The sequence below is a fragment of the Carcharodon carcharias genome, chromosome 16 (genome assembly GCF_017639515.1).
Source record: "Carcharodon carcharias isolate sCarCar2 chromosome 16, sCarCar2.pri, whole genome shotgun sequence".
Lineage (NCBI taxonomy): Eukaryota > Metazoa > Chordata > Chondrichthyes > Lamniformes > Lamnidae > Carcharodon > Carcharodon carcharias.
The window spans coordinates 116,582,476-117,683,753 of record NC_054482.1 but is presented as its reverse complement, the minus strand read 5'-3'; the positions used below and the strand labels follow the sequence as shown (position 1 = coordinate 117,683,753).

At 46.0% G+C, this 1,101,278-nt stretch overlaps 8 protein-coding genes across 27 annotated transcripts; 5 read left to right on the top strand and 3 right to left on the bottom strand.

Moving 5' to 3' along the window:
- Nucleotides 1-9,469: 9,469 nt before the first annotated feature.
- Nucleotides 9,470-71,339, bottom strand: cryz (crystallin, zeta (quinone reductase)). 7 transcript variants are annotated; one of them, XM_041207903.1, is made up of 10 exons: nucleotides 71,048-71,321; nucleotides 64,857-64,901; nucleotides 64,550-64,675; nucleotides 59,095-59,247; nucleotides 48,106-48,269; nucleotides 45,774-45,825; nucleotides 42,833-42,982; nucleotides 39,355-39,456; nucleotides 17,715-17,810; nucleotides 9,470-12,096 (listed from the first exon to the last, which is right to left on the bottom strand). In XM_041207903.1, exons 1-10 carry the CDS (start codon nucleotides 71,069-71,071, stop codon nucleotides 11,935-11,937), a joined length of 1,074 nt encoding a protein of 357 aa, XP_041063837.1. In that variant the 5' UTR covers nucleotides 71,072-71,321; the 3' UTR covers nucleotides 9,470-11,934. The 7 variants fall into 7 exon arrangements, with proteins under 7 accessions (XP_041063837.1, XP_041063839.1, XP_041063838.1 ...); XM_041207905.1 differs by lacking the exon at nucleotides 64,857-64,901 and having other exon boundaries at nucleotides 71,237-71,339; XM_041207904.1 differs by lacking the exon at nucleotides 64,857-64,901.
- Nucleotides 71,340-71,379: 40 nt separating this feature from the next.
- On the top strand, nucleotides 71,380-98,655 carry tyw3 (tRNA-yW synthesizing protein 3 homolog (S. cerevisiae)). 2 transcript variants are annotated; one of them, XM_041207911.1, is made up of 6 exons: nucleotides 71,380-71,544; nucleotides 83,286-83,366; nucleotides 85,776-85,874; nucleotides 86,669-86,740; nucleotides 93,078-93,211; nucleotides 96,007-98,655. In XM_041207911.1, exons 1-6 carry the CDS (start codon nucleotides 71,380-71,382, stop codon nucleotides 96,200-96,202), a joined length of 747 nt encoding a protein of 248 aa, XP_041063845.1. In that variant the 3' UTR covers nucleotides 96,203-98,655. The 2 variants fall into 2 exon arrangements, with proteins under 2 accessions (XP_041063845.1, XP_041063846.1); XM_041207912.1 differs by lacking the exon at nucleotides 93,078-93,211 and having other exon boundaries at nucleotides 96,007-96,192.
- Nucleotides 98,656-251,920: 153,265 nt separating this feature from the next.
- Nucleotides 251,921-730,652, bottom strand: LOC121289241 (choline transporter-like protein 5). Of its 13 annotated transcripts, XM_041208483.1 has the most exons (26): nucleotides 730,417-730,651; nucleotides 678,443-678,628; nucleotides 575,559-575,607; nucleotides 553,272-553,345; nucleotides 521,736-521,820; nucleotides 497,128-497,212; nucleotides 495,455-495,583; nucleotides 490,262-490,322; nucleotides 486,962-487,085; nucleotides 481,531-481,563; nucleotides 456,172-456,255; nucleotides 452,851-452,963; nucleotides 439,835-439,966; nucleotides 438,006-438,105; nucleotides 436,100-436,192; nucleotides 435,213-435,300; nucleotides 432,450-432,712; nucleotides 428,723-428,817; nucleotides 427,506-427,609; nucleotides 427,286-427,359; nucleotides 422,020-422,090; nucleotides 421,109-421,197; nucleotides 365,876-365,960; nucleotides 282,134-282,177; nucleotides 270,604-270,738; nucleotides 252,384-253,218 (listed from the first exon to the last, which is right to left on the bottom strand). In XM_041208483.1, the coding sequence occupies exons 7-26, from the start codon at nucleotides 495,536-495,538 to the stop codon at nucleotides 253,165-253,167; spliced, it is 1,926 nt and encodes a 641-aa protein (XP_041064417.1). In that variant the 5' UTR covers nucleotides 495,539-495,583; nucleotides 497,128-497,212; nucleotides 521,736-521,820; nucleotides 553,272-553,345; nucleotides 575,559-575,607; nucleotides 678,443-678,628; nucleotides 730,417-730,651; the 3' UTR covers nucleotides 252,384-253,164. The 13 variants fall into 13 exon arrangements, 12 of the variants coding, with proteins under 12 accessions (XP_041064408.1, XP_041064417.1, XP_041064407.1 ...); XM_041208474.1 differs by lacking the exons at nucleotides 252,384-253,218; nucleotides 678,443-678,628 and adding an exon at nucleotides 251,921-252,183 and having other exon boundaries at nucleotides 730,417-730,652; XM_041208473.1 differs by lacking the exon at nucleotides 678,443-678,628 and having other exon boundaries at nucleotides 730,417-730,652.
- On the top strand, nucleotides 306,313-346,520 carry lhx8a (LIM homeobox 8a). The gene is made up of 8 exons (XM_041208487.1): nucleotides 306,313-306,393; nucleotides 308,056-308,208; nucleotides 314,898-315,019; nucleotides 316,862-317,082; nucleotides 322,777-322,880; nucleotides 330,100-330,195; nucleotides 334,909-335,092; nucleotides 346,419-346,520. The coding sequence occupies exons 1-8, from the start codon at nucleotides 306,313-306,315 to the stop codon at nucleotides 346,493-346,495; spliced, it is 1,038 nt and encodes a 345-aa protein (XP_041064421.1). The 3' UTR covers nucleotides 346,496-346,520.
- Nucleotides 730,653-794,543: 63,891 nt separating the features above from the next.
- On the top strand, nucleotides 794,544-876,328 carry acadm (acyl-CoA dehydrogenase medium chain). Its single transcript, XM_041208143.1, has 12 exons — nucleotides 794,544-794,602; nucleotides 824,785-824,890; nucleotides 841,271-841,368; nucleotides 842,400-842,469; nucleotides 849,846-849,946; nucleotides 853,244-853,324; nucleotides 853,428-853,558; nucleotides 858,744-858,852; nucleotides 859,158-859,298; nucleotides 860,120-860,215; nucleotides 865,058-865,306; nucleotides 875,884-876,328. The coding sequence occupies exons 1-12, from the start codon at nucleotides 794,585-794,587 to the stop codon at nucleotides 875,953-875,955; spliced, it is 1,272 nt and encodes a 423-aa protein (XP_041064077.1). The 5' UTR covers nucleotides 794,544-794,584; the 3' UTR covers nucleotides 875,956-876,328.
- Nucleotides 876,329-904,585: 28,257 nt separating this feature from the next.
- On the top strand, nucleotides 904,586-940,212 carry rabggtb (Rab geranylgeranyltransferase subunit beta). Its single transcript, XM_041208548.1, has 9 exons — nucleotides 904,586-904,679; nucleotides 912,526-912,633; nucleotides 915,349-915,546; nucleotides 921,887-921,992; nucleotides 924,887-924,939; nucleotides 927,955-928,065; nucleotides 929,160-929,285; nucleotides 934,773-934,922; nucleotides 936,950-940,212. Exons 1-9 carry the CDS (start codon nucleotides 904,677-904,679, stop codon nucleotides 937,088-937,090), a joined length of 996 nt encoding a protein of 331 aa, XP_041064482.1. The 5' UTR covers nucleotides 904,586-904,676; the 3' UTR covers nucleotides 937,091-940,212.
- A 28,395-nt stretch (nucleotides 940,213-968,607) lies between these two features.
- msh4 (mutS homolog 4) lies at nucleotides 968,608-1,076,748 on the top strand. Its single transcript, XM_041207852.1, has 20 exons — nucleotides 968,608-968,845; nucleotides 978,746-978,937; nucleotides 995,290-995,453; nucleotides 999,775-999,885; nucleotides 1,001,455-1,001,570; nucleotides 1,002,882-1,003,055; nucleotides 1,006,517-1,006,689; nucleotides 1,014,063-1,014,130; nucleotides 1,015,982-1,016,056; nucleotides 1,029,146-1,029,210; nucleotides 1,033,881-1,034,050; nucleotides 1,036,315-1,036,451; nucleotides 1,039,173-1,039,276; nucleotides 1,041,362-1,041,486; nucleotides 1,051,870-1,052,070; nucleotides 1,060,389-1,060,507; nucleotides 1,063,666-1,063,794; nucleotides 1,068,474-1,068,648; nucleotides 1,073,600-1,073,688; nucleotides 1,076,572-1,076,748. The coding sequence occupies exons 1-20, from the start codon at nucleotides 968,608-968,610 to the stop codon at nucleotides 1,076,746-1,076,748; spliced, it is 2,802 nt and encodes a 933-aa protein (XP_041063786.1).
- Nucleotides 1,076,749-1,086,449: 9,701 nt separating this feature from the next.
- Nucleotides 1,086,450-1,092,008, bottom strand: LOC121288990 (ankyrin repeat and SOCS box protein 17-like). The gene is made up of 3 exons (XM_041207851.1): nucleotides 1,091,473-1,092,008; nucleotides 1,088,838-1,089,117; nucleotides 1,086,450-1,086,656 (listed from the first exon to the last, which is right to left on the bottom strand). The coding sequence occupies exons 1-3, from the start codon at nucleotides 1,091,859-1,091,861 to the stop codon at nucleotides 1,086,450-1,086,452; spliced, it is 876 nt and encodes a 291-aa protein (XP_041063785.1). The 5' UTR covers nucleotides 1,091,862-1,092,008.
- Between the last annotated feature and the right edge of the window lie 9,270 nt (nucleotides 1,092,009-1,101,278).

Genomic DNA, 1,101,278 nt, shown 5'->3' with positions numbered 1-1,101,278 from the left:
GGAGAAATTGTTCAGTGAGAGAACAAGTTCAGCCAAGCGGAGCAGAATGGTAGTGGATGGGGATTATTCAGGCCTCTGTTCAAGGAAGAAGCGGACAGTCTTCAGACCATCCTGGTGGGGTATGGAGGTGCAGAGGGTTTAGACTTCATGGTGAAGAGGAGGCGGTTAGGGCCAGGAAACTAGAAATTGTTGATCTGATGCAGGGCATCAGGGGAATCGTGGATGTAGGTGGGAAGAGACTGGACAAGGGGAGAGAGAACGGAATCAAGATAAAGAGAAATGTGTTCTGTGGGGCAGGAACAGGCTGACATGATCGGTCTACTGAGACAGTCCTGTTTGTGGATTTTGCGTAGGAGGTAGAAGCGGGCCGTCCGAGATTGGGAGACTGTCAGGTTGGAAGCTGTGGAGGGAAGATCTCCAGAGAAGATGAGGTCAGTGACAGTCCTGGAAATAATGGCTTGATGTTCATTGGTGGGGTCATGATCCTGGGGGAGGTAGGAGGAAGTATCTGCGAGTTGGCACTCAGCCTCTGCGAGGTAGAGGTCAGTGCGTCAGACAACAACAGCACCGCCCTTGTCAGCAGGTTTGATAACAAAGTCAGGGTTGGACCTGAGAGAACGGAGTGCAGCGAGTTCAGAAGGAGACAGGTTAGAGTTGGTGAGAGGAGCACAGAAATTGAGACGGCCGATGTCACACCAATAGTTAGCAATGAAAAGATCAAGGGCAGGTAAGAGGCCAGAGGGTGGGGTCCAGATGGAGGGAGAATATTGGAGGTCCCAATTTTGTCTCCTCTACATTGGAGAGACCAAACGCAGACTGGGTGACCGCTTTGCGGAACACCTTCGATCTGTCCGCAAGCATGACCCAGACCTTCCTGTCGCTTGCCATTTCAACACTCCACCCTGCTCTCTTGCCCACATGTCTGTCCTTGGCTTGCTGCATTGTTCCAGTGAAGCTCAACGCAAACTGGAGGAATAGCACCTCATCTTCCGACTAGGCACTTTACAGCCTTCCAGACTGAACATTGAGTTCAACAACTTCAGACCATGAACTTTCTTCTCCATCCTCATCCCTCTTTGATCCCTTTTTTCAAATATTTAATATATATATATTTTTCCCACCTATTTTTATTATTATTATTTTAAAAATGTATTTCCATTTTTATTCATTGTTTTATCCCTACCTTTTAGCCTATTTCGATCTTTTCTCCCATACCTTTCCCTCCCCTCACCCACCCCCACTAGGGCCATCTGTCACTTGCTTATTCTACTTTCTACTCTTAATGTCCCCATTAGTACCTCCTTTAGCCAGTATCACCACCATCACCACCTCTTTGACCTTTTGTTTATGACACCTTTGGCAATCTCTCCTTTGCCTCCACCTGTCAGTGGCCTTCTATCCAGCTTCACCTGTCCCCATTCCCCCTTAAACAGTCTATATTTCACCATTTTTACTTCTCTTAGTTCTGAAGAAGAGTCATTTGGACACGAAACGTTAACTCTGTCTTTCTCTCCACAGATGCTGTCAGACCTGCTGAGTTTTTCCAGCACTTTTTGTTCTTGTTTCAGATTTCCAGCATCCGCAGCATTTTGCCATTACTCATCTTGAAATGTCCATGTCAGAGGCTCTTTAGGTGGAGAATGAGAGGACGTGGTGGAGGGCAGGAAGGTTTTTAAACATAACTTTGCAGCAGGGTGGGGGTGTGCATGCAGACCATGGGGTTCTTGTCGTGAGGGGAGGGGGAAGAGAGGTTTCAAGGAGCCCAAGGTTGTTATGGGACCAGTGACACTGAGACACACACACATTGACATAGAAACATAGAAACTAGGAGCAGGAGTAGGCCATTCGGCCCTTTGAGCCTGCTCCACCATTCATTATGATCATGGCTGATCATCCAACTCGATAGCCTGCTCTTGATTTCTCCCCATACCCTTTGATCCCTTTTGCCCCAACAGCTATATCTAACTCCTTCTTGAAAACATACAATGTTTTGGTCTCAACTACTTCCTGCGGTAGCGAATTCCACAGGCTCACCAATCTCTGGGTGCAGACATTTCTCCTCATCTCAGTCCTAAATGGTCTACCCCATATCCTCAGATATGGTTCTGGACCCCCCACCATTGGGAACATCCTTCCTGCATCTACCCTGTCTAGTCCTGTTAGAGTTTTATAGGTTTCTATGAGATTCCCCCTCATTCTTCTGAACTCCAGTGAATATAATCCTAATCGACTCAATCTCTCCTCATATGTCAGTCCCGCCATCTCAGGAATCAGTCAGGTAAACCTTCACTGCACTCTCTCTATAGCAAGTACATCCTTCCTCAGATAAGGAGACCAAAACTGCACACAATATTCCAGGTGTGGTCTCATCAAGGCCCTGACAATTGCAGCAAGACATCCCTGTTCCTGTACTCGAATCCTCTGGCTATGAAGGCCAACATACCATTTGCCTTCTTTACCGCCTGCTGCACCTGCATGTTTACCTTCAGCGACTGGTGTACAAGGACACCCAGGTCTCGTTGCACATTCCTCTCTCTCAATTTATGGCCATTCAGATAATAATCTGCCTTCCTGTTTTTGCTACCAAAGTGGATAACCTCACATTTATCCACATTATACTGCATCTGCCATGCATTTGCCCACTCACTCAGCTTGTCCAAATCACACTGAAGCATCTCTGCATCCTCCTCACAGCTCACCCTCCCACCCAGCTTTGTGTCAACTGCAAATTTGGAGATATTACATTTAATTCCCTCATCTAAATCATTAAATATATTGTGAATAGCTGGGGTCCCAGCACCGATCCCTGCGGTACCCCACTAGTCACTGCCTGCCATTTGGAAAAAGATCCGTTTATTCCTACTCTTTGTTTCCTGTCTGCCAACCAGTTTTATATCCATCTCAATACACCACCCCCAATCCCATGCACTTTAATTTTACACACCAATCTCTTAGGTGGGACTTTGTCGAAAGCCTTCTGAAAGTCCAAATAAACCACATCCACTGGCTCCGCTCATCAACTCTACTAGTTACATCCTCAAAAAATTCCAATAGATTTGTCAAGCATGATTTCCCTTTCGTAAATCCATGCTGACTCTGTCCGATCCTTTCCATATGCTCAGCTATTAAATCTTTTATAATGGACTCTAGGATTTTCCCCACTGCCGACGTCAGGCTGACTGGTCTATAATTCCCTGTTTTCTCTCTAGCTCCCTTTTTAAATAGTGGGGTTACATTAGCTATCCCCCAATCTGTAGGAACTGTTTCAGAGTCTATACAATCTTGGAAGATGACCCCCAATGCATCCAGTATTTCTAGGGACACTTCCTTAAGTACTCTGGGATGTAGAATATCAGGCCCTGGGGATTTAGCTGCCTTCAATCCCATCAATTTCCCCAACACCATTTCCCTACTAATACTGATTTCTTTCAGTTCCTCCCTCTCACTAAACCCTGTGTTCCCCAACATTTCTGGTATGTTATTTGTGTCCTCCTTTGTGAAGACAGAACCAAAGTATGTATTTAGTTGGTCAGCCACTTCTTTGTTCCCCATTATAAATTCCCCTGTTTCTGACTGTAAGGGACCTACATTTGTCTTCATTTGCCATATGCCCCTTGTTCCCACTGACTGATCTGTGACACCTTTTAAACAGTTTCAGGATTTAAAAAAAAAAATAATCAGCCACCTCTTTTTCTCTTACTCTTTCTCCATCTCCAGCTCTGGTCACAGGATGGGCAGCAACCTGACCGATCCGGCTTGGGAGGCGGTGCCAGCGGTGGTCAGCGTGAACGCCCTTCAGAAGAGGACAGCCACCCAGTGCCACAAGAAAATGAATGATCTCTTCCATTCCACCAGGATATGTCACTCTTTTCATCACTCTCAACTCACAAACTCATCACACACCCACAGGGCCCTCACTCACTGCCAGTGTGAGGGACATCACCATTCACTCTCTCACACTCACCATCATTGTCCTCATCCCATCCATGGGACCACTCACCACCCACACAGGCCAGGGATTATCATCCGGCCCGGCAGGAGTCCTGATACACTCTCCCCATCTCTATCCATGCAGGACAAACTGGCTCACAACAGGAGGGAAAGGTCGCAGACAGGTGGAGGGATGCCCAAAATCAAGGTTCTCACAGACTTTGAAAACAGAGCCATCTAGCTGGCCGGCGATGACCGGGACCGGTCCTGTGCTGACAGTGAGGTCAGTGCTGCTCTACCAAGTGAGGATCCAGCAATGCAACATCCATCAGATAACCATGCTGTGAGTGATGTGTCCTGTTTCACAGGCCACTGCCAGGCACTAATTATCTCCTCTTGCTTTCGCAGGCACATTTGCCAAACAGCCAACAGAGTCCATGACCCAGGGTCTCCAATCAAACCCCAAAGAAACCTCTGAAGGGTAATCTGAAGGCACCCTCCCTGAAGTCCCATCACAGCCTCACCCACACCCTCCACCAGCGCAGAGAGACACACACCTCGGTGGGACCTAGGTTTAGAATAGACATGGGATCACAATCTGGTGAGCACATTGCACCTTCTGATCCACAGCAGGCAGATATAGGGACTTCCCAGGTCCCCGGCACTCGGAGAGCTGCTGGAAGCCAGAATGTTGCTGAATCCGAGTCAGATGAGGAGCCTCTAGACTCAGTCATGTCACAGTTGCTAGAGCTGCAAAGGCAAGCTCGGGAACATCAGGAAGGGATGTCCGCTGCACTCCTCAGGTTGTAAGGCACGATGGAGGAGTCCGTCCGCCTTCAGGCTGAGGTGATAGCACCGGCATTGCAACACTCCGAGGTCAACACTGGCAGGATGGCGGCCGCCATGGAGACCTTGGTCCAGGACGTTGCTCCTTCACTGGTTGTGTGGGCTCAGCTCCATCACTGATGCCATAGTTGGCCTCCAACAGTGTGTATGCAAGAAGGGTGCGGGGCAGCTCGATCTCACTCCAGCTACGCCTTCTCTTCAAGGAGTCAGCCAGGGACCCTCGGGCGCCCATAGGGAGGAGGATCAGCAGGTGCTCACTCCAAGCCCATGCAGCCCAGGTGATGCCAGGAGTGTCCGGCCCATCCAAATCTCCTCTTCCTGTGATCACAGCAGCTCCAGCTTCCCAGGACGAGGAGGCTGCCACTGCCACACAGCAGGACCCCAAAAGCAAGCCAGCGCCCAAGTCTCAACCCTCCAGAGGACGCCCGCCAAATCCATCACAGACAGGGTGTCTCAGTCAGCCTGCTGCCTCCATCACTGCTGTGGATGTCTGGGGAGCACCAAGACGCAGTGGCAGGGTTAGGAAAGTTAAGGAGAATTAGTTGCACAACCTGGGCACGGGTGTTGATCACTTGTACATACTGTTCACTATTGTCAATAAACTCTTAAGAATGTCTCCCTACCTATGGCTCCTTGTTCTGATGAGCAGTGTTCTTGTTACTCAGATGTGAAACCTTTCTGCACAAGGTAAAGGCAGGTGTCTCAGTCCAGGGCCTCTTCCCTGTGTCTGTGCAGCCTTCAGACCACAGCGATGGTCCAGCCTCACACTCCCTGGACACATTACTGATGCCTGTACCTCGGCGGTGCTAGTCATTGCTGCCAGAATGTAGTGGGCAGGCGCCACAGAGTTCCCTCATTCTCTCTGTGTGCTCTCAGCACCTTTAAGGTGGGGTTGGCCCCCATCACACCAGCATCTGTGACCAGTGATGCTGTGCACCAGCTCCTGAAAGGCTGAGGTGCTGAAGGCAGACACATCAGATGCGTCTAAATTTTCATGGCTGCGTCTCTAAGATGGCCCTGATCATGGAGCGCAAGCGAGATGCCCTCAGCCAGACAGGATTCAGACATTCTCAGAGGCTGCATGTTGTCATCATCCTCCTGCGATAGAGCGACTATTAGGGCCTCCACTGCATCTCCATGACAGGAGCATTCTCACAGAGGGTATTGGCACTGCCATTAGTCAGACTGGAGTCAAACGTTCACAACTGTGACGTGAGGATCTCCAGGGACACCTCACTGCATGTCGTCATCATCCCCCACAAATCTGGCAGCTATGAGGGCCTCCCGAGTGTGCCTGCCTCGTCCGGCCAGTGCGAGAGCCTCATCCCCGTCATCGTCACCACCGAGGACCCCCTCACCCTCATCCCCGTCATCATCACCACCGAGGACCCCCTCACCCTCATCCCCGTCAGCGTCCTCCTCATCAGAGGAGACCTCCAGCTCCTCCATCTCCTCCTCAGCCAGCTCCTCTCCCAGTTGCAGCGCCAGGTTGTAAAGGGTACAGCAGACGATGATGATGTGTGACACCCTCTGTGGACTGTATTGCAGGCTCCACCAGACTGGTCCAGGCACCGGAACTTCATCTTCAACATCCCGATGTTCTGATCCACCAAGGTGTGAGCTGCTGCATGAGCCTCATTATAGCGTCGCTCTGCTGCAGTCTGTGGCCACCACACGGGTATCATCAGCCACGGTCTCTGTGGGTGGCCCTTGTCCTGAGGAGACAACCCTGCAGCCTCTGTGGACCCTGGAAGGCTGCAGGGATCTGTGAGTGACTCAGGATGTAGGTGTCGTGCACACTCCCTGGAAACCGTGCGCAGACCTGCAGGATGTGTTTGTGGAGGTCGCACACCAGCTGCACGTTCAGTGAGTGGAAGCCCTTGAGGTTGATGAAGTCACTGAGTGTAGCGATGGAGACCTGAGCACCACATGGGTGCAGTTAATCACACCCTGTACCTGTGGGAATCCCGAGATCCGGGCCAATCCAATGGCCCTTGTATCCTGGCTGTCCCGGTCCTGGGTGAAATGCACAAAGTTGTTGCCATGGAGAAGATGCATCCGTGAGCTCATGGGTACATTTGTGGGTGGTGGATTGTGAAATCGCACAGAGGTCGCTTGTGGAGCCCTGAAAGGAGCCACTGGCTTAGAGATTGAGAACCGGGGTCACTTTCACAGCCACTGGCAGTGGATGCCCTCCATGTCCCCTTGGCACCAAATCCTGCAGTAAGTGGCAGATGTGAGACACCAGGTCCCTAGACATGCGCAGCCGTCAGCGACACTGGTTCTCAGTCATCTGCAGGAATGACAGGCGGTGTCTATAGACCTTGGGTGTCACTAGGTGTCGATAAGCCACAGCTCACTGTCACTCCTGGACAGTGTGTGGGATCCCCTGCTGCCTCTTCATGAGGTTGCTGCTCCTCCCTTTGCGCGGTCAGGAGCCTCATTCACTCTCTCCTCAGTCTTCTACAGCCTCTGTAGGACAACAGGCACACAGTTCGATCACCAGGCTCCATGCTGCTGACATGTTCCTCCTGCAGCATGAAAGAGAGAGAGAGAGACGTGGTTATCATGGCTGTACTTAGCACCTTTCCTGACCCTGTGTGACTGCCCCTTCACACTTCCTGGAGAGCGCTGGTCACCCCTGGGATGGTCAGAGATGAGTGCGCTGCTTGGCTGCCCTGTCAGCCTGTGACATGGGGGACACTGGTCCAAACCAGGATGCTGAGATTGCAAAGGGACTGTGAGCACACCAGTGGTGACTGTTACATGGCCAGCGTTGTCGAGGAGATTGTACAACGTGTGTAGTCCAACTGCTCCGCGGTCCAATAAAGAGGTCGTGGACTCGCAGTCTGTGCTGGCAGGGATGGTAAGGTCTTGAGCGCTTGGTGGCACTTTGGTGCCTCCATGTTGCTTGCGTGGGCGGGCAGGCTAGGAGCCCGATCCCAATCATCTCACTGTGGCTGCACCTGATCTGTCTCTGTTGCAGAGGAACAGTCAGTTTATCCAGGGTGTCCCCAATGTGTGGCCATTTCCCTCGCTTACCCTGCCCCCCCGCCTCAATTTCTTGTGCGCGGGATCCAACGCCAGTGCAGCAGTTGCCTCCCCCCCACACCACCTCCCACAACAGCAATAGTTGCCTCCGTGGCTGGGCAGCAGTTGTCCCTGGACATCACCCACCCCCCCAGCCCCTGAAAAGTCGCTTCTGAGGCAGGACGGCCCTTCACCCAGGCCCCCTGAAGCCTGCAAAGCAGCAGGTAACCCTGGGGAGCTGTGGATACCTCAGTTCCCCCAAAGTGAAGGCCGCCAAGTGCATGTTGCCTGCGTGCTGTTGTGAAACATAATGATGTGCTTTCCAGCTGACGGGGACGGGACCATCCGGCGGGGGTCCGAGAGCCTGGCAGGATGGCCTTTTAATGATATGCTAATGTATTACAATGAGCTCCCCGACGACCATTGGCGGGAAACGCGGTCTGTCATTGGCGGGCTGAGTGGAAGATCGCGGCCTGCCTTCCAGCCATCGTGAAACCGATTGTGCCATATTGTCCGCAAACGCCCGCTGCCAGTGGGCACGGAAAAATCCACCCTCAGGCTTGGGCTGACAAGTGACAAGTCACATTCACCACACAAGTGCCAGGCAATGACCATCTCCAACAAGAGAGAATCTAACTATCTCCCCTTTACGTTCAATGGCATTACCATCACTGATCCCCAATATCAACATCCTGGGGGCTTTCATCGACAAGAAACAGAACTGGACTGGCCATATAAATACTGAGTACAAGAGCAGGTGAGAGGCTGGGAATTCTATGGTGAGTAACTCATTTCCTGACTCCTCAAAGTGTGTCCACCATCAACAAGACACAAGCCAAGAGTGTGATGGAATATTCTCCACTTGCCTGGGTGAGTACAGCTCCAACAACACTCAAGAAGCTCAACAACATCCAGGACAAAGCAGCCAGCTTGATTGGCACTTATCCATCACCTTCAGGAACAGGCAAGGTGCACCAAATGGACAGTAGCAGTTCAAGAAGGCAGCTCACCACCACCTTTTCAAGGGAAACTAGGGATAGGCAACAAATGCTGTGATGCCCACATCCCATGAATGAATGAAAAAAAACGATTCCTTATACTCTAACCTGGTCATCCCACAGTGATCCAGTTACCTTAACTACATAATTTCCCACACACTGACCTAGTCACCTCTGCACACTAGATTAAGGTCCCTTTAAGTCAAAAACCTAGCCCTTTTGGCTCCGATTGCCCTCATGTTCATGTCTATCTGTGAGTCCATTTGTCTCTTTTTCTTTCTCCCTGTCTGTTCCTGTCTCTCTCTTCCTCCCTGTCTGTCCTTCCCTCCCTCCCTGTCTTTTCCTGTACCTCTCTCTGTTCTCCTGTCTCTCTACATCTGCCTGTGTTTCTTTCTCTCATTCCATGTCTGTCCCTGTGTATGTCTCTGCAGTCCATCCACTTGCTTCTCAAATGAAAGAGTGATTTTGTAAACTGTTAACATGTGAAGAGGGAGTAATGGGGTTAACCCTACAGGTGGGTCTGATGAAGGGTCCCTGCTAGAAATTTAACTTTTCTGACGAGGATGGACCTGCCTGTGTATTTCTGCCATTTTCCTTCAATTCATTAGATAAGGTCATTATTCCATGCTCCTCATGTACAAAACTCAACAGTAAACCACTGCAGATTTTTTTTAAATTTACACTTTTATTAAATAACAATCAAGAAATTGAAAATCATTCACAAGGCCATACAATCTCATATTTGCAATTAATGTGAGCTACATAAAATACTCCATTTTATTTCAATGCCTGCTGACTGTGCCATCACTACCACAAATGTGAACTGGCAAGGACTAGATTTCCAAGAGAGAGGAGCAGGAGACCAGGAACTTCAGTGTGGGGGGTAGATAAAGCAGAGAGAAAGGTGAGTACAGTGAATGAGAGATGTCAAGAGAGAGAGATTGGTAAAGGTGAAACTGAGTACAGTACAGTAATTCCTCACTTAACATTGATTTGGTCAATACTGTTTCATTATAAAACTGCTGATACAATTGGGAACACATATCCTTTTAACATCACAACATTCACTTTAATGTTGTTTACCAACAGGCCATAGCAAACTACTTTGTGTTGTGTGGCTGTAGCGGTGGGTGTACATGCTGCACAGTTATATCACAACAGAGTCCCCAGCATTTCTCCTCAGTATTACTACTTTGTGTTGTGTGGCTGTAGCGGTGGGTGTACATGCTGCACAGTTATATCACAACAGAGTCCCCAGCATTTCTCCTCAGTATTACTACTTTGTGTTGTGTGGCTGTAGTGGTGGGTGTACATGCTGCACAGTTATATCACAACAGAGTCCCCAGCATTTCTCCTCAGTATTAGTCTCATTACGCTATTTTGATGTTGTTTTAAATATGCAATCAATAACCTTTTACTATGATTTAGTGATTACCTCCCTTATAAACATGAGTCAAGAAAACCCAATAAGTGGTGGTAGTGAGTCTGATAGTTTTAATGCCAGAGAACGAGCCATCCCAAAGTGAATTGGACAATTAATGCTGACATTAACTACTATAAGGAGCTTTACTAATAGGGGAAAATAAATTGTCCAACAGTTTTTGGATAATTTTTTTTAAGGTTATTGACCATTCTGCCCCTTCGTCCACCCCACCTCTACAAACAAGCTTCACAACCCATCACTGGTGAATGTTATCTTATTTGAGTTTATATTTCTTTTATATTTAGAAATATATTTTATTTTAAAAGTTATTTCATTTAGGGATGTACTGTAATGTACAGTGTTTCACCCTACTTTTTTTTTTCTTTGTTGAGAAATGTCCACAAGAGCCTAACTCCAGTTTATACATTATGGGAAGATCTGATTTGCTTCATGTGCATTTGCTTAAAGTCACACTTTGCAAGATGGTGTCACAGAAATGTGCTTCACATCAAATAAAGATTTTTAATCCACCGGCTGGAAGTCCGAATTGAACTTTTTGAAAACAGAGGCTACAGTGCCTGTGCTGGCTTTTTAGCGGAGCTATCCAATTAATCCCATTCCTCTGTTCTTTACCCATAGCTCTGCAAATGTTTCCTTTTTAATTATTTACCCAATTCCATTTTAAAAATCACTATTAAATATGCTTCCTTCCATACCGCTTTCAAGGAGCATGTTCCAGATTCTAACAACTCACTGCATTTAAAAAAAAATCTCATCTACCCTTCTAGTTCTTTTGTCAATTATTTTAAGCTGTGTCTCTCTGGTTACCAACCCTCCTGCTACTTGAAACAGTTTCTCTCCTCTTTATCAAAATGCTTCATTATTTTGAACACCTCTGTTGACTCACATAATAGAAAGTCAATACATTCCATTCTTGACCCTGTCATAGGTAGATGGGCCACCAGTTGTATGATTGTATGTGAAAAACAAGAAGCAGCTGGGACCAATCCTTGTAACAGCATAGATCAGACCACCCATCCATGCACAGGCACAACAGCCACCAAGTGAGATGTATTCAGGGGCATTGAGAACAATTGTTTACTTAACTGAGATTTGGCAGTTAACTTTGTGTGTTTGACTTTGTGAATGTGCTGATGTAGGAATTGATGTCACGGCACTTACTGTGCCAAGACTTGCCCATGCTCATCAGCAATTGTCACCCGTCATTTTAATGAGGCGCTAAAAGGTGGAAAACTACCGTGTTTCAAAAAAGGGAGGAGGAAGCTTGCAGCAGTGTCCAACCCACAGTCAGAAACCACTGCAATTTCCCTTTTGTCTCCTGATTCGTTGTTTTCTAAATTTTAGGCAGACTGAGTTATAAACACACAAAACTGATGGAGCAAAAGAAGACTGGCACCTCCATCAACTGTGCCCCAGAGCATGATGGTCAGAGCAATAAAGCTAAAATCAATCATTATTGTTCATTCTTTTGCCTGAATTAAGTGCAAATGGGGGTACAATCATGACATGTGGTAGAATGGGAGTACTCAAACACAACTCACTCCCCAACCCCAATCACCCACCCCACATCCACCCCAAAAACACCTTAGCCCAGTAGTCTGAAATATTAAAGGATCCACTTTTAATTTGTACAGGTGTGACCTGAAGCTTACTGGGCAGCGATGTTCTTTGCGTAGGGCTGATGCATTATATTGTCAGGATCATTTTGCCTGCTGCTCCAGACCCCTTAACGATGTCCTCGTGAGCCTGCGCCACCTTCTCCAGTGGGTATTCTGGCCCCACCACAGGCTTCAGCCAGCCCACTTCCATTCCTCCGAGGAGCGCAGCTGCCGACTCCAGCCGATCCTCCTGCAGCAAACAGAAAGACTCAAAGAGTTCACCAGTTGATCACCGTGAAAGCATTTTGGAACATCCTGAGTTTGTTAAATGCCACATATAAATGCAGCAAAAATTACATAGCACCTTTTACATAGTACAACATCCCAAGCCACTTCACAAGAGTAATTATCAAACAAAAATTTGATGAGACACAAAAAATATATTACAACAGGTGACCAAAGTGCTTTAAAGCCAATGGAGTACTTTTGAAGTGTAGCTACAATTGTAATAACAATATACCTCGTTAAATTGCATTCTAAAAGCATGGTTTTGTTTTAGCATGGTTTGTAAGTTAGGGAAGCTCCCCAAATTGCACTGCCTCCATTTTCATTTTAGGACAGTTACTGTGCATGCTCAGTCTTTTATTAAAACAAGCTGCAACCCTCTCCTGAACCTGTGCTGCTTCCTGTATTCTGCCCCTTCCTGGGGGAAGTGGGAAGTGGGTTAGGTTTGGAAATGAGCAGAAAGGTTGGGGGAGAGGGAGGGCAGGAGGGTTGGGGGAGAGGGAGGGCAGGAGGTTTGGGAGAGAGGGCGAGCAGGAGGGTTGGGAGAGAGGGTGAGCAGGAGGGTTGGGAGAGAGGGGGAGCAGGAGGGTTGGGAGAGAGGGGGAGCAGGAGGGTTGGGAGAGAGGGGGAGCAGGAGGGTTGGGAGAGAGGACGAGCAGGAGGGTTGGGAGAGAGGGTGAGCAGGAGGGTTGGGAGAGAGGGTGAGCAGGAGGGTTGGGAGAGAGGGTGAGCAGGAGGGTTGGGGGAGAGGGTGAGCAGGAGGGTTGGGGGAGAGGGTGAGCAGGAGGGTTGGGGGAGATGGTGAGCAGGAGGGTTGGGGGAGAGGGTGAGCAGGAGGGTTGGGAGAGAGGGTGAGCAGGAGGGCTGGGGGAGAGGGTGAGCAGGAGGGTTGGGAGAAAGGGTGAGCAGGAGGGTTGGGGGAGAGGGTGAGCAGGAAGTTCAGAAGAGTGGACAATTAGGGGGGGTTGGCGAGTGAAAAGCAGCAAGAAGTAAGCAGAAAGAGTTCGTAACTTATTAAGATAAAAGTAAAATACTGCGGATACTGGAAATCTGAGACAAAAACCAAAATAGGTGGAAAAACTCAGATCTGACAGCATCTGCGGAGAGGGATACAGTTGACGTTTCAAGTCCGAATGACTCTTCATCAGAACTAAAGAAATATAGAAATGTGGTGAAATATAAGCTGGGTAGGACAGGTAGAGCTGGATAGAGGGCCAGTGATAGGTGGAGGCAAAGAAGAGATTGCCAAAGATGTCATAGACAAAAGGACAAAGGGGTGTTGACGATGGTGATGTTATCTAAGGAATGTGCTAATGCTGACATTAAGGGTAGAAAGCAGGACAAGCTAGTGACAGATGGCCCTAGTGGGGGTGGGGTGGGGGGAAGGGATCGAAATGGGATAAAAGTTGGAGATAAAACGATATATCAAAATAAACTTAAAAATAGGCAGGAGAAGAAAAATATATTTAAAAAATAAAATATATATTTGGAAAAAGGGGAATCGGAAAGGGGGTGGTGATGGAGGAGAGAGTTCATGGTCTGAAGTTGTTAAACTCAATGTTAAGCCCAGAAGGCTGTAGAGGCCTAGTCGGAAGACCAGGTGCTGTTCCTCCAGTTTGCGTTGAGCTTCACTGGAACATTGCAGCAGGCCAAGGACGGACATGTGGGCTTGTGAGGACTGTCACTGACCTCATCTCCTCTGGAGATCTTCCTTCCACAGCTTCCAACCTCATAGTCTCCCAACCTCGGATGGCCCACTTCTACCTCCTACCCAAAATCCACAAACAGGACTGTCTCGGCAGACCGATCGTGTCAGCCTGTTCCTGTCTCACTGAACTCATTTCTTGCTATCTTGACTCCATTCTCTCTCCCCTTGTCCAGTCTCTTCCCATCTACATCCGCGACTCCTCTGACGATCTACATCAGACCAACAATTTCCAGTTTCCTGGCCCCAACCGCCTCCTCTTCATCATGGACGTCTGATCCGTCTACACCTCCATCCCCCAATGGGATGGTCTGAGGGGTCTCTACTTCTTCCTCGAAAAGAGGCCTGAACAATCCCCATCCACCTCTACTCTCCTCCGTCAGGCTGAACTTGTTCGCTCACTGAACAATTTCTCCTTAAACTCGTCTCACTTCCTCCAAATAAAAGGTGAGGCTATGGGTACCCATATGGGCCTCAGTTATGCCTGCCTCTTTCTGGGGTATGTGGAACATTCCTTGTTCCAGTCCTACTCAGGTCCCCTTGCACAACTCTTTCTCCGGTACATCGATGACTGCTTCAGTGCCGCTTCATGCTCTCGTCTGGACCTGGAAAAATTTATCAATTTTGCTTCCAATTTCTACCCCTCCATTATTTTCACATAATCCATCACTGACACTTCCCTTCCCTTCCTTGACCTCTCTGTTTCAATTTCTGGTGATAGACTATCCACCGATATTCATTACAAGCCTACCGACTCCCACAGCTACCTCGACTACAGTTCCCCACACCCCGCTTCCTGTAAGGACTCCATCCCATTCTCTCAGTTCCTTCACCTCCGTCGCATCTGTTCTGATGATGCCACTTTCAAAAACAGTTCCTCTGACATGTCTTCCTTCTTCCTTAACCGAGGCTTTCCACCCATGGTGGTTGACAAGGCCCTCAACCGTGTCCGGCCCATCTTCCGAGTATCCGCCCTCACTCCTTCCTCTCCCTCCCAGAACCATGATAGGGTCCCCTTTGTCCACACTTATCACCCCACCAGCCTCCGCATTCAAAGGATCATCCTCCACCATTTCCGCCAACTCCAGCATGTTGCCACCACCAAACATATCTTCCCTTCACCCTCCCGGCGGTTTTCCACATGGACCGTTCCCTCCGGGACACCCTGGTCCACTCCTCCATCACCCCTTACACCTCAACCTCCTCCCACGGCACCTTTCCAAGCAACCGCAGAAGGTGTTACACCTGCCCCTTTACTTCCCCCCTCCTCACAGTCCAAGGACCCAAACACTCCTTTCAAGTGAAGCAGCATTTCACTTGCACTTCCCTCAATTTAGTCTACTACAATCGCTGCTCCCAATGTGGTCTTCTCTACATTGGAGAGACCAAACGCAGACTGGGTGACCGCTTTGCAGAACACCTTCGGTCTGTCCGCAGGCATGACCCAGACCTCCCTGTTGCTTGCCATTTCAACACACCACCCTGCTCTCAAGCCCACATGTCCGTCCTTGGCCTGCTGCCATGATCCAGTGAAGCTCAACGCAAAGTGTAGGAAGAGCACCTCATCTTCCGACTAGGCTCCTACAGCCTTCTGGACTTAACATTGAGTTCAACAACTTCAGATCATGAATTCTCTCCTCCATCGCCATCTCCTTTCCGATCCCCCTTTTTCCAAATTTATATTTTTAAAATATATTTTTCTTTTCCCACCTATTTTTAAATTTATTTCGATCTATCGTTTTATCTCCACCTTTTAGCCCATTTCAATACCTTCCCCCCACCCCACCCCCACTAGGGCCATCTGCCACTAGCTCGTCCTGCTTTCTACCCTTAATGTCACCATTAGCACATTCCTTAGATAATATCACCACCGTCAACACCTCTTTGTCCTTTTGTCTATGACATCTCTGGCAATCTCTTCTTTGCCTCCAACTATCACTTGCCCTCCATCTACTCTACCTGTCTCCAACCCCGCTCCCCCCCCACACCACCCCCCTCACCCCCCCACCTCCCCAACTCAACCAGCTTATATTTCACCACATTTCAATGTTACTTTAGTTCTGCTGAAGAGTCATTTGGACTCAAAACGTTAACTGTGTTCCTCTCCGCAGATGCTGTCAGACCTGCTGAGTTTTTCCAGCTATTTTTGTTTTTGTTAGGAAGTTATTAGGAGTTAGTAAGAGGATTTTTGGACCAGTTAGGTTCAAAGAAACTACAGGTTTTTAATGTAAACATTACAGTTCATGAAGGTAAACCATCTTATTGCATGCTTTCAGATGGGAAAGTGACTCTCGATTAACACGTTTTTCTTTAGCACGTGGTCTTTTAGGAACATATTAGGAGTGCTAATTTTGGATAGATGGATAGAAAACGCAGCAGCCAATTTGCGCGCAGAAAGCTCCCAGAAACAGCAATGTGATAAGGACCAGATAATCTTTTTTTGGTGTTAATTGAGGGATAAATATTGACCAGCACATAACTAACTCCCCTGCTCTTCTTCAAAATAGTGCACATAGGATCTTTTACACCCACCTGAGAGAGCAGATGGGACCTTGGTTTATCATCTCATTTCAAAGATACTACCTCCAACAGTGCTGCATCAGAATGTTGCCCTAGGATTTTGTGCTCAAGCCTCTGCAGTGGAGCATGCGCCTACAACCTTCTGATTTAGAGGCAGAAGTGTTGGCCACTTGAGTCACGGCTGTTGCACAATTTGAAACCAAGGATGAGCATTTTAAAATTGAGGCATTATCAGGCTGGGAACCACCAAGCACAGGGATAAATAATATATGTAGTGTCAGCCTGGGATTTGAAAAACCTTGTGCTCTGCTCCTAATTAACTTCTGGTTGTAAGGAAGGGGAAATGTCTGTCGAGCCAAATTTAACAAGGACAAGTGTCTGCAATGACATGTTTAAACATATGGGAAGGTAGAAATTCTAATTGTTACTGTTCTTATACAACAGTCAGATTGCCACTCTGTCCCTAGATACTTACACTGAAATACAGACACACCTTTCCTGCCTGACCTTCCGACTTGGGCTGGATGAGAAAGGTGCAGTGCAATGGGCTCCTGGGGCCTTCTGTCAAAGCAGGAGAGTAAAAGGCAAGGAAGACAGGTCCCCTTTTTAACAGCACTAGCTGCCATAAAGCAGATAGGTTTAAAGATCCAGGCACTTTGAAAAGCCAGGGAGAAGATCAGAGTGGAAGGTAGGTGGGTAGGATGGGGGTATCAGGAAGGTTCAGTTGCGGGGGGGTCAGTGGTGGGGGGAGTGGACGGTGGTGGTCAGTGGGGGGTGATCGGGGGGTAGTTGAAGGGTAGGGATGGGGGGGGTCTCGCGTGGGGTGTTTGGAGGATGGGGAGTGTTGTCAGGGGTCCCGTGGGAGGTTCGGGAGGGTGGTTTTGTTGGTGGGGGGGAGGTTGTGGGGTAGTCGGGGTGGGAAGGGGTCAATACCAGGTTACCCAGGAGTTAGAAGCAGTTATTCTACTATTCCTGTAAGACAGACAGAACCACCCAAAGACTGTGATTTAAATCAGAGTATTGGATGTTTCCCAGTGCAGGGCAATTGTCCAATGGAATTTTGCATTTCCCAGGCAATTGCAATGCAACCCTTACTTGGGGATTTCTGGGGTGGGGGGCGTTGGTCCCCCATCACATCTCTGCAGTACCCCCCTGGTGCAACGGCCCAGAATTTGGAAGTTATTGGTCTAACACTCTTGTGGCAAATCCTCTTTGCTGTTTTGATGAAAGTGTAAACTGTTTAGTTAGCACTGCATTGAAACAATGCAAAGAGAAGTGAGTAACGGGTGTATTATGAATCCATGCAGCAATCTACCCTCTGAGCCTTAAAGCAAGTTTTTGAAATGTGCTCTTCTTACCTTAGTTGCAGTAGCTAATGCAACCCCAATGATGCTGGACTCCTTAGCCATGGTATCCCTGGGATTTATCTCAATTGAACCTCTGCAGCCTACAATCTGTAAAATAACAGCAGTTCTAACAATAGTGTCAATCACACATCTTAATAACAACTGTAATAAAAACAGAAAGTGTTGATAATCCCAGCAGATCTGACAGCATCTGTGGAGACAGAAACAGAGTTAACGTTTCGAGTCCATATGACTCTTCTTCAGAAGAGTCTTCTTTGGTAGAAAAAACAAAAAGGCAGAGTATTTCTTAAATGGTGAGAGGTTGGGAAGCATTAACATCCAAAGGGAGCTGGGTTTCCTTGTTCAGGAGTGACTAAAAGCAGCCATGAATATGCAGCAAGCAATTAGGAAGGCAAATTGTACATTGGCCTTCATTGAGAGGAGGTGTGAGTACATGAGTAAAGATGTTTTCCTGCAGCTGTAAAGAGCCTTGGTGAGGCTGTACCTGGAGTATTGTGTGCAGTTTTGGTCTCCTTATCTAAGGAAGGAAGAACCTGCCATAGAGGGAGTGCAACAGAAGTTCACCAGACTAATCCCTGGGATGGCAGGATTGTCTTATGCGGAGAGTGAGGAAACCAGGCCTGTATTCCCTAGAGTTCACCTCTCATTTTAACTTACAAAATTCTTACAGGATGTGATAGGGTAGATGCGGATAGGGCATTTCCCCTGGCTGGTGACGCTTTTAGTGTCTAGAAATCTATTTCCTTCTTAAATATATTCAGTGACTTGGCCTCCACAGTCTTCTGTGGTAGAGAATTCCACAGGCCCACCATCTGCTGAGTGAAGAAATTTCTCCTCATCTCAGTCCTAAATGCCCTACCCATATCCTCAGACCGTGACCCCTTGTTCTAGACCCCTCCAGCCAGGGGAAACATCCTCCCTGAATCCTGCTTCTATTTCCTATCTTCCTAACTGAAGAGATGTAGAAATATGATGAGTTTTATGCTGTTGACAAGTGAGAGTTGGGGGGAGGGGTGACAGCAAGGTTGGGGGAAGGGTCAGATGGAACAAAAGAAGTCAGGAAAAGGTTAGAGGACAGGAGAGATTAAATATCAAAGATACCATGAAATAAAAGACAACAAGAGTGGTAATGGTTGTAGTAAGGAAACAAAGTATTAGTCCGGAGTAGGTGTTAATAAGGTGAGCTTTGAAAACAATAACATGAAAACAAGATACACACTGGCACTTGGGTGAAAAAAAATCAAAATGGAGGACAGAGTTCATGGACTAAAGGTATTGAACTCAATGTTGAGTCCAGAAGGTTGTAAAGTGCCTAGTTTGTATTCCTCTGAGTACCCTATTTCAAAAGCAAAATACTGCAAATGCTGATAATCTGAAATGAAAACAGAAAATGCTGGAAATACTGAGAACTGACAGAGAAAGAAAAACAGAGTTAACAAACTTCCAGTCCTCTGTCATTTTAATTCTTCACTCCATTTCCACTGACCTCTCTGTCGTTGACCTCCTACACTTCCATCGAAGCTCAATCTAACTCAAGGAACAGAACCTCATCTTTCGATAAGGCACTTTACAGCCTTAATAACTTTTTTCTATTCTTGCATGGGATGTGGGTGTTACTGGCAAGGCCAGCATTTATTGCCCATCCCTAATTGCCCTTGAAGTGGTGGTGAGCCACCTTCTTGAACCACTGCAGGTACACCCACAGTGCTGTTGGGGAGAGAGTTCCAGGATTTTGACCCAGAGACAGTGAAGGAACAGTGATATAGTTCCAATTCAGGATGGTGAGTGACTTGAAAGGAACTTGCAGGTGGTGGTGTTCCTATGCATCCATTGTCAATGTCTTTCTTGTTAGTGGAGGCCTCTGATTTGGAAGGTATGTGGATGAAGACTTGCTGAGTTGTTGCAATGCATCTTGTAGATGGTACTCATTTTTTCCATTATGTGTTGGCAGTGGAGGGAGTGAAGGTTTAAGATGGTGGATGGGGTGCCAATCAAGCAGGGCTGCTTTGTCCTGGAATAGCGCTCATCCAGGCAACTGGAATGGAATGTAGGCATCGCTGGCTAGGCCAGCATTTATTGTCCAGCACTAATTGCCCCTGCCCTTTTTGATCAGAGAGCATTTAAGAGTCAACCACATTGCTGTGGGTATGGAGTCACATGTAGACCAGACCAGGTAAGGTCAGCAGGTTTTCTAAAGGACATTAGTGAACCAGATGAAGTTTTATGACAATCGGCAGAGGTTATGTGGTCATTATCAGACTTTTAATTCCAGATTTTTATTGGCTTCAAATTTCACCATCTGTGGTGGGATTCAAACCCAGGTCCCCAGAGCATTACCGTGGATCTCTGAAATACCAGTACAGTGACAATACCACTATGCCATTGCCTACCTGTCACACTCCTGACTTGTGCTTTGTAGATGGTGGACAGGCTTTGGGGAGTCAGGAGGTGAGTTACGCGCCCCAGAATTCCCAGCCTTTGACACTCTTGTAGCCACAGTATTTATATGGCTAGTCCAGTTCAGTTTCTGGTCAATGGTAAACCCAAGTTGCTGCATTGTTCCAGTGAAGGCCAACGCAAACTGGGGGAACACCACCTCATCTTCCGACTAGGCACTTTACAGCCTTCCGGACTGAATATTGAATTCAACAACTTTAGATCTTAAACTCCCTCCTCCATCCCCACCCCTTTTCTGTTTCTTCCCCCTTCCTTTTGTTTTTTCCAATAATTTATTTAGATTTTTCTTTTCCCACCTATTTCCATTATTTTTAAATTTTTTATGCCCTGCTAGTCTTTCCACCCCACCCCCACTAGAGCTGTACCTTGAGTGCCCTGCCATCCATTCTTAATTAGCACATTCGTTTAGATATCACCACCTTCAACACCTCTGTGTTCTTTTGTTTGTGACATCTTTTGATTTTCTGCTCCTATCACTGCTTGCTTTTCCCTACAACCACCCCCACCACTTCTCTCCCCCCACCCCACCCTCACCTTAAACCAGCTTATATTTCACCCCTCTCCTTATATTCACTCAGTTCTGTTGAAGGGTCATGAGGACTCAAAACGTCAACTCTTTTTTTCTCCGCCAATGCTGCCAGACCTGCTGAGTTTTTCCAGGTAATTCTGTTTTTGTTTTGGATTTCCAGCATCCGCAGTTTTTTGTTTTTATAAAGATAGAGCAAGTTTGTTTTTACAAGTCTAAGAGCTAAAGTAAAGAACAATCTAATCAATTCTGGGAAGAAAGCATCACTGAAGAGACTGGTTGAGGTAATAGAGAGATCAAAGGGAAGGAATGAATTTAAGGAAATACTGAAGACTATTTGAAGTGGCAGCTGCTTAGATCTCCCAGAAGACAGCAGGGTAGCTGGTCAGAACTCCCAGAAGACAGTGTGAATAAGGCCAGACTTAAAGACCAAGTTGCTGCCAGCCTCAGAGGGAACCCCAAGGAAAAAGCACTGTGTGGTAAAATTTACTGTACTTCTATAGATTCTAAAATCTATAAGGATAGTTGCTGAACAGATAAGGGGAAGGTTAACTCTGAAAATAGTTAAGATTTGTGGAACTGTTTTAAAGTAGTTTATTGTGTGAAGCCATTTGGGTGTTTAAGTATAATTGTGTTGTATTTGTTTTTTCTTTATTATTTTAATAAATGTTTGCTTAACAATAAAATCATCACAAGTAGTCTGGGACATCATTTCCTGATTTCAGAACTGCTCCTCACTCTATACAAATTTTGGCAGCTATTTGAAGTTTCCCTCTGGGATTTGAGCAGCTCAGCATTTACCATCCGCTGCAACATCAGTGTTTCAGCCTCAACCACCAACTTAGGCAGTGAATTCCAGAAGCCTCACCACCCTCTGGGTGAAAAAGGTTTTCCTCATGTCCCCTCTAATCCTTCTACCAATCATCTTAAATTTATGTGCCCTGTTAGTTGACTCCTTATCCAGGGGAAACAAGTCTATCCTGTCTATCCTATCTAGGCCCCTCAAAATTTTGCACACCTCAATTAGGTCACCCCTTAGCCTCCTCTGTTCTAAGGAAAACGACCTTAGCCTATCCAATCTCTCCTTCAAGCCCTGGTATATCTCCTCTAAACTCTCTCCAGAGCAATTACGTCCTTCCTGTACTGTGGTGGCCAGAACTGTACACAAAATTCCAGCTGTGGCCTAACCAGCGTTTTATACAGTTCCATCATTACATCCCTGCTTTTGTATTCAATACCTCGGCCAATTAAGGAAAGAATTCCATCTGCTTTCTTGACTACCTTGTCCACCTGTCCTGCCACCTTCAAGGTTCTGAGGACATGTACTCCAAGGTCTCTCACTTCCTCAACATCTCTCAATATCCTCCCATTTATTGAGTATTCCCTTGCTTCGTTTGCTCTCCCCAAATGCATTACCTCACAGTTTTCTGGGTTGAATTCCATTTGCCACTTCCCCGCTCACTCAACCAAACCATTTAGTCGACAGCCATCCTCTTCACTATCAACTACAATGGCCAACATCTGCAAATTTCTCAATCATGCCTCCCAAATTTAAGTCTAAATCATTAATATATACAACAAACAGCAAGGGCCTCGGCACTGAGCCCTGTGGAATGCTACTGGAAACTGTTTTCCATTCGCAAGAACATCCATCGACCATTCTGAAGGGGGAGGGTGAACTGCCAGTGGTCATGGTACACATTGGTACAAACGACATAGGGAAAAAAGGGATGAGGTCCTAAAAGCAGAATATAGGGAGTTAGGAAGTTGAAAAGTAGGACCTCAAAGGTAGTGATCTCAGGATTACTACCAGTGCCGCGTGCTAGTCAGAGTAGAAATAGCAGGATATATCAGATGAATACATGGCTGAACAGATGGTGTGAGGGGGAGGGTTTCAGATTCCTGGGACATTGGGACCGGTTCTGGGGGAGGTGGGCCCTGTACAAACTGGACGAGATACACCTGGGCAGGGCAGGGACTGATGTCCTAGGGGGAATATTTGCTAGAGTGGTTGGGGAGGGTTTAAACTAAAATGGCAGGGGGATGGGAACCTATGCAAGGAGTCAGAGGAGAGCGAATCAAGGACAAGAACAAAAGACAGAAAGGGGAATAAGAAAAGTGATAGGCAGAGAAATCGAGGGCAAGAACCAAACAGGGCCTCAGTGAAAAATAGTGGGAATGGGACAAGTAATGTTAAAAAGACAAGCCTTAAGGCTTTGTGCCTTAACGCAAGGAGCATTCGCAATAAAGTGGATGAATTAACTGCGCAAATAGATGTAAACAGGTATGATATAGTCGGGATTACGGAGACATGGCTGCAGGGTGACCAGGGATGGGAACTGAACATCCAGGGGTTTTCAGTATTTAGGAAGGACAGACAAAAAGGAAAAGGCGGTGGAGTTGCATTGCTAGTTAAAGAGGAAATTAATGCAATAGTGAAGAAAGATATTAGCTCCGACATGGAATCTGTATGGGTAGAGCTGAGAAACACTGATGGGAGAAAAATGTTAATGGGGGTTGTATATAGACCCCCAAACTGTAGTGGTGATATTGGGAATGGCATTAAACAGGAAATTAGAGATGCATGCAATAAAGGAACATCTGTAATTATGGGTGATTTTATCTGCATATAGATTGGGTAAATCAAATTAGTAACAATACGGCGGAAGAATTCCTGGAGTGTATATGGGATGGTTTTCTGGACCAATGCATTGAGGAACCAACTAAAGAATAGGCCATCTACTTTGCCAGGCCCTTTGGGGATGAGCAACCATAATATGATAGAATTCTTCATCAAGATGGAGGGTGACATAGCTGATTCTGAGACTAGGGTCCTGAATCTTAATAAAGGAAACTACGATGGTATGAGATGCGAGTTGGCTTCGATGGATTTGGAAATGTTACTTAACGGGATGATGGTGGATAGACAATGGCAAACGTTCAAAGAGCGCATGGGTGAACTGCAACAATTGTTTATTCTTGTCTGGCGCAAAAGTAAAATAGGAAAGGTGACCAAACCATGGCTTCCAAGGGAAATTAGAGATAGTATTAGATCCAAGGAAGAAGCATACAAATTGGCCAAAAAAAACAACAGACCTGAGGATTGGGAGCAATTCAGCAAAGGAGGACCAAAGGATTGATTAAGAGAAAATATAGCATAAGAGTAAGCTTGCAGGGAACATAAAAATAGACTATAAAGGTTTCTATAAGTATGTGAAGAGAAAAAGATTGGTGAAGACAAATGTAGATCCCTTACAGTATGAAACAGGGGAATTTATAATGGAGAACAAAGAAATGGCTGACCAACTAAATACATACTTTCGTTCTGTCTTCACAAAGGAGGACACAAATAACATACCAGAGATGTTGGGAACACAAGGTTTAGTGAGAGGGAGGAACTGAAAGAAATCAGAATTAGTAGGGAAATGGTGTTGAGGAAATTGATGGGAATGAAGGCCCTAGGGCCTGATAATCTACATCCCAGAGTACTTAAGGAAGTTGCCCTAGAAATAGTGGATGCATTGGTGGTCATCTTCCGAGATTCTATAGACTCTGGAACAGTTCCTACAGATCGGAGGGTAGCTAATGTAATCCCACTATTTAAAAAGGGAGGTAGAGAGAAAACAGGGAATTATAGACCAGTCAGCCTGATGTCGGTAGTCGGGAAAACAGTCCATTATAAAAGATTTAATAGCTGAGCACTTGGAAAACAGTGGCAGAATCGGACAGAGTCAGTATTGATTTACAAAAGGGAAATCATGCTTCACAAATCTACTGGAATTTTTTGAGAATGTAACTCGTAGAGTTGATAAGGGGGAGCCAGTGGATGTGGTTTATTTGGACTTTCAGAAGGCTTTTGACAAAGTCCCACATAAGAGATTAGCGTGTAAAATTAAAACGCATGAGATTGGGGGTAATGTATTGAGATGGATAGAAAACTGGTTGGCAGACAAGGAACAAAGAGTAGGAATAAACGGGTCTTTTTCCAAAAGGCAGGCAGTGACTAGTGGAGTACCACAGGGATCGGGGCTGAGGTTATTCACTTTGACAGCAAAAACAGGAAGGCAGATTATTATCTGAATGGCTATAAACTGAGAGAGGGGAATGTGCAATAAGACCTGGGTGTCCTCATACACCAGCCGTTGAAGGTGAGCATGCAGGTGCAGCAGGCGGTAAAGAAGGCAAATGGTACGTTGGCCTTCATAGCAAAGGATTCGAGTACAGGAGCAGGGATGTCTTGCTGCAATTATACAGGGCCTTGGTGAGACCACTACTGTGTGCAGTTTTGGTCTCCTTATCTGAGGAAGGATGTTCTTCCTATAGAGGAAGTGCAGCGAAGGTTTACCAGATTGATTCCTGGGATGGTGCGACTGACATATGAGGAGAGATTGAGTCAGTTAGGATTATATTCGCTTGAGTTCAGAAGAATAAGGGGGGGATCTCATAGAAACCTATAAAATTCTAACAGGACTAGACGGGGTAGATGCAGGAAGGATGTTCCTGATGGTGGGAGAGTCCAAAACCAGGGGTCACAGTCTGAAGATATGGGGTAGACCATATAGGACTGAGATAAGTAGAAATTTCTTCACCTAGAGAGTGGTGAACCTGTGGAATTTGCTACCACAGAAAGTAGTTGAGGCTAAAACATTGTATGTTTCCAAGAAGAAAGTTAGATATAGCTCTTAGGGTGAAAGGGATCAAAAGATATGGGGAGAAAGCGGAAGCAGGCTATTGAGTTGGATGATCAGGGGGAGGGGACAGCAAATGTTAGCAGAATAGGGACACATCATAATACAGTAAAACAATAAAGTCAGAGGGAGTACAGCTGCAATAAGCTTCAAGGGAGTAAGGCAAGGCTGGATGGTCTCTACTTTAATGCCAGGAGTATTACTGGTAAAACGGATGAGTTAAGGGTGAGGATTGACAGGTGGAATTGTGATATACTAGCCATCACTGAGACATGGTTGAGGGAAGGGCAGGATTGGCAGCTCAACATTTCAGGATATAGAATCTTCAGGCAAGACAGGGGAGGCAGGACTGACAAAGAGGCGGCATTGCATTATTAGTTAAGGAGTCAGTTACTGTAGTAAGGAGAGATGATATCTTGGCGGGGGCATCCAATGAAGCTTTGTGGGTAGAGCTTAGGAATAAAAAAGGGGCAACCACATTATTAGGTGTTTATTATAGACCCCCAGATAGTCAGCGGGAAATTGAGGAGCAAATGTGTGCACAATCTGTGGAGGTGTGTAAAACAATAACAATCGGGTAAATATATAAGGTGATTTCAACTTTCCCAACATTAATTGGAATAGACATAGTGTTAAGGGCTTGGATGGAGTGGATTTCTTGAAAAGTGTACAGGAGAACTTTTTAGGTTAATATGTAAAGGGTCCAACAAGGGATGGTGCAGTGCTGGACCCAATTCTGGGGAATGAAGCCGGACAAGTGACTGAGGTGTTGGTGGGTGAGCATTTTAGTGATAGTGACCACAACATGGTACAGTTTAAGTCTGTTATGGACAAAGAAATCGATAAGTCACAAAAAAAATGTTTTGGATTGGGAGAGAATGGATTTTAGTAAAATAAGGCAGGATCTGGTCAAGGTAGACTGGGAACAGTTACTTGTGGGGAAATCTACAGAAGAGCAGTGGGGGGCATTCAAAAAGGAAATGGGGAGAGTACAGGCTTAATGTGTTCCCTCTAGAGTGATAGGAAGGAGTAACAAGCCCAGAGAACCAAAGATGACCAGGGATATTCAGGTTATGATGAGAAGGAAAAGAGAGGCTTTTAGCAGCTACAAGGGAAGCAAATCAGCAGAGGCATTAGTGGAGGACAGACAGTGCAGGGTGGAGCTTCAGAAAGCAATTAGGAGAGCAAAGAGGGGATATGAGAAAGCTCTGGCTGGTAAAAGTAGGGAAAATCCCAAGATATTCTATAAGTATATCAGTGGGAAGAGGATAACCAGGGAAAGAGTAGGGCCATTAAGGACCAATGTGACAATCTATGGGTGGAGCCAGAGGACATCAGTAGAGTGTTGAATGAATATTTCATGTCTGTCTTCACCCAAGAGAATGAGGATGAAGGAATGGAACTCGGGGAGAGAGACTGCGAGGTTCTTAAACAAATTGATATAGGGAATGGCAAGGTATTGGAGGTGTCGGCAGATTTAAAAGTGGACAAATCTCCAGGTCCAGATGATTTGTGTCCCAGACTGCTGAGGGAGGCAAGGGAGGAGATTGCAGGGGCTCTGACCCAAATTTTTAATTCCTCTCTAGCCACGGGGGAGGTGCCAGAGGACTGGAGAACAGTTAATGTGGTTCCGCTAGTTAAGAAGGGTTGTAGAGTTAAGCCAGGGAACTACAGGCCAGTGAGTCTCACGTCAGTGGTAGGGAAACTATTAGAGAAAGTTCTGAAGGAGAGTATCTATCTCCACTAGGAGAGGCAAGATTTGATCAGGGATAGTTAGCATGGCTTTGTCAGAGGGAGGTCATGCCTAACAAATTTGATTGAATTTTTTGAGGAGGTGACCAGGTGTGTAGAGGAGGGTAGTGCAGTTGATGCAGTTTATATGAATTTCAGCGAAGCTTTTAACAAGGTCCCACATGGGAGACTTATAAAGAAGGCAAAGGCACATGGGATAGAGGGTAATTTGATAAGGTGAATTCAAAATTGGCTTAGTGGTAGGAGGCAGAGGGTGATGACAGAAGGATGCTTCAGTGACTGGAAGCCACCGGAAGTGTCCAGTGGTGTACCATAGGGATCTGTGCTCGGTCCCCTATTATTTGTCATTTATATAAACGACAAAGATGACTATGTAGGGGGTAGGATTCGTAAGTTTGCGGATGACACAAAGATTGGCCAGGTGGTTAACAGTGAATTTGAGTGTCCTGGGCTACAGGAGGATATAGAAGGGATGGTCAAATGTGCAGGTAAGTGGCAGATGGAATTTAACCCTGAAAAGTGTGAGGTGATACATTTTCGAAGGAGTAATTTGACAAGGAAGTATTCAATGAACGGCATGGCACTAGGAAGTGGAACAAAGGGACCTTGGCATGTGTGTCCATAGGTCTCTGAAGGCAGAGGGACATGATAGTGGGATGGTGAAAAAGGCATATGCCTTTATCAATCGAGGCATAGATTATAAAAGTAGGGAGGTCATGTTGGAGTTGTCTAGAACCTTGGTGAGGCCACAGCTGGAGCACTGTGTGCAGTTCTGGTTGCCACATTATAGGAAGGATGTGATTGCACTGGAGGGGTGCAGAGGAGATTCACCAGGATGTTGCCTGGGATGAAACATTTAAGTTATGAAGAGAGGTTGGATAGACTTGGGTTGTTTTCAATGGAGCAGAGAAGACTGAGGGGCGACCTGATCGAGGTGTACAAGATTATGAGGGGCATGGACAGGGTGGATAGGGATCAGCTGTTCCCCTTAGTTGAAGGGTTAGTCACAAGGGGGCATAAGTTCAAGGTGAGGGGCAGGAGGTTTAGGGGGATGTGAGGAAAAACTTTTTTATCCAGAGGGTGGTGACGGTCTGGAATGCGCTGCCTGGGGGGGTGGTGGAAGCGGGTTGCCTCACATCCTTTAAAAAGTACCTGGATGAGCACTTGGCACGTCATAACATTCAGGGCTATGGGTCCAGCATTGGTAAATGGGATTAGGTAGGTAGGTCATGTGTTGGTGCAGACTCGATGGGCCGAAGGGCCTCTTCTGCACTGTGATTCTGTGATCATAGTGAATGGTGGAGCAAGTTCGAAGGGCTGAATGGCCTACTCCTGCTCCTATTTTATATGTTTCTATGTTTCTATTACCTTTTGTTTCCTGTCACTGAGCCAATTTTAAATCCAATTTGCCACCTTTCCCTGTATCCCATGAGATCACACTTTCCTGACCAGTCTGCCATGTGGGACCTTGTCAAATACCTTACTGGTATTTGTAGAAAATATCCACTGCACCACAGTCATCAATCCTCCTTGTTACTTCCTCAAAAAATTCTATTAAGTTAGTGAGACACGATCTTCCCCTTACAAAGCCATGCTGACTATCCCTGATTAATCTGTGCCTTTCTAAGTGACAGTTTATCCTGTCTCTCAGAATTGTTTCCAATAATTTGCCCACCACCAAAGTTAGGCTGGCCTATAATTTCCTGGCCTATTCCAAGCACCCTTTTTAAATAATGGTACAACGTCGGCAGACCTGCAATCCTGCAATTCGCCTGTATTGTGAGAATTGGAAAATGATCCTCAGAGCATCTGCTTTTTCCTTTTATGCTCTCTTTTATGCTCTTCCCACCCCCACTACAGCTATACCTTGAGTGCCCTACCATCCATTCTTAATTAGCACATTCGTTTAGATAATATCACCAACTTTAACTTTAACACCTATGTGTTCTTTTGTTCTATTGCTGTTGACATCTTTTGATGATCTGCTTCTATCACTGCTTGTTTGTCCCTACAACCACACCCCCACTCCACCTCTCTCTCTCTCTCTCTCTCTCCGCCCCCCACACACACACCTTAAACCAGCTTATATTTCAACTCTTTCTTGGACTCGAACTCAAGTACTGTCAAAGGGTCATGAGGACTCGAAACGTCAACTCTTTTCTTCTCCGCCGATGCTGCCAGACCCTGCTGAGTTTTTCCAGGTAATTCTGTTATTGTTTTTGTTTTGGATTTCCAGCATCCGCAGTCTTTTTGTTTTTATCTCTGTGTTTAATTGACTGCCACTGCTCTTCAAGAAATGCCTACCTCCTTGAAGAAGTTCTGGTCTTTTCTGCGACAAGATTTCCGTTCCTCTCTTTTGCCCTGCTCCCCTTCCTTGCTTTCCATTTCCCTCCTGGTGTTTGACAAGGTGTTTACTAAAACCCGCTTTCACAGCCACATCTCCTTTCTCAGTGACTGTCTCCATCTCCGACTTACCCCACGTGGATTTCAACTGAAATTCCACCCCTCATGTTTCGAACCCACCCAGGATTACAGGTATCTCCGGGACATAAAACGTTCCTCGGACTGCTGTTCCCGTCACATTCTGAGATCCACACTCAGTGCCATGCGCCGCCATATGAACACACTCGACCTCTCCCTCCAGCAGCACTGCCGTACCCTTTTTCAAAGCTGCGCGTGCCCCCAGTTTCATTTTATCCTTCGGCTCATCCGACGCCTCAACAAGAAACTTTTTCTCTTTCTCTCAAGTGCTAAGGAATGCAAGCTCCAACAACTCATCGACACCAACACCCATCTAGGACCCTCCACCCCGGCCTGTCCCTCCGTCCCCACCCCATCTTCCAATCCCAACCCCAGCCATGTATTCACTATACCCCCTGACCTTCCCCTCTCCAATGCTGAACGTTCAGTGCTCAGAAAAGGACTTAGTTTCATACCCTTACGCCCTCACCTCAATGAATTTCGGGCTCGGCATGATGCTGAACTCTTCTTCCGCCGTCTTCGTCTCCGGGCTCACTTCTTTGGGCAGGAGTCCTCTCCCAGTTCAACGGATCCTTTTACCCATCTCCAATATTCTCCCTCCACCTGGACCCCTCCCTCTGGATTCTTACCTTCTCTTAATCTTTTCATTGAGAACTGTCGGCGCGACATTAGTCGTCACAATTTCTCTGCTCCTCTCACCCATTCTAACCTGTCTCTCTCTGAACTTACCGCACTCCATTCTCTCAGGTCCAACCCTGACATTGTCATCAAACCCGCTGACAAGGGTGGTGCTGTTGTTGTCTGGCGCACTGACCTCTACCTCACGGAGGTTGAGCGTCAACTCGCAGACACTTCCTCCTACCTCTCCCTGGACCATGACCCCACCACTGAACATCAAGCCATTGTTTCCAGGACTGTCACTGACCTCATCTCCTCTGGGGATCTCCCTCCCACAGCTTCCAAACTGATAGTCGCCCAACCTCGGACGGCCCGCTTCTATCTCCTACCCAAAATCCACAAACAGAACTGCCCCGGTAGACCAATCCTCTCAGCTTGCTCCTGCCCCACAGAACTCATTTCTCGTTATCTTGACTCCCTTCTCTCTCCCCTTGTCCAGTCCCTTCCCACCTACATCCGTGATTCCTCTGACACCTTACGTCACATCAACAATTTCCAGTTCCCTGGCCCCAACCGCTTCCTCTTCACCATGGACATCCAATCCCTCTACACCTCCATCCCCCACCAGGATGGTCTGAGGGCCCTTAGCTTCTTCCTCGAACAGAGGCCCGAACAATCCCCATCCACCACTACTCTCCTCCGTCTGGCTGAACTTGTTCTCACGCTGAACAATTTCTCCTTCAACTCCTCTCACTTCCTCCAAATAAAAGGTGTGGCTATGGGTACCCGCATGGGCCCCAGCTATGCCTGTCTCTTTATGGGGTATGTGGAACATTCCTTGTTCCAGTCCTACTCCGGCCCCCTTCCACAACTCTTTCTCCGGTACATCGATGATTACTTCGGTGCCGCTTCATGCTCTCGTCGGGACTTGGAAAAATTTATTAATTTTGCTTCCAATCTCCACCCCCCCATCATTTTCACGTGGTCCATCTCTGACACTTCCCTTCCCTTCCTTGACCTCTCTGTCTCAATCTCTGGTGATAGACTGTCCACCAATATCCATTACAAACCCACCGACTCCCACAGCTATCTCGACTACAGCTCCTCACACCCCGCTTCCTGTAAGGACTCCATCCCATTCTCTCAGTTCCTTCGCCTCCGTCGCATCTGTTCCGATGATGCTACCTTCAAAAACAGTTCCTCTGACATGTCCTCCTTCTTCCTTAACCGAGGTTTTCCACCCACGGTCGTTGACAGGGCCCTCAACCGTGTCCGGCCCATCTCCTGTGCATCCGCCCTCACGCCTTCTCCTCCCTCCCAGAAACATGATAGGGTCCCCCTTGTCCTCACTTATCACCCCACCAGCCTCCGCATTCAAAGGATCATCCTCCGCCATTTCCGCCAACTCCAGCATGATGCCACCACCAAACACATCTTCCCTTCACCCCCCCTATCGGCATTCCGTAGGGATCGCTCCCTCTGGGACACCCTGGTCCACTCCTCCATCACCCCCTACTCCTCAACCCCCTCCTATGGCACCACCCCATGCCCACGCAAAAGATGCAACACCTGCCCCTTCACTTCCTCTCTCCTCACCGTCCAAGGACCCAAACACTCCTTTCAAGTGAAGCAGCATTTCACTTGCATTTCCCCCAACTTAGTCTACTGCATTCGTTGCTCCCAATGTGGTGTCCTCTACATTGGAGAGACCAAACGTAAACTGGGCGACCGCTTTGCAGAACACCTGCAGTCTGTCCGCAAGAATGACCCAAACCTCCCTGTCGCTTGCCATTTTAACACTCCACCCTGCTCTCTTGCCCACATGTCTGTCCTTGGCTTGCTGCATTGTTCCAGTGAAGCCCAACGCAAACTGGAGGAACAACACCTCATCTTCCGACTAGGCACTTTACAGCCATCCGGACTGAATATTGAGTTCAACAACTTTAGGTCGTGAGCTCCCTCCCCCATCCCCACCCCCTTTCTGTTTCCCCCTTCCTTTTCTTTTTTTTTTCAATAAGTTATATAGATTTTCCTTTTCCCAACTATTTCCATTTTTTTTTATATCTTTTATGCTCTCCCCACCCCCACTACAGCTATACCTTGAGTGCCCTACCATCCATTCTTAATTAGCACATTCGTTTAGATAATATCACCAACTTTAACTTTAACACCTATGTGTTCTTTTGTACTATTGCTGTTGACATCTTTTGATGATCTGCTTCTATCACTGCTTGTTCGTCCCTACAACCACACCACCCCCTCCACCTCTCTCTCTCTCTCTCTCTGCACCCCCCCCCCGCCCCCACACACACCTTAAACCAGCTTATATTTCAACTCTTTCTTGGACTCGAACTCAAGTTCTGTCGAAGGGTCATGAGGACTCGAAACGTCAACTCTTTTCTTCTCCGCCGATGCTGCCAGACCTGCTGAGTTTTTCCAGGTAATTCTGTTTTTGTTTTTGTTTTGGATTTCCAGCATCCGCAGTTTTTTTGTTTTTATATCTGCTTTTTCCTCCCTGGCTTCCTTCAACGGCCTGGGATACAATCCATCCAATCCTGGTGATTTATCTACCTTCAAGGATGTCAGTACCTCCAGTACTTCCTCTCTCAATATGCTTATTGTATCTTATGTTTCACACTCCTCCTCTTTAACTAGAATGTCTGCACCATCCCTCTCCTTAGCGAAGACAGAGACAAAGTGCTCATTGAAAACCCTCCCCACATCTTCAGCATCAACCCTCAAGATACCATGTAGATCTCTGATAGGCCTGACCCTTTCCTTAGTTATTCTCTTGCTCTTCATGTACTGGTAAAACATCTTTGGGTTTTCTTTGATTTTACCTGCCAATTCAAGTACAGGAACAGGGATGTCTTGCTGCAATTATACAGGGCCTTGGTGAGACCACACCTGGAATATTGTGTGCAGTTTTGGTCTCCTTATCTGAGGAAGGATGTACTTGCTATAGAGGAAGTGCAGACTGATTCCTGGGATGGCGGGACAGACATATGAGGAGAGATTGAGTCGCTTAGGATTATATTCACTGGAGTTCAGAAGAATGAGGGGGATCTCATAGAAACCTATAAAATTCTAACAGGACTAGACAGGGTAGATGCAGGGAGGATGTTCCCGATAGTGGGAGTCCAGAACCAGGGATCATATCTTCCATATCTTCTCTTTGCTTTCCTAATTTTCTTTTTTACTTCACCCCCGTACTTTCTATACTCTCCTAGGTTTCCTACAGTATTAAGCCTTTTGTGATTGTCATAAGCTTTCTTTTTCTGCCTTATCTTGGCGTGTATGCTTCTGGATAACCAGGGGGCAGTACCACCCTTTTTCTTTGTGCGGACATGTCTACACTGTGCCCGTAGAATCTCACCTTTGAATACCTCCCACTGATTTGACACAGTTTTTCCTTCTAGTAGCTGTATCCAGTCCACTCTTGCCAGCTCACCTCTCAGCTTTGTAAAATTTGTCTTCCCCCAATTTAGAACTTTCACTCCTGCTCTGTCTTTGCCCTTTTCCATAATGGTGCTAAATCTAACTATATTATGGTCACTATCTCCAAAACGGTCCCCCACTGCTACTTCATCCACTTGCCCAACTTCATTTCCGAAGATTAAATCTCGAATTGTGCCCCTCTCGTTGGGATTGTTACATGCTGACTAAAAAAGTTCTCTTGAAAGAAGTTCAAGAAATTTGTGCCCTTCACACTGTTCGTATCCCAACAGATATTAGGGTAGTTGAAGTCCTCAACAATTACTGCCCTGTTGTTTATGCACTCAGAAATCTGTCTACATATTAGCTCTTCTAACTCCTTTTCACTATTTGGGGGTCTATAGTACACTCCTAGCAGTGTGGCTGCCCCTTTCTAATTTCTGAGCTCAGCCCATATAGCCTCATTTGATGATTCATTTAGTATCTCATCCCTTCTCACAACTGTAATTGATTCTTTAACCAATAATAATATACCTCCACCCTTTTTATCCCTTTCCCTATCCTGCCTGAAAACTCCAGGGATCTTGAGCTGCCATTTTTGCCCCTCTTTAAGCCAAGTTTCCGTTATAGCAATGATATCCCACTGCCATGTGTCTATCTGTGCCCTCAGCTCATCAGCTTTATTTACTATGCTCCTTGCATTTATAAATATAACTTTCAACTTTGCCAAATTCCTGTGCTATACACTTTTTAACCTGTGCTGCTTCTGTCTTTCAGAGTCACTCACTAATTCTCCATCTCCTGTTCCCTGATCTGACTTTGCCCTCAGGTTCCCACCCCCCGCCAATCTAGTTTATACCCCCCAGCAGCACTATCAAATTTCCCTGCAAGGATATTCGTCCTAGTCCTGTCCAGGTGTAGACTGTCTAGCTTGTACACCTTCCCCAGAACCGGTCCCAATATGTCAGAAATCTGATCCTACGTAGGTTCTCCAGCTTATAAATAGGACAGGGAGTAATCCTGAAATTACTGCCTTAGAAGACTGATGGGGCGGTATTTGGCCAGCTTGGGTTTAGCCTGCTTTTTGTGTACAGGGTATACCTGGGTAATTTTCCACATTGCCAGGTAAATGCCTGTGTTATAGCTGTATTGGAACAGCTTAGCTAGGGGGATAGCTGGTTCTGGAGCACAAGTCTTCAGTATTATTGCCAGAATATTGTCAGAGCCCATAGCCTTTGCAGCATTCAGTGTCTTCAGCTGTTTCTTGATATCACTTGGAGTGAATTGAACTGGCTGAAGACTGTCGTCTGTAATGCTGGGGACCTCCAGAGAAGGCTGAGATGGATCATTCACTTGGCGCTTCTGGCTGAAGATTGTTGCAAATGCTTGTCTTGTCTTTTGCATTGATGTGCTGGGCTCCCCCATCATTGAGGATCAGGATATTTGTGGAGCTGCCTCCTCATAAGATCTTAAGATCATAACCGCTGCACACTTTTTTTTTGTTTTTGGGGGTCAGCTGTTGGTAATGACTCTGCTTATTTCATTCATAGCTCCTCTCGAATCATCTTTTATTTCTTCACATCTCGCATTACCACCTCTTTTGGCCTTGCACCATCTTCCCTTTTGTTACTTAATCTCTCCTGTCTTCCACCCTATCACAGAACTTCCCTTTTTTGTTAATCATAGAATAGTTATAGCACAGAAGGAGACCATTTGGCCCATTATGTTCCTGCCAGCTCTCTGCAAGAACAATGCAGCTAGCCCCACTCTCCCACCCTTTTTCCATAGCCCTACATGTTTTCTCTTAAGGTGCTGATCCAATTCCTTTTTGAAAGCCACAATTGAATCTGCCTCTATCACATTCTCAGACAATGCATTCCAGATCCTAACTAGACGCTGAATAAAAAGGGTTTATGTTGCCATTGATTTTTTTGCCAATCCCCTAAATTGTTGTCTTCTAGTTCACAGTCCTCCTGCCAATGGTAACAGTTTTTCTCTGTCTAGACCCCTCCATCAAATCTCCTATTAACCTTCTCTTCTCTAAGGAGAAATGCCCCAGCTTCTCCAATCTATGGAATTGAAGTCCCTCATCCCTGGAACCATTCTCGTCCATCTCTTCTGCACCTCTTTAAAGCCTTCACATCATTCCTAAAGTGCAGTACCCAGAATTGTCACAATATTCCAGTTGAGGCCGGACCAGTGTTTTATAAAGTTTCATTGTAATTTTCTCGCTTTGCACTTTATTACCTTATTGATAAAGCCCAGGATCACTGCCGGGCTGTTTCATTAACCACTTTTTCAACCTGCCCTCCTATCTTCAACAATTTATGCACATATACCCCCAGCTCCCTCTGCTCTTTCAAACCTTGAGAATTTTATCCTTTACATTGCTTCTCCTTGTTCTTCCTACCAAATATATCACTTCACACTTCTCTACATTAAATTCTCTGCCTCATTCTACAAATCTGTCTATGCCTCGAAATCAATCAGCATCCTCCTCAGTTCACATCTGCAAATTTTAAAACTGCACCCTGTACACCCAAGTCTAGGTCATTTAACATAGATCAAGAAAAGCAGGGTTCCTAGTCCAACCCTTGGAGAACCCTGGTGTATACCTTCCTCCACTCCAAAAAACAACCGTTCACTACTACTCACTGTTTCCTGTTCCTCAGCCAACTTTGTATCCATGCTGCCACTGTCCCTTTTATTCCATGGCCTTCAAGTTTGCTGGCAAGTTTATTATGGGGCACTTTATGAAATGCCTTTTGGAAGTTCATGTACTACATTACCCTCATCCAGCAAATCAAGCTAGTTAAACACATTTTGTCTTTTTTTTGCCATTTCTTTCCCTCTGTACTTACTTTAAACTTGCTACATTTAGAGTCATAGAGGTCTACAGCACAGAGAAAGGCCCTTCGGCCCATTGAGTCTGTGCTGGTCAAACAAGTACCTAACTATTCTAATCCCATTTTCCAGCACAAGGCCCATAGTCTTGTATGCCATGGCATCGCAAGTGCACATCTAAATACTTCTTAAATGTTATGAGGGTTTCTGCCTCTACCACCCTTTCAGGCACTGAGTTCATTTCTTAGCTTTTTCTGGTTTTGATGACCTGAAATGTTAACCCTGGTTTTCTCTCCACAGATGCTGCCAGAACTGCTGAGCTTTTCCAGCATTTTTTGGGAGGAACTATTTCCTTTGGCCAGGGAAGTCTGAAATGGGGGGGGCATAACCTTAAAATTAGACCTAGGCAGCTGAGGCGTGATGTCAGGAAGCACTCCTGCACACAACGGGTTAGTGGAAATCTGGAATTCTCTCCCACAAAAAGCTGTTGAGGCTGGGGGTCCACTGGAGGTGTTAATACTGAGATCAGTGGATTTTTGTTGGGTAATGGGATTCAGGTTAAGGACCAAAATGGGTAAATGGAGAGAGCTGTTCTGGTGGGACAGGCTCCATTTGAACCATGCTGGGACCAATGTTCTGGCAAATTGCATAACTAGGGTTGTAGATTGGACTTTAAACTAATTAGTGGGTGGGGGGAGGGTGCAATTGAAGGGAAGTTTAAAAAATCAAAAAGAAACGAGAGAGCAGAGGTTCAGGGTAGTGAAGAGGGGAACGATAATCAAAGTGTGACAGGAAGGAGCAGAAAATATAAGCAGAAGAGTGCAGCAGAAATTAGAACCAGAATGAGTAATAATGGTAAAAAGACAAAGCTTTAGGGCTCTTTATCTGAATGCACGTAGCATTTGTATCAAGATAAATTAGTTGACAGCACAAATAGAAATAAGTGAATATGACTTGATAGCTATTACAGAGAAGTGGTTGCGGGGTGACCAAGACTGGGAACTCAATATTCAAGAGTATTCGACATTCCGGAAAAATAGGCAAAAAGAAAAAGGAGGTGGGGTAGCTTTGTTAATAAAGGAAGGTATCAGCGCGGCGGTGAATAGTGATATGGGTGCAATAGATCGTGATGTGGAATCAGTTTGGGTGAAAATAAGGAATAGCAAGGGGAAGAAGTCATGGGTAAGAGTTGTCTATAGGCCCCCGAAGAGTTGCCTCACTGTAGGACAAAGTATAAATCAGGAAATAATGGAGGTGCGTAAGAAGGGCGCTACAATTGTCATGGGTGATTTTAATCTGCATATTGACTGGACAAATCAGATGAATTTGTAAAGTGCATCAGGGATTGTTTCTTAGAGCAATACATTGCAAAACCTACCCGGGAACAGGCTATTTTAGATCTAGTAATGTGTAATGAAGTGGGATTAATAAGAGATATCGTAGTTAAGGATCCTCTAGGGTGTAGCGATCACAACATGGTAGAATTTCAAATTCAGTTTGAGGGTGAGCAACTTGGGTCTCAAACCAGTGTCCTCAAGTTAAATAAGGGCAATTACAGAGATATGAAGAAAGAGTTGTCTAAAGTGAGCTAGGAAAATAGACTAAGGGGAAGGTCAGTGGATGTGCAGCAGCAGACATTTAAGCAAATATTTCACAACACTCAACAAAAATTTATCCTGGTCAAAAAGAAGGACTCGATGAGAAGGATGAACCAACTGTGGTTAACAATGGCGGTGAGTATCCAATCAAAAACTATGGTATACATAAAAACTAAACGGTATAATAAAGAGGGAGAAATTGATTATGAAAGTAAATTAGTAAGAAATACAAAAACAAACAGCAAGAGCTTCTACAGGTATATAAAAAGAATAAGAGGGCACTCATTTAAAACTAAGATGTGAAGGAATTTCTTCTCTCAGGGGGTAGTAAATGTCTGGAATTCTCTACCCCAGAGAGTTGTGGAGGCTAAATCACTGAGCGTACTTAAAGAGGAAGCAGATAGATTTTTAAATATCGGGGAGTTGAGGGCTATGAGGAGCTGGCACGAAAGAGGAGTTGAGGCATGGGGCAGAACAGCCATGATCTTATTGAATGGTGGGGCAGGCTTGAGGGGCCTAATGGCCTACTCCTGCTCTTATTTCTTATGTTCTTAAGATCAGCTATGACCTAATTGAATGGTGGATTAAATGAAGAGAGATGGGTACATGCAGCAGCATCGAGGGTCTGGTGGCCTACTCCTGTTCCATTGTTCAATAAAATGAGGACCAATTAAAGCACCAATATAATCAGCTAATGTACAATTAAGTCATTTTGGGGCTTGGCCTAAATAGCCAAGTGGTTATGGTACTGGGCTTGTAACCCCAAGATCAAGAGTTCAAATCTCACAATGGCAAACTATGAAACAACGTAACTTCATCTGAATAGGAACAGATGGAAACGTGTTTGTACTCGAAAGAGTTACTAGCTGTCTTTCCTATTACAATGGAGACTCTTGTAGTAACAAACCCCGACGCTGATGTTGAACATTCAAGCAAGTCTGCAGTCCAAGATACTGTGCAGGAAATTCCCAAAGATCCCAATCCCTGTTGATGATGGTGCAATCCTACTTTCTCCTGTTAACACTGAGATTGTATTGACTGCAGTGGAGCTGCCTCATGCTGAAGCAAGTGTGGTAATGATACCACTGTCTACAGAAAATGAAATCAAGAGTTCAAATCTCACAATGGCAAACTATGAAACAATGTAACTTCATCTGAAACAGATGGAAACGGGTTTGTACTCGAAAACTCGAAAGAGTTATAATTAAGTCGTTCAATGATCTTGTACTTACGATCACACGCCCACCATTTGAAAGCAGTTGTAGATCATTGCTCAGATTCACATTGGACAACATTTCAATGATCACATTTACTCCTTGACCAGCTGTATAATCCTTCACAGAAAATGTGCAGGTTAAGAATGAGATACAAGTAAATGATCATCCCAATCAAGATACAATGAACTAGCCAACTAAATTAGAACATTATGCTGGTTTACATTTGGTGTGACTCTCCTTTTTCCATTCTTACTCACAAATCAATCACTTCAATCAACTACTTGGTCAACTTAGCAGAGCCAAAGTTGCATTTGAATGATGAAGTCCAATGATCACAAGAATAAACTTGCATTTCAATAGCACCTTTCACAACCTCAGTAAGTCTCAAAGCACTTTACAGCCAATATAGTATTTTTGAAGTTACTGTTGTAGTGCAGGAGATGTGACAGTCAATTTTTGCATAGCAAGATCCCACAATCGGTAATAAGATAATGACCAGAAAAATTGTTTTAGTATTGTTGGTTGCAGAATAAATATTAACCATGAAACTGAGGCTAACTCCCTTACTCTTCAGAATAATGCCATGGGATTTTTAAAAAAAATTCATTCATAGGATGTTGGCTTCGCTGGCTGGGCCAGCATTTATTGCCCATCCCTAGGTGCCCTTCAGAAGGTGGTGGTGAGCTGCCTTCTTGAACCGCTGCAGTCCATGAGGTATCGGTACACCCATAGTGCTGTTAGGAAGGGAGTTCCAGTATTTTCACCCAGTGACAGTGAAGGAACAGTGATAAATTCCAAGTCAGGATGGTGAGTGACTTGGAGGGGAACTTCTAGGTGGTGGTTTCCCCATCTTTCTGCTGACCTGGTCCATCTAGATGGTAGTGGTCATGGGTTTGGAAGGTGCTGTTGAAGGAGCCTTGGTGAATTCCTAAAGTGCATCTTGTAGATGGGACACACTGCTGCTACTGTGCATCAGAGGGGCAGAGGGAATTAATGTTTGTAGATGTGGTGCCAATCAAGCGGGCTGCTTTGTCCTGGATGCAAACTTCTTGAGTGTTGTGGGAGCTGCACTCATCCAGGCAAGTGGGGAGTATTCCATCACACTCCTGAGTTGTGCCTTGTAGATGGTGGACAGGCTTTGGGGAGTCAGGAGGTCGGTTACCCATCGCACAATTCCTAGTCTCTGACCTCCTCTTGTGGTCACAGTATTTATATGGCTAGTCAGTTCAGTTTCTGGTCAATGGTAATCCCCAGGATGTTGATAGTGGGGGATTCAGTGATGGTAAGGCCATTGAATGTCATGGGGCAATGGTTGGATTCTCTCTTGTTGGGCATGGTCATTGCCTGACACTTGTATGGTGCGAATGTTACTTTATATATATATTTCTGACAGAGCAGACAGATTTAATGTCTCATCCGAAACACAGCACACCCGTCAGTGCAACACTCCCTCATTACCGCACCAGAGTGTCTACTTAGACTTTGTGTTCAAATCTGTGGAGTGGGTCTTGAACCCACGAAATGTTATGACCCAGGTTAATAATCAACTTAAATGATTTGAAGCAGCAACAAATATTTGATTTGAAAAGGTAAACAAATCAATGAAGAAGCTCAGACTGTTTGATTTAAACCATGTATGGAAGATCATTCACTGTGAATGCTTTTATGGTTATGGCTCATCTTTTCAGTCATCAATGATTGTTTGCATTGCACAAACATAGTCCTCCCACTCTGCTGATTGGCTGACCTAAGTGCATTGCTCTGGAGGCTAGGAATTATCCAAAAAAGACAGGAGAGGAAAAGGAAGTTGGAGCCCGAGAGGTAGTTGGAAAGAGGATAGAGTTCGTTCTTTGAGAGATGTGATTATAACAGTATTGAAGAGCACAGGGGACAGCATATGATGAGGGAAAGACAGTGACAATGTCAACAAGAATAAGAAAATCAAGAGCAAGAAAAGGCCTTTCAGCCCTTCACTGCTAAACTGAAATCAATTGTCTTACCACGGCTTCCTACTCCCCACCTGACATCCTCAACTTTAAGTTTCTTCCTACCTTATCTGAAGAAAACTCAAACAGTCTAAACTATTAGTATCTCTGTAAACCTCAATGTCTTTTAACAGCTGTCCATTCAGATCTTCCTTTAAGGTACCCATTGAATCAACAGTTCTCTGGAGAAAGGTATCAGCCGTGGCTCAGTGGGTAGCACTCTCACTTTCGAATCAGGAGGTTGTGGATTTCAGCCTCAGTTCAGGAAACTGAATGCAAAGTCTTGGCTGGCACTCCAGGTGCAGTCATGTGGGAGTGTTACAGGGTTGGGAGGTCGATACTAAGGAAGTATTGCACTGTCGGGGATGTTGTATTTTGGATGAGAGATTAAAACAAGGTCACGTCTTCCCTCTTAGATGGTGTATAAGATTCCACAGCATTATTCTGAAGGATAGAAGGGGAGTTCTCCCCGGTGTCCTGGGGCCAATATTTATCACTCAACCAACATCAGTAAAATGAATTAGCTGCTCATTTATCAAATTGCTGTTTGCAGAAGCTAGCTATGCGTAAACTGGCTACAGTATTTCTCTTTATTACAACAGTGACTACACTTCAAAAAGTACTTCACTGACTGTAAAGAACTTTCAGATGTCTTGAGGTCATGAAATGGGGTGTATAAATGCAAGTTCATGCTGCAGCTGTATAGAACCTTGGTTAGGCCACACTTGGAATATTGCGTGCAATTCTGGTCACCACATTACCAGAAGGATATGGAGGCATTGGAGAGGGTGCAGAGGAGGTTTACCAGGATGCTGCCTGGTCTGGAGGTTATTAGCTGTGAGGAGAGGTTGGAGAAACTGTGATTGTTCTCACTAGAACGACGGAGATTGAGGGGCGACTTGATGGATGTTTACAAAATTATGAGTTGCATGGACAGAGTAGATAGTCAGAAGCTTTTTCCCAGGGTGGAAGAGTCAATTACTAGGGGACATAGATTTAAGATGAGAGGAGAAAACTATAGAAGAGATGTGCAGAGCAAGTTTTTTACACAGAGGGTAGTGAGTGTCTGGAATTCGCTGCCAGAGGAGGTGGTGGAAGCAGGTACAATAGTGATGTTTAAGAGGCAGCTTGACAAATACATGAATAGGATGAGAATAGAGGGATACGGACCCTGGAAGTGCAAAATGTTTTAGTTGACGGGCAATATGATCGGCGCAGGCTTGGAGGGCCGAAGGGCCTGTTCCTGTGCTGTACTTTTCTTTGTTCTTCTTTCTTTTTACACAGCTGTTGGTTACTTGCAATGCCCTAGCCAAGATCAGAGATGTGAGCAACACCATCCTTCTAATTCTGAGTGCCAGGAGACAGAAGTAAGACTGACAGGATAGCCAGCAACACTGAGTCTTTATTCACTCTGCTAACCCTTATCATTTTGAAACCACAAAGCCTTAGGAAATGAAAATATAAGTCAATGCATGACCAATGGAGATTATGAAGTGTTGGATCTGTACCTTGATCTTATCAACGTAGCCAGGCTCCCTGTGATTGAAAGTCTTGTGAGCTCCATTCTTTTGAACGAGACAGAGTCCTTCCTGAGTCCCGGCTGTACCAAGCACCTTCAGGCCATAGGCTCTGGCAATCTGGCAGGCTGCTATCCCAACCTGAAAGGCAGCACAATAATTACGCACTACATTTCATGGAGGCAGCTTCTCAATTTCATGAGCCGGCCCACTCCAGCCAAACACAATACCTCTGCTCTCCAATTGCCGCAAGCAAGCAAGCACAGAAATCCAAATTCCAATTACTATTTGCCTCCAGACTGCACTTCTGATTTCAAATCAAGATTTTTTTGCATGCAGATTCGAGTCAGGAAGAGCAGCATCAATATCATGCACACGTACTATTAATAATCCAACGTGACTGCACAAAGATTTAAGCAAAGTAGTTCATCAATTTTATCAGAAAAAGTAACATCAAAAAGAGCAATTTTATAGAAACGTGGAATCAATATTACACAGGATGATTTAAAAAATGAACACATGCAATAAAATATACTAGGACCAATTGGTAGCTCTTTCAAAAAAGCTATTCCTGCACTGTATGATTCTAACATGTGTTTTAATACCAGGGATGGGAAACTATAATTACAACAAGATACTTAAGATTGCGGGAATAGTTTTAATGGACCATTTTAAAAAAAAATCATGCATGGGTTGTGGGCAGCACTGACTAAGTCACCATTTACTTGCTATCTTGAATTGCCCTTGAAAAGGTGGTGGTGTGCAGCCTTCTCGAATTACTGTAAGTGTAGCTGTTTAGTACAACACAGTGGCTTGTTAGGCCATTTCATACAACAATTAAGAGTTAACCATGTAGCTGTGGGTCTGGAGTCACATGGAGGCCAGACTGGGTAACAATGGCAGATTTCCTTCCCTAAAGGACATTAGTGAAACAGGCGGGTTTGTATGACAACCAGGTAGTTTCCTGGTTACCATTGCTGAGACAAGCTTTTTATTCTGGGTTTATTTAATTAACAGAATTTAAATACTCCAGCTGCCGTGGTGCTTCTAGATCATTAGCTCTGGCCTCTGGATTATCAATCCATACTGTACCCCATGATTTTTCTAAAAATTGGGAGGTATTTGATTAGGTTGAAGAGAGAACGAATCTTTCTTCTGGTTTGGGAGTCAAAAATGAAAGGTCAACAGTTGAAAACTGCAACTAAAAAATTAAGGAGGGGATCAGGAGAAATTTCTTTTACACAGAATTTGGTTGGAGCATGGGCTGTTTTATCACAGGGAGTGGTTGAGACAGAAACCATTGATCTTTTAAGGGGAAATATTTAGAGCAGAGGAAGATGGAGGGCTATAAGGGAAAAACAACGCAGAGGGATAAATTGCAAGGATCTAGTAGAGACACAATGAGCTAAATGGCCTCCTGTGTATAGTAACATTCTGTGATTCGAAACTCAAGTGTAAAAAGTGGAAGGATTGCTCTGAAATATAATGGATGGAACTTTCTCTTTGAAGTACCAATGGGATAATGGAGGAACGGGGGAAGGAGGAAGTAAAGATCAAAGAGATGCACTTTGGAATTCAGGGAATAGCAGGCAAATGCAATCTGGTGAGAGAATTCCAGAGAGCTGGGGTTTAGTGAAGAAAAGATCATTTTTTTTATTCAATCATGGGGTGTGGGCATCACTGACTGGACCAGCATTTACTGCCCACCCCTAATTGCCCTTGAAGTGGTGGTGAGCGGCCTTCTTCAACTGCTGCAGTCCATGTGTATAGATGCACTCACCGTGCCTTTAGGGAGCAAGTTCCAGGACTCTGACCCTGCAACAGTGAAGGAACGGCAATAAATTCCAAGTCAGGATGGTGAGTGACTTGGAGGGGAACTTCCAGGTGGTGGTGTTCCCATCTATCTGCTGCCCTTGTCCTTCTAGATGGTAGCGGTTGTGGGTTTGGAAGGTGCTGTTTAAGGAACCTTGGTGAGTTGTTGCAGTGCATCTTGTATGGTACACACTGCTGCTACTGTGCATCAGTGGTGGAGGGAGTGAGTGTTTGTGGATGGGGTGCCAATCAAGCAGGCTGTTTTGTCCTGGGTGGTGTCAAGCTTCTTGAGTGCTGTTGGAGCTACACTCATCCAGGCAACTGGAGAATATTCTACCACACTCCTGACTCGTAGATGGTGAACAGGCTTCAGGGAGTCAGGAGGTGAGTTACTTGCTGCAGGATTCCTAACCTCTGACCTGCTCTTGTAGCCAGTGTTTATATGACTGGTCCAGTTCAGTTTCTGGTCAATGGTAACCTTCAGGATGTTGTTGGTGGGGGATTCAGCAATGGTAATGGAGTTCAGCTCTTTTGTCCATGTTTGGACCAAGGTTGTCATGAGGTCAGGAGCCGAGTGACCTGGTGGAACAACTGAGCATCAGTGAGCAGGTTACTGCTGAGCAAGTGCCGCTTGATAGCACTGTTGATGATCCCTTCCATCACTTTGCTGATGATCGCAGGTAGACTGATGGGGCAGTAATTGGCTGGGTTGGATTTGTCCTGCTTTTTGTGCACAGGACATCTTGGGCAATTTCCCACATAGCTCGGTAAATTTTCCACATTGCCAGTGTTGTAGCAAATCTGGAACAGCTTGGCTAGGGGCACAGCAAGTTCTGGAGCATAAGTCTTCAGTACTATTGCCGGAATATTGTCAGGGCCCATAGCTTTTGCAGTATCCAGTGCCTTCAGCTGTTTCTTGATATTGAATTGGCTGAGGACTGGCATCTATGTTAGTGCGGGCCTCCGGAGAAGGCCGAGATAGATCATTCACTCAGCTGCTCCTGGCATTCCCTCCTGCAGTCTTTATTGGTAATGACATTGTTTGTGACAAAAGGTGACAGCAATCCTGAAAGATATGATTTGCCCCAAAATTCCTAGGCATTTAACCAATGCAGCTTACCCCTCCGCTTGCTCCATGAACCAGAATAGTTTCTGCAGCCTTCACATGGGCTCTAAAAGACAAAGGAATCCCAATGAGAAAGTGTCCATTTGGTCTGCCTCCACCACTAGAACAGAAGCTGGTGATTGGTCACTGTTCACATGTCAGTACTTGTACTATCTCTGGAGTGATTTTTCGTCAAAACTATGGCATTTCAATTGCAAGCCGAACCGCACCCAGCAAGTGTGCAAATTCGCTGAAATTAAGCATACATTCCTTTGAGTATGGAAAATGAAAGGGTGATCTAATTAAGGTGTTTAGGATAAGTAAACAATATGACAGTGTAGATAGTTTCTCTCTTTTTCCTCTGGTGGGGAAATCCAGAACAACGGGGTAGACCTTAAAATTAGAGCTCTGCCATTCTGGGGGTAATGTTAGAAAGCACTTCTTCACATAAAGACTAGTGGAAATCTGGAACTCTCCTCAAAAAACTTTTGAGGCTGGGGGGGGGGTCAATTGAAAATTTCAAAACTTAGGTTGATAGATTTTTGTTGGGTAATGGAACTAAGGATTACAGAACCAAGGCGAAAAATGGAGATCAGCCATGATCTAATGGAATGGTGGAACAGGCGCAAGAGGCAGAATGGCCTTCTCTGGTACCCATGTTCTTAATCCACCACAGGATTTCTTGTCTTGAATAATGACTTGTCAAATTCTCTCCGTTTGTTCATTCATTTGATGGAACACACACAATGGATAATAAAACAGTAAGGTAATCGAAGGCATAAACAGACTGCATATTATTGACTTCAAAATTTGAAGTTCCAGTTACAGTGTTTACTTTGCCTGAGCCACACAAGTGACAGCACCCATTAAGAACAAAAACAGAATTACCTGGAAAAACTCAGCAGGTCTGGCAGCATCGGCGGAGAAGAACAAAGTTGACGTTTCGAGTCCTCATGACCCTTCAACAGAACTAAGTAAAAATAGGAGAGGGGTGAAATATAAGCTTATATTTCACCCCTCTCCTATTTTTACTTAGTTCTGTTGAAGGGTCATGAGGACTCGAAATGTCAACTTTGTTCTTCTCCGCCGATGCTGCCAGACCTGCTGAGTTTTTCCAGGTAATTCTGTTTTTGTTTTGGATTTCCAGCATCCGCAGTTTTTTGTTTTTAGCACCCATTAAGACTTCAGGCTGGTTCTGTAAGAGTTTATTTTGAAGCATTTACAGGTAAAACATTTTGTAATTATGAACTCTCATTAGTATGTGCCATCATCACCTGGACTGATTTTCATCATCTGAAGGAGTTGGAGAGGAATATTCCTGTGTATTTTGCTCTTATTGGCCTTGGGTTTTCTATGTTCTTTTACCTTAGGAGGTTACATGGCTGCGAGGGGTTGAAAGGGTCAAGTCGTGATGTTCCAGCCATCAGTTGCAGGCAGGTTTTATGGTAGCAGCAAATCGTATGTTGCCTGTTAATTTTATGTTTATAAATGTTGGGTGGAGGGCTGTGACTGACTGTCCATCTCAAGTAGGGCTTTGTAACCTGGTAACATTCTTTTCTTTAGTAACTTGTGTTTTAGTTGATTACCGGACAAGTAGAGGTCTATATTTTTCTTATACTGCTGCATTCCATTGTTTGTTTTCCATAAATGAAACAGAAATTGAAAACAACTAGAGTCTGATTATTAAGGTATACCAATAGGTAAAGGCATCACAACTCCTGCAATGCTGTGACATCTCTCATGTTATGGTCGATATAATTATAAGGCATTGGTGAGAACATACCTGGAATACTGTGTGTAGTTCTGGTCTCTTTAGCTAAGGAAGGACATACTTGTCCTAAAGGGGGTTCACCAAAGGTTAGTTCCTTGGACAAGGGGATTGTCCTCTGAGTAGAGATTGAGTGGACAAGGTGTGTATTCCCTAGCATTTAGAAGACTGGGATGTGATCAGATGGAAACATATAAAATTCTTAAGGGGCTTGACAGGGTAGATGTTGAGAAATTGTTTCCCCTGGCTGGGGAATCTAGAACATGGGATCACATCTCAGAATAAGGAGTCAGCTAATTAGGACTGAGATGAGGAGAAATTTCTTTATTCAGAGGGTTGTGAATCTTTGGAATTCTCTAACTCAGGGAGCTCTGGATGCTCAGTCATTGAGTATATTCAAATCAGAGGTCGATAGATTTTTGGGTACCAAGGAAATTAAAAGAGATATGGGGATATTGTGGCAAGGGTGGGGTTGAGGTAGATCAACTATGATCTTGTTAAATGATGGAGCAGGCTCGAAGGACCAAACGGCCTACTCCTCCTATTTCTTATGTTGTTATAGATTTATGGTTGTCTTACTTGTGTATGAGCGCTCGGTATGCAGTGAAGTAAGGAATTCCAATAGCCGATCCCTCCTTGTAGCTAAGATTATCTGGCAACGGATAAACATTGTCATCTGAAGCAACTGTGTACTCCGCATATCCACCAGTGATGGCTCCACACGTAAAAACACGGTCCCCTTTCTCTCTCGGAACAAGAAGGGCAGATTTATTCACAAGCGTTTCATTTTAAATCTGTTTAAATGTTAAAAACTTTCCAATTTACTGATAGTAAAACATACCAAAATCATTTTATAATACATTAAAAATATCAAGCCTGTGCGCACTACTCATCAACCTTTCCTCACTATAAATTTCTCTGTCAGAATGGAAACTGCCTACGGAAACTTGTCACGCTGTAATCATACCATCTACTAGTGGTGGTGCTGAACCACCTGCAGTTTTGTGTCTCCCAGCTTCTGATCTTTTACAGAAAATCCAATGCTCCAACCAACTCTGTTTCCTAATCTCAAGTTTTGTGATGCAACTATAAATAATATGAATTTATATTAATATTATTTATTAATTTTTAATATTTAAAACAAAAGATGGAAAATGGCAAACTGAATTACATTTACATACCCTGGTTCAATTATCCATTGTTCTTTTACCCTCATTTACCCAAGACTCTACTTAATCTTAACTCCCCACATACAATGGATGATATAATATGAAAAGGTCATGTGCTGCAATAAATTTCATTGCAACCGAAGATGCAAAATACATGATTCTGAAGGAACGTGTTAGAAAGAGCATCCAGCAATCTGAACTTGTATGGAAGACATTAGAAAACTAATTTTTATTGAGTCAGATGTGTTTTTATTGAGAAATCAATGTGAAGATAGCATTGCAGCAGTGTTACTGGACTATTAATCCAGAAGCCTGGACTAATGATCTGGAGATACAAGTTCAAATCCCACCAGGGCAGCTGAAGGAATTTAAATTCAATTAATTAAGAAAACTGGAATAAAATGCTAATCTCAGTAATGATCTTAAAACTACCAGATTGTCATTAAAATCTATCTGGTTCACTAATGCCCTTTAAATCTAATGTCCTTACCCGGTCTGGTCTACATGTGACTCTGGACCCACAGAAATGCAGTTGACTCTTAACTGCCCTCTGAAATGACTGAGTGAGACACTCAGTTGTACGAACCACTGCAGAAAAGTCCAATAAGAATAAAACCTGATGGATCAACTGGCATCAACCAAGACACCGGAACCACATCGGTGCACCCTGCCCAAGAGACCCTGCAAAGTTCCCCTCAGTAAAATCTGGAGGCTTGCGTGTTTCTTCATGTTGAACAGCAATTGGAAGAAACACTGAGAATAGCAAGGGCATTGAACACGGGGACTTCAATGCCCATTACCAAGAGTGGCTGGGTAGCATCACTGCCTAAGGAGCTCTGAAGGAAATATTTGCCAGGCTGGGTCTGTGGTAGGTGGTGAGAGAACCAATAAGAGGGAAAAACCTACTTTACGTCGCTCTCACCAATTTACCTGCTGCTGATGCATCTGTCCATGACAGTATTGGTAGGAGCGACCAGTGCACAGTCCTTGTGGAGACAAAGTCCCATCTGTACACAGAGGATATCCTCCATTGTGTTGCACAGCACTATTACTGTGCTAAATGAGATAGATTCAGAACACATCTAGCAGCTCAAAATCGTGGGTCCTGAGAAGGGAAAGTTCCATCCCAAGTCTTATTCACCCATCAACCTGTGTGCTCAGTGACCCACTTTGGTTCCCAGCTCATCAATGCCTTATTTTTTTTAATTCTCACCCTTGTTTTCAAATCATGGTTTTGCCCTCCTTATCTCTGGTCACCTACTCCAGTCCTCTAACTCTCCAAGATCTCCATGTTCCTCCAATTCTGGTCTGTTGACCACCTCTGATTTTCATTGCTCCATCACTGACAACTACAAAGGCCATAACTTCTAGAAATCCCTTTCTTCTTTTAAGATGCTCCTTAAAATCTATCTTTTAGATCAAGCTTTTGGTTACTTGCCCTAATTTTCCTTACGTGGCTTGAGGTCAATTTTTGTCTGATTTTGTGCCCTATGAAGCACCTTGGGATTTTTAAATTCTTTCATTGGGCGTCATTGACCAGGCCAGCATTTGTTGCCCATTGCTAATTGCCCTTGAACTGAGTGGCTTGCTAGGCCATTTCAGAGTCAGTTAAAAATCAACCACAGTACTGTGGGTCTGAAGTCACATGCAGGCTAGACCGAATAAAGGTAACAGATTTCCTTCCCTAAAGGAAATTCTTGAACCAAATGGTTTTTACAAGAATCAAGGATAGTTTGTCACTTCATTTGTAAAATTATTTTTATTAATTGAATTTCAATTCCACCAGTTTCCATGGTGCATTAGCCTGGGCCTACATACAAACAAGAAGCAGGAGTTGGCTATTCAGCCCCTCGAGCCTGCTCCGCCATTTAAAAAATCATAGCTGATCTGATAGTTACCTGAAATCTGCATCCCACCTACCAATGATAACCTATCGTCCCCTTGCTTACCAAGAATCTATCCACTTCTGCCTTAAAAATATTCAAAGACTCAGTTTCCACCACCTTTTCAGGAAGAGAGTTCCAAAGACTCACGACCCTCTGAGTGAAAAAAATTTCGCCTCATCTCTGCTTTAAATGGGCAACCCTTTATTTTTAAACATTGATCCCTAGTTCTAGATTCTCCCAGGACTATTTGTCTGGTGACCTTACCAGCATGCCTCCCCTATGTTTGAGGTTGTCATGAAGCTATTAATGTATATAATATTATTGGAAAATATTTTTCTTTTAAAATAGAGGTTTAGTCTGTGGGTGTGTCTTAATTGGATTAAAACCAGCTAGTCTGGGTGCTTTGATGTGTACTAGTTTTGGGCTGTAAACAGAGAAGTAGAGGTGCAATTGATTTTGTTCTATAGAGCATTCAAGAAGTGGGGTGAAATCTGGCACCTAGCTAGCAAAGACTAAGCAATGTTTATATTACTAATCAAATTGGTACTATGAAATGATTTTTATTGTTAGAAAAGGTGGCGTTCAAAGAGGCTGGTGTTACAATGAGAATTTACATTCAATGAGATGTGCTGGATAAAACCGATAGCAGTTTTTGTGTGTGCAGGGCAGAGGCAATGTTAGATCAAAGCAGCTGTAAGCTTCAGCTGTCTCCACAGGAACAAAAAATGAAAAGAACCTCATTTTGAATTCATAAGATGAAAATGCTTTGCTTGGTGTCTGGTTAAACCTAAGGGTATTGTTGCCTTAATGGATATTAGTTTGGGAATTTGTTAAAAGTTATGATAGTAGTACTTTACAGCCATGTATATGTGTTTAATGTGTTGTAACTTTTAAAAATGTTTCATTTAGTTTAATATAAAACCTCTCAAGAACAGATGGTTTGATTCCTGAATGTACAGCTGCATCTCAAACATACCACTTAAAAATATAGGTTATGACAGTTGTTTAAAGTTTGCCTCTGGGATTTTTAAATAACTCAGCTTTACCAACTGCGGTGTCATAACAATTGGGGGCTCTTGCCAGGGTAATAATATTTCTAATTCCTTGATTGGTTTAAAATTGGTGAATCTTAAGGTAACGAGTACGAGAAGCACTTTGAATTCAGGAGTTGGTGAAGTATTTTAGAAGTGGTGAGACTGCAAGATGGCTTTGGCAATTGCTAAGACTTGTCTGGGAATAGAAGAGATAACTTTGATTGGAGAAAATAACTAAAAGTAAGTTAACAGAATTGGCAGATAAATTAAAATTGGGGTTACCTGAAGGTGCTAGGAAATCAGATATGATTAAATGTATAGCACAGCATCTACAGTTGGAAGTGAAACCTGACACTAGTGAGTTACAGCTGGAGATGGTGAGACTTCAGTTGCAAATGAAAAAGCTTTAATTAGAAGCAAAGGACAGAGAAATGGCTTTTAAAAGGGAATTAGAAATTGTGAAGATTGAGAAGGAGGAAAGAGAACAAGTGAGGGAATTCCAACTGAAAATGCTGGCAGTTAAAAAAGAGATGCCAGTAGGTGAGAAAGGATTTATCTCTAGAGAACCCAGTGGAGAGATGTTTAAATTTGTACAAGCTCTTGCAAAGTTTGAGGGAAAAGATAATGAAGCATTCTTTATTTCATTTGAGAAGCTAGATAAACAGATGAAATGGCCACAGGAAAACTGGATGTTATCATTATAGTCTAAGTTGTTAGGTAGGGCGCACAAGGTATATGCTTCACTATCAGAAGAAATGTTGGTGAATTATGATGTGGTGAAAAGGGCTATTTTGAGAGCATATGAGTTGGTTCCTGAGACACACAGGCAGAAATTTAAGAGTATGAGAAAATAGCCTGGGAAAACTTATATTGAGTTTGAAAGAGTAAAACAAAGTAATTTTGACTGGTGGACACAGGCATTAAAAATAGAAACAACCAATGCAGCTCTTGGGGAGGAAATTCTTTTGGAAGAATTTAAAGATTCAATCCTTTCGGTAGTGAGAACTCACGTGGAGGAACAAGAGGATTGATTCTGTAAGACAAACAGCAGAGATAGCTGATTATGAGTTAGTTCATAGCATTAAACATTTTTTTCACCACCCTTTAAATTGGAAAAGTGTAAAAAGTAGGAAGGGAAGTCGTCAGGGAAGAGGAGTCATCGCTGGAAGTTCCCAGGGTGTTTTTGTTCAGAATAAAAAGGAAGGTGTTGAAGGTACAAGTGACATTCGAAAATTGAGGGGTTTTCATTTTATTAAAGTGGTGCACATGAAGTCAGTGTGTTGGAGATTGCAAGAAAAATCTGTTGGAATTATTGGGGAACAGAAAAGCGCTGGAAGTAAAAGTACTGTGGGTTCTGAGGTTCAGGCACTGGAGAATCCAGTGGTTTGTGTACAGGCAAAACAGGGAGAATCGATGAATGGTGAAGAAGTGGGAATGTGTTCACAGTTTACTCAAGAGAATTCTGAAAGCAAGTTGACGAAATGTTTAAAGATTTTGTATGTGAAGGGAAAGTCTTTCTATGTGTATAGAGTGGCGTAGGTAAAGGTGTTAAAATTTTAAGAGACACAGGGGTTAGTCAATCCTTACTATTGTGGGATAGTGATGTTTGTTGTTCAAAGGGAATATTGCAGGAGAAGGTAATAATAAGTGGGGTTCATGGAGATGCTAAATCTATTCCGTTGTGGAAGGTAAATTTAAAGAGCAAATGGAAGATGGGTGAGGTTATGGTTGGAGTGGTGGAAAAATTGCTCATTGCAGGGGTTTGATTTATTCTGGATAATGATATAACTATAGTGAAAATGTGGGTGATGCCTATGGTAGTTGAGCAGCCCGTAGAAGTGTTTTCAACAGAGATTATTTTTTAGTCAGGATTATACACAGGATTGGGATACAGGAATTCAATTTTTGTTATTTGCTATTAGAGACGCTCCTAAAGCATTGACTGGTTTTAGCCCTTTTGAACGGGTTTATGGTCATGAGGTAAGGGGACCACTGAAATTGATTCATGAGAAGTTGGTGGGTCAAAATTCAGAAACTATTCTCCTGGATTACGTCTCAAATTTCAGGGAAAGATTGAACAGAGCATGTGGGTTGGCTAGGGAACATTTAAAGACATCACAGCAAATGATGAAATTGAAAGCAGATAAGAAAGCTAAAACTCGCAGTTTTGTTTCTGGAGAGAAAGTACTAGTTTTGTTACCAGTATTAAGTGATTCATTAAATGCAAGATTAAGTGAGCCTTAAAGGATTGAAAAGAAGTTGAGTGAAGTAAATTATTTAAGAAATACTCCAGATAGAAGAAAGAAGCAGAGGGTGTGTCATGTAAATACGCTTTAAAAGTACTCTGACAGGGAAGAGGAACAAACAGAGGTATTAGAGATGGTGGATGATGAAAACGAGGTAGAAATGCAAGACTCTGAAATTGATTTTCCTCTAATTAAATTGGATAATGAAGGGGTGCTTGAAAATTTAAATGAACTATTGAGTTACCTTCCAAGCAACTGTCAAAGTGATTTGGAAAAGCTATTGCAGTCACACAAACCTATCTATAGAAGGAGGCTGGGAAGGACAAATTTAGCTGTACATGATATATGTACAGAAATATCATCTTCAATAAGGCAACAACCTAATAGATTAAATCAGACTAAGTTGTCACAAGTACAAAAAGAAATAGATTTTGTGCTTCAAAATTATATCATTGTGTCTAGTTGCAGTAACTGGACTTCGCCTATTGTACTGGTACCAAAACCAGATGGAACACAAAGACTATGTGTGGACTATCAAAAGATGAATGTGATGACAAAAGCAGATTCATATCCTATATCATGGTTGGAAGATTGCATTGAGAAAGTGGAACAATCGAAATTTATCGCAAAGATTGACTAGCTAAAAGGATATTGGCAGGTACTGTTGTCAGACAGAGCAAAGGAGGTATCAGCTTTTGTAACGCCAAGTGGACTACATCACAGAATCACACAGTACGGAAGAGGCCCTTCAGCGCATCGAGTCTGCACTGACACGTGAGAAATACCTGGCCTACCTACCTAATCCCATTTACCAGCACTTGGCCCTCAGTTTAAAGTCATGCCATTTGGTATGAAGAATGCACCTGCGACATTTCAAAACAACTAAAGCAATTGCAGGTCTAAGCAATTGTGCTGTTTATATTGATGATCTAATAGTTTTCAGTCAGACATGGGAGGAGCATTTACAGCATCTGGAAGAATTATTTACTTGACTACAAGAAGCTAATTTGGTCATGAACTTGGCTAAAAGTGAATTTGCAAAAGTGCAAGTTACATATCTAGGCCATACCATTGGACATGGTAAAGGTGGCTCCAAGAGATGAGAAGGTCAAGCTTTCGTGGATTTCCCAGTGCCTACAAAAATATGGGAAGTGGCCGGGTGGTTAATAGTGAGGTTAAGTGTCTTGGGCTACAGGAAGATATAGACAGGTCAAATGGGAAGATAAGTGGCAGATGGAATTTAAACCTGAAAAGTGTGAGGTGATACACTTTCGAAGGAGAATTTGACAAGGAGGTATTCAATGCATGGCATGACCCTAGGAAGTTCGGAGGAACAAAGAGACCTTGGTGTGTGTGTCCGTAGATCTCTGAAGACGGAGGGGCATGTTAGTGGGGTGGTGAAAAAGGCATATGGGACACTTGCCTTTATCAATCAAGGCATAGATTACAAAAGTAGGGAAGTCATGTTGGAGTTGTATAGAACCTTGGTGAGACCACAGCTGGAGTACTGTGTGCAGTTCTGGTCACCACATTATAGGAAGGATGTGATTGCACTGGAGAGGGTGCAGAGGAGATTCACCAGGACGTTGCCTGGGATGAAACACTTAAGTTATGAAGAAAGGTTGGACAGGCCTGGGTTGTTTTCATTGGAGCAGAGAAGACTGAGGGGCAACCTGATCGGGGTGTACAAGATTATGAGGGGCATGGACAAGGTGGATAGGGAGCAGCTATGCCCCTTAGTTGAAGGGTCAGTCACAAGGGGACATAAGTTCAAGGTAAGGGGCAGGAGGTTTAGAGGGATGTGAGGAAAAACTTTTTTACCCAGAGGGTGGTGACGGTCTGGAATGCACTGCCTGACAGGGTGGTGGAGGTGGGTTGCCTCACATCCTTTAAAAAGTACCTGGATGAGTACTTGGCACATCATAACATTCAAGGCTATGGGCCAAGTGCTGATAAATGGGATTAGGTAGGTAGGTCAGGTGTTTCTCAAGTGTCAGTGCAGACTCGATGGGCCGAAGGGCCTCTTCAGCACTGTGTGATTCTGTTATTCTGAACATGAGTGGGCTTTATTGGAAATTTGTACCAAATTTTGACCAAATGGTTGCTCCACTGACTGAACTATTAAAAAGAAACAAGAAATTTCAATGGACATTGGAGTGTCAGAAGCCATTCGATAATTTGAAAACTGTATTAACTATGACACCAGTTTTGGCAGTACCCAATTATGCCAAGCAATTTAATCTGGCCTTTGATGCAAGCGATATAGGCATTGGGGCTGTACTGTTACAAGAAGATGACACTAGAATTGAAAAATCGATAGGGGTTTTTTTAAAGAAAGCCGAATGTACAGCAGAAGATATTCAACAATTGGAAAAGAGGCTTTGAGTTTGGTGCTAGCATTGCAGCATTTTGAAATTTATGTTGCAAGCAATTCATCAGAAACAATTGTTTATACAGACCATAACCCTTTGATGTTTTTGGACAAATTTTGAGACAAAAGTGCAAGGCTTTTCAGATGGAGTCTATTATTACAACCATTTAATCTACAGATTATACATATTGCTGGAAGAGAAAATCTCTTCGCAGATGTGTTACCAAGAGTTTGAGTTTGAAGCTTAAAGGAAAATGGGACATTTAAAAAAAAACCTAGGCACTGAACTGGAGTGATTTCTGTTGATACCAAGGACTTGTGTATATATATTGTTATGTTAATAGTGTATTAAGTAAAGGAGATAGTGTGAGATGGGTTATTAAATTAAGCCGACTTTTAGAATTATGACAGCTCATTTATAGACAGGGAGGGGGATGTCACAAAGCTATTAATGTATATAATATTATTGGAAAATATTTTTCTTTTAATCTGTGGGCGTGTCTTAATTGGATTAAAGCCAGCTAGTCTGGGTGCTTTGATGTGTACTAGTTTTGAGATATAAACAGAGAAGAAGAGGTGCATTTGCATTTTGTTCAATAGAGCATTCAAGAAGTGGGGTGAGATCTGGCACCTAGCTAGCAGAGACCAAGCAACGTTTATATTGCCAATAAAATTGGTACAATGAAAGGGGTTTTATTGTTAGAAGAGGTGGAGTTCAAAGACGTTGGTGATGCAATGAGAATTTACATTCAATGAGATGTGCTGGATATAATCGATAGCAGTTTTCATGTGTGCAAGACAGAGGCAATGTAAGATCAAAGCAGTTGTAAGTCTACAACTGTCTCCACAGGAACCAAAGTAAAAGGAACCTCATTTTGAATTTGTAAGGTGAAAATGCGTTGCCTGATGTCTGGTTAAACCTATGGTTTCTGTTAAAAACAAAAACAGAATTACCTGGAAAAACTCAGCAGGTCTGGCAGCATCGGCGGAGAAGAAAAGAGTTGATGTTTCGAGTCCTCATGACCCTTCGACAGAACTTGAGTTCGAGTCCAAGAAAGAGTTGAAATATAAGCTGGTTTAAGGTGTGTGTGGGGGGGGGCGGGGGGAAAGAGAGAGATAGAGAGAGAGAGAGAGAGAGAGAAAGAGAGGTTTCTGTTGCCTTAATGGATATTAGTTTGGGAATTTGTTAAAAGTTTTGATAGTAATAAATTTGCATACATGTATGTGTGTTTAATGTGTTGTAACTTAATAAAAAGTTTCATTTAGTTTAATATAAAACCTCTCGAGAACTGGTGGTCTGATTCCTGAATTTAGAGTTGCATCTTAAACATACCACTTAAAAATATAGGTTATGAAAGTTGTTTAAAGTTTCCCTCTGGGATTTTTAAATAACTCAGCTTTACCAATTGTGGTGTCATAACAGAAGTGCTATATAAATGCAAGCTGTTGTTCATAGTGTTAGGAAATAGAGGTAGCTTAAGTAAGTTAGGTTTGTATTTGTGGGTGTTAGGCATGAGTTTAACTTTAATATTTAAGTTTGATTTGTGTTTCTGTATGTGCGTGTTAAGAAGAGTACAAGTTGAGTTTTAGTTTCACTTTAAAAGGTGCCTGCATTTCTAATGAGAGTTTTACAATTGTTGCAGTTAAGTTAAGGAAACAAGAGTAGAGAAACTGGGCTGTTGCCTAGCAACAGGGGTCTAGAGATGCAGGTCCCTTGCACAGACACACACAGAAGAAACTAGAAACAGCAGTTTGATTTGAAAGCTGTTTGAGTTCAGTTGTTTTGAGGACAGCTGCCAGGAAAGACTGGAAAAGGGGATAGATAGCAAGTCCCAAGCTAAAGAAAAAGTTCCCAAATCCAAGGGAGCGGAACAGGAAAAAGTCCAAAGCAGACCAAAGAAAGGACAGGAAACTAGGAAAAGGTCCTGTTAAGTGAAGTTAAGAGTGAGGGGCAGAGAAAGGCTCCAGGCTTCAAGTTTAAAGCTTCAAGCTTAAAGAGATAAAGGCTTGAGAAGTCAGAAGGTCCATAGAGACAAGTGAAGGTCTGTAACTCTGCTATGGCGTATGAAGCAGTGGTGTACTGTTAATGGCCCAGTCAGTGAGAGAGACTGTATGGAAGAAAGCTTGAATACATGTGGTGACCCAGGGAAGAGGAACATCAGAAGTAAACTTTGAAACCTTGGAGGTGAACCCTTGAGGAAGGCATTTGAGAGAAAGTGTCGTTTTGGAAGAAGATTCTAATGCGAGTTCTTAGAGAGTGGAGATTGGAAACCCTCGTGTTAGTGACGGAGTTCAGAGAGACTGGTTGGCTCATGGTGTGACAAGCACCTGGGGGAATTGAGGAGAAATCCATATCATCTGGCTGAGGTGGCAACTGTCGCTTGGTTTCAGAGTGTGGTGTTTCTGACCACAGGTCACGATTGGTTTATACAGACTGTGTACTTCCTGTGGACAATAGAGTATACGATAGCTTTTGTAACTTGTGTTATCCTTACAAATCTGTATATATCTGTAACAATATAGTTGTGCGTGAAGGAGTATTGTAATGTAGTTCATCTTTTCTTGTTTAATAAATGTTTATTCTTTTGTTGAAAGTTCATTAGCTGATTCCTGTGACTCTATTCAGTAGCCCCTTTCCACATAACTCAACAAACAAATAAAAGTTAGAATCTAGCAAGCCTGGGATCAGGCTTGTTCAGTGGTAACCTCAGCTGGGGATCATAAAAATAGCGAGTTCAGAGTTGCTAACAGAAAAAATATGTTTGCCACAAAAGAGACGGCAAACAATTTTAAAATATAATTTCAAGACAATTTTTGGGGCGGGGAGCCATTTTAAGATCATCACAAAATTCAACAAGTTACCTTAAATTTATTGACATATTGTCCCACTTGTTCGACGATTCCCGCTACATCACTTCCAGGTGTCCAGGGCAAGGATGGCTTCCGAGCGTAGGATCCGGAACGCATGTAAGTTTCAACTGGATTTACACCACAAGCATGGACTCTGATTAGAACCTAAGAGAGCAAAGAGCATCCTTAGTCTTCAAAAAAGAAAAAGGTCAAAATTCTGCTGACCTCAGTCCATTCTAAGCTAGCTCCAACAGATAGTTAGTCCTTCAATAAACCAACAAATGGAGATCCAGACTGTGGGGAACTTCATATTTTTTTCTTTTGAAATCTACATCTAAGCCCTTCTGAAAGTTCCTTCCGAATACTTTATATTTACTTATTCTTGAGAATAAGAGGCAAAATAGAAAGGGCATATAGAGAATAGGAAGTGAAAAGATTTCTTAGTCAGTTGGTACCAGTTGCAAATTATTAAGACTTGTGGCTTCAAGTTGGTTCAAACTGTTGCCCTGCAGCTTTGGGTCAGGTATTTTGCAACCTTTTGCACCTTCTGCACTGCACCTTCAGGTCAGCTAGGCTAAGAACAGAATAAATAGGAGCAGGAGTAGGCCATACGAGCCCTCAACCCTGCTCCACCATTCAATAAGATCGTGGCTGATCTACCTCAATTCCACTTTGCTGCTCTATCTTTTGATTTGCTGATTGAGTTAAACAGTTTCAGGTCATGACCCCACTTGGGAGTCGTCCTGTGAGCATTTTCAATTCTACACCAATTTCGATTACCTATCTGGGACTCCCTCTCCACTATAATGGATAATCAGGTTTTTACCCTAACCAAGAAAAAAATGTTTAGAACAGTAATGTGAATCAGTTCTTTTCCCGTGACTAATGAAATCCATAAGTTTATGCTAAGACCAATAGATTCTTGCACAGTGGCTCTAGGCCAAGAATTGAGTCTGTATTCTGAAGGTTTAGTAATTTAAGTGCCTCAAAATTCAACAAAAGTTATAATCTTAGCTCAAAACCATTGCCTTGTAAAGCAAAAGATTATCTTGTACATCCTGGCATTACTGATACTTAAAGAGATAAATGAGTTTTTTTATCTTGCCCATCACATGGAGCAATGGGGATGAAGTTGTTGTCGTCAGTACCTCAAAACGAGGATGACGTCTGCCAGGCTTCATGATTTGTGTGTCCTCAGGTGACTCAGCTGGCCAATCCTGGAGCCACAGGTCTTTGGGCAGGGAGGACAATTATTGTTGCGAGGAAGGGGGTTCTCTCGAGCTAGGGTTCTGCGCTTTCTCTCTCTCCTTCTGCTCTTGTCGCCTCTCCGCAGCAGAGTTTATGTGCTCAATTTCTGACTGTTGCGGTTTGATGGATGAGGTGCCACCACGTGGTATGGTATGTGGCATGTCCCTCCCACGCACCGATGTCAAGTTGTCTCCTTTAAATGAGGCCTTCAGAGTGTCCTTAAAACATTTTTCCTATCCTGCTTGAGATCAGGTGCCAACCTTACGTTGTAGAAGGTGGGTCTGCTTCGGAAGCTGATTATTTGCCATGTGGATAGTGTCCAGAACAGCAGAGCTGATTTCACATGATCAGGGTTGCTATGCTGGAGGAATTGACTTCACTGAGGATGCTTCAGTTTTTCACCCATCTTCCCACTTGACTTTGAGTATCTTGCAGAAATTCTCCAGTGTCCGGAGATCCAAGTCGCACATGCTATATAGAAGGATGGTAATAACAACAGAGCTGTAGACGAAAACCTTTGTCCTCTTGTGAAGATGACTGTTATTGAAGCCTTGGTTGTACAATTTTTGGAAAGTTGCACTGGCACAGCTGATTCTGTGCTGGATCAGGTAGCTGCTGAGGTATGAGAATTGGTCAATGATTTCTAAAGTCTCCCCATCAATAACATTGGATGGAGGTGTAGGTGCTTGCCCAGGGGAGGGCTGGTGGAGGAGTTTGGTCTTACTGACACTGAGTGAAAGACCAACCCTTTTGTATGCAGAGTTAAAGAAATTGTGGGTAGTCTGAATGTCGCTTGCACTGTGGACGACAATTGCACAGCCATTAGCATATTGTAAGCCGTGGATATGCTGGAGGATCATCTTAGTCTTAGAATGACATAATAGTTATAACACTGAAGGAGGCCATTTGACCTGTCATGTCTGCGCTGGCTCTCTGAAGGAGTGGCACTCCCCTGCCTTTTCCCTGTAGCCCTGCAAATTTTTCCTTTTCAGATAATGATCTAATTCCCTTTTGAATGCCTCAATTGAACCTGCTTCTGCCACTTTCAGGCAGTGCATTCCAAATCCTAACTGTGCGTTGCATGAAAAAAAATGTCATCGTTCCTTTGATTCTTTTGCCAATTACCTTAAATCTGTGCCCTCTGGTTCTCAATCCTTCCACCAATGGGAACGGTTTCTCCCTATCTACTCTGTCCAGACACCTCATGATTTTGAACACCTATGAAATCTCAACACAGCCTTCTCTTCTCCAAAGAGAACAGTTCCACCTTTTCCAATCTGTCTATATAACTGAAGTTCCTCATCACTGAACAATTCTTGTAAATCTTTTCAGCACCCTCTCTAATGCCTTCACATCCTTCCTAAAATGTGGTGCCCAGAACTGGATGCAATACTCCAACTGATTTTATACAAGCAAAGGATATCTTGGGGTTTATCAATAGGGGCATAGAGTACCAAAGCAAGTCATGTTAGATTTCCTTGCTTTCATACTCTATGCCCTATTGATAAACCCCAAGATACCCTATAATGTATTAACCTCTCCTGCTACCTTCAATTATTTAGGCACATGTAACCCTGCATCCCCTTCACAATTGTACCCTTTATTTTATATTGTCTCCATGTTCTTACTACCAAAATCAATCACTTCACACTTCTCTGCAATGAATTCATCTGCCATTTGTCTGCCCATTCCACTAACTATGTCCTTTTGAAGTTCTACACCATCCTCCCCACGGTTCACAATAGTTTGGAGTTTAGTATCGTCCTCATATTTTGAAATTATGCCCTGTTCACCAAGATCTAGGTCATTAATGTACATTAGCTTTGTCAGAGGGAGGTCATGCCTAACAAATTTGATTGAATTTTTTGAGGAGGTGATCAGGTGTGTAGATGAGGGTAGTGCAGTTGATGTAGTTTATATGGATTTCAGCAAAGCCTTTGACAAGGTCCCACCTATGTCACTGGTATCAATGTGGACCATAGCCGCTGGCTGTTCACCACCCCCTCCCCGGAGGAGGGGTGCTCAGTCAATGACATCTTTGACCTGTCACCAGTGAGGCTGCACAGAATCATAGAATCCTACAGCACAGGAGGTGGCCATTTGAAAGAGCTATCCAATTAGTCCCACTCCTCCTACTCTTGCCCCATAACCCTGAAGATTTCTCCCCTTCAGGTATTTATCCAATTCCCTTTTGCAAGTTATTACTGAATCTGCTTCCACTGCCTTTTCAGGCAGCGCCTTCCAGATCACAACAACTCAAATTATAAACAAAATTTCCTCATCCCCCTTCTGATTCTTTTACCAATTCTCTTCAATCTGTATCCCTCTGGTTACTGACCCTCCTGCCTCTGGAGACAGTTTCTCCTTATTTTCTTCTTATTTATTATCAAAATCCCTCAAAACCAGTTGGGAAACAAGGCATTTGTTTAAAGTATAAAATGAGCCTCTGAGATTGTGTTTGCACAAACTGCGTGGTATTGTTCAGCAACACGGTTCAAATACAATATTGCTTTGAATAGTTTTAAGGAACTAAATTGCACCTTTAAAATAGAAGTTGCGTTGGTAACATTGCCACCGTAACTAGACCCACCAATTCACAGCTGGTGCGATTAATTCAATAAAAATGAAGCGATTAAATTGACCAGATTGAAAAGCTACAAAACTGCTACTGGGTTTTGAGTCGCTACCGGAAGTAAACCATCTCAGACTAGCCATGGTGTGGTGGACTTGTCTCTGTCTGCACTCCTCAGACAAACCATCACTTTCATCAGTAACTCAGAACTAAATACTGATTGAAGAGGGAGATGCACTCAGGGAACTCCTGCACTATCTGTCTATTTCTTCTCAACTGCCTGGTGGTCACCCATTCCCTCTCTCCCTGTATACTCTTAAGCTGCAGGGCGGCCACATCTATAAACGTGTTAGTCACAAAGCTCTCACCCTTGTGGACATGCCGCAGTGACGCCAGCTGCTGCTCAAGCTCCAAAGCCTGGAGCTCAAGTTGCTGCAGCTGACGTTGCTTCCTGCACATATGGTTATCCAGGAACGTCCTGGAGTCCGTACATGGAACAGGATGTGCACTCCAGGGTCAGAGCAGCCTTGCCATTCCTCTATCTATTGATAATAGCCTTGGTTACCAGCCTATTGAGGTTGAAAAGCTTCCCATTGAGTCGAAACTCAATCATGACCCCTTGTGAGACTTAGTCATGACCAAGCTAAGGTAGATGGTGAAAAGAATTGGCTCAATCACACAGTCTTGCTTAATGCCCATCTGGATACGAAAGGGCACAGTCTCCAATCCATTACAAAGGACAGTTGCTTTCATACCATCATGCAACAGGTGCAGGATAGTAACAGACTTTTCTAGACATCCAAGTCTCTGGAGGACCTTCCAATGGGCTTTGCAGTTCGTGGAGGCAAAGACCTTTGGAATATCAATAAAGGCCATGTGTCTTGGTATCATCTTTGGGGGAAATGGTGGGGGAGATGGTGGTGTCCGGTAATATCAATGGACTAGTAATCCAGAGGCATAGGCTTACGCTCTTTGGACACGGGTTCAAGTCCCACCATGGCAGCTGGTCAAGTTTAAACTCAATTGATAAATCTGGAATTAAAAATTAGTCTCAGTAATTGTGTCTATGAAACCATTGTCGATTGTTGTAAAAATCCATCTGGTTCACTAAAGTCCTTTGGAGAAGAGAATCTGCCGTCCTTACCTGGTCTGACCTACATGTGACTCCAGACCCACAGTAATGTGGTCAACTCTTAACTGCCCTCTAAAATGTTGTGGCAAGCCAATCAACTGAAGGGCAATTAGGGATGGGCAACAAATGCTGACCTTGTCAGCGATGCCCACATCCCATGAAAGAATAAAGAAATAAAAAGCACTTCCATACCTTCTCCAGTGTCTCGATATCCTTTTTGTAATATGGAACTGAACACAGTACTGAGTGTGGTCTGACCGAGGTTCTATATAAAAGCTGCTCTGCACTGGAAGAGTTGGGTTGACATTGACCAAGCTTCATATGCTTAGGATCCTTTCAACTAAAAGAAACTGGAACGAGCTTTGTATTGCTTACCACTTCATAACCCAAATCTAATATGACTGATCAATCAAATCTGAATTTCAGCCTCAGTTCTAGGTCTGAAAGTAGCCCTGTTCTACAGTATCATTGAGGGCCCTTAACGTTATGGTACTCAGTAGACAGATGCATCTTACCTGATTTTCACTTGGGCTAGGTATAGGAATATCCGAATGTAACTTGAGCACTGCTGGCCCACCAAATTCAGCTACTCGCACAGCCCGCATGACGGATGCAGCTGATCTTCCAGAAGCCATGACGATCTAAAATTACATTAGTTATTGCATTAAAACCTCTCACACTCCTGTAAATCCCTGCAATACACACAATTTAATGTGTCTACCACGGCTCAGTGGATAAAAATCTTGCCTTTGAGTTAGAAAGTTGTGGGTTGAAGTCCCAATCAAAAGCACAAAATCTACAAGATGCACTTCAGTAACTCACCAAGGCTCCTACGACAGCATCTTCCAAATCCATGACCACTACCATCTAGAAGGACAAGGGCAGATTGATAGGAACACGATCATCTAGAAGTTCCCATCCAAGTCACTCACCATCCTGACTTGGAAATATATCGCTGTTCCTTCACTGTCGGTGGGTCAAAATCTTGGAACACCCTAACAGCACTGCGGGTGTCCTACACCACATGGACTGCAGCGGTTCAAGAAGGCAGCTCACCACCACCTTCTCAAGGGCAATTAGGGGTAAGCAATAAATGCTGGCCCAGTCAGCGACACCCACATCCCTTGAATGAATAAAAAGAATTTAAAAATTTAGGCTAAAACTCCCAGTGCAGTGCAGTACTGAGGGTTTTGCTGCACTCACCTTTTGGATGAGATGTTAAAAAGTGGTCCTGTCTGCCTTCTCAGGTAGACAGAAAATATCCCACAACACTATTTCAAAGAGCAGAGGGAGGTCTTTCTGGTATCTTGGTCAATATTCATCCTTCATTGAACATCACTACAACAGATTATCTGATCTATACTACACTGCTATTTCTGTGAGCTTGCTGTGTACAAATTGACTGCCTTATTCTTAAAAGTACTTTATTGACTGTAAAATGCTTTGGAACGTCCTGGGGTCATGAAAGGTTCTACAGACGTGTAAGTCTTTTCACAAGTGCCTGTCTCTCAACCATCAATATCTTCCACATTTCCAAATTCAAAATTGATTGAATAATACAACTTTTTGCAAGGCTGAAAAGAAAAATTGAAACGATCAGCAGGAGACTGTATGTTATGAGACAGGTGGAGATTATTCAAACTCAATCACATTTGATGCTGATTCACGCAAGCAGCAGTCACTCAGTCAGTACCTGGAGTTGGATTCAAACTCAGGCTCCTGAGGCAAAATGTGCAGTGTTTCCAATTACCAGTATGCAAGATGTTGATATCTTGATATGAGCTTCTCGACTTTTATCATGATAATAAATAACTGACAGGGCCAGTTAACATAAAATCATAGTGAAGATCAGCATTGCATCTGGCAAATTATACATTGAACAGACAGCCAGCAGAAGCAGTTGTTGCAGTTTGAAACACAAAGCCTGATTAATATCTATCAGACAGTCAGTTTGAGGGTTAAAACTACTGCTGTATGTACCGCTTTGGGCTATAAAAAGATCACTTTGCCAGCACAACCAGTTAAGAGTATGTAATAGGATTTACGTTTAGATTAATGTCCTGGAGTTTTGTGTTATTCCCCTCAGGTTTTTCTTCTTGGAAATTTACCAGAGTCCAAAAGAGAGCAAATTGTACTTGGTCACTGAAGGAATCAACTACAAGGAGGGGGTGGGGGGAGCAGTATCAGCTGAGAACTCTCCCAGCTCGAGCCAAACTATCATGGGTTCAAGTCCAGGGTCCACAACACTGTGCAGTACCGAGGGAGTGCTGCACTGTCAGAGGGTCAGTCTCAAGGGAGTGCTGCACTGTCAGAGGGTGCCAAGGGAGTGCTTCACTATCAGAGGGGCAGTGCCAAGTAGTGCTGTACAGTTAGAAGGGCAGTACCAAGGGAGTGCTGTACTGTTAGAAGGGCAGTACCAAGGGAGTGCTGTACTGTTAGAGGGCAGTGCCAAGTGAGTGCTATACTGTCAGAGGGTCAGTGCCAAGGGAGTGCTGCACTGTCAGAAGGGCAGTGCCAAGGGAGTGCTTTACTGTCAGAGGGGCAGTACCAAGGGAGTACTGTACTGTTAGAGGGCAGTGCCAAGTGAGTGCTGTACTGTCAGAGGGTCAGTGTCAAGGGAGTGCTGCACTGTCAGAAGGGCAGTGCCAAGTGAGTGTTGTACTGTTAGAGGGTCAGTGCCAAGGGAGTGCAGCACTGTCAGAAGGGCAGTGCCAAGTAAGTGCTGTACTGTCAGAGGGTCTGTGCCAAGGGAGTGCTTTACTATCAGAGGGGCAGTGCCAAGGGAGTGCTGTACAGTTAGAAGGGCAGTGCCAAGTGAGTGCTGTACTGTCAGAGGGTCAGTGCCAAGAGAGTGCTGCACTGTTGAAGGGCAGTGCCAAGTGAGTGCTGTACTGTCAGAGGGTCAGTGCCAAGGGAGTGCTGCACTGTCAGAGGGGCAGTGCCAAGGGAGCATCACACTGCCGGAGAGGTAGTGCCGAGGGAGTTCTGCACTGTCAGAGGGGCACTACTGTGTCACTATATAGTTGCAGTTACTCTGTTTATTTTTGTCACCCTAGAGTGGGACCTGAACTTACAACATTCTGACTTGGTGGGAGTGCAACCCACTAAGCCACATTTGAGTTTTCATTACCTACTTTTTTAAAGCACTATAGATTCAGGTTTATGATTTTAATCAAACTAAGGAAGGGTTTTAATGTTATTTCTTTCTTTTATTTTCTGGCTGTGCCATGCACTCGGGTAACCAACTCTTAAGAAAAATATAAGGGACACTGAATCATGCGAATGAGCAAAGAGACCAAGCATAAGGGAACAAAGTGACTGGGGTGGAAGGGTGGGGAGTGGTGTAAGAGGGGAACGTCTTCCCTCCCACAGTGAGGAGTATAGCATTTTTCATCGTGAAATGGTGCCATCTGATGCATTCTTATTCCCTATTTTCAATGAAAATAGATGCCGTCAAGACTTGAAAATATGTAAAAGATACCCTCTTCCCACACAAATTACTGCCTACATGATTTATTCATGCAACTTGGATTCACATGCTCACTTTAACTGTAATTTCACCTGTGAATTGAACTTGGACATTGTGTCCAGCTACCATTCAATGAAACTCAAACTTGGTGACTTTTTCATTGATATATAATTTGATGTACCATTTTGTATGATTCTAACAATTCCTGCCATAGCTGAACCCAATAAAAGCTTGATATAAACATGAAATCTTGCAGTAAATGTTCCTTTATTGTGATCTTTTGGATTTGTTAAACTTATAACTTTGACAGTGACAGTTTCAAAATATCTAGTCTCACAGTGAAATCACTTGTTAAGACACTTTTCTTTTGACGCTACAGCCATACGGGATAGAGTTGCCACTCCAATAAGCGATAACTTTTCTGCCTCTGAAGAAGCTTTGGTGGGGAAAAATGCTTGGATCCTTTTCCCTTGACAAGCCATCGCCCTTATTTTCACTTGTGTTGTTGTCCCGCAGCGTGCTGTTTCACATCACTCAGCCCACCATGGCTTATCGAGAAACATTTGGAACAGGTGCTGCAGTATGCTTCGTGCTTATTTCCAGTGCGGGATTTCAACCAGCAGTTATAGTCCTGATCCTGAAGCCTCTGCTGCCTAAACACACACTGTCTTTTAATCTTTTTAGGTGTGGATGGCCCTGGAGAAGCCTGAGATTCAGAAGATCTTGAAGTCGACTGAGGTGAGGCCATTTTGAATTTGAGCCAAAGCTGGCAATTTGTGCTTAGGGCTGGGCCAGGCCCCTGAAGGATGATTGTGACTCGGGCAACTGATACCCGACTCGTCACAAATGGCTGAGATAGCAGGAGGAGACCATTGTATTCCAAAATTTGAGAGATACTCAACCCCTTGCATAAACTGCAGAATCTTCCTCCACTTCAGACAGTCAACTCAATGTGCTTAGAATGGCTGATGGCAAGAAATTATGCAAACAGACGTGTTGAGTTAGCTGGAAGATCCCTCAGTATCGTCAGAGTCAGTTCCTTAACTCTAGCTCTCTCTCCCCTCTCCGGTCCCGTCCCGATCACACCACTGCCTCCAGTACCCTGTTGGGTCAAGTCACACCAGCACTCCCCCCACAAAGCCTCACCTCGTGTCGTCATCACACCTTCTCCTCATGCCGGGAATGCTCGGCCCTGATTGTCCACGCCCAAGTGGCAATAGGAGACTCCCACATCGCCGCCAGAACTTTTCAGATTGTCAGTAGCACCAGACTTCGGGGCACAAATGGAAATACATGACATACGAACAAGGAGCAGGTGTAGGCCATTCAACCCCTCGAGCCTGCTCCACCATTTGATAAGATCATGGCTGATATGATAGTAACCTGAAATCTGCATCCCAACTGCCCCCGATAACCTAACACCCCCTTGCTTACCAAGAATCTATCCACCTCTGCCTTAAAAATATTCAAAGACTCTGCTTCCACCTTTTCAGGAATAAAGTTCCAAAGACTCACGACCCTGAGTGAAAAATTATGCCTCATCTGTGTCTGAAATGAGTGACCCCTTATTTTTAAACAGTGACCCCTGGTTCTAGATTCTCCCATAAGAGGAAACGTCCCCTCCACATTCTCCCTGTCAAGACCCCTCAGGATCTTATCTGTTTCAATTAAGTCACCTCTTACTCTTGTAAACTCCAGTGGATACAAGCCCAGCCTGTCCAACCTTTCCTTGTAAGACAACCCACCCGTTCCTGGTATTAGTCTGGTAAACCTTCTCCGAACTGCTTCCAACGCATTTACAAATGACGTCCCGGGGAAATTTCCTACAAATGTCAAAAGTACGAGACAATCCTGTAAAATACAGGACGGGTTGGTCAACTTGACTAAGATCATGATTTCACTCCCATTTCCAATTTTCCTTTGTTCAGTTGAAGGGCCATTCGGACTCGAAACGTTAACTTTGTTCCTCTCCGCTGACGCTGCCAGACCTGCTGAGCTTTTCCAACTATTTTGGTTTGTGTTTTGGATTTCCAGCATCCGCAGTTTTTTTTTTCGCTTTCATCTTTTTTGTTTTACTTGTTTGACTAAAGGTCACGTTCGGAGTCGGAGAATCTCACAGCGCATTCAGCCCGTCGTGTCTGTGCTGGCCCTTTGGAAGAGCTCTCCAATTAGTCCCACTCCCCCAACCCCCTGCCTTTCCCCACAGCCCTGCAGATTCATAAAAACAAAAAAAACTGCGGATGCTGGAAATCCAAAACAAAAACAGAACTATCTGGAAAAACTCAGCAGGTCTGGCAGCATCGGCGGAGAGGAGCAAAGTTAACGTTTCGAGTCCGAACGTCCCTTCGACAGAACTTGAGTGAGTCCAAGAAAGGGGTGAAATATAAGCTGGTTTAAGGTTTGGGGGGGGGGGGGGGGGGGGGGGGTTGGGTGGGGGGAGAGAGAGAGAGAAGGGATGGACTTATTTACTCTTCTCTCTCTCTCTCCCCACCAAACCCCCACCCCCCACCCGCCACCCCCCCCCCCACTCCCCCAAACACACCTTAAACCAGCTTATATTTCACCCCTTGGACTCACACAAGTTCTGCCGAAGGGTCATGAGGACTCGAAACGTCAACTCTCTTCTTCTCCGCCGATGCTGCCAGACCCTGCTGAGATTTTGCAGGTAATTCTGGTTCTTGTCCTGCAGATTCATCTTCTGCAGTTATTTATCCAGTTCCTCTTTGAAGGTTATTATTGAATCCGCTTCCACCTCATAGATCCCAACAACTGGGTGTAAAATAATAATTCTCCTCATCTCAACCCCCCAACCCCCCCTCACCTCTGGTTCTTTCACCGATTCTCTTCAACCTGCGTCCCCCTGGTTACCGAGCCTCCTGCCACTGGAGAACGGTTTCTCCTTATTTAAAACAAAACCAGAATTACCTGGGAAAAACTCGGCAGGGTCTGGCAGCATCGGCGGAGAAGGAAAAGAGTTGACGTTTCGAGTCCTCATGGCCCTTCGGCAGAACTTGAGTTCGAGTCCAAGAAAGAGTTGGAATATAAGCTGGTTTAAGGTGTGTGTGTGGGGGGAGAGAGAGAGAGGTGGAGTGGGGTGGGGTGCGGTTGTAGCGACAAACAAGCAGTGATAGAAGCCGATCATCAAAAGATGTCAACGACAATAGTACAAAAGAACACAGAGGGGTGTTGAAGGTGGTGATATTATCTAAACGAATGTGCTAATTAAGAATGGATGGTAGGGCACTCCAGGTATAGCTCTAGTGGGGTGGGGGGGGTAAAAAATAATGGAAATAGATGGGAAAAGAAAAATCTATATAAATTATTGGGAAAAAAACAAAAGGAAGGGGGGAAGAAACGGAAAGGGGATGGAGGGGGGGGGGGGGAGAGTTCAAGACCTAAAGTTGTTGAATTCAATATTCGGTCAGGAAGGCTGTAATTTTATCTCCCCTTATTTACTCCATCCAAAACCATTTGGAAAACAACGCATTTGTTTAAAATATAAATTGAGCCCGAGAGAGAGAGAGAGAGAGAGAGTTTGAACAACCTGCAGGACGTGGCTGAGTGACATGGTTCCAATACAATATGACTTTAAGCGGTTTTAAACAGCTAAATTGCAGGAAGAGCATCGGTCTACACTGCCACCGTGACCGGCCCCGCCGTTTGACGGCGGCTCCATTTTCACGACACGGAAAAAGCAAAGCGAATAAATCGAGCAGACGGAAAAGCGGCAAACCTGCCGGCTGGGGTTTTGAAGTCGGCGCCGGAAGTAGCGGTCGCGCTCCGCCTGCTCTGCGCCCGGTGGTCCTGCGGAGGGCGCCGTCGCCCGGGCCTCTCGCGCCGCGGCCGTTAACGGTTTTTTCGCTGGCGCGAGCCGCCATGGAGCCGTTCCGCATGCGCAAAGAGCAGCGGCTGCGGCCCGGCACCGACCGCAGCCGGGCCGGCCGAGTGGACCCGGCCATCAGCCGCCTGGTGGACAGGCTGAACCTGTCGGAGCGCTACTGCAGCACCAGCTCCTGCTCAGGCCGAATACTGCTGCTGGGGGTGAGGGGGAGGGGGGGTGAGGAGGGAGGGGGTGAGGAGGGAGGGAGGGAGGGGGTGATGAGGGAGGGAGGCGGTGATGAGGGAGGGGGTGATGAGGGAGGGGGTGATGAGGGAGGGAGGCGGTGATGAGGGAGGGAGGGGGTGATGAGGGAGGGAGGGAGGGGTGATGAGGGAGGGAGGGAGGGGGTGATGAGGGAGGGAGGGAGGGGGTGATGAGGGAGGGAGGGAGGGGTGATGAGGGAGGGAGGGAGGGGGTGATGAGGGAGGGAGGGGTGATGAGGGAGAGAGGGAGGGGGTGATGAGGGAGAGAGGGAGGGGGTGATGAGGGAGGGAGGGGTGATGAGGGAGGGAGGGAGGGGTGATGAGGGAGGGAGGGAGGGGGTGATGAGGGAGAGAGGGAGGGGGTGATGAGGGAGAGAGGGAGGGGGTGATGAGGGAGAGAGGGAGGGGTGATGAGAGAGGGAGGGGGTGATGGAGGGAGGGGGTGATGAGGGAGGGAGGGAGGGGGTGATGAGGGAGAGAGGGAGGGGGTGATGAGGGAGAGAGGGAGGGGGTGATGAGGGAGAGAGGGAGGGGGTGATGAGGGAGAGAGGGAGGGGGTGATGAGGGACGGAGGGGGTGATGAGAGAGGGAGGGGGTGATGGAGGGAGGGGGTGATGAGGGAGGGAGGGAGGGGTGATGAGGGAGAGAGGGAGGGGGTGATGAGGGAGAGAGGGAGGGGGTGATGAGGGAGAGAGGGAGGGGGTGATGAGGGACGGAGGGGGTGATGAGAGAGGGAGGGGGTGATGGAGGGAGGGGGTGATGAGGGAGGGAGGGAGGGGGTGATGAGGGAGGGGGTGATGAGGGAGGGGGTGGTGAGGGTGGGAGGGAGGGGGTGGTGAGGGTGGGAGGGAGGGGGTGGTGAGGGTGGGAGGGAGGGGGTGGTGAGGGAGGGAGGGGGTGATGAGGGAGGTAGGGAGGGGGTGATGAGGGAGGTAGGGAGGGGGTGGTGAGGGAGGGAGGGGGTGATGAGGGAGGGAGGGACGGGGTGGTGAGGGAGGGAGGGGGTGATGAGGGAGGGAGGGACGGGGTGATGAGGGAGGGAGAGGGTGATGAGGGAGGGAGGGAGGGGGTGATGAGGGAGAGAGGGAGGGGTGATGAGGGAGGGAGGGAGGGGGTGATGAGGGAGGGAGGGAGGGGTGATGAGGGAGGGAGGGAGGGGGTGATGAGGGATGGAGGGAGGGGGTGATGAGGGAGGGAGGGGTGATGAGGGAGGGAGGGAGGGGTGATGAGGGAGGGAGGGGGTGATGAGGGAGGGAGGGGGTGATGAGGGAGGGAGGGAGGGGTGGGGAGGGAGGGGGGTGATGAGGGAGGGAGGGGTGATGAGGGAGGGAGGGGGTGATGAGGGAGGGAGGGAGGGGGTGATGAGGGAGGGAGGCGGTGATGAGGGAGGGAGGGGGTGATGAGGGAGGGGGTGATGAGGGAGGGAGGCGGTGATGAGGGAGGGAGGGGGTGATGAGGGAGGGAGGGAGGGGTGGGGAGGGAGGGGGTGATGAGGGAGGGAGGGGTGATGAGGGAGGGAGGGGGTGATGAGGGAGGGAGGGGGTGATGAGGGAGGGAGGGAGGGGGTGATGAGGGAGGGAGGCGGTGATGAGGGAGGGAGGGGGTGATGAGGGAGGGAGGGAGGGGGTGATGAGGGAGGGAGGGAGGGGTGGGGAGGGAGGGGGTGATGAGGGAGGGAGGGGTGATGAGGGAGGGAGGGAGGGGTGGGGAGGGAGGGGGTGATGAGGGAGGGAGGGGTGATGAGGGAGGGAGGGGGTGATGAGGGAGGGAGGGAGGGGGTGATGAGGGAGGGAGGCGGTGATGAGGGAGGGAGGGGGTGATGAGGGAGGGGGTGATGAGGGAGGGAGGCGGTGATGAGGGAGGGAGGGGGTGATGAGGGAGGGAGGGGTGGGGAGGGAGGGGGTGATGAGGGAGGGAGGGGTGATGAGGGAGGGAGGGGGTGATGAGGGAGGGAGGGGGTGATGAGGGAGGGAGGGAGGGGGGTGATGAGGGAGGGAGGGAGGGGGTGATGAGGGAGGGAGGGGTGATGAGGGAGGGAGGGGTGATGAGGGAGGGAGGGAGGGGTGATGAGGGAGGGAGGGAGGGGTGATGAGGGAGGGAGGGAGGGGGTGATGAGGGAGGGAGGGGTGATGAGGGAGAGAGGGAGGGGGTGATGAGGGAGAGAGGGAGGGGGTGATGAGGGAGAGAGGGAGGGGTGATGAGGGAGGGAGGGAGGGGTGATGAGGGAGGGAGGGAGGGGTGATGAGGGAGGGAGGGAGGGGGTGATGAGGGAGGGAGGGGTGATGAGGGAGAGAGGGAGGGGGTGATGAGGGAGAGAGGGAGGGGGTGATGAGGGAGAGAGGGAGGGGTGATGAGGGAGGGAGGGAGGGGGTGATGAGGGAGGGAGGGAGGGGTGATGAGGGAGGGAGGGAGGGGGTGATGAGGGATGGAGGGAGGGGGTGATGAGGGAGGGAGGGGTGATGAGGGAGGGAGGGGTGATGAGGGAGAGAGGGAGGGGGTGATGAGGGAGGGAGGGGTGATGAGGGAGGGAGGGGGTGATGAGGGAGGGAGGGAGGGGGTGATGAGGGAGGGAGGCGGTGATGAGGGAGGGAGGGGTGATGAGGGAGGGAGGGGGTGATGAGGGAGGGAGGGAGGGGGTGATGAGGGAGGGAGGCGGTGATGAGGGAGGGAGGGGGTGATGAGGGAGGGAGGGGGTGATGAGGGAGGGGGTGATGAGGGAGGGAGGCGGTGATGAGGGAGGGAGGGGGTGATGAGGGAGGGAGGGGTGGGGAGGGAGGGGGTGATGAGGGAGGGAGGGGTGATGAGGGAGGGAGGGGGTGATGAGGGAGGGAGGGGGTGATGAGGGAGGGAGGGAGGGGGTGATGAGGGAGGGAGGGGTGATGAGGGAGGGAGGGGTGATGAGGGAGGGAGGGAGGGGTGATGAGGGAGGGAGGGAGGGGTGATGAGGGAGGGAGGGAGGGGGTGATGAGGGAGGGAGGGGTGATGAGGGAGAGAGGGAGGGGGTGATGAGGGAGAGAGGGAGGGGGTGATGAGGGAGAGAGGGAGGGGTGATGAGGGAGGGAGGGAGGGGTGATGAGGGAGGGAGGGAGGGGTGATGAGGGAGGGAGGGAGGGGGTGATGAGGGAGGGAGGCGGTGATGAGGGAGGGAGGGGGTGATGAGGGAGGGGGTGATGAGGGAGGGAGGCGGTGATGAGGGAGGGAGGGGGTGATGAGGGAGGGAGGGGTGGGGAGGGAGGGGGTGATGAGGGAGGGAGGGGTGATGAGGGAGGGAGGGGGTGATGAGGGAGGGAGGGGGTGATGAGGGAGGGAGGGAGGGGGTGATGAGGGAGGGAGGGGTGATGAGGGAGGGAGGGGTGATGAGGGAGGGAGGGAGGGGTGATGAGGGAGGGAGGGAGGGGTGATGAGGGAGGGAGGGAGGGGTGATGAGGGAGGGAGGGAGGGGGTGATGAGGGAGGGAGGGGTGATGAGGGAGAGAGGGAGGGGGTGATGAGGGAGAGAGGGAGGGGGTGATGAGGGAGGGAGGGAGGGGTGATGAGGGAGGGAGGGAGGGGTGATGAGGGAGGGAGGGAGGGGGTGATGAGGGAGGGAGGGGTGATGAGGGAGAGAGGGAGGGGGTGATGAGGGAGAGAGGGAGGGGGTGATGAGGGAGAGAGGGAGGGGTGATGAGGGAGGGAGGGAGGGGGTGATGAGGGAGGGAGGGAGGGGTGATGAGGGAGGGAGGGAGGGGGTGATGAGGGATGGAGGGAGGGGGTGATGAGGGAGGGAGGGGTGATGAGGGAGGGAGGGAGGGGTGATGAGGGAGAGAGGGAGGGGGTGATGAGGGAGAGAGGGAGGGGGTGATGAGGGACGGAGGGGGTGATGAGAGAGGGAGGGGGTGATGGAGGGAGGGGGTGATGAGGGAGGGAGGGGGTGATGAGGGAGGGGGTGATGAGGGAGGGGGTGGTGAGGGTGGGAGGGAGGGGGTGGTGAGGGTGGGAGGGAGGGGGTGGTGAGGGAGGGAGGGGGTGATGAGGGAGGTAGGGAGGGGGTGATGAGGGAGGTAGGGAGGGGGTGGTGAGGGAGAGAGGGGGTGATGAGGGAGGGAGGGACGGGGTGGTGAGGGAGGGAGGGGGTGATGAGGGAGGGAGGGACGGGGTGATGAGGGAGGGAGAGGGTGATGAGGGAGGGAGGGAGGGGGTGATGAGGGAGAGAGGGAGGGGTGATGAGGGAGGGAGGGAGGGGGTGATGAGGGAGGGAGGGAGGGGTGATGAGGGAGGGAGGGAGGGGGTGATGAGGGATGGAGGGAGGGGGTGATGAGGGAGGGAGGGGTGATGAGGGAGGGAGGGAGGGGTGATGAGGGAGGGAGGGAGGGGTGATGAGGGAGGGAGGGGGTGATGAGGGAGGGAGGGGGTGATGAGGGAGGGAGGGAGGGGTGGGGAGGGAGGGGGTGATGAGGGAGGGAGGGGTGATGAGGGAGGGAGGGGGTGATGAGGGAGGGAGGGGGTGATGAGGGAGGGGGTGATGAGGGAGGGAGGCGGTGATGAGGGAGGGAGGGGGTGATGAGGGAGGGAGGGAGGGGTGGGGAGGGAGGGGGTGATGAGGGAGGGAGGGGTGATGAGGGAGGGAGGGGGTGATGAGGGAGGGAGGGGGTGATGAGGGAGGGAGGGAGGGGGTGATGAGGGAGGGAGGCGGTGATGAGGGAGGGAGGGGGTGATGAGGGAGGGAGGGAGGGGGTGATGAGGGAGGGAGGGAGGGGTGGGGAGGGAGGGGGTGATGAGGGAGGGAGGGGTGATGAGGGAGGGAGGGAGGGGTGGGGAGGGAGGGGGTGATGAGGGAGGGAGGGGTGATGAGGGAGGGAGGGGGTGATGAGGGAGGGAGGGAGGGGGTGATGAGGGAGGGAGGCGGTGATGAGGGAGGGAGGGGGTGATGAGGGAGGGGGTGATGAGGGAGGGAGGCGGTGATGAGGGAGGGAGGGGGTGATGAGGGAGGGAGGGGTGGGGAGGGAGGGGGTGATGAGGGAGGGAGGGGTGATGAGGGAGGGAGGGGGTGATGAGGGAGGGAGGGGGTGATGAGGGAGGGAGGGAGGGGGTGATGAGGGAGGGAGGGAGGGGGTGATGAGGGAGGGAGGGGTGATGAGGGAGGGAGGGGTGATGAGGGAGGGAGGGAGGGGTGATGAGGGAGGGAGGGAGGGGTGATGAGGGAGGGAGGGAGGGGGTGATGAGGGAGGGAGGGGTGATGAGGGAGAGAGGGAGGGGGTGATGAGGGAGAGAGGGAGGGGGTGATGAGGGAGAGAGGGAGGGGTGATGAGGGAGGGAGGGAGGGGTGATGAGGGAGGGAGGGAGGGGTGATGAGGGAGGGAGGGAGGGGGTGATGAGGGAGGGAGGGGTGATGAGGGAGAGAGGGAGGGGGTGATGAGGGAGAGAGGGAGGGGGTGATGAGGGAGAGAGGGAGGGGTGATGAGGGAGGGAGGGGGTGATGAGGGAGGGAGGGAGGGGTGATGAGGGAGGGAGGGAGGGGGTGATGAGGGATGGAGGGAGGGGGTGATGAGGGAGGGAGGGGTGATGAGGGAGGGAGGGGTGATGAGGGAGAGAGGGAGGGGGTGATGAGGGAGAGAGGGAGGGGGTGATGAGGGAGATAGGGAGGGGGTGATGAGGGACGGAGGGGGTGATGAGAGAGGGAGGGGGTGATGGAGGGAGGGGGTGATGAGGGAGGGAGGGAGGGGGTGATGAGGGAGGGGGTGGTGAGGGTGGGAGGGAGGGGGTGGTGAGGGTGGGAGGGAGGGGGTGGTGAGGGTGGGAGGGAGGGGGTGGTGAGGGTGGGAGGGGGTGATGAGGGAGGTAGGGAGGGGGTGATGAGGGAGGTAGGGAGGGGGTGGTGAGGGAGGGAGGGGGTGATGAGGGAGGGAGGGACGGGGTGGTGAGGGAGGGAGGGGGTGATGAGGGAGGGAGGGACGGGGTGATGAGGGAGGGAGAGGGTGATGAGGGAGGGAGGGGGTGATGAGGGAGCGGGTGATGAGGGAGGGAGGGAGGGGGTGATGAGGGAGGGAGGGAGGGGGTGATGAGGGAGGGAGGGAGGGGGTGATGAGGGAGGGAGGGGGTGATGAGGGAGGGAGGGGGTGATGAGGGAGGGAGGGAGGGGGTGATGAGGGAGGGAGGGAGGGGGTGATGAGGGAGGGGGTGATGAGGGAGGGAGGGGGTGATGAGGGAGGGGGTGATGAGGGAGGGAGGGGGTGATGAGGGAGGGGGTGATGAGGGAGGGAGGGAGGGGGTGATGAGGGAGGGTGATGAGGGAGGGAGGGAGGGGGTGAGGAGGGAGGGAGGGGGTGATGAGAGAGGGAGGGGGTGATGGAGGGAGGAGGTGATGAGGGAGGGAGGGGGTGATGAGGGAGGGAGGGGGTGATGAGGGAGGGAGGGGGTGGGGAGGGAGGGGGTGATGAGGGAGGGAGGGGGTGATGAGGGAGGGAGGGAGGGGATGATGAGGGAGGGAGGGGGTGATGAGGGAGGGAGGGGGTGATGAGGGAGGGAGGGAGGGGGTGATGAGGGAGGGGGTGATGAGGGAGGGGGTGATGAGGGAGGGAGGAAGGGGGTGATGGAGGGAGGGGGTGATGAGGGAGGGAGGGGGTAGGGAGGGAGGGGGTGGGGAGGGAGGGGGTGATGAGGGAGGGGGTGGTGAGGGAGGGAGGGAGTGGTGAGGGAGGGAGGGTGATGAGGGAGGTAGGGAGGGGCTGATGAGGTAGGGGGTGATGAGGGAGGGAGAGGGTGATGAGGGAGGGAGGGGGTGATGAGGGAGGGGGTGATGAGGGAGGGAGGGGGTGAGGAGGGAGGGAGGGGGTGATGAGGGAGAGAGGGAGGGGGTGATGAGGGAGAGAGGGAGGGGGTGATGAGGGAGAGAGGGAGGGGGTGATGAGGGACGGAGGGGGTGATGAGAGAGGGAGGGGGTGATGGAGGGAGGGGGTGATGAGGGAGGGAGGGAGGGGGTGATGAGGGAGGGGGTGATGAGGGAGGGGGTGGTGAGGGTGGGAGGGAGGGGGTGGTGAGGGTGGGAGGGAGGGGGTGGTGAGGGTGGGAGGGAGGGGGTGGTGAGGGAGGGAGGGGGTGATGAGGGAGGTAGGGAGGGGGTGATGAGGGAGGGAGGGGGTGGTGAGGGAGGGAGGGGGTGATGAGGGAGGGAGGGACGGGGTGGTGAGGGAGGGAGGGGGTGATGAGGGAGGGAGGGACGGGGGTGATGAGGGAGGGAGAGGGTGATGAGGGAGGGAGGGAGGGGGTGATGAGGGAGCGGGTGATGAGGGAGGGAGGGAGGGGGTGATGAGGGAGGGAGGGAGGGGGTGATGAGGGAGGGAGGGAGGGAGGGAGGGGGTGATGAGGGAGGGAGGGAGGGGGTGATGAGGGAGGGAGGGGGTGATGAGGGAGTGAGGGGGTGATGAGGGAGGGGGTGATGAGGGAGTGAGGGGGTGATGAGGGAGTGAGGGAGGGGGTGATGAGGGAGGGAGGGAGGGGGTGATGAGGGAGGGTGATGAGGGAGGGAGGGGGTGAGGAGGGAGGGAGGGGGTGATGAGAGAGGGAGGGGGTGATGGAGGGAGGAGGTGATGAGGGAGGGAGGGGGTGATGAGGGAGGGAGGGGGTGATGAGGGAGGGAGGGGGTGATGAGGGAGGGAGGGAGGGGATGATGAGGGAGGGAGGGGGTGATGAGGGAGGGAGGGGGTGATGAGGGAGGGAGGGAGGGGGTGATGAGGGAGGGAGGGAGGGGGTGATGAGGGAGGGGGTGATGAGGGAGGGAGGAAGGGGGTGATGGAGGGAGGGGGTGATGAGGGAGGGAGGGGGTGGGGAGGGAGGGGGTGATGAGGGAGGGGGTGGTGAGGGAGGGAGGGAGTGGTGAGGGAGGGAGGGTGATGAGGGAGGTAGGGAGGGGGTGATGAGGTAGGGGGTGATGAGGGAGGGAGAGGGTGATGAGGGAGGGAGGGGGTGAGAAGGGAGAAGAGAGGGAGGGAGGGGGTGATGAGGGAGGAGGTGAGAAGGGAGGGAGGGGGTGAGGAGGGAGGGAGCAGTGAGGGTGGGGGTGAGGAGGGAGGGGGTGATGGAGGGGGAGGAGGGACGGAGAGGTGATGAGGGGGGAGGAGGGGGAGGAGGGAGGGGTGATGAGAGGGGAGGAGGGAGAGAGGGGTGAAGAGAGGAGGGAGGGAGGGGTGATGAGTGAGATGGTGATGAGTGAGGGAGGGTGGGGGTGGTGATGAGGAGGAGGGAGGGGTGATGAGGGAGGGGATGAGGAGGAGGGAGGGGGTGATATGGGGGGCAGGGGGGCTCGTGATGTGGGGAGCGAGGAGGAGTTGATGGGAGTGGAAGGGGGAGGTAGGAGGAGTGGGGGCTGAGAAGGTGGGGGGAGAGATGGGAGAGCGTGGGGGTGTGGATGGAGGAGGAATTGGGGGAGGAGTGTGGGGAGTGGAAGGTGGAGGGAGGAGGAGTGGGGGCTGAGAAGTGGGGGGGAGAGATGGGAGGGGGGAGAATGATGGGTGGGGGGGAGAATGATGAGGGGAGGGGGGACAGTGATGCGGGGAGGGGGCAGAGTGATGAGGGGAAGGGGGAGAGTGAGGGGAGGGGAAGAGGAGAGTAACGGGAGGGGAGGGGCAGAGGGAGGGGAGGGTGGAGAGTGACGGGAGGGGAGGGGGAGGAGTGTGGCGAGGGGAGGGGAGCGAGTGATGAGGGGAGGGGGCAGCCTGATGCGGAGGGGGGAGAGTGATGGGGGAGGGGAGGTGGACAGTGATGGAGGGAGGGGAGGGGGAGAGTGATGAGGGGAGGGGATGAGTAATGGGAGGTGTGGGGGAAGGGGGGGTGAGTGATGAGGGGAGGGGGAGTGTGGGGTGGGGGAAGAGTGATGAGGGGAGGGTGAGAGAGATGAGGGGAGGGTGGGTGAGAGGGAAGAGAGGGGGTGAGTGATGGGAGGGGGAGCGTGGGGTGGGGGAAGAGTGATGAGGGGAGTGTGGGAGGGGAGGGTGAGTGAGAGTGATGAGGGGAGGGTGGGTGAGAGAGATGTGGGGAGGGGAAGGTGAGAGCGATGAGGGGGGAGGGTGAGAGCGATGAGGGGAGGGTGAGAGCGATGAGGGGAGGGGAGGGTGAGAGTTGGGAGGGGAGTGGGAGAGTAGGGGAGAGTGGTGAGGGGAGGGGGGAAGAGTGCTGAGTGGAGGGGGGAGAGTGGTGAGAGGGGTGGGGGGAGAGTGATGAGAGGGGTGGGGGGAGAGTGATGAGAGGCTGGGGGTGAAGTGATGAGAGGGGGAGTGATGAGAGGGGTGGGTGGAGAGTGATGAGAGGGGTGGGGGGAGAGTGATGAGAGGCTGGGGGTGAAGTGATGAGAGGGGGAGTGATGAGAGGGGTGGGTGGAGAGTGATGAGAGGGGTGGGTGGAGAGTGATGAGAGGGGTGGGGGGAGAGTGATGAGAGGGGTGGGGGGAGAGTGATGAGAGGGGTGGGGGGAGAGTGATGAGAGGGGTGGGTGGAGAGTGATGAGAGGGGAGGGGGGAGAGTGATGAGAGGGGAGGGGGGAGAGAGGGGAGGGGGGAGAGTGATGAGAGGGGTGGGGGGAGAGAGTGATGAGAGGGGTGGGGGGGGAGTGATGAGAGGGGTGGGGGGGGTGAGAGGGGAAGGGGGGGAGTGATGAGAGGGTTGGGGGAGAGTGATGAGAGGGTTGGGGGGAGAGAGGTGGGGGGAGAATGATGAGATGGGTGGGGGGACAGTGATGCGTGGAGGGGGGAGAGTGATGAGAGGGGAGGGGTGAGAGTGATGGGAGGGGGGAGAGTGATGAGAGGGGAGGGGGGAGAGTGGTGAGAGGGGTGGGTGGAGAGTGATGAGAGGGGAGGGGGGAGAGTGATGAGAGGGGAGGGGGGAGAGTGATGAGAGGGGAGGGGGGAGAGAGGGGAGGGGGGAGAGTGATGAGAGGGGTGGGGGGAGAGAGTGATGAGAGGGGTGGGGGGGGAGTGATGAGAGGGGTGGGGGGGGTGAGAGGGGAAGGGGGGGAGTGATGAGAGGGTTGGGGGAGAGTGATGAGAGGGTTGGGGGGAGAGAGGTGGGGGGAGAATGATGAGATGGGTGGGGGGACAGTGATGCGTGGAGGGGGGAGAGTGATGAGAGGGGAGGGGGGAGAGTGATGAGAGGGGAGGGGGGAGAGTGATGAGAGGGGAGGGGGGAGAGTGATGAGAGGGGAGGGGGAGAGTGATGAGAGTGGAGGGGAGAGTGATAAGAAGGGAGGGGGGTGAGTGATGAGGGGGAGGGGGGAGAGTGATGAGAGGGGAGGGGGAGAGTGATGAGAGGGGAGGGGGAGAGTGATGAGAGGGGAGGGGGAGAGTGATGAGAGGGGAGGGGGAGAGTGATGAGAGGGAAGGGGGAGAGTGATGAGAGTGGAGGGGAGAGTGATAAGAAGGGAGGGGGGTGAGTGATGAGAGGGGAGGTGGGGGAGTGATGAGAGTGGAGGGGGGAGAGTGATGAGAGTGGAGGGGGGAGAGTGATGAGAGTGGAGGGGTGAGAGTGATGAGGGGAGGGGGGCTTGATAGGGGAGGGGGAGTGATGAGAGGGGAGGGGGAGAGTGATGAGAGGATGGGGGAGGAAAGTGATGAGAGGATGGGGGGAGGAGAGTGATGAGTGAATGGGGGGGAGAATGATGAGGAGAGGGGAGGGGGAGAGTGATGGGGGAGGTGGTGATTGATGAGGGTAGGGGGGTGTGATGAAGGTGGGAGGAGGGGGAGTGATAAGGGGGAGGTGGGTGTGATGAGGGGAGAGGGGGCATGTGATGAGAGGGCAAGGGGAGCGTGTGATGAGGGTTTGGGAAGAGTGGGTGAAAAGGGGCAGAGAAGGGGAATTGGGGAGAGGTTAGAGATGGTGGGGATGCTGCCTAGGCCATGAAGAAATAAGGAAAAACTAAGTCTTTTGACTGAAGGGGAAAGTGACAAGTGCTTGAGGGGATGGGATTGAGGGCAATGGGTGACGAGAGTTTGGGCTGGGGCAGTGGGTGGCGAAGGTTTGGGATGGGGCAGTGGGTGGTGATGGGATGGGGGCAATGGGTGGTGAGGGGATGGGATTGAGGGCAGTGGGTGGCGAGGGTTTGGGATGGGGCAGTGGGTGGCAAGGGAATGGGATGGGGGCAGTGAGTGGCGAGGGGATGGGATGGGGGCAGAGGGTGGCAAGGAGATGGGAAGGGGGCAGTGGGTGGCGAGGGGATGGGATGGGGGCAGTGGGCGGCGAGGATATGGGATGGTGTAGGGGGTGGCGAGGGGATGGGATGGGGACGGGTAGGAAGAAGAATGGAAGGAGAGAGGGTAGGGAGGGGAATCGGGACGGCGCTCTCAAGGGGGTTGGAGCGCGAAGGGGTAGGGAGCAACATGGAGGTGAGTGGGGAGGGAGGGGAATGGAGGGAGAGGGGCTAGAGGGGAATGGAGGGAGAGGTGCGTGGGTGAGAATGGAGGGAGTAAGGGGGAATGGAGGGAGAGGGGGGTGGGGGAAAGGAGGGGAGGGAGGGGAATGGAGGGCAAGGGGGGAGGGAGAGAGGGAGCATGCTACCCACTGAGCAACGGCTACGAGTCAGCTACTGTTAACCAAACTACACTATTTCATCTGTGAAATAATTTCAGGCAATTACTGTTTGACAGTGAGTGAGCTGGCAGGTTTAATGTAGTATTGTTTTCTGATGGGCTCCATACTGTAAATTATATAACCTGTAATGTACTTGTGATTTGTTTAGGGCTCTGATCAGACTGAAGTACAGAAACAGAACTGCTCTTGGCTATTTGTTACTCATCAGAAATGTCAGAAAGAAGATGTGGTAAGACACCAATATTCCGTTCCCCTTTGCCTCTAGTTTGGTCTGTCAGAGAATTCTCTTCAACTGACTGTCACTTGTTTGTTAATTCACCATATCTTAGTATCCCCTATTGTAGACCTGTATAGCTACATCTTTCTAAACGCCAGTGTAGTATAGCTTGCTGCAAGCAGTTTGGTGTCTTTAAGAAATATAATTGAATCAGCATCTTGACTAGCCCTGGCTCAGTGGGTAGCACCTCTCCCTTCTAGTCAGAAAAGACAGTTTTCCTTATCCTTGCATGTCTAGCAAACCACCTCCCCTACCCCCAATCTCTGTACATTCCTTCAATCCTACAACCCTAAAAACTTTTTTTTATCCAGAGGGTGGTGACGGTCTGGAATGGGCTGCCTGGGAGGGTGGTGGAGGCGGGTTGCCTCACATCCTTTAAAAAGTACCTGGATGAGCACTTGGCACATCATAACGTTCAAGGCTATGGGCCAAGTGCTGGTAAGTGGGATTAGGTAGGTAGGTAGGTCAGGTGTTTCTCATGTATCGGCGCAGACTCAGTGGGCTGAAGTGCCTCTTCTGTACTGTGTGATACTGTGAGATTCTGTGATATACCCCTCCGCCCAGTCACCTTCTTCCTGCACCCAATGTTATGATATGGCAAGTGGTATTTGCCAGGCTGACCAAATCCAGAAGAGAAACTTGGTTATGCTATCTCAACGATTTTGCAATTTGTATTTATTATAAGAAGACTTGTGCACTGAAGTCAGAAGTAATGAGTCTGCTACCACCTTTAGAGATTTTAAAGATTAAATTAAAACATTTATTAACAAAAGAAGAAAAAACTTAAAAATCTTATTTAACTAAAAGTTACCGAAATTTCTATTTGGCCAAACTCCCAACTACACACCCCCTTTATAGCAACAGTCCAAATAGATTCAAAATTTATAAATTCATCCAGCAATATTACCACAAGCACCCACTAGACATTCAAATTCTAAAGGCTTTCTCTCCTCCCCTCACCACCAACCCCCCCCCCCCCCCCACCCCCCGCCAGCACAGTACACCTTTCAATTCAAGATACCTACCACATAGCCTTCCATTCTTCTTTAAATATATTTCTCCTTTTTGTTCTGTAAATCATTGTTTCAACTTTTCTTTAGAAGTTACTTTTCCAAAAATATACCATGTTCTCATTATAGCCAGCAATTTTGAGAAAAATCAACATAATAACCTTGCCTTATTTATCTTGCCAGTTGTAAACATTTTCCATGTCCCTTTGAAAATCAAACACTTCTCCACTTATCTAAAAATGCAAATTTCATTCACACTTTCACTGCTGAGACCTCATCCTGGTTTACTCATCTCCATTTCAAATACCTGTCTTCCCCCTCACTTCTTTGATAAATTAAACCTTGCAGTCTAAGTGTGTCTAGTTTAATTAAATTAGCCCATACACAAAACCATACACACACACACGTGCCTGCTTTAAAGTATCCCACAATAATATTAGGAAAAATATGGTAGTTCCTTGACACTACTTTAGAAATGTGTCCGTTACATTGCCTTTCTTCGTTTTCCTACCAAAATGAATCACTTTGTACTTCTCTGCATTAAATTTCATCTGCCATGTGGCTGCCCATTCCACCAGCCTATGTCCTCTTGAAGTTTATCACTATCCTCCTCACAGTTCACAATGCTTCCAAGTTTTGTCTCATCTGCGAATTTTGAAATTGTGCCCTGCACACCCAAGTGTAGGTCATTAAAGTACAGATCAAGAAAAGCAGTGACCTAATACCGATAAATGGCAAACCCCACTGTATGCCTTCCTTCAGTCCATAAAACAGCTGCTCACTGCTACTCTGTTTCCTGTTGCTCAATCAACTTCATATCCATGTTGCCCCTGTCTTTTTATTCCATGTGCTTTAAATTTGTTAACCGTGGCATTAATCCCAGACCCCTGCTCTTTTTCCCATAAGTATTTATCCAAATCTCATTTGCAAGTTATTATTGATACTGCCTCCACTATCCTTTTAGGCGGCGCTTTCCAGATCATAACTTGCTGCATAAAAAGGTCTTCCCTCCTTTTGCCTCTGCCGATCACTTTCAATTTGTGTCCCTCTGGTTATTGATCCTTCTACAACTAGAAATAGTTTTACGTTATTTATTCTCGGAACCCTCATAATTTAGAACATCTCTATCAATCTCCTCTCAACATTTTCTGCTCTAAGGACAACAATTTCAGCTTCTCCGGTCTCTCTTTTCACATCACTGAAATTCCTCAACCCTAGCCTTCTGTACATCTTTTGCAAAGTTTTATGACAGAGATAGGACTGCAACAATACTTAGGAGCAAGTTTAGATTTCTTTTTGGTGTGAACTAGTGTATCACTTTTGTTTATCCAGCTTTTTCTCCATTCTGTAGATTGCAGGGCTGCAGAAAGCACAGGACAACGCGGTGTTTAAATTTGAACCATTTATTCTCCACGTCCAGTGCAGGAAGTTGGAGGATGCACAGCTCCTGGTAAGAATCAGTCGGCCCCTATCTTCAGATGCTGAGAGTTTGCCTTGGCTGCTCAGCGAAATGAGCTGCCCAGGCAGGGTTTGGAGCTAGTGTTGACATCTCCCTCCCCACTCAGTCTGTGCTGAGTTAGCTGAGCTCCATCTTTTTGCTTATTCAAAAGGTGACCATAAAGGCTAAATGGAAACTTGCCCTTTTATCTTAAGGGGGTCTTGAATATAAAGGGGAGGATGTGAAGCTTATGGAGCCTTCGTCAGATCCCACCTAAACACTGCATTCAGTTCTCGGTAGCACACCTCAGGAAAGGTATATAGACCTTTTGAGGGGATGCAGAACAGATTTCCCAGAATGACAGAGGCCTTAACATTAAATTATGAGTTTGTGTTACGTAAATTTGGCTTGTATTTCCTTGGGTTTAGAAGATTGAGGGGTGATCTAATCAAGGTGTTGGAAATATTAAAAGGATTTGGGAAATACTCTAGTATAAGTGCATTTAAGAGGAAACTAGAAAATTACATGAGGGAGAAAGGAATAGATGGTTAAATTGATAGAGTGAGATGATGTGGGAGCGGGAGAAGGATCGAGGGGGCGTAACTACCAACATTGCCAAGTTGGACTGAATGGCCTGTTTCCATAGTGTAAAGCCTTTATGAAACTAATGCATTGAATATCAAAATGTTAAAAAGGAACTTGGCGTAATTAAGTTTTATTTACAATTCTACAATACATTCTTAATTTTAAATTCAATCTGTGCAGATAAACATACTGATTTGCTGATCTACTATTCTGGATTACAGCACTCTGTCGCTATAAACTCTGGCTTCAGGAACTCTGGAATCACAGTTGGCAAGAAAGGCAAAATAATGATGGTAAAATGGTTTTGTTTGTATTACTTCATTATAAGTTACTTGCGAATTTTAATTTTATACCACGTTCTCTGCAGCTGAAGCTCCACAAGTTACTCCTGAGATGACTATTAGAATTCCATTCTGCGCATGATCCAAATGCTCCTTGATAGTTTCCATATGTCAGTAATCACAGGCTGTGCCCCTGTGATTGAATGATGTATTCAGCAGCATGCTGTATGCACCATGCAACTTTCACTGTCTCCGACTGAATTCTGAGCTGATTCATTCCCTTCCTTAGGCCAGGTTTAGGCTTGGGAGGCTGCGTCCCAGTAATCATCCCGTCTCGCTGTAACAGATCCTAAAAGCTCTTTATTGAGTCGTTAGCCCCACAGAAGGAGGCCATTTGCCCCATTTTGCCTGTGCCTTTCTTCGAAAGAGCTGTACGGTTAGTTCCACTCCCCTGCTGTTCCCGATAGCCATGTAAATTATTGTTTTTAAGTGTATTTCTAATTCCCTTTTGAGAGTTATTGAATCTGTAATTCCAAATTACAACTTGCTGCATTTTTAAAAAAAAAGAAAAATTTCAGCATGTCATGTCTTTTTTATGCAAACTACCTTAAATCTGTGTCCTCTGGTTGTCAATTCTCCTAACATTGGAAACAGTTTCTTCCTATTAACTCAATTTTAAATACCTCCAAAGAGAACTTCCATCCTTTCTACTTTCCAATCTTCATTGTTATTAAAGTCAGTGTTTATCTGAATCTGTCTTTTATTGTCAAAATGCTGCGAGCACCTCTAATGGTTGTTGTTTTTTTAAATTTTAGAATCCAAAAGCAATCTTGCTTCTGACAAGGAAGCAAAATTTGAAAATGAATTTCCCTAGAATTTTATTGAGCAGCTGAACTCTTTCTTCCACTGTTGCTGCCGCATGATGCAGTATACCATCATGCTCTTTGTCATATATCATATTTATACTGTGCCTTGATGACCTCCATATGCCCCAAAGCTAATTAATTACTTGTGAAGTGTAGTTGTAATGTAGGAAATGAAAGCTACATATTACTATACAGAGTAACTTCCAATGTTGCAGCGTACCTTGTGAATGGTATCATGAGTTCTGGCATTAGAATACCTACTTCACCATCGTGATATTGCAGGCAAGAGTTTCATTTGCTTATCTTTGATACTAATATTAACATAACGTAATGAGCTTTGGCTTCCAAAAACTTAGCAGGAATTGTGTCACAGTCGAAGCTTCCAAACTGATCTTCGTCACAAGTTGCAGTACAAAGAGAGAGCGTTCACTTCTTGGCTGTACCACTAGATGGCAGGATGGCTAGCCAATCCTGTCAGCTTGCCTTCTCTCTGTGCACTTGTCTTAACATATCTGACTCCAATGACGAACATCAGATTTCCTTCCTGAACAAGATGGGTTTGTTGAGAATATTCTTGGTCTAACTTTTCATTTCAGATTTATTGAAGTAACTGAATTTAAATTCCTCAGCTTCATTGGTGAGATTTGAACTCATATCTCTGGAAGATTACTAATCCAGTAATGTAACCACTGTGCTACTCTACCCAGGTGACTGACAGGTGAAGTCCAGCCTACTTCTCACATGATTGGTGGGGCATCATGTGTAAACACTTAACACAACTCACCTGCACCCCTTTCTTTACCCCCCTACCCCCCAGTGCTCCCAAACCCATAGTGCAAAATGGAGGACAAACCACTGGACTAATAAAAGGAACAATACTCTGGAAAATTCCTCTCTCACCCTCCCTCAGATGATCAAAACCAGTAACTGGTGCAGGAGGTCGCAGTTATCTATAAAGACCTATCCAGTCAGGAACCGATCCAACTCCCTCTTGAAGGCGATGCAAAAGTCAGCAGCCACTACGCCAGCCAGAAGCACATTCCAGAAGCTTCTTACTCTCTAGGAGTGGGCCCACCCAACATCCAGTTGATTTCTACTCTTGTACAGTTAAATTACTGTCTTCTCAGTCTGTTAAACTGGAATAATTTATCAATAGGTCAATCTATACAACGCATTCATTATTTTATAAAATAATCAGGTCCCCATTAAGTGTACGCTGCTGTACAGTAAATAGACTGAGGTCTTTGAGCCTGAGTAACTAAGGTTCTTTAAGCTAGGAATCATTCTTAGCTCTTGTCTGGACCTTTGCTACTATATCACCAAATCTGGCGAAAGTATTCCTGGTGTGGTCTGACCAACAACCTGTACAGTGCCGAAATGGCACCCTTTAACTGAATAGTTCTCTTAATACAATCGAATACTTTGTTCACTTTAGCTACAATTTCTCTATCTCGGTCATGAACCTTCAACCATCTATGCATAATAACAATTTTTCTCTCTTCCCCTCAGTATTATTGCCTGCAAATGATATACATATTCTGTTGGCCCTACCGATATGCATGATGCTCCATTTATCTAAATGCTAATTAAAAATAACAGGATAAATAAAGATCCACCCTCTGGGTAAAAAGCTTTTTCCTCACACCCCCCTAAACCTCCTGCCCCTCACCTCGAACTTCTGTCCCCTCGTGACTGATCCTTCAACTAAGGGGAACAGCTGCTCCCAGTCCACCCTGTCCATGCCCCTCATAATCTTGTACACCTCAATCAGGTTGGCCCTCAGTCTTCTCTGCTCCAACGAAAACAACCCAAGTCTATCCAACCTCTCTTCATAACTTAAATATTTCATCCCAGGCAACATCCTGGTGAATCTCCTCTGCACCCCCTCCAGTGCAATCACATCCGTCCTATAATGTGGCGACCAGAACTACACACAATACTCCAGCTGTTGCCTCACCAAGGTTCTATACAACTCCAACATGACCTCCCTACTTTTGTAAACTATGCCTCGATTGATAAAGGCAAGTGTCCCATATGCCTTTTTCACCACCCCACTAACATGCCCCTATGGACACACACGCCAAGGTCCCTTTGTTCCTCAGAACATCCTAGTGTCATGCCACTTATTGAATACTTCCTTGTCAAATTACTCCTTCCAAAGTGTATCACCTCACACTTTTCAGGGTTAAATTCCATCTGTCACTTATCTACCCATTTGACCATCCCGTCTATATCTTCCTGTAGCCCAAGACACTCAGCCTCACTGTTAACCACCCGGCCAACCTTTGTGTCATCCGCAAACTAACTAATCCTACCCCCCACGTTGTCATCTGTGTCATTTATGTAAATAACAAATAATAGGGGACCCAGCATTGATCCCTGTGGTACGCCACTGGACACTGGCTTCCAGTCACTAAAGCAGCCTTCTGTCATCACCCTCTGTCTCCTACAACTAAGCCAATTTTGAATCCACCTTATCAAATTACCCTGTATCCCATGTGCCTTTGCCTTCTTTATAAGTCTCCCATGTCGGACCTTGTCAAAGGCTTTGCTGAAATCCATATAAACGACATCAACTGCACTCCCCTCATCTACACACCTGGTCACTTCCTCAAAAAATTCAATCAAATTCATTAGGCATGACCTCCCTCTGACAAAGCCATGCTGACGATCCCTGATCAAACCTTGCCTCTCCAAATGGAGATAGATACTCTCCTTCAGAATTTTCTCCAATAGTTTCCCTGCCACTGACATGAGACTCACTGGTCTGTAGTTCCCTGGCTTTTCTCCACAACCCTTCTTAAATAGCGGGACCGCATTAGCTGTTCTCCAGTCCTCTGGCACCTCTCCATGGCCAGAGAGGAATTAAAAATTTGGGAGAGAGCCCCTGCGATCTCCTCCCTTGCCTCCCTCAGCAGCCTGGGACACAAATCATCCGGATCTGGAGATTTGTCCACTTTTAAGCCTGCCTACACCTCCAATACCTTGTCATTCCCTATATCAATATGCTCCGGTGAGATTCAGATCATTGTGAGCCAAAATGGAGCTTGAAGTTATCTTTGAAAGGACGAAGAGAAGCCGTTGGAGACGTAAGCACTCTTGACTGCTAGGAAATGCCTCCTATTATATTCTTAAAGAGTTTTGAACTTCTTCCAAAAGCCTGCAGTCCCCTTCCTAAGCAATGAGGTGTTTATATGTTCCCTGGTACTTAGCTGAAAGTCTGATCCATGTATCCATTATATCATGAGGAAGGCATTCTCTCAAGGATTGCTAATTTTGAAGCTAGATTTGCTCCCCTCTCTCATCACCCCCTCCCAGGTCACTTCTATCAATGCCTTTTTGAAAGTAGGAAGCATAATCTGGAAATGAAAAGTTGGTGCCAGTAAAAAGTGACCATGAAGCTGTTGGTGTAAAAACTCAACTGAACTTGCTGTCCTTACCTGTCCTGGGCCTACCTGGCACTCCAGTCTTACAGCAACATGGTGTATACTTAACCTTCTTCTAAAGTTTGCTAGCAAGCCTCTCCATTGTATCAAAAACTGCTACGAGTGGTTCAAGAAGAAGCCCCACCTTCTTTAGGTAACTAGGGAATGGGCAACAAATGTGAAGCTCTGATCCCCAGAATGGTTGACATAAAAAGCTACACATGATCTCTCAAACATAACACCTCTAGTTCAGTAAGGAAGACTAGAAATACTTGCTTTGATTTAGCGTCTGTCACTTGGATGCCTTCTGGTCTTTGGTAAAGCTCTCTACCCAATGGAAAGAACTCCAAGGTCTTCCATATCACTTAACATTACATACAATTTAGAGCGCAGAAACAGGCCATTTTGCCCAACTGGTCCACCGTGGGGTTTATACTCCAAGCCCTTGTCATCACCATCCCTTTCTCTGGAGCTCTGAAGAAGAGTCATATGACACGAAACATTAACTCTGTTTTTCTCTCTCCACAGATGCTGCCAGACCTGCTTTTCCAGCGTTATCTTTTTTTTTTAAGATTTCCAGCATCTGCAATATTTTGCTTTTATATCACCATACCTTTCCATTCCTTTCTCCCTCATGTTCTTAGCTAGTCTCTCTTTATTCTTTTCACCTCAACTACTCCATGGTACTAGCTGTGGATCAGTGGGTAGAATTCTTGCCTCTGGGTCAGATGGTTGTGGGCTCAAGTCCCTCTCCAGGATTTGAGCACAAAAATCAAAGTTGACACTCCACTGTAGTATGGATGAGACAATAAACCAAAGCCCCATCTGACCCCTTGAAGGTAAAAAAAAAATCCCTTGGCATTATTTTGAAGAAGAGCAAGAGAGTTATCCCTGGTGTCCTGGGCAATATTTATCCCTCAATTAATAGTACTAAACCTGATTGTGGCTATTATCACATTACTGTTTGTGGGAGCTTGCTGTGCGCAAATTGCTGCATTTCCTATATCATAACCGTGACTACATCTCAAAAGTACTCCATTGGCTGTAAAATGCTTTGGGAAGCCCTGTGGTTGTGAAAGGCACTATATAAATGCAGGAGTTCCAAAGAGTCTTGGAGGACTCAATGTAAACTGTTTCTCCCTCTGCAGATGCTGCCAGACCTGCTGAGTTTTCCAGCACTTTGTTTTTATTTCAGATTTCCACCATCCATGCTATTTTTGCTTTTATATAAGTGCAAGTCTTTCTTTGATGTGGTACTGTATTCTACATCCTAACCACTATGTATAAAGAAGGCTCCTGCTTTCCTTATTGGATTTGTTATCGAATGTCTTATATTTATGGCCGCTCATTATGGACACCTCCACAAGTAGACACTCATCTCTACATCGACCCATTTCAATATGTTGAAGACTTCTATCAGGTCACCCTCAGCCTTTAATTTTTCTAGAGACAAGATCCCCAGCCTGCTCAATCTTTTAAAGGGGAATGGGAGAAGTCTTTGAAAAAAAATGAGAATAGATTGGTGTAGATAGCTGCAGTTGAAATGGTAGGCTTTCTTGGTACTGCCCCTCCGACAATGCAGCACTCCTTTAGTATTGCACCTCCAGCAAGACAGCACTGCTGCAACATCGGTTCTGCAAAACATTAACTCTCTACAGATGCTGTCAGACCTGCTGAGTATTTCTAGCACTTTGTTTTTAATTAGCATCTGCAGTATTTTGCTTTTATCACCATGAGTGGTGATGGCAAATGGCAGATTATTTCACTATCCCTTTTATAATTCTCTGCTGTCATGTTTCATTTAAATGTCTTAAAGTTCCTGAGATTAGATGAGCATCTGAGGGCCAGTGAATAGGGAACAGGAATGACATGTGAAAGGAGGCAGAATGTGAACAGCTCTGTATAAATACATGTGTTTTCTTGAGTATCCTGGGAAGACATGGGTTGATCCTGATTTTGCGGTGGCAAGGACCCTGCCTTAACAGAAACATACCGTAGTAACACCCCTTCCATTGGGACTCAAAAACTGCTTCAGTATTTGATTTTTCTGGTCACCAGGCTGTTCGCAGTACCCATTGTCTGGAGGTTCCTTTATGCCATCAAGGGATAGTGCTGGTGAGTGAAGAGTACATCGATTACCTTGTGCAAGTGGCGAATCAGAAAATGGAGGAAAATCAAAAGAGGATAGAAAGGTAGAACCACAATTCTAGGGCAGCAATATCTTATTGAACAATACGAGAGTCACTGAGCATGAGTTTTACTTGCACCAGCTGTGGCTCCATGGGCAACATTCACACCTTGGAGTCAGAAAGTTGTGGGTTTAAGTCACATTCCAAAGTCTTGAGCACGTCCAGGCTGACGCTCCAGTTCTGTGCTGAGGAGACGCCACACTGGTGGAGGGGCGGTGCCAAGTCGGCGCTGCATTGGCAGAGAGGCTTTCTTTTAAATAAAACGTTAAATCACAGCCCCAACTGACCTGTCATTGTCATTTATTGCAAGGGAAATGGAATATAAAAGTGGGGATGTTTTGCTGCAGTTGTACAGGGCTTTAGTGAGACCACATCTGCAGTACTGTGTACAGTTTTGGCCTCCTTATTTAAGAATGGATATAAATACATTAGAAGCAGTTCAGAGAAGATTCACGCGACTGATACCTGGGATGGGGGTGGTTTTCTTCTGAGGAAAGGTTGGACAGGCTGGGCCTGTATTCATTAGAGTTTAGAAGAATGAGAGGTGATCTTATTGAAACATAAAATCCTAAGGGGAATTGATAGTGTGGATGCTGTCAGGATGTTTCCCCTTGTGAGAGAAACTAGAACTAGGGGACACAGATTAAAAATAAGGAGTCGCACATTTAAAATGGAAATGAGAAGAAATCTTTTCTCTTGATCGTGTGTCTTTAAGTGCAACCCAAATCTGAGATTTATGCCAACCAGAGTTCAAGGGCAGCAGATACGTGGGAATGGCACCACCTGCAAGTTCCCCTCCATGCCACTTACCATCCTGACCTGGAAATATATTGCCATTCACTCATTGTCTGGGTTAACATCCTGGAACTTCCTTCCTAACAGCACTGGGAGTGTTCCTACGAAACATGGATTGCAGTGCTCAAGAAGGTAGTTCACCACCTTCCCCATATCCTAAAATAGAATTGAAAAATGCAAGTCTCTTTTTAATTCCACAGTATACCAATTAGATAACGTATCTTGGTGCTTGGGAGAATGTGGTGGAACTGCAGGACTCTGATATAAAGGGCAGCACCATTTAAACAGAAAACATCTGTAGCACTGCAGGCTTCTGTTAAACCTGTCCTGATCTCCTCAAATTATTTGGGGAAAATTAAAATGATTTTAATAGCAGAAAAGGTCATCCAGATTGGTTTCCAAAGCAGCCTTTACCATGACAATTGACTGTGAAATGTAGATGTTACCATTGCCGGTTAGCATTTCTTTATTAATGTTTGTCCACCTTGGAGCTGTGGAAGTTTAAGGATGAAGGAATGGAAGAAGTGGCTAGCGCTCTGCTTGTACAATCTCTTTGTTACTGGGGAGCAGCTGGCTTCATCCTTCTGCCAGACACACCACACATCTAGATAGAGCAAAGCTACAAATCACCAATGATCTGATTGATAGGTGAAACAGGCTCCAGGGACAGATTTGTGATCTCCTATCTCCTATTCATAAAGCAAAAGAATAGTCAGGATTCAACCAGCATTAAAGTGTTGTCAAAATCTTGTGATTAAAGCTTGCAAGAAAGAACTTGGATTTATATCGGGCCTTTGAAGTACTTCTGAAGTGTAGTCAGTGTTATAATATAGGCAATATGGCAGCCAATTTGGACGCAGCAAGATGCTTATACAGGGTATTTAAGACTGATGAGGGTCGTGAATGTTTGGAACTCTCTTCCTTAAAAGATGGTGGAGGCAGAATCTTTGAATATGTTTAAGGCAGAGTTAGATAGATTCTTGATAAGCAAGGGGATGAAAGCTTATCAGGGGATGTCAGGAATGTGGGGCTGAAGTTAAAATCAGATCAGCCATGATCTCATTGAATGGTGGAGCAGGCTTGAGGAGCCCAGTGGCCTACTCCTGCTCCTAATTCTACGTTCATATGTATCTCACAAACACCAAGATCATGACCAGATAATCTGTTCAGTGAATTTGTTTGAGGGATAAATATCAGCTGGGACGCCGGGGTGAACTGCCCTGCTTTTTAGTGCCACTGTATCTTCTATGTCCACCACCTGAGAGTTAAGTGTCCCATCCCAAGAACAGTACTACACTGAGTGGCAGTCTGTATTTTGTGCTAAAGTCCCTAGGGTGGGACTTGAACCTGTAACATTCTGACTTAGTGAGACTGCTGCCTACTGAGCCACAGCTGAGACATTTGAATTTTCATTATCTATTTTTTTTTTTAAAGCACTATAGATTCTGGTTTGTGATTTTAATCAAACTGAGAAAAGGTTTTGTTTTATTTCCCTCTCATTTTCTGGCTGCTCCATGTAATATTACTCAGACTACGGTACATAAAGCTGGCCTGTCCCTAGTGGCAGACAGGCACACTGCTTCTCTAGGATGAACTTGTGCAAGTTATCCAGAGACTACTAAGATCATCTTAGAATCACAGAATTTTACAGCACAGGAGGCTATTCAGTCTGTTCTGCCTGTGCCAGCTCTTTAAAAGAATTATCCAATTAGTCCCACTCCCCAGGTTTTCCTCCACAGCCCTGTAACATTTTCCTCCTCCAAGTATTTATCCAATCCCTTTTGAAAGTTACTATTGAATCTGCTTCCACTGCCCTTCAGGCAGCGCATTCTAGATCATAGCAACTTGCTGTTTTGAAAAAAAAAATCTCTCTTGATAATTCACAAAAGAACTTAGATCTGTGTTCTCTAGTTACCAACACTCTTGCCAGTGAAAATGGTTTCTCTTTCATTTAGTCTCATCAAACTCATTTCTCACCATTTTCATTTTTGCTTGATTTCTAGGTTTTACACTGGTCTTCAATCTGCCCTAAGTGCCCCTGTGCCTCCTGAACGGCTTGATGAAAATGTGAGCACAGCTGACTCTTCTTACACTCGCAGAAGAAGACAAAGAACTACGAAGAAGGAACGAGGAAATGGAGAGCTGACAGCCCACAGCGATAGTGAGAGTGATCTCGCTTTTTTGATGGGCAGCACATGATCACAGCTTTTTAATCCCCAGAATGAGTTTAAAGCGTAGTCTTTGCATGCAGTTGGAAAGCCTGCAGGGGCTCAAACAATATCTCCAAAAATAATCTTTGCATCAGCAATTGGGATAATTTAATCAGAGGTCTGATGCTGTCAGTTGTGTGGGTCTCGTCTCTTTTTTGGACTATTTTTATGAAGTAAATTTTATCCCGGCTGATTTTCTGTTTAAAAAATGAACATTACATTTAAAATGACAGGAGCTGGGTGAGACACTGACATGTAGGATCATGTTGGTTGAAAATTTCTGAAAATATTCATCAGGTGAAGGAAGTATAAGATGGGGGTGTTTAAATGCTGTGTGTATATCTTTCTCACATTTTTCTCCAATGTGAATTAAATATTTGAAAAGGGAAAAAATTTGCAGGGCTTTGGGGAAAGAGAACAGGAGTTGGATGAATTGAATAGCTCGGTCAAAGAGTCAACACAGGCATGATGGTATTGTATTTGTCTTACTCTGCACACACATTGCTAGCAAAACAAAGACGAGATGGATTTTAGCTATCCTACAATACACCAAAAATTCACATTTATGTAGTGCCTTTAACATGATAAGACATCATAATGTGCTTAGTGTATTCAAATAAAATTTGACATTGCACCAAATGAGATATTAGGACAGGTGACTAAAAGCTTGATTAAAGAGGTAGGTTTTAAGGAGGATCTTAGAAGAGAGAGAGAGCTGGAAAGGTTTAGGGAGAGAATTTGAGAATTTGGGACTGAGGCAGCCGAAGGCACAATGGAATAAAGTTTAAAGTATGACAATTTTTTTTAAACAATACACACTACACTGCTTCCTAGATCAGTATGTCTCCAGTCTGACAAGGAAGGGAGCATTGCCTGATTCAGTTCTGCAGTGGAAAGGGAACAAATGGGAAATAGTGACCGCAACATAGGTTCAATGCAAGAAGCAAAATAATCAAATACTTTAACTGCTCAGCAATAGATGATCTTCAACGAGGAAATGGATAGAGTAAGCAATATAAAAAGTCCTAGAAGGCAAATGGGTAAGGCACATCGAGAAAATGTCATTCCATAGATAAAGATTGTATTTGCACAGTGTCTTTCACAATTCAGGGCATGCCAAGGTGCTTCACAGCAAATGAAATAGATTCTGACAGGAATTTAATCTTAATTGTGCCTAACTGGACAGGCAGGTGTGGGTTGTCAGGTTTGCCACAAAGCGAGAGTAGAGTCAAAGCCCAGAGGATTGTAAAACCGTGCCTCTGGTTTGAATTATAAATCACATTTGCTTTTTGTTTACGACACTGAGGACGTTTTTGTGCGTCTCTTTTTTTGTGAAGCATACTAGAGATTTGATGGTTCACTAAAATTCAACAAGACAGACGACTTCTTCCTATTCCAATTATGGGGGTAATTGGGCATTTAGTGTCGGAAATAGCAATCCACGGATACAACTCAGCTCCATAACTCCAAAAGTAAATGCTAAGGATACTGTTTGTGTAAAGCACGTGGCCGGTGGCTATTTAATTCTGTCATGATGTTATAAACTTAATGTTAGCTTCTGTGCACTGAAAACTGCATTTAGTGCTAAATATTTATTTTAATCTTAATACTAATATAAGTGTCCACTTTTCTAATGCACATGAAGTTATTTTTTTTCCCCAGCCCACCCAGCCTTTTGTTCCTCTGTAGTACCAGGGATGAAGGACTTCAGTGATGTTGAGAGACTGAAGAAGATGGGATTGTTCTTCTTAGAGCAGAAAAAATTAAAGGGAGATTTAATAGGGTGGTGTTCAAAATCAGGAAAGATGTTGATAGAGTAAATAGATGAGAATTTTTACACTGCGAGTTGTCGTGATCAGGAATGTGCTTCCTGAAAATGCAGAGGATTGAATAATAACTTTCAAAAGGGAATTGGATAAATATTTGAAGGAGAAAAAATTTACAGGGCTACGGGGAAAGAGCAGGGGAGTGGGGCTAACTGGATTGTTCTTTCAAAGAGCTGGCACAGGCACAATGGTCTGAATGGTCTCCTTATGTAGTATATGATTCGAGCAGGACGTGAGCATCACTTGGCAAGGCCAGAATTTATTCTCCATCCCTAGTTGCCCTGAAGGTAGGGGTGGGCTGTCTTCATCATGAACTGGTAGTGAGTTTGATGCAACTGTGTGGCTTGCTAGGCCCTTTCAGAGGGAAGTTTGCTATCAACCACATTGGTGTGGGCCTGGAGTCACATATAGGGCCAGAATGAGTAAGGATAGCAGGTTTCCTTCCCTAAAGGACCTTATTGAGCAAGTTGGGTTTTTAGGACAATCCCAATAGCCTGGTGGTTACTTTTACTGATCCCAACTTTATATTTCCAAATTTTCTTAAACTGAATTTAAATTCTCAAATTTATAATGAGACTTGAATTTATGTTAAACAAAAACAGAATTACCTGGAAAAACTCAGCAGGTCTGGCAGCATTGGCGGAGAAGAAAAGAGTTGACGTTTCGAGTCCTCTTTCGAGAACTGTCGAAGGGTCATGAGGACTCGAAACATCAACTCTTTTCTTCTCCGCCGATGCTGCCAGACCTGCTGAGTTTTTCCAGGTCATTCTGTTTCTGTCTTGAATTTATGTTCTCTGGTTATTAATCTCTGCCTCCAGATAACCACTAAATGATTTTAAACTTTGAATGGTATTTTTTAAAAAGTTTAAATATATCCTGTTTATGAAACAAATGTGATTTCTGCAGTCTGATTTGCTTGTTACATTTCCTAAAATCAACACTGTAGCAACTGAGGAAATTTCATTGAGCTCGCCATGGGTGTTCGGAGTTTACAGGCTTCCCCATTAAGCCACTAGATGGTGTGGTTCTGTAACAGTCACACTGCTCACTGGTACTGGATACTGATACAGTACTGGATGAGCAGAAACTTCCTCCAATTAAATGTGGGAAAACTGAAGCCATTGTTTTAAGCTCCCACTCCAAAATCTGTTCCCTAGCCATCGACTCCATTCCTCTCCCTAGCAACAGTCTGTCTGTTCATAACCTTGGTTAAACAATGTTTAACCTTGAAGTGAGCTTCCTTGAGGTGAACTAAGACCACCTGTTTCCATGACTTGGCCTTTGCCTCAGCTAATCCGCTGCTGAAACCCTGATTCATGCCTTTATCACCTCTAGACCTGATTAGTCCAACACACTACTGGCTGGTCCCCCACATTCCACTCTCTCTAAACTCGATGTTATTCAAAATGCTGCTGCCCTTTCAACAGTGTAGTTCTCCCTCAGTGCTGACCCTCTGATAGTGCAGTGTTCCCTCAGTTCTGCTCCTCCAACAATGTAGTACTCTCTTCGTACTGACTGTTCAACCCTGCATCGCTACTTCAGTACTGACCCTCCAACTGTGCTCTCAAACAATGCAGCACTCCCTCAGTACAGACCCTCTGACAGTACAGCACCCCTCAGTCCTGACCCTTTGACAGCGCAGCACTCCCTCAGTACAGACCCTCTGATAGTACAGCACCCCTCAGTCCTGCCCCTTTGACAGCGCAGCACTCCATCAGTGCTGTAGGGAAGGATGAATTCTCTGCTGAACTTTTCCCACCCTTTTTTCTTCTAAGCTGCAAACATGCTATAGATTTTCCCTTCTCCTTTCTCCTTGTTAATCAATAGTTATTGATGTTGAAATAAATATAAAGGCATATATGAAACGACTTTGCTAATAACGCACAGTGTGCTTTCAACCCATCAGGTTTCATTAAACCTTACAGTACAGAAAACTGCCATTTGGCCCAAAGTGCCCATGCCAGCCCTTTGAAAGATCTATCCAATTAATTTTACTCCCCAGCTTTTTCTCCATAACCCTGACAATTCTATCCTTTAAGTATTTATCCAATTCCCTTTTGCAAGTTATTATTGAATCTGCTCCTACCACCCTTTCATACACTGCACTCCAGATCACAACAACTCACCGCATTTAAAAAATAATCTCATCCCATCTGATTCTTTTGCCAATTATCTTTTAATCCAGTTAATAGATTTCTTCCTTCTGATTGGCCCATGATTACCAAGTGATCTGCCACCTAGTTGCTTTTACATGCAGATCAGCAACAAGCTCAAAAAATTGACCACTGTGTTGGAAGTTTCAGCAGAGAAAATTGCTGTACAGCTATGAGAGATAGAAATATTCCAGTATATTAGTAAGAAATTTCCACAGAATGGGGATTAATCACATTAAGAAAGGTAAAGAGTGCTTCTCTATATCCAGCTTAATCTGCACCTTCCCCATGAGTACATGATGCTCATACTCTATGAGGAAACTAAATACTAATAAATGTTAACATGGTAACAGGAGGAAGTCATTCAGGTCCTTGAGCCTGCTCTGCCAATGTACCAGATCTGTACCATAACCTCATTGCCCTGCCTTTGTTCCATATTCCTTCTTACCCATACATAGGAATAAGAAGAAAGCCATTCAACCTTGAGCCTAAGAACATACGAATTAGGAGCAGGAGTAGGCCACTGGGCCCCTCAAGCCTGCTCTGCCATTCAATAAGATCATGACTTATCTGATTTTAACCTCTACTCCACGTTCCTACCTACCCCGATAACCATACACTCCCCTTGCTTATCAAGGATCTTTGTAGCTCTGCCTTAAAAATATTCAAACACTCTGTTCTACTTCCTTTTGAGGAAGAGAATTCCAAAGACTCACGGCCCTCTGAGAGAAAACATTTTCCTCATCTCTATATTAAATGGGCAGCCCCTTATTTTTAAACAGTGACACCCTAGTTCTGGATTCTCCCACAAGAGGAAACATCCTCTCCACATCCACCCTGTCAAGACCCCTCAGGATCTTATATGTTTCAATCAAGTCACCACCTATTCTTCCAAACTCCAGCAGATACAAGCCCAGCCTTTCCTCATAAGACAATCTGTTCATTCCACGTTTTAGTCTAGTAAACCTTTGAACTGTTTCCAATGCATTTACTTGAATAAGGAGACCAATACTGGACACAGTACTCCAGATGTGATCTCACCAATACCCTGTACAACTGAAGTATAACCTCCCTACTTCTGTACTCAATTCCCCTTGCAATAAATGATAGCATTCTATTAGCTTTCCTAATTACTTGCTGTACCTGCAAACTAACTTTTTGCAATACATGCACTAGGACACCCAGATTCCCCTACATCTCAGAGCTCTGCAATCTCTCACCATTTAGATGACATGCTTCTTTTTTATTCTTCCTGCCAAAATGGACAATTTCACATTTCCCCACAGCTGCGATGGATTCGGGACCTCCCCCTTGCCCTGATTGCTATCACACTGCCATTTTTGGGAGCTTGTGCGCAAAAATTGTCTGCTGTGCTTCCTCCATTACAGCAGTGGTTACTGAATTAATGGGCACTTTGATTGACTGGATGTGACTGCACTGGAGGAGGTGCAGAGGAGATTCACCAGGTTGTTGCCTGGGATGAAACATTTAAGTTATGAAGAGAGGTTGGATAGACTTGGGTTGTTTTCATTGGAGCAGAGAAGACTGAGGGGCGACCTGATCGAAGTGTACAAGATTATGAGGGGCATGGACAGGGTGGATAGGGAGCAGCTGTTCCCCTTAGTTGAAGGGTCAGTAACAAGGGGACATAAGTTCAAGGTGAGGGGCAGGAGGTTCAGAGGGGATAGAGGAAAAACTTTTTTATCCAGATGGTGGTGATGGTCTGGAATGCACTGCCTGGGAGGGTGGGGAAGGCGGGTTGCCTCATAACATTTAAAAAGTACCTGGATGAGCACTTGGCACGTCATAACATTCAAGGCTATGGGCCAAGTGCTGGTAAATGGGATTAGGTAGGTAGGTCAGGTGTTTCTCACGTGTGGGTGCAGACTCGATGGGCCGAAGGGCCTCTTCTGCACTGTGATTCTGTGACTGGAAAAGATTTTGGGACACCCTGGGATTGTGAAAGGTGCTACATAAATGCTATTCTTTATTTCAAAGACTGATGGGGAAAAATCAGATTGCAAAATTCAGCTGGGGCTCCAAGTGTTAGTTTCCAGATAGTCATGAAGGGGGTAGAATGGCACTTCATCATTTGGTGATTAGTACCCAGAGTGGTAGGAGACAAATGGTGCTGTGGAGGAGAGTTGGAAATAGACTTTCCAAATCCATTTCAGATGCAGTTGTGATTACAATTTTCAGTCATGGTTAAACTATAACATTTAAGCCATGGGAGTGTGGTTAATATTGTGGATTTCTTTAACAAGACCAGAGAGGTAATGTAACACTAATAAATTATTCTCTCTCCACATCAATGTCTGATACTTCATAAAGAACACATGTCAGCCAAGTTATCCCTTCAAGCAATATGGTGAAATATGTCACCCCTAGCAAATTATGTAAAAGAATATACAACATATATTAATATTGGGGGTGGGGGAGAGAAAATGATGGTTTTCCATGTAACAGAATCTTCACTGGGTGGTGAAAATGCTCGCTGTTTGACCTTGAAGCATACTGACATTAAATGGCCAGAGGACAAATGCAAGGAATGAAAATTCAAACCATTTAACCATTTTTAAAAAAAAATCAGAAGGTGAAAAGACCCACTGCCCAATTTGCATTGGACATGATAAAAACACACGTTTTTTTTAAATATTCATTCATGGGGTGAGCGTCACCAGCCAGGCCAATGTTTGTTGCTCATCCCTAATTGCTCTTGAGAACATGGTGGTGAGCCACCTTCTTGAACCACTGCAGTCCGTGTGGTGTTGGTACACCCACAGTGCTGTTAGGGATGGGATTCCAGTTGTTTGATCCAACAGTGAAGGAACGGCGATATAGTTTCAAGTCAGAATGGTGTGTGACTCAGAGAGGAGTCTTGGGAGATTGTTGTTGCCATGCACTTACTACCCTGGCCCTTCTAGATGGTGGAGGTCGTGGGTTTGAGACAATCATACGCCCAGATCTCTGCGCATGAAATTTTGTTTACCATTAAGTATTTGAGGTTAATAGTTCATCCCAACTTTTAAACAAAAATTACAGTAAGATGCAAATTTAGAACAAAGAAGAAAATGTTAGAATTATATCTCTCAAGACTGAAGTTTTCTTTTACAAAATGGAAGGACATGATCATCTGGATGTAACCTGGGATTTTTTTTAAAAGGTCATAAATTCACCTTGGAACTGTAAACAGGCAGGCCGCTTCCAAGAAATCACCTGACCTATATGGTACTTGAGAAGGAGTTGTTCGATTGTGTTGAACTGCAAAGACTTTAATTAATGAGAAGCTGGGAGACAAAAAGGTATTCACATGGGAGAGAGAACAAACTTAAGTTTGTGAAGCTGCTTGTTTTGAAGGCAGTCTTGTTGGAGAACAAGCTGAGGAAGGTAGGCTACCTTGACTGGCTCCTTCTCTCTATCTTGCCTAAAATTGTGTGTGGCTATCAACCTATAGCCCAAGAACCCTCATCTGAGTGTAACCAGTCTGCGTTTGGATCTACAAAGCTGAAACCAGTTGTGGGGACACCCAGGCATCCACTGGGACCAGCGACCTGTCTGCACACGAGAGAACTCCAGGTCGACAGCGTCGAGACCTTGTGGACTTTATTCTTTATTTTATAATGCCCATTCTCCAAAGCCCATCTCTGCAGAGAGACTCTAACTATGTGTGTGTGTGCTGAGAGAATTCTTTAGGAAGAGATAGATAGTTATACTTCCCAATTACAGTTGTGTGTTAACCAGTACCTGCAACCAGTTAAAACAAATTTTGTTTTAAAATAAATTAATCACTCTGAGTTTTGAAAGAAGCCTGGTCAAAGCCTCTTCTTCTGGATACTAGAGGTATAAGTACACAATTGGCCATTTTGGTGAGAAAATTAAACATTTAAGTTAATGACATGGCCTGCGGAGTAGTGGGGCTTGATAATTCACCCACTCCTCCCATCCCAGTCGAAACAACAATTAAAATTCTGATTGCTGTTATCTAAACTAATAACTCTGATGATTAAGTGATACAGAGAAGTAGACCAGATTCTGACACCTGATGAAATTACATGGAATATACAACACCGAAATAGGACATTCAACCCAACTAGTCTGTGCTGGTGTTTATAAATGTATAAGACAATATTTTAAAAAAACAAAAAAGTCAGGACTTAACAATCTTTATAAATACAGGAATCACAAATATCACTAAATTAACATTTTAAAAGGAGAAAGATTCATATCATATATTTGTAGAACATAGATATGGAAAGCATTACAGAAGTTGTATACAACTTCATCCAAAAAATAAATTAAACTTATCTCTCAGAAGTATTTTAAATTTCAAAGAATATAACAGAGGAGAATGCTATTTGGTCCATCCTACCTTTGCTGGATCTTTGAAGAGCTACTCATAAGTCACAAACTCCTCTCATATCTATATCCCTGCAATTTTTCCCTTTTGAAGTAATCTAATTCCCTTTTGGAAGTTATTATTGAATCTGCTTCCACCGCACTTTCAGGCAACACAATTCAGATCACAACAACTCGCTGTGTAAAAAAAATCAGTGCCTTTGTGGGTTCTTTTTGCAATTTATCTTAAATCGGTGTCGCTCTGGTTATGGTCCCTACCAGTAGAAACAGTATCAAACCATTTTTGACACCTTTACCAAAACTGCTTAAACTTCTCTGCTCTAAAGTACAACTCCTCTGCATCCTCTCTAAAGTCTTGATATACTTCTCCAGCCGAACCGATGATTTCTAGACGTGAGTAGCAACCACAAGCAATGGCTTATTGCTGACAACCTACTGGAGTCACTACGCTTGGGATTTCTTTCCACAAAGTTGCAGTTGCTAGGCGACAAGTGCAGGAAAGACATGGGATGTTGTGCTTTGCCAGGCCACTCATTGAAACCAACTGCTTTCTGATGCCCCAACTCAACTATAAACTTCCTGCATGATTCCCAGTTGGAATTTCTCCAATAAATCATAATTTTATCATTTGTGGCACTTCATCCTCAAAAGACATCTCAAAGTGCTTTGCGGCCTTGAGGTATTTTTTCAAGTGTATTCACCGTTGTAATGTAGGAAATGCAGCAACCAATTTGTGCACAGCAAGCTCCCACAAACAGCAATGTGATAATGCCCAGAAAATCTCTTTTTGTGATGTTGGTTGAGGGATAAATATTGACCAGAACACCGGGTAGATCTCCCCTGCACTTTCAAAAAGTGACCAGGGGTTCTTTTCCAACCACCAGAGAGAGCAGACTAAGTCTTGAATTAAGGTTTCATCTGAAATGTGCAGCATTGCCTCAGTATTGACCCTCTGACAGTGCAGCATTCCCTCAGCACTGTCCCTCTGATAGTGCAGCACTCCCTTAGCACTGACTCTTTCATAGTGCAGCTCTCCCACAGTACTGTCCCACTGATAGTGCAGTACTTCCTCAGTACTGACACTCCGACTGTGCAGTACTCCCTCAGAACTGTACCACTGATGGTGCAGCAGTTCTTGCATACTGACCCTCCAATAGTGCAGCACTCCCTCAGTACTCACCCTCTGACTGTGCAGCACTCCCTCAGTACTGACCCTCCAACCGTGCAGTACTTCCTCAGTACTGATCCTCAAATAGTGCACTCCCTCAGTACTGACACTGCGACAGTGCAGCACTCCCTCAGAACTGTACTACTGCCAGTTCAACACTTCCTGTGTACTGAACCTCTGAGAGTGCAGCACTCCCTTGGTACTGACCCTCCGACAATGCAGCACTCCCTCAGTACCTAACATCTGGTAGTGCAGCACTCCCTTAACATTGACGGTCCGACTGTGCAGCACTCCCTCAGTACTGACCCTCCGTCAGTGCAGAACGTTCTCAGTACTGACCCTCGGAGAGTGCAGCTGTCCTTCAATACTGATCCTTTGACAGTGCAGCACTCCATCAGTACTAACCCTCTGACAGTGCAGCATTCCCTCAGTACTGATCCTCTGACAGTGTAGCACTCCTTCAATACTGATCCTTTGACAGTACTGCCTCAGTACTGCACCAGAGGTGTCACATATCAACTTGGATTATGAGCTGAAAGTCTTTGAAGTGGGTCTTAAACCCATGAGTTTAGACTCAGTGCTGCTGCTGAAGTATGTTTGGCCCTATTTGTTATTCTGTGTGCTTGTGAATTGTACATTGAAACATTTATAGTTTTATAAATGGTTCAGCCCCTCAAAACCTTTCAATCCCAAGCCTCCCTCCCTTATAGCCTCCACCTATATGGTGTTGGGATAACACTTGCAGACCAGCATGTCAAAGTTTCTTTATTTTAATAAAGAATAAAGATTTGCAGCCCCAGATGAATACAAACACCAGAAATAGGAGTCGAAGGCAGCCATTTGATCTTTGGAGCCTGCTCCAGCATTCAACTAGATAATAGATGATCTTCTACCTCAACTGAATGATTTACCTAAGGCTGAAGAAGAACATAGACAGTGTATAATATTTCAAATGCAAACTCCCCATTAATTGAACTCTGAATGACAAAGGGCTTTGTGTAATCTTAAAAGGAAGGGTCCCTTTAACGCTGCTCCACCTTACCAGGGTAGGTTGTCTGCTGGCCTTTAAATCATCTTAATCTGTCATAAAGATCTTTTTATAAGAAGCCACAATATTTTGATTTTGATTTAGTATGTTACCCTCCAGCCTCACAAGCCAGTAAGAACCGTTTCCAGTGGCAGGAGGGTCAGTAACCAGTGGGACACAGATTGAAGAGAATCAGTGAAAGAACCAGGGTGGGGGGAGATGAGGAGAATTTTTTTTTATACCAAGTTGTTGTGATCTGGGTGGTGAAAGCAGATTCAATAATAACTTTCAATTGGATAAATATTTGGAAAAGAAAATTTTGGAGGACTGTGGGGAAAGAGTAGTGGGAGTGGGACTAATTGGAGAGCTCTTTCAAAGAGTTGACAAAGGCACGATGGGCTGAATGTGCTGCTTCTGTGTCATAAGATTCTGACACAGTTCCTATAATTTTTGCCTCTTGAATGTCCCTAATTTTCATCCACCTGCCTGGCCTAAGCTCTGGAATTTCCTCCCTAAGCATCTCCACTTCTCTCTCTTTTAAGGCCATTTCTTTCACCAAGCTTTTGGCCACTTGTCCTGATATCTCCTCAAATGGTCTGTTCCAAATTTTGTTTGATTCTTGCACCTGTGAAATGCATTGGGGCATTTTAAAATGTTTAAAGATCGACATAAATGCAAGTTGTTGTTGTATTTGACCAATCCCTGCAAGTTAAAACTCCTCTATTGGCTGGAGAAGAATTACATTTAAAAAAATGCACAGTACTGCCCCTCCGACAGTGCAGCACTCCTTCAGTACTGCCCCTCCGACAGTGCAGCACTCCTTCAGTACTATCCCTCTGACAGTGCTGCACTCCCTCAGTACTGACCCTCTGACAGTGCTGCACTCCCTCAGTACTGCCCCTCTGACAGTGCGGCACTCCCTCAGTACTGCCCCTCTGATAGTGCAGTACTTGCTCAGTACTGACCCTCTGACAGTGCAGCACTCCCTCAGTACTGACCCTCTGACAGTGCAGCACTCCCTCAGTACTGACCCTCTAACAGTGCAGCACTCCTTCAGTAGTGACCCTCTGACAGTGCAGCACTCCCTCAGTACTGACCCTCTGACAGTGCAGCACTCTCTCACTACTGACCCTCCAGCAGTGCAGCACTCCCTCTGTACTGCCCCTCCGACAGTGCAACACTTTCTCAGTACTGACTCTGTTCCTCCACATTTCTCAATGTAATAGCATTTATTGTGTTTTCCCCTAGCTTGTTTGCCCACCCTTGAATTACATTTGGCACTTTTCTGGACTTGACCAGGCCATTGATAACTTCCTTCAGTCTACAGTTTTCATCCTCACTATCAACCATATGGCGAATTTATGTATCATCTGAAAACTTCTTAATGATTTCCTCTATATTTCAGTGTGCATCATTGATATAATACCACAAACAACAAATGAGCCCATACTGAGCCCTGTGGTACCCAACTGGAAATGGTCTTCCAGTCACAAAATAACAAAAATCATAAGCCATAAGACGTAGGAACAGAAGTAGTCCATTTGGCCCATCGAGTCTGCTCTGTCATTCAATGAGATCATGGCTGATCTGATAATCCTCAACTCCACTTTCCTGCTTTTCCCCATAACCCTTGATTCCCTGACTGATTAAAAATCTGTCTTTCTCAGCCTTGAATATACAATGACCCAACTTCTACAGCCCTCTGTGGTAAAGAATTCCACAGATTGACTATCCTCTGAGAGAAGAAATTCCTCTTTAACTCTGTCTTAAATGTGCGACCTCTTACTCTGAGATTATGCCCTCTGGTCCTGGACTCTCCCACAAGAGGAAATAACCTCTCAGCATCTACCCTGTCAAGCCCCCTAAGAATCTTATATGTTTCAATAAGGTCGCGTCTTATTCTTCTAAACTCCAATGAGTACAGACCCAACCTACTCAACCTCTCCTCATAAGAAAATCCCTCCATACCCAGGAACAACCTAGTGAACGTTCTCTGGAATGTCTCCAATGCCAGTATATCTTTTCTTAGATAAAGGGACCAAAACTGTTCACAGTATTCTAGGTGTGGTCTAACTAATGCCTTGTATAGTTTTAGCAAGACTTCCCTGTTTTTATACTCCATTGCCTTTGAAATAAAGGCCAACATTCCATGTGTGTTCCCAATTACCTGTTGAACTTGTATGTTAGCTTTTTGTGCTTCATGCACGAGGAATCCCAAATCCCTCTGTGCTGCAGCATTTTGCAGTCTTTCTCCATTTAAATAATATTCAGGTCCTCTATTCTTCCTGCCAAATTGCATAACCTCACATTTTCCCACATTTTATTCCATCTGCCAAGATTATTGCCCACTCACTTGATCTGTCTATATCCCTCTGTAGACTCCTTGTGTCTTCCTCACCACTTCCTTTCCCACCTAATTTTGTGTCATCCGCAAACTTGGCGATAGTACATTCACTTCCCTCATCTAAGTCATTCATATATATTGTAAATAATTGTGGCCCCAGCACTGATCCCTGTGGCACTCCAATAGTTACAAGTTGCCATTCTGAAAATGCCCCCCTTATCCCACACTCTCAGGCAGCACACTCCAGATCCTAACCACTCACTGTGTGAAAAAGTTTCTCCTCATGTCACCACTACTTCTCTTGTCAATTACCTTAAATCTGTGCCCTCTAGTTCTCGATCCTTCCACCAATGGGAACAGTTTTTCCTTATCTATTCTGTCCAGACCCCACGTGATTTTGAACAACTCTATCAAATCTCCTCTCAACCATCCCTTCTGCAAGAACAGTCCCAACTTTTCCAAACTATCTTCATATCTGAAGTTCCTCATCCTTGAAACTATTCTAATGAATTTTTTCTGTAAGTTCCCTAAACCCTTCACATCCTTCCCAAAGTGCCGTGCCCAGAACTCGATGCAATACTCCAGCTGAGGCTAAACCAGTGTTTTATACAAGTTTAACAAAACTTCCTTGCTCTTGGACACAATGCCCCTATTAATAAAGGCCAGAATTCTGTATGCTTTATTAACTGCTCTCTAAATCTTTTCTCTAAACCCGTTCTGCCATCTTCAATGGCTTATGTACATATACACCCATCTCCCTCTGCCCTTTGTTTTGTATTGACTCTCCACATTCTTTCTACCAAAATAAATCACTTTACATTTCTCTGCATTGAACTTCATCTGACACCTGTCCGCCCATTCCATCAATTTGTCTATGTATTTTTGAAGTTCTCCACTATATTTCACCTCACAATTTACAAGGCTTCCAAGTTTTATAAGGTCTGCAAATTTTGAAATGGTTCCCTGTGCACCGAGGTCTAGAGCATTAATATATATCAGGAAAAGCAAGGGTCCCAACACTGACCCCTGGGGAACTCCATTACAAACCTTCCTCCAGCCCGAAAAACATCCATTAACCACTACTCTCTGGCCTGAATTTTACCCTTGTGGGAGGGGGGTGCGATGGGCGTGCCCATGACTGGTCTGGAAACGAGCCGCCACCTGAGATCGGCCCTGACCACAATTTCACGTTGGCTGGCCAATTAAGGTCCACCCAGCGTGAAATGGGTCCTCCCAATGGTTGGGTAGGGACAGGTGGGGTTGGGGGTGGGGGACTGTCAGCTGCAATGTCCAATGGTGACCCGGCTGTCAGTTTACAAACAGCACAGGCAGCTCCTTGGAGGTGGCTAGGAAAGAACACGCCTCCTGCGTTGTGAACACTGAATTTATGACATCAAGTGCAGCTGGAGATGCGGCAGGCGGGAGGATAAGTTGGGTGGCACTTGGCCACCCCCCATCCCCCCCCGGTTTTCCGATGAGTGCCTCGCAGTCCTCCTGGAGGAGGTGTGGCTGTGCTCCCTGTGGAGCTCAAGGGTGGTAGAGGCTGAGTGCCAACTGTCAATGATGCCAGAACTGGCCAAGGGGGTGAGCACTGGTTGTTTGGACTGAGTGCCTTGCAGCTCAAGGGCCATGACTCGGATGTGCCCTGGGAGGTGTTCCTCAGGTGGGGTTGGCCAGGCTGCAATGGCACCGCAGGTAGAGAGGGGACTCATCAATGCTCCTCTGTCCTATCAGGAGAAGACAACCCATAACAATATTGAGAAGTCAGGGACAGGTGGAGGCCCCCAAACTTCTTAATCCTATCCACATTCGAGCAGGACGCCAAGCACCTCGGTCAACTGGTCACGGTGAGGCTGGGGTGTCAGTCGAAGGTAAGAGTGCAGTGCACACAGGTGAGAGTTTCAGATAGTGCAAACATTGTTGTGTAGTCTCATCATTGATGGGAGCCCCAAACCTGGAGTCTCTATTAATCACTGAAAGATGATGGCACCATGATACAGATCTCCATTGTCTCACCATGCACAGTGACAGTGTGATGACTTTAACTAATGACATGTTGTTGTTCTCTGTTAGATTTGCCAGCACGCACTCAATCGCAGGACCCCGATGCCAGGGGACCACCAGGCTTCACACCCCCGTCACACCCGCTCTCTGAACCAGGCACCAGCACAGATACCAGCACCTCGATGGGTGTTAGATCCTTGGCTAGAATGTCGGAGCACAGCGGTGAGGGCACTTCACACTCGATTGATGTGCAGGCGGAGGCAGAGAGTGCCCAGGGCACCGGCAGTTGGTGGACCTTTGGGGATCAGGACAATGCTCGGTCAAAAGCAGATGGTGAGCCTCTGGAGTCATCTATTAGGTGGCAGGTGCTGGATGTCCAACAGGATGTGTGGGAGGATCCAGCAGAGATCCATGAGGGTATGCGTGCCATGGACTCTGTTATGGAATAGTCCATGCAGATCATGAGCACTGCATTGACCGTCATGGCCGAGTGCACTACCTCTTCCATTGAGAGAGTGGAAACTCTCATGGAGAGGTAGCTCCAGAAACAGAATCAGGGGTTCCTGGGATTGCGCTCGGAATGGCAAGCGCTCACACAGGCACTGACCTCAGGTGGTCTGTGCCAGTGTCGGAGATGGATGAGGCATCCAGTATCCCAGCTAGGTGTCCATCCATCAATGGCGAGCAGGGAGGTCCAGTGCAACCTCACGTTGGCACATGAGCTGTCTGTCGTCCCAGTGGGCTCCTCTCAGGGTACTCTGGATGACAGCAGCAGCTCCTCTGCCTCCTCGCCAGTGACTGTGCCATCTGATGAGGCTGCGATGACTGGGGTGATGCCAGCCATGGCACTGGCCGCTCCCTCCCAGGCAGGTCCAGCACAGGCTCCACTGGCCAGAGGACGATTGCCAAGATCATTAAGGCCGACAAGGCACCAGAGTGAGCAGCTGTCTCCAGAGCCACTGCCAGTGAAGGGGAGGCACCAAGACGTAGCCACTCGCAAACATAAGTTTAAGGCACCATGAGGACAAGAGGGTCTGGTCACAGGTGATCTTCTGTTCTGTAATGTTTTGTTTATGTTTTCTGGTCTGGGAATGAAGACCAGAGAAGGTGATGTTAATTTTTTTGGATTCTCAAAATGAGATAATGGCCTGAGTATGTTTCACCTTTGTATTTTATTGGTGCAGGGAACCCCAGTATGTAAAGTTGGACATGAGTGGCTCTAAACTTTATTACATAGGCATTGAGTGGACTCTGGGTTTAGATGAAAGGGTCATTCCAGACACCCGGGATGGAGGAGGCTGTCATGGCATGAGGTGGAAACTGATCTTCGGTAGCCTTGCTGAAGGAGCGTTGGATCAAGGTGTCCCTGGTGTCCCTGCCTCCCTGGAGGTTACAGAGATCTGCCTCTGCACCCTCAGCATTCTCCTCACTGTGCTCCTCTTCAGACTCACTACTGGATTCATCCTCTGTGGCCTGTGCAGCGGAGTCAAAATCCTCTTCCTCCAGTGGGTCTCCCCTTTGCCAGTGCCAGATTGTGGAGAGCGCAACATGTAAACACTATCAGTGACACTCACTCTGGGGGGTATTGTAGCGCTCACCCTCAATGGTCCAGGCATCAGAAGTGCATCTTCAGAAGCCCTGTGGTCCTCTCTACCACCACACTCGTGGAGCTCTGCCTCTGTTCTTGGATGGTGGAGAGGCATCATGAGGCACCTTCTGAGGGGATAGTCCTTGTCACCCAGCAGCCATCCATCCAGCTGGGCTGGAGCACTGAAGAGCCCCGGCACCTGGGAGTGTCTGAGGATGTAGATGTTGTGGGAGCTGCCTGGGTACCTTGCACAGACTTGCAGAATCTGCATCCTGTGATCACACACTATCTGCACGTTCATTGAATGGAAACTCTTCCTGTTGACGAAGGCACCCGGCTGACCCACCGGCGTCTTGATGGCCACATGTGTGCAGTCGATTGCACCCTGGACACGGGGGAAGCCAGCAATGGCCGTGAAGCCTCTGGCTCACTCAGCCTGGACTACCTGCTGGCCCTGCACCCCTTGTGCTAGAGCCTCTCCTCCCACAGGTCCCTCCCCTGAAAGCTGTGTTGGGACATGTGGCCTCCTCTCCCTTCTGCCCCTCTCTCCCCCTCAGAGGAGGTGCCACCAGCGGAGACCACAATCCCCAATACCAGGGTAACAGAAGGCTGTCTGATACCTGGAAGGGGCCACCTGGTCTGAATCCTCTGGCGACCTTGTAGACACCAATAAGTCCTGAAATGAAGGCTAGAAATGCTAAGAATGAAGCTGAGAACAGAGCTGAAGCTGTCCAGTTCAAATAAGCAACCAGCAGCAAACTATTTCCTAAACTCCTCACTACTCTCACTGGCAATACTGCTGACCCTATTCACCCCTCCCTGGGATGAGATTTTGCAAAATGTGGCCCGTTTTGCCTGTGGGATGAGCGTGAAATTGCACAGGCAACATAAAATCAGGTTCAGTTGGGTTTTTACTGGCCTTAAGTGGCCTCTTTATTGATGCCAGGTGCAGCTCCGAAACCCATGCGTGCCCGCCGACCTGGAGATTAGGCATGTGTGGGATGATGGCTTCTCACGCTATTTTACGCCTGATTGCGTTGGGTGTGCACCCGCCCACAAGGCATAAAATTCAGCCCTCTGTTTCCTGTCACTCAGCCAATTTTGTATCCATGTTGCCAATGTCCCTATTATTCCATGAGCTCTAACTGAGCTCACTTAGCAAATGCCTTTTGGAAGCCCATGTACACCACATCAACAGCACTGCCCTCATCAACCTTCTCTGTTACCTCATCAAATAAACTCCAGCAAGTTAGTTAAGCACGATTTGCCATTAACAATCCATGCTGGCTTGCCTTATTTAACCCGCATTTGCCCAAACGATCATTAATATTGTGTCAAATTTTATCCCATGAAATTTTAATTTTCTAGCCAATCTGCTATGTGGGACTTTGTCAAAAGCCTTGCTCTGAAGCCCAGAGCCTGAGCTACTTCAGCTGATGACACTTCCTACGTGTGGTTGTCCAGGATACGAGTAGCATGTGCATTCAATGGGATTGAGCCACCTGCTCTGCCTCTCTTTATTAGACCACTATCTAAAATTACCAAAAATAAATGTATTCCTGTTCCTTACCTAGACAAAAAAAAAATCACTCACCAGCTAATCACCAATCACCTCACATTACTTACACTCCGAGCTGCCCAATCACTTCACGGTCCTAATACTCCGAGCTGCCCAATCACGTCACGTTCCTTACACTCCGAGCTGCCCAATCACGTCACATTCCTTACACTCTGGGCTGTCCAATCACCTCATGGTCCTTACATTCCGAGCTGTCCAATCACCTCACATTCCTTACACTCTGGGCTGTCCAATCACCTCAAGTTCCTTACAACTCCGAGCTGTCCAATCACTTCACGTTTCTCATACTCTGGACTGTCCAATCACCTCATGCTCCTTACACTCCGAGCTGTCCAATCAGCTCACGTTCCTTGCACTCCGAGCTGTCCAATCAGCTCGTGATCCTTGCACTCCGAACTGTCCAATCAGCTCTCGCTCCTTACACTCTGAGCTGTCCAATCACCTCACGCTCCTCATCCTTTGGGCTGTCCAATCACCTCATGCTCCTTACACTCCGAGCTGTCCAATCAGCTCACGTTCCTTGCACTCCGAGCTGTCCAATCAGCTCCTGATCCTGGCACTCCGAACTGTCCAATCAGCTTTCACTCCTTACACTCCGAGCTGTCCAATTTCTCTATTGCCCTGTGACATCACATTGGGGTGTTATTCTGCTGTTAGCTTCTCATCTTTAAAGAACATTTTCTTCAACCCATTCCAATTTTTTAGCAGTTAAAGATATGAAACGACCTGTTATTTTGAAGCCTATATTATTATCTTGTTTAGCTTAGTTGGAATTAAATAAATTATGTTATGGTCCAGACATGTGTCTTGCTCCAGAATAAATCCAGGATAAAACTGGCTAATCATTCTAATTACTAAACACACAGCTGGAAGGCATTACAGAGAGATGGAAATGGGACTGTTCCTCACTTAGTCTCAATGAGGAAGAGAAATGATTTAATTGATTGCACCCCAATTGCCAGGGTTTTCCTCTCTGCAATTTGTTTCCACAAAGTTCCTGCAAAGTGATAGCATCTGATGACAGCTCAGCATCCTGCTGAGGCTCTCCTACCTCAAGCTGGACTCTGTGTGGGGCCGAATTGGTTAAGCCAGGACACTTTAACAGCAACATCCACTCTGTTCAGCAAGTCCCTCTATGGTCATGTAGCAGCTTTTTTAAAAAGAGAGAATGCCCTTCACAAGCTCAAGACATCACAAAGCGTTTTGCAGCTAATGAAGTACTTTTAATGAAGTGTAGTCACTGCTGAAACGTTGGAAATGCAGCAGGCAATTTGCACACAGCAAGCTCCCACAAACAGCAATAGGATAATCTCTTATAGTGATGTTGGAGAATTAATGTTGACCAGGACACCAGACAGTACCGACAAGAACACAAGAAATGGGAGCAGGCGTAGACTACACGGCCCATCGAGCCTGCTTCATCATTCAATATGATCATGGCTGATCTTGGGCTTCAACTCAGGTTTCCTGCCCGGTCCCTGCGTCCCTTAAGTTCCTAGAGACCTACAATCCCCTGGATTGGAGAATTCCAAAGATTCACAACCCACTCAATGAAATAATTTCTCCCCAACTCAGTCCCTTATCCTGAGACTGTGACTCTGTGTTTTAGATTCCCTGACCAATGGAAACAATCTCTCAGCATCTACCCTGTTAAGCCCTGTCAAAATTCTATGGGTTTCAATAGGTCACCTCTCATTCTTCTAAACTCCAGAGAATATAAATCCAATTTACTCAGCCTCTCATCATAGGACAACCCCCCCCCATCCCAGGGACCAATTGAATAGACCTTCACTACACTGTCTCTAATGTAAGTATAAACTTTCTTTAATGTGGAGACCAAAACCCTGCACAACTGCAGCAAGACTTCTTTATTCTTGTACCCCAATCCCCTTACAATAAAGGCCAACATGCCATTTGCCTTCCTAATCACCTGCATGCTAACTTTCTGCATTCCTTGTATCAGCTACCCAAGTCTCTTTGAACATCAACACTTACAAGTTTCACACCTTTTAAAAAAAAATCAGCTTTTCTATTCTTATGACCAAAGTGAATAACTTCATACTTCCCCACATTATACTCCACTGCCACCTTGCTGCCCACTCACCCAACCTGTCTGTATCTCTTTGCTGCCTCTCTGTGTCCTCCCCACAGCTTACATTACTGTCTAGTTTGGTATCATCTGTAAAATTAGATACATTACACTCTGTCACTTTATCTTAGTCATTAATGTAGATTGTAAATAGCTGAGGCACCAGCACTGATCCTTACAGTACTCCACTATTCACTGTCTGCAAACTTGAAGAAGCCTATTTATGCCCCCTGTCTGCTTTCTGTCCCTTACCCAATCCTTCATCCATGCTAAAATATTGGCCCCAACTCCATGAGCCCTTATCTTGCCTAACAACCTTTTGTGTGGCACTTTGTCAAATGCCTTTTGGAAATCCAGATATACTATATCTACTGGTTCCCCTTTACCTGCTCTGCAAGTTACGTTCTTAAAAAACTCTAATAAATTTGTCAAACAGGATTTCCCTTTAGTAAAACCACGTTGATTTGTTCTAATCACACAATGTTTTTCTAAGTGCATTGTTAAGACTTCCTAAATAACAGATTCAAGCATTTTCCCAACAACACATGTTAGTCTAACCAGCCTGTATGGAGTTCAATGTTTTCTCTCTCTCTCCTTTCTTGAAAAGCAGCTTAACACTTGCCAACTTCCAGTCTAATGGGACCATTCCCGAATCTAAGAAATTTTGGAAAATCACAGCCAGCCCATCCACTATCTCTGCAGCTATCTACTTTAGAACCCTAGGGTGTAAGCCATTAGGTTCTGGTAATTTGTCAGATTTTAGTTCCTAAAGTTTCACCAATACTTTTTCTCTGCTGATATTAATTTCCTCAATCTTCTTAGCTCATGGTTTACCATCTATTTCTGGTCTGAAACTTGTGCCTTCTACTGTGAAGACAGACACAAAATATTTGTTCAGAGCCTCTGCCATTTCCTCATTCCCCACGATAATTCCTCCTGTTTCTGCTTCTAAGGGACCAATGTTTACTTCAGCTACTCTTCTTTTTACTTAGTTATAAAAGCCCTCACAATCTGCATTTATATTTCTGGCTGGTTTACTCTCCAATTCTATTTTTTTCCCTTTTTATTGACTTTTTGGTAGCGCTTTTCTGGGGAAAACACCCCTGCTTTTCTCTAAAACAGTGTCGTGTGATTTTTTTTAGTTTAAACTGTGGAAGGAGCCTTGGTTTAATGTCTCATCTGAAAGAGGGCACCTCAAATAATGCAGCGTTCCCTCAGTATTGCCCCTCTGAGAGTGCAGCACTCCCTCAGTACTACCCCTCGACGATGTATCACTCACAGTACTGTCCATCCGACAGTGGGGCACTCAATCGGTGCTGACCGTCCGACATTGCTGCACTCAATACTGACCACCAGAAAATGCAGCACTTCCTAGGTACTGACCCTCCAACAGCATGGCACTCCCTCAGTAATGACCCATTCTCAATGATGGGGGAGCCCAGGACATCAGTGCAAAAGACAAGGCTAAAGCAATTGCAGCCAGATGTGCCGAGTGGATGATCCACCTTGGCTTCCTCCTGAGATCCCCAGCTTCAATAATTCCAGAATTCAGCCAATTTGATTCATTCCATGTGATATCAAGAAATGGCTGAAGGCATTGGGTACAGGAATGTATAAGAACTACAACAAAATCCAGGCTCTAGTACTGAAGATGTGCTCCCAAACTAGCTGTGCCCTAGCCAAGCTGTTCCAGTGCAGCAACAACACTGGCACGTGAAAAATTGCCCAGGTGTGTCCTGTACACAAAAAGCAGGACAAATCCAACCCGGCCAATTACCACCCCATCAGTCTACGTTCCATCATCAGCAATGTGATGGAAGGGGTTATAGACAGTGCTATCAAGCGGCACTTACTCAGGAATACTTACTCACTGATGCCCAGTTTGGGTTCCACCAGGGCCACTCAGCTCCTGACCTCATTACAGCCTTGATCCAAACATGAGCAAAGGAGCTGAACTCCTGAGGTGAGGTAAGAGTGACATCAAGGCAGCATTTGACCGAGTGTGACATCAAGGAGCCCAGGAAAAACTGGGGTCAATGGGAATCAGGGGAAAACTCTCCACTGGTTGGAGTCATACCCAGCACAAAGGAAGATTGTTGTGGTTGTTGGAGGTCAATCATTTCAGCTCCAGGACATCACTGCAGGAGTTCCTCAGGGTAGTGTCCTCGGCTCAACCATCTTCAGCTGCTTCATCAATGACCTTCCCTCCATCATAAGGTCAAAAGTGGGGATGTTCGCTGATGATTACACAATGTTCAGCACCATTCATGACTCCTCAGATACTGAAGCAGCCAATGTCCAAATGCAGCGAGACCTGGACAATATCCAGGCTTGGGCTGACAAGTGGCAAGTAACATTTACACCACACGAGTGTAAGGGAATGGCCATCTCCAACAAGAGTGAAGCTAACCATCTCCCCTTGATGTTCAATGGCATTACCATCACTGAATCCCCCATTATCAACATATTGGGAGTTAACATTGACCAGAAACTGAACTGGACTAGCCATATAAATACTGTGGCTACAAGAGCAGGTCAGAGGCTAGGAATTCTGCAGCGAGTAACTCACCTCCTGACTCCACAAATCTTCTCCACCATCTACTAGGCACAAGTCAGGAGTGTGATGGAATACTCCCCACTTGCCTGGATGAGTGCAGCTCCCACAACACTCAAGAAGCTTGACACCATCCAGGACAAAGCAGCCCACTTGATTGGCACCACATCCACAAACATTCACTCCCTCCACCGCTTTCAACAATTGCCACAGTTCAGGATCCTTTGAATGTGATAGCCATACATGGTGTTTTTTTAATGATGTTGTTAGAGGACTAAATATTGGTCCCAGGACACTTCCCTACTTCACCCTGAAAAAATGCAGAGTGATCTTTTACACTAAACCATGAGGACAGATGGGAGCCTCAATTTAATGTGTCATCTGAAAGATGGGCCTCATTTTGTAAAAGCAAAACACTGCGGATGCTGGAAATCTGAGATAAAAACAGGACGTGCTAGAAAAACTCAGCAGGTCTGGCAGCCCCTGTGTGGAAAGAAGCAGAGTTAACTTTTCAAGTTGAATAAGGCTCTTCTTCAGAGTTCGAGTAATTTTTGCTTTTATCTCATCCCTATATACCCATTCCTGGCACTTTCAGAGTTTCTCTAAGCCTCCTATAATCAAATCTGAGAGTAAGCTGGATGGTGACCCTCACTGCACCGTTCTGTTTGTGGTTTTACCAACATGGCTTTATATAATAGACAATCTTCCATGGATCTGTATTAAAGAGACTGGCATTTTTGTAAATGGCAGAAGATTTCACTTTTCCAGCGAATGAGTCGTATCTCGAAACTCACCTTCAAATCCTCCCTCTTTGAAAATCCAGCATCAGCCTTGCCTTTGCTTTTACAAGGTCTAATTATGCTACGACAGTTAAAACACTGGATTAATCAGGCAAAGAGCACCATAAATAAATATCTGGCTAAATCCCCTCCCGAAATAAGTATAATTAGTCTTAAAATTGTTAGTGAAATTATTATAATTTTTTTTAAATGAATACTTGTTTAAAAGATCAGAATAAGACAGGTCCTTTTGTAATCAGCTATAAACGCTAGAATTACAAAGTAAGGAGCACTTGTCTGATTGTGAAGTGCAGCCCATTATTCTGTTGATTTGAGTCTTTCTCAGCTCCTTCTGATTTTGATGTTGAGGGGGTGGGGAAATGTTGAACATATTCACTACTCTCTCTCTCGAGCAATCAGAGTCTTTCCCGATTGATTCAGAATGTTAAACCCAGCTGGGAACTTTTAGCTCTGACCTCCTGAGCACAGAAAGTGATAGCTAATGTCTCCTGCTCTCACTGGCATTCAGTCAGCTACAGCAACACACACTGGATTTTCAAAGAGAAGGAAAAGGAGACACAAAACCAACATTTCCATCTTCAGTATTTTACCAATCATGTGAAAACTGCGCTCCAACAAGCGCATTCTGAGAACAAAATCTAATTCAACATTTTGTGAAATACTGAGAGAGAACTATACTGTTGGAGGGTCAGTACTGAAGGAATACTGAACTGTCAGAGGGTCAGTACTGAGGGAGTGCTGGACTGTCAGAGGGTCAGTGCTGAGGGAGTGCTGCACTGTCAGAGGGTCAGTACTGAGGCAGTGCTGCACTGTCAGAGGGTCAGTACTGAGGGAGTGCTGGACTGTCAGAGGGTCAGTACTGAGGGAGTGCTGCACTGTCAGAGGGTCAGTACTAAGGGAATACTGCACTGTCAGAGGGTCAGTACTGAGGAAGTGCTGCACTGTCGGAGGGCCAGTACTGAGGGAATGTTGCACTGTCAAAGGGTCAGTACTGAGAGAGTGCTGCACTGTCAGAGGGTCAGTACTGAGTGAGTGCTGCACTGTCAGAGGATCAGTACTGAAGGAGTGCTGCACTGTCAGAGAATCAGTACTGAGGGAGTGCTGCTATGTTGGAGGGTCAGTACTGAGGGAGTGCTGCACTGTTGGAGGATCAGTATTGAGGGACTGCTGCGCTGACAGAGAGTCAGCACTTTGGGATTGCTGCATTGTCAGATGATCACTACTGAGGGAGCACTGCAGTGTCGGAGGGTCAGTACTAAGGGAGCGCTGCACTGTCAGAGAGTCAGTACTGAGGGAGCACTACACTATTGAAGGATCAATACTGAGGGAGTGCTGCACTGTCAGGGGGTCAGCACCGAGGGAGTGCTGCACTGTCAGAGGGTCAGTACTGAAGGAGTGCTGCACATCAGTTGTGCCATCTTTTTGGATGAGGTGATAAATCGAGACCCCTATCTACCCTCTCTGATGGGTGTGACAGACCCCATTGCATAACTCCGAGAAGAGCAAGAGGGATCACATAATTTGCTCTAATATTGATGCTTCAATTGACGTCCAATAACCAATCATTACACCTTGCTATTTGGGAACTTTTGTTTATAAAATATATATAAAATGGCTGCCATGTTTCCTGCATTACAACAGTGAGCACGCTTTGAAAATCCTTCATTAAAAAATCTATGTGAGCTCCTCAAGTCATGAGAAGTGCTATATAAATGCAAGCATTTTTCTTAGTGAAGATTAACATGTAAGTGCATTGGTGGGAGCTTCAATAGTAACATTTTAAAGGGACTTGGATAAATACCTGAAGGGAAAACATTTTCAAAGACTCTGGGGAATTAGCGGGGGAGAGAGTTGTTATCGGGTATTGGTTACAGTGCGGTAGGCCTGAAGTAGTCCTTGTAATCACACGTAGGTTAACTGTAATTTTTTGTTGACTCTTAGGACTATTTACAAACATACTGTGAAGGGTACAAGCTAGGAGCTGTCTCCATGCTTGCTGGTACACACGGCTCTGTCCAACACCAGACTGACCCTGGGTGCAGATCATGTGCTTTCTTACGTCACTGTGTGAGCAGTGCTGTCCTCAGTCCCACATTAACCCTATATGTGCCAGTCCCTTATACTAAACCTTGCACTAAGTCTTTATCTAATGCATTTCAAGTGATTATAGTTTACCTTATGTTTTACATTTTTATTACTACATTATCACTAGCCCATCTCCCCACTTCAAGTACTGGAATTCACAGGCTCAGGCAGTCTGCAGGCCTTATAATCCTTCCACGTCTCACTCACACTACTGTCGGAGGAGTGGTAGTTCTCTGTCACTGCTGGTTCCTTCTGTAGGTTTGGAGGTTGTTCCAGTCTCTGGATAAGCCGCCATCCTTTTCTTCCATTCCTTTGTGTAGAATCACACTTGGTCAGTTCGGCTGTTGCGCTAGTCAGTGGTTGCTACCCTAACTCGTTTCTTGTGGGCTGGGCGAACATTGTAATCACCTCATTATCATTTCTTTTGCTTCTTCCATCATCGTGTGATGATGAATGTGGCCGTTTGTGGTCATCATGATGTATGTGGAAGCTCATGTTTCAAAAGTGGACCCAATCTCTCAGCACTTCCTTCTTTTCCAGTTGTTATACGCGCTTATGAATCTTTTCAGTCAGCTCAGCAACTACTCTCTGGTAAGCTGAGTTGTCTTTATTTCAGAGTTAGCTGTGGAACTAAGTTTAACAACTTTGCCTGGGCATTCAGCTCTGTTTTGAATCTTTCTCCATGGTCACAGACTGCTCCTTAGACTATTTCAATTCACTCGTTCGGCCCTCAATCTGTTTCGCAGAATTTCTCTTTTCTGCTTTCAAAGTCTGGATTTCTCCTCCATGTTGCTTATCTTAACTTTCAGGTTGTTCAGATTGGACTGACGGTCAAGGAGTTCATCAGTTTTGGTTATTAACTCTGCTTTCAAGCAACTGTTCTGATGCATCAAAAATTCTTTCTCCCGTTCCAGGCATTTTGCACGATGCTTACTAAAGGCTCCTGAGGCTTGAAGTTCATCAGGTCTTAATTGAAGATCTATCATTGTTGAGTGCGCTTCTACATGTTTGTCATTTTAAGTGTTTCGAGTCCCCTTTCAAATGTGCTACTTCCTGTGAGTGACATTTGTGTTCTCATCAGTTGTCATTTTCCCAGCACAAACCCGCCTTTCCTACATGAAAGTTGGTTCTTGACACAGATCAATTTCTCTTTCGCAGAGCAAAGTTCCTCGGTGCTATCCTTCGAGCTCACCTTCTGTAATTGCACTTCTGACAATTGCTCCTGAGACTCTTCACGCTTTTTTATGAGAGGTTCTACTTGCTCCTGCCATTCTAGGTCCTTAATTTTCGACCCATCATATTTATCTTTGGAAATGTAATATTTTCCCAAGTTCTTTCCGAATTTCAAGGTGCCAGTGCCGTTCACTTGGAGACAAAGGGATTTCCCACTCTTGCTGATTTTGGCGTTCTCCACTACAATGTCGATCATGCTCAGCTTGAAAATAAAATTTTGAACAATGGCTGCCTGGACCAACTGCCTGCAGAGTTCTCTTGCTCAGTGGTTATGTTTAAAGTGACACAGTTGTCGAATCCTGGCTTTTGCTTGCTTTTAGCTGGGTTTAAGAACTCATGATTCCCTGGAGTATTCAATTCATTATTTATAAATCTTTTCGGAGCGAGTTCAGATGCCACGTGCTAAGGCGCTGACTCAGGGATCAGGTTTTTAGTGAAGGCTTTTTCCTTGCTGTAGCCTGAAATATTAAAGGATTTAGCTCACCCTTGCTAGGTCTGCTGATTCTGTGCTCTGGGATTTGAAACCTGACTTCCGATGGCGGTGCAATGGAGTCTTCTGCTGCAGTAAGGAATTATAAATCTCTGCCTTCAGCTTCCAGGCCTTACTTTGGCACTTTTTCCTGGTGATTTTTCCTCTGCACCTCTGCTACTGGGGCTTCTAAATTTTTAGGTCAGAATGATTTGTTAATTTTTTTCTCAGTCTTCCAGCATTTTAGTTTTTTCTGTATTCCCTAAGGTTTTGGATTTTTCCATGCGTTGCCACCATGTTGTAGGATGTTGATTACAATTTGGAAGGTCTGAAGTAGTCTTTGAGGCCGTACATAAGTTATTTGCAAGTCTTTATTGACTCTTAGAACTAATTACAATATACAGTGAAGGGTACAAGCTAGGAGCTGTCTCCATGCTTGCTGGTACACACGGCTCTGTCCAACACTCAACTGACTCTGGATGTGGCTCAAGTGCTTTCTATTTCTACTGTACTCAGTCCCACATTAATCCTATTTGCACCAAACCCTTACTACAAGATTGACTAATTGGATATAGCTCTTTCAGTGAAGCTCTTTCTGAGCTGTCAGAAAGTCTTAATAATGGTGGCCATGAATCTACCAGATTGTTATAAAAAAAAACCAGCCTGGTTCATTAATGTTGTTTTGGGAAGGAAATCTGCTCTCCTAACCCAGCCTTGAATTTCTGTGACTCCAGACCCAGAGTAATGTGGTTGAATCTTGACTGCCCAATGAAATGGCTGAGCAAGACACTCAGCTGCATCAAACTGCAAGAGAAAAGTTGAAAATGAATATAACTGAATCAATCAGCTGACATCGAATTAGGCACTAGAAATAACAAGGCCATACCCTGCCCAATCAACATTGCAAAGTCCCCCTCACTGACACCTAGGGGCTAGAGCCAAAATTGGGAGAGCTGCCTCACAGACTAGTCTAGCAGCAGCCTGACATAGTCATCCTTACGGAATCATACCTTACGATAATGTCCCAGACACCACCATCACCATCCCTGGGTATGTCCTGTCCCATTGGCAGGACAGGCCCATTGCAGATGGTGGCACAGTGGTATAGTGTCAGGAGGGGGTGGCCTTGGGAGTCCTCAACATTAGATCCAAGCCCTATAAAGTCTCATAGCATCAGGTCAAACATGGACAAGGAAACCTCCTGCCAATTATCACCTACTGCCCCCTCTCCACCACCCCCATCCGCTTCAGCTGATGAATTAGTGCTAATCCATGTTGAACATCAATTAGAGAAAGTACTGAGGGTGGTAAGGGCACAGAATGTACTCTGGGTGGGGGACTTCAATGTCCATCACCAAGAGTGGCTCAGTAGTACCACTACTGACCGAGCTGTCCGAGTCCTAAAGGACATAGCTGCTAGACTGGGTCTGCGGCAGGTGGTGAGAGAAAACTTGACCTCGTCCTCTACCTGTTGCAGATGCACCTATCCACTGCAATATTGGTAGCAGTGAACACCACACAGTCCTTGTGGAGACTAAGTCCCATCTTCACACTAAGGATATCATGTTTTGCAGCACTATCACCATGCTAGATTCAAAACAGATCTAGCAACTCCAAGACTGGACATCCATGAGACTGTGGGCCATCAGCAGCAGCAGAATTGTACTCGAACACAATCTGTAACCTCATGGCCCGGCATATCCCCCACTCTACCATATCGATCAAGCCAGGGGATCAACTCTGGATCAGTGATGAGTGCAGGAGGACATTACTTTTAGTATTTCATGGGATGTGTGTGTCACTGGTAAGGTCAGTATTTGCTTCCCATCACAAATTGACCTTGAGAAGGTGGTGGTGAGCTGTCTTCTTGAACCGCTGCAGTCCATGTGGTGTAAGTACACCCACAGTGCTGTTGGGGAGGGAGTTCTAGGACTTTGACCCATGCAACAGTGAAGGAACGGTGATATATTTCTAAGTCAGGCTGGCAAGTGACTTGGAGGGGAACTTCCAGGTGGTGGTGTTCCTGTGTGTCTGCTGCCCTTGTCCTTCTAGGTGGTAGTGGTCATGGGTTTGGAAGATGCTGTTGAAGGAACCTTGGTGAGTTGCATCTTGTAGATGGTACACACTGCTGCTACACGGTGTTGGTGGTGGAGGGAGTGAATGTTGAAGGTGGTGGATGGTATGTTGTTGGAGCAGATGAATGTTTTATGCTGGTGGATGTGGTGCCAATTTAGGAGTTACTTTGTCCTGGACGGTGTCAAGATTCTTGAGTGTTGTGGGAGCTGCACTCATCCAGGCAAGTGGGGCATATTCCATTATGCTCCTGACTTGTGACTTGTAGATGGTGGTAAGGCTTTGGGGAGTCAGGAGGTGAGTTATTTGCCACAGGATTCCCAGCCTCTGACCTGCTCTTGTAGCCACAGTATTTATATGGCTAGTCCAGTTCAGTTTCTGGTCAATGGTAACCCCCAGGATGTTGATAGTGGGGAATTCAGTGATGGTAATGCCATTGAATGTCAAGGAGAGATGGTTAGATTCACTCCTGTTGGAGACGGTCATTGCCTGGCACTTGTGTGGCACGATTGTCCAGGTCTTGCTGCATTTGGTAATGGACTTCTTCAGTATCTGAGGAAAATGGTGCTGAACATCATGCAATCATCAGCAAACATCCTCACTTCTGATCTTATGATGGAAGGAAGGTCATTGATGAAGCAGCTGAAGATGGTTGGGCTGAGGACACTACCCTGAGGAACTCCTGCAGTGATGTCCTGGAGCTGAGATAACTGAACTCCAACAACCACAACCATCTTCCTTTGTGCTAGGTATGACTCCAACCAGGGGAGAGTTTTCGCCCTGATTCCCACTGACTCCAGTTTTGCTAGGGCTCCTTGATGCCACACTTGGTCAAATGCTGCCTCGATGTCAGGGGAAGTTACTCTCACTCACATCTTGAGCTCAGCTCCTTTATCCATGTTTGCAGGAAAGCTTTAATTAGGTCTGGAGCCAAGTTGACCAGGAATTGAACTGGACTAGCCACTGTGGCCACAAGTGCTTGTCAGAGGTTCATAATTCTATGGCAAGTAACCCACCTCCTGACTCCCCAAAGCCTGTTCACCATCTACAAGGCACAGGCAAGGAGTGTGATGGAATACTCCCCACTTGCCCTGATGAATGCAACTCCATAAAATCATTTTTTTTCATATTTGTTCATGGGATGTGAATGATGTTGGCTAGGTCAAGCTTCTTGAGTCTTTGAAGAAGTTTGCCCTAGCCAACATCATTCACATCCCGTGAACAAATATGGTAAAGAAATGATTTTATTGCATGGCACTATTCTTGTAGTTGCCAAGTGGAATTGAATTGAATGGAAAGAACATTTTCAACAACTCCTCAACCGTGAATCCACAGCTGATACTCTCCAGACTATCCGCCCAGTGCCTATGGTAGGATCCATGGGTGAGCCGCCATCGATGGGAGAGCTACAACAAACAATCAAACAGATGAAAAACAACAAAGCCTGTGGCCCTCGATGCGATTCCAGCTGGGACCTTCAAAGCTGGAGGCCATTGCTCACATCAAGACTCCATGCGGTCATCCTACAGATTTGGGAGGGAAGAGAATTCCCCCCACCACCCCCCCCGCCACCCCAACTTCAAGAATGTGACGATTGTAACGATCTTCATGAAGGGAGATAAATGACGCTGAGGAATCTATCGCGGTGTTTCCCTCTTGTCCGTAGCGGGGGAAATCCTGACACACACTCTCCTGAATCATCTACTTCCTACAGCTGAGGAAGTCCTCCCAGAGACACAATGTGGCTTTAGACCTTCCAGAGGAACCTCTGACCTGGTCTTTGCTGCCAGACAAACCCAAGAAAAATGTCAAGAACAACATCAGGAACTCTTCATTCCATTCATCAACCTGACCAAAGCATTTGACTCAGTGAATCGCGAGGCCCTGTGGATTGTACTTCAAACATTTGGATGTCCAAAAAACCTCTTCCCAATCCTCCAGCTGCTTCATGATGATCTGGCTGCAACTGTCTGGAGTGGGAGATCTGAAACAGATGCCTTCAAAATCCACACCAGGGACAAGCAAGGCTGTGTGATAGCCCCCATACTATATATAATCTACCTGACAGTGGCTATTCACCTCATCAAAGATCAACGGCCCTCTGGTGTCAGTATTAAATACTGCCTAGATGGAAAATTATTTAACCTCAGTTGTCTCCATACCAAAAGTAAACTGACCACTATAGACAGGCATGATCTACAAGTTGAGGATGACTGTGATGTTGTTCACTCTGCACCAGGTTTATAAGCCACTCTCGATCTCTTCGATTCCGCATACGTTGCCAAAACAAAACTCATATCAACCCAGACTTGGTCAGCCAAACATTCCACCTCCCATATATGTTGAAGGAGAGACTCTGGAATATGTTGAACACTTCCCAAATCTCGACATCCACCTCTCTCAAAAGACGCCCATTGACGAGGAGACTCAACACCCGAACAGCTGCACCAGCTCAGCCTTCTACAAACTACGACAGTGAGCGTTTGACAACAAAGATCCCAGGAAGTTAAAAAAGGCCTGTACTGCAGTGAGACCTGGTGTGTGTATCAGCGGCACATAAGTCTGCTAGAGAAATTCCATCAGCAATGTCTCCACCGCATCCTCCGGATTTAATGGGAGGACCATCGAACAAACGTTAATGTCCTTCTTGAAGCCAGCACCACAAGCGTTCAGGCAAATCTCCTGCAAAATGAACTTTGCTGGACTGGACACTGAGTGTGGATGACAGAAAAATGTCTTCCTGCCTGTTCCTGCTTTGTCAACTCTCAAAGGTCCAATGTGCCAGGAGAAAGAAAATGCTACAAAGACATTCTGAAGCTCTCCTTGAAGTGTGGCAGCATTGACATTAATGACTGGGAGGAGCTTGCTACCAAGCGTTCAAAATGGCCACAAATTGTCCATCAAGCTGCATCACGCTTTGCGTCACAACGTCTTAATGATGAGGAACAGCGATGGCAGAGAAGGAAAGGAAGTAAATCCTGCACTCCAGAAGCCACTAATTCGTGGGATGTCCTACCCCCTGTGTCCAAAGGTCTGTGGGCCCAGAATTCAGTTTCTAGAAGACCCCTGGCAGAAACTCACGAGTCTGAGTAGATGTCATCCTTGAATTGAGGGACTGCTGATGATGACACAAAGTTGGCATAGTGATATTGTCACTAGCCTAGTAATCCAAATACCCAGGCCAAATACTCTGGGGACATGGGTTCAAATAACACCAGCTGGTGGAATTTAAATTCAATTAATGAATCTGGAATATGAAGCTAGTCTCAACAATAATGACCATGAAACCATTGCTGGTTGTCTTAAAAACCCATCTGGTTCATTAATGTCCTTTAGGGAAGGAAATCCACCATCCTTCCCTGGTCTGGCCTACATGTGACTCCAGACCCACAGCAATGTGGTTAACTCTTAACTACCCTCTGAAATGTCTAGTAAGCCAGTCAGTTCTAAGGCAATTAGGGATGGGCAACAAATGCTGGCCTTGACAGTGATGCCCACATCCCATAAAACAATAAAAAAAAAACAGGTCTCTTGTTTTGGGTCTCTCAGTGTGTGACAAGTAAACATTCCTGATGTAATGACATACTTCTTCAGGATGGTTGTAATGTGCCTGCAAACGTATTGCTGTGCCTAGCATTTGAACTAATTATGAAACACAATGATAGAAACATAGAAAAGATAAAAAAATTTACAGCACTGAAGGAGACCATTCAGCCCATTATCTCTGTGCTAGCTGAAAGAGAGCTATGCAGCCTAATCCCATTGTCCAGCTCCTGGTCCATAACCCTGCAGGTTACAGCACCTCAAGTGCATATCCAAGTGTTTTTTCAATGTGATGAGGGTTTCTGCATCTACCACCCTTTCAGACAGTGAGTCCCAGATCCCCACCACTCTCTAGGTGAAAACATTATTCCTCAACGCCCCCTTCTAATCTTTCAACCAATTACTGCATAATCTCCCACTCTGTCTCTCAAAAGAATAAGATTGCCCAGTTTCCATTTGGATGTTGCAACGACTGACTGACAGATGCAAACAATTGGCTGGAAATGCTCAGTGTGGCAGGCAAACATTCCTGATATAATGACCTATCCCTTCAGGGTGGTTACAAAAGCATGCGTGTTACATGAGTGAACACATTGCTGTGCTTAACATTAGGAAGTGGAAAGACTTGATGTTGAGATTGTAAATCACGGAGCATGTGTGTGGCAGTCCCATTCTTACATTGCACTGAAATGACAGCCAGCAGTTTATAATTAGGGTCATTAATAACCAAATCAAGAACTATACTTCACTCCTTTCATCTCCACAATGCAATGATCTTTCACTGTTCCTTTTCACTGAAAAGGAATACCCCCAAATGCTGACACAAAAACAAACATTCCAACCCTGAATATGACAGCGTGATCCTAAACACAAGCAGCTTCTGAAACTTGAGAGTCATCTGGAACATCTGGACTGTGTTAGTCACTTCAGGTGACAGATGTGCTGTGTTTGCAATTATGACATAGTTTCAGTGAGGTAGATACTCAATGATGAATTCCAATTACCTCATATACATGACACCGTGCAGATATACAGATATACAGTGCAGGGGAGAGGGAAAGGGGTGGTGAGAGGGAGATGGCCTCAAAGCCCAAGTGCTGTTCATTCATCCTCCCCTGTGCTCACTGACTTACATTGGTTCCCAGTCCCGCAAAGCCTCATTTTCATAATAATTCTTTTTGTCTTTAAACCCCTCCATGGCCATGTCCCTCTCTATCTCTCCAAGCTCCTCCAGCCCTACAACCCTCCGAGATCTCTGCGCCTCTCGAATTCTGATTCCTTGCACATTTTAATCGTTGCACCATTGGCGGCCGTGCCTTCAGCTGCCTGGGTCCTAACCACTGGGATTCCCTCCCTAAGCCTGTCCGCTTCTCTACCTCTCTGTCCTTTAACACCCGCATTAAAACATAGCTCTCTGACTGAGATTTTGGTGACCTATCCCTTACCACAACCAAGGTAAATGAGCAATGGAATTAAGGAGAAAAGACACCATTCTACAAATAAGATACAGAACAAATAGACTGTGACACAGCCTAATCCCCTAGTTCATAAAAACTCATCAATAAAATGTAAATGATTGAGAATTTAATGAACTCAATCTGACATCATATGATTGATTGACTTTAATATAAAATTGCAGTAGACCTTTCTTTTTTATTCTGTAAATTAAGGAGATCTGGATTTTGCAACATATTGTAATTATTATAAACTGAAACATTCATCATTGTGAAACCTTTTATTATTTCATACCTTACTTTTATTTTATTGATTGGCCATAACTATGTCATGAATTATTACTTTAATTTGTTACGTCATCACGATTTAGCACCTGTAACCATGATGATTTTTAAATGCGCCAATTATCTACCTATCTATCCCACTGTGTCCCTGTGTCAGCCATGGCTTAACTGGTGGCAATCTCACTGCTGAAACATAATGTTCTGGGCTCAGGTCCCACTTCACGGCTTGAGCCTTTAACTCCTTAATGAGCCTGTCAATGGCCTCAATTGGCCATTGACAGGTTGGTGGGCGGACAGCTGATTTCACTGCGCCCCCCGCCTTCCTGAAAATTTAAAGGGACCGGGGTGATGTTGGAGGTTCCTCCCAATGTCATCCAGCATCATTTTCCCATCGGCGAGCGGGCCCCGCCCCCCAAATCACCAACGGGAAAATTCAGGCCCCTGCTACAGTAATTAACTCCACTTGAACCAACCGCTTTCAGGTGATTGACAGATAACTGCCACTCCAGGCAGTTCTCTACTTAACAAGCTAACCTAACTCACTTGAAGGTTAGTGTTATGTCAGATCTTGATTCAGGTTAAGAACTTGCCAGAATTTACCACATGAACCTAACTTGCCACTCACTCAGTCTCTGTCTCACTCCAGCATAGCTGCCTGTCTCCTCACACGCCCCTTACGGAGGCTGGGGCAGTGCTTGTGTCATGCCCCAGAGGTGAAAAGGGGCTGTCTGTGGGCATCACTGTGGGCATCGGTCAGTATCACTGGCAAGGTCAGCATTTGTCATCCCTAATTGCCCTTGAACTGAATATCTTGCTCGGCCATTTCAGAGGGCAGTTAAGAGTCAATCACGTTGCTGTGGGTCTGGAGTCACGTGTAGGCCAGACCAGGTAAGGAGGGCAGATTTTCTTCCCTAAAGGATATTAGTGAACCAGATGGGTTTTTACAACAATTGGTGACAGTTTCATGGTCACCATTTTGATGGAGTAAATAAGGAAAACTGACAGGAGACTCAGTCAGTAACCAAAGGACTCAGACTGACGGTAGTCAGCAAAAAGACCAGACAGGGAGATGAGGAATATTTTATCTTTTACACAGCGAGTTGTTGTGATCTGGAATGCGCTGCCTGAAAGGGCGCTGGAAATAGATTCAGTAATCACTTTCAAAAGGGAACTGGATAAATACTTGAAGGGTAAAGGTTTGCAAGGCTATGTGGAAAGCAGGGGTTAGGAGTGGGCCTAACTGGATAACAAAGAGCTGGCACTGACAAGATGGGTCAAATGGCCTCCTTCTCTGCTGTATCATTCCAGAAGATGGAGGACAAGATGGGCCAGGTTGTGTGGAGGGGGCGGGGCTGGGTGTTTGGCAAGGTTGTGGGGGGTGGGTGGGGGGGTGGGTGGGTGTGGGGGCACTGTGAAGGGGTGGGGGTGGCAAAGATAATGTTGGAAAAGGGGAGAGAGAAAAGGCTTGCCAGGCGAACAATCTCTGTTCTTGTTCTATTGGGATAACGTATAAACAATCTTGCAGCTCGAGTGACTTGTGTTGTATCAGTGTGGCTGGTGTTCTCACTGAGTGCTGACCGAAAGATCTTTCCTCTTTTAAACATGGCTCTCTCCCCACAAATGTTGGCGTGAACTTACTTTGTTACTTTACTTTGCACTGGGATCACAGCTTAACACCTGTTCTATTATCTGTTGCAATGGGCTCTGGCAGGGTTCTGCTTATTTATCCCATACTACCACTGGAGACTCAAATATTTTCTTGCTGCAACTTGACATTGGGGAGGCTGTTCCCTATGAATCAATTCCTATGAAACACTGACAGGTATTATCGCTGCCATCACCTGGCATCCTTCCATCAAGGTGTTGCAAGTGCGCAGACTCTGCGTACTTCTGACAGGGTGTGTTGAATACACTCAGCGACTGAGCACCCACAGTTCTCTGGGGTAGAGATTTCCAAAGATTTACCACCCTCTGAGTGAAGAAATTTCTCCTCATCTCAGTCGTAAATGGCCTGCCCCGTATCCTGTGACTCTGCCCACAGGTGGGCTTTCCAAAGGGATTTGAACAAACCTCTACAGATAACAAAACAAATTGCAGGGCACCAGGGAAAGGGTGGGTGAGTAGGACGAGCTGAATTACTCTTACAGAGGACCAGCACAGACCTGAAGTGCCGAAAGGCCTTCTTCTGAACTGTATTCATTCCATGCTCTATACTTCTAGTTCTAGGCTCACCACCATCAACAACTTGCAATTATATAGCGCCTTTAATGTAGTAAAAAATCCCAAGTTGCTTCATAGGAGTGTTATGAAACAGAATTTGATACTGCTCTATAAATGTAAGTTGCTGTTCAAAGATTCACACTGCACTTTCAGTGGAATATGTACTTCATACCAGCTCCTGGTCAATAAGTTAACCTTAATCATATCTAGCTCATTGGGAATCCATGTATTTGTAATTAGTGCATAACGAATGAGTATTCGACATTTTTGGTCATCTGACCTTAGTATTCATTCCAAGAGTGATAATGTGTGTGTGTGTGTGTGTGTACTGAGGGAGTGCTGCACTGTCTAAGGGTCAGTGCTGAGTGAGTGCTGCACTGTCAGAGGGTCAGTACTGAGGGAATGCTGCACTGTCAGAGGGTCAGTCCTGAGGGAGTGCTACACTGTCAGAGGGTCAGTACTGAGGGAGTGCTGCACTGTCAGAGGGTCAGTACTGAGGGAGTGCTGCACTGTCTAAGGGTCAGTGCTGAGTGAGTGCTGCACTGTCGGAGGGTCAGTACTGAGGGGGTGCTGCACTGTCAGAGGGTCAGTACTGAGGGAGTGCTGCACTGTCAGAGGGTCAGTACTGAGGGAGTGCTGCACTGTCAGAGGGTCAGTACTGAGGGAGTGCTGCACTGTCACAGGGTCAGTACTGAGGGGGTGCTGCACTGTCAGAGGGTCAGTACTGAGGGAGTGCTGCACTGTCAGAGGGTCAGTACTGAGGGAGTGCTGCACTGTCAGAGGGTCAGTACTGAGGGAGTGCTGCACTGTCAGAGGGTCAGTACTGAGGGAGTGCTGCACTGTCAGAGGGTCAGTACTGAGGGAGTGCTGCACTGTCAGAGGGTCAGTACTGAGGGAGTGCTGCACTGTCAGAGGGTCAGTACTGAGGGAGTGCTGCACTGTCAGAGGGTCAGTACTGAGGGAGTGCTGCACTGTCAGAGGGTCAGTGCTGAGGGAGTGCTGCACTGTCAGAGGGTCAGTACTGAGGGAGCGCTGCACTTTGGAAGTACCGTCTTTCCAATTAAACAAGAAATTAAGTGGCTGCCGCTGGGGCTGCCAGTCAGAGGGCCGGCAGCTCAGTAGCGCCAGCCCTTGTGGTGACCATGGCTGGGACTGCACCTGGAGGATGGGGGCGCATCAACAGCTGTGCCCCCTTGAAGGCAGACAATTGGAGTTAGGGGACTCCAGGGGCCAGGCAGTCATGTGGGACTTGGCAAGCAGTTAGGAGGGCAGGTCTTTGAGGGCAGGTGGTGCCCTTGCCACCGGGGCGGTCATTGTTGTCAGAGAGTGTCAAAAAGAAAGGCCCACATGGGAGGCTGCAAGTATTTACCAGGTGCTCTCTCCTCCTGGTCAAGGTCTCCCCAGCCCCAGGGAAGTGCCGGTGGAGACAGAAAGAGGCCCTTATAAATGACCACTTAAGCGGCTCACTTGGGCTCTGGGCTGGCAAAATGTCATCAGCCCCGCCCCGAATGCCATCCGGAGACATTTTGCCGGCCCTTCTGTTTCCCAGTCCATCCTGCTCAAAGGGCCGGTAAAATACAGCTCAAAGCTCTCAAGGCACGTTGAAGAAATGGAAGTGAGTCACAGGCATGGTTGCCGATTGAACTAAATCTCCCAGTCACCTTGTGCCCGAGAGAGATCAGCAGGGTTAAAATTTTTTTTCAAAAAAATTTCACAGGCAAGTTTTTCCTTTACTTTAAATCGATCCCCCTAAATGTCATCGCAATTGACACACAAAAAATAATTTGTCAAAACGCAGTCGGTAGGAAAAGCCTTGATGATTGTTTTAAATGCTTCCCAATTGCCTGAACAGGAATACTTGTCTGATTGTGAAGTGGCAGACATTGTACAGAATGATGAAGCAATTTCTGGAGAGCTCTCTGATTTCTCCCAGCTATCAGCTGCTGTGCTGTACAGCACTGCATGTAATCAGAAGTCTGTGGCAGCATGTCTGAAGCAGAGTGCAGTGTTCCGTCCACTGGCCGGATGCAATACTGAAATCTCAGGCTGGCGGCGAGTCGGGGGGGGGGTGGGGGGAGCGGGGGCGGGGTGGGGTGGGTGGATGCAGAGTTGGGTGGGGCGGGGGCTGGGATCTCCCTTTAAGTCTCGCACGAAGGAGGGAGAGGGAAGCAGGCAAAGTTTTACCGTCACACCGCATCATTGAAACCCACTCACTGAGCCTCTTATAGTGGGGCAGTTCGGGGAACTTGTTCCTCCAACCGTTGACCACAGTTCATGTCACGTGGCCCAAGAGTTGACCAAATTAAGGCCACCTTCAGACATCTCGAGGTAGTACTTATCCGATCAAGAATGATAATTGATCTCGATGTTTACAGACTTCTCGACATAGGCCAGGATATTGAGGTCAGCGAGCAGGGGGTGGGTCCCACTCGCCGACACATCAAATGACGCGGGGGTGACGTTGGGTGGAACTGAACTCCCGACCTCACCCCGCGTCATTTCAATTCTCGGGTTGGCGGGGGGACGCAGCCGAGTCAGCTGTGCGCCCGCCGACCTGTCAACGGCCTATTGAGGCCATTGAAAAAGTAAGTCAACGAGTTAATGGACCTGCCCGTCCAACCTTAAGGCTGGTGGGTAGGCCGGGAGCCCTGGCGGGCTTCAGAAAAAGCGTCAAACCTCATCCACGGGTTTAAAGTTTGAATAAAAATGATGGACATGTCCCAACTTGTGTGACAGTGTCACATGAGGGGGATTGGCGGGAGGGGTTATGTCAGGGAAATTTTATGTTTGTGCCTTGAACATTTTTGAATTTGGTGTTGATCTCCCTGAGGCAGCACTTAGCCTCAGGGAGACGAGTGCGCTCTTTCGTGTACATGTGTGAAAGAGCGCAATCCCGGCTTAGGGAATCCCGCCCCCACCTGCACCGGGAACGCGTAGCGCTTCCTGACGGACGTCACGCTGGGCGGGCCTTAATTGGCCTGCCCACATAAAATGGAGGCATGCCCCCCGATTGGGGGCGCCGACTGGAAGCGCGCCTGCACACACCCACTCCTGCACTACCCCCAACCCCCCCCCACCAACCGATAGGGGCAGAATTCTTCCCATAATGTTTTATTGACAGTTCAAACTGGCGTGGCACATAAATAACAAAGCCATTCAGTCTCTCAAGCCTGCTGTGCCATTCAACAAGATCATGTCTGATCTCTTAACTCTCCTCCATTTTCTCGTCCCATCACCATGTCCCTTGATTCCCTTCTTTACCAAAATCTATCAGTCTCAGTCATGAACATACCCAATGATGGAGCATCCACAGCGCTCTGGGATGGAGAACAGCAAAGGTCCACAACCCTTTGAGTGAAGAAATTTCTCCTCGGCTCAATCCAAAATGGCCGACTCCTTACCGTGAGGCTGTGAGCCCTTGTTCTAAACTCTCCTGCCAGGGGAAACAGCCTGCATGTAAATCAAAGCTAAATGATTCCTTACGTTGGTCATGTAATCAGAATAGAGAGCCTCGTAAAGCATTTAAAATGATCCCCACTTTTGTTATAGTATGTTATCACATCAAAACTTCTCAAAGAATCTCACACAATGAATTACTTTTGAGGATTCTGCTTGCCTGGCATATCCTTTTCACATGTGCATGAACCCTTTATGTAATTTATGGTCTTGGTCCTAAAATTCTGAGCTGTTTGAACCTTAATTCATGGGTAATTGACTATTTAAGATTACTTTTGATCACCCAGCCAATATGTCAAGTCGCTGTGGATTCTATTACACCATTATTGGAGCTGTGACACTGAAATCTACTTCAACAAGATCATAAAAAGTCCTTCAAATCTGAAATATAAACAGGATTAAAAATGAGGAATCCTCAACAGGTCTGTCAACATCTGGGGAAAAGAAGAATAATGTTTCTACCTCCCCCCCCACCCCGCACCCCCCCCAATTCTCAATCTTGCAAAAGTCTTGTGCCATCCCATCACTCCCTCACATCCGTTTACGTGGCTTGCTTATTAATCTATTTCTGATCATCGCTGCTGTGAAGCGTCTTGGGCATTTACAGCCTTAAAGGTGCTATATAAATGCAAATTCTTGTCGTACCTTTGTACTTGTCCATTCGAAGATGGGTGTGGATAGCAGCAGAAGAATTCACAGGCTGACAGTAAGCGTATGAACACTTTCCATGACCATTTTCATTCAGAGGATTTACTGACCAACTGCCATTACCAGTATTTTAAACTTGCTTTGGGAGCGCAGGAAAAGGAGGCCATTCAGCCCCTCGACCCTCTTCATCATTCAACCAAATCGTGGTTGATCTGCACCTCAACTCCATTTACCCTCCTTTGCTGCATATCCCTTGAACCCTAACAATTTCTCTGTATCTACGCTATCAAACTCTTTTGACATTTTAAACACCTTGATCAGATCGCCCCTCAAATCTTAGAGGAATATAAATCAAGTTTATGCAACCTGTCCCCATATGTAACCCTCTGGACCCCACTATTAGTTTGCAAGTTTTTGAACTTGAACTTACACGTGGAAAAGCCCCAAGGTGATTCAAAGCTGCATATGGAACAAAATGGCCAATTTATGTCGCACATTTCACATAGTAGAACATCACAAGGTGCTTTACAGGTGTGTTATCAAACAGAATTTGATATAAGGAGCCACATAAGGAGGTACTAGGACAGGTGATCAAAAACTTAGTCAAAGACCTAAGTTATAAGGGACATCATGAAGGAGGAGGAGAGAGGTGGAGAGGTTAGGAAGGAGTTCATAAAGGAGGAGGACAGAAGTGGAGAGGTTAGGAAGGAGTTCATAAAGGAGGAGGAGAGAGGTGAAGAGGTTAGGAAGGAGTTCATAAAGGAGGAGGAGAGAGGTGGAGAGGTTAGGAAGGAGTTCATAAAGGAGGAGGAGAGAGGTGGGGAGGTTAGGAAGGAGTTCATAAAGGAGGAGAGAGAGGTGGAGAGGTTAGGAAGGAGTTCATAAAGGAGGTGGAGAGGTTAGGAAGGAGTTCATAAAGGAGGAGAGAGAGGTGGAGAGGTTAGGAAGGAGTTCATAAAGGAGGAGAGAGAGGTGAAGAGGTTAGGAAGGAGTTCATAAAGGAGGAGGAGAGAGGTGGAGAGGTTAGGAAGGAGTTCATAAAGGAGGAGGAGAGAGGTGGGGAGGTTAGGAAGGAGTTCATAAAGGAGGAGAGAGAGGTGGAGAGGTTAGGAAGGAGTTCATAAAGGAGGAGAGAGAGGTGGAGAGGTTAGGAAGGAGTTCATAAAGGAGGTGGAGAGGTTAGGAAGGAGTTCATAAAGGAGGAGAGAGAGGTGGAGAGGTTAGGAAGGAGTTCATAAAGGAGGAGAGAGAGGTGGAGAGGTTAGGAAGGAGCTCATAAAGGAGGTGGAGAGGTTAGGAAGGAGTTCATAAAGGAGGAGAGAGAGGTGGAGAGGTTAGGAAGGAGTTCATAAAGGAGGAGAGAGAGGTGGAGAGGTTAGGAAGGAGTTCATAAAGGAGGTGGAGAGGTTAGGAAGGAGTTCATAAAGGAGGAGAGAGAGGTGGAGAGGTTAGGAAGGAGTTCATAAAGGAGGTGGAGAGGTTAGGAAGGAGTTCATAAAGGAGGAGAGAGAGGTGGAGAGGTTAGGAAGGAGTTCATAAAGGAGGAGAGAGAGGTGGAGAGGTTAGGAAGGAGCTCATAAAGGAGGTGGAGAGGTTAGGAAGGAGTTCATAAAGGAGGAGAGAGAGGTGGAGAGGTTAGGAAGGAGTTCATAAAGGAGGAGGACAGAAGTGGAGAGGCTAGGAAGGAGTTCATAAAGGAGGAGGAGAGAGGTGGGGAGGTTAGGAAGGAGTTCATAAAGGAGGAGAGAGAGGTGGAGAGGTTAGGAAGGAGTTCATAAAGGAGGAGAGAGAGGTGGAGAGGTTAGGAAGGAGTTCATAAAGGAGGTGGAGAGGTTAGGAAGGAGTTCATAAAGGAGGAGAGAGAGGTGGAGAGGTTAGGAAGGAGTTCATAAAGGAGGTGGAGAGGTTAGGAAGGAGTTCATAAAGGAGGAGAGAGAGGTGGAGAAGTTAGGAAGGAGTTCCTGAATTTAAGGCCCAGGAAGCTGAAGACATGGGCGCCAATGATGGAATGAAGGAACGGGGGGAAAATCAGAGGAACTGAGATCTCCAACGCAGTTGGGGAATGCTGTACAGTCAGAAGAGACACTAAACTGAGGCTCTGTCTGCCCTCTCAGGTGCAAATTAAAGATCCAATTTCAAAGAAGAGCAGGGGGAGCTCTCTCCAGGACCTGGCCAATGGTTACCCTTAAAACAGATGGTCTGGTCATTATCACATTGATGTTTGTGGGATCTTGCTGTGTGCAAATTGGCTGCCCTGTTTCCTACATTGCGACAGTGAGTACGCTTCAAAAGTACTTGTAAAAGCCTTGGGATGTCCTGAAATTATGAAAGGTGTTATATAAAGACAAGTTCTTTGTTTTAAATTCAAGTTGAAATGCAAAGTAAAAGATATTGGTTTTCAAATGGTTTCTGTAGCTTTAACCTCAACCATGGCAAACTCTTTGACAAACCTGATTCAACTGGCCAGGCTCTGTGTCTCACTCAGCTGCAGTGTTTCTGATTATGGGGTTGCATATTGAATTTCATTTCCTCAGTATAACCCGAATGCCGGAAAAATGGAATTAAGGTGATTTGCTCCTCTGAACGACTTCTCTGGGCACACAGTGGATGTTGAGTTTCACTCTGTTTCTTCTCACTACAGCCAGACTTGACATGGATCTAGTTTAACATCTTGGCACTGCATTTTGCCTTTGTGGAACCACTCAGGCCCTCAGTGCCTGGCACACGGTCACCACAGTGTGAGCACCACTCTGTCCACAGCCTGCTGGACTTTTATTGCTAAGGTATTTGAGTATTAGAGTAAAAAATACTTACTAGGCTATACGGGCCCTTGGTGAGGCCACACCTAAGGTCAGGGAGAGAAATCATGGACTCTGGTGCTTCTCCTGTCTCCAGGCCCCATTCACCCCACACCCTAATCCTCGACACTTTCCTTTGAGCCCCTTCATAATGCCGTTTGAGTCCTATAGAACAGAGTAATGCAGCACAGACAGAGGCCATTCAACCCATCGAGTCAAACAGAAATCCAGTCATTCGTATTGCACCACACCCCCACCCACTCTTCCCTTACAATTTTATCCTCCAGTATTTATCCAATTTCCTTTTGAACACTAACCTGAATCTGCATCCACCACAATATCAGGGAGGGAGTGCATCCCAAATCCTAAACACTCTTCATGTCAAAGTTTTTCCTTGAGTTGCCTCTGTTCTTTTGCCAAGCAATGTAACGAAGTTAAATCTGGGCCATCTGATTATCGATCCTTTAGCCACTGGAAACAGTTTCTATTTATTCTATCTAGTCCTTTATAATTTTATTCACCTCCATCAAATCCCCTCTGGCTTCCTGGCTCTAAGGAGAGCACTTCCAGCTTCTCTGTAATCCCTGATCCCTGGAGTCATTCTATGAATCTCTTTTGAACCCCCTGCACAGCCTTCACATTCTATCGGGTGCCCAGTGTCACAGTGGGGTCAAACTGTTTTATATAGGTTTAACAAAACTTCTTGGCTTTTGTGCTCTATGCCTCTACTTATAAAGCCCAGCTGTTTGGTAACAGCAAAATTACACTTTGCATTGATTGATAAATATTTTCTCATTTTAAATTGAAAGGCTTCAGCATGAAACACTTTACCACCATGGCTTTGGCAGACAATTACACACAACTTGGTCGTTCATATTATTCAAGCAGCTTGGCTTCTTTAAACCTGGCCCAATGCAATATCCAGACAGCAACATCCAACAGACTTGAGCCTCACAAGCACCGCAAACAACAATCCTGTGTACAATTGAAAATATCTTGAACTACCAGTGACATATTCTTTCGGCGCATGACTCCTGGTTTCATTTCCAAGTTTAAAAATGGCAAAAGGAATTAGCAACAACCAATTGGCCTGCAATAATGTGCTATTTCTCCCCACACAAGTGGGCTTTGTTAACAGAAAAAATATGCTTTGCATTGATTGAGAGACAGTTTCTCATTTTAAATTGAAACTAACCACACTTACTAATGCCCAGCATGGAGCATATAACAGGAGAGCAAAGTACTGCAGATGCTAGAAATCTGAAATCTGAATAGAAACGGCTGGAAACACTCAGCAGGCCAGTCAGTATCTGTAGAGAGACAGAGTCAACACTTCAGATCCACAATCTGCACTCCTTCTGAGAGGGGACACTGACTTCTCTTTCTCTCTGCAAAGATGCCGCCAGACATGCCGAGCATTTCCAACACTCCCTGTTTCTATTCTCAGTCCCCTTCAGCAAAGAAGCCCAGCAGCAGCCCCAGATCTGGTTTGGCACAACATTAAAGATGAGTTTCAAAAAAAAAGTTAAGGTATAAAGAAAACATAAACATCTTGCTGCTGAACCAAAAATAAATAATTAAAATGACGATTAAAAAGTGCCTAGCAGCAGAGCCAACAATAAAACCTTTTTTTTCTATCTTTTCACTTAAGAAGCAGAGATAGAGAGACAGACTAGCACCCCCACCCCACCACCACCACCGCCCCCCCCCCACCCCACAAAGCCCTGGTCACCAGAGAAGGGGGAGGGGACTGGGGCTGAGTTAAGGAGTTGGGTCTAACTAACCCCGACCTTGCGTTCTCCTCCGGTGGCCCATGCTCCGAGATGGCCCCAGCGGAATTCATACGAAAGTGGGGCTGGGAAGCCAGTTGCTCCTCAGTCTCTCTCCTGAAACTAGGAAATAATTGCGGGCCGGGACCATCTCCGGCTACTGACTCCACTCAAGTTGCCGGTGGCTTGGAAACGATTCTACCCAAACTGTAACATTGAACAACAAGCTTTGAGGCGAAAGTAGCTGATCTTTCCATCCTCTCCTGCGGCTTGTGCAGCAGCCTGTATAAGTATTTGTTTTTCGTTTCCCAGTCTCAAACATCTCCTTTCCCACACAAAAACAGAATTACCTGGAAAAAACTCAGCAGGGTCTGGCAGCATCGGCGGAGAAGAAAAGAGTTGACGTTTCAAGTCCTCGTGACCCTTCGACAGAACTTGAGCCAACGAAGGGTCATGAGGACTCGAAACGTCAACTCTTTTCTTCTCCGCCGATGCTGCCAGACCTGCTGAGTTTTTCCAGGTAATTCTGTTTTTGTTTTGGATTTCCAGCATCCGCAGTTTTTTTTGTTTTTATCTCCTTTCCCACGTTCTCCGGTACATAGTCAATACAAATTATGCACTTGTCAACCATCACCATTTTACAGCCTTATAGTACATTATAACATAAAAATATTTCTACTTGAAGAACTAAACCAAATCTCTGCAAGTAATCTTTAAATGATGAAGCAACTCCTGCCTTTCGATTTCTTCCCATCCTTGGAGTCTAATTAATCTACACTTTTTGGAAATTCAAGCTGATTTTTCTCCCCTCCCGCACTTTCAAACTGACCAATCCCTTTTCAGTTTGGTCCCTCCAACACGTTGGGCTAAAATGGGGGTTTTGCAGTTTTTCTGACTGTGTTGGGGGGTGGGGGTGGGGGTATTTTATTTGTGACCTACCTGCACCCATGCAGATTCAGGTGCTTGAAGCCATGCAATTTCCACGTACCCACTTCATCAGAATCACTATAGTGTTGGCCCACGGCAGTTCCAACACGGCATCCCTCTTGGACGGAGCTTTCTTGTGGGCTCCGCACACAGCAGGGGGGCTGGCCGAGGCTCAGGAGAGGAAGATGCACAGGCACTGTGGTCCCTGTCGGGGCCATAGGTCTCCCTGGGGGCAGCCAGTCAAGATGCGGAGTCTAGGAGATCTGTCGGATCAGGGACTGCGGCTGAGTTTCAGAATCGGGGCGTCCATTCCTGTGGGTGAGGCGATCTGTTGCCCGCTCAGAGGGGCAGCGCTGCTGGTAAAGCAAGGGCTACGAGTTGGGCCCTGGGCCCCCACAAGGGCACAGGCTTCCCCCCCGAGGGCACAGCCCCCCCTCCAAGGGCACAGCCCCCCCCTCCGAGGGCACAGACCCCCCCCCCAAAGGCACAGGCTCCCCCAAGGGCACAGCTCCCACACCGAGGGCACAGACCTCCCCAAGGGCACAGGCCTCCTCAAGAGCACAGGCCCCCCCGAGGGCTCAGGCTCTCCGAGGGCACAAGCCCCCACGAGGGCACAGACCCCTCCCCCCAAGGGCACAGGCCCCCCTGAGGGCTCAGGCTCTCCGAGGGCACAAGCCCCCATGAGGGCACAGACCCCTCCCCCCAAGGGCACAGGCTCCCTGAGGGCACAGGCCCCCCCACCGAGGGCACAGGCCCCAGTGTTTTGCACCTTGTCACCCACTTCTCCCAGTCCTTGGCCACACCTGGAGGGGTCTGTACGGTCTTAGTCACTTTACCTAAGCCAGGACATACTTACCCTAGAGGAAGTGCGACAAAGGTTCACTCGACTGATTCCTAGGATGGTGGGAGTGTCCAATGAGGAGAGACAGAGTAGATTAGGCCTATATCGGGTTTCACAGAGCGGGAGATCTCACTGTAACATGAAATTCTTAAGGGGTTTGACAGAGATGCAGGTGTTCCCCCTGACTGGAGAATCTAAAACATGGGGTCACAGCTTCAGAATAAAGAGGCAGCTATTTAGGACTGAGATAAGGAGAAATTTCTTCACAGAATCACAGAATCTTTGCAGTGCAGAAGGAGGACATTAGGCCCATCGAGTCTGCACGGGCTCACTGAGAGAGCATTCAACCAAGTCCTGTCATATCTCTGTAACCTTGCACATTCTCTCTTTTCAGGGTGCAATCCACCGGCTTCTGAAGGGCAATTAGGGATTGGCAATAAATGCTGACCCAACCGGCGAATCCCACATCCCATGAATGAATTAACAAAAAATTATACTGTCTCTCCATATTCGTCCTGCCAAAGCGAGTCACCTCACACTTCTCTGCATTGAACTTCATCTGCCACTTGTCTGCCCAATCCACCAACATGTCTATGTCCTGAAGTTCGAGACTATTCTCATCATAATTGGCAACATTTCCAATCTTTGTATCATCTGCAAATTTTGAAATCATGCCCTGAACACCACAGTCTAGGTCATTAACATATATCATGAAGAGCAAGGGTCCCAACACTGACCCTGGGGAACTCCACTACAAACCTTCCATCAATCTGAAAAACAACCACTTATCACTACTCTCTGGGCAGAATTTTGCCCTTGGCGGACGGACAGCTGACCCCTGCCGCTGAAACGGAGTCTGCCGCCATTTTGAATGGACGGGCCAATTAAGGCCCACCCAGTGACCTGCCCGATGGGAAGCACTTCCTGTGCAGAGGGGGGAGGAATCCCCACCTGTCAGAGTGCGCACTGCTCCCTGAGGCTAAGTGCTGTCTCAGGGAGATTAGTGCCAGTGTACAAAACTTAAAAAATCGAAAAATAAATATATTATTAACATGTGCCCCTCATGTGACAATGTCACACAAGATGGGACATGTTAATAAATATCACAATACATTTACTAAAGTTTTTAAAAAGGAACATGAAACCTCATCCCGCCAGTGGATGAGGTTTGATGTATTATCAGAAGCCGCTGGGGCTCCTGGCCTTCTCACCAGCCTTAAGCTTGGACGGGCAGGGCCTTTAATTACTTTAATTGCCCTGTCAATGGCCTCAATTGGCCATTGACTGGTCGGCGGGTGGACAGCTGATTTGGCTGTCCGCCCGCCTTCCTGAATGTTTAAAGGGACCGGGATGACTTCGGGGGTTCCTCCCAACATCATCCCGCATCATTTTCCTGTTGGCAAGTGGGCCCCATCCCCAAATTGCCAACGGGAAAATTCTGGCCTCTGTTTCCTGTCACTCAGCCAATTTCTTTTCCGAGTGCCTACTTTCCCTTTTATTCCATGAGCTGGAATTTTGCTCACAAGTCTGTTGTGTGAGTCTGTATCAGAAGCCTTTTGAAAATCCATATACACCACATCAACAGCGTTACCCTTATCAACCTTCTCTGTTACCTCCTCAAAAAACTCCAGCAAGTGAGTTAAACATGACTTTCCCTTAATGAGTCCATGCTGGCTTTCCTTAATTATCCTGCACTTGTCTAACTGACTATTGATCTTGTCACAAGCTATAGTTTCCAGAAATTTCCTCACCACTGAAGTCAAACTGACTGGTCTGTAGTTGCCAGCTTTATCCTTGCACCCCTTTTTGAACAAGGGTGTAACATTCACAGTTCTCCAGTCCTCTGACACCACCCCTGTGTTTAAGGAAGACTGGAAGATTATCATCAGTGCTTCTGCAATTTCCACTCTCACTTCCCTCTCTCCAGTACTGTAATATCATCTTTAATCAATACCACCGCTCTCCCTCTTTTCCTCCTTTCCTGTCTCTCCTAAACACTTTGTACCCAGGAATATTTAACTCCCAGTCCTGCCCTTCCTTGAGCCAGGTCTCTGTTATAGCAATAATATCATAATTCCATTTGTCAACCTGTGCCTGCAGTTCACCGAGCTTATTAACCACACTCCGTACATTCACAAACATGCACATTAGCCCTGATTTAGGCTTCACTTTCCCCCTTATTCTGATCCCATCTAATGACTTACTATTGCTTACTCTAATTTTACAAACTCTCCAAGTATTCTATTTACCTTGACACTACTTTCTGATATATCCTCCTTATCAGTTAATACCTCTCTATTTCCCACTGCCAGGTTTTCTCCTCTCCTCTCTGAATTTCCGCTCAGGTTCCCATCCCCCTGGCAATCTAGTTTAAAGCCTCCCCTACAGCATTAGCAAACCTCCCCAAGGGGATACTAGTCCTAGTCCTGTTAAGGTGTGACCCATCCTTCTTGCACAGGTCCCACCTGCCCCAGAACCGGTCCCAATGCCTCGGAAATCTAAAGCCCTCCATCTTGCTCCATTTCTCCAGCCACATATTGAACTGCTCAATCGTCCTATTGTTACATTCACCAGCACGTGGCACTGGGAGTAATCCTGAGATTACTACTCTTGAGGTCCTGCTTTTTAATTCCCTTCCTAACTCCTTAAAATCTGCTTTCAGGGTCTCATCCCTTTTCCTACCTATGTTATTGGTCCTAGTGTGGGCCATGACCTCTGGCAGATCACTCTCCCCCAGAAGAATGTCCTGCAGCCACCCTGAAACACCCTTTACCTTGGCACCAGGAAGGCAACATACCATCCTGGAGTCACGTCTACGGCTACAGAAACACCTGTCTGCCCCCCTGACTATGGAATCCCCTACTCCTGTAGCACTTCCACTCTTCCTCCTCCCATCCTGTGCAGCTGAACCACCTGTGGTGCCATGAATTGTAGCAAGAGCCACAAGGGAGCCTCAGAGGGTTGTGAATCTTTGTGGATTTCTCTATCCCAGAGAGCTATGGATACTCAATCATTGAGTATATTCAGACCAGAGTTTGATAGATTTTTGTATATTAAGGGAATTAAAGGGTATGGGGTGGTGCAGGAAGGTAGAGTTATGGTAGAAGATCAGCTATGATCTATTTTATTGATGGAACAGTCTTGAGGGACGGTGTGGCCCACTCCTGCTCCTATTTCTCATATTGTTCCTGTGAAACTCAATGTAAAACTCAGGAAGCAGCACTTCATCTTTCACGTAAGCATTATCCAGCCTTCCAGAAACAAATCTGATTTCAATCATTTTCAGTCTTAATCACTTTTCTCAATTCTTTGGACAATGGATACTTGTAATGGTGTTTTTTTTATTCATTCATGGGATGTGGGCTTCCCTGGCCAGGCCAGCATTTATTGCCCATCCCTACTTGCCCTTGAGAAGGTGGTGATGAGCTGCCTTCTTGAACCGCTGCAGTCCCTGTGGTGTAGGTACACCCACAGCGCTGTTAGGGAGGGAGTTCCAGGGTTTTGACCAAGCGACAGTGAAGGAGCAGTGATATATTTCCAAGTCAGGATGGTGTGCGGCTTGGAGGGGAAATTCCAGGGGGTGGTGCTGATACTGGCTAAGTTCCTCGAAACCCATCATTTTTTTCTTGGTTTGTCCCATGGTTTCTCTTGTCTTCCATTCTATTGCAGGCCTTCCCAAAATGCTTGTTCTCCCCCCTTTTTCCCTGGCTTTATACTTAAAGCCTGTTGCATTTCTATTTTTTTCCAGTTCTGATGAAAGATCATTGACCTGAAATGTTAACTCTGTTTCTCTCTCCACAGATGCTGCCAGACCGGCTGAGTATTTCTGGCATTTTCTGTTTTATTTAACTTCCGATTTCCAGCATGCGCAGTGTTTTTGCTTCAGGCAATTTGTGTACACCCTCTGATCAGTAATCTGATAAAGCCTATTGAATGCCAAAGGCTGGAACGAGACACACAGTTATTTACGCACGACATTCTCTTTATGTTTGCGATGTGTCTGTGTGTTAGCAACCAAAGCCTTGAGGAAAGATATCTGTCATGTCAGTGCAAGCCAGGACTATGAAACTGTTCACCAACATCACCTCCCACCAGCCCTGGACAATGCAGAACGTTTTTCCTTGCTTAAAGAGTGTGTACTTTTATCATTAACCCCTCAGCACCCATGTAGGTGCAATTCCAGTGGAAGAAATTTTTCCTCATCTCAGATTACAATGGTCAATCTCTTGGCTTTTTAAAAATTAATTCACAGGATGTGGGCTTCGCTGGCTGGGCCAACATTAATTGCCCATCCCTAATTGCCCTTGAGAAGGTGGTGGTGAGCTGCCTTCTTGAACCGCTGCGGTCCATGTGGTGGAGGTACACCCACAGTGCTGTTAGGGAGGGAGTTCCAGGATTTTGACCCAGTGACAGTGAAGGAACAGCGATACAGTTCCAAGTCAGGATGGTGTGTGGCTTGGAGAGGAACTTCTAGGTGGCGGTGCTCCCATGGGTCTGCTGCCCTTGTCTGTCTAGATGGGTGGAGGTCATAGGTTTGGAAGGTGCCTTGGTGAGTTGTTGCAGTGCATCTTGTAGATGGTACATACTGTAACCAGGATGTACCAGTGACGGCGGGAGTGAATGTTTAAGGTAATGGATAGGGTGCCAATCAAACAGGCTGCTTTGCCCTCGATAGTGTCGAGCTTCTTGAGTGTTGTTGGAGCTGCACTCGACCATGCAAGTGGAGATTATTCCACTACATTCCTGACTTGAACTTCATTGATGATGGACAGGCTTTGGGGAGTCAGAATGTGAGATATTCACCACAGAATTCCCAAGGTCTGACCTGCTTTTGTAGTCTTAGTTTTAGCTCTGCACCCTCCAGGGGAAATAGCCTCTTGTATCTACCCTGTCATGCCCTTTAAGAATTTTAAACATTTCAATGAGATTGCTTCTCATTCTTCTGAACTCCAGAGAATAGAGGCCCATTCTACTCGAGCTCTCCTCATAGGGACAACCCTTTCATCCCAGTAATCAATCTACTAAATCAAATGAAGCCCTATGGGTAGAGTAAAAAACACAAAAGGGGCAAACACGCTGTTGGGTGTGGACTATGGGCCCCCAAACAGTCAGGGAGAGATAGAGGATCAAATATGTAATCACATTTCAGAGATGTGTAAGAATAATAAGGCAGTAATAGTCGGGGATTTTAACTACCCAAATATTAACTGGGATAGTTTAGTGTGCAAGGTAGGGAAGGAGCAATATTCTTAAGTTGCATCCAGGAGAACTTTTTTATCCAGTATTTAGAAAGCCCAAGAAGGGAGGGGGCAGTTCTGGACCTAATATTCAGAAATGAGCCCGGGCAGGTGGAAGGTGTATCAGTAGGGGAGAATTTTGGAAATAGTGACCATAACTCAGTTAAATTTAGGATAGTTATGGAAAAGGATAAGGTTGGGCCAGGAATAAAAGTTCTAAACTGGGGAAAGGCTAATTTTACTGAGTTGAGATACAATTTGGCCCAAGTGGACTGGGAGCAGCTTCTTACAGATGCAACTGTGTCAGAGCAGCGGGAGACATTCAAGGAGGAAATAGCGAGAGTACAGGGTAAATATGTTCCCGTAAAGATAAAGGGGTGGGGGGCAAGTCCGGAGAACCTTGGATTTCAAGGGACATAAAGGTTAGGATTAAGGAAAAAAGAGAAGCTTTTGGCAGATAACGAGGGTTCGATACAGCAGAGTCTCAAGAGGAGTATAAAAAGTGCAGGGGGGATCTTAAAAAGGAAATTAGGAAAGCTAAGAGAGTGCATGAGAAAGCACTGGTGGGTAGAATAAAGGAAAACCCAAAGAGCTTTTAAAAAATACATAAAGAGCAAGAGAATAACTAGGGAAAAAGTGGGGCCAATTAGAGACCATAGAGGTAATCTGTGTGTGGAGCTGGATGATGTGGGTACAGTCCTCAGTGAATATTTTGCTTGGTCTTCACAATGGAAAAGTTCAACACAGGTATAGACATCAGGGTGGAGGGTTGTGAAATAGTAAAGAAAATTAACATAGAGAGGAGGTACTAGCGGGTTTAGCGACCTTAAAAGTAAATAAACCCCCGGCCCGGATGAGATGTATCCCAGGCTGTTGAGGGAGGAGAAGGAAGAGATATCAGGGGTCCTGACAATAATTTTCAAATCCTCTCTGGCCACAGAGTGAGGTGCCAGAGGACTGGAGAACTGCTAACGTTGTCCCATTATTCAAAAAGGGAAGAAGGGGTAGACCAGGAAATTACAGGCCAGCCAGTCTAACCTCGGTGGTGGGGAAGTTACTAGGAAGAATTCTGAGGGACAGAGTATATCTGCACTTGGAGAGACACGGAATAATCAGGGATAGTCAGCATGGATTTGTTAAGGGAAGGTCGTGTTTGACAAATTTGACCGAATTTTTTGAGGAGTGTTGATGAGAGTACTGCATTTGATGTAGTCTACATGGACCTTAGCAAGGCTTTTGATAAGGCCCCTCATGGCAGGCCGGTTAAGAAAGTAAAAGCCCATGGGATCCAAGGCAAAATGGCATGTTGGATCCAAAATTGGCTGAGAGGCAGGAAGCAGAGGGTGATGGTAGAGGGATGTTTCTGTGACTGGAAGTCTGTTTCCAGTGGGGTTCCGCAGGGCTCGGTGCTGGGACACTTGCTGTTTGTGGTGTACATAAATGATTTGGACTTAAATTTAGGGGGTATGATCAAGAAGTTTGTGGATGACACAAAAATTGGTAGGGTGATAAATAGTGAGGAGGGTAGCTGTAAACTGCAGGAGGATATCAATGGACTGGTCAGGTGGGCAGAGCAGTGGCAAATGGAATTCAACCTGGAAAAGTCTGAGGTAATGCACTTGGGGAGGGCTAACAAGGCAAGGGATTACACTATGAATGGTAGGACCCTGCAAAGTACTGAAGATCAGAGGGACTTTGGTGTGCATATTCAAGGTAGCAGAGCAGGTAGAAAAGGTGATTAAGAAGGCATACAGGATACTTGCAATTATTAGCCAAAGCATAGAATACAAGAGCAGGGAGGTTATGCTGGAACTGTATAAAACGCTGGTTAGGCCACAGCTGGAGTACTGTGTGCGGTTCTGGTCACCACATTATAGGAAGGGTGTGATTGCACTGGAGAGGGTGCAGAGGAGATTCACCAGGATGCTTCCTGGGCTGGAGGGTCTGAGCTATGAGGAAAGATTGGATAGGCTGGGGTTGTTTTCCTTGCAGCAGCGAAGGTTGACAGGGGACCTGATAGAGGTGGATACAATTATGAGGGGCATAAATAGGGTGGATAGGAAGGCACTTTTTCCATTCATAGAGGGTTCAATAACCAGGGGGCATAGATTTAAGGTAAGGGGTAAAGGCTAAAAGGGGAGTTGAGGAGAAATGTTTTCACCCAGAGGATGGTAGGAGTCTGGAACTCACTGTCTGAAAGGGTGGTTGAGTCATAAACTCTTGTAACACTTAAGGAGTTTTTAGATATTCACTCGCATTGCCATAGCCTCCAAAGGCTAAGGGCCAAGCACTGGAAAATAGGATTAGTGTAGTCAGGTCTTTGTTGACCGGCACGGACACAATGGGCCAAGTGGCCTCCTTCTGTGCTGTAAATGTCTATGGGCAGAATTTTCTGCCTGTCGGGCGGGTGGGCCCAACCCAATCTCCGACGGGCGGGGAGCTGATCCCCACCGGAGAAGCGGACCCTGCCACCATTTTAGGTGGGTGGGCCAATTAAGGCCTGCCCAACGTGACATCCGACAGGAAGCACTCCCTGTGCGGGTGAGGGGGATTCCCCAAAAGTGAGAGTGTGCTCTTTCACGCATGTGCACTAAGGAGCGCACATCTCCCTGAGGCTAAGTGCTGCTTCAGGGAGATCGCTGACACTTTTAAAAAGATTAAAAATAGAAAAAAATATTTCCTAACATGTCCCCCTCATGTGAAAATGTCACACGAGTTGGGACATGTTCATAATTTACAGATTAACTTTATTAAAATTTTTAAAACCCTGCATGAAACATCACCCCGCCACTGGATGAGGTTTCATGTTTTCTCTATTTCCCGCCGGGGCTCCTGGCCGACCCGACAACCTTAAGGTTGGACGGGCAGGTCCTTTAATTGCATAAATGATCCTGTCAATGGCCTCAGTTGGCCATTGACAGGTCGGCGGCTCCACAGCTGATTTTGCTGCACCCCCACCTTCCTGAAAATTTAAATGGGGCAGGATGACATCGGGGGTTCAGCCCAACATCACCATGTGTCATTTTACATGTTGGCGAGCTGGCCCCGCCCTCTGCTCACCAACAGCAAAACTCTGCCCTATGAATCTATCTATGAATAAATCTTCATTGCACTTGCTATAAAGCAAGTATGTCCTTTTTCAGATAAGAAGACCAAAACTGCATAGCCTCACCAAAGTCCTATATAATTGCAGTAAGATGTCTTTACTCTTCTATGCCAACACCCTTATAATAAAGGCTAACATACCACTTGCCTTCGTAATTACTTGCTGTAGCTGAAGTTAACTTTCTATGATTCATGTACAAAGACCCCCCAGGTCCTGCTGAATACCAACACTTTTAAAAATTATCCTGCTTTTCCATTCTTCCTACCAAAGTGAATATTTTCACACATCCCACATTATGCTCCATCTGTCACCTTCTTGTCCATTGTTATGATCCCAGCTGAGGTTACCCCTGGGCCAGCCTCAACTCAGAATGGAACCCAGCTTGATAGATAATAACTTTTATTCATTTGTTTAGATACGTGGACAGATACGTGGCTACTGAACAAAGTCACAGGAGTTAGCTGATGAACTTTTAACAAAAAAAATTAAACAAGAAAAAATGAACAATATTACAATACTACTTCACCCACAACTGTATCTTTACAGATATATATAGATTTGTAAGGATAACACAAGTTACAAAAGCTATCTTATGCTCAAATATCCACAGTAAATACACAGTCCATGTACTAGTAGGTACCCTGTGGTCAGACACCCCACACTCTGAAAGCAAGTGACAGATGCCACCTCAATCAGATGCTATGGATCCCTCATCAACTCCCCCCAGATGTTTGTCACACCGTGAACCAACCAGTCTCACTGAACTCCATCGTTCACATGAGGGTTTCCAATCTCCACTCTCCAAGACCTTGCTTTGGGATCTTCTCCAAAATCGATGCTTTTTCTCAGACGCCTTCTGCAAGGGTTCTTCTCCAGGGTTTCAAATTCTCCTTCTGATATTCCTCTCCCCTGGGTCACCACATGCACTCAAACTGTCTTCCACACACTCTCGCTCACCGACTCAGCTGTCAACAGTACATCACTGCTTCACATGCCCATAGCATGTCTCTTTGGACCTTTTTGTCTCTTACAAGTTGCTCTCACTTTAAATCTCCTTTCTGCAGCTTTTGTCTCTTCAAATCTGAAGCTTGGAGCTTTTCTCCCTGATCTCACTCCTAACTTACAAAGCGGGTGCAGGAGCAGAAAGACTTGGGTATATAGATGCATTTATCATTGAAAATGGCAGGACAGGTGCGAGAGCAGTTAATAAAGCGTTTGGAACCTTGGCTTTACTAATAGGGGCATTGAGTACAAGAGCAAGGAGGTTATGCTGAATTTATATAAGAAACTCGTTAGACCTCAGCTGGAGTATTGCGTACAGTTCTGGGCATCATATTATAGGAAGGATGTGAACACATTGAAAAGGGTGCAGGTTTACAAGAATGGTTCCAGGGATGAGAAACTTCAGGTATGAGCATAGATTGAAGAGGTTGGGACTGTTCTCCTTGGAGAGAAGAAGGCTAAGAGGAGATTTGATCGAGATGTTCAAAATCATGAGGGGGCCGGACAGAGTAGATAAGGGGAAGCTGTTCCTGCTCATAAAAGGATCAAGAACGAGAGGGTGTAGATTTAAAGTGATTTGCAAAAGAAGCAAGTGTGATGTGAGAAAAAATTTTTTCACACAGCGAGTGGTTCGGGTCTGGAACGCACAGCCTGGGAGTATGGTGGAGGCAGGTTCAATCGAGGCATTCAGGAGGGCATTAGATGATTATTTGAATAGAAACAAGGTGCAGGGGTACAGGGAAAAGGCAGGGCAATGGCACTGAGTCATAATGCTCATTTGGAGAGCCAGTGCAGACACGATGGGCAGAATGGCCTCCCTTTGTGCCGTTAAGATTCTGTGATTCACTTTTCCAGATTCCCGTCCTTTCTTTGACTAGAAGGTCTTCTTAGGACTTACCCCTGTTCCTCTCCCCTGGGTTTTTGGGGTTTTTTCCTTTGTTTGGGACTGGCTATCTTTCCCTTTTGCTCCAGTCTCTCTCTGGCAGCTACTTCCAACCAACTTTAGCTTGAAGCTGGCTGTCTGCCCCCTTCCAGGCTGCTTCTGCCAGCAACTGCCTCACGACCAGCTAAACTCCAACAGCTTCCAAAACAAACTGTTGTTTTGAGCTTTTCTGTGTGTGTCTGTGGGAGGGACCTGCCTCTCTGGACCCCTAATGCTAGACATCAGCCCAATTCTTCCATCCTTGTTTGTTTACTTTAGCTGCAACAGTTGTAAAAAGCCTCATTAGATATGCAAGCACCTTTTAAAAGTGAAACTAAAACTCAAATTGACCCCTTTTAACACGCACATACAGAAATACAAATCAAACTTAAACATTAAAGCTAAAACTCGTTTCCTAACAAATACAAATATGACTTACTCAAACTATCTCTGTTTCCTAATGGCAATCAGTTAATTTATCCATATTCTTTTGCAGTTTCTTTGTATCCTCCTCGCAACTTACATTCTTCCATTAGCAAACTGGAATACATTACAATCAGTCTCATCATCTCATTAATATAGACAACATAGGAACATAGGAGCAGGAATAGGCCATTCTACGCATTGAGCCTGCTCCACCATTCAATACAATCATTGTTGATCATCCACTTCAATGCCTTTATCCCACATTTTATCCATATCCCTTTATGTCATTGGGATTTAGAAATCTGTCAATCTCTGCTTTAAACATGCTCAATTTCCACAGCCCTCTGGGGTAGAGAATTCCAAACATTCACAACCCTCTGAGTAAAAAAAAAAGTTCTCCTCATCTCGGTCCTAAGTGACTTCCCCTTTATTTTGAAATTGTGTCCCCTTGTTCTAGGCTCCCTAACCAGGGGAAACATCTTACCTGCATCCACCCTGTCTATTCCTTTAAGTATTTTGTAAGTTTCAATGAGATCACCTCTCATTCTTCTAGGGAATACAGGCCCAGTTTCCCCAATCTCTCCTCGCTAGGACAGTCCCGCCATCCCAGAAACAAGTCTGGTAAACATTCGTTGCACTCCTTCTATGGCAATAATATCCTTCCTAAGGTAAGGGGACCAAAACTGCACACAGTACTCCAGGTACAGTCTAACCAAGATTCTATATAATTGAAGCAAGACTTTGCTATTTCATTATTTAAATCCTCTTGTGGTAAAGGCCAACATACCATTTGTCTTCCTAATTGCTTACTGTACCCGCATGTCAGCATTCAATGACTTATAAACAAAGACACCCAGGCCCCTTTGTACATCTGCACTTTCTAATCTCTTACCATTTAGGAAATACTCTGTGCATCTGTTCCTCCTACCAAAGTGAATAACCTCCCATTTTTTCCACATCTGCCAAGTTCTTACCCACTCACTAAGTCTGTTCAAATTTTCTTGAAGCCGCTTTGCATCTTCCTCACAGCACACATTCCCACCTAGCTTTGTGTAATCCATGAACTTGGAAATATTACATTTGGTCCCCACAACCAAATCATTGATGTATATTGTGAACAGCTGGGGTCCAAGGACTGATCCTCATGGTGCCCCACTAGTCACAGCCTGCCAACGTGAGAATGACCCGTTTATCCTTACTCTCTACTTTCTGTCTGTTAACGTATCCTTAATCCATGCCAGTATATTACCTCCTATCCTATGTGCTTTAATTTTGACAACCAACCTCCCGTGGGGGACTTTATCAAAAGCCTTCTGAAAATCCAGACATATTACGTCCATTGACTCCCCTCAATCAATTCTGTTAGTAACATCCTCAAAAAAAATCTTCAACAGGTTCGTCAAACTTGATTTTCCATTCATAAATCCATGCTGACTATGCCCAACCAGATCATTATTATCCAAGTGTCCATTTATCACATCCTTTGTAATAGATTCTAGCATTTTCCCTACTAATGTAAGGCTAATAGGCCTGTAGTTCCTCGTGTTCTCTCTCCCTCCCTCCTTAAATAGTGGAGTGACATTTGCTACCTTCCAATCTGCAGGACCTGTTCCAGAATCTGTAGAATAGAGGGCCTTTCAGCAGCAAATTTAGGAGAGTCTTTGATTGGAGGAGCAGCAAGTAGTGTGAAGGTGAGTACTTTCTCTGTGTTCCCACAGCATGCGATCTCCCTACCATTGGCCGCGCTCTCTCCAGGAATCCATGTGAGTGAATCTTGAGTGAGTCTGTTTGAGTGAGTGAGCCTGTATGAGTCTGTGTGTGAGTGAGTCTGTGTGTGGGTGAGTGAGTCTGTGTGAGTGAGTGAGCCTGTGTGAGTCTGTGTGTGAGTGAGTCTGTGTGTGGGTGAGTGAGTCTGTATGAGTGAGTGAGCCTGTGTGAGTCTGTGTGTGAGTGAGTCTGTGTGTGGGTGAGTGAGTCTGTGTGAGTGAGTGAGCCTGTGTGAGTCTGTGTGTGAGTGAGTCTGTGTGTGGGTGAGTGAGTCTGTATGAGTGAGAAAGTGAATCTGTGTGAGTGAGTGAGTTAGTGTGAGCGAATGAGTGAGTCTGTGTGAGTGAGTGAGTCTGTGTGAGTGAGTGAGCCTATGTGAGTCGGTTTGTAAGTGAGTGAGTCTGTGTGTAGGTGAGTGAATCCCTGTGAGTGAAACTTTGTGTGAGCCTGCGTGTGTGTGTGAGTCTGTGTGAGTGAGTGAGTCTGTGTGAGTGAGTGAGTCCGTGTGTATGAGTGAGTCTGTGCGAGAGACTGAGTCTACGTGGGTGAGTGAGTCTGCTGAGTGTATGAGCCTGTGTGAGTCTGTGTGAGTGTGAGTCTGTTAGCGAGTGAGTCTGTGTGTGTGTGAGTCTGTGTGAGTGAGTAAGTCTGTGTGAGTGCGTGAGTCTGTGTGAGTCTGTGTGAGTGTGTGCGTGAGTCTGTGTGAGTTTGTGTGTGTGTGAGTGAGTCTGTGTGAGCCTGTGAGTCTGTGTGAGTGTCTGAGTCTGTGTGAGTGAGTGTGTCTGTGTGAGTGAGTGAGTGAGTGAGAGTGAGTGAGCCTGTGTGAGTCTGTTTGTGAATGAGTGAGTCTGTGTGTAAGTGAGTGAATCCATGTGAGTGAATCTATGTGGGTGACTCTACGTGAGTGAATGAGTCTGTATAAGTGAGTGAGTCTGTGTGTATGAGTGAGTCTGTGCGAGAGAGTGAGTCTGCGTGGGTGAGTGAGTCTGCTGAGTGTATGAGCCTGTGTGAGTCTGTGTGAGTGTGTGAGTCTGTGTGAGTGAGTGAACCTGTGTGAGTGCGTGAGTCTGTGTGAGTCTGTGTGAGTGTGTGAGTGAGTGTGAGTGAGTGAATGAGAGTGAGTACCTTAAGACTGGGAGTGAGTTGGACAGACAAACACCCTTCCCTCTTCTTCCTCCCTCTCCAAAAACCTACCAGCTGATTGGTGAGTAGGATTGGTGAGTATTCCTAGTCTTTAAAGTAAAAGTAAGGTCTTTAATTTGTGTTTAGGTCTCTAGACTTTTTTCTCTCTTTTTCTTAAAAATAGCTTGTTAAGTATAAGTTCGATACTGATGCAAAAACAATTGCAATAAAGTGTAAAGGGGGGGATTCCTCGAGTGTAAAGAGCAGAGATACTAGAGTAATTAATTAAGTAATTAAATAAAATACGATAGTGATGGCAGGATGGGTGATGTGTTGCTGCTGCAGCATGTGGGAGCTGCTGGACACCAAGGTGATCCAGAGCGAACACATCTGTAGTAAGTGTATGCAGCTCAAGGAACTTCGGATCTGAGTTGAGGAGCTGGAGTCCGAGCTGCAGACATTGCACCACATCAGGGAGGGGGAAAGTTACCTGGGCACATTGCTCCAGGAGGCGGTCACACCTCTCAGATTAGGGAATTCTGATTTGGTCTGTGATCAGGGACAGGAGAGTGTGAGTGCAGCTGAGGCAGGTATAGGGACCCAGAGAGTAGTGTTCAAGGAGCCTCGGCCCCTGCCATTGTCCATCAGTTAAAGGTTCTTGCAAGCTGTGTGGGTGAGAGCGGGGTCGACAGGAGGATGAGTGAACTGACCACAGCACCATGATACAAGGTGCCATTCAAGTGGGGCAGGGGGGGAATAGGAATGTAGTAGTAGTAGGGGACAGTATAATTAGGGGGATAGATAAATTTCTTTGCAGCCATGAGTGTGAGTCCCAAAGACTGTATTGCCTGCTCAGTGCCAGGGTTAAGGGCATCTCCTCAGGGCTGGAGAGGAAGTGAGAGGTGAGGGATCCAGTTGTCGTCGTCCACGTTGGTACCAACGACATTGATAGTTCTGGAAAGGAGGTTCTGTTGAGAGAATTTGAATAGTTAGAAGCTAAATTAAAAAGCAGAACCTCCAAGGTAATAATCTTGGGATTATTACCTGAGCCACGGGCAATAGGGTAAATAAAGTCAAGGAGTTAAATGTGTGGCTCAGAGATTGGTGTGGGAGGAATGGGTTTCAGTTCATGGGGCACTGGCACCAGTACCAGGGTAGAAGGGAGCTGTTCTGGTGGGGCAGTCTTCACTTGAACCATGCTGAGACCGTTGTCCTGGTGAATCGAATAACTAGGGCTGGAGAGAGGGCTTTAAACTTAAAAGAGGGGCTGGGGAGGGTTCTGGAAAGGGGATACATAAGTTTGCAAAGCAAAAGGATATGGCAGCCTTGCAAGAAAGCTATTTAGGTAATGATATCCAGAGTGTGACAGGAAGGGACAGGGTGTACAAACATAAAAAAAACCAGCAAATAGGGTCAAAGGGGGAAAGAAATGGTAAAAAGGCAAAATCAATGGCACTTTACTTAAATGCACAGAGTATACGGAACAAGATAAATTAATTAACGGCACAAATGTAGGTTAATGGGTATGACCCTAGAGCTATTATAGAGATGTAGTTACAAGGAGATCAAACTTGGGAACTAAATATTCAGGGTTATGTGGCTTTTCAAAAGGACAGCCAGGGAGGAAGGGTGGTGGGGTAGCTTTGTTAGTACGAGAGGGAAATGATCTTGGATTGGAAGATATAGAATCCATATGGGAGGAGGTAAGAAATAACAAGGGGAAGAAGTCACTGGTGGGAGTAGTCTATAGGCCCCCTAATAGTAGCTAAATTGTAGGACAGAGACTAAATCAGGAGATAATGAAGACCTGTAAAACAAGGCAGTACATTAATCATGGGTGACTTTAACCTTCATGCAGATTGGGAAAATCAAATTGGCAGAGGTAGCCAATTCACCAAGGCTCTTTCAACAACACCTTCCAAACTCACAACCACTACCATCTAGGATGACAAGGGCAACAGATAGATGGGAACACCACTCCAAATCATTCACCATCCTGACTTGGAAATATATCGCCGTTCCTTCACTGTCACTGGGTCAAAATCCTGTAGCTCCCTTCCTAACAGCACTGTGGGTGTACCTACACCACATGGACTGCAGCGGTTCAAGAAGGCAACTCATCACCATCTTCTCAAGAGCAATTAGGGATGGGTAATAAATGCTGGCCCAGCCAGCGATGCCCACATCCCATGAATGAATTTTTAAAAAACTATGAGCAAGAATTCATAGAGTGTATTCGGGACAGTTTCCTAGAACAATGTGTTCTAGGGATCAGGCTATTTTGGATTTAGTAATGTGTAATGAGGCAGGTTTAATAAATGATCTCAGAGTAAAATATCCTCTAGGAAACAGTGACTATAACCTGGTAGAATTTAGCATTCAGTTTGAGAGTGAGAAACTTGGGATGGAAACAACTGTGCTAAACTTAAATAAGGGTCATTGCAAAGGAATGAGGGCAGAGTTGGCTGGAGTGGACTGGGAAAGGAGTTTAGCAGAAAAGATGGTTGATGAACAATGGCAGATGTTTAAGAAAATAGCTCGTGACTCTCAACAAAGATATATCCCAGTGAGAAAGAAGGATTCTAGGAAGGGGAGAAACCAACAATGGTTAACCAAAAGAACATAAGAACAAAAGAAATGGGAGCAGGAGTAGGCCATTAGGCTCCTCAAGCCTGCTCCATCTTTCAATAAGATAATGGCTGATCTGCCCCAGTCCCAACTCCTCTTTCGTGCCAGCTCCTCATAGCCCTCAACTCCCCGATATTTCAAAAATCTATCTACCTCCTCTTTAAATACTTTCAGTGATCTAGCCTCCACAACTCTCTGGGGTAAAGAATTCCAAACATTCACTACCCTCTGAGAGAAGAAATTCCTTCGCACCTCAGTTTTAAATGAGTGTCCCCTTATTCTGTAAATATGTCCCCTAGTTCGAGATTCCTCCAATCGTGGAAACACCTTCTCAACATCTACCCTGTCAAGCCCCCTCAGAATCTTGTATGTTTCAATACTATCACCCCTCATTCATCTAAACTTTAATGAATAAAGGCCTAACCCGTTTAGCCGTTCTTGATAAGTCAACCCAGGAATCAGCCCAGGAATCAGCCTAGTCAATCTCTTTTGAACTGCCTCCATTGCCAGTATATCCTTATTTAAATGCAGGGACCAAAACTGTAAACAGCACTCCAGGTACCGCTTCACCAACACCCTGTATAGTTGTAACAAGACTTCCCTATTTTTAACCTCCAACCCCCTAGCAATACAGGCCAAATTTCATTTGCCTTCTTAATTATTTGCTGCACCTGCATGTTAACCTTTTTGTGTTTCATGCACAAAAACACCCAGATCAAAGAAGTTGCTGTATCAAATTGAAAGAAAAGACATACAATGTGGCAAATATTAGTGTAAAGATTGGGAAAATTTTAAAAACCAACAAAAGATGACCAAAAAAATAAGAGGGAGAAAATAAACTTTGAGGGTAAACTTGCAAGTAATATAAAAACTGACAGTAAGAGCTTCTTTAAGTATATAAAAAGGAAGAGAGAGGCCAAAGTGAACATAGGCCCCTTAGAGAATGAAGCTGGAGGAAATAATAATGGGGAACCAGGTAATGGCAGAGGAGTTGAATAAATACTTTGCATCATCTTGGTCGTAGAAGACACTAATAGCATTCCAAAATTACTAAATAATCCAGGGGCAAAAGCGGGGAGAGGAAATAAATACAATAACTATCACTAGAGAAAAAGTACTAGGGAAGCTAATGGGGCTAAAGGCCGATAGGTCTCCTGGACCTGATGGGTTGTATCCTAGGATATTAAAGGAAGTAGCTACAGAGATAGTGGATGCACTGGTAGTGATCTTCCAAGAATCCTTAGATTCTGAAAAAGCTCTGGAGGATTGGAAAACAGCCAGTGTAACACCCTTATTCAAAAAGGGAGGGAGACAAAAAACAAATAACTATAGGCCAGTTAGCTTAACATCTGTAATTGGGAAAATGTTAGAATCTATTATAAAGGATGTAATAGCAGAGCATTTAGAAATGCATAATATAATCAAGCAGAGTCAGCATGGCTTCATGAAGGGGAAATCATACCTGACAAATTTATTAGAATTCTTTGAGGAGGTAACAAGCAGGATGGATAAAGGGGAACCATTAGATGTAATATATTTGGATTTCCAAAAGGCGTTCAATAAGGTACCACACATAAGGCTACCTAATAAGATGAGCCCCCAAGTGTTGGGGGTAGTATATTAGCAGGGATAGAGGATTGGCTAACTATTGGATGACAGAATTGGGATAAGGGGGGCATTTTCAGGATGGCAACCTTTAATTGGTGGAGTGCCACAAGGATCAGTACTGGGGCCACAATTATTTACAATAAATATTAATGACTTGGATGAGGGAAGTAAATGTACTATCGCCAAGTTTGCAGATGACACAAAAATAGATGAGAGGGCAAGTGGTGAGGATGACACAAAGAGTCTACAAAGGGATATAGACAGATTAGGTGAGTGGGTAAAAACTTGGCAGATGGAATATAATGTGGGAAAATGTGAGGTTATGCACTTTGGCAGGAAGAATAGAGGAGCTGAATATTATGTAATTGGAGAAAGACTGCAGAAAGCTACAGCACAGAGGGATTTGGAGGTCCTCGTGCATGAATCACAAAAAGCTAGCATACAAGTTCAGCAGGTAATAGAGAAGGCAAATGGGATGTTGGCCTTTATTTCAAAGAGAATGGAGTATAAAAATAAGGAAGTCTTGCTAAAACTATACAAGGCACTAGTTAGACCACACCTAGAATACTGTGAACAGCTTTGGACCCCCTTATCTAAGGAAAGATATACTGGCTTTGGAGACAGTCCAGAGAAGGTTCACTAGGTTGATCCTGGGTATGGAGGGATTTTCTTGTGAGAAGAGGTTGAGTAGGTTGGGCCTGTACTCATTGGAGTTTAGAAGAATGAGAGGCAACCTTATTGAAACATATAAGATTCTTAGGGGTCTTGACAGGGTAGATGCTGAGAGGTTGTTTTCCCTAAAGGGAGAGTCTGGGACCAGAGGGAATAATCTCAGAGTAAGGGATCGCCCATTTAAAACAGAGATGAGGAGGAATTTCTCAGAAGATAGTCAATCTGTGGAATTCTTCGCCACAGAGAGCTTGTAGAGGCTGGGTCGTTAAATATATTCAAGGCTGAGATGGACAGATTTTTAATCAGTAAGGGAATCAAGAGTTTTGAGGAAAAGGCAGGAAAGTAGAATGGAGGATTATCAGATCAGCCATGATCTCATTGAATGGTGGAGCAGACTTGATGGGCCGAATGGCCTACTTCTGGTCCTATGCCTTATGGTCTATCCACAAAGCAGGCCGGCAGAGGAAGAAATCCTAGGCTGAATAACAGCCCGCTTCCGAACCCCCGCTTTTGTATAATTCTGCCAAGACCAGCACGGAGTGTGTGCCACCAGAGACAAACACAAAGTCAGTGTTAGTTAAACCCAAATCCATAGCTCGGCTTCAGTCCCAGACTCACTCACACAGGCTCACTCACTCACTCACTCACACAGACTCACTCACTCACTCACACAGACTCACTCACTCACACAGACTCACTCACTCACTCACTCACACAGACTCACTCACTCACTCACTCACACAGACTCACCTCACTCACTCACACAGACTCACTCACTCACAAAGACTCACTCACTCACACACAAAGACTCACTCACACAGACTCACTCACTCACACAGACTCACTCACTCACAAAGACTCACACACACACGGACTCACTCACTCACTCACACAGACTCACTCACTCACACAGATACAATCGGACAGATTCACTCATTCACCCGCTTTCCTGGTGACCAGGTCTTGGGGCCTAGTCTGTCTCTCTGTAGCTCTGCTTCTTAATCGAAAAGGCAAGGAAGATTTTATTGGTTAACCCTGCTGCCCGGCACATTTTAATGGTCATTTTTATTAATTACTCTTTTTAAAATTATCAATTTATTGTTTTGACATTGTTTTGTTTTAAATTCATGTTTAATGTTGTGCCAATCTTGCCTAAATTTGCTCAATGGTCCCTTGAGTGAGAAGAAGATTGAAATGTGTCCCCCCCCACCCCTCCACCCCCTACCGCCCGCCCACTGCCACTCAACAAGGGTAAAGGTTGGACAAGCCTGATATAGATGGTAAATTTACGAGACTCAAACACTCATCTTTGTGGTACGCCTCTTGTTACAACCTGTCACTTGAAAATGACACATTTATTCCTACTCTCTATTTTTGGTCCATTAACAAATGCTGAATCCCTGCTCTAATCCCGTGAGCCTGGTGGACTATATCTACTGGCTCCCCCTTAGATACCCTGCTAGTTACATCCTCAAAATACTCTAATAGATTTGTCAAATATGATTTCCTTTTCATAATTCCATGTTGAATCTGCCTAACCATATTGTGATTTTCCAAGTGCTGGACTAGGAAACAAAAATATAAGTATATAAGTCCCAGCAGGGCACGGTGTAGCAGTAAATGCCACCTGTCCGCAAACTATTTCACTCTATTTCTTTTGCATCATGACCATTCTCAGTTTTGTTTTGTTCATTGCCTTCTGCTGCTCATCACTGGAGGCCAATTGCTCTGCACACTGACCCTCGTGGCTTCTCCCAAAAGTATGGCAGCTCGATACCTCCCTCAACATCCTGCCCAACCATTGACTTTGATTGCACCTTCTGTTTCTCCATTAAACTTCCTCATTTTCCTGCTCGCTCCTTATGTTTCAGCAATCCTTTCACTATAGACGCTGCTACCTTTCTAAAGATACAAACCGCAACCCCCCCCAACAAAAGAATGCAACTTAATGTGAGATCTCTGCTCTCCTCTATTTCTGGCCTCTTGAACGTCCCCAGTTTTAATGGCTCCACCATTGGCAGCCACATCTTCAGTTGCCTGGACCCTAAGATCTGGAATACCATTCCTTCTCCACCTCTCTACCTTGCTTTCCTCCTTTAAGACATTCCTTAAAACCTAGCTCTTTGATCAAGCTTTTTGTCATCTCACTAATATCTCCCTTTTTGTTTTATAATGCTCCTCGGGAGCAGCCTGGCATGTTTTATTACAGCGAAGGTGGCGATATAAATATAAGTTGTAATTGTTATGGGACCTTGGATGGACCCCAGATTTGAGCGCAGCTCCAGTTTCCATATCACATTTTGGAATACCGTACACTGTTCTGATCTCCATATTATAAAATGGCTGTGGCTGCACCTGGACAACGTGAAACATAGAATTACAAGGGTGTATCAGGAAGGAGAGGTTACAACTCTAGAACCATAGAAACGTTATGGCGCAGAAGAGGCCATTCAACCCGTCCGGTCTGTGCCAGCCAAAAAATAGAGGATAAAAGAAACTAGCCGCTCATTTTTAGGTTACGTCTATCAGGAAAGATTAAACAGGCTGGGGCTCTTTTTATCTAGAAAAGAGAAGGTTGTCAGGTGACCTGATTGGGGTCTTTGAGATTTAAAGATGTTCGATAGGGTCATAATGTTTCCATTCCTGAGCAAGAGCAGGACGAGGGGCCTTAACCAAAGGATAATGACTAATAAATCCGATCGGGAATTCAGGAGAAACTTCTTTACCCCAGAGAGTGGTGAGAATGTGGAACTCGCTCCCATGGGGGGTGGTTGAGTTGAATAGTATTGATACATTGAAGGGGAAGTTGGATAAACACAGAGAGGGAGAAAGGAGCAGAAGGATATGTCGAGGAGGTGGATTTTGAGGAGGCTCGGATGGAGCAGAAACATCAGTCCAGACCAGAATGGCCTGTTTCTGAGGAGCACGTTCTGTGTAAATCCCTGCAACAGACTTTGTTGAACTAAATCCCTCAGCAACCTCCTTCCACATGGAAAAATAACTGTGATTAATCTGGAAGCTGATGCAATAATACTAACCAGCTGCAGACCAAACAACTCAAACTCACTGTAGTTTACACTTCCCTTCAGGCAAGAACCAGCAACAAGATACCTACCAGAAATACTACACTGGCAAGTAATATAATTGGCTTGTTTGCCCCTTAACCTCCTTCCTTCAGAAATGTCTCCTACATTCCTGTGACTATCCACACTGGACGCTTTGGGTGGGAGAGGTTAGAGTTTATTGGAGGTCAGAGGTTATGCATTAGACTGATTAAAAGTCTCCTCCAATTTAGTTTGATTTGTGAGCGCGGTATTTTTCCTGGGATTGGGACAGCTGGATTCAGTATGAGAGGAGGGGGGTAGGGGAGTCGGGGTGGGGGGTTGGGGGGCATCAAGAGCCGCAGGCGGTTCTGAAAGAGGCTGGGGTTAATGTCCATCCAGAGCAGCGACATTGCCAAAACAAACCCTGCAAAAGAAAGGAGGGCACATCTCAAAGGACATAGGCTCCGCACCTCCGACTGAGCCTGAACACAATGGTGAACACAAAGGGCGGGATTTTCCAGACCCGGGAATGCCCGGTCGTACCGACAGTCAGTAGGCCTTTGGCTGGGCTGCGGAATGTTCCGGGGCGGGTCCCACCACAACGGGCTGGAAAATCCCAGCCAAAGTCTTCCATGAACCAGAACTGACTGCAAAGCAGTCACTACCGCAATAAAAGAAAACAAAAGAAAGGTTTTCATTTCTATAGCGCCTTTCACAGAATCTGTGACCTCAGGATGCTCAGAATGCATCACAGCCATCGAGATACTTCAGAAGTGTAAATGTTGTAGGGTGTTAAAACAGCAAAAAGTCCCACAAACACAGCGTGACAGCCTCTCATCTGGATGGTTTGCCCTGTGATGGTCAATTCTGTGTTAAACATTGCCTGGTGCGGTTCAGGAGCCCCACACTGCCATGGGGGGCAGTGTCTGCCATAGTTTCTGCAGAGGAAGACAGTGGGCTGAGAAGCCACACGATTCACTGGAATTCCACAGATTTACCACCCTCTGAGTAATGAAATTTCTCCTCATCTCAATCTTAAATGGCCTGCCCCGTATCCTGAGACTGTGGCCCCTGGTTCTAGACCCCCCAGCCAGAGGAAACATCATCCCTGTATCCAGTCTGTCCATCCCTGTCAGAATTTTATATGTTTCAATGAGATCCCCTCTCACTCTTCTAAACCCCAGTGAATACAGGCCTAGTTGGCCCAATCTCGCAAACTTTCGCTGCACTCCCTCTAAGGCAAGTATATCATTTCTTAGGTAAGGAGACCAAAGCTGCACACAATAGTCCAGGTGTGGTCTCACCAAGGCCCTGTACAGCTGCAGTAAGACATCCTTGCTCCTGTACTCAAGTCCTCTCACAATGAAGGCCAACACACCGTTTGCCTTCTTAACTGCTTGCTGAACCTGCATGCTTGCTTTCAGTGATTGGTGTACAAGGAAAATCCTTCCCTAACTGCGCTGCAGGTATATCTACAACATATGAACTGCAGTGATTCAAGAAGGTAGCTCGCCGCCACCTTCTCAAGGGCAATTAAGGATGGCAATATGGCAACATCCTGGACCATGACGTTTATCTCCCTGATGCTGATGTTCTGAAACTGAACTGGACTAGCCATATAAATACTGTGGCTATATGAGCAGGTCAGAGGCTAGGAATCCTGGGGCAAGTAACTCACCTCCTGACTCCCCAAAGCCTGTCCACCATCTACAAGGCACAAGTCAGGAGTGTGATGGAATACTCCCCACTTGCCTGGATGAGTGCAGCTCCAACAACACTCAAGAAGCTGGACACCATCCAGGACAAAGCAGCCGCTTGATTGGCACCACATCCACAAACATTCACTCCCTCCACTACTGGCACAGTAGCAGCAGTGTGTACCATCTACAAGATGCACTGCAGGAATTCACCAAGGCTCCTTAGACACCACCTTCCAAACCCACGACCTTTACTATCTAGAAGGACGAGGGCAGCAGACACATGGGAACACCACCACCTGGAAGTTCCCCTGCCAGTTACTCACCATCCTGACTTGGAAATATATTGGCCGTTCCTTCACTATCACCGGGTCAAAATCCTGGAACTCCCTCCCTCACAGCACGGTGGGTGTACCTACACCACATTGACTGCAGTGGTTCAAGAAGGCAGCTCACCACCACCTTCTCAAGGGCAATTGGTATGGGCAATAAATGCTGGCCCAGCCAGTGATGCCCACATCCTGTGTGTGAACATAAAAATCCAAACTATGTACATAACTGACTTTACCCATCATGTTGTTATGGAAAGAGGAGGTCACATTGAGCATCTTCTGTGGGCAGCCAATTTTCTTTAGCAGCTTCAATAGACCGACTCTGCTCAAATGTCTTGGTGAGATCGATGAAGGAATATATAGAGATCTCCATTGTTCATGGCATTAGTCTCGCAGCTGCTGGACTGAGAAGATCATATCAGCTGTGGATTTTCCAGTTCTGAAGCCACACTGGGATTCGGGGTAGATGTGTTCAGCCAGGATCTGCAATCTGGCACAGGCAACACAGGCACATACCGTTCCTGTGATACTCAGCAAGGAGGTGCCTCGATACTTGTTGCCCTTGCTGTGGCCGCCCTTATGCCGGACAATCACAACCTTTGCATGGCACATATCCTGGGGCAGAGAAGGAGAAATTGGTGCAGATGAAGCAGGAGGGCCCGTATTCCCTGCGCTTGATGAATTCAGGTGGTATAGCATCAGCACCTGGAGCTCTGCCCATGGCAAGCAGGTCAATAGCTTTGCTAAGCTCCTCCACTGTGGGTTCAATGTCCAGCTGTGCCATGACAGGAAGGTTTTCTCTGGAACTTCCTTGGTGGCAGTGTTCTCCCTAGAGTACAATTCAAGATAGTGTTCTGCCCATCTCTCTAACCATTTATTACAGTCAGTGATCACATCCCCTGACCTTCTTTTTTCATGTTGATGGACCTGTTACCTTTTTGACCCCTTCAAACATGCCCCTAGCATTCCCTGTGTTAAAGCACATCAGGATATTCCAGTAGTAGTCACTGGCACACCGCCTAGCAGTCTGTTGGACTTCAAACAGCTCTTAGTGCATTCAGAGTCTTCTCGATAGGATCCCTTTGCAATGAGATCAGACCGCTTGACTTCAACAACAGGTTCCATCACAGTGATGTCAGCCTCGAACCAGTCAACATTTTCTGCTCTTGCTTCCCACATGTCGAGTGTAACTGGTGTCTCGAAGTATGTTCCATTTTGCTTCTGCACTCTGTGTGGGCGTGTCAGAGATCGCCTGTTCAATTGAGTCGAAGAACTGTTGGTTTTACTGGGTGGGCAGAATGGCTGACGTTGATACGAGGATTTGAGTGAGAAAGCTTCAAGGATTGCATCCTGATGCCAGGGAGTGATCTGTATCACAGTCAGTGCTGTGTGACGGTGTGTTGGGAAATGCTGTCACATCTGGTGATGATCAGATCCAACTGGTGCCAATATCCTGACCTTGGATGTCTCCAGGACATCTTGTGTCATGGTTTATTCTGAAAGAAGGTGTTAGCTACACAAAGCTCATGTCTCTGTCCATCCTCGTTTATCTTTCCCAGGCCATGATGTTCGAGGCATGAAGACCATGCCTCATGATCCATGTCCACTCTTACATTGAAATCCCTCAGTAGGTAAAGATGTTCTGACTTAGGGACTCTGCTGATAACAGCATCCAGCTCCTCATAGAACTGTTTTTTTTGCCTCTGCAGTGGAGCACAGTATTGGAGCATAGACACTCAGGAGGTTAACCGACCCTGTTTGAGTTGGAAGGTGGACAGAAAGAACACATTCTGAACCATTTGTGGGGATTTGTAGCATTGAGAGTAGTGAGCTCCTCGCAGCAAAGCCCACAGCCTGATCACCTGTTTCCTCCAAACTCTTCCCCTGCCAGATGAATGAGTAATGTCTTTTTCTGTCTGTAAATGTGTACTTAGGTTTCCAGAAGGTATTTGACAAGGTGCCACATCAAAGGTTACTACATAAAATAAGAGTTCATGGTGTAGTAGGTAACATATCAGCATGGATAGAGTATATCAGCATGGAAAGAGACAAAGAGTAGGCATAAATGGGTCATTTTCAGGTTGGCAGGATATAACAAGTAGAGTGCCACAGGGGTCAATGTAGGGTCCTCAACTATTTACAATCTATATCAATGGAATGTATGGCAGCTATATTTACTGATGACTGCAAAAGGCCATGGATAGGTTTAGTAGGAAGAATAAAAAAGCAGCATATTATTTAAATGGAGAGAGATTGCAGAACTCTGATGCACAGAGGGATCTGGGTGTCCTGGTACATGAATCAGGAAATGTTAGTATGTAGGTACAGCGAGTGATTAGGAAGGCAAATGGAATGTCGGTGTTTATTACAAGGGGAATGGAATATAAAAGTAAGGGAGTTTTACTGCAGCTGTACAGGGCATTGGTGAGACCACATCTGGAGTACCGTGTATAGTTTTAGTCTCCTTATTTAAGAAAGGATATAATTGCTTTGTAAGCGGTTCAGAGAAGGTTCACTCAACTGATGCCTGGAATAGGAGGGTGGGGTTATCTTACGAGGAAAGGTTGAACAGGCTGGGCCTGTATCCATTGGAGTTTAGAACAATGTGATAGCATCAAGCTCCTCATACAACTGTTTTTTTTGCCTCTGTAGTGGAGCACAGTTTCCAAAACTGCCTAGATTCAGGGAAGGTCCTATTGGATTGGAAGATAGCAAATGTAACTCCAATGTTCAAAAAGGGAGGGAGACAGAAAGCGGGAAAATATAGGACAGTTAGTTTATCATCTGTTATAGGGAAAATGTTAGAAGCTGTTATTAAACAAGTTATAACAGGGCACTTGGATAAGTTCAAGGTCATCAGGCAGAGTCAACATGGTTTTGTGAAAGGGAAATCATGTTTAACCAACTTATTAGAGCTCCTAGAGGAAGTAACATGCTGTAGATAAAGGGGAATTTGCAGACGTACTGTGCTTAGATTTCCAGAAAGCATTTGATAAAGTGCCACATCAAAGGTTATTGTGGAAAATAGCAGCTCATGGTATGGGGGTAATTTGTTGGCATGGATAGAAGATTGGCTAGCTAACAGGAAGCAGGGAGTAGGCATAAATGGGTCATTTTCTGGTTGGCAAGATGTAACAAGTGGTGTGCCACAGGGATCAGTGCTGGGATCTCACTTGTTTACAGTTTATATTAATGACTTGGATGAACGGATTGAAGGGATGGTTGCCAAATTTGCTTATGATACAAAGATAGGTAGAAAAGTAAGTTGTGGAGGATATAAGGAGGCTACAAGCAGATATATATAGGTTAAGTGAGTGGGCAAAGGTCTGGCAAATGGAGTATAATGTGGGAAAATTGAAATTGTCCATTTTGGCAGGAAGAATAAAAGAGAAGCGTATTATCTAAATGGTGAGAGGTTGCAGAGCTCTGAGGTACAGAGGGATCTGGGTATCCTACTGTATGAATCACAAAAGGTTAATAGGCAAGTACAGCAAGTAATTAGGAAAGCTAATAGAATGTTATCATTTATTGCAAGGAGAATTGAATACAAAAGTAGGGAGGTTATGCTTCAGTTGTGAGACTGCATTTGATGTACTGTGTACAATATTGGTCACCTCATTTAAGGAAGGATGTAAATGTGCTGGAAGCAGCTCAGAGAGGGCTACCAGACTAATACCTGGAATGGGTCTTTTGAAGAAAGGTTGGACAGACTAGGCTTGTATCTGCTAGAGTTTAGAGTAAGAGGCGACTTGATTGAAACATATGAAATCCTGAGGGATCTTGACAGAGTGGATGTGGAGAGGATGATTCCTTTTGTGGAAGAATCTAGAACTAGGGGTCACTGTTTAAATATAAAGGGTCGGCCATTTCAAACAGAGATGAGGCAAAATATTTTCACTCAGAGGGTCGTGAGTCTTTGGAACTCTCTTCCTGAAAAGGTGATGGAAACAGAGTCTTTGAATATTTTTAAGGCAGAGGTAGATAGGTTCTTGGTAAGGAAGGGGGTGAGAGGTTATCGGGGTAGGTGGGATGCAGATTTCAGGTTACAATCAGAGTAGCCATGATCTTATTAAGTGATGGAGCACACTTGAGGGGCTTAATGGCCTACTCCTGCTCCTCATTCATATGTTCATTTGTTCATATGATCTTATTGAAAAATATAAGATCCTGAGGGGACTTGACAGGGGTGGCTGCTGAAAGGATGTTTCTCCCTAGGGGATACGCTTTAAAGATAAGTGGTCTCCCATTTAAGAAGGAGATGAGGAAAGGGCAGTGGAGCCAAAGTCAATGAATATTTTGAAGGCTGAGGGTAGATATATTCTTGATTGACAAGGGAGATTGACCTGGCTGTTGACAGGAAAGTGGAGCTGAGGCCACAATCAGGTCAGCCATGATCTTATTGAATGGTGGAGTAGGCTCAATGGGCCGGACATCTCCTCATTTGTTTGCTTGTATTTTTTTTTGTTTCAGTGATCCGCACTTGGGGAGCCTCGAACCTTCGAGGGAAATAATGCCAATGTTCACCTTATCAAGTTCCATGTCAATCACTGTCTGGTGCGTGTTATCAACCAGCTGCAAATCGTCTGTCAATCCCATGCACATGGTCTTGACGTTCCGGTTTGTCAATCAAAGAGTTGCCATCTTCTTTCTTTCCATTTGCTCATTTGTTTACCTAGTGTGATGGATTCCATTCACTTGTTGAGGAGAGGCTCCATGCTCCACTCACCCATTGAAGCAGATGGTTTGTGGTGGGTCAGCACCTCACTAGAAGGGGGCTGTCCAGTGTGAGGTGCGCAGTGGCTGACTTGAAAGGCATGATGGTCCCTTCCACTATCAGAGACGGCCTGTAGAATCCATTCCCTAAGCCAATCGATTTTGGGTTTATCGCTCATGATTGCTGGCTCCTGTGTTGTTTTAATGCTGTCAGTGAAACTGGAGGCTCCTCTCCAGGGCAGAGGCCTGGGCAAAATTTATGGAAACTCTGGGCTATCCAAACATCAGGAACCCCCCACCCCCCCTCCTCTCAACCTCCCTGGCTGAGTCCGGAAGAATGTGAAGCACTGCATTTGACACTGGCTTGGTTGTAGGAGTTGCCAGAAAGATGACATATTTAAACATCAGTCCACCCTTGGGCTCCACTCCAGGCTTTTTGTCAGGGTTTACTCACTTAGCCTTCATAAGAACACAAGAAACAGAAGCAGGAGCCAAACAGAGGGCCCCGCCATTCAATACCATCATGGCAGATCTTGGCCTTCAACTCCACTTTCCCACCCATCATTCCCTGACAGAACAGAAATTTGACTATCCTAGCTTGTGGTTTGTTTTCCACCGTGAATACTATTTGGATCTGGTTTCGAGTAACTTGTGGCCAGTTATGGATTGGGAAGGTTTCCCAATACTAATGAGTGAGTTAGCTCTAAGTCTGGTAGGTTTCTTCAAAAATTCCTTTATTTACACTATAGTACGCACTAAGCTTCCAGCTAAGTATATCTCTCTCTTTTACAGGCTATTCCATTTATCTTCTCAATCTCTTGCGCATGACTGCAGATGTCACTGTTAAATCATGATACACATCACTATCTTATTACCATAACTATTAACCCATTATTCTACATATCACAGAATCACAGAATCACACAGTGCAGAAGAGGCCCTTCGGCCCATCGAGCCTGCACCGACACGTGAGAAACACCTGACCTACCTACCCAATCCCATTTACCATAGCCTTGAATGTTAAGACGTGCCAAGTGCTCATCCAGGTACTTTTTAAAGGATGTGAGGCAACCCGCCTCCACCACCCTCCCAGGCAGCGCATTCCAGACCGTCACCACCCTCTGGGTAAAAAAGTTTTTCCTCACATCCCCCCTAAACCTCCTGCCCCTCACCTTGAACTTATGTCCCCTTGTGACTGACCCTTCAACTAAGGGGAACAGCTGCTCCCTATCCACCCTGTCCAAGCCCCTCATAATCTTGTACACCTCGATCAGGTCGCCCCTCAGCCTTCTCTGTTCCAATGAAAACAACCCAAGTCTATCCAACCTCTCTTCATAACTTAAATGTTTCATCCCAGGCAACATCCTGGTGAATCTCCTCTGCAACCTCTCCAGTGCAATCACATCCTTCCTATAATGTGGTGACCAGAACTGCACACAGTACTCCAGCTGTGGCCTCACCAAGGTTCTATACAACTCCATCATTAAATGTATTCAACAATAGAGCATCCACAATCCTCTGGGGTAGAGAATTCTAAAGATTGACAACCCTATTAGTGAAGTAATTTCTCCTCATCTCAGTCCTAAATGATCGGCCCCTTATGCTGAGACTGTGCCCCCATGTTTTAGATTCCCTGACCAGTGGAAACAATCTCTCAGCTTCTAATCTATCAAGCCCCTTCAGAAACGTTTCTCATTCTTCTAAACTCCAGAGAACGTAGGCCCAATTTACTCAGCCTCTCATCATTGGACAACCCCGTCATCCAGCTTAGTGAACCTTCGCTGTACCACCTCCAATGCAAATATATTCTTCTTTAAATACGGAGATCAAAATTGTACACTTCAGCTCTCTCCTGCTCTGGAGACATGGGTTCAAATCCCACCACAGCGTCTGGTGGAATTTAAATTCAATTAATAAATCTGGAATTGAAAGCTAGTCTCAGTAAGGGTGACCGTGGCCAGGATTTTTGGCAGGACTGGAAATTCCTGCCGAAAGTCAATGGATGTTTTGCTGGGTCACCAAATTTCCTGTCCTGCCCGCAACAGGTCCCACCATGGGCAGGACTGGAAACGCCTGGCCCATGAAAGAACCATTGATTGTTATAAAAACCCATCTGTTCACTAACATCCTTTAGGGAAGGAAATCTGCCATCCTTACCCAGTCTGGCCTACATGTGACTCCAGACTCACAACAATGTGGTTGACTCTTAACCGCCCTCTGCAATGGCTGAGCAAGCCACTCAGGTCGGGGCATTTAGGCATGGGCAACAAATGCTGGCCTTGCCAGCGATGCCCACATCCCATGTAAGAATACTCTATCAAAGCTCCTCATGATTTTGAACACCTCTATCAAATCTCCTCTATATCCACTCCATCAGCTCCTTATAATTTTCTAAAACATCGCAATTAGATCATCTCTTAATCTCTTATACTCCATAATTAGCCTTTCCCCAATTAAGCACCTTAACCCGAGGACTCCTTACCCACCAGTACCTTGAAACTTACTGAATTATGGTCACTTTTCCCGAAATGCTCCCCTACTGAAACTTCATCCATCTGGTCGGGTTCATTCCCTAATACCAGGCAGGATAGAGAGGGATGTAGAAGAGGTGGGGGCGTTGCACTGCTGGTTAAGGAGAATATCACAGCTGTACGACAGGAGGACACCTTGGAGGGCTCATGCAGCGAGGCAATATGAGTAGAGCTCCGGAATAGGAAGGGTGCAGTCACAATGTTGGGGGTTTACTATAGGCCTCCCAATTTCTGGTGGGAGATTGAGGAACAGTTATGTAGGCAGATTTTGGAAAAATGTGAAAGCAATAGGGTTGTTGTGGTGGGTGATTTTAACTTTCCCTATATTGACTGGGAATCACTTAGTACTAGGGGTTTGGATGGTGCAGAATTTGTAAGTGTATCCAGGAGGGCTTCCTGAGACATTATGTAGGTAGTCCAACTAGGGACGGCGCAATACTGGACCTGGTATAAGGGAATGAACCCAGCCAGGTAGTCAAAGTTTCAGTAAGGGAGCATTTCGGGAAAAGTGACCATAATTCAGTAAGTTTCAAGGTACTGGTGGATAAGGATAACAGGAGTCCTCGGGTTAAGGTGCTTAATTGGGGGAAGGCTAATTATAACAATATTAGGCAGGAACTGAGGAACCTAGACTGGAGGCGGATGTTTGAGGGCAAATCAACAACTGACATGTGGGGGGGCTTTCAAACGTCAGTTGGTAAGAATTCAGGACTGGCATGTTCCTACTAGGATGAAGGATAAGCATGGCAAGTTTCAGGAACCTTGGATAATAAAGGATATTGTGAGATTAGTCAAAAAGAAAAGGGAAGCATTCGTAAGGGCTAGAAGGCTGGGAACAGATGAAGCCCGTGGAGAATATAAAGAAAGTAGGAAGAAACTTAAGCAAGGAGTCAGGAGGGCTAAAAGGGGTCATGAAAAGTCATGGGCAACCAGGATTAAGGGAAATCCCAAGGCCTTTTATACATATGTAAAAAGCAAGAGGGTAGCCAGGGAAAGGGTGGGCCCACTCAGGGACAGAGGTGGGAATCTGTGTGTGGAGCCAGAAGAAATGGGAGAGATACTAAGTGAATCATCAGTATTCACCAAAGAGAAGGACTTAGTGGTTGATTTGTCTAGGGAAGAGTGTGTAGATAGCCTGGATCATGTTGAGATCAAAAAAGAGGAGGTGTTAGGCGTCTTGAAGAATATTAAGGTGGATAGGTCCCCAGGGCCAGTTGGGATCTACCCCAGAGTACTGAGGGAGGTAAGGGAGGAGATTGCTGGGGCCTTGACAGAAATATTTGTATCCTCACTGGCTATGGGTGAAGTCCCAGAGGACTGGAGAATGGCTAATGTTGTTCCATTGTTTAAGAAGGATAGCAGGGATAATCCAGGAAATTATAGGCCGGTGAGCCTTACGTCAGTGGTAGGGAAATTATTGGAGAAGATGCTTCGTGACAGGATTTACTACCATTTGGAAGCAAATGGGTGTATTAGTGAGAGGCCGCATGGTTTTGTGAAGGGGAAGTCGTGTCTCACTAACTTGATCGAGTTTTTCAAGGAAGTGACAAAGATGATCGACGATGGAAGGGCAGTGGATATTATCTACATGGACTTCAGTAAGGCCTTTGACAAGCTCCCTCATGGCAAATTGGTAAAGAAGGTAAAGTCGCACGAGATCAGAGGTGAGCTGGCAAGATGGATACAGAATTGTCTTGGTCATAGAAGACAGAGGGTATCAGTGGAAAAGTGCTTTTCTGAATGGAGAGCTGTGACTAGTGGCGTTCCGCAGGGATCAGTGCTGGGACCTTTGCTGTTTGTAGTATACATAAATGATTTGGAGGAAAATGTAACTGGGCTAATTAGTAAGTTTGCAGACGACACTAAGGTTGGAGGAGTTGCAGATAGTGAAGAGAATTGTCAAAGGATACAACGGGATATAGATCGGTTGGAGACTTGGGCAGAGAAATGGCAGATGGAGTTTAATCTGGACAAATGCGAGGTAATGCATTTTGGAAGGTCTAATACAGGAAGGAATTATACAGTAAATGGCAGAACCCTTAAATGCATCGACGGGCAGAGGGATCTAGGTGTATAGGTCCACAGGTCACTGAAAGTGGCAACGCAGGTGAATAAGGTAGTCAGGAAGGCATATGGCAGGCTTGCCTTCATTGGCAGTGATACTGAGTATAAAAGCTGGGAAGTCATGCTGCAGCTGTATAGAACCTTGGTTAGGCTACACTTGGAATATTGCGTGCAATTCTGGTCGCCACATTACCAGAAGGATAGGGAGGCATTGGAGAGGGTGCAGAGGAGGTTTACCAGGATGCTGCCTGGTCTGGAGGTTATTAGCTAGGAGGAGAGGTTGGAGAAACTCATATTGTTCTCACTAGAGCGACAGAGATTGAGGGGTGACTTGATAGAAGTTTACAAAATTATGAGTGGCATGGACAGAGTAGATATTCAGAAGCTTTTTCCCAGGGTGGAAGAGTCAATTACTAGGGGACATAGATTTAAGGTGAGAGGAGAAAGCTATAGAGGAGATGTGCGGGGCAAGTTTTTTACACAGAGGATAGTGAGTGTCTGGAATTTGCTGCCAGAGGAGGTGGTGGAAGCAGGTACGATAGTGGTGTTTAAGAGGCAGCTTGACAAATACATGAATAAGATGAGAATAGAGGGATACGGACCCCGGAAGTGCAAAATGTTTTAGTTTGACAGGCAATATGATCGGCGCCGGCTTGGAGGGCCGAAGAGCCTGTTCCTGTGCTGTACTTTTCTTTAACAAAAATAAAAATACCTGGAAAAACTCAGCAGGTCTGACAGCATCTGCGGAGAGGAACACAGTTAACGTTTCGAGTCCATATGACTCTTCAACCAGCTTATATTTCACCTCTCTTCTATTTTTCCTTAGTTCTGTTGAAGAGTCATACAGTCTCGAAATGTTAACTCTGTTCCTTTCCGCAGATGCTGTCAGACCTGCTAAGTTTTGCCAAGTATTTTTATTTTTGTTTTGGATTTCCAGCATCTGCAGCTTTTTTTGCTTTTATCTCTGTCCTTTTCTTTGTTCTTTGTTCTTTGAATAGGCATCTCATCCATGCAACCTGTCCTCCATCGTTAACCATTTGAGCTTCACCACCATTCATTATGTTCAAGACTGAGCTTGATAGACTTTAGGACTCTAAGAGAATTAAGGGAAATGGGGAGAGTGTGGGAAGGTAGAGTTGAGGTAGAAGTACTGCTATGATTTTATTGAATGGCAGAGCAGCAGGCTGAGGCCATAAAGCTCACTCCTGCTCATATTTATGTTCTTATGCACCCCGCCCCCCCCACCCCCCCTCTAAGGCCACTATATCCTTCCTGAGGTGTGGTGCCCAGAACTGAACACAGTTACTCCAGACATGGTGTAGCCAGAGCAGTAACACAGCCATATTATGCAGCCCTGCACCCCTCTCATCTTTTACTCGAGCATTTTGCATTTCTTATCTCATTTCTGTGACACATAAGCCAGGGTGGCCACACCCTTAAAATCCTGCACTTATGTTTGAAATTGTAGGAAGTTTCTTGATAAGAGGTGCTAATTGACGGGCTATGTTAGCCCAGATGGTAGATACAAAGTATAGGCAGTTCAATAGGTTCATGCTTAATTGGTTAGGAAAATATCTTGTACTGGAGACTGTAACTGGACAATGGCAGTGCGTGGGTTGGACCTTTGAACTAAAGCCACATAACACTTTGAAGTTTCAAACAACTTTGTTTCACAGCAGCATATTTAACATTTTGACAAATGACTGGATTATTTTTCTCCAACCACAGGACATACTCTTTCCGTATTTGCATCATACGGTTCGTCCAGCCCTTGCCCAGGTGGGTAGTGCTCTTGTCTCAGAGTCAGAAGGTTGTGGGTTCAAGTCCCACTTCACAGGCTTGGGCACAGGGTTCAGGCCAACACTCGCAGTTCCGAGCTGAGGGAATATTGCTGAAAAGAGAGGCACGCTGTCAGTTTTTTTTTTGGCTTGCCCTAATTAGGACAAACACAAGAATGCCAAATTTCAAACAATCACAACAGTTTAAACAACATGAGAAAAAGGGGTGCTAATTGGTTGGCAATTGGGCTGACATTGGCTGAAATGTTGCCATGTGAATGCACCAGGGAACTATTGTCCCCCATTCTTTTGTTTATTCAAAACAGGGCAATGTCTGGACATATTCCTTCCTCCTGCAGAGCTCTGGTTCCTACACATGAACATATGTAGCTTCGAGCAAGCGTAAGTGAGCCGGCATGCCTTCCAATCAGCGCCCCTTTTCTTGTTTAGTATAAAGTGATGTTCCTTTGAAATTTGGCATTCTTGCATCTGTCCTGATGAGTGCAAGACAAAAAACTTTGACAGCATGTCTCTGTTTTCAATAAAAGTCCAGTTTTGTATTGCCAAGTGGCTAACTGAGGGAGTGCTGTATTGTCAGAGGGTCAGTACTGAAGGAGTGCTGCGATGTCGGAGGGTCTGTATTGAGAGATTGCTGCACTGTTGGAGGAGCAGTACTGAGGGAGTGCTGTACTGTCAGAGGGTCAGTACTGAGGGAGTGCTGCACTGTTGGAGGAGCAGTACTGAGGGAGTACTGTACTGTCAGAGGGTCAGTACTGAGGGAGTGCTGCACTGTTGGAAGGTCTGTGCTGAGAGAGTGCTGCTCTGTTGGAGGACCAGTGCTGTGGGAGTGCTGCATTGTCAGAGAGTCAGTACTAAGGGAGTGCTGTACTGTCAGAGTGTCAGTACTGAGGGAGTGCTGCACTGTCAGAGGTTAAGAACCAAGGGAGTGCTGCACTGTCGGAGGGTCTGTACTGAGGGAGTGCTGCACTGTCAGAGGGGCTGTACTGAGGGAGTGCTGCACTGGCAAAGGGTCAGTATTGAGGGAGTGCTGCACTGTCAGAGGGTCAGTACTGAGGGAGTGCTGCACTGTCATAGAAACATAGAAACATAGAAACTAGGAGCAGGAGTAGGATATTAAGCCCTTCAAGCCTGCTCTGCCATTCATTATGATCATAGTTGATCATCCAACTCAATAGCCTGCTCCCGCTTTCTCCCCATATCCTTTGATCCCTTTCATCCCAAGAGCTGTATCCAACTCCTTCTTGAAAACATACAATGTTTTGGCTTCAACTACTTTCTGTGGTAGCGAATTCCACAGGCTCACCACTCTCTGGGTGAAGAAATTTCTCCTCATCTCAGTCCTAAATGGTCTACCCCATATCCTCAGACTGTGACCCCTGGTTCTGGACTCCCCCACCATCGGGAACATCCTTCCTGCATCTACCCTGTCTAGTCCTGTTAGAATTTTATAGGCTTCTATGAGATACTCACTTGGAGCGTCTGTACTGAGAGAGTGCTGCACTGTTGGAGGACCAGTAATGAGGGATTCCTATACTGTCAGAGGGTCAGTACTGAGGGAATGCTGCACTGTCAGAGGGTCAGTGCTGAGGGAGTGCTGCACTGTCAGAGGGTCAGTGCTGAGGGAGTGCTGTACTTCATTGTCTGTAAAGGAATTTCCTTTGCCTGTAAAAGATACATTATAAATGGAAGCCTTTTCTACAAGACCTTTCATAGACCAGGATTATACACCACCCCCACCCCAGGAAGCAGGTTGGCAGGTGGGGGTGTGAAATGGGGTGGGATGTCAGTGGGTGCCCTTCCCTTTACCTGCCCGCCTCTACTTGTATTGTACTGATGGTGGGGTAGGTGTCGGACACCCTGTTCACCCTTGGGCCAATTAATGTTGATGTCCGGGCATCTTCCCATCACAGGCAAACGTGAGCCTATTTCTACCCTGTGGCAGCTGGTTGGTATCTTCTTCAACCAGACCTCCAAGTTCGGGATCACCGGCAACTTTTAAAATTTTATTCTATGTTTCAAGCCCAATACATTTATACTTTACCCAAAAAGCAGTGGTTCCAGCACTGACTCTTGGAAATACCACTCTCTACCATCCTCCAGTCTGAAAAACAACTATTCATCTGAAAGAGCAGGCAGGGCCTCAGTTTAATGTCTAAGCAAAAATTGAACACTCAGAGAATGCAGCCTCGGTACTTACTCTCCAACAATACAGTGTTCCCTCAACACTGACCCTCCAACAACGCAGCACTCCCTCAACACTGACCCTCCAACAACGCAGCACTCCCTCAGTACTGACCCTCTGACAGTGCAGCACTCCCTCAACACTGACCCTCCAACAACCCAGCACTCCCTCAGTACTGACCCTCTGACAGTGCAGCACTCCCTCAACACTGACCCTCCAACAATGCAGCACTCCCTCAGAACTGACCCTCTGACAGTGCAGCACTCCCTCAACACTGACCCTCCAACAACGCAGCACTCCCTCAGTACTGACCCTCTGACAGTGCAGCACTCCCTCAACACTGACCCTCCAACAACGCAGCATCCCTCAGTACTGACCCTCTGACAGTGCAGCACTCCCTCAACACTGACCCTCCAACAATGCAGCACTCCCTCAGAACTGACCCTCTGACAGTGCAGCACTCCCTCAGAACTGACCCTCTCACAGTGCAGCACTCCCTCAACACTGACCCTCCAACAATGCAGCAGTCCCTCATAACTGACCCTCTGACAGTGCAGCACTCCCTCAGTATTGACCCTCTGACAGTGCAGTATTCATTCTACTGACCATCCAATAGTGTAGCACTCCCTTGGTACTGACCCTCTGACAGTGCAGCACTCCCTTAGTACTGACCCTCTGACAGTGCAGCACTCCCTCAGTATTGACCCTCTGACAGTGCAGTATTCATTCTGCTGACCATCCAATAGTGTAGCACTCCCTTGGTACTGACCCTCTGACAGTGCAGCACTCCCTCAGTACTGACCCTCTGACAGTGCTGTCCTCCCTCAGTACAGACCCTCCGACAGTGCAGCAGTCCCTCAGTACTGACCCTCTGATAATGACGTGCTCCCTCGGAGTGTCAACCTGAATTCATGGGGCTCCCTGTGGAGCGAGGTGTGAACCTACAATTTGAAGACTGTCTGGTAAACAACGTACCAGTAACCCAGTAATCTTTTGTGTAGCTGGTTTTAACATTGATTTGCAATTGCTTTGCGGGAAAGATTCATCAAGCTGAGTCTCTTTTTGACTGGCCAAGTGCTATTCCTATTGCAGCTTGTTCAGTGAGTCACCGATGATCAGTGCAAGCTGTGTGGTCATTTTGACATTAAATGTTCGGGCATTTCTGGAAAGAAACTCAAGACTGCACGCTACAATGCTATTAATTTCATCCGTGATGAATTGCAGCAAGACATCTTTGAAGTTGTATCTGTAAACATTTTGAAGGAAAATACAGGCCTTGCTTAGATTGCCCAATTAATTTCAAACACAACCATTCATTACATGTAACTAACATTTTTCTTGTTAGAAAATAATTGAACCATTCAAACAAGTTCTTGTGTTGCCTTCCCATATTACGATGGTTTCTTTGGAAAAGCATCTGATGGTCCAGACTGAAACCTGTCCAGCTTACTGCCATTTGGGCTAAGATAGGCCCAACAACGATTGCCAAAATCTCAGCGCAAAAGAGAATTGAGTGGAGAGTAAATCGGGTTAATTACTCACTTTTGTCCGATATCCAACTCTATTCCTAACCAATTTTTGATAGAGGCAGTGCTGCACTGTCAGAGGGTCAGTACTGAGGGAGTGCTGCACTGTCAGAGGGTCAGTACTGAGGGATTGCTGCATTGTCAGAGGGTCAGTACTGAGGGAGTGCTGCACTGTCAGAGGGTCAGTACTGAGGGAGTGCTGCATTGTCAGAGGGTCAGTACTGAGGGAGTGCTGCACTGTCAGAGGGTCAATACTGAGGGAGTGCTGCACTGTCAGAGGGTCAGTACTGAGGCATTGCTGTACTGTCAGAGGGTCAGTACTGAGGCAGTGTTGCACTGTCAGAGGGTCAGTACTGAGGGAGTGCTGCACTGTCAGAGGGTCAGTACTGAGGGAGTGCTGCACTGTCAGAGGGTCAGTACTGAGCGAGTGCTGCACTGTCAGAGGGTCAGTACTGAGAGTGTGCAGCCCTGTCAGAGGGGCGGTACTGAGGTAATGCTGCACTGTCAGAGGGATGGTGCTGAAGGAGACCTGTCCTTTCAGAGAGTCAGTGTTTTGTTTGGTACTTTAAGCTGAGGCCCTGTCTACTCTCTTAGCTGTACATAACAGATACTGCAGCACTATTTTGAAGAAAAGTTTTCCCTCGTGTCCTGGGGCCAGCATTTATCTCTAAAACCTGCAGATTTGTGGTCACTCTCACATTGCTGTTTGCAGGATCTCACCCTCCCCAAGTTGGCTTCTGCATTTTCTACATTACAATCGTGACTACGCTTCAAAAATTACTTAATTGGTTGGCGAGTGCTTTAGCATGTCCTGAGGTTGTGACAGGTGCTGAAAAAATATGGGTCCTTCCTTCTTCTTTCTTAATAGAAGCACACAACAAAAAAACAGACACACCACATCACAAGCCAACCCACGTTTCCTGAACGATGAAATGATTTTGAATGCTACATCCTAATCGCCGTTTTTAGCCTTTTTTGGTTTCCTTGAATAGCTCCTGCCGAGGAAGAGCATCTTTGATTGCAGGACACATATCGAACAGGCTGCTAGCCTGAGTCACAAACTCACTGACATTCTGGCAGGAGTTACATCAAAAGGACTAATGATGTGCACTTGACAATCACTGAAGTGCCTTTTCCCCGCTGTAGTCATGGCTCCTCGTGGTCATTACAGGGAAGGTGGCTGACAAAGTTCTGTGGCCCTAATGGTCTACGATACACTCCGACATTAGAAAATTCTCCTTTTGCAATGCATTTACCTCCCCATGAGGCCAAGCCTCTCTACACCGGAGCCTTTACATTGGGAATAAGAACCAAATTCAGTTATTATTAGTATAGATAGGCTGAAAGGCCACTTACCATTTCACTCATCTACTGTTGCTGCCCAGCTGTGTGATACTGCTAATGCAAGAAGGTTCTAGGCAGTAGAGGTTTCACTTTGGCACTATTTCTGTTCAGTTTAAGTGAATTATATGAAAGAAAGAGCGATCTTGCACTTTATCATTTTTCGCAGGACCTCAGGACATCCCAAAGGGTTGAACGATCCAAGGTGTACGTCTTTTGACGTGCATTCACTGTTGTAGGAAATGTTGCAATATGTGAAAAGCAAGCTGATTTTTCCAGAAATATGCAATATCCGCTCCCCTGGCCCCCGATGGGTAGAAACCCCAAGACAGGTTCATTCAAGATTTTCCCAAAGCCTGATACTGAAGGAAAATGTCAACTAAAGAATGCAAACCTCAGGAAGGTTCTGTCTGAGGGAATGCATTCAGGAAAATAGGAGCAGGATTAGGCCATTCGGCACTTCAAGCCTGCTCCGCCATCCAATATGATCATGACTGATACTGTATCTCAACGCCATACTCTCACTCTCTCCCCATACCCCTTGACGCATTTAGAGTCCAGAAATCTATCTAATTCCTTCTTCCATATATCCAGTGACTTGGCCTTCACAGCCTCTGTGGTAGAGAATTCTACAGGTTCACCACCCTCTGAATGAAGAATTTCTCCTCATCTCAGTCCTAACTGGTCTACCCCATATCCTGAGATTATGACCCCTTGCTCTCGACCCCCCAGCCAGAGGAAACATCACCCCTGCATCCAGTCTGTCCTTCCCTGTCAGGATTTTATACGATTCAATGAGATCCCCTCTCATTCTTCTAAACTCCAGTGAAAACAGGCCTAGTCAGCCCAATCTCTCCTCATACGACAATCCTGCCACCAAAGAAATCAGTCTGCTGAGCCTTCGCTGCACTCCCTCCATGGCAAGTATAACCTTTCTTAGGCAAGGAGACCAAAACTGCACACAATACTCCAGGTGTGGTCTCACCAAGGCCCTGTACAGCTGCAGTAAGACATCTTTGCTCCTGTACTCAAGTCTTCTCACAATGAAGGCCAACATGCTTGCTTTCAGTGATTGGTGTACAAGGACACCCAGGTCCCTTTGAGCATCAACATTTCCCAATCTATCACCATTTAAATAATACTCTGCCATTCTGATTTTCATACCAAAGTAGATAACTACACACTTATCCACCTTATATTGCATCTGCATTGTATTTGCCCACTCACTCGACCCTAACTCTCCTTGAAGCCTCTTAACACCCTCCTCACCACTCGCATCCTTTTTAAATAGTGGGGTTACATTTGCCATACTCCAATCTGCTGGGACTGTTTCAGAATCTACAGAATTTTGGAAGGTGACAACCAACACATCCACTATTTCCATGACCACTTCCTTTACTACCCTGGGATGTAGATTATCAGGCCCTGAGGGTTTATTGGCTTTCAGTCCCATTAATTTCTCCAACACTATTGTTTTAGTAATACTAATTTCCTTCAACTCCTCCTCCTCACTAGACCCTTGGTTCCCTAGTATTTCTGGGAAATTATTTGTGTTTCCACTGTGAAGACAGAACTAAAGTAGTTGTTTAATTGCTCTGCCATTTCCTGGTTCTCTATTATAAATTCTCCCGTTTCAGATAATAAGGGACCTACATTTATCTTCACTAATCTTTTTCTTTTTACATATTCATTGAAGCTTTTACAATCCTTTTTTATGTTCCTTGCAAGTTTACTCTCACATTCTATTTTTCTCCCTTTTAACCAATCTTTTGGTCCTCCTTCGCTGAATTCTAAAATGCTCCCAATCCTCAGGCTTGCTAATTTTTCTAGCAACTTTATATGATTCTTCTCTGGATCTAATACTATACTTAATTTATTTTGTTAGCCATGGTGGGGCCACTTTTCCTGTTGTGTTTTTGCCCCAGAAAGGAATGTATAACAGTTGCAATGCATATGTTCATTCCTCAAATATTAGCCATTATCTATCCACCATCATGCCTTTTAATGAAGTTCCCCAAGCTATCTTAGCCAACTCATGCCTCAAACCTTCATAGTTTCCTTTGTTAAGATTTAGGACCCAAGTTTCTGTTCAGACGACTTCATTTTCCATCCTAGTGAAGAATTCTATCATGTTATGGTCACTGTTTCCTAAAGGATTCCACACAACAAGGTTATTAATTAAACCCTTCTCATTGCACAGTGCCAAATCTAGGATAGCCTGTTCCCTGGTTAGTTCCTCGACATACCGGTCTAAAAAACTAACTCAAACACGCTCCAGGAATTCATCCACCACAGTATTATTTCTAATTTGGTTTGCCCTGTCTAGATGTGGATTAAAGTCACCCATTATCACTGCAGCACCTTTGTTACATGCATCTCTAATTTCCTGTTTAATGCTGTCTCCTACCTTACCCCTACTGTTTCGAGGCCTGTAGACAACTCCCACTAATGTTTTATGTCCCATGTTGCTTCTTAGCTCCACCCAGGCTGATTCTACATCTAGATTTTGTGAGCCAGTATCCTCTCGCACTATTGCACTGATTTCATCCTGAATTAACAACACCACCCCACCTCCTTTTCCTTTTTGCCTGTCTGTCCTAAATATCGAGTACCCTCGGATATTCAGTTCCCAGCTTTGGTCATCCTGTAGCCAAGTCTCTGTAATCGCATTCATATCGGACCTGTTTACGTTTATTTGCTGTGTTAACTCTTCTACCTTATTGCAAATGCTCTGAGCATTCAGATACAGTGTCTTTAGACTTGTCTGTTTAACATTTTTAGACATTTTTTTATACCATGGCCCTATTTGCTGCCAGCCCTTGTTCCCTCTGCCTTCCACTTTTGCTTTCTACTTTTCTGTCTTTCCTTTCTATCTTTGTTTCCCTCTCTTGTGTCTCCCCGCTCAGGTTCCCATCCCCCTGCCAATCTAGTTTAAACCTCCCCCACAGTACCAGCGAAAACCCCTGTGAGGATATTGCTCCTGGTCCTGCTGGGGTGCAACCTGTCCAACTTGTAACATAAATAATCTTTTTTTTAAATATTGCTGGTTCAGAGAAATATATTAAACAAGACACTGAGGAGAGCTTACCTGCTATTCTTCGAAGTGATGTCAGAGGTGCCGCCTTCCAAATGAGACATTAAACCGAGGTCAGCTCTCAGCCGAATGCAAGAAATCCCACTGCCCCTGTTCGATGAAGAGCAGAAGAATTCTACCCAGTCTCCTGGTTAACATTTATACCTCAAACAGCATAATTCAAACCGATTATCTGGTCATTATCACACAGCTGTCAGTGGGCACTTGCTGTCCACAAATTGGCTGCCATGGTTACTACATTACACTAAAACACAAGAGGTAGGAGCAGGGGTAGACCACATGGCCTGTCAAGCCTTCTCTGCGATTAACATGATCATGCTTGATCTTGGGCTCTGCAGCAACTCACCAAGGCTCCTTCGACAGCACCTTCCAAACCCACAACCACTACCATCTAGAAGGACAAGGGTAGCAAACACATGGGAACATCACCACCTGGAGGTTCCCCTCCAAGTCGCTCACCATCCTGACTTGGAAAAGTTTTTTTTTATTCATTTACGAGATGTGGGCGTCACTGGCTGGGCCAGCATTTATTGCCCATTCCTGGTTGCCCTTGAGAAGGTGGTGGTGAGCTGTCTCCTTGAACCGCTGCAGTCCATGTGGTGTAGGTACACCCACAGTGCTGTTAGGAAGAGTGTTCAAGGATTTTGACCCAGCAGAAGTGAAGGAACGGCGATATATTTCCACGTTGCAGGTGGTAGTGTTCCCACTGGGACAAACCCAGGAATGGTGATGGTGGTGGCTGGTTCATGATCTGTAAGGTATGATTCCATGAGGATGACTATGTCAGTCTGTGAGACAGCTCTCCCAATTTTGGCACTAGCCCCCAGATGTTAGTAAGGAGGGCTTTGCAGGGTCAACAGGGCTGGGCTTGCCGTTGTTGTTTCTGGTGCATAGGTCGATCGAGTTCCACTTAGACTTTGTAGCAGTTTGACATGACCGAGTGGCATACTGGGCCATTTCAGAGAGCAGCTAAGAGCCAACCACATTACTGCAGACCTGGAGTCACATGGAGGCCAGACCAGGTGAGCACAGCAGATTTCCTTTCTTTCCCTAAAGAGCATTAATGAACCAGATGGGTTTTTACAACCAACAGTCATTTCATGGTCATTAGACTTTCAATTCCAGATTTTAATTGAATTCAAATTCCACCCAGATTCAAACCCAGGTCCCCAGAGCATTACCCTGGATCTCTGGATTACCAGTCCAGTGACAATACCACCACGCCACTACCTCCCCCATATATCACTGTTCACTGGGTCAAAATCCTGGAACTCCCTCCCTAACAGCACTGTGGGTGTACCTACCTGACAGGCACTGCAGCAGTTCAAGAAGGCAGCTCACCACCACCTTCTCAAGGGCAATTAGGGATGGGCAATAAATGTTGGCCTAGCCAGCGATGCCCACATCCCATAATTGGGATCATCTGAGGTAATCATGAATTCTCTCCTCCATCCCAAACCCCTTTCCAATTCCTCTTTTCCCAATTATTTATAATTTTTTTAACATATTTTTCTTTTCCCACCTATTTCCATTATTTTTAAATGTATTTCCATCCATTGTTTTATCTCCACCTTTTAGTCTATTTAGATCCCTTCCCCCCACCCCACCCCCACTAGGGCTATTTGTTACTTTCTCGCCCTGCTTTCTACCTTTAATGTCACCATTAGCACATCCTTTAGCTAATATCACCACCATCAACACCCCTTTGTCCTTTTGTCTATGACATTTCTGGCAATCTCTTCTTTGCCTCCACCTATCACAGGCCCTCTATCCAGCTCTAGCTGTCCCACCCCCACCTCAACCAGCTTATATTTCACCATATTTCTATATTTCCTCAGTTCTGATGAAGAGTCATACGGACTCGAAATGTTAACTGGGTTCCTCTCCGCAGATGCTGTCAGACCTGCTGAGTTTTTCCAGCTATTTTTGTTTTTGTTGTTGTCTGAGGTAATGTTAGGTTGTAGTGCTTGTTGTAGAGCTGGAAGTTGCGTTCACAGCCATCTTTCCATCAACAATTCTGATGGTGGGAATCCATTTTATCACAGTGAGGCTCTGTAGTTTAGAGGGGTAAGTTAATATCTTTGTTCATATTCATCAATTCCTTGATTATTGGAACTCCTCTTTCTGCTTCTCCGTTCGACTGAGAATGTCTAGGCAAAGTAGTCACATGCATGAAACCATATTCCTGCAGGAAGTTATGGAACAGCTCATTAGCAAACTGAGGGCCTGTGTCTATTACCACAACGTCCGGAATGCCTTGTGTTGAGAAGGTTCTTAGTGATGTCATGGCTGCTTCTGCTGTGATGCTGTGTAGCCTGAACACTTCAATCCATCTGGAGTAGTAATCAAAGATAATGATGAAAACTCTGCCTTTAAACTCAAATCAATCCATTCTCAGGAGAAGATAAAGTCAGTGATTCGCTCTGCTGTTGGCTATTGACAGCGCACATAAGGCAATTGATGATTCACTCCTCGTGGATTGGCTGATGCCTGGCCACCAGGCTGCCTGTTGGACTCTTGCCCAGCATTTCACTATTCCAAAGTTCTAGAGAATGTTGAGTCAAAGCGTTTTTGAGATGATTGGTCTATCGCTAAAAATTAACAAATCATCAATGATTGTGAGATGCTTTCTCTGTTCGAAGTATTGGTGAAGTATTGGGTTGTTATGAGGAGCGGGTGCAGAGGAGATTCACCAGGATGTTGCCTGGGATGAAACATTTAAGTTATGAAGAGAGGTTGGATAGACTTGGATAATATTAACCCTGCTCTCTTGCCCACATGTCTGTCCTTGGCTTGCTGCATTGTTCCAGTGAAGCCCAACGCAAACTGGAGGAACAGCACCTCATCTTCTGACTAGGCACTTTGCAGCTTTCCTGACTGAATATTGAATTCAACAACTTTAGGTCTTGAACTCCCTCCTCCATCCCCACCCCCTTTCTGTTTCTTCCCCCTTCTTTTTGTATTTTCCAATAATTTATATAGATTTTTCTTTTCCCATCTATTTCCATTATTTTTAAATCTTTTATGCCCCCCACCCCCACTAGAGCTATACCTTGAGTGCCCTACCATCCATTCTTAATTAGCACATTCGTTTAGATAATATCACCAACTTCAACACCTCTGTGTTCTTTTGTTCTTTTGTCTGTGACATCTTTTGATTATCTGCTTCTATCACTGCTTACTTGTCCCTACAACCACACCAACCCCCTCCACTTCTCTCCCCCTCACCCCACCCCCCCACCTTAAACCAGCCTAAATTTCACCCCTCTCCTTGTAAAGAAAAATCAGTTCTGTTGAAGGGTCATGAGGACTCGAAACGTCAACTCTTTTCTTCTCTGCCGCTGCTGCCAGATCTGCTGAGTTTTTCCAGGTAATTCTGTTTTTGTTTTGGATAGACTTGGGTTGTTTTCGTTGGAGCAGAGAAGACTGAGGGGCGACCTGATCGAGGTGTACAAGATTATGAGGGGCATGGACAGGGTGGATAGGGAGCAGCTGTTCCCCTTAGTTGAAGGGTCAGTCACAAGGGGGCATAAGTTCAAGGTGAGGGGCAGGATGTTTAGGGGGGATATGAGGAAAAACTTTTTTACCCAGAGGGTGGTGAGGGTCTGGAATGTACTGCCTGGGAGGGTGGTGGAGGCGGGTTGCCTCACATCCTTTAAAAAGTACGTCATAACATTCAAGGTTATGGGCCAAGTACTGGTAAATAGGTTTAGGTAGGTAGATCAGGTGTTTCTCACGTGGCGGTGCAGACTCGATGGGCCAAAGGGCCTCTTCTGTCCTTGTGATTCTGTGATAATATATTCACCAATCTGGCAATATGGTTTTATTTTGAGGCGCTCAGCATCCTGTTGTGTTTGCTTAATTTCTTAGCATCTCTTCTCAGTGGCTGGTAAGTGTTTGGTAATAAACTTCCTCAATAAAATTTAAATTGTGCAGTTTGACTCCTTCCACTGGTATTCTTGACAACGCATCCACTGTTGTCTGGTCCTTCCCTTGAAAATACGCAGTAACTGAAATGTATCTCAAGAGCCTCAGTCTAAAATGTCGAATTCTTGGTGGCACTTTTGCAATTTCCTTCGGTTAAGAAGAGCAACCAAAGGTTTGCGGTCAGTTTCAACTTTAAACCTTAATCCCATGACACAGTCAGAGATCTTCTCCCAGGCCCATGTGGCTGTTAGCGTTTCTTTCTCAATGGGTACATATCTCTTCTCTGTGTCCATGAGAGATCTTGAGGCATAATAAACTGATCTCCTTTGTCCATCTTTTTGAACCTGAAACAGCACTGCTCCCAAGCCTGCAGATGATGCATCCACTGCCACAATTGTTTGCAATCCTGGATCGTGGTGCGCAGGGATTTCTGGCAAAATTAGGAGATTTTTGATCTTGTCAAAAGCATTTTGCTAGTCCACATCCCAGCACCACTGCTGACCTTGTCTCAACAGCTGTCGTAATGGCTCATTGGTCTCTGCCAAGTTGGTAGGAACTTGCCTTACTTGACTGACCATCCCAAGAAATATTTGTAATTCTGTGATGTTTTTAGGCTTTGGGAACTCTTTAATGACCTTGGTTTTCTGCAGTTTGGCCGTAGGGCTTTGCTTCAATGTGCTTTCTCTTTGTTGTCTGACAGATTGGATGGCTTCATTCATTTTTTTCCAAGGGACATCACTTTCCCTATGAGCTATTAACCTGTTTTACATCTTAAGCTTAGCCTCTCGTGCTATGTGTACTGCCTTTGTGAGAGTTAAGGCTTCCCTCATTCACAGGGATAGAGTTTCATCTAAGACACCAACCACTAAACGATTGCATATTAACTCATCTCTGAGTATCCCAGAGTCTCAATTCTCCATGAGTGTGTACAGATCATTTATAAATGAGTCTATTAATTTGCCAGTTTTTACCTCCTCTTATTAAATTTGCTGCTTCACCAATCAAATTTTTTTCGAACACTGAGTGTAAATCGAATGCCTGGGGACTTCTTCAAAAGTGCTTGAAGTCTCATCAACACTCTGTCTTGCAATAGCATCATCTGCTATGGACCCTACTGTGTAGAGTGAAGTACTGACCTGATCCTTATGCTCCTTCTTATGCAAACTGAAGCTGTTCTGTACCTGGGGAATTGCTTCCTCCAATTGTCCCAGTGTAGAACCTATTGCGAGCCTTCAGTGCTTCTGAACAGTTCTGAGAGTGGCAGTATAGACTCTAAGTTTACCCTAAGCTCTGGGTCTGTTGCTGCTTCAGTACTTTGGCTTATAGACTATGACCTGTACTCACTGCTGCCTGGACTCTGGGACTATGTGTCTGCTTGGATCTGCAGGACCCACGATGCTCTGTTCTCAGCTGTCTTCAATCTTTTTTCTTCTTGTCCTTTTTCCAAGGATTTGTAGGTCTTTGCTGGGAGTTTTACTGGGCCCTTACACTCTGCTCGCTTCCACCACCACTGCCACCATGTTTCGTGTTGGGTTCGGGGTATGGATTGGGTTTATTTCGGGTTTGCCTGTTACCCTAAGGATGCTAGCATAGACTGTTATTCATAAAAGCCATTCATAAATTTTCAGTTATTTACAGATCCATATACATCTCAGGACTCGATGTCGGGTTGTATTTCTGCTTCACACCAGATCTCAGCCTTTCAGTCATGTGACTTTGCATCATAGTTACAATAGTAGTTACATCAGAATCAGGTGCTCCTGATGTTAACCCTTTACTCGACAATATCCCTTGATTCCCTGAGAGATCAAAAACCTGCCTGTGGCATCCTTAAACATATTCAGTGATGGAGCATCCACAACCTGCTGGGGTAGAGATTTCCGAAGATTCACAGCCCTTTGAGTGAAGAAATTTCTCTTTCTCTCAGTCCTAAATGATCGGCCCCTTATCCTGAGACTATGGCCCCGTGTTTAGGTTCCCTGGCCAGTGAAAATGACCTCTCAGTGCCTACCCTGTCGACCTCCTTTCAGAATCATACATGTTTCCATGAGATTATCTCTCATTCTTCTAAACCCCAGAAAATATAGACCCAATATGGAAACCAAAATTGCACCCAGTATTCCAGGTGTGGTCTCACCAAAGACCCCTACAAGTGAGGCAAAACCCTTGCCCTCCAATCCCCTGGCAATAAAGGCCAACATGCTATTTGCCTTCCAATTGCTTGCTGTACCTGCATGGTAACTTTCTGTGTTCCTCGAACGAGCCGCCCGAAATCCTTCTGCACATCAGCATTTACAAGTTTCACACCTTTTAAAAAATATTCTGCTTATCTATTTTTACAACCGAAGTGACTAACCTCATGCCTCTCTACATAATACTCTACCTAGTATTTTGTTGCCAATGCCCTTAACATGTCTATATCTCTTTGTAGCTTGTCTGTGTCCTCCTCATAGCTTACCTTTTCACCTAGCTTTGTATCATCAGCAAATTTAGATACATTCCTCTCATCTCTCTGTCTAACTCATTAATATGGATTGTAAATAGCTGAGGCCCCATCACTGATCCTCGTGCAACTCCACTAGTCACAACCTGCCAACTTGGAAATGCCCCATTTATGCTTATTATAAGACCATAAATCGTAGGAGCAGAAGTCGGCCATTCAGCCCATTGGGTCTGCTCCGCCATTCAGTGAGGTCATTATTGATCTGATAATGCTCAACTCCACTTTCCTGCCTTCTCCCCATAACCCTTGATTCCCTTACTGATTAAAAATCTATCCATCTCAGCCTTGAATATAATTATCAAATCAGCCTCTACAGCCCTCTGTGGTAAGGAATTCCACAGATTGACCCCCCTCTGAGAGAAGAAATTCCTCCTCATCTTTGCTTTAGATGGGTGACCCCTTACTCTGAGATTATGCCCTCTGGTCCTAGACTCTCCCACAAGGGGAAACAACTTCTCAGCATCTACCCTGTCAAGCCCCCTAAGAATCTTATATGTTTCAATAAGGTCACCTCATTCTTCTAAACCCCAATGAGTACAGGCCCAACCTACTCAACCTCTCCTCATAAGAAAATCCCTCCAGTGGAACTAACTTGGGGTTTCCAACCAGGTGGCGGGGGGAGGGAGGGGCTGCAGGGGAAGGGATGCATATTTCCAAAAATATCAGATCAGTAACAGAACACATTCTCATGGGTTGACAAGCCTTCAGGGAAGTGTCATGACATCTTGGAGGTATCTGCAACTTATGACATTATGGGATCCGTGGATTGTTTATTTTTCATAGTGAGCTCATGCTAAGGTCTGCGGTGAAACAAAGATTCATCAATGTGTTGCATTATATAAACCCAAAATCAATCATACCCAATCTGCAGTGGTTACTGAGAGCTGGGAGTGGAGTCAACACTGGTGGGGAGTGAACTCACCTCTGGGGAGAATTGGAATGTTTCATTGCAGATTGATGGGCCAACATCAGTATATACACGAGGAAGAGTCCACACCACCTACCAGCAGCTTCTACACTCTACAGGAACACTCAATATGTTTAAACAGAAAACGCTTGAAAAACTCAGCAGGTCTGACAGCCTCTGTGGAGAGGGAAACAGAGTTAATGTTTTGAGTCCATATGACCCTTCTTCAGAGCCATACAGACTCGAAATGTTAACTCTGTTTCTCTCTCCACTGATGCTGCCAGACCTGCTGAGGTTTTACAGCATTTCCTGCTTTTATTTCAGACTTCCAGGATCTGCAGTATTTTGCTTTTAACTCAATATGTTTATGCTCCCTTACTGCAGGCAGAATTTGAAGGTTGCTGGAATGATCAAAATCTGGTTTTGAATTACAGGTACCCTGTTTTCTCTCATATTGAGAGACCTGTACCCTCCATAAAGTCATTCCCTTCCATTCTAGGCAATCTTACTATGTTTTCAAGAAACGAGAGGCAGCCTAATCTTGTAGATCTTGGCATTAACACTAGTTAATGTAGACGATTAAGCATTCTTTTGTGGAGTCAGCAGCGGAACGAAGGCCATTTTGTTGAGCCGTCTACAGATTGATTGTATGAATTTGTTCTTGGGTTTGGATGGTGCTCTCAAGGCCCAAGATAAAAGCAAAATACTGTGGACGCTGAAAATCTGAAATGGAAACAGAAAATGCTGGAAAAACTCCGTAGGTCTGACAGCATCTGGGGAGACAGAAACAGAGTTAACGTTTCGAGTCCGTATGACCCTTCTTCAGAGTTGAAGTTTATCCAGCATTTTCTGTTATTATTTTGCCCAACGCTATTTGCCCTGATAGAATGGGAGTCATAATAAATAGGAGGTAGACGGCTTATACTTAAAGCTGATGAGTCACCAGGACGCATCCAAGGATGCTGAAGTAAGTAAGGGTGGAAATTGCGGAGGCACTGGCCATAATCTCCCAATCCACTTTAAATACAGGGCCAAAGGACTGGAGAATTGAAAATGTTACATCCTTGTTCAAAAAAGGGCTTAAGGATAAACCCAGAAATTATAGGCCATTCAGTTCAACCTCTGTGGTGGAAAACATTTAGAAATGGTAATCTGCGACAAAACTAACCATCTCTTGGACAAGTGCAGATGAATTAGGGAAATGCTCGCCCATGCCATTGTTACCTCCAGGCCCAACTATTGCATTGTTCTACTGGCCAGCCTCCCAGCTTCCACCCTCTGCTGCCTGTATCCTAGCTCACAACAAGTCCTGTTCATCCATCAACACCTGTGCTGACTGATGTTGATAGCTCCCAGTCTGGCAACCCCTCAATTTTAAAATTTCCATCTTGGTTTTCAAATCCCTTTATGGTCTCGCCCGATCTATCTCTGTAACCACCTCCAGCCCCACAATTCTCCAGGATCTCTGCACTCTTCCAATTTTGGCCTATTGAGCAACACCAGTTTTAATCATAAAAACAAAAAAACTGCGGATGCTGGAAATCCAAAACAAAAACAAAAACAGAATTACCTGGAAAAACTCAGCAGGTCTGGCAGCATCGGCGGAGAAGAAAAGAGTTGACGTTTCGAGTCCTCATGACCCTCCGACAGTTTTAATCACTCTGTCACTGGCGGCTGTGCCTTCACCTCTGGAATTACTTCTCTAAATTTCTCGCCTCTCTATCTTTTAAAATGCTCTTCAAAACTTACCTCTTTGACAAAGCTTTTGGTCACCTATCTTAATATTCCCTCATGCATCTCAATGTCAAATAGTTGTTAACTTACCCTCCAAGGAAGCACAAAGTCTCAGCCATGGCTCAGTTGGTAGGATTCTTGTCTCTGTGTTAAAAGGTTGTGGGTTCAAGTCCCGCTCAAAAGCTTGTGTGCTGTACTGAGCAAGTGCAACATTGTCAGAAGTACTGTTCTCTCAGACGCGAAGTTACAACTGAGGTCCTGCCTGCCCTTTTGGGTGGACATAAGGGATCCTACAGCCTGACTTGGAAGAAGAGCCATGTCCTGGCTAATACTTATCCCTCAATTAACCTCACAAAATCTGGTTATTATAAAGTATTGCTGTTTGTGGGAGCTTGCTGTGTGAAAGTTGGCTGCCACATTTCCTATATCACAATGGACACTACACTTCCAGAAGTATTCCATTAGTTTCTAAAGTGCTTTGAGTCATCCAGTGATCATGAAAAGTGCCATATTCTTTCTTGCAATATTTTAAAATGTTAAAGGCGCTATATCAATGCAAGTTCTTGTTATTATTAAGGGGAGGGTTGATATATACATAAGGGAGAAAGGGATATAGATACAAGGTGGGAAGTGGTAATTGATGATGAAAGGTGCCCACACACTGGCAGGGACCTGTTGGGCTCATTGGTCTTTCAGTGTGCTGTAAATTCTCCATGTATTCAGCTGCTTTGGAAGTCAAGTGGAAACTAATCATGTAAGGAAAATAAAACTAGATGAAAAGCCTCTGAAGCTTTTAAAAATATTTCTAGTTGTCAGCTAGCTGTGACAACACGTGTCGGTTTTTTTTTTCCATTTTATTGTGTCCCAAGCCGAGGGAGAAGGAGCACATGTTACATTATCACGCATGGACATGATTCACTCCGCAAAAGCTGTCTGACACGTACCATTACATGCTTCTAGGATTTGAATTCTGAACGTGATGAAACAAATAAGCTTGTGGGTGTGCTGGGTCTTCAGCAGCTGGTTGCTTGGTTTTAAAACATTTCTGTTCCAGAGTCTTCAGACATGATAGAGTAGGAGATAAAAAAAAGGAGGTGGAGGGGTAGCACTAATGGTTAAAGAATCAATTCCAGTTGTGAGAAGGGATGATTATAGTCAATGGGTCAAAAAACGAGGCTTTATGGATTGAGCTTAGAAATAAAAAAGAGGCAGTCACACTACTGGCAGTATACTACAGAACCCCAAATAGTGAAAGGGAGATAGAAGAACAAATATGTAGGGAAATTTCTGCTTGTAAGAACAAGAGGATAATAATAGTAGGAGACTTCAACTATCCTAATATCAACTGGGATTCAAACAATATAATGGGGCACTGAGGGAGAAAAATTCATGCAGTGTGTCCAGGAAAATGTTTTCAACCAATTAATGACAAACCCAACGAGAGCAGATGCAATTCTAGACCTAGTCTTGGGGAATGACGAAGGTCAAGTGGGTGAAGTGATAGTTGGCGATCATATCGGAGACAGTGATCACAATTCAATCAGATTTAGCATTACCATGGAAAAGGACAGAGATAAGACAGGAGTAAAAGTCTGGAACTGGGGGAAGGCAAATTTTGCAGAAATGAGAAGGGACTTGGCTGAGGTGGACTGGACAGCACTGCTGGAGGATAAAACAGTGGGAAATCAGTGGGAAGCACTAAAAACGATATCCTAATTGTACAGAGTAGACATTTCCCCTACAAAAATAAGAGTGGTACTGCCAAATCTAGACCTCCCTGGTTGTCTAGAGGAATACAGGGGAAGATCAAACAGAAAAAGAAAGCATACAATAGTCACAAAAAACTAAGCACTGCAGACAGCCTAGACAAATATAGGAAGTGCAGGGATGAATTAAAAACGGAAATAAAGAAATCAAAGAGAGGGCATGAAAAAAGATTAACAAGTAAAGTTAAAGATAACCCAAAGATGTTTTACCAATACATTTATGCTAAAAGGTTAGTTAAGGAAAAAGTGGGACCTATCAGAGATGAAGATGGAAATTTGTGTGTAGATGCAGAGGCTGTGGGAAGGGTTTTGGATGAATATTTTGTCTCCGTGTTTACAAAGGAAAGGGAGGATGTAGATATAATAGTCCAGGAGGAACACTGCGAGATATTGGACGGGATAGTCATAAAGAGAGGGGAAGTACTTGAAGGGTTGAAATCCTTGAAAGTTGATAAGTCACCAGGGCCAGATGGGTTGTTTCCGAGGCTGCTGAAGGAAGTCAGGGAGGAGATAGCAGATGCTCTGAGGATGATTTTCCAATCTTCACTAGATACAGGGGAGCTACTGGAGGACTGGAGAAATGTAAACCTAGTTCCATAGTTTAAAGAAGGATTAAAAGGAAATGCCAAACAATTATAGGCCAGTTAGTCTTACATCGCTGGTGAGCAAATTAGTAGAATCAATCCTGAGAGATAGGATTAACTGTCATGTGGAAAGGCATCGACTAGTCAGGGATGGTCAGCATGGATTTGTTAAAGGAAGGTCTTGCCTCACAAATTTGATTGAATTCTTGGAGCAAGTGACAAGACGGGTTGATGAAGGTAGCGCAGTGGATGTTGTGTACATGGATTTCAGCAAGGCATTTGACAAGGTCCCACATGGCAGATTGGTCAGGAAAGTAAAAGCCCATGGGATTCAGGGTGATTTGGCAAACTGGATAAAAGGTTGGCTTTGTAACAGAAAACAAAGGGTAATGGTCGATGGATGCCCTTGAGAATGGAAAGGTCTCACGTGGTGTTCCACAGGGCTCGGTGTTGGGACCCTTGCTGTTTGTGTTATATATTAACGATTTGGATGTGAACGTGGGGGGCACGATTGGGAAATTTACAGATGACACAAAGATTGGCCGAGTAGTGGATAGTGTAGAGGATAGCCATAATCTCCAAAACGATATAGATGGGTTGGTGGAGTGGGCGGTAAAGTGGCAGATGGATTTTAGCATAGAGAAGTGTGAGGTCATACATTTAGGGAGGTCAAACAGTTACAGAGATCACAAAATAAATGGGAATATACTAAGAGGGGTAGGTGAAGTGAGAGATCTTGGCGTACAAGTACACAGGTCCCTGAAGGCAGCAGTTCAAGTAGACAAGGTTGTAAAGAAGGCATATGGAATGCTCTCCTTCATTGGCTGTGGCACAGAATATAAAAGTAAGGATATAATGTTGGAATTGTATAAAACACTGGTGAGGCCACAACTGGAGTATTGTGTGCAGTTCTGGTCACCACATTACAGGAAGGACGTAATAGCTCTGGAAAGAGTGCAGAGGAGGTTTACAAGAATGTTGCCAGGGTTAGAAAAGTGTAGCTACGAGGAGAGATTGGATAGGTTGGGGTTATTTCCCTTAGAACAAAGAAAGCTGAGAGGTGACTTGATTGAGGTGTACAACCTTATGAGGAGAATAGATAGAGTGGACAGGGTAAAATTGTTTCCCTTAATGGAGAATTCTAGAACCTGGGACATGGATTCAAGATAAGTGGCAGAAGGTGTAGGGGGGACATGAGGAAGAACTTTTTTACGCAGAGGGTAGTGGGTGTCTGGAATTCACTGCCCAAGTTGGTGGTAGAGGCAGAAACTCTAAACTCTTTTAAAAAGTACCTGGATCTGCACCTAAAGTGCTGTAAGCTGCAGGGCTATGGGCCGGGTGCAGGAAGGTGGGATTGGAAAGGGCACCTGGGTGTCCTTGGGCTGGCATGGACAAGATGGGCTGAATGGCCTCCTTCTGTGCTGTAACTTTTCTATGGTTCTATGGTTCTATGACATGCCCACTTACGAGAAAGAAGGAAGGAATTTGCATTTCCATAGCACCGTTCACCACCTCAATGTTGCAAAACGCTTCCTGGTCAATGAAGTACTATTGAAGTGCAGTCACTGTTGTAATGTAGGAAGTGCAGCAGCCAACTTGCACACAGCAATCTCCCACAAACAAGAACAAGATAAACGAGCATAGATAAAAGCAAAATACTGCGGATGCTGGAAATCTGAAACAAAAACAGAAAATGCTGGAAAAACTCAGCAGGTCTGACAGCATCTGTGGAGGGAAAGACAGAGTTAACGTTTCGAGTCCATATGCTCTGAAGAAGAGTAATCTTGACTCAAAATGTTAACTGTATTTTTTTTCTCTCCGCAGATGCTGTTAGCCCTGCTGAGATAAATGACCATATCATCTGTTCCTTAGTGATATTGGTTGCTCAAGACATGGGGGAATAACTTTTCTTTGAGTAATGGCCTTGGGATGCTTTAGATCCAACTGAGGGGTAAGTTCAAGTCCCACCCAGAGACTTGAATAACAATTCTTGTTGGCACTCCAGTGCAGTGTGAAGAGACTACTGCACTGTCAGAGACGCTGTTTCTCAGATGAGATGTTAAAGTGAGGCCCTCCCTGCTTGCCTGAATGGATGTAAAAGGGTCCATTGCCAGGTACAGAAGAAGAGCTGGTGGGGTTCTCCCCGGTGTCCTGGGACCAATATTTATTCCCCAATCAATATCATTAAAAAATAGATTGTCTGGGCATTTAATTAATTGCTGTTTGTGGGAATTTAAAAATTGGCAGCTGTGTTTCCTGCATTATTACAGTGACAATACTTCAAAAGAGGATTTCATTGACCTAAAGCACTTTGGAAAGCCTTGAGGTCATGAAAAGTTCTATAAGAATGCAATCCTGAGCCACATATGACTATGGCCAGCTGACCTGAAGGCTGATCAAAGTAGTTTTCTGAGTTAGTTGCTGGAGAGAGGTGGATTGGGGGGAGAGAGTTCTAGATCTTAAGGCCCAGGCTGCGGAAGGCACAGCCGCCAATAGTGGAGCGATGGAAATTGGGGACGTGTAAAGGCCAGGATTGGAAGAATGTAGAAATCCCAGAGGCTTCCTAGAAATCAAAGGAAATTTAGGACACATAAGGAGACAATTTGTCCGATTGTGCCTGAGTTGGTTACAGGGCTGGAGGGGATGGAGGAGGTTACAGAGATAGGGAGGATTGTAGGAGCTGGAGGATGTTGCAGAGATGGGGAGGGGTGTAGGGACTGGATAAGGTTACAGAGATAGGGAGGGTGTAGGGGCTGGAGAAGGTTACAGTGAAAGGAAGGGGTGTAGGGACTGGAGGATGTTACAGAGATAGGGAGGGTGTAGGGGCTGGAGGAGGTTACAGACATAGGGAGAGATATAGGGTCTGGAGGGGGTTACAGAGATAGGAAGGGGTGTAGGGGCTGGAGGAGGTTACAGAGATAGGGAGGGTTGTAGGGATTGGAGGAGGTTACAGATATAGGGAGAGATGTAGGGGCTGGAGGGGGTTACAGAGATAAGAAGGGGTGTAAGGGCTGGAGGAGTTTACAGAGATAGGGAGGGTCATAGGGGCTGGAGGGAGTTAAAGAGATAGGGAGGGTTGTAGGAGCTGGAGGAGGTTACAGAGATAGGGAGGGTTGTAGGGGCTGGAGGAGGTTACAGAGATAAGGAGGGTTGTAGGGGCTGGAGGAGGTTACAGAGTTAGAGAGGTGTGTCGGGGCTGGAAGAGGTTACAGAGATAGGGAGGGTTGTAGGGGCTGGAGGGGGTTACAGAGATGGGGGGGGGGGGGGGGGGGGTTAATTTCCTCTTTAACCGGCAATGCAACTCCACCGTCTTTTCCTTTTTGTCTGTCCTTCCTAAATACTGAAAACCCCTGGATGTTCAGTTCCCATCCTTGGTCACCCTGCAGCCATGTCTCCGTAATCCCGACTATATCATACCTGTTTACATCTATTTGCACGGTTAATTCATCCACTTTATTGCGAATGCTCCTCGCGTTAAGGCACAAAGCCTTAAGGCTTGTCTTTTTAACATTACTTGTCCCATTCCCACTATTTTTCATTGAGGCCCAGTTTGATTCTTGCCCTCGATTTCTCTGCCTATCACCTTTCTTATTCCCCTTTCTGTCTTTTGTTCTTGTCCTTGATTCCCACTCCTCTGACTCCTTGCATAGGTTCCCATCCCCCTGCCATTTTAGTTTAAACCCTCCCCAACCACTCGAGCAAATATTCCCCCTAGGACATCAGTCCCTGCCCTGCCCAGGTGTAACCCGTCCAGTGTGTACAGGGCCCACCTCCCCCAGAACCAGTCCCAATGTCCCAGGAATCTGAAACCCTCCCCCTCACACCATCTCTTCAGCCACATATTCACCTGAAATATCCTGCTATTTCTACTCTGACTGGCACGTGGCACTGGTAATAATCCTGAGATCACTACTTTGAGGTCCTACTTTTCAACTTACTTCCTAACTCCCTATATTCTGCTTTTAGGACCTTATCCCTTTTTTTGCCTATGTCGTTTGTACCAATGTGCACCACAACCACTGGCTGTTCACCCTCCCCCTTCAGAATGTCCTGTAGCCGCTCTGAGACGTCCTTGACCTTAGCACCATGGAGGCAACATACCATCCTGGAGTCTCGATTGCAGCTACAGAAGCACTTACCTATTCCCTTTACAATTGAATCCCCTATAATTATTGCATTCCCACACTTTTTACTCCTCCCCTGTGCAGCAGAGCTAACCGCGGTGCAATGAATTTGGCTCTTGGTGCTTTCCCCTGCAACACCACACCTCTCAACAGTATCCAGAGCAGTATATCTGTTTGGCAGGGTAATAGCCACAGTAGATTCCTGCAATGCCTGCCTAGTCTCTTGCTCTGTCTGGTGGTCACCCATTCCCTTCCTGCCTGTGGACTCTTAGCCTCCAGTGTGACCACCTTGCAATATGTGCTATCCATGAAACTCTATGCCTCGCGGATGTGCCAGTGTCCCCAGCCGCTGCTCCAGCTCCAAAACCCGGGCTTCCAGGACCTGCAGCTGGAGACACTTCCTGCACACATGCTGGCCCCGGGCACTGGAAATGTTCCTGGCTTCCCACATAGAGCAGGAGGAACACACTATGGCTTTGAGCTCTCCTGCCATGACTTATCCCTTTAAATTAAATTAAACCTTTTGGAAGATACTTAATATCAAATAAGATCAATTACTTCTTCCCTGTTCCTCGTTGTTACAGGGTATAGCCCTTAAAAATTATGAACCACAAAATAAGACCTTAAAAACTAAAAGCGATGAAAGCAGTAAATACTCACCTGACCATACTTGCGGTACTCAAAGGATCACCTCACTCCCTCCTCACCGAACTCCCAAAGCAGCACTCCGATGCAGACTGTGATACTGACTATGGGGCACTCTTCCCAGACTGATTCACAGTGATGCTGACTGCAGGACACTCTTCCTACAAAAATAGGGAGGGTTGTGTAGGCTGGAGGAGGTTACAGAGATAGGGAGGGTTGTAAGGGTTTGAAGAGGTTGCAGAGATAGGAAGGGGTGGGGGGGGCTGGAGGAGGTTACAGAGATAGGGAGCAGTGTAGGATCTGTAGAAGGTTACAGAGATAAGGAGGGGTGTTTGGGTTGGAGTAAGTTACAGAGATAGGGAGGGGTGTAGGATTTGGAGAAGGTTATAGAGTTAGGGAGGGTTGTAGGGGTTGGCGGAGGTTACAGAGATAAGGAGGGTTGTAGGGTTTGGAGGAGGTTACAGAGAAGAGAAGGGTTGTAGGGTCTAGAGGAGGTTACAGAAATACAGAGGGTTATGACGTCTTGGCCCAGGTAAAGCTAGTGTTTTTCATATTCCTACTGTCTTGCAATAGTGATTTCATTTGCTACTCGTAATATCTCCTTACAATATTTTGGCAGTGCCACAATCTAATGAATTACTCTCCAATCCTCATCCACAGTCTATGAGGGTGTCTCCAGTTCCTCATCAGAAATCAGAACTCCATTTTTAAGGTGCTGGAACTCCTTCCGTCTCAGTTTCAGTGTGAGCTGACTGTGATAACATTTAAATCTGGGTCTGCTTTCTGAGCCTCAATTAATGGAGACCTGACAAGCACTTTCTTTGAATTATCCTCACCCTTAAAGAAAGTTTTGGCTACTCTAACATCCACTCATGTCATTACTTTGACATCTAGTGTTGGATTTTTTTTAGCCATTGCCCTGGTCACCACACATGACGGAAAAATACCAGGAGCTTGTTCTTGTAACTGCTCCGTCTCTTTAGCCTCTCTCTGACTTTCCATAATTATGGGCGAAGCTATAACCTTCACTCCTGCCAAATCGTTCTCTAGGAGTAAATCAACTCCATACACAGGTAATTTCTTAACCACTCCTACAACCATCGAACCAGATAATGAATCACACTCCAATTGCACTTTGTACAATGGGACCGGGATTTACTCTTCACTTATCCCCTTTACTAATACTAACACTTTCATCGAACTCTCTGGAGGGAAAACTAGGTCCTTCTCCAGCAAGAGAATTTGAGTAGCTCCTGTGTCCCTTAATATAGTTATGGGGTTAGCTGCATCATTTGATGAAAAAGGGATTATCTTTCCTTTAGACAAAAACCCTTTATATCTCTCATTGACCTTTTTCACTTCACCTGCATTCACAGCAGTGTTTACTCCAGTTCCTTATTTGTAGTTAAAGCTACAATTTGATCCATGGCATTTTCTTTTTGAGTTCCCTTTTCAGATTCACTCTTATAAACTCCAATAAGCCCCATGGGGCTTCCCTCGCAACTTCCAGCATTCTGAATGAACGTGTCCCACTTTATAACAATGGAGACACTTAGGCCTTCGAGTTTCACCTCCACCCTCAGAACTTTCCTTCCTGACCTGGAGTGCAGAGCTCAAGTTATTCCCAGCTGTCCATTCTTTACCCTGTCTACTTGCCCTCCTTTCACTCCCCTGCTTTCTAACCTTTAAAAATTTATAGGGGTGGTGGAAAAAAGGTTTAGTTTTACGGACCAGCTCAAAATCGTCAGCCATTACTGTTACCTGTCTAGCAGTTTCAACCCTTTGGTCTTCAACATGGGTTCTTATTACAGAAGGTGGGGAGTTTTAAATTCTTCCAAAAGAATGGTCTCTCTGAGAACATCAACTCCTAATGCTCGTATCAACTTGTCAAAACTCCTTTGCTTAATCCTTTCAAATTCAATGTAAATTTGTCCAGGGTGTTTCCTTCAATTTCAAAACTTTTATCTGTACGCTGCAGGGACCAACTCATATGCCCTCAAAATGACCTTTTTTACCACATCATAATCCCTGGAAATCTCCACTGACAGTGAAGCAAACATTTCCTGTGCTCCACCTGTCAATTTGCTCTGCATGGGCAATGTCCAGTTTTCCTTTGGCCAATTCATCTCCTTAGCTATCTTCTCAAATTAAATAAATAATGCTTCCCTTGTACAAGGGAAGAGCTTGTACAAATGTAAACACCTCCCCACTGGATTCTGATCTGGAGATGAGCCCTGCCTCACCTCCTGGTGTCACTTTTTTTAACTGCCAGCATTTTAAGCTGGTATCCCCTCTCTCTTTCCTTGTCTTCTATCCTCACCATTTCTAACTCCCTTTCCTGTTTTCTTTCTCTCTCCTGGCTTTCTGCCTGTTCCCTTTGGAATGCTCTTTCTCTCTCTGCTGTTTCTAGTTCCAATTTTTTCATTTGCAACTGAATTTGAGCTCATTCCAATGAATCACCTCTCAGAGAACCCGTTCTCCAGGTATTTCTTCCAGTTTTAAATGCTGTGCTATCTCTTCAATTACCTCTGCCTTCCTAGCTTTGGCAGGCAATCCTACTCTCAATTTCCTTTCCAATTTGATTAACTTGGCTTTTGGGATCCCCTGTAAAATGGTCAGGGACATCTCTTCCACTTGCAGGCAAACTTTAGCAGCTCCAGTGCCATCCTATTTTTTGATAATACAAACCTGGTATTTCCTTTTAGCTTTTATTACTTACTACATCTATATACTATACCCAAATCATTGTTGTCTTTTGTTCCAAAATATCCTGGACCCGAGCCCCTAAACTTTGTCACGATTCACTGGGGATAGTGCGCTGTAATATCAGCCTCACTGGGGACAGTGCACTGTAATATCAGCCTCACTGGGGATAGTGCGCTGTAATATCAACCTCATTGGGGATAGTGCGCTGTAATATCAGCCTCGCTGGGGACAGTGCGCTGTAATATCAGCCTCGCTGGGGACAGTGCGCTGTGATATCAGCCTCGCTGGGGACAGTGCGCTGTGATATCAGCCTCGCTGGGGACAGTGCGCTGTGATATCAGCCTCGCTGGGGACAGTGCGCTGTGATATCAGCCTCGCTGGGGACAGTGCGCTGTGATATCAGCCTCGCTGGGGACAGTGCGCTGTGATATCAGCCTCGCTGGGGACAGTGCGCTGTGATATCAGCCTCGCTGGGGACAGTGAGCTGTGATATCAGCCTCGCTGGGGACAGTGAGCTGTGATATCAGCCTCGCTGGGGACAGTGCGCTGTGATATCAGCCTCGCTGGGGACAGTGCGCTGTGATATCAGCCTCGCTGGGGACAGTGCGCTGTGATATCAGCCTCGCTGGGGACAGTGCGCTGTGATATCAGCCTCGCTGGGGACAGTGCGCTGTGATATCAGCCTCGCTGGGGACAGTGCGCTGTGATATCAGCCTCGCTGGGGACAGTGCGCTGTGATATCAGCCTCGCTGGGGACAGTGCGCTGTGATATCAGCCTCGCTGGGGACAGTGCGCTGTGATATCAGCCTCGCTGGGGACAGTGCGCTGTGATATCAGCCTCGCTGGGGACAGTGCGCTGTGATATCAGCCTCGCTGGGGACAGTGCGCTGTGATATCAGCCTCGCTGGGGACAGTGCGCTGTGATATCAGCCTCGCTGGGGACAGTGCGCTGTGATATCAGCCTCGCTGGGGACAGTGCGCTGTGATATCAGCCTCGCTGGGGACAGTGCGCTGTGATATCAGCCTCGCTGGGGACAGTGCGCTGTGATATCAGCCTCGCTGGGGACAGTGCGCTGTGATATCAGCCTCGCTGGGGACACTGCGCTGTGATATCAGCCTCGCTGGGGACAGTGCGCTGTGATATCAGCCTCGCTGGGGACAGTGCGCTGTAATATCAGCCTCGCTGGGGACAGTGCGCTGTAATATCAGCCTCGCTGGGGACAGTGCGCTGTAATATCAGCCTCACTGGGGACAGTGCGCTGTGATATCAGCCTCCCTGGGGACAGTGCGCTGTAATATCAGCCTCACTGCTCCCTGAGCCTCGACAAATGTGAAAAGTTTGATCAAACCACCAGATTGCCCCATTTCTACCGAACTGTTTAATTTAGGTTAACTGAAAATGAGCACCAGGATTTGTAAACTTAATAAGTAAACAACTGTTTAATGAACAAATTGTCTTTAAAACCAGTGGCAAAAGAAATATGAGCTGCTAACTTCTAACTCTATAACTTAATCTCCACCTACTTAAATCCCTACAAACACACACACACACACACACCACATAAGACACATAAAACACGGATTTTAAGGATGGGATAAAACAGTTCAATAGCAGCAATTCTGAAGTACAGGATTCAGGTGGGTTGATTTTGATTGATTGATATCTTCCTAATTCCTTTCAGTTCTTTGTTGATAACACAAGGTGGTTTTCCAGCATGTTTAATCTTTAGTTCACTGATTGAGAACTTGCTTTTCAATGGGCAGAATTTCGTCGCAGTCGGGCGGACCGGTCGAGAGCAGGCGAGGGTGGGCGGGCTTGGAGCGGGTCGCTGTCCACGATTGGCTGCGTGCCGCCATTTTACATAGGCGGGCCAGTTAAGGCCCGCCCAGCGTGACGCGCACCCGGAAGCGCTCAGCACTGCCTGTGCAGGCAGGAGGGGGGAGGAGGGAGAGTCGGGGCCTGCACTCTTTAGTGCATGCGCGCGAGAGAGCGCAGAAATCTCCCCGAGGCATGGAGCCGTCTCAGGGAGAATAAGTTCAGATTTAACGTTTAAAATAAAGAAAGTTAAAAATCACTTACACATGTCCCCTCAATGTGACAGTGTCACATGAGCTGGGACATGTTTATGAAATGTTTAAAAAATATTTATTAATTGAATAAACCCTTCATGAAACCTCATCCTGCCCATGGATGAGGTTTTATGAAAAATGTGAAGGCTGCTTGGGCTCTTCACCTGCCCGCCAACCTTAAGGTCGGTTAACCTAAATTGGTCGATTAACGGCCTTAACAAGCCTCCAGCGCGCGCCTGCCAAACAAAAGATCAGAATGATGTGTGGTGACATCAGGATGCACACCCGACATCACCACACATCATTTTACGTGTCGGCATACGGGATCCGCCCCCACATGCTGATGGGAAAATTCTCCCCAATCTCTCTAACAGTGATTTTCCCCTTTTCCTTTTTATAGGGTTTTCCTCAGAGAGAGAGAGCAGGCTATAGAGCTATGAGGAAATGAGATTTTTAGGTGTTTTCTCTTTGCAGGCTAGGAGTTATTCTGCTGCACGGCTCTCACACAAACCCTGGTCACCTGGTCAGGAGCCAATTAAAATGCTGTTGTCAGGCAGCTCCCTTGGTCCAGGACTCCTTTCCAGCACCACTCTGTCTTTCATGGCACACTCTGTTCCAGGACTGCAACATTGTACATATGTTTCATCCTGTTCCAGTAGACATGTCTTTCAAACTGCAGCCATTGTAGTTTTAAATCCACAGTCCAACAGAAATAGGGAAAAATAAAAAGGATATGTTCTCTACACTATGTGCTGGGATCTCAAATATTCATATTCCTCCTTCCACTCCCCACCAAATTGAACAAAATATGGAAGTAAATAAAAGGCTGTGTTATGGCCATCAATGTCAGCGATCTTTTTGCCAATCGTCCAAGATTGTCTTGGAGTCTCCGGGAATTGAAGAATAATTTCTGGGACAGTACAGCAAGGAAAAACCAGGGAATCATGTGCGTTTTTATGTCCCATCACAGGGGTCGGGTGGGTAATGAGGGGTAGTGAGGGGTATGGGAGTTGGGAGGGTCATGGGGTCAGTAAGAATCATGGAGGCCAGGAGGGTCACGGGGGCAGAAAGGGTCACAGGTCAGTAAGGGTCACAACATCTGGGAGGAACATGGGGGTAGTGAAGATCATGGGTCAATGAGGGTTATGGGGTCTGGGAGGGTCACGGGAGCTGGGAGGGTCAAGGGGCAGTGAGGGTCAGGGGGGCAGGGATTGCCATGGGACAATGAGAATCAAGAAGGCAATAAGGGTCATGGGAGCAGTGAGAGTCATGGGGTCTGGGAGTTCATGGCGGCCAAGAAGGTCACAGGGGCAATGAGGGTCATGAGGGCCGTAAAGGTCACGGGGGTAGTGAGGGTCACAGGAGCAGTGTGGGTCACAAGGGCAGTCAGGATCATGGGGGCCGGGAGGGTCTCAGGCCTGGGAGGGTCAAGGGGGCAGGGAATGTCACTGGGGCAGTGAGTGTCATGGGGTCTCAGAGGGTCACGGGGGTCGGGAAGGTTATTTTTATTCATTCAGAAGAAATGGGCTTTGCTGCCTTGACCAGCATTTATTGCCCATCCCTAGTTGTCCCTTGAGAAGGTGGTGGTGAGCTGCCTTCTTGAACTGCTGCCGTCCATGTGGTGTACGTACACCCACGGTGCTGTTAGGAAGGGAGTTCCAGGATTTTGACCCAGTGACAATGAAGGAACCGATACAGTGTGCTTGCACAGGAACAGGAGTGTGAGCACATCCTGAGTGGGACACAGCCAGAGTGGGTATTCGGAATTTAGTGCAAAGCGGGAATCAAACTGGTAAGTCTTTCTCTTTAATTTCTCTTTAATTTTTGTAAGTTCAGTAGTCTAGTTAAAAGGCTGGTAAGGTAGCTGACTCAGCTGACTGTGCGACAGTTAACTGTCAATCACCTGATTAGGGCCTGAATAGGGATTGATTACTATTTGAAGCATAATTCGTGGTGAGTCAGGTCAGCTCTATTTAAGAAAGGAACTATCTAGAAGCACGCTACAGTGTGCTTGCACAGTAACATAGCGTGAGCACATCCTGAGTGGGGCACAGCCAGAGTGGGGCACAGCCAGAGTGGGTATTCGGAATCTGGTGCATAGGGGACGAGGTGCTATTTGTATTTTTTCTTTGCTATCCAAATTCATAAATCTTCAGAGTGTGCTGCAGCAGTAGAGGCTACAAGGGAGAAGAATCACTGGTAAGTAGTGAGTAAGGTATTTACCACTTTAACAAAAACAGAATTACCTGGAAAAACTCAGCAGGTCTGGCAGCATCTGCGGAGAAGAAAAGAGTTGACGTTTCGAGTCCTCATGACCCTTCAACAGAACTGAGTGAATCCAAGGAGAGGGATGAAATATAAGCTGGTTTAAGGTGGGGGGAGTGGGGGTTGGGTCCGGGGAGAGAAGTGGAGCGGGGTGGTGTGGTTGTAGGGACAAACAAGCAGTGATAGAAGCAGATCATCAAAAGATGTCAAAAGATGGCCAAGGTAGACTGGGAACAGTTACTTGTGGGGAAATCTACAGAGGAACAGTGGGGGGAGTTCAAAAAGGAAATGGGGAGGGTACAGGCTCAACATGTTCCCTCTAGGGTGATAGGAAGGAGTAACAAGCTCAGAGAACCATGGGTGACCAGAGATATTCAGGTTATGATGAAAAGGAAAAGAAAGGCTTTTAGCAGGTACAAGGGGAACAAATCAGCGGAGACATTAGTGGAATACAGAAAGTGCAGGGTGGAGCTTAAGAAAGCAATTAGGAGAGCAAAGAGGGGATACGAGAAAGCTCTGGCTGGTAAAAGTAGGGAAAATCCCAAGATATTCTATAAGTATATCAATGGGAAGAGGATAACCAGGGAAAGAGTAGGGAACATTAGAGACCAAGGGGGCAATCTATGGGTGGAGCCAGAGGACATCACTAGAGCGTTGAATGAATATTTCACATCCGTCTTCACCCAAGAGAATGAGGATGAAGATATCGAACTCAGGGAGAGAGATTGCAAGGTTCTTGAGCAAATTGATATAGGGAGAGACAAGGTATTGGAGGTGTTGACGCTTAAAAGTGGACAAATCTCCAGGTCCGGATGATTTGCATCCCAGACTGCTGAGGGAGGCAAGGGAGGAGATTGCAGGGGCTCTGACCCAAATTTTTAATTCCTCTCTAGCCACGGGGAGGTGCCAGAGGTCTTGAGGACAGCTAATACGGTTCCGCTATTTAAGAAGGGTTGTAGAGATAAGCCAGGGAACTACGGGCCAGTGAGTCTCACGTCAGTGATAGGGAAACTATTGGGGAAATTTCTGAAGGAGAGTATCTAACTCCACTTGGAGAGGCAAGATTTGATCAGGGATAGTCAGCATGGCTTTGTCAGAGGGAGGTCATGCCTAACAAATTTGATTGAATTTTTTGAGGAGGTAACCAGGTGTGTAGATGGGGGTAGTGCAGTTGATGTAGGTTATATGGATTTCAGCAAAGCCTTTGACAAGGTCCCACATGGGAGACTTATAAAGAAGGCAAAGGCACATGGGATACAGGGTAATTTGATAAGGTGGATTCAAAATTGGCTTAGTTGTAGGAGACAGAGAGTGATGACAGAAGGATGCTTCAGTGACTGGAAGCCAGTGTCCAGTGGCATACCACAGGGATCTGTGCTCGGTCCCCTATTATTTGTCATTTATATAAACAACATAGATGACTACATGGGGGGTAGGATTAGTAAGTTTGCGGATGACGCAAAGATTGGCTGGGTGGTTAACAGTGAGGTTGAGTGTCTTGGGCTACAGGAAGATATGGACGGGATGGTCAAATGGGCAGATGGAATTTAACTGTGAAAAGTGTGAGGTGATACATTTTGGAAGGAGTAATTTGACAAGGAAGTATTCAATGAATGGCATGACACTAGGAAGTTCTGAGGAACAAAGGGACCTTGGCGTGTGTGTCCATAAATCTCTGAAGGCGGAGGGGCATGTTAGTGGGGTGGTGAAAAAGGCATATGGGACACTTGCCTTTATCAATCGAGGCATAGATTACAAAAGTAGGGTGGTCATGTTGTAGTTGTATAGAACCTTGGTGAGACCACAGCTGGAGTACTGTGTGCAGTTCTGTTCGCCACATTATAGGAAGGATGTGATTGCACTGGAGGGGGTGCAGAGGAGATTCACCAGGATGTTGCATGGAATGAAACATTTAAGTTATGAAGAGAGGTTGGATAGACTTGGGTTGTTTTTGTTGGAGCAGAAAAGACTGAGGGGTGACCTGATCAAGGTGTACAAGATTATGAGGGGCATGGACATGGTGGATAGGGAGCAGCGTTGAAGGGTCAGTCACAAGGGGACACAAGTTCAAGGTGAGGGGCAGGAGGTTTAGGGGGATGTGAGGAAAAACCTTTTTACCCAGAGGGTGGTGATGGTCTGGAATGCGCTGCCTGGGAGGGTGGTGGAGGCGGGTTGCCTCACATCCTTTAACAAGTACCTGGATGAGCACTTGGCACATCATAACATTCAAGGCTATGGGCCAACTGCTGGTAAATGGGATTAGGTAGGTAGGTCAGGTGTTTCTCATGTGTCGGTGCAGACCCAATGGGCTGAAAGGCCTTTTCTGCACTGTGATTCTGTGATCCTGTTATATTTCCAAGTGTTGAGTCGTTTGGAGGCGAACTTCCAGGTGGTGGTGTTCCCATCTATCTGCTGCCCATGTCCTTCTAGACGGTGGCGGTCATAGGTTTGGAAGGTGCTGCCTAAGGAGCCTTGGTGAATTCCTGCAGTGCACCTTGTAGATGGTACGCACTGCTGCTTCTGTGCGTTGGTGGTGGAGGGAGTGAATGTTTGTGGATGTGGTGCCAATCAAGTGGGCTGCTTTGCCCTGGATGATGTCAAGTTTCTTGAGTATTGTGGGGTGTATTCCATCACACTTCTGATTTGTGCCTTGTAGATGGTGGACAGGCTTTGGGGAGTCAGGAGGTGAGTTACTCGTAGCATTGATTCCTAGTCTATGACCTACTCTTGTAGCCACAGTAATTATATGGCTAGTTCATTTCAGTTTCTGGTCAATGGTAACCCCCAGGATGTTGATAGTGGTTGATTCAGTGATGGTAATGCCATTGAATGTCAAGGGGCAATGGTTAGATTGTCTCTTGTTGGAGATGGTCATTGCCTGACACTTGTGTGGTGTGAATGTTACTGGCCACTTATCAGCCCAAGCCTGGATGTTGTCCAGGTCTTGCTACATTTGGACATGGACTGCTTCAGTACCTGAGGAGTCGCAAATGGTGCTGAACATTGTGCAATCATCAGCGAACATCCCCACTTCTGACCTTATGGCAGAAGGAAGATCATTGATGAAGCAACTGAAGATGGTTAGTCCAGGGGCACTACCCTGAGGAACTCCTGCGGTGATGTCCTGGAGCATCTCAGGACTGATCTCCAACAACCACAACCGTCTTCCTTTGTGCTAGGTATGACCCCAAACAGTGGTGAGTTTTCCCCCTGATTCCCATTGACTCCAGTTTTGCCAGGGCTCCTTGATGTCACACTCTGTCAAATTCAACCTTGATGTCAAGGGCAGTTACCCTCACCTCACCTCGGGAGTTCAGCTCTTTTGTCCATGTTTGAACCAAGGCTGTAATGAGGTCAGGAGCTGAGTGGTCCTGGTGGAACCCAAACTGGGCATCAGTGAGCAGGTTATTGCTAAGCAAGTGCCACTTGATAGCACTGTTGATGACCCTTTCCGTTACTTTACTGAAATCAAGTAGATGGATCGTGTGGTAATTGGCTGGGTTGGATTTGTCCTGCTTTTTATATACAGGACGTACTTGGGCAATTTTCTTCATAGCCAGGTAGATGCTAGTGTTGTAGCTGTACTGGAACAGCTTGGCTAGGAGTGCAGCAAGATCTGAAGCACAAGTCTTCAGTATTATTGCTGGAATATTGTCAGGGCCCATAGCCTTAGCACTTTCCAGTGCCTTCAGCTATTTCTTCATATCATGTAGAGTGAATTGAGTTGGCTGAAGACTGGCCCCTATGATACTGGGGACCTCTGGAGGAGGCCAAGGTGGATCATCCACTTGGCACTTCTGGTTGAAGATTATTGCGAATGCCTTATCTTTTGCATTGATGTGCTGGGCTCCCCCATCATTAAGGATGGGGATACTTGTGAAGCCTCCTCCTCCAGTGAGTTGTTCAATTGTCCACCATCATTCATAACTGGATGTGGCAGGACTGCAGAGTTTAGATCTAACCCTTTAGTTGTGGGATCGCTTATCTCTGCCTAACACTTGCTGCTTATGCTGTTTGGCACGCAAGTAGTCCTGTGTTGTAGCTTCACCAGGCTGATACCTCATTTTTAGGTATGCCTGGTGCTGCTCCTGGCATGCCCTCCTGCACTCTTCATTGAATCAGTGTTGATCCCTTGGCTTGGTGGTAATAGTAGAATGGGGGATAGAGTGGGCCATGAGGTTACAGATTGTGTTTGAGTACAATTCTGCTACTGATGGCCCACAGCTCCTCATGGATGCCCAGCCTTTAGTTGCTAGATCTGTTTGAAATCTATCCCATATAGTGCCATGCAACATGATGGAGGGTATCCTCACTGTGAAGGTGGGACTTCATCTCCATAATGACTGTGCAGTGGTCTCTCCTACCGATATTGTCATGGACAGATGAATCTGTGGCAGGCAGGTTGGTGAGGATGGGGACAAGTATGTTTTTCCCTCACTATCTGCCGCAGGCCCAGTCTAGCAGCTTTAGGACTCGGTACTGCGGAGCCACTCTTGGTGATGGACATTGAAGTCCCCCACCCAGAGATCATTCTGCACCCTTGCCACCCTCAGTGCTTCCTCAAAATGGCGTTCAACATGGAGGAGCACTGATTCATCGGCTGAGGGAGGGCAGTACGTGGTAATCAGCAGGAGGTTTCCTTGCCCATATTTGGCCTGATGCCATGAGACCTCATGGAGTCCAGAGTTGATGTTGGGGACTGCATACCACTGTGCTGCTACTTCTACTGGGTCAGCACATACACAGGGATGGTGATGGTGGTGTCTGGGACATTATCTGTAAGGTATGATTCTGTGAGGATGACTATGTCAGGCTGTTGCTTGACTAGTCTGTGAGACAGCTCTCCCAATTTTGGCACAAGCCCCCAGATGCTAGTAAGGAGGACTTTGCAAAGTCTGCTATTGTTGTTTCCGGTGCCTAGGTCGATGTTGAGTGGTCCATCCGGTGTCATTCCTTTTTTTAGACTTTAATATGTCTTTTGAGATTTGAGGTTTGATACAATCCGTTGGCCTGCTAGGCCATTTAAGAGTCGAGCACATTGCTGTGGGTCTGGAGTCACGTGTAGGCCAGACTGGGTACGGACACTAGTGAACCAGGTGGGTTTTTACAACAATCAACAATGGTTTTCATCGTCATCATCAGGCTTTTAATTCAAGATTTTTATTGAATTGGAATTCCACCATCTGCCATGGTGAGATTCAAACCCCAGCCCCCAGAGCATTACCCTGGGTCTCTGGATTACTAGTCCAGCAACAATCCCAGTACTCCATCGCCTCAGGGTCAGTGAGGGTCACGGCGGCAGTGAGAAGAAGTTTGGTTCACCAGTTGGGAGGAATACATTCAAACAAAGTTGGCAGCCCCAAGTGCTTACGAAGTGGAGAAACAGGGTGATTATGTTCCTTTGGCAAGAGAAACATGAGTGAAAAGAAATAATTTGCATTTGTATAGCACCTTTCGCAAACTCAGGAGGTCGCAGAGCACTTAACCACCAATGAAATACTTTTGGAAGTGTAGTCACTATTATAATGGAATGGCCAGTCTAATCACTTCCTCTAAATAACAGACAGGTTATCACATCAATGACATTTATAAATAGTTTATTACAAGTTCCTGAGACACATTGAAACAATTAGAGGCTTTGAGAAAGGAGTAGCACTGTTGCTAACGCAGTGAGAACAGCTTTACACTCACTGGGGTCGAGTTGGGTCGCAGTGACTGATGTCGGTCAGCACACTGTCCGGCTTCCGTTCCATAGTGTGAAGAGATTTCCCCCTCCCACTTCACTCCCCTACCCCAGTTTTTTGAGGCTTCAGTCTAAGTTCGACCTGGCAGGTGAGTTACAGGAGGAGCCAAACAGCAGCCCCTGTGCAGCTCACAGAGGTCGAGGCCTTAAAATGGGACAGGAGGGATTGCCAGCGAGTGATCTCAGGGGGCGTCTCCGAGACCTCTGCGCTCTTCCAATCTGTCCCCTCGCACATGTTCTTTATTTCCGAGTATCTTTTGTCAGAGGAGCTCATGAACTCTCCAACTAATATTAAATGCCATTAAACAAAACTCTGCTCCCCCATATCCTAACTCACACCTAGTCCTGTTCACCATCACTCTTCTGTGCAAACTGACCTACATTGGCTCCTGATTGGGAAATCCTCATCCCTGTTTTCAAATCCTCCCATGGCCTTGGCCCCTCTCTATCTCTGTAATCTTCAGACCTCAGCTCCCTGAGATTTCTGTACTCTTCCAATTCTGGCATCTCGAACATCCCCAATTTAAACCACTCCACACTTGCCGGAATCAGGCAAGTGCTTTAGATACCCTGCAAATGGCCTCTTTCAAATAGTGATGCACACTTTGCCAGGGGCTTAATTGGGGAGTGAGGCTAAAAATCCCATTTTGACAGTATGTCAATTGTTAATTCCAAGTGAAGACGGGCTGGGGAATAAACCTCAATGTGAGGAAGGATTGGATGATCTTTGGAACCTAAACCAAAAGCTGTGGATGTTTCTCTCTCCTTAGGGTCAATGGTCTATGCTGAATGATTCAGTATTGTGTAAGAATAATAACTGAATATTTTTTATTGAAAGAGCATGCTATAGTTCTTACGCAACTGAGTAACATCAGTTTTTGACATCTGTCTAACTCAGCCTCCACTGCTCTCTGTGAAAGAGAATCCCAAAGACTAACCACCCTCTGAGAGAAGAAATTCCTTCTCATCTCAGTGAAGCATGTTCAGTTGTGTGCCCATTGATGCGGAAGCCACAGCCGAACTCTATTGGTGCCAATCTGATTCCATGTTGGGCTACAGTACCCCATATAGCTTGATTAATAATCCAAAGGTTTAGAGTCAGGGGGAAGTACTGAGGGAATGCTGCACTTTTGGAGGTGCCATCTTTTGGATGAAACCTTAAACCAAGGCCCTGTCTGTCCTCTTATTTGGATGTAAAAGGTCCCATGGCAATATTTCAAAGAAGGGGAGCTTGTTAGAGTGTCCTAGACAATATTTATCCCTCAATCAACATCATAAAAACAGATTATGTGATCCATTATCACATTGCTGTTTGTGGGGGCTTGCGTGCACAAATCAGCTGCCCCGTTTATTTTATTCATTCTTGGTGTGTCACTGACACTGACAAGGCCAGCACTTATTGTCCATTTCTAATTGCCCATGAGAAGGTGGTGGTGAACCTACATAATTTCCTACATTGTAACAGTGACTACACTTCCAAAAGTATTTCATTGGCTGTTAAGTGTTTTGAGACCTCCTGGGTTGGTGAAAGGTGCTGTACAAATGCAAATTCTTTCTTTTAACTCACGTTTCTCACGCCAAAGGAACGTAATCACCCAGTTGGTCCCCTTAGCACCCTCCACTCACACCAAAGGTAAGTGATTAATACTTGTACAAAAACAGAAAATGCTGAAAAAACTCAGCAGGTCTAACAGCATCTGTGGAGGAAGAAACAGAGTTAACGTTTCGAAGCTCTGAAGGAGAGTCATACGGACACGAAACGTTAGCCCTGTCTTTCTCTCCGCAGATGGTGTCAGACCTGCTGAGCTTTTCCAGCATTTTCTGTTTTTGTTTCAGATTTCCAGCTTCCACTGTATTTTGCTTTTACATTAACACTTGTATGTTATGAGCAGAAAGGTGGGGGGTGGGGGGTGGGGGTTGGGGGGGGTTGGGAGGGGGCGTTGGGGGGTGGGGGTGTGGGGGGGGTGGGGGGGGCGGGGGTGTGGGGGGGGGTTGGGGTGGGGGGTGTGGGGTGGGGGGGGGTGGGGGGGTGGGGGGGGGTCGTGGGGGGGGTGGGGGGGGGGGCGGGGGGCGGGGGTGTGGGGGGGTGGGTGGTGGGGGGTGTTGGGGGGGGCGGGGGTGTGGGGGGGGGGTGGGGGAGGGTGGGGGGGTGGGGGGGGCGTGGGTGGTGGGGGGGTGGGGGTGTGGGGGGGGTGGGGGTGTGGGGGGGCGGGGGGGGGGGGGGGGTGGGGGGGGGGGGGGGGGGGGGGGGGGTGGGGGGGGGGTGGGTGTGGGGGGTGTTGGGGGGGGCGGGGGGGTGGGGGTGTGGGGGGGGTGGGGGGGGGCGTGGGTGGTGGGGGGGGGCGGGGATGTGGGGGGGGCGGGGGTGTGGGGGGGGGGTGGGGGGGCGGGGGTGGGGCGGGGGGTGGGGGGGGGGGGGGGGGGGGGGCGGGGGTGTGGGGGGGGGGGGGGGGGGGGGTGGGGGGGGGGGGGGGTGGGTGGGGGGTGTGGGGGGGGCGGGGGGGGGGTGGGGGGTGGGGGGGGGGGGGGGGGGGGCGTGGGTGGTGGGGGGGGCGGGGGGTGGGGGGGGGGGGGGGGGGGGGGGGGGGGGGTGGGGGGGGCGGGGGTGGGCGGGGGGTGTGGGGGGGGGGGGGGGGGGGGGGGGGGGGGGGCGGGGGGGGGGGGGGGGGGGGGGGGGGGGGTGGGGGGGGTGGGGGGGGTGGGGGGTGTTGGGGGGGGGGGCGGGGGGGGTGGGGGGTGTGGGGGGGGGGGTGGGGGGGGGTGGGGGCGTGGGTGGTGGGGGGGGCGGGGATGTGGGGGGGTGGGGGTGTGGGGGGGGTTGGGGTGGGGGGGTGTGCGGGGGGTGGGGTGGGTCGCGGGGGGGTGGGGGGGTGGGGGGGGGCGGGGGGGAGGAGGGGTGGGGGGGGGTGGGGGGAGTGTGGGGGGGGGTGTGGGGGGTGGGGGGGGTGGGGTGGGTTGTGGGGGGGTGGGGGGGTGGGGGGGCGGGGGGGGCGGGGGGTGAGGAGGGGTGGGGGGGGTGGGAGGTGTGGGGGGTGTGTGGGGGGGGGTGGTGTGGGGGGTGGGGGGGTGGGGGGGGCGGGGGGGGTGGTGTGGGGGTGTGGGGGGGTGGGGGGGGGGGGGGGCGGGGGGGGTGGTGTGTGGGGGGTGGGTGTGGGGGGGGTGGGGGGGGGCCTTTATAGCTGGTGGGCAGGTGCGATAGCCAGAGGAAAACACAAAAGTCCATGGTGTCACCTGCCAATCTCCCTCATCCTCATGCCCCTTCACCCCCACCCCTCCCCTACCCCTCCCGTACCCCTCCCCGACCCCTCCCCCACCCCTCCCCTACCCCTCCCCTACCCCTCCCCTACCCCTCCCCTACCCCTCCCCCACCCCTCCCCTACCCCTCCCCTACCCCTCCCCTACCCCTCCCCTACCCCTCCCCCACCCCTCCCCTACCCCTCCCCTACCCCTCCCCTACCCCTCCCCCACCCCTCCCCCACCCCTCCCCTAACCCTGCTCTTTCTGTGGCAGTCTTGCTCCTCTGTGTGTGCCGTAGGTTGTGGAGTTTGGGAGTTATGGAAATCTAGAAGAGCATTTTTTTTTTTAAATCTATTTTTGCTTCCAGGTGTTGGATTCACAGCAGGAATCTATCCTAAGTTACCACAGCAATCTTCGGGGGATAGAAATCTCTCACATTGAGAGGTTTGGAATCAAACAGGCAGATTAGCATTCTTCAAAGACTTATTATGAAAATGGGAGCCTGGGTGCTTGAGTCAATAAACCCTGCCGGAAAGTCAATGATGCAGAAAATAAGCTGTGCTGCATGAATTCACAGCAACATCGAGTATCGAGGATTCAAGAAGCCTCTATTCAATCACTGCCAGAAATGCCAATCACTCCTGAAAGCGCTGAGGGGACAATTCGCTATATTCACTATTCATGGTGGAATTAATAACACGAACATAAAGATGTTTATAATTTTGCAACAAATAATGAACCTTTCAAGTACTGGCCTCAAATGAATATTAAGGTAAAACTGATTAAACATTATCCAGAGCCAGAGCCAGCCAGTCAATGCAGCTAGTGAGAGACATAAATCCATTTTGTCGGCCCTACTTACCTGATACATTAGATACATAGTCAGACAGAGACAGATAGACAGACAGATGGACGGATAGAGATGGTTAGAAAGGTAGATGGATAGAGAAAGAGAGATAAACAGGCCGAAAGAAACAGCTAGAAAAATCAGTGGTAATGTGTCAACGGCCTGGTAATCCAGGCAAATGCTCCGATGACATGGGTTCAAGTCCCATTGCAGCAGCTGGTGGAATTTAAATTCAATTAATTCATTTTAAAAATCTGTGATTGAAATCTAGTCCCAAAAATGATCATAAATCAATTGCTGCAAAAACCCATCTGGTTCATTAATGTCCCTGTAGGGAAGGAAATCCACTGTCCTTACCTGGTCTGGTCTACATTTGACTCCAGACTCAAGCAATGTGGTTCACTCTTAACTGCCCTGAGAAATGACCTAGCAAGCGACTGAGTTCTGGGGCAATTAGGGATGGGCAACAAATGCTGACCTAGCCAATGATGTCTACATCCCATGAAAGAATAAAGAAAACACAGATGCAGAAATAGACAGGTGGGCACTGTAATGTAGTGATTATGTTACTGGATTATTGGACCCTCAATTTGCATATTGTAGGTGGCCCTCCTGCCAGAAACAGGCAGGTGCTCTGGTCACCCACCTCAGGACCTTAAGCATTTCACCGCTGGAATAAACCAGCTGGCAAATGACCCTATCCTGTGTTCAGGTCGACAGTGTTTAGAGAAGCAGAACTGTCCATAAAATTAACCCCGGTGTATCTGGGGCCTGATGTACTGATTCCTGTAAAGTTGGATTGAAGTTAGTGTTGCCATCCCTCCTGGACTGCCCTGGAGTCCCCAGGAATCAAGTACTAATTCCAGGACAATGTTGCGAGTAGAAACCTGGGAGAAGAACAGGTCATTAAAAGGCAAAATACTGGAAATCTGAAACAAAAACAGAAAATGCTGGAAAAGCTCAGCAGGTCTGACAGCAATCTGTGGAGAGAGAAAGAGAGTTAACATTTCGCATCTGTATGACTATTCTTCAGAGCTGAAAAGAAGTGGAAATGAGATGAAATTTATACTGTTTAAGGGGGTGGGGCAGGTGGAGCTGGATTGAAGGCCAGCGATAGGTGGGGACAATGGAGGGATTGACAAAGGTGTCATGAACTAAAGGACAAAGGGAGTGTTAATGGGAGTGGTTAGTGCTAAAAAAAGGTGCTAATGGTGGTGTAAAGGTGAGAAAGCAGAATATGATTATAGCAGAACAAGGGTAGCATTGTGTGAAAGAACAACATGGAACAAGTAACAGATGACCCTCTGAGGGATGGGGTGGGGGGAAGGGGCAGTGGTGGGGGGAAAAAATTAAAGGATAGAAAATGGGATTTAAAAAAGGGGATAAAACTACAGATAAATGAATAAAAATAAAATAGGTGTGATAAAAAATAAAATTGAATGTAGAAGAAAGGGGATTAAAAAGGGGGTGGGGATGGAGGAGAGAGTTCATGCTCAGAAGTTGTTGAACTCAATATTCAGTCCAGAAAGTTGTAAAGTGCCTGGTTGAAAGATGAGGTGCTGTTCCTCCAGTTTGCGTTGAGCTTTACTGGAACAATGTAGCAGGCCAAGGACAGACATGTGGGCAAGAGAGCAGGATGGAGTGTTGAAATGGCAAACGACAGGGAGGTCTGGGCTATGCTTGCGGACAGACCGAAGGTGTTCTGCAAAACGGTCCCCGATGTAGAGGAGACCACGTTGGGAGCAGCGGATGCTGTAGACTGGAGTAAATTGGAGGAGGTGCAAGTGAAATGCTGCTTCACTTGAAAGAAGTGTTTGGGCCCTTGGATGGTGAGGAGGTAGGAGGGAGGAGGTAAAGGGGCAGGTGTTGCACCTTCTGCAGTTGCATGGGAATTAAAAAGCATTGTTTTCATTTCCTTTGAAGACCCTTATTAAGGTGTTGTTAAGGTATTGGTGATGGGGGAGAATTGGTTGTTTGACTGACAGTCAATTTTGGTAATGAGGTGCCTGCTTTCTTCCAATTGGCCGAAGGAAGGAGGGGTGTTGCAAACATCGACATGATGGGTGACCAGTGTCGGAGCTGTGTGGGTGCTGCAGATGGAGGCATGCGCTCATGTGTCTAATCCTCTAGGAATACGTCCAGTCAGAACTGACAACCCTAATGGAAATCTGTACAATTACTTCTATTCCCGTATTTGTCAGATTCTAAGCCATTGAGGAGAAATTATTTCTTGGGCATCTAAGGTGGCCATCCCATATGGTGTTTATAGGGATCTTCAGTTCAACCTCTGTAGGGGTTTGGCAGACATTTTCCTTAGAATACTTGGTGGCTTTTCTTTAACATTAAAGTATCTGGAAGTGTTCGCATTCTCTGAGGTAGGTTCAAAGCTCATAAGGAGCCTCTGAAAAGAGGCAATGAGTTATCTGGCAGCTTTCATAGCCCCAGGATGCCAACTACAGCCATAAAAGAAATACTTCTTCAGAGTTCTCCAATGTAGGAAATATAACAGCCAAGTTTCAGACAGCAAGGCCCAACAAACAGCCACAAGATAATGCTGGGGTAATCTGTGTTTTAATGATGGATAAATGTTGCCAGGTAGAAATTTGAAATCTTTGAAATAGTGATGCACCAGCTTTTACATTCAACTGAGAGGGTAGATTTGGACTCGGTTTAACATCTCACCTGAAAAACCTTTAACAGTGCAGCACTCCCTCAGTACTGACCCTCCGTCAGTGCAGCACTCCCTCATTGCTGACCCTCTGACAGTGCAGTCCTCCCTCAGTGCTGACCCTCCGTCAGTGCAGCATTCCCTCAGTACTGACCCTCTGACAGTGCAGCACTCCCTCAGTTCCGGCCCTCTGACAATGCAGCACTCCCTCAGTACTGACCCTCTGACAGTGCAGCACTCCCTCAATACTGACCCTCCGTCAGTGCAGCATTCCCTCAGTACTGACCCTCTGACAGTGCAGCATTCCCTCAGTACTGACCCTCTGACAGTGCAGCACTCCCTCAGTACTGACCCTCCATCAGTGCAGCACTCCCTCAGTACTGACCCTCCATCAGTGCAGCACTCCCTCAGTACTGACCCTCTGTCAGTGCAGCATTCCCTCAGTACTGACCCTCTGACAGTGCAGCACTCCCTCAGTACTGACCCTCCATCAGTGCAGCATTCCCGCAGTACTGACCCTCTGTCAATGCAGCACTCCCTCAGTACTGACCCTCCATCAGTGCAGCATTCCCGCAGTACTGACCCTCTGTCAATGCAGCACTCCCTCAGTAAAGACCCTCTGAAAGTGCAGCACTCTTTCGGTACAGCATTGGGAGTGTCAACCTGGAATTTTTGCTCAGTTCTCTGGAGTGGGACCTAAACCCACAATCCTCTGACCCAGGGGTGAAAATGCTACTCACTGAGCCACAGAGAAATAAAAAAAAAACTACTCTGCACCAACTTACAGGCAAAATAATCCTGGGAAATGACTCTCCAATCACTCGGGATCATGGTAACCATGAGTGCATCACTCAATGTTTCTTCTGACTTTCCACTCCAACCTCATATCCTCTTCATCACCAAGACCACCTATTTCTGCTTCTGTAACCTTGCCAACTCTGCGTCTGCTTCAACTCACCTGCTGCAGAAACTCTCATGCACACTTCAGTTACTGCTAGACTTGACTATTTTAATAGATTCCTGGTCAACCTCCCACATTCTATCCTTCATGAACTAGAGGAAATGCAAAACTGCTGCCTGTGTTCCAACCTGCATCATATAAGAGAGTTAAGGAGAGAGTATAAGAAGAGACTGGCATAAAAATATTAAGAGGGTAGAAAGTGGAGGGATTGGGGCTGCTTAGAGATCCATTAGGAGATTTACGCATGGAAGCAGAGGGAATGGCTGAGGTAGTAAATGGTCACTTTACACTCAACTGAGAGGGTAGACCTGGACTTGGTTTAAAATCTCATCTGAAAAGCCTTCAACAGTGCAGCCCTCTCTGAGTACCGACTCTCCAACAGTGTGGCACACCCTCAACAATATCCCTCCAACAGCTCTCCCAATACTGACTCAACAACAGTGCACTTCCTCAGTACTGACCCTCTGACAGTGCAGCACTCCCTCAGTACTGTCCCTCTGACAGTGCAGCACTCCCTCAGTACTGACCCTCTGACAGTGCAGCACTACCTCAGTACTGACCCTCCGACAGTGCAGCACTCCCGCAGTACTGACCCTCTGACAGTGCAGCACTCCCTCAGTACTGTCCCTCTGACAGTGCAGCCCTCCCTCAGTACTGTCCCTCTGACAGTGCAGCACTCCCTCAATACTGACCCTCTGACAGTGCAGCACTCCCTCAGTACTGACCCTCTGACAGCGCAGCACTCCCTCAGTACTGTCCCTCTGACAGTGCAGCACTCCCTCAGTACTGTCCCTCTGACAGTGCTGCACTCCCTCAGTACTGTCCCTCTGACAGTGCTGCACTCCCTCAGTACTGACCCTCTGACAGTGCGGCACTCCCTCAGTACTGTCCCTCTGACAGTGCAACACTCCCTCAGTACTGTCCCTCTGACAGTGCAGCACTCCCTCAGCAGTGACCCTCTGACAATGCAGCACTCCCTCAGTCCTGTCCCTCTGACAGTGCAGCACTCCCTCAGTACTGTCCCTCTGACAGTGCAGCACTCCCTCAGTACTGACCCTCTGACAATGCAGCACTCCCTCAGTACTGACCCTCTGACAGTGCAGCAATCCCTCAGTACTGAACCTCTGACAGTGCAGCACTCCCTCAGTAGTGACCCTCTGACAGTGCAGCACTCCCTCAGTACTGTCCCTCTGACAGTGCAGCACTCCCTCAGTACTGACCCTCTGACAATGCAGCACTACCTCAGTACTGACCCTCCGACAGTGCAGCACTCCCGCAGTACTGACCCTCTGACAGTGCAGCACTCCCTCAGTACTGTCCCTCTGACAGTGCAGCCCTCCCTCAGTACTGTCCCTCTGACAGTGCAGCACTCCCTCAATACTGACCCTCTGACAGTGCAGCACTCCCTCAGTACTGACCCTCTGACAGCGCAGCACTCCCTCAGTACTGTCCCTCTGACAGTGCAGCCCTCCCTCAGTACTGTCCCTCTGACAGTGCAGCACTCCCTCAATACTGACCCTCTGACAGTGCAGCACTCCCTCAGTACTGACCCTCTGACAGCGCAGCACTCCCTCAGTACTGTCCCTCTGACAGTGCAGCACTCCCTCAGTACTGTCCCTCTGACAGTGCTGCACTCCCTCAGTACTGTCCCTCTGACAGTGCTGCACTCCCTCAGTACTGACCCTCTGACAGTGCGGCACTCCCTCAGTACTGTCCCTCTGACAGTGCAACACTCCCTCAGTACTGTCCCTCTGACAGTGCAGCACTCCCTCAGCAGTGACCCTCTGACAATGCAGCACTCCCTCAGTCCTGTCCCTCTGACAGTGCAGCACTCCCTCAGTACTGTCCCTCTGACAGTGCAGCACTCCCTCAGTACTGACCCTCTGACAATGCAGCACTCCCTCAGTACTGACCCTCTGACAGTGCAGCAATCCCTCAGTACTGACCCTCTGACAGTGCCGCACTCCCTCAGTACTGACCCTCTGACAATGCAGCACTCCCTCAGTACTGACCCTCTGACAATGCAGCACTCCCTCAGTACTGACCCTCTGACAATGCAGCACTCCCTCAGTACTGACCCTCTGACAGTGCAGCACTCCCTCAGTCCTGTCCCTCTGACAGTGCAGCACTCCCTCAGTACTGTCCCTCTGACAGTGCAGCACTCCCTCAGTACTGACCCTCTGACAGTGCAGCACTCCCTCAGTACTGACCCTCTGACAATGCAGCACTCCCTCAGTACTGACCCTCTGACAATGCAGCACTCCCTCAGTACTGACCCTCTGACACTGCAGCACTCCCTCAGTACTGACCCTCTGACAGTGTAGCACTCCCTCAGTCCTGTCCCTCTGACAGTGCAGCACTCCCTCAGTCCTGTCCCTCTGACAGTGCAGCACTCCCTCAGTACTGTCCCTCTGACAGTGCATTGCTTTACCAAGGAGTCTTGGTGGGCAGGATCTTCAGGTCGCTGGGCCAGTGCAGCAGGTAGGCCCAGGAGCAGCCAGGAAACAGTCTGCCAATCACGATTGGCCAATGACCGTGAATTCACGCTGTTTTAATGGCCAGCCAGCATGAAATGCGCGCTGAAGGCTCAGCGCTGCCCAGGTGGGGGCAGGAGGTGGGTACACACTGATGTCAGCGCGGGTGCTGGGGAGCTCTCAATGAAAGTTCCCAGAAGGCAGACATGTGCCTCAGGGAGCTGAACAATTTTAAAATCAAAAATAAAGGTTTTCAAAAACCAGGAAAAAAATGTCCCCACACAGGACTCACTCGTGTGAACATAAACATAATAAAGATTATGTCAAAACCTCTCTATTTTTTAACAATTAATGTCGGAAACCTCATCCTGCCTGTGGATGTGGTTTCCTCAACAATGCAAAGGCCGCCTGGCCGATTTGCCTGCTCACCAACCTTAACATTGGACGGGCAGCAAGACATCTGTCTTAATTAATACTTTAATAGCCTTAATAGACCTCTTAATGACTGCTGGGCACGCTGCCAACTCTCGCACGCACCCGGTGACTGAAAAATCGCGCGGGTATGCGATGACGTTGGGACACTTGCCCAATTTTGCCTGGTGAGTTCCTGCAAGTGCTTCTTGTAGATGGTACACACACTGCTGTTACTGTGCGTCAGTGATGGAGAGAGTGAATGTTTGTGGATGGGGTGCCAATCAAGCAGGGCTGCTTTGCCCGGATGGTGTCGAGCTTCTTGAGTGTTGTGGGAGCTGCACTCATCCAGGTAAGTGGAGAGTATTCCATCACACTCCTGACTTGTGCCTTGTAGATGGTGGACAGGCTTTGGGGAGTCAGGAGGTAAGTCACTCACCGCAGGATTCCTAGCCTCTGACCTGCTCCTTTGGACCATAAGATCATAAAACGTAGGAGCAGAAGTAGGCCATTCAGCCCATCGAGTCTGCTCCGCCATTCAGTGAGATCATGGCGGATCTGATAATCCTAAACTCCACTTTCCTGCCTTTTCCCCATAACCCTTGATTCCCTTACTGATTAAAAATCTGTCTATCTCAGCCTTGAATGTACTTAATGACCCAACCTCTACAGCCCTCTGCGGTAAAGAATTCCAGATTAACAACTCTCTGAGAGAAGATATTCCTCCTCAACTCTGTTTTAAATGGGAAGTCCCTTACTCTGAGATTATGCCTTCTGGTCCTGGACTCTCCCACAAAGGGAAACAACCTCTCAGCATCTACCCTGTCAAGCCCCCTAAGAATCTTATATGTTTCAATAAAGTCATCTCTCATTCTTCTAAACTCCAGAGTAGAGGCCCAACCTACTCAACCTCTCCTCATAAGAAAATCCCTCCATACCCGGGATCAACCTAGTGAACCTTCTCTGGACTGCCTCCAATGCCACTATATCTTTCCTTAGATAAGGGGTCCAAAACTGTTCGCAGTATTCTAGGTGTGGTCTAACTAGTGCCTTGAATAGTTTTAGCAAGACTTCCTTATTTCATAAAAACAAAAAAAACTGTGGATGCTGGAAATCCAAAACAAAAACAGAATTACCTGGAAAAACTCAGCAGGTCTGGCAGCATCGGCGGAGAAGAAAAGAGTTGACATTTCGAGTCCTCATGACCCTTCAACAGAACTAGGAAGTTGTCTTAGACAACCACAAGCAGCCGCATCACAGTTCCACAACATGCTGTTCTTTATTCATGCAGAGTAGGTCAGGAGTCCTATCTGACAACACCTTTCACCTTTTAGTTTCACGGATACAATTATCATCAGCAAGACACACTTCAATGAGCCCTCTCTCCCTTGGGACACAACAGCCCCATTGGTGTCGCTTTCTAGAGTTCCTTTTCAACTGATCAACCAATAACAGCCCAGTTCATAGTTTGGCCACTGCTGGAAAAAACTCCAGCTCTTTAGCATCTCTGAGTTATTCACACAGCTTTCTGGGTTTAAGACCTTTTTAGCCAGCTTGCACAGTACCTCGAAGAGCTCCTGTCTCTGTTTGTGCCAAGCAGAAAAATTAACCTCTTCCTGAGAGAGATTTGCTTCTTCTTCTCGCAAGAATTCTATGTCTTCCTCTTTCTGTCTCTCTCTGCTTTCTCTCTATGCATCTGTGTGCTGATCACCCTCACCCTCCAGCTCTTCTGCTTGTGGCTGTCCTTTGTGTCTGACCGCACAGCTTTTATATTTTGCTTTCTTCCTGTTTGTACTGCTTCCATGTCAAGGGTTGCCAAGTCACATGGATCAATATTTCTTCTCATGCAAAGTAATTATAATTGCACCAATTAGGAAGGGATCAAACTCTTCAAAGTCCTTTTCAATCATTCTTAAAAACAGTTACAGATTCCACATACATCTTAAAGAAATTGCAAGTTTTCCTTACCATACTTGCTGTTTCAAAGGCCATCACTGGGGTCTGACCAGAGTTTTATAAAGCTGTAACAATCTCTCCACGTCTTTGTATTCCAGCCTCCTTCAGATAAAGGCCAACATTCCATTAGCCTGTCCACTGGATTTTAGCGATTTTTGTAACTGGACTCCTAAATCCCTCTGCTCCTCCACAGTTCTCACCTTTTTGCCATTTTAGAAAATAATCACCAAACATTTCACTGGACACAGAATTGAATATAGACCAGTGGGAACATATTTAGTCATTGCTCTTACAATGTATTTCCAGCACAGAGGCAGATCATTGGGCCCAACAGCTCCATGTCAGTGTTGATGTGCCACATGAACCTCCTCCCGCCCCTTCTTCATCTCACCCTAGCACCATTTCTTTCTACTCCTTTCTCCTCATGTGTCTATCCAGCTTCCCCTTAAATGTATCTATACTATTCGCCTCAACTACTCCCTGTTTCACGTTCTCACCACTCTAGGTAAACGAATTCCTCCTAAATTCCCAAACTGGGCTTTTTCGTAACAACCCTAAATTGATGTCCCCTGGTTCTGGTCTCCGCTTCAATTTTAACTTCGAATGGAGGAGGCGAGAGGGAATCAGGGTGATTCACTACATTCTTCTTTGAGCCCAATCCGATGCGATGTGTTTGCACAGGAGTGAATCAGGCAACTGGAAGCTCGGTGTTTACTGGATAGCTCAGTCAGTGGAATGCAATGCAGCTCCTAGCGCTTTCTGTATTGTTCCTCTACGCGTTCCATACCAGGGAGTATGAACTCGCTGACATCACTTTCATGCTGTCTCTCTCTCTCTCTCTCTTTCTTTCTCTGCCTCTTTCAGAGCTGTTATCCAACTTGTACAAATATTTACTTTTTGTCTTTGGTGTTTCACTCCGAATGGCCTGCGTGCTGTTTATTGCTTCAGTCAACAAAATGCAAAAGAGATTGGCAATGTCAAATTGCTTCTCATTGAATTCTTGTGGTAGAATGCAATTGTACAAATTCTTACTCCCACCCCCACCGCCTCCTGATGGTTGGGCAGTTATGGCCGGGGCACTGCTAATTCATTTCTATCCCCAGGAACCCTCCGGGGTTTGAGTCCTCCATCCACCTTCACTGACTGCAGTTTAGCTAAGTTCAGCTGTGCTGGCAGCAGGAATGGTTGCAAGATAACTGGGGGAGAGAAGAATTCAGCAAAGGTTCTCAACCTGCGCCACTCTACCTATTGGAAATGAACTTCTGTAGACAAGAGATTGGAGCCAGCTATGGCGCCCCTTGCAATCAAATGATTTGTGAGCTCCTGCCAACAAAGCCTTATAACACAGCAATGTGCATTTATGTAGCACCTTTAATGTAGTAAATGTCACAAGGCGCTTCACAGTAGCACAGCAGAGGGAGGTGATGGCACAGTGGTATTATCAGTCGACTGCTGACCCAGAGTACTTCTCTGGGGACCTGGGTTCAAATCCCACCACAACAGATGATGGAATTTGAATTCAATAAAAATCTGGAATTAGAAGTCTAATGATAACCATGAAACCATTGTGGATTGTTTATAAAAACCCACCTGGTTCACTAATGCCCTTAAGGAAGGAAATCCACTGTGCGTACATATGACTACAGAGCCACAGTGATGTGGTTGACTCTGAAATGACTCAGTTGTAACAAATCAGTACAAAGTCTCAAAAAAGCAATGAAACCTGATGGATCACCCGGCATAAACCTAGGTACTGGAAGTGAGAGTGGCAAAGTCTACCTTACTAACACCTGGGGGGCTAGTGCCAAAATTGGGAGACCTGTCTCACAGACTAGTCAAGCAACAAGCTGACAGCCATCCTCATGGAACGGTGATAATGTCCCAGACATCACCATCCCTGGGTATGTCCTGTCCCACTGGCAGGACAGGCCCAGCAGAGGTGGCAGCACAGTGGTATACAGTCGGGAGGGAGTTGCCCTGGGAGTCCTCAACATCGACTCTGGAAGTCTCTTGGTATCAGGTCAAACATGGGCAAGGAAACCTTCTACTGATCACCACATACTGCCCTCCCTCAGCTGATGAATCAGTGCTCCTCCATGTTCAACACCACTTGGAGGAAGCACTGAGAGAGGCAAGGGCACAGAATGTTATCTGGGTTGAGGACTTCAATGTCCATCACCAAGAGTGTCTCAGTAGCACCACTACTGGCCAAGTCCTAAAGGACATAGCTGCTAGACTGGGTCTGTGGCAGATGGTGAGGGAAAAACATACTTATCCTCACCAACCTGCCTGCTGCAGATGCATCGGTCTATGACAGTGTCAGTAGAAGTGACCACCACACAGTCATTGTGGAGATGAAGTTCCATCTTCACATTGACGATACCCTCCATCGTGTTGTGTGACACTACCACCGTGCTAAACAGAATAGATTTCAAACAGAACTAGCAACGCGCAAGACCGGCCAACCATAATGTGCTGTGGGCCATCATCAGCAGCAGAATTGTACTCACCCATGACCTGTAACCTCATGTTGCGGCATGTTCCCCACTCTACCATTACCATCAAGCCAGGGGATCAACCCTGATTCAATGAAGGGGGGACATGACAGGAGCAGCACCAGGAATACCTAAAATGAGCTGACAACTTGGTGAAGCTACAACACAGGACTACTTGCTTGCCAAGCAGCAAGCGATAGACAGAGCTAAGTGATTCCACAACCAACAGATCAGATCTAAGCTCTGCAGTCTTGCCACATTCAGTCATGAATGGTGGTGGACAATTAAGTAACCCACTGGAGGGGAAGCCTCCACAAATATACCCATCTTCAATGATGGAGGAGCCCAGCACATCAGTGCTAAAGGAAAGGTTGAAGCATTTATTACAATCTTCAGCCAGAAGTGCCAAGTGGATGATCCATCTCAGCCTCCTCCTGACATCCCCAGCATCACAGATGCCAGTCTTCAGCCAATTCAATTCACTCCATTTGATATCAAGGAACATCTGAAGGCACTGGATACTGCAAAGACTATGAGCCCTGACAATATTCCGGCAATAGTACTGAAGGCTTTTGCTCCAGAACTAGCCTTGCCCTAGCCAAGCTGTTCCAGTGCAGCTACAACACTGGCATCTACCCAGCTATGTGGAAAATTGCCCAGGTATGTCCTGTACACAAAAAGTAGGACAAATCCAACCCAGCCAATTGCTGCCCCATCAGTCTACACTCAATCATCAGTAAATTGATGGGATGGGTCATCAACAGTGCTATCAAGTGACACTTGCTGACCTGCTCGCTGATGCTCAGTTTCGGTCCTGCCAGGGCCACTCAGCTCCTGACATCATTACAGCCTTGGTTCAAACATGAACAAAAGAGCTGAACTCCTGAGGTGAGGTGAGAGTGACTGCCCTTGACATCAAGGCAGCATTTTACCGAGTGTGGCATCAAAGAGACCTAGTGAAACTGGGGTCAATGGGAATCAAGGGGGGTACTCTTGCTAGTTGGAGTCATACCTAGCACAAAGGAAGATGGTTGTGGCTGTTGGAGGTGAATCATTTCAGTTCCAGGGCATCACTGCAGGAGTTCCTCAGGGAAGTGTCTTTGGCCCAACCATCTTCAGCTGCTTCATCAATGACCTTCCTTCCATCATAAGGTCAGAAGTGGGGATGTTCGCTGATGATTGCACAATGTTCAGCACCATTCGCGACTCCTCAGATACTGAAGCAGTCCATGTCCAAATGCAGAAGGACCTGGACAATATCCACACAAGTGTAAGGGAATGGCCATCTCCAACAGGAGAGAGCCTAGCCATTATGCCTTGACGTTCAATGGCATTACCATCCCTGGAAGTTCCCCTCCAAGTCACTCAGCATTCTGACTTGGAAATATATTGCAGTTCCTTCACTGTCGCTGGGTCAAAATCCTGGAACTCCTTACCTAACAGCACTGTGGGTGTACCTACACCACATGGACTGCATTGGTTCAAGAAGGCAGCTCACCATCACCTTCTCAAGGGCAATTGGGGGTGGTCATTAAATGCTGGCCCAGCCAGTGAAGCCCTCACACCATGAATGAATAACAAAAAAAATCCCCCACTATCAACATCCTGGGGGTTAACATTGATCAGAAACTGAACTGGATTAGCCATATAAATACTGTGGCTACAAGAGCAGGTCAGAGGCTGGGAATTCTGTGGCGAGTAACTCACCTCCTGACTCCCCAAAGCCTGTCCACCATCTACAAGACACAAGTCAGGAGTGTGATGGAATACTTCCCACTTGCCTGGATGAGTGCACCTCCAACAACACTCAAGAAGCTCAACACCATCCAGGACAAAGCAGCCCACTTGATTGGCACCACATCCACAAACATTCACTCTCACTACCACTGACACACAGTAGCAGCAGTGTGTACCATCTACAAGGTGAAAGGCAGAAACACACCAAGGCTCCTTAGGCAGCACCTTCCAAATGCACGACCGCTACCATCAAGAAAGATAAGGGCAGCAGACACATGGGAACACCTGATATGGCAGGCGGATGGTAAATGCCAAGCTGCCCAAATCCCAGAGGGAAACTTGAAGCAGCTGCCACAGCTATTTACAATTTGTACTTATTTCGAGATGTGGGCTTTGAATTCAGTAAAAGAAGGCCACCAAGTCTTATAGGGTTCTTACAAAACTAAGTTAACCTCTTAATAAGTAAGAAAAATGATTTTTAAGCACATACATTGGCTTACAAATTACTACAATGATAACTCCTAGCTCCCCTAATTAATCTAACTCCCAGTTACACCTCCATTAAGGCAACAGTAAAACACATAGATGTAAACAGACCCAGGCAAAATACACACCCTGCACAGTGGAATTCAAAGTGAGTTTTTCCTCCACCTTGGTTTCTTGTAGACAGCAACTTGAGGCTTTTCACATTTGTGTTAGGTTTTAAAAATGCCTTCCTTTGCACACAGCCTTCTCTCCTTTACATATATTTTCCCCTTTGAATGTAAATTCCCATTGTTTCACTATGTCTTTGGACTTTACCTCACTAATAATAAAAATCTAACATAGTACCAATTTTACCAGTAATCTTTGGGGAAAATAAACACAATGTTTCTTAACTTCTCCTGGCCAGGTAAAACATTTCACCCCCTCTTTTGAATTCAAGCTACCTTGGTTTATTTAAAAATGCAAATGTTCCCTTTACACCTCACATTCTAAAACTTTACTCATGTTTACCTACTTAACATTTCAAATTTAGTTTATCTTCTGATACATCAAAGCCTTCAGGCCAGCTGCCTTTAATTCAATTATGTTTCCCCCTACCATAGACACACACACACTGACCCATAGACACAGTCCTCACTGTTATTCTACTTTACAATAAATTCCAATAACATTATGAAAGTTATCATATCTTCCTGACACCAGCATCTGGAAGTTCCCCTCCAAGTCACTCACCATCCTGACTTGGAAATATATCGCCGTTCCTTCACTGTCGCTGGATCAAAATCCTGGAACTCCCTCCCTAACAGCACTGTGGGTGTACCTACACCACATGGACTGCAGCGGGTCAAGAAGGCAGCTCACCACCGCCTTCTCAAGGGGCAATTAGGGATGGGCAATAAATGCTGGGGCCAGCCAGCGAAGCCCATATCCTGTGAATGAATTTTTAAAAATCAGACAGAATTTGACACTGAGCCACATTAAGGAGGTTTAGGACAGGTGACCAAAGATCTGGTCAGACGTTGGTCTTAAGGAGCACCTTAAAGGAGGAGAGAGAGGTGGGGAGGTTTATAGAGAGAACTCCATAGCTTAGAGCCCAAGCACCTGAAGAAACTGCCGCCAGTGATGGGGTGAGAGAAACAGGGGAGGTGCAAAGGGTCAGAACTGGAGGTCTCACAGGGTTGTGGGACTGGGCAAGATTCCAGGGATAGGGAGGGACAAGACCATGGAGGGATTTGAACACAAGGATGAGAATTTTGAAATCAAGGAATTGCCAGACTGGGAGCCAATGTCAATCAGAGATTAAAGGGGTGATAGGGGAATGGGACTTGCTGCAATTTACGCTACTGGCAGAAATGTTTTGAATGAGGTAAGTTTATGGAGAAATGGAAGGTGAATAACGAAGATTGGTGAAGTATCAAAGCTCGATTTGGTTTATGGAAATATTATCCAGAATTGAAGCAATGTCTTCACAAGAGGATGGGAGAATATTGCAAGAAATGCTACTGTAAAGCAAGATAATCATAGGTTAGTATTGTCAATGAGCTGCTAAATGATAAAATACACCAATAACATGTTAAAAAGTAGGCTTAACAGAACCATAATTGATATTTTGAAAAATTCTACCTGTCTCTCTCGACCCCTAATTCCCTCACTTCTAATCTTCATTAAGACAAGGGTCTGACAGTGTTCGGTAATTACTTACTTAATAGGTCTTGGTGAAAGTGACATTCATGGAGTGGTAATGTCACGTGTACAGAGCCTCAGTAAAAATGTGGCAAAAGTAATTGGAAAGTTTATTAAAGAGTTTCTTCCCTAACTTTTTTAACGTCTTGTGTTTATTTCATTCTCAGAATGTGGATGTTGCTGGCCAGGCCAGCATTTATTGCCCATCCCTAGTTGCCCTTGAGAAGATGATGGTGAGCTGCCTTCTCGAACTGCTGCAGTCCATGTGGTGTAGGTAGACACACCATGCTGTTAGGGAGGGAGTTCCAGGATTTTGGCTCAGTGACAGTGAAGGAACGGCGATATATTTCCAATTCAGGATGGTGAGTGTTTTGAAGGGAACTTGCAGCTGGTGGTGTTCCCATGCATCTGCTGCCTTTGTCTTTCCAGGTGGGAGAGTTCGTGGGTTTGGAAGTTGCAGCCGAAGAAGCCTTCATAAGTTACTGGAGTGCATCATCTTGTAGAAGGCACAAACTGCTGCTACTATGTGTTGGTGGTGGAGAGGGTGAATGTGGATGGGGTGCTGAACAAGCGGGCTGCTTTGTTCTGGATGGTGTCAAACTTCTCGAGTGTTGTTGGAGAGGAACTTGCAGATGTTGGTGATTCCAAGTGTCTGCTTGTTCTTCTTGGCGGTGGAAGTGGTGGGTTTTAGAGGTGCCGCTGAAGAAACCTTGGTCAGTTGTTGCAGTGCATCCTGCAACATATAGTATAGGATGCACTAGGCTTTTAGGAAATTTAAGCAGGATATGTAGTGGGAGGCTGATCTAATACCATCAGTTTAACACCCCCACTGAAACTGTATTGAGTGACTACAATATTTTAGTGATATTGTACCTGTACATGACCCTTAGAACCATAGAAAAGTTATGGTGCAGAAAGAGGCTATTCCTTTGAGCATAACGTTACATAACCAATTGAATAAAGTAGGAAACACACTAGCATTGTGTGACCAGCAACTCCACTCTTGTCACTTTGGAAATGTCAATCATACTCCTTACTTACAACAAACGTCTGTCAAATGATCTCAGCAAATCTCCAATTAACCTTAATCACAACTTAAAAGCTCCTGCCTGTATCTTAACTTGCAACAAGTCCCATTCATTCCTGTGCTCGCTGCTTCCCCCTCCATCAACACTTCCCTATTAAAATCCTTGTTTTCAAATTCCTCCATTGCCTTGCCTCTTCCTAGGTCTGTGACCTTGTATAACCCTACAAGACGTGTGCATTCCTTTCACTCTGGCCTCTTGCACAGCCCCAATTTTAAACATTCCACCACTTGGCGGCTGTGCCTCAAGCAGCCTGGGCCCTGAGCTCTTGAATTCCCTATTGAATTTATTCGCTTAATCTTAAATAATTAACCTTTAATTTATGGCCCCTAGTTCTGGTCTCCCCAACAAGCATAAACATCTCCTCTATGTGTACCCTATCATACCCTTTCATTATTTTAAAGACCTCCATCAGGTCACCCTCTTTTCTAAGGAACCCAGTCTGTTTAATTTTTCCTGAGAGTTATAAGCTCTCAGTTCTGGTATCACTTGTGTAAATATTTTTGTACCATCGCCTATGCCTTTATTTTCAATTTATAATTTGGAAACCAGAACTTAGTACTCCACATCTGACCTAAATAAGAGTTATCATTCTAGGAAGCTGTCTGCCACATCTACTGTGGTAATGGGGCCCACACTCATCTCCGCATCTTCCGGCCATGATAATGGGAGTTTCTTTGGAGATATGAGATGTAATTGCAAATGTGGTGATCATCTCTCTGGTTACAAAATGGAATATATCACTTTGCATCATTTTAAGCAGGTCATTTTTAAAAAAAAAAGTTTTAGGCATATCGAAGTTTTGAGTCAGTTTCAGTTCGGGCATCAAACTTCCTTTCAAACACCAAGGCCTGAATCTTCTGGCCCGCGTGCGTGGGCAGGCCCTGCTTGCCGACACGTAAAATGACGCGCGGTGATGTCGGGCGTGCGTCCCGATGTCACCGCGCATCTATCCCATCTTCAGTTCGGCGGGCGCGCAGCCGACTCCAGTGCGCGCCCGCCGAACTGTCAAAATTCTGTTAAGGCCATTTAAAAACCAAGGGGGGCGCAGGCGAAGAGCCCAGGCGGCCTTCGCATTTTTCATGGAACCTCATCCACGGGTGGGGATGAGGTTTCATGGAGGGTTTACAAGTTTAATAAAAATTTTTAATCAAATTCATTGAAATGTCCCAGCTCATGTGACACTGTCAAAGGAGGGGACAAGTTTTTTTCCAAATCAAAGTAATTTCCCTGAGGCAGCTCCGTGCCTCAGGGAGATTTTTGGGCTCTTTCGCGTGCATGTCCCGACTCTGTCTCCTCCCCCCACTGCACCACCCCCCCCCCCCCGCAGCCCCCCCCCCCACCGTCCATACAGGGACCGCTGAGCGCTACCAGCCGTGCATCACGCCGGGCCCGCCCACGTAAAATGGCAGCGCGCAGTTGATCGTGGGCGACGATCGGCCACATGCCAGCCCGCGCCTGCTCCCACCCAGCCCACACGACGGGGAGAAAATTCTCCCCCAAATCACGGTAAAACTTTTAACTCCCTCAATCAGATCTTTGTCTATAACCAGCACCATCCCTGGCGGGGATGTGTAATTACAGTGTGAGTGCTGAAGTTGGCGACTTCCATGAAAAGCCTAGGAACAGGAGGAGGCCATTCAGCCCCTCTAATCTTTTCCAGTGATCAGTTAAATTATGGTGATCTGCACCTCAACTCCATTTATCCATCTTTTCTCCATGTCCTTGATCCCCCCCACCCAACAAAATCTGTCAATCTTAGTTTCAATTGACCTGCAACCTTAACAGCTTTTTGGAAGACAAAGTCCCAGATTTCCACTATCCCTTGTGTGATGAAGAGCATCCTGACATCACACCTAAATGACCTGGCTCCAGTTTGAAGGCTATGACCCTTATTCTTGACTCTCCTAACCAGAGGAAATGGCTTGTCACCAATCACATCATCAAGTCCTTTTGAAGTGAGAAGAGGTGAATAAGAATGTGTAATAAAAACAGAAAGTGCTGGAAAAACTCAGCAGGCCAGGCAGCATCTGTGGAGAGAGAAACAGAGTTAACGTTTCAAGTCTGTATGACTCTTCTTCAAATGTGTAACCTCCCTTCATATGAAACTCACTGAGTCTTAGCCATGGCCTAGTGGTTATCACTTGTGTCTCTACATCTGAGGATGGTAGGTTCATAGTCCCACTCCAGAGGCTGGAGCACACTGCCCAGGCTGGCATTCCCAGCTCAGGACTGAGGGAGTGCTGCACTGTCAGAGGTGTGGTTTTTCAGGTGAGACCTTAAACTAAAACCCTCTCACCGGGGGTTGGGGTGGGGGATGTTTTATGCAGGCTATTGGAATAAGAGCAAGTAGTTCTCCCTGGCATCTGGGCCAATATTCATCCCTCAACCAACATCACACAAAAAAAAATTATCTGATGATGATCACGTTGTTGTTTGTGGGACCTTGCTGTGTGCAAATGAGCTGCTGCCTTTCCTACATCAACAGTGAGCGCAAAACAACTTCAGTGGCTGTAAAGCACTTTGGGAACATCCTGAGGTTGTGCAGCATGTTGTAAAAACAAAAGCGCTTTCTTATTCATTATTAAGTCCTTTTAAGGTCCAGTAATATTCTGGTGACTCTATAGTGTAAACCGTCCAAAGCCACTATATCCTTCCTCTGTTCTGATGATAGGTCATAGCCCTAAAATGGTAACTCTGTTTCTCTCTCTCCAGACGCTGCCAGACTTGTTGAGTATTTCCAGCGTTTTCTGTTTTCGTGTCTTTCCTGAGATTCAGTGCCCAAAAGCTGTTAAATGTAGATATAGGAATTTATCATGGAAATGTTGACAGGAAGTGGACCCAGGCATAAGAATTCTGGATATTATAAGGATTCAAAGTGTTCTGTTTACCCTGTTTTCAGGTGTCCAATTTCTATTGTTTTCACTCCCTGTCACACCAATGGTTCAAATTGAAATCTTCAATGCAAATATTTTATTTACATTATTTGAATACTCAATGGCAAAGCCATAGATATAAAGTCAGGATATGAGCTATGGTTCTACTCTGCTTCTAACTCTTACAGGCAGCCGATCTCCCTGCTGATTCAGATTGGTTGCATTTAGCCGCCATTAACTCAAATCACTTGACTAATCCCAATTCAACATAAAATAACTAAAATTACCTGTACCGAAGCCAGAGTGGGACATTAGTGAAATTATTTGTGTGAAAAAAGAAAGAACTTGCATGTCACTGATCTGAAACATTAACTCTATTTCTCACACTATAGATGCTGCTGAACCTGCTGAGTATTTCCAGCACTTTTTGTTTTTATATTGAGGAGAACTCCCCTGCCCTTCTTCGAATAGTGTTGTGGGATCTTTTACTTCCTTTTGAGGAGACAGATGGGAATTTGATTTAAAGTCTCATCTGAAAGAATGCACATCCAACAGATCAGCCCTCTCTCAGTACTGACCATCTGACAGTGCAGCACTCCCTCAGTACTGTCCCTCTGACAGTGCAGCACTCCCTCAGTACTGACCCTCTGACAGTGCAGCGCTGCCTCAGTACTGACCCTCTGACAGTGCAGCACTCCCTCAGTACTGACCCTCTGACAGTGCAGCACTCCCTCAGTACTGACCCTCTGACAGTGCAGCACTCCCTCAGTACTGACCCTCTGACAGTGCAGCACTCCCTCAGTACTGACCCTCTGACAGCACAGCGCTGCCTCAGTACTGACCCTCTGACAGTGCAGCGCTGCCTCAGTACTGACCGTCTGACAGTGCAGCACTCCCTCAGTACTGACCCTCTGACAGTGCAGCACTCCATCAGCACTGACCCTCTGACAGTGCAGCACTCCCTCAGATCTGACCATTGACAGTGAAGCACATCCTCAGTATGGCCCCTCCAATAGTGCTTGGCGGGGAGCCAATATAGGTCAGCGAGCAGATGGGTGATAGGGGAACAGGATTTGCTGCGAGTTGAGGCACGGGCAGTAGAGTTTTGGATGACCTCAAGTTTACAGAGGGTAAAATGTGGGAGACCAGCCAGGAGTGTGTTAGAATCATCAAGTCTTGAGGTAACAAAGGCAGCAGATGAGCTGAGACAAGGGCGAGGCTAAGCAATGTTAGAGATGGAAATAGGTAGACTTAGCGATGACATAAATGTGAGGCCAGAAGCTTACCTGAGGATCAAATGTGACACAAAGGTTGCAAACAGACTGGCTTAATCTCAGACTGTTACCAGGGGAGAGGGATGGAGTCGACAGTTAGGGAATGGAGTTTGGAACTGGAACCGAAAGTAATGGCTTCAATCTTACCAATATTTTAGTAAATATCTGCCCGTCCAGTATGGGATGTTGGATAAGCAGTCTGGTGACTGGTGATGAGGTAGGATCGGGTGTCATCAGCATACATGTGAAAACTAACACCAAGGGCAGCATGTAAATCAGAAATAGGAGGCACCCAGGGATTGTTCCTGTGGGGACAACAGAGGTAACAGTGCAGGAACAGGAAGAGAAGCCATTGCAAGTGATTAGGCGGATAGAAATATTTTCCAGGATACATACTTCTGTCTGGGGAGCCGGTTAGCCCAGTTGGCTAGATCGCTAGTGTGTGGCTCAGAATAATGCCAAAAATGCAGGTTTGATTCCTGTTCTGGCTGAGGGAGCACCTGGGACCTGCCTCCTTGTCCTGCCCCTGAGAGAGGAAGGCAACAGCCAACTGCCACTTACAGAAACTGCCAAAAAAAACCGCTCAGGAGAAAACACCAACAGACAATGAGCCAAGGACCTACCTTTGGGCAGACCACACATGGATGAATAACTCTTTCTGCTTAATGATGTGACCTCCAATGGGAAAATTAAGCAAAAAGAGGGATTGAGGGAGGGATTTTGACCATCAGGTCTACTGTTTCCAGGTGGGTTTTTTTGGGGGAGGGGGGAAGCATGCTGATTCTTTGCTCCCTACCCCCCACCCCCCCCAGCCAGGTTCCCATCATCTTTACTTTCCAATCTGGGCCACAACCACCCTCTTCCCCCAACCCCCCACCCACCCCACCCCCAACCCCCCCACCCCACCCCCCAACCTCCACCGTCATCGCCCTGGAAACGTGCCGAACAAAATTTGCGGAATGACAAATCATTACCAGATGACACCAGGAGTTCGACACGAAACAGGTCTTCAGTGGATGGAACAAGCTGGGGAAAGTGGGCAAATTGATCAAAGTTTTGCGCGGAGAGTTGTTTTAGACACAGGGGGACCACTTCTCTCTCCGCAATTTATATATTTTTAACACTTGCCGTGATCACAATGGCCCTGCGAGTGGGAAAACCCTGGTATCTGCACAGATACTGCGTCCTCCGCATATCCCCAATCTGCAGCGCACACCGTAACCTCTCAAACTTACTTGAATTTTTGCATCAGTCACAATCTTGTTTCTTTTTTTGAAAGTCTCCGCTTCGTCCCCAGCCCCAGCCTCGCAATAATTCCATTGCTTTCCCTTTTTTTTTTCCCAAATCCTTTGATGTGCGTCAGTTTTAATTAATTAAAACCCTGGGTGTTTCTGGCTGGTGTAAAAAAGCCTCTCACGTTTGGGAGGACGGAGAGGTTGGGTCTCTGACACACTTTAAGCCGGTGGGAATGTCCTGCTTTCAGGGTGGAGGGGAAGGGACATATTGAATATTACTTTATTATTCTTTTTTTTTCTTTCTGAACAACAACAACAACAAAAAAAAAGGAAACAAAAAATTGCGAGGACTGTGGTCAAAAGCGCAGGGAAAGTGGGCGCGATTGGATAAACTTCTCCACCCGAGCCAGTGCGGACAGGATGGGCCGAACGGCCTTTTCCTGCGCTGTAAGGTTCTGGGGATCCTATGTTCGAATTTCTCCCAGGGAGTTTGGTCCGTTCTCTTTTACCTCACCTTACCCCACCCTACACCCCATTCCCCCCCCCACCCCCCCACAACACAACAGAATTGGCCAAGGTGGAGCTTAAGTGAACCCTTGAAAGGTTGCGGATGTCTGGGGGCGATGGTGGCATAGTGGTAATGTCATTGGGTTTATAATCCAGCTGCATAGGCTGATACTCTAGGAACACTGGTTCAAATCCCACCACCCCAGGTAATAGAGTTTAAAATTTCACCTAATAAGAATCTGGAATTTCAAACTAGTCGCAGTAATAGTGACCAATAAGCTGCTGGTTGAAATAGAAACCCATCTAGTTTGCTAATGCCCTTCAGGGAAGGAAATCTGCCAACCTTACTGGGTCTGGCCTACATGTGACTTCAGAGCCACAGCGATGTGGTTGGCTCTGAAATGGCTTAGCAAACCTCTCAGTTCAAGGGGAAATTAGGGGCAACAAATGCTGGCCTTGCCAGTGACACCCACATCCCAGGAAAGAATAAAAAGCCTCCCACGTCTGGGAGGAGGGAGAGGTTGGGTCTCTGACGCACTTTAAGCTGGTAGGAGTGACCTGCTTTCGGGGGGGGGCAGGGAAGAGACTTATCGAATATTACTTTATTATTCTTTTTTCTTTCTGAACAACAAAAAAAAAGCTCAGGGAAGGTGGGCGGGATTGGATAAACTTCTCCACCCGAGCCAGTGCGGGCAGGATGGGCCGAATGGCCTTTTCCGGCGCTGTAAGGTTCTGGGGATCCTATGATCGAATTTCTCCCAGGGAGTTTGGTCCATTATCTTTTACCTCACCTTACCCCACCCTACACCCCATCCCTCCCCCCACCCCCCACCAATACAACAGAATTGGCCAAGGTGGAGCTGAGATGAACCCTTGAAAGGGTGTGGATGTCTGGACCCACATGATCCTGTCCCCCAGAAGATTGCGGGAGTCTCTTCCCGACTACAGGAGGGTGCTGTCCAATCTCACCGAATCTCGATCCGGATCTTTGGCCATTTACTTTATTCCATGATAACGCCACAGAGCAAGGAAATCCCACAGACTAAACCGCATTAGGGGCTGTCGGGGGAATCTCTTAACCTGTGTGAGGTTTTTTTTTCCCCATGTTAATGTATTTTTTGGCATCGAAGAGGACAAGTTGGTATTTGTCTATCAGGACAGGAAAGGAATACTCTGCGCTCCAGCAATTTTCGGTTGGTAATTTTAATGAGGTTGGTGAGTTACCGGATTTCGAAAGCAACGATTATAATAACACAATGCACTTAAGGGAAAACCTAATTTAAAACAATCTCTCTGGACCTGTCATACTTACCTTAAAGGGACGCTGAACTAATTGAACTAAAAAAAAAGGGGGGGGGCAAATGATTGCATACCTCTTCGTGATTGCCTTGATTAATTCCAACAAATTATGTTAATTACTTTTCTTCCAACAGCAAAATTTACCCTGGAAAACCTGGAAAAGAAAGACTTTGCATTTATATAGCTCCTGTCTGACCACCCCACAGCACAAAGCACTTTGCAACCAATGGAGTACTTGTGAAGTGTACTCGCTGTTGTGATGTTAGGAAACACAGCAAGCCAACCTGCGCACAGCAAGCTCCCAGAAACAGCATTGAGATAATGGTGATAATGACTGGGTAATCTGATATTGCGATGTTGATTGAGGGATCTTGGTCAGAATACAGGGGATAACTCTGGCGATCTTCTTTGAAATAAGGCCGTGGGATCTTTCACATCCTCCTAACGGGCAGACGGGGCCTGAGTTTAACGTCCGATTCGGGAGGAACCGCCTCTGGCAGCGCAGCACTCCCTCAGTACGGCACTGGAGTGTCTGCTGTGAGTTTTGTGCTCAAACCCTGCAGCGTGACTTGACCCACAACCCTTCTGACTCAGAGGCAAGTGTGCTTTCAACTGAGCACAAGACTGGCACATTAGGCTGGATTTTGTCAGCGGAGACAGAGCCCCAATGGAGGGCAAAAAGCCTGTGGTGCCCCTGCCTCAAACATCTACACGAACCCCATCCGCCTTTACAAGGGGCATCGGTAAACTAATTAGTTGATGTCAAGGCTCTCTTTCCTTTAAGGGATGGCCGGCCAATCCAGCAGTCTCCGCAAAGCCATGAGAGCAGCGACCAATGCTGGGGTGGCAACTCGATGAAGAGGACACCGTGGAAACATGGTATTGTCAGGGTCAGTCAGGCAGGCCCCGGTGAGTGGTGGGGGCGGGTGGGGGGGTGTGGCGGGGGGAAGTGTTGGTGAGGGTGGGGGAAGGGTGGGGTGGGGGAGGGAATGGTGTTGGTGAGGGCGGGGGCTCAGGGATTGCCACAGGGATGGTCATTGCTGCCTTAGGACCCCTCTTTGGGCCACGGAATGTCTGATCAGGAGAACCATCCTCCCCAAACTCACAGGAAAGCCCCCAGAGTTCATGAGGCACTCTCACCATGTGGCAGGAGGGCCACCCCCATGGTAAAATATTAGTGATAGTGGGAAGAGGTCCTTAATTGGCACTTGAGTGTCACAATTGGCCTCTTGGTGGGAGGGCTGCCCTCCACTTTACCACCACTGGTAAACCACCATGGCTGCTTGGACTGGGCACTTCACCCTTTCACAGGTCAACACCTCCCCCCACCCCACCTCTCAGCCCATCCCCAGGGGTCTGATAAAATCCAATCCATTAATTATCCCATTAATTACTTTATATCTCAATAACCTCTTATATATAAGGTGTCTTAAATTATGTCGAATAAGATTATTTAAGTTATTTCCACTTTGTCTCTGTGCAGTACTATCTGTCCCTTACTGTTCTCAATTAACTTGATCAATCCAAAGCCCTTTGCAGCATTCACCAGCAATTTTGTTCTGATTTAAATAATTTTACTTTTAAATTACAAGTTTTGGTATTGAATTGGAAAATACCACAGAGCAAATGGTCCACAGAAGATTCTGGAAATAGAGAACAGTCATTCACCTGAAACGAGAAGACAGTTTAATATTTTTGGATTTATAATTACATTATTTGCCAAACAGACATTCAGCCCAACTGGACTATGCTGGTGTTTCTGCTTCATACAAGCCTCCTCCCAACCTACTTCATCTCACCCTATCAGCACATCCTTCTATTCCCCTCTCCCTCATGTGTTTATCCAGCTTCCTCTTAAATGTATCTACACTATTTGCCTCAACCACTCCATGTGGTGGCAAGTTCCACATTCTCACCACTCTCTTAAGTTACACATAAATTTACTATTAGATTTCTAAGTAATCACCTCATATTTATCTAGTTTTGGTCTCTCCCAGAAGTGGAAATTCTTCTCTATATCAATCCTATCAAACCTTTTCATAAACTCAAAGACCCTTATCATTTCACCCCCTGAACTTTCTCTTTTCTTGAGAGGGCAACATCACAGCCTACTCAGTTTCTCCTGATCATGTATCAGGTCCTCAAGAACTCTCAGTGTTTTGAAATCAGTGAATTCCTTTTGAAGTGCAGTCACTGTTATGTAGAAATAAGGAACATAAAAGATCCCACTGGACTGTTTTGAAGAAGAGGTCAGCTCTTCCCACGTTCTTGACCAATATTTATCCCTCAACCCACATCACTAAAGACAGATTATCTGGTCATTATCACAGTGCATTTTGTGGGAGCTTGCTGTGCACAATTGATTGCTGTGTTTCCCTCAAGTAGTGACTACTCTTCAAAGAAATACTTCATTGGCCATGGAAACAAATTGAGGTGTCTTGGGATCTCAAAAGGCTCTTAGAAATGCAATTTTGATTTTTTCTTTAATAAGAACTTAAGAAATAGGAACAGGAGTAAGCCATACGGTCTCTTGATCCTGCTCTGCCATCCAGTAAGACCATGGCCGATTCTCCATGTCAACCACACTTTCCCAACCGCTCCCATAACCCTTAATTCATTTAGGTTCCAAATATTTGTTAAATTTATTCTTGAATATACTCAATAACTGAGCATCCATAGCTTTCTGAGATAGAAAATTCCAGAGTTCTCTTCATCTCAGTCCTAAACGGCTGACCCTTTATCCTGAGGCTACACCCCCTGGTTCTGAACTCTCCATCCAGGGAAACTGTCTCTCACCATCTTCCATGCCGGGAACCTCTAACAATTTGATGGTGCAGAACTTCTGATCTCCAGATGGTCATAGCCCTGAGGTACCCTCCAAGATGCACGGGGGTACCCTTTGGATGTCCCAATGTACTGACTATATGGGAATTGCCCAGTGGGTTTGGAGTTCCAATTGAAAACTCCCCTACATCTGGAACCCTCTGAAACTCTGAGTTAAAGTCAGAGTCTTTGGATGATACCGACTCACTTACCAGAACAGTTACCCAGAAAAAATTAGAAGAATTAAAACCAAGTCTAACTCCTGGGTAACTATACTGCTGAGCCCCTAACTCCCCACTAGACCTCCTGACTACCATCTCCAACCAGATTACCTCCCCTGGCCTCTCAACTATCTCGCTGACCTGACTACCCCCTGACCACACCCTGACTACCTCCCCACCCAACCTACTCCCTCACCCACTTTCCTTACTCACTTACCTTCTTTCTGTAGCTTCTCAGAATGGCTTTGGGACCTCTAAACCTACCAGAAAATAGCAGCTTGTGCCATTAAAAAGGGATTGTGGCTTGTTTGGTGCAACATGCCATTAGTCTTTGGACTGGACTACTTTATATGCCTTCAGTGGGTGTGTTTCTCCACTCGAGGATTGCCATGTATACATCTGTGCTAGATTTGCTTGATTTCTTGATGATTCTTTTGGCAATTTTCACTGCGGCCTCAGCTATCAATTCATTTACTTTGTTGTGAATGTTGCTCGCATTCAGATACAGAGCTTTTAGTTTTGTCCTTTTGCTATCTTTGTAACATCTGGTCTTGGCTGTTGATGTATTTTTAGGTTTTTTTCTCTCTGCCCCTTCCTGCCATTCTCTGACCCTCATTTCCCACATGACGATTTTTCTCTCCTGCCTTGACACTACCCCTTGTTTTGCTACCTCTGCCCAAGCTGGATCCCTCACCCCACCTCCCTGGTTTAGTTTAAAGCCCACTCTACTTCCTTAGTTATGTGGCTTGCTAGAATGCTGCTCCCAGCACGGTTCAAGGTGTAAACCGCCCCAATGATATAGCCCCCATTTTTCCCAATACTGATGCCAGTGCCTCACGAACCGGAACCCATTTCTCCCACACCCGTCTTTGAACCACGCATTCATTTCTGTTACCTTATTTACCCGATGCTAATTTGCACGTGGCTCAGGGTATAATTGAGGGTTTGTTACCTTTGAGGTTCTGCTTCTTAATTTGGTGCCTAGCTCTTTATATTAACTATGCAGGACATCTGTCCTTGTCCTGCCTATGCCATTGGTACTTACATGTACCATGACAAGTGGATCCCCCTCTTCCCGCTGTAAGTTCCTTTCCAGCCCTGAGCGATGTCCCAAATCCTGGCACTGGGCAGGCAACACAGCCATCTGGACTCTCGCTCTTTGCTGCAGAGAACAATGTTAATCCCCCTCACTATGTTGTCCCCTACTACCTGTTTGCTCCCCCTCCTCCTGTATCTTGGTGCCATGGCCAGTCTGCTCATCCACTCTGCAGAACTCACTTTCATCCACACTGGTAACAAGCACCTTGTACCTGTTTGACAATTGCAAAGTCTGAGGCTCCTCCACGACTGTCTGCTCGATCCCATTACCTGCCTCACTCACGGTCACATCCTCCTGTCCCTCACTGCTGTCCAAAACAGATGACTCAATCATAAAAGTTGCGACCGTCTTCCGGAACAAAGTGTTGAGATATTTTTCCCGCTCCCTCATGTTGTGCAGTGTCTGCAGCTCGGCTTCAAGATCGAAAATCCTTATCCAGAATTCCTCAAGCTGCTTATACCTTCAGCAGACATGTTTGTCATGGATCACCTTGGCATCCAGAAGCTGCAATTTAACACCTGTCCTGCCATTTTTTAATGTTATTTAGTCAATTTAATTCAATTACATAATTAATTTAGAATAATTCCTACGTATCCCACAATTTATTATGATGATTAAAAGCTAGTACCACTTATAACTAAAAGTTATGCATTACTTAATTACACAGGTATGTGCTCCTTCTCGTGCTCTTTCATCTCCCAGCTCCTCCCTCGCTCCTTCTCGTGCTCTTTTATCTACTGGCTCTCTCTATTTATCTACAGCTCTCACCTTGTCAGGATCCAGGCAAAGACCTTTTGCTGCCAGTATATATGACCGTATGTGACAGTACTTGATATCAGGCACTTTCAGTTGCAATTTTTTCTTGTTTAGCTTCAGGTTCATCTGACGAGCTCTCTCCAGCAGTCGTACTAGATCCTAATCATGGTCAGCAATGGCTTCTTCCATTGTGTCTCCAAATCCATAGACTAGCAAATCATCCACTATGGCTTCAACTCTGGGAGGATCATTGACTCTCTCATGCTGTCTGTGTTGATGCTCTTCTGGAGCCGTGGAAATGCCAATTTTACATTTGCAAGCATCTATATCTCCCGAATGGTGTCCAGATTGTAGTTAGAAAACTGTTGTTTTCATCCAGCTTCACTTGCCAGTAACCATCCTCCGCATCTAGGGTATTGAATATCTTTGCGTTGGCAAGTTGTGGTCAAATTCCTTCGATGGTTGACATGGGGTAGTGAGATCTCTTCAGTGCTTTATTTAGATCCTTTGGCTCTAAGCATACTCTCAGCTTTCCAGATTGTTTCACTGCTACCATGCTGCTAATCCAGTCTGTAGGAGTTGTCACTTTCTTAATCACTCCCTTCTTTTCCAGTTCTTCTACCTTGTTTTTTAGGCTGGATTTGAAGGCAGCTGGAACTCATCCCGGCAGATGCTGAATTGGTCTTAGTCTCATCTACTTTGAGATGATATTCTCCAGGTAGACATCCAAACCCTGTAAACACATCTTTGTACTCCTCTACGATCTGTTCAATGGTCAGTGCTTTAGTGTGCTGTGACATGCTGTAAATCTCTTTAGGCAGATTTAGAGTTAAGAGTCCAAGCTTTACACTGGTTCCAGCTGAGATGAGTGGCTGTTGCATTCCGTCTGTGATCTGGAACTCCAGATCTTCATTCTTGCCATTGCATTGGGCTCTGAGATTAAGTTGTCCTCTCGGTATGAGTATTCTGCCATCATACAGCCTCAACATTATTTCAAGGGCTTCATTTTTGGATCACCATGTTGAGCCACTTCGCACAGGCCTGTGAAGGTTATGATGTTGCATGATGAACCAGTGTCTATCTGACACTTCATGTACACTTGATGCTCTTCTACTATGGTCATCATTCTAACAGTCAGAAACCACTTATCACCTATGTACGTGACTGAGTCAACCTGTTGTAAGGTGTATAGTGATTTGTCAGAATCTTCGGCTGATATCTTTGCATTGGCCATCTGTATGGGCTTGTTTTGCTTCTTTCTAGCCAAACACTTGTGTGCAAAATGATTTGGCTTCATGCAGTTAAAACACTGCTTTCCCCATGCTGGCCAATCCTTCTTTGCCTCTGTATTATATCCTCCGCAGTATTTGTATCCTGCCCTTTGTCCATGATTGTTCTGCTCTTTTGGCCTGGAATGTCTATCAGCGTAATGCATCTCCTGGTCTGGTCCATCATGAATATGTTCTAGCTGATGATTTACAACTTCAATGCTTCTGCACATTTCTTGAGAATAAGTTTCTCCTTTCTTAGTAGACTTGCTCTCATTGCAGGATCTCTTATGTCTAAGACAATCCTATCTGTTACTGCAGTCACAGACTGATCGATGGACTCTTTTTCATCTTGAGCCCTAGTGTTGAATGCATGCTGTTCATAAGTTAGGTTCACTTGGGGCTCAAAGCATGCCTTCAAAGCTTTCAATATCTGTTTTATTTTCCTGTTCTTTGGAGAGATTTAGGGTTGAATACAATTTGTAGCAATCCCTCCCCAGCAGTAATAAAAGTGTTGCTGCTTGTATTGGCTCTGGCTTGTTAATTAAATCTGTTGTAATCTCGTAGTTTTGCCATTGCAAGTGGAAAAACTGCCAATTCAGGCACATTTGCCATTCATTTTGACAGGAGCAGGAAGAGGAACATTTATAGGCATCACCCAATGATTTTCTTGCAGACTTCACCTTGTCAGTTGCTTTCTTCAGCAGGTTTTAGCAGCTCTGAACATTTGCGGGTTTTTTTTATGAGATATGGCTGCTCTCCAGCTTTTCTATATTTTTAAAACTCAATCTCAGCTCCACTCCTGACACCATTGTTACGAGCTCAAAGACTCCGGTCTTTGGAATGTAAGATGGCTCCTCCCTAGCCTTGTGCTGATGGCAGAGGTCACAGGACTACTGCAAGCCAGATAGGACATGTGGTAATGATTGCATTTCAAAACCCAAACAAGCTACTCTTCCAATAGGAAAAAAAGCAACTGAAGCCAGAAGTAGTACCTGGCTTCAGTGGAAAATCAAGGTGAAAGGGCAGAAAGCCAAAGTTCATTTTGACAAGACTGACAAACCCTTTCCAGAGTTGAGCAATGGGGAATCTATCAGGATACAAACCATTAATGCTTTCAACAGGAGTCAGCCCACGTGGAAACTTGGGACATGTGCACAGCAGCTGTCACCTCGATCATATGCGGTGGAAGTGAATGACCAAATATACCAACGCAACTGCAGGTATAGACGCACAACTAGAGAAGCTGTTCATTCACTACAGGGAACCAATCAGGAAGATGGCATCTCAGCAGCTGCAGAATACAGAACGACCATCACTCCCAGAGGTCCATGGGTCCCCAACAATGGAAATGGAACAACAACAATAGTTATCATGGCAACAACAAGTGCCATGCCCATTCCCCAGAGAGGAAACACCATCCAGACGAACAGCCAGTGACAACACACATGCATACCATTAAGAGACCTGCACGATTTAACGACTATATATGCAGTGCACGTGCAGCAACTGATGAGAATAACGAGAATAATGAGAATAATTGCTGGTTGTCCCTTTACTTGTATGAGGACAGTTGTGGTATAGCAGATAATTGGGTAACTCACAGTTAGTGCATGCGAATTTGTCTTTTGTCCATTAGGAAAAAGGGTGTTTGGGTTTTGAAACGCAATCATTACCACATGTCCTATCTGGCTTGCCTTAGTCCTGTGACATCTGCCATGAGGTACAAGGCAAGAGGAACCATCTTACATTCAGTTCAATGAAGACATTACACTAGAAACACTAGCCTTTGAACCCGTAACATGGCTTGGCTTCCCCCGACATTCCTACCCAGGACAGGTATGCTCCGCATTTCTGAGGAGGCCCGGTTTGGACATCTGGGGGAGAAGTGTGGAGCACTGGTTACAGGTAAGTAAATAGGAGCAGAATGGCAATCCGATGGTGATTACCACTCAGGAGATTTGCCACGACATATTTCAATCAGATCATATTTTATTCTTCTAAGCTGTACAGAAAATAGACTAATTCTGCCAATCCGTCCTTGTAAAACAATTCTATCATCCCAGGAACAAATCTAGTGAACTTTTGTTGCACGCCCTCTTAGGTAAGTACATCCTTCCATGGGTACAGAGACAAAAGCTGTGCACAGTCCTCCATGTTTAGTCTCACTAGAGTCCTGCACAATTGTAGAAAGACTACCATACTCCTGCACTCCAGTCCTCTTGCAATAAAGGCCAACATACCATTAACCTTCCTAATTGCTTGCTGTACCTTTACTTGCAACTTAAATTTGTGTTTCATGTACAAGGACATCCAAATCCTTCTGAACACCAACATTTAATAGTTTCTCACCATTTAAAAATATTCCAGTTTTATATTCTTCCTACCAAAGTGAATAATTCCACATTTCCCCAGATTATACTCCATCTGCCATCTTCTTGCCCAGATCATTAACCTCTCTCTATCCCTTTGCAGAGACTTTGCATCCATCAGCAGCTGACTTTCTTGCCCAGCTGCGTATTATCAACATGTCTTACCGACAAATTTGGGTGAATGTGTCTTTCTTGCTTGGTTCATCCCAAAACTGATGCTTCCCGAGACATTTTTTTGAACAATCCCAGCAGAAATTCCCGGTTCCTCAAATCCCAAATTGAACTCATGCCCAAACACAGGGATTTCAGGGCCAAGATGTCTCCCACTCAAAGGAACCTGTCCAGCTCGCTTTTGAAGACTATATGAAAGAGGTGTCCAAAATCAGGGATGGTTTTGACATAATTTTGAATAATGAGAAACTGTTTCCAGTGACGGATGGCGATTTAAGACAATTGGCAAAAAAAAAGGAGGGAAGATGAGGAAACTTTTTTTTACAGAGCTGTTATGAAATGGAACACACTGCCTGAAGATGCAGTAGAAGAAGATTCAATAGCGCTGTTGAAAAGACAATTTGATAAATATTTGAAGGGAAGACATTTTCTGGGCCATGTGGAAAGAGCAGAGAGGGAATAAGTGCATAGCTCTTTTGGAGAGCTGACACAGGTGTTACAGATGGAGCGAGATGGTGGGATAACTTTTCCCCCTTTTTCTCATCTCTCGGTTGACCACAACAAGATATATATTGAGAAGGAGTGTTTTAAACCTTTTTGATGTTGTAACCTTCAAAGATTAGACAGGAAACCAGGTTTTTGGCAAGTTTAAATCAAAAGAAAGGGTAAATGTTTATTTGCTCAACACCAGAAATGTAAATGCTATGAAACACTCACTCTCTCAAACACACACGTACATACAAGAAGAGTTCTAGAGTCAAAGCATGTGTTTAGATTATTAACAGAATAACAAGAAACAAACCACGTAGTCTTAGTAAGTCCTTGAAGATGAAACAGTGTTGCAGACCTGAAATGGTTCCCTCTCTTGGTTCTTGAAGACAGTGGAGGTTGGATGTTTCTGGGCTTTTCACGTGGAGAAGAAGCTATAATCTTGCAGAACCAGGGGTCACAGTCTGAGGATACAGGGTAGACCATTTAGGACTGAGATGAGGAGAAATTTCTTCACCCAGAGAGTGGTGAGCCTGTGGAATTTGTTGCCACAGAAAGTAGTTGAGACCAAAACATTGTCTGCTTTCAAGAAGGAGTTAGATATAGCTCTTGGGGCGAAAGGGATCAAAGGGTAAGGGGAGAAAGCGGGAGCAGGCTACTGAGTTGGATGATCAGCCATGATCATAATGAATGGCGGAGCAGGCTCGAAGGGCCGAATGGCCTACTCCTGCTCCTAGTTTCTATGTTGCTATGTGAAAACAAAAGTTATCCCACCACCTCTACCCACTTTTCACTATGTGAAATACTTGCCTGGTTTAGGCAGGATTCCTCTCTTCTTGCTGGACGATGATCCCTCTGTCCTGTTGATCCCAGACTCCATTTTCTGCATTCTCTTGTGGAGTAATAAGGCCTCAACTCCCCTCCAGCTGGGTTCAATCATGTGATGGCAAGTTTCAGTGCCTCCACATAATGGGTTGGAGCCGGGATTGATACACAATGGGGGAATGATTAATAATCTATTGTCATGCTGAACAGGCATGAGAACATTACACATTTTTAATAACTTGTACGCCTGTTTTAAAAAAGGACGCCACTGATCTTTAAGATGGCTGTCACAGGTCACCTTACTTTTGGAACTGCAAGTTGTCCAAGCTTCTGGAAACTTCTATAAGGTGGATTACAATGAACATGCCTGGACCACATCCTTGTGGAATGCCGCACTTGCCTTTGTCAGGACTTACCCCAAAACAGCAAGGACAATAAGGCCTCTGACTTTCTTTCTCCAGGGCTACCAGATAACAAAAGAGAGCTAACAGAACTGATAATACACTCGGGAAGTGCTAAGGACCCCTATTTGCCTCTATTATATGTTGATGTTTTTGACCATGGGAGGTGAAAGCTACTTTGTTATTATGAATAGAGTATTGATTGCTTTTCATTGTGTATCAATAGCCAGTCACCACATGACCCAAACTCTTTGATTTGGAAATAATAAAGTCCTGCAGCAGAATGCAAAAGTAACAGCAAAAGAAACATCACTGCAGAAATCAGGCTATAACATCGAGCCTATACAGAGTCACTAGGTTTAAAGTTTAAAGCTATCTCTCTTACGCATCAAAACTAGGACATATCAAAGCACCCAGACTAGCTGGCTTTAATCTAATTAAGACACACCCGCAGACTAAACCTCTGTTTTAAAAAGAAAAATATTTTCCAAAATATTATATACATTGATAGCTTCATGACAGCATGATGTGACTGTTGTTGGATACCCTTAAGAATGTGAGTATGCCTCTGTATACATCACTAGATGGGAAATGGTGTATGTATGTGTGTTCCAGTCTAAATTTAACTTTTGCTTCAAGCAGTAGGGCAAACAACAGCTCCTAGTGCTCGAAACTTTACAATAATGTAAGAGTGTTCTATATGTGCCTCGTCTTAATAAATGAACCCACACCATATTTACCCAATCCCTTATGAGTCATTGGTGCTCTGTGTCTCATACAGAAAATAAGTTCAAGGACTTATATCATTATAAGAACAGAACTGTCATGCAGGGACGGTGGACAGAATGGCCTCCTTCTATACTGCATGATTCTATGATTTGATCCAGCTCCCCTGTATTAGGTCTTCAATGGAGCTTTAACCATAACAAATACTGGCATTTATATGTATTTTATTCATCCTTGGGATGGGGGTGTCACTAGCAAGGGCAGTATTTATTGCCCATCCCTAATTGCCCTTGAAACTGAGTGGCTTGCTAGGTCAATCAGAGGTATTTTTGCTGTCAGTCTTGAGTCACGTTTAAGCAGATTGCCACCCTGAAGTGTATGAGTGAATCACACGGATTTTTAAGATAAGCCGGTAGGTTTGTGAATTTATATTTCAATTTATTTATTAAAGTAATTGAATTCAAATTCCCCCAGCTCCTGTGATGGGATTTCAACTTATGTCTCCAGCGCATTAGTCCAAGCCTCTGAATTACTAATTCAGTAACATTACCACTACATTAACGCCCCCTTAGAGCCTCTAACATTAGGGAATATCCAGAGGTGGTTCAAAGGAGCATAATCAGACAAAAAAATTGACACCAAGACAAAGACAAATTAGGACAGGTGATCAAAAGTTTGGTTAAAGAAGTAGGTTTTATGGAGTGTCTTATAGGAGGTTAGCGATATAATTTCAAAACTGTGATGACTCGATTTTTGTTTGGTAAGAGGGAGCACTGAGGGTTATGGAACCAAAGGGGGCAAATGGTGTTAAGATACAGGTCAGACATTGGGTGGAGTTTTCCGAGCCCGCTGACATTGGGCATGTTTGGCAGCGTGAGCAGTCAGGCCAAATATCGGTTCCACGATGTTGTGAAACCAGATTGCAATCGTCCGCTCAGCCCGTCGTTGGTGGGCCACGTTTCCCGCCGTTGGACGTTGGGAACCACGTTGTAATAAATCTGCATATCGTAATAAGGCCAGCCCACCGGAATCATCCTTCCCCCCACTCCCCAGCTGGATCATCCCACCCACGTCAGCGGGAAAACACATGGTTGCTGAACACGTATAGACAAGTGTGGCGTGCACATGTTCCCCCGCCTTCTGCTGACTCTCCAGGATGACTCAGACCTCACAGATGTGGAGCTCGGCTGAACCTGCCTCCTGTCCGTGCAGTGACCACCAGATTGTGAACTGCAGCCTGCTCTGGATCTAGGTCCCACCGAGGTGTGTGTCTTTGCGCTTGGTGCAGGGTGTGGTAAGGGCTGTGACAGGTCTTCCAGGCTGCTTATTTCCAGCTCTTCAATAGAGGAGGTGTCTGCTTGGCTGGAGGTGAGGACGTGAATGGAATTGAGGGACTGACTGGCTGAGGGTGTCAGTCACTTGGCAGGGCTCCCTGTGAACCAAAGTTGAGATGATTAGTGCATGGCAGCAGAGTCAAAAACAGGAGAGAGAGAGAGCACTCACAGTTGAGTTGAGAGAGATATGATGTGGTGCAGGATCCTCATGAGGCTGTTCACTGCAGATCTCACCGTCACCGCAGGCAGGGTCCTGCTAATGTGAGCAGGCCTCTCCTGCATGGAAACTAATAGACAATATAAGAGCAGGATGTGTGGGACTGCATGGAATGTTTGTGTGGTGAGTGGAGCCATGGATAGGATGAGGACACGAGATCCAGAGGATATGAGTCTGATGGAGATGTGAGAGTTATTGGTTAACGTTTCGAGTCCGATGAAGAGTCATATGGACTCAAAACATTAACTCTGTCTTCCTCTCCACAGATGCTGTCAGACCTGCTGAGTTTTTCCAGCATCCGCAGTATTTTGCCTTTATCTTGTATGAGAGTTGGTGGTGTTGTCCCTTGAGGTGTGAGATCCTTGTGGGCGTGCGATGGGTTTGTGAGTGTGAGAGTTGAGAGTGATGAGAAGAGTGACTGACCCTGACGGACCAGAGGAGACCATTCATCCTGCAGCAGCACTGGGTGGCTGTCCTCTTTTGCAGGGCGTTGGCGATGACCACTGCTGCCTCCTAGACTGAACTGGTGATGCCACTGCCCCTCCTGTGGCCAGAGCAGGGGTAGAGGACATCACAGCAGGCCTCCACGGCATCCAAAAGGTACTCGAGGGGCACATCACTAAACCAGGGCAGTGGGAGGGGGGTGGGGTGCTGCAGTCTTTTTGCCTTTCAGGACCATCCTGTCTTCCATGTGGCAGTCCTGGGCTGGAAGTGCTGAGAGCTGTGCATGTGGCTGCACTTTAAATGTGACACCCAGTGTGATGAAGCAGTGAGGTGATGGTGTGGCAGACGAATGAGAGCCCCACCTGCCATGGAAATGGCATGTTTCCGGGAATGCATAATTAATGCTCCGGGTTTGGGACTGTACGGCGTGAGAAGCATTGTTTTACATGTCTACTACTGCCCTTAATGCAAATCTGGAATGCTTCCGACCGTTGTTTAATTGAATTGAGGAACAGGCTGGAGGAGCTGGATGGGCTGCTGCTGCTGTAACATTCCAACGAGAGGCGGAATGTTTTAAGGAGGAAATTTTAGAAACTTAGGGCCTGATCAGTTGAATTTTACGGCCACGGAGAGAGAGGAAGAGGGGGATGAACACAAGGCCAGAGATGGAGGAAGGCAAAGATCTCAGAGGTTGTAGGGCTGGTGGAGGCTACTGAAATCAGGAGGGGTGTGGCCCTGGTGGGATTTGAATACAAGCTTGGAAATTTTAAATATAGCCATTACTAAAGTGGGGGGGGGGGGTGCAATCTATCACCTCTAATCACATTTCCCTGCTCTTTCTCCACAACCTTTCATATTCTTCCTTCTGAAATACTCTATTTGAAATATAGTCTCTACCCCAATAGCCATTTGGGGTGAAGTGTTCCATGATACAATAACTTTCTATCTGAAAACAGTTCTTATACCAGGACCACCCCCAAACCCCACTTCATTCCATGTGTGATAATCCATGATGGTTTGTACTGCCTGATTCATCTACCAGGAGCATGTGTTTATTTGAAAACTATCATGTACACCCAATACTGAAAAAGTGGGATCTGTTTCTTTCTGGAGGTTATCGTCATATCTCGGCCTTCAGTGTACCCAGTGCCCTCCTCCCAGCCTTTTTGTTGAAGAGAAGAGGATGGTTCAACACTTTGTTAAATAAACAGGATCCATTAGCTTTCAGGAAATGAAAACCCCGCAAACAAATGTTTTGAACATTATTTCCATGGCAAACCAATGTTATGAATTCTGTTTCCCGTTTGATACTGACTGTCATTAAGTTGGGTAATTGCATCCCTTCCACTCCTGTCATCAGCCCTCTTGAAGCTTCCTTGCGATCGCATGAGTTGCACCTGAGCAAGCTACGAGGGAGACACGCAAAGGCAGGGTTCGTTTTTCCGATTTCCGTGTCACAGGATACACTTTTCTATTCCACTAAGTTTGTTTGCTTGTATGTTTTGCAAATAGAACGGGCTGCAAAAAAGGACAGGGTGCCTCTCACGTGCGTTACCCATTCCCTAGAGTTTAGAAGAATGAGAGATGATCTCATTGAAATGTGTAAAATTCTCACGAGGACCTAACAGGGTAGGTGGTGAGAGGCTGTTCCTCCTGGCTGGAGAGTCTAGAGCTAGGAAGCTTCGTCTCAGGATAAGGGGTCAACCATTTAGGACTGAGATGAGGAAAAATGTATTTACTCAGAGGATTGTGACCTTTTGGAATTCTCTAGAGGGCTATGGATGCTCAGCCAATGAGTATTCTTCAGTATACCTGTGATGGAAGGAGTCCACAGCAAGGGGGCATAACCTCAAAATTAGAGCCAGGTGATATCAGGGAGCATTTCGTCAGATAAAGGGTAGTGAAAATCTGGAACTCTCTCTCCCCACAGTAAGCTGTTGGGTCTAGGAGTCAACTGGAGCTTTCAACATTGAGATTGACATATTTTTTGTCAGGCAAGAGTATCACTGGATTTTTATTAATTATTAGTGGTTTGATGAAGGTGGTCTTGTGGTGCAGTGGGTAGTGTCCCTACCTCTAAGCCAGAAGCTCTGGGTTCAAGTCCCACCCCAGGACTTGAAAGCCATAGAAGGTGTGTTCACAATGTGGCCAAACAGTTTGAGTATCCACCTGTAAATCCTTCCAATGTGGCAGGTGGTAAGAGTGGGAGAGTCTCCTGGTCAGCTGTGCTTTATGTGGGGTGGTGCCCCTCAAGCTATAGTCTTTGGTGCTAGTCCAGTACATGAACTAGGTGGTCACTTTGTGTCCACTTTCCCAGCTGATTAGGTTATTCATACCTAAAGGAAAGGTTTGTGTCCATTAGCCTAGCTGTATTTTCATTTTAAAAATAGTGGGAACATTTTATCTCGATCACTGTTTTAATAACCTTTTAAATTGAGTTCTGTCGCCAACCAGGCCACCTAGCACAGCCATTGTGAAAAGTGAAAGCCACCATAATCCCAGAGGAACATAGGCTGCTCTCTCATTAGAGAGAGGGAGAGAGACGGCTGGTGGCGAGTTTAACCTGAGGGCCACCACACCTCAGGCGAGGAGCAGGGTTGAGAAGGCAGGGCTGCCCTCAGCTAGTACTGGAATTAAATCCGCGCTGTTGGCATCACTCTGCATCATGAACCAGCCGTCCAGTCAACTACGAGTGCACCCCAAATCCTTTAATTAGGTGTGAATCTAGGTATCTTATGGTTATAGTCGATGCACTATTGAAAAGAATTTACGTATGCAGATTGCATACAACACTGATAAATAAAGATCTAAACTATCCTGAATTGTGTTTTCTTTAAGTTTCTCTGTGGTTAAACTCAATGCAGCATTTGTGTTTTATTTCTGTTCCAAAATGTAGTATGATGGCGGGGGGGGTGGGGTGGGCGTGGGGGGGAAGAGTTCGGGCAAATTTAGCACAATAGAGGCAAATGCTGCTGGATTTAGCAACACGTACAAAAATGAAATGGAAATATTTTAAATTAAGCTTTTGACAAGAAATCAAAGTCTAGCAACTGAATGGCAATATTTTTAAGATTATAACATTGAAAATGGCTTTTCGATTGCAAATGGTTATTGTCTTAGGACAGAGCTAATGGAAGTTGACAAGTCTGATGCAACTTTTGAGAGCTCCTACTAAATGGCAATAAACCCTCTGTGCCATAACCTAGCTTAACCACTGTATTAAAACTTGTGGCATGCACAGCTGCCAGTATATATTCATCTGCTGGATGATGATGCAGTGTAACATTTTTCTCTACAGATGTTCTAGCTTCAAGATTCTTTGTTATCCCAATTACCGCACCAACAATCTAGCCCACGTGCAAGTACTTTGGAAGTTGTGAATATTTTGGGATTTTCTTTTAATGTACTAGAATAATTGTTGATCGACCATTTGGATCGATTGTTCTATACGATCACAAAGGCGTCTCGGAATCCCGGCACAAATTTTGGCTCAGTGAGATCAAGATATAAATACGAAAAGGGGGAAACAGGCAGGATTCTTTACTAAGAGTAAGGGAAACAGAGTTGTTTGCGTTTGAAGCCACAAGATCAATAGCTTCGAATTACAATTCAGAATTCATCATAGTCAAATAAATTGATTTTTCGGGTTGTTCAGATAGTTTGAAGCGGCAGCACACGGTGGGGTGAAGTTCTATTTGGTTAGGCAGCGGAAAAGAAAAATCGCAAGGGGTAGTTTCGGTTATGATAGATGTGCAGCAATTTGCAAGTTTAACAGCAATGATTGGGACACCTTGGGGGGGGGGGGGGGCGGGGGGGGAGAGGGGTGGTCAGGGTCGATGCGATTAGCAACACAATTTCATTAGCGCTGTCAAGGAGAGGAAGATAATGTGTGAGAAATCATCACCGGACCTACTCGCGTTGTTCAAAACACCGGTTTAAAACAACCAGACATTTTCTTATGACTTCTGCTGTAATTTGACCTGTCGAGTCACAATACAGATGTTTGCCATTTGGGCATCCCACTGTGAATTATAAAGGTTGTGAGTGCCACCATTGCTTAGTACATCAGTGTCTCTCCCAAAGTTAGGCAGGCTGAATGTTCGACCAGAGTGGCGAATACCCTTGCCTCAGCTCTGTTCTGGTGACAAGATTGTGACCTGTTCAAGGGAAAAACTAGCTATAAAAACAGGAATAAGCCTATGGTGGCATAGTGGTATTGTCACCGGACCAGTACTCCAGAGACCCGGGGTAATTCTCTGGGGACCCAGGTTTGAATCCCCACCAGGGCAGATGGTGAAATTTGAATTCAGTAAAAACAAAAAATCTGGAATTAAAAGCCTAGTGAAGACCATGAAATCACTGTCATAAAAACCCATCTAGTTCACTAATGTCCTTTAGAGGATATGTCCTAAGATTCCCCTTTAGGGAAGGAAATCTGCCACCCTTACCTGGTCTGGCCTACATGTGACTCCAGACCCACAGTGATGTGGTAGACTCTTAAATACTCTCTGAAATGGCTGAGGGGCAATTAGGGCTGGGCAATAAATGCTGGCCCACATCCCTCGAATGAATAAAAAAAATATACTTTGTCAGGCATTGTTAGCCTCTGTTCTGATGAAAGGTCATCAATCCAAATCATTAAATCTGTTTTTCTCTACACAAATGCTGCCAGACTGTCAGCATTTCTGGCAATTTTTGTTTTTGTTTCAGATTTCTAGCATCCGCAGTATTTTGCTTCAGTATTAATGGATATGGAATCCAGCTGAGTAAATGGAATGCAAAGACACAGGTCAGCCAAGATCCAACTGAATGGCAGAACAGACCTGAGGGGCTGAATGGTCTCTTTTTGTTCTTAAGTAAACCTTAACCTGAGACTTCCTATAATTAACCAGACATAGAAGCATAGAAATTCTATTCAGTCCATTGAGCATTGCTTTCATATCTAGTCCAGTGATGGTATTGTGAATTCCAGCCAGTCAGGGTGCATTTTCATTACAATACAATGTTTTCCCGGAATATGACACTAGTTAATGTTGGAGCAGTTTGTCTTCATATTACTTCACATGTGTTTGTTTACATGTTACCTTTACAGATAAGTATGAAAGTTCCTCTATGCTGTTTCCTCACTCGGTAACAACCTCAACTCTAGATCAAAGGGTTGTGTTCAAATCCCACTTTACCAAACCTGAGCACATAATTCAGAGCAACACTCACTCAGTTCTGCATTATCGGAGGGGCAGTACTGAGGGAATGCTGCACTGTCAGTAGATCAGTACTGAGGGAGCACTGCACAGTCGGAGAGTCAGTACTGAGGGAGTGTTGCACAGTCAGAGGGTCAGTACTGAGGGAGTGCTGCACAGTCAGAGGGTCAGTACTGAGGGAGTGCTGCACAGTCAGAGGGTCAGTACTGAGGGAGTGCTGCCCTGTCAGCGTTGCAGTATTGAGGGGCTGTTGCACAGCTGGAGGGGTAGTATTAAGGTGTTGGAGGTTGAGTACTGCACTGTTAAGGGGGCAGTACTGAGGGAGTGTTGAACTATCAGAGGGATAATACTGAGAGAGTGCAGTACTGTCAGAGGAGCAGTACTGAGGAAGCGCTGCAGTACCGAAGAGGCAGGAGTGAAGGTTTACAGTGCTGTCGTCACTCAGCTTCAGGAATGCACTGGTCTGTGTCAACGTGGAGTATGACCACAGGTCTTTGAAGAGGGACTTGAACCCAACACTTCTGACTCAGAGGGGATGTCTGAGTCAGACTGAGACCTTAAAGTCCACCTGTGGCTATCTAGCGACAGGCAATGATTCAGACAGGAATTGCATTAAAAAGGTGACATTAAAAAGTGGCTGTGACAGGGAGTTTTCACTGCTTCTCATGAAAGGATAACGCCTGAGCTGCAGACAAGACAGCTGAGATTGAGGAGATAGTATGGATGTGGCATGCAGACACTGCATTCCAGCATGGGCTGTTGCCTACTATCTGGCTCCAGGAGCAGCTGGCAATAGGTGTTGACACTAGCACATTGCATGCTGCATTCAAAGTCGCACCAACAAAGGATGAGACAGCTAGGGCAACAACTAAATGGATCTGACAAATTGTTTATAGCCACACAGCCAACCCCCCCCCCCCCCCCCCCCCCCCCCCCCCCCCCCCCCCCCCGCCCCAGCGATGTTATCTTTGCCAAATATCAGGAGAAACTTACAACGGCAAAAGATGTTTGACTTGAGAAAAGAATCAGGCCTGGAGACACATTCTCTCACAAAAACAGATCAACAAGGTAAGGTACTGGAAAGAGGAGCAGAATTTTAAAAAAAACACACAGAACCTCTAATTTTTAATGGGCTTTCCTTAAACACATCAGTTCAGCTTTTTGACCCAGAGCGTCATCTTAATGGTTCACATTAATATTGCTCTAATGCATAAACAGTGATATATATTTGGGTTGGAAGAGTTGAATGGCCTACTCCTGCTCTTACTTCTTGTGTTCTTCTGTTTCTTTGTTCTTATTTTGTGCTGCTCTCACCATCTTTGCTTAGTCGCTCCTGCACATTTATAACATTTTGTTCACCTGAGCTGACTGAGGCTGCATTCCAATATTGATTTCACACCAAACTAACTGCATAGAATTTATAGCACAAAACGAGCCATTAGCCTTAACTGGTCCATGCCAGTTGTGTACGCTCCTTGGATTTATTAGTAAGTATCTTATATTTATGGCCCCTGGTTCTGGTCAGTGCTGCAGGAGGAAATGTCTTCTCTATCTCTGCCCTATCAAATCCTGTCATAATTTTAAAGGTCTCTATCAGGTCTTTTCTTAGCCTTCCTTTTTCTGAAGATCTGTTCAATCTTTCTGATAGTTATAGCCTCTCAGTATCATCCTTGTAAATCTTCTCTGCGTCTTCTCCAGTGCCTCTATATCCTTTCAATTAAATTAAACTGAGCAGTGACTCAGTGGAATTAAACAAAAGCAAGAAGGTGCTCAGCACCATCTGGGGAGAGGGAAACAGAGTTCATGTTTCAGGTCAATGACCCCTCGTCAGATTTTACACATTTACCTTGGTGGGAAAGAAAATTAGCCGATTTGTAAATGTAAAACAAGTTCCTGATTCGATAAGCTATTCTGTGCAACTAGTGAGGACCAATACTCCTTCTCCCCCACAGTATTCCTTCTGTGATGTTTCTTGTAAATCCCTGATTTTAATTGCTGCACCATTGGCAGCCATGCCTTTAGCCACTTGGGCCCTAAACCCTGGAATTCCCTCCCTAAATCTCTCCACCTCTCTTTCCTCCTTTCAGACGCTCCTTGAGATCTACCTCTTTGACCAAGCTTTTGGTAACCTGTCTCTACATCTCTTTATGTGGTTCAGCGTCATATTGTGTTTGGTAATGATCCTATGAAATGCCTTGGGATGATTCATTATATAAGAGGTGTTATATATAAGTGGCAATTGTTGTTTCTGGTCCACTTTCTCTATTCTTTTCCAACATGTTTGTTCAATTGCAAAGGCATGCTTCAGTGAGCAGGGCTGAGATATTACAATCAGCAGTACTCAGAGGGAAAGAGGGGAAACCGAGGTGGGGGGGAAGAGGAGAGATTGAGGAGCCTCCTTCTCAAAAGGGAACCTTTCTTCAGTGACCCTCATCTAGACACTCTGCACCTTCATAACCGATTTTAAAGCCCCTCTGAACTGCGCTCCATGTGGTCGTGATTCCCCCACGGGAGGCATCGCTGAGCCAGATGATGTAATGGACAGGGGGAAGGGTGGGAAATTTAAATCGTTGATCCCACAGGTTGTTGGAGGAAGCGGTCCAACAGAGCAACACCAATTCTGGGAAACAACCTGGTCATTCCAGGAGGGCTGTGAACCCCACCTTTGAGTGAAGCAATGCTTCTTGACATCACCCCTGTAAGGCTTGGCTCTAATCTTAAAGTTGCACCCCGTAGTTCTGGGCTCAACCCCCCTCCACTCTCCCACCGTAGGAGACAGTTTCTATCTAGCTATCCTTAAACCTTTTAAAATTCTCAATTAGAGCATCCTTCAATCTTCTAAACTCAAGGGTTTATAAGTCAAAAGTTACACAATCTGTCTTCATAATTTAATCCTTTAACCCTCTATTATGCTATTGTAAATGTTGTTGAATTTAAATCCCTCTGTAAACATCCTAGCCCTGGGAGTACCATTATCCTAATGCGACATTCCTCTGCACCTATTTTCATTAACATAACTGCGGTGAGACAGGTGAATACTTCAAGTAAAACTGTGGACAAAGGAATCTTGCATGGAAGGGATTTACTTTATATATGCCTCAGGACATTTTCTAAATGCTTCACTATCACTGAATCACTTCAGGTGTATAGTCGCTGAATTTCATTAAACTAACATGATAACCAATTTATACTTAGCAAGGTCCTACTGGAAGCATGAATGGCAGATAACCTGATAGTTAGTGACATTTGTTGAGGGGTGAAAGTGGCACTGAGAGAACTCTCTTGCTCTTTTTTGAATGGTGCCCTCAGATCTTTAACATCCATCTTGAACACAAGCCCTTGGTTTAATCACTAAGATAAAAGCAAAATAAAGCGGATGCTGGAAATCTGAAACGAAAACAGAAAATGCTGGAAAAGCTCAGCAGGTCTAACAGACTCTGTGGAGAGAAACACAGAGTTAACGTTTCGAGTCCGTATGATTCTTCTTCAGAGCCTCGAAACGTTAACTCGGTTTCTCTCTCCACAGATACTGTTAGACCCGCTGAGTTTTCCCAGCATTTTACATTTTTGTCCCTTGGTTTCATCTGTCATTTAAGAGCGGGCCTTTAAGGATCTGCGGGTGGATATTCTGTGACCCAGCAGCCCATCCTATTTTGAGGGTTTCTGCACTAAGACAATATCCTCGTGTATTTTAATACTATCAATTTTTAGGCTGCTTGCTGGTTGTGAAGGGGCCGGAAATTGGCTTGTTCCCTCACTGAGTCGGCTGGTATTGGTGGGGTAAATGGTCCTGGTGTTCTCATACAGACTGGAATATATTTGAGAATCTAGAATGCGTAGGACCAAACAATTTAGGGGCTGTGATAGAGTCGGGGGTGGGGCTGTGATAGAGTGGGGCGTGGGGTTGTGATACAGTGGGGGCGGGGTTGGGGTTGGGATTGAGGTTGGGGCTGTTCACAACATCAAAACTGAAACCAAGCTCATGGCCTACCATGTGGTCATGATCCTTTCCTTACCGTGCGAGGTGGAAAAATGGACAACATATAGGAGGCACCTCAAAGCACTGGAATCATACTATCAATGCTGCCTCTGGAAGCTCTTATATGTTAAGTGGGAGGACAGACACACTAACATCAGTGTCCTCTCACAAGCAGGCACCACAAGCATCAAGGCTACGATCATCTGCCATCAGCTTCGTTGGGTTGGTCACATAGTTTGAATGTCAGGTATCAGGTTCCGGAAGCAGGTCATCTTTCCCCCATCTCAGTCAGGACAGATGTGCCAGAGGATGACAGAAGATTCGCTTCAAGGATGCACTGAAAGCCAACATGAAGAAATGCAACACTGACACCTCAACTCCTTGGAGACTATCAACCTGGACCTCACCACCCCCTTCTTTTGTGCATCCGCCAGGTGCTCTAAAACCCCAAACCTCCAACGACTTTCGACCTACTTTTCTAATAGGGGCAATACCACCACCCCCACATTGTGGAATTCACCCAAAGGATGAGGTTACCAAGTGTTAACGAGCAATGAAAAAGTGACCTTGAGTGGATGTATATACTACATACCATGTCCACAAAACCAAGGACTTGATCACAGAATGCAGGCTGACACACCAGCGTAATAATGCTGCCCTTTTGGAGGGACAGAGGTGAGATAATAGTGTCTGCTCTTGACATCAAGGCAGCATTTGACAGAATGTGGCATCAAGGAGCCCTAGCAAAACCGGAGTCAATGGGAATCAGGGGGAAAACTCTCCTCTGGTTGGAGTCATACCGAGCACAAAGGAAGATAATTGTGGCTGTTGTAGGTCAATCATCTCAGCTCCAGGACATCACTGCAGGAGTTCCTCAGGATAGTGTCCTCTGCCCAACAATCTTCAGCTGCTTCATTAATGACCTCCCTTCCATCATAAGGTCAGAAGTGGGGATGTTCCTTAATGATTGCATAATGTTCAGCACCATTTGTGACTCCTCTGAAACTGAAGCAATCCATGTCCAAATGCAGCAAGACCTGGACAATATCCAGGCATGGACAGACAAGTGGCAAGTAAAATTCATGCCACACAAGTGCCAGGCAATGACCATCTCCAACAAAAGAGAATCTAACCATCACCGCTTGACATTCAATGGCATTACCATTGCTGATTCCCCCACTATCAACATTGTGGGGGTTATCATTGACCAGAAGCTGAACTGGACTAGCCATATAAATACTGTGGCTACAAGAGCAGGTCAGTAGCTAGAAATCCTGTGGCAAGTAACTCACCTCCTGATTCCCCAAAGCCTGTCCGCCATCTACAAGGTACAAGTCAGGAGTGTGATGGAATACTCCCCACTTGCCTGGATGAGTGCAGCTCCCACAATACTCAAGGAGCTTGACACCATCCAGGACAAAGCAGCCCACTTGACTGGCACCCCATCTACAAACATTCATTCCCTTCACCACCAATGCACAGTAGCAGCAGTGTGTACCATCTACAAGATGCACTTCAGAAACTCACCAAGGCATCTTCCAAACCCACGACCACTACCATCTGGAAGGACAAGGGCAGGAGATAGATGGAGCAGGATTTTATGGCCCATCACAGCAGAGCTGGGGCTGGAAAATGGAGTGAGCCATTCAAAAGTCCATCGACGTTGGTGGAACCAGAAGATCCCACTGGTGGGAGGGGTCATAAAATCCCACCAATGGGAACTTCATCACCTGGAAGTTCCACTCAAAGTCACTCACCATCCTGACTTGGAAATACATAATCTTTCCTTCACTGTCGCTGGGTAAAATTCCTGGAACTCCCTAACAGCACCGTGGGTGTACCTGCACCAAATAGACTGCAGTGGTTCAGGAAGGCAGCTCACCACCACCACCTTCTCAAAGATGTTTAGGGATGGGCAATAAATGCTAGGCCAGCCAGCGATGCCCAGATCCCATAAATGAATAAAAGAAATACTGAGAAAAGTGTTGCATTGTCAGAGGGTCAGTACTGAGGGAGTGCTGCACTGTTGGAGGTGCTTTCTGCTGTCTTTCTGGTGAGCCATAAACCGAGACCCTACTGTCTGAATTCTCATGTGGAAGTAAGTGACTCCACAGGCTTCATCCAGCTTAAAGACGGATGTCCTAGTTATTATCACATGACTGTATAGCTTGCTCCCACCATAACTTGAGTGCAACTTTTGCTCCGTGGGGCATGGACTCGAGGAGCCAAATGGCCTCCTTCTCTGCCATAGATAATTCCATGTTGCAAAACCACATTCCATTCTGTGTGTATTTTTCCCCACCTCAGAGCTGTGGCTATGTAGAACCCACCTATGATAATCCACTCGGTGGATGTTTGGTTAGTAGCAAGATTGGGGTTTACAAGCATCAGTAACGATAAAGAGAATGGAACATTGTGTCAAGTATGACAACCCCCAAGCCTTTGGAATTATACAAATGTCAGATCTTTTTGGGATCCTGGTTTCAGAGAATCATAGAATCACATGGGCTGTATTTTACCCCAAAACGTGTTTGAAGGTGGCTGGGATGGTGGGGGGGGTGGGGGGGTGGGGCATGGGGGGTTGTGGGGGGGGGTGGGTGGGGGATGGTGTTCTGGGTGGTGGTGGTGCGGGGCTGGTGAAATACAACTCATGGCCTGCCCACTGCCTTCCCACCCACCCCTGACCTGTTTCCCAATTTACAGGTGACAATGGAAATGTCAGGCAGCCCACCTGCCGTTTGGCCAATTGAGGCCCTTAAGTCAATTAATGGCCACTCAAGTGCCTCGTCCCACCCCCACCACTATGTTACCCACCGCAGGGGGAGGCCCGCGCCAAGCGGGTTCCTTTGACTGTGTGGAACGGTGTTGGACAAATCGGGAGGAACCTTCTTTGGGGGTCCCCTATGCCCATCAGTGGCATCACTCCAAGTTCATACCCCTTCTAACCCTGACCCCGCCCTCGGTCTCTCAAACCCAGCCTCCACTCCGCTCCCTGGGGGCTGCCAGCCAGGCCCAGCTGATACCCTGGACTTACCTGAAGTCCAACGTCCATAGCTACTTCTTTGGAAATGCCTGCAGTCCCAGCAGTGGCCGCCATTTGAATCTGTTGCCGCTGGGACTACAAAGCTGTTCAGACAATCAGATTGGCCATCAGCTGTCTAAGGCGGGACTTCCTCCATAGATGGGGGGGAATGAGCCAATTAAAGTGCTGCCAAGCATAAAATAGCTACAGATCAGTCGGCTTTGTCAAGGGCAGGCTCCCACCAATTTTTCAGCTGGGTATGGGGGAACACAGCATCCCATAAAATCCAGCCCATATAGTTCAGGAGGAAGTTTAGAGAAAATTTCAACAGCAACAACCTTCATTTATATAACGCTTTTTGACATAGTAAAATGTCCCAAGGTGCTTCACAAGAGCGGTTATCAAAAAAAAATTTGATACCGAATGACTTAAGAAGATGTTAGGACCAAAAGCATGGTTAAAGGGGTAGGTTTTAAAGGGCGTCTTGGAGGAAGGGGAGAGGGGCAGAGAGGTTTAGGGAGGGAATTCCAGAGCTTAAGGGCCAGGCAACTGAAAACACGGCCGCCAATAGCTGAGCAATGAAAATCAGGGTTCTCAAGATTCCAGAATTGGAGAGGTCACGGACGGTTGTAGGGGTGGAGGAGGTTAAAGAGATAGGAGCAAGGTCATGCAGTTCTGATGCAAGTTCATTAACCTGAAATGCTTTGTCTCTCTCTCTTTCTCCACAGAGGCTGCCTGACCTGCAAGGTCAGGGAAGGTGGTGGTATAGTGATACTGTCACTGGACTCGTATTCCAGAGAGCCAGTGTAATGCTCTGGGTTTGAATCCCACCATGGCAGATGGTGAAATTTGAATTCAATAAAAATCTGGAATTAAAAGTCTGAAGACAACCACAATACCATTGCTGACTGCTTAAAAACCCATTCGGTTCACTGATGTCCCTTAGGGAAGGAAATCTGCCACCCTTACCTGGCCTGGCCTTACACCCTTACCTACTTGTGACTCCAGACCTACTGCAATGTAGATAACCTGCATTGTGCACTTATTAAGTGAAGAAAAAGTAAATGATTTTATTCAGAGTAACTGAAATTCATTCTTTGTTTCATGTCTGCTCTGCCCAAGGGCAGGTCCTTGGTTCCTTGTCTACTGATGTTTAATTTAATTTTGTTGGCAGTTTTGACACTGGTAGTTTGCCATTGCTTTCCACTGTTAGGGACTGGGTGAGGAGGCAGGACCAACGTCTACTTTGACCGGAACAGGAATTGAAACAATGCTATCAGAGTTATTGTGAGCCATACTCTAGCCACCTAGCTAACTGAGCTGACCAGCCCCACATATTTGAGCTTAGGACTTCTTAATCATGGAAAAGATGATTAAGAATTATCAAGTAACTCATAGGAGATATTGTTTCTCTACAGGATTCTGGCATCTTAAGAAAAATAATTAATGTGATTTGCTGGAATTAATCAAGGCAGTCACTAAGAATTATAATTATTTTCCCCCCTTTTTCAACTAACAATTTTAGCATTCCCACATCCAGCTGAGAGATATAATGTCTCATCCAAAAAATAACACATCCAACAGTGCAGCTCTGCATCTCCAACAGTGTAGTGTTCCCTCAGTGCGGACCATGCAGCCCTCCCTCAGTACTGATCCTGCAACAATGTAGCACTCCCTCAGTACTGCCCAACTGACAGTGGTGCAATCCTTCAATACTGTGCTCCCTCGGTACAGATCCTGTGATAGTGAGGCACTCCCTCAGTACTGCCCCACCAGCAGTGCAGCAGTCCCTCAGTACTGCCTCCCTCAGAACTGATCCTGTAACAGTGCAGCACTCCCTCAATACTGCCCCTCTGCCAGTGCAGCCCTCCCTCAGTACTGACCATCTGACAGTACAGCACTTGGTCAGTACTAATCCTCCAACAGTGCAGCACTCACTCAGTGCTGACCCTCTGACACTGCAGCACACCCTCAGTAGTATACTGGAAGCATCAGCCTGGATTATGCACTCATATTTCTGGAATGGGATTTGGACCCATGAGCTTCTGGACTCTGAGACAAGAGTGCTACCCACTGAGCCACAAATGACACACTCAGAATTGGATTCTATCCCCCCCAGTCAGGAATAGAAACACTTCATTTGTCTGCCAACTGGAAAAACATAACAGCACCATTTCATCTAACTTCAGCTTGCCTATGAAGTGGTATTTGGACAACTGAAGGAAAATACAGTGAAACTTGTCCAACCTGGTCTTTTAAAAAAATAATAATTTATGGGATGTGGGCTTCGCTGGCTAGGCCAGCATTTATTGCCCATCCCCAATTGCCCTTGAGAAGGTAGTGGTGAGCTGCCCCCTTGAACCGCTGCATCCTTGTATACCTTAAAACGGAACACCAGTAATACTGGTGCCAGTATTACTGATTTTAACAGGTATTTGAAAAATTTGAACTGGTTTTTCTTGCTGGGGATAGAAATGAGGCAATTGGGGATGAACGCAGCTGGGGTCAGATGCTGTTTGGTTTGCGTTATTTCACCCAAATGAGTGAATTTCCTTTATTAGCACAACAGTATATGTTACAGTTAGAGTAATTATCAGAGCCAGATGTTGGTAAAGTGAGTTGGCCAATGGCAAAAATAATAAACAGGGGGATACATATTGAAATCTATGTCAGTTGCCAGGAGGAAAAATAATCTATATTTAGAACTTTATTTTAACTATAACAAATGTACTCACTCTGCACCTAACATTTACTGGTGGTTGCCAGATGGGTTTCTTTGTCCTGGTCCCTTTTTTTAATGTTTTGGCACAAGGAGTATTTTCGTTTGGGAATTGAAAAAAAATCTGTTTCACACCCATCAGTCTGAAAGTCTACAAGGACAGAAAGAACAAAGGCAAAGAGCTTTGATATTATCCCAACAGAAACACAAAAGCAAACACAGCTTAAAGATTTGCTTCCTTCAATCGTACTATTTACTCAAATACCAAATATTGCCATCAGCACTCTGCGTGACTGCCCACCAACGCAACATCTAGAAGAGAAACATTTCTAATGAAGAGTCGCTTTATAGGGCTGGGTTCGGTGTGACTGATTCCCCACTTCATGTGTAACAACTCTTGAACGACAGTGAAACCAATAAAACTCAGGGTCTTACTTTTACCATTACAGTGCAAGCTGTGGATCACAGGGTAGAACCCTTGCTTCTGCATCATAAAGTTGTGGTTTCAAGTCCCACCCCAGGGACTTGAAGCTCCTGGAGCAATACTGAGCGAGTGCGGCACTGTCTGCGGAGCACCACTGGTGGGAAATGTTGCACTGTCAGAGGTGCAGTAGTGAAGGAGTGCTGCGCTGTCACAGGGGCAATACTGAGGGAGGGGAGAGTTCCACTGTCGGAGGGGCAGTGCTGATGGAATGTTGCACCGTCAGAGGCACTGTCTTTCAGATAAGATATGAAACCGAGAGCCCCTAGCCCCACGAGCCCTCTTATCAAAGAGCAGTGGAAGGAGGGGCTTCTCTCTGGTGTAATGGCCAGTAATTATTCCTCAAACAACACCTGAAAAGCAGATAATCTGGTCTCTAGCCCATTGCTGTTTGTGAGAGATTGCTATATACAAATTGGCTGCATAGCAATAGTGACTTCACTTCAAAAAAGTACTGCATTGGCTGTAAAGGGTTTTAGGACATCCTCAGGTCATGAAAGGTGCTATAGAAATGCAAGAAATGTTGACTGAGGGATAAATATTGGCCAGGACACTAGGAGAACACCCTTGTTCTTCTGTTTAGTAACTCTGGGATCTTTAGTGTCCACCTGAGAGCTCTGGCCAGGCCTCACCTGTGCCACGAGGTGTATTGTCAACAAGGCTTTTAACTAAATGGAAAAATATACAAGAGGAACAGATTCCAGCTCGTAGAAAGTTAACCACTTACAAAGGTGTAACTGTAGCACAAATGCAGCATTTCTGCTTTTAAATAGAGAGTGCTGCATTCAAAGTAGAGCAAACTCGGAAACAGGGCTAGCAGTGCCAATTCTCAGAGCCGAGATCCCCTGTGAGTTTACCCCTGCATTCCAGTACAACACGGAAACACTTCAATTGCTTATTTATCTTGAAGTTACAGCACATGTTCTTTTGCCTACTAGATGAATAACCACAGCACATCCACTATCCAATGATGAGTTGAGAGATTTTTGCGGTTGGGGTAATCAGGAATAAATTTGGGTGACTTCGATAATTGGCTAGAATGTTTGCCTTTGTGCATTTCGATACCACAATATCTTCAGATGCTTCCTAGCAAGATCAGAGAACTGTGCATGCTGTCCACAAGCAAAGCCTGGAAGACGCAACAGCTGCACAGCATATGGGAGTGCTGCTTATGCAGGAGATGTGCACAATTTATATTTAAAGTCCAAGATATATTTCGGGTGTTGCATGTGTGTAAGATGTGGCCTTCTTCTAAAGCCAATAACATGCTATCATAGGTCGGCTGCTTCATCATTAGCAACTTACAGAGGTCACATCATGCATGTGCAACAGCGAGAACAGAAATGTGCAGCCAGATGAGGGACAATTCTAAACTTTCTTCATATATTCAGATATTCCACCTCCTACCCCCCAATTCCTCACAATCATCATGAGTCTGAACTGTGTCACTACATACTGAGGTTCTACCTGTCCTCGGTGTTGCGAAGGATGGGTCTGGCCACGCTGCCGCGGAACGCTCCAAGTAGTTGGACCTTGCCGTACCACCTGTCCCTCATGGAAAAATTTATGCAGAGAAACACCTTTGACCACAAGTCCATCAGGCAGTGGTCAGCACCTAACGTCCTAGAGGCCCTGCGGGAAAAGGAGAGGGTGGATCCTGTGGGATGGTTCCCTGAGCAGACTGTCAAAGTCATTTGGCAGAATGCCTCATCACCAGAACTTTCCAACAAGCGCCAAGGTGTAGCTTGGCTGGTGGTGAGAAAGGCCCTCCCTGTCAGATCCTTCCAACACGCTAGGAGTCTCACCCCCTCTGCACGTTGCCCTCGAGGTGGCTGTGGTGGGGAAGAGACCATTGTTCACCTCCTTTTGGATTGTGCCTTTGCAAAGAAGGTCTGGAGAGAGATGCAGTGGTTTCTGTCGAGGTTCATCTCGAGCAGTTCTGTGACACAGGACTCTGTGCTCTACGGGCTGTCCCCAGGGACACACACCAAGACAAACATCAGCTGCAGCTGGAGGATCATCAACTCGGTGAAAGACGCTCTTTGGTCTGCCCGAAACTTGTTGGTCTTCCAGCGCAAAGAGTTGTCTCCGACCGAGTGTTGCAGACTGGCACATTCCAAGGTCTAGGACTACATGCTGAGGGACGCACTAAAGCTTGGGGCAGCTGCCGTAAAGGCACAATGGGGAAATGTCGCTGTCTAAGACCTTTCTGCCACAGTGCACTGAGGGACTGGGAACTGTTGAGAGCCCCTCGGGCTGTACAGCTCAAAATGAATGTCTGCATTGAATACTAATTGTATTATAATTGTATTGAAGCACCTCAGAGTGCAACATGATGTATGTTGATAACTCCAATACCATTGTCTGATTGTCTGCATTGACCATACTGAAATGATTGTAATATTCATTGATTGTATTGAAGCACTTTGTGATCCATGTGTAAAAGTGGAATCTGATTGTACTTTTGTGATGGTGATTTTGAAATGTTTTGGAATGTTCTTCCAGATATTTTATGAATAAAGTATATTTTTCAAAAAAAAAATCACGACTCTGAACTCTGTATTTTCCATATTGATTTCCATCTCACTATTTCTTCCTCCTGCCTCCCATCTTCAAGGCTTGTGAGAAAAATTGAAGTCCACGGGATAAAAATGGCATACAATATAGGCTAAGGGGTCGAAAACAAAATTATGGTCAATGGCTGTTTGTTGAGCAAGATCAGGGTTTTACAGTGGAGTTCCCCAAATTCCAGTACTAAGACCAGACCACTGCTGTTTTTTGATATACATCATTAACTTGGACTTTGGTGTATAGGGCACAATTTCAATAATTGCAGGTGATGTGAAACTTGGAAGTATCGTAAATAGTGATGTGGATAGTAACAAACTTCAAGAGGCCGGTGGAATGGGCAGACACCTGGTCAATTCCACCCCTTGCGGAATACTCCCCAGTTTAACTTTGGAATTAAAGGGACCTTCCCAAAAGAAAATACAGGCTTTTCCTGAGAGCACAAGGATCATCACACATCAGCTACCAATGCCAACTGCTCAATTTCTGAGGGGCCGCTGGAACGGAGAGACCTGCAGCTGTTGGTATACAAAGCATTTAATAAAGCATATCGGATCCTGAGTTTATAATTAGGAGGATTAGACCGGATTTTCCCGCGGACTTCATGGCCCTGATATCCAGACCAAATGGGTGTCCCAAGCTCACGCTTGCCAGCATCACAGCCAACGATGCAATCTTACCCGGAGGCAGCCTCCTGACCGGTCGCCGCCGAGCTCACGCTCCAATTAAGGTGGGCGGACTCCCGGCGCTGCCACCCCAATCAGTGGTCCAGCTGCTCTAGAACTTCAGCGGTCTCAGCGCGAGAGTTGGAGGCAGGTGAGGAAGGTCAGGGACCGTGAGGGTGCCTCAACATGAAAGCGTACATTTAGGATTGGAATTGTTAGGGGCAAAGCCGTTAGGCCTGCCAAAGAGGGGTGGGGGGTTGGGGGGGTGGGGGGGGGCGCGGTTACGGGGAAGCCCCTCCAGGTTCATTCTTTGGGTTGCAGGTGCAGCTTTTCCTTCCAGAAGCCCCTATGTGGGGGCATGAAGCCTCTGGCTCCAAGGGCCCATGGCCTGCTGCAGGGGCAGGGCAGCCTCCAGGGAGATGTCGGCATCCCCCCGCCCCCTGAGGTGGGGGACACACGTGGGGGGCAGAAAATTTATGGCATGTCCACAAAATCAAACCGAATCAGAAATCAATTTTAATAGCTCCCTTCCTCCACTACCCCTCCAAAAGTGCAGCATCCCAATAGTACTGCACAATATTGTGGGGAGTGATGGACTTAAAGTTTTGGTCCAAATTGAATGGAAATTTACCCGTCCTTAAGAATATTTAACATATGGAACTCAGTTAGCTTCGAAACTCGATTAAACCTCCATGCAAGGGATTTCAGAGACCAAGGCAAAGTCTTTCGTGCTGCAGTTGCACTTCTCCACCTCACCACACTGCCCAAGTCCTGAAACCATTCCCAAATTATTGAAGCTTTGCCACTGACAGGTTGTCAAGACAACCAAAAAACGTTATTTCGGAAAGAAAGCTCGTAATGGGTGGGGTGGGGGGGCGGTGGGGAAACATGAAAAGAGATAAGGAGTACAATCACAAAGTAGGTAATATACACCCATCAGAATGTTTTTTGATTCAATTTGGAAGGGGCATATGTTCACCATAATAGTTTATCTCTGGATAACTGCATCTAAAATCCCCAATCTCATTGGTATGAATGCGTATGATTAGCTTGCCAATCCCTAAGAAACTTGAGAAGGCTTTTCAAGTATGCTACTGCAAACAGATGTTGTTTATACTCCCCATGGCAGGCACAGGGCAAAGCGCCAACTATAGATGACAATAAAGATGAAGCCACTTTAATCATTCTCATGTCTTTTGTAACTGGCCAAAGCCCATTAAACATTGTGCTGATGAAGGACAGATTTTGATACACTTTAACCCGCTTGTTGCGCTAAAGGTAGATTTTTTTTTAAAACCAGGACCACAGTTAAGCGTCCCAACTGTGGATGAGCAGAGAGATTTAAGATCCGTGTACAAAAATAATTAACAACTAGTAGAAAGATGCAAATAGAAAATCATAAAACTGAAGCAATTCAGTCAAATTGAATTTCTACATCACCTTTTACAACCTCGGAATTTCTCAAAGCACTTCACAGACAATGAAGTACTTTTGAAGTGTAGACATTATTGTAACGTAGGGAATGCAGGAGCCAATTTGTACACAACAAGATCCCACAAACAGCCATGTCAGACCACCTGTTTTTGTGATGTTGCTTGATGTAAAAATATTGACCAGGACACGGGGGAGAATTCCCTTGCTCTTGTATCCAATGGCACTGGGGAATCTTTTTTGAGACCTCGATTTAGCCTCTCATCCGAGAGACGGCCCCTCCAACAGTTCAGCACTCTCTCAAAATTAGCATCAGGACTGTTTTAGCCTGGAATATGTCAAGTCTCTGGAGTGGGCATAATTCACGGGTGAGAGTGTTGCCAACTGACCCATCAATAAAAGTGACCATGAAGCTGTTGGATTGTCATAAAAATCCAACTGGTTCGTTAGTGTCCTATAGGGAAGGAACCCTACCGTCCTTACCCAGTCTGGGTCTATATGTGACTCCAGTCACACACCAACAGGGTTGACTTGTAATTGTCCTCTGAGGTGGTTGAGCAAGCTGCTCAGTTGTATCAAAATTGCTACCAGTAGTTCAAGAAGGTCCATCACCATCATCTCAGGGTAACTAGGGGTGGGCTTTCATCCCTTAACCTTCCTGTCCCAGTAGTAGACTGTACTAGAGAACCCACTGGCAGATTTCACAACTAGAATGTCGAGCAAAGAGAGCTTATTAGACTGTCCCATTTCAAAGGTGAATTTGAGTGTGGGATGGCGTGCATTAAGGTGTAGATTCAAATATAGCAAATATATCATCTACGTATTGGAAATATACAAGGGTTAGGAGGTTAGGGGAACAATAATTCCCTGCTGCATTCTCTGTGGCAATGCCTCGAACAGAGTTGACTTAACAACCAATCAGCACCCTTTCCTCATGCAGTATAAATTGTTAAGGGATGATTGAATGGGTATTTTCAAAATTCTGAAATCATGAAGTTAACTTCCATTGGTTGGTGAGCTGGTAACAAAGGGACATAAACTCAGAACTAAAAAATAAATAATTCTCCAGATGAGGCCGTCCCTGGCAAACTAAAATTTGTTGCCCATCCCGAGTTGTCCTGAATGGATGGTGATGGACCTTCTTGAACTTCTGGGAACAAATGGATGCGAGATGAAAATCTTCAATGGCATGTCTCCTTTTACAGCAACATTAAATCTAAAAATACATCTCAATTTGCACTTTACGTCAGAGTCGATATAAGTAAAATTGCTACTAATTCCTAAGAAGACTCAACAGTTTGTTTCTTTAATCATGTAATCCCCTGCAGCAAACTGACCTTGCTGGGAGTCAGAGCGGACCTGTGGGAGACAGTCATGAGCTGAGGAGCACCAATAAGTGAAGCCGGGGATTGGAGTGAGGCCTACGTGAGGAGTGCACCATTTCACCATTTCAGCTGCTGTGGGGTAGCAGTGAGAAAACAACCATGACATCACAGGAAATGAGTAAGTTGACTGGCTGCTGAGTGCTCAGTGTAGGTGACAGTGTGCTAACAGCTAACTTCAGACATGTGAGCTAAGTTAGATCAATAAATAAAAAGAAATAAAACTTTAAAACCTTAAAATCTGAAATGTTAACTATCTCAGAGAGTAGGTTCAAGGTAAATAGAATACTTGGACAGTTTGATACAATTAGACAATAGTCAGTCATTAGATGGGGTCAGAGTAAAGCGGAAAGTATAAAAACCTAAATCAGGGTTAATGTAATATAATATATAGGAATGCACGGAGTGTGATTAATACGGTTAGTGAATTGCGGGCACAGGTTGACAAATGTAACTAAGATATTATTGTTATAACATAGATCTGGCTCAAAGAAGGGCAGGACTGGGCCTTAAATATTCCTGGGTACAAGGTGTTTAGGAGAGATAGGAAAGGAAGAAAAGGGGGCTAGTGTCAATATTGGCTAAAGATGGCATTACAGTACTGGAAAGAGAGGGTGTCAAGAGGGGTCAAGGATGGAATCTCCCTGACTAGAGGTAAGGAATGAAAAAGGTGCAAAAACATTGATCGGTGTAGTACATAGACCATCAACTAATGGAAGGGATGGACAGAAACAAATCTGCAAAGAAATTACAGATAGGTGCAAGAGTTATAAAGTAATTATAATGGAGAACTTTACTGGGATAGGAACAGTGCAAAGGGACAAGAGGGGCGCGAGTTCCTGGAATGCATTCCAGATAATTTTGTACAGCAGTATGTTTCCAGTCCAATGAGAGGGCAGGCACTGTTGGACCTGGTTCTGGGGAATGAGTTGGCCCAAGTGGATCAAATATCAGTGGGAGAACATCTGGGGGACAGTGACCATTGTATCATAAGGTTTAGGTTGGCCATGGAAAAGGACAAGGAACAATCCAGAGCAGGGATAATTAACTGGGGGAAAGCCAGCTTCGATGGGATGAGAATGCATCCAAGACGGGTGAGTTGGAATCAAATGTTGGCAGAACAATGGGCCACCTTCAAGGAAAAAGTATTGCAGGCAGTGTCAAGGTATATTCCCTCATAGGGGAAAGGTAGGACAATTAAATCCAGAGCATCCTGGATGATGAGACAGATAGAAGTGATGATGAAAAGGAAAAAGTGCATGTACAACAGATGTCAGGTAGAAAAATAAAGAAGGACCAGAGGGGAAGTGAATAAACTAATAAGAAAAGCAAGAATAGAGCATGAAAAGAGGTTGGCAGCAAATATACAAGAGAATCCCAAGGTCTTCTATAAGCATTTAAATAATAAAAAGGCCGTAAAAGAAAGAATATGGCAGATTAGAGATAAAAAGGGGGACTTGCATGTGGAGTCAGGAGGAATGGCAGAGGTGTTAAACAAGTACTTTGCATCTGTCTTTACAAAGGAAGAAGATGATACCCAGGTTGAGGTGAGAGAGAGTGTAATTGATTCATTAGAACAATTTACAATTGAGAAGGAGAAGGTGTTAGAAAGGCTATCTTTACTTAAAACAGATAAGATACCAGGACCAGATAAGATGCATCCTAGGGTACTGAGGGAAGTGAGAGTGGAAATTGCAGAGGCACTAGTGATAATCTTCCAGTCTTCCTTAGACACAGGGGTGGTGTCAGAGGACTGGGGAATTGTGAATGTTACACCCTTGTTCAAAAAGGGGTACAAGGATAAAGCCGGCAACTACAGACCAGTCGGTAGGGAAACTTCTGGAAACTATAGTTCGGGACAAAATCAATAGTCCCTTAGACAAGTGCAGAATAATTAAGGAAAGCTAGCATGGGTTCATTAAGGGAAAATCATGTTTAACTAACTTGCTGGAGTTTTTTTGAGGAGGTAACAGAGAAGGTTGATAAGGGCAATGCTGATGATGTAGCATATTTGGATTTTCAAAAGGTATTTGATACAGTGCCACACAATAGACTTGTGAGCAAAATTCTAGCTCATGGAATAAAAGAGAAAGTAGGCACTTGGACAAGAAATTGGCTGAGTGACAGGAAACAGAAAGTAGTGATAAATGGTTATTTTTCAGATTGGAGAAAGGATGTAGTGGTCAATGTTGGACCCTTGCTCTTCCTGATATATATAAATGACCTAGACTGTGGTGTTCAGGGCATGATTTCAAAATTTGCAGATTATATGAAGATTAGAAATGTTGTCAACTGTGATGAGGATAATCTTGAAATTCAAAGGGACATCAAAATGTTGGTGGATTGTGTAGACAAGTGGCAGATGAAGTTCAGTGCAGAGAAGTGTGAGGTGATTCATATCAGCAGCAAGAATATGGAGAAACAGTATAAGATAAAGGAAGAGTCTCTAAAGGAGGTGCAGGAGCAGTGTATATGTACATAAGTCATCGAAGATGGCAGAGAATGTTGAGAGATCAGTTAATAAAGCAGATAGTGTCTTAGGTATTTAGTACAAGAGTAAGGAGGTCATGTTGAACTTGTATCAGACATTAGTTAGGCCTCATCAGGAGAACTGTGTCCAGTTTTGGGCACCACACTGGAGGAAGGATATGAAGGCATTAGAGAGAGTACAAGAGGAGATTCACAAGAATGGTTCCAAGGGTTAAGAACTGTAGCTATGAGGATAGATTGGAGAGGTTGGGACTGTTTTCCTTGGAGAACAGGAGGTTGAGAGGAGACTTAATAGAGGTATTCAAGATCCTGAGGGGTATAGACAGGGTAAATAGTGAGAAAATGTTCCCATTCATGAGAACATCAAGAACTAGAGGACACTGATTCAAAATAATTGGCAAAAGGAGTAAATGTGACATGAGGAAAAATTTTTCACCCAGAGAGTTGTGGTGCCTGGAACAAACTTCCTGAGAGGGTGGTGGAAGCAAATCCGATTGAGGTATTCAAAAGGGAATTGGATTGCTACCTGAAAAGAAATAATGTGCAAGGTTATGGGGATAAGCAGGGGAGTGAGACTAGGTAGAATGCTCTTTCAGAAAGCCAGTGCAAACTCAATGGGCCAAATAGCCTCCTTTTGCAATATAAAGAACAAAGAACAAAGTAAAGTACAGCACAGGAACAGGCCCTTCGGCCCACCAAGGCTGCGCCAATCATATTGCCTGACAACTAAAACATTTTGTACTTCCGGGAATTCCAGACACTCACTACCCTCTGCGTAAAAAACTTGCCCCACACATCTCCTTTAAAGTTTTCTCCTCTCACCTTAAATCTATGTCCCCTAGTAATTGACTCTTCCACCCTGGGAAAAAGCTTCTGACTATCTACTCTGTCCATGCCGCTCATAATTTTGTAAACTTCTATCAAGTCGCCCCTCAATCTCCATCGCTCTAGTGAGAACAATCCGAGTTTCTCCAACCTCTCCTCATAGCTAATAATCTCCAGACCAGGCAGCATCCTGGTAAACCTCCTCTGCACCCTCCCCAACGCCTCCATATCCTTCTGATAATGTGGCGACCAGAATTGCATGCAGTATTCCAAGTGTGGCCTAAGCAAGGTTCAATACAACTACAGCATGACTTCCCAGTTTTTATGCTCAATACCCCTGCCGATGAAGGCAAGCATGCCATATGCCTTCCTGACTACCTTATCCACCTGCGTTGCCACTTTCAGTGACCTGTGGATCTATACACCCAGATCCCTCTGCCCGTCAATGCACTTAAGTGTTCTGCCATTTACTGTATAATTCCTGCCTGTATTTGACCTTCCAAAATGCATTACCTCACATTTGCCCAGATTAAACTCCATCTGCCATTTCTGCGCCCAAGTCTCCAACCAATCTATAAGGAGAGCGTTGTATCCTTTGACAATCCTCTTCGCTATCTGCAACTCCTCCTACCTTAGTGTTGTCTGCAAACTTACTAATTAGCCTAGTTACATTTTCCTCTAAATAATTTATGTATACTACGAACAGCAAAGGTCCCAGCACTGATCCCTGCGGAACTCCACTAGTCACAGCTCTCCATTCAGAAAAGCACCCTTCTACTGCTACCCTCTGACTTCTATGACCAAGTCAATTCTGTATCCATCTTGCCAGCTCACTTCTGATCCCGTGCGACTTTACCTTCTGTATCCCAGTCTGCCATGAGGGACCTTGTCAAAGGCCTTACTGAAATCCATGTAGATAACATCCACTGCCCTTCCATCGTTGATCATCTTTGTCATTTCCTCGAAAAACTTGATCAAGTTAGCGAGACACAACCTCCCCTTCACAAAACCATGCTGCCTCTCACTAATATACCCATTTGCTTCCAAATGGTAGTAAATCCTGTCACGAAGAATCTTCTCCAATAATTTCCCTACCACTGACGTCAGGCTCACCGACCTGTAATTTCCTGGATTATCCTTGTTACCCTTCTTAAACAATGGAACAACATTGGCCATTCTCCAGCCCTCTGGGACCTCACCCGTAGCCAGTGAGGATACAAAGATTTCTGTCAAGGCCCCAGCAATTTCCTCCCTTGCCTATCTCAGTACTCTGGGGTAGATCCCACCTGGCCCAGGGGACTTATCCACCTTAATATTCTTCAAGACGCTTAACACCTGCTCTTTTTTGATCTCAACATGATCCAGGCTATCTACACACTCTAAAGATTCTGTGATTCTGTGAAATCAGGGCAGGTGAGTTGTAGTAATGCAGTGAGCCAGACTCACATCTAGTTTGGTGGTTTAGTAAAGAGGGCTGAATCAGCACTGAGTTGAACTCAACGTGGGAAATCAAAGAGATGCAAAAAAAAAATCACAGCAAAAATTGTGACAGAAATTGTGTGACATCCAAAACTTGGGGAGTGGATGTAATAAAAGATCCTGACACAGGGAGTGAGTATAAAATGCACAGCATATGTAAACTGTATGCAAGACTTATTTTAATACACAATATGTAATTTTGTACAAACACAATCAGGAACTTACTGTGTGACAGGTTGCATTATTGCAAGTCGCTTTTCCAGAAGCACCTGACAAAATAAGTGAATACATTTTATCATATTTACACGTTAAATTCCATACAGTGACTGTGTAAGATGTTGCATGACTTGTGTTATTTGTACAGTCGAGCAAACTAAAGCCAGCAGAGCAAAGCATCAGATAAAATTTGAAAACAGGAAATTGCTGCCAAAAATTTTCTGAAAACTCTGAAGGTTTGCACATTGATGTGCGGCTCTCAGCCTGAGTGCTCAAAATAGATTACTGCCAAAAATCTTAACCTTTTAGTATGAAACAGCAAATAATATCAACAACAACTCACGCTTGTATAGTGTTTATAACCTAGTAAAACATACCAAGGCATTTCACTGGAGTGTTATCAAAGCAAAATATAATGCTGAGGCATATTTTATTTTTATTCCTTCATGGGATGTGGGCTTCGCTGGCTGGGCCAGCATTTATTGCCCATCCCTAATTGCCCTTGAGAAGGTGGTGGTGAGCCTTGGGAAGGCTCCTTAGGCAGCACCTTCCAAACCCACGACCACTATCATCTAGAAGGACAAGGGCAGCAGACAGATGGGAGCACCGCCACCTGGAAGTTCTCCTCCGAGTCACTCACCACCTTGACTTGGAAATATATCGCCGTTCCTTCACTGTCGTTGGGTCAAAATCCTGGAACTCCCTCCCTAACAGCGCTGTGGGTGTACCTACACCACATGGAACTCAGCGGTTCAAGAAGGCAGCTCCCCACCACCTTCTCAAGGGCAACTAGGGATGGGCAATAAATGCTGGCCCAGCCAGCGAAGCCCACATCTCATGAATGCATAAAAAGAAATGTTGATAGTGGGGAATTCAGTGATGGTAATGCCATTGAACATCAAGGGGCGATGGTTAGATTCTCTCTTGTTGGAGATGGTCATTGCCTGGCACTTGTGTGACATGAATGTTACTTGCCGCTTGTCAGCCCAAGCCTGGATATTGTCCAGGTCTTGTTACATTTGGGTATGGACTGCTTCAGTATCTGTGGAGTCATGAATGGTACTGAACATTGTGCAATCATCAGTGAACATCCCCACTTCTGACCTTATGAAGGAAGGAAGGTCATTGATGAAACAGCCGAAGACGGTTGGGCCGAGGACATAAGGAGATATTCGGCCAGGTGACCAAAAGCTTGTTTAAAGAGGCAGGTTTTAAGGAGGGTCTTAAAGGAGGAGAGGTGGGTGGAGAGTCAGAGAGTTTTAAACAGGGAATTCCAGAGCTTAGAGCCGAGGCAGCTGAAGGCATGACCACCTAGGGTGGATAAAGGATGTGCAAGGGGCCAGAATTTGAGGAGTGCAGAGATCTCAGAGAGTTGAAGGCTGGGGGAGATTACATAGATAGGATGAGACTATGGAGGGATTTAAAAGCAAGAGTGTGAATCTTTAAAATCTTGGAGCTGTTAGATGGGGTCAATACAGGTCAAGATTTCCATTATAAAACAAATTCAATAACTAATCCAATCCTTTCTTTTTAAACATATGTTTGTGGTCGAGAATTGTTAGCACTTGCAGGCAGAACATCTTAAAGTGAAGGCAGCTATCAAGCTCAGATATAGTACAATTAATGCAGAATAGATCTCTCTCTACTCTGCCCTGACAGATCCCAATCGTTAACAGCACCTCCTACTACACCAGTGTGACACTCTTCCGTTTCCCAGTGCCAGGCACTCAGCGCCTTTCCTGAGTGAGGATATGAAATAATGCTGATCTTGAGTTATTTTGATCTCTAAAGGCATGCTATTGTAATCTGTTTTGACACTGTACAAACATTCAATATTGGACCCTTGTTAAAAGAAAACAAAAACCTGTGAAAGTGCCTTTCACAACCCAAGTTATATCAAAGTGCTTCAAAGACAGTGACATACTTTTGAAGCGCCGTCACTTCAAGTGCAGGCATCATCTTCAAGGATGGGGGAACCCAGCACAAGGCTGAAACATTTTCCGCCAACTCAGCGCTCCTCTGGGGGTCCCCAGCATCACAGATGACAGTCTTCAGCCAATTCCAGTCACTCCACGTGATATCAAGAAAAGGATGCTCAAATACGGAAACAGCCCACTTCCATATGCAGCAAGAGCTGGACAACATTCAGGCCTGGCTTGATAAGTGGCAAGTAACATTGGTGCCACACGAGTGCCAGGTAATGACCATCTATGATGGTGTAGAGCATAGCCATCAGCATGGACCTGTCATGCCAAGTGACCTCCTTGGTGCTGCATCGTTCCATGGTTCTACAACGTAACATTTCTCTCTCCTTCCGGCACTTACCCTTATGTGCTTCCTCTCAACCCTCTTCATCTAACCCTGTCAGCATCAATATCTATAGGACACAGATTTAAAGTGCTTGGCAAAAGAACAGAAATGATACGAGGAAAACACTTTTTGCACAGTGAGTTGTTGGGATCTGGAATGCCCTGCTTGAAAGGGCAGGTTCAATAGTAACATTCAAAAGAGAATTGGAGAAATACTTGAAGGGAAAAATGTACAGGGCTATGTGGAAAAATCAGGAGAATTTCCCCTTAAGTACATCTCTGGTGTTTTCCTCAACCACTCATTGTGGTACTGAGTTCAATATTCTCACCACTCTATGGGCAAAGAAGTTTCTCCTGAATTCCCGATAGTGATTAATAAATCCAATCTTATATTTATGGCCCCAGTTTTGAGGATGAGGAAAAGGAAAAGACAGCACTAACATGATACATTTTGACTTATCCAGGCCTTGCCAGGGACTGCGAAAGATACACATGATTGACGGACCCACGCTTTCAGAAAACAGAATGCAAGGGGAACATATAGACGATGAAGAACATTGGCCCCGCGGTCCCAAAACCTTCCTCGGGGACCTCAGCCCCACAATTTGAGCTGTCTTGTGGAAATTCCCTCCATTCCTCCTCACTCTGCACAGAGGGGTTTCCTGTAAAGGGGTGCTGCAGACCCTCCACTTCCTCACCCTTGTCAACATACCTTGGTGATTTGTCCTGCTATCCAGAGGTGGTGGGGCGGGGGGAGAGAGGGGGGGGCTGCAGATGTTCCTGGTGGGAGGCTCTCTATGAGATAGTCCTCCCCTTTCCCATCAGGGATCTGGCATGGAGAGCAGTGCCGCGTAACAGAAGATTGAGGTGGTTCACCGACTCCCATGCTGCCTGTATTTTCTGCAACCTTGAGGAATATGTGTTTCCTGTGTAAATAGGCTGTGCCAGGTTGCAGCCCCTATTTCATTGTTTGAAGGGGTTGCTCCTCAAGTTTTGTTTCACTTCAGCCCCACGCTGCTGATCTTTGGCCACCCGGAGGAGGGCAGGCAAGGCGGAGGACTTCCTGACTTGGGTGCTCCTGGGATTGGCCAAGGTGGCCATTAACAAGTCCAGGCAGTGGGTGGTTGAGGGGGTTATTAGACCTGACTGCCTGTTCCACTCCTGTGACTATGTTCAAGCCCGGGTGTTCCTGGAAAGGGAGCGTGCGGTGTCCACTAGTATGCTTAACGCTTCCATGACCAGTGGACACCACAGGGGTTGGAGTGCATCATCAACCCAGGAGTGACATTTTGATTTAGTTAAGTTTCCTTTAAAGTTTTTAACTTCTGTTACAGTGCCCCTTTAAAAGGCTGTTAATTAGGTTATTAGTTTTGAGTACACCAAATAAACAAATGAAGAGTACAAATGATGAAGAGTTGGGGTTAAGGAAGGAACTCTAGACAGGGAGAGTGCAACCTATGGGGGTATAAGCAAGAGGTGCAACCATTGGGAGTGATGTTCACAGTGTGACAGGAAAAGAAAGAAGGTGAGTAGTTTGCATTTATATAATGTCTTTCAAACCCTCGGGACATAACAAAGCTTTTTTTTGCAGCCAGTGAAGTACTTCAAGGTGCAATTATTTTTATAACGTGGGAAATGCAATAGCCAAATTGCCCACAATAAGCTCCTACAAACAGCAGATTTCATAATGACTAGATAACCTGTTCATATGTTAATGCAGAGATTAATATTAGTCAGGTCACTGAGAGAGCTCCTTACGCTTCTCCAAATAGTGTACTGGGATCTCGAGATTGTGATTCCTTCAGCCCATGCTGGACCTGAGCCCAAGGATCAAGGCCTTCAACTAAAACACTGCATCATCAAGTCCTTGGTTAAACCTGTAGGAGTCAAACACCCACTGGGGAGAAGTACCCTGGCTTTCCACTGTAACATCAGAGAACACTATTCAAGCCTGTATAATTCCACCAAAAGAATGTCAGGACAAAGCCTTCAACCAAAACAACTCATCCAACAGGAATGAACATAATGACCGAAAAATTTTTACAAAAATAAATAGAAATGATTTCACAAGCTTGTGCAGCTTGCATAGCCAGGCTGTGTTATAAATAAGTATAAAACTCAAGAGTTAAAAGGGAGATGGATAACTCAAAATCTGATCTCTGTTGTCTACACCTGTCAGAAGGTATGGCCTTTAGATCGCTATCTCTGACAGTGTACCTCACCTATCCTTGCACAGCTGCAATCAGTAAGCAGATCAGATACTAAACCCTTGCTCTGTATATCAGATGGAGGCAGATACATGAGCTGAATAGGATACTTTACCAAGATATGCTTGTATCGCCAGATATAATCTGAGGTTGTCTAGTTATTTGGAGTGGGGGGTGAAATTCCTCTCCTGCTGGATAACTCTAGTGGAAAGCTAAAATTTAAAATAAAATTCCGTACAATTGTCAACGTGAATTTCATCTTTTTGGCTCTCCTATGGTGGGGGTTGTGTTTATGCTGGAACTTGAGCATCACTGCTCTTGGGGAAACAAGAAGATATTGCCTACTGATTGTTACTTACTAGCTCCTGCTGAAAAGCATTTGCATGTGAAAAAAAAAAATCATTTCTACAGAGCCTTCCGTGACCTCAGTATGTCCCAAAGTGTTTCACAACAATGAAGTTTCTTTGGAAGTGTAGTCACTGTTATAACGTGGGAAGAACGGCAGCCAATTTGTACACAGTAACAAAAACAAAAATAACTGGAAAAACTCAGCAGGTCTGACAGCATCTGCAGAGAGGAATACAGATGACATTTCGGGTCTGTATGACCCTTCATCAGAACTAAGACTTATAGAAATAAGATGAAATATAAGCTGGTAGATAGAGCTCGATAGGGGGCCAGTGATAGGTGGAGGCCAAGAAGAGACTGCCAAAGATGTCACAAACAAAAGGACAAAGGGGTGTTGACGGTGGAGATATTATCTAAAGGATGTGATAATGGGGACATTAAGGGTAGAAAGCAGGACGAGCAAGTGGCAGATGGCACTAGTGGGGGTGGAGTGGGTGGAAGGGATCGAAATGGGATAAAAGAAATAATAGATCAAAATAAATTTTAAAAATAGGAGGGAAAAGAAAAATATATTTGTAAAAGAATTATAAATTATTGGAAAAGGGGGGATTGGAAGGGGATGGGAATGGAGGAGAGAGTTCATGATCTGAAGTTGTTGAACTCAATATTCAGTCCAGAAGGCTGTAAAGTGCCTAGTGGGAAGATGAGGTGCTGTTCCTCCAGTTTGCATTGAGCTTCACTGGAACAATGCAGCAGGCCAAGGACGGACATGTGGGCAAGAGAGCAGGGTGGTGTGTTGAAATGGCAAGCGACAGGGAGGTCAGGGTCATGCTTGCAGATAGACCAAAGGTGTTTCGCAAAGCGGTCACCCAGTCTGCGTTTGGTCTCTCCAGTGTAGAGGAGACCGCAATGGGAGCAGCGAATGCAGTAGACTAATTTGAGGGAAGTGCAAGTGAAATGCTGCTTCACTTGAAAGGAGTGTTTGGGCCCTTGGACGGTGAGGAGGGGGGAAGTAAAGGGGCAGGTATTGCACCTTCTGCGGTTACATGGGAAGGTGCTGTGTGAGGGGGTTGAGGTGTAGGGGGAGATGGAGGAGTGGACCAGGGTGTCCCGGAGAGAACGATCCCTGCGGAATACCACCAGGGGGGTGAAGGGAAGATGTGTTTGGTGGTGGCATCATGCTGGACTTGAAGGAAATGGCAGAGGATGATCCTTTGAACGCGGAGGCTGGTGGAGTGATAAGTGAGGACAAGGGGGACCTATCATGGTTATGGGAGGGAGAGGAAGGTGTGAGGGCGGATGGGCGGGAGATGTGCCGGACACGGTTGAGGGCCCTGTCAACCAACGTGGGTGGAAAACCTTGGTTAAAGAAGAAGGAAGACATGTCAGAGGAACTGTTTTGGAAAGTGGCATCATCAGAACAGATGCGACGGAGGCGAAGGAACTGAGAGAATGGGATGGAGTCCTTACAGGAAGCAGGGTGTGAGGAGCTGTAGTCGAGGTAGCTGTGGGAGTTGGTAGGCTTGTAATGAATATTGGTGGACAATCTATCACCAGAAATTGAGACTGAGAGTTCAAGGAAGGGAAGGGAAGTGTCAGTGATGGAGCATGTGAAAATGATGGAGGGGTGGAAATTGGAAGCAAAATTAATAAATTTTTCCAGATCCAGATGAGATCATGAAGCAGCACTGAAGCAGTCATTGATGTACCAGAGAAAGAGTGGTAGGAGGGGGCTGGAGTAGGACTGGAACAAGGAATATTCCACGTACCCCATAAAGAGACAGGCATAGCTGGGGCCCATGCAGGTACCCATAGCCACACCTTTTATTTGGAGGAAGTGAGACGAGTTTAAGGAGAAATTGTTCAGTGTGAGAACAAGTTCAGCCAGACGGAGGAGGGATTGTTCGGGCCTCTGTTCGAGGAAGAAGCGGAGACCCATCAGACCATCCGGTGGGGTGGCGGGGGGGGAATGGACGTGTAGAGGGATTGGATGTCCATGGTGAAGAGGAAGCAGTTGGGGCCAGGGAACTGGAAATTGTTGATATGATGTAGGGTGTCAGAGGAATCACGGATGTAAGTGGGAAGGGATTGGACAAGGGGAGAGAGAATGGAGACAAGATAACAAGAAATGAGTTCCGTGGAGCAGGAACAGGCTGACACGATCGGTCTACCGGGACAGTCCTGTTTGTGGATTTTGGGTAGGAGGTAGAAGCGGGCCGTCCGAGGTTGGGAGACTATGAGGTTGGAAGCTGTGGAGGGAAGATCTCCAGAGGAGATGACGTCAGTGACAGTCCTGGAAACAATGGCTTGATGTTCAGTGGTGGGGTCACTGTCCAGGGGCAGGTAGGAAGAAATGTCTGCGAGTTGACGCTCAGCATCTGCAAGGTAGATGTCAGTGCACCAGACAACAACAGCACCACCTTTGTCAGTGGGTTTGATGACAAAGTCAGGGTTGGACCTGAGAGAACAGAGTGCAGCAAGTTCAGAAAGAGACAGGTTAGAGTTGGTGAGAGGAGCAGAGAAATTGAGACGACTGATGTCACGCCCACAGTTCTCAATGAAAAGATCAAGAGCAGGTGAAAATCCAGAGGGAGGGGTCCAGGTGGAGGGAGAATATTGGAGGCGGGTAAAAGGGTCTGTTGAACGGGGAGATGACTCCTGCCCAAAGAAGTGAGCACAGAGATGAGGGCGGCGGAAGAAGAGTTCAGCATCGTGCCGAGCCCGAAATTCATTGAGATGAGGGCATAAGGGTATGAAACTGAGTCCTTTGCTGAGCACTGAATGTTCAGCATCAGAGAGGGGAAGATCAGAGGGTATAGTGAATACATGGCTGGGGCTGGGATTGGAAGATGGGATGGGGACAGAGGGATAGGCAGGGGTGGAGGGTCCTGGATGGGTGTTAGTGTCGATTAGTTGTCGGAGCTTGCATTCCTTTGCATCTGAAAGAAAGAGACAAAGTTTCTTGTTGAGGCGTCGGATGAGACGAAGAATAAAATGAAACTGGGGGCAAGGACAGCTTAGAAATAACATGTGTCGGTGCTGCTGGAGGGAGAGGTCGAGTGTGTTCATATGGCGGCGCATGGCACTGAGTGTGGATCTCAGACTGTGATGAGAACAGCAGTCCGAGAAGCATTGTTTGTTCCGGAGATACCTGTAATCCTGGGTGGGTTCGAAACATGAGGGTTGGAACTTCAGTTGGAATCCACATGGGGTAAGTCGGAGACAGAGACAGTCACTGAGGAATGACATATGGCAGTGAGAGCGAGTTTTAGTAAACACCTTGTCAAACACCAGGAGAGGAATAGAAAGCAATGAAGGTGAATAGGGTGAAAGATTTGTTTTTGTTTTGGATTTCCAGCATCCGCAGTTTTTTGCTTTTATCTTACTGTTTAATTGACTGCCACTTCTCTTCAAGGAATGCCTACCTTGAAGAAGTATTGCTCTTCTCTCCGTCAGGATTTTCACCTCTCTTCTATTTTTACTTAGTTCTGTTGAAGGGTCATTCGGACTCGAAACGTTAACTGTGTTCCTCTCTGCAGATGCTGCCAGACCTGCTGAATTTTTCCAGGTATTTTTGTTTTTGTTTTGGATTTCCATCATCGGCAGCTTTTTGCTTTTATAGTAAATCCTGTCGGAGAGAAGAGCAATACTTCTTCAAGGTAGACATTCCTTGAAGAGAAGTGGCAGTCAATTAAACACTAAGATAAAAGCAAAAAACTGCGGATGCTGGAAATCCAAAACAAAAACAAAAATTCTTGGAAAAGCTCAGCAGGTCTGACACAGTACACAGTACACAGTAAGGTCCCACAAACAACAAAGTGATAATGACCAGATAATCTTTCAGTGATGATGGTTGAGGGATGACTGTTGGTTGGTTGGAGTCATCCCTTCACACAGAAGCACATTTAGAATCTTCCAGATTTTGAAGATGGTTCCTGGGGGTTTCCACTCAACCAAACTAAGCTCAACGTTTAAATTGCAAAAGAAACAGAACAAGGAAGTTCATAATTTGTGAACCATTGGAATCTTAACTCCAGTACAAAATTTAAAAAAAAATGCATGTGAATCATTTGGTTTTCAAATTCCCATTTGAAATAGTCCACCCTGAGAGGCAGCTGAGGCCTCAGTTTAACATCTCAGGTGAAAGATGAAAACTCCAATAGTGTCAGTCCAGGTTTTACACCCAACTCTTTGGTTGGGATCCCAGAAACTTTGCACCAAGACCTACATCGGTGAATATCTAGTGATGGGACCTGGCTGCTCTAGATAATACCCTTACAATTGATGCTCAATTTGGCTAGCACTCTCACAACATAATATTACCGCATGGGCACCACTCAAGCACATATTAAACCCCAGTCGGAGTCAGCAGGGTTTAAAAATGTCTTAAGCAGGTAATGCAATAACTGAGTGACAGTGACCTACAGCCTGTTCTTGCATTCCACCTGACCCTCTTTTCTAGTGACTTCAATGATCTGCATTCTCCAATGCCCCCTCCTCTCCACCCCTTCACCTTACTGCCCAGCTGCCACATTCTGACCAAAATAGCGTGCCAATAAAGCCTTACAGCTGGCATATGATTGAGTTCTGACACAGGATCGCTGGCTGATCCTCCTGCCTTCTAACATCATCCACTGAATCTCCATTCCACAGGTATAAGCAGCTAGGACTGACCTTTCCCCAATGTCAACAAGACATAGGTGGGGCAATGAGATGACTTCAAAATTCAACCGCCAGTGATTTGAAAGCTGAATATTAGCATGAAGAAAGATTCACTCTCACTCTCTCACATTCCCTGATCCTAATCTCTCTCTGTCTCCCTCACACATTCTGGGCCCACTCTCTCTCTCTCTCTCTCTCTCTCTCTCTGTCTCCATCTATCTTGCATGTCTTTCTTTCATTGTCTCCTCTCAGCTTAATACACTTTCTAAAATTTATATGATGCAAGACAAAAATCAAACCAGGTTTATAACCAGAATGCTGTGATTTCCTCTCATTCTCTCTCAGGTCCACCATGGAGGTAACTTTGAATTTTAACCAGCTCAGGAATAGCTGTAACAAAAACAGAAAATGCTGGAAAAACTTAGGTCTAACAGCATCTGTCGAGGGAAAAACAGAGTTAACGTTTTGAGTCCATATGGGAAGAGTCATACGGACTCAAAACGTTAACTGTTCTTCTCTCCACAGATGTTGTTAAACCTGCTGAGTTTTTCCAGCATTTTATGTTTTTGTTTCAGATTTCCAGCATCCGCAGTATTTTATTTTTTATCAGGAATAGCTGTTCTTTATTCACTCTCCAATTTCTCTTCCTATTCACTTCAACATTTTAAGAGATACAAGAGAGAATTTTGGTGCCTCAATTTTAAAATCCTGATCCTTGTTTCCAAATCCCTCCATGACCTCACCTCTCCCTATTTCTGTAACCTTCACCAGCTCAAAATCACTGCACTTCTGACATCTTGAGAATCCTGAATTTTTATCACTCCATCATCAGGGGCCGCTCTTTCAGATGCCTAGGCCCTAAACTAGGGATTACCCTCCCTAAACATACAGATATATGAAATAGGAGCAAAAGTAGGCCATTCAGCCCCTCAATCTTGCTTCGTCATTTAATAAGATCATGGCTGCTCTGTTTGTGTTTGGATTTCCTCATTCCCATCTATCTCTGATAACCTTTGATTCCCTTACCTAACAAGAATCTATCTATCTCAGCCTTAAAAATATTCAGTGACTCCGCCTCCAGCACCTTCTAAGGCAGAGAATTCCAAAGTCGCATAACCCTCTGAGAGAAAAAAATTCTCCTCATCTGTGCCCTAAAAGGGAATCTCCTAATTTTTGATCTGGGCATCACTGGCTAGGCATTTATTACCCATCCCTAATTGTTCTTGTTCAGAGGGCAGTTAAGAGTCAACCACATTGCTGTGGATCTGGAGCCAGATGTAGGCCAGACCAGGTAAGGACAGCAGATTTCCTTCCCTACAGAACATTAGTGAACCAGATGGGTTTTGATGACAATCATTTCATGGTTATCATTAGACTTTTAATTCCAGATTTTTATTAAATTTAGATTCCACCATCTCCCATGGCAGGATTTGAACTTGGGTCCCTAGAGCCTTACCTGGGGGAAGGGGGGGTGGTGGGGGGGTGGTGTGTGTGTGTGTGTGTGTGTGCTGGGGGGTTCCTCTTGATTATTAGTCTAGTGACAATACCACTACACCATCACCTTTCCAAAACAGTGCCTGCTAGCCCACAAGAGGAAACATCATTTCCACATACACCTTGTTGAGACTGTTCAGAATCTTATACACTTCAATCAAGTCACCCCTCACTCTTCTAAACTCCATTGGAAGCAAGCCAAATCTGTTCAACCTTTCCTCATAAGGCAATCCACTCATCCCAGGTACCAATCTAGTAAATCTCCTCAGAACCACCTCCAACACATTTACATCATTCCTTAGATAAGGAGGCCAAAACTGCACACAGCATTTGAGATGCAGTCTTGCCAATGCCCTGTATAACTGAAGCATAACATCCTTCCTTCTATGTTCAATTCCTCTCATAATAAAGGACAGCATTCCATCAGCCTCCTTATTACTTGTTCTCCCTGCATACTAACTTTTTGTGACTCATGCATTGGATCTCTCTGCACCTCAGAATTATGCAGCTATTCTCCATTTTAGTAATACTCTGCTTTTTTATTCTTCCTGCCAAAGTGAACAACTTCACATGTTCCCACATTAAACTCCATTTGCCAGATCTTTGCCCACTCACTCAACCCATCTATGTCCATCTGCAACCTCCTCATGTCCTCTTCACAATATACTTTCCTACCTAGCTTTGCATCATCTGCAAATTTAACTACCATGTCTTCACTCCCCTTATCTAAGTCATTGATATCAATTGTAAAAAGTTGAATGCCCAGCACAGACCCCTTGGGACTCCACTCGTTACATTCTGTTAATCAGAAAATGACCCATTTATGCATACGCTCCACTTTCTGGCAGCCAGCCAATCTTCTATCCATGCTAATATGTTACCTCCTACACCATGAGCTCTCCAGCTGTCTCCCCTTCTTTAAGATGTTCCTTACCTCTTTAACTGCTTTTGGTCATCTATCCTGATATCTCTTTCATTAGCTCGGTGTCAAAAGTATTTATCGAAAATGTTCCTGTTAAACATCTTGGGATGTTTTACTATATTAAAGGTGCTATATAAATGCAAGTTGTTATTCTTGTTGCTTTGTGATTATGTAAAGAAATATGCTGAAAGGTGCATTAAAATGGGACAGTTAGGGAATACAGATCTCCCTAAGGGGTGGAATAAGTAGCAGGAAAGGCCATTGAAAGAGATATAAGTGTTACATATCTCTAGAAAGAGGAAGGACTAAGTTTGTCTAAAACTCTGGTGCGAGATAAGAAATGAGCAGCAAGTCCCGGGAAGAATTCCAAGAGAATCCACACCTTCTGACTCCAGGGTGAGGGTATTACCAACTGAGCTACACCCGGAGGTGGTGAAATTATAAGATTGCAAGTCTTTCTTTTTTTCAGCCAATCTTCCCACTATCTCCTCCTTTGACCCGGTGTCAATATTTGTCTTTCTATGCCCCTGTGAAGTGTCTTTGGATATTTTTATGTTAAGAGCACAATATAAAACGCAAGTTGTTTCGAAGGATATGGTATCTGTCCTAAGGGTTGAGATGAATGGCGTTTCCATCTGTTTGGTATATCACATGGAGAGGGAGGGGAGGGTGCTGATTTCCTCTTTATGGACAGTTTAGTGCAATGGTTAACATTTCAATATTAAATTTGTATTATTTCATTGCGATGGATAAGATATGCTCCATTGACAGCATAAAACGGTACACAGGCGTTTGACACAATGCACTAAATTTAACTCACGGAGCGGAGCCGGTTAAGCCAGGTTCCCCTCGCTGATGCTGTAGATGTTGACAGGATTGGGGGGAATGTACCCAGGGTTTTCATTACCACATGTGAACTAATTCCTTCTTTGTAACCTTGCCATGTGCTGGTAATATCTCCACGATGCACAATGTCCCTCTTATAATTACCTAAAGGGCTGAAGGTGTCCTGTCCGAATTGCCCACTTGGTTGGCCACATTGGCCGCCCCACCTGCTGCTTGACCAAGGGCTCTGTCCTCGCGCGCGCACTGACCACGCGCGCGGGGCTCGCGGCTCTTGTCCGCCGCTGCTAATTGGCCGCCCCACCTGCTGCTTGACCAAGGGCTCTGTCCTCGCGCGCGCACTGACCACGCGCGCGGGGCTCGCGGCTCTTGTCCGCCGCTGCTAATTGGCCGCCCCACCTGCTGCTTGACCAAGGGCTCTGTCCTCGCGCGCGCACTGACCACGCGGCTCTTGTCCTCGAGACCCCCCCCCAACCACCCCCCCTCGCCCGTGTGTCCGGCCCGCGCTGACCGCTCCGCCACAAAGGCAGCTAGAGTAGAGAGCAAGGCAAAGCTCCCCGTCAGGATGAAGCCTCTGTCGAGGAAGGAGAGCGGTATGAGTTGGGTGGGACATGGGTCTTGTTGGGTGGGACATGGGTCTTGTTGGATGGGACATGGGTCTTGTTGGGTGGGACATGGGTCTTGTTGGATGGGACATGGGTCTTGTTGGGTGGGACATGGGTCTTGTTGGGTGGGACATGGGTCTTGTTGGATGGGACATGGGTCTTGTTGGGTGGGACATGGGTCTTGTTGGATGGGACATGGGTCTTGTTGGGTGGGACATGGGTCTTGTTGGGTGGGACATGGGTCTTGTTTGGTGGGACATGGGACTTGTTGGATGGGACATGTGTCTTGTTGGGTGGGACATGGGTCTTGTTGGGTGGGACATGGGTCTTGTTGGGTGGGACATGGGTCTTGTTGGGTGGGACATGGGTCTTGCTTAGGTTAGTTGACCAGTTCGACCACCACCGCGTTATTCAGACCGGAGTCTGGCACCTTGAGTGACTGGAGAGTGGAAGGTTTGATGCCCATTCCTCAGCTGCACTTGTGGGCAAACCCAGGGCTGCTGAGCACAGGGTTTGTGATTTTTTTTTCTCTCTCTCTCTCTGCTTTAAAATTTGATTTGCAAATGAAAACTCACAAATAACCTCAGTGACAAATGCCCCTGACCCCACTCCGGAAAGCAGAGCCCATAATCCAGGCTGGACAACTCCGATGGCCCCTCCCTACCAGGAAGGGGAGAGGGTTCTCCCCTCACCCTCATTTTTCACCCCACCAGCCACCACATCCAAAGGATTGTCCTCCATCGTTTTCACCCCCTCCAGCCAATGCCACCGCCAAATGCATCTCCCCCCCACCCCCCACTCCACCCCCCCAACCCCCGTCAGCATTCCGAAGGGACTGTCCACCCCCATGATACCCTGGCCCTCTCCTCAATCACCCCCAACGCCTCATTCCCTTCCTTTGGCACCTTCCCATGCAACCGCAAGTGGTGATATCACCCTTTAACCTCCTCCCTCCTCACCATCTGAGGCCCCAGACACTCCTTCCAAGTGAAGCAACTATTCACTTGTACTTCTTTCCATTGAAGTCCACTGTCATCGCTGCTCAAAATGCAGCCTCCTCTGCGCTAAGGCCAAACACAGATTGGGTTACCGTTTTGCAGAACATCTCTGCTCAGTCCAAAAACATGACACCCCAAGCTTGTGGTTGCTTTCCATTTTAGTTCATCGCCTTTGCTCTAATGCTCACATCTCTGTCCTCGACCTGCTGCACCATCCCAATGAAGCCCAACACAAGCTGGAGGAGCAGCACTTCATCTCCCGGTTAGGCACTTTCGAACCTTCTGGACTCAACATGGAGTTCAATAATTTCAGCCCGCTAATGCTGTCCCCCATTTTGATTCTGTTTTCTTGCCGTCTGCTGGTTTGAATTTTGTTGTTCACGCTTTTGCTTTCACACAGAGCTGTCCTTTCCTCTGCCATTCACATTCACTCCGGACCAGTGCTTTATTTCTTTACTACAACCATGACCACTCTCTTTGCCTTTTGTTCCATGACATCTTGCCCTCTATCCCAAACCTTCACTGCTGTTCTTCCTCCCTTCCCTGCTTTCAACAGCATAAAACCCGTCACATTTTTAACTCCCTTCAGTTCTGAAGAAGATTCATACTTGATTCAAAACATTAACTCTGTTTCTCTCTCCACAAATTTTGCCAGTCCTGCTGAGTACTTCCAGCACTTTTTTTTATCTAATAAGATAAAAACAAAAAAACTGTGGATGCTGGAAATCCAAAACAAAAACAGAATTACCTGGAAAAACTCAGCAGGTCTGGCAGCATCAGCGGAGAAGAAAAGAGTTGACGTTTCGAGTCCTCATGACCCTTTGACAGAACTAGTTTTGTCGAAGGGTCATGAGGACTCAAAGCGTCAACTCTTTTCTTCTCCGCCGATGCTGCCAGACCTGCTGAGTTTTTCCAGGTAATTCTACTTTTTTTTATCTCCTAGTTCTGAGGGGGCGTTGACCTGTCTGGAGAATCAGAACCTAGGGGACGCTGCCTGGTCCAAAGGGTCAGCACCGGGGGGGAGGTGGGGGGGGGTGGAGGGGGTGGTGTCGAGGAGGCACTACCCTGTCAAGAGGGTCAGCACTGAGGGAGCGCTGCCCTGTCCAAAGGGGCAGCACCGAGGGAGCACTGCCCTATCGGAGGGTCAGTACTGAGGGAGCGCTGCCCTGTCGGAGATGCTGTCTTCCAGATATGATATTAAACAGAGGTAATTTCTGCCCTCACAGCTCAATGTAAGGATTCTGCACTGCTTTTTCAAAAAAGAGCTGATGAGTTCCCCTCTGTCCCAGGGACAACATTTATTCCTCAACCAACGTTACTACAACAGATTATCTGATCATCAGCACATTGCTGTTTATATGGGACTTTATCTGCCACAATTCTTATGTTCTAAAGTAAATACCTCACTTCATAAGTAATTAACTAGCTGTGAAGCACTTTGTGATGTCCTGAGGTCATGAACGGTGCAGTATGAATGCAAGTCTTTCTTTTCTTTAATATCATGAAGCACATTTGCAACTTGGTAAATAACTTCCTTTGTGGATCTGTGCTGAATTTTAAGGGTTTAATTCCTTTTATGAACTAATTGCACTGCATGTGTTAACACATTAGCCAAAATTTCCACCTGTATTTTTTTAAAACTCAATCCTTGTCCCATTTTAAATGAATCGTTTAAGCCCTATCAAGCTCAGCATGCTCAGAAATTCATGCCATTGCATTAATTGGGACACTAAAAAGTGCACACAGAAGGAACCAAACTTGCCAGAGAAACACCAAGAAAACTGAGGTGTTTAAAGCCTGTACTAAAGAAGTTTGAGATGTTGGCGTTGTTGACTGGACATACTGAGGCACAGAGAGCGCTGTCTGATGAAGACCGAGGAATGTTGTGAACTATTTATACTATATCTAAAAAACCAGTCCATAAACCAAAATTTTGACCACCTTGGTACTAAAACTAAAGTGTAATTTTTATTCCATCATTGGATCTGGATATCTCCTCTTCTTACATTGTCTTTTTGTTTGTGTAATATTCAAATTGATATTATTTACAGTTAAATACCAAGACGCATAGCAGTTTGGGAAGCAGACACTACAGTACTGGCTGAGGACCAGGCAGATGCAAAACCAAAGTGCTACAGCACCACCATTGGACAGTGAGTGAAATTACAATGTGACATGTTTACATAGGAATTTATAATGGAAAAAATTGACAGAAGTGCATGTGTAGATGTAAGCATTAAGAGAGATAGAGAGAGGGAGAGAACGTGAGAGAGAAAAACATAATGTAAAATACTTACCTCATTATGACAAACCTTAACACACAATTACAGCTGCTGATAATAAAATTGTGGTCTGCAAAAATGGAAACTATTGTGAATTATGTCGAAAATAGAGGCTGTCTCAATAATGATTTAGTGGCACAGATTAAATAATTTTTAAAGCAGAAATGAAAAGATAAGAATTGTATTATTTTGATGGGATAGAGGTTGTAACATTTGTGTACCATTTACAGGCCCTTTGATTTTTCAGGCAAACACTTTGATTATATCCTTAATCCAAAAAAAAGCCAGTCCAACAAAAAAAGTAAAGAAAACTATTTAACAGGAGACTAGCATTCATTTTAACTAGAAAGGGAGAAACAGAATCACCCTAGATTCCCCCTCTGTAATAACAGCACAATTGTTTCAGAACGGTTGGCTGTAAAATTAGTAGGTTGAAGAAAGGGATGATGAGTGGTAAATGATACTGATAAAATGAGAATAATGAGTGCAGAGATATAGTGAAGAAGGAAAAGTTGTACAAGTGTAAGTCTGTCATTACATCATTTCAGAAGCATCTCAAAATGCTTGGCATCCAATGAGTTACTTTCAAGTTCAGTGACTGTGTTATGTCAGCAAATTGGCAGCCATTTTCTGCTGTAACTATGATGGGATGAATGACTGATTAATTGTTTTAACTTGAGTTTTGAGCTTTTCCTTATTTTTTTAAAAAAACCTTGACTTTGTTTGATAAGACTTTGGTATCAAGCAATTTTCAGATGTAGAAATGTCTAAGACATGTTGGCCAGGTGAAATTCTGACCGTCATTATTCAAAACCCCTTAACCCCTGGAGCATTGTTTTTGCTGGAAGCCTCTTTGCTCTTTGGAACACCTCTGTAAATGATTACAAGCCAACCCATCTGGCTGTTTCAATATTTTCGTGGCCATTTTATTCCCATAAATATGCAAGTTAATTCCTTCTGCAACATCCCTTCTTGACATTTGTTCAACAACAGTCTAAGAAAGTGCCTGTACATCAAAATCTTACTCCTGCACAAGGAACCATTCATAAAAACTTGTGGTTCAACAGTGTCTTTCACCATCTCAAGACATTCCAAACTACATTAGAACCAATGAAGTGTAGTCACTGTTGGAATGTGGAGAAACAGAAGCTGACATGCACACCGCAAGATCCCACAAACAGTAATTTGATAATGACCAGATAATCTGTTTTACTGATGTTGATTAGAGAGTACATATTGTACATATTGGACGAGCCACATAAATACTGTGGCTACAAGAGCAGGTTGGAAGCTAGGAATCCTGCAGTGAGTAACTCACCTCCTGATTCCCCAATCTATAAGGCACAGGTCAGGAGTGTGATGGAATACTCTCCACTTGCCTGGATGAATGCAGCTCCAACAACACTCAAGAAACTCAACACCATCTAGGTCAAAGCAGCCCACTTAATTGGCATCCTTTCCACAAAGAGTCATTCCCTCACCATTGACACACAGTAGCAGCAGTATGTACCATCTACAAGATGCACTGCAGAAACTCACCAAGGCTCCTTTGACAGTACCTTCCAAACCCACGACCACACTTCCATCTAGAAGGACAAGGGCAGCAGACACATGGGAACACCACCACCTGGAAGTTCCCCTCTAAGCCACACACCCACCATCTTGACTTGAAAATATATCACTGTTCCTTCCCTGTCACTGAGACAAAATCCTGGAATTCCCTCCCTAACAGCACTGTGGGTGTACCTACACCACATGGACTGCAGCGGTTCAAGAAGGCAGCTCACCACCACCTTCTCAAGTGGCAGTTGGGGATGGGCAATAAATGCTGGCCTAACCAGTAATGCCCACATCCCATAAATGTATAAAAGAAAGGACACTGGGGAAAACAACATGTTCTGTTTTGAAGTAGTGCCATGGGATTTATATCCACTGAGAAGGAAGAACGGGCCTCAGTTAACCAAAACACAGCCCCTCCACAGGGCAGCATTCCCTTAGTACTGACCCTCTGACAGGGCAGCCTCCCTCAGCACTGAACTGACCCTCTGATAGTGCAGCCTGGATTATGCACTATAGTCTGTGGATGGGACTCAGCCCGCAGCGGCTGCTTAAGCGGCGAGTGTATTACTCGCTGAGCTCGGGCTGGTTCCTTAAACCACACACACGTGTCGGCAAGGATATCAGACTAGCCCACATGTTTACTTAAGCATTTTTCCCAGTGGATGTAAACCACCCTGCTTCAGTCCCCTTTCCACAGAATCCCAGGCGGCTGTCTTCTAAACAACTGGAACTTTAGACAAGAAGGAAATTAAACTTGAGCCATCGATTAGCTCGCTACTCGGTGACGGTGTGATCGTCTGAATGTTGGATTGGTTTCCTTCTGAGAGTTGCATCCCTTCCATTTAAAGAAGGTGGCAGTTCTGTTCACTTTTCAGGGGAGTGGGGGGAGGTTGGTGGTTGTGGGGGGTGGGGGGGTGGGGGTGGAGGGGGAGAGAAACATTGACCAAAAAGCTGATTATTTGAACACAAAAGCAAAATGCTGCAGGAGCTGGAAATTTGAAATAAACGAAGCAAAAAAACAGCAAAAAAATATGCTGGAAAAACTCCGCAGGTCTGTCGGCATCTGCGGAGAGAGAAACAGAGTTAACGTTTCCAGGGTTCTGAAACATTTAGCTCTGTTTCTCTCTCTCTCTCCACGGATGCTGACAGACCTGCTGAGCTTTTCCAGCAATTTTTATTTGCTGGCTCAGTGAATCGTGTTAACTCCTGGTTGGAAACAAAACACACACAAAAAAAAAACACTTTTCTCGATTTGAGGCGTTTATCATCATCTTTGCCAACATGTTAGCTACATTTTGCAGTGAGGGGTGGGGGGGCACGGGTTCTAGCCCTCGGTTCAATCACTTAAGAACACAAGGAATGGATTTCTTTCGACAGCAACATTTTCTGAAAACTGGATTCTTTATCCGGAAAAAATTGGCGCTTCTACTGAGGAGTGCCCTCCCTCCCTCCCTCTAAATTGCAATATCTGGTGATGATGTTCTGGGATTTATTTGTGTCTCTGTTGTACGTTTTCGAACACAGGGACAATGAGGAACAGGAATAGATTTCCTGATCCATCCAGCCTGTCTCCCCGCCGCCCCACCCCCTATCCACCCCACACTCTTACACACGAACTACACTTTTAAAAAATTCCGTCTAGGTGTTGTTCACGCATCCCAGTTTTAGATCAATGCTCTTTTTTTCTCTCTCTCTCTCCTGCTTTAAGAGGGGTGAGCGCCGATACAATTATTTTGTTCAAAAGCTCCTTTGTTCCAGCATCGCCAATGTCACGGTCTGGCTTAATTGTTACATGGAGCTGCTCTGATACGGAGTGTTTCCCGATCCTGAGACATCGACCTTTGACATGTAAGCAAAGCGATATCAATTGCAACAGCACAATGTTTAACTGGCCACACTTGCACGATTATACAACTTGGTTCCCCTCACCAACATTTAGCATCACTCGGTGATCTAGTCTGGACGGACAAACTATACCGGGTTAGATGGAGGAAATAAAAAGAGTGGAAATAATATTTAAAATATGAAAATAAAGGGTTTTTTTTATAACGAGCAGATAAAAAGTTCACTGCATGAATTTAGAAGAATAAAAACGGAGAAAGGTGGTAAATTTTTCCTGTGAATTCCTAGAAAAACATCGAAGTAAAAGCGACACTGGGAAGAGAATGTATCAAAATAAATCATAGAAATCAATTGAAAATAAGTTTCAAACCACATTTTTTTCCGGTGATGACACCGCCTTTCCTTTTTATTAACTCAAGTTGTGAAGCATTATTCCATTTGAACGTTAGATTCTCCGAGAAATGTAATCCGAAGTCAGTCAGCATGAAACCAGTTTTGTTATTAAGTAAAACGCACCTCAGATTGTCCCAGCATCAAGCGGTAGCATGCTTCACAGTGCAGCACTTAAAGCACACAACCGGATTTTACAAAGAATCTGAAAGTAATATTTAAATCGCCCGCACCATGGAAATTCCAATATTAATACAATAGAATTTCTCTGAACTGAAGCCTCAATGGGTGCAGGGCAGCGGCATTTGTGTGCGTTTAAAGTGTTTAAATCAGCAAGATAATTGACCGTGTTGCCAACACTCCCTTTTGGGAAAATTAAGCGAGCGGGGAAATTTTCACGAAATTCTCAACGACGGAGGATTTTTAAAAAAATATAAATATTCCATTCCAATTTTCCCAACGCGTTTCTGGGTCGGTTCGTTCGTTTCTATCGAATGTATTTTTAGAGAGCAGTTGTCAGTTTGAGAAATTTGTGAGGAAACAGTTTTGGCTTATTTGAAATGGAGAAACGCGCCTCCCCCCAACACCGACCCGCACCACCACCCCCCCCCCCCAAAAAAAAATCTTCCAAGAAAACTGTCAGTAAAGTTTTCTTTAAAATTATACATAGCAGAAAGGCGAAAGTGTCGAATGTCGTTAAAGGTAACTCAGCCAGCAAGGATATGGTGGGATTACAATCAGGGTCGGTACAAGCAAGAGAAAAAAAACACACACCGAGATCAAAAAGTTACATTCAGTATAATAAACATCACAAACTACTGGTTTCACGGCACTGCCCCAACAATAAGGTGCAAATATTAAATGTGGGATATTTCCACCAAACCTTCGTCTGTTCATCGCTCCTTAAATTCGATATCCTAAGAACAGAACTGATCTTTTAAAAGGCAAACATATTTACTCCGCACCTCAGCGGACCCAGTAATTACAGTAAAGCACCGATCTGCCAGCAAGGCAAACAAGCATTACAGTTGCTCCTTGCTTTACAAATCAATCCATATCATCAGAATAAATGCCATTTTGGGGACCGTATGAAACCATTAGAGGTTTGTCCAAATGTCCACCTTCTCTAAATGATCTTCGGCCCATTTTGATTTACAAGGATATGTTATTGTTTCCACAATTACTTACATAAATCTCCCCCAAACCGCACCTCACAACTCACCTATATATATATATATATGATATATGCACATATGCAGCTGGTATAGCGTTTAAGTTGATTAAAAAAAGATGATCACCATTTTGCAATTTAAAAGAAAAGTTGGTGGATTGAAGAAACATTCAGTGGTAATTAGTTCGGCGGTTGCAGTGGAAGTTATCGAACTCGCTCCCTCATGCAGTTGTTGTTCGTATGAATGACTAAAAATATATATATTATCGCGTTTATATTGTGCTGATTGAAATCTCTGCTTAGGACGCCGCTGAGCTTAATAAAAGGTTGCTAAAGCCCGTCTTAATCTTACCACTGTGAATCTCAGTGTGGTAAGAATATTAATTCCACCTTTTCCGGATCCTGGTTGTAATTATTGCCGCTGATAAAGCTCTCCTCCATTCTGCGAAATATTTCAATAAATTTAAATAAAAATGCCCCCAAAACAGTTTTAATAATGATGGGCCTTTGTGCTCCCAGAATGACTCCCTCCCTCATCAGCAGGCAGCTGGCGAGTTCCCTCTCTTCACGCAACCTAATTGCACTAGGGGGGTATTAGAGTGAACACAATCATTATTCCTTTATACATTCTTGGCCCCCAAATTGTTACTGAAATGCGAATTTTCCAGTACCGTTAACAATTAAATTAAAATCCCGATTGATTTTGTGCAGCAGAGATGTGAAGTTACAGCTTCGTACCGGCTTATTACGGGGTGGGGTGGAGTGAGGCGGGTGCATTGTTTAAAAAGAAGCATGAGAGAGCGTCAGCCTCATGAGCTTATGAGGAGTTCAACCTGAAATGGGGTCTTCCCCAATATATAATCACATTATAGTTTCAAACTATATGTAACCGTCAAGAAAATCCTGCCATGAACACATGGAATCTCACAGCACAGAAGAAGGAGGCCATTCAGCCCATCGTTGCCCGTGCCAGTTCTTGGAAAGGGCCAAGTCCCCCCCAACCCCGCCCTTTGCCTAGAAATTTCTTTCCTCAGTACATATGTAGCCAATTCCTTTTTGAAGGTTACAATCGAAATTACTTTCACCGCCCCGCATTGAAAAAAGAACCTCATTTTCATCGTTAATTTCTTGCCAAATGTGTGTAATCTCCTGCCAGTAGAAACAGTTTGGATGAGGGTTTCGATACAGTGGAATGGTATAATGGACGATTTTTTTTCAGAATTCCTAATATATTTTAGAAAGTTAAACTTATGTAGGACACAATGTTTCAGCAATATATTTTTACGGTAGAATGTAGACATCTACATATATTGCAAACTGAAAGACTCCCGATACTGACTGGGTAAAGAATTGTACCAGTGTGTACGTGTGTGTATGTGAGGGAAAGCCAGTGACTGAGCCGATGTTCAGACTCAGCATGACTTGAGGATTTAACTCGCACGCCAGAAGCCGAACGGGTATCACTTCTCATTTTTGGGGAAAATGTATACAGGCAGCATTTCACCGGTCAGATGTTGAGCACGAGCGACTCAGTGGACGACTCTTTGGCTCCAGACACCAACTTTAATTTATCCGTAGCGTCCTTTAAACTGTAGCGAAACATCCCAGTTAGAGCAGCCAGTACGAGTGTTTGTGGTGTTGTTTAACTCTTAAACTACTCCAGGTGTGTCTGAACGGACTGAGACAATCTGTTAGTCACAACCGCACAAGAAAACAGAGGTTTTTGTTTAGAAATATTTGAAGAGGGAGAAGCAAATGAAGGGATGCGATTGTGTTCATCAGGACCTGCGATCTTAAAGAGAAAGTCGCATAATTTGTAATTATTAACGCTCAGTTCCTCGTGGGCATTACTTGAAACCGCCTGGATTAAAATAATATTAATATGGTTCAGATGCTCGTCACCCATTAATGGAAAGTTATTAACAGCCAGTCGGTCACACAAACCTGTAACTTACTAATCAGAGGGTCCTCTACTGGTCTCCCCTTTTTTTTTAATTGAAAAGGAAAGCTACCTCCGGGAATGCGGAGTGGTGGTAGTGGGCAGGGACTATGCCGTGCAGTGACTGTAAATGTTTTTATTTGGCTTGCTTCCCTTGTAAAGGCTGCGGGACGTAACATGAGTCCATGTTTAGATTTCAGTAGACTTGTGCAGCTGATGAGAGATAAGAGCCCATGAGATAATGCTTGTTGTTGGTTGGGCACGAGAGGGGAGGCGGGGGGGGGGAGAGAAAAGTCCCCCCACCCCCCAGAGTTCTTCCTCTGTGTAATGTGAATTAAAACTCTTACATGTCTAAGGGCTGTACCTACGTTGAAGAGGTGTGGTTAGCGAAGAAATACACTTTTTAAAGTTCCATCTAGCCAGGTAACCCTTTCTTCAAGCGCCGGGAGCAGTTGAAACTCGGACCGGGAAGGAATTGGAAAGGAATTGTTTTTGAACAAGGCAAATATTTTCAAATAGCCTCCGCCCTCCAACGAGGAAGGATTTTGTTTTGAGTGTGTTTTGAGTGTGTGTTGTGTGTGTGTGTTATGCGAGTGGGATACGAGTTTTGAATGCAATGTACTGGAAGAGTACCGAGCTGTTGGTGTGTCACATGGAAGGCAAAGGGAACTATACGGCTGGTGCGCGCTTGCAGAAGGTAAGAGGAGTTCGCTTTACTTTTTATTAAGGGGTTATTAAACCAAACGGAGCATTCGAATCCGGGGCGCGGGGGTGTAATTTCCTGCTCGCAGATGTGCTCCGTAAAGTCTCTTCCTGTCAAACAGATCGACAGTTTTCGGAGAAAAAGTGTCGCCCAGATGGTTGCCAGAATCGATGTAGTTATCGAATCTGTCTCTTTCTCCTCCTCCGCTCCCCCCGCAGTGGTGGGGGTTAAGAACCAACACTAGGAGGAGTGAAATAATCCGAGGCTCTAGATTTCTGGCTGGTGGGGGTTCCACACAATCCGGTTGGGGGTAATCCCTACAGTGAATAACAACGTATAGGGTGGAGTTGGGGGTGTTGGTTAACTATACAAGATATTACTGTGCTGTGAATAGTGGGTATTGAGCCAATGTGATGGGTTTAATAATTGGATTAGGGGTTTAATCTAGCCAAAGCATTGCTCCATTGTAAATCGCGTTTAAACCGGTTTGCATGTTCAGGGAGCAAACAGCCCCGTTCCGGATTTAATGCGGTGCAGAATTTACTGAAGCTTATTAGCACCCCAACAGAAAGCGGGCAGCTCGCCTGTGTAACCAGTCACCACCACCTCTGGAACTCGCGATATAGTCCTCAACTCTAACCTAAACCCACACCGTCTAAATATTTCGATCCTTTATTGGGTGGGTGGGTGGGTGGGTGGGGGGGGGGGGGGGGGGGGAAGAGGAATGTTGGTGGATTAATAAAACTGAACATCCTTCCCTTCTTTCCGGGAAGGTGGTTGGTGGGGTGGGTAGGAAGGGGGAGCCGTGCCGGTTTTTTTTTTTGTTTAAATATGTAAGTCGGGAGAGCTGATCTCCTCAGGATAGTTAACGCGAATCACCTGCACCATTAATTGTCCCTCCTTTTCTTTAAATTGTCAATCGAGCAGACCTGACCGGACTGGACTAGCTGTAATTATCTTTCAAGTGCCCCTATTAAACCTCTTCACCTCTAGGTTACCCTTTCAAAGGCGTTTTGGATGGAACAAGGACTGATTTAATTGTTGAAAAGGGGAGGGGGGGTGTAGAATTCTTACTCAATCTGATTTGACCTGGCGCTAGGAATTGGTATAAATGAAAAGCTTTGTGCAACTTGAGGGGAAGGGAGCTGTCTGAAAATACTTGACCAGAATAGCCCCTGAACCGCAATGAATGCTTAACGATTCCCTCAAGTGCCTTGTCTTGTTTTTTTTATATATATATATATAAACTGAATCAAGGGTATTTACTTTCCAAATTGCACCTTTTTAATGATCACACGCGTTGTCATGGTGAACGGGGCGAGTGGTTGATATTTGTGTGTGGAGAGGGGAGGGAGAAAGAGAAATGTTGATGTTAAAAGACTCATGCACGCAATTAGTTCAGAATGAGCTGGAAGCTCTCTCCCCAAATCCTTGCTCTTTTTCCAGTTTAAAAACCATGTCGGATGACCCCGAAACACTCTCCTCCATCCCCTGTGGAAGAATTCGGAAGCCGAGGAGCACTTGTAGTTTGGTACCCAGCCCCTATCTTCTCTTAATTTCGATATTTGTTGAGACCAATTTGCACTCGAGAGCTGATTTTATTATTATTTTTTTCCCCGTTCTGTGTGTGTGTGTGTGTGTGTGTATCTTTTTTAGACTAATTCTGACCGGGTTGTTAAAGAGGATTCCTGTTCCCCAGTCACTTCGGCCTCGCCTTCCTTGTCTCCACAGTCGATGATCTCCTCCAGAACCGGGAGAAATACCTGCAGTAGCTGCGGGCTGGAAATAGTGGATCGATACCTCTTGAAGGTGAGAGACTTCCCTCCACCCCACACCCCCCCCCCCAAAAAAAAACACCCAACAGCAACTTACCCCCCCACTACCCCCCCCGCCCCGTGGTTTGAGGTTGTGCCGAAATGTCCAGAACGCGGAATTTTGATAAGGGAATGATAGAATTCTGCTGTAGGGAAAATGACTAGTTTGTCATTCGACTTTACAGTCAAGCCACCTTTTAAAACGTTCTTTTGCTGGCGTGAACTAACTTGTATTTTTGAAGTTGCTAACTCCTAAGCCCAGCCGAGGCTCGGCCAGTGGTGTTTCCCTTCTCCTCTGGGCCAGCAGCAGGCTGTGTAGGTTTGAGGATTTGTTTCCTAACCCGGGGCGGGGTGGTGGTGGTTACTGACAGCGGCGCGCGGATTTAAAACCCCCGTCTGCTCCCAGACTTCGATGTCAGCGTTTGGGAAGGAGTTCTGACCGATGTTTATCCAACAACACGGGAAACAGCCCATCCCCTCATCTTGTGGGAGCTTGCTGTGCCCAAATTGGCTACTGTTTCCTCCATTTACGATTTTTTTTTTTAAAAAAGGAGAGTCTGTTTTCAATTCACCTTTGACCAAGCTTTTTTTTATTATTTGCTCCAATTACCCCCTCCGGCGCACTGTCAATGCTTGTGTCTTGCTTGGCTACTATTAAACGCTATAGGGTGTTTCCCCGTGTTTGAAGGCGCTATATAAATGCAAGCTATTAGCGGTCAGTTTGTACCTGCATTAAAATCCCCTCTCAACCACGTTCTTTAGTTGTCCCGTTCTGTCCTGATCGCCCTTGCCCTCTGGTCACGTCAAACTTTTAAACCAACTTCCCTCTGTTCCACAGGGCCGGATCCTGTGTCTGTCTTTTCACCTACCATAAACTCAAATAAATGTCTACAAAATCCCATCGTACCCCCCGACCCCCCAGCCCCTGACTGGGACTGTATAGATACAGACACCGCAGTCTGTATTGTTACACACCATGAATTAACATCCCACCACCGGCAGTCGGGAAAGAAGACAGCCGATTTAAAAGGCGTCTCCCGGAAGGTCTACCTTTTGCGAGTCCAACTAATTCACTAAATGTCACCCTTACCCGGTTCGGGCCTTACATGTTACTCAGTCCCTGCCTATTGGAAGTGGCGGAGAAATCCAACCACCGCCTCGGGGTAATTAGGATGGGCAATAAATGGGCCAAAACAAAAACAGAATTACCTGGAAAAACTCAGCAGGTCTGGCAGCATCGGCGGAGAAGAAAAGAGTTGACGTTTCGAAATGGGCCAGTCTTGCCAGTGGTACCCACACCCCCTAAGGATCTTAAACCAACACCCCCCCCCCCCCCCCCCCCCCCCCACACACACACACCGCCCGCGCGGCATTAGTTCAAAGGGAGTATTGAGAATCCTGGGGGCAAAATGCAAGTCGTTAAGTCAATGTTGCAGGAGATATCTGGTACTTCATTCCTCTTTCTCCTGGTACTTCATTCCTCTTTCTCCTGGTACTTCATTCCTCTTTCTCCTGGTACTTCATTCCTCTTTCTCCTGGTACTTCATTCCTCTTTCTCCTGGTACTTCATTCCTCTTTCTCCTGGTACTTCATTCCTCTTTCTCCTGGTACTTCATTCCTCTTTCTCCTGGTACTTCATTCCTCTTTCTCCTGGTACTTCATTCCTCTTTCTCCTGGTACTTCATTCCTCTTTCTCCTGGTACTTCATTCCTCTTTCTCCTGGTACTTCATTCCTCTTTCTCCTGGTACTTCATTCCTCTTTCTCCTGGTACTTCATTCCTCTTTCTCCTGGTACTTCATTCCTCTTTCTCCTGGTACTTCATTCCTCTTTCTCCTGGTACTTCATTCCTCTTTCTCCTGGTACTTCATTCCTCTTTCTCCTGGTACTTCATTCCTCTTTCTCCTGGTACTTCATTCCTCTTTCTCCTGGTACTTCATTCCTCTTTCTCCTGGTACTTCATTCCTCTTTCTCCTGGTACTTCATTCCTCTTTCTCCTGGTACTTCATTCCTCTTTCTCCTGGTACTTCATTCCTCTTTCTCCTGGTACTTCATTCCTCTTTCTCCTGGTACTTCATTCCTCTTTCTCCTGGTACTTCATTCCTCTTTCTCCTGGTACTTCATTCCTCTTTCTCCTGGTACTTCATTCCTCTTTCTCCTGGTACTTCATTCCTCTTTCTCCTGGTACTTCATTCCTCTTTCTCCTGGTACTTCATTCCTCTTTCTCCTGGTACTTCATTCCTCTTTCTCCTGGTACTTCATTCCTCTTTCTCCTGGTACTTCATTCCTCTTTCTCCTGGTACTTCATTCCTCTTTCTCCTGGTACTTCATTCCTCTTTCTCCTGGTACTTCATTCCTCTTTCTCCTGGTACTTCATTCCTCTTTCTCCTGGTACTTCATTCCTCTTTCTCCTGGTACTTCATTCCTCTTTCTCCTGGTACTTCATTCCTCTTTCTCCTGGTACTTCATTCCTCTTTCTCCTGGTACTTCATTCCTCTTTCTCCTGGTACTTCATTCCTCTTTCTCCTGGTACTTCATTCCTCTTTCTCCTGGTACTTCATTCCTCTTTCTCCTGGTACTTCATTCCTCTTTCTCCTGGTACTTCATTCCTCTTTCTCCTGGTACTTCATTCCTCTTTCTCCTGGTACTTCATTCCTCTTTCTCCTGGTACTTCATTCCTCTTTCTCCTGGTACTTCATTCCTCTTTCTCCTGGTACTTCATTCCTCTTTCTCCTGGTACTTCATTCCTCTTTCTCCTGGTACTTCATTCCTCTTTCTCCTGGTACTTCATTCCTCTTTCTCCTGGTACTTCATTCCTCTTTCTCCTGGTACTTCATTCCTCTTTCTCCTGGTACTTCATTCCTCTTTCTCCTGGTACTTCATTCCTCTTTCTCCTGGTACTTCATTCCTCTTTCTCCTGGTACTTCATTCCTCTTTCTCCTGGTACTTCATTCCTCTTTCTCCTGGTACTTCATTCCTCGTTCTCCTGGTACTTCATTCCTCGTTCTCCTGGTACTTCATTCCTCGTTCTCCTGGTACTTCATTCCTCGTTCTCCTGGTACTTCATTCCTCGTTCTCCTGGTACTTCATTCCTCGTTCTCCTGGTACTTCATTCCTCGTTCTCCTGGTACTTCATTCCTCGTTCTCCTGGTACTTCATTCCTCGTTCTCCTGGTACTTCATTCCTCGTTCTCCTGGTACTTCATTCCTCGTTCTCCTGGTACTTCATTCCTCGTTCTCCTGGTACTTCATTCCTCGTTCTCCTGGTACTTCATTCCTCGTTCTCCTGGTACTTCATTCCTCGTTCTCCTGGTACTTCATTCCTCGTTCTCCTGGTACTTCATTCCTCGTTCTCCTGGTACTTCATTCCTCGTTCTCCTGGTACTTCATTCCTCGTTCTCCTGGTACTTCATTCCTCGTTCTCCTGGTACTTCATTCCTCGTTCTCCTGGTACTTCATTCCTCGTTCTCCTGGTACTTCATTCCTCGTTCTCCTGGTACTTCATTCCTCGTTCTCCTGGTACTTCATTCCTCTTTCTCCTGGTACTTCATTCCTCTTTCTCCTGGTACTTCATTCCTCTTTCTCCTGGTACTTCATTCCTCTTTCTCCTGGTACTTCATTCCTCTTTCTCCTGGTACTTCATTCCTCTTTCTCCTGGTACTTCATTCCTCTTTCTCCTGGTACTTCATTCCTCTTTCTCCTGGTACTTCATTCCTCTTTCTCCTGGTACTTCATTCCTCTTTCTCCTGGTACTTCATTCCTCTTTCTCCTGGTACTTCATTCCTCTTTCTCCTGGTACTTCATTCCTCTTTCTCCTGGTACTTCATTCCTCTTTCTCCTGGTACTTCATTCCTCTTTCTCCTGGTACTTCATTCCTCTTTCTCCTGGTACTTCATTCCTCTTTCTCCTGGTACTTCATTCCTCTTTCTCCTGGTACTTCATTCCTCTTTCTCCTGGTACTTCATTCCTCTTTCTCCTGGTACTTCATTCCTCTTTCTCCTGGTACTTCATTCCTCTTTCTCCTGGTACTTCATTCCTCTTTCTCCTGGTACTTCATTCCTCTTTCTCCTGGTACTTCATTCCTCTTTCTCCTGGTACTTCATTCCTCTTTCTCCTGGTACTTCATTCCTCTTTCTCCTGGTACTTCATTCCTCTTTCTCCTGGTACTTCATTCCTCTTTCTCCTGGTACTTCATTCCTCTTTCTCCTGGTACTTCATTCCTCTTTCTCCTGGTACTTCATTCCTCTTTCTCCTGGTACTTCATTCCTCTTTCTCCTGGTACTTCATTCCTCTTTCTCCTGGTACTTCATTCCTCTTTCTCCTGGTACTTCATTCCTCTTTCTCCTGGTACTTCATTCCTCTTTCTCCTGGTACTTCATTCCTCTTTCTCCTGGTACTTCATTCCTCTTTCTCCTGGTACTTCATTCCTCTTTCTCCTGGTACTTCATTCCTCTTTCTCCTGGTACTTCATTCCTCTTTCTCCTGGTACTTCATTCCTCTTTCTCCTGGTACTTCATTCCTCTTTCTCCTGGTACTTCATTCCTCTTTCTCCTGGTACTTCATTCCTCTTTCTCCTGGTACTTCATTCCTCTTTCTCCTGGTACTTCATTCCTCTTTCTCCTGGTACTTCATTCCTCTTTCTCCTGGTACTTCATTCCTCTTTCTCCTGGTACTTCATTCCTCTTTCTCCTGGTACTTCATTCCTCTTTCTCCTGGTACTTCATTCCTCTTTCTCCTGGTACTTCATTCCTCTTTCTCCTGGTACTTCATTCCTCTTTCTCCTGGTACTTCATTCCTCTTTCTCCTGGTACTTCATTCCTCTTTCTCCTGGTACTTCATTCCTCTTTCTCCTGGTACTTCATTCCTCTTTCTCCTGGTACTTCATTCCTCTTTCTCCTGGTACTTCATTCCTCTTTCTCCTGGTACTTCATTCCTCTTTCTCCTGGTACTTCATTCCTCTTTCTCCTGGTACTTCATTCCTCTTTCTCCTGGTACTTCATTCCTCTTTCTCCTGGTACTTCATTCCTCTTTCTCCTGGTACTTCATTCCTCTTTCTCCTGGTACTTCATTCCTCTTTCTCCTGGTACTTCATTCCTCTTTCTCCTGGTACTTCATTCCTCTTTCTCCTGGTACTTCATTCCTCTTTCTCCTGGTACTTCATTCCTCTTTCTCCTGGTACTTCATTCCTCTTTCTCCTGGTACTTCATTCCTCTTTCTCCTGGTACTTCATTCCTCTTTCTCCTGGTACTTCATTCCTCTTTCTCCTGGTACTTCATTCCTCTTTCTCCTGGTACTTCATTCCTCTTTCTCCTGGTACTTCATTCCTCTTTCTCCTGGTACTTCATTCCTCTTTCTCCTGGTACTTCATTCCTCTTTCTCCTGGTACTTCATTCCTCTTTCTCCTGGTACTTCATTCCTCTTTCTCCTGGTACTTCATTCCTCTTTCTCCTGGTACTTCATTCCTCTTTCTCCTGGTACTTCATTCCTCTTTCTCCTGGTACTTCATTCCTCTTTCTCCTGGTACTTCATTCCTCTTTCTCCTGGTACTTCATTCCTCTTTCTCCTGGTACTTCATTCCTCTTTCTCCTGGTACTTCATTCCTCTTTCTCCTGGTACTTCATTCCTCTTTCTCCTGGTACTTCATTCCTCTTTCTCCTGGTACTTCATTCCTCTTTCTCCTGGTACTTCATTCCTCTTTCTCCTGGTACTTCATTCCTCTTTCTCCTGGTACTTCATTCCTCTTTCTCCTGGTACTTCATTCCTCTTTCTCCTGGTACTTCATTCCTCTTTCTCCTGGTACTTCATTCCTCTTTCTCCTGGTACTTCATTCCTCTTTCTCCTGGTACTTCATTCCTCTTTCTCCTGGTACTTCATTCCTCTTTCTCCTGGTACTTCATTCCTCTTTCTCCTGGTACTTCATTCCTCTTTCTCCTGGTACTTCATTCCTCTTTCTCCTGGTACTTCATTCCTCTTTCTCCTGGTACTTCATTCCTCTTTCTCCTGGTACTTCATTCCTCTTTCTCCTGGTACTTCATTCCTCTTTCTCCTGGTACTTCATTCCTCTTTCTCCTGGTACTTCATTCCTCTTTCTCCTGGTACTTCATTCCTCTTTCTCCTGGTACTTCATTCCTCTTTCTCCTGGTACTTCATTCCTCTTTCTCCTGGTACTTCATTCCTCTTTCTCCTGGTACTTCATTCCTCTTTCTCCTGGTACTTCATTCCTCTTTCTCCTGGTACTTCATTCCTCTTTCTCCGTAGCCTTAACCCCGTACTCTTTCTCCACCCCACCCCTGTATTCATCCAGTTCCCTTCTGAAATGTATTACTGAACCTGCGGGACAATGTGAATTTACTTATCCCCGCCCCTAGTGACTTTAAAACTGTTTGCTGGCCTTACTTTCTGCCCTTGGAAATACTAAATTATTCCAGCGCTTCTGAAATGCGTCGGGAAGCCCTCTTTGACAGTCAATGTTAAGTCTAAATGCGAATCCCTCTCAACTGACCAGATCCATAGATCTGCTGGAATCTACCCGCCCGAGAACTGCTAAATAGTCAAGATGGACAGGCGGCCCAGGAGCCGATGTTTGAATAGATGTTTTCTCCCCCCCACCCCCCCCACCAAGGCGCTTCCTGCTGAATCTCGCCCAAATAACTCTGTCTGTCTCTCTCTCTCTCTCTGTCTGTCCAGGTGAACGAGCTATGTTGGCACGTCCGGTGTTTGGCTTGTAGCGTTTGCAAAACCTCTCTGGGCCGGCACACCAGCTGTTACATAAAGGACCAAGAAATATTCTGCAAACTGGATTATTTCAGGTACCGCTTATCAATGACCCGAATTGGATTTTCTGAAGGTTCCTATCGATCGATCTAAATCTGGTTGAGATCCCAATGGGGTTGGGGGGGCATTGGGCTTCCCCAGGAGACCGGTAACTTTGAGCTGTTGGTGCGGGGGGGTGTGGGACCAGCAGCAGCTTTGGGCTGAACTCCAGCTCTCAAGGGAGATGCGGTTTATGGTGATGGTCCAAACTTGAAGGATTTTCATTTCTTCGAACGGGGGGAGGGGAGATTCCAAATTCGAAGCAAGCGTTCCCCAGTCGGGCAACCTTGAAATGCCGCTGGAACTTCAGGATTGGCGCTGATTCGGCGGTGAGGTCTTAAGAATCGTTTCGATCAGAACTTTAGATTTTTGTATCTGAAGAAGAGTCGGACCGACTCGAAACGTTAACTCGGTTCCTCTCTCCACAGAGGCTGCCTGACCTGAGTTCTACCCCACCCCCCAACAGCATTTTCGATTTGTTTCAAATTTCCAATATCCGCAGTATTTTGCTTTTATCTTTGATTTTTTTTTGCATGCTGGGTTTCCGAGTTCGTTAAAGCTTATCTGGGTAGGGGAACGGAGTGAAAATCGCACACGACGCGTTTCGCTCGCTTCCAAACATTTTTAAAGTGTCGACATCCGCTCGAGTGAATAACATTGGGAACTACGGAGTAGGTTCACCCTTTTTACCCGGGGAAGGTTTCCGGACCAGATTTCCAACTGTCTCCCAATTTTTTTTTTGGAAAAATAATCTCCGGTCTATCAAGAATATTGTATATGGGGGAGTCTAGGAACAGACGCACCAAGCTAAAATTAAAGCCAAGCCTTTTCCAACAGGAATGAAAGGAGGAATAACTTCTACTCGGGAAGGGTCGTAGAAGTTTGGAACACTCCTTCCCCAAACAGCAACTGATGCTAGATCTAATTTTAAATCTGAGATTGATTAGTGTTTTGTTATCGAGTATTAAGGGATATGGGCGGAAAGACAGGTATATGGAGTTTGGTCTTAGGTCAGCCAAGTTCTCATTGAATGGGTGGAGGTTAAAATGGCCTCCCTTGTTCGATACTCCCTTCAGCTGTTTATTTCAACGGAGTGCCTTTGCATCTTTTATACATGCACCTGCAGTATCTTATAAGGTTGCAGCATGTGAGTGGACCGTGCAGGTTGCCGTGGGGTCGTGCACACCTTTCTGCTAATGGGTCACCAATAACTGAACAAATGGAATGATATATATATTTGTGTCAAAAGCGCCAAGTCTTCACCTTGGTAACGCTCCCACCTAAATCAATCAGAGTCATGAATTCAAGGTCCACTCCACAGACCTTGGTCATAGGACACTACCGGTACTGAGGGAGTGCTTTGCTGTTGGAGGTGCCGGCTTTGACTGGCGATGTTGAACCAAGGCCCCGTCTGTAAGGTGGATGTAAAAGATGCGGTGGCATAATTTAAAGGTGAGCAGGTGACTTCTCCCTAGTATCCTGATGCCAATGTTTATCCTTCGACCAACATCAGCAAAATAGCTGATTATCACACTGCTGTCCATGGGATCTTGCTGTGCACAAATTGTATGCTGTGCTTGCTACATTACAGCAGTGACTATGCTTCAATAGTGCTTCATTTGCCAATAGTGCTTCATTGGCCGTGAAGTGCTTTGGGATGTCCAGAAGTCATGAAAGGTGCCATAGAAACAAGTCATTTTCTCATTCCTATTCTTTGGCGTGCAGGAGTTGGATATCAATAGGAGGAAGATGCACCAACTTTTCTCATTTGCAGAGTTTAGTGACGTATTGCACCCTCCTTATCTTGCAGCCCAACTTGACCCTCTTTGTTTTAACAGGCGGTATGGAACCCGGTGCTCTCGCTGTGGCAGGCACATCCATTCAACAGACTGGGTCCGAAGGGCCAAGGGCAATGTTTATCACCTGGCGTGCTTTGCTTGCTTCTCTTGCAAGAGGCAGCTGTCCACCGGGGAAGAGTTCGCTCTTGTGGAAGAGAAAGTCCTCTGTCGGATACACTATGATTGTATGTTGGACAACCTCAAAAGGGCAGCTGAAAATGGTAACATCACTTTTTTAAAAGTCTGACTATTTTGTTAATGGTGATTGCCGCATCTAGTTGGACATTTTCCAGGAGGCATCATGTGACCATCTGCTTTCAATTGTCCTGCCCAGCCCACATCTTGTCATTGGTTGTCAATGCGTTCATCATCATGGTGCCCAACCTGCCCATAGCCAATCAGACAGTGAGCATTCATTTCACTATCTAATTGGATGATTCTTGATTGGGGAAGGTGGTTTGGCCGTCTGATTCTAATAATGAGTAAACAAGCTCGCGTGAGGGAGAGAGAACGTTAGTTTCCCCCTTTGATTTTTTCCAAGTTGTTCACAACAGGAGATTCTGAATTTTAATTCTCCAGGAATTACAATTCAGTTTGGCAACCCAAATCCCTATAAGCCATGCTGAAAACAATAGTTTTATACTCATTCTCAAACTTCACTCGGTGACTTCACAGTTTTTTTTTGGTGATGTTAGAAGTGGCTCAGTTCAGAATCAAGAATCTTACAGTCCAGGAGGAGGCCATTTGGCCCGTTGAGTCTGCACTGGCTCTCTGAAAGAGTATTCTACCCATCCCACTCCCCTGCCTTATCCCTGTACAACATGCGTATTTTCTTTTCAGACTGAAATCCAATTCCCTTTTGATTACCTCAATCAAACCTGCCTACCTCAATTGAACCTGCCTCCACCATCCTATCGGGAAGCTCATCCCAAGGCTCCAAACACCCTCTGGGTGGAAACATTTTCCTTATCAATCCTACCCCTTTTGCCAATTATATTGAATCTGTGCCCTCTAGTTCTTGATCTCTTCAGTGGGAACAGTTTCTCACTATTTACCCTGTCCATACCCCTCAGGGTCTTGAATACCTCTATCAAGTCTCCCGTCAGCCTTCTTTTCTCCAAGGAAAACAGTACCAACCTCTCCAATCTATCTTCATAGCTAGAGCCGTTATCCATGAATCATTCTTGTTAATCTCCTTTGTACTTTCTCTCCAATGCCTTCTCTCCAATGCCTTCACATCCTTAAGTACCCAGAATGGGAGGCAGCACTCCAGATGAGGCCTAACTGGTGTTTTATACAAGTTCAACATGACCTACTTACTCTTGTACTCAATACTCCTATTAATAAAGCCTAAGATGCTATATGCTTTATTAACTGCTCTCTCAACATACCCTGCCACCTTCAATGACGTCTGTGTGTGTGTGTGTGTGTATATACACACACACACACACACACACACACACACACAGATCCCTCTGCTCCTGCACCATCTCAGGCTCTCCCTTTTTTATACTGACTCACCATATTCTTCCTACCAAAGTGGAGCACCTCTCACTTCTCTGCATTGAACTTCAACTGCTACTTGTCTTCCCTTTCCAATCCACCAATATGTCTGTCCTTTTTGAAGTTCAAGATTATCCTCATCAGTTGATAACTCTTCCAATCTTTGTGTCATCTGCAATTTGAAATCATGCCCTGAATCCCACAGTCTACATCAATAATATGTATTAGGAAGAGCAAGGGTCCCAACACTGACCCCTGGGGAACTCCAATACAAATCTTCTTCCAATCTGGAACGCAGCCATCTTTCACTACTTTGTTCCCTGTCACTCAGCCAATCTCTTATCCAAGTGCCTACTTTCCCTTTATTCCATGAGCTAGAATTTTGTGCTTAAGTCTGTTTGGGACTGAATCCAAATGCCTTTTGAAAATCCATATACACCACATCAGCTTCTGTAGTATGCACACTTCCTTTTCATCTTCACCTCTATATCTCTTGTTATCCAGGATGCTCTGGATTTATTGGCCCTACCTTTCCCCTTCCAGGGAACATACCTTGACATTGTCTGCAATACTTCGTCTTTGAAGATGACCTATTGTTAAGCCACTTTTTTCTGCCAAGGTTTGATTCCAACTCAGCAACACCAGTCCAGACCCACAGCAATGTGACTTTCAAATGCCCTCTGAACAAGGGCAAATGGGAATGGGCAATAAATGCTGGCCTACCCCACATCCTATGAATGATTTTTTTAAAAAAGTCTCAACTCCGTTCTCATTTTATCAAAGTTGGCTTCCCCCAATTAATTATCCCTTCTCTGGATTGTTCCATGGCCAATGTAAACCTTATGACACAATGGTCACTGTCCCCCCCAGAGGTGTTCGCACTTATATTTGATCCACTTGGGCCAACTCATTCCTCAGAACCTGGTCCAACAGTGCCTGCCCTCTTGTTGGATCGGAAAAGCATTGCTGAAGAAAATTATCTGGAACTCGTTTCCAGGAACTCTTGCCTCTCTCATCCCTTTTCACTATTCTTATCCCAGACCATATTTGGATAACTGAAGTCTACCCCCTCTCGCCCCACCTCCAATTCAAATTACTCCATAGTTCTTGCACCTCTGTGTGCCACTCACCTGAATTGGAAGGTTGTGGGTTCAAGTTCCACTCCAGACACTTGAGCACAAAAATCTAGGCTGACACCAGTGCAGTAGTGAGGGCATGCTGCACTGTTGATGGTGCTGCCTTTTTGGGCAAGATGTGCCCTGCCCCCTCTGGTGGATGTAATAGAGATCCCATGGGTGCTATTTTGAAGAAGAGCAGGGGGGGTTATCCCAGGTGCTGTAACAAATATTTATCCCTTAATCAACATCACAAGATTATCCGGGGATGATCACATTGCTGTGTGCCTGTTGATTGCTGCATTTCCCATTTTATAGCAATAACTGCACTGAAGTGTCTTTGGCTGTAAAATGTTTTGGGATTTCTTCATGGTTATTAAATGTGCTTTATAATGTGCAATCCTCTATTTGTTTGTGGGATGTGCGTGTCACTAGCAAGACTGGCATTTATTGATGAACAGCCTTGAACTGCTGCAATCTTTGTGAAGATTCTGCCATGGTGACATTTAGTAGGGCACTGCAGAATTTTGATCAGGCAATGAAGGAACGATGGTATATCTCCAAATCAGAATGATGTGTGATTTGGGGAAACGTGGTGGTATTCCTGTGTGCCTGCCACCCTCCTTATTCTAAGTGGTAGAGGTCATGGTTTTTGTGAGGTATTGGTGAATTGCAGTGCATCTTATAGATGGCACACAACTACAATCATACTCTAGTGGTGGATGCATATAAATCAACTGGACTACTTTGGCCTGAATGATATCGAACTTCTTAGCTGTTGGAACTGCTTATCCAGACAAATGGAAGGGCATTCCATAACAAAAACAGAATTACCTGGAAGAACTCAGCAGGTCTGGCAGCATCAGCAGAGAAGAAAAGAGTTGGGGAAAAAAACAAAAAAACTGCGGATGCTGGAAATCCAAAACAAAAACAGAATTACCTGGAAAAACTCAGCAGGTCTTATTATAAGGTCAGCTTATATTTCACCCCTTCCTTGGATTCACCTAGTTCTGTTGAAGGGTCATGAGGACTCGAAACGTCAACTCTTCTTCTCTGCCGATGCTGCCAGACCTGCTGAGTTTTTCCAGGTAATTCTGTTTTTGTTTAGGGTATTCCATACATGGCTGACTTGGCCCTTGTAGATGGTGGACAGACTTTGCAGAATTGGGAGGAGCCATTCACTGAATACCTAACCTCTGGCTTACTCGTGTAGCTACAGTATGTATGGCTGGCCCAGTTTCTGGTTAAATTTCTTGCACAAAATCCTTAGCTTGGCTTAATTAATTTCCAATTTATTCTGATGCCCTATAATTTAGTCACTGTTTGCTAATATTCTCCTGCTTTTGGATGATGATGATTTGAACCCAATTAAAGATGAATTGCCATGTTTTTAGAATCTTAGTTTAGGTTAAATGTTCAAAATCAGAAAAGGCTGCTGCATCTTGCATGACATTGCCTCTGAACATCTGCCTCTACCAGCTATACCAAGATCAACATTTTAAGGCATTTCCGATGCTGGTTATGAGAAGATCTTAGAGTATTGGATTGTTGGTCTTGTGTAGTTTTTTTTAATTTCCAATTTTCCTTGTGATTTTTGCATTACTTTTTAAATTTATTAATTCACTGGATGTGAGCATCTCTGGTAAGGTCAGCATTATTCCTCATTTTTTAATTGCCCTTAAGGTTTTGGTGAACTTCCACCTTGAACCATTGCAGTCCATGTGGTGAAGGTGTTATAGCTTTTCATTGGCATAATGAAGGTTGGAATATATAATCAAATAATTGGAAAGTATGAGGACCAAAAGAGTCTTAACGCTCTTTAGTGAAGGAGTGGGTACAAACTCAGGATTATTACTAGTAGTGAGAAAGGGCAGAAACGTTTTCCACCTCCATTCTTTACATGCACATGTTACTTAGAATGCAAATTGCTTTAAGTGACTATTGAGGCAGAGACTATGAATATACTTTAAATGGGTATGGGGTAATTATTTTGAATAGGAAGAAACTTCTAGGGTACAAGAAGTGTTTATGTAGATGGACCCTGTTGATGTATGGGCAAAAGCACAATGTGACGATGTTCTTATAATAGCTGCTTTATCTTTTGCAATCCTTGGCCAAAAGTATTGAATTTCTGAAGCTGTGATTGGGGCATTTAACCTACTCTAATTTGCATTTAATTTTCCTCATTTCAAGAAATGGGGAAATTATTTTCCTCTGGAAAAGGAGAAACTTTAAAGACGCTTACTTGTTTCACTTCAGAGTAGCCTCTGCAAAACATCTTTATTGGGATTATATAAGAGCACTTGTGCTCCTGTTTTTTTTTGTTTGGCTTTATAATGCTACCAGCAATAAGTTTGTTTTTACTGTTTCATGGGCTAAACAGTGAAATAGGAGAAGTTGGTTTTCATTAACTAAAATGCCATGCATTAGTGCAAAACTTGGGTACTAAAAATCCATGGAATATCCATGAGAAACAACTCAAATATTTGTAATTGAATAACTTTCTGGGTAGTTTGTATTTTGCAGTATAATTTTTCATAGCCATAAAAACATTTTAGCAATCTTATTACACTTTAATAAACTTCATTCTCATTTTCAGGCAAGGGCAGGTTGAGCATGGCGTTTGTTGGCTTGTAATGTGAGCACAAGCATGTTTGAAAGTTCTTGTAGCACTGAATTTTTTTGGTGATTGGTTTATGATCAAATTACAGTGCAACTTCCTTTCCTGCAGCAATTTGGATGTGATATTGTGCCAACATTAAAGGATTTAACATAGGAGACACTGAGCAGAAGTAGAGGTAATTGAGAGCTGAACAATTGTATGGTCAAGAATAATTTTTGTCATTTTATAAGCAGAGATTTAACAAAAAGTTTGCTTAGGGATTGATTGCAGCAAGACAGCTAGAGGTTGTGCCACTATGAAGAGCAGAGGTGGGAGATGCTAAGATCTGTACCACACAAGACTTCCAATATAAATAATGCACAAAACATTTAAAGGGGCACACACTTAAGCTGGCTGTGTGCAATTAAATTTTAGAGTAAACATGCAAAGGAGTGGGATGGTGGTGTAAAAGGACTGAAGTTGTAGGGAGAGGAGTAAGGGGCCTTGCAGGATGCCAGAATTCTAATAGCTGTGTGGCAAATGCACACTTGAAATGAATTTCTGTAGATCAGGCTTTTGAACTGGGGATGTTGGGTGTGGGCCTTTCACATTAGTTTTCATTCTCACGTGCAAAGTTATTTTATGGAAAGGTTCTTTTGAATGCACAATTTGAGACTGCAACTGAATTCTTGTAGGGAATGGAGTAACTGTGGAAGGAGCATTACCAACGGAACAAGATGTGATTCAACCCAAGCCAACAAAACGAGCACGGACCAGCTTCACAGCTGATCAGCTCCAGGTAATAAGCATTTCTTCACCTCCCTCTTCCTCTGTCAAGTCTTTAACCCTTGATTTGCTTTTCTAACTATTTTCTTTATTGAATCCTAGAACCTTGCAGTACATGAAGTTCATTTGGACCATTGGTTCTCTTGGATGAGTTTTTTGGCTTGAAAGAATAGAACATGTTTTCTTGCATTGGACTAGTTTGGCATCTGAAGTGGTTTACCATGGTTCATATTTGTTTGCAAGGTCATTTGTTGCTGTAACAGGCTCTGTGAGTGAAGAGGCACACCTTCCCTGTCCAGTTTGAAAATACAGCCCGTCCAACTTTGACCTGATCAGTTAAACCTTGGTTGACAATTGGAGATAAAATAACTTCATAGGAGTGTCTATTGTCCACTAGTTTGGTGACTGTTGTTTGGAATTCTCAGTAAATGGCTTTCATAGGTAAGTGATGGTTCACTGACTCCCATCATGGTTCAGGAGTTCATCACTTGGAATGAGTTTGAGAGGCACTAGTGTCTTTTTCTTCAATGGGATGTGGGCATTGCTGACAAGACCAGCATTTGTTGCCCATCTCTAATTGCCCTTGATCTGAATGACTTGCCAGACCATTTCAGAGGGCATTTAAGAGCCAAGCATATTGCTGTGGGTCTGAAGTCACCTATGTATGTATTCTTGGAAGGCAAAAGGATGTGTCTGAGCAAATACTATGGTTGGGGCCAGTGAAGAAGAAAGAGAACTTGCAGTTTTTTTTATTCATTAATGGGATTTGGGCTTCGCTGGCTGGCCCAGCATTTATTGCCCATCCCCAATTGCCCTTGAGAAGGTGGTGGCGAGTCACCTTGAACCTTTGCAGTCCATGTGGTGTAGGTACACCCACAGTGCTGTTAGGGAGGGAGTTCCAGGATTTTGACCCAGCGACAGTGAAGGAACGGCGATATATTTCCAAGTCAGGATGGTGAGTGACTTGGAGGGGAACTTCCAGGTGGTGGTGTTCGCATTTATCTGCTGCCCTTGCCCTTCTAGGTGGTCATGGGTTTGGAAGGTGCTGTCGAAGGAGCCTTGGTGAATTCCTGCAGTGCATCTTGTAGATGGTACACACTACTGCTTCGGTGATGGAGGGAGTGAATGCCTCTGACCTGCTCTTGTAGCCACAGTATATTTATATGGCTAATCCAGTTCAGTTTCTGGTCAATGGTAACTCCCAGGATGTTGATAGTGGGGGATTCAGTGATTGTAATGCCATTGAACATCAAGGGGTGATGGTTGGATTCTCTTGTTGGAGATGGTCATTGCCTGACACTTGTGCAGCATGAATGTTACTTGTCATTTGTCAGCCCAAGTCTGAGTATTTTCCAGGTCTTGCTGCATTTGGACATGGACTGCTTCAGTATCTGAGGAGTCATGAATGGTGCTGGACATCATGCAATCATCAGTGAGCATCCCCACTTTTGACCTTATGGAAGGAAGGACATTGAAGCAGCTGAAGATGGTTGGGCCCAGGGCACTACCATCTGCTGTGATGGGATTCGAGCCCAGGTCCCCAGAGTATTACCCTGGGTCTCTGGATTACAAGTCCAGCGACAATACCACTACACCACCCCAAAGCACTTTCCAACCTAGTGTTTTTGAAATATAGCTGCTGATTCCATGTAGGAAATGAGGGATATATATTGACCATGACACTGGGGGGAGCTCCTCCTACTCTTTCAATTATACCAAGGGATATTTTACATTCACCTGAAAACAGATAGGGCCTCAACTCATCTGAAAGGTGGCTCTGCTGATGGGGCAGCATTGGGGTATCAAGCTGGGTTATGTGCTCCAGTCTCTGGAGTTAGGTTTGAACACTCGATCTGTTAACTCTGGAGGTGGGAATGTGACTACTGAGCCATTTAAAACACATGGGAAAGGATATTGGCAAAAATAAGAAAACAAACGAGCAGAAGGATTTCTGATGAGGGTAATGGAGACACTTATAAACAGGTGATAAGAGGAGAAATGAGAACATCTATTCTTGAAAATTGATTTGGATGTGACTTGTTGTTCAAGACTTGGTGGAACTAGTAGTTGCTTTGAGGTGTAGGGACAATTAGTGAAAGATGGGAGGAAAGTAAAAATGATCCAACAGAAACATGCTTGGTTAAAATTTTAATTTGGGGGATTGAGTGCCAGGCACAGTTGCTTTTGGGCTAAATTTGGAAGGAATAAATGACCAAGGAAATTAGGGGTTCATTTTTCTACATGTTCTTGGGATGTGCATGACACTGAGGACCCAATGTTTATTGTCATCATTAGTTGCCCTGCATTGGTTATGATTGAATCCCTTGCTCGGGCACTTGAGAGAGAATTGGTGTGCTGTCATGTTTCACCATTGAGATGGTTAGAGGATTCTTTTGTCATGCAAATGCATTGTTGGAAAACATTTAAATACAGAAAAAGCAATCTTCACTAAAGCCAAGATGCATGGTTAGAAAATTGATTTGTGGATACAAGACAGTGAGTTGAAGGAAGACATTACCCAGATTGGGCTGTGAGCTGGTGTTTCCAAGGGGTCAATTAATGACGGGGGTGGGGGGTGATTTTTCACTTGCTGGTCTCTAGGGGGAAGGCATGTCAGTGATACTGTACTAAACTAATGTGGACTCCATAATTATAAAAACAATAGTGCTACAACTGGGATGGGATGAGTACACAATATCAAGCCCCAATATGCCGAAGGCTGTACCATGTTTAATTTTAGCACCAAAATGGCCAATCGTGTACCTATACCTCTAGTACCCAGAAGAAGAAACTGACCAGGCTTCTTTCAAACTCTGTTTTAAAATAAATTAAACTTAGTTGCAAGTACTGGTTAACGCACATTTGTAACTGGGAAGTATAGCTATGTCTTCCTAAAGAATTTCCCCAGCGCGTGCGCGCACACATACACGCCCCCCTCCCCACCCTCCCCCCAAACAGAGTCTCTCTGCAGAGATGGGCTTTGGAGAATGGGCGTTATAAGATAAAGGATAAAGTCTGCACAGTCTTGATGCTGTCGACCTGGAGTGTTCTCACGTGCAGATGGGCCGCTGATCCCAGTGGATGCCTGGAAGTTCTCTCTAACTGGTTCAGCTTCGCAGGTCCAAATGCACACTGGTTACACTCAGATGAGGGCTTTCTGGCTACAGGTTAATAGCGTGTCTCAATTTTAGACAAGGTGGAGGGGGATTCAGTCAAGGTAGCAGCCTTTCCTCAGCTTGTTCTTCAGTAAGACTGCCTTCAAAACAAGCAGGTTCACAACTTGTTTTTTCCCCTCTGCCACGTGACTTTTTGCCTCCCAGCTTTTCATTAAAGTGCTTTGCAGCGCAACACAAACACAATCCTCCTTCTCAAGTACCATGTAAATCAGGTGATTTCTTGGAAGAGTTCTGCTTGTTGGCAGTTCCAAGGTGAACTTCCAGGTGGTGGTGGTATGTGTCTGCTGCCCTTGTCCACCCAGATGGTAGCAGTTGTGGGTTTGGAAGGTGCTGTCCAAGGAGCCTTGGTGAATTCCTGCAGTGCATCTTTTAGATGGGGTACACTGCTGCTACTGTGCATCAGTGGTAGAGGGAGTGAATGTTTGATTGTGGATGGGGTGCCAATCAAGTGGGCTGCTTTGTCCTGGATGGTGTCAAGCTTCTTGAGTGTTGGAGCTGCACTCATCCAGGCAAGTGGGGAGTATCCCATCACACTCCTGACTTGGGCCTTGTAGATGGTGGACAAGTTTTGGGGAGTCAGGAGCGGAGTTACTCGCTGCAGGATTCCTAGCCGCTGTATTTATATGGCTAGTTGGTTCCATTTCTGGTCAATGGTAACCTCTGGGATGTTGATGGGTGGGGTTCTGTGATGGTAATGCCATTGAATGTCCAATGGTTAGATTCCTTTGTTGGAGATGGTCATTGTTCAGCAAGTGTGGCACAAATGTTACTTGCCACTTGTCAGCTCAAGCCTGGATATTGTCCAGATCTTGATAACACCGTTGATCCCTTCTATCACTTCACTGATGATCAAGAGTAGACTGATGGGGTGGTAATTGGCCAGGTTGGATTTGTCCTCCTTTCTGTACTGAATATATTTGGGGAATTTTAAACATTGCCAAATGGATGCCTGTGTTGTAGCCATACTAGAACAACTTGGTTCAGGGTGTGGCAAGTTCTGGAGCGTACCTCCTGTATTGCCAGGATGCTTGTCTCAGCCCATGGCCTTTGCAGTATCCAGTGCTGTCAGCTGTTTATCATGTGAATTGAATTGGCGGTAGACTGGCATCTGTGATGCTATGGAACTTGGGCGGCCAAGATGAGTCATTCACTTGGCACTTCTGGCTGAAGGTGTTTGCAACTGCTTCAGCCTTATCTTTTTGTCTTGATGTGCTTTCCTCAATCATTGAGGATGGGGATATTTGTGGAGCCTCCTCCTCCAGTGAGTTGTTTAATTGTCCGCCACCATTCACAACTGGATGTGGCAGGACTGCAGAGCTTAGATCTGATCCATTGGTTGTGGGATTGCTTAACTCTGTCTATCACTTGCTGCTTATGCTGTTTGGCACGCAAGTAGTCCTGTGTTAGCTTCACCAGGTTGACACCTCATTTTTAGGTATGTCTGGTGCTGCTCCTGGCATGCCCTCCTGCATTTTTTTTATTGAAGCAGGGTTAATCCCCTGGCTTGATGGTAATGGTAGAGTGGGGGATATGCTGGGCCCTGAGGTTACAGATTGTGTTAGAATACAATTCTGCTGCTGATGGTCCCCAGTGCCTCATGAATGCCCAGTCCAAGTTGCTATATCTGTTCAAAATCCACCCCATTTAGCACGGTGGTATCACCCTGCCATGATGGAGGGGTATCCTGAATGTGGAGGCAGGACTTCGTTTGTTGGGGGGAGGAGGGTGGGATTGTGAGGGCGGTATCTGGTTATCAGTGGGAGGTTACCTTTCCCATGTTTGACCTGATGCCATGAGACTTCTTGGGATCCAGAGCCAACGCTGAGTTGGCTTTGTACCACCTTGCTGCTGCATCTTTTGGCCCTGTCCTGTTGGTGGAACAGGACATACCTGGTTATGGTGGTTTCTGGGATATTATCTGTATGATTCCATGAGTCAGGCTGCTGCTTGACTGGCCTGTGGGATAGCGCATCCAATTTTGGCTCAAGTCCCCAGATGTCAGTAAGGAGGACTTTGCAAGGTTTGCTGTTGTCCAGGTTGATGCCAGGTGGTCCACTCAGTTTCATTCCTTATAGACTTTCTAGCACTTTGATACAACTGAGTGACATGCTGGACCATTTCAGAGGGCAGTCAAGAGTCAACCACATTGCTCTGGGTCTAGAATCACATGTAAACCAGACCCAGGTGAGGGAGGCAGATTTCTTTCCCTAAAGGACATTAGTGAACCAGATGGGACAATTGACAATGTTTTCATGGTCGTCATCATTGGACTTTTAATTCCAGATTTTTATTAAATTCAAATTCTACCATCTGATGTGGCGGGATTCAAGCCCAGGTCCCCAGAGCATTGCCCTGAGTCTCTGGATTACCAGCCCAGTGACAATACCACTACACCACCGCCACCTCTTAATTGTGCAGAGCAATGATCAAGCCTCTTTCAAGATATTGTATTTAGTTTAATTGTTTTGGGCACCCTACCTTGGGAGTAAGTGGAAATTTATCACTAGGCACAGAGTGAAAAGACTGAACAGTGAGGAACTGAGGTGAAAACTGGAATGGGAAGAACCTTCTTGAGGGAAGCTAGTTCAAAAAGTGAATCTGGGATATTGTCCTGTATAAAGTTGAACATGGGATGCACATTGCATCTGTAGGACTTCTTGAGGCAATGTTAGCTCCAGCCTCATGCAAGCCCCACTTCCTTCGCCTCACCATTAGTGGATGTGCATTCAGCTACTAGGCTCTTAAGCCTTGGGATTCCCTCCCTAAACCACCTCAAAACACCAACCAACTCTTGGTCACATCCTAATATTTCCTTGTGTCCTTTTTGAATACAAAACAATTGACAGGATATGGACGTTGCTGGTGGGACAAGAATTTATTTCCCTTTAGTGATGAGCAATGTGGTTGATTCTTAAATGCCTGGAACCTACACCACATGGACTGCAGCAGTTCAAGAAGGTGGCTCCACCACCACCTCGAGGGCAATTAAGGATGGGCAATAAATGCTGGCCTATCCAGTGATGCTCACAACCCATGAATGAATTTTGGGGGAGGGTAAAAAAGCTGCCACCCTGAATCAAGTAGTTTGCTGGATCGTTTTACAGGGCAATTAAGGGTCAACACTATTGGTGTGGGGCTGGTGTCGCATGTAGGCCAGACTTAAGGTCAGCAGATTTCCTTCCCCAAAAGAACCAGAAAGGTTTTAACATTGAAACCTAGCTTTATGGTCACAATTATTGAGACCAGATATTTTAAAATGTCTTTCTTTTAATTAAATCATTCTATTATGGTGTCTCCAATGAGTGTAAAAGACCCCACAGCATTTTTGGAAGAACCAGCAGTGCTCTCCCTAATGTCTGGGGCCAGCATTCACCCTTTGAATATGTAACTTTTTTTAAAAAAAACTTATCTGATCATTTTCTCCTTGCTGTATATGGGAGTTTGTGCTCAAATTGGCCTATGTTTCATGCATTGCAATGATGACTACGTTAGGGAAGTACTTCATGGGCTGTAAAAGTGCTTTGGAATGGTTTGAGGTTGTGAGCAGCGCTAATAAATAGGGTTCGTTTTCTTAAACATCAGGCCACACTCTGGTGCAAATTTAAAAACCAGATTCCTAGGTATCGTTTTTAAGGCTGGAAGAAAATATTCCATTGACATCATCCTAGAGAGACAGGTTTTTCTTGAGATGCAAGCTACTTTTCTAAAATAACAGAAAATGCTGGAAATACTTGAGGTCTGGTAGCATGTGTGAAGAGAGTTGATGTTTTGGGTCAATGGCCTTGCATCATAAGTGGAAAAGATCTGGAATTTGTTTAAACCTGTTCCGTCACTGACTTTTTCCAGTTCTGATGAAAGGTCGTCAACCTGAAACATCAATTGTTTCTCCATGTGTGCTGCAAGACCTTTTGAGTATTTCCAACATTGTGTTATTTCAGATTCCAGCATCTATTGTGTTTTGCTCACTTTTGATGAATGGGTTTAAAATGGGCAGGAGTTCAAGGCTAATTACTAAAAGACTTGTTTAAAACTGCACAGCTCATTCTTGTTTTACAGATAATGCAAGCACAATTTTCACAAGACAACAATCCAGATGCACAAACACTCCAAAAACTTGCAGACAGAACTGGTTTAAGCAGGCGTGTAATACAGGTGAGACCATTTCAAAGGTTACTCTTACAGTTGAAACATCCTTGTGTAAGATGATCAGAGTTCAAAAGGCTTTAACCTAGATGTGATCATCAAGGAACCCTAGCAAAACTGGAGTCAATGGGAGTCATGGGGAAAAACTCTCCGCTGGTTGGAGTCATACCTAGCACAAAGGAAGATGGTTGTGGTTGTTGGAGGTCAGTTATCTCTGCTCGAGGATATCACCACAGGAGTTCCTCAGGGTAGTGTCCTCTGCCCAACCATCTTCAGCTGCTTCATCAGTGACCTTCCATCATAGGGTCAGAAGTGAAGATGTTTGCTGATTGCATGATCACCATTCGCAACTCATACTGAAGCAGTCCATGTCCAAGTGCAGCAAGACCTGGACAATATCCAGGCTTGGGCTTATAAGTGGCAAGTAACATTTGCACCACACAAGTGTCAGGCAATGACCATCTCCAGCAAGGGGAGAATCCAACCATTGCCCTTTATGTTCAATGGCATTACTGTCACTGAATCCCCCACTATCAATATCCTGGACATTACCATTGACCAGAAACTGAACTGAACTAGCTACATAAATACTGTGGCTACAAGAGCAGGTCAGAGACTAGGATCCTGTGACGAGTAACTCACCACCTGACTCCCCAAAAGCCTGTCCACCATCCGCAAGGCAGAAGTCAGGAGCGTGATGGAATTCTCCCCATTTGCCTGGAGTGCAGCTCCCACAACACTCAAGAAGCTTGACACCATCCAGGACAAAGCAGCCCGCTTGATTGGCATCCCATCCACAACCATTGGGGTCCAGCACCAAAGTACAGCAGCAATGGATACCATCTATAAGATGCACTGCAGGAATTCACCAAGGCACCTTCCAAACCCATAACTGCTACCATCTAGAAGGACAAGGGCAGTGGATACATAGGAACGCCACCATCTGCAAGTTGTCCTCCAAGTCACTCACCATACTGACTTGGAAATATATCGCTGTTCTTTCACTATCGCTGGGTCAAAATCCTGAAACTCCCTAACAGCGCTGTGGGTATACCTGCACCGCATGGACTGCAGTGGTTCAAGAAGGCAGGTCACCACCACCAGCACCTTATGGACAACTAGGGATGGGCAATAAATGCTGGCCTAGCCAGTGAAGCCCACACCCCATGAATGAATTAGAGTTCATGGGTTTCTCTAATCCCTAATACCCCATTATCTAAGTTTTTATTTTAAATGACTTCTAGAAACCCCTAGTGACAGTGGTGTAAGCTGTCTGCTGATTGCTTTCATGTCCCAGTCAAAGCTGTAGGTTGAGTTCCATTCTGTGAGCTTCAGTGCATTAATCCAGGCTGACCACCTCTGAAGATAGGCAGGAAAGTAAGTCATGAAGAGGATGTGAGGAATCTGCAAAGGTTGGTTAAGTGAATGGGCAAAAATTTGGCAGATGGAGTGTCATGTGGGGAAAATGTGAAGTTGTTCACTTTGGCAGGGAGATTAGAAAAGCAACATATTATTTAAATGGCAAGAGATGGCAGACCTCAGTGGTACAGAGGGATCTGGGTGTCCTGGTACATGAATGAGGGGAAAGTTAGTAAGCAAGTGATTAGGAAGGTCAATGGGATGTTGTAATTTTTTTGCAAGGGGAATGGAATACATAAGCGAGGATATTTTGCTGCAGTTGTACAGTTGTATTGGTGAGACCACACCTGGAGTACAGTTTTTGGCCTCCTTATTTAAGAAAGGATATACATGTGTTAGAAGCAGTTCAGAGAGGGTTCTTTCAACCCCATCCTGGGATGGGGAGATTAACTTCTGAGGACAGGTTGGGCCTGTATCCATTGGAGTTTAGAAGAATGAGGGGTGATCTTCTTGAAACATACAAAATCCTGAGGGTACTTGACATGGTGGATGCTGACAGGATATTTCCCCAGGGGGAGACTAGAACTAGGGACACGGTTTAAAAATAAGGGATCTCCCATTTAAGGTAGATGAGGGGAAATATTTTCTGAAGGTTGTGACAGAGTGGTAGAGGCAGGGTCGGAGATTGAGGGTGGGTGGAATATGAAGCTGAGACTGCAATCCAATCAGTTATGACCTTATTGAATGGCAGAGCAGGCTCGAGGGGCCAAATGGCCTACTCTAATTTGTATGTCTTATGTTTGTATATACATATTTTGGTCATCCTCCAAATTCACAGTTCAGCATTCCTGTTTGGTTCCCCTTTCAACCATATGAAGCTTCTTTTAATGTTTCAACGTCGAGGTGCTGTATTGTATTTTATTATTGCTGTATTGATAGCAGTAATATTTTATATCTTAAGCCTGTAGTATATTCAGCTAATGCAACCAAGGCACTTGCCTAATTTGTCTAAACAAATATGTTGGGTTTACTAATTGTTTAAAATTGCCTGAATGACTGATTTGTAGCTCTCAAATGTTCATCATACACTGACTGTTCTCACTAACCTAAACTGGCTCCTGAGCAGCACCTTGATTTCTTAAATTGTTAACTTTTGCTTTCAAATGCATCTCCCTTCTCCAGCCCCACCACCTTCTGGATCCTGTACTCCTCTCATCCCAGTCTGTTCTGCATCCCTGATTTTAATTGTTCCATTGTTGGTGGCTATGTCTTCAGCTGTCTGGGCCCTTAAGTTCTGGAATTCTCCACCTCTCTAAGATGCTCCTTAAAACCAAACTTTTTTATTGGATATGTTTTGGAATATCACCTTGTGGCTCAGTGTCAAATTTTGCTTGGTAATCACTCCTGTGAGGCACCCTGAGACTTGGTGTTATGCAACTATAAACTGTTGAATTAATTACTCAATGGCTTCTGCACTTGGATTGTTGCACTGAAGAATCTAGCAACAAGAAGTGTTTCTCATCTGAATTCAGTACCACTTCACTTATTAATGCAAGGCTGTGTTTGCGCCACCGCAGCTGCAGGGGGTGCACTCGTCACACGTGCCACAGTTCCTGCAACGTCACTGCCAGGATGTCAATCACTGCCCCAATGTCCACTGCTTCACGGGCGAGCAGGGCGGTGGAGGGATGTGCGGAGTTCAGGGCAGTGAGCAAGAGGCACTTCCAAGCAATCGCCACATTGTCTCAGGAGTGAGTGGGGTGGGGGGGGGGGCCTGTTGGGCGGTGTGCGTGATGGGAAAGGGAGCAGGAGGCAGCAACAATGGGCACACAAATGATGTCAGTGGTGCGCACTTCCTGTGTATGTGATGGCAATGTAATTTACAGTAAATGTAAACCACCGCTCCCACTAAACATGGCAAGTAGATAGCTAGTGACTATATAAGCGTAGCAGATATTCAGCTGGCGAACATGTGATGGGAGAGCTGGAGCTGGGGTTGTTTCTGGAAGAGGTACAAAGAACATACAAATTAGGAGCAGGCATAAGATAACTGGCCCCTTGAGCCTACCCCATTTGAAAAGATCTTGGGTGATCTGACTGTGGCCTTCGCTTTCCTGTCTACCCCTGTACCCTTGGAAAGACTCCCTTGTCAGTCAAGAATCTAACTCTGCCTTAAAAATATTCAATGACCCAGCCCCCACTCCTCTCCAGGAAGAGAATGCAACAGACTAACAACCCTCAGGGAAAAAAAATCTCCATTTGAGACTCCTTATTTTTAAACCGTGTCCCCTAGTTCTAGTCTCTCTCGAGGAGTAACATCCTCCATTCTATAGATGGGTCCTGTACAGGATGGATGGATTACACTTGAGCTGGGAGCAGTGGCTTCACTGGGTGTTTTACTAATTCTGGGAGAAGGTTTAAACTAATTTGGCTGATGGATAGGAAGGGGTTATAACATTATAAAGTGGAGAAAAGATATACGAAGGATTCGGAGAGATGGCACTATAGTAAGAAATAATAAAGAAGGACATTTTTTGTCCTTGCCCTGTCGGGCCTATATGTGCCGTCAGTCTGGAGTCAATGTGGTTGACTCTTAACTGCCCTCTGAAACAACCTAGCAAAGTAACTCAGTTGAATTAAACTGCTACAGAAAAGCATAGAATAAAACTGAATGCATCACCTGGCATTAAACTGGGCACTGCATTCAACAATAGCACATCTCCCCAGTTGACCCTGCAAAGTCCTTACTCACATCTGGGGACTTGCGCCAAAGTTGGGGAGCAGTCCCACAGACTAGTCAAGGACCTAGTCATACTCCTACAGCCAATGTCCCAACTCCTCCATCACCATCCTGGGTATGTCCTATCCCAGTGGCACATGTATATGGGAAGGAGGGAGTGGCCCTGGGAGTCCAGAGCCCATGAAGTCTCAAGGCATCAGGTCAAACCTCCTGCTGATTATCCCCTACTGCCCTCCATCAACTGATGAATTAGTAGTACTCCATGCTGAATGCCACTTGGAAGAAGTACTGAGAGATGAGGGCACAATGTTCTCTGGGTGGAGGATTAGTGCCCATCACCAAGAGTCCTGAAAATAGCTGGTGAGAGCCAACAAGAGCAGAGGAAATTGCTTAAATTCCCCCTCACCAAATCTACCTGTCTCAGATTAATCTAAATCTGCCTAAAACAGTATTAGTGGGAGTGACCACTGAACAGTCCCCCAGGGGCCAATGGCCTCTTGTTGAGATTGATTGAGAATGTGTTAAGCTTTTTGGTTGCAAGCCACTCATTGTTACTTGATAAATGGATCTCTTGAGAGTCATTTTTTGCCATATTTTTTAAATTGGCAACATGATGTTTACAGGTTTGGTTTCAGAACTGCAGAGCACGTCATAAGAAGAACGTGAGTCCGAACCATCTGTCGACAGCCCCAGTGACAGGAGCACAACAGGAGAGAGTCTCACCACCGATGCTGGACGAAATGACCTACTCTGCATACGTAGCACCAGATGGGCAGATGTTGACTGCCTTGCACACCTACATGGAAAGTAAGTTCATTAGAAAAAGGGGGTGAATAGATTGACCTCGTGTGCACCTTGCTTTCTGAGTAGAGCCAGTGTTGTCCTCCTGAGTTACTTTCGAGGCTCAAGTTTTTAAAAAAAAAAAATCTAGGCCTACGCTCCCAGTTCCAGTACTCCAGAGTGCTGCACTATTGGGAAGTGCCATTTTTCAGATGAGGCTGAGGTGGATGTTAAGAGGTCTCATGACATCCTTCAAGGGCAACAAAGTTTTCCCAGTGTCCTGGTCAATGTTTCTCTCTCATCTATTTTGTGGTATTGTTTCAGTTTCTTTATTCTTTCATTGGATGTGGGCATAAGTAGCAAGGACAGCATTTATTGCCCATCCCTAGTTGCCTTTGAGAAGACCATAAGACATAGGAACAGAAATTAGGCCATTCGGCCCATCGAGTCTGATCTGCCATTCAATCATGGCTGATAAGTTTCTCAACCCCATTCTCCTGCCTTCTCCCTGTAACCTTTGATCCCCATACCAATCAAGAACCTATCTATCTCGATCTTAAATACACTCAATGACCTGGCCTCCACAGCCTTCTGTGGCAATGAATTCCATAGATTCACCACTCTGGCTAAAGAAGTTTCTCCTCATCTCTGTTCTAAAAGGTCTTCCCTTTACTCTGAAGCTGTGCCCTCGGGTCCTAGTCTTTCTTAATGGAAACATCTTCCCCATGTCCACTCTATCCAGGCCTTTCAGTATTCTGTAAGTTTCAATCAGATCCCCCCTCATCCTTCTAAACTCCATCGAGTATAGACCCAGAGTCCTCAAACGTTCCACATATGTTAAGCCTTTCATTCCTGGGATCATTCTCATGAACCTCCTCTGGACCATCTCCTCCTTGAACTGCTGTAGCCCATGTGGTGTAGGTACACCCACTGTTAGGGAGCAAGTTCCAGGATTTTGACTCAGCAACAGTGTAGGAACGGTGATATATTTCCAAGTCAGGATGGTGAGTGGCTTAGAGGGGAACTTCTAGGTGGCGGTGTAGCCAAGCATCTGCTACTCATGTGCTTTGAGGTGGTGGGTTTGGAAGGTACTGTTGAAGAGGCTTGGTGAGTTGCTTGTGTAGATGGTATACGCTGCTGCTACTGTGTATCAGTGGTAAATGGGGTGCTGATCAAGTGGGCTGCTTGTGCTGGATGTTATTGAGCTTTTGTTGGAGCTGCACTCATCCAGGTAAGTGGAAAGTATTCCTGACTTCTACCTTGTAGATGGTAGACAGGCTTTGGAGACTTGAGGTGAGATACTCACCTCTGACCCACTCATGCAGCCATGGTATTTATGGCTGTACAGTATCTGGTCAATGGTAACCCCCAGGATATTGAAGCTGGGAGATTCATTGTTTATGCCATTGAATGTCAAGGGAAGATGATTTAGGTGTTCTCATTGGAAATGGTCATTGCCTGCACCTAAGTGACAACAGTTGTAACGCTAGCTCAAGTCTGTATGTTGTCCATGTCTTGCTGCAAATGAACACAAGTGTGAATGCTGCTGAACATTGCAGTCATCAAACATTTCCACTTCTGATCTTATGGCAGGAGGGTCACTGAAGCCACTGAAGATGATTGGGCCTAGGACCTACTCTGAGGAGCTCCTATAGTGATGTCCTGGAGCTGAGATGATTGACCTCCAACAACCACAATCATTATTTGTTAGGCATAACTCAAACCAGTGGAGAGTTTTTCCCCCTTATTTCCATTGACTTCAATTTTACTTGGCTCCTTGATGCCTCATTCTGTCAAATGCTGCCTTGGTGTCAAAGGCAGATCTCCTCACCTCAAAGTTTAGCTCTTTTGTCCATGTTTGAGGTCGAGTTGAGTGACCCTGGCAGAACCCAAACTGAGTGTCAGTGAGCAAGTTATTGCTGAGTAAGTACTGTTGCTAGCACTGTTGATGATCGAGAGTAGACTGGGCAGTAATTGGCCAGGTTGGATTTGTCCTTTTTGTGGACAAGACACCCTGCATGATTTTCCACAGGTAGGTGCTAGTGTTGTAGCTGTACTGCAACAGCTTGGCTAGAGGAGCAGTTGATTCTGGAGCATGAGTCTTCAATACCATTGTCAGGACCCATAGCCTTTGCTGTATCTAGTACCTTTAGCCATTTCTTGATCTCACATGGACTGAATTGAATTGGCTGAAGACTGGCACCTGTGATGCTGGGGACCTCAGGAGGAGGCTGAGATGGATCATCCGCTTGGCACTTCTGGCTGAAGATTGTTGTAACTTCAGCCTTATTTTTTGCACTGACATGCTGGGCTCCCCCATTGAGGCTGGGGGATATCTGTGGAGCCATCACCTCCAGTGAGTTGTTTAATTGTCATGTCTGGATGTGGCAGGACTGCAGGACTTCAATCTAATCCTTTGGTTGTGGGATTGCTTAGCTGTCTATCACTTGCTACTCATGCTGTTTGGCACACAAGTAGCCCTGTGTTTTAGCTTCACCAGGTTGATATTTTTAGGTATCCGTGGTGTTGCTCCTGGCATGCCCTCCTGCACTCTACATTCAATCTGGATTGATCCTCTAGCTTGATGGTAATGGTAGTGGGGGATATGTTGAGCCATGAGGTTACAGATTGTGTTTGAGTACAATTCTGCTGCTGCTGATGGCCCACAGTGCCTCATGAATGTCTGTCTAATTTTGAGTTGCTGGATCAGTTCGAAATCTTTTCCATTTTAGCATGGTGGGTAGTGCCATTCAACACGATTGAGGGTATCCTCAATATGTGAAGACAGGGCTTTGTCTCTGCCAGGACTTTTGCGGTGGTCACTCTTTCCAATGCTGTCATGGACAGATACATCTCTGGCAGTAGATTGGTGAGGACCAGGCCAAGTAGTTTTTCCCTGCCAACTGCTGCAGACCCAATCTAGCAGCTATGTCCTGTAGAACGCAGGCAGCTTGGTCAGTAGTGATGCTACTGAGCCACTCGATGGGAGACTTGTCCATCACTACGAATGTGTTCTGTGGCCTTGCCACCCTTAGTGCTTTCTCCAAGTGGTGTTCGACATGGAGTATTGATTCATTAAGATGGGGTGGGGATGGTGGTGGTAGGGACAGTAGGTGGTAACCAGCTGGAAGTTTCTTTGCCCATGTTTGACCCGATGTCATGGGACTTCATTGGGTCCAGAGTCATTATTGAAAACTCCCAGGGCAACTCCGTCTTGATTGTTTACCACTGCCGCACCTCCGGTGGGTCTGTCCTGTCAGAAGGCAGGACATACTTGGGCCTGGCTGAGCATGACTGTCAGGTTGCTGCTTGATGTCTGAGACAACTCTCCTAACTTTGGCTCAAGCTCCCAGATGTTAGTAAAGAGGATAGGCAGGGTGTGCCATTGTCATTTCCAGTGCTTTGGTAGATGGTGGTTTGTCTTTTTTAGGTTTTTAGTGGTTTTGATACAACTGAGTGGCTTACTTGGCCATTTAGGAGGGCAATGTCACCCCCTTCCCCCCAGAATGCATTGCATCCTTGCCACAACTCTTATTTCACAGGTGTTCACTCCCTCAAATAATAGATGATTCTTTGCCCATGTTTGACCTGTTTGCCATGTGACCTCAATGTTGAGGGCTCCCTCCTGACTGCATGTCACTGCCACCACCTCTGGTAGATTTGTCCTGTCTGGGATAGTGATGAAATGTTTGGTCATACTCATCAAACCATGCCTTCATAGTGAGTTGGGCTGTTGCTTAACTAGTCTTTGGGACAGCTATTCCAGCCTTGGCACAAACCCTCAAATATCAGTAAGGGAACTTTACAGCGTTAACAGGGAAAGGTATGCAGTTGTTTCTGGTGCTTTGGTTAATGCTGGTCCATTTTGACTCTCTTATAGTGGCTTGATACAACTGTGTGGCTTATTAGGCCACTTCAGAGAGCAGCTAATCAGCTACTGTCTAGAGTCACTTGTAGGCTCGGCAAAGATGACAGATTTTTCTATAACAGTCTGGTTGCAATTACGGAGACTAGTTTTTAATTCCAGATTTTATTAATTGAATTCATATTCCACCAGCTGCTGTTGGGATTTGAACCCAGGCCTCTGGATTACAAGTCCAGCAACATTACCACTACACCACTCTTTCCAACATATGCATTCCTCTCCCACCACCACCACCAAACCCTTGTCACATTGCTATTTTTGGGACCTTGGCTGTGTGCAAATTAGTTGTCATATTTCCTGCACAAGTGACTCAATTTCTTAAGGTACTTCATTGCTTTGGCATATCTGGAGCTTGTGTGTTTCTTTCTTTCCAATGTCTCAACAAACCTCGTTCTTGGAATTAGAATTTTTTTTACATGTTTAAAAAATTACTTCTCAAGTTTGAGTTCCCCAACTATATTAGCTCTGCATATTACCAGGTATGGTAACATAGTGCGTGTTGCTGTTTTTTTTTAAAAAAAACCCAGAGAATGTGAATTCAAATCCTGTCGCTGAATCTGAAACTGCAATTTTAATTAAATGAAATCTGAAAATAGCTTGTATTTGTAGAAGTGATCATGGAAATTGTAAAGCCCTGACCGGTTTGTCAAAATCCTTTAGCGAAGAAATATGACTCCAATTCCATGCTAACATGGCTGCCTTTTAAAATGGCCCAGTGAACCTCCATCTGCTCCTGGCAGTTCACACACAACTGCCCTCCTCCACTTAGAGCAACTAGAGATGGGCAATAAACGTTGGCCATGGTACTCCCACAGTGTTTGGTTAGGAATTCGAGGATTTTGATTTAGCAGCCATAAATTTAACTTGTCATATCTGATTTTAAAACGTAATGTTGGAAGATTTTGGTGTTTCATTCCCTTCAATGTTAATTTTCTAACTGTTAATTAACTAGTCTGTTGTGGAGTTGATTCATTTTGGGTGTGCTTGAATGTTCTTGAACAACAAACGTTTATTACCAATTTTTTCTTTTTAAAGGCTTAATTGCTTGCAAAACATTACTAATGGCCAGGCAATTTGTTCCATTTTGTTTCAAAGAATGACCAAGAGGAAAAGAAATTAAATTTGATAATTTTTTTAAGCTCTTGGTCCTGTGTTGTTTCTCCTTTCTGTTGTGACCTCTTGTGAGCTGCTGTCCTCTAAATATGGGGCTAAGGGAGTAGACCATTCAGTCCCTCTGCTTGTTCTGCCATTCAATTGATTGGCAGGATAGGCTTGAGGGGCTGAGTAACCCACTTACTGAATCTGTACTTTTGAGGCATTGGAATGTGGTGTAAACGTTTTTCTGACAGGCCTGGTCAGCTATGGTTTGGGGAGTTTGAAAGAAACATTGCAAACCAACATTGCAAGCTTTCTTGAGTGAAAGGAAATGGTTTGCTCTAATTTTGGTTGCAAAAGGGTGAAATGTAATGTCACTGGACAGGTAATCCAGAGACTGAGGCTCATGCTGTGGAGCCCACGCTCTGGAGACATGGGTTCAAATCCCACTGTGGCAGCTGGTAGAGTTTACATTCGATTCATAAGACTGGAATTGAAAGTCTCAAATGATGACCATCAAATATCTGGTTCACACTTAGGAAAAGGAATAGGTTTGGATGGAGATGAGGAATAGGGAGCAGAAAAGTCATTAGTGGGTCTACAGGCCCCTTAACAGTAGCCACAGTGTAGGACAAAGTATTCAAGAGAAAGTGTGCTTGTGATAAAGGGACAGTAACAATCATGGGTGATTTTAATCTGCACAAACTGGAAAAATCAGATTGGCAGTCATAGCCTGGATGAGGAGTTCTTAGAATGCTTTCAAGATAGTTTCTTAAAGCAGCATATTCTGCAACGAACCTATTAGACTTGGTATTATGTAACATGACAGGATTACTTAATGACCTCCAGAGTAAAGGCATCCCTAGGTAGCAGTGACCACGATATGATTAAACTTTACATCCAGTTTAAAAGGGAGAAGAGTGGGTCTTAAACTTAAATAAGGGCAACTATATGGGGATAAAAGCTGAGCTAGCTGAAGTGAACTGGGAAACTAGGCTAGAGGATGGATCAATAGTGAAGCAGTGGATGGATCAATACTGAAGCAGTGGCAGGCATTTAATGGGATATTCCAGAGTGTTCAGAATAAGTACATTCCTATTACAAAGAAAAATTCTAAGGGGAGGGCCCACAATCTCTGGTTAACTAGAGATGTTAAGAAAAGCATACAAGTCTGCAAAAATGAATGGCAGGACAGATTGGACAGAATATAAAGAACACAATGTCCAAAGGTTAACCAGGAGAAAGAAATTATTGAAAAGAAGCTAGCTAGAAATGAGTTTCTACAGGTATTTAAACAGGGCAAATAAAATGGGTGGTGGCTCTTGAGAGTGACAGTGGGAGTTAATAGATAAAGAAATAAACATTTTGCTTCTGTGTTCACTATATAGAGGATACAAAAACATCCCAGTAATAGCTGCAAATCAGGAGGTGAAAGGGAGAGAGGAACTTGGTGAAATTGTCAATATGTAGCGGGTCCAGCAAGGGATGGTGCAGTGCTGGACCTAATTCTGGGGAATGAAGCCGGACAGGTGGCTGAGGTGGTGGTGGGGGAGCATTTTAGTGAAAGCAACCACAACATGATACAGTTTAAGCTTGTTATGGACAAAGAAATAGACAAGTTTCAAAAAAATATTTTGGATTGGAGGAGAGTGGATTTTAGTAAAATAAGGCAGGATCTGGCCAAGGTAGACTGGGAACAGCTACTTGTGGGGAAATCTACAGAGGAGCAGTGGGGTGCATTCAAAAAAAAAATGGGGAGGGTACAGGCTCAACATGTTCCCTCCAGGGTGATAGGAAGGAGTAACAAGCCCAGAGAACCATGGATGACCAGAGATATTCAGGTTATGATAAGGAAAAGAGGCTTTTAGCAGGTCCAAGGGAAGCAATTTAGTGGAGACATTAGTGGAGTACAGACAGTGCAGGGTGGAGCTTAAGAGAGCAATCAGGAGAGCAAAGAGGGGATATGAGAAAACTCTGGCTGGTAACAGGGAAAATCCCAAGATATTCTATAAGTATATTAATGGGAAGAGGATAACCAGGGAAAGAGTAGGGTCCATAAGGGACCAAGGGGGCAATCTATGGGTGGAGCCAGAGGATATCAGTAGAATGTTGAACGAATGCTTCACATACCTTCATCCTCATTCTCTTGGGTGAAGATGTATCGAACTTGGCGAATGAGGTTCTTAAGCAAATTGATATAGGGAGTGACAAGGTATTGGAGGTGTTGGCAGGCTTAAAAGTGGACAAATCTCCAGGTCCGGATGATTTGTATCCCAGACTGCTGAGGGAGGCAAGAGAGGAGATTGCAGGTGCTCTGACCCAAATTTTTAATTCCTCTCTGGCCATGAGGGAGGTTCCAGAGGACTGGAGAACAGCTAATGTGGTTCCGCTATTTAAGAAGGGTTGTAGAGATAAGCCAGGGAACTACAGGCCAGTGAGTCTCACGTCAGTGGTAGGGAAACTATTGGAGAAAGTTCTGAAGGAGATGATCTATCTCCACTTGGAGAGGCAAGGTTTAATCAGGGATAGTCAGCATGGCTTTGTCAGAGGGAGGTCAGGCCTAACAAATTTGATATTTTTTGAGGGGGTGACCAGGTGTGTAGATGAGGGTGGTGCAGTTGATGTAGTTTATATGGATTTCAGTAAAGCCTTTGACAAGGTCCCACATGGGAGACTTATAAAGAAGGCAAATGCACATGGGACACAAGGTAATTTGATAAGGTGGATTCAAAATTGGCTTAGTTGTAGGAGACAGAGGGTGATGACAGAAGGATGCTTTAGTGATTGGAAGCCAGTGTCCAGTGGCGTACCATGGACCTGTGCTCGGTCCCCTATTTGTCATTTATATAAATGACATAGGTGACTGGGGAGGGGGGGGTGTGGGTTGGGGAAGCGGGGGAGTATTAAGTTTGCAGATGACACAAAGGTTGGCCGGGTGGTTAATAGTGAGGTTGAGTGTCTTGGGCTACAGGAAGATATAGACGGGATGGTCAAATGGGCAGATAAGTGGCAGATGGAATTTAACCCTGAAAAGTATGAGGTGATACACTTTGGAATGAGTCATTTGACAAGGAAGTATTCAATGAACAGCATGACACTAGGATGTTCTGAGGAACAAAGGGACCTTGGCGTGTGTGTCCATAGATCTCTGAAGGCGGAGGGGCATGTTAGTGGGATGGTGAAAAAGGCATATGGGACACTTGCCTTTATCAATCGAGGCATAGACTACAAAAGTAGGGAGGTCATGTTGGAGTTGTATAGAACCTTGGTGAGGCCACAGCTGGAGTACTGTGTGCAGTTCTGGTCACAACATTATAGGAAGGATGTGATTGCACTGGAGGGGGTGCAGAGGAGATTCACCAAGATGTTGCCTGGGGTGAAACATTTATGAAGAGAGGTTGGATAGACTTGGGTTGTTTTCATTGGAGCAGAGAAGACTGATGGGCGACCTGATCAAGATGTACAAGATTGAGGGGCATGGACAGGGTGGATAGGGAGAAGCTGTTCCCCTTAGTTGAAGGGTCAGTCACAAAGGGGCATAACCTCAAGGTGAGGGGCAGGAGGTTTAGTGGGGTTGGGAGGAAAAACTTTTTTTTTAACCCAGTGGTGGTGACGGTCTGGAATGTGCTGCCTGAGGGTGGTGGTGGAGGTGGGTTGCCTCACATCCTTTAAAAAGTACCTGGATGAGCACTTGGCACATCATAACATTCGAGGCTGTGGGCCAAGAGCTGGTAAATGAGATTGGGTTGGTAGGCCAGGTGTTTCTCACATGTTGGTGCAGACTCGATGGGCCAAAGGGCCTCTTCTGCACTGATTGTGATTCTGAAATTGAAATCAATAGGGAAATGGTACTGAGCAAACTGGAGCTGCAGGCTAGCAAGTCTCCGGGCCCCAATGGACTATGCCCTAGGATCTTAAAGAGGTGGCTAATGAGGTAGTTGATGTGCTGGTGTTAATTTTCCAAAATTTGCTAGATTCTGGAAAGGTCTGGAAAGTAGCAAATATAACCCCTCTTCAAGAAGGGAGGGAGGCAGAAAACACGAAACTATACGCTGTTTAGCTTGATGTCTGTTGTGGGCAAGTTATTAGAATCGATCAGTAAGGAGATTATAGCTGTCCGCTTAAGAGTTCAAAGCAATGGAAGAGTCAGCATGGTTTTGTGAAAGGGAAATAATGTTTAACCAATTTGAGTTTTTTGAAGGAGTAACATGCAGTGAATAAAGGGAAGCTTGTAGATGTACTGTACTTGGATTTCAAGGCATTTGATAAGGTGCCATATCAAAGATTATTACAGAAAATAAAAGCACATGGTGTAGTGGGTAACATATTAGCATGGATAGAAGATTGGCTGGCAGAAAGCAGTGTATGCATAAATGGGCCTTTCTGAATGTCAGGATGTGATGAGTGGTATCCCACAGGGGTCTGTATTGGGACCTCAATGTTTTACAGTTTACATTGATGACTTAGGTGAGGGGAGTGAAGACATGGTAGCTAAATTTTCAGATGACACGATAGGTAGGAAGGTATGTTGTGAAGAGGACCTGAGGTTGCAGATGAATATAGGTTGAGTGAGTGGGCAAAGACCGGCAAATGGAGCTTAATGTAGGAAAATGTGAAGTTCACTTTGTCAGGAAGAACAAAAGAGCAGAGTATTACTTAATTGGAGAACAGGTGCAGAGGGATTTTGGTGTCCTCGTGCATGAGTCACAAAGTTAGTCTGCAAGTACAGCAAGTAATTAAGGCTAATGGAATGTTATCTTTTACGAGGGGGATTGAACATAAAAGTAAGAATGTTATGCTTCAATTATACAGGGCATTTGTGAGACCACACCTCGAGCACTGTGCAGTTTTGGTCTCCTTATTTAGGGAAGAATGTAGATTCATTGGAGGCGGTTCAGAGGAGGTTTACTAGATTGATATCTGGAATGAGTGGGTTGCCTTATGAGGAAAGGTTGGACAGAATGGGCTTCTTTCCACGAGTTTAAAAGTGTGAGGGGTGATTTGATTGAAGAATACAAGATCCTGAACAGCCTTAAGGTGGATGTTGAAAGGATGTTTCCTCTTGTGGGTTTGAGTCCAGAGCTAGGTGGCACTGATTTAAAATTAGGGTCACCCTTTTAAGACAGATGAGAATTTTTTGTGTTGTGCGACTTTGGAATTCTCTACCTCAGAAGGTGGTGGAGGTGGAGTCATTGAATATTTTTAAGGCAGAGGAAGGTAGATTGATTCCCTTGCCTAACAAGAATCTAAGGTTATTGGGGTTAGATGGGAATGTGGAAATCGCAACACTAGATCAGCCATGATCTTAATGAATGGCAGAGCAGGCTTGAGGGGCCTAATGGTCTGCTCCTATTTCTTATGAACCTGCCATCTGCCTATGGCCTGCATGTGACTCCAGATCCACAGCAACGTGGCTGACTCTTAAACTGCCCTCTGAAATGACCAGCAAGCCACTCAGTTCAAGGGCCATTCGGAGTGGGTAACAACTGCTGGCCTTGCCAATGACACCCACATCCCATTAAATAATTTTTAAAAACTGTAAAGAGAGCTCATTTCATTGCCTCAGGGTGCCCATGTACTTTGTGATGTAGTCACTGTTGTAATGTAGGAAAATTCAACAACCAATTTATGTACAGCAAGCTCCCACAATAGCGATGTGGTAATGATCAGATTTTCAGCCCAAGTTGGTTGAGGGATGAATTTTGGCCAATGGTGGAGAAGCTCCCTGCTCTGGAATCTTTAACGTGAGAGGGCACATCTCTGGCAAAAATGGCACCTCTGATAGTATAGCACTCCAGAAGGATGTTTTAAGAATAAAACATGGAGCCTGCTCCATTCTAGTTGGCCAAGGCTGCACCCTTTCATTAATCCCTGGGACTGTCGTGTCCCTAGCTTTTGTGCACAAGTTTTTTGGAGTGGGTATTGAACTTGCAACCTCCTGATTCTAGTTGGAGTTGCCACTTGAGCTGATACAAGTGGTATAAATTAGCAGCAACTCACCAAGGCTTCTCAGACCTCCAACCAAAACCACAACCTTGAAGGATGAGGGCAGCAGCCTTCATCATTGGGTCCAGACCCTGTACCTGCTTCCCTGATGATTCTGTGGGAGTGCCTTCACCACACGGACTGCCGCTGTTCAAGAAAGCAGGTCCACTGCTAATGACACCCATTTTTCTTGAATAAATGAAAATAAAATGCTGACTGAACACACTTGGGCAGCATGGATACTCTTACTGAAATTGCTCATGTTCCTATTTTGTGTTCTAATTTTAGTTGAATCTTGTAAGTATTTTAGTCATGTCTTGAAATCTAATCTCTTGATCCTGTTAACAGCTCACTCACCAACATCACTGGGACTTCGACCTCTTCCATCTCGTGCAATGACGCAACTTCCCATTGGCCATGCTTGACTTCCTTCAATCAGAAATTGATTTTGTTTAATATTCAGGTTGGCAGATAAATGCAAAGTGCATTAATCTACTGTCTTTCAATCCACTTTTTGAAGAGTTGCAGATGAGAAACGTTTTCCCCCAACCCATTTTCCTATTTATTGGCGTCTAGTGGAGCACTTTTTGATCAATTAAAAGTCCTATTTTGGTTACTAATGTGCCAAATGTTTACAACCTTGACTGTAGTGTAAATGTTAACGTTAGTTTATATTGGTAAGTTATTGTTATAGAGTATATCGAGTGTTTGCAAGCCTTATCTGTGTTTTATACAGTTCACTTGATTATTCAAGGAAAAGAATTTGTAAGAAGTCCTGTTATCTGTTATGTAGTTTCTGTTGCACCAATGTTGAATTCTGGACTAAGAAGAAAATAAATGTTTGCTACTGATGCTTAAGGCTCAATTTAGTAGAGTTCTTGCTATCCCACGGTTGCAATAATCCTGTGCCAAGGATAATCTTGATGTATTTGCTAGCTGGTTAGATGTTTGAAGCATAATCTATAGTAGAAAGATGATTAATTACATAAAATTTACAGTGCAAAACAGGCCATTTGGCCCAACTAGTCCATGCTGGTGTTTATCCTCCACATATTCATATGGGGCACATCAGAAAAATGGAGGTAAGGCCATAATCCGATCAGCAATGATCTTATTGAATGGTGGAGTAGGCTCTGAGCCAAATAGCCTACTTATGATTGCTGAACCTTCATCCACCCCATCAATGTTTTACTACTTTCTCCCTCTGATATTTATCGAGCTTCTCCTTAAGTGCATCTATGTTCTTTGCCTCAACCACTCCCCAGCTGTGGTAGCAAGTTCTGCCCTCACCGGTGTCTGAACAAAGGAGTTTCTCCCAAATTCCCTACTCCATTTATTAGTGACCAGTGACTACCTTATTTGTTTGAAACTGTTTGGAGGGCTTTGTCATTGTGTGGATTGTTACATTGATTCTTCTAGGTATGAGATGGAAGCCTCTCCTTTTTTAAATGGGGGTGGGGAAAGCCCATCTCTGAAGGGATCTGGAAACGCCCCTTGATCTCCAAAGGACACGAACTGCTTCTCATGGAGATTGTGCTTCATGCTCTCAGCCACCACCTCCGCCTCCATTGACTCTGGCTCTTGCACATCTGATTTATTTTTCCATTGATGACTGAAGGCCCAGTCACTTTGTCCAAGCTCTACAATTCTCTCCCTAAACCCCCTGCCTCTCCACTTCCTTGTTAAAGTCTAACAATTTGACCAAGCTGTTGGTCAGCTGCACTAATACTTCCTTGTGATTGTGTCTAATTTTATTTGGTACTTGCTCTTGTAAAACATTTCAAGGCACGTTACTGCATGAAAGGTGTTATATAAATGTTTGTTTTCATACAGCTATTCATATTAAGCCTTCCACTTTTTACCCATTATTCAATTGCCTGATTTGTACAATTGAATGAAAAAGATTATGGTCTCAATTCTCCTGCAGCCTTATCATATTTCAGATCATCCTCTAATAGCATTTAGTGGTAGGTTTATCACCTGTCCTCCAAGGAGTGAGGGAGATTTTTTTATTCATTCATGGGATGTGGGCTTTGCTGGCTGGGCCAGCATTTGTTACCCTCAAGTGGTGGTGAGCTGCTGCCTTGTACTGCTGCAGTCCATGTGGTGTAGGTACACCCATGGCTCTGTTAGGGAGGGAATTTCAGGATTTTGACCCAGCGATGGTGAAGGAACAGCGATATATTTCCAAGTCAGGATAGTGGGTGACTTGGAGGTGATTTTCAAGGTGGTGATGTTCCCATGTACCCAATGCCCTTGTCCTTCTAGATGGCAGTGGTCAACTGTCAAAGGAGCCTTGGTGAATTCCTGCAGTGCATCTTGTAGATGGTACACACTGCTGCTACTGTGTTGGTGTTGGAGTGAATGTTGATGTGCCAATCAAGTGGGCTACTTTGTCCTGGACAGTGTCAAGTTTCTTGAGTGATGTGGGAACTGCATTCATCCAGGCAAGTGGGGAGTATTCCATCACACTCCTGACTTCTGCCTTGTAGGTGGTGGATAGGCTTTGGGGAGTCGGGAGGTGAGTTACTAATCGCACGATTCCTAGCCTCTGACCTGCTCTTGTAGCCATTATATTTATATAGCTAGTCCAGTTCAGGTTTCACTCAATGATAATACCCAGGATGTTGATAATGGGGGATTCACATCATGGTGCAGAAAAGACCCTTTGGCCCATCGAGTCTGCACTGACATAAGAGAAACACCTGATCTACCTACCTAATCCCATTTACCAGCACTTGGCCCATAGCCTTGAACGTTATGACGTGCCAAGTGCTCATCCAGGTACTTTTTAAAGGATGTGAGGCAACCCGCCTCCACCACCCTCCCAGGCAGCGCATTCCAGACAGTCACCACCCTCTGGATAAAAAAGCTTTTCTTCATATCCCCCCCGAAACCTCCTGCCCCTCACCTTGAACTTATGCCCCCTTGTGACTGACCCTTCAACTAAGGGGAACAGCTGCTCCCTATCCACCCTGTCCATGCCCCTCATAATCTTGTACACCTCGATCAGGTCGCCCCCTCAGTCTTCTCTGCTCCATTGAAAACAACCCAAGTCTATCCAACCTCTCTTCATAACTTAAATGTTTCATCCCAGGCAACATCCTGGTGAATCTCCTCTGCACCCCCTCCAGTGCAATCACATCCTTCCTATAATGTGGCGACCAGAATTGCACACAGTACTCCAGCTGTGGTCTCATCAAGGTTCTATATAACTCCAACATGACCTCCCTACTTTTGTAATCTATCCCTCGATTGATTAAAGGCAAGTGTCCCATATGTCATGGCAATGCTATTGAACATCAAGGGGCAATGGTTAGATTCTCTCTTGTTGGAGATGGTCATTGCCTGACACTTCTGTGGTGTGAATGTTACTGGCCACTTGTCAGCCCAAGCCTGGATGTTGTCCAGATCTTGCTGCACTTGGACATGACTCCTCAGGTACTGAAGCAGTCCATAAATGGTGTTGAACATCGTGCAATCATCAGTGAACATGATCTTATGATGGAAGGAAGGTAATTGAAGCAGCTGAAGATGATTGGGCCTAGGACACTACCCTGAGGAACTCCTGGAACTGTGATGACTGATCAAGTTGCAGAGGTTGGGGAAGGGAGTGGGATGGAAAGTTGGCAGAGCTCCTGATGTGACACAAAGCAAGCTTGTATTCATACTTCACCTCTTACAAATTCTGAAGATTGGAAATGCAAACAAGTCCTAGCATCAGTATAAATTTCCTTCCCATAGGCATTAAATGCAAGCCTTTCTTTTGCCTTTCACACACTCAGGAATTCCAAACACATTTCGTAGCTACTGAAAAAGGTATTAGACAAGGAGGCAGGTTCTAAGGAACAAGACAGAGCACAGTGAGTGAGAATTCAAAGCGTGGGGCTGAGGCAGCTGAAGGTCCAACTTCTATGGTGAAGCAGTTGGGGATTTGGAGGAAGACATGAAGGTTACGGGAGTAAAGGAAGTCACGTGATGGGGGGGGGGGGGGTGCAGGAAAAATGCAAGGACCTGGAGGGATATGATTGTAAGTATGAGAGTTTTGTTTTGCTAGTCCAGAAGCCAATGTGGGTCATGAGCACAGGTAATGGATGACTGACATGTGATGCAAGTTAGGTTATAGGCAACTGTGATTTGGATGAATTCAAGTTTAGGAAGATTACAAAGTTGGAGGCCAGTCAGGAGATCATTGAAATAGTCTGAAAGTATGAATATGTATGTACATTCAAATTTACATATGAATTAGGAGCAAGAGTGGGTCATTTGGCCCCTCAAGCCTGCTCAGCCATTCAATAAGATATTGGCTCATCTGATTTTTAACATTGTATTCCTACCTACACTTGATAACCTTTCACCTCCCTTGCTTATCAAGAATCTATCTACTTCTGCCTTAAGGTATTCAAAGACACTGCCTCAATCACCTTTTGTGGAAGAGAATTCCAGTCTCTCAACCCTCCAGAAAAAACTTTTCCTCATCTCCATCCTAAATGGGTGACCCCTTATTTTGAAAGCGACCCCAAGTTCTAGAGTCTCCCAAAAGAGGAAGCATCTTTTCCGCATTCATCTTATGAAGTCCCCTCAGGATCTTGTTTCAATCAAATTGCCTCTTAACTCCAGCAGATACAAGCCTAGTATGTCCAGCCTTTCCTCATATGACAATCCACTCAATCCAAGTAACATCTGTTAAACCTTCCCTGAACAAATGTATTTATATCTTTCCTTAAATAAGGCGATCAATACGATATGCAGTATTCCAGATGTGGCCTTACCAAAGCCCATCTCTGAAGGGATCTGAAAGTAACAACAGCTCGGATGAGGAACTATCCCAAAAATAGATTTTAATTTCTTTGTTCCTTGTTAAATGGTTATTACAAATGTAATGGATCAAATGGTCCCTTGTGCTGTAAATTTTCTGTTTCTACATTTGTGATGAATGCTGCATCTGTTAGGTTTCAAATAGTAACTTTTAGGTGGTTGGCTTGTGCTAACTTAACCCTCCTGGTTTATGCCTGGAACTCTTCCCTGACTGCCCACAGGTTTGGGCAGTTGCAGAAGTTGATGTGGTATTTCTGGCTTCCAGCAACAACGCTTCAACAAAGCAAACGAGCATCCATATGTCAGCCCAAATTTGCATCAGGGGCTTATTTTCAGAGGAGCCAGCAAGGTGGATTATTCCAATGACATGTGTGTCGTGGTAAATTTGTATTGACTCTTAACTAGACTATACTTGGAATATGTGCAAGTACTGGTACTGGTCTCTATATTACCAAAAAAAAGGCACTGGAGGGGGTCTGCAAAAGATTTGAGAATCTTCCCAGAAGTGGAAGGTAATAGCTAACTGGATAGATAGAGCCCAAGTCTGCTCATTTCTTTAAAAAAAGAGAAGACTTGAGAAATGGTTGGATAGAAGTCTTTTTGGAAAAAATACAAGCTTTTAATTTATTCTTCCATGGGATGTGGTTGTCACTGGTATGGCTAGCATCTTTTGCCCATCCCTGATTGTCTTTGAACTGAGTGGCTTGCTAGGCCATTTTGGAGGGCAGTTAAGAGTAAACCACATTGCTGTGGGGGTCTGGAGTCACATGTAGGCCAGACCAGGTAAGGATGATAGATTTAGATGGATTTTATGATGATGGTTTCATGGTCCCCATTACTGAGACTAGATTTCAAATCCTGAATTAATTAGCTGAATTAAATTCCACAAGCTACTGTGATGGGACTTGAAACTGCACTCCCAGAGGATTAGCCTAGGCCTCTGAATTACTAATCTAGTGATACTACCACCGCACCACCATTTCCACCCCATAAGATGTAGAAAACCTATTTCTGCTTATGGGGAGGTTGGAGCCAGGGGCCATCTGTGTAGCCACTAATAAATCCAATAAGGAATTCAGGAGAAACTTCTTTACCCAGGGGATGGTGAGAATGTAGAGCTCAGTGTTGAAGTATGTAGTATAGATGCATTTAAGGGAAAGCTAGATAAGCACATAAAGGACATGAGAAATAGGAGCAAGGGTAAGCCATTCAGCCCCTCAAGTCTGTCCTGCCATTCAATAAGGTCATGGCTGATCTGCCCCAGGCCTCAACTCCTCTTGTGCCAGCTCCTCATAGCCCTCAACTCCCTGATATTTCAAAAATCTATTTACCACCTCTAAATACTTTGAGCTAACCTCCACAACTCTTGGGTAGGGAATTCCAGACAATCACTACCCTCTTTGAGATACAAAGGAATTTCTTCTGTGTCCCCTTAAACTGTGACTATGTCCCCTGGTTCAAGACTCCCCCACTAGTGAAACGTCATCTCAACATCTGCCCTGTCAAGCCACTTCAGAATCTTGTATGTTCCTATAAGATCACCTCTCATTCTTCTAAACTCTAATGAATAAAGGCTTAACCTGTTTATCCATTCTTGATAAGTCAACCCCTTCATCCCAGGAATCAGCCTAGTGAATCTCTTTTGAACTGCCTCCAATGCCAGTATATCCTTTCTTAAATACAGGGACCAAAACTGTACACAGCACTCCAGGTGTGGCCTCACTAACACTCTGTACAGTTGTAACTGCCTTATTTTTAAAATCCAACATCCAAGCAATACAGGCCAAAATTCCATTTGCTGCTTTAATCATTTGCTTCACCTGTATGCTAACTTTTTTGTTTCATGCACAAAAACACCCAGATCCCCCTCTGCTGCACTTCTTTTGGAGTGTCGCCCCATTTAAATAATAGTCTGCCTTTTGATTCTTCCTACCAAAGTGCATGACCTCTCACTTTCCTACATTAAACTCCATCTACCAAATTTTCACCCACTCTCTGAAGCTGTCTATATCCCCTTGCAGATTCCCTGTGCCCTCATCACAACATGCCCTCCCACCTGTTTTTGTATCAGCAGCAAACTTGGATACATTACATTCTGCCCCCCTCCAAGTCATTAATATAGATAGTAAATAATTGAAGCCCTGGGACTGATCCTTATGGTACTCCACTAGTTATATCTTTCCAACATGAAAAAGACCCATTAATCCCAACCCTGTCTTCTCTGTTAACCAATCCTTGCTAATACATTACCCCCAATACCGTGCGCACCTGTCTTGTGCAATAACCTTTTTATGTGGCACCTTATCAAATGCCTTCTAGATATCCAAATACACTACATCTACTGTTCCCCTTTTATCAACTCTGCTTGTTATATCCTCAAAGAACTCTAGCAAATTTGTCAAACATGATTTCCCTTTCTCAAAACCATGTTGACTCTGTTTGATTGTTAGGCTTTTCTAAATGTCCTATTTCTTGCTTACTAATAGACTGTAGCATTTTCCCAATGACAGATGTTAGGCTGACTGACCTATAGTTTCCTGCTCTTTGTCTGTCCCTTGAACAGGGGTGTCATATTAACTGTTTTCCAATCTGCTGGGACCCTCCCGGAACCCAGTGAGCTCTGGAATATTTCGACCAATGCCTCCACTATCTCTGCAACCAATTCCTTTAAAACCCTTAGATGCAGGCCATCAGGTCCTGGAGACTTGTCTGCCTTTAGTTTGTCAAATACTTTGTCCCTCGTGATCTTTCCTCCCATTAGCTCCTTGCTTATCTGATCTTTGAGATGTTTATAGCATCCTCCATTGTGAAGATTAATGCAAAATATTGGTTTAGATTATGTGCCATTTCCCCATTATCAATTCTCCAGTCGCATCCTCCAAGGATCCCATGCTCACTTTAACACTTTTTATATACCATTTGAAGCTCTTAATGTATTTTATACTTCTTGCCAATTTACTTTGATAACCGATTTCCTCCCTCTATTAGCTTTTTAGTCATCTGCTGCTGGTCCTAAAAAAAAAAGTTCCTAATCCTCTGGCCTACCACTAGTTTTTGCTGCTTTGTATGCCTTAGTTTTTGATTAGAAACTCTCTTTTGACCATGGATGGTTCATCCTTCTCATCGGGTCCTTTTTGACCAGGATAAATTTTTGCTGAGCGTTATGAAATATCTGCTTATATGCCTACCACTGCTCATCCACTGACCTTACCCTCTGACAGCGCAGCGCTGCCCCTCTGACAGCGCAGCGCTGCCCCTCTGCTGCCCCTCTGAAAGCGCAGCGCTGCCCCTCTGCTGCCCCTCTGACAGCGCAGCGCTGCCCCTCTGCTGCCCCTCTGACAGCGCAGCGCTGCCCCTCTGCTGCCCCTCTGACAGCGCAGCGCTGCCCCTCTGCTGCCCCTCTGACAGCGCAGCGCTGCCCCTCTGCTGCCCCTCTGACAGCGCAGCGCTGCCCCTCTGACAGCGCAGCGCTGCCCCTCTGACAGCGCAGCGCTGCCCCTCTGACAGCGCAGCGCTGCCCCTCTGACAGCGCAGCGCTGCCCCTCTGACAGCGCAGCGCTGCCCCTCTGACAGCGCAGCGCTGCCCCTCTGACAGCGCAGCGCTGCCCCTCTGCTCAAACATTTTGATTTACTAAATAGGCTCAAAGATCTCAGTACTGTAGAACAGTCTTCACTTACTGTTGTATAGATTGACCTACTGATAAATTATTCCAGTTTAACAGATTCGGGGTGGAGGGGGGGGTGGTGGGGAGACAGGAATTTAAACTCTGTCGGAGTAGGAATAGACTGGATGTTGAGTGGGTCTTCATTTCCCAGACAGCAGGAACATTCTGTAATTTACAGCCAGTGTGGTGGCTGCTGACTTGCTGTATCGCCTTCAAAGACAGAGTTAGATTGGATCCTGACTGGGTAGGTCCTTATAGATAACATGCAGTCTTTGTGATCTTTTGCACTGGTTTTGATCAGCTGAGGAAGAATGAGAGAGTTATTTTCCAGTGTGTGGCTCCTTTATTAGTCTTGGGTGTTCCTCTGGTGTTTTGCCTCTCCCTGTGCAGGGGCTTGGGGTTGGGGGAGATAGCGGTGTGACTGGGGAAGAGGGAGAGCAGGATAATCACGATACTTCATTCATCGAGAGTGTGGGTAGGCTCGAGGGAGAGACTATCCCTGCCCACGTTCGAAAGCCAAGAGCATAAAACAATTGACGCCCTTATTATCGAAAAAGTTTATTAAATGTAAATATTTCAATGCATCATCATCATCATCCCTGCTGTTGAATAAAACACAGCACGGTAAGGAAATTTATAATTACAGAGCTCTGAGGGACAATACATTGAGTCAAATAGCAAACACATTCAAAGTTAATCACACAAAATATTTATGCCAAAATCAGTCGGATTTCTGCACAGCAGAAGCATAAGTTAAGGTTTTAAAGCTTCAAATTTTCATGCAAATGATCGGTTTGGTGTGTAATAACAACAGTACAAATAAACCGACCTGTTAATAATATATATATATATAAAACATTGGTAAGATTAGCGAGTTAGGATAACTGAGGCCTGACGACCTGAATTTGGCCCCTTGTAATGATGACTGGTTATGTCAACACATAAAAGCGGGGATTGAGGAATGGGACGGATTCCTTTAAGGACGATCTGAAGAAGAGTCGTGCAAACTCGAGACATTAACTCTGTTTCTCTCTCCACAGGCCCTGCCAGACCTGCTGAGGGTTTTCCAGCATTTTCTGTTTTTATTCCTTTTAAGAACGTTATGTCTGACCTGCTTAATTTAATTAGGATTTGTATTGATCAGGTGACCCCCTGATGTACCTGAGTGCACCCCAAAGCAAGCGCCCGGCCCTCCTGGTTCATTTCGGTGGGCAACATTATGTGATCATAGCACATGAAGTACTCTGGACCAATGGAGCTTAGCGCCTGTGAGGGCAAAGGACAAACATGAACTGTCACCACCGCCGCCACCCTCCCACCCCCCTTGACTTACCACCTCCATTTTAACAGCAGTCCCAAATTATTGAAAGAGTTCCATTCCCTCCCTGGTTACATTTATGGAGCGGAGCAGAGCAGCTGTCTTGCTAACACATGAAGTGCTCATCCACTTGATCACCACGTCTCACTCTTCCAGGGCCACTAATTCACAAGACCTTTCAAGCACCAACTATTAACATCCCAACTAGCCAGAAACTACAAAGGGCTGTAGTCAAAATTTGCAGATGATCCAGCTGGTGGGATATTTGAGGAAAAGAGGAAATGAGACTCCAAGAAAAAAGGCTTGTAGTTTTAAACATTTCTCACCCTGGTCTCCATGTGCCCCCTGCAAGTAGAGACAACATGCAGAGGCTCTGTATTATGGGCAGACACAAGGGGTTCTGATCACCAACCAACTCACCCACAGGCTATATTCATTGGAAATGTTCCACAGTTTATTCCACAGCAGCTGCTCAATATTCTCTACATTTCAACACACATCAGGTATAACTGGGAAGGAGTGGAAACTATGGTGGAGGAGATTCCAGGACGTGTGCAGGACCTTAAAATTCGAGCCAGGTTGTTCAGGGATGATGACAGGAGGTGCTCCTTCACACAAGGAGTCGTGGAAATCAGGAATTCTCTCCCCATAATGTTATTTTCAGCTGAAGATCAATTAAAAATTTCAAAACCGAGATTGATAGATTTTTATTGGCTAAGAGGTATTAAGGGCTACAACACCAAGGCGGGTAGACGGAGTTAAGACATGAATCACCATATTTGAATGGTGGAACAAGCTTGAGGGGCTGAATCGCCGCCTTCTCTTCCAATGTGTAACAAGTTCCATTTCAGGGTAAGCTAGTTCCTTTTTCCAGGTTTTGTTTTCTATGACATTACTGTTGACAATGAGCAAGTTTATTGTTTCTCTGTGTCAAGAAGATATAATCATTCTCATATTATTGGAATTTATTGTAAAATAGAGTAATAGTGGGAAGTATCGGTGTGTGTGTGTGTGTGAGAGAGAAATTTAATTGAAATAGAGGCAGCTAATCAGGGTGCTTTGATCTAAGAAGAGAGGTTAGGTTTGAAATGTTAATTAGATAAACATGGGGAAGTTCAGAAAGATAGATGTCAAGGGAAAATTTGCATTTTTAAATAAACCAGACTAGATTGTTTTCAAAGGAGGGGTGAAATGTGTCACCTAGCCAGGTGAAGTTTAGAAACTGTGTGTTTATTTTTCCCAAGGATTACAGGTAAAACTTAGTGTTATGAGAGGGTTTTATTATTAGAGGGATAAGGTCCAAAGAGATAGGGAAACAATGGGTATTTGCATTCAAAGAGGAAAATATATATAAAGAAGAGAAGACTGTGTGTAAGCGAAGGCATTTTTAAGATCTTACAAGTGAAAAGCCTTCAGCATCTATGCCTCAAGCTGCTGTCTTCAAAGAACTGAAGTTAAGAAAGCTTCACATTTGAATTCGACTTGTTCTGGGTGTCGTGTTTCTTTGCCTGGGTCTTTTAAAATCTGTGTGTCTTACTGTTGACTTAACAAAAGTATAACTGGGAGTTAGATTGATTAGAGGATTTAGAAATTATCACAGTGATAATTTATAGATCTATGTATGTACTTTAAACATTTATTAACAGAAGAAATGATTTTATCTAGTTTTGTAAAAAAAAATCTATATGACTTGGTGGTCTTATTACTACTGAATTCAAGGCAGGCATCTCGAAATTTATACAGATTGCAAAACAAGTTGTGGCAGCTGTTTCATGTTTCACTTTGGGATTTGAACAACTCCACATTTACCATCAGCCATAACATTCTGCGATGTAGGGTGAGGAGAAGTTTTGACCCAGACACTTGGAGAACTCCTACTAATTATTCTCCTGCAATTATTTAATGCCCAACTAAACTTGGCAGACGGGACCTCAGTTTAACTTTTTGTATGAGGGACAGTACCTCTACCAACATACAGGTGCCCCAGATTAGGGCTGGGACCCACAACAACCTAATTCGGAAACAAAAGTGTTACCAACTAAAGTGGTACCCTGAGCACAAGACCATTTCCAAGGATCACAAAATCTTCACAGTGCAAGAGGCCATTCATCTGTGCCATCTCTTTGAAACAGCGATCCAACCAGCCCCACTTCACCTGCTCTTTACCCCAAAGCCCTGCAAGCTTTTCCCTTTTATAATATTTATCCAATTCCCTTCATTATTAATTCTGTTTCCACTGCTCTTTCAGGCAGCACATTCCAGATTATAACAATCAAGTAAGGAAACAGTTCACTGTTACATTGGTTCTTGCCAGTATGTGATTTAGCTAGGCAGAATCATTCTGATTTTGGAGTTAACTTGGCGCTTAAGAGAAATGAAGTAGGATTTTTTTTTTCGCATAAAGGGACATAATAACCCCTATAATGTGATTATCCATTCATCAGATACAAGAACATAGGAATTGCTGGACAACTGATGACCCAGGGCCCATCTGGTTTACCTTGGATCACCCTGGTAATCATATGATCCAATGTGACTGGAGTTATTGACCAAGCACAGTGATCAATCTCTATCAGTGAATCAAAACAACTCAGGACATGAGGTGAGTAAAACCCCCAGTGGGGGGTGGGAAGCTTTGGGAGCCATAGGTGGAGGAACAGGTGACTTTGGACCTATGGTTCCCAAAACTAACCCCCCCCCCCCCCCCCCCCCCCACCCCCCCCGCAATGGAAGTTTTCCTCACCTCATGTCTGATAGAGACACTGATAGAGATTGATCACCGTGATTGGTCAATAACTCAATTCTCATTGGATCATATGATTACCAGGATAATCGAAGGTGAACCAGATGGGTCCTGAGTCTTCTATTGTCATGGCAACCACACACCATGTCCCCAATCAGTAAGATGCTTAGGTGTTATTTTCTGGAAGAATATGAAATAATGAAAGGTCTGGATAGATTAACTTATTGATAAATTATTCTAGTTTAACTGACTGAGGAGGAGAAGGAGGCAGGAATTTAACTGTATGAGAATAGGAACAGATTGGGTGTTGGGTGGGCCTTCCATTTCCTAGGGAGTAGGAAGCTTCTGGAATGTGTTTCTGGCTGGTGAGGTGTTCGCGTCACCTTCAAAAGGGAGTTGGATCGGTTTCTGTCTGGGGCAGAGATCATATCATGTAGATCTTTATAGAAAACACACAGTCCCAGTGATCACCCGCGCTGACTTTAGCTACTTCAAAGTGTTAAAAAGGACATTTTCCCGAGTATTTTTTCTGTTACTGGTCCTGGGAATTTCTTTAGTATTTTTGCCTCTCCCAATTGTATGGGTGTGAGATTGGGTGGGGACCAATGAATGCCACCCCTTTCACTATGATATCGGGATGAACCTCTCGAGAGGTTTGATTCCCTCTCCGCACTGTTTTCAGTTAGTGTATTAGTGTTAAAACCCTATCTGCAACACTTCAAGGCAAATGTTAATTGACACAAACACTACCGAGTCCGTGTGCAAAAAGCACACGAGCGTTGAATTTCCAAGGTAACTGATCAAAGTCAAGTCAGCATCTATAGAGATGCGATGCCACAATTGATGAGGGTGAGGGTGCCCCAAAACAAGGGGCATGATCTTAAAATTAGAGCCGGGCTATTCAGGGAGTGTCAGCTTTATGTACCCATCAAGCTGAGTCCCAGTGTGAGTATGTACTTGAGTGGGCCTCAAACCTACAAACATTCTGACTCACACAGAAGTGCTACTAACTAAACCAAACTAAACTCTCAGGAAGAAGAGGCTTGTGGTGCTTGTTAGAAATTGCCTTTCTGTAATCTTCTCAAAAACAGAAAATAACTTGGATACATCAAATTATGGACAATGCTCCTGTGAAGCTCTTTGGGGTGGCTTACTATGTTAAGTGTGCTGTACAAATATAACTTGTTGTTGATGTAGCCTTTTGCTAATGGATAAGGGTGTGTCCCTGTGGCAGGTTTCAACGGCTCTGCTTCTCATCTTCAGCCGCTCGATTCCGTATGTTCAGAATCTTCATCAACGCTTTACTCATGAAATATGGCCTGTCTGCCGATCCATCGTTTCTCTCTAAATCTTCCACTATGAAGAGGAATTATAGGCAGTGATTACAGGCCAACGGCATCTCATTATTCATTCACAAATCAACTCCAGTTGGTTTCAAGGCTGGTGTTACGTGGGCACATGACAATTCACTGCAATGTCATTACAAACTCACTCTCCCCCACCCAAAATAAGTCGGCCAGTTTCCATCAAGCTGGATTAAAATAACCATGGTGGGTGGGGGGGAGCCCAGAACAAGAGGGCATAACCTGAAAATTGGAACTAGGTTCAGGGACGAGTCCAGGAAGCACTTCTTCACACAAGAAGTAGTGGGAACCTGGAACTCTCTCCTCCAAAAATGACTGAAGCTTTCAAGGCTTCGATTGATAGAATTTTGTTGGGGAAGGGTATTAAGGGTTACAGAACCAAGGTTAACATAGTTGAGATGCAGTTCAGCCCTGATGTAACTGAATGCTCATGGGCTGAATGGCCTCCTCAAGTTTTGAGACTCCCATCCCCTGTTAACTTTGACTCAATGATCTGTTGTTGGGAATGTTATTCTTTACTACATCATGATTCTACTGACAGTTTCTGCTTTCCTACAAGTGGGTAATTGGATTGGATGGCATTCCACTTCTCCGCATTGAAAGGGGGGAGATTTTGAACTGAAAATGAGAGCAAATTCAGCTCTCCGCCAGCTCTTTGATAGGGCTCTCCAATTAGTGCCACCTCCTACTGGTCTTCCTCATAGCCTCCAAATGTTTCCTTTTCAAGTATTTATCCAATTCCCTTTTGAAAATTATTATTGAATTATTACTATCTAATAATTATAATTAATAATTATTTAATTAATAACTGATAATTATTTATTATTATTGAATCTGCTTCCACCGCCCTTTCAGGCAGCGCATTCCAGGTCACAACAACTCGCTGCGTAAATAAGCTTTTCCTCGTCTCCCCCTCTGGTTCTTTTACTGATTCTCTTCAATCTGTGTCCCGACCCTTCTGACACTGGAAACAGTTTCTCCCTCTCTACACCATCTTACAGCTTGATCAAATCTCCCCCTAACCTCCTGTTCCCCATGAACAAGAAACCCAGATTCTCTAGTCAATTATAAATCACGGTATCTACAGAACCTTTGTTAGTCTGGATAAACCAACAGTGCAACATGGAGTTTTTTTATATATATATATAATATAATACATAGAAACACATACATATATTTATATATTGTATATATATATATATATATATATAAATATATATATATATATACATACATATATAAATATATATATACAGGCAGCACCATAATCATGACATTCATACACTGTGTACAAATGCTTAAAGGATCAGCAAAGCTAAGTTTTTTTTGCTTTCTCATTTCTAATATGTGCATTAAAATTGTATCCATTCGAAATAGTAAAAAAATTTATACAAGAGTGTAGCCCTGCACTTATATATAAAGGCAAATATATTACAGACTCATTGTCGCTGCCTGACCCCGCGTATAAAGGGTGACGGGATGTAATCTCGTATAGAATGAATGGGTTAGCTGTGTGTCTGTTACCTTTCAACACCCCCACCCCCACCCTCCCAATGCTTTACCCAAATTTCTAACCACTACCCCCCCACCCCACAGCCACTGATGCTTTTCCAAAATCTCCTCCCAGCCCCACGTTCCCTCCCTACTTTCTCTAATGGACTAAAAGGAATGAGTGATAAGTGTCAACTTTGCTGGTGTCCCAAATCAGATAAAGGACCAAAAAAAAACCTCTAGCCTCTTTACTATCCCTCAGCCAACTGCCATTGCCCCTGTAAAGGTAAAACATGCCCCCTGCGTGTGAGGGACCTTCCCTTCCCCCGTTAAGAGAAGTAAGTTTCCGCTATCATGGGGGAAGAGCTTCAAACCGGCTCGAGGGGCTGAATGGCCTCCTCCTGCTCCTGTATTCTGTTGAGAGTCACATCTACAGTTAGCGATAGAACCAACCCCTTCCTTCAGAAGGACACCCTGATGAGTTTGTAGAATAATTTAAAAAAAATCAAATGGCTTTAGTTTACAGTAGTCAGCACAAATTCCTGCGATCCTATAGGAGCTGGGGAGAGGGAAAAAAACCACTTGGCCCAGAAATTGCTGGGATGGAGTCACTGAATTTTTATTGTTGTAACCAACGACACAGGGAAAGAGCTGGAAAGTGGGATCGGGTCAGTACAGGCATGATGGGCTGAGTGACCTTCTGTGCTGTAAATTTTCTACGTTTTCTCATTCGCTGCCTGTAAGAATGAGATTGTACGGTTTCAGTTGTTCCTTTTCTGGGCTGGGCGGGATGAGTTTCCTGTCAGGAACATAAACCTCGCTAGTACCAGGGCCTGTGTGGTGTTAAAGACCAACGCTAAATGGCAGTGGTGAGATTCCAGAGCATTTACCAGCGCAACTCCAGCCATTTCAAGAGATGTCACTTGACAGAAAAGCTCAGCTGAGATGGTTATTGTCTCACTTTCCCAGACAGCCATGTGAATGGCAGAGCCAATCAAATCGAGCAGCAACTTGTGGGGGGGGGGAACCCCCCTAACGCGCCACAAATGGTTGTTTTTTTTTTTACATGCTCAGTCACGTCTCGTGTCGTGGACTCACCATTATTACTCCAGCAATTTCTGGGCCAATAAATCTGAAATTGCTGACTGTTCCAAACAGGCATTGGCCTTATGGTCCTTGCTTTAGGCACGAAGCTGAGAGGGTGGAGGGAAGGGCTTCTTCTGTGTGTTATGTGTCACAGGGCCATGACCTGCTGGTACTGCAACAAGGGGATGAAGCCCCCACTTTCCCCTCCCCATTCTCTACCCCTTCCCCTAGTCCTGATATAGACCATTATTGCATATTATAGTCTCTTATTTTATCTACAGTTAGGATGTCCTGTTGCGTGACAGGAGCATGGAAAGATGGAGCATTAGAGAGAGAGAGAGAGACATCAGTGAGTAAAGCCAGGCATCACGTGGGTCACAGACATGGGTCCTCTGTAAGGCCTAATATACAAACATTTGCTTGGTAGTGCAGAACTTGACTATTGCTGAAAAGAGGGACAAGTTGGTGAAGCTTTTCATCTTGCACTCATCAGGACAAACACAAGAATGCCAAATTTCAAAAGATCACATCAATTTATACTGCGGGAGAAAAGGGTGCTGATTGCTGGCTAGTTAGCTCTGATTGTCCAAGGTGTTGCCATGGAGAAAACAACGGGGAACTATAGAGTATCCAAGCTTCCAGATAATTCAGAAAGGTGCAAGGCTTGAACACATTTCTCATCATATTCTACATTTAACGCCTACTGTTGGATGTGATTTCCGGATTGGGCAGCACATACTGAATAATCTGAAGTGTGCTAATAACTACACCAACAATCAATTTAAGGTAATCAGTCAGGTTCATAATGTGACTCACTTATGCTGGCTAGAAGCCACACACATTCTTACACAGGGACCCGCTCTCCGCAAACAAAAGGAATATGTCTAAGCCTAGCGCCTTTTCTGAATTACTTGGGAGCTTGGAGAGCCTATCATTCCCTGTTGCTTTCTCCATAGCAATGCCCCGGCCAATCAGAGTCAACTTGCCAACCAATCAGCACCCTTTTCTCCTGTAGTATAAACTATTGTGATTGTTTGAAACTTGGCTTATTTGTCCTGGTGAACACAAGATGAGAGGTTTCAGCAAAATGTCTCTCTTTTCAGCAAAACTCGAGCCCAAATATATTTCCTACCTGAAAATTATGACACTCCTACATTGTAACTATTGGGAGTTTGTACTGAAGCCGGATCTGATAGTTTCTAAGAAAGTTAATGGCCAGAGAGTGAGCTCTCTGCTTTTCCAGTAGTCCACTGGCCACACTGCAGCAAAATGCTGACCGTTTTTATCTTTCCTCTCTCTCTTTGTTTTCAAAAGCTGGAACTCTGAGAGTTAGGATTCTACAAGCCCCTGAAACTTGTTTTAATGCCACCCATCAAGACAGGTTATTTCCAGGCGTTTGTTTGTGAGTGTCTATTTATACATCTATATATTAATAGAAAGTTAGCGAGGCAAGGAGTTCAGTGCAGCACCAGCTCAGCACAAGCAAACTATCCATTGGCCTTTCGCGGGCTCCATTCCTGTTGTCCCAGGATTCTGTGCAGTTCAGGCGACATGAAGTAGGGTTTGTCAGCTGATCCGTCATTTCGCTCCAAATCTTCACCTGCGTGAGTTAGCAACATGCCAAAGCAAAGTGGGGGGACAGGGAGAGGAGGCAGGGGGAGAAATGGAGAGACAGAGACAGACAGACAGAGTGGGAACAAAATAAATCCGATGACAGGGAGCGAAAGTGATAAAAGGTGACAGTTGAAAAAAGGGATGGGAAAGGAGGAACAGAAAGGAAACCACAAGATAACAAGTTAGAAGGCGTTTGGAGGCCTTAAATAAAACGACAATTAAATGCAAAGCCAGCACTAGTGAAGCTGAGTCATTAATGTTTTAATAATTGCAGGTTTAAGGAACTCAGAAAGCAGCAACATCAAACGCATCATCAGCCCAAACTAAGATCAGGGAAACTCTAGCAAATCCCCTACAGCCTCAGCTGGCTTCAACAATAAATTAAAAGTGTTAAAGGATGCCAGATGGTTACCAGTAAAGCATTAAGACCTTGGAATTCAAACTCATGGATCAGCAATGTCCCGCTACATCTCAAAGCCAATTGTAATAGGCGTGAGCAACAGGCTCCTGAGCATCTCAGTTATAGCAGCCAACTGAGCTCTAAATCACTGCTTTGGGTTCCAAATATAACTGGACATAATGGCCACGGAAGCAAACTATTAACTCAACAGGCTGGCAAAGCTTTAAACCAGAAGTCAAACTATTAACTCAACAGGCTGGCAAAGCTTTAAACCAGAAGTCAAACTATTAACTCAACAGGCTGGCAAAGCTTTAAACCAGAAGTCAAACTATTAACTCAACAGGCTGGCAAAGCTTTAAACCAGAAGTCAAAAGGTAACTGTCACAACAACCCAACTCTTGGACGTCCAGACATCGAGCAATACTTTCACCTACCATGGTGGATAATGGTGTTCCAGCATCAAAGCTGTCGAAAGAATGGAATCTTTTCTCTCCAATGTCACCAAGCTTGCCTTCTGAGTTATACCCAGGTTGAGTATTGGGATCTCTTTGTTTTTAAGTTTCAGAGTAGCTCTGGAAACCACCAATTTCACGATGCACCATGGACGATGCACCAATGGCAGAAAGCCTGGTCATTTCTCCACCTTCCCCACACAGACCAGGGGTCCTAAAGAAAATTGCACCCACTCCCCTTCCCATCCTGTCCTTCTCTGCTGGAACTCAGGGGCTGAAAAACTAACGCCTGGGCTTATAACAGTAATCCAGAAAATGGGATTTATAAAGTGCACCATAATCACCTCTGTATTATCTCAAACTTGGGGCACCATCCCATATGTGTGAACCCCCTCCAGTATCCTGCCCCTCAGAACATAGTTCTGTAAACTTTCTGGTGAACACTGTTCACATCTGAACCCAGGCTGTGAACATCAGGGGCCTATTCAACGACTGGGGCCTCGCCAGTAGAACTCGGTACTGACCTCTTCCCCAATATCTGGCCATCGGATATTCTGAGGGTAGTCCCTTGAGAAGTGAGAAGCTGGAGAACTGCCACTTGGCGTCACACACCCCCACCCCTCCACCAACACTCTCTTAAATGAGGGCACTGAGTCCAACTGCAGAGTGGAGAGTGGCTGACATAGAGGCTGGATCACACACCTTGACCTTTGCGGCTCAGTACATCACTGAACGAGCCGGCTGCATACCTAAGTAAGCCGGTACTGGCGTCCTTGACACATTCCAGGCTTCATGTCAGGAACAATTTGCTACATTACAAAAAAAAGTTTCCATAGTTTTGAATGGGTACTCACAGAAACAGAGGAACAGTGTATCCACACACATTGCATAGACACTGAAGAAACCATGTGCAATTAGATAGGAAGCAAATATCACCGTCTGCAAACATAAGGACACATAGTTACACCTTGACGAATAGACTGATCAGTAAAGATATTGAGGCAGCTTAATAAGGCCACAGGAAATGCAAATCAAGCATTGGGGTTATTCCTAAGTGGGAAGGTTTAAAACACAGAGACATAGCGTTAAACTTGCATAGAACCTTGGTAAGGCCACACTGGGAATACAGTGGGAATACAGTGCACACTTCCAGTCGTCACATTACGCAAAGGATATGGAGAGGCTGGAGGGGTTCAAAATGATAAACAAGTTGATACCATCACTGAAGAATGAGTGCAGGCAGCGCTCCCTCAGTACTGACCCTCTGACAGTGCAGCACTCCCTCAGTACTGACCCTCTGACAGTGCAGCACTCCCTCAGTACTGACCCTCTGATGGTGCAGCACTCCCTCAGTACTGACCCTCTGACAGTGCAGCACTCCCTCAGTACTGACCCTCTGACAGTGTAGCACTCTCTCAATACTGATCCTCTGACAGTGCAGCACACCCTCAGTACTGATTCTCTGACAGTGCAGCACTCCCTCAGTACTGACCCTCTGACAGTGCAGCACTCCCTCAGTACTGACCCTCTGACAGTGCAGCACTCCCTCAGTACTGACCCTCTGACAGTGTAGCACTCTCTCAATACTGATCCTCTGACAGTGCAGCACTCCCTTAGTACTGACCCTCTGACAGTGCAGCACTCCCTCAGTACTGACCCTCTGACAGTGCAGCACTCCCTCAGTACTGACCCTCTGACAGTGTAGCACTCTCTCAATACTGATCCTCTGACAGTGCAGCACACCCTCAGTACTGATCCTCTGACAGTGCAGCACTCCCTCAGTACTGACCTTCTGACAGTGCAGCACTCCCTCAGTACTGACCCTCTGACAGTGCAGCACTGCCTCAGTACTGACCCTCTGACAGTGTAGCACTCCCTCAGTACTGACCATCTGACAGTGCAGCACTCCTTCAGTACTGACCGTCCGACAGTGCAGCACTCCCTCAGTACAGACCCTCTTCAACAGCGCAGCACTTCCTCTGTACTGACCCTCTGACAGTGCAGCACTCCCTCAGTACTGACCCTCTGACTGTGTAGCACTCCCTCAGTACTGACCATCTGACAGTGCAGCACTCCCTCAGTACTGACCCTCCGACAGTGCAGCACTCCCTCAGTACAGACCGTCTTTAACAGCGCAGTACTTCCTCTGTACTGACCCTCTTCAACAGTGCAGCACTCCCTCAGTGCTGACCCTCTGATGGTGCAGCACTCCTTCAGTACTGACCCTCTGACAGTGCAGCACTCCCTCAGTACTGACCCTCTGACAATGCAGCACTCCCTCAGTACTGACCCTCTTCAACAGTGCAGCACTCCCTCAGTACTGACCCTCTGACAGTGTAGCATTCTCTCAATGCTGACCCTCTGACAGTGCAGCACTCCCTCAGTACTGACCCTCTGACAGTGCAGCACTCCCTCGGTACTGACCCTCTGACAGTGCAGCACTCCCTCAGTACTGACCCTCTGATACTGCAGGGCTCCCTCAGTACTGACCCTCTGACAGTGCAGCACTCCCTCAGTACTGACACTCTGACAGTGCAGCACTCCCTCAGTACTGACCCTCTTCAACAGTGCAGCACTCCCTCAGTACTGACCCTCTGACAGTGTAGCACTCTCTCAATACTGATCCTCTGACAGTGCAGCACTCCCTCAGTACTGACCCTCTGATAGTGCAGCACTCCCTCAGTACTGACCCTCTGACAGTGCAGCACTCCCTCAGTACTGAATCTCTGACAATGCAGCACTCCCTCAGTACTGAACTTCTGACAGTGCAGCACTCCCTCAGTACTGACCCTCTGACAGTGCAGCACTCCTTCAGTACTGACCCTCTGATAGTGCAGCACTCCCTCAGTACTGACCCTTTTCAACAGTGCAGCACTCCCTCAGTACTGACCCTCTGACAGTGCAGCACTCCCTCAGTACTGACCCTCTGATGGTGCAGCACTCCCTCAGTACTGACCATCTGACAGTGCAGCACTCCTTCAGTACTGACCCTCTGACAGTGCAGCACTCTCTCAGTATAGACCCTCTTCAACAGTGCAGCACTCCCTCAGTACTGATCCTCTGACAGTGCAGCACTCCCTCAGTACTGACACTCCGACAATGTAGCACTATCTCAATAATGCACTGGGAGTTTCATCCTGTATTTTGTGCTCAAAGTGGGACTTGAACCACAAGCTTCTGACTCAGAGGCCGGAGCTAAAGCCTTTAAAACATATCATCTAAAAACATTATAAGATGTTTCCTGTAAAATTGTGTAATACGCTGCCAAACATCTGACTTCAACAGCCACAGTGCAAGCTGATTTTTACTTTGAGTGCAGCTTACACAGTCACTCCAGTTTCTGAAGAATGTGTGGCTCGAACCATATCTGTTCTGAGCAGCAGAGGGCAGTGTTCTCCAGCGCTTGTTCAGTAACTGAACAAAGGTGAAAGTTAAACAGCATTTCATTGACTGAATGTGGCACTTAATCACTTTGCACAGTTCCAGTCTCTGTGTCAGAACTGGAGTACCGTGCACAGTTTTGGTCTCCAGATTCTTAAAATGACCAAGAAGATGCAAAAAAAGAGCCCCAAGGACGTTGATACCAAAACTGAGGAGATCGAATCATCTTGGTGACACTGAAGCGCTTTCCTCTAGAACAGCTAATGTTGACTTAATACAGCACTTTAGAATTGTGAAAATTTTAAATCGGGTAGACATTGGGAAGATGTTTCCACTAATGTGCAGGAGGTCAATGCGAGGAGCCCTAAGTATAAGATAGACACTGATAAATCCAGTGGGGAATTCAGGAGAAACTTCTTTATCCACAGAGTGGTGAGAATGTGGAGCTCGTTCTCACAGGGAGTGTTTGAGATGAATAGTATAGATGAGGGAGAAAGTGGGGGAAAGGATATGTTGATCATGTTGGGGGTGGAGGAGACTCATGTGGAGCATAAACACCGGCAAGGACAGTTCAGGCTGAGTGGCCTGTTCCCTCACTGTAGCCTCAATAGAACATTTGCAAAATAATTTTTAGCCTGTTCTTCCACCAGGATGTTCAGTACTGACCCTCTTCAACAGTGCAGCACTCCCTCAGTACTGACCCTCTGACGGTGCTGCACTCCCTCAGTACTGACCCACTGACGGTGTGGTGTTCCCTCAGTACTGTCCCTCTGATAGTACGGTGCTCCCTCAGTACTGCCCCTCTGACAGTGCAGCACTCCCTCAGTACTGACCCTCTGACAGTGCAGCACTCCCTCAGTACTGCCCCTCTGACAGTGCTGCACTCCCTCAGTACTGACGTTCTTCAACAGTGCAGCACTCCCTCAGTACTGACCCTCTGACGGTGCTGCACTCCCTCAGTACTGACCCACTGACGGTGTGGTGTTCCCTCAGTACTGTCCCTCTGATAGTGCGGTGCTCCCTCAGTACTGCCCCTCTGACAGTGCTGCACTCCCTCAGTACTGACCCTCTGACAGTGCTGCACTCCCTCAGTACTGACCCACTGACGGTGTGGTGTTCCCTCAGTACTGTCCCTCTGATAGTGCGGTGCTCCCTCAGTACTGCCCCTCTGACAGTGCAGCACTCCCTCAGTACTGACCCTCTGACAGTGCAGCACTCCCTCACTACTGACCCTCTGACAGTGCAGCACTCCCTCAACACTGACCCTCCAACAATGCAGCACTCCCTCAGTACTGACACTCTGACAGTGCTGCACTCCCTCAGTACTGACCCTCTGACAGGGCTGCACACTCTCAGTACTGACCCACTGACAGTGCAGCACTCCCTCAGTACTGACCCTCTGACAGTGCAGCACTCCCTCAGTACTGACCCTCTGACAGTGCAGCACTCCCTCAGTACTGACCCTCTGACAGTGTAGCACTCTCTCAATACTGATCCTCTGACAGTGCAGCACTCCCTTAGTACTGACCCTCTGACAGTGCAGCACTCCTTCAGTACTGACCCTCTGATAGTGCAGCACTCCCTCAGTACTGACCCTTTTCAACAGTGCAGCACTCCCTCAGTACTGACCCTCTGACAGTGCAGCACTCCCTCAGTACTGACCCTCTGATGATGCAGCACTCCCTCAGTACTGACCATCTGACAGTGCAGCACTCCCTCAACACTGACCCTCCAACAATGCAGCACTCCCTCAGTACTGACACTCTGACAGGGCTGCACACTCTCAGTACTGCCCCTCTGACAGTGCAGCACTCCCTCAGTACTGACCCTCTGACAGTGCAGCACTCCCTCACTACTGACCCTCTGACAGTGCAGCACTCCCTCAACACTGACCCTCCAACAATGCAGCACTCCCTCAGTACTGACACTCTGACAGTGCTGCACTCCCTCAGTACTGACCCTCTGACAGGGCTGCACACTCTCAGTACTGACCCACTGACAGTGCAGCACTCCCTCAGTACTGACCCTCTGACAGTGCAGCACTCCCTCAGTACTGACCCTCTGACAGTGCAGCACTCCCTCAACACTGACCCTCTGACAGTGTAGCACTCTCTCAATACTGATCCTCTGACAGTGCAGCACTCCCTTAGTACTGACCCTCTGACAGTGCAGCACTCCCTCAGTACTGACCCTCTGACAGTGCAGCACTCCCTCAGTACTGACCCTCTGACAGTGTAGCACTCTCTCAATACTGATCCTCTGACAGTGCAGCACACCCTCAGTACTGATACTCTGACAGTGCAGCACTCCCTCAGTACTGACCCTCTGACAGTGCAGCACTCCCTCAGTACTGACCTTCTGACAGTGCAGCACTCCCTCAGTACTGACCCTCTGACAGTGCAGCACTGCCTCAGTACTGACCCTCTGACAGTGTAGCACTCCCTCAGTACTGACCATCTGATAGTGCAGCACTCCTTCAGTACTGACCCTCCGACAGTGCAGCACTCCCTCAGTACACACCCTCTTCAACAGCGCAGCAATTCCTCTGTACTGACCCTCTGACAGTGCAGCACTCCCTCAGTACTGACCCTCTGACTGTGTAGCACTCCCTCAGTACTGACCATCTGACAGTGCAGCACTCCCTCAGTACTGACCCTCCGACAGTGCAGCACTCCCTCAGTACAGACCGTCTTTAACAGCGCAGCACTTCCTCCGTACTGACCCTCTTCAACAGTGCAGCACTCCCTCAGTTCTGACCCTCTGATGGTGCAGCACTCCCTCAGTACTGAACCTCTGACAGTGCAGCACTCCCTCAGTACTGACCCTCTGATACTGCAGGGCTCCCTCAGTACTGACCCTCTGACAGTGCAGCACTCCCTCAGTACTGACACTCTGACAGTGCAGCACTCCCTCAGTACTGACCCTCTTCAACAGTGCAGCACTCCCTCAGTACTGACCCTCTGACAGTGTAGCACTCTCTCAATACTGATCCTCTGACAGTGCAGCAGTCCCTCAGTACTGACCCTCTGATAGTGCAGCACTCCCTCAGTACTGACCCTCTGACAGTGAAGCACTCCCTCAGTACTGAACCTCTGACAATGCAGCACTCCCTCAGTACTGAACTTCTGACAGTGCAGCACTCCCTCAGTACTGACCCTCTGACAGTGCAGCACTCCTTCAGTACTGACCCTCTGATAGTGCAGCACTCCCTCAGTACTGACCCTTTTCAACAGTGCAGCACTCCCTCAGTACTGACCCTCTGACAGTGCAGCACTCCCTCAGTACTGACCCTCTTCAACAGTGCAGCACTCCCTCAGTACTGACCCTCTGACAGTGCAGCACTCTCTCAGTACTGACCCTCTGACAGTGCAGCACTCCCTCAGTACTGACCTTCTGACAGTGCAGCACTCCTTCAGTACTGACTCTCTGACAGTGCAGCACTCTCTCAGTATAGACCCTCTTCAACAGTGCAGCACTCCCTCAGTACTGACCCTCTTCAACAGTGCAGCTCTCCCTCAGTACTGATCCTCTGACAGTGCAGCACTCCCTCAGTACTGACACTCTGACAATGTAGCACTCCCTCAGTACTGACACTCTGACAATGTAGCACTCTCTCAATAATGCACTGGGAGTTTCATCCTGTATTTTGTGCTCAAAGTGGGACTTGAACCACAAGCTTCTGACTCAGAGGCCGGAGCTAAAGCCTTTAAAACATATCATCTAAAAACATTATAAGATGTTTCCTGTAAAATTGTGTAATACGCTGCCAAACATCTGACTTCAACAGCCACAGTGCAAGCTGATTTTTACTTTGAGTGCAGCTTACACAGTCACTCCAGTTTCTGAAGAATGTGTGGCTCGAACCATATCTGTTCTGAGCAGCAGAGGGCAGTGTTCTCCAGCGCTTGTTCAGTAACTGAACAAAGGTGAAAGTTAAACAGCATTTCATTGACTGAATGTGGCACTTAATCACTTTGCACAGTTCCAGTCTCTGTGTCAGAACTGGAGTACCGTGCACAGTTTTGGTCTCCAGATTCTTAAAATGACCAAGAAGATGCAAAAAAAGAGCCCCAAGGACGTTGATACCAAAACTGAGGAGATCGAATCATCTTGGTGACACTGAAGCGCTTTCCTCTAGAACAGCTAATGTTGACTTAATACAGCACTTTAGAATTGTGAAAATTTTAAATCGGGTAGACATTGGGAAGATGTTTCCACTAATGTGCAGGAGGTCAATGCGAGGAGCCCTAAGTATAAGATAGACACTGATAAATCCAGTGGGGAATTCAGGAGAAACTTCTTTATCCACAGAGTGGTGAGAATGTGGAGCTCGTTCTCACAGGGAGTGTTTGAGATGAATAGTATAGATGAGGGAGAAAGTGGGGGAAAGGATATGTTGATCATGTTGGGGGTGGAGGAGACTCATGTGGAGCATAAACACCGGCAAGGACAGTTCAGGCTGAGTGGCCTGTTCCCTCACTGTAGCCTCAATAGAACATTTGCAAAATAATTTTTAGCCTGTTCTTCCACCAGGATGTTCAGTACTGACCCTCTTCAACAGTGCAGCACTCCCTCAGTACTGACCCTCTGACGGTGCTGCACTCCCTCAGTACTGACCCACTGACGGTGTGGTGTTCCCTCAGTACTGTCCCTCTGATAGTACGGTGCTCCCTCAGTACTGCCCCTCTGACAGTGCAGCACTCCCTCAGTACTGACCCTCTGACAGTGCAGCACTCCCTCAGTACTGCCCCTCTGACAGTGCTGCACTCCCTCAGTACTGACGTTCTTCAACAGTGCAGCACTCCCTCAGTACTGACCCTCTGACGGTGCTGCACTCCCTCAGTACTGACCCACTGACGGTGTGGTGTTCCCTCAGTACTGTCCCTCTGATAGTGCGGTGCTCCCTCAGTACTGCCCCTCTGACAGTGCTGCACTCCCTCAGTACTGACCCTCTGACAGTGCTGCACTCCCTCAGTACTGACCCACTGACGGTGTGGTGTTCCCTCAGTACTGTCCCTCTGATAGTGCGGTGCTCCCTCAGTACTGCCCCTCTGACAGTGCAGCACTCCCTCAGTACTGACCCTCTGACAGTGCAGCACTCCCTCACTACTGACCCTCTGACAGTGCAGCACTCCCTCAACACTGACCCTCCAACAATGCAGCACTCCCTCAGTACTGACACTCTGACAGTGCTGCACTCCCTCAGTACTGACCCTCTGACAGGGCTGCACACTCTCAGTACTGACCCACTGACAGTGCAGCACTCCCTCAGTACTGACCCTCTGACAGTGCAGCACTCCCTCAGTACTGACCCTCTGACAGTGCAGCACTCCCTCAACACTGACCCTCTGACAGTGTAGCACTCTCTCAATACTGATCCTCTGACAGTGCAGCACTCCCTTAGTACTGACCCTCTGACAGTGCAGCACTCCTTCAGTACTGACCCTCTGATAGTGCAGCACTCCCTCAGTACTGACCCTTTTCAACAGTGCAGCACTCCCTCAGTACTGACCCTCTGACAGTGCAGCACTCCCTCAGTACTGACCCTCTGATGATGCAGCACTCCCTCAGTACTGACCATCTGACAGTGCAGCACTCCCTCAACACTGACCCTCCAACAATGCAGCACTCCCTCAGTACTGACACTCTGACAGGGCTGCACACTCTCAGTACTGCCCCTCTGACAGTGCAGCACTCCCTCAGTACTGACCCTCTGACAGTGCAGCACTCCCTCACTACTGACCCTCTGACAGTGCAGCACTCCCTCAACACTGACCCTCCAACAATGCAGCACTCCCTCAGTACTGACACTCTGACAGTGCTGCACTCCCTCAGTACTGACCCTCTGACAGGGCTGCACACTCTCAGTACTGACCCTCTGACAGTGCAGCACTCCCTCAGTACTGACCCTCTGACAGTGCAGCACTCCCTCAACACTGACCCTCTGACAGTGTAGCACTCTCTCAATACTGATCCTCTGACAGTGCAGCACTCCCTTAGTACTGACCCTCTGACAGTGCAGCACTCCCTCAGTACTGACCCTCTGACAGTGCAGCACTCCCTCAGTACTGACCCTCTGACAGTGTAGCACTCTCTCAATACTGATCCTCTGACAGTGCAGCACACCCTCAGTACTGATACTCTGACAGTGCAGCACTCCCTCAGTACTGACCCTCTGACAGTGCAGCACTCCCTCAGTACTGACCTTCTGACAGTGCAGCACTCCCTCAGTACTGACCCTCTGACAGTGCAGCACTGCCTCAGTACTGACCCTCTGACAGTGTAGCACTCCCTCAGTACTGACCATCTGATAGTGCAGCACTCCTTCAGTACTGACCCTCCGACAGTGCAGCACTCCCTCAGTACACACCCTCTTCAACAGCGCAGCAATTCCTCTGTACTGACCCTCTGACAGTGCAGCACTCCCTCAGTACTGACCCTCTGACTGTGTAGCACTCCCTCAGTACTGACCATCTGACAGTGCAGCACTCCCTCAGTACTGACCCTCCGACAGTGCAGCACTCCCTCAGTACAGACCGTCTTTAACAGCGCAGCACTTCCTCCGTACTGACCCTCTTCAACAGTGCAGCACTCCCTCAGTTCTGACCCTCTGATGGTGCAGCACTCCCTCAGTACTGACCCTCTGACAGTGCAGCACTCCCTCAGTACTGACCCTCTGATACTGCAGGGCTCCCTCAGTACTGACCCTCTGACAGTGCAGCACTCCCTCAGTACTGACACTCTGACAGTGCAGCACTCCCTCAGTACTGACCCTCTTCAACAGTGCAGCACTCCCTCAGTACTGACCCTCTGACAGTGTAGCACTCTCTCAATACTGATCCTCTGACAGTGCAGCAGTCCCTCAGTACTGACCCTCTGATAGTGCAGCACTCCCTCAGTACTGACCCTCTGACAGTGCAGCACTCCCTCAGTACTGAACCTCTGACAATGCAGCACTCCCTCAGTACTGAACTTCTGACAGTGCAGCACTCCCTCAGTACTGACCCTCTGACAGTGCAGCACTCCTTCAGTACTGACCCTCTGATAGTGCAGCACTCCCTCAGTACTGACCCTTTTCAACAGTGCAGCACTCCCTCAGTACTGACCCTCTGACAGTGCAGCACTCCCTCAGTACTGACCCTCTGATGGTGCAGCACTCCCTCAGTACTGACCCTCTTCAACAGTGCAGCACTCCCTCAGTACTGACCCTCTGACAGTGCAGCACTCTCTCAGTACTGACCCTCTGACAGTGCAGCACTCCCTCAGTACTGACCTTCTGACAGTGCAGCACTCCTTCAGTACTGACTCTCTGACAGTGCAGCACTCTCTCAGTATAGACCCTCTTCAACAGTGCAGCACTCCCTCAGTACTGACCCTCTTCAACAGTGCAGCTCTCCCTCAGTACTGATCCTCTGACAGTGCAGCACTCCCTCAGTACTGACACTCTGACAATGTAGCACTCCCTCAGTACTGACACTCCGACAATGTAGCACTCTCTCAATAATGCACTGGGAGTTTCATCCTGTATTTTGTGCTCAAAGTGGGACTTGAACCACAAGCTTCTGACTCAGAGGCCGGAGCTAAAGCCTTTAAAACATATCATCTAAAAACATTATAAGATGTTTCCTGTAAAATTGTGTAATACGCTGCCAAACATCTGACTTCAACAGCCACAGTGCAAGCTGATTTTTACTTTGAGTGCAGCTTACACAGTCACTCCAGTTTCTGAAGAATGTGTGGCTCGAACCATATCTGTTCTGAGCAGCAGAGGGCAGTGTTCTCCAGCGCTTGTTCAGTAACTGAACAAAGGTGAAAGTTAAACAGCATTTCATTGACTGAATGTGGCACTTAATCACTTTGCACAGTTCCAGTCTCTGTGTCAGAACTGGAGTACCGTGCACAGTTTTGGTCTCCAGATTCTTAAAATGACCAAGAAGATGCAAAAAAAGAGCCCCAAGGACGTTGATACCAAAACTGAGGAGATCGAATCATCTTGGTGACACTGAAGCGCTTTCCTCTAGAACAGCTAATGTTGACTTAATACAGCACTTTAGAATTGTGAAAATTTTAAATCGGGTAGACATTGGGAAGATGTTTCCACTAATGTGCAGGAGGTCAATGCGAGGAGCCCTAAGTATAAGATAGACACTGATAAATCCAATGGGGAATTCAGGAGAAACTTCTTTATCCACAGAGTGGTGAGAATGTGGAGCTCGTTCTCACAGGGAGTGTTTGAGATGAATAGTATAGATGAGGGAGAAAGTGGGGGAAAGGATATGTTGATCATGTTGGGGGTGGAGGAGACTCATGTGGAGCATAAACACCGGCAAGGACAGTTCAGGCTGAGTGGCCTGTTCCCTCACTGTAGCCTCAATAGAACATTTGCAAAATAATTTTTAGCCTGTTCTTCCACCAGGATGTTCAGTACTGACCCTCTTCAACAGTGCAGCACTCCCTCAGTACTGACCCTCTTCAACAGTGCAGCACTCCCTCAGTACTGACCCTCTGACGGTGCTGCACTCCCTCAGTACTGACCCACTGACGGTGTGGTGTTCCCTCAGTACTGACCCTCTGATAGTACGGTGCTCCCTCAGTACTGCCCCTCTGACAGTGCAGCACTCCCTCAGTACTGACCCTCTGACAGTGCTGCACTCCCTCAGTACTGACCATCTGACAGTGCAGCACTCCCTCAGTACTGCCCCTCTGACAGTGCAGCACTCCCTCAGTACTGACGTTCTTCAACAGTGCAGCACTCCCTCAGTACTGACCCTCTGACGGTGCTGCACTCCCTCAGTACTGACCCACTGACGGTGTGGTGTTCCCTCAGTACTGTCCCTCTGATAGTGCGGTGCTCCCTCAGTACTGCCCCTCTGACAGTGCAGCACTCCCTCACTACTGACCCTCTGACAGTGCAGCACTCCCTCAACACTGACCCTCCAACAATGCAGCACTCCCTCAGTACTGACACTCTGACAGTGCTGCACTCCCTCAGTACTGACCCTCTGACAGGGCTGCACACTCTCAGTACTGACCCACTGACAGTGCAGCACTCCCTCAGTACTGACCCTCTGACAGTGCAGCACTCCCTCAGTACTGACCCTCTGACAGTGCAGCACTCCCTCAACACTGACCCTCTGACAGTGTAGCACTCTCTCAATACTGATCCTCTGACAGTGCAGCACTCCCTTAGTACTGACCCTCTGACAGTGCAGCACTCCCTCAGTACTGACCCTCTGACAGTGCAGCACTCCCTCAACACTGACCCTCTGACAGTGTAGCACTCTCTCAATACTGATCCTCTGACAGTGCAGCACTCCCTTAGTACTGACCCTCTGACAGTGCAGCACTCCCTCAGTACTGACCCTCTGACAGTGCAGCACTCCCTCAGTACTGACCCTCTGACAGTGTAGCACTCTCTCAATACTGATCCTCTGACAGTGCAGCACACCCTCAGTACTGATACTCTGACAGTGCAGCACTCCCTCAGTACTGACCCTCTGACAGTGCAGCACTCCCTCAGTACTGACCTTCTGACAGTGCAGCACTCCCTCAGTACTGACCCTCTGACAGTGCAGCACTGCCTCAGTACTGACCCTCTGACAGTGTAGCACTCCCTCAGTACTGACCATCTGATAGTGCAGCACTCCTTCAGTACTGACCCTCCGACAGTGCAGCACTCCCTCAGTACACACCCTCTTCAACAGCGCAGCACTTCCTCTGTACTGACCCTCTGACAGTGCAGCACTCCCTCAGTACTGACCCTCTGACTGTGTAGCACTCCCTCAGTACTGACCATCTGACAGTGCAGCACTCCCTCAGTACTGACCCTCCGACAGTGCAGCACTCCCTCAGTACAGACCGTCTTTAACAGCGCAGCACTTCCTCCGTACTGACCCTCTTCAACAGTGCAGCACTCCCTCAGTTCTGACCCTCTGATGGTGCAGCACTCCCTCAGTACTGACCCTCTGATACTGCAGGGCTCCCTCAGTACTGACCCTCTGACAGTGCAGCACTCCCTCAGTACTGACACTCTGACAGTGCAGCACTCCCTCAGTACTGACCCTCTTCAACAGTGCAGCACTCCCTCAGTACTGACCCTCTGACAGTGTAGCACTCTCTCAATACTGATCCTCTGACAGTGCAGCAGTCCCTCAGTACTGACCCTCTGATAGTGCAGCACTCCCTCAGTACTGACCCTCTGACAGTGCAGCACTCCCTCAGTACTGAACCTCTGACAATGCAGCACTCCCTCAGTACTGAACTTCTGACAGTGCAGCACTCCCTCAGTACTGACCCTCTGACAGTGCAGCACTCCTTCAGTACTGACTCTCTGACAGTGCAGCACTCTCTCAGTATAGACCCTCTTCAACAGTGCAGCACTCCCTCAGTACTGACCCTCTTCAACAGTGCAGCTCTCCCTCAGTAACGACACTCTGACAGTGCAGCACTCCCTCAGTACTGACCCACTGACGGTGTGGTGTTCCCTCAGTACTGTCCCTCTGATAGTACGGTGCTCCCTCAGTACTGCCCCTCTGACAGTGCAGCACTCCCTCAGTACTGACCCTCTGACAGTGCTGCACTCCCTCAGTACTGACCATCTGACAGTGCAGCACTCCCTCAGTACTGCCCCTCTGACAGTGCAGCACTCCCTCAGTACTGACGTTCTTCAACAGTGCAGCACTCCCTCAGTACTGACCCTCTGACGGTGCTGCACTCCCTCAGTACTGACCCACTGACGGTGTGGTGTTCCCTCAGTACTGTCCCTCTGATAGTGCGGTGCTCCCTCAGTACTGCCCCTCTGACAGTGCAGCACTCCCTCACTACTGACCCTCTGACAGTGCAGCACTCCCTCAACACTGACCCTCCAACAATGCAGCACTCCCTCAGTACTGACACTCTGACAGTGCTGCACTCCCTCAGTACTGACCCTCTGACAGGGCTGCACACTCTCAGTACTGACCCACTGACAGTGCAGCACTCCCTCAGTACTGACCCTCTGACAGTGCAGCACTCCCTCAGTACTGACCCTCTGACAGTGCAGCACTCCCTCAACACTGACCCTCTGACAGTGTAGCACTCTCTCAATACTGATCCTCTGACAGTGCAGCACTCCCTTAGTACTGACCCTCTGACAGTGCAGCACTCCCTCAGTACTGACCCTCTGACAGTGCAGCACTCCCTCAACACTGACCCTCTGACAGTGTAGCACTCTCTCAATACTGATCCTCTGACAGTGCAGCACTCCCTTAGTACTGACCCTCTGACAGTGCAGCACTCCCTCAGTACTGACCCTCTGACAGTGCAGCACTCCCTCAGTACTGACCCTCTGACAGTGTAGCACTCTCTCAATACTGATCCTCTGACAGTGCAGCACACCCTCAGTACTGATACTCTGACAGTGCAGCACTCCCTCAGTACTGACCCTCTGACAGTGCAGCACTCCCTCAGTACTGACCTTCTGACAGTGCAGCACTCCCTCAGTACTGACCCTCTGACAGTGCAGCACTGCCTCAGTACTGACCCTCTGACAGTGTAGCACTCCCTCAGTACTGACCATCTGATAGTGCAGCACTCCTTCAGTACTGACCCTCCGACAGTGCAGCACTCCCTCAGTACACACCCTCTTCAACAGCGCAGCACTTCCTCTGTACTGACCCTCTGACAGTGCAGCACTCCCTCAGTACTGACCCTCTGACTGTGTAGCACTCCCTCAGTACTGACCATCTGACAGTGCAGCACTCCCTCAGTACTGACCCTCCGACAGTGCAGCACTCCCTCAGTACAGACCGTCTTTAACAGCGCAGCACTTCCTCCGTACTGACCCTCTTCAACAGTGCAGCACTCCCTCAGTTCTGACCCTCTGATGGTGCAGCACTCCCTCAGTACTGACCCTCTGATACTGCAGGGCTCCCTCAGTACTGACCCTCTGACAGTGCAGCACTCCCTCAGTACTGACACTCTGACAGTGCAGCACTCCCTCAGTACTGACCCTCTTCAACAGTGCAGCACTCCCTCAGTACTGACCCTCTGACAGTGTAGCACTCTCTCAATACTGATCCTCTGACAGTGCAGCAGTCCCTCAGTACTGACCCTCTGATAGTGCAGCACTCCCTCAGTACTGACCCTCTGACAGTGCAGCACTCCCTCAGTACTGAACCTCTGACAATGCAGCACTCCCTCAGTACTGAACTTCTGACAGTGCAGCACTCCCTCAGTACTGACCCTCTGACAGTGCAGCACTCCTTCAGTACTGACTCTCTGACAGTGCAGCACTCTCTCAGTATAGACCCTCTTCAACAGTGCAGCACTCCCTCAGTACTGACCCTCTTCAACAGTGCAGCTCTCCCTCAGTACTGACACTCTGACAGTGCAGCACTCCCTCAGTACTGACCCACTGACGGTGTGGTGTTCCCTCAGTACTGTCCCTCTGATAGTACGGTGCTCCCTCAGTACTGCCCCTCTGACAGTGCAGCACTCCCTCAGTACTGACCCTCTGACAGTGCAGCACTCCCTCAGTACTGCCCCTCTGACAGTGCTGCACTCCCTCAGTACTGACGTTCTTCAACAGTGCAGCACTCCCTCAGTACTGACCCTCTGACGGTGCTGCACTCCCTCAGTACTGACCCACTGACGGTGTGGTGTTCCCTCAGTACTGTCCCTCTGATAGTGCGGTGCTCCCTCAGTACTGCCCCTCTGACAGTGCTGCACTCCCTCAGTACTGACCCTCTGACAGTGCAGCACTCCCTCACTACTGACCCTCTGACAGTGCAGCACTCCCTCAACACTGACCCTCCAACAATGCAGCACTCCCTCAGTACTGACACTCTGACAGTGCTGCACTCCCTCAGTACTGACCCTCTGACAGGGCTGCACACTCTCAGTACTGACCCACTGACAGTGCAGCACTCCCTCAGTACTGACCCTCTGACAGTGCAGCACTCCCTCAGTACTGACCCTCTGACAGTGCAGCACTCCCTCAACACTGACCCTCTGACAGTGTAGCACTCTCTCAATACTGATCCTCTGACAGTGCAGCACTCCCTTAGTACTGACCCTCTGACAGTGCAGCACTCCTTCAGTACTGACCCTCTGATAGTGCAGCACTCCCTCAGTACTGACCCTTTTCAACAGTGCAGCACTCCCTCAGTACTGACCCTCTGACAGTGCAGCACTCCCTCAGTACTGACCCTCTGATGATGCAGCACTCCCTCAGTACTGACCATCTGACAGTGCAGCACTCCCTCAACACTGACCCTCCAACAATGCAGCACTCCCTCAGTACTGACACTCTGACAGGGCTGCACACTCTCAGTACTGCCCCTCTGACAGTGCAGCACTCCCTCAGTACTGACCCTCTGACAGTGCAGCACTCCCTCACTACTGACCCTCTGACAGTGCAGCACTCCCTCAACACTGACCCTCCAACAATGCAGCACTCCCTCAGTACTGACACTCTGACAGTGCTGCACTCCCTCAGTACTGACCCTCTGACAGGGCTGCACACTCTCAGTACTGACCCACTGACAGTGCAGCACTCCCTCAGTACTGACCCTCTGACAGTGCAGCACTCCCTCAGTACTGACCCTCTGACAGTGCAGCACTCCCTCAACACTGACCCTCTGACAGTGTAGCACTCTCTCAATACTGATCCTCTGACAGTGCAGCACTCCCTTAGTACTGACCCTCTGACAGTGCAGCACTCCCTCAGTACTGACCCTCTGACAGTGCAGCACTCCCTCAGTACTGACCCTCTGACAGTGTAGCACTCTCTCAATACTGATCCTCTGACAGTGCAGCACTCCCTTAGTACTGACCCTCTGACAGTGCAGCACTCCCTCAGTACTGACCCTCTGACAGTGCAGCACTCCCTCAACACTGACCCTCTGACAGTGTAGCACTCTCTCAATACTGATCCTCTGACAGTGCAGCACTCCCTTAGTACTGACCCTCTGACAGTGCAGCACTCCCTCAGTACTGACCCTCTGACAGTGCAGCACTCCCTCAGTACTGACCCTCTGACAGTGTAGCACTCTCTCAATACTGATCCTCTGACAGTGCAGCACACCCTCAGTACTGATACTCTGACAGTGCAGCACTCCCTCAGTACTGACCCTCTGACAGTGCAGCACTCCCTCAGTACTGACCTTCTGACAGTGCAGCACTCCCTCAGTACTGACCCTCTGACAGTGCAGCACTGCCTCAGTACTGACCCTCTGACAGTGTAGCACTCCCTCAGTACTGACCATCTGATAGTGCAGCACTCCTTCAGTACTGACCCTCCGACAGTGCAGCACTCCCTCAGTACACACCCTCTTCAACAGCGCAGCACTTCCTCTGTACTGACCCTCTGACAGTGCAGCACTCCCTCAGTACTGACCCTCTGACTGTGTAGCACTCCCTCAGTACTGACCATCTGACAGTGCAGCACTCCCTCAGTACTGACCCTCCGACAGTGCAGCACTCCCTCAGTACAGACCGTCTTTAACAGCGCAGCACTTCCTCCGTACTGACCCTCTTCAACAGTGCAGCACTCCCTCAGTTCTGACCCTCTGATGGTGCAGCACTCCCTCAGTACTGACCCTCTGATACTGCAGGGCTCCCTCAGTACTGACCCTCTGACAGTGCAGCACTCCCTCAGTACTGACACTCTGACAGTGCAGCACTCCCTCAGTACTGACCCTCTTCAACAGTGCAGCACTCCCTCAGTACTGACCCTCTGACAGTGTAGCACTCTCTCAATACTGATCCTCTGACAGTGCAGCAGTCCCTCAGTACTGACCCTCTGATAGTGCAGCACTCCCTCAGTACTGACCCTCTGACAGTGCAGCACTCCCTCAGTACTGAACCTCTGACAATGCAGCACTCCCTCAGTACTGAACTTCTGACAGTGCAGCACTCCCTCAGTACTGACCCTCTGACAGTGCAGCACTCCTTCAGTACTGACTCTCTGACAGTGCAGCACTCTCTCAGTATAGACCCTCTTCAACAGTGCAGCACTCCCTCAGTACTGACCCTCTTCAACAGTGCAGCTCTCCCTCAGTACTGACACTCTGACAGTGCAGCACTCCCTCAGTACTGACCCACTGACGGTGTGGTGTTCCCTCAGTACTGTCCCTCTGATAGTACGGTGCTCCCTCAGTACTGCCCCTCTGACAGTGCAGCACTCCCTCAGTACTGACCCTCTGACAGTGCAGCACTCCCTCAGTACTGCCCCTCTGACAGTGCTGCACTCCCTCAGTACTGACGTTCTTCAACAGTGCAGCACTCCCTCAGTACTGACCCTCTGACGGTGCTGCACTCCCTCAGTACTGACCCACTGACGGTGTGGTGTTCCCTCAGTACTGTCCCTCTGATAGTGCGGTGCTCCCTCAGTACTGCCCCTCTGACAGTGCTGCACTCCCTCAGTACTGACCCTCTGACAGTGCAGCACTCCCTCACTACTGACCCTCTGACAGTGCAGCACTCCCTCAACACTGACCCTCCAACAATGCAGCACTCCCTCAGTACTGACACTCTGACAGTGCTGCACTCCCTCAGTACTGACCCTCTGACAGGGCTGCACACTCTCAGTACTGACCCACTGACAGTGCAGCACTCCCTCAGTACTGACCCTCTGACAGTGCAGCACTCCCTCAGTACTGACCCTCTGACAGTGCAGCACTCCCTCAACACTGACCCTCTGACAGTGTAGCACTCTCTCAATACTGATCCTCTGACAGTGCAGCACTCCCTTAGTACTGACCCTCTGACAGTGCAGCACTCCTTCAGTACTGACCCTCTGATAGTGCAGCACTCCCTCAGTACTGACCCTTTTCAACAGTGCAGCACTCCCTCAGTACTGACCCTCTGACAGTGCAGCACTCCCTCAGTACTGACCCTCTGATGATGCAGCACTCCCTCAGTACTGACCATCTGACAGTGCAGCACTCCCTCAACACTGACCCTCCAACAATGCAGCACTCCCTCAGTACTGACACTCTGACAGGGCTGCACACTCTCAGTACTGCCCCTCTGACAGTGCAGCACTCCCTCAGTACTGACCCTCTGACAGTGCAGCACTCCCTCACTACTGACCCTCTGACAGTGCAGCACTCCCTCAACACTGACCCTCCAACAATGCAGCACTCCCTCAGTACTGACACTCTGACAGTGCTGCACTCCCTCAGTACTGACCCTCTGACAGGGCTGCACACTCTCAGTACTGACCCACTGACAGTGCAGCACTCCCTCAGTACTGACCCTCTGACAGTGCAGCACTCCCTCAGTACTGACCCTCTGACAGTGCAGCACTCCCTCAACACTGACCCTCTGACAGTGTAGCACTCTCTCAATACTGATCCTCTGACAGTGCAGCACTCCCTTAGTACTGACCCTCTGACAGTGCAGCACTCCCTCAGTACTGACCCTCTGACAGTGCAGCACTCCCTCAGTACTGACCCTCTGACAGTGTAGCGCTCTCTCAATACTGATCCTCTGACAGTGCAGCACACCCTCAGTACTGATACTCTGACAGTGCAGCACTCCCTCAGTACTGACCCTCTGACAGTGCAGCACTCCCTCAGTACTGACCTTCTGACAGTGCAGCACTCCCTCAGTACTGACCCTCTGACAGTGCAGCACTGCCTCAGTACTGACCCTCTGACAGTGTAGCACTCCCTCAGTACTGACCATCTGATAGTGCAGCACTCCTTCAGTACTGACCCTCCGACAGTGCAGCACTCCCTCAGTACACACCCTCTTCAACAGCGCAGCACTTCCTCTGTACTGACCCTCTGACAGTGCAGCACTCCCTCAGTACTGACCCTCTGACTGTGTAGCACTCCCTCAGTACTGACCATCTGACAGTGCAGCACTCCCTCAGTACTGACCCTCCGACAGTGCAGCACTCCCTCAGTACAGACCGTCTTTAACAGCGCAGCACTTCCTCCGTACTGACCCTCTTCAACAGTGCAGCACTCCCTCAGTTCTGACCCTCTGATGGTGCAGCACTCCCTCAGTACTGACCCTCTGACAGTGCAGCACTCCCTCAGTACTGACCCTCTGATACTGCAGGGCTCCCTCAGTACTGACCCTCTGACAGTGCAGCACTCCCTCAGTACTGACACTCTGACAGTGCAGCACTCCCTCAGTACTGACCCTCTTCAACAGTGCAGCACTCCCTCAGTACTGACCCTCTGACAGTGTAGCACTCTCTCAATACTGATCCTCTGACAGTGCAGCAGTCCCTCAGTACTGACCCTCTGATAGTGCAGCACTCCCTCAGTACTGACCCTCTGACAGTGCAGCACTCCCTCAGTACTGAACCTCTGACAATGCAGCACTCCCTCAGTACTGAACTTCTGACAGTGCAGCACTCCCTCAGTACTGACCCTCTGACAGTGCAGCACTCCTTCAGTACTGACCCTCTGATAGTGCAGCACTCCCTCAGTACTGACCCTTTTCAACAGTGCAGCACTCCCTCAGTACTGACCCTCTGACAGTGCAGCACTCCCTCAGTACTGACCCTCTGATGGTGCAGCACTCCCTCAGTACTGACCCTCTTCAACAGTGCAGCACTCCCTCAGTACTGACCCTCTGACAGTGCAGCACTCTCTCAGTACTGACCCTCTGACAGTGCAGCACTCCCTCAGTACTGACCTTCTGACAGTGCAGCACTCCTTCAGTACTGACTCTCTGACAGTGCAGCACTCTCTCAGTATAGACCCTCTTCAACAGTGCAGCACTCCCTCAGTACTGACCCTCTTCAACAGTGCAGCTCTCCCTCAGTACTGATCCTCTGACAGTGCAGCACTCCCTCAGTACTGACACTCTGACAATGTAGCACTCCCTCAGTACTGACACTCTGACAATGTAGCACTCTCTCAATAATGCACTGGGAGTTTCATCCTGTATTTTGTGCTCAAAGTGGGACTTGAACCACAAGCTTCTGACTCAGAGGCCGGAGCTAAAGCCTTTAAAACATATCATCTAAAAACATTATAAGATGTTTCCTGTAAAATTGTGTAATACGCTGCCAAACATCTGACTTCAACAGCCACAGTGCAAGCTGATTTTTACTTTGAGTGCAGCTTACACAGTCACTCCAGTTTCTGAAGAATGTGTGGCTCGAACCATATCTGTTCTGAGCAGCAGAGGGCAGTGTTCTCCAGCGCTTGTTCAGTAACTGAACAAAGGTGAAAGTTAAACAGCATTTCATTGACTGAATGTGGCACTTAATCACTTTGCACAGTTCCAGTCTCTGTGTCAGAACTGGAGTACCGTGCACAGTTTTGGTCTCCAGATTCTTAAAATGACCAAGAAGATGCAAAAAAAGAGCCCCAAGGACGTTGATACCAAAACTGAGGAGATCGAATCATCTTGGTGACACTGAAGCGCTTTCCTCTAGAACAGCTAATGTTGACTTAATACAGCACTTTAGAATTGTGAAAATTTTAAATCGGGTAGACATTGGGAAGATGTTTCCACTAATGTGCAGGAGGTCAATGCGAGGAGCCCTAAGTATAAGATAGACACTGATAAATCCAATGGGGAATTCAGGAGAAACTTCTTTATCCACAGAGTGGTGAGAATGTGGAGCTCGTTCTCACAGGGAGTGTTTGAGATGAATAGTATAGATGAGGGAGAAAGTGGGGGAAAGGATATGTTGATCATGTTGGGGGTGGAGGAGACTCATGTGGAGCATAAACACCGGCAAGGACAGTTCAGGCTGAGTGGCCTGTTCCCTCACTGTAGCCTCAATAGAACATTTGCAAAATAATTTTTAGCCTGTTCTTCCACCAGGATGTTCAGTACTGACCCTCTTCAACAGTGCAGCACTCCCTCAGTACTGACCCTCTGACGGTGCTGCACTCCCTCAGTACTGACCCACTGACGGTGTGGTGTTCCCTCAGTACTGACCCTCTGATAGTACGGTGCTCCCTCAGTACTGCCCCTCTGACAGTGCAGCACTCCCTCAGTACTGACCCTCTGACAGTGCAGCACTCCCTCAGTACTGACGTTCTTCAACAGTGCAGCACTCCCTCAGTACTGACCCTCTGACGGTGCTGCACTCCCTCAGTACTGACGTTCTTCAACAGTGCAGCACTCCCTCAGTACTGACCCTCTGACAGTGCAGCACTCCCTCAGTACTGCCCCTCTGACAGTGCAGCACTCCCTCAGTACTGACGTTCTTCAACAGTGCAGCACTCCCTCAGTACTGACCCTCTGACGGTGCTGCACTCCCTCAGTACTGACCCACTGACGGTGTGGTGTTCCCTCAGTACTGTCCCTCTGATAGTGCGGTGCTCCCTCAGTACTGCCCCTCTGACAGTGCAGCACTCCCTCACTACTGACCCTCTGACAGTGCAGCACTCCCTCAACACTGACCCTCCAACAATGCAGCACTCCCTCAGTACTGACACTCTGACAGTGCTGCACTCCCTCAGTACTGACCCTCTGACAGGGCTGCACACTCTCAGTACTGACCCACTGACAGTGCAGCACTCCCTCAGTACTGACCCTCTGACAGTGCAGCACTCCCTCAGTACTGACCCTCTGACAGTGCAGCACTCCCTCAACACTGACCCTCTGACAGTGTAGCACTCTCTCAATACTGATCCTCTGACAGTGCAGCACTCCCTTAGTACTGACCCTCTGACAGTGCAGCACTCCCTCAGTACTGACCCTCTGACAGTGCAGCACTCCCTCAACACTGACCCTCTGACAGTGTAGCACTCTCTCAATACTGATCCTCTGACAGTGCAGCACTCCCTTAGTACTGACCCTCTGACAGTGCAGCACTCCCTCAGTACTGACCCTCTGACAGTGCAGCACTCCCTCAGTACTGACCCTCTGACAGTGTAGCACTCTCTCAATACTGATCCTCTGACAGTGCAGCACACCCTCAGTACTGATACTCTGACAGTGCAGCACTCCCTCAGTACTGACCCTCTGACAGTGCAGCACTCCCTCAGTACTGACCTTCTGACAGTGCAGCACTCCCTCAGTACTGACCCTCTGACAGTGCAGCACTGCCTCAGTACTGACCCTCTGACAGTGTAGCACTCCCTCAGTACTGACCATCTGATAGTGCAGCACTCCTTCAGTACTGACCCTCCGACAGTGCAGCACTCCCTCAGTACACACCCTCTTCAACAGCGCAGCACTTCCTCTGTACTGACCCTCTGACAGTGCAGCACTCCCTCAGTACTGACCCTCTGACTGTGTAGCACTCCCTCAGTACTGACCATCTGACAGTGCAGCACTCCCTCAGTACTGACCCTCCGACAGTGCAGCACTCCCTCAGTACAGACCGTCTTTAACAGCGCAGCACTTCCTCCGTACTGACCCTCTTCAACAGTGCAGCACTCCCTCAGTTCTGACCCTCTGATGGTGCAGCACTCCCTCAGTACTGACCCTCTGATACTGCAGGGCTCCCTCAGTACTGACCCTCTGACAGTGCAGCACTCCCTCAGTACTGACACTCTGACAGTGCAGCACTCCCTCAGTACTGACCCTCTTCAACAGTGCAGCACTCCCTCAGTACTGACCCTCTGACAGTGTAGCACTCTCTCAATACTGATCCTCTGACAGTGCAGCAGTCCCTCAGTACTGACCCTCTGATAGTGCAGCACTCCCTCAGTACTGACCCTCTGACAGTGCAGCACTCCCTCAGTACTGAACCTCTGACAATGCAGCACTCCCTCAGTACTGAACTTCTGACAGTGCAGCACTCCCTCAGTACTGACCCTCTGACAGTGCAGCACTCCATCAGTACTGACTCTCTGACAGTGCAGCACTCTCTCAGTATAGACCCTCTTCAACAGTGCAGCACTCCCTCAGTACTGACCCTCTTCAACAGTGCAGCTCTCCCTCAGTACTGACACTCTGACAGTGCAGCACTCCCTCAGTACTGACCCACTGACGGTGTGGTGTTCCCTCAGTACTGTCCCTCTGATAGTACGGTGCTCCCTCAGTACTGCCCCTCTGACAGTGCAGCACTCCCTCAGTACTGACCCTCTGACAGTGCAGCACTCCCTCAGTACTGCCCCTCTGACAGTGCTGCACTCCCTCAGTACTGACGTTCTTCAACAGTGCAGCACTCCCTCAGTACTGACCCTCTGACGGTGCTGCACTCCCTCAGTACTGACCCACTGACGGTGTGGTGTTCCCTCAGTACTGTCCCTCTGATAGTGCGGTGCTCCCTCAGTACTGCCCCTCTGACAGTGCTGCACTCCCTCAGTACTGACCCTCTGACAGTGCAGCACTCCCTCACTACTGACCCTCTGACAGTGCAGCACTCCCTCAACACTGACCCTCCAACAATGCAGCACTCCCTCAGTACTGACACTCTGACAGTGCTGCACTCCCTCAGTACTGACCCTCTGACAGGGCTGCACACTCTCAGTACTGACCCACTGACAGTGCAGCACTCCCTCAGTACTGACCCTCTGACAGTGCAGCACTCCCTCAGTACTGACCCTCTGACAGTGCAGCACTCCCTCAACACTGACCCTCTGACAGTGTAGCACTCTCTCAATACTGATCCTCTGACAGTGCAGCACTCCCTTAGTACTGACCCTCTGACAGTGCAGCACTCCTTCAGTACTGACCCTCTGATAGTGCAGCACTCCCTCAGTACTGACCCTTTTCAACAGTGCAGCACTCCCTCAGTACTGACCCTCTGACAGTGCAGCACTCCCTCAGTACTGACCCTCTGATGATGCAGCACTCCCTCAGTACTGACCATCTGACAGTGCAGCACTCCCTCAACACTGACCCTCCAACAATGCAGCACTCCCTCAGTACTGACACTCTGACAGGGCTGCACACTCTCAGTACTGCCCCTCTGACAGTGCAGCACTCCCTCAGTACTGACCCTCTGACAGTGCAGCACTCCCTCACTACTGACCCTCTGACAGTGCAGCACTCCCTCAACACTGACCCTCCAACAATGCAGCACTCCCTCAGTACTGACACTCTGACAGTGCTGCACTCCCTCAGTACTGACCCTCTGACAGGGCTGCACACTCTCAGTACTGACCCACTGACAGTGCAGCACTCCCTCAGTACTGACCCTCTGACAGTGCAGCACTCCCTCAGTACTGACCCTCTGACAGTGCAGCACTCCCTCAACACTGACCCTCTGACAGTGTAGCACTCTCTCAATACTGATCCTCTGACAGTGCAGCACTCCCTTAGTACTGACCCTCTGACAGTGCAGCACTCCCTCAGTACTGACCCTCTGACAGTGCAGCACTCCCTCAGTACTGACCCTCTGACAGTGTAGCACTCTCTCAATACTGATCCTCTGACAGTGCAGCACACCCTCAGTACTGATACTCTGACAGTGCAGCACTCCCTCAGTACTGACCCTCTGACAGTGCAGCACTCCCTCAGTACTGACCTTCTGACAGTGCAGCACTCCCTCAGTACTGACCCTCTGACAGTGCAGCACTGCCTCAGTACTGACCCTCTGACAGTGTAGCACTCCCTCAGTACTGACCATCTGATAGTGCAGCACTCCTTCAGTACTGACCCTCCGACAGTGCAGCACTCCCTCAGTACACACCCTCTTCAACAGCGCAGCACTTCCTCTGTACTGACCCTCTGACAGTGCAGCACTCCCTCAGTACTGACCCTCTGACTGTGTAGCACTCCCTCAGTACTGACCATCTGACAGTGCAGCACTCCCTCAGTACTGACCCTCCGACAGTGCAGCACTCCCTCAGTACAGACCGTCTTTAACAGCGCAGCACTTCCTCCGTACTGACCCTCTTCAACAGTGCAGCACTCCCTCAGTTCTGACCCTCTGATGGTGCAGCACTCCCTCAGTACTGACCCTCTGACAGTGCAGCACTCCCTCAGTATTGACCCTCTGATACTGCAGGGCTCCCTCAGTACTGACCCTCTGACAGTGCAGCACTCCCTCAGTACTGACACTCTGACAGTGCAGCACTCCCTCAGTACTGACCCTCTTCAACAGTGCAGCACTCCCTCAGTACTGACCCTCTGACAGTGTAGCACTCTCTCAATACTGATCCTCTGACAGTGCAGCAGTCCCTCAGTACTGACCCTCTGATAGTGCAGCACTCCCTCAGTACTGACCCTCTGACAGTGCAGCACTCCCTCAGTACTGAACCTCTGACAATGCAGCACTCCCTCAGTACTGAACTTCTGACAGTGCAGCACTCCCTCAGTACTGACCCTCTGACAGTGCAGCACTCCTTCAGTACTGACCCTCTGATAGTGCAGCACTCCCTCAGTACTGACCCTTTTCAACAGTGCAGCACTCCCTCAGTACTGACCCTCTGACAGTGCAGCACTCCCTCAGTACTGACCCTCTGATGGTGCAGCACTCCCTCAGTACTGACCCTCTTCAACAGTGCAGCACTCCCTCAGTACTGACCCTCTGACAGTGCAGCACTCTCTCAGTACTGACCCTCTGACAGTGCAGCACTCCCTCAGTACTGACCTTCTGACAGTGCAGCACTCCTTCAGTACTGACTCTCTGACAGTGCAGCACTCTCTCAGTATAGACCCTCTTCAACAGTGCAGCACTCCCTCAGTACTGACCCTCTTCAACAGTGCAGCTCTCCCTCAGTACTGATCCTCTGACAGTGCAGCACTCCCTCAGTACTGACACTCTGACAATGTAGCACTCCCTCAGTACTGACACTCTGACAATGTAGCACTCTCTCAATAATGCACTGGGAGTTTCATCCTGTATTTTGTGCTCAAAGTGGGACTTGAACCACAAGCTTCTGACTCAGAGGCCGGAGCTAAAGCCTTTAAAACATATCATCTAAAAACATTATAAGATGTTTCCTGTAAAATTGTGTAATACGCTGCCAAACATCTGACTTCAACAGCCACAGTGCAAGCTGATTTTTACTTTGAGTGCAGCTTACACAGTCACTCCAGTTTCTGAAGAATGTGTGGCTCGAACCATATCTGTTCTGAGCAGCAGAGGGCAGTGTTCTCCAGCGCTTGTTCAGTAACTGAACAAAGGTGAAAGTTAAACAGCATTTCATTGACTGAATGTGGCACTTAATCACTTTGCACAGTTCCAGTCTCTGTGTCAGAACTGGAGTACCGTGCACAGTTTTGGTCTCCAGATTCTTAAAATGACCAAGAAGATGCAAAAAAAGAGCCCCAAGGACGTTGATACCAAAACTGAGGAGATCGAATCATCTTGGTGACACTGAAGCGCTTTCCTCTAGAACAGCTAATGTTGACTTAATACAGCACTTTAGAATTGTGAAAATTTTAAATCGGGTAGACATTGGGAAGATGTTTCCACTAATGTGCAGGAGGTCAATGCGAGGAGCCCTAAGTATAAGATAGACACTGATAAATCCAATGGGGAATTCAGGAGAAACTTCTTTATCCACAGAGTGGTGAGAATGTGGAGCTCGTTCTCACAGGGAGTGTTTGAGATGAATAGTATAGATGAGGGAGAAAGTGGGGGAAAGGATATGTTGATCATGTTGGGGGTGGAGGAGACTCATGTGGAGCATAAACACCGGCAAGGACAGTTCAGGCTGAGTGGCCTGTTCCCTCACTGTAGCCTCAATAGAACATTTGCAAAATAATTTTTAGCCTGTTCTTCCACCAGGATGTTCAGTACTGACCCTCTTCAACAGTGCAGCACTCCCTCAGTACTGACCCTCTGACGGTGCTGCACTCCCTCAGTACTGACCCACTGACGGTGTGGTGTTCCCTCAGTACTGACCCTCTGATAGTACGGTGCTCCCTCAGTACTGCCCCTCTGACAGTGCAGCACTCCCTCAGTACTGACCCTCTGACAGTGCAGCACTCCCTCAGTACTGACCATCTGACAGTGCAGCACTCCCTCAGTACTGACCCTCTGACAGTGCAGCACTCCCTCAGTACTGCCCCTCTGACAGTGCTGCACTCCCTCAGTACTGACCCTCTGACGGTGCTGCACTCCCTCAGTACTGACCCACTGACGGTGTGGTGTTCCCTCAGTACTGTCCCTCTGATAGTACGGTGCTCCCTCAGTACTGCCCCTCTGACAGTGCTGCACTCCCTCAGTACTGACCCTCTGACAGTGCAGCACTCCCTCAGTACTGACCCTCTGACAGTGCTGCACTCCCTCAGTACTGACCCTCTTCAACAGTGCAGCACTCCCTCAGTACTGACCCTCTGACGGTGCTGCACTCCCTCAGTACTGACCCACTGACGGTGTGGTGTTCCCTCAGTACTGTCCCTCTGATAGTGCGGTGCTCCCTCAGTACTGCCCCTCTGACAGTGCTGCACTCCCTCAGTACTGACCCTCTGACAGTGCTGCACTCCCTCAGTACTGACCCACTGACGGTGTGGTGTTCCCTCAGTACTGTCCCTCTGATAGTGCGGTGCTCCCTCAGTACTGACCCTCTGAAAGTGCAGCACTCCCTCAGTACTGACCCTCTGACAGTGCAGCACTCCCTCACTACTGACCCTCTGACAGTGCAGCACTCCCTCAACACTGACCCTCCAACAATGCAGCACTCCCTCAGTACTGACACTCTGACAGTGCTGCACTCCCTCAGTACTGACCCTCTGACAGGGCTGCACACTCTCAGTACTGACCCACTGACAGTGCAGCACTCCCTCAGTACTGACCCTCTGACAGTGCAGCACTCCCTCAGTACTGACCCTCTGACAGTGCAGCACTCCCTCAGTACTGCCCCTCTGATAGTGCAGCACTCCCTCAGTACTGACCCTCTGACAGTGCAGCACTCCCTCAGTACTGACCCTCTGACAGTGCTGCACTCCCTCAGTACTGACCCTCTTCAACAGTGCAGCACTCCCTCAGTACTGACCCACTGACGGTGCAGCACTCCCTCAGTACTGACCCACTGACGGTGTGGTGTTCCCTCAGTACTGTCCCTCTGATAGTGCGGTGCACCCTCAGTACTGCCCCTCTGACAGTGCAGCACTCCCTCAGTACTGACCCTCTGACAGTGCAGCACTCCCTCAGTACTGACCCTCTGATAGTACGGTGCTCCCTCAGTACTGCCCCTCTGACAGTGCAGCACTCCCTCAGTACTGACCCTCTGACAGTGCAGCACTCCCTCAGTACTGACCATCTGACAGTGCAGCACTCCCTCAGTACTGACCCTCTGACAGTGCAGCACTCCCTCAGTACTGCCCCTCTGACAGTGCTGCACTCCCTCAGTACTGACCCTCTGACGGTGCTGCACTCCCTCAGTACTGACCCACTGACGGTGTGGTGTTCCCTCAGTACTGTCCCTCTGATAGTACGGTGCTCCCTCAGTACTGCCCCTCTGACAGTGCTGCACTCCCTCAGTACTGACCCTCTGACAGTGCAGCACTCCCTCAGTACTGACCCTCTGACAGTGCTGCACTCCCTCAGTACTGACCCTCTTCAACAGTGCAGCACTCCCTCAGTACTGACCCTCTGACGGTGCTGCACTCCCTCAGTACTGACCCACTGACGGTGTGGTGTTCCCTCAGTACTGTCCCTCTGATAGTGCGGTGCTCCCTCAGTACTGCCCCTCTGACAGTGCTGCACACCCTCAGTACTGACCCTCTGACAGTGCTGCACTCCCTCAGTACTGACCCACTGACGGTGTGGTGTTCCCTCAGTACTGTCCCTCTGATAGTGCGGTGCTCCCTCAGTACTGACCCTCTGAAAGTGCAGCACTCCCTCAGTACTGACCCTCTGACAGTGCAGCACTCCCTCACTACTGACCCTCTGACAGTGCAGCACTCCCTCAACACTGACCCTCCAACAATGCAGCACTCCCTCAGTACTGACACTCTGACAGTGCTGCACTCCCTCAGTACTGACCCTCTGACAGGGCTGCACACTCTCAGTACTGACCCACTGACAGTGCAGCACTCCCTCAGTACTGACCCTCTGACAGTGCAGCACTCCCTCAGTACTGACCCTCTGACAGTGCAGCACTCCCTCAGTACTGCCCCTCTGACAGTGCAGCACTCCCTCAGTACTGACCCTCTGACAGTGCAGCACTCCCTCAGTACTGACCCTCTGACAGTGCTGCACTCCCTCAGTACTGACCCTCTTCAACAGTGCAGCACTCCCTCAGTACTGACCCACTGACGGTGCAGCACTCCCTCAGTACTGACCCACTGACGGTGTGGTGTTCCCTCAGTACTGTCCCTCTGATAGTGCGGTGCACCCTCAGTACTGCCCCTCTGACAGTGCAGCACTCCCTCAGTACTGACCCTCTGACAGTGCAGCACTCCCTCAGTACTGCCCCTCTGACAGTGCTGCACTCCCTCAGTACTGACCCTCTTCAACAGTGCAGCACTCCCTCAGTACTGACCCTCTGACGGTGCTGCACTCCCTCAGTACTGACCCACTGACGGTGTGGTGTTCCCTCAGTACTGTCCCTCTGATAGTGTGGTGCTCCCTCAGTACTGCCCCTCTGACAGTGCTGCACTCCCTCAGTACTGACCCTCTGACAGTGCTGCACTCCCTCAGTACTGACCCACTGACGGTGTGGTGTTCCCTCAGTACTGTCCCTCTGATAGTGCGGTGCTCCCTCAGTACTGACCCTCTGACAGTGCAGCACTCCCTCAGTACTGACCCTCTGACAGTGCAGCACTCCCTCACTACTGACCCTCTGACAGTGCAGCACTCCCTCAACACTGACCCTCCAACAATGCAGCACTCCCTCAGTACTGACACTCTGACAGTGCTGCACTCCCTCAGTACTGACCCTCTGACAGGGCTGCACACTCTCAGTACTGACCCACTGACAGTGCAGCACTCCCTCAGTACTGACCCTCTGACAGTGCAGCACTCCCTCAGTACTGACCCTCTGACAGTGCAGCACTCCCTCAACACTGACCCTCTGACAGTGTAGCACTCTCTCAATACTGATCCTCTGACAGTGCAGCACTCCCTTAGTACTGACCCTCTGACAGTGCAGCACTCCCTCAGTACTGACCCTTTGACAGTGCAGCACTCCCTCAGTACTGACCCTCTGACAGTGTAGCACTCTCTCAATACTGATCCTCTGACAGTGCAGCACACCCTCAGTACTGACCCTCTGATGATGCAGCACTCCCTCAGTACTGACCCTCTGACAGTGCAGCACTCCCTCAGTACTGACATTCTGACAGTGCAGCACTCCCTCAGTACTGACCCTCTGACAGTGCAGCACTGCCTCAGTACTGACCCTCTGACAGTGTAGCACTCCCTCAGTACTGACCATCTGATAGTGCAGCACTCCTTCAGTACTGACCCTCCGACAGTGCAGCACTCCCTCAGTACACACCCTCTTCAACAGCGCAGCACTTCCTCTGTACTGACCCTCTGACAGTGCAGCACTCCCTCAGTACTGACCCTCTGACTGTGTAGCACTCCCTCAGTACTGACCATCTGACAGTGCAGCACTCCCTCAGTACTGACCCTCCGACAGTGCAGCACTCCCTCAGTACAGACCGTCTTTAACAGCGCAGCACTTCCTCTGTACTGACCCTCTTCAACAGTGCAGCACTCCCTCAGTACTGACCCTCTGACAGTGCAGCACTCCCTCAGTACTGACCCTCTGACAATGCAGCACTCCCTCAGTACTGACCCTCTTCAACAGTGCAGCACTCCCTCAGTACTGACCCTCTGACAGTGTAGCATTCTCTCAATGCTGACCCTCTGACAGTGCAGCACTCCCTCAGTACTGACCCTCTGACGGTGCAGCACTCCCTCGGTACTGACCCTCTGACAGTGCAGCACTCCCTCAGTACTGACCCTCTGATACTGCAGGGCTCCCTCAGTACTGACCCTCTGACAGTGCAGCACTCCCTCAGTACTGACACTCTGACAGTGCAGCACTCCCTCAGTACTGACCCTCTTCAACAGTGCAGCACTCCCTCAGTACTGACCCTCTGACAGTGTAGCACTCTCTCAATACTGATCCTCTGACAGTGCAGCAGTCCCTCAGTACTGACCCTCTGACAGTGCAGCACTCCCTCAGTACTGACCCTCTGACAGTGCAGCACTCCCTCAGTACTGAACCTCTGACAGTGCAGCACTCCCTCAGTACTGACCCTCTGACAGTGCAGCACTCCTTCAGTACTGACCCTCTGATAGTGCAGCACTACCTCAGTACTGACCCTTTTCAACAGTGCAGCACTCCCTCAGTACTGACCCTCTGACAGTGCAGCACTCCCTCAGTACTGACCCTCTGATGGTGCAGCACTCCCTCAGTACTGACCCTCTTCAACAGTGCAGCACTCCCTCAGTACTGACCCTCTGACAGTGTAGCACTCTCTCAATACTGATCCTCTGACAGTGCAGCAGTCCCTCAGTACTGACCCTCTGATAGTGCAGCACTCCCTCAGTACTGACCCTCTGACAGTGCAGCACTCCCTCAGTACTGAACCTCTGACAATGCAGCACTCCCTCAGTACTGAACTTCTGACAGTGCAGCACTCCCTCAGTACTGACTCTCTGACAGTGCAGCACTCTCTCAGTATAGACCCTCTTCAACAGTGCAGCACTCCCTCAGTACTGACCCTCTTCAACAGTGCAGCTCTCCCTCAGTACTGATCCTCTGACAGTGCAGCAGTCCCTCAGTACTGACCCTCTGATAGTGCAGCACTCCCTCAGTACTGACACTCTGACAGTGCAGCACTCCCTCAGTACTGATCCTCTGACAATGCAGCACTCCCTCAGTACTGAACTTCTAACAGTGCAGCACTCCCTCAGTACTGACCCTCTGACAGTGCAGCACTCCTTCAGTACTGACCCTCTGATAGTGCAGCACTCCCTCAGTACTGACCCTCTGACAGTGCAGCACTCCCTCAGTACTGACCCTCTGACAGTGCAGCACTCCCTCACTACTGACCCTCTGACAGTGCAGCACTCCCTCAACACTGACCCTCCAACAATGCAGCACTCCCTCAGTACTGACACTCTGACAGTGCTGCACTCCCTCAGTACTGACCCTCTGACAGGGCTGCACTCCCTCAGTACTGATCCACTGACAGTGCAGCACTCCCTCAGTACTGACCCTCTGACAGTGCAGCACTCCCTCAGTACTGACCCTCTGACAGTGCAGCACTCCCTCAACACTGACCCTCTGACAGTGTAGCACTCTCTCAATACTGATCCTCTGACAGTGCAGCACTCCCTTAGTACTGACCCTCTGACAGTGCAGCACTCCCTCAGTACTGACCCTCTGACAGTGCAGCACTCCCTCAGTACTGACCCTCTGACAGTGTAGCACTCTCTCAATACTGATCCTCTGACAGTGCAGCACACCCTCAGTACTGATCCTCTGACAGTGCAGCACTCCCTCAGTACTGACCCTCTGACAGTGCAGCACTCCCTCAGTACTGACCTTCTGACAGTGCAGCACTCCCTCAGTACTGACCCTCTGACGGTGCTGCACTCCCTCAGTACTGACCCACTGACGGTGTGGTGTTCCCTCAGTACTGTCCCGCTGATAGTGCGGTGCTCCCTCAGTACTGCCCCTCTGACAGTGCAGCACTCCCTCAGTACTGCCCCTCTGACAGTGCTGCACTCCCTCAGTACTGACCCTCTTCAACAGTGCAGCACTCCCTCAGTACTGACCCTCTGACGGTGCTGAACTCCCTCAGTACTGACCCACTGACGGTGTGGTGTTCCCTCAGTACTGTCCCTCTGATAGTGCGGTGCTCCCTCAGTACTGCCCCTCTGACAGTGCTGCACTCCCTCAGTACTGACCCTCTGACAGTGCTGCACTCCCTCAGTACTGACCCACTGACGGTGTGGTGTTCCCTCAGTACTGTCCCTCTGATAGTGCGGTGCTCCCGCAGTACTGCCCCTCTGACAGTGCAGCACTCCCTCAGTACTGACCCTCTGACAGTGCAGCACTCCCTCACTACTGACCCTCTGACAGTGCAGCACTCCCTCAACACTGACCCTCCAACAATGCAGCACTCCCTCAGTACTGACACTCTGACAGTGCTGCACTCCCTCAGTACTGACCCTCTGACAGTGTAGCATTCTCTCAATGCTGACCCTCTGACAGTGCAGCACTCCCTCAGTACTGACCCTCTGACAGCGCAGCACTCCCTCGGTACTGACCCTCTGACAGTGCAGCACTCCCTCAGTACTGACCCTCTGATACTGCAGGGCTCCCTCAGTACTGACCCTCTGACAGTGCAGCACTCCCTCAGTACTGACACTCTGACAGTGCAGCACTCCCTCAGTACTGACCCTCTTCAACAGTGCAGCACTCCCTCAGTACTGACCCTCTGACAGTGTAGCACTCTCTCAATACTGATCCTCTGACAGTGCAGCAGTCCCTCAGTACTGACCCTCTGATAGTGCAGCACTCCCTCAGTACTGACCCTCTGACAGTGCAGCACTCCCTCAGTACTGAACCTCTGACAATGCAGCACTCCCTCAGTACTGAACTTCTGACAGTGCAGCACTCCCTCAGTACTGACCCTCTGACAGTGCAGCACTCCTTCAGTACTGACCCTCTGATAGTGCAGCACTCCCTCAGTACTGACCCTTTTCAACAGTGCAGCACTCCCTCAGTACTGACCCTCTGACAGTGCAGCACTCCCTCAGTACTGACCCTCTGATGGTGCAGCACTCCCTCAGTACTGACCCTCTTCAACAGTGCAGCACTCCCTCAGTACTGACCCTCTGACAGTGTAGCACTCTCTCAATACTGATCCTCTGACAGTGCAGCAGTCCCTCATTACTGACCCTCTGATAGTGCAGCACTCCCTCAGTACTGACCCTCTGACAGTGCAGCACTCCCTCAGTACTGAACCTCTGACAATGCAGCACTCCCTCAGTACTGAACTTCTGACAGTGCAGCACTCCCTCAGTACTGACCCTCTGACAGTGCAGCACTCCTTCAGTACTGACCCTCTGATAGTGCAGCACTCCCTCAGTACTGACCCTTTTCAACAGTGCAGCACTCCCTCAGTACTGACCCTCTGACAGTGCAGCACTCCCTCAGTACTGACCCTCTGATGATGCAGCACTCCCTCAGTACTGACCATCTGACAGTGCAGCACTCCTTCAGTACTGACTCTCTGACAGTGCAGCACTCTCTCAGTATAGACCCTCTTCAACAGTGCAGCACTCCCTCAGTACTGACCCTCTTCAACAGTGCAGCTCTCCCTCAGTACTGATCCTCTGACAGTGCAGCACTCCCTCAGTACTGACACTCTGACAATGTAGCACTCCCTCAGTACTGACACTCTGACAATGTAGCACTCTCTCAATAATGCACTGGGAGTTTCATCCTGTATTTTCTGCTCAAAGTGGGACTTGAACCACAAGCTTCTGACTCAGAGGCCGGAGCTAAAGCCTTTAAAACATATCATCTAAAAACATTATAAGATGTTTCCTGTAAAATTGTGTAATACGCTGCCAAACATCTGACTTCAACAGCCACAGTGCAAGCTGATTTTTACTTTGAGTGCAGCTTACACAGTCACTCCAGTTTCTGAAGAATGTGTGGCTCGAACCATATCTGTTCTGAGCAGCAGAGGGCAGTGTTCTCCAGCGCTTGTTCAGTAACTGAACAAAGGTGAAAGTTAAACAGCATTTCATTGACTGAATGTGGCACTTAATCACTTTGCACAGTTCCAGTCTCTGTGTCAGAACTGGAGTACCGTGCACAGTTTTGGTCTCCAGATTCTTAAAATGACCAACAAGATGCAAAAAAAGAGCCCCAAGGACGTTGATACCAAAACTGAGGAGATCGAATCATCTTGGTGACACTGAAGCGCTTTCCTCTAGAACAGCTAATGTTGACTTAATACAGCACTTTAGAATTGTGAAAATTTTAAATCGGGTAGACATTGGGAAGATGTTTCCACTAATGTGCAGGAGGTCAATGCGAGGAGCCCTAAGTATAAGATAGACACTGATAAATCCAGTGGGGAATTCAGGAGAAACTTCTTTATCCACAGAGTGGTGAGAATGTGGAGCTCGTTCTCACAGGGAGTGTTTGAGATGAATAGTATAGATGAGGGAGAAAGTGGGGGAAAGGATATGTTGATCATGTTGGGGGTGGAGGAGACTCATGTGGAGCATAAACACCGGCAAGGACAGTTCAGGCTGAGTGGCCTGTTCCCTCACTGTAGCCTCAATAGAACATTTGCAAAATAATTTTTAGCCTGTTCTTCCACCAGGATGTTCAGTACTGACCCTCTTCAACAGTGCAGCACTCCCTCAGTACTGACCCTCTGACGGTGCTGCACTCCCTCAGTACTGACCCACTGACGGTGTGGTGTTCCCTCAGTACTGTCCCTCTGATAGTGCGGTGCTCCCTCAGTACTGCCCCTCTGACAGTGCTGCACTCCCTCAGTACTGACCCTCTGACAGTGCTGCACTCCCTCAGTACTGACCCACTGACGGTGTGGTGTTCCCTCAGTACTGCCCCTCTGACAGTGCAGCACTCCCTCAGTACTGACCCTCTGACAGTGCAGCACTCCCTCACTACTGACCCTCTGACAGTGCAGCACTCCCTCAACACTGACCCTCCAACAATGCAGCACTCCCTCAGTACTGACACTCTGACAGTGCTGCACTCCCTCAGTACTGACCCTCTGACAGGGCTGCACACTCTCAGTACTGACCCACTGACAGTGCAGCACTCCCTCAGTACTGACCCTCTGACAGTGCAGCACTCCCTCAGTACTGACCCTCTGACAGTGCAGCACTCCCTCAACACTGACCCTCTGACAGTGTAGCACTCTCTCAATACTGATCCTCTGACAGTGCAGCACTCCCTTAGTACTGACCCTCTGACAGTGCAGCACTCCTTCAGTACTGACCCTCTGATAGTGCAGCACTCCCTCAGTACTGACCCTTTTCAACAGTGCAGCACTCCCTCAGTACTGACCCTCTGACAGTGCAGCACTCCCTCAGTACTGACCCTCTGATGATGCAGCACTCCCTCAGTACTGACCATCTGACAGTGCAGCACTCCCTCAACACTGACCCTCCAACAATGCAGCACTCTCTCAGTACTGACACTCTGACAGTGCTGCACTCCCTCAGTACTGACCCTCTGGCAGGGCTGCACACTCTCAGTACTGCCCCTCTGACAGTGCAGCACTCCCTCAGTACTGACCCTCTGACAGTGCAGCACTCCCTCACTACTGACCCTCTGACAGTGCAGCACTCCCTCAGTACTGACCCTCTGACAGTGCAGCACTCCCTCAGTACTGACCCTCTGACAGTGCAGCACTCCCTCAGTACTGACCATCTGACAGTGCATCACTCCCTCAGTACTGAACCTCTGACAGTGCAACACTCCCTCAGTACTGACACTCTGACAGTGCAGCAATCCCTCAAAACTGACCCTCCCAACAATGCAGCACTCCCTCAGTACTGACCCTCTGACAGTGCAGCACTCCCTCAGTACTGACACTCTGACAGTGCAGCACTCCCTCAGTACTGACCCTCTGACAGTGCAGCACTCCCTCAGTACTGACCCTCTGACAGTGCAGCACTCCCTCAGTACTGACCTTCTGACAGTGCAGCACTCCCTCAGTACTGACCCTCTGACGGTGCTGCACTCCCTCAGTACTGACCCACTGACGGTGTGGTGTTCCCTCAGTACTGTCCCTCTGATAGTGCGGTGCTCCCTCAGTACTGCCCCTCTGACAGTGCAGCACTCCCTCAGTACTGCCCCTCTGACAGTGCTGCACTCCCTCAGTACTGACCCTCTTCAACAGTGCAGCACTCCCTCAGTACTGACCCTCTGACGGTGCTGAACTCCCTCAGTACTGACCCACTGACGGTGTGGTGTTCCCTCAGTACTGTCCCTCTGATAGTGCGGTGCTCCCTCAGTACTGCCCCTCTGACAGTGCTGCACTCCCTCAGTACTGACCCTCTGACAGTGCTGCACTCCCTCAGTACTGACCCACTGACGGTGTGGTGTTCCCTCAGTACTGTCCCTCTGATAGTGCGGTGCTCCCGCAGTACTGCCCCTCTGACAGTGCAGCACTCCCTCAGTACTGACCCTCTGACAGTGCAGCACTCCCTCACTACTGACCCTCTGACAGTGCAGCACTCCCTCAACACTGACCCTCCAACAATGCAGCACTCCCTCAGTACTGACACTCTGACAGTGCTGCACTCCCTCAGTACTGACCCTCTGACAGTGTAGCATTCTCTCAATGCTGACCCTCTGACAGTGCAGCACTCCCTCAGTACTGACCCTCTGACAGTGCAGCACTCCCTCGGTACTGACCCTCTGACAGTGCAGCACTCCCTCAGTACTGACCCTCTGATACTGCAGGGCTCCCTCAGTACTGACCCTCTGACAGTGCAGCACTCCCTCAGTACTGACACTCTGACAGTGCAGCACTCCCTCAGTACTGACCCTCTTCAACAGTGCAGCACTCCCTCAGTACTGACCCTCTGACAGTGTAGCACTCTCTCAATACTGATCCTCTGACAGTGCAGCAGTCCCTCAGTACTGACCCTCTGATAGTGCAGCACTCCCTCAGTACTGACCCTCTGACAGTGCAGCACTCCCTCAGTACTGACCCTCTGACAGTGCAGCACTCCCTCAGTACTGAACCTCTGACAATGCAGCACTCCCTCAGTACTGAACTTCTGACAGTGCAGCACTCCCTCAGTACTGACCCTCTGACAGTGCAGCACTCCTTCAGTACTGACCCTCTGATAGTGCAGCACTCCCTCAGTACTGACCCTTTTCAACAGTGCAGCACTCCCTCAGTACTGACCCTCTGACAGTGCAGCACTCCCTCAGTACTGACCCTCTGATGGTGCAGCACTCCCTCAGTACTGACCCTCTTCAACAGTGCAGCACTCCCTCAGTACTGACCCTCTGACAGTGTAGCACTCTCTCAATACTGATCCTCTGACAGTGCAGCAGTCCCTCAGTACTGACCCTCTGATAGTGCAGCACTCCCTCAGTACTGACCCTCTGACAGTGCAGCACTCCCTCAGTACTGAACCTCTGACAATGCAGCACTCCCTCAGTACTGAACTTCTGACAGTGCAGCACTCCCTCAGTACTGACCCTCTGACAGTGCAGCACTCCTTCAGTACTGACCCTCTGATAGTGCAGCACTCCCTCAGTACTGACCCTTTTCAACAGTGCAGCACTCCCTCAGTACTGACCCTCTGACAGTGCAGCACTCCCTCAGTACTGACCCTCTGATGATGAAGCACTCCCTCAGTACTGACCATCTGACAGTGCAGCACTCCTTCAGTACTGACCCTCTGACAGTGCAGCACTCTCTCAGTATAGACCCTCTTCAACAGTGCAGCACTCCCTCAGTACTGACCCTCTTCAACAGTGCAGCTCTCCCTCAGTACTGATCCTCTGACAGTGCAGCACTCCCTCAGTACTGACCCTCTGACAGTGCAGCACTCCCTCAGTACTGACCCTCTGACAGTGCAGCACTCCCTCAGTACTGACACTCTGACAATGTAGCACTCCCTCAGTACTGACACTCTGACAATGTAGCACTCTCTCAATAATGCACTGGGAGTTTCATCCTGTATTTTGTGCTCAAAGTGGGACTTGAACCACAAGCTTCTGACTCAGAGGCCGGAGCTAAAGCCTTTAAAACATATCATCTAAAAACATTATAAGATGTTTCCTGTAAAATTGTGTAATACGCTGCCAAACATCTGACTTCAACAGCCACAGTGCAAGCTGATTTTTACTTTGAGTGCAGCTTACACAGTCACTCCAGTTTCTGAAGAATGTGTGGCTCGAACCATATCTGTTCTGAGCAGCAGAGGGCAGTGTTCTCCAGCGCTTGTTCAGTAACTGAACAAAGGTGAAAGTTAAACAGCATTTCATTGACTGAATGTGGCACTTAATCACTTTGCACAGTTCCAGTCTCTGTGTCAGAACTGGAGTACCGTGCACAGTTTTGGTCTCCAGATTCTTAAAATGACCAAGAAGATGCAAAAAAAGAGCCCCAAGGACGTTGATACCAAAACTGAGGAGATCGAATCATCTTGGTGACACTGAAGCGCTTTCCTCTAGAACAGCTAATGTTGACTTAATACAGCACTTTAGAATTGTGAAAATTTTAAATCGGGTAGACATTGGGAAGATGTTTCCACTAATGTGCAGGAGGTCAATGCGAGGAGCCCTAAGTATAAGATAGACACTGATAAATCCAGTGGGGAATTCAGGAGAAACTTCTTTATCCACAGAGTGGTGAGAATGTGGAGCTCGTTCTCACAGGGAGTGTTTGAGATGAATAGTATAGATGAGGGAGAAAGTGGGGGAAAGGATATGTTGATCATGTTGGGGGTGGAGGAGACTCATGTGGAGCATAAACACCGGCAAGGACAGTTCAGGCTGAGTGGCCTGTTCCCTCACTGTAGCCTCAATAGAACATTTGCAAAATAATTTTTAGCCTGTTCTTCCACCAGGATGTTCAGTACTGACCCTCTTCAACAGTGCAGCACTCCCTCAGTACTGACCCTCTGACGGTGCTGCACTCCCTCAGTACTGACCCACTGACGGTGTGGTGTTCCCTCAGTACTGTCCCTCTGATAGTGCGGTGCTCCCTCAGTACTGCCCCTCTGACAGTGCTGCACTCCCTCAGTACTGACCCTCTGACAGTGCTGCACTCCCTCAGTACTGACCCACTGACGGTGTGGTGTTCCCTCAGTACTGCCCCTCTGACAGTGCAGCACTCCCTCAGTACTGACCCTCTGACAGTGCAGCACTCCCTCACTACTGACCCTCTGACAGTGCAGCACTCCCTCAACACTGACCCTCCAACAATGCAGCACTCCCTCAGTACTGACACTCTGACAGTGCTGCACTCCCTCAGTACTGACCCTCTGACAGGGCTGCACACTCTCAGTACTGACCCACTGACAGTGCAGCACTCCCTCAGTACTGACCCTCTGACAGTGCAGCACTCCCTCAGTACTGACCCTCTGACAGTGCAGCACTCCCTCAACACTGACCCTCTGACAGTGTAGCACTCTCTCAATACTGATCCTCTGACAGTGCAGCACTCCCTTAGTACTGACCCTCTGACAGTGCAGCACTCCTTCAGTACTGACCCTCTGATAGTGCTGCACTCCCTCAGTACTGACCCTTTTCAACAGTGCAGCACTCCCTCAGTACTGACCCTCTGACAGTGCAGCACTCCCTCAGTACTGACCCTCTGATGATGCAGCACTCCCTCAGTACTGACCCTTTTCAACAGTGCAGCACTCCCTCAGTACTGACCCTCTGACAGTGCAGCACTCCCTCAGTACTGACCCTCTGATGATGCAGCACTCCCTCAGTACTGACCCTTTTCAACAGTACAGCACTCCCTCAGTACTGACCATCTGACAGTGCAGCACTCCCTCAACACTGACCCTCCAACAATGCAGCACTCTCTCAGTACTGACACTCTGACAGTGCTGCACTCCCTCAGTACTGACCCTCTGGCAGGGCTGCACACTCTCAGTACTGCCCCTCTGACAGTGCAGCACTCCCTCAGTACTGACCCTCTGACAGTGCAGCACTCCCTCACTACTGACCCTCTGACAGTGCAGCACTCCCTCAGTACTGACCCTCTGACAGTGCAGCACTCCCTCAGTACTGACCCTCTGACAGTGCAGCACTCCCTCAGTACTGACCCTCTGACAGTGCAGCACTCCCTCAGTACTGACCCTCTGACAGTGCAGCACTCCCTCAGTACTGACCCTCTGACAGTGCAGCACTCCCTCAACACTGACCCTCCAACAATGCAGCACTCCCTCAGTACTGACCCTCTGACAGTGTAGCACTCTCTCAATACTGATCCTCTGACAGTGCAGCACACCCTCAGTACTGATCCTCTGACAGTGCAGCACTCCCTCAGTACTGACCCTCTGACAGTGCAGCACTCCCTCAGTACTGACCTTCTGACAGTGCAGCACTCCCTCAGTACTGACCCTCTGACGGTGCTGCACTCCCTCAGTACTGACCCACTGACGGTGTGGTGTTCCCTCAGTACTGTCCCTCTGATAGTGCGGTGCTCCCTCAGTACTGCCCCTCTGACAGTGCAGCACTCCCTCAGTACTGCCCCTCTGACAGTGCTGCACTCCCTCAGTACTGACCCTCTTCAACAGTGCAGCACTCCCTCAGTACTGACCCTCTGACGGTGCTGAACTCCCTCAGTACTGACCCACTGACGGTGTGGTGTTCCCTCAGTACTGTCCCTCTGATAGTGCGGTGCTCCCTCAGTACTGCCCCTCTGACAGTGCTGCACTCCCTCAGTACTGACCCTCTGACAGTGCTGCACTCCCTCAGTACTGACCCACTGACGGTGTGGTGTTCCCTCAGTACTGTCCCTCTGATAGTGCGGTGCTCCCGCAGTACTGCCCCTCTGACAGTGCAGCACTCCCTCAGTACTGACCCTCTGACAGTGCAGCACTCCCTCACTACTGACCCTCTGACAGTGCAGCACTCCCTCAACACTGACCCTCCAACAATGCAGCACTCCCTCAGTACTGACACTCTGACAGTGCTGCACTCCCTCAGTACTGACCCTCTGACAGTGTAGCATTCTCTCAATGCTGACCCTCTGACAGTGCAGCACTCCCTCAGTACTGACCCTCTGACAGTGCAGCACTCCCTCGGTACTGACCCTCTGACAGTGCAGCACTCCCTCAGTACTGACCCTCTGATACTGCAGGGCTCCCTCAGTACTGACCCTCTGACAGTGCAGCACTCCCTCAGTACTGACACTCTGACAGTGCAGCACTCCCTCAGTACTGACCCTCTTCAACAGTGCAGCACTCCCTCAGTACTGACCCTCTGACAGTGTAGCACTCTCTCAATACTGATCCTCTGACAGTGCAGCAGTCCCTCAGTACTGACCCTCTGATAGTGCAGCACTCCCTCAGTACTGACCCTCTGACAGTGCAGCACTCCCTCAGTACTGACCCTCTGACAGTGCAGCACTCCCTCAGTACTGAACCTCTGACAATGCAGCACTCCCTCAGTACTGAACTTCTGACAGTGCAGCACTCCCTCAGTACTGACCCTCTGATAGTGCAGCACTCCCTCAGTACTGACCCTTTTCAACAGTGCAGCACTCCCTCAGTACTGACCCTCTGACAGTGCAGCACTCCCTCAGTACTGACCCTCTGATGGTGCAGCACTCCCTCAGTACTGACCCTCTTCAACAGTGCAGCACTCCCTCAGTACTGACCCTCTGACAGTGTAGCACTCTCTCAATACTGATCCTCTGACAGTGCAGCAGTCCCTCATTACTGACCCTCTGATAGTGCAGCACTCCCTCAGTACTGACCCTCTGACAGTGCAGCACTCCCTCAGTACTGAACCTCTGACAATGCAGCACTCCCTCAGTACTGAACTTCTGACAGTGCAGCACTCCCTCAGTACTGACCCTCTGACAGTGCAGCACTCCTTCAGTACTGACCCTCTGATAGTGCAGCACTCCCTCAGTACTGACCCTTTTCAACAGTGCAGCACTCCCTCAGTACTGACCCTCTGACAGTGCAGCACTCCCTCAGTACTGACCCTCTGATGATGCAGCACTCCCTCAGTACTGACCATCTGACAGTGCAGCACTCCTTCAGTACTGACTCTCTGACAGTGCAGCACTCTCTCAGTATAGACCCTCTTCAACAGTGCAGCACTCCCTCAGTACTGACCCTCTTCAACAGTGCAGCTCTCCCTCAGTACTGATCCTCTGACAGTGCAGCACTCCCTCAGTACTGACACTCTGACAATGTAGCACTCTCTCAATAATGCACTGGGAGTTTCATCCTGTATTTTCTGCTCAAAGTGGGACTTGAACCACAAGCTTCTGACTCAGAGGCCGGAGCTAAAGCCTTTAAAACATATCATCTAAAAACATTATAAGATGTTTCCTGTAAAATTGTGTAATACGCTGCCAAACATCTGACTTCAACAGCCACAGTGCAAGCTGATTTTTACTTTGAGTGCAGCTTACACAGTCACTCCAGTTTCTGAAGAATGTGTGGCTCGAACCATATCTGTTCTGAGCAGCAGAGGGCAGTGTTCTCCAGCGCTTGTTCAGTAACTGAACAAAGGTGAAAGTTAAACAGCATTTCATTGACTGAATGTGGCACTTAATCACTTTGCACAGTTCCAGTCTCTGTGTCAGAACTGGAGTACCGTGCACAGTTTTGGTCTCCAGATTCTTAAAATGACCAAGAAGATGCAAAAAAAGAGCCCCAAGGACGTTGATACCAAAACTGAGGAGATCGAATCATCTTGGTGACACTGAAGCGCTTTCCTCTAGAACAGCTAATGTTGACTTAATACAGCACTTTAGAATTGTGAAAATTTTAAATCGGGTAGACATTGGGAAGATGTTTCCACTAATGTGCAGGAGGTCAATGCGAGGAGCCCTAAGTATAAGATAGACACTGATAAATCCAATGGGGAATTCAGGAGAAACTTCTTTATCCACAGAGTGGTGAGAATGTGGAGCTCGTTCTCACAGGGAGTGTTTGAGATGAATAGTATAGATGAGGGAGAAAGTGGGGGAAAGGATATGTTGATCATGTTGGGGGTGGAGGAGACTCATGTGGAGCATAAACACCGGCAAGGACAGTTCAGGCTGAGTGGCCTGTTCCCTCACTGTAGCCTCAATAGAACATTTGCAAAATAATTTTTAGCCTGTTCTTCCACCAGGATGTTCAGTACTGACCCTCTTCAACAGTGCAGCACTCCCTCAGTACTGACCCTCTGACGGTGCTGCACTCCCTCAGTACTGACCCACTGACGGTGTGGTGTTCCCTCAGTACTGTCCCTCTGATAGTGCGGTGCTCCCTCAGTACTGCCCCTCTGACAGTGCTGCACTCCCTCAGTACTGACCCTCTGACAGTGCTGCACTCCCTCAGTACTGACCCACTGACGGTGTGGTGTTCCCTCAGTACTGTCCCTCTGATAGTGCGGTGCTCCCTCAGTACTGCCCCTCTGACAGTGCTGCACTCCCTCAGTACTGACCCCCTGACAGTGCAGCACTCCCTCAGTACTGACCCTCTGACAGTGCAGCACTCCCTCAGTACTGCCCCTCTGACAGTGCAGCACTCCCTCAGTACTGACCCTCTGACAGTGCAGCACTCCCTCACTACTGACCCTCTGACAGTGCAGCACTCCCTCAACACTGACCCTCCAACAATGCAGCACTCCCTCAGTACTGACACTCTGACAGTGCTGCACTCCCTCAGTACTGACCCTCTGACAGGGCTGCACACTCTCAGTACTGACCCACTGACAGTGCAGCACTCCCTCAGTACTGACCCTCTGACAGTGCAGCACTCCCTCAGTACTGACCCTCTGACAGTGCAGCACTCCCTCAACACTGACCCTCTGACAGTGTAGCACTCTCTCAATACTGATCCTCTGACAGTGCAGCACTCCCTTAGTACTGACCCTCTGACAGTGCAGCACTCCTTCAGTACTGACCCTCTGATAGTGCAGCACTCCCTCAGTACTGACCCTTTTCAACAGTGCAGCACTCCCTCAGTACTGACCCTCTGACAGTGCAGCACTCCCTCAGTACTGACCCTCTGATGATGCAGCACTCCCTCAGTACTGACCATCTGACAGTGCAGCACTCCCTCAAAACTGACCCTCCGACAATGCAGCACTCTCTCAGTACTGACACTCTGACAGTGCTGCACTCCCTCAGTACTGACCCTCTGGCAGGGCTGCACACTCTCAGTACTGCCCCTCTGACAGTGCAGCACTCCCTCAGTACTGACCCTCTGACAGTGCAGCACTCCCTCACTACTGACCCTCTGACAGTGCAGCACTCCCTCAGTACTGACCCTCTGACAGTGCAGCACTCCCTCAGTACTGACCCTCTGACAGTGCAGCACTCCCTCAGTACTGACCCTCTGACAGTGCAGCACTCCCTCAGTACTGACCCTCTGACAGTGCAGCACTCCCTCAGTACTGACCCTCTGACAGTGCAGCACTCCCTCAACACTGACCCTCCAACAATGCAGCACTCCCTCAGTACTGACCCTCTGACAGTGTAGCACTCTCTCAATACTGATCCTCTGACAGTGCAGCACACCCTCAGTACTGATCCTCTGACAGTGCAGCACTCCCTCAGTACTGACCCTCTGACAGTGCAGCACTCCCTCAGTACTGACCTTCTGACAGTGCAGCACTCCCTCAGTACTGACCCTCTGACGGTGCTGCACTCCCTCAGTACTGACCCACTGACGGTGTGGTGTTCCCTCAGTACTGTCCCTCTGATAGTGCGGTGCTCCCTCAGTACTGCCCCTCTGACAGTGCAGCACTCCCTCAGTACTGCCCCTCTGACAGTGCTGCACTCCCTCAGTACTGACCCTCTTCAACAGTGCAGCACTCCCTCAGTACTGACCCTCTGACGGTGCTGAACTCCCTCAGTACTGACCCACTGACGGTGTGGTGTTCCCTCAGTACTGTCCCTCTGATAGTGCGGTGCTCCCTCAGTACTGCCCCTCTGACAGTGCTGCACTCCCTCAGTACTGACCCTCTGACAGTGCTGCACTCCCTCAGTACTGACCCACTGACGGTGTGGTGTTCCCTCAGTACTGTCCCTCTGATAGTGCGGTGCTCCCGCAGTACTGCCCCTCTGACAGTGCAGCACTCCCTCAGTACTGACCCTCTGACAGTGCAGCACTCCCTCACTACTGACCCTCTGACAGTGCAGCACTCCCTCAACACTGACCCTCCAACAATGCAGCACTCCCTCAGTACTGACACTCTGACAGTGCTGCACTCCCTCAGTACTGACCCTCTGACAGTGTAGCATTCTCTCAATGCTGACCCTCTGACAGTGCAGCACTCCCTCAGTACTGACCCTCTGACAGTGCAGCACTCCCTCGGTACTGACCCTCTGACAGTGCAGCACTCCCTCAGTACTGACCCTCTGATACTGCAGGGCTCCCTCAGTACTGACCCTCTGACAGTGCAGCACTCCCTCAGTACTGACACTCTGACAGTGCAGCACTCCCTCAGTACTGACCCTCGTCAACAGTGCAGCACTCCCTCAGTACTGACCCTCTGACAGTGTAGCACTCTCTCAATACTGATCCTCTGACAGTGCAGCAGTCCCTCAGTACTGACCCTCTGATAGTGCAGCACTCCCTCAGTACTGACCCTCTGACAGTGCAGCACTCCCTCAGTACTGACCCTCTGACAGTGCAGCACTCCCTCAGTACTGAACCTCTGACAATGCAGCACTCCCTCAGTACTGAACTTCTGACAGTGCAGCACTCCCTCAGTACTGACCCTCTGACAGTGCAGCACTCCTTCAGTACTGACCCTCTGATAGTGCAGCACTCCCTCAGTACTGACCCTTTTCAACAGTGCAGCACTCCCTCAGTACTGACCCTCTGACAGTGCAGCACTCCCTCAGTACTGACCCTCTGATGGTGCAGCACTCCCTCAGTACTGACCCTCTTCAACAGTGCAGCACTCCCTCAGTACTGACCCTCTGACAGTGTAGCACTCTCTCAATACTGATCCTCTGACAGTGCAGCAGTCCCTCAGTACTGACCCTCTGATAGTGCAGCACTCCCTCAGTACTGACCCTCTGACAGTGCAGCACTCCCTCAGTACTGAACCTCTGACAATGCAGCACTCCCTCAGTACTGAACTTCTGACAGTGCAGCACTCCCTCAGTACTGACCCTCTGACAGTGCAGCACTCCTTCAGTACTGACCCTCTGATAGTGCAGCACTCCCTCAGTACTGACCCTTTTCAACAGTGCAGCACTCCCTCAGTACTGACCCTCTGACAGTGCAGCACTCCCTCAGTACTGACCCTCTGATGATGCAGCACTCCCTCAGTACTGACCATCTGACAGTGCAGCACTCCTTCAGTACTGACCCTCTGACAGTGCAGCACTCTCTCAGTATAGACCCTCTTCAACAGTGCAGCACTCCCTCAGTACTGACCCTCTTCAACAGTGCAGCTCTCCCTCAGTACTGATCCTCTGACAGTGCAGCACTCCCTCAGTACTGACCCTCTGACAGTGCAGCACTCCCTCAGTACTGACCCTCTGACAGTGCAGCACTCCCTCAGTACTGACACTCTGACAATGTAGCACTCCCTCAGTACTGACACTCCGACAATGTAGCACTCTCTCAATAATGCACTGGGAGTTTCATCCTGTATTTTGTGCTCAAAGTGGGACTTGAACCACAAGCTTCTGACTCAGAGGCCGGAGCTAAAGCCTTTAAAACATATCATCTAAAAACATTATAAGATGTTTCCTGTAAAATTGTGTAATACGCTGCCAAACATCTGACTTCAACAGCCACAGTGCAAGCTGATTTTTACTTTGAGTGCAGCTTACACAGTCACTCCAGTTTCTGAAGAATGTGTGGCTCGAACCATATCTGTTCTGAGCAGCAGAGGGCAGTGTTCTCCAGCGCTTGTTCAGTAACTGAACAAAGGTGAAAGTTAAACAGCATTTCATTGACTGAATGTGGCACTTAATCACTTTGCACAGTTCCAGTCTCTGTGTCAGAACTGGAGTACCGTGCACAGTTTTGGTCTCCAGATTCTTAAAATGACCAAGAAGATGCAAAAAAAGAGCCCCAAGGACGTTGATACCAAAACTGAGGAGATCGAATCATCTTGGTGACACTGAAGCGCTTTCCTCTAGAACAGCTAATGTTGACTTAATACAGCACTTTAGAATTGTGAAAATTTTAAATCGGGTAGACATTGGGAAGATGTTTCCACTAATGTGCAGGAGGTCAATGCGAGGAGCCCTAAGTATAAGATAGACACTGATAAATCCAGTGGGGAATTCAGGAGAAACTTCTTTATCCACAGAGTGGTGAGAATGTGGAGCTCGTTCTCACAGGGAGTGTTTGAGATGAATAGTATAGATGAGGGAGAAAGTGGGGGAAAGGATATGTTGATCATGTTGGGGGTGGAGGAGACTCATGTGGAGCATAAACACCGGCAAGGACAGTTCAGGCTGAGTGGCCTGTTCCCTCACTGTAGCCTCAATAGAACATTTGCAAAATAATTTTTAGCCTGTTCTTCCACCAGGATGTTCAGTACTGACCCTCTTCAACAGTGCAGCACTCCCTCAGTACTGACCCTCTGACGGTGCTGCACTCCCTCAGTACTGACCCACTGACGGTGTGGTGTTCCCTCAGTACTGTCCCTCTGATAGTACGGTGCTCCCTCAGTACTGCCCCTCTGACAGTGCAGCACTCCCTCAGTACTGACCCTCTGACAGTGCAGCACTCCCTCAGTACTGCCCCTCTGACAGTGCTGCACTCCCTCAGTACTGACGTTCTTCAACAGTGCAGCACTCCCTCAGTACTGACCCTCTGACGGTGCTGCACTCCCTCAGTACTGACCCACTGACGGTGTGGTGTTCCCTCAGTACTGTCCCTCTGATAGTGCGGTGCTCCCTCAGTACTGCCCCTCTGACAGTGCTGCACTCCCTCAGTACTGACCCTCTGACAGTGCTGCACTCCCTCAGTACTGACCCACTGACGGTGTGGTGTTCCCTCAGTACTGTCCCTCTGATAGTGCGGTGCTCCCTCAGTACTGCCCCTCTGACAGTGCAGCACTCCCTCACTACTGACCCTCTGACAGTGCAGCACTCCCTCACTACTGACCCTCTGACAGTGCAGCACTCCCTCAACACTGACCCTCCAACAATGCAGCACTCCCTCAGTACTGACACTCTGACAGTGCTGCACTCCCTCAGTACTGACCCTCTGACAGGGCTGCACACTCTCAGTACTGACCCACTGACAGTGCAGCACTCCCTCAGTACTGACCCTCTGACAGTGCAGCACTCCCTCAGTACTGACCCTCTGACAGTGCAGCACTCCCTCAACACTGACCCTCTGACAGTGTAGCACTCTCTCAATACTGATCCTCTGACAGTGCAGCACTCCCTTAGTACTGACCCTCTGACAGTGCAGCACTCCTTCAGTACTGACCCTCTGATAGTGCAGCACTCCCTCAGTACTGACCCTCTGACAGTGCAGCACTCCCTCAGTACTGACCCTCTGATGATGCAGCACTCCCTCAGTACTGACCATCTGACAGTGCAGCACTCCCTCAACACTGACCCTCCAACAATGCAGCACTCCCTCAGTACTGACACTCTGACAGGGCTGCACACTCTCAGTACTGCCCCTCTGACAGTGCAGCACTCCCTCAGTACTGACCCTCTGACAGTGCAGCACTCCCTCACTACTGACCCTCTGACAGTGCAGCACTCCCTCAACACTGACCCTCCAACAATGCAGCACTCCCTCAGTACTGACACTCTGACAGTGCTGCACTCCCTCAGTACTGACCCTCTGACAGGGCTGCACACTCTCAGTACTGACCCTCTGACAGTGCAGCACTCCCTCAGTACTGACCCTCTGACAGTGCAGCACTCCCTCAACACTGACCCTCTGACAGTGTAGCACTCTCTCAATACTGATCCTCTGACAGTGCAGCACTCCCTTAGTACTGACCCTCTGACAGTGCAGCACTCCCTCAGTACTGACCCTCTGACAGTGCAGCACTCCCTCAGTACTGACCCTCTGACAGTGTAGCACTCTCTCAATACTGATCCTCTGACAGTGCAGCACACCCTCAGTACTGATACTCTGACAGTGCAGCACTCCCTCAGTACTGACCCTCTGACAGTGCAGCACTCCCTCAGTACTGACCTTCTGACAGTGCAGCACTCCCTCAGTACTGACCCTCTGACAGTGCAGCACTGCCTCAGTACTGACCCTCTGACAGTGTAGCACTCCCTCAGTACTGACCATCTGATAGTGCAGCACTCCTTCAGTACTGACCCTCCGACAGTGCAGCACTCCCTCAGTACACACCCTCTTCAACAGCGCAGCAATTCCTCTGTACTGACCCTCTGACAGTGCAGCACTCCCTCAGTACTGACCCTCTGACTGTGTAGCACTCCCTCAGTACTGACCATCTGACAGTGCAGCACTCCCTCAGTACTGACCCTCCGACAGTGCAGCACTCCCTCAGTACAGACCGTCTTTAACAGCGCAGCACTTCCTCCGTACTGACCCTCTTCAACAGTGCAGCACTCCCTCAGTTCTGACCCTCTGATGGTGCAGCACTCCCTCAGTACTGACCCTCTGACAGTGCAGCACTCCCTCAGTACTGACCCTCTGATACTGCAGGGCTCCCTCAGTACTGACCCTCTGACAGTGCAGCACTCCCTCAGTACTGACACTCTGACAGTGCAGCACTCCCTCAGTACTGACCCTCTTCAACAGTGCAGCACTCCCTCAGTACTGACCCTCTGACAGTGTAGCACTCTCTCAATACTGATCCTCTGACAGTGCAGCAGTCCCTCAGTACTGACCCTCTGATAGTGCAGCACTCCCTCAGTACTGACCCTCTGACAGTGCAGCACTCCCTCAGTACTGAACCTCTGACAATGCAGCACTCCCTCAGTACTGAACTTCTGACAGTGCAGCACTCCCTCAGTACTGACCCTCTGACAGTGCAGCACTCCTTCAGTACTGACCCTCTGATAGTGCAGCACTCCCTCAGTACTGACCCTTTTCAACAGTGCAGCACTCCCTCAGTACTGACCCTCTGACAGTGCAGCACTCCCTCAGTACTGACCCTCTGATGGTGCAGCACTCCCTCAGTACTGACCCTCTTCAACAGTGCAGCACTCCCTCAGTACTGACCCTCTGACAGTGCAGCACTCTCTCAGTACTGACCCTCTGACAGTGCAGCACTCCCTCAGTACTGACCTTCTGACAGTGCAGCACTCCTTCAGTACTGACTCTCTGACAGTGCAGCACTCTCTCAGTATAGACCCTCTTCAACAGTGCAGCACTCCCTCAGTACTGACCCTCTTCAACAGTGCAGCTCTCCCTCAGTACTGATCCTCTGACAGTGCAGCACTCCCTCAGTACTGACACTCTGACAATGTAGCACTCCCTCAGTACTGACACTCTGACAATGTAGCACTCTCTCAATAATGCACTGGGAGTTTCATCCTGTATTTTGTGCTCAAAGTGGGACTTGAACCACAAGCTTCTGACTCAGAGGCCGGAGCTAAAGCCTTTAAAACATATCATCTAAAAACATTATAAGATGTTTCCTGTAAAATTGTGTAATACGCTGCCAAACATCTGACTTCAACAGCCACAGTGCAAGCTGATTTTTACTTTGAGTGCAGCTTACACAGTCACTCCAGTTTCTGAAGAATGTGTGGCTCGAACCATATCTGTTCTGAGCAGCAGAGGGCAGTGTTCTCCAGCGCTTGTTCAGTAACTGAACAAAGGTGAAAGTTAAACAGCATTTCATTGACTGAATGTGGCACTTAATCACTTTGCACAGTTCCAGTCTCTGTGTCAGAACTGGAGTACCGTGCACAGTTTTGGTCTCCAGATTCTTAAAATGACCAAGAAGATGCAAAAAAAGAGCCCCAAGGACGTTGATACCAAAACTGAGGAGATCGAATCATCTTGGTGACACTGAAGCGCTTTCCTCTAGAACAGCTAATGTTGACTTAATACAGCACTTTAGAATTGTGAAAATTTTAAATCGGGTAGACATTGGGAAGATGTTTCCACTAATGTGCAGGAGGTCAATGCGAGGAGCCCTAAGTATAAGATAGACACTGATAAATCCAGTGGGGAATTCAGGAGAAACTTCTTTATCCACAGAGTGGTGAGAATGTGGAGCTCGTTCTCACAGGGAGTGTTTGAGATGAATAGTATAGATGAGGGAGAAAGTGGGGGAAAGGATATGTTGATCATGTTGGGGGTGGAGGAGACTCATGTGGAGCATAAACACCGGCAAGGACAGTTCAGGCTGAGTGGCCTGTTCCCTCACTGTAGCCTCAATAGAACATTTGCAAAATAATTTTTAGCCTGTTCTTCCACCAGGATGTTCAGTACTGACCCTCTTCAACAGTGCAGCACTCCCTCAGTACTGACCCTCTGACGGTGCTGCACTCCCTCAGTACTGACCCACTGACGGTGTGGTGTTCCCTCAGTACTGTCCCTCTGATAGTGCGGTGCTCCCTCAGTACTGCCCCTCTGACAGTGCAGCACTCCCTCAGTACTGACCCTCTGACAGTGCAGCACTCCCTCAGTACTGCCCCTCTGACAGTGCAGCACTCCCTCAGTACTGACCCTCTTCAACAGTGCAGCACTCCCTCAGTACTGACCCTCTGACGGTGCTGCACTCCCTCAGTACTGACCCACTGACGGTGTGGTGTTCCCTCAGTACTGTCCCTCTGATAGTACGGTGCTCCCTCAGTACTGCCCCTCTGACAGTGCAGCACTCCCTCAGTACTGACCCTCTGACAGTGCAGCACTCCCTCAGTACTGCCCCTCTGACAGTGCTGCACTCCCTCAGTACTGACGTTCTTCAACAGTGCAGCACTCCCTCAGTACTGACCCTCTGACGGTGCTGCACTCCCTCAGTACTGACCCACTGACGGTGTGGTGCTCCCTCAGTACTGCCCCTCTGACAGTGCAGCACTCCCTCAGTACTGACCCTCTGACAGTGCAGCACTCCCTCAGTACTGACCCTCTGACAGTGCAGCACTCCCTCAGTACTGACCCTCTGACAGTGCAGCACTCCCTCAGTACTGACCCACTGACGGTGTGGTGTTCCCTCAGTACTGTCCCTCTGATAGTGCGGTGCTCCCTCAGTACTGACCCTCTGACAGTGCAGCACTCCCTCAGTACTGACCCTCTGACAGTGCAGCACTCCCTCACTACTGACCCTCTGACAGTGCAGCACTCCCTCAACACTGACCCTCCAACAATGCAGCACTCCCTCAGTACTGACCCTCTGACAGTGCTGCACTCCCTCAGTACTGACCCTCTGACAGGGCTGCACACTCTCAGTACTGACCCACTGACAGTGCAGCACTCCCTCAGTACTGACCCTCTGACAGTGCAGCACTCCCTCAGTACTGACCCTCTGACAGTGCAGCACTCCCTCAACACTGACCCTCCAACAATGCAGCACTCCCTCAGTACTGACCCTCTGACAGTGCTGCACTCCCTCAGTACTGACCCACTGACGGTGTGGTGTTCCCTCAGTACTGTCCCTCTGATAGTGCGGTGCTCCCTCAGTACTGCCCCTCTGACAGTGCTGCACTCCCTCAGTACTGACCCTCTGAAAGTGCTACACTCCCTCAGTACTGACCCACTGACAGTGCAGCACTCCCTCAGTACTGACCCTGTGACAGCGCAGCACTCCCTCAGTACTGAACCTCTGAGAGTGCAGCACTCCCTCAGTACTGACCCCCTGATGGTGTGGTGTTCCCTCAGTACTGTTCCTCTGATAGTGCGGTGCTCCCTCAGTACTGCCCCTCTGACAGTGCGGCACTCCCTCAGTACTGACCCTCTGACAGTGCAGCACTCCCTCAGTACTGACCCTCTGACAGTGCAGCACTCCCTCAGTACTGACCCTCTGACAGTGCAGCACTCCCTCAGTACTGACCCTCTGACAGTGCAGTTCTTTCTATTGAACCTGCTCACTCCAGCTCTATTTTCTTTCTTCCCTTTCTGCCTAGCCACCTGCAGTTATTTCCACACTCTGCTCTCCTTCTCTGAATTTTAGTGTCTATTTTTATTTCCACTGCGTTGAACAATCCCAACAAGGATTCGAGTGGACTCCCTGCTTGCAAAGCCAATGCAGTGTTTCCCGCTCTGCAAGTTGGACATGTAGATGTGGCTCAGTGTTTAGTCCATACAGTCACCAGTGATGGTCAGATGTATGAGCTTTTTACACGATTGTTGGTATAATGCAGAGAGGGAGTTCATTGTGGGCCTTTGATCAGAGTGAGTGCTTCACTCCCACACATACTGAATAGCAGCAGTATCTTGCTGACTAGATATATATTTAGTGGAGTTTATTTAATCTGTTGAAGAGTCATACGGACTCGAAACGTTAACTGTGTTCCTCTCTGCAGATGCTGTCAGACCTGCTGAGTTTTTCTAGGTATTTTTGTTTTTGTTTTGGATTTCCAGCATCCGCAGTTTTTTGCTTTCATTTAATCTGGTTTGTGTCTGTGCCATTTCCTTCTGGAATGAGCGCACATGGTCAAAGCAACATGAAAGCGGCTAGTCAATGACTGTTACTGGACAAACACTGTTCCAGTGGACCGACACCCGGACCTGAAACTGAAAGAAATGACTTGCATTTATATAGCAGCATTCACAAACACAGGGTGTCCCTAAGAGTTTTACAGCCAATAAAGTATTTGAAGTGTAGTCACTGATCGAATACAGGAAGTACAGCAGCAGATTTCTGCACCACTGGTTCCCATAAACAGCAGACGGATAATGAGCTGATCATCCATGTTTCTAAGTGATATTTGACGAGGAATAAGCTTCAGTCTCAGGATAATGGTCCACCCCCTCAGGTGGATGTGAAAAATCCCACAGCCACTATTTCGAAGTAGAGCTGGGGAGCTCTCCCTGGTGTCCTGGCCAACCTTTATCCCTCAATCAACATCACCAAGACGGACTATCTGCTTATTATCACGTGGCTGTTTGTGGGAGTTTGCTGCGTGCAAATTGGCTGCTGCGTCCCCTCCATTATGACAGAGATAGGGCATCGGTAAGGTATAGCAGTCGCTGCAAAGTGCTTTGGAATGCCCTGAGGCACTACAGAAACACAAGCCCTGCTTTCCTGCGCTGCTCTGCTCTGTGTTTGCGGCTGCTGCTGTTTTGAACTTTGGTTCATGCTTTCTCCTCTTTCGAGTGAATCACGGTCCCGGACTTGAAAGGATTTGCTTACCACCAGAGGGACCCAGTAATAGTTTAATGATGGGGCTTCATCCACAACAATCGATATCCTGTGTGTGAAGAAGAAAAAAGCCAGAACTCCTGAATAGGGGAATAAGAAGCAAATAAATACAATGGGTTTCAAAGGAGGAAAATACCTGACAGAAATGTGCTACAACAACAACTTGCATTTATATAGCCCCTTTCACATCGTTAAACAACATCCCAAGGGGCCTCACGTGAATGTTATCCGGCAACATTTGATAGCTAGTCACAGAAGGAGGTCAGTGACCAAAATCTCGGTCAAAGAAAGAGAAGGAGAGGCTTTAAGGAGGGTGTTATAGGAGGGAAGAGAAGTCGAGAGGTGGGGGGGGGGGGTAGGTTTAGGGAGGGGGTCCCAGGGCTTGGGACCCAGGCAGCTGAAGGCATGGCCGCCAATGGTGGAGCGATTAAAGTCGGAGACAAGTGAAAGGCCATGAGGCTTGTAGGGCTGGAGGAGTTTGCATTGTTAGTTAATTGATTAATTATGAAGCGTTTGGATGGAGTAAATAAGGAGAAACTGTTTCCAGTGGCAGGAGGGTCGGTAACCAGAGGGACACAGATTGAAGTGAATCGGGAAAAGAACCAGAGGAGGGGAGATGAGGAGAATTGTTTTTACACAGCGAGTTGTTGTGATCTGGAAGGCGCTGCCTGAAAAGGCGGTGGAAGCAGATTCAATAATAACTTTCCGAAGGGAATTGGAGAAACAGTTGGAGGAGAAACATTTACACGGCTGGGGGGGATAGAGCTGGGGGTCAGGGACTTATTGGGCTGAATGAGTCCCTTTTGCCCCGTGAGATTTTTCTGCATCAGCAGCAGAATTCTTTTGATGGAGGAAGATTAATCACAGGACAGATTGAATGAATTTTTGTGCCAAATACCCACCTACACCTCCAACTATTAGCAACTTGCCCAACAAGAGCAGGAAATCTGTCACTTTATCCAACACGGCCACTCTGCAAAGTAAAACAAGATGCTTGGTTAATGAGCAAGAACGAAGCTCCACCTTCCAATTGATCCTGCCCGAAGACAGTCAGGGCCGGAGTTTACACATACCCCCTGCCTGGTGTGTCTGTGGCAGGGGAGATGTAAAGTACGAGGGGTGGCAAGTCTACCTCCTCCTCACCCCTCCCCCGGGCCACCACCTCACGCGGTGAGTGGGCTGGCGCCAAGAGTCAGCAGCCTGCCTGCCATTTCTAAATAAATAATTAGTGGTCAACTGAGCTTGTTACCGATAACACGCTGCCCACGCCATGGTGTGAGCAGGCGGCCGGGAGTGGGCAGGTGGGTGAGAGTGGGCAGGTGGGTGAGAGTGGGCAGGTGGGTGAGAGTGGGCAGGTGGGTGAGAGTGAGCAGGCGGCCGGGAGTGGGCAGGTGGGTGAGAGTGAGCAGGTGGGCAGGAGTGGGCAGGTGGGTGAGAGTGAGCAGGTGGGTGAGAGTGGGCAGGTGGGTGAGAGTGGGCAGGTGGGTGAGAGTGGGCAGGTGGGTGAGAGTGGGCAGGTGGGTGAGAGTGAGCAGGTGGGTGAGAGTGGGCAGGTGGGCAGGAGTGGGCAGGTGGTTGGGAGTGGGCAGGTGGGTGAGAGTGGGCAGGTGGGTGAGAGTGGGCAGGTGGGTGAGAGTGAGCAGGTGGGTGAGAGTGGGCAGGTGGGTGAGAGTGAGCAGGTGGGCAGGAGTGGGCAGGTGGGTGAGAGTGAGCAGGTGGGTGAGAGTGAGCAGGTGGGTGAGAGTGAGCAGGTGGGTGAGAGTGGGCAGGTGGGTGAGAGTGGGCAGGTGGGTGAGAGTGGGCAGGTGGGTGAGAGTGGGCAGGTGGGTGAGAGTGAGCAGGTGGGCAGGAGTGGGCAGGTGGGTGAGAGTGAGCAGGTGGGTGAGAGTGAGCAGGTGGGTGAGGGTGGGCAGGTGGGTGAGAGTGAGCAGGTGGGTGAGAGTGGGCAGGTGGGTGAGAGTGGGCAGGTGGGTGAGAGTGAGCAGGTGGGTGAGAGTGGGCAGGTGGGTGAGAGTGAGCAGGTGGGTGAGAGTGGGCAGGTGGGTGAGAGTGGGCAGGTGGGTGAGAGTGAGCAGGTGGGTGAGAGTGAGCAGGTGGGTGAGGGTGGGCAGGTGGGTGAGAGTGGGCAGGTGGGTGAGAGTGGGCAGGTGGGTGAGGGTGGGCAGGTGGGTGAGGGTGGGCAGGTGGGTGAGAGTGGGCAGGTGGGTGAGAGTGAGCAGGTGGGTGAGAGTGGGCAGGTGGGTGAGGGTGGGCAGGTGGGTGAGAGTGGGCAGGTGGGTGAGAGTGAGCAGGTGGGTGAGAGTGGGCAGGTGGGTGAGAGTGGGCAGGTGGGTGAGAGTGGGCAGGTGGGTGAGAGTGGGCAGGTGGGTGAGAGTGGGCAGGTGGGTGAGGGTGGGCAGGTGGGTGAGGGTGGGCAGGTGGGTGAGAGTGGGCAGGTGGGTGAGAGTGGGCAGGTGGGTGAGAGTGGGCAGGTGGGCAGGAGTGGGCAGGTGGTTGGGAGTGGGCAGGTGGGTGAGAGTGGGCAGGTGGGTGAGAGTGGGCAGGTGGGTGAGAGTGAGCAGGTGGGTGAGAGTGGGCAGGTGGGTGAGAGTGGGCAGGTGGGTGAGAGTGAGCAGGTGGGTGAGAGTGGGCAGGTGGGTGAGAGTGGGCAGGTGGGTGAGAGTGAGCAGGTGGGCAGGAGTGGGCAGGTGGGTGAGAGTGGGCAGGTGGGTGAGAGTGGGCAGGTGGGTGAGAGTGGGCAGGTGGGTGAGAGTGAGCAGGTGGGTGAGAGTGGGCAGGTGGGTGAGAGTGAGCAGGTGGGCAGGAGTGGGCATGTGGGTGAGAGTGGGCAGGTGGGTGAGAGTGGGCAGGTGGGTGAGAGTGAGCAGGTGGGTGAGAGTGGGCAGGTGGGTGAGAGTGGGCAGGTGGGTGAGAGTGAGCAGGTGGGCAGGAGTGGGCAGGTGGGTGAGAGTGGGCAGGTGGGTGAGAGTGGGCAGGTGGGTGAGGGTGGGCAGGTGGGTGAGAGTGGGCAGGTGGGTGAGAGTGGGCAGGTGGGTGAGGGTGGGCAGGTGGGTGAGAGTGGGCAGGTGGGTGAGAGTGAGCAGGTGGGTGAGAGTGGGCAGGTGGGTGAGAGTGGGCAGGTGGGTGAGAGTGGGCAGGTGGGTGAGAGTGAGCAGGTGGGTGAGAGTGGGCAGGTGGGTGAGGGTGGGCAGGTGGGTGAGAGTGGGCAGGTGGGTGAGAGTGGGCAGGTGGGTGAGAGTGAGCAGGTGGGTGAGAGTGGGCAGGTGGGTGAGAGTGGGCAGGTGGGTGAGAGTGGGCAGGTGGGTGAGAGTGGGCAGGTGGGTGAGAGTGAGCAGGTGGGTGAGAGTGGGCAGGTGGGTGAGAGTGGGCAGGTGGGTGAGAGTGGGCAGGTGGGTGAGGGTGGGCAGGTGGGTGAGGGTGGGCAGGTGGGTGAGAGTGGGCAGGTGGGTGAGAGTGAGCAGGTGGGTGAGAGTGAGCAGGTGGGTGAGAGTGAGCAGGTGGGTGAGAGTGGGCAGGTGGGTGAGAGTGGGCAGGTGGGTGAGAGTGGGCAGGTGGGTGAGAGTGGGCAGGTGGGTGAGGGTGGGCAGGTGGGTGAGAGTGAGCAGGTGGGTGAGAGTGGGCAGGTGGGTGAGAGTGGGCAGGTGGGTGAGAGTGGGCAGGTGGGTGAGGGTGGGCAGGTGGGTGAGAGTGGGCAGGTGGGTGAGAGTGGGCAGGCTGCTTTATTTGAGGAAACTGCTTAAAAGTCAGGTAGGAAGGAGCAGGGGAGGGGGGGAGGCATTATGTCCATCAGCTGTGGGGGGTGCCCTGTGCATATCCAGGGCAACCCCCACCCCCATGATGGTACCCCCTATTGTTCCACCCTGCATGGCCTCCTAAGCCCATCCCCCCACCTCCTCGCACCCCCCCTACACCCCCACCCACCAGGCTCCGTTTCCCTTCCTTGTCCAATACCTCCTGACGTGCCTCTCTCCAGGAGCCATCCATGGGCCTCCTCGCTGTTCCAGCAGCGCCCAATGCTGAGCTCTGGCATGCTGGGAAGGCAAAAGATGCTGGCCTATCAGATTGGCCAGCACTCTCAAGGGTGGGACTTCTCCCCACTGAGGGGTGGGAGCCCCAATCCCGTCTCGTTTGGCACTGCCAGGCCCCCCATGAAATTCAGCCCTGGGAGTGTTTGATGGGGACAGTGTAGAGGGAGATTTACTCTGTATCTAACACCGTGCTGTATCTGTCCTGGGAGTGTTTGATGGGGACAGTGTCGAGGGAGATTTACTCTGTATCTAACCCCGTGCTGTACCTGTCCTGGGAATGTTTAATGGTGACAGTTAGAGGAAGCTTTCCTCTGTATCTAACCCCGTGCTGTACCTGTCCTAGGAGTGTTTGATGGGGACAGTGTAGGGGGAGCTTTCCTCTGTATCTAACCCCGTGCTGTACCTGTCCTGGGAGTGTTTGATGGGGACAGTGTAGAGGGAGATTTACTCTGTATCTAACCCCGTGCTGTACCTGTCCTGGGAGTGTTTGATGGGGACAGTGTAGAGGGAGCTTTACTCTGTATCTAACCCCGTGCTGTACCTGTCCTGGGAGTGTTTGATGGGGACAGTGTAGAGGGAGCTTTACTCTGTATCTAACCCCGTGCTGTACCTGTCCTGGGAGTGTTTGATGGGGACAGTGTAGAGGGAGATTTACTCTGTATCTAACCCCGTGCTGTACCTGTCCTGGGAGTGTTTGATGGGGACAGTGTAGAGGGAGATTTACTCTGTATCTAACCCCGTGCTGTACCTGTCCTGGGAGTGTTTGATGGGGACAGTGTAGAGGGAGATTTACTCTGTATCTAACCCCGTGCTGTACCTGTCCTGGGAGTGTTTGATGGGGACAGTGTAGAGGGAGATTTACTCTGTATCTAACCGCGTGCTGTACCTGTCCTGGGAGTGTTTGATGGGGACAGTGTAGAGGGAGATTTACTCTGTATCTAACCCCATGCTGTACCTGTCCTGGGAGTGTTTGATGGGGACAGTGTAGAGGGAGCTTTACTCTGTATCTAACCCCGTGCTGTACCTGTCCTGGGAGTGTTTGATGGGGACGGTGTAGAGGGAGCTTTACTCTGTATCTATTTCCTCTGGTGGGGGGAACCAAGAACAAGGTATGAAACCATCAAATTATATGTAGGCCACTTATGGCCAAGGTTGGAAGTGCCTCTTCACAAGCAGAAGTGAAAACCTGGAACTCTCTTGTGCAGAGCTGCTGTTTATGCTGGGGGCAATTAAACATTTCAAAACTGTGATGATAATTTTTTTTTTCAGCAAGAACACCAAGGGTTATTTCAGCAACGTAGGTGGGTGGAGTAAAGATACAGATCAGCCATGGTTTAACTGAATGGCAGCTTGAAGGGCTGAATGAACCCTTCTCCTTCCAGTGGAGACAGGAACCATGTCGGGTGCCATTTCTGAGAAACTGCAGCTTGTTGAGGGAGCTCAGCTGTTAAAATGGGCTGAATGGCCTCCCTCTCCTTGCCTTCACTCCACCAGCGCTGTCAGCTCTGCAGGAAACTGGATTCTGCTCTCTGGATCTCCGGACCCCCACAAGGAGAGGGTTATTAAAAGATGGAATCCTTGGCAGCAAATAATTATTGAGGCAGAGACTGCTACGTTTTTTTAAAGCGTAGTTAATCGCTATTTGAAAATGTGAAATGTAAAGGATACAGGAAAAATTAACAGCTCGGTGCAGAAATTTCTGCTCCACATGAGCTTCCTCCCACTCCCTCTTCATCTCACCCGATCAGCATCTCCTTCTCTTCCTTTATCCCTCATGTATTTATCCAGCTTCTCCTTAGATGTATCTGTACTATTCTCCTCAACCACTCCCGGTGGAAGCGAGTCCCACATTCTCGCTACCCTCTGTTAAAGAAGTTTCTCCTGAAGTCCCCGATTGGATTCATTAGGGACGGTCTTATAATGATAGCCCCCTCGTTCTGGTCTTGCCTTCACGTCTGCCCTATCGAATCCTTTCATTGTTTCTTGTCACCCCACCCCCCCAACCCTCAGTCTCAGTCTGTTTAATTTGCCATGATAGCTATAACCTCTCAGCTCTGGTATCGCCTTTGTGAATGAGGTGACCTCCCAGTGCCCAGTTAAGAGGAAAGTAATTGCCCCATGAAGCCCTTCCCGCTCTCACCTCACCACATTCCTCATCAGCAAGAAGAAGGCTTCCTTTGCAGATGTGCAGAAGTTTTTCCCATATATGGCGATCTGAAAGAAAGAAAGGATTTTATATTTTGTGTTGATATAGTATCCTTCGCAACCTCAGGATGTAAACACGTGGCACAGGCATTGACGGCTGATAGGGCAAAGCCGGGGGGGACTCCCAAGCAGAGTTGGCGGGCAGAGTGACTCACCATTATATACGCATTTCTGTTAAGAAATTTGATGAATTTTTCCAGACACCAGAAGCAGCATTTCAGGCAGCAAAACAGGAACTTGGCAAACTTGTTCTGTGCACCTGCAGATAAAGTAACAAACCAATCTATAATCACATGGCAACATCAAATCCTTAAGCACAATGGGGGCCATTTGGCCCATCATGTCTGTGCTGGCTCTTTGAAAGGACTATCCAATTAGACCCACTCCCCCTGCACTTTGTCCATCACCCTGTATTTTCCCCTTCACGTATTTATCCAATTCCCCTTTGAAAGTTATTATTGAATCTGCTTCCACTGCTCTTTCAGGCAGCGCCTTCCAGATCGCAACAACTCGCTGTGTAAAAATAAATTCTCCTCATCTCCCCTCCTCTGGTTCTTTTACTGATTCTCTTCAATCTGTGTCCCTCTGGTTACTGACCCTCCTGCCACTGGAAACAGTTTCTCCTTATTTACTCTATTGAAAACATTCGTAATCTGCCTACATTCCCAACGACTTGTTTCTCACTATAACTGTGAAAGCCGCTCATTTGAACCAACCACAATGTCATTCAACACCCACCCCCCACCACCCCCTCAATGAAGAACCAATGAAGATGCTACAACATCACCACTGAAGGGAGGGTGTAGTTACAGTGTGACATGTCTACAATGGCCGCCTCCATTACAAACGTGGACATTGGAACTTATAACGGCAAATTAAAAATGAGGGCCCAGTGTATGTGTTTGAAATGGGGGCTGACCTGTATCTGTTGACCCTGAATCTCCAACCTGTAGAAATCCAATCAAACCCTGCCCCTTAACCCCACTTCACCTGCGGATTATATTTAGTCTTGAATCTATAGCGAGCTCGACTAGCATTACAAAATTGATGCCACTATTGTCAGTGTATTCAGTTTGTATAGAATTACACATGGGACGCACAGCACAGAAAACGGTCTCTGCTTGTATTTCCATTCCACATGAACCTCCTCCAACCCTTCCTCATCTCACCATGCCACCATATCCTCTCTTCCTTTCTCCAGCATGCGTGTATCTGGCTTCTGCTGCTACCTGCCTCAACCACTCCCCGTGGCAGTGAGATCCAGACCCTCAGCCCTCTTAAAAACAGGGTTAAAGATATTTCTCCTGTATTCCTCGTCGGACCATCATATGCTCCATAACTAGCACCAAATGAGAATTTATCAGAAACTCACCCTTAAGCTTATTATCCAAGTATTCCAAAATAATCCTTATGAGTTGAATGATGGCGAGAATTAAGGAGCCGAAGGCCAGGGAGCCGGTGTGGTACCTGAGACAATGAAACGGGTTCAGAATAATTGTTATGCATAAAATGTTGCTAAAACAAAGTCCTTATATCCTCCCTATCCTTGACGCTTTCCAGGATCTCAAATTCTGGAACTTTCCCACCCTCCTCTATTCCCAGGCCTTTAAAACCCAAGGCTGGTGTCACCTGATCATCACTCCCTGATTTCCCTCATTCTTTTCTTCCCATTTCAACCGTGGACGTATCTGGAGTCTTGGTCCTAGGCCCTCAGCCTTGTCCCTCATCCTTGGCTTTGTCCCTTCATCCTGGGCCTTGCCTCTACACCCAGGTACTTGAGTCTTCATCCTGGGCATTGACCCTTCACCCTGGTTTCTCAGATGTTAATGAATATCTAAGATGGGGTCTAAGATGCTGAGGTGAAGGGTCAGGAACATGGATGAATGGTTAAAGCCCAGGATCAGGCTTATGAGAGGCACCTCCCCTCCATTTTGGCCCAATGGACTCCTCTTTGTTTAGAACTCCACCTTGACGGAGGACCTAATAGAACTATCTTTGCCTTCTCCTCATCGAAGCTCCTTTAAAGGTCTGAGCCTCCTGGAGAAGCCATGGTGACCTTACCGCTTTCACTGGGATTTTCTTGCCATGTGGTGGACTTAACGGCAGTGAACCTGATAGGCATCCCCATGGAAAGTGGGTCAGAATTGGAGAGGCCTTTCCTCCATGAGGAACATCCAGGGCACAATCTTTGGGGCACACGTTCGACACTAGTTTTCTGTCAAAAATTTTAAAAGGGTCATTTTAATTTGTATTGCATTTATATAGCACCTTTCATATAGCATGGGTGCTTTACAGTGCGGTAAATCAGACAAACATTTGACACCAAGCTACATAAGGTAATAGTAGCACAGGTGACGAAAAGCTTGGTCAAAAGGGTGGTTTTAAGGACCATCCACAAAAGGAGGAGAGGGGAGAGGGGGAAAGGTTTAAGGAGGTAATTCCAGAACTTAGGGCCCAGGCAACTGAAGGGATGGCCGCCAATGGTGGATGTTCTAGAGGCCAGAATTAGAGGACCACAGAGATCTTGGAGGGATGTGGGGCTGGAGGAGATTTTCAGAGATAGGGAGGGGGGGCGAGGCCATGGAGGGATGAGAGTCTTAAACTTACGGTATTCATTTCACTGCCCCATCGATCTTGTCAGAAAGTGTCAGATTTCTTTCGGTACTACTGACTGAGAGGCAACAGTAAGAAGAAACAATTTTCTTGCAGTTAAATACCATCAACATATTGCTGGGGAGGGATGGAGCTGGGTGGTCATCTCTGGCTGGATGTATTTCTGGAGGTTTTATGACATGACTCCCACTTCCATTGTTCCTGCCCAGTTGAACATCCCTTTGTAGCCCACCTCCAACCTCTTTATAACTATTAAATGAAAATATGTGAAAAAAATTCTAAATTGCCCTGATGATTTTTCTCCTGTGTTTTTGCTTAATACGGTGCCCGGGGGGGGTGGATTCATTTCAATCCTAGAGACTCTAGACAAACTCTGGAGGGGTTGGTGACCCTCAGGAGATTATACTGTGTAAACCTCTCCCAGAGTTTGACAAGTTGGATGCTGAAAGGGTATTTTCCCCAACTGGAGAATCCGGGACACAGGGAATAGACTCAGGATAAGAGGTCTGTCATTTAGGATAGAGATGAAAAGAAGTTCCTTACTCAGAGGGCTGGGAATCTTTGGAATCCTCTACCCCAGAGGGCCATAGGCACTCCATTGTTGAATATATTCAAGACAGAGGTCAATAGATGTTTGGACGCTAAGGGAATCAGGGGACATGTGAATAGAGCAGGAAGGCGAAGTTACATGAACATACGAATTAGGATCAGGAGTAGGTCACTTGGCCCATCAAACCTGCTCCGCCATTCAATAAGATCTTGGCTGACCTGACTGTAACCTCAACCCCACATTCCTGCGCTGAAGAGTCATACAGATTCGAAACGTTAACTCTGTTTCTCTCTCCACAGATGCTGTCAGACTGGCTGAGTTTTTCCAGCATTTTCTGTTTGATGCCACATTCCTGCCTACCCCCAATAACCTTTCAGGCTCTTGTTAATCAAGAATCTATCACCTCTGCCCTAAAAATATTCAAAGACTCTGCTTCCACTGCCTTTGAGGAAGAGAGTTCCAAAGACTCTCAACCCTCTGAGAGAAAAAAATTCTCCTCATCTCTGTTTTAAATGTGTGATGTCTTATTTTTAAACAGTGACCCCTAGTTCTAGATTCTCCCACAAGAAGAAACACCCTCTCCACATCCACCCTGTCAGGACCTCTCAGAATCTTAAAGGTTTCAATCAAGTAGCCTCTTACTCTTCTAAACTCCAGTGGATACAAGCCTAACCTGTCCAACCTTTCCTCTTAAGACAACCCACCCATTCCAGGTATTAGTTTAGTAAACCTTCTCTGAACTGCTTCTAACGCATTTACATCGTTCCTTAAATATGGAGACCAAAACTGTACACAATACTCCAGATGTGGTCTCACCAGTGCTCTGTAAAACTGAAGCATAACCTCCCTACTTTTGTATTCAATTCCCCTCACAATAAATGATAACATTCTATTAGCTTTCCTAATTACCTGCTGTACCTGCATACTAACCTTTTGTGATTCATGCACTAGGACACCCAGATCCCTCTGAACCTCAGAGCTCTGCAATCGCTCACTATTTAGATAATAAGCTTCTTTTTTATTCTTCCTGCCAAAATGGCCAATCTTACATTTGCCCACATTATTCTCCATTTGCCAGATCTTTGCCCACTCATTAATCTATCTATGTCACTTTTTAGCCTCCTACTTATCTTTATATCATCAGCAAATTTAACATCCCTTCATCCAAGTCATTTATATAAATTGTAAAAAGTTGAGGCCCCAGCACTGATCCCTGTGGCACCCCACTCGTTACATCCCGACAACCATAAAAAACACTCATTTATGGCTACCCTTTGCTTCCTGTTAGCCAGCCAATCTTCTATCCGTGCCAATCTGTTACCCCCTACACCATGAGCTTTTATTTTCTGCAATAACCTTTGACGTGGCACCTTATCAAATTCCTTCAGGAAATCTAGGTACAGTTGATGTAGATGACCAGCCATGATCTTATTGAATGGCAGAGCAGACTTGAGGGGCCGAATGGCCTACTCCTACTCCCATTTCTCATGATTTTATGTCACTTCACAGGAACTGACACCGAACCAAAAGAGCAGATTTTGGGAGGGTTGGCTAAAAAAAGAACAAAAATCTTGCATTTCTGTAGCACCTTTAGCAATCTCAACACATCCCAAAGTGCCTCACGGCCAACAAAGTCGTTTTGAGATGTGAAAACTGTTGTAATGTAGGAAACGCAGCAGCTAATTTATGTGCACAGCAAGCTCCCACAAACAGCAATGTGATAATGAGAGGGTAACCTGTTGATGTGATGTTGACCGAGGAATAAATATTGGCCAGGACACCGGGGAGAAAGCCCTTCTCTGAAATAGTGGCGTGGGGTATTTTACGAGAGCTCGGGCAGACGGACTTTTGCCGTGCACAACTTGGTTGCTGCGTTTCCTAGAATATTTTCACTCTTAGAAGTGGGTTGCAGTGGCGAGGGGTTTGACATTATTACCTCAGGGAACGGCCGAATGCAGCCAGCAGAGGGAAGCTCGGTATATCTGCTGGCTTTTTGAACGCCCAGTAGTAGGAAGCAAAGGCACCAGCCAGTGTGCACTGTCCCAGCGCAATGGCAAAATTCACCAGCCACAGAAAGACAAAGAGGTTGCAGATTTGAAGGATGAAGATGTACTTGTGATAAACACTCTCTCCGCCATAGAAAGCAAAGGCACATTGAGCACCTGGGCACAACTTGGTGATGTTGCTGGTGTTGAATGTCTGTTGGGGAAAGAAAGGTCACAGGTCATCGGGTTGCAACTTTCACATCGGGCTTAGGAAATGAGTCAATTCATTTCGTCGTTCACTCGGGGGATATGGGTGTCGCTGGCAAGGCCAGCATTTATCAGTCACTCCTACTTAACCTGGGCAGCCACCTTCCTGAAACTGCTAGTGGCGTGTTTGATACAACTGGGATAAAAACAGAAAATGCTGGGAAGACTCAGCAGGGCTGGCAGTATCTGTGGAGAGAGAAACAGAGGGTGGGATTTTCCACGCCCTGCCCACCGCTGGGATCTTCCGGTCCCGCCGCAAGTCAATGGACCCTCTGGCTGGGGCATCGCCTCACCTGCGGTGGGTCCCACCCACAACGAGGCTGCAAAATCCCGGCCAGAGTTAACATCTCAAGTCCATTTGGCTCTGTAGGCTCTGAAGAAGAGTCAGATGGACTCGAAACGTTAACAGTGTTTCTCTCTCCACAGGGGCTGCCAGACCTGCTGAGTATTTCCAGCTTTTTCTGTGTTTATTTCAGGTTTCCAGCATCCACAGTATTTTGCTTTTAGCTTTGATACAACTGAGAGTCCTGCTGAACCATTTCAGAGGGTAGTTAAGTGTCAACTATGTTACTGGGAGGCTGGAGCTGGAGTCACATATAGGCTCTGATTGGGTCAGGACAGCAGTTTTTATAGAATTACATAGAATGTACAGCACAGAAACAGGTCATTTGGCCCATGTAGCCTATGCTAGCATTTACGCCCCGGACATACTTTATCTCACCCAACTAGCACATCCTTCTATTCCTTGCTCCCTCCCCTGTTTATCTAGCTTCTCCTTAAATACATAAATGTTATTCAACCACTCCCTGTGGTAGTGAGTTCCACATTCTCACCACTCTCTGAATAAAGAAGTTTCTCAATCACCTATTTGATTAATTAGTGACTCTCTTATATTTATGCACCTTACACACTCAAGATGGCTTGGCCTAAATAGCCAAGTGGTTATGGTACTGGGTTTGTAACCCCAAGAGTTCAAATCTCACGATGGCAAACTATGAAACAATGTAATTTCATCTGAAACAGATGGAAACGGGTTTGTACTCGAAAGAGTTACACATTCAAGATGTGGGTATCACAGGCATTTATTGCCCCTCCCTAATTACCCTGAGAAGGTGGTGGTGAGTCACCTTCTCCAATCGCTGGTGGTGACTGGGTTTGATAAAGCCAAGTTAACAAAGAAAATGCTGCAAAAACTCAGCAGGCCTGGCAGCATCTGTGGAGGGAGAAACAGAATTAACTCTGTTTCTCTCTCCACAGATGCTGCCAGACCTGCTGAGCTTTTCCAGCACTTTCTGTTTTTATTTCATATTTCCAGCATCTGCAATATTTTGCTTTAATGATAAAAGCTGAGTATCTCGCGAGACCCCCTTCCCAGGGCAGTTAACGGTGAACCACGTTAGTGTGGGACTGGAGTCACATGTGGACCCAGACTGAGTAAGGACTTCGTTAAAGGACACTAATGAACCAGTTGGGATTTTATGACAAATCCGACTGGTCACTTTTACTGACAGTGTTTTATTTTACATTCCTAGCTATTTTTAAAACTGAACTCAAATTCTCAAACTATCCTGGCAGGGGTATGAGCTCATCTTCCCTGGGTTATAACGCCTCAGTGATTGACAGTGTTTGTCATTAGTTTACTTAGGGAGAAGGTGTTTGCTTTGTTCCGTTGAACAGACAAGACCTCCGGCATCTTCACGTGTCCTGCACAGTGGAATGGGGACACGCTGGCAGATCAAGGTCCTTTCTGAGGTGCTGGTTTTCGGGGTGCAGACTGCTGCAATGTCCAGTTTCACATTAATGCCACCCCCTGCACCAAGTGCAAAACCCACCCCCTTTAGTTTCGGGTAGACAGCCTCTAGCTTTGTTTCCGGTGCCAAGATAGATGTGGCCCGCTGTTGGGAGGAGAGATAATACAGAGCATGACTGGAGGAAGCGACTAATGTATAACACGGGCAACATGGGTACAGTGAAGGTTAAGGTGGGATTTAATCGAGCTTTTCGGAATCACGAAGTGTGTTGATCGGGTATTTACAGAGACATTCTCTGCAGTGGCAGGAGGACAGCCAGAGAACACAGGTTGAAAATAATTGCCAAAATCTCTAGTAGGGGGGACCAAAGAGAATTTTTTACACAGCGAGTTGTTGTGATCTGGAAGGCGCTGCCTGAAAGGGCGGTAGAAGCAGATTCAATAATAACTTTCAAAAGGGGGTTGGATATGAGGGTCTGAAAATAAACAAACCTGGAATTAAAAAGCTGGGCTCAGTAGATCATGACAAACTGTCAAGGAAACCTGCCGTTCTTACCTGGTCTAGGCTGATATGTGACTCCAGCCCCTCACCCACATGCTCGACTCTAAGCTAGACACTCAGGTTGCATCAAGTGGTATATCTGAACTGCCCCAGCCCATTCCCAACAGGTACACAAGCTGTAACCAGGCCGCATACCTCAGGATTGCATGTTCTATTTGCATATATACAATGACCCCGATTGGTCATCACTTTGTACACCGCCTCACCGGAAGTTGACAGAAATCTGCATATTTCACGTTAAAGAATACATAAATAATTTTCATTCCTTAATGTGTCACTAACCTGTTAAACCTTCCAATTTTAAAGCTCGATGAAACTCTGACACTTAACATAATCACACAATCTGGCAGCGCAGGAGGCTACCATTCAGCCCATCTTGCCTGTGCTGGCTCTTAGAAAGAGCTACCCAAATGGGCCCCACTCCCCCCTGTTCTTTCCCCACAGTCCTGCAAATTCCTCCTTTTCAACTATTTGTCCAATTCCCTTTAGAAAGTGATGATTGAATCTGCTTCCACCGCCCTTTCAGGCAGCGCGTTCCAGATCACAACAACTCACTGTGCAAAAAAAATTCTGCTCAAATCCCCATTGCTTCCTTTACCGATTCTCTTCAATCCGTGTCCCTCTGGTTACCGACCCTGCTGCCACTGGGAAGAGTTTCTCCTTATTCACTCTATCAAAACCCCTCCATGATCTTGAACAGCACAAATAAATCTCCCCTTAACCTTCTCTGTTCTAAGGAGAACAATCCCAGCTTCTCCAGTCTCTCCACACAGTTCAAATTGTTGATACTCCGATAGTGTACCCTCCGAAATACAAATTGTACATTTCAGCAGTTTTAGTAAACAAGTGTCCTCGGGCACCTTGAGTTGCTTTGATTGCTCTGGCAATAACAATTGACTGAAACCGTCAGCAGATCATTAGAACCTGAAGCTTTACAGTACGGACCTGATATTTAGCTTCAGCGTTTAACATTATGTCAAGCGAGGTAAGTAGTGACACAGCAGCATTATCTGAAAGGATACATAGCTGTAATAGCCCAATAGGAAATACAGATGGCCAGGAGAAAGAAGGTAATGATGGGATAGAATAGAGTGGACATGATGTATCCTATGGCCCTGATAACAGAAAACAAACAGTTAAAATGTATAAACAACCACACTCTTTGATATTACATTTTAATTAAATCAGTAATGATTGGTATATAACCAAACCAATAACATTAGAATAACATCAAATTTACAGAACAGAAACAGGCCATTCGGCCCATCCAATATATTCTGGTGTTTACGCTCGACATGAGCCTCCAACCTCTTCATCTCACCCCATCAGCAAATTCTTCTAGTCCTTTCTCCCTCATGTGTTTATCCAGTTTCCCCTTAATGTATCCACACTCTTCACCTCAACCACTCCCTGTGGGAGCGAGTTCTACGTTCCCACCACTCTCTGGGTAAAGAAGTTTCTCCTGAATTCCCGTTTGGATTTATTGGTGATGGATCTTACATTGATGGGTAACTTGTACTGGATTTTTCAATACATATTCAGATATTCATTACGGCTACCTATCAGAGGCTCAGGTTTGAGACGGTGCATTAATTGCGAGGTACTAAAGGCAAGACTTTGCTGGATTTGAAAAGACCACCTCATGTCCAAAAGACTAGTCCCGAAATGAAAAAAACACACACACAATGCTACAGGACCAATAATGTGACCCAAGCAACAACAGCTACACACGAGTTAGGATATTACAGAGTGTTACATTATGTTAGGATTTAATGGGCAGTTATGTTTGGGTATAACAAGAGGATTCTGGTGGGAGGTTCAGTTGGTGGACATTGGAGCGTTGGGGTAAAATATATTAGAGTGTTAAATGAGATCAAAATGGAGTGTTAATCTAGTGTATGATGGAGTGTTAAATTTGGATATATTGGAGGGAAGTAGAGGTGGTGTGTGGGTGATTAGAGTACATCAGAATGTAAAATTACATTTTATTCCTGGGTTAGGTTCAGATATATTGGAAAGAATTTAGTTCCAGAGTTTCGCAAGGTTAATTATGGGGCTGAATTTTGAGGTTGTTGGGCGGGAGTGGCCAGCGTGGGAGTGACCAGGTAAAGGTCCACTGTCCACGCTCGGCCCCAGACTTCAAACTCATGCTGGCTGAAATGCTCAGCGCTGCTGGGGTGGGGAGGGGGCGAGAGGAGAGTGAATGTGGAAGTGTGCGCAGGTGCAGGGGGAGACGTGCTGGGGTGGGGTGGGGGGGAGAGAAGGGTGAATGCGGAAGTGTGTACACGCACAGGGGGAGACATGTGTCGAAAGCTCCCCGAGGGCTGGGAGCTGCCTCAAGGAGCTGAGAAGAAGTGGCGAAACAAAAATCAACGACTTTGAAGATGATATAAACATGTCCCTACATGTGACTCAGTCACAAGAAGAGGGACATGTTTACAATGATGGTGAAAAATATTTAATGGATTTTTATTCACTGCTGGGAACGTCATTTCGCCCGTGGATAAGGTTTCGTTAAAAATCCAAAGGCCGCCTGGCGTATTCGCCGCCCGCCAACTGAACAGTTGAACGGGCGCGTAAAATAGAAATTAATTAATTGCTTAAGGGCCTTAATAGACCTCTTAATTGTTGGCAGGCGCGCTGCCAACTCTCGGGCACACACGCCAACCGAAAGATAGAGTGCGCGATGATGTTGGGACACTCGCCTGATGTCATCGGGCGTGATTTTAATGCCCAATCGGGTCAGGCACTCGCCCACCCGACAGACGTAAAATTCAGCCCATGGTATATTTGAGGGCAGTGGGGTTACGTTAGGACACATTTGGTGGTTATTAAGATAAAGTTGGAAGCTTGTTGGGGTCATGAAGATCCTTACAGAATAAGCGTACAACACTTTCAGACCCTTAAACAATACCAGTGACCACTTACTTGCTCCCTTCCCTGAGCAGTGCAATTGCAATACAGATTCTTTTTCGTAGGAAAATCAGCATCAGTATGATGATCACTTCAATAATGCAGAGAAAGATCACTGGAAAATAGCAGAGGCCGTGTTTTAAAAAAAATACAAAGAACTTTACAAATGTGGATTTTAATAGATTGTCACTGAGACTGCAGTTGTACGTATCCCTGGTTAAAGTGCACAAGGACTTGACTATGAAAAGCCCATTGCCAATTCCTGGTAGCTGATATTGGACGTTTGGAGAATTTGGTGTTAGTATTTACTCTCTCCTATGCTGCAAACACTCCGCCTGAGGTTTATCGAGCTCCTGTAACTTTGTGAGGACTTTGGAAAATACAACAGTAAACGAGGCTGGTGTTATAGTCAATTATGACATGCCCTATTGGGTAGAGTGACTCACAGCTTGATGTTCATACACTTTGGAGGGAAAGCAGAGCAGGATCTGACATCCAGCTGTTTACCTTATTACAGTGCTCCCCTCGAGGTGAGCTGTCCTCCCACATGTGCTGAAAAGCTGATGGAAGCTCTCAGCAATTTGCTGACTCCTTGGCTGTTGGGAGGGATCTTTAGCAGCCCCCACGTCATAACTTTGCTGACCTCACTGCTTATCTGTGGGTGGCATGTGAGGTGGGGCGGGAGTGAAATTGATCTTCATTCACAGTGCAAAATGGGCAATAGCAATTCATACTTTTGCGTGGTGAGCGATGTTGTTTTCTACTGAATCTCCAACACACCCTCACATAACCACCCATTCCATCGTAACATAACCCTTGCAATACATCGTATCTCAACCCCTCCATTCCATTATAATGTAACCCTTGCAATACATCATAACTCAACCTTTCCAATGCATCATAACTCCAACCTTCACAATACAACGTAACTCAACTCTCCTAACCTCCCAATTCATTGTAACTCAACCCTTGCAATATATCATAACTCAACTCTCGAAATATATTGTAACTCAACCATCACAATACATCGTAACTCAACCCTTGCAATACATTGTCGCTTAATACTCCCAATATACCTTAACTTTCCATATTGTAATTCAAGCCTAATAATACTTCATAACTCAACACTCCTAAAATATCATAGCTCAATCCTAACGAAACATTATAACTCAGACTTCCAAATATATCTTAACTTAACTTCCCAGTGCACAGGAGCTTAATCCTAACAATACATCACAACTCAACCCACCCTATATATCTTAATACAACTTCCCAGCACATTGTAACCCAATGCTTTCAATACACCTTAATTTAACCTCCAAATATATTGTAACTTAACCTTCCAACGTAACCTCCCAATGTAAGTGGACAATATACCCGAATATAACTTTCCAATGTATTATAACTCAATCCTCCAATGCACCCTAACTTCATCTCCCAATATATCATAATTCACCTCTTCAACACCCTGCAGCTTAACACCCATTTTGTGCTTTGGCTAAAGACCAATTTCACCTATTTAAGTATCTTCCAAGTGGGAACAACAGATGAACACACGAATTAGGAGCAGGAGTAGGCCCCTCGAGTCAATAAGATCATGGCTGATCTGATTGTGGCCTCAACTCTACATTCCTGAATACCCCTATGCCCTTCGACTCCCTCATCAACTAGGAATGTATCTAACTCGGCCTTAAATAATATTCAATGAGAGAATTCCGAACACCCACGACCAACTGACAGAAAAAAATTCTCCTCATCTCTGTCTTAAATGGGACTATTTCACTATTTCACAGTGATGTTAAACATGCAACATAAACTCCTGCTGAAATTTTTTTAGGACTTACTAAAGGTGAGCCACGTCTGCCTGAGCTGTAGATAAACCCTGAGGTCCATTTGGAAACCAATGTCATAGATTGGGATGTCACTACCAGGTTTGCCCTTCAGGCTGCTGTACTCCCAGTAACAGTGCCAGATTCCTAAAAAGGGGGGAAAAACAGAGGCTTAAAATGAAACACAGGAAAAAGACACCAAACCTGAAACTACTGAGTAACTCTGCAATCTAACCCTTTATACTAACTACCAGCAAGTCCTGTTCATCCACCCCACCCCCACTGTCCCACTGACCAACATTGTTCCTGGTCCAGCAACACCTCGAATTTAAAATTCACATCCTTGTTTTCAAATCCTTCCAGGGCCTCCCTATCCCTGTAACCTCCTCCAGCCCCTACACCCCTCCCTATCTCTGTAACCTCCTCCAGCCCTACACCCCTCCCTATCTCTGTAACCTCCTTCAGCCCTACAACCCTCCCTATCACTGTAACCTCCTCCAGCCCTACACCCCTCCCTATTTCTGTAACCTCATCCAGCCCCTACACCCCTCCCTATCTCTGTAACTCCTCTAGCTTTACAAGTCTCTGAGATCTCTGTGTTTCTCTAATTCTGGCCTCTTGCACATCCCCGATATTAATCACTCCACCGTCAGCAGCCAAGACTTCAGCTGCCTGGGCCCCAAGCTCTGCAATTCCCTCCCTAAACCTCTCCGCCTCTTTACGCTCTCTCTTCCTTTAGGAGGCTCCTTAAAATCTTTAAACAAGCTTTTGTTCACCTGCCCGAATATCTCCTTATGTGCCGTTGATAATCGCTCCAATGAAGCACCTTGGGGTAATTCAGTGTACTAAAGGTGCTATATAAATGTAAGTTGTTGTAATGCATGAGGGTTGTATTCCCGACTGTTGAATAAAGTAGAACGAACCAATAATAACCCTTCGAGGCCAATAGAGCAAATGCATGTTGCTGCACCAAACCCTGAAACAGGGCTTTCTAGTGTATGGGCTGAGAAGTTACCTGTGCACCGAGAATGTCAGAAAATATGAGCGCTCGGGAGCAGTCGATCCAGCAGGTGCTCTTTGATAAGAAACGTCAGTGAGACAAATGAAAGTTCAGAAGAAGAGTCATATCTGACTCAAAATGTTTCTCTCACCGCAGAAGCTGCCTGGCCTGCTGAGTATTTCTGCTTTAGTTTCAGTGAAACAAAGTGTGCCTTCTCTGAATGAATGACTGAACTGTGAGAGGCCAAGGAAAGAAGATGCTTGAAATCTCAGGACATCCCTAAATTCTTGACAATCAATGGAATAATTGTTTAAAGGGTAGACACTGTGGTAATGGAGGAAAATGCCATCCAGTTTCCACACAGCAACATCCCAAAAGCAGCAATTGGAAAATGACCTGATCATCCACTTTTTTAGCGATGTTTGCTGAGCGCAGCACTCCTTCAGCACTGACCCTCTGACAGTGCAGCACTCCTTCAGCACTGACCCTCCGACTATGCAGCATGACCCTCTGACAGTGCAGCACTCCTTCAGCACTGACCCTCCGACCATGCAGCATGACCCTCTGACAGTGCAGCACTCCTTCAGCACTGACCCTCCGACCATGCAGCATGACCCTCTGACAGTGCAGCACTCCCTCAGTACTGACCCTCCGACCATGCAGCATGACCCTCTGACAGTGCAGCACTCCCTCAGTACTGACCCTCTGACAGTGCAGCACTCCCTCAGTACTGACCCTCTGACAGTGCAGCACTCCCTCAGTACTGACCCTCTGACAGTGCAGCACTCCCTCAGTACTGACCCTCTGACAGTGCAGCACTCCCTCAGTACTGACCCTCTGACAGTGCAGCACTCCCTCAGTACTGACCCTCTGACAGTGCAGCACTCCCTCAGTACTGACCCTCTGACAGTGCAGCACTCCCTCAGTACTGACCTTCTGACAGTGCAGCACTCCCTCAGTACTGACCCTCTGACAGTGCAGCACTCCCTCAGTACTGACCCTCTGACAGTGCAGCACTCCCTCAGTACTGACCCTCTGACAGTGCAGCACTCCCTCAGTACTGACCCTCTGACAGTGCAGCACTCCCTCAGTACTGACCCTCTGACAGTGCAGCACTCCCTCAGTACTGACCCTCTGACAGTGCAGCACTCCCTCAATACTGACCCTCTGACAGTGCAGCACTCCCTCAGTACTGACCCTCTGACAGTGCAGCACTCCCTCCATACTGACAGTGCAGCACTCCCTCAGTACTGACCCTCTGACAGTGCAGCACTCCCTCAGTACTGACCCTCTGACAGTGCAGCACTCCCTCAGTACTGACCCTCTGACAGTGCAGCACTCCCTCAGTACTGACCCTCTGACAGTGCAGCACTCCTTCAGTACTGACCCTCTCACAGTGCAGCACTCCCTCAGTACTGACCCTCTGACAGTGCAGCACTCCCTCAGTACTGACCCTCTGACAGTGCAGCACTCCTTCAGTACTGACCCTCTGACAGTGCAGCACTCCCTCAGTACTGACCCTCTGACAGTGCAGCACTCCCTCAGTACTGTTAAACGTCACTGGGCTAATAATGCCCTGGGGACATTGGTTAAAATCCCACTACAGCAGCTGGTGGAGTTTGAATTCAATTTAAAAATCTGGAATATAAAGCTAGTCCTGAGGAATGGGGACCATAAAACTATCACCGATTGTCATAAAAACCTATGGGGCAGGATCTTCCGGTTGGGAGTGGGGGTGGGGCCCGCTTGCCAATGCCTAAAATGAGGCAGGATGTTGTCGGGTGGAACTCCAGATGTTACCCTGCGTCGTTTCCATTTTCAGGTCAGCAGGGGGCGCAGCCGAGTCAGCTGTGCGCCTGCCAACCTGTCAATGGCCTATTGAGGTCGTTTAAAAAGTCATTAACCTAATTAATGGACGGTCCCGTCCAGCATTACGATTGGCGGGCAGGCCGGGAGCCTTGGCAGGCTTCAGAACAAATATGAAACCTCATCCATGGGCGAAACGAGGTTTCATGACGGTTTTTAAATCTTTAAGAAAGGTTTCAATAAAACTTATGGACATGTCCCAACTCATGTGACAGTGTCACCTGAGGGGACAGGGCAGGAAAATTTTTAAACATGTTTAGTAAAAGTTTTAATTCTGAGCCGATCTCCCTGAGGCAGCACTTAGCCTCAGGGCGGTCAGTGCGCTCTTTCACGTACATGTGTGATAGAGCGCAGTCCCCGGCTGAGGGAATCCAAACCCTCCCCCGCCCGCTGCACAGGGAGTGCATAGCGCTTCCTGACGGACAACACGCTGGGCAGACCTTAATTGGCCCCCCCCCCCGGGTATATTGGCAGTGTGCCCGCCCATGCCCGCTTCTGCACTTTGCCCCCATATGTGTTTCACTAATGTCCTTAAGGGAAGGAAATCTGCCACCCCAAAGACTGGAGGACTGTATCAAACAGCCTGGCCCAACAACCGGCAGGGTACAGACCGTACCCAACCAGCCCCTACTTGCAAAATTCAAAACGCAGTGTCCAGCATGAGATGTGATTCCGCGATTGGACAACAGTTGCTAAATAACCTTCAATGTGCTAAAAATTACGCTGACAACCAGTTTAAGATTGTCAGTCAGGCGAGCAGTGTGACGCATTTGTGTGTACTGGGGCCCTGTTCTTCTCAGACAGAAAGAACATTTATACACACTGCGCCTGTTTCAGCTAAACAAAATAAGTTACAGCCTATCACAAAATCACAGAATTTTAACGGCACAGAAGGAGGCCAATCGGCTCACCATGTCTACACTGGCTCTCCAAATGAGCATTATGACCTCGTGCCATTGCCCTGCCTTTTCCCTGTACCCTTACATATTGTTTCTATTCAAATAATTACCTAATGCCCTCTTGAATGCCTCGATTGAACCTGCCTCCACCACACTTCCAGGCAGCGCATTCCAGACCCGAACCACTCACTGTGTCAAGAAGTTTTTCCTCACATCACATTTGCTTCTTTTGCAAATCACTTTTAATCTGTGCCCCCTCGTACTCTTTCCCTTGACGAGAGGGAACCATTCCCTGACTCATTCTTCAGAACAATTCCTTGACCAATTAGGGTCAAGCTGCCTGGTTTAAATTTCAAACAAGGCTTGGCTTTTAACTGTCAATCACCATCGATGGTGCATTCTCCAGGGCAACGCTTCTACCAGAGTCCACCTGCCAACCAATCAGCACTCTCTTCACATGCAGTATAAATTGTTGTTTTCCCCCTTATATTGGTATTCTTGCAAACTATCCAGATGAGTGCAAGACAGAAAGCTTCAACATGTCTCTTTTTTCAGCAAATACTTAGAAGTATTTTGATAATTTTCATGCTCAACAAAGCTAATTATATTTGTTGATATTGGACCTAGCTGCACCGGCTTCTAACACAACAACTGGCTGCACCAGACCTGATTCATTTGTTGGCACTAAGTAAATGGACCAGCAGAATAAAGTCCCCAGGGAGACCAAGGCTAAGTGACAAGTTCCTAATTATGGAACAATTACGATGTTAGCCTCCTAAACTCCAACAAAATTATACATTTAAGTTTTAGTCTATTGCTAAAGCAAAAAAAATGTAATTGAAGTTATTACCTGGTTAGGTTAAGCAGTAATTTCTACGCAACTTATATTTATATGGCACACTTAACATAGTAAAATGCCCCCAAGGCACTTCACAGGCACATTATTAAACAAAATTTAACACCGAGCTGCGTGGGAAGATATTAGGGGGAAGTGATGAAAAGCTTGGCCTAAGGGCTAGGGTTTAAGGAATGAAGTAGAGGAGTGGAGAGGTTTATTGAGGGAATTCCAGAGCTTAGGGCCCAGGGACCTGATAGCACGTCTGCTAATGATGGAGCAAGTAAAATCAGGGATGTGCAAGAGGCCAGAGTTACAGGAGTGCAGAGAGTTTGGAGTGCAGTGGAGGAGGCCGTGGAGATTAGGTGGGTGAAGACATGGGGGGAGGGAGTGTCTAAATAGGATGATAAGAATTTCAAAATCAAGATGTTGGTGATCTGGGGACTAACGTAGGTCAGCGAGCAGAGAGGTGCTGGGTGAATGGGTTCGGTGTGAGTTTGGATAAGAATATCAGGAGGTGCCTTTGCAAAGCGAAATTCTACTGAGTCAGTGTGAAAATGAAAAAATCCGTGTGTCGCTTGTGCTAACTTCAAGGCTGCTCTCAGAGTGACTTTCACAGTGACTGAAGCCTTGTTTACCAGCTAAACACTAGAGGGTGCAAGATACCAACATTAATTTTCCCTTATTGAATTTTACAGCACAGGAGGCCATTCGGCCCATCGTGCCTTCCTACTAACGCCCTGTGTCGAGAAATTTTTCATTTCTATCTGCTCAGTTATTTGAAATCAGTGAGCTCTGGTTACTGAGTCATTTTCTGGAGTTAATCATTTCTCCCACTTGCTCAAACTAAACCTCTCATAATTGTGAATGCCTGTCTTAAATCTCTAATACCTCTAATAAATCTCCCCTTAATCTTCTCTGCGCTAAATGTAGGGAAGCTCTCCGCAGTGTTCTGGGACCAATACTCATCCCTCAGACAAAGTCACTCAAACATTGCTGTTTGTGGGATCTTACTGTGAGTAAATTGGCTGCCACGTACACCAGTGACAACACTGCAGAAGTATTTCATTGACGGTGAGGTGCTGGGGTCATGAAAGGCACAATGTCAAAGTCCGGTTTGCCCATCACCCCATGTGCCTGTTGATTGACATTGGCTGCAGGACCTCAATGACTCAATATTAAAATTCTCATCCTTGCTTCCAAATTCCTCTATGACGTCACCCCCCCCCACCCCCTCCTCCCTGTCTCGGTAATCTCCTCCAGCCCTACAACCCTCTGAAATCTCCGCACTCCTCTAATTCTGGCTTCTTGGGCGCCCCTGATTTTGATCGCCCCCGCCATTGGTGGCTGTACTTTCAGATGCCAAGACCCCAAGCTCTGGAATTCCCTTCCTAAATCTCTCTGCCTCTCTCCCTCCCCTAAGACGTTCCTTAAAACCCACCTCTGTGAGCAGGTTTTTGCACACCTGTCCTAACCTCTCCTTAAGTGCGAAATGTTATTTGATAACCACTCCTGTGAAATACCTCGGGATGTTTTACTATGTCAAAGGTGCTATATAAATGCAAGTTGTTGTTGTATGCTGTTCATTGGCTCCCAGGCTTCCAATATCTCAAATTTAACATTTTTATTCGGGTGTTTAACCTCTCCATGACCTCCCTTCTCAGGTTCCTGTGGAAGAACAACCCAAGCCTAGGAACACAGGAACAGGAGGCATTCGTTCAGCTTCTCGAGCCTTTCCAATGAGCTCACTGCTGATTTGTGACCTAACTCCATAGTCCCACCTTCACACAGTTTCCTTTAACACCTTTGGTTAACAAAAATCTATCAATGTCAGATTTAACATTTACAATTGATTCGGCATCAACTGCGTTTGTGGAAGAGAGTTCTGAACTTCCTTGGTGTGTACAAATATTTCCTAATCTGTCAGGCGTGGGACACTGTCACTTCTGAGTTACATGCCTCCGAGTTCAAGTCTCACTCCAGGGCTTGGAAACAAAAACACTCCAGTGCAGTACCGAGGGAGTGCTGCACTGACACAGGCTGATTTTTAAAAATTCATTCATGGGATGTGGGTGTCGCTGGCTAGGCCAGCATTTATCACCCACCCCTAATTGCCCTTGGGAAGGTGATTTCAGGGGGCATTTAAGAGTCAACCACACTGCTGTGGGTCTGGAGTCACATGTAGGCCAGACCAGGTAAGGACAGCAGATTTCCTTCCCTAAGAGGGACATTAGTGAACCAGATGGGTTTTTACAACAATCGACAATGTTTTTATGGTCATTTAATTCCAGGTTTTTATTGAATTCAAGTTCCGCCGTGTGCCGTGGTGGGATTCAAACCCAGGTCCCCAGAGCATTACCCTGGGTCTCTGGATTACTAGCCCAGTGACAATGCCATTACACCACTGCCTCCCTTTCGGTTGACCTGTTCAACCGAGGCCCCATCCGTCTCCTCGGGTGGATGTAAAAGATCCCATTCCACTATGTCAAAGAAGAGCAGGGGTGTTCTCCCCAGTGTCCAGGCCAATATTTATCCTTCAACCAACCAACATCACAACAGGTTATCTGGTCATCATCACTTTGCTGTTTGTGGGAGCTTGCTGTGCGCAAAATGGCTGCCACATTTCCTACACTACAACAGTGACCGCACTTCAAAAATACTTCATTGGCTGCAAAGTGCTTTGGGACATCCTGGGGATGTGAAGAGCTGTTTATAAACACTCTTTCTTGCTAATTCTTTCTTTGCTGGCTTGTTGGGGCTGGGGTATTGTCCGCAAGCCACTAAATGGGTACCTCTGCCTCTGCCAAAATGTTGCATCCGCTAAGCTTGGTTGTCTGGCCCTACCTGTGCTTTTCTCCAAGTGCTTATGTACTCTAGGCTTGCAGATCTGCTCACTGCCACCTGCTCACGCCCACAGATACATTCTGCCAGCTCCAATTTCACAAGGTCTCAGCTACTGAGCAACAGGAAATTGGAACCAGCAAGTTTGGAAACAGCATGTCTGTTCCTTTATATTTAGTCCCAATTGCACTGAGCGCAGATTTTACACCTCATGTCCACGCATGTTGTGTAACTGTGAAGTCAGTGACAAAATTGATGAAACGTTTGCACAAGATGTTCCTGGAATGATCGAAACTTACAGCACAGGAGGGTGACATTCAGCCCACTGTGTCTGTGCTAGCCCCTTGAAAGAGTTATCCAATTTTTAGTTGTTCATGGGGTGTAGGCATCACTGGCTAGGCCAACATTTATTGCCCATCCCTAGCTGCCCTCAGTCAGGGGGCATATAAGTATCAACCACATTGCTGTGGGTCTGGAGTCACATGTAGGCCAGACCAGGTAAGGACAGTAGATTTCCTTCCCTGAAGGACATTAGTGAACCAGATGGGTTTTAACAACAATCAACAATGGTTTCATGGTCACCATTAGTCTTTTAATTCCAGATTTTTATTGAATTCAAATTTCACCATCTGCCGTGGTGGGATTCAAACCCAGGTCCCCAGGGCATTACCCTGGGTCTTTGGATTACTAGCCCAGTGACAATGCCATTACACCACTGCCTTTCCCAAATTAACCCCCACTCCCCCTTGCTGCTTCACCAGGTCTCTGTATCCTTTCTTTGCTGGAATTTATCCAATTCTCGTCTGACAGTTTGTGGCATGGAATGTTACTAAAAAGCGAGAATGTGTTGATATTTTTGATCTCTGCAGTATCCGGTGAGTCATCAAAGAGAGATGGCTTAATTTCTCTCTTTGACGCAGACTCACAAAAGCAGGGAAGTTATGGGTGAGGCCCAAGGGTGGAGTATTGTGTTCAATTTTGGGCTCCACTTATAAAGGAGATTTCCCGGAGTGGGTTCCAGCGATGGGGAACTTCAGTTACAGGAGAAGCTGAAGAAGCTGGGATTGTTCTCCTTAAAACAGCGAAGGTTAAAAGATGAGGAGGAATTTTTTCTCTCAAGACTTTGGAATTCTCTTCCCCAGTGAGCAGTGGAGCCTGGGTCACTGAATATATTCAAGGCTGCGTTAGACAGATTTTTGATTTATGAGGGAGTTGAGGGTTATGGGGGGGACAGACAGCAAAGTGGAGCCCTGATCTTACTGAATGGCAGAATAGGCTGGAGGGGCCGAATGGCTTAGCCCTGCTCCTATTGCTTATGTTCTTAAGAGGAGATTTAATCGAGGTGTTCAAAACCATGAAAGGCTTTGACAGAGTAAATAAAGGAGAAACTGTTTCTAGTGGCAGGAGGGTCAGTAACTTGTGAAACTGGAGTTTCAGGGTTCAACCCTCTTTGTTACTTCATCAAAGTTAGTCAAACATGACTTGCCTTTAACAAGTACATGTCAGCTTTCATTTATTTACCCGTACTTTTCCAAGTGCCAATTAATATTGTCTCAGATTAATGTCTCAAAAACATTCTCGACCAACGTTAGGCTTCTCTGTCTGTAACTAACTGGTTTTATCTCTCTCCCCTTTTGTGAACAAGGGTGTAGCATTACAGTTCTCCAGTCCTCTGGCACCATGTCTGTAACAAAGGAGGATTGGAAGATAATGGTCAGAGCCTCTGCAATTTTCCACCTTTACTTCACTCACTATCCTTGGTTGCATCCCATTCATTCCTGGTGGCTTAGCAGCTTTGAGCACTGTCAACCTTTTAAGTCCATCTTTATCTATTTTTATCTTACCCAATCCCTTCTTTACTGTGACATTGGCAGCATCCTCTTCTTGAGGGTAGAGCTAAAGTGTTCATTTGCTAAATCAGCCATGCCCTCTGCCTCCATAACAAGATGGTCTCTAACTGGCTTCACAATTCCTCCTCTGTAATTTCTGTCAGCTTGATTCTCTACCGTGTTATTGACTGGCCAACCAATCAGCACCCATTTCTCCTGTCGTATAAATTGTTGTGATTGTTTGAAATTTGGTGTTCTTGTGTTTGTCCTGATAAGTGCAAGAGGAAAAGTTTCAGCAACCTGTCTCTTTTCAGCAATATTCATGTTCTGTAACTAGTGAGTGACTGCCACCTTACATTTGTAGTAATCTTCCTCATTTGTTTCATTTTAATCGCTATAACTTTAGTATTCCGGCAGCTCTAACTTTAAATCCCCTTCCTTTTCCCCTCACACGAATGGACCGACTCTGTCCACAAAGCATCTCCTCTTTGATGACTTCCCATTGTTCACTTTCAGGAATTCCTTCCATTTTCTGTCCTTTACACTTTTACTATCCCAGTCTACATTTGGATCATTGAAGTTTGACATTGCTACTATTCTGGAGCCCTGGAATCCTTCTGTAATTTCCCTGCAACTCAGCTCATAAAACCATAAGATATAGGAGCAGAAGTAGGCCATTCAGCCCACTGACTCTGGTCTACCATTCAATGAGATCATGGCTGATCTGATAATCCTCAATTCCACTTTCCTGCTTTTTCTCCATGACCCTTGATTCCCTTACTGATTAAAAATCTGTCTATCTCAGCCTTGAATATACTTAACGATCCAGCTTCTACTGCCCTCTGTGGTAAAGAATTCCACAGATTCAATACCCTCTAAGAGAAGAAATTCCTCCTCATCTCTGTTTTAAATGGGCGATTCCTTACTCTGAGATTATGCCCTCTGGTCCTAGACTCTCCCACAAGGGGAAGCAACCTATCAGCATCTACCCTGTCAAGCCCCCTAAGAATCTTATATGTTTCAATAAGGTCTCCTCTCATTCTTCTAAACTCCAATGAGTACAGGCCCAAACGTTCTTCTCCATCTCCTGACTATTTGGTGGCCTATTTATTGTACACACTCAGTGGCCTATTGTATACACTCAGTGGCCTATTGTATATACCCTTTGGCCTATTTTATACACCCAATGGCCTATTGTACATACCCTTTGGCCTATTGTATACACTCAGTGGCCTATTGTATACACCCAATGGCCTATTTATTGTATACACTCAGTGGCCTATTGTATACATCCAATGGCCTATTGTATACACTCAGTGGCCTATTGTGTACACCCAATGGCCTATTGTATACACTCAGTGGCCTATTGTATATACCCAATGGCCTATTGTATACACTCAGTGGCCTATTGTATATACCCAGTGGCCTACTGTACATACCCTTTGGCCTACTGTATACACCCAATGGCCTATTGTATACATTCAGTGGCCTATTGTATACACCCAAAGGCCTATTGTATACACTCAGTGGCCTATTGTATACACCCAATGGCCTATTGTATACACTCAGTGGCCTATTGTATATACCCAATGGCCTATTGTATACATTCAATGGCCTATTGTATATACCCAGTGGCCTACTGTACATACCCATTGGCCTATTGTATACACCCAATGGTCTATTGTATACACCCAATGGCCTATTGTATATGCCCATGGGCTACTGTATACATCCAATGGCCTATTATATATAACCAGTGGCTTATTGTATACTTTCAGTGGCCTATTGTATATACCCAGTGGCCTATTGAATACACCCAATGGCCTATTGTATATACTCAGTGGCCTATTGTATATGCCCATGGACTACTGTATACATCCAATGGCCTATTGTATATAACCAGTGGCTTATTGTATACTTTCAGTGGCCTACTGTATATACCCAGTGGCCTACTGAATATACCCAGTGACATATACTATATACCCAGTGTTGTTTGTTAATTCTAAGCAAATCAATGCTGTCTTTGTACTTTACCAGTATCATTGATCAATCCTTCCACCCCTCCTCCATTTCCTTTACTTTCCTCAGCCCAGGTAATATTTGTTGATTGTCTCTCTTCCACAATGACAAGAAAGTTATTTTCAGGCCACACCTAACACCAGTCAATATTAAAAACATATTTTCTTCTAAGAAAAACTGAAAATTAGCTGTAACACAGAAATGTTATTCAGTGAAAGGTGCTGGAATTATTTTCCACCACATGAAATATGTTTCAGAGATTGGAACTCAAATCAAAACATGTGACAGGACAGTGGCTCAAATATCAGTAACGGAGGAAGACTGATGGTTCAGCTGAGCTGTGGAACATTTAATGGTGAAAGCATCACCTTGTAGTATTGCTTACTGCTCCCCAAGAGGAATTTGAGATTTGTCATGCAGTAAATGTAGAAAAAAAAACTTGCATTTATATAGCACCCTTCACAGCCACAGCACATCTCAAAGTGCTTCCCAGCCAATGACATAGCTTTTAGAAGTGTCTTCACTCTTTTAAATGTGGGAATCGCGGCTGTCAATTTTTACACAGCATGATCCCACAAACAGCAATACCACAATGACCAGACAATTTGTTTTAGGGATGTTGGTTGAGTAATAAATATTGACCTTCCCTGCTCTTCTTCAAAACACTGCCCTGGGGTCATTTATGTTCTTCCGAGAGGGCAGATAGGACCGCAGTTCACATCTTATCTGTAAGACAGAAGCTTACAGTGCAGCTCTCCCTCAGTATTGCGCTGGATCAGCCTGGATCTCAGTCACTGGAGTGGGATTTGAAGCCAGAGACTTCTTGACTCAGATGCAAGAGGGCGATCCATTGAACCACAGGCTCGGGAGGAGCAGGTAACTTTGGAGCTATGATGCCCAAACTTCTTGGAGTCTCCCTCACTTCATGTCTGGGTCTGTTGTAGACTCAATGATAGAGATCCATTATCATTGGATCATGCAGCTACCAGGTTGGTAGTAAGTGAAGCATTCCTATGTCCTTTATAAAAAAAAGTTAACTCTTGTGATATATGCGTGATTGGCAAAGCGACCATATATTGCCCATCCCTGGTTGCCCTTGAGAAGGTGGTGGTGAGCTGCCTCCTTGAACCGCTGCAGTTCATGTGGTGTAGGTACACCCACAGTGCTGTTAGGGAGGGAGTTCCAGGATTTTTACCCAGTGACAGTAAAGGAATGGTGATATATTTCCAAGTCAGGATGGTGAGAGGCTTGGAGGGGAACTTGGAGGGTGGTGGTGTTCCCATGAGTCTGCTGCCCTTGTCCTTCTAGATAGTAATGGTCATGGGTTTGGAAGGTGCTGTCAAAGGAGCCTTGGTAAGTTGCTGCAGTGCATCTTGTAGATGGTACACACACTGCTGCTACTGTGTGTTGGTGGTGGGGGGAGTGGATGTTTGTGGATGGGGTAGCAAACAAGCAGCTGCTTTGTCCTGGATGGTGTCCAGCTTCTTGAGTCTTTTTGGAGACACAATCATCTAGGCAAGTGGGCAGTATTCCATCACACTCCTGACTTGTGCCTTGGAGATGGTGGACAGGCTTTGGAGGTGAGATACTTGCTGCAGGATTCCCAGCCTCTGACCTGCTCATGCAGTCACCTTATGCATGATTCTCAAAGACAGACAAACAAATTGGTCTGGTCTGTATCCATTACACACACAGATATGCATTTTAATAAAGTCATTATCGTAAAGACAGGTGATACTCACCGTAACCAATCACTGCGATCACAGCAAAGATGACAAACCAGAACAAGACCCCAGCTGTGAAGCGGAGCAAGAGGATGAAGACTAAACTTACGACCATGGCAATGACCAGCCCACTAGAAACAAAAACAGATTCAAAGTGAGGAAAAGGGGACAATCAGTGAAGCGCGACTATTTCCAGTGAGCAGAGATTTAAACTTATGTTAAAATAGCACCTTTCAAAACATCAGGTGTCACAAAATGCTTTACAGCCAATGAAGTACTACAGCAGTATAGAAAACGAGGCAGCCAATTTGCGCACAGCAAACTCCCAGAAACAGAAATGTGATATGGGTCAGATAATGATAGTGATGCTGATTTAAAAAAAATTCATTCATGGGATGTGGCTGGGCCAGCATTTATTGCCCATCCCTAATTGCCCTTGAGAAGGTGGTGGTGAGCTGCCTTCTTGAGCCGCTGCAGTCCATGTGGTGTAGGTACACCCACAGTGCTGTTAGGGAGGGAGTTCCAGGATTTTGACCCAGCGACAGTGAAGGAACGGCGATATATTTCCAAGTCAGGATGGTGAGTGATTGGAGGGGAACTTCCAGGTGGTGGTGTTCCCATCTATCTGCTGCCCTAGATGGCAGTGGTCATGGGAAGGTGCTGTCTAAGGAGCCTTAATGAATTCCTGCAGTGCATCTTGTAGATGGTTCACACTGCTGCTACTGTGTGTCGGTGGTGGAGGGAGTGAATGTTTGTGGATGGGATGCCAATCAAGCGGGGCTGCTTTGTCCTGGATGGTGTCAAACCTCTTGAGTGTTGTGGGAGCTGCACTCATCCAGGCAAGTGGGGAGTATTCCACCACACTCCTGACTTGTGCCTTGTAGATGGTGGACAGGCTTTGGGGAGTCAGGAGGTTAGTTACTTGTCACAGGATTCCTGGTCTCTGACCTGCTCCTTTATCTGAGGAGTCACGAATGATGCTGAACATTGTGCAATCATCAGCGAACATCCCCATTTCTGACAGAAGGAAGGTCATTGATGAAGCAGCTGAAGACGGTTGGGTCAAGGACACTACCCTGAGGAACTCCTGCTGAGATGACTGACCTCCAACAACCACATCTTCCTTTGTGCTAGGTATGACTCCCACTAGTGGGGAGGTTTCCACCTGATTCCCATTGACTCCAGTTTTGCTCGGGCTCCTTGATGCCACACTCAGTCAAATGCTGCCTTGATGTTAAGGAGCAGTCACTCTCACCTCAGGAGTTCAGCTCTTTTGTCCATGTTTGAACCAAGGTTATAATGAAGTCAGGAGCTGAGTGGCCCTGAACCAAAACTGGGCATCAGTGAGCAGGTTATTGCTAAGCAAGTGCCGCTTGATAGCACTGTTGATGACCCCCTGCCCCCCCTTCCATCACCTTTTCTCTTATTCATTCACAGGATGTGGGCATCACTGGCCAGGCCAGCATTTATTGCCCATCCCTAATTGCCCTTGTTCAGGGAGCAGTTAAGTGTCAACCACATTGCTGTGGGACTCAAGTCACATGTGGGCCTTGACCAGGTAAGGACAGCAGATTTCCTTTCCTGAAGGGCAATGGTTTCATTAGATTTTTAATTCCAGATTCTTTGATCTGCTCCGATGGTGGGATTCGAACCCAGGTCCCCAGGGCATTACCCTGAGTCTCTGGATTACTAGTCCAGCAATAACACCACCAAGCCTTTGCCTCCCTTTACCGATAATCGAGAGTAAACTGATGGGGGTGATAATTGGCTGGGTTGGATTTGCGTTTTGTGTACAGGACATACCTGGGCAATTTCCCACATAGCCGGGTAGATGCCAGTGTTGTAGCTGTACTGGAACAGCTTGGCTAGGAGTGCGGCAAGTTCTGGAGCACAGGTCTTCAGTGCTATTGCTGGAATATTATCAGGGCCCATAACCTTTGCAGTATCCAGTGCCTTCAGCTGTTTTTTGAGAATTACGTGGAGTGAATTGCATTAGCTGAAGACTGGCATCTATGATGCTGGGGACCTCCGGAGGAGGCCGAGATGGATCATCTACTCAGCACTTCAGGCTGAAGATTATATCAAATGCTTCAGCCTTATCTTTTGCACTGATGTGCTGGGCTCCCCCATCATTGAGGATGGGGATATTTGTGCAGCCTCCTCCTCCAATGAGTTGCTTAATTGTTCACCACCATTCATGACTGCATGTGGCAGGACTGCAGAACTCAGATCTGATCCATTGGTTGTGGAATCGCTTAGCTCTGTCTATCACTTGCTGCTTATGCTGTTTGGCACGCAAGTAGTCCTGTGTTATAGCTTCACCAGGTTGACCTCATTTTTAGGTGTGCCTGGTGCTGCTCCTGACATGCCCTCCTGCACTCTTCATTGAACCAAGGTTGACCCCTTGGCTTGATGGTAATGGTAGAGTGGGGGATATGCCAGGCCATGAAGTTGTGTTCGAGTACAATTCTGCTGCTGTTGATGGCCCACAGTGCCTCAGGATAACCCCAGGATATCCCAAAGTGTTTTACAGCCAGTAAACCAGTTTCAAAGTGTAGTCCCTATCTTTGTAAGCCCCTCTAACCCTACAACATTGGCCACTTGTGCATCCCTGATTTCTAAGCCTCCACTATTCAATTACCTCAGCTGCTAAACTCCGGAATTCCCTCCCTAAACCTCTTCAACTCTTATCACTCTTTCCTCCTTTAAGACAGTCCTTAAAACTTATATCTTTGATCAAGCTTTTGGCCATCTGTCCTACTACCTCCACTGTGGCTCCATGACATATTTAGTCTGATTGATGTTGCTGTGAAAAGCATTGGGAGGTTCAACTATATTAAAGGTGTTACATATAAATACAAGTTGTGATTACACCAGAGATGTGGTCTGTTCCAAACTGGAATGATGGAGCCTATCATTTTTAATAATCCCAATATTTGTGCTGTCACTTGTATGTAGCAAAAGACATTGATCTAACTGTCCAGGTCCTGAAACTGAAAAGCCAAGACTCCAGAGTCAAAGTCAGACATGGACTGAATAATCTCTGACAGCCTTTAAAGTGTGTCAATCTGATCAGTGAAATGCTGTAAACCTCCCCAGTGCTTAATTACCAGCAGTTTCCAGTCAGTTACTCAAGTGTAAACCCAGAGCTGGCAGATAAATTGGTGTCACCTATCAGTGGTATGTTATTCTCAGAGAGCGACATTAAGGTAAAAGGTCGGTGTGAAACTGACTTGAAAACTGAGGGACTGTAAATCAATTCAGACTAGACAGCGCTGACTGTATTAACAATCCCGAGCAATATTACTGATGTAAGGTGGCTCTTTAATCAGTACTTACATTAAAATCCAGTACCAGGAATTGGTGTAGTCTTCAAATATCTTCATCCAAATCTCCCTGGCATCGAGGACATGATTTATTCCTCTGCAATAAATTGAAAGCACATTGTGTCTTGCACTCATTCATTCACAATTGTCCACTATAGGATCTGGTTTAATGAGGCAGTTCATTACAGCTTGATGCTAGAGGATGGCAAGTTAATAATATCTCCATGTTAAAAGCATAGCATTAGATGAGGCTGTAGCAGGTCCATGACACACATTCAACTAAAATACAGCATTAGCCTTCCGAAGCTGCCTCACTTGACAATTCCATTCAAGTAGACTGAATTTTTATACGTTTTCTGTCAATGACCCACTGTTTAGAATGGATTTCTTTACGAAGTTCATTTCAAAGACTAGCAAAGAAATAACGTGAATTTATTTGGCACCTTTCACAACCCCAAGAGGCCTCAAAATGCTCTACAGCCAGTGAAGTACTCTTGAAGTGTAGTCCCTGTTGTAATGTAGGAAACGCAGCAGCCAATTTGTGCACAGCAAGCTCCCACAAACAGCAATGTGAGAGTGGCCAGTTAATCTGAGTTGTTTAGTGATGTTGGTCGAGGGATAAATATTAGTCCCAGGACACCAAAGGAGAACTGCCCTGCCCTTTTCTTCTTCCTTGCTTTGTAATGGGATCTTTTACACCCACCTTAATGGGCAGACAGGGCCAAAAGGTTTAACGGAAAGATGACACCACTCATTAGCTGCCATCAGCCAAGAGCCATCATAAAGCCCCAAGAGTTAACCTGGTTAGGGGAGGGGGAAGATTCCCATTTCTGATCGCTGGCCAGAGATGCCAGCTGAAACCTTTCATGTGTGCCAATGCCTGTGTGTTTGTGTGCACATTTGTGGGTACGTGTGAGCACGTGCACATATTGAATGAATAGATGATAGGGGTGCCCATGGTCAGATAGCTTGCTGTTGCCAGGTAAGCTGACACATATACAGCCAATTGATTTAAATGGTACCAGGGATGAGGGTCTTCAGTTTTGTGGAGAGACTGGAGAAGCTGGGATTGTTCTCCTTACAGCAGGGAAGGTTAAGGGGGTATTTAATAGAGGAGTTCACAATCAGGAAGAGTTTGATAGAGTAAATAAGGAGAAACTGTTTCCAGTGTCAGGAGCGTCAGTAACCAGAAGGACACAGATTGAAGACAATTGGTGAAAAAACCAGTGGGGGAAATGAGGAGAATTTTTTTTTACACAGCGAGTTGTTGTGATCTGGAACGCGTTGCCCGAAAGGGCGGTGGAAGCAGATTCAATAACTTTCAAAAGGGGAATTGGATGAATATTTGAAAAGGGGAAATTTGCAGAGCTATGGGGAAAGGAAAGGACAGGATAAAGAGATTAATTGGATAGACCTTTCAAAGAGCCAGGATAGGAACTGTGGGCCGAATGGCCTCCTTCTGCGCTATAAGATTCTGTGGAAGAGGCTCACTGAAGCAAAGTGTTCGTGAGTTCGACTTTGCTTGCCTGCAAATGAATGAAAGCTTTCGGGAAATAAAAGAAAATTGATGAAAGAAAAACTGGTTGTGAGATTCATTCATTGATTATCAAGCTCGGAGAGATGGAGCATTGAAGTAGGACAATGTGTTTGGGGCTGAATTATTATTAGTGAATAAGTCTGGGTAACTAGCCCCACATTGGTCTCAAATTAGCAGAAATTATATGAGAACCTAAAGGGTTTGAAGACAAGTCAGGGTGGATTGAAATTGAATGTGTCTGAAATCGGAGAACCTATTTTCTGTAGAGTGCTCAATGACAGGTAAAATCAGTAGAGACTTCGGACGAATTTTTCAACTTCTTGACCAAGTTTGAAAGCTGCAGTGATGAATTCCCTCAACAAATCAGATGGTGTTTTCTCCTAAGCCATAAACACAAATTCTGGCCAGAAATTTCCTCAGAAATATCTTCACTTAGGAGTTGCCAACCCTCCAGGATTGCCCTGGAGTCCCCTGGGATTGAAAATTAATCTCCAGTGCACTGCTGTGTGCAACCCCCCAGCAGAAAAGTCTTTGGAGCATTAAGAAAATTTTTTTTTTGGCATTTTCTTCGAAAATTTATATTTATTCGAAATAAAAATATTGGAGATAAGGGGAAAAAGGAACTGTTTGACTGACAGTTAAGATTAATACAATCAGAAACTGGACTGGACTAGCCATTTAAATACTGTGGCTACAAGAGCAGGTCAGAGGCTAGGAACCTGCGACGGGTAACTCACCTCCTGATTCCACAAAGCCTGTTCATCATCTACAAAGCACAAGTCAGGAATGTGATAGAAACTCCCCACTTGCCTGGATGAGTGCAGCTCCCACAACACCCAAGAAGCTCAACACCATCCAGGACAAAGCAGCCCCACTTGATTGGCAGCACATCAACACCTTAAACATTCACTCCCTCCACCACCGATGTACAGTGGCAGCATTGTGTACCATCTACAAGATGCACTGCAGGAATTCACCAAGGCTCCTTAGACAGCACCTTCCAAACCCATGACCATTACCACCAAGAAGGACAAAGGCAGCAGATACATGGAACTCCACCACCTGCAAGTCCCCCTCCAAGTCACTCACCATCCTGACTTGGAAATAGGCAGCTCACCACCACATTCTTAAGGGCAAATAGGGATGGGCAATAAATGCTGGCCCAGCCGGTGAATTCCACATTCCGTGAAAGAATACATAAAAAGGTAACAAAGTGTCTGTTTGCATTCTGATTGATTGTGGAAAAATGTGCGCCTGGAGGATGGGCCAATGGCAGCAGTTTAGGGGCAGGAACATTCAAGGTGAGAGATGATATGATGACACCTCCAGGAATATGTCCTATAGAGTTGGTAACCTCACTGTGCCAACAGATCCCGACTGAACGTTATGAGTGTGGAGCAGGAACAAAACCAGCTATTGTATTTTAAATGATCATAGTGCAATGGTTAAATTCCTGGTTTAGTAAGGCATAGATTAATAATCCTGAGAATCTGAGTTGAAATCCCACCAGTGCAGTTTAAGAACAAGTTAGTTTCTTAAAACCCTTCTGTTGGTATAAGTGACCTGAGCTGAGAGATTCTTGTAAAAACCCATATGGTTCCCTAATGTCCATTAGGGAAGGAAATCTGCCATCTTCACCTGATCAGGGTCTGTATGTGACTCCAGTCTCTCACCAATGAGGCTAACTCTTAACTGCCCTTTGAATTGGTCAAACAAGAGACCTGGTTGTATTGAACCACTATTATGCAACAGTTCAAGAGTGTGGCTCATCACCACCTTCTTGGAGCACTAGGGATGGGCAATTAATGCCAACCTTGCTGGCAGAAGGCCATCTCACACTGAGGATGGCACCTCCCTGCACATCACTCTCCTCTCTATCCCTGCTCACAGCTAGTCAACACTCCCCCAGCAATGCACTGAACTGTCTCCTTACAGTATGTGCTAGTGTTGCAACTTTCTGAATTAAAGGAAGAAAGAATATTGATTTTCGTGGTTTCAGGACACTTTGCAGCCAGTGAAGTAAATTGTTAAGTGTAGTCACTGTTGTAATGTTGGAATTTGTGCACAGCAAGCTCCCACAAACAGCAATGTGATCAGATAATCTGGTCAGGTGCTTGCCCGGCAACAGAGCTACCGACTGAGGCAGGATTCTTTCGCAGTCATACCGACTCTCCTTCAGCCCCTTGTCTCTTCAAAGAAAACATTAAAACTTAATTCCTGATAATAGTCATGACACAGAACCTAAGAACAAAGTCCAGTTTTGATATAATGAGAAATGTGTTGCATAAACCGGGAGATTGGAACTGATGGAAAGTGGGGTAGCCAAGTGAACAGCTTCAAGTGGTTTAGTGGTTAAGCATCCAGTATTCATCGGGGAGCACTGAACAAATACAGTAAGTCAAGTGTTAGAACGTCTCTGCCATACATAGTCATTCATTCTGTTGCAATTTACAATACAGAGCAGAGTTCATTTCTAAAGCTGAAATTAGCACCTGCTATTTCCATAAAATTACATAGAATTTTCAGGACGGAAACAGGCCATTTGGCCCATGTTCAGATATCCTCCACATGAGCCTCCTCCCACCCTCTCTTCATCTCACCCCCTCAGCATATCCTTCTATTCATATCTTCCTCATGTGTTTATCAAGCATCCCCTTAAATGTATCAATACTATTCACCTCAACCACTCCCTGTGGAAATGAGTTACACATTCTCACCACTCTCTGGATAAAGACGTTACCCCTGAATTCCTTGGTGGGTTTAATGGGGACGGTCTCATTTTGATGGTTCCTAGTTTCAGTCTGCACCTCAAAAGTGGAAACATCTTATCCATGTTGAACCCTGTCAAACCCCTTCACAATTTTAAACATCTCCACAATGCTGTCCCCTCAACCCTCTCTTTTCTAGAGAAAAGAGTCTTAAAGCTCACAATACTCAAATTACAGGAACACAGCTTCTCATTTTGTCATGGGTTCGGTTTGGATGAAGAAGAATCACATGTTCTTCTCCTTCCAGAGAACCAACCCGCTCGTCTTCCCATTGCGCCCACTGGCCCTTTGCCTGTCCTGGCCTTGACTCAGCCCCACTCCCTCCTCAACGTGTCTGCTACTATATCGGAGAAAAGGCCAGGAGGGAAGGCCAGGATTGCAGCCCCTGTACACATAAGAGTTGGCCTGGAGTCTCCATGAATTAAAGATGAATGACCCAGACACTGCCATCAGCATCGCCTTGGGAAAAAACATTACAGGGACGTTTAACCAATCCGCTTCTTAAAAATGTTCCCTTCAGCACTTCTGTTTGTTAATTACAAAACTCCTGGACAGGATAAGAAAATTCTGATGAAAGGTCATTGACCTGAAATACTGGCCCTCAGCTTCCGATTTCTGGATGGTGGTACCCTGGAGGTACTCCGCAAGGTGCTGCTGAGGGACCCTCCGCAGGTCCCAATGCACTGGCTACTTAGGAATTTCCCGGGAAGGTTGGGCTTCTGATGGGAAATTCCCCTACGTCTGGAACTCTCCCAAACTCTAATTTAAAGTTGGAGACTTCGGATGGTTCCGGTTTAGCAGAATAGTTAGCCAGGAAAAGCTAGAAGGATTAAAACTAGGTCCCATCCAACACCCACGCCCCCCCATCCCCAAGTATCTGCTGACACCCCGACTACCACCTGACCCTTCGATTACCTCCCCAACCTCCCAACTAACCCCCCTCGTGCCCTTGACTACACCTCCACTGGCTACTCCCCAACAAACCCCTGACCTGACTATCGCCCGGCCTTCCCCGACCCAGCTTACACCCTCACCCACCTGGCACCCTACCCCCTTGCCTACCTGTCTCCCTGCCCTCACCCACCTGGCACCCTACCCCCAAGCCTACCTGTCTCCCTGCCCCCACACCCACCCACCTGCCACCCTACCCCCACTCCCACCTGTCTCCCTGCCCCCACACCCACCCACCTGCCACCCTAACCAACCCCCAACGACCCCAGAAGGAGCCAGAGGCATAGAAGTTGAGAGCAGCTGTGACCTTTAGAGACACTGGCATGGGGTGTCCACCCACACAGTTAGGGGAGATCTCAGGCCCAATCATCTGACAGATATAGTTGACTGTTTCCCTTGAGAGACGGAGCCTCCTTCAGCACTGCACCTCAGACATATTGAGGTAGCTGCTTCACCGCCTGTAAACCCTGGCAGCAGGATAGTGGCGTCTTCTGCGGCCCCTTCCACCTTGGACAACCTCTTGGCCCTGCGCCCCTTGTACCTGTGCCTGACCTCCCAAAGGTGGCTCCCCTGGAGGCTGAATGTGGACTCCTGGCCTCCTCCCCCTTCTGGCCCTCCCTTCCCCCTCAGAGGAACTGCCTTCAGTGGACAGATCAGCTCCCATTCCCAGGCTAAGGGAAGGCTTCCTGAAACCTGCAGGCCCAGGAAAGATTCCTCACTGCAGAGCGCTGACCTGAAGGTTAAGAGTCCAGACCAAGCAGCTGGTGCGTGTTTTGAAGTATTGCAGATCACACAGGCAAGTATCAGTAACTTTGAAACATCGATATTTGACAGAGCACACTCGCGACCCCACTGAGCCCTCTTATCCTGCCCGTGGATGAAGTCTATACAATGTGCCCTACCCACCTGCCCGTTGCTTCCATGCTCCAACCCAAAGATCGCACGGGCACCGAAAATTCGCTGTCAGTTGGCGGCTCAAGGGCCTTGAAGTAACCGTTAACTAATGGCGGACGCACATCAGAGATCATCGCGCGCCCACCCAACGAAATATGGCGATGGCGCACGGTGGTGTCGGGACCCTCGCCAGGCATCACTGCCAGTCATTTTAAGCGTGGGTGTGCAGCGCCCACTCCCCCAGACGCCAACGGGAAAATCCTGGCCCCCGGACACCGAGGGCAGAATTTTCAGGTGGGCGTGCGGGTGCTCGACCTGCTCAAGGGTAAAATAGCACCAGGTGACATCAGGCCAGCGTCCTGAACTCATCCCACACCCGAAAGTGGGAAGTGCGCCCGCCGACAATTAAGAGGCAACTAATCCCACTAAAGTTCCAATTGTCCCCGATTTTTCGTGCTCTGTCCACCCGCACAGTCGGCGGACGGGCAGATCCACCAGGCGGACTTTGTATTTTTGATGAAACCTCATCCAAGGGCGGGATGAGGTTTCTGTTATTAATAAAAAAATAAGAAGCTATGGACAGAATTTTCGTCACGTGGACGTTCAGGCGACTGATTCTGATGCGTTGACATTTTTTTCTGGATTTTAAAATCTTTCTTTAATTGTCTTGAAGTCTTCAGCTCCCTGAGCCAGCTCTCTGCCTTCAGGGAGCATTCATTCCACCCTCCTCCCACACCCACCCCATCAGCCCCCACCCTCCTCCCACACCCACCCCATCAGCACCCACCCTCCTCCCACACCCACCCCATCAGCACCCACCCTCCTCCCTCCACCCACCCCATCAGCCCCCACCCTCCTCCCTCCCCCACCTCATCAGCCCCCACCCTCCTCCCTCCACCCACCCCATCAGAGCCCACCCTCCTCCCTCCCCCACCCCATCAGCCCCCACCCTCCTCCCTCCCCCACCCTCCTCCCACCCCCACCCCATCAACCCCCACCCTCCTCCCACCCCCACCCCATCAGCCCCCACCCTCCTCCCACCCCCACCCCATCAGCCCCCACCCTCCTCCCACCCCCACTTACATCAGCCCCCACCCTCCTCCACCCCATCAGCCCCCACCCTCCTCCTTCCTCCACCCCATCAGCCCCCACCCTCCTCCCTCCCCCACCCTCCTCCCACCCCCACCCCATCAGCCCCCACCCTCCTCCCACCCCCACTTACATCAGCCCCCACCCTCCTCCACCCCATCAGCCCCCACCCTCCTCCTTCCTCCACCCCATCAGCCCCCACCCTCCTCCCTCCCCCACCCTCCTCCCACCCCCCACCCCATCAGCCCCCACCCTCCTCCCACCCCCACTTACATCAGCCCCCACCCTCCTCCACCCCATCAGCCCCCACCCTCCTCCCACCCCCACCCCATCACCCCCCACCCTCCTCCCTCCCCCACCCCATCAGCCCCCACCCTCCTCCCTCCCCCACCCCATCAGCCCCCACCCTCCTCCCTCCCCCACCCCATCAGCCCCCACCCTCCTCCCTCCCCCACTTACATCAGCCCCCACCCTCCTCCCACCCCCACCCCATCAGCCCCCACCCTCCTCCCACCCCCACTTACATCAGCCCCCACCCTCCTCCCTCCCCCACTTACATCAGCCCCCACCCTCCTCCCTCCTCCACCCCATCAGCGCCCACCCTCCTCCCTCCTCCACCCCATCACCCCCCACCCCATCAGCCCCCACCCTCCTCCCACCCCCCACCCCAGCCACCCCCACCCTCCTCCCTCCACCCACCCCATCAGCCCCCACCCTCCTCCCTCCCCCACCCCATCAGCGCCCACCCTCCTCCCTCCCCCACCCCAGCCACCCCCACCCTCCTCCCTCCCCCACCCCATCAGCCCCCACCCTCCTCCCTCCTCCACCCCATCAGCCCCCACCCTCCTCCTTCCTCCACCCCATCAGCCCCCACCCTCCTCCCTCCCCCACCCCATCAGTCCCCACCCTCCTCCCTCCTCCACCCCATCAGCCCCCACCCTCCTCCCTCCCCCACCCCATCACCCCCCACCCTCCTCCCTCCCCCACCCCATCAGCCCCCACCCTCCTCCCTCCCCCACCCCATCAGCCCCCACCCTCCTCCCTCCCCCACCCCATCAGCCCCCACCCTCCTCCCTCCCCCACCCCATCAGCCCCCACCCTCCTCCCTCCCCCACCCCATCAGCCCCCACCCTCCTCCCTCCCCCACCCCATCAGCCCCCACCCTCCTCCCTCCCCCACCCCATCAGTGCCCACCCTCCTCCCTCCCCCACCCCATCAGCCCCCACCCTCCTCCCTCCCCCACCCTCCTCCCTCCCCCACCCCATCAGCCCCCACCCTCCTCCCACCCCCACCTCATCAGCGCCCACCCTCCTCCCTCCCCCACTTACATCAGCCCCCACCCTCCTCCCTCCCCCACCCCATCAGCCCCCACCCTCCTCCCACCCCCACCTCATCAGCGCCCACCCTCCTCCCTCCCCCACTTACATCAGCCCCCACCCTCCTCCATCCCCCACCCCATCAGCCCCCACCCTCCTCCCTCCCCCACCCCATCAGCCCCCACCCTCCTCCCTCCCCCACTTACATCAGCCCCCACCCTCCTCCCAGGATTGAGAAGGTTAAGTGAGGGGTGGTTTGACTGAAGCTTTCCAGATATTAAAGGGAACAGGTAGGGTCGCCAGAGAGGAACTATTCCCACTGCTTGGGGAGTTGAGGACTATGGGGCAGAGTCTAAAAATCAGAGGCAGACCTTTCAGGGGTGAAATGAGGAAACACAGCCATAATCACAGGATGGGGAGGTTTAGAATCTTCTCCGCAAATGGCAGTGGATGCTTGATCAATTCTAAATTTTAAACCTGAGACTGATAGATTTTTGTTATCAGGGGTATGACATAAAGGTGGTTATCTGAAGTTAGGTCACAGATCAGTGATGACCTCATTAAATGGCAGAACAAGCTCGAGGGGCCAAATGGCCTCCTCTTGTTCCTATCTCTTTGGTCAAACCTTTAGTGATCTCTCCACTATCTCTTTATTTGGCTCAGAGACAAATTTTTCTCTGTTTAGGCAGGTGGGCATCACCATGGGATGGCTCCTCCCCACTGTGAAGGTGCTACAAAAAGGAAAGCTTTTGTTGTTGCCAGGTATTCCAGCAGATTAATATCAGCCGTCACTGATCTCTCCTTCATTTGGCCGGGGAGTTGGTGATATCGACACTGCCCATTCCTCAACTTTTCATCATGACCCTCAGTGAGCACAGAATGGATGTTCAGTCCGGCTCGGTTCCAGTTGCCGCCAATTGTGAAGTATTCATTCCTTCACATCCATTGACATCCAGTCCACAGCAACTGTATTAATGAACCTATTGTCAAACCACTTGGAAGGCTCGTGATTACTGGGATGACCGAGCCTCTCCTGTTTATTTGCACAAGTCAATGAACCTCTGGTTCTACCAAGAAGCAAGTGGGTCTGTCAATGTCACCTCAACACGCTCTGGTAACGAGTGCTTATTTGGAACTGCAGCCTGCGGGCCTGGCTAAACCAGCTCGAAATGAGGGAGGGGGAACGAAGGCCTCCTTGAAGCAGGTGACCCTGAGGAAAAGGGTGAAATCCCAAGATAACAACAACTTACACTCACGTAGCACCTCTAACATACCCCTAAGATGTCTCAAAGCGCCATGAACAGAATCAGACAATATTTGACACTGAAACACATAAGGAGACGCTGGACAGGAAGAAGAGGCTTCTTAAAGCAGGAGAGAGAGAGAGGTGGAGAGGCTTAGGGAGGGAATTCCAGAGCTGAGGACCCAGATAGCTGAGGGCACGGCCACCAATGATGCAGCAAGTAAAATTGGAGGGTTAAAAGGCCAGAATCGCAGGAGGGTCAAGAGGCTGGAGGAGGTAACAGAGATAGGGAGAGGGTGAGACCATGGAGGGATTTGAAAACTAGGATGAAAATTCTAAAATCAAGGAGTTGTTAGTCCTGGGATCAGAAAGCGTTCCCGGTTTCAATTCCTGACGTAGACTGGGCTGTCTGTTGTGGTATCTCGTCCTGGTCAAGGAAGCAGAGTAAAATGATCGGCCAGGCCTCCTACTCTCTGCTCACTGCATGGTGACTGAAGCCAGAACCTGCTCAGGTGGATTTTGGATGGTAGCAGGCACAGCCATGGTCTTGGATGTGCTGCCCATGCAGTTGAATAACCTTCTATCACCCAAGCTCTAAGTTCTCACCCTTTCGTTGTTATCCCTCCACAGCCTCGTCCCTCTCTGTCAGTGAAATTTCACACAGTCCTTCCGAGATCTCTGCACTCTTCCAATTCTGGCCTCTTGTGCATCCCCTATTTCCATTGCTCCAGCATTGCTTGGTCAACTGTGTCTAATTTGCTTTATTCATTTAAAGGATGTGGGCGCCACTGGCTAAGGCTGCCTTAATTGCCCATCCCTAATTGCCCCTTGAGAAGGTGGTGGTGAGCTGCCTTCTTGAACCGCTGCAGTCCATGTGGTGTAGGTACACCCACAGTGCTGTTAGGGAGGGAGTTCCAGGATTTTGACCCAGTGACAGTGAAGGAACAGCGATAACCCCCAGGATGTTGAAAGTGGAGGATTCAGTGATGGTAATGCCATTGAATGTCAAGGGGAGATGGTTGGATTCTCTCCTGTTGGCAATGGTCATTGCCTGACACTTGTGTGGTGTGAATGTTACTTGCCACTTGTCAGTCCAAGCCTGGATATTGTCCAGGTCTTGCACCTGAAGATGGTTGGTCCTCGGACACTACCGGGGAACTGCCTCAGAGATGTCCTGCAACTGAGGTGACTGATTTGCAACAACCACAACCATCTTCCTTTGTGCTAGGTATGACTCTAACCAGCAGAGTTATCCCCCCCTATTCCCATTGACTCCAGTTTTGCGAGGGCTCCTTGATGCCACACTCGGTCAAATTCTGCCTTGATGTCAAGGGCAGTCACCCTCACCTCACCTCTCGAGTTCAGCTCTTTTGTCCATGTTTGAACCAAGGCTGTAATGAGGTCAGGAGCTGAGTGACCCTAGTGGAACAACTGAGCATCAGTGAGCAGGTTATTGCTGAGTAAGTGCCGCTTGAAAGCACTGTTGATGACCCCTTCCATCACTCCACTGATGAAAATATCTCCTATGTGGCTTGGTGTCAAATTTTGTTTGACAAATTTTGTTTCATAATTGCTCCTGTGAAGTGAAAGGAAGGTTTTACTATGCAATCCTACTATAACTATAATTATTATAAATGCACCCTTTCAGAGTGGATGTGAAAGATTCTGTTGCACTATTCAAAGAAGAACAGTGGTGTCCTCCCTTGCTGTTTGGGTGACATTTATCCTCCAACCAACTTCATGGAAACAGATTATCTCCTTATTATCACAGTGCTGTTAGCAGGAGATTGCTGTGTGCAAATTAGCTGCCACTTTCCTACATTACAGCAGAAATTACACATCAAAAAGCACTTCATTGGCAGCTAAGCGCTTTGGGTTGTGAAAGGCGCAATAGAAATGCAAGTTCCTTCCCTTTTTTTCCCCCCGCACTGCTCTGTTATTATTCTTGCTTCGAATATTTATCCAATTCCCTTTAGAAAGTTATTATTGAATCTGCTTCCACTGCCCTTTCAGGCAGCGTGTTCCAGGTCACAAGAACAGCTCACTGTGTAAAAATAAATTCTCCTCATCTCCCCCACTGGTTCCTTTACCAATTCTCTTCAATCTGTGTCCCTCTGGTTACCGACCCTCCGGGTTACTGGAAACAGTTGTCCTTATCTACTCTTTCCAAACACTTTATGTTTCCTATATTACATTACGTTTCAAATGGTTTTTCATTGGCTACAAAGGTGCTGTACAAATGCAAGTCTTTATTTTCTTTCAAGGTTTTTAACATTTCAATGAAATTTCCCCTTCTAACATTCTTTAATTACAACAATCTCAGCTTCTCCAGTCTCCCCACATTAACTGAAGTCCCTCGTCTCTGGTCCCATTCAAGTAAATCTCCTCCACACCGTCTCCAAGGTCTCGACATCCTTCCTAAAGAATTAGACACAAAACTCCAATTTGGGCCTAACCAGCGATTTATAAAAGTTTTCCTTGGCTAAACTATCTTACTTTATCTACTCTATGCCTCTATTTATATAGCCAAGGAACCAGTTTGCCTTTTCTTAAATAGCCTGATCGTGTCGCTTTGCCGCCTTCAAAGACTTGTGTCACTCGGTGGCTGCACCAGTAGAATCTCACCCTCTAGTTTATATTAAAAAAATGATTCGGCCAAGGTGAAGTGACATTCTTCATGCATAGCTGGACATTTACAGCTGTGTTTTTGTGCTCTTTGAGCACGTGAAGGAGTGAGCTTAAGAAAGGTGACTGATAAATTGTAACTCAGTGGCCATGACATCATGATCAGTCTCAGCCAGGACAATCCATCACGATATTGATTCTTGATTGACTTTTAGAAATTATTTCCTTCCTGAGAAAGAGTAATAAGGCAGCCAGACTGCAGGCTATTAAATTAGCCAACTCATTCTGTAAACAAAATTCACAATTTCTTTAATCTTAAACTACATTGAAAAGTCTGAGCAATTACATTGTTCCATATTCCGTGACTTCTGAAAGGACCATTCCTAACGTGAGCGGGCAGTGGGCAGGGGTGGGGTTCCACACCAGTGGAAATTTTGTTACAATTTTGTTTTTAACACAACTGTGTGTTCAATTCTGAGCATCGACCTTTACGAAGGATGTTGAGGCCTTAGAGAGGGTGCGGAGGAGATTTACTCCAATGGGACCAGGGATGAGGGATTTCAGTTAATGTGGAGAGACTGGAGGAATTGGAATTGCACAAAACCATCTTGCATCTACCTGTTCAGGTGACTGATACAGAGGAACTCAGCAATCTCCTGAAGCCCTGACCAACATTCTGTTCTCCAGCAACACCACCTGAGGAGACCACTCAGCCCCTCAGTACTGTTCCACCATTCAATCAGAACATGCCTGATCTGTACCTTAACTCCTTGTCTATATTAACCCTTAATACCTTAGCCCACAATAGTCTATCACTCTCAGCTTTGACATTTTCAATTAACCCCCAGCCTCAACAACTTTCGGGGGTGGGAGAGGGAGGGGAAGTGGGTTCCAAGTTTCTACTCCCCCTCTGTGTGAAGAAGTGCTTTCTGACATCACCCTCAAGTGACCTGGGTCCAATTTTAAGTTGTCTCCCCCCACCCCACCACCCACTGCAGGAAATAGTTTTGATCTGTCTGCCTTATCAAATTCTTTTAAATATCTAAAACACCTAAGATCAGCACTTAATGTTCTATATTCATGGCAATACAAGCTTAGTCTGTTTACTGCAAAAGATATAGAATATAGAAAACTAGAAAGATTTACACCACAGAGGCCATTTGACCCATCATGTCTCTGCCGGCCAAAGATGAGCTATCCAGTCTAACCCCATCCTCCAGCTCTTAGTCCATAGCCCTGTAGGTTACCTGTAAGAACACATCTGCAGAAACTGAAGGCATAGCCTTTCCTGCTGTCTATCAGGGCTCACGTGATGTTCTTGAAGGTTCCAACCAATGAACACTAAGCGTGGGTAATCCAGAGAGGGAGGGCAAGGTTTCCTGATGAGAGTCCTGATCAAACATGTAGCACCCTGAGAAAGCTCTCCGTTATAAAGTTTCTGTTTCTTGTTGAAACCTGTCCGCTCCGTCAAGTCATTAGATTTGGTGATGAGGGCAAATTAGCTTTGTAGCTGCACCTCGCCTCGGTTAACACGAGTACATCGAATCTTAAGAAAAAAGGAAAGATCACTCACCAGTCACGCCACTTTCCAGCAGATGTGACTATGGAAGACTGGAGCCAGTATGTAGAGCATCTTGGGTTTTATTTCATAGCGGACAAAACTACTGCAGAGGAGAAGCAGAAAGCTTCTCCTTTTGAGCGTATGTGGTACCAAAACACACAATCTAATCTGCAGCCTGACAGCCCTGAACGCAGCCAATTCTAAATCCTTTAACGAATTAGTGGAGCTCATGAGAACACATTTCCAGCACAAGTCGTCGGTAATAATGTAGCGGTTTAAGTTTAATTCCAGAGTTAGGGCCTCGGGAGAGTCCATCACAGCCTACGTAGTCAAGCCTGAAGCAGTTGACAGACACTGCGACTTCGAGGGCACACTCACTGAGATGCTGCAGGGCTGGTTAGTTTGTGGAATTCAGGACGACACATTCAGCAGCGTTTACTCTGCAAGGTCGACATCGATTTGAAGTGCACCCTGGACACCTCCCTCGCCATGGAACGTGCTGCGGGAGACTCGCAGGCTTTGCCACACATACAACATGACGCCGTTCTTCATGTGGGGTGGGAACCTACCGCCAGGCGTAGCGTGGAAACCAGAGACACAGATCAAAGCGAGAGGCAATGTCCGCTGTTAGAAACATGGAAAGGGCCAGTAGAAACACTTCAGCAGCGACTCCAGGGTTAACCTGCTGGGGATGTGGGGGTGAACACGAACCAGACAGCTGCAGATTCAAGGAGGCAGAATGCCATTACTGCCGTGAGAAAGGTCATGTAGTAAGGCAACGCAGGGAAAAGTCGGAACAGCTTGGAAAGTAGCAAACCAATAAGATTGAATTAAAAAACACAGCAGAACCTGAAGTTGCCGACAACAATCTTTGTTCCCTGTATAACATAACCGCTGTAAAAAACCGAGCCTATCACTGTCACTGTCACAAGTTAATGAGAAGCCCCTAATAACGGAGGTGGCTACGGGAGCAAGAACCACAGTGGTGGGACAGCACACATTTAAATACCTTAACGAAGGGACACAGCCACTAAACCTGGAGTGGACAACCACTAAATTAAAGACACACAGGAGAATCTATACAGGCAAAGGGCATCACCACAGTACCAGTGCCTTATAGGCAACAGACAGTCCAGCTGCCTATGATAATAGTGACAGGAGAAGAACCCAGTCTTCTGGGCTGAGACTGGTTACAGAAAATCAAGTTTAACTGGACTGAAATATTTCACCTGAAAACAGGAGAAGTTCCTGAACTGCTAACGAAATACGATTGTATTTCAGGATGAATTATATGTGGATCCTCAGGCGACACCATGTTCCTTTAAGGCCAGGCCTGTGCCTTATATGCTTAAGGAGAAGGTGGATGGGGACCTGTGCCGGTTAGAAAAGCTGGGCATCATCCAACCTGTCCAATTCTCAGAGTGGGCAGCACCCATAGTTCCAGTGGTTAAGTCTGACCAAACCATATGCACTATGGGGACTATAAGCTGACCGTAAACAAGGCAGCCAAACTAGACAAGTGCCTCATTCCAAGGATAGAGGACTTATATGCAAAGCTAGCTGGAGGCAAATCCCATACAAAACTGGATATGAGCCACACCTACCAACAATTAGAACTGGATAGCACGTCAAGAGAATACATGACTATTAACACAAACAAGGGTCTTTATCACTGCACTTGTTTACCCTTTAGAGTACCGTCTACATGTGCTATCTTCCAAAGGACACTGGAGAGTCTTTTGGTAGGACTTGCCCAAGTGGTGGTATGTCTGGATGATGTTCTGATCACAGTGTCAACCAAGACGGAGACTTGACCAACTCGGAGGAGGTGCTAAGAGGGTTCATAGAAGCTGATGTACAATTGAAGAAGGAAAAATACACATTCCAAATGCCAGAAGTTACTTACCTGGATCACAGGGTGGATGCCATGGGTTTACATCCGGTGGAAGAGAAAGCTCGGGTAATAAAAGATGCATCCGCACAATCCAATGTAACCGAACTCAAGTCCTTCCTGTGTATAATCAACTACTATAGCTGCTTCTTGCCTAACTTATCAACTGTGTTGGCAACTTTACACTTGCTGTTAAAAAATAATCACCATTGGTCGTGGAATTCACAACAGGAAGATGCCTTTGTGAAGGTAAAGAAACCGTTACATTTACCATGTTTATTGGTACACTATGACCCATCGAAAGAGTTGATATTAACATGTGATGCGTCTCCTTGTGGTGTGGGGGTGATGTTATCACATAGAATGGAAAATGGATCAGAAAGGCCCAATGGCTAAGTCTCGAGAACCCTCTCCACAGCCAAGAAGGGTTATTCCCAGCTGGAAAAGGAAGGTTTATCAATGATATTTGGAGTGAAGAAATATTACCAGTACCTACATGGACAACATTTCACCATTGTGTCAGACCATAAACCATTAATGGATTTATTCAATGAGGATAAAGCCATTCCACCAATAGCATCAGCAAGAATACAACTTTGGACTTTGATATTATCTGCGGATGAGTATATCATTATGTACCGTCCTGGCTTACATATTGCAAATGTAGACACACTCAGTTGTCTCCCATTACCAGATAATGTTACACATGATCCAGTGCCACAAGAAGCTGTGCTATTACTGAATTTCCTGGATTCTTTGCCCGTGCGTGGGAAGCAAATTAGAAATTGGATGATGAGGTCCAATTGTGTCGAAAGTCAGAGACCTTGTTTTGCAAGTGTGGTCATATTCACTAAGTGTCTGAAGAGATGAGACCATTCCGTGCCCAGAAAACAGAGTTAGGCTGTCAAGATGGAATTTTGTTGTGGGGATCAAGAATTGTCGTCCGTTCGCAAGGAAGAGAACCACTGTTGACAGAGCTTCACTGTGCACATCCAGGCATATCAAAGGTGAAAATGCTTACGTGAAGCTATGTCTGGTGGCCAGGCATTGGCAGTGACATCGAAAGCATAGTCAAGCACTGTCTCCATTGTAAGCAACATGGACGGAGGTGATGGCATAGTGGTATTGTCACTGGGCTAGTAATCCAGATACCAAAGGCAATGCTCTGGGGAGCTGGCTTCAAATCCTGCCCCAGCAGGTGGTGGAATTTGAATTCAATAAAAAAAATCTGGAATTAAAAAGTCTAATGATGACCATGAAGCCATTGTTAATTGTTGTAAAAACCCACCTGGTTCACTAATGTCCTTTAGATAAGGGAATTGTCTGGCCTACATGTGACTACAGACCCACAATGCGGTTGACTCTTAAATGCCCTCTGAATGAGGGCAACTGGGGATGGGTAATAAATGCTGGCCTGGCCAGCAACACCCACATCCCATGAATGAATTTTGAAAAACAACAGAACTTGTCTGTTTCAGCTCCACTGCATCTGTGGGAGTGGCTTGGTCAATACATATTGATTATGTAGGACCTAGCACCATAGATGCAGATTCTAAATGGATGGATGTATACGAAGTCAGCGCAACTATCAAGGAGCTGAGTCACTGTTTTAGCGTACATACCTGAAATCATCATTTCTGATAACTGTACTGTCTTTGCCAGTACAGAGTTTCATGGCTTTAAATGGAATCAGACAAAGACAGTCCCTCATCAAATGGTTTAGCCAAGAGAGCTGTGCAAACTTTCAAACCTGGAATGAAGGCATCATCAGAAGGTTCTCTAGAAACTCGACTTTCCCACTTTCTTCTCTGTTATTGTACATCACCACATTCGACTACAGGTTCAAAACCGTCTGAGTTATTGCTGAAACGCTGCCTATGTACAATGTTAAGTCTGGTGTTTCCATACTTAGAGGAGAAGGTAGAGAGGAATCAGAGTAATCAAAAATGCATCACGATATTCACAGTAAAACTCACACAGTGTAGGAGACACAGTATTCGTGTGAAATTTTGGAAGTGGACCTTGTTGGGTTCCTGGAACCATTGTCTCAGAGACTGGTTCCTTATCCTTCCAGTTGGAAGTGGAAGACAGAATCACTCAAAAAGATGTGAAAGAGAGACACTCCAACAACCAACTATTCCACCTGTAACTAACGTTGAACCATCAATCCCTGAGGTGACAGATCAACCTAGAATTGACATAGTCAATGTCTCTGTAGAGTTGCCTAACCCACAACTGCCACTTTCTAATGATGTATCTCGTGCTGCAGTTCCTGATCATGTCGATCCTGTTGAGGAACCTCAAGTGGTATAGCTATGCCTCTCTAACTGAATAAGGAGAGCACCTCAGAGGCTTAATATTTAATCACCTGAAGTTGTATATCATTGGGTATTCAAATGTTCTCTGTAACTCAAAACTGTAAAAGAACTAAAGGGGGGGGGGGAATGTAGTAACTGAAGGTATAGACTGCCCTGCTGTCTATCAGGGGTCATGTGATGTTCTTGGAGGCTTCAACCAATGAGCCCTAAGCGTGAGTAATCTGGGGGGTGGGGTTTCCTGACGAGAGTCCTGATCGAGCAAGCAACACCTGAAAAAGCTCTCTGTAATAAGGCTTATCTGTTTCTTGTTGAAACCTGTCTGCTCCATCATCATTACAATATCCAAGGGTTTTTTTAAATGTGATGAGGGTTTTCTGTCTCTACCACCCTTTCAAGCAATGAGTTCCTGATCCCCACTACCTGTCTGAGTAAATAAATTACTCCTCAGCTCCTCCCCCAATCCTTCAATCAATTACTTTAAATTCATGCCACCTGGTTCTTGAACTCTCCGATAACACAAAATCCTGCAGATGTGAGAAATATGAAATAAAAACAGAAAGTGCTGGTAATACCCAGCATGTCTAACGGCGTCTGTGGAGAGAGAAACAGCATTAACATTTCAGATCGATGACCTCTCACCAGAACTGGAAAAAGAGATGTCACAGGTTTTAAGCAAGTAGTGAGCCAGGGAAAGGGGGAAGCTGTGTAATAGGGTGGATGGCAGGAGGGATTAACTGATGATGATGATGAGGGGGAAATGCAAAGGCGATGACAATGGGACAAGAGGAGCTTCAAATGTTCAGTCCAGATGAATTGTAAATAGGGAATAGCAGAATCATCACCAAAAGAGCTGCCAGCCTAAAAAACAGGGGCAGAGGTTATGATCTGAAATTGTTCAACTCTAATTCATGCAACCCGTCCGCATAATTAGATCTTTTAAACCCATGTGCAATTCTGGTGAATCTGCACAGCACCCCCTCCAAGAGAAGTCTATCCCTTCCAAGGAGCAGTGCGCAGAACTCAACACAGAATCTGGTTATGGTCTAACAGGGCCTTCTGCAGCTGTAAGATCACCGTCTACAATGAAGGAAGTGGAAGCAATGGAGAAGGAGCATGTTCCCATGTCCATTGGAATCTATACACCTGCCATACAAGGACATTGAGGTTACAACAGCTCCAATGCGATAAAAAATATCGAGCAATAGAAAAATGCTGAACAGAAGGACCTTGAGGACGGTTAAAGACAAGATAAGGAAGAAAACTGGTAGGAGAAACATGGGTTATAAAAATCCAGAAAAATACATGTTGGTATTGGACAAGGAAAACCAATTGCAGGTGAAGAAAATGAGAAAGAAAAACAAGAACTTGCATTTATATAGCATCTGTCACAATCTCCAGATGCTCTAAAACCAAGAAAGCATTTTGAAACTGCAGTTGATATTCTATCGTAAGAAACGTAGCAGCCAATTTGCACACAGCAAGCTCTCGCAAACAGCCCTGTGATAATGACCAGATAATCTGATTTTTGGTTGAGGATAAATATTTGTCAGGGCACTGGGGGGAACTGCCCTGCCCACCTTTCAAACCGGGCCATGGGAGCTCTTACATCCACCCGAGATGGTAGATGGAGCCTCAGTTTAACATTTCATCTGAAAAGTGGAGGGTCAAAGAGGGATTAAGTTGGGGGGGAGAACTGACAGTCCATTCACATAGAAGGGGAAGACAGTGGAGCAGTGGTCCTGGCACTGGACTAGTAATCCAGAGGCTCATGCTCTGTTCAAATCTCATTATGGCATCTCTCCCACAATGCAGCACCCCCTCAGTACTGACCCTCTGACAGTGCAGCACTCCCTCAGTACTGACTCTCTGACAGTGCAGCACTCCCTCAGTACTGACTCTCTGACAGTGCAGCACTCCCTCAGTACTGACTCTCTGACAGTGCAGCACTCCCTCAGTACTGACTCTCTGACAGTGCAGCACTCCCTCAGTACTGACCCTCTGACAGTGCAGCACTCCCTCAGTACTGACCCTCTGACAGTGCAGCACTCCCTCAGTACTGACTCTCTGACAGTGCAGTGCTCCCACAGTACTGACCCTCTGACAGTGCAGCACCCCATCAGTACTGACCCTCTGACAGTGCAGCAGCCCCTCAGTACTGACCCTCCGACAGTGCAGCACTCCCTCAGTACTGGCCCTGTGACAGTGCAGCACTCCCTCAGTACTGATTGTCCAACAGTGCAGCACCCCCTCAGTACTGACCCTCTGACAGTGCAGCACTCCCTCAGTACTGGCCCTCTGACAGTGAAGCACTCCCTCAGTACTGACCCTCTGACAGTGCAGCACCCCATCAGTACTGACCCTCTGACAGTGCAGCACCCCCTCAGTACTGACCCTTTGACAGTGCAGCACTCCCTCAGTACTGACCCTCCAACAGTGCAGCACTCCCTCAGTACTGGCCCTGTGACAGTGCAGCACTCCCTCAGTACTGATTGTCCAACAGTGCAGCACTCCCTCAGTATTGCCCTGAAAGCATCCGCTTAGATTGTGTTCTCTACTCTCTGGGCTGGGATTTGAACCCACAACCTCAGACTCAGTGACAAGTATCCCCCGAAGCACGGTTGATGCTTCAACTGTACATGCTGCTCTAACTGAGGTGTTATTAAATGATTGATGTCAGCTCATTGTTAGCTCTTGGCTTTAACATTCCGTATCCTCTGATTAAATCTAGAAAACCATTAACTGTTTTTCAGCTTCTCAGATGCCTCCTTTAATGACCTGTGACCCTTTGACCCTGTGCCCCCAAATCCCCTCCACCCTCAAGCAGAGCTCACTCCCACTCACAGTGTTGGCTCACACTTATTATTGAAAGCCTGATTGTCCCTTTTGAAATCCATTGACCAACTCTAGTTATTTTCCCTTTATCTAAATATATGAATCTTCTTTGATTAATTGAAGGAAAATGCCAACTAATAAAACAAGCTGTATTCAGAAGGTTAAGGAGTGGTTTAACTGAAGTTTTTCCAAGGTATTAAGGGGACAGATATGGTAGCTTAGGAGACACTAACTCCACTAGTTGGGGAGTCTAGGACTAGGGGGCACAGTCTAACATTAGAGCCAAATGTTTTAGGAGTGAAGTTAGGACACTCTTCACACAAAGTATGGTAGCAGTATGGAACTCTCTTCCACAAACAGTCATTGCTGCCAGGTCAATCGCAAATTTTTAAATCTGAGATTGATGGGTTTTTGTTATCCAAATGTATTAAAGAATATGGGGCAAAGCCAGGTACAGTAAATGGATTTGGGCTACATATCAGCCATGATCGCGTTGAATGGCAGAACAGGCTTTAGAGGCTGAATGGCTTCCTCCAGTTCCTCTGTTCCTAACTGGTCTATAGTTACCCAACTGGATCCATCTCCCTTTTAAAATTGATATGTTTGTGTGTTCCTCCCTTATGACCCTGTGATGTGCCCTGTTGACCCTTGACATTTTGTCTTCATTTTCTACCAAAATGTTCCTTTCATCCATCACAATATCACTCAGTCCCACTCAAACGTTTCGGGGTCCCCTCATTAGATCATAAGAAATAGGAGTGGAAGCTGGGCCTTTGGCTCCTGGAGCATGCTCTGTGTTCAGTAAGATCATGTTTGTTCTTCAATCCCATATCCACTTTGGCACCCAATCCCTAGAGCATTTGATTCCTTTAGATTTCAAGGAACTATTGATCTTAATCTTGAATATATTCAATGACCCACATCCCTCAGGGATAGCGAATTCCAAAGGTTCACAACCCTCTGATTAAAAAAATTACTCCTGACATCAGTCCTAAATGGCTGAAATCTTATTCTGAGACTATGATCCCTAGTTCTAGATATTCTCACCCCAGGAACATCCTCTCAAAATCTACCTTTTCAAGCCATAGAGTCATGGAGGCATCCTGATTTGGAACTATATCGCCGTTCCTTCACTGTCGCTGGGTCAAAATCCTAGAACTCCCTCCCTAGCAGCACTGTGGGTGTACCTACACCACATGGACTGCAGCGGTTCACAATTTCACAATTAGGGCTGGGCAATAAATGCTGGCCTAGCTAGCGACACACTCACCCCTCCCAATCACTGTCCCCTCCCCCTAATTCCTGATCACTCCCCTCCCAATCGCTGTTCCCTTCCTCCTGATCACTCCCCTCACAATCACTGTCCCCTCCCCCTCCCTCCTAATCATTCCCCTCACAATCGCTGTTCCCTTCCTCCTGATCACTCCCCTCGCAATCGCTGTTCCCTCCCCCTAATTCCTGACCACTCCCCTCTCTCTCCCAATCACTGTCCCCTCCCCCTCCCTCCTAATCATTCCCCTCACAATTGCTGTTCCCTTCCTCCTGATCACTCCCCTCTCTCTCCCAATTACTGTCCCGATGAAAGAATAACAAAAATTAAAATTGCAGCAAAGATGAAAGCCGTTCGGTCCATGCAGCCCATGCTAGCTCTCTGTAAAACAACAGAGCAATCCGTCCTGATCACTCTCCCCTCCCCTAATCATTGTCTCCTCCCTCACCCTCCGAATCACTCCCCTCCCAATCGCTGTCCCCTGCCCCTCTTGCCTGATCAGTCCCCCTCCCTCTCTGAATCTCTGACCCTTCGCCACTCTCGCTCTCTGCCCATTACTCCTTCCCCTTCTCAGCCACCCTCACCCTCCAGTTCACTCCTTCTCCTCGCCCTATGCCCTGCCTCCCTCACCTCCGAGGACCAAACCAAAAGGCAGCTGCTGGCCTGCGGAGTAACTGGCAGGAGGGACAGAGAGATGAAGATAGGAGGAGGCCTCATGTAGAACATTAAAGAGCATGAACCAGTTGTGCCAATTGGCCAGTTTCTGTGTTGGAAATACCATGTAACATTTGTTACTGAAGAGTTTGTGGTTTTAGAATCATTGAGTCTGATGATTTATATACATGTTTATTGGGCAAAATATCAAGTTACACTTAACGGACATCCGCAAGCATTCACTCCCTCCACCACTGACGCACAGTAGCAGCAGTGTATACCATCTACAAGATGCACTGCAGGAGCTCACCAAACCTCCTTAGACAGCACCTTCCAAACCCATGACCACTGCCATCTAGAAGGATAAGAGCAGCAGACACATGGGAACACCACCACCTGTGTCACCACAGGAGTCAGGCCTGTATTTATTAAGTGGCTGTGGCTGGCAGTGGTCCTTTAAGAACTGGCAGTCAGGTAGTGGGTAAACCTGGTTTACCTGAAGAAAGTTGGCTCTGCCACCAGCCTGTACCCAGGGTAGCCCGACCTTACGAAGAGGGCCTCAAGCAGCCCCACACTGCATGGTTCAGTTACACTTTGCGGACACCTCTATGCATCAGTACGGTGTGCGCCACACTCCCAGTGTCTGGTGAGCACTGTCCCACTGCCATATTGGATACGTAAGTGCCTCTTTTACAAGCAGGCGGCATTAATCTTCCAGGCCAAGGGCACCTTGATATTTTGCCCAATAAACATGTATGTAAATCATCAGTCTCAATGAATCTAAAGCCACAAACTCTTCAGTAACAAACGTTACAAGTATCTCCAGCACGGAAACTGGCCAGTTGGCACATTTGGTCCATCCTCCCGTCTTCATCTTTCTGTCCCTTTTCATCTCACCCCATCAGCATATCCTTCTATTCATTTCTCCCTCGTGTGTTCACCCAGCTTCCCTTGAAATGTATCTATACTACTCACCTTAACCACTCCCTGTGGTAGTGAGTCCCACATTCACACCACTCTCTGGGTAAAGAATGATCATCTCCAACAAGGGAGATCTAATCATTGCCCCTTGATGTTCAATGGCATTACCATTGCTGAATCCCCCATTATCAACATCCTGGGGTTACCATTGACCAGAAACTGATATGTATACATATAAATACTGTGGCTACAAGAGCAGGTCAGAGGCTAGGAATCCTGCAGTGAATAACTCACCACCTGACTCCCCAAAGCCTGTCCACCATCTACAAGGCACAAGTCAGGAGTGTGATGGAATACTCCCCACTTGCCTGGATGAGTGCAGCTCCCACAACACTCAAGAAGCTTGACACCATCCAGGACAAAGCAGCCCAGTTCTTTGGCACCCCATCCACAAACATTCACTCCCTCCACCACTGACACACAGTAGCAGCAGTGTGTACCATCTACAAGATGCACTGCAGGAACTCACCAAGGCTCCTGAGACAGCATCTTCCAAACCCACAACCACTACCATCTAGAAGGACAAGGGCAGCAGATAGATGGGAACACCACCACCTGGAAGTTCCCCTCCAAGCCACTCACCATCCTGACTTGGAAATATATCACCGTTCCTTCACTGTCACTGGGTCACAATCCTGGAACTCCCTCCCTAGCAGCACTGTGGGTGTACCTACACCATGTGGACTGCAGCAGTTCAAGAAGACAGCTCACCACCACCTTCTCAAGGGGCAATTAGGGATGGGCAATAAATGCTGGACCAGCCAGTGAAGGCCATTTAAAAAAAAACTTCTCCTGAATTCCCGATTGGATTTATGAGTGACTATTTTATATTGATGGCCCCCGCTAGCTCTAGTCTTGCCCACAAGTGGAAACATCATCTTTAATTTTCGATAACTCCATCATGTTAATGACCCCTATCAGGCCACTCCTCTTTTCTAGAAGAGGGTTCAACCTTTGCTAATAGGTATAACCTTTCAGTTCTGGTATCATGTTTTTAAAACCTTTTTGCCTTTTAAAACCTTTTCCAGTGGCTCCATACCCTTTTTTATGCTGCAGAGACCAGAACTGCGCACAGTGTTCCAAGTGTTGTCTGACCAAGGTTCTGTCATAGTTTTAACACAACTTACTCTGTTTTTCAATTCTATCCCTCTAGAAATGAACTCCAGAGCGTTTGTTCGCTTGGTTTTTTTTTGTGCCTTTATTAAGCTATATTGCTGCTTTTAATTATTTGTACCCCCACATCTCTCTGCTCCTTTACTTCATTGAGTCTCTGATTTCCCAAGCATACTGACACCGAACACCAACCTCCATGATTCTTGAAGTGCAACACATTCCAACCAATCTGCACAACTAACAAACAGAGCAGCCAAAGAGCTCATGCAGGTTTAATGCACATCAGCTCATTCCAAACTGTTGGGATTACTCAAAAATTATTCCAACACCTCTTGGATCCATGACGGATGGTAGTCACTTTGCTGTAAATTTAAAATAAAGACTACTTGTTATCACTGAAGGAGAATATCTTCACACTCACAAGATTAAAAGCAGAACACGAGAAATCGACTGAAGTGCTTGATCAAAGGTTGTATTGCAAAATAAAGTTTGTGTTGAAATCGTTCCTGGCAACACTATTGTTTAATATATGTTTCTATTCTAGCTGTGCTCCCAACATTATAGATACAGGGAATCGGAGCAAGTGTAGTCTGAGAGATGGACGGGATAGTTGGATTAGGGTGAATTGATGTAATTTAGCTCCCATCTTAATTTCATAAACCTGTTCTTATTTCTATATTTCTGTAATTAATTCCCATGTGGACATTTGAAACATATGTAATTATATACCCCACCCCCCCCGCCACAGCGACACTACGCTGGGAGATTAGGGGAGAGCGAATCCAGTGTGACACGTTTACATGGGCAATTCCCAGTATAAATCGGGAAACATGGACAGGAATTATGCACACACTAAAGTTTTATTAACAGATTGGCCCAGATCTTCCGGTCTCCGGATGGTCAGAGACTGGGCGTACAATCCAAGAATCATGTCGGGGCCTTGCTGGAGTCCCAGTGCACTGACCTCTGGAAATTTCCCAGGAAGTGTGAACAGGGCAATTCCCCACCACCTCCTGGGACCCTCTGAAAAAGTGTCCAACTCTGAGCTAAAATTGCAGCCTTTGGATGGTTCCGGCATACTTACCTGAACTGTTACCCATGAAATGTTAACCAGGAGAATCCTAATCTAACTCTTGGGTAACTAACCAACTGACCCCCCCCAACTCCTCACTAACCCCGGCTCCCTGATGCACCCCCCACCCCCCCGCCGCTGGCTGGCACAAATACCCCTTCTGGCTATACTACACGTCTCACCACCCAACGACCCCACCCCCCCTTACTGAACCTGATTAGCCCCCAAACCTGACTACCCCTCCTGACCCAACTATCCCCCGACACACTCACCCACTTACCACCTCACCCGCCCACCACCTCACCCACCACCTCACCCGCCCACCACCTCACCCACCCGCCACCTCACCCGCCCGCCACCTCACCCATCCACCACCTCACCCACCCACCACCTCACCCACCCACCACCTCACCCACCACCTCACCCACCCACCACCTCACCCACCACCTCACCCACCCACCACCTCACCCACCCACCACCTCACCCGCCCACCACCTCACCCACTTGCCACCTCACCCACCCACCACCTCACCCACCACCTCACCCACCCGCCACCTCACCCACTTGCCACCTCACCCACTTGCCACCTCACCCACCCACCACCTCACCCACCCACCACCTCACCCGCCCACCACCCTACTGTAAGACTTAATGTCAACCCATTTTCTTTTAAGTTCTTTTGCAATCCCATTATTAACCCATGTTTTCCTTGAATCTAATTTTTCCTTATGCTTGGAGATGAAGTTACTTTCGATACGATACTCATACCTGTCCTGTGTGCAAAGATGGACAAGGGGTGGTTGAACAAAGGAAGGCTATATGACTGAAGAGATGTAAAACGGACAGTCTGGTGACTATCGCTTAGTTGGGCAAGGGTTAAAAATTGTGTTTTTCTGCTTAAAAGACAAAATCACCCATCTGCAAACCATCTGGTTATGGGGTAACTTGTTTTTCTCAGTGAAGGAGCTGGGTGTCTGTAACAGACCAGATAAGAACGGAGACTGTTTACCTTTAAGGGGGCCTCACTGAATAAGTGCTGAAGTTGTTTTTCTGACTTAAAGTTGAGCTTTTATGAGCTCACAGTTCAACCAGTTGAAACTGGCTGAAGGTAGGCGAAACCCACCAGATAGACATAGCGGGGGCAAAGGTGAACAGGAGGAGAAAAGGGGAATAAAAACAGAAAATGTTGGAAAAGCTCAGCAGGTCTGACAGCATCTGTGGAGAGAGAAACAGAGTTAATGTTTCGAGTCCGTACGACTCTTCCTCAGATAAGGGGATCTGCCCACGACACAACTGCCTGGCAACAAGCCCAGACGAGAGGGGATTGGACAAATATAAGCACCACCATTGTCTGATGTCCCAAAGGGGATGACGTTAGCACCAGGGTGCGTGACATGCTCCACACTACAAACATCAGGAGCTCGAGAGGGTCAGTGCGATGATCAGGAAGGTTTGACCTGGAGATGTGAAGAGGAGTAATACCCGGGGCTGGACACTTGCAAACAGGAAGCCCAATAGGCAGTTTGAGTGTCCTGTAGTGACATGTGATACTCAATAAAGGAAAGCCAGATGGTTGTTCTGTGCTGTTGTATATCTGGAGTAAGACTAGATAGAGTATAGCCCCAGGTAAGGGAGGGGGCTTTACACTCCCCAACCACCACCATGCCCATCTGCCACTGCACAGACATTCCATCGCACCCACCAGCTACCCTACCCACCCACCACCCTACCCACCAACTACCTCTCTCTACCGCCCTGTAGAAACAGGCTCTGGGAAGCTTCTGAGTCAAACAAAATGAACTCTATTTACAAAAGAGCTCCCATGGCTGTTTGTACCCAGCCAGCCCCTCACATACTCAGTTGAATTGATCTTAAAGTGACAGTCATCACACACCCTACCCACCTACCACCTCACCCACCTACCACCTCACCCACCTACCACCCTACCCACCTACCACCTCACCCACCTACCACCTCACCCACCCACCACCTCACCCACCTACCACCTCACCCACCTACCACCTCACCCACCTACCACCCTACCCACCTACCACCTCACCCACCTACCCCCTCACCCACCTACCACCTCACCCACCTACCACCCTACCCACCTACCGCCTCACCCACCTACCACCTCACCCACCTACCACCCTACCCACCTACCACCTCACCCACCTACCACCTCACCCACCTACCACCTCACCCACCTACCACCCTACCCACCTACCACCTCACCCACCTACCACCTCACCCACCTACCACCTCACCCACCTACCACCCTACCCACCTACCACCTCACCCACCTACCACCTCACCCACCTACCACCTCACCCACCTACCACCTCACCCACCTACCACCTCACCCATCCACCATCCTTCCCACTCACCCCGCCCACCTATCCACCCTACTACCCTGGCCATTTACTTGCTCATCCATTCACTAACATTCACTCTGGACATTTAAACTTACCTACAACAACTGCTGCAGTTAAAAGGGGGTATGCCATGTCTCCCCCCCACCCCCGACACGTCATCACTGCGATGGAGCTCTCTGCGGGACACTAAGCTCCACACTCCTGGAGAAGCCGGGCTCAGAACACCAGCCAATAAATGCAGAACAGCATCAGAGGAAAAGGTCAAACGGAGCAGCGATCCAACGATGGTCGCTGCTCCATGGAAGATCCAGGCCATTATTGTAAATATAAGATACATAAATAACCTGAACTATCATGGAGTGTTTTACTAGGCTAGGCTTTTGATGATGTGACAGCCTACAATTAGATTCTAACTATCAACCGAACCCCGAGATGGGATTATTCCCTCATCACATCTCCTGGTTTTGGTTGAAAATATATAGTTCCTAGGGCATTTCATTCTTTATCTGTTGGATGTATCATCACAAAACACAGAGTCACAAAATTAATAACAGATCATAACTTCCATGAAGGATTAATGACTGTGATATAATCTCAAGTGAAAATTAGTATATAATACAGTAACCAATTAACCAGACATGGCAGATGATCTCTGCTGCAAACCTGCGTTACTGCACAGGCCTGAGCCCATTAATTTAATGTTCATAAGAAATGCCATGGACGCACACAACAATTCCAACGTCTGGTGAGCCGGGCAAATGGGACAAAGAATGGATACCAATCTGTGCGACAAAGCACAAAGCTTGATTTGAGCACACAAGCATTGGAGAACACACAGAGAACAGCAACAAGTGTAAAGGGTATGAGCTGTGAGAGAAGTTTAGAGAGGTGCAGATGTACAGTTTAGGGAAAGGGGGTTAATAGAGGGGGAGGATTACAAAGTGTTATTTAGAATAAAGGAGGGAAAGCAACAAGGTTAAAACAGAGGATATGAATGTACATTAGTAAACAGTAAATCTAGAATACGTGACGGAGTAATAGAAGAACAGCTATTGGAATAAATTGAAAACATGCAATATAATGAGACTAGAACAGTTATCAGAGTAAATCTAGAACAAGTATAACACTGAATCTAAAATTGACGACAGAGTGATTCTAGAACAGTGTTGGAGTGCATCCAGAAAGTGTGACAGAGTAGATCTTGAACGTGCATCAGAATAAACTCTAGAATTGGTATCAGAGTGATTTAGGGACAGGCAGAGCAATTCTAGAACAGGCAGCATAAATCTGGAAGAGGCTTAGAGAAAATCTAGAACAGATTTCTGAGTAACTTGAGGGTGTGATTCAAAGTAAATCTAGAACAAACATCAGAATAAGCATAGATTATGAGTCAGAGTAAATACATAACATATATCAGATTAATCTAGAACAGGTGTCAGAATTAATCAAGAATGGGTATCAGAGTAAATCTAAAACAAGTATCAAAGCAAAGTTAGATCAGGTTTCAGAAAAATGTTATTATTCAAAGGGTAATGAATGTTTACATTGGTGCAATGTGAAGATTCATTGTCATATCTGATCTTCACATTCTCTCCCTTCTTAACGTGTCTTCGCCTTGTTATAGCCTTTGGTAAGGTTAATGGTATTATAGGATTGAGACAGGAGGTGGCAGCAGTAGCAGATAGTCCATCATTTGCTCTTTATCACATTTCACGTTAATTCATTCTTGGGGTGTGGGTATTGCTGTCCATCCCTAGTTGCCCCTTGGAAAGCTTTTTGTTCCAATCAGTTTCGATGCAGCAGAGTGGTGGTCCACTTCAGAGGTCAGTTATTGTCAACCACCTTCGTGTGGGACTACAGTCAGTCACATATAAGACTGGTTAAGGGATATTAGTGAACCAGTTGGATTTATATGTCAATCCAACAGCTTCATAGTCACTTTTACTGAGAACAAGCTTTTCATTTCCATGCTCTCATTTTAACCCTTTCTCAACTCACTGCGTTTGAGCCACAGGAACACTACCCCCAACACCCCTCACAGTTTGTAAGCAATTGAGACATTACCATGGGAGAAGTAATGGGGACAAGGACAACTGGGGCAGTTCAAGAGAAAAGTGGACGTTACTATTACAGAACTGGTTTATAACCCTCTGATTAACAACCCTCCTGCCAACTGAAAGTTTCTCCTTATTTATTCTGTCAAAACCCTTCATCATCTTGAATGCCTCTAGTAAAAGTTCCCCTTAACCTTCTCTGCTCTAAGGAGCTGAAAGCTAGTCTGGCTCACAAGGATCAGAGTGAATAGCAACTTACTTGGCTGCGTCCCGAAGGTCAGTCACATTGCGGGTTTTACCGAAGCCATCTTTGAAGGTGGTTCTATTGGCCACTGTCAGTATTCCGTTTTTGGTGGTGAAGTCGGGGAAGCAACGACGAAGAACTGGGCGGGGGGGGAGAAAAAGGAAGAGGAAAATCACTGAGGGGTTGATAGAAATCCTGCCACCCGCTCTTAGCGATGAACACAGCAGCACGCTCAAATAAAATCCCTCCAACCGCCTCTGGGCCCGATGACAAAGATTGTACATCACAAACCAGGCTATTCGACCCAAATAGACCATGCTTAGGGGCCTCCTCCCACCCTTCTCCATCTCACCCTATCAGCATATCCCTCTAATGCTCTCTCCCTCATGTGCTTATCCAGCTTCCCCTTAAATGTATCTATATTATTCACCCCAACCACTCCCTCTACATTCTCACCGCTCTCTGGATAAAGAAGTTTCTCCTGAATTCCCGATTGGATTTAATCAATGACCGTCTTATATTTACGATTCCTAGTTTTAGGTTCCACAAGTGGAAACATCCTTTCTACGTCTACCCCTATAAAATTCCTTCATAACGACCTCCATCAGGTCACCTCCCCCATTCAGTCTTTCCTTTTCTGGAGAAAAGACTCACCAACCTGTTCAATCCTTCCTCTCATTATAATTAATGAGAACCTCCCAGTTCTGACATCACCCATATAAATCTTCCTTGCGCCTTCTCCATTCGATATATTTTTTAAAATGGAGACCAAAGCACCCTCCATGAGCAGGCACCAGAATCATTGCTCCATATGAGGTGGCGCCAATGCTCTATAGAAGTTTAACATACACTTCCCTGTTACATAACTTTGATAGAATCAAATTCTAGCACAAAGAGGCCATTCAGCCCATCAACACTCCACCAACTCTTTTGAAGAACAATCCAATTCGTCCCAAATCTACAGCTCCTTCCCCATATTTCTGCAATGTGTTCTCCTTCATTTATCCAATCCCCTTTTGTGGTTTCATCTGACTTTGTATCCACTGCACTCAGTCCACATCCCATCCACTCTGTGTAAAAAAGCTTTTTCTCATTGACAATGGCAAAAATAGAGAAGTACAATTTTATTTCCCTAAATTTTGATTGCTAATTTCTTCTTTAAAATGATGTACAGTCGTTTGACACAAACATGAGAGTCTTTCATTGCCAACAGGGATCTGTACACATCTGTAACATTTGTTAATGATACTAAGTTAGGAGGCATTCTAAACAGTGTAGATGAATTAAACAATTATCAATATAATTAAACAGGAAGTTGCAAAGGGAAATTGATAGATTGAGTGAGTGTGCAAAACTGTGACAGATGGAGTTCAATGTGGGGATGTGCAAATTCATCCACATTGGACCAGGGCATTTCCAAAATGGTCAGAAGTTAGGAGGGTGGGAGAGAAGAGAGATTTGGGGGTATATGTACAGAAATCACAAAAATCTAGTGGAGCGATATAAAAAAGTAATTATAAAGACTAATGGAATGTTAGCTTTTATCTCAAAGAGTCAGGTATACTGGAAATTATACTATGGTTATATTAAATTCTGGTTAGACCCCATCTGGAGCTAACTGGGTTCAACTCTGGGTCCTGGAGAGGGTGCAGAGCAGAATGATGCTGGGGTTAAAAGGATTAAATTAAAAGTATAGGTTGCATAGACTGGACTTGTATTCTCTTGAGTATAGAAGAGAAAGTGGTGATCTAATTGAGGGGTTTAAGATGACAAAATAAGCTGATAAGGTAAATCAAGAGAAACAATTTCCTCTGGCGGGGGTGGTGGGGAGGGTGGGGAGTCCAGAATAAGGGGACAAAACCTTAAAACTGGAGGCCAGGGATGATGTCAGGCAGCTCTTCTTCACACAAAGGGGAATGGGAATCTGGAACGCTCTCCCCCCAAAAAAAGCTGCTGGAGTTGGGAGTCGATTGAAAATATCGACCTGGATTTTCACCCTCGAAGCAGGGAGTGGGAGTCAGGAAAATTCCCGGCTTGGCCCACCCACTTCGGGAGACAGTGGGCATAAGGACAAGATCTCCATTGCCGGGGGACAAGTGCGAGCTGGGTTGGTCCAGCCGTTCCGATAAAAGGTTTGGAGACAGCCACAGGAGCGTGGGGCTTTGTCCCAGCTAAAACAAAACCACAAAGGTCCTCCAACACTCACCTCTCACACCCTCCAAACACTCCCCAGGCCACTTCATGCCCCCACCCATCCCCAGGGCCCCTCATGCCCCCCATGCCAAGCTACGGCACTTCCATGGCTATTGACCCACTATATACTGTCAAGAACTAACAGACCCGGTAGTGACAGTAGGATGTGTAAAAAAAAGCTTTTAAAAAAATGTAATTAATCTCCTACATTTGACTACAAGCTAATAAAGGTGTCCATCATCCATAGCCTTTAAAGTAGCAATAATAAAAATCGCAAACCCGCGAAACCACTAAACGTTGTGTAAACAAATGCTGTGAAATTGACAGCAGCAGAGATCGGAGAGCATGATCTGTCAACCAAACAATGTTTTCTCTGTTCAACAAGTGTAATGGTTGCCTGGGCTCTCGGCCAAGCCTCATTATGTATGTGGAGCCATGAACCACCACTCTCTAAAGCCTTGGCCTGATTCCATGAAAATTGTGGAGGAGTGGGATGTACCTATCTCCGGGATGGATCCGGTCTGGTTTGGAGTGCTGGATGCCGGCTTTTTACAGGAACCAGCCCACACCCATTAAAGGCACTCCCGAAAATCAGACAAGCAGGGAATGGGGTTGCGAATCCCGGAATCAGGACCTGCCTGCCCTATTTAAAGGGTTCCCAAGTCACCCCGACTTGGTGAAAATCCCAGCCATCATCTGTGGGACTGATAGATTTTTGTTAGACAAGGATAGCAAGGGTTATGGAACCAACGCTGGTAGATTCTGTTAATATACAGATCAGCCCTGATCTCAGTGAACAGCAGAGTGGTTCTGAGGGGCTGAGAGGTCGCCTCCTATTCCTAATGTCTTTGTTTCAATTGAAAAAGCTGCCAAAGCTAAGATATATGTTCCAATGCTGCAAAACTGTAAATTTTGGCTTCATTGCTTTGCAGGGAATGATCCCACCATCTCCCACCTCCCAGCAGCGGTGAATTGAAATCACAGGAATAATGGCCATGAGATAGCCTGACAACATTCGCCTCCTGAATTGCAACCCCTGTGGGCTTGACCTCCTCTCCCGCAGCGTGGGCTGTGGATCCACCCCTTGGGTGGTGTTTTACCCAAAGAAGATTCCATACGTACATGGTCGGCTGGGAACAATCATTGCTGGACAATCTTCATCTCGGATCACTTGGACAGCAGACTAAAACGTAAAGGACAACACAAGAAGTGGGGGGTTAACAGAATGTGCAATACTTTGCTAAATGGAAAACTATTTTGTTCAGAGCGCAGCACGGTGTAAAAAAGAGGCAAGAGAAACAATTGGGACACATCTTAGCCCATCCAGCCAGCAGGGCCCAAAATATCCCATTCTACCCTCCGATTGATACATGACCCAACAGCGCTCCACAGAAGAGATTGCACTTCAAAGAATTTGTTTGGTTGTGAATTTCTGTACACAGTTCAGCCTCCATATTGTTGAAACCACTGAGAGGCAGCAGTGAACCCGTCAGAAAAATCTACAAAGGTAACATCAGGACTGGGAAGTTGTGATATCAGGAAAGATTGAACATTCCAGCGTTCTTTTCTCTAGGAAGAGTAATCAGAGGGGGTGACCTGATACCAGTCTTTAAAATCACAAAGGAGTTTATAGAGTTAATATAGAGAAGATATTTCCAGTTGTGGGGAAGGCTAAAACTGGGGGTCATAAATAGAAGATGGTCACTAATTAATCCAATCGGGAATTCAGGAGAAACCTCTTTACCCAGAAAGTGGTGAGAATGTGGAACTTGCTACCACAGGGGGTGGTTGAGGGGAACAGTATAGATACATTTAAGGGGAAGTTGGATATACACATGAGAGGAGAAAAGGATAGAAGGATATGCTGATAGGGTGGGGTGAAGAACTGTGGGAGGACACTCGTGTTGAGCGGAAGCTCCAGCATGAACCACTTGGACTGAATGGTCTGCTTCTGTGCTCGAAGTACTTTGTAATTATACTTTGGGACAGAATATGGAACTAGAACAATTCAAATTCCTTCTTTATAGGGTTTTGACCTCTGCTACACCAGCCTACTGCCAATTCTATTGCTCATCTGAAAAACCTTGAACTCCAATCAGGGGAAAAGGCTCCTTCACCAGCACCTTCCAAACCCACGACCACTACCATCTAGAAGGACAAGGGCAGCAGACACATGGGAACACCACCACCTGGAAGTTCCCCTCCAAGTCACTCACCATCCTGACTTGGAAATATATCACCGTTCCTTCACTGTCGCTGGGTCAAAATCCTGGAACTCCCTCCCTAATAGCACTGTGGGTGTACCTACACCACATGGACTGCAGCGGCTCAAGAAGGCAGCTCACCACCAACTTCTCAAGGGCAATTAGGCATGGGCAATAAATGCTGGCCCAGCCAGTGATGCCCACATCCCGTAAATGAATTTAAAAGCAATATTGGAGACAATAATACACCAAAATCTGGCTAGCTCACCTTCTAATATGTGACAGTTGTAATGCTACATTGGATATAGGGACAGGAGGAGACCATTCAGCCCTTCAAAACTGTTCCCAATTCACTGATCTGCATCTCAAACTACATTGGCCCATATTTGGCTCAATATGGGTCAATGCCCTTTCCAAATAAAAATTTATCAATCTCAGTCTTGAAAGCTTCAACTGAACCCCAGCATCCACAGCTTTTTGGTGGGGGGGAGAGTTCCAGGTTTCCACTCTACCATGTGTGAAGAATGCTTCTTAACATCATCCCTGAACAGTCCGGCTTTAATTTTAAGATTCTGCTCCCTTGTTCTGGACTACTTCACCAGCAACACCGCAGCACCACCCCCCCACCCACCCCAACCCCCACACACGCCAGATCTGTATTTTTTCTCTATCTACCCCATCAAATCTTTTAATCATCTCAAACATCTCAAATAGGTCACACTGTTTCTTCAATACGTGAGCGAATACAAGCCTACCTTATGCAACCTGTCCTTAAGACTTAATTCTTAATCCTGGTATTCTACCCATTGTTTATTTCACCCCACCCCCACTACAGCTACCTTGCTTGTCCTGCTCTCCACTCTTAATTAGCACAGTCTTTTAGATAATATCACCACCTTCAACACCTCTTTGTTCTTTTGTCTGTGACATCTTTTGGTTATCCCCTCCTATCACTGCTTGCTTGTCCCAACAACACCTCCCCCAAACTTCTCCCCCCCCCCTGCCAAACCAGCTTATAATTCACCCCTTTCCTATTTCTACTTAGTTCTGTTGAAGAGTCATGAGGACTCGAAACATCAACTTTGCTCTTCTCCACCGATGCTGCCAGACCTGCTGAGTTTTTCCAGGTATTTCTGTTTTTGTTCTTAATCCTGGTAGCGTTCTGGTGGATTGGCACTGCACCTCCTCCAAGGCCAAGACATCCCTCCTGGTGCCATGCTCAGAAACTGAACTCAGCGCATCACACGGGCTCTGATCAGAACCTTATATAAACAGTAAAACACTTTCACCCCTTCATAATGTGGATACCCTCAGATCAAGGCCAACTTCAGTGTACTATCCTTAGACTCCCAAATCTCTTCATTTTTCCAAATTCCTAGCTTCTCAACATTTAGAAAACACTGATTTATCTTTCTAGGGTCAGCCTCAGACTTGCCCCCAATGCTGTCCATTTGTCACAGTTTTGCCCACTTGAAAATGGGCTGATTGGCGACGAAGCCTGGATCCTTGCGAGGGTGTAACTCCCAAATGCTCACTGGATAAACAAGTCAGACCCACGTGAAAAACACACAGAAATGGATCCAATCATCGACCATGCACTGCATTGTTCAACTGATTGGTCTCCAGTGTCCCTTTAACTAAAGGGGAAAGTGGACATCATGCAATTCTGAAAGCTTAATTCTTGGGATGTGTGTTAGCTTTGTTATTCATCCTTAGTTGCGCTGAGGAGGTGGTGGTGGAGTGGGGGATTGCAGGAGTGAGGGTGTGTGGTGGGGATGGGGAAGTGGGTGCTCCTTCATGTACTGCCAAGGTCCATGTGGTGAAGTTGCTCCCACAGTGTTTTTTAGGAAGGGAGCCCCAGGATTTTAACGCAGTGGGGATGATGGAGGAACAGCGATATATTTAACAAGTCTGAATGGTATTGTGACTTGAAGGCAGAATGGGAGGTGGTGATGTTCCCATACACCCATTGCCCTTGTCCTTCTAGGTGATGCATGACAGGGGATTGGGTTGTGTGGTTAACGAACCATTCTGGGCAATTGTTTCACTGAATGGAAAATGGAGAAGGAGCAGAGGAAAACGCGTATAAAACCATCACGCTCCATTTAACTTTCTTTATTCACCGTGAAACACAAGTAATAAATTGTCATCACGTTACTGTAACAATCTGAAGGAATTAAAAGCAGCCCTGCCATTTTCTGCTTAACACGAGAAGGAAAACATTAGAATGTAATTCCTATCAGCACTGGTTTACTATAGATAAATAGCTCCACGGATTAACAATTCACCCCTACGAAGCTTATCAATCCTTGCAGCATTTGCCAGAAATAACGTCTGATTTCCAACTTATTCAAAGGAAAGCTACAGGAGTTGTAAGGATTTATGAACAAGGTAACCTTTGAATGTCACTTTGGGTAACATTCACTGAGAGGTGCATTGATGTCAAAGTTGGGATCGAACAATTGCAGTTGGGTTCAGGGACATCATTAGCAGCCGTCTCACCAAAGGCAAGCGACAATTGGGAAACAGCAGAGGTTGTAGCTATCAGGAAAGATTGAACAGGCTGGGGATCTTTTCTCTAGAAAACTGAAGGCTGAGGTGTGACCTGGTTGAGGTGTTTAAAATTAATAAAGCCAAGTAGAAACACAAACCAAGCACTGGAGCTCATTACTAACGGAATAGAATTTCAAAGTCGCAGAGTGAAGACAGGTAAGAGAGAGGTGCTACATTTTGAAAGGAAGAGCAAGGAGACATAGACCCTTTGGAAAATAAGAGCCTGAATGGGGTCAAGGAGCAGAGAGATCTAGGGATACAGAAACACAAATCGCTAAAAATAACGACGTAGGTTAATAAGGCTATAAAAAAAAAACAGACAGGGCATGGGGGCTTATTTCTAAGGCAGTCCTTCCCAAACATTTTTCCAGGTGTGGCCGCATTTTAATGTCTCAGACGTTGTGTGATGCTAGAGTGAAAATTTGGGTGGGGGGGGGGGGGGGGCGGGGGGGGTGGAGATTGGGTTAGAGAGCTCCTGTGGGGGCAGTGGTGGTTATTGAGCAGGAGTGGGGAAGGTTTAGAATTACTGGGCTTGGCCTGAAATTAAAGCGAACAACCACCTTTTTACTGGCTGTGGTAGGAGAAGCAATTGCTCCTCACAGGAAAGACGATTAAACCATACCCAACAACAGGGGGAAATAAACCCACAAACATTTAAAGGGGCCTCGCAGCTGTCAAAACGCAGCCTTTGAGCTCATGACGCCAAAGTCTCGCCCTTTGACCCCGCTGGGGTCAGGGTGGGGTGGAGGTCGCAACCCATAGTTTGGGGATCCATAACAAAAACAAAAAATGCAGAAAAACTCAGCAGGTCTGACAGCACCCGTGGAGAGAGAAGCAGAGTTAGTGGTTCGAGTACGTATGACCCTTCTTCAGAGCTACAGAGAAGTAGAAATTTGCAGAAATCCATGTTCCAAAGCGTAGAACTGAAAAGCAAAAATGTAATGTATAACTTATGGAGGATCTTTGTTAGATGGCACTTGGAATGCTGCGCACAGCTTTGGTTTCCAGGTTACAAAAAGATATAGAGGCACTGCAGAAGGTGCTGAAAAGATTTATGAGCATGATAACAGAGCTGAAAGGTAATAACTATCAAGAAAAAAAAACTAAATATACTGAGACTTTTTTCTCTGGAAAAGAGAAAGCAGAGGATGTGACCTGTTAGGGGATATTAAAAATAAAAAGGATTTGAGAAGATAGATGTATAAAAGATGTTTGCACTTGCAGGGGAGACCAGCACGAGGGTTTATAAATATGATAGTCACTAATAAATCCAATCGGGAATTCAGGAGAAACTGCTTTGCGCAGCGAGTGGTGAGAATGTGGAACTTGCTATCACAGAGAGTGGTGGAGGTGAATAGTATATCTACATTTAAGGGGAAGCTGGAAAAACACATGAGTGAGAAAGGAACACGCATGATAGGGTGAGATAATGGGGGAATAGGAGGAGGCTCATGGGGAGGAGAGGCACCAACATGGACCATTTGGGCCGAATGGCCAGTTTCTGTGTTGTAAACTTCTGTATGATTCTAACCTGTGTAAATTTACAGATTGCACTCACCTTCCGAGGTGTATTGAAACCAGGCTGGCAAAACTGCCGGTAATACTCCCAATAAGTTTTGTTCCAGCTGAAAGCAGATTTCATGTCGCTGTAACGGGCGAATCGGTTTGGACATTTCTCAACACAGACCTGGTAAAAAGAGAGGAAAATATTAACAATTAAATTTTAAATGTTCAATTCAGTGCTCCTTCTATGGAAAAAGGAATTAGATTGAATAATGTAAAAAGGGGGTTTTAACCCAGCGAACTCAACTCCAAATGTTGTCCCTCCCAGAACCTCTGGGTAAGCTGGACACAAGCAGTAAGACTGGGTAAAATGGATAAAACTCACACCGCTCAACTGGAGGATCATGCTGAACACGTAACTCAGTGCAGAGCTGAGGGAGCGCTGCACTGTCGGAGGGTCGGTGCCAAGGAAGCGCTGCACTGTCGGAGGGTCGGTGCCGAGGGAGCGCTGCACTGTCCGAGGGTCGGTGCCGAGGGAGCGCTGCGCTGTCGGAGGGTCGGTACCGAGGGAGCGCTGCACTGTCCGAGGGTCGGTACCGAGGGAGCGCTGCACTGTCCGAGCATCGGTACCGAGGGAGCGCTGCACTGTCGGAGAGTCGGTACCGAGGGAGCGCTGCACTGTCCAAGCATCGGTACCGAGGGAGCGCTGCACTGTCGGAGGGTTGGTACCGAGGGAGCGCTGCACTGTCCGAGGGTCGGTACCCAGGGAGCGCTGCACTGTCCGAGGGTCGGTACCGAGGGAGCGCTGCACTGTCCGAGGGTCGGTACCGAGGGAGCGCTGCACTGTCCGAGGATCGGTACCGAGGGAGCGCTGCACTGTTTGTGGGTCGGTACCGAGGGAGCGCTGCACTGTCGGAGGGTCGGTACCGAGGGAGCGCTGCACTGTCCGAGGGTCGGTACCGAGGGAGCGCTGCACTGTCCGAGGGTCGGTACCGAGGGAGCGCTGCACTGTCGGAGGGTCGGTACCGAGGGAGCGCTGCACTGTCGGAGGGTCGGTACCGAGGGAGCGCTGCACTGTCCGAGGGTCGGTACCGAGGGAGCGCTGCACTGTCCGAGGGTCGGTACCGAGGGAGCGCTGCACGGTCAGAGGGTCTGTACCGAGGGAGCGCTGCACTGTCAGAGGGTCTGTACCGAGGGAGCGCTGCACTGTCAGAGGGTCAGTACTGAGGGAGTGCTGCACTGTCAGAGGGTCAGTACTGAGGAAGTGCTGCACTATCGGAGGGTCGGTACCGAGGGAGCGCTGCACTGTCCGAGGGTCGGTACCGAGGGAGCGCTGCACTGTCCGAGGGTCGGTACCGAGGGAGCGCTGCACTGTCCGAGGGTCGGTACCGAGGGAGCGCTGCACTGTCCGAGGGTCGGTACCGAGGGAGCGCTGCACTGTCCGAGGGTCGGTACCGAGGGAGCGCTGCACTGTCAGAGGGTCGGTACCGAGGGAGCGCTGCACTGTCAGAGGGTCTGTACTGAGGGAGCGTTGCACTGTCCGAGGGTCGGTACCGAGGGAGCGCTGCACTGTCCGAGGGTCTGTACTGAGGGAGCGTTGCACTGTCAGAGGGTCAGTACTGAGGGAGTGCTGCACTGTCAGAGGGTCAGTACTGAGGGAGTGCTGCACTGTCAGAGGGTCAATACCTGGGGTGTGCTGCTGTATCAGACTCTGCAGACATGTCTTACCTGTTTAGTTGGGCACTGCAAATTTATAAGGACTGCAGGACTTGCACACTTAAGGATATTGAAGTAGAATAAAATGGTCTTGTTCCTGAAAGAAAATGAGGCAAGTGTTACCAGTGCTGTTTTAACTGATTATAAAGGAGGAAAGAGAGTCAGTCCCCTACATTAACAACACAATAGAAATGTCAAGACTGGGGTCTGCAGCAATAATTGCCCAATCTTAAAAATTAGAGAATGGTTACAGTACAGAAGGAGGCCATTCGGCCCATTGTGTCTGTGCCAGCTCTCTGAATGAGCAATTCACCTAGTGCCGTGTCCTTGCCTCCTCCCTCTAGCCCTGCATGTTCTTTTTTTCCGATAATGATTTAATTCCCCATTGAATGTCTTAATAGAACCTGCCTCCACCACACTGTCACAGTGCATTCCAGATCCTAACCACTTCCTGTGTAATAGTGTCTCCTCATGTCTCCAATAAATCTGTGCCCTCGTGTGCAATCCTTCCTCCAATGGGAACAGTTTCTTCCTATCTACTCTGTCCAGGCTCCTCATGATTTTGAACACCTTTATCAAATCTCCTCTCAACCTTCTCTTCTCCAAGGAAAACAGCCCCATATTCTTCAATTTATCTACATAGCTAAAGTTCCTCATCCCTGGAACCATTCTTGTGAATCTTTTCTGCTCGGTCTCCAATACCTCCACATTTTTTTCTGATGTCCAGAATCAGACGCAATACTCCATTTGAGACCTTACCAGTGTTTTGTACAAGTTTAGAACAACCTTGTTGTTCTTATGCTCTCTGTCCTTATTAATAAAGCCTAGGATCCCGTTTGCTTTATCAACCTATCCTGCCATCTTCAATGACTTATGCACAATGTTATTGTCAGGAGCTTGTCTATAAATATTGATTTGAACATCAGATTAAACAGTTTGTCTATGGATTATCACTCCCGCTGTCCCTGCTCCAAGAACACTACAACTAAAAAATTCTCATCCTCGTGCTCAATTCCTTCCATGGTTTCGCCACACACCCACCCCCTGCACTGTGACATTTTCTATAGTCTCCTTCTGCCCTCCAACCCTTCAAAGTTCCTTCTCCTCCAATTTGGTCTCGTGAACATCCCCTGATTTTCATCGCTCCACCATGGCAGCCAAGCTCTGGAGCTCCTTCCCTAAACGCCTCTGCCTCTCTGCCTCTCTATCTCTCTCTCTCTCTCTCTCTCTCTTCCTTAAGACACTACTTAAAACCTACCTCTTTGACCAAGCTTTTGAAAAGTGGCAAAGGAAAACTAGGGACCAGTCAGAAAATTACGAGAGGCTCTAATTGAGGATAGGCTGACTGAACATCTTGGAGATTCTTAGTTGATAATAATCAACATGGATTTGTAAAGGGTAGGTCATGCCTGACGAAGCTGATTGGATTTTTTGAAGAGGTGACTAAAGGGGAATGTCTATGCATCTTATTTATATGGACTTGATTTGATAGATGCCCCTCATGTTAGCTAAAGTAGAAGCTGATCGCATTGAGGTAAATTATTGACCTGGATAGGAAGTTGGCTGAGTGGCAGGAGACAGACAGTCGGGATAAAGAGTAGGTATTCTAATTGACAGAATGTGACTATTGGTGTCCCACAAGGATTTGTGTTGGAGCCTCAGCTATTCACTGGATTTAATAACGGCTTCGATGATGGGAGAGAAAAGCACATATCCAAATTTTCCCTTGACACAAAGATATGCAGCATTGTCAGCAGTGCAGATGGAAGCATAAAATGACAGACCTACTGATGGATGAAGTGAATGGGAAAACCTGTGGCAAATGGATTTCAATGTCATCCAGTTTGGACCTAAACAGGATAGAATAGGGCACTTTCTAAATGGTGAAAAGCCAGAAACAGTGGCGGGCCAAAGAGACTTGTGGGCCCAGGTACACAGGTCATTAAAATGTCATAAACCAGGTACAGGAAATAATCAAAAATGGCTAATGGACTAGTGGCCTTTCCATTTAGAGGACAAGAGTACAAAGGGGTAGAAGTCATACTTCAGCTATACAAAGGGCTGTTTGACCATACCTGGAGAACAGTGAGCAGTTCTAGGCATCATAACTTAGGAAGGATATATTGGTCTTGGAGGGAGAGCAGTGTAGATTCACCACAATGGACTCCACGGGTCACATTACAGGGATTACATTCCCTGGAATTTAGAGGTTTGGGGGTGATTTGTTTTCAAGGTATTAAGGGGAACAAATAAGATCGATAGAGAGAAACTATTTCCGCTGGTTGGGGAGCCTAGGACCAGCGGAAGTAATCTGAAAATGAGAGCCAGACCTCTCAGGAGTGAAGCCAGGAAACTCCTCTACTCACACAGGGTGGCAGAAATTTGGAACCTCTCCACAAATGACAGTTGGTGCTAGGTAAACCGATAATTTTAAAACTCGGATTGCTGGATTCCTTTAAGGCATTTCACCCATCAGGTTCACTAACATCCTTTAGGGAAGGAAATCTGCTGTCCTTACCTGGTCTGGTCAACATATGACTCCAGACCCATAGCAATTTGGTTGGCTCTTAAAATGCCTTCTGAACAAGGGTAATTAGGGATGGGCAATAAATGCTGGCATAGCCAGCAATGCCCACATCCCATGAACGAATAAAAAACACCCTACCTCTTTGACCATGCTTTTGTTCACTGACCTAATAACTCCTCATGTGCCTCGCTGTCATACTGAGAAGCATCTTGTGACATTGCTATGTTAAAGTCACTATATAAATATAAATTGTTGTTAAACAAAGACATTAAAAGGGAAAATGCAGGTATATGGAGTGAGGTCACAGGTCGGCCATGATCTCATTGGATGGTGAAACAGTTTCAAGGGGCTGAATGGCCTCCTCCTGTTCCTAATGCTCCTGCGCCAACTTTCCTGATACTTCCTCTGACACTTGGTGTCAAAAAAGTTTTTATTGGTATCTTTTGGTGCCTTTGCTATAGCACTACTTATGGTAAATGCTGAGTTGTTCAAATCTCAAAGAAAAACTTGAAACAGCTACCACAGATTGCTTTGCAATTTGAACAAATTTTTAGGTGCATGCCTTGAATTCAGTCATAATAAGACCACCAAGCCTTATAGGTTTTTACAACACTAGATTAAACATTTATTAATAAGAGAAATGATTTTAAACTCATACATAGATCTACAAATTACTACTATGATAACTTTTAAATCCTCTATTTAATCTGACTCACAGTTACACATTCATTAATTGATACTAGATTGATATCTGGAATGAGTGGGTTGTCTTATGAGGAAAGGTTGGACAGACTAGGCTTGTTTCCACTGGAGTTTAGAAGAGTGAGGGGTGATTTGATTGAAGTATATAAGACCCTGAGTGGCCTTGACAAGGTGGACATCGTAAGGATGTTTCCTTTTGTGGGTGAGTCCAGAATTAGGGAGCACTATTTTAAAATTAGGGGTCGCCCTTTTAGGACAGAGATGAGGAGAAATTTTTTCTCTCAGAGGGTTGTGCGACTTTGCAACACTCTGCCTCAGAAGGTGGTGGAGGTGGGGTCATTGAACATTTTAAAGGCTGAGGTAGATAGATAGATTCTTGTTAGACGAGGGGATCAAAGGTTATCGGATGGGAATGTGGAAATAGAAACATAAGCAGATCAGTCCGTGATCTTATGTAATGGTGGAGCAGGCTTGAGGGGCTGAATGGCCTACTCATGTTCCCATTTATGTTCTTAAGGCAACAGTAAGACACAGATTTTAAAAGACCCAGGCAAAGAAACACGATACCCTGAACAAGTCGAAATTCAAAGTGAGCTTTCTTAACTTCAGTTCTTTGAAAACAGTAGTTTGAGGCATAGACGCTGAAGGCTTTTCACACTTGTAAGATCTTAGAATGCCTACCCTTACACACAGCCTTCACTCCTTTATATATATTTTCCCCTTTGAATGCAAGTTCCCATTGTTTCACTATGTGTTTGGACTTTATCTTTCTGATAATAAAACCGTCTCATAGCACTAAGTTTTACCAGTAATCTATGGGAAAAATAAACACAAAGTTTCTAAACTTCACCTGACTAGGTGACACATTTCACCTCCTCCTTTGAAAACAATCTAGTCTGGTTTATTTCAAAACGCAAATGTCCTTTTACACCCAACATTCTAAACATCCCCCGTGTTTACCATGTTTACATCAAAGCTTTCAGACCAGCTGCCTTTAATTCAATTAAGCCTCTCTCACATTCACACACACACTATTTTACAATAAATTCCAATAACATTGAGAATTATTACATCTTCCTGACAGCCTTGGGACATTTTGCTCTATTCGTCATCAGCTGTCCCTCGATTTGGGGATGACATCTGCTCAGGTTCACTACTTTCATGGGCCTTCATGTGACTGAGCAGGTCGATTCTCGACCCGCAGGTCTTGGGATACGTAGGACAGGACATCCCATGAGGTCGTGGGATCCGGAGCGCAGGATTTGTTTCCTTTTTGCTCCTTCTCTGCCATTGCTCTGCCTCATCATTAAGACGTTGTGACACAAAGCATGATGCAGCTTGATGGATAAAGTTGTGACCACGTTGAACAATTGGTAGCAAGCTCCTCCCAGTCATTAATGTCAATGCTGCTGAACTTCAAGGAGAGCTTCAGAGTGTCTCTTTGTCTTTATACTTCCCTGGAACATGGCCATTTGAGAGTTGAGAAAACAGGACCTGATGGGGGGAGGTGGTTTTTGACCATCTGGGCAGTGTCCAGTCCATCAAAATTGATTTTGCAGGAGTTTCGCCTGAACGCTTGTAGAGCTGGCTTCAAGGAGGACACTGGTGTTTGTTTGATGGTCCTCCTGTTGAATCCGGAGGATGTGGCGTAGGCATTGTTGTTGGGATTTCTCTAGTGATCTTATGTTCAGGGCAGGTCTCACTGCAGTTCAGGAGTGTGGTGACAACAACTGCTCTGTACACAAGGCCTTTTTTAACTTCCTGGGATCTTTGTTGTCAAACACTCGCTGTCGTAGTTTGTAGAAGGCCGAGCTGCTGCAGCTGTTCGGGTGTTGGGTCTCCTCATCAATGGGGGTCTTTTGAGAGAGGTAGATCTCAAGGTTTGGGAAGAGCTCAACATATTCCAGAGTCTCTCCTTCAACATAAATGGGAGTTGGAATATGTGGCTGACCAGGTCTGGGTTGATATCTAAGTTTCCTTTTGGCAACATTCAGGGACAGGACGAGCCTCTTGTATGTAAAACTGAAGAGATGGAGAGTGACTTGTAAAGTGGCCAACAACACCACAGTCATCCACAAACTGTGGATCATGTCTGTCTATGGTGGTCAGTTTAGGTAAAGAGGCAGTATTTAATACTGACACCAGAGGGCCGTTGATCTTTGATGAGGTGAATAGCCACTGTCAGGTAGATTATATATAGTATGGGGGCTATCACACAGCCTTGCTTGTCCCTGGTGTGGATTTTGAAGGCATCTGTTTCAGATCTCCCACTCCAGACAGTTGCAGCCAGATCATCATGAAGCAGCTGGAGGATTGGGAAGAGGTTTTTTGACATCCAAATGTTTGAAGTACAATCCACAGGGTCTCGTGATTCACTGAGTCAAATGCTTTGGTCAGGTTGGTGAATGGAATGAAGAGTTCCTGATGTTGTTCTTGACATTTTTCTTGGGTTTGTTTGGCAGCAAAGACCAGGTCAGAGGTTCCTCTGGAAGGTCTAAAGCCACATTGTGTCTCTGGGAGGACTGCCTCAGCTGTAGGAAGTAGATGATTCAGGAGAGTGTGTGTCAGGATTTCCCCCGCTACGGACAAGAGGGAAACACCTCGATAGATTCCTCAGCATCATTTATCTCCCTTCATGAAGATCGTTACAATCGTCACATTCTTGAAGTTGAGGTGGGGTTGGGGGGGGGGGGGAATTCTCTTCCCTCCCAAATCTGTAGGATGACCGCATGGAGTCTTGATGTGAGCAACGGCCTCCAGCTTTGAAGGTCCCAGCTGGAATCACATCGAGGGCCACAGGCTTTGTTGTTTTTCATCTGTTTGATTGTTTGTTGTAGCTCTCCCATCGATGGTGGCTCACCAATGGATCCTACCACAGGCACAGGGCGGATAGTCTGGAGAGTATCAGCTGTGGATTCACGGTTGAGGAGTTGTTGAAAATGTTCTTTCCAGCATTGACCGATGGCATTGTCATCCTTAAGAAGTGAAACACCATCCTGGGAGCGAATGGATTTTGTCCATTTGACCTCAGTCTATAAATGGCTCTGGTGGCTTCAAAAAAAGGTTTTGCATGCCATGATGGTCAGAATATTGTTGGATCTCTCGTGCTTTCTCTTCCCAACACACAGCCTTTATCATCTGGGTTTATCTTTAGGTATCAGCCTTGAGCTGTTGGAATTCTGCCCTCTTGAATTGAAACCTTGTGTTGTTCTGCCAGACAATGAAGGCTGCTCGCTTGGGTTTCAGGAGGTCACATATTTCAGCAGCAATTTCCTAGAACCAGTCCTGGTAACAATGATGCTTGCTCTGTTAAAGACGCTATATAAATGCAAGCTGTTGTATTCTTATTGCTGCCCTAAGTGTGGTTCAGTATCAAATTCTGTTGCAAAATCACTCCCAGTAGAATGTGGTAAGATGTGTTTATGACATTAAAGGCGCTGTATAAATGAAATGTTGCTGTTCAGAATAACATCTATTTCTAACTTGCAAAGTTACGTTACGTTTCTTGATAGATGTGCAGTATTCTAGGTTAGAGTTGAGGGACTGGTGTAATTGGAAAATAATGACCTATATGCTATTTCAGGTATGCCTGAAAAAATCTCTCCAACTTGTGTGTAGATATAAAATATTAGTTTAATAGAAGGATTATCCTTCTGCAATAAGTTAAGCAAAGATTTTAGGACAAATTGTGGTTGTAAAATTAAATTGAATGAGTGCCACTTTGGGTACTGCTCGTTGGAGACTGTATTTTAATCAGGAAGCAAATCCTATAAGCCCTTGTATGTTATTTGAATTTGGAATGGAATCTATTCAATGTGTACAAAGTGTTATTCAATTCATTGCACATTTCAAAGTCACAGGGAGCCCAATCGATGAGACTCACAGCACATAGCAAAGTGTTGGTCAGGCAGGAATACACACGCATGCTATTGGTTTAATCAGAGATATGGTAGAACGCAGCCACTGTGCAATGATTACAATCAAGCCCCATACTTCAAATTCCTGTAGGAATATGACCCTAGCTTTTAAGAAAAGGTCTCCTTTTACATATGAGCATGAACATATGAATTAGGAGCAGGAGTAGGCCATTCAGCCCCTTGAACCTGCTGCGCCATTCAATAAGGTCACGGCTGAGCTGATTGTGGCCTCAACTCCGCCTTCCTGCCTGACCCCAATAACCTTTGACTCCCCTGTTGGTCAAGAATCTACCTACCTCTGCCTTAAAAATATTCATTGATCCTGCCTCCACTGCTCTCTGTGGAAAAGAGTACCACAGACTCACCACCCTCTGAGGGAGAAGAATTCTCCTCATGTCAGTCTTAAATGGGAGACCCCCCCCTCTTGCCCTGTTTCTAAACTGTGTCCCCTAGTTATAGTTTCTCCCACAAAGGGAACTATACTTTCAGCATCCACCCAGTCAAGCTCCCTGTGTTTCAATGAGATCACCTCTCATTCTTCTAAACTCCAATGGATACAGCCCAGCCTGTTCAACCTGTCTTCATAAGACAAACATCCCCCCCACCACCCCCCACAATCCCAGGTATTAATCAAGTGAACCTTCCCTGAACCGCGTCAAATGTTTAAAAATTCATTCACAGGATGTGAGCGTCACTGGCTAGGCTCAATCTGTAAAGGACCAACGCTCCCTTTAGTTGCTCCTTTCCTTTTGAAAAACTTGCAGGAACTCTTACTACCTGTTTTTATGTTTCTAGCTAGCTTTCTCTTGTACTCTAAATTCCTCCCTCTCTTTTTAAATTATTCTTTGCTGTTTTTATATTCAGTCCAATCTCCCGATGCCACTAATCTTCGTGGAATACTACACATACTTTCAATTTGATATTATCTTCAGCTACCTTAGTTAGCCACAGATGCTGTGTCCTTCTCCTAGAGTCTTACTGACAACAAACTGCTTCTCAGCGAATTCTTTGAGATCATTACAAATTCTGTTACCTGGGGCCACGAACTGGAGCTAAGGAAAATTGCAGTTAAACAGACGATTCTGCACAGTTCCCTCTAAAAGACCTAAATTACATGGACAGGCTGCATTAACTTGCTTGGTGCTCCCCTGAGTTTTGAAGGTTGAGAGGTGACCTGATCGAGGTGTTTAGAGCCATTCGAGGATTTGACAGGGTAGAACAGGAGAAACAAGTTCCTCGGGGAAAGTTGGGGGGGGGGGGGGCGTAGGTGGGACCAGAACAAGGGGGAATAACCCTAAAATTAGATCCAGGCCTTTCAGAGGTGATGCCGGGAAAGACTATTGCATCTGTAAGACTATTTCAAAGTGGGAAAGGCTTCAGGAAGCCGCCTCGCAGCAGCGATTATGAAACAGAATTTGACACCAAGCAACTTGAAGAGATTTTAGGACAGATGGTCAAAACCTTGGTCAAAGAGTTAAGTTTAAGGAGCACCTTATAGGCTGAAAGAGAGGGAAAGAAGGAGAAGTTTAGGGAATGAATTCCAGAGTTTAGGACCCAGGCACCTGAAGGCACAGCCAATGGTGGAGTGATTAGAATCAGGCTTTAGTAGCAGATGAGCTAAGGCAGGGACAGTGACGTGGAATAGTAATGTGATGGAAATAGGGAGGTTCCAATGGAGGGGATGTGGGGCGTAGACTCAGTTCGGGATCAAATTGGACACCAAGGGGACGGACAGTCTGGTTCAAGCTCAGGCAGTGGACAGGCAGGGGGATGGAGTCAGCGTGTGGGGAACCAAGTTAGGGAGGGTGGGGATCGAAGACAATGCCTTCAGTCTCCTGATCGTTTAAAAGGAGGGAATCTTCACTCATCCAGTAGGGAAGTTCGGTTGGATTTCAGTCCGAACAACCAAGGGCAGTAAAAAAAAAAAGCACCCCCCATAACCTCAGATCATCCAAAATCCCTGACAGCCAATGAAATACTAATGAAGGGCAGTCACTGCTACATCAATGGAGGGAACATGGTAGCCAGCTTACACACAGCACAACGACCGTATCTTCAGTGATGTTGACTGAGGACTTTTTTTTTAATTTATTCTTTCATGGGACGTGGGCATCACAACATTTGTTGCCCATCCCTAATTGTCTTTGAACTAATTGTCTTACTCAGCCATTTCAGAATAAACCACATTGCTGTGGGTCTGGAGTCACATATAGGCCAGACCAGGTAAGGACAGCAGATTTCCTTCCCTGAAGGGACATTAGTCATTAGGACCAAATGGGTTTTACAATGATTGATGACAGCTACGTGCTCACCATCATTGAGACCAGCCTGCAATTCCAGATTTTATGAATTGAGTTTAAATTCCACCAGCTGCAGTGGTGGGATTTGAACCCGTGTCCTTGGAGTATTAGTCTAGGCCTCTGGCTTACTAGCCCTGTGACATTATCACTATGCCACCATCATCAGACAGCACTACCCCATTTCCAAGTGTAACACTCAGTACTGATCCTCCAACAGTATAGTGCTCCCTCAATACTGTCCCCTCCAACAGTGCAGCATTCAAACTGTATGCTGCTCCCTTAGTGCCGACCCTCCAACAGTACACCACTCCCTCAATCTTGATCCTCTGACAGTGGAGCCCTCTCCCAGCACTGATCCTCTGACAGTGAAGCAGTCCCTCAGTACTAACCCTCTGACTGTGCAGTGGTCCCTTAGTCCTACACCGCAGCATCCCCTCAGTACTGTACCTCCAAAAGTACAGTGCTCCCTCAGTACTGCGCTCAAACAGTACACTGCTTCCTCACTACTGCCCCACCAACAGTGCAGCAAGCTTCAGTTCTGCCTGCCAACAGTGCACCCGTGCTCACTACTGCCTACCCAACAGTGCAGCGCTCATTCTGTGCTGAACCTCCGAAAGTGCACAGTGTTGCAGGCCAACTGTACAGGAATCCCCCTGGACTGACCATGCAACTTTGCAGTGCTCACTCATTAGTGTCCCTCTGACAGTGCAGCACTCCTTCATTACTGCCCCTCTGACTGTGCAGCACTCCTTCATAACTGCCCCTCGATATTGCAGCACTCCTTCATTACAACTCTTCCAACACTGCAGCATTCCCTCTGTACTGCTTTTCCAACACTGCAGCACTCTTTCTGCCCTGCAGTGGGAGTAACAGCCTAGATCTTGAGCCCACTCTCTGCAGTGGAACTTAAGCCCATGACCTGCTGCAGGTGAGAGCAAGTACAAAGAGGTAAAGCATCACTGACAGTGTTAGGGGTTTGACTCAGTCAATGAAAGCTTTAAAATTTGATTCAAATAAAATACAGCTAAAAATTCCTTTGAGAATCTCTCACACATTAATTTCCCACACACATACACGAGTGCAAATACCTTGAGAACAGGTTTTTCCAGACAGGGAGCAATGGTTAAGCTGATAGCATTGTACCTGCTTTTTAGAAAAACATGCTTAGCTTCTCAAGAATTGCTCAGGATGAAGAGCTCCAACAGTAAAACAGATAATAGTCATGTTATTCAAACGCAACAGATTTTCTTTACTTTACAAACTTAAGTAAACATGTCAGTCAAATTTCACAGGAACATCATTGAGTCAAGACTTTGAGAAAGGTTTCCTCATGGCTAAGACCAAGACAGCAAAAACTACATTTTGTACCTTTGATTGTAAGTGTAAAACTAGTTTGTTATTTGTTTGAATATCCTACTCTTATTTTCTAAGTGGACCTGAAGTTTGCATTTACTAAACTGAGATGATTTAGTTTATCTTGCATTTACACTCTGTAATATTCAAAGCATTACTACAATGTAAGCCAAGATTTAAGCTTATGATAAAGATTATACTGTAACCATTATAAAATTTTGTAGTCTCAATCTGTAAACCTCACGGGCCAAACCCTTCCAGAATTCGTAATTATAAGATTCTAAGTTCGGAGAGAGGTTAACAGGAGGGATAATTCTGCATCAGGAATGTTTTATTCTGAGATAACTTTGTTTAGTCTAAATACTCATTGAAGAAAGGATACTTTATCTTGGGACGATGTCGATAACTGACATAGCTGATTAAGCTCTTATGATGATTTAAAATTTCTTTCAGTTGAGGATTTAAGCTAGCAATAAGTTTGACTGAATAAAATTACCTTGCTGGGGAGGAGAACCCTAACAACAGTCCTTAATCTTCACTTAGTCATTTAAAATTGCTTTTGTGATGCCTATCAATTGTACTGACCATACTTTAATACAGAGCATGTCACCTGTCAACATGGTCATCAAACATCAGAGATTATGAGTGTACTGTATTGCAAATTGCAATGTGTGTTTTGTCCACATAAGGCTACCAAACTCATATACCTGCAGCGGGATCTAGAAGCAGCATCAAGGAATCCATGGCCAGGACATTTTGGATGGTGGGATTTCCTGTCCCACCATCCGAAGAGTCAGCGGACTCTGCCTGACCCGCAACCATTTCACGCTCGAGCGAGCGTCAATTGGCTGCAGGCGGGACTTCCACCCCTCACTCAGGAAGAAGCCCCACCTTCGAGAGCAGCTGGCCAATCAGAAGTCAGAGCGGATAGAAGAGGAACTTCCTGAAGATGTCAGAGCCTAAGTCCCGGGACTGGATGGAAAGGTTAGTTTCTGGGGTCTCAGGGAAGGCCTGGATGGGTGGGTGGGGTGGGGGCAGGAGACGGGGATAGTGGGTGATTGGGGTGTCAGGGAGGGGCTTTGATGGGGAAGGAGATTCAGCAGCTACTGGACCTTAAGGGGAGGGGAAGGTGGGGTGGGGGGTGTCCGAAGTTAGAAGGGGGGTTCTGATGGAGGTGTTCCCCCCACACCTCCCCGCAGAAGGCCTAAGCCCGACCACTTTGAACACCACAGGACACAAAGGAAAACACAATCTCAAAGTCTGTGGATGGCACCAAACTGGGTGGGGTACATAATAGAGAGGAGGAGCGACAGAGCATGGAAGCGATGAATAAGCTGGCATTGCGGGAGTGTTATTATCAAATGAATTTCGAGGTAGGTCACTGTGAGATTTTGCATTTTGGTGCAAAGATAGAGGGCGGAAAATAAGTGCTGCAGCAGGATTGAAGGTGCTAATGTGGGGTAAAAATACACAAGTCCCTAAATGTAGCGACACAGGTTAATAAAGGCAAGGAAAATTGCAAACCAGGCATTCAGTCAAAAGGGATGGAATTAAAAGCAGAGAAACGATGTTCAACTTGTATAGAAGCTCGGCTGGACCTGGGTTTGAGGGGTAAGAATGTGGGACCTGCCCCTGCAGCAGGGGTGAACTTTTTTTTAAAAAAAATTTATTCTTTCATGGAAAGTGGGCGTCGCTGGCAAGGCCAACATTTGTTGCCCATCTCTAATTGCCGCTGAACTGAGGGGCTTGCTCGGCCACTTCGGGGGCAGCCAAGAGTCAACCACGTCGCTGTGGGTCTGGAGTCACATGTAGGCCAGACCGGGATAAGGACAGCAGATTTCCTTTCCCTAAAGGGACATTAGTGACCCAGATGGGTTTTTACAACAAGTGACAATAGTTTTGTGGTCACCATTACTGAGACTAGTTTTATGTTCCGGATTCATTAATTGAATTTAAATTCCACCAACTATCCCAGTGGAATTTTAACCCTTGCCCCCAGAGCATTAACCTGGGCCTCTGGATTACTAGCCCAATGATATTACCCATATGTCACCATCGCGCCAAATTGGCAATGATGCAGCTCAGATAAAAACATGAAGGAGAAAGGAACAGCAGGATATGCCAAGGAACTCACCAAAGCTGCACCTTCCAAACCCACAGCCGCTACCAACTAGAACAAGGGCATCAGACACATGGGGAACACCACCACCTGGAAGTTCCCCTCCAAGAGACTCACCATCCTGACTTGGAAATATATCGGCCGTTCCTTCACCGTCGCTGGGTCAAAATCCTGGGACTCCCTCCCTAACAGCGCAGTGGGTGTACCTACACCACATGGGACTGCAGCGGCTCAAGAAGGCAGCTCACCACCGCCGTCTCAAGGGGCAATTAGGGATGGGCAATAAATGCTGGCCTCGCCAGAGAGGCCCACACTCCATGTATGCATATTTTAAAAAAATGATCAGATGAAGAGGAATGGGAGGTGGCTCGTGCGGAGCAGAAACATTAGGATGGAACTGTTGGACCAGATGGTCTGTTTCTGTGCCAGAAAATACCATCCAGAGGGGGAGATGAGGAGGAGATTGTTTCAGGCAGCGAGTTGTTGTGATCTGGAACACGTCGCCTGAAAGAGAGGCGGAAGGTGATTCAGTAATAACTTTGAAAAGGAATTTGGACAAATATTTTGAAGGGCGATGGAGAAAGCGTGGACGGACAGGGGTGAGTGGGAATAAGAGCCAGCACGGGATAGATGGGCCGAATGGCCTCCTTCTCTACTCCATGATTCAACATCCACCATCATAACCACAAGGCAACATCTGAGAAATATTCAGAGGATGCACTTACCGGGAGTCAGAATACATTTCACCTAACAAATGCAGTTTGAACTGTTTTCCAGACACCACAGGACATTCAAAGGCAGATTTCATCTGTACACTTTGCACTGTACAATATTGCAGATTAACCATGAAGTATCTTTAAGAGGTGGAAGTCCCTATTCACAAAGGAGGGCAGAACACTCCAGTCCAGGTGTCCACTACCTTAATAATAAATCTTCAAACATTACCATTGATGGAGCAGCCACTTCAGAGACTAAAGCACACACTCCAGACTGTCACATAGCACAGTACTGAGGGAGTGCAGCACTGTCAGAGGGTCAGTACTGAGGGAGTGCAGCACTGTCAGAGGGTCAGCGCTGAGGGAGTGCTGCACTGTCAGGGGGTCAGCGCTGAGGGAGAGCAGCACTGTCAAAGGGTCAGCGCTGAGGGAGTGCAGCACTGTCAGAGGGTCAGCGCTGAGGGAGTGCAGCACTATCAGAGGGTCAGCGCTGAGGGAGTGCTGCACTGTCAGAGGGTCAGCGCTGAGGGAGTGCAGCACTGTCAGAGGGTCAGCGCTGAGGGAGTGCAGCACTATCAGAGGGTCAGCGCTGAGGGAGTGCTGCACTGTCAGAGGGTCAGCGCTGAGGGAGTGCTGCACTGTCAGATGGTCAGCGCTGAGGGAGTGCAGCACTGTCAGAGGGTCAGCGCTGAGGGAGTGCAGCACTGTCAGAGGGTCAGCGCTGAGGGAGTGCAGCACTGTCAGAGGGTCAGCACTGAGGGAGTGCTGCGCTGTCAAAGGGTCAGTGCTGAGGGAAAGTTGCTGTTACGGAGAGTCAGTACCGAGGGAGGGCGGCACTGCCGGAGGGTCAGTACTGAGGGATAGCTGCACTGTTTTAGAGTCAATACTGAGGGAGTGCTGCACTATCAGAGGGACTGTAATGAGGGAGTGCTGCACTGTCAGAGGGTCAGTACTGAGGGTGCGCTGCACTGTCAGAGGGTCAGTACTGAGGGAGTGCTGCACTATCAGAGGGACTGTAATGAGGGAGTGCTGCACTGTCAGAGGGTCAGTACTGAGGGTGCGCTGCACTGTCAGAGGGTCAGTACTGAGGGAGTGCTGCCCTGTCAGAGGGTCAGTACTGAGGGAGTGCTGCACTGTCAGAGGGTCAGTACTGAGGGTGCGCTGCACTGTCAGAGGGTCAGTACTGAAGGAGTGCTGCACTGTCAGAGGGTCAGTTCTGAGGGAGTGCTGCACTGTCAGAGGGTCAGTACTGAGGGAGTGCTGCACTGTCAGAGGGTCAGTACTGAGGGAGTGCTGCACTGTCAGAGGGTCAGTGCTGAGGGTGCGCTGCACTATCAGAGGGACTGTAATGAGGGAGTGCAGCACTGTCAGAGGGTCAGTGCTGAGGGTGCGCTGCACTATCAGAGGGACTGTAATGAGGGAGTGCAGCACTGTCAGAGGGTCAGTGCTGAGGGTGCGCTGCACTATCAGAGGGACTGTAATGAGGGAGCGCCACCCTACCAGGGGTGTCTGCTTTCAAATGACACATCAAACTGAAATTCCGTCTGATTTCTCAAGTGGGTTTAATAGATCCCATGGCACTATTTCTCGGAAAATCAGGTGTGATTTCCCTCATACCCTGGTCAGTACTTAATCCTTAAACAGTATCACTTAAAAAGAACAGATTATTACTATTTGTGGAGTCTTGCTGTGTACAAATCGGCTGCTGTGTGTGAGCCCCCCTCCAGAGAAACCATTTTCAATGTTTAAGCAGACATGATACAGCGGTTGGCTCCTGTGACTCAGGCTCATTCGTGGCTTTGAGCCCCACTCTACAAAGATTTGCATGCATAATCCAGGCTGATTCGGAGAAAGTCATTCACTGCGTGTGGATTGTTTTGTGACATTATGAGAGTCATTATGTAAAAACAAGTCTTCTATTCTTGATTAACCTAAATCTCCTGTCCAACTCTGCTTTCACACATCATAGAAAATTGCCTTGGGAGGGAACGCATTGACTGATGTATGACTCATCCCAACCAACATTCAGTTCAATCAAAAATCGATAGTTTAAGATTCTCATCAGTGCTGCTGCCTGTCAACCATGAGGAACCCTCGGAACAGGAAACACAAGAACGCAAGTAATAGGAGCAGGAGTGGCACACCGGTCCCATCGAGCCTGCTCCACCATTCAATACGATCATGGCTGGTCTTCGGCCTCAACTCCAATTTCACACCTGGTCCTCATATCCCTTAATTCCCTGAGAGACAAAAACTCTGTCTGTCCCCAGACTGAAATGTCTTCAACAGTGGAGCACCCACAACCCTCTGGGGTAGAGAACTCCAAAGGTTCACACCCTTTGAGCGGAATCATTTCTCCTAATCTCAAACCTAAATTATCGACCCCTTATCCTGAGTCTGTGCCCCCATTCAGCCCCTCAATGTTCTGCCATTCAAGTTCATCATGGTGGGTCTATATCTTAACTCATTTTATCACACCCCTCTTTACTAAGATCTGAGGGGCTTGTGCCAAAATTGGGAGAGCTGTCTTACAGACTAGTCAAGCAACAGCCTGACATAGTCATCCTCATGGAATCATACCTTACAGATAATGTCCCAGACACCACCATCACCGCCCCTGGGTATGTCCTGTCCCAGCGGTGAACAGACTAATACCAGCAAAGGTGGCGGCACAGTGGTATACAGTTTCCCTGGGAGTCCTCAACATCCACTCCAGACCCCATGAAGTCTCATGGCATCAGGTCAAACATGGGCAAGGAAACCTCCTGCTGATTACCACGTACAGACCTCCCTCAGCTGATGAATCAGTGCCCCTCCATGTTGAACACCACTTGAAAGAAACATTGAAGGTGCAAAGGGCGCAGAATGTACTCTGGGTGAGGGACTTCAATGTTCATCACCAAGAGTGGCTCGGTAGTATCACTACTGACTGAGCTGGCCGAGTCCTAAAGGACATAGCTGTTAGACTGGGTCTGCAGCAGGTGGTGAGGGAACCAACAAGAGGGAAAAACACACTTGACCTCGTGCTCACCAACCTGCCTGCTGCAGATGCATCTGTCCATGATGGGATTTGTAGGAGTGAGCACTGCACAGTCCTTATGGAGACCAAGCCACATCTTCACATTGAGGGTACCCTCCATTGGATTGTGTGGTACTACCACGCAAATGAGGTAGATTCAGAGCAGATCCAGCAACTCCAAAACTGGGCCACCATGAGGCGCTGTGGGTCATCAGCAGCAGCAGAATTGTACTCAAACACAATCTGTAACCTCATGGCCCAGCATATCCCCCACTCTACCATTACCATCAAGCCAGGATGTCAAAATAAAAACAGAAAATGTGGATAAACTCAGCAGGTCTGGCAGCATCTGTGGAGAGAGAAACAGAGTTGATGTTTTGAGTCGGTATAACTCGTCTTCAGAGCTGGGACCAACCCTGGTTCAATGAAGAGTGCAGGAGGACATGTTAGGAGTAACACCAGGCATACCTAAAAATGAGGTGTTAACCTGGTGAAGCTATAATTCAGGACTACTTGCGTGCCAAACAGCATAAGCAGCAAGTGATAGACAGAGCTAAGCAATTCCATTGCCAACGGATTAGATCTAAGCTCTGCAGTCCTGCCACATCCAGTGGTGAATGGTGGTGGACAATTAAACAACTCACTGGTGGAGGAGGCTCCACAAATATCCCCATCCTCAATGATGGGGGAGCCCAGCACATCAGTGCAACAGATAAGGCTGAAGCATTCGCAACAATCTTCAGCCAGAAGTGCCATGTGGATGATCCACCTCAGCCTCCTCCAGAGGTCCCCAGTGTCACAGATGCCACGTGGATCCTGTCCACAAAAAGCAGGACAAATCCAACCCGACCAATTACAGCCCCATCAGTCAACTCTCGATCTTCTGCAAAATGATAGAAGGTGCCATCGACAGTTCTTACTCATCAATAACCTGCTCACTGACACCCAGTTTGGGTTCCACCAGGGTCACTCAGCTCCTGACCTCATTACAGCCTTGGTTCAAACATGGACAAAAGAGCTGAACTCCCGAGGTGAGGTGAGGGTGACTGCCCTTAACATCAAGGCAGCATTTGACCGAGTGTGGCATCAAGGAGCCCTAGCAAAACTGGAGTCAGTGGGAAGAGAGGGGGATAACTCTGCTGGTTAGAGTCATACCTAGCACAAAGGAAGATGGTTGTGTAATATTCAGCACCATTCGCAACTCCTCAGATATTGGGTGGAATATTCTGAGCCTGCTGGTGGTGGGTGTGATCGGTGATGTGTGGGGAAAATATGAGGTGACCTGCTTCACGACGGTGTGAAGATCGCAATCGTCCACTCAGCTCGCTGACGACAGGCAGTGTTTCTCACCATCGGTCAGCGGGGAGCTGATTGTAATAAATTAGCAGATAATTAAAGGCCGTCCCACTAGGTTCCGGAACACACCGTATCATCATCCACACCGGCCGGAAAGCACGTCAACGTGTTTCACAACAACACACAGGCCATGTGTGCTTGGCGGCTTCACTCTGGGGGGGACTGAGGTGAGTGACCAGCAGCGCTCGCCACAGCTCGACTGTTATTTACAGGTCTCAGGGGCACCGGGGGTTGGGGGGGGGGAACTGATGCCTGGACCCACAGGCGACTGCTGAGGGCTGGGGGGGAGGGGTGGAAAAGCGCTGCCCCGGCGCTGCATCCCGGGCACAGGCAATCGGGGTGGGGGGCAGGGTAGGCGAAGGGAGTGGCCACACATTAGGGACACCCTGTATAAACTGACCATGTCTCTGTAACTGAGACAGATCAGGCGCAACCACAGTGAGATGATTGGGGTCGGGCTCCTATCCTGCCCACCCGTGTAAGAAACCCGGGGGCACCAAAGGGCCACCAAATGCTCCAGACCTCGTCCCACCCCCTTCCCCACCCCTCCACCCTCGGCACAGACTGCGAGTCCACGACCTCTTTACTGGACCGCGGAGCAGTTGGACTACACACGTTGTACAATCTCCTCGACAACGCTGGCCATGTAACAGTCACTGCTGGAGGTGCTCACAGTCCCTTTGCAATCTCAGCATCCTGGTTTGGACCAGTGTCCCCCATGTCACAGGCTGACAGGGCAGCCACGCAGCTCACTCATCTCTGACCATCCCAGGGGTGACCAGCGCTCTCCAGGAAGTGTGAAGGGGCAGTCACACAGGGTCAGGAAAGGTGCTAAGTACAGCCATGATAACCACGTCTCTCTCTCTCTCTTTCATGCTGCAGGAGGAACACGTCAGCAGCATGGAGCCTGGTGATCGAGCTGTGTGCCTGTTGTCCTACAGAGGCTGTAGAAGACTGAGGAGAGAGTGACTGAGGCTCCTGACCGCGCAAAGGGAGGAGCAGCAACCTCATGAAGAGGCAGCAGGGGATCCCACACACTGTTCAGGAGTGACAGTGAGCTGTGGCTTATCGACACCTAGTGACACCCAAGGTCTATAGACACCGCCTGTCATTCCTGCAGATGACTGAGAACCAGTGTCGCTGACGGCTGCGCATGTCTAGGGACCTGGTGTCTCACATCTGCCACTTACTGCAGGATTTGGTGCCAAGGGGACATGGAGGGCATCCACTGCCAGTGGCTGTGAAAGTGACCCCGGTTCTCAATCTCTAAGCCAGTGGCTCCTTTCAGGGCTCCACAAGCGACCTCTGTGCGATTTCACAATCCACCACCCACAAATGTACCCATGAGCTCACGGATGCATCTTCTCCATGGCAACAACTTTGTGCATTTCACCCAGGACCGGGACAGCCAGGATACAAGGGCCATTGGATTGGCCCGGATCTCGGGATTCCCACAGGTACAGGGTGCGATTGACTGCACTCATGTGGTGCTCAGGTCTCCATCGCTACACTCAGTGACTTCATCCACCGCAAGGGCTTCCACTCACTGAACATGCAGCTGGTGTGCGACCTCCACAAACACATCCTGCAGGTCTGCGCACGGTTTCCAGGGACTGTGCACGACACCTACATCCTGAGTCACTCTCAGATCCCTGCAGCCTTCCAGGGTCCACAGAGGCTGCAGGGTTGTCTCCTCAGGACAAGGGCCACCCACAGAGACCGTGGCTGATGACACCCGTGTGGTGGCCACAGACTGCAGCAGAGCGACGCTATAATGAGGCTCATGCAGCAGCTCACAACCTGGTGGATCAGAACATCGGGATGTTGAAGATGAAGTTCCGGTGCCTGGACCGGTCTGGTGGAGCCTGCAATACAGTCCACAGAGGGTGTCACACATCATCGTCGTCTGCTGCACCCTTTACAACCTGGCGCTGCAACTAGGAGAGGAGCTGGCTGGGGAGGAGATGGAGGAGCTGGAGGTCTCCTCTGATGAGGAGGACGCTGACGGGGATGAGGGTGAGGGGGTCCTCGGTGGTGACGATGACGGGGATGAGGCTCTCGCACTGGCCGGATAAGGCAGGCACACTCGGGAGGCCCTCATAGCTGCCAGATTTGTGGGGGATGATGACGACATGCAGTGAGGTGTCCCTGGAGATCCTCACATCACAGTTGTGAACGTTTGACTCCAGTCTGACTAATGGCAGTGCCAATACCCTCTGTGATAAGGCTCCTGTCATGGAGATGCAGTGGAGGCCCTAATAGTCGCTCTATCGCAGGAGGAGGATGACAACATGCAGTGAGGACATTCATAGATCTTCACACAGCCTCTGAGAATGTCTGACTCCTGTCTGGCTGAGGGCAGCTCACTTGCTCCATGATCAGGGCCATCTCAGAGATGCAGCCATGAAACTTTAGACGCATCTGATGTGTCTGCCTTCGGCACCTCAGCCTTTCAGGAGCTGGTGCACAGCATCACTGGTCACAGATGCTGGTGTGATGGGGGCCAGCCCCACCTTAAAGATGCTGAGAGCACACAGAGAGAATGAGGGAACTCTGTGACACTTGCCCACTACATTCTGGCAGCAATGACCAGCACCATCGAGGTGCAGACATCAGTAATGTGTCCAGGGAGTGTGAGGCTGGACCATCGCTGTGGTCTGAAGGCTGCACAGACACAGGGAAGAGGCCCTGGACTGAGACACCTGCCTTTATCTTTTGCAGAAAGGTTTCACATCAGAGTGACAGGGACACTGCTCTTCAGAACAAGGAGCCACAGGCAGAGAGACCTTCTCAGGAGTTTATTGACAATAGTAAACAGTGTGTACAAGTGATCAACACCCGTGCCCAGGCTGTGCAAATACTTTTACCTAATCTTCCTAACCCTGCCACTGTGTCTTGGTGCTCCCCGGACATCCACAGCAGTGATGGAGGCAGCCTGCTGACTGCGACACCCTGTCTGTGATGACTTTGGCAGTTGTCCTCTGGGGGGCAGAGACATGGAGGGTCCTGGCCTGCTTTCGGGATCCTGCTGTGTGGCAGTGACACCCTCCTCGGCCTGTGGAGCTGGAGCTGCTGAGGTCACAGGAAGAGGGGAGTCAGATGGGCTGGACACTCCCAGAGTCACCTGGGTGAATGGTCCCAGAGTGTCCACCTGCTGATCCTCCTCCCTATGGGTGCCCGAGGGACCCTGGCTGACTCTGAGTGGAAGGGGTAGCTGGAGATTGAGTTGCCCCACACCCCTCTCACATACACACTGTTGGAGGCAAATTATGGCACCAGCGATGGAGTTCAGCCTGTGCAGCAGTGCAGGAGTGACGTCCTGGACCAAGGTCTCCATGGCAGCCGCCATCCTCCCAGTGTTGACCTCAGAGTGTTGCAATGCCGGTGCTATCACCTCAGCCTGAAGGTGGACGGACTCCTCCATCGTGCCTGACAACCTGAGGAGTGCAGCGGACATCCCTTCCTGATGTTCCCGAGTTTGCCTTTGCAGCTCCAGCAACTGTGACATGGCCGAGTCCAGAGGCTCCTCATCTCACTCGGACTCAGCAACATTCTGGCCTCCAGCAGCTCTCCGAGTGCCGGGGACCTGGGAAGTCCCTGCCTCTTCCTGCTGTGGATCAGACAGTGTGATGAGCTCACCAGATTGTGATCCCGAGGCTACTCTAAAGCTCTGTCCCACCGAGGTGTGTGTCTCTGTGCTGGTGGAGGGTGTGGGTGAGGCTGTGATGGGACTTCAGGGAGGTTGTCTCCAGATTCCTCTTCAGAGTTTTCTTCAGAGCTTGATTGGAGGCCCTGAGTCATGGACTCTATCGGGGAGAGTGTATCAGGATGCCTACCAGACCAGATGATCAGTGTGCCTGGCCTGTGTGGGTGGTGAGTGGTCTTATGGATGGGATGAGGACAATGATGGTGAGTGCGAAACCGTGAATGGTGATGTCCCTCGCGCTGTCAGTGAGGGAGGGCCCTGTGGATTTATGGTGGGTTTGAGTGTGAGAGTTGGGAGTGATGAAGCGAGTGACTTACTCTGGTGGAGCGGAGGAGATCATTCATCCTTTTTTGGCACTGGGTGGCTGTCCTCCTTTGCAGGGTTTGCGTTGACCACCACTGGCACCGCCTCCCAAGCCGGGTCGACCAGAGTGGGGGTAAAGCACATCCCAGTGGGCCTCCATGGCATCCACCAGTCACTCAAGGGGCCAGTCATTGAAGCAGGAGCTACAGTCTTTTTCCCTTTGCTGGCCATGTTTCCCAGGCAGCAGTGGTGAGCTGGTGATGATGAGCGCTTTACTGGCGGGAGCGTTTTAAAGATAGCGGCCGGCGTGATGCAACAGCGGGCTGATGGCGGGCGGCTGAATTAGAACCCACCCGCCATGGAAACAGCCTGTTTTGCGGGAGTGAATAAATAATGAGGTGGGCTCAGGATGATACGGCGTGAAAAACCGCCATTTTCGTCAGCGGGTAGGACTCCATTTTACCCGCCCGCTATCGCACTTAGTACAATTCTGGGAAACTTCCGCCCATTGAATCAGTCCGTGTCTAGATGCAGCAAGACCTGGAGAACATTCAGGCTTGGGCTGAGAAGTGGCAAGTAACATTCATGCCACACAAGTGCCAGGCAATGATCATCTCAAACAAGAGAGAATCTAACCATCGCCTCTTGACATTCAATGGCATTACCATCACCTAATCCCCTACTATCATCATCCTGGGGGTTACCATTGAGCAGAAACTGAACTGGACCAGCCGTATATTGTGGCTACAAGAGCAGGTCAGGGACAGTAACTCACCTCCTGACTCTCCAAACTCGGTCCACCATCTCCAAGGCACAAGTCAGGAGTGTGATGGAATACTCCCCACTTGCCTGGATGAGTGCAGCTCCAACAAGACTCAAGAAGCTGGACACTGTCCAGGACAAAGTAGCCCACTTGATTGGCACCACATCCACAATCATTCACTCCCTCCACCACTGACTCACAGTGACAGCAGTGTGTACCATCTACAAAGATGCACTACAGGAACCCATCAGGGCTCCTTTGACAGCATCTTCCAAACATGTGACCACTACCATCTAGAAGGACAAGGGCAGCAGACACTTGGGAACACCACCACCTGGAAGTTCCCCTCCAAGCCACTCACCATCCTGACTTGGAAATATATCGCCGTTCCTTCACTGTCGCTGGGTCAAAATCCTGGAACTCCCTCCCTAACAGCACTGTGGGTGTACCTACACCACATGGACTGCAGCGGTTCAAGAAGGCAGCTCACCACCATCTTCTCAAGGGAAATTAGGGATGGGCAATAAATGCCAGCAACACGCTCACCCACTGAAAAAAATAATTAACAACCTGCTTTGCTCCATATCACTCAATACCCTTATCAAAAATCTATCAATCTCTTCTTTGAAATTTTAATTGACCCTCAGCCTCAACAACTTTTTGGGGGGAGAGAATTCCAGATTTACACGCCTGTTTGTGTGAAGAAGTGCTTCCTGACATCAACCCTGAACAACGTGGCTGTAATTTTAAGGTTCAGCCCCCTTGTTCTGGACTCTTCCACCAGGGGAAATAGGTTCTCTGTAACGACCCTAGCAAATGACTATTAAAATCCTATTAAAGAGTTCACAATTAGGGCCCAGTTTGATCTTTTAAACTCAAGGGAATACAATTCTATACAATTGAGATTAAATCCTTTAGCACTGGTATTGTTGTGGAGAATCTGTACAGCTGTCCCCTCCAAGGCCGATATGTCATAAATATACCCGAGGTACGCTGGCCAGAACAGTTAGTCCAGGTGGAGTTCGACTAGAGCTTTATATAACAGTAACATCACTTCCAACATATTGTATTTCAGCCCCGAGATATAGGCCAAACATTTTACCAGCATTCTTTATCTTTATTGTACCTTGCCACAGGCATTGAGTATTGAACTTCATGGGAAGAATCTTGCCCCAGTCGGGGGGGGGGTGGGCGCGGGAAGTGCAGGTGCGGGTGTGGGCGGGCACACCCCTGATTGGCACCCCCAATCGGGGGCACACCGCCATTTTATGTGGGCGAGCCAATTGAGGCCCACCCAGCGTGACGTCCGCCAGGAGGCGCTGTCCCCTCCCTGTGCGGGTGGGGGAGATTCCCTAAGCCGGGAATGCACTCTCACACGCATGTGCGCGTCCCTGTAATACAAATGACAGAAAAAACTTCCTGACATATCCCCTCATGTGACATTGTCACATAAGTTGGGACACGTCCATAACTTTTATTGAAGCTTTATTAAAAATGTAAATACCCTTGTGAAACCTCATCTTGCCCATGGATGAGGTTTTATGCTTTTTCTGAAGCCCACCAGGCGGGTCCATTAATGACCTTAATTAGTTTTTCAATGATCTCAATAGGCCGTTGACAGTCGGTCAGCGCACAGCTGACTCGGCTGCGCCCCCTGCAGACCTGAAAATGGAAACGACGCGGGGTGACGTGGGGAGTTCCACCCGACATCATCCCGCATCATTTTACACGTCGGCAAGCGGGCCCCATCCCCCTCTCGCCAACCGGAAGATCCTGCCCCATCCTCTACGGTCCCTAATACTAATTCCTAAATAGCTCAAAGACGGAATCTTTACTCACTCATTGGCGGTTCCCTTCTGTCCACAAAATTGGCCACGACTATCTGTGGGATACACCACTTTCCTGGGATCCCCATGGACCCAAGCTGTAAACAAAAGAAATGCAAAAGGTTAATTGATATTTCTCCATCTCATGAAAAGCCAATCTGAAGATTGGCGATGTTAAAGCCATCAGACCCCACACTGTTCTTCACATCAATGAAACCCTTCCCAGCGGGCCAGAGTCACACAGGCACATACAGATCATAGCAACCGTCCTCCCAACCATGAAAGGAACAGGGAATCCTTCACCCCCTTCCAGCCAGAGAATAGAAATATCTGAAATTGGGTTCCTACTTCTGGAACATTGTGCTGCAGGTTTGTTACAGATCACTCAGGAAGTCCAAGTTGCTGTGGCAACATGCATATTGTAGTCTGGAGCTGTAGGTAGTGATGGCAGAGACTCCAACTCCTTTCCATCACTTGACTGACCGGGAATCTCTCCCGCTCTTACCACCTGCCACTGGTGTGTGTGTGTTGGAAGGATTTTCAGGTTGATACTCAACCTGTTTGTTTGTTGTTGTAATATGCCTTTAAGGGCTTGCAGCATGACATCACTAGAAGGAAAACATGTCATGTGATCCAGTCTTAGTTTCCCTTTTGCTGTGAGCAGAGCACACACACAGAGCTCTGGTGTGTTCAAGCTTTCTACCTTTGTATAACTGTTCCCATGTGCCTAGTCTTAATAAATGAACCCACAACATATTTCCCCAATCCCTCTGAGTGACTGGTGTCTTTATATCATTATGAAAACACGACTGGTGCTCAGCCATAATCAAACGGCTTGGCAGCAAGATTACGTTCAGGTACAACATGGCCTTAGATCATGTTACATGGCATGAGACAACCTCTGATGTTTTGGTCGGGCTGCAATGGTGTCACGGCTTTGGAGAGTGTCGAGAACACAGCAGGTGACTGCAAAGAAAAGCGTGGAAGACACAGCAGCGAGCTAGTGCTCAGATAAATAGCTGGTCAGCAGATGGAACCATCACGGTGAGATTGCAGTGCCTAAGCCTGTCAGTTCAATGAGTGGGAATAACCCATCGAGAGGACCAGCACCGGGTTAGCTCAGTCGGGAAAGATGAGTGACCAGGATGTGGCCTGGATCGATAGCGAGCGAGGGAAAGTCAAACAAAAAAAAAACGTTATAAAAATCGGGCCAGAGGGGGTTGTGATTATAATGGGCGCCTCCAGCAGTTGCTAAACAATAGATTGAGAAAAAAACCCAAAAACGCCATTATTCCATGGTGCGTTCCTGCCACAACCAGTCTTCATGTGTGGAGCTTTGGAAAAGCATTTGAAAGCGGCTACAGTGACACCCGTCCCAGGTACTAATCAAAGAAGGAACATCAAAGGGATATTACTTTCAGAGCGAACTCCCAAATCTGCCTGTGAAGAAGGCACTGAGACTGGGACGCTTTTGTAGAGACTGTTTATTGCTCACCACCGAGCTTACTTTTCTCACACACAATCCTCCCAGTGCTGGCCGACTCTTCTTTATACACACATTAGAGTATAAATCAACTAATCCATCCCCAACATCTGTTCACCTTATTACCTTAAACTGCTGAATATTTAATATTAGATACTAACAGATTCCCCTCTTATCTTTAAATTAAATTGATATGCAAACTAAAGCTATTTGTAAGAAAAAAAGAATAATACATGTTATCCTATTATACGTTGAAGCTTTAACACCTCCATTGCAGCCCCTCCCCCCACCACCACCAAAATTGAAAATAAATTAATAAGGTTACAACATGAAAATGTCCTTTGCTCTCCTAATCCATTGTAATGCAAGGAGTCCCTCTTTGAGGATATCCAACAAGTAGCTCTTTTTGTGAAATCATATGTTGCCAGATTGTTTTTGTGGGCCCATTTTCTTTTGGAAATCTCCTTCCCATCCAGCATCTCTTTTACAATCGCGAGATCAATCCTCAACCTCTTTTCCATCGTATTCTTTGTCAAGTGGCCATTGTCCTGGAATGAACGGTTATCTATGGAGCATTCTATGGGCACATTTTGTCCCTTATATGGGAGTTCCTTTAAAATACTCGATAAATACACAGCCATATCTGTCGCTTCCACCAGCTCAAGCGTATCTGCAGCCAAGGTGCTTTTGATGACTCTATTTTCTTTGATTCCCAAGCTAATGGGCAACATTTACTGTTTCTTCCCACTAAAAATATAATGGAACCTGCTGTGCTCGAATAACCATCGGGAAGGTTAGCCTCTGAGGCTTCACTAAAAATGAGTAATTTCATCCCTTCTGGGTGGCCCCCGTGTGGAAATCTGAGTGTACGTTCTTCCTAACTGAATCTCTTCAATGTCTTGCTTGTTTTTAGCACTTCCCCAATGGTGGCGTATTTCAGCATGGTGCTCAATTCGAACACATCATAGCACGCATCCGGTCTCATTTGTGCGCATAAGCAACTTCATTGTCCAGTTAAGCTTCTTAATTGATCTGCTTCTTCCCTGGCTATATAGAGTCTTCCTTTTGTGACAATTTGACCCAATTTATCGGGATCCTATTAACATTCTCTAGGTAAGACTGGTGAGTCAAAGTTATTCCCCACTCAGTCTGCCTCACGTCCAACGCTTTGCACTTAAAACCTCCAGAAGTCTGACTTTCGATTTTGAATTCCTTTATAATTTTATCTGTCACAAAATTTCTCAATTGTGGCAGATCCCCCCCACAGGAAATAAACTGCGTGCATTAAGAGAATGCCTGCTAGCTTTCTTTCATCGTTTCAATAAAACATTTCTGGATCTGCTTTTAGCTGAAGACAACCAGCTTTTAGTAGGATGAACCTAACCAAAAAATACCGAACCCTTTAGCCCGTAAACACGCTTGTTCAGCCTCCATAATTTCCCCTCTATATCACCTGCTCCTCTTGGAGGCTTTAAGAATTCTTCTCTTTGGAATTGTTCCTCTTGCAAAAATGCTGCTTTGTCATCAATAGATTGACATTCCCAAGAATATGTAGCTAAAGGTGCGAGGAAAATCCTCAAACTTGCTTTTCCTGGTGTTGGGAATTCTGCTCTAACTTCCTGGTTGCACAGTTGTTCCTCAAATCCCTGAGTTAAGTCTGACTTTAGTTCTATACATACCTTTGGGAAGTACTTTCTCTGAACATATCCATCAATGGGACAACACTGGCTGTCCTTTATCAGGCACCTCCGTGTAAACACCAAACTCTCCCCAATTGTCGAGTTCTTTTCGTTTTGCCTCCTTTACCAACTTACCATCAAACTTGTTAGTAAACACTAGAGTTTCTCTGTCGTAGGGGCTCCTACTTTTTCTGACACTCCTCACCTGTTCTTTAGTCCTTGCTCTTGTTAAATGACGTCCCCTATTAGATCTCCTGTCCCTATCTGGGTGACTGTGACACAACCAGTCCCTCCTGTGACTAGACTTCCTCTTACAAGTTCTTGATCTTTTACTTGGGCTGTGATCACTATTGCGCCCACTGCCTGAACTTACACTACTCTTCCTGGCTTTCCACATTTTTACTTCCTTCTGCCAATCCCTAGATCCGATATTCTGCTCCTTGTCTTGTACATTCAGCTAGTTTTTGTATTTCCCTGTGGTCTTTCCTGCCCTTCCTACTGTGGCTTCCCTCCACTCACGAACCCTTTCTGACACATACGCATCTGCAGCGTGTTTTTTGCGTGTACTGCCCACACTAGAGCAGTTGTCAATTTACAATTCGGTTGGTCATTTAAAACTTTTCAGGGCATTTTGTCGATCACAGCGTGAAGTCTCTCACATATCCCAGTGCTGAAAGGACTGTCTGCTGCTGTCTGCAATACCACAACTTCCAAATTTTCACACACGCTCCTGAATTCATCATTGACAAATTCTCCTCCAGTGTCCAGTGAGAATTTAGCTGGTGCTCCCAGCCCTGTTCCCTTCCATCTTTCCATTATCTTATCGATGATTACTTTTTTGTCTTTACTATAAATTACCATTGCCAGACTAAATGTAATCACTACGTCTACAAAGTATAAAAGAAAAACATTTTTTTTCTTTTTCACATACTTGGAGGTCCAACGCTACAATTTCATTAAAATCTCTCGCTAATGAGCGTGATAGCATTCTCTTATAATTTTTACAACTCTCACATTTCTCACTAATATCCTTGACAAGTCTAGTGTATTCCTCATCCAGTACTCCTGCATCCTTTAACAGAATCTTTAACCTGTGGCTAGAGGGATATGCAAATTGTCGGTGTAGTTTGATAATAATTTGCTTCTTCTCCCCAGCTGCCATTAATACCTCTAACATTCTGTCTGGAGATGATAGGCCTTAAAAGAATATAATAATGTTCCAACTGTGTAAAACCAAGAGCCTATCCATGTTTGATATCCTAGCACAGTCCAATGATTTAAAGGTGTAATAGACTTGATTTTCCACACAGGTTTCCATAAGAAACAGTGAACTTTATTTACAGGGCTTCAGCAGCAATTACATGCTTCCATCAAGATCCACAACTAGACACAAACTTCATCCCTAAGGTTCACCGCGTTTAGGGCTGATTCATTTGCACTAAACACATGACACCACACAGTGCAATAAATCTTAAAGCTACAATCACTACATTCCTTAAGACTACAGTCACTACAAAAGGCAAGTACTGATTTAGGGGGTTCCATGCAAAATCACTGCAATCAGGTATACAGTTGGTTAAACTCCATGATGTATTCTTTTATGGAAGAATCATCTAATTTTCTAAATTTAACAAAGTCCAACCAAGCCTCATAGATATTCAATAAGTCATCTTTCATATCAATGTAACAGAATGCCCAAACCCTCTTCATTGTCCAGTTCCTGCGCACCAAGTTCCAAGAATACTTTGCTCTTGGCAGGAAGTGCCAGATCTACCCCTTGCTTTCTTTTCAGTAGCGATGTAACCCATATCTATACATCAACTGTACTTTTCCATTGATCGTCAGGCTCCATTTCACAAACAGCGGGAGGAAATTATAAAACAAAAACAGAATTACCTGGAAAAACTCAGCAGGTCTGGCAGCATCGGCGGAGAAGAAAAGAGTTGACGTTTCGAGTTCTGTCGAAGGGTCATGAGGACTCGAAACGTCAACTCTTTTCTTCTCCGCCGATGCTGCCAGACCTGCTGAGTTTTTCCAGGTAATTCTGTTTTTGTTTTGGATTTCCAGCATCCGCAGTTTTTTTGTTTTTATCTCTGGGAGGAAATTATATCCTGCCACCTTACACCTGGTTTCAGTCATTTTCTTCAAAGAGTCTTCAATTACAGTCTTCTCTCTCTCAAAAAAAGGAAGCCCAATTCTAACCTTCTGTCTGGAAGTAAATCTTAGTTTTCAATCTTCACTTTCAGGCAACCACTCTCTGCTACCAATGGCAGAGAATTCCCAAGTCTGGTTGTGAAAACACTGAAGCTAAGATGCTTTGGTAGAGATTGTTTATTGCTCATCACCAAGCTTACTTCTCCACTCCAACACCCTATCCCCAGTGCTGGCTAACTCTTCTTTATATACACATCTGAGTATAATTAACCAACCAATACCCAACACCCATTCACCTTATTATCTCAAACTACTGAGTAATTAACATCCATCAACAGAACCTATTAGATACTAACAATTGTCACAATGCTCACAAAATTCCCCAGTTTGATTTGGGATGCAGCTGACTTATTATCCAAATTCAAAATGTTTAAACAGTGTACAGAGAGCTATGGTTTCTCGATTCAGGCTTGTCTGAACCAGTCAAGCAAGTCATAAAAATCTGTCTAGTGATTAGGAATGAAGGTCTACACAGGCTGAACACATCACGATTAACAGAAGAAGAACTAAAGGCTTCCCAAAAGATATGGACCACATTGGAAGACCGGTTCAGGAACCTGGTTAAACTTCCATATCTTCCATTCCAATCTAGGTGAGTCAGTCTGTACAATCACACAGAGGAGAACAGCAAGTGACATGAGGTGAAGGAGTGTGAAAGAACCATCCTTTTCAAGGTGTAAATCACAGGACAAACTGGCAGAGCTTTCACACATACTGTGCCTCATCACATCTTGAAGAGGTATCCTGAAACGCTTTGCAAGGAACGAATTAATGACCCTGTTGGAGAGCAGCCTCTGTTGGGGAATACAGCAGCTATTTTACACATGGCAAGGTCCCCACAAGCAGCAGTGAAGATGTGTGAGCAAGTCATCATTTCAAGAGGGAGTCAACGGAAGAAAATTGCTCTGGGCGCTTACAGAGGTCTCAGCTTTTCTTTGAACAGTTCCACAGGATTTTAATATAAAAACAAAAAAATGCTGCAAATACTCAGCAGCTCAAGCAGCAACTATGGAGCAAAATAAAGTTAACATTTCAGGCTGAGCCCACCTTTCATCTGAAACTGTTCCACCAGGTTCTGATTAAAGGTCACCCCGGCCTGAAACGTTAACTCTGTTGCTCAGCTTTTCCGGTATTTTTGTCGCTATTTCAGATTTTCAGCATCTGCAGCATTTTGCTTTTGCCATGGATATTTTAATGTGGGCACAAGCAGCTGAGGCCTTGATTGAACGTTTCAGCAGTGGGTTGGCACCCCTGATAATGCCCTCAGAGCTGCACTGGAGCGCCGATATTTGAGGTTAGATAACCCAGAGCGGGGCTTGAATCCACAACCCCTGACTCAAAGCTAAAATGTCACCAAGCTGACTCACAAACACTGCATAACGTCAACTTGCTGTTTGACAGCACAGTCACTCTATGATTGCGTCAGCAATGGCTCAGGGCGAGCTCTCTCACCTCTGAGTCCAAAGGCAGCCGCTGCACTTCAGAGGCTTGGAGGGGCATATTCCAGGCTGACATTCCCATGTGCGGTTACTGAGGGAACACTGCTCCATCAGACACGCTACTCCCCGGATGAAACGTGAAGCTGCCCAGGTCTCGAGGGTGGAGGTGGCCACTGTTGAAAGAAAAGCCGGGGGAGTCCTCCCCATTGTCCTGGCTCCAATATTTATCCCTCAACTAAAATCGCTCAAACAGATGTAGCTGGTCATTATCGTATTGCCCTGTGTGGAAATTTATATGCAAATTGATCACTGCAGTTCCTACAGTACAACAGTAGGAAAAATTCTCCCCCCTGTTTGCGGGGGGGGTGGGGGGGTAGTGTGGGAGCAGGCTTGGGCGGGCGCACCTCCATAGAACCATAGAACACTACAGCACAGAAAACAGGCCATTCGGCCCTTCTAGTCTGTGCCGAAATATTATTCCGCTCGTCCCATTGACCTGCACCCAGTCCATAACCCTCCAGACCTCTCCCATCCAACCATTTTACATGGACGAGCCAATTAAGGCCCACCCAGCGTGATGTCCGCACGTGTGCGGGGGAGGGGGGATTCCCTCGGCCGGGAGTGCGTTCTTTCACCCCATCAATGACTTTAATTAGTTTTTCAATGTCCTCAATAGGCCCTTGACAGGTCGGCGGGCCCACAGCTGACTCGGCTGCGCCCCCCCGCTGACCTGAAAATGGAAGTGACGTCAGGAGTTCTACCCGACATCATCCCGCATCATTTTACGCGTTGGCGAGCTGGCCCCACCCCCGCTCACCGACGGGGAAATTCTCCCCCGTGTCTCTAAAGTAATGAAATCAGGAAACGCTGGAAAAACCTGGAAGGTCTGGCAGCATCTGTGGAGAGAGAAACAGAGCTAACGTTTCGAGTCTGTATGACTCTTCTTCAGAGCCTATGGAGTCATACGGACTGGAAACACTAACTCTGTTTCTCTCTCCACAGAGGCCGTCAGACCTGCTGAGGTTTTCCAACATTTTCTGTTTTTATTTCAGATTTCCAGCATCTGCAGTATTTTGCTTTTATCTTGGTGTTTCTAAAGTATCTCACCAGCTGTAAAGCACTTTGGGATATCCTGAAGTTGCAAACAGCTCTCTCTTCCTCTCTCACTTTCTCTTTCTCTCTCTCCCCCAACACTGCTTTCGCTCATTCATTAGGAAACATCCCTTGTCGTCTGTTGATGGGGTTAGTTCTCGCTGTGAGAGACTATTTTCTTTTTCAGTTCCCCAATGACCAGCCCCTCAATTGAGCAGGAATGAGATTGGGATTAAAGTGCTTGTTTAGAACTGGTTTCGCAGAACAGTTCTCCTCCATATTCTGGCCAAAGTTTATCTCTCAATCAACATCACAAAAAAACAGGTTATCTGATCATTGTGACATTGCTGTTTGTGGGAGCTTGCTGTGCGCAAATTCCATTACAACTATGACTACACTTCAAAAGGGAATTCATTGGCTATAAAGCACTTTGCAACAGCCCGAGCTTATGAAAGGGTGCTATAGAAATGCAAGTCTTTTTTTTATAAAAACACTTGTATCTTGCTTATTCCTATATCTATGTCACCTTCAACCTAAGGGGGAAGAATGATGAAATGCAGATACGAAAGGATGATGAGCAGAAGCTAACCTGCGGGGAGAGACAAGAGAGTTATTAGCCTGTGAGCTGTGAAATGTTGATTGCTGCACTGGGCAGATAGTCACTAATGAATATACACTCTGAGTGCAAAAACCATTAAAGCACGTCGGAGATTATTAACAGGGCTTTTTCACAAAATATTTCTGATGTGTATCCATTAGCGATGATGTTCTAAACACTGCTGGAATATTATTTAACCGATTTCAAAAGACAGCAAGCATCATCATACTACTTAATGCAGCACTTTCTACTGTCACCCGTCTCATTTAATGCACTCATATTCTCTGATTTTGTGAGGCGGTAGCTTTGTGAGAGTCGGTGTTTCTGTGCTGTACAGTTATGGTTTTGTCCTGCATTGGCGTCTCACTTGAGGAGTGTTTTTGTGTCAGTTGTGGCTGTATGGGTGGAACTCTGACCTCTAGGGCACAAGGTCATGGGCTCAAATCCAATCCCAGAGACTGGAGCACAAAATCTGAACCAATACCTCCAGTGCCAGTGCTGAGGCAGTGCTACACTGTCATAAATGGTGTCTTTTGGATGAGGTGTTAGGCTGAAAGCCCCATCTACCCTCCCAGGTGGGTGTGAATTATCCCGTGCCAAGTATTTACAGCAGAGCAGCAAAGGTCCCCGGGTGAATGTTTATCACTCAGCCATCAATGACAACAAACAGGTTACCTGGTCATTATCACATCATTGTTTGTGGGATCTGTGCAAATTCATTGCTGTGTTCCCCACAACAGTTGTTACACATCAAAAAGCCCTTCAGCTTTCATCAGTGGTGGATGGGATTGTACATATTGATGAATAGATAAACACTTGCTTTTGCTGAAGCATAAAGGCAAATTTCTGTCCTTTAAAGCAACCCATTCAGGCCATTCAGCCCCTTGAACCTGCTATCCACTTTGACCACAGCTGATCTGAACCTTAGGGAAAGTTTTCAGCCACTTGTTCCGTTCAATTAGATCATGACTGGCCTGTAGCATAACACACCTTGCATGATGCGGTTCTCCATTGAGAAGCCTAGGCCTACATTCTCTGGAGTTTAGAAGAACGAGAGGTGATCTCATTGAAATGGATAAAATTCTGAGACAGTTTGACAGGCTCGATGCTCAGGGAATGTTTCCCTGCCCTCAGCTGGAGAGTCCAGAACTAATGGCCCACAGTGGAATTTTACAGGGCCATAAAATGCAGCGAGCCATTCAAAAGCCCATTGGCTTTGGTGGGACAGTAAAATCCCGTCAGGGTAAAATTCTGCCCCTAGTCTCAGGAAAATGGGACGCCATTTAGGTCTGAGACAAGGAGGAATTTCTTCACTCGATGGATTGTCAATCTTTGGAATTCACCACCCTAGAGGGTTGTGGGTGCTCAGTCATACGAACATCTGCATTAAGAGCAGGAGTAGGCCATTCGGCCCCTCGAGCCAGCTCCACCATTCAATAAGATCATGGCTGATCGATTGTAACCTCAACTCCACATTCTCACCCACCCCTGATAACCTTTCACCCCTTGCTTATCATCTTTGAGTATATGCAAGGTTGAGATTGATAGATTTTTGGGCGCTAGGGGAATCAAGGGATATGGGGATCAGGCAGAAAATTGAAGTTCATTTATAATTGAATGATAGATTAGGCCTGAGAGGCCAAATGGCCTATTCCTGCTCCCATTTCTCATATTCTTATGACTCTAGGGAGTGTCCATATCACACAGTTTATGTAAGGGTGATCCATATGAGACACAGCATGTGACATATGTGGAACAGAGGTTTTGTTTTAACCAAGTATTTCTTTGTACAATGGGTGAATCTGGGAGAATTCACTCAGGAAATATTGTACAATCAATAGCATTGGGGGCAGTCAGTTGGAAAAAAATCCAGAAAGAGAATAGACCTCCTTGGGCCATGATGCGACAGCCTGTGATATTATTCTACCTGGGCTCCCTGCCTGCAGCATCAACTGATCCCTATACAAAGAAGCCTCATCACCCAAAGCACTTGACAATCAATGCTTCAGTTGTACATTTGACGAGCAGTCAGTGTTTTGGACTCTCTCACTAGCGGAAACATTTTGTCTCATTCTACACATCAAAACCAAACCCCTCCATCATTTAAAGCCTTATATTTTCTAGAGAAAAATGCCCCCAGTTTGGTGTGCAGACTGCAAAGACAAGCACTGCAATGCCTCTGGGCTAAATGGCCTTTTTCATCCTTCACTCCTTTATGACGTCCTCCATTGCATTGGGACATCCAGATTTGGATCTAACCTTTCATCTGGACTGATTTGAGTCCAGTTTCAGTAACCCTCTGCCCCCAACCCTGTCCCCACAGCTGCTTACGAACATTGGAACTCTAATGAAGATGAAGTAGAGGGATTTTCACCACTCTCTCCTGTGTTTAATTCCAGAGACCTTGGGCTGTCTCAAACATTGTGACCAGGATGCAGCTAAAAACAACCTCCAAGGATATTATCAGATGCTTTGAACGAAGTCTCAAACAGTTTGGATAAAATGTGCTTGGGGCCAAGAGATGATTGAACTCATCCTTCAGTTCTTCTGTAACAGTTAAAATTGCAAACAACCTTTGGTGGTGAGTGGACACTCCCACTTGTGCTTTTAATGCTTTTTCACATATATGAAGAGAAGGACTTGGGTTAAGGCCAAGCTGCTTTGCATCAAGTCTTTGATAAATGTCAAGTGATTGGCCATCAAACCCACAAGCTGCTGAACATTATTCAAATTGGCATCAATGGTACATTCTTTACATAACCACGAAATACATGATTAGGACTGGTTTCATTTGTAATTCATGAGGGTGACTCCTCTCCAGAAAGACACACAAAAGAAAAAACCATAAAGAAGGCACTGTTTAGGAACCAATTTTATTTAAGGGACAGTTTATCAGAAAAGAATATGCGTGGTTTTCTGGTGTAGCAATACTCATGAGGGACAAGGACAATCCTACAGATAATGCCCTGAGCTAGTTTTCAAAGCACAATGAATGATTTAAGTAAGAAAATTTAAGTAAAACATTCAGTTAGCTTCTCTATATTTACTCTATACTCTATATTGATATTTATATTGACACCAACGTAAGGAAAGTGAACATAAAAACATAAGAAATAGGAACAGAAGTAGACCATTCGGCCCCTCGAGCGAGCTCCGCCATTCAATAAGATCATGGCTGATCTTCTTGTGTTTCAATTTACACATTCCCATCTAACCCCAATAACCTTTGATTCCCTTGCCTCACAAGAATCTATCTACCTCTGCGTTAAAAATATTCAATGACCCCACCTCCACCACCTTCTGAGGCAGAGAGTTCCAAAGTCACACAACCCACTGAGAGAAAAAAATTCTCCTCATCTCTGTCCTAAAAGGGCGACCCCTAATTTTAAAACAGTGCCCCCTAGTTCTGGACTCACCCACAAGAGGAGACACCCTTTCCATGTCCACCTTGTCAAGGCCGTTCAGGATCTTATATACTTCAATCAAATCACCCCTCACTCTTCTAAACTCCAATCAAAACAAGCCCAGTCTGGTCAACCTTTCCTCATAAGGCAACCCACTCATTCCAGGTATCAATCTAATAAACCTCCTTTGAACCACCTCCAAAGCATTTACATCCTTCCTTAAATAAAGAGACCAAAACTGCACACTGTACTTGAGGTGCCGTCTCACTTAAGCACTCTATAACTGAAGCTTAACATCCTTACTTTTATGTTCAATCCCTCTTATAATAAAGGATAGCATTCCATTAGCCTTCTTAATTACTTGCTGTACCTGCATACTAACTTTCTGCGTCTCATGTACTAGAACACCTGGATCCCGCTGCAACTCAGAATTACGCAGCCATTCTCCATTTAAGTAATACTCTGTTATTTTGTTCTTCCTGCCAAAGTGAACAACTTCACATTTTCCCACATTAAACTCCATTTTCCAGATCTTTGCCCACTCACTCAATCTATGTATATTCATCTGCAACCTCCTCATGTTCTCTTCACAAAATACTTTCCTACCTATCTTTTTGTCATCTGCAAATTTAGCTACCATGTCTTCACTCCCCTCATCTAAGTCACTGATGTAAATCATAAAAAGTTGAGGCTCCAGTACAGATCCCTGTGGGACTCCACTCATCACATCCTGCCAATCAGACAAAGACCCATTTACGCATACTCTCTGCTTTCTGTCAGCCAGCCAATCTCCTATCCATGCTAATATGTCACCCCCTACACCATGTGTTTTTATTTTCCATAATAATCTCCAATGTGGCACCTTATCAAAGGCCCTCCGGAAATCCAAGTACAGTACACCTACAGGCTCCCTTTTATCCACTGCACATGTTACTGTTATGACACAGCAGTTGGTAAAGTTGAGTCACTTAAAAATCCCAGAGGGAAACTTTAAACACCTGTCATATTTTTAAGTGGTATATTTGAGATGCAACTCTAAATTCAGGAAACAGACCACCAGTTCTCAAGAGGCATTGCAACATTTTGAAATTTATGTTGTAAACAATTCATCAGAAACAATTGTTTATAAAGACAATTATATCAAACTACATGAGACATTTATTAATTTGCACAAGTTAAATATATACACATGGCTACAAATTGCTATTATCATAACTTTTAACAAATTCCCAGACTAATCTCCATTAAGGCAACAGCAACCCACAGATCTTCAGTAGACACCAAGCAAAGCATTTTCACCTTACAAATTCAAAATGAGGTTCCTTTCACTTTGGTTGCTGTGGAGGCAGTTGTAGACTTACAGCTGCTTTGATCTTACATTGCCTCTGCCCTGTACACACAAAACTGCTGTATGTTACACCCAAAACAACCCATTGAATGTAAATTCTCATTGTACCACCAGCGCCTTTGAACTGCACCTCTTCTAACATAGTATCTTTCATAGTATCAATTTTATTAGTAACATAAACATATTGCTTGGTCTCTGCTAGCTAGGCACCAGATGTCACCCCACTTCTTGAATGGTCTATTCAACAAAATGCAAATGCACTCTACCTCTCTTACATCTCAAAACTCATCTCAAAGTATACATCAAAGCACCCAGACTAGCTGGTTTTAATCCAATTAAGACACACCCACAAACTAAACCTCCATTTTAAATGAAAAATTATTTCCAACAATATTATATACATTAATAGCTTCATGACATCCCCCTCCCTATCAAAAAATGAACCATCATAATTCAAAAAGACGGCTTCCTTTTAATAACCCATTTGACACTATCTCCTAAGCTTATTACACTATTACATTACCAGATGCATGCATTAACATAACAATATATATGCACAAGTCCTTGGTATCAACAGAATCACTCCAGTTCAGTGTCTAGGTTTTAAAAAATGTCCAATTTCCTTTGAGCTTCGAACTCTTGATAACGCAATATCCACAAAAAGATTTTGTCTTCCAGCAATATGTATAATGCGTAGATTAAATGGTTGTAACAACAGACTCCATCTGAAAAGCCTTGCACTTTTGTCTTGAAATTTGTCCAAAGACTTCAAAGGATCGTGGTCTGTATAAACAATTGTTTCTGATAAATTGTTTGCAACATAAATTTCAAAATGCTGTCATGCTAACACCAAACTCAAAGTCTCTTTTTTGATTGTTGAATATAAAATACCCTATTGGTTTCTCAATTCAATGCCTATATCGTTTGCGTCAACGGCCCACTTCGATTGCTTGGCATAATTGGGTCCTGCCAAAACTGGTGTCGTAGTTAATACAATTTTCAAACTATCGAATGATTTCTGACACTCCAATGTCCATTGAAACTTTTTGTTCTTTTTTAATAGTTCAGTCAGCAGAGCTACCACTTGGCTAAAATTTAGTACAAGTTTCCGGTAAAACCCACTCATGCCCAAAAATGTCAAAACTTCTCATTTTGTTGTAGATACTGGGAAATCCACGATAGCCTTGACTTTCACATCTCTCGGAGCCACCTTACCATGTCCAATGGTGTGGCCTAGATATGTAACTTGCACTTTTGCAAATTCACTTTCAGCAAAGTTCATCACCAAATTAGCTTCTTGTAGTTGGGTAAATAATTCCTCCAGATGCTGTAAATGCTCCTCCCATGTCTGATTGAAAACGATTAGATCATCAATATAAACAGCAAAATTGCTCAGACCCACAATTACTTTGTTTGTCGGTCTTTAAAATGTCACAGGAGCATTCCTCATACCAAATGGCATGACTTTAAACTGATATAGTCCACTTGGTGTTACAAAAGCTGATATCTCCTTTGCTCTCTCCGACAATGGTATCTGCCAATATCGTTTTAGCAAGTCGATCTCTGTGAAAAATTTTGATTGTCCCACTCACTCAATGCAATTTTCCAACCATGGTATGGGATATGAATCCACTTTTGTCACCGTATTCACCTTTCGATAGACCACACACAGTCTGTGTGTTCCATCTGGTTTCAGTGCCAGTACAATAGACAAACTCCAGTTACTGCAACTAGATTCAATGATATCATTTTGAAGAATGAAATCAATTTCTTTTGCACTTGTGTTAACTTTGCCAGATTTAACCTATAAGGATGTTGCCTTATTGAAGATGATATTTTTATACATACATCATGTATAACTAAATGCATCTTTCCCAACTTATTTCCACAAATAGGTCTGTGTGGCTGCAAAAGCTTTTTCAAATCACTTTGACACTTGCTTGGAAGGTAACTCAGTATTTAATTTAAATTTTCAAGCACCCCCTCATTATCCAGTTTGATTAGAGGAAAATCAATTTCCAAGTCCTGCACTTCTACCTCTTTCTCATCATCCGCCATTATTAATACCTATTTTTGTTCCTCTTCCCTGTCAGAGTACTTTTTAAGCATATTTACATGATACGCCCTCTGCTTCTTTCTTCTATCTGGAGTATTTATTAAGTAGTTTGCTTCACTCAACTTCTTTTCAATCCTGTAAGGCCCACTAAATCTTGCGTTTAATGAATCACTCAGTACTGGTAACAAAACCAGTACTTTCTCTCCAGAAACAAAACTGCGAGTTTTAGCTTTCTTATCTGCTTTCACTTTCATCATTTGCTGTGATGTCCTTAAATGTTCTCCAGCCAACTCACATGCTCTGTTCAATCTTTCCCTGAAATTTGATAAGCAATCCAAGAGAGTAGTTTCTACTAAAACCAGTTAATGCATTAGGAGCGTCTCTAACAGCAAATAACAAAAATGGAATTCCTGTATCCCCATCCTGTGCATGATCCTGACAGTACGCTGTCATCATAGATTTTAAAGGTTGATGCCGTCTCTCCAAAGCTCCTTATGACTGTGGATGATAAGCTGTAGACTTAAACTGTTTTATCCCCAAACTGTTCATTACTTTCTTAAACAGCTGTGACATGAAATTTGACTCCTGATCTGCTTAATGAACTCCTCCACAATCTCCTTAGTTGTAATATTTTTTAACGGTATCGCTTCAGGATAGCTATCCATTGGTGTCAATAAATACTGATTTTCACTTTTAGTCTTAGGGAGTGGTTCTACACAATCAATCATGACCCTGGTAAAAGGTTCTTCAAATGCTGGTATTGGGATTAAAGGCACCGGCTTAATCACTCCTTGTGGTTTTCCTGTTATTTGACATGTATAACAGGTTCTGCAGAATTTGACTACATCCCTATGCAATCCTGGCCAAAAAAGATATCCCTGTCTCTTTTCCTGTGTTTTCCTAATTCCTAAATGTCCCCCTATTGGAATTTCATGAGCAATCCTCAGAATCTCATTTCTATACCCTAATGGGGTAACAATCTGATGCACCTCCCTCCAGCTCTCATTTGCTGAGACATGATCCGACCACCACTTTCTCATTAAAATAACTTCCCAAAGATAACATACTGGAATCCATTTTGCTTCTGTTTCTGAATAAACTTTCTGTTATAACTGTCCTAACTGCAGATCATTTTTCTGTAACTCCACTAACCTCGCTGAGTTAAACATTTCAGCTGAATTGATTCAAAATCATGAGGGGGCTGGACAGAGTAGATCGGGAGAAGCTGTTCCCACTCATAAAAGGATCAAGAACGAGAGGGCACAGATTTAAATGATTTGCAAAAGAAGCAAGTGTGATGTGAGAAAAAACTTTTCCACACAACGAGTGGTTCAGGTCTGCAATGCACAGCCTGGAAGTGTGGTGGAGGCAGGCTCAATCGATGCATTTAAGAGGGCATTAGATGATTATTTGAATAGAAACAATGTGCAAGGGCACTAGGAAAAGGCAGGGCAATGGCACTGGGTCATGATGCTCGTTTGGAGAGCTGGTGCAGACATGATGGGCCAAATTGCCTCCTTCTTTACCATTAAGGTTCTGTGATTCTTGGAGCAGCACATTCTGGAACCTACCAGACCGCAGGTTATATTCAACTTGGTATTGTGTGATGTGACAGGATTAATTAATGACCTCAGAGTAAAGGCACCCCTAGGAAGCAGCGACCACAATTTGATTGAATTTTACATCCAGTTCGAAAAGGAGAAGAGTGGGTCTAAAACTAGTACTTTAAACTTAAATAAGGGCAAATATATGGACATGGAAGCTGAGCTAGCTGAAGTGAACTGGGAAACTAGGCTAGGGGATAGATCCCTTAGCAATGGCAGACATCTAAGGGGATATTTCAGAATACTCAGAATAAGTATATTCCTACTATAAAGAAAAATTCCAAATGGGTGGACCCACCATCCATGGTTAATTACAGAAGTTAGGGAAAGCATCAAACTTAAGGAAAAAGCACATAACTCTGCAAAGATGAGTGGCAGGTCAGGTGATTGGCCAGAATTTAAAGAACAACAGAGAATGACTAAAAGGTTAATCAGGAACAAGAAATTAGAGTATGAGAGGAAGCTAGCTAGAAATGTAAAAATGGGTAGAGAATGTCTACAGGTATTTAAACAGGGGAAGAGTAGGTAAAGTGAGTGCTAGTCCTCCAGAGAGTGAGAATGGGGAGTAAATAGTAGATAATAAGGAAATGGTGGATGAAATGAACAAATATTTTGCTCCTGTCTTCACTATAGAGAATATAAAAATTATTCCTGTAATAGCTGCAAATCAGGTGAAAGGGAGAGGGGAACTTGGTGAAATTGAAATCACTAGAGAAACTGTACTGAGCAAATTGATGGAGCTGCAGGATGGCAAGTCTCCTAGGGTCTTAGAAGACGTGGCTAATGAGGTAGTTGATGCATTGGTGTTAATTTTCCAAAATTCCCTAAATTCTGGAAAGGTCCCTTCAGACCAGAAAGTAGCAAATATAAATAACCCCTTTATTCAAGAAGGGAGGGAGGCAGAAAACAGGAAACCATAGGCCACTTAGCTTGATGTCTGCAATCAGCTGCAGCAGCTCGAGCTCTGGATTTTGGAGTTTCAGTTGCAGCTGGTCTCATTGCAGTGCATCCGTGAGGCTGAGAGCTACATGGATAGCACGGTTATAGAAGCGGTCACCCACAGATTAAGAGTATCCAGGGAGACTGTGAATGGGTGACCACCACACAGTCCAACTGGCAGGTAGTGCCTGTTTTATTGCGTGGTAGGGGTTTAGGCAGGGTTTTGGGCTTTGCCTAGTCTCACAAAAGTAACCTGCTTGAGTCTATAGTCTCCGTAACCATAACTATTTATGTACAGCAAGTGATTACACATTTGGACCTCCACATGAGATTAGAGCTTCTCCTCTTCCAGACCTCTCATACTTCTCAGTCATGTGATCTGACATCATTATTACATCATCACCATGTGCTTCTGATGTTAACCCTTTACTGCACACCTCCCCCCAAGTCTTTATCCCTATCATGTTTACATCTTCCTACATCTCCCCCTAAATTCTCAGACTTCACAGGAGTTAGTCTCTGAGGTGCCTTGGCCAATCTCCCTGATCTCATTCTGATCTCAGGATATTCCGTTCTCTCCTTTCTCTCGGTGTGAGTGTTCTTCTCCTGAGTGGCTGTCGAGCTTCTAGTAGATCTGTCCTCTTCATTAGGATCTGAGTAGTAAGCCCAAGTTTCTATGGTCTTCTCTCCAAGGATATTAAGGCACTGTAGTTTCTCCATATGATCGTCTGATCTGTCTCAACCCTTGGTTGTGGAGCTTTTTCAATGATTGTGCCTTCCTTCTGTTGGTCTCGGACCCACGTTCTCCCCCCAGGTTTCAGCACTGATAACTTACGAATGCCATGCACTGATAACTATGCCTGTGATAAAGCTCCAAGCCTGATTGCTCCTTTGTTCTTCCTCACATGGTCATTCATAATGATATTAGGTTCAGGTTTTTGTGCTAGAGATGGAAGCTGTGTTCTCAATCTCCTACCCATTAGTAACTCTGATGGCAAGAAGCCATTCTGGAGCAGTGCAGATCAATCACTTAGAAGAGCTAGATTAAGGTCCATGTTTCCCTTTAATAAATCCTTAATGGTTTGCGCCTCCCTTTCTCATCCTCTTCATTCGCTCGAGCACAGCGAGGCGAAATAGTTACATGAACGAAGCCATATTTGTTTGTGAAATGTTGGAATTGCTTATTTGCAAATTGTGGCCCAATGCCAGGCCAGACCAACAAGGTCCAGAATGCCATGCATTGAATAAGTTCTCCTGAGGGATTGAATAACTGTTTCTCTGCTGTGATATTGTGCAATCAGTTTACTTCAATCCACCGTGAGCAGTACTCGATGATAATGGAGTTTCCCCCTTAAGTTCAAATGAGTGCATTCCCTGGTGCTCCCACGGCCTTGATGGGAAAGCAGATGAGAATAGTGGTTCCTTTTATTTGTGGCTGTCTATGGCAGATAGGGCAGAACTTTGCCCTTGTCGGGCGGGCACAGTGAACCCGGGGGTGTTCGGACCCCAACATGGATTTCACACTGATTGGCTCATTAACGGCCAGCCAGCATGAATCGAGCGCTGCAGAGGTGCCAGGGTGGGGGTGGGAGGGGGGGGCCGAGTGTGGAAGTGTGTGTATGTGTGAGGCACCGCGCAGTGCCTCAGGGAGATGAAGAATTTTGAAAATAAAAAATAAAGAAATTAAAAACGTTAATAACTTGCCCCCTCATTTGACTGTCACATGAGCAGGGACATGCTCGAAATTAGTTTGAAAATTTTTCATTTTCTTTTAGTCACTGGATGAAACCTCATCCCGCCCGTGGATGAAGTTTCGCAAAAAACCCAAAGGCCGCTTGGCCTTTTCGCCTGCCCAACAACTGTAATGTTGGACAAGCAGTGAAAAATGTAATTTAATTATTACTTTAATGGCCTTAATAGGCCTGTTAAATGTTGGTGGGCACGCTGCTGACACCCGCATGCGCCCACCAACCGGAATATTGCGTGAGTGCACGGTGATGTCGGGACGCTTGCCCAACGTCATCGCCCATCGTTTTACACTTGTTCAGGCGTGCGCCCGCCTGATGAGCACAATATTCTGCGCATAGAAATCATTCCTTCTACAGAGCGAGTGTCGCCCAGCCACCAGGCTGATTGTTGCACCCTCACATGACACTTTACCATTCTTAGATGACCTTGGTGAAGTTTTTGAAGAATATCAAGCTGAAACATTCTTGGTATGACTAATCTCTCATTGGAGACTTAGTAAGTTGTCAATGTCCATGAGGTGCTTGCGCTGTGCAACGTACTGCCGTGGTATCAGATTAGTGGGGATACAGTCTGGCCATCCTTCCAGACAATATGCTCAGATTTGAAGACACTCTTCATCTCATTGTTGGTCTTGCTTTATTTCCTGCAATTTGCAGTAGCTGGTTAGGAATGAGAGATTAAGGACCTACGTGCTTCAACCTCTTCAATGAAGCGTAAATCCTCTTGGTTCTTTCTGATGGTATTCAAGACCATGTGTCTGCTATTTTCCTTGCAAGTACTCTGTGATGGAGTCATATCTCATCAGTCTTAATCTGAATCACTGGATTCTAGGTGGCATCTTCTCAATTTCTTTCATGTCCAGCAGGGTGGCTAGAGGTTTTTAGTCTATTTCAATTTTGATATATAATCCCATAATGCATTTTCGCAAGCCCATGTTGCTGCCAAAGCTTCTTTTTGTATCGCGGCATATTGCTGGTCCCTTGTTCTGTTTCTGTTAGTCACCTAGAAACATAGTAGACCAGTCTACACTTGCCATCTTTCTGAAATAAAACTGACCCCAGACCTGTAGAAGATGCTTCTGCTGCTACTATGGTCAGTAATTCTGGGTTGTAGTTTGCCAAGATTTCAGAAGAGATTAAAAGTTGTTTAGTCCTTTTGAAAGCATTTTGCTGGTCCACATTCCAGCACCACTGTTGACCCTGTCTTAACAGATGTCTCAAGGGCTTGTTAACTTCTGCTAAATTTGGTAGGAACTTGCCTACTTGGTTGACCATCCTGAGGAACCTTTGAAGATCGGAATTGCTCCTGGGTTGTGAAAATTCTCTTATAACTTCTGTTCTTTTGTGGATCAACTGTGATTCCAGTGACTTGTACTATGTGACCAAGAAATTTGACAAACTCATACTTTTCATACAATATTAGGCCTGCATCCTGTAAGACACTCAGGACTGCTCTGACTCTGCGATCATGCTCTTTCCTTGTGCAGCCTGTAAACCAACATATTGTTTACCCTTTTTAATCTATGATCACTTTTCAACTATGCAACTGTTTCTTTATTTCTCCCATATTAACTAATGTAGACTAGTTGTGGTGGAACATCAAGGTATAAGAAGGATCCAGACTGAAGATATATAAAGAGCTGTACTGTGGGCTCAAAACACAACACACAGTGGTTAATTTAGCCAAGTGAAAGCCTTGCTAGAATTAGCGAGTTGTGTAAAATGACTGAACCTGTAGAAAGACTCGTGCCAGCGAAGATAAACAGACTGAGCTTCATTAAGGGGCAATAAATGTGCCACCTTCTCCCAGCTCTGGAGATTGATAATGGTTTTGGAGGTAACAAAGTGAAGCCAAGCTGGGGGCCTAGCCAGGGTACATCTGGGGAAGGCATGGAGATGTACAATGACGTAATTGAAAGCCAATTAAATGGAGTAAAAGCAGGCTTTGCCTTATATGGCGCAGGGCCATGGCAAAGAAAAGGTATTAAAAAAGAGTCCACAGAACCATCCGGGCTGCAGTGCTTAGAGCAATTTGATCAGCTGCTCAGAAGATGCACACGGAAGACTTGTCATCGGATTGACCGGCGAGACAGACACTGGCTGGCAGGGAAGCTACGCACCCGGTATCATCGTGAGTCTGTACTGCTGCTTCGTGATTTAATAAAGGTGTATCATCTTTGGTGAAACTTCATCTAAGTTGTTGTGTCAGTGACATCCAGAGGTAAGACAGAAGAACCTTTAGGCCAGGGATAGGGTTTTACAAGCCATGTATAAATATGTTATCCATTTGGAATATTACTCCTTCCATGTCTTCCAGAGTGTTAAACACGGTTCACTGGAAAATTTCTGGAGCGGACGCTATTCCAAAGGGCAATCTATTGAAACAATGACGACTGGATGTGGTCAGCAATCTGGATTCTTTGTACAAAGGCAACTGCCAAAATCCACTGTTTGCATCTAATTTGGTAAATAAAGTGCTCTTGTCTAGTTTGGCAAGGCTCTCATCCACTGAGGCCATCGGGTGGATTGCACTTTCCACTGATTTGTTTAGTTGTGTTAAATCCACACAGATTCTTATAGAGCCATTTGGCTTTGGGACCGTAACCATAACCGAACACCATTTTGTTGACATGGTGACTGGTGAGATAACCCTTTGCTGCTGCATCTTTTCTATTTCAACAAGGGTGGGTGAGGGACTTTCCTCGGTGTAAAGAGGAAAATTGGTTTAGCATCAGCTTGTAGGGTGATACGGTCCATGGTCGTTAACTTCCCCAGGCCTGTAAACAATTTGGAGAATTCATTTTGGAATCTAGTGCTCTAACTCTCACCAGCAACTTCATCCACCTTATAAATTAATTTCAGTTTTAGGGATGCCTTTCAGTTTAGTAGAGAGAATTCTTGATTTTGAATGACATAGAAAGGTTCGAGGATTTCTTGCTCTTTATATTTCAGCTTTGCCATGAGTTGGCCTTTCACTTTTAATGTGGTGTCCCCAGGACCCTGTAATTTGATAGATAAGGGATGCAATGTAATCTGTTTGAGCCATTTGATGAAACAGAAACCCCTGCTCCTGTGTCTATGGGGCATCTATCCACTTTGAGGTTAACACTCCAATATTTGTTTTTAATATCATTTATCTCCCCTAGGAAGGATAATCCCTGTTCTTGCGGCTCTTACTCTTCTTATATGTGAGACTTTTAAAATTATCTCCCTCTTTTTATAGGTCGTCAGCATTTATGAGTGACAAACAGTTTTGAAATGGCCAATTTTTCCACAGTTGTGGCACTTTACAGCCTCTGCTGGACATTCTTCTTGCTTGTGCAAGTTTGTTCCCAGAGTAATGCTTTGGGGACCCGGGTTCGAATCCGACCACGGCAGATGGAGAAATTTGAATTCAATAAAAAATCTGGAAATAAAAGTCTAATGATGACCAAGAAACCATTGTTGATTGTCATAAAAACAACCGGTTCACTAATGTCCTTTAGGGAAGGAAATCTGCCATTCCTGTCAGGTCTGGCCTACATGTGACTCCAGACCCACAGCAATGTGGTTGACTCTTAAATGCCCTCTGAGCAAGGGTAATTAGGGATGAGCATTAAATGCTTGCCTAGCTAACGACACCAATATCCCATGAATAAATTTTTTAATACATCAGAAACATTTCAAAATGGCGGTTGGTGTGCTCTTCCCCATTTTGGAGAGCTTAAGCTTTAGCATTAAGCTTTTATGGCCTACAGACTGAATGGTCTCATGTGATCTTCTCCATGGGATCTCTCCTTCCCCAGAACAGAAGCCTGATTCTGTTTCCCAAGTTCCGCCTGTCTCGCTATTTACATTGCTTTCACCAGCATTAAATTCTTTCGTCTGTGAGAGATATGATAATGCGTCACCTAGGACCCAAATTACAATTCTGTCATGCATCAGCTCATCCTTTAAAGTTCCATAATTGCAGTTCCCCACAGTCAATAGAGATAGTTGAACAAATCTAAGCTTTCACCTGGCCTTTGCTTTCTTTTATTAAATTTAGCAATCTATTACTAAATCCCGACAAATGCTGGAATAAGAGTTGAAAGCTTGCAGGACTTCTTCATAAGAAGTTCAAGTCTCACCAACCCCCTGCCTTACTGTCATAGCATCAGCAATAGGTCCATCCAATAAGATAGTGTATTGACTTTTTTGTTCTTTTTTTTGTGTAATCCTGGAACAGTTCTGTACCTTGTGAACCTTTTTCCCCAGCTGTCCCACTGGGCCTGTTGCAAGCCTTCTACACTCTGAAATGCTTCTGGGAGTGTTAGGATGGATTCCACACTTATGCTGACCACTGGAATTGTTCCTGCTTCTCCACTGTTGCTTGTTGCTTTGGGCCTGTGCTCACTGCAGTTCGGTCTCTGGGTCTGGTTTGCATTTGCTGCTGTCACAATTTCCAACATCTTGGTGAGTCTTGGAATTTGTTTTCTTTTATCCTTCCTCCAAGGATCTCTTCTCTTGCCAGCCCTGTAGCCTCTTTCAACCTTTCTGGGTCGTTTACTTGCTACCAGCATTTGCTGCATTTTATGTATTGCCACCAGGCATATCTTTCAGCAGGGTGTGGGTAGGCACAAACCCACCACCTTCCCTCCCACCCCGAGCTCACCCCCATAATCCAGAAAACAGAATCACAGTGCAGAAGAGGCTCTTCAGCCCATCGAGTCTGCACCGACATGTGAGAGACAACTGACCTACCTACCTAATCCCATTTACCAGCACTTGGCCCATAGCCTTGAATGTTATGATGTGCCAAATGTTCCAGGTACTTTTTAAAGGATGTGAGGCAACCCGCCTCCACCACCCTCCCAGGCAGCGCATTCCAGACCGTCACTACCCTCTGGGTAAAAAAGTTTTTCCTCACATCCCCCCTAAACCTCCTGCCCCTCACCTTGAATTTATGACCCCTCATGACTGACCCTTCAACTAAGGGGAACAGCTGCTCCCTATCCACCCTGTCCATGCCCCTCATAATCTTGTACACCTCGATCAGGTCGCCCCTCAGTCTTCTCTATTCCAACGAAAACAACCCAAGTCTATCTAACCTCTCTTTATAACTTAAAATGTTTCATCTCAGGCAACATCCTGGTGAATCTCCTCTGCACCCCCTCCAGTGCTATCACATCCTTCCTATAATGTAGCGATCAGAACTGCTCAGTACTCCAGCTGTGGCCTCACCAAGGTTCTATACAACTCCAACATGATCTCCCTACTTTTGTAATCTATGCCTCGATTGATAAAGGCAAGTGTCCCATATGCCTTTTTCACCACCCCACTAACATGCCCCTCTGCCTTCAGAGATCTATGGACAAACAAGCCAAGGTCCCTTTGTTCCTGAGAACTTCCTAGTGTCATGCCATCCATTGACTACTTCCTTGTCAAATTACTCCTTCCGAATTGTTTCACCTCACACTTTTCAGGGTTAAATTCCATCTGCCACTTATCTGCCCATTTGACCAACCCGTCTATATCTTCCTGTAGCCCAAGACACAAGACACTCAACTTCACTGTTAACCACCCGGCCAATCTTTGTGTCATCCACAAACTTACTAATCCTACCCCCACACAATCATCTATGTCGTTTATATAAATGACAAATAATAGGGGACCCAGTACAGATCCCTGTGGTACACCACTGGACAGTGGCTTGCAGTCACTAAAGCATCCTTCTGTCATCACCCTCTGTCTCCTACAACTAAGCCAATTTTGAATCCACCTTATCAAATTACCCTGTATCCCATGTGCCTTTGCCTTCTTTATAAGTCTCCCATGTGGGACCTTGTCAAAGGCTTTGCTGAAATCCATATAAACTACATCAACTGCACTACCCTCATCTACACACCTGGTCACCCCCTCAAAAAATTCAATCAAATTTGTTAGGCATGAGGGTGGGTGGGCATCAAAATCGGCAACCCATGTGCCATATTTCAATAAATAATCATGGGTCAATTGAGCATGTTACCAAACCCATTGACCCTGGTAATATGCTGCCTGTGCCATGGAAAGGTGAGCATGGGCAGCGGGGCAGAAGTGGGCAGCCCGGTTTTTAAAAGCCACCTTCATAGACGGGAAGGAAGTTGGGTGGGGGGGGTTGGTTCTAGCCTTGGGAGTTGCCCTTTGTGGGTCAGAGGGCAGCCCACCTAAGATAGAACACCCCATCTTTCTGCCAACTCGCCTGCTGCATTAAACTGGACCATCCACCTCTCCCCCATACCCCCTCCAACAACTCCCCCATCCCGCTTCCTAACCTGCCAAAACCCTCCCTGCCCGGGACCCCCCCCCCGGACTTACCTGTCTCCAGGGCCCATTGGGCCTTTCTCTTCTTCTTGACTGTAGCCCCGGGCAACGCCCGCCTGGCACAGCCGGGATTGTTGGGGCTGCCAGCCAATCCGACAGCCCCTGGGGGGGGCAGAAATTCCTCCCCCCCCCGTGATGTCCCATTCTGCCCCTGTTTAGCCCACGCACAGTGCATTATGGCTGTGGGGTGGGCTATAGGGGAGCGGGTCCATGCTGACTTTGTGTGGTGGGGGGGTAGGAGGAGGGGGTGGTAGTTGGTGGGAGGAATGGGGTTGCCAGGTGTCCAGTCCCCCTCCTCCCAATAATATTCTGCCCCATGTTTCATTGTGTGGTAGGGGTTAGGACAGGGTTTTGGGGATTGTCTAGTCTCCCAAAAATATGCTGCTCCAGTCCGCAGTCTCTCTAACCAGAACTGTTTATTTCCAGCAGTATTTGCACATTTGGACCTCTACATGAGGTTAGATCTTCTCCTCTTTCCAGATCTCCCTTACTCCTCAGTCATGTCATCTGACATCATTATTACAATCAGCATCATATATGCTTCTGACGTAACCCCTCACTTTACAGTGCAGGAGTCCTCTGAGCGTATCCCACTCTCCAACCCGTATTCAATTCCGAATACCGGTGAGAGTGATGGTTCATCTGGGGGGGTGCAGCCAAAGCCAAGTCCATCACACCACAACTGCCTCAACTATACAGCGGAGCACAAGAAGACTGGGAGAACAATAGTGATCAGAGATTCAGTAGTTAGGGGAACATACAGGCATTTCTGCCTCACAGAGGTGAATCCAGGATGGCGTGCTACCTCCCTGGTGCCAGGGTCAAAGATGTCACTGAACGACTGCAGGGCACCCTGAGGAGGGGGTGAACAGCCAGCAGTCATGGTCCACATTAGTACCAACAACATAGGTAGAAAGAGGGATGTGGTCCTGCAATCAGAATTTAGGGAGCTACTTAGGAAATTAGCAAGCGGGACCTCAGAAGCAGTAATCCCTGGGTTACTTCCAGTGCCATGCATCAGCAAGTGTAGAAATAGGAGGATAAGGTAGATGAATGTGTGGCTGCAAAGATGGTGCAGGAGCAAGGGCTTTACCAGGTCATTGTAACTGCTGTACCACTCTGGTCACTAACGTGCGTGTGGTGATCGGGTTATAACAGCTAAACTCAATTCTTAGGGTGCATTACATAAAATCGAGTGCACAGAAACAGGCCATTCAGCCCATCTGCTCTGTGCTGGTAGCTTTGCTCCACACGCGCGTCTTCCTAGTCCTACCCCACTTGATCCCAGCCGCGTAGCGACTCGTTGCTGATCAGAAAGAAATTAGCAGCTGGAATCAGAGTTTTATTCAGAAAGGTTATCACAAACATCCTCAGGCTCTGTTCTTCTTGATCAGAGTCAGAACGGTTTTTATGTCAGACAGACAGTGAGAGGGGTGGAGTGGGAAGGGGAAGGAAGGGGAGGGAGGTGGTGGTGAGGGAGAGGAGAGAGGAGGGGAGAAGAGGGGAGGGATGAGGGGGAAAGGAGAGGAGGAGAATGGAGTGGAGGGGAGGGGAGGGGAAGGAGAGTAGTTGAGGGGAGGGGAGGGATGAGAGGGGAGGGGTGGTGTTGGGGCGGGAGGGGAGGGAGGAGAGGAGAAGGTAGTGGAGGAGAGGATAGGGAGGGGAGTGGAAGAGAGAGGAGGCAAAGGATAGGGGAAGGAAGGAGAGGGGTGGGAGAGGGGTTGAAGGATGGGGAGGGGAGGGGAGGACAATAGAGACGAGGGGAGGGGAGGAGAAGAGAGGGGAGAGGAGGGAGGGGAGGGAGTGGAGTTGTGAAGTGGGGAGGAGGAATGAGAAGCAAAGAGGGATTATGAGAAAAGACTGGCAGTTAACATAAAAGGAAATCCCAAAGTATTCAAAAGCACATCAACAGTAAACTGGTGGTAAAAAGAGGAGTAGGGCCGATTAGGGACAAAAAAGGGGATTTACACATCGAGGCAAGAGGCATGGCATCTGTCTTAGATGCTGCCCAGGCCATGGTGACAGAGAAGGAAACTCAGTCACTAGAAGGGTTTAAAATTGATAAGGAGGAGATATTAGATAAGCAGTCGGTACTTAAAGTTGATAAGACACCGGGACTGGACGGGATGCATCCAAGAATATTGAAGGAAGTGAGAGTGGAAATTGCAGAGGCCCTGGCAATAATCTTTCAATCTTCCCTGGATTCAGTTGGCTGGGGGGCGGTTTGCTGGAGGACTGGAGAATTGTTTAAAAAGGTTGTAAAGATCTGCCCTGCAATTACCGACCAGTTAGTCTGTCTGGGGAGACGTCTAGAGACAATTATTTGGGATAGAATTAATAGTCACCTGGAAAAATGTAGATTGATTCAGAAGAGTCAACATGGTTTTGTTAAAGGAAAATCGTGTCTAACTAACTTGCTGGAGTTTTTTGAAGAGGTAACAGATGGTTGATGAGGGCAAAGCCATTGATGTGGTGCATATGGACTTCCAAAAGGCATTCAATACAATGCCACACAACAGACTTGTGAGGAAAGTTATAGTTCATGGAATAAAAGGGACAGTAGCAGCATGGATATAAAATTGGCTGAGGGATAGGAAACAGAGAGTAATGGTTAATGGGTGTTTTTCAGGTTGGAATAAGGTTTGTAGTGGAGTTCCCCAGGGGTCAGTATTGGGACCTTTGCTTTTCCCTATATATATATATATATATAGATATATACATATATAAATATAAATGATCTAGATCTTGGTGTGCAGGGGACAATTTCAAAGTTTGTGGATCACATAAAAAAGTGTAGAACTTCAAAAGAAAATTGACACATTGGTGGAGTGGGCAGATAGGTGGCAGATGAAGTTCAATGTGGAGAAATGTGAGGTGATGCATTTTGGTACAAAGAACATGGAGAGAGACAGTATAAAATAAAGGATACTATTCTACAGGTTTTGCAGGAGCACAGTGACCTGGGTGTATATGTACATAAGTCATTAAAGGTGGCAGGACAGTTTGAGAGAGTTGTTTCTAAAGCATACAGTATTCTAGGCTTCATTAATAGCTGCATAGAGTACAAGAGCAGGGAGGTTATGATGAATTTAAATAAGACACTGGTTAGATCTGAGCTGGAGTATTGTGTACAGTTCTGGGTGCAACACTATAGGAAGGATGTGAATGCATTGGAGAGAGTGCAGAAGAGGTTTACGAGAATGGTTCCAGGGATGAGGAAAGATTGGAGAAGTTGGGACTGTTTTCCTTGGAGAGGAGAAGGCTAAGAGGAGACTTGATAGAAGTTTTCAAGATCATGAGAGGCGTGGACAGAGTAGATAGGGAGAAATTGTTCCCGCTCGTAAATGGATCGAGAACCAGAGGGCACAGTTTTAAAATGTTTTCCAAACGAAGCAAATGCGAGGTGAGAAAAAACTTTTTCACACAGTGAGTGGTTAGGGTTTGGAATGCATTGCCTGGAAGTGTGGTGGAGGCAGGTTCAATTGAGGCATTCAAGAGGGCATTGGATGTTATTTCAATAGAAACAATGTGCAGGGTTACAGGGAAAAGGCAGGAGATTGGCGCTAAGTTAAAATGCCCAGAGAGCTGGTGCAGACACAATGGGCTGAATGGCCTCCTTCTACACTGTTACAATTCTGTGATTCTGTGAGAGGAGACCAGACATAGGGAAGGGGAGGCGAAAGGAGAGGGGAAGGGAGGGGAGAGGAGGCAGGGTAGGGGAGGTAAAGAGAGAGAAGAGAAAAAGAGAAGAGAGGGGAGGAAAGGAAAAGGGAAAGGAGGAGAGAGAAGGGAAGAGGAGAAGGGAGAGGAGGGGAATAGAGGCAGGGGAGAAGAAGAGCAGAGAAAATGAGATGGGAGGGGAGAAGAGAAGGAGGAGAGGAATGGGAAAGGCAGTAGAAGGGAGGAGGGGAGGAGAGCATAGGAGGTGAAAAGAGGGAAGGGGGTGGAGGGAGAAGAGAGAAAGGAAGGAGGGGATGGGAGGAAAGGAGGCAGGAGAGGAACATAGGAACAGGAGTAGGCCATTCAGCCCATCAAGCCTGCTCTGCCGTTCAATACAATCATGGCTAATCATCCACTTCAATGCCTTTTCCCCATACTATCCCCATATCCCTTTATGTCATTGTGATTAAGAAGCCTGTCAATCTTTGCTTTAAACACACTCAATGACTGAGCTTTCATGGCCCCCTGGGATAGAGAATCCCAAAGATTCACAACCCTCTGAGTAAAGGAATTTCTCCTCATCTTGGTCCTAAGTAGCTTCCCCCTTATTTTGAAATCATGTCCCCTTGTTCTAGACTCCCCAACCAGGGGAAACATCTTACCTGCATCCACCCTGTCTATTCCTTTAAGTATTTTGTAAGTTTCAATGCGATCACCTCTCATTCTTCGAAACTCTAGAGAATACAGGCCTAATTTCCCCAATCTCTCTTCACAGGACAATACCACCATCCTAGGAACAAGCCTGGTGAATATTCGTTGCACTCTCTCTACAGCAATAATATCCTTCCTAAGGTAAGAGGACCAAAACTGCACACAGTACTCCAGGTACAGTCTAACCAAGGTCCTATACAACTGAAGCAAGGCTTCACTACTCCTGTACTCAAATCCTCTTGTGAGGATTCATTCCATTAGCCTTCCCAATTGCCTGCTGCAGCTGCCTGTTAGCTTTCAGTGACTTAGAGAGGAGAGGAGGCAAATGAGAGGGGAGGGGAATGAAGGAGGGAGTTGGGAATGAAGGAGGAGGAGGAAGTAAAGGGGTGGGAAAGGGAGGAACGGAAGCTGGGGGAAGGATGGAGAAGAGGACAAGAGCGTTTGCAGGGGGAGGGGGGATTGTAGAAGCCGTGGGGGGAAAACAATTAGCAGAACACTTGAGCAAGAATAGAGTGAAAACATGAAGTAAAAAGCCATTTGCATTTCTCGAGTTTTTGTGTACCAAAGACGCAAAGGTTAATCCAAAAATACATTTTCCAGAACGTTGACATCTGGGGACAGATTAAAATCTATCTTACTTAGACTGAATAATAATGACCTGAAATGTCAGTGATTGATTGACCTACAGTCTTTATAGGAGGCTATCAGGTTTGATTCATTGCAGCTTTTTAGACCAGAAAGCCGCATCAATATCCTGGCAACACAATTCATATTTATTGGCACCAATAACAGTCAGCAAATATCGATTAAGGATGAAAATCTGGTGACACTTGGGCAGCAATGGATAAAGCTTCCTTTCATTAACTTTTACCCATGTCAGTATTTGTTTGTCAATACCCATTGTAGCAAGTAGGCTACAAGTGAAAAATCAAACTAGGGCAGTTCATTACAAAGTATGGCTCAACTAGGCCTTCTTTCACTGGGAGTCATTAGTAGATCAATGTTAACAACAGAACCTGTCAGACTCAATCTCATCACCATCCATCATTGTACAGAGCAGCTCTATTACTTAACAAGAACACTCACGAGCCACCAGCAAGGCCTTTCATCTTATTTCCTTGGATTTTTACACACAGTGACAAGACATGCACATACAGATTGGTTTTGTCTGTGCAGTCCCTCAACAATCGCCATGCTTTAACTGGGAAAACAGAAAGCGAGCATTTGGATTTGAGTGATTGCAACATACTCACCAATAACTCCCAGAGCAATGTAGCCGAGGATTACTGCAATAAATAACACACAGCACAGGACATCTGTACAATGCCTAAAGTGAGCGAGAGAGAAACAGAATGAATAGTCAAAACAGTAACAGAGCAAGAAGATGAGGACATTCAGCCCCTCAAACCTCCTCCATTCAGTTAGATTGTAGCCGATCAGTTTCTCAACCCCATTTACCCATCTCTGTTCTATATCGCTTGATAGCCTTACCCAAAAACATCGATCAATTTCATAGAACAGGAGTGCTTCATTCAGTACCTCCAGCACATTCAATTGTTCAATTAGATTATTGATTATCTCTGAATAAACTCCATTTACCTCCTCATCATCCCTTTAATCCCCTTACCCAATAAAAGTTTGTCAGTCCCAGTCTTGCAAGTGCCAATTGGTTCACAGACTTTTTGAGAGAGAGACTTCTAGAATCCCACTCCCCTGTCCTGACATCGCTCCTGAATGGCATGACTCTAAGTTTACTGTTCTGCCCCCTTGTTCTGGACACCACCACCACCCGCCCCCCAAACAAAGGAAATAGTTTCTCTGTATTTTTCTTTTCAAATTCCTTAATCATTTTAAACACCTCCATCAGATACCCCTCCACCTGATAAACTCAAGGAAATACAAACCAAGATTAGGCAAGTTGTCCTCACAATTTAATCTTCTAACCATTGTTAAATTGTTATGTCTTTCCAATATGACTTCGGAACTATATGTTCATGCGTATGTATACATAGGTATTCCGAGTGAAATGTTACTCACTCCTGCACGAGTTTGTGTATCAAACTAAACATGTATCAGTCAACAGTCCACATGCTGTGACCTGAGAAATACATTTGATGAAGATCCAACATTTGAAATTAAAAGTGTGATTATTTTGAACTTCTGGGAAGAACAAGGCATAACAATCATATTTGTGCCATCAGGGGAGGTGGTGGCATCGTGGTAGTGGTATTGTCACTGTTCTTAGTAATCCAGAGACCCCGGGTAATGCTCTGGGGACCCAGGGTTCGAATCCCTGGTGGTGGAATTTGAATTCAATAAAAATCTGGAATTAAAAGACTGATGATGACCACAAAACCATTTCCAATTGTGGCAAAAAACCTTTAGGGAAGGAAATCTGCTGTCCTTACCTGGCCTGGTCTGGCCTACAACATCCAATGTGGTTGACTCTTAAAGGCAACAAGGGTAAGGGCAAGGGCAATTAGGGATGCGCAATAAATACTGGTCCACTCTGGGACTATGAAAGGTGTCCAGCAAATCAGTGCAGTACCATGCCAAGCATAACCATGATCACCAATGCCCTCTTAGGGCATCAGGAAGAGAGGGAGAAACTTGAGGTTATCCAAAACTCAGCTGCCTTGCACCTTAAGTCCCATTCCCCTATCACCCCTGTGTTTGCTGACCTATATTAGTTGCCAGTCAAACAATGAGTTGTTTTCAACTCTCCCTATGACCTTGTCCCTCCCTATCTCTGCAATCTCCACCAGCCCCTCGACCCTCCGAGGTGTCTGCATTTCTCTAATTCTGGCCTCTTGTACATCCCCAGTTTTAATCGCTCCCACCATTGGTGGCTGTGCCTTCAGTTGCCTGGGCCTTAAACTCTTGAATTCCCTCCCCACACCTCTCTACCTCACTTTCCTACTTAAATCCAGTTCTTAAAACCTACTTCTTTAACCGGACTTTTGGCAACCTGACCTAATACCTCTCGTGTGACTCGGTGTCATTAGATGAGCCATATAAATATAATTTGTGGTTCTTCCTTCCGACACATGTTTCCTTTCTCTTTTCACAGATGAACTGCATTTTTAACACTAATTTCCACAAATCATTGTAACTCCAAAATGATAAAAGAAACCAACTGTAAGGATACGAAAGTGAAAAATCAATAGCAAATTTGATAGTGTAATTATAGATGACATATGTTTAGATTACTGTAAAACTGTTCTGGTTAACCAACGCCAACGCAGTAAATCTGAGCATCACAACTTCAAATAAATTAATCCTTTCTCGACACAGTTTAATAACTCCGCTGTTTAAATCTCACACTAAGTTTGACGTATCTATCTTTTTGTAATTCCTAAATCCCAGGCTGATGTCTGATACGAGGCCTGTACACTTTGACGGTCAAAGCAACGCTTCCTGCTGATGCTGTGCCTTACTTAGATCAACAATAGCTTGCATTTCTATAGCATCTTTAACATAGAAAAAATGTTAGAAGCTACTACCAAAGATGTTATAGCAGGGCACTTAGAAAAATTCAAGGCAATCAGGCAGAGTCAGCATGGTCTTGTGAAAGGGAAATCATGTTTAACCAATTTATTGGAGTTCTTTGAAGGACTCACATGTGCTGTGAACAAAGGGGAACCAGTGGAGGTACTGTACTTAGATTTCCAGAAGGCATTTGACAAGGTGCCTCATCAAGGGTTATTGCAGAAAATAAAAGTTCATGGTGTAGAGGGTAACAGATTGGCATGGCTAGAAGATTGGCTGGCTAACAGGAAGCAGAGAGTAGGCATAAATGGGTCTTTTTCAGGTTGACAAGATGTAATGAATGGTGTGTCACAGGGATCTGTGCTGGGATCTCGACTGTTTACAATTTACATAAATGACTTGGGTGAAGGGATGGATGGGATGGTTGCTAAATTTGCTGATGACACAAAGACAGGTAGGAAAATGAGATGTGAAGAGGACATAAGGAGGTTACAAAAAGATATAGATAGATTAAGTGAGTGGACAAAGATCTGGCAAATAGAGTATAATGTGGGCAGATGTGAAATTGTCCATTTTTAGAATAAAAAAGCATATTATCTAAATGGTGAGAGATTGCAGAGCTCTGAGATTCAGAGGGATCGACAACAAATCAGCCTCTAATTTGACAGCAGCTTTTGGCGGGTGGGGTTTTCACTGCTGGGAGCCTCAATCGCGGAGAAAGCCTGCTGGTGCTCTTTAAGTGTCCGAAGGTCAGCTCACTCTGTTGGGCCTCCCCCACTGTACTGACCAGTGGAGGAACCCCTGCTGGCCCCACAAATTCCTGGCTATAGGAAATTTATGACACAGGAGGGGATGGCTGCCCTGATGTATCCATGCTGGATGAAAGGAACTATCTGATCTAATCCCATTTTTCAGTTCTTGGTCTATAGGTTACAGAATCTCAAGGGCACATCCAAGTGCTTTTTTGCTGTGATGAAGGTATCTGCCTTTACCACCCTTTCAGACAGTGAGTTCCTGCTCCCAATAACACTCTGGGTGAAACAATTGCTCAACTCACCCACCAGCCCCCCCCACCCCCTTAATCCGTCTACCAATTATATTAAATCTATGTCCCCTGGTTATTGCTCTCTGTTAACAGGAATAGGTTTGTAGCTGGTCACTGCAGCATCAGCACATCACTGACAAGCTGTAATGTTGATTCCAAGTCCAAAATGTATGAGGTACAAAATAGTTATAAACATGTCATAGTTCATATTTAAATACTGACTGAGGAAGATAGAATAATATTGCACATTAACAAGTTATACATTATTAAATAGCATAATAGTCCAAGCATATTATTAAATTGCACATTCTTTTGACAGAATGTGCTGAAGATGATTATAATGAATTAATGATATTTTTGAATGTGGAAATGTGGACCGTTTTTGAATTTATGTCATGTTAATTATCTATCGTGCCGTGGGCTCCAACAATCTTCAAATATCACTTGTGGTGCCAACGAAGCCTATCTTGGAGCAAACAAGTAAAAAGGCAGCTCAGTAATTCGCCTGAAGCACAGATGCACTGGAGTATGATGGTTCCAGACAAGGGGCGTGGTTGTGTTTTTTAATTGATTGCAACGCTAAATAAATCAGAAGTCATTAATGATTTTCCTGGCCAAAGGCTGACCAAAAAACAGGTACAACATGGAAGAATCGTTCCAGTTGAAAACTTATGAAAAGTGAGACTCAGCACTCATGCCTCGGGATCAGCAAAGCTGTGAAATGGAGTCCGACTCCAGAGACATAAGCACTCAGGCCCAGGTTATCCTCCTCCAGATGGGAATCGCGGGTCGGGCCATTTCCCAAAGTCGCGATCCTGCCTCTTCCCGTGGCACTGCCCGCCCAACTGCATTCATGTCAGGGCTGGGGGGGGGGGGATGGGCTGGAGGCAGGGCTGCCACCTTGGGAAGCAGGCCTGAGGCAGGAAGGGATTTCCGAGATGCCAAGCCGGGCGGGTTAGAAGACTCACTTGGGTTCCATGGGACATCAGTTCTGTTCTGTGCGTGAGTTTTAGGAACACGATGTTGTGTTATTACAATGATATAATATCTTGGGCTTATTTACGTTACAGGACACAAGGCACCAATCACTCATAAGGGATTGGGCAAACACGTCTTGGGTTCATTTATTAAGACTAGGCACATGGGAACTGTTATACAAAGATATAACACACAGCAATTCAAAAACCTCTTCAAAGTTCACAGTTCCCTTGACAATTCTAGCTAGAACCCCTGCTGATCTTATTTCATTGTGAGGATTGGAACTCAGCCAAGCATTCATAACAACAATCCATTGCACTGTTGTTTCAACAAGATCTCCAGAGCTAACTAATTAAAGCCTTTTAAGTAATGGAACCAACGGCCATCGGTTCCATTACTTCAAAAGCTGAAAAGGTGTCTAGGCAGTCAATCAGTCAGCAACCTTTTCAAGTACTTCAAAGGCTCAACAAATGGATGGGCTGCCAATCAATGTAAAGATCAAAGCACAGGTTCCAACTGAAACACTAAAATATGAAGCTGAATACTTCTGAATTCAGAAGAGCACTTTATTCATGGAGAAAGTATTCTAGTGTATCTGAAAACTTTTACCACTTCCACAATGCTGGTCAATTTAATGGCCACTTACCTGAGGGAGTGCTGCACTGTTGAAAGATCAGTACAGAGGAGGTTCTGCACTGTCACAGAGTCAGTGCTGAGGGAGTGCTGCACTGTCAGAGGGTCAGTACTGAGGAAGTGCTGCATTGTTGGAGTGTCAGGACTGAGAGAGTGCCACACTGTCAGAGTGTAAGTGCTGAGGGAGTGCTACACTGTCAGAGGGTCAATACCGAGGGAGTGCTGCACTGTCAAAGGGTCAGTACTGAGGGATGCTGCACTGTCAGAGGGTCAGTTCTGAGGGAGTGCTGCACTGTCAAAGGGTCAGTACTGAGGGAGTGCTGCACTGTCAGAGGGTTAGCACTGACAGAGTGCTGCATTGTAGGAAGTTCAGCACTGAGGGAGTGCTGCACTGTCAACTGGGCAGCACTGAGGGAGTGCTGCACTGTCAGAGGGTCAGTACTGAGGGAATGCTGCACTGGCAGATGGTCAGTACTGAGGGAGTGCTGCACTGTCAGAGGGTCAGTACTGAGGGAGTGCTGCACTGTCGGAGGGTCAGTGCTGAGGGAGTGCTGCACTGGCAGAGGGTCAGTACTGAGGGAGTGCTGCACTGGCAGAGGGTCAGTACTGAGGGAGTCCTGCACTTTCAGAGGGTCAGTACTGAGAGAGTGCTGCATTGTCAGAGGGGCAGTACTGAGGGAGTGCTGCACTGTCAGAGGGTCAGTATTGAGAGAGTGCTGTACTGTCAGAGGGTCAGTACTGAGGGAGTGCTGCACTGTCAGAGGGTCAGTACTGAGTGAGTGCTGCACTGTCAGAGGGTCAGTACTGAGGGAGTGCTGCATTGTCAGAGGGGTAGTACTGAAGGTTGCATCAATATGAACAATGAACAGCTTCATGCAGCCATTTTCAGAATATCAGTCACGTGAGCAACAGGAATAGATGAGAGTATAGCTGCACATGAAACATGAAGACATGAGGGTTTCATTTAGAATCACTCAGCAGCCAAATCTGAATACAACGGGTCTTATTCCTTATCATGTAAGATTGTACTATTTGTGTTAAAGCTGCGATAGCAACTGTCTCATTACTGGCAGCAGTGATGGAATCATCTATCGGCCCAGACCTCTCTAACAAAACCATGGAACATAAACTGCTGGGTAACTAAGGTAATGAATCAAAATTGAAGAACTCACAACATTGCCACGTAATTGTGCCTAGTTTTACCAACCAGAGCCTCCTTGGGCAGGATTTTCAGATCTAAAAACAAAAAAACTGCGGATGCTGGAAATCCAAAACAAAAACAGAATTACCTGGAAAAACTCAGCAGGTCTGGCAGCATCAGCGGAGAAGAAAAGAGTTGACGTTTCGAGTCCTCATGACCCTTCGACAGAACTGGTTCTGTCGAAGGGTCATGAGGACTCGAAACGTCAACTCTTTTCTTCTCCGCCGATGCTGCCAGACCTGCTGAGTTTTTCCAGGTAATTCAGGATTTTCAGATCGTTGGGTGGGGCGCGGTGGGTGGGCCCAGGAGGGGACAGGAAATAGCCCACCACCCACGATCGGCGCCCCCCACCCGCCCCAGCTGGCCAATTAACAGGCGTTGAGAGAAACTCAGCGCTGCCGGGGTGGGGGTGGGAGGAGGAGAAGGAGGAGCGCTGCAGTGCGCGCATGCACAGTGGGGCAGGGTGGGGGGGGGGGCGGGTGGTGTGGTGGGTGGGGAGAGCACTGAAGGATTTTAAGCCAATGAACATCGTTTTTAAAAATACAGAAATAATGTCCACACAGCGACTCCCTCAGCTGAACGTGTGTATTTGAAAACTTCTGCCCCCAAATTTTTTTTTTTCAATTTAATGATAGAAACCTCATCCTGCCCTTGGGTGAGGGCTCCTCAAAACCCAAAGGCCGCCTGGCCGATTCGTCCGCCCGACAACCGTAAGGTTGAACAGGCAGCGAACAATTGATTAATGGCCTTAATAGGCCTCCTACTTGTCTGCAGGCTCGCTGTCCACTCTTGCGCTTAGCCGCCGACCGAATTATCACACGAGTGCGCGGTGATGTCAGGGCGCTCGCCCGATATCGACGCGCGCTGTTTCACACTCGGGCGCGTTGGGCGCATGTCCGCACGCCCAGCAGAAAATCCCGCCCCGTGTTTATTATATCACAGGGTTTCTCCCAGGCGTTTGGTGGTGGCTGCTGGGCAAGGATTCTCTAAGCAGCTAGCGAGACTGAGGCAGGAACACGGGATCAGGAAATTCACTCAAAACGTCCGGAATATCCTGATATTTTGTGATAAATGTGTAAATGTTTCATACAGAGCATTCTTATCGCTTCACGCTCATCTCAGAACCTAACGTGGCTTGGAAAAGTTCAGCAGGTCTGGCAGCATCGGCGGAGAAGAACACCCCTTCAGGGTCATGAGGACTCGAAACGTCAACTGTGCTCTTCTCCGCCGATGTTGCCAGACCTGCTGAGTTTTTCCAGGTATTTCTGTTTTTGTTTTAGATTTCCAGCATCCGCAGTTCTTTGCTTTTATCTAATGTGACTTGTGTTGCCCAGGTGATCCTTCCTCAAGGAGGAGAGGGTGGCGTAGTGACAATAACATTCGACTTGAGGTCCAGGCTATCGATCTGTGGGACAGGAGTTTAAATCCCACCGCAGCAGCCAACAGAATTTAAACTCAATTAATAAATCAGGAACTGAAAGTAACAGTAACAGTGACCACGAAACAACAATTAATTGTCATAGAAACCCATCTGGCTCACTCATGTCTTTTAGGGAAGGAAATCTGCCGTCCTTACCTGGCCTGGTTTATATATGACTCCAGGCCCACAGCGATGTGTTTGACTCTTAACTGCCCTCAGCAAGCCACTCAGTTCAAGGGCAATTAGGGATGGGCAACAAATGCTGGCCTTGCCAGTGACACCCACATCCCATGAATGAATAAATTAGAATCACACATGAGAATTAATTTCCAGAAATGTTCGGAGGAGCTCCAACAGATAGAACCATAGAACCAACACTACAGCACAGAAAACAGGCTATTCGGCCCTTCTAGTCTGTGCCGAAATATTATTCCGCTAGTCCCATTGACCTGCACCCAGTCCATTACCCTCCAGACCTCTCCCATCCATGTATCTATCCAATTTATTCTTAAAACGTAAGAGTGAGCTCGCATTTACCACGTCAGATGGCAGCTCGTTCCACACTCTCACCACTCTCTGAGTGAAGAAGTTCCCCCAAATGTTCCCCCCAAACCTTTCCCCTTTCACCCTAAAGCCATGTCCTCTCGTGTTTATCTCTCCTAATCTAAGTGGAAAGAGCGTACCAGCATTTACCCTTAGTTACCATGACTCCCTAAATGGGTGGTCAAGGCAGAAATTCTTATACCTGGATGTGCATGTGAAGTGCTGTAACCCACAGAGCCATGGAGCAAGAGCTGGAGAGTGGGATTGGATTGGGTTGACCTTCCTCAGTCAACACACCCACAATGGGTCAAATGGCCTTTTTCAGCTTATATCTATGACCTTGAGATGATCACTAATAAATTCAACTTCTTTACTGAGAGAGCAGTGAGAATGTGGAGCACACTCCCACAGGGAGTGGTTGAGGTGAATAGCTGTGTATTTAAGGGGAAACTAGATTAGCTAAAACACGTTGTAATTCCATTAATTCTCCTGTGGGCAGGACAGATAATGGGTAAATAGGAATCATGTTGAAGGGCTGTGAAAGTGTTTATTATACCATATCGCTTTGGCCCTGAGAAACCAAAAAAAAAAATTCCAGTTTTCACCGACCCTCCCACTCATTGAGAATCACTGGTTAGGTGCAGAGATGATGAGGTAGGCAAGAAGTAATTTTTCACAATAAACTTTAATGAAGGAACCACATCTGCCACATATAGCTAAATAATTGCTAAAAAAAAAACCCAGAGCTGAGCTAAACGAGACATTTAATCTTTGTGTTTATAATGGCTGGGGGGAGACAGGGGGAGACTGATTTGAAAACTGAATAAAAACATTAGGAAACATTTTTTAGCACAGCGAGTTGTTGTGATCTGGAACGCGCTGCCTGAAAGGGCGGTGGAAGCAGATTAAGTAATAACTTTCAAAAGGGAATTGGATAAATACTTGAACAGGGAAAATAAATTACAGGGCTATGGGGAAAGAGCCAGGGAGTGGGACTCATTGGATCGCTCTTTCATGGGGCTGGCATAGGCAGGATGGGCCGAATAGCCCCTTTCTGTGCGGTGATATTCTGTGATTCTATGCATACGACAGAGGAACGAAGTGTTTCCTTTCATTCTCATGCACTTGGGGGTGGGGGGGGATGTCGATGGCAAGTTTGGCATTTATTGCTGGTGGGCCTTGGTCTTGAGCCACTGCAGCCAACCACATTGCTTTGGGTCAGGACTCACGTACAGGCCAAGACCAGGTAAGGACAACAGTAGCGAAGCAGGCGGGTTGCACATTCCACTGCTTCACGGGCCAGGATTTTTAGCTCAGAGGTGGGGTGGGGGGGGGGGGCCACCGAGCGTGAAATGACGCGCAATGGCCTCAGCCGAGTGTGCCGACATCACCGCGCAGTCATGCGGTAGTTCGGTCGTGGGCGCGCACCAGAGCCGGCGGCGCCCGTCAACATTTAAAAGGCCGATTTAAGGCCATTAAGTTATCCAGTGCCCTGAGTTTCTCGTTCAGCCGAACGGTTGGCGGGCACGAGACAAGGCCAAGCGGCCTTTGCATTACTTCTGGAAACCCCATCCACAGGCTGGGGTGAGGTTTCCAAAAAAAAAATCAAACACAAGTGACATAGAAACTTTAATTTTTAATTAAAAACATGTCCCTGCTCACGTGACGGTCACATGAGGGGACATGTTTTATCAATTTTTTTTCCTGCCGCTTAATCATTTTCATTCTTCATGTCCCTGAGGCAGCACCGTGCCTCAGGGAGATTATTCAGTCCTATTTCGTCCGCATGCGAGATGTGCGCACACTGGGCCTGCTAGGCACCCTCCCTCCCCCCGCCCGCACAGGCCGCCCTCAACGATGCCGCTCGCGTATCACGCTGGACGGTCCTTAATGGGCGCGCCAGCACGAAACCACAGGTGGCAGTTGGCTTCCCAACCACCCCCGCCAATCCCACGCGCCAAGGGCAAAGTTCTGCCCATGGGTCACTTTTACTGGAACCAGCTTTTTATTTCCAGGCTTTTGGAAGACTGAATGCGATGGGTTTTGAACTTAGAACGTAGGAATTCGGAGCAGCAGGAGGCCATTCGGCCCCTCGAGCCTGCCCTGCCGTTCAAGAAGATCACGGCTGATCTGATTGTGGCCTCACCTCCACTTTCCCTGCCTGCCCCCAAAAACCTTCGGGCAGAATTTTGCCTTTGGTGGGCGGGTGGGCCCAACCGGCCTCGGCGGTGGACGGACAGCTGACCCCCGCCACCGAAACGGGGCCCGCCGCCATTTTTGAGTGGGCGGGTCAATTAAGGCCCCGCCCAGCGGCCTGCCCGATGGGGATCGCTTCCTGTGTGTGTGGTGGGGGGGAGAGGGAATCCCCCTCTGTCAGAGTGCGCACTGCTCCCTGAGGCTAAGTGCTGTCTCAGGGAGATTAGTGACAGTCCGGAAAACTTAAAAAATAGAAAAATAAAAATATTATTAACATATTATTGACAATGTCACACGAGATGGGACACGTTAATAAATATCGCATAAAATGTATTAAAGTTTTTAAAAACGGACATGAAACCATTGGAACCATCCCACCAGTGGATGAGGTTTGATGTATAATCAGAAGCCGCTGGGGTTCCTGGTCTGCTCACCAGCCTGAAGGTTGGATGGGCAGGTCCTTTAATTATCTTAATGAGCCTGTCAATGGCCCCAATTGGCCATTGACAGGTCGGTGGGTGGACAGCTGATTTCGCTGCGCCCCTGCCTTCCTGAAAATTTCAACGGACTGGGATGACATCAGGGGCTCCTCCCGATATCGTCCCATGTCATTTTCCCCTTGGCAAGTGGGCCCCGCCCCCAAATCGCCAACAGGAAAATTCAGGCCTTTGTCTCCTTTGTCAATCAGAATCTAATTCCTCCTTAAAAATATTCAGTGACCCTGCCTCCACCACTCTTGGGGGAAGGGACTTCCACACACTCACAACCCTCTGAGAGAAAAGAATTCTCCTCATCTCCGTCTTAAATGGGAGACCCATTATTTTTAAACAGTGACCCCTAGTTCTGGTCTCTCCCACACAGGGAAACATCCTTTCAGCATCCACCCTGTCAACCCCCTCAGGAGCTTACATGTTTCAATAAGATCACCTCCTAATCTTCTAAACTCCAATGGATACAGGCCCAGGCTGTCCAACCTTTCCTCACTGGATAACACCCTCATCATATCAGTCGAATGAACTTTCTCTGAACTGCTTCTCAGGCAAATACATCCTTTTTTAAATAAGGAAACCAAAACTGTACACGTACAATACTCCAGATGTGCTCTCAGCAACTGTATATACAAATATTAATGATTTAGATGAGGGAACTAAATGTAATATCTCCAAATTTGCAGATGATACAAAGCTGGGTGGGAGGGTGAGCTGTGAGGAGGATGCAGAGATGCTTCAGTGCGATTTGGACAAGCTGAGTGAGTGGGCAAATGCATGGCAGATGCAGTATAATGTGGATAAATGTGAGGTTATCCACTTTGGTAGCAAAAACAGGAAGGCAGATTATTATCTGAATGGCTATAAATTGACAGAGGGGAATGAGCAATGAGACCTGGGTGTCCTTGTACACCAGTCGCTGAAAGTAAACATGCAGGAGCAGCAGGCGGTAAAGAAGGCAAATGGTATGTTGGCCTTCATAGCCAGAGGATTCGAGTACAGGAGCAGGGATGTCTTGCTGCAATTATACAGGGCCTTGGTGAGACCACACCTGGAATATTGTGTGCAGTTTTGGTTTCCTTATCTGAGGAAGGATGTTCTTGCTTTGGAGTAAGTGCAGCAAAGGTTTACCCTACTGATTCCTGGGACGGCGGGACTGACATATGAGGAGAGATTGAGTCGGTTAGGATTATATTCGCTGGAGTTCAGAAGAATGAGGGGGGATCTCATAGAAACCTATAAAATTCTAACAGGACTAGACAGGGTAGATGCAGGAAGGATGTTCCTGATGGTGGGGGGAGTCCAGGACCAGGGATCACAGTCTGAGGGTATGGGGTAGACCATTTAGGACTGAGATGAGGAGAAATTTCTTCACCCAGAGAGTGGTGAGCCTGTGGAATTCACTACCACAGAAAGTAGTTGAGACCAAAACATTGTATGTTTTCAAGAAGGAGTTAGATATAGCTCTTGGGGTGAAAGGGATCAAAGGGTATGGGGAGAAAGCAGAAGCAGGCTATTGAGTTGGATGATCAGCCATGATCATAATGAATGGTGGAGCAGGCTCGAAGGGCCGAATGGCCTACTCCTGCTCCCAGTTTCTATGTAGCAAAACATCCCTACTTTCATATTCCATTCCCTTTGCAATAAACACCAACATTGCATTTGCCTTCCTAATCACTTCCTGTGCCCGTATTCTAACTTTTCCTGATTCATGTAACAGGACACCCAGATCCCTCTGTGCCTCAGAGCTCTACAATCTCTCTCCATTTAAATAATACGCTGCTTTTCTATTCTTCCTGCCCAAGAGGAGAAGTTCACTTTTTCCCACTTGATACTCCAGCAGCCAAATTTTTGCCGACACACTTAACCTATTATTGGTCCAGTTACATGGCCTCTGGAGCAGAGAAATGTGGGAATGATGGCACAGTGGTGATATTACTGGGTTAGTAATCCAGAGACCCAGGGTAATGCTCTGGGGACCTGGGTACAAATCCTGCCATGACAGATGGTGGAATTTGAATTCAATAAAAATCTGGAATTAAAAGTCCAAGTTCAAGAAAGCAGCTCACTGCCACCTTCTCAAGGGTAACTAGGGATGGACAATAAATGCTGGCCCAGCCAGCGAAGCCCACATTCCGTGAATGGATAAAAAAAAATGTAGGAGTTGGCCATTTGAGCTTGCTCCGCCATTCAATAAGATCATGGCTGACCTGGTTATACCTCAACTCCACTTTCCTGTCAGCCTCCTTAACTCTTAAAAAAAGAGACATGTCAAAACTTTTGATTTTGCACTCATCAGGACACTCACAAGAATACCAATATAAGGGGAAGATAACAATTTATACTGTATGTGACAACCAGTTTAAGATTGTCAGTTGGGCTTGCAGTGTGACGCAGTTGCATGTACTGGAAGCTACATATATTAATACACAGGGCCCTGTTCTTTGCAGACAGAAAGAACATGTACACACATTGCGCCTGTTTCAGCTAAACAAAATAAGTGGCAGCCATTCGCTGACTCATTCCTCAGGGAAATGCCTTGACCAATCAGGGTCAAGCTGCCTAGTTTAAATTTCAAATAATGCTTGGCAGTTATCTGTCAGTCAGCATCAGTGGTGCATTCTGCAGCGCCATTGCCAACCAATGAGCGCTCTCTTCATATACAGTATAAATTGTTGTCTCCCCCTTATATTGATATTCTTGCGAAGTGTCCTGATGAGTGCAAGATGGAAAGCTTCGACATGTCTTTTTTCTCAGCAAATACTCAAGTTCTGTATCACCAAAGAACTGTTGACTCTCTTGGCTATCAAAACTCTGTATAACTCGGCCTCAGCTGGAGACTGAGCCTCCACTGCTCTCTGGGGAAGAGAATTCTACATATTAACAACCCTGAGAGAGAAAAAAATTCTCCTCATTTCTGTCTTAAATGGGAGACTCGGTTTAAAACCGATTAGCGTCTGGTTGAAAACACTACGCAAAGTAATGCAGCTCGAACACAAAGAGTAACTACACCTGAGCATTTCCCATCAGAAAATGTAGCCCAGGCTAACATGACCTTTCATCGTTCTGTTGAAAGGTCAGCTGGACCTGAAACGTTTAACTCTGTTTCTCTCTCCTCCTGACCTGCTGAGTATTTCCGGCATTTCTGCTTTTATTTCAAATTTTCAGAATCTGCAGTATTTTTGGTTTTGTCGTAGTAAAACATGTCACTTACTGAGGTGCAGTTAAGGAATCATGTTTTGCAGTTCCTCTTGCCTCACTGCAGTCAGCGCAAACAAGATTTGAGGCAAATGCACGTTCTTGCAATTTCAGCAGAACTCAAATCAACTTTGTCCCGTTGAGATAAACTATGGAACAACAAAAGGAGGCATAACCTCCCCCTCCTGCTGCTTCCATCAGATTATAATCAATCCTGCTCTCCTGTTATCTCTTCCTGACCTATTAAAAGCCTCCGAAGACAGTAAAGTGGAAAATCTAGGAAGATCAACACTCTGCGATGCATTACTCAACCATGGACACTGATGTCCCACAGCTGTTATTGCCAGAAATACTGGAATGTCTCTGGGCCTGTGGTTTGGATCTGTCAGGCCTCTATCTCCCTGGTTTATAATTCCTTCGAGAACCAACACGTTTCTAGTTTGTCCCCCTCCAGTTTCCCCCTTCATTCACTTCCTGAGTCCTCCCCAGGCAGCTGCTGCTTCATTTCAAAAGACTTCCTTTAACTTACCTCAGGTAAAGACAAGACTTAAATTTCACAACTGCCTGATTGACATAGGGACAGGAGGAGGCCATTGAGCCCATCCAGCCTGCTTCGTCATTCAATTACCTCGTGGCTGATCTGTATGTCAATTTCATTTACCTGCCATGGTTCTGTAACCCTTCAACTCATTTTCCTTATTGGTTGTGAAGTACTTCAGAATATCAGGAAGTCTTGAATGACTTGAGTGAGGTTGGATAGACTTGGGTTGTTTTCATTGGATCAGAGAAGACTGAGGGGCGACCTGATCGAGGTGTACAAGATTATGAGGGGCATGGACAGGGTGGATAGGGAGCAGCTGTTCCCCTTAGTTGAGGGGTCAGTCACAAGGGGGCATAAGTTCAAGGTGAGGGCAGGAGGTTTAGGGGGGATGTGAGGAAAAACTTTTTTACCCAGAGGGTGGTGAGGGTCTGGAATGCGCTGCCTGGGAGGGTGGTGGAGGCGGGTTGCCTCACATCCTTTAAAAAGCACCTGGATGAGCACTTGGCACGTCATAACATTCAAGGCTATGGGCCAAGTGCTGGTAAGTGGGATTAGGTAGGTAGGTCAGGTATTTCTCACATGTCAGTGCAGACTCGATGGGCTGAAGGGCCTCTTCTGTACTGTGTGATTCTGTGATTCTGACAAGTCAGGGAAATACGAGCCCTTCTTTCAAACAGAAATCCAACAAGTTCAGTTTTGAAATAACCCCTGCCTCAACCTTGGTGGTGGAGAGGGGGCTGTGGGAAGGTGGGGGTGGAGAGGGGGTGGAGGGCAGTGGTGGAGGGTGTTGTGGTGTTGGTGGGGGTTGGCTTGGGGAGGTGGGAGGTGGTGGGGGTGGGGGGAGGGGGATGTTGGGGGTAGTGGCTGGGGAGGTGGACGTGATGGTGGGGGGAGTGACTTGGGGAGGTGGGGAGTGGGGATGGAGGAGAGGAGGGCGGTGGTGGAGGGGGGGTGTGGAGTTGTTTAGGGGGTGGCTTGGAGAGGTGGGGGAGTGGGGGTGGTTGAGGGAGGAGGGGGGTGGTGGGGGATGGGGGATGGTGGGGGGGGGTAGTGGGGGGAGGGGAAGAGTTCCAGATACCCACTGTCCTTCATGTGAAGAAGCGGCAAACACCTGTCAGTCTCGCCAGTCAGTATCTCCAAACAGTTTCTCTGGTCAGTTTTCAAAGTCAGTTTCTCTGGACATTTTTCATAGTCAATTTCTCAGGTCAGTTTCTCTGGTCAATTTCTCTGGTCAGTTTCCACAGCCACTTTCTCTGGTCAATTTCCCTGGTCAGTTTCTCTGGTCAGTTTCCACAGTCAGTTTCCACAATCAGTTTCTCCGATCAGTTTCTCTGGTCAGTTTCCACAGTCAGTTTCTCCGGTCAGTTTCTCCGATCAGTTTCTCTGGTCAGTTTCCACAGTCAGTTTCTCCGCCCAGTTTCCCTGGTCAGTTTCTCCAGTCAGTTTCTCTGGTCAGTTTCTCCGGTCAGTTTCTCTGGTCAGTTTCCACAGTCAGTTTCTCTGGTCAGTTTCCCTGGTCAGTTTCTTCAGTCAGTTTCTCCGGTCAGTTTCCTGGTCAGTTTCCACAGTCAGTTTCTCTGGTCAGTTTCCCTGGTCAGTTTCTTCAGTCAGTTTCTCCGGTCAGTTAATCCAGTCAGTTTCTGTGCTCAGTTTATCTGGTCAGTATCCACGGTTCCTCAACCCCATTGAAGTTGAAAATCATCCATTAAATTTCTGATTAGTGGCAGCTCAACAACAACTTGTATTTAAGTGGCACCTAGTAATATCTCCCAAGGCCCTTCACATTGTCAAACAAAATCTGTCTCGAAACTACGTAAGGAGATGTCAGGACAGGTGACCAGAAGCTCGGTCAGAGTTAGATTTTATAGATCGGTATGAAGATGGAGAAAGAGGTACAATGGCAGAGAGGCTTAGTGAGGCGATTGCAAAGCTTTGAGCCTTGCCAGTGAAGTCTAGATTCTGTGTGATCACACTCTTGTGAATAGCGTGGGAGGTTTTCCTACATTAATGCACAAGTACTTGCTGTTGAATGCGAAGAAGCAATTTCCGTACATGGTTAGTTTCCAAATCACAATAAAAAACACACTTTACAGCTCTGGTTAGGAGCTTGTTACAAAGAATGAACAGTTGGAGCAGTAAACACTTCAGTAGAGTTTGTTTTGTGTTGAATTGTAAAATGCTTTTATTTGATGTCACTCGAAGATAAGCCCTTGTTTTTTTAAAAGATCCGGTTTGCTAAAACAGGACATTTTAAATCACAATGTATTAGAAAGTATTTACAGCACAGGAACAAGTCATTTCACCCAACTATTCCCTGCTCCAGCGGGTTGACCTTCCTCCCAAACTCCCAACCTGCTTTCAACATATCCTTCTATTCCTCTCCCCCTCATGTTTTTATCCAGCTTCCCCTTAAATGTATCTATACTCTTCACCTCAATAACTCCCTGTGGTAGCGAGTTCCACATTCTCACCACTCTCTGGGTAAAGAGGTTTCTTCTGAATTCTCTGAGTAGAGCTTATATTATGACCCCTTGTTTTTATATTCATTTTTGCAGGATGTGGGCTTCGCTGACTGGGCCAGCATTTATTGCCCATCCCTAATTGCCCCTTGAGAAGGTGGTGGTGAGCTGTTTTCTTGAACTGCTGCAGTCCATGAGTCGTGGATACACCCACAGTGCTGTTAGGGAGGGATTTCCAGGATTTTGACCCAGCAACAGTGAAGGAACGGCGATATATTTCCAAGTCAGGATGGTGAGTAACTTGGAGGGGAACTTCCAGGTGGTGATGTTCCCATGTGTCTGCTGCCCTTGACCTTCTAGATGGTGATGGTCATGGATTTGGAAGGTGCTGCCTAAGGAGCTTTGGTGAGTTTCTGCAGTGCATCTTGTAGATGGTACACACTGATGCTACTGTGCATCGGTGGTGGAGGGAGTGAATGTTTGTGGATGGGGTGTCAATTAAGTGGGCTGCTTTGTCCTGGACGGTGTCGAGCTTCTTGAGTGTTGTGGGAGCTGCATTGATCCAGGCAAGTGGGGAGTATTCCATCACACTCCTGACTTGTGCCTTGTAGATGGTGGTAAGGATTTGGGGAGTCAGGAGGTGAGTTACTTGTCGCAGGATTCCCAGCCTCTGACCAGGATTTATATGGCTAGATCAGTTCAGTTCCTGGTCAATGGTTGCCCCAGGAGATTGACAGTGGAGGATTCAGTGATGGTAATGCCATTGAATGTCAAGGGGCGATGGTCTTGTTGGAGATGGTCGTTGCCTGACACTTGTGTGGCCTGAATGTTAATTGCCACTTGTCAGCCCAAGCCTGGATATGGTCCAGGTCTTGCTACATTTGGACATGGACTGCTTCAGAATCTGAGGAGTCGCAAATGGTGCTGAACATTGTGCAATCATCAGTGAACATCCCCACTTCTGACTTTATAATGGAAGGAAGGTCATTGATGAAGAAGCTGAAGATGGTTGGGCCGAGGACACTACCCTGAGGAACTCCTGCAGTGATGTCCTGGAGCTGAGATGACTGACCTCCAACAACCACAACCATCTTCCTTTGTGATAGGTATGACTCCAACCAGCGGAGAGTTTTCCCCTGATTCCCATTGACTCCAGTTTTGCTGAGGCTCCTTGATGCCACACTCGGTCAAATGCTGCCTCGATGTCAAGGGCAGTCACTCTCACCTCACCTCGGGAGTTCAGCTCTTTTGTCCATGTTTGAACCAAGGCTGTAATGAGGTCAGGAGCTGAGTAGCTCTGGTGGAACCCAAACTGGGTATCAGTGAGCAGGTTATTGCTAAGCAAGTGCCGCTTGATAGCACTGTTGATGCCCCCTTCCATTAATTTACTGATGATGGAGAGTAGACTGATGGGGTGGTAATTGGCTGGGTTGGATTTGTCCTGCTTTTTGTGTACAGGACATACCTGGGCAATTTTCCACATAGCCGGGTAGATGCCAGTGTTGTAGCTGTACTGGAACAGCTTGGCTAGGGGCGCAGCAAGTTCTGGAGCACAAGTCTTCAGTATTATTGCCGGAACATTGTCAGGGCCCATAGCCTTTGCAGCATCCATTGCCTTCAGCCATTTCTTGATATCACATGGAGTGAATTGAATTGTCTGAAGACTGGCATCTGTGATGCTGGGACCTCCGGAGGAGGCCGAGATGGATCATCCATTCAGCACTTCTGGCTGAAGATTGTAGCAAATGCTTCAGTCTTATAATTTGCACTGATGTGCTGGCCTTCCCCATCATTGAGGATGGGGATATTTGTGCAGCCTCCTCCTCCAGTGAGTTGTTTAATTGTCCACCACCATTCACAACTTCATGTGGCAGGACCGCAGAGCTTAGATCTGATCTGTTGGTTTTGAAGTCTCTTAGCTCTGTCTATCACTTGCTGCTTATGCTGTTTGGTATGCCAATAGTCCTGTGTTATAGCTTCACCAGGTTGACACCTCATTTTTAGGTATGCCTGGTGCTGCTCCTGGCATGCCCTCCTGCACTCTCCGTTGAACCAGGGTTGATCCCCTGGCTTGATGGTAATGGTATATTGGGGGATATGCTGGGCCATGAGGTTACAGATTGTGTTCGAGTACAATTCTGCTGCTGCTGATGGCCCACAGCACCTCATGGATGCCCAGTCTTGAGTTGTTAGATCTGTTTGAAATCTATCCCATTTAGCACAGTGGTAGTGCCACACAATGCGATAGAGGGTCTCCTCCACACTGAAGAGACCAAATGCAGATCGGGGGATCGCTTTGCTGAACAGCTCTGCAAATATGACCCGTAGTTTCCAGCCACCTGCCATTTTACTTCCCAGCCACACCCCCCACTCTGACACCTCTGTCCACTGCCTCCTACACTGTCCAAATGGAGCTCAACAGAAGCTCGAGTGATGGATCTCATCTTTCGATTAGGCACTTTACAGCCTCCTGGACTCAACATTACATTCAGCCACTTCAGACTTTAACCGTTGCCCTGATTCTCTTGGACAGCAGTCACTGGAAATGGTTCTGCACTCACACCTCCTCTAGACACATCTTTTGCTTCTTTACTGATCCCATTACCATCTCCTCTTTGTCTTTCACCATCATCTCTTTTGTCTTTTAATCTCTCTTGCTCCGAGCCTATCTCAGACTTTTCCTGTTGTTCTTTCCTTCCTCATAGCCTAACTTGGAGCTGCTTAAAATACCCTCAACATCTCAAACTTATTGAGATCTGATGAAAGGTCATCGACCTGAACTGTTAACTCTGTTTCTCTCTCCATGTATGCTGCCCAACCTGGTGGGAATTTCCAACATGTTTGCCAGTGACACCAGGGCTAAAAGGGCGAAATTACAAGGACAGGTTGTATAGACCAGGTTTGTATTCTCTTGAATATGGACGATTAAGGGGTGACCTAATTGAGGCGTGTAAGATGATTAAATAAGTCCCCAGGGCAGATAGAGAGAAACTATTTCCTCTAATGGTGGGGGGGGGGAGTGAAGAACTGAGGAGCAGAACCTTAAAACGAGAGCCAGGCCGTTCAGGGGCAATGTCACACAAAGGGGAGTGGGAATCTGGAACTCTCTCCCCAAAAAACACTATTGAGGCTGCGGATCAATTGAAAATTGAAAAATGAGCTTAATAGATTTTTGTTAGGCAAGGTTATTAAAGGTTACAGAATCAAGGTGGGTAGATGGAATTCAGATACTGATCAGCCATGATTGAATGGCGGAACAAGCCTGAGGGGCTGAATGGCCTCCTCCTGTTTCTATGGCAAAGTGCAAATGACCTTGGAATATATCAGTAAATGGATATCATTGTTGAAATTATCTTGAAATGCTGTGACTATGTCCACTGGAATTGTAGGTGAGGAGGTAATCTGATCAAGGCTTTTTTTTATCTTAAAAGGATTCTAAGTGAATAACCTCATAATTACACATAATAAACTCCCATCTGTCAGAATTTACCCACTCGCTTAATCTGTCCATGTGCCTGGTAACTCCCTGTTCCTGTCAACATGACTTTCTGTGTCTCCAAACCTGGTGTTATCTGCACAGTTGGATACATGGCTCTCTATTCCTTCATGCAGGTCATTGTGAAATAGGATGAAAAGCTGACGTCCCAGTACAAATCCCTGGGGAACATCCCATCATATTGTAACAAGCAGACTCCATCTATTCCTACTCCCTGTCTCCTACCTTCCAACCAATTCCCTGCCCATGTCACAAGGTTACTTCCCAATGACATGTGCTTTTGTTTATGCTAATAATCACCAAACTAAAAGACTACTAAATGCCTTCTGCATGTCAATATAGACAACCATAAGCCCTTCACAGGAGCATTATAAAACAGAATATGACATTGAGCCATTAGGTCAAATGACCAAGAGCTAGGCCAAAAAGGTAGGTTTTAAGGGCTGTTTGAACAGAGGAAAATGAGGCAGAGAGGCAGAGAGGTTTAGGGAGGGAATTCCAGAGCTTAGGACCCAGCCAACTGACAACACGGTCTCCAATGATGAAGGCATTATAATCGGGAATGCACAAGAGGCTAGAATTAAAGGAATGCAGAGATCTCGGAGGATTATGGGGCTGGAGGAGGAGGTTACAGAGAGAGGGAGCGCGAGGCCAGCAAGCGTTTTGAAAACGAGGATCAGAAATTTAAAATCAAGGCATTCGCTTTATCAGGAGCCAATGTAGCTCAGCAAGCACGAGGTAATAGGGGAACAGGATTTGCTGTGAGTTAAGACATGGGCAGCAGAATTTCGGATGACTTCGAGTTTACAAAGAGTGGAATGTCAGAGACCAGTCAAGGCTGCATTGGAATAGTCAAGTCTAGAAGTGATAAAGACATGGAGACAGGAGCGCAGTTGGGCGATAAGAAGGGAGTGGAAATAGGTGGTCTTGATGATGGCATGTATATGATGTTGGAAACTCATCTCGAGGTCGAATGTGACACCAAGGTTGCAAACAGTCTGGCTTAATCTCAGACTATTGCCAAGACGAGGGATGGAGGCAGTAGCTAGGGAATAGGAGTTTGGAGCGAGGAGTGAAAACAATGGCATCGGTTTTCCCAATATTTAATTGAAGGAAATTTCTGCTCATCCAGTACTGGATGTCAGACAAGCAGTCTGATATCTTGGTAAGAGCTGTTTCAGTATTAATCATAGAAAAGGTTCACTTCTAACTCACAGATGGTCCACATTGAACCTGGCCCTATGTTATGAAGGTAACCAAAAACAATGTCAAAGGGCGAGGTTTTACAGAGCATTTTAAAGGAGGAATGCGAGGTAGAGAGGTGAGGGGGTTTAGAGAGGGAATTCCAGACCTTAGGGCCCAGATACTTGAAAGCACAGCCACCAATGGTGCAGTGATTAAAACTGGGGGATGCTCAAGAGCCTACAGTTGGAGGAGTGCAGGGATCTGAGAGAACTGTGGGCTGCTGGAGAATGCAGAGATAACAGAGGTCGGGTCTGGGGTTGGTGGTGAGTGGGCTGAGACCACGGAAGGATTAGAATTCCAAAATCGAGGTGTTGCCAGCCTGGCAGTCAATGTAGGTCAGGGATGATGGGCAAACAGGACTTAGAGTTGGGATCCTTACCAAACATATGCACCACTTGGCTAACAACCTGCATTTAGGTACAATCTGACCACCTGTACATTTAGGTACAGGCTGACCACCTGCACATTTAGGTACAGGCTGACCATCTGTACATTTAGGTACAGGCTGACCATCTGTACATCTAGGTACAGGCTGACCATCTGCACATTTAGGTACAATTTCGACTGATGCTTTAACATTGTGTTGGGGGAAGAAGCAGATTACTTACCTGCTGTGAATTGGTCCTTTGAATGTTGGATCAAATCTTCGAGGCTCCCCTGGAAGACAGAAGGACATAAATTAGATTCATTATAAAATTCATCCACTAAAGTCAGAGAATCACATAGCAATGAAAGAGGCCATTTAGCCCATTGTGCCCATGCTGGCTCTACGAAAGAGCGATTCAATTAGGCTCACTCCCCCTTCTGTTTTCCCATAGCCCCCTGAATTATTCCTTTTCAATTATTTATCCAATTCTTGACGAGGGTCAGAAAATCATCTCTGCTGTTTCCCAGGAGCACAGAATCCTGAATCATCCCTATAACTCTGAGTGTGAGGAGAAAGGGGTTACTGGTTTCTAGAAGGTCACCCTCATGAATGGGGAGAATAAATATGACAGAGAAAGGATTCTGTTAACAAGCACAGGCCAGAAACAGAGAAGCATATAGCTAGAAAACAGTGTTTGGTTTTATTTGCCTTCCTGTGCCACCATTTTAAATAAACAATGTGGCATCAACCTGACCATTAAACTGGAGGAATATGATACAGGCACATGGAGGATGTCTGGTAACAACACAGCACTTCCAATGAAAGAGAGCGAGAAAGAGACCACTTGCATTTCCATAGCAACTTTCACAACCACATGATGTCCCAAAGCACCTTACAGTCAAAGAAATAAACTTTAATTGCACTCACTGTTGTAATGTAGGATGCATGACCTCCAATTTGTGCACAGCAAGCTCCCACAACAGCAATGTGATAACGATCAAATAATCTGTTTTAATGATACTGGTTGAGGGGTGAATATTGTTCAGGGCACCAGGGAGAACTTCCTTCTTTTCCTTCAGATCCAATCATGGGTCTTTTATACCCACCCGAATGAGCAAACAGGGTTTCAGTTTAACATCTCATCTGAAAATGTCACCTTAGACAACAGAGCGCTCCTTTCGTAAGGCCCCTCTGACAATGCAGTACTCCCTTAAGACTGATCCTCTGACAGTGCAGCACTCCCTCAGTACTGACCCTCTGACAGTGCAGTACTCCCTCAAGACTGATCCTTTGACAGTGCAGCACTCCCTCAGCACTGACCTTCTGACAGTGCAACGCTACCACAGTATTAACCCTCTGACAGTGCAGCATTCCCTCAGTGCTGACCCTCTGACAGTGCAGTGCTCCCTCAGCACTGACCCTCTGACAGTGCAACGCTCCCACAGTATTAACCCTCTGACAATGCAGCACTCCCTCAGCACTCACCCTCTGACAGTGCAGCACTCCCTCAGTACTGACCTTCTGACAGTGCAGCACTCCCTCAGTACTGACCCTCTGACAGTGCGGTGTTCCCTCAGCACTGACCCTCTGACAATGCAGCACTCCCTCAGTACTGACCCTCTGACAGTGCAGCACTCCCTCAGTACTGACCCTCTGACAGTGCAGCACTCCCTCAGTGCTGACCCTCTGACAGTGCAGCACTACCTCAGCACTCACCCTCTGACAGTGCAGCACTCACCCTCTGACAATGCAGTGCTCCCTCAGTACTGGCCCTCTGACAGTGTAGCACTCCCTCAGTACTGATCCTCTGACAGTGCAGCACTCCCTCAGTACTGACCCTCTGACAGTGCAGCGCTCCCTCAGTACTGACCCTCTGACAGTGCAGTGCTCCCTCAGTACTGACCCTCTGACAATGCAGTGCTCCCTCAGCACTGACCCTCTGACAGTGCAGTGCTCCCTCAGCACTGACCCTCTGACAGTGCTGTGTTCCCTCAATACTGCCCGCCTGACAGTGCTTTACTGAGGGGCTGCTGCATGATCAGTCTAGGTTCTGTGCTGAAGGCATTAGAGCGGGACTTCAAACCACAACCATCTACTTCAGAGATGAAAACAGAATTACCTGGAAAAACTCAGCATGTCTGGCAGCATCGGCGGAGAAGAAAAGAGTTGACGTTTTGAGTCCTCATGACCCTTCGACAGAACTTGAGTTCGAGTCCAAGAAAGAGTTGAAATATAAGCTGGTTTAAGGTGTGTGGGGTGGGGGGGCGGAGAGAGAGAGAGAGAGAATGAAGTGGAGGGGGGTGGTGTGGATGTAGGGACAAGCAAGCAGTGATAGAAGCAGATCATCAAAAGATGTCAATAACAATAGAACAAAAGAACACATAGGTGTTAAAGTTGGTGATATTATCTAAACGAATGTGCTAATTAAGAATGGATGGTAGGGCACTCAAGGTATAGCTCTAGTGGGGGTGGGGAGAGCATAAAAGATTTAAAAATATTTAAAAATAATGGAAATAGGTGGGAAAAGAAAAATCTATATAATTTATTGGAAAAAAACAAAAGGAAGGGGGAAACAGAAAGGGGGTGGGGATGGAGGAGGGAGCTCAAGACCTAAAGTTGTTGAATTCAATATTCAGTCCGGAAGGCTGTAAAGTGCCTAGTCGGTAGATGAGGTGTTGTTCCTCCAGTTTGCGTTGGGCTTCGTTGGTTTTCTAACGCAAACTGGAGGAACAACACCTCATCTACCGACTAGGCACTTTACAGCCATCCGGACTGAATATTGAATTCAACAACTTTAGGTCGTGAGCTCCCTCCTCCATCCCCACCCCCTTTCTGTTTCCCCCTTCCTTTTGTTTTTTTCCAATAAATTATATAGATTTTTCTTTTCCCACCTATTTCCATTATTTTTAAATATTTTTAAATCTTTTATGCTCTCCCCACCCCCACTAGAGCTATACCTTGAGTGCCCTACCATCCATTCTTAATTAGCACATTCGTTTAGATAATATCACCAACTTTAACACCTATGTGTTCTTTTGTTCTATTGTTGTTGACATCTTATGATGATCTGCTTCTATCACTGCTTGTTTGTCCCTACAACCACACCACCCCCCCTCCACTTCTCTCTCTCTCTCTCTCTCCCCCCGACACACACCTTAAACCAGCTTATATTTCAACTCTTTCTTGGACTCGAACTCAAGTTCTGTCGAAGGGTCATGAGGACTCGAAACGTCAACTCTTTTCTTCTCCGCCGATGCTGCCAGACCTGCTGAGTTTTTCCAGGTAATTCTGTTTTTGTTTTGGATTTCCAGCATCCGCAGTTTTTTTGTTTGTACTTCAGAGATGAGGTGACCCTAAGCCACAGCCGATACTGTGAATGTCGTCTCACAGCTTGTCATGGCTGGATCTGAACTCTTGAATTCAAGGATGGAAATATCAGGACCTGAGTTAGTTTACCAACTGTGATCTCATGGTCAGAACTGGGCATTTGAGATTTTGAATCTCTCATTTCCTCCATTCAGCAATGAAGTGTTAAATTGTGAGGAGCTGCTTCTATCTCCTGGAGTACTGAAGACTGAAAGGTGCTCAGGTTGAAGACTTTAAAATGAGAAAGGGTTCGATAGGCTAGATTTGGAGATTCAGATTCCCCAGGTGGGGGAGCTGCAGGATAAGGGGGTACAATCTGAATTAGGAACAAAAAGTGCTTGAAATACTCAACAGGTCTGGCAGCATCTGTGGAGAGAGAGGTCGAGTTGATGTTTCGAGTCAAATATGACTTCTTTGGAGCATGAGTTCAAAACATTAACTCTGTTTTTCTCTCTCCACAGATGCTGTCAGACCTGCTGAGTTTTTCCAGCATTTTCTGTTTCTATTCCAGGTTTCCAGATTCGCAATCATTTGTTTTTACTTTAGTAGCATAATCTTAAAATTGGAATTAGTTCATTCGGGGTTGATGTCAAGAAAGCGCTAGTGGGAATTAGGCACTCACTCCGACAAAGACTTTGGGGTCCGGCAACACTTTCAAAATTGAGATGGGTAGATTTTCCCTCGGTGAGGGAGGGGTTAAAGGAACTAAAGTGGGTAAATGGAGTCGAGGAGCAGGTGCCTCATGATTTAACTGAGAGGAGGATCAGGCTTCCAAGGGCTGAATGGCCTCCTGCTGTTCCCAGTTGTTTAGGACAGCATGCTGGTTGCTGATGTATAACCTTCGTAAAGGAAGGGGTTGTTGCACATGATGGGGTGAATGAAGGGATCCTATCTCTTGTTTCAACTCACGCCTCAAAACCTCTGAAGATGCAGAAAATTTGGATTCACTTTAAAGTGCTTGCCAGGACCAGCAGCGAAGGCACCAAAGCCTTACACATGAAAGCTAAATATTTGTACAAAGGGATAAAAACAAAAAAACTGCGGATGCTGGAAATCCAAAACAAAAACAGAATTACCTGGAAAAACTCAGCAGGTCTGGCAGCATCGGCGGAGAAGAAAAGAGTTGACGTTTCGAGTCCTCATGACCCTTCGACAGAACTTGAGTTCGAGTCCAGGAAAGAGCTGAAATATAAGCTGGTTTAAGGTGTGTGTGTGGGGGGCGGAGAGATAGAGAGACAGAGAGGTGGAGGGGGTTGGTGTGGTTGTAGCGACAAACAAGCAGTGATAGAAGCAGAATATCAAAAGATGTCAACAACAATAGTACAATAGAACACATAGGTGTTAAAGATAAAGTTGGTGATATTATCTAAACGAATGTGCTAATTAAGAATGGATGGTAGGGCACTCAAGGTATAGCTCTAGTGGGTTTTTTTTTTATTTTATATAATGGAAATAGGTGGGAAAAGGAAAATCTTTATAATTTATTGGGAAAAAAAAAAAGAAGGGGGAAACAGAAAGGGGGTGGGGATGGGGGAGGGGACTCACGACCTAAAGTTGTTGAATTCAATATTCAGTCCGGAAGGCTGTAAAGTCCCTAGTCGGAAGATGAGGTGTTGTTCCTCCAGTTTGCGTTGGGCTTCACTGGAACAATGCAGCAAGCCAAGGACAGACATGTGGGCAAGAGAGCAGGGTGGAGTGTTAAAATGGCAAGCAACAGGGAGGTTTGGGTCATTCTTGCGGACAGACCGCAGGTGTTCTGCAAAGCGGTCGCCCAGTTTACGTTTGGTCTCTCCAATGTAGAGGAGACCACATTGGGAGCAACGAATGCAGTAGACTAAGTTGGGGGAAATGCAAGTGAAAACTTTTTCACTTGCATTTCCCCCAACTTAGTCTACTGCATTCGTTGCTCCCAATGTGGTCTCCTCTACATTGGAGAGACCAAACGTAAACTGGGCGACCGCTTTGCAGAACACCTGCGGTCTGTCCGCAAGAATGACCCAAACCTCCCTGTCGCTTGCCATTTTAACACTCCACCCTGCTCTCTTGCCCACATGTCTGTCCTTGGCTTGCTGCATTGTTCCAGTGAAGCCCAACGCAAACTGGAGGAACAACACCTCATCTTCCGACTAGGGACTTTACAGCCTTCCGGACTGAATATTGAATTCAACAACTTTAGGTCGTGAGTCCCCTCCCCCATCCCCACCCCCTTTCTGTTTCCCCCTTCTCTTTTTTTTTCCCAATAAATTATAAAGATTTTCCTTTTCCCACCTATTTCCATTATATAAAATAAAAAAAAACCCACTAGAGCTATACCTTGAGTGCCCTACCATCCATTCTTAATTAGCACATTCGTTTAGATAATATCACCAACTTTATCTTTAACACCTATGTGTTCTATTGTACTATTGTTGTTGACATCTTTTGATATTCTGCTTCTATCACTGCTTGTTTGTCGCTACAACCACACCAACCCCCTCCACCTCTCTGTCTCTCTATCTCTCCGCCCCCCACACACACACCTTAAACCAGCTTATATTTCAGCTCTTTCCTGGACTCGAACTCAAGTTCTGTCGAAGGGTCATGAGGACTCGAAACGTCAACTCTTTTCTTCTCCGCCGATGCTGCCAGACCTGCTGAGTTTTTCCAGGTAATTCTGTTTTTATTTGTACAAAGGGCTCAGCTGTAAATTTGCAATTAGGAAATGGGAGACACACGGGCGGGGGGGGACACAGGATGACTCGATCAAGAAATGGGGAAGGCCATTTCGCACCGTCTGATAGCCATCTTCAAAAGGACAATGGCCAGTCTCTGCACTGCAATTATTATGCAGGAACACAATTATCAGCCCACCAGGGTGGATGGAGGGGGGGGTCATTGTGCTGTGGCCTTTGTCTAACTCATACCATTTTAAGTTGTAACTAATAGTAAAAGATATAAAAACTGTGCTCATTTGAACCTCGGTGGAGAAGCGCCTGGATTGCCCAGCGTTTGCTCTCCGCATGTGTAATAAATCAGTTGAGTATTGCATCTGGACTCTGAGTGTTGAAATTTTGTACCAGAGTATTCCACGGACCTTTCACCTCCATCCTGTCTCCTTGTTGTCATATCCAAGATTGAAGCAACAAAATCATTCTACAACCATTGGTTAGACCTGCACTGCACTGATGTAGTGATGTTAAAGGTACAGAGGAGGTTTCCCAGGATGGAATCAGGATGAGGGAAAGCTAGGCCCATCCCGCTTGGGACAGAGAAGATCAACGAGAGCTTAAGGGATGTTTGCGGAGTGATGAGAGGTTTCGATAGAGGACAAAGAGAAAAATGATTGCCTATGGTGAGCGGGACAATAAACTTGAGTCCATGGATTCAAAATCACTGACAAAAGGGGAATGAGGAGAAATATTTTCACTCAGGGGATTGTCGGGATCCGGAATGATTGAGCTGGGAAGGCGGTGGAAGCCGATTCCATTAATAATTTTAAAAGGGAGTTGGAGAGGTTCTTGAGGATGAGGAACTTAGGGCGTTATGGACAAAAAGCAGGAATGTGGGACTATAAGCACATTTTCTTTTCAAATAGCTAGTATAAACACAAAGGGCCTAATGGCCTCCTCTGCACTGCAAGATTCTATGATTTCTCAAAGAGCAGAGTTCTTGAAGTTCTGTCGAAGGGTCATGAGGACTCGAAACGTCGCAAGTTCTGTCGAAGGGTCATGAGGACTCGAAACGTCAACTCTTTTCTTCTCCGCCGATGCTGCCAGACCTGCTGAGTTTTTCCAGGTAATTCTGTTTTTGTTTTGGATTTCCAGCATCCGCAGTTTTTTTTGTTTTTATATATATATATATATATTTTTTTGTTTGTTTTTATTCTTGAAAGAATGTGTTTAGCGGTCACCACAATGTCACTGAACTATCAAAGGACACATGGCCTCTTGATGATAAACACCTTGGCTGCTTTGGCCTTTATCTGTGGAACCAGATAGTCCTGCCTTGAATTGTTCACCTCACTCCACCGTTATCACTTAATTAAAAGCTTCAAAAGAAAACCCAGCAGCAATCTATTTTAGCCTCATGACCGAGAACATGGTGTTTACCAACAGCTTTTCAAACGAAGACACTAATGCATCAGAACCTTTCTCAAGGTCACACAGGCCCAGCTTTCTTTATAACAAAACATAGAGGCAGCCCGTTTTCAAAAGGGAAAGAACTCCTATCTATTCAGCTTGCTCCTGGGCAGGGTATAGATCTGGGAGAGTGAAGAGTAGTTATCAGAATTCTACAGGCTTGGTTCCATTTTCTCAAAGGAAACATTGAAAGGGTTTGAATTACACAGAAGTAGCTTTGGGGTTGCCAATCCATCCGGGATTGCGCTGGAGTCTCCAGGAATTAATCTCTAAGACATTGCTTCCAACCAATCAAAAAGGAGGAAAATTATAGTCATGAAAAAAGGAATTTTATGTTTATTTTCTTTGAACGTTTCTGTTGATTTATGAGAATGATATTGGAAATGGGGATAAAAGGGATGCTTTGACTGGGAGGGAATGTTTTGGAGAGGAGGTGACAAACCTTCCAGGAAAACATTCAACCTGAGTTAATATAAACTTTGTGTCACTCCAAAGCATCCAGGCATTTTTTCAGAGTGTTGCACCTCCCCAATCTCCTCCAGCTCTACACCCCAGCTCTAACTCTTCACTCTCATTCTGGCCTAGAATGCATCTTGCTCCCAACCCTCCCAATGCCCACCCTCTCCTCCAATTTATTTACAGGGATCACTCCCATCACCCTGGGATTCCCCTCTTGGACCTCCCCACCTTGCTCCCTCCCCACCATGAAATATTAAATATTGAATTAAATATTGGGAAGATTGAAGCCATTGTTTTCAGACCCTGCTCCACACTCCATACCCTAGCGACCAACTCCATTCCTCTCCCTGGCACCAGTCTGAAATTGTCAGCCTGTGCGCAACCTTGATGTCACATTTGATTCTGAAGTGAACTTTTCATCAATTGTTGATTTTTAATCAGAGGTTCGTAGATTTTTTTTCGTCAAAAGTATTCAATTTTGTCTCCGTGTTTACAAAGGAAAGGGAGGATGTAGATATAGTAGTCCAGGAGGAACACTGCGAGATATTGGATGGGGTAGTCATAAAGAGAGAGGAAGTACTAGAAGGGTTGAAATCCTTGAAGGTTGATAAGTCACCAGGGCCAGATGGATTGTTTCCGAGGCTGCTGAAGGAAGTCAGGGAGGAGATAGCAGATGCTCTGAGGATGATTTTCCAATCTTCACTCGATACAGGGGAGGTACCGGAGGATTGGAGAAATGCAAACGTAGTTCCATTGTTTAAAAAGGGATCAAAGGAAATGCCCAACAATTATAGGCCAGTTAATCTTCCATCGGTGATGAGCAAATTAGTAGAATCAATCCTGAGAGATAGGATTAACTGTCATGTGGAAAGGCATGGACTAGTCAGGGATGGTCAGCATGGATTTGTTAAAGGAAGGTCTTGCCTCACAAATTTGATTGAATTCTTTGAGGAAATGACAAGAAGAGTTGATGAAGGTAGCGCAGTGGATGTTGTGTACATGGATTTTAGCAAGGTATTTGACAAGGTCCCACATGGCAGATTGGTCAGGAAAGTAAAAGCTCATGGGATTCAGGGTAATGTGGCAAACTGGATAAAAGGTTGGTTTTGTAACAGGAAACAAAGGACAATGGTCAATGGATGCCCTTGTGAATGGAAAGCTGTCTCAATTAACGATTTGGATGCGAATGTGGGGGGCATGATTGGGAAATTTGCAGATGACACAAAGATTGGCCAAGTAGCAGATAGCGTAGAGGATAGCCATAATCTCCAAAACGATATAGATGGGTTGGTGGAGTGGACGGTAAAGTGGCAGATGGATTTTAATATAGAGAAATGTGAGGTCATACATTTAGGGAGGTCAAACAGTTACAGGGATTACAAAATAAATGGGAATATACTAAGAGGGGGAGATGAAGTGAGAGATCTTGGCGTACAAGTACACAGGTCCCTGAAGGCAGCAGTTCAAGTAGACAAGGTTGTAAAGAAGGCATATGGAATGCTCTCCTTCATTGGCAGAGGTATCGAATATAAAAGTAAGGACATAATGTTGGAATTGTATAAAACATTGGTGAGGCCACAACTGGAGTATTGTGTGCAGTTCTGGTCACCACATTACAGGAAGGATGTAATAGCTCTGGAGAGAGTGCAGAGGAGGTTTACAAGAATGTTGCCAGGGTTAGAAAAGTGTAGCTACGAGGAGAGATTGGATAGGTTGGGGTTATTTCCCTTAGGATAAAGAAGGCTGAGAGGTGACTTGATTGAGGTGTACAAAATAATGAGGGGAATAGGTAGAATGAACAGGATAAAATTGTTTCCCTTGGTGGAGAATTCTAGAACCAGGGGACATGGATTCAAGATAAGTGGCAGAAGGTGTAGGGGGGGCATGAGGAAGAACTTTTTTACGCAGACGGTAATGGGTGTCTGGAATTCGCTGCCCAAGTTGGTGGTAGAGGCAGAAACTTTAAACTCTTTTAAAAAGTACCTGGAGCTGCACCTAAAGTGCTGTAAGCTGCAGGGCTATGGGCTGGGTGCAGGAAGGGGGGATTAGAAAGGGCACCAGGGTGTCCTCGGACTGGCATGGACAAGATGGGCCAAATGGCCTCCTTCTGTGCTGTACCTTTTCTATAGTTCTATTGTATGGGACAAAGATCCAAGGAGTGAGGCCACAGATCATCTATGATCTCACTGAATGGTAAAATAGGCTTGAGAGGCTAAATGGTCTTCAGCTGTCCCTATCGGTGAGTACCTTCACTACATAGACTGCATTGCTTCAACCCACCACCTTCACAAGAGGCAACTAGTGATCTGCCATAAATGCTGGCCTTGTCAACAACATCTATATCCCAGGAATCAATAAAAAAAACCTCTACTTCTCAAGCAAAAGCCTCATTTTCACACCACAACTAAGACTACATATTTCCACCTCCGTAACATCACCCCTGTTAATTCATCTGCTACTGAAACCCTCATTCACGTCCTCATTACCTCCAGACTAAACTATTCCAATGCACCAATCTTGCACATTCTACCCTCCAAAAACTTGAGATCATCCAAAAATCTGCGGCTTGTGCCCTAACTGGCCACTCATTCCCCGATCAGCCCTGTGCTCGCTGACCTACACCGGCCCCCAGCCTTGAGCTTAAAATTCTCAACCTTGTTTTCAAATTCCTCCATGGTCTTACTCTTCCCCAGCTCAGTAAAATTCTCCAGTCTAACAATCCTCTGAGATATCTGTGTTCCTCTAACTCTGGCCTCTTGGGCATTCCTAATTTTAATCGCTCCACCATTGGCAGCCGTGCCTTCAGTTGCCTGGGTCCCAAGCTCTGGAATTCTCTCTCTACAACTCTCCGTCTCTTGCCTCACTTTCCTCTTTTAAAACACTCCTTAAAATTTCACTCTTTAAACAAACTTCTGGTCACCTGACCTAATATCTCCCCGTGCGGCTTGCTGTCAACTTTCGCTTTCTAAAGCTCCCTACGAAGCACTTTGGGACATTTCATTACATTAGAGGAGCTATGTCATTCTAACGTTGTTGTTGTTGTACAACTTCATCGCCAAGGCTACACCTCCACATCTTGCCTTGATGTTCCAAACGTTCCCTGGTCTCTGTTCTTCCCTTCCTTCTTACATCAACAACAACTTGCATTCATATGGCACATCTTTATAATATTAAAACATCCCAAGCCCCTTCACAAGACCATCATGAGCAAAGTTTGACACCGAGCCAGATAAGGTGAGCACATGGCTGATCTCTTGGTTAAGGAGGTAGGGTTAGGGCGTGTCTTAAAGGAAGAGGAGGGAGGCTAATGATATTAAAATATGCAAAATAGATTGGAAGAGTTTTCTATGTCAAGAATTGTAAACTTCATGAAATGAAGGAAGGTTTAAAAGCGAAGAAATAGGAGCAGGAATCAGCCTTAATAAAATAGCTTTCACAACCACAGGTCATCCCAGGCAGTGTCCAGCCAATGAAGTGCTTCTGAAACACAGTCACTGTGAAATTGTTCGAACCCAGTACCCCCTTAAAATGTATCTATTATTCATCTCAACCACTCTCTGTGGTAGTTCCACATTCTCACAACTCTCTGGGTAAAGACATTTCTCCTGAATTCCCTGTTGAATCTATTAGTGACTATCTTAGTGTGTGGTTCCCTGGTTCTGGTCTCCCTGCTAGCGGAAACACCCTCTCTAAATCTAACCCTTGCAAACCCTTTCGTAATCTTAATGACCTCCACCAGGTCACCCTCAATTTAATTCGGACCATGCATCGTGTGTTAACAGTTTAACTTGACGTTGATCATTAACTAGACAATGCCTGCGGGTTAGGACCGACCCAGATTTTGTTTCTCTGCACAGCCTCACGTTGCTGGAGCATTGCCACAGAGAGAAATGGAACAGGCGCAGTCTGCAGACCGGGTCTGTTGTCTCAGCAATCATTCAGCTCGTGACTATTGACAATGTTCCCCAAACCCAGTCACAGGAGTGAGTAATCACCGCTGCAGCTCACCTGTGCCCAGCTCTGGATTCACACTCATTGTGTTCACAGCCTATTGCGTTCTGATATATATGGCATCATCCCAAACTCGCAATAAAAACACCAGAGAAAGAACTTGCATTTCCCAACCTCAGGATGTCACCTCGTGCCTCACAGTCAGGAAAAAGCTTTTTGAAGCGTAGCCACTGTTGTAATGTAGGAAAGGCACACAGCAAGATCCCACACACATAGCAATGTGACAATAACCACAATCTGCTTTGGTGATGTGGAGTGAGGGATAAATATTGGCCAGGGCACAAGGGAGAACTCGCCTGTTGCTTTTTAAAGTAGTGATGCTCGGAACATTTCGGGCCACTTGAGAAGACAGGCTTGGTTTAACTGCTCGTCCAATAGATTGGAGGAAGAAAGCTGTATCAGTGCAAGTTGCTACTGTATTAAACTCCTTAGCATTCCTTCTCTCTCAACAGGTACCAGAAGCCAGAATATACAACGAAGGGTGTGTGCGTCAGTGAATCTGGTGAGTAAGTATCTGGGAGCAGAGGCACTGTAACCAACACAGTATAGGTAAACACAAAACGATGCACTCATTCTGAATGATATTCCTAATTTATTTATTACCACCACTGACAGACCTGTCCCCACCAGTACTGTACCCCAGTGTTATACAGTGACAGACCTGTCCCCACCAGTACTGTACCCCAGTGTTATACCGTGACAGACCCATCCCCACCAGTACTGTACCCCAGTGTTATACAGTGACAGACCTGTCCCCACCAGTACTGTACCCCAGTGTTATACAGTGACAGACCCGTCCCCACCAGTACTGTACCCCAGTGTTATACACTGACAGACCCGTCCCCACCAGTACTGTATCCCAGTGTTATACAGTGACAGACCGGCCCTCACTAGTACTGTACCCCAGTGTTATACAGTGACAGACCTGTCCCCACCAGTACTGTACCACAGTGTTATACAGTGACAGACCTGTCCCCACCAGTACTGTACCCCAGTGTTATACCGTGACAGACCCATCCCCACCAGTACTGTACCCCAGTGTTATACAGTGACAGACCTGTCCCCACCAGTACTGTACCCCAGTGTTATACAGTGACAGACCTGTCCCCACCAGTACTGTACCCCAGTGTTATACAGTGACAGACCCGTCCCCACCAGTACTGTATCCCAGTGTTATACAGTGACAGACCTGTCCCCACCAGTACTGTACCCCAGTGTTATACAGTGACAGACCTGTCCCCACCAGTACTGTACTCCAGTGTTTTACACTGACAGACCCATCCCCAATAGTACTGTACCCCATTGTTATACAGTGACAGACCCGTCCCCACCAGTACTGTACCCCAGTGTTATACAGTGACAGACCTGTCCCCACCAGTACTGTACTCCAGTGTTTTACACTGACAGACCCATCCCCAATAGTACTGTACCCCATTGTTATACAGTGACAGACCCGTCCCCACCAGTACTGTACCCCAGTGTTATACAGTGACAGACCTGTCCCCACCAGTACTGTATCCCAGTGTTATACAGTGACAGACCTGTCCCCACCAGTACTGTACCCCAGTGTTATACAGTGACAGACCTGCCCCCATCAGTACTGTACCCCAGTGTTATACAATGACAGACCCATCCCCACCAGTACTGTACCCCATTGTTATACAGTGACAGACCTGTCCCCACCAGTACTGTACCCCAGTGTTATACAGTGACAGACCTGTCCCCACCAGTACTGTACCACAGTGTTATACAGTGACAGACCTGTCCCCACCAGTACTGTATCCCAGTGTTATACAGTGACAGACCTGTCCCCACCAGTACTGTACCCCAGTGTTATACCGTGACAGACCCATCCCCACCAGTACTGTACCCCAGTGTTATACAGTGACAGACCTGTCCCCACCAGTACTGTACCCCAGTGTTATACAGTGACAGACCTGTCCCCACCAGTACTGTACCCCAGTGTTATACAGTGACAGACCCGTCCCCACCAGTACTGTATCCCAGTGTTATACAGTGACAGACCTGTCCCCACCAGTACTGTACCCCAGTGTTATACAGTGACAGACCTGTCCCCACCAGTACTGTACTCCAGTGTTTTACACTGACAGACTCATCCCCAATAGTACTGTACCCCATTGTTATACAGTGACAGACCCGTCCCCACCAGTACTGTACCCCAGTGTTATACAGTGACAGACCTGTCCCCACCAGTACTGTACTCCAGTGTTTTACACTGACAGACCCATCCCCAATAGTACTGTACCCCATTGTTATACAGTGACAGACCCGTCCCCACCAGTACTGTACCCCAGTGTTATACAGTGACAGACCCGTCCCCACCAGTACTGTACTCCAGTGTTTTACACTGACAGACCCATCCCCACCAGTACTGTACCCCTGTGTTATACAGTGACAGACCTGTCCCCACCAGTACTGTACTCCAGTGTTTTACACTGACAGACCCATCCCCACCAGTACTGTACCCCAGTGTTATACAGTGACAGACCCGTCCCCACCAGTACTGTTCCCCAGTGTTATACCGTGACAGACCGGCCCTCACTAGTACTGTACCCAGTGTTATACAGTGACAGACCTGTCGCCACCAGTACTGTACCCCAATGTTATACAGTGACAGACCCATCCCCACCAGTACTGTACCCCAGTGTCATACAGTGACAGATTCGTCCCCACCAGTACTGTACCCCAGTGTTATACAGTGACAGACATGTCCCCACCAGTACTGTACCCCAGTGTTATACAGTGACAGACCTGTCCCCACCAGTACTGTACTCCAGTGTTTTACACTGACAGACTCATCCCCAATAGTACTGTACCCCATTGTTATACAGTGACAGACCCGTCCCCACCAGTACTGTACCCCAGTGTTATACAGTGACAGACCTGTCCCCACCAGTACTGTACTCCAGTGTTTTACACTGACAGACCCATCCCCAATAGTACTGTACCCCATTGTTATACAGTGACAGACCCGTCCCCACCAGTACTGTACCCCAGTGTTATACAGTGACAGACCTGTCCCCACCAGTACTGTATCCCAGTGTTATACAGTGACAGACCTGTCCCCACCAGTACTGTACCCCAGTGTTATACAGTGACAGACCTGTCCCCATCAGTACTGTACCCCAGTGTTATACAATGACAGACCCATCCCCACCAGTACTGTACCCCATTGTTATACAGTGACAGACCCGTCCCCACCAGTACAGTACCCCAGTGTTATACAGTGACAGACCTGTCCCCACCAGTACTGTACTCCAGTGTTTTACACTGACAGACCCATCCCCAATAGTACTGTACCCCATTGTTATACAGTGACAGACCCGTCCCCACCAGTACTGTACCCCAGTGTTATACAGTGACAGACCTGTCCCCACCAGTACTGTATCCCAGTGTTATACAGTGACAGACCTGTCCCCACCAGTACTGTACCCCAGTGTTATACAGTGACAGACCTGTCCCCACCAGTACTGTACCCCAGTGTTTTACACTGACAGACCCATCCCCACCAGTACTGTACCCCAGTGTTATACAGTGACAGACCCATCCCCACCAGTACTGTTCCCCAGTGTTATACCGTGACAGACCGGCCCTCACTAGTACTGTACCCCAGTGTTATACACTGACAGACCCATCCCCACCAGTACTGTACCCCTGTGTTATACAGTGACAGACCTGTCCCCACCAGTACTGTACCCCAGTGTTATACAGTGACAGACCCGTCCCCACCAGTACTGTACCCCAGTGTTATACAGTGACAGACATGTCCCCACCAGTACTGTACCCCAGTGTTATACAGTGACAGACCTGTCCCCACCAGTACTGTACTCCAGTGTTTTACACTGACAAACCCATCCCCACCAGTACTGTACCCCAGTGTTATACAGTGACAGACCCGTCCCCACCAGTACTGTTCCCCAGTGTTATACCGTGACAGACCGGCCCTCACTAGTACTGTACCACAGTGTTATACAGTGACAGACCTGTCCCCACCAGTACTTTACTCCAGTGTTTTACACTGACAGACCCATCCCCACCAGTACTGTACCCCTGTGTTATACAGTGACAGACCTGTCCCCACCAGTACTGTACTCCAGTGTTTTACACTGACAGACCCGTCCCCACCAGTACTGTACCCCAGTGTTATACAGTGACAGACCCGTCCCCACCAGTACTGTTCCCCAGTGTTATACCGTGACAGACCGGCCCTCACTAGTACTGTACCCAGTGTTATACAGTGACAGACCTGTCCCCACCAGTACTGTACCCCAGTGTTATACAGTGACAGACCCATCCCCACCAGTACTGTACCCCAGTGTCATACAGTGACAGATTCGTCCCCACCAGTACTGTACCCCAGTGTTATACAGTGACAGACCTGCTCCCACCAGCACTGTACCCCTGTGTTATACCGTGACAGACCCGTCCCCACCAGTACAGTACCCCTGTGTTATACAGTGACAGACCTGTCCCCACCAGTACAGTACCCCTGTGTTATACAGTGACAGACCTAGACTAACAGTATTATAACCCAGTAATTATTATTTAGTGAATGCAAAGTCCTTAAGCCAGGCAACAGCCTCCTCAGTTGCTGAGTGGAAGGTGATTAGTGTACCAGTCAGCCTGTAGAGGGGGCACTCCTCTGTAATGTGCAGCACTGTTTGTGTCTGTCTACAGGTGCTGAAGGGGTTTGTAGTAAGGTGCCAGCAGTGGAGGTTGCAGAGGGGTCCTTGCCTGTCCTGAACTTGTTTAGCAAGGATCACTGTTGCACTGATGGCTCAAAGCCTGTCATTCGACAGATGGGATTTGTCACACGAGACTTTTTTGTGACTTCCCGTGTTTCCCATTCTTTGATCCAGAGGGTGTCTGCTGGTAGATCTTGCTCAGGAACAGTGCTCTGTATCAGGCACCAGAATCACAGAACTTTAACGGCACAGTAGGAGGCCATTCAGCCCATCATGTCTGCACCAGCTCTCCACATGAGCATTATGACTTAGTGCCATTGCCCTGCCTTTTCCCTGTATCCCTGCAGATTGTTTCTATTCAAATAACCATCTAATGTCCTCTTGAGTGCCTCGATTGAACCTGCCTCCACCACACTTCCAGGCCGTGCATTCCAGACCCAAACAACTTGCTGTGTGAAAAAGCTTTTTCTCATGTCACATTTGCTTCTTTTGCAAAATCACTTTAAACCCTGTGCCCTCTGGTTCTCGATCCTTTTACGAGTGGGAACAGCTTCTCACTATCTACTCTGTCCAACTCCCTCATGATTTTGAACATCTCTATCAAATCTCCTCTTAGCCTTTTTCTCTCCAAGGAGAACAGTCCCAACCTCTCCAATCTATCCACATAGCTGAAGTTTCTCATCCCTGGAACATTCTTGTACTCTCTCCAATGTGTTCACATCCTTCCTATAATATGCCCAGAACTGTACACAATGCTCCAGCTGAGGTCTAACCAGTGTCTTATATAAATTCAGCATAACCTCCTTGCTCTTGTACTCTATGCTGCTATTAATAAAGCCCAGGAATATTAACTGCTCTCTCCACCTGTCCTGCCACCTTTGATGATCTATGCACAAATGTACCCAGGCCTTTCTGCTCCTGCGCCCCCTTCAAAATTTCACCCCTCATTTTATATGGTCTGTCCATGTTCTTCCTACCAAAATACATCACCTCACATTTCTCCACATTGAATTTCATCTGCCACCTATCAGCCCACTCCACCAACTTGTCAATGTCCTTTTGAAGTTCCACACCATCCTCCTTGCAATTCACAACACTCCCAAGCTTCATATCATCCACAAACTTTGAAACTGACCCCTGCACACCTAGATCTAAATCATTAATATATATCAGGAAAAGCAAGGGTCCCAATACCGACCCCTGGGGAACTCCACTACAAACCTTCCTCCAGCCCGAAAAATATCCATTGACCATTACTCTCTGCTTCCTATTTTTCAGCCAATTTTGTATCCACGTTGCCACTGTCCCTTTCATTCCAAGAGCAATAACTTTTCTCACAAGTCTGTTGTGTGGCACTGTGTCAAATGCTTTTTGAAAGTCCATGTACACAACATCAGCAGCATTACCCTCATCGACCCTTTCTGTTATCTCTTCAAAAAACTCCAGCAAGTTAGCTAAATATGATTTCCCCATTAGAAATCCATTCTGGCTCTTCCTTATCAACCCATATTTTTCCATGTGACTAATTCTATCCCAAATAATTGTTTCTAGAATCTTGCCCAGTACTGAAGTTAAACTGACCGGTCTGTAATTGCTGGGCTTATCCTTACAACCTTTTTTGAACAAAGGCTTGATGTTTGCAATTCTCCAGTCCTCTGGCACCTCCCCTGAGTCTAAAGAAAACTGAAAGATTATGGCCAGTGCCCCTGCAATTTCTACTCTCACTTCCTTCAATATCCATCTAATTCGGTCCCGGTGCCTTGTCAACTTTAAGTACTGACAGTCTATACAACACTTCCTTCTTATTTTGAACCCTTCTAGTAACAGAGTTTCCTTGTCTGTCACCATGGCCTGGGTAACATCTACCTCCTTGGCAAAAGTGGATCCAAAGTATTCATTTAATATCTCAGCCTTGCTCCCTTCGTCCATTATCTTTCAGATCCCGGATCAGCCCTACTCCTCCTTTTACCACAGAAACGCCTGTCTGCTCCCCTAACCAATGAATCCCCTATCACTATTGCTCTTCCTGCCTTCCTCCTCCCCTTCTGCATAGCCAAGCTGATCGTGGTGCCACAAACTTGGCTCTGACTGCTCTCCTCTGAGGAACCTGCACCCTCACCAGCTTCCAAAACTGAAAACCGAGTTGGGAGTGGGACCCCAGGGGACTGCTGCACTACCTGCCTACTTCTCTTGGACTGCCTGGTGGTCACCCATTCCCTCTCTGTCTCCAGGCCCTTAAGCTGCGGTGTGACCACCTCTCTGAATGTGCTATCTGAAACCCCGGGCTCAAGTTTCTGCAGCTGACAGGACTTCCTGCACATGTGGTCGTCTAGGACACCGGTAGCATCCATGACTTCACACATATAACAGAACACACATTCCACTTGACTGAGCTGCCCTGCCATGTCTTAACTCTACTTCCCTTACATTAACGTTATTCTACTTTGGATTATTTATATTACTTTATTATTTTGGCCCTAAACTTCCCTTATTCCTGGCGCTTCTCGGTTAGATCCAAGTATAGCAACTTGTTTAAAAATATTACACTTTTCTAATTTACTCACCAGGGGAGGGGAGTTGAGTGGAGGGCTCCAGTTTTGATGCGCATTGTTGCATTCGATTGAATATCAATAAGATGTGTGTGTTGTGTGATGACCTGTGCCAGGTAGGTGCGCAGTGCTCTGCTGCAGAGTATAGTAGGTGCGCAGTGCTCTGCTGCGGAGTATAGTAGATGCGCAGTGCTCTGCTGCAGAGTATAGTAGGTGCGCAGTGCTCTGCTGCGGAGTATAGTAGGTGCACAGTGCTCTGCTGCGGAGTATAGTAGGTGCGCAGTGCTCTGCTGCGGAGTATAGTAGGTGCGCAGAGCTCTGCTGCGGAGTATAGTAGGTGCGCAGAGCTCTGCTGCGGAGTATAGTAGGTGCGCAGAGCTCTGCTGCGGAGTATAGTAGGTGCGCAGAGCTCTGCTGCGGAGTATAGTAGGTGCGCAGAGCTCTGCTGCGGAGTATAGTAGGTGCGCAGAGCTCTGCTGCGGAGTATATTAGGTGCACAGTGCTCTGCTGCGGAGTATAGTAGGTGCACAGTGCTCTGCTGCGGAGTATAGTAGGTGCACAGTGCTCTGCTGCGGAGTATAGTAGGTGCACAGTGTTCTGCTGTGGAGTATAGTAGGTGCCCAGTGTTCTGCTGTGGAGTATAGTAGATGCACAGTGCTCTGCTGTGGAGTATAGTAGATGCACAGTGTTCTGCTGTGGAGTATAGTAGGTGCACAGTGTTCTGCTGTGGAGTATAGTAGGTGCACAGTGCTCTGCTGTGGAGTATAGTAGGTGCACAGTGTTCTGCTGTGGAGTGTGGTAGGTGCACAGTGTTCTGCTGTGGAGTATAGCAGGTGCACAGTGTTCTGCTGTGGAGTATAGTAGGTGCACAGTGCTCTGCTGTGGAGTATAGTAGGTGCACAGTGTTCTGCTGTGGAGTATAGTAGGTGCACAGTGTTCTGCTGTGGAGTATAGTAGGTGCACAGTGTTCTGCTGTGGAGTATAGTAGGTGCACAGTGCTCTGCTGTGGAGTATAGTAGGTGCACAGTGTTCTGCTGTGGAGTATAGTAGGTGCACAGTGCTCTGCTGTGGAGTATAGTAGGTGCACAGTGTTCTGCTGTGGAGTATAGTAGGTGCACAGTGCTCTGCTGTGAAGTATAGTAGGTGCACAGTGTTCTGCTGTGGAGTATAGTAGGTGCACAGTGCTCTGCTGTGGAGTATAGTAGGTGCACAGTGTTCTGCTGTGGAGTATAGTAGGTGCACAGTGCTCTGCTGTGGAGTATAGTAGGTGCACAGTGCTCTGCTGTGGAGTATAGTAGGTGCACAGTGCTCTGCTGTGGAGTATAGTAGGTGCGCAGAGCTCTGCTGCGGAGTATAGTAGGTGCGCAGAGCTCTGCTGCGGAGTATAGTAGGTGCGCAGAGCTCTGCTGCGGAGTATAGTAGGTGCGCAGAGCTCTGCTGCGGAGTATAGTAGGTGCGCAGAGCTCTGCTGCGGAGTATAGTAGGTGCGCAGAGCTCTGCTGCGGAGTATATTAGGTGCACAGTGCTCTGCTGCGGAGTATAGTAGGTGCACAGTGCTCTGCTGCGGAGTATAGTAGGTGCACAGTGCTCTGCTGCGGAGTATAGTAGGTGCACAGTGTTCTGCTGTGGAGTATAGTAGGTGCACAGTGTTCTGCTGTGGAGTATAGTAGATGCACAGTGCTCTGCTGTGGAGTATAGTAGATGCACAGTGTTCTGCTGTGGAGTATAGTAGGTGCACAGTGTTCTGCTGTGGAGTATAGTAGGTGCACAGTGCTCTGCTGTGGAGTATAGTAGGTGCACAGTGTTCTGCTGTGGAGTGTGGTAGGTGCACAGTGTTCTGCTGTGGAGTATAGCAGGTGCACAGTGTTCTGCTGTGGAGTATAGTAGGTGCACAGTGCTCTGCTGTGGAGTATAGTAGGTGCACAGTGTTCTGCTGTGGAGTATAGTAGGTGCACAGTGTTCTGCTGTGGAGTATAGTAGGTGCACAGTGTTCTGCTGTGGAGTATAGTAGGTGCACAGTGCTCTGCTGTGGAGTATAGTAGGTGCACAGTGTTCTGCTGTGGAGTATAGTAGGTGCACAGTGCTCTGCTGTGGAGTATAGTAGGTGCACAGTGTTCTGCTGTGGAGTATAGTAGGTGCACAGTGCTCTGCTGTGAAGTATAGTAGGTGCACAGTGTTCTGCTGTGGAGTATAGTAGGTGCACAGTGCTCTGCTGTGGAGTATAGTAGGTGCACAGTGTTCTGCTGTGGAGTATAGTAGGTGCACAGTGCTCTGCTGTGGAGTATAGTAGGTGCACAGTGCTCTGCTGTGGAGTATAGTAGGTGCACAGTGCTCTGCTGTGGAGTATAGTAGGTGCACAGTGTTCTGCTGTGGAGTATAGTAGGTGCACAGTGTTCTGCTGTGGAGTATAGTAGGTGCACAGTGCTCTGCTGTGGAGTATAGTAGGTGCACAGTGTTCTGCTGTGGAGTACAGTAGATGCACAGTGTTCTGCTGTGGAGTACAGTAGGTGCACAGTGCTCTGCTGTGGAGTATAGTAGGTGCACAGTGCTCTGCTGTGGAGTATAGTAGGTGCACAGTGCTCTGCTGTGGAGTATAGTAGGTGCACAGTGCTCTGCTGCGGAGTATAGTAGGTGCACAGTGCTCTGCTGTGGAGTATAGTAGGTGCACAGTGCTCTGCTGTGGAGTATAGTAGGTGCACAGTGTTCTGCTGTGGAGTATAGTAGGTGCACAGTGCTCTGCTGTGGAGTATAGTAGGTGCGCAGTGTTCTGCTGTGGAGTATAGTAGGTGCACAGTGTTCTGCTGTGGAGTATAGTAGGTGCACAGTGTTCTGCTGTGGAGTATAGTAGGTGCACAGTGCTCTGCTGTGGAGTATAGTAGGTGCACAGTGTTCTGCTGTGGAGTACAGTAGATGCACAGTGTTCTGCTGTGGAGTACAGTAGGTGCACAGTGCTCTGCTGTGGAGTATAGTAGGTGCACAGTGCTCTGCTGTGGAGTATAGTAGGTGCACAGTGCTCTGCTGTGGAGTATAGTAGGTGCACAGTGCTCTGCTGTGGAGTATAGTAGGTGCACAGTTTTCTGCTGTGGAGTATAGTAGGTGCACAGTGCTCTGCTGTGGAGTATAGTAGGTGCACAGTGCTCTGCTGTGGAGTATAGTAGGTGCACAGTGTTCTGCTGTGGAGTATAGTAGGTGCACAGTGCTCTGCTGTGGAGTATAGTAGGTGCACAGTGCTCTGCTGTGGAGTATAGTAGGTGCACAGTGTTCTGCTGTGGAGTATAGTAGGTGCACAGTGCTCTGCTGTGGAGTATAGTAGGTGCGCAGTGTTCTGCTGTGGAGTATAGTAGGTGCGCAGTGCTCTGCTGTGGAGTATAGTAGGTGCACAGTGCTCTGCTGTGGAGTATAGTAGGTGCACAGTGTTCTGCTGTGGAGTATAGTAGGTGTACAGTGTTCTGCTGTGGAGTATAGTAGGGCAGGGTGATGCAGCTGCTGCACCCCACCCATGTTCAGCAAGTTTGGTTAATAAGTTGTTTCTGGTTTTGAACTTTGCTGCTGTTTTCTTCAGATGTTGCCAAGAGGACAGAGTCTTCGATCCAGAGTCACTCCCGAGTACGCTGGGTTGGGATCATGCTTCAATTTCTGACCGTCCATGTAGATATGCAATTCTTTTTTGGCACCGGTGTTATGGAGGTGGAAGCACTGGATATGTTTTTAGAGTGATTCATCATGAGATGCCAAGTGCTCCCGTATTCTTTCAGCTTTTTAACGTTAAGGATCTGGTCCAAAGTGCGGAAGGAAGGAGCTTGGGTGGCACAACAGAATTCTTCAGCATAGGTGAACCTGTGGGATATGGTTGTCCGCAGGTTACTTGTACCTATGCTGAACAGGATTGGGGTTAGCACTGAGCCCTGTGGTAGTCTGCAGACCTGTCTTCTCCATGCATTTCTCAATGTTACACAGTGACAGAGCCATCCCCAACAGTACTGTACTCCAGTGTTATACAGTGACAGACCTGTCCCCACCAGTACTGTACCCCAGTGTTATACAGTGACAGACCCATCCCCACCAGTACTGTACCCCAGTGTTATACAGTGACAGACCTGTCCCCACCAGTACTGTACCCCTGTGTTATACAGTGACAGACCTGTCCCCACCAGTACTGTACCCCAGTGTTATACAGTGACAGACCTGTCCGCACCAGTACTGCACCCCAGTGTTATACAGTGACAGACCTGTCCCCACCAGTACTGTACCCCAGTGTTATACAGTGACAGACCTGTCCCCACCAGTACTGTACCCCAGTGTTATACAGTGACAGACCAGTCCCCACCAGTACTGTACCCCTGTGTTGTACAGTGACAGACCCATCCCCACCAGTACTGTACCCCTGTGTTATACAGTGACAGACCTGTCCCCACTAGTACTGTACCTCTGTGTTATACAGTGACAGACCAGTCCCCACCAGTACTGTACCCCAGTGTTATACAGTGACAGACCCGTCCCCACCAGTACTGTACCCCTGTGTTGTACAGTGACAGACCCATCCCCACCAGTACTCTACCCCTGTGTTATACAGTGACAGACCTGTCCCCACTAGTACTGTACCCCTGTGTTATACAGTGACAGACCAGTCCCCACCAGTACTGTACCCCAGTGTTATACAGTGACAGACCCATCCCCACCAGTACTGAACCCGTGTAATACAGTGACAGACCCGTCCCCACCAGTCCTGTACCCCAGTGTTATAGAGACAGACATGTCCCCATCAGTACTGTACCCCAGTGTTATAGTAACAGACCCATCCCCACCAGTACTTACCCCAGTGTTATACACTGACAGACCTGTCCCCAACAGTACTGTACCCCAGTGTTATACAGTGACAGACCCGTCCCCACCAGTCCTGTACCCCAGTGTTATAGAGACAGACATGTCCCCATCAGTACTGTACCCCTGTGTTATAGTAACAGACCCATCCCCACCAGTACTTACCCCAGTGTTATACAGTGACAGACCTGTCCCCACCAGTACTGTACCCCAGTGTTATACAGTGACAGACCAGTCCCCACCAGTACTGTACCCCTGTGTTGTACAGTGACAGACCCATCCCCACCAGTACTGTACCCCTGTGTTATACAGTGACAGACCTGTCCCCACTAGTACTGTACCTCTGTGTTATACAGTGACAGACCAGTCCCCACCAGTACTGTACCCCAGTGTTATACAGTGACAGACCCGTCCCCACCAGTACTGTACCCCTGTGTTGTACAGTGACAGACCCATCCCCACCAGTACTGTACCCCTGTGTTATACAGTGACAGACCTGTCCCCACTAGTACTGTACCCCTGTGTTATACAGTGACAGACCAGTCCCCACCAGTACTGTACCCCAGTGTTATACAGTGACAGACCCATCCCCACCAGTACTGAACCCGTGTAATACAGTGACAGACCCGCCCCACCAGTCCTGTACCCCAGTGTTATAGAGACAGACATGTCCCCATCAGTACTGTACCCCAGTGTTATAGTAACAGACCCATCCCCACCAGTACTTACCCCAGTGTTATACACTGACAGACCTGTCCGCAACAGTACTGTACCCCAGTGTTATACAGTGACAGACCCGTCCCCACCAGTCCTGTACCCCAGTGTTATACAGTGACAGACCTGTGCCCACCAGTACTGTACCCCAGTGTTATACAATGACAGACCCATCCCCACCAGTACTGTACCCCAGTGTTATACAGTGACAGACCTGTCCCCACCAGTACAGTCCCCCAGTGTTAAGTGACAGACCCGTCCCCACCAGTACTGTACCCCAGCGTTATACAATGACAGACCTGTCTTCACAAATACTTCAAGTGTAATGGTTTGCAGAGCTATGATGAAAGAGCAGGGAGAGTGAGATTAATTGGACACCTCTTTCAGAGATCTGGTACGGGCAATGATGGGCTTCGTTCTATGGTGTATCATTCCACGATATCTCCTCATCTGGCATTGCGCCAAAGTTTGTCTGAAGTTCAGTCCTGTGAATTATCCTAGGATATTCTGCTACATTAAAGGTGCTATATAAATGCCACTTGTGTACGAGTGAGGAGGAATCGTTAACTCCTCACAGGCTAAAAGTAGAATTTTTGTCCTGGGCAGCTGACACTGGTTGTTTTTGCTGTCGCTGTCACTTGGTAAAAAAAACAACAGCCTCAGGGAGACCGGGAGACAGTGGGTGTGGGGCCCAGGGACTGCCCCCTGAGCTTTGTTCTGATTTGTGTCTGAGTGTAATCTCTGAAGGGAGCACTGTGCACCATGTGCCATGGAGCAGTGCCGAAACAACATCAACACTGAATATTCAAAGCTGCAAATCTCTCTCACACCTGCCTCGCGAGGTTCCATTCTAAATTAAGCTGTGGTGAAAGAGAGAGAGAGAGAGAGAGAGAGAGAGAATGTACGGGTATGTGGTGTTTATAATGCTAGACTGGTAATCCAGAGAATGCACAGAACTACACAGATTTTACAGCGTAGAAACAGGCCATTCAGCCCAACTGCTCCATGCTGGTATTTATGCAAGCCTCCACCTGCCTCTCTTCATCTCATCTAATCAGCAGATCCCTCTTTCCTTTTCTCCATAGAACCATAGAACACTACAGCACAGAAAATAGGCCATTCAACCCTTCTAGTCTGTGCCGAAATATTATTCCGCTCGTCCCATTGACCTGCACCCAGTCCATAACCCTAGTCCATACTCCCTTGTGTTTATCCAGCTTCTCCTTAAAAGTATCTATACTATTCACCTCAACCACACCCCGTGGGAGCGAGTTCCACATTCTCACCACTCTCTGGGTAAAGAAGTTTCTCCTGAATTCCCGATCAGATCTTTTGTGTGGTTCTTTTTTTAAGGCCCCTGGCTACGGAATTCCTTTATTAACAAAATACAAGCATTAAAATTCCATTGATCATCTGAATTTAGCTGCAATCAATCTCAAAATATATCTGGTCTCAGTAAAAACACCTTTCAAGCTGTCAGATTCTCATAAAAACCCACCCGGTTTGTCGTAGCAGGGTGTGGTACATAAAGGGTTAATGTGGGACTGAGTACAGTACTGCCTGACCCAGAGCCAGTCTGGTGATAGCAGCAGTTGTGTTCAGACCTAGAATGGGGTCAGCTCCACACCTGTACCTTCTACTGTAAATATGTACATAGCCATGAGTTGTTAATAAAGCTTTGCTGTTAACATACTGCGGACTGGAGACTGCTTCATGGTGTCTGAAGCAGGATTCTTCATAGTTCATTAATGTCCTTTAGGGAAGGAAATCTGGCATCCTTACCCGGTCTGGCCTACATGTGACTCGAGACCCACAGCAATGTGGTTGACCCTTAACTACCCCTCTGAAGGTGGAACCAATTCAAGCTGGTGTTTCAACCATTAACACCTCCTGGTGATGGGCAGTGCAAGGGCTGCTCTTGTCAGTGATGTCCATGTCATGAGAGAGATTTTTGTTTCAAATCACCACACCCCATCTGCCCAGAGTCACAAACGCAGTTTTGCCTGAGTGCGATTGTGCTGAAGTCACCTTTTTGCCGCATTTCTTTATTCCTTCACAGGATGTGGGCATCACTGGTAAGGTCAACATGTCTTCCCCACCCCTACACCCCCTTGCACTGACCTCGCTCAGCCATTTCAGGGGGCAGGTAAGAGTCAGCCACTTTTGCTGTGGGTCTGGAGTCACATGTAGGTCAGACCAGCGGGTTTCCTCCCCTAAAGAGGCATTGGTGACACAAATGGGCTTTTACAACAATCGATGACAGTTTCATGGTCACCATTACTGAGACTAGCTTAATATCCCAGATTTACTCCCTGAATTCCATGGTGGGATTTGAACCCTTGCCCCCAGTCTGGGACCCTGGATTACTTGTCCAGTGGCATCACCACCACCGCCACCTCCTCCTTAAGCTTTGGGGACCACCAACCTCACCCTGGATGCAGCCTTTCGCTTAAAGTCAAAATGAGGTTGAGTCGATGGAGACGGAGACACTTACTGCAACAACAACTTGCACTTATAGGGCACAGTTAACGCTAAAACATCCCAAAGTGCTTCACAGGGGAAATGATCAAACAAAAGGCAACCCAACGAAGTAGACAGTGGTGTGACACTTGGTCAAAGGAATAACTTTCAAGGAAGGAGAGGTGGAGAGCTTCAGGGAAGGAATTTCAGAGCCTCGGACCCAGGCAGCTGATGGACAAGAGGCCAAAAATAGAGGAGTTGCAGAGATGGCGGAGGGTTTGAGGAGATTACAGAGAAAGGGAGGATCAAAGCCATGGCTGAGGATTTTGAAATGGGCAGTGTAGGTCAGCGAGCAAAGGGGGTGATCGATGAGCAGAACTCAGTGCCAGTCAGAACACAAGGAAGCAGAGTTTCGAGTGAGTTCAGGTTTTGGAGGGTCGAAGGTGTTCACTTTAACATCTACCTCAGAGGGTCAGCGAGTAGCGTCAGCTGAGATTAAAGGGTAGAACTAGCTCTTAGAATTCCACAGCCTCCCAACCTCAAGTGGTGAGTAAAGACCAATGGAACTCAGTTACCACCTTTGTGGTTTATTGGCTATTACTCAATTTTCTTTCCTTATCTCTCTCTCAGCTCACACACACTGACTCGCTGTGTTTAACTTAGACAGGTTAAAACAATTAGAAAAGACTGAACAGACTGAGACTCAAGAGGTTTTTAACATTATGGAGGGATTCGATGGGTGAGACACAGAGAAGATGTTTCTGCTTGTGGACGAGACCTAAACTAGGGACCATCAATAAAAGACCCTCATCAATAAATCCGATAGGGAATTCAGGAGAAACCCCTTTACCCAGAGAGTGGTGAGAATGTGGAAACGCTCCACAGGGAGTGGTTGAGCTGAATGGTCTATTTAAGGGGAAGCTGGATAAACACATGAGGGAGAGAGGAATAGAAGGATACGGTGATGGAGTGAGATGAAGAGGGGGCAGGAGGCGACTCATGGGGAACAGAAACACCAGCATGGAGCAGAGGGGCCAAATGGCCTGTTTCTGCAACGTAAGTTCATAGTCATTGAAACGTACATCAGAGTAGGAGGCCATTCACGCAGTCATGCCTCTGCTAGCTCTGGGAAAGAGAGCTTGGTCCCACACCGTCCAGCATTTTATACACAAACCTGTCTCCTCCCAACTCCCTTTTAAAATAAGCCACGTGCAACTTTCATTCTGCATCGAATTAAAATTCTCAAAATGTTGTCATGCAGTAGTTACTGGTTGTAAGTAAATAGTGAGAATGTGGTCAGAACAGGTGAGAAAGGTGGAGAAACAGAGAGTGGTAAGGGTGGAGAGAGAGAGAGAGAGAGAGAGCCACAGTTATAATCTCCCCTTGATGTAATGGGCTGGGGTGTAACGGAATCTGAGTAACTCACCATGCTTGCCATAGTAACTTCCCTCCTCTTGGACCATGCTACAAGACCTTCATCAACAGGGTTGCTCATCCAACTAACTAGCATCTCACTTCCTCAAACACTGCACTCAGTTCAAAAACAGGTTAATGTTTAAACAGAGAGGGAGGGAGAGCTGATGTCATGTGACCTGAAGTGTTTACTGTTGAGCTCTTGGTACAGGGACAATGATTAACATGACAATACAGCCTGTGATTTTATACAGCGAGTCCTCACACAGTGTGGGGACTAAGGGAGGGACTGGTGGGAAAGCATAGCCTGTACATTACAGTGTCTGAACAATAGTACAGAACAATAATCTAATATTCTGGCTGGGAGGACTTGGAAAGCTACAACTGTGGCTCCTTGTATTCAAATCTCTTCAAGACCTCTCACCCACTCCCTATCTCTGTAACCTCCTCCAGCCCCTACACCCCTATCTCTGTAACTTCCTCTAGCCCCTACACCCCTATCTCTGTAACCTCCTCCAGCCCCTACACCCCTCCCTATCTCTGTAACCTCCTCCATCCCCTACAACCCTCCCAATCCTTGAACCTACTCCAGCCCCTAGGGCACTGCAAGATGTTTGTGCCCCTCCAATTCTAGCCTCTTGCGTGTCCGATATTCATTGCTCCACGATTATTCTTTTGGTTACCTGTCCTAATATTTGTCTTGGCGTTAAATTTTGTTTGATCATATTCCTGTGAGGGTCCTTGGGACATTTTATCATTTTAAAGGTGCTATATAAATGGAATTTGTCGCTGTATTTTACTATTGGTCTAAAGCTTATCTTATACGACAACAGCAATAACAATAGGCCAATCTAAGGGGGTGGTGGCACAGTGGTATTCTCACTGCAGGGTAACACTCCTGGGGACCTGGGTTTGAAATCCCACCATGGTTGACAGTGAAATCTGAATTCATTAAAAACCTGGGATTAAAAGTCTGATGATGACAATGAATCCATTGTTGTAGAAACCCATCTGGTTCACTTTAGGAAAGGAAATCTGTGGTGACTCTTAAAATGCCCTCCCCAATTAGGGATGGGGAAGGGTCAGCAAGAGCTGACATCCAATGAACAAAAGCTTCAAATTCAGTCAGTGCATTGACTGTAACACTCTGTGTAGTGTCCTTGGGCTTTTGAACTGTGCTCTAGAAAGTCTCCTACCTTCTTTCATCTCTTTCTGCTGTTCTGCTGGTCACTGCGATAAGGATTAGGATGGAACCCCAGGCAAACTGTAACCCCTTCGGGGTCCCAGCCGGAATCTGGGGCTGGATTTTCCCTGGCAGGGAGGGTGCTGGCGTGTTCTGAAAACTGTGCGCTCAGAGGGTGTGTCAGTCTCCCGATGTTTCTGGGACAGGTCGAATTTTTAAGAGGAGGGCAAGTGGGGAGGGAGCCAGCAACCCGCATTCCTCCAGCTTGCTGAAAAGTTTGTTAACATGCTGGAGAGGGATAGGATCAAATTTTCAAAATTAATAACTGGAAGAGCAAACAGTCTGGAACGTGCTAGCGCTGAGCTGTCGGGAGCACAGTGGAAAGCCATTATTCATTGTGGCTGCTGGTGAAAGATGGTCTATGAGAAAAGGAGTAGTCAAGCTGAGGTACTCACACAGTGGCACAGAGTTCCCATCGCAAAGCGACCGGAGGAGTGAACATTCGGACATTGGTGTGGACGGTGATCTCACTGGCCCTCTGTCCGATCCTCCAGTCAGCAGCAAGACCAGTCACAGCTTGCAGTTTGCTTTTGGGAATCGACTTCTGTCACCAAGTCCCATCTCCAGCCCACATCGGCATCACCAGTTGGACGTCAAACTCACCTCTGAGCCACCCGGAACCAATAAATGGTACAAACTGGGAAATAAGATTACTGGTGAGAACTGATTTTTTTTCCTATTGGACTATTAAGACCCCTTTGCCTTAAAATCGCATTTGCATCACTGACACGGATGTGGGGACGGGACCTCGAAATGATCCGGACGTTGGGTTCCTGAAGCTGAACTGTAAACCCAGCCTCTGGGCTTTGCAGGAATCCCATTGTGGGTTCTGGAGGGAGCAGCACATTTACTGAGTTACAATCAGGGTGTGTCACAGGCCGTTACGCTGGGTAGTGAACACTTGATTTTTATTCCCTGTCTGGTATCTCTAAAAGAACTTGCTTATTTCTTAAAATAAAGGGAACTGTAAATGTCAAAGTTATTTCCCTCCCGTGCTCTCCCACTCAATGAATTCCCAGGCAGATCACATTCTCTGCTCTGAGTGTTTCCAATCTCACATTGCTTCCCACTGCTGTTCCAGGGAATGTAGAGTGGGGGAGGGCAGGGTGGGTAACATTCAGTCGTACAGAGAATAGTGCACAGAATGAGCTTCACTGCTTCGGTAAACAGAGACTCCACTGCCCAGACTGTCATTTCCACCTGAACAGCTCAAAGACCTGGGAGGAACTTCATGTCCAGTTCTGTGGCTGACCACTCACCCACAACCCAACGCTAAAACAGCTTCGCCTCGCTCTTGATGACACATTGACCTACCAGCAATGGTAGGTGTATTGTAAATCAAGATTAAGATGAGAGCGAATCTCATATGGAAACTGATGAGTATGACCTGGGGCATCCGAAGCCTACACACTACACGCTGCTTCACTCGCCCTGGTCTACCCCAACAGCAGAGTCCTGCTGCTTAACCTGGCTCAGGAGACACCACACAAACATGGTGCACATGTATCACCAGGAAGTAATGATGGTTATTTCTGGAATGTTGAGACCAGAACAGCTGCAGTGGCTTCCAGTGCTTGTATACATGGCACCTCCTGATGTCTGCAGGGAAAATATCCTCCTCAAAGAACATCACTGGCTGACAACTAACAAAGCACTCCCGTTGACCAAGGACCTCAAGAATACATCATGCACTCGCCTGCAATCCCGTAGTCCCTATTGGAACACACCACACACCATAGTAACCTCTCAATGGTGTACCTCCACAGCCTGGTGACTGAGCCAAGTGGTGAGGTCCTTCCACGGGAAATCTAGACAATCCTCCGCTGCTTGAGGCCAGGCCAGGCAAGATGTGGCCACCGACTCCACAAGTGGATCGTGAGGAACACCTCAAATTGTGACTGTGGCCGTCCAAGTCAGACCATCACCCATACACTGAACTCCTGTCCTAGGAGATCCATTCCTGGTGGCATCACAACCATTTTTTCTTTACTCGTTTGCCCACGGGATGTGGGCATCGCTGGCTAGGCCAACATTTATTGCTCATCCCTAATTACCCTAATTCTCACTGCGTCAGCTCAAACTGTTGAATGGATTGTTAACCTCAACATTGAACTATAACTGCTTCCCCAGCCAAACAAATAAAATAGCTTCAGTGCAGTACTGAGGGAGTGCTGCACAGTCGGAGAAGAGGGCAGTTAAGAGTCAATCCCATTGCTGTAGGTCTGGAGTCACATGTAGGCCAGACCAGGTAAGGACAGCAGATTTCCTTCCCTAAAGGACATTAGTGAACCAGATGGGTTTTTACAAATAAATTGATGATAGCTTCATGGTCATCATTACTGAGACTAGCTTTCAATTCCAGTTTTATTAATTTAATTTAAATTCCACCAGCTGCCATGGTGGGATTTGAACTTGGGCCTCTGGATTACAAGCCCAGTGACATGAACATTATGCCTCCATTCCCCCACTTTTTTTGTTCTAAGGAGAACATTCCCAGCTTCTCCACCCTAACCTTGAATTTAAAACCCCCCCAACCCTGGGACCACTCTGGTAAATTTCCTCTGCATCCTCTCAAGGACCCTCACATCCTTTCTAAAGTTATAATGTAACCAAAGAGATCACTCGGCCATTATCATATTGCTACTTGTGGGAGCTTGCTGTGCACAAATTGGCTGCTGCGTTTCCTACAACAGTGCCCACACTACAAAATTTCTTAACACTCCACCCTGCTCTCATGCCCACATGTCTGTCCTTGGCATGATGCATTGTTCCAGTGAAGCTCAACGCAAACTGATGGAACAGCACCTCATCTTCCGTCCAGGCACTTTACAGCCTTCCAGACTTAACATCGAGTTCAACAATTTCAGATCATGAACTCTCTCCTCCATCCCCACCCCCTTTCCGATCCCCCCTTTTTCCAATATTTATAATTTTTTTACAAATATATTTTTCTTTTCCCACCTATTTTTAAATTTATTTCGATCTATTGTTTCATCTCCACCTTTTATCCCATTTCGATCCCTTCCCCCCACTCCACCCCCACAAGGGCCATCTGCCATTAGCTTGTCCTGCTTTCTACCCTTAATGTCACCATTAGCACATTCCTTAGATAACGTCACCACCATCAACACCCCTTTGTCCTTTTGTCTATGACATCTCTGGCAATCTCGTCTTGGCCTCCACCTATCACTGGCCCTCTATCCAGCTCTACCTGTCCCACCCCCCCTCAAACAGCTTATATTTCACCTCATTTCTATATTTCTTTAGTTCTGGTGAAACGTTAACTGTATCCCTCTCCGCAGATGCCGTCAGACCTGCTGAGTTTTTCCGGATATTTTTGCTTTTGTTCAAAGTTTCTTCATTGGCTCCGAAGTGCTTCGGTCCATGCAGCAGTTATGAAAGGCAGTACAGAAAGGGAAGTTTATTTTTTCTTTTTTTCCTATGTTTATTCTCCTTCCTGCTAAGAGGATGTTCAAAGATGCCAGTCATTCAATCCTGCTGCAGACCACATTTCAGCACTGGTCACGGTTAGTGTGGAAAACTCCACAGAAACCAAATACTGCAGCCACAGCTGTGATGTGTTGTATTGGGTTTGAAGAAATTCCCCTGTGTCCTCAAGTAACAGAAGCCCTGGGGTTAATACCATCCTGTGGCAAGCTGAGGTATAGAGGGGATGAGTTTCTTAATTCATTTCTCAGTATGTGAGCATTGCTGGCGAGGCCAGCATTTATTGCCCATCCCTAATTGCCCCTTGAGAAGGTGGTGGTGAGCTGCCTTCATGAACTGCTGCAGTCCCTGTGGTGTAGGTACACCCACAGTGCTGTTAGGGAGGGAGTTCCAGGATTTTGACCCAGTGACAGTGAAGGAACGATGATATATTTCCAAGTCAGGATGATGAGTGGCTTGGAGGGGAACTTCCAGGTGGCGGTGTTCCCATCTATCTGCTGCCCTTGTCCTTCTAGATGGTAGTGGTCATGGGTTTGGAAGGTGCTGTCTAAGGAGCATTGGTGAATTCCTGCAGTGCATCTTGTAGATGGTACACACTGCTGCTACTGTTCATCGGTGGAGGAGGAAGTGAATGTTTGTGGATGTGGTGCCAATCAAGCAGGGCTGCTTTGTCCTGGATGGTATTGAGCTTCTTGAGTGTTGTGGAGCTGCACTCATCCAGGCAAGTGGAGACCACATGGACTACATTAGTTCAAGAATGTGATTCAGCACCACTTTCTCAAATATTTAGGGATGGGCAATAAATGCCAGCCTTGTCAGTGACATTCAAATCACTAATGAATATAAAATCCCACTCCTGACTTGGGTATGAAGCACTTTGGGAAGTACATGAGTCATGAAAAGTATATAGATGCAAGTTTTTTTTTCTATCTGCCTTGTAAGTGGTGCAGTGACTTTGAGAAGCCAGGAGTGGAGTGTATCCAGCCTCTGACTTTCTCTATCAACCACGGTTGGACTATCTGAGTTTCTGGTTAATGGTGATGTCCAGGATATTGATGGTGGGGATTCAACGATTTGTCAACTTTAAGCTGGGTTCGTACAATGGGGACTAACAGGTTGGATAAGCAGTTGGCCTAGTTTTGCTCCAAATGATAAACAATTAGCCAATTTTTCTCGCCAGCCTTTAGACAATAGCTGCAGCCAATAAATCACCCGGTGCACAAGCTGCAAGGAGCTGGGACTGTCAATTTGCAACAAACCAATGGTGCATTTTTATACATTTCAACTGAACTGAATTGAGACATCTTAACTCAGGAGACAATATCCTCTTCTTTATTTTTGTTCATTATATTTGAAATACTGACAGAAAACAGATAATTGCAAGGGGCAACACAACATATCTTGTTAACCTCTTTACAACATTTCTGTGACAGATTCTACTTTCTGGATTGAGTTTTTACTCATTACGCTGCTGAAGATTCTTCTCTGAGCAATTCAAGTGCAGCTCACATCTCAATCCCTGACACGGTCCGTCTGTCTTATTAAAGAAGAAAATATTTGCATTTTTATAGCACCATTCATGACCTTAGTACATTTTTCTCTTTATTCATTCATGGGGTGTGGGCGTCACTGGCGAGGCCAGCATTTGTTGCCCATCCCTAATTTCCCTTGAACTGAGGGGCTTGCTAGACCCTTTCAGAGGGCAGTTAAAAATCAACCACATTGCTGTGGGTCTGGAGTCACATGTAGGACAGACCAGGTAAGGACAGCAGATTTCCTTCCCTAAATGACATTAGTGAACCAGATATGTTTTTACCACAATCAACAACAGTTTCACTATTACTGGGACTAGGTTATTTTTGCAGATTCATTAACTGAATTGTAATTTCTGCCATGCTGCTATTCAAATCCGTGTCCCCAGAGCATTAGTCTGGGCTTCTGAATTAGCAATGCAATGGCAACACCACTACACCTGAGGACACCAGCATCCCAGATGCCAGTCTTCAGCCAATTCGATTCACTCCATGTGATATCAAGAAACGGCTGAAGGCACTGGATACTGCAAGGGCTATGGGCCCTGACAAATAGTACTGAAGACCTGTGCTCCAGGACTTACCACACCCCTAGCCAAGCTGTTCCAGTACAGCTACAACACTGGCATCTACCCGGCTATGTGGGAAATTGCCCAGGTATGTCCTGGACACAAAAAGCAGGACAAATCCAACCCGGCCAATTACCACTCCATCAGTCTACCCTCCATCATCAGTAAAGTGTTGGAAGGGGTCATCAACAGTGTTATCAAGTAGCACTTGCTTAGCAATAACCTGCTCACTGACGCCCAGTTTGGGCTCTGCCAGTATCACTCAGCTCCTGACCTCATTACAGCCTTGGTTCAAACATGGACAAAAGAGCTGAACTCCTGAGGTGAGGTGAGAGTGACTGCCCTTGACATCAAGGCAGCATTTGACCGAGTGTGGCATCAAGGAGCCCTAGCAAAACTGGAGTCAATGGGAATCGGGGGATAATGCTCTGCTGTTTGGAGTCATGCCTAGCACAAAGGAAGATGGTTGTGGTTGTTGGAGGTCAGTCAGCTCAGCTCCAGGACATCACTGCAGGAGTTCCTCAGGGTGGTGTCCTGGGCCCAACCACCTTCAGCTGCTTCATCAGAGATCACAGGTTTGGAAGGTGCTGTCTAAGGAGCCTTGGTGAGTTCCTGCAGTGCATCTTGTAGATGGTACACACGCTGCTGCTACTGTGTGTGGGTGGTGGAGGGAGCGAATGTTTAAGGCACTGAGCAGGGTGTGAATCAAGCAGGCTGCTTTGTCCTGGTTGGTTTTAAGCAGCTCTTTGTGCAGAGCTCAGCATCTTGTCCCAATGCAGGGTCCTGATGGCCAATCTCCTATTAATTCCGATTAAGAGTTTATCATCTGTGATTCATATTCTTTGCTTCAGTTTGATGCAATACACAGGTCTCTTCCAGCAAATTGCCCTTTTCCTGCACAGCTTGAAAAATCTCTGTTAACTTTTTGAACCACAAGCAACTCAGGTGGCAATTCTAGGGCGATAGTAAATGAGAGCAACGCGTTGACCTTCCCTCATTTCCAACATTAAACTGAAAAGAGTTGCTTTGATTTATATATTGTTTACAAAAGGATTGCAGGAAAAGCAATGCAGCAATACTTGTTGTTGCATCATTCCATCCAGTCAAGAAAAGATTGACTGCACTGGTTTATGTTTCATGTACAGTAAAACATCAGCCACATTGCATTCCTGTCGACTATGTACAGAATCCCAAGAGCTCTGGGTCAGCAAATGGTCATTAAAACCATTAAGGTGCCAACGACAGGCATCTCACCTCAGGCACAGACAGTCATGGGGTCAAGGCCCATTGAGACACCAAGCAAAGAACCTCATGAACACTGAGGGAGTGTTGCACTCTTGGAGGGTCAGTACTGAGGGGGTGCTGCACTGTCAGAGGGTCAGTACTGAGGGAGTGCTGCACTGTCAGAGGGTCAGTACTGAGGGAGTGCTGCACTGTCAGAGGGTCAGTACTGAGGGAGTGCTGCACTGTCAGAGGGTCAGTACTGAGGGAGTGCAACACTGTCAAAGTGTCAGTACTGAGAGAGTGCTGTGCTGTCAGAGGGTCAGTACTGAGGGAGTGCTGCACTGTCAAAGGGTCAGTACTGAGGGGGTGCTGCACTGTCAAAGGGTCAGTACTGAGGGAGTGCTGCACTCTTGGAGGGTCAGTACTAAGGGAGTGCTGCACTGTCAGAGGGTCAGTACTGAGGGGGTGCTGCACTGTCAAAGGGTCAGCACTGAGGGAGTGCTGCACTGTCATAGGGTCAGTACTGAGGGAGTGCAACACTGTCAGAGGGTCAGTACTGAGAGTGCTGCACTGTCAGAGGGTCAGTACTGAGGATGTGCTGCACTGTCGGAGGGTCAGTACTGAGGGAGCGCTGCACTCTTGGAGGGTCAGTACTGAGAGAGTGCTGTGCTGTCAGAGGGTCAGTACTGAGGGACTGCTGCACTCTTGGAGGGTCAGTACTGAAGGAGTGCTGCACTGTCAGAGGGTCAGTACTGAGGAAATGCTGCACTGTCAGAGGGTGAGTACTGAGGGAGTGCAACACTGTCAGAGGGTCAGTACTGAGAGAGTGCTGCATTGTCAGAGGGTCAGTACTGAGAGAGTGCTGCACTGTCGGAGGGTCAGTACTGAGAGAGTGCTGCATTGTCAGAGGGTCAGTTCTGAGGGAGTGCTGCACTGTCAGAGGTTCAGTACTGACAGAGTGCTGCACTGTCAGAGGGGCAATACTGAGCTCCTGCAATGGTTGCCACCAATGAACATTTGAAATGATCATCTGGCCTATCAAGCACTGTCACACCCTGATGACTGGAGAATCCTATCTAAACACTTCTCCCTGCCAGCCAGCATCCCCTGCCCTCCAAGAACTGGGACATTTCAGAGGATCAAAGAAAGAGAAAATGTAGAGTCAGAACTAGAGGAAGAAACTCTGGAAAATTCTCAGCAGATGAAAACCGTTGTGGGGAATCACATTCTGATGACAGGTCATCAACCTGAAACAGTAACTCTCTTTCTCTCTGCCAGACCTGTTGAGTATTTCCAGCATTTTCTGTTTCTATGATCAGGAGCTGAGACAGCTAAAGGCCTCTCTTCTTTACAATGTTGCCATGAAATCAGAAGCTTCAAATAACATTCTAAAATGGAAGAAATACCAAATAAATATTGATAAGTTTGTCATGGTTATTTTTAAAGAAACAGATAAAAGCCACATTGGCTTATCATCTCTTTGTGACCTTGCTGCTCCATATCTTTGTAACTTTCTTCAGCCCTACAATACACATTCAGGATTAAAGAGCCCTAAATAGCACAGCACAGCTTTTTGAATAACCTATCCAATGAGTCCCAATCCTCTGTCCTTTCCCCCACAACCTTGCAATTAATTTTTTCCTTTTCAAGAATTTATCCAATTCCCTTTTGAAAGTTATTATTGAATCTGCTTCCACCGCCCTTTCAGGCAGCACGTTCCAGATCACAACAACTCGCTGTGTTAAAAAAATTCTCCTCATCTCCCCCTCTGGTTCTCTTACCGATTCTCTTCAATCTGTGTCCCTCTGGTTACTGACCCTCCTGCCACTGGAAACAGTTACTCCTTCTTTGCTTTAGTCATTCCCAAATTTGAACATTTCTGTCAAACCTTGATCTCTGCACTCATCCAATTCTGATCTCTAGCACTTCTCTGATTTTAATCACTGCACCATTGGCAGCCGTGCCTTCAGCTGCCTGGATCCCAAGCTCTGGAATTCCCTCCCTAACCCGCCCCATCTCTCTATTTCTCTCTCTCTCCTCATTTCGGATGCTCCTTAAAACCTATCCCTCTGACCAACTTTTGGTCGCCTCTCTTAATATCTCCTTATGTGTCTTTGTGCCAATTCTTCTTTGATCACATCATGGGACATTATATTACATTAAAGGTGCTATATAAATGCAAAGCTGCTGTTATCAGATCCCATCGCTCCAGGAAGCCAAGCTCATTGCAACTTTTTAACATGTGGTCTAAGTGATGGACAGGATCACAATTTAATGTTTCATCAGAAGGAAGGCATGATCACAGAGCATTAATCCTGCACACTTCTGAAGGTGGGATGTTTGTGAGTCAATAACAAAGCTACAATTCCAAAGATATCACATTTCCCAAGAACTTAAACTGAAGTTGAGTCATCAGAGTTAAATCAAGAAGTTAGACCGCCATGTATTTACTCACTCCCTATCACCTTTAGTTATCACCTCAATAAATTCTACCTTAGTGAAGTGAAGATGGCCCTAATTAAAGTCACTTGCAATTTCTTCAAACCTATGTGAGAATAGAGGGGACTGGTGAGTTCAGTTGGCTGCAGTGTGGTACAGAATAATATTAACAGCACAGGGCCATCCCTGCACTGGTAGTTCTTGATGCCAACTTCTTCGCCTTGCCCAACAGTGAGCTCATGGCATAAACCAAGATGAGCGATCCTTGGTCAATGAGTAGATGGCAAGAATAGAGAGAGAATAGCTCAGGAAAGAAAGGATTGCACGTTTCCTGATGACCAGACACCTCAAAGCATTTCACAGCCAACGAAGCACTTTTTGAAGACAAGTTACTTTTGTAATCTAGGAAAGGCAGAAGCCAATGTGCACTCAACAAACAGTAATGTAATAATGACCAGATAACCTGTTTTTTTGTGTGGTTTTAATCCAGGCATACATATTAGCCAGGACATGGCATATAACGGCTCTGAAGGAGAGTCATATGGACTCGAAACGTTAACTCTGTTTCTCTTTCCACAGGGGCTATCAGACCTGCTGAGTTCTTCCAGCATTTTCTGTTTTTGTTTCAGATTTCCAACAATTTTTTGCTTTTATCACGGGGTATAACTCCCCTGCTTGTCTCCAAGATAGCATCATGGGATCCTTTACACCCACCTGAGTGGGCAGATGGGGCCTCAATTTGACCTCTCATCTGACACCATCAAATGTGAAGCACTCCCTCACCGCTGGGCGAAGCCCTCGTCTGGATTTTTGGGCTCAAGTAGGTCTTGACCCCACGACCTTGTGATTCTTAGTTACCAACTAAGCCACAGCTGACAAGGCAAAGCTTGGCGTCACAGTATCTGTGGATTCTGAGCTCTTTCAGGATGGAACCTACGGTAATGTATATGAAATATTGACACTGTCTTTGCAAAGAGGGAGGTCAATGGGAGAACTTCCATTTTCTGAATCTTCAGTTGGCAGCAATCTTTATTCTCAGGGTCAGAGGTTGTGTGCTTGAGTCCCAGAGACTTGAGCACAAAATCTAGGGTGACACTCCCAACGCAGTTACTGAGGGAATGCTGCACAGGATGAGATGTTAAACTGATCTGCCCTCTCAGGTGGACATACAGGATCCCTCGGTCACAGTTTGGAAGAAGAGCAGGAGAGTGCTCCCCAGTGTCCGGGCCAATATTTAGCCTTCGACTAACATCGGCAAAAGCACAGATTATCTGGTCAATATCAGGTTGCTGTTTGTGGGAGCTTGCTGTGCACAAATTGGTTGCAGTGAATCCAAAATGACAAGGACTATATTTTAAAAGTATTTCATTAGCTATCCAGAGTTTTTGGAAGCACTGAGGCTGTGAAAGTTGCTATAGCAATGTAAATTTGTTCTTTTCCTCTTTGACATCTAGCGTGGCATTGATCACTGCTTCCCTGGAAGACAGTTTTGCTGTTCAACAGTCCATTCTCTAAATAGGTAGCTTCAGGCAACTCGAACCACTTATAGACCGCAGAAGCTAATTGGAGAATAATCCCAGGGATATTGCACGGGGGTGATGATATAGTGGTAATATCACTAGACTAGAAATCTAGAAACTTAGGCCAATGACCCAAGGGCAGAGGTTCAAATCTCACCACAGCAGTTGGTGGTATTTGAATTTAACTAATAGATCTAGAATTATAAAGCTTGACAGCTATCACTGGTTGTCAGAACAACCTGCCTGGTTCACTAATGCCCTTTAGGGAAGGAAATCTGCCATCCTTACCTACGCATGACTCCAGACTCACAACAATGTGGTTGACTCTCAATTGGCCTTTGAAACTCAGTTCAAGGGCAACTACCTGCCCAGTGATGCACACATCCCATGAAAGATTCTTTTCATTAAGTCTAATTTCTCACTCTTTAATATTCTTTTTGGCATCCTTTGCCGGTTTGCAAAATTTTCCCAATCTTCTGGCCTACCACTAATCTTCACAGCATTTTATACTTTTTTTCTCAATTTGACGCCATCATTAACTTCCTTAGTTAACCATGAACGGTGCATCCTTCCTGTAGAAGTCTTTCTCTCCCAGTGGAATATATCTTTGTTGAGAGTTATGAAATACCTCCTTCAATGGCCTGACCTACGCGTGACTCCAGACCCACAGCACTGTGGTTGGTTCTTAACTGCCCTCTGAAAGGGCCGAGCAAGCTGCTTATATTTCACCCCTTTCCTTGGATTCACCTAGTTCTGTTGAAGGGTCATGAGGACTCAAAACGTCAACTCTTTTCCTCTCCGCCGATGCTGCCAGACCTGCTGAGTTTCTCCAGGTAATTCTGTGTTTTTGTTTTGTGCTTGATTCAAGGCCAGTCGAAATGCTGACATTTCCGGTGACACCCTCATCCCGTGAAACAATAAAACGAGTTCGGTCACTGTTTACCTTTTGCTGTGAGGTTGTCTCACTCCTGTAGCAACGTGTCATGCGCTCTGGGTGGGGTGCATGCTGTGCGATTGCGAGGGTGCGATACCCGCATGCTCGCGGTGAGATAATGATGTACAGCGCACCCACCGGCATTATTCAATTTGGCGAATTGGCCAAACGAAGCATTCTGACGACCAGAGTTTTTTGGAGCAGGAGTGGCCAGTCCAGCCCTGCTCTGCCATTCATGGCTGATCTTGGGCTTCAATTCCATCTTCCTAACTGCTCCCCATGTCCCTTAATTCCCCGAGAGACCAAAACTCTGTCTGTCCCAGCCTTAAACGTATTCAACAATGTAGCACCCACAACCCTCCGGGATAGAAAATGCCAAAGATTCACAACCCTTTGAGTGAAATAATTTCTCCTCCACCCAGTCCCAAATGATCGGCCTCTCATCCTGAGGTCAAGTTGCACCAGGGCAGCATCGATGAAGGACGTTTGAAGCGGGATTGGAAAGAAGGCCATTTCTGCTTGCAGCTGTATTATTATTGTGCTGGCCGCTGATTTAAATAGGTAGCAGCCAGGGCTGAAAGTGTGTCTTGTCTCCATGACAACCACTTTCAATAATAATGCAGATGTTGGACACCAGGTATCCATGGCAATTGCCATCAGTCGAAGCTGGATCAACTTGTAGCATGCCTAATAGGGGCATGGACAATAAAATCCATCCTTGGTTAAACAAGGTATAGGAAATCTAAAACACCTTCCCGATTTCACTGACCACTGATGCTGGTCATGGTGAAGAAAATGACTGATAAATTGGCAATAATTTATTCTGTCTGACTTTACACTTTTCACAGTCACCGGACAGCAACAACCCTAAAATCATTACCTCCAAGTACATGTCACTCTACTACATAATCCTGCTTGACCCTCCTGGTACAGTGCTGAGTGAGTGCTGCACTGTCAGAGGGTCAGTACAGAGCGAGTGCTGCACTGTCAGAGGGTCAGTACTGAGGGAGTGCTGCACTGTCAGTGGGTCAGTATTGAGGGTGTGCTGCACTGTCAGAGGGTCAGTACTGAGGGAGTGCTACACTGTCAGAGGGTCAGTACTGAGGGAGTGCTGCACTGTCAGAGGGTCAGTACTGAAGGAGTGCTGCACTGTCAGAGGGTCAGTACTGAGGGAGTGCTGCACTGTCAGAGAGTCAGTGCTGAGTGAGTGCTGCACTGTCAGAGGGTCAGTACAGAGCGAGTGCTGCACTGTCAGAGGGTCAGTACTGAGGGAGTGCTGCACTGTCAGAGGGTCAGTACTGAGGGAGTGCTGCACTGTCAGAGGGTCAGTACTGAGGCAGCGCTGCACTGTCAGAGGGTCAGTGTTGAGGGAGTGCTGCACTGTCAGAGGGTCAGTACAGAGCGAGTGCTGCACTGTCAGAGGGTCAGTGCTGAGGGAGTGCTGCACTGTCAGAGGGTCAGTACTGAGCGAGTGCTGCACTGTCAGAGGGTCTGTACTGAGGGAGTGCTGCACTGTCAGAGGGTCAGTACTGAAGGAGTGCTGCACTGTCAGAGGGTCAGTGCTGAGGGAGTGCTGAGGGAGGTGATGGCATAGTGGTACTGTTGCTGGGCTGGTATTCCAGAGACCCAAGGTGATGCTCTGGGACTGGGGTCAAATCCCACCATAGCAGGTGGTGAAATTTGAATCCAATAAAAATCTGGAATTAGTCTGATAATAACCATGAAATGATTGTTGTAAAAACCCATCTGGTTCACTAATGCCCTTTAGGGAAGGGAATCTGCTGTCCTTACTGGGTCTGGGTCTGGCCTACATATGACCCCAGACCCACATTGCAAAATGCCCTTTGAAGGAGGGCAATTAGGGATGGGCCATAAATGCTGGCCTAGCCAGTGATGCCTAAATCCAATAAATAAAATCTTGTCATTATCACATTGCCATGTGTGGGATCTTGCTATGCACAAATTAGCTGCCATGTTTCCCACATGACAACAGTGATAACACTTCAAAAGTACTTCCTTGGCTGTAAGTTTATTTGGTCCACATGGTATTGTGAAAGGCGCTATAGAAATGTAATTCTTCTGTTAGATTAATGTTATTATGAAACGTCGGCAAAAAAACAATGATATACTCCAAAAGTTGTACAATGGCATCGCACATTACATCTCTTAAAGCAGCATGTTTACTGAATAGCCATTTCGGAACTTGCACAGCCTCAGTTTAACTGATACTGGATAATAACTGTTTCCAGTTGCAGGAGGGTCAGTAACCCAAAGGAACACAGATTGAAGAGAATCAGTAAAAGAACCGGGGTGGGGGGGGGGGTGGTAGATGAGGAGAATTTGATTTTTTCTTCAGCGAGTTGTTGTGATCTGGAACGCGCTGCCTGAAAGGGCGGAGGAAGCAGATTCAATAATAACTTTCAAAAGGGAATTGGAGAAATATTTGATGGGAGAAAATTTGCAGGACTGTGGGGAAAGAACAGGGAGAATGGGACTAATTGGAGAGCCACATAGGAATGATAGGCCAAATGGTCTCAACAGCAACAATTTGTATCTTTTTTATTCATCCATGGGATGTGGGCTTCACTGGCTGGGCCAGCATTTATTGCCCATCCCTAATTGCCCTTGAGAAGGTGGTGGTGAGCTGCCTTCTTGAACCACTACAGTCCATGTGGTGTAGGTATACCACAGTGCTGTTAGGGAGGAAGTTACAGGATTTTGACCCAGTGACAGTGAAGGAACAGCGATATATTTCCAAGTCAGGATGGTGAGTGACTTGGAGGGGAACTTCCAGGTGGTGGTGTTCCCATGTGTCTGCTGTCCTTGTCCTTCTGGATGGGAGCGATTGTGGGTTTGGAATGTGCTGTCTAAGGAGCCTTGGTGCATCTTGTAGATGGTACACACTGCTGCTACTGTGCATGTGAATGTTTGTGGATGTGGTGCCAATCAAGTGAACTGCTTTGTCCTGGATGGTGTCAAGCTTCTTGAGTGTTGTGGGAGCTGCACTCATCCAGGCAAGTGGGGAGTATTCCATCACACTCCTGACTTGTGCCTTGTAGATGGTGGACAGGCTTTGGGGAGTCAGGAGGTGAATTACTCATCACACGATTCCTAGCCTCTGACCTGCTCTTGTAACCACAGTATTTATTTGGCTAGTCCAGTTCAATTTCTGGTCAATGGTAACCCCCAGGATGCTGATCGTGGGGGATTCAGTGATGGTAATGCCATTGAACATCAAGGGGCGATGGTTGGATTCTCTCTTGTTGGAGATGGTCATTGCCTGACACTTAGGTGGCACGAATGTTACTTGCCACTTGTCAGCCCAAGCCTGGATATTGTCCAGGTCTTGCTGCATTTGGACACGAGCTGCTTCAGTATCTGAGGAGTCACAAGTGGTGCTGAACATTGTGCCTTTAACAAAATGAGACATCCCAAGGTGCTTCACAGGAGCATTATCAAAGCACGTATGACACCAAGCCACATAAGCATGGTCAAAGAGGTAAGTTTAAGAGATGTCTTAAAAGAGGAGGGAGAGGTAGAGAGGTTCAGGGAGTGAATTCCAGAGTCTAGGATCCAGGCAGCTGAAGGCATGGCCGCCAGTGGTGGAGTGATTATAATTGGGAATGTGCAAGAGGACAGAATTAGAGAAGTGCACAGATCACTAAGGGCTGTGGGGCTGGAGGAGATTACAAAGGTAGGGAGAGGCGAGGCATGGAGGATTTTAAAACCAAGACGTTGCTTGACTGAGAGCCAGTGTCGGTCTGTGAGCACAGGGATGATAGGGGAACAGGGCTTGATGTGAGTTAAGACACAGGCAGCAGGGGTTCTGTCCTGTGATCCTCATTGTCAGTTAACCAGCTTGATGTAGGTCTTTGGCATATTATGTGAGAGTTAGTCATGTTTCCTGCACTGTTAGCTTAATTACCAAGTCAGAACAGCTTTGCAGGCCTACTTTAGGTGATGTGGTGATTCCACTCACAGATGGGGTGTGGGACAAGTCAACAGAGGCAGCTGTCACTTTGGCTTTGCCCCCTCCAAAAAATGGAAAACAAATAAAGAACTGGTTGAGGAGGAATGAAATGTTGGAAATGCTCAGATCAGTTTTTCAGACAATAAAAATAAATCAAACTTCCCTGAGAAAGAACTTGCATTTATATAGCGCTTTTCACGCCCTCAGGACATCCCAAAGCACTTTACAGCCAAAGAGGTGGTTTTTTAAGTGTAATCATGACTGTAAATGTCAGAAACACAACAGCCAATTTGGGCATAGCAGCAGTAGGATAAGGATTTATGCTGGAGTGGAGGGATTTTGGGGTCTGTATACACACATCTCAACAAACAGACACAAAATGGATTCAAAAAGACAAGCGGGGTGTTGGCCATTATCTGAAATGAGTTTTTACAGATATATAATTTTGTGATTCATATACTTTAGGAATATAATTTTTGGTTTGGGTTTGAAATTTTTAAATGTAAGATGAAAACTCCTGGCTTGAGAATCTGGTAAACAAGCCTAAAGGAAATGGAACTCAAAGGATGGCCTTTTGTTTATTTTATAAGGGGAGAGTTGGAAGTGGATACAGCCAGAGAGTCCACAGAAGTCCCAATAAGGGGTTTAAATTATTCATATGGATTCCCAGAGCTAAAGGAAAGTTTGGGAATTGGCAATAATTAGTTTAAATTTCTGTCTGAAACATCAATACACCAATAGGTTATGCACGGAGGAGCCCTTTCATTTTGGGTTTCACACAGAAGGGTTCAATTTGTGCTTGGAAGCTGCTGGATCAAGTGACGGGGAACTAACAGGAATATACGGGCGTCTGCTCTGGACTGCATGGGCTCTGGAAGGCTGCTTAATAAAATAAGACCATGGCGTTAGGTGTAGTATATTAGCATGAATAGAGGATTGGCTAACTAATAGAAGGCAGAGAGTTGGGATAAGGGGGGCATTTTCAGGATGGCAACCTGTAACTAGTGGAGTGCCACAGGGATCAGTGATGGGGCCACAATTATTTACAATATATGTTAATGATTTGGATGAGGGAAGTGAATGTAATATTGCCAAGTTTGCAGATGACACAAAAATAGGTGGGAAGACAAGTGGTGAGGGTGACACAAAGAGTCTACAGAGGGGAATAGAAAGGTTAGGTGAATGGACAAAAACTTGGCAGATGGAATATAACGTGGGGAAGTGTGAGGCTATGCACTTCAGCAGGAAGAATAGGGGAGCTGAAAATCCCTCCACACCCAGGATCAACCTAGTGAACCTTCTCTGGACTGCCTCCAATGCCAGTATATCTTTCCTTAGATAAAGGGACCAAAACTGTTCACAGGATTCTAGGTGTGGTCTAACTAGCACCTTGTATAGTTTTAGCAAAACCTTCCTATTTTTATGCTCCATTCCCTTTTAATTAAAGGTCAACATCCCATTTGCCTTCCCTATTACCTGCTGAACTTGTATGCTAGCTTTTTGTGATTCATACATGAGGACCTCCAAATCCCTCTGTGCTGCAGCTTTCTGCAGTCTTTCTCCATTTAAATAATATTCAGCTCCTACATTCTTCTTCCCAAAGTGCATAATCTCACACTTCCCCACATTATATTCCATCTGCCAGGTTTTGCCCACTCACTTAACCTGTCTATATCCCTCTGTAGACTCTTTGTATCATCCTCACCACTTGCCTTGCCACATATTTTTGTGTCCCTAGTGTACATTCACTTCCCTCATCCAAGTCATTAATATACATCGTAAATAATTGTGACCCCTGCACTGATCTCTGTGGCACTCCACTAGTTACAGGTTACCATCCTGAAAATGCCCCCCTTATCCCAACTCTCTGTCTTTTATTAGTTAGCCAATCCTCTATCCATGTTAATATACTACCCCCAACACCATGGGCTTTTTATCTTATTAAATAGTCTTATGTGTGGTACCTTATCGAACGCCTTTTGGAAATCCAAATATATTATGTCTACTGATTTCCGTTTATCTATCCTACTTGTTACCTCCTCAAAGAATTGGAATAAATTTGTCAGGCATTATTTTCCCTTCATGAAGCCATGCTGACTCTGCTTGGCTATATTATGTATTTCTAAATGCTCTGCTATCACATCTTTATAATAGACTCCAACATTTTCCCAATGATGGATGTTAAGCTAACTGGCCTAACTGACCTGTTTTTGTCTCTCCCTTTTTGAATAAGGATGTCACACTGGCAGTTTTCCAATCCTCTGGGGCTTTTCCAGAATCTAAGGATTCTTGGAATGTTACTACTACTGCATCCACTATCTCTGTAGTTACTTCTTTAATATCCTAGGATGTAACCCATCAGGTCCAGGGGACTTAGTGGCCTTTAGCCCCATTAGTTTCCCTAGTACTTTTTTCTCTAGTGATAGTTATTGTAGTTATTCCTTCCCCACCTTTTTCCCCTTGATTATTTAGTATTTTTGGAATGCTATTACTGTCTTCTACCGTGAAGACCGATGCAAAGTATTTATTCAGCTCCTCTGCCATTTCCTGGTTCCCCATTATTATTCCCCCAGCCTCATTCTTGTGGGACATTATCAACAGCTTTCTGAAAATCCACATATACCACATCCCCTGGTTCTCCCTTATCTATTCTGCAAGTTATATCCTCAAAAAAATCCAGTAGTTGAACGTGATTTCCCTTGTCAAACATATGTTCCTGTTTCTTCTGTTCTAGTTAATGTTAAATGTTCATCAATCACTGGCCAGACCTCAGCTGGGGTATTGAGTCCAATTCTGGGAACCACAAATAGGGAAGGGTGTCTTGGAGAGGTTGAGAGGAGATTTACTAAAATGGTACCAGGGATGAGGGGGGAGATTAGGAGAATTTCTTTTACACAGCGGGTTGCTGTGATCTGCAACATGCTGCCTTAAAGGGCGGTGGAAGCAGATTCAATAATTACTTTCAAAAGGATAATTCAATATATTTCTAATAAGAAAACATTTTGCAGGACTGTGAGGAAAGGGCAGCAGGTAATGGGACTAATTGGATAGCTCTTTCAAAGAGCTAGCACAGGCATGATGCATCGAATGGCCTCCTGTAAGAATGATTCTATGATCAATCAGTCTCAAGTAAAACTAGAAAGAGCAACAAATTCATGGATTAAATCTTCCTAATCCGATTGCTACTAACAGATTGTTGTCACAGCAACAGTATTCATTCCCTGGTTCAGGATTAATTTGCACGACTTTATGCAATGGCATTAGCCCAAGCTGAAATAAGGCGTGATGATTCGTTATGGAGATCAATGGGTGTCAGTAAGGATTAGACGTCATGGCAATAGTAATGGTCTACTTCAGCACATCCCTTGGCAAGTAACAAAGACAATCTTTGGAGAATTGATGCTCTTGGTTGGGGTGGTCTAACTGTGAAATGCCTCACTAAATTCAACCATAAGGAGGTGTTAGGAAGCAATTGGAATGGTTACTTCCAGCAGAATCTCCCTCTCTCTCTCTCTCTCTCTCTCCTCAACTTATTCTGATATCAGCTAGAAGCTCTGACTGATCATTGGTGGGTTAATCTGGACTAGGTTCTGTACCTTTTTAAATTCATTTATGGGATGTGGGCGTCGCTGGCTAGGCTAACATTTATTGCCCATCCATAATTGCCATTGAGAAGGTAATAGTGAGCTGCCTCCTTGAGCCACTGTAGTCCATGTCATGTAGGTACACCCACAGTGCTGTTAGGAAGGGAGTTCCAGGATTTTGACCCTGAGACAGTGAGGGAATATCGATACATTTCCAAGTTAGGATGGTGAGTGGCTTGAAGGGAAACTTCCAGGTGGTGGTGCTCCTTTGTATTTGCTGCCCTTGTCCTAGATGGTAGTGGTCGTGGGTTTGGAAGGTGCTGCCTAAGGAGCCTTGGTGAATTCCTGCAGTGCACCTTGTAGATGGTACACACTGCTGCTACTGTTCGCCAGTGGTGGAGGGAGTGAATGTTTGTGGATTGGGTGCCAATCAAATGGGCTGCTTTGTCCTGGATGATGTCAAGCTTCTTGGAGCTGCACTCATCCAGGCAAGTGGGGAGTATTCCATCACACTCCTGACTTGTGCCTTGTAGATGGTGGACAGGCTTTGGGGAGTCAGGAGGTGAGTTACTCATTGCAGGATTCCTAGCCTCTGACCTGCTCTTATAGCCACAGTATTTACATGGCTAATCCAGTTCAGTTTCTGGTCAATGGTGACCCCCAGGATGTTGATAGTGGGGGATTCAGTGATGGTGATGCCATTGAATGTCAAAAGGCGATGGTTGGATTCTCTCTTTTTGGAGATGGTCATTGCCTGGCACTTGTATGGCATGAATCTTACTTGCCACTTGTCAGCCCAAGCTCGATATTGTCCAGGTCTTGCTGCATTTGGAAATGGACTGCTTCATATTAACCTTAACAGTGCTTGGCTGTGAAAGGTCTCAAGGACAGTTTTTAAGAGCAACTAGTTCCCCTCATCCCCTGAACAACATTCTTCCTTCAACCAACACATCTAATCAATAAAACTGCCCCATCAACTCCATTCTGTGGAGAGACTGGAGAAGCTGGCTTCATTGCCCTCAGAGCAGGGAAGGTTAAGCGGAAATTTAATAGGTATTCAAAATCCTGAGGGGTTTTGATCAAGTAAATAAGTTCCCAATGGCAGGAAGGTCAGTAACCAGAGGATACAATAATATAATTGACAAAAGATGGAGAAAGGCAATATTATAGAGGTGGATGTAGGCTGATGCTGAAGTATATGATTGGAAGCTCATTGCAAGGTCAAGTAGAACTCCAGGATTGTGCAGAATCTGGTTTGAGCTCACATAGGGAAAGGGATGGAGTTGATGGTGAGGGAACAAAGCTTGTGACCAGGATCAAAAGACTTCAGTTGTTGGTGGAAATTTCTGCTCATCCAGTACTGGCTGTCAGACAAGGCTGGTCTATCCTTCCTGCTAACATTTCAGATTTCCGAATTGCTGATCCCTTTCTTCACTCTGTAGCAAATATTGAATCCCAGCACCAAACCTGCCCTATATTGCTGGCAAACTTTGTACACCAGCAGGAACAGCCCGATGGGGAGGTTTCCATTGAAGGTTTATTTTCAGAGTATCATGGATTTATGCAAAAAAGCTTTATTTCATGGTCGGAGACATCGACCTTCACATCTGAGAGTGTGTGGGGTTGGGGTGTGGGTGGTGGGGATTGACAACGTTTTTGTGAAAGAGCAGCAGAGGCAGATTCAATAACAACTTTCAAAAGGAAATTGGATATATACTTGGAAAGAAAATTTTTCAGGGCTATGGGGAAAGAGCAGAGGAGTGGAACTAATTCAAAGAGCTGGGATAGGCAGGATGGACCAAATGGCCTGATTCTGTGCTCTACGGTTCTAACTGACTGTTGCATTCACTTTGACACCAAAATGGTTATGGATTCACATTAATGCGAGAGGGATATTCTAACTGAAACCAGAAACGATAATGTCAATCTCAGCCCTGATTCCCCGGCGAGAGGGATATTCTAACTGTGATTCCGCACATGCGAGAAGGCAAACGAGACGAAAATGAGCGTCAAATAGGATCAGAATGCAGAATAATGTTAAAAAGACAAAGTTAGCAGCATTAAGGGGAGGCGATGGCATAGTGATATTGTCACTGGGCTAGTAATCCAGAGACCCAGGGTAATGGTCTGGGAGACCCGGGTTCAAATACTGCCACAGCTGATGGTGGAATTTGAATTCAATGAAAGTCTGATCTGATGATGACCATTAAACCATTGCCCATCAGGTTCACTCATGTCCTTTAGAGAAGGAAAATTTCTGTCCTTACCTAGTCTAGATGTGACTCCAGACCTGCAGCAATGTGGTTGACTTTTAAATGGCCTAACAAACCAACTCAGTTGTAACAAACCTCTACAAAGTAACAAGAAAAGAGTAAAACCGGACAGACCACCCAGCATAGACACAGGCACCAGAAACGACAATGTCAATCTCAGCCCTGATTCCCCTGCAAAGTCCTCCTTAATAACATCTGGGGGCTTGTGCCAAAATTGGGAGAGCTGTCTCACAGACTAGTCAAGCAACAGCCTGACACAGTCATCCTCATGGAATCATACCTTATAGATAACGTCCCTGGCTCCACCATCACCATCCCTGCGTATGTCCTTTCCCACCGGCAGCACAGACCCAGCAGAGGTGGTGGCACAGTGGTATACAGTCGGGAAGGGGTTTCCCTGAGAGTCCTCATCATCGACTCCGGACTCCATGAAGTCTCATGACATTGGGTCAAACATGGGGCAGCAAGGTAATCCTGCTGATTACCATATACTGCCCTCCCTCAGCTGATGAATCAGTGCTCCTCTAAGTTGAACATTACTTGGAAGAAACAAGGTGGAAAGGGCACAGAATGTACTCTGGGTGGGGACTTCAATGTCAAACACCAAGAGTGGCTCGGTAGCACCACTACTGACCAAGCTGGCTGAGTCCTAAAAGACATAGTGGCAGGCAGTGAGGGAACAACAAGAGGGAGAAATATGCTTGCTGCAGATGCATCTGTCCATGACAGTATCGGTAGGAGTTACCATCGTACAGTCATTGTGGAGACGACGTCCTGCCTTCACATTGAGGATACCCTCCATCGTGTTGTGTGGCACTACCACTGTGCTAAATGGGATAGATTTCAAACAGATTTAATAACTCACGACTGGGCATCCATGAGGCGCTGTGGGCCATCAGCAGCAGCAGATTTGAACTCAAACACAATCTGTAACCTCATGGCCTGGCATATCCCTCGCTCTACTATTACCATCAAGCCAGGGGATCAACCCTGGTTCAGTGAAGAGTGCAGGAGGGCATGTCAGGAGCAGCACCAGGCATACCTAAAAATGAGGTGTCAACCTGGTGAAGCAATAAAACAGGACTACTTGCATGCCAAACAGCAAGTGATAGACAGAGCTAAGGGATCCCACGAATCAGATCTAAGCTCAGCAGTCCTGCCACATCCAGTCGTGAATGGTAGCGGACAATTAAACAACTCACTGGAGGAGGTGGTTCTACAAATATCCTCATCCTCAAAGATGGAGGAGCCCAGCACAGCAGTGCAAATTATAAAACTGAAGCATTCACAACAATCTTCAGCCATAAGTGCCAAGTAGATGATCCATCTTGGCCTCCTCCGGAAGTCCCCAGCATCACAGATGCCAGTCTTTAGCCAATTTGATTCACTCCATGTGATATCAAGAAACGGCTGAAGGCACTGGATACTGCAAAAGTTGTGGGCCCTGACCATATTCCAGCAATAGTAGTGAAGACTTGTGCTGCAGAACTTTCCGCACTCCTAGCCAAGTTGTTCCAGTACAACTGCAACACTGGCATCTACCGGGCTATGTGGAAAATTGCCCAGGTATGTCCTGTACACAAAAAGCAGGACAAATCCAACCCAGCCAATTACCGCTCCATTAGTCTACTCTCCATCATCAGTAAAGTAATGGAAGGGATCATCAACAGTGATATCAAGTGGCACTTGCTTAGCAATAACCTGCTCACTGATGACCAGTTTGAGTTCCGCCAGGACCACTCAGCTCCTGACCTCGTTACAGCCTTGGTTCAAACATGGACAAAAGAGCTGAACTCCTGAGGAGAGGTGAGAGTGACTGCCCTTGACATCAAGGCCGTATTTGACAGAGTGTGGCATCAAGGGGCCCTCGCAAAACTGGAGTCAATGGGAATGATGGGGAAAACGCTCCGCTGGTTGGAGTGAAACAGAGGGTGCTGGTGAAAAGTGACTGAAACATTCTGGGAGAAGTCACCGCAGACACCACCACTCGGGGGGAATCGAGGAGAAGGACTCTTGCACTCAACAGGAGGAAGAGCATCCAACAGAGGGCGCTGGTGAGAAGTGACTGAAGCATTCTGGGAGAAGTCACCGCAGACACCGCGACTTAGGAGGGAATCGAGGAGGACCCACTGTCAAAGAAAGCAATTGCTCCAAACATTACATTGCTGTAATGTCTCCATCCCTCCCTCCTCCACAAACCAAAAAGAAAGAGAGAGAGAGGAAGAAGCAGTGCCTTCAGGAGTGCACCAGACCTGCAAGGGACACTTTTCTGAAAGTGGATTTTAAAGAAAAAGCAGTAGATTGGTGAGTAAATCCTGGTGCTTTTTTTTTCAATCTATTAAAGTTATTCATTGTTTAATACTGAGGTAGGAGCTAAAAAAACAAGTATAGAGTAGTACTGTACAAGCACAATTAGTCAAGAAACAAGGTTCCTAGCTAACATAAATAAGGCCCCTAGCTTGCGTATTTTTTTAAGGGAGTAACTAGCTAAATCAAGTGTGTAACATGGCAGGAGATCTCAGACTCGTGATATGCTCCTCCTGCAGAATGTGGGAAATGAGGGACGCTTCCAGAGTCCCTGTTGACCATGAGTGCAGAAGGTGTGTCCAAATGCAGCTTCTAGCTAACTGGATTTCGGAGCTGGAGCTGTGGGTTGACTCATTGTGGAGAATCCGCGATGCTGAGCAAGTCGTGGATAGCACGTTTAATGAGGTGATCACACTGCAGGTGAAGATTAAACAGGCAGAAAGGGAATGGTGACCATCAGGAACAGTAAAAACTCAGGAAGGTAGTGCAGGAGTCCCCTCTGGTCATCCCCCTCTCTAACAGATATACCGCTTTGGATACTATTTGGGGGGGATGGCCTCTCAGGAGAAAGCAGCAACAGCCAAGTTCACAGCACCATGGGTGGCTCTGCTGCTCAGAGGGGCAGAAGGAAAACAAGTGGCAGGGCTATGGTGATAGGGAATTCAATAGTTAGGGGCACAGACAGATGCTTCTGTGCCTTCAAATGTGAATCAAGGATGGTATGTTGCCTCCCTGGTGCCAGGGTCCAGGATGTCACGAAGAAGCTGCAGGACATTCTGGGGAGGGAAGGTAAGCAGCCGGTGGTCATAGTACACATTGGTACCAATGACACAGGTAAACTAAGGGATGAGGACCTGCTAGCTAACTGCAGGGACTTAGGAGCTAATTAAAATGCAGGACCTCAAATGTAGTAATCTCAGGATTACTCCCAGTTCCACGTGCTAGCGAGAGCAGGAATAAGAGGACAGACCAAACGAACACGTGGCTGGAGAGATGGTGCAGCCGGGAGGGGTTCAGATTCTTGAGGCACTGGGACCAGTTCTGGGGAAGGTGGGACCTGTACAAACTGGACGGGCTACACCCAGGCAGAGCTGGGACCAGTGTCCTTGCGGAGGCTTTTGTTAGTTCTGTTGGGGAGTATTTAACCTAGTGTGGCATGGGGATGGGATCCCAGGAGTAGGATCAGATAGGTCAGATTCAGATTAGAAAAATGGAGGTAGAACATTAGCTAGGGACTTTGTGATAGACATGGAGTTACAGGAGAAGCAAAGTTTACAGTGTCCAGCAAGGGAAATTGACGGGGTTAAACTGCTTATACTTCAATGCAAGGAGTATTACAAACAAGATAGATGAGTTAGGGGCACAGGTAGACACATGGCAGCAGGATGTCATTGCTATAACAGAGACCTGGCTAAAGGAGGGACAAAACTGGCAGCTTAATAACCCTGGTTATAGAGTATTCAGACATGATAGAGTAGGAGATAAAAAAGGAGGGGGGGGGTAACATTAATGGTTAAAGAATCAATTCCAGTTGTGAGAAGAGATGATATACTAAATGGGTCAACAAATGAGGCTTTATGGATTGAGCTTAGAAATAAAAAAGGGGCAGTCACACTACTGGCAGTGTACTACAGAACCCCAAATAGTGAAAGGGAGATAGAAGAACAAATATGTGGCCAATTTCTGCTTGTAAGAACAAGAGGACAATAATAGTAGGAGACTTCAACTATCCTAATATCAACTGGGATTCAAACAATATAAGGGGCACTGAGGGAGAAAAATTCATGCAGTGTGTCCAGGAAAATTTTTTCAACCAATTAGTGACAAACCCAATGAGAGGAGATGCAATTCTAGACCTAGTCTTGGGGAACGAAGAAGGTCAAGTGGGTGAAGTGACAGTTGGCGACCATATCGGGAACAGTGATCACAATTCAATCGGATTTAGCATTACCATGGAAAAGGACAGAGATAAGGCAGGAGTAAAAGTCTTGAACTGGGGGAAGGCAAATTTTGCAGAAATGAGAAGGGACTTGGCTGAGGTGGACTGGACAGCATTGCTGGAGGATAAAACAGTGGGAAACCCGTGGGAAACATGAAAAACGAGATCCTAATTGTACAAAGTAGACATGTCCCCTACAAAAATAAGAGTGGGACTGCCAAATCAGGACCTCCCTGGTTGTCTAGAGGAATACAGGGGAAGATCAAACAGAAAAAGAAAGCGTACGATAGGCACAAAGAACTAAGCACTGCAGATAGCCTAAACGTATATAGGAAGTGCAGGGACGAATTAAAAAAGAAAAAATGATTAGCAAGTAAAGTTAAAGATAACCCAAAGATTTTTTACCAACATATTGATGCTAAAAGACCATAAGACATAGGAGCAGAAATTAGGCCATTTGGCCCATCGAGTCTGCTCCGCCATTCAATCATGGCTGATAAGTTTCTCAACCCCATTCTCCCGCCTTCTCTCCGTAACCTTTGATCCCTTTACCAATCAAGAACCTATCTATCTCGGTCTTAAATACACTCAATGACCTGGCCTCCACAGCCTTCTGTGGCAATGAATTCCATAGATTCGCCACTCTCTGGCTAAAGAAGTTTCTCCTCATCTCTGTTCTAAAAGGTCTTCCCTTTACTCTGAGGCTGTGCCCTCAGGTCCTAGTCTCTCCTACTAATGGAAACATCTTCCCCATGTCTACTCTATCCAGGCCTTTCAGTATTCTGTAAGTTTCAATCAGATCCCCCCTCATCCTTCTAAATTCCATCGAGTATAGACCCAGAGTCCTCAAACATTCCTCATATGTTAAGCCTTTCATTCCTGGGATCATTCTCGTGAACCTGCTCTGGACCGTCTCCAGGGCCAGAACATCCTTCCTGAGCTACGGGGCCCAAAATCGCTCACAATATTCTAAATGTGGTCTGACCAGAACCTTATAAAGCCTCAGCAGCACATCCCTGCTTTTATATTCTAGTCCTCTCGAAATAAATGCCAACATTGCATTTGCCTTCCTAACTATGGAAACTTGTGTATAGACGCAGAGGCTGTGGGAAGGGTTTTGAATGAATATTATGTCTCCGTGTTTACAAAGGAAAGGGAGGATGTAGATATAGTAGTCCAGGAGGAACACGGTGAGATATTGGATGGGGTAGTCATAAGGAGAGAGGAAGTACTTGAAGGGTTGAAATCCTTGAAAGTTGATAAGTCACCAGGACCAGATGGATTGTTTCCGAGGCTGCTGAAGGAAGCCAGGGAGGAGATAGCAGATGCTCTGAGGATGATTTTCCAATCTTCACTAGATACAGGGGAGGTACCGGAGGACTGGAGAAATGCAAACGTAGTTCCATTGTTTAAAAAGGGACCAAAGGAAATGCCAAACAATTATAGGCCAGTTAGTCTTACATCAGTGGTGAGCAAATTAGTATAATTAATCCTGAGAGATAGGATTAACTGTCATGTGGAAAGGCATGGACTAGTCAGGGATGGTCAGCACGGATTTGTTAAAGGAAGGTCTTGCCTTCCTTTGCCTTGCCTTGCCTAAAATTTGATTGAATTCTTTGAGCAAGTGACAAGAAGGGTTGATGAAGGTGGTGCAGTGGATGTTGTGTACATGGATTTTAGCAAGGCATTTGACAAGGTCCCACATGGCAGATTGGTCAGGAAAGTAAAAGCCCATGGGATTCAGGGTAATGTGGCAAACTGGATAAAAGGTTGGCTTTGTAACAGGAAACAAAGGGTAATGGTCGATGGATGCCCTTGCGAATGGAAAGTTTTCTCAAGTGGTGTTCCACAGGGCTCGGTGTTAGGACCCTTGCTGTTTGTGTTATTAACGATTAAGACGTGAACGTGGGGGGCACAATTGGGAAATTTGCAGATGACACAAAGATTGGCTGAGTAGTGGATAGTGTAGAGGATAGCCATAATCTCCAAAACGATATAGATGGGTTGGTGGAGTGGGCGGTAAAATGGCAGATGAATTTTAACATAGAGAAGTGTGAGGTCATACATTTAGGGAGGTCAAACAGTTACAGGGATTACACAATAAATGGGAATATACTAAGAGGGGGAGATGAAGTGAGAGATCTTGGCAAATGAGTACACAGGTCCCTGAAGGCAGCAGTTCAAGTAGACAAGGTTGTAAAGAAGGCATATGGAATGCTCTCCTTCATTGGCAGAGGTATCGAATATAAAAGTAAGGACATAATGTTGGAATTGTATAAAACACTGGTGAAGCCACAACTGGAGTATTGTGTGCAGTTCTGGTCACCACATTACAGGAAGGACGTAATAGCTCTGGAGAGAGTGCAGAGGAGGTTTACAAGAATGTTGCCAGGGTTAGAAAAGTGTAGCTATGAGGAGAGATTGGATAGGTTGGGGTTATTTTCCTTAGAACAAAGAAGGCTGAGAGGTGACTTGATTGAGGTGTACAAAATTATGAGGGGAATAGATAGAGTGGACAGGATAAAATTGTTTCCCTTGGTGGAGAATTCTAGAACCAGGGGACATAGATTCAAGATAAGTGGCAGAAGGTGTAGTGGGGGCATGAGGAAGAACTTTTTTACACAGAGGGTAGTGGGTGTCTGGAATTCGCTGCCCAAGTTGGTGGTAGAGGCAGAAACTTTAAATTCTTTTAAAAAGTACCTGGATCTGCACCTAAAGCGCTGTAAGCTGCAGGACTATGGGCCGGGTGCAGGAAGGTGGGATTAGAAAGGGCACCTAGGTGTCCTTGGGCTGGCATGGACAAGATGGGCTGAATGGTCTCCTTCTGTGCTGTAACTTTTCTATGGTTCTATGGTTCGATGGAAACCTAGCACAAAGGAAGATGGTTGTGATTGTTGGAGGTCAATCATTTCAGCTCCAGGACACCACTGCAGGAGTTCCTCAGTATAGTGTCCTCGGCCCAACCATCTTCAGCTGTTTCTTCAATGACCTTCCTCCCATCATGAAGTCAGAAGTGATATGTTGGCTGATGATTGCACAATGTTCAGCACAATTCGCAACACCCCAGATACTGATACAGATGTCCAAATGCAGCAAGAGCTGGACAATATCCAGGCTTAGTTGACAAGTGGCAAATAACATTCATGCTACACAAGGTGCCAGGTAATGACCATCCCCAGCAAGAGAGAATCCAACCATCGCCACTTGATGTTCAATGGCATTACCATCACTGAATCCCCCCACTGTCAACATCCTGGTGGTTTCTATTGACCAGAAACTGAACTGGCCTAGCCATATAAATACTGTGACTACAAGAGCAGGTCAGAAGCTAGGGATCCTGTGATGAGTAGCTCACCTCCTGATTCCCCAAAGCCTGTCCACCATCTGCAAGGCACAAGTCAGGAGTGTGATTGAATACACCCCACTTGCCTGGATGAGTGCAGCTCCAACAACACCCAAGAAGTTTGACAATGTCCAGGTAAAATCAGCTGCTTGATTGGCACCACAACCACAAACATTCACTCCTTCAACCACAGAGACACAGTAGCAGCAGTGTGTACCATCTACAAGATGCACTGCAGGAATTCACCAAGGCTCCTTAGACAGCACCTGCCAAACCTAAGACCACTACCATCTAGAAGGACAAGGGCAGTAGATAGACGGGAACACCACCACCTAGAAGTTCACCTCCAAGTCATCCACCATCCTGACTTGGAAATATATCGGCCGTTCCTTCACTGTCGCTGGGTCAAAATCCTGGAACTCCCTTCCTAACAGCACTGAGAGCACATCCCATGGCACATTACATCCCATGAATGAGTAAAAAAACTCAACTGAATGCATGCAGCATTCGCAACAAGGTAGATGCTGTAAAGGAACTATTAGGAAATAGTGACCATAATATGATGGAGTTTTACATTAAGTTTGAAAGTGATAAAGTTCATTCTGAAACTTGGGTCTTAAATCTGCACAAAGGAAACTATGAAGGATTGAGGGGCAAATTGGCAATGGTGGATTGGGAAAATACAGTAGACAAGTAAAGGCTAGTATTTAAAGAAGTATTACATGGTCTACAACAAATAAACATCGCACTGCGACACAAAAACCAGGAAAGGTGAATCAAGCACAGATAACAAAAGGAGTTAAAGATTACATTTGATCAAAGGAAGTGGTTTATAAGGTTGCCAGAAAAAGTGGTGAAGCTGAGGATTGGGAGCAATTTAAAATCCAGAACAGGAGGACCAAGAAACTGATAAATGGAAGAAAGAATCTGAATGCAAGCTTGCATCTAACATAAAGGTGGACTTTAGCTTCTTTAGGTATGTGACTAGAAAAGCATTAACAAGGACAAATATGGGTCCATGAGAGGCGGAGACAGAATTTATCATGGAGAATAGGGAAATGGCAAAGAAACAACTACTTTGTGTCTGTCTTCACAGGGGAAGAGACAGAAAAACTAAGAGACTTGTGAAAATGAGGAACTGAAAGAAATTAGTAATATTAATGAGGTTGCACTGAAAAAATTAATTGGATTGACGGTTGATAGATCCCCTGGAACAGATGAGCTACATCCCACAGTGTTGAAGGAGGTGGCTGTAGAGACAGTGGATGCATTGCTGGGTATCTTTCAAAATTCTATAGATTCTGGAAAGGTTCCTGCAGACTGGAAAGTGGCAAATGTAATTCACTATCTAAGAAGGGAGAGAGAGAGAGAAATAGAGAACTACAGACCTGTTAGTTTGACGTCAGTAGTAAGGAAAATTATATAATCTATTATAAAGGATGTGATAACTAGACAATGGAAAATAATGAAATGATTGGGCAGAGACAACATGGGTTTATGAAAGGGAAATCATGTTTAACAAACCTGATGTTACAGTCAGGAGATTGAAAATAGCGTGAGAGGAAAGACAGTCAGGAATTTGAAACCAGTGCAAAAGGAGAGACAATCGGGAGTTTGTAAACAGTGCGACTGGAGAGGCAGTCAAGAGAATGAGAATAGCTCGAGAGGGCAGGCAGTCCGGAGTATGAAAACAATGCGAGAGGAGAGACAGTAGGGAGTGTGAAAACAGCGCAAGTCCTGAAACACATATTGTATAATTAAGAAACGCATTTGTGGGTGGTACTAGCATTTAATAAGCACAGTAAATTGTAGTATATATAGGAATTATTCTAAATTAATTAGGAAAATATTTGAAATAAATTAGTTTTAAAAATACTGTCGTAAAAACTTTATGTAATGTTTAAGGTATATCAGTATATCTCAGCCATGTGGAATGTGCATCCTGCAGGATGTGGGAAGTTGTGCAGGCACAATGTGCCCTCGATGACTACACCTGCAGGAGGTGTCACCAGCTGCAGAAACATGACTTCTGAGTTGCGGAGCTTGAGCGGTGGCTGGAGTCACAGTGGTGCATCCACAAGGCTTAGGATTATGTGAATAGCACATTTAGAGAGGTGGCCACATCGCAGCTAAGAAGTACACAGGCAGAGAGGGAATGGGTGACTGCCAGAGAAACAGGCAGGTAGCGCAGGAATCCCCTGAGCCTATCTCACTCTCTAACCGCTTTTCCATTTTGGATACTGGTGACCGAGGTGGTTCCCCAGAGGATTGTAGCAAGAGCCAAGTTCATGGTACCATAGGTGGCTCAGCTGCACAGGATGGGAGGAGAAACAGTGGAAGTGCTATCGTAGTAGGAAATTCCATAGTCAGGGGAGCAGACAGGTGTTCCTGTGGCCATAGACGTGACTCCAGGATGGTATGTTGCCTCCCTGGTGTCAGGTTCAAGGGTGTCTCAGAGCGGCTGCAGGACATTCTTCTGGGGGAGGGTGAGCAGCCAGAGGTCATGGTTCACATTGGGAATGACATAGGTAGGATAAGGGATGAGATCCTGAAAGCACATTTCAGGGAGTTAGGAAGGGAATTAAAAAGCAGGACCTCAAGAGCAGTAATCTCAGGATTACTCCCAATGCCACGTGATAATGAGCATAAGAACAGGAAGATTGAGCAGTTCAATATGTGGCTGGAGAAATGAAGAAGGGAAGGCTATAGATTTCGGAGGCATTGGGCCCGGTTGTGGAGCAGGTGGGACCTGTACAAGGACGGCGGGTTACACCTTAACTGGATTTGGACTAGTGTCCTAGGGGTGGATTCCTAACTGCCTCTCCTCTCGCTCTGTGTTCAATCTCCCCTGGCTTTGTATTGTCTCAAGTTTCAATGAATAGGATTACCTCTCATTCTAACTCTCAACATCAACACAGGGTGTGACAGGGTGGATGTGGATAGGATGTTTCCCTGGCTGGTGAGTCTAGAACCAGGGGACACAGTCTCAGAATAAGGGGCAGGTCATTTAAGGCTGGGATGAGGAGGAATTTCTTCACTCAGAGGGTGGTGGAAAGTCAATCACTGACACGTTCACGACAGAAATCAACGGGTTTCTAGATACTATTAACATCAATGGATATGGGGATAGTGGGAAAAATAGAGTAAGAGGCAGATGATCAGCTATGACCTGTTTGAATGGTGCAGCAGGCACGATGGGCCGAATGGCCTCCTCCTGCTCTTAGTTTCTATGTTCTTATGAAGAGGGATAACCTTAAACTGAGAGCCAGGCCATTCAGGGGTCATGTCAGGAAGCACTTGTTCACACAAAGGGGAGTGGAAATCTGGAACTCTCTCCCCACAAAAAGCTGTGGAGGCTGAGGGTCAATTAAACATTTCAAAACTTAGACTGAGAATATTTTTCTGGATGAAGGTGAGTGACCTAAAACATTAAGACTGTTTTGCTCTTCACAGATGCTGCCAGACCTATTCAGCTATTCACAATATATATTAATGATTTAGATGAGGGAATTAAATGTAATATCTCCAAATTTGCAGATGACACAAAGCTGGGTGTGAGGGTCAGCTGTGAGGAGGATGCAGAGATGCTTCAGTGTGATTTGGACAAGCTGGGTGAGTGGGCAAATGCATGGCAGTTGCAGTATAATGTGGATAAATGTGAGGTTATCCACTTTGGTAGCAAAAACAGGAAGGCAGATTATTATCTGAATGGCTATAAATTGAGAGAGGGGAATGTGCAACAAGACCTGGGTGTCCTTGTACACCAGTCGCTGAAGATAAACATACAGGTGCAGCAGGCGGTAAAGAAGGCAAATGGTATGTTGGCCTTCATAGCCAGAGGATTCGAGTACAGGAACAGGGATGTCTTGCTGCAATTGTACAGGGCCTTGGTGAGACCACACCTGGAATATTGTGTGCAGCTTTGGTTTCCTTATCTGAGGAAGGATGTTCTTGCTATAGAGAGAGTGCAGCAAAGGTTTACCAGACTGATTCCTGGGATGGTGGGACTGACATATGAGAAGAGATTGAGTCGGTTAGGATTATATTCGCTGGAGTTCAGAAGAATGTGGGGGGATCTCATAGAAACCTATAAAATTCTAACAGGACTAGACAGGGTAGATGCAGGAAGGATGTTCCTGATGGTGGGGGAGCCCAGAATCAGGGGTCACAGTCTGAGGATATGGGGTAGACCATTTAGGACTGAGATGAGGAGAAATTTCTTCACCCAGAGAGTGGTGAGCCTGTGGAATTCGCTACCACAGAAAGTAGTTGAGGCCAAAACATTGTATGTTTTCAAGAAGGAGTTGGATATAGCTCTTGGGGTGAAAGGATCAAAGGATATGGGGAGAAAGCGGGGGCAGGCTATTGAGTTGGATGATCAGCCATGATCATAATGAATGGTGGAGCAGGCTCAAAGGGCCGAATGGCCTACTCCTGCTCCTAGTTCCTATGTTTCTATGTTTCTATGACCTACTGCTTATTTCCAGAGTTTCCTGTTTTTTAATTCAGATTCCCAGCATCTGTATTTTGCTTTTGTTTAACTGTCAGAAGTTGCTAATTATGAGAGACAGCGAATAGATTCCCTAATTATCTGACCTTGTACAAGAGAAGATTCACTGACATTGACAACAGTAATGACATTTCCAATATCCTTTGAAAGAATAAAAAAAAGTAATCCATTCACCACGATGCAGTTTAAGGATCAAAAGGCACGATATCGACTTCAGGGAAACTGTTAGCAAAGGGTTAATCACGTAGGGCAGCCTTTGATTTCTCTAAATTATTACTTTAACTTTTCAGTTTGAAAGGTTTTTCACCAGCAGCTTCATCCGTTTGATATGAATAGCCTTTGGAACAAGGCTTTGAGAAGGTTATAACTGTGAATGGGAACATGGACAGAATTGCATCTTGTAAATTTAACTACACAGGGACAGGGAAGCATGCCAATTTTTATGATGGTTTCTGTAAAATAATGTTGTGGGACCTTTAACAGTTACCTATGAAGACAGTCATGCACACAGGTTAATGTCTCATTCGAAAGACGGCACCTCCAAGGGTGCTGCACTCCCACAGTACTGACCCTCTGACAGTGCAGCACTCCCTCAGTACTGACCCTCTGACAGTGCATCACTCCCTCAGTACTGACCCTCTGACAGTGCTGCACTCCCACAGTACTGACCCTCTGACAGTGCAGCATTCCCTCAGTACTGACCCTCTAACAGTGCAGCACTCCCTCAGTACTGACCCTCTGACAGTGCAGCACTCCCTCAGTACTGACCTGACAGTGCAAAACCCCTTCACAACTGACCCTCTGACAGTGCAGCACTCCTTCACTACTGACCCTCTAACTGTGCAGCACTCCCTCAGTGCTGCCCCTCTGACAGTGCAGAGCATCCATTAAAATGGATGAAGGATTTATTTATTTTCCAAAAGGGAAGTAGTGTAGGTTAGGAATGGGGGAGGGTGTGCGACTGGGAGCTGGAATGGGGGTTGAGGTAGGTCTCAGTGTGTGGATTGTGGTGTGGGGAGAGTGCAGGGTGAGAGTGGGGGTGTGGGTAGAGGTTAGTCTGGGGGAAGGGATGGGGTGGAGAGGAGTTGGCTTGAGGTGGAAGAGGGCGTAGGCATTGTACTGGGGTTGGGTTGGGGGAGGATGTGGGGATAGGGATTCAGTTGGGAGTTGGGGGATTTGTGTTGATGTGGGGGTTGGGAAGGGGGTTGTGGGTAGGGGTGTACGTTGAGGTAGGGTGGGCTGCTGTTGGGATGGGGCTGGGAGTATGGGGTTTGGGAGTGGGGATGTGTGTTGAGGTAGGGTGGGCTGCGGTTGGGATGGGGTTGGGAGTGTGGGGTTGGGGAGGGGGTTGTGGGTAGGGGTGTGAGTTGAGTTAGGGTGGGCTGCGATTGGGATGGGGCTGGGAGTGTGGGCTTGGGGAGCGGGTTGCGGGTAGGGGTGTGTGTTGAGGTAGGGTGGGCTGTGGTTGGGATGGGGCTGGGAGTGTGGGCTGGGGTTGGGGGTGGGGGTGTGTGTTGAGGTAGGGTGGGGTGGGGTTTGGATGGGGCTGAGAGTGTGGGCTGCGGTTGGGGGTGGGGGTGTGTGTTGAGGTAGGGTGGGGTGGGGTTTGGATGGGGCTGAGAGTGTGGGGTTGGGGAGGGTGTTGCGGGTAGGGGTGTGTATTGAGATAGGGTGGGCTGTGGTTGGGATGGGGCTGGGAGCGTGGGGTTGGGGTTGGGGGTGGGGGTGTGTTGAGGTAGGTTGGGCTGCGGTTGGGATGTGGTTGGGAGTGTGGGGTTGGGGAGGGGGTTGCGGGTAGGGGTGTGCGTTGAGGTAGAGTGGGTTGGGGTTGGGAGTGTGGGGTTGGGGAGGGTTTTAGGGGTGTGGGTATGTGTTGAGGTAGGGTGGGCTGCAGTTGGGATGGGGTTGGGAGTGTGCGGTTGGGGAGGGGGTTGGGGGTTGGGCTGGGGGTGTGTGTTGAGGTAGGGTGGGCTGCAGTTGGGAGTGTGCGGTTGGGGAGGGGGTTGGGGGTTGGGCTGGGGGTGTGTGTTGAGGTAGGGTGGGCTGCAGTTGGGAGTGTGGGGTTGGGGAGGGAGTTGGGGGTGGGGGTGTACGTTGAGATGGGGTGGGTTGGGGTTGGGTGTGTTGGGTTGGGGAGGGGGTTGCGGGTAGGGATGTGTGTTGAGGTAGGGTGGGTTGGGGTTGGGAGTGTGGGGTTGGGGAGGGGGTTGGGGTGGGGGTGTACGTTGAGGTGGGGTGGGTTGGGGTTGGGAGTGTGGGGTTGGGGAGGGGTTTGGGGGTGGCGGTGTGTGTTGAGGTAGGGTCGGTTTGGGTTGTGAGTGTGGGGTTGGGGAGGGGGTTGCGGGTAGGAGTGTGTGTTGAGTAAGGTGGGTTGGGGTTGGGAGTGTGGGGTAGGGGAGGTGGTTGGGGGTGGGGGTGTATGTTGAGATGGGGTGGGCTGTCGTTGGGATGGGGCTGGGAGTGTGGGCTTGGGGAGGGGTTTAGGGGTGTGGGTATGTGTTGAGGTAGGGTGGGCTGCGGTTGGGATGGGGTTGAGAGTGTGCGGTTGGGGAGGGGGTTGGGGGTTGGGCTGGGGGTGTGTGTTGAGGTAAGGTGGGTTGGGGTTGGGAGTGTGGGGTAGGGGAGGTGGTTGGGGGTTGGGGTGTTCGTTGAGGTGGGGTGGGTTAAGGTTGGGAGTGTGATCTTGGGGAGGGGGTTGTGGGTATGGGTTTGCGTTGACGTAATATGGGCTGTGGTTGGGATGGGCTGGGAGTGTGGGGTTGGGGTTGGGGGTGGGGGTGTGTGTTGAGGTAGTGTGGGTTGGGGTCGGGAGTGTGGGGTTGGGGAGGGGGTTGGGGGCGTGGGTGTGTGTTGAGGTATGGTGGGCTGCGGTTGGGATGGGGTTGGGCGTGTGCGGTTGGGGGTGGGGGTGTACGTTGAGGTGGGGTGGGTTGGGGTTGGGAGTGTTGGGTTGGGGAAGGGGTTGCGGGTAGGGATGTGTGTTGAGGTAGGGTGGGTTGGGTTTGGGAGTGTGGGGTTGGGGAGGGGGTTGGGGGTGGGGTTGGGGAGAGGGTTGGGGGTGGGGGTGTGTGTTGGGGTAGTGTGGGCTGCGGTTGGGTTGGGTTTGGGAGTGTGGGGTTGGGGGTGGGGTTGGGGAGAGGGTTGGGGGTGGGGGTGTGTGTTGAGGTAGTGTGGGCTGCGGTTGGGTTGGGTTTGGGAGTGTGGGGTTGGGGAGGGGGTTGGGGGTGGGGGTGTGTGTTGAGGTAGTGTGGGCTGCGGTTGGGTTGGGTTTGGGAGTGTGGGGTTGGGGAGGGGGTTGGGGGTGGGGTTGTACGTTGAGGTGGGGTGGGTTGGGGTTGGGAGTGTTGGGTTGGGGAGGGGGTTGCGGGTAGGGATGTGCGTTGAGGTAGTGTGGGCTGCGGTTGGGATGGGGTTGGGAGTGTGGGGTTGGGGAGGGGGTTGGGGGTGGGGTTGTACATTGAGGTGGGGTGGGTTGGGGTTGGGAGTGTTGGGTTGGGGAGGGGGTTGCAGGTAGGGATGTGCGTTGAGGTAGTGTGGGCTGCAGTTGGGATGGGGTTGGGAGTGTGGGGTTGGGGAGGGTTTGGGGGTGGGGGTGTGTGTTGAGGTGGGGTTGTCGGTGTGGTTGGTGTTGGAGATGGGGGAGATGAAGGGGTTTTGAAGCTGCAATGTTGATGGGATCAGAGCAATTTGAATCTTGGCCTTCTGCCATAAATTTGAATTAAATGCTTCTGGAACTTTCCAAGAGATGTGGTAATGTGCTATATAAATGCAAATCTGCCTCTCTCTTTATTCATTAAATTGCTAACCATCCTGAGGAAAACAATTATTATCCATGTTAATCAACATTAGGAATGCAAATTTTATTCTTTAATTTCTCTCGAGAGCCATAATGAAATTACATCAATAAGCAGAGGGTAGAATGGAAACATGGCCCTAATGCGTTCAATTAGAGACATTACTGATTTGCTTCATAATATCATCTATACTTTATTTACCCAGTCTAGCCAGTATTTAACCAAATACATCAATTGAACAAACACAGCAGTGATCAAATGTAATCTCTCTCTCCAGGTTTCCAGTCTGGCTTGTGTGTGTCAGCCATGCTCTGTCCACTGGACTCTCTCCTTTCTGTCAGCAGGTGCTGCATTTCAAAGCTTGGGAGCCCATAACTGGTTGCAACTGTGCACGGTTCTGGTCTCCCTGCTGCACATGGGGTTCGAGCTTTGCACTCACCGGGCCTGGGAGCAGCCGCAAAAGCAACTGTCACCCAAAACCGGGGCCGGGCCGCCATTCCACATTGGTGGTCCAATTCTGGCTTGTCCAGCGTGAAACGGGCGCTGCAGCGCTCAGCACTGCCCGAGTCGGGGGCAGTGGGGGAATATTCTGCCCCTGGGGTACTGTACACAGTTCAGGTCTTCGTAAAATAAAAACAAGGAAAATCATGTTTAACCAGTTCATTGGAGCTTTTTGAGGATGAAACTAGTGGGGTGGATAAAGGGGAACTAGTAGATGTAGTATACCTGAATTTCCAAAAAACATTTGATAATGTGAAACAAAAATGGTTAATAGGCAAGGCAAGGGCTCATGGAATTAGGGGTGATACATTAGCATGGATAAAGAATTGGCTAACCGGCAGGAAGCAAAGAGTAAGCATAAATGGGGCACTTTCAAGTTGGCAGGCTATAACTATTGGAGTGCCGCAAGGATCAGTGCTACGGCCTCAGTTATTTACAATCTATACTGATGACTTAGGCAAAGAGACTGAGAGTAATGTATCTAAGTTTGCTGATCATGCAGAGCTAGGTGGGAATATAAGCTGTGAGGAGGACACAGAGAGACTGCAAAGAGATGTAGACAGGTTAAGGGAGTGGGCAACAAGATGGCAGATGGAGAATGAAGTGGAGAAGCGTGAAGTTATTCAAGAATAGAAAAGAAGACTCCTTTTAAAAGGTGAAATTTGTAAAAGTTGATGTTCAGAGACATTTGGGGCCGTGTGTACAAGGAACACGGAATGTTAGCATGCAGGTACAGTAAGCAATTAGGAAGGCAAATGGCATGTTGGCCTTTATTGCAAGGGGCTTGGAGTACAAGAATAACATTGTCTTCCTACAATTGTACAGGGGTTTGATGAGACCATATCTGGAATACTGGGTGCAGTTTTGGTCTCCATATTGAAGGAAGATTATACTTGCATTGGAGGTGGAACCACGAACAATCACTAAGTTGGTCCCTGGGATGAGAGGGTTGTCTAATGATGAGAGGCTGAGTAAATTGGGTCTATATTCTCTGGGGTTTAGAAGAATGAGAGGTGATCTCATTGGAACCTACAAGATTCTGAAAGGGCTTGAGAGGGTAGACACTGAGAGGCTGTTGCTACTGGCTGGGGAATCTAAAACATGGAGGTTGGCAGGGAGAGAGCGCACTCTCAGGATACGGAGCTAAGTTTTTAGGACTGGGATGAGGAGAAATTTCTTCACTCAAAGGGTTGTGAATCTTTGGAATTCTCTACCCCAGAGGGTTGTGTGAATGCTCCATCAATCAAGATTGGGATATTTAAAGCTGGATTAGACAGATGTTTGGTCTCTAAGGGATACAGCGAGCAGGCAGGGAAATGGAGCTGAGGCCAAAGGCCAGCCATGATCGTACTGATTGGTGGAGCATCTCTGAATCACCTCAGGGTGTTTTTCGACATTGAAGAGGTTATAAAATTGCAAGTGGTCCTGGTTGCTTTCACAGATGGACCTGGTGTTGAGTTTTTATCCATTTCTGTTTTTTTTTTAAAATTGCATTTAAATGAAATGCTGGTCCCAAGTGGTTGCCAACTCTGAACGGAGCTATTTATGGAGGATTTATCACATGAATCTTCCACCCCACAACCCAGCTCCAAACATCAACCCTGCCAACACTCCCACCATTGGTTGCTTCACATGTCCATCCTCATGATGTCCCGCCTTCCCACAGCAAACAGATGGAAAGCAAACAGATTCTTGGCTACTGGACTGAATAATTCTTGACTGTCGATCAAACCATTTCAATCATTTTTATAACTTGTCGACAAAAGTGTAAGAAGCTCTTTTGACAAAAGCTTTTTTTTGTTTTAGTGCCCCCACAATTTTTCCTCCTGGAGTTGCTTGCAGCAGGTCTCCTGGAAATTTGTCTCTAATTATTAGAGAGTCCAGAACAATCCTGGAGTGCAGCTGATATCCCATATGTAAAAGAAGGATGTTCGAACACAACGTGACATCCAGTCTCACTGTAACACACTGCTCACAAGAAAGCAATGATTCACTTGGCTGACGCTGTTAAAATATTGAGGCATAAAAATCATCAGAAAAATGCTAGTGCTTAAATTCTCTTTCAAGGAACATTGACTCGCAATCTACTTGCTACAAACAGTGGAAATCCTTGGAGTATGTAAGTCATACTGGAAAGGCTGAATCCAATTTAAAATAGTAATGGGAGAAAACATCACTGAGCTGAGGGTGATAATGAAAAGAACTGTGTATTTGGACTAAATTGAGCCTGTATGAGGGGGGAGGTGGGATTGCTCCATTGGGCATACATATTGCTAATATTAAAGAAAGAACTGCATTTCTGTAGCATTTTTCATAACCCAAAATGCTTTAGAGCCAATGAAGTACTTTTCTTGAAGTGCACTCACTGCTGGAAACACAGCAGCCAATTTGTACACAGCAAACTCCCACAAACAGGAATCTGATAAAGACCAGATCGTTTTTTTTTTGTTTTGTGATGTCGATTGAGGGATAAATATTGGCCCCAGGACACCAGGGAGAACTCCCCCTGCTCTTCTTCAAAGTGGTGCCATGGTTACATCCACCTGAGCAGGTGGGTTTAATGTCCCAGTCTGAAAGCAGCTCCCCTGAGCTATGGTGAGGTCGGCCTCCAAGGAGGTGAGGGACTGGAGAGGTGACATGGCATTCCAGAGTGCTGGGTTTCTACTGTCTGCCAAGGTTGTTATGATCCCAGCTGAGGTTACCCCAGGACAAGCCTGATCCCAGGGTGGAGCCCAGTTTGATAGATCCTAACTTTTATTCATAAAAACAAAAAAACTGTGGATGCTGGAAATCCAAAACAAAAACAGAATTACCTGGAAAAACTCAGCAGGTCTGGCAGCATCGGCGGAGAAGAAAAGACTTGACGTTTCGAGTCCTCATGACCATGAGGACTCGAAACGTCAACACTTTTCTTCTCCGCCGATGCTGCCAGACCTGCTGAGTTTTTCCAGGTAATTATAACTTTTATTTGTTTGTGTAGATATGTGGAGTAGCTACTGAACAGAGTCACAGGAGTGAGCTGATGAAATTCTAACAAAAGAATAAAGCATTTATTCAACAAGATAAGATGAACTATATTACAATACTATGTATAATACAAAAAAATCTCCTTCACCCACAACTATACCTTTACAGATATTTACAGATTTGTAAGAATAACAAAAGTTACAAAAGTTATCTTATACTCTAATGTTCATAGCAAGTACCCAGTCCATGTAAATCTTTGGCACTCTATCGTCAGACACACCACACTTTGACCTCAAGTGATAGGTGTCAACTCAAACAGATGCTATGGATCTCTCCTTAACTCCCCTCCCCAGGTGCGTGTCACATTGTAAGCCAACCAGTCTCACTGGATTCCATCCCTCCCACAAAGATTTCCAATCTCCACGCTCCAAGATCTCACCTTAGAATCTCCCAAACCGCGCTTTCTCACAGACGCCTTCCACAAGGGTTCACCTCCAGGGTTTCAAACTCTCCTTCTGATGTTACTCTCTCCTGGGTCACCACATGCACTCAAGCTGTCTTCCATGAACTCTCTCTCACCAACCCAGCCTTAACAGTACACCACTGTTTCACATACCCACAGCAAAGAATTACAGACCTTTAGTTGTCTCTTTGAACCTTCTTGCTTCTTGCAAGCTGCTCTCGCTTTAAATGGAGCCTTTCTCTCTGCCCCTCACTCTTAACTTCATTTAACAGGATCTTTTCCCAGGATCCTGTCCTTCCTTTGACTACAAGGTCTCCTTTGGACTTTCCTCTCTTCCACTTTCCTGGATTTTTGGGTTTTTTCTTCACTTGGGACCTTTTTGTCCTTTTGGGAAATCTGCAGTTCCCTCTACCAGCAACTCACCAAGGCTCCTTAGACAGCAGCTTCCAAACCTTCAACCACTACCATCTAAAAGGTCAAGGGCAGCAGATAGATGGGAACACCACCACCTGGAAGTTCCCCTCCAAGCCACTCACCATCCTGACTTGGAAATATATCGCCGTTCCTTCACTGTCACTGGGTCAAATTCCTGGAACTCCCTCCCAAACAGCACTGTGGGTGTACCTACACCACATGGACTGCAGCGGTTCAAGAAGGCAGCTCACCACCACCTTCTCAAGGGGCAATGTGGCATGGGCAATAAATGCTGGCCCAGCCAGCGAAGCTCACATCCGGTGAATGAATTTTGTCTTAGTCTTCAGTTATCTGCCTCTGACCTCATTATGTCTGGCTAACTTTATAACATACCCTCCTCAACCAATCTGTTCTTGTGTCATCATTTCTTGTGACTGGGACATATCAACCTGGCATCTGATCTTCAGTCAGTCAATTTCCACTCTCTTCCATCAAGAATCCATTCATTTAATGGTTTCACCACAGCCCCTCGCTCATCATTGCCTTCAGGAGAGGTTGCAGACACTGACAGTTCTGCAGGTTGCAATCAATTAAATGTGCAATTGTGTTTTGAACAGGTCCCCAAGCCGGATAATTGTGATAAAAGAACTTAGCTTCCCTGGGAGAATTAAGAAGTTTAGAATGACAGGGTAACCTGGTAGGATATTTAGCATGGGCTCCTGATAGTTTTATTCATACCCTAACTCATCTTTGGGTTGATCCTGAGTCCAGTGACTACATTTCTAAAGCTATTTCAGACTGTATTTTGTTTTGGGACAGCCTGAAGTCCTGAAAGGTGCTATATAAATGCAAGTCAATGAAGTGGGAGTATGATGAAGGTGACAGGATAAATTGAAAAGGCTGTTAAAAAGGCATACGATACCTTGGATACATTAATAGGGTCATAGAGCAAAAATCAAGGCCGTTATACTAAACCTTCATAAATCACCCATTAGATGCCAGCTGGAGACTTGTCTCCAGTTCTGGGATCCACACTTCAGGAAGGATGTCAAGACCTTGGAGAGGGGGCAGAGGGGGTTTACTAGAATCGGACCTGGGACTTCAGTTATGTGGAAAGACTGGAGAAGCTGCGATTGTTCTCCTTAGAGCAGAGAAGGTTAAGAGGAGATCTCATCGAGGTGTTCAAAATCATGAATGGTTTTTGTTGTTTTGCAGTTGATTCTCTGGGCAACTTTTCTTGATGGAAACATTGAACTTTATTTCCAAGACAGCAGCAGTAACTACACACGTGCATCTAACTCTATAACGAAAGAAGAACTCTCCCCTAGAGGTTCCCACCGCTAATTCATTGGTTTACACAGATCATATGATCTTACAACACAGGATTATTCTTAAAGCTACAGTCCTACATTTATCAAAACTATAATTACTACATTCCTCCCCCTTTAACTTTTTTGTATATTTTATATTTACAAGGATATTTATCTCATGATATTACAATATTTACACAGGTCATGGAATTACAAGTTCAGTCTTTAGGTGGTTTCCTGATCCGTGAGGAACATCATAGCTCCACGACTTCAGATTCTTTTGCAGGAACTACATTCTCTGGAACTGCATTAACATCAGGTACCTCATTAGGCTCAGGCAGTTTAGTGTCTCCCACTCCGACAGAGACATTGGGCATTTCTATCCTTGATTGAGCAACTTCAACAGGAACCACAGGTTCAGCAATGGTTACAGCTCGAACCTCATTTTGTTGGGGTATCTCCCTTTTTTCTTAAGTGATCCACATGATTACAAGTGATCTGGTCCTCCACTTCCACATGGTACGACAATGGTCCGGTTACAGAGCTTACTTTACCAGGTAACCACTTCGATCCTCCACTGAAATTCCTTCCATATACTGCTTCTCCAACAGTAAATTGTTGCTCGTGACTATGCAAATCATGAGTCACTTTTTGGTTCCCTTGACCTTTCTCCACCTCCCCCTCCACGTTTGGAAGTACCAGGCTTAGTTTTGTTTGAAGACAGAGCCTCATCAGTAACTCTGCATCCTTTTCCTATGTGTCTTCCTCTTTCTACCACAGAGTTTAGTCTTGTTTAGTCTCAGTTTTCTTTTTGGCTTCACTGTCTCAGGTGAAATCTCAACTTGTCTTAGTTCAGTAGTTGAGCTGCCCATGATTTCATTATCTACTCGCCTCTTGAAAAGTTCTATGGCTTTTGCTTTCAAAGCCTCTTTAGCTTCATTCAGCTGATTCTCCAGCTCTTCTGTCTCCTTCTTTTATCTGTTGGCTTCCTTCTGGAACCTTGAACATTGCTGCATCTTCTCTGCCAACTGGTTCTTCAGTTTGTTGAGAGAGATGTTAAATTCTACCTTTTTCTCTTCGTAATTTTCCAGAGGAACAAACTTTGACCTGAAGGTCTTTCAATAGGGTTTTCCTTTTCTTTGCGAAACTCACTCACTTCATCTTGAATTTGTCATTCAGCAGACTCTCCTTGGGGTTCTCCTGCTGCTCTTCCATGTTGTTGCCTAAGTCAGTCTTCATTTCTTCAAGTTGCTGAATGGCTACACACTCCTTTTTCATCCTGTTGCAGTCCTTGGCCTCTCCAGGCTCTTTCTGAAGTACCTTACCTTGTTCCTTTTTCATCTCAGGAACTTTCCCTGCTTCCTTTTGAAATCTCACTGGCCCATCAAGGTTAATTTCCCTAAAGCAATTTCAACCCAGAAAGCTTGGTCCTTCACCTTCTACTACCATCACTGGTAGTTGTGCTGTTTCGTGTTTATAATAAACAGTTGCTCTGGTGATACCTTTTACCTGGATTTCTTCACCTGTGTATATTTTTAACTTGGCAGATGTTTGTTCCAAATTTAATTTTTGATCACCTTTATTTAAATATCTGAAAGTGTGTTCTCCTATTACAGTGGTAAAAGTGTCCATGTCTACTTCCATTTTTAATGGTTTACCATTTACTTGCACTGTGACAGTAATTGGCTCTGTCTTCCCAACTTTCATACTGAATAAAGAATAAATGTTAGAATTGGTTATTTCTGGCTCTTCCACACTATGTACTTCATTGGACCTCATTTGTTGCCTGGAAGCCTGTTTAAATCTCATTTTGCAATGTTTTAATATGTGTCGACTTTTGTGACAAAAATAACACTCCACCTTTTTAAATTGTCAATCATTCAGAGTATGAATGTTTCCACATCGGAAAAAATCAGTTTTCGAATTATTCTTTAAGCTACAGTCCTACATTTATCAAAACTAATTACTACAGTTTTGATTCAGTAAAATGAGATGCTCCTTCTAGAGACCAGAGGGACACAGATTGAAGAGAATCGGTAAAAGAACCAGAGGGGGAGATGAGGAGAATTATTTTTACACAGTGAGTTGTTGTGATCTGGAATGTGCTGCCTGAAAGGGCGGTGGAAGCAGACTCAATAATAATTTTCAAAATGGGATTGGAAAAATACTTGGAATGGAAAGTACAGTGTTAAGGGGAAAGAACGGGGGAGGGAGATGATGAGATGGCATAAGCACAATGGGCTGAATGACCTCCTTCTGTGCTGTAAGATTCTGTGAATACTGTCAGATAGAATATGACACATCAAAACTGTGAGAAACACAGGAAATGACTTAGACTGGACACAGTTGCAAATCTCTTGTCCAGAGGGTTGAGCTGATATAACAAGAAAAGACTAGTGAAACAAACAGAAATTAGCTGCATGGTTTGTTTTATCGTCAGAACATCAATAGTGTAAAAAATATTTCAGGTGCCTTCACATCACCTGTGAAGTTCATTGGAGAAAATGGTAAACAGGTAAAGAAAGAACTTGCATTTATATAGTGCCTTGTACAACCTCGGAATGTCCAAGAGCATTTTAAAGCCAGTGAAGAATGTTTTGAAGAGTAGCTACTGTGGTAATGTAGAAACACGCCAGCCAATTTACACATAGCAAGCTCCCACAAGCAGTCTTGAAATGGTTGACCAGTTACTCTGTCAGTGATAAAAGCAAAAGACTGCAGATGCTGGAAATCTGAAGCAAAAACAAAAATAGCTGGAAAAGCTCAGGAGGTCTGACAGCATCTGCGGAGAGGCATACAGTCAACATTTCGAGTCTGCATGACTTTTCATCAGAACTAAGGCTATAGAGAAATGAGGTGAAATATAAGCTGGTTGTGGGGGAGGGTGGGACAGGTAGAGCTGGATAGAGGGCCAGTGATAGACGGAGCTAGCCAAAAGAGGACAAAGAGGTGTTGATGGTGGTGATATTATCTAAGGAATGTGCTAATGGGGACATTAAGGGTAGAAAGCAGGACAAGCTAGTGGCAGATGGCCCTAGTGGAGGTGGGGTAGGGGGAAGGGATCGAAATGGGCTAAAAGATGGAGATAAAACGATAGATTGAAATAAATTTAAAAATAGGTGGAAAAAGAAAATATATTTTAAAAGTTATAAATTATTGAAAAAAGGGGGATCGGAAAGGGGTTGGGGATGGAGGAGAGAGTTCATGATCTAACTTGTTTAACTCAATATTCAGTCCGGAAGGCTGTAAAGTGCCTAGTCGGAAGATGAGGTGCTGTCCCTCCAGTTTGTGAGGAGCTTCACTGGAACAATGCAGCAGGCCAAGGATGGACATGTGGGCATGAGAGCAGGGTGGAGTGTTGAAATGGCAAGCGACAGGGAGGTTTGGGTCATTCTTGCGGACAGACCGCAGGTGTTCTGCAAAGCGGTCACCCAGTCTGCGTTTGGTCTCTCCAATGTAGAAGAGACCACATTGGGAGCAGCGAATGCAGTAGACTAAGTTGGGGGAAGTATAAGTGAAATGCTGCTTCACTTGAAAGGAGCATTTGGGCCCTTGGACTGTGAGGAGGGGGGAAGTAAAGGGGCAGGTGTTGCACCTTCTGCGGTTGCATGGGTAGGTGCTGTGGGAGAGGGTTGAGGTGTTGGGGGTGATGGAGGAGTGGACCAGGGTGTCCCAGAAGGAATGGTCCCTACGGGATGTCGACGGGAGGAGGTGAAGGGAAGATGTGTTTGGTGGTGGCATCATGCTGGAGTTGGCGGAAATGGTGGAGGATGATCCTTTGAATGCGGAGGCTGGTGGGTGATAAGTGAGGACAAGGGGGACCCGATCATGGTTCTGGGAGGGAGAGGAAGGTGTGAGGGCGGATGCGCGGGAGATGGACCAGACACAGTTGAGGGCCCTGTCAACCACTGTGGGTGGAAAACCTCGGTTAAGGAAGAAGGAAGCCATGTCAGAGGAACTGTTTTGGAAAGTGGCATCATCAGAACAGATGCGACGGAGGCGAAGGAACTGAGAGAATGGGATGGAGTCCTTACAGGAAGCGGGGTGTGAGGAGCTGTAGTCAAGATAGCTGTGGGTGTCGGTAGGCTTGTAATGGATATTGGTGGACAGTCTACCACCAGAAATTGAGACAGAGGTCAAGGAAGGGAAGGGAAGTGTCAGAGATGGACCACGTGAAAATGATGGAAGGCTGGAAATTGGGAGCAAAATTAATAAATTTTTCCAGGTCCCGACGAGAGCATGAAGCAGCACGGAAGCAATCATCGATGTACCGGATAAAGAGTTGTGGAAGTGGGCCGGAGTAGGACTGGAACAAGGAATGTTCCACATACCCCATAAAGAGACAGGCATAACTGGGGCCCATGCGGGTACCCATAGCCACACCTTTTATTTGGAGAAAGTGAGAGGAGTTTAAGGAGAAATTATTCAGTGAGAGAACAAGCCCAGCCAGACGGAGGAGAGTAGTGGTGGATGGGGATTGTTCTCTGTTAGTGATATTGTCCAGGACACTGGGCAGAATCCACCTGTTCTTCTTCAAAATAGTGGCCATGGCTTATTTTCTATCCACCTGAAAAGTTGAACAGGGACTCAATGTAATGCCTCATGTGAAAGATGTTACCTCGGACAAGACAGCACTCCAATGGTACTGTCTGAGAGAGTCAGCCCGGATTCAGTGCTCAAGTCTCTGGAGTTAGCCTTGAAGCCCCAGCCACTGGACTCACAGGTGAGAGTGTGACCCACTGAGCCGTCGCTGAGACTTATTCACAATTTTGCAGAGTTTGGAATTCCTAATTTGTTGCTTTGGTCCCAGTTCCCCTCAATTGTCAAGTAAGATTAAAAAAAGGTACCATCACCCTGAGGGTCAAAGGTAATGTTCATGTGACCATGTCTGAGGGGGCTCTCCAGGGAGTTCTCCTGGTGTCAGAACTCCGGAATCACAACAAGCTTTTCCGTTTACATTTGAGGAAGCTTAAAATCTCAACAGAATATTGGATCCAGCAACTGGAATCATGGGGGAGAATTTTCTCCCTGTCGGGCAGGCAGTTCGGGAGCAAGTGCGGGCGAGCGCATAGCCCATCACCATTTGCGATCGGCTGCATGTCACCCTTTTGTGTGACGCACACCCGGAAACGCTTAGCACTACCTGTGCGGGCAGGGGGAGGAGGGAGAGTCGGGGCCTGTGCTCTTTCAGTTCCCCTTGGAAGGTGCCATCAAAGGAGCCTTAGTGAGTTCCTGCAGTGCATCTTGTAGATGGTACACACGGGTGGTGGAGGAAGTGGACGCTGGAGGTGGTGGATGTGGTGCCAATTAAGCGGGGCTGCTTTGTCCTGGATGGTGTTGAGCTTCTTGAGTGTTGTGGGAGCTGTACTCACCCAGGCAAGTGGAGAGTATTCCATCACACTCCTGACTTGTGCCTTGTAGATGGTGGACATGCTTTGGGGAGTCAGGAGGTGACACACTCTCTGCAGGATTCCTAGCCTCTGACCTGCTCTTGTAGCCACAATATTTATATGGCTAGTCCAGCTCAGTTTCTGGTCAATGGTAATGCCCAGGATGTTGATAGTGGGGGATTCAGTGATAATAATGCCATTGAATGTCAAGGGGCGATAGTTGGATTCTCTCTTGTTGGAGATGGTCATTGCCTGACACTTGTGTGGCATGAATGTTATTTGTCACTTGTCAGCCCAAGCTGTTGTCCAGGTTTTGTTGCATTTGGACATGGACTGCTTCAGTATCTGAGGAGACACAAATGGTGCTGAACATTGTGCAATCATCAGCGAACATCCCTAATTCTGACCTTCTGATGGAGGGAAGATCATTGATGAAGCAGTTGAAGATGGTTGGGCCTTGGACACTACCCTGAGGAACTCCTGCAGTGATGGAACTGAGATGCTTAACTCATATAGGATGGCACCTCAGGTAATGTATGCTCACTCAATACTGCAGTTTAGAGTCACCCTGGATTATGTGCTCAAATTCTAGAGATTAAATCCCCAAATACCATTAATAGTCTTGTAAATTAATGCACATAAACTATTTTGGATGGATGCAGTGCTACTTTGCACATTGTCAGTGGATAGTTAAGCACATTTCAATTTAGAAATCCCTGTATTATTAGGGGATTAGAGCGTGCAGTGAAACACATATATAACCCCAGGAGATTAATTGTTGCTACTGCAGCAATTCTTCTTTACAAAATCAGTTAACAAGCTGGGACATCGGCAACATTTCACTCACACTGCAAACTGCAGGTCAGACAATGGGTTAAGTCAGTAAGGGACTTTAACTGTCGGGTGTGTTGCAATGATATAAAGGCACCAACCGCCCATAAGGGATTGGGTAAACACGTTGTAGGTTCATTTGTTTAGGCTAGGTACATGAGAACATATATGCATGGATAGAAATCTTGAAGAATCACAGTTGTGCTGTGCTCTGTTCACAGGCAAAAGTGAAACAAAGACAGGATTGCCTGACACACTTCTCTTCTTGTGATGTTATGTTGCTATCACTTAAAGGCATATTACAACATCTCCTTTCTTTTTAAAGATACTTCCCCCCCTTCCAAAGAAGACAAACTATTTACAACATATGTTTATGTTTAGTTACCATTACATGAGTGTATAGAACTGATGAATCTATGAGTCTCTAGAGCATAGAAGTAATTTGCTGGTACACACAGATCTTGTGATGGTAACCTTATCTGGAGGTTTCTTTAATTGCTCACAGTGATCTGTGGGATTGTCATTCTTGGGTGTCGTTCCTGGTTGTATTTGGGATCTTGTCCTCAATGCGGTTCAAGAAGGCAGATCACCACCACCTTCTCAAGGGCAATTAGGGATGGGCAATAAATGCTGGCCTAGCCAGCGATGTCCACATCTCGTGAAAGAAAAAGTGAGGTTGGAAACAGATGAATAATGAAGCGTTTCCAAAAGAAATCTTACGTGAGGTCATCATTAGTGAGATCATCTGCCAAACGTAGCATGAATTGGGCAGCTCATAAATCCTCCTCATAAATCAGCAGCCAATTACTTTAGCCTTCCCCATTTGTCACTAGTAACCAATAATTTCTTAGTCAAGACACAATCCTTTATCAAAGACGTGACTACAGAGCGAATTGATTGATGATATAACTTTCTCTCTCTGTCTCTCTCTCCATCCCTCAATCTCACTCTCTCTGTTCCTCTGCTTGTGAGAAAACCTCTTGCCACATTTCTTTACAGCTAAGCAACAGCAGAAAATTATATTTATATGGTGCATTTCATATAATAAAATGTCCCCGGCTGCGATGTGGGAGTGGAACTCAGACAAAAATAGACACTGAAGATTTTAGGTTTTAGATGATGAAACGTTTTCTCAAAGAAGTCAGTTTTAAGGAGCGAGAGAGTTTTAAAGGGAGAGAGAGGTGGAGAGGCTTAGGTTCTTTGTCAACATCCTTAAATCTGGGTCCTCCTGTTACCAATCATCCAGCCACCGAAAATCTTATCTGCTTATTTCCTCCATCATTACTCTACACAATTTTTGTCTCTCCAAATCCTTTTCAAATGCTGCACTATACCTCAGTTGGAAGAGGGTGCAGAGGAGATTTACGAGAATGGGACCAGGGATGAGGGACTTCAGTTCATGTGGAGAGATTGGAGAAGCTGGGATTGTTCTCCTTAGAGCACAGAAGGTTAAGAGGAGATTTAATCGAGATGTTCAAAATCAGCAATGGTTTTCAGAGAATAAATAGGGAGAAACCGTTTCCAGTGGCAGGAGGCTCAGTGACCAGAGGGACACAGATTGAAGAGAAATGGTAAAAGAACCAGAGGGGGGAATTGTTGTGATCTGGAATGCGCTGCCTGAAAGGGTGGTGGAAGCAGATTCAATAATAACTTTCAAGGGGGGATTGGATAAATACTTGAACGAGAAAAAGTAGCAGGACTATGGTGAAAGAGTCCTTACTAACTGGATAGCTTTCAAAGAGCTGTCATAGACATGATGGGCTGAAAGGCCTCCTGTGCATCAAGATACTGAATCAGTCCATGTCCAAATGCAGCAAGACCTGGACAACATTCAGGCTTGGACTGACAAGTGGCAAGTAACATTCACACCACACAAGTGTCAGGCAATGACCATCTCCAACAAGAGGGAATCCAACCATCTCCCCTTGATGTTCAATGGCATTACCATCACTGAATCCCCAACTATCAACATCCTGGGGGTTACCATTGACCAGAAACTGAACTGGACCAGCCAAATAAACTGTGGCTACAAGAGCAGGTCAGAGGTTAGGAATCGTGCGACCAAAAACCCACCTCCCCAAAGCCTGTCCACCTTCTACAAGGCACAGAACAGGAGTGTGATGGAATACTTTCCACTTACTTGGATGAGTGCAGCTCCAACAACACTCAAGAAGCTTGACACCATCCAGGACAAAGCAGCCCGCTTGACTGGCACAAACATTCATCTGCACATATTCACTCCCTTCACCACCAATGCACAGTAACAGCAGTGTGTACCATCTACAAGATGCACTGTAGGAATTCACCAAGGCTCTTTTGACAGCACCTTCCAAACCCACAACCACTACTGTCTAGAAGGACAAGGGCAGCAGACATATGGGAACACCACCACCTGGAAGTTCCCCTCCAAATCACTCACCGTCCTGACTTGGAAATATATCACCATTCCTTCACTGTCGCTGGGTCAAAATCCTGGAACTCCCTCCCTAACAGCACTGTGGGTGTACCTACACAACATGGACAGTAGTGGCTCTAGAAGGCAGCTCACCACCACCTTCTCAAGAAAAATTAGGGATGTGTAATAAATGCTGGCCCAGCCAGTGACACACACATCCCGTGAAACAATGAAAAGAAAAAATCCGTGCATTCAAATTGAAGTGGTGCATTCTGCTCCAATAGATCATTGTTTTTAGTGGCTGATTTCATTTCCACAGTGCTGTGCTTGGTCTCTCTTCACCGCCTTTGTGCTAAACTGCCTTTAATTGGGTCCTCATACTTCCAGCCGCTCTTCCATGGAGTAAGTTAATCGAGGGATGCCATTTGTTGCCAGCAGATTGATTGTAAATTAATGCAAGCTTCAATTAAAATTTCAGTTCTTGTTGGCTGAGTTAATCATTATTAGTTCATGGTGATGGGTTTCTGGATTGAAGTAGAAATGTCAAACCCGACAGTACAACAAAATGTTGGGGGCTCAGCCACTCCCCTGTCTGTTCAGTTGGGTTATCCCCATAACAAATAGAATTCAACCCGGAAAAGTGTGAGGTAATGCACTTGGGGAGGGCTAACAAGGCAAAGGATTACACTATGAATGGTAGGACCCAAGAAAGTACCAAAGATCAGAGGGACCTTGGTGTGCATATCCACAAATCCCTGAAGGTAGCAGAGCAGGTAGATAAGGTGGTTAAGAAGGCATAGGGGATACTTGCCTTTATTAGCCGAGGCATAGAATACAAGACCAGGGAGGTTATGCTGGAACTGTATAAAATGCTGGTTAGGCCACAATTGGAGTACTGTGTGCAGTTCTGGTCACCACATTATAGGAAGGATGTGATTGTACTGGAGGGGGTGCAGAGGAGATTTACCAGGATCCTGCCTGGGCTGGAGGGTCTGAGCTATGAGGAAAGATTGGATAGGCTGGGGTTGTTTTCCTTGGAGCAGCGAAGATTGACAGTGGACCTGATAGAGGTGGATAAGATTATGAGGGGCATAAATAGGGTGGATAGGAAGGCACTTTTTCCATTAGTAGACGGGTCAATAACCAGGGGGCATAGATTGAAAATAAGAGGTAGAAGGCTAAGAGGGGAGATGCGGAGAAATTTTTTCACCCAGAGGGTGATGGGGGGTCTGGAACTCACTGCCTGAAAGGGTGGTTAAGTCAGAAATTCTCGTAACATTTAGGAAGTATTTAGATATTCACTTGCATTGCCATAGCCTCCAGGGCTACAGGCCAAGTGCTGGAGAATGGGATTAGTGTGGTCAGATCGTTGTTGATCGATGCAGACACAATGGGCTGAATGGCCTCCTTCTGTGCTGTAAATGTCAATGCGTCTATGAGTCTAACATCCCAGGGTGCAGCTGTCCAGTCACTTTTCAAGAACTTGCATTGATACAGTATCTTTCACCAGCCAAGGACATCCCAAAATACTTTGCAGCCATGAAATTATTTTTTTTGTGAAATGTCACTTGTAACGCAGCAAACTCCACAGCCAATTTGCACACAGCAAGTTCCCACAAACAACAACCAGATAATGATCAGCAAACCTTTCTTCATGTTGTTAGTTGAGGGGTAAATATTGATCATGATGGGGAGAAATCCCCTGCTCTCCTTCAGTTGGATCTTTTACAGCTACCCAAAGGGCAGGCTGGTTTAACATCTCATCCCAAAGACAGCACCTCCAACAGTGCAGCACTCCCTCAGTACTGCCCTGAATCGAGCTGGATTTTGTGCTCAAGTCTCTGGAGGGGGTGTTTAGACCCACAACCTTCTGACTCCAAGGTGAGAGCGAACTCCGATAGACACCAGTTTAATAGGGCACAAGACCAGCTAGATGCAGAACACAGCAATTCTTCCCAGTGTTCTGCCCAATAATATTCACTCCTCAACTAACAGCTAAAAATTAACAGACGATTTTGACTGTATTCCTGTTTGGGGGACCTTGCTGTGCACAAATTGACTGCCATGTTTGCTGCAATACTTACCCTTCAAAAGTATTTCCTTGGCTGGTCGTTGTGTAAAACAACGTAAGACATTCTTTAAAATACAAAAACACAATAGCTTCTTTTAAGATCCATTTTGGATTAAAGTTAGAATCAATTATTTTTCCCGTCTGGAGATTGCATTACATGCAGAGCACATTGGTGTAATTGTCTTCAAGGAACAATCAGGTCCTGTGGGGAGAAATGATGACTCATTAACCCAGTGTGTCTAAGTGACGTTGTCTCAATACTGTCGATTAATTTAGCTCCTTCTACAAGGTCACAGTCACTGATTACTCTGAGTCACTGCCTCTATACAATGATGTCCCTGCATAAGCAATAACCAAAACACACCCAAAAAGAACCAAAAGGAAAGAGCAGTGCTCACTATGCAATGCAAGGCTTCCCTGTCACAGTCACTGCTTCAACTCCCTCCATGCGGCCTCACCCCTCCCTAACTCTGTAAATTCAACCAACCCGACAACCCTTCTGAGATATCTGTGCTCCTCTCTGGCCTCTTAAGCAACCTCCAGTCCTGATCGCTCCACCATTGGCGGCCATGTCTTCAGCTGCCTGGGCCCTAAGCTTTGGGATTCACTCCTTAAACCTCTCCACCTCTCTCCCTCTCTCCCTCCCTCAGTCTCGCTCTCCCTCCTTTAAGGCACTCATTAAAACGTACTTCTTTAACGAGTCTGCCCTAATATCTCCTCATGTGACTTTGCATCAACTGACTTATACTCCTGTGAAGCACCCTGGGATGATTTTATTAAAGGCACTATGTAAATAAGACCAGAAGATGTAGGAGCAAAAATTGGCCATTCGGCCCATCGAGTCTGCTCCGCCATTCAATGAGATCATGGCTGATCTGATAATCCTCAACTCCACTTTCCTGCCTTTTCCCCGTAACCCTTGATTTCCTTACTGATTAAAAATCTGTCCATCTCAGCCTGCAAGTTGTGGTGGTGGTTTCTCACTTCCGAACAGCCCATTTTGAGATGTTACGGTTTCTGAGATATAATAGAACCTTCTTTATGTTATTCCTGTTCACTAAATAGCAGGAGGATTGCGATGGTTTAGTGCTGATTAGTGGGAAAGCAATCAAACACAGGTCACAGGTCGCTGAGATGCTGTCCCAGGTAAGAGGTGGTTTTTAATTGAGTCCTTCTACTTGACTATCCTGTCACTAAAACTTTAAAAGGGACCTTCACAGAAACATGTGGTCATCACAAATCACACAGGGAGATGGCTGGTCATCAACTGGTGCAGGCCTCAGGCCTCACAGTGGCCAATTGTTCAGAGGAGTGGTCAGGCATCAAATCGCTGACAGCTACTGTGGTCAGATTCCAGCAGGTTCTTGAAATGAATCCTTACTAACAGCACGTGGCCTTGCTGTGGGTTGAGAGCTATGGCTCACTGGATCGTGCTCTCACCTGGAATCAGATGGTAGTAGGTTCAGGGACTAGATTGTGTACAGTTCCGAGCGCCACGCTATAGGAAGGATGTGAAGACATTGGAGAGAGTGCAGAAGAGGTTTACAAGAATGGTTCCGGGCATGAGAAACTTCAGCTATGAGGATAGATTAGAGAGGTTGGGACTGTTCTTCTTAGAGAGGAGAAGGCTAAGAGGAGATTTGATAGAGGTGTTCAAAATTATGAGGGGGCTGGACAGGGTGGATAGAGTGTAGTAATTATGGTTTTATTTAGTGTGTAATGTAACTTTAAGAATAATGTGTGTTAGGAAAGATCACATGATCTGTAGTAACCAATAGGAGAGTAGCGCGGGGCGACCTCAGCAGGCAGTGCAGAGATGGAGTTGGAGTTGAAAGCTCACGTGTAGTTGTTGCTACGTTATAAATAAACTTAATGTTTCCGCTCAAGAAGTGTCTGCAGTTCAACTCTATTACTAGAGTACATACTGCAAATCGGCCACCCTTACAACAAAGGGAGAAACTGTTATTGCTTGTAAACAGATTGAGAACCAGAGGGCACAGATTTAATGTGATTTGCAAAAGAAAAAGCTTTTTCACACAGCGAGTGGTTTGGGTCTGGAATGCGCTGCCTGGAAGTGTGGTGGAGGCAGGTTCAATCGAGGCATTCAAGGGGGTATTAGATAATGATTTGAATAGAAACAACGTGCAGGGTTACAGGGAAGAGGCAGGAGAATGGCACTGAGTCATAATGCTCATTCGCAGTGATGGTACAGACATGATGGGCCGAATTTTTTTATTATTTCATGGGATGTGAGCATTGGTGGTACAGAGGGATCTGGGTGTCCTGGCACATGAATCATAAAACATTAGTATGTTTAGGAAGGCAAATGGGATGTTGGTGTTTATTGTAAGGGGAATGGAATATAACAGCAGAGAAATTTTACTGCAGCTGTACAGGGCCCTAGTGAGACCACATCTGGAGTATTGTGTACAGTTTTGGTCTCCTTATTTGAAAAAGGCTATAAATGTGATAGAAGCAGTTCAGAGAAGGTTCACTCGACTCATTCCTGGGACGAGGAGATTATCTCATGAAGAAAGTTTGAGCAGGTTGGGCCTCTGCCCATTGCAGTTTAGTAATAAGAGCTCCACCATTTAAGACCGAGATGAGGAGAAATTTTTCTCTCTCAGGGTCATTAGTCTGTGGAATTTTTTTCCCAGAGAGCGGTGGATCCTGAGTCATTGAATTTATTCAAGGCTGAGTTCGACAGGTTTTTGATGGACAAGGGAGTCAAGGGTTATGGAGACAGGCAGGAAAGTGGAGCTGTGAGACCCCAATCAGATCAGCCATGATAATATTTTAAATGAAAACCAAATCAACAAAATTGGGATAAATCAGGCACAGCCCCTAATTCAGGTCAGCTGTAAAACCAAGGACAAAGTTTAAAGGAACCTTACAAACTTTAAATCAAAATGTGATTAAAGGGGTCAACAAAACACCCCAGTCCCCGCGGTGCCCACCGAGCATGGAAGGCCTCGAGAGTGTCAGCAGACACTGCGTGCTCCCTCTCCAGGGACATCCGGCAGCGAACGTAGCTGCGGAAGAGGGACAAACAATCGGGCGGGACTCCCCCGTCGATCGCCCGCTGCCTGGACCTGTTAATGGCCAACTTGGCAGATCAGCTGTGATCTTGCAGAACAGGTTCGAAGGGTTAAATTGCCTACTCCTCCTCCTAGTCAAAGTTCCTAACACCTTTTAACAAGGCCCCCCTCCTCCCCAAATCACACGCTGCAGTTACTACCATCTGCTTTTTTAAGCTCTTCCATTCCCAGCCTCTCTCAGCCCCGAAACAAAAACAGACCTACCTGGAAAAACTCAGCAGGTCTGGCAGCATCGGCGGAGAAGAAAAGAGTTGACATTTCGAGTCCTCATGACCCTTCTACAGAAGGGTCATGAGGACTCGAAACGTCAACTCTCTTCTTCTCCGCCGATGCTGCCAGACCTGCTGAGTTTTTCCAGGTTATTCTGTTTTTGTTTTGGACTTCTAGCATCCGCAGTTTTTTGTTTTTATCTCTCTCAGCCCCAGTTGTTCCTGGGCCTCCTCTGATGTTCCTCCCAATCCAGGTGCAATTACCTTTTAAAGGGAATATTCTTAAAGGGACCATACACACACTCAGTGACCTGGGCCCTCATCAGCCTACAGCTTAGTTATTTGGCCCTCAATCACCTGGTACTATAATGCTTAATTCCTATGGGAACCAATAAGTGTCAATTCAACTCTACTTGAGGAGTGTTTCTAAGGACGGAGATCCTACTCCCAAATATTAACCCACCTGACATCTGGGTATAACCCTCTGGGACTACAGAGTGCAGCCAATGTCGGCAGAACCTTATATCCCATAAATGGTATATCTTTGTAGAGGCAGCCAAGTGGCAATTTTAAACACATGTATGGTATAATTTTCAAAGAGGTGCAGGAAAAGAGATCTGGGAGTTTGTGTACACAACAAACAAGTCAATTGTTAAAAAAGCATAAAGAATCCTGGGCTTTATAAATAAAGAGAGAGAGTACAAAAGCAAGGAGATTATACTTAACATTTATCAATCATTGCTTATGCTCTCAGCTGGAGTTTTTGTCTAATCCTGGGCTCCACACTTTAGGAAAGATGTCAAGGCCTTGGAGACGGTGCGGAGGAGATTTACTCCAATGGGACCGGGGATGAGGGATTTCAGTTAATGTGGAGAGACTGGAGAAACTGGGATTGTTCTCCTTAGAGAAGAGATGGTTAAGGAGGAGACTAAACAGAGATATTTCAAATCATGAAGGGTTTTGATAAGAGTAAATAAAGAGAAACTGTTGCCAGGAGGGTCGGTAACCTTTTGGAAATATTTCGCTGTTCCTTCACTGTCGCTGGGTCAAAATCCTGGAACTCCCTCCCTAACAGCACTGTGGGTGTACCTACACCACATGGGCTGCAGCAGTTCAAGAAGGCAGCTCGCCACCACCTTCTCAAGGGACAACTAGGGATGGGCAATAAATGCTGGCCCAGCCAGTGAGACCCACATCCCGTGAACGAATAGAAAAAAATAACCAGACATCTCAGAATTACAGTGATTGGCCAAAGAACCAGAAGCGATATGAGCAGAATTATTTTTCAGGATAATTGTTGTTGTGATCTGAACGGTCCTGCCTGAAAGGGTGGTGGAAGCAGATTGAATAGTAGCTTTCAAAAGAGGAATCGGATAAATAGTTGAAAAGGAAACATTTGCAGGGCTATAGGGAAAAAGTAAAAGGAGGGGGACAAATTGGATAGCTCGTTCAAAGAGCCAGCATATCAAGATGGGCTGAATGGCTTCCTTCTGTGTTGTAGGATTCGAAACATTGAATAGCACAGGTGCCATTGCTGGAAGAAAGCCAGCAGTAAAATACATCAATTTAGTTTACGATGTCTGTTCCATTGAGACACAACCCTTTCACGTTAACAGTTAAAATTCAGATCATTCCTTGTCGAGCTGTCATTTACATGAGCTCTACATGGCCAATTAGCACTTACCTCATGGTGCTCAAGAAGATTTGTTTCTCTTGGCAGTGTCTCTTTCAGAATTCTTTTGGTTGAGGATTGTCAACATCAAGGGGAGCCTCCTAAAGGACGCTTAACCTCACAAATCACAACTGTGGTTGGAAGAGTAGCACTCTCACCTCAGAGTCAGAAGATTGTGAAGTCAAATCCCATTCTAGAGACTTCAGTGCAAAATCCAGGCTGACACTCCCAGTACCAGCACTGAGGGAGTGCTGCACTGCCACAGGGTCAGTACTGAAGGAGTGCTGCACTGCCACAGGGTCAGTACTGAAGGAGTGCTGTTCTGCCACAGGGTCAGTACTGAGGGAATACTGCACTACCATAGGTTCAGTACTGAGGGAGTGCTGCTCTGTACAGGATCAGTACTGAGGGAGTGCTGTTCTGTACAGGGTCAGTACTGAGGGAGTGCTGCACTGTCAGAGGGTCAGTACTGAGGGAGTGCTGCACTGTCACAGGGACAGTACTGAAGGAGTGCTGCACTGCCACAGGGTCAGTATTGAGGGAGTGCTGCACTGTCACAGGGACAGTACTGAAGGAGTGCTGCACTACCACAGGGTCAGTATTGAGGGAGTGCTGCTCTGCCACACAGTCAGTACTGAGGGAGTGCTGCTCTGCCACACGGTCAGTACTGAGGGAGTGCTGCACTGTCACAGGGTCAGTATTGAGGGAGTGCTACACTGTCACAGGGTCAGTACTGAGGGAGTGCTGCACTGTCACAGGATCAGTACTGAGGGAGTGCTGCTCTGTACAGGGTCAGTACTGAGGGAGTGCTGCTCTGTACAGGGTCAGTACTGAGGGAGTGCTGCACTGTCAGAGGGTCAGTACTGAGGGAGTGCTGCACTGTCAGAGGGTCAGTACTGAGGGAGTGCTGCACTGTCAGAGGGTCAGTATTGAGGGAGTGCTGCTCTGCCACAAGGTCGGTACTGAGGGAGCTCTGCACTGTCGGACGGTCAATACTGAGGGAGTGCTGCACTGTCAAAGGTGCTGTTTTTCAGATGACTCATTAAACTGTGGTCTCATCTGCCCTCCCAGGTGACTGCACAAAAATCTGACGGATACTATTTCAAAAAAGAGGGAACTTCTCCCCCTGTGTCCTGGGGGCAATATATATCCTGCAAGTGACCTCACTAAAACAGATTAACTGTTGATTATCACACTGCCCCATTACGGAATCTTGCTGTGCACTATTTAGCTGTCACGGTTTCCTGCATTGTAACACTTCACTGGCTAGGAGGTGCTTAGGATATGAAGGGCGCTAAAGAAATACAAATCTTTTTTCCCTTCACAACTGCTTCAGAAATGAAACCATGTAGACGTTATAAACTCTTTTTGATGCAGATTGACAATTGTAAACACACTGACACCATCTCAAATCCCTGCCCCAACACCTTGTGCTCTGCAAAATGTCAACTTATTCAAACCATCTGTTTCACTGCGAATGTGTCGACAGGAACAGTGCTGCCTGCCCACACAACTACACCCAAGCAGTCATAATCCTGTACAGTAAGCACCCTAAAAATAACCCTACACATAAGCACATCGAATGTGCATTGATTTCTAATACTCTACTTAACTGCAGACCATTACAGTGAGAAATATTGCTGGAGTCCTGTGGTTTCCATTTTTTGCTAGCTATCATTCCTGGTGTTAAGGGATAAAATCTTCCCACAATTATAACACAGCAATTACTTTCCAAATGGTTGATTCACCAGAATGAACCAAGTTGAAACTCAGGCAATGAGTTAGCTAATCCAAATAGAAGGTTTCCAGTGACATAAATATTACACAGAATGCACGGCACAGAATCAGGCCATTCAGCCCATCTGCTCCATGCCGGCATTTACCTCCACACAAGCCTCCTCCCACCCCCTTTTCATCTCACATCTCTTTTTCTTCATCTCTATCAGCATATCTTTCTATTCCTGTCTCCCTTGTGTTTATCCAGCTTCCTCCTAAATGTACTTTTTTTATTCTTTCACAGGATGTGGGCTTCGCTGGCTAGGCCAGCATTTATTGCCCATCCATAATTGCCCTTGAGAAGGTGGTGGTGAGCTGCCTTCTTGAACCGCTGCAGTCCATGTGGTGTAGGTACACCCACAGTGCTGTTAGGGAGGGAGTTCCAGGATTTTGACCCAGCGACAGTGAAGGAACGGCGATATATTTCCAAGTCAGGATGGTGAGTGACTTGGAGGGGAACTTCCAGGTGGTGTTCTTGGAGTCATGGAGTTATATAGCACAGAAACAGACCTTGAGCCCATCGTGTCCATGCCAGGCATCAAGCACTTGGCATTCCCATCTATCTGCTGCCCTTGACAGTCTAGATGGTAGTGGATGTGGGTTTGGAAGGTGCTGTCTGAGGATCCTTGGTGAATTCCTGCAGTGCATCTTATAGCTGGTACACACTGCTGCTACTGTGCGTCAGTGGTGGAGGGAGTGAATGTTTGTGGATGGGGTGCCAATCAAGTGGGGCTGCTTTGTCCTGGATGGTGTCAAGCTTCTTGAGTGTCGAGGGAGCTGCACTCATCCAGGCAAGTGGGGTGTATTCCATCACACTCCTGACTTGTGCCTTGTAGATGGTGGACAGGTTTTGGGGAGTCAGGGGTGAGTTATTCTCCGAAGATTTCCCAGCCACTGACCTGCTCTTGTAACCACAGTATTTTGCTGGTCCAGTTCAGTCTCTGGTCAATGGTTACCCCCCAGAATGTTGATAGTGGGGGAATCAGTGATAGTAATGCCTTTGAACGTCAAGGGGTGATGGTTAGATTCTCTCTTGTTGGAGATGGTCATTGCCTGGCACTTGTGGGACAAATGTCACTGGTCACTTGTCAGCCTTGATGTCAAGGGCAGTCACTCTCACCTCACCTCGGGAGTTCAGCTCTTTTGTTCATGTTTGAACCAAGGCTGTAATGAGGTCAGGAGCTGAGTGACTCTGGCAGAGCCCAAACTGGGCGTCAGTGAGCAGGTCATTGCTGAGTAAGTGCTGCTTGATTTCTCTATCAATGACCCCTTCCATCACTTAACTGATGATCGAGACGAGACTGATGGGGTGGTAATTGGCTGGGTTTGGATTTGTCCTGCTTTGTGTGTACAGGACATACCTGGATAATTTTCCACATAGCCGGGTAGATGCCAGTGTTGTAGCTGTACTGGAACAACTTGGCTAGGGGAGCGGCAAGTTCTGGAGCACAAGTCTTCAGTACTATTGCCGGAGTATTGTCAGGGCCCATAGCCTTTGCAGTATCCAGTGCCTTCAGCTGTTTCTTGATATCACATGGAGTGAATCGAATTGGCTGAAGACTGGCATCTATGATGCTGGGGACTTCCAGAGGAGGCTGAGATGTATCATCCACTCAGCACTTCTGGCTGACTTTATTGCAAATGCTTCAGCCTTATCTTTTGCACCGATGTGCTGGGCTCCTCCATCATTGAGGATGGAGATAGTTGTGGAGCCTCCTCCTCCAGTGAGTTGTTTAATTGTCCACCACCATTCACAACTGGATGTGGCAGGACCGCAGAGCTTAGATCCGATCCGTTGGTTGTGGAGCCTCTTAGCTCTGTCTATCACTTGCTGCTTATGCTGTTTGGCACGCAAGCAGTCCTGTGTTGTAGCTTCACCAGGTTGACACCTCATTTTTAGGTATGCCTGGTGCTGCTCCTGGCATGCCCTCCTGCACTCTTCATTGAACCAGGGTTGATCCCCTGGTTTGGTGGTAATGGTAGAGTGGGGGATATGCCAGGCCATGAGGTTACAGATTGCGGGTGAATACAATTCTGCTGCTGACGGCCCACAGCACCTCATGGATGCCCAGCCTCGAGTTGTTAGAGCTGTTTGAAATCTGTTCGTCCATCCAGTTTCATTCCTTTTTGTAGGCTATGGAGTGGATTGATACAAATGAGTAGCTTGCTAGGCCATTTCAGAGTCAACCGCATTGCTGTGGGCCTGGAGTCACGTGTAGGCCAGACCGGGTAAGGACAGCAGATTTCCTCCCCTAAAGGGCATGAGTGAACCAGATGGGTTTCATGACAGTCAACAATGGGTTCATGGTCACCATTAGCGAGTCTAGCTTTTATATTCCAGATTTTTAATTGAATTTAAATTCCAGCAGCTGCCATGGGGGGATTTGAACCCATGTCCCCAGAGACCTGGTCCTCCAGTGACATCACCTTTACCCCGCCACCACCCCCTAAAGGAGCTTCCCTTGAATTCCCTTGTGGATTCTTTAGTGACTATCTTATATTTATGGCCCGGAGTTCTGGTGTCACTGGGGAGTGGAAACAGCTCTATGTCGCCTGGATCAAAGGCTTTCAGAACTTTACAGGCCACTGTCAGTCTGCCCTCAACATTCTCTTTTCTAGAGAAAAAAGCCCCAGCCTGTTTTTATCTTTCCTGATATTTAGAACCTCTTGATACCGGTGACATCCTTGGAAATTGTTTGCTTCCAGGTCTGCAGTACATAGAGTCATAGGGGTCTACAGCACAGAAAAAAGGCCCTTCGGCCCATCGGGTCTGCGCCAGTCAAACAAGTACCTAACTATTCTAATCCAATTTTCCAGCACTAGGCCCATACCCTTGTACGCCATGGCATCACAAGTGCTCATCCAAATACTTGTTAAATGTTATGAGGGTTTCTGCCTATACCATCCTTTCAGGCAGTGAGTTCCAGATTCCCACCACCCTTTGGGTGAAAAGATTCTTCTTCACATCCCCCCTAAACCTCCTGCCCCTTACCTTAAATCTATGCCCCCTGGTTATTGATCCCTCCACCAAGGGGAAAAGTTACTTCCCATCTACCCTATCTATGCCCCTCATAATTTTATACACTTCAGTCATGTCCCTCCTCAATCTCCTCTGTCCAGGGAAAATAACCCCAGTCTATCCTATCTCTCCTCATAACTAAAACTCTCCAGCCCAGGCAACATCCTGGTAAATCTCCTCTGCACTCTCTCTAATGCAATCACATCCTTCCTATAATGTGGATTCCAGAACAGCACGCAATACTCTAGCTGTGGCCTAACCAGTGTTTTATACAGTTCCAGCATAACCTCCCTGCTCTCACATTCTATGCCTCAGCTAATAAAGGCAAGTATCCCATATGCCTTCTTGACCACCTAATCTACCTGTCCCGCTATCTTAAAGGACCAGTGGACATGCACACCAAGGTCCGTCTGATCTTCCATACTTCCCAGGATCCTACCATTCATCGTGTATTCCCATGCCTTGTTTGTCCTGCCCAAGTGCATCACCTCACACTTATCCGGATTAAATTCCATTTGCCATTGATCAGCCCATCTGACCAGCCTGTCTATATCCTCCTGTAATCTAAGGCTATCCTCCTCACTATTTACCACCCCACCAATTTTCATGTCATCTACAAATTTACTGATCAACCCTCCTACATTCAAGTCTAAATCATTTATATATACCACAAACAGCCGATCCTTGTGGAACCCCACTGGACACAGGCATCCAGTCACAAAAACACCCCTTGACCATCACCCTCTGCTTCCTGCCACTCAGCCAATCCTGGATCCAATTTGCCAAATTGCCTTGGATCCCATGGGCTCTTACCTTCGTTATCAGTCTCCCATGCAGGACCTTATCAAAAGCCTTGCTGAAGTCCAGGTAAACTACGTCAAATGCATTACCCTCATCTACACACCTGGTCATGTCTTCAAAAAATTCAATCAAACTGGTCAGACATGACCTCCCCTTAACAAAACCATGCTACCTGTCCTTGATTAATCCCTGCCTCTCCAAGAATAGATTAATTCTGTCCTTTAGAATTGCTTCCAATAGTTTCCCCACCACTAAGGTTAGACTGACGTGCCTGTAATCTCCTGGTTCATCCCTTCCTCCCTTTTTGAATAATGGTACCACATTGGCTGTCCTCCTGTCCTCTGGCACCTCTCATGTGGCCAGAGAGATATTGAAAATTATTGCCAGCACCCCTGCTATCTCCTCCCTTGCCTCAATCAACAGCCTGGGATACATTTCATCCGGGCCTGGAGATTTATCTACTTTTAAGCTTGCCAGACCACTTAGGACTTCCTCCCTTTCTATGCTAATTTCTTTAATTATATCACAGTCCTCCTGCCTGATTTCCACACCCACATCATCCCTCTGTCTTGTGAACATCGACACAAAGTATTCATTCATAACCCTACCTCCGTCTTCCACACACAAATTACCAATATGGTCCTTAATGGGCCCTACTCTTTCCCTAGTTATCCTCCTACTCTTAATGTACTTGTAAAATAACTTTGGATTTTCCTTTATTTTACCTGCCAATATTTCTTCATGCTCCCTTTTTGCTCTCCTAATTTCCTTTTTAAGTTTCCCCCTTACGCATTCTATACTCCTCTAGGGCTCCCGCTGTTTTGAGCCCTCAGTATCTGCCATAAGCCTCCCTTTTTCTCTTTATCCAATCCTGTATATCCCTCAACAACCAGGGTTCCCTGGATTTGTTTGTCCCACCCTTTGTCTTTACTGGAGTATGTTGACCCTATATTCTCCCTGTTTCCTTCTTGAGTGAGTCCCACTGCTCTGACAGAGATTTACCTAAAAGTAGCTGCTCTCAGTCTACTTTGACCAAATCATATCTGATCTTATTAAAATCAGCCTTCCCCCAATTTAGAACTCTGATTTCTGGCCCATCCTTGTCCTTTTCCATAACAACCTTGAATCTAACGGAGTTATGATCACTATCTGCAAAATGCTCCTCCACTGATCCCTCTACCACTTGCCCGGCTTCATTCCATAAAATTAAGTCCAGGACCACCCCCTCTCTTGTAGAACCTTCTACATACTGGCTTACATCTCCTGGATGCATTTTAAGAATTCCACTCCCTATAAACCTGCCACTAACCCGGTTAATGTTGGGGAAGGTGAAATCCCCCACTATTACTACCCTATTATTTTTACACTTCTCTGAAATTTGCCTACATATCTGCTCTTCTATTTCTGACTGTTTGGGGGCCTATAGTACACTCCCAGCGATGTGATCGCTCCTTTTTTGTTTTTCAGTTCTACCCATATGGCTTCATTTGAGGAGCCTTCTAAGATGTCATCCCTCCTCATTGCTGTAATTGATTCCTTGATCAATATTGTGATACCCCCTCCTCTTTTACCTCCTTCCCTGTTTCATCTGAAGACCCTATATCCTGGAATATTGAGCTGCCAATCCTGTCCCTCTCTCAACCATGTCTCTGTGACAGCAATGACATCATAATTCCATATATTAATTTATGCCCTCAACTCATCTGCCTTATTCGTCAGACTCCTTGCATTAAAATAAATACCATCTAACCTTGCCAAACTCCCTTGTGCCTAAACTGGTCTATAATTTCTATGCCTTCCAGATTCTAATTTTGGCCATGCATCTCCCCCTGCTGAACCTCCTCTCAGGATCCCACCCCCCTGCCAAGTTTAGTTTAAACCCTCCCCAACAGCAGTAGCAAACCTCTCCGCAAGAATGTTGATCCCATTCCGGTTCAGGTGCAACCCGTCCACCGTGTACAGGTCCCACCGCCCCCAGAAATGGTCTCAATGTCCCAGAATTCTAAAGCCCTCCCTCCTGCACCATCTCTCCAGCCACACATTCATCTGGACTAACCTCCTATTTCTATACTCACTAGTACCTCTTTGTCCTTATTATAGTAAGTTTCAGGATGGCGTACTCCAAGTGTGGTCTGATCAGGGATCTACATTACTATTACTATAACATCCCTGCTTTTAATTTCTGCCCCAATAGAAACAAGACTCAGTGCTCTGTTTGTTTTTTAATGGCCTTCTTACCCTTATTAAATCTCTACTTTTAATAATATCTGCATCACTGCTCCCAGATCTCTTTATTCCCCCTGCCCATTTCCATTCATATTTTCCATTCAGTATGTGATCTCCTTAACCCTCTATCAAAATGCACCACCCAACACTTTCACCACCTGCTCACTACCTCTGCCAGTTAACAGCAGTGTTCACATTCCAGTTTGGGGAGTGGGGTTAACCAGAATGAACGTTCTGCCCCCCACGGTGTGAAAACTGGTCTGCGGGTTGGCAACGGAGATGGAGGAGGGAGCAGAGGAGAGAGTGGAGGAGGGGTGGAGGAAGAGGTGGGGAGGAGGCGGAGGATGGGGCAGACCGGGGGGGACGGAGGAGTGGGGCAGGGGAGGGGGCAGAGGAGGGGGCGGAGGAGGGGGGCAGGGGAGGGGGCGGAGGAGGGGGGCAGGGGAGGGGGCGGAGGAGGGGGGCAGAGGAGGGGGCGGAGGAGGGGGGCAGGGGAGGGGGCGGAGGAATAGGGAGAGGAGGGGTGGAGGAGGGGGGTTGGAGGAGGGGGGTCGGAGGAGTGGGGCAAAGGAGGGGTGGAGGAGGGGGCAGAGGAGGGGGCGGGGGAAGAAGCAGGGGGAGGAGGCAGAGGAGGGGCAGAGGAGGGAGCAGAGGGGGAGCAGAGGGAGGTGGAGGAAGAGGTGGCGAGGAGGTGGAGGAGAGGGGCAGAGGAGGGGGCGGAGGAAGAAGCGGGGAGGAGCAGAGGAGAGGGTGGGGGAGGGGGTAGAGGAGAGGGGCAGAGGAGGGGGCAGAGGAGGGGTGGGGGAGGGGGCAGAGGAGGGGTGGAGGAGGGGGTAGAGGAGAGGGGCAGAGGAGGGGGCGGAGGAGGGGTGGAGGAGGGGGGTAGAGGAGAGGTGGAGGAGGGGGGTAGAGGAGGGAGGTAGAGGAGGGGGGCAGAGGAGGGGGCAGAGGAGGAGGGTGGAGGAGTGGGGCAGAGGAGAGGTGGAGGAGGGGGGTAGAGGAGGGGGGCAGAGGAGGGGGGCAGAGGAGGGGGCAGAGGAGGGGGCTAGAAAGAAGTAGCAAAAATAAAAATCTGGAAAAAAATACTGCGACTGTTTTACCAACATTCTAAAGTAACTATGAAAGTTGCTATGGTGACGAGGAAATTTTGCACTCGGCGCGAGTACAGTCAGTTATTTCATAACTATAAATAATTAAATCATTCACACTCAAACACTGCCTAGCAGTGAAAAGTGTTGCAAACACAGAAATGTAAACAAAAAGAAATGAAGCAAATACCAGGAATAAATGGAGTGGGTTGGTATTCAGAGGTCAGCTTGGCACCTTTGGGCCAGTATTTTGCAGGGATGCCGACAGCAGTACTGAGGGACAGCCACACTACCCTTTAGGTGGGGAGACAGTGATGCAGTGGCACTGTCACTGGGCTAGCAATCCAGAGCCCCAGCCCAGTGCTCTGCAGGCATGAGCTCAAATCCCACGGTGCAATTTGTCTTCAGCTGAAAACTCATCTCAGTAATGGTGACCATGAAACTATCATCGACTGTTGTAAAAACCCACCTGGTACATAATGTCCTTTAGGGAAGGAAATCTGTTGTTACTTGGTTTACATGTGACTCCAGACCTGCAGCAATGTAATATAAAAGCAAAAAACTGCGGAATGCTGGAAATCCAAAACAAAAACAAAAATACCTGGAAAATCTCAGCAGGTCTGACAGCCTCTGCGGAGAGGAACACAGTTAACGTTTCGAGTCCGTATGACTCTTCAACAGAACTAAGGAAAAACAGAAGAGAGGTGAAATATAAGCTGGTTCAAGGAGGGGTGGGGTGGGACAGGTAGAGCTGGATAGAGGGCCAGTGATAGGTGGAGATTGTCAAAAGATGTCACAAAGAGGTGTTGATGGTGGTGATATTATCTAAGGAATGTGCTAATAGGTGACATTAAGGGTAGAAAGCAGGATGAGCAAGGTACAGATAGCCCTAGTGGGGGTGGGGTGGGGGGAAGGGATCGAAATAGGCTAAAAGGCAGAGATAAAACAATGGATGGAAATACATTTAAAAATAAAGGAAATAGGTGGGAAAAGAAAAATCTATATAAATTATTGGAAAAAGGGGGGATAGGAAAGGGGGTGGGGATGGAGGAGAGAGTTCATCATCTAAAATTGTTGAACTCAATATTCAGTCCGGAAGGCTGTAAAGTGCCTAGTCGGAAGATGAGGTGCTGTTCCTCCAGTTCCTCACAGCAAAGTGATTGACTCTTAACTGCCCTTAAAAACACTTAGCAAGCCCCCTCCGTTCAAGGGCAGTTAGGGATGGGCAACAAATGCTGGCCTTGCCAGCGACCCCTCAACCCATGAAAGAATTTTGCAAAATTTTTTTAAGTCATCGCTTCATCTGCCTGAACCAGGGATCCAGCTGGAAATTAAACAGCCCAACCCCTCAAGCAGTAGAACTGAGAAAGAGTCAACATGACAGGTCTGATGGTGCCTTCTGATTATAGGCCTGAAACGCTTCTCCCTCCACAGATGCTGCCAGACCTGTTGAGTTTTTTTCCAGAATTTTCTGTTCTTACAGATTTTAGATTATTTTTCCAGATTTCCAGCATCTGCAGTATTTTGCTTTTGCTGCAGTTGTTTGGAGCAACCTCATGGAGCAGGGCACACGGTCTCCGGTCTCCAAATCACAAAAGAGGTTCCAAGGCATTTGGAAAGCGTGCAAAAAGGGATTTTCTGGAAAGATACCGAACTTAGACGTTACTCGGCTGAGGAGAAATTAAACAGGGTGGGACGCTTCCCACCAGAAAAGAGAATTAATATTGCAGGGGGACCTGAGCTGAGATTTTTAAAAATTTTATAGAGTAGCTGGAGAGAAGGAGTTTACACATGCGGCCAAGAACAGAATAAGGGGTGAGAAACGTCAGAGTTGCTAAAAGGTCCATTGGAAATTCAGAAAAATAGCTTCACCCAGATAGTGGTGCGAACATGGAACGAGTGGTTAAGGTGAGTAATATACCTATATTTAAGGGAAAGAAGGATAAACACATCAAGGAGAATGAAACAGAAGGCTATGTACAATCCACCAGTGTGTTTACATAGGTTACAGGGCAAAGCAAGAGGCCTTCAGTCCAAGCAGTCCATGCTGGTGAGATGGAGAGGAGTCGGAGGAGAAACGTGTGGAAAACAGATCCTGGCACAGAGCAGAAGTTGGGCCAAAAGCCTGTATTGTCATACTTTGCAGTCCTCGGAAATCAACCCAAAGGGAGCATAAATTCTCCTGTCCATTATTTTGTCTTCACATATGATATGATCAGAAACAAATTAACTGGCTGGTCATCTTATTGCTGTTTGTCAGGCTGAGGCCAAATCAATAACACACAAACTGTCGACAGCCAAACAGCTGCACTGGGTCAGGACTGGTGGAACCGCAAAAAATGTTTTGGATTGGGAGAGAGTGGATTTTAGTAAAATAAGGCAGGATCTGGCCAAGGTAGACTGGGAACAGCTACTTGTGGGGAAATCTACAGAGGAGCAGTGGGGGGTGTTCAAAAAGGAAATGGGGAGGGTACAGGTTCAACATGTTCCCTCTAGGGTGATAGGAAGGAGTAACAAGCCCAGAGAACCATGGATGACCAGAGATATTCAGGATATGATGAGAAGGAAAAGAGAGGCTTTTAGCAGCTACAAGGGAAACAAATCAGTGGAGACATTAGTGGAGTACAGATAGTGCAGGGTGCAGCTTAAGAAAGCAATTAGGAGAGCAAAGAAGGGATATGAGAAAGCTCTGGCTGGTAAAAGTAGGGAAAATCCCAAGATATTCTATAAGTATATCAATGGGAAGAGGATAACCAGGGAAATAGTAGGGTCCATTAGCGACCAAGGGGACAATCTATGGGTGGAGCCAGAGGACATCGGTAGAGTGTTGAATGAACACTTCACATCCATCTTCACCCAAGAGAATGAGGATAAAGGTATCGAACTTGGGGAGAGAGACTGCGAGGTTCTTGAGCAAATTGATATAGGGAATGACAAGGTATTGGAGGTGTTGGCAGGCTTAAAAGTGGACAAATCTCCAGGTCCAGATGATTTGTGCCCTAGACTGCTGAGGGAGGCAAGGGAGGAGATTGCAGGTGCTCTGACCCAAATTTTTAATTCCTCTCTGGCCACGAGGGAGGTGCCAGAGGACTGGAGAACAGCTAATGTGGTTCCGCTATTTAAGAAGGGTTGTAGAGATAATCCAGGGAACTACAGGCTAGTGAGTCTCACGACAGTGGTAGGGAAACTATTGGAGAAAGTTCTGAAGGAGAGTATCTATCTCCACTTGGAGAGGCAAGGTTTGATCAGGGATAGTCAGCGTGGCTTTGTCAGAGGGAGGTCATGCCTAACAAATGTGATTGAATGTTTTGAGGAGATGACCAGGTGTGTAGATGAGGGTAGTGCAGTTGATGTAGTTTATATGGATTTCAGCAAAGCCTTTGACAAGGTCCCACATGGGAGACTTATAAAGAAGGCAAAGGCACATGGCATCAGGGTAATGTGATAAGGTGGATTCAAAATTGGCTTAGTTGTAGGAGGCAGAGGGTGATGACAGAGGATGCTTTAGTGACAGGAAGCCAGTGTCCAGTGGTGTACCACAGGGATCTGTGCTCGGTCCCCTATTATTTGTCATTTATATAAACGACATAGATGACTATGTGGGGGGTAGGTTTGTAAGTTTGCAGATGACACAAAGATTGGCCGGGTGGTTAACAGTGAGGTTGAGTGTCTTGGGCCACAGGAAGATATAGATGGAATGGTCAAATTGGTTAGATAAGTGGCAGATGGAATTTAACCCTGAAAAGTGTGAGGTGGTGCACTTTGGAAGGAGTAATTTGACAAGGAAGTGTTCAATGAACGGCATGACACTAGCAAGTTCTGAGGAACCAAAGGAACTTGGCATGTGTGTCCATAGATCTCTGAAGGCGGAGAGGCATGTTAGTGGGGTGTTGAAAAAGGCATATGGGACACTTGCCTTTATCAATCGAGGCATAGATTACAAAAGTAGGGAGGAGTTGTATAGAACCTTGGTGAGGCCACAGCTGGAGTACTGTGTGCAGTTCTGGTCGCCACATTATAGGAAGGATGTGATTGCACTGGAGGAGGTGCAGAGGAGATTCACCAGGATGTTGCCTGGGATGAAACATTTAAGTTATGAAGAGAGGTTGGATAGACTTGGGTTATTTTCATAGGAGCAGAGAAGACTGAGGGGCAACCTGGTCGAGGTGTACAAGATTATGAAGGGCATGGACAGGGTGGATAGGGAGCAGCTGTTCCCCTTAGTTGAAGGGTCAGTCACAAGGGGGCATAAGTTCAAGGTGAGGGGCAGGAGGTTTAGGGGGGATGTGAGAAAAACCTTTTACCCAGAGGGTGGTGACGGTCTGGAATGCGCTGCCTGGGAGGGTGGTGGAGGCGGGTTGCCTCACATCCTTTAAAAAGTACCTGGATGAGCACTTGGCACGTCATAACGTTCAAGGCTATGGGCCAAGTGCTGGTAAATGGGATTAGTAGGTAAGTCAGGTGTTTCTCATGTGTCGGTGCAGACTCGATGGGCTGAAGGGCCTCTTCTGCGCTGTGTGATTCTGTGATTCTGTGAGCATTGCACTGTCAGACGGTTAGTACTAAGGGAGCGCTGCACTGTCAGAGGGTCAGTACTGAGGGAGTGCTGCAGTGTCAGAGGATCAGTACTGTGGAAGTGCTGCACTGTCAGAGGGTCAGTACTGAGGGAGTGCTGCAGTGTCAGAGGATCAGTACTGTGGAAGTGCTACACTGTTGGAGGTGCAGTATAAGGAAGTGCTGCATTGTCGGAGGGTCAGTACTGAGGGAGTGCTGCAGTGTCAGAGGATCAGTACTGTGGAAGTGCTACACTGTTGGAGGTGCAGTATAAGGGAGTGCTGCATTGTCGGAAGGTCAGTACTGAGGGAGCACTGCACTGTCAGTGGGTCAATACTGACGGAGTTCTGCACTGTCAGAGGGATCATCTTGCACAGGGCATGTAAAACCAGGGCCCCATCTGCCCCCTGAGGGGGATGGAAAAGATCCTATGGTCACTATTTGAAGAAAAGCATAGGTATTATCCCTTTCATGATGGCCTATATTTATCTCTCAACCAAGTTCACTAAACAGATTGTCCAGTCACTGACACATTGTTATTTGTGGGAGCTTGCTGTGCCACAATACAGCTGTGCCTACACTTCAGAGGTACTTCACTGTCTGTGAAAGGCACTATGGAAATAGTAACTCTTTCTTTCAATTGTGTCACTGTCAGCTTCAGCTTCTGAATGATAAAAAATAATCTATTCTGCCTCATTTTAAATGCAAATGGATTTAATTATTAATTAAGTGCAAAACCAAGGCAAGAAAACTGTTTTAACAACAATTTGTTTTAAACATTAATGAATGACTATTTATCAAACGAGGTGGGGATAATTTCTGTGGAGAAGTATTCAAGGAAAGTTTGTTTTTCTACATTATCACAGTGGTCACACTTCTAAAGAAATAATTCATTGGTTGTGAAGATCTTTTAGATATCCTCAGGTCATGAAAATGCGTTGTATAAATGTAACCCTTTCTTTTTGACACTCAGGCCTCCGACCTTGCAAACCCTCCCCAAGGTCCTCAGCTAATTGAAACCACAGTATTTCACCCCACTGCACATAAATCCTCCTTATGCTCTGTTTTGCTATGATCAATGCATCTGCACAATACCTTAGATGTCTCTGGTTGTTCTGGATCTTGCTGTGCACAGGTTGGCTGTTACGCTTCCCTACGGTAGAACAGGGACTACACGTCCTAAAAATCAGTTCATTCAAGTTGAAGCACTTTGAAAGATCTTGAGATTGTGAAATGGTTTTCAGTAAAAATGAGTACTTCACTAACAAATCGGAATGGATTCTGCGGGCAAGGGAAAAAGGAAATACAGTAACAGATGCTGAATCTACAGGAACTACGGTAACAGATGCTGAATCTACAGGAAATACGGTAACAGATGTTGAATCTACAGAACATGATGGAAATGAAACATGCTTAACAGGACCTATGAACCTGCAAGGGCCTGTTTCCCTTTCTGAATTCACCTTTATTACAGTAATGTAATTCAACTGTGCCATTCGCTACTCCTCAGATACTGAAGCAGCCCATGTCCAAATGCAGCAAGACCTGGACAATATCCAGACTTGAGCTGATGAATGGCAAGTAACATTCATGCCACACAGGTGTCAGGCATTGACCATCTACAACAAGAGAATCCAACCATCGCCCTTTGATGTTCAATGGCATTACCATCACTGAATCCCCCACTATCAACATCCTAGGGGGTTACCATTGACCAGAAACTGAACTGGACTAGCCATATAAATACTATGGCTACAAGAGCAGGTCAGAGGCTGGGAATCCTGGGCCAAGTAACTTACCCTCTGACCCCCCCAAAGCCTGTCCACCATATACAAGGCACAAGTCAAGAGTGTGATGGAATATTCTCCACTTGCCTGGACGAGTGCAGCTCCAACAGCACTTAAGAACTATCGGCTGCTCAAGTTCCGGGTAATTCAAAAAAGGTGCAAGGCTTGAAAGTGTTCCTTTTGTTTGCAGAGAATGGGTTCCAGCATCAGAATATATTTTGCTCCTAGCAAGCGTAAGTGAGCTACATTAAGAGCTCAACTGATTATCTTAAATTGGTTGTTAGTGTAGCTATTAGCACATTCAGGATTGTTCAGCGATGGTGATGCCATTGAATGTCAAGAGGAGATGGTGAGATTCTCTTGTATTGGAGATGGTCATTGTCTGGCACTTGTGTAGCATGAATGTTACTCATGACTTACCAGCTGAACCTGGATATTGTCCAGGTCTTGCTGCATTTGGACATGGACTGCTTCAGTATCTGAGGAGTCGCGAATGGTGCTGAACATTGTGCAATCATCAGCGAACATCCTCATTTCTGACCTAATGATAAAGGGAAGGTCATTGATGAAGCAGCTGAAGATGATTGGGCCGAGGACACTACCCTGAGGAACTCCTGCTATGGGGGTAGAGTGGGGGAATGTTGAAGACTCATACGGACTGGAAACGTTAACTGTGCTCTTCTCCGCAGATGCTGCCAGACCTGCTGAGTTTCTCCAAGTATTTTTATTTTTGTTGTGGGGGATTAAAACTGACTGAAGGGCCATCATGGACTCAATGGGTCAAATGGCCTCCTGCACTGCCCTGACTCTCTATGACTCTGTGAGAGAGGGAGGGATGAATGATTGCTGTTGATTTCATCACTTTGAAAAATCTTTCATGACAGACAATTCCCAGTGGATTTTATCAAAACAGTTCCATCATTTGTTAAGCGACATAATGAGAAAAAGCAATCATTCAGCTGGTTTTGAACAAGGATCAAAGGCATATCTTTATCAGTCCGATATTCAGACCCTTTCACCTCACATCTCTTTATATCACGTTTGAGTTTGCGCATCATTGATTTTAAATTAAGTTCCAGCAACATTGGTTGGGTATTGGGAGACTAATTGTCATTTTGAGCTTGTGTACAGATCATTCATGTTTTCCACTAGTTTCTGCTCAGGTGCTCTTACTGTAATCTCCAGGTGAGAATGTGGGTCAGAATAATGAAGCTATCTATTGATGTGTCCCTTGATGTGTCAGCGTTGTAGGGCTTGGACAGCACCAAGGCGTCAGTCAGTTGTGGCTCAATGGGTAACATGGGCCTTGGCGTTAAATCATGCATTGAAGACTCACTGCAGAGACATGAAGGTGCTTTACAACCAATGAAGTAATTTTTGGAAACTTTGCTGAGATGTATAGCTACACGGCAGTTAATTTATGCACAGCAAGATCTCAAAACAGCATTGTGACAATGTTTATACCGTGGGTATGTAGGTATTGTTTAAGGGATTGAACATTGGCCAGAGACCAGGAGAATCCTCCCTGCTCTTTTTTGAATGGATCTTTTACAGAAGCCTGAGACGACAGACTGGGTCTCCGTTTAATGTCTCATTGAAAAGACAGCACACCTGACAGTGCAGCAGTCCCTCAGTACTGAATCTCCAAGAGTGCAGCACTCCCTCAGTACCGCCACTCTGACAGTGCAGCACTCCTTCACTCCTAACCCTCTGACAGTGAAGCACTCCCTCAGAACTGACCCTCTGACAGTGCAGCACTCCCTCAGTACTGACCCTCTGACAGTGAGGCACTCTCTCAGTACTGACCCTCCAACAGTGCAGCACTCCCTCAGTACTGACCCGCTGACAGTGCAACACTCTCTCAGTACTGATCTTCTGACAGTGCAGCACTCCCTCAGTACTGACCCTCTGACAGTGCAGCACTCCCTCAGTACTGACCCTCTGACAGTGCAGCACTCCCTCAGTACTGACCCTCTAACAGTGCAGCACTCGCTCAGTACTGACCCTCTGACAGTGCAGCACTCCCTCAGTACAAACCCTCCGACAGTGCAGCACTCACTCAGTACTGACCCTCTCACAGTACAGCACTCCTTCACTCCTAACCCTCTGACAGTGCAGCACTCCTCAGTACTGATCCTCTGACAGTGCAGCACTCCCTCAGTACTGACCATCTGAGAGTGCAGCACTCCCTCAGTACTGACGCTCCGACAATGCAGCACTCCCTCAGTACTGACCCTCTGACAGTGTAGCACTCCCTCAGTACTGACCCTTTGACAGTGCAGCACTCCCTCAGTACTGACCCTCTGACAGTGCAGCACTCCCTCAGTACTGACCCTCTGACAGTGCAGCACTCCCTCAGTACTGACCCTCTGACAGTGTAGCACTCCCTGGATTCTGAGTTCAGGTCTCTGGATTTGAACCAACGACCTATTTGACTCAGAGGATGAGAGTGCTATCCACAGACCCAGAGCAAAAAGAAACAATTAGTGACAGCAAATTCATACCATTTGGTAGGCTCCAGATGGTATTGTTTTTGAACAGTTCAAAAGAAGCAAAAATAGCTTTCTGATATTTGACACCAGGACTGCGGCTTGTGTGACATTTTATTGCTCATAACATCTCGAGAGGCTGCCTGCCTGTAATGAAGGTTTCACTAGCGCATCAGCAGCTGAGTGAATGAGCTGGTAGCAGAAAACAAAGCCACCAGTTTAATCGTGTCCGGGCAGTTTTTCCCAAACCCATCGCAGCCTTTTTTAAAAATTAGTTTGTCTTCAGTATCCCTTCTTTGTCAAAGAAAGATACATTCACATTTCACTTGCACCCTCACCACCTCAGGATGTGCCAAAGTGCTTCACAGCCAGTGACGGACTGTGGAAGTGTAGTCACTGTTGTAACGTGTGAGACACAGCTGCCAATACGCTCAGAGTAAGATCCCACAAACAGCAATGTGATAATGACCAGATGGTGTGTTTTAAGGATTTTGGTTGAGGGACAAATATTGGCCCCAGGTCACCAGGGAGAACTCCAATGTTCTTCTTCGAAATGAGGCCTTTTACATTCACCTGAGGGAGAGCAGGCAGGGCCTTGATTTAAAGTCTCATACAAACGACAGCGTCTCCGACAGTGCAGCACATCCACAGTACTGCCCTTCCGACAGTGCAGCACTCCCGCACCCTCTGACAGTGCAGCACTCCATCAGTACTGACTCTCCAACAGCGCAGCACTCCCTCAGTACTGACCCTCTGACAGTGCAGCACTCCCTCAGTACTGACCCTCTGACAGTGCAGCACTCCCTTAGTACTGACCCTCTGACAGTGCAGCACTCCCTCAGTACTGACCCTCTGACAGTGCAGCACTCCCTCAGTACTGACCCTCTGACAGTGCAGCACTCCTTCAGTACTGACCCTCTGACAGTGCAGCAATCCCTCAGTACTGACCCTCTGACAGTGCAGCACTCACTCAGTACTGACCCTCTGACAGTGAAATACTCCTTCAGTATTTTTCAGCTTAGGTTATGAGCTCAATAATGGATCTTGAACTCAGGACTTTCTGACTCCAAAGTGAGAGTTCTCAGCACTGAGACACAACTGACACACAGGCACTGGTGCTTGAATGAAAGGCTGTGAAAATTGATAAGATAACATCTGAGGAGAAAGGTGCAAAAAAGAAACCTCCAGCGTTCTGAAGATAAATTGGACCTTGATTGGTTGGTTAATGATGGCAATCTCCAGCTGAGCATCACAGACCTGATCTTTGCAAGATGGAAGGGTGATTGACAGTTTAGAGGTAACTACTTCACACAAAGGCTGGTGAAGTGTGGAATGAGCTGCCCAGCTTGGAATGTGTTGGCTGATTTAAAAGAGTTGGATAGATATTTGGAAATTGAAAGGTTATTACAAGAGAGCATAATGTTGCAGTTTCCAGAGTTCTGGACTGCTCTGTTGGATTTGAATGCTGCTGTCACTTCATGTCCTGTTCTCCACCCTGCACAGTTATTCTGAATGGACATCTGTCTCATGTCATGCAACTGGCCTCTGTCTTCATAATGTTCTCAGATGTTGCACCCTTACGTCACATATCTTTATCAGATCACAGAGAAGCTTAATTGCCTGTAATTGTCAGAAGGATTTGTGGATAATTAAAGCAGTGGTTCAACATGAAGAATTGATAAAATGGCAAGGCTCAAGTTAATTGGTGGAAGTAATTCTTCGTGGTCTGGTCGTATATCACCTGCTCCCCCCACGTCCCCACCCCTCCAACCGACCTTGAGTATCGTCCCATCGCTCCCTTGTCTCCGTAACCAACTCCAGCCCTACAACCCCCTGAGATATCTATGCATTTATTGCCCATCCCTAATTTCCCCTTGAGAAGGTGGTGGTGAGCTGCCTTCCTGAGCCGCTGCAGTCCATGTGGTGTAGGTACACCCACAGTGCTGTTAGGGAGGGAGTTCCACGATTTTGACCCAGCGACAGTGAAGGAACGGTGATATATTTCCAAGTCAGGATGGTGGGTGGCTTGGAGGGGAACTTCCAGGTGGTGGTGTTCCCATGTGTCTGCTGCCCTTGTCCTTTTAGGGGGTAGAGGTTTCGGGTTTGGGAGGTGCTGTCTAAGGAGGCTTGGTGAGTTGCTGCAGTGCGTCTTGTCAATGGCACACACACTGTTGCCACTTGGTCACTGGTGGAGAGAGTGAATATTTAAGGCCTTTCAGCATATGCCAACAAAAGCTAGGTTGTTGGAAAGTAAAGCAGTCTTGTTTCAATCCTGGTACAAACTGGGAGCTAAGATACCAAAGAAGAAAGAACAAGTTTTGCATCTCTGCCCCGCCTTTCATGGCTCCAGGATGTCCCAGAATGCTTTACTGTACACTAAATACTATTGAACCTGCAATCAATTTGCCCGCAGTAAGCTCACAAAAGCAGATGGTGATAATGAGCAGACCATCTGATTTAGTGACTGAGGGATAAATATTTATCAGAACACCCATACTCTTCTTTCAGTGGTGCCACAGACTCATCACATGTCCACCTTTGGGACCAGAAGAGAAAGGACTTGCATTTCTATAGCGCCCTTCACCCATCTTGGCATGATCCAAAGCTCTTCACTGCCAGTGAAGCACTTTTGAAATGTAGTTGCTGTCATTATGCAGGAGGCACAGCTGCCAATTTATACACAGCAAGCTCCCATAAACAGCAATATGATAATGACCAGATAATCTGCTTTCATAATGTTGGTTGAGGAATAAATATTGGCCCCAGGACTCTTACCAGACAGCATTCTCCAGAATGGAGGTGGGGGTGTAGAGATGGGGAGGATACAAAATTCCATCTAAATGGAATTTCAGTGGAAAAGGCCAGGTTGTAATTTTTTACTTTGAAGCTTGTTTTTATATCCCAATGATTGGCTGAGTGAATCAAACATCATGTTCCTTCGATACAGACCGCACACAACCAGCCCTGATCTTACTAAACCCAAAATAAAGCACCAACTGTTTTTAAATCTGCAACTGGGTACCACTTGATGGGCACCCCTTCCACCACTTTAAACATTCCCTCCTGCTACAGTAGCAGCAGCGTGTGTACCATCTACAAGATGCACTGCAGCAACCCAAGGCTCCTTCGACAGCACCTTCCAAACCCACAACCACTACCACCAAAAGGACAAGGACAGCAGGTACATGGGAACACCACCACCTGGAAGTTCCCCTCCAAGTCACCCACCATCCTGACTTGGAAATATATCGCCGTTCCTTCACTGTCGCTGGGTCAAAATCCTGGAACTCCCTCCCTAACAGCACTGTGGGTGTACCTACACCACATGGACTGCTGCGGTTCAAGAAGGCAGCTCACCACCACCTTCAAGGGTAATTAGGGATGGGCAATAAATGCTGGCCCAGCCAGTGACACCCACATCCCGTGAATGAATGAAAATGAAAAAAGGCAGATGGAGCAGAGACATTTCCACTAGCAGGTGAGACCAGAAGATAAGACAGTCACTCATAAATGAAATAGGGAACTCAGGAGAAGCTTCTTTACCCAGAGAGTGGGGAGAATGTGGAGCTCGCTCCCACCGGGAGTGGTTGAGGTGAATAGTATAGAGACATTTAAGGGGAAGCTGGATAAACACATGAGGCAGAAAGGAATGGAAAGGTATGCTGATAGGGCGGAGATAAAGGACGGGGTGGGAAGAAACTTGTGTGGAACATGAAATCCAGCACAAACCAATTGGGCCAAAAAGTCAATTTGTGTGGTGTAAATATTTGTAGTTAAAACCACAGAATTACACACCACGTTAGATAAATAAAGCCTCCTTGTGCACCAGTTTTGCTGTGAGCAATGAGTAATCATAGCCTTGTTTCACTGAGGGTTTAAGGGAAATTTATGAAGGGCTTAGTCATTGAGTTCCTGGACCCATTGAAGGTTCCTTCACTCACATAAAAAAATGTGCTGCTTGACCTCAGGTACTCTATCCCTCACTGTGGTTTAGGCAGCTCCCTCGCTACCACACTGCCAAGGGAAGAGACCAAGGATGTGTCTGTCACCATCTCCAATGGTCAGATTTGCCCTGAACTTCCCCCTGTTATTTGATAGAGCAATCCCATCACACACTCAATCGTAGAATCAGAGAATGGTTACAGCACAGAAGGGAGGCCATTCAGCCCATAGTCTCTGTGCCAGTTCTCCGCAAGAGCAACTCACCTAGTCCCACTCATTCATCTTTTCCCCATGGCCCTGCAAATTCTTCCTCCTTAGATAATGATCCAATTTTCTTTTTTTTATTATTCGTTCACTGGGTGTGGGCACCACTGGCTAGGCCAGCATTTATTGCCCATTCCTAACTGCCCTTTTACAGAGGGCAGTTAAGAGTCGACCACATTGCTGTGGACCTGAAGTCATGTGTAGACCAGACCAGGTAAGGACAGCAGATTTCCTTCCCTAAAGGGCATTAGTGAACCAGATGGGTTTTTACAACAATCGACATGGTCACCATCAGACTTTTAATTCTGGAATTTGAATTCAATAAAAATCTGGAATTAAAAGGCAGCAGGATTCAAACCTGGGTCCCCAGAGTATTACCCTGGGTTACTCTCTGGGTTACTAGTCCAGCAACAATACCACTTTGCCACTACCTCCTCTCTTTTGAAAGCTCCCACTGAATCTGTCACCATCGCACTCTCAGGCAGTGCTATTCCAGGTCCGAAACACTCGCTGTGTAACAAGGGCTTTCCTCATATCGCCGTTAGCTTCTTGTGCCAATTATCTTCAATTTGTGACCTCTGGTTCATGACCCTTCCACCAAAAGGAATTACAGTTTCTACTCTGTCCAGACCCCTCAAGATTTTGAACACCTCTATCAAACCTCCTCTTAATCTTCTTCATGGGAATGTATGCTGAAGATACCTGGACTGGTTCCTCATTAAAGACAGCCCATTGCTTCATTCCCGTTTTGCCTCTCCAATCTTTGATCCCAATTTGCCTGAGCCAGGTCCAATCTCACTCCATTGTGGCCTCCCCCAATTAATTCATTTTCGCACTGGATTGCTCCTTGTCCTTTTCCATAACCAACCTTAGCCTTGCGATAAAATGTTCACTGTGCCCTAAATGCTCCCCTACTGATACTTGATCCACTTGGCCCACCTCATTCCCAAGAACCAGTCCCAGCAGAGCCTCCTTTCTCAATGGATTAGAAACAGACAGCTGCAGAGAATGGTCCTGAATACACTCGAGGAATGCTTTTCCCTCTCTGCACTCTTCACAGTTACAATCCCAGTCTAAATTCAGGTAATTAAAGTCCCCCATTAGAATCACTCCATAAATTTTGCACCTCTTCTTGCAAAATTTGTTCCACCACATCCACCCATATTGTGATGTGTCTATCTGTGCTTGCAGCACATCAACCTTATTCACCATACTTTGCATGTTCCCATCATGCACAATAAACCTTATTTAGACACCGTTGTCTTCCTGCCAGCAATTGTTCCCCTCACAGCTACCATTACAAAGAATTTTCCACTCCCTACAGGTAAGACAAATGCTCCTCACCAGGTCTCAGAGTGTCAGTACTGAGGGAGAGCTGCACTGTCAGAGGGTCAGTACTGAGGGAGTGCTGCATCGTCAGAGGATCAGCACTAAGGGAGTGCTCCACTGTCAGAGGGTCAGTACTGAGGGAGTGCTGTACTGTCAGAAGGTCAGTACTGAGGGAGTGCTGCACTGTTGGAGGGTCAGTACTGAGGGAGTGCTGCACAATCAGAGGGTCGGTACTAAGGGAGTGCTGCACTGTCAGAGGGTCAGTACTGAGGAAGTGCTGCACTATCAGAGGGTCAGTACTGAGGGAGTGCTGCACTGTCAGAGGGTCAGTACTGAGGAAGTGCTGCACTATCAGAGGGTCAGTACTGAGGGAGTGCTGCACTGTCAGAGGGTCAGTACTGAGGGAGTGCTGCACTGTCAGAGGGTCAGTACTGAGGAAGTGCTGCACTGTCGGAGGGTCAGTACTGAGGGCGTGCTGCACTGTCAGAGGATCAGTACTGAGGGGAGAACATAAGAAATAGGAGCCGGAGTAATGAATATAGCCCCAAGCGCCTCTCCACCGTACGATTATCATCCTCGGCCTCAATTCCATTTTTCCACCTGCTTGCCTTACCCCATGATTCCCTGAGGGATCAAAAATTTGTCTATCTCAGTCTTAAATACATTCAACAATGGAGCATCCACAACCCTCTGGGGTAGAGAAATCCAAAGGTTCACAACTCTTTGATTGAAGTAATTTCTCCTTACCTCAGTCCTAAATGACCAGTTCCTTAGCCTGAGACTAAGCCCCCATGTTCTAGATTCCCAGTCAGGAGAAACAACCTCTCAGCATCCACCCTGTTAACCCCTTCATAATCGTATCTGTTTCAGTGAGATCACCTCTCATTCTCCAAATCTCCAGACAGTATAGACCCAATTTACTCAGCCTCTCGTCATAGGACAATGTTTTATTCCAGGAAAGTGAACATTCAATGTACCTCCTCCAATGCAATTATACTCATCATTAGGTTCATAAAGTGTGCCCAGGACTCCAGGTGTGGTCCCACCAAAGCCCTGTCCTTCTCTTACAACCCCCTTGCAATAAAGGCAAACATACCATATTCCTCCCAAAACGCTTTAACTGTTAACATCCTTGTACAAGTACAGCCAAATCCTTTCGAACATCAACATCTACAAGTTCCGTTCCTTTTTAAAGATACTCTGCTTTTCTATTCTTGCGACCAAGGTGAATAACCTCACATTTTGCCAAATTATACTGCATCTGCCACCTTGTTGCTCACTCACTTACCCTGTCTGTATTCCTTGCAGCCTCTGTGTGTCCTCCCCACAGCTTACCTCCACACCTAGCTTGGTACCATCACCAAACTTAGATACATTACTCTCTGTCTCTTTGTCTAAGTCATGAACATAGATTGTAAATAACCAAGGCCCCAGCGCCAATCCTTGCGGCACTCCACTGGTCACAATCTGCCAACTTGAAAATGCCCCATTTATTCTGACTCTCTGCTTCCTGTTCATTAACCGATCCTTTACCCAAGTTAATAAGAACTAGGAGAAGGAGTAGGCCATTCAGCCCTTCTACCATTCAATGAGATTATGACTGATCTTCTACTTATAGATTCGTAGATTCATAGACGTCCACAGTGCAGAAGGTGGCCATTCAGCCCATCGTGTCCGCACTGGTCAACAAAGATCTGACTGCACTAATCCCATTTTCCAGCGCGTGGCCCATAGCCCCGGAGGCTATGACAACACAAGTGAATATCTAAATAATAATTAAATGTTACAAGAGTTTCTGACTCAACCACCCTTTCAGGCAGTGAGTTCCAGATTCCCACCACTCTCAGGGTGAAAAAATTATCCTCTCAGCCGTCTAACTCTTACCTTAAATCTGTGCCCCCTGGTTATTGACCCCTCTACTAATGGAAAAAGTGCCTTCCCATCCACCCTATCTATGCCCCTCGTAATTTTATACACCTCTATCAGGTCCCTTCACTGCTCCAAGGAAAACAACCCCAGCCTATCCAATCTTTCCTCATAGCTCAGACCCTCCAGCCCAGACAACATCCTGGTAAATCTCCTCTGCACCCTCTCCAGTGCAATCACATCCTTCCTATAATGTGGTGACCAGAACTGCACACAGTGCTCCAGCTATGGCCTAACCAGTGTTTTATACAGTTCCAGCACTTCAACATCATTTCCCTGCACTATCGCTATATCCCTTGATGATGTTTTTAATATGTAGATTTCTCTTGTTCTCAAGTCTTGAACATACTCAATGTCTGAACCTCCACAGGGCAGAAAATTCCAAAGATTCACCACCCTATGAGTGAAGAAATTCCCCCTTATCGCAGTCCTAAATGGCCTGCCCCTTATTCTGAGACTGTGTCCCCTGTTCATAGACTCCACACCCCCCAGCTAGGGGCACATCCTTCCTGCATCTACCCTGTCGAGCCCTGTGAGAATTTTATGTTTGAATGAGATCATCTCTCATTCTTCTAAACTCCAGAGAATAAAGGCCCAGGTCTATTTAATCATTCCTCATAGGACAATCCCTCCGTTCCAGGAATTAATTGAGTGAATCTTCACTGCACTCCCTCTTGGCAAGTATATCTATCATTCCTTAGGGCAGGAGACTAAAACTGCACACCATACTCCAGTCACAGTCTCAACAAGGCTCTATATAGTTGCAGTAAGACATCCTTGCTCCAGTACTCAAATCCTCTTGTAGTAAAGGCCAACATACCATTTGCCTTCCTAATTGCTTGTTGAACCTGCATGTTAGCTTTCAGTGACTCACGAACAAGGACACCCAGGTCTCTTTGAAGTTCAACACTTCCCAGCTTCTTGCCATTTAGAAATGAGGTGGGTCAAGTAGATCAAGTGTCAGTGGGGGAACGTTTAGGAGACAGTGATCATTGTATTGTACACTTTAGGATGATGATAGAAAAGGATGATCAGCAATCCAGAGTAAGAATAATTAACTGGACAAGAGCCAAATTCGATGGGGCAAGAAGGGAGCTGGGCTGGGTGGACTGGAGCAAAAGGTCAGCAGGACACACTGGAACTGAACAATGGGCTACCTTCAAAAAACAATTGCTTCAGGCACAGTCGATGTATCTTTCATCGAAAGGGAAAGGTAGGGCAAATAAATCCAGAGCTCCCTGGATGTGGACTTTCAAAAGGCATTTGACGCAGTGCCACAAAACAGACTTGTAAGAAAAGTTATTGCTCTTGGAATAAAAGGAACAGCAGCAGCGTGGGGCAGGATTTCCCTGTTGGTGAGCGAGGGGGGCGCGCCCCATTTAAATTTTCCGATAGGCGGGGGCGCAGCAAACTCAGCTGTGTGCCCGCCGACCTGTCAATGGCCAATTGAGGGCCATTGACAGAGTCATTTAACTGATTAATGGACCTGCCCGTCCAACCTTAAGGTGGGTGGTGGCGTTGGGGGGGGGTGGAATTCTGTCTGTGGCTACAAAATTCAAAATTGGCTGAAAAATAGGGAGCAAACAATAATGGTCAATGGATATTTTTCAGGTTGGAGGAAGGTTTGCAGTGGAGTTCCCCAGGGGTCAGTATTGGGACCCTTGCTTTTCCTGATATATATTAGTGGTCTAGATTTTGGTGTGCAGGGGACAATTTCAAAGTTTGTGGATGATACGAAGCTTGGGAATGTTGTGAACTGCAAGGAGGATGTGTGGAACTTCAAACGAACATTGACAAGTTGGTGGGCAGATAGGTGGCAGATGAAGTTCAGTGCAGAGAAGTGTGAGGTGATGCATTTTGGTAGGAAGAACATGGGCACACAATATAGAATAAGGGGTGAAATTTTGAAGGGGGTGCAGGAGCAGAAAGACCTCGGTACATTTGTGCATAGATCGTCAAAGGTGGCAGGACAGGTGGAGAGAGCAGTTAATAAAGCATATAGTATCCTGAGCTTTACTAATAGGGGCATTGAGTACAAGAGCAGAGAGGTTATGCTGAATTTATATAAGACACTCGCTAGACCTCAGTTGGAATATTGTGTACAGTTCTGGGCATCATATTATAGGAAGGAGGTGAACACATTGGAGAGAGTGCAGAAGAGGTTTACAAGAATGGTTCCAGGGGTGAGAAACTTCAGTTACGAAGATGGAGTGGAGAGGTTGGAACTGTTCTCTTTCGAGAAGAGAAGGCTAAGAGGAGATTTGATAGAGTTGTTCAAAATCATGAGGGGGCTGGACAGAGTAGGTAGGGAGAAGCTGTTCCCACTCGTAAAAGGATCAAGAACGAGAGGGCACCGAGTTTAAAGTCATTTGCAAAAGAAGCAAATGTGACCTGAGAAAAAGCTTTTTTACACAGCGAGTGGTTTGGGTCTGAAATGCACTGACTGGAAGTGTGGTGGAGGCAGGTTCAATCGAGGCATTCAAGAGGGCATTAGATGGTTATTTGAATAGAAACAATGTGCAGGAGTTTGGGGAAAAGGCCAGGAAATGGCACTGAATCATAGTGCTGATTTGGAGAGCCGGTGCAGATACGATGGGCTGAGTGGCCTCCTAGTGTGCCATTAAAATTCTGTGATTCTGTGATTTAAGAAATACTCCAATTCTGTTTCTCCTACCAAAATGGATAACCTCACATTTCTCCACATTGTATTTTACCTGCCAAATTTTTCCCCACTTGTTTAGCCTCTCCAAATCTCCTTGAATCGTCTTTGCATCCTCCTCACAATTCATAGCCACCCCCTTGTTTTGTGTCATCTGCAAACTTGGAAATATTACATTTAATCCTTACATCCAAATCATTGATATCAACTGTGAATAGCTGGGGCCCAATCTGTGCAATATCCTAGTCACAGCCTGCCAACCTGAAAATGACCCATTTACCCTACTCTCTGTTTTCTGTCCATCAACCAGTTCTTAATCCATGCTAGTATATACCCCCAATCCCATGTGCAATTTTGTTTATTAACCTCTTGTGTGAGACCTTATCAAAAATCATTATGAAAATCTAAATATACCATATCCACTGGTTCCCCCTTATCTATTCTGCTAATTACATCCTCAAAATACTCCAACAGGTTTGTTAGGCATGATTTTCTTTCCATAAATTCATCTTGACTCTGCTCAATTCTACCATTATTTTCTAAGTGTCCTGCTTTATTATAGATTCCAGCATTTTCCCTCCTACAGATGTCAGGCTAACAGGTCTGCAGTTCCCCATTTTCTCTCCCCTTCATTCCTTAAATTGTAGGGCTACATTTGCCACCTTCCAATCTGCAGGGGCCATTCCAAAGCCTGTAAAATTTTGAAAGATTACCCCCAACTCCATGAGCTCTTATCTTGCATATCTGCCTTTTGTGTGGCATCTTATCAAATGTCTTTTGGAACTCCAAGTATACCACATCTACTGGTTCCCCTTTTCCTACCCTACCAGTTACATCATCAAAAACCTCTAATAACTTTGTCAAACGTCATTTCCCTTTCATGAAACGATGTTGACTCTGTCTGATCATATTATGATTTTCGAAGTGTATTGTTAAGGTTTCCATAAGCATAGATTCCGGCATTTTCCTGATGGCTGATGTCAGACTAACTGACCTGTTTCGGTTTTCTCCCTCCCTCCTTTCTTGAAAGCAGCGTTACATTTGCTAATTTCTGATCTTCTAGGGCCGTTCCAGAATCTAGAGAATTTTGGAAGATCATAGCCAGCACATCCACTATCTCTGTAGCTATCTCTTTTCAAACCCTAGGGTATAGACCATCAGATCCCGGGGATCTGTCAGCTTTTGGTCCCTTGAGTTTCTCCGGTACTTTTTCTCTCTTGATATTAATTACCTTAAGTCCCTCACTTATACTAGCCCCCTCAGTTATCCTCTATTTCTGTATGTACATTGTATTTTCAGCTCTGAAGACAGAGAGAAAAGATTTGTTCAGAGTATCTGCCATTGCCTCATTCCCCATGATTATTTCTCCTGTGTTTGCACCTAATGGAACAATGATTACTCCAGGGAGCACTGCACTGTCAGAGGGTCAGTACTGAGGGAGTGCTGCACTGTCAGAGGGTCAGTACTGAGGGAGTGCTGCACTGTCAGAGGGTCAGTACTGAGGGAGCACTGCACTGTCAAAGGGTCAGTACTGAGGGAGTGCTGCACTGTCAGAGGGTCAGTAATGAGGGAGCGCTGCGCTGTCAGAGGGTCAGTACTGAGGGAGCACTGCACTGTTAGAGGGTCAGTACTGAGGAAGTGCTGCACTGTCAGAGGGTCAGTACTGAGGGAGTGCTGCACTGTCAGAGGGTCAGTACTGAGATAGCGCTGCACTGTCAGAGGGTCAGTACTGAGGGAGTGCTGCACTGTCAGAGGGTCAGTACTGAGGAAGCGCTGCATTGTCAGAGGGTCAGTACTGAGGGAGCGCTGCACTGTCAGAGGGTCAGTACTGAGGGAGTGCTGCATTGGCAGAGGGTCAGTACTGAGGGAGTGCTGCATTGTCAGAGGGTCAGTACTGAGGGAGCGCTGCACTGTCAGAGGGTCAGTACTGAGGGAGCGCTGCACTGTCAGAGGGTCAGTACTGAGGGAGTGCTGCATTGTCAGAGGGTCAGTACTGAGGGAGCGCTGCACTGTCAGAGGGTCAGTACTGAGGGAGTGCTGCATTGTCAGAGGGTCAGTACTGAGGGAGTGCTGCACTGTCAGAGGGTCAGTACTGAGGGAGTGCTGCACTGTCAGAGGGTCAGTACTGAGGGAGTGCTGCACAGTCAGAGGGTCAGTATTGAGGGAGTGCTGCACTGTCAGAGGGTCAGTACTGAGGGAGTGCTGTACTGTCAGAGGGTCAGTATTGAGGGAGTGCTGCACTGTCAGAGGATCAGTACTGAGGGAGTGCTGCACTGTCAGAGGGTCAGTACTGAGGGAGTGCTGCACTGTCAGAGGGTCAGTATTGAGGGAGTGCTGCACTGTCAGAGGGTCAGTACTGAGGGAGTGCTGCACTGTCAGAGGGTCAGTATTGAGGGAGTGCTGCACTGTCAGAGGGTCAGTACTGAGGGAGTGCTGCACTGTCAGAGGGTCAGTACTGAGGGAGTGCTGCACAGTCAGAGGGTCAGTATTGAGGGAGTGCTGCACTGTCAGAGGGTCAGTACTGAGGGAGTGCTGCACTGTCAGAGGGTCAGTACTGAGGGAGTGCTGCACTGTCAGAGGGTCAGTACTGAGGGAGTGCTGCACTGTTGGAGTTGCAGGCTCTCTGACATTGCCGAGCACCTCAGTACTGGCACCAGGAATTGCCAACCTTCATAAGGTATCCAATGGCTGGAGCGGGGCTTGACCCCACAATCTTTGAATGCAGAGGAGAGTGTGCCACAGCTGAGAGCTTGGGCAACACAACTATCCAGGAACTGTCAGTGAAGACAAACGAGGAGATTTTGAGAATATTAAGGTACATTAGGGCCGCTCTGCATATCACATTGAGGTAATAGCCCATCACTATTAGGCTTTGAATGATTTACCAGCCCATCACTCAGCACCTGTGAGTCACAGGCAAGATGAAGACACGAATGAAAAACACGTGCATTAAAATAAAATTTATCAGGATTGATATCAGCCGACTCTTTGTGCATTTATGCAAGTTTTATTACAGAGTCCTCCATCCATATGATTACCGTCAATACAATTCTTCAGATTTCAAACAAAATTGAAAATCAGAAATAGAAAAGAACACAAGATGTTTGATTGGAAACACACATCATGTCTGTGGGGTCCCGCAGCAGACAGGTTAGTGCTTCAGGTCTGGAGCATCATCAGGTCCCCACCCTGAACATTAACTTATCCCACCTTCCACCCTCAGCAAACTTGAGCTTAAGCATTTGGTGCCCTCCCCACCACCCCCCCCCACCCCCCACCACCACCACCACCACCCAATATATCCTCACGTACACCAAGTCTCATTCATCCATCGCCCTTCCACTCACTTATCTACATTGGCTCCTGGTCCAAAAATGCCTCAATTTTAAAATTCTCACCTTTGTTTTCAAATCCCTCATCCTTCTCTATCATTGTATCCTCCTCCAGCCCTCTGGGAGATCTCTGCACTCTTTAAATTCTGGCCTCTTCTGCACTCCCTCCTGTCCATTGCTCCACCACAGCCTTCAGCTGCCTGGGTCCTAGGCTCTGGAATTCCCTCCATAAACCTCTCCACATCTCTATATCTCTCTTTCCTCCTTCAAAACGCTCCTAAAATCCTAAATCATTGACTGAAGTTTTGGTCACTTGTCCTCATTTCTCTTTATGTGGCTCGGTGTCAAATTTCGTCTGATAACATTGCTGTGAAGCAGCTTTGGATGATTTCCTAAGTTGAAAGAGTTATATAAATACAAGTTGTTGTTAGGCATTTTGGGAATCCTGCATTCCCAACAAATGACTCTTCTGCATTGTTCATGAAAAGAAATTAGAAAGAGAGAAATGCTGATAATACTCACTCTACTGAAATATCATACCTTGTTTAGTGCATATATGGAGGGATAGGAGTGGAAGAGTGAAAAGGTATAAATAAAACATCATGTGGAATGACTGTGCAGTGAGCGCACTAGTGACTGTTGAAAAAAATATTATTCCTCCTTCCTTCACTACGAAAAGGTAGGTGCTACATAAAATGCGGTAGACACCTCAACTGTACTCACTTCAAACCAGGGGTAAGAACAAGGCGAGGTGCAGGGGGCAGGAGGCAGTTGCGAATGGACTAGTTTCCGCTGGAGTTTAGAAGAACGAGAGGTGCGCTCATTGGAATGTATAAAACTGGCAGAAGCCGATGCTGATGCTGCAGAGTCGAGAACAGGAGGTCACAGTCTGAGGATAAGGGGTTGGCCATTTAGGACAATGATGAAGAGAAATCTCTTCACTCAGAGAGTAGTGAATCTTTGGAATTCTCTACCTCAGAGAGCTGAGAATCCTCAGTCATTGAGTATATTCAAGGTAGAGACCAAGAGATTTTTGGCACCAAGGGAATTAAGGGGTATAGGGACCAGACAGCAAAGTGGAATTTTTTTTTTAAATTTATTCAATCACAGGATGTGGGCATTTCTAGCTAGAGGGCCATCATTTATTGCCCATCCCTAATTGCCTTTGAGAAGGTGGTGGTGAGCTGCCTTCTTGAACCGTTGCAGTCCATGTGGTGTAGGTATGCCCAAAAGGCTGTTTGGGAGTCCATTGCTTTGAACTTTTGTAGCAGTTTAATACAACTGAACGTCTTGCTAAACAAAAACAGAATTACCTGGAAAAACTCAGCAGGTCTGGCAGCATTGGCGAAGAAGAAAAGAGTTGACGTTTCGAGTCCTCATGACCCTTCGACAGAACATCAACTCTTTTCTTCTCCGCCGATGCTGCCAGACCTGCTGAGTTTTTCCAGGCAATTCTGTTTTTGTTTTGGATTTCCAGCATCCGCAGTTTTTTGTTTTGATATATGAATGTCTTGCTGGGCCATTTCGGAGGGCAGTTAAGAGTCAACCACCTTGCTGTGGGTCTGGAGTCATGTGTAGGCCAGACCAGAGGATGGCAGATGTTTTTTCCCCTTAAAGGGCATTAGATGGATTTTTACAACAATCGACAATGGTTTCATGGTCACTATTACTGAGACTAGCTTCTTAATTCCAGATTTTAATTAATTGTATTCAAATTTCATCAGTTGCCATGGTGGGATTTGTGTCCCCACAGCATTAGCCTGGGCCTCTGGGTTAGGCCAGTGACATTACCACCTCCCCCTAATGCAGAAGGTCAACCATGATATATTGAACGGTACAGACTCAGGAGGCCTAATGCCTGACTTCATCTCCTGTGTCTTATGTTTGTTTTAACAACTGGTCTTGGTGCCTTGGGGTGGAAATCAGCCTGAATTCACCTCCCTTGATTGTTCTCCAGTGACCTCTGCTGGAAAGTGTTTGTCAACAAGATTGACTCAACTGTCTACAGGACCCAGTTAGAGAACCTACCAAGTTACAGAGACTCGGATTGTATTCTCTCGAGTGTAGAAGATTAAGGGTTGATCTAAATGAAGTGTTCAAGAAGAATATAGGATTCAAAAAGGTCATTAGGGAGAAACTATCCCCTCTGGTGGGGGTGCAGAGCAAGGGGGAATAAATTTAAAATTAAAGCCAGGTTGTTCAGGGTTAAGTGCTTCTTCACACAAAGGGGAGTGGAAATCTGGAGCTGAAAGCTGGAAACCTTCCTGAAATTTTCCTGCAAAAAGGGGTGGATGCTGGGGGTCAATTAAAAATTTCAAAACTGAGATTGATTGAGTATTGTTAGGTAATTGGTTCAAGGGTGAAGGAATCAAGCCGGGTAGATGGAGTTAAGATAACACTTCAGCCCTGATCTAATTGAATGGCGGAACACGTTCAAGGGACTAAATGGCCTTCACCTGATCCTATTCCTATTTCTACCTTTATAACATCACTTGAGTATTGAGTCCAATTCATAGTTCCACACTTTAGGAAGGATGTCAAGACCATGGAGACCGTGCAGAGGAGATTTAACCCAATGGTATCCGAGATGGGAGACTTCAGTTAATGTGGAGAGACTGGAGAAGCTGATATTGTTCTCCTTAGAGCAGAGGAGGTTACAGGGAGATTTAATAGAGATGTTCAAAATTGTGTAGAGTTACATGAAACATAGAAACTAGGAGCAGGAGTAGGCCATTCGGCCCTTTGAGCCTGCTCCACCATTCATTATGATCATGGCTGATCATCCAACTCAATAGCCTGCTCCCGCTTTCTCCCCATATCCTTTGATCCCTTTCACCCCAACAGCTATTTCTAACTCCTTCTTGAAAACATACAATGTTTTGGTCTCAACTACTTTCTGTGGTAGCGAATTCCACAGGCTCTGGGTGAAGAAATTTCTCCTCATCTCAGTCCTAAATGGTCTACCCCATATCCTCAGACTGTGACCCCTGGTTCTGGACTCCCCGCCATCAGGAACATCCTTCCTGCATCTACCCTGTCTAGTCCTGTTAGAATTTTGTAGGTTTCTATGAGATCCCCCCTCATTCTTCTGAACTCCAGAAAATATAATCCTAACTAACTCAATCTCTCCTCATGTGTCAGTCTCGCCATCCTAGGAATCAGTTGGGTAAACCTTCACTGCACTCCCTCTATAGCAAGTACAACCTTCCTCAGATAAGAAGACCAAAGCTGCACACAATATTCCAGGTGTGATCTCACCAAGGCCCTGTACAATTGCAGCAAGACATCCCTGCTCCTGTACTCAAATCCTCTGGCTATGAAGGCCAAAATACCATTTGCCTTCTTTACCACCTGCTGCACCTGCATGTTTACCTTCAGCGACTGGTGTACAAGGACACCCAGATCTCATTGCACATTCCCCTCTCTCAATTTATAACCATTCAGATAATAATCTGCCTTCCTGTTTTTGCTACCAAAGTGGATAACCTCACATTTATCCACATTATACTGCATCTGCCATGCATTTTCCCACTCACTCAGCTTGTCCAAATCACACTGAAGCATCTCTGCATCCTCCTCACAGCTCACCCTCCCACCCAGCTTTGTGTCATCTGCAAATCTGGAGATATTACATTTAATTCCCTCATCTAAATCATTAATATATATTGTGAATAACTGGAGTCCCAGCACCGATCCCTGCGGTACCCCCACTAGTCACTGCCTGCCATTCGGAAAACGACCCATTTATTCCTACTCTTTGTTTCCTGTCTGCCAACCAGTTTTCTATCCATCTCAATACACTACCCCCAATCCCATGTGCTTTAATTTTACACGCCAATCTCTTAGGTGGGACTTTGTTGAAAGCCTTCTGAAAGTCCAAATAAACCACATCCACTGGCTCCCCCTCAACAACTCTACTAGTTACATCCTCGAAAAATTCCAGTAGATTTGTCAAGCATGATTTCCCTTTCGTAAATCCATGCTGACTCTGTCCGATTCTGCCACTGTTTTCCATGTGCTCAGCTATTAAATCTTTTATAATGGACTCTAGAATTTTCCCCACTACCGACGTCAGGCTGACTGGTCTATAATTCCCTGTTTTCTCTCTACCTCCCTTTTTAAATAGTGGGGTTACATTAGCTACCCTCCAATCTGTAGGAACTGTTCCAGAGCCTATAGAATCTCGGAAGATGACCACCAATGCATCCACTATTTCTAGGGCCACTTCTTTAAGTACTCTGGATGTAGATTATCAGGACCCAGGGATTTATCGGCCTTCAATCCCATCAATTTCCCCACACCATTTCCCTACTAATACTGATTTCTTTCAGTTCCTCCTTCCCACTAAACCCTGTGTTCCCCAAATTTCTGGTATGTTATTAGTGTCCTCCTTTGTGAAGACAGAATCTATTTAGTTGGTCAGCCATTTCTTTGTTCCCCCTTATAAATTCCCCAGTTTCTGACTGTAAGGGACCTACATTTGTCTTCACCCATCTTTTTCTCTTCACATACCTACAGAAGCTTTTACAATCAGTTTTTATGTTCCCCACAAGCTTACTCTCGTAGTCTATTTTCTCCTTCTTAATAAATCCCTTGGTCCTCCTTTGCTGAATTCTAAACTGCTCCCAATCCTCAGATCTGTTGTTTTTTTTTCTGGCTAATTTTTATGCCTCTTCCTTGTATCTAACACTATCTCTAATTTCCCTTGTAAGCCATGGTTTGGCCACCTTTCCTGTTTTACTTTTGCACTAGACAGGAATAAACAATTGTTGCAGTTCACTCATGCGCTCTTTGAATGTTTGCCATTGCCTATCCACCGTTATCCCTTTAAGTAACGTTTTGCAATCCATCATAGCCAACTCATGCCTCATACCATCGTAGTTTCCCTTATTAAGATTCAGGACCCAAGTCTTAGAATCAGTACTGTTGAAGGGTCACGAGGACTCGAAACGTCAACTTTGTTCTTCTCCGTCGATGCTGCCAGTATTTCCAAGTATTTCTGTTTTTGTCTCAAAATCAACTACGTCACTCTCCATCTTGATGAAGAATTCTATCATATTATGGTCGCTCATCCCCAAGGGGCCTCGCACAACTAGATTGCCAATTATTCCTTCCTCATTACACAATACCCAGTTGAGGATGGCGGTTTTGTTATTGTAAATAAGAAGAAATTGCTTCCAATAACAGGAAGATTGGTAACCCCAGGGACACAGATTGAAGATTGTTGGCAAAAGAACAAACGGAGAGATGGGGTGAATTTTCTTCATGTAGCAAGTTGCGGTGATCTGGAATGTGCTGCCTGATAGGAAACAGGGAAAAAGGTTATGGGAAAAAAATTTGCAGGACTATTTGGATTGCTCTTTCCAGGAGCCAGCACAGACACAATAAGCTGAATGGCCTCCTTCTAAGCTGTAAGATTCTACGTGGAACTCAATGCAAAACTCAAAGAGTGCGGAGTGCCCAAGAGTCAAAGGCAGAGGAGTGAGTTGTCGACGTTTCAGGAGTGACAGTGCTACCAACTTCCAGAAGGACATGGGCAAAGATCCTCTGAAAAAATAAACTAACCGCTTCCGATAACCAATCTGGCGAGGAGCCAAAGCTCGATTGCTTAAAACTTGAAAAGACTTTGTCTCAGCCTCCCGGTGCTAGTTCCTTAAAAAAACAAAGCCACCATAATGTTTAAAGATGAATATAATTTTTTGTCTACTTCTGGTTTTCTTTCAGTGGGAGGAAGGAAAGGCCCTAATGAGATTGCTGAGGGCAGATTGGATTGGGGTTAATATGACTGCCTGAAGGAAACTCAATAAAATACCTTCTAGCTGAATTGTAGCTTCCTGCTCTGTTGCCGTGTTCCTTCAGATCCTGTACTTGTTAACCCCTTAAAAACAGCTTCCCAATGGTGTTGTAACGTCCCCGCATTTCAACATCCAAATCTGATTGCTATTCATAATGCTGAGGGGCTGTAACTAGCTGTAAATAGCATTGAACAGAAGGCCATGGTATGTGATGCAATGGGCTCCTGGGGGTGGGGGGTGGGGGGCAGCTTTGGAGGTCGTGGGGGGGTGGGGGGTGGGGGGGAATGGGCAGGGTAACTCAAGGAGTTTCATGGCTCCCCGACACTGCCTTACCCATGGGCAGATTTCCTAGCGGGTGGGGGGGGGTGGTGGGGGGGGGTCTGCTATGGGGTTTGCCAAGCTGCTCTGTAGGCTTAATTAAAACCCACTTAGGGGTCATCTTCCAAATCGGCCAGCAGTTCCCCAGTATCAGACAGCGGGATGGAGGAGTGGAGAGCAGGGTGGTCCTCCCCTCAATACCCCAATCAAGAAGCCACAGAGATGGAAATTCATAGCCTCAGCCACAATCCATTTGCGGGTAGGTTTCCCCTCCACACTGATGGCTTTCGCAGCTTGGGGCCTTCTAAGTTCTCTGCAGGCTCTGAGTGCCCCTCCATTTTGAGGTGCCCTCACGCTCCCCTTTCTGCCCCAGTGGTACTCCACCTCTCCACATGGTCAAACAGTGCCGTGGGCCCTCCGATTGGGCCTCTCTTGCTGCTGTTCCACTCGCCATCCTCAACTGGATGACAAACCCGTCGGCTTGTTAATTTGCTGCTTCCCAGCAGATCGCGGGGTGGGGTGGGTGGGGGGGGACCAGACACCAGAGGGATCGGGAACCAGGAACGGTCCCAACGCTGGGATCCATCACTGGGCAAAAAATTTCGGTCCATTGTGCCTGGTGGGATCTACACGTTAAAGGACAGCCTCACCATAATCATCAGGATGGGTGACCAAGGCAGCTGAGTGTTGGAGCTGAGTGTCCAGCACCCTCTGTCCAACATCCCCACTTTTCATCAAATTTGCATTGTGACTCTGTTGCTCTCTTTAACAAGCCACTCAGTTCAGCAGATTTTACCAACTCTCACCAACTGCTGTGTTTAAAGTACTATCCGCAGATTGTGTCATCAATCACAATACAAGTTGCTGTGCTATGGGACTCAGGAGCCATTGGTATTCTCCTCATGCTAAGCTTCAATACTCAAAACACTTCTGTGAGGCAGCAATGCTCCTTGCCCCAGCACAGTGAGTACAGCAAAGAGGAATGGTCAGTCCAGGTAGTTGAAGACAGCGCAGCAATTAAAATCGGACATGTGAAAGAGACCAGAATTAAGAGGAGTGCAGGTATCTCAGAGGGTTGTGGGGATGGAGAAGGTCACAGAACTAGGGGAGGGTGAGAGTCTTAAAGCGTTGCAACCCTGTTTACCTGTTCATCCATTAACTTCCGCAGTGCGCAGACCCAGAGAATTGTGTAACTGGTGCATCAGTCAGTTCTATGTCGCAGGAATTCGAGGAGCAGGGCTTCGTTTCAGCTCCAGAAATGCTGTCCTGGTGGTGAGTGATGGACAGAGCTGCACAGCAATTACTTAAAGGAATTGCTTTTAGTGCCTCCAGAGGTGGAAAGGTTTGAAACTGCCCTAATTATAAACAATGTAGGTCACGCGACTTAATCAAATGGAACCTTACTTATTGACAGCGTCAGTTTATCTCCTGCCACCTTGAGGTGTGGCTCTTTGAATATTAACATCTTGATGCTGAGTATGTTTATTTTTCTGCCGTTTTAAGCACCCTTTAAATACAGGTTACCCTCTGTTAAAATTAATACCGTCTCTTTCAACATTCAATTACCTCCTGTTCTTCAAATTACTTCATTCAAATTATTGAGTAGTTCTCTTTTGGCACATGAATGACCTTGAACTATCAAGACTAAATTTTAAAGAAGAAAGGCTTGTATTTCTATAACACCATTCACCACCAAAGAACGTCCCAAAGTGTTTCACAGACAAAGAAGCATTTGTGAAGTATGGTTGTTGTAATGCAAGAAACACGGAACCCAATTGACACACAGCAAGCTCCCACAAACAGCAATTTGACAATGACCAGATTATCTGGTTTAGTGATGTTAGCTGAGGGATATATTGGTCCCTGGACCTTGGGAAGAATTCCTCTGTTCATGTTCAAAATAGTGCGGGGGGATCTCTTGCATCCCTCTTAAAGAGCAGACAGGAGCTATACCAACTTAACAGAAGCTGACAACCAATAACATCCTATTTCCACTGTCTTCATCTGCACCCTAGCAGGTAATGAATGGATTCAAATATCTGTGCTCACCTACAAAGCCCTTACTGTCTCTGCACCCTCATGCCGTTCCATATAGGTACATCTCACTCTGGCCTCTGTCCCCTCTCCCTGTTCAATCATTGCACAGTCACCTTATCTCACACCCTGGAAGTCAGCCTCAGTGCTGAGGGAGTGCTGCACTGTCAGAGGCTCAGTCCTGAGGGAGTGCAGCACTGTCAGAGGGTCAGTACTGAGGGAGTGCTGCACTGTCAGAGGCTCAGTACTGAGGGAGTGCTGCACTGTCAGAGCGTCAGTACAGAGGGAGTGCTGCACTGTCAGAGGGTCAGTACTGAGGGAGTGCTGCACTGTCAGAGGGTCAGTACTGAAGGAGTGCTGCACTGTCAGAGGGTCAGTACTGAGGGAGTGCTGCACTGTCGGAGGGTCAGTATTGAGGGAGTGCTGCACTGTCAGAGGGTCAGTACTGAGGGAGTGCTGCACTGTCAGAGGGTCAGTACTGAGGGAGTGCTGCACTGTCAGAGGGTCAGTACTGAGGGAGTGCTGCACTGTCAGAGGGTCAGTACTGAGGGAGTGCTGCACTGTCAGAGGGTCAGTACTGAGGGAGTGCTGCACTGTCAGAGGGTCAGTGCTGAGGGAGTGCTGCACTGTCAGAGGGTCAGTACTGAGGGAGTGCTGCACTGTCAGAGGGTCAGTACTGAGGGTGCAGCACTGTCAGAGGGTCAGTACTGAGGGAGTGCTGCACTGTCAGAGGGTCAGTACTGAGGGAGTGCTGCACTGTCAGAGGGTCAGTACTGAGGGAGTGCTGCAGTGTCAGAGGGTCAGTGCTGAGGGAGTGCTGCACTGTCAGAGGGTCAGTACTGAGGGAGTGCTGCACTGTCGGAGGGTCATTACTGAGGGTGTGCTGCACTGTCAGAGGGTCAGTACTGAGGGAGTGCTGCAGTGTCGGAGGGTAATTACTGAGGGAGTGCTGCACTGTCAGAGGGTCAGTACTGAGGGAGTGCTGCACTGTCAGAGGGTCAGTACTGAGGGAATGCTGCACTGTCAGAGGGTCAGTACTGAGGGAGTGCTGCACTGTCAGAGGGTCAGTACTGAGGGAGTGCTGCACTGTCAGAGGGTCAGTACTGAGGGAGTGCTGCACTGTCAGAGGGTCAGTACTGAGGGAGTGCTGCACTGTCAGAGGGTCAGTACTGAGGGAGTGCTGCACTGTCAGAGGGTCAGTACTGAGGGAGTGCTGCACTGTCAGAGGGTCAGTACTGAGGGAGTGCTGCACTGTCAGAGGGTCAGTGCTGAGGGAGTGCTGCACTGTCAGAGGGTCAGTACTGAGGGAGTGCTGCACTGTCGGAGGGTCATTAATGAGGGTGTGCTGAACTGTCAGAGGGTCAGTACTGAGGGAGTGCTGCAGTGTCGGAGGGTCATTACTGAGGGAGTGCTGCACTGTCAGAGGGTCAGTACTGAGGGAGCACTGCACTGTCAGAGGGTCAGTACTGAGGGAATGCTGCACTGTCAGAGGGTCAGTACTGAGGGAGTGCTGCACTGTCAGAGGGTCAGTACTGAGGGAGTGCTGCACTGTCAGAGGGTCAGTACTGAGGGAGTGCTGCACTGTCAGAGGGTCAGTACTGAGGGAGTGCTGCACTGTCAGAGGGTCAGTACTGAGGGAGTGCTGCACTGTCAGAGGGTCAGTACTGAGGGAGTGCTGCACTGTCAGAGGGTCAGTGCTGAGGGAGTGCTGCACTGTCAGAGGGTCAGTGCTGAGGGAGTGCTGCACTGTCAGAGGGTCAGTACTGAGGGAGTGCTGCACTGTCAGAGGGTCAGTACTGAGGGAGTGCTGCACTGTCAGAGGGTCAGTCCTGAAGGAGTGCTGCACTGTCAGAGGGTCGGTACTGAGGGAGTGCTGCACTGTCAGAGGGTCAGTACTGAGGGAGTGCTGCACTGTCAGAGGGTCGGTACTGAGGGAGTGCTGCACTGTCAGAGGGTCAGTACTGATGGAGTGCTGCACTGTCAGAGGGTCAGTACTGAGGGAGTGCTGCACTGTCAGAGGGTCAGTACTGAGGGAGTGCTGCACTGTCAGAGGGTCAGTCCTGAAGGAGTGCTGCACTGTCAGAGGGTCAGTACTGAGGGAGTGCTGCACTGTCAGAGGGTCAGTACTGAGGGAGTGCTGCACTGTCAGAGGGTCAGTACTGAGGGAGTGCTGCACTGTCAGAGGGTCAGTACTGAGGGAGTGCTGCACTGTCGGAGGGTCAGTACTGAGGGAGTGCTACACTGTCGGAGGGTCAGTACTGAGGGAGTGCTGCACTGTCAGAGGGTCAGTACTGAGGGAGTGCTGCACTGTCAGAGGGTCAGTACTGAGGGAGTGCTGCACTGTCAGAGGGTCAGTGCTGAGGGAGTGCTGCACTGTCAGAGGGTCAGTACTGAGGGAGTGCTGCACTGTCAGAGGGTCAGTACTGAGGGAGTGCTGCACTGTCGGAGGGTCAGTGCTGAGGGAGTGCTGCACTGTCAGAGGGTCAGTGCTGAGGGAGTGCTGCACTGTCGGAGGGTCAGGACTGAGGGAATGCTGCACTGTCAGAGGGTCAGTACTGAGGGAGTGCTGCACTGTCGGAGGGTCAGTGCTGAGGGAGTGCTGCACTGTCAGAGGGTCAGTGCTGAGGGAGTGCTGCACTGTCGGAGGGTCAGGACTGAGGGAATGCTGCACTGTCGGAGGGTCAGTACTGAGGGAGTGCTGCACTGTCGGAGGGTCAGGACTGAGGGAATGCTGCACTGTCGGAGGGTCAGGACTGAGGGAATGCTGCACTGTCGGATGGTCAGTACTGAGGGAATGCTGCACCATCTGAGGGTCAATACTGAGGGAGTGCTGCACTGTCTGAGGGTCAGTACTGAGGGAGCGCTGCACTGTCAGAGGGTCAGTACTGAGGGAGCGCTGCACTGTCAGAGGGTCAGTACTGAGGGAGTGCTGCACTGTCAGAGGCTCAGTACTGAGGGAATGCTGCACTGTCAGAGAGTCAGTACTGAGGGAGTGCTGTACTGGTCGGAGGGTCAGTACTGAGGGAATGCTGCACTGTCGGAGACTCAGTACTGAGGGAGTGCTGCACTGTCAGAGGGTCAGTACTGAGGGAGTGCTGCACTGTCTGATACTCAGTACTGAGGGAGTGCTGTACTGGTCGGAGGGTCAGTACTGAGGAAGTGCTGCACTGTCGGAGGGTCAGTACTGAGGGAGTGCTGCACTGTTGGAGACTCAGTACTGAGGGAGTGCTGCACTGTCGGAGGGTCAGTACTATGGGGTGCTGCACTGGCGTAGGTGTTGTCTTTCAGATGAGACATTAAACCAAAGTTCTCTCTATTCTCTCAGGAAAATGTCCCATGATACCCTTTAGAGGAAGAAGGGCAGGACCTCTTCAGTGGCCTGGCCAATATTTATTGATCAACCACCATCATTAGCCTTGTGGCTTAGTAGGTAATACCCCAGACTCTGATCCATGTCCAAGCCTCACTTCAGGACTTGTGGATCACAGCAGCAGCACTTGTAATGCAGCTCATCCGGTTGACAATCAGCCTTTTAATGCTTCCCTGCTCTCCCCCAAAAGGGATAACAGAGTGTAAGCGTGAGGATCCCAAGGAAGTTGAAATAGTAAATTATCTGGTGGTTTACCTTATTACCGTTTGTGGGAATCTGTTTTGTGTGTAAATTATCTGCCCTGTCTCCGGTGTTACAAAAGTGACTGCAGTTAAAGAGCCTTCATTGGCCGGAAAGATTTTGGGATGTCCTGAGGTTGTGAAAGATGCTACTGAAAAGCAGAATCTTTTTGAATTTTGTCTTTGCTGTCGGTCAGTAACTCTCCAAACCCCTCCATCTCTGAGCATGTCTTCAGTCACTTTCCCCTGCAATCTCCTCTCAGTGTTGCTCTGGGTGGGGCCTACAAAGGGTTTTGTGACATTTCATGTAAAAGGCACGATACCAGAGCAAACCAGCTGAACATGTCCATAAATTCACAGCCATGGAACTGAAATCTGAAATAATGCCAGGTTTGTAAAATTGCTTCCAGATTTGATACTGGCAATGCCAAAATAAAATCTTCAATTGGACTGACTTGAATAAGGGAGGGGATCACATAGTATCTTACAGCTGAGAAAGAGGCTATTCGGCCCATCTTATCTGTGCTGGTTCTTTGGAGAGCTATCCAATCAGTCCTACGGCTCCCCAATGTGGTGCACTTCCCCACATCCCGGCAAATTTTTCTTTTTCAAGTACTTATCCAAACCAAAACCCACCTGATGTGGAACCTGCCTAATATTCATCCTGTTGAAATCAAAAGGATAGAAAAGGAACTGGGCATGTTCAATACCGGGTGCACAATTTTGAGTCCTTCAAGTCATCACCCAATCACTGAAGAGGAAACTGACTGCTGTAAACCCGGGTTTCATTTTGACATTTTATTGCAGAGCTTTAGGGTGAGTTTCCACTCATTTCTAGCAGCAGGTGGGGCTTGATGTTAACTCTCTCAAATCCTACAGAGTTAAAATCAAGGGTCAAGTCCAGGGCAGAATGGAGAGAATTGGGTGAATTTTTCCACTAATCACTGCTGTAAGTGACAGGGTTGGACTTTATACGCCTATAATTTGTCTTATGTAACGAAACTCCTCTCATGCAGCTTTTTCTGGAGAAATAATCCTGCTTTTACTGGGAGATGTTGCTGTAGTTTCAGTCATGAGTTACTGTAGTCATGAGAACTACAGAGTTACTGTAGTTCATAGAGACTCTGTTTAAATAGACTCTTTGTGGAAAGTCTCACCTCACCGCCATCTCTGGCTGACACTTGTGGTGCTCATATTCACTCCATTAAAACGTTTGGCTCTTTTTTGCTCCAGTTTGCTCTGTGTAGCTCTATTTTGCTCTGTTTAGCTCTGTTTTGCTCTGTTTGGCTTTGTTTTGCTCTGTTTGGTTCTGTTTGGCTCTATTTGGATCTGTTTTGCTCTGTTTGGCTCTGTTCTGCTCTGTTTGGCTCTGTTTGCCTCTGTTTTGCTCTGTCTGGCTCTGTTGTGCTCTGTTATCAATATCAATTAATAATAATAATTTGGAGAGGGGGGGTGGGGTTGGAAGACCCCATTTCACAAAGTCTGGGCAACAGCTGTGAAACAAAGTACATCACGTGCACGACTACTTCAACAACAACTTGCATTTATCTAGCACCTTTCGCATAGTCAATCATCATCCCAAGGCCTCGATCAGACAGAAAAAACTGACAAGGAAGGAGGTTTTCGGATAGACGACCAAAGACTTTCTTTATTCTTTCATGGGACGTGGGTAACACTGGCAAGGCCCAGCATTTGTTGCCCATCCTTAATTGCCTTTGAACTGAGTGACTTGCTGGGCCATTTCAGAGGGCATTTAAAAGTCAACCACATTGCTGTGGGTCTGGAGTCACATGTAGGCCAGACCAGACCAGGTAAGGACAGCAGATTTCCTTCCTTAAATGACATGTGAGCCAGATGGGTTTTTACAACAACGAATGATAATTTCATTGTCACTGTTACTGAGACAAGATTTACATTCCAAATGTATTCATTGAATTTAAATTCCACCAGTGGCCACAGTGGGATTTGAACCCATGACCCCAGAGCCTCAGGATTACCAGTCCACTAACAGCCATCTTCCACCTAAACTTGCTCAAAGAGACCAGCATTAAGGGCCGTCTTGAAGGAGGAGCCTGAGGGAGGGAGGTTTAGGGAAGAAATTCCAGAGCTTGAGGCCCAGGCAGCTGAAGGCATGGCCGCCATTGATGGGGGAAGCATTAGGATGTTTCACAGCGTCAATGTATGGACGGCCTTCATCCACTAACACCATCAACAGCCATGTTCATGAGGATTGGTAACATGAAAAGTATAGGTTATTTAAAAACGACAAGAGGTTATCAGTATAACCAGCATTTCTGTGGATATAAACCCTTCCCTAAGCTATCCATTTTACCTCACAGGCTCTATCTCGATGCAAACACTGGCAAGCTGCAGGAAAATGACCCTCACTGTGGGTTAGTGAGCACTAACTAATCTAATACTCATTACTACACAATGGAGCAAAACTCTGCCTATTCATAAAGACAGCATTGTGAACCCCAGAGCAGTTGACTTTAATGAGTTTTTAAATGTATATATTTATAATATCTATTTCAATATAACAGGCTTGAACAGTTTGACCCAGAATTTCTTATCGCACTCAGCACCACACAGCCAGCAGTACTCCATGTAGGTACGCCATTAACTCGTTCTCATGTTCAGTTCATTCCATAGTTTCACCTTTCACTATATCTGTAACCTGTTCCAACCCTACAATTCCCTGCACCCTTCCAATTCCAATCTCTTATTCATCCCCAATTTCCGTCGCCCCATCATTGGCGGCCGTGCCTTCAACTGCCTGAGCCCTAAGCTCTGGGAATCCCTCCCTAAACCTCTCCCACTCCCTCTCCTCCTTTACGATGCTTTTTAAAACCTACCTGTGTCCATATCCAAACTATTATCTCCTCTTGTGGGTTGATGGTAATTTTGTTTTGATAATCATTCCCATGAGGTACCTGGGGAAGTTTTGCTGCATTAAAGGTGGTAATATAAATGCCACTTGCGTTCTGAAAAATTTGCATGCCTTTTTTAAAAACAGATGATGATTGATCTGTTGCGTATCTCTGTTTGAGAGTTACAGCACCTTGCAGCTGGTTTCTTTATACGAACTGACACAATGTGATTTACTTCAAATGTAAAATCAAAAAACTGCCGATGCTGGAAATCCAAAACCAAAACAGAAACAGAAATACCTGGAAAAACTCAGCAGGTCTGGCAGCATCGGTGGAGGAGAGCACAGTTGACATTTCGAGTCCTCATGACTCTTGGACTCGAAATATTAACTGTGCTCTTCTCCGCCGATGCTGCCAGACCTGCTGAGTTTTTCCAGGTATTTCTGTTTGTGATTTATTTCAATGTAGTTTCTCTTTTATTTTAAATTTCCTTCTCAGGATATGGGGATTGCTGGAGAATTCTTGGAGAAGATGGTTGTTTTGTAAGCAGCCAATTTGCACACAGCAATGAGATAAAGACCAGGTAGTCTCTTTCTGTGGTGTTGATTAATATTGGGATAAATGTTGGCCACAACACTGGGGGGTAACTCCCCTTCCCTTCTTCAAAATAGTGCCATGGGATCTTTTACATCCACCCGGAATAGATCATCGAAACTCAACTTATGCCGAATGTAATTCATGTTGATAATTCTGTTATGCCAATTTTAGGGAAAATGTGCCCAAAAACATTCATTGGAGAGAAACATTTACCTCTTGATAAATTGCACATGTTGTACAAATCCTGTCACTCTGAATGTCACCTGAAGGCACTGATAAAACAAAGAACTTGCATTTCTTTAGCAACTTTCACCACTTCAGGTTGTCTCAAAGTGCTTTACAGCCAATGAAATACTTTTTGAAGTATTGTATCTGTTGTAATATGGAAATGTAGCTTCTAATTTAAGCACAAGAAGGTTAGCTGCAAATAGCAGAAAGATAATGGGCAGATTATCTGATTTTTATTTAGTGATGTTGATTGAGGAGTTTATTGGCCAGCATATCACAGAAAACTCCGCTGCTCCTCTTTCAAATCGTACCCTGGGATCTTTTACATCCACCTGAGAGGGCAGGCCGGGCCACTGGTCAAGAGACAATTCTAGTCAACCGGGACAAAGCAGAGTGAGATTCCCAGAAACAGGAGGTCCAAACAGCTCCTGAGTGAGTTCAGGCATTCAATCCTGATTGACGCCTCAAGTCTCAACGCAAAGTGGATTTTGAATTGCATTTGTCCCAAGACTATGGCCACATACCTGTGAAAACATTCACCATTGCCCGCATTGGAACTATTTTCAGCAGTAGTTGCCTGATGTGGTCTGGCTGGACTGGAACAGTTTAGAATTGATTAACCAGTCATCTCAGGAAACGGTTAATTCGACAAATTAACATTTAGCTTCCACCAGTCATGTCAGTTTCTGTTCACCCAGGAAATGTCAGTTTCATTTCCACCAACATTAACAAAGTTGCCAGACAGAGACTTTGCTGATAAACATTCAGTCACAAGCTTTCCATATGCTAGCAGCTGCCCCCATCGGGATTAACTCCTCCAAGGACATGGGCACAAGGCAGCACATAGTTTCCTTGTAGGAGAATCCCTCGGACCTTCAAACTGTCTAGGCTGCCAGTTCTGTCTGAAGGCTTGCAGAATAACTCTGCTTAAAACTGGCATCCAACTTTACGGGTGAGGGAGCATTATGAACCGTACAGGGCAATTAGGGATGGGCAGTAAATGCTGGTCTAGCCAGCAACACTCACATCCCATCAACGAATAAAAAGATTCTCACATTGCGAGTGTGAAAGAGAAGTTCTGAAGTAAGTCTTTTAATCTCAGAGTTACAACTTTCAGGAAACATTGGAGAGACTGGAGCTCTTTTCATTATAGAAAAGAGACGACTGCGGGATTGACCTGATAAAGATCTTTATAGTTATGGATTTGATAAGGTAGATACAGAGAAATGTTTCTGCTTAGGTGGGGTCAGAACTATGGGCTATAAATATAAGATGCCTACTTTTAATCATTCACAGGATGTGGGCTTCGCTGGCTGGGCCAGCATTTATTGCCCATCCCTAATTGCCCCTTAAGAAGGTGGAGCTGCCTTCTTGAACCGCTGCAGTCCATGTGGAGTAGGTACACCCACGGTGCTGTTAGGGAGGGATTCTCAGGATTTTGACCCAGTGACAGTGAAGGAATGGCGATATATTTCCGAGTCAGGATGGTGAGTGGCTTGGAGGGGAACTTCCAGGTGGTGGTATTCCCATCTATCTAGATGGCAAAGGTCGTGAGTTTGGAAGGTGCTGTATAAGGAGTTTTGGTGAGTTCCTGCAGTGCATCTTGTAGATGGTAGACACTGCTGCTACTGTGCGTCAGTGGTGGAGGGAGTGAATGTTTGTGGATGGGGTGCCAATCAAATGGCTGCTTTGTCCTGGATGGTGTCAAGCTTCTTGAGTGTAGTGGGAGCTGCACTCATCCAGGCAAGTATTCCATCACACTCCTGAATTGTGCCCTGTAGATGGTGGACAGGCTTTGGGGAGTCAGTAGGTGAGTTACTCGAGCAGGATTCCTAGACTCTGACCTGCTCTTGTAGCGACAGTATTTATATGGCTAGTCCAGTTCAGTTTCTGGTCAATAGTAACCCCCAGGATGTTGTTAGTGAGGAATTCAACAATGGTAATGATAGTTGAATCCAAGAGGAAGATCAGGAGAAATTTCCTTACCCAGAGAGCAGTGATAATGTGAATCAATTTGGTTAGAGCTAAGGAATAAGAAGGGTGCAATTACATTGCTCAGTATATTATCTAGACCAACAGCTAGTGGGAAGGATATAGAGGAACAAGTCTGCAAGGAAATTACAGAGAGGTGTAAACATCATAGGGCTGAATTTACCCCCCATTGGGGGGGTTGTGTGGGGGCAGACAGGGGTGAGCGCGAACCTGATTGGGGCCTCTCATTTTATGCGGACGAGCCAATTAAGGCCCGCCCAGCGTGACGCTCGCCCGAAAGCACTATGCGCTCCCTGTGTGGGCGGTGGGGGTTTCCCTGAGTCATTCCCTGTGCGATAGAGCGCAGAGATCTCCCTGAGGCACAGAGGTACCTTCTGGGACGTCAGTTTGACATGTGTAAACTTAAGTAAAGGAAAATAAAAACTTTTAAAACAAGTCCTCTCATGTGACACTGTCACATGAGCTGGGACGTGTGAAAGAATTAGTTTTAAAATTTTTATTGACTTTTGAAACACTTCAGGAAGCCTCATCCAGCGCGTGGATGAGGTTGCATGAGAAATGCGAAGGCCGCCTGGGCTCTTTGCCTGTCCCACGCCGACCTTAAGGTTGGACGACAGCTCAGCTAATTGAATTAATGACTATTTAACAGGCCTTAACAGGCCTTTGACAGTTTGGTGGGCACGGAGCCGACTCACGTGCACAGCCGAACTGAAAATCTAAATGACGCCTGCTCCCAACATGCATCATTTTATGCGTCGGTGAGCGTGCCCCACCCCCACTCATCAACCGGAGAAGAATTTTGCCCATTGAGTAGTTATAATGGGGGACTTTAATTACCCGTATGTAGACTGGGATGGTGGTAGTGTGAGGGGCAGTGAGGAACAAGCATTCCTAGATTATGTTCAGGAGAATTTCCTACAGCAGTATGTGTCCAGTCCAACAAGAAAGGGGGCACTGCTAGACCTGGTTCTTGGGAATGAGGTGGGCACAAGTAGATCAAGTGACAGTGGGGGAACATTTAGGGAACAGTGATCATTGCATCATAAGGTTTAGGATGATGGTGGAAAATGACATTGATCAATCCAGAATAAGAATAATCAACTGGCAGAGAGCAGACATCAATGGGGCAAGAACGAAGTGGGGCCGGTAGACTGGAACCAAAGATTGGCGGGAAAAACAGTAGCTGAACAATGGGCTACCTTCAAAGAGGAGATGGTTTGGGCACAGTCAAGGTGCGTTCCCTCAAAAGGGAAAGGTAGGACAAACAAATCCAGAGCTCCCTGGATGACAAAGGAGATAGAAATTAAGTTAAAGAAGAAAAATTATGTTTACAACATGTGACAGGTAGCAAATACAATTGAGAACCAAGCTGTATACAGGAGGTTCAGAAGGGAGGTGAGAAAGCAAATATGAGGGGCAAAGAGGGATTATGAAAAAAGACTGGCAGCTAACATAAAAGGAAATCCCAAAGTATTCTATAAGCACATCAGCAGTAAAATGGTAAAAGGAGGAGTAGGGTCGATTAGGGACCAAAAAGGGGATTTACACATAGAGGCAAGAGCCTTGGCTGAGGTGTTAAATGAATACTTTGCATCTGTCTTTACCTACGAGGTAGATGCTGCCCAGGCCGTGGTGACAGAGGAGGAAACTCAGTCACTAGAAGGGTTTAAAATTGATAAGGAGGAGATATTAGATAAGCGGTCGATACTCAAGGTTGATAAGGGACCGGGACCGGATGAGGTACATCCAAGAATATTGAAGGAAGTGAGAGTGGAAGTTGCAGAGGCACTGGCAATAATCTTTCAATGTTCCCTGGATTCGGGGGAGGTGCCAGCGGACTGGAGAATTGCAAACATTACGCCCTTGTTCAAAATAGATTGTAAAGATCCGCCCTGCAATTACAGACCAGTCAGTTTAACTTCGGTGGTGGGGAAACTTCTAGAAACAATTATTTGGGATAGAATTAATAATTACATGGAAAAATGTAGATTGATTTAGAAGAATCAGCATGGTTTTGTTAAAGGAAAATCGTGTCTAACTAACTTGCTGGAGTTTTTTGAAGAGGTAACAGATGGTTGATGAGGGTAAGGCTGTTGATGTGGTGTATATGCACTTCCAAAAGGCGTTCGATACAGTGCCACACAATAGACTTGTGAGGAAAGTTATAGCTCATGGAAAAAAGGGACAGTAGCAGCATGGATATAAAATTGGCTGAGGGATAGGAAACAGAGAGTGATGGTTAATTGGCTGAGAGGAAACAGAGAGTGATGGTTAATGTGTGTTTTTCAGGTTGGAAGAAGGAGTTCCCCATGGGTCAGTATTGGGACCTTTGCTTTTCCCAATATATATATTTATATATATATATATAAATGATCTAGATCTTGGTGTGCAGGGGACAATTTCAAAGTTTGCGAATCACACAAAAAAGTGTAGAACTTCAAAAGGACATTGGTGGAGTGGGCAGATAGGTGGCAGATGAAGTTCAATGCGGTGAAGTGTGAGGTGATGCATTTTGGTACAAAGAACATGGAGAGAGACAGTATGAAATAAAGGATACTATTCTAAAGATTTTGCAGGAGCACAGAGACCTGGGTGTATATGTACATAAGTTATTAAAAGTGGCAGGACAGTTTGAGAGAGCTGTTTCTAAAGCATACAGTATTCTAGGCTTCATTAATAGTTGCATAGAGTACAAGAGCAGGGAGGTTATGATGAATTTATATAAGACACTGGTTAGACCTCAGCTGGAGTATTGTGTACAGTTCTGGATGCCACACTATAGGAAGGATGTGAATGCATTGGAGAGAGACCAGAAGAGGTTTACAAGAATGGTTCCAGGGATGAGACACTTCAGTTATGAAGAAAGATTGGAAAAGTTGGGACTGTTTTCCTTGGAGAGGAGAAGGCTAAGAGGAGACATGATAGAAGTTTTCAAAATTATGAGGGGTGTGGACGAGTAGATAGGGAGACACTGTTAGCACTCGTAAATGGATCGAGAACGGATTTAGAAGGATGAGAGAAGATCTAATTGAGGTATATAAGATGCTAAAGGGGGTAGACAAAGTAGACGTGAAGTGGATGTTTCCCCTTGTGGGACATTCTAGAATGAGAGGCCATAGTTTTAGGCTAAGGGTTGGTAGATTTAAATCAAAGATGAGGAATTACTTTTTTCAAAGGGTCGTGAATCTGTGGAATTCACTACCTCAGAGTGCAGTGGATGCTGGGACACTGAATAAATTTAAGGAGGAGATAGACAGATTTTTAATTAGTAACGGGTTGAAAGGTTATGGGGAGAAGGTGGGAAATCGGAGTTGAGGCTGAAATGAGATCAGCCATGATCGTATTGAATTGGGGGGCAGGCTCGAGGGGCTGAATTGCCTACTCCTGCTCCTAGTTCTTATGTTCTTATGAGAACCAGAGGGCACAGTTTTAAAGTGATTTACAAAAGAAGCAAATATGAGGTGAGAAAAAAAATGTTCACACAGCGAGTAGTCAGGGTTTGGAATGCACTGCCTGGAAGTGTGGTGGAGGCAGGTTCAATTGAGGCATTCAAGAGGGCATTGGATGTTATTTCAATAGAAACAATGTGCAGGGTTACGGGGAAAAGGCAGGAGATTGGCACCAAGTTAAAATGCTCAGAGAGCCGGTGCAGACACGATGGGCTGAATGGCCTCCTTCTACACTGTAACAATTCTGTGATTCTGTGATGTGGATCTTGCTACCACAGAAAGTGGGTGAGGAATGAAAGGAAATGCTTGTAGGGTGAGATGGAAAGGGCAGTGAAGATGCTCACGTGAGAAGAAATGCCAGCGTGGGCTGTTCTAACCTGAAAGCCAGTGTTAAGGATGCTATAGGAGCCAATCTTTACTCTGTCTCACATTTACTTACAGCATACACCGCCTAATACAACCACACAATTTCAGAAAGAGTCTCTTTATGCTCTTTAAAAACAAATGAAATAAATAAACTAATTCACTAATGGACAGCCCCTTAAAGGGACTCTGTAACAAAAAGACAAGCCTTTAAAGGAAACTGAACAAATCAAATTAAAAGGAAATATTCTTTCATGGGATATGGACATCACTGGCAACACCAGCATTTGTTGCCTATCTCTAATTGCCCTTGAACTGAGTAACTTGCTGGGCCATTTGAGAGAGCAGTAAAGAGTCAACCACATTGCTGTGGGTCTGGAGTCACATATAGGCCAGACCGGGTAAGGATGGCAGATTTCCTTCCCTAAAGGGCATTAGTGAACCAGATGGGTTTTTATGACAATCGATGATAGTTTCAGGGTCACCATTACTGAGACTGAGATTAGCTTTCAATTCCAGAAATATTCATTGATTGAATTTAAAATTCAACCAGCTGGTATGGCGAGATCAGAATCCATGTCCTTAGACCATTAGCCTGGGTCTCTGGATTACTCGTCTAGTGACATCACCGTTACACCACCGGCTCCCTGAGTGTGGATGAATGAACGAGGATGGAGTGGCGTTACGGATGGATAATGTTTGGCATAGGCGACCCGGTGATCTACACAAAGAATGCAGCTTATGAGACTGGGTCCTGTTCAGACCCCGTATAGCCAATGAGATAAAGAGACACCTGCAAAGAAAGAACACACACATTGCTGTTACACCAGGGGTCTAACATCCACCTTTGGATATGTGCCTCAAAGAGCCATTCAAGGATTATGCTCATACTGAATGGAATAGGTGGATAACTGACGGAGAAAGAACCTTCATAAAGAATGGAATTATGGGTGCTGCCCTGCTTGGTATTTTGTGTCGAGGGTGCACAAGGAGTCATCAGATTATTCAAAAAATGAATATCCAATTCAATGGATGGCGAGGGAGATAATTTATTGTGGAAGGATGATTCTGAAATTTTTTTTTCATTCATTTACAGGATGTGGACATCGCTGAGTAGACCAGCATTTATTGCCCATCCCTAATTGCCCTTGAGAAGGCGGTGGTGAGCTGCCTTCTTGAACCGCTGCAGTTCTGGGCAAACTGGCGTTGGATAAATAAAGTCAAGGAGTTAAATGCAAGGCTCAAAGATTAGTGTGGGAGGAATGGGTTTCAGTTCACAGGGCACTGGCACCAGTACTGGGGTAGAAGGGAGCTGTTCTGCTGGGACAGGCTTCACTTGAATCGTGCTGGGACCCATGTCCTGGAGAATTGAATAACTAGGGCTGTAGAGAGAGCTTTAAACTAAATAGAGGTGGGGAGGTGGTGCAGGGCTCTGGAGAGGGGATATGTAGGCTCACAAAGCAAAGGATATGGCAGCATCGCAGGGCAACTATTTAGGTAATGATACCCAGTGTGTGACAGGAAGGAACAGAGTGTACAAACATAAAAAAAAAAGCAGCAAATAGGGTCAAAGGGGGTAAAAATGGTAAAAAGGCAAAGTTAATGGCTCTTTACTTAAATGCACATAGTATTCAGAACAAAATAAATGAATTAACGGCACAAATAGAAGCTGATGGGTATGATCCCATAGCCATTACGGAGATATGGTTACAAGGAGATCAAAGCTGGGAACTAAATATTAAGGTGTATGTGACTTTTCGAAAGGACAGCCAGGAAGGAAAGGGTGGTGAGGTAGCTTTGTTAGTACGAGATGGAATAAGTACGATAGCAAGAAATGATCTAGGATCAGAAGATGTAGAATCCATATGGGTGGAGGTAAGAAATAACAAGGGGAAGAAGACAGTGGTGGGAGTAGTCTATAGGCCCCCTAACAGTAGCTGTACTGTCGAACAGAGAATACATCAGGAGATAGTGAGGGCATGTAAAAAAGTCAGCACATTAATCATCGGTGACTTTAATCTTCATGTAGATTAGGAAAATCAAATTAGCAGAGGCAACCACAAGCAAGAATTTATAGAATGTATTCGGGACACTTTCCCAGAACAATATTTTGTGGATCCACCCAGGGATCAGGCTATTTTGGATCTGGTAATGTGTAATGAGGCAGGTTTAATAAATGATCTCAGAGTAAAAGATACCCTAGGAAACAGTGACCATAATATTGAGTTTGAGAGTGAGGAATTTGGGTCAGAAACAACTGTGCTAAACTTAAATAAGGGTAATTACAGAGGAATGAGGGCAGAGTTGGCAGGAGTGGAATGGGAAAGGAGTTTAGCAGAAAAGATAGTTGATGAACAATGGCAGATGTTTAAGAAAATAGTTCAAGACTCACAACGAAGATATATCCCCATGAGGAAGAAGGATTCTAGGAAGGGGAGAAACCAACCATGGCTAGCCAAGATCATGAAGAATAATATCAAATTTAAAGAAAAAAACATGCAACGTGGCAAACATTAGTGGTAAGCCAGAGGTTTGGGAAAGTTTTAAAAACCAACAAAAGATGACCAAAAAAAATTAAGAGGGAAAAAATAAACTTTGATGGTAAACTAGCAAGTAAAATAAAAATGGACAGTAAGAGCTTCTTTAAATTTATAAAAAGGAAGAGAGATGCCAAAGTGAACATAGGCCCCTTAGAGAATGAGCCTGGGGTAATAATAATGGGGAACCAGGAAATGACAGAGGAATTGACACTAAAAGCATTTCAAAAATACTAAATAAACAAAGGGCAAAAGGTTGGGGAGGAAATAAATACAATAACTATCACTAGAGAAAAAGCATTAGGGAAACTAATGGGACTAAAGGCTGCTACATTCCTTGGACCTGATAGGTTGCATCCTAGGATATTAAAGGAAGTAGCTACAGAGATAGTGGATGCACTGGTAGTAATCTTCCAAGAATCCTTAGATTCTGGAGAAGTCTCAGAGGATTGGAAAACTGCCAATTTTATTCAAAAAGGGAGGGAGACAAAACAAAAAACAGGCAACTGTAGGTCAGTTAGCCTAACATCCATCATTGGAAAAATGTTAGAGTCCATTATAAAGGATGTAATAGCAGAGCATTTAGAAATGCATAATCTAATCAGGCAGAGACAGCATGGCTTCATGAAGGGGAAATCATGCTTGGCAAATTTATTAGACTTCTTTGAGGAGATAACAAGCAGCATAGATAAAGGGGAATCAGTAGATGTAATAGATTTGGATTTCCAGGAGGCGTTCGATAAGGTGCCACACATAAGGCTACTCAATAAGATAAGAGCCCATGGCGTTGGGGGTAGTATCTTAGCATGGATAGAGGGTTGGCTAACTAATAGAAGACAGAGAGTTGGGATAAGGAGGGCATTTTCATGATGGCAACCTGTAACTAGTGGAGTGCCACTGGAATCAGTGCTGGGACCACAACTATTTACAATGTATGTTAATGACTTGGATGAGGGAAGTGAATGTACTATTGCCAAGTTTGCAGATGACACAAAAATAAGTGGGAAGGCAAGTGGTGAGGACGACACAGAGTCTACAGGGGGATATAGACAGGTTAATTGAGCCAAAAACTTGGCAGATGGAATATAATGTGGGAAAATGTGAGGTTATGCACATTGACAGGAAGATGAGAGGAGCTGAATAGTATTTAAATGGAGAAAGACTGCAGAAAGCTGCAGCACAGAGGGATTTGGGGTCCTCATGCATGAATCCTAAAAAGCTAACATACAAGTTCAGCAGGTAATAGAGAAGGCAAATGGAATGTTGGCCTTTATTTCAAAGGGAATGGAGTATAAAAATAGGAAAGTGTTACTAAAACTATACAAGGCACTAGTTAGACCACACCTAGAATCCTGTGAACAGTTTTGGTCCCCTTATCTAAGGAAAGTTATACAAGCATTGGAGACAGTCCAGAGAAGGTTCACTAGGTTGATCCTGGGTATGGGGAGATTTTCTTATGAGGAGAGGTTGAGTAGGTTGGGCCTGTACTCATTGGAAGTTAGAAGAATGAGAGGTGACCTTATTGAAACATATAAGATTCTTAGGGGGCTTGACAGGGTAGATGCTGAGAGGTTGTTTCCCCTTGTGGGAGGGTGTAGGACCAGGGGGCATAATCTCAGAGTGAGGGGGCCCCCATTTAAGACAGAGATGAGGAGGAATTTCTTCTGCAGTGAATTTGTGGAATTCTTTACCACGGAGGACTGTAGAGGCTGGGTCGTTAAGTATATTCAAGGCTGAGATAGACAGATTTTTAATCGGTAAGGGAATCAAGGGTTATGGGGGAAAAGGCAGGAAAGTGGAGTTGAGGATCATCGGATCAGACATGACCTCATGCAAAATGGCCTACTTCTGCTCCTACGTCTTATGGTCTTAAAATCTTATAGTCCATATGGTGTGGGTACACCCACAGTGCTGTTAGGGAGGGAGTTCCAGGATTTTGACCCAGTGTCTGTGAAGGAACGGCGATATAGTTCCAAGTCAAGATGGTGAGTGGATTGGAGGGGAACTTCCAGGTGGTGGTCTTCCAATGTGTCTCCTGCCCTCTTCCTTCTAGATGGTCGTGGGTTTGGAAGGTGCTGCCTAAGGAGCCTTGGTAAATTTCTGCAGTGCACCTTGTAGATGGTACACACACTGCTGAAAATGTCACATTTGATCCAGACTGGGATCCTTACAATGTCACCATAGCCAAAGTGATTCAGAATGAATTCGATGAACTCTTTGCCTCGGATGTTGAAGACAATGCATTTGACGGGTTTTCAATATTTTCATTGTTTTTAAAGGTATCTTTGTACAATTAATTCATTCAATAAACGGTGCCACGTTAATTTAATATGAATTACCTGTGTTATGTTTTTTTCTCACATTTCAAAATGGCGACCATCCACACCCACATTGGCAGCTCGTTCACATTTTATACTCAAGTGTATAAGTCAGCCCCAGTTTTGGAATGATTTTTTGGAGGATTCAAAGGTCAACTTACATGCTGACATCTACCAGAACAATCCTGAGCAAATTTACGCACAGAAGTCATACTCAATAGAATTGGTAGAACTGAGTGGAAAAGTGTATTGCCGTGAACAGACACACACTCACATTTCTCCTCAATGTTTGAAATTATTGTGTTTAAAATTAGCCAAATGTTTTGATAAGAGTAAATAAGGAGGAATTGTTCCCACTGCCAAAAGTATTGATGTCCAGAGCACAAAGTTGTAAGATAATTGGGACCAGGGACTGAGGGCAGACAAGGAAGTTTATTTTGATAAACACAGCGAGTTGTTGTGATCTGGAACGCACTGTCTGAAAGGGCGGAGGAAGCAGATTCAATCGGAACTTCCAAAAGGGAATTGGATAAATACTTGAAGGGGAAATTTTGCAGAGCTGTGGGGAAAGGGCAGGGAGATTGAGACTAATTGGATAGTCCTTTCAAAGAGCCGGCACAGGCAAGATGGGCCAAATAGCCTCCTTCTATGTTGTATGGCTTTATGTTTAGTGTCCATATTTCACGTTGAATCAATATGTGTTGTAAAAGTGAACATGTCTGCAATCCAAAACAGAGTACACTTGCCAGCCAATTTTAAAGCAAAATAAGTCAGTTATTCTCACCACTGGCTGGTGTACTGAGTGCAAGGTGATGCCAAAAGACAAGATGTACTTGCAACAGCTTCAAATGCATTTCTATTTTTAGATTATGTGATTTTTTTTTTAACAAATAAAAGCTTGGACAGGTAATCAGTCACTTTTTTTTTATATAAATGGCTTTTCTCTTTCTGCCAGTTAGTTAGTCACCTGAAGACAGAGTCTCACCCGGGCTTGTCAAATTGTCACACAACAGCCAAGAGACTGAAATGTATTCTACGTGATTCGAACGAACCCTTGCACATCAGTTGACATACAATCGTTCAGAGCAGCAAGCAACCTCAAGTCACCTTAAAATAAATGCTTTTGGGCAAAGTGCTGGCCTGTTGAGAATGCGCTAGCTTTGCAAAATAATTACTCAAACCTTTTTAACAGCAACTTGCATCATCAAAGTGCTCTTAATGTAGCACCATGATAGGAGAGGCTGAAGATGGGGCGTCTAGTTTGGCTTCATTCAAAAGTCTCTCGAGATACCGAGTGGAGAAATGAGGTGCCTCCCACAGCAGATCTTACTGGGCAGGTTGATGTGACGTGTTCCATAGTATTGGACTCGTGGCCAAAATCGCACTGTGTCCCCTTCCTGATCTTCCACCCATGGAACAGGTGGCTGCACCATCCATGGCCTGTGCCCATTCCGTTCAGCACCGTCCACTGTCTTCGAAATAAGGTTGGAGCCGGGACCCGCCGCTGTTATGTCAGTGAAGAGGTGATGGGTTTTTATTGATGCGTCCCACGGTCCTGTCCATCTGGGTAGGGGGTTGATAGAACCTGTGTGAATATTAGCTGCTGATTCTCAGGGGAGCTGGCATGACTTTAACCCCTTTGCTGGTGGGTTTTTTAAGTCTTTGAGAATGGGGAGGTCAGTGTAGCTCATCATTTTTTCCATCTTATGGAACATGAAGGCATCACAGCAAATGGCAGGTGGGACAATGTTGGAGACAGGGAGCCTCTCAATTGGTGTGGAGTTAAGTGTCCTTGACACAGTTCTCATGGTGATGATTAGTTGTATGGCCACAATCTTTGTGTGGGCCACAACAGAGCGGTATTCTGCAGTAGAGCTGACCAGGGCCACTGTTGCGGTGTTAAAGATTCGGGCTCTGCTCCCTAATTTCTGGTGGGGTTGCAGACCGGGTTCACCCTGCTTTTACATTTCTGGCCGATGTTTTTGAGAGAAGATCGATAGCCCAGAGCCTGTTCCTGGTATTTTGGGTGGGGGTCATGAATAAGCCACCTTCTGGAGGAGGAAACATTGAGTTCTTTCCTGGAGCTGTTATTGTTCAGATGGAACGTCAACACAACTATTCTGTCCGGATTGGCGCAAAGGTACCAGGTGGATTCCACTAGACTCAGGTTGCTGGTGAGCATTCTATTTACTTCCTCTAGCATTGACGCCTCCCTTAGCAATGCTTTGTGACCAGTATAGACAAACCTCAGGGTTTTGATGCAGGACATGTCTTGCCATATAGATGTATAAAAGGCCAATGCTCATGGCAGCAGACCATTGGAGCATTCCTGTTCAGCTGGTCTTGCCACTAAGGCAAATGCAGAAGCTACGGTCGTTCATGGGGTGCTGCTGAGCCTGAGAGTTTAGCTGCATTGAATGATTGTTGCAATCTTCAGTGACAGACCTTCATGCGACTTTGTTCACCAATGACAGGTGTATGAAAGCAGCTCCAGTCTCCAGCTGCTTCTGGAACCTGCCTCAATATTGCTACTGAATGCAGCAACTGGTCAGAGCAACCTCTCCCTTCTCTGGTGCCTGCTTCCCTTTTTGGGAATATGGCATTCAAGATTAGTTTTATCCAGTTAAGGGTGAGCTGTTTGACCATGTTTGTAGATCATTGACAGAAGGGCAGTGGGATGGTAACCTATGCGATTGTGGACTGCGTTTCCTGGCTTTAGCGTGACTTGGAATGGCACCTGATTTCCGGGGTTATCCCAGTCTCAAAGATGATGGAGACGAGTTTGGTAAGTCACATCCATCCCTTTGGCCCTGGTTCTCGAGGAATTGTGGGTAGGTGCCTTTGAGCCTAGTGAGATTCCCGGACTTGGCGGCTGTGAGTGTCTGCGTCCACCTCTGTGTGCACCTCCGTGTCCACCTCTGTGTCCACCTCTTCAGTGGTGAAGACAGCTGAAAAGGCTTTTTGCAGAAAGAGTTTAAGCAGATTTTTAATTTGTTTTTGGTGGTCGTCACTGCCTTTGAGTTGCTTGGGGGTCAGGCAGCAATAACATTGACACTGATCTTTGGCTCCTCATGTTGAGGCACTGCCAAGTTCCAGGATTCTGATGAAAGTTCATCGACCTGAAACGTTAACTCTGTTTCTCTCTCCACAGAGGCTGCCAGATTGGCTGGGTATTTCCAGCACTTTTTTTTATTTCAAAGTTTCAGGATTTTAAATAGTGGCTTCTCACCATTGTTCCAACCTGCCATTGTTAGGGGATCCATAAGCGTTATTGATGTAACCAGGTCCTGAGTGACATTAAACTCTGCTGGCAATCTCTCAATCCCCTGGGACCAGTGTGGAAAGTAGTCTTTCCTGTAGCCAGATGGGATATTGCTGGCAGCCCCCTCGTTCAGCAGTTGAGTAAAGCGGTCATGGTTGTTTGGTGAGGGTGATACTCCCTGGATTGTGCTGTTGACAACGCAGTGAAGGTGGGGCTGTGAAGTCTGGTGGAAATGCCATCTTGGTTTTGGGACTGAGGGGACGATCAGCATCTCCATTCCTGCATAAAAATGCTGGGTTGCTGTTGTAGTGGAGAAAGTTCTTAAGAACCTTGATGAAGCAGAGGCATTTTGAATTCCTTCAGACAGCAAAAAGGTGTCTAATAGTTTGGCATTGTAGGTGACATGGGTATCAGAAATCAGTGCCCAGTCTTCGAATTGCTTGTTACTTGGTCAACTTTTTGGAATCCCCACATGTAGTGGCAACTTTTGAAACTGTCGGTACAGATGATTGGGTGGTTGACAGTTGGTAGGGTGATAGTGGCCATATGTCCATTAGCAGATTATAAACATTCCTGTTGGTCAGGTTATCCATCCTGATTTTAATGAACAGCGATCTTTCTGTCAGCAGGGTCTCTTCAGCTTCAGTCAGCCCAGGTCTCTGTGGCTGAACTGTATTTTGCCATTTAATCATAGAAAAACATACCAAGGCATTTCACTGGAGCGATATCAGGTATAATCTGACCTCCAGCCACCTAAAGAGTTATTAGGGTCAGGTGACCAAAGGCTTGGTCAAGGAGCAAAGGGAAAGGGAAAGATGGAGAGCTTTAGGGAGGGAATTCCAGAACTTAGGGCCCAGGTTGCTGAAGGCTCCATCTCCCATGTTAAGGCTCTGTGGAGATGGCTGGTTTGGACATTAAAATTCAGGGCCAACCCTTGACTGATATTTACAGCTACAACTGTACAGTGAGAATGGCCAGATTCTATATTTGGAGAAGTATTTGCCACGTTAGTCAGTCGTTGTTAGCTACTCCTAATGCCTGCTCTTAATTTGATTGGACTTCCAGACCACAGCCCTCTGAACTTCAATCTTACAACAGCTTATGCCCACCTCACTCAATCACTATTCACACCCCCTATACTTTGGGGACTTCTGTCAAACTGGTTTCCTCACCTCAAAATGCCTCTTAAAACACCAAATGCCATGGCAATGACAACATTGTGCATTTATATAGCGCCATGGTGCAGAAATAGAAGTGAAAGAGACTAAACTGTCTGTGCTAATATTCCTAGGCAGAGAATGTTGGCAAAATAGAAGTAAGGACCAGGCAATTTCCAACATTGGATGGGACTTTCTGGCCCTGTCCTGGTGGGGCCCACCACAGGAGGCTCAGCAGCCCCCAGCCAGCCATACGTCCTTTGGCTATCGGCAGGACCGGACGATCCTGGTGGTAGGCGGGGCTGGAAAATCCTGCCCTTTGTGTCTTTCGGTCACATTAACAAGTATTTACTAAGTGTCTTTTAATGTGATAAAAAACGTTCCTGGCAACTCACTGGAGCCTAAATTTGGACAAAATTTGACACTGAGTCACGTGAAGAAAAATTCAGACAGGTGACCAAATGTAAGTTTTCGAGGAAGTGTCTTAAAAGAAGAGAGAGAGAGAGACAGAGGGATTTTAAAAGAATGAATCCTGGTGAAAGGAGCGATCTAGGGCAAATGGAGAGTCACAATACATTTTTCAATAAATCATGAACATGTGTGACACCAGATTACCCCATTAATATTGATAAAAGTCTTTTAGATAATGATGTAACCACCAGGCTCAGATTAGTCTGAAACTGCAGAAGCCATCTGCTTTATAATTAAATCATTTCAGCGCAGTCGTTTACTCAACTTTTCACAGTCAGTGGAACGTCCGACAGATTAACTTTAAGCAGTCGAGCGCGACAGAAAAAAGAATATCAAAAAGATTCAAGTGCAGTCTGTGAATTGATGTTTTGCCACTGGCATCCAAACTGAAAACCCCAGGCAGAATCACACACAGCAAAACATCTGTCTATGAATTGACAAAGAGTCACTGTGTTAAGGCTTTTTGGAGATGGCTGGTTTGGACATTAAAATTCAGGGCCAACCCTTGACTGATATTTACAGCTACAACTGTACAGTGAGAATGGCCAGATTCTATATTTGGAGAAGTATTTGCCACGTTAGTCAGTCGTTGTTAGCTACTCCTAATGCCTGCTCTTAATTTGATTGGACTTCCAGACCACAGCCCTCTGAACTTCAATCTTACAACAGCTTATACCCACCTCACTCAATCACTATTCACACCCCCTATACTTTGGGGACTTCTGTCAAACTGGTTTCCTCACCTCAAAATGCCTCTTAAAACACCAAATACCATAGCAATGACAACATTGTGCATTTATATAGCACCTTTAACATAGTAAAACATCCCAAGGTGTTTCACAGGAGCAATTAGCAAAGAAAACTTGACACATGTGGGGATGTTTGGAGAGGTGGCCAAACGCTTGGGCAATGGGGTAGGTTTTAAGGAGCCTCTTAAAGGAGGAGAGGGAGGTGGAGAGGTTTAAGGAGGGAATCCCAGAGCTCAGAGTCCACATAGCTGAAGGCATGACCACCAATGGTGGGGCGATGAAAATTGGGGATGAGCAAGGGATCAGAATGGGAGGAGGGCAAACGTTGCAGAGGGTTGTGTGCTGGGACAGATCACTTAAATCGGGAGCGGTTTGAAAACATGAATGAGAACTTAAAAGATGAAGCATTGCTGGTACAGGAGTTAATGGGTGAGTGGGACTTTTCGTGAGGTAGGAAACTTGGGTAGTAGACTTTTTAATGAATTTTATACTGTCCTTTTAATCAACTTCTCCTCCACAATCTTTCCCATCTCCCACTCTACGTCCCCCATTCCCATCTCGACACCCTCCCTGAGGGAAGCAAGACTGATTTTATTAATGATATTGTAACCAACTCTTAACCACAAGCTTTTCTGTAATATGTAGCATTACATTACGGACAGTTCACTGTGCTCATTGGCTGCTCAAGGTCTGGCTTTCCCAGACTCAACAGCTGAGGGTTAAACCCAAATCTAACCCTCGCCTGTGAGTGTGCGTGTCTATGTGTGAGTCTGTGTGTGAGTCTGTGTGTGAGCATGTGTGAGTCTGTGTGAGTTTGTGTCTGTTTGTGTGTGTATGAGTGCAAGTGTGAGTGAGTGAGTATTAATGCGTGCCTGTGTTTGTATGAGTGTAAGAGTGTGTATGAATGTGTGCATGCATGTGAGTGTGTGAGTGTAAGTGTGTGTGAGTGTGTGTGTGTTAGAGTGCAAATATGTGTGTGTGTGTGTGTGTGTGTGTGAGTGAAAGTTTTAACTGTACTGGCAGCTACTACAGCTGCCAAGTGATTGTAACACAAACATATCCAGCTCTTCAAAGTCATTTTTAAGAAAGAGAAAAGGCCATTAGATACAAACAAGCCCAGGTGTTTTTCCAAGGACTGACCTCTGTATAATACAAGCACTTGTCTCTTCCACCCATTTATCCTGCTGTCTGCTTTAGGAGCTCCTCTCATTTCCCATGAATAAAAGGGTTGCCTTGTCCCCTCTGTATTCCCAATTTCCTGATTTTTAAACAGGTGTCCCTTGAGATCTGAACTCAGAACGGATCAGTTTCCCAGGGATCAAGTTTCTCAAGTTCCCTCACATCTAATAATGAAAGTTTCAGTAAAATAAAAAGCAAAATACTGCGGATGCTGGAAATCTGAAAATATCAGTGTTCATTTCCAGGACTCCTCTACTCCACAAGAAACAAACACCATTTTAAAGAACAGGGATATCAGTCTCTACTTAGCTAAAGAGGAGGAGGTTATTCAGTCCCTCAGTTCAATTATCTTAATTCCATTTTTGTCGGTTCCATAACTCTTAACGCTCTGAGCCAATAAAAGTGTCAATCTCAGTTTTGAAATTTTCAACTGACCCCCCGCTAGTCCTAGCAGCTTATTGACGGTGAGAGAGTTCCAGGTTTCCATTCCCCTTTGTGTGAAGAATTGCCTCTTACATCACCCTTGAATGGCCTGACTCTCATTTTAACGTCCTGCCCCTTTGTTTTGGAAACCCTCCACCACCCCCCACCCACCCTGCACCCCCACCCCCCCAAATCACCCACCTCACCCCCACCAGAGGAAATAGTTTCTCTCTGCCCTATAAAATCCTTTAATCATCTTAAACACCTCACCCCTTCATCGTCTAAACACAAGGGAATACAAGCCTAGTCCATACCGACCTACCATTACAATTCAGTCCCAGTATCAATCTGATAAATCTCTCTACACATTCTCCAGGCCATATACTTCCCATCAAGTGCTATCCAGAACAGAACATTCTAATCTAAATAGGGTTTCATCAGAGTTTTACACAGAGTTTTAGTCTGAGTTTCACTCCATTCCATAAGCGTCAATATTCCAGCAGCCTTTTTGAATTATCTTTGTTTCTGTCTCTGACATTTGTGATGTGTGTGCATATAACCCCAAATCTCCCTGTTAATTCACACTCCCCAGCTCCTCACAATTCACAAAACACTCTCAGCCCACGTGCCTTAACTCCAAAGTGGATGGTCTCACACTTCCTTATATTAAACCCTATTTGTCTGTTTTGGATTTCCAGCATCCGCAGTGTTTTGTTTTTATCCCTTCTACCTGTTCATTTAAATCAATAACATCCTATAGTCCCAAACTATTCAGTAAAATTAAAACTTTGAAGCGACGGTAACGGCTGTAGCCAGGGGCTTTAAGCGGAATAGTTTGAAGTGAGCCAAGCCTCCTGCTCGTGAAACATCTCCCAACCCCAAAGCTCCTTTTCTTAAACGAAAGAAAATAAACTGAGAAAAGTTTCCTTTAAAAATGGCGTCTCCTGGAGACTCTGGAAGAGTTGGTTAAATGAGGGGGCGAGAGGAGGAGGGGGGGGGGGGGTAGAGAGAGTTTAAAATCCCCTTTGTTTACCACATGGTTGGGAATTAAAGGGGGAATCGAAATGCGAGCAATAAATCACTATCACCCCCCCCCCCAACACACACACACACACACTCCAATTCCACAAAGCAATTTAATCCTACAAGTTGCACATTTAGAGACAACCATCATCACATCGAAAGGAATGACTATTATTAGACTGAGGAGGCAAAAAAAGTTATAACTGTACTGTTGTTTCTCTCTCTCTCTGTCCCTTTGACACAGTCTAAACTGCACCCCCCCCCCCCCCTCATTCCACCCCACTCTGAAATTAATTGGGAGTCGGTCAGTAGCAAGGGATGAAATTGATGCCCCCCCAACCCCCCTTCCCCTTAATACCCCATCCGGGGGGGGGGGGGGGGGGGGGTGGGGGGGGTAGTGGGGGGGCATCAATTTCATCCCTTGCTACTGACCGACTCCCAATTAATTTCAGAGTTAACATGGGGTGGGTGGGAGGGTGGGATTGGAAGCAATGAACTGTCTCCCAGTTGGCACACGGCGCCACATCAAACACTAATCCCCTCCACATTTTAAAGCAGAATACACAGAGCCAGGCTCCGTTCACACAGCGCTTAAACTAAAAACAAGAACGATTGCGGGGGGGAGGGAGGATTCCCAGCACCATGCAAAACCCTGCCTGCTACACACACATGCGGAAAGAGGGGGGTTAAACCAGGTCCCAGCACCGATTGGGGAGAGAGGCAGGTGGGGGGGGGGGGGGGGGGGGGGGGGGAGGGAGGGGGGTAGCAAAGATACTTGTCAGAATGTAGCAGAAAGTCTGTATTGTTACAAAGCCAGCTGACTACAACAGTCTGTGAAAGAATGCGAGATCTCTCCCGCTCCCCTCTCCAGCTCCCTCCCATCTCGCATCTACACACACACACACACACACACACACACATATACATACACATAAAACATTTTGCTTTGAAGGGATTATCTTCCTACCGAACACTGAATCGTGCAGTTCTGTTTTCCGTCCCATCCTTCTCGGCTGGCGATTGAATTCACTCACAGTCTCGCTCTCTCTGCGTGTGTGTGTGCGTGTGTGTGTGTCTCTCTCTCTCTCTCTCTCTGCACGGGGCTGTGAGGAATATTGAAAGGGCTTAGTGTTTATGTCTCAAGCTCTCTGCTCACGGCCTGCCTCCTCACCCAGCGAGATGATCCTCAACGTCAGAGCATCTTTTTTTTTCCAAGTGCAAAGCGTCATCTAGTGTATGAGAGAGAGAGAGAGAGAGAGAGATGAAGAGACCCATGTGAGGCTGAACAGATAAGAGGGAGAGGGGGAGAGAGAGAGAGAGAGAGACTGAAGGAGCCCCAAGGTCTGGGGTGGGGGGCTTGGGAGCGAGGAGCAGAAAGGAGATTGTAATCCAGTGAAAATATTATTGTAATGACTCGACCATGTTATGGCTGGCTCATTGAGGAAAAAAAAAGGAAAGACATTCACAGTTATGCCAAGCAATCTGCATTTCTGTAGCGCCTTTCACGACTCCAGGGCATCCCAAAGCGCTTCACATCCAATTGAGCAGTTTTTTCGAAGTCTAGGGGCTTTTGTAATGTAGGGGACGCAGGGGCCAATTTGTAAACAGCATGTTCCCACCTCAATGTGATAAATGCCCAGATAACCAGATTTTACTAACTTTGATTGAGGGACACCGAGGGATTCTTGCTCTTCTTCGCAATAGTGCCATAGGATCAGTTACAACCACCTGAGGGAGCAGCAGCCAGGGCTCGGTTTAACATCTCTTGCAAAAGAGGGCACCTCCGACAGTGCAGCACTCCCTTCACTGTCTCTGGGTGAAAACCCTGGAACTCCCTCCCTAACAGCACTGTGGGTGTACCGACGCCACATGGACTGTAGCGGTTCAAGAAGGCAGCTCACCACCACCTTCTCAAGGGCAATTAAGGATGGGCAATAAATGCTGGCGCAGACAGCAACGCTCAAACCCCATAAAATAATTTTTAAAAACACCCCTGAGTAATGTATTGCAGCCCCGCTGTCCCCCAAGAAAGTATTCTACATATTCACCTTGTAATTAATAGTTTTTAAATGACAGGTCAGCTCAGCTGTGTGGATTGTAGATTCTATGGTATGTGGGAAGTCATGGACATATCATGTGTCCTAGACGAACACATCTGCAGAAAGTGTCATCGGCTGCAGAGGCTTGAGCTCCGGGTTACAGAACTCAAGCGGTGGCTGGAGTTACTGTTGTTCACCTGCAAAGCAGAGAACTATGAACCATTTAGGGAGGTGGTCACACTGCAGCTTAGGAGTGCACAGGCAGAGGGAATGGGTGACCTCCAGGTAGTGTATCTGAGTCTATCTCGCTTGCTAATCAGTTTTCCAGTTTGGATAATGGTGAGGGCGATGATGATTCCTCAGGGTGGTGCAGCCAGAGCCAAGTCTGTGGCCTGATGGGTGGCTCAGCTGCACAGAAGGGGAGAAAGAGGAGTGAGAGAGCAATAGTGATAGGGGATTCAATAGTCGGGGGACCAGACAGGCATTTCTGTGGCATTAAACGTGTCCCCAGGATGGTATGTTGCCTCCCTGATGCCAGGGTCAAGGATGTCACAGAGCAGCTGCAGAACATCCTTCTAGGGGAGAGTGAACAGCCAGAGGTTCTGGTCCACATTGGGACCAAGGACATAGCCAGGGAGAGGATTAAGGACCTGAAAGTAGATTTTAGGGAGTTAGGAAGGAAATTAAAAAGCAGCACCTCAAGAGAAGCTACCTCAGGATTACTCCAAGTGCCATGTGTTCGTGATCGTCGGCATAGGAGGACTGATCGATTGAAGACGTGGCTGGAGAATTGGTGCAGGAGGGAGGGCGTCAGGTTTCTGAGGCATTGGGACCAGTTCTGGGGAAGGTGGGACCCGTACAAGCTGGATGGTCAACACCTGAACGGGGCTGGGACTAATATCCTCGCAGGGGGATTTGCGAGTGTTGTTGGGAAGGGTTTAAACTAGATTGTCAGTGTGGGGGGGAGGAGGGGATGGTTTTGTGGGAACCTGAGGGGCAGCTCAAATTGGAAGGAAGTAAAGCTGGTAACAGCAAGTAGAAAATTGGCAAGTAAAATTAGAAGGGAGGCAAAAGGAAGGTGAACATCAACTAGGCTTAGAATGTGGAATAGTATCAAAGAGACAGAGTTAAGGGCACTTTACCCGAATCTATGCAGCATTCGCAACAAGGTAGATGAGTTAAAGGCACAAGCAGAGGTAAATGAGGTATGACCTAATATGGAAACATGGCTGCAGGGTGACCAAGACTGGGAACTGAATATTCAAGGATGGTCAACGTTAACGAAGGGAAAGGAGGTGGATTTGTGCTGATAATAAGGGATAGGAACAGTGCATTAGTAAGGGAGGATCTCAGATCAGAAGAACACTAGGTGGAATCTGCTTAGGTGGAGTGAAGAAACAGTAAAGGGCAGCAGACATTGGTTGGAGTTGTTTATCGGCCACCAAACAGTAGTGGTAATGTGGGGCATGGTATTAATCAGGAGATGAGAGAAGCATGTAGCATGGACAATACAGAAACCATGGGTGACTTCAATCTGCATATAGACTGGGTAAACCAACTGAGCACGAATGCTGTGGAAGACGAGTTTCTGGAATGTGTTAGGGATGGTTTTCTAGAGCGGTATGTTGAAAAACCGACTAGAGAACAGGCTAATTTAGATTTAGTATTATGTAGTGAGAAAAGGTTAATTAACAATCTTGTTATAAAAGAATCTCTAGGGATGAGTGACCATAATATGATAAAATTTTACATTATGTTTGAAAGTGAGGTAGTTCAATCTGAAGCCACAATGTTAAATTTGGACAAAGGAAGTTATGAAGGTATGAGGGGCAAACTGGCTGAGGAGGATTGGTATCAAAAGGTATGATGGTACATCAGCAATGGATAGTCTTTAAAGAATTATTACAAGGGTAATAATGATCTGATCTGGCATAGTCAACATGGATTTATGAATTGGAAAATCATATTTGACAAATCTGATGGAGAGTTTTGAGAATGTATCTAACAGAATTGATAGAGGGGATCTGATGGACGTAATGTGCCTGGGTTTTCAGAAGGCTTTTGATAAAGTCCCCCACAGGAGGTTGGTTAGCAAAGTTAAACCACATGGGATAGCAGCAAATATCCTGGCATGGATCAAGGATTGGTTAACAGGTGGAAAAGAGAGAGTAGGAATAAACACGGGTCAATCTTGCATTGGCAGGCTGTGACTGGTGGAGTATCACAGGGATCAGTGGAATGTGGGGGCCAAATGTAATATTTCCAAGTTGTCAGATGTCACAAAGGTCGGTGGGAATGTGTGTGGTGAGACACCAGGTCCCTGGACATGTGCAGCCGTCAGCGACACTGGTTCTCAGTCATCTGCAGGAATGACAGGCGGTGTCTATAGACCCTGGGTGTCACTAGGCGCCGACCAGCAACGGCTCACTGTCGCTCCTGGGCAGCGTGTGAGGAAGCCCCAACCACCCCTTCTTCCTGAGGTTGCTGATCTTGCCTTTGCGCTGCCAGGAGCCTCAGTCACTCCCTCCTCCGTCATCTTCGTACTCTGTGGGCCATCAGGCACACAGCTTGGTCACCAGGATCCATGATCCTGATGTACTCCTCCTGCTGGGTTAAAGAGAGAGAGACGTGGTTAGCATGGGTGCACTAAGAATCTGTCCTGGTTAGTGTGACAGTCCCTTAACGCTTCCCGGAGAGATCTGACCACCACTTGGATGGTCAGAGATGAGTGCGCTGCATGGCTGCCCTGTTAGCTTAAACCATGGGGGAGACTGGTCCAAACCAGGATGCTGAGATTGCAAGGGGCTGTGAGTGCCTCCAGCAGTGACTGCTCCATGACCAGCTTTAGCGAGGACAGGAGATAGTGTGCAGTCCAACTGCTCGGCAGTCCAATAAAGTGCTCATGAATTTGCACACTGTGCCGGGAGGGTGGGTGAAAATCTCTGAGAGCTTGGTGGCACTTTGATGCCCGTGCGTTGCTTGTGTGGGCAGATCAGCTAGGAACCCGACCCCAATCGTATCACTGTGGCTGTGCCTGAACTGTCTCAGTTGCAGAGGAATTACCACTTTCTGCAGGTTTCCTGAATGTGTGGCCATTTCCCTTACCCACCCTACACCCCTACCATGAATGCTTGCACACTATATTCAATGGCAGGGCTGCACTTGCCCCCTCGCTCCCCCTTACCCTCAAAAGTCACCTCAAAGGCAGAGAGGCACTTAACCCCAACCTCCACCCCCCCCCCTCCCCCCACCCCCCAAGCATCCCTAAAGCCTGCCAAACAGGCGACCCTGGCGAGCTCTGCAGAACGTTGCTGTGCACTCACCTCCAGTTCACCCAAAGTGCAGGCCACCAAGTGCACATCACAGGGTAGATGCAAGTCAGGTGTTTCCCCTGGTGGAGAGTCTAGAACCAGGAGATACAATTTCAAAACAAGCAGGAAGCCACTTAGGAACGAGATGAGGAGAAATGTTTTTACTCAGAGGGTTGTGAATTTTTGGAATTCTCTACCCCAGGGGGCCGTGAAAGCTCAGTCATTGAGTGTGTTTAAAGCAGAGATTGACAGGTTTCTAAATCCCAATGACATAAAGGGATAGTGTGGGGAAAAGTCATCGAAGTGGATGATCAGCCATGATTGTATTGAATGGTCGAGCAGGCTCGATGGACTGAATGGCCTACTCCTGCTCCTTATGTTTCTATGTTCCTATCTTGTGTATGGATGTAAAATATCTCGTAGCCGTTATTTCAAAAAGGAGAAGGGGATTTCTCCCTGCTGTCCCACCAATATTTATCCCTCAATCAACATCACTAATGAAAAATAATAACCTGGTCATTGTCACATTGCTGTTTGTGGGATCTTGCTGTGCTCAAATTGGCTGCTGCGTTTCCTGCATTATAACAATGACGACACTTCAAAAAGTATTTAATTGTTTGTAATACACTTTGGGATTTTTGGAATCTACAAATGCAAAAATATCTTTCCTGGCAGGAGGGTCAGTAATCGAATGACACAGATTGAAGAGAATCGGTAAGAGAACCAGAGGGGGAGATGAGAATTTCTTTTATACAGCCAGTTGTTGTGATCTGGAATGTGCTGCCTGAAAGGGCGGTGGAAGCAGATTCAATAATAACTTTCAAAATTGGATAACTGTGAGAATAGGAAGAAAGATATTTATTTGCAGGGCTAAGTGAGGGAAGGACAGGGGGAGTGGGACTAGTTAGAGAGCTCCTTCAAAGAGCCAGCACAAACACAATGGGCCAAAGATTTCTTTCTGTGCTCTGTGAATCTGTGGTAAAAGAGTATAATTGTTACACTGGGTTTGACTTGATATTCTGCTTATTCTATTCCTTTCATCATCCTCTAGGGAAGCCGTGTGAAGCAGTGGGTAGCATCCCTGCCTTGAAACCCGAAGCCCTGGGTTCAAATCCTACTTCAGGACTTGATGCCCCAGGAAGGTGCACCCATAATGTGGCCAAACAGGTTGATTTTCAGCCTGTAAATCCTTCTAACACATGCCAATGGCAGGTGGTAAGAGTGGGAGAGATTCCTGGTCAGCGATGTGATGGAGTGAATGTTGGAGCTGCTACCGTCACAATCCATAGCTCCAGACTGCAACATGCATGTAAGAGTTAGGGGAGGTTATGGTGCAGTGTTGTTATCACTAGGCTCGTGATCTAGATACCCAGGGTAATGCTTTGGGGACCTGGGTTTGAATCCCACCACAGCAGATGGTGGAATTTGAATTCATACAATAAAAGAGGGATAAGGGGAAAGAAAGGAGTACAGGGCAATACTACAATAAAAATAAGAGTAAAGGTTTCATGTGAGTCCAGAGTCCAGAATCTAAAATCCCATGGAGTATTCCTTCAGAGGTTAGCAGGGTGAAACTTATAGAGTGATCTGGCTTTCCAGAAGTGAGGACTTGCACAATGGGAGAAGGCACATAGCAATGAATTAGTCTTGAAGCCACTGATACAGGAGTTCCAATGTTCCAGTAGTTCACAGTGTAGATGAGGGTCAGGTATTTCACCTGGACAGAGCTCTTTCTGCTGCTGCCTGTTGGATGATAAAATGGTAGACTGCCTGGGTTCCGTTCCACACGGTAATATTACAGGTTCTAGCAGCTTGGGGGAGATCATGTGACATACCTCCCACTTCTTCCTTTGTCCAACACCCAGAAGATGTATTTTCCCAGGTCTGGAATCTTGAGGTGTTTAATGGGGAGTCAGGGTCCCTTTTGTCCTTTGCAGACATACTGTCTCCATTGACCGGAGCCGTGCTTTAGAAATGTAAAGGGGATTGTTGCATTTCTTTGGAATTTTATTGTCGGCAGTCATAGGGGCATTAGCGCCTCTTTAAAGATAACAAGGTCTCTGCTGTTTTCTGAAGGTTAGAAATTCCTCTGATGTTGGTAATAGCTAGTCAGGGTAAAGCATTGTCCATTTTCCAAACAAAAATAATAATCGTATAAAATAGCCAGACTCACGTAGATATATTTATATTTATATATTTTCCTTCCTGTCTTCTGATCTTCAACATTCACCCAAATGAGTTCAAGTTTACAACAACAACTTATATTTATATTGCCCTTTAATGCAATAAAACGTCCAAAGACACTTCACAGGAACATCATAAAACAAAAAAGACAACAAGACACATAAGGCGATATTAGAAACAAAAACAGAATTACCTGGAAAAACTCAGCAGGTCTGGCAGCATCGGCGGAGAAGAAAAGAGTTGACATTTCGAGTCCTCATGACCCTTCAACAGAACTAAGTGAATCCCAATATTAGGTCAGGCAATATTAGGTCAGGTGATCAAAAGCTTGGTGAAAAAGGTAAGTTTTCAGGAGTGCCTTAAAGGAGGAAACCAAGGTAGAGAGGCGGAGAGATGGAGGGATGTTATTCCAGAGCTTAGGGCCTGGGCGGGTGAAGGCGCGGCCACCGATGGTGGAATGATTAAAATCAGGGGTGCACAAGAGACCAAAATTCTAGGAGCACAGAGATCTCAGAGGGTTGTGAGGCTGGAGGAAATTACAGAGATAGGGAGGAGGCAAGGTCATGGAGGGGTTTGAAACAAGGGTGAGAATTTTAAAATCAAAATGTTGCCTGACCGGGAGCCACTGTAGGTCAGCAAGCACAGGGGTGATAGGGAAATGGGATTTGTTCAGCTAAGACATGGGCAGCAGAATTTTTGATGACCTCAAGTTCACAGAATGTAGAATGTGGGAGACCAGCCAGGAATGTATTGGAATAGTCCTGCCTGGAGATTTAGAGCAAGTTTCGCCTTGGTAGAACATAAGAAACATAAGAACTAGGAGCAGGAGTGGGCAATTCAGACCCTCGAGCCTGCCCCGCCATTCAGTACGATCATGGCTGATCTCATTTCGGCCTCAACTCCAATTTCCCGCCCTCTCCCCACAACCCTTCAACCCGTTACTAATTAAAACTCTGTCTATCTCCTCCTTAAATTTATTCAACATCCCGGCATCCATTGCACTCTGAGGTAGTGAATTCCACAGATTCACGACCCTTTGAGAAAAGTAATTCCTCCTCATCTCTGATTTAAATCTACCACCCCTTAGTGCAAAACTATGGCCTCTCATTCTGGAATGCCCCACAAGGGGAAACATCCACTCCACGGTCTACTTTGTCTATCTCCTTTAGCATCTTATATACCTCAATTAGATCTCGTCTCATCCTTCTAAACTCTAGCAAGTATAGGTCTAAACTGCTCAATCTCTCCTCATAAGACAAGCCCCACATCTCTGGAATCAATCTAGTGAACCTCCTCTGAACCACCTCCAATGCAACTACATCCTTCCTCAAGTAAGGGAACCAAAACTGTGCACAGTACTCCAGGTGCGGTCTCACCAATGCCTTGTACAGTTGCAACAACACTTCCCTATTTTTATACTTTATTCCTTTAGCAATAAATGCCAAAATTCCATTTGACTTCCTTATTACCTGCTGTACCTGCAGACCAGCTTTTAGCGATTTATGCGCGAGGACACCCAGATCCCTCTGCACTGAAGCATTCTGAAGTTTCTCTCCATTTAAATAATAAGCCGCCTTTTTATTCTTCCGACCGATATGGATAACCTCACAATTATCCACGTTAAACTCCATCTGCCAAATTCTGGCCCGTTCACCTAACCTGTCCATATCTATTTGTAAATTTCTTATTTCTTCATTGCAGCTTACTTTCCCACCTATTTTGGTGTCATCTGCAAATTTACCTATAGTACCTTCTACCCCTGAATTCATGTCATTAATATGGATTGTAAATAGTTGGGGCCCAAAGACCGAACCCTGTGCCATCCCAATAGTTACAGCTTACCACCCAGAAAAAGACCCATTTATCCCAATTCTCTGCTTTCTGTTGATCAGCCAATCCTCTATCCAAGCTAATATATTACCCCTAACTCCATGTGATCTTATCTTGTGTATTAATCTTATGTGTGGCACCTTATCAAAGGCCTTCTGGAAGTCCAGATATACTACATCTACAGGATCCCCATTATCCACTTTGCTTGTCACATCTTCAAAGAATTCTAGCAAATTAGTCAAACACGATTTATTCTTCATAAAACCATGCTGACTCTGATGGATTGCAATTTGACTTTCCAAATGCCCCATTACTACTTCCTTAATAATGGATTCTAACAACTTCCCAATGACAGACGTTAAACTAACTGGTCTAGAGTTTCCTACTTTCTGCCTCCCCCCTTTTTGAATAAGGGTGTTATATTAGCATTTTTCCAATCCACTGGAACCTTTCCAGAATCCAGGGAATTTTGGAATATTATAGCCAATGCATCCACTATCTCCGCTGTCACTTCCTTTAAGACCCTGGGATGTAGCCATCAGGTCCTGGGGACTTGTCACCCTTTAATCCCAATAGTTTGCTCAGTACTTTTTCTCTAGTGATGGTGATTGTTCTAAGTTCCTCCTTCTCTATATCCTCTGCACTACCTGTTACTATTGGGGTGATACTAGTGCCCTCCACTGTGAAAACTGAGGCAAAATATTGATTAAGCGTCTCTGCCATTTCTGCGTTCCCACTATTAACTCCCCAGTCTCATCCTCCAAGGGACCAACATTCACTTTAGCTACTCTCTTTCCTTTTATATACTTGTAGAAACTTTTGCTATCGGTTTTTACATTTTTCTCTAGTTTCCTTTCATAATTTACCTTTGCTCTTTTTATTATTTTTTAGTAACCCTTTGTTGATCTTTAAAAGTTTCCCAATCCTCCAGCCTGCCACTGACCTTTTGCAATTTGGTATGCCTTAGTTTTTGCCTTTTTGTTTTCTTTAACTTGCTTGCTTAGCCATGGATGCTTTTTCCCCCTCTAACCATCTTTCTTCCTCATTGGGATATATTTTACTTGGGAGGAATTGAATATCTCCTTAAATATCTGCCACTGTTCATCAACTATCCTACCTTGTAGCCTTCCTGCACTTGGGCCAAATCTGCCCTCATATCTATGTAGTTACCTTTGTTTAACTCCAGAACACTAGTGTGGGACTCAAGTTTCTCGCTCCCAAACTAAACTTGAAATTCTAGCATGCTATGATCACTCTTCCCTAGGGGATCCTTTACTATGAGATCATTAATTAATCCCATCTCATTACACAAAACCAAATCCAGAATAGCTTTCTCCCTGGTTGGTTCCACAACATATTGCTCCAAAAAACAATCTCTAATACACTATACCCTCGAAGCTACCCTTACCAATTTGATTAGTCCAGTCTCTATGCATATTAAAATCACCCATGATTATTGCCGTGCCTTTCTTATATGCTCCCAGTATTTCCTGGTTTATACTGTGCCCTACTGCTGAACTACTGTTTGGTGACCTATAGATTACTCCCACCAGGGACTTCTTTCCCTTGCTATTTCTTACTTCTGTCCAGACTGACTCTACGTCTCGCTCTCCAGTGCCTATATCATTCCTCACTATTGCACTGATCTCTTCCTTTAATAACAAAGCTACACCCCCTCCTTTTCCTTCCTGCCTATTTTTCTGAAACACTGAGTACCCTTGGATATTCAAGTCCCAGACCAGATCTCCCTGTAACAACTTCTCAGTAATCGCCAACAAATCATACCTATTTATCTCTATTTGCGCTGTTAACTCATTAGTTTTTTTCTGAATGCTACGCACATTCAGATACAAAGACTTTAAGTTTGCCCTATTGTCAATTTTCCCTACTCTTATAGGATTCTTTGGTTCACACACTCTGTCCCTTCCTTTCACTTTTTGGTAACAATCAGTCTCGTCACTAACCTGTACTCTTACCCTCTCCTTAAACTTTGACTTTTTATATTTCCATGCAACTGAACCCTCCCCCCAACTATTTAGTTTAAAGCCCTATCTACAACCCTAGTTATGTGATTCGCCAGGACACTGGTCCCAGAATGATTCAAGTGGAACCTGTCCGAATGGAATAGTTCCCTCTTTTCCCAGTACTGGTGCCAATGTCCCATGAATTCAAACCCATTTCTCCCACACCAATCTTTGAGCCAGGAATTTACCTCTTTAATCTTATTGACCCTGTGCCAATTAGCTTGTGGCTCAGGTAGTAATCCGGAGATTATAACCTTTTTGGTTCTGCTTTTTAATTTAGCCCCTAGCTACTCGTATTCCCTCAGCAGAACCTCTTTCCTTGTTCTACAGTTATCATTGGTACCTACATGGGCCACAACAACTGGAACTTTCCCCTCCCACTCCAAGTTCCTCTGCAGCCCAGATGAGATATCCTTAACCCTGGCACCAGGGAGGCAACACAGCCTTCAGGACTCTCGATCCTGTCTACAGAGAACAGTATCTATTCCCCTAGCTATATTATGCCCGATTACAACTATATTTCTCTTTTCTCCTCCCACTTGAATGGCTCCCTGGACCACAGTGCTATGGTCCGTTTGCTCATCCCTCTTGCAGTCCCTGCTCTCGTCCACACAGGGAGCAAGAATCTCGAACCTGTTGGATAAGGGTAAGGGCTGATGTTCCTGCCGTGCTACTTCCTGGATCCCTCTACCTGCCTCACTCATAGTCACACCCTCCTGTCCCTGACCACTGGCCAAATTTATGTAGTTAATCTAAGGGATGTGACTGTCTCCTGAAACACAGCGTCCAGGTAAATCTCCCCCTCCCTGATGTGTCACAGTGTCCAAAGCTCGGACCCCAGCTCATCAACTCTGAGCCGGAGTTCCTCAAGCAACCAACATTTGCTACACGTGTGATTAGGAACCACAATGGGGTCCACCAGCTCCCGCATCATGCAGCTACAACACATCCCCTGGCCCTGCATCTCTATTTTATTTAATTAGTTTTTCAATTTGTTTTTAAATTTCCTACTGGTCTTTAGTTTATCAATCTGTAAAATATTTCTCCTATTTACCTTTCATCTGAAAGCAAGTTAGAATAGAGATTCAAAAAACACATTTTAAAATCAACTGGAACTCACTCTCTCTGCTGAGTTGAAACTGAAGTGTTAGACCTCCGATCCTGAGCCCCAGTAATCACCTTTAATCTGAAATCAACTCAGAATAGGTAGTTCAAGCTAGCTGTTACTTACCAACCAATGAACTTACGGTTTTCCTGTGATGTCACTCTTTGTTTATTTCACTCGGCGACAGTGACTGCAGAGGACACTCTTCCCGGTCTGCTTCAGGGCGACAGTGACTGCAGAGGACACTATTCCCGGTCTGCTTCACGGCGACAGTGACTGCAGAGGACACTTTTCCCGGTCTGCTTCAGGGCGACAGTGGCTGCAGAGGATGCTCTTCCCAGGAAGGGAGGGATGTGGCAGAGGCAGCTGTTTGGATTGTCACAATCTTAATGATTGTTGCATCCCAGTCACTAGCTTATATCAGAATAGCTGAGTTGGTACCATAGACAGAGCAGGTCAGCAGACAAAGGAACTCAGCAAGTACACTTGTGTGCCAACAACTCAAACCTGTCTCTACATTACAGACTCTAACTATAGACTACTGACTCCTGAGGTAGCCTGCGCTACTCTGCTGCTGAATGCTAAGATCATGTGATCTTCCTTTATAACATTCTTCTTGAAGGTATATTGTACATCAGATTACCATATCCCTCCCCCTTTATTCAGAAATACATTTTACAGTTACAATTACAATTTCTCAAAATATCAAATTATTTACAGAGATAAGTAATTTACAAATTCAGTCTTTCTGGGGGTTTCCTTGTGCATGTAGAATGCCTCAGCTCTACAGCTTCAGATATTTTGTCAGGGCCTTCCTTTCTGGAGTTGTCTGAACATCAGGTTTTTCAGTGGGCACCTTCAAATCTGTTTCCTCAATTCTTGCAGGTACAGCCGATCCTTCAGACACACCTGTACTCAGCTGAGTTCTTTCAACAGGAGATGTTGACGCAGTCGTGAACACTGGAGGAATCATTTCCTGGTACTTTGTTTCTTTCCTTCTGATCTATATGTCTCCATGTGACTCAGTCTTCCACTGTCATGTGGTAAGAACGAGGTCCAGTCACTGCATTTATTTCGCCTGATAACCACTTGGGTCTTCTCCAAAATTCTTCACATATACCATCTCTCCTGTGGTAAACTTCCTGTCACAACTATGCCCGTCATGTCCAGTTTTTTGACTTCCCTGACTCCTTTCTACCTTGCCCCTTAAATTTGGCGTTATTAAGTTCAATCTCTTCCTGAGGGAGCATTACATCAACAATTCCGCAGGTGTGACACCTGTTGTTGTGTGAGGGGTGGTCCTGTAATGGAAAAGAAAACGTGCTAACTTGGTTGCTATGGAATCTCCAGTTAATTTCTACATGCCAGTTTTGAATGTTTGAACCGTTCCCTTGGCCAGTCCATTTGTAGGAGGGCAGTATGGTGAAGTTTTTACATGATTGATACTGTTGAGGCTGATAAACTGTTGGTGACCTCACTTCATATATGTCCATCCATTTTGAGTGAGCGTCAACAATACAGAGAAACATTGTTTCCACGGAGCTGTTGGAGGTAACCTTTGCACTTGCTGACACTGCATACAACCCTTCACTAAGCTCTCTATTTCTCCATCCATCCCACATCATCATAGGCAGCTGTGTTATGGTCTTCATTTGGGAAATACCTAGATGTGCACTCTGTAGTTCAATTAGCAATAGCTTTCGTTCTTTTGGAGGAACAATCACTCGTGCTCCCCACAATAAGATATTGTGGCTGGTTATTTTGTATTCTGTGAAAATACAGTTTCATTTCATCAGATTCTTGCTCTTGTGACTAACCATGTCTTGCTTGTTCACGTATTTTGGATAAGACTGGGTCTTGACTTGTCCAATCTCTGATCTGTCTGGCACATACCAATGATGAATCTATGAAGTTCAGTAATAAAATGAGTTCTTAAGGAACTGGAACATCCTCATTATTTTATATCAAGGGCGAATGACTAAGTGCATCAGCGTTTGCAATCTGACTTCCAGGCCTGTGGATGAAAGTGTACTCATACACTGCCAGGATCAATGCCCATCTCTGTATTCTTGCTGAGGCTATGGGTGGTATAGCCTTGTCCTCACTGAACAATCCTAGCAACGGCTGTGGTCTGAAATGATAGTGAAATGACGGCTGTGTAAGTACTGGTGAAATTTCTTGACACCAAAGATGATAGATAAAGAAGGCCTGTCAATCTGTGAGTATCCCTTTTCCGCTCTGTTGAGTGTTCTTGATGCATATCCAACAGGCCATTCTGAGCCATTGTCCGTTTGAGAGAGAACTGCTCCAACTCCTGCTATTCCTTATGTTCTTACATGGTCCAGCCAGATCTAGCAGTGGATACCTAAACCAGTTGTCCGCCACATCCTTCCAAGTCTGGTTCCTTTGGACATGAACCTACAAACTTCGAACTCCGAAGTGAGAGCATCACCTACTGTTCCTTTAACATAGAACAAGACTCCCAAGGCTCTTCGTACGATTGCACAAAGTTTTCAGCACAGAAACAGGCCATTCAGCCCGACAGGTCAATGCCAGTGCTAACGCTCCAGATGAGCTTCTTTCCACTCTAATTACTGCATCTCGCCCTCACAACACACCATTCCATACCTTACTCCCTCATGTGTTTATTCAACTTCCTCTTAAATACATCTATACTATTGACCTCAGCCACTCCCCTGCAGTAGTGAGTTCCACCTTGTCACCGCTTTCCAGGGAAAGAGGTTTCTCCTGAATTCCCGATTGGATTTTATAGTGACTATCTTATATTTATAGCCCCCTATCCTTGATCTCCACCACAAGCAGGAACGCCTTCTCTACATCTACCCTATCAAACCTCTTTATAAATTTTAAAAACATCTATCAGATCAACATCTCAATTTTTTCAAAAGCGTGCTCTCAGTTCTAGCAACATTCTTATAAATCCTTAATGCTCTCTTCAGGAGGGCACAGAAAAGACTGGGCAACATGTCTGGGAAGGAGATGTCAGCAGGGGTGGCCCAAAAGATTGTTCAAGGGGGAGGGTTTTAAGGAGGATATTAAAGCAAGGATTAATGGAGTGAATATAAAAGATAGTTTTACGAATCAGCATTTTTGTCTGTTGCTTTTTGCCACTGGGACTGCACATTGGGAATTCCGGCATCTCTCTAATTCTCAACAGATATTCCCAGTGGGAAAAGCCACAGACTGGGAGGGATAATTGGTGAAACTACTGGTGGAGTGCTCACACATTATGGAGCACAGAAGAAAACCATTTGGCCCCTCATGCCTCTTTGAATTATCCAATTAGTCCCACTCCCCTGCTCTTTCCCCACAGCACTGAATTATTTTTCCCTTTTCAAGTACTTATCCAATTCCCTTTTGAAAGTTATTATTGAACCTGCTTTATTTTTATTATTCTTTTGCGGGGCGTGGACATCGCTGGCTGGGACAGCATTTATTGCCCATCCCTAGCTGCCCCTTGAGAAGGTGGTGGTGAGCCGCCTTCTTGAACCGCTGCAGTCCATATGGTGTAGGTACACCTACAGTGCTGTTAGGGAGGGAGCTCCAGGATTTTAATTCAGCGACAGTGGCGGTTGCAGGTCTTTGGTGATGAACACACAATGGTACTCCAAGCAATAGCAGGTTTCTATTTTTTTTCCAGCCAAAAGCTGTGGTCAAGCCCCGGAACATAAAATTATGGTCCAGAGGTAGGAGGCAAAAGCTGGGGTGACTTTTTCTCTGGCAGGATCCTCTCCTTTTGCTAGGTGAGATCCCTTCCTCTGTGGTGTTGGTCCCAGACTGGCTCACTGGGTTGGTCTTGTGGATTAATAAGATGTTTCTTATCACAAACCAGTTTCTGTCGTATGACAACAGTATCGATGTTTCCATTGCTCACACAATGGGTCGATGGCACTTTGTCACACAACCTGTCACACAATGGGAAATGAATGGCTGCAATTTGCATGTTTTTATGATAAAGTGGTTCCTTCACACCCCTCTTTGTTAGATTTCAAGTTTTCAGACACTAAGTCTGGGGCGACTAATGTATTTGTAAATATTTTGTAAATATCCACACATTAGTAACTTTTAATTCCATAATTGACCTGTTGCATCTTAATGTCTCTTCAAGGGAAGGTTCTCCAAAATGTAATTTGCATTTCACTGACTTTCCAGAGGCATATTCAGGCATGAGTTATTCCCTGTCTGTACAGAAACAACAAAATAAGTCACCTGACCCACCAGGTTCCATTATGCCAAGGTAAATTGTCCCTATTCCATGCTGCCTTTTAAAAGTCTGTCTTCCTAATGAGTTATAAAAGCATATGACACAACTGTAACACTTTGAGCTAATGTCTTAAACTCAAATAAAGGCAATTACAAGGATATGAAGACAGAGTAGGTTAAAGTGGGTGGGGAAACAGGTGAAAAGGTAAGGTGGAAGAGAAGCAGTGGCAGACATTTAAGGAGATACTTTATAACTCTCAACAAAGATATATTCCATTGAAAAAGAAAGACTCTATGAGAGGAATGTACCATCCGTGGCTAGCTAAGGAAGTTAAGGATGGCATCGAATTGAAAGGAAACTCGTGCAATGCTACAAAGATTAGTGGCAGCCTGGAAGATTGGGAAAATTGTAGAGTCAGCAAAGGATGACCAGAAAAATAACAAAGAGGCAGAACTTAGAGTATGAGAGAAAACTAGTAGGAAATATAAAAACAGATAGTGAAATCTGCTCCAACTATATAAAAAGGAAAAGGGTAGATCACAGAATCACAGAATTGTTACAGTGTAGAAGGCTACTCAGCCAATCGTCGGCTCTCTGAGATCTCTGCCTTTTCCCCGTAAGCCTGCATATTGTTTCTATTTAAATAATCATCCAACGCCCTCTTGAATGCCTCAATTGAATCTGCCTCCACCACACTTCCAGGCTGTGCATTCCAAACTCTAACTACTCGCTGTGTGAAAAAGTTTTTTCTCACCTCACATTTGCTTCTTTTGCAAAACACTTTAAAACTGTGCCCTCTGTGCCCTCTGGTTCTCGATCCATTTACGAGTGGGAACAGTTTCTCCCTATCTACTCTGTCCAGACTCCTCATGATTTTGAAAATTTCTATCAAATCTCCTCTGAGCCTTTTCCTCTCCAAGGAGAACAGTCCCAACTTCTCCAATCTTTCCTCATAACTGAAGTGCCTCATTCCTGGAACCATTCTTGTAAACCTCTTCTGCACTCTCTCCAACGTGTTCACATCCTTCCTATAGTGTGGTGCCCAGAACTGTACACAGCTGAGGTTTAACCAGTGTCTTATATAAATTCATCATAACCTCCATGCTCTAGTACTCTATGCCGCTATTAATGAAGGCTAGAATACTGTATGCTTTAGAAACAGCTCTCTCCACCTGTCCTGCCACCTTTAATGATTTATGTACATATACACCCAGGTCTCTCTGCTCCTGCACACCCTTTAGAATAGTATCCTTTATTTTATACTGTCTGTCCATGTTCTTTGTACCAAAGTGTATCACCTCACACTTCCCCACATTGAACTTCACCTGCCACCCATCTGCCCACTCCACCAATGTGTCAAGGTCCTTCCACACAGTCCTCCTCACAGTTTACAATTCTCCCAAGTTTTGTGTCATCGCAAAACTTTGAATTTGTCCCCTGCACACCAAGATCTAGGTCATTTATATTTATATATATATATATATATATATATATATATAGGTGTATATCTCAAGAAAAGAAAATGTCCCAATATCAAACTCTGGGGAACTCCTGTACAAACCTTCTTCCAGCCCCAGAATTACCCATTAACCATCAGTCTCTGCTTCCTATACCTCAGCCAATTTTGTATCCATGTTGCTACTGTTCCTTTTATTCTATGACCTATAACTTTCCTCACAAGTCTGTTGTGTGGCACTGTATGGAATTCCATTTGGAAGTCCATTAAAACCGTATCAATGGCCATGCCCTTATCAACCATCTCTGTTACCTCTTCCATAAACTCCAGTGAGTGCTGCTCCTTTAGGGAATAATAGTGGGTGATTAGAAATAGAACACAAGGAAACAGCTGAGACTTTGAACAAGTATTTTATCTGTCTTCACAGTAGAAGACCAAAAAAAATCCCAAGAATAGTAGAAAATCAAGAGGTGAACAGGAGGGAGGAACTTAAAACAATCATGATCACTAGTGGAAATGTTCTAGGAAAACTAAAGGCTGATAAGTCCCCTAGACCCGATGGCCTGCTTCCTTTGGTCTTAAAGGAAATGGCTGCAAAAATGGTGGATGCATTTGTTGTGATCTTTCAAAATTCTTTATATTCTGGAAAGGTCCCAGTGGATTGGAAAACTGCAAATGTAACACCTCTAGTCAAGAAAGGATGGAGACAGAAAACAGGAAACTGTAGGCCAGTTAGCCTAATATCTGTCATCTAGAACATCTAGAATCTATTATTAACGAGGTAGTAACAGGAGCATTTAGAAAATCATAATGCAATCAAGCAGAGTCAACAGGGTTTTGTGAAAAATAAATCACGTTTGATAAATTTATTAGAGTTCTTTGAGGATGTAACAAGCAGGGTGGGTAAAGGTGAACTAGAAGATGTAATACATTTGGATTTCCAAAAGGCTTTTGACAAAGTGGCACATAACAGGGTACTGCAAAGATAAGAGCTCATGGTGTTGGGGATGATATATTAGCGTGGATAGAGGTTTGGCCAACTAACAGGAAATAGAGTCAGGATAAATGGGTCATTTTCAAGATGGCAAACTGTAACTAATGGAATTCCATAGGGATCAGTGGTGGAGCCTCAAGTATATATGATCTGCATTAATGACTTGGATGAAGGCACTGACTGTATTGCAGCCAAATTTGCTGATGATACAAAGGTAGGTACGAAAGCAAGTTGTGAGGAGGATATAAAAAGTCTGCAAAGGGGTCTGGATAGGTTAAGTGGGTTGGAAAAATTTTGGTAGGCAGAGTCTTACATGGGAAATTGTGAGGTTGTCCACTTTGACAGGAAGATTAGAAAATTATTTAACTGGGAGGGAGTGCAGAATGCTGCAGTACAGAGGGGTCTGGGTGCCCTGGTACATGAATCACAAAAGGTTATTATGTTAGTACAGCAAGTGATTTGGAAGGCGAATGAAATGTTGGCCTTTATTGCAAGGAGGCTGCAGTATAAAAGCAGGTTGGTCTTGCTACAGCTGTACCAGGCATTGGTGAGACCACACTAGAGTGCTGTGTACAGTTCTGGTCTTCTTGATGAAGAAGGGATAAACTTGCATTGGAAGCAGTTCAGAGAAGGTTCACTAGGCTGATTCCTGGGATGAAGAATTTGTCTTATGAGGAAGGGTTGAGCAGTTGGACCTGTACCCATTAGAGTTTAGGAGAATGAGAGGTGATCTTATCGAAACATATAAAATTCTGAGGGGGCTTGTTGGGGTAGATGCTGAGAGGATGTTTCCCCTCCTGGGGGAATCTAGATCTAGGGGGCACAGTTTTAAAATAAGGAGTCTCCCGTTTAAGACGGGAGTGGGGAGGACTTTATTCTCCCAGAGGGTCATTCGTCTTTGGAATTCTCTCCCCCAGACAGCAGTGGAGGCTGGGTCACTGAGTATATTCAGGGTTGAGTTAGATAGAATTTTGATCTCCCAAGGAATTAAGAGTTCTGCGGGTCAGGCAGGAAAGTGGAGTTAAGGCCACAATCAGATCAGCCATGATCTTATTGGATGGCAGAGCAAGCTCGAGGGGCTAAATGGCCTACTCCTGCTCTATTTCTTACGATCTTATGACTATGTGTGCCCGTCCTTCCACAACCTGATACAAAGATCGGAGAGAGATGCTCTGGTCTGCTCTTGACACAATCTTCTATGCCGTGCCACTGATGGCTGTGCCCTTATCTGTCTGGCCCTAAGCTCTGGAAATCCCTTGCTAAACTTCTCTGCCCTTCTCTCCTTTAAGATGTTGCTTAAATCCTCCCTCTTTGACCAGACGTTTGGTCCACCTGTTCTGAAATCTCCTATTTGAGGTCTATGTTGCCAAATTTTGTTTGATAAAGTGCGTATGAAGCATCGTTGGACTTTTTTTTACTAGGTTAAAACACTATATAAATGCAAGTTGTTGCTGTTGCTGTGTGCAGTTTTACCCTATTCATAGTAGCAGCATTGGCCACAATTTGAGTTTCAATACGTTTTCTGTGCAATCCCAAATCTCCATAAATAGAAGCAAACTCGGTAATCAATTCTTGTTGCAAAATCTGGCACCCTATTTTTACATCAGATTATCCTTGGGATTAACTCCTAACTGTATATTTATGATAAGTAAATACAAATCACAGGTTGCACAATTAAACGGAGTGCTGTATAAGTTTTGTCATCTGATTAACATGTTAACTACTTTCTCTGCAGTTTTCAAACCAAGAATATTTTTTAACATACTTTGAAGTGAATTTTTGAATGTGTGTGTGTGTGTGTGTGTGTGTGCGAATTTTGACTAAAATCGTTTTTGCTATCACATTTAAATTTGCAAAAAAGGTGATAAAGTAGGAAGAAAAGCAGCCACTTCACACTGATTTTTTAAGACCTGAAGCCAGAAATCCACCAATCCACATGTTTTTCTCACCAACCATATTAATCTTTAATGGAGTTGAGAATATCCTGACACAAAGCTCTCCTAACCTGTAGTATAAAGAGTTAACAGATGGGATATGCTGATGTATGACATAGATGATGATGTATCACTGACACCAGTCAGTCATGTATTAGACTTATCAGCTTATATTTCAACTCTTTCTTGGACTCACTCAAGTTCTGTCGAAGGGTCATGAGGACTCGAAACGTCAACTCTTTTCTTCTCCGCCGATGCTGCCAGACCTGCTGAGTTTTTCCAGGTAATTCTGTTTTTGTTATATATTAGACTTTCTTGAGAGAGGTTGGGATCATGTCTCGGAGCTATGTGCCTGCTCTGTAACCTGTTTAGATGTTGTGTTAATAAACAAGTGCTAAGCAGATACCAGAGTATGTCTACAGTCTGTCTGCTAACCAAGTTCCATGTCTAGAGTCCAAGGTGGAAGGACCCATCTCAGAACATAACCGACCTCTCACCTTCTACCCTCTGTAAATTTCAGCTCATCCATAGGTTCTGCTGTCTGTATCCTGTCTCACACCCAGCCCTGTTCACCCATCACTCCTCCTGTGTTCGCAGGCCTACATTAACTCCAGGTCCACCAAGGTCTCAATTTTAATATTATCATTATCAAATTTGATATTATCATTGTGTTCAACTCTATCCATGGCCTCACCCCTCCCCAATTCTGTAACTTCCTCCAGGGCTATAGCCTTCAAGATCTTTGCACTCTTCCAATTCTGGCTTCTTGAGTATCCTCCACCATTGGCAGCTTGCTTTAAGCTGTAAGGTCCTAAGCTCTTGAATTGCCACCCTAAAGCTCCCATCTCTCTACCGCTCTCTCCACCTTTAAGCTGCAACTTAAAACTTACTACTTTGAAACTTGTTCTGATATCTCATTTTGATGTTCAGTTTTGTCTGAAAACCACCGGTCGGAATGATGCCAAGTATGTAGGCCACACGTCCCAATGACTGGCAGATCGTATCAAATAGCACGTCCCCTTGGCTGTTTGTAACAGATAAAGTGCTGCCCGTATCCAACCAGCCCACGCTTGCAAAACTCAAAACATAGCACAGAATTTTACAGCCCTTTTATGGCAGGGATGGGGCTGTAAAATGCAGCGAGCCATCCAAAAATCCATTGTCTTTGGTGGGGTTGTAAAATCCCACCGGTGTAAAACTCTGTCCATCGTGTCCAATATTAGCTGTGATTCCAAGATTGGGCAGCACTTGTTAAACAATCCTGATTGTGCGAACAATCACACTGGCAACCAATTTAAGATTATGAGTTGGGCTCACAGTGTGGCTCACTTACCCATGCTAGAAGCCACACATATTTGCACACAGGCCCCTGTCCCATGCAGACAGAAGGAGCAAATTGCACCTTTTTCAGCAAAAAACATCTTGAGGGGCAGCAATTCCCTGGTCCATTTCCCATGGCAATATCTTGAACGATCGGAGCCGACCTGCCTTGTTTGAATTTAAACAAAAACTTTACAGTTAACAGCTCCCTGGTGCGCTCCTCCATGGTAACACCCCTACCAGAGTCCACTTGCCAATCAATCAATCAACATTCTCTTCTCAGGCAGTATAAATTATTGTTCCCTTTACAATTGGTAGTCCTGCAAATCTGTCCTGATGAGTGGAAGACAAAAAGCTTTGACAGCCTCTCCCTTTTTTCAGCAATACTCAAGTTCTGTACTACTAACAACTAAGAGTAATGTTGCTTACTCTATGTTCTTGGTTGTAAATAGTTGTAAATGAGTAGTTCTAGGAAAAACTCGATTCAGCCTAGTTCCAAGTCACTCATAGGATGAGAGGAACCCTGCTCAGCTCAAAACCAACACAGAACACAGGGCAATGATTCAATGCAAGTTTAAAATAACTGATGCCACAGATTGGAAACCCACAGGAGGAACATCAATTTAAAAGCAGTAGCTCAACTTTGCAAAGAAGAAGAAAGGAAAAGCAAGCCGTACTTTGGTGGGAGGCAGAAGGTGAGCTGGTAAAGATATCCATATCGATTGAGCGGTCACTACACCTTCCACAGTCCTTCAAAAACACCGAGGGTCTGCAGCAAGGACAATGATGAGAGATCTGAGGCACCATTTTAAAAGGTACCGAATAGCTTTAGGCTTACAGGAGGATGCACAAAAACACCAGGTCAGTACAATTCTGTATGCCATTGGGCCCCTAGCAGATGATATCCTGGTGAAGCAAGGAATCGAGGAGACCTCAGTGTCCTAAAAGGAGGTTCTGAGGGCGTTTGACACCTATTTCAGCCCTAAGGAAAGTCTGGCAATTGAGTGAGCAACATTCAACCAAAGAAGCCAGAGGCCGGGCGAATCCATCGATTCATTTATTAATGATCTATTTAGGATAACCAGTTGTGGCTACAGGGACTTAAAACAAAAGTTAATCTGTAGCTGTACAGTAGTTGGCATGCTCAATGAGGCACTATCAGACTTCTTACAAACGAAAGATGATTTAACTTTAGAAAAGGCTGTACAGTGCACAAGGCAGCTGGAGCTGCGGAAGCAGAATTGGGGCGTAATTCGGAGAGCTTCTTGGGGGGGACCTCTGTGGGGGGTGGGGGGGAGGTTATTCCATTACATGGGCCCAAAGTCTGCAGCCCCGCCCACTGAAAATCCTGTGGAAAATCCTGCCAAAACCGCTGAAGGGGCAGAAGAGCTGTTTCATCCATTTTAAAATACTCCCGATGTGGTGCCAATAAAAACCACATGACCAAGAAGAATGTCCAGTAGGGGGAGCCGAATGTTTCCTCTGTGCCAAGACAGGACGTTTTAAACCATTCTGCAGGTCCAAACCTCTGTTTAAAGAAAAAAAACTGGAACAAGCATCCAACAATTTCAAATCGAGAATAAAGCAATGGTAGCTGAAGATTGCCTAGGAGAAATAAGGGATCCCGGTAAGAAGTTCTGGTCTGTAGAAGTGGAAGCCAAAGGATGCAGAACAGAATTTAAACTGGACACAAGGGCTGGAGTCACAGTCTTAACAGACAAATTGGAGTGGCTTAAAGAAGTCAAGAAGCCATCCAAAATAAATCGACAGGGGCTAGAAGGCACAGGCATCAAAGTAAAGGGTCTGGTCACCGTAACCCTTAGACACAAAGACAAAGAAATTCATGAATATCTTTATATCTTGCAGAATAAGCAAACTTCTCTGCTCAGCAGGGAAGTGTGTTCCAGGCTTGGCATTCGACAAAAAAAATCACTGAAGTAATGCAAGGTGACAGCGGGGTAATATTTCAGAACAAATTTCCGCAGCTGTTCCAAGGACTGTGCAAGCTCCACAGTGAGTATCACATCGCTCTGCTCCCAGATGCCAAACCCGTCTGACTATTTGCCCCCAGGAGGGGACAACACCCTTTGGTAGATAAAGTCAAAGCAGAAATCGATAGGATGCAGCATCAAGGCGTAGTCTCACCTGTTACAGAGCCCACAGAATGGTGCTTGGACCATTTATGACAGTCTCTAAAGCAAATGGTGAAATCTGGCTCCGGGCTAAACTGACACAGCTAAATGAAGCTGTTCAAGGAGAAATACACCCTATGTCTTCAGTAGGTGACAGACTTGCAAAGTTGTCCAAAAGTGTTCTTTTTAGGAAGCCGGACGCAAACAGCAGGTTCCGGCAGATAACCCTTGACCAAGAACCCAGGTCGTCGACAACGTTCATCACACCTTTTGGTTGGTACTGCTTCTATCGACTTCCCTTTGGCATTTACTCTGTGGCAGGAATCTTTCAGCGCACAATGTCTGACATCCTCGAAGGCTGAGAGGGAATCATTAGCCACATGGACGACCTGCTCATCCATTCTACCAAGAAAGAGCATGACCACAGAGTCCATGAAGTTTTAAAAGCATTTGAACAAGCAGGCGTCACTCTGAACGAAAAGTATGAGTTTGACAAAAACACTCTCAGATTCTTAGGCCATATCATACAGCAAAAAGGGATAACAGTAGATCCCCAAAGGTCAAGGCGATTAAAGAATTTCCGCAGCCCAGGTGCGTTTTTACCTCCAAAGATTTTTAGGTATGGTGAACCATGGGGGGGAGTATTCATCCCAAATTTATCTGCAATCAACAAGCCTCTACGAGAGCTGCTGAGAAAGGGTCAACAATGGTTTTGAGGGGCGGGGGCTGGAGGTGTCAAGCAGAAGAATGCATTTGTGAGAATTATAGGGCAGCTCATCTCTTGTTAAGGCAATATCATGAGCAGCAGAAACACCAGAGAATTGTTGATGACCTTCTTGTTTTCATTGACAGGATAGTAATTCCAAGAGCGATGTGAGGAGATATACTCTAAAAACTCCACAGAGGTTGTTTTGGGCATTACCAAATGCAGAGCGCGGGCACAACAGACAGTGTGGTGGCCTGGAATCTGAAAAGCCACTGAACCTGTTTCGACATGCCATACCTGAGCCACCAACAGTCAAGAAACTATAGAATCATTATCAACATTTCAGTTTAGACCTTTGCAAAGGCTAGGAGTGGATCTGTTTGATTTCAGAGGGAAAATTTACCTCATAGTCATTGACTATTACTGTCACTGGTTGGAGATCAGCAGACTCCATACCACAGCTGCAAAAGCAGTGGTTAAAAACCTTAAAATGCATTTATTTCGCACATGATATTCAGGACAATGTTGTCGCGGACAACGGCCACAGTTCATAAATGATCACTTCAGACAATTCGCTGAAGGATATGGATTTCACCATGTGACCAATTCACCACAGGCTAATGGAGAAGTGGAGAAGGGCATAAAAACAATGAAGATGCTTACAGAAAAGAATAATGATCTAGATTTGGCCTTAATTACATTATTATTAAGTAATGAACTTTCACCAACAGATCTATTAATGGGTATTACCATCACTGAATCCCCCACTATCAGCATCCATTGACTAGAAAGTGAACTGGACTAACCATATAAATACTGTGGCTATGAGAGCAGGTCAGAGGCTAGGAATCGTGTAATGCGTATCTCACCTCCTGACTCCCCAAAGCCTGTCCACCATCTACAAGGCACAAGTCAGGAGCATGATGGAATACTCTCCACTTGCCTGGATGAATGCAGTTCCTACAACACTCAAGAAGCTTGACATCATCCAGGACAAAGCAGCCTGCTTGACTGGCACCACATCCACAAACATTCACTCCCTCCACCACCGATGCACAGTGGCAACAGTGTGTACCATCTACAAGATGCACTGCAGGAATTCACCAAGGCTCCTTAGACAATACCTTCCAAATCCACAATCACTACTACCTAAAAGAACAAGAGCAGCAGATAGTTGGGAACACCACCACCCTCCAAGTCACTCACCATCCTGACTTGCAAATATATCACTGTCGCTGGGTCAAAATCCTGGAACTCCCTTCCTAACAGCACTGTGGGTGTACCTACCCCACATGGACTGCAAGAAGGCAGCTCACCACCACCTTCTCAAGGACAACTAGGGAAGGGCAGTAGATGCTGGGCCCAGCCAGCGAAGACCACATCCCATGAATGAATAAAAAAAAGAAAGCTAAAGGATCAACTTCCTTCATTACAGCATAAACTCAGACCTAACATCAGCTTAGGAGATCATAAGTGAGTAAGGCATAAGGAGGAAACTCCAAACGATAAACAGTCCAGCTAGTATAATCACAGGCGTAGAGCGAAAACACTATCCACGTTATTACCTGGACAAAAAATATGAATAAAAGACGCCAGGATGAAGAAGAAACTCAGCAGCTGCGATCATATCTTGTTCCAACACCACATGGAGTTCTCTAGAGAAACAGAAAGGCTCTGGCAGCCACAAGAAAAGAATCATTTGAGTACTACTAATATTGGGATAATGAGATAGACTCTACAGCAAACACCTCAAGAAATGACACCCGAGTTCGAGCACCAAGTGTAGAACATAGGAACATAGGAACAGGAGTAGGCCCATTGAGACTGCTCCACCATTTTACAAGGTCATGACTGATCTTCTACCTTTTTTTAATTGTTTCCCCTGGTTGGATGTGGCATTAAACCATGTGGGCGTGGCTGGCTAGGCCAACATTTATTGCCCATCCCTTATTGTCCTTGAGAAAGTGGTAGTGGGTTACCTTCTTGAACTGCTGCAGTCCATGTGGTGTAGGTATACCCACAGTGCTATTAGGGAGGGTGACAATGAAGGAACGGCGATATATTTCCAAGTCAGGATGGTGGTTGACTTGGAGGGGAACTTCCAGGTGGTGGTGTTCCCATGTACCTGCTGCCCTTGTCCTTCTAGATGGTAGCAGTTTTAGGTTTGGATGATGCTGTCTAAGGAGTCTTGCTGAGTTTCTGCAGTGCATCTTGTAGATGGTACACACTGCTGCCACTGTGTCGGTGGTGGAGAGAGTGAATGTTTGTGGAAGATGTCATGAAACTAACATATATTTTGATAATATTTTTCTGGTTTATTGTGAAGTAGGTTTATGGGGTTAAATATAGTTGGGTCTGTGTGTGATTTAATTACATTTGTAGTCAAGTAGACTACAAATCACAACTCACCAAAAGAAGCTAGGTGTTTGACATGCTAATGAGGAAACATGGATGTCTGGCTTAGCATGTAAGGTGTGAAGTGAATTTGCATTTTTAGATAAATGAAGGGATATTTGGATTTCAAAGGGATTTTAGTCTGTTCAGAACTAGCCAGATAAGCAAGGCTAAGGAATGTGTTTATTTTTCCCAAAGTTTACTGGAAATAGTGGCAACATGAAAGTTTTATATTGTCATAGAATTTACATATTAAAAAGAGAGAAACATACATAAAGAAGAATGAAAGGCTATGTGTCAGGAGAAGGCCATGTAAAATCTGACAGGAGTGTGTGAAATAGTCTTTTTGAAGCCTCCAGCATTTGTGCATAAGTCTCCTATCGGACCTGAAGCTGGAGAAAAGCCATTTGGAATTCCATTCTCCAGGCTTTTGTGTTAACTTGCTGAGCCTGTTATAAATCTAAAATCTATTTTTGGACCATTGCCTTAAAGGAAGTATAACTGGGAGTCAGGTTAATTAGGAATTTTAGGAGTTATTATAATAGTAATTGTAGTCTTATGTATGTGCTTTACAAGTTTAATGCCATTGGCAACTAGAAATCTGTTGACCTCTGCTCTGAACTTACTAAATGACTAAGCCGCCACAGCCCTCTGAGGTAAAGAATTCTAAAGATTTACTGACTGAAGAAATTCCTCCTCATCTTGGTCCTAAATGTCCTATTTCTTATTCAGAGACTGTATCCCCTGGTTCTAGACACCTCCAACCAGGGGAAACATTCTTTCTGCATCTACCCTGTCGAGTCCTGTAAGAATTTTGTACACTTCAATGAGATCACCTCTCATTCTTCTAAACTGTAGAGAGTACAGGCCCCGTCTCCTCAATCTTTTCTCATAGGACAATCCTGCCATCCCCAAGATTAGTCTGGTGAATTTTCGTTGCACTGTCTCTCTGGCCAGTATATCCTTCCCTAAGTAAGGAGATTAAAACTACACACAATACTCCAGGTGTGGTCTTACCAAGGCTCTATGCAACTGCAGCAAGACCCCCTTACTCCTGTACTCAAATCCCCTAAAGGCCAACATATCATTTGCCTTTCTAGTTCCTTGTTGGTCCTGCATGTTAGTGTTCGGTGACCTATGAACAAGAACACCCAGCTCTCTTTGGACATCAGTACTTCCCGATCTCCCCCCATTCAAGAAATACTCTGCATCTTTTTTGTTCCTACCAAAATGGATAACTTCACATTTTTCATATTATATTCCATCTGCCATGTTTGCCGACGCACTTAGCCTGTCAAAATCCCCTTGAAGCCTCTTCGTACCCTCCTCACAACTCACATTCCCACCAAGTTTTGTGTCATCAGCAAACTTGGAAATATTACATTTGTTCACCACATCCAAATCTTTGCTATTAGTTGATATAAATCGTTAGTAGCTGGGGCAATAAATGCTGGGCTAGCCAGCGGTGCCCAAGTCCCATGAATGAATTTTTAAAAAATATTGATCCTTGTGATACCCCACTAGCCTGCCAACCTGAGAATGATCCGTTTATCTCTGTTTCCTGTCTATTAACCAATCCTCAATCCATACTCATATATTACTCCCAACTCCAAGTACTCTAAGATAAAAGCAAAATACTGCGGATGCTGGAAATCTGAAACAAGAACATAAATAGCTGGAAAAACTCAGCAGGTCTGACAGCATCTGTGGAGAGAAACATAGAGTTAACGTTTCGAGTCCATATGACTCTTCATCAGAACACAAGAGTCATATCGACTCGAAACATTAATTCTGTCTTCCTCTCCACAGATGCTGTCAGACCTGCTGAGTTTTTCCAGCTGTTTTTGTTCTTTGTTGTTGTCCCAAGTATTCTAGTTTACTAATCTCCTGTGTGGGACCTTGTCAAAAGCATTCTGAAAATCCAAGTACACCACATCCACTGGTTCTCCCACATCTATCCTGCTTGTAACATTCTCAAAAGACTCTAGTGATTTGTCAAACATGATTTCCCTTTCATAAATTCATGTTGACTCTGCCCAGTCTCACTATTACTTTCTAAAAGCCCAGTTATCACATCCTTTAGAATGGATGCTAACATTTCCCCTATGACTGACATCAGGTCTGTAGTTCCCTGTGTTCTCTCTCCCTCTTTTCTTAAATAGTGGGATTACATTTCCCACCTTCCAATCTGCAGGCACCGTTCCAGAACCTATAGAATTTTGAAAGATGACCACCATCACCCTCAACCAAAAGCAATAAAGACAAGACCAGGAAGATTCATAAAAGCACCAGACAGGCTCAACTTATAATGTTAAGACTTTGGGGGGAGATGGTGAAACAAAATTATTTAATAATTTTTTTGGAGATTACATTTAGGGGGAGACATAAAGGGTTAATGTTTATAAGACAATGATGTTAATGATAATGCAAGCATGACATATGTTTGGAAATAGTGATAGTTTAAGTAAGCTATGTTTGTATTTGTGGGTGTTAGGAATGAGTTTTAGCTTTAAACTTTAAGTTTGATTTGTATTTCTGTACCTGTATGTTAAGAAAGGTCAAATTGAGTTTTAGTTTCACTCTAAAAAGGTGCTTGCATTTCTTATGAGTGTTTTATGACTTAAGCTAAGGTAAACAATCAAGGGTGGAAGAATTGGGCTGTTACCCAGCAACAGGGTTCCAGGGAGTCAGGTCCCTCCTGCAGACACACACGGAAAAGCTAGAAACAGCAATTTGATTGGGAAGCTGTTGGAGATCAACTGGTTTGGAAAGTAGCTGCCAGGAGAGATTGGAGCAAATGGGGATGGATAGCTAGTCCCAAGCTATAGAAAAGCCCCAAAATCCAGGTGAGATCAAAACAAGAGAAAGTCCAAAGCAGACCTTCCAGTCAAAGATAGGACAGGGACCTGGAAAAGGTCCTGTTTAGTGAAGTTAAGAGTAAGGGGCAGAGAAAGGCTCCAAGCTTCATGTTTAAAGCACCAAGCAGCCAATGAAGACATTACACAGCACTGAGGGTGTACAGGCAGTGCTCCAGCTCCCTCGAGATGAGAGATACTCTGTGCCAAAGAAGCTGAGGCTCCCTCGGACAACTGTCATGTCCCATTGTGAGCTGCTTTCTGGAGAGGTTGCATCAAACTGCCCTCGGGGGCTACCGGAAGCCTGTCACCCTGAAGGTGACAGCGGTGCTCAACCTTTTCACTACAGGCACCTTCCAAGCATTATCCAGGGACCTTGCAGAGATAACCCAGCCGGTTGCACAGCACTGCAACAAGGTGTTCACTGATGCAATGTTCCACAGGGCCAGAAATTACATTGCTTGCACCCGCGATGTGCAAAGGCAGATGGAGAGGGCCCGAGGCTTTGCAAACAATTGCTGGTTTCCCTAGGGTGCAGGCAGCCATTGATTGCACCCATGTAGCCAACAAGGCTCCTGTGGGCATCCCTGTGTATTCATCAATAGAAAAGCCTCCCAGTCAATCAATGTTCAGCTTATGAGTGACCTGCGTGTCATGCAATTGTGGCCAGGTTTCCAGGCAGCAGCCATGATGCGTACATCCTTAGGAATTCACAAATACCGGCTCTTTTCACTGGGCCCAGTGTATTGGAGGGTTGGCTTCTGGGAGATAAGGACTATCCTTTGAAGAGATGGCACATGACACCTGTGAGGGCCCCAAGAACTGAGGGAGACGGTTTAATGACAGTCACGCCAGTGCCAGGGCCATTGTAGAGCAGACCACTGGCCTTCTGAAAATGCATTTCAGATGCCTTGACAGATCAGGAGGTGCTTTGCAGAGCTCCCCCTCATGGGTCTCCCTGATGGTCGTGGTCTGCTGTGTCCTCCACAAGGCAGCTATTCAAAGAGGAGACACATTTGATCGTGATGGGAGGCTAGAATTTGAGCAGTCATCTGAGGACAAAGGTGAAGATGAAGCAGGGGAACACAGTATATGTGTCCTGCTGTGAGCCGGCAGATGGCCGGGAAGCCTCGATAAAGCAACAGTTTGTGTAGAGCCCTGCCAAACACCAACGTCACATGTCAGGGGACAGATTCACCAACCACCCCCCCCCCCCACCAATCTCTCAATTGCAATGAGAAACTCCTGAAGCCCTCAGGAGCCACACTTTTCCAACAACCCACAAGGATATACATCTTCAGCCCTCCCTCAAATTTGGAAATCCTACCTTCACCCACAGATACGAGTCACACATCTCCCAGCTTTGAAAAAGAACACATGGATAAGAAAATGTGACTTTACAGTTTAATGAAAACAATTAACAAAATAAACATGGACAATGAGAGATCTCACCCACGTGCCCCTCGTTGTGAATAATGTGAATAATGACAGAAACGTCAGAAACTCTGGCGCAGTGCTCCCCCCTCGCTTGCGGTTGGACTGGAGAGAGGGGTCTGATCTGCCTCCTCCCTTGCTCTGGGTGACTTTGGCGGATGTCCTGTGGCAGCTTAGGCCTCGAGGTGCCAGCAACTTCAGGAGACTCTTGCAGGGACGCTTGTGAGTCTTCAGTTGACGCCTTTGCAATGGCCGCTGGACGGAGGAGATGTTGCTCCCCTCAAAAGTGCCAGGAGAGGAAGTCACAGATGGAGGTTGCAGCTCCTCACCATCTGCCACTAGGACCGGTTGGTCCTCCCTGCCGGCCGGTGAAGTTCCAGGGCTCCCAGCTCCCATGTCACCCTGGGCCTGAGGTGTGCAGGTCAGAGCAGATCCCAACAATTGCATCTGCAATGGGCTTGGTCGACCTCCCCAGGACAGTCTGGCCATGGTGGAGGCTTGGCGCCCTGAAGAGTGGGTGATCGTAGTACACATGGGCTGGATGGACACCTCCACAGTCCTGGCCAGAGCACACAGCCCCTCTGGTATACCAGCCACATCTTCACGGAACCTGCACTGCAACATCCAGCATCTGCCGCCTGACAGGCGATTCCAGAGGCTCAACATCTGACCTTGATTCAGACTCTGACTCAGCCGGGCACTCCTCTGACTGCCTGAGGACTGCTCCTCCACATTCCCCAGGAGCTGCACTTGTGACTGTGAAGTGCCCTCACCAGTATGTATATTACCCCTGTCCAACGCGCTGATCCCTGCCCAAGTGCCAGTATCTGCAATGGTGCTGGGAGAGAGTGCGATGGTGCACCCTCCGAGAGTCAATCCTCCAGGGAGGGTGGAGGTTCTTCAATATTCTCCGATGGAGGCAGAGCTGAAGACGTTTCTCCTGTAAGGAACAGAATTAATCCAGGGGTGTCATCGGTTAGCACATTACTAAAACCATCTAAATCTTAACTCAGCTACACTTTCACCCAGCCAGACATGCATTAATTAACTCAGCGGAAACTATGGTCCGATGAATGGAGGCTTGTACCCTCTGGTGACGCTTGTCAAGGGTCCTGAGTGTACAACCCAGCACCAAACACCAAGCATTTCACCAAAACATCTTCTAACCACAGGGATCATCTCATCCTATCACCCAGTGTGATATCTCAACCATCTCACCAGAATCAGGCCACCCTCCAATCTCACCGATGCCTATAATCCTTGACCCTGTACCTCAAATGCAGTGAGAATCTCGAGCCTCGTGACTCTGCCACTGCTGCCCAAGTGCTCACAGGCATTCTTAGCTCACTGCTCCTGAAAATATCAGACATGGATTTGGCGCAAACGCTCTCAAGCACTCAAATGTTTCAGCGAGATTATCAGACGAGTGCATGGCCGGCTGAAGCCTATTCTCAAGTTGGGTGAATGTCATTGTGCCAGCCAACCAAGCACCATCCAAACTACAAGAAAAGGTTTACACACAGGGAGCGCTGGTAGAAGTCATCAGGCTTGGCATCATCTGTGGAGAGAGAGAGAGGCTGAATGAAACTTTCCAGTCAACATGACTCCTCTTCAGAGCTCGAGGGGATTGATCATCACTGCGAATGTTTCCCTTTTCACACAGGATGCCAGACCTGTTGACTTCTACCAGCATTCTCTGCTTTTTGTCCCGGCTTTGCAGTTTGCGGGGTTTTTTGGGCTGTCTGATTCATAACCGTTTGGAATGATCCATGGCGTGGTTAAGGAAAGCTGTGCACGCGTGCAAACTGTGGATGAGCTGGGTACCTGGTACACCCGCTGGATTTTGCTTTTAACACGTGCCCTACACTGGATACATCTTGTCCATACTGATGTCATGCTCACCCTTGCGGGGCCTCACCAGGTCATTGAATCTCTTCTGGCACTGACTCCAGCTCCCCCTGACCAAGCCTACACTCAACCACCTCCTCCCACGCTGCTTGTGTCTGCCTGTGGTCCCTCCTCTCGCCCCCCCCCCCCCCCCCCCCCCCGCCCCACCCCCCACCCTCTCAGGAAGAGGCAATCAGCTCGAGCCTCCACTGCAAGGAGGAGTGCACCGAGTGCCCTCTCTGGGGGCAGGGGGGGGCAGCTTTGCTTCTCCTGGAGCTGCCCTCCACCTGCTCCGATGGGGCAAACATCTACCAATGGAAAGATAACAATGGCACAAATCCTTAACGTCTCCAGCTGGTAGACTCACTGAAATATTCAGTTGAAGCTCATTGTGAGGCTTCAGGCAGTCATAAGCAAGAATTAGCATGAACTTACCTTCATCCGGTGCAAAGGAATATGATGCTCTCTGGTCCCCGCTTCCTTTTCCTTCAGGATTGCTCGAGGGCTCACCTGACACTACTTGCTGACCCGGGGGCCTTTCAAGTTCTAACCTGACTTGGTTCCAGGTCATGGCAGAGATTTTCGGAGTCTAACTCCTGCCTTCTGAACCCCATTGGACGGGATGACTGTCTGTCACCCGCTCTTGCTGCTAATTGGTGGCAGTTGGCGCATTGCGGCACATGCTTGCGCAGTGAATTCGGAAGTTGGAACGCCGCCGATAGCCAGGTGTGGGACCCGCTGTCAGGGCACCAACATAAAATCCAGCTATTTGTATCTGTCTTCACTTTAGAAAACTTAGAAAACTTCCCAAAGATCCTTGAAAATCAAAAAGCGAATGGAAGGGAGGAGTTTCCCAGAACCACATGGGCCTGCTTTCTTATAAGAAGTGGCTGCAGAGGTAGTAGATGCATTGGTTATAATCTGACAAAATTCCTTAGACTCTGGAAGGATCCCAAGGGATTGGAAAACAGCTAGTGTAACCCCTTTATTCAGGAAAGGAGGAAGCTACAGGCCACTTAGCCTAACATCTATTACAGTGAAATTGCTAGAATCCATTACTGAGGAAGTTATAGCAGGATAGTTTTAGTTTTTTGAGGAAACACACTCCACTTCTTCAGGCTGAGCATGAAATTCTATCATGTTATTGCTGTCACCTAAAGTCTCCTTTACCTTGAGGATATTGATTAATCCTGTCTGATTGCTCATTACCGGGTCTAGAATAGTCTGCTCCCTGGTTGGTTCTAGAACAGACTGCTCTAAGAAATTGTCCTGAATACATTCTGAACTCATTTTCCAGGCTACCTTTGCCAATCTGATTCTTCCAAACTACATGTAGATTAAAGTTACCCATGATTATTGCAGTACCTTTCTTATAAGCCCCATTGATTTCTTCCTGTCTTCTCTATCCTACAGCGTAACTACTGTTAGGGACCCTATAGGTGACTCTCTCAAGTGACCTCAACTTTATTTTTTTATCTCTACCCAACTGATTCTAATTCTTGCTCTTTCCAATGAGGTCAACTCTCACAACTGTACTAATGACATCCTTAATTAACAGAGCTACCCCACCAGCTTTTCCTAGCTTCTTACCTTTTTGAAACGTCAAATACCCTTCAATATTCAGGTCCCAGCCTTTGTCACCCTACAACCATGTCCCTGTGATGGCTATCAGGTCATATATATTTATTTCCATCTGCACTAACAATTCATCCATTTTATTATGAATGCTACACACATTCAGATACAGAGATTTTAACTCTGTCTTTTTACCATTTTTTCAAACTCTGGCCTTACCTGCTGGTGCACTTCTAAGTTTGCAATCTCCGTCCTGTACTGCCACACTCTAGTTATCTTTGCCCAAGTTGCTACCCTGCTCTAGTGCCTTGTTGTTACCCTTTGATTTACTACATCTCCTCTCATACAATCCCTTCCCGCCACTATTTAATCCAAAGCCCTCTCTACCACCATTGTTATACAACTCACCAGAACATACATCCCAGGTCATTTCAGGTGTAGACCATCCCAATGGTACAAGTTCCCATGCTCCCCTGTACTGGTGCCAGTGCTCCATGAATCTAAACCCATTTCTCCCACACCAGTCTTTGAGTCTCCCTAATTTTATTTACCCCACAACAATTTGCTCGTGCCTCAGGTAATAATCCAGGGATTGTTACCTTTGAGGTTCTATTTTTTTTTAAACTTAGCCCCTAGCTGCTTATACTCAGAACCTCTTCCTAGTCCTACCTATGTTATTGGTGCCAACATCGACCACGAAAAAAGGGATCATCTCCCTCCCCCTCCTCTCCAGCTCCAAACTAATGTCCCCATCCTGACACCAAGTAGGCAACACAGCTGTCTGGACTTCCATTCTTGGCTGCAGAGAACTATGTCTATTCCCCTGACTATACTGCCCTCCACTACCAATACATTCCTATTAACTCCACCCACTTGAATGGCTTCCTGTACCACGGTTCCATGGTCAGTTTGCTCATCCTCCCTGCAGCCCCCACTCTCGTTCACACAATCTGCAAGTTCCTCAAACCCATTGAACAATTGCAAGGGTTAAAGCTCCTCACCTTCTCCATCCCCTTACCTGCCTCACTCGGAGTTACACCCTCCTGTCCCTGACCACCGACCAAATCAGGAGACCCTAACCTAAGGGGTGTGACCACCTCCTGGAACAAAGTGTCCATGTAACTTTCCCCCTCCCTGATGCATTGCAGTGTCTGCAGCTTGGCCTCCAGCTCAATGGCTCAGAACCGAAGCTCCTCAAGCTAATACGTACTAGAAACATGTTTGCCCTGGTTCACACAGGTGCCCAGGAAATTCAACATTCTACAGTCACAATACATCACTTGCCCTGCTATCTTTACTATGTTTAAATTAAAATATATTTTCTTAATTAATTTAGAATAAATAAACCTGACTACTCCCAAAGACCTCTACTTATTAGCAAATCTTACTAATACTAATAAAACTGTACAATTCAAATAAATCACCAGAGATTTAAAAGATAAATGAGCAAAATAGTCACCAACCAATAACTTACCTGCTTCCCTCTTCCATCACTGCATCAAAATTCCTTACTCAGAAAATTCCCTTGTTCACACTCTGTGACTAGTTGCACTCAGTAATGAGCTGCTATCTTCGTGCTTGCTTACTTCATGTGCTAAGCAAGACCACCTCCACTACTATAGTTAGACCAACATTAAATCTTTCGTACTCAAGCAAATACAAGATAGTCTACCTAACCTGTCCTTAAAATTTATTATTTCAGCCTCCATATCGTTCAGGTGAATCTGGTCTGCACTCCCTCCAACATCAACATCTTCTTCCTGAGGTCCGGTGCTCAGAAACAAGCCCAGTTACTCTAGCTTGGGTCTGATCAAGTTTCTAGACAACAGAAGCTTCAATTCCTCCTCTTTATATTCCAGCCTTTTTATAATAAATGCTAACATTCCATTAGCCTTTTGCATATGTTTTTTGTAAAATAGTGTGACATTTAAGAAAGGATTTGTATTTGTACAGTAGAAATTATAGAGCCAATGAACTTCTTTTAAGTGTTGTGATTTAGGAAACTTAACAGCCAATTTGTGCACAGCAAGCTCCCACAAACAGCAATGTGATAAAAGAGCAGGTAATCTGTTTTAGTGATGTTGGCTGAGGGATAAATATCAGAACAAGGGGTAGAACTCCCCAGCTCTTCTTCCAAATAGTGCCATGATACCTTTAAATGCAACCTGAGAAGGCAGGCAAGGCCTCAGTTTAACATCTCATCCAAAAAATGGCACATCTGGCAATGGATCACCCCCTCAATAATGACCCTCCTGTAGTCCAGTATTCTTTATGACTTGTTAAAAGCAAGTGTAACATCTCAACAAGGAAATACCAACGAGTATAAAGCTGAAACTTCCAGCCTGATAACGGCCAATATTTATCCCTCAATCAACATCACTAAAACAAATGATCTGGCCATTATCACGTTGTTGTTTGTAGAAGCTTGCTGTGCACAAATTGGTTGCTGCATTCCAAATGTGAACACACCTCAAAAAAAAAGTACTTTATTGGCTGCAAAGCACTTTAGAACATCCTGTGGTTGTGAACGGCGCTATATAAATGCAAGTCTTTCTTTCTTTTGTTTTTTTAATTGAGGAATCCCCCCACTCCGTACCCAACCCCCCCATCCCCCACCATGTTGACAGGGCCCGCAATTGCATTTGTTCCAATTCCCACATCTCCCTTTCCACCCAGAAACAGGATAGAGTTCACCTTGCGTCCATTCTCTTTCTCCATTTCTGGGGATAGGCTATCAACCAATATTCACGGGCTACCACAGCTACCTTGATGACATGTCCTCTCACCCTGCTTCCTGTAAGGGATCTATTCCATTCTACATGTTCCTGTGTCCTCGTTGCAAGTGTTCGGACAATGCAACCTTCGAAATTCGTGTTTCTAATGTGTCTTCCTTTTCCTCAACAGAGGATTTTGCCCACCTGGTTGATGGGGATCCCTCAACCATGTCTGAGCTATTTCACGCATTTCTGCTCTCAGCCCTTCCTCTCCCTCCCAGAACCATGATCGGGATCCTCTTGATGTCCTCGCCTTCCACTCCACCAACCTCCGCATTCAACCCATCATCCTCCACCATTTACACCACCTCCAGCATGATGTCACCATCAAATGCAATTCCTCTATCAGGGACCATTCCAGAATCTAGGGAATTTTGTAAAAATCATAACTAGGCGCATCCATTATCCTTTCAGCAATCTCTTTGAAAACCCTAGGATGAAGGGCATCAGGGACTTCCTAGTCCAATGAAGCACCTCACCTGCTCCGTCTACTCTTTCTGTTTGACATTAATGATCCCACGGCACTACTTCAAAGAAGAGGGAGGGCGTTCTCCCCGGTGTCCTGGCCAATATTTAACCTTCAACCAACATCACTGAAACAGATTATCGGTGCTTTATCACTGTTTATGGGAACTTGGTGTTCAAACTGGCTGCTGTATTTCCTCCTTTACAGCAGTAACAACAATACAAAGTATTTCACTGACTGTGAGGAGCTTTGAGAAATTCTGAGATCTTGAAAGGAACTAAACCGAAGCAAGCTTTTTCTTTTTATACCAAGACGAAGAGTGGTACTGCCCCACTCTCTTCCCTTAACTCGATATCTTACTCTGCTCTGTGAACTTGGTGTGGGGGTAATGTCACTGGACTAATAATCCAGGTCAGTGCTCTGGGTACATGGGTTCAAATCCCATCACAGCAGCTGGCGAAAAGAAAGACATGTTGTTGAATCTTCTCGACTTGCTCTCATCAGGTTGAAAAACGTTGGCAGTATTTTCAGCAATATTCACATCCAACTAACAAAAATCTGGAATTGAAAACTTGTCTCGTCAATTGTTGCGAAAACCTATCTGGGTCACTAATGCCCTTCAGGGAAGGAAATCTGCCATCCTTACCTGATCTGGCCCACACGTGACTCCAGACCCACAGCAATGTGGTTGACTCTTAACTGCCCTTTGAAATGGCTTGACAAGCCATGCAGTTCAAGGGCATTTACAAATGGGCAACAAATGCTGGCCTTGCCAGCGACACCCACATCCTATAAAAGAATAAATAAAATAAAGATGCTCTTTAAGACCTAGTTCTTTGGCCTTGTTCTTTGGGAATCTAACATTGATCATTGCTCCTGTGAAGGATTGTTGTAGTTCAAACATTCATGAACTTCATTAAAAAAAAATAATATCTCAACTACTCCCTCCACTGAAGAATCTCACACATCAATAACTTACAAGAAGAAAAAAATGCAAAATGTTACACAGCTGGTCCGGAATGTGAACATTGCTGAAGAGAGGCCTCCTGCTTAGATTTTTCATCTTGCGTTCATCCTGATGAGTGCATATTGAGTAGATTCAACAACATTATCCTTTTCAGGGATAGATTACCCTGTGCATCCTCCTACAGAAATTGTTTAGCCTCCTTTGTATGATTGGCTGTTTTTGACTGTGCTTCATGTAAAATGCTTTGCGAGGCAAAATTAATTTAAAATATTAAGTTTCTATTTCTGTCAATATGGTGGATTCAGATTTGACAAAGTGATATTTAAACGAGCTCTATTATCATATGCGGATAAGTGTTTTCCAGAGGAGGGAAAGTGAACAAGGCAAATCTAATCCTTTTATGATTAAATTGCAGAGTGACTTTGAGGCATAGTGAGCTGTGTGGTTTGTGGGTTTAAATTCCTATGCATACACTCGCTGACTATGTGACATGCGACGTGAGTTCATTGCAGCTGTGGGGGGTCTGGGGTTGTTTTTCCTCATGGATGGTATCCACAGGAACAAGGCAATGTGCCGCCTACCAATGAAAATTGTCCTTCACGCTTCCACCCCTGTAGGTCAATACGAAGAGAATATAGAAGTATCATCTGTCGGATACGTGTCTCCAAAACCCTGTGCAGGTAAGTGCACCACGTGAAAGAAACAACTTGATTTTAGCAAGTAGCAATCCCACTTCAGGGTCAGAAGATTGTGGATTCTAAGCCCCACTAAAGAGACTTCCACATAAAAGATATATTGATGTTCCCCGTGCCTACCGAGGGAGTGCCGCACTGTCGGAAGGTCAGTGCCTACTGAGGGAGTGCCGCACTGTTGGAAGGTCAGTGCCTACCAAGGGAGTGCCGCACTGTCGGAAGGTCAGTGCCTACCGAGGGAGTGCCGCACTGTCGGAAGGTCAGTGCCTACCGAGGGAGTGCCGCACTGTCGGAAGGTCAGTGCCGCATCATTGGAGGGTCATTCCTGAGCAAGTGCAGCGCTGTCGGAGGGGATGTGAAGAGGGAGTAGTGTACCATTAGAGGTGCCTTTTTTTAAGCTGAGGTATTAAACCAAGACCATATCTGTAACTTTCAGGTGGATGTAAAAGATCCAATGACCATATTTCACCTTTCTGTTTGTGGGATCTTGCTATGTGCAAATATGCTGCCATGGTTCCTACATGATAACAGTGACTATACGTCAACACATATCTCATTGGCTGCAAAATACTTTGATTCTCCTGAAATTTATTTTTTTTTTGTTATAACACAGCAGTTTGTAAAGGCCGAATTATTTAAAATCCCAGAGGGAAACTTTAAACAACTGTCATAACCTATATTTTCAAGTGGTATGTTTGAGATGCAGCTCAAATTCAGAAATAAGACCACCAGTTCTCGAGAGGTTTTATTTCAAAAGTCACAAGACATTTATTAATTTACACAAGTTGAACATATACACATGGCTATAAATTACTATCATAGCTTTGTAACAAATTCCCAAACTAATCTCCATTAAGGCTACAACAACCCATAGACTTTAAGCAGACACCAGACAAAGCATTTTCACTTTACAAATTCAAAATGAGGTACCTTTCAATTTGTTTCCTTTGCAGACAGTTGTAGGCTTACAGCTGCTTTGATATTAGATTGCCTCTGCCTTGCACACACACAAAACTGCTTTCTGTTATTCCTAGCACAGCTCAATGAATGCAAATTTTCATTGTATCACCAGCCCCTTTGAACTCCACCTCTTCTAGCAATAAAATCCCTTTCATAGTACCAGTTTTATTAGTAATATAAACATATTGCTTGGTGTATCCCAGCTAGGTGTGGTATTTCACCCCCAGTCTTTGAATGGTTTATTCAACAAAATGTCCTCTACCTCTGTGCTTACATCTCGAAACTACTATACTCCTGTTCAGTGGCTAGGTTTTTTTTTAAATGTCTCATTTTCCTTTAAGCTTCAAAGTCTTGATAACACATCTGCAAACAGATTCTCTCTGCCAGCAACATGTATAATGCGCAAATTAAATGATTGGAATAATAGACTCCATCTGAAAAGCCTTACACTTTTTTCCTCGAAATTTGTCCAGAAACTTCAAAGTATTATGGTCTATATGACCGATTGTTTCTGATGAATTGTTTGCAACATAAATTTCAAAATGCTGCAATACTAACACTAAAACCAAAATCTCTTTTTTGATCATTGGATATCTTCTCTGTTGTACATTCGGCTTCCGTGAAAAATACCCTATTGGTTTTTCAATTCCAGTGTCACCTTCTTGTAACAGTTCAGCCCCAATGCCTATACCACTTGTGTCAATGGCCAACTGGAATTGCTTGGCGTAATTGAGCACTGTCAAAACTGGTGCTGTAGTTAATACAGTTTTCAGACTACCAAATGATTTCTGACACTCCAGTGTTCATTGAAACTTCCTGTTCCTTTTTAATAGTTCAGTCACTGGAGCAAACACTTGGCTAAAATTTGGTAAAAATTTCCAGTAAAACCCACTCATGCCCAGAAATCTCAAAACTTGTCATTTTGTTGTAGGCACTGGGAAATCCACGATAGCCTTGACTTTCACATCTATTGGAGTCACCTTACCATGTCCAATGGTGTGGCCTAGATATGTAACTTGTGCTTTTGCAAATTCACTTTTAGCCAAGTTCGTCACCAAATTAGCTTCTTGTAGTTGAGTAAATAATTCTTCTAGATGCTGTAAATGCTCCTCCCACGTCTGACAAAACAATTAGATCATCAATATAAACAGCACAATTGCTCAGACCCACAATTACTTTGTTTGTCAGTCTTTGAAATGTCACAGGTGCATTCTTCATACCAAATGGCATGACTTTAAACTGATATAGTCCATCTGGCATTACACAAGCTGATAACTTCTGTGCTCTCTCTGACAATGGTACCTGCCAGTATCCGCTCAGCAAGTCAACCTTATGATAAATTTTGATTGTCCCACTTTCTCAATATAATCTTCCAACCGTGGTATAGGATATGAATCCGCTTTTGTCACCACATTCACCTTGCGATCGTCCACACTCTATGAAGTGTAGTAAAAAAACCTCTATCCTTGTCCCAAACTTTCAAGTCGATTGCCAGTGCATCATTAAACTCCCTGGCTAGTGACAGCTCACAACAGGACACTGGTGCCTTGCGGTATTTAAGGCAAATTTCACACTGAGCAGTGATTTGTTCAATAAGGTCACCATATACTTTATTGACCACTCCCTCATCTTGAAGTAGCGTCTTCAATTTCTGTGATGCCGGATGTGCAAACTGTCTATGCAATTTCCAAATGATCTTTTTGTCCACTAAATTCTTATTCTCAGTAGTTAGCAAAACTTCATGAACTTTTTGATGAGAAATCTCTGGCTTCCTTAGCGTAAATCCACATTTTATCCAAGCATGACTGCTCTTTCCTTCTTCATACCTAGTGTCATCTGAGTCTTCTGTATTGCAGAACAACTCAATAAAGAGGCATCTCGCTAGAAACCACATCAGTACTGATAAACAGATTGATCCCCCCTATCTTACAAGGGAGAACCACCCGTTTGGAGGATGTTAATGTATTGTCATCTCTGAACCTGACACATGTGGAGCTTTCATATTCCTTGACCTTCCGCCTGTCTGCCTCATCGAGAGACTCCAGACAGCAGTCAAGCCAGTCCATGCCGCACACCATAGAAGAGCAACCACCGTCCAGAACCGCACAGTTGAAGGAATCAACCATCAAGATACTCATCACTGGATTGTAACTCTGTGATCAATACAAATCCATCACGACAGTCACCGTCATCGTTTTCACTTTCAGATGGTTCCGTCTCGTGGGTCACTTCAAAAATGCGACTCCGTCGCTATGGGCAGTTCATCACGTAATGGTGCTGGGGATCACACTGAAAACAGCAATTAACCATTCCCCATGCATTTTTTGGGTTTAAACACCTACAGTCACCACCCCAGACACGCTTTTTGTCCAGACTCTCAAATTGACTAGGGTTGCAACCATTCTCAGGCCTCTTGTCATTAACGCTATCTTTGTATTAGAATCTTTGTCTAATATTTGGTCAACCTCGAAATTGGGCCACTATTGAATCCTCTATCCTTTGTTTTACAGCATAGCTGTTTGCTTTCATTAAAAAGTGCCAGGGAGTGACTGTTACCTCAGAATTATTCTTAGGGCAACAGACATTTGATCTAAAAGAGATTCTTTCCCCCAGAACTGAACCCCTGTTTGTCTTTTGGTACTATCAACATGAGAATTGCAAGCACTGTCCAGTAATTTAAAAGCCAATACTGATTCCAGAATTTCAAGTTCAAATCTCTGTAGTCTCTTGTACCATTTATCAAAATCCATGATATATTCTTCCATGGACTGATCATTTGCTCTCCTAAACCTATCAAAGATTCTTCAAGCTTCACACACTTCCAATAACTCATCCTTTTGGTAAAACTTATCCAAAAGTTGTAATAGAAGGTTTAATCCCTCTTCGTGATACAAATCATCCACTTTCCACTCTGAAAACACCTCCTTATCTTACTTATGGCTGGTAATGATAACGCCAGAGCCATACTTTGCTCCTTCCTGGGTACGGAAGTGACCCGGGTCAACATTTTAACTTCAGCCTTCCATTGCTGATAAGCTTCAGAGTCAGAAAAAAACTGGTGGATAGTCAAAGCTTGTGATTTTGCACTGTCCTTCCTCCATTCCGTAACTTAAATTGTCAGCAACAGTACACTTCATTTCCCTCAGAGGACCGAGGCAGAAATCTTCATCTACAGCAATCAATCAGCAAAGCTTCAAATTCACCCTCTGCTACCATGTTATTCACAATAAGAGGTTGGGGTGGAAGAATTAATCCAGGCTGGTCTTTTGGTTCAAGCTGGTTTCTTTTCAAGACAACTCCTCAAATTTCCAAGTAGCTTCCACACAAAGTGTTCCGGCTGTATCTTTTATTCCAGTTTAAATGGGATAATCAATGCCCATCACCTGTTTAACTAACAATTGTCTTTAACAAGGTGATTGCCATTTTAACAGGGAATGCCATTGGACATCAAGGGGCAATGGTTAGATCCCTTCTTGTTGGAGATGGTCATTGCCTAGCATTTGTGAGGTGTGAGTGTCACTTGCCACTTGTCAGCCCAAGGCTGGATATTGTCCAGGTCTTGCTGCATTTGGACATGGACTGCTTCAATATCTGAGGAGTCGCGAATGGTGCTGAACATTGTGCAACCATCAGCAACATCCCCACTTCTGATCTTATGATGGAAGGAAGGTCATTGATGAAGCAGCTGAAGATGGTTGGGCCCAGGACACTACCCTGAGGAACTCCTGCAGTGATGGCCCGGAACCGAGATGATTGACTTCTAACAACCACAACCATCTTCCTTTGCGCTGGGTATGACTCCAACCAGCGGAGGAGTTCCCCCAATTCCCATTGACTCCAGTTTTGCTGAGGCTCCTTGATGCCACACACGGTCAAATGCAGCCTTGACGTCAAGGGCAGTCACTCTTACCTCACCTCAGGAATTCAGCTCTTCTGTCCATGTTTAAACCAAGGTTGTAACAAGGTCAGGAGCTGAGTGCCCTGGCAGAACCCAAACTGGGTGTCAGTGAGCAGGTTATTGCTCAGCAAGTGCCGCTTGATAGCACTGTTGATGGCCCCTTCCATTACTTTACTGATGGTGGAGAGTAGACTGATGGGGTGGTAATTGGCCGGGTTTGATTTGTCCTGCTTTGTGTACGGACATACCTGGGCAATTTCCCACATAGCCGGGTAGATGCCAGTGTTGTAGCTGTACTGGAACAGCTTGGCTAGGGGCATGGCAAGTTCTGGGGCATAAGTCTTCAGTATTATTGTCGGAATATTGTCAGGGCCCATAGCCTTTGCAGCATCCAGTGCCTTCAGCTGTTTCTTGATATCACGTGGAGTGAATTGAATTGAATGAAGGCTGGCATCTGTGATACTGGGGACCTCTGGAGGAGGCCGAGATGGGTCGTACGCTCAGCACTTCTGGCTGAAGATTGTTGCAAATGCTTCAACCTTATCTTTTGCACTGATGTGCTGGGCTCCCCCATCATTGAGGATGGAGATATTTGTGGAGCCACTTCCTCCAGTGAGTCATTTAATTGTCCACCACCATTCACAACTGGATGTGACAGGACTGCAGAGCTTAGATCTGATCCGTTGGTTGTGGGATTGCTTAGCTCTGTCTATCACTTGCTGCTTATGCTGTTAGGCACACAAGTAGTCCTGTGTTATAGCTTCACCAGGTTGACACCTCATTTTTAGGTATGCCTGGTGCTGCTCCTGGCATGCCGTCCCGCTCTCTTCATTGAACCAGGGTTGATCCCCTGGCTTGATGGTAATGGTAGTGTGGGGGATATGCTGGGCCATGAGGTTACAGATTGTGTTCGAATACAATTCTGCTTCATGGGACGCCCTAAGAACCTTTGAGCCTGTTCCATCGTTCAATTAGATCATGGCTGATCTTCTACATAAACTTCACTTTCCCACCCTATCCCATGTCCCTCGATTCTGCCAGTGCCTGAAAATCTACCAAAATTCGTCTTGAATATAGTCAATGACCAAACCATCTGGAGTGGAGCATTTCAAGGATTCACAAGCTGCAGTGTGGAGAAATTTCTCCTCCTCTCAGTCCTAAACGGCTGACCCCTTATTGTGAGGTGGTGACACCAAGTTCTAGGCTCTCCAGCCAGAGGAAACAGCCTCCCAGCCACTACCCTGTCAAGCCGTTTTTAAAAAATGCTTCAATGAATCATGACCACTCATTCTTCTAAACACCAGAGAATATGGACCCATTCTACTAATGGCCTTGGTGAAACCACACCTGGAATATTGTGTGCAGTTTTGGTCTCCTTATCTGAGGAAGGATGTTCTTGCTGTAGAGGGAGTGCAGTGAAGGTTTACCAGACTGATTCCTGGGATGATGGGACTGACATATGAGGAGAGATTGAGTCAGTTAGGATTATATTCGCTGGAGTTCAGAAGAATGAGGGGGGATCTCATAGAAACCTATAAAATTCTAACAGGACTAGACAGGGTAGATGCAGGAAGGATGTTCCCGATGGTGGGGGAGTCCAGAACCAGGGGTCACAGTCTGAGGATACGGGGTGGACCATTTAGGACTGAGATGAGGAGAAATTTCTTCACCCAGAGAGTGGTGAGCCTGTGGAATTCACTACCACAAAAAGTAGTTGAAGCCAAAACATTGTATGTTTTCAAGAAGGAGTTAGATATAGCTCTTGGGGTGAAAGGGATCAAAGGATATGGGGAGAAAGCGGGAGCAGGCTATTGAGTTGGATGATCAGCCATGATCATAATGAATGGCAGAGCAGGCTTGAAGGGCCGAATGGTCTACTCCTGCTCCTAGTTTCTATGTTTCTATGTTTACTCAATTTCGACTGATAGCATAGTCCACCCACCTCAGGAATCAGTCCACTGAACCTATGTTGCACCTCAAGTAAAGCAAGTATATCCTAATAATTAAGGAGACCAAAGCTTTACACAATATTCCTGGCGTGGTCTCTGTATAATGCAACAAGAGTCTTTTACTCTCGTACTCCAATCCCCTTACAATAAAGTCTATCGACATCTTGGGAGTTACCATTGACCAGAAACTGAACTGGACTAGCCATACTGTGGCTACAAGAGCAGGTCAGAGACTAGGAATCGTGCGATGAATAACTCACCTCCTGACTCCCCAAAGCCTATCCACCATCTACAAGGCACAAGTCAGGAGTGTGATGGAATACTCCCCACTTGCCTGGATGAGTGCAGCTCCCACAACACATGTGAAGCTTGACACTGAGAACAAAGCAACCCGCTTCGTTGGCACCACATCCACAAACATTCGCTCCCTCCACCACTGACGCACAGTAGCAGCAAGGTGTACCATCTACAAGATGCACTGTAGCAACTCACCAAGGCTCCTTTGACAGCACCTTCCAAACCCACGACCACTACCATCTAGAAGGACAAGGGCAGCAGATAGATGGGAACACCGCCAGCTGGAAGTTCCCCTCCAAGTCACTCACCATCCTGACTTGGAAATATATCGCCGTTCCTTCACTGTCGCTGGGTCAAAATTCTGGAACTCCCTTCCTAACAGCACTGTGGGTGTAGCTACACCACATGGACTGCAGCGGTTCAAGAAGTTTGCTCACCACCACCTTCTCAAGGGCAACTAGGGATGGGCAATAAACATTGGCCCTGCCAGCAATGCCCACATCCCCTGAATGAATTTTTTTTAAAATCACTTTCCTAATTCCTTGGTTGAACCTGCATATGAACTTTCTGCAATTTACTTCCATGGATACCCATATTCCATTGAATGCCAACATCTAATGGTCTCTCACCATTTGAAAAATATTCCGCTTTTCCATATTTCAAACCAAAATGGATAACTTTACACATCTCCACATTAGACTCCAACTGCCATCATCTTTCTCAATCACTTAACCCGTCTAGATCCCTCTATAGCCTCTATGTTAACAGTTTACTTTGCCACCTAATATTTTCACAAGTACAGATGGTCATTCAAGGTAACTCATTTTGTTTATTCATTCATTGGATTTTGGCTTTGCTGGCTTGGCCAGCATTTATTGCCCAACACTAAATGCCCTTGAGAAGGTGGTGGTGAGCTGCCTTCTTGAAACGACTGCAGTCCCTGTGGTGCATTTACACCCACAGTGCTGTTAGGGAGGGAGTTCCAGGATTTTGACCCAGTGACAGTGAAGGAACGGCGATATATTTCCAAGTCAGGTTGGTGTATGACTTGGAGGGGAACTTCCAGGTGATGGTGTTCCCATGTATCTGCTGCCCTTGTCCTTCTAGATGGTAGTGGTCATGGGTTTGGAAGGTGCTGTCAAAGGAGACTTGGTGAGTTTCTGCAGTACATCTCGCATCAGCAACAAATTCGTTTCTAGATTTTCCAATATATTTAAAATAGAAAAACAATGTTAAAAATTCAATATACTGTAAATCTGACATCACATTTCAAAACTATGTTGCAGACCATGATTCTCATATCAGGTTCAAGTGAGTAATAATTCTGCTTCTGGTATGGGACTGGAGTCACAAACTGATCCAACAGGTGAAAGGCAAAATGTTACCTTCCCAAAAGGATAGAACCAGTTGGAATTTATTTTTTTTAACAATCCTTCACGATCACTTTCACTGATATCAGCTTTTTATTTTTATATTTTGTTTATTTTTAAACTGAATTCAAATTCTCAAACATGCCTATTGGGATCCACATGCACATGTATCAGGAGTACTAGCCCTGGTTTAGCTGGGGCATTAGTCAAGCACCCTAACCACGATGTTACCATGTCCAGCGTGATGGTTGTGTGGATGTCACCTCTGTAATTAAATGGCCTGGCTTCTCATGTTCAGGTGGATAGTTCAAAACAGATAACATTCCTGAAAGATAACACAACTGTTCCCTCAGGGCTGCCAACTGGTTTTGTTAAGGGATTTCAAACTTGGCAGTATCATAATATACTTCCCAATGGATGTTGCTAAGCAACATCAGCCAATTTAGGTCACTTACTGGGATGGGAAAGAGTTGTTAATTGACCAAGAGTTTGCTGACGAGATTCCTTCCCTGTTTGATTCTGAGGGTGTCACAATGGTCATAAAAATGTTGTTAAATTACAAATTCACCATGATGCCAACACTTCTGTTTAGTTTATAACAATTGTCACTGCACTTTGAAGCAATTGGCATCGGAAGTGAACCATTTAATGCTGTTTGAGAGCTGCGATTAGGTGCTATATAAATGCAAACCTTCCTTTCAAACACTTCTTCCCCATAAATCACAATGTTAAAAGTGTCAGTTACTCAAAGTGCAGTTCATCTTGAAGGGAGGATGGGGGCACTGTTACACATTGCAGACGCATCTTCATGTAGCACATTTTTTTTAATTCATTCACGCGATGTGGGCTTCGCTGGCTGGGCCAGTATTTATTGTCCATCCCTAATTGCCCTTGAGAAGGTGGTGATGAGCTGCCTTCTTGAGCCGCTGCAGTCCATGTGGTGTAGGTACACCCACAGTGCTGTTAGGGAGGGAGTTCCAGGATTTTGACCCAGCGACAGTGAAGGAACGGCGATATATTTCCAAGTCAGGATGGGGAGTGACTTAGAGGGGATCTTTCAGGTGGTGGTGTTCCCATGTGTCTGCTGCCCTTGTCCTTCTAGATGGTAGTGGTCGCGGATTTGGAAGGTGCTGCCTAAGGAGCCTTGGTGAATTCCTGGAGTGCATCTTGTAGGTGGTACCCACTGCTGCTACTGTGTGTTGGTGGTGGAGGGAGTGAATGTTTGCGGATGGGGTGCCAATCAAACGGGGCTGCTTTGTCCTGGACGGTGTCCAGCTTCTTCAGTTTTGTGGGAGCTGCACTCATCCAGGCAGGTGGGGAGTATTCCATCACACTCCTGACTTGTGCCTTGTAGATGGTGGACAGGCTTTGGGGAGTCAGGTGATGAGCTGCACATCACAAAATTCCCATCGTCTGACCTGCCCTTATAGCCACAGTATTTATATGGCCAGTCCAGTTCAGTTTCTGGTCAATGGTAATCCCCAGGATGTTGATATTGGGAGATTCAGTGATGGTAATGCCATTAAACGTCAAGGGGTGATAGTTAGATTCTCCCTTCTTGGGGATGGCTATTGCCTGGCACTTGTGTGGCACGAATGTTACTTGCCACTTGTCAGCCCAAGCCTAGATATTGTGCAGATCTTGCTGCATTTGGACATGGACTGGTTCAGTATGTGAGGAGTTGCGAATGGTCCTGAACATTGAGCAATCATCAGCGAACATCCCCACTTCTGTACTCATGATGCGAGGAAGGTAATTGATGAAGCAGCTGAAGATGGTTGGGCCTAGGACACTACCCTGAGGAACTCCTGCAGTGATGTCCTGGAGTGAAGATGAATGAACTCTAACAACCACAACCATCTTCCTTTGTGCTAGGTATGACTCCAACCAGTGGAGAGCTTTCCCCCTGATTCCATTGATTCCATTTTTACTAGGGCTCCTTGATGCCACACTTGGTTAAATGCTGTCTTAATATCAAGGGCAGTCACTCTCACCTGAACTCATGAGTTCAGCTCTTCTGTCCATGCTGGAACTGAGGCTGCAATGAGGTCAGGAGCTGAGTGGCTCTTGTGGAACCCAAACTCGGTGTCAGTGAGCAGCTTATTGCTAAGCAAGTGCTGCTTGATAGCACTGTTGATGATCCCTTCCATTACTTTACTGATGATCAAGAGTAGACTGGTGGGGCTGTAATAAGTTGGAAACAAAAACAGAATTACCTGGAAAAACTCAGCTGGTCTGGCAGCATCGGCGGAGAAGAAAAGAGTTGACGTTTCGAGTCCTCATGACCCTTCGACAGAACTTGAGTGAGTCCAAGAAAGGGGTTGTAAACCCCTTTTTCACCCCTTTCTTGGACTCACTCAAGTTCTGTCGAAGGGTCATGAGGACTCGAAACGTCAACTCTTTTCTTCTCCGCCGATGCTGCCAGACCAGCTGAGTTTTTCCAGGTAATTCTGTTTTTGTTTTGGATTTCCAGCATCCAGTTTTTTTGTTTTTATATCTGTAATAAGTTAGCTTGGATTTGTCCTGCTTTTTGAATACAGGACATACCCGGGCAATTTTCCACATAACTGATAGACGCCAGTGTTGTAGCTGTACTGGAACAGCTTGGCTAGGGGCGTGGCACGTTCTGGAGTACAAGTCTTCAATCCTATTGGCGGAATATCGTCACACCCCATAGCCTTTGCACTATCCAGTTCCTTCAGCCGTTTCTTGATATCATGTGGAGTGAATCGAATTTGCTGAAGACTGGCATCTGTGTTCCTGGGGACCTTCAGAGGAGGCCAAGATGGATCATTCTGTCAGCACTTCTGCCTGAAGATTGTTGCCTTATCTTTTGCACTGATGTGTTGGGCTCCCCCATCATTAAGGTTGGGGATATTTGTGGAGCCTCCTCCTCCAGTGAGTTGTTTAATTGTCCACCATCATTCACAACTGGATGTGGCAACACTGCAGAGCTTAGATCTGATCCGTTGGTTGTGGATCGCTTAGCTCTGTCTATCACTTGCTGCTTATGCTGTTTGGCACGCAAGTAGTCCTGTGTTATAGCTTCACCAGGTTGACACCTCATTTTTAGGTATGCCTAGTGCTGCTCCTGACATGCCCTCCTGCACTCTTCATTGAACCTGGCTTAATGGTAATGGTAGAGATATGCCGGATCATGAGGTTACAGATTGTGTTTGAGTACAATTCTGCTGCTGCTGATGGCCCACAGCACCTCATGGATGCCCAGTCTTGAGTTGCTAGCACTGTTGGAAATCTATCCCATTTAGCACGGTGGTAATGCCACATAACATGATGGAGGGTATCCTCAATGTGAAGACAGTACTTCATCTCCACAATGACTGTGCGGTGGTCACTCCTACTGATACTGTCATGGACAGATGCATCTGCGGCAGGCAGGTTGGTGAGGATGAGGTCAAGTATGTTTTTCCCTCTTGTTGGTTCCCTCACCACCTGCTGCAGACCCAGTCTAGCAGTTATGTCCTTTAGGATTCGGCCAGCAGTGATGATACCGAGCCACTCTTGGTGATGGACATTGAAGTCCCCCACCCAGAGTACATCCTGTGCCCTTGCCACTCTCAGTGCTTCCTCCAAGTTGTGCTCAACATGGAGGAGCACTGATTCATCAGCTGAGGGAGGGCAGTACGTGGTAATCACCAGGAGGTTTCCTTGCCCCGTGTTTGACCTTGTACCAGTTTGATGCAGCTGAGTGGCTTGCTAGGCCATTTCAGAGGGAATTTTAGTGTCAACCACATTACTGCAGGTCAGGAGTCACATGTAGGCCAGACCAGGAGAGGACAACAAATTTCCTTCTCCGAAGAACATTAGTGAACCACATGGGTTTTTACAACGATCGACAATGATTCTTGGTCATCATTAGACATCTAATTCCAGATTTTTTTAATTGAATTCAAATTCCACCATCTGCTGTGGTGGGATTCGAACCCAGGGCCCCAGAGCATTGCCCTGGGTCTCTGAATTACCAGTCCAGTGACAATACCACTACGTAGGGAGGTTATGCTTCAGTTGTACAGGACACTGGTGAAACACATTGGACTACAGTATTGGTCTCCTTATTTAAGGAAGGATGTAAATACGCTGGAAGCAGTTTAGAGGTTTACTAATGGGAATGGCTGGGTTTTCTTATGAGGAAAGGATGTACATTGGAGTTTAAAAGAGTAAGAGGCGACTTGATTGAAACAAGTAAGACCCTGAGGGGTCTTGACAGGGTGGATGTGGAGGGGATGTTTCCTCTTGTGGGAGAATCTAGAACTAGGGGTCACTGTTTAAAAATAAGGGGTCACTCATTTAAGACAGAGATGAGAATGTTTTTCTCTCAGAGGGTCATGAGTCCTTGGAACTCTCTACTTAGACCATAACACCATAAGACATAGGAGCAGAAATTAGGCCATTCAGCCCATCGAGTCTGCTCCACCATTCAATCATGGCTGATAAGTTTCTCAACTCCATTCTGCCACCTTCTCCCCGTAACCTTTGATCCCCTTACCCATCAAGATCCTATCTATCTCGGTCTTAAATGCACTCAATGACCTGGCCTCCACAGCCTTCTGTGGCAATGAATTCTATAGATTCACCACTCTCTGGCTAAAGAAGTTTCTCCCCATCTCTGTTCTAAAAGGTCTTCCCTTTACTCTGAGGCTGTGCCCTCGGGTCCTAGTCTCTCCTACTAATGGAAATATCTTCCCCACGTCCACTCTATCCAGGCCTTTCAGTATTCTGTAAGTTTCAATCAGATCCCCCCCTCATCCTTCTAAAATCCATCGAGTATAGACCCAGACTCCTCAAACGTTCCTCATATGTTAAGCCTTTCATTCCTGGGATCATTCTCGTGAACCTCCTCTGGACCCTCTCCAGGGCCAGCACATCTTTCCCAAGATACGGGGCCCAAAATTGCTCACAATATTCTAAATGTGGTAGACCAGAGCCTTATAAAGCCTCAGCAGCACATACCCGCTTTTATATTCTAGTTCTCGGAGGTGGTGGAAGCAGAGTCTCTAAATATTTTATTAAAGGCAGAGCTAGATACATTCTTGATAATCAAGGGGGTGAAAGGTTATCGGGGGTAGATGGGAATGTGGAACTGAGGTTAAAATCAGATCAACCATGATTTTATTGAATGGCGGAGCAGTCTCGAGGGGCTGAGTTGCCCATTCCTGCTCCTAATTCATATGTGCAAAGATGCTCCTCTAGAACATTTAGGTCGGGAATTCCAGGATTTTCACCCATTGATAATACAAGAGTGGCTGCTATATTTTGAAATCAGAAAGATGGATTACTCAGAGGGGAAACTGTAGGTGGTGACGTTCCCATGCACCTGCTGCCCTTTGTACTCCTTGGTGGTAGAAGTCACAGATTTGAAAGGCGATATCGAAGGAGCCTTGGTGAGTCGCTGCAGTGCATCTTGTAGGTGATTCACACTACTGTCACTGTGCATCGGAGGTGGAGGGAGTGAATGTTTAAGATACAACAGAGGTACTAGACATGACTACCAGCGTGAATATGAAGCAGTAGCACCAGGGCTCCCAGTGAGAGGTAGTGTTGAATGGGCCTGTTGAAGTAATTTCCCCAAGAAGAAATATAGGCACCAATTTTATGTAACTGATTATCTCCTCAGCTGGACTGACATCATCTGGGACTCACTCTGTTAGCCATGAGCATTCAGCAGCAAGTATTACAAAGAATTCACAACACAGAAAAAGGCCCTTTGGTCCAACAGAATCCTGGTCAGTGTTTATTCTCCACACAAGTCTCTTCCCATCCCCTCTACATCTCACCCCATCACTATATCCTTCTATTCCCTTCTCCCTCATGTGTTTATCCAGCTTCCCCTTAAACATATCTATACTATTCACCTCAACCACTCCCTGTGGGAGTGAGGTCCACATTCTCATCACTCTCTGGGTGAAGAGGTTTCTCCTGAATTCCCTATTGGGTATCTTGGCGACGATCTTATATTGATTGGCCTTGAATTCTGATCTCTCCCACAATTGGAAACATCTTATCTAAGTCTACCCTATTAAATCCTTTAACAATCTTAAAGAGCTCTATTGGCCACCTCTAAGCCTGCTGTTTTCTAAAGAAAAGAGCCTCCGTCTATTCAATCTTTCTTCTCTTTCCTGATATAATCCCTCAGCTCTGGTATCATCTGAGGATTACACTTCATTCTTCCTTTTAAAAGTCAGTGAGCACGATGCTGAGGTTTCAACATGTCTTTTGCAGTCTGCAGCACTGAACACTGTTAATGTGGCTCTGGACGGTGAAGTATTTCAGAGCATCAAGAAACCTGATGATTATCGCTGTTCAGTTTCCTTCCTGCCTACACTGAAATACTGTAGGCAGGAAGGAAATACTGTAGCTCAGCGGCATTTTTAAGGCACAAAGGATGTGCTCCTTATTACAATAATTTGATACAATTAGACTGAAGGGAGAAATCTGCAGTCTCTGATGAACACTTGACCTCCAGAAACATTGTCGTGTAATACTGGCTGTTGGATGGAGGATATCAATAGAACAACATGTTGGATCACAGCGGCTAGAGAAACAGAGGAGTTTAGCCCGTTTCCCCAGTGAATGCTTTATCTTGAGGTGCGGTACAGACTGAGCCAAGTCCCGGATCTGATGGGTCTTGGCTCTTACCTCAGGCGTCAGAAAGTCCTGAGTCCAGAGCTGGCTCCAAACTCACGAGCTTGATGTCTGGTACTGTGGGGGGGGGTTGGGTGCTGCCTTTTGGGTGAAACATCAAACCAGCGTCCCAGCCATCTGCTCTCTCAGGTTAATGCGAAAAGATCCTGTGGCACGATTTCGAAGGAGAGCACGTGAGTTCTTCCTGCTGTCTTGGGCCAATATTGTATTGCACAATTAACATCATTAAAGACAGATTATCTGGTCATTATCATAATGCCTGTTTGTTGGACAATTTGTCTGCTCCATTTCCATACATTACAGCAGTGACAATACTTCATTGGCTGCAAAGCACTTTGTGCTGAGGTTATGGAAAATGCCACGTAACTTGTGGTCTAATGTTGTCCACAAATATCGGAACGACTCAGGTGTACTGCTGGGCACCGAGAGTCACAGGACAAGCCGTCAGTGTGACCACACCCACTGCTGGCAGTACACAACAAGAACAAATTGCATTTATATAGCACCGTTTGTGATGCAAACTATCCAAAGGCACTTTGCTGAAGTGATTATGCACAAAAGATTTCACAAGAATGGCTCCAGGGACGAGGAACTTCAGTTACGTAAATAGGTCGGGGAAGTTGTCTTCCTTCCAGAAGGCTGAGAGGGAATTTGATAGAGGTGTTCAAAATCGTCAGGGGTCTGGACAGAGAACGTAGAGAGAAGCTGTTCCCACTCGTGAAAGGATCGAGGACATGAGGGCACAGGTTTAAGGTAATTGGCAAAAGAAGCAATGGCGACATGAGGAGAAACTTTCATGCAGAGAGTGATTAGGAATGTGCTTCCCGAGAGTTTGGTGGCAGCAGGGTCAATTGAGGCTTTCAAAAGAGAATTGGATTATTACCTGAAAAGGAAGAATGTGCAGGGTTACAGGGAGGAGGCACGAGATGAATTTCACATTTGGAGAGTGGCGCAGACACGATGGGCTGAATGGCCTCCTTCTGTGCTGAAATCATTCTGTGATTATCAAACAACACTTAACCCTAAGCCATGTAAGGAGATATTAGCACAGGTGACCAGAATCTTGGTCAAAGGTTCTAAGGAGCATCTCAAAAGAGGAAAGGTAGAGAGATGGCAAGGATTAGGGAAGGAATTCCAGACCTGAGGGCCCAGGCAGCTGAAGGCGAGTGATTAAGATTGGGGATACTCAGGAGGCCAGAGTTACAGGAAAGATCTCGAAGGATTGTGGAGCTGAAGAGGTTATAGAGATATTTGGGGGTAGGGATGCATAGGATGTGGTGCTGAGATCAGGGGACATAGATTCAAGATAAGTGGCAGAAGGTGTAGGGGGGATATGAGGAAGAACTTTTTTATGCAGAGGGTAGTGGGTGTCTGGAATTCGCTGCCCAAGTTGGTGGTAGAGGCAGAAACTCTAAACTCTTAAAAAGTACCTGGATCTGCACCTAAAGTGCTGTAAGCTGCAGGGCTATGGGCCGGGTGCAGGAAGGTGAGATTAGAAAGGGCACCTGGGTGTCCTCGGGCTGGCATGGACAAGATGGGCCGAATGGCCTCCTTCTGTGCTGTAAATTTTCTATGGTTCTATGGATTTGAATACAAAATTGAGGTGCTCCTGGTCAGGAAGCCACTGTAGGTCAGGGAGCACAGGGGTGATGGGTGAACAGGACTTCATGGAGCAGCACAGATCTGGATGAGCTGAGGTTCACAGAGGGTGGAAGATGGGGAGGTTGGCCAGGAGAGTGTTGAAATAATCGCACCTGGAACAAAAAACAATCAAATTCACGTTTCTCAACCCAACAAGATACATAGACATACATTGAAATTACAACATAGAAACAAGCCAAGCAGCCAACTCATCCAAGTCAGTGCTTATGCTCCCCATACAGGGCACCTCTCACCTCACTTCATCGCACCCCAGCAACACATCCTTTTATCCCTTTCTCTCTCATGTGTTTATCTAGCCTCCTCTTAAAATGCATTCATCAAGCCTGTCTGAGCTAGCGTTTGCACTGTTTTCCCAATGTTCTTTCACTCCTTATTGCCATTTTCCTTACTACATGCCTATAAGTATTTTGCTGTTGCGTGTTGGCTCTGAGTGTGTTGCTTCAGTCGATCGTCACTACCCAGCTAATCGCACCCTTTGTTTGGAGCAGTGTAGAGCAGCAGGAATGTGGCTCCTGTTGAACATGATCCTACCGCCATCACTCATTACCTGTGCAGGAGCTGCATGGAAGTGTGTAGAGGAGGAAAACGTGAATTGCAACAGCAAAAAAAAATGAAAGAGAATAGGCATAACAGGAAAACCCAGTAAACTGGAAAGTAATCTTTAAGAAATTGGGAAAGATTTTCCAATTTTGTGTTTGGCTGTGAGGCAGACACTAATGGAATGCACAAGGGAAAACTCAGAGGGCCTCAATACATCTGTGCAATCCACCAGTCAACCTGCAAACCTCTCGACCTCCTAAGTCCCTCTCCTCCTTTCAGACCCTCCCCTAAAACCTACCTCATTAACCAAATTTTTGGTCACCTGAGTGAACGTCTCCTTATGCGGCTCAGTGTCAAGCTTTGTTTGATAGTAACTCCTGTGAAGCACCTTGAAACACTGGCAGCGCTACAGAAATGCAGTCTGTTGTCCAGGCTGTGTGTGGCTCATGTTGGGGAGGCTTTATGGAACATGGTGCAGAGGGGGCTTACTCTGCCTTTCTTCCAAGGTCTTGTGACCCTTTGGAAAGTATACTTGAGCCACAGGGTATGGAGTGGTCAACACGGATAACTATACAATTAGTCTGTAGGTATTTAAGTTTCACTTTCATTTAAATTAAGTTTTATGATTGGATTGGTATATTCATGAGGCCGCACTTGGAGCACTGTGACTAGTTCTGGTCTCCATATGAAAAAAATAATACGACAATACAGGAGAAGATGTAAAAATAGATTTACTAGGATGATTCTGGAACTGAGGGGTTATGAGTATCAGGAAAGATTGAACAAGCTGGGGCTTTTCCCTTGAGAAAAAAGGTTCAGGGATGAGCTGATAGGGGTCTTTAAAACTACCAACGGGTTTGATAGGGTAAACATAGACAAATGTTTCCACATGTAGCTGAGACCAACACTAGGGGGAAAAAAGTAACATAATCACTATTAAATCAAACAGGGAATTCGTGGAAAAGCTTTTTATTCAGGTAGAGAGGAGGCAGTTTTTTTTTTATTCGTTCACAGGATGTGGGCATCACTGGCAAGGCCAGCGTTCATTGCCCATCCCTAATTGCCCTTGAGAAGGTGGTGGTGAGCTGCCTTCTTGAACCGCTGTACTCCATGTGGTGTAGGTACACTCACAGTGCCGTCTGGAGAATAAAGGTCAGTATATACAAATGGGACCCAACAGGCCACATCGATTATTTTGGCAAATCAATAAGGATGATTAAATCATCAATTGGGAACCCTTAAAGTACAAGCGACTTCATGTCTTAAAGGAACATATAACAGTAAATTCTAAATTATGACAGAACTAACATAAAACTGAACAAACATCATTTTGTTCCCTGCATCCACTAGGGACTCCAGCCCCTCTCCAAGTAACGGCACAAAAGTTGCTAGCTTTTGTGCAAGTGTACATTCAGTGTAAACCTAAAGAAAATTCAGGAATAAATCCAATAGGGAGCTGGGGAGAATCTTCTTTACCCAGAGAGTGGTGAGAATGTGGAACTCGCTAACACAGGGAGTGGTTGAGGTGAACAGTATCAATACGTTTAAGGGGAAGCTAGATAAATGCGGGGAAGAAAGGAATAGAAGGGTACGGTGATGGGGTGAGCTGTAGAAAGGTGAGAGGAAGCGCGTGTGGAGCTAAACACCAGCATGGACCAGTTGGGCCGAATAGCCTATTTCTATCCTTTGCATTGTGTGCAATATTAATTGTGTCAGTACAAGAGCGGGACATTTGCAAACCTGTTTTGCTGTTGGTGAGACTGGGGAAACCCAGGGGTCACCCTTATAGGTCAACTCAAACTGGCATGCTGAGGGGACTGACAGCTGCATAGCCAAGGAATGTCAAGACATGGTCATGGGTTATTCTTACACACTGACTCACAGCTGCTGAGACAGAAACTATGCACTTCAGAGAGCCATCTGAGGAGTGTAATGCTTTTCAGAAAAATTACTTAGTCAATTAAACTGCACCGGCAAACCACCCCAAACGAAACATTGGCACTTTCCCAGCTGTGTCACTAGATGCTCCAGGTTTAGCATCAGGTCATGTGAACCCACAGGGAGACTGGGAACTTCATATGAGCTTCAGGGAAACTATTTTCCAGGCGAATTTATTTTAGATTATTTTAAGGCCTCTTCGACGTGATGATGAATTCCATAATTCCCCGTCTGTCCAGGGCTCAGTGGGTCGCTACCCTCCACCCCAGATGGTTGTCGATTCAGGCCCCACTCCCAAGACTCACAAAGCCTCGGCTGACACTACCAGCACAATACTGAGGGAGCGTCGCACGGTCAAAGGGTCAGTACTGAGGGAGCACGGCACTGTCAAAGGGGCAGTACTGAGGGAGTGCCACACTGTTAGAGGGTCAGTAGTGAGGGAGAACCACACTGTCAGGGGGTCAGTATGGAGGGAGCGCCGCACGGTCAGAGGGTCAGTATTGAAGGAGTGCTGCACTGTCAGAGGGTCAGTGCTGAGGGAGTGCTGCACTGTCAGAGGGGCAGTACTGAGGGAGCACCGCACTGTCAGGGGGTCAGTACTAAGGGAGTGCTGCACTGTCAAAGGGGCGGTACTGAGGGAGCACTGCACTGTCAGGGGGTCAGTACTGAGGGAGCGGCGCAGTGTCAAAGGGGCAGTACTGAGGGAGCATGGGACTGTCAGAGCGGCAGTACTGAGAGAGTGCTGCACTGTCAGAGGGTCAGTAATGAGGGAGCACAACACTGTTAGGGGGTCGGTACTGAGGGAGCGCTGTACTGTCAGAGGGTCAGTACTGAAGGAGTGCTGCACTGTCAGAGGGACAGTACTGAAGGAGTGCTGCACTGTCAGAGGGACAGTACTGAGGGAGTGCCGCACTGTCAGAGGGGCAGTACTGAGGGAGTACCGCACTATCAGAGGGACAATACTGAGGGAACACCACACCGTCAGGGGGTCAGTACTGAGGGAGTGCTGCACTCTCAGAGGGTCAGTACTGAGGGAGTGCTGCACTTTCAGAGGGTCAGTACTGAGGGAGTGCTGCACTGTCAGAGGGTCAGTACTGAGGGAGTGCTGCACTTTCAGAGGGTCAGTACTGAGTGAGTGCTGCACTCTCAGAGGGTCAGTACTGAGGGAGTGCTGCACTGTCAGAGGGTCAGTACTGAGGGAGTGCTGCACTGTCAGAGGGTCAGTACTGAGGGAGTACTGCACTGTTGGAGGGTCAGTACTGAGGGTGTGCTTCAGTGTCAGAGGATCAGTACAGAGGGAGTGCTCATTATTGCTTATGGAATAAAAGGGACAGTAGCAATGTGGATACAAAATTGGCTGAAAAATAGGAAGCAGAGAGTAATGGTCAATGGATATTTTTCGGACTGTAGGAAGGTTTGTAGTGGAGTTCCCCAAGGGTCGGTATTGGGACCCTTGCTTTTCCTGAAATATATTAATGATCTAGATCTTGGTGTGCAGGGGACAATTTCAAAGTTTGCAGATGATATGAAGATTGGGACTGTTGTGGGCTGCGAGGAGGATGGTGTGAAACTTCAAGAGGACGTTGACAAGTTGGTGGAGTGGGCAGATGGGTGGCAGATGAAGTTCAGTGTGGAGAAACGTGAGGTGATTCATTTTGGTAGGAAGAACATGGACAGACAATATAAAATAAGGGGTGAAATTTTGAAGGGGGTGCGGGAAGCAGTAAGACTTGGGTGAATATGTACATAGATCATCAAAGGTAGCAGGACAGATGGAGAGAGCAGTTAATAAAGCATATAGTATCCTGAGCTTTACTAATAGGGGCATTGAGTACAAGAGCAGGTAGGTTATGCTGGATTTATATAAGACACTCGCTAGACCTCAGTTGGAGTATTGTGTACAGTTCTGGGCATCATATTATAGGAAGGAGGTGAACGCATTGGAGAGAGTGCAGAAGAGGTTTACAAGAATGGTTCCAGGGGTGAGAAACTTCAGTTACGAAGATGGACTGGAGAGGTTGGGACTGTTCTCCTTCGAGAAGAGAAGGCTAAGAGGAGATTTGATAGAGATGTTCAAAATCATGAGGGGACTGGACAGAGTAGAGAGTGAGGACCTGTTCCCACTCATAAAAGGATCAAGAACGAGAGGGCACCGAGTTTAAATTCATTTGCAAAAGAAGCAAATGTGATGTGAGAAAAAGCTTTTTTACACAACGAGTGGTTCGGGTCTGGAATGCACGGCCTGGAAATGTGATGAAGGCCGGTTGAACTGAGGCATTTAAGAGGACATTAGATGGTTACTTGAATAGAAACAATGTGCAGGGTTACAGAGAAAAGGTAGGGCAATGGCACTAAGTCATAATGCTCATTTGGAGAGCTGGTACAGACATGATGGGCTGAATGGCCTCTTTCTCTGCTGTTAAGGTTCTGCGATTCAGTGTTGGAGGTTGAGTGATGAGGGAGTGTTGTATTGCCGCAAGGTAAGTACTGAGGGAGTGCTGCACTGTCAGAAGGTGAGTACTGTGGGAGTGCTGCACTGTCAGAGGGACAGTACAGAGGGAGTGCTGCACTGTCAGAGGGTCAGTACTGAGGGAGTGCTGCACTGTCAGAAGGTCAGTATTGAGGGAGTGCTGCACTGTCAGAGGGTCAGTACTGAGGGAGTGCTGTATTGTCAGAGGGTCAGTACTGAGGGAGTGCAGCACTGTCAGAGTGTCAGTACTGAGGGAGTGCTGCACTGTCAGAGGGTCAGTACTGAGGAAGTGCTGCACTGTCAGAGGGTCAGTACTGAGGGAGTGCTGCATTGTCAGAGGGTCAGTACTGAGGGAGTGCTGCACTGTCAGAGGGTCAGTACTGAGGGAGTGCTGCACTGTCAGAGGGACAGTACTGAGGGAGTGCAGCACTGTCGGAGGATCCTGCTACATTTCCTGTAAGTGACAATAATGCAAACACAAGTCTTTCTGAAATCACCCCCACCCTCACCCTCACACCCTTACATCCCCATCTCACCCTGACACCCACCTCACCTTCACCCCCACCCTCACCCTCACTCCCCTCCCTGCACATTTACCCATTGAGAGGGTTGGGTTTGGATTGCTTTGGAAGCTGCAATAAGCCGGTGGACAGATTATCCTAAACAAAAACAGAATTACCTGGAAAAACTTCAGCAGGTCTGGCAGCATCGGCGGAGAAGAAAAGAGTTGACGTTTCGAGTCCTCATGACCCTTCGACAGAACTTGAGTTCAAGTCCAAGAAAGAGTTGAAATATAAGCTGGTTTAAGGTGTGTGTGTGGGGGGTGGAGAGATAGAGAGAGATAGAGACAGAGGTGGAGGGGGTTGGTGTGGTTGTAGGGACAAACAAGCAGTGATAGAAGCAGATCATCATAAGATGTCACCAACAAAAGAACACATAGGTGTTAAAGTTGGTGATATTATCTAAACGAATGTGCTAATTAAGAATGGATGGTTGGGCACTCAAGGTATAGCTCTAGTGGGGGTGGGGAGAGCATAAAATATTTTAAAATACTTAAAAATAATGGAAATAGGTGGGAAAAGAAAAATCTATATAATTTATTGGAAAAAAACAAAAGGAAGGGGGAAACAGAAAGGGGGTGGGGATGGAGGAGGGACCTCAAGACCTAAAGTTGTTGAATTCAATATTCAGTCCAGAAGGCTGTAAAGTGCCTAGTTGGTAGATGAGGTTTTGTTCCTCCAGTTTGCGTTGGGCTTCACTGGAACAATGCAGCAAGCCAATGACAGACATGTGGGCAAGAGAGCAGGGTGGAGTGTTAAAATGGCAAGCGACAGGGAGGTTTGGGTCATTCTTGCGGACAGACTGCAGGTGTTCTGCAAAGCGGTCGCCCAGTTTACGTTTGGTCTCTCCAATGTAGAGGAAACCACATTGGGAGCAACGAATGCAGTAGACTAAGTTGGGGAAAATGCAAGTGAAATGCTGCTTCACTTGAAAGGAGTGTTTGGGCCCTTGGACGGTGAGGAGAGAGGAAGTGAAGGGGCAGGTGTTGCATCTTTTGGGTGGGCATGGGGTGGTGCCATAGGAGGGGGTTGAGGAGTAGGGGGTGATGGAGGAGTGGACCAGGGTGTCCCAGAGGGAGCGATCCCTACGGAATGCCGATAGGGGGGGGCGAAGAGAAGATGAGTTTGGTGGTGGCATCATCTGGAGTTGGCGGAAATGGCGGAGGATGATCCTTTGAATGCGGAGGCTGGTGGGGTGATAAGTGAGGACAAGGGGGACCCTATCATGTTTCTGGGAGGGAGGAGAAGGAGTGAGGGCGGATGCGCGGGAGATGGGCCGGACACGGTTGAGGGCCCTGTCAACGACCGTGGGTGGAAAACCTCGGTTAAGGAAGAAGGAGGACATGTCAGAGGAACTGTTTTTGAAGGTAGCATCATCGGAACAGATGCGACGGAGGCGAAGGAACCGAGAGAATGGGATGGAGTCCTTACAGGAAGCGGGGTGCGAGGAGCTGTAGTCGAGGTAGCGCTGTGGGAGTCGGTGGGTTTGTAATGGATATTGGTGGACAGTCTATCACCAGAGATTGAGACAGAGAGGTCAAGGAAGGGAAGGGAAGTGTCAGAGATGGGCCACGTGAAAATGATGGAGGGGTGGAGATTGGAAGCAAAATTAATAAATTTTTCCAAGTCCCGACGAGAGCATGAAGCAGCACCGAAGTAATCATCGATGTACCGGAGAAAGAGTTGTGGAAGGGGGCCGGAGTAGGACTGGAACAAGGAATGTTCCACACACCCCATAAAGAGACAGGCGTAGCTGGGGCCCATGCGGGTACCCATAGCCACACCTTTTATTTGGAGGAAGTGAGAGGAGTTGAAGGAGAAATAGTTCAGTGTGAGAACAAGTTCAGCCAGACGGAGGAGAGTAGTGGTGGATGGGGATTGTTCGGACCTCTGTTCGAGGAAGAAGCTAAGGGCCCTCAGACCATCCTGGTGGGGGGATGGAGGTGTAGAGGGATTGGACGTCCAGGGTGAAGAGGAGGAGATTCTCCTCTTGTCTTTTAACAAAACCTATGGGGAGGTTTTGCTTTGGTTGCGGGTTTATCAGATTTCCCAGGGACACGGGCAGAAAACACAAACCCGGAGTCAGACTCACTCCCGGAGCGGGGCGTGGCCAGAGCGGAGGGGGCGTGGCCAGAGCGGAGGCGCGGTCCAGCAGCGGGAGGCAATTCCTGGCAGGGGGCGGGGTGGGGGCGGGACCCGGCAGGGGGCGGAGGGGGGGCGGGAACCGGCAGGGGGGCGGGACCCGGCAGGGGGCGGAGGGGGGGCGGGACCCGGCAGGGGGCGGAGGGGGGGCGGGACCCGGCAGGGGGGCGGGACCCGGCAGGGGGCGGAGGTGGGGCGGGACCCGGCAGGGGGGCGGGACCCGGCAGGGGGCGGAGGGGGGGGCGGGACCCGGCAGGGGGCGGGACCCGGCAGGGGGCGGAGGGGTGGGCGGGACCCGGCAGGGGGCGGGACCCGGCAGGGGGGGGGGGGGCGGGGCTCGATGATCCGGGTCCTCCCAGTTGTCAGGCGGGTAGACGCAGCGATGTTGGTCCGGGCTGAGGTAAGGGTTCGCGGCCGGACAGGCTGGTTCGAGTCGGCGGCGGGTGACTGCAGCGGCCTGGGGCCGGTGGTGTGGACCAGTCTGCGGCCTCACCGGTTCCGGGCGGCTCCGTCAGCTCCGAGACCCGGTCCCTGGGTTCACAATCCCAGGCCAGAGGGCTCAGTCAGGGAGGGGTGTTGAGTGGGAGGGGTCGGTCAGGGGGGGGTGGGGGAGGGGTCAGTCGGGGGGGGGTGGGGGAGGGGTCGGTCGGGGGGGGTGGGGGGAGGGCAGGGGTCAGTCAGGGGAGCGCAGGGGTCAGTCGGGGGGGGGTGGGGGAGCGCAGGGGTCAGTCGGGGGTTGTTGGGTGGGAGGGGTCAGTCAGGGGGGGTGGGGTGGAGGGGTCAGTCAGGGGGGGTGGGGGGGAGGGGTCAGTCAGGGGGGGTGGGGGGGAGGGGTCAGTCAGGGGGGGGGTGGGGGAGCGCAGGTGTCAGTCGGGGGTTGTTGGGTGGGAGGGGTCAGTCAGGGGGGGTGGGGGGGAGGGGTCAGTCGGGGGGGGTGGGGGGGAGGGGTCAGTCAGGGGGGGTGGGGGGAGGGCAGGGGTCAGTCGGGGGAGCGCAGGGGTCAGTCGGGGGGGGGTGGGGGAGCGCAGGGGTCAGTCGGGGGTGGGGGGAGGACAGGGGTCAGTGGGGGGGGAGGGGTCAATTCGTGGGGCGGGGTGGGGTGGTGTGAGGGCTGGTCAAGAACCTAAGAGCTAAAAACAAAAAACTGCGGATGCTGGAAATCCAAAACAGAAACAGAATTACCTGGAAAAACTCAGCAGGTCTGGCAGCATCGGCGGAGAGGGACACAGTTAATGTTTTGAGTCCTCATGACCCTTCAACAGAACTGAGTAGAAATAGGAAAGGGGTGAAATATAAGCCCTTGGGATCCAGGGCAACTTGGATCCAAAATTGGCTGAGTGGCAAGAGGCAGAGGGTGGAAGGTGGTTTTTGCGATTGCCTGAGAGGAGTGGGTGCTGGGCAGGGGTGGGTGCTGGGCAGAGGTCGGTGCTGGGACACTTGTTGTTTGTAACGTACATTAATGACTTAGACATCAATATAGGAAGTATAAGAACATAAATAGGAACAGGAGTGGACCATTTGGCCCCCCCGAGCCTGCTCTGCCAATCAATAAGATCGTGGCTGATCTGTTTGTGTTTCGATTTCCACATTCCCATCTAACCCTGATAACCTCTGATTCTCTTGCCTAACAAGAATCTATCTACCTCAGTATTTAAAATATTCAATGACCCCACCTCCACCACCTTCTGAGGCAGAGAGTTCCAAAGTCACACAACCCTCTGAGAGAAAACATTTCTCCGCATCTCTGTCCTAAAAGGGCGACCCCTAATTTTAAATCCGTGCCCCCTAGTTCTGGACTAACCACAACAGGAAACATCCTTTCGACATCCACCTTGTCAAGGCCGTTCAGGATCTTTTATATTTCAATCAAATCACCCCTTGCTCTTCTAAACTCCAGTTAACAAATAAACTTCTAAACAAGCCCAGTCTGTCCAACCTTTCCTCCATAAGACAACCCACTCATCTCAGGTATCAATCTCGTAAACCTCGTCTGAACCGCCTCTAATACATTTACATCCTTCCTTAAATAAGGAGACCTGAACTGCACGCACTACTTGAGATGCAGTCTCACGAATGCCCTGTATAACTGAAGCATAACATCCTTACTTTAATGTTCAATCCCTCTCGTATTGAAGAATAGCATTCCATTAGCCTTCTTAATTACTTGCTGTACCTGCATACTAACTTTCTGTGACTCGTGCGCAAGCATCTAAAATCTTTCTGCACCTCAGAATTATGCAGCCGTTCTCCATTTAAGTATTGCACTGCTTTTTTGTTCTTCCAGCCAAAGTGAACAACTTCACATTTTCCCACATTAAACTCCATTTGCCAGATCTTTGCCCAGTCACTCAACCTATCTACATCCATCTACAACCTCCTCATGTCCTCTTCACAACATATTTTCCTATCTATCTTTGTATCATCTGCAAATTTAGCTACCATGTCTTCACTCCCCTCATCTAAGTTGTTGATATAAATCATAAAAATTGAGTCCCCAGTACAGAGCCCTGTGGGACGCCACTTGTCACATCCTGCCAATCAGAAAAAGACCCATTTATGCGTACTCTCTGCTTTCTGCCAGCCAGCCAATCTTCTATCTATGTTACCCACTACACCATGCGCTTTTATTTTCCCGTAATAATCTTTGCTGTCGCACCTTATCAAATGCCTTGTGGAAATCCAAGTACAGTGTGTATACAGGCTCCCCTTTATCCACTGCGCATGTTACTCCTTCAAAAAGCCCCAATAAATTGGTTAAACATGATTTTCCTTTCCCAAAACTATACTGATTCTTCTAAGTGCCCAGCCGTAACCTCCTTAATGATTGATTCTAATAGTTTGACGTCTGTCGTGGGGAAGTTAACTGACCTATCGTTTCTGCCTCCCTCCCTTCTTGAATAGAGGAGTTATATTTTCTACGTTCCAATCTGATGGAACCTTTCCAGAACCTAGCGCATTTTGGAAAATTAACACCAGCTCATCGACCACCTCTTTTAAGACCTTAGGATGTGGTCCATCGGGACCCAGAGACTTGCCAGCCTGCAGCTCCATCAGTTTGTTCAGTACCATTTCCCTAGTGATTTCAATTTTACCAAGTTCATTTCTCCAATTCACCTCCTGATTTGCAGCTATTACTGGAATGTTTTTTGTGTCCTCTATAGTGAACATAGAAGCAAAATATTTGTTCATTTCTTCTGCCATTTCCTTATTATCTACTGTTAACTTCCCACTGTCACCCTCTAGAAGACCAACACTCACTTTACTTACTCTTTTCCTTGTTAAATACCTGTAGAAACTCTTGCTATCTGTTTTTACATTTCTAGCTAGCTTCCTCTCATACTCTAACTTCTTTCTCCTGATTAACCTTTTAGTCATTCTCTGCCATTCTTTATATTCTGCCCAATCATCTGTCCTGCCACTCATCTTTGCGGAGATATGCTTTTTCCTTCAGTTTGATGCTATTCTTAACATCTCTAGTTAACCACGGATGGTGGGTTCTTCTCGTAGAATTTTCCTTTATAATAGGAATGTACTTATTCTGAATACTCTGAAATATCCCCTTAAATGTCTGCCACTGCTTCTCCAATTTATCCTTTAGCCTAGTTTCCCAGTTCACTTCAGCTAGCTCAGCTTTCATCCCCATATAGTTGCCTTTATTTAAGTTTAAGGTGTCTTAGTCTTAGTCTTAGACCCACTCTTCTCCCTTTCAAACTGGATGTAAAATTCAATCATATTGTGGTTGCTGCTGCCTAGGGGTGCCTTTACTCACGTTACACAATACCAAGTCTAATATTAACCTGCTGTCTGGTTGGTTCCAGAACATGCTGCCCTAAGAAACTATTTCGAAAGTATTCTAAGAACTCCTCATCCAGGCTACTACCGCCAATCTGTCAGTGAGGCAGGTAATGGGACCGAGCAGACAGTAGTGGAGGTGCTCACAACTTGTGAGTTTTGTGAAAGGAAAATCATGTTTAACCAATTTATTGGAGTTTTTTGAAGGAGTAACATGCGCAGTGGATAAAGGGGAGCCTGTATACACACTGTACTTGGATTACCACAAGGCATTTGATAAGGTGCGACAGCAAAGATTATTATGGAAAATAAAAGCGCACAGTATAGTGGGTAACATAGATAGAAGATTGGTTGGCTGGCAGAAAGCAGAGAGTACGCATAAATGGATTATTACCGTCCCTTTATCACAAGCACACAATATTTTCTCTTGCATACTTTGTCCTACACTGTGGCTACTGTTAGGGGGCCTGTACACCACTATCACTAATGACTTTTTCCCCCTACTATTCCTCATCTCCATCAAAACCAATTCTACATCCTGATCTCCTGAAACAAGGTCATCTCTAACTATTGCACCAATGCCCTCTTTGATTAACAGTGCTACTCCTCCACCTTTACCTAGCTTCCTATTCTTAATGTGTGTCATGTACACTTCAATATTAAGGACCCAATCTTTGTCGTCCTGCAGCTACATCTCCGTAATTGCTAGCAGATCATGTTTAGTTATTTCAATGTGGGCCATCAATTCATTTACTTTGTTATGAATGCTACATGCATTCAGATAGAGAGCCTTCAGTTTTGTCTTTTTGTAACATCTGGTCTTGACTGTTGATGTATTATTAGGTTTTTTCTCTCTGTCCCTTCTTGCCATTCTCTGACCCTCATTTCTCATCTTACTATTTTGCTCCTCTGTCTTGACTCTACACCTTGAGTTGCTCCCTCTATCCAAGCTTGATTCCTCACCCCTCTTGTTTAGTTTAAAGCCCTCTCTACGTCCCTAGTTATGCGATTTGCGAGGTCACTCGTCCCAGCACGGTTCAGGTATAAACCGTCCCAATGGTACAGGTCCCACTTTCCCCAGTACAGATGCCAGTGCCCCACAAACCGGAACCCACCTCTCCCACACCAGTCTCTGAGCATTTGTCTCTCTAATCTTATTTGCCCTATGCCAATTTGCACATGGCTCAGGTAATAATCCAGAGATTATTATCTTTGAGGTTCTGCTTCTTGATTTGGTACCTAGCTCCTCATACTGACTTTGCAGAACCTCTTTCCTAGATCAACCTATGTGATTGGCACCTGCGTGGGCCACGACAACTGGATCCTCCACCTCCCACTGCAACTTCCTCTCCAGCCCTGAGCAGATGTCCTGAACCTTGCCACGGGGCAGACAACATAGCCGTCTGGAGCCTTGCTTTTTGCTGCAGAGGACAGTGTCCATCCCCCTCACTATATTATTCCCTACGACCACTACATCCCTTTTTGTTCACCCCCTCTTGAACGGCTTTCTGTGCGATGGTGCCATGACCAGCCCACTCATCCACCTTGCAGACTTCGCTTTCATCCACACAAGTTGTGAGCACCTCCACTACTGTCTGCTTGGTCCCATTACCTGCCTCACTGACAGTCACATCCTCCTGTCCCTCACTGCTGACCAAAACAGTTGACCCTCTTCTAAGAGGTGTGACTGTCTTCTGGAACAAAGTATTCAGATATTTCTCCATATCCCTTATGTTGCACGGTGTGTACATTTCAGCTTCCAGATCAATAATCCTGATCCATTATTCCTCAAGTTGCTTACACTTCTTGCAGACGTGTTTGTCATGGATCGCCTTGGCATCCAAAAGCTCCCCCATCCCCCAGCTGCAACATAACATCTGACCTGCCATTCTAACTTATATTATTCAGTTTATTTACTTTGATTACTTTCTTCCTATGTATGCTACAATTGACTATTTATTGAATGTAAGTACCACTGACAACTACAGGTTTTATGCTTCTTAACTACCAGGCATGTATTTGAAATGTTTGTTTAAATTACTTTATTTTTATTGCTTTTTCTATTTTTATTGTTTGATTTTAATTTTAAAGTTTCCAAATGTTGGTTTATTATTTTAAAGTTTTAGTTCTTTTTATTTATAGATCTATTTTAACTTGCCTGTCTGAAGCTGGATTCTCTCACAACGTCACTTAGACTGGGCACTTACTGGCCAATTAGCTTACTAGCTTCCTGCAATGTCACAGTTGCTTTTTCCTCCTTTTCCTGGACTGCACATGAAACAGCGAAACAGCTCCCGACCGTCTCCCGCAGCTCCACTGCTCAGCTCCCGACCGTCTCCCGCAGCTCAGCTCCCGACCGTCTCCCGACCGTCTCCCGCAGCTCCACTGCTCAGCTCGCGACCGTCTCCCGAGGCTCCGCTGCTCAGCTCCCGACCGTCTCCCGCTGCTCAGCTCCCGACCGTCTCCCGACCATCTCCTGCAGCTCAGCTCCCGACCGTCTCCCGCTGCTCAGTTCCCGACCGTCTCCCGACCGTCTCCCGCAGCTCCACTGCTCAGCTCCCGACCGTCTCCCGCAGCTCAGCTCCCGACCGTCTCCCGCTGCTCAGCTCCCGACCGTCTCCCGACCGTCTCCCGCAGCTCCACTGCTCAGCTCCCGACCGTCTCCCGCAGCTCAGCTCCCGACCGTCTCCCGCTGCTCAGCTCCCAACCGTCTCCCGCTGCTCAGCTCCCGACCGTCTCCCGCAGCTCCACTGCTCAGCTTCCGACAGTCTCCCGCAGCTCAGCTCCCGACCATCTCCCGCTGCTCAGCTCCCGACCGTCTCCCGCTGCTCAGCTCCCGACCATCTCCCGCTGCTCCACTGCTCAGCTCCCGACCGTCTCCCGCTGCTCAGCTCCCAACCATCTCCCGAGGCTCCGCTGCTCAGCTCCTGACCGTCTCCCGCTGCTCAGCTCCCGACCGTCTCCCGCTGCTCCGCTGCTCAGCTCCCGACCGTCTCCCGCTGCTCAGCTTCCGACCGTCTCCCGCTGCTCAGCTCCCGACCGTCTCCCGCTGCTCAGCTCCCGACTGTCTCCCGCTGCTCCACTGCTCAGCTCCCGACCGTCTCCCGCTGCTCAGCTCCCAACCGTCTCCCGCTGCTCAGCTCCCGACCGTCTCCCGCTGCTCAGCTCCCGATCATCTCCCGCTGCTCCACTGCTCAGCTCCCGACCGTCTCCCGCTGCTCAGCTCCCAACAGTCTCCCGCTGCTCAGCTCCCGACCGTCTCCCGCAGCTCAGCTCCCGACCGTCTCCCGCAGCTCAGCTCCCGACCGTCTCCCGCAGCTCAGCTCCCGACCGTCTCCCGCTGCTCAGCTCCCGACCGTCTCCCGCGGCTCCGCTGCTCAGCTCCCGACCGTCTCCCGACCGTCTCCCGCTGCTCAGCTCCTGACCGTCTCCCGCTGCTCAGCTCCCGACCGTCTCCCGACCGTCTCCCGCTGCTCAGCTCCCGACCGTCTCCCGCTGCTCAGCTCCCGACCGTCTCCCGCAGCTCAGCTCCCGACCGTCTCCCGCAGCTCAGCTCCCGACCGTCTCCCGCTGTTCAGCTCCCGACCGTCTCCCGCTGCTCAGCTCCCGACCGTCTCCCGCTGCTCAGCTCCCGACCGTCTCCCGCTGCTCAGCTCCCGACCGTCTCCCGCAGCTCAGCTCCCGACCGTCTCCCGCTGCTCAGCTCCCGACCGTCTCCCGCTGCTCAGCTCCCGACCGTCTCCCGCAGCTCAGCTCCCGACCGTCTCCCGCTGCTCAGCTCCCGACCGTCTCCCGCTGCTCAGCTCCCGACCGTCTCCCGCTGCTCAGCTCCCGACCGTCTCCCGCTGCTCAGCTCCCGACCGTCTCCCGCTGCTCAGCTCCCGACCGTCTCCCGCTGCTCAGCTCCCGACCGTCTCCCGCTGCTCAGCTCCCGACCGTCTCCCGCTGCTCAGCTCCCGACCGTCTCCCGCAGCTCAGCTCCCGACCGTCTCCCGCAGCTCAGCTCCCGACCGTCTCCCGCTGCTCAGCTCCCGACCGTCTCCCGCAGCTCAGCTCCCGACCGTCTCCCGCAGCTCAGCTCCCGACCGTCTCCCGCTGCTCAGCTCCCGACCGTCTCCCGCTGCTCAGCTCCCGACCGTCTCCCGCTGCTCAGCTCCCGACCGTCTCCCGCTGCTCAGCTCCCGACCGTCTCCCGCTGCTCAGCTCCCGACCGTCTCCCGCTGCTCAGCTCCCGACCGTCTCCCGCTGCTCAGCTCCCGACCGTCTCCCGCTGCTCAGCTCCCGACCGTCTCCCGCTGCTCAGCTCCCGACCGTCTCCCGCTGCTCAGCTCCCGACCGTCTCCCGCTGCTCAGCTCCCGACCGTCTCCCGCTGCTCAGCTCCCGACCGTCTCCCGCTGCTCAGCTCCCGACCGTCTCCCGCTGCTCAGCTCCCGACCGTCTCCCGCTGCTCAGCTCCCGACCGTCTCCCGCTGCTCAGCTCCCGACCGTCTCCCGCTGCTCAGCTCCCGACCGTCTCCCGCTGCTCAGCTCCCGACCGTCTCCCGCTGCTCAGCTCCCGACCGTCTCCCGCTGCTCAGCTCCCGACCGTCTCCCGCTGCTCAGCTCCCGACCGTCTCCCGCTGCTCAGCTCCCGACCGTCTCCCGCTGCTCAGCTCCCGACCGTCTCCCGCTGCTCAGCTCCCGACCGTCTCCCGCTGCTCAGCTCCCGACCGTCTCCCGCTGCTCAGCTCCCGACCGTCTCCCGCTGCTCAGCTCCCGACCGTCTCCCGCTGCTCAGCTCCCGACCGTCTCCCGCTGCTCAGCTCCCGACCGTCTCCCGCTGCTCAGCTCCCGACCGTCTCCCGCTGCTCAGCTCCCGACCGTCTCCCGCTGCTCAGCTCCCGACCGTCTCCCGCTGCTCAGCTCCCGACCGTCTCCCGCTGCTCAGCTCCCGACCGTCTCCCGCTGCTCAGCTCCCGACCGTCTCCCGCTGCTCAGCTCCCGACCGTCTCCCGCTGCTCAGCTCCCGACCGTCTCCCGCTGCTCAGCTCCCGACCGTCTCCCGCTGCTCAGCTCCCGACCGTCTCCCGCTGCTCAGCTCCCGACCGTCTCCCGCTGCTCAGCTCCCGACCGTCTCCCGCTGCTCAGCTCCCGACCGTCTCCCGCTGCTCAGCTCCCGACCGTCTCCCGCTGCTCAGCTCCCGACCGTCTCCCGCTGCTCAGCTCCCGACCGTCTCCCGCTGCTCAGCTCCCGACCGTCTCCCGCAGCTCAGCTCCCGACCGTCTCCCGCAGCTCAGCTCCCGACCGTCTCCCGCAGCTCAGCTCCCGACCGTCTCCCGCAGCTCAGCTCCCGACCGTCTCCCGCAGCTCAGCTCCCGACCGTCTCCCGCTGCTCAGCTCCCGACCGTCTCCCGCTGCTCAGCTCCCGACCGTCTCCCGCTGCTCAGCTCCCGACCGTCTCCCGCTGCTCAGCTCCCGACCGTCTCCCGCTGCTCAGCTCCCGACCGTCTCCCGCTGCTCAGCTCCCGACCGTCTCCCGCTGCTCAGCTCCCGACCGTCTCCCGCTGCTCAGCTCCCGACCGTCTCCCGCTGCTCAGCTCCCGACCGTCTCCCGCTGCTCAGCTCCCGACCGTCTCCCGCTGCTCAGCTCCCGACCGTCTCCCGCTGCTCAGCTCCCGACCGTCTCCCGCTGCTCCGCCTCCCAGCAAGGTAACTAAACTGAAGTCCCCACTGCTCTCCACGTCCTTTTCAAACTGAAGTCTCTCCCACTCTCCGGGTCCTTTTCAAAGTGAAGTCTCTCCTGCTCTCTGCTTCCTTTTCAAGCGTCCTTTTCAGTAAGTTCGCAGATGACATGAAAATTGGTGGTGTTGTAAATAGTGAGGAGGAAAGCCTTGGATTACAGGATGATATAGATGGACTGGTAAGATGGGCAGAGCAGTGGCAAATGGAATTTAATCCTGAGAAGCGTGAGGTGATGCATTTTGGGAGGACTAACATAGCAAGGGAATACACAATGAATGGTAGGTCCCTAGGCAATACTGAGGATCAGAAGGACCTTGGTGTACATGTCTATAGATCCCTGAAGGCAGCAGCACAGGTAGATAAGGTGGTTAAGAAAGCATATGGGATACTTGCCTTTATTAGTCGAGGCATAGAATATAAGAGCAGGGAGGTTATTATTGGAGCTGTATAAAATAGGCCACAGCTTTAGTACTGTGAGCAGTTTTGGTCGCCACACTATGGGAAGGATGTGATTGCACTGGAGAGGCTGCAGAGGAGATTCACCAGGATGCTGCCTGGGCTGGAGCATTTCAGCTATGAAGACGGACTAGATAGGCTAGGGTTATTTTCCTTAGAGCAGAGAAGGCTGAGGGGGGTTGATAGAGGTATACAAAATTATGAGGGTCATAGATAGGAATACACTTTTCCCCTTAGCAGAGGTGTCACTAACTAGGGGGCATAGATTTAAGGTAAGGGGCAGGAGGTTTAGAGGTGATTTGAGGAAAAGTTTTTTCACTGAGGGTTGGTGGAATCTGGAATAACTGCCTGAGGGGGTGGTAGGAACCCTCACAACATTTAAGTATTTAGATGAACACTTGAAATGCCGCAGCATACAGGGCTGCGGGCCAAGTGCTGGAAAATAGGATTAGAGAAGATAGGTACTAGATGGCCGGCATGGACACAATGGGCCAAAGGGCCTGTTTCTGTGCTGTACAACTCTATGACTCTAGGGAGGCTGATAGTGCTAGGGCAGAGAGCGGCAGCAATTAGTTATAATAGTTATCCTGATATACTCCAGGATAGTTAGAATGGGTTAATTATCCTGGTATAGAATGGGATAGTTATAATGGGAGTGGGGTTAATTATCCTGATATAGACTGGGATAGTTATAATGGGAGTGAGGTTAATTTTCTTGATATGGAATGGGATAGTTATAATGGTAGGGTTCATAATCCTGATATAGACTGAGATATTTATATTTGGGGGTTAATTATCCTGATTATAGACTCAGATAGTTATAATGGTATAATAGTAACAGGCAGAGAGGGGCAAGAGTTCCTAGAGTATGTTCAGGGGAATTTTCTACAGCAGTATGTTTCCAGTCCAGTGAGAAAGGCTCTGCTGAACATCGTTCTTGATCTACTTGCCCCATCTTGTTACCAAGTATCAGTAGGAGAACAGTTAGGGGACAGTGATCGTTGTATCATAAGGTTTAGGTTGACTATGGAAAAGGGCAAGCAGCAATCCAGAGTAAGAATAATGAACTGGGGAGGGCAAATTTCAATGGAGTGAATATGAATCTGGCCCAGATAAAGTGGAATCAAAGATTGGCAGATGAACTAATGGAACAATGGGAAGCGTTTAAAGAGGAGACGGTTCAGGTGTAGTCAAGGTACATTCCCATGAGGGAGAAAGGTCAGGCAAACGTTTCCAGAGCTCCCTGGATGGGGTAAAAAATAAGAGAGTAAGATGAAGCAGGAAAGGGTACACATGACAGATATCAGGTGGATGATATAATTGGAAATCAGGATCAATCTGGAAGATTCAAAGGGGAAATGAAAAAAAAAAGAGAGAGAATGAAAAGAAACTGGCAGCTAATGTAAAAGGGAATCCAAAAGTTGTCTTCAGTAGTATAAATAATAAAGCGTGGTAAAAGGAGGAATGGAGCTGATGAAGGATCAAAAAGGAAATTTACTCATGGAGGCAGAGGGCATGACTGAGGTATTAAATGAATACTTTAGATCTGTCTGTATTAAGGAAGAAGATCCTGCCAAAGTTGAGACACTGGGTGGGCTACAAATTTATAGAGGTATTGGATAGGCTGGCTATACTTGAAAGTTGATAAGTTACCTGCACCGGCCAGGATGCATCTGAGGGAAGTAATGGTGGAAATTATGGAGACACTGGCCATCATCTTCCAGTCCCACTTAGATACAGGGTTGTTGCCATAGGACTGAAGGAAAGGGTGTAAGGATAAGCTGAGCAACTGGTCAGTCAGTTTAACCTCAGTGATGAGAAAGACTGGAGAGAAGGTAATCCAGGACAAAATTAACAGTTACTTAGATAAATGTGGATGACACTTTTGGAGGAGCAGCAGGGAGGGAGTGGTGCACTGTCTGAAATGCAGTCTTTAGGATGAGATATTAAACGGAGGCCCGATCTTGCTCCTCGGGTAGATTTAGAAGATCCAATGGCACTATTTTGAAGGAAGAGTGCTCCCTAATATCCTGGGCCCTTGACCTTATCTGATCATTTATTACATTCCTCTTTGTGGGAGCTTGCTGTGCTCACATTTACTGCATTATTTTCTACATTACAGTAAATTCCTGCCATTCACGAGTTCGCTTATCTGCACAAAAGTCTTTGTACTTCAGTTCACCCACTGCGAGCCCAAATTCACTTATAGACTCATAGACGTCCACAGCACAGGAGGAGGCTATTCAGCCCATCGTGTCCATGCCGGTCAACAAAGATCTGACTACACTAATCCCATTTTCCAGCGCTTGGCCCATATCCCTGGAGGCTATGACAATGCAAGTGAATATCTAAATAATACTTAAATGTTATGAGAGTTTCTGAAGCGACCACCCTTTCAGGCAGTGAGTTCCAGACTCCCACCACTCTCTGGGTAAAAAAATTTCTTCTCAACTCCCCTTTTAGCCTTCTACCTCTTACCTTAAATCTATGCCTCCTGGTTATTGAACCCTCCACTAATGGAAAAAGTGCCTTCCTATCCACCCTATCTATGCCCCTCATAATCGTATCCACCTCTATTAGGTCCGCTCTCAACCTTCGTTGCTCCAAGGAAAACAACCCCAGCCTATCCAATCTTTCTTCATAGCTCAGACCCTCCAACCCAGGCAGGATCCTGGTAAATCTCCTTTGCACCCTCTCCAGTGCAATCACATCCTTCCTATAATGTGGTGACCAGAACTGCACACAGTATTCTAGTTGTGGCTTAACCAGCGTTTAATACAGTTCCAGCATAACCTCCCTGCTCTTGTATTCTATGCCTCGGCTAATAAAGGCAAGTATCCCAAATGCCTTCTTAACCACTTTATCTACCTGCTACATTCAGGGATCTATTGATATGCACATCAAGGTCCCTCTGATCTTCAGTACTTTCCAGGGTGCTACCATCCATAGTGTAATCCCTTGCCTTGTTAGCCCTCCCCAACTGCATTACCTCACACTTTTCTGGGTTGAATTCCATTTGCCACTGCTCTGCCCACCTGACCAGTCCATTGATATCATCCTGCAGTTCATACCCCCTACATTTAAATCCAAATCATTTGTGTACACCATAAACAGCAAGTGCCCCAGCGCCGAGCGGAACCCCACTGGAAACAGACTCCCAGTCACAGAAACATCCATCTACCATCACCCTCTGATTCCTGCCTCTCAGTCAATTTTGGATCCAATGTGCCACTCTGCCATGGATCCCATGGGCTCTTACTTTCTTGACCAGTCTGCCATGAGGGGCCTTATCAAAAGCCTTGCTAAAGTCCATGTAGACCACATCAAATGCATTATCCTCATCAACACTCCTGGCTACCTTCTCAAAAAATTTGATCAAATTTGTCAAACACGACCTTCCCTTAAGAAATCCATGCTGACTATCCCTGATAAATCCGTGACTCTCCAAGTGCAAATATATTCTGGCCCTGAGAATTCTTTCTAATAACTTCCCCACCACCGAGGTTAGGCCACTGACTGGCCTGTAATTTCCTAGTCTATCCCTTCCTACCTTTTTTAATAATGGGACAACGTTGGCAGTCCTCTGGCTCCTCACCTGTGACCAGAGAGGATTTGAAAATTACGGCCAGGGCCCCTGATATCTCTTCCCTTGCCTTCCTCAACAGCCTGGGATACATCTCATCCAGGCCTGTGGATATATCCACATTTAAGGCCGCTAAACCTGCTAGTATCTCTTCTCTCTCTGTGAATTTCATCTAATATTTCACAGTCCTCCACCCTGATGTCTATATCTGTCGTCTTTTTCCATTGTGAAGACTGACACAAAGTATTCATTGAGGGGTCCACACTCACATTACCTTTCCGGTCCCTAATTGGCCTTACTCTTGGGAGCTGGAATCCAACAATGGCAGATGGTGAAATTTGCATTCAATAAATATCTGGAATTAAAAGTCTGATAGTGACCACAAAACCATTGCTGATTGTTGTAAAAACTCACCTGGTTCAGTTTAGGGAGGAAATCTGCCACCCGTATCTGGCCCCCAGACCTTCAACAACATGGTTGACTCTTAAATGCCCCCTGAAGCAGGGCAATTAGGGATGCATAAACGCTGACCTAGCCAGTGACGCCTGCATCTCATGAATGACTTTTTAAAAAAGGTACAGAAAGTGATTAAGAAGGCAAATGGAATGCTGGCGTTTATTGCTGGGGGAATACTACAGTTGTACAGGGCCTTGGTGAGACCACATCTGGAGTATTGGGTACAGTTTTGGTCTCCTTATTTAAAAAAGGACCTAATTGCATTAGAAGCAGTCGGAGAAGGTTCACTTGACTGATGAGATAAGCCGCTCACCCCAGTTATGAGGCAAGCTTGGACAGTTTGAGCTCGTAAGTATCTGAGTTTGGAAGAATGAGAGGTGATCTAACTAAAATATATAAGATCCATATAAGAGATTTGACAGGGCGGATGCTGAAAGGATGTTTCCCTTTGTGAGAGAGAATAGGACTAGGGGACACAGTTTAAAAATAAGGGGTGTCTCATTTAAGACGCAGATAAGAAGAAATCTTTTCTGAGGGTCATGAATCTATGGAACTCTCTTCCCAGGGAATGATAGAAGCAGGGTCAACGCATATTTATAAGGCAGAGGTAGATAGATTCTTGACTGAAAAGGGTACTGGGGGTAGGCAGTAAAGTGAGGTTGAGACCCCAATCAGATCAAGCTCAAGGGGCCGAATGGCCTACCCTTGTTCCTAAATTGTATGTTCATATGGAACTATATGCCTGTTCCTTCACTGTCACTGGGTCAAAGTCCTGGAACTCCCTCCTGAACAGCACTGTGGGTGTATTACACCACAAGGACTGCAGGAGGTGCAAGAAAGTGGCTCACAACCACTTTTTCCAAGGCAATAAATGCTCTCCTTGCTCACATCGTCCACATCCCAAGAACAGTTGAAAAGATTGATGCATCTCACTGCTAACATGTGACATCTTGTTGCATGCAAATAAAAAATTGACAATATAGCAAACATTGTACAGGCATTCTGAAGATTGATATAGCGGCCACCCAATGCATGACTGAGGTTTGTTATCACAGTCCATTTTGAACTTTGGCCCAAATGATTCAGCACTCTGCCACATGGTGTGTTTACATACTGGCCTTAAGGAGAACTGTAAACTCTCATGTTCTTTCAAGCCTTGGCAATAAATGTTTTGATGAGATAAGCCGAGTTCAAAAATAATCACAGATATGGCTAAAAACCGACAGAGTTTAAGGAAGGGACCTGCATTTAAAGAGCATCAGTCACTGTTGTACAGTAAAGTCCTGCCATTTGTAGGGTCTCATGGGTAGAGTAATGGTATTGTTGCTGGATTAGTAATCCAGAGACCCAGGGTAATGCTCTAAATTCAATAAAATTCTGGAATTAAAACTCTAATGATGACCATGAAACCATTGTCGATTGTTGGAAAAACCCATGCAGTTCACTAACGTCCTTTAGGGAAGGAAATCTGCTGTCTTTACCTAGTCTGGCCTACATGTGACGTCAAACTCACAGCAATGTGGTTGACTGCCCTCTGACATGGCCTAGCAAGCCTCTCAACTGTATCAAACCACTAAAAAGTCTAAAAGGAATGGAACCATCAACCTAGGCACCGGAAATGACAGCGGCAATCGCAGCCCTGTCGACCCTGCTAATGTGTCGGGGCTATTCGTGCAACAGCTCACATATTAATACCCAGAATCATACCTTATAGATAATGCCCCAGACACCACCATTACCATCCATGAGTACGTCCTGTCCCAGAGGCAGGACAGACCCAGCAGAGGTGGCAGCACAGTGGGACAGTCGGGAATGAGTTGCCCTGGGAGTCCTCAACATCAACTCAAGCCCCCTTGAAGTCTCATGGCACCAGGTCAAACATGGGAAGGAAACCTCCTGCTGATTACACGTACCGCCCACCCCCTTCAGCTGATGAATCAGTGCTCCTCCATGTTAAACACCACTTGGAGGAAGCACTGAGGGTGGTAAGGGTGCTGAATGTACTCTGAGTGTGGAGCTTCAATGTCCATCACCAAGAGTGGCTCAGTAGCACCACTGCTGACTGAGCTGGCTGAGTCCTAAAGGACATAGCTGCTAGATTGGGTCTGCGGTAGGTGGTGAGGGAACCAACAAGAGGGAAAAACATACTTGACCTCATCCTCACCAACCTGCCTGCCGCAGATGCATCTGTCCATGACAGTATCAGTAGGAGTGACCGCCACACAGTCTTTGTGGAGACGAAGTCCCATCTTCGCATTGAGGATGCCCTCTTATCCCATTGTGTGACACTACCGCCATGCTAAATGAGATAGATTTTGAACAGATCTAGCAACTTGACTGGGCAACCATGAGACACTGTGGGCCATCAGCACTAGCAGAATTGTACTCAAACACAATCTGTAACCTCATGGCCCAGCATATCCCCCACTCTACCATTACCATCAAGCCAGGGGATCAACCCTGGTTCAATGAAGAGTGCAGGAGGGCATGCCAGGAGCAGCACCAGGCATACCTAAAAATGAGGTGTCAACATTGTGAAGCTACAGCACAGGACTACTTGCGTGCCAAACAGCATAAGCAGCAAGTGATAGACAGTGAACTGATTCCAAAACTGGCGGATCAGATCTAAGCTCTACAGTCTTGCCACATGAAGTCGTGAATGGTGGTAGGCAATTAAACAACCCACTGGAGCAGGAGGCCTCACAAGTACCCACATCCTCAATGATGGGGGAGCCCAGGATATCAGTGCAAAAGATAAGGCTGAATCACTCGCAACAATCTTCAGCCAGAAGTGCCAAGTGGATGATCCATCTTGGCCTCCTCCAGTGGTCCCCATCATCAGAGAAGCCAGTCTTCAGCCAATTCGATTCACTCACGTGATATCAAGAAATGGCTGAAGGCACTGGAAACTGCAAAGGCTATGGACCCTGATAATATTCCAGCAATAGTACTGAAGACTTGTGCTCCAGAACTAGTCAAGCTGTTCCAGTACAGCTATAACCTGGCAGTGTGGAAAATTGCCCAGCTATGTCCTGTACACAAAAAGTGGGACACATCTAATCCGGCCAATTACAGCCTCACCAGTCTACTTTCCATCATTCGTAAAGTAATGGACGGGGTCATCAACAGTGCTATCAAGTGACATTTGCTTAGCAATAGCCTTCTCATGACGCCATGTTTGGTTTCTGACAGGTTCACTTGGCTTCTGACCTTATTACAGCCTTGATTCAAACATGGACAAAAGAGCTGAACTCCCGAGGTGAGGTGAGATTGACTGCCCTTGACATCAAGGCAGCATTTGACTGAGTGTGGCATCAAGGAGCCCTAGCAAAACTGGAATCAATGGGAATCAGGGAAAACTCTCCACTGAAGAAAGGTCATACGGATTCAACATTAGCTCTGTTTCACTCTCCACAGATGCTGCTAGACCTAATGAGTTTTTCCAGCATTTTCTGTTTTTGTTTTTGTTTTACAGCATCCGCAGTATTTTGCTTTTATAAAGCTCTCCAATGGTTGGAGTCACACCCAGCAAAAAGGGGTATGGTTGTGGTTGTTGGAGGTCAGTCATCTCAGCTCCAGGACATCACTTCAGAGTTCCTCAGGGTAGTGTCCTCTGCCCAACCATCTTCAGCAGCTTCATCAATGACCTTCTTATTATCGAAAGGTCAGAAGTGGGGATGTTCGCTGATGATTGCACAATGTTCAGCAACATTTGACTCCTCAGATACTGAAGCAGCCCATGTCCAAATGCAACAAGACCTGGACAATATCCAGGCTTGGCACATTCGTGCCACACAAGTTCAGTGCAATGATCATTTCCAACAAGAAAAAATCTAACGTTCGCCCCTTGACATTCATTGTCATTACTTTCGCTGAATCCCCCACTATCAACATCCTGGGGGTTGCCATTGACCAAAAGCTGAACTGGACTAGCCACATAAATACTGTGGCTACAAGAGCAGGCCAGAGGCTAGGAATTGTGCAACGAGTAACCCACCTCCTGACTCTCCAGAGCCTGTCCAACATCTGTAAGGCACAAGTCAGGAGTGTGATGGCACAAGTCAGGAGTGTGGTGGAATACTCTTCACTTGCCTGGATGAGTGCAATTCCAATAACACTTGAAGCTTGACACCATCCAGGACAAAGCAGTCTGCTTGATTGGCACACCATCCAAATATTCACTCTCTCCACCACCGACGCACAGTTGCAGCAGTATGTACCATCTTCAAGATGCGTTGCAGAAACTCACCAAGGCTCCTCAGGCAGCACTTTCCAAACCCATGACCACTACCATCTAGAAGGACAAGGGCAGCATATAGATGGGAACACCACCACCTGGAAGTTCCCCTCCAAGCCAAATACCATCCTGACTTGGGAATATATCGCCGTTCCTTCACTATCGCTGGGTCAAAATCCTGGAACTCCCTCCCTAACAGCATTTTGGGTGTACCTACACCACATGGACTCCAGCGGTTCAAGAAGGCAGCTCACCACCACCTTCTCAAGGGCAACTAGGGATGGGCATTAAATGCTGGCCACATCCCCTAAATGAATTAGGGAAAAGAAACCCACATGGCATTTAGATACAGAGCCTTTAGTTCTGTCCTTTTATTATTTTCGTGACCTCTAGCCTTAACTGATGGTGCATGCCCAAGTTTGTACACGCTGTCCCTTGCTGCCACACTCTGATTACCATTTTCCTTATTGCTACCTTACTTTTATCACATTTTCCCACACTTGATCCCTTACCCCACTAGTTATTTTAAAGCCATCTCTACCACCATAGTTATACAACTCACCAGAGCACTGGTCCAGCATGGTTCAGGTGAAGACCATCCCAATGGTACAGCTCCCACTTTATCCAGTGCCCCATGAATCAAAGACCATTTATTGCACACCAGTGTTTGAGCCACACGTTTAACTGTCTAATATTATTCACCCTATTTAAATTCTACCAGCTGCCATGGTGGAATTTGAAGCCATGTCCCCAGAGCCTGAGCCCCTGGATTATTAGTCTAGTGACACTACCACTACACCACTGCCTTCCAACTCAGGACGTTGTGTGGCTTGGAGGGCAACTTGCACGTTATGGCCTACCCATGTGTCTATTGCCCTTATCCTTCTAGGTGGTCGCGAGTTTGGAAAGTGCTGTTGAAGGAGCCATGGTGAGTTGCTGCAGTGCCTCTTGTAGATGGCATAACACTGCTGTCACTGTGCGTCAGTGGTGGAGGGAGTAAATGTTTGAGTGGAGTGGTACATTTTATTAGGGAAGAATGAGGACAGGCAATGTAAAACAAAGGGTCCAATTCTAAAGATGGTGCAGGAGAAGAGGGACCTAGTGGTATAGGTGCACAAATCATTGAATGTGGCAGGGCAAGTTAATAAAGCATAATGGGACCCTGAACTTTATAAATAAAGGCAGAGAGTACAAAAGCAAGTAAGTTATGATGAACCTTTACAATATATAAACTAAGAGCAGGAGTAAGTCACTCAACCCCTTGAGCCTGCTCTGTCATTCAACAAGATCATGGCTGATCTGATTGTAACCTCAACTCCACGTTCTCACCCACCCCTGATAACCTCTCACCCCCTTGTTAATTAAGAATCTACCTACCTCTGCCTTAAAAATATTCAAAGACTTTGCTTCCACATCCTTTTGAGGAAGAGTTCCAAAAGCTCATGACCCTCAGAGAAATAAATTCTCCTCATCTCTGTGTCTTAAATGAGTGACCGCTTATTTTTAAACAGTGACCCCTAGTTCTGGATTCTCCCACAAGAGGAAACATCCTCTCCACATCCACCGTGTCAAGACCCCTCAGGATCTTATATGTTTCAATCAAGTTGCCTCTTACTCTTACAAACTCCAGCGGATGCAAGCCGAGCCTGTCCAACCTTTCCTCATAAAACAACCCCCCCATTCCAGATATTAGTCTAGTAAACCTTCTCTGAACTGTTTTCAACGCATTTACATCCTTCCTTAAATACTGTACTCCAGATGTGGTCTCACCAATGCCCTGCATAACTGAAGTATAACCTCCCTACTTTTGTATTCAATTCCCCTTGCAATAAACAATAACATTCAATTAGCTTTCCTAATTACTTGTATCTGCAAATTAACCTTTTGTGATTCATGCACTAGAACAACCAGATCCCTCTGAATCTCAGAGCTCTGCAATATTTCACCATATAGGTAATATGCTTCTTTTTTATTCTTCCTGCCAAAATTGTCAGTTTCATATTTTCCCACGTTATACTCCATTGCCAGATCTTTGCCCATCACTTAACCTATCCATGTCCCTTTGTAGCCTCCTTATGTTGTCTTCACAACTTACCTTTAGAACATTGGTTCGGCCTCAGCTGGAGTATTGTGTGCAATTCTTGGCATCACACTTTAGGAAGGATGTGAAGGCTTTGGAGAGCATGCAGAAAAGATTCATGAGAATGGTTTCAGGGATGAGACTTCAGTTACATAGATTGGCAAAGTTGGGGCTGTTCTCCCTGGAGAAGATTTAAGAGGAGATTTGATAGAGGTGTTCAAAATCACGAGAGGTCTGGACGGATAGGGAGAAACCATTCCTATTGGTGGAAGGGTTGAGAACCAGAGGGCACAGATTTAAGGTAATTGGCAAAAGAAGCAAAGGTGACCTGAGGAAAAACTTTTGTTTACACAGCGAGTGGTTAGGACCTGGAATGCACTGCCTGAGAGTCTGATGTAGGCAGGATCAATCGAAGCATTCAACAGGGAATTGGATAATTATCTGAAAGGAGAAAATTTGCTGGGGTATGGGGAAAAAGGTGGTGAAATGTGATTAACTAAGTACTTCTTACAAAGAACTAACATAGGTATGACTGGCTGAATGGCCTCATGTGTTGTAACCATTCTATCGTTAAGTTGGTAGATGTAGTCCCAGGCAAATGTGTTGCTTTAGCCTGGATGGTGCCAAGCTTCTCGAGTTTTATTGGAGCTGCACTCATCCAGGCAAGTGGAGAGTATTTCTGATTTGTGAATTGTAGGAGCTGGAAAGGCTTCGAGCAATTGGAATGTGTAAATCACTTACCTCAGAATACCCAGTCATTGACCTGCTCTTGAAGCCTTACTTATGTAAGTGCCCAGTTAAAAGTTCTGGCCAATTGTGATCCACTGCAGGATGATTTTTTAATGGTTCATGGGATTTGAGCATTGCTCGCGAGACCAGCATTTATTGCCATTCCCTAATTGCCCTTGAGGTGGTGGTGGTGAGCAGCTGCCTTGAACTGCTGCAGTCCATGGTGATGAGGTTTCGTGATGGTAATGCCATCGAATGTCAAATGGAGGTCGTTAGACTCTCTCTCATCAGAGATGGTTATTGCCTGGCACTTGTGTGGCATGAATGTTACTTGCCACTTATTAGCCCAAGCCTGAATATTGTCCAGATCTTGCTGTATGTAGGCACAGACTGCTTCAGTATCTGAGGAGTCGCAAATGGTGCTGAATATTATGCAATCATCAGTAAACATCCCCACTTCTGACCTTATGATGGAAGGAAGGTCATTGATGAGGCAGCTGAAGATGGTTGGACCAAGGACACGACCCTGAGGAACTCCTGCAGTGGTGTCCTGGGGTTAACATTATTGGCCTCCAACGAACACCAACAAATTGATACCGCCTTTAATGAAACATCCCAAAGTACTTCGCAGGAGCATTAAATAACAAAATATGACATCAAACCACATAGAGAAATTTTAAAGCAGATGACCAAAAGCTTGGTCATACAGGTAAAGGGCATCTTAAAGGAGGAAATGAAATGGAGAGATTTAGGGAGGGAATTTCAGAACATCAGGCCTAGGGCAAATGAAGGCACAGCCACTAATGACAGTGAATAAAGTTAGGGATGCTCAAGAGGCCCGAATTAGAGGAATGTGAGGTTGTAGAGCTGAAGGAGATTGCAGAGATAGACAGTGAGTTCATGGAGGGATTTGAAAACGAGAATGAGAATTTTTAAATTAAGCTGTTGCTTAATCAGGAGCCACTGTAGGGCAGAGAGCACGGGTGATGGGTGAATCAGACTAGGTATAAGTTAGGACACAGGCAGCAGAGTTTTCGATGACATCAGGTTTATGGAGGATAGTATTTGGCCAACTGTGCCAAAGGCTGCAGACGGGTCGAGCAGGATGAAGAGGGATAGTTTACCTTTGTCACAGTCACATGGGATGTCATTTGTGACTTTGATTCAGTTTCAGTAGTGTGACAGGGAAACCTGATTGGAGGGATTCAGACATGGAGTTCTGGAAAAGATGGGCATAGATTTAGGAGGTAACAACACATTCAAGGAGTTTGGAGAGGAAAGGGAGGCTGCAGGTGGAACAGTTCTTTACAAGAATAGAGGGGTATTGGTTTGGCTCTTTTGAAGGAGGATGATGGCAGATTGGAAGGAGAAGGGGAGCAATACCTGAGGAGAGAAACTCACCAGCAATATTGGCTACCCGTGGGCCAGGAGGGGAAGTTGGATGATCAGCAGTTTAGTGAGAATAGGGTTGAGGGGATAGGAGGTGGGTCTCATGGACAAGATGAACTCAGAGAGCATATGCGGAGATAGGAAAGAAACTAGAGAAAGATACAAGTTCAGGGCTAGGGCAGGGGGAATCTTTAGAGGAAATTTAGCTAAGTGGACTTGTGGAAGGGAGAGAAGTGACAACGACAGCTGATTGGATTGTCTTGAACTTAGTGGTAAAAAATACCCATTAGCTTCCCGTACTTGTTAGAGGCGAGGGTGGAGGAAATAGGGGAGAAGGGTTTAAGGAGATAGTCTGCAGTCGAGAAAAAGCCAGCTTTGTCTTTGTGTTCCAGGATGATCCTGGAATAGTGAACAGACGAGAGCAGAACTCGATCGCGTTTTATGTGGTCCAGCCAAATCTGACTGGCTAAACCAGTCACTTGCCATACCCTTTAAAGTGTGCACCCCTTGGATTTAAGGGATGCCAAGATGAGGGCTGGATTAGGGTGAGAGAGAGTCTTAATGTGGACTAGGATGTTGAAGGTGGGGTCCGGGTGTTGTGGGGGGCGTGGTGGTGATCAAATCAGTAGCTTCAATAATTTGAAAGGAGAAGCCAAAGGCTAGAGAGTTGGGACTTTGAAAGTGCGGTTGTAAATTAATTGAGGGAGAGATTTTGTTGGGGCAGATACAGAAGGATGTAGAGTTGGGGCTTGGAAAGAGGATGTGGGTGGAGAGAGAGAGACAAGGAATTAATCAGCAGTGGCTTTATCAGCGATTGACATGATGGAAGTAGCCAGGCCATGTGAGATGGAAAGGACGAGGGGCATCCATGAATGTGGTTTGAGTTTATATGGAGAGAGATTAATGGAGGAGAGAAGAACAGTGAACTCAGAAGAGAAGGAACACGTTCCAGTAGCTGAAACTGAAAAATCAGTAGCTCAATTACTGCATCAGCAGGGAACAGCAGCTGTGGGGGGGAAGTGCTGCAAGCTGATCAAAATTACTTTAAGATACGAACAATAGAGCAGCAGATTAGAGACCCAGCAGCTACATCTTGTGCTGTATTCCAGTGTAGAAGCCCAGAGAAGTCGAACCATCTTCCTTTGTGCAAAACAAAAACAGAATTACCTGGAAAAATTCAGCAGGTCTGGCAGCATCGGCGGAGAAGAAAAGAGTTGATGTTTCGAGTCCCCATGACCCTTCGACAGCAAGGCCTGACTTCAGCCAGTGGAGTTTTTTTTCCCCCTGATTCCCATTGACTTCAATTTTATTAGGGCTCCTTGATGTTATACTTGGTCAAATGCTGCTTTGATGTTAAGGGCAGTCACTCTGAGCTCACCTCCTGAGTTCAGCTCTTTTGTCCAGGCTTGAATCAAGGCTATAATGAGGTCAGGAACAGAATGTCCCTAACCACAGAACACAAACCGAGTATCCATGAGCAGATTAATATTCAGTAAGTGCTGCATGACAGCACTTTCGACAGCTCCTTCCATCATTTTGCTGATAATCGAGAGTAGACTGATGGGGCAAAATCAAGAACTCCTTAGACAAACACCTCCCCAGATTCCACCTCTGTCTGAGCTGCCAAAGACAGTGTTACCTTCCCAAAGCAAATTGCTATTGCAGGAGACAGTTGTTATTATTCAGGGCGACAGAAAGAATGGACCAGAAAATAGTTTAGTATAGTTTATGTTTCCTTGAAACCGGCCCTCCATCAGTGTGGCGCTCCCGCAGTACTGACCCTTTGACAGCGCAGCACTCCCTCAGTACTGACCCTCTGACAGTGCAGCACTCCCTCTGTACTGACCCTCTGACAGTGCAGCACTCCCTCTGTACTAACCCTCTGACAGTGCAGCACTCCCTCTGTACTGACCCTCTGACAGTGCAGCACTCCCTCTGTACTGACCCTCTGACAGTGCAGCACTCCCTCTGTACTGACCCTCTGACAGTGCAGCACTCCCGCAGTACTGACCCTCTGACAGTGCAGCACTCCCGCAGTACTGACCCTCTGACAGTGCAGCACTCCCTCAGTACTGTCCCTCCGTCAGTGTGGCATCCTCAGTGCTGACCGCCTGGCTGTGTGGGGCGCTGACCACCTGGCTGTGCGGGGCGCTGACCACCTGGCTGTGCACCCCAGCGCCGACCGCCCGGCCTTGAGGGGGCGCTGACCGCCCGGCCGTGGAGGGGGGGCGCTGACTGCCCGGCCGTGGAGGGGGGGGCGCTGACCAGCCTAGCTGTTTGACTAGTATGTTAGGTTGGACTGTGATCTTTTACTTCAAAACTGGACCTGATCAGTGAGGTGGACGATTCCTCTGTTCGCTGGATTAAAGGCTTCTAACTGAATCAGTTTAGCAATCTTGGTCCGGATCCTAGTGAGCACATCATCCTAGCTCTGCATTTTCAAAGTTGCCTTTAAATCACGTCATCTTGTGCAGTACTAATGTCATTATACACAGGATAGGCTTGCATGTGTATAACGTTTGCCTTGTTTCACAGATGTTGCAAAGCATTTCACATATTCTGAACTACTTTGTCCAACTGCTTCAACTCCAGGTCTGCAACCCTCTGAAATTTGCGCACTTCTCCAAGCTGGCCCCTGTGCATCATTGATTTTAATCACTCCACCTCTGGCGGCTGGTACTTTCAGCTGCCTGGGCCCTAAGCTCTGAAATTTCCCCCTTAAACCTGTCCCACCCCCCTATCTGTCCTCCTTCAAACATACCGTTTTGACCAAGCTTTTTGTCCCCTGTGCTATTATCTATCTCCTTATGTGGTTTGGTGTCAAATTTTATGTGATAATCACTGTGAAGCTCCTTGGGGAATTTTACTATGTTAAAGGTGCCATATAAACGCAAGTTATTGTTGTTGCGTTGGTAGCCATTTTGTACATATAAAAGCAGAAAATTTTGGAAATATTCAGAACTGTGTTGTTTGGTGCTTTTGGTCAAGGGAGAATGTTGGACAGGACACGGGTGAGGATGGGGGGCTTCCTGCTCTTTTTGTTAAAAATATCGTTGTATGTTTTATAGCAATCGTGTGAAACCCCATTCCCTAGAGCAGACATATAGCATCTCGATTTACTGTTGTATCCAAAAGTTGTGTACCACCTCACCCCACTTCCCAAGTGTCGCCCCTTTGACAATGTAGCCAATCCCTCAGTACTGCCCTGAAGTGTCAGTTTAGATTACGTGGTCAAGTGCTCTGATTCAGATTATTTTACTTTCAACCAAGTTAATTGTGAATATAGAAAGACAAGAGTCACGTTTTTATAGCGCCTTTCAAATCCTCCGGGTGCCTCAAAGCGCTTTACAGCCCATGAAGTACTGTTTGAAGTCTAGTCAGCGTGGTAATGTAGGAAACGTGGCAGCCATTTTGTGCACAGCGCACAAATGTGATAATCAAATATCTGTTTTTAGGTGTTTATTCTCTCCTATGACAGATGTCGATCAACATCTAGAATTTTACTTTCAGATGGTTAAGCCAGAAGACTGCACCATGAGTAGTGGAGTGTATTGCTTCCTTTGGGTTTGTAAATCGAGCACTGAGCTGCTCTAAGCTCCATGATTGGTTCAGTGTGACCACAGTCACACATTGGAGAATTTTTAATTTTCCATTTGTACATCAGGTGTCTGCATTCGCTGTGGTTTGTAGAGAGTGATTCAGGGATGTCCATGAGCTTCATGAAAGATTAAAGATCCAGTTGGGGTGGGGGGGTGGGGGGGGGTGGAATGGCTTCCAAATCGGCTCTTTCACAATGTGTTTTAATAATGGAAAATAAGGAGATGGCCGATGAATTGAACTGGAATTTTGCATCTGTCTTCACCATAGAGGATACAAATAAGATCCAAGAAATCACTGTAAATCAGGAAATGGAAGGGAGAAACTCAGAAAGATTACGATCACCAGGGAAGTGGCACTAAGCAAATTGTTGGAGCTGCGGGCTGACAAATTCCTGGGTCCTGATGGACTTCATCCTATGGCCTTAAAGGAAGTGGCTAGTGAAATAGTTGATGTGTTGGTTTCAATTTTCCAAAATTCCCTAGATTTGGGGAAGTTCCATTTGATTGGAAAATAGCAAATGTAATTCCTGTATTCAAAAGGGGAGGGAGACAGAAAGCAGGAAACTGCAGGCCAGTTAGCTTAACATCTGTCACAGGGAAAATGTTAGAAGTTATTTTTAAAGATCTTATAGCAGGGCACTTAGAAAAATTCAAGACAATCAGGCACAGTCAACCTGGTTTTGTGAAAGGGAAATCACGTTGAACCAATTTATTGGAGTTCTTTGAAGGAGTCACATGTGCTGTAGATAAAGGGGAACTGGTGGATGTACTGTACTTGGATTTCCAGAAGCCATTTGATAAGGTGTCACATCAAAGGTTATTGTGGGAAATGAAAGCTCATGGTGTAGGGGGTAATATATTGGCAGGGATAGAAGATTGGCTATCTAACAGGAAACAGAGGAGACATAAATGGGTCTTTTTCTGTTTGGCAGGATGTGACCAGTGGCATGCCACAAGGATCAGATCCTGAGGGGTCTTGACATGGTGGAGAAGATGTTTTCTCTAGTAGGAGAATCTGGAACTAGGGGTCACTATTCAAATATACGGGGTCACTTATTTAAGACAGATGAGAATTTTTCTCTGAGGGTCATGAGTCTTTGGAGTTCTTCCTCAAAAGGCAATGGAAGCAGAGTCTTTGAATATTTTTAAGGCTGAGCTAGATAGGTTCTTGATAAACAAGGGGCGAAAGGATATCGGGGGTAGGTGGGAGGTTACAATCAGATCACCTATGGTCTTATTGAATGGTGGGGCAGGCTCCGGCCAAGAAGCCTACTCCTCCTAATTCGTATGTTCGTTTGTCAATTCTTTTGAACTCCATTCAGCTTTCCAAGCTTCGTCGCGATCGAAGTTGCTTTGGAGGAATCATAGGGTCATTTACAGCACAAAAGGAGGCCATTCAGCCCCCTGAGTCCTTCCTGGCTCTCCGTGGAGCGATCCAGTCAGCCCCATTCCTCTGCTTTTTCCTGCTCTCTCCTTATTTCCTTCAAGTGTCCATCCGTTTCCCTTTTGAAATTATTGATCATTTTAGTTAGATTTTTGATAGACAAGGGAGCCAAGGGTTATAGTGGGGGCAGACAGCAAAGTGGAGTTTACATCACAACCCAGATCAGTGCTGATCTTATCAAATAGTGGAGCAGGCTCGAAGGGCTGAATGGCCTACTCCTGCTCCTATCTTCTTATGCTCCTAATGTCTGCTTTCACCACCCAAATGGGCAGCGAGTTCCAAAGCCCCACAAATAGCAACGAGATGAACGGGTAGTTATTCTGTGGTCGTGGTTGTTGATTGAAGGGAAAAATGTTGGCCAATTCTTTACTCTTCAGATGATGCTGTGATATTTAACATTTGCCTGAACAGGTTTAATATTGTATCTGCAGAATGGTAAATAGAATCCTGGAATCGAATGGCACCGAAGGAGGTTATTCAGCTGCTGTTTGAAAGTGCTATCCAATTAGTCCCACTGGCAGTCCAAATTCTTCTTTTCAAATATATATCCACTTCCCTTTTGAAGATAGTTGAGCCAATATAGCACCCTCTCTGAAGTGATCAAGTATTACCTACTGAAGCCCTGGAGTGATGGGGCTTGAACCCACAATCTGCTGCTTACAGCTGAGCCATATAAGACCATAAGACAAAAGAGCAAAAATTAGGCCATTTGGCCCATCAAGTCTGCTCCGCCATTCAATCATGGCTGATAAGTTTCTCAACCCCATTCTCCCGCCTTCGCCCCATAACCTTTGATTCCCTTACCAATCGAGAACCTATCTATCTCGGTCTTAAATACACTCAATGACCTGGCCTCCACAGCTTTCTGTGGCAATGAATTCCATAGATTCACCACTTTCTGGCTAAAGAAGTTTCTCCTCATCTCTGTTCTAAAAGGTCTTCCCTTTACTCTGAGGCTATGCCCTCGGGTCCTAGTCTCTCCTACTAATGGAAACATCTTCCCCATGTCCACTCTATCCAGGCCTTTCAGTATTCTGTAAGTTTCAATCAGATCCCCCGCCCCCCCCCCATCCTTTTAAACTCCATCGAGTATAGACCCAAAGTCCTCAAACGTTCCTCATATGTTAAGCCTTTCATTCCTGGGATCGTTCTCGTGAACCTCCTCTGGACCCTCTCCAGGGCCAGCACATCCTTCCTCAGATACGCGGTCCAGAATTGCTCACAATATTCTAAATGTGGTCTGACCAGAGCCTTGTAAAGCCTCAGCAGCACATCCCTGCTTTTATATTCTAGTCCTCTCGAAATAAATGCCAACATTGCATTTGCCTTCCTAACTACCGACTCAACCTGCAAGTTAACCTTAAGAGAATCCTGGACTAGGACTCCCAAGTCCCTTTGCACTCCAGATTTCTGAATTCTCTCCCCATATAGAAAATAGTCTATGCCTCTATTCTTCCTACCAAAGTGCATGACCTCACATTTCCCCACATTGTATTCCATCTGCCATTTCTTTGCCCTTTCTCCTAACCTGTCCAAATCCTTCTGCAGCCTCCCCGCCTCCTCAATACTACCTGTCCCTCCACTGATCTTTGTATCATCTGCAAACTTAGCCAGGATGCCCTCAGTTCCTTCATCCAGATCATTAATGTATAAAGTGAAAAGTTGTGGTCCCAACACTGACCCTTGCGGAACTCCACTAGTCACCGGCCGCCACCCTGAGAAGGACCCCCTTATCCCCACTCTCTGCCTCCTGCCAGACAGTCAATCTTCTATCCATGCCAGTACATTGCCTCTAACACCTTAGGCTCTGATCTTACTGAGCAGCATCCTGTGTGGCACCTTGTCAAAGGCCTTCTGGAAGGCCAAGTAGATAACATCCATTGGCTCTCCTTTGTCTAACCTACTCGTTACCTCCTCAAAGAATTCTAACAGATTTGTCAGGCATGACCTTCCTATATTTTAAATATAATTTCCTCCTTTACCTGTAAGGTCCTTATAGAGTCATAGTCATAGAGGTCTACAGCACAGAAAAAGGCCCTTCAGCCCATCGAGTCTGCGTTGGTCAAACAAGGACCTAACTATTCTAATCCCTTTTTCCAGCACTAGGCCCATAGCCTTGTATGCCATGACATCGCAAGTGCACATCCAAATACTTCTTAAATGTTAAGAGGGTATCTACCTATACCACCCTTTCAGGCAGTGAGTTCCAGATTCCCACCACCTTCTGGGTGAAAAAATTCTACCTCACATCCCCTCTAAACCTCCTGCCCCTTACCTTAAATCTATGTCCCCTGGTTATTGATCCCTCCGCCAAGGGGACAAGTCCCTTCCTGTCTACCCTATCTATGCTCCTCATAATTTTATACACCTCAATCATGTCCCCCCACTCAATCTCCTCTGCTCCAGGGAAAATAACCCCAGTTTATCCAATCTCTCCTCATATCTAAAACTCTCCAGCCCAGGCAACATCCTGGTAAATCTCCTCGGCACTCTCTCTCATGCAATCACATCCTTCCTATAATGCGGATTCCAGAACAGCACGCAATACTCTAGCTGTGGCCTAACCAGTGTTTTATACAGTTCCAGCATAACCTCCCTGCTCTTATATTCTATGCCTTGGCTAATAAAGGCAAGTATCCTCGGTATAGAATATGCCGGGGTTCACACTGTAAGTAAACCTACAAGAACAACCTTGCATTTTAAAGCACTTTTAGCATCTTAAAAATCCCAAGGCGCATCACAGGAGCAATTGTCAAACAAAATTTTATACTGAGCCACGTAAGGAGCTAATGGACGACCATAAGCTTGGTCATGGAGGTAGGTTTTAAGAGGCGTCTTAAAGAAGGAGTGGTCGAGAGCATTAGGGGGGAAATTCCAGAGCTTTGGGCCCAGGCAACTGAAGGCACCGCCTGTGTGTTGACATTGGCTGCTGTGTTTCCCATATTACAACCGTGACTATGCTTCAAAAATACTTCATTGGCTACAAGGACGTCCTGAGGTCATGAACGCCGCTATGTGAAATGCAAGTTCTTTCTCCCCTTTTCAATATTTAAGCACTGTGTCTGTAATAGGATTTTCTGTTTTCTATTTGAAGTGTGCACTGAGGGCCTGTGTCCGAGTTGGTTTGCGATTTCAGTCAACCAGCAGGGCTTCTGCAGCTGTATTGAAGGCAAGCCAAGCAGCACCTGGATTCAATTTTGGTAAGCTGGCTTCCAAATAGCCAACCAACCAGCTTTATACCTATATTTTATATTTAACCACCCTGCTGTGCTAGAATAGGGGCAGAAGTGGATCATTCGGCCAGTTGAACCTGCTCCACCTTTCAATAAGATCATGGCTGATCATCTACCTCGGCCCTACTTTCTCACCTACCCTCCCATTTCCCTTGATTCCCCTAGTATCAAAAAAATGATCAATCTCAGTCTTAAATACACTCACATCCATAGTTCGCTGGGATAGAGAATTCCAAACATTCACACCCTCTTAGTGAACAAACATCTCCTCATCTTGGTATTAAATGGTTGATATTCTGTTATGACCGAGCAGTTGGTAAAGCTGAGGTTTTTTTAAATCCCAAAGGGAAACTTTAAACAACTGTCATAACCAATAATTTTAAGTGTTATGTTTGAGATGCAACTCTAAATTCGGGAATCATACCACCAGTTCTCAAAAGGTTTTATATTAAGCTAAATGAAACATTTTATTAATTTACACAAGTTAAATATATACACATTTCTACAAATTACTATGATCATAACTTTTAACAAATTCCCAAACTAATCTCTATTAAGGCAACAGCAACCCATAGACTTAACCAAACACCAGGCAAAGCATTTTCACCTTAAGAATTCAAAATGAGGTCTTTTCACTTTGGTCCCTGTGGAGACAGTCGAAGGCTTATAGCTGCTTTTGATCTCACACTGCCTCTGGTCTACACACACATACTAAACAGCTCATTGAATGTAAATTCTCATTGTATCACCAGCCTCTTCTAACAATAAAACCCCTTTCATAGTACCAATTTTGTTAGCAATATAAACATATTGGTTGGTCTCTGCTCACTCGGTGCCAGAATTCACCCCACTACTTGAATGCTCTATTCAAAAAAATCCAAATGCACGCTATCTCTCTTACATATCAAAACTAGTGCACATCAAAGCACCCAGACTAGCTGTCTTTAGTCCAATTAAGACAGACCAACAAACTAAACCTCTACTTTAAAAGAAAAATATTTTCCAATAATATATGCATTAATAGTTTCATGACGCATTCAATGTGCTGTTTTACAATACCATCTTGTTATCCCAATGCCTGTTCAACGATAACCAGGGTGGGCAAGGGACTTAAAGGATTAACTTGTAAGGACATGTATTGCTTGCATTCCCTTAAGAATAGAAGATTGAGGGTGAGATCAGATCAAGGCATTTAAAATGTTAGAAGGTTTCAGAGAAGTTATTTCCCCTGGGAATTAAAATGGAGAGGGTATAATCTTAATATTAGAGTGAGACTCTACAGGAGAGAAATCAGGAAGACCTGTTTAATAAACAAGAATATAAATATCTGAATATCTCTCTCCCAAAAGGGCTTTGAAGACTGAGCGTCAACTGAAACTTTCAAGATTGAGATTGCTAGGTTTTTTTAGGGTAAGGATATCAAAAGGTTAAGGTTTTAATTGAGCATAGGCAGAAAATGGGCTTGATGTACAGATCAGCCATTCTCTAATTGAAGCAGCCTCAAGGGCTAAACTGCCTACCTTTCTTCCTAGATAAAAACAAAAAAACTGCGGATGCTGGAAATCCAAAACAAAAACAGAATTACCTGGAAAAACTCAGCAGGTCTGGCAGCATCGGCGGAGAAGAAAAGAGTTGACGTTTCGAGTCCTCATGACCCTTCGACAGAACTTGCGTTCGAGTCCAAGAGTTGAAATATTTCAACTCTTTCTTGGACTCGAACGCAAGTTCTGTCGAAGGGTCATGAGGACTCGAAACGTCAACTCTTTTCTTCTCCGCCGATGCTGCCAGACCTGCTGAGTTTTTCCAGGTAATTCTGTTTTTGTTTTACCTTTCTTCCTACGTACCTTCTAAATTACTTTTCAAACTTCTAACAATATGACTAATGATTCTGTTTTAAATATAGGTTTGCAACAATCAAAATAAAAGCAAAACACTGTGCATGCTGGAGATCTGAAATAAAGACAAAGTGCTGGAAAACTTAGTAGGTCCAGCAGCATCTGTAGAGAGGGAAACAGTTAACGCTTCAAGTCTAATATGACTTCTTCGGAAGCACTTTCTGTTTTTATTTGCAAGAATCAATCTGTGAATTGCAATGTAACCTTAATATATTTGAGAATCAAATTTGCCATGTAAAAAAGTGTCATTCGTTTGTCAGCAACCTTGATGTTTCAATTCTTTCGTTATGAGGCAACCGGATCTTATTTTAGTTTACACAGGAATAGGGGTAGGCCATTCAGCTGCTTGAGCCTATTCAGCCATTCAGTTAGGTCGTGGCTGAACCATATCTAATCAATTTAACCACCTTGGCTTCTTATCCCCTAATAGCCTTACCTAATAAAAATTGATCCTTCAGTTTTGAAATTTTCAATTGGCCAGAGCCTGCCAGCTTTCTCGTGGGGAGAGTTCCAGATTTCTATTCCTTGTCGTCAGTCCCTCGAAACGAGGATGACGTTTGCCAGGCTTTGTGATTTGTGTGTTCTCAGGTGACTCACTTGGCCAATCCTGGAGCAACAGGTCTTTAGGAGAGAGAACTCCCGAGGAAGGGGGTTCTCTCGAGCTAGTGTTCTGCTCTCTCTCTCTCCTGCTCTTGTCGCTCCTCTGCAGCGGAGTTTGTGTGCTCGGTTTCTGACTATGTTGCGATTTGTTGGGTGAGGCGTCATTACATGGTTTGTGTCAATTTGTCTCCTTTCAAAGTCAGAGTGTCCTTAAAACATTTTCACTATCCTCCTTGAGATTGGGTGCCGTCCTTAAATTGTGAAAAGAGGAGCTGCTTCAGAAGCTGATTATTTGCGGCTTGCGGGTGCAATGTTCAGGGCAGCAGAGCTGACTTCACATGATCACAGTTGCGATGCTGGAGGAATTGGCTTCAGTGAGGATACTGGACTTTGTTTGTCTGTCTTTCCACATGAATTTGAATATCCTGTAGAAACACTTCTAATGGAAATCCTCCATTGCCCAGATGTGCCTTTGGTAGGTGATCCAAGTCTCACTGCCATGTAGGAGAGTGGTGACAGCAACAGTGTTGTAGATTAAAACCTTTGAGATCACTGTTGTCAAAGATGTGGTTACGCAATTTTTGGAAGGCTGGTAGAAGGTGGTTCAGGAGGATCCATGTGAGAATCTTACCCAGAGTGGACAGAAGGGATATGCCTCGATAGTTCCCACTTTGATGGTGACTTTCTGAGAAAGATAGCTGCCGACTTCTAAAGTCTTCCCATCAGTAACAATAGCTGGAAATGTGGGTGCTTGCCTGAGAGGGCTGGTGGAGGATTTTGGTCTTTCCAATGTTGAGCAAGAGATCAACCTTTTTGTATATGGAGTTGATGAGGTTTAGGGAGGCTTAATGTCGCTTGCAGTGTAGACCACAACAACACAGTCATCGGCATATTGTAAATTGTGGATATACTGGAGGGTCACTTTCGCCTTGGCTCTCAAATTGTTGAGGTTGAAAAGCTTCTCATCAAGTCAAAGCTTTGTCTCTGTCTTCATGAAGGAAAGGGATGATGCAGACATTCTAGTTAAAGAGGAGTTTGAAATATTAAATACATTAAGTATAGTGAGAGAGGAAGTACTGGAGGGACTGACATGACTTGAAGGCGGATAAATCACCAGGGCCAATTGGATTATATCCCAGGCTGTTAAAGGAAGCCAGGGAGGAAATAATGAATGCCTAGAGGATAATTTTCCAATCCTCACTAGATATAGGTGAGGTACCAAGGATTGGAGGCCTGCGAACATTGTACCAATATTTAGAAAGGGTGCGAAGGATAGGCAAGCTAATTATAGGCCAGTGAGTCTGACTTAGGTGGGCAAATTATTGGAATCAACTCTGAGAGGCAAAATAAACTAGTCACTTAGAAAGGCACAGGTTGATAAGGGATAGTTAGCAAGGTTTTGTTAGGGGAAAATAGTGCCTTACTAATTTAGTAGAATGTTTTGAGGAAGTAACAAGGAGGATTGATGAGGGTGATGCAGTGGATGTTGTCTGCATGGATTTTAGTAAGGCATTTGACAAGATCCCACATTGCAAACTGGTCAAAAAGTGAGACCTCATGGGATACAGGGAAAGGTGGCAACTTGGATTCAAAATTGGCTCAGTGACAGGAAACAGAGGGTAATGGTTGATGGATGTTTTTGGAAAGCAGTTTCCAGTGGCATTCCACAGAGCTCAGTTTTGGGGCCCTTGCTGTTTGTTGTATATATTAATAATGTGAACTTAAATGTGGGAGGCATGATTGGAAATTTGCAGAAGACACAAAAACTGTCTGTGTAATTGATAGTGAAGAGGATAACTATTGTCTCCAAAATGATATCAATGGTTTGGTTGAGTGAACGAAAAAATGGCAAATGGAATTCAATCTGGAAAAGTTTGAGGTAATGCATTTGGGGAGGGCAAACAAAGCAAGGGGATACTCAATAAACAGGAGGATATTGAGAAAGGTGGAAGAAGTGAGAGACCTCGGAGTGCATGTACATAGATCCCTGAAGGTGGCTGGACAGGTGGATAAGGTGGTAAAGAAAGCATATGGAATGCTTTCCTTTATTGGATGAAGTATTAAATATAAAAACAGGGATGTAGTGCTGGAACTGTATAAAACACTGGTTAGGTCACAGCTGGAATTTTGTGTACAGTTCTGGTTACCACAGTACAGGAAGGACATAATTGCTCTGGAGAGAGAATAGAGGAGATTTACAAGAATGTTGCTCGGGCATGAACATTGCAGCAATGAGGAAAGATTGGATAGGCCAGGGTTGTTTTCCTTAGAACAGAGGCAGCTGAAGGTTGACCTAATTGAGGCGTACAAAATTGAGGGGCCTAGATAGTGTAGGCAGGAACGACCTGTTTCCCCTAGCTGAGGGGTCAATTACCAGGAGACATAGATTTAAGGTGATTGGTAGAAGGATTAGAGGGGACATGAGGAAATACTTTTTCACCCAGAGGTTAGTGCACATCTGGAATTCACTGCCTAAGTTGGTGGTTGAGGCTGAAATGCTCAACCCATTTAAAAGGCACCTGGATCTGCACTTGAATTGCTGTAACCTGCAAGGCTACAGACCAGGTGCTGGAAAGTGGGATTAAAAATGAGCGACGAGTGATTTTTTTTCTAGTTTTTTTAGCCGGTGTAGTCACAATGGCTGAATGGCCTCCTTCTGCACCATAATTTTTCTATGGTTCAATCATGGCCTCTTGTGGAAGTTGATCATGAATGGGTTTCATGACCAGGCTGAGTTAGATGATGAAGAGAGTTGGCGCAATCACACTGCCTTGCTTGACTCCCATCCGGATATGAAAGGGCTAAATCTTCAATCCATTGCAAAGGACAGTTGCTGTCATACCATCACACGAGTTGCAGGATCGTAACAAACTTTGCTGGACGTCCAAATCTCTGAAGAACTTTCCAAAGGGTTTCATGGTTGATGGAGTCAAAGGCCTTTGACAAATCAATAAAGGCCATGTAGAGCTCTTTGCGTTCTAGACACTTTTCTCGGATGTGTCGAAGGACAAAGATCATATGTGGTTCCCTTGGATGGCTGGAAACCATACTGTGTCTCTGGAGGTATTTCTTCACTGACAGGTATACGACAGTTCAGGAGGATTTGTGTGAGAATCTTCCCCCCAGTGGACAGAAGGGATATGCTCAATAGTTCCCACAAATTGATTTATCACCCTTCTCGAAGAGTGAAACAATAAAGGCATTGCAGAAGTCAGGAGGTAGTACCTCTTCCCAGACTTTTATAAAATTTTCCAAGAGTTTGATCAAGGCTTCATAACCACCAGCTTTATAGATCTCTGCGGGACTGTTGTCTGGACCCACATGCCTCATTATTCTTAATCCTTTGGATAGCCTTTTGGATCTCAGCAAGCGGTGGCAGCATACCCAAGTATGATCTGTCAAGCTGATGGGTTATTTGGATGGTTTTGTCTGATACTGTTGACTCCCAAATGAGAGGGTTCCAGTAGCGCTCCTTCGAACAATCTCTATTGGCTGTGTTACCTTTGGAAAAAGTACTGCAGCCTTCTTTGTGGTGGGGCGGGGGGAGGAGGGACTGTTTGTTTTTGATAGTGTTAACGGCCTGGAAGAAGCTGCACAAGTTATGATTGTTGGACCACAATCATCTCAGCCCTGAGACATCACTGTAGGAACTCCTCAGGATAGTGTTCTCAGCCCAACCATCTTCATAATTACCTTACTTCCGTCATGAGGGAAGAAGTTGGGATGTTTGCTGATTCTGCAATGTGCAGCACTATTCACAGCGATTCAGACACTGAAGCGGTCTGTGCCCATTTGCAGCGAGACCTGGACAACATTCAGGCTTGGACTGATAAGTAACAAGTAACATTCGCACCTCACAAGACTAGGCAATGACCATCTCCAACAAGAGAGAATCCAAACATCTCCCCTTGACATTCAATGGCATTGCCATCACTGAATTCCCCCCCACTATCAACATCTTGGGAGTTACCATTGGCCAGAAACTGAATTGATCTAGCCATATAAATACTGTGGCTACAAGAGCAGGTGAGAGTCTGGAACCCTGCGTGATTAACTCACCTCCTGACTCCTCAAAGCTTGTCCACCATCCAAGAGGCACAAGTCAGGAGTGTGGAGTACTCTCCAAATGCCTGGATGAGTGCAGCTCCAACAACATTCAAGAAGCTCGACACCATCCAGAACAAAGCAGCCTGTTTGATTGGTACCCCATTCACCACCTTCAACATTCACTCCCTCCACCGCCGACACACAGTAGCAGCAGTGTGTACCATCTACAAGATGTGCTGCAGGAACTCACCAAGGCTTCTTCAACAGCACCATCCAAACCTGCAACCTCTACTACCCAGAAGGACAAGGGAAGCAGATGCATGGGAACACCAGCATCTGCAAGTTTCCCTCCAAGCCAAATACCATCCTGTCTTGGAACTATATCACAGTTCCTTCACCGTCGCTGGATCAAAATCCTGGATCTCCCTCCCTAACAGCTCTGTAGGTGTACCTACACCACATGGACTAAAGTAGTTCAAGAAGACAGCTCACCACCACCTTCTCAAGGACAACTAGGGATGAATAATAAATGTTGGTATAGCCAGCGATGTCCACATCCTGTGAAAGAATATTTTCTAAAAAGGAGAAAAGGATAGAGGGGTGGTAAGGTTTCGAGAGAAATGTCCAAATTTTAGAGTCTGGCAATTGAAGGTACTGTTGCCAAGTGAACCACTAAAATTGAAGATGCAGAAGAGGCCAAAATTGGAGGACCACAGAGATTCTGGGCTTTTGAACAAGAATGTACATTATATAGTGCCATTCTTGATCTCAGGATGCCCAAAGTGCTTTACATCCGCTGAACTTTCTTCCCATTTTGCTCTCTGGCTCCAATGATGACAGTGTGGAAAAACTTTGGGATAGATCAAATCGGCAATCCAAGAGACATGCATCCAAATCGTCAGGTTTGAATCTCGTATGCACAAAGGTTCAAGAATAATAAAGAAATATGCAAATTTCTCAATCAGAAACATGGTAAGATGGATTACATGTCAAAATCGCCCAACATCACAGCAGAAACAAGAATGTTTACTGCTCAAATCTGAACAAGTATCAAGGTGTGGTGGGTAAGAAGGCCAATGAAACCCACAACCATCTTCCTTTCTGCTAGGTGTGATACCAACCAGTGGAGATTTTTTTTATTCATTCATGGAATGTAAGCGTCACTGGCTAGGCCAGCATTTATTGCCCTAATTACCTTTGCTTAGAGGGCATTTTTAAGAGTCAACTACATTTCTGTGGATCTGGAGTCACATGTAGGCCAGACCAGTTAAGGACAGCAGATTTCCTTCCCTAAAGGATATTAGTGAACCAGGTGGGTTTTTTTTTATGACAATCGAGAATGGTTTCATGGTCATCATTAGACTTTTAATTCCAGATTTTTATTGAATTCAAATTTGACCATCTGCTGTAGTGGAATTTGAACCCAACTCCCCCGAGCATTATGCTGGGTTTCTAGATTACCAGTCTAGTGACAATACCACTACGCCACCACCCTGATCCCCTGATTACCATTGACTTCAGTTTTGCTGGAGCTCCTTGATGCCACTTTGCTCAAATGCAGCCTTGATGTCAAGGGCAGTGACTCTCATTTCAAAGAACAAAGAAAAGTACAGCACAGGAACAGGCCCTTCGGCCCTCCAAGCCTGCGCCGATCATATTGCCTGTCAACTAAAACATTTTGCACTTCCGGGGTCCGTATCCCTCTATTCCCATCCTATTCATGTATTTGTCAAGCTGCCTCTTAAACACCACTATTGTACCTGCTTCCACCACCTCCTCTGGCAGCGAATTCCAGACACTCACTACCCTCTGCGTAAAAAACTTGCCCCGCACATCTCCTCTATAGTTTTCTCCTCTCACCTTAAATCTATGTCCCCTAGTAATTGACACTTCCACTCTGGGAAAAAGCTTCTGACTATCTACTCTGTCCATGCCACTCATAGTTTTGTAAACTTCTATCAAGTCGCCTCTCAATCTCCGTCGCTCTAGTGAGAACAATCCGAGTTTCTCCAACCTCTCCTCATAGCTAATAACCTCCAGACCTGGCAGCATCCTGGTAAACCTCCTCTGCACCCTCTCCAATGCTTCTATATCCTTCTGGTAATGTGGCGACCAGAATTGCATGCAATATTCCAAGTGTGGCCTAACCAAGGTTCTATACAGCTGCAGCATGACTTCCCAGCTTTTACACTCAATACCCCTGCCAATGAAGGCAAGCATGCTATATGCCTTCCTGACTACTTTATCCACCTGCGTTGCCACTTTCAGTGACCTGTGGACCTGTACACCCAAATCCATCTGCCTATCAATGCACTTAAGGGTTCTGCCATTTACTGTATAATTTCACCTCAGGAGTTCAGCTCTTTTGTCCATGTTTGGACCAAGGCTGTAATAAGGCCAGGAGCTGAGTGGCCCTGTCAGAACACAAAATGCTCATCAGTGAGCAAGTTATCGCTGTGTAAGTGCTGCTTGATAGCACTGTTGATGACCCCTTCCATCATTTTGCTGATGATCGAGATTGGACTGATGGGGCAGTAATTAGCCGGGTTGGATTTATCCTGTTTTTTGTGGACAGGACATACCTGGACAATTTTCCACATTGCAAGGTAGATGCCAGTGTTGTAACTGTACTGGAACAGCTTGGCTAGGACTGCGGCTAGTTCTGGAGCCCAAGTCTTCAGTACTATTATCGGAATATTGTCAAGGCCTTTGCAGTATCCAGTGACTTCAGCCGTTTCCTGATATCATGTGGAGTGAATGCTGGGGTCCTCTGGAGTAGGTTGAGTTGGACCATCCACTGGGCAGTTCTTGTTGAAGGTGGCTGAAAATGCTTCATTCTATCGGTGGGACTGGAATTACCCAGCGATGGTGGTGTCTGCGACATTGTATGGTATGATTCCGTGAATATGACTATGTTGGGCTGCTGCTTGACTTGTCTGTGGGACAGCTCTCCCAATTCCTCCTTTAAGGTTCTCCTGAAAGACAAACTCTTGGTCTGTTCTATTGTATAGCTAAGGACATCTCCTCAGGGCTGGAGAGGAACTAGGGGTGGGGTGGGAGGGGAGGGATCCAGATGTCATCATCCACCTTGGTACCAACGATGTTGATGGGACTAGAAAGGAGGTTCTGCTGAAAGAATTTGAACAGTTAGGAGCTAAATTAAAAAGCAGAACCTCCAAGCTAATAATCTCGGGATTATTACCTGAGCCATGGGCAATAGGGTAAATAAAGTCAAGGAGTTAAACGCGTGGCTCAAAGATTGGTGTGGGAGGGATGGGTTTCAGTTCATGGGGCACTGGCACCAGTACTGTGGTAGAAGGGAGCTGTTCTGCTGGGACGGGCTTCACTTGAACCATGCTGCGACCTGTGTCTTGGCAAATCGAATAACTAGGGCTGCAGAGAGGGCTTTAAACTAAATGGGGGGGGGGGGGGTGGTGGTTCTGGAGAGGGGATACGTAGGCTTACAAAGCAACAGGATAAGGCAGCAACACAGGGCAGCTATTTAGGTAATGATACCCAGAGTGTGACAGGAAGGGACAGGGTGTACAAACATTTTTTAAAAAAAGCAGCAAATAGGGTCAAAGCGGAAAAAAATGGTAAACAGGCAAAATTGATGGCTTCTTACTTAAATGTACGTGGTATTCGGAACAAATAAACGAATTCATGGCACAAATAGAGGTTAATGGGTCTGACCTTATAGCCATTACGGAGATATGGTTACAAGGAGATCAAAGCTGGGAACTAAATATTAAGGGGTTTGTGACTTTTCAAAAGGACAGGCAGGAAGGAAAGGGTTAAAAACAAAAAACTGCGGATGCTGGAAATCCAAAACAAAAACAGAAATACCTGGAAAAACTCAGCAGGTCTGGCAGCATCGGCGGAGAAGAGCAAAGTTGACGTTTCGAGTCCTCATGACCCTTCAACAGAACTAAGTAGAAATAGGAAAGGGGTGAAATATAAGCTGGTTTAAGGGGGTGGGGTGGTGGTTGTTGGGACAAGCAAGCAGTGATAGGAGGAGATAACCAAAAGATGTCACAGACAAAAGAACAAAGAGATGTTGAAGGTGGTGATATTATCTAAAAGAATGTGCTAATTAAGAGTGGAGAGCAGGACAAGCAAGGTAGCATGCAAACCCATCCCCATGCAAACTCAAAATATGCAACACCTGCCCCTTGACTTCCTCTCTCCTCACGTCCAAGGGCCCAAACACTCCTTTCAAGTGAAGCAGCATTTCACTTGCATTTCCCCCAACTTAGTCTACTGCATTCGTTGCTCCCAATGCGGTTTCCTCTACATTGGAGAGACCAAACGCAGACTGGGTGACCGCTTTGCAGAACACCTTCGGTCTGTCCGCAAGCATTACCCAGACCTCCCTGTTGCTTGCCATTTTAACACTCCACCCTGCTCTCTTGCCCACATGTCTGTCCTTGGTTTGCTGCATTGTTACAGTGAAGCTCAATGCAAACTGGAGGAACAGCGCCTCAGCTTCCGACTAGGCATTTTTTAGCCTTCCGGACTGAATATTGAGTTCAACAGCTTCAGATCGTGAACTCCCTCCTCCATCCCCACCCCCTTTCCGTTTCTTCCCCCTCCCTTTTGTTTTTTCCAATAATTTATATAGATTTTTCTTTTCCCACCTATTTCCATTATTTTTAAATGTATTCCACCCATGGTTTATTTCACCCCACCCCCACTAGAGCTACCTTGCTTGTCCTGCTGTCCACTCTTAATTAGCACATTCTTTTAGATAATATCACCACCTTCAACACCTCTTTGTTCTTTTGTCTGTGACATCTTTTGGTTATCTCCTCCTATCACTGGCTGCTTGTCCCAACAACCCCCCTCTCCCACCCCCCCTTAAACCAGCTTATATTTCACCCCTTTCCTATTTCTACTTAGTTCTGTTGAAGGGTCATGAGGACTCGAAACGTCAACTTTGCTCTTCTCCGCCGATGCTGCCAGACCTGCTGAGTTTTTCCAGGTATTTCTGTTTTTGTTTATAGAAGGAAAAGGTGGTGGGGTAGCTTTGTTAGTAAGAGATGGAATAAGTATGTCAGCAAGAAATGATCTAGGATCAGAAGATATAGAATCCATATGGGTGGAGGTAAATAACAAGGGGAAGAAGACACTGGCAGGATTAGTCTATAGCCCCCTAACTATACTGTAGGACAGAGAATAAACCAGGAGATAATGAGGACATGTAAAAAAGGCAGTGCATTAATCATGGGTGACTTTAATCTTCATGTAGATTGGGAAAATTAGATTGACAGAGGTAGCTACGAGCAAGAATTCATTGAGTATTTAAGATAATTTCCTTGAACAATATATTATGGATCCAACCAGGGATCAGGCCATTTTGGATCTGGTAATGTGTAATGAGGCAGGATTAATAAATGATCTCAGAATAATCAGGAAATAGTGACCATAACATGGTGGAATTTAACATTCAGTTTGAAAGTGAGAAACTATGCTAAACTTAAATAATTAATCACAAAGGAATGAGGGCAGACTTGGCTGGAGTGAAGTGGGAAAAGATTTTAACAGAAAAGACAGTTGATGAACAATGAGAGACGATTAAGAAAATAGTTCATGACTCACAACAAAGACATATCCCAGTGAGGAAAAAGGATTGTAGGGAGGGGATAAACCAACCATGGTTAACCAAGGAAGTTAAGGATAGTATCAAAGTGAAAGAAAAAACATACAATGTGGCAAAGATTAGTGGTAAACCAGAGGATTGAGAAAGTTTAAAAACCAACAGGAGATGACCAAAAAAATAATGAGGGAGAAAACAAACTTTGAGGGTAAACCAGCAAGTAATATAAAAATGGATAGTAAGAGCTTCTTTAAATATATAAAAAAGAAGAGGGAGGCCACAGTCAATATAGGCCCCTTGGAGAATGAGACTGGGGAATTAATGGGGAACCAGGAAATGGCAGAAGACACTAATAGCATACCAAAACTATTAAATAATCAAGGGGCGAAAGTAGGGGGGAAATGAATACAATAACTATCACTAGAGAAAAAGTACTAGGGAAACTAATGGGGCTAAAGGCAGTTAAGTCACCTGGACCTGATGGGTTGCATCCTAGGATATTAAAGAAAGCAGCTGCAGAGATAGTGGATGCACTGGTGGTAATCTTCCAAGAATCCTTAGATTCTGGAGAAGTCCCAGAGGATTGGAAAACTGCCAATGCAGCACCCTTATTCAAAAAGGAGGCAGACAAAATACAGGTAACTATAGGCCAGTTAGCTTAACATCTGTCATTGGGAAAATGTTAGATTCTATTATAAAGGATGTAATAGCGGAGCATTTAGAAATGCATAATCTAATCAAGCAGAGTCAGCATGGCTTCAAGAAGGGGAAAATCATACCCGACAAATCTAATAGAATTCTTTGAGGAGGTAACAAGCAGGATAGATAAAGGGGAACCAGTAGATGTAATATATTTGGATTTCCAAAAGGCATTCGATAATATACCACACATAAGGCTACTTAATAAGCTAAGAGCCCATGGTGTTGGAGCTAGTATACTAGCATGCATAGAGGATTAGCTAATTAATAGAAGACAGAGAGTTGGGATACTGGGGGGGTATTTTCAGGATGGCAACCTGTAACTAGTGGAGCTTTTTTTAATTCATTCACGGGATGTGGACTTTGCTGGCTGGGCCAGCATTTATTGCCCATCCCTAGTTGCCTTTGAGAAGGTGATGGTGAGCTGCCTTCTCGAACTGCTGCAGTCCATGTGGAGTAGGTACACGCACCATACTGTTAGAAAGGGAGTTCCAAGATTTTGACCCAACGACAGTGAAGGAACAGCAATATATTTCCAAGTCAGAATGGTGAGTGACTTGAAGGGGAAGTATCTGCTGCCCTTGTTCTTCTAGATGATAATAATCATGGGTTTGGAAGGAAAGAATTGACGTTTCGAGTCCTCATGAACCTTCAACAGAACTAGGTGAATCCAAGGAGAGGGGTGAAATATAAGCTGGTTTAAGGTGGCGGGGGGTGGGGGGCGCTGGGGAGAGAAGTGGAGCGGGGTGGTGTGGTTGTAGGGACAAACAAGCAGTGGTAGGAGCAGATCATCAAAAGATGTTACAGACAAAAGAACACAGAGGTGTTGAAGTTGGTGATATTATCTAAACGAATGTGCTAATTAAGAATGGATGGTAGGGCACTCAAGGTATGGCTCTAGTGGGGGTGGGGGGGGCATAAAAGATTTAAAAATAATGGAAATAGGTGGGAAAAGAAAAATCTATATAATTTATTGGAAAAAACGAAAGGAAGGGGGAAGAAACAGAAAGGGGGTGGAGATGGAGGAGGGAGTTCAAGACCTAAAGTTGTTGAATTCAATATTCAATCCAGAAGGCTGCAAAGTGCCTAGTCGGAAGATGAGGTGCTGTTCCTCCAGTTTGTGTTGGGCTTCACTGGAACAATGCAGCAAGCCAAGGACAGACATGTGGGCAAGAGAGCAGGGTGGAGTGTTAAAATGGCAAGTGACAGGGAGGTTTGGGTCATTCTTGCGGACAGACCGCAGGTGTTCTGCAAAGCGGTCGCCCTTGTCCTCACTTATCACCCCACCAGCCTCCGTATTCAAAGGATCATCCTCCGCCATTTCCGCCAACTCCAGCATGATGCCACCACCAAACACATCTTCCCTTCACCCCCCCCGTCGGCATTCCGTAGGGATCGTTCCCTTCGAGACACCCTGGTCCAGTCCTCCATCACCCCCTACTCCTCAACCCCCACCTATGGCACCTCCCCATGCCCACGCAAAAGATGTAACACCTGCCCCTTCACTTCCTCTCTCCTCACTGTCCAAGGGCCCAAACATTTCACTTGCATTTCCCCCAACTTAGTCTACTGTTTTCATTGCTCCCAATGCGGGAGAGACCAAACGTAAACTGGGCGACCGCTTTGCAGAACACCTGCAGTCTGTCCGCAAGAATGACCCAAACCTCCCTGTCGCTTGCCATTTTAACGCTCCACCCTGCTCTCTTGCCCACATGTCTGTCCTTGGCTTGCTGCATTGTTCCAGTGAAGCCCAACGCAAACTGGAGGAACAGCACCTCATCTTCCGACTAGGCACTTTACAGCCTTCTGGATTGAATATTGAATTCAACAACTTTAGGTCTTGAACTCCCTCCTCCATCCCCACCCCCTTTCCATTTCTTCCCCCTTCCTTTTGTTTTTTCCAATAATTTATATAGATTTTTCTTTTCCCACCTATTTCCATTATTTTTAAATCTTTTATGCCCCCCCACCCCCACTACAGCTATACCTTGAGTGCCCTACCATCCATTCTTAATTAGCACATTCGTTTAGATAATATCACCAACTTCAACACCTCTGTGCTCTTTTGTCTGTGACATCTTTTGATGATCTGCTCCTATCACTGCTTGCTTGTCCCTACAACCACACCCCACCCCCCCACAACCTTAAACCAGCTTATATTTCACCCCTCTCCTTGGATTCACCTAGTTCTGTTGAAGGTTCATGAGGACTCGAAACGTCAACTCTTTTCTTCTCCGCCGATGCTGCCAGACCTGCTGAGTTTTTCCAGGTAATTCTGTTTTTGTTTTGGATTTCCAGCATCCGCAGTTTTTTATTTTATATCTATGGGTTTGGAAGGTGCTGTCGAAGGACACAGGGATCACTGCTGGGCCCACAATTATTTACAATATATAGTAAATAATTGGATGAGGGAAATGAATGTACTATCGCCAGGTTTGGAGATGACACAAAAATAGTTGGGAAGACAAGTGATGAGGATGATACAGAGTCTGCAGAGGGATATAGACAGGTTAAGTGAGCGGGCAAAAACTTGTTAGATGGAATATAATATGGGAAAATATGAGGTTATGCACAGGAAGAATAGAGGAGCTGAATATTATTTAAATGAAGAAGTACTGCAGAAAGCTGCAGCACAGAGGGATTTGGGGTCCTTGTGCATGAATCCCAAAAATCTAACATACAAGCTCAGCGGGTAATAGGGAAGGCAAATGGAATATTGGTCTTCATTTCAAAGGGAATGGAGCATAAAAACAGGCAAGTCTTATTAAATCTATACAAGGCACTAGTTAGACCACACCTAGAATACAGTCAACGGTTTTTGTCCCCTTATCTAAGGAAAGATATATTGGCATTGGAGGCAGTCCAGAGAAGGTTCACTAGGTTGATCCCGGGTATGGAGGGATTTTTTTATGAGGAGACGTTGAGTAGGTTGGGCCTGTACTCATTGGAGTGTAGAAGAATGAGAGGCGACCTTACTGAAATATATAAGATTCTTAGGGGCCTTGACAGGGTAGATGCTGAAAGATTATTTCCCCTTGTGGGAGAGTCGAGGACCAGATGGCATTATCTGAGTGAGGTGTTCCCCATGTAAGACCGAGAAAAGGTGGAATTTCTTCTCTGAGTGTTGTTAATCTGTGGAATTCTTTACCATAGAGGGCTGGTTAAGTATATTCAAGGCTGAGACAGACAGATTTTTAATCAGTAAGGAATTTCCCCAAGGATTATGGGGAAAATACAGGAAAGTGAAGTTGAGGATTATCAGATCTGCCATGATCTCGTTGAATGGTGGAGCAGACTCGATGGGCCGAGTTGCCTACTTCTGTTCCTATGTCTTCGGTTTTATGGTCATGCGGCTTGCTGTCAGTTTTTGATGCTTTGCACTCCTGTGAAACCCTTTGGGATGTTTTATTATGCTATTTGAATGCACTTTGTTAAGGGTGAAGGAAACTTTTCTTTGTATTGTTTATGAAAAGTGAGATGACCCATCACTTCTTTCCTCAAATTTTACAGAACTCACAGATGAGCAGAAAGAGTTCCAGGCCACAGCACGGAAATTTTCTCGGGAGGAGGTGATTCCTGCAGCTGCTGAGTATGACAAGAGTGGAGAGGTCAGTGATCTGTTCTGATGTTAGTTCATCACCTGCATCACTCACTTGTGCAGAATACAGCATCTCCTCACTCTCAATCCTGCTTCCACTCCTCAATCACTCCATTCCTGGTGCCCCCTTACCCCACATCTGCCCTATTTGCATTCCCTCCCCTGCCCATCCCTGTTTGCACCCCCTCTCCCTTCATGTTAACACAAAAGAAAGGATAGTAAAAGGGATGAACTTTGGGCAAGTCACCTGCTCTTTAAAATGATTCCATAGAATTCACAGTGTAGTAACAGACCATTCAATACAACTGGTGCATGCTGGTGTTATGCCATACAGAAGCCTTCTCCCACTCCTCTTCATCTCACCCTATCAGCATATCCTTCTATTCCTTTGCCCCTGTGTTTATCTACCTTACCGTTAAATCAGTTTACTATTCACCTCAACCACTCCCTGTGGTAGTGAGTTCCATGTCCTCACCATTGTCAGGGTAAATAAGTTTCTCCTGAATTCCCGATTAGATTTATCAGTGATTAATTTATATTTAGGCCCCTAGTTCTGGGTGCCTCCACAAATGGAAACATCATCTCTACATCTACCTTATCAAATCCTTTCTTAACTTTAAAGTCCTCTATCAGGTCATCGTTCAGCCTTCTTTCTGGGGAAACAAGCCCCAAGCCTTTTCGAAAGATTGATGAGCCCAGTGTGGTTTTACAAAGTGAGATCATTACTGAACGGTGTAAAGATTTGACTCAAGATAAAGAACGGAGAACTCCAGTTGATGTACATTGAAGCTCATGAAGGTGTTAGATTATCTCACTGGGAAATATCAATGGAAGTCAATGGCTAATGCAAATGGCAGAATGATTCCACAACAAGGCTTTAGAAAGCATTGGTAATTGTAAGGGGATACTACATTTTTTATGTAAAGGAGAAGTGAGTTGTTGTGATCTTGGTGGTTGGGGCGTGGGGGGGGATGGGGGGGTGGTGGGTGCGGTTCTGCAAGTGACATCCACTGTGTCAATGATACTTTTCTTTCTTTTCAGTATCCTGTTCCACTTATCAAGCGAGCTTGGGAGCTGGGCCTGATGAACACACACATTCCTGTGAGTTGCGGTAAGCAGAGAATGGAAGAGGGATGTGAAATTGTAAAAAGTGGAAACTATTGGGAACGCACAACAGTAGCGTAGTTTCTCTACACTCAAACCTTTAACATATTGTTCCCTTTAAAGTGGGAGATGAGTGAGTCTCTTTATAAACCGGAGGGGAGGAGAGGAATAAATAGTTAATAGTCAAGAGTCACCTAAAAATGTCTCCATATTATAAAAAGAATGTAGAGGCACTTGAGATGGTGCAAAAAGATTTGCAAGGATGATAGCAGAACTGAAGAGTTATCAGGAAAGGTTGAGCAGACCATAATTCTTTTCCCCAAAAAGGAGAAGGCTGTAGGGGTGGCCTTATAGAGGGCTTTAAAATTATAAAAGTGTTTGATGGAGTAGGTGTAGAGATGTTTCCACTTGTTGGAGGTTCCAGAATTAGGAGTTGTAAATATAGTATAGTCACTAATAAATCCAATAGGGAATTAACTCCTTTCCCAAAGAATGGTGAAACTTTCTACCGCAGGAGTTTGTTGAGACAAATGCACTAAGTCCTTGTTCTAAGTTGCAGTTGCATTCCTGGAAATTGCGACTTTAAGGAAAACAACTTTATGTGAATTATGGGTTCCCAGAGGAATCAATGTTAAAGCTGGAGTTAGGTTCCTTCGGACATTTCTCGCACAGAGAAAAACAATGTACAAGTTGAAGTACTGTACCATACGTGTGCAGCCTGTGCATTTCTAGCTGAAATAACTTGCAAAATAAAGTAATTAACTAAATATAAAAGAAATCCTGTGTAAATTCAGATTAGATAACACTTGCCAGCCTCAAGATGCTTTAAAACACCCAATTTCACTGCTCGGCTGATGGCTTTTTGTGCTTTCCTTGCAGCATCAGGCACACCAGCAGCACTTTACTGGGCGTTTCTGACTCATGTTTTAAATTAATCTAAAAGTCTCACCCACAGCAGACACTCCTGAAACCCCTAAATTTAAATCAAATTTATATCCAACTTTTTGTTTGACAAAGCAACCCTGGCTTTAGATGCCTCTGGTAGTTAGAGGAAAAAAATCGATGTTGCTCGAAAACAGTACGAACAGCGTTCTCAACAATGGCATCGATCAGAAAGGAGCCGGTGACAACAGGCGGTGATGATGTGCCATTGAAGACAGGCAGCAATGAAGACAGGCGGTGATGATGTGCCAGTGAAGACAGACAACAATGAAGACAGGCGGTGATGATGTGCCAGTGAAGACAGACAACAATGAAGAGAGGCGGTGATGATGTGCCAGTGAAGACGGACAACAATGAAGAGAGGCGGTGATGGTGTGCCAGTGAAGATGGACAACAATGAAGAGAGGCGGCGATGGTGTGCCAGTGAAGACGGACAACAATGAAGAGAGGCGGTGATGATGTGCCAGTGAAGACGGACAACAATGAAGAGAGGCGGTGATGGCACGAGGAAGGCACCAACACGAAACAACTCTGAAGTGGAAAGCACGACTTAAATCGACGAAAACGGACCTAAAACAATAATTACTTTAAAGCAAAGCTCCTTAAAGCGGGGCAACTTAAAATGAGGACTTCCTGTAGCATGGATGAATTTATCAAGAAGCTGAATGTGTTTTGGAGAAAGGAATAGAAGGATACTGATAAGTTTAGATGAAGAGAGGTGGGAGGAGGCTTGTGTGGAACATCAACGCTGCATGGTATATTGGGCCGAGCAGTCTGTGCTGTAAGTACTATACATCTGTCACATGAGGAAATTTATCATCATAAGGAGATTGTTTGGCTCCATTAATTGGGTTAAATTATGAGGATAGTCGCACTGACTAAGCTTCAATCCTCTTAAGTATAGAAGGTTAAGGATAACCTGATTGAGGTGTTTGATGAGTAAAGGGTTTGATAGATCAGATAGAAAGTATTTCCTCTGGTGTGGGGTGGTCTAGAACAAGGGGACAAAATCTTAAATTAGAGCTAAGCCATTCAGTGTGATAGGAAGCAAAGGGTAATGGAAATCTGGAACTTCCTCACCCAAAAAGCTGTTGGGGGGTGTGGGACAATTGTAAATGTAAAAACTGTGATTGATAGATTATTGTTAAGTAAGAGTGTTAAAGGTTATGGAGCCAGTGCAATAAGATACAGGTCAAACATGATCTAATTGAATGGCGGAATAAACTTGATAGACTGTTCCAATATTTCAGCATGACTATAACCCAAGCTGGGTATCAGTAAGCAGATTCAGGGTGAATAACTGGCTCAGTCTATAAATCTGTTGTTACGGACAGCATGTTCCACATCCTGTTGAACACCACTGCCCTCAAGTGGAGGTGCAGCTCCAGCTACCCTTCCTGGTGGCTTTTTGACTGCTTATTGGTTTGGGAACCCCCCCCCCCCACCTCTGTTCCTATTTAATGCTGGAAAGAAGGTTTCTGTCAGCCATACTTCAGGCAAGTCCTTTTCCCTTCCTCCTTAATAACCTACCTTCTTTCAAGCTCTTCAGCTACTTTGTTTTTATTCATTCATGGGATGGGGCATCGCTGGCTAGGCCAGCATTTATTGCCCATTCATAATTGCCCTTGAGAATTGAGTGGGGTTTGCTCAGCCATTTCAGAGGGCATGTAAGAGTCAGTCATGTTGCTGTGAGTCTAGAGCCACATGTAGGCCAAACCAAGTAAGGACAGCAGATTTCCTTTCCTAAAGGACATTAGTGAACCAGATGTGTTTTTACAACAATTGATGATGGTTTCATGGTCATCATTAGAGCATTTTACTGGCTTTCTGGATTATTAGTCCAGTAACAATACCACAACGTCACTGCCCCACCCCCACCCCACCCCCAATATTTCCTTCCCTGCTTAGGACTTCTCTAATCCCTATTTAATTTGGGGATATTTAAGTTATCTATTTTAGATTCTAGGGGCCTTCTCTGGACCCCCTTTAATTTTACTGGCCTGACTTTTGCTTTGTTACCCTTGAGCAGCTCTTTCTCAAGGTCTATAGATGCTGTCCCACCCTTATGGACTTCTGGGCCTTCTCCAGCTTTCTGTCCTTCTGCAGATATTGGCTGCTTGATCCTGACCCCTTTTCTTTCGCTGGTGAGCACCTGGCTGTCAGCCAAATTGTTCCCAAGGAGGAAATAGATTCTTGTTACTGGTAGCTTAGGGACAATTCCTACTGTCCTGGCCAGAAGCCAGGAAGGGAAAATATACATTGCTCTACATCAGCCTGGCTACTTCATAAAATTATGGTATTTTTTCTGTTTTTCAAAATGTACAATTGCTGGGCTGATAAAGATGGCTGCAGCTGATCACCTGCTCATAGTTCTGGAAGAGTCTAAACTATTCCAATGGACAAAGGCCACCTCGTCATCCTCCTGGAATGTGACATGTATTATATAAACATTCCAGCAAAGCCAACACAAAGGATTCATAGATAATAAGTCTATACCAGCCACCTTTGGACAAAGGTGGAGCTACTCGTGACTCCTAATCTCCAATGTTGTGCTAATAGCCCCATCATTATCTGCTCCATAAAAACAATGGGGTTCAACCAGGTACCTCATTAGCTGATTAGTTCGACCCAAAACCACCCGTTCACATGACTGAGACTTAAGTTGTTTGAATTTGTTTAATCATACAGCTCTTGAATTTTGTCTTCAATTGCGGTTTAACCTCTGAAGACAAGACCGGCCTGCATTTGACCTCCATCTCTCTCCAAGTCTGATTTCCAGAAAGAACCTTGTATTTCACCTACAGAGTGAGCTAATACCCAGGATACAAGAATGCTTTGCTGCATCTTCAACGGACTCAACCTGCAACCGAGTTCCTAGGACCAAGACCAGGAATCCTGCCAGACAAAGTCACCTGGAAGAACCTTCATTGGACATTGACTTACTGGACTCTGGACCCATGTGAAACCATAATTTTTATTTTTATTATAATCTCTTCCCTGAACCCCTTTCTTCCCTTTATCCCTCTTTTATTGTATGAATGCACAAAGGGGTAGGTTGCAAAACTCCTTCCTGCATTTTTTGTGTGTGTAAAATAAACTACCCCTCTTAGTTTACCTTATCTCAAGTTTGCTGTGGAGTTATTAATAGAGAATTGGATAACTCCAAAACTGAAGGGTTGGGGAAAATACAGTACCACTGATAAAGGGGGAAATCAAAATTACGTTTCTGTTTAGTGAGAGGAGAAACAAAAGCTGTTTAAATTAATCCCCCTCTGGTCCATAACACTGCTGTGAAAGAGCCTGAAACAAGGTCACGTTCTAGGTGGACCCTATGGAGGGGTGCAAACACAGATCCTCCTCCCACTCCACTGATCAGGGCTTTGGCCTTCAGGGAATACTCAGTGGGTAGGTTTAGGTTTCCCATTAACATTAAGGGCCGGGTGGCTTCTGTGTTCTGGAGCAGTATCATGCACTTGTTCACATTTTGGGCTGAGTAGGGGCACACTGTTCCTGAAAGGACAAAACTGCAGAAACTCTATGGGAGTTTGATGGGCTCAGATACATATAGTGCCATGCCCTCCAATGGGTAAGTTTCTGTAGCGAGAGGCTACAGACTACCCAGTCCTTCGGAGGCTACCCCTGTGAAGCCCTACCAGGCCAACTGGCTTGCCTCGCAATCTCCAGCATTCAGGTCTGGAATGGCCTATTTTGTTGCAGTGAGAGCACACTGGCCTCCAGGAATTCTCCTCTCAGTCTTCTTGCACCCCCTTTAGTGTTTTCTTTTCTTTTCCAACTAAGTCACTGCTTCTTTTTCCAATGCTCATGGGTGTAGTTTGGAAAGGGTTTGCCTGAGTTTACAGGCCTGTGGGTGAGGTCGTAGCTGCCTGCTGTGATGGCCGCACCCCTGGCTGTGAAGATTCTCTCCTCCTTTAGGTGTATTTACAGGTTGGAGGGTAAGCAATTTTTGAACCCTCCAACAGCACTAGCTCGTGCAACTGCTCATAGATGCGTGGGAGTTTTAGGGACCTTATCCATCGATCGAATGCGATTTGTTTCAGCTGTCCAAACTCGATATAGGTTTGAGTTGGCTTCTTACAAGCATTCTGGAAATGTTGGCTGTTTTCCTCTGGGACTAGGCACTTAGGATGGGCAGCCTTAGTCTGCTCATATTTCAGGGACACCTCAGAAGGCAGCATGGAGTCGCCCTCTTGAACTCTCCCTGACAGCTGCTCTTGAATTAAAAATGTCCAGGTCTCTCAGGGCCATTTCAGCTGTCCTGCTATTTTCTTGAAGGTGGTATAAAATGACTCCACATCACTCTCTTCAAATTTGGGAAGGAATCTCACGTACTTGAGGGCCTTGGAGAGTGGTTCTGTGTTAAGGGGATAAGGGACGCTGCCGGGTAAAGAGAGATTTTCCCTGGTAGCGGCTAGTTGTCTGCTCCCTTCTCTCCCTTTGAGTTCCTAACTCCATTTCCAATTTTCAGAGCTGGAATTCCCATTCCCTTTCTTGTTCCCCTGCTCTTCCCTCTCTCTCTTTCCCTTTCTTGTTCCCTTGCTCTTCCCTCTCTCTCTTTCCCTTTCTTGAGCTTCCCTCTCTTTCCCTCTCCTTGAATTCCAGCTTCAATTTAAGCTTTTGCAGCTTGAATTTGGCTATGGGAGGGGATTTGGAGTCATGATTGAGCTCTTCATCTGACAGCTGTATTGTTAACGTTAGATCCAGGCGTTCTACCAACACCAGGTTTAATTCCTTTCTTTTGATTTCGCTGGGTAATTTGAACTGTATCTCCCTAGCTCCAGCTTTAATTTGTTCTGTGCTCAGGGTCTCCAAACTTTCCCCGTTTACATTCTCTTGCTGAATAAACATTCGAGCATCAAATGTTGTCATTTTCTTAAAGCTAGGTCAAGGAATTTGCTGTGGTAAAAGTTACTTATTTTAAGATTAATTCTAGCCACCAAATCTTCCCTCTTTTGACTTCCAATTGCTTCTTATCTCTAATTTGAACTCTGGTCAAGTTCAAATTAGATTCATCCAGGACTTGAGCTCCCAATTTCTGTTACGGACAGGAGGAGGATTAATTTAAACAGCCCTGATTTCTCTGCTCGCTCCCTGCCCACAAACAGGTGTTTTTCATTTCTGATTTCCCCCTTTATAAGCGGTGACATGTTTTCCCCAATCCTTCAGTTTTAGAGTAATCCAATCCTCTTATTAATAACCCCACATCAAACTCGATGTGATGTAAAATCAGCGGGTTGGTTTATTTTACACGCACACAACGCCAGAAAGGGGTTTTACAACGTCTGCCTCTTTTCGCACTCATACAATAAAAGAGGGATAAGGGGAAAAAAAGGGGTACAGGGCAAGACCACGATAAAAATAAGAATTATGGTTTCACGTGAGTCCAGAATCAAAAGTCCTGTGGTGTATTCCTTCAGATGTTAGCAGGCTGAAACTGTTGCAGGGTGATCCGTCTTCCCAGAAGTGCTGACTTCCCCGATGGAAGGAGGCATGTAGAGATGAAAGAGTCTTATACGCATAGATCCAGGAGCTCCAATGTTACAGTAGTTCACAGACTAGACCATCACCACCAGCTCATCAACACCTTCTCAAGGACAACTAGGGATGAGCAATAAGTGCTGGCCCAGCCAGCGATGCCCACATCCCATAAATGAATTTAAAAAATGAGGGCCAGGCATTTCACCTGGAAAGAGTTTTTTCTGCTGCTGCCTGTTGGATGATAAAATGGTAGACTGCCTGGGTTCAGTTCCACACGATAATATTACAGGTTCTAGCAGCTTGAGGGAGATCATGTGATATAACTCCCACTTCTTCTCCTGGGTGTTGGACCTGGAATCTTTTCCCAGGCCTGGAATCTTGAGGTGTTTAATAGAGGAGTGTTTGTTCCGGCTCTTTGCAAGAGCTATCCAGTTAGTCCCACATGTAGCCCTACAGACTTTTCCTTTTCAAGTATTGATCCAGTTCTCTTTTACCAGAATGGTTACATGGCTGAAGGTTACAAGGTTAGGTTGGAGAAGCTGGGGTTGTTCTCCTTGGAGCAAAGAAGATTAAGGGGAGATTTGATAGAGGTGTACAAGATTGACTAGTTTAGATAAGGTAGACAAAGAAAAACTCTTCCCATTAGCTGAGGAAGAGTTTTTTTATGCAGTGAGTAATAATGACCTGGAGCTCACTGCCCAAGAGGGTGGTGGATACAACAATAAATGATTTCAAAATTGGAAGGACACCAGAGGGAAATAAAGTTGCAGGGCTACTATGATAGAGCAGGGAAATGGGACTGAATGGATTGGTCTGCAGAGATACGGAATGGACTTAATGGGCCAAGTGGCCTCGTTCTGTGTCGTAATGGCACTATGCCTCTTCTCTGTTGTTTAAAATTGCCTCATTAATTTTTGCTCTTTCTACTTTTTGTTTAAACAATAGGTGGAATGGGGCTAGGCATCTTTGATTCCTGTCTAATTACTGAGGAAATAGCATATGGTTGTACCGGCATTCAGACTGCAATCGAGGCCAACTCATTGGGGGTAGGTTTGCATTGTTTAATTTATGGTCCATTGACATGAGGCTGTGTCCGTTTATTTTCAAAAATGATTTTTCAACTGATTGAAAATTTTGCAATTTGAGCTGAGACAGAGCAAACTGCTGAAAAATGCAGGGCCATATTCCAAGGTGAAGGTGCGAAACAAACAAAACACCCTCGGGATTGTGAAGAGAGAGACATTTCCTATAAATCAAACATTCATTGAAACTTGTAACTGTCTAAGGAAGAGACATCAAAAATGCAAAATACTAGAAATTGAAACAATGGCTGCTACAGACAGACACACCCAAAACCTCTTGAAATACTTCACCCATTGTGTAATTCCAAGGCAAGGCTACCCAGCCACTAGAAATTGTAAGTGACACAGACAGAGACAAGAAAGCCTTCAGAAGAAACAGACTCAAGGCTGCTCTCTATCTCTTTTGGAATAAGGATGTCACCTGGTTTGAGAAGCCGACTCTACCATAAACGTTTCAGCAAACCGAGATCTTGTGATAATTGCAACATCTCCTACATCTGACCGCATCCAAGAAACCAATCAAACAAGGCTTTCTTGAGCCAAAGAGCAAATTTATTAACCAATAAACCAAAGAAAAATAATAATGATGCAACTTCAAGCATTCTGCCCTCATGCAGTGATTCGGGCTCAGACACACGCAAGTCTCAGAAAGGAGTTAGAATTCAATTAAAAAAGGTAAAAGAATAAAATCGGCTGTAGTGTTTAAAATCTATGCCTCAAGGTCAATCAAAGGATGCTTAACTGTGTATTCTTTTACCCTTTTCTTTTATTGGACTCTAACTCCCCTTATCCCCTGATACCTGTGTGTGTGAGAGCCCGAATGACTGCATGAGAGCAGAATGCTTGAAGTCGCATTTTTATAATTTTTCTCAGACTTAGTGGTTTATATGTTTGCTCGCTCTTTGACTCGAAGAAAATCTTGTTTGATTGGCTCCTTATTGCCCGCAACTAAAATCGTTAACTACATTCTGAATTGGAAAAGGTATATCCCTGTGAAAAAGAAACTTAAACCTTTGTTGTGACCAGCTGAGGAGGTTGAATAGCGGGGGAACCAGTTCACCCCTTCTCACTTGGTCATAACGCCATAAAATGATTTTTCTTAGCAAAGTGCTAAGAGACACTGCTGTGTCACCCAACGAATTGGAGAAGGGGCAGGACTTGAGGTCCTAACTTATTGATGGACTACAGCAGGCAGATTATCTGAACTCTGGACCAAAACGACGGGAACCAGTTTCACAAATTCAGCAGGTATGTTTCTCCACCAAAATGCAATGAGCGGAGAATAATTACATAATGCAAACAATTGATATGATGCATTAAATCAATCTCAGTCACTTAGAGTAACCTGTAGGTGTGAGACATTGGCATAAATAACCCTGTCATTTCCATTCTGGCTGGGAGTTGTGCTGAGATTATGTGCAGCCCTTTTATTTTCAATTCTTTGTACTTGTTCTTCCAGATTCCTGAAAGCATTGCTTCCCGAAAGGAGTATCACAAATACAGGGCATCTTTCAGTACCTTAGCAAGTGAACATTCTTTTTGTGCTTTTTAAAAATTAATTTCCTAGGTGTGACCATTTATTGCCCATCTGTAGTTGTGTGAAGGCGATGGTGGACTTCCGTCTTGAACCTCTGCAGTCCATGTGCTGTAGATGCATCCATAGTGCTGATAGGAAGAGAATTCCAGGACTTTGATCCAGCGACAATGAAGGAACGGTGATGTAGTTCCAAGCCAGGGTGAACATAAAATAAGAAATAGGAGCAGGAGTAGACCACAAGACCCATTGAGCCTGCTCCACCTTGCACTACGATCATGGCTGATCTTGGCCTTTAACTCCACTTTCCCTTTTGCTCTCATAGCCTTTGATTTCCTTAAATCCTTAAATATATTGAATAATGGAACATCCACAATTCCAAAGAGAATTCCAAAGATTCACAAACCTATGAGTGAAGATTTTTTTTCTCACCTAAGCCCTAAATGATTAGCTTTTTTCCTGAGGCTGTGCCTCTGTGGCCTAGATTCTCCAGTCAGGGGAAGCAGCCTCTCGGTGCCTACCCTATTAAGCCCCTCCAGAATCTTGTAGGTTTCAATGAGATTACCTCTCATTCTTCTAAACTCTATAGAGAATATAGACCAAATTTACTGAGCCTCTCATCATAGGGCAACCCTTTCATCACAGGGGCCAACCTTGTGAAACTTTGCCGCATCTCCAATGCAAGTATATGTCCTTAAATGTAGAGACCAATTTGGGTGGTGTAGGTCTCGGGATCTTAGAGGTGGTGATGTTCCCATGCTCCTCCTACGTGGTTGAGGGTTTGAGAGGTAGGAGCTTTGGCATTGAATATCAGGAGGCTGCAGGGAATACCGAAGCTACACTGGATGTCCAAACTTGCGCTTGTTCCAGCAAGAGCCACTGGATGGTCATTGAGAGCAGGAACCTTATCTCTTTATTTAATTCCTCTTTCCAAAATTCTGAAGCCAAGGGCAATTTTTACACCTGTCCAGCTGATTCCTATCAGCCCAGATTGGCAATCTGGTTTTGACCCTTCTATAAAACCCATCTTTCACCAGTTGAGCTATCAGGGGATTAACAGCACACAAGGAGGCCATTCAGTCCATCATGCCACATTAGCTTTTTGATAGAATTATCCAGCTATCCTTCTTGCTGTTTCTCCATTGCCCTGCATTTTTTTCCCTTTTCAACTAGCTATTCAAATTCTGTTTGGAAGTTACTATTGAATCTGCTTCCATCACCTGTTTGGGCAGCACATTCCAGATCATAAATTCACTAGGCAAAAAAATTCTCCTCTTCCCTTACCCCCCAATGCCCCCCAGTCTTTTGCTAATTATCTTGCCTCCCAAATCCACCAAGGGCTGCAAGTCCCCCTCCAAGCCACTCACCATCCTGACTTGGAAATATATCGGCCATTCCTTGTCACTGGAAAGATCCTGGAACTCCCTCCATAACAGCACTATGGGTGTACCTACACCACATGGACTGCAGCGTTTCAAGAAGGCAGCTCATCACCTGTTGAAGAGATGGGTGATGAATACTGGCTTTGTCAGCGACATTCATATCCTGGGAATGGAAAAAACTGATGTTCTCTGGTTATGGGTGATTAAATGAAATGATATTGAGATTTTTTCGAATGGCCTGTTTTCTCCTCTCTGATAGTGACTTTAGTTGGCTCAGCAGCGATTCTGTTTCTTTGATATTGTGGCACACTGCCACCTTTAACTTGTACCCTTTCTTGTTTCAAGCAAATGCCAGTCATTCTTGCAGGCACTGAGGAGCAGCAGAAGAAATACCTGGGACGGATGACTGAGGCTCCGCTGATGTGTGTGAGTGTAGTTAAATGAAATGGTTCACAAGATCATTGCAAAAAAAGGAAACAAAACACCACAACAAGCAGCTGTACTTAATGGAGCTCTTCTCTCTACTCAGGCATATTGTGTGACAGAACCAGGTGCTGGCTCTGATGTGGCTGGCATCAAGACCAGAGCAGAGAAAAAGGGTGATGAGTACATTATTAACGGTCAGAAAATGTGGATCACAAATGGAGGCAAGGCTGACTGGTATGTTTCTGATACCATTGAGTTCTCCAAATTGTGGTAACTTTCGTCATTATCAAAATCCCAAGATATTCTATAAGTATAACGATGGGAAGAGGATAATCAGGGAAAAGAGTAGGGCCCATTAGGGACCAAAGGGGGCAATTTATGAGCAGAGCCACAGGACATCGGTAGAGTGTTGAATGAATACTTCTCATCCGTCTTCACCCAAGAGAATGAGGATGATGTTATCGAACTCGGGGAGAGAGACTGCAAGGTTCTTGAGCAAATTGATATAGGGAGTGACAAGGTATTGGAGGTGTTGGCAGGCTTACAAGTGGATAAATCTCCAGGTCCGGATAATTTGTTTCCCAGACTGCTGAGGGAGGCAAGGGAGGGGATCACAGGGGCTCTGACCCAAATTTTTAGTTCCTCTCTGGCCATGAGGGGAGAACAGCTAATGTGGTTCCGCTATTTAAGAAGGGTTGTAGAGATAAGCCAGGGAACTACAGGCCAGTGAGTCTCATGTCAGCAGTAGGAAAATTATTGGAGAAAATTCTGAAGGAGAGAATCTATCTCCACTTGGAGAGGCAAGGTTTGATCAGGGATAGTCAGCATGGCTTTGTCAGAGGGAGGTCATGCCTAACAAATTTGATTGAATTTTTTGAGGAGGTGATCAGGTGTGTAGATGAGGGTAGTGCAGTTGATGTCGTTTATATGGATTTCAGCAAAGCCTTTGACAAGATCTCACATGGGAGACTTATAAAGAAGGCAAATGCACATGGGACACAGGGTAATTTGATAAGGTGGATTCAAAATTGGCTTAGTTGAAAGAGACAGAGGGTGATGACAGAAGGATGCTTTAGTGACTGGAAGCCAGTGCCCAGTGGTGTACCACAGGGATCTGTGCTGGGTCCCCTATTATTTGTCATTTATATAAACGACAGAGATGACCATGTTGGGGGGTAGGATTAGTAAGTTTGCGGATGACACAAAGATTGGCCGGGTGGTTAACAGTGAGGTTGAGTGTCTTGGGCTACAGGAAGATATAGACAGGATGGTCAAATGGTCAGATAAGTGGCAGATGGAATTTAACTCTGAAAAGTGTGAGGTGATGCACTTTGGAAGGAGTAATTTGACAAGGAAGTATTCAATGAACGGCATGATACTAGGAGGATTTGAGGAACAAAGGGACCTTGGCATGTATGTCCATAGATCTCTGAAGGCGGAGGGGCATATGAGTGGAGTGGTGAAAAAGGCATATGGGACACTTGCCTTTATCAATCGAGGCATAGATTACAAAAGTAGGGAGATCATGTTGGAGTTGTATAGAACCTTGGTGAGGCCACAGCTGGAGTACTGTGTGCAGTTCCGTTCGCCAAATTATAGGAAGGATGTGATTGCACTGGAGGGGGTGCAGAGGAGATTCACCAGGATGTTGCCTGGGATGAAACATTTAAGTTATGAAGAGAGGTTGCATAGACAAAGATTGTTTTTGTTGGATCAAAGAAGACTGAGAGGTGACCTGATCGAGGTGTACAAGATTGAGGGGCATGGACAAGGTGGATAGGGAGCAGCTGTTCCCCTTAGTTGAAGGGTCAGTCACGAGGGGACACAAGTTCAAGGTGAGGGGCAGGAGTTTTAGGGGGGATGTGAGGGAAAACCTTTTTACCCAGAGGGTGGTGACGGTCTGGAATGTGCTGCCTGGGAAGGTGGTGGAGGTGGGTTGCCTCACATCCTTTAACAAGTACCTGGATGAGCACTTGGCACGTCATAACATTCAAGGCTATGGGCCAAGTGCTGGTAAATGGGATTAGGTAGGTAGGTAAGTCAGGTGTTTCTCACGTGTCGGTGCAGACTCGAAGGGCCTCTTCTGCACTGTGTGATTCTGTGATACCATCATAGAATGATATAGGAGAGGAGGAGGCCATTCAGTCCATCGTGTCTGTGCCAGCTCTTTGAAAGGGCAAGCCAGTTGTACCCCTGGTATTCTCTGTGCCTGCTCCCCCACACCCCCAACCACAGCCTTGCAAATTGTTTCCTTTTCAAACATTTATTCAAATTCCCAAGTTACTTTGAATCTGACAGCATCTGCGGAGAGGGGTACAGTTGACGTTTTGAGTCCATATGACCCTCTCTGCAGATGCTGTCAGACCTGCTGAGTTTTTCCAGGTATTTTTGTTTTTGTCCTTGATTTCCAGCATCTGCAGTATTTTGCTTTTATTTTAAATCTGCTTCCGCTTCCCTTTTAGTTGTGAATCTTTGTCTTGAACATACTGAGTGAGCTGGTCTAGAATTCCAGAGATTGATAGACTACTGGACACTCTGGGAGTCTGAGTACAGGGCCTAAAGTGGAGTTGAGATGGAAGACCAGCCATGATCTTATTGAATGGAGGAGCAGGCTCAAGGGGTTCCTGCTCATATTTCTTATGTTCTTATTTTGCCAGAACTTGTCTATCAAAGTGAAGATTTTCTCCAGAAGATTTTGTTTTTACTGTTAAATTATCACAATAATTGGGTAATCCTCCCCCCCCACCCCACCCCCGCCCACCAGAAATATGTACTAATGTATTTATTGCATAAAATTGGAAAGTAACAAGGTTCCCACAGGTACAAAGATATTCAGTACAAACTGTACAGTATTTCCCAGTTTACTAACAGTGTTTAAATTACCAATTACTGTGGGAATGGCACAATCCATCAAGGGACTGAAAGGACACTTGCCATTGAAGCTATTCTCCACTTCTTATCCCAGACCAGAGTCAAAAGCCTGGAATATAATCAAACCCAACTCCAGTATGGTTAGAAATACAGAAATGTAATTGTCCGTGGTGAGTGACAAGTGAGGCTGTTGCCGAGAGAGCGAATGCAAAGAGAAACTTGTACGATTTCTTTCAGACAGTTCCAAAAAAGCTTCTCCTTTGACTCCTAGAAATGTATTATATGGAAATACTTAACTACTTAAGGAAAATAAATGTATAAATTTGTTCCCCTCATATTAAAATTACTTAATCAACCTCCAAGGGAAGAGGGGATGTCAGTGACTGTGTGTTCTCCTTTGCTCCATCTATCTGTCTTGATCACTCTCTCCCCCATTTCTTTAACTATCTTTCTTTATCTCGCTGTTCCACTGTCTATCCCTCTGCATGTTTGTTCCATCACCCTCCTCCCCTCCTCCTCTTTCCTGCCCCCAGCCCCCACCAGTCTCTCAATTGCCCCCTCTTGGACTTTCCCTGCTCCCTCCCCATTTCGGCCTCTCCCCACTCCCCTCTTCCCTTTTCCCTCTCTTCTCTTTCCCTCCTCTCTACCCTCTCCCTCCCTTCTTGTTCTCTTTCCCTCTCTTGCTCTCCGCCCACAGCTGCCATAATGTCGGAGAGGCAGTACTGAGGGAGTGCTGCACTGGTGGAGGTGCTATCTTTTAGATTAGATGCTGATGCAACGGTGAACGCAAGAGATCCCACAGCATTATCTTGAACAAGAGTCATGGAGTCTATCCCTCAATCCATATCACTTAAAAAAACACAGATTATCTACTCCTTTGTTCCTTCATTTCTGTTTGTGGGAACTGGCTGTCTGCAAATCGACTACCATGTTTCCTACATTACAAAGGTGGCTACACTTTAAAAATTGTTTTTTGGCTGTAAGGTGCTTTGGGGCATCCTGAATTCAAGAAAGGCGCTATGCAAATGCAAGTTTGTTTTTAACAAGACACAGCTTCTAGGCCACCAACTCCCATCACAGTTTTGGTTTGTCTCTAATCATCTGCAACTTGGAAACGCCACCTTCGAGTTTGTTTCATAGAATCATGAACATAGAGACCATTCAGCCCATCGTGTCTGTGCTGGCTCTTTGAAAGGGCTGTTCAGTTAGCCCAAGACATCACGAACGCTACAGAGGAGTCTTACCAGGGTGTTTTCAGGGTTGAGGGACTTCAGAGATGAGAAATTGAAAAAGTTAGGACTGTTCTCCTTGGATCAGGGAAAATTAAGAGGTGTCCCCATAGAGGTTTCCAACATGAGAGGTTTTGATAAAGTAACTAAGGAAAACTTGTTCCCATTGGTGAGTCAGTAACCAGCGGTCATAGATTTAAAATCATTGGAGAGAGAGAGGAAGAGAAATGTTACACAATTGCTGGGATCTGGAACACTACCTGGGAAGGTGGTGGAAGCTGATTCTAAAAGTAACTTAAAAGGTAGTTGGGCAGATACTTGAAGTGGAACAATAGCAGGGATGTGGGACTAAGCACAACTGGTCTTTCCAAGAGTCAGTACAGGCATGATGGGCTGACTGGCCTCCTTCTGTGATGCAAGTTTCTGAGTCCCACTCCCCTGATCTTACCCATAGCCCTGTAAATTTCTGTTCAAGTATTTACCCAATTCCTTTATTAAAGTTCCTATTGAGTCTGCTTCCCCCACCCTTTCAGGCAGTGCTTTCCAGATCACCGGAACACACTGAGTTTAAACAAAAATCATAATTCCTCTTATGGCTCTTTTGTCAACTAAATCAGAGTCCTCTGGTTACTGACCCTTCTGCCAATGGAAATAATTCCTCCTTATTTATTCTTATGAAAGCCCTTCATGGTTTTGAACACCCCTATTAATAATCTCCTTAACCTTCTCTGCTCTTAGGAGAACAATTCCAGCTTCTCCAGGCTCTCCACATCAACTGAAGTCCCTCATCCCTGGAATTATTCTAGAGGCTCTAGTAAATCTTCTCTGCACCCTCGCCGAGGCTTTGATACCCTTCCTAAAGTGTGGAGCCCAGAATTGAACATAATACCCCAGCTAGGGCCTAACCAGTGGTTTATAAATGTTTAAATTTCTGGGATAACTTTAAAGAGAGTTTATGGGGCCCCAAATTAAACGACAGCCTGTATTTACAATTATAACATCAAATAGTCTATTTGGGAGCTGGTAGGCTGGCATCACCCAATTGGAAGTGGGTGGAGGTAGCTGGTGGCACGGGGATCTAAGGGACAAGTGAACAATCTGAGGCTGAACCATCGCAAGGGTCATTGCTGCATCTCTTAGCAACCGGCAGAGGAGAGGATTGACTGAGGCCTAAAGCAGGTGCTAGGTGTCCTGTAGCATTTGGGAGACTAAAAAAGGAAAAATACATTTCATAACTGAGGAAGATAACTTGCTGAAAAATTGTAAGTTAATAATTTTTGCAAGTGGACAGTAACTTTTAAACATTTGTTTCACTCGAGGTATTTTCTCCTGGCCCGGTCGAATCCAGATCCCAAAGCCTCTGCAGGCAAGGCCTTCACTGGGTTCATTGTAGATGCTGATTCCCCTGGAATCCAGACTGGAAGAAAGGTATTTGGTTAAATTTGGTGCATGCTCTTATGCAGTGAAATTTTAATAATCTTGTTGCATGACCTGAGCTGTGTAATTGGTGGGTGTGTGTATATGTAGATCAATTACAAGCCGGGATTGAATCATGAGGCCTTTCAACACCTTTGAACTCACCCTTCCAGAATTCTAAACTTCTACCATCCTCCCATTACACCCCTTGTCCATTTCATTAACAATTTTAAATATTGACAAAGAAACGTGGCCATAAGTTGGGACAATAGAAAATTCGAGCCTTTTTAATCATGATGTATATGTTGTTGAGCTAGGAGATGAACATGGGTCAGCGGTGCTCAGATACCAGAGGTATTGTCTTTGAAGATGTGCGAGTGCCCAAGGAAAATGTCCTCATTGGAGAGGGCGCTGGCTTCAAAATTGCAATGGGAGCATTCGATAAAACCAGACCACCGGTGAGTGAAGTTTACTGCTGAGTTTAATTTTTGGGGCGTTGGGGTGGGTCATTTGAGGACATGTTTGACACTTTGACAGAGCTATATGTGAAGTTTTGTCTATTGGGTTGAATTGTTGTTGGAGCAAGGTCACCACTTATGTATGATGGGAGCATCAGTCCAATTCTGAAGCAAAGATTCTTATGCGCAATATGAAGATCACCACACAAGATCCCCACACTGTCTATCCATTTTAAAAGCTGCAACATATTTTCAATGATTTGCTCACCTGCCCTTCTTTGAAACTGTGGCTGTGGGGTCTTTTACGCACGCAACACCCCCCCCCCCCCCGCCTTAGATAGCAGATGAGACCTCAGTTTAATGCTCATCCAAAAGCTGGTGCCTTTGTGCTGTACTCCATCAGTACCACGTGCTGCAATTGCGCAGCCCTCCCTCAGTACTGCTCCCTCCAACAGTGCAACTTTCACTCAGTAATACTCTCTCTGACCATGCAACTCTCCCTCATTATCACCCACACTGCCAGTGCATGCCTCCTCAATACTGCTCCCTCTGACAGTGCAGTGCTCCCTCAGTACCGCCCCTTCTGACAGTGCAGTACTACACTGAGGGAACCTGGATCTTGTGCTCGAGTCCCTGGAGCATGACTTAAACCCATGATCATTTGATTCAGTGATGAAAGTGCTGCTCATTGAGTCAAACATAGTTAAGATACATGATGACTCACAAAGTGCAATAAATGATGTGGTAATTATTCCCACGGTGCTTGGTATTTAGAGTCTATTACTGAACTCTGCTTTCTATAAATATGAATGTAATTACAGGTAGCTGCTGGAGCTGTTGGTTTAGGCCAGAGAGCTTTGGATGAAGCTACCAAGTATGCACTGGAAAGGAAAACCTTTGGAAAATTACTTGCAGAGGTAAGGCTAAGAATGACAACAATTCCTCAAATTTAAAATTTTCATCTTTGTGTTCAAATCCATCCATGGCCTTGCCCCTCCCTATCCCTCTAAATTCCTACAGCCCTCTTATTGAGCATCCCCTGATATTAATACCTCTACCATTGGTGGCCATGCCTTAAGCTGAAATAAAAGCAGAAAATACTGGAAAGACTCAGCGACCCTGACAGCATCTATGGGGAGAGAAACAGAATTAACGTTTCGAGTCCTTATGACTCTCCAAAGCTCTGATTTGATTTGCAAGGGCCCACGGGCGGGGTGATGCAGTGAGAATTCACAGGAGGCCAGAAGCAGCAAAGTGGTGGATGCGACCTGGGGTCAGAAGAGATTGGACATTGCATCGGCCTGACAGCTTTTATAGTCATTCCTTTCCAGGCTCCAAACCACAAATTACCATTGAATTCAGCTGAGCAATTCACCACCCTGAAATTTGAACTCCACGACCAATGTGTTGTTGGTCTAGTAATATAAATACTGCATAAGGTTGCCAAACCAAAATGGTCCAAATGTTGTCAGGGATGGAGGAACAGCGATATAGTTCCAAGTCAGGATGGTGTGTGGCTTGAGGAGAACCATTTCAGCCTGAACTGTGTATTGCTCTCTGAAACCCCTCTGCTTCACCCTGCCCCTCTCCCTCAGATTCTCAAGCTTCCATCTTTGGTCACTAAGAGCCTTCTCTTAGTTGTTATATTGGCTGTGTTCAGTTGTATTGATTGGGGATTCACTTGTGTTCCTATATATAGGAGCAAACTGAAACTGTGATTGTTGGGATTGGAGGTAACACATGTCTCCACAAATAAAGGCTTCTAAGTATGGAAAGATTAAGCTCCAGTTCTAACTACCAGCGCCTGAAATAGAACATGTGTAAGCTGTCCTGAGAGATTTGATGCATTAAGATAGCAAGCTGCTGCAATACAGCAGAAGCAAGCCTGGGCTGGTAACTCCATGAGTATTAATGGTGCTGGCTCTCAGCCCTTCCTGTGCATCGAAATCTCCTTCTTTACAGATAAGGCTAAAGTGAAATTTGATACAGGTATTTATAATTGTGAGGGATTTTGATAGAATAAATAAGGAGAATCTGTTTCCAGTGGCAGGAGGGTGGGTAACCAGATGGCACCTGTTTAAGATAATTGGCAAAAGGGGGAGATGAGAATCTTTTTTTTAAACACAGCAAGTTGTGATCTGGAATGCTGAAATTCTGAAAATGGAACATTTTGCAGGCTGAGGGGAGTGAGCAAGAGAGTTGGACTAATTAGATAGCTCTTTCAAAAAGCTGGCACAGGTGCATTAGTCTGAATGGCCGCCTCCTCTGCTGTAGGATCCTCTGACAAAGTTTCTGAAAACATAACTTGACTCATTTTCCTTCAGGGAAGGGATTCTGCTGTCCTTGCTTGGCCTGGGCCTCCAGCTCTCCCAACATGGTTGACCCCCCAGTGCCCTCTGAAGGCTCACTCAGTACGTGACGCACAGGAGAAGGCCATAGCACATTGTTTGAGTGACCTTTGGCACCTTCACCCACATCTTGAGAACAAATATTTAAATCCAGTGTAACTGTTACAACTTCTGCAAATGCTAATTTGGTGAGACAAACTAGTCAATGCCCGAGTCACTGGAGCAGGAATCCCGGGAATGAGGGATTGCAGCTATGTGGAGACACTGGACAAGCTCAGGTTGTCCCCTTTAGAGCAGAGAAGAGATTTAATAGAGGTGTTCAAAATCATGAAGGATTTTGATAGAGTAAATAAGGAGAAACTGTTTCCAGTAGCTGCAGGGCCAGTAACCAGCGAAGACCGAGTTAAGATGGTTGTCAAACAATCCAGAGGGAGATAAAAGCAAAAAGCTGCAGATGCTGGAAATCCGAAGCAAAAACAAAAAAACCTGGAAAAACTCAGCAGGTCTGACAGCATCTGCGGAGAGGAACATAGTAAACGTTTCGATTCTGAATGACTCTTCACCAGAACTAAGGAAAAATAGAAAAGAGGTGAAATATAAGCTGGTTTAAGGGGGGGTGGTGGGACAGGTAGAGCTGGATAGAGGGCCAGTGATAGGTGGAGATTGCCGAAAGATGTCATAGACAAAAGGACAAAGAGGTGTTGAAGGTGGTGATATTATCTAAGAAATGTGCTAATGGGGACATCAAGGGTAGAAAGCAGGATTAGCAAGGTACAGATAGCCCTAGTGGGGGTGGGGTGGGGGGAAGGGATCGAAATAGGCTAAAAGGTAGAGATAAAACAATGGATGGAAATACATTTAAAAATAATGGAAATAGGTGGGAAAAGAAAAATATATATAAATTATTGGTAAAAAGGGGGATCGGAAAGGGGGTGGGGATGGAGGAGAGAGTTCACGATCTAAAGTTAAAAACAAAAACAGAATTACCTGGAAAAACTCAGCAGGTCTGGCAGCATCGGCGGAGAAGAAAAGAATTAACGTTTCGAGTCCGTATGACTCTTCAACAGAACTAAGGAAAAATAGAATAGAGGTGAAATATAAGCTGGTTTAAGGTGGGGTAGGACAAGTAGAGCTGGATAGAGGACCAGTGATAGGTGCAGATAACCAAAAGATGTCATAGGCAAAAGGTCAAAGAGGTGTTGAAGGTGGTGATAGTATCTAAGGAATGTGATAATAAAGGTATAGATAGCCCTAGTGGGGATGGGGTGGGAGGAAGAGATTGAAATAGGCTAAAAGGCAAAGATAAAACAATGGATGGAATTACATTTAAAAATAATGGAAATAGGTGGGAAAAGAAAAATCTATATAAATGATTGGAAAAAAAGGGGATCGGAAAGGGGATGGGATGGAGGAGAGAGTTCATGATCTAAAATTGTTGAACTCAATATTCAGTCCGGAAGGCTGTAAAGTGCCTAGTTGGAAGCAAATCATGATGTCAGTCAGTGTGCAACATTGATTTGACACCAGTGCTGCCATTTTGGAGTTCTATGCTCCAGCTATTGCCCTCTCTCCCCATATAGCTAAACACGGGAAGGATCTCTAACTGTGCTATTCAAAGAGATCATCAGTTAATGTATTGTTAGTTGATGGCTGATGAGTTCTGATTCAAGTTGCAGAAGTCTACAAGGGGTGGTGTGGTAGATCCTGAAGTGTAAAGCACTCTCTTGTGGCCATTTGTGTATGTATGTATAAGTAGTCAAAATGGAATAAATCGTGTTTCAGTTGGGCTCTTTGAACTCATGTGCTGCACATTGTCTCTTTTCTGCTCTGCAGAGGTTTCACATTCTGACAACGAAGGGATTTGTTCAGCTAGGGGATCAATCTCCCTTCATTGTCAGAATGTGAAACCTCTGCAGAGCAGAAAAGAGACAATGTGCAGCACATGAGTTCAAAGAGCCCAACTGAAACACGATTTATTCCATTTTGACTACTTATACATACATACACAAATGGCCACAAGAGAGTGCTTTACACTTCAGGATCTACCACACCACCCCTTGTAGACTTCTGCAACTTGAATCAGAACTCACCAGCCATCAACTAACAATACATTAACTGATGATCTCTTTGAATAGCACAGTTAGAGATCCTTTCCATGTTTAGCTATATGGGGAGAGAGGGCAATAGCTGGAGCATAGAACTCCAAAATGGCAGCACTGGTGTCAAATCAATGTTGCACACTGACTGACATCATGATTTGCTTCCAACTAGGCACTTTACAGCCTTCCGGACTGAATATTGAGTTCAACAATTTTAGATCATGAACTCTCTCCTCCATCCCATCACCTTTCCGATCCCCTTTTTTTCCAATCATTTATATAGATTTTTCTTTTCCCACCTATTTCCATTATTTTTAAATGTAATTCCATCCATTGTTTTATCTTTGCCTTTTAGCCTATTTCAATCTCTTCCTCCCACCCCATCCCCACTAGGGCTATCTATACCTTTATTATCACATTCCTTAGATAATATCACCACCTTCAACACCTCTTTGACCTTTTGCCTATGACATCTTTTGGTTATCTGCACCTATCACTGGTCCTCTATCCAGCTCTACTTGTCCTACCCCACCTTAAACCAGCTTATATTTCACCTCTTTTCTATTTTTCCTTAGTTCTGTTGAAGAGTCATACGGACTCGAAACGTTAATTCTTTTCTTCTCCGCCGATGCTGCCAGACCTGCTGAGTTTTTCCAAGTAATTCTGTTTTTGTTTTGGATTTCCAGCATCCGCAGTTTTTTGTTTTTTGTCACGATCTAAAGTTGTTGAATTCAATATTCAGTCCGGAAGACTGTAAAGTGCTTTTCGGAAGATGAGGTGCTGTTCCTCCAGTTTGCGTTGAGCTTCACTGGAACATTGCAGCAGACCAAGGACAGACATTTGGGCATGAGAGCAGGGTGGTGAAACGGCAAGCAACAGGAAGGTCTGGGTCATGCTTGCGGACAGATCGAAGGTGTTCCGCAAAGCGGTCACCCAGTCTGCGTTTGGTCTCTCCAATGTAGAGGAGACCGCATTGGGAGCAGCGAATGCAGTAGATCCAGAGGGAGAGATGAGAACAGTGCAGCAAGTTAAGATCTGGAATGGATTGTCTGAAAGGGCAGTAGAAGCAGATTCAATTGTCACATCCAAAAGGGAATTGGATAAGTACTCGAAGGGGAAAATGTTGCCGGGCTTTGGGCAAAGAGCGGGGAGAGTTCAACTAATTGGATAATTCTTTCAAAGACCAGGCACAGACACGATGGCCTCCCCATCCTGTAAGATTCTGTAATCCCACAAATATGGGCCTGGGGAACCTCAACTGTCCCACCTCCTGTCTCACTGCTGTATTTCTCTGTCGTGTGTGTATGTGTAGCATCAGGCAGTTTCGTTCCTGCTGGCGGAGATGGCTCTGAAGGTGGAATTGGCCCGGCTAAGTTACCAAAGGGCGGCCTGGGAAGTGGACCAAGGGCGGAAGAACACTTACTATGCCTCCATAGCAAAAGCATTTGCTGGCGACATGGCCAATCAGGTTGCCAGTGATGCCGTCCAGATCTTTGGGGGCAACGGGTTCAACAGCGAATATCCTGTGGAGAAGCTGATGAGAGATGCTAAAATCTACCAGGTAAGCAGGACGATGCCCAACCTTTACATTGACTGAAATTACACTGATACTTGTGTTTCTATTGTGGCGTTCACAACCTCAGGATGCCCCAACGCATTTTACTGATGTGAAATACTTTCTTTGATGCGTATTCGTTGTTGTAATGTAGGAAACTTGGCAGCCCAATTTGCACACAGCAAGCTCTCATAAGCAGCAATGAGATGATGACCAGATAACCTGTTTTTAAAATGACCTTGGATAAAGGATGAATATTGGCCACTGAAAGATCGTCAACCTGAAATGTTAACCCTGTTTCTCTCTCAACAGAAGCTGCCAGACCAGCTGATTATTTCTCCCATTTTCTGTTCTTATTTCAGGTTTCCAGCATCCACAGTATTTTCCTTTTATGTCACTGATTACCTGGGGCTGGATTTTACCGTCGGCGAGCGGGGGGCGGGGCCCACTCACTGACGCGTGGTGACGTTGGGCGGAACCCCCGACGTCATCCCCCCCCATTTAAATTTTCAGGAAGGCGGGGGTGCAGCAAAATCAGCAGTGGGCCCGCCGACCTGTCAATGGCCAATTGAGGCCATTCACAGGATCAATTATACAATTAAAGGACCTGCCCGTCCAACCATAACGTTGGCGAGTCGGCCAGGAGCCCCTGTGGCAAATAGAGAAAACATGAAACTTCATCCAGCGGCGAGATGATGTTTCATGCAGGGTTTTAAACATTCTAATAAAGTTGTTATGGAAATTATGAACATATCCCAACTCGTGACATTGTCATGAGGGGACATGTAGAGGGGTTTTTTTTTTCTCTATTGTTAACATTTTTAAAAGTAGAGGCGATCTCCCTGAGGCAGCACTTAGCCTCAGGGAGATGAGTGCGCTCATTCATGTGCATGCGCGAAAGAGCACACTCGATTTTAGGGATTCCCCACCCCCCCCACCAACGCATCCTGCCCGCACAGGGAGTGCATCGCGCTTCTGTGTGAACACCAGGCTGGGTGGGCCTTAATTGGCCCGCCCACGCAAAATGGCACCCTGGCCCCGATCACCAGTGGGATCGGGTCCGCACCCACCTGCAATTGGGTCAGCCCTGCCCACCCAACAAACGGAAAATTCAGCCCCTGCTGTTTATTGGGTTTGGAGCTGCATTGTTATATTCTTGAATTTTACAAGAAGCTACTGCAAAACCTCAGAATCAGAATGATGCTGCAACAAGAGGCCATTCGGCCCATTGTATCTTGTGTTAGCTCATTGAGGAGACTATCTAATTAGTCCCAAACCCCTGCTCTTTCCCCGTAGCCCTGCAAATTTTTCCTTTTCAAGTCTTCATTCTTATTTCCTTCTGAAAGTTACCATTGAATCTGCTTCCACCTCCCTTTCAGGCAGCACGTTCCAGATCACAGCAACTTGCTGTATCAGCAATTTTTTTCATCATCTCACCTCTAGCTTATTTGCCAATTATCTTAAACCTGTGCCCTCTCCTTAGAGACCCTCCTGCCAGTGGAAACAGTTTCTCTTTATTTACATGTCAAACCCCCTCATGACTTTGAACTATCGCTGGCTGAAGGGGAACAACCCCAGCCCATAACAACATAATGAATAGGAACAGCAGCAGGCCACTTGGCCCTTTAAGCCTGCTGTGCCATGCAGTAAAGTGAGGACTGATCTTCAACCTCATCTCTATGTTCCTGTATGATTCCCATATCCCTTGGCATTCAAACATCTGTTGGTCTTGAATATATTCATTCATAGTTCTCTGGTGTAGAGTACTGCAAAGATTCAGAACCCTTTAGAGTAAAGAATTTTCTCCTCATCTCTGTCCTAAATGGCTGACCACCTATAGGCCTAGTCTATTCAATCTCTCCTCATTGGACAATCACCTCAATCCCAGGAATCAATCTAATTCTTCATTGCACTCCTCTCAGGTAAGTATGTCCTTGCCTTGGTAAGGAGACCAAAACTGTAGAGATATTCCATTTGTGGCCTCACCAGAGCCCCTTATAATTTTAGTAAGACTTATTTATTCTTATATTCCAATACCTTTGTAACTAAGGCTCACATATGCATTTGCTTTCCTAATTTCTTGCTGTTCCTTCATGTTAACTTTGTGATTCCTGTTCAAGAACACCCAGGTCCCTCAGAATTCCAACATTTACTAATCTTCCACTATTTAAAATTGATTCTGCTTTTCTATTTTTCCTGCTATTGTAGATAATCACACTTACCCCTTATTATACTCTGTTTTAGTCATGGCTCGGTTGGTGGGCCTGATGGCGTAGTCTTGCTGCCCATTGTCCCACACAGGCCCAGAGGAGCTAAGCCTAAGTAAGTCAGTTGGTAACACTCTCACCTTTGAGCCACAAGGTCCCGAGTTCATGTCCCGCTCCAGAATTTGGACACAAGAATCAAAGCTGACATTCCAGTGCAGTACACAGGGAGTGCTGCACTGTTGGTGGTGCCACCTTTCGGATCAGATGTTAACTGAGAAACCACCTGCCCTCTCTTGTGGATGTAAAAGATCCTATGACATTATTTGAAGAAGAGCAGTGGCTTTATCCCTGTTGTCCTGGCCAATCCCTCATTCAACATCATAAAAACAGATTATCTGATCATTATAACATTGCTGTTTGTGTGAGCTTGCTGTGTGCAAAATGGCTGCCGCGTTTCCTACATTACAACACTGACTACCTTTCAAAGGTGCTTCGTTGGCTGTAAAATGCTTTGAGATGTTAAATGTAAGTCTGTCTTTTCTTTTACCATATTTGCCCACTGACTTAACCTTATCCCTTTGCAGCCCCTTTACGTCCTCCTCACAGCTTACTTTACCACTTAACTCTGTATCATTAACAAACATGGATACATTGTACTTGGTCCTCTCATCTAAATCATTAATGATCATCATCAGTTCTCTGTCCGAAGGCAGGCCTGACCCACAGCACTGCGATCTCCACCGCGGGTGGGGCAAAGCAGGACCCGAATCCACCCCAGCCGGAACAGGGACCGAACTCTAAGCTGTTGGGCGCTAACCTGATCTAAACGGGCCATCCAGCCACTCAGGTCCCCATGGAATCCAAGTTACTGTGGCAATTTGCACGTTGTAGTCTGGAACTACGGATAGTGATAGTAGGGGCTCCAACATTCTTTCCATCACATTGCTGATTGGGAATCTCTCCCACATTTACCACCTGTCATTGGTGTGTGTTGGAAGGATTTAAAAGTCAATACTCAAAACTCTGTGGCCATGTTATGAGCACATCTTCCTCAGCAGTCAGGTCCTGGAATGGGACTTAAACTTGGAGCTTCTTACTCAGAGGCAGGGACGCTACCCACTGTGTCTCTCAACCTCTTAAATCATTGATATAGATTGTAAATAGCTGAGGACCAAGCACTGATCTTTGCAGTATGCCACTAGTCAACTCAAAAATGACCCATTCATTCCTACTTTCTGTTTTCTGTTCATTAAACAGTCCCCTATGCATGCTAAGGTATTACCCTAATCCCACGAGCCCTACTTTTGTATAATAACCTCTTGTGTGGCACCTTTTTGAGTGCTTTTTGAAAACCCAAGTAACACAACATCAAGGAGACTAACACTGAAAATGTCAACATTGATTTTTGTGTTCAAGTCCTGGAGTGGGACTTGAACCTAGAAACTTGTGACTCAGAGAAGAGAGTGCTACTCACTGAGCCATGGCCGACACATAGAATATAATATGGGGATTAGAAAATGTTGGTATTCAGAGGGACCAAGGTACCCTTGAACCCAAAACATGTACAAGAGCAGCAGACACATGGGAACACCATCACCTAGAAGTTCCTCTCCAAGCCATTCACCATCCTGACTAGGAAATATATCGCCATTCCTTCACTGTCACTGGGTCAAAATCCTGGAACTCCCTCCCTAACAGCACTGTGGATGTACCTACACCACATGGACTGCAGTGGTTCAAGAAGGCAGCACACCATCACCTTAAAATTACATTTTTTTTGGCAACATTATAAGCCTCTTCCTATCTTTAACTTCTCTTGTTATCCATGGTTGGATCACTATTCCCACTGGGTTTTTGTTCCTTAAGGGAATGTATATTTATTGCAAACTATAAATTCATTCTTTAAATGGTTGCCAGTGCTTATGTACCATAATCTCTTTTAATGTGATTTCCCAGTCCACCTTGGCTAACTCACCCCTTTTCCCTACGTCACTCGATTTGTTCAGATTTAAAACCTTAATTTTGGGCTTAACTATATCACTCTCAAATTCAATATAACATCTTTTCATATGATGATCAATCTTCCCCAGAGGGTCCTTTACGACAAGGTTGTTCGTTAACTCTGTCTCACTGCACAATGCTAAATACAAAATAGTCTGCTTCCTAATTGGTTCCTTAACACTCTGCTCCAGCAAACTACCCTGAATACATTCTGTGAACTTGTCCTCCACACTATTATTGCAAATTTGGTTTGCCTAACCCATATAAACATTAGAGTCTGCATAACTGCTCTATTCTCCTGTTACATCTGCCACTAATTTCCTGATTTACACTCTGCCCTACTCTACCACCACTGTTAGGGGACCTGTAAACAATTCCTGCCAATGTTTTTTAGCTGAGAAAATCAAATAGAATCAGTTTGGGTGGAGCTAAGATTATTTTTCTTTACTGTCTTTATCCATTTCTCTATTATCAGCACAACCACCCCTCCTTTTCCATTTTGACTATCTTTTATCAAAGTTAAATATCCTGTAATACTGCAACAAACACAACACAACCTTTGGAACTCCCGGTTGTGCCTGCAGTGAACAATATCTATCCCTCTGTCTATACTGCCGCCTAACACTGAAACATTGCTTTTTGCTGCCATGCTTGAATGGCCTCCTGTACCACCTTCCAGACTTTGCCCTCACCTTCACAAGCAGCCAGAACTTTGTACCTGTTGGATAAGGGCAAAGGTTAAGGCTCCTGCACTAATGTACCTGTGGTTCCTCCAGCTGCCTGACACACAGTCACGCCCTCCTGTCCCTGATCACTAACCGGACCAGTACCACTACTTAACCTAAGGGATATGACTGCCTCCTGGATCATAGTGTTCAGGTAAATCTCCCCTCCCTGGTACACAGTGATGTCTGCATTTCAGAGTCCGGCTCAATGAGAGGAGTGTGCAAAAGGAGGACCCTACACAGGCAGTCAGCAGCACCTAGAGGAGAGTGCGAGAGGACCCTCCCCACTCCCCGAGCCAAGCAGTCAGCAGCATCTAGAGGAGATTGTGAGAGGAGGACCTATTTCTACCTGTCAGAGTTGAAATGTGACTTCAAAGGAAAACAGGGAGGTGATTCCATGTCTCTTTTGATTGGCCAAATGGTTTAAATCAGGACACGTTATTACAGCTGACTACAGTTAAGAAATTCACTTTTAAAATCTTTAACATCCAAATTAATTAAATAGAGTAGAGATGGCTGGTCAGGTGATGTGTTGCAGCTGCAGTATGTGGGTACTGGTGGACGCCGGTGTGATCCACGGTGACCACATCTGCACTAGTGTTGGCTGCTTGAGGAACTTCGGCTCAGAGTTGATGAGCTGGAGTCTGAGCTGCAGACACTATGACACATCAGGGAGGGGGAGAGTTACCTGGACATTGTGTTTCAGGAGGCAGTCATACCCCTTAGATTAATTACATCAAATTTGGACTGTGGTCAAGAACACCCTGGTGTGACTTTGAATGAGGCAGGTATGAGGATCCAAAATTTAGCTTTGGAGGAGCCTCAGCCTGTGCCCTTGTCCAATAGGTACAAGGTTCTTGCTCCTGGTGTGGATGAGGACACAGACTGCAGGCAGAATGAATGACCTGACCACAGCACTGTGGTACAGAGCATCGTTCAAGTGGGGGGGAGGAAAGGGAAATGTAGTAGTAATAGGGGATAGCATAGTTAGGGGAATGGATACTGTTCTCTGCAGCAAAGACAGGGAGCCCTGAAGGCTGTGTTGCCCACCTGTTGCCAAGGTTAAGGGCATCTCTTCTGAGCTGGAGAGGAACTTGGAGTGGGAGGAGAAGGATCCAGTTGTCGTGGTCCACATAGGTACCAACGAAATTGATAAGACTAGGAAAGAGGTTCTGCTGAGGGATTACGAGCAGCTTGGGGCTAAATTAAAAAGCAGAACCACAAAGGTAATAAACTCCGGATTACTACCTGAACCATGTGCAAATTGGTGTAAGGTAACTAAGATAAGAGAGGTAAATGCATGGCTCAAAGATTGGTGTGGGAGAAATAGATTCTGATTCACGGGGCACTGGCACCAGTACTGGGGAAGGAGAGAGCTGTTCCAGTGGGATGGGCTTCGTTTGAACCATGCTGGGACCAGTGTCCTGGAGAATTGTATAACTGGGGCTGTAGACAGGACTTTAAACTAATTAGTGAGAGGCAGGGTTCAATTGACAGGAAGTTTAAAAAAATCAAAAGGCAACGAGAGAGCAGAGGTGCAGCGTAATTGGGAGGCAAATGATAAAGTGCGACAGGAAGGGGCAGAAAATATAAGCAGAAGAGTGCAGTAGAAATCAGAACCAGAATGAGCAATAATGGTAAAAAGTCAAAGTTTAAGGCTCTTTACAAATGCTGCATGCATTCAGATAACAAGATAGGTGAGTTGATGGCACAAATAAGAATAAAGAAATATGACTTGATAGCTGTTACAGTGGTTGCAGGGTGACCAAGATGGGGACTCAATATTCAAGGGTATTCAGCGTTCCGGAAAAATGGGCAAAAAGGAAAAGGAGGTGGGGTAGTTTTGTTAGTAAAGAAAGGTATCAGTGCGGTGGTGAGTAGTGATATAGGTGCAATAGATCGTGATGTAGAATCAGTTTGGGTGAAAATAAGGAATAGCAAGGGGAAGAAGTCATGGGTAGGAGTTGTCTATAGGCCCCCGAAGAGTTGCCTCGCTGTAGGACAAAGTATAAATCGGGAAATAATGGAGGTGTGTAGGAAGGACGCTACAATTGTCATGGGTGATTTTAATCTGCATGTTGACTGGACAAATCAGATTGGCAGGGGTTACATGGAAGACAAATTTGTAGAGTGCATCAGAGCAATATGTTGCAGAACCTACCCGGAACTGGCTATTTTAGATCTAGTAATGTGTAATGAGGTAGGGTTAACAAGAGATATCATAGTTGAGGATCCTCTAGGGGGTAGCAACCACAACATGGTAGAATTTCAAATTCAGTTTGAGGGCGAGCAACTCGGGTCTCAAACCAGTGTCCTCAACTTAAATAAGGTCAATTACAGAGTTATGAAGAAAGAGTTGTCTAAAGCAGGCTGGGAAAATAGACTAAGGTGAAGGTCAGTGGATGAGCAGTGGCAGACATTTAAGCAGATATTTCATAAAGCTCAGCAAAAAATTATCCTGGTCAAAAAGACGCTGAGGAAGATGAACTACCCATGGTTAACAAAGGTGGTCAAGGAGATTATCCAATCAAAATCTAAGGCATACACAGCGGAGAAAACTAGTGGTAGGCCAGAGGATTGGGAATTTTTTAGGAACCAGCAGCAGATAACTAAAAATCTAATAAAGGGAGAAAATTGATTATGAAAGTAAATTGACAAGAAATATGTAAACAAACAGCAAGAGCTTCTATGATTATATAACAAAAAGAGAGTGGCTAAAGTGAGCATTGGAACCTTGGGGGATGTGACTAGAGAATTGATAATGGGGAACATGGAAATGGCAGATAATTTAAATCAATATTTTACATCGGTTTTCAGGATGGAGGACACTATAAACATCCTTAAGATATCAGATAAGCAAGGAGCTAATGGGAGGAAAGGCAGACAAGTCACCAGTACCTGGTGGCCTGCATCCAAGGGTTTTAAAGGAAGTGGCTACAGAGATAGTGGAGCTTTGGTCGAAATATTCCAGAACTCACTGGATTCCGGGAGGGTCCCAGTGCATTGGAAAACTGCCAAGGTGATGCCCCGGTTCAAGAAGGAAGGGAGACAAAAAGCAGGAAACTAGAGGCCAGTCAGCCTAACATCTGTTGTTGAGAAAATGGCAGTGTCCATTATTAAGGAAGAAATGACAGGACATTTAGAAAAGCTTAATGCAATCAAACAGAGTCAGCATGGTTTTGTGAAAGGGAAATCAGGTTTGACAAATTTGCTAGAGTCCTTTGAGGATGTAACAAGCAGAGTTGATAAAGGGGAACCAGTAGATGTGGTGTATTTGGATTTCCAGAAGGCACGCGATAAGGTACCACATAAAGGGCTATTGCACAAGATAAGAGCTCGCGGTATTGGGAGTAATGTGTTAGCATGGGTTGAGGATTGGTTAACACACAGAGGACAGAGAGTCAGGATTATTGGGTCTTTTTCATGTTGGAAAGACATAACTAGTGGAGCGCCACGAGGATCAGTCCTGAAGCCCCAATTATTTACTATCTATATTAACGACTTGGAGGAGGGCTCAGAGTGTAACGTATCCAAAGTTACTGATGATACAACAATAGGTGGGAGGACATGTTGTGATGAGGACATAAGGGATCTGCAAGGGGATATAGACAGGTTGAGTGAGTGGGCAAAAACTTGGCAGATGGAGTTTAATGTAGGAAAGTGTGAGGTCATGCACTTTGGTAGGAAGAATCAAAAGGCAAACTATTATTTAAATAGAGACTCCAAAAAAGTGGAGTACAGAGGGATGTGGGTGTTCTTGTGCATGAAACACAAAAAGTTAGCATGCAGGTGGAGCAAGTAATTAAGAAGGCAAATAAAAATTTGGCCTGTATTGCTAGGGGGTTAGAGTTTAAAAATAGGGAAGTCTTGTTACAACTGTACAGGGTGTTGGTGAGGCCACACCTGGAGTACTGTGTACAGTTTTGGATCCCGTATTTAAGAAAGGATATACTGGCATTGGAGGCAGTTCAAAAGAGATTCACTAGGCTGATTCCTGGGATGAAGGGGTTGACTTATCAAGAACGGCTAAACAGGTTAAACCTTTATTCATTAGAGTTTAGAAGAATGAGGGGTGATCTGATTGAAATGTACAGGATTCTGAGGGGGCTTGACAGGGTAGGTGTTGAGAAGATGTTTCCACTAGTGGGGGAATCTCGAACTAGGGGACATAGTTACAGAATAAAGGGACACTCATTTAAAACTGAGATGCGAAGGAATTTCTTCTCTGAGGGTAGTAAATGTCTGGAATTCTCTACCCCAGAGTTGTGGAGGCTAGATCACTGAAAGTATTTATAGAGGAGGCAGATAGATTTTTGAAATATTCGGGAGCTGAGGGCTATGAGGAGCTGGCACGAAAGAGGAGTTGAGGCCTGGGGCAGATCAGCCGTGATCTTATTAAATGGTGGGGGGGGGGGGGGGGGGGGGGGGTGGGGTAGGCTTGAGGGGCCGAATGACCTACTCCTGCTCCTATTTCTTATGTTCTAACTCTGAGCTGAAGGTCCTAGGGATGCAGACACTTACCACAGATGTGGTCGCCAGGGATCATAATGCTGTCCACAAACTCCTACATGTTGCAGTTGTGGTGCACCACAAATTCACACTTAGGGACCCTTTTTTAAATTACTCTGGTTTTCACTGCCTCACTTCCAATCCTTATTTTTGTTTATCACTTCCTTTATTATCTGTTTATTATTTATACATGTCAAATCTTAACTTAAAAGGATGTCAAGGCCTGGGAGAGGGTGCAGAGGTGATGTACTAGAATGTTCCAGGGATGAGGGGCTTCAGTTAACGTGAAGACACTGGAGCTTTATAAAAATTTGGAGCCCTTAAAAGTTAGTACCTGCTATTAAAGTTATTTTTAATGTTGTCTCCCCGGATTTGATTGATTAAACACAATGCTTAATTATTTAATAAATTATAACCCTGGATTGTTACACAGTAAATCACCCGCTAAGCTGGAGTTTTTCTCCGGTTCTACCGCTCCCCTAATGGATCTTTTTCGACTTTAGATTTTCTTGTTCGGTTCTTGCCTGCTTCACAGGGAGACCAGCTCCTCACAGCCGCCTCTCTCCAGATTTATAGCTGATCGTCCCTGCTCCTCTCCTGATTTATATCTGCTCCAGCGCCTCCATAATTGAGGTCCCTCATCCCTGTTCTCATTCGAGTAAATAACCTCTGCTGCCTTCCTGAAATGTGGTGGACAGACAGTTCCAATAAATATTGACCGTAACATCAGGCAGCGGTCAGACAGATCGTCGGCTCAACACCTCAACCATTGCAGCACCACATGTAGGATTTGGGCATTCAAATTATAGTTATTTGACTGGTAAATATCAGCTTTTAAAAAAAAAGAGTGAACTGTTTTAAAAAAAAACTGTACTTCTGTTGACACCTAATCTGTGTTTTATAGTCAAATTCTGCCTGATTTACTTATCAGTGGATCACCTTGCGACGATTCACTGCATTTAAGGTGCTTCTATAAATTCAAGTTGTTTATGGTTGTTTGTTGCTAATTGTACATTTAATTGTAACCATTATAATTTATCATTTATTGTTTTGGTCATTATTGTTTCCGTTCCACTGTATGAAGTAAATCATCTTGCTGCAATTTCTGGTCATTTTTTTTTAAATGCGACTTCTTTTTCAGATCTATGAAGGCACTGCTCAGATCCAGAGACTGATCATTGCACGGGAACATATTGAGAAATATAAGCAGTGAGGGATCCGTGTCTGTTCAGAGTCCAGTGGCAATACTGTAATCTAACGACATATCATTTCAATCGTTAACAATGCAAATCCAGTTCCTACGCACCCTACCCCACCCACTTTTCTTTCTATGCAACGGGGAAAGGGGCTAAAGCGTTAAACCCATTGTCACCCAATTGAGGTTTACTTTGTCCAAGAACAAAACCTTTTTTTTATATACATATATCTACTAACATTGTCGGCAGCTGCCTAGCCGGTTGACTGAGATAGGGCACTCGGGTTTTTGGAACCACGTGAAGGCTGGGGGGTGGACTGCAATCAAATATATTGTACACCCAGTGAGATGAACAAATAATTTGTTTAAAAATAAAATCAATTCAGTAAAATGTGTGGTTGAGCTATTTATTTCACTGCCATTCTCCCCTACCTGCTAACTGGGAAATATCTCACCAAGGGCCTCTGTTACCTAGCCCATGCTGTCCACGTGCAAGACTTGATTTTATATCGATGTACAGCACAGAAACAGGTCAGTCCAACTGGTCAATACTGGTGTTTATACTCCACACGAGCCCCCTCCCACCCACCTTCATCTCACCATCTCAGCATATAAGGACATAAGAAATAGGAACAGGAAGAGGCCATTCAGCCCTTTGAGCCCACTCCGCCATTAAATGAGATCATGACTGATCATGTACTTCAACACCATTTTCCTGCTCTATCCCTGTATCCCTTAATGTTTTAATATGTAGAAATCTATCGATCTCAGCCTTGAACAGACTCAATGACTGAACCACTACAGACCTCTGGGGCAGAGAATTCACCACCCTCTGAGTGAGGAAACTCTTCCTCGTCTCAGTCCAAAATGGCCTGCCTCTTATTCTGAGACTGTGTCCCCTGGTTCTAGACACCCCCAGCCAGGGGAGACATTCTTCCTGCACCTATGCTGTTGAACCCTGTAAGAATTTTGTATGTTTGAATGCGATCACCTCTCATTCTTCTAAACTCCAGAGAATAAAGGCCCAGCCTATTTAACTTTTCTTCATAGGACAAACCCTCCATCCCAGGAATTAGCTTGGTGAACCTACATTGCACTCCCTCTATAGCAAGTATACCTTTCCTTAGGTAAGGAGGCCAAAACTGCACTCAATACTCCAGGTACAGTCTCAGCATTGTTCTATTTAATTGCAAAAATAAAAATACCTGGAAAAAGTCAGCAGGTCTGACAGCATCTGTGGAGAGGAACTGTGCTCCTCTCTGCAGATGCTGTCAGACCTGCTGAGTTTTTCCATGTATTTTTATTTTTACTTTTGTTTTTGTTTTGGATTTCCAGCATCGGCAGTTTTTTGCTTTTATCTATTTAATTGCAGTAAGACATCTTTACTCCTACACTCAAATCCTCTTGTAATAAAGGCCAACATACCATTTGCCTTTTTAATTCCTTGCTGTACTTGCACGTTAGCTTTCAATGACTCATGAACAAGAGCACCCAAATCCCTTTGAAGTTCAACACTTCTCAGTCTCTCACCATTTAAGAAATACTGTTTCTGTTTTTCCTACCAAAGTGGATAACCTCACATTTCACCATTTGTATTTCATCTGCCAATTTTTTGCCCATTTACTTAGCCTCTCCAAATCTCCTTGAACCATCTTAGCATCCTCCTCACGATTCACAGCTCCCCCTCGTTTTGTGTCATCTGCAAACTTGGAGATATTACATTTAATCCCCACATCCAAATCATTGATATTGATTGTGAATAGCTGGGGCCCAAGCACTGATCCTTGTGGTACCCCACTAGTCACAGCCTGCCAACCTGAATATAACCCATTAATTTCTATTCTGTTTTTTGCCCATTAATCGGTCCATGCCAGTATATTCTTCCTAATCCCATGTGCTTTAATTTTGTTAATATCCACCAGTCCCTCCTTATTTATTCTGTTGTTCATATCTTAAAAAAAAACTCAACAGATTTGTTGAACATGATTTCCCTTTAATAAAATCTCTGCCCAATCCTACCATTATTTTCTAAGTGTCCTATTATCACCTCCTTGATTATGGATTCTAGCTTTTTCCCTACTACTGATGTCAGGCTAACAGGCCTGTAGTTCCCCATTTTCTCTCTCCTTTCTTAAACAGTGGGGTTACATTTCCCACCTTCCAATCTGCAGAACCATTTCAGAGTCTATTGAATTTTAAAAGATGACCACCAATACATCTACTAACTCTACAGCCACCTCTTTCAACACCCTGGGATGTAGATCATCAGGTCTAGGAGATTTCTCTACTTTAAGCCTCATTAATTTCTCTAGTATTTTTTTGATAATATTTTGCAGTTTATCATTTACACTAGTCCCTTGATTCTCCATTATTTCTGGGAGGTTTTTACCATGAAGAAAGACACAAAGTACTTGTTTAATTTCTCTGCCATTTCTTTATTCTCCTTTTTAAATTCTCCTGACTCAACATGTAATGGACCCACGTTTGTCTTTGCTAATCTTTTCCTTTTTACCTACATAAAGAAACTTTTACAGTCCGTTTTTGTTTCTTGCTAGTTTACTCTCATTCTATTTCCCCTTTCGTAATCTTTTTCTTGGTCCCCCAGAATTCTAAAATGCTCTCAATCCTCAGGCTTACTTTTTTTTGGCAACTTTCCTCCACCTTTTCTTTTGATATAATCTAGATTAGAAATCTTGATTTCTTTTGTTAGCCATGGTTGGAACACTTTCCTTGCTGGGTTTTTTGTGCATTAAAGGAATGTGTTTTTGTTGTAAACTATGTATTAGTTCTTTAAACGTTAGCCCTTGCCTATCCAAGTCACACCTTTTAATGTAGTTTCCCAATCCACCATGGCCAATTTGCCCCTCATATCTTCATAGTTTCCTCTGTGTAGATTCAAGACCCTAGTTTCTGATTGAACTATATAGCTTTCAAACTTAATGTAAAATTCTATCATATTATTGTTACTCTTTCCTAAAGGCTCCTTTACAACAAGATTATTAATTATCCCATTTTTATTGCACAATATTAGATCTGAAATAGCCCATTTCCTATTTGGTTCCTCAATGTACTGCTCTAGAAAACCATCTCGTATAGATTCCAAACATTCGTCCTGCACAACATTAGTACCAATTAGGTTTACCCAGTTTATATGTAGATTGCAATCTCCCATGATTACTGTATTACCCTTGTTGTACACAGCTCTCGTTTCCTGATTTATATTACCACTGCTGTTTGGTGGCCTATAAACAATCCTACCAATGTTTTCTGCAGCTTGCGTTTTTTTTAGTTTCACAACAGATTCCATGTCTTGATTTTTATAACTAAGGAACTAGGATGATTTCGCACTACAGCACTTATGCCCTCTTTAATTAACAGAGCTACCCCACCACCTTTTCCCTGCTTCCCATCCTTCCTAAATGTTACATACCCTTGGATATTCAGGTCCCAGCTTTGGTTTCCTTGTAGCCAATGTTACAACCGAGGTGGGAGGAGTGCACTGTCTCTAGTTCCACTACTCTGTAGGTCACAATGTTTATTTAAATGATCTTTCCAACTAGCTGTACAAATATATATATGTACTTTACCCATTAATCTCAAACTGACCACTCAATGACCAGGTTTCTTCAATAAACAACAAAATTATTAGTTTACTATAAAACCAGACTTGTCAAGTAGAAAAGCAAAGTTTATTAGCTTACTGTTTGAAATATGAAAGTATAATAATTACTCTTTCTAAATACCCTCTCTTCCCCCGCCTCTCTCACACACACACACACACACAAAACCCAAACAAAAAATAATAAAATAAAAGAGGAATTCCGTCAGAAAATTAGAAGTCAATAGTTCAAGGGAAGAGGATTCCTTGAAATGGCATCTGGGCTGTATGGTTGATTTCTCAGCACTGGTCTGCAAGACTTTTGTGGACTCGAGGAAAACTCGCAGATACTCAATTCCAGCACATGGAGTAACTTAGGAGCATCTTCTCTTCACTTCCAACTGTAAAGAGCAGTGGTCTTCTTTTCACAAGGAATTGATCCTCCCTTTCTCCCTGAAGCCAAACCTAAACCAGCTTTTAAACACAGTTTTCCAGGCAAAGACATAAACCACCACGTGATCCTTTTGTAAACTGTCCACCAGGGTCAAGAGGTTTCCAACTTCTTTAAAACTGCTTAATTACCTTTTCGTGTAAAGTGCTGTCTGTTCCCCGGAATAGCAATCGGCGTCCTGCTGTTAACCCTTTCAGAGTAGGGTCAGTGTCCTTTAAAAAAAACACACACACTTCCACAATGTTGTTAGTCCTAGAAGATGAACTATTTTCTGTGATTAAAGCGTTTATGACACCATGTCTCTGTAATGGCTATCAGGTCATACATGTGAATTTGTATTTGAGTTGACAATTCATCTGTTTTATTTTGAATGCTGCGGGCATTCAGATTGAGAGCCCTTAGTTCAGTTTGTTTGTTTTTTTTACTGTTTTTGTAAACTCTAGCCCCATCTGCTGACACAGTTTGCAATCACCATCCCTTCCTGCCATACTCTGATCTGCTACCTTGATCTATTACTCTGTCATTTCACTTTAATTTACTCAATCTTCCCTACATGATCCCCACCCATTTAGGTTAAATCCATGAGATAAAAACAAAAAACCGCGGATGCTGGAAATCCAAAACAAAAACAGAATTACCTGGAAAAACTCAGCAGTTCTGTTGAAGGGTCATGAGGACTCGAAACGTCAACTCTTTTCTTCTCCGCCGATGCTGCCAGACCTGCTGAGTTTTTCCAGGTAATTCTGTTTTTGTTTAGGTTAAATCCATCTCTACTTCTCTAAGTGTATGACTGGCGAGAACACTGGTCCCAGCACTGTTCAGGTGAAGCGTGTCCCAGAGCTACAGCCCCCACTTTCCCCAGAACTGGTGCTGTAATCCACTTTTCTGATACCAGTCTTATTTATTTACCCTGTGCCAATTTGTACGTGGCTAAAGTTCCTCTCCAGCCTTGATCAAATGTTCCAAGCCTTGGCACCAGCCAGGCAACATAGTCTGGATTCTTGCTCTCAGCTGCAGTGTCTATCCCCCTGACTATACTGTCCCCAACTACCACAAGTTCCTTTTAACTCCCTCTTCTCCCACCCACCACCACTGCCCCTCCCCCCCCCAAACTACTTGAATGAGGAGGAAGGCGTTGGCGTAGTGGTAATGTCACGAGAGTAGTAAGCAAGTGAGGACATGGGTTTCGAATCCCACTACAGTAACTGGTGGAATTTAAATTAATAAATCTGGAATTAATACTAATAGTGACAATGAAAACATTGTCACAAAAATGCATCTGGTTCCCTAATGCCCTCCCTGGGTTGGTGCCTAAAGAACTGCTCCACAGACTAGGCAAATAGCAGTCTGACATAGTCATACTGAAACATGCCTTACAGACAGTATCTCAGTCGTCACCATCCCTGTCCTACCGAGAAGTCAGACCCACAAGAGCTGCAGTGGTATACGTTCGGGAGGGAGTTACCCTGGGAGTCCTCAACATTCACTCTCAACCCCATGAAGTCTCATGGCATCAGATCAAACATGGGCAAGAAAACATACAGCCCACCTTCTCCACAGCTGATGAATGAGTGCTCCTCCATGTTGAGCACCACGCGGAGGAAGCACTGAGGGTGGCAAGGGCGCAGAATGTACTCTGGGTGGGGAATTTCAATGTCCATCACCAAGAGTGGCTCGGTAGCACTGCTACTGACTGAGCTGGCCGAGTCCTAAAGGACATCGCTGCTAGACTGGGTCTGAGGCAGGTGGTGAAGGAACCAACAAGAGGGAAAAATCCTACTTGTCCTCACGTTCACCAATCTGCCTGCTGCAGATGCATCTGTTGATGACAGTATTGGTAGGAGTGACCACCACGCAGTCCTTGTGAAGATGAAATCCTGTTTTCACATTGATGATACCCTCCATCATGTGATACATGCTAAACCGTGCTAAATGGGATAGATTTCAGCTGGCTGGCCAACATTTATTGTCCATCCCTAATTGCCCTTGAGAAGGTGGTGGTGAGCTGCCTTCTTGAACCGCTGCAGTCCGTGTGGTGTAGGTACACCCACAGTGCTGTTAGGGAGGGAGTTCCAGGATTTTGACCCAGCGACAGTGAAGGAACGGCGATATATTCCCAAGTCAGGATGGTGAGTGACTTGGAGGGGAACTTCCAGATGGTGGTGTTCCCATGTGTCTGCTGCACTTGTCCTTCTAAATGGGAGTGCTGTCTAAGGAGCCATGGTGAATTCAAGGGGAGATGATGACACAGTGGTACTGTCACTGGACTAGTAATCCAGAGAACCAGGGTAATGGCCTGGGGTTCAAATCCTGAGCTCTAAGGCAATAAAAAGCTGAAATTAAAAGTCTCATCATGATCATGAAACCATTGTTGTAAAACCCCATCTGGTTCACTAATGTCATTTAGGGAAGGAAATCTGCTGTCCTTACCTGACTGCAACCCTGCAGTGGTTGACTCTTAAGTGCTGTCTGAAATGGCCTAGCAAACCACTCAGTTGTATCAAACTACTACAAAGTCTCAATTCACCTGATATCCAGAAATGGCTGAGGGCTCTGTATCAAGGCGGATAATATTCCAGGAATACTTGGTAAAACCGAGTTGCTTAAAAATCCCAGGGGGAAGTTTTAAACAACTGTCATAACCTATATTTTCAAGTTTGAGACGCAGCTGTACATTCGGGAATCAGACCACCATCGAGAGGTTTTATATCAAACCACACAAGACGTTTATTAATTTACACAAGTTGAACATATACACATGGCTACAAATTACTATCATAGCTTTGTAATAAATTCCCAAACTAACCTTCACTAAGGCAACAACAACCCATAGACTTTAAGTAGACACCAGGCAAAGCATTTTCACCTTACAAATTCAAAATGAGGTTCCTTTCACTTTGGTTCCTTTGCAGACACAGTGGTAGACTTACAGGCTTTGATGTTACATTGCCTCTGTCCTGCACACACACAGCTGCCCTCTGTTATATCCAACACAGCTCATTGAATGTAAATTCTCATTATATCACCAGCCCTTTTGAACTCCACCTCTTCTAACAATAAAACCCCTACCATAATATCAAAGTTTCAGATTAAGGGGAGGTGATGGTATTGTGATATTGTCACTGGGCTACTAATCCAGTGTCCCAGGGTAATGCTCTAGGGACCTGGGTTCAAATCCCACCACGGCAGATGGTGGAATTTGAATCCAATAAAAATATGGAATTAAAAGTCTAATGATGACCATGGAACCATTGTCGTAAAAACCCATCTGGTTCACTAATACCCATTTAAGGAAGGAAATCTGTCGTCTGGCCGCTGCCAACTGATTCCAGACCCACAGCAATGTGGTTGACTCTGAAATGGCCTAGCAAGCAACTCAGCTGTATCAAACTGCTACAAAGTCACAAAAAAGGAATGAAACCGGACAGACCACCCGGCATCAGCCTAGGCACCGGAAGCGACAATCTCAATCTCAGCCCTGTTGACCCTGCAAAGTCCTCCTTACTAACATCTGGGGGTTAGTGCCAAACGTTTGGGAGAGCTGTCTCACAGACTGGTCAAGCAACAGCCTGACATAGTCATCCTCATGGAATCATACCTTACAGATAATGTCCCAGACACCACCATCGCCATCTCTGGGTATGTCCTGTCCCACCTGTAGCACATTGGTATACAGTGGGGAGGGAGTTGCCCAGGGAGTCCTCCAGATTGATTCCGGACCCCATGAATTCTCATGGCATCAGGTCAAACATAGGCAGGAAACCTCCTGCTGATTACCACATACTGCCCTCCCTCAGCTGATGAATCAGTGCCCCTCCACATCGAACATCACTTGGAGGAAGCACTGAGGGTAGAAAGGGCACAGAATGTACTCTGGGTGGGGGACTTCAATGTCCATCACCAAGAGTGGCTCAGTGGCATCACTACTGTCTGAGTTGGCCGAGTCCTAAAGGACATAGCTGCTAGACTGGGTCTGCAGCAGGTGGTGAGGGAACCAACAAGAGGGAAAAAATACTTGACCTCATCCTCACCAACCTGCCTGTCACAGATGCATCTGTCCATGACAGTATCGGTAGGAGTGACCATCGCACAGTCATTGTGGAGACAAAGTCCTGCCTTCACATTGAGGATACCCTCCATCATGTTGTGTGGCACTACCACCGTGCTAAATGGGATAGATTTCGAACAGATCTAGCAACTCAAGACTGGGCATCCATGAGGAGCTGTGGGCCATCAGCAGCAGCAGAATTGTACTCAAACACAATCTGTAACCTCATGGCCCAGCATATCCCCCACTCTACCATTACCATCAAGCCAGAAGATCAACCCTGGTTCAATGAAGAGTGCAGGAGGGCATGCCAGGAGCAGCACCAGGCATACCTAAAAACGAGGTGTCAACCTGGTGAAGCTATAACACAGGACTGCTTGCATACCAAACAGCATAAGCAGCAAGTGATAAACAGAGCTAAGCGATCCCACAACCAACAGATCAGATCTAAGCTCTGCAGTCCTGTCACATCTGGTTGTGATGGTGGTGGACAATTAAACAACTCACTGGAGGAGGAGACTCCACAAATATTCCCATCCACAATGATGGAGGAGCCCAGCACAGCAGTGCACAAGATAAGGCTGAAGCATTCGCAACAATCTTCAGCCAGAAGTGCCAAGTGGTTAATCCATTTCAGCCTCCTCCAGAGGTCCCAGCATCACAGATGCCAGTCTTCAGCCAATTCAATTCAATCCATATGATATCAAGAAACGGCTGAAGGCACTGGATACTGCAAAGGCTCTGGGCCCTGACAATATCCTGGCAATAGTACTGACAACTTGTGCTCCAGAACTTGCCGCACCCCTAGCCAAGCTGTTCCAGTACAGCTACAACACTGGCATCTACCCGGCTATGTGGAAAATTGCCCAGGTATGTCCTGGACACAAAAACAAGGACAAATCCAACCCGGCCAATTACCGCCCCATCAGTCTACTCTCCATCACCAGTAAAGCAATGGAAGAGATCATCAATAGTGCTATCAAGCGGCACTTTGTTAGCAATAACCTGCTCACTGATGCCCAGTTTGGGTTCCGCCAGGGCCACTCAACGCTTGACCTCATTACAGCCTTGGTTCAATCATGGACAAAAGAGCTGAACTCCTGAGGTGAGGTGAGAGTGACTGCCCTTGACATCAAGGCTGCATTTGACCGAGTGTGGCATCAAGGAGCCCTAGCAAAACTGAAGTCAATAGGAATCAGGGGAAAACTCTCCGCTGGTTGGAGTCATACCTAGCACAAAGGAAGATGGTTGTGGTTGCTGGAGGTCAGTCATCTCAGCTCCAGGACATCACTGCAGGAGTTCCTCAGGGTAGTGCCCTCAGCCCAACCATCTTCAGCTGCTTCATCAATGACCTTCCTTCCATCATAAGGTCAGAGGTTGGGATGTTCACTGACGATTGCACAATGTTCAGAACCATTCACAACCCGTCAGATACTGAAGCAGTCCATGTCCAAATGCAGCAAGACCTGGGCAACATCCAGGCTTTGACTGACAAATGGCAAGTAATATTCACACCACACAAGTGCCAGGCAATGACCATCTCCAACAAGAGAGAATCCAACCATCACCCCTTGATATTCAATGGCATTACCATCATTGAACCCCCCACTATCAACATCCTGGGGGTTACCATCGACCAGAAACTGAACTGGACCAGCCATATAAATACTGTGACTACAAGAGCAGGTCAGAGGCTAGGAATCCTGCAATGAGTAACCCACCTCCTGACTCTGCAAAGCCTGTCCACCATCTACAAGGCACAAGTCAGGAGTGTGATGGAATACTCCCCACTTGCCCGGATGAGTGCAGCTCCAACAGCACTCAAGAAGCTGGACACCGTCCAGGACAAAGCAGCCCCACTTGATTGGCACCAAATCCACAAACATTCACTCCTCCACCGCCAACGCACAGTAGCAGCAGTGTGTACCATCTACAAGATGTACTGCAGAAACTCACCGAGGCTCCTTCAACAGTACCTTCCTGACCAGCAACCTCTACCACGCAGACAGACGTGGGAATATCACCACCTGGAAGTTCCCATCCAAGTCACTCACTGTTCTGACTTGGAAATATATCGCCGTTCCTTCGCTGGTCAAAATCCTGGATCTCCCTCTCTAACAGCACTGTGGGTGTACCTACACCACATGGACTGCAGCAGTTCAAGAAGGCAGCTCACCACCACCTTCTCAAGGGGCAATTAGGGATGGGCAATAAATGCTGGCCCAGCCAGTGACGCCCACATCCTGTGAATGAATAAAATAAAACTTTAATTCGGGGGCAGGCAGAATGTGGAGTTGAGGCCACAATCAGATCAGCCATGATCTTATCGAATGACGGAGCAGACTCAAGGGGCCGAATGGCCGACTTTTGATCCTAATTCGTAATGTTTGTATGTAAACTTGTGCAATATGTCAACTCACACATGTAACAATACGGTTATAGAGCGCAACAGGACATCTGGTGGCACATGATGATATTGCACCAACTGTTGGCTTTTGAATTCTAAACAGTGAAAATTAACACACGAACATACATACGTGCATATGAAATAGGAGCAGAAATGTACCATTCAGCCCCCCGAGCCTGCTCCACCATTCAATAAGATTTCGGCTGATCTGTTTATGTCTCGATTTCCACAGTCCCATCTATTTCCGATAACCTCTGATTCCCTTACCTAACAAGAATCTATCTACCTCTGTCTCAAAAAATATTCATTGACCCCACCTCCACCACTTTCTGAGGCAGAGAGTTCCAAAGTTGCACAACCCTCAGGGAGAAAAATTCTTCTCATCTCTGTCCTAAAAGGGCGACCCCTAATTTTAAATCAGTGCCCCCCCAGTTCAAGAGTCACTCACAAGAGGAAATATCTTTTCCACGTCCACCTTGTCAAGGCCATTCAGGATCTTGTATACTTCATTCAAATCACCCCTCACGCTTCTAAACTCCAGTGGAAACAAGCCCAGTCTGTCCGACCTTTCCTCATAAGACTACCCAGTCATTCCACGTATCAATCTAGTAAACCTCCTCTGAACCGCCCCACAAAGCATTTACATCCTTTCTTAAATAAAGAGACCAAAACTGCACACAGTATTCGAGATGTGATCTCACCTGTGTAACTGAAGCATAACATCCTTACTTTTATGTTCAATTCCTCTCGTAATAAAAGATAATATTCCATTAGCCTTACTTGCTCTCTGTCTCTGCCTCTCTCTCCTTCCATTTCCCTGCCTCCCTCCCTCTCTCTCTCACCCTCTCTGTCCCCCTCTCTCTCTCTCTCCATCTTCCTCCCTCTCTCTCTCTCTCACACACACTCTTTCTCCACTCTCCATCCCTCCCTCTCCCTCTCTCTCTCCCTCTCCCTTCCTTTCTCCCTATCTCTGTCCCTCTTCTCTCTCCGTCCAACTCCCTCTCTCCCTCTCTCTCACTCCCATTCTTGCTCCCTCTCTCCTCTCTCAACTTCTCTCTCTCCCTCTTTCTCTCTTTCACTCCCTCACCCTGTCTCTCTCTCTCTCTCTCTCCACCTGCCTCATCCTCTCTCTCTCTCTCCCTCTCACCTTTTCCCCCTCCCTCTGTCTCCCTCCCTCCCTTTCTGTCTCCCTCTATGTCTCTCTCTCCCCATCTCCCTCTCTCTCCCTTCCACCCTCTCTCTCCAACAAACCTCTCAGATCTTGCAAAGCATTACAGTGCTTGAGATCAGAATTCAATAATTCTGATCAATAGATTGAAGATTAACCTAAGCTGGAACAGATAATAATCGGAAAGGCCTAATTTTTCCCTTTACCTGAAGGGGTCTCTGTTATGACACAGCAGTTGGTAAAGATGAGTTATTTAAAATCCCAGAGGTAAACTTTAAACAACTGTCATAACCTATATTTTCAATTGGAATGATTTGAGATGCAACTCTAAATTCAGGAATGAGACCACCAGTTCTCAAGAGGTTTTTATATCAAACTAAATGAGACATTTATTAATTTGCAACAAGGTATTAAACACATACAAATGGCTACAAATTACTATCATAGCTTTGTAACAAGTTCCCAAACTAATCTCCATTAAGGCAACAACAACCCATAGACTTTAACCAGGCACCAGGCAAAGAATTGTCACCTTACAAATTCAAAATGAGGTTCTTTTCAATTTGGTTCCTTTGCAGACAGTTGTAGGCTTACAGCTGCTTTGATCTTACATTGCCTCTGCCCTGCACACACAAAACTGCTTTCTGTTATACCCAGCACTTCTCATTGAATGCAAATTCTCATTGTATCACCAGCCCCTTTTGAACTCCACCTCTTCTAACAATGACACCCCTTTCATCGTACCAATTTTATTAGTAATATAAACATATTGCTTGGTGTCTCCTAGCTAGGTGCAAGATTTCACTCCCACTCTTGAATTCTCTATTCAATAAAATGCAAATGTACCCTCGACCTTCTGTTTACACCTCAAAACTACTATACACAAAAGCACACAGACTAGCTGGCTTTAATCCAATTAAAACACACATAGTCTAAACCTCTATTTAAAAATAATAACTTCCAACAACATTATATATATTAATAGCTTCATGACAACCTTGAATGCAAAGAGGAGGAAGTGAAGCTTCAGTTTATGGAGCCTTGGTCAGATCCCATCTGAACATTGCATTCAGTTCTCAGTGTACCACACCTCAGGAAAGAAATACTGACCTTGGAGGGGATGCAGAGCAGACTCATCAGGATTATACCAGGGCTGAAAGGGTTAAATTATGAGGACCGATTGTATAGACTGGGATAAGTAAAAGCAAAATACTGCGGATGCTGGAAATCTGAAATAAAAACAAAATGCTGGAAAACTTCAGCAGGTCTGGCAGCATCTGTGGAGAGAGAAACAGGGTTAATGTTTCGAGTGCAATATGACTCTTTTTTGCAACTTTGGAACTTAGGCAGACCAGCTAAGTTTTTCCAGCGTTTTCTGTTTTTATTGGACAGACTAGGCTTATATTCCCTTGACAAAAACAGAATTACCTGGAAAAACTCAGCAGGTCTGGCAGCATCGGCGGAGAAGAAAAGAGTTGACGTTTCGAGTCCTCATGACCCTTCGACAGAACTTGAGTTCGAGTCCAAGAAAGAGTTGACATATAAGCTGGTTTAAGGTGTGCGGGGGGGGTGGTGGGGGGGGGGGGCGGTGGCGGAGAGAGAGAGAGAGAGAAGTGGAGGGGGTTGGTGTGGTTGTAGGGACGAACAAGCAGTGATAGAAGCAGATCATCAAAAGATGTCAACAACAATAGAACAAAAGAACACATAGGTGTTAAAGTTGGTGATATTATTTAAACGAATGTGCTAATTAAGAATGGATGGTAGGGCACTCAAGGTATAGCTCTAGTGGGGGTGGGGAGAGCATAAAAGATTTTAAAATATTTAAAAATAATGGAAATAGGTGGGAAAAGAAAAATCTATATAATTTATTGGAAAAAAAAGGAAGGGGGAAACAGAAAGGGGGTGGGGATGGGGGAGGGAGCTCAAGACCTAAAGTTGTTGAATTCAATATTCAGTCCAGAAGGCTGTAAAGTGCCTGGTTGGAAGAGGAGGTGTTGTTCCTCCAGTTTGCGTTGGGCTTCACTGGAACAATGCAGCAAGCCAAGGACAGACATGTGGGCAAGAGAGCAGGGTGGAGTGTTAAAATGGCAAGCGACAGGGAGGTTTGGGTCATTCTTGCGGACAGACCACAGGTGTTCTGCAAAGCGGTCGCCCAGTTTACGTTTGGTCTCTCCAATGTAGAGGAGACCACATTGGGAGCAATGAATGCAGGAGACTAAGTTGGGGGAAATGCAAGTGAAATGCTGCTTCACTTGAAAGGAGTGTTTGGGCCCTTGGACGGTGAGGAGAGAGGAAGTGAAGGGGCAGGTGTTGCATCTTTTGCGTGGGCATGGGGTGGTGCCATAGGAGGGGGTTGAGGAGTAGGGGGTGATGGAGGAGTGGACCAGGGTGTCCCGGAGGGAGCGATCCCTACGGAATGCCAGTAGGGGGGGTGAAGGGAAGATGTGTTTGCTGGTGGCATCATGCTGGAGTTGGTGGAAATGGCGGAGGATGATCCTTTGAATGCGGAGGCTGGTGGGGTGATAAGTGAGGACAAGGGGGACCCTATCATGTTTCTGGGAGGTAGGAGAAGGCATGAGGGCGGATGCGCGGGAGATGGGCCGGACACGGTTGAGGGCCCTGTCAACGACCGTGGGTGGAAAACCTCAGTTAAGGAAGAAGGAGGACATGTCAGAGGAACTGTTTTTGAAGGTAGCATCATCAGAACAGATGCGACAGAGGCGAAGGAACCGAGAGAATGGGATGGAGTCCTTACAGGAAGCGGGGTGTGAGGAGCTGTAGTCGAGGTAGCTGTGGGAGTCGGTGGGTTTGTAATGGATATTGGTGGACAGTCTATCACCAGAGATTGAGACAGAGAGGTCAAGGAAGGGAAAGGAAGTGTCAGAGATGGACCACATGAAAATGATGGAGGGGTGGAGATTGGAAGCAAAATTAATAAATTAGCTTGCCATTTTAACACTCCACCCTGCTCTCTTGCCCACATGTCTGTCCTTGGCTTGCTGCATTGTTCCAGTGAAGCCCAATGCAAACTGGAGGAACAACACCTCATCTTTCGACTAGGCACTTTACAGCCTTCCGGACTGAATATTGAATTCAACAACTTTAGGTCTTGAGCTCCCTCCCCCATCCCCACCCCCTTTCTGTTTCCCCCTTCCTTTTTTTTCCAATAAATTATATAGATTTTTCTTTTCCCACCTATTTCCATTATTTTTAAATATTTTAAAATCTTTTATGCTCTCCCCACCCCCACTAGAGCTATACCTTGAGTGCCCTACCATCCATTCTTAATTAGCACATTCGTTTAGATAATATCACCAACTTTAACACCTATGTGTTCTTTTGTTCTATTGTTGTTGACATCTTTTGATGATCTGCTTCTATCACTGCTTGTTTGTCCCTACAACCACACCCCCCCCTCCATTTCTCTCTCTCTCTCTCTCTCTGGCCCCCCCACACACCTTAAACCAGCTTATATTTCAACTCTTTCTTGGACTCGAACTCAAGTTCTGTCGAAGGGTCATGAGGACTTGAAACGTCAACTCTTTTCTTCTCCACCGATGCTGCCAGACCTGCTGAGTTTTTCCAGGTAATTCTGTTTTTGTTTTGGATTTCCAGCATCCGCAGTTTTTTTGTTTTTATATTCCCTTGAGTTTAGAGGATGAATGGGTGAACAAATTGAGGTGTTTAAAATCATGAGGAATCTAGACAGAGCAGATAGGGAGAAACTGTTCCCATTGAACCACAGAATTGTTACAGCACAGGAGGCCATTCAACCCATCGTGTCTGCACCTGCTCTCCGAATGAGCAATTCACTAAGTCTCATTCTCCCATCTGCACCCCGTAATCCTGCACATTCGTTCCTTTCTGATAACAGTCTAATTGTCTTTTGGATGCCTCAGTTGAATCTGCCTCCACCACTCTCTCAGGCAGTGCATTTCAGACCCTAACTACTCACTATGTGAAAAAGATTTTTCTCATATCACTTTTGCTTCTTTTGCCAATTACTCTAAATCTGTGCCCTCTCATTCTTTCCCGAGTGTGAACAGTTTCTCCCTATATACTCTGTCCTGCCCCCCCCATGATTTTGAACATTTCTATCAAATCTCTCCTCAGCCTTCTTTTCTCCAAGGAAAACAGTCCTAACTTCTCCAAACTATCTTCATGACTGGAGTTCCTCATCTCTGGAACAATTCTCGTGAATCTTTTCCACACTATCTCCAAGGCCCTCACAACCTTCCTAAAGTGCGGTGCCCAGGACTGGACACAATACTCCAGCTGAGGCCGAACTAGTGTCATACGAACATACAAAATATGAGCAGGAGTAGGCCATTCAGCCCCTCGAGCCTGCTCCACCATTTATTATGATCTTGGCTGATCTGTTTGTGTTTCAGATTCCACATTCCCATCTACCCCCAATAACCTTTGATTCCCTCGCCTAACAAGAATCTATCTACCTCTGCCTTAAAAATATTCAGTGACCCCGCCTCCACCACCTTCTGAGGCAGGGAATTCCAAAGTCGCACAACCCTCTGAGAGAAAAAAATTCTCCTCATCTCTGTCCTAAAATGGTGACCCCTAATTTTAAAATAGTGCCCCCTAGTTCTGGACTCACCCACAACAGGAAACATCCTTTCCATGTCCACCTTGTTGAGACCGTTCAGGATCTTATATACTTCAAAGTTCAACAAAACCCCCTTGCTCTTGTAGTCTATGCCACTAATTATTAAAGCCTAGAATACTGTATGCTTTATTAACTGTGCTCTTAACCTGTCCGCCACCTTTAGTGATTTGTGTACATATACACCCAGGCCCCTCTGTTCCTGCATCCCCTTTATAGTTGTACACCCCATTTTATACTGTCTCTGCTAGTTCTTTCTACCAAAATGAATCATTTCACATTTCTCTGCATTGAATTTCATCTGCCACCTGTCCACCCATTCCACTAACTTGTCTATGTTCTTTTGAAGTCCTACACTTCCTTCCTCACAGTTCACAATGCTTCCGAATTTTGTATCATCGGCAAACTTTGAAATTGTGCCCTGTGTACCAAGTTCTAGGTCATTAATATATATCAGGAAAGGTGAGTGTCCCAAAACTGTCCCTGGGAAACTCCATTACAAACCTTCCTCCAGCACGAAAAACATACATTAACCATTACTCTCTGTTTTCTGTCACTTAGCCATTTTTGTATCCACGTTGCTACTGTCCCTTCTATTCCATGGACTATAATTTTTTTTCAAAAGCCTGTTGTGTGGCACTGTATCAAATGCCTTTTGCAAGTCCATGTACACCACATCAACCGCATCGCCCTCGTCAACCCTCTCTGTCACCTCTTCAAAAAACTCCAGCAAGTTAATTAGACATGATTTCCCCTTTACAAATCCATACTGGCTTTCCTTATTTAACCTGTGTTTGTCCATGTGACTACTAACTCTGTCCCAAATTAATGTTTCTAGAAGTGTCTCCAGCACTGACATTAAACTGGCTAGCCTGTAGTTGCTGGGCTTATCCTTGTACCCTTTTGTGAACATCTGCAATTCTCCAGTCCTCTGGCACCATCCCTGAGTCGAAGGAAAACTGAAAAATAAGGGCCAGCGCCTCTGCAATTTCCACTGTCACTTCCCTCAGTATCCTTGGTTGCATCTCATTTGGTCCTGGTGCCTTTATCAAAGTTAAGTGCAGATAACCCCTCCAATATCTCCTCCTTTTCAATTTTAAACTGTTCTAATGTCTGAATTATCTCTTTTTTCACTGTGGCTTGGGTAACATCTCCTTCCTTGTAAAGACAGGTGCAAAGTAATCATTTAATACATCAGCAATGACCCTGTCTCCATGTGTAAATCCCCTTTTTGGTCCCTAATCAGCTCCACTCCTCCTTTTGCCACCCTTATATGTCTATAGTAGACTTTGGGATTCCCCTTTATGTTAGCTGCCAGTCTCTTTTAATTCTCTCGCTTTGTTTCTCTTATTTGCTTCTTCATCTCCCCCTTGAACCTTGTATATTCAGCCTGGTCCTCAATTGTATTTTCTACCTGACACCTATCGTAAGCGCACTTTTTCTCCTTTATCTTAATTCCTATTCCCTTTGTCATCCAGGGAGCTCTGGATTTGTTTGCCCTTCCTTTCCCTTTCAAGGGAATACACCTTGGCTGTGCCCAAATGATCTCTTCTTTGAAGGTAACCCATTGATCAGCGACCATTTTTCCTGCTAACATTTTACTCTAATTTATTCAGCCTAGATCTGCCCTTATCCCATTGAAGTTGGCTTTCCTCCAGTTAATTGCTCTTACTCTGGACTGTTCTTTGTCCTTTTCAAAAGTCAGCCTAAATCTTATGATACAATGATCACCGTCCCCTCCACTGACACTTGATCTACTTGGCTTGCCTTACTCCCGAGAAGCAGGTCTAGTAGTGCCTCCTTCCGCATTGAACTGGAACCATTCTGCTGAAGAAAATTCTCCTGAACACACTCTAGGAACTCTTGACACTCTCTTTTAAGTACTGTATAGTTTTTGCAACTCTGTAATTTTCTTGAAAATTTGTTCCTCTACATCCATCCCACTAGTTGGTGGTCTATAGACTACACCGAGCAATGGAATTGCATCTTTTTCGCCCCTTAACTCCAGCCAAATAGATTCTGTCCTTGACCCCTCTGGGACATCCTCTTTCTCCAGCACTGCAATTAATCAAAAACTCCACCCTTCCTCTCTTTCCCTTTCCTACTTTTCCTGAAAACCTAGTATCCAGGAATTTTAAAACCCAGTCCTGCCCTTCTTTGAGCCAGGTCTCTGTTATAGCCACAACATCATGGTTAAAATTTTTAGCTCGGTGGGCAGGCGCACAGCCAACTCAATTCAGCCTAAAATCACCCGAGTTGACATCAGGTGAGCATCCCGAAGTCATCCCGCGTTCACGCGGTATTTCAATTGGCGGGCATGCGCTAAATTCGGAAGCCCGCCCACCAACAATTAAAAGGGCAATTAAGCCCGTTAACTGCGCAATCATTTGCAAGTTTTCATTCCCCATCCAACCTTACGGTTGGCGAACAGGTGAATCAACCAGGCGGCCTTTACATTTCTCATCAAACCTCACCCATGGGCGGGATGAGGTTTCCGTGATGAAATGAAATATAAATAAATTTCTATGGGCAGTGTTCTTCAGTAGCTAAATTTTCAGGTGATTGATTATGATGCATGGACACTTTCTTTCAGCTTCTGAAACGTATATCCTTGATTTTTCAGGTCTTCAGCTCCCTGAGGCAGCTCTCTGCCTTCAGGGAGCTTTCTGTCAGCGCTGGACCACGTTGATGTCATTGCTCGCCCCCCCCCCCACTCAGCAGTGCTGAGCTTCTCAGCGCGCGCTACACGCTGGCTGGCGTTAATTGGCCAGCCGGTGTGAAATAGCAGTCGAGGGCCGATGGCAGTCAGTGGTCTGTTCCCTGCCGATCCCAGGCCGGCCGATCGCTCCCACCTGCTGACCTAAAATTCAAGCCCGTATTTCCACCTGGCAATCTGTGCCTATAATTCACCAATCTTAGTTACCACTCCGTGCATCCACATACATGCACTTACTTCCTCTTTTACACTGACCCCGCTTATTAACTTAGTATTCCTTCCTCTTGCATATTGCTGAAAAAAGACACGTTGTCGAAGCTTTGCATCTTGCACTCATCAAGACAACTCAAGAATACCAAATGGAAAGGGAACAACAATTCATACTTCATGAAAAGAGAGCACTTTGTGCTATCTATCTTTGCCGATATTCCATGCGCCTTGGTATTCCCCTCAGATATTAACTCCTGGTTCACACATCTCTGCCAAATTTGTTTAAAAAACAAAAACAGAAACAGGAATACCTGGAAAAACTCAGCAGGTCTGGCAGCATCGGCGGAGAAGAGCACAGATGAAGTTTCGAGTCCTCATGACCCTTCAACAGAACTAAGTAAAAATTGGTGTTTAAAATCTCCCCAGAAGGTTTGAGGACCAGAAGGCACTGATTTAAGGCAAAAGAACTGGAAGTAATCTGAGGAAAAGCTTTTTTACGCAGCAAGTGGTTAGGATCTGGCATGCACTGCCTAAGGGTATGGTGCAGGCAAGTTCAATCAAGAAGCAAAACCTTAAATTCAGAGCCAGGCGATTCTAGGTGATGTCAGAAAGGATTCTTCACACAAAAGATAGTAGAAATCTGGAAATCTCTGCACCCCACCCCCCCACCCCCAAAAAAAGCTCTGAATGCTGGGGGGGGTCAGTTGAAATTTGAAAACTGAGGTTGATAGATTGATGAAACAAAAACAAAAATTCAGCAGGCCTGACAGCATCTGTGGAGAGAAAGACAGAGTTAACGTTTCGAGTCCATATGACTCTTCTTCAGAACTCCTCGGTTCTGAGTTTTTCCAGCAATTTTTGTTTTTCTTTCAGATTTCCAGCATCTGCAGTATTTTGCTTTTTATTTTTGGTAGATTTCTGTTGGGTAAGTGTATTAGGGATACGGAGCAGATGGGTAAGTGGAATTGAGGTGCAGATCAACCATGATCCAGATGAATGATGGAGCAGACTCGAGGGGCTGAATGACCTCCTCCTGCTCGCGGTACAATATGGGAACAGATAAAGAAGGATTTTTGGCCCAATTTAACTGACGTATTTCGATTTTAGCATAAATTTCCCTCCGTATCACTGCATCTACTGTCTCTCCAATGATTCCAGATCTTTTAACCCATCAGAAACTATTAAATATGTTGACCACTTCTGCAGCATGGTAACATTATTCTCAACTTTCCCGTTTACAAACCTGTTTGAATCCGAGTCTCACTGCGTACCGCTGAGTCAGTTTAATTTTGAAGAAGGGTTTTGCATTTCAATACCTCTGCCAATCCCCTCAGGGACTTCCTTTTCAAACCTTCCTTTGTAACTCAACTTAAATATGAAACTAGGATTCGCTGGTTGGAATGCTGGTTTACTACACTCTTCCACGTGTTGGGTTTATATGGAATTTCATGATACGGGGCTATTATCGGACATTGCCATAAATCTTGCAGAGCACTTGCGTGTGCCATATGTCATTATCCGTGTGCATCCTGTTGTTACAGCTGCAACCCTCCGACATCATGGTTTAGCTCCCAGCATTTATGGTGCCTGTCTTTAAAGTTTTATCACATCCGATCTTTATTGCGTGAACAACACTCTGGAGTCTGTTTCAGGAATAGACATTCCTTTCCACCACACGGTCCTGCTACGTTGAAAGCCTGGCTGCTGCCTCAGTGCATTTTCTCCCTGAAAACCTATCTCCTTGGCCAAGAATTTTCTCACCTGCCCCAACATCTCCCACATAGCTCAGTGTCTATTTTTCTTAAGAAATCAGAAATAGGAGCAGCAGTAGGCCACTTGGCCCTTCGACCCTGCTTTACGTTCAATAATATCATGGGCAATATGATTGTGGCCTTGACTCCGCCCTCCAGTCAACCTCATAACCCTTGACTCCTTTATCGATCAACAATCTGTCTAATTCACCCTTGAATGTATTCAATGATCTCTTCTGCACTCTGCACAATAGAATTCCAAAGACTAATGATCCTCTGATATAAGGAATTCCCCCTCATCTCCATCTTAAATGGGAGACCCTTTATTCTGAAACTGTACTGGGCAGTACTGAGGGAGTGCTGCACTGTCAGAGGGTCAGTACTGAGGGAGTGCTGCACTGTCAGAGGGTCAGTACTGAGGGAGTGCTGCACTGTCAGAGGGTCAGTACTGAGGGAGTGCTGCACTGTCGGAGGGTCAGTATTGAGGGAGTGCTGCACTGTCAGAGGGTCAGTACTGAGGGAGTGCTGCACTGTCAGAGGATCAGTCCTGGGGGATTGCTGCACTGTCAGAGGGTCAGTCCTGAAGGAGTGCTGCACTGTCGGAGGGTCAGTCCTGAAGGAGCGCTGCACTGTCGGAGGATCAGTCCTGAAGGAGTGCTGCATTGTCGAAGGGTCAGTCCTGAAGGAGTGCTGCACTGTTGGAGGATCAGTCCTGAAGGAGTGCTGCATTGACAGAGGATCAGTACTGAGGGAGTGCTGCACTGTCAGAGGGTCAGTACTGAGGGAGTGCTGCACTGTCAGAGGATCAGTACTGAGGGAGTGCTGCACTGTCGGAGGGTCAGTCCTGAAGGAGCGCTGCACTGTCGGAGGATCAGTCCTGAAGGAGTGCTGCATTGTCGAAGGGTCAGTCCTGAAGGAGTGCTGCACTGTTGGAGGATCAGTCCTGAAGGAGTGCTGCATTGACAGAGGATCAGTACTGAGGGAGTGCTGCACTGTCAGAGGATCAGTACTGAGGGAGTGCTGCACTGTCGGAGGGTCAGTCCTGAAGGAGTGCTGCACTGTCGGAGGATCAGTACTGAGGGAGTGCTGCACTGTCGGAGGGTCAGTCCTGAGGGAGTGCTGCACTGTCGGAGGGTCAGTCCTGAGGGAGTGCTGCACTGTCAGAGCGTCAGTCCTGAAGGAGTGCTGCACTGTCAGAGGGTCAGTACTGAGGGAGTGCTGCACTGTCAGAGGGTCAGTCCTGAAGGAGTGCTGCACTGTCAGAGGGTCAGTCCTGAGGGAGTGCTGCACTGTCGGAGGGTCAGTCCTGAAGGAGTGCTGCACTGTCAGAGGGTCAGTCCTGAAGGAGTGCTGCACTGTCAGAGGGTCAGTCCTGAAGGAGTGCTGCACTGTCAGAGGGTCAGTACTGAGGGAGTGCTGCACTGTCAGAGGGTCAGTCCTGAAGGAGTGCTGCACTGTCAGTGGGTCAGTACTATGGGAGTGCTGCATTGTCAGAGGGTCAGTACTGAGGGAGTGCTGCACTGTCAGAGGGTCAGTCCTGAAGGAGTGCTGCACTGTCAGAGGGTCAGTCCTGAAGGAGTGCTGCACTGTCAGAGGGTCAGTACTGAGGGAGTGCTGCACTGTCAGAGGGTCAGTACTGAGAGAGTGCTGCACTGTCAGAGGGTCAGTCCTGAAGGAGTGCTGCACTGTCAGAGGGTCAGTCCTGAAGGAGTGCTGCACTGTCAGAGGGTCAGTCCTGAAGGAGTGCTGCACTGTCAGAGGGTCAGTACTGAGGGAGCGCTGCACTGTCAGAGGGTCAGTACTGAGGGAGTGCTGCACTGTCAGAGGGTCAGTACTGAGGGAGTGCTGCGCTGTCAGGGGGTCAGTCCTGAGGGAGTGCTGCACTGTCAGGGGGTCAGTCCTGAGGGAGTGCTGCACTGTCGGAGGGTCAGTACTGAGGGAGTGCTGCACTGTCTTATTTCTTCTCTTGTTTGTTTTTTCACTTTGTCCTCTGAGCTTCAGTTATCAAGAAAGATGGACGAAATTAGGACTATTTTCCTTGGGGTAGAGAAGGCTGAGGGGAGATTTGATAAAGGTATTCAAAAAAGTGAGGGCCCTGGGCAGAGTAGATAGGGAGAAACTGTTCCCACTCTTGAAAGGATGAAGAAGAGAGGGCACAGCTTTAAAGTAATTGATAACAGAAACAAAAGCAACATGAAAACTGTTTATATGCAGCGACTGGTTAAAGGCTGGAATGCGCTGCCTGAGAGTGTGGTGGAGGCAGCTTCGACTGAAGCTTTCCAAAGGGAATTAGGCTGCTATCCTGAAAAGGAAGAATAGGCAGGGGTGTTAGGGAACCCCTAGATAGAAACAGAGGAAAACTCACCTTTTCAAAAGTAAATGTCAGGCCCTGGGAAGTTGGGAAGTACGGTTCCCGAGGGGGTCTCAGTGGTTCCCGCGTGTGTGCCAGCCTGGACTGGCTGCCCTCGCGCAGACCCTTCTCTTATTACGATCTTTACAGGGCTCTGCGCAGGTGTTGGCCAGAGGATAGCCACGCACGTGCAGCTGGGGCTTCAGGCCAGTGGACATCCCCGCGCACGGACACAGTTTGCTCTTTCTGGGATTTTCACAAAAGGATTGAAAGCCAGTTCTGCACTTGCAGGGCAGAAGGAAGGGAAATGAAAGGGAAACAGCGTGAAAAGAGAGTCAGGCGACCCAGAAGGGAACATCTTTCGGAAGAAGCCGGAGGTGGGAAAGGCACAGAGAGCGAGTCTCAAATAAAAAAGAAAGTCCCGCAGCCAGGGAGTGGGACAGAGAAAGGTCCCAAGATGAGTTAAGTCAAAGAATGCGGACTGGAATCTGGAACAGATCTTGTTTAGTGAAGTTAAAGTAAGGAGCAGAGGAAAAGGCTCCAAATTAGAGAGGGAGAAAGCTGTGGGGAGCAGAATTAAGGCAAAGTGGGCTTGCGAGAAGCCAGAAGATCCAAGGACCAGCCAAGATTGGTGACACCTTGCTATGGGCATGTGAAGCAGTGGTGTTCCGCTGGCACGGCTGAGTATCTGAGAGAGAGAGAGTGTGTGGAAGGCGAAACTTGAATGCACACGGCGATCCAGGAGAGAAGAACATCGGGAGGAGAGATCGAAACCCTGGAGGTGGATCCTTGTTGAAGACCAAGAGAAAGTGTCATTTGGGAGAAGATCCCAAGGCATGTTCTTTGAGAGTGGAGATTGGAAACCCCCGTGTGAAAGACAGTTTCCGTGAGACCAGTTGGCTCACAGTGTGAAGAGAGTCTGGGGGGGGAGTTGATGAGAGATCCATAGCTGCTGATTTGGGTGTCAGAATGTGGTGTTGCCTAATGGTTTACATGGATTGTGTACTTACTGTGAACATTAGAGTATAAGATACATTTTTTAACTAGTGTTATCCTTATGAATTGGTATATCTCTGTAAAGGTGTGGTTGTGGGTGAAGGAGTATTGTAATATAGTTCACCTTTTTCTTGTTCAATAAATGTTTTCTTCTTCTTAGGCTGTTCCTCACGGTCAAGAATGACTTGCTTCCACATGAAAAATAAGTTTCCATGTGGCTGAAGAGTCCAATTCACGGCCTACAGTCTCTGTCACAGGTGGGGCAGAGGGTGGTAGAGGGGGAATGGGTGGGTGGGGTGCCCGAGTTGCCAGACGCTCCTTCCACTGTCGACACTCAGCTTCAGCCAGCCCTTGGCGATGAAACTCGAGGTGTTCAGCTCCTTCCCAGGTGCTTTCCCTCCACTTCAGGCTGTCTTGGGCCAGGGCTTCCCAGATGTCGGTGGGAATGTTGCACTCTTTCCAGGAGGCTTTGAGGGTGTCCTTGAAACGTTTCCTCTGCCCTCCCTGGGGCTCGCTCGCCGAGTTGAACTCCGAGTAGAGCGCTGGTTTCGGGAGCCTCGTGTCAGGCCTGTGGACGAGGTGGCCGCCCAGCGGAGCTGATTGAGTGTGGTCAATGCGTCGATGCTGGGGATGTCGACCTGAGCGAGGACATTGACGTTGGTGCATCTATCCTGCCAATGGATTTGCAGGATCTTGCGGAGGCAGCGCTGGGGTGGGACTTCTCCAGAGATTTGAGTCTCTGAGCCTTACAGGGGGCAAGTACCACCACTGCTCTGTAGGCCGTGAGCTTGGTGCTGGGTTTGGGCTCCTGGTCTTCAAACACTCTCTTCCTCAGGCAGCTGAGGCTGTGCTAGCGGACTGAGGGCAGTGTTGAACCTCGTCGTGGATGTCTGCCCTTGTTGACAGTCGGCCTCCAAGGTGTGGAAAGTGATCGAAGTTGTCCAAGGCCTTGTCGTGGATTTTGATAACTGGAGCTCAGTGCAGGGTGGAGGGGGCAGTGACTTTCCTATTACGGACGTTTAGTGTAAGGCCCGTGCTCTCGTACGCCTCGGTGGAGGTGTTGACGATGGCTTGGAGCTCAGCCTCTGAGTGTGCACAGACACAAGCATCGTCTGCAGCCTGGAGTTCAACGACAGAGGATGGGACGGCCTTGGATCTGGCCTGCAGGCAGCGGAGGTTGAACTGGTTCCCGCTTGTTCTGTAGTTTGTCTCCATTCCAGCGGGGAGCTTGCTGAGGGTGACGTGGAGCATTGCAGCAAGGGAGACTGAGAAGAGCATCGGTGCGATGACACAGCCTTGTTTGACCCCAGTCCGAGCTTGGATTGGGTCTGTGCTGGATCCGTTGGTCAGGATAACAGCTTGCAAGTCATCGTGGAGTAGGCAGAAGATGGCAGCCGAAACAGAGGAGGATGCTCCATAATCCTTCGCGGTTGACAGTGTCGAAGGCTTTTGTGAGATCAAAGAAGGCCATGTACAAGGGCTGATGCTGTTCCCTGCATTTCTCTCACAGTTGCTGTGCGGTGAGGATCATGTCTGTGGTGCCCCTTAGTGGGCGGAATCTGCATTGCGACTCTGGGAGGAGCTCTTCAGCCACAGGGTGAAGGCAATTGAGGAGGATTCTTGCAAAGGCCTTCCCTTGGCCAACAGCAGGGAGATTCCTCCACAGTTACCACAGTCGGACTTGTCACCTTTCTTGAAGATGGTCACAATTACGGCATCTCTGAGAACTCCTGACGTGCTCTCCTCCTTCTGGATAAGGGAGCTGAGGCTATGTATTCGAGCCAGTAGTGTTTCTCTGCTGTGCTTTAGTGCCTCAGTGGGGATTCCATCTACTAATGCCTTGTTGCTGTTCAGCTGTCGAATGGACCTTTGCACCGAATGTGCCGGGTTGGGGTTGTGCTGAGATGGTGGCGGGTAGCAGGCTGCAGGCTGGAGTCAGGGGCACTCACGTATGAAGACTGAGTCTCTGTTAAGATGATCTTCGAAATGCTGCTTCCAGCGGGCACTGACTGCCTCTGACCTTGTTGAACACCTCTCTGTTCTTGACCAGCAGTAGAGTGGGGCCTTGGATGCTTTTATTTTATTCATTTATGGGATGTGGGTGTTGCTGGCCAGAGCAGCATTTATTGCCCATCCCTAATTGCCCTTGTTCAGAGGGCATTTAAGAGTCAACCACATTGCTGTGGGTCTGGAGTCACATGTAGGCCAGACCAGGTAAGGACGGCAGATTTCCTTCCCTAAAGGACGTTAGTGAATCGGCAATGGTTTCTCAGGGTTTTAATTCCAGGGTTTTATTGAATTCAAATTTCACCATCTGCGGTGGTGGGATTTGAACCTGGGCTCCCAGTGCTTTACCCTGGATCTCAGGATTATTAGTCCAGCAACAATACCACTACACCACCTACGGCATGAGCCATAGGTGGTCTTGACTGTGCTAAAGAAACCTTGCATGTCATGGTTGTTGGCTCACTTTTAGATCTCCTGCGCTTTCTCCACCCACCATCTGTTCTTTAGATCACAGGTTTTTTGCTGGACCTCACCCTTCAGTTCGCTGAAGAGTTGCTTCTTGCTCTCAAGTTGGGTTGCTGTTTCAGGTTCAGGAATGCCTTGCACTAATGGCTTATCAGCTCCTGGATCTCCTGGTCATTCTCCTAGAACCAGTCTTGGTGTTTCCTGGTCGAATGACCAAGTGTCTCTTCGCAGGTGTTGATGATGGAGGCCTTGAGGGCAGACTGGATGCTGTGGACATTCTGCGTGTCTGGGTCACCAGGTTGGCAATGAGGCACAGGCTGAATAGGAATCTCTTATCAGGATCCTCCAGTGCCTCAGTGTTGATTTTCCTGCAGCATTGTTTCTGTTGCCCTCGCTGCTTTGGGTTACGTTGATGTTGATGACATAGTGAATTAGGCGGTGGTCCATCCAGCAGTCATCAACTCCTGTCTTGGTGCGAGGGATATGCATGTCCTTGCAGTCCCTCACTCGGAAGGACAATGACATAGTTGAGCAGGTGCCAGTGCTTGGAGCGAGGGTGTTGCCATGAGGCCTTGTACTTGTCTCTCTGACGGAACAAGGCGTTGGCCATGACAAGGCCGTGTACTCGGCATTTTGTCAGGAGCAGGGCACCGTTGCTGTTGGATTTCCCTGCCTCCTCTCTGCCAGTTACATCTCCCCAGAGGTCTGTGTCCTTCCCAATTCTGGCGTTGAAGTCACCAGCGAGGATCAGCTTATCGCCTGTTGGGACTCCAGCCTGGGATTGTTCGAAGCTGGAGCAAAATTCCTCTTTGGACTCATCTGTAGCATCCAGTATTGGGACGAATGCGCTGAGGGCTGGAGCACATTGATTCTGGGCTAGGATGAGCCGAAGTGCCATGAGCCGCTCATTTATCCCACAAAGAGTGTCTTTGAGACGGCCAACTAGTTTATTTTTAATGGCAAAGACAACCCCATGGAGGCAGCAATCTTCTACTGGTTTACCTTTCCAGAAGGTGTAACTACCACTTTGAACTGGCCTTCCCCTGCCTGCCGGTTCTCACTAAGGGCAGCGATGCCATTGGCGAAACATCTGAGCTGTTCTAGTCCGCTGCAGTTGGGGTGGTCCTTGAGGCTCCTTACAATCCAGATCTTGAACTTAATTTTAAGGAGGTGGAAGATGCTTTTGCGTGAGTTCTTTTAATGTGGGCTGGCTGTTGCACACCAGCTACCACGTGGGCTTGACGGAGCAAGGCCTTGGTCCAATGGCAAGGGGGTCTGAGATGGAGACCAGCGCTGATGTGTGGGCCTAGGACATACAGTAAATGTTTTATTCTTTCGTTAAAAGTTCATCAGCAGACTCCTGTGACTGTGTTCAGTAGCCACCATCCACATTTCTAAATAAGGGTTACGGGGAGAAGGTGGAAGAACGTCACAGACCAAATTGCTCATTCGGAGAGTCAGTGCAGGCACAATGGGCAGAATGGCCTCCTTCTGCTCTGTAACAACTCTCTAATCCCGAGATCTACATTCAGTCTGATTCTCACTTGATTTCTTTTGTTATACTCCTCCTTTTTCCATTTTTGGTCCTCCTCAGGTGGTGAAAGGCAGCATATAAATGTAAGTCTTGCTTTTTCACCCCTGACATTTCCCTGGTGTTCACAGGTTTGCATTATTAGATGTGCTGCGACCTGCTCAGGTGAACCAGAGCCGCCCTGCATTGCTCCAGTCCGGCCACTAGGGGCAGTCGGATTCCACGCAGTCGCAGTGCACTGTTCTTTGGGTTGGGTTTTCCAGGCAGTGACAAGGACAGCTCTGCGTGCGGGGTGGTGTCGGGGACCTGAGTGCGGGGCAGGAGACGGCGCAGGCCCGCGGTGGACAGTTGCTGCTGGGGTCCTGAGAGCGGGGCAGTGCCAGAGCCAGAGCCAGAGCCGGGAGTCGGACGGCGGGAGCCGGGATGGTAAGAGAGAGGGGCAGCGGCGGCGGATCACCGTGTTCGGGGGGGAATGTTTTGGAAGGTCGGGTTCGGGATCGGGATCGGGATCGGGGGAGAGGAGAGGGGAGGGTTCGAGAGAAGTAGAGGGAATGGAGGAGGGAGGGCGTGAATGGGGCGAGTTGTGGAGGGGGGTGAGGAGGGGGAGGGGAGGGGGTGAGGAGGGGAGGGGAGGGGGAGGGGAGGGGGAGGGGCCTGGAGGGGGGAAAGGGGAGGGGAGCGGGGTGAAGGGAGGGGGGTGAAGGGGGAAAGGGTTGGAGGGGAGGGGGTGGGTGGAAAGGAGAGGGAAGGGAGAGAGGGGAGGGGGTGAGGGGAAAGGGGAAAGGGGAGGGGGTGAGGGGGGAGGGGAGGGGGTGAGGGGAAAGGGGAGGGGGTGAGGGGAAAGGGGAAAGGGGAGGGGGTGAGGGGAAAGGGGAGGGGGTGAGGGGGGAGGGGAGGGGGTGAGGGGAAAGGGGAAAGGGGAGGGGGTGGAAAGGGGAGGGGAGGGGGGTGAGGGGAAAGGGGAGGGGGTGGAAAGGGGAGGGGAGGGGGTGAGGGGAAAGGGGAAAGGGGAGGGGGTGGAAAGGGGAGGGGAGGGGGTGAGGGGAAAGGGGAAAGGGGAGGGGGTGGAAAGGGGAGGGGAGGGGGTGAGGGGAAAGGGGAGGGGGTGGAAAGGGGAGGGGAGGGGGTGAGGGGAAAGGGGAGGGGAGGGGGTGAGGGGGGAGGGGAGGGGGTGAGGGGAAAGGGGAAAGGGGAGGGGGTGGAAAGGGGAGGGGAGGGGGTGAGGGGAAAGGGGAGGGGGTGGAAAGGGGAGGGGAGGGGGTGAGGGGAAAGGGGAAAGGGGAGGGGGTGGAAAGGGGAGGGGAGGGGGTGAGGGGAAAGGGGAAAGGGGAGGGGGTGGAAAGGGGAGGGGAGGGGGTGAGGGGAAAGGGGAAAGGGGAGGGGGTGGAAAGGGGAGGGGAGGGGGTGAGGGGAAAGGGGAGGGGGTGGAAAGGGGAGGGGAGGGGGTGAGGGGGGAGGGGAGGGGGTGAGGGGAAAGGGGAGGGGGTGGAAAGGGGAGGGGAGGGGGTGAGGGGGGAGGGGAGGGGGTGAGGGGAAAGGGGAGGGGGTGAGGGGAAAGGGGAAAGGGGAGGGGAGGGGGGAGGGGAGGGGGTGAGGGGAAAGGGGAGGGGGTGGAAAGGGGAGGGGGTGAGGGGGGAGGGGAGGGGGTGAGGGGGGAGGGGAGGGGGTGGAAAGGGGAGGGGGTGAGGGGGGAGGGGAGGGGGTGAGGGGGGAGGGGAGGGGGTGAGGGGAAAGGGGAAAGGGGAGGGGGTGGAAAGGGGAGGGGGTGAGGGGGGAGGGGAGGGGGTGAGGGTAAGGGGAAAGGGGAGGGGGTGAGGGGAAAGGGGAAAGGGGAGGGGGTGGAAAGGGGAGGGGAGGGGGTGAGGGGAAAGGGGAAAGGGGAGGGGGTGGAAAGGGGAGGGGAGGGGGTGAGGGGAAAGGGGAAAGGGGAGGGGTGGAAAGGGGAGGGGAGAGGGTGAGGGGAAAGGGGAAAGGGGAGGGGTGGAAAGGGGAGGGGAGGGGGTGAGGGGAAAGGGGAAAGGGGAGGGGGTGGAAAGGGGAGGGGAGGGGGTGAGGGGGGAGGGGAGGGGGTGAGGGGAAAGGGGAGGGGTGGAAAGGGGAGGGGAGGGGGTGAGAGGGGAGGGGAGGGGCTGGGCAGAAAGGGGAGGGGGGGGTGGAAAGGGGAGGGGGTGAGGGGGTGGGTGGGGAGGGGCTGGGCAGAAAGGGGAGGGGAGGGGGTGGGCGCGGGAGGGGAGGGGGTGGGCGGAAAGGGGAGGGGAGGGGGAAAGGGGAGGGGAGGGGGAAAGGGGAGGGGGTGGGCGCGGGAGGGGAGGGGGTGGGCGGAAAGGGGAGGGGGAAGAGGAGGGGGAGGGGCTGGAGGGAAAGGGGAGGGGGCTGGAGGGAAGGGGGAAAGGGGAGGGTGTGGGCGGAAAGGATGGGGGGGAGGGGGAGGGGGTGGTGGGCAGGGGAAAGGGGAGGGGGGAAGAGGAGGGGGCTGGAGGGAAGGGGGAAAGGGGAGGGGGCTGGAGGGAAGGGTTGGAGGGAGGGGAGGTGGGGTGGAGGGAAGGGGGAGGAGGGTTGGGGAGGGAAGGGGGTTGACGACTGATGGAAGGGTGGGGGGTTGTAAGAGGGGTTGGTGACCTCCTCCTGCTCCCCGAAGTCCAGACGCCCACTCTCCAACTCCCACCCCTAACCCCTGCCCCTGCCGAACCCCAGCGATGCTTCTAGTTTGGATGGTGCTGTGTGAGAGAGAAAAGCCATGAGTACAGAAAACAGACTGGCTGCAGCGAGATCCACAGAGTTGCTGAAAACCTCCTAGGGAGGTGATGCTGCTGAGTGTTACAGATTGTCTACACATTCAGATAATTAGGGTAATGCTGGCTTTTTGACCTTTATCCACTTTGACCTTCAAAAGAGGTGTTGGATTATGTGGAGATGGTGTAGATGAGGTCTGGGGCAGGAGGAAAGAAAGTGTGTCTCTTTAAGATTGCAGTGCCCATATGATGGACAGCATCGGCTAAGGGGAAAGGCATTGTTTCACCTCAGTGTTTATTTCACTGCCACTTCTCTTCCAAGAACACCTACCCTGAAGAAGTCCTCCTCTTCTCTCCGACAGGATTTCCCTTTGTTTCTTTCACCCTGTTCACCTTCATTGCTTTCCATTTCTACTTTTTAGCTCTGAAGAAGAGTCATACGGACCTGAAACGTTAACTCTGTTTCTCTCTCCACAGATGCCGCTGGATCTGTTGAGTTTTTCTGTTTTTATTTCATATTTCCAGCATCTGCTTTTATCAAGGCAATGTTTGTGTTGGCTTCACTTTAGCCTTCCCATCCCTGCTCTCACCCCCACCTTGCTGGTTGCTATGCCCTCTAGTTGTGGTGTATTTCTGTAACGCACTTAGGTACCTGACAGACCATAAGACATAGGAGCAGAAATTAGGCCGTTCGGCCCATCGAGTCTGCTCCGCCATTCAATCATGGCTGATAAGTTTCTCAACCCCATTCTCCCGCCTTCTCCCCGTAACCTTTGATCCCCTTACCAATCAAGAACCTGTCTATCTCGGTCTTAAATACACTCAATGACCTGGCCTCCTGTGGCAATGAATTCCATAGATTCACCACCCTCTGGCTAAAGAGGTTTCTCCTCATCTCTGTTCTAAAAGGTCTTCCCTTTAGTCTGAGGCTGTGCTCTCAGGTCCTAGTCTCTCCTACTAGTGGAAACATCTTCCCCACGTCCACTCTATTCAGGCCTTTCAGTATTCTGTAAGTTTCAATCAGATCCCCCCTCATCCTTCTAAATTCCATCGAGTATAGACCCAGAGTCCTCAAACGTTCCTCATATGTTAAGCCTTTCATTCCTAGGATCTTTCTCGTGAATCTCCTCTGGACCCTCTCCAGGGCCAGCACACACTTCCGGAGATATGGGGCCCAAAATTGCTCACAATGTTCTAAATGTGGTCTGACCAGAGCCTTATAAAGCCTCAGCAGCACAGCCCTGCTTTTATATTCCAGTCCTCTCAAAATAAATGCCAACATTGCATTTGCCTTCCTAACCACCGACTCAACCTGCAAGGTAACCTTAAGAGAATCCTGGACCAGGACTCCCAAGTCCCTTTGCACTCCAGATTTCTGAATTCTCTCCCCATTTAGAAAATAGTCTTTGTCTCTATTCTTCCTACCAAAGTGCATGACCTCACACTTCCCCACGTTGTATTCCATCTGCCACTTCTTTGTCCATTCTCCTAACCTGTCCAGATCCTTCTGCAGCCTCCCTGCCTCCTCAATACTACCTGTCCCTCCACCTATCTTTGTATCACCTGCAAACTTAGCCAGGATGCCCTCAGTTCCTTCATCTAGATCATTAATGTATAAAGTGAAAAGTTGTGGGTGCCAACACCGATTCCTGCAGAACTCCACTAGTCACAGTCCTGAGAAGGACCCCCTTCTGCCTCCTGCCAGACTGCCAATCTTCTATCCCTGCTAGTACCTTGCCTCTAACGCCATGAGCTCTTATCTTACTGAGCAGCTTCCTGTGCGGCACCTTGTCAAAGGCCTTCTGGAAGTCCAAGTAGATAACATCCATTGGCTCTCCTTTGTCTAACATACTCATTACCTCCTCAAAGAATTTCTAACAGATTTGTCAGCCATGACCTCCCCTTGATGAAACCATGCTGACTTTGCCTGATTTTATCATGCACTTCCAAGTATTCTGAAATCTCATCCTTAATAATGGACTCTAAAATCTTACCAACGACCGAGGTCAGGCTAATCAACCTGTAATTTCCCGTCTTTTGCCTCACTCCCTTCTTAAACAGGAGGGTTACATTAGCGATTTTCCAGTCCTCTGGGACCCTCCCTGACTCCAGTGATTCCTGAAAGATCACCACTAATGCCTCCACTATCCTTCAGCTATCTCCTTCAGAACTCTGCAATGTAATCCATCTGGTCCAGGTGATTTATCCACCTTCAGACCTTTCAGCTTTCCTAGCACCTTCTTCGTAATGGCCACCATACTCACCTCTGCCCCCTGACTCTCTTGAACTTTGGGGATGTCACTCGTGTCTTCCACTGTGAAGACTGACGCAAAGTACCAATTCAGTTCCTCCGCCATTTCTTTGTTCCCCATTACTACTTCTCTAGCGTCATTTTCCAGTGGCCCAGTGTCTACTTTTGCCTCTCTCTTATCCTTTATATATCTGAAAAAACTCTTGCAATCTTCTTTTATATTACTGGCTAGTTTACCCTCATATTTAATCTTCTCCCTCCTTATTTCTTTTTTAGTTGTCTTCTGTTGGTCTTTGTAGGCTTCCCAATCCACTGCTCTTTGCTGCATTGTATGCTTTCTCTTTAGCTTTTATGCTGTCTCTGACTTCCCTTGTCAGCCATGGTTGCCTCATCCTCCCTTCAGTATGCTTCTTCTTCCTAGGGATGAATTTTTGCTGTGTCTCTCAAATTACTCCCAGAAACTCCTGCCATTGTTGTTCCACTGTCTTTCCTGCTAGGCTTATCTCCCAGTCAATTCTGGCCAGCTCCTCCCTCATGCCTCTGTAGTTGCCTTTATTCAACTGTAATACTGTTACAGCTGATTCCAGCTTTTTCCTCTCAAATTGCAGGGTAAATTCTATCATATTATGGTCACTTCCTCCTAAGGGTTCCTTCACCTTAACCTCCCTTATCAAATCTGCCTCATTACACATCACTAAATCTAGAATTGCCTGTTCCCTAGTGGGCTCCACCACAAGCTGCTCCAAAAAACCATCTCGTAGACATTCTACAAATCCCTTTTCTTGGGATCCACTACCAACCTGATTTTCCCAGTCTACCTGCATATTGAAATCCCCCACGATCACTGTAACCTTGCCTTTCTTACACACCTTTTCTATCTCCTGGTGTATTTTGTGCTCCACATCCTGATTCCTGTTCGGAGGCCTGTACATAACTCCCATTATGGTTTTATTTACCTTTGCGGTTCCTCAACTCTACCCACATAGATTCTACATCATCTGACCCTACGTCATTTCTTGCTATCGATGTAATTTCATTTCTTACTAACAAAGCAACCCCACCCTCTCTGCCAACCTGCCTATCTTTTCGATAGGATGTATATCCTTGGATATTTAGCTCCCAGTCCTGATCCCCTTGCAGCCATGTCTCTGTGATGCCCACCACATCATACCTGCCAATTTCAATCTGTGCCACAAGCTCATTTACCTTATTTCATATACTGCGTGCATTCAGCTACAACACCTTCAGTCCTGTATTTCTCATTGTCGTCCCTTTATCTGATGTGCTTGAAGTTAGATTCCTAGCCCTTTCCAACACTGTCCTATTTTGTGTTCTGGAGACTTTAATAGCCTCTCCTGAGCTCTCCTTTCTTTTCAGTTTTTTCATAATTTTCCATGAATTTGAATCCACTCCCCCCTCCCCCAATACTCTAGCCTGCTGCTTTGTTTCCCATTAGTCATACTTCTTGGAGTTTTATCTTTCCCTCCACCCCCAGAGTCTGTATCGTATTTGCTTGGCAGCTCAGAGAAACATTCTCTCAGGTTGGACTGTGCAGACCAGTTTGAGAGTAGCAGGTTTCACACCAAGACAAAAGTAATTTATATTTTAATAAGAGTCTATACATAATGATTTCATGACTGCTGTTTTTATGAACTGTTCTCCAATCCTATAATGATGTTGAACACTCCCATTTATTTTTGAGGTGTTAGATTTGTCTCAGTTGGTAGCATTCTGCTGCAGGTCAAAAATGACTGAACAGGCTGGGGTGACCAGATAGAGTTCTTTTGAAATTAGGAAGGAGATCGGTGACTTAACTGCATGGCAGAGCAGGGTCGAGGGGCCGTTTCTTATGTACTTAACCCAGAGGGGGGGGCGGGACGGGATCGGTAACAAACGCTGGCGTTACCGGTGACTTCCACGTGAAAGAAGAAAAACATGTGGAAGTTGCTACCACAGGGGTGGTTAAGCTGAGTAGTATAGATAGACTTAAGGGGAAGATAAATTTAAAGGGAGGCTGCATAACACATGAGGGAGAAAAGTATAGGATATGTTGATGAAATTAGAGAAGGTTAGGAGAGGGCTCATGTGGAGAATAAACACTGGCATTGGCTGTTAAGGCCAAATGGCTGTTTCTGTGCTGTAAGCTTTATGTAAATCTAAGGATTAAGCCCCACTTCAAGCACTTGAGCGCAGAATCCTGGTTCACACTACTGAAGGTACCTTGCTTTGAATGAGACATTTCATTGTATGGCCTGGCTCTGACTGGTGGGCAAAGTTTCATCAATTCCTTTCAAAATCCTTAATCAAATCTTTGATTATTCCTACAGTAGTATGGAGTAGAATCTCAAATTCAGCTTAAAGATTACGATATGGTAGTCATAACCAAGACCAGGCTACACAATGGAAAGAACTAGGCATGAAATGTATGACTAAGAATGTTTGAATAGGAGAGTTGTAGAACTTGTATCATATTTCCTGTCGAAGGGTCATGAGGACTCGAAACGTCAACTCTTTTCTTCTCCGCCGATGCTGCCAGACCTGCTGAGTTTTTCCAGGTAATTCTGTTTTTGTTTTGGATTTCTAGCATCCTCAGTTTTTTGTTTTTATCAGATTTCTCTGCCAGCTTTGTTTAAATAATCCCTTTGTTTATGTAGAACCAGTCAATATAGACCCTGTTAGCTTCTGGAGAAAAAGCAAATCATGCAAGATGATCAGACTTAGGCAAATTTTGACATTTTCAAAGTGAGGACAAGTTGCAGCAAGAGTGAAACCAATTTCATTTTGTGTCACACTCCACTGTCCCCACCCATTTCCTAACCCAGACATTGGGCAAACTGTGGCACCTCTACAGCCATTTTGACTCATTTTAACCTGTCTCTTTCCTGTTCAGATGTGCGCATGTTTTTTTCATTCGCACATGGGATGTGGGCTTCGCTGGCTGGGCCAGCATTTATTGCCCATCCCTGGTTGCCCTTGAGAAGGTGGTTGTGAGCTGCTACCTTGAACCACTCCAGTCCCTATGGTGTAGGTACACCCACAGCGCTGTTAGGGAGGAAGTTCCAGGATTTTGACCCTGAGACAGAGTGAAGGAACGGCGATATATTTCCAAGTCAGGATGGTAAGTGGCTTGGAGGGGAGCTTCCAGGTGGTGGTGTTCCCATCTATCTGCTGCCCTTGTCCTTCTAGATGGTAGTAGTCGTGGGTTTGGAAGGTGCTGTCGAAGGAGCCTTGGTGAATTGTTGCAGTATTTTCTTACCTTTACACCTCTGGTTAATTTGTTTCTTTCCAGGGCACCCCAGTGAAAGATGTGGTTCTCAAAGCTGATGCTCCCGCAGTTCTGTTACTGGACAAACATTCTGATTACATCGCCTCATATGGATCGAAGAAGGATGATTATGTAGGTACAAAAAATATCCTTTGGGACCAGGAGGTGGCTATTTAGCTCCTCCAGCCTGTTGCACCATTAAGTACCTTAACTCCATGCGCTAACTTGCCGTGACTCTCTAAGCAGGCAGTTCTGATGAAAGGCCATTGACCTGAAACAATAACCCCTTGGCGCGGAGCGGGTACTGCACTGATTGGGGGGGGCGGTCTGTCCTGAGGGGGCGCTGCGCTGCCAGGGGGCGGGGGTCTGCGCTGAGTGGTGGGGGCGCTGCACTTGCGGGTGGGGTCCGCGCCGAGGGGGTGCTGCACTGCTGGGGCAGGGAAGGGGGTGGTCTGCGCTGAGGGGGTGCGGGGGTGCAGTGCAGACCCCCCGGGCAGTGCTGTACCCCCTTGGTGTGGACCCCCACCCCCAGCAGTGCGACGCCTTCTTGGCACGAACCACCCCCCCCCCCCCCCCCCCCCCCCCCCCCCAACACCACCAAGCAGTGCAGCGCTCCCATAGCATGGACCCTGACCACCACCCCCCCACCCGCAGTTTGTAGTGGGGCTTGAGCATACTATGTTCTGACTTGCAGGCAATGCAGGCGTATTGACCATGAGTTGCAAGACGACCACAAATTGAGTCATTAGTCCAAGAAAACCCATTGCAAAAAAATTACTTGTATTATCATTTAACCACATGCTATTGAACACATCTTGCTTTTCACATCCGCTAGCTGTAAAATTGCTGCTACTTATTTCAATACGTAACGTTTTTAATTGGTCATAAAACTTTGTGAGCAAGATTAATGGCCCAACATCTCATAACAATTGAGGATTACAAATAAGCTGTCAAATTTAGTTTGATAAGTTTCATTTATATTGCACTTTTAACATTGTAAAACATCCCAGGCCCTTCACAGGAGTATTTTCAAACAGAGTTTGCAATCCCAAAATAGACTGATTTGCATTTCTGTAGTGGCTTTCACAATCTCTTGTCCTCCCAAAACACCTTACAGCCAAAGAAATACCTTAAGCTTTTTCACTGTTAGAATGTAGGAAATTAAAACCAGACAAGGGGTTGACAAAATACAACTTGGATCAAAGTAGGTTTGAAGTGCTCTTGTAAAGTAACTTGTGACATTTTGCTAAGTTAAAGGTGATATAAAAATGCTAGTTGTTCAATTTTTCTTAAGTAGACATGCAGATTCCATCAGACATGTCTCATTTATGATTTTATAATATGCATACCCATAGGAAATGTGATGTTACTGATAACCATAGTCTGGGCAACTTTGAGGGATGAGTCATGGTCAGGGTCACTGGTTTAGTGAATGATTAAACCATGTTGTATTTTTGAACTCCATGCTGAGTCTGGAAGTTTCAGCATTGTGTTCAGTAATTTCAGACGATGACCTCTTTCCTCTGTTTTGTTTTCTTTTCTTTGCGTGTTTTAGTTTTCCACTAATTTTTGCTTCCAGTCAGCAGCACACCTTATATTCCTTTGTCTCTTTTCTTACTCCATCTCCGTTCTCTTTGTCCCTAGAATAACTCTTCTGTCACTCAATCTCTTCTGTCTTCCACCTAACCACAGACCTTCCTTTTGTCCTTGTTCCATCATCCTTTGCTCAAAACCTATTAGATCTCTAACCCTGAAAAAGTCATTGACCCTGAAACATTGAGATGCTTCTCAGATGCTGCCTGACCTGCTGAGTGTGTCCAGCATTTTGTTTTTATTTCAGATTTCCAGCATCCTCAGTATTCCTCATTTCAATGTCCTCTTTTCATTGCATGAGGTTCCAGAATTATTGCCGGAGTTTGGGGAATTCCAATCCATTGATTGATTTGACATACACAGAGCAAAAAGTGCAACTTCTACTACCTACAGGGACTAGAGCAACTTTTTTTTTTGAATATTCGTTCATGGGATGTGGGCATCTTGCGCTAGGCCAGCATTTATTGCCCATCCCTAATGGCCCGTGTTCAGAGGAGTCTCTGGATTACCAGTCCTGTGACACTACTACTACACCACCACCTCCCCTGTAAGGCAGTGGTGTAGTGATGGTGTTCCCCTGGTGCAGGGGAATGCCATCACCTCCCAAATTCCACTGCTAAGTCGCCACACCATAACAACTTGGGCATGTAGTGTTTCTCTCGTGTCGATGCAGACTCGATGGGCTGAAGGGCCTCTTCTGCACTGTGTGATTCTGTGATGTATCAGTTGTTCCTTCAGTTTCGCTGAGTCAAAATCATGGAATTTCCTACCTGAAAGCATCGAGGAAGTCCCTTCACCATGTTAACTGCAGCAGCGCGTGGAGAAAGCCCATCACCACCTTTCCAAGAGGAACTAGGGATAGGCAATAAATGCCAGTTGTTGCAATGGTGCCCACATCCTGTAAATAATTTAGTAAAAGATCATATACAGAAACTGCTGTTCCCTATCATCAGGACACTTGGTTAAATGATGACTGATTAAATCAAAATTAACTTTTCATCATATGGAATTCTCTGTTTTTCACGTTCCTATTTTTCAGTAGAAATCAGTAACTCTGCTTTAGTATTAAGTACATTTCATAGTGAGACACCTTTTTCTGGTCTAACTCTTTCACCACTTCAACAGTCAGTTGAGATGAGGTATAGAAAATTTGCCCAGGACCTATTAAGTATCTGACTTGAGAGTGTTAACCTGGTGTCTAAGTGAAGGCATTGGGCTTGCAGATTGACCGTTAATGTTATTTGTTGCTGTTAGGAGTACTGCATGTCGGAGTACTTGAGGATGAGTGGAATCTACTGGGGTCTGACAGTGATGGATCTGATGAGGCAGCTGCACTGTATGAACAAGGAGGAAATCCTACAGTTTGTTAAGTCGTGTCAGCACGAATGTGGGGGAGTTGGAGCCAGCATAGGCCATGATCCTCACCTTCTCTATACCCTGAGCGCTGTGCAGGTAAGTCTGTGTGCTCAGATACACGTTACATGTTTGTCGATTTGTCACTGATTTTATTTGGTTGCCACGGTGTGAGTTATTGTGTGACAATTGGGCCAGTCACCCAATTGATAACTAATTCTTGCAGTATAGCAGAAATGTAAAAGCAAAAAAACTGCGGATGCTGGAAATCCGAAACAAAAACAAAAATACCTGGAAAAACTCAGCAAGTCTAGCAGCAACGGCGGAGAGGGACACAGTTAACGTTTCGAGTCTAAATGACCCTTCAACAGAACTAAGTAAAAATAGAAGAGAGGTGAAATATAAGCTGGTTTAAGGGGGGGTGGGACAGGTCGAGCTGGATAGAGGGCCAGTGATAGGTGGAGATAACCAAAAGATGTCACAGACAAAAGGGCAAAGAGGTGTTGAAGGTGGTGATATTATCTAAGGAATATGCTAATTAAGGGTAGAAAGCAGGACAAGCAAGGTACAGATAGCCCTAGTGGGGTGGGGTGGGGTGAAGGAATCGAAAAAGGCTAAAAGGTAGAGATAAAACAATGGATGGAAATACATTTAAAAATAATGGAAATAGGTGGAAAAGAAAAATCTATATAAATTATTGGAAAAAAAAAGGGGGGGATCGGAAAGGGGGTGGGGATGGATGAGAGAGTTCATGATCTAAAATTGTTGAACTCAATATTCAGTCCGGAAGGCTGTTCTAGTGCCTAGTTGGAAGATGAGGTGCTGTTCCTCTAGTTTGCGTTGAGCTTCACTGGAACATTGCAGCAGGCCAAGGTTCATTCCTTGTTCCAGTCCTACTCCGGCCCCCTTCCACAACTCTTTCTCCGATACATTGATGACTGCTTTGGTGCTGCTTCATACTCTCGTCTGGACCTGCAAAAATTTATTAATTTTGCTTCCAATTTCCACCCCTCCATCATTTTCACATGGTTCATCTCTGACACTTCCCTTCCCTCCCTTGACCTCTGTCTCACACCTTCCTCTCCCTCCCAGAAACATGATAGGGTCCCCCTTGTCCTCATTTATCACCCCACCAGCCTCCGCATTCAAAGGATCATCCTCCACCATTTCTGCCAACTCCAGCCTGATGCCACCACCAAACACATCTTTCCTTCACCCCCCCCAGCGGCATTCCGCAGGGATCGTTCCCTCTGGGACACCCTGGTCCAGTCCTCCATCACCCCCTACACCTCAACCACCTCCCACAGCACCTTCCCATGCAACCACAGAAAGTGCAACACCTGCCCCTTCACTTCCCCTCTCCTCACTGTCCAAGGGCCCAAACACTCCTTTCAAGTGAACCAACATTTCACTTGCACTTCCCTCAACTTAGTCGACTGCATTTGTTGCTCCCAATGCGGTTTCCTCTACATTGGAGAGACCAAACGCGGACTGGATGATCGCTTTGCAGTACACCTTCAGTCTGTCTGCAAGCATTACCCAGACCTCCCTGTTGCTTGCCATTTCAACACTGCACCCTGCTATCATGCTCACATGTCCGTCCTTGACCTGCTGCATTGTTCCAGTGAAGCTCAACGCAAACTGGTGGAACAGCACCTTCCGACTAGGCACTTTACAGCCTTCTGGACTGAATATTGCGTTCAACAATTTTAGATCATGACCTCTCTCATCCATCCCCACCCCCTTTCCGATTCCCCCCCCTTTTTTTCCAATAATTTATATAGATTTTTCTTTTCCACCTATTTCCATTATTTTTAAATGTATTTCCATCCATTGTTTTATCTCTACTTTTTAGCCTTTTTCGATTCCTTCACCCCACCCCACCCCCACAAGGGCTATCTGTACCTTGAATGTTAGAAGAGGGGTGAAATATATATTTCACCCCTCTTCTAACATTCAATCAGTTCTGTCGAAGGGTCATGAGGACTCAAAACGTCAACTCCTTTCTTCTCCGCCGATGCTGCCAGACCTGCTGAGTTTTTCCAGGTGTTTCTGTTTGTGTTTTTGTTTTGGATTTCCAGCATCCGCAGTTTTTTGTTTTTATCTATCTGTACCTTGCTTGTCCTGCTTTCTATCCTTAATTAGCACATTCCTTAGATAATATCACCACCTTCAACACCTCTTTGTCCTTTTGTCTGTGACATCTTTTGGTTATCTTCACCTATCACTGGCTCTACTTGTCCCACCCCCCTTAAACCAGCTTATATTTCCCCTCTCTTTCTATTTTTTACTTAGTTCTGTTGAAGGGTCACGTTAACTGTGTTCTTCTCCACAGATGCTGCCAGACTTGCTGAGTTTTTCCAGGTATTTTTGTTTTTGTTGTAGCAGAAATGTAGTTGGTCTTGTGATTCTTGTGTTGCATTGCGAATATAATTGAAAAGGGTTCATAATTTATATATTGTTTAATTAAAAAACTATGTGGTTCTTTATTATGCTATTCACTTACAGATATAAACAGGCCATTTGACCCAACAGATCTTTTAGCTAGAGTTTAAGCATTGTCGAATCGCGACACAACTACAAGAACACTGATTTGTTAGAAGCAAAACAATATTTATTCAAGCATGTAGGCTGCTCAGGACACCGTACGTGATTCCTAGTCTAGTCTACTACCCTGAACAGAGAATCCAGCATCGTTTATATCCCTCATAACAGGAAATTCATACCATACACGGTCCGTACATCAAAAAATCAATTACGTCATGGTTAGCACGATCAAAGGGAGAACACAGTAATATTACAAACAGATGGTACATTTCACAATAAGACAGGAGACAGTTTAACTACAACTCATGTTAGATAAAGATTACATAAATTACCATATTAGCAGACTTTAATCAGGGCACCATTGTTTCGTTTGGCACATAACAGGATGCCGTTGTAACCACAAACTTTTCAAAGATACTCCGAATAATTAGTTTTACACTGCTTGATTAGTTTACATCATTCCTTACTGCAATATAATCACTTTTAGACCATTTTACCCATTAGACATTTTAGCTGACTAAAGCTCTATTCCACAGCATAACATGAACCTCTTCCCACCCCTCTTCATCCTACCCGACCAGCATAACCTTTTATTCCTTTCCCCGTCATCTTTATCCAGGCTCCCCTTAAATGTATCTATACAAGGCACCTCAATCACTTAGTGAATTGTACATTCTCAGCAATCTCTGGGTAAAGAAGTTTCTCCTAAACTTCTTATTGGATTTCTTACTGACTATCTCTATGGCCCCTAGTTTGCTCTCCCCAACGGTTGGAAACATCTTTTCTGTGTCTACTCTACCAAACCTTTGTGTATTTTAAAGACCTTTCTGTAAGTGTCACACTTCCTGTGTGATGCTGTTCTGCTTTTGCTTGTCTGTATCACATTTAGCCAAGTATAAATAATAGATACGTTATTGCGTTCTTCCAACTCTGCCTTCAAGGCAGATGATATTCTTCGCTGTCAGTTGCTTATGACTGTAAACATCTAGTTTGTGCTGACGCTGTCCATGCACCCCTTGCTGTAACTGCTCATTGCTGTGTTTTCTAGCAGCCTATGCCAACCTTTCTCCTCTCCAGCCCCTCCTCCGCACCCACTTGCCCAAAATCCTTAGTATGGACTAACTAAGTTTTAGAGAATTCCTGAGGGAAGGTGTTTTTTAAAAAAAATTTTTTTTAAATTGACACAACTGTTGTTGCCTTGTGTCCAGAATGGATGGATTAATGATTCCATGGACCAGGCAATTTAAATACAGCCGATGAGTTGTAGGTGCCAAATGGACTTCTTGGGCATGGTGGTAAATCAGCCATCTCCGACATTGGTCAGAGGGAGGAAGAAGAGGTGTCTGGGTGTGGGCATTGGGATGATTTTTTTTTAAAGTAAGTCCAGTAGGAGCACCATCACTTTTTCTGGTTCCACTAATGATGAGGAGCCACACATATAAGATAGTCATTAATAAACCCAATAAGAGATTCAGGGCAAACCTCTTTACCTGGAGAGTGGTGAGAATGTGGAACTTGTGAATTGGCTAAGGTGAATAATATAGATACATTTAAGGGAAGGCTGGATACACATGTGAGGGAGAAAGGGATAGGAGGAGATGAAGGGCAATGGAAGGAAGCTCATGGAGAGCATAAACATTGGCATGGTGCAGTTGGTCTGAAAGGTCGGTTTCTGTGCTGAAACTCCAGTGTGATTTCTTGGATGTTTTGTGAGATGCCTCTTTATGGATTCTGCATTAGGTCACTCCATGCCTTGGCAGACCTTTCTTTTGTACCTGAATTGCATGTTCATAGGAAAAGGAGTAGGCCATTTACCCCCCTCAAACTTGTTCTGCTATTCAATGAGATCATGGCTGATATTTCTGGCCTAACTCCAATTTGGTACTATAATCCTTAATACCCTTCCATAACAAAAATCTATCAATCTGAGTTTTGAAATTTACAATTGATTCCCAACCTCGACAGCTTTCTGGGGAAGAGAGTTCCAGTTTTCCACTGCATTAAGAAATGTTTCCTCATATCACCCCCCGAACGACCTTACTCTAACATACAGATTATGCCCCCCTGTCCTGAGCTATTCCCACCTGATTTGTTAACTTGTGTCTCTTTGTCCAATGATTCAGGGTCCTACACAGCACCCAGATTTTCAGATTTCTGTAGGCTGATGCCAGTTTCCAGCGAGTGCCCTGGACAGCTACAAATTGCTGAGCCAATATGATGTCAGGCTTGGTCCAGGCATGGCAGGTGTTAGGGAGATGTTCAGGGAACTGAATGCTGGAAAAACAAAAGGCAGAAAGTTGAAGTTCAGCTCAAATCCCCAGAACAGCTAAAATGCCTTCAAAAACGGACTCTGGTTTGTGTTTATTGTCTGGGGGAATCTTGAGAATGCTGGAGAACTTAAGGATAACCTGCTTGCGACTCGCTCCGCCCAGCGACTCAGTACAGCAGGAGAGTTATTGTGCAGAGCAGGTGAGTAAACATAAAACGAAGAATTTATGACTGGACAGGCAAAGCGAGATGCTTCGCTCTGAACCACAATAAAGAGTGCAGCACAAGTGAAATGGTGTAGTTTTCACTTACTGATGGTATAAAAGGCAGAGACTTTTGAAATGGTATCTGCTCACTCTACAAAACAGTGATCTATGTTTTAAAAAGTAATTGAATTCTACTGTAATGAAATAGGAAATGCTCACCAAGTCTGCCAACATCTGTAGAGACAGAAACAGCGTTAACATTTCAAACCTGTCATCATGCCCAACCTTTAAAATTACTCAGCTAGCTTCCCATTAATATAGCCCTGGCTTGTCTAGACTCTTCCTCTCTCCTTCACATATGCCACATCCATGTGTTGTATTTAAAATCCTCGTCCTTATCTATAATTCTCTTCAGAACCAACTTCCCCAACAATTCCCCCACCTCCACCCATTCCTACTTCCCATCCCATCTCTACAACCTGCTCCAGTCTTGAATGCTCTTTGGTCCTGGCCTTCCATGTACCCTCTCTCTCTGCTGTACTTTAGTGACAGGGCTTTGAGCCATCTAAACCCTGCCCTGGAATTTTTTCTTCCTCCATCCCCCCCACCCCCCAACCCCCCAAACTCAGCAGCCTCACCCAATGCTTGACATTTGAAAAAGCCTCCTGAAAATGTGCCTCTTTGACAAGCTGTGAGACAGCTTTTTTTTATTTGTTCATGGGGTGTGGGTGTCTCTGGCTAGGCCAGCATTTATTGTCCATCTTTGATTGCCCTTGCTCAAGGGCCATTTAAACGTCAACTATACTGCTGTGGGTCTGGAGTCACATGTAGGCCAGAGCAGGTAAGGACTGCAGATTTCCTTCCCTAAAGGACATTAGTGAACCAGGTGGGCTTCTACGACAGTCAGCAAAGGTTTTGTGGTCAGACTTTTAATTCCAGATTTTTATTGAATTCAAATTTCACCCGGGTCCCTAGAGCATTACCCTGGGTCCCTGGAATACTAGTTTAATGACAATACCACTTTGCCACCACCTTCCTTGAAGGTTTGCTTATCTCAGAAAGGTGGAATGCATGTTCCATTCTGTTTCTGTGAAGCAGCTTCAGCTGCCTAGGCCTTAAGCTGTCCCCCTTTGAGAAACCCCCTCACGCTACCCCTCTAACCCTGCTTTTGGTCATCCACATACAAATGAGGAGCAGGAGTAGGCCACTTGGCCCTCGAGCCTGCTGCACCATTCAATAAGATCATGGCTAATCTGATTGTGGCCTCATGTTCCTGCCTAACCCTGATAACCTGTGCCAATTATTTGTATGATTGCACTCTAAAGCACCTTGGATATTTTACAGTGTTAAAAAGCACTGTATAAATGCCAGCTGTTGTTAGTTCTTTTTGTCTATATGATGTGCTTCTTTTCATCTAGATCCTTTCTCTCTATGATAGTCTTCATGTCATTGATGTTGACAAAGTTGTTCAATATGTTAAAGGCCTCCAACAAGAAGATGGTTCCTTTGCTGGTGACAAATGGGGTAAGTTTCTCCTAACACACATTTGTTTATATGAAGTGTAATATTCTGAACCAAGACTGCATTTGGATGTGTTTTTGATGTGCCTATGTAGTTGTCGATGTGGGAACGAAACGACTTCTACAATATTTACAGCATAAAAGAAGCCATCGATCCAACATGTCCATGCTGTAACTTGCTGTGTGATCCAAGTTATGTTGTGTTATCTTGTGATACTTGCTGGTTTCTTTAACTTGTAGACATAGTAAGGCCTGTGTGAATTGAAAGAAAGTTCTGATGTCTGGGTTATGTTGTCAGAAGTGCTCATTAACTACTTTCATATATTTGCCAGTCACTATCTTTCAGACTGTGGTTCTCACTGATCTGGTGACGGTGCACAGTAATATGTTGTTGAAGCTGGAAGTTGGGAAGCCCTGAGAGTTTCATTTTAACTCTTACTGGTCTTCCTAGATCTAGTAGACATTTGGTTTGATCAGTCACTACATCATAGTTTCATTACTCACAAGGACAATTTAGTCATGCAGTGGTTATGTTACTGGACTAGCAGTCCAGAGACCTGGATTAAAAACCCAGAGAGCAAATATTCAAATCCCTCATCCAAGTTTGAGAATTTAAATTCAGTTTTGATATAAGCTGGAAGTAAAAGTCTGGTATGGATAAAAAGCGCTCTTGAAACTGTTGGACTGTAAATTTAAAGAAAAGCATCCGGTTCACTTAGCAGAATGAAATCTGCCATGCTTACCTGGCCTGGACCTTTATGTTACTCCAGGACCACAGCAATGTGCTTAACTCTATTACTGCCCTCTGAAGCAGTTATATTGAGACACCACCAGCAGCTCAGGAAGGCTCAATACCAACACCTTCTCAGTGCAGCTAGGAATGGACAATGCCCACCTCATCATTCTGAGAGAGAACAAATAAATAAAAATTTGGGCCTGTCATGAAGCCATGACATAGGCTAAATTGTGTTGGCCTGTCCCTGAAGAAATGAACACTAGGGCTTGGGGGGAGGTGCAGTTGAGGTAGAAGATTAACCGTGATTTTATTGAATGGTGGAGCAGGCTGGAGGAGCTGCTTGCCCTATTTCTACTCTTGTGTGTTATTGTGTGTTCTTGTGTCCCAGTCACTGCCACTTGAAATGTTTAGAATTGTGAGGTCAGCTGGTGTATCAGTATGCACCCACTGCAAATTTGTGTTGTTTTTATAAACAAAAAAACTGTTTACTAGTTGCTAATTGAAAAGACCACTGAGAATGAAACTAGAGACTGCTGGTATAAATGCTCAGTTTTTGGTCACTCTGTGTTTAGTCGAGTCAGTGATATTTTATTTAATACAGTGCAGTGGCTATTGAATGTGAGTTTCTGTTTACAGTGGTGATTTTTAATTGTTAATTATGATGAGTTTTACGGGATTAGATAATGTCGGCCATGAGCAGCTGTCTCACTGTGTCCAGAACAGTCGATCCAGAGAACACGGCCTGAGATGGGGGAAATTCAAAACTAATCTGGGGAAACAATATTTCAGTGATTAACCTATCGAACAGGTTCACTAGGGAGACAATGGAAGCTGTTAGTGTTAGATTCATTCAAATGGAAATGAGAGATTCTCCCAGAAAATAACATTTTGGGCTCCAGTATCTGAGTAATTGGAGACCTGACGTGTGGCGAATGGAGCGAATTTGGGAGGAACAGATGACTTTGGACCCTTGGTTCCCAATGCTCCCCCCGACTGGGGGTTTTCCTCACCTCATGTCTGGGGTGCTGTAGATTTATTGAAAGATTAATAATGTTATATCATGTGACTGCCAGGACGGTAGAAGGCGAGCTAGATTAGCTTTAATTTTCACATGTTTCTAATGGGCTATTTAATGGTGCATTCGCTTGTCGATTTAGTTTGAATTCTGGCATGGGTAAGATTCTGCCTACTGGCTGATTCCCGAGATGAGGGGTTTGTCTTAAGAGGAAAGATTGAGTAGATTGGGCCTATATTCATTGGAGTGTAGAAGAATGAGGCGATCTTATTGAAACATATAAGATCCTGAGGGGGCTTGACAGGGTGGATGCTGAGAGGGCATCCCCCCTTGTAAGGGAATCTAGAACCACGGGTTTTAAAATAAGGGGTCTCCCATTTCAGATGGAGATGAGGAGCTTCTTCTCTCATTAGTGTGTTAGTCTTTGGAATTCTCTTCCAAAGCGAGCAGTTGAGGCGGAGTCATTGAATTTATTCAAGGCTGAGCTAGACACTTTTTTGATCTACAAGGGAGTCGAGGGTTATGGGGGACAGGCAGGAAAGTGGAGTTAAGGCGTAATCAGATCAGCTATGATCTTATAGATTGGCAGAACAGCCTCGAGGAGGTGAATGGCTTACTTCTAATTTTTAGGATCTTATTAAAATTAGTGTTGCTTGCTATGTGATCAGATGCAGTCCTAATATGCTGGTCATAGAAACTATAATTTATTACAATTTCTGTCAGCCAGGGAAGTGAGTCAAACTTAGCAGCTGAACCAGGGGGCCAACTCTCTGATATTAATCCCCCCACCTCCAGAAACTAAACGAGCATTGATGTCAAACACTGTGGCATCCAATGAACAGTGTTGCTGGCATCCAGCAACCTACACAGCTGGGATACAAATTAAACCCTTCGCATTGTGCACAAAAGATTTGAAGTAGGTTATTGCCCCTCTTTGCACTGACCTCTTCAGATTTCACAATGCAAATCCTCATTATGTGTTTCCTTTAAGGGCAAATTGGGGAGTTGCAATTTGCAGAGTGGGGGAGAACTCTTTAGTCATGAGCCGTTAGTTTCCTACTGCTCTCCTCAAAGGAGTTTACAGGTGTATACTCTGGGAGGATGAATGCACTGCTTTATGTCACTGAAAAATCTCTTCTCTTTCTAGGTGAGATAGACACCAGGTTTTCCTTCTGTGCTGTAGCAACGCTGGCACTTTTGGTAAGAATGTTAGCTGTCACAGTACCTGATATTTGTTGTGACTGTGTAATTTCATAATTAACTAGGATAAGATAGGGCCTGGTCTGTGATGATTATACTGTAAATAGCCACCAATGCATGGGATTTCACGAGTGTTTAAAGCTGTAAACAATGGAAATGCAATGTGCCAGTGAGATAAGAATACCAATGTGCCTCCTGGTGGTTTGGCTGTATGGTGCTCTACTACATCATCCAGAAGGCCCAGGACCACATTCCTGGTGTATGCTAACATAGGTCATCTCTCATTGAGCTCTGGCCAGGATGCAACAGTCTGACCCAACGGCCCTTCAAGTCCTTTCTGCCACTCATTTAGATTGTGGCCGATCTGCACCTTTACTTCATCTACCTACCTTTGCTGCATAATCTCTTGCCTAACTCAGCAGGATTCCTATTTCCTATTCATCTGTGCAAAAGACAAGGCTGAAACATTTGTAGCCTTCATCAGCCAGAAGTACCAAGTGGGCGATCTATCTCTGTCTCCGAAAGTCTCCAGCATCACAGATGCCAGTCTTCAGCCAATTTGATTCACTCCACTTGACATCAAGTAATGGCTGAAGGTACTGGATGCTGCAAAGGCTATGAGCCCTGACAGCATTCCGGCAGTAGTACTGAAGACTTGTGCTCCAGAGCTAACCATGCACTTAGCCAAGCTGTTCTGGTACAGCTACAACACTGGCATCTACCTGACAATGTAGAAAATTGCCCAGGCATGTCCTGTCCAGCACCTTCCAAACTCACGACCATGACCATATAGAAGGACAAGGGCATCAGACACATGGGAACACCACTACCTCGAAGTTCCCCTCCAAGCCACTCACCATCCTGAGTTGGAACTATATTGCCGTTCCTTCACTGTCACTCGGTCAAAATCCTGGAACCCCCTTCCTAACAGCACTGTGGGTGTACCTATACCACAGGGACTGCAGTGGTTCAAGAAGGCAGCTCACCATCACCTTCTCGAGGGCAATTAGAGATGAACAATTTATGCTGACCTAGCCAGCGATGCCCACATCCCATGAACGAATAAAAAAACACAAACAGAAAGCAGGACAAATCCAACCCAGCCAGTTACTGCCCCATCAGGCTACTCTCAATCATCAACAGAGTGATGGAAGGTATCGTCAACAGTGCTATCAAGTGGCACTTACTCGAAAATAACCTCCTCACTGACGTTCAGTTTGGGTTCCGTTGGGGCCACTCAGCTCCTAACCTCATTACAGCCTTGGCCCAAACATGGACAAATGAGCTAAACTCAAGAAGTGAGGTGAGTGTGACTGCCCTTGTCATCAAGGCAGCATTTGACCGAGTATGGCATGAAGGAGCCGAGCAAAACTGATTGGGGATCAGGGGAAAGTTCTCTGCTAGTTGCAGTCATACCTAGCACGAAGGAAGATGGTTGTGGTTCTTGAAGGTCAATCATCTCAGTTCCAGGACATCACTGCAGGAGTTCCTCAGGTTAGTGTCCTTGGCCCAACTGTCTTCAGCTGTTTCATCAATGACCTTCCTTCCATCATAAGGTCAGAAGTGAGGATGTTCGCTGATTGCGCAATGTTCAGCACCATTTGCGACTCCTCAGATACTGAAACAGTCCATGTCTGATGCAGCAAGACCCGGACAATGTTCCAGCTTGCCACTCAGGCCCAAGTAACATCGGTGCCACAAGTGCCAAGCAATGACCATCTCCAACAAGAGAGAACCTAACCATTGCCCCTTGACATTCAATGGCATTACCATCATTGAATCTCCCATAATCAACATCCTGTGGTTACCATTGACCAGAAACTGAACTGGACCAGTCATATGCTCTTGTAGCCACAGTATTTATATCAGGGGCTGGGAATCCTGTGGTGAGTAACTCATCTCCTGACAAGCACAGGTCAGAAGTGTGATGAAATACTCTCCACTTCCTGGATGAGTGTAGCTGCCACAACACTCGAAGCTCAACAGCATCCAGGACAAAGCAGCCCACTTGATTGGCACCCTATCCACCACAATAAACATTCACCCCCTCCATCACTAACGCACAGTAGCAGCAGTGTGTACCATCAACAAGATGCACTGCAGGAATTCACCAAAGCTCCTTTGACTGCACCTTCCAAATCCACAACCACTACCATCTAGAAGGACAAATGTAGCAGAAACTTGGGAACACCACCATCTGGAAGTTTCTCTCCAAGCCGCTCACCATCCTGACTTGGAAATATATCGCTGTTCCTTCACTGTCGCTGGGTCAAAATCCTGGAACTCCCTCCCTAACAGCACTGTGGGTGTACCTACACCACAAGGACTGCAGCGGTTTAAGAAGGCGGCTCATCACCATCTTCTCAAGGGGCAATTAGGGATGGGCAGTAAACACTGCCCTAGCCAGCGATGCCCTCATTCTACTAATGAATATATTTAAAGAAGGCTCTGCTGGATGACAGATGTGAACAGATGTCAAATGAAGCCAGAATGGACCTGGTCATAATGCCCACAGTAATCCATTTTCACTCAAACAAAGGAAATGAAAGACACTCATTCTGTTTGCTTCTTTTGTGGCTCAAGGGGTCCCACAGTGCTTTACAGCTGCTTCAAAATTGTAGTCACTGTTGCGATGTAGGAAACGCATGCATAAACAGTGCTGCCCCGACCAGGGAATGTCAGCCTGGATTAGGTTCTTAAGTTTCTGGAGTGAGAATTGAGCCCATTACCTTCTTACTGAGGTTAGAGTGTTACTAATTGAGCCACAGCTGGCACCATTTAAACTGCCATGTGAAAAGTGACCACCAGGTGTGGTGCTTATGGGGCAATATAATAGTATCTCAGCATGAGTGTCTTCAAAAGAACTGAGGAGGAGAGGAAGCCTTTTTAAACATTGGTGAGAGGGCTGTTTTAATCGGGTGGTTTCAGCTGCTTGTTTCTGAGTTTCTAAAACCCTCCATCAATCTACTATATTGTGTAGCGGAACCGTAATGGAAGTGCCGGGTTGTTTTCCAGGGAAGACTTGATGCCATCAATCTGGATTCAGCAGCAGAATTTGTTTTATCCTGTATGAACTTTGATGGAGGATTTGGATGCCGACCAGGTTCTGAATCTCACGCTGGACAGGCAAGGCACCATTTGTTTGCACTATAAAGGGTCCAAGCTTTTAATTATTGAAACTCAGCTCTGAGGTATTAATTGGTTTCTGATACAGGATATTAATGCTGGATTACACAGTAAAGAAAGAGTACCATCAATCTTACCAGACATCTCTGCACTTGGACAAACAGGCTTTTCAATTTTGCTGTCTAACTTTATAAGGAAAAGGCTTGCATTTAAATTGTGACTTTTACCACCTCAGGATTCCCAATGTTTTCTAAATCAGTGGAGTAATTTTTGAAGTTTAGTCACTGTAGTTGGGGAAATAAAGCAGTCAATTTGCACACAGCATGGTCCCACAAATAGCAGTACAATAATATCAGGTAAACTCTTCTTTGTGATATTGGTTGAGGCAGAAATATTGGTCAGGATCAGCAGAGTTCCATCCGGCTCTAGTTCAAAAGAGCAATGGGATCTCTGCCCCATCTCCAAAGAGGACACTTCTGACAGTGCAGCGCTCCCTCAGTAATGAGCCTCCAACAATACAACACTGCCCTTCCGACAATACTGCTCTTCCAACAATGCAGTCTCTCTCCCCCCTCCCCTCCTCACGTCGGAGCCCTGGGCAGCGCAGCACCCAGTTTATGTGCTCAGGTCTCTGGAGGGGGACACTTGAACCCACAACCTCTTTCTAGAGCCATTAGCCCTCCCCACTGATCCATTGCTGACATCAATCTGCTTTACAGCCTCGCGAATGAGAATTTTTGTGGAGAACTGTTGAATGGTTTGCACTCAAAGCGATCTGTCTTTTCGAATGATGAGTTTACCATGCTTCTCCAACAATTTTTGTTTCAATTCGTAACTGCTTGTGCATTTTGACTTAAGATGGACATCTGTTATTTTAGTGAAACTACAGAAACATACGTTTTATACATAAAGTTCCCACTAATTTGTCAAAAAATCTTAGATGTTAGTAATGAAAGCTCAGCATGCGTTGGCCATTCCGCAGAAATTTTTGCAGGTTGCATTCTTTCTATGGCAAACTGGGTGGAGAGTCGCTGTTTCAAGGCAGGAATTGTGGGAGTGTTTTCATAAGCAGGTTGTTTTCTCTTCCTTTCTAGATTTACTGCTGCACGGGGTTTCTGGCTATCACAGGCCAGTTGCACCAAGTTAATGCTGACTTGCTGGGCTGGTGGCTCTGTGAGCGGCAATTACCATCTGGGGGCCTCAATGGACGACCTGAGAAGGTACTTGGCAAAAAAGAAAAACATTTCTATTTCGAGGATGATTCAAACTTTTCTTGCAAAACCTGATGACATAAAAGAATCCCCTATTAGTTGTTGCATGAAAATCACTCCATTTGCTCGATTTATTAGGAAAAGAAAGGAACGTATTACTTTTTAAAATTCATTCACAGGATGTGGGCTTCACTGGCCGGGCCAGCGTTTATTGCCCATCACTAATTGCCCTTGAGAAGGTGGCGGTGAGCTGCCTTCTTGAACCGCTGCAATCCATGTGGTGTAGGTACACCCACAGTGCTGTTAGGGAGGGAGCTCCATGATTTTAACCCAGTGACAGTGAAGGGACGGTGATATATTTCCAAGTCAGGATGGTGAGTGACTTGGAGGGGAAGTTCCAGGTGGTGGTGTTCCCATGTGTCTGCTGCCCTTGTCCTTCTAGATGGTAGTGGTCATGGGTTTGGAAGGTGCTGTCTAAGAGGCCTTGGTGAATTCCTGCAGTGTATCTTGTAGATGGTACACACTGCTGCTACAGTGCATTGGTGGTGGAGGGAGTGAATGTTTGTGGATGTGGTGCCAGTCAAGCAGACTGCTTTGTCCTGGACAGTATCAAGCTTCTTGAATGTTGTGGGAGCTGCGCTTATCCTGGCAAATGGGGAGTATTTCATCACACTCCTGACTTGTGCCCTGTAGATGGTGGACTGGCTTTGTGGAGTCAAGAGGTGAGTTACTCATCGCAGGATTCCTAGCCTCTGACCTCCTCTTGTAGCCACAGTATTTATATGGCCCATCCCGTTCAGTTCCTGGTCAATGGTAACCCCCCCAGGATGGTGATAGTGTGGGATTCAGCGATGGTAATGTCATTGAAAGTCAAGGAACGATGGTTAGACACTCTCTTGTTGGAGATGGCATTGCCTGGCACTTGTGTGGTGCCAATGTTACTTGCCACTTGTCAACCCAAGCCTGGATGTTGCCCAGGTCTTGCTGCATTTGGACATGGACTGCTTCAGTACCTGAGGAGTTGTGAATAGTGCTGAACATTGTGCAATCGTCAGCATATATCCCCACATCTGACGTTATGATGGAAGGAGGGTCATTGATGAAGCAGCTGAAGATGGTTGGGCCTAGGACACCACCCTTAGGTACTCCTGCATTGATGTCCTGGAGCTGAGATAACTGACCTCCAACAACCACAGCCATCTTCCTTTGTGTTAGGTATCACTCTGACCAGTGGAGAGTTGTCCCCTTGACTCCCATTGACTCCAACTTTGATGCCACACTCTGTCAAATGTGGCCTTGATGTCAAGGGCAGTCATTCTCACCTCACCTCAGGAGTTTAGCTCTTTTGTCCATATTTGAACCAGGGCTCAGGTCCATGAGCTCAGGAGCTGAGTGGCCCTGGCAGAACCCAAACTAGGCGTCAGTGAGCAGGTTATTGCTAAGCAAGTGCCACTTGATAGCACTGTTGATGATCCCTTTCATTACTTTACTGACGATTGAGAGTAGACTGATGGGGCGGTAATTGGCCAGGTTGGATTTGTCCTGTTTTGTGTACAGGACATACCTGGGCAGATTTCCACATAACCGGGTAGATGCTAGTATTGTAGCTGTATTGGAACAGCTTGGCTAGGGGCATGGCAAGTTCCGGAGCACAAGTCTTCAGTAGTCTTGCCAGAATATTATCAGGGCTCATAACCTTTGCAGTATCCAGTGCCTTCAACCGTTTCTTGATATCCTGTTCAGTGAAATTAATTGGCTGAAGACTGGCATCTGTGATGCTGGCATCTCTGGAGGAGGCCAAGATGGATCATCCACTTGGCACTACTGACTGAAGATTGTAGCAAATGCTTCAGCCTTACCTTTTGCGTTGATGTGCTGGGCTCCCCCGTCATTAAGGATGGGGATATTTGTGGAGCTGCCGCCTCTAGTGATTTGTTTAATTGTCCACCACCATTCACAACTAGATGTGACAGGACTGCAGAACTTAGATCTGATCTTTTGGTTGTGGGATCACTTAGCTCCATCTATCACTTGCTGCTTATGCTGTTTGGCACGTGAGTAGTCCTGTGTTATAGCTTCACCAGATTGACACCTCATTTTTAGGTATGCCTGGTGCTGCTCCTGACATGCCCTCCTGCACTCTTCATAGAACCAGGGTTGATCCCTGGCTAGATGGTAATGGTAGAGTGAGAGATATACCAGGCCATGAGGTTACAGATTATGCTTGAGTGCAATTCTGCTGCTGCTGATGGCCCACAGCACCTCATGGAATCCCAGTCTTGAGTTATAAAAACAAAAAACTGCGGATGCTGGAAATCCAAAACAAAAACAGAATTACCTGGAAAAACTCAGCAGGTCTGGCAGCATTGGCGGAGAAGAAAAGAGTTGACATTTCGAGTCCTCATGACCCTTCAACAGAACTGGGTGAATCCAAGGGGAGGGGTGAAATATAAGCTGGTTTAAGGTGGGGGAGGGGGGTGGGGGGTATGGTTGTAGGGACAAGCCAGCAGTGATAGGAGCAGATAATCAAAAGATGTCACAGACAAAAGAACACAGAGGTGTTGAAGTTGGTGATATTATCTAAACGAATGTGCTAATTAAGAATGGATGGTAGGGCATTCAAGGTATAGCTCTAGTGGGGGTAGGGGGGCATAAAAGATTTAAAAATAATGGAAATAGGTGGGAAAAGAAAAATCTATAAATTATTGGAAAAAATGAAAGGAAGGGAGAAGAAACAGAAAGGGGGTGGGGATGGAGGAGGGAGTTCAAGATCTAAAGTTGTTGAATTCATTATTCAGTCCAGAAGGCTGTAAAGTGCCTTGTCGGAAGATGAGTTGCTGTTCCTCCAGTTTGCGTTGGGCTTCACTGGAACAATGCAGCAAGCCAAGGACAGACATGTGGGCAAGAGAGCAGGGTGGAGTGTTAAAATGGTAAGCGACAGGGAGGTTTGGGTCTTTCTTGCGGACAGACTGCAGGTGTTCTGCAAAGCAGTCGCCCAGTTTACGTTTGGTCTCTCCAGTGTAGAGGAGACCGCATTGGGAGCAACGAATGCAGTAGACTAAGTTGGGGGAAATGCAAGTGAAATGCTGCTTCACTTGAAAGGAGTGTTTGGGCCCTTGGACGGTGAGGAGAGAGGAAGTGAAGGGGCAGGTGTTGCATCTTTTGGGTGGGCATGGGGAGGTGCCATAGGTGGGGGTTGAAGAGTTAGGGGGTGATGGAGGAGTGGACCAGGGTGTCTTGGAGGGAACGATCCCTACGGAATGCCGCCAGGGGGGTGAAGGGAAGATGTGTTTGGTGGTGGCATCATGCTGGAGTTGGCGGAAATGGCGGAGGATGATCCTTTGAATGCGGAGGCTGGTGGGGTGATAAGTGAGGACAAGGGGGACCCTATCATGTTTCTGGGAGGGAGGAGAAGGCGTGAGGGCGGATGCGCGGGAGATGGGCCGGACAAGGTTTAGGGCCCTGTCGACGACCGTGGGTGGAAAACCTTGGTTAAGGAAGAAGGAGGACATGTCAGAGGAACTGTTTTTGAAGGTAGCATCATCAGAACAGATGCGACGGAGGCGAAGGAACTGAGAGAATGGGATGGAGTCCTTATAGGAAGCGGGGTGTGAGGAGCTGTAGTCGAGGTAGCTGTGGGAGTCGGTAGGCTTGTAATGGATATTGGTGGACAGTCTATCACCAGAGATTGAGACAGAGAGGTCAAGGAAGGGAAGGGAAGTGTCAGAGATGGACCACGTGAAAATGATGGAGGGGTGGAGATTGGAAGCAAAATTAATAAATTTTTCCAAGTCCCGACGAGAGCATGAAGCGGCACCGAAATAATCATCGATGTACCGGAGAAAGAGTTGTGGAAGGGGGCCGGAGTAGGACTGGAACAAGGAATGTTCCACATACCCCATAAGGAGATAGGCATACCTGGGGCCCATACGGGTACCCATAGCCACACCTTTTATTTGGAGGAAGTGAGAGGAGTTGAAGGAGAAATTGTTCAGTGTGAGAACAAGTTCAGCCAGACGGAGGAGAGTAGTGGTGGATGGGGATTGTTCGGGCCTCTGTTCGAGGAAGAAGCTAAGGGCCCTCAGACCATCCTGGTGGGGGATGGAGGTGTAGAGGGATTGGACGTCCATGGTGAAGAGGAAGCGGTTGGGGCCAGGGAACTGGAAATTGTTGATGTGACGTAAGGTGTCAGAGGAATCACGGATGTAGGTGGGAAGGAACTGGACAAAGGGAGAGAGAAGGGAGTCAAGATAACGAGAAATGAGTTCCGTGGAGCAGAAGCAAGCTGACACGATCAGTCTACCGGGACAGTTCTGTTTGTGGATTTTGGGTAGGAGGTGGAAGCGGGCCGTCCGAGGTTGGGCGACTATCAGGTTGGAAGCTGTGGGAGGAAGATCTCCAGAGGAGATGAGGTCAGTGACAGTCCTGGAAACAGTCTTGAGTTGCTAGATCTGTTTGAAATCGATCCCATTTCGCACAATGATCTTGCCACACAACATGATGGAGGGTATCCTCAATGTGTAGGCAGTACTTCATCTCCACAACGACTATGTGATTGTCACTCCTACCAATACTGTCATGGACAAATGCACCTGCGGCAGGCCAGTTGGTGAGGCTGAGGTCAAGTTTGGTTTTCCCTCTTGGTTCCCTCTCCACCTCCCGCAGACCCAGTCCAGCAGCTATGTCCTTTAGGACTCGGCCAGCTCAGTCATTAGTGATCTAACGAGCCATTGAAGTTCCCCACCCAGACTACATTCTAGTGCTCTTGCTACACTCAGTGCTTCCTCTGCGTGGTGTTCAATATGGAGGAGTACTATTTCATCAGCTGAGGGAGGGCGGGCTAGTGAGATTCAACAGCACCCTGAAAACCCCCAACCTCCACCGAAGGTGAGGGCCGCAGGTGTAAAGGAATGCCATCACCTACAAGGCTCTCTCACTATTCCAACTTGGATATAATTTGGCCATTTCTGCATCATCACTATTTTAAAATTCAGGAACTTCCAGATGTGGCTTTGATTTGTTTTAAACAAGCTTTTGATATTAGTGTTAAATATTTGAGAAATTCCTGAATAGTGTTCTCAAGAACTGGATGCTTTATTTAGAGTTAGCAATGAAGGTCAAGAATGTTTTGCTTGGGGCTGAGAACGTTACCACAGGTCCCTTGTATTGTTGACCTCAAGTTTCCCTGTGTCTGCCTCCCCTACATGTATCACCCATTGCTTTAAAACAAAAATCTATGAAAATCATTCAGCATTTTAAATGAAAAGAACTGAGATTAGTGGGTGACAGAGAATTACATAGAATATACAGCACTGAAACAGGACATTCAGCCCAACTAGACTTCCTAGTGATTATAGTGTCCAGAGGAATCTATGGAATCTTTAACCCAAGTTTTGAGAAAGTATGCGTAAGTGATGAGTTTGTTTCGTTAGCTGAATGGGAACAGTTTTGTCATTGTACTCCTTGATGTCAGTGCTGTGTCCTGCCTTCCCACAGTTGCCAGATGTTTGTTACTCATGGTGGGTGCTGGCCTCTCTGAAAATCATTGGGCGACTGCACTGGATCGACAAGGATAAATTGAGCCGATTTATCTTGGCCTGTCAAGATGAGGAGACTGGTGGATTTGCAGACCGGCCTGGAGATGTGGTAAGTGCCCGTGACTTGCACTGGGGCAGTGGTAGGGAGGTGCTCATTTTGTCTTGTACCATGGTCCGCGTATTGTAATTGGAAGCTTACATTTTTGAAGTGTTGCTGTATCCAGAACCAAAGAGTTCGTTTACAAATCAAGAAAGACACAAATCGTGGGCTGATTTTTTTTTTTAATTAGTTCATGGGATGTGGGCGTCACTGGCTAAGCCAGTGTTTATTGCCCATCCATGGTTGCCCTTGAGAAGGTGGTGGTGAGCTGCTGCCTTGAACCGCTGCGGTCCATACGGTGTAGGTACACCCACAGCGCTGTTCGGAAGGGAGTTCCAGGATTTTGACCGAGCGACAGTGGAAGAACAGCAATATATTTCCAAGTCAGGATGTTGAATGACTTGGGAATTTGCAGGTGGTGGTGTTCCCCTGCATCTATTGCCCTTGTTCTTCCAGGTGCAAGAGATCATGGGTTTGGAAAGCTTCTGCAGTGCATTTTGTGGGTGCCACTTACTGTTGCCACTCTGGGGTGGTGCATGGGGTGCCAATCAAGCGGTCTGCTTTGTCCTGAAGGGTGTCAAGCCTTTTATGTGTTGTTGGAGCTGCACTCATCCAAGCAAGTGGAGAGTATTTCATCACCCTCCTGACTTGTGCATTGTAGATGGTGGACAGGCTTTGGGGAGTCAGGAGGTGAGTTACTCGCCATGGAATTCCCAGCCTCTGACCTCTTGTAGCCACAGTATTTATATGGCTAGCCCAGTTCAGTTTCTGGTCAATGGTAACTCCCAGGATGTTGATAGTGGGGGATTCAGCGATGATAAGGGGAATGTCAGGGGGAAGTGAACAGATTCTCTCTTGTTGGAGATTACTTGGTATTTATGAGGCATGAATGGTACTTGCCACTTGTCAGCCCAAGCCTAATGTTGTCCAGATCTTGCTGCATGTGGGCATGGACTGCTTCAGTATCTGAGGAGTCGCAAATGGTGCTGAACATTGTGCAATCATCAGTGAACATCCTCACTTCTGACCTTATGATGGAGGGAAGATCATTGAAGCAGCTGGGGATGGTTGGGCCTAGGACACTACCCTGAGGAACTCCTGCAGCGATCTCCAGTGACTGCAATGATTGGCCTCCAACAATCACAACCATTTTCCTTTGAGCTAGATATGACTCCAAACAGTGGAGAGTTCCCCCATCCCGCCAATGACTCTGGTTTTGCTGGGGTTCCTTGATGCCACCCTTGGTCAAATGCTGCCTTGATGTCAAGGGCAGTCACTCTCACCTCACCTCTTGAGTTCAGCTCTTTAGTCCATGGTTGGACCAAGGCTGTAGTGAGGTCAGAAGTTGAGTGACCCCGGCAAAACCCAAACTGACTGTCAGTGAGCAGGTTATTGCCGAGTAAGTGCCGCTTACTAGCACTGTTGACAACATCTTCCATCACTTTGCTGATTGAGAGTAGACTGATGGGGTGTAATTAGCTGGGTTAGATTTGTCCTGCTTTTTGTAGACATTTTCCACATCGCCATGTAGATGTCAGTGTTGTAGCTATACTGGAATAGATGGGCTAGTAGGGTGGTTGTTGTGGAGCACAAGTCTTCAGTACTACTGCTGGAATGTTGTTGAGTCCCATAGCCTTTGTAATATGGGCACAGACGAAAACCATTTTGCAAGAGCGGTCCAATTATTCCCCATAACCTTTTTAAGTATTTACTGAATTGCCTTTTGAAAGTTACTTTTGAATCTTTCAGAGAGCACATTTCAGATCATTGTCTTAAATCTCTGTTCTCTTTTATTGACCCTCCTCCATCGGAAGCAGTTTCTCCTTTTTCACTCTTGTCATACCCCTTTCATAATTTTGACATTCTTCCGTCTACTATTTTAATACACGTTTTAGCACATATATTACTGTCTGAGTGTTTTTGTTTAGGTGGAAGAATACAGAAGTTTATTAGTAACTTTACACGGAGGATAATTGTTGGGCAATAGTTTCTTTGGGATTATATTCTCAAATATAGTTTTTTTTCTCTGTTCCTAGGTTGATCCCTTCCACACGTTGTTTGGAGTGGCAGGCCTCTCCCTGCTGGGTGACCAGCAGATTAAGCCTGTTAACCCAGTGTTTTGCATGCCAGAGGATACCCTGCGGAGAATTGGCATCCAGCCTGAGCTGCTGTGCTAAAAGGAATCAAAAGTCTCTTCTCGGTGCTGTTTGAATGCTAATATGGACAGATCCTGATCAATGTTTAACAGAGGGTACTTCAACACCCACCATTTCATTCTGGGTTTGGCAATAATTTGTAGGTTTTATCTGTTAAGTGGAATCAGTTTGTTAATGGCATGGTTTCTACCCTGTATCACTGCTCCATGGGATGGTGGATGTGTAACACTGCACTTCACCGATCACTTAACTTCAATCATGGCAACCAGTTGCATTTCCAGGTGGTCATTGTGACATACCTGCTGACTTACACACACTAATGCCCTTTTTCCTATTTTAAATTGTTCTGTGTGATATATATATATAATCATATACATATATACAAATATATATTATTTATATGCTTACGTTTTCTCTATTGGTGATCTATAGAGAAGAGGTAGTCTCTGGACAATATTATAATTACAGAGGTGTGTAAATCACTGTTGAATTGCACGGGGCTCTAATGCAAAATGAAAGCCAAAGACCCTTGAGGTAGGATTGTGGTTTTGTTTTATTTTACATCCAAATTTTAATAAATTAGTTTTAATTTGTGAGCTATTAGTCAGCCTTGGTTCATAGCCCTCTCGCCCATTCAGCAGGTTGAAGATTCAAGCCCCAATCCAGATACATGAGCACATAATCTCTGGACTGCCAGAGGTACAGTCTTTCAGATGAGACGTTAGACTGAGGCCCCTTCTGTCCTGTCAGGTAGATGTAAAAGATCCACAGTTAACGAAAGTCGCTGTAGTCCCAGAGGACCATAGGCTGCTCTCTCATCAGAGAGAGATGACTGGTGTTGAGTTTAACCTGAGGATCACCACACCTCAGGTGAGGAGCAAGGTTGAGAAGGCAGGGTCTTCATGGATGACCTCGGCCGGTACGGGAATCGAACCTGCACTGTTGGCATCACTCTGCAACACAAACCAACCGTCCAGCCAACTGAGCTAACCGACCCCGTTCCACAGTTACTATTTGGAAGAAGAGCAGGGGAGCTATCCCTGTGGTCCTGGCCAATATTTCTTTGTACACCAATTGTCACTAAAACAGTGTGTCTGGTTATTAGTGCTGTTTACAGGACCTTGCTGTGTGTGGATTGGCAGTTGTGTTTTCTGACACTACAGCTTCTCAGAAGTACTTCATTTGCAGTGAAGTGTTTTGGGATATCCTGAGTCCATGGAACGTGCTGTAGAAATTTTTTCTTGTGAAATTTTGGTTTAGCCTTGAGACTTTTGGTTATAAGATAAACACACAGCTACTTTATTTGCTATCAAACTAGCAATGTGGACCTGGCTGTCAAGCTGCAGTTAACTTTCAGTGCTCCCCAAGAACATCTGGAGAGGAGTGGGTGAGCGGAACATTTTATTAATTTTAAGAAATGTTTAAAAGTCTCTGCATTGGTGGAAAATGTTGAAATATGTTTTTCCATTTCTATACGAATGAGTTACTTTGTTCTATAACACTGTCCAAATACTGACAATGCAAATTGGCAGGCGGTACATTTTATTTCAAGTTGTAGTTGTTTTGCATATTATGAATAAAGCCCTATAGTCCAGAGATCAGTTAAACCTTTGTAAGAAAGTTAGTCTATTGAGGTACGATACCATGTTTACAGTGCAGCTTCTTATTAAAAATCTCTTTTTGTTTGTTTTTCTGCCCCTGGCTTAGGTGATTGTGAAGAGAGGTCTGGGCAAGCTAATGTCAAATAAAATGTGGTAGCAGATAGGAGGAAAAGCAGCTGTTGCTGCAGGGGAGAAGGGATAATGGGGAGCGTTTGAATAGTCTAATTGAAAGGATAATAAAGGAATTGAAAGGAGCTAGAAGGTTAAACTGGAAACAAAAACAGGAAATGTGAAATGTGCCATGGGAGGAACTGAAAATACCATTGGAGGCACTAAAGTAAAACCTAAAGCAGCGGGGACAACAGTTAAGCTATAACATTGGTGCTAGGGGAGGAGAGGGGGAACTTGCAGTTTAATCATTTTACAGTCTACTGGTATTTTGTGTTTTTATTCTTTTTTGGCCTGGGATGGGAAATATTTCTGATTGCTGAGTCTTAAAACAAATAAAATAACACAGTGCTCTTCCACGAAAGTTGATATTTCTTTTTACAAATAATTCTTTTGAGGCCCATATTCCCTTTGCAGCTTTGAGCCACTGGAATGGAGCTGCTCTTCTTTGTAAACTCTTGGAAAAATACATGTTCATAACTTGAATAATACCCAATAGAAGTGGAAGAGCATATGGGTAGTCATGTTAAACTGAAAAATTGTAATGTTTTGTGTGATATGCTGTAATCCTACAATGACCAATGTAAAGAATTCTGCTTTTAATTTTGCCAACTTTATTTCCGTTCAATATATTTATTTCAGAGTAAAGAATGCATATTTGTCATGATTTATTTGCAGTAATGTGAAGAGGATTTAAAACTAGCAAATGTCTCATTGGGAGAATGTATTTGCTAATTTTACCTGAGTGTTTCAGGAAAACACAACTGCTGTGATTGTGAGCATCCTGTGTTGTACAGAAGTAATTTTAAAGTAAAGTTGCAGGTGATTTTTCTTCCCTGGCTCTCAAAGGAGAAACAGATTGATTATTGTGGGACTAATGCTCACTTGTGTGTGCTCTTTCGCTGTCCCTCTTGCTTGCTTTCTGTCTCACTTTCCCCCCCCACTTGTCGTGCTCTTCGTCACTAAATTTGTTCTTGATGGCTAGCTAATCTCAATCTTGGAAATACAAAAATTAAAAAAATAAATCCACACCGTTCCTTAGTGCATAAGGGAAACATCACTAACATTCCTCCAATATGTGGTGGATATGACATGTAATCATAAATTTAAAAACAACTGCCCGAAATACACTGCGGGTCAGGTGACATATGTGGAATGTGTTGTGATGTGATGTGCATATGCTCTAAAGGGTGCGATTCTTAAATTACTGTCACTCATTACCCATTTCAACAGGATGTGATGTGTCAGTCCCAGGACTTGTAGTCAGTCTGGAAACAAGTGCTTGAAGTCAGACTTGTGCTTCTGTCTCCCAGTGAACATTATCTGTATATAATCTTATCTTCAAGTAAAGAACCCATATTATTGTTTCGCTAATCCTTGTCTGATTGGTACATTTATGACAAACTGAAGCAGAATGGTGGCATCGCAGTTTTTGAGGATTTGAAGGATCAACCCTTCACATGCAGAGAACAACTGGTGTAACAGTGAAACAACCATCAAAACTCACCCATGTGTAAGGATTCTGCAGCTTTGTAGGAATTCTATACATTCTTTCTGGGATTGCACCTCACTTCAGGCAGCAGGCACCGAGTCCCAGTAAATTAGTTCAATTTTGGGAGTTTTCAAATTGTAAAAATCTATCTGCTGTGAAGCTTAGACAGGGACAGAAATTAAATAGCAGAGTCTGAAGGGTCTCACTAAGGAGAACTTACAGGCAGGAGAGAATCTATTACTGCTGCTTCTGGGCAAATAAATACTACACTGTGCATTAAAAAGAAGAATCCATCCATTAACAATCAGAAGAAGCTTGTAAAATTTAAAAAAAGGTTTTTTTTTCACTTTGTTTTCATTTTTGAAGTCTGCAGCCATTTTCTTGCCAAAATCCCTGTTTTTTGGGTGGGTCTCAGAGCTAAAAGCTGGGGGGAAAAAAGAACTCAACAGTGCCACCATTGCAGTCAAGCAGTAACTTGACTGTTAAGGCAGTGGCCACTAAATGTACTGCAAGTCAGAGCTAAATTAACCATAAAAAAGCTGGAGGAAATTTGCATAGCTGTTAAAAGTTCCAGATAGCATTAAAAATCCTGCAGAAAGCTAAAAGACAACCACAAAGTTTCCAACACTCAACTGGAAGGCAGCAGATCTCGTATCTGATTCAGTATTGCTGAAAAAAGAGACATATATCTAAGCTTTTCCTCTTGCACTCATCAGGATACTCGCAAGAATACCAATATAAGGGGGAAAACAACAATTTATACTGTATGTGAAGAGAGTGCTGATTGATTGGCAAGTAGTGTTGCCATGAAGAATATACCACTGATGGTGACTGAAAGCATTGTTTGAAATTTAAACCAGACAGCTTGACTCTGATTGGCCAAGGCATTGCCTTGAGGAATAAGTCAGCAGGTGACTGCCACTTGTTTTACTGAAGCAGACGCTGTATATGTGCATGTTCTTTCTTCTCTTATTTCTAGTTCCCCAGTTCTAGAGTTTTCCATGAGGAAACATCCTCTCCATGTCCACCCTGTCATGACCCCTCAGGATCTTATGTTTCAATCAAGTCACCTCTTACTCTTCTAAACTCCAGTGGATACAAGCCTAACCTGTCCAACCTTTCCTCATAAGGCAACCTACCCATTCCAGGTATTCGTCTGGTAAACCTTCTCTGAATGCTTCTAATGCATTTACATTCTTCCTTAAATAAGGTGACCAATACTGTACCCAGTACTCCAAATGTAGTCTCACTAGTGCCCTGTACAACTGAAGCATAACCTCCCTACTTTTGTATTCAATTCCCCTCGCAATAAATGATAACATTCTATTAGCTTTCCTAATTATTTGCTGTATCTGCATACTAGCTTTTTGTGATTCATGCACAGGGACACCCAGATCTCTCTGCACCTCAGAGCTCTGGAATCTCTCACCATTTAGATAATATGCCTCTCTTTTATTCTTCCTACCAAAATGGACAATTTCACATTTTCCCGCATTATACTCCCATTTGCCAGATCTTTGCCCATTGACTTAACCTGTCCATATCTATATGTCCTCTTCACAGCTTACTTTCCTACCTATCTTTGTGTCATTAAATTTGGCAACCATCCCTTCAATCCCTTCATCCAAGTCGTTTATATAACTTGTAAACAGTTGAGGTTCCAGCACTGATCGTTGTGGCACACCGATCGTTACATCTTGCCAACCTGATTGTTGAATATTTTCCCTGTTGTACATTCAACTTCTGTGAAAAATATCCTATTGGTTTCTCCATTCCAGTTCCATCATCTTGCAACTGTATGGCCCCAATGCTTATATCACTTGCATCAATGCCAACTTAAGTTGTTTGGCATAATTGGATACTGCCAAAATTGGTGTCATAATCAATAGTTTTCAAACTGTCAAATGCCTTCTGACACTCCCCTGTCCATTGAAACTTCTTGTTCTTTTTTAATAGTTCAATCAATGGAGCAACCACTTGGCTAAAATTTGGTACAAATTTCCGGTAAAACCCACTCATGCCCAGAAATCTCAAAATTTCTCTTTTTGTTGTAGGCAAAGGGAAATCCACAATAGCTTTGACTTTCACATCTCTCAAAGCCATCTTACCATGTCCAATGAATGACCTGGATGTGTAGTTTGCACTTTTGCAAATTCACTTTTAGCCAAGTTCATCACCAAAGTTGCTTCTTGTAGTCAACTAAATAACTCTTCCAAATGTTGTAAATGCTCCTCCCATGTTTGATTTAAAGCTATCAAGTCATCATTATAAACAGCACAATTGCTTAATCCTGCAATTACTTTGTTTGTCAGTCTTTGAAATGTTGCAGTGCATTTTACATACTGATGTAGTCCACTTGGCATTACAAAAGCCAATATCTCCTTTGCTCTCCCTGATGATGGCATTTGCCAATATCCTCTCAGCAAATCAACCTTTGTGATAAACTTTGATTGTCCCACTTTCTCAATGCAATCTTTCAACTGTGGTATGGGATATGAATCTGCTTTTGTCACTGCATTCACCTTTCGATAGTCCACACACACACTCTGTGTTCCATCTAGTTTCGGTACCATCACAATAGGTGGCCTCCAGTTACTGCAACTAGACTCAATTATGTCATTTTGAAGCATGAATTCAAATTCTTTCTGTACTTGTGATAACTTTGCTGGATTTAATCTATAAGGATGTTGCCTTATTGAAGATGAACATTCTGCATTCGCATCATGTATAGCTAAATTTGGCCTCCACAGCTTATCCCCATGAATAGCTTTGTGTGACTGCAATAGCTTCTCCAAATTACTTTGACACTTAATCTGGCAGGTAACTCAATATTCTATTTAAATTTTTAAGTACCCCCCTCATTATCCAATCACAGTGGCAGACCTCACCAACAGAATAATTGAGCTTGTGATAGCGTTTACCCCAATAGAAGTTTTCCAAAAAAGACAATCTGGACCAACCCAAAGGTTACACCATGGAAACACTATTACGAAGCAGATGCAAGTACAAAGCCAAACGACTGGGTAGACAGAGTCAACAGGCTTTGCATAATTCATCCACCATTGACACGATAGTCAATAGAGGCAAGCCTAGTGAGCAATGTGGGTGTTGCAGCCTCTTGCACGCACCCAGAAATTACCCAGCTTTTAACACGGTATGCATGGCATGTGGCACCAGAGCACATTGGCAGAGCCAATGCAGAAAGCAAAGCCCATAATAAGTGGCTCAACATCATGAGAAACTACAAACAAAGGCCAGAGAGGTACAGCATTTCAACCAACTTAGAGCCCGTACCAGACAGTGTCAAGGCAAGATCCATGAAATGTCTAGCCAACTATATGATCAGCTGATGTGGATGACCAAACCATGGATACAAAGTGAGCCAATGTTCAACACATTGAACACCAAACAATGTATTGGCACAGTGGTACCTACAGAAGCCTTTACCACTGTCCAGATTATATGGCCACAGATGCAGGGTCAGCATAGCCTGTATGCAAAACTGGATATCAGTGTAGGTGCAAAGATCCTTCCACCTCTCACACATTGGAATGTAAGAAGTCACAGAAGTGGCAACTTCTTGTCACCCAATGACTCAACCAACAATTCAAACAGCAAATTCCAAACTCACTGTGTTTGATGGCTCAATGATTTCATTCCTGGGATCCCATACACGCAAGTGTCACTACCAAAACTCAACCAGATGTTTTCTAGTGTGGACACCAGAGGTCCAATGATTCCAGTGTTACCGGTGTGCATGAACCTGTCCTTGGTCAGTGTCTATGGCATCGTCAAGATAATGATGAGGATCAGAAATCACAAGGAGCATCATCGGAAACTCCCTGCCTAAACTGGGAGAAGACTGCCTGACTCTGCAACGTAGATCATCAGCCAATTGGATTTGCGCCACAGTTTGAACTGAATATGTAAACCCATTCTGAAGGATTACATTTTATAGTGCTGTGGAACCAATGTGCAATTACTATTTGGCAGACAAGGTCAGCCAAACCTCTCCAATCATCACTTGTTGATACTCTCAGGAGTCTGCAGTGTATTCCTCAAAAAACAGGGGAAGGTGAAAGATGCCCACGACTTGCATGCGTTAATGAATTACCCAGCCTGAACATCGAACAGAAAGTTTGAGTCCAACACCTGACTGATGGTACCTGGGATTCAGCGGAAATGGTCAGTAATTGCATCAAGTATGATTTTCTTTTTATTCATTGATGGGATGTGGGCTTCACTGGCTGGGCCAGGATTTATTGCAGTTGCCCTTGAGAAGGTGGCGTTGAGCTGCCTTCTTGAACTGCTATAGTCCCTGGAGTGTAGGTGCACCCACAGTGCTGTTAGGGAAGGAGTTCCAGGATTTTGACCCAGTGACAGTGAAGGAACGGCGATATATTTCCAAGTCAGGGTGGTGAGTGACTTGGAGGGGAACTTCCAGGTGGTGGTGTTCCCATCTATCTGCTGCCCTTGTCCTTCTAGGTGGCAGTGGTTGTGGGTTTGGAAGGTGCTGTCTAAGGAGCCTTGGTGAATTCCTGCAGTGCATCTTGTAGATGGTACACACTGCTGCTACTGTGCGGCGGTGGTGGAGGGGATGAATATTTGTGGATGTGGTGCCAGTCAAGCGAACTGCTTTGTCCTGGACTCAAGCTTCTTGAATGTTGTGGGAGCTGCACTCATCCAGGCAAGCGGAGAGTATTCCATCACACTCCTGACTTGTGCCTTGTAGATGGTGGACAGGCTGTGGGGAGTCAGGAGGTGAGTTACTTGCCTCAGGATTCCTAGCCTCTGACTTGCTCTTGTAGACACTATTTATATAGCTAGTCCAGTTCACTGAACATTGGATGGCATGACAATGTGATGAAACAAATGCCAAATCGGGAAAATCCCACAGCCAGAAACACCGAGTAACCCTGTTGTGACTAGAACATGATCTAAGACACAACACTACACAGAGCACCCTAACCAGCATTCTGAAAACGTACAGCAGCCTCCAGCAAGCATCACCATAACTAAAGCTGATGGATAAGCAAACCGCCGACACGTTGCAGAGACTTGTACTTTTATTGCTCTATGTTAAAGTACATTGAGTCTCAAGGTTCCTTCCTTTCCTTTTCATGTGAATAGTTTAATTCTTTAAAGGTAAATCTTTAGTTTCAGAAAAAGGAAGACGTTGTGATATGTATCTTAAACTGCTATCAATCAATATCATTGACTGGTAGGATGTGATGGACTAGTGAACATTATCTTTACATAGTTTTCAAATAAAGAACCCATGTTGCTTCACCAATCCTTGTGTGTAATTGGTATTATTAAGTCAAACAGAAGAACATAAGAGAGAGCGAAACAGAGTTAACGTTTTGGGTTAATGACCTTTCTGACCCTGTTGTCTGCTAAAACTTGCTTTTACAGCCACATCTCTTTCCTCAGCAGCTGTCTTCGGTTCTGGCGAAAGCCCAAATACTAAAGCAAAATTCTGGGGATGCCTGAAAATCTGGAATAAGAAGAGAGTGTTGGGGACACTCAGCGGGCCTGGCCGCAGCTGTGGAGAGAGAAGCGGAGTTAATGCCCCCTCACCATTCCCTCCAGCCTGTGTAAGCTTTTGTCATTTACTCTCTCCTGCCCTCTATCCTATCACTGACCAAAACTCTCCTTCCCACCCTCCCTTTCACTTTCTCCAAACCCTGTTATGTTTCTAACTTTTTCCAGTTCTGATGAAAAGTTACAGATCTGAAACATCATTTTTTTTTTGTCCGACATTTCACACCATCAACGTACTTAGGGGTTACCATTGACCAGAAACTTAACTGGACCAGCGCCATAACTACTGAGGTTTTTGTTGCCTATTATTTGTTGAGGCTGGGAATTCTGCAGCAGTAACTCCTGACTCCCCAAGCCCATCAGCCATTTACAAGGTATGAGTCAGGACTGTGATGGAATGCTCCCCACTTGCCTGGATGAGTGCAGCTCCAACAAAACTCGAACGCAACAGTCTCCAGGAGAAAGCAATCCGTCTGATGGGCACTCCATTCACCACCGACATACAGTGGCAGCGGTGTGTACCATCTACAAGATGTAGTTCAGCAACTGATCAAGTCCCCTTTGATAGCACCTTCCAAACCCTCTAATATCCAGAAGGGGGAACGGGTGCTGCATGGTAATGCCACCATCTGCACGTTCCCCGCCAAGCCACACACCATCCTGTAAAGATGGTTGCACTATGGATGCACTGACAGTTTGCCCTCAGAGTTCTGGAAAGTAGGTGTTTTAGAGCGAGAGTTGATGTACGTAATAGGTGTTAGATGTGGTTCAGTGGTAGCACCCCCGCCACTGACTCAGAAGGTTGTGGTTCAAGTCCCACACCAGAGAATTGAGCGCATAATCCAACATGAAGACTGATTCTTCAGTGCCCAGATTAGACCTTAAATTAAGTCTGGCCCCTCAAGTGGCAATCCCATGGCCTTGTTTTGAAGAAGAGAGGGAAGTTCTCACTGATGTCCAGGCCAACTTTTAACAACAATGCACATTTATGTAATGTTTGTATAGCAACGTTAGTGTAATAAAATGTCCCAAGATGCTTCACAGGAGCATTTATAAAGCAAAATATAATACTGAGCCACATAAGGTCAGATAACTAAAAACTTCGACAGAGGTAAATTTTAAGTACTGTCTTACAGGAGGAAAAAGAGATGGAGAGGTGTAGGGAGGGAATTCTAGAGTTTAGTGCCCAAGGCATGACCACCAATCGTGGTGCAACTAAAATTGGGGATGCTCCAGAGGCCAGGAACAGAGGAGCCCCAGAGATCTCAGAGGATTGTGGGGATTGAGGAGATTACAGAGAATGGAGGTGTGATTGAGGGATTCAGCAGCAGATGAGCTGAGACAGGCAGAGTCAGGTGATGTGACACAAGTGAAAATAGGCGGCCTTAATGATGGCACAAACATGAGGTCAGAAGCTCATCTGGGGGTCAAATGTGAGACCAAGATTTTGTTTTATTCATTGATGGGATGTCAGCTGACTAGGCCAGCATTTATTGCCCATCCTAATTTCCCTTGAGAAGGTGGTGGTGAGCTGCCTTCTTGAACTGCTGCAGTCCCTGTGGTGTAGGTACACCCACAGTGCTGTTAGGGAGGGAGTTCCAGGATTTTGACCCAGCGACATTGAAAGAATGGCGATATATTTCCAAGTCAGGATGGTGAGTGGCTTAGAGGGGAATCTCCCATTGGTGGTATTCCCATGTACCTGCAGCTCCTTCAAGATGGTAGTGATCGTGGGTTTAGGAGGTGCTGTCTAAGGAGCCTTGGTGAGTTTCTGCAGTTCATCTTGTAGATGGTACACACTGCAGCTACTGTACATCGGTGGTGGAGGGAGTGAATGTTTGTGGATGTGGTGCCAATCAAGCGGACTGCTTTGTTCTGGATAGTGTCAAGCTTCTTGAGTGTTGTTGGAGCTACACTCGTCCAGGCAAGTGGGGACTTTCCGTCACACTCCTGACTTGTGCCTTGTAGATTGTGGACAGGCTTTGGTGAGCCAGGAGGTGAGTTACTCGTCACAGGACTCCGAGCCTCTGACCTGCTATCATAGCTACAGTATTTATATGACTAGCCCAGTTCAGTTTCTAGTCAATGGTAACCCCCATGATGTGGATAGTGTGTGGATTAAACGATGGTAATGCCATTGAATGTCTAAGGGTGATGTTAGATTCTCTCTTGTTGGGGATGGTCATTGTCTGGCACTTGTGTGTCGTGAATGTTACTTGCCACTTCCCAGCCCAAGCCTGGATATTGTTCAGGTCTTGCTGCATTTGGACATGGACTGCTTCCATTTCTAAGGAGTCGTGAATGGTACTGAACATTATGCAATGATCAATGAACGTCCTCATTCTGACCTTATGATGGAAGGAAGGTCATTGATGAAGCAGCTGAAGATGGTTGGGCCTGGGACACTACCCTGAGGAACTCCTGCAGTGAGTCCTGGAGCTGAAATGATTGACCTCCAACAACCACAACCATCTTCCTTTGTGCTGGGTATGACTCCAACCAGGGGAGAGTTTCCCTCTGATTCCCATTGACTCCAGTTTTGCTAGGGCTCCTTGATGCCACACTTGGTCAAATGCTGCCTTGATGTCAATCTCATCTCATGTCTGTTATGAACAGACTGGCTTAATCTCAGACTGTTTCCTGGGACAGGAATGAAGTTGGTAGTTAGGGAATGGATTTTGGAGCAGGGTTCAAAAATAATGGCTTCAGTCTTCCCAGTGTTTAAATAGGGGAAATTTCTGCTCAACCCTCAGCCAATACCGATAAAGGAAGATTAGGTCATTCATTTTCATAGTTGTTTGTGGGACTTATTATGTACAAGTTGTCTCCTGTGTTTCCTATATTACAACAGTGACTACACTTGACATATTGACTTGGTTGTAAATGCTTTGGGATGTTCTGAGGTCTGTCTTTTTGCTATTTACGCATGACTTGTAGAGTCCGCTCAGAAAGCACTTCAATTTGATTAAATAAACCAGGAAACTCTTTATTTGGAGACCTCTTTGAATCAATGCATTCATTGTGCTGTCTACGTTAATTTTAAGGGAGGCAGTGGTGTAGTGGTATTGTCGCTGGACTAGTAATCCAGACACCTGGGGTAATGCTCTGGGGACCCAGGTTTGAATCCCACCACAGCAGATGGTGGAATTTGAATTCAATAAAAAATCTGGAATTAAAAGTCTAATGATAACCATGAAACCATTGTCGATTGTTGTAAGAACCCATCTGGTTCACTCATGTCCTTTAGAGAAGGAAGGCTGCCCTTATCTGGTCTGGCCCACGTATGACTCACAGCAATGTGAGTCATACTCTTCAATGCCCTCAATCCACCTTCAGCTGCTTCATCAATGACCTTCCTTTGGTCAAAAGTGGGGATGTTCACTGATGATTGCACAATGATTGCTCAGGAATGACTGGACAAACCCAGAGATCAACCATTCATGACTCTCAGACACTGAAGCAGTCCATGTCCAAATGCAGCAGGACCTGGACAATATCCAGGCTTGAGGTGACAAGTGGGGAGTATTCCATCACAGTCCTGACTTGTGCCTTGTAAATGGTGGACAGGCTTTGGGGAGTCAGGATGTGAGTTGCTCGTCACACGATTCCCAGCCTCTGACCTGCTCTTGTAGCACAGTATTTATATGGCTTATCCAATTCAGTTACTGTTCAATGATCAACATCCCCCAGGATGTTGATAGTGGGGGATTCCGTGGTGGTAATGCCATTGAACATCAATGGGCAATGGTTGGATTCTTTCTTGTTGGTGAGTTGTTTAATTGTCCACTACCATTCACGACTGGATGTGGCAGCTCTGCAGAGCTTATATGTGATGTGTTGGTTGTGGGATGGCTTAGCTCTATCATTTGCTGCTTATGCTGTTTGGCACACAAGTAGTCCTGTGTTATAGCTTCACCAAGTTGACACCTCATTTTTAGGTATGCCTGGTTCTGCTCCTGGCATGTCCTCCTGATTGAACCAGGGTTGATCCCCTGGCTTGATGGTAAAGGTAGAGTGGGGGATATACCAGGCCATGAGGTTACAGATTGTGTTCGAGTACAATTCTGCTGCTCATGGCCCACAGCACCTACTGGATGCCCAGTCTTGAGTAGATGCGTTCGAAATCTATCCCATTTAGCACGGTGGTAGTGCCACACAACAAGATGGAGGGTAGCCTCAATGTGAAGGCGAGACTTCATCTCTGCAATGACTGTGCGGTGGTCACTCCTACCGACACTGTCACATTCAGATGCATCTGTGGCAGGCAGGTTGGTGAGGATGAGGTCAAGGATGTTTTTCCCTCTTGTTGGTTCCCTCACTACCTGCCGCAGACTCAGTCTAGCAGCTATGTCCTTTAGGACTCAGCCAGCAGTGGTGCCACTGAGCCACTCTTGGTGATGGATATTGAAGTCCCCACCCAGAGGGAAGGTGGAGTATGTGGTAATCAGCAGGAGGTTTCCTTGTCCAGGTTTGACCTGATGCTATGAGACTTCATAGGGTCCGGAGTGGATGTTGAGGACTCCCAGGGCAACTCCTTCCCGACTGTATACCACTGTGCCGCCACCTCTGCTGGGTCTGTCCTGCTAGTGGGACACACCCAGGGATGGTGATGGTGGTGTCTGGGACATTATCTGTAAGGTATGATTCTATGAGGATGACTGTGTCAGGCTTTTGCTTGATTAGTCTCCCAATTTTGGCACAAGCCCCCAGATGTTAAGAAGGGACTTTGCAGGGTCGATAGGGCTGCGATTGCCGCTGTTGTTTCCGGTGCCTAGGTCGATGTTGGGTGGTCCGTCCAGTTTCATTCCTTTTTTGGGACTTTGTTACAACTGAGTGGCTTACTAAGTTATTTTAGAGTCAACCACATTGCATGGTTCTGAAGTCACATATAGGCCAGACCAGGTAAGGACGACAGATTTCCTTCCCTAAAGGGTATTGGTGAACCAGATGGGTTTTTACAACAATCGATTCATGGACTTTTAATGCCAATTTTTTAATTGAATTCAAATTCCAACATTTGCTATGGTGGGATTCGAACCCGGGTTCCCAGAGCATTACCCTGGATTACTAGTCCAGTGACAATAACACCATGCCATCACCTCCCCATGTAACCCCATGCTCTAACATTCAGAGTAAGCATGAGGTACATGTGAATTAACAAATGAACTGTGGACAGACAGACCATGCTGCAGAGTAGATGACAGATGCAACTAAAACAGAATCCATGGATTTCTCAACAACCCACTCAGATGTTGTGACCCAACCAATCTCACTGAAACTTTGCCTTTCTCAAGCGGGTTTCCAACCTCCACATTTGAAGATCTGTCCTTGGAATTCTTTCCAAAAGTAGTTCCCACTCAGCCAGCTTCAACAATGGCCCATCTCGCAGGGTTTCAATCTTGCCTTCCGGGATTCCTTTCACCAAGTCTCCAAGTACCCTCAAGCTTCACCATCCAAGCACACTTTCATACCTTCGGAAGTGCCAAGCAGAACACCACAGCTCCAAAGGGGTACCCTTGTTCCAATGGCCCTCTCTACTTAAATTCTGCTTCCTGCAGATCTTTCTTTACTTTAACTTAGCTAGGACCTTTACCTGTTCCTGTCTCTGTCACACTTGCTGGCTGAGTCCCTGACATGGACTGCCTCCAACCTGCAGTTCACTGACGCTTGGACTGATCTAGTGACCTATCGCAACACTCCAAGAGGGTCCCAACCTTGTTACTGGGCAGGAACCAATGTAACAAGCTTTTCAACATCCCGTGTCTTAAATGTTACAATCTCCGCAGACCACTAATTTAGCACACAGGGATGCACAGGTAAACATGGCTTTCATGTCAACATCTAAAATTTTTCAATTTGATTTTATCATCAAGTCTATTTCAATAAGGAAAATAATAATCTTTTCAACTGTGGCAAAGTTAGATTCTATTAATGAGTATTTTATTTGAAATGTACCACCGATGCACAGTAGCAACAATGTGTACCATTACCGTCTACAAGATGCACTGCAGGAATTCACCAAGGCTCCTTAGACAGCACTTTCCAAACCAGCGACCACTACCATCTAGAAGGACAAGGGCAGCAGACGCATGGGAATACCACTACCTGGAAGTTCCCCTTCAAGCCACTCACCATCCTGACTTGGAAATATATCGCCGTTCCTGCACTATCACTGGGTCAAAATCCTGGAACTCCCTCCCTAACAGCACTGTGTGTGTACCTACACCACATGGACTGCAGCAGATCAAGAAGGCAGTTCACCACCACCTCATTAATGGCAATTAGGGATGGGCAATAAATGCTGGCCCAGCCAGCGAAGCTCACATCCCGTGAATGAATAAAAAGAAAACAAAAATCTTTTCTGTAAACTGCAAACGATCCCTTGAATCTTGGCGTGCAGTAGCGCACACACTGGTTCATGTGTTTAGCCCATGTAAATTGAAACCTGTTTTCTACATCTTTTCAACATACTGTTCCCAACCTTTATCCACCCCACAGAATAGTATTTTACTGTTTGGGGAAACAATAGCCCAAATCTCCTGAGCAGTGTCGGAACAACTGCGTCTGATGCTGATCAGTCAGAAAACTGCGCACTTACCTTGTTTAAAAGGGTCCAACCTCCAATGCAGCATCCCGAAGAAGCTGCTCCGTACAGGAATCCATGGGCGGGGTGGGGTTAGTCCGGTGGCCAGGGGCTAGTTGGGTTGAATCAGGATGGTTGGGGGCTGGTCAGGTGCAATTGCGGGGGGTGGGTAGGTGGGGGGGCGGAGTCAGATTGTGGAGGTAGTTGGGAGATCAGTTGTGGGTTTACCCTGGTGTTAGACTAAGATTTAATCTGTCTAACACAGGTACGTACCATGGAATTGTCCGAATTTGTGGAGGGTCCTGGGGAGCAGGAGGATTGGCCATCAGAAGTTTAAACTTCCGGACATTTCCTGGTCTGGTGGTCCAGAGATGGGGAGATTTGGCCCAATATTTCAGTGAGCAAGGGGTCAATCTTTTTTTTGATTTCTCCTTGGGATGTGGGTCTCACTAGCAAGGCCAGTATTTATTACCCATCCCTAGTTGCCCTTTCTGAATGAGGCTTGCTGGGCCATTTCAGGGGACAGTTAAGAATCAATGATGTTGCTGTGGATCTGGGGTCACCTGAAGGCCAGGCTGTATAAGAATGGCAGATTCCCCTCCCTGAAGGACATTAGTGAAACGGATGGGTTTTAATGACAATCTTATAGTTTCGAGATCATTATTACTGAGACTAGCAATTAATCCAGATTTATTAAATGAACTTAAATTCTCCTATCTGCCCAGGATTTGAACTCATGTCTCTGCAACATTAATCTGGTCCTCTGTATTACTAATCCAGTAACATGACCACTATGACCACAATCTATGGAGCAGGCCCCGAGGGAGACAGTGGAAGCAGCTAATATCAACTGGGATTCAAACAATATAATGGGGCACTGAGGGAGAAAAATTCATGCAGTGCATCCAGGAATATTTTTCAAACAATTAGTGACAAACCCAACGAGAGAAGATGCAATTCTAGACCTAGTCTTGGGGAACGAAGAAGGACAAGTGGGTGAAGTGATAGTTGGCGACCATATCGGGGACAGTGATCACAATTCAGTTAGATTTAGCATTACCATAGAGAAGGACAGAGATAAGGCAGGAGTAAAAGTCTTGAACTGGGGGAAGGCAAATTTTGCAGAAATGAGAAGGGACTTGGCTGAGGTGGACTGGACAGCACTGCTGGAGGATAAAACAGTGGAAAACCAGTGGGAAGCACTAAAAAGCAAGATCCTAATTGTACAAGGTAGACATGTCCCCTACAAAAATAAGAGTGGTACTGCCAAATCTAGACCTCCCTGGTTGTCTAGAGGAATACAGGGGAAGATCAAACAGAAAAAGAAAGCATTCAATAGTCACAAAGAACTAAACACTGCAGATAGCCTAGACAAATATAGGAAGTGCAGAGACAAAGTAAAGAAGGAAATAAGGAAATCAAAGAGAGGGCATGAAAAAAAATTAACAAGTAAAGTTAAAAATAACCCAAAGATGTTTTACCAATACATTAATGCTAAAAGGTTAGTTAAGGAAAGAGTGGGACCAATCAGAGATGAAGATGGAAATTTGTGTGTAGATGCAGAGGCTGTGGGAAGGGTTTTGAATGAATATTTTGTCTCCATGTTTACAAAGGAAAAGGATGATGTAGATACAGTAGTCCAGGAGGAACACTGTGAGATATTGGACAGGATAGTCATAAAGAGAGAGGAAGTACTAGAAGGCTTGAAATCCTTGAAAGTTGATAAGTCACCAGGGCCAGATGGATTGTTTCCATGGCTGCTGAAGCAAGTCAGGGAGGAGATAGCAGATGCTTTGAGGATGATTTTCCAATCTTAACTAGATACAGGGGAGGTACTGGAGGACTGGAGAAATGCAAATGTAGTTCCATTGTTTAAAAAGGGATCAAAGGAAATGCCCAACAATTATAGGCCAGTTAGTCTTACATCGGTGGTGAGCAAATTAGTAGAATCAATCCTGAGAGATAGGATTAACTGTCATGTGGAAAGGCATGGACTAGTCAGGGATGGTCAGCATGGATTTGTTAAAGGAAGGTCTTGCCTCACAAATTTGATTGAATTCTTGGAGCAAGTGACAAGACGGGTTGATGAAGGTAGCGCAGTGGATGTTGTGTACATGGATTTTAGCAAGGCATTTGACAAGGTCCCACATGGCAGATTGGTCAGGAAAGTAAAAGCCCATGGGATTCAGGGTAATGTGGCAAACTGGATAAAAGGTTGGCTTTGTAACAGGAAACAAAGGATAATGGTCGATGGATGCCCTTGTGAATGGAAAGTTGTCTCAAGTGATGTTCCACAGGGCTCGGTGTTGGGACCCTTGCTGTTTGTGTTATATATTAATGATTTAGACGTGAATGTGGGGGGCACGATTGGGAAATTTGCAGATGACACAAAGATTGGCTGAGTAGTGGATAGTGTAGATGATAGCCATAATCTCCAAAACGATATAGATGGGTTGTTGGAGTGGGCGGTAAAGTGGCAGATGGATTTTAACATAGAGAAATGTGAAGTCATACATTTAGGGAGGTCAAACAATTACAGGGATTACAAAATAAATGGGAATATACTAAGCGGGGTAGATGAAGTGAGAGATCTTGGCATACAAGTACACAGGTCCCTGAAGGCAGCAGTTCAAGTGGACAAAGTTGTAAAGAAGGCATATGGAATGCTTTCCTTCATTGGCAGAGGTATAGAATATAAAAGTAAGTATATAATGTTGGAATTGTATAAAACACTGGTGAGGCCACAACTGGAGTATTGTGTGCAGTTCTGGTCACCACATTACAGGAAGGATGTAATAGCTGGAGAGAGTGCGGAGGAGGTTTATAAGAGTGTAGCTACGAGGAGAGATTGGATAGGTTGGGGTTATTTTCCTTAGAACAAAAAAGGCTGAGAGGTGACTTGATTGAGGTGTACAAAATTATAGATAGAGTGGACAGGATAAAATTGTTTCCCTTGATGGAGAATTCTAGAACCAGGGGACATGGATTCAAGATAAGTGGCAGAAGGTGTAGGGGGGACATGAGGAAGAACTTTTTTACACAGAGGGTAGTGGATGTCTGGAATTCGCTGCCCAAGTTGTGGTAGAGGCAGAAACTTTAAACTCTTTCAAAAAGTACCTGGATCTACACTTAAAGTGCTGTAAGCTGCAGGGCTATGGGCCGGGTGCAGGAAAGTGGAATTAGAAAGGGCACCTGGGTGTCCTCAGGCTGGCATGGACAAGATGGGCTGAATGGCCTCCTTCTGTGCTGTAACTTTTCTATGGTTCTATGGTTTGATGGTTCATTCTAATCCAAATTAGATTTCTTTTAGTGAATAGCATTTTGGGCTCCAGTATCTGAGTAATTGGAAACACGACATGTGGTGAATGGGGCCAGTTTGGGAGGAACAGGTGATTATGGACCCATGGTTCCCAAAGCACCACCCGCCCCCCACCACCTCACCTCGTGTCTGGGGTTGTTGTGGGCGCATTGAGAGAGGTTGATCATTGTGGTTGGTCAATAACTCCATCTTCATCACTGCTGAAAAGAGAGACACATTACTGAAGCTTTTCCTCTTGCAATCAGGACAAGTGCAAGAATTCCAAATTTCAAACAATCACAACAATTTGGACTACAGGAGAAAAGGGAGCTGATTGGTTGACAAGATTCACTGGGGTCTTGCCATGGAGAAAGCCACAGACTTTCGGCTAATCTCCAAGCTCCCAGGTAATTCCAAAAAGGTGAACATATTCCTTTTGTTTGCAGTGAATGGATCTCTGCTTATGATTTTTTTTTCACTTCTAGCTAGCGTAACTGAGCCAAGTTACAAACTCAACTGATTATCTTGGCTTACAGTTCTCAGACTTGAGCATAATATTAGGACAATGTCAGGGGGAAATATAGGGGTACAGTAAGAACTTATTGAAAGTGAATTAATTACTTAAAATCTCCAAGCAGCCAGTGCTATGAAGCACATTGGCAGTTAAAGATCACCAGATGAACCTTGCACAGGCTTAGGGCCTGCAAACCACAGAAAGGCCTTGGGAGCTGGACTGGAGTCAGAGCTTTGGCCCATATCAACAGATTGGGGAAGAACAATGGTCCCAGCTTAGATAGGAGGGAAGGTCTCTGCCTGGGTGAAAATAGGGACATACGATGCATGTACCTGTTACCAGAGATGTCTGTTTAATGTAAACATATATGTTGATGAGATCAAAATCTGGAGAATGTTCTTGTACATGACCAATAACGTATAAATATGGTGAACGCTTGTAATTTAACAGAGTGCTATCTCAAGCTGCATTGGGATGTTTCTCTCCTTGCAATTGCTCAAATAAACAATCATGACCTGTACCTAAGACTCCTGTGGTCCATTTGTCAAAGTGACCACATCAATAAGATTTTGGACTGAGATGAGATTTTGATTTACTCAGAGTGCTGTGAATCTTTTTAATTCTCTATCCCAAGGGGGCTGTGGATATCCAGTCATTGAGTATATTCAAGACTGAGATTGACGGATGTTTGGGCACAGAAAGAATCAAGGGACAGAAATGACACCCTGTCGGGGGGGGAGTTGGGTGAAGCCAGGTATGAACCCGATCAGTGCCCCTGATCGGGTCCACGCTGCCATTTTACGTGGGCGGGCCAATTAAGGCCCGCCCAGTGTGATGTGCGCCCGGGAGCGCTAAGCGCTCCCTGTGCGGGTGGGAGGGGGTGATTCCCTGAGAGGTTCCCTGTGCTCTTTCACGCATGCACACGAAAGAGCGCAGAGATCTCCCTGAGATCGTGCCTCAGGGAGATTTGTTTCAGTGTTAAACTTTCAAATAACAGATTTTTAAACTGTCAAAACATGTCTCTTCATGTGACACTGTCACATCAGCTGGGACATGTCAAAGAATAAATGTATAAATTTTTATTAGATTTTAAAACAGTTCATGAAACCTCATCCCGCCCGTGGATGAGGTTTCATGAAAAATGCGAAGGCCGCTTGGGCTCTTCGCCTGCCCTCCCTGCCAACCTTAAGATTGGACGGGCAGCTCATTAAGTTGATTTAATTAGGTTTTAAATGGCCTTAATAGGCCTTTGACAGTGCGGCGGGCACACAGCTGAGTCGACAGCGCACCCGCCGACCTGAAAATCTAAATGACGTGCGGTAACATTGGGATGCCCGCCCGACGACACTGCGTGTCATTTTGCGCGTCGGCGAGCGGGCCCTCCCCTCTACTCACCGATGGGAAAATGCCACCCATGGGATATGGGGATAGGACAGGAAAGTAGAGTTGAGGTGGAAGATCAGCTTTGTTGAATGGTGAAGCAACTTTGACTTCTGGTCTACCCCTGCTCTTACTTCCTTTATTCTTATGTTCTAACCATTTATGCCAAAATTGAGGTATGTGTGTAGAAATTGGACACTTGGATTAAAAATTGCTGAATGGAACAGTTGTGAGTAGTTGATTGGATCTGCCAGTTGGAATCAATCCAAGTGGGAACTATGTGCTGGTGAGCTTCTGTTTATCAAGTGAAGAAAGAGATTTACAGCTGTATTACTAGAATGCCCATAAATGATTCCCCAGCGGATTTGAATTTCTGCATTCCTGAGGAATTTGACCTTTGCAAAGCTTTTCATAAAGAATTTAGCCATCTGGCAAGGGGAAAAAAAAATCTCAAAACACTTGTGTGCCTAAAATGTTGCATCGCCTTTTGAGTAGCAAAACTGTGAGAATTATCATTGTCAAGAGATCAAGCAGGATACTAACTGGACCACATCAAGCTACCAGACCTCTGTCTCCTCTGCTAAAACCATACAATATGCTAGTGTCATCCTGGAGTGTAAAGATAACTTACAGTTTCTTTCACAAAGCTTGTCTTTGAAATATTGCCAAGAGGTCTTTACGTCCATCTCTGTTTATCCATCTCTGTTTATCCATCTCTGTTTATCCATCTCTGTTTATCCAGTTCATACAAAGATACATATGAATATACAAATTAGGAACAGGAATAGGCCACTCAGTGCAACAAGTCTGCTGCACCATTCAGTAAGATCATGGCTGATCTGATTGTAACCTTCACTTCACATACCTACCTACCCATCATAACCTTTCACCCCCTTGCTTATCAAGAGTCCATCCACCTCTGCCTCCACCGCCTTTTGAGGAAGAGAGATCCAAAGACTCACGACCCTCCCCATCTCTATCTTCAAAGGACAACCCGTTATTTTTAAACCATTGACCCCTAGTTCTAGATTCTCCCACAACATGAAACATCCTCTCCGCAGCCAACCTGTCAAGACCCATCAGGGTCTTACTCTTACTTGCCCCTTACTAATCTAAACTCCAGTGGATACAAGCCTAGCCTGCCCAACCTTTCCTCATAAGACAACCCATCCATTCCTAATATTAGTCTAGTAAACCTTCTCTGAACTGCTTTGAACACGTTTACATCCTTCCTCAAATAAGGAGACCAATACTGTACACGTACTCAAGATGTGGTCTCACCAGTACCCTGTATAACTGAAGCATAGTCCCATTACTTTTATGTTCAATTCACACCACAATAAACAATAATATTCTATTAGCTTTTCTAATTACCTGGTGTACTTGCATATTTGAGGACCACCCCTGCCTGCACATCTTTTTGTGATTCATGCACTAGGACACCCAGATCCCTCTGAATGTCAGAGCTCTGAGATCTGTCACCATTTAGATAATATGCTTCTTTTTAATTCTTCCTGCCAAGATGGACTAATTCACTTTTTCCCACATTATACTCCACTTGTCAAATTTTTGCCCACTCACTTAACCTGGTCATCCAAACAATGGTACTCCTGACTAGCTGACAGATCAAAGCAACAACAAATACCAACCTGGATTATTTTTATTATTCATTCACAGGACGTGGTCTTCGCTGGCTGGGCCAGCATTTATTGCCCATCTCTAATTGCCCCTTGAGAAGGTGGTGGTGAGCTGCTTCTTGAACTGCTGCAGTCCATGTAGTGTAGGTACACACACAGTGCTGTTAGGGAGGGAGTTCCAGGATTTTGACCCAACCTACACACACAGTGCTGTTAGGGAGGGAGTTCCAGGATTTTGACCCAGCGACAGTAAAGGAACGGCGATATATTTCCAAGTCAGGATGGTGAGTGACTTGGAGGGGAACTTCCAGGTGGTGGTGTTCCCATGTGTCTGCTGCCCTTGTCCTTCTAAATAGTAGCGGTCGTAGGTTTGGAAGATGCTGCCTAAGGAGCCTTGGTAAATTCCTGGAGAGCATCTTGTAGATGATACACACTGCTGCTCTGTGCATTTGTGGTGGAGGGAGTGAATGTTATTGTATGTGGTGCCAATCAAGTGTACTGCTTTGTCTTGGATGGTGTCCAGCTTCTTCAGTGTTGTGGGAACTGCACTCATCCAGGCAAGTGGGAGTATTCTATCACACTCATGACTTGTGCCGTGGATAGTGGACAGGCTTTGGGGAGTCAGGAGGTGAGTTACTCATCGCAAGATTCCTAGCCTCTGACCTACTCTTGTAGCCACAGCATTTATATGACTAGTCCAGTTCAGTTTCTGGTCAATGGTAACCCCCAGAATGTTGATTGTGGGGGATTCAGTGATGGTAATGCCATTGGACATCAAGGGGCAATGGTTGGATTCTCTCTTGTTGGAGGTGATCTTTGCTTGACACTTGTGTGGCACAAATGTTACTTGCCACTTGTCAGCCCAAGCCTGGATATTGTCCAGGTCTAGCTGCATTTGGACATAGACTGCTTCAGTATCTGAGGAGCCATGCAGGGTGCTGAACATTGTGCAATCATCAATGAACATCCTCATTTCTGAAGTTATGATGGAAGGAAGGTCATTGATGAAGCAGCTGAAGATGGTTGGGCCGAGGACACAACCCTGAGGAACTCTTGCAGTGATGTCCTGGAGCTGAGATGACCGACCTCCAACAACCACAACCATCTTCCTTTGTGCTAGGTATGACTCCAACCAGGGGAGAGCTTTCCCTCCATCCCCATTGACTCCAGTTTTGCCAGGGCTCCTTGATGCCACAGTTGGTCAAATGCTGCCTTGATGTCAAGGGCAGTCACTCCCACCTCACCTCGGGAGTTCAGCACTTTTGTCCATGTTTGAACTAAGGCTGTTTGGAGTTCAGGAGCTGAGTGGCCCTGGCAGAACCCAAACCGGGCATCAGTGAGCAGATTATTACTAAGCAAGTGCCACTTGATATCACTGTTGATGACCCTTCCATTACTTTACTGATGATCGAGATAGACTGATGGGGTAGTAATTGGCCAGTTGGATTTGTCCTGCTTTTTGCGTACAGGACATACCTGGGCAATTTTCCACATAGCCGCTAGATGCCAGTGTTATCGATCTACTGGAACAGCTTGGCTAGGGGCGCGGCAAGTCTGGGAGCACAAGTCTTCAGGACTATTTCCGGAATATTGTCAGGACCCATAGTCTCTGCAGTATCCAGTGCCTTCAGCTGTTTCTTGACATCACATGGAGTGAATTGAATTAGCTGAAGATTGGCATCTGTGATGCTGGGGACCTCTGGAAGAGGCCGAGATGGATCATCCATTCAGCACTTCTGACTGAAGATTGTACCAAATGCATCAGCCTTATCTTTTGCACTGGTGTGCTGGGCTCCCCCATCATTGAGGATGGGGATATTTGTGAGGCCTCCTCCTCCAGTGAGTTGTTTAATTGTCCACCACCATTCACAACCAGATGTGACAGGACTTCAGAGCTTAGATCTGATCCGTTGGTTGTGGGATCGCTTAACTCTGTCCATTACTTGCTGCTTATGCTGTATGGCACACAAGTAGTTCTGTGTTATAGCTTCACCAGGTTGACACCTCATTTTTAGGCATGCCTGGTGCTGCTCCTGGCATGCCCTCCTGCACTCTTCTTTGAACCAGGGTAGATGGTAATGGTAGAGTGGGGGATATTCCAGACCATGAGGTTACAGATTGTGTTCGAGTACAATTCCTCTGCTGCTGATGGCCCACAGCACCTCATGGATGCCCAGTCTTGAGTTGCTAGATCTGTTCGAAATCTATCTCATTTAGCACGGTGGTAATGCCACACAACGCAATGGAACTCAGTGTGAAGGCAGGACTTCACCTCCACAATGACTGTGTGGTGGTCACTCCTACTGATACTGTCATGGACAGATGCATCTGCAGCAGGCAGGCTGGGGTCAAGTATGTTTTTCCTCCTTGTCGGTTCCCTCACCACCTGCTGCAGACCCAGTCTGGCAGCTATGTCATTTGGAACTCAGCCAGCTCGGGTCAGTAGTGGTGCTACTGAGCCAATCTTGGTGATGGACATTGAAGTTCCCCACCCAGAGTACATTCTGCCCCCTTGCCACCTTCTGTGCTTCCTCCAAGTGGTGTTCAACATGGAGGAGCACTGATTCATCAGCTGAGCGAGGGCAGTAGGTGGTAATCAGCAGGAGGTTTCCTTGCCCATGTTTGACCTAATGCTATGAGACTTCATGGGGTCCAGAGTCTATGTTGAGGACCCCCAAGGAAACTCCCTTCCAACTGCATACCACTGTGTTGCCACCTCTGCTGGGATATAATGTCTGGGACATTACTTGTAGGTTCGATCCCATGAGGATGACTATGTCAGGCTGCTGCTTGACTAGCCTGTGATACAGCTCTCCCAATTTTGGCACTAGCCCCCAGATGTTAGTAAGGAGGACTTTGCAGGGTCAACAGGGCTGAGATTGTCGCTTCAGGTGCTTAGGTTGATGCCAGGTGGTCAGTTGAGTTTCATTCCTTTTTTTGTGACTTTGCTACAACTCAGTTGCTTTCAGAGGGCATTTAAGAATCAACTACATTGCTGTGGGTCTGGAGTCACATGTATGTGTGCCAGACCAGGTGAGAGGATGGCAGATTTCCCGTGAACCAGGTGGGTCACAATTGACATGGTCATCAATCGACTTTTAAGCCCAGATAATTATTGGATTCAAATTCCACCATCTGCCATGGCAGGATTCGAACCTGGGTCCCCTGAGCATTACCCTCGGTCTCTGGATTATTAGTCCAGCAACAATATCACTATGCCGTCACCTTCCCACGTGTACTCACATCTCTGGATTGAGATTTGAATTCAGTACTTCCTGACTCAGATAAGAGCGCTATCCGCTGAGATAAGACTGACATCTATTAAGGGTATTAAAGAATATGGAACAGATATGGCTAAAAGGAGTTAAAGTAGAGAGCAACATTCATCTCATTGAATGGAAGGACAGACTCAAGAAGTTGAATGGTTATTTCATATTCCTTAGTTGCTATTGGAACCTCACATTAATTCCATTGCTATGGTTCACACCCAAGCTTTACTACGTATAGGTCCTGCAGTTCTATAGCATTTAAGCAATTCACCCTAACCATATCTACAGAATTTCCCTCCCTGTTAATGAACAACAGAGTTTTATAGTTCTTACTAACCAGGAAACTGCACCGTTTGGTTAATAAACCTAATGAGTAACACACCATTTGTTGGAATCTGGTGTGGGTCACGAGGTAGTTTCTAAACATCCAAAGATAAACAAGTTGCCCTAGACTTTACAAAAGGGCTCAATAGCCTCCGTCTGTGCTGCAAATACAGAGGTAGTATTAATAAAGCACAGAGACAGGCTTTTCGGCCCAACTGGTCCTAGAGTTCATGTTCCACATGAGCCTCCTCCCAGCTGTGAGAATGGATGTTATTTTAAAAATATTTTTGGGATATCGTGTTATATTGTGAAGCAGGCTGTGTGCCTGTGTGTGTGTGTGTGTGTGTGTGTGTGTGTGTGTTATTTTAGAGTTAATGTGGCAAGCTTAAAATAGCTGTTGGCTGTTAACTGGAGTTGTTAGCTCTAGGCTGGGAGAAGGTGCAGTTTGAATTAGCCATCCAGTCAAGACAGAAAAGTCATGGGCTGCAAAAAGCAAACTTGTCCTAAAGTCTTGGGGAGAGGGTTTGAGGTCATGTGGTATGCCTTTATTAAAGCTACAGCAGTTTGCCTTGGGTAATATTAATGGATTTGTATAGTTAAATATCTATAAGGGAATGTTGCCTGGGAGGTACTTACTTGTGGAGCTGACCTAGTAGGGAGTCTTTTGGGGGAACATTTTGTAAGACTAATTCTAACTGTGTAACTGTAATCTTGTGTGCTTAAGTTTCCTTTTCTTCTTGTTCATAAAACTTTTACTTTTAATTTTTAAAATCCCAAAGATGTTACTGGATTTCTTGCTGCTGAGATCAGTGTGTTTTCTTCTCATTTTCAGAATACAAAAAAATGGATATGACCTGTAAGCCAAGTTTCCCCCCTGGGATTTGGTCAGCGCAGCAATTAACATCTACTGTGGTCATAACACACTGCATTATATCTCACCTTATCGCTACACCCATCAAATCCTTCCTCCTTGAAGTGTTTATGCAGCCTCTCCCTACAAGTATCTATATTATTCACCACAACCACTCCCTGTGGTAGCGAGTTTCATAATTATAAGAGTAAACATTTATTTTGAGAATAAAGGATTGAACTGTACAGTTCAGGAAAGTAACTCAATAACTCTATAATCGCCCTATTGTTCTGTGGCAGCCAGCTTCCATCTCATTAGATGATGGTAAATGCCGTGGTGGTCAACTCTGTGTTAAGCAACACCTGGTGTTGCTTAGGAGGCTTACTGTAGCATGGATTATTTCCAGGAACAGGGCTCATCTGGATGGGTTTCCCTCTCCAGGAATTTTGTCCCCCTGCACAGAGGTCATGTGGTTGGGATTCCCCCTCCAGGATTTGTGCTCCCCTGCTGTAGTGATTGAAGGTATAGCTTCTCGTACTGCCTGTTAGGGGTCACGTGATTGTTCTTGACGAATGTGCCCTAAGCGCAGGTAATCCGGGGGCAGAGCTTTCTAGTCGTAGACCTAGTTCAAGCATGTAAACTGTAAAAGAGCTCCTTGTAATAGTACCTAGAATAGTTAGGTACTTGTTTGGCGCAGACTCGATGGACTGAAGGGCCTTTTTCTGTGCAGACCTCTATGACTCAATGACTGACTAATAAAGTTATCTGTTTCAAGTAGAAACCTGTCTAGTACGTCAAGTCATTACACTTGGCGATGAGGGTAAAATGGCTCTGACACTGCACCTCACCTTGTGAATGTGAGTACATCAGTTCTTAAGAAATAAAAGAAAAGTATACTCACCAGTCATGCCACTCTTTGGCCAAATCGACTCTTATGACACGTCTATGGAAGACTGGAGCCAATATGTAGAGCGCCATGGATTTTATTTCACAGCTAATGGAATTACCACAGAGGAGAAGCAGAAAGCAATCCTTTTGAGTGTTTGTGGTAGCAAGACCTATAACTTCATCCACAATGTGAAGGCCCTGAACACGCCCAATTCTAAATCTTTTAACGAATTGGTAGACCTCGTGAAGATACGTTTTCAGCCGAAGCAATTGGTAATAATGCAGAGGTTTAAGTTTAACTCTGGAGTAAGGGCCCCAGGAGAGTCCATCGTAACTTATATAGTGAAGTTGAAGTAGTTGACTGAGCACTGTGACCTCGGAGACACACTCAATGACATGTTGCGGGATTGTTTGGCTTGTGGCGTTAACGACAACGCCATTCAGAGCTGTTTACTTGCAGAAGTTAACATTGATTTGAAGCGCGCCATGGAAATAGCGCTCACCGTGGAAAGTGCTGCAAGGGACTCGCAGGCTTTACAGAATGTGCAACATGGCGTCGTTCTTCAGTTGGGGTGGGAACCTACCACCAGGCACAGTGCGAAAACCAGAGACACAGTCTCTGCTGTTTGAAAACGAAAAGGCTTAGTGGAAGTATTTCAGCAGCAACTCTGAAGTTGATCTGTTATAGATGGTGGGGTAACCATGTACCAGACACCTGCAGATTCAAGGAGGCAGAATGTCATTACTGCCACAAGAAAGGGCACATAATAAAGCAATACAGGGTGAAATCGAGACAGCTCATATGACAACAGACCATAATGATTGAAGTGAATTTTATAACAGAACCTGAAGCTGCCAATACTGATATTGTCAAAGGAATAAAAACTGAGCCAATAACTGTCACTCTTCAAATGAATGGGAAGCCACTAGTCATGAAGGTAGACACAGGAGCCTCAACTTCAGTGATGGGAGAACACACATTTAAATACCTAAATGAAGGAACCCAGCCACTGAACTTGGAGCAAACCATGGCTCAGTTGAAGACATATACTGTAGAGTCCATACAGTAAAGGGCATTGCCACAGTACCCGTGTCCTATAGGCAACAGGCAGCCCAGCTTCCTGTGATCATAGTGACAGGTGAAGGACCCAGCCTCCTGAGATGCTACTGGTTACAAAAAATTAAGCTCAACTGGTCTGATATCTTTCAAGTGAGAACAGGAGAAGTTCCTGAGTTGTTAAGGGAATATGACAGTGTATTTTGGAATGAGTTAGGAGAATAGAAGGACCTTCACAGGATGCAAGGATCCCACAGGTCAGAGCTGGTTCCACTGGAAAATAATGAAGAGAAACAAACTGAAGAACTGGTTGATAGAGAAGACTCAACAATATTCAATGTTCCAGGAGGAAGCCAAGAGATACAAGAAGGAGGCAGAAGAGCTGAAGAATCAGCTGAATGAAACAAAAGAGGCATTAGAGGGAAAAGTTGTAGAACTTTCCAAGATGCAAGTGGGTAACGAAGCCATGGGTAGCTCAACTACTGAAATGATCCAAGTTAAGATTTTACCACAGAGAAAATTGGCCAATTGTGAAATCAAAATGAAGAGACAAAACCCTGCAGCAAGCAGAGAAAGAAAAGAAAGAAATCAAATCAGAAAAGCCAATCGGCCATGTCTTCAGAACCCTCTCTGCAGCCGAGAAGGGTTATTCCCAGCTGGAAAAGGAAGGTTTATTGATGGTATTCGGAGTGAAGAAATTCCATCAGTATCTGCATGGATGACATTTCACCATCGTGTCAACCATAAACCATTAATGGGTTTATTCAGTGAGGGTAAAGCCCTTCTGCCAATATCACCAGCAAGAATACAACGTTGGACTTTGATATTATCTGTGCACCTTCCTGGCTTCCATATTGCAAATGTGGACACACTCAGTCGTCTCCCATTACCAGATAGCATTGTACACGATCCAGTGCCACAAGAAATTGTGCTTGTACTGAATCTCTTGGACTCTTCGCCTGGGTGTGCGAAGCAAATAAGGAATTGGACAAACAGAGTTCCAAATTTGTCAAAAGTCCGAGACCTTTTATTGCAAGGGTGGTTGAATTCACCAGTGTCTGAATAGATAAGACCATTCTATGCCCATAAAATAGAGTCGAGTTGTCAAGATGGATTCTAGTTGTGGGGATCAAGTGTCGTCTTCTCTTTGCAAGGAAAAGAACCACTCTTGACAGAGCTTCACAGCGTGCACCCAGACATTTTGAAGATGAAAATGCTTGTGCGAAGCTATATCTGGTGGCTAGGCATTGAAAATACGGTCAAGCACTGTCTCCAGTATCAGCAACAACAGAAGTTGCCTGTTTCAGCAACACTGCATCTGTGGGAGTGCCTGGTTGACCCTTGGTTAGATTACATATTGATTATGTATGTCCATTCTTAGGTACCATGTTTTTATTGATTGTCAATGCACATTCTAAGTGGATGGATGTGTATGAAGTTAGATCACTGACATCGTGTGCAACTATTGAAAAGCTGCACCAATGATTTAGTGAACATGGCCAACCAAAAGTCATTGTTTTGGATAACGGTAAAGTCTTTACTAGTGCAGAATTTCAGAGATTCATGAGTTTAAATGGAATTAAACATTTTAAAACAGCACCATATCATCCCTCATCCAATGGTTTAGCAGAAAGAGCTGTGCAAACTTTCAAATCAGGAATGGAGAAGTTACCTGAAGGTACTCTAGAAACTCGACTTCCACGTTTTCTTTTTAATTATTGTATGACTCCTCATGCAACTACAGGTTCAACGCAGTCTCAATTATTGATGAAGAGCTGCCTCTGTACACAACTGAGTCTGGTGTTTTCAAACTTAGAGGGGAAGGTGGAGAAGAATCAGAGTAGTCAGAAATTGAATCACGACATTCATAGCAAAGCTTGAAGATTTCCTGTCGGAGATACAATTTTTGTGTGGAATTTCGGAAGTGGACCTTATTGGGTTCCTGGTATAATTGTCTCAGAAAATGTACCTTTGTCATTTCAGATGGAAGTGGAAGCCCAGATTCTTTGAAAACATGTGGATCATCTAAGGAGTAGAAAGCCATTCCAACATCTAGCTATTCCGCCTCTGGTCAATATTGAACCATAAATCCCTGGGGTGACAGATTGACATGGAATAGACATACCTAATATCTTTGTAGAATTGCCAAAACCTGAACTGCCACTTTCTAATGATGTATCTGATGCTGCAGTTCAGATCATGTCGATCCAGTGGGAGAACCTAAAGTAATAGAGCTACACCGCTCTAATCGAATATGGAAACCACCTCAGAGACGCAATCTTTAACCACCTGACCTGTATATATGTATATGTTGAGGATTAAAATGTTCTTTGTAAATAGGAAATGTAAAAAAAAAACTAAACTAAAGGGGGAGGAAATTAAGTGATTCCTATCAGGGATTATATGATTGTTCTTGATGATTGAGCCCTAAGTGCCAGTAATCCAGGGTTGGTGGTGGGGGTGGTGGGGGGGGGGGGGGGGGTGGTGGCGGGGCAGAGCTTTCTTGTCGTGGACCTGGTTCAAGCATCTAAAAGAGCTCTTTGTGATAAAGTTATCTGTTTCAAGTAGAAAACCTGTCTGGTACATCCACATTACACCTACACAGGGGTCATGTGCCTGGGATTCCCCCTCCAGTTTATTTTTAAAGTTTCTATAATTTATTGATTTGCTATGAGACCCAATATACAGAAGCAATCAGTACAGTGGAAGCCATGAGCAGAGCGGCAAATTTGCAGATAGGCTGGATTGCAAATTTCTTGCAAACACTTAGACCATTCCCCCAGGGTTGTTACACAGGAGAGACCGACACGTGGACCAGAGGCGCGCATGCGGCGGGTCGGTGGCCACGTGGGGCGCGCCGCGCCTGCGCAGTCCCAGGGAGCAGGCGGGGAGCCGGCGCCATTTTGGTCGCCGGCGCTTTTTTTTCCCGCCCGATGTTTCAAGAGCCGCCGGCCGTCGCCGCCACCCCAGCCCGACCTCTGCGCTATGCTTTCGGGCTGCTGGAGACTCCTCGCAGCGCAGGAGGAGGAGGAGGAGGAGGAGGAGGAGGCAGGAGCACCAGCTCCTCCACCGGGAGGCCGGCCACGGACTCGGAGCCGGCCCCGAGCCACCGCGCTCCCAGCGGCTTCACCCCGAGCGATGGCTCGAGCGGCAACAAGGGCCTCACCCGGGGTGAGAAGGAGGGGGACGGGGGAGTGAGAAGGGCGTGGTGGGGTGGGGGGGTGGGGGTGGGGGTTGGTGAGAAGGGGGTGGGGGTTGGTGAGAAGGGGGGTGGGGGTTGGTGAGAAGGGGGTGGGGGTTGGTGAGAAGGGGGTGGGGGTTGGTGAGAAGGGGGGTGGGGTGGTGAGAAGGGTGGGGGTGGGGAGGGTTTGGGGTGGGGGTTGGTGAGAAGGGGGTGGGGGTTGGTGAGAAGGGGGTGGGGGTTGGTGAGAAGGGGGGTGGGGTGGTGAGAAGGGTGGGGGTGGGGAGGGTTTGGGGTGGGGGTTGGTGAGAAGGGGGTGGGGGCTGGTGAGAAGGGGGGTGGGGAGGGTTTGGGGTGGGGGTTGGTGAGAAGGGGGTGGGGGCTGGTGAGAAGGGGGGTGGGGTGGTGGGTGGTGAGAAGGGATGGGGAGGGTTTGGGGTGGGGGTGGTGAGAAGGGGGTTGGGGTGGTGAGAAGGGGAGGGGGGATGAGAAGGAGGGGAGTGGGTGTGAGAAGGGGGGGTTGTGGGGTGGGGGTGTGGGGTGGTGAGAAGGGTGGGGGTGGGGAGGGTTTGGGGTGGGGGTGGTGAGAAGGGGGATGGGGTGGGTGGTGAGAAGGGGGTTGGGGGTGGTGAGAAGGTGGTGGGGAGGGTTTGGGGTGGGGGTGGTGAGAAGGGGGTGGGGGTGGTGAGAAGGGGGATGGGGTGGGTGGTGAGAAGGGGATGGGGAGGGTTTGGGGTGGGGGGTGGTGAGAAGGGGGTGGGGGTGGTGAGAATGGGGGTGGGGTGGGTGGTGAGAAGGGGGTGGGGAGGGGGCTGGTGTGGTGGATGGTGAGAAGGGGATGGGGAGGGTTTGGGGTGGGGGTTGGTGAGAAGGGGGTGGGGTGGTGGGTGGTGAGAAGGGGGTGGGGTTGGGGGTGGTGAGAGGAGGATAGGGAGGGTTTGGGGTGGGGGGTGGTGAGAAGGTGGGGAAGGGTTGGGGTGAGAAGGGGGTTGGCGAGTTGAGAAGGGGCTGGGGGTGGTGAGAAGCTGAGTGCCCACTGCCCCCACCCCTCCCCATCTCCATCTCCACATCTCCTCTGCTCCTTCCTCATTCCCACAATGTTCATTCGCCCGCCTGGAAGATGATAAAGTTTCACCACCCCAACACAGCTTTGAAGTCTTGTTTACTCTGAGCCCAATAGCGCATCCAATTTTAAAATTCGCAGACTTTTTTTCAGTCCATCTATGGCCTCGCCCCTTGCAGCTCTGTAACCTCTTCCACAGCCTGCCAAGATACTTGCAGTCCTCAAATTCTGTCAGCTCACTTGCTCACCTCACCATTGCTGGCCATATTTTCAACTGGTTGGGCTCTAGAATTCCCTCCCTAAACCTTTCTGCTCCTCTCCCTGTGCTTTAAGACACTGCATAAAACTATGTTTTTGGTCACATCTGGTATCTCCTCTGTAGCTTGTTGTCACCTAACGTATGATAACGCTTCTGTGAAGCACCTTGGTTTGCTTTGGAGTCATAGTGATTTACGGCACAGCCCAACAATTCCATGCCAGCTCCCCGCAGAGCAATTCAGTCACTCCTGCTTCCCAGCTCAATTCCTGTAGCCCGATAAGTGTATCTCCTTTCAGTGCCGTCCAATTTCCTTTTGAAATATTCATTGTTTCTGCTTCTAGCACCCTCAAAGGCAGCAAGTTCTGGGCCATTGCCACTCTCTGTGCAAAAACTTTCTTCCTCACCTTCCCCCTGTATTTCTTGTTCAGAATTTTAAATCTGTGATATCAGCTAATGGGAAGAATTTTTCTTTGTCTACCTTATGCAAACCTCTTGTACACCTTTATCAATCTCCCCATAATTTTGAAATGTTGCTTTGTATTCCAAGATCCAAGAGAGAGAGAAAGCAAAAAAAAAGTTGCCCTAGCACAGACTCTTGGGAAACACCACCCTCCGGTCCAAAAAACAGAAAACAACCATTTACCACAAGTTGCTGCTTCCTGTCCTTAAGCCAATTTTTTTCATCCTGTTGTACACCGGTCGTCCTAGTCCATAAACCTCAATTTTGTTAACCAGTCTTTTATGTGGTACCTTGTTAAATGCTTTATTAAAATCCATATAAACAACATTCATCACATTGCCCTCGTCAACCCCTGTTACCTAACCAAAAAAGTCAGATTAATCAAGCACAAGCTTCCTTTTACAAATCTGTGCTGGCTCTCCTTGATTAACTGAAACCTCTCCAAGTGCCTGTGAATTATTTTTCCTCTGATTATGGATTCGAAAAATCTTAGACATCACGCATGTTAGACTGATTGGCCTGTCGTTAATATGGCTGCCCTTGCATCCTTTCTTGAATAAAGGTGTTGCATTCGTTACTGTCCAATCATGTGACACTCCCCCTGTATCTAGGGAACCTTGAAAGCCCTATCACTACCTCCATTCCCATCCTTTCCAACCTGGATGCAAGCCATCAGGACAAGTGACATATCTACCCTAAGCACAGCCAGCCTTTCCAGTACCACCACCTTTTTAATTTTCAAATTATACATTGTTTCCACTGTCTCCACTTCCATTGATGTTTTATCAGATTCCTCTTGGTAAACATAATTTTGTATTCTAGCCCTGCCCTGTACCTCTAAGCATATATCACCTTCTTTGTCTCTAATGGGACTCAGTCCACCTCTTACTACACATTTAGCATTTAAATGCCAGTAGAAGATTTTGGGGTTCCCTTTCACTCTAAGAACGATTCTATTCTCATATTCTCTCATTGCTAGTCTTATTTTCTTCTTCACTTCCCTTTTCAACCTATTGCATTTGACCTGGTTCTCAATTGAATAAGTTGCCTGACGTGCATCAGTCACTTCACATGCATCATAAACCCTCTTTTTAAAAAAATTCTCTATCTCCCTCGTAATCCAAGGAGCCCTGTTTTTGGATCCCTTTTGGAATGTACCTAGCGTGTACCTCAAACATTAGTTCCTTAAAAATCACCCGTTGTTCTGTCAGTTTTTCCTGTCAGCCTCTGGGTTTATTTCACCCTGGCTAGGTCATTTTTCATCACATTGAAATTAGAAGGTTTATATTAGATTGTTCCTTGCCTTTCTCCATTACTAATCTAAAACTTATGATACAGTGATCACCCTTAGCCAAATGTTCACCCACAGACACTTGGTCCACTTGTCCCACCTCATTTCCCAGTACCAGATCTAGCATTGCCTCATTTTTAGGACTGAGAACATACTGATCCAGGAAGTTCTCAGAATATAGAGTTCTCTTATGTTCTCAGAACATAGTGTCCAGCATTAGATGTGATTCTGCGATTGGACAGCACTTGATAAACAATCTCGATTGTGCTGAGAATTACACCAAACCTATTTAAGATTTATTTGGGCTTGCAGTGTGGCTCGCTTACGTGTGCCAGAAGCTAGGTGTATTTACACTCAGGGTGTGACTTTTGCAAACAGTGAGAGCCTGTCCATGCATTGAGCCGTTTTCAACTAATCAAAAGCTTGAGTGGCCGTGCAGAATGCACCATTTTCTGGCGCATTCGCCATGGCATTGCTTCTACCAATCAGTGTCCACTTGTCAACCAATCAGCACCCTCTTCTCACGCAGTAAAATTGTAGTTCCCTTTGAAATTTGGTATTCTTGTGTTTCTGTTCTGATGAGTGCAAGCTGAAAAGTTTCAACAGCATGTCTCTTTTCAGGAGTAGTCAAATTCTTTACTGCCAAGAACCCACCTATAGTTGTTGCAAATCTCTGTGATTTCCTTGCAGATTTGTTCCTCTATCTCTTTCTCACTATTTGGAGGTCTATGGAATACCCCAAGTAGTGTGATCTTACCTTCAGTGATTGCTTCTCAACTTTAACCAAATGGATTCTGTCCTTGCCCTCTCAGGGACATCCTTTCTTTCCAACACTTCATTTACCCTAAGTAGTACTGTCACCCTACATCCCTTTTTTCCTTCCCTATCTTTTCTGAACACTTTATATCCTTGTATATTAACCACCCAGTGCTTACCATTTGTAAGCCATGTTTCTGTTATTGCCCTTGCATGATATTCCCATGCTTCTAATTGTGCTTGTAGCTCACCAAATATATCATATCCACCAAATTGTGTTTACATGCATGCACTCTAAATGTGTCTGCATTCATAAGAACACAGGACTTAGGAGTGGGAGTAGGCCATTTGGTCTGTCGAATCTGCAACTATTATAATTTTTTTTTCCATTCATGATATGTGGGCATTACTGGCTAGGCTAACATTTATTGCCCATCCCTGAATGCCCTTGAGAAGGTGATGGTGAGCTGCCTTCTTGAAACACTGCCATCCATGTGATGTAGGTACATTCACAATACTGTTAAGGAGGGAGTTCCAGGATTTTGGCACAGTGACAGTGAAGGAATAGTGATCTATTCCAAGTCAGGATAGTGAGTAGCTTGGAGGGGAGCTTGCAGGTGGTGATGGTCCCACCTGACTGCCGCCTTTATCCTTCTAGATGGTGGTGGTTATGGGTTTGGAAGGTGCTCTCTAAGGACCCTTGGTGAGTTCTTAAAGTGCATCTTGTAGATGGTACACACTACTGCAGCTGTGCGTCGGTGATGGAGAGAGTGAATGGCACAGGATTCCTAGCCTCTGACCTGCTCGTGTAGCTGAAGCATTTATATGGCTTGTCCACTTCAGTTTCTGGTCAATGGTAACCCCCAGGATGTTGTTAGTGGGGGATTCAGTGATAGTAATGCAATTGAATGTTAAGGGGCAATGGTTAGATTCTCTTTTATTGGAGATGGTCATTGCCTGGTACTTGTGTGGCACAAATTTTACTTGCCGCTTGTCAGCCCAGGCCTGGATATTGTACAGGTCTTGCTGCATTTGAACTTGGACTGCTTCAGTATCTGAGGAGTCACAAATGGTACTGAACGTTGTGCAATCATCGGCGAACAACCTCACTTTGACGATAGAAGGTCATTGGTGCAGCAGCTGAATATGGTTGGGCCTAGGATACTACCCTGCAGTACACCTGCAGTGATGTCTTGGAACTGAGATGATTAACCTCCAATAACCACAGCTGTCTTTAAATATGAACATGCGCACAAGGAGCAGGAGAAGGCCCTTTAGCCCCTCGAGCCTGCTCCGCCATTTAATAAGATCATGGCTGATCTGATAGTAACCTCATTTCCCACCTACCCCCGATAGCCAATCACCCCCTTGCTTACAAAGAATCTATCCACCTCTGCCTTAAAAATATTCAAAGGCTCTGCTTCCACCACCTTTTCAAGAAGAGAGTTTCACGACCCTCTGATTGAAAAAAATTCATATCACCTCTGTTTTAAATGAGTGACTCCTTATTTTTAAACAGTGACCCCAGTTCTAGATTTTTCCACAAGAAGAAAACGTCCCCTCCACATTCACCCTGCCAAGCCCCCTCAGGATCTTTAATGTTTCAATCAAGTCGCCTCTTACTCTTTAAAACTTCAGCAGATACAAGCCTAGTCTGTCCAACCTTTCCTCATAAGAGGACCCACCCATTTCAGGATTAGTCTGGTTAACCTTCTATGAACTGCTTCCAATGCATTTACATCCTTCCTTAAATAAGGTGACCAATACTGTACACATACTCCAAATGTGGTCTCAGTCTAGCAGCCTAGTCCTTTAGGGCTTGGCTAATTTGGTCCATACTGTCCGGGTGCTACCAAGCCACTCTTGGTGATGGACAGTGAAGTCCCCCATATTCTCTGTCCTTACCACCCTCACTGCTTCAACAGTACTGGAGGAGTACTGATTCATCAGCTGATGGTAGTCAGCAGGAGGATTCCTTGCCCATATTTGGCCTGATGCCATGAAACTTCATCCAGAGTTGATATTGCAGACTCCCAGGGCAACACCCTCCCAACTGTATACCATTGTGCCACCACCTCGGTCTCCAGGACAGGACATACCCAGGGGTGGTGTTGTTGGTGTTGGGGACATGATCTGTAAGGCTGTTAGCTTGACTAGTCTGTGGGACAGCTCTCCCAATTTTGGCACAAATTAATAAGAAGGCTTTGTAGGGGTGAGGTGCCTAGTGGTCCATCCAACTGGTAGATTTCCTTCCCTACAGGGCATTAGTGAGCCTGATGGCTTTTTTTTTACAACTATTGTTTCATGGTCATTGTTAGGTTTTTAATTCCAGATTTTTATTGATCTGCTGTGGTGGGATTTGAACCCTGGGTTTCTGGATTACTAGTCCAGTGCCAATGCCACTGCCTCCCCGTCCTTACTTTGCTTCTAATATGTCACTATTTCCTTCTGTAATGACACAGCAGATGGCAAATGCTGAGCTGTTCAAATCCCAGAGGGAAACTTGAAACACAACTGTCACAGCTAATTTTCAATTGGTATGTTTTGCAATGCAGGCTTTGAATTCAGTAATAAGACCTCCGAGTCAAGAGGTTTTTATAAAACTAAATTAAACATTTATTAGTAGGAGAAATGATTTTAAATGGATACATGGATCTACAAATTACTACTATGATAATTTCTAAATCCCCTAATAAATCTAACTCCCAATTACACTTTCGTTAAGGCAATAGTACGACATATAGATCTTAAAAGACCCAGGCAAAGAAAAATGGCACCCTGAACAAGTCTAATTCAAAGTAAGTTTTCTTAACTTCAATCCTTTGAAGACAGCAGCTTGAGGCATAGATGCTGAAGGCTTTTCGTACTTGTTAGATATCAAGATGCTTACCCTTATACGCAGCCTTCATTCTTTATACATAATTTTCCCTTTGAATGCAAACTTTCACTATGTCCTTGGACTTTATCTTTCTGATAATAAAAATATCTTGTAGCACTAAGTTGTACCAGTAATCTTTGGGAAAAATAAACACTTTCTAAACTTCGCCTGGCTAGGTGACACATTTTACTCCCTTTTGAAAACAATCTAGTCTGGTTTACTTAAAAATGCAAATGTTCCCTTGACATCTATGTTTCTAAACTTGGGCCAGATGGATTACACCCCAGAGTTCTGAAGGAGATAGCTGAAGAGATAGTGGAGGTGTTAATGGTGATCTTTCAGAAATCAATGGAGTCAGGGAGGGTCCCAGAGGACTGGAAAATCGCTAATGCAACCCCCCTGTTTAAGAAGGAAGTGAGGCAAAAGACGGGAAATTACAGGCCGATTAACCTGACCTCAGTCGTTGGTAAGATTTTACAGTCCATTATTAAGGATGAGATTTCAGAATACTTGGAAGTGCATGATAAAATCGGGCCAAGTCAGCATGGTTTCATCAAAGGGAGGTCATGCCTGACAAATCTGTTAGAATTCTTTGAGGAGGAACGAGTAGGTTAGACAAAGGAGAGCCAATGGATGTTATCTACTTGGACTTCCAGAAGGCCTTTGACAAGGTGCCGCACAGGAGGCTGCTCAGTAAGATAAGAGCCCATGGTATTAGAGGCAAGGTACTAGTATAGATAAAAGATTGGCTGTCTGGCAGGAGGCAGAGAGTGGGGATAAGGGGGTCCTTCTCAGGATGGTGGCCGGTGACTATTGGAATATCGCAGGGGTCAGTGTTGGGACCACAACTTTTAACTTTATATATTAATGATCTAGATGAAGGAACTGAGGGCATCCTGGCTAAGTTTGCAGATGATACAAAGATCAGTGGAGGGACAGGTAGTATTGAGGCAGGGAGGCTGCAGAAGGATTTGGACAGGTTAAGAGAATGGATAAAGAAGTGGCAGATGAAATATAATGCGGGGAAGTGTGAGGTCATGCACTTTGGTAGGAAGAAGAGGCATAGACTATTTTCTAAAGGGGAGAGAATTCAGAAATCTGAAGTGCAAAGGGACTCGGGAGTCCTAGTCCAGGATTCTCTTAAGGTTAACTTGCAGGTTGAGTCGGTAGTTAGGAAGGCAAATGCAATGTTGGCATTTATTTCGAGAGGACTAGAATATAAAAGCAGGGATGTGTTCCTGAGGCTTTATAAGGCTCTGGTCAGACCACATTTAGAATATTGTGAGCAATTTTGGGCCCCGTATCTCAGGATGGATGTTTGGCCCTGGAGGGGGTCCAGAGGAGGTTCAGGAGAACGATCCCAGGAATGAAAGGTTTAACATATGAGGAACGTTTGAGGACTCTGGATCCATACTCAATGGAGTTTAGAAGGATGAGGGGGGGATCTGATTGAAACTTACAGAATACTGAAAGGCCTGGATAGAATGGAAGTGGGGAAGATGTTTCCATTAGTAGGAGAGACTAAGACATGAGGGCACAGCCTCAGAGTAAAGGGAAGACCTTTTAGAACAGAGATGAGGAGAAACTTCTTTAGCCAGAGAGTGGTGAATCTATGGAATTCATTGCCACAGAAGGCTGTGGAGGCCAGGTCATTGAGTGTATTTAAGACCGAGATAGATAGGTTCTTGATTGGTTAAGGGGTCAAAAGTTATGGGGAGAAGGCAGGAGAATGGGGTTGAAAAACTTATAAGCCATGATTGAATGGTGGAGCTGACTCGATGGGCCGAATGGCCTAATTTCTGCCTCTATGTCTTATGGTCTTATGGTAAACTTCCCCATGTTTACCTAATTAACATTTCAAACCTAACCCCTCTTCTTACATCAAAGCACCCAGACTAGCAGCCTCTAATTCAAATAAGTCTCACACACACCCACATATAGACTCATCCCACTATTATTCTATTTTACAATAAATTCTAATAACATAATGAGAACTTATGCATCCTGCACTTCCTTCATTCCATTTTTGTTCAGCCATCTAGGTCCTAACTTCTGGAATTCCTGCCCTAATCCTCTCATTTACATCTTTCATAGAGAATCAGAATCATACAGCAGAAAAGTTGTGTCATTTGGCACAACAGGCTGGTTCTTTGAAAGAGTTGTGTTATGAACAATGTATAATTTTAAGTTGAATTTCTATAGGTATTTGTGTGTTAAAGGTAAAAATGGTTTCAGTTTAATTTAGGTTTTGTTTACGAACCTTGGTGCCTGGGTGTTTGGATAGATGTGTGACTAAAAGGTTTCAGGTGCTTTGAATTTGTGAATGCATGGTGGAATTTAAACTCAATTGATAAATTTTGAATATAAAGCTAGTCTCAGTAATGGTGACCATGAAATTTTCATCGATTGTTGTAAAAACCCATCTGGTTCACTAATGTCCTTTAAGGAAGGAAATTTGTCAATCTTTACCTGGTCTGGCTTACATGTGACTCCAGACCCAAGCAATGTGGTTGACTCTTAACTGTCCTTTGAAATGCCACTCAGTTCATGGGCAATTAAGAACAGGCAACAAATGCTGGTCATTGCCAGAGTAAATGAAAGTTTCACCTCTGAGAATAGCTGGAGCTGAGGAAAATTCTCCAGAGGACTGTGGAATAGTAAGGAGTAGTCCCTATTGAAGTAAATAGTTATAAGAGAATTCTTTGGGAAAGTAGAAGCAAACCTGAGTGCATAACACATATGTAGCTATAAACCATACTGTTAATAATGGTTATTTTGTTTAACTCTTTTATCTACAATAAAGTGTTTGTTAATAAAAATAAAACCTTATGCTGTAGTTCAATTGGTTAAAACAAGTTATTTGGATTTTTTTTTTGAAATGTTAATGGTCCCTAATCAAATTGTAAGTGTTTGACCAAAAACATGCTTTACTAGTACCTTAAAGTTGTCAAAGCCAGGTGTTCCATATGCTTTCTTAATGTCATCGATGATAGTCCTTAAAACCAAAACTGCCCCAGCGTCTTCTCATGGGGGGAGGTGGGGAAACACATCTGGTTAGGCTAGAGTTATTGCCTGTTATCTAAATGCCCTTGAGAACTGAGTGGCTTGCTGATAGTTATATAAATATAAGTTGTTAGTGGATATTTTAGTCATCATAATCCACCTTAATGTTTGTTTTGGCAGAATCATACTTTGGTGATAAAAGTTCAAATGCAGGGAACCGAAGCCTGTTTACTGCTGCCTCAGTGCAGAGCAGTTCTTCACTGAAGGATTTGGAAGATACCAGAATAGGGAAAACGCCTGTGTCAACCACCAGCAGCAGTCGCAATGCAAGACCTACCTGCAAACTTCGTACTCCTCAAACCGGTCATTCAGGTTCATTGATAACGATCTTACTTTGATCTTTCATCAAAGAACAATTGAAACATATTCTTTTTCAGTTGTAGTAGTTAGCTGTGATTTTCTAAATTACCATTGTTATCAAAGCAAAAATGTACAGCGAACGATGGAGACTTTTGATCATTTCCCTTCCCCCATTCTACTTATCTCAACCTTTCAGCAGCTCCTTCTATTCCTTTCCCTAATCCTTCTTCTAACTATTAGTATAATCCTCAATTCCCTTCTCCCTCCTATGTTTACCTAGCTTCCCCTTAAATACATTTATTTATCTCGGCTATTCCCTGTGGTTGAGAGTTCCACATTGTTACCTTTCCAGAATTCCCTATTGGATTTATTAGTGACTGTCTTATGTTGATGGCAGCTAGTTTTGAATTCCCTGCACAGTTGACAACACCTTCTCGACAGCTAGTAGAGGGGGTGAAACTGATTCCATTGTTTCACAGGAGAGTCAGTTACCAGATTACAGAATTTACTGGTTATTGAGGAAAATTTTGTTTCCTTGTAATCTGGAATATGCTACCTCAAAGCGTGATGGAAGCAGATTCAATAACAACTTGCAAAAGAGAATTGGATAAATATATTGAAGGGGAAAAAATTGGAGGGCTATAGGGAAAGAACAGAGGAGTAGGACCAATTGGATAGCTCTTTCAGAGATTCAGCAGAGGGTCGAATGGCTTAAAAACATAAGAAATAGGAACAGGAGTAGACCATTTGGCCCCTCGAGCCTGCTCTGCCATTCAATAAGATCATGGCTGATCTTGTGTTTTGAATTCCACATTCCCATCTATCCTTGATAACCTTTGATCCCCTTGCCTAACAAGAATCTATCTACCTCTGCCTTAAAAATATTCATTGACCCCGCCTCCACTGCCTTCTGAGACAGAGAGTTCCAAAGTCGCACAACCCTCTGAGAGAAAAAAATTCTCCTCATCTCTGTCCTAAAAGGGCAACCCCTAATTTTAAAACAGTGCCCCCTAGTTCTGGATTCACCCACAAGCGGAAACAATCTTTCGACATCCACCTTGCCAAGGCCGTTCAGGATCTTGTATACTTCAATCAAATCACCCCTCACTCTTCTAAACTCCAAGCTCAGTCTGTCCAACCTTTACTCAGAAGACAACCCAATCATCCCAGGCATCAATCTGGTAAACCTCCTCTGAACTGCCTCCGATGCATTTACATCCTTAAATAAGGAGACCAAAACTGCACAGTGTTCGAGATGCGGCCTTACCAATGCCCTGAATAACTGAAGCATAACATCCTTTTATGTTCAATCCCTCGTAATAAAGGATTGCAGTCCATTAGCCTTCTTAATTACTTGCTGTACCTGCATACTAACTTTTTGTGAGTCATGTAGTAGAACACCTAGATCTATCCGCATCTCAATTATGCAGCCGTTCTCCATTTAAGTAATACTCTGCTTTTTTGTCCTTCCTGCCAAAGTGAACAACTTCACATTTTCCCACATTAAACTCAATTTGCCAGATCTTTGACACTCACTCAACCTATCTGTATACATATGCAACCTCCTCATGTCCTCTTCACATCATACTTTCCTACCTATCTTTGTGTCATCTGCAAATTTAGCTACCCCCCTCATTCAAGTCATTGATGTAAATCGTAAAAAGTTGAGACCCCAACACAGACCCCAACACAGACCCCTGTGGGACTTCACTTATCACATTCTGCCAATCAGAAAAAGACCCATTTATGCATTCTCCCTGCTTTTTGCCAGCCAGCCAATCTTCTATCCATGCTAATATGTTACCCCCTACACCATGTGCTTTTATTTTCCGTAATAACCTTTGGTGTGGCACCTTATCAAGTGCCTCCTGGAATTCCAATTACAGTACGTCTACAGGCTCTCCTTTATCCACTGCGCATGTTACTCCTTCAAAAAAAAGTCCAATAAATTGTTAAACATGATTTCCCTTTCACAAAACCATACTGACTCTTCCTGATTGCCTTGAGCTCTTCCAAGTGCCCAGCTATAACCTCCTTAATGATCGATTCTAACAACTTCTCCATGAAAGATGTCAAGCTAACTGGCCTATTGTTTTCTGTTTTCTGCCTCCCTTCCTTCTTGAATAGAGGGGTTATATTTACTACTTTACAGTCAGATGGAACCTTTCCAGAATCTAGCGAATTTTGGAAAATTAACACCAGAGCATCGATTATTTCATTAGCCACCTCTTTTAAGACCCTAGGATTGGGATCCGGAGACTTACCACCCTGCAGCTCCATCAATTTGCTCAGTACAGTTTCCCTAGTGATTTCAGTTTCACCAAGTTCCCCTCTCCCTTTCACCTGATTTGCAGCTATTATTGGAATGTTTTTTGTATCCTCTGTAGTGAACACAGGAGTAAAATATTTGTTCATTTCTTCCACCATTTCCTTATTATCTACTATTAACACCCCACTGTTACTCTCTAAAGGACCAACACTCACTCACTCGTTTCCTTTTTAAATACCTGTAGCAACTCTTGCTATCCGTTTTTACATTTCTAGCTAACTTCCTCTTATACCCTAATATCCTCCTCCTTGTTAACCTTTTAGTCATTCTTTGCCATTGTTTATATTGTTTAGATATGACCCCTCATGTGACAGTGTCACATAAGCTGGGACATGTTTATGAACTGTGAAAAAAATATTTATTTATTTAATGTGGAAGGCACTGGCGTAGTGGTATTGTCTCTGGACTGATCATCCAGAGTAATGATCTGGGGACCTGGGTTTGAATCCCACCATGGCAGATGGTGAACTTTGAATTTAATAAAAAATTAAAAGTGCAATGATGACCATGAAACCATTGCTGAAAAGAAAGTCGAGATTAAAGTCAACACTAGAAAGAAAAAAGCGTGCAGAAAGAAGACACAAAACACAAACAAGACTTTAATCCTGGCAGCATAAGAGTATACTTGCATACATAGGCCTGGCAATCAAATCGCAAATGCCGATGCACTTAGTAATTTGCTTTTACATGAAAATAACGAGGAAGTATCAGTTCCACAAGAACTTGCTTTGTTAAATTTGTTAAATTTCTTAGATTCCTCGCCGGTATTGGACAAGTAAGGACCCGTCCCACCTCAAGTATGAGAACAAGTGCTTCATGGTTGGTCACAAGAGCCTATATTTGACTAAATGAAACAGTACATCAACAGATAACATGAAATAACCAGCCAGGATCTTATCATGGGGAGCATGAGTGATAGTATCTCTAAAGGGAAGAGAGCCATTCCTAATTGAATTACACAGCGCACATTCAGGAATATCCTGAATGAAAACCATAACTCTCAGCTACCTATGGTGGCCTGGGGTGGATGATGAAATAGAGAGTTTAGTGAAGAATTGTGTGTAACGTCAGCAACTGCAAAAGTTAGCTCCAACAGCTCCATTACAGCCTTGGGGGTGGCCAGGGAGACCATGGATGTGGTTACACATTGACTATGTGGGACCTCTCATGGGATCAATGTTTCTGCTCATTGTTGGTGCCCACTCAAAATGGATGGACATATATGAGGTGAAGTCACCAACGTCTTCTGCTACAATTGAGAAGTTATGTCAAAGTTTTACTGTTAACGACTGCCAGGAGTGGTCAATTCTGACAATAGCATAGCACTTACGAGTGCTGAGTTTCAGCGGTTTATCAGCCTCAACGGTACCACTCATGCAAAAACTTCACCGTACCGCCCTTCCTCAAATGGACTGGCCAAGAGGGTGGTTCAAACATTCAAGGCAGACATGAAGTTAACTGGAGATTCCTTAACACCAAGCTAGCGTGCTTTCTTTTTCATTGTAGGACCACCCCTCACAACAACAGGTGTCACACCAGAGTTATTTATGAAACGCCGTCTCAGGACGAAATCGAGCTTAATAATGCCAAATTTGCCGGGGGGTGGTGGGGTGAGAAGGAGTCAGGGAAGTCAGAAAACTAGACATGACGGGCATGGTCGTGAGAGGAAATTTACCGTGGGAGAAACGGTATATGTGAAGAACTTCGGAGAAGGACCAAAGTGGTTACCGGGTGAAATAAGTGCGGTTGACTGTACTTCTGCCTCATCACCTGGAGGTGGAAGGCCGAGACATGTGGATCATCTAAGGAAGAAATAAACTATGCACCAAGAAATGATTCCACCAGTGTTCACGACCGGGTCAGCATTTCCTTTTGAGAGAACTCAACCCAGTACAGACATATCTGATGTTCCTTCAAGAGTGGAGGATACTGATCAGCAGGCGCCCACGGAAGCACCTGACATTCAGACAACTCCGGAAATGGAGGTTCCTGACAAGGCATCTGAATTTGTAGAACTGAGGCACTCTACATGCATAAGGAAACTCCCAGAAAGACAGAATTTGTAAATTGCTTATGTGTGTAAATATTTTGCTATTATGAGAAAATTGTAATTGTATATATAAAATGTATTTATGAATAAAGGGGGAGATATGTGGTAATTGTGGATTTATCTGATGTGTAATATACCTTTAAGAAGAATGTTATGAAGGAAGATCACATGATCTTAGTATCCAATAGTAGAGTAGTGTGGGCTACCTCAGTAATTAGTAGTCAGTTGGGTAGAGTTAGATTTTGAAGTGAAAGCACAAGTTTAGTCGCTGCTGAGTAACTTTGTAAATGAACCAAGAGTTTTCACCTAAGAAGTCTCTACTGATCAACTCCATCAATAGTACTAACTTGGCCACCGCTCACAACAAACATGCAACGAGGATCCACAGGATCCAACAGGGGCCATATGCCTTTCCCAACCTATGTTCCATTCCTTCTCATCACAGCCTTTCTTTTGATTTTATCTAGGGCAAGTTTGTCCATAAGCAGGAAAGAGCACAGACTGGGGGATGATGGGGGGACACAGCCGGCATCATTGCCCTCAGTGAGTTTGAAGAGGCTGGGAGGATGTAACCAAGATCGCTGGGGAGGACAGGGATCGCTCCTGTGGGGAAGAGGAGATCAGATTGTCTCAGCAACCTAGTATGGATCACAACTGCATCAGTTTATCGCATCCTGACAATCATAGTGTTTGACATGCAGTCTTATATTCCTCATGCTCATCAACTAAAACTTGATTCTCTGTCTTGTTGGCCTTGATCTGCTGATGCCTATAGGGGTGCCCACTAGAAGTCCCAGCCCCCAGACCATGCCTGAAGAGGAAGCTGAGGAAGAACCATCAGGACGCTCACCCACTTCCTCTACCAGTGTAGAGACACACCTCAGTGGGCCATAGCTCTAGATTAGGATCGGGCTCATCTACTGGAGAAAACCTCACTGACACAGCCCCGCAGGATTCGGAGGCAGGGACACCCAGGTCCCGGGTACTTGGAGGGCTGCTGGAGACCAGCCACCCGCTCAGTCTGAGTCAGATGATGAGCATCTGTGAGCGGCTGCTAACGCAATGCTGGAGATGCAACAACAGGCTCAGTGGAACATCAAGCAGAGATTCGGCAGTCACTCACCAGACTGGAATGAAGGATACAGGAGTGCATCTGTCTAATTTCGCGGCTCTGACTTGCCAGCGTCTTGAAGTTACCAAGGGAAGGTTGGCGGCTACCATGGACACCTTAATCCAGTAGATTCTGCTGGATTTATGTTTCATCCCGGACTCCATGGTCACATACCCCAGTGGGCACCATTAAGATGTAGGTGACAGGGGGATGAGGCACCTTGACCTCCCTCCAGGTGAACCTTCTCAAGGAGTCAGGGCGGGAGGATGACCGTCAGCTGGACACCCTGGAAGCCTCCTCTCAGGACATTCCAAGGGAGTTCAGTCGTTCAGTCCCCTCGGCTTGTGACCCCATCCACTCCAGCTGCTCAGGCCGAGGAGGGTGCATCTATCCCCTGAGCAGGAGACCTTTATTAAGTCAGGGCCCTCCAGGCTTCGGACCACCAGAGGCAGACATTAGGACATAGCAGTCAGCAGGCTGCCACCGCCTCTGCTATGGATGTCAGGGCTACACCCAGGCATAGTGGTAAGGTTAGGAAAATTAAGAAATTTTGAAGTCACTTTTTGGTCACAGGTTTGTTACCATTATTAAAATGTTGCACTTCTGTAAATACATTAGATGTTTGTGAATGGCTTGGTCAACTGAAGGCATTGTGATTATGTACATTTGAACCCTCTTATTTCAAGGTTTATCCATTCTCCAACTGGGTGACAGTCTCCCTCTGTGAGATTCACATCCATGTGTTGTCAGTCTCCCTGAAGATGGTCTCTGCACCCTTGTATGATGTCAGAGAGATGGGTTAAAATCTTTATTAGAAGCTTGTGATTTAAGCACTTCTAACCCATCTTCCTCACAGAAGACCATTGTGTGAGGGCAGCTCATCAGCCTGGATTGATTAGCGGCATTTGTGTCTCTGAAGTGGTAGTTGTGAAGGGCAAGACATGGACGGAAGGAGGAGATCCCTAACCATGTCCTCATCTCACTGTCCACTGTAGTTTCTTAATTATGTGGCGACGACTGCTTCAAGTCACTTCACGTATCGCTCTTGTTGTTGAGTGGACTCCCAATTCCCAGAGTGAGCGCATACAGAGGGCATCACGGACCTTTGTAGAGATCATGGCCTGGTGAACCATGAGGCCAGAAGATGCAAGTGTCACTTCTGGACTCGTTCTCAATTCGATTGGTTGGAAATTCCTTGAGATGAAAGGGAATGGCATTGAGGGCCAGGAGGTCTGTGGCCATTTCCTCTTGCCTTCACATTACTCTTCCTGGAACCTGGCAGTGATTAAAGTATCATGGACATGTCTCCCATGTCTTTATAGTGTTGTCTCCTTCAAACTGACCCTAATCACTCTCTTGAGGTTCCTGGGTCTCGTGCTTTTCATCCTCCAAAGAGCACTCATCCTCCTCTATTTCACCCTCTGGCAAAGGATCACCTTTTTTGCAGTGCCAGGTTGTGAAGGGCACAACATAATGATGATGCGTGAAACCCTATTGGGAGCGTACTGTAGTATGCCACCTGAGCGGTCCAAACATCTGAAGCACATCTTCAGAATCCCAAAGGGCTGCTCTAGTAGGATGTGTGTGGAGCTGTGAGCAGTGTTTACCTTTCCTCAGAACAATTCCGAGGCCGACGCACTGGTGTCATCAGCTAGCGCTTCACTTATCCCTGAACAGCCATCCCTGCAGACGTTCAGGCCCTTTGAAAATCTCAGGCACCTGGCAGTGACAGAATATATGTGTCATGGCAACTTCCAGGGTACCTAGCACAAACATGCATTATGTGCTTCTGATGAACACACACCAGTGTACATTCATGTAATGTTTGCCATTGCTACCTAAACATTAGGGGGTGCTGCATCGGAACCCTTAAAGTCACATGAGTACAGTTGATTGCACTTGGGAAGCCTGAGTTAGTTGTGAAGCTGTGATACTTGCCTGGCTATTTTTAACCTTTTAATGATGTGACTTGCTGTAAAGGGCATCTGTGACCTCCTTTATGCATCTATGTGTTGTGGACTGCGAGATGCTGCACAGGTCCCCTGTAGATCCCTGGAACAACCCTGAAAGAAAATGAGCACGATAGTCACCTTTTAAGCCACTGGCAGGGGATACTCTCCCATTCCACAGGGCGTCAGGTCTTTCATTCACGGGATCTAGCATTGCTGGCTAAGCCAGCATTTGGTGCCCATCCCTATTTGTCCTTGAGAAACTGAGTGGCTTGCTAGGCTTGCAGAGGGCATTTAAGAGCTTTTGCTGTGGATATGGAATCTCTATATAGGCCAGACCAGATAAGGCCAGCAGATTTTCTTCCCTAAGGGACATTAATGAGCCAGATGGGTTTTTACAACAAAAATAAAAATACCTGGAAAAACTCAGCAGGTCTGGCAGTATCTGTGGAGAGGAATACAGTTAACGTTTTGAGTCTGTATGATGTATGTACGTAATCACAATGCCTTCAGTTGACCAAGCCATTCACAAACATCTAATGTATTTACAGAAGTGCAACATTTTAACAATGGTAACACACCTGTGACCAAAAAGTGACTACAAAATTTAATTTTTAATTTCCAGCATCCGCAGTTTTTTGCTTTTATCCTGGGTTTTTACAACAATTGATCATGATTTCATGGTCATCATTTGACTTTTAATTCCAGACTTTTATTGGATTCAAATTCCGCCATTTGCCATGGTGGAATTTGAACCGGCTTCCCACAGCATTACCCTGGATTTCTGGATTACTTGTCCAGTGACAGTACCACTACACCACTGCCTCCTCCTAAATCCACCTTAGCTTTGGACAAGTGCAGACGTGCCTGACATCATCTCTCACTCATTTGTGAATAGGGTAGTTGTCTTCGTTATACCCTAGGTCTGCAGATTTGTCTCTGTTGTCTGGGTCTCTCCTGACCCTTTTATTCTTGCTCTGGTTCCCCTTGAGCCTGGACATCAAGCAGGACCCCCTGGTGGAGCAGCAGAGTCACGTGACTGACCTCTATTGATACAATGCCATATTACTGCACCTGTGCCTGCTTGCCGATTGCCTGTATTCCTAAATTTTACATTCCAATGTGTTAATGCTGATATGCTGCAAATGTGTTGTTAAGCTATTGACTAAGTATCCCTGTGACAGCGCTGATAAAAGCATTGACTTCCATTGGCTTTCTTTGCAAGGCGGTCTTCCTCCTTTCTCTGTAATAAAACTCCAGTTCACCCTTGTTGGTGTTGCAAGTTAGAGGGTGCCCCAGAAAGGGCCCCTTAGTCCAGCAGTGTGTTCCTCCCACACTGCCTTAGAACCCTCCCATTCAGATTCGCTTCTACTTATGATTTATAACTGGGCCACAACTCCAGTAGAGCAAGATGGTGTTTTTGCACTACTATTTCAAAATGAGCTTCAACGGTCCCCCTCTCACTGTCCAAGTCCCAGAAGTATACCTGGAATCTCACGATGTGAAGGTAGAGCTTTTTCCCCCAATACTATCAAATCCCATTGTTGTTATGGTGGACATTCTTGCCCTCCCACTGAGCCCATCGCTACTGAAGTGCCCATGCCCTATCTGAACCTCTACCCTCCCTCCAGGAGGCTGTGTGCATGGTCACCTACTGAGATGTGACACCCCCCTCACCTAGGAAAGCTTCACATACCTCCTCCTTAATTGTGTTCCCCAAATAGAAGCTGCAGATGCCTCCCATTACCATCACCATACCATCTGCTGCCCAGTACAGAGACACAGAAGACCATGGAAAGCGACTGTGAGCCTGCCCTGCACACCAAGCTGTGCATTTTTTCGACTGAGCACACAGCCCTTGCCCCTCCCTGTAGCGGGAATATACCGTGCTCCCAGTGATTACTCCTGCAGTGTACCAGCTGCACCCCATCACTTCTCCACTCTCTGAAGGTTGACTGTGAGGTCTACCGAGCCCCAATCTCTATTCTCAGTCTTGACCGCAAGCCCCAGACCAAGGACTTTGACTTTCACAGAGTGCCCCATTGCCCTCAGGACTGAAGAGTATACTATCTCCCTTCCTAACACCACCCCCGTTATGAGCCTGCATGTGTCTAATCCTTCTTGTGACACACTAATAACCCTCCCCCAACCCCTTTTCCTATTCTCTGTGCACCCCCTCCCATTCATACATGTGGTATCCCTTTTACCTTCTTGTTTGTCAGCTTTTCAGTTACCCTTGTGGGGCTCCAACTTTCCACCTCTCAGTTTACCCTTTGCTTCCCATTGTTCTCCCTCCTCCTCTGCCTCCTTGCCTTTCTGCCCCTCTGCCTCCCATTGTGCCCCCTTCCCCCTTCAAAGCCTTCCTTCCCCATTGCCCCCCCCCCCCCCCAATGTGTTTCCCCTTCCCCAACCTCTTCCCCAGCCCCCCAACCTCTTCCCCAGTATAAATACTGGTTTCTGAATGCTCAGCACTGTATGAGTACAGCTGCACAGTAATGTCCTTCTGGACTCCTGGTGGATGCCACTGTTGCAGACCCTACATGTCCCACTTCCCTCATCGCAATACTGGCTAGTGTCTGAAAGATGAGCCCTGCCTGAGTACCGTTGCACAGTGATGTCCTTGTGACTACAGAAGCAAGCAGTGGGAGCACACCAACCCTACAGCCCCAGCGGTGTGGCGTCCCACTGACATTGCAACGAGACCGTCGCAGTGCGGTGTTATTCAAGGTAGGCTACTTGTGTTGCACTCACCTTGAAGTCGCACGTTAAGTGGGGGTCAGACCTTTGCACGCCATCCTTTCAAAAGAGATTCAGATTGACGTGATTTCCTGCGGGTGTGACGTAAGATTGAGAGGCCGCACGTGATTCCGGTGAGAAGCTAATTTAATGAGCATTCATGAGATAGTAATGAATGCAAATGGCATTCATGTCGCTGGTCAGCGCGATACCCAAACTGCCACTAACCTGCCATCAGGAGAATCGCAAACTATTTTTACACTTATGGGTTTCTGACTTTTGTCCTCCCGCTAAATTCTTCTCTCCAGCTCACCATGAAACCCGCTGTAGGCAGGATGGGAGAATTCTGCCCAATATTTGTTTTGTTTTTAGTTCCCTCATTTTGCTTGTAGGTGACATCACATTAAGTGTTAGAACATCATCAGTAGCAGCATACCTATGAGAATCAGTACTTGCTGCCAATCAGCTTTCAGTATATTTATGTTACAATTGTTTTATTTACGTTTTTATTATTTATACATGTGGAAGGTAACTCTTTTAAAGAAGTTATTCAAAGCTGTAACACATTGTCATAGAAAATGGCTAGACCCTGGAGAGGGTGCAGTGGAGATTTACTAGAATGATGTATGGGATGAGGGACTTCAATTATGTGGGGGAAGTTAGGACTGTTCTTAGAGCATAGAAGGTTAAGCGGAGATTTAATAGGGGAATTCCAAATCTTGAGTATGTTTGATTAGAGCAAATAAGGAAAAACTTCCAGTGGCAAGCAGGTAAATAACTAAAGGACACAGATTTATGGTGATTGGCAAAAGAACCAAAAGGGAGATGAGAAATTTTTTTCATGAAGCCAGTTATGATATAGAATGCGATTCTGAAAGGGAAGCAGATTCAATAATAGCTTTCCAAAGACGATTAGATAAATCTTTGAAGGAGGAAAATTTGTAGAGTAATGGGAAAAGAGCAGGAAAGTGATATTATTTGGATAGCTCTTTCAAAGAGCCGGCACAGGTACGGTGGGTTGAATGCCCTTCTTCAGTGCTGTAGCATTCCATGATTCTGCATGACATTATTGGATGTGGTACAGTACGGGAGACTGGTAAGCTCAGTTGGCTGGATAGCTGATGTGTGGATCAGATTAATGCCAGAAGTATGGGGTTCAATCCCCTTTTCAGCTGAGGTAGACTCAGGGCCTGTCACCTCACCCAACCCATAATAAAAAAAGTCACAGCACTTTCCAAAGATTTACAACTATGTTATGGCACAACTGATGGTAAATGCTGTGCTGCTCAAATCCCAAAGGGAGACTTGAAACAACTGCCACAACTGTTTTGCAATTTGTATACATTTCGAGATGCGTGCCTTGAATTCAGTAGTAATAAGACCACTGAATTTTATAGGTTTCTTACAAAACTAAATTAAATCTTTATTAATAGACAAAATGATTTTAAGCACACACGTAGATCTACAAATTACTACTATGATAACTTCTAAATCCACTAGTTAATCTAATTCTCAGTTACACTTCCGTTAAGGCAACAGTAAGACACACATATTTTAAAAGACCCAGGCAAAGAAACACGATACCCTGAACAATCCAATTCAAAGTGAGTTTTCTTAACTTTAGTTCTTTGTAGACAGCAGCTTGAGGCTTCGATGCTGGAGGTTTCTCACACTTGTTTTAGGTCTTAGAATTCCTGTCCTCACACACAGCCTTCTCTCCTTTATACATATTTTCCCCTTTGAATGCAAATTCCCATTGTTTTACTATGAGCAGAATCCTCCAGTCGGTGAGCTGGGGCGGGGCATCCCTACGTCACCGCACGTCATTTAGGTTTTCAGTTCGCCTGCCGAGCTGAGCTGTCCATCCAACCATAAGGTGGCCTTCGCATTTTTCATGAAACCTTATCCACAGGTGGGATGAGGTCTCATGAAGTGTTTTAAAAGTCGATAAAAAATTTTAAAACAATTCTTTATCATGACAGTGTCACATGAGGGGATATGTTTTAAAAGTTTTTATTTCCCTTTATTTAAATTTACACATGTCAAACTGATCTCCCAGAAGCACCTCCATGCCTCAGGGAGATCTGTGCTCTTTCATGCACATGTAGGGAACGACTCAGGGAATCTCACCCCCCCTTCCCTGCCCGCACTGGGAGCGCTTAGTGCTTCCGGGCGAGTGTCACGCTGGGTGGGCCTTAATTGGCACACCCACGTAAAATGGCAGCGTGTCCCCGATCAAGGGTGCCGACCAGGTTCGCAGCCGCCCCCACACAATCCCTACCCCCGACTGGGGTGGGGTGGGGGGAGATTCAGCCCTATGTCTTTGGAATTTTACCCCTTTAATAATAAAATCTCCCATAGTACCATTTTTGACAGTAATCTTTGAGAAAAATAAACCTACTGTATCTTAACTTCTCCTGGCTACATGTAATATTTCACTCCTCCTTTGAAATCAGCCTGGTCTGGTTGATTTGAAAATGCAAATGTTCCCTTTACACTGTTATGACACAGCAATTGATAAAGGCTGAGTTATTTAAAATCCCAGAGGGAAACTTTAAACAAATGTCATAACCTATATTTTCAATTAGTATGTTTGATATGGAGTTCTGAATTCAGATATGAAACCACCAAACCTCCAGAGGTTTTTATATAAATTAAATTAAAAATGTATTAATTTAAGAAGGAATTAAACACCTACACGTGTACAAATTACTACCATAATATCTTTTAAACAAATCCCCAAATTAATCACTCCTAGGTAAATCTTCACCAAGACAACAATAAACTTAGACACCAGGCAAAGCACATTTTACCTTACAAATTCAAAATGAGGTTCCTTTCAATTTGGCTCCTTTGCGCCATTGTAGGCTTACAATTGGCATGCCTCTGACTTACACAGACAAAATTATTTTCTGCATATACCTAGCCTCCCCTTTGAATGCAAATTCTAATTGTATCACCAGGCCCTTTGAACTCCACCTCTTCCAACAATAAAACCCCTTTCATAGCACCAATTTTATTAGTAATATAAGCACAATGCTTGGTGTCTCCTAGTTAGGTGCAAGATTTCATCCTCAGTCTTTGAATGGTTTATTCAACAAAATGCAAATGTACTCTCAACCTTATTGTTTAACATCTCAAAACTACTATACATCAAAGCACCTAGATTAGCTGGTGTTAATCCAGTTAAGACACACACACTCATCCCCACAGACACAGACCCTACTACAAGTCCAATTTAAAATAATTTCCAGTAACACTATATACATTAATATCTTAATGATATACACCTATGTTTACCTACTTAACATTTCAAACCTAACTTGTTTTCTGTTACAGCAAAGCTTTCAGACCAGCTGCCTTTAATTCAATTAAGTTACACACACACAGAGACCCAACTATTACTGTACTTTATAATAAATTCTAATAACATTATGAAAATGATTATATCTTCCTGACAACTGGTTGAATGAATAAATTTCTCCTCATCTCAGTCCTAAATAATTTATCCCTTATTCTGAAGCTATAATCCTGTGTTCTAGACTCGCGAGCTAGGGGAAAAAGCCTGTCAGTAACCACCCTATCAAGCCTTCTAAGAATTTTATGCACTCAAAGAGATCACCTCTTGTTCTTCTAAACTCCACATAAATAGCCCTAGCCTACTTGATCTTATCTCATCGGACAGCCCTCTCATCCCAGGAATCAGTTTAGTGAACCTTGATTGCATTCCCCCTGTCAGGTGAGTATATTCTTCCTTCTTAGGTAAGAGGACTAAAACTGCACACAGTTCTCCAGGTATGGTCTCACCAAAGCCCTGAACAATTGCAGAAGGAATTCCTGGCCCTTATACTCTAGCCCACTAACAATAATGGCTAACATGCAATTTGCCCTCTTAATTGCTTGCTGTACCTGCATGTTAACTTTCCATGATTCATGTACAGTGACCATCAAATCCCCCAGAATACCACCATTTACTAGCTTCCCATGTTTTAAAAAAGTATTCTGCTCTTTGATTCTTCCTGCCAAAATAAATAGTTTCATTTTATGAACATACGAAATAAGAAGAGGTAGGCCATTCAGCCCCTCGAGCCTGCTCCGCCATTCAGTAAGACCATGGCTGATCTGTTTGTGTTTTGAGTTCTACATTATCACTTATCCCCAATAACCTTTGATTCTCTTGCCTAACAAGAATCTATCTCCCTCTGTCTTAAAAATGCTCAGCGACCCCACTCTTCCACCGCTTTTTGAGGCACAGAGTTCCAAAGTCACGCAACTGTCCGAGAGAAAAAAATTCTCCTAATCTCTGTCCTATAGGGTGACCCATAATTTTAAAACAACGCCCCCTTGTTCTGGACTCACCCACAAGAGGAAGCATCCTTTCCACGTCTGCCTTGTCAAAAACATTCAGAATATTTTATACTTCAATCAAGTCACCCCTCATTCTTCCAAACTCCAGTGGAAACAAGCTCAGCCTGTCCAACCTATCCTCATAAGACAACCCACTCATTGCAGGTATCACTCTAGTAAACCTCCTCTGAACTGCTACCGATACAGTTACATCCTTCCTTAAATAAGGAGATCAAAACTGCACACAGTATTCAAGATGCGATTTCCTCACATTATACTGAATCTGCCACCTTTTTGCTCAATTACTTAATCACACTATATTCCTTTGCTTCCTTTTCAGAGCTTTATATATAGTGGCACATGGTTGATCTGGTAAATAGTGCAGATTTTTACAGCTGGATTTGTTATTTTCAAGTAGCAATTTGGTTTACTTGCCAACATATTATAGTTTATAAGTTTTATTCGGTTTGGCAAAGGGCAGTTTTATTAAACCCTGTGTTTTTAAGCTGTGGAAGAACCAGTGAGGTATAAGTTTTCCTAATTAACAGAACTAGTGTCAACTGTGGTTCAGTGGTAACCCACTCTACTCTGAGCCAGTAGACCTTGGCTACCTCACACTCTAGAGATTAGCTCAAAACTCGGGTTTCACAGGAGTGCAGTATCAAGGGAGTGCTTCACTGTCGGAGATGCTGCCTTTCAGATGAAACTTTAAACCAAGGTTATGTCTACTCTTTCAGATGGACATGAAAGATCCCATTGCACTACTCAAAGGAAAAGCAAGTGAGTTTTCCCTGGTGTCCTGGCCAATATTTATCCCCTAACCAACAGTTGAAACAGATTATCTGGTCATTTATTTCATAGCTGTTCATGGGAGTTTACCAAGTGTAAATTGGCTGCATTCCCTGCATTACAACATAGCTTACACTTCAAAAGTACCTCACTGTTAAATGCTTTGGGCCATCCTGAGGTGGTGAAAGACATTACATTAATCAGTACATTCAGTGAGGATGGAAAGGACAAAATGTTGTCTGGTGCACCTAACCTGTCCCATGCAATTGTGGTTCATTGTATTTCAATGTGCTGTCCACCCAAAACCATAATCCCATGCAAGTTTAAATTTAAACTGACAGTGAAACACTGAAAAAGGGCTTTTTATTGCAAAACATATTTTAGACAAGACCATAGTCAAGCTTACTGTCCACATTTAAAATGAGATTTCTCCCTTTCAGTTTGCTTTTCATTAATCTGGAACTTCTTGTCTCTGCATGAACAGACAGACATACAGGTAGAGTACCTGTATGTCTACCTGAAAACTGGCTTTATCCAAAAGCCGGACATTTTATTCCTGCACTCCGAATGGCTTAGCAAACTTTGACCCCCCACCTGACCCATCTCTGAAAAATTTGGGGAGTTGCTGCATTAGTATGCCAGATACGGATCAGTTTTACATACCTGACCTTTCCTGTGCTCCAAATGGTTTAACCTTGACCCCACCTGTAGGAAAGTGAGGGAGGCATGAAAGAGTTATTAAATCCATTCTGTGAGAAGTGAATTAATATCAGTAGGGACATGGCCATTAACCAAAAGTGCTTTACAATCATATCATTTGGTTTTCCTGTGTCCTTTATTCACTGAATTAAGAGGGTTCCAATTTTTTTTCCTGAAAACGGGCAAATTCCAAAATCCGGCATGGACTCGGTCCTGAGATTGCGGATTGAGGCACACTTCCTGTGATAACTTTTTAATGAGAGGTTTCAAAGTGCAATATTGTAGACAGTGCAGTAGTTAATGTGCTGCTAGTGCTATATTTATGGTAGTCCTAATACATTTTCTTTTGTACAGTTACTTCTTCTTCTGCAGTCTCAGCTCATGTTGTTGCTTCAGTAATTGTAGCTGTAGTAGAGGGTCGTGGACTTGCTCGGGGTGAAATAGGAATGGCAAGCATTGACCTGAAGAGCCCTGAGCTAACATTGTCCCAGTTTGCAGACAATACCACATATGCTAAGGTAATAAATTTAACAAAAATTCTTCTTTTGCTTACACTTCCCATGCCCTCGAAACGATACTCAACTGTTAACATAGAATCATAGATACTCATGGCACAGAAGGAGGCCAGTTAGTTCATTGTGTCTGTGCATGAACATCTTACAGTCTTCCGTCCAGCTGCTAATGTGTTCAAGAAGAAGTTAGATGAGGAAGAGTGGGAGGACGGATGAGCAATAAATGTGATGTACACAGCTTTGGGAGAATCTCACTCATCCCAAAAAAACCTCATCCTCAACTGATTAACTGTATGATGCTTTTCTATTAATGCAACAGGGTTTGGTGGAGTTTAAGGGGAGGCGATGGCTCAGTGGAAACCTCCTGCTGATTACCACGTACTGCCCTCCAACTGATGAATCGGTGCTCCTCCATGTTGAACACCACTTGGGGGAAGCACTGAGGGTGGCAAGGGTGCAGAATGTACTCTGGATGGGGGACTTAAATGTCCATCAACATGAGTGGCTTGGTAACACCACTACTGATTTAGCTGGCCGAGTCCTACAGGACATAGCTGCTAGATTGGGTTTGTGGCAAGTGGTGAGGGAACCTACAAGAGGGAAAAACATACTGGACCTCAACCCCACCAACCTACCTAATGCAGATACATCTGTCCATGACAGTATTGGTAGGAGTGACCACCGCACTGTCATTGTGGAGCCTTCACTTTGAAGATACCCTTCATCGTGTTGTGTGGCAATACTACCGTGCTAAATGGGATAGATTTCAAACAAATCTAGCAACTCAAGACTGGGCATCCATGAGGCGCTGTAGGCTATCAACAGCAGCAGAATTGTACTTGAACACAATCTGTAACCTCATGGCCCAGCATACCCCAACTCTACCATTACCATCAAGCCAGGGGATCAACCCTGGTTTAATGGTGAGTGCAGGAGGGCATGCCAGGAGCAGCATCAAAAATGAGGTGTCAACCTGGTGAAGCTATAACACAGGACTACTTGCATGCCAAACAGCATAAGCAGCAAGTAATAGACAGGGCAAAGCAATCCCACAACCAATGGATTAGATCTAAGCTCTGCAGTCCTGCTGCATCCAGTTGTGAATGGTGGTGGACAATTAATTAACTCACTGGAGGAGGAGGCTCCACAAATATCCCCATCCTCAATGATGGGGGAGTCCAGCACAGCAGTGCACAAGATAAGGCTGAAGCGTTTGGTACAATCTTCAGTCAGAAGTGCCGGGTGGATGATCCACCTTGGCCTTCTCTGGAGATCCCCAGCATCACAGATGCCAGTCGACAGCTAATTCGATTCACTCTACGTGATATGAAGAAATGGCTGAAGGCACTGGATACTGCATAGACTACGGGCCCTGACAATATTCCGGCAATGGTACTGAAGACATGTGCTCCAGGACTTGCTGTGCCCCTAGCCAATCTGTTCCAGTACAACTGCAACATTGGCATCTGCCCCGCTAAGTGGAAAATTGCCCAGGTATGTCCTGTACACAAAAAGCAGGACAAATCCAAACCGGCCAATTACCGCCCCATTGGTCTACTCTAGATCATCAGTAAGGTAATGGAAGGGGTCGCCAACAGTGCTATCACTGTTGCACTTGCTTAGCAATGATCTGCTCACTGATGCCCAGTTTGGGTTCTGCCAGGGCCACTCAGCTCCTGACCTCATCACAGCCTTGGTTCAAACATGGACAAAAGAGCTGAACTCCTGAGGTGAGGTGAGAGTGACTGCTCTTGACATCAAGGCAGCACTTGACAGAGTGTGGCATCAAGGAGCCCTAGCAAAACTGGAGTCAGTGGGGATGGGGGTGGGGCGTGGGGGGGAGGTGGGGGTGAAAACTCTTCTGGTTGGAGTCATACTTAGCATGAAGGAAGATGCTTGTGATTTTTGGGGGTCAGTCATCTCAGCACCGGGACATCACTGCAGGAGTTCCTCAGGGTAGTGTCCTCAACCCAAACATCTTCAACTGCTTCATCAATGACCTTCCTTCCATCACAAGGTCAGAAGTGGGGATGGTCGCTAACGATTGCACAATGTTCAGCACCATTCACGACTCCTCAGATACTGAAGCTGTCTACGTCCAAATGTAGCAAGACCTCGACAATGTCCAGGCTTGGGCTGACAAGTGGCAAGTAACATTCACGCCAGACAAGTGTCAGGCAATGACCATCTCCAACAAGAGAGAATCCAATTATCGCCCCTTGATGTTCACTGGCATTACCATCACTGAATCTCCCATTAGTAACATCTTGGGGGTTACCATTGACCAGAAATTGAACTGGATAGCTATATAAATACTGTGGCTACTAGAGCAGGTCAGAGGCTAGGAATCCTATGGTGAGTAACTCACCTCCTGACTCCCCAAACCCTGGCCCCCATCTACAAGGCACAAGTCAGGAGTGTGATGGAATACTGTCCACTTGACTGGATGAGTGCAGCTCCAACAACTCTCAAGAAGCTTGACACCATCCAGGACAAAGCAGCCCGCTTGATTGGCACCCCATCTACAAACATTCACTCTTTCCACTGCCCACACACAGTGGCAGCAGTGTGTACCATCTACAAGATGCACTGCAGGAACTCACCAGGATTCCTTAGACACCACCTGCCAAACCCACAACCACTACTATCTAGGAGGACAAGGGTGGCAGACAGATGGGAACAACCTTACCTGGAAGTTCCCCTCCAAGCCACTCACCATTCTGACTTGGAAATATATCGTCATTCCACGTCTGTTGCTGGGTCAAAATCCTGGAACTCCCTCCCTAACAGCTCTATGGGTATATCTGCACCACATGGACTGCAGCAGTTCAAGAAGGCAGCTCAGCACTGCCTTCTCACGGACAATTAGGGATGGGCAGTAAATGCTGGCCTAGCAAGCGGCGCCCGCATCCCATGAATGAATAAAAAAGGCTGCCTTCTGTGCTGTCCAATTCTAAGCCTAAAATCACATTAAGATCAGATGCGAAGGACATTGATAAAGCAGCTGGGTTTTTATAGCAACCTGACAGTTTGCTTGATTTTTTTTGGTGCTAGTCCATGAATTACCAGATGCATCTGTCCCAGAACTTGTCATGATGTAATTTGAACTCTCAGATGTCTGGCTTTCTACTCCAGCGCCCATAACCACTAGGTGAACATGTGTTTAAATAATCATATAAAACAACCACAGACACAGCAGAAATATATGGTAAATAGACATTTACAACCTGTACATGACACTGTGGAATACATATTTATTAAGTTTTAGGGCATTTTTGAGTGCATGAATTATGTCCTGAGATGCAAGCTAATCATTTTAAGTCGTAGGTTTTTTTCAATTCTGAAATTGTACAATAAAAGACAATGTACAGTTCTCCCTTCATACAAATTCCTGCCTTACTGACTTTGAGGTAATGGTCTTATTGGCACTAGGAATCTTCAAATACCTCACATAAGTGCCCATTGCAGTTCCAGAAAAAGAACATCGGGAGCTGACCCAGTGTGAACGGTATCATAGAATTATGTAGTGTATAAAGCAGAGAAAGAGGCCATTCTGATCAGTTAGTTCATACTGGCATTTATGCTCCACTTAAGCATCCTTCCACTTTTCCTCATCTAACTTTATCTGCATAAATCTCTATTATCTTCTCCCTCATGTGTTTGTCTAGCTTCCCCTTAATTTTTGTTAGTCATCTCCTGTGATAGCGGGTTCCACATTTTCATCACACTCTGCATAAAGAAGCTTCTTTTGAATTCCCTGTTGAATTTCTGAATGACTAGCTCACACTGATGGCCCCTGGTTTTGTTCTTCTCCTGTCTGGATATTGTCCAGGTCTTGCTACAATTTGGAAAATAGCCATTTTATCAAAACCTTTCATAATCTTAAAGACCTCTCTTAGGTTAATTTTCAGCATTTTCTTTTCAATAGTGAAGAGCCCCAGAGTGTTTATCCTTTTCTGATTGGTGTAACCTCACAATTTTGATGATATGGGTGAGTCTCATCCTTTTCTGATCCAAATGTCCACGTGTATTTTTCAGCAGGATTCACTAGATAGAATTAAGAGTGGGAACCGTGCCTGATTTGTTTGAGGCTGATTGTAATGATCCAGGTGCAATAACTGAGCACAGACTGAGAGCTGAACTGGGAATCCCCTGCTTATGTCGCACTGTTTTATCATGCTTCATAGTTCATAATTAATTCATATATGTCATATATTTATTTATGAAATAAAAAAGTTAATAGCTACTGTACTATGTAAAATCAAATAGGTTTGAATCATTTATTTTACGGGATGAGGACATTTCTTGCATTGTATTTGTTTTACAGGTTATTACCAAGTTGCAGATTTTAACACCTTTAGAAATCATAATGCCAAATACCACTTGTGACAAAGGAAGTGGGACCAAGTTGTTTAATCTTATCACAGAAAACTTTAAAGTAAGAATGATGCAGAGTTTGCAAACAGTATTTTGAACTGTGTTTTGGTTTTTGGACAACAGAAGAGTCAGTTTTATAATAGCTGTACAACCCTTTGAGATCTCTGAATTCCTCCAGATATGGCCTCTTGCGCATCCCTGACTTCTTTCACAGCACTATTGGGAACCATGCCTTTAGCAGTTTGAAACCACTCTGACCCTCCACATCTCTCTCTTCCTTTAAGAAGGTCCATAATGTCTATCTCTTTGACCATGTCTTGAGATGTTTAACTACAAGTGCTTTCGCTTATGGAAAGAGCAAAACTAGAAACCATCAATATCAGATGCTCACCAAGGAATCAAATAAGGAATTCAGAAGAAAATTATTTACCGATAGAGTAGTGAGAACGTTAAAGGTGCTAACTAATGCAAGTTGTTGTTGCATTATGCATTACTGTTTATCTCTGAAATTCATAGAATCATACAGCCCAGAAACAGGCCATTCGGCCCATCATGCCCTGAAAGAGCTGCTCAACTAGTCCCAGTTCAGGAAGGTTATTGGCATCATAGTGTACTTTATTCAGTGCCTATCCATTGACTGCCCAACAGGAGAGCACCTGAAGAAACCTGGCAGTGTAGCTGATGGCATGACCCTGAATGGACCTGTGGGTTATTAGGAGAACTCCAAAGAAAGAAGATTGAAGTCGCTATTTTTGATTTTTCCCCCCACACACATTTTTTATTTTCTGGAATTTAGAAGAAAGCACTGATCTCATTGAAATGTGTAACATCCTTAGGGGGCTTGACAGCATCAACGCTGAGAGGCTGTGGTCTAGAGAAGCTATTGGGCACAGTCTCAGGATAAGGGATTAGCCGCGTAGCGCTGAGATGAGAAATGACTAAACTCAGGGTTTTGAATCTTTGGAATTCTCTATCCCAGAGAGCAGTGGACGCTCACACAATTAAGTATATTCAAGTCAGAAATCAATCAGTTTTTGGACACTAAGGGAATCGAGGGATATTGGGATGGCGTTGGAAAGTGGAGTTGAGGTAGAAGTTTAACCATGATCTTATTGAATGGTGGGACAGGCTCAATGGGCTGCAATTCCAGCATTTAGGGCCCAAACAGCTGAAGTCATGGTTGCCAATGGTGAAGTGATTAAAATGGGGGAGGACACAAGAGGCCGGAATTGGAGGAGCACAACTATCTCAGTGAATTGTTGGGCTGGGGGTGTTTACAGAGATGGCAACTGAGGGGCACCAGGAGGAATGTTAGCATCTGATGTTTTATAGTAAAATTAATCAGGGGTTATATATCCAGTTTTAATTGAAGAAACTGAACAATAAAAAACTGATGGAGTTAAAACCCTCGAGAGTTTGGTGTTTGCAATTAGTCTGCAATTGATTACACAGTTGTTATTATGAAATCACATTGAGTCATCATGCATAATGATTTGTATGGAAACAGTGAGTATACTTGTTATTGCTAAGTTTGATGGAAACTTTATAGGGATGCCAATGTGTGGAGTTGCAAATAAAAGACTGGTGAATTCTCTCCAACTCTTGAATGTTTTCTTTCTATTTCCCACAGAGTGTGGCTCTCAGTACTGTTCAGAGAAAGTACTTTAATGAAACAAAGGGACTGGAATACATTGAACAGCTTTGCACACCCGAGTTCAGCACTGTGCTAATGGAGATTCAGCTGAAGTATGGAATTAAGTTGAGGATTAAAGGCAGTTGGCCTGATACTCAGCAAGATTTGATGCATTGTTACTTGTAAAGCAAAGAAAGAACTTACATTTCTGCAGTAACTTTCATTACCTCAGGATATTCCTGAGCCAATATTACAGCCAATGAAGTACTTCCTATTGGAATATAGTCACTGTTATAACAGGGAAAAACAGCCAATTCGAGCCCAGATAAATCCCACAAGCAGAAATGAGATGATGGCCACATAATTGGTTTTAATGACATTGGTTGAGGGATAAATATTGGCTGGGACATTCGGAAGGACTCGTTTGCTGTTCTTTGAAACAGTGCCATGGGACCTTTTACGTCCTCCTGGGAGGCCAGACAAGATCTTGGTTTGATGTCTTTTCAGAAAGGTGGCATCTCTGACAGGGCAGCTGTTCCTCAGTACTGCACAGGGGGCGTCAGCCTGGATTATGTAGTCAAGTCTCTGAATTGAGGCTTAAACTCACAATCTTCTAACTCGAATCTGAGAATGATAGCTTTCACGAATTGCATAGTTCTTTTCTGTTGATTTAATTCCCTCCAGCCCCAAAGACATTGGATGGCATTTTATGGCCCCGTCGCAGCACAGATAACCCTGCCAGTGGGAGGAGTTGTAAAATTCCGCCCAGTGACTTTCTCCTGCAGTTCTTGTTTCATGGACACTGGCAGCACTTGACACTTCAGCAAGGTGTCTGTTCTTAACAGTGACCAGTTTTCAATTGCATGGGCTTCACAGCTGAGCCTGATCCTATTCTCACTTGAAGTCCTTGCTGGACACCACACAGGAAAGGGAGCTTTGGCTAATCTTTCCTGGATCTAACCCAATGGGGTACTCACACCTGTGGTGGTGCTTTCATCAGTCAGCAGCTGACATCAAGCACTGGGTCTGTTGACTCACCCATATCTTCATGAAGAGGAGCTGAGTGGCGGTCACTTGCTTTCTCAATAAGAAGTAAACAAATCAGAGTAAGAATTACTCTAGTTTGACATCTGGCTGCTTGCAAACAGATCACCTGTCTCCCTTTTTTGCCATAGTTACAAATTAACTACCTCTTTCATTAAGTTTTTAGTTACCTGTGCTAATATCTCCTTATTTGGCTTGGTGTCAAATTTTGACTGATAAAACTTCTGTGAAGTGCCTTGGCATTTTATTGCTGATGATTCTATGCAATTACACGTAACTTGAGCTCATTGCAAATGACCTGGTGGCTGCAGTGAAAAGGACAAAGGGGAAATATCGAGGCATGACACAGTTGAGAATTTGTTTTACTGTTGCATTTGCAGATATTATTGTTTGGCAGCAGTGGCAGCCTTGCTGAAGTATGTTGAATTTATCCAGAATACTGTTTACGCTCCAAAATCCCTTAAAGTCATCTTCAAAGGGAGCGAACAAACAGCGATGATAGATTCGGCTTCAGCTCAGCAGCTCGAACTGATCATTAACAACAGGGATCCCAGGTATACAACCAAGCTTATTACCTGAAGGAGAAATCTTTAAGCTGTCGGTGAAAATAGCTACCCATTTTTAACGAAGGGAAGTTGGATGGAAAAAAATGAATTTGGTTGCATTTTTGCTGGCCCATAATCATAAAATGATAGAGCACAAAAGGGGACCATTTGGCCCATCATGTCTATGTCACTCAATGGAAAGGGCTATCTATTTAGTCCCACCCCCCGGCTCTTTCCCCATTACCCTGTAATTTTTTTGCCCCCTTCAAGTATTTATCCAACTCCCTTTTGAAAGTTTAGAGTGGATCTGCTCCCACTGCTTTTTTAGTCAGTGCTTTCCAGATCGTAATAAATTTGCTGTATAAATAAAATTCCCCTCAACCTTCACCCCAGTTCTTTTGTTAATTATCTTAAATCTGTGTTCTCTGGTTCTTGCCTCTCCTGGAAGTGGAAACAATTTCTCCTTATTGACTCTTCATAAAAGTGTGAGTTAATTTACTTTGGAGCTAAGAAAGTTAGATCAAAGGATTTTCTAAATCACGAGAAGCTCAGAACTGTGGAGGAGCAGAGAGGTTTAGGAGTCCAAATATAGAAATCACTAAAATATGCAAAAAAATAATTAAAAAGGCTAATTGAGTATAGGCCTTTATCTTAAGTGAACTGAAATTTAAAGGGTGGAAGTTATGTTACAGTTTTATAAAACTTTGGTTAGACCCCCTCCAGAGTAACTGTGTTCAATTCTGGGCACACACCTCAAAAAATATATATTGGCCTTGGAAGGGTTGCAGTGCAGATTCACCAGAATGATACCTGGGCTAATGTGGTAAATAATGAAAACAGGTTGCACATTCCAGGTTTGTGTCCTCTTAAACATAGAAGATTAAGGGGTGATCTGATTAAGGTGTTTAAGATGATTAAAGGATTTAATCCTGTAGATGGAGAGAAACTGTTTCCTCTGGTGGGGAGTCCAGAACAATGGGGCAGAACTTTAAAATTAAACTGGATCATTTAGTAGTGTTGTCAGGAAGCACTTCTGCACATCAAGGGTGGTAGAAATCGAGAACTCTTACCTCTTCCCAAAAAAAAACAATTGTGACAGATGGAGGTCAATTGAAAATATCAAAACTGAGATTGATAGTTTTCTTAGACAAGTGCATTAAGAGTTAGGAACCAGGGTGGATAAATAGAGTTATATTATAGATCAGTCCATGACCGATTTGAATGGTGAAACATGTCAAGTTGAATGGCCTCCAGCTACTACTGGACAGTAGAAGCCCTTGATTTCATTACAGATCAAAAATCTGTCTAACTTAGCCTTGAATATATTCAGTGACACAGCCCCCACTGCTGTCAGGTGTAGAGACTTACAAAGATTAACAACCTCGGAAAGAAAAAAATCCTCCTCGTCACCATTTTCAGTGGCAGACCCCTTATTTTGAAACTGCCCACAAGTTCTAGACTCCCCGACAAGGGGAAAAATTCTCTCATACCCTGTCAAATTGTTCAGAATTTTTAAAAATTCACTCATGGCATGTCTGCTTCGCTGGCTAGGCCAGCATTTTTGCCCATCCCTCATTACCTGTGAGAAGGCGGTGGTGAGCTGCCTTGAACTGCTGCAGTCCATGTGGTGTAGGTACACCCACAGTGCTGTTAGGGAGGGAGTTCCAGGATTTTGACTCAGCGACTCAAGGAACGGTGATATATTTCGAAGTCAGGCTGGTGAGCAGCTTGGAGGGAACTTCCAGATGGTGTTTCCATGTGTCTACTGCCCTTGTCCTTCTAGATGGTAGTGATTGTGTATTTGGAAGATGCTGCCTAAGGAGTCTTGGTGAGTTTCTGCAGTGCATCTTGTGGATGGTACACACTATTGCCACAATGCGTCGGTGTTGGAGGGAGTGAATGTTTGTGGAAGAAGCGCCAATCAAGCGGGTTGCTTTGTTCTGCATGGTATCAAGCTTCTTGAGTGTTGTTGGAGCTGCACTCATTCAGGCAAGTGTAGAGTATTCTATTGCACTCTTGACTTGTGCCTTGTAGATCGTGGACAGGCTTTGGAGAGTTAGGAAGTGACTTTCTTGCTGTAGGATTCCTAGCCTCTGACCTGTTCTTGTAGACACAATATTTATATGGCTAGACCAGTTCAGTTTCTGGTCAATGGTAACCCCCAGGATGTTGATAGTGGGGGATTCAGCGAAAGTAATGACAATGAATGTCAAGGGGCAAAGGTTAGGTTTTTTCTTGTTGGAGATGATCATTGCACTGAACTTGTGTGGCACGAATGTTACTTGCCATTTGTCAGCCCAAGCCTGGATATTGTCCAGGTCTTGCTGCATTTGGACATGGATTGCATCAGTATCTGAGGAGTTGTGAATGGTGCTGAACATTGTGCAATCATCCATGAAGGAAGACTTTGAATTTTTTAAGGCAGGCTAGATAGATTCATGGTTAACAAGGGGGTGAAAGGTTATTGGGGGTAGGCAGGCATGTGAGGTTGAGGTTACATTCAGATCAGCCATGATCTTGTTGAATGGCAGAGTAGTCTCGAGAAGCCGAGTGGACTTCTCTTCCTAATTCATATGTTCGTATGTAGTCCAGTGACAATACCACTACGCCACTGCCTCCCCCCTAAATCTTACATATTTCAATAAAGTCACCTCTCATTCTGCTAATCTCCAATGAGTATCAACCCAACCTGCTCAGTCTTTACTCATAACACAGCTACTTCATTCCAGGAATCAACCTAGTGAATCTTCTCTGAACTGCCTCCAATGCAAGAAATCAATCCTTAAATAAGGGGATGAATACTGTACACAGTAATCTATATGTGTTCTCCCCATTGCCCTCTACAGTTGTAGCAAGACTTCTCTAATTTTATACACCATTCCCCTTGTAAAGAGGCTAATATTCCATTTGCCTTCCTAATTTCTTGCATTTCCCTTCTGAATTACTTGCTGCACCTGCATGCTAAATGTTTGTGATTCATGTACAAGGACATCCAAGTCCCTCTGCACCGTAGCATTCTACATTCCCTCAGTATTTGAATAATATTCTGCTTTTCTGTTCTTTCCACCAAAGTGAACAATATCACATTTTCCCACATTATACACCATCTCCAAATTTTTGCCCCCTCACTTAACCTGCCTATATCCCTTTGCAGACTCTTCATGTCCTCTGTACAACTTACTTTCCTACCTGCCATCTTCTGGTTCTGATGAGAGGTCATTGATTTGAACCTTCAGCCCCACAACCTTCGTCTTCCCACGTTAGGGTTGCCAAGCACCCCAAAATTATCTCCGAGTCTTCAGGAATTAAAGCCTAGTCTCTGGAAACTGCTGCGAAGAGAAAAAATCTGGGAGAAAAAGTTCAGGCCCAAAGGGCTAAATGGCTTCCTCTTGTTCCTGATACATGCTTTGTTGAGTCGTCACTTGCTTCTTTCCAAAGTAAAAGCACTTGATTGTTTTGTTTTTTTGCAGAAATAATCACACGCTGTATGGGGTCCTGAACTACACAAAGACAGCTGGAGGGAGTCGCAGACTTCGCTCAAATATCTTGGAGCCCCTGGTTGACGTGGAGACCATTAACACAAGATTGGACTGCGTCCAAGAATTACTGGAGGATGAGGATCTCTTCTTCAGCCTTCAGTCTGGTCAGTCTGTTTGATGTTTTCTGGGGAAATTGGGCTTACAGCAATAAGATTCTTCTTCAGTTCTTTGCCTGAGGGCAGGTCTGACCCACAGCGACCTACTCCACAGGTAGCACAAGATGGTGGGTCCCAGATTCACCTTAGCCGGGACATGGATAAAACCCTGTGCAATTAGCACCAATTTGATCCGCATCAGCTGTCCAGTCAACTGAGCAAACCAACCCCGAAGGGGTTGCTGTGGCAACACACACTTTTACATGTATGTTCTGGTCCGGAGCTATGGATAGTGATGGTAGAGGCTCCAGTTTTCTTTCCATCACAGGGCTGACCAGCAATCTCTCCTGCTCTGACTGACTGCCGCTGGTCTACAATAAGATTATGAAAGGGTTCAATAGGGCAGACATAGAGAAAATGTTTCAACTTTTGGGGGGCCTAAAACTAGGGGCCAAAAATAAATATAGTCACAAATAAATCCAGTAGAGAATTCAGGAGAAACTTCTTTACTCAGAATGGTGGAATTCACTACCACAGGGAGTAGTTGAGGTGAATAGCAAAAATGCAGTTAAAGGGAAAACTGAATAAACCCATAAGGGAGAAAAGTATAGAAGGATGCGCTGATGGGATAAGATGAAGCACATGTGGAGGACAAAAACTGATATGAACTGGTTGGCCTGTTTCTGCACTTTAAATTCTAGTTTGATAGTATAGAACTTGAGTATTGCTGAAAAAATACATTTTATTGAAGCTTTTCGCCTTGCGAAAAACTTATCGGGACAATCGCAAGAATACCAATGTTAGGGGAAGCAACAACTTTATACCTTATAAGAAGAGAGTGCCTATTGGTTGGCAAGTGGACTCTGGAGAATGCACTGGTTAATGGTGACTGGCAGTTAACTGCCAAACATTTTGAAATTTAAACCAAGCAGCTTGACTCTGACTTGTCAATTCATTGCCCTGAGGAATGAACCAGTGAATGGCTATCGCCTATTTTGTTTAGCTGAAACAGGCACTAGGTGTGTACATGTTCTTTCTGTCTGCAAAGAACAGGGCCCTGTGTATTAATATATGTAGCTTCCAGTACACATAAATGTCCCACATCATGAGCCAGACTGACATGTCAGTGTAATTTTTAGCACCCTGAGGATTATTTAGCAAATGTTCTCCAGTCGCAGAATCACATCAAATATTGTACAGTATGTTTTGAGTTTTGCAAGCCCGGGCTGGTTGGATACGCACTGTACCTTGCCTGTTGCAAACAGTAGAAGGGTCATGCTTTTTGAGGCAAGAAGGCCCAAAGAGACGGCTGAAGGTCTGTAACTCTTTGCTATGGGCATGTGAAGCACTAGTGTGCTGTTGACAGCTGAGTTGGTGAGATAGAATGCTTGGAAGACAGCTTGTATACCTGTGGTGACCCAGGGAGAGTTCAAAACCTGGAGGTGAACCCTTGTGGAAGGTGTCTGAGAGGAAGTGTTGGTTTGAGAAAAGATTCCAAGGCAAGTCCTTCGAGAGTGGAATTTGGAAACCCTCGTGTGAGAGACGGAGTTCAGTGAGACTGGCTGGCTCACAGTGTGACAAACGTCTGGAGGGAGTTGATGAGAGATTCATAGCATCTGGTTGAGATGGCATCTGTCACTTGGTTTCAGAGTGTGTTGCCAGTTGGGTTACCTAGACTGTGTCCTTAAAAATCTGTATATACCTGTAAAGGTATAGTTGTGGATGAAGGAGTGTTGTAATATAATCTTTTCTTGTTTAGTAAATGTTTTACACTTTTGTTAAAAATTCATTAGTTGACTTTGGCGATCTGTTCAGTAGCCCCTCTCCATGTATCTAAACAAACAAATAAAAGTTAGGATCCATCAAGCTGTGTTCCACCCTGGGACCGTGCTTGTCCTGTGGTAACCTCAGCTGAGGATCATAATAGGAGAGATGCATATTCCACCACAGGGTCCTTAATAGAGCAGACTATTGGCGTCCTAAAGATGCGTTCCCAATGTTTAGACCGGTCAGACGAGGTTCTTCAGTACTCACCACAGAGGGTCCCGCATCATTATGGTTTGCTGCACCCTGCACAACCTAGTGCTGCAAAGGGGGATCTGTTGCCCGACGGAGACATTGAGGAGCTGGATGTCTCCTTGGACGAGGAGACTTGGAAGAGAATGTTTCCTGAAGAGGGCGAGTATTCAGACGAGCCACATGAGGATGCCATTGCTTGGGTATGACGGAGCAGACAGCCTCATAGCTACAAGATTCCAGGAGGAATAAAGTGCAGACAGGTTTTCACAATCGAAGTTCTCTTCAGCCTTCGATGCAGGGGACACAACAACACCATCATTCTCAGCATGACCATTTCAGGAAAGGTCATAAATCTCAAAATGATCCTGGAAGCAGCATAAGTCACCTGCCCTAATGGTGGGCTCTTCTTTGGAAGGCATAGCAACCTTGGCAATATATGGTGCTGTGGAATGTGATTAGTACTCCAATAGCATACCTCCTTAAGCAACACCACATAGTGCAGTCCTTTCAACTATGGTGTCAACTGGTCAGTGGGCATGGCAGCTTTTAGTGGTTGAAATGTCAATGCACACATGGATGCAAACATGTCAGTATGACACCAGTTTAGCAAGGCGGAGCAAACAGAAAGAACATTCGTCAATGATTTAGCGCTTGACTATCTCAAGAGGGAGCAGCATCCGGAGAACATCATCTCTCTGAATGCCAGCTGTCTGGATGAATAATGCAGAGGCATCATCTTGCTACTGAGCAGCAAAAGGCCTTCAGACATTGGGACGCAGTGACTTCTTACTCTTTGTCATGCACGCAAAGCTGTGAGTTTTCTTTGCATTGTCCTCATAGACAGTGCCTCACCAGGACCATGGTTTGATTGTTACAAACACTAAAGACCCTGCATTTGTTGAAAGCTTGCCAAGTTTCTGGCCTGGATGACCTTGGCATTGGGGAGAAACGTGCTCCAGTCAGTATTGACGCAGAGGTCAATGACAACTTCTTCCCTTCATAGACCCTGCTAAGGACTTAGGAAATGTGCAAAAGCATCACTTACCTCAACATTATCCAACTCACAAAGGCCATTCCTTTCTGTGTACCCTAAGTCATGAGTGTACAATCATTCAATGAATTCCATATCGAGTTGCAAGTAGTGCCTTTACAGATTGGTGATGTGAAGTACCGGTAGGCAGCTGTTCAGGAGCAAAGCAGGATACTTACAGGTCAGGAGGCAGCTTCATCAAAAATTAAGCTGGTCAGTCTGATTTGGGTGGTGGTTAAATTATAGGAAACAATTCTGAGAGACAGGATAAACTGTCACTTAGAAAGGCACAGATTGATCAGGGATAGTCAGCATGGTTTTAGGGGAAGATCGTGTCAGGAAACAAAGGGTAATGGTCGATGGGTGTTTTTGCGCATGGAAAATGGTTTCCAGTGGTGTTGCACAGGGCTCATTGTTGGGAGGGCCTTGCTGTTTGTTGTATATATTAATGATTTAGTCTTGAATGTGAGAGGCATGATTGGGAAATTTGCAGATGACACAAAAATTGGCTGTATAGTTGATAGCGAAGAGGATAGCTGTTGACTCCAGCATCATATAAATGTGTTGAGTGGGCGGAGAAGTGGCAAATGGAATTTAATCGGGAAAAGTGTGAGGTCCTGCATTTGGGGAGGACAAACAAAGCAAGGGAGTACTCAATAAACAGGAAGTTATTGAGAGGGGTTGAGGAAGTGGGAGACTTTGGAGTGCATGTTCACAGGTGAGAATTAATGTAACTGAGGAACCAGGTGGAGTTCATTGGCAGTGGGGAGAGAGGGGTGGGTAGGTATATTTTTGACCCTTGATTGAACGCGGGACCTTGAATCACATCGATTAGCTATTCAAACCCAATTAATCCGACTCGGAATCGGATTAATGCAAAATATATTTACAAAAGTGCATGTACAATGAATGAACACCCATGCCACCAGTGTGCATTCAAAACTTCTTAATTTTTCTAACCCTAATGCTACGTCTAGGTGCAGCCCTGACATCTCCAGCAGAGATGGAGACAGCCTGCTGACTGCTTATGCCCTTTTGTCTGAGGTGACTTCAGCAGGCATCCTTTGGTGGGCCTTCTAAGGGACTGCTCTGGCACCCTCCTCAGCCTGTCCAGTTGGAGTTGATGGGGTCACTGGCAGAGAGGAGTTGGAGCAGCGAAATGTCCTGGGTGGATGGCCCTGGGGTACCTGGCTTGTGCTCCTACTCTCTTTGGATTCTTGATGGCCCCATCTGACTCTTTGAGGAGATGGGGCACCTAGAGAGAGGTCAAGGTTCCTCCTCCCACTCTCACCTAGCTAATGCTTGAACGCACCCATGTCTAGAACAATGATGTGCAGTCCGAGCACAAATCCAGCAGAAACTCCTGGATCTGGGTCTCTGAGGCGGCCGCCACCTTTCCAATGGAGACTTTGATGTGCTTGCTGTGATCCTAGAAGCTCATCATTGGACTCTAACTCAACAGGGGCCTGGTCCCCAGCAGCCCTCTGAGTGTCAGGGGCATTGGCTGTCATTGCCTCCGTCAGCTGTGGATCCGTGTCGGTGAGCTGATCACCAGATTGTGAACCAAGCCTACTCTAGAACTAGATCCCCATGAGGTGTGTGTGTGCGCGCTGGTGGAGGTGCAGGTGAACACAGTGATGGTTCTTCAATAGATGTTTGGTCTGCCTCCTTATCTGAGGTGGTCTGGGAACTCGGGTTGAGTCATCTGCCTTTTCTTACTAGTACTAGAATAGAGAGAAGAGAGAATAGTGATTAACTAGGCAAGCTCCTACATTATAGATCACTCAAAATCATTGTCCATATGTGGTTGATGTATACAGGATGCATCCTTACTGGCTTGTTCGGGGATATTAATGTCGCCTTCCCTGCAGGAACAATCCCTGTCCTCTCCAGCCAACTCTGCTGTCTGTTCTTCCTAGGGGAAGAGTGTCCTCAGCTCCGGGGTTCCATCTGTCGGTCTTGGCTCTCTCCCTTTTGTAATGGGAAATCTTGTTGTGCATGAAGACGGATACCGTGAGCACGTGGTTCAGAAGCCCTCCCCAGTATGGGATTAAGACATGGTTTGTGCAGGATCTTACCTGAGATTGTGATCTTGAAGTGGCTGGCAGACATTCAGTGCTGATGTCCCATCTGCTGGTAGGGTGTGAAATCCCTGTGGGCTCTAACCCTTAGAGTACCTGATGCCCTTATGAGAGTGTGAGTTTGGAGCGAGTAGAAGTTGTGTTTACCCTGGCAGAGTGGAGCAGATCATTCAGCATTTTTCTGCACCACAGGGCGGTCCTTTTTTTCCCCCATGGGTGCTAATGTCCCCATTGATCACCTCCCTGGTGTTAGTACTGTCCACATCTGTGTCCATCTCTGAGTGTTCGCTGGCAGAGTCCCTACAGGGCTTTGAGTTCACCTGCAACATGTCAATTATCCCAGCTTGGAGTGATCTCGAACATTGTCCTTTACAATGCACAGATGTGAGGGCCAGCTGAGCCTGCAAGATCAGCCATGTCCCATAGAGTGGTGAGTATAACACTGGACTCTGTGTTCAATAAAGAGTCAGTCAAAAAACACATCATCAATTCTTCCACAACAAAGAAGTATCCTCAAATTCCCTGTAACTATCAATGTGTGCCAGTACATTTGGCTCTCGACAAATAACAATGATACACATATGAATAAAATAAAACCTATGTAATGTGAAATATCTACAAGTGAAATTTAAATTTGAAAAGCACCCATGCCACCTTTGAGCTCTTAAATAAATCTATGTTAATGGCAATGGAGTTGGTTAGGATAGTTCTGGCCATGATGAAGAGCCTTCATTTTTGTTCAGGAGAATATTTTATAGCCCGCCTGTATCTGCTGAATTGTCAGCTGACAGTGGGTTTCACCACTGAAAAGCTTCCCCCAATGCATGATTGCATGTATCTCTGTGCACGCTGCTGGCAATTCAAATTTTAATTGTAATTCCGTGGGAACCAGCGAGAAAAAAAGAGTGTGGATATGGAGCCCACTTCCTTTTCTGCCATCAAGAACAGCATGCCATGGTTAAAACTCCACCCTAGTGCTAGGCCCTTCTTGCAGCTGAAGGCCTGTTCTGTGGTGAGTGACATACAGATTCATACAATGGACTTGTGTGGTCAAAATTAGGGCAGTGGGTGTATCGTCAGCCAGTAGAGATGTGTGACATCAGGATAGCACTGCTTCATGACGTGCAGGGGATACACGAGCGGGCAGCCTTCTCAAGATGGCGTGATCTGTGCTAGAAATGGTTGCTGGTGCAGCATGGACCCTTCTGGAGTGGGATCAGCTTCCATAACACTGCCTTCAGTGGCGCCACAGAGAAGAAATTCACAACTGTGTTCTGAAGAGAAACATCTTCATTATTTCCGCATTCTCTGTTTTCTGAGAAAATAACCAGAGTGAAACAGTAAAGAGCTTGGCATAGACCAGTAACAGTGATAAATTTTCTGCCTCTTTGAGGGGGTGATGTGGCTTAGAGAGTGGCATCTCACTATTGGTACCTGGGCTCCAGTCCAGCCTTGCGGGAGGATGCTGAAAGACTCCTCTTGTTCAGTGGTGGTAAGAGCCCTATAATGAAATGCACTTGGCACTTCCTCGAGCCAGTTTCTCATGGGCACGAGACCATAGCAGAAAACTGCCTGTAATTGGCCGTCACACTCAAGGGTACAGGATTGTGGGTAGAGGAACTGGGGGAAGAATACTTCATGTTCTATGAGGCCAGAGTTGAGGAGTATTGATAGAGACATGTGTTTGCTTTTCCTGTTTCTAACATGGAAGTGATCCTGATAACATTTATACAGTGTCTTTTGTAGGAATTTTTAAAAAAACCTAGAAGCACGTATCAAGAACGCTATCAAAAATAGTTTGACACCAAGTCACATGAGGAGACGTTAGGACAGTTGGTCAAAGTGGTAGATTTTAAGGAGGGTCTTGAAGGAAGAGAGAAAGGTGGAGAGATTTAGGGAGGGAATTCCAGAACTTAGGGCCTTGGTACAAGAAGATACGGCCACCAATGTTGGGCAAAGGAAGATGAAGGAGTGCAGGGAACTCAGATAATTGTAGAGCTGGTGAAGACTACAAAGATAGGGAGAGAGTGAGCCTTGGAGGGATTCAAGCACAAGGATGAAAATTTTAAATTCCATGTAAAATATCCTCTTCTACAGATAGTGTTTTTCTCCTTTGGGATAGCAGTTGTTTATGTGAGAGAGACTGCTTTCTCGACATTAACATGCAAGCTTAATGTTATTTGTTGGCATTGTGATTGTGTTCCAATGATGCATGTATAAATTATCTGTATCCTTGTGCTTTATCTCTGCAGTGATTTCACGGTTCTTGGACACTGACCAGCTTCTGTCTGTCCTAGTGCAGATTCCAAAGCAAGACACTGTATGTTTCCTATATTATTTTCATTAAACTATTTGAGATTTTTTTTCCTATGGAAAGACTGGAGAATGGCCAATGTTGTTGCATTAAGAAAGATGGCAGGGATAATCCAGGAAATTACAGGCCGGTGAGCCTTACGTCAGTGGTAGGGAAATTATTGGAGAAGATTATTCGTGACAGGATTTACTACCATTTGGAAGCAAATGGGCGTATTAGTGAGAGGCAGCATGGTTTTGTGAAAGGGAGGTCGTGTCTCACTAATTTGATCGAGATTTTCGAGGAAGTGACAAAGATGATCGACGATGGAAAGGCAGTGGATGTTATCTACATGGATTTCAGTAAGGCCTTTGACAAGGTCCCTCATGGCAGACTGGTACAGAAGGTAAAGTCGCATGGGATCAGAGGTGAGCTGGCAAGATGGATACAGAATTGGCTTGGTTATAGAAGACAGAGGGTAGCAGTGGAAGGGTGCTTTTCTGAATGGAGAGCTATGACTAGTGGTGTTCTGCAGGGATCAGTGCTGGGACCTTTGCTGTTTGTAGTATATGTAAATGATTTGGAGGAAAATGTAACTGTTATAATTAGTAAGTTTGCAGATGACACGAAGGTTGCAGGAGTTGCAGATAGTGAAGAGGATTGTCAAAGGATACAACGGGATATAGATCGGTTGGAGACTTGGGCTGAGAAATGGCAGATGGAGTTTAATCCGGACAAATGCGAGGTAATGCATTTTGGAAGGTCTAATACAGGCAGGAATTATACAGTAAATTATACAGAACCCTTAAGGGCATCGACGGGCAGAGGGATCTGGGTGTATAGATCCACAGGTCACTGAAAGTAGCAACGTAGCTGGATAAGGTAGTCAGGAAGGCATATGGCAGGCTTGCCTTCATTGGCAGGGGTATTTACTAGGATGCTGCCTGGTGTAGAGGTTAATGGCTATGAGGAGAGGTTGGAGAAACTCAGATTGTTCTCACTGGAGCGACGGAGATTGAGGGGCAACTTGATAGAAGTTTACAAAATTATGAGTGGCATGGACAGAGTAGATAGTCAGAAGCTTTTTCCTAGGGTGGAAGAGTCAATTACTAGGGGACATAGATTTAAGGTGAGAGGAGAAAACTTTAGAGGAGATGTGCGGGGCAAGTTTTTTTACGCAGAGGGTAGTGAGTGTCTGGAATTCGCTGCCAGAGGAAGTGGTGGAAGCAGGTACGATAGTGGTGTTTAAGAGGCAGCTTGACAAATACATGAATAGGATGGGAATAGAAGGATACGGACCCCAGAAGTGCAAAATGTTTTAGTTGATGGGCAATATGATCGACGCAGGTTTGGAGGGCCGAGGGGCCTGTTCCTGTGCTGTACTTTTCTTTGTTCTTTGTTCTATATGTGCATAGTTTTAATAAAGATTATCATGCACCCAGCTGTCCACTTCTCTGCCTAAAAGCAGGTCCTGTGATTATTTAGCCATAATGCATGACAAAGCGTTGTGATTTTTTTTACCATGGGTAAGATGAGGAGGCAGGCTCTGAGTCTGCCTCAGCTGGAACAGGGATTGAACTTTGAGCTAGAAAAGGGATTGAACTTTGAGCTGTTGGTGTTAATCTGACCCACATGCTAGCCATGTGCACTCCATCAAAATACAGACCTTAAAGGTTTGAAAGATTAACTCTCTAATATGGATCATGTCATATTGCCCCCTACAGTCCTTGAGTGTAAATTCTTTTTGGTTTTAATGTAGATAAATCTTCCAGGCATATTTGATTTAGAATTTGTGTTCCTTTAAGTAAATGATTCTCAATTAATTCTAGTTGTTTCTAAGTGATGGCAATTACAGAATATCTTGTATTTATTTATCAGGTACAGGCAGCTGAATCCAAGATCACAAATTTAATTTACCTGAAACATACATTGGAGTTGGTGGAACCACTGCAGGTACGGTATAGAGCAAGCGTGTAGGTGAAGTGGGTGCCCATCCAAGCAAGATTCTGTATTGGCAGTGTAATGAATTTATTGATAGGAAATAAGTAAATATCATTATTTTTCACGGTGGTACACAGAAATAAGCAAAAATAAAATAATGCAAATGCTAGAATCGGAAATAAAAAGAAAAAATGCTGGATTACTTCACTCAAACAATTGTGAATCTTTGGAATTGTCTACCTCAGAGGGTTGTGGATGCTCCATCGTTAAATACATTTAAGGCAGGGTTAGATATTTTTGGTGTCTCGGAATTAAGGGATATGGGGAGCAGGTGGGAAATTGAGTTGAAAGCCAAGATCAGCCATGATTGATTATATTAAATGATACAGCAGGCTCGATGGGCAGCGTGGTCTACTCTTGCTCTTATTTCATGTGTTTTTGTGATACACTCAAGAGGTCAAGCAACATTTGTGGAGAGAAAAACAGATGAAAGGTTTTGATGATATGTCACAGACCTGAAATGTTGAGTGGAATTTTCCATTTTGGAGACCAAGTGTGGTACTGGGTGGGTTTCAGTGTGCATTTCCCACTGGGTGGCGGACTCCGAACTTGCACCTGATTTCATGCTCGGAAGCTAAATAATTATGTATCGGTGACTAGTTCTTGAATCACCTGGTTGGGTGGGCATTGATTCGTCTGCCTCGCTGTTACTAATGGGGTTGAAGGTCCGGGCGCCATATTTAAACACCACCCGAGCACACACATTCACTCTCTCCAGCCCATCTTTGTGCAGGAAACTTCTTCATATGGCTGCACCCAAGAAAAAAGGCCTTCATCTGTGAAGTCCACCAACATTAGGATGTCCTTTACCCAGGGGATGGTTCCAGGAGGTGCACCAGTCTCACCTCACCAGCCTGGAAGGCGATTTAAGTGGGGGGTCAGCCCGCCTAAGGAACACCATCCAGGAGCTCTCTTTAAGTTTGAGGAAGATGCCGTCAAGTTAGACAGGATAAAAGAGCGCGAGGAGAGCGGCGGAGACACAATAAAAGAGCGCGAGGAGAGCGGAGACACAGGATAAAAGAGCGCAAGGAGAGTGGAGACACAGGATAAAAGAGCGCAAGGAGAGGGGAGACACAGGATAAAAGAGGGCGAGGAGAGCGGAGACACAGGATAAAAGAGCGTGAGGAGAGCGGAGACACAGGATAAAAGCACGGGGAGAGTGGAGACACAGGATAAAAGAGCGCGAGGAGAACGGAGACACAGGATAAAAGAGCGCGAGGAGAGCGGCGGAGACACAGGATAAAAGAGCACGAGGAGAGCGGAGACAGGATAAAAGCGTGAGGAGAGCGGAGTCACAGGATAAAAGTGCGAGGAGAGCGGAGACACAGGATAAAAGAGCGCGAGGAGAGCGGAGACACAGGATAAAAGAGTGCGAGGAGAGCGGAGACACAGGAAAAAAGAGCGTGAGGAGAGCGGAGACACAGGATAAAAGAGGGCGAGGAGAGCGGCGGAGGCACAGGATATAAGAGCGTGAGGAGAGCGGTGGAGACACAGGATAAAAGAGCGCGAGGAGAGCGGAGACACAGGATAAAAGCGTGAGGAGAGCAGAGACACAGGATAAAAGAGTGCGAGGAGAACGGAGACACAGGATAAAAGAGCGCGAGGAGAGCGGCGGAGACACAGAATAAAAGAGCACGAGGAGAGCGGAGACACAGGATAAAAGAGCGCGAGGAGAGTGGAGACACAGGATAAAAGAGCGCGAGGAGAGTGGAGACACAGGATAAAAGAGCACGAGGAGAACGGAGACACAGGATAAAAGATCGCGAGGAGAGCGGCGGAGACACAGGATAAAAGCACAAGGAGAGCGGAGACACAGGATAAAAGCGTGATGAGAGCGGAGACACAGGATAAAAGAGCGTGAGGAGAGCGGAGACACAGGATAAAAGAGGGCGAGGAGAGCGACGGAGGCACAGGATAAAAGAGCGTGAGGAGAACAGCGGAGACACAGGATAAAAGAGCGCCAAGAGAGCGGAGACACAGGATAAAAGAGCGTGAGGAGAGCGGAGACACGGGATAAAAGAGCGCGAGGAGAGCGGAGACACAGGATAAAAGAGCGCGAGGAGAGCGGCGGAGGCACAGGATAAAAGAGCACGAGGGGAGCGGAGACACAGGATAAAAGCGCGAGGAGAGCAGAGACACAGGATAAAAGAGCGTGAGGAGAGCAGCGGAGGCACAGGATAAAAGAGCGTGAGGAGAGTGACGGAGACACAGGATAAAAGAGCGCGAGGAGAGCGGAGACACAGGATGAAAGAGCGTGAGGAGAGTGGAGACACAGGATAAAAGAGCGCGAGGAGAGCGGAGACACAGGATAAAAGTGCAAGGAGAGCAGAGACACAGGATAAAAGAGCGCAAGGAGAGCGGCAGAGATGCAGGATAAAAGAGTGTGGGGAGAGCGGAGACAGGATAAAAGAACGCGAGGAGAGCGGAGACACAGGATAAAAGAGCAAGAGGAGAACGGAGATACAGGATAAAAGAGCACGAGGAGAGCGGAGACACAGGATAAAAGAGTGTGAGGAGAGCGACGGAGACACAGGATAAAAGAGCGCAAGGAGAGCGGCGGAGACGCAGGATAAAAGAGTGTGAGGAGAGCGGAGACACAGGATAAAAGAGCGCGAGGACAGCGGAGACACAGGATAAAAGAGCAAGAGGAGAATGGAGATACAGGATAAAAGAGCACGAGGAGAGCGGAGACACAGGATAAAAGAGCGTGAGGAGAGCGGTGGGGACACAGGATAAAAGAGCGTTAGGAGAGCGGCGGGGACACAGGATAAAAGAGCATGTGGAGAGCAGAGACACAGGATAAAAGAGCAAGAGGAGAGCGGAGACACAGGATATAAGAGCACGAGGGGAGCGGAGACACAGGATAAAAGCACGAGGAAAGCGGAGACACAGGATAAAAGAGCGCGAGGAGAGCGGAGACAGGATAAAAGCGCGAGGAGAGCGGAGACACAGGATAAAAGCGCGAGGAGAGCAGAGACACAGGATAAAAGAGCGCGAGGAGAGCGGAGACACAGGATAAAAGAGCACGAGGAGAGCGGTGGAGACACAGGATAAAAGAGCACGAGGAGAGCAGCGGAGACACAGGATAAAAGAGCGCGAGGAGAGCGGAGACACAGGATAAAAGAGCGCGAGGAGAGCGGAGACACAGGATAAAAGCGCAAGGAGAGCGGTGGAGACACAGGATAAAAGAGCACGAGGAGAGCAGCGGAGACACAGGATAAAAGTGAAAAAGTGACGTCACAGGAAAGCTGTGACCTGATTGGTTAGTAGGAAATCTGCACCAAATTTGAATTAAAACACTGCAAAGCTAATTAATAAGTGAATTATCTAAGTCGAGATGGCTGGGCAGGTGATGTGCTGTAGCTGTATGATGTGGGATCTGGCAGATCCCATTGCGAGCCGCAGTGACCATATCTGTGGCAAGCGTTGGTTGCTGGAGGAACTCCGGCTCAAAATGATGGGCTGGAGTCCGAGCTCCGGCCGCTGCGGCACATCCGGGAGAGGGAGAGTTACCTGGACCCTTTGTTTCAGGAGGCGGTCACACCCAGGAGATTAAGTACCTCAAATTTGGTCAGTGGTCAGGGTCAGCAGGGTGTGACTGCAAGTGAGGCAGGTAGAGGGATCCTGTGTTCAGGAACAGAGGAACCTCAGCTCTTGACATTGTCCAACAGGTACGAGGTACTTGCTCCCTGTGTGGATGAGGAAGAGGGCTGTAGGGAGGATGAACCAGCTGACCACAGCACCGTGACACAGGAGGCCATTCAAGAGGTGGGAGCAAAAATACAAGTGGTAGTTGTAGGGGATTCTATAATTAGAGAAATTGATAGCTTCCTTTGTAAGCAGGATTGAGAGTCCTGCACGGTATGTTGCCTGCTCAGTTGCAGGGTGAGGGACATCTCTGACCGGCTTGAAAGGATTTTTGGAGAGGGAGGGGTAGGGTCCAGTTGTTGTGGTCCACATTGGGACAAATAACAGGTAAGACTAGGAAAGAAGACCTGTTTGGAGATTATTAGGAACTAGGAACGAAATTAAAGAACAGGTCCTCAAGGGTTATAATCTCCGGATTACTACCTGAGCCATGTTCAAATTGGCATAGGGACGTGAGAATAAGGGAAGTAAACACGTAGCTAAAGGAGTGGTGTGGAAAAGAGGGGTTCCATTTCATGGGGCACTGGCATTCAGTATTGGAACAGGAGGGATCTGTACTGTTGGGGTGGTCTCCATCTGAACCGATCTGGGACCATTGTTCTAGCGAAAAGGGTAAATAGGGTGGTCAATAGGACTTTAAACGAGAAAGTGAGGGGGAAGGGAAGGGTAAAACTCCAAGAAGTATGACTAACGGGAAACAAAGCAGCAGGTTAGCGTGTGAGGGGTGGGGGGGGGGGGGTGCAGGGTGGGTGGGGGGTGGATTCAACTTCATGGAAAATTATGAAAAAACTGAAAAGGAAGGACAGCCCAGGAGAGGCTATTAAAGTCTCCAGAACACAAAATAGGACAGAATGTTTGGAAAGGGCTAGGAATCTAACTTCAAGCACATCAGATAAAGGGACAACAATGAGAAGGGGGATGGGAAATACAGGACTGAAGGTGTTGTATCTGAATGCACACAGTATACGAAATAAGGTAAATGAGCTTGTGGCGCAGATTGAAATTGGCAGGTATGATGTGGTGGGCATCACGCAGACATGGCTGCAGGGGGATCAGAACTGGGAGCTAAATATCCAAGGATATACATCCTATCTAAAAGATAGGCAGGTTGGCAGAGGGGATGGGGTTGCTTTGTTAGTAAGAAATGAAATTAAATCGATAGCAAGAAATGATGTAGGGTCAGATGATGTAGAATCTATGTGGGTAGAATTGAGAAACCGCAAAGGTAAAAAAACCATAATGGGAGTTATGTTCAGGCCTCCGAACAGTAGTCAGGATGTGGGCCACAAGATACACCAGGAGATAGAAAAGGTGTGTAAGAAAGGCAAGGTTACAGTGATCGTGGGGGATTTCAATAGGCAGGTAGACTGGGAAAATCAGGTTGATAGTGGATCCCAAGAAAAGGAATTTATGGAATGTCTACGAGATGGCTTTTTGGAGCAGCTTGTGGTGGAGCCCACTAGGGAACAGGCAATTCTAGATTTAGTGATGTGTAGTGAGGCAGATTTGATAAGAGAGATTAAGGTGAAGGAACCCTTAGGAGGAAGTGACCATAATATGATAGAATTTACCCTGCAATTTGAGAGGAAAACGCTGGAATCAGATGGAACGGTATTACAGTTGAATAAAGGCAACTACAGAGGCATGAGAGAGGAGCTGGCCAGAATTGACTGGGAGATGAGCCTAGCAGGAAAGACAGTGGAACAGCAATGGCAGGAGTTTCTGGGAGTAATTTGAGAGACACAGCAAAAATTCATCCCTAGGAAGAAGAAGCATTCTAAAGGGAGGATGAGGCAACCATGGCTGACAAGGGAAGTCAGGGACAACATAAAAGCTAAAGAGAAAGCATACAATGCGGTGAAGAGCAGTGGGAAACCAGGGGATTGGGAAGCTTACAAAGACCAACAGAAGACAACTAAAAAAGAAATAAGGAGGGAGAAGATTAAACATGATTGTAAACTAGCCAGTAATATAAAAGAAGATTGCAAGAGTTTTTTTAGATATATAAAGGGTAAGAGAAAGGCAAAAGTGGATATTGGGCTGTTGGAAAATGACGCGGGAGAAGTAGTGGGGAACAAAGAAATGGCGGAGGAACTTTGCATCAGTCTTCACGGTGGAAGGCATGAGTAACATCCCCAAAGTTCAAGAGATTCAGGGGAGCAGAGGTGAGTATGGTGGCCATTACCAAGGAGAAGGTGTTAGGAAAACTGAAAGGTCTGAAGGTGGATAAATCACCTGGACCAGTTGGATTACACCCCAGAGTTCTGAAGGAGATAGCTGAAGAGATAATGGAGGCGTTAATGGTGATCTTTCAGGAATCAATGGAGTCAGGGAGGGTCCCAGAGGACTGGAAACTCGCTAATGTAACTCCCCTGTTTAAGAAGGGAGTGAGGCAAAAGACGGGAAATTACAGGCCGATTAGCCTGACCTCAGTCGTTTGTAAGATTTTAGAGTCCATTATTAAGAATGAGATTTCAGAATACTTGGAAGTGCATGGTAAAATCGGGCAAAGTCAGCATGGTTTCATCAAGGGGAGGTCATGGCTGACAAATCTGTTTGAATTCTTTGAGGAGGTAACGAGTAGGTTAGACAAAGGAGAGCCAATGGATGTTATCTACTTGGACTTTCAGAAGGCCTTTGACAAGGTGCCGCACAGGAGGCTGCTCAGTAAGATAAGAGCCCATGGCGTTAGAGGTAAGATACGAGCGTGGATAGAAAATTGGCTGTCTGGCAGGAGGCAGAGAATGGGGATAAGGGGGTCCTTTTCAGGATGGTGGCCGGTGACTATTGGAGTTCCGCAGGGGTCAGTGTTGGGACCACAACTTTTCACTTTATACATTAATGATCTAGATGAAAGAACTTAGGGCATTCTGGCTAAGTTTGCAGATGATACAAAGATAGGTGGAGGGACAGGTAGTATTGAGGAGACGGGGAGGCAGCAGAAGGATCTGGACAGGTTAGGAGAATGGGCAAAGCAGTGGCAGATGGAATACAACGTGGGGAAGTGTGAGGCCATGCGCTTTGGTAGGAAGAATAGAGGCATAGACTATTTTCTAAAGGGGAGAGAATTCAGAAATCTGGAGTGCAAAGGGACTTGGGAGTCCTAGTCCAGGATTCTCTTAAGGTTAACTTGCAGGTTGAGTCGGTAGTTAGGAAGGCAAATGTAATGTTGGCATTTATTTCGAGAGGACTAGAATATAAAAGCAGGGATGTGCTGCTGAGGCTTTATAAGGCTCTGGTCAGACCACATTTAGAATATTGTGAGCAATTTTGGGCCTTGTATCTCCGGAAGAATGTGCTGGCCCTGGAGGGGGTCCAGAGGAGGTTCACGAGAATGATCTCAGGAATGAAAGGCTTAACATATGAGGAACGCTTGAGGACTCTGGGTCTATACTCGATGGAGCTTAGAAGGATGTGGGGCTATCTGATTGAAATTTACAGAATACTGAAAGGCCTGGATAGAGTGGGCATGGGGAAGATGTTTCCATTAGTAGGAGAGACTAGGACCCGAGGCCACAGCCTCAGAGTGAAGGGAAGACCTTTTAGAACAGAGATGAGGAGAAACTTCTTTAGCCAGAGGGTGGTGAATCTATGGAATTCATTGCCACAGAAGGCTGTGAAGGCTAGGTCATTGAGGGTATTTAAGACCGAGATAGATAGGTTCTTGACTGGTAAGGGGATCAAAGTTTACGGGGAGAAGGCGGGAGAATGGAGTTGAGAAACTAATCAGCCATGAATGAATGGCAGAGCAGAGTCGATGGGCCGAATGGCCTAATTTCTGCTCCTATGTCTTATGGTCTAAGTTGGCAGGAGAGGACAGAGATCGCTCTTGTCGTGAAGGCGACATTGGCCACTCCTGCGAGCATTATGGATGAGCCCTCCATGAGTTAATCACAGTGAGTGACATGCAATGTTGTAATCAGCCTGTTCATGAATTAAATGTACTTTCTCTCTCTTACAGGCATCAGCAGGTCCAGACAGACCAGCATAGGCAACATAAATCCCAGTCCCAAGGCCACTTCAGAGGGGGATGATGAGGATCCATTTGAAGAAGACCTGTCACTGTGTTCAACTGCATCCCCCACCAGTGCAGAAACACACCCCAGTGTGTCATAGTTCTAGATTAGGCTTGGGGTCATTTTCTGGAGAACACCTCACAGACACATCTCCACAGCAGTTGGTGTTACTGACAGCCCAGGTGTCTGGCACTCGGAGGACTGCTGGAGATCAGGCACTTGTTGAGTCTGAGTCAGATGATGAGCCTCTGGAAACGGCCATCTCCAACATCCTAGACATGCAACGACAGGCAGCAGAAAATCAGGTAGAGTTGCCAGAGGCAGTCCAGACTAGAGCGAAGGATGCCGGAATCCCTCTGCGTTCTGCCTGATGTCTTCAACATGTGAGCGGTATGGGAAAGATGGTGGTTGCCTTGGAGATTTTGATCCAGCAGATCCTGCTAGATGTGTGCTTGGACCTGCACTCCATCGCTATAGGAATTGGTGGGATCCATCAGTGGCTGGGTTTGAGAGGCGCGGGGCACCTTGACCTCCCTCCAGGAGCCCCTTCATCTCAGGGAGTCAGCCAGGGGCCCTCGGGCCCTTACAGGAAGGAGGACCAGCAGCTGAAGACCCTGGGATCATCCACCCAGGTGATTCCAAGAGTATCCATTCGATCCCAATCCCCTCTGTGACTCCATCACCTCCAACTGCATAGGCTGAGGAGGGTGCACCTGCCCCACAGCTGGAGACCCAAAGCAGGCCGGGGCCCTCCAGGTCTCAGCTCTCTAGAGGACACCCGCCAATGTCATCAAAGGCAACAGTGTAGCAGTCAGCAGGCTGCCTCCACCTTTGCTGCGGATGTCGGGGATGCACCAAGGCATAGTGGTTGGGTTAGAAAAATTAAGAAACTTTGACATCACTTCTGGGTCATGGGTATTTATTCACTGTATACATCATGCACCTTTGTAAATACATTTGCTGTTCATGAGAATGGTCTCTTCATTTGAAAGTGTTGTGTATACGTATCTATGTGCCCTCTTATTGTGAGAGTGAGCCATGCTCCCACTCAGTGATCACCGCCCTTTTAGAGCCTCACATGATGTGTAGCTAACTCATGATAGTTACTTGACTCGTGTTATGTCAGGGAGATGTGTCAAACTCTTTACTGGAAGTGTTTGCAAAATGTGTTAGTAATTTCTACTCCTTACAAGACAACATGACGTTAGGTGTGCTCAATAGCCTTGGAGGGTTAGCTGTAATTGTTTCTCAAAATGAGATGGCTGTCTTCTTTGGTAGTGCCAAACACAAGAGCTGCAGCCATGATTGTCCAACCATGCATGCATCTCAGTGTCTGCTAAAAGTTTCTCATTGAGGTAGTGACAACTGCATCAAGTCCTTTGACGCAGTGTTTGCTCTGTTGTACTGAATTTCAATTCCCAGAACGCATGAATACAGGGTTCGCTGCTGACCTTTCCAAAGATTAGGGCCTGGTGAATCATGAGAGTTGAAGTGCAAGTCTGAATGCTGAACTTGCTCTCGATGTTGCTGATTGTGAAGGTCTTTCAGTGCACTGGCATGGCACTAAGGGACAGAACGAATGTGGCCGTGTCCCATTGCCTGCACCTTATTCCTCCTGGAATCTTGTGGCTATCAGTGTGACACGGACACCTCTTCCCCATCATGTTTCTTCGATGGCATCCTCACGTGGAAGCTGACCTGCATCTCCCAGTTCAAGTTTCTGTCCTTCCTGCTCTTAATTGTCCGAGGATCTCTTGGCCTCCTCCATGTCTCCCTCTGACAAGGAATCCCCCCCGCCTTTGAAGAGCCAGGTTGTGAACGCGCAACAGACAGTGATTATGTGGGACACCCTCTGTGAAGAGTACTGCAGATCCCCACCTGAGTGGCCCAAAAATCGGAAACTCATCTTCAGGATGCCAGTGATCTGCCCGATGATGGATCATGTTGAGCTATGCACCACGTTGTTTCTCTCCTCTGAGGTACTCTGAGGATGACGCAGGGGTGTCATGAGCAACTGTTTGACCAGGTACCCCAAAGCAGCCAGCCCTGTAATTGCTTTACTTTGCATACAAAGCCCATTTAATTAATGTGTGAACTCTCCTTTGGATTGTCAGATCATGACCTCACCCATCTGCTCTTACTTCCATTGATCTATAGTATGCTGTGATTGGATGGTCTTCTTATCAGCACCTCACACTTTTTGATCACAAAAGCTTCAATTTATTGTTGCAGCACCTGAAACTGACTCTAGCACCAGTACCACCCAACGCTTATTAACCCTATGTTGGCTCCAAGTTGCTTTCTCAATGTATTCCGACTATTCATCCTGTTTCATTACACTGCACATAAACCATCCAAAATAACAATCTACCATTTTCCTATGATCGCACATGGCCTTCTCTTAAATGATTCAAGTATATCAATCCTCAGGCACCTTTCCTGAGAACTTATTAGCCTCTGTTGCAACAAAATATTCCTGAACTTTGGCCTAGACTATCTTTTTGCAAAAGGAAGAGCCTTTCGTGACCTCAGGACGTTCCAAAGCGTTTCATAGCCAATGAAGTACTTTGATTCATGACCCAGAGCCACAGTTTCCATCACCTTTTGTGTTTTTTTAAATTCTTTGTTGGGATGAGAGTGACACTGGAAAAGCCAGCATTTATTGACCATCCCTAATTGCCCTTGAGAAGCTGGTGGTGAGCTGCCTACTTAAACTGCTGCAGTCCATATGGTGAAGGTACACCCACAGTGCTGTTAGGAAGGGAGCTACAGGATTTTGACCCAGCGACAGTGAAGGAACGGCGATATATTTCCAAGTCAGGATGGTGAGTGACTTGGAGGGGAACTTCGAGGTGCTGGTAGTCCCATGAATCTGCTGCCCTTGTCCTTCTAGATGGTAGTGGTCGTGGGTTTGGAAGGTGCTGTCTCAGGAGCCTTGGTGAATTTCTGTAGTGCATCTTGTAGATGGTATACTGCTGCTACTGTGTGTCGGTGGTGGAGGGAGTGAATGTTTGTGGATGTGGTGTCAATCAAGCAGGCTGCTTTGTCCTGGACGGTGTCAAATTTCTTGAGTGTTGTGGGAGCTGCACTCATCCAGGCAAGTAGGAAGTATTCCATCACATTCCCGACTTGTAGATAGTGGACAGGCTTTGGGGAGTCAAGAGGTGAGTTACTCGTTGCAGGATTCCTAGCCTCTGACTCGCTCTTGTAGCCACAGTATTTATATGGCTGGTCCAGTTCAATTTCTGGTCGTAACCCCCAGGATGTTGAGAGTGGAGGATTCAATGATGGTAATGCCGTTGAATGTCAAGGGGCGATGGTTAGATTTTCTCTTGTTGGAGATGATAATTGCCTGGCACTTGTGTGGTGTGAATGTTACTTGCCACTTGTCTGGATATTGACCAGGTCTTGCTGCATTTGGACATGGACTGCTTCAGCATCTGAGGAGTCGTGAATGGTGATGAACATTGTGCAATCACCAGCGAACATCCCCATTTCTGACCTTATGGTGGAAGGAAGGTCATTGATGAAGATGGTTGGGCCCAGGACACTACCTGAGGAACTCCTGCAGTGATGTCCTGGAGCTGAGATGACTGACCTCCAACAACCACAACCATCTTCCTTTGTGTTAGGCATGGCTCCAACCAGTGGAGAGTTTTCTCTCCAATTTCAATTAACTACAGTTTTCAATACTATTGCCGGAATATTGTCAGGGCCCACAGCCTTTGCAGTATTCAGTGCCTTCAGCCGTTTCTTGGTATCACGTGGAGTGAATCAGATTGGCTGGAGATCTGCTGTGGACCTCCGGAGGCAGCTGAGATGGCTTATCCATTTGGCACTTCTGGCTGAAGGTTGTAGCAAATGCTTCAGTCTCATCTTTTGCACTGACATGCTGGGCTCCCCCATCACTGAGGATGAAGATATTTGTGGAGCCTCTGCTCCAGCAAGTTGTTTAATTGTCCACGACCATTCACCACTGGATATGGCAGGATTGAAGAGCTTAGTTCTGATCCGTTGGTTGTGGGATTGCTTAGATCTGTCTTTCACTTGCTGCTTATGTTGTTTGGCATGCAAGTAGTCCTGTGTTATAGCTTTACCAGGTTGACACCTCATTTTTAGGTGTGCCTGGTTCTGCTCCTGGCATGCCCTCCTGCACTCTTCATTGAACCAGGGTTGATCCCCTGGCTTGATGGTAATGGTAGAGTGGGGGATATGTCCGGCTATGGGTTATAGATTGTGTTCAAGTACAATTTTGCTGCTGGCCCACAGGGCCTCATGCATGCCCGGTCCTGCCAGTTGGACAGGACATACCCAGGGATAGTGATGGTGGTGTCTAGACCATTATCTGTAATACATGATTCCGTAAGAATGACTGTCAGGCTGTTACTTGACTAGTCTCTGAGACAGTTCTCCCAATTTTGGTACTATGTTAGTAAGGGGGAATTTTACAGGGTCAACAGGGCTTTGCTTGCCATTGTTGTTTCCGGTGCCTAGTTCGATGCCAGGTGGTCTGTCCGGTTTCATTCCATTTTTAAGGCTTTGTAGCGGTTTGATACATTGCATTGCTGTGGATCTGGAGTCCCATGTAGACCAGACCAGGACAGATTTCCAGTGAACCAGGGTTTTTATAACAATCAACAATGGTTTCATGGTCATCATTAGACTTTTAATTCCAGATTTTTATTGAATTCAACTTGTACCATCTGCCATGGCGGGATTTGAACCTGGGTCTCTGGATTACTAGTCCAACAATATTACTATGCCATCGCCTTCCCCCAGGGAGGTATGTGACTTGGAGGGGAACTTGTAGGTGCTGGTGTTTCCATGTGTCTGCTATGCTTGTCCTTCTAGGTGGCAGAGTTCACGGGTTTGGAAGAGGCTGTTGAAGGAGCCTTGCTGGGTTTCTGTAGTGCATCTTGTCCATAGTACACACTGCTGCCATAATGCGCCACAAGGAAGTGAATATTTAAGATGGGGTGTAAATCAAGTGGGCTGCTTTGTACTGGATGGTACAAGGAGCTTCTTGAGTGTTGTTGGAGCAGCATTCATTCAGGCAAGTGGGGAGTATTCCAACACACTCCTGACCTGTGCCTTGCAGCTTGTTGACAGGCTTTGGAAGTCAGGAAGTGAGTTCCTCACCACAGGATTCCTAGCCTCTGACCTGCTTTTGTAGCCACAGTATTTATATGGTTAACCCAGCTTGGGAATGGAATAACATTGTAGCAAGGACATAGCAGATGTTGTGAATGAAGGAAGAATCAAAATCAATGAGTAAAATTTGCTCTTAATTGAAATCAGTTAACCGTTTTTTAGAAAATGTCAAATAATTTTCCAAAAGTGGTGGAATGTGTTTGTGATCATTGCTCTTATTCTACAGGGAACTTTGAAAAACTGCAGGACACCGTTACTTAAGGCTTATTGCAGTTCACTTGAAGACAGCAGGTAACCCAAAAGTAGAGCAAGCACTCTGTTCAATAGTGAGTTACCTTATTTCAATCACACATGTTTCAGTAAAAGCTGCCTGATCAAGTTGGGTTTAATTAGTTAAAATGTCTTAACCAGATATCATATAATCATTGGACCCGATAATAACTCTGAACTGGGAAGAGAGTGCTGTGTGGGGAAAGATTTGCGGATGTAGAACCTGAACAAAGTTTCCCACAGGATCTGTTTTAAATGATCTAAACAGGTTTCCTGACTGGCAGCCAGGCGGTGGAGGGAGTGGTGGGAAAGGGTGTGTAGGGTAGGGGTCAGCCAATCACTGTAATGTAGTTTGCAAGGGTTAGGTGGGGTGGGGTGGGGGGTGGGGGGTAGGGAGGGGGTGGGCGGGGTAGTGGTGGAGCCGTCCCTAATCCCACTGGCCCATAAGCATTGCAGGAAAGACACTTACATCATGACCTGGCCCTTCTCACTTCCTTTCATTTGTTGGGTTTCTTGAGGCTTGAGAAACCCGGCCTATGGAAGTTAAAAACAAAACATAAGTAGAAATGGAACCACGCCACCTCCTTAAATTATAACACTGAGGGACTCTTTTTCTGCAAGTGTTGTCCGTCCCAGTCCATCTCCGTTAAAACTGGAACTGGCTGAATGGGAGACCAGTTTTGGTGGGATTTCCCTTTTTTATTTTAATCACCACAACCTTCTGCCTCCTTTCCCACCCAGCCTTTGGACTAAAAATACCCCCATGTAATCTTACAACACAGAAGAAGGTTCACCAGAGTGATTCCTGGGAATCAGGATTGTCATAGGAGGAGAGATTGGGCCGACTAAGCCTGTATTCATTGGAGTTAGAAGAATGGGAGGGGATCTCACTGAAACATATAGAATTCTTACCGGGATGGACAGACTGGATGCAGGGATGATGTTTCCTCTGGTCGGGGGGTCTAGAACAAGGGGTCACAATCTCAGGATATGGGTTACGCCATTTAGGACTGAGGTGAGGAGAAACTTTTTCACTCAGAGGGTGAAATTCTCTACCACAGAGGCTGTGGAGGCCAAGTCACTGAATATATTTAAGAAGGAAATAGATAGATTTCTGGGCTCTAAAGGCGTCAAGGGGAGAGCGCAGGAGGACAGCGTTGAGATGGAGGATCAGTCATGATCATATTGAATAGCGGAGCAGGCTCGAAGAGCTGAATGACCTATTCCTGCTTCTGTTTCTGTTTTCAATGTTTCTATGTTTATAAGGCCATTTGACCCATCTGTCTGTGTAGGTTCTTTGAAAGAGCAATCCAAATAGTCCCACTCCCCCACGTTCCTCCATAGCCCTGCAACTTTGTCCCCTTCAAGTGAAATGTGGGCAAGGAAACCTCCTGCTGATTACCACGTACCACCACGCCTCCAATCCCCCTTCAGCTGATGAATCAGTGTTCCTCCATGTTGAACACCACTTGGAGAAAGCACTGAGGGTGGCGAGGGTGCAGAATGTATTCTAGGTGGGGGACTTCAATGTCCATCACCAAGAGTGGTTCAGAAGCACTACCACAGACCGAGCTGGCCAAGTCCTAAAAAACATAGCTGCTAGACTGTGCCTGCGGTAGGTGGTGAGGGAACCAACGAGAGGGAAAAACATACTTGACCTCATCCTTACCAACCTGCCTGTCGCAGATGCATCTGTCCATGACAATCTTGGTAGGAGTGACTAATGCACAGTCCTGGGGAGATGATGTTGGTTCCTTACATTGAGGATACCCTCCATCATGTTGTGGGGCACTACCAGTGCGCTAAATGGAAAAGATTTCAAACAGATCTAGCAACTCAAGGCTGGGCACTTGTGAAGCGATGTGGGCCATCAGCAGCAGCAGAATTGTACTCAACCATAATCTGTAACTGCATGGCCTGACATATCCCAACTCTACCATTATCACCCAGCCGGGGGAATCAACCTTGGTTCAACGAAGAGTGCAGGAGGGCATGACGGGAGCAGCGCCAGATGTATCTAAAAATAAGGTGCCAACCTGGTGAAGCTACAACACAGGACTACTTGGATGCCAAACACCATAAGCAGCAAGTGATCGACAGAGCTAAGTGATTCCACAACCAGCGGATCAGATCTAAGCTCTGTACTCCTGCCACATCCAGTTGTGAATGGTGGTGGGCAATTAAACAACTCACTGGAGGAGGAAGCTCCACAAAGACCAACATCCTCAATGATGGGGGAGCCCAGCACGTCAGTGCAAAAGATAAGACTGAAGTATTCGTAACAATCTTCAACCAGAAGTACAGAGTGGATGATCCATCTTGGCCTCCTCCTGAGGTCTGCAGCATCACAGATGCCATTCTTCAGCCAATTTGATTCTCTCCATGTGATATCAATAAACTGCTGAAGGCACTGGCTGCTGCAAAGGCTATAGACCCTGACAATATTCCGCCAATAGTACTGAAGACTTGTGCTGCAGAACTTGCCTCGTCCTAGCCAAGCTGTTCCAGTACAGTTACAACTTTGGCATCTACCCAGCTATGTGGAAAATTGGCTGGTTATGTCCTAAAAACAAAAAGCAGGACAAATCCAACCTGGCCAATTACTGCCCCACTAGTCTACGCTCGATCATCAGTTAAGTGATGGAAAGGGTTATCAATAGTGCTATCAAGTGGCATTTGCTTAGCTTAGCAATAACCTGCTTACTGATGCTCAGTTTGAGTTCTGCCAGGATCACTCAGCTTCTGACCTCATTACAACCTTCATTCAAACATGGAGAATCGGGCTGAACTCCAGAGGTGAGAGTGATTACCCTTGACATCAAGGCAGCATTTGACCAAGAGTGGCATCAAGAGCCCTAGCAAAACTGGAGTCAATGGGAATCAGGGGGAAAACTCTCCCCTGGTTGGTGTCATCCCTAGCACAAAGGAAGTTGGCTGTGGTTGTTGGAGGCCAATCATCTCAGTCCCAGGATATCACTATAGAAGTTCCTCAGGTTAGTGTCTTAGGCCCAACTATCTTTAGCTGCTTCATCAATGACCTTCCTTCCATAATAAGGTCAGAAGTGGGGATGTTAACTGATGATTGCACAATATTCAGCACCATGTTCAACGTTCAGCTCCTGAAGCAGTCCATGTCCAAATGCAGCATGACCTGGACGATATCCAGGCTTGGGCTGACAAGTGGCAAGTAACATTTGCGTCACACAAGTGCCAGCAATGACCATCTCCAACAAGTGAAAGCCTAATCATTGCCCCTTGACAATCAATTCGCTGAATCCCCCACTGTAAACATTCTGGAGTTTACTATTGATCAGAAACTGAACTGGACTAGCCATATAAATACTGTGGCTACAAGAGCAGGTGAGATGCTAGGAACCCTGCGGCAAGGAGCTCAACTCCTGACCCCCCAGAGCCCATCTACCATCTACAAGCCACAAGTCAGGAGTGTGATGGAGTACTCTCCATTTGCCTGGATGAGTGCAGCTCCAGCACCACTCTAGAAGCTTGACACCATCCAGGACTAAGCAGCCTGTTTTATTGGCATTCCTTTCACAACGATGAACAGTGGCAGCAGTGTGTACCATCTACAAGATGCACTGTAGAAACTCATCGAGACTCCTGAGACAGCACTTTCCAAACCCACGACAGCTGCCATCTAGAAGGACCGCCCTCTGGAAGTTCCCCTCTAAGCCACACACCATCTTGACTTGGAAATATATCGCTGTTCCTTCACTGTCGCTGAGTCAAAATCCTGGAACTCCCTCCCTAACCACTGTGGGTGTACCAAAACCACATGGATTGCAGCGGTTCAAGAAGACAGCTCACCACCACCTCCTCAACTGCAATTAGGGACGGGCAATAAATGCTGGCCTTGCCAGCCATGCCCACATCCCACAAGTAAATTTTAAAAATCCAATTCAGTTTTGAAATGAATTTGTTTCCACTTCTCTTTTAGGCAGTGCATTCCAGATCATAACAAGTTATAAAAATTCTTTCATGGGATGTGGGCAGCACTGGCAAGGCCAGCATTTGTTGCAAATCCTAATTGTCCTTTAGGAAGTGATGAAGGAACCATCCGCTTCTTGAGCCGCTGCAATCCATCTTTTGTAGGTACTCACCGCGTAAAAAAGAAATTCTCATCTCCTTTAGACACCTTAAATCTATGTCCTCTGGTTACTGACTCTTCAGTTAGTTTCTCCCTATTTACTCTGTCTGCCTCTATTAAATATATTTTTTGTTAATTCATCGGATATGGGCATTGCTGGCAAGGACATTACTTATTGCTCATTCCTAATAGCGCCTTGTGCAGGTGGTAATAAACTGCCTTTTTGAACTGTTGTTCTTGAACCCTTTAATCTTCTCTGCTATAAGGAGGATAATCTCAGTTTTTCCATTCTCTCCACATAACTGGAGCTCCTCATCCCCGGTACGATTTTGGTAATCCTCCTCTCCAATTTCCCTGAGCCCTTGACATCTTTTTTAACATGCCCAGAATTGGTCAGCTGTGATTGATGAATTATAAAAATGTAATGTAATGTTTATGCATTTCCTTTTTTGTCCCAAGTTTATAAAGTTCAGTGAGGGATTAATTTTAAAAAAAATTTGCTTTGGTTAACTTCTTTAATGTTTTTATTTTAAATGCATTTTTCCAATAATTCATCACATTTGTTTTTGCACTGTGCGTATTACAGATTCAATCTCATTCTGGAGCAAATCAAGACTGTTATCAATGATGATACCAGGTACATTAAAGGCTGTTTGAACATGAGGACGCAGAAATGCTACGCTGTCAGACCAAATATTAATGAGTTCCTTGATATTGCTCGGCGTACATACGCAGAGATCGTAGATGATGTAGCAGGTACTGTTTCTATGTTGGAACCTCGCTGTGTCTGAGAAATGAAGGTGAAACAGTTTGGATAAATAAGTTTAAATTGTTAAAGTTGGGTAGAGTTTCCACTTTAACATTGTGATGATCAGATTACAGGTGCAATTTCTGCTCATTTGCAGAATCACAAAGCCTAAATTTTCCATGAACCAGCTAGTGCAATAGGGCAGTGCAATAGAACATTTCTTCTTTTTCTTTCCATTATAAGTTTATAAGAGTGGTAGACTGATGCAGTTTTATTTCGTAATCAGTGGCATTCGCTGCTTTCCTCGAAGAAAGCTGCCCACAAGCATCTAGCAGTCTCTGTGGTGTGGATTCCCCTTTCTTAATGATAATTTCAATCTGGAGCCAAGTCAAGGGGATCGCCAGGTTTCCAGGAGTATTGATGTCATAAAGCTGGGTGAGCATCCAGTGACATTGAAGCACCCTCACAGACAGCAAACTGGGAAGTTAAAAGATCTGAATCCCTTCACTTTTAATTTTCAGAGAGAGGATGAATCTGTAATTTTCACAGTGATTTTGATTAGATTAAGATAGAAGCTAAAATATTGTAAACAAAATTTGACAAAGATAATTCATTATTTTAAAATTATGTGTAAATTTTTTTATCATAATGGAGAAATCTGACGTTAGCGTTTCAGTGTCAGTGAGGGTGCTTAGCAGTTGCTATGAACTTAGTACACTATCACGTCTCAATCAACAAGATTTTTACAAGTCTAACTGTGTAAAGCGTAAGTTTTCATCAATTCAGTGATTGCTTAAGGATTACACTCGGGGAAGACCTCAACAACACAGCCTCTGGTGGAGTGTTGAATGACTGACAGCAACTTCTAGAGTTCCACGCTAAAGTGTGCGTATGCAGACTCCCGAAGTTGCTGTCAGTTTCAGTGGAGTGATGATGCCGAATGCTGACAGTTTTTCCATCATTGCCACTGCAAGATCCAGCCCATTATTAATGGTGCTGCAAATAAGGTTATTAACAAAAATAAACATATTTTATAAAGCCTGTCTAGTTCTCCACCTGTGAGTGACCTGCTGTAAATTCACTGAAGTATCAGCAGAGAGAGAAACAGAGTTAAAATTTCAGTGTTGATGAGAATAGCAATACATATAGTATAAAATTGTACAAAACTGCTAATTGTTTTTGGGTCTAATCTGTATGACATGAAAATATGGTTGTGGAGGGCTGCAGCTTTCACTCCCAGACATAAGTATTCTGATCTTAGGTACAGCGGTGGTCTTCTAAACACTTTTTCCATCAGAAGGCTGCTGACAGAGGTCTGTGAGAATTGTGATGTAACAGTAAAGACTTTGTAGGGTTTCATTAGCATTTTTCAAACAAAAAATTAACATATCTCTAAGGTAATTATCAGCATTTGGCTGAATGCCAGGGATTTGAATTTGCCTGTGCTTGTGTTATGAAACTCCTTGAGTTCAGTGCTAGATCAGATAAGGTAGAAATAAATTGCATAGAATTACGCTGAAATTGCAGCACAGAAAGTGGCAGTTTAACCCAACATGTTTCTGCTGGTGTTTATACTCCATAGGAGTTACCTCCCCCACCACCATGCCTTCATCCAGTCCTATCAACATATCTTCTGTTTCTTTCTCCCTCGTGTTAATTTAGTTTATCTAGCTTCCCCTTAAATGTATCTGTACTATTCGCTCAAATATCACTTAAAAAAAGATTGCTGTGTGTTGGACGTTGCTGTTTATACTAGGACTTGCTGCCTGAAAATCGGCTGCAGTGTTTCCTACATTACATCAGTGACTATATTTTAAAAGTATTTAATGGGTCATAAAGTACTTTGGCACATTGTGAGGTCATGAAAGATACTGCAGAAATACAAGACATTCTTTTTTATCTTTTTTTGGTTCTTTCTTTCTTGCTACTACTCCATTTGATATATTCTCTCCAGTTGGATGAAAACAACACAGGCCAAATCATAGGGTCAAATGGACTCGAAACGTTAACTCTGTTTCTCTCTCCACAGATGCGGCTAGACCTGCTGGGTTTTTCCAGCATTTCAGTTTTTTTGTTCAGATTTCCAGCATCTACAGTATTTTGCTTTTATCAAATCATAATTTATCCCTTTCAACATTTCACCATCTCCTTTAGACAAGAAATGGTTTTATCATGGATTTTGTGTTAAACTGAACGCATTTGGTTAGGTGAATCTCTAAGTGACACTTCAGTAACTCCTGCTATTTTCACTATTTCATGTTAAACTGAGTAGGAATGATAACACAACTGGGAGAAAAATATAACCTGCCTCTGAAAACCAGCTTCAGTACCACCCGAGGATTCTTCATTCAGCTGAGCTGTGAGGGAGCTTCATTCCCTAATGGACAACTGCCTTCAGAGTTCATGAAGGTGCGTTACTCACTGCAGCTTCTGTTATTTATGACGCTTTTTTAACATGTCATTAAGTTCTGCAAGGTTCCAATTACAAAGAGGAATACCTTTGTGATGATGGTTATTTCTACATGATCGAAGTAGGAAATTCTGGCTGTACTTCCCCTTTTAGCAAGAACAGCCTGCATTTATATAGCACCTTTGACATAGTAAAACATCCCAAGGTACTTCACAGGAACTTTATCAAACAGCATTTGATATCAAGCCTTGTAAGGAGATATTAGGACATGTGACCAAAAGCTTGGTCAAAGAAGTATGTTTTAAGGAACATCTTAAAGGAGTGGTGGGAGTGGGGAGGATAGAGAGGCAGACAGGTTTAGGGAGGGAATCCAGAGTTTTGTATCACAGCAGCTGAAGGCACAGCTGTCAATGATGGGACAGTAAAGTTTTGGGATTCACAAGAGACCAGAATGGAAGGAGCATATGGATCAGGGATGATGATCGCATAGGAGAAGAGTCAGGCTCCTGTATCAGCCTCAGTAGATAGGCTCCTGATATCTATGTTAGTTGTGGCTCAGTGGTAGTACTCTTGTTTCTGAGTCAAAAGAATGTGGGTTCTAGCCCAACTCCAGATACTTGAGCACATAATCTGACCTGATGTTCCCAGTCTAATATTAAGAGTGTGCTGCAGTTTGAAGGGGGAATGCTGCACTGTTAGAGGAACAGTACTGGGGAGAGGTGCTGTCTTTTCGATGAGATGTTAACTGAGGTTTTATCTACCTTCTTGGGAGGACATAAAAGGTCCCATGCGCTACTTGAAATAAAAGCAGCGGAGTTTTCCCAGGTGCCATGTCCAATATTCATCTCTCAATCAACATCACGAAAACAGATTACCTAGTCATTCATTATTGCATTGTTATTAGTGGGAGCTTGCAGTGTGTAGATTGGCTGCCACTTTTCCAATATTAGAATTATGACTGCAATTCAACAAATTTTTTTTGGTAGTGCAGCAAGTTGAGTTGCCCTGTGTTTGTGACAGGTGCTATCTAAATGCAGTTCTTTCCTCCCATCCTTCCTTCCTCCTTGTTCAAATAGGTCCCCAAAAAATTAGTAATTCTATTCTAAATCTGTGAGCTTAGCAGGCAAAGTGACAAGAAAACATAAATCACGTTCAAAACATAAACGTACAGCCATTTTTTTTTAAATTCATTCGTGTGGGCATTGCTGGTTATTGCTCATTCAGAGGGCATTTAAGGGTCAACCACATTGCTGTGAGTCTGGAGTCACATTTAGGCCAGACCAAGTAAGGACAGGAGATTTCCTTTTCTAAACGACATTAGTGAATCAGATGGGTTTTTACAACAATATTAGACTTTTATTCCAAATTTTTATTGAATTCAAATTTCACCACCTGCCATCCCAGGGATTTGAACCCAGGTCCCCAGAGCATTACCCTGAGTCTCTGGATTACTAGTCCAGTGACAATACCATTATGCCATTGCCTCCCCTTAGCATACTGGTATGGATTGATAATTGATTAGCAGACCGAAAACAGAGGGTAGGAATAAATGGGTCATTCTCAGAATGGCAGCCTGTAACTATTGGGGTACCACAAGGATCAGTGCTGCAGCCACAGCTATTCACTATCTATATAAAAGATTTGGATGTGGGGTCCAAATGTAATATTTCCAAATTTGCTAATGACACAAAACTAGGTAGAATGTGAGTTGTGAAGAGGATGCAAGGAAGATTCAAGGGGATTTGTACAGGCTAAGTGAATGGGCAAGAACATGGCAGATGGCATATAATGTGAATAAGTGTGAAGTTATCCACTATGGTACTAAAAACAGAAATGCATATTATTTCTTAAATGGTGAGAGGTTGAGAAGTGTTGATGCCTAAAGGTATTGGGGTGTCCTTGTTCACTAAAAGCTAGCATGCTGATGCAACAAGCAATCAGGAAAGCTAATGGTATGTTGGCCTTCATCAGAAGGGAATTTAAGAACAGGAGTAAAGATTTCTTGCTGCAATTGTATAGAGCCTTGGTGAGACTGCACTTGGAGTATTTGTACAGTGTTGGTCTCCTTATTTAAGGAAGGATAAACTTGCTTTGGAGGGAGTGCGATGGAGGTTCACCAGACCGATCCCTGGGATGGCAGGATTGTCATATGAGGAGAGATTGGGGAAACTGGGCCTGTAATCTCTAGAGTTTCAAAGAACGAAAGGTGACCTTTAAAAATTCTTACAGGATGTGACAGGGTCGATACATATAGGATGTTTCCCCTGACTGGAGGGGCGGGTCTAGAACCAGGGGTCACAGTCTCAGAATAAGATGCAGACCATTTAAGACTGAGATGAGCAGGAATTTCTTCACTCAGAGGGTAGTGAATCTTTGGAATTCTCTACCCTAGAGGGCTGTTCAATAATTGAACATGTTCAGCACAGAAATTGATAGATTTCTAGATACTAATAACAGCAAGGGATACGGGGGTAGCGCAGGAAGGTGGCATTGATGATCAGCTATGATCTAATTGAATGGTGGAACAGGCTCAATGGGCTGAATAGCCTGTTCCTGCTCCTATTTTCCTAGCCACACAACTTGTCTATTGAATAGGCAGGGAATAGACACTTAACTGTTACAAGGCTACTTAGCTTTTTATAAGTGGCTTGCCTGCCTCCTGCATAGACTATGATGTGTCCTGCAGAAAGCTTCTATTATAACTTTGAACTCCTTTTCAGGTCACCGTGATGAAGAACACTTATAACTTCACTACAGCCGACTTAATTAAAATGAACGAACGGTGCCAAGAGTCTTTACGGGAGATTTACCACATGACCTATCTGTAAGGAGATTAGGAATATTCATAAAGCAACTTTTGTTCTTTCAAGAAAGCTGGCATATTCTTATAACTGGTGGCATGAGGCCAAAAATGAAATTAAGCTAACAATGAAATGTATTGAACGGGAGTCAGTTATGGCTCAGTGGGTAGCACTCTTGCCTCTGTGTCAAAAGGCAGTGAGTCTTACTCCAGAGACTTGAGTGAAACATCCATGCTGACATTTCCATTGCAGTACTGAGGTTTTGCTGCAATGTTGGAGGAGTTGTCTTTCGGATGAGACGCCAAACTGAGCCCTCGCCTGCCTCGCAGTTGAGATTTAAGGATCCCACGTCACTATTTCAGAGAAGAATGTGGGAATACTCCCTTGCGTCCTAGTCAACATTTATCCCTCCACCAACAGATAAAAATGGACTGTTCAATCTTTATCACACTCCAAACCCGCAGCAATGTGGTTGACTCTGAAATGGCCTAGCAAGCCATTCAGTTGTATCAAACCACTAAAAATCAATAAAAAGGAATGAACCAGACGGACCACCAGACATCGACTTGGGCACTGGAATTGACAATGTCAAATCCAGCCCTGTCAACCCTGCAAAGTCCTCCTTACTGGCATTTGGGGGCTTGTGCCAAAATTGGGAGATTTGTCTCATAGACTAGTCAAGCAGCAGCCTGGCATAGTGATATTCACGGAATCATATCTTAGAGATCATGTCCCATAATCACCCCTGGGTTTGTCCTGTCAATATGGTAGGAGTGACCACCACACAGTCCTTGTGGAGACAAACTCCGGTCTTCACATTGAGGCTACCCTCCATCGTGTTGTGGGGCACTACTACCATGCTAATTGGGTTAGATTTCGAACAGATCCAGCAACTCAAGACGGGGCATCTATGAGATACCGTGTGCCGTCAGCAGCAGCAGAATTGGACTCAACCACAATCTGTAATCTCATGGTCTGGCATATCCCCCACTCTCCCATTACCACCAAGCCAAGGGATCAACCCAAGAGCCAGGAGCAGCACCAGGCATACCGAAAAATGAGTTGTCATCCTGGTGAAGCTACAGCTCAAGACTACTTGCATGCCAATCAGCATAAGCAGCATGCAATAGACAGCTAAGCAATTCCATAACCAACGGATCAGATCTAAGCTCTGCAGTGCTGCCACATCCAGTCGTGAATAATGGTGGACAATTAAACAACTCACTGGAGGAGGAGGCTCCACAAAGATCCCTATTCTCAAGGACCTGGGGGCCCAGCACATCAGAGCAAAAGATAAGGCTGAAGTATTTGCAGCAATCTTCAGTCAGAAGTCGTGAGTGGATGATCCATCTTGGCATCCTCCGGAGGACCCCAGCATTACAGGTGCCAACCTTTAGCCAATTTGATTCACTCCACATGATATCAAGAAGCAGCTGAAGGAACTGGATATTGCAAAATCTACGGGCTCTGACAATATTCCAGCAATTGTACTGAAGACTTGTGCTGCAGAACTTGCCAAGCTCCTAGCCAAGTTGTTTCAGTACAGCTCCAACACTTGCCATTTACCTGGCAATGTGGAAAATTGCCCAAGTATGTCCTCTAGTAAGGAAGACTTTGCATGGTTGAGTTTGACGGTGTTGTACCTGATGCCTAAATCAATGCCCAGTGGTCCATCCTGTTTTATTATTTTTTGTAGTGGTTTGATACAACTGAGTGGCTTGCCAGGCCATTTCAGAGGGCATTTAAGAATCAACCACATTGTTGTGGCATCTGGGTCAGGCCAGGACAGCAGATTTCCTTCCCTAAAGGGCATTAGTGAACCAGATAGGGGTTTTACAGCAATTGACATTGATTTCATGGTCATCAGTAGACTTCTAATTTCATTAGGCTTTTACTTTCTTTATTGAATTCAAATTCCACCATCTGCCATTGTTGGATTCGAACCCAGGTCCCCGGACATTACCCTGGGTCCCTGGATTACTAGTCCAGCAACAATAGCACGACAGTGCAGTGTGTTTTCTGCTGCTTGTTCTTCACAATCCAATAATTAAGAATATTTTGATTTGCTAAAAACTCAAAATGTAATTATTTTCTTTGTTTTTCTCCAGGGTGGTTTGCAAACTCCTGAGCGAGATCTACAAACACATCCATTGTCTGTACAAGCTGTCTGACGCAGTCTCCATGTTGGACATGTTGTTGTCCTTCGCACATACCTGCACACTTTCAGACTATGGCAAGGATATTTTCTATTGTTCTTTGTGTTGCAAGTGGTAATGTTTAAATAAGCATTCGAGAAACAAACTGAACATACCATAATGTTAGCACAAATAAGCAATTTTGCACAAATTTAACTATAATTCAATTTCTAGCAATTAATTACACTTAATTAATTAATCGACATTAATGGATGGAATTTTCAGCCCTATTGACGCGGCTGTCATGGCGGGCGTTGGGAGGACAGTATGATGAGAAGGCTAAAAATCAGTTTCGTGCTGTCGTGAAACCAGTTGTGATTATCATTTCCACCCGTCAACGGCCGGCCGCTGCACTTTGGGAGTCTAATTTCAATACTTTAGCATCTCATTATAAGTCCTGCTGGCTGGAATCATACCCCCCCATGTCAAATTTACCATCCACGTTGGCTTGACTTAAGAACAGTGTGCTTCACGACTGCATTTAAAAGACGTGCACCTGGCGACCTGAACTTTGAGTGCAACTCAGATGTGAGTGCACACAACCTTGCGCAGCTCTAGCGAACGTCGCCTGTAGGACATCAAGGAAAAGATGCTGCGCATTCGTGGGGGCACAGCTAAGTCACTTTTTTCCTGTACTCAAGCACAAGCCGGGAGGATGGGGGGCAAGTTAGCATAGACTGAAGGAAGTACTCAAGCACATGCCAGGGGAGGGTGGGGGAAGCATTTAGAAAAGCTTATCAAAAGTGAACATTCTTCTGCAGCTGAGATCGTTCAGCTGCAGCTCCAATGAGATGCTTGGAGTCAGGTCTCTGAGTCTTTTCTATCCACTGAAGCAATGCAGAATCACGAAAGTGCCACCAAATGCTCCAGAACCTTTCACCACTCGGGCGCAGACTATAAATTAGTGAATATTTTAGGGGGCAGCAGAGCAATTGGCCCATTGGGTAACTTGTAGAATCCCTTGCAAAAGGTGGCCCCGGCGCAGTCACTGGTGGAGGTGTTCACAGCCCCTTGCAGTGTCTTTATTAAGGCTTCGACCAGTATCCATCAGGGTTCAGGCTAACAGTGCAGCTTTGCAGTGTGGGTTAAGAGAATGCCTGAGCTGAGAGTGCAGCATGGAGTCCAGTGACCGAAGTTGCCACCAATTGGTCAAGTGGAGTGGGGCGGAAGTGAGTAGGGTTTTGGAAAACCAATGAGTGCACTTTTTTTATTCATTCAGGGAATGTGGGCTTTGCTAGCTGGACCAGCATTTATTGACCATCCCTAGATGCCCTTGAGAAGGTGTTGGTGAGCTGCTGCCTTGAACTGCTGCAGTCCAAATGGTGTAGGTAGACAACAGTGCTGTTAGGGAGAGAGTTCCAGGAATTTGACCCAACGACAGCGAAGGAATAGCGATATATTTCCAAATGAGGATGGTGAGTGGCTTGGAGGGGAGCTTCGAGGTGGTGGTGTTCCCATGCATCTGCTGCCCTTGTCCTTCTAGATGGTAGTTTCTGTAGGTTTTGAAGGTGCTGTCTTTGGAGCCTTGGTGAATTCCTGCAGTGCATCTTGTAGATGGTACACACTGCTGCTACTGTGTCGGCGGTGGAGAGAGTGAATGTTCGTGGATGTGGTGCCAATCAAGTGGGCTGCTTTGTCCTGGACAGTGTCAAGCTTCCTGAGTGTTGTGGGAGCTGCACTCATCCAGGCAAGTGGGGAGTATTCCATCAAACTCCTGACTTGTTCCTTGTAGATAGTGGACAGGCTTTGTGGAGTCAGGAGGTGATTACTCGTGAGTTACAGGAGTCTTAGCCGATGACCTGCCACAGTATTTATATGGCTAGTCCAATTCAGTTTCTAGTCAATGGTAATTCCTAGAATGTTGATAGTGGGGGATTCAGTGATCGTAACTCCATTGAACGTCAGCGCAAGCCTTGATATTGTCCAGGTCTTGCTGCATTTGGACATGGACTGCTTCAGTATCTGAGGAGTTGCGAATGGTACTGAACATTGTGCAGTCTTCAGTGAACATCCCCACTTCTGACCTTTTGAAGGAAGGAAGGTCATTGATGAAGCAGCTGAAGATGGTTGGGCCGAGGATACCACCTGAGGAACTCCTGCAGTGATGTCCTGGAGCTGATATGACTGACCTACAACAACCACAACCATCTTCCTTTGTGCCAGTTATGACTGCAATCAGCGGAGAGTTTTCTCCCTGATTCCCATTCACTCCAGTTTTGCGAGGGCTTCTTGAAGCCAAACTTGGTCAAATGCCGTCTTGATGTCAAGGGCAGTGACTCTCATCTGACCTTGGGAGTTCAGCTCTTTTGTCCATGTTTGAACCAAGGCTGTTTTGAGGTCAGGAGCTGAGTGACCCTAGTGGAACAAAACAAACTGGGCACCAGTAAGCAGATTATGGCTAAGCAAGTGCCGCCTGATAGCTCTGTTGATGACCCCTTTCATTACTTTACTGGTGATCGAGAGGAGACTGACGGGGCAGTAATTGACCTTTTTGTGTGCAGGATATACCTGGGCAATTTTCCACATAGCTGAGTAGATGCCAGTGTTGTAGCTGTACTGGAACAGCTTGGCTAGGGGTGCAGCAAGTTCTGGAGCACAAGTCTTCAGTACTATTGCTGGAATAGTGTCAGGGCCCATACCCTTTGCAGTATCCAGTGCCTTCAGCCATTTCTTGATATCACATTGAGTGAATTGAATTAGCTGAAGATTGGTATCTGTGATGCTGGTGACCTCCACAGGAGGCTGAAATGGATCATCCACTTGGCACTCCTGGGTGAAGATTGTAGCAAATGCCTTATCTTTTGCGTTGATGTGCTGGGCTCCTCCATCATTGAGGATGTGGATATTTGTGGAGCCACCTCCTCCAGTGAGTTGTTTAATTGTCCACCATCATTCACCACTGGATGTGGCAGGACTGCAGAGCTTAGATCTGATCCGCTGGTTGGGGGATCGCTTAGCTCTGTCAGTCACTTGCTGCTTGGCATGCAAGTAGTCCTGTGTTATAGCGTCACCAGGATGATACCTCAGGCTTGCCTGGTGCTGCTCCTGACATGCCCTCCTGCACTCTTCATTGAACCAAGGTTGATCCCCTGGCTTCTGGTCATGGTAGAGTGGGGGATATGCTGGGCCATGAAGTTACAGATTGTGTTCAAGTACAATAGTGCTGCTGCTGATGGCCCAGCCTTGAGTTGCTAGATCTGTTTGAAATCTATCCTATTTAGCATGGTGGTAGTTCCACACAACAGAATGGAGGGTATCCTCAATGTGAAGGCGGAGCTTCGTCTCCACAGCAACTATGCCGTGGTCACTCCTATCGATACTGTCATGGACAGATGCTTTTTTTTATTCATTCATGGGATGTGGGCACCACCTCTGCTGGGTCTTTCCTACCGGTGGAACAGGACATACCCAGGGATGGTGATGTCTGGGACATTATCTGTAAGGTATAATTCCATGAGGATGACTATGTCAGGCTGTTGCTTGATTAGTCTGTGAGACAGCTCTCCCAATTTTGACACTAAGCCCCCAGATGTCAGTAGGAAGGACTTTGCAGGATTGACAGGGCTGAGTTTGCTTTTGTCTGGAGTCACGTGGGCCAGACCAGGTACGAACAGCATTAGTGAACCAGATGGGTTTTTAACAACAATCGACAATAGTTTCACGGTCATCAGATTTTTAATTCCAGATTTTTAAAAATTTAATACCATGGTGCTGGATTTGAACTCGGGTCTCCAGAACATTACCTTCAGTCTCTGGATTACCAGTCTAGCGACAGTACCACTCCCCTACACCCTGGTCATCCAAGTGGTGGTCAATACTCTCCTGCATGCGTGAAGTGGCCTTCAGACTTAACCAAGAGAAGTTCTTAGGATACCTGTGCTAACCCACGCATCTCTCCCTTTGATCCTGCAGGAGGAGAACATCAGGATCATGGAGCCTGGTGATTTAGCAGTATGCGTCATGGCTTAGAGGGAGCAGAGAAGAACAAGAAGAGGGTGTTGGGGGCACCCAACTCGACAAAGGGAGGAGCACCTTCCTCAAGATGAAGGGGTGGAAGGGCCTGCTGCACATGGAGCTGAAGATCCACAGTGAGTGAGGAACCTACAAGTGACGGCTAGACCCGGGGCCTACAGATGGCGCTTGTCATTCATGCAGTTGACTGAGACTATGCATGTCTAGAGAACTGGTCAGTCACATATATTTGATGTCATGGGGACATGGAGGGCATCCACTGCCAGTGGCCATGAAAGTGACTGCAGTGCTCAATTTTTATGCCAGTGGCTCCTTCCAGGGTTCCACAGGTGACCTGTGTGAGCACCTACAAGCTTCCATGTACAGGTGTATCTAGGACGTCATCTTCAGGAACAGAACTTTATGCATTTCTCCCAGGATCAAGAAAGCCAGGAAACAAGAGTGCTGGGATTTGCGCAGATCTCTGGTTTTCTACAGGTGCAGGGTGCCATTGACCACTCATGTTGCTCTTACATCTCCGTGGCAACAAGCAGAAAACTACATCAACCCTTCCACTTGCTGAATGTTCGAAATGTGTGCGACCACCACAAACGCCTCCTACAGGTCTGCACATAATTCCCAGGGAGCGTCCATGACTCCTACATCCTTAGCAGGTCTCAGATCCCTGACCACCGTTGCCACCGTCTCCCATGCTGGATTGGTGACCTTGGTTGCTGGTCTTCGCCCAGAGCGACGTAGATAACTTCACGGCGGGCCTCCACTGTGCCCAGTTGATGCCCGAGGTGGGTGTCGCTAAATTTGAGGGCAGCATGTTCCCTCCCTTTGGCAGCCATGACTTTCCAGCAGCTTTTGCTCCCTCAGAGAGTGCCAGTTCTGTGCAGGGGTACCCTTTAAATATGCCCCCTGGATGACTAAAGACCTGAGGTGATGGTGGGGTGGGCGAATGAGAGGCCGCCCCACTAGCAATCCGGAGTGTTTCCCGTGCACGCACTATTAATGAAGCGGGACGCGGCAGGAATATGACGATATGGTGTGAAAACCCGCTATTACAGCCTGCGGGCAAAACAACTTCTTTCACGCCTGCTACTGCACTTTGTGCAAATTTGGGACGATTCTGCCCTGTGCCTCTGTTTCTTGCCATTTTAGAAAAATTATGATTCAGTGAACCAGAACAGGCTGGAGCTCTTTTCTCCAGTAGAGAAGGCCGAGGAGTGACCTCAGAGTTTGATAGGCTATATGTATAGAACATGTTTCCACATTTGGGGGGGGGGGGGGGTGGTGCGATTAAAAATAGGGACCATAATTATAAGATAGTCAGTAATAAATCTAGTAAGAAATTCAGGAGGCATATCTTTACCCAGGGAGTGGAGAGAATGTGGAATTTGCTAGAAAGAGTGGCTGAGGTGAATGGCATAGATGCATTTACGGGAATGTTTCAGTGAGATCCCCTCTCATCTAAACTCCAGTGAACACAGGCCTAGTCGGCCCAATCTCTCCTCGTGCGACAATCCTGTCACCCCTGGAATCAGTCTGGTGAACCTTTGTTGCACCCCCTCTATGACAAGTATATCCTTTCTTAGGTAAGGAAACCAAAACTGCACGCAATACTCTAGGTGTGATCTCACCAAGGCCCTGTACAGCTTCAGTAAGACATCCTTGTACTTGTACTCAAGTCCTCTTGTAATGAAGGCCAACATATCATTTGCCTTCTTAACTGCTTGCTTCACCTATATGTTTGCTTTCAATGATTGGTGTACAAGAACACCCAAGTCCCTTTGTACTTCAACATTTCCCAACCCACCACCATTTAAGTAAAACTCTTGTCATTCTGTTTTTCCTACCAAAGTAGATAACTTCACACTTATCAACGTTATACTGCATCTGCCATGTATTTGCCCACTCACTCAACCTGTCTAAATCGCCTTGAAGCCTCTTAACACTCTCCTCACCACTTACATTCCCACCAACTTTCGTGTCGTCAGCAAACTTGGAAATGTTACATTTGATTCCCTCATCCAAATCATTAATATATATTGTGGGGGGCGCAAGCACTGATCCCTGAGGTACCCCACTAGCTCGCCACTCCGAAAAAGACCCACTTACCCATTTATTCCTGCTCTCTGTTTCCTGTCTGCTAACCAATTCTTAATCTGTGCCAATATATTACCCCCAATCCCATGTGCTTTCATTTTACATCCTAACCTCTTATGTAGGACTTTATCAAAAGCCTTCTGAAAATCCAAATACATCATTTCCACTGGTTCTCCCTTATCTATTCTGCTAGTTACATCCTCAAAAAACTTGAGTAGGTTTGTCAAACACAATTTCCCTTTCGTAAATCCATGTTGACTTTGTCTAAGATAATGTGGAGAGAAAGACAGAATTGACAGGATCTGTAGAGAAAAAGACAGAGTTAACTTTTCGAGTCCATATAACTCTTCTTTGGAGCTAAAGAGAAGTAAAAGTGTGGTGAAATATATATTGTTTACGGGGGTGGAACAGGTGAAGCAGGATAGAAGGTCAGCGATAGGTAGAGGCAAAGGAGAGATTGCAAACAAGTCATAAACAAAAGGTCAAAGGGGTGTTAATGGTACTGGTACTGGAAACAAAGAGTTTTAGTAAACGCCTTGTCAAACGTCAAGAGGGAAATGGAAAGCAATGAAGGTGAACAGGGCAAAAGAGACAAGTGGAAATCCTGTCGGAGAGAAGAGCAGTACTCCTTCAACGTGGGCATTCCTGGAAGAGAAGTGGCAGTGAATTAAACACTAGGATAAAGGCAAAATACTGCGGATGCTGGAAATCTGAAACAAAAACAAAAAAATGCTGGAAAAACTCAGTAGGCCTGACAGCCCCTGTGGAGAAAAAGACAGTTAACGTTTCGAGTCCGTATGACTCTGCTTAAGAGCTAAAGAGAAGTAAAAGTTTGGTGAAATATATACTGTTTAAGGGGGGTGGAATAGGTGAAGCTGGATAGACTTTGTCCAATGCTGTTAATAATTTCTAAATGTCCTGTTATCACATTGTTTATAATAAACTTGAGCATTTTCCCTACTACTGATGTTAGGCCAACTGGTCTGTAATTCCGCTTTCTCCTACTTTCTGCATCCCCCCTTTCTGGAATAAAGGTGTTGCATTAGCTTTATTCCAACCTGCTGGGACCCTTCCAGAATCTAAGGACTTTTGGAAGATTATAACCAATGCCTCTACTATCTCTGCAGCCACTTCCTTTAAATGCCTAGGATGCACGTCATCTGGTCCCGGGGACTTGTCAACCTGTAGGTCTAATAGTTTTCCCAGCACCCTTTCTCTGCTGATTGTTTTAAGCTCCTCTCTCCCGTTCACCTCTTGATTTTCAAACATCTTTGGGAAGTTTTCTTAGACTTCTACAGTGAAGACAGACACAAAATACCTGTTCAACGCCTCCACCATTTCCTTGTTTTTCATTATCAGTTAATTCCCCAGCCTCACTTCCTAGAGGACCAACATTAACTTTAGTTCATCTTTTCCTATTTAAGTACTTGTAGAAACTCTCACTATCTTTTTATATTACTAGCTAGCTTTCTCTCATCCTCTACTTTCTCAGTCTTTATTTGTTTCAGTCATTCTTTGCTGGTTCTTAAAATCTGACCAGTCTTCTGATATACCACTAATCTTTGCAAATTTATAGAATGTTTCTTTCAATTTAATATTATCTTTAACTTTCTTATTTAGCCACAGATGGTTCATCTTTCTTTCTCACTGGGTTAAATTTTTGCTGAGAGTTATTAAATATCTCACCGTCCTAGCTTTTAACCTCGTTCCCCAGTTCACTTTAGCTAGTTTTACTTTCATACCTTTATTCAGGTTTAAAACACTAGTCTTAGACCCAGACTGTACTTGTCTCCTTCAAACGAATGTGAAATTCTATCATATTACCATTGCTATCACCTAGAGGCTCCTTTACCATGAGGTTATTGTTTAATCCTGTGTCATTGCATATTACCAGGTCTAGAATAGCCTGCTCCCTGGTTGGTTCTAGAATATACTGCTCTAAGAAACTGTCCTGACCTTGACAACATTCAGGCTGCTAACTTGCATGTAACAGACTCTCAGAATCGCAGAATCGTAATGGCACAGAAGGAGACCATTTGGCCCATCATGTCTGCAGTGACTCCCCAAATGAGCATTATGACCTAGTGTCATTGTCCCGCCTTTTCCCCGTACCTTTGCACATTGTTTCTATTCAAATAATCCTCTAATGTCCTCTTGAATGCCTCAATTGAACTTGCCTCCACCACACTTCCAGGCAGTGCATTCCAGACCCGAACCACTCGTTGTGTGAAATTTTTTTTTCTCACACTTGGTTCTTTTGCAAGTCACTTTAAATCTGTGCCTTCTTGTTCTTGATCCTTTTACAAGTGGGAACAGCTTCTCCCTATCTATTCTGTCCAGCCCCCTCATGATTTTGAACATCTCTATCAAATCTCCTCTCAGCCATCTCCCCAACGGTCCTAACCTCTCCAACCTATCCTCATAGCTGAAGTTTCTCATCTCTGGAACCATTCTTGTAAAACTCTTCTACACTCTCTCCAGTGCGTTCACATCCTTCCTATACTATGGTGCCCAGAATTGTATACAAAATCCAGCTGAGATCTAACGAGGGTCTTATATAAATTCAGCATAACCTCCCTGCCGTTGTACTGTATGCCCAAATCAATAAAGCCCAGGATACTAAATGCTTTATTAACTGCTCTGTTCACCTGTCCTGCCACCTTCAATGATCTATGCACATATACACCCAAGTCTTTATGCTCCTGCATCCCTTCAAAATTTCACCCCTTATATATTGTCTGTCCGTGTTCTTCCTACCAAAATGCATCATCTCACACTTCTCTGTATTGAACTTCATCTGTCACCTATCTGCCCACTCCACCAAATTGTCTATGTCCTCTTGAAGTTCCACGCCGTCCTCCTCGCAGTTCACAACACTCCCAAGATTCGTATCATCTGCAAACTTTTAAATTTAGTTTAGAGGGGATGTGAGGAAGAATTATTTCACCCAGAGGGTGGTGGGAATCTGGAACTCACTGCCTGAAAGGGTGGTTGAGGCAGAAACCCTCATAACATTTAAGAAGTATTTGGTAGTAACAACCTTCTCCAATAAGAGAAAATCTAAACACCTACCCTTGACTTTCAATAGCATTACTCTGTCTGAATTCCCAGCATCAATTTCCGGGGAATCAATGGGGTCACCATTGACCAGAAACCTGACTGGACAAGCAACATAAGTACTTAGCACCACTGCTCAAGGGTAATTAGGAATGAGCAATAAATTTTGACCTTGCCAGTGAGCCCACATCCAAAGAATGAATTTTTTAAAAAAATACCCTTACCTAATAAAGATTTTTGAACCTCATTCTTGGTCATGCTTTCAGATGTCTGGGCCCTAAACTCTGGAATTTTCTCCCCGAACCTCTCTGCATCTCTAGATTTCTACCCTTTAAGATCATCAATTGTCTTTGACCAACTTTTGGCCAAATGTCCTAATATCCCTTTATGCGGCTTCGTGCCAAATTCTGTTAGCTAGCTCTCCCGTGAAGAGCTTTGGGATGTTCACAATAAATCTGCTATATAAATTCAAATTGTTGTTGAAATCTTCAATTGACCCTCTGTTATGAGGGTTTCTGACTGAAATTTTCTACCTCATCAAGGAATGTAACCTGGAACCATCTGATCTGCATGTATTTGTATCGCACTGGATAGTGCCTCTACCCTACAAAGTCATTGAATTAACAATGTATTGTGGGTTTCAAGTACTGTATTTTACTGGAACTTGGAGTGAATTACAATTAGCCAATAGTTGCTCTGCTTGTATTTATTCTCTCAGTGTGACAATTCTGTTTATGATAATCAGAGCACAGATCCAAGGTCATTGGTAAAAGAACCAGAGGGGAGATAAGAATCTTTTCATGCACCAAATTGTTACCATCTGGAATGTGCTGCCGAAAAGGGTGGTGGAAACAGATTCAATAATAACTTTCAAAGGGAATTGGATAAATCCTTGTAGCAGAAACAATTGCCGGGCTTTGCAAAAAGCACAGGAAAATGTGACTAATTGAAAAGCTGTTTCAAAGAGCTGGTGTAGGCACAAAGGGCCTATGATTCTATGACAAGCAACTGATTAGATGTACATTTGAATCCTGACTCCAACCTTAGCAATTTTCAATAATTAATTAATGCAAGGGTAGTAGTAACACTGTACAGAAATGTTGTTATTTTTACCCTGTGACATTTGCTGGCAGCTTGCTTATAGATTCTTATAATTGGCCAGTGGAAAATGGACTGAAACCCTTCCACATGTTTATCCTGGGTTTTAGTCCTTGTTACGGTAGACTGTTAAGGAAATTCAGGGAATTAATATCAAAATCCAGCCAGGTTTTCATGATTGATTATTCATGGTTTTGTTCTAGTTCGTCCAGAGTTCACTGACACTTTGGCTGTTAAGCAGGGACGACACCCTATTCTCGAAAAGATATCAATGGAGAAACCTGTTGCTAATAACACATACGTCTCCGATGGCAACAACTTCATCATTGTCACTGGGCCCAACATGAGTGGAAAGTCAACCTATCTTAAACAAATTGTTCTGTGTCAGATTATAGCCCAGATTGGTGAGTAGGAGCTCAGCAGAGTGAAATTAGATTTGAGCAGGAGCAAAATAGGCTTGAATTGCAGCATTGGTCAGGGAGGGTAGAATTATGGGCGTAGAGTGATGGGGAGTTTAAGGAGACAGGCAGAGAGTGGAGTAAGGGATTGGGAGTATGAAGTGATAGGCAATGGAGGTTAAATCAATTATCTGTGCAGTACAGCCTGTTATAAGCGCTGTCCTGCTTGAACATATATTACTACTACTTCATTACAGGACCAGTATCCTGTGATTTCCTGATTAAAACCCTTGTGGGAGCCCTATTAATAAAAGGATTGCAATGGTTCACCAACTGCTTCTCTGAGCTATCAGGAGATGAGTGTCACTCATATTCCAAATACACAGTATTAATAAATACCATTTTCTAAAGAATTACATTTGAACTTTCAGGATCCTGGGTACATTTACATGTTGCGTATGACGCTAAATTTACTTCATAATTAATTGTTCTTAGTACCTTTTTTTTTACCTCATACATGCTCACTGTTTATTCACCATCAAATTATATATTTTTAAACATCTGGAACCACTGTTAATAGTAGTCCATGATATTCTGAGTCTCTCATTATGTGGCTCGGTGTCAAATTTGTTTGATAATCTCTTTGATCAGCATTTTGGGATGCTTTACTCTGTTAAAGGTGCTATATAAATGCAAGTTGTTGCAGCCATGCCACAAATTGCCATTACCATTGCCAAGAATTGCAGTGCAGTCAACCGGGGATATATAACTTGGAATATCAAAGCTCATTATTAAATAAAGTACACAACAGGATGGGAATGCATGTTGACAGATGTACCTAGCAAGTTATTTAGCAAATAGTTTTCACGTTGACTGGCATACTGAGCACATAGAAGTGTTAATACTTGGCTGGAGGAGTTAGACACTCAGGTGCAGGCTGGATGGTTGAAAAGTTAAGGGATTTAAATTCTTAAACATTTTTTTTACCAATTTTCTCCCCACTTCCTCTCTTCAGTGTGTTGTTTTGTACAACAAGTCATTCTTCATTTTGGAACCAAGAAAATATTTGTTAGAATATTATTCCAACATGGGATGAAAGAGCATCACTGCCAAACTTCTCCTGACCTCCAGTCCTCTCACTTTGCAATAGGAGCCATTGGACCATTTTCATTAACAGCAGGATACAAAAGTGGACAAAAGGAATTACACACAACTACTTTAAATACCAATCTTGCTAGAAAAGAGAAGGCTGAGGGAGTAACTTGATAGAGGCCTTTAAAACTATAAAGACATTTAATAGGGCTAAACATAGAGAAAATGTTTCCATTTGTGAGACACCCAAACTAGTTGCCGTTAATATTAGTGAAGGTTCACGTGGAGCATAAACACTGGCAAGGGCCGGTTGGGTTCAATGGCCCTATTATGACACAGCAGTTGGTAAAGCTGAGTTATTTAAAAATCCCAGAGGGAAACTTTATACAACTGTCATAACCTAAATTTTTAAGTGGCATATTTGAGATGCAGCTCTGAATTCAGGAATCAGACCACCAGTTCTTGAAGTTTTATATCAAAATACATAAAACATTTATTAATTTACACAAGTTAAATATATACGCATGCCTACAAATTATTACTATCATAGCTTTTAACAAATTCTCAAACTAATCTCCATTAAGGCAACAGCAACCCATAGACTTTAAGCAGACACCGTGCAAAGCATTTTCACCTTACAAATTCAAAATGAGGTTCCTTTCCCTTTGGTTCCTTTTCAGACACAGTGGGAGGCTTAAAGGCTTTCATGTTAAATGGCCTCTGCCTGTTCCCTGCGCACACACAACTGCCCTCTGTTATACCTAGCACACCTCATTGAATGTAAATTCTCATTGTATCACTAGCCCCTTTGAACTCGACCTCGTCAAACAATAAAACCCCTTTCATAGTACTAATTTTATTCGTGATATCAAACAGTGCTTGGTCTCTGCTAGCTAGGTGCCAGATTTCACTCCCCTTCTTGAATGCTTTATTTAACAAAATGCAAATTCACTCTATCTCTCTTACATCTCAAAACTAGTATACATCGAAGCACCCAGACTAGCTGGCTTTAATCCAACTAAGACACACCCACAAACTAAACCTCTATTTTAAAAGAAAAATAATTTCCAATAATATACATTAAGAGTTTCATAACATCGCCCTCCCTATAGAAAAATGAACCATCATCATTCTAAAAGACAACTTTATTTTAATAACCCACCTCACACTATCTCCTATATTTATTATATTATTGCATTACCAGATACGTGCATTAACATAATATATATACACAAGTCCTTTGTATCAACAGAAATCACTCCAGTTCAGTGTCTGGGATTTAAAAATGTCCAATTTTCCTTTAAGCTTCAAACTCTTGATATGCATCTGCGAACAGATTTTCTCTTCCAGCAATATGTATAATCCGTAGATTGAGTGGTTATAATAAAATCTGAAAAGCCTTGTAATTTTGTCTCGAAATTTGTTTAAAAACCTCAGAGGATTATGGTCTGTATAAACAGTTGTTTCTGATGAATTGTTTGCAACATAAATTTCAAAATGCTGCATTGCTTACACCAAATCCAAAGTCTCTTTTTCGATTATTGAATATCTTCTCTGTCGTACACTCAGGTTCCGTGAAAAACAGCCTATTGATTTTTCAATTCCAGTGTCTTCGTCTTGTAATACTTCAGACCCAATGCCTATATCACTTGCGTCAATGGTCAACTTGAATTGCTTGGCATAATTGAGCACTGCCAAAACTGGTGTCGTAGTTAATACAGTTTTCAAACTATCGAATGATTTCTGACACTCCAATGTGCATTGAAACTTTGTGTTGTTTTTTAATAGTTCAGTTAGTGGAGCAACCACTTGGCTAAAATTTAGTGGGTAAAACCCACTCATGCCAAGAAATCTCAAAACTTCGTTTTGTTGTAGGCACTGGGAAATCCACGATAGTCTTGACTTTTGCATCTCTCAGAGCCACCTTACCATGTCCAATGGTATGGCCTAGATACGTAACTTGCGCTTTTACAAATTCACCAAGTTAGCTTCTTGTAGTTGGGTAAATAATTCCTCCAGATGCTGTAAATGCTCCTCCCACATCTGACTGAAAATGATTAGATCATCAATATAAACAGCACAATTGCTTAGACCTGCAATTACATTGTCAGTCTTTGAAATGCCACAGGTTCATTCTTCATACCAAATGGCACGACTTTAAACTGATAAAGTCTACTTGGCATTACAAAAGTCGGTATTTCCTTTGCTCTCTCCGACAACGGTACCTGCCAATATCCTTTTAGCAAGTTAATCTTTGTGATAAATTTTGATTGTCCCACTTTCTGAATGCAATCTTCCAACCATGGTGTGGGATATGAATCCGCTTTTGTCACTGCATTCACTTCTCAGTAGTCCACACACAGTCTTTGTGCTCCAACTGGTTTCAGAACCAGTACAATAGGCGAACTCCAGTTACTGCAACTAGACTCAATGATATCATTTTGAAGTGTGAAATCAATTTCTTTTTGCACTTGTGATAACTTTGCTGGATTTAATCTGTAAGGATGTTGCCTTATTGAAGATGAAAGTTTTACTGAGACATCATGTAAAGGTAAAAACAAAAAACTGTGGATGCTGGAAATCCAAAACAAAAACAGAATTACCTGGAAGAACTCAGCAGGTCTGGCAGCATCGGCGGAGAAGAAAAGAGTTGACGTTTCGAGTCCTCATGACCCTTCGACAGAACAGAGAAGGGTCATGAGGACTCGAAATGTCAACTCTTTTCTTCTCCGCCGATGCTGCCAGACCTGAGTTTTTCCAGGTAATTCTGTTTTTATCATGTAAAGGTAAATTTGTCTTTCCCAACTTGTTTGCACAAATAGGTTTGTGTGACTGCAATGGCTTTTCCAAATCACTTTGACACTTGCTTGGAAGGTAACTCAATATTTCATTTACATTTTCAAGCATCCCCTCATTATCCAATTTGGTTAAAGGAAAATCAGTTTCACAGTCCTGCACTTCTACCTCTTTCTCATCATCCACCATCACTAATGCCTCTTTTTGTTCCTCTTCCCTCGTTAAGCATATTTACATGATACACCCTCTGCTTCTTTCTTCTATCTGGAGTATATATTAAATAATTAACTTCACTCAGCTTCTTTTCAATCTTGTAAGGCCCACTAAATCTTGCATTTAATGAATCACCTAGTATTGGTAACAAAACCAATACTTCCTCTCCAGAAACAAAACTGTGAATTTTAGCTTCCTTATCTGCTTTCACTTTCATCACTTACTGTGATATCTTTAAATGTTTCCTAGCCAACACACATGCTCTGTTCAATTTCTCCCTGAAAGTTGATATGTAATCCAGAAGAATAGTTCATGAATTTTGACCCACCAATTTCTCATGAATCAATTTCAGTGGTCCCCTGACCTCATGACCATAAACTAGTTCAAAAGAGCTAAAACCAGTCGATGCATTAGGAGCATCTTTAACAGCAAATAACAAAAATGGAATTCCTGTACCCCAATCCTGTGCATGATCCTGACAGTACGCTGTCATCATAGATTTTAAAGTTTGATGCCGTCTTTCCAAAGCTCCTTGTGACTCTGGATGATAAGCTGTAGACTTAAACTGTTTTATCCCCAAACTGTTCATTACTTTCTTAAACAACTGTGTCATGAAATTTGATCGCTGATCTGATTGTATTTCTTTAGGTAAGCTATATCTTGTAAAAAAAAAATTAACCCCTCCACAATCTTCTTAGTTGTAATATTTCTTAAAGGCATCGCTTCAGGAAAGCTGGCAAACACATCCATTATTGTCAGTAAATATTGACTTTCACTTTTAGTCTTAGGGAGTGGTTCTACACAATCAATCATGACCCTAGTAAAAGGTTCTTCAAATGCTGGTATTGGGATTAAAGGCACCGGCTTAATCACTGCTTGTGGTTTTCCTGTTATTTGACATGTATAACAGGTTCTGCAGAATTTGACTACATCCCTATGCAATCCTGGCCAAAAAAAAAAATGTCTTTTCCTGTGTTTTCCTATTTCCTAAATGTCCCCCCATTGAAATTTCATAAGCAATCCTCAGAATCTCATTTCTATACCCTAATGGAATAACAATCTAATGCAACTCCCTCCAGCTCTCATTTGCTGAGACATGATCCGACCACCACTTTCTCAGTAAAATAGCTCCTCGAAGATAACAACATATTGGAATACATTTTGCTTCTGTTTCTGAATAAGCTTTCTGATTTAACTTTTAATTGCAAATCATTTTTCTGTAACTCCACTAATCTCTTTGAGTTAAACATTTCAGCTGAATTTTCCTGCATTTCTTCCTTCTGAGCAATGTTATCAAACACAGTGCCAGCTAATTGGATTTCGACACCTTTTTCTTACCTTTGAATTACCTGCTAATCTTATTTTTCATGTTCCTCCCTATGAGCCTTTGATCTCGTTACAACACAATCAGGAAACTATCCAGGATGTTCCTTCCATAACACGTCTGTTGAAAACACTTCCACAAGCTGCTCAACTACCATAGGCATCACCCACATTTGTGATCCAGCTATATCATTACGCAGAATAAAATGAAACCCTGCAGTGGGCAATTTTTCCACCATTCCAACTATAACTTCACCTACCTTCCGTTTGCTCTTAAAATTTACCTTCCATAATGGAATAGATTTAGCATCTCCATGAATCCCATTTATTCTTACCTGCTCTTGCAATATTTCCTTTGAACAACAAATATCATTATCCCACAATATTAAGGATTGAGTAACCCCTGTGTCCCTTAAAATTTTAACATCTTTACCTACTCCACCCTGTGCACATGGAAAGACTTTCCCTTCACACACAAAGTCTTTAAACATTTCTGCAACCTGCTCCTCAGAATTCTCTTGAGTAAGCTGTGAACACATTCCCACTTCTTCACCTATCACTGATTCTCCCTGTTTCACCTGTACATAAGCCACTGGTTTCCCCTGAGCCTGAACCTCAAAACCCACAATACTTTTACTTTACAGAGCTTTTCTGTACCCCAATAATTCCAACAGATTTTTCCTGCAATCTCCAACTCACCAACTTTGTGTGCCCCACTTTATTACCACGAAAACACCTCAATTTTCAGGTGTCACTTCAACCTTCTGAGAAAAAACTTCCTGGGAACTTCTAGCTACTCCTCTTCCCTGACCTACCTACCTTCCTTTCACCTTCCCACTTTTTATCCTTTTCCAATTTGAAAGGGTGATAAAAAAAATGTTTAGCACTATGAACTAACTCATAACCATCAGCTACCTCCGCTGCTTGTCTTACAGAATCAATCCTCTGTTCCTACACATGAGTTCTCACTACAAAACGGATTGAATCTTTAAATTCTTCCAAAAGAAATACTTCCCTAAGAGCTGCAAAAGTTGTTTCTATTTTTAACACCCGTATCCACCGGTTAAAATTACTTTATTTCACTCTTTCAAACTCAGTATCAGTTTGCCCAGGCTATTCTCTCAAATTCCTAAATTTCTGCCTATATGCTTCAGGAGCCAACTCATATGCACTCAAAATAGCCTTTTTCACCACATCATATTTCACCAACATTTCTTCTGATAGCAAAGCATATACCTCATGTGCCCTACCTAACAACTTAGACTGCAATAATAATGTCCAGTTTTCTTGTGGCCATTTCATCTGTTTAGCCAGCCTCAAATGAAATAAAGAATGCTTCAATATCTTTTTCCTCAAACTTTGGAAGAGCTTGTACAAATTTAAACATCCCCGCACGGGGTTCTACTCTGGAGATAAGTCCTTCTCACTTACTGGCGTCTCTTTTTTAACTCCCAACATTTTCAGTTGGAATTCTCTCTTTTTCTCTTTCTTTCTCTATCTTCACAATTTCTAATTGCCTTTTAAAAACCATTTCTCTTCCTTTGCATTTAATTGAAGCTTTTTCAGTTCCTTTGCTTGTTCAAATTCAAGCATCTTCATTTGTAACTGAAGTCTCACTACCTCCAGCTGTGACTCACTAGTGTCAGGTTTCCCTTTCGACTGTAGATGCTGTGCTATATTTTTAATTATACCTGATTTCCTACCACCCTCGGGTAACCCCAATTTTAACTTATTTGCGAACGCTGTTAAACTACTTTTGGTTATTTTCTCCAACCCAATCAGAATTATATCTTCTACTCCCAGACAAGTCTTAGCAATTGCTAAAGCCATCTTGCAGTCTCACCACTTCTAAACTACCTCACCAATTCCTGAATGCAAAGTGTTTCTTGTACTCGTAACCTTTAGATTCAGCAATTCCAAACCATTGAGGGAATTAGAAATATTTTTATCCTGCACGAGCCCCCAGTTGTTATGACCCAGCAGTTGGTAAAGTTGATTTATTTAAAAATCCCGGAGGGAATCTTTAAACAACTGTCATACCGTATATTTTTAAGTGGTATGTTTGAGATGCAGCTCTAAATTCAGGAATCAGACCACCAGTTCTCCAGAGGTTTTATATCAAGAGACATGAGACACTTATTAATTTGCATAAGTTAAATATATACACGTGGCTACAAATTACTACTATCATGACTTCTAACAAATTCCCAAACTAATCTCTACTAAGGCAACGGCAACCCATAGACTTTAAGTGGACACCAGGAAAAGCATTTTCACCTTACAAAGTTTAAATGAGGTTCCTTTCCCTTTGGTTCCTTTTCAGACGCAGTGGCAGGCTTACAGGCTTTGATGTTACATTGCCTGTGCCCTGCGCACACAAAATTGCCGTCTGTTATACCTAGCACATCTCATTGAATGTAAATTCTCATTGTATCACCAGCCCCTTTGAACTCCACCTCTTCTAGCAATAAAACACCTTTCATAGTACCAATTTTACTAGTAATATAAAATTTGCTTGGTCTCCACTAGCTAGGTGCCAGATTTCACTCCCCTTCTTGAATGTTGTATTCAACAAAATGCAAATGCACTCTACCTCTCTTACATCTCAAAACTAGTATACATCAAAGCACCCAGACTAGCTGGTTTTAATCCAATTAAGACACACCCACAAACTAAACCTCTATTTTAAAAGAAAAATAATTTCCAATAATATACATCAATAGCTTCATGACAGACCTGTTTTTGTGCTGTGAATTCTATGTGATCCACATAATTCTGAATGAAACTTATAAAAAACATTCTAAGATTTAGAACAAAAATTGTAAATGCTTACGTGCTCTGAGGAATATGGAAAAATTGGAGGGGGGCAAAAGATAAGATTCCCTTTTGTGCCCCACTAGGTTCTTTCGTTCCAGCCGAGTATGCCTCATTTCGAATAGCCGATCAGATCTTTACCAGAATAGGTGTAGATGATGACATTGAAACAAACTCATCAACCTTTATGAAGGAGATGAAAGAGGTGCGGAAATCTTCTTAATTTCCTTTTTAATTGTTTTTGAAGATGTCCTGATTATGTAATTAATGTTTGATGTAGAAAGCATTAGAATCATCTAGGAATGTTGGTGGGGTAACTGCTTATCTTATAAACTACGCCGATATTCCAGTGCAGTACTGAGGGAGTGCTGCACTGTCAGAGGTACTGTCAAAGCTGTTAAACTGAGTGCCGTCATAGGTGGACATATAAGACCCTGCAGCACTATTTCGAAATTTTGAAGTCAGGTGTTTTCCCTGGTTGTCTGGCCAATGTTTATCTTGCAGCCAGCATCACTGAAGACATATTATTTGGTTATAATAATGTTGCTATTTGTGGGAGGTCGCTGTGCACAAATTGATGACTACATTTCTTCAAACAGTGACTACAGTTCAAAAGTATTTCATTGGCTGAAAAAGTGCTTTTGAGATATTAGAAGTCGTGAAAGGTGTCATTAAAATGTAAGCTCATTCTTCTTAATGCAGCCAAGCAACACTTTTACAGAGCTTTGAAATAATCTCATTATTTCCAGCATCATGGGCTCTATCCAATTTGTTTATTTATTTGGAGTAGCTCTCTTACCCCCAACTAATCCAGACTAAGGAGAAGCTAGACAAGATAAAGGAATAGAAGGTTATGCTGATAATATGAAATAAAGGGTGGGAAGAGGCTCATTTGCAGCATAAACACCAGCTCATTTGCAGCATTAACACCAGAATGTGACAGGTTCGGCTGCACATTGTAACTTACTTTGCAGCAATGCAAAGTGACAGTGTAGCTGCAAGCTTAGCCCTGAAGTCAGACTGACCATCTCTGAAATCCCCCATCTATCAGAATACGTATAATATTTTGTTTAAAGAATTTAGGAATCTGTTAGACAATAGGCAAGAGTCATGTATTTTTGCATTTGGTGATTTATTAAAAAATGTCCCTCAACATCCAGGGTTCCCTGGATTTGTTGGTCCCACCCTTTATCTTTACTGGAATATGTTGGCCCTGTACTCTCCCTATTTCTGTCTTGATGGGGAAACTATTGGAAGCAATTCTGAGGGACAGAATTAAGCTACACTTGGAGAGGCAGGGACAAATCAAGGACAGTCAGCATGGTTTTGTTAAAGGGAAGTTGAGTTCTGTTGAAGGGTCATGAGGACTCAAAATGTCAACTGTGCTCTCCTCTGCTGATGCTGCCAGACCTCCTGAGTTTTTCCAGGTATTTCTGTTTCCGTTTTTGTCATGTCTGACCAATTTGATTGAATTTTTTGAAGAGGTGACCAGGTGTCTAGATGAGGGCAAGCATTTGATGTTGTCTACTTGGACTTCAGCAATGCTTTTCATAAGGTCCCGCATGGGAGACCGATAATGAAGGTAAGAGCTCATGGGATCCAAGGCAGTTTGGCCAATTGGATCAAGAATTGGCTGAGTGGCAGAAAGCAGAGGGTGATGGTGGAGGAGTGTTTTTGTGACTGGATGCCTGTGGCCAGTGGGGTTCCACAGGGATCGGTGTTGGGTCCCTTGCTGTTTGTGGTATATATAAATGATTTAGACTTGAATGTAGGAGAGTCGATCAGTAAGTTTGCAGATGACATGAAAATTGGTGGGGTGGTAAATAGTGAGGAGGATAGCCTTAGATTACAGGAGGATATATACAGGCTGGTCAGATGGGCTGATCATTGGCAAATGGAATTTAATCCGGATAAGTGTGAGGTGATGCACTTGGGCAGGACAAACAAGGCATGGGAATACACGATGAATGTTAGGACCCTGGGAAGTACCAAGGATCAGAGGGACCTTGGTGTGCATATCCACTGGTCCCTTAAGACAGGTAGATAAGATGATTAAGACGGCATATGGGGTACTTGCCTTTATTAGCCGAGACATAGATTATAAGAGCAGGGAGTTTATGCTGGAACTGTACAAAACGGTGGTTAGGTCACAGCTAGAGTATTGCGTGCAGCTCTGGAATCCGCATTATAGGAAGGATGTGATTGCTTTCGAGAGAATGCAGCGGAGATTTACCAGGATGTTGCCTGGGCGGGAGGGTTTTAGTTATGAGGAGAGATTGGATAGACTGGGGTTGTTTTCCCTGGAGCAAAGGAGATTGAGGGGGGACATAATTGTGGTGTATAAAATTATGAGGGGCATAGATAGGGTGACAGGAAGGAACCTTTCCCTTGGTAGAGGGATCATAACCAGGGGGCATAGTTTTAAGGTAAGGGGCAGGAGGTTTAGAGCGGTTGTGAGGAAGAACTTTTTCACCCAGAGGGTGGTAGGAATCTGGAATTCACTGTCTAAAAGGGCGGTAGAGGCAGAAACCCTCATAACATTTAAGAAGCATTTGGATGTGCACTTGCGCTGCCAAGGCATACAAGGCTATGGGTCTATTGCTGGAAAGTGGGATTAGAATAGTTAGGTACTTGTTTGACTGGAGCAGACTTGATGGGCCGAAGGACCTTTTTCTGTTCTGTAGACCTCTATGGCAACTTTGTCTGGTCGGTGAGCAGGGACGGGCGTGCATCCCAATGTCAGCCCACGTCATTTAGATCTTCAGACCTCCTGTCAACAGCCTGTTAAGGCCATTAAAAAATAATTGAAATGATTAATGGACCTGCCTTAAGGTTGGCAGGCAGATAAAGAGCCCAGGCGGCCTTCTGAAAAAGCATAAAATCTCATCCACAGGCGGGATGAGGTTTGATGAGGGATTTAAAAATTTCAGAATATTTTAAATAAAAGTTATGGACATGTCCCAACTCCTGTGACAGTATCACATGAGGGGACATGTCAGTGAAACTTTTTCTATTCTTTAAATTGGTTTTCACATTTAAGCTGATCTTCCTGAGGCAGCACTTTGCCTCAGGGAGATCTATGCGCTCTTCCGTGCGCATGCGTGACAGAGCACACAGACCTGCTCAGGGAATCCCCCCCCCCCACCCCCGCCTGCACAGGGAGCGCAGAAGCGCTTCTGGGTGGACGTCACGCTGGGGGGGCCTTAACTGGCCCACCCACGTAAAATGGCGCGCCCCCGACCTGGGACGCCGATTGGGAGCCCGCCCGCTCCTGTGCAACCCCTCCCCCGCTGACGGGGCAAGATCCTGCCCTGTGACTCTTAAGATAAAAGATTAATTATGCATCTCTTCCCTTTCCTGCAGATAACATACATCATGCATAATGTCACTGATCAATCTCTCATTATAATTGATGAATTGGGTAGAGGCACCAGTACAGAGGAAGGCATTGGTATCTGCCATGCAGTCTGTGAATTTCTGCTCAGCTTCAAGGTAAAGGTTTTGATCATTTAAGTCTTTGTGTGAACAATCTTTGGGATTTATAAGGATGACAGAAATGAGAGGTTACACATAATAGGAAAGGGTGAGCAGGCTGGGGCTCTTTACTTTATAAAAGAGAAAACTGAGGGATAACCTGATAATGGTCCTTAAAATTATGAAGGGATTTCATAGAGAAGAATTTTACAGTCCCCCACTGGCAGATTTGCAGTGGGGGGTGGGCCTGTAGAATTCCCCGGTTGGCCTTCCTGCTCACCCCCAACTATCCACAATTTTACAGGGGGCAGGTGAGGCCTAAGGCGGACACCCACCCTTGCCCCAGTTGAGGCCCTTAAGTGGCCAAATATTGCTGCAACTTTTTGGCTGGAGGAAGAATGTCTGGAAGTGACATCCATGGAAGAGGCCTTGAAGTTTACCCTGCTCAGGACTTGGGCAGGAGAGGGGGGTGCCTTCATCACTGGCCCACTTTCCACATCATGTGCTGCCCGCCACCCCTTCCCACCCATGGTCTGCTCCCTCCACACCTGAATCTGGGAATGGCTTGTTGTCCCAACGGTGGCCAGCACTCCCAGTGGCTATCACATTGGCCAGCAGCTCTCTGAGGTGGCACTTCCTCCTGAGTGAGGTGTGGAAATCCTGCCTCAGGCCAATTAACACTGCTGGGCATTAGTGGGGATTTGTTCCCCACCAACTCTTTAGGTAGCAGAGCAGGAAATTCCACCACCTGTAAAATTCTGTACATGGGGTAGATGTGGGGAAAATGTTTCTACTTGACAGGGAGCCTAGAACTAGGCCCTATAAATATAAGAAAGTCATGAATAAAGCCCGGGCATTCAGGAAAAACTTTTTTACTCAGTGATTAGGATGTGAAACTCACAAAGGCATGGGGTAGGTGAGGCAACACCATAGATACATTTAAGGGGAAGCTTGATAAACACAGTGGGGAGAAACAAGTAGAAGGATATGCTGATGGTGTGAGATGAAATAAGGCTCATATGGAGCATAAACATGAGCATGGGCCAGTTGGGCCAAATAGCTTGTTTCTGTACTGCAGACTCCATGTAATTAACCTTAGCAGAAATCTCAGTGCGAGGATAAAGTGGGTTTCCCAACACTATCACAGAATCACACAGTGCAGAACAGGCCCTTCGGCCCATCGAGTCTGCACCAACACGTGAGAAACACCTGACCTACCTACCTAATCCCATTTACCAGCACTTGGCCCATAGACTTGAATGTTATGATGTGCCAAGTGCTCATCCAGGTGCTTTTTAAAGGCTGTGAGGCAAACCGCCTCCACCACCCTCCCAGGCAGTGCATTCCAGACCGTCACCACCCTCTGGGTAAAAAAGTTTTTCCTCACATTCCCCCCTAGACCTCCTGCCCCTCACCTTGACCTTATGCCCCCTTGTGACTGACCCTTCAACTAAGGGGAACAGCTGCTCCCTATCCACCCTGTCCATGCCCCTCATAATCTTGTACACCTCGATCAGGTCGCCCCTCAATCTTCTCTGCTCCAACGAAAACAACCCAAGTCTATCCGACCTCTCTTCATAACTTAAATGTTTCATCCCAGGCAACTTCCTGGTGAAATCCCCGCCAGTGCAATCACATCCTTCCTATAATGTGGCGACCAGAACTGCACACAGTACTCCAGCTGTGGCCTCACCAAGGTTCTATACAACTCCAACATGACCTCCCTACTTTTGTGATCTATGCCTCGATTGATAAACTTGGTTTTATATAGTAGTCATTAGAGAGTACAAAACTTGAGTATTGCTGAAAATAGGGACATGCTGTCTAAACTTTCATCTTGCACTCATCAAGACAGATTGTAAGATTACCAACAGTATGAACATACGAAATAGGAGTAGAATTAGGCCATTCGGGCCCTCGAGCCTGCTACATCATTCAATAAGATTATGGCTGATATGTTTGTGTTTCAAATTCCACATTCCCATCACCCCTGTAAAGGGATCATGAATTTATACTGCATGAGAAGAGAGTGCTGATTGGTTGGCAAGTGGAGTCTGGTAGAGGCATGCCATGGAGAATGCAGCAGGGAACAGTTAACTTCCAAGCTTTTGTTTAAAATCAAACCAGATAGATCGGCTCTAATTGGTCAAGCCATGGCCATATGGGAATGAACTAGGGAATGGCTATACCCAAGCTTTTGTTTAGTTGAAAAAGGCACGATGCATGGACATGCTCCTTTTGTCTGCAAAGGACAGAGCTCTGTGTATGAATATATGTGTCTTCTAGCATGCGCAAATGGGCCACTCTGCGACTGATAATCTTAAATTAGTTTTCAGCATAGTTAGGATTGTTTAGCAAATGCCCAATCACGGAATCACTTCTAGTGTTGAACACCTATGTTTTGAGTTTTACAAGCACGGGCTGGTTGGGTATGGTCAATACTTTGTCTGTTGCAAACAGCCAAAGGTATGTGCTGTTTGACACGATCTGCCAGTTGTTGGGATATATGGCCTTTCTACCTGGTATCACACCGGCACTTGCAAACTCAAGACTTAGTGTTCAACATTAGATGTGATTCTGCGCTTAGACAGCAATTGCTAAACAATCCTGTGCTAAGAATTATACTGACAACCATTTTAAGATTATCAGTTGGGCTCGAATTGTGGCTCACTTACATGTGCTAGAAAGCATATATATTCATGCACAGTGCCCTGTCCTTTGCAGACAGAAGGAACATGTCCATACATTGTACCTTTTTCAACCAAACAAAAGCTTGGGGGGACAGCCATTACCTGGTTCATTTCCCATGGCAATGCCTTGACTAATCAGACCTTAGCCGACCTGCCTGGTTCATATTTGAACAAAAGCTTGACAGTTAATTGTTCCCAGCTGCATTCTCCATGGCAATGCCTCTTCCAGCCAGAGTCCACTTGCCAATCAATCAGCACTCTCTAATGCAGTAAAAATTGTTGTTCCCTTTACTGTTGGTAATCTTGTGATCTGTCCTGAAGAGTGCAAGACAAAAAATTTAGAAAGTCTGTCTCTTTTTTCAGCAATTTATATAGCACTTTTGAAGTGTTATCATTTGTCAGAAGTGCAAATGCCAATTTGTGCACACCAAGTTCCCACAAACAGCAATATCCAGATAATTTGTTTTACTGATTTTGATCAAGGGCTGAATGTTGACCAAGAAAACCAGGGTTGAAGACCCCTGCTCTTCTTTGAAATATGCTGATGGGACCTTTTATGTCCACCTAAAGGGACCTGACAGGACCTCAGATTACCTTGCTCAAATGAAAAGACTGCACCTCCGACAGGTGAGGTGAGAGTGACTGCCCTTGAAATCAAGGCAGCATTTGACCGAGTGTGGCATCAAGTAGCCCTAGCAAGGAGTCAACGGGAATCTGGGAAAATTCTCCACTGGTTGGAGTCATACCTAGCACAAAGGAACATGGTTGTGGTTGTTGGAGGTCAATCATCTCAGCTCCAGGACATCACTGCAGGAGTTCCTCAGGGTAGTGTCCTCGGCCCAACCATCTTCATCAGTGACCTTCCTTCCATCATAAGGTCAGAAGTGGGGATGTTTGCTGATGATTGCACAATGTTCACCATTCACGGCTCCTCAGATACTGAAGCAGTCCATGTCCAAATGCAACAAGACCTGGACAATATCCAGGCTTGAGCTGACAAGTGGCAAGTAACATTTGCACCACACAAGTGCCAGGCAATGACCGTCTTCAACGAGAGAGAATCCAACCATTGCCCCTTGACATTCAATGGCATTACCATCACTGAATCAACCACTATCAATATCTGGGGTTACCATTGACCAGAAACTGAACTGGACTAGCCATATAAATGTTGTGGCTACATAAGCAGGTCAGAGTCTAGAAATCGTATGACGAGTAATTCACTTCCTGACTCCCAAAGCCTGCCCACTGTCTACAAGGCACAAGTCAGGAGTGTGATCGAATACTTCACAATTTGCCTGGATGAGTGCAGCTCCCACAACACTTCAAGAAGCTTGACACCATCCAGGACAAAGCAGCCTGCTTAATTGGCACCACATCCAAAAACACTCATTTCCTCCACCACTGACACACAGTAGCAGCAGTGTGTACCATCTACAAGATGCACTGCAGGAGCTCACCAAACCTCCTTAGACAGCACCTTCCAAACCCATGACCGCTCCCATCTAGAAGGACCAGGGCAACAGATAGATGGAAACACTGCCACCTGGAAGTTTCCCTCCAAGTCACTCATCATCCTAACTTGGAAATATATTGCCGTTCCTTCACCGTCGCTGAGTCAAAATCCTGGCACTCCTTTCCTAACAGCTCTGTGCATGTACCTCTACCCCATGGACTGCAGCGGTTCAAGAAGGCAGCTCACCATGACTTTCTCAAAGGCAACTAGGGTTGGGCAATAAATGCTGGCCCAGCCAGTGAAGCCCACATCCCATGAATGAATATTCAAAAAAAGATTAAAAAAAAGCAGCATTCCCTCAGTACAACACGAACTGAGAGCATCAATCTAAATTACGTATCAGATCTCTGGAGTGGGGTTGCCTCAGAGGCAAGAATGTTACCCACTGAGCAATGGTTGACTCCTGATATCCTGTAGATTGAAACAATCTTTGTTGAAATGGTTTTGTTTGATATTTATCATTTGAAACAAACTGCTTTCTTTCCATTCAGGCATTCACACTATTTGCCACTCACTTCCTGGAAGTCTGCCAACTGGATGCTTTGTATCCTAACGTGGAAAACAACCACTTTGAAGTTCAACATAATCAAAGCAACACTGGAAACTACAATAAGATTGTCTACACATACATTCTCTCCAAAGGTTGTACCGAGGAGAAAAACTACGGTAAGGTGCAGGACATGGTAACTTTGGAACAGTGGGGGGAGGGGGGGGGAGCATTCAGCTGCTTGAGCTTGATTTGTCATTCCGTTAGCCCGTGGCTGATCGGCAGGGCTGATCGGCACCTCAACCCTATTTGCTTCATATTCCTTAATGCCCTTCCCCAAAAAAAACTTACTAACTCAGCCTTGAAAGTTTCATCTGACTCAGCATCCTTATACAGGTGAGAATTCTGGATTTCCATCACTCTTTGTGCGAAAAAGTATAAAATTTCTGGTTTCAGCGCCACAGATAACTGAGTAGGCATTCGATTATTTGTAAGTAATTTTAAGGTGGTTTATTAAGAGAATTAAGAAACAACAGTTTAGATATGATACCTTAACTAATTAGACAGAAAAATGTATATGACCCGTAGCAATCGAGAGCAGTTTACTGATTTACTGAAACGGTTGGCACAGAATGTGTTGATCTCATCTTCCTCCTCCTCCTTCTCGCCCATTCTGAAGAAGGCAGCTACTGATGAGTACTGCAACCTCAGCAGTAACTCACAAGGACCTCACCTGGACCCCTCAACAAGACATCACCGTGTACAACCCCACCAGGACCTGGCCCTTGTGTGTGAGCAGCTGTTAATATACCCTTTTCCTGGGCGCTGGTAGCTTACCTAGTGTCAATCATCAATTCAAACTTTTCTGACCAATGGACACAGGGCAGTTACTCAAAACGTCAGGGTGATTAGCACCCCCACCCCTTTGTGCGTCACTCTGCTCGAGGTCAGCTTTTTAGTTTACATCATGCTGAGGGTCATATTCTTGTAACATTTTAAACACCTCGATCAGATCTACCTTCAGTCTCCTGTTCATTCTCAAGTGATTAACAGGCAAGTTTATGCATTCCCTTAAGTGTTAATCAGGTTCTTCAAATTTAAACTTTACTCTTAACTTTGATGAAAATTATTTTTTTTGATTTAAACATACACATATTTGACAGGTACTGATCCTATCCCCAGAATAACTTCATATAATGCTGATGTATACAAAAAGCTCATTTGTCCTATCATCACAATCAAGATAATTTTTTGTTATTCACTCATGGGATGTGGGCACTGGCTAGGCCAGGGTCTATTGCCCATGCCTAATTTCCCTTGAGAAGGTGATGGTGAGCTACCTTCTTGAACTGCTGCAGTCCCTATTGTGTAGGTACACCCATGGTGCTGTGAGGGAGGGAGTTCCACTCAACGACAGTGAAGGAACGGCGATATATTTCCAAGTCAGGAAGGTGGGTGGCTTGGAGGGGAACTTGCAGGTGATGGTGTTCCCACGCATCTGCTGCCTTTGTCCTTCTAGATGGTAGCTAAATTGTGACAGCTGTGACTGCAATAGAGGAATTGATCTGAATTTCATATAGTTTTGTTTTGGCTGTTGAACTTAAAATGAGAAACTCAAGTATCAAGTAACGTGAGTTGAAATGGAAATAGGTGATCTAACTTGTAGCAGCAATTGGGATTCTAAACTGGCCTCATAAGATCATAACATAAAAAATAGGAGCAGAAGTAGGCCATTCAGCTCCTTGAGCTTGCTCTGCCAGTCAGTAATGGCTGATCTGATTGTGGCTTAACTCCACTTTCCTGTCCACCTCCCATAACGCTCGAGACTCCCTTGTAGATCAAAGATCTCTCTAACTCAGCCTTGAATTTATTCAATGACCCAGCCTCCACTGCTCTCTGGGGAAGAGTCTTTGTTCGCTCCTCACAACTTGCTTTCCTACCTATCTTGAAGTGTTACATATGTGATAAAAGCACAAAATGCTGGAAAAGCTCAGGAGGTCTGGCAGCATTTATCATGCATGGTGGTGGTGGCAGTGAAATTTTTAATTGACCCAGCATTCTTTTGGAGAGTTCCAGATTTTCACTAACCCTTTGTGTGAAGAAATGCTTCCTGACATCGTCCATGAATGGCATAGCTCTAATTTTTAAGATTACTCGCCCTTGTTCTGATATCTATCACCAGAGGAAGTGGTTTTTCTTTATTTCAATGAAATCCTTTAATAATCTTAAAAACCTTGATTAAATCACCCCCTTAATCGATAATATAATACAACAGCATTCAATAGAATACAGCCTGGTCTATCTCCCTATACCCATGCAGCCCATAATCTGCATTCATTAATGGATGGAAAATCAAAGGCTTGTGTTTGTGTGATTTCCCAATGTGTGCGACTGCCTGATTCATGTTCTAAGTGGATAAGACTGTATGCAGCAGGAAATTACACCCAAAATACATAATACCTTGTGGTCATGTACAACAGCAATTAAGTATAGGTGAGAATTGATGGCCTTACCAGCAATGCCCTCATCCTGAAGATGAATACATTTTTTTAAATAGGGAGAGTGGCAAAGGATATGGCCTGAGCACTTGAGGATCCAAGCTAACAATTTGGATCTTTGCAAAACCAGGCTTCATCCAGCACCTTAAACATCCACACTCTCCACCACTGGTGGATTGTGGCTGCAGTATATACTGCAGCAATTCACCAACACTTCTTTGACAGAACTTCCTAAACTCATGCCCTCTGCCTCTTGAAAAGACAGTGGCCGCAGATGCATGGGTACACCATCCTCTTGAAGTCACAAACCAGCCCAACTTGGACATATATTGGTGGCTCTTTCACTGTTGTTCAAAATCCTGCAACTTGCTCCCTAACAGCGCTTTTAGAGCATCTTCACCACATGGACTGCAGCAGTTCAAGAAGGTGGCTCACCATCAGCTTCTCAAGAGCAATTAGGAATGGACAATAAATACAGGCTTTGCCACCAACACCCACATCCTGAGAATGGACTTCAGAAAACTTATTCACTTATTTGAACATGCAGGTTAACAAAAATCAATGTGAAGAAGTAACAATGGTAAAGGCAAGAAAGATATTTTTGGAAGTAAATTCACAGCCAGAGTTACTTTAATCATAAAACTTTTTACTCTATGTTCTGTGTAATTGTTATGACACAGCAGTTGGTAAAGGCTGATTTGCTTAAATCCCAGAGGGAAACTTGAACAACTGTCACAAGCTATATTTTCAAATGGTATGTTTGAGATGCAGCTCTGAATTCAGAAGAGGGAGATGGTGACAAAGTGGTATTGTCACTGGACTAGTATTCCAGAGACCCAGGGTAATGCTATGAAGACCCGGGTTTGAATCCCACCATGGCAGATAGTAAAATTTGAATTCATTAAAAATCTGGAATTAATTTTGATGATGACCATGAAATCATTGCTGATTATCATAAAAACCCATCTGTCTCACTAATGTCCTTTGGGGAGGAAATCTGCCACCCTTACCTGGTCTGGCCTATGTGTGACTCCAGACCCACAGGTTGACTCTTAAATGCCCTCTGAACAAGAACATTTAGGGATGGGCAATAAATGCTGGCCTAGTCAGTGATGCCCACATCCCATGAATGAATTTAAAGGTTTTTTTGTATAAAACTAAATTAAGCATTTATTAATTTAGCAACTAAATACACATGTCTACAAATGAATACCATAATAACTTTTAAACATATCCCCAAATTAATCACTCCCAGGTAAATCTTCATCAAAGCAACAATAACCCATAGGGCAGAATTTTGCCCTTGATGGGTGGGTGGGCGGGCAACCGAACTCCACTGCCAAAACAGGCCCTGCTGCCATTTTATGTGGGCGGACCAATTAAGGCCCGCCCAGTGGGCCGCCGGACAGGAAGTGCTATGCGCTTCCTGTGGGGGTGGGGGGGGGAAATTCCCCAACTACCAGAGTGAGCTCTTTCACGCATGCATGCGAAAGAGCGCACTGCTCCCTGAGGCTAAGTGCTGCCTCAGGGAGATCGCTGAAAGTTTTTGAAAGTTTAAAAATAGAAAAATAAAACAATTATTAACATGTCCCCCTCATGTGACAATGCCACATGAGATGGGACATGTTAATAAATATCACAGAAACTTTATTAAAGCTTTTTAAAACCGACATGAAACCTCATCCCGCCAGTGGATGCGGTTTCATGTTTTTTCAGAAGCCCGCTGGGGCTCTTGGCCTGCCCGCCAGCCTTAAGGTTGGACAGGCAGGGCCTTTAATTGATTTAACTACCCTGATTATGGCCTCAATTGGCCATTGACAGGTCGGCGGGTGGACAGCTGATCTTGCTGTCCCCCCCCGCCTTCCTGAATATTTAAATGATTCCCCCGACACCATCCTGCATCATTTTCGCATCGGTGAGTGGGCCCCGCCCCCTGCTCGCCGACGGAAAAATTCTGCCCATAGATTTCGAACAGACACCAGGCAAAGCACATTTGACCTTACAAATTCAAAATGAGGTCCCTTGCAATTTAGTTCCTTTGCAGACACAGTTGTAGGGCTTACACACTGCTTAGATCTTATATTCCTCTGACCTGCACATACAAAATTCCTTTCTGTTTATACCTAGCCTTCCCTTTGAATGTAAATTCTTGTTGTATCACTAGGTTTTTGAACCCCACCTCTTCTAACAATAAAACCCCTGTGTCATAGCACCAGTTTTACTAGGAATATAAACACATTGCTTAGTGTCTGCTAACTAGGTGCATGATTTTACTCCCTTCTTTTGAATGGTTTATTCAACAAGTGCAAATGTACTTTTTACCTTCTAGCTTTACGTTTATCTAATTAACATCTCAAACTATTACACATCAAAGCACCCAGGCTAGCTGGCTTTAATATAATTAAGCCACAGACAAACACAGACCCTACTAAAAGTCCAGTTTAAAAATAATTTCCAAAAACATTATACACATTAATATCTCTTCATGACAGTAATCAAGTGCTGCTTGGGGTATTTTGTCTGTTATTTTCCTTGACCCGTGGGCATCTCATACTACTGCTCTGAATATAAGTATCAGCTGCCATACAATTCTCCTCTTGCTTAATGTCATGTTTTTGTTCTTTTGCATGAGGTTTGAAAGCTGCTGAAGTTTCATCCCTTCCCCCATCAATTGTACTTGATGCTAAAGAAATCGCGTCTCAGATCACCAGGCAAATATGGGTAAATGATTAAAACCAGGGTTACAGAGTAGTAGTTGTTTCATAGTCTGTCAGATGGAAATATTATACACATCTTTTTATTTCAAAAGCATTTGCATTACAATCAATATCGTAGAAATCATACTGTGGTCCTATTGGGATTACCAGCGCTGGTTGAATGTATTCATTGTCCAATCCCTAGCCTCCAATACGTCCCTCATGATCCCATTATTGGTTGCTCTAAAAGTTCCATCAGTTTGAAACTCCCGCACACTCCCACTATTGGTCTTCCAATATGTCCATCCTAGTGATATCCCGGCCTCTAAATCCTCCCATTGGTCTTCCAACAAGTTAATCCTAGTGACCCCTGCCTTAACACTCCTTCCATTGTCATCCAACATGTCCAACCTAGTGACACTCTGCTCTCATACTTCTCCTATTGGTCTCCCAACATTTCTATCCTTGTGATGCCCCACCCTCTCATTCCCTCCATTGGTCGCCTGACATGTCTATCCTAGTGATACCCTGCCCTCGCATTGCCATTGGTCTCCCAATTGTCTGTCCTTGTGACACCCCATTCTCACACTTCCCCTGTTGGACTCCCTACATGTTTATCCTAGTGACACCCCTCTCACACCCCCCCCCATTGGTCTCTCAACATAACTAACCTTGCGATGCCCTGCCCTGCCCCACACTCCCCCCATTGGTCTCCCAACATGTCTACCCTTGTGATGCCCTGCCCTCACACAGCCCCCATTGGTCTCCCAATACGCCTATCCTAGTGACACCCTGACCTTGCACTCCTGCCATTAGTCTCCCAATATGTCTATCCTCACTATGCCTGCCCTCACACTCCCCCCTATTGGTCTGCCAACATGACTATCCTTGCGATGCCCCACCCTCACACTCCCTTCCCTCCCCCAACCCCAATTGGCTTCCCAACATGACTATCCTTGCAATGCCCACACTCACACCCCCAACCTATTGGTCTCCTAATACATTTATCCTAGTGACACCCTGCCCCCTCACTCTCCCTACTGGTCTCTCAACATTTCAACCCTAATGGCGCCCTGCCCTCACACTTCTGCCATTGGTTTCCCAACATTTTTTTTTCATTTACGGGATGTGGGAGTTGCTGGCTAGGCCAGTATTTACTGCCCAGCTCTAATTGCCTTTGAGAAGGCGGAGGTGAGCTGCCTTCTTGAACTGCTGTGGTGTAGGTACACCCACAGTGCTGTTAGGGAGGGAGTTCCAGGATTTTGACCCAGCAACACTGACGGAACAGCGATATATTTCCAATTAAGAATGGTGAGTGGCTTGGAGGGGAACTTCCAGGAGGCAGTGATCCCATGGATATGCTGCCTTTGTCCTTCTAGGCAGTGGTGCTGGGTTTGGAAGGTGCTGCCTAAGCAGCCTTGGTGAGTTTCTGCAGTACATCTTGTGAAGGGAGTGAATGTTCGTGGAAAGGATGCCAATCAAGCAGGCTGCTTTGGATGGTGTCAAATTTCTTGACTGTTGTTGGAACTGCACTCATCCAAGCAAGTGGAGAGTATTCCATCACACTCCTGACTTCTGCCTTGTAGATGGTGGACAGGCTTTGGGAAGTCAGGAGATGAGTTACTCGCCACAGGATTCCCAGCCTCTACCTGCCCTTGTAGCCACAGTATTTATATGGCTAGTCCAGTTCATTTCTGGTCAATGGTAATCCCAGGATGTTGACCATGGGGGATTCAGCGATTGTAATGCCATTGAATGTCAGTGATCGATGGTTAGGTTCTCTCTCTTGTTGGAGATAGTCATGTCCTGGCACTTGTGCAGCATGAAGATTACTTGCCGCTGGACAGCCCAAGCCTGGATATTGTCCAGGTCTTCCTGCATTTGGACATGGACTGCTTCAGAATCTGAGGAGTCAGGAATGGTGCTGAACATTGTGTAATCACAGGCGAACATCCCCACTCCTGACCTTATGAAGGAAGGAAGTTCATTGATAAAGCAGCTAAAGATGGCTGGGCCTTTCCTAGTGATGCCCCACCCTTATACTCCCCCATGGTCTCCCAAAATGTCTATCCTTGCGATGCCCCGCTTTCTAAAAGTGAACAATCTCTTTGTTACTGGGATAGAATGATTTTTCAGATTGTTAATTTTCTCATCTCCAATATTTTTACAAGTTATAAATGAAAGTGCTCAAAGAAAATGTTAATGTCCCTATGATTTTCTCCTGGGTGTTACTCAGAAGTATCCTCGAGATTAAATTTAATTCATGGAAGGTTAGCAACCTCTGATATTCTGGAGACCAAAAGTCTTGTGCTTGCTAATTTCCTCACCTCTGGCCTGCTTCCTCTGACATCAGAAATCATGCTTAAAGGAAAAGAAAGTTTTGTGTTTATAGAACATCTTTCACAACCTCTGGTCATCCCATAGCATTTTGCAGCCAATGAAGTACTTTTTGAAGCGCACTCACTGTTGTAATGTAGGGAATACAGCAGCCAATTTGTGCACAGCAAAGTCCCACAAACAGCAATGTGATAATGACCAGATTATCTGTTTGATGCTGGTTGAGAGTTAAAAATTGGCTAGGCCATCAGGGAGAAGTTCCCTTCTTCAAAATGTGCCATGGGTTCTTTTATGCAGAGCCTCAGTTTAATGTCTCATCTGAAACACATGTCCCTCCAACAGTGTAGCGTTCCCTTAGTACTGCACTGGGAGCGCTAAGCTGGATTGTGGGTTCGAGACTCTGGAGTGGATGTCAAATCCATGATCCTCTGATGCAGAGATGAGATTGCTGCCCACTGAGTCATAGCTACTAAGGAAGGCTGGTGTGTTTTTCAGATAATAGGAGATATCGTAAGTTTGCCTAGTGATTCTTTGGTAGAAATCTGACTCATTGGTTTTTGCTAAATTGCAGTGTAAACAGAGGAACACTGCCGAGTCTCTGCAGCAGAGAGCAATGCATCAGCTGGCCACCAGACTGGTGCAGGCAGCTAGAAACTCATGCCTGGATCCAGATCGTTTGCGGATGTATCTAATGGGCCTTCGTAAAAGGTATGAAGCAGACTGCCTCACAGCCCAGCAGCCTCCATAGACACATACTTCCCTCTGAGAACAATTTAGCTCCAAGCAGTAGAGCCGTTAATAACATGATGTTTCAAAGCACAGTTGTCATTTGAAAAAAGTATTGCCCATGCTTTGCTGCCAAAATAAAGGTGTTATGAATGTGTGTAGTGCTTAGTGATTTGTGGCAAGGAGAGAGGAATCACCAGAAGTTGCTGGATGATTTGCGCCTTGTGAAAATGGCATCTCACCCTTCGTGAAACTAACAGGGAGGTTGCTACATTTGTGTATTAATTATCCATTAAACTTCACAGAATCGCACAGTGCAGAAGAGGCCCTTTGGCCCATCGAGTCTGCACCAATGTGTAAGCAACACCTGACCTGCCTACCTAATCCCATTTACCAGCACTTGGCCAATAGCCTTGAATGTTATGACATGCCAAGTGCTCATCCAGGTACTTGTTAAAGGATGTGAGGCAACCCAACCTGCTAGTGCATTCCAGACTGTCACCACCCTCTGGGTAAAAAGGTTTTTCCTCTCATCCCCCCTAAACCTCCTGCCTCTCACCTTGAACTTGTGTCCCCTCGTGACTGACCCTTCAATTAAGGGATCCACCCTGTCCATGCCCCTCATAATCTTGTACACCTCGATCAAAGAACAAAGAAAAGTACAGCACAGGAACAGGCCCTTCGGCCCTCCAAGTCTGCGCTGATCATATTGCCTGTCAAACTAAAACATTTTACACTTCCAGGGTCCGTATCCCCCTATTACCATCCTATTCATGTATTTGTCAAGCTGACTGTTAAACACCACTTTTGTACCCGCTTCCACCACCACCTCTGGCAGCGAATTCCAGACACTCACTACCCTCTGCGTAAAAACCTTGCCCCGCACATCTCCTTTAAAGTTTTCTGCTTTCACCTCAAATCTATGTCCCCTAGTAATTGACTCTTCCACCCTGGGAAAAAGCTTATATCTACTCTGTCCATGCCACTCATAGTTTTGTAAACTTCTATCAAGTCGCCCCTCAGTCTCCGTCGCTCTAATGAGAACAATCTGAGTTTCTCCAACCTCTCCTCATAGCTAATAACCTCCAAACCAGGCAGCATCCTCGTAAACCTCCTCTGCACCCTCGCCAACGTCTCCATATCCTTCTGGTAATGTGGCGACCAGAATTGCATGCAATATTCCAAGTGTGGCCTAACCAAGGTTCTAAACAGCTGCAGCATGACTTCCCAGCTTTTATACTCATTACCCCTGCCGATGAAGGCAAGCATGCCATATGCCTTCCTGACTACTTTATCCACCTGCGTTGCCACTTTCAGTGACCTGTGGACCTATACACCCAGATCCCTCTGCCCGTCGATGCACTTAAGGGTTCTACCATTTACTGAATAATTCCTGCCTGTATTAGACCTTCCAAAATGCATTACCTTGCGTTTGTCTGGATTAAACTCCATCTGCCATTTCTCTGCCCAAGTCTCCAACCGATCTATAACCCATTGTATCCTTTGACAATCCTCTTCACTATCTGCAACTCCTCCAACCTTAGTGTCGTCTGCAAACTTACTAATTAGTCCAGTTACATTTTCCTCCAAATCATTTACATATACTACAAACAGCAAAGGTCCCAGCACTGATCCCTGCGGAACACCGCTAGTCACAGCTCTCCATTCAGAAAAGCACCTTTCCACTGCTACCCTCTGTCTTCTATGACCAAGCCAATTCTGTATCCATCTTGCCAGTTCACCTTTGATCCTGTGCAACTTTACCTTCTGTACCAGTCTGCCATGAGGAACCTTGTCAAAGGCCTTACTGAAATCCATGTAGATAACATCCACTGCCCTTCCATCGTCGATCATCTTTGTCACTTCCTCGAAAAACTTGATCAAATTAGTGAGACATGACCTCCCCTTCACAAAACCATGCTGCCTCTCACTAATACGCCCATTTGTTTCCAAATGGTAGTAAATCCTGTCACGAAGAATCTTCTCCAATAATTTCCCTACCACTGACGTAAGGCTCACCGGCCAATAATTTCCTGGATTATCCCTGCTACCCTTCTTAAACAATGGAACAACATTGGCCATTCTCCAGTCCTCTGGGACCTCACCCATAGCCAGTGAGGATACAAAGATTTCTGTCAAGGCCCCAGCAATCTCCTCCCTTACCTCCCTCAGTGCCCTGGGGTAGATCCCACCTGGCCTTGGGGACTTATCCACCTTAATATTCTTCAAGACGCCTAACACCTCTTTTTTGATCTCAACATGATCCAGGCTATTTACACACTCTTCTCCAGACAAATCAACCGCTTAGTCTTTCCCTGTGGTGAATACTGATGAGAAGTACTTGAGATTTTCCTTAATCCTGGTTGCCCATGACTTTTCATGACCCCTTTTAGCCCTCCTGACTCCTTGCTTAAGTTTCTTCCTACTTTCTTTATATTCTCCACGGGCTTCATCTGTTCCCAGCCTTCTAGCCCTTATGAATGCTTCCCTTTTCTTTTTGACTAATCTCACAATATCCTTCGTTATCCCAGGTTCCTGAAACTTGCCATACTTATCCTTCATCCTAGCAGGAACATGCCAGTCCTGAATTCTTACCAACTGACGTTTGAAAGCGCCCCACATGTCATTTGTTGATTTGCCCTCAAACATCCGCCTCCAGTCTAGGTTCCTCAGTTCCTGCCTAATATTGTTATAATTAGCCTTCCCCCAATTAAGCACCTTAACCCGAGGACTCCTGTTATCCTTATCCACCGGTACCTTGAAACTAACTGAATTATGGTCATTTTCCCGAAATGCTCCCCTACTGAAACTTCGACTACCTGGCTGGGTTCATTCCCTAATACCAGGTCCAGTATTGCCCCTTCCCTAGTTGGACTACCTACGTATTGTCTCAGGAAGCCCTCCTGGATGCACCTTGCAAATTCTGCACCATCCAAACCCCTAGCACTAAGTGATTCTCAGTCAATATAGGGAAACTTAAAATCACCCACCACAACAACCCTATTGCTTTTACATCTTTCCAAAATCTGCCTACATAACTGTTCCTCAATCTCCCGCTGGCAACTGGGAGGCCTATAGTAAACCCCCAACATTGTGACTGCACCCTTCCTATTCTGGAGCTCTACCCATATTGCCTCATTGCATGAGCCTTCCAAGGTGTCCTCCTGTCGTACAGCTGTGATATTCTCCTTAACCAGCAGTGCAACGCCCCCACCTCTTCTACATCCCTCTCTATCCTGCCTGAAACATCTAAATCCTGGAACGTTTATTCGCCAATCCTGCCCATCCTTCAACCAAGTCTCTGTAATAGCAATAACATCATAGTCCCAAGTACTAATCCAAGCTCTAAATTCATCTGCCTTGCCTGTTATACTTCTTGCATTGAAACAAATGCATTTCAGACCCCCAGTCCCACTGTGTTCAGTAATTTCTCCCTGCCTGCTCTTCCTCTTAGTCCTACTGGCCATATTCACTTGTTCCCAGTCATTTATTTCACCTGCTGACCTTCCCACCGCCCCCTGCCATATTAGTTTAAACACTCCCGAGTGACACTAGCAAATCTCGCAGCAGGATATTGGTGCCCCTCCGGTTTAGATGCAACCCGTCCTTCTTGTACAGGTCCCACCTGCCCCGGAAGAGATCCCAACGATCCAGACATCAGAAACTCTCCCTCCTGTTCATCTGTTCAGCCACGTGTTTAGCTGCACTATCTTCCTATTTCTAGCCTCACTGGCACATGGCACAGGGAGCAATCCTGAGATTACAACCCTAGAGGTCCTGTTTTGTAACTTTCTGCCTAACTCCCTGAACTCCCGCTGCAGGACCTCGTCACTCTTCCTGCCTATGTTGTCAGTACCAATGTGTACCACGACCTCTGGCTGTTCTCCCTCCCCCTTCAGAATGTCCTGTACCCGATCAGAGACATCCTGGACCCTGGCACCAGGAAGACAACATACCATCCTGGTGTCTCTTTCATGACCATAGAAGTGCCTATCTGACACCCTGACTATAGAGTCCCCTATGACAACTGCTCTTCTGTGCTTTGACCCTGCCCCCCCCCCCGCTGCTGAACAACAGAGCCAGCCGTGGTGCCACTGCTCTGGCTACTACTGTTGGGTTCCCCTGATAGACCATCTCCCCCAACAGTATCCAAACGGTATACCTGTTAGATCAGGTTGCCCCTCAGTCTTCTCTGCTCCAACGAAAACAACCCAAGTTTATCCAACCTCTCTTCACAACTTAAATGTTTCATCCCAGGAAACATCCTGGTAACTCTCCTCTGCACCCCCTCCAGTGCAATCACATCCTTCCTATAATGTAGCAACCAGAACTGCACACAGTACTCCAGCTGTGGCCTCACCAAGGTTCTAGACAACTCCCAACATGACCTCCCTACTTTTGTAATCTATACCTCGATTGATAAAGGCAAGTGCCCCATATGCCTTTTTCACCACCCCACTAACATACACCTCTGCCTTCAGAGATCTATGGACACACACGCCAAGGTCCCTTTGTTCCTCAGAACTTCCTAGTGTCATGCCGTTCATTGAATACTTCCTTGTCAAAATACTCCTTCCAAAGTGTATCAGCTCACACTTTTCAGGGTTAAATTCCATCAGGCACTTATTGCCCATTTGACCATCCCATCTATATCTTCTATATCTTAGACACTCAACCTCACTGTTAACTACCCGGCCAATCTTTTTGTCATTCGCAAACATACGAATCCTACCCCCCACACAAAAACAAAAATACCTGGAAAAACTCAGCAGGTCTGACAGCATCTGCGGAGAGGAATACAGTTAACGTTTCGAGTCTGAATGACTCTTCATCAAAACTAAGGAAAAATAGGAAAGAGGTGAAATTAAGCTGGTTTAAGGAGGGGTGGGACTGGTAGAGCTGGATAGAGGGCCAGTGATAGGTGGAGATTGCCAAAAGATGTCAAAGGCAAAAGGGCAAAGGTGTTGACGGTGGTGATGTTAGCTGAGATATGTGCTAATGGTGACATTAAGGATAGAAAGCAGGATGAGCAAGGCACCAGATAGCCCTAGTGGGGGTGGGGTGGGGGCTGGGATCGAAATTGGCTAAAAGGTAGAGATAAAACAACGGATGGAAATACATTTAAAAATAATGGAAATAGGTGGGAAAAGAAAAAATATATTTAAATTATTGGAAAAGGGGGGATCGGAAAGGGGGTGGGGATGGAGGAGAGAGCTCATGATCTAAAGTTGTTGAACTCAATATTCAGTCCGGAAGGCTATAAAGTGTCTAGTCAGAAGATGAGGTGCTGTTCCTCCAGTTTGCGTTGAGCTTCACTGGAACTTTGCAGCAGGCCAAGGATGGACCTGTGAGCATGAGAGCAGGGTGGTGTGTTGAAATGGCAAGCGACAGGGAGGTCTGGGTCATGCTTGCAGACAGACTGAAGGTGTTCCGCAAAGTGGTCACCCAGTCTGCATTTGGTCTTTCCAATGTAGAGGAAACCGCATTGGGAGCAGCGAATGCAGTAGACTAAATTGATGGAAGTGCAAGTGAAATGCTGAGTCACTTGAAAGAAGGGTTTAGGCCCTTGGACGGTGAGGAGGGGGGAAGTAAAGGGGCAGGTGTTGCACCATCTGCGGTTGCATGGGAAGGTGCCGTGGGAGGGGGTTGAGGTGTAGGGGGTGATGCAGGAGTAGACCAGGGTGTCCCGGAGGGAATCATCCCTGCGGAATGCCGACAGGGGGGTGAAGGGAAGATGTGTTTGGTGATGGCATCATGCTGGAGATGGCGGAAATGGCGGAGGATGATCCTCTGAATGCGGAGGCTGGTGGGGTGATAAATGAGGACAAGGGGGACCCTATCGTGGTTCTGGGTGGGAGAGGGAGGTGTGAAGGCGGATGTGCGAGAGATGGGCCGGACACGGTTGAGGGCCCTGTCAACCACTGTGGATGGAAAACCTCAGTTAAGGAAGAAGGAAGACATGTCAGAGGAACTGTTTTTGAAAGTGGCATCATCAGAACAGATGTGTTGGAGGCGAAGGAACTGAGAGATTGGGATGGAGTCCTTACAGTAGGTGGTGTGTGAGGAGCTGTAGTCAAGGTAGCTGTGCGAGTCGGTAGGCTTGTAATGAATATTGGTGCACAGTCTATCACCAGAAATTGAGATAGAGGTGAAGGAAGGGAAGGGAGGTGTCAGAGAAGAACCATGTGAAAATGATGGAGGGGTGGAAATTGGAAGCAAAATTAATAAATTTTTGCAGCTTCAGACGAGAGCATGAAGCAGCACCAAAGCAGTCATCGATGTACCGGAGAAAGAGTTGTGGGAGGGGGCCGGAGTAGGACTGAAACAAGGAATGAACCTTGGCCTGCTGCAGTGTTCCAGTGGAGCTCAACGCAAACTGGATGAACAGCACCTCATCTTCTGACTAGGCATTTTACAGCCTTCCGGCTGTAAATATTAAGTAAAACAACTTTAGATATGAATCTCTCCTCCAACCCCACCCCCTTTCTGATCTCCCTTTTTCCAATAATTTATATATGTTTTTCTTTTCCTGCCTATTTCCATTATTTTTAAATGTATTTCCATCCATTGTTTTATCTCTACCTTTTAGACTATTTTGATCCCTTACCCCATCCCCCACCCCACCCCCACTAGGGCTATCTGTTCATTGCTCGTCCTGCTTTCTACCCTTAATGTCACCATTAGCATATATCTCAGCTAGTATCACCACCGTCAACACCTCTTTGTCCTTTTGTCTATGACACCTTTTGGCTATCTCCACCTATCACTGGCCCTCTATCCAGATCTACCTGTCCCACCCGTCCTTAAACCAGCTTATATTTCACCTCTTTCCTATTTTTCCTTAGTTCTGATGAAGAGTCATTCGGACTCGAAACATTAACTCTGTTCCTCTCCGCAGATGCTGTCAGACCTGCTGAGTTTTTCCAGCTATTTTTGTTTTTGCTTTGGATTTCCAGCATCTGCAGTTTTTTGCTTTTAATCCTACCCCCCACATAGTCATCTATGTCGTTTATATAAATGACGAATAATAGGGGCCCCAGCACGGATCTCAGTGGTACGCCACTGGACACCATCTTTCAGTCACTAAAGCATCCTTCTGTCATCGCACCCTGTCTCCTACAACTAAGCCAATTTTGAATCCGCCTTATCAAATTATCCTGTATCCCTTGTGCATTTGCCCTCTTTTTAAGTCTCCCATGTGGGACCTTGTCAAAGGCTTTGCTGAAATCCATATAAACTACATCAACTGCACTACCCTCATCTACACACCTGGTCACCTCCTCAAAACATTCAATCAAATTTGTTAGGCATGACCTCCCTCTGACAAAGCCATGCTGACTATGCCTGATCAAATCTTGCCTCTCCAAGTGGAGATAGATTCTCTCCTTCAGAATTTTCTCCAATAGTTTCCCTACCACTGACGTGAGACTCACTGGCCTGCAGTTCCCTGGCTTATCTCTACAACCCTTCTTAAATAGCAGAACCACATTAGCTGTTCTTCAGTCCTCTGGCACCTCCCCCGTGGCCAGAGAAGAATTAAAAATTTGGGTCAGAGCCCCTGAGATCTCCTCCCTTGCCTCCCTCAGCAGTCTGGGGCATAAATCATCCGGACCAGATTTGTCCACTTTTAAGCCTGCCAACACCTCCAATACCTTGTCACTCCCTACATCAATTTGCTTAAGAACTTCACAGTCTCTCTCCCCGAGTTCGATACCTTCATCCTCATTCTCTTGGGTGAAGACAGATGTGAAGTATCCATTCAACAATTGAGCGATGTCCTCTGGCTCTACCCATAGATTGCCCCCTTGGTCCCTTCTTTTTCCCTGGTTATTCTCTTCCCATTGATATACCTATAGAATATCTTGGGATTTTCCCTACTTTTCCCAGCCAGAGCTTTCTCATATCCCCTCTTTGCTCTCCTAATTGCTTTCTTAAGCTCCACCCTGCACTGTCTGTACTCCGCTAACGCCTCTGCTGATTTGCTCCCCTTGTACCTGCTAAAAGCCTCTCTTTTCCTTCTCATCGTATCCTGAATATCTCTGGTCATCCATGGTTCTCTGGGCTTGTTACTCCTTTCTATCACCCGAGAGGGAACACGTTGAGCCTGTACCCTCCCCATTTCCTTTTTGAACGCTCCCCACTGCTCTTCTGTAGATTTCCCCACAAGCAGCTGTTCCCAGTCTACCTGGGCCAGATCCTGCCTTATTTTACTAAAATCTGCTCTCCCCCAATCCAAAACATTTCTTTGCAAATTGTCTACTTCTTTGTCCATAACAAGCTTAAATTGTACTATGTTGTGGTCGCTATCACTAAAATGCTCTCCCACCACCACCTCAGCCACCTGTCTGGCTTCATTCCCCAGAATTAGGTGCAGCAATGCACCATCCCTTGTCGGACCCTTTACATATTGACCTAAAAAGTTCTCCTGTACACATTTCAAGAAATCCACTCTATCCAAGGCCTTAACACTATGTCTATCCCAATTAATGTTGAGAAAGTTGAAATTGCCTAATATAATTACCCTATTATTGTTTTTACGCACCTCCACAAATTGTGCACATATTTGCTCCTCAATTATCCGCTGACTATCTCGGGGGTCTATACTAAACAACTAACAATGTGGCTGCCCATTTTTTTATTCCTAGGCTCTAACCACAAAGCTTCATTCAATTCCCCTTCTAAGATATCATCTCTCCTTACTGCATTAATTGACTCCTTAACTAATAATGGAATGCCTCCTCTTTTATCCCCCGTCTCGCCTGAGCATTCTATATCCCGGAATGTTGAGCTGCCAATCCTGCCTCTCCCTCAACCATGTCTCTATGTTACTGAAGAAAATCAGGGCTGCCTCTTAAGCACCCATTTTAATGAGGAGATTTATGTTCCTGCCATGCTACTCAACCTCTCTGGCTCAGAAGTAGAACAATTGCAACTTGGAGTTTCATTGCTGTAGGTAATAAATTGTTGTTGGAAATTTTTTTTCCTATTCCTTTCTGCCTTCTCTCAATCCACTCTTGTTGTGTCCTATATTTCTCCTTCTGCCCCTGATTTTACTGTACTACACCCTTAGTCCTTCCTCTTTTAATTTGTCAATGTTTAAATCTCATTTGTTAAGAAGACAGACTGTTGGTCTCATCATTCCCTCACCATGCCATCATCAACTCGCACTTCCAGAAAGTTGTGGTGCAAATTCTGTTCGAGCTGAAGGATTTTTTTTATTCACCCTTGGGATGTGGGTGTTATTGCCCATCCCTAATTGCCCTTGAGACGGTAGTAGTGTGCTGCCTTCTTGAACTCCTGCGGAATGAAGCGAAAAGTCCCAACTAACTGGGCGTGCACCACAGGATGCCCCGCTCCAGCAAATTCTGGGTCACCGTTTTATCAGGGGCTTAACTTAGGTACAAATTTAATTTGTAAATGATCCACTTTTTGAATTTTAACTGTATCTCAGTTTCTGTGAAAAGTTTGAAGACCTTTTCTAAACAGTTGGTAAGGGAAACGATAAAACAACGGCAAAAATCGCTGGAAATTCTGAGTTTATTGCATGTCGTGAAGTGATAGAACACGATGTAAACGCTGTAATAATGAATCGGTTCTTTTTTCTTTCCTGAAGGATCGTTTTTTTTTCTCTTCTTCTTCTCTGTTGTCCCTGTCCCCAATCTGTTAAAACCGGCATGCAGCCGAGAGAGAGGTAGGTGGGGAGGAGGGAGATCTTTTCACCTTTTATCTTTCCAAGTTCAAGTAATTCTGAAGTGATTTGGGTAGCGGCAGCAAGGATATTCCTCTAGGCAGCCTACTGTTGGTTAGCAGGCAATTTCTAATAGACATTCTGCAGAGATGAAGGAGCTCACACGGCTTTTGATATCTTGTCACAGGAATGTAATCCAACCAGTTAGAAATTACAGGTTGCCGTCTGAAACTAATACACGCCTGCAAACAGAAGCAAGAAGGGGGTGGTGTTATACTAGTATCGTTATCTTTTATAGTCTTGATCCTTCTCTGTAACTTTTCCCACCAACTTGCTCTCCTTCCCCATTCTTCCTGAAGGTGTTTGATAATGCCTTGATTTTAAAATGATTTCCCTTGTATTCAAATCCCTCCCACCCCCACCCCAATCTCTGGAATCTCCTTCAGCTCCAAAGCCAGCTCTGATCACTGGGCTTCTCCAATTTTGGCATCTTGAGGAATTCTAATTTTAGTCACTGGCAGCCGTGCCTTCAGCTGCCTGGACTCTTCAGTTCTGAAATTTGCCCCCTAAACCTCTCTTTCCTTCTTAAAGGCCCTCCTTAAAACATCGTCCTTGGCCAAGCTTTTTGTTATCTGCCCGAAGAACTCCTTATGTAATTTGGTGTCAAATTTGGGCTGATTTACACTCATGTGCCGTGGGACCTTTTATTATGTTAAAGGCACCACATAAGTGCAAATTTTTATTGAACTGTGCTGGAGGAATGGTTCTGAGACTGGACGTTCTCTGCTCTCTGGCTAGGGGGCGAAGTTTTAAACCACAACGGGCCAAGTGGCCTACTCTTGCTCCTAACTCGTATATTCATATGTTTACCAATGTCGCCAGTCAGTTCACTCACGAGGGGCAACACAGCAAGACCCCCAACCCATTCCTCACCTGACACCCATGCTATTCTCTCTGTGCACCTGGGTTTCCCCTCTCTCCATGTTTTTCCCCGACCCAACAGCACTGTGGGTGCACCTTTATCATAAGAATTGCAGCAATTTAAGGCGGCAGCTGGCGGCTCATCATCTTCAAGGGCTATTAGATGGACAATAAATGTTAGCCTTGCCAGCAATGTGGATATCCCATGAACAAATAAAATAAAAATCCCCCTCCCTCCAGATATGAAGCTCAGTTTCTCCCTCCGTTCCTTCCAAGGTAATGATATTAGTGATGAGGGACTTTAGTTGTGAGAGACTGGAGAGGCTAGTGTTGTTCTCCCTCGAGCTGTGGCAGTTAAGAGGAGATTAAATAAATGTGTTCAAAATGTTGAGGGGTTTTTCAATAGGTAGAGAGGAACTGTTTTCCTGGCAAGCGGATCATTAACCAGAAGTCACTATTTTTTTAAAAACTAAAACATGGTCGAAAGAAATAGAGGAGAAATAAGACATTTCTTAACACAGGATTGTTAAAAGCTGGATCGCACTACCTGAAATGGAGGTGAAATCAGAGTGTGTAGGAATTTTTAGAAGGTATTTGGACATGTATTTGAAGATGACTCATTTGGAGGGTTATGGGGGAGAAATGCTGGGGTGCGGAACTAAATTGGACAGAACCATCACAGGCGTGAGGGGCTGAATGACCTTTGGAGCTGTAAGCTTCCATGATTTCCAAGTACATCAGTAGAACACTGAGATTCTATCATCAAACTTGAAGCTTGAAGAATGCAGCCCTGATGTCCCTCTCTCTCCCCTCACTGGAAAAGAATGTTTCAGTCGGTCTGGATTGGGAATTCTGGTCAAAAGATGGGTTAGTGCAGGCTTCCTGCAACACAGACCCATGTAGTGTCCCCAGAAAAAGAGTTGGGATGTCCTGTTGGGACCTTGTTCTCCATTAGTTCTGCACAATTAGAACACAATAGCTGTCACCCCTAGCTACCCACTCCACTCTTTTTAGAGAAGCTCCAGAATTCCCTGGGCAATGTAATTCCCTCTACATCTAGAAACTAAGCATTCTCTAGGTGCACAGGAAAGAACCATCGGGCCAATAACAACATTTATATAGTGCCTACAACGTAGTTAAACGCTCCAAAGCGTTTAGCTGGAGCGTTACCATGCAAAATTTGACATGCGATATTAAAATGGCTGGTGACCAAACGTTTAGTCAAAGAGGTAGGCTTTAATGAGTGTCTTCAAGAAGGAGAGAGAGAGAGAAGGGGGTTTAGGGAGAGATTTCCAGTGCTTAGGCATCTGAAGGCACCTGGCAGAACAATGGAAACTGGCCATTTGAAAGAATTGGAGAAATGAAGATATTTTGGCCATTATAGGGCTGGAGGGGATTACAGAGACAGGGAGTGAGACCTTTGGACTGTGAAAAAGTAAAGATATTAACTCCAAATAAAAAACGAGTCTTTATATATCTTGCATGGCCACAGCAGAACGTACCTTAATCTGTGCGACATGTATTCGATACATCACTCTAACGCATAAACTGAGACACAGTTTTGCCTCCTCTATTATTTGTGCTGACTCAAGGTCATGCACCCTTGTTACTGATGTTGGGTAGAAGAGAATGATGAGGATTGTGGACATGGGACTTTCCTCCCTCTCTAGTATCCCATACTGGAGTAAAATCTTCAGAATGTCTGACTGCCTGTTTTGAGCTACAAAGTGTAAAGGGGTCACGCCGCTCAATGGGCTTGGATTGTACACTGGTGTGAAGGTTCTGAAACGCAAACAGGAAATTCAGAAACCCATTTAATAATGACGTTAAAAAGTTCTACTGTAGTTTATTTGTTTTATCAATTTTTTAAAAAAATTATGCACGTTATTCAAATGCATAGGACCCAACTGGACATTGATGCACAGATTAACATGGTTTTAGATCTTTGAATGTTATGATAGTTCTTGCACTTAAAATTATGACATTTATTGTCATTTTGAAAACCAAGTAAAATTATGCTGCAGATAATTCCTCCTTATTAATCATACAAGTTTTATTCATTGACTTATTTGAATTCTTGAATTGCAGACATTATTATAAACTCCTGGTCATCTCTAAACAACAGGTTGCATTCTAAAGCACCTTTAACATAGCAAAATATCCCAAGCACTTTACAGGAGTGCTTATCATAAAATTTGACACCAAGCCATATGAAGAGGTACTAGGACAGATGACCAAAAAGTTTGGTCAAAGAGGTAAGTTTTAAGAAGCACCTTAAAGAAGGGCAGAGAGATTTAGGGAGGAAATTCTGGAGCTTTGGGTCAAGGCATGAATGAACACGACGATGATAGTTCATTCATTTGCTTTTGAAATCACACCATTTACTGTGATTATGGAAACCATGTAAAAAAGGAAACATGATCAGTACAGGTTTCTTATAAGAGTTCTGTTCATGGTCTTCTGAATTTCTGACCAGAGTTTATTACTGATGCATCAACAAGTATATATGAGGCAGAACTCCATTGTCATTTTGATTGGCAGCAGAGATGTCAGTTGTGCTGCTTCATAGGAAAGGTTTGATAGGGAGAAGATGTTTCTACTTGTGGGGGAAACCAGAATCTTTGGTTACAAAAATATTATCACTAATAATCCAATAGTAAATTCACGAGAAACTTCTTTACCCAGGTGGGCATATGGAACTTGCTAGTACAGGGAGTGGTTGAGGGGATTAGCGTAGATGCATTTAAGGGGTTTTGATGGAGTAAATAAGGAGAAACAGTTTCCAATGGCAGATGGATGGATAACCAGAAGACACAGACTTAAGGTGAATGGCAAAAGAACCAGAGCGACATGAAGAAACATTTTTTATGCAGTGATAAACATTCGAATGCAATACCTGGAAGGGCGGTGGAAACAGCTTCAATAATAACTTCCAAAGGGGAATTGGACAAATACTTCCAAAAGGAAAAAATTGAGGGCTATGAGGAAAGAGCAAGGGAAGAACTAATTTGATAGCTCTTTCAAGAAGCCAACACAGGCATGATGTGCTGGCTGACTGACTGGTTGTTTCTGTGCTGTATCATTCTGTGATTTTGCTTCTGGTTTAAAGAGTGCTGGGGAAAGGAGCGAGCAGGATCCCTCAGAGTATATGACTTCCTTCCTGAACTCCGCTGTCAGCTGTCAGCAGAGATGCTCTGTCTAGGCCTGTAAGAACGTGTCCACAGAGCTCTCACTTGGGCAGAAGTATTCCAACTGGAGACAGGCTGTCTGGAAGTGAAAACAACAGCTATGTTCTCAGCTTCTCAGAATAAACAGCAACTTCAGTCTCCCACTGTGAGGATTAATTGTGTTTGGAATAGCTCCAGTGGGTTATTTTATTACGATGCTCCAAACTTTGAGCCACAATAAAACTGCAAGCCAATATTTTTTGTGCAAATTCAGGGGATCAATAAAATAACAGCAACTTGCATTTATGTACCATCTTTAACACAGGAAAATGAAGTGCTTCACAGAAGTGTAATCATTAACACGATATGTTAACTATTATGCAGTAAAATATAATTAATACGCACTCAGCATCATCATCATGGCCAGATGTGGATTGGTGCATGAAAGTATCAGCTGTGGCTCAGTGAGTGGCATTCTTGCTTCTCAGTCAGAAGGCTGTCGGTTCAAGTCCTATTACAAAGACCTGAGCTCTAGTGCAGTTACCTGGGAGTGCTGTAGTATCTGAAGGGTCAATTTTAGGATAGAATGTTAAACCAAAGTCCCATTTGTCCTCAGGTGGATGTAAAAGATCCCAGCGCCGTTATTTTGAGCAGGGGAGCTCTACCCCGGTGTCCTGACCAATATTTATCCCTTTAACCACCATCCCTAAAATCAGATTATCTGGTCATTATCACATTGCTATTTGTGGGATCTTCCTGTGTGTAAATTGGCTGCTGCATTTCCTACATTACAACAGGGACTGCACTTCAATAAAGTACTCAGTTGCCTATAAAGCACTTTGAGATGTTAGATACAATATAAATGCAAGTCATTTAAAAATAAAGGGCAATGAATGATCTACATTCAAAAGCACAATCAGATGTAGATGGGAATTTACACAATGATTTTCAGCAGTTCCCAGTAAATTACCTCAAGATCAATCCCAGCTGGTTTCCCCTATCTCCCAGGTAGCTGACGGTTCTCTCCAGTAGTTTTTGCACCAGCAAGGGGCTGATCTTTCGGGCAAACAGCCAGTACAGAATGGTGTTGATGCAGATCTCTGTGAACTCCAAGTAGAAGCTGAGGTTCCTCTTGTCACGGGGCCGGTGGACAAAGGTGATGTAATCAGAGAGGAGGGAATCGAAACCCGGCGCATCGACGTGGCGGAGGACATGTGACAAGGCGTGGTAAATGAGTGGCTCCCAGTTGCAGTACACCGGACCCAGTAACCTCTTGACTGCCACTTTCTCCAGCAGCTCTCCAAACAGAGTCTGTCGCAATTCCAGCCCTTTACAGCACTTTTCAGCGTCGTCAGACATGCCCCTCCAGAACACACGCAGAAAGTAGGGTTTTAGCACCGAGTCTCCTCTCACTGCAGGTAACGGGACCCTCTGGCTTCACAAAAAGCCTCAAACCAACTGTGACATCTTCCTTTGTTACGTAAACTGGATTTTGACATAGGACATTTTGTGATGTCACCTGATGAACTAAAACCATAAAGCACCTCAAACTCATGAATGGGTTTAACAGGGTAGATGCAGGGAAAATCTTTCCACTTGTGGGAGACTGCAAAACTAGGACCTTAACCGCAAGATTATCACTAATAAATCCTTAAGTGAATTCAGGAGAAAATTCTTTACCCAGAGAGTGGTGAGAATGTGAAACTCACTCCCACTAGAAGTAGCTGAGGTGAATAGTATTCTAGGGGAAGGTAGTATGTACATGAGGGTGAAAGAAATAGAAGGAAATGCCAATGGGGTTCGATGAGGTGTGGGTGGAGGCTTGGGAGAAAAAAACATCAACATATGTCAGACTGAAGGGGCTGTTTCTGAGCAGTGAATTGTTTGTAATTCCTTTTCATGGTGAGCATAGAGTTTCTTGCATTAGATTTCTAATGTCTACCTTTTTATTCATTCAAGGGAGGTGGGCTTTGCTAGCTAGGCCAGCATCTATTGCCCATCCCTAGTTGCCCTTGAGAAGGTGGTGGTGAGCTGCCTTTTTGAACTGCTGCAGTCCATGTGGTGACAGGATGAGTGACTTGGAGGGGAACTTCCAGGCTGTGGTGTTCCCATCTATCTGCTGCCCTTGTCCTTCAAGGTGGTCATGGGTTTGGAAGGTGCTGTCTAAGGAGCCTTGGTGAATTCCTGCAGTACATCTTGTAGATGGTACACTCTGCTGCTACTGTGCATTGGTGATGGAGGGTGTGATTGTTTGTGGATGTGGTTCCAATCAACGGGCAATTTTGTCCTGGACAGTGTCAAGCTTCTTGAGTGTTGCAGGAGGTGCACTCATCCAGGCAAGTGGGGAGTATTCCATCACACTCCTGATTTGTGCCTTGTAGATAGTGGACAGGCTTTGGGGAGTCAGGAGGTTAGTTACTCGTCACACGATTCCTAGCCTCTAATCTGCTCTTGTAACCAGTGTTTATATGGCTAGTCCAGTTCAGTTTCTGGTCAATGGTAACCCCCAGAATGTTGATCGTGGGGGATTCAGTGATGGTAATGCCATTGAACATCAAGTGGCGATGGTTGGATTCTCTGGTTGGAGATGGTCATTGCCTGACACCTGTGTGGCGCAAATGTTACTTGCCACTTGTCAGCCCAAGCCTGGATATTGTCCAGGTCTTGCTGCATTTGGACATGGACTGTTTCAGTATCTAAGGAGTCACGAATGGTGCTGAACATTGTGCATCCCCCCTTCTGACCTTAAGATGGAAGGAAGGTCTTTGATGAAGCAGCTGAAGATGGTTGGGCGAGGACACTACCCTGAGGAACTCCTGCAGTGATGCCCTGGAGCTGAGATAACTGACCTCCAATAACAACTATATCACTTTATGCTAGGTATGACTCCAACCAGTGAAGAGTTTTCCCCTGATTCCCATTGACTCCAGTTTTGCTAGGGCTCCTTGATGCCACACTCTGTCAGATGCTGCCTTGATGTAAAGGGCAGTCACTCTCACCTCACCTTGGGAGTTCAGCTCTTTTGTCCATGTTTGAACCAAGGCTGTAATGAGGTCAGGAGCTGTGTGGCTCTGACGGAACACAAACTGGGTGTCAGTGAGCAGGTTATTGCTAGGCAAATGCCACTTGAAAGCACTTTTGTTGACTCCTTCCATTGCTTTACTGATTATTCAGAGTAGACTGATAACACGGTAATTGGCCAGGTTGGATTGGTCCTGATTTTTGTGCACAGGACATACCTGGGCAATTTACCACATCGCCGGGTAGATGCCAGAGTTGCAGTTGTACTGGAACAGCTTGGCTATGGGCACGACAAGTTCTGGAGCAAAAATCTTCAGTATTATCGCTGGAATATTGTCAGGGCCCATAGCCTTTGCAGTATCCAGTGCCTTCAACTGTTTCTTGATATCACGTGGAGTGAATCGAACTGGCTGAAGACTGGCATCTGTGATGCTGGGGACCTCTGCAGGAGGCCGAGATGGATCATCCACTTGGCACTTCTGGCTGAAGATGGTTGTGAATGCTTCAGTCTTATGTTTTGCACTGATGTGCTGGGCTCCTCCATCATTGAGGATGAGAATATTTGTGGAGCCTCCTCTTCCACTGAGTTGTTTAATTGTCCACTACCATTCACGACTGGATGTGGCAGGACTGCAGAGCTTAGATCTGATCTGTTGGTTGTGGAATTGCTAACTCTGTCTCTCATTTGCTGCTTATGCTGTTTGACACGCAAGTAGTCCTGTGCTATAGCTTCACCAGGTTGACACCTCATTTTTAGGTATGCCTGGTGCTGCTCCTGACATGCCCTCCTGCACTTTTCATTGAACCAGGGTTGATCCCCTGGCTTGGTGGTAATGGTAGAGTGGGGGATATGCTGGGCCATGAGGTTACAGATTGTGTTTGAGTACAATTCTGCTGCTGCTGACGGCCTATAGCGTCTTATGGATGACCAGTCTTGAGTTGCTATACCTGTTCGAAACCTATCCCATTTAGCACGGTGGTAGTGCCACACAACACGAGGAGGGTATCCTCAATGTGATGGTGGGACTTCCGTCTCCACATTGACTGTGTGATGGTCACTCCTACCGATACTGTCATGGACAGATGCTTCTGTGGCAGGTAGGTTGATGAGGTTGAGGTCAAGTATGTTTTTCCCTTACCACCTGCCGCAGACCCAGACTAGCAGCTATGTCATTTAGGACTCGGCCAGCTCGGTCAGTAATGGTGCTACCAAGCCACTCTTGATGGACGTTGAGAGTACATTCTGCGCTCTTGCCACCCTCAGTGCTTCCTCCAGGTGATGTTCAACATTAGCTGAGGGAGGAGGGTACGCGGTAATTTTATTTTCCCTCGTCTCACCCTTTCAGGGAGCAACGCTTTAGTTACTCTCTTCCTTTTTTATATATTTTTGTAGTAGCCTTTTTTTTATATTCCTTGTTAGTTTTCTCTCACACACCAATGTCTCCCACTTTTTATTTTTAAATGGTCCTTTGCTGGTTTCTAGAATTTTCCCAATCTTTTGGGCGACTAACAATCTTTACAGCATTGTATATGTTTGCTTCCAATTTTTCACCATCCTCAACTGCCTCAGTTAGTCATGGATGGTACATCCTCCTCGTAGCGCTTTCTTTCTTGCTAGAAAGTATCATCGTTGAGATGTCTGCCACTGCTTCTCTACCATCTTACCTTTAACCAATTTTCAATTCCACTTTAGCCAATTATGTCTTCGTACCCTTGTAATTGTCTTTAAGTTTAAGACAATGGTTTCAGACCCAAATTTTCACCCTCAAATGGAATTTGAAATTCTATCATGTTACTATCACTCTAATCTAGAGAACCCTTTACTATGAGGTATTTAATTATAGTGTCTCATTACCAAGTCTAAAATAGTCTGTTCCCGGTTGTTTCCAGAACATATTGTTCTAAGAAACTGTTCCGAATACACTATGAACTCATCTTCCAAGCTACTTTTGCTAATCTGATTTATCCAATCTATCTGATGCTTGAGATTTTCCACGATTATTACATACATACAAACACAAATTAGGAGCAGGAGTAGGCTACTTGAGCCTGCTCCCCCATTCAATTGTAACCTCAGATCCACATTCCCACCTTCCCCAATAACCTTTCACCCCCCCTTGCCATATCTCTCAAAAAGGCACAATTATTTCCTGATTTCTACTCTGTCCTCCTCTGTCAGGGGGGTCTATAAACTACTCTCATCAGTGACCTCTTTCCTTTGCTATTTCTTATCTCCACCCAAACTGATTCTACATTTTGATCCTCTGAATCAAGATCATTTCTCACTACTGTACTAATCTCATTCTTTATTAACAGAGCCACCCCACCTCCTTTTACTTTCTTCCTGTTCTTCCAAAATATCAAACATCGTTGAATATTCAGGTCTCAGCCGTGGTCAATTTGCAGTCATGTCTCTGTAATGGCTCTCATGTCATACACATTTATTTCTACTTGTGCTATCAATTTATCTGTCTTGTTACAAACTATTTTTCCCCTACTCCCTGACATTATTTGCTGGTGTGCTCTAATGTTATTACCCATATCGCTGCCCTGCACTATTGCCTTTTCTTTTTCCTTTAACTTTCCAAATCTCCCCTCATGTGAACCCTCCCCACATAATTTAGTTTAAAGCCCTCTCTACAGCCCTAGTTATATGATTCACCAGTAAACTGATCCCAGCGCAAATCAGATGAAGGCCATCCCGATGGTCTGGCTCCCTCTTTCCTGAGCACTGGTGCCAGTGCAGCATGAACCAAAACCCATTTCTCCACACCAAACTTGAGTCAGTATTCAACTCTAATCTTATTTACTTTATGCCAATTTGCTTGTGGCTCTGGTAGTAATCAAGAGATTATTATCTTTGTGGTTCTGCTTTTTAAATTTACTCCTGAGCAGCTCTCATTCCCTCAGCAGAACTTATTTTTTAGTCCTACCTTTTTTAATTTAAGGGTCCACAATAACCATATCCTTCCCATCCCACTCAATGTTCCTCTGTAGCCCAGGGATGTCCTTAACCCTGGCATTGGGCAGGCAATGCAGCCTCTGGGACTCATGCTCTTGGCTGCAGAGAACAGTATCTATCACCTTAACTATACTGTCCACTACTGCAACTACATTCCCTTTCACTTCCCCCACTTTACTGGCTCTGCACAAGGGTGCTGTTGTCAATTTGCTCATCCTCCCTGCAGTCCCTGCTCTCGTCCACACAACTTGCAAGAACCTTGATCCTGATGGACAATTGTAGGGGCTAAGGGTCTTCCATTGCTACCTTCTGATCCCCATACCTGCCTCACTTGTAATCAAACCTATTGTTCCTGATCACAGACCAAAGCTGAAATATCTTGGCTTGGGGTGCAACTGCCTTCCCGAACAAAGTGCCCAGGTAACCGATCCCAGCACAAATCAGGTGAAGACCGTCTCAATGGTCTGGCTCCCTCTTTTCCCAGCATTGGTGCCATCCAGTATTTGCAGTATTTTGTCTTTGCCCTGGTAACTTTCTCTCTGATGAATCACAGTGCCTGAAGCTCAGACTCCAGCTCATCAACTTGGAGCTGAAGTTCCTCAAGCTTTTGATACTTGCTGCAAATATGGCTGCCATGGATCACACTGGTGTCCACCAAGTCCCGTATGCTACAGCTACAACACATCACCTGCCCTGCCATCCTTATTGTGTTTAATTAATTAGGTTTCAAGTTTAGAAATATCACTCAATGTTGTCTGCAGTTATACCAGGTACTTTAGCTAAGCTATGACTTTACTGCGATAGCTATATCTACCTGATACCAATTTAAACTACTGTCCATATTTGGAGTGATAAAATCTTAAAAGTATCTCACCAATCACCTAATTAAAGCCTTGAACACTCACCAGCAACCAGAGGCTGAAAAAAACCCCAATATAATAAACAGCTTCCCCTTTTGCACTGAATCCTCACCTGCACCAAGTTAGCACTCATACCTTAAGATAAAAGCAAAATACTGCGGAAGCTGGAAATCTGAAACAAAAACAAAAATAGCTGGCAAAACTCAGCCGGTCTGACAGCATCTGTGGAAAGGAATACAGAGCCAACGCCTTGAGTCCGTATGACTCTTCATCAGAACGAAGAGCCATATGGACTCAAGGCGTTGGCTTTGCCTTCCTTTCCACAGATGCTGTCAGACCGGCTGAGTTTTTCCAGCTATTTTTGTTTTTGTAGCACTCAGGCCTTGTCACACCCTTTACAAAATCTATCTACTTTTATACAGAGCTGATGACTCACACCCAAGTTGCATATGCTAACTTAGCTTCCTGCTACAAGGACCAACACCTATTCACTTTCAATTGATTGATAGATACCAGGCAGTTTCTTTTAACTAGGCTCCCTAACTAGCTTGCACTTTAAAAGTGGTAAGTCAGAGTTTGACGTCTCACCTAAATTATAGCTCAGAAATGCTTATCAGAGAGATTTCCACATGTACCACATTGCCTGAAGTGACCTTAACATGGCCACTGTCACTGCTCATCCGCCATCTTGTTAGTACGCGGAAGTGAAGTTGGAGCATGGTTCATGATCAGCTGACCGGATGTCCCAGGATGCAGCGCGCTTCGCGCTGGTGACTGAATGGGGCGTTTTCTGGGCCGCGCTGGATTATGGGGAAGCAGTGCCGCCATTGCCGTATCCGATTTAGCGGCGGCAGGAGGCCGCAGAGCCTCTCCCCGCCTCCCCCCACACCACCCCCCCCCCCCCCCCCCCCCCCCCCCCCCCCCCACCGGGGAAGCCGAGCTGTCAGGCCCAACCCGAGTCCCTCCTGCCCGGGAGAGGGTGCCTCAGGTCCCGGAGCCGTGTTTATTCTGTTGCCCCAGGGCGGATATGAAAGTGTCGATCTGGAGCTGGAGCCGCTTCTGGATGTCCCTCTGGTGCTGCCTGAGGTCGGCCGGCCGCTTGTAGCTTAGGACCATCTGGTGGAGGAGGCGAGCCTTCTCCCGCTTGGACATCACCACCCGCACTCGTCCGCTGTCCTTGGGTCCCATTGTCGCCATCGGCACGTCGACAGCCAGCTGGCGCCGCCACTGTGAGCTCCTCCTCGGTGCACTGGGACTAGTCCAGGTCCTGTCCACCGTCCCAAGACTGCCGGCCAGATCCTTCGGCCTCGAATCTCTAGCAGAGCAGAAACGAGGAACAACGGGCAGGATTTGGGGCGAGTGAGAAGGAGATGAGCGGCTCCTGATCAGTGCGGACCTTAGCGCTATCGGCCTGGTTAATGCATAACTGGCATAGGGAGATGACTTGTGTCCTTCCTGTCTGGCTGAAAGATGGTTATTGACTGGAACACAACGACCTCTGAATACCCTCCCCTCACTGGTAATGGACTCCGGAGATCTAATGCCGTCTACAGCAGACAGTTCGAGTTGGGATTTAGTGCCTGACCCTGCTTCCCTATCTTCTGATGCATCACCTACTGATTTACAGCGGGAATCAGTGCTGTTGACCAGTAATGTTCTCACTCCAGAGTTTGACTTGCACTCCCTGCTTTTACACCAGTCAGTGCTTGTTTTCTGAAGACTCCGGGAGTCAAAAGGCAAGGGAGTTCCGTCCTGTACAGACACCAGAGAATCTGCCAACTTCCCCCTGCTGAATTCTAACCTCTTTGCTTCCAGGCCTAATCTTTCCTCCCCACAGGCCCACCGATTCAGACTGGAATGTGCTTTCTTTCTGCTGCTAAGCCACCCGTCTCTTGCTTTCCCAGACTTCCTGCTCGCTGTCCATTCCTTGGGAGTGGGTTGCCCCTCATTGTCCAAACTACATATTGAGGCTTCACACGCACTGTATAGGAGGGGGCAGTTTACCCGCGTTTCCATTCTGTTGACCCTTCCACTTGGCACCTTCCTAATTGTGGCCATTTCTGATGTTTCTGGCACACGCAGCTTTGTTGCAGTTTCCTCAGCTCTTGTGGTTCTGGGAAGCTGCCTGTCCAGTCTTTGCTGGCATTCTTCATCCTTCAGACTCCAATGACTTGGCTCTTTGCCCTGCTCTTGTCCTTCCCGTTCCTCCGGAGCGGGCCTGCTTGCTGGCTGTTCTTCGTGACCAGTTGGAGGTGCATGGTACACACTGTAGCCACCGATAGCTTTGGTGACCCGGAGCGACCTCCTCACCACGTCCATCTCCCTCTCAATGAGCAGCAAAGACTGCGCTCGTTCGCTTTCAATCATCTCTATTTGCAGGTTGCGTTTTCTCCTCTCCTTGCTGTTCCTCATATGAGCTTCTAGGAGCTTCTCCCCCGTACTCCCTCTACGGCCCATATAATAAGTTTGCTCCAACCCATCCGCTGCACACATGCACCAGCTTTGGATCCAACCCGTCTCCCGATCAGTTTCTCTTTGAACCAGAAATTCCGAATCTCCCAGATCTGTTCTAAGTCAGGGAACCGACTTGAACATGCGCACAGTCCAGTTGCAGAGTGACATCAGAGACTGCCCGCTGTCAAAATGTTTAACTCTTTCAGGACTATTGTTAAGAAAGGTAGCGTTTCAGGAAAAATACGGGCATTTTTGATAACAATCTAAATTGTGTGTTATATTTGAATTGTAAATATTGGTTTGTAAAAATATATGCACAAAAATACCCAGGTCCCTCTGCTCCTGAACCCCCTTTAGAATTGTACCCTTCGTTTTATGTTGTCTCTCCATGTTCTCCCTACCAATGAATCTCTTCACACTTCTTCAGATTGAACTTCATCTGCCACCTGTCCACCTATTCCACCAACATGTCTATGTTCTTTTGAAGTTCTACTCTTCCCTCCTCACAGTTCACAATACTTCCGAATTTTGTATCATCTGCAAACTTTGAAATTGTGCCCTGTGCACCGAGGTCCAGGTCATTAATATATATCAGGAAAAGCAAGGGTCTCAAAACTGATCCTTGAGAAACTCCACTACAAATATCTATTGACCACTACTCTACTCTGTTCCCTGTCACTCAGTCAATTCCCTATCCATGTTGTTACTGTTCGTTTTATTCCATGAGCTATAACTTTGCTCACAGGTCTATTGTGTTGCATTGTATAAAATACCTTTTGGAAGCCTATGTACACCATATTAACATTGTCCTCATCAACCCTCTCTGTCACTTCTTCAAAAAACTCTAGCAAGTTAGTTAAACATGATTTCCCCTTAGCAAATCTATACTGGCTTTCCTTAATTAACCCACATTCATCCATGTGACTAGTAATTCTGTCCCACATTATTGTTTCTAGATGTTTCCCCACCACTGAAGACAAACTGACTGGGCTAGTTGCTGGGCTCATCCTTACACCCTTTTATGATCAAGGGCATAATATTTGCAATTCTCTAGTCCTCTGGCACCACCCTGAGCCTAAGGAAGACCGAAAAATTATGGCCAGTGCCTCTGCAATTTCCACTCTCACTTCCCTCAGTATCCTTGGATGCATCTCATCCGGTCCTGGTGCCTTATCAACTTTAAGTAACGACAATATATCCAATACCTCCTCCTTATCAATTTTAAACCATCATAGCATCTGAATTACCTCCTCTTTCACCATGGCCTGGGTAGCATCTTCTTCCTTGGTAAAGACAGATACAAAGTATTCATTTAATATCTCAGCCATGCCCCCTTCCTCCATGTGTAAATCCTCATTTTGGTCCCTAATTGGCCCACTCCTTTTACTAATTATATGCCTATAGAAGACTTTGGGATTTCGTTTTATGTTAGTTGCCTGTCATAAGCATACTTTTTTTCTTTATCATAATTTCTATCTC

What these genes read in the sequence shown, in the direction of transcription:
- lhx8a (XM_041208487.1), top strand. Translation starts at nt 306,313, where the DNA reads ATGTACTGGAAGAGTACCGAGCTGTTGGTGTGTCACATGGAAGGCAAA. An exon ending in CTGGTGCGCGCTTGCAGAAG is followed by an intron (nt 306,394 to 308,055) that starts GTAAGAGGAGTT and finishes TATCTTTTTTAG; the next exon opens with ACTAATTCTGACCGGGTTGT. An exon ending in CAAAAGGGCAGCTGAAAATG is followed by an intron (nt 317,083 to 322,776) that starts GTAACATCACTT and finishes GAATTCTTGTAG; the next exon opens with GGAATGGAGTAACTGTGGAA.
- rabggtb (XM_041208548.1), top strand. An exon ending in CTTTGCTGGTGACAAATGGG is followed by an intron (nt 921,993 to 924,886) that starts GTAAGTTTCTCC and finishes TTCTCTTTCTAG; the next exon opens with GTGAGATAGACACCAGGTTT. An exon ending in TAGCAACGCTGGCACTTTTG is followed by an intron (nt 924,940 to 927,954) that starts GTAAGAATGTTA and finishes GTTGTTTTCCAG; the next exon opens with GGAAGACTTGATGCCATCAA.
- acadm (XM_041208143.1), top strand. An exon ending in AGTATGACAAGAGTGGAGAG is followed by an intron (nt 841,369 to 842,399) that starts GTCAGTGATCTG and finishes CTTTCTTTTCAG; the next exon opens with TATCCTGTTCCACTTATCAA. An exon ending in GAGATGCTAAAATCTACCAG is followed by an intron (nt 865,307 to 875,883) that starts GTAAGCAGGACG and finishes CTTCTTTTTCAG; the next exon opens with ATCTATGAAGGCACTGCTCA.
- msh4 (XM_041207852.1), top strand. Translation starts at nt 968,608, where the DNA reads ATGTTTCAAGAGCCGCCGGCCGTCGCCGCCACCCCAGCCCGACCTCTG. An exon ending in TCCTCAAACCGGTCATTCAG is followed by an intron (nt 978,938 to 995,289) that starts GTTCATTGATAA and finishes TCTTTTGTACAG; the next exon opens with TTACTTCTTCTTCTGCAGTC. An exon ending in ATTAACAACAGGGATCCCAG is followed by an intron (nt 1,003,056 to 1,006,516) that starts GTATACAACCAA and finishes GTTTTTTTGCAG; the next exon opens with AAATAATCACACGCTGTATG.
- LOC121289241 (XM_041208473.1), bottom strand. Translation starts at nt 730,453, where the DNA reads ATGGGACGGAAAACAGAACTGCACGATTCAGTGTTCG. An exon ending in ATAGAACATGCAATCCTGAG is followed by an intron (nt 432,713 to 435,212) that starts GTATGCGGCCTG and finishes TTTCCCCAACAG; the next exon opens with ACATTCAACACCAGCAACAT. An exon ending in CAGTAAATGTTAGGTGCAGA is followed by an intron (nt 253,219 to 270,603) that starts GTGAGTACATTT and finishes ATTCTGCTGCAG; the next exon opens with GACTTTATTATTTCCAAATC.
- LOC121288990 (XM_041207851.1), bottom strand. Translation starts at nt 1,091,861, where the DNA reads ATGTCTGACGACGCTGAAAAGTGCTGTAAAGGGCTGGAATTGCGACAG. An exon ending in CAGCTGGGATTGATCTTGAG is followed by an intron (nt 1,089,118 to 1,091,472) that starts GTAATTTACTGG and finishes TTTGCGTTTCAG; the next exon opens with AACCTTCACACCAGTGTACA. An exon ending in TACATGTCGCACAGATTAAG is followed by an intron (nt 1,086,657 to 1,088,837) that starts GTACGTTCTGCT and finishes TTCTGTTTGCAG; the next exon opens with GCGTGTATTAGTTTCAGACG.
- cryz (XM_041207903.1), bottom strand. Translation starts at nt 71,071, where the DNA reads ATGTCACTCAGCCACGTCCTGCAG. An exon ending in CTAGCCCAAGTGAAAATCAG is followed by an intron (nt 59,248 to 64,549) that starts GTAAGATGCATC and finishes TTGCTCTCTTAG; the next exon opens with GTTCTAATCAGAGTCCATGC. An exon ending in TACCGAGCGCTCATACACAA is followed by an intron (nt 45,826 to 48,105) that starts GTAAGACAACCA and finishes TTTGTCTTTTAG; the next exon opens with AGCCCATGTGAAGGCTGCAG.
- tyw3 (XM_041207911.1), top strand. Translation starts at nt 71,380, where the DNA reads ATGGAGCCGTTCCGCATGCGCAAAGAGCAGCGGCTGCGGCCCGGCACC. An exon ending in TGGAGGATGCACAGCTCCTG is followed by an intron (nt 85,875 to 86,668) that starts GTAAGAATCAGT and finishes TCTGGATTACAG; the next exon opens with CACTCTGTCGCTATAAACTC. An exon ending in AGAAAGGCAAAATAATGATG is followed by an intron (nt 86,741 to 93,077) that starts GTAAAATGGTTT and finishes TCTGGTCACCAG; the next exon opens with GCTGTTCGCAGTACCCATTG.